This window comes from Chrysemys picta, chromosome 4 (genome assembly GCF_011386835.1).
Source record: "Chrysemys picta bellii isolate R12L10 chromosome 4, ASM1138683v2, whole genome shotgun sequence".
Taxonomy (NCBI): Eukaryota; Metazoa; Chordata; order Testudines; family Emydidae; genus Chrysemys; species Chrysemys picta.
In genome coordinates this window covers 47,100,531-48,122,032 of record NC_088794.1, presented here as the reverse complement: position 1 = coordinate 48,122,032, position 1,021,502 = coordinate 47,100,531, and the positions used below count along the sequence as shown (strand labels likewise).

Here is a 1,021,502-nt window from a genome sequence, read left to right as displayed (position 1 = left end):
TAAACCCACTTGCTTTACTCAAAGGGAATATTTGTGCTTAGGCTTGTGCATCCAGTGTGCCTTCTTGGTGGCTAGTAAGAGGTAATAAGATCACAATTATTCCTTTGAAGTCATGGATTAGTCCAGGAAAGGAGAGACGAATTAGGTGGCCCATGCTAGGAGATTCCCTATGCATCTACCAGAGGGGAGGAAGAGAAGAGATGGAGGGCAGGGAATAAGTCAGTTCAGCCTGCTTATGGAGCTACAGCAATAACTGCAGTTGTGTATCCAGTTGTGTATCCCCACTCTATCACTGAATTGTTTTCTTCCTAACCAGGAGTCAGATTCTATTCTATTCATGTTCTTAAAACAATGCCCATTCCCTGACTTATGTGAGCCCTGGGGCCTTGACAATTTGTCCCTTATATGGACTAACCTCATTCCTTGGATTTAAAGAAAGTTATGTTAAATGATCACATTAATTTACATTTTGATAAAACAGCCAAAGTTTTATGGGTGGGGTAAAACATAGGAGTACTGTTAACTTTCTATAGCACTTTATGCTCTAAAAGAAGTTGGTGCCTAACTTCCCTTTTTCACAGAGGCTTACAAACATGCTTTATTTGGTTATGTTGACTAAACTGTAAAACCCAGCTCAGCCCTTTGGCCCCCACACCAGTCAGCTGACTCCTGGGACAAGGGACCAGGCTGGATCAGAGGTGCTGGAACAATTTTTATAGTGGGGTGCTGAGAGTCAGTGAATCAATCTGTAAATATAGGATGGAAACCACTTCAAGCCAGAGGGTGCGCACTTCAGCACCATGGGCTGGAATGGTGGTGGTGGAGGGTCTGGCTGGAGTCAGGGGACAAAGAGACTTGGCTGGGGCGGCGCATGACTACCATGATGGGGTGAGAGGCTGAAGATCCTCACTGGAGTGAGAGAAGATAGGAGCCCAAATGATTGGACAACAGTATACGATTCACATAAAATAGAATAAAAAATAGAAAAAATAATACATTTATAAAAAGTGCAAAATAAATTTAAAATAGTAATAATGAATAAAATACAAAAATATTAACAGACTTAAAAAAAGTAAAATAATAAAAACTGAAAAATAAAAGAATTGTAAAATACATAAAAACCATAAAAGGGGAAATAAAATTAAAAGAAACTTAATATATATATAAACAACAATAAAATAAAAAAGGAAATACAAGTAAAATATATTAAAAAGGTAAAAATATAACTATTAAGAAAAAACACACACACAAAAAGAAAGAAAATAGAAGTACAATTGTAAAAACCGAGGGCAAGAGTCCATGGGGCTTGTGCTCCTATATCATAGGTGAGGAGCTCTGATGTGTGCCCCCGTGTCCCCCTCTCTGTCCCCCGTGTGGACAGGGCTAGACAGCAGTCTCACTCCGGCCATGCGGCCACCCCAGCCTGGGAGTGAGGGGCGGCGCCCTCCCAGGCTTCCAGACCCACAGACAAAGCCCGGAGGGAACCAATCCCATTTATACTTGCTGGACACAAGGCTCTTGCTTGTGTTGTACAGGAGGCTAAGCGACCCCCCTGTTATACACTGAGCAATGAGGGCTCCCCTCCGTGTGGGGCAGAGGCGAGACCCTGCGCTCCAGGGACGAGGTATCTGGTGGACAGACCCTGCCGGAGCAGGGAATGTCGGCAGGCGCCACTCTGCCTTGGACGGAGTCATCTCCACTTGAGCAAGCGAGACTCCCCTCAACCGCCAGGCACCTCTTCCGTCAGTGGACGGTGACCCTGACTCCGAGAGAGACCCCCGGGAGAGCGAGAGAGAGACGGGGTGTCCCTCGGCTGGGCCCCCTGGGGCGAGATTCAGCCCAGCCGCAGCGGGGTACACAAGGTACTAGGTGGAGAGGGGAAGGAGAGAGAGAGCCAGGCTGGAGGCCTCCGGTCTCTGCTCCCTTCTCTGCACCAGCCTGAGTCCCCCCACTCAGGGCTTTTCCCAGCGTGTACCCAGCTCACCCAACCTTGTGTCATGGGTCCGGGCCAAGCCTTCGGAATGAGGGGAGAGAAAAGGGCAATGCTGCCTCTGCCCGGGCTGTGCAGGGAATCACCCCGCCCTTCTGGAACTACCTCTGGGGACCCAGCTGGGATTGTAGCTCATTGAGACTTCCAGAGCCTGGCCCCATTGCGGTCACTCCATGAGGTAGAACAAAAACACCTGCCTTTAAAATTCAACTGTATCTAGGGTGACCCCACCTGTATTTCAAGTTCCGTAATAGAGGACACTGCTGCGGGGGGAGGGGGTGAGCTCGAGAGGGTATTTTGGGGTGCTGGAGGGGTGTGTGTGTACTGGGAGATGGTATTTGGGAGGTGCTGGACAGAGTATTTGGGGTGTGTAAAAGCAGGGGTGCCTCTCGGGACCGGGGGACCTCCCGCAGGCATGCTGCCGAAGGCAGCCTGACTGCCACCCTCAGGGCAACCGGCAGGCTGCACCCTGCGGCTTGCCACCCCAGGCAGGCGCTTGCTGCGCTGGTGCCTGGAGCCGCCCTGGTTGTCCATTCTTCTCCCCCCCACACACCCCACGGAGCACTCCCCTTTTCTCCCCCCCAAGGAGCACCCTTCTCTCTCTCTCTCCTCCCCTCCGGCAGGGCTGGGTTGAGTTGGGTTAGGGTTACCATTCGTCCAGATTCCCCCGGACATGTCTGGCTTTTTAAGCTAAAAATAGCGTCCGGGAGGAATTTGTAATTGTCCGGACTTCCCCCCCATGCAGAGCGCGCGCGGCTAACAGTGCTGCCGGCCGGACGGTGTCACTTACATGGGGCTCCGACACTCAGCCAGAGAGGGCTCCTCCTCCTCCTCCCCGCAGCAGAAATCACTCCCTCCCTCCCTCCCTCCCTGCATCGCAGATCGGCTCCGGCAGTCTGGAGCTCCACCCACGCTGCTGCCCAGCGGCTCAGGCAGTTCCTGAGCAAGTTCACCGAGACATTAGGTGAAGAAAGGCCAACAACAAGGGGGCCAGGGGGCCGGAGAAGGGGCAGGGAGGTTTTGGAGGGGGCAGTCAAGAGACGGGGGGGCTTTCTGGGGGTGTGGATAAGGTTTTGGGCAGTCAGGGTACAGGTAGGGGGTAGGGTCCGGGGGGGTCTTAGGAGGGGGCAGTTAGGGGACAAGGAACAGGGAGGCTTAGGTAGGGGGTGGGGTTCTGGAGGGCAGTTAGGAGCAGGGGTCCCAGGAGGGGGCAGTCAGGGGACAAGAGGGGTGTTGGGAGTTCTGGGGGGGGCTGTCAGGGGTCAGGAGTGGGGAGAGGGATCGGAGCAGTCAGGGGATAGGGAGCAGAGGGGTTTAGATGGGTCGGGAGTTTGGGGGGGGCTGTCAGGGGGTGGGGAGTGGTTGGATGGGGCATGGGAGTCCCAGGGGTCTGTCTGGGAGTGGGGGTGTGGATAAGGGTTGGGGCAGTCAGGGTACAGGTACGGGGTACAGTCCTAGGGGGCCAGTTAGGATGGGGGGAGGGTCTCAGGAGGGGGCAGTCAGGGGACAAGAGGCAGGGAGGCTTAATGGCTCTCTTAATGGCTCTCTTAATGGCTCTCCATGCGTCTCTGGACCCTCTCAGCTGTCGGGCTTGGACGGAAACATTGCCTGAGGGTAGTGAGAGAATGGGTTATCGGTGAGGTGGGGGTGGGCGTGAGCCCGGTCAATAGGGGCAACCCCTACCAAGTTCTGAACCTTTTCTCACACACCCATTAGAGCTCGACATTATGCTGTTTCGGACCCCTCTTTGAGGAAAGCCTCTGGATTGCAAGTCCAACCGCTACCTCCTCGTGGTGAGAGTCTGTAACTGGCTTGGATAGCCAGGCGGATTGCGGAGGACGAACCCACATCCCACATTCAGTGGGGTGTGGGACGGGGTTGGGCAGCCCCATATGGTGCCACATGGATGCCCCCCTGGTAAGGGTAGCCTCCCCCAGGTACGGGTTGACTCCCCCTGGTAAGGGTTAGCTTCCTCCTGGTAAGGGTAGCCTCCCCCAGGCACGGGTTAGTTTCCCCCTGGAAAGGGTAAGTTTCCCCCAGGTACGGGTTAGTTTCCCCCTGAAAAGGGTTAGTTTCCCCCTGAGAAGGATAAATCTTTTAGCTATGGAAAAAAGTAATTTATATTTTTATACCGGATTGGCGCTGGACCGGGTTAATAACGCCCCCGCTGTTGGCTTTGATGCCCCGGCCGACAGTGTTAAATATATTAGGGGTGTGATCAGGGTCGCTGGACCAATGGATAAAATGGTGTGGACTATAATGAAGTCTCATGAGAATGAGAGTGAGAATCAAGTCCTCCCAGTGGAGCATGGAGAGGAGGTAGAGGAGAATGTTTGTGATGATCGTGGTGAGGAGATTTTATCTATCTTACCGATGGTTTTTACAAGGGACACTTTTAATGATTTAACTATGGACAGTTTTAATCCAGATTTTAAGTATTTAAGTACATTTGATGATCCATATGTTAGGGAATCGGGATATCTTAATGCTCATTTAGTTAATGGGTCTAGTTTATTAAATAGTTTTAGACCAAGTACTGATTTTAATAGGGATCGTAATAAGGATCTTAACAGTACTGGTAGTAATATAAATATATTAGAAAGTAGTTCGTGGAAGGATGGGGTTTTTTATTTAGAGTATCCCGTTGATAGTTTTAATTGCCCAATATGTCCCCAGATATTACCAACATTTGGTAAATGGGCCAAACACATTAATGTGGTTCATAAAAGTAAAGCCATATGAGTTGTATGTAGTAAATGTGGAAAATCTTCTCAATATCGTAATATAGCTTGCCACTACCCCAAGTGCATACCCAAGAAGGCGGATACCCCAATGAAGAGCCATACGTGCTCGGTCTGTGGGCTTGGTTTTCATACTAGATCTGGATTGAGCCAACACTGTAGACATAGACACCCTGCTGTGAGGAATGAGCAAAGAAAAGAAGATATGGCTGCTAAAAGTAAGATCAAAGAGGGATCGATTAGATCTCGTATATGGACCAAAGATGAGGTTGCGCAGCTTATACAGTTGGAAAGGAAATATATTGGGAAAAGGAATATAAATAAATGTATTGAGAGCGAGATGAGGACCAAAACGAATAAACAAATATCAGATAAAAGATGAGAATTAGCAAAGAAGAAGTTAGTGGTAACAGGAGATAGGGAGGAAGTGACTGAGGTAGAGGACATTAGAGTAAATATATTAGAAATTCTGCCCCCAAGAGAGAGGATTTTCCCACTAAAAGGACATCCAGAAGTGGATTTAGTGGAGAAAATATGTAAACGGGGAAAACAAAGTAGGGAGGGAAGAGAAATAATAAATAGTTTAGGGGAAATTGAAGGATTATTAAAGGAGGATTTAACAAAAGCTCTCGGATAGGCAATGTTGGAAAAATTATGTTATTCATTAGTAGAGGGAAAGGACCCTAGAAATGAAAGTCAAATAGAGTTGAGGAATAAAGGAAAAGGGAAGATGAGAAAGGAGGGGAGAAGGAAGCAATTTAATGCAAGTAGGAGATATGCTACAAAGAAAGCTAAGTATAAATTCTATCAACAATTATTTGATAAGGATAGAAGAAGATTGACTCGCATTATAATGGGAGAGCCAGATAAGGCTAAGTGTGCTATCCCTATGAAAGAAATTGAGGAATACTATGTAAATATTTTGGGAACAATTGGACATGGTAATATGATAGGGTGGCCATCATCCACAGAGAATGCGGATAATGATATATTAATGAGTCCGATTTCTGTGGATGAGATTAGAATAGCTTTAAGAGAAATAAGAAAAGATAGTGCTCCTGGCCCAGATAAAGTAAAAGTGAGCAATTTGTGGGATATTTTTAATTTAGACTCCTTAATACTTACAAAATTTTTTAATATATGGTTTCTAAATAGACAGGTACCAGATGAATTTAAGAAAAATAGAACGATTTTAATACCAAAGACACAAGATGAGGAGGAAATGAAGAAGTTAACATCTTGGAGACCATTGACAATTGGGTCAGTTTGGATTAGAATCTATACCAAAATATTAGCAAAAAGACTGGTGGAAACAGTTAAGATATGTAGTAGACAAAAAGGGTTTATATCCGCCCCTGGGTGTGAGGAAAATATTGCTATATTAGATAATTTGATTAAAGGGGCTAAACGAAATGGGAATGAAATTGCAATAGTGTTTGTAGATCTGGCCAAAGCATTTGATTCTGTGGGACACGGACATATAATAGCCGGGTTGAGAAGATTTGGTATAGATGAACATTTTATAGATATTATTAGGGACCTTTATGATAATTGCACAACTAGGGTATGGGTGGGTGATGAAGCTACTGAGTCTATTTTAATTAGGAGGGGGGTCAAGCAGGGTGACCCGTTGTCCCCAATTTTGTTTAATATTGCTATGGATCCCCTTTTAACTAGATTAGAAGTAGAAGGAAGTGGTTTTTATGTTAAGGGTAATACTGTCACGTCATTGGCTTTTGCCGATGATGTGGCAATTTTAAGTAGCTCATATAAAGGAATGATCAAAAATTTGGGTATCTTAGAGGAGTTTTGTAAAAATACTAATCTCTCTGTTAAAGTGAAGAAAACAAAAGGCTTTCATATTTTAACTAAACATAAAACCTATGTAGTTAATCCTAAGGATAATTGGCAGATAGGGTCAGAGGAGATTGAATATGTTCAACCAGGGGATTTTGAAAAATATTTAGGAGCTAGAATAGATCCCTGGATAGGTGTAGGGGGACCGGTACTTAAAGAAAAATTGAAAGATTGGAGTGAGAATTTAATTAAGGCCCCATTAAAACCGGCCCCAAAAATATTAATTTTACAGACATACATCTTACCGAAGCTATTTTATAATCTTCTTTTAATAGAACCCCCTTTTAATCTTTTAGATGATCTTGATGTGTTAGTTAGAAAAATAGTTAAAGAGATTTTACATTTACCTCAGTGTACCACAGATGGGATATTTTATTCTAGAGGTAGGGATGGTGGTTTAGCTCTCACTAAGTTTAGTGTGCAAATCCCAAATATGTTAATTCGTAAATGGAGGAGACATATTGTCTCGAGAGATGATTGGATGGACCTATCTGATCTATATGCAGGAGAAAATCTGGTGGATAAAATATTGTTATTTAGTGCAGTAACATCTCATCCCAAGAAATGGAGGGAAGAGGAATTTTTAAGATGGTCGGAACTGAGATGTCAGGGAATAGGGATAAAATATTTTAAAAATGATTTAATTAGTAATTCGATTTTTAGAAACTCTAGTAAAGTTAAATCGTCAGCGTATATCGCAGCATTGCAGCTTAGGGCAAATATTTATCCTACTAGGGAGACATTAGCAAGAGGAAGAGGAGGTGTGAATGCTCTTTGTAGATGGTGCGGTAAAGTGCGGGAGACTGTTTCCCATATCTCAGGACAATGTTATAAGACTAAGAATGCTAGGATAAAAAGGCATAATAGAGTAGTGTCTGCAGTTGTAGATAAGGTTGGTAAATTAGGGTGGAAGGCAATAATAGAGCCCCATTTGAGAAATAGTAAGGGTGAGTTAAAAAAGCCGGATATTATATTTATAAAAGGAGATACAGCAGTGGTGGTTGATGTTACAGTGCGATGGGAGGATAATGCCGGAAGTTTGGAACAAGCCCACAGTGAGAAGGTGGCTTATTATCTTGAGTTAGAGGAAGAAATTAAAAACTTAACGGGAGGTAAAAATATCCACTTCTTTGGTTTTGTGCTTGGGGCGCGTGGCAAGTGGAGTGAAGGGAATAATGATTTGTTACAATTATTGGGAATGGACAGAAGTAAAAATTTTAAGGAGAGTATATGTAGACTTGTTTTATATTCCACTATTGGTATGATGGCTATATTCAGTGACAGGTAAAGATCCCGGAGTTTCCATTCCGTGTATCTTGCCAAAACTAAATTTTAGCTATTTTGGTTTCCATGCTCTAAATTTTCAAATTTTTAATATTGTTTTGAACATTAACATATTTAGTGTTATTTAATATCTGTCCTTCAATAGAATGGTTTTAACTATATAATAAATACTTATTAATGGATGAAATTCCAATTTAAATTATTAGTTTTTTTTTTTTTTTAACTACTGGATGTGGATGCGGACTGGCCGCGTATAGTAACCAGGAAAAGGCAGGTAGTCACGCCTGTACATAAATAGGGGGTGGAGTCCTGGGGGGCAGTTAGGGGCAGGCGTCCCAGGAGGGGGCAGTCAGGGGACAAGGAGCGGGGGGAGGGTTGAGGGTTCTGAGGGGGGAAGTGGGAGGGGCAGGGGCGGGGCTCCTCCCATCCTCTTTTTTGCTTGCTGGATTATGGTAACCCTAGGTTGGGTGAGGTGTTGCGGGGGGAGGGGGAAGCTAGCTGGCTGCCGGCTGAGGAATGAAAGTGAAAGTAACTCACTTCCTCGGCAGCCAGTCAGGATTGGAATGGTCACAGGTGGCTGGGCTGGGGATAGCCAGATAGCATGTGTGAAAAATCAGGACGGGGGGTTGGGATAGGGTGAGCAGATGTCCCACTTTTATAGGGACAGTCCCAATTTTGGGGTCTTTTTCTTATATAGGCTCCTATTACACCCCCCACCCCCTGTCCTGATTTTTCACACTTGCTGTCTGGTCACCCTAGGTGTGGGTAATTGGTGCCTATATAAGACAAAGCCCCAAATATCGGGACTGGCCCTATAAAATCAGGACCTCTGGATCTGGTCACCCTAGCTGGGGAGCGCGTCTCTCCCCCAGGCTGGCAACGATCCATCTCATCCGGGGGGAGCTGCGCAGGGCAGGATGAGCTGCTGTGGCTCCATGGGTGCCCCGTCTCTGAAATCAGATGCTGGGCTAACTTCACCATGGTCCGTTGGGCTGGCGGTGGTGCCCATTGGCGTGTGATCGGACCTGAGGGTTTGCTGCTGCTGTTGCCACTCTGCACCCCAAAAGGTGGATTTTGGGGTCCTGTAGTTTTCCACCTATCTCCTCCTCTACTGCAGCTGTTGGACCAGCAGGCTGGGGGGTGAGCCAAGCATGAAAGCAGGACTGTGTTGCCATTTAGATTGTCATTTAACAACTTTATTTGCCAAAAATGCTTGCTAACAATCCCTGAATCCAATTTCAATATATTTTTTTAAATCAATATCTTAGCCAAAAACAGAAAATTAAGTTGTTGACAATTATTTGTGACAAGTTTGGTTTGGGGCAGGGAGTGGGCCAGTTTTCATCAGAGAAACAAAAAATGTTGACTGACTTTCCTATAGCCCTGTTACTGCTAAATAGAGCCCTCCAACAACTGTAATATGCTCATCCCCTTACTAGTGTATAGAGCAGGGGTCGGCAACCTACAGCACACGTGCCAAAGGTGGCACACAAGCTGATTTTTGATGGCACGCCGCGGCAGGCTGAGCGGCTCAGCCCACCGCCGCTCTGGGGTTCCGGTTGCTGCCCCATTGCCAGCCGGGGTCCCAGCCGCTGGCCCCACTCAGCGCCTGCTGCTGGCCTGGGGACCCCCAAGGAACCCCAGGCTGGCAACGGGCTGAGCAGGCCGGCGGCTGAGACCCCATCTGAGACACTCAACCCGCTGCCGGCCTGGGGTTCCATTCACTCAGCCGGCAGCGGACTGAGCGGGGCCGGTGGGGGGCTGAGTTGGGCCGGCGGCAGGCTGAGCGGGGCCGGCGGCTGGGACCCCGACTGGCAAGGGGCCGGCAGCCGGAACCCCAGAGCAGCAGCAGGCTGAGTGCCCCCCCACCGGTCCCGCTTAGCCTGCTGCCGGCTGAGTGAATGGAATCCCAGACCGGCAGTGGGTTGAGTAGGGCCAGTAGCTGGACCCCAGACCGGCAGTGGGCTGAGCGGGGCTGGTGGCTGGAACCCCAGACAAGGATCCCAGGCAAGGATCACACTAAATTGTTAAGATCTGCATTTTAATTTGATTTTAAATTAAGCTTCTTAAATATTTTAAAAACCTTATTTACTTTAAATACAACAATAGTTTATTTATATAACATAGACATAGAGAGAGACCTTCTACAAATGTTAAAATGTATTACTGGCATGGGAAACCTTAAATTACAGTGAACTTGGCACACCACTTCTGAAAGGTTGCCGACCCCTGGTATAGAGTGACCATATGTTGTACTAAGATTCTCTTGCTTTTTTTCCCAGTGAGTCAATATAGCTTTTGCCAGCCCAGAGGTTGGGCAGCCAATGTCTTACATTTTCACAATGTTTTGTCCAACTTTCATAAAGTAAATACATGGTTAATACGAGTTAAAAAGGCCAGGGACACTTCCTTGTGAAGAATCTGTGTAGCAGATCATGCTAGAGCTGTGAAAATGTCTGTTTTTGATGGAACTTTAGAGGCAGTGATTTATCATGTATTTCTGGCAGTGCCCAAAATGTGCTGCTATTGCTAATGTCTTTCCAAACAAAAATGAGGCACAATAGGACTTCTGTAACATTTCTGTGCTACCTTAATCTAGATGAGATGATTCTGTGCTGACTTCATTTTGGTCACTTTGTGCTTTACCTAGGAGTAAAACTGGGGGTTATATTTCCCCACTGCTTGGAAACCCAGCTTATTAAACTGGATAATGCCATTGATCTATTTACAGTAGAAGGTTGATATAGAGTTGTAACTAACATTAAGACTGATGCCCACTATACATTTAAAACTAAAAAGTGGCTTTGTAAAAATGACATGGGTTTCCAACTCTATTGTGTCTCAGTCAGGGCGGAGCGCCTTGTGAGGTGTCTTCACACTAGCTCAAGGTCACAGCGCAAGAACCTAGAGAGCCTCCTGAAGCACAGTGATAGTTTTGATTTAAATGGACTTGAACTGTACGAAGAATTGAGGACACTGTCACCAATGTTGCCACATGCAAAATCGGTGATGGACATTGTACAGTTTATTCATATCAGCAAACTTGTTGACATATATCCTAATGTGTACATTGCCACTCGTATTCTACTGACAATTCCTGTAACAGTAGCATCAGGAGAACGGAGTTTCTCAAAACTAAAGCTCATTAAAAACTATATCCGTTCTACAATGAGTCAGGAATGCTTGACTAGTCTTGCTATTCCTGCAATCGAACAAGACATCACTTTGTCTTTGTCATACAATGATATTATTACTGCTTTTGCAGCCAAAAAAAGCCAGAAAGATTGCTTTTAATTAAAAACAAATCCTTGTTTCAATACCTCTTCATATAAATTTCCAATAAAATGTTGACAAATTAAAAAAATTATATTATTTGCATCATTCTGTCAAATCAGAATTTTTTCTATAGCGCTACTTCTTTAGTGCTAGTCCATCAGCATTACAGTGTGCTTAATTAAGTTAAACTGGGTTTAATAACATGCATGTGGCAAGTTTTCCAATACTGTAAGCTTATGTTTGTGTTGTTAAGAGCAAGTCAGGCACAGGGGCACCAGTTTAATAATCCCGCCTAGGGCACCATAAATCCTAAGGACGGCCCTGTGCATGCTTTCAGCTTTTGACGTCCCCTACTTCAATCCCCAGTGGGTTGGCCAAGATGGGAACTGTCGAATAAAAGACATGAGAAAAAATCTCTTTGAAAGCCAGGGGATATGACTTGCTTAGTTCGGTAAGGGAGTGGTAATGCCTAAAAACACTGCTGCCATTCAGGATATCCTCTTCATTTCTGAAGGATTTAATTGTGTTCGTCACATAGGGCCTTATCCTGTGAGGTGCTGAGCGAACACAACTGCCATTGGGGAGTCAAAGTCACTTAGGAAGTTCAGGCCCATGTCATGTGAGACTCTGGGCAGGCTCACCATCTTCCCGAGCTCACTCACTTTGTAGCTAAATGTGCTTATATAACTGTCTAGATGCTTATCTAAGCTTTTAAAGCAATACTATCATTATTCACTCATAGGTGAAATCTACCCACGTATGGTTGCCAGCATAAGGGCTATGCACCACTTAAACCTGAATGGCTTAAGTGGAATTTAAGTGGCACATAGGTTTAATGCTGGCTCTCAGCCCAAGCATAAATTTCACCCACATGTAATTACATTTATTCCTAATTCCAATCTGGGTGGTGACTTATTCCATGGTTTTAATGGGGACAAGTGCTCCGTAGCTCTGTCAGGCTCTCCCCCATGAAACAGAACCAAATTCTGTGGCAGGTACTCTTTATTTTGCAGCAGGGAACACTCAAGTCTGAGTGTGCTAATTAGGTTCATTTGTTAATTTTTTCAGAATACATTCCTGAGTCCCAGTATCACACCCTCAACTTCTGGGGTCACGTGAGTATGTCAGACTCTCCACTTTCATTTTAAGAACATTATGTTTCTAGCCCTCATGGTTGTGAAGAAAATTGACAGTGTGACCCATGTGTAACTAATAGAGCAATATTGGCCTGCATCTGCAGAGTTTGAAGCAATAGATCTGAGAGAGGTGGCATGCCCCATTCATCTCCAGGAGGTGTTAACTCCAAACCCTACTGATCTGGGAAGTTCATCAACATCACCTCAGCAGAGGACAATGTATGTGGCAGGAACAAAAGAGTGCAACCAACCTGACTCACCCAAGCAGATACAGCTTGGCTCCTGGATTAAGTACTGGGGGGAACTCCATGCCACTGTCTCTGCCTCTTTGTAAGGGAAGGCAGGGCCTTAACACCAGCACATTGTATGGGGAGTGAGGATATGATGCAGGGCCAGGGCTGTAAGCAGGGCCGGTTCCAGGTTTTCTGCCACCCCAAGCAGCAAAAAAAAGAAAGCCGCGGCAGCGCAATCACACCGCTCCACTCTTTGGTGGCAATTCGGCAGCAGGTCCTTCGCTCCGAGAGGGACTGAGGGACCTGCCGCCAAATTGCCGCCGAAGACCCGAACGTGCTGCCCCAATAGTGGCCGGAGTGCTGCCCCTTGGTATTGGCCGCCCCAAGCACCTGCTTCTTTAGCTGGTGCCTGGAGCCGGCCCTGGCTGTAAGGGGGGAAGCCACAGAAGGCTCTGTGTCATCTTGTACCTAGAGCCCTAGATTGCCTTAACCCTAGGGTTGCCACAGGTTCAGGTTTTCCCAGGATTGGTCCCTTTTTTGGGGTAGCGGTCCCAGAAAATCTGAGTGCTCAGTACACACTGCCTGCCTGCTGTCTAATTTGATGGGCTATCCTGTTTCTTTTCTACCTGAGGTGGCAACCTTACTTAATCCAGACCTGTACACTTCACAGCCTGGGCAGGATGGAGCCCAAGCCAGAGATTGCAGCTCATTGGCTTGGTGCCTCCAGCTGCCACGACCCTCTATCTGCAGCCCCATTTGGAACACCACATCACGCACTTTGCATCCCAGGCAGGATAAAATTCTACCTGGTACCTGTGATGCTCATAGACTCATCCCTGGCTGCCACATTTCCCCCTTTTGGTATATACCTTAAAGACAGGTCAGGATGCTCCTGACAGCCAGAAGCTCTCATGTCCTACTTTGTAGCCCGGGCCCCCCTTTTTATGGAGAGCAGGGCAGGCGAATGTGCTAGTTATGTAATACACTCCCCATTGTGATTAAAGCAGCACAGAAAATGGCAGCTGTAGCTTGGCACTGGGGGAATAGAGGCAGGGGCAGAGACAACAAAATGTCAAACACGGAGCTGCAGCAGTTTGGCAAAAAGCTGAATTCTGCAAATGTGTTATTACAGAGTACCTGGTACCTGCCTGTAGTATATTTTAGCCATCAGGCCTACAGGCTAGGAATATATAATTAAGAACAAAGAGCAACATTAAAATAAAGCATTTTGCAGCCAAAGGTGTCCTATGTTCTCCATCTCTGCAAAAGCACCAACCTCTACTGACGGGGTGGGACAGGCTGTGTCACCTTTCTGGTGGAGCTGGGGACTGGGACAAGGCCCATCCTCCTCAGCTCAGTCCAGCCTTCTCTATGAACAGATTCTGGAGAGCCCCCACAGGATCCAGGTAAGGGAGAATGGTACACTGAGTTGGGGGCAGAGTCCTCTGCACACATGGATATTGGGGTGACGATCAGGACTCAAATAACAAAAGATCTTCTTTGTTCATCATATGAAATATATCTAAGAAATGTGAGGCCTGATTTCTCAGATGCAGCCAAAACACACAGAGCATGAATCAAAGGGACAGGTGCAAAGATGGTTTAAAAAATACCACTTGGCATTCCTCTAATCCTAGTTTTCCTCTGTGCATGGCAGTTCCCCCCTGGGGTTTATTAGAACAGCTAAAGAGCTGATTTTAATGAAGCTGCAGTGACCACAAATGGTTTTACAGATTATGCCAGCACTGTGAAACAAAGAGGCCACATAGAACAGAAGCATCTGGCTCACTGCTCTCCATGCAGTGAGAGACTAGCTCTGCAATGACAACACTGATAGAAACATTAATCAGCAAGTGCCATAACAGACTAGTCTGATAGTGATGTAAAATATAGTAGAACGTGCAAATGTTCTTGGACATTGTTTAAATGAATTCAAATAGTTTTTTCCACTACAAAGCAAACAGGAAAATGAGCATTAAGATCAGGATGTGAGCTAATCTCAACAACCAAACCCTCAACAAATGATTTCACCGGAAAAAAAAATCTATATAAACTATATATTGCTGTCTCCACTTTTTAAACATTTTTTTATTCTTTTACATTCTTACTCTTTCTATTTGTGAGAAATTATTACTGAAACAAGTGTGAGGAAAAATCCAAGAGTTCTTATAACAATATAACTTCATATCGCAAATAGCAGTTACCCCCAAGTCATTACCACAAGCTGAACTCAAAACTAAATACATTTACTGAGCTGTATGTAATTTTTTCTTTAAAATATTTGCTTAACAAAAACATTACAGCAGTTGTAATATTTGTATAATTATTGCACAGCCCTCCAAGGACCAGAATGTGACAGCCTTACATTAAGTGTTACCTTACTCCATTTGCTTCAACAAGACTACTCAGTGTAAGGTGATATTCAACAGCAGTGAAGATATCACAATCTAGCCCGTGTGGGAGAGGGAGGGAACAGTTTATAAATAATATTATATATCAAATATATTATGTAATTATATATGCTATATTAGTTATAATTGCCCATCTAGTAAGAAAAAGCCCACCTGTTTTTGGAGGCATTGGCCTGATCCTGAAAGCTTTTATTAATGTGAATAACAATTACTCAGGAGAACAGAACTAATAACTTCAGTGGGATTATCAGGTCCTAGGATTGCAGTCTGAAAGTTAACAAAAATCTACTGTCTAATGACTGGCTGTGTTACCACCAATGATGTCATAATTCCATCACCCAATCATGAGCTGTTATATAACTGTTGTGAAATCAAAGTTGTAAGTGTTAAAAGCATGCAGTAGAACCTCAGAGTTATGAACAGCAGTTATGAACTGACCAGTCAACCACACACCTCATTTGGAACCGGAAGTACACAATCAGGCAGCAACAGAGACAGAGAAAAAACAAAATACAGTACAGTATTGTGTTAAATGTAAACTACTAAAAGAATAAAGAGAAAGAGGCATTGTTCATTGTAAACTTTTGAAAGAACAACCACGTTTTGTTTAGAGTTACAAATATTTCAGTTACAAACAAGCTCCATTCCCGAGGTGTTCGTAACTTTGAGGTTCTACTGTATCTTTAAAAGTCTCTATTATCTGACAAGAATTACCAAAAATGCAAGATACACAATGTTTTACATGCAATTTTAATAAAATGATGTTCATCTTATAAAATGATCTATCAATATCTTATAAATGTGATATCTCAAATATAAATATTCATAAAGCAACGCAGGAGATGTATGAATAAGGCTACACCACCCACATACGATCACAAACTTCAAAATGTATCCTTCCAATAACAATGCATGAATTATGTATATATTCATACTACATGGGTATCCATGTTAGGACACCTGCCAGCCAATGCAGTTTTAAAAGCTATTTATTCTGGTAGGACTGGAAATGAGAATTATGAAAAAAGAGTGAAATCTTTACTATGCTCACAGTGCTTTTCCCTTTAACCATTGTTGAATACTTTTGCTAGTGCTGGAATTCTAAGAACAACTACAGGATAGAATCCTCGGGCCAAATCCTAAACTCCTGACTCAGGACAAGATTCTGCCTGGTTGATATGCAAAAGTGCTGTGGTACGGTAGGCACAAAGAAACTTTCACCATCCTTCTGCATCCCATATAAAGGCCAAGCAGAATTGCAGTCCTTGAACTCCTTGGACAGAAATGACTTGCTCCCTTCCTATTCCCACTAGAGTGCTCCCTGAGCAGTGGAAAGCAGTTAGAAGGGGAATGAGGATCTGGTCCACAGTTTCTGCTGAAAGGAACAGATGGTTTTACATCCATTGTAGGTTGCTTAAGGAACTTCTCGTTAGGTCTTAACCCAGTGCAGGGCTTTTTGAACACAATCACTGGGTCAAAACTTTATTATCTGTTGAAGATAGTCAGGCTCAGTCACTGCATAGTGCCCCTTGTTAATCACCTCCAGGAAGTCTCAGAAATGACAGTCAGCTTGAGCTTCCTATCAGAATGATTAGTTCCATCTAACATTTAATAATTTGTATTATTCACTCGAAAGTAACGAGTTGGATTCCCACACTTAGGCTCCAGATGTTTGCTGACCTTATAAAAGAGGGTGGGAGGTGTATGTACCGTCTGCAGGAAATACGTAAAATGTCACAAGTCCAAGCCAAATCTTATTTGGAATACAGGGATTTCTTTTTAACGGAACATATTGTAGTGGGGCAGCAACTCCTTGTTTCTCTTCTTTAAATAAAAAACACTAGATGTGAAAGCTTTCCAGGCTATGATGGTGGAAGATCTAGGATATTCTATAATTTCTATGTAAATTTGCTGTTTCTCTCATAGTAAAAATTAATCCCTAGTGTCTTTTGGTATTTTCCACATATGTCCAACATTCAAACCCAGATCTTCTGCTATGGCAGTGAGTGCCAATGTGGCTTTTAATCTTCCCCAAGGCTGGACTGATTCTCTACACTGGCTGATAACAGTTCCAAGGAATGAATACAGCAACATGGGAAGTCCCAGTCATGCTTCTTGCTTCAGCCACAATCCCTGTCAGCACCAGGGATATTTTAAAAGCAGGCCTGCCTGTTCTCTCTACCAGACAATCTCCCTTCACTCTGTTTAGCCTCACACTGCCTGTTAAAATAGATTTATGACCAAAATTCATCAGTGATGTGGCACTAAATAGCCACAACATAGTAGAGGTTCTGGGCCTCAGAAACTGGTACACTGAAAGGTTTCAAAGTAGCAGCCGTGTTAGTCTGTATCCGCAAAAAGAACAGGAGTACTTGTGGCACCTTAGAGACTAACACATTTATTTGAGCATAAGCTTTCGTGGGCTACAGCCCACTTCTTCGGATGCATAGAAAGGTATGTTTTGGAAGAAATTTCCCATTTATTTTACTCTTTCAAACGGCTATAGGGCTGGAATGCACACTATTAGTACTAAAAGGAAATAGTATGTTACATCATGAAATCCTAACCCCCATAATTATTTGGGCAGAGAGGAACAAATTACAGCCCATGAGCCATACCAACCAGTCACTTTCCTAATCCCTTCCCTGCTGCCAGCCATGGCACTCAGTGTGGAGCAGCTGTGCCAGCATGGCTTGAAGTGGCTGTGTCCCACTGTACATCAGCATGACCAAGGCCAGGTATGCCCCAGGGACAGTGAGGTAGGTGACAAGGCAGCATGGCAGTAGTTCAATGGGAGCCAAATGCTGGAGGGAGCACAAGCAACTTTCCCATCGCTTCTGTCCAGCCAGCGCCTCCCAACAACAAGACACCTCCGCCGGCCCATGTAGGGCCACAGAAATCAGACACGGAGAATCCCTGCCAGGCCTCCCCCTCGCCTCTCCCTTGGATGCGCCCACCCACTCTAGCCAAAGGACGCGTTACCGTCTCCGGGGGGGCTCTCCGGCCCACCAGAAACTTTCCACCCTCCATTCCCCTTCTCCCAGCATCTCCCTGCTGCGCAATCCCCACAGGCCCCTGCTCCGAGCAGCAGGCCTGGCTGGCGGGCGCTATGGCTGGGCACCGGGCAGCCAACCGGCATCCACGCCCCGGGTCCGGAGCCTGAACCTCCAGGTGAGGGGGCGGGGCGGGTTCCTCGGTCTCCTAGCTGCGGCGGCTGAGGCGCGCGCGCACAACCGAGCACGTCAGCGAGGCGCCGCGCGTGACGGCGGCCCCTATTTCTCGCGCTGGCGGTTGGGTTTTGGGGGAGCGCGGGGAGGCCTCCCCGTCCCGATCCCGTTACCAGCCCGTGGCGGGCCCGGCCGGCCGGCGGGGACAGGATGCCGGGGGTGTGGGGTGAGGCTGCCGCTGGGGCCGGGCGCGGCGCTGGGCAGTGACAGGGGCGGCGGGCAAGGCAGGGCTGGGCCCAGGTGAAAGGCTGCGGGGAGACCGGAGCCCCGCTCCCGCCCGTCAGCACGCGCCGCCTCGGTTCCTTGGGCACGCGGCGTTTGTCCTGGGCCGCTTGTGCCCGCCCCGGGCTAGGAGCTGGGTGGGGGCCGGCCACGTGCCCGCTGGTTGTGGCGTCGGGGTAGCGGGGGTGAGCAGTGGGGGCCCGGCAGCCCCCGGGGAGCCGCCTTCCGCGGACCTCTTTAAGCTTGGATTAAACCCGCCAGCAAACGGGCACCTTGCCTGAGCGTCGCTGATACACCGGCCCGTCACCCCCGTGCGAGCGCCGGGGCTGTTTGTACCTAGGCGCTCTGGCTTTGATGCTGTGATAGCGGTCCCGGGTTATGTAACGGCAAGAGGTGTTGTAAGGGAGGGGAGTGCATTGTGCCCGAGGTTTACTGGCTAGGCCTCAGCAACGCTACTCGAAGAGTGGCAAACATCAATGGCAACACAGTAAAATGATGGTACTTGTGCACAGTATGTGCATGACAACAGTACTCTGGCTTTGCACCACAAACCCTCACCAGAAACAGTGGCAGCGCTTACTTACCATCTGCAGGTCTGGCTGTGCCAAGGGTGAAGCACCGGAGTAGTTCATTATTAAATCTCCATTCAGTGATATCATGGAATAGATATGCCTGCTTGTTTGTCAACGCACACAAGTCTTTAGTTTATAATGTAGTATATTAAGGGTTACGTAACATAGTGACTTACTGAAGCAGAGAACCTACTAGTTCATCTCTGGAGTACTGAATTCAAATATAAATACTTAAATTAAGGGTGTTTAGAAGAAGAATGGAGAATCCGTGATACAGGCTTAGTGCACACTTGATTATAGTGTTACTGTTTGTCACAGCTATATAATTTCAGAGTAACTGAAGAGGGAAAACACCTATTAGGTAACCTACTCTCTCCCCATAATTTGGTCTTTCAGCTGTTACATTATAAACCCTTGTTTTCTGGATGGCTTAACATGGCTGTAAAATTGACTAGATTGAAAGTTACTCATGGTTTTAGCGTGGCCTTTAAATGATCATACAACAATCCAAGAGTTCTGTAGCTTTGAAAGCAGTTTATTGTTTAAGTCAGTTGTTAACTTCTTCAGCTAAAATTTTTCTAATCAAATGTGGATTATGTTGATCTTTATGGAGAAAATATTAAGGCAAACAGTTGTTTGAGAAGGCAACTTTTTGCATGTGTGCCAACTCCTTCATTTGCAAACTCTGTTGTGGTGTTAGGTACTAATAGATTGGCATGTTTTTGGCATGTAGCCCCATTAAGATGCATTGGCCCCAATAAATTAATAGTTTAAACTGGGCACAGGTTTACAAGGAAATACAATAAACAGAGGATGCAGAGGAAGGTTGTATGTGAGGGATGGAGGTAATGCTAATGAAAGATCTTGGGGTGCTTATTGTGGTTATAGATGCATCTCAATTTCTCTTCCCTTTGTTTTATTTTAAAAACTAAATTTGAGGGCAAGAGTCAGGAAAGAGTGGTGTTGGAGAGTGATTGAAGTGAGAATTCAGAGAACCTGAGAACAGAATTTGGCCTGAATTTTACAATTAAGTTTTAAGTTTTTGTTATCTTGATGTATAACATATAGTTGGATATTTCACAGTTGACCCCTTAGAGGAGAATGTACTTTTCACAACTGTAACACACATTTTGTCTGTTTTTTCTTGTCCAAAATTTTATGTAGTTGCAATCAGCTATTTACAGCAGTAAGCCTTGATCCTGCAAATGTTTATGCAGAAATGTTTGCTCGATCAAGGTCTTGTACAGTGACACTATAAATCTGTTTATAATGTGGCTAGTACCAAACTCAGAGTGCAACTGCAAATACAAAGTAAGACCCAGATCCTTCAATTGAATCTGGTAACTCAGACTTGTAGAGCCCCATTAAAGTCAATGGAGTTCCACAGGGGTCTGTACTAGTGGCACTGACTGCAGGATCTGAGCCTATGTCCCTACAGATTTAATTTGTCTCCCTCTTAGATGTTACTCTTAAATAAATAAAAATAGTAAGGAGAAGCAAGTGTTTGACTAACTTGAAATGAAGTTTAGATAAGGTGAGGGTATGAAGATTCTTCTGGATATTGGGATCAGAATCTGTGGAGAATGATCTTGCACCACCAGTGGGGTGAAAGTGTGGAGGAATGTAGAGGAAGCCTGTGCTGGATAAATTGAGGAAATGGGAGGAGAAACTGGAACAAGTCTATACAAGGCTGTTTAAATGAGGGAAACTTTTACTTGAATCAAACAAATCGGTAGCCGGAGAGGTATCTGAGGATCATGTGGCTCTGCCTAGTTTTTAATCCTTAATGTAATCATGAATCTTAATGTTTTACTGTTCTGTAACATCATCTCTGGCGTGTATCTTTTTTGGCTTGTGTTTAATATTCAAAAGCCTTGGTGCAATTTCTGTATGCATACAATTTAATTAAATGGTTTCTAAATTGACTTAGTTGTATCAGTGCAACCCCCTACAATGGATGTTTTGAAATCAATTTAAGAGTGTCCACCCCATGGGAATGCACTGATAAAACTAAGTCAACTTAGAAACCAGTTTAGTTATATCCAACTTCTTTGTGGAGACAAGCATAGGGAAACACATTTTGTTCTGTACATATCAGTTTAATTATACAGTTAAATATACGATTAATTCTTAGAGCTTCTGACTTGCAGAGAAAAATCCTTTCTTAAACTGACACATATTAGCCTCACATCATGTTGCATTCCTGTGTTTGAAAACATTGCAATGTGGAGTTTTTCAAACAGTACATTCTGTATATAATGGGAATAAATTTATGAACAAAAGAATGCCTTTTCACAAGTTGCTACTTTAAAACGTAACGCTCCAACAAGTGTTATTGCATTGTTCCTGGGTTACGTTATGGATGTATCCCTTATCCAAGGCTGTGTCTTTAATAATCAGTGGGTGATTTTCCAAACTCCTTAGTGAGTAGATAGATTGCTATGCTTAAAAGGAAAGAGAGAAAAGGGAGCAGAGACTCTTAAATTTATATTAATACAATTTTTTAAAATGTATTTAGCAGAAGCTCCACAAATGACTGAAACCTCCTTTCTGCCTGGACATTGAGCTGAAGAATTTCGTCATGGGTCAACAGATTTCAAACCAGACACACACTGCTATTAACAAGTTGCCAGTAATAAAACATGCATCTTTGGCTCTAGAAAGTGGCTTTCTGACTTATGAAGAGTTTCTGGGGCGAGTAGCTGAACTTAATGATGTGTAAGGCTGCATGTTCTTTATTCCTTTCCCATTGTCGTGTTGTACAAAGACTATGTACGGAATAGTATTTTAGGCTTATTCATAATCTACTATCAGGTTTTCAAATATATGACCTTAAATTCTCAAAATCCATGTTGAGATTGAAATTATTTATATAGGATCAATCAAATCTATTAATATTACACTGATATTTTTGTGAATGTTTTTATTATAGCGTGTTGGCCCTCATTTATCCTTTTAAAGTGTTTGTGTATAAGAAAAATATTTAGAATGTGACTATTGGGTCTGAAATTGAAAGGTTATGTATTGATGTTTCATTTATTTACAGGGTGGATTTGATTTAAATCCAAATTGATTTACTCACTAGTCAGAAAGACTCGATTTAATCATGGATTTCTACATAAAAGTGCATTCTTGTTGGTTGTGATAACCTTAATACATATTCTTCACAACTCAGAGATGTAGGTTTCATTTTTAGAAGGTACACACTATACATTTTTTAAGTGATTTATTTTGAAAACTTTTCAGATTAGTTTTACAGCTATATCAGAAAATGAATGATTGTTTAGTTATTTCATTTACCAAAGGTAATTGAGGCAGATAGTTCACCTCCCAATGACTTTATAAATATCTCCAATTCAACAGGTAATCATTAATATTTGGAGGATTTTCTTGCCATGCTATATTAGGAGGAGAACATCGCCAGACAGACATTTAAATTGTTTTATTTAACTAAATATTATGTATTCTGGATTTTTTTCTTCAACAGCAAACATACAGTATTTTAACAAAACAAGCATATGAATTTTTTGAATTTGTTAAACATTCAAGTTTTTTAAAATCAGGTTTGTTTTTGTTAACACTGTTTTTAACTAAAATAGTTAAATGAAATATTTTTTTAAACACAAACAAAAATTAAATCGACTGTCAGCCAGGTCAATATGAGAAACTTAAAATATTGTCTTCTGCAGCTAACTCAGTCGTCTTCACCTTCATTTTCTGGTTTGTTCATAATCTGGAAAAGGAAAAACAAGCTATCCTGCTTTTTCAGGTCCCAAACGTTTTATCAATTTGGAATTAATTAGTCCAAAGGAAGAAAATATTCTTTCTACATCAGCAGAAGAAGCTACTGCTGTTAAAAGTGAGATTATTACTTCAACAGTCTCTGAATCCAAGTGCTTAAGTGACTTCCACCAGTTCACTGGTGTGACTTTCTTTAAAACATCATCAGCAAACATGTATTTCTTGAATGTTCTTACTCCCAAACTGGGTCTCTTTTACAGCCTGCTGCCATTATAGGTTTTCCCTTCTAGTAGGAGAATTGTATGGTAGATCTTAAATCAATGAAGGTTATGCTCAGAAAGACCTCAAGACTTCTGGAATATACTGCTCAAACAGTTTCACTTTTATTTCTACTGCCTGTCCCTCCCTTCTTACATTTATCTCCAGACTTGTTCTCCTTTTCCAGATCTATTCTGCCCCCAACAGTCTTCTATTCATTGAACTTTTTGAAACTTTGTACTTTTAGAGAGAGGTAAGGGATTGATTCTGTGTACACAAATTTGCAGAGGGACAATGGGGTTGAGGTCTATTATTTCTCACCTCTCTATATTATTTATTTATTTTAAAACATTTTTGATGTTAACAAGCATATTATCTCTGGATACACAAATCCACAGTTTGAGAACTGTAAAACTAAGCATCTCTGATGGTATCTTCTAGACTGAGCACCGAGTCCCATTGGGTAGATAGAAAGATCAATGTAAATAATTTATACAGAAGCCCCTGAAACTCCATAAGGTTGGGTCCCCAATCCATGAACTACTGGAACTCATTTACAAAACTTTTCTTAAACATTACATGAATATATTGTCTCATGCTATAGAATTAGAATTTATAATCCCTATTCCATGATGAGATATCTTTGAGCTATAGAGATATCTTTGAGCTATAATGTATCTTAATTAAAATTATCGTTAGGTTTTTTCCTCAAAGTGTTTTATCAAAAAAATCTGATTAAATAAAAATCCGATTAAAAAAATCGTTTTTATCCACCCTGTTTGTTTATATTTAAGAGTGTATCTATAATACTTAGCAATTACATAGCTCATTATGGTCCTGAGTCTGCAAATATGCATGTGAGTAATTTTAGGCACATAAGAACCCTGTTGATTTCTATGGCATTGATATAACTGCTGTTCAGGTTTAAATGTGGATGGGTAAATGATGCCAGTGTCTAAGTTTCTTTCAAAGGTGACTTCACCAAGCATTGCCTGTCTAATATATAATGTCGGATTAATGCATCTGTGTTTCAGCACTGCAAAGTTGGCTTCTGGCCAGGACAAACATCTGTTGTTTGAAGTGCAGCCAGGTTCTGATTCCTCTGCTCTTTGGAAGGTGGTGGTTCGGATAGTCTGTACTAAGGTAAGATTATCAGAACCTTTAACTCAGGTTTTTAATTGCAGGTAACTGAAAAAAATTGTTGTTCAGTACAATATGTTTCAAAAATATTTGGAGGTATTCCTATACTGTTAAGTACAGTTAGGCCTAAAATCTAGGTCTTCCTAAAAAGTCAATATCAACAGTAACATTTCCATGACCGCTTTTGAACGATTTGCAATCCAGTCATTGGAACATCTTTCTAATATATAAGAAACAGAAAGTGAAACAAATTGGAGACTAAATTAGTTTAGTTTTATAGTCCCAAGCTTGACAGAGGTTGCATATTAATAAAGGACATTCAGAATGAACTTCACTGGGAGATAAAATTCCTACACTCTTAAAAATGAAGTGAATCTTATTTTAATTTGAAACTTTGACCTTTAATGGTTAGTTTAGGCCTGATCGTGCAAGCTGAACCATGTAGGCAAATCATTTTTATTGGGGCTTCACAGCAGTTCGACGATCTTGCAGGATCAGGACTTTATTGTGACACTTCAGTTAATTGTAGGAGCAAGATAGGTTTCCATGACACTTAAAAGTACATAATTGATAGCTGCATTAACATGCAGCAATAAATGTGTATGACTTCAATTTAATGTTGTTTTTTTACTGTAAGACTTCATCTTGACTCTCTGCCCTACTGAAACTCATAATGAACACACTTGTTCAATGATGCTTCATCCTAAGAAAGCAAATAGTGCTACTTTGGAATATTGAATTGTTAGTTTTGCTGTTGATATTCATCCCACAAAACCAGAAGTTGACACTGAAATTCAAAAGGTAACAGTATACAAAATCAGTGTGGCAACTATTAAATGATATAAAAACTGGCTAACTGTTCTCAATGCTAATGAGTCACTGAATCAGGGTGGCTTCTAGTGACGTTCCTACAGAGATCTGTTCTTGGCCTAATATTGTTAAATGATATGGCAAGAAATATAAAATCATTACTCTTAAAGTTTGCATATGAAAGAAAAATTGGTGGAGTGATAAATGACAGGTCAGTTATTCAGCGTGATCTTTGATCCCTTGGTAAACTGTGCACAATCAAACATGCAATTTTAATATAGTCAAATGCAAAGTTTTACTTCTAGGAACAAAAAAATCTAGGTAACACTTACAGTCCCCTATCCTTTATCCTGGATAGAGATGACTCAGAAAAAGATTAAAAGGTGAATAATCAACTTGTTGGTGTGAGTCTAAAAGAGTTAATCTACTGCAGCGGAATATCAAGTAGGATTAAGGAGTGGTATTACCATTGTATATGGCATTGGTGAGACTGTTACTGGTATATTATGTCCATTTCGGGTGTCCATGCTTCAAGAAGGATGTTGGAAAAAAATTGATCAGGGTTTAGAAACGAGCTACAAGAATAATTTGAGTTCTTAAAAATCTGCTTTACAGTGAGACTTAAGAATCTAATCCATGTATCTCATAGAGACCATTAAGTGGTGACTTTATTATGGCTTGTAAGTACCTACTTGGGAAGAGATTTCTGGTATTGGAAGGCCGTTTAATCTAGCAAACAAGCATAACAAATTCAAATGACTAGAAATTGAAGCTAGGCAAATTCAAGTAAGGCACAAGGTTTTTAATTACTTTTCATCACTCAAAGGTTTTGAAATCAAAATTTCATGTCTTTCTAAAATAGATGCGCTAGTTCAGTGATGCTCAGATCTCAGGAGTTCAGGAACCAAGTTAGCGATCAGCATTACCCAAAAGAGCCACAGTAGTATGAATTCATTGTTTCAATTACTATTCTCTCTCTATATGTATAAAAAATAAAATTCTCACAGCAAAATGACTGACCAAGTATTATTTTATCAACTACAATTGGTTAATAACATAGTAATAGCATCCTGGTTGGTTAATAACTTAGCTTAGTTAATATTTAAATCACACAGTGTTTTAATATCCTGTGCTGCAAAGAGCTTCAGGAGACACATTAAAGAGCAACTTGTGGCTCCTGAGCCTCAGTCTGAGTAACACTGTTCTAATTCGTCCAGAAGCTATTTGCCTTGAAATGGGAATTGTTGGTTGAAATTCTGTGGCTTGTGTAGTGCAGGAAGTCAGACTAGATGAGTATGATCTCTTCTGGCCATAACCTCTATTATTTTAGTATCTTTTAAAGACAGCACTTACTGCATTTTTAAATAGATCACTCGATAGTGTTTTTTGTAATACTTCATCATTCTTAGTTTTATTAATTTTTTTACACGTTACTTTAGCTTGTCAAGTGATATCCAGAATCTTAATAAAGCTCTTGAATTACTTCAGTTAGAGTTCAAATCCAGCATAGCTCAAGACTATTCTCTGGGACTAACAATTTTTAATATAGCTTTACTTTTTACTTTTAGCCTACATATAAAAAATTGGGCAGGGGCAGGTACTTTGAAGAACAAGATTTTCATGATGATTTCTATCAAGACAGTCATCATTGTAATCATGATAGTGGGTACTGTATAATTTAGATACTGGCTAGGCTAAATTAAGCCCTAAAAATGAAACAATAGATTTCTGTCCAAGGTTTTGTTTATGCTTAAAGTTCCTAGACATAAATGCTTCTACTTAATTATAGCTTAATATAGTTGAATACCATAAGTCTAGTGAGATGCAAATATCACAGGTAAGCTCATATTTTCCAATGCATTTGATCATATTTACCTACCTACCTATGTTCAAAATGATGGCAGATAAATTTAATATTTGTTACATAATACAAATCTATTTATAAACTTTTGTATCTTTAGATAAACAAAACAAGTGGCATTGTAGAAGCTTCAAGAATTATGAACTTGTATCAGTTTATTCAGCTTTATAAAGACATCACAAGTCAAGCAGCAGGAGTTCTTGCACAGAGCAGTGCCTCTGAAGGGACTGCTGCAAGTCTGTCATCTGTGTCATCTTGCCAGGCCAGCTTATGGATGGGAAGGTAGTTCAATATATTACAGGTTGTGTATGTGTATATTATATGTTTGTTTGTAATAACTATAAACCCTCCAAAATCATATTAAATCTGAACTGTTACCATCCAACACAATAAATGTGGGTAGAACAGATTTTGTCTGCCAAACAGTGAGCATGTTACCAAAAAGGATGTGGTGTAAATACTTGTAATCATGTAGTTGACTCTGAATTACCATTGGTGCCCGTACACAATAGGTTTGGAATAGTCTTTTAGTCATTATAGTCTAATATAAACCTAGTATATGTTGTCTCTTCTGAGTGAGGAAACAGAAGGAAATGAAATCAGCTGTGGCTACAAAACTGTTTTCAGTTATATTTGTTTACACAGACTTAATGTTATTGTTCCACTTAAACTTTCTTTTCCTCACATTTTGGCATTTGGAAATTCCCATCTGTTGTCATTTGAAAGTCATCAATGCTAACCATAATTTAACCTGTAAGACTGGAAAAAAAACATGTACTGGTTCATAGGTGTTGACATCCTGCTTTGTTAGCTAGGAGGAAAAGCAACAGACTGAGATCAGCACATGCAGTACCTTTTAGTTCAAAATTTATAAAATGGTTAACGTGAATGTAGTGGCAAGAAGCTTTGCACCCTATCTCCATGTTGAAAAGTTGCTATTGCTAACTGTTTAAATGTAAAGTTTGTATTACCTTGAAAGTTAAATGTGAAAGTTGAAGTAAGGTAGGGAGATGTTTTAAACAATGATAACTAAGGGTACGTCCAGACTACCCGCCGGATCGGCGGGTAGCGATCTATCTATCGGGGATCAATATATCAAGTCTCATCTAGACGCGATATATCGATTCCCCAAACGCGCTCCCGTCGACTCCGGAACTCCACCAGGGCGAGCGGCGGAAGTGGAGTTGACGGGGGAGCCGCGGCCATCGATCCTGCGCCATGAGGATGGGAGGTAAGTCGACCTAAGATATGTCGACTTTAGCTATGCTATTCCCGTAGCTGAAGTTGCATATCTTACATCGACCGCCCCTCCTTTCCCCTCTTCTCCCCCCCCCACCCCCGCCCGTGTAGACTAGGCCTAAATGGAATCATACGCTGTAAAACAATGCTATTTCTGAGTAATGGGCGAGGAAATAACTATAGCAAAGCTGGCAAGCTCCAGACTTCAAGCTCCAATTGTTTGAGGGAGTGAGAGAAAGGGAGATTATTCAGAATAAAGATAGTACAGTGTTTTTAAACTGACATACAAGAGTTGGCTTAGCAATTTTAAGAGGACCTGTGCACAGAACTTGTGGTGGGGGAAAAAAATCTGTTGCACTTTCGAAACAAGTCATTGTTCTGCCCTTTTTAAGAAGGAAGAACACCTATTGCCTAGAAACCACTTAACAGAGATGCTGGAATTTTGGCTGTGAACCGGAAAAATTCCCAAAGCAGACACTGATGAAACTCCTAATGTAGATGGGAAAGCACCTCTGTTTGTGTTAGTGAAGTTGAACCTGATTTCGGGAAGAATTAGACTCCTATAGGACAAATAGTGGCTTTGCTTGTCTACATTAGGGCTTGCACTAGTACAGTTATATCAATGCCTCACCTTATCCTCTTGTTGACTCCTTAGCAGGGGGATATTTTGGCCCTGTCTCTTTGAGCTGTTAGAGTTATGTGGTTCCTTTGGTGTAGTTTGTATTCTTTAAGAAAGAATATACTAAATTTAAACATGTGGCTTGCTCTTCGGGATTCTGTGATAGTTAGTCGTTCTGTCTACCAGATCTGAAGCTTCTGAAGTCTTATACTGTTGGTCTGCTGTTCACGTCAATGTCTTAAGCAGTTTGTTTTGTAAGGTGAAACTTCCAGTGGTTTTTGATGTGGCTGTACAAAGCATCAGTAGGAAAAATGACTTTTTTCAATTGATCTGTAATATAAAATCATGACTGCAAGGTTCATTATACATGACAGCATGTTTAAAAAAAAAAAAAAAAAAGCATTTAGCAACACCGAAGCTCAGATAAGTGTGCAGCATCCAAACACTGAGCCATGCAACATGAGAGTTGCATGGCTATAACTGGGGGCAGTATCTGTTTCTCTGTTTTAAGATGTATGAAAATAAAATACTTGTCAGACTTAGACTTTAAGGTCAGACGGGACTAGGGTGACCAGATGTCCCGATTTCATAGGGACAGTCCTGATCTTTGGGGCTTTTTCTTATATAGGTGCCAATTACCCCCCACCCCCGTCCCGATTTTTCACACTTGCTATCTGGTCACCCTAGACGGGACCATCATGATCATCTAATCCAGTGGTCTCTAACCTTTTTACGCACAAGATCACTTTTTGAATTTGATCTACCCTTCCCCAAGGCCCCACCCCACTCACTCCATTCCCCCCTCCCTCCGTCGCTCACTGTCCCCCACCGTCACTAACTTTCACCGGGCTGGGGCTGAGGGGTTTGAAGTGTGGGAGGGGGCTGAGCCTGGGGCTGGGGGTTGGGGTGCAGGAGTAAGGGGTGCAAGCTCTAGCAGGGACTTTGGGTGCAGGGGTCATGTGGTCACACTGCACCCAATCTCATAGAATCCACTGGACATTTCATGAGTTTTACTTTTTATTAGTGTCATTTGTGGTTTATAGATTCAAAATCCTTCAGGGATTGTCACAAATCAGTGTAACGTTCTCAACTGTGGGGTGTGCATTGGTTGAGCCTGGGGCAGGGGGGTGGTGTGCAGTAGTGAGGGGTGCAAGCTCTGGGAGGGAGTTTGGGTGCAGGAGGGGGCTCTAGGCTGGGGCAGTGTGTTGAGGTGTGGGAGGGAGTTTGGGTGTAGGAGGGGGCTCCATGCTGGCGCAAGGGGTTGGAGTGCAGGGGAGGGGGGTGAGGTGTAGGCTCCGGCCAGGAGGCGCTTACCACAGGTGGCTCCCGGTCAGCGTCGCAAGGGGCTCAGGCAGGCTGCCTGCCTGCCGTGTCCTCATGCCGCTCCCGGAAGCGGCTGGCACATCTCTGCGGCCCCTGGGAGGAGGGGGGGCGAAAGCGGGTCTCTGTGCGCTTCCTGCACCCGCAAGCACAATCCCCACAGCTCTCATTGGCCAGTCCCTCCCTCCCATTCCCCGCAGGGGCTGCAGAGACGTACTAGCAGTCAACTGCTTCTGGGAGCGGTGTGGGGCCATGGCAGGCAGGCAGGCAGCCTGTCTGAGCCTCATTGCGCTGCCGGACTTTTAGTGGCCCGGAAATCACGATCAACTGGCAGAAGAGGCTCCAGGATTAACCAGTCGATTTGTGATTGACGAGTTGGTGACCACTGTTCTAATCTGACTTCCTGCACGTTGCAGGCACAGAACCTCACCCACCCAATCCTGTAATAGACCCCTAACCTCTGACTGAGTTACTGAAGTTCTCAAATCATGATTTAAAGACTTCAAGTTACAAAGATCCACCATTGCACTAGTTTAAACCTGCAAGTGACTCGTGCCCCATACTGCAGAGGAAGGCGAAAACCCCCCCAGGGTCTTCGCCAATCTGACATTGGGGAAAATTCCTTCCTGACCCCAAATACGTCCCCTGTTTAAGTTATGTTTACAGCAGCACTCTTTCTTCAGTTTTGAGGGACATTATCTAGTTCGACAGCATTTCCCATCTTAAATGTAAGGAATACTTTTGCAGTGGTGAATTTTTCCACTTTGAAAGATTCTAAATATGACTCCCGTATAATAAATCTTTGTTTTGCCAACTTGTTTAATCTCTGGTGATAGCGAAAGCTTTGGGGATAAGCTATCACTTTGATAGTCTTCATTGAGCTTTCTTAAATGCATTCTCACAGCAATACTGAAAAGAAATATTGAGCCAAAATTGCAAGAGCACCTAAGTAACTTATCACAAATCCTATGAAAATTCATTGGGATTTGTGCTCCCGCTTCAGTCAAGAACTCGAGGAAATCTCACCAGTTATGTTGTTCTATAATAGTGGTTCTCAATCTGTGGCCCAGTCAGCGCACAGCTGCAGCCCATGTGAAACCCCAAGTGCCGTACGGGTAGTATTGGATGTGGCCCACGTAACACATTCTGGCCCACAATGGTAAATAGGTTGAGAGCCACTGTTCTATAAGCTGGAACACAAAAAGGATAAAAAATAGCAGGAGTGGGGGGAGAATTGCATGTGAAATTCCTGCTAATACTACTTACCCTATGTGGGGAAAGAGACTGCAGCCTCATCTTACAAAGAATGATAAACTAAACTGGGATGGGACCATTTTGCAAGACACACTCTTCTTCTCTGATTTAATTTCCTGTTTGTCTTGCATAGGAACATTCAGTCTTACGTTTTTTGGCTGATTTAGTGACTGATTTATTACTGATTTATTGACGCACTAACACTACCATTAACAAATATATTGTACGCATATTTGGGAAAGAGGTATTTTCCTGCCTTTTAGTCACACTCTCAGACAGATGGACACTGTGTTTTCATTTGCATAATTGCTGTAAGAGGCTTTTTTGGAAGCTTGATACACTATACTAGTCTTCAATTATGAGGTGAGGCAATAAGGATGGGATATATTGAGAATAAGAAGCTATTCTTTTTAAGTGTGAGTATGTTTTTTGTTTGTTTGTTTTTTGGAAGGGAGAGGTCAAGAGCAATGTCCTCTCCATTTAAATGAGCTGATGGATGTAAATCAAATCACTCGTGGCAACCGGTGGTACCTGCCAAATGGAAGCAAAGATTTTGAAATGCTATTTGTAATGAGCTTGAGTCAACTTAGCTAGCATCTTCTAATTTTTCATGTCCCTCTATATCTAAAGACACTAAAAAACAGTGAAGCCCTTTCAAGTGTTCTTCTACCCAGTTAATCTGTTTGTTTTTTGTGTGAAATACTCAGTTGGCTAAACTCTGCTTCCTTTCAGATTTTTATTAGCTCTGCAAGAGCTAGCGGTCACTGAGCAAAAATAGTGAATATTATCTACTTACTTTTTCCTTTCATCTTAACCCCTTCCAGTTAAACAGCGTCCCACTCTTGTGTTGCATCTACTTTCCCATCCAGAGTATACTAAAATATCTTTGTTTCTACTAACTTTATCTAATACTAGTGAAAAATAAGCAAATGCTTATGTCATCCTTAAAACTTAAGGCTTTCCATTTGTGGTCTGTCCAAACTTGTAAACCTTCCAGAATGTCATCTGTATCCAATACTCTACTCTCTGGATTACTTATAAATTGGCTGCAAGTATTTTCAAGGGCTTGGTCCTATGACTAAATACCAGCCCCTTGAAACTTGCTGAAAATGGTGCATCAAGCAGGTACACTAGTATGCGTGTACCAGTAAATGTCTCATACTTGGAAATAGGGTCATAGAAAAGTACAGCTATTAACAGAGAATGGAGTCCCATAGTTTATGTAGCAGTACATATGTTTTTTTAACCTTTTTTGCCCCATCTTGATAGGGATGGGGAAACTTTTCAATGTTCCTTGCGTAGCAAACTAAAAAGGCAATCCTAGGCCCATCACTGGTTTTTTTGAACGGAGAGGAGGTTGTTTAGAAGACCTACGGTCAATAACCACCTCTTCTTTTTTTTTTTTTAATGAATTTCTTTGGTTATCCATATATTTGGCAGCAGGCCTTGCTATATCCTAACCACTACCTATATTTGTAAAGAATGTCTTCTCATTGACAACAGCCTGAAATAAACTACAGATTACTGATTCTCTTATTTTTGGAAAGGAAATCCCAGGCGTAAACTTGGCCCTGAAAGAAGTGCTGAGGACCAGAACAAAAACACTTGAACTACTAGACATTACATTAGCTGGCATCCATTCTGTATTAAATAGTTCACAAAACATCTAATCAAATGACCACCCAAATTAGTCTCTCACCTTTGTTAAACAGTCACAAACCAGGGCAGTCGTTCTAGAAATATAATGCCACTAAATGAAACCCTTTCTGCAATGCTACCCCCACTGTTCAGTACTCAGTGCAGTATTTTGAAGAGAGACTTCAACCTGCCCCCTAAGAGATCTTTAAACAGCTAGTCTCGTGACATCAGCATCAACTGCAATATTCTGGAAAAGGCATTCTGTCAGGGATCCTGTTTTAAAAAAAAATCAGCTGTTGACTGTTCCAGCCAGTAAACAAAAATTTGGCCTAAAGTCAAAGTTTAATTTATTAAAAGCTATATCTGATTTAGGGTAGCATTTTGGCCATTGAAGGCAGAGTCTGTCCCTGCCCTTATTGTAAAATTTAATGTCAGCTGCTTGGTCAAAGGATGCAATATGCAATGGTTCAGAATAAGAACTTTGCAGACTTCACTTGTCAATATGAAAAGTGATGAATCTCTAGCCCTTTGTGAGACCAAAAGAGGAATCATGCGATACAAAAATAGTATTGCATAATCCCAGTGAAGCCCGAGTTTCCTTTGCAATTTTTTGTTGATGACTTTGGGCCACAATTGTTGCCACGGACAGGTTGCATAATGGATGATATGTTCTTAAGCGCTCTTCTGCTTATTTATCACTAATCTGAATGTTTATATCTACAAAAAATAAATAACTAGTCTGCATATGTACAAGAAGAATAGTGTTGAATTTATGTTTTGACTGAATAATACGGTTTTGTCCATTGCAGGGTTAAACAGCTGACTGAGGAGGAGGAATGTTGCATCTGCATGGATGGACGTGCTGATTTGATCCTACCATGTGCTCACAGCTTTTGTCAGAAATGCATTGATAAATGGTAAAGTGCTTAACAAGGAAGCTCATTTCTAACATGTTTGGTTTTAGTATGAAGGACTCCTCTGTACCAATATGCTCTAATGTTTAAAGATATCTTTTGAGTAATGTACATGTGATGGATAGGACCCTTGAGCAAATACCAGGATTGCAGCAGAGCAATGAAGGGTCACTTCAGAATTTGCAAGCATTTGATTAACAACTTGATCCAGAAAAAGCTCTAATTCTTAATGATGACTAGCAGAGAATTCACTTGTAATAGTGAAAGTAGCTGATAAAGCATAATTAGATGTAAAGTTAATTAAAAATTACAGGGAAACTGATTAACTTTGAGTCAATGAAGAAGATTCAGAAGTATGTTAAACTTCTTTTGTAGTTTGTTGCCTATAGTATTCTTAATTCCTGTAAAACATTGTAGACATGCATGAAGTTTTCAAGAAGAGGAAAAGGGGAAACGCATTGAATCTGGCCTCTTGGTCTGTTCAGGTCAGAAGTTCCACAAAATTTTTCTCTTTAAAAACTAGTCTAGTCCTCTTTAAATGTTACAAGCATAAGGCAAAATGGAATGCCCAATTATTATTTTTGTGAATAAACATATTGCAAAGGAAATATTTTTAGGTATTAAATTGAGAAGTCTTTTCACCAGTCAAATACTCTAAATTTTCCCTTACATTTGATAAAACCCCAGTACAATAATTTTTGTGGGGGAAAGTTTGTTTTTAATTAATACTAAATAGTATTTTGAAATGTATGCATAACTTTTATTTTACAATATAGTATCAAGTTAAACACAATACCAGCAACCGATTGCCTTTTAGCCTCTCCTTTTGCTCTAAAGTTAGAGCTGAGGACATGCTATTGATTAACATGCCAGTCTTTAGAATCATGGGGAAAAGTCAGAGAGCCAAATTCAGCTCTGGTTTACTTGGGCAGCAGGCCCAATCCATATTAATTTAAATGAGTTGGCCATTTACCCATGGCTACATTTGATTCTTTGTGGTTGTTTCAAACTCTTGACGAGGAGACAGTCTTTAACACAATACTCACACAGCTTTAATCAAAGAAATTGGATCCCTGTGTATAATCAAACTTACTACTTACCTTGGACAAGTAGGACTTTGTCCCTGTTAGCCCTGCAGAACCCACTATCTCTGCTGTGTGAATGAGTTGGTTTCCATTATGATGGTTGGTTGACAGAATTGTTAACTAGATTCCGTTGCATAGTCTTTATTATTGTTTGATGTATGAGTCAAAACAAAGTTTGACGTCTGGATCCCAAGTTAGGCTAATATGGTTAGAACTGGAAAAACCTTTTTATTTAACCTGAGAAAATATGATCCTGAGCCACTAAGACAATCTTTATACCATTTTTATCACCTGTAAGAATATTGCTGCACTCAGAATTGTTGACTAATGTTGATTGCAAAGACAATACAAAGGCACTATTCAAGTGATTGGGTTTTCAGTTATGCTTGTAGTCACCTAATCCAGTTATATTTCTCAGTCTCTTAATATACAGAGCATGCAAAGGCTGACAGTAAAAGCAGATGCTGTACAGTACTTGCATCTCAGATAGAAGTGTGCATGTGTTTTTGTTTTTGTTTTTTTAACCAACTATTTCTCTGATTTCCTAAACAGGAGTGATCGCCACAGGAACTGTCCTATCTGCCGTCTACAAGTGACTGGGGCAAATGATTCTTGGGTGGTGTCAGATGCACCTACAGAAGATGACATTGCTAGCTATATACTCAACATGGTAGATGAGGCAGGCCAGCCTCACAGACCATGATGTTGATGACTACTGATAGAAGTACTTGAAAGTTCATTGTCATGAACATCTGCTTTTTCTTCTCATTCCCATTCATCCATACTTCATTTCATTTAGGTGTCTCTTTGGTTGCTGTAAGCTAAAGCTACACTATTCTTTTAAAACACAGGGTATATGAGCTAATATGTCTGGGTGCATTCTTAACTTTTAATATGTAGCTTCATTAAATGCTCTAAACTGTTAAATCACTAACGCTTGTAAAGTTTACTTTAACAATGTCTTTTCTGACAAGATTAAGAGCCATTGGAATAATTTTATTAGTATTAATTATAACATAATAGCATTGTGCACCAGCTTTTTGAACACCACAAATGGAACTTTATTATAGAAGAGGCAGCATCTTCTTATTAAAGGGCCTGCCCTGCAGCCTTTTTCTCATAAGTAATCCATTCTCACACAGCTCGTCCCACTGACTTCAGTGGGTTGACTCACAGGAATAAAGATTGTTAACACGAGTTAGGATTACACAATTATAACTAAACTGTGAAGTTTTATTGCTGAAATTTGAGAAGCATCTTTTGCCCCTTCCCTCACCCATGGCCATTTGTTTCTGTTTAGTATTTATATGTTTTGAGTTAAACTAGTAGTAATTTTTAGTATAGAAAAGTGTTTTAAATCTATTCTCAGAGATTACAGAAACCAGCCGTGTCAACATGTGTGCTTTCCCTTTTTCCTAGCAGAGTAAACCTTTTAGAAGGCTATTTTATCTGATTTCTAAAGTTTCATAGCTAACGAAACTATGCTAAACAGCTTCACACACAGTTCCTAAGGTTAAAACAATATATTTCCATAGCTTTTTGATGAGCGACAGCCAAAAATTGTCTTGTGCACTAAGCATATCTGAAAAGAACTCACTTTACTGAAAGGCATTGTACAGTAGCTGTCATGGCTTTGTTTAGTCCTGATGCTTTTGGCTTTCTCCATTTTTCCTAAGTTTTCCAAGTCACAACATTATTCATACTTTAAAAAAAAAAAAAGCTAAACTGGTGCTGTACTTTATTTCTACAAGTGCAATATGCCTTTCTGTAGCCGAGAAACTTCTGCTTTGATAACAATAGCTTCATTTTGCTTCCAATAAAATTTACAGCTCTGAAAATCTGGTGAAAAGGAAGTAATGATAGGAGTTCACCAAGATACTTCTGTAGTGTGTTTGCAGTGAAATATTTGTTTATATTTTTTTAAAAGAAGTTTTGTCAGTGCCAGTGCACAGGGAACAGACTTTGAATTCTCTCATACATAAATGACACATTGAGCTAATATAATTGTTCTTCTTTTTTGCAATTAACAAATTGAACTGTTTTGACTTAACACTTGGAGTCATACAGATACACTTACATGCAGTTGTTCCATTGAATACAAATGACGACAAATTCTTGTATAAATTGCAGTTTCATTTGCCATACCTGTTAAAACATAGTGTTGTTTCAGGCTAAAACTCTGTCCTGGCTAGGTTCTGCACTTACAGATATGCAGTTTTTTGTGAAATTTCGTACCGAAGAGTGACTAGTAACAATACCCAGGGACCAAACCCTGGGAGTCTTACCTATGTACCTGTCAAACTTTTGTACTTGGAAACTTGTACAGAATACGACAAACATTGGAGTTTGGCTTATGGCAGAGGAGTCAGACTCAAAGATAGTGAGCCAAGTAAGACTGACCTCCTGTGCAACTCACCCTCACAACCGTTAGGGCTTATTGTGTAAATCTGTATTTAGGCATCTTATAAAAATCTGTCTGAGTCTATAGATTTAAAACAATTAACTGGTTCCTTCTCTTAATCCTATTATGTCAATGAGTCCTTCCGGATTCTTGAGGAAAAACTGTGGATTACTTGTTTGCACTAAATATTGTGGTGTAGTTAGCTGCACTAAATACTATGAAAACCTGTGCTGAAAATGCATAATGTTTTTGGTTTTTTTCCACTAAAATAGTAACATTTCTAAACACAAACCATTTTATTATTCCTTTCTACCCAGCATTAGTCTGCATTCAGGAGGTTAAAATAACCTTTAAATTTTTAAGCTATTTTTATATTAAACCACAAGCAAGCATCTGAAATCACTAAATCCTCCAATTGATTTTATTTTTTCAAACATTAAAAGAAATGAACTCCTTGAGTGAGATTTTTGGTATGCTGATTCTCTGGTGAGGGCTTGTATGTACTCACTAAAATGTGACTTTGTAGTGAATGCAGATAGGTTGTTAACCATAACATAGTGACACGCAGCACTAACTAAAGCAAAAACTGTAAATTTGTTTAAAAAGTGAAAATGTAAACTTTATATTCTGTACAGCTTTTTAAATTAAGCTTCTCTAATGCACACTGTGATGTAGTTACTGTAATGTGTGCCTTGTAAAGTATGTACTGTATGTTATAAAAGGAAAGTATGTTAGCACTGAAGAATATAGTTCAGCAGTGGCAATATTTCATAGTCTGAAATCCTACATTTAGATGAATACTAGAAAAGGAAAAAGCTCAAGTTAACTTGAACATGGTAGTGGGTTTCAAAAGTCTGATGTGTGAATGTGAATCAGTGTAAATAGCTATTGGTGGAGGCCATATGAAATTGCTGTTTTATGCTCTGTATTTTAGCATTAAAGTGAAGATTTCTTAAAGGATTGATATGGGGATACAACTTATACACTACTGATTGTATTGATAGCTAAAGGCATTCCCAATGTATTGTAACTTGTGTATGAATTGTGCAATAAATACACTCTGAAAGAAAATGTTAAAGGAATTCCAAATTCAAGGGATTTCCTAGTTTCTCTAATATGATACTGGAAAAATAAAGCTTTAATTTCAGTTAAATTCCATCATACAGATGGTATGCTTAACAAGAACATAAGCTATTTGTGAGTAGGATGTGGTTTAAACTTTAAAAGTGTAATGAGAATAAGCAAGTTACCCCCATATCTGGGGAAGCTGTTGCTTATCTCCCACCCCCAATCCATAAAAGAAACATTGCAGTTGGAGTTTCTTGCACCAAAGTGTTTTGAAAAGCTCCTTGTTAAAGGGATATAGTCAATTTAAAAGCATGCTTTTCAGAAAGCTTAGCCACTCATATTACACAATAACACCTGAAACTACTATACTGGAAAGATTAGAATATTTTTTTCCTTCTTGTCCAGTTAGGTCTGGTGTGTTTTTAAACAGGATTTGCATGTATCATTAGTGTCACTGTTTCCTGCTCTAGTCACTTAGTTTGTGTTGATGGGGGGGGGAAGGGAGGGGTAGTGAGGGAGGCACGTGGAGGGAGAAGAGAGAAATGGGAAGAGGAAAATGAGTGCACTGCCATAAAAGGGCAGGGATGCTAAGAGGCAAGTGCAATATGTAAAACTACTTGTAATAACTTGCTAAATTTGAAAATGAATGTTCCTCTGTAGGTGCCAGCCAAGCTACTACTGACTGCTTTCTGTTATAGGGGTGTTCATATATAATGCATCTACCTGTTTGAGAGATTCCTCCCCAGCTGCCAACACAAAACAACCAATAAAATCCTTGAGTGGTGTAGAATTAGCCATAGAAATACTATGCTTCCCTCGGGCAGGGGCCATTCTTAGGGAAATGGAGACATAGCTGTGGCCTCTCAGTGCTGTCTGCTGGAACAGCTCCTTGGGGCCAGGGACAGATGTGCATAAGCTGAAGTGTTAAGCAGACATAACAATCAGGAGCCAACATGTTAACATTCCCTTGTACACTAATCTACATTGCACGTTAGATAATTGTATTAAACTCTTCAATATACACAGTCTGTGCAATGATGGCAAGTTGATATATTTGGACCCTTTTCATATTTCAGTATATACTCACTGCAGTAGTGGTTTTTCACTTTAACAATTTGATGGGGTTTTTCAAGTTTCTAACCTCAAATAAAATTCATCACAAGCTTTTAGCTTAAACTGCTGGTTTGCAAGTGGATCATCCATGGGAAGAGGATCATTTTCACACCTCTTTCCTTACAAATTGGTAGAGATAATTTTAGAATTGCAATTCAACTTTCCTTCCAGCTATTGGAATTTAACTTCTGACATCTAGAATTTAGCATGATGAGATATGTTTTGTAGATAGAATACTCTCTTTCCTATTGCTACCTATACCAGAGATTAATCTTACCGGTATTGTATCATCTTTCATCAATTCAAATACTATGGACCACTTCTTCAACTGCTGTCAATCAGCATAACTCCACTGACGTCCCTTGGAGCTGAGTCTACTTCCATCCATCAAGGATCTGGTCTTCGTTAATGTACCCTATAATATGACTGCAGAGACCTCTACGTGCATTTTTTTATATATATATATATATATATATATATATATATACACACACACACACCCTGGCAGCAAGTCTCAGAGCCTGGATGAGTTGACTGGGGTTCATGCTACGGGGCTAAAAATAGCAATGGAGATGTTCAGGCTAGGGCTGCAGATCAGGCTCTGAGACCCTCTCCCTTCACCAGGTGTCAGAGACTGCTCCAGCCCAAACATCTACTCTGCTATTTTTAGTGCTGTAGCAGGAGCCCTGCAAGTCAATTGATCCAGGCTCTGAGCCTTTCTGAAGTGCACTTCTTTAGCATGTTGTATGCACTTACGGGCTTACCAGTAAGTTCTAAAGGTTAAAATATTGAACTGCCAGTTCTGGGAGCATGGAAGCATATAACTTGCCAGGTCAGGCCCTTACATGGAGCTTTATCCCTCATTCTTCTGTGAGAGAGTGCTGGCAATATAGGAGAACTGACTTACAAATAAGTACATATTTGCCTCACGTACCCATTATGAAATGTGAAATAAGACTCTTAGTTGAAGGTTTATTTAATCTCTTAAGGCTAGATAGGTCATCTCATGCAGTTCTGTTGCATGCAGGGACTTTGGGCCCAAAACCTGTTTAAGGCTTTGACATATGTTCTTGTCAACATGGCTCAAGCCCGCACTGATGGGACTTGCACTTCCAACATACACCCTTAGACTTTTTTGAGAGAGACAAGGAAATCCATCTGTAAGAGAGTCCTCCACCTTCAGAGGACTTGGGACCATGGAAAGGAGTGTTATATTGTGCTATTATCCCCCTATGTACACTATTATATGGTGAGTAATTTGGGGGGCACAGTTTTTGTGGAAATTAGATGCATTATTTTAGCATAGTTAGGGTTGATGAGTCCAGGCCAGATCCATACCTCTTGTTTGCTTGTTGTGTACAGAAGCAAAGGAATGTTATGGAAGCTTTTGTTTACATCTTAGATAACTTTTTTTTTGTTGCTCTAATGTATTTGATAGACTCTTGCCCTGTTCCTACTGAAGTAAACAAAATCCTTTTAAGTTAAGGAATGTTCTTTACTTCAGATAGAATGAGATGTAGAAAGTAATTAGTTTGCTATTTTGTCAACTACCTTAACTCATTTAAACATTTTGTATGAATATACAAACTTTGGGTCTTGTACAATCCTTTGAAAGATATGTTTTAAATCAAGCTTTTTCCTTGTGAGCCCCCCCCCCCCCCCCCAACATGCTATAAGTGGGATCTCAAGGAGGGCAATTGCTCAGGGCCTCGCACCATAGGTGGCAACATGAAACTAAATTACTCAGGCTTCAGCCCCAGTGCCTCAGGCTACAGTCCCACCTGGGGGGGACTTCAACTTTCTACCCTGGGCTCTAGCAAATCTAATGGCAGCCATACTTAATGGACCCCCTGAAACCTGCTCACAGCCCTCCAGAGGGCCCCAGATCCCTGGTTGAGAACTACACTTTTAAATGATAAGGCTAGATTCTCAGGCAGGGTAAATGAGCATATTTGACGTCAGTGGCACTAAACTAAGAGGAGGTAACCCTGGGCCAGGACAACCTCTTCATCTATTTTCTGTTGGCAGAGTGAGTACCTTAATCTGTCAAGCAAAGCTAGTACACAATGGGAAAGCTTTCCTAGAGACAGGTCAGAGATGTATGCTGTGGACCTTAAGTACTCCTATCGCACTTATGTAGCTTGTATGAGAACCTTCTTACAAATGATTTGAGTGGGATGTAGGAAGAGCACCAGTGGCATCTCTTGCTGGCCATCCTGGGGGGGATTAACTCCACCAGCTTGTGCTCTCCCTCCAGTGGTATCTTCTGTCTTGCTCTGCTGCCCTGCTTGCTCCCAGGTTTGTAGCTTCCTCTCTATGGCTTGGCCCTCTGGCCAGGTCATTAAGAGTCCTCCCCTTGTGGGGAATGCAGTTTTTCCAGACCTGTTGTCCAGCTGGCACCTCCAGTCCCCTTGCCATTCCTCAGTGGCTGGTAGAGGAACCCAAGCCCACCCTATACACTGGGATGCCGCTCAGGGACTCTAACAAGCAGCCAGAGTCCCACCTATTGCTGCTATTTCCCTGGGTTCTTTCCTACATATCTGACTTCCCCCCCTCTCTCGGTTTCCCAGAGCCTCTAATTCCCTTTGCTCAGAGTGACTGCAGCCTACTTCCCTGCAACCTTTCCCCACAACAGCCCCTTCTTCCTGCATAGATGAGCCACTCCTTACTTAACTGCTTCCAGCCTAAACCGCCCCTGCTTGCAGCCTGATTAGCTGATTAGGCCCACCTGGCTTAATTCAGCTCTTGCAGGGCTAATGTGGGGAATCCACCCCATCACAAGTACTTAAAGAACTAGCTGAAGCAATTGCAGAACTTGTAGCTATTATTTTTGAGAACTGGTAGACAGGTGAGGTCCCAGAAGATTTGAGAAGGGTAAACATAGTACCTATCTTTAAAAAGGGGAACAATAAGGCCCTAGAGAATTATACACCAGTCAGCTTCACTTCAATACCTGGAAAGATACTGGAACAAATTATTAAACAATACATTTGTAAGTTCTTGGAGGTTAATAAGGTTATAAGTACTAGCCAGCATGGATTCATCAAACATGAGTCATGCCAAACCAACCTAATTTCCTTTCTTGACAGGGTTACTGGCCTAGCAGATTGTTGGGGGAGGACTGTAGATGTGCAACATCTTGATTTCAGTAAGACTTCTGATACGGTCCTACATGATGATCTCAGAAGCAACTTAGGGAAATGTATCTAACTGAAATTACTAAACTGATTGGAAGATCATAATCTAAGAGTAGTTATCAAGGATTTGCTGTTAAACAGGAAGGACGTATCTAGGGCAGAGGTGGGCAAACTACAGCCTGCAGGCCACATCCAGCCTGCAGGACCCTCCTGCCCAGCCCCTGAGCACCTGGCCTGGGAGGCTAGCCCCCGGCCCCTGCCCTGCTGTTCCCCCTTTCCCGCAGCCTCAGCTCACTCTGCCGCCGGCGCAACGCTCTGGGCACCAGGGTTGCGAGCTTCTGGGGCAGCACAGCTGCAGAGCCTGGCCTGACCCGGTGCTCTGTGCTGCATGGTGGCGTGGCTGGCTCCAGCCAGGCGGCACAGCTGTAGTGCTGCCAGCCACCGGTGCTCCAGGCAACACGGTAAGGAGACAGGGAGTGGGGGGGTTGGATAGAGGGCAGTGGAGTTCAGAGGGGGTGGTCAGAGGGTGGGGAACAGGGGGGGGTTGAATGGGGCAAGGATCCCAGTGGGGGCAGGAGGGGGGGTTGGATGGGGCGATGGGGAGTAGTCGGGGCAGGGGCTCTGTGGGCTGTCAGGAGACAGGGAGAAGGGGTGGTTGGATGGGGCAGGGGTCTCGGGGGGGCAGTCAGGAATGAGAAGGGTTGGATGGGGCAGCAGGGGGCAGTCAGGGGTGGGGATTCCAGGGGCGGTTGGGGGACAGGGAGCAGGGGGGTGGATGGGGTGCAGGTCCCGGGGGGGCTGTCAGGGAATAGGGGGGGATGGATGGGTCAGGTGTCCCGGGAGGGGTCAGGGGGTAAGAAGTCGGGGGGGGGGGGCGGATAGGGGGCAGGGGCCAGGTCACGCCTGGCTTTTGGGAAGGCACAGCCTCCCCTAACCAGCCCTCCGTACAATTTCCGAAACCCAATGCGGCCCTCAGGCCAAAAAGTTTGCCCACCCCTGATCTAGGGGGAGGTCCTACAGGGTCAGTCCTGGATCCAGTGCTGTTCAATATTTTCATTAATGGCTTGGACAATGGTGTGGAAGGTGTGCTTATAAAATTGGCAGATGACACCAACGTTAGAGAGGGTGCAAGTACTTGGGAGGACAGGATTCAAAACAACCTTGACAAGTTGGAGAATTGGTCTGAAATCAATATGATATTGAATAAAGACAAGTACAAGGAAGGGAAAAAATCAAATGCACAACTACAAAATAGGAATAACTGGGAAGGTGGCAGTACCGCTGAAAAGGATCTGGGGGTTACAGTCGGTCACAAATAGAATATGAGTCAACAATGCAATCAGCTGCAAAAAAAGCTAACATGGGATGTATTGATAGAAGTGTCATATTTAAGAGAAGGAGGTAATTGTCCCACTCTATGTGGCTCTGGTGAGGTCTCAAAAGTAGTAGTGTGTCCAATTCTGGGAGATGCTCTTTAGGAAAGATGTGGACAAATTGAGAAGAGGGTCCAGAAGAGAGCAATAAAAGTCATAAAACGTTTAGAAACCCTTACCTATTAGCAAAGGTTAAAAAATTGGGCATGTTTAATCCTGAGATAAGACTGAAAGGGGACCTGATAACAGTCTTTAAATATGCTGAGGGCTGTGACAAAGAGGATAGGGTGATCCATTGTTCTCTGTGTCCACTGAAGGTAGGACAAGAAGTAATGGGCTTAATCAGCAGCAAGGGAGCTTTAGGTTCGATATTAACTACCCTTCTAATTACAAAGGTTTTCCTAAATTCTGGAATAAGCCTACACAAGGTAGGTTATGAAATCCCTATCACTGGAGATTTTTCAGAATAGGCTGGACAAATACCACCGGTCAAGGGATTGTCTAGGTTTACTTGGTTCTTCCTCAGTGTAGGGGGCTAGCCTTTATGGCCTGTTGATGTCCTTTCCAGCCCTACATGTCTACAATTCTATGACCTCTTTTGAGATTTATCAATCAGTTGGTAAAAAAAATTACTTCATTTAATGATTTTATTATAAATAGCATTTGTAAGATGATAAAAGGATTTGGTGCATTGACAAGGGGGGAATTTCAGATGAAAATAATAAATATGATTTATTCGTAGCACCAATAAAAATAATGGAACAACAGTATTCTTGAAAACAATCAAGGGATACCCAGAAAAGTGTTCTGAATTGATATTTTACGCCCTCTCCCTGCATCTTGGGAAATTGTTCCAAGGGTTACTTACTCTCACTGTTTAAAAAGTATGCCTTATTTCCCATTTGAATTTGTCTAGCTTCAACTTCCAGCCATTGGGCTGCGTTATACCTTTCTCTGCTAGTCTAAAGAGCCCGTTGTTATACTGTTATACTGGAGCTGATGCAACCAGGCAAGAACTGCCCCACTAACATTTGAGTGAAATGGAAAGGAAAGATAAATGACATAGTAATGCAGATGAGTGCTTGTATCAACTTCTGCTGTCTCATACCAGGTATATACTTAAAGGGTCCTTTGAAGCAAGGGAGATTCAGGTTAGATATTAGGAAGAACTTTCTGCCTACAAGGTAAGCACTGGAACAGGCTACCTAAGGTGACTGTGGAATCCTCATCATCTGATCTTATTAAGAACAGGTTAGACAAACATCTCTCCAGGATGGGCAAGGTATGTTTAGTCCTGTCTTGGGTTGGGGGGCATGGACTAGATTACCTTGTGAGGTCCCTTCCACCCCTACAGTTCTATAATTCTAAAATGGGAAGGAGGTTCTTGTGAGGAACTATAGTTTCATTTATGATCAAATACAAGTCAGTCCCTGCAGAAAAAGCGCCATTTCAGAACAGAACCAGAGAATGAACGGCCTCCCGCCACTTAAATAAGAGAGACAAAGAACATTAGTGGAAGCTAGAAAGGATGTGGGTGTGAGTTGTGACATAACACTTTGTATTAACTCAATTTGTCAGTAATTTACAGTAGAGCCTATGCAGGCGCTGGAAGCAAAATTGGTTGTCCCTTGCAATAGCAGCTAGTCAATGTGTTATTACTGTCCAATAATAAGAGGCAAACCAAATGACCCATTGAAATCAATTTTTATTAAGGGTCCCACCTTGGTGCTGCAGATTGGAACCTCACTGAGAGATGCAACAGGAGAGGAGCTGACAAGGTATTGGCCACTAACAGCTTTGACTAATTATAAAAGGTTAGATGTTATTCAAATGGCTTACACAGAAGACAGCAATAAGAGCAACCTTTAAGAGCGAGCAGCAGTTAAAATGATGTAAAATTGTGCCAATAGTGCAAAAATATACAGTTCTAACCCTTTGTTCTAGACATTGTTCAGACTAAAAACATTGCACGCAAAGGCTTGGATGCTCCAAACTCCTAACAAAGTGAATGAGGGTGCTGGGAATGTTGGAGCACAGCCTTTGTGCAATTTTCTTACCATACGTTCAAACATAGTATCAGATCTATATGTTAGCTTAATAATATTGCCTTCAATGGGAATTTCAGGTGTGCAAGATCTCGCCCTAGATGGGGAACTGCAAATTTTCAAATAAAAAAATTTCTTTTGTATGAAACCACATAGTTTTCACAGTGGATGAGGTGCTACTGGTATGTTTAATCATCTCAGTTTGACTATCAGTGCTATACCATAAAGAAGACCAAGCAGAAAAGAGGAGGAATCACAAATATTACAGTAACTACATTTTTCTAATCCACCTCTTTCATAAATAAAGTTGTTAGCATATAATAAAAAATTGTGTATCTCAAGTGGGATAATTTCTATATAAATGTACACAGATGGCGTTATTACCGCCCACTGTAACTGACTAAAATAATATGAACAAAAATGTGTAAGGTGGCCAGAGATGAGACTTGAACTTCTACCAATAATGGATAGGCACATTTTCTTTGTTCAAGTCAGTTGTTTCTGCTTTACATTTGACCAGAGTTGTTCGTATGAATTTCCAAATAATTTAGTCTGAGCATGTCCACCTCTCTCTGGTTACAATGTAATCAAAATCTGTTCTCCATTTTCAAGGCCGTGCTTTCATATTGAAGCTAAAACTTTTGAAAAGTCATTTTATTGTATGTTTAACATGTACAATAATCATTTTCACACAATTTTCTGTTTTCATTAGCAAAAAGATGTTAGCTTCTATTTTTCACACTCACTCCAAATACTGGGTGATAAGAATGACATGATGGAACTGTTTTAATCAATTCATAATGATGAAAAAGATATGCAATAATTATCTGGTAACAATCTTGTTTCTAAGATCATTGCTGAATACTTTATGTACAAGTTGGAAAGTGTCTCCAGATATTTTCCATAATGAAAATGAGTTCTACTAAATTGTTCATCATACAATCTGCTAATTAATCAAGGGCTAAATTTAAAAATGCTGTTTGGTCTGACTGCCACTGACAACTGTCATGACAAAAAACAGGTGCATGTGTACTACCATGCATCTTGTGTTTGCAGTAGAATACTATAGATCACAGATGCAAGCATTATTAATATTATGATTGGTTTTAAAACTACAATGCAAAGCACAGTTAAAACGCAGTATACAGCATAAATGATGCAATTCTGAGCTGACGTGTTTACGGTAGTCTTACATAGCCTAATGTATGTACAAACTGATATTACATTAAAGAGTGTAATGCAACAGAAAATAATTTTGCACACTGTTTAACTCCCATAGATACTTTTCTCCGTATTATTCAAACAGTTGTATCTAGGCAGCTGTCAATCACAGAAGATTCATTATTCAAAAGCAGATGGTAAATGCATGTGGTCAGGCGGAAGATTGGCTTGTTTCTTCGTGCTGTGACTCTTTAGATAGAGCTGTAATCTCTTCTGATTTCATTGCGTCAGACAGGAAGCTGAGCTCATTACATAGTGTCTCATACCTGAAAGCCATTCGGATCTGTGCCACATTTGTCTTTCGAATATCATTTCCTTCAGGCCCTTCTTTATAATAATTTACCCCTAAGAATTTTTGTTTTTCCTGTGAACAAAATAAAGTTTTTAAAGCATTATGAAAAAGTCAGTTTTAAATTACTTTGATTTTTTACTGCAAGTAAAAGCATCTTTCTAAGCGAATGGCACTGAGGATAAGTGAAAAGAAACCACAATGAGCTGGACATGTAATTTATGATGTTTAGCCATTCGCCTTCTTTTTACGTAGGTAGCTTGCTTGTATTCCGTTGCTTTGCCAATGCAGTTCAATGCTGGTTGGTTCAACCAAGATATGCTTTTTTCCTATCTGTTTTTTCCATTTCTCCTGAATTATCTTTTACTTAAAGTTAGAAACCTTTAAAAAGTTAATGCTAAAAAGTTAATGTTAGCCTCAGCAGAGTTCTTCAGTCTTATGAGCTGGTTTTCACAATAGCATTCTATCGGAGCAGAACACATGACATGCTCATGTGTGCATTTGTTTCTTCTATTAGTTGTGATAGTAAAGCTGCTCTGTTACAGCCGGACCCAAAACCCACTGAAGTTAATGGGAAGACCCATTGGTTTTGTTGGGCTTTGCATCAGGAACTTACCACCTCAGGAGTTTGAGTTTAAGGAGAGAGATTTAGATACCCGTGGCAAGTTGCCATTTCTTTATTTCTTGGGGGGAAATGGATGACAGTGGTCACATCAGACCACCAGAGGATGCAAGCAAGAATGGCAGTAGAATATGAACTACAGAGACATTCCTGTGCCAGCTTCTCAAAGGGATGGTCCAAAGAGATAGAGATACCTACTTAGAAAAGATGAAGTAGCTTCTCTAAAATAGCTTTTATGGAGAGAAATTCATAGATTTTAAGGCTTGAAGGGACCATTAGATCATCTAGTCTGACTTCCTGTATAAAACAAAGGACATAGAATTTCATGCACTTACCCCTGTAATTAACCCCAATAACTTTTGTTGATTAAAGTAAGTCTTCCAGAGAGGAATCCAGTCTTGATTTACAGAGACAATCCCCACCTGAATCAACTACTTCGTTCACATTAGGATAGGCAACAGTAAAAAGAAAGGTTTAAGGAAGAAAAGTGAATGACTGAATATATGTATGGACACAGTGTCTTTGTTTGCGTTGAGAATCTCAAAACAAGGCTGGTAAGCAAAAGATGACAGTTTAATACTTTTGTGGGGTAATGACTGCATAGCAAAGAGCAAGTAAATAGTATCTGAACCTATGCCTGGAGGTGGGGAGAAATTAAAGCTATGTCCTTTTCCCTTCAGATAACACAAATACTATTGTCTGCATCTGGCTGGAGATAATTAATCACCAGTTCTGCAAGTGACTTGCTATTTATTGCTTTTGTCAATGGAATAGAAAATAGTTATTAGGCTCAACATTCCACCAAGCTCAATGTCCAGTCTAATAAGATTGCTCCATGGTCATCATATATCCGGTTACCTATGGTGATGGGTATTCATGTTTGAAATGGCTGGGTTTGTCTCTTCCAAACAGTTTACACTGGAATCATGATAAAACCCTGGTATCTTTTTGCTACATACTATCTATTTCAAGAAAAAACTGAAGAATTTGCCATGTCCACAGAATTAAGTCCATGGTCCACCTGCTACTGTTTACTCTATTTAAATTTAGACAGCATACTGACTTTTTATAAGATATTTTATATCCCTGGTAATTTTTGTTAAAGAACTAAACAGGAACTGTGTAGGATTGTTTTAGACTTAGTGCCAGATTTTCAAGAACCCAGCGCACATAACTGGGGCCAGGTTTACGAAAGAGCTCAGTTCCCATATAGTGACCAAATTACCGACAAGGTTGCAAATTTTAGAAGTGATTTCTGCAGTGTGATGTTCACCTGTCTTATGAAGAACTGGATTGAGACCATAAATCTATTTCACATATACTACTAGACAACTCAGACTGTAATGAACTCAGCACAGATCAGTAGGAACCAAAAGTCAAATCAGTGACAATCTATTACATTAAAGTCTTTGTATCCCAGCATCAATCCCCTGAGAAATCCAAGCATGTATACATGTTAAATGTAACTGCCTGCTCCCAGGAGATGATATGAAAATGAGATATCCTATCTCTTGAGGTTAATCTGGGAAGCAAAGTTATTTGCATACATACATACATACTATATGCTCAGCAAAGTAACTCCAGGAGATGCAGCATCTCTTTCTTGATGCTCCTTGAAGCCAGAGGTATTTCACACACACCAGTCATTACATAGTCCAAAAAAATTTCATTAAATCGTTGCATACCTTTATATTCATAAAAAGTCCAAACAATGACAATGCGTCTTGCAACAAACCAAATTTACCTTATGTGATAATCCACTTTGTAGTACGCTGTTTCTTGCTAGTTCACATGAGTCACACGTGCTCAGTTTCCACACTTGAGCTGCTATGGCATATTCCTCCATAAGTGCTTCCTGTACCATCAAAAATACGATTTGTTAGGCTATATCCTATTTAGTAATTGTGTTTGATATGTAATCATTTCCTATTATTAAACAATTTTGATAGATGGACACAATTTTCAAGTTTTTAGGCTTTAAACTCAATTACTGGAGACTGAACGTTTTGTCTATTTCAAGATGCCTGAGACAGATTGATTAATTCAAATTCATAGGAATTGGCATCCAAATCCCTTAGGTTGCTTTGCAAATTTCAGTCTAAATGCTTAATAAATACACCAAGAAAGTTTCTCTCTTCTGATCTGACACTTTTGAATGCAACAAGGAGGCAGATACTGGACACCTGAGAATTCCTCCAAAAGGGGGTAGCTCTCAACTGGTGTAAAGTTTGTGTAGCAAGCTCCTGCGCAAACTGCTCTCTATTGTAGGCACATTACAGATGGGGAGGAGCAGGGCAGAGTGAAGCAGACTAGAGCACTGCTGATCCTCAGATGGCAAAAGTTAGAGCTGCCAATAGGCGGCTCCAATTCACACTGGGGTTGAGGTCAGCGTAGACCAGCCCACAGAATCAGGGAGTTGTAACCAGTTTCCAGGCACTCTCTCCTCTCCTGCACTGAGTGGAACTCGGCGCAGGAGAGCATCAAGCCCAGTACATGGAATGAACAGTTTGTAGTTTATCTTCAGAGATCTCAAATGACATTTTTTTCAGTAAGCTGCAACCACATTCATTAGAATGGAAACAGGTCTTCCCTGGCACCCCACCTCTAAAACATTGCTTATCAAGACACTAATATGGGAGCGCTCCATCCTCTTGAGCTTCCTCTGTACTTGAGGAGCCAGTGGCTGGAAGAGGCAGGATTACAAACAAAATGTAATTTGGCAATTAGTCATTTCCCCATGAAATCTAACAGTTTTCAGAGGAATGGGAATGGGGGGAACATTGACTGAGAGGTGTGTAAGGACATAAGGTGTCACATACTATGCCATGAGAAATAAAGTGTTTCAGGCCACTTTGGCACTGTTAACAAATTCACCTTAAAGACAAAAGTTTTCAGTTGTGCTTACCTTTGTGTAATGGAATTGCATAGGATCATCTGTAGAGAGAGAAATGTGAAGTCCCTTATGTAGAAATTCCCGTAGTGGATTTTTTGAATACTCAAGGAATAGGCTATTGTTGCTAAGTGGAGACATGGCAATGGGAATTTGTGCAAGATAATAAAGATACTGAAGAACTGGACTCTGTACAAAAACAATACAGATATTCATTATTTAATGGCCCTTTGAGATAACAGGAAAGGAGGTTTTCAATCACAGGAAATGGAAACAGCCTCATTGAATATGATTGTGGAAGGATTATGACCAGAAAAACTGAAGTCTGCACTGAAGTGACCTTTTGCACAGATTTTTTTCAATATTTTCTAAATGCAACTTTAAATGCGATTTTTTTTTAAAGCAACAAATATTCTACATGTTGGATGCACTGAGACAGTATTCCCAATAAAACACAATTATTAATTATTTACAGAGCCTAGTGATCGAACATGATTCTGTCGGAGAGCTCTGTTCCATACTAACAGAGTCCCTACCAAAAAGAACTTAAATTCAGATGCACCACAGGTACATTAGCGAACACTAGTTATATCCAAAACACACCACAGAATAGATCAGTTTGGTGCTGGTAGTGGGGGGGTGGGGTTGTTAAAGAACCAAAGGAAGGAGCTTTCATTTATCTGAGGGTATACATATGGGTGCACATGTAATGTATTCAGAATCTAGGGGATTCATTCTCATCTGTATTCATGACTATTTTTGGCTTGTAATCTAACTAGTATACATGACACAAGCCTGCACCACACTTATCAGCTCTGCCAGGTTTATTCCATTCTTAGTCATACAAGAATAGAGCTAACAGGCTAAAGAGAAGAACAGCATAATGTAGTGAGTATGTACAAACTATAGCACACTGCCTGGGTCTAATTTTAGGACTATCAGTCTTAATAGAGACTTAACAGTGATATGACTTCAGGTCAAAATTTTCAGTTTAGGTACCTAACATTAGACACCCAAATCTATACCCATATTTAGGCATCTAAGTTAGTGGGTTGATTTTCACAGGACCTAAGTACTAGCAGTTCCCACTGATTTCAATTATGTTCTGAATTTTTTAAATAACTTGTTTCAGATGCCAAATTACAGGAGGACTAGACTGGGGGAGGGGCAGAATGCCAAAATGTCAATATTTCAGCAAAAATTCTAGAACTGAAACTTTTTGGCCAAAACCAAAAATTTTGATTCAAATATTGTACCATGGTGCCTCATTCCTTCATTCTTCAATATTGGCCAGGTTTCCTGGCTAGACTATATCTCCCAGGATGCACCATGGCTCCCATCTTGCTGAACCATTGCAGGACATCACCGAAATCTCCGGCTGCCATCATGGGAGATGTGGCTTGGCTTGGGAACTTATCTCAAAAGAGACTGCAGGGCCTGAGGCACCCAAACCACAACTTCCATGAAGCATTACAGTGGCTTTGTTTTTTCAACAAAAAATTGAAATATCCATGGAAAGCTTACGCTTTGCATAAAAAAATTTGTTTTGTCAAAAACCCAATTTTCCATCAAAAATCCATTTCAATCAAAAATTTTCAACCAGCCTTAGGGAACCATTTTGTGGGGAGATGAAAGCAATTCTTCCTAATCTTAGAATAGTCATAAGAGATTAACTTTTAATTCAAAGAATTTACACACTAACTATGGAGGGATTCTTATTTCAGTCTTCCTAAGTAAATCACCATTTAAAAGAAGATGTATTTTTACCAGAATGACTACTGACTTGATACAAATATGCCACCCGGTGGCCAATTATTTTCACAAAGATTTTCTTAATGGATGAAAGCCTGGCCCCCACTGACGTCAGTGGGAATTTTGCCATTTACTTCAATGTGGCCAGAATTTCATCTTCTATATTTGCCTAGATTCTTCAAGAGGGTGAGGGGTCGTGTAGAGGTGTTTTTATTAATTGATAAGTCTGATGAGTTTGAGTTTTTTCAATAAACTAAGACTATGATAAATGAACAACAAGAGCAATACCTTCTTCAGGAGTAATCCATGAGAAATGTTGTCAGATGTCAGAAAGGCTGACACCAGATGAGTGATGGACCCAGCTTCTCCACAATGAGGGCGAAACAAGAAGGTACTCATGCCTCTTTCCCTGCAGAAATTAAAAATAAGTCCTACCCCAAGAATAACTGGTGTCTTTTCACCCATTTTGAATGTAAATGCTATTAATATCAATTGAAAAATATCCATAAAAATAACTAAACACATGAATGGGAAAACGGATCTAAGAGTAATTATTTACTTCACTAGACTCAGATGTGCTTAAATTACAATTTTTTGTGTCTTAATCTGGTACCATTTCTTCCATAAACCATAACAAACCCTGCACAGACTGAAATTACCTGCTAATCTTTGTAGATGCTCAAAACACAGAAAGGACTAAAAACATACATTTTTGGATTGGCTGAGTATAAAGAGGTTCTGGGATGTAATCTTAATTACAAATCATACTCATAGAATCATTTGAGGGTGTATTTCATCTTTGTTGACTTTGCATATGCTATCAGGTTACTCAAAAATATGAAATGGTTTTGCAATGTTTGCTTCAAAGGCATTGAGCCTGCTGAGACTGGATTAACAGAGTACTGCTGACTCATTGAAGCAGATGCGTCATTACCCCTGCCAAGATACCAGGAAGGTTAGCGTGGCTCTCTGGAGGGAGAGGCTGTAGAATGGCAACTGAGCAGTCTTGAGGTAGGAACGTTCAGTTACAGGCAAGCTTGAGTTGAACTTTATTGTATTTTTGTTAATTACTGTGGTAATAAAAGGAAACCCCAAGTCAGAGGGTTATTTTGGAATCTACATCATATCTGAATTTTGAAGGTTGGGAAATATACCTCGTCACAATCTTCTGAACCATAATAAACCCCAAAGCTTGGGGGGGCTGTACACAGAGAGAGAGAGAGAGAGAGAGAGAGAGAGAGCGCTATTTATAATTTCTGAAGAGAAATAGTCCAGACAAGAAACAAGATGGTGAATGTGGGAAAAACAGATGAAGCATTTTAAATTCATAGTGGAAGGAAAGATTGTGTGTAGCAGACAGTCAGTCAACAAGTAGGCAGCCAGATGTTTGATATAAGTTCAAGGAGATTTTTAAAAGTTTTTATTGTTGTTGTTTTTGTTGATTATATGGTGTAGTGAAAGTAAGAAATGTTTGGGGTTGGGAAGGGGGAATACTGTTTTGAATGTTACTCAGGAAATGCTTGAAGAAGATAAATTAAAATAATGCTAATGCTTTGTTAGTTTATAGCATCTGCCATGGGAGGATCCCAAAACACTTTACAAATGATAGTGAAACAAATCTCACAAACACTTCTGTTAGTTAGGGAAATATTATTACACCAGTGCAGTAGATAAACAGGCACAGAGAGGTTAAGTGACTTCTTTAAGGTCCATAGACATCAAAATATGGTGTTGGCAATTTCTCTCTCTTCCCTTTTAATTATCTTCCGGAAATCACCTTTATGCACATTCCAAACTTTAGCCTCTTCTTAGCCCTAAGGACAATGATAGTCAATTGGCCTATCCCAACAGATGAGACACCTTGCCTGGAGAGCATTAATTAAGTTAAAGTTAAAATACAGAGTTCCCAGGAAAGGAAAGCTCTTATGCTTGATAAAGATTTTTCCAACTACTGTTAATTTCGCAAACCAAAGACTCCCGTAATTTTACCTATGGATGAGATTTCCATCTCTCTTGGTCTAGCTAAGGAGAACCACGGCCAAGCAACAGACAAGTGTAACTGCACCTTTCTGTGCAGAGTACCTAATTGTCTCATATGCTAAATAGGAACTGTGATGCTGGCTTGCCAGGTGCCAACTCATGCCAAGGCTCAGGGCCTCTCTGAACACCGACAAATACATAGCTGGCTTACCTGTGGGTTAGTATAGTTAAAATAGATATTAGAGTTGTAAGAATGTGTTTAATGTTTAGACTTTATGGAATATTTGTAGGATGCTGCACATAATAATCCTACTTATAATATCTGTATCCCATGGTGTAAAGTTATATTGAGTGTTTGCATTGTAAACCTCTGTAATTATGTAACTCACTAAACAAGAAAAGACACATTAATTTAGTGTAAAGTGCTGGCCCTGCAGACAAGAGGGCCTTTGAAACCAAATGAGCCAAATGTTGATTGCCCTCCCACTTTTATCAGACACCCACATTTGTTCCATCAGTTTGGACTCTGGGGGGAAGAGGATAAAAATCCTTGAGAAGGAGAAACTAGGTCTCTTTATGCTGTCTGGACTTTGAGGGGCAAAGATTCCTAAACATAAGCAAGAGATCCCCATGCTGCTTGGCACGGTCAGCCCTAAAGGATATACAGAGCTGCTTAATATAGAAGCTTATCTTACCTTTTTAAATCAAAGACTAACTCATGTAAGTGTGTTTCCTGTTTTAACCTTGTAAATAACTCTCATTTCTTTTCTTAGTTAATAAATCATTAGTTTGTTTGTTACAGGAGTAGCTACAGGTGTTGTCTTCGGTTTGAGATATGAGTACAATCGACCTGGGGTAAGTGCTTGGTCCTTTGGGACTGGGAATAACATGACTATTGTTGTGATTTTTGGTGTAAAGTAACCACCTATCACATAGTCCAGCTTGCCTGGGTGGCAAGATAAACTGGCATGCCCAAGGGGACTATCTGTGACTCCATGGTAAAACTGTTACAGTGCTTTAGGAGTTCACAGTTGTTACTGGGTTGATAAAATCTAATTATAGAACATATCACCAGTTTGGGGTTTCTGTTCTGCTTTTTGACAGTCTGTCCTGAGGTTGGCACTGACGGTTGTGAGCCACTCCAGACAGTGTCACATGAACCAAAGAAGTGGAAAAACAAAATGTAGGTTTAAACCAGTTGACCCAAAACCCTGAAAGTTCCAGAGGTCCAAAGGTTATATATTCCAGCCCAATTTAAAAACTGTTGATAGTGTTTGCCTGATAAATCAGAAACACATCTCTCTGAATAATCTGTCTGTTTCTCTAATGTCTCAAATACTGTAATAAGCCTGGAAAGATGTTAAGTGAAGCGTATTAGATATAATTAGGGCTGTCACTTAATTGCAGTTAATCCAAGCAATTAACAAAAACAAATTAACTAGATTTAAAAAATAGTTGCACTTAATTGTAGTTTTAATCATACTATTAAACAATACTAGAATATCAATTTAAATTTATTATAAATATTTTGGATGTTTTTCTACATTTTCAAATATGCTGATTTCAGTTACAACACAATAAGTGTACAGGGCTCACTTTGTATTACAACAGTGCCATGTGAATGCTTGTTCCCACTTTCAGGTGACATTGCAAATACGAAGCGAGCAGCATTATCTCCTGCAAATGTAAACAAAAATGTTTGTCTTAGCAATTGGCTGAACAAAAAGTAGGACTTGTGGCTCCAAAGTTTTACTTTTTGAGTGCACTTATGTAAAAAAAAAATTCTACATTTTTAAGTTGTACTTTCATGATAAAGAGACTGCACTACAGTACTGGTATGAGGTGAATTGAAAAATACTATTTCTTTTGGTTGGTTGTTTTTTTTACAGCGCAAATATTTGTAATACAAAATAAATATAAAGTAAGCACTGTAAACTTTGTATTCTGTGTTGCAATTGAAATTAATATATTTGAAAATGTAGAAAAAAATCCAAAAATATTTATAATAAATTTAAATGTGTATTCTATTATTGTTTAACTGTGCGATTAAAACTGCGAATAATCGCAACCATTTTTTAATCTCGCTATTAATTGAGGGTTTTTTAATCATTTGACAGCCCTAGATATAATAAAAGACTATATGGCTCATGTTCTATAGATTTAAAGATTGTAAGGGATTTTGTTTCATTTCTTTGAAAATGGTGGTTGCACCCTAGAAGTCTTAAGAATTGTATGGTACTAGAAGGAAAAAAGAATGTTGAAAGATATCTAGCTAAGGTATAATTTTAGAATATTAAGAGAATTGCTTAAAGAGGGGGATCCCAATGAATAGTCAGGACAAATAATGAAATACAATCTATTAAATGAATTAAACCATCTGACTGAAGGAAAGAAATTTGTTATACACTGATGCCATCTACTGCACATCAATGGAAGCATCAGAGAAACAGAGACAGCAGAGAGTCAGTGGGCAACTGACCAACAGAAATCAGAGGGTGGCCCCTTCCGAAGAGCCCTGAAATCAGGGTATACAAAACTGACGTAACTGTATGGAACCCCAGAGTTTTTCCAGTAGAGTGTTAAGCAGATCTCACTGAACTCCTCTCTCCTTCTTATTCAGGGTCACAAGACCAAAAGTTGACTGAACTCGCCAAGAAGCTGCAGAATCCTCAGTGTGATCAACATCTGGACCAGCTATGTAGAAAGGATTCTCCCTTATTTTAGGGTTAATAGGATAAGAAGTGGTTGACCTATTACCACACTTGTGGTTCATTAAGAATATTTAATCAATTGGCTACATATTAATCAACAATTAGGATTTCCTGTATCTTTGATAAAGGGCTGTGGTTGAGTCAAGATTTCCATGTTTTTATTATTAATACAATACAGCAGGGCTCGGCAAAGTTTGGCACGCGGCTCGCCAGGGTAATCACCCTAGCAGCCCGGGCCAGTTTATTTACCTGCTGACGTGGCAGGTTCGGCCGATCGCGGCCCCCCCTGGCCGTGGTTCACCGTCCCGGGCCAATGGGGGCGGCGAGAAGCGGTGCGGGCAAGGGATGTGCTGGCTGCGGCTTCCCGCCGACCCCATTGGTCCGGGACGGTGAACTGCGGCCAGTGGGGGCCGCGATCAGCCGAACTTGCCGCGTCAGCAGGTAAAAAAACTGGCCCGGCCCGCCAGGGTGCTTACCCTGGCGAGCCGCGTGCCAAACTTTGCCGAGCCCTGCAATACAGTATCTCTGAAATACTTGGTGGTAATAATTTACAATACGGGTAGAGTGGAAAAGACTTAGAGAACCATACTACAGAACAAGAAAGAACTGACAAACTTGTGGTACTGCTCCACAGAGAAGCTATCTGGGGCACCCTAAACTCAGAAATACACCCTGAATAAAGGCCAGGTAAGCCAGAGAGAACCAACTGTGTTTTAAAGGCACATTTTCGGTTGAAACAAATCCAGGTAAGCCAGAGAGAGCCAACTGTGTTTTAAAGACACATTTTCGGTTGAAACAAATACTTACATTTTTTGTTGGTGAAGGTAAGTAAGTGTGAGTGCCATAATTTAAGTTATAGTATTTATCTGTCACCTAACAATCCCAGACACAATCCTAAATATTTTATTTGACTTCAAAACTGGACCTAAAAATGTTCTAAGTTTTAAAATAACAAAATCAAAACTGGGCATAAATTTAGACTGGATCCAAGATGATTATTTTAATCCTCTCTACCCCATTTTCCCACCAAAGATAAACACAGAATGGTATGGAGGAAAATTACTACTTACTTTCTAAGGTTGTTAAGCACCATGATGTTGGCATACATGTAATACAAATAATAACTATATGGAGGATTCTTTTCACTGGTCCAGATCTCAGGGTTAGGACTTCTGTTAGAGAACATGTGGTCGGTATGTTTGGACTCATCATCAACACTGTCAAAGCCAGTCACCTATGAAAAGGAATTCATAGGAACCTTTTTTTTTTTTGAATAAGCAAGTTTCAGAACTATCAATTCTAGTTTTATTATAATATTAAAATATCCACCTCCACCTGTAAGTACTTGCCCTCCTTCAGTCAGCAATCCTGCCACTCTGCTATTCTAGAGCATCGTTCCAAGATGCACAGGATGCAGAAGGCAGTTCTTCTGTGATGTGTGTCATAACAACTGAAGCAGCAGTTCTACTCCATGGCTAGAACATTTGCTGGAAATTTTGGAACTGATCAGCTGCAGCTTTCAAAATTAAACTAATGTAATTATGTAGCTTTACATAATCCAAATTGGTATTAACATTTTGTGCATACTTTATTAAAGCTGAATCATCGATTTAGTAGTCCTTTCTCAACATGAAGGCAATTGACTGGACAAATTAAGAGCGTGAGGTGATATGGACATATATTAAGAAGCATAAGTGTTTTTCTTTGATTGCTGAAGGACCGCTATGAAGGTCTTTATTGTTTAAGGAACTGAGTTTTTTCAAATAACTTTTTATTCTGCAGGGAGCCAGCAAAAGGGGCTTTTGTGGTGCTTACCAGAGCTTCTTGCTCTTGCTCTCTGCACTAGCATGAATGTAGATTCACTACTCTCTTCTACAGACAGGACTATTGGAAGGAGTCCTGTGCTGCTTCCAGGTTAAATAAATGGTGGTTGCTTGTCACCACATTCTTACCTATATTTTTACTGAGGCATATGAGTGTTTAAAAAATATGAACAGCTATCTTCACAGAAGGGTTTTTATTAATAATGTCAGTGGCTTTCACCATCTCCCCTATACAGAAACTAAAAATCTAATTGTGAAGAGAGGATCCATTTGGAGTAAGGCACAGAAGAGCCATACATACTTACATATTTGAGGAAGAGGTGCAGCTCCCTGTGATCTTTGGGATTGATGGTTGCCTCAAACAGAGGTAAGAAGATGTTCTCTAACATTTTCCCAAAATTAGCCAGAAGATTTTTTGACCTAAATATGTCACTGAAAGAAGCAGATATACAACTGTAACTATTTTTCATTAATCAGCCAACTTTTTTACTCCCTGACATCCTCAGAAAACATTTTAGGGTCATATTCTGTCTGGATTCAGAAATCCAAAGCATTTATCACATGGTTGGTGCTACACAAATATATATTTTGGGAGCAGGGCTGTCCTTTATTTTCTTTCTTTGTTCTGTGTCTGTACAGCACCTAACACAATGAGGTCCTAGATGCTACTGCAGTGTCAATAATAATAATAAATATCAGAGGGATAGCTGTGTTCATCTGTATCCACAAAAATAACGAGGAATCTGGTGGCACCTTAGAGACTAACAGATTTATTTGGGCATAAGCTTTCGTGGGTAAAAACTCACTTCTTCAGATGCATGGCGTGAAAATTACAGATGCAGGCATAAATATACGTATATTTATAATGTATCAATCATGAGAATAAGTAATCCATTTCCTTAAAGGAATCCAGGCACTGAAAGTGGAAAGGAGAGGTAATTGTGTGATTCAGTTTTCCAAATGAAGCTATTGCAAAGGAAAGTAAAATGTTCTGTCACTTTGTAATACTGAAGTTTCTCTTTTGATAGTCCCAGTTTGCATGACTATTGCAATGGTCATCCCCTGATTTATAATGTTGTGCGGGAAAGTTAAAGGAGAAGAACTCTCTCCCCAGGCAAAAAAGGCTCCCGCTGCCCCCCGCCCCCCGGCGGGGAGCGTGGCAGGGGAGGGCGGAGAGCCCGGCCGCAGGATCCCTCTCCCCGACCGGCCGGAGCGCCAGGAGGAGGGCGGAGAGCCCGGCCGGGGCCCCGCTCTCCCCAACCGGCCGGAGCGCCGGGAGGAGGGCGGCGAGCCCGGCTGGGGCCCTGCTCTCCCCGAACGGCCAGAGCGCCGGGAGGAGGGCGGCGAGCCCGGCCGGGGCCCCGCTCTCCCCAACTGGCCGGAGTGCCGGGAGGAGGGCAGTGAGCCCTGCCGCGGCCCGTCTCTCCCCGGCCGGCCGGAGTGCCGCGGGGAGGGCGGCGAGCCCAGTCGCGGCCCCGTTCTTGGGCCGGAGCGCCGCCGGGCACCCCAACAGCCCCAGTATGTTTAAAAAAAAAAAAAAAAAGCCCCAACCCTGAGCGCCGCCCCCCTCCAGGTGCCGCCCCAAGTACATGCTTGGTAGGCTGGTGCCTGGAGCCGGCCCTGCTCCCCAATGAGCAATATGCTCAGGGGTAGCTATGCTATGCTGACAACTCCTCATACTAATTTTCCAGCTGCCTAAATTCAAAACATGCAATTCAGCCACCATCTACTATGACAAATATCTATGGCAAAACTCATTAGTTACAGCATACATTGCTTAGTATAGTAGTCCCTAAGGATGCTAAAAGATTGGGTGAAAACTTATATTGATTTAATTTTGTAATTTATAATTTGTTTTGGTTGAAGTAACATGTTAATTGAATCAATTAGTCATGATCTTGCAGAAAACTCTCTGACACAAAGTTTGGAAAGCATTTCCCCCTCCTTATGCAGCATTTCTGGAATCAGATTCTGACTGTTTCAGTAATCAAAACTGTAAGTGATATTTTGACCTGCTTTTGATAAAAAAATCTTTTCAACATTAAAAAAAAGTCATTTGAGTTAGATGCTTGTAAATATTTTTGGAGGAAGTCACTAGTTTTGAAAAGCTTGAAGAAGAATAAACTTTAGTCCCACAAAGGAAGCCTGCAGTATTGAAGCAGCCATGCAATTAGCCACAAGGAAAATTCCCAGATATTTTTATTTAAAAAAAAAGAAAAGAAAAGAAAGAAGTACAGGACAGCTGGTAAAGCTAAGGGGATAGTAGAAGAGAAAATGTGTCTTTTTGCAAGATTTTAATCTGTTCTCATTACCAATAATTCCTGCTTACTTACTAAATTCTGGGAACCTGAATTATCCAGCGTATGTTGGGTGAATAAACTTTGTGTTCAATGAACCATATTGCCAAATTCTGCCATTCATCTGGAGACCGCCCATAAATGGATAACCGAGGTTCCATATACTGGTATTTATTTTCTTCTAGCTCACGAGCTACTTCCTATTGGAGAACAACTCATTAATGTTTGCTTATGTAAGGACACAACATACCATGCACAGTTAGTGTTGTTTTTGTCTACCACACTTTTTTTCTCAGACCTGCTCTACAATGGAATGCAACTGATCTGAGTCTGGCAACTGTTAAACATAAAAGGAATCTCTTGTCATTCCTGCTAAACTATCCCAGTTAGCATGCAGGAAGGAATGTCATTTAGTGGCTAACTTTGAAATCTTTAAAACAGTGTGGATTTAAATGCAACCTCTGGCTTCAGAGGGCCTTCCCTGTGCCTTGTGGAGTCACTTACACCACTATATCCTGCATGTAATCCGAATGATAGCATTTTGCACCCCCTTTACACTGTTGTAAATGACTACACGGTGTGCAGGACAATGGAGAATCAGGCCCAGAATATGTATGTCAATTGCCTCCTGAAAAAGTTATGCTATTAGTTTTAGTCAAACACCTGTGTAGGTGTGGAAAGAAACTGAGTAATGCATATGCAGGTGGCCTCTCCTCCACACTATTTTGTTGCAAGAGGACTTTTGCAGCAATTGTGTATATATACCATTCCTAGCTTCTCAGTCTTTAATTTCTAGTGCTGAAGGCTCCCTATCATGTCCTGAACCACAATGTTCTACCACTGGTTGCTTCCCATTAATTTGTAACTGCACAAGATTGGGGAGGCTTGGAAAAGCCCAAGCTCCCTTGCAAGTTAGAGCATGTACAATTATACAGGAAACAGCAGGCAGTGATTGGCTCAGCAGAGGTCTCAGTCTGGTAACTTGGTACAGTGGCCTGAAGCCTTTGGAAATCTCCGAACCACTGTACATACTGTAAATTACTTCTACAAAATACTGTGCCATTACAGCTGGAGAGATACAAATAAGGGGCATCACTTATGGGGCAAGGTAGGCAATCCCCATCCCCCCCAACTTTTCATAGGTATATATGCTCCATTATGTCTTTCTCCCTCTCACACACACCACACACACACAGACCTTGCAGGATATGTAATCGCCTTTTAGGTTTCTATATGCTTACAAAACTTCCTCTCTCTCCTCCAGAATTTTTCTGAAATTATATCCCTGGTACAAATCTTATTTACCTTGACCATACGAGCAAAGTATTCACCACCAAGGTAGTTTTCAGTTTTCAGGTACAAGTCCCTTAGCTCACTGGCACCAACTGGATTGTACTTGGAGTTAAATTTATCGAACCGATGAAATGTTTGGCGACCCTGGAGGAAAAAAAATCTCAGTATAGGTATCCAAATACTAGTGGTTAGGAAATACCTAACCATGTTATAAATCAAATTAATATATTTGTTTTCTACTAAGATTGTTTTCTAGTCACAAAACTGTTAGGAAAGAAACAGCCTAAGTTAAATCCTTGTTTACAATATAGTGACAAATAATTTAAGCACTGGGTGTATTTTTTTTTTAAATATCATTCAATGGATGCAGCAAAAAACTCTTTCCCTTCCCTTCCCTTCTCCCCAAGCAGTTTGCACTCATAGAGAGCTGATTTTTCTCTATTTTATTTGTTGAGGGAATAGACTTACAGCATGGACATCTAAAGAGTCTACAGTGAGGTCATAAGGATCCATGTGAAGGCTCTCAAACACTTGCTTTAAACTCATCTTCTTGCCTTCTTTCTCTGCAACAATCCGATTTAACTCTGTTTTGTAAGTGCGCTTAATAAACTTCAGCAAATGTTTCTGATTCATGCAGGCAGCAGCATGGATATGAGTATCAACCTGAAATAAAAAAACAGATTACTCTTGTTTAGCAGATAGCACATGCCCTTTATCTATCCAAGTACCTGTGTGTCATACAGAATTATAAAAATGTCACACAATATTTCTCTTTAGGAATCAGATGGCATGGAATATTACATCCCTCAAAATGTTTCAGCTCCTGGGTCCCAAGGGGTGAGGGAGAGGGGGAAGGGTTACATTAAATTAACATAGTGCTCAGTGAATATTTTTTTAAGGGTATCCTATTTTTCCACAATTTTAAACTAGAACATAAAAACCACTGATAGATTAAACCAAAGAGAGATGATAAAAAACCTGGAACTCTTAGGACAACATCCTGCCCCCCATCCCCAATGGAAGAGAAGTTGAGTAACAGGGTTGTACATGGATGATCTCTTTCCAGGGCTAAATAGAATCCTTCCCCTCACGCTGCAAAGTGGGAGCACTGCTGCTTCACAGGCATTCTGTGCAGTCTCAGGCCAGGTCTACACTAACCCCCTAATTCGAACTAAGGTACGGAACTTCAGCTACGTGAATAACGTAGCTGAAGTTCGAAGTACCTTAGTTCGAACTTACTTTGGTCCACACTCGGCAGGCAGGCTCCCCCGTCGACTCCGCAGTACTCCTCTCGCCGAGCTGGAGTACCGCAGTCGACGGCGAGCACTTCCGGGTTCGACTTATCGCGTCCGGACTAGACGCGATAAGTCGAACCCAGAAGTTCGATCGCTCGCCGCCGAACTACCGGGTAAGTGTAGCCAAGGCCTCAGGCATACTGCTGCCAGTACAATGCTGTAATCCTTCACTGTGTTGTAGAATAGCTGCTGGATCTGTGTAGTTGCGCGTGTCCTCTTTCCTCATCTGTTCCTCTCCCGCACCATTCCAAACTCTGTTGTGTGCTTCACTTGGGCGATCCCTTCCCTCCATACAGTGGAACGACAGTTCTACTGTTGTCAGGGATCTTCACAGTCACAGCAGAGCTTGGTATGAGATAGGATTTGACCGGTAACTGATATTAAGAAAATGGCTTTACCTTTTGAGGACCCATTTTGTAATTTATATACCACCATATTATTGGATTCATTTATGAATCACTGATGTCTTTGAGCAGACTACTAGGGTGGTTGTGGATTTCTTCTGACTTGAAGAGACTTATGGTCCTTAGCTGTTTGCTATTATGTGGCAAACAAACAGTAGCTCTGATATGCCTCTTCGACACACAAATAGCTGAGGCCATTGGAGAGAAAACACACAAGCCAAGCACTTTATTCAGAAGTACTCAGTAGTTTTCCAAGTTTCACTATAATGCAGTGATGCTGGCCTAACTGCAGGGCTAGACTGTAGAGCTTCTTTAACCTCCTCTTGCAATGAGAGAAAATACAGAGGGCCACAGAGCTTGCTTCAGGGAATGCCCCTTGCATTTTGAGACCCTAATTCTGCCTAGAAGTTTCAGAATGTCTTCGTTTTGGTTACAGAAACAAATACACTCAAAGGGTTTGCTTTCCAGAGATGCTAAGCAGCCACATCTCACTTCCATTGGAGCATCGGGTGCTCAGCATTTCTGACAATCAGACCCAAGAGCTTTACCGATAGACATAAAATAATCCATTTGGGGGTTTTCTGTTCAGAAGGAAAATAAACCAGCAATAAAATTAGCTCAGAAGTAAACTTGCAGGAAGGCCATCTATTTTACTCTTCATCAGGAATATTAGGCAAAATGACAGTCCATTCAAAAACTGTGCAAATAAGTATGCAACTAGTAGTAGCAATTGCTATAACAGACACGCAGTTAATGTCCCTGCCATTTATACCTTTCACACAATACAAATTATTCAGTAGGAGGTGAAGCATACTGGGATCCGAAAACATTTTGATTTCCTGAGCTTTCTGACACTCCTCTCCTGCAGCACCCCAGGAATCATAGGGAGCTTTACATTCTTCTGTCCAGGAGATCATACTGCTACTGTGCCTGCTATGAAGACTACTTTGCAACATGTAACGTAACATATTCAAAGTAACAACTGGGGACTTTATTTTTCAGCTTTCTTCTTCAACTCCATGTGCAATACATGGGGGTGCATCCAACTTGTACACACAATGACCCACTCCCCTTGCACTTAGGGCTCACTTGTGCATAACTGTACAAGGGAGCACAGAAGAGGGAAGGGAATCAGGAGTGTTCCCCAAATTGCCCCCTCCCCTTGTTTCCCTGGGCAGGAATTGGCCACAGTCTCCTTTGAAAGAGAAGTGCTGCTGTAAGTACTTGAAAGGGGTGGAGTAGTAATGGGGTCAGAGCTCTATTGAACCTGCCAGCAGAGCTGCACCCCATTAATGAAGTGGCATAGTTGCTGTTCCAGAGTAGCACTTGGTGTGAACCTGCATGAGAAATTCTGGTTGATTCAATTCAAATTTCCCCTGGGGGCTTGTGAGGAAGTGTTCTTCCACACCACCTTCACCCCAGCTGCGAGGGAGTCAGGCTTGACTGATAAGCACTAATTGAAGATGAAGCCCAGCTGGTCAGGAGCAGGCTGGGCTTCTATAAAGCCATGAGATTGACTGTAGAAGGCAGTTGCAAAGAGAGGATCCAGTTGTCCTCTGGGCACAGGGAGGTGAATAGGAAGAAATCCATGAGGCAGCAAAAGCCATAGGATCTGGTCTGTGGCAGAAGAGGTTTACCCAGAGGAGTTGTGGGAATGAACCCATGGAAGGTAAACATACCTAGCTATCACCTCTTCAGTCAGCATAGGTAATGTCTGGGCTGGAGAACTGTAGTGGCTCAGCAGTAGCTGTGCCACTATAGCATTTTAAGTGTAGATATGCCCTAAGTTAAGTGGAGAGCTGTTGAGTGTCTATGTTTATACTCTGACAAGCATAATGATGTAAGCAACAAAGCTATTTTTACTGCTTTAAATACAGGGGTATTTACTGTGCATTTAGCTGTATATTCTAGACCTCTCTGAATAAGAACTAACTTTCTGCTGTATGCTACATCCCCTCAATTACCCCTATAAAGTAACCACCTTGTTCAATATTGATCAGTACATGGCACATTTAGGGCCAATTGCCATCCGGCTTCTTTAGTTGCCCTATTATTTCCTGGCACATCCATTTGTACATGAAAACTCTCCACATCTTCATGTACAAGCTGAGTGTGTGTTTATGCAAATACAATATCTGCATTTGCAGACTGCCTGTGGGCAGGCCAGAGAGTGTGTGTGTGCGTGCGCACCATGGCTCATGCTGGAAGGATGGCAGAAGAGATGTATTGTAATCAGAGCCTTGTTGGGGTTCACTCACCCCTAGGACACCCCCTTGTGGCTAGGTCTGGAGATCAGCTCTCATGCTGTATAGTACCCCCTTCTGTTGCTCAGTGGGCCGGCAGGCCCTCTCACTCTCCAGGACTCCGGATACTCTCTATGATTCAGCCCTCTGGCTAGGCCACTATATAGTCGCCCCCTCCACCCTGCTTCTGGGGTATCACAGTCTCTGTGGACCAGCTATCAGCCTCATATCTCTAACAATCCTATGCCACTTCCCATCCGCTACTCCAGGTTCTAGCCCAGGGACCCTACAATCAGCAGGTAAGGTCTTTACCAGGGGTAGGCAACGTATGGCATGCATGCCAAAGGCGGCACACGAGCTGATTCTCAGTGGCACTCATACTGCCTGGGTCCTGGCCACCAGTCCGGGTGGCTCTGCAATTTGATTTAATTTTAAATGAAGCTTCTTAAACATTTTAAAAACCTTATTTACTTTACACACAATAGTTTAGTTATATATTATAGACTTACAGAAAGAGACCTTCTAAAAATGTTAAAATGTATTACTGGCAGGAGAAACCTTAAATCAGAGTGAATAAATGAAGACTCGGCACACCACTTCTGAAAGGTTGCTGACCCCTGGTCTACACAGTCTCAACCTTTGCTGCGCTTTCTGTGGGAAGCACTGTCTACGTCAGCTCAGCATAACTATTTCTCTCAGGGACATAAATTCATAGTGTAGACCAGCCCTTACAGATGCTCAGGGTGTTGAAAGATTTTGATTCTGGACATAGGCACCATGTTCACTGTCAATATTCTCTTGACCAATGAAATATTAGAAACTAGTTGGTTTGGCTGATTCACTGAGTGCCTCAGGTACAGTTAATAGATACAGTATGTGACCTAACTTCCAGGGAAAACTGTTAATAAATATAAAATCCAACCTTTAGCAAACCTGAGTAGAGTGTAGAATGCAACTCCCAGATGCTGTAGAACAAGAGGGGACTCAACCTCTTGTAATTCATAAACCTTGTAGATAACCATTCCCTCCTTTTCAACCCAAAAATGAACACACCTTTATTGAAGGAAAAGATTGGAAGCTTTTTTACTTGCTGTCAAAGATCGTGACCGATTAGCAATTGAAGCGTCTTTAAAGTCACTCTACTCAGAAACAATTGTTTTCTCTCAACAATACATGGGTGATTCAAGAGGATCATGTAACGCCTCTAAGGTGTTCTCACTACTCTGCCACAGATGCCACCATATCTGAGCTAAGATCAGGAAGCTTATTCCCAGGGAAACATGACTCCACTCATTTTTTAAATCTATTCATTACCCAGTAGTGTGATCACTTTCCTGGCACCTCTGTCACTATTTCTGCCAGACAACTCCAGATTCTCTGGCTACCTCCCTGAAATATACCCAATAAATTTTGACCTCCATGAGTGTGGCAAACTAACACAACAACATTTATTTGAGTATAATGCAGTCCTGAGCTTCTGGAATGTACTTGGAAAAGTGATCCATATACTGTACTGCATAATTTATTAGCACACATTTATGCACACTGACAATTCAAAGTCTGAAGATGAAAATCAACTTGGATAAACCAGCTAAAAACAGAAACCTGAGTAAATATGTCCTCATATATGATTTTGACTGGAATTGTGCAAGAGTTTGTCTTTGAATGCAGCATAAATTGTTTTGTAGAGCTGTATGATCAACCCATCCTCCCTGCTCCACAAACTTGGCTTTATTTGAAATTTCATCACAATAGCTATTTTTACCATAAGCATATGAAAATGTAACTGTGTACTTTACTTTTCCATTATGAAAGAAATCATTGCTCAAAAACAGAAGCCCATTTTCACTCAGATAGTGGTCTGTGTGTGTGTACAAAAATTGCAAAACTAGGCTCCTTTTTGAGGAGTTCTTGATACAGTGCCCAAAGTGTGCTAAGGGTTCTATAGACCGATCTAACAAGTCCCTGCCCCAAAGACCTTATACATTCTACCTTAATTACATCACATACAGACAATAGAGACAGGGAGGGATTCAATACAAGACTGAGGCTTTTTCTTCCTATATGTTTTCCAGCCTTTCCCATTTGACCCTTATTGGATCTGTTTCTTGTCATTTGCGCTCTGTCTTCAGACCTTGTCTCATGTCTCCTTTGATATCTCCTAAACCTTTTCCTTTTGGTGAAGAGAGTCAGAAAACTCATTGCAGAGTTTCCTTCTGTGAGAAGGAGCATGTAGCCCATGGTCTTCTTAATCTCACTACTTTATTCAAATAAACCAATAACCCTAATGACTTATGGAAGCTTCTGTTTGAACGTGGACTACACCTCATGTGAACTAAATGTCTGACCCAACAAACCCACTACCACCCCAAATGTTTCCTTTAAACTTTCAATTCTAGTGTGCCACTGATCAAAGAATTGCAGCACTCCCATTTGCCCTGCAGCCCTTCCTGTCAGAGAGCCAACTCTACTGAATTCGCATTGAAGGTTTTCCCCACAGGCCACCTCTCCTCCTCTTGACATAGGACTGCCTCTGAACCCTTTTGACCACCCTCTGCCATCCGAGCAGGGAGAATGAAATAATAGTTCCTCCCACCAACCAGATAGGACAGCTGCAGTTGTATATCATCATCATCCTGCCTGGGTCTCCATGCATACCACATCCTCCTGCTCCCCTCACACCTAACCTCCTATGTCCACTTGCCTCATTCCACCTCCCCTTGCTTCTCTTCCCTCCCACCTTTACCCCTGCCTCAGCAAAGCATGTTCCTCAGCTGACACACTACGCACCCAATCCCCCTCACTAGCCAGCCATCTTCCACTGATTTCCATACTACTGTCCCCACTCCTGAATTTTCAAAAAGGTACAAATGAAGGGATTAACTCTTTCTCTTCATAATAAGCTTTTTCCTACACTGTTTGGCTTGAATCTGTCTCAACACCTTCTAAGTCATTAATAAAAGCAGTGTGTGGGATGGGGCAGTCTGCCCCCTTAAAGGTAATAGGGCCTAATGGTCAGCTCACCCCATCATTTGGCATTGCTCTTTAAGATTTTGAAAGGTATGATATATGTACACATAAGGATGTAGGGGATAAGGACGGAGAGGAAGCAACTCTGGGAATAAGCAGTGCTTGGGTGGAAATCCCATCACAGTGCCTTTAAGGGCCCGGGGCCTTGCTGAGATGGTGAGGCAGTCTACCCTCTCACCAAACCAACTGGGAATGAGCTGGGCAAAGGGGACCAGCATAAATGTTGCCTCCTCCCTCATAGCAGGTAGACACCAGTAGGAGAGGTCTGTGTCAGTCAGTCAAACAAACCTTCTGAGCCTGAGGACTAACAGAAGGGAAGAGACACCTAAGAATAAGCTGGCTAAGGCCCTACTGGTGACTAAATTACAATCCTGCTTCAAGGAGGAGAGGGGTGGACTTCTGGGTTAAGGAGAGAGTTAATGACTGCCTGAATTACCCAGCTCTCTGAGGAGGGCTGGGGTTGCTGCCTTGAGGAGAGACAGTGACTGTTTAACTGAAGTATACCCTGTTCCAGGAAGAGAGCTGGGAATTCCTGTTTTGTAAGAGAGAGAGCTGACCGCAACTCTTACATGGACCCAGAGTGGGGCAACTAACACAGTGAGTTACACTTGGTAGAAAGACTTTAAAAAAAAAAAAAAAAAAAATCCCTGACCCCACACGGTGGGTACATGTCTTAAACCAATTTAGTCTGGGTAACTGAGTGAAAGAACATGAGGGGGCCAGGCGTGCAATGATACTACAGGGCTATGCTGGCGGCCTGCACCCCATGGCAAAGTTTATACAGATTCTTATGTGCATATATTGTATATAAAACAACACTGTCACCGAGTTAAGTTGATGCTGTACATTTAGAACAGTTAATGATAAATATAGTCAGGTGTCTTGATTAGCTTATTGATGGTAATATGTCTTTCCAATACTTAAGCCAGTGAAACCCTCAGCTGTAAACTACTTGGCTTTCTGGGTACATACACTTTCTCTTGTAAACACTACTACCCTTCCTAGTAAGAGCTTCCTCCTACTTCCTGTGAAGCCAATGGAACATCCAACATTAACTTCACCTAAAGCAGACCTTAGGATAGGATCCCACAAGGTGGTAGCATCTGCAACTCCCATTGAGACCAATGAGAGATGAGGATGGTCAGCACTTTCTAGGATTGGGTCCTTATTCACCAACTGATTGTCAACGGGAAATGTGTAGTGTGAATAGACAAACAGAAGAATGCCACACTAAGCTCAAAAAACATAGTATATGGAGTATATGGGAATTGCAATCCACAGGGGGTTATAGAATTAAATAAAACCTGGTTTATATGGCTTAGTCAATTAACCTGTTAACTGTGCTACAGCCTTATAACTACTAAATAAGAAACTGGCAGCTATGGAGACTTAAGGACTCAAGCAGAAGCAGCAGTGCAAGCTCCCCCTCTCCCCAAACCCACTGCTGTGCACCAACCCTAATTAGTAAAGACATTCTTCTATGGGCTGCTTCAGCTTCTGTGTCAACTCTGTCCTTGGATTTTCTGCTGAGATGGCCAAAAGAGGAATCCCAGACGAGCAATACATAGTATTGGTGTTGGCTGTCTTAGCTTTAGTGAGGTGTACACTGATAAGCTGGGAGCTACAAAAACCCCACCAATTTCTGGTCGCTGCTAACCTTTGACACAATCAAACTAGCAATCTAGATATGACTGTCTCCATGTCCCTTTACTAGTTCCCATAATCATTTGCTTTGTCTTCCCTACATCCCTATGCCTTCCTTCAGAGGGCTGCAGCAGGTTGCAGAATTACCTCTAGAGTCTTGAATTCAAATGGTGTTTTCATATCATCCACATAATGGAAAAATCTCAGCTTAAATGAGGCCAGTGCTAGAATATTAGGTTTCTGGGACATAAGGTCTGAGGTGCATTAGCAAAGCACATAATAGGATTTGTATAACATTTGTAAAGCTATACTTTCTTCCCTAGCCACTAGTATTAGTGTCTCCCTCCAGAAGTATCGAGTTGATATGCTAACTTTAGAATGAAAAAGATGTTTTTAAGATTGGTAACTAATAGCAATATTGTTCATGATTAACAACTTGGTTGGACTTGCTTACATTATTTAACCCCAGAACCGGAAGACTTAAGAGGGATGAAGTGCTCCCTCTGTTACTGAGAAGGGGAAAAGCCAGCTGTTACAATGTTGTTTACCCTTAATTCCACCTACTGAGTTTTGCTGCTTTGGTTGGGATTTATTTACTCATGTGAACAAATCCCAACCAAAGCAACAAAACTCAGTAGGTAGAATTAAGGGTAAACATGAGACTTATCATTACTAGTCTATTGGATAGGAAGGAAGCTGTAGTTGTGATAGCTTGATTTTAGTAAGGCTTTTAACATAGTCCCACATGACATTCTTGTAGACAAATTAGGGAAATGTGGTCTAGATTAAACTTCTATAAAGGGGGGGGTGCATAATTGGTTGAAAAACCATATTAAGAGATCAGAGGGGTAGCCGTGTTAGTCTGGATCTGTAAAAAAGCAACAGAGGGTCCTGTAGCACCTTTAAGACTAACAGATGTATTGGAGCATAAGCTTTCGTGGGTGAATGCCCACTTCGTCAGACGCATGTGGGTATTCACCCACGAAAGCTTATGCTCCAATACATCTGTTAGTCTTAAAGGTGCCACAGGACCCTCTGTTTCATATTAAAAGAGTAGTTATCAATGGTTCACTGTCAAACTGGAAGGATGTATCTGGTGGGATCTTGCAGAGGTATGTCCTGTATCTGGTACTCGTCAATATTTTCAGTGATGTCTTGGCTAATGCAGTGGAGAGTCCACTTATAAAATTTGAGGCTGACTACTGAGCATATGTACTGAACTTGAAAAATGATACTCTATTGCTTAGCACAGACCTATAACACTTTCTTACTGTTCAGCAGTAAACAGGCGATTCCGTAAGTACATCCAGGCTGTCTAAAAATACAACTGGCAATCTTTTTGAATTTAAAGGAGTGGATTTCCTTGCCTCTGGCAAAGATCATCCCCATTTCTGTTTACTGCTGATCCCTTGTTCAAACATACTTGTGAACAGCACATTTGTCTTTGATGCACCTGATTACACGAAGTGGAAGATATGCTTTGCTATAGGCACAGTTCCTCAATCATTCATTTAAGAGAATTCAACTGTAAGTCCCAAACCACATCTCTGCATTTCAATATGCCTTCCTTCCTCGTATGCCTTGACTACGCTAGCCACACTTGGACTTCAGTAGCACAGTCTGAAATAAATATATTATGAAACTGAGCAACGTTACTGGTATCAGTTTTTTTTCCCCCAGGCTGGCTCATTTTCTTTTGCCGTTATCAGTCCTACACAGGAATGGGGTGTGTGCAATCTGTCAGTGGAGAAGATAAGAACTAGGTCTGGACTTGCAAAGGGAGGGATTGGTGAAATGGTCTGTTCCAACCAGATAATAAACTCAGTTTATTTCAAGCCTTAAATTTGTTCCTAATCTATAATAAATCCATCCATGTCTTATGGCAGAACCAAAGTAGGACCTGGGGGAAAATGCTAAACTAAACTGTTATGAACCTAGTGACCTAACATGGAGTTAGACCAGAGGACAGATGTCACAGCATTTAGAAAACCACAACGAGAAGATAACAAGTATTGTTAGCTGGTATGACAATGAAACCTGTTTTTACTACCTTTCAGTTTAAGTGTATATTCAATGGCTGCATTGAAGTAACCTCTTGCAGTATTTTTATGGCCAAATCCTGTACATGGATGTGCCCATATAGCTTCTGTTTAATTCATTAGATAAAACCCTCCAGGTCATATTATGACAAGACTCCCATTAAAATCCATGAGGTCAACATGCACATCTGAGGACACAGGACACAATCCTTGGCCCCAGTTCTGGCTGCTTTACACTACTGAGGCTGTGTCAAGCAGCTGGGAAGCTGTCCTAAAGGAGCAGCCAAGGATTCCCTCTGACACAAAGGAATTCTTTGGAGGGCAAAGCCAGCATAGTTGGTTCAATGTCCCAGCCTATCCTTTCCACACAGGGCTATGTTAGGGGCAGAGTACTGCAGAGCAAATGTGCCATGAGCAGGAGGGACTGGGACAAAGTGCACATGACTCCATCAGATTATTAGCTGCTCTAAGTTGCACCAAGAGCTGTTTCAGCTCCTGGTTAGCTCAGGATCAGGACAGTGGAAAGGTGGCACAGAACTCACTGCACCAAGAGGAATCTCAGTGAAGTTGAGGATTGAGCCCAGAGTTTGGCCTTCAGAGTTTTGAGTGTGTCACTTCCCTAAGGCAAGAAGGTTTCTGAGCTGAGGCTGCAATGGGCCATCAATGAAGGGTTACGTTTATAAATAAAATGTGTTTAGCTTTGTTTAAAAAAAATACTATATTGGAATATTAGCCTGTAATCTAAATGTTTAGTGTGTGTGTGGTATTTACAGAGCATCTTGTTCATTCCATCTATATTTCACACAGAGGTTGTAGTGAATGACATAGACTAAAGGGGGACAACTGAAAATTCCAGCACAAAGACTGTAGCATGCTAATAAACCCTTTCACACTTACCTTTCTCACGTTATAAAAGTCTCGGTGGGGATTACTCTTCAGTTCTTTAAATTCAGACATTTCATTTAGCATCTCATGTAAACTGAATTTCGATTCTAAAAAGTTAAGTCGTTTGTGGCAATATGTTTTTCTGCAAAAGAGAGATGATGTTTTAATTATGATCAAACTACTCAGATTTTAAGTTTTAAGAGTGTAAATTACTTTGAGTGAAACAGCCATTAGATTTATCCATATTTTAATAAGTCCCAGACATGCGATTTATCAGAGATCTATGGATGAAAATGGCTAGATATCATTATATCAGTGCCACAAGTACCTGTTCTTTTTGCTGATACAGACTAACAAGGCTACCACTCTGAAACTTGATTTTTGTGGTTACCAATTAAGCCCTAAATTTGATTTGATACCAAATATGAAGCCAGTTAATAAAACACTAACAGAATGTGCTGGGAAGTTTTTTTTGTTTTGTTTTTGTAATCGCCAAGAACTACAAGGACATTGAAGGAATGTATCTGGCCATGATTTACCCCCTTTTTGCATGCTATTTTTAACTTGTAATATTTTATTTCATCACTGTACCTCTGTGGAATTTCTAGTTCTTTCAGTTTGGTACATGATTGTTGGGGGGGCGGGGTAGTACAAAAAAGTAAAATGTATTACCTAACAAATGCTACCACTCAGATGCTAAATATCACCATCGCACAAGCAAACCACCTTCTTACACAATGGAAGCAAGCTGTAAACAAAACTATTACAACATGGAAACACAGGTTATTTTCAACCAGAATAGTTATACCTCAGGATATGATCTACTGTGAATGTGATTTAAGTTTTGGGTGCCTTTATAGATGGTATATGTATTTACCAGTATTTTATCACTGTCTTTTGCTTCTTTTTGAGTCTTATCTTCTGTTTTTTCACTCTCTCAAATTGCTTCAATTTCACCCTCTCTACTCCACTTTTTTTCTTGTTCTGTTTACCCCGATGTTTTTTCTCTGCACCATTTGTCAAGCCTAATTTATGGTATTTCTAAAGTGTGTCTGTTTAATAACTAGCCCTTCTGTAACGCCATTGCCAGGACAGTCCCCCTTATGGCCTTCAGGGCACAACTCCCTCCCACCGCAGGTATCTGTCTCTGAAGTCAGGGTAGTGGGGCTTTGACCCTGCAGCTAAAGAGCACTTTAGTCCTATCCCTTTCAGGGCACTGAAACTTTGTGGGACCCTGCTTCCAGTCTGGGCTTCCACAGATCCATTCCCAGGATCTGTACATCCCTTCCTGGAGAGCTGATCCAGCAGGCAAGCAAACACCATCTCAGGACTGCACCCAGGCTTCTCTCCCACCAAAAGAACTAGAGCTCTGTTCTTTTCCCTTGGCAGGTCTGAAGTGGGCTAGGTCCTCTTCTCTTATCTGCCCTCTCCACAGCTCATGTTTGTTGCAAGTGTAGTGGAGCAGGGCCAACTAGGTCCACAAGCTTTTCTTAAAACCTTCCTACCAGGGAGGAGCCTGTCAGCCTTCTTAACCCCCTCACTGTCAGGGGGGTCCTCTCTGCTCCATGACACCTTCTCTTTTGCTACTCTTATAAGTCTTTCCTCAATGGAACACAAATCGAATAGTGTTGTAGTCAGTGAATCCATGATGTCTGAGTGAATTTGACATTAAGCAGAACACGTTTGCTCACTGTCAGGCCTGGGATAGTCGGGAACGTAGGTGAGGAGATTTAAGGTGGCAAGGGTTAATGGCCAGCACTCAGCCAACTGCAGTTTGTCATCCTGCCAGCAGTCCAACCTGGAATGGAGATAAGGGCCAGCAAGGCAGGTGCCTGCAATGCAGAGATGGTTTAGTGTAGTTAGGCTAAGGGAAAGTTTATGCTGGTTACTGGGAAGACTTTCTTGTGGTTGGTTTGTGTTCAGGCTGGGGTGGGCGTCAGTGTGGAAAAGCCTAGTCTGAAGAAGTGAAAAGGCTCTGGGGAGCTTGTTCCTGTTTTCAGTCTGGTAAATGTGGGTTTCAACAGAAACTCTAAAATTTAGCCTGAAGAAAGGGTTTGGACTGTTTCTCTCTTTGGCTTGCTTAAAGTGACAACATGTACCCTGCCAGAAGGAAGGGTTTAGAACTGCTCTTATTTTAATTTTTTACTCCATGAAAATCTCACTCACTCTCAAGCTAGGCTAGCTTGTCACTTGTGAAGGATTTGGCCTCCCTTAAAGGGAGAGGATCTAGGGCATGTGGTGGTTGTGAGGCAGGCAAATGGCTTGGTAGGATAACCCAGACTACTACTCTGTTTCAGAGTCCACATCTGAGACTCTAGGGAGCAGTATCCACTGGAGTGCCCCTCTTTTCCCAATATTGGGGCACCGTGAGGCTAATGTGAGCTCAAGTGCTCCTGACTGAAGACTTAACTACTGCATTTAATTTTTTTAACATCAAATGCACAAATCTTCATTATTCAACAAGAAAGCTGATAATCCAATTATATAGTAATGGTGACATGCAAAGTTCTGGTTCCCACATTTCTAAAGGTTCAAGTCAGATTTGGCCTGAAATGTGTTTTATGTAAACTCGTTCACCCTTCACTATGCCTAGCATCCAGAGGCTAAAGACACACCTTTAGAGGGATACTGCTTTCACTTCTTCGTTTTTTCTGTTCATTGTAAGGCATTTTTCACTGTATATCCCACCCATGGATGGTAAGACACTCAACAGATGTAAAGCAAATGCTTTGAACGTGAGCAGTCTCACAAGAAATTGCCGCTGATCTGTATTACCAGCTCTTTGGAAAAGCATGGTAGTAAACATACATACATTGGACCATCTGCAGTCAGAGCAAGAACATGGCTGAGGTCAAGTGTGTAGGTCTCCAGATCAGGATATGGTAGACTCCGGGGCTCATTGAGTTTCATCATTTCTTTGTTCTCATAAACAAAGAGAATGCCTCCTTGCATTTTGACAATATAATCCAAATTGCCTGGAGCATCGTCAAGGTTGTAAGGATTCTCTAGTTTTCCTGGGGGTGGATGGAAATCTGTGAAATAAGCTTGATGTCAGAATTATGTCAGAAGTAACCCATTTTGAAAGGCAAAATAGTTACAGAAATAAATTAATATTGTTTCTGCTCTAAAGAGAGAGATTGATGAAAGATGGATTTGAAATCAGTTAAATGCATGTGGTAGTTACTCTAAAGGACCTATAGTCATAGCACAGTTGGCTTTTTCTGACCAGCTTCATTAAAATTAAATGCAGTTCTGATTTTATTTTATTTTAATAAGTAGGGCCTTACCAAATTCATGGTCCATTTTGGTAAATTTCACAGTTTTAGGATTTTTTAAATCTGAAATTTCACAGATTCAGATACTTAAGTATGAAATTTCATGGGGTTGGGCTGGGGGGGTCCGCAAGACTATTGTGGAGTGGGGTATTGCCTCCATTACTTCTGCCCTGCTGGTGGCTGCAGCACTGCCTTCAGAGCTGGGCAGCCATAGAGTGGCAGGTGCTGGCCAGGCACCAGCTCTGAAGGCAGCACCACTGCCAGCAGCAGCACAGAAGTAAGGGTGGCAATACCATACCATGCCACCTTGACTTCTGCCTCCAGCAACAGCACAGTGCTGCCTTTACAGCTGCACTCCCAGCCTGCAGCTGCAGGGCTTCATGCAGCCAGGAGAGGTTGCTGGAGGTGGGTCTGACCCAGCACCTGGAGCAACTTGTGCTGGGGACGAGGAAGTCACATCGCTCCCTTGCCCAGCCAGGACTTGCAGCTGGAGCCTGGCACATGGTAGGAGCCCCCAGCTGGGATGCCCCCAGCCCTGCCCCGCCCTGGCTCTGGGCCCAGCACTCGGGGTTAAAGAGGCCTTGGGTTGGCTGTCTGACCCTACCACGGCATTCTCCCCTCCTTCCCCCGCCACCAACCATGACACCTTGGGCGGCTGGTCACCCATGCATAAGGCCAGCCAGATCCCCCCAAAATGACAGCCCCCCCCCCTAACATGCCACCTTCACTTCTGCCCTGCTGCTGGCAACGGCACTGCCTTCACAGCTGGGTGCCTATCCAGCTCTGAAGGCAGTGCAGAAGTAAAGGTGGCAATACATGAACCCCTTACAATAGCCAGATTTCATAGAGGAGACCAGATTTCACATTTCGTTTTTCATGGCCGTGAATCTGGTAGGACCCTATTTACAAGCTATTAGCATTACCACCACCATATTATAATTCAAGGTATACCTATGCTCAATACAATTTCAGAAGACGTTTAAAAAAAAAAAATTGGGGATGAAAGTACAGTTGAGATCTTTGAGTACTGACTACCTCTCCATGACTACTAGTCCCATTCCACCTTTTTGTTACAGTGGTTTTGGACATGTTTCACCACAAGTGAATCAGCAGTTCCAATACTGATACATCAGTCAGAAAGGAATAGGATACACTCTCCTCCTGCACAGGGCCGGTGCAAGGAAGTTTCGCACCCTAGGCGAAACTTCCATCTTGCGCCCCTCACCCCCAGCCGTGCGTCAGCTCCCCACCCCAGCTCACCTCTGCTCCGCCTCCTCCCTGAGCACGCCACCCCCGCTCTAATTCTCCTTCCCTCCCAGGCTTGCGGCGCCAAACAGCTGATTGGCACTGCAAGCCTGGGAGGCGGGAGAAGTGGAGCGGCCCTGGAACGCTGTAAAAAAAAAAATTGGGGGCACCGCTTTTTGGTATCCCCAAATCTTGGCGCCCTAGGCAACCGCCTAGTTTGCCTTAATGGTAGCACCGGCCCTGCTCCTGCATCACGTCGTGCAGTGAGATAAGTGAGCATAAGAATATAAGAATGGCTGCACTGGGTCAGACCAAAGGTCCATCTAGCCCAGTATCCTGTCTACTGACAGTGGCCAATGCCAGGTGCCCCAGAGGGAGTGAACCCAACAGGCAATGATCAAGTGATCTCTCTCCTGCCATCCATCTCCACCCTCCGACAAACAAAGGCTAGGGACCCCAATCCTTACCCATCCTGGCTAATATCCATTAACTGACTTAACCTCCATGAATTTATCCAGTTCTCTTTTAAATGTGTTATAGTCCTAGCCTTCACAACCTCCTCAGGCAAGGAGTTCCACAAGTTGACTGTGCGCTGTGTGAAGAAGAACTTCCTTTTGTTTGTTTTAAACCTGCTGCCTATTAATTTCATTTGGTGATCCCTAGTTCTTGTATTATGGGAACAAGTAAATAACTTTTCCTTATTTACTTTCTCTACATCACTCATGATTTTATATACCTCTATCATATCCCCCCTTAGTCTCCTCTTTTCCAAGCTGAAAAGTCCTAGCCTCTTTAATCTCTCCTCATATGGGATCCGTTCCAAACCCCTAATCATTTTAGTTGCCCTTCTCTGAACCTTTTCTAATGCCAGTATAACTTTGAGATGAGGAGACCACATCTGTACGCAGTATTCAAGATGTGGGCATACCATTAATTTATACAAGGGCAATAAGATACTCTCCGTCTTATTTTCTATCCCCTTTTTAATGATTCCTAACATCCTGTTTGCTTTTTTGACCGTCGCTACACACTGTGTGGACGTCTTCAGAGAACTATCCACGATGACTTCAAGATCTTTTTCCTGATTCGTTGTAGCTAAATTAGCCCCCATCATATTGTATGTATAGTTGGGGTTATTTCTTCCAATGTGCATTACTTTACATTTATCCACATTAAATTTCATTTGCCATTTTGTTGCCCAATCACTTAGTTTTGTGAGATCTTTTTGAAGTTCTTCAGTCTGCTTTGGTCTTAACTATCTTGAGCAGTTTAGTATCATCTGCAAACTTTGCCACCTCACTTTTTTTACCCCTTTCTCCAGATCATTTATGAATAAGTTAAATAGGATTGGTCCTAAGACTGACCCTTGGGGGACACCACTTGTTACTCCTCTCCATTCTGAGAATTTATTATTTATTCCTACCCTTTGTTCCTTGTCTTTTAACCAGTTCTCAATCCATGAAAGGACCTTCCCTCTTATCCCATGACAACTTAATACATGCAAGAGCCTTTGGTGAAGAACCTTGTCAAAGACTTTCCGGAAATCTAAGTACACTATGTCCACTGGATTCCCCTTGTCAACATGTTTGTTTGACCTCTTCAAAGAACTCTAAGAGATTAGTAAGACATGATTTCCCTTTACAGAAACCATGTTGACTTTTGCCCAACAATTTATGTTCTTCTATGTGTCTGACAATTTAATTCTTTACTATTGTTTCAATTAATTTGCCCGGTACTGACGTTAGACTTACCGGTCTGTAATTTCCATGATCACCTCTAGAGCCCTTTTTAAATATTGGTGTTAAATTAACTATCTTCCAGACATTGGATACAGAAGCCGATTTAAAGGACAGGTTACAAACCATAGTTAATAGTTCCGCAACTTCACATTTGAGTTCTTTCAGGGACAGTAGGTGCAGTAAACTTTCACCCTGTGATGAATATGCTCCATACGTGGCAGATCCCCACTCTATCAGGGATATTTTTAGTAAAAGTTAGGGACAGGTCACAGCTTCCATGAATTTTTCTGTTTTGCCCATGACCTGTTCATGATTTTACTAAAAATATCCATGACAAAATCTTAGCCTTACCCATCACTAATTAGTGATTAGATCATACCCTCTCTTAGTGTGTAACTAGCATACAGTGTATTGCAACCTCAGCTATAGCTGACCTAAACCAATTAAACCATGTCTGGACTTAATACTAAGTAGTCTGAATGATAACAAGATCATGCATTCAGTCTTGGCTTAACAGACTAGGTAAGAAAGGGAAGTTACCACATCCTTGCCATTCTTTGCTGAAATTACAGCACCTGACGATATGTGCTGTGAATTGATACCAGAAGTGTCTCAACAGTAAATAGATATTCAAATTCACAACCACCTGGATACAACTTACTCAAATACTTGATTTTAAGCTTGTGATTTAAGTTGTCAATGTCTCTCTAAAATAATCTTTTTACTTAATTACTAATACCTTAGAAATAACAATGTGAAACTTGTTTTCAAATAAGATTTCTCTTGCATCTAGACAGCCATGATGTCTCATCAACTAGCCTAGAAATTCTCACAAATGTCATCTATCTTCTCTTGAATATTAAGCATATTTCTACTCTTCCCAGAAAAGTTTCCTTTTAATATAAAACCTTGTACTTGAGGACATATAAACTTCCTCCTCCCTGCCACTACAGGAGAGGACAACCATTTAAATATCTCTTTTCCAGCCAAGCTCATGGCTGAGGATGTGGCTAGGTACAACAAAGACTAAGCCTCTCATACGTTTATGGCTATTTAACAATATACTCTCATATTTCCAGGGATGTAAAATAAATATGTGGTCCATAAAATCAGGTCCAAAGGACTGGCCTCCTTCACAACCCTAATGTTGGAATTCTAGTGTGTTGTTAGGGGCGTGCGTTTGTTTAAATTAGAGGTTATTCCAGACCAAAATCCCACATCCAAACCTGCCTGAACTTCAGGAAAATTTAAATTCAGAATGAACTTTGCAGCTTGAGTCCCTATCTAGTGTTTGCTTATTCAGACTGGAAAACAGAATGTAGCCTTTTTATTCTAAATAGAAATAATCACAGAAATCAAATGTTTTCTACAGTATGATGGTCTTTTTTTTGTTGTTGAAGGGAACCTATTGTACCTGGACATACTTCATCTTCCATCTTCCATTTTTCATCTTGCATAGTGCATAAATACTGTGATGTTGTTCTTGGAAAGCGATGGTAAGCAAGGCGACAATACTTCTCTCGAATTAGCAGAGCTTTCACCAGGCCCTTCGCAGCCTGTTCGTAATCATCAACTGTGACCTGAAAAGAGAAGCTGTATAAATACTGATGGAAGAGAAACAGGAGCATCTATTAAAAGTCAGTTTGTCATTCATTTGAACCCACTTGGGCAATAACAAGATTTTTATTTCCAGAAGTGGAAGCCTTAATAGGATTTGGGTCTAAGGCCTGGATCCACAAATTGACTTAGACATTGCAATGCTCAGCAGTGTGGCGCCTACTTCTAGGTGTCTAGAAAATCACAGGAGCAGCACTGTGATGCATAAAGCCAAGTTAGGGGGCTAGGCTCCCCATACAATCATAGAATATCAGGGTTGGAAGGGACCTCAGCAGGTCATCTAGTCCAACCCCCTGCTCAAAGCAGGACCAATCCCCAACTAAATCATCCCAGCCAGGGCTTTGTCAAGCCTGACTTTAAAAACCTCAATGAATGGGGAGAGATAGGAGCCTCAGAATGTGATTCACAAAAGACAGCACATCATGTGGGAAACTGTCTAAGCTAGCCAATGGAGATGCCTATGACAGAAGTGTGTCTTAAACCCTGGCACTCTGACAGAGATAGGAGTCTAAGTCCAGGCTGGAGAGAGGCACCTAGCTCTGCTAGCAATCCATGAATGGGAACCCACCACCTGGAGTCAAGTGGCTAAGTCATTTCCTGTGGCAATGAGTTAGGCACCTGCCCTCACTCTACACAAAATGGGGGGAGGAAGTTGTGCTGCTGCCCACCTACTAATTTTTAGTCTAGTGGTTAGAGCACTCATGTGGGAGACTCAGGTTCAATTCCCCCCTCTCTGGCAGAAATAGAGAGGATTTGAAAGTGGTGTCTCACCTCTCAGGAGAGTGCTCTCTGGGCCTATGGAATATTCTGATATGGGGCTTCCTAAATCTCTCCTCCTGAAACTCTTCCACTGTGTATAAATAAGGAGTGAGTGGAGCAGTGGGACTGGACTCTGGGTCTCCCACCTCTGCAGTTGATGCCTTAACCACTGGACTAGTCATTTTCTCTCTCGCCCAATGACACTAAGTATTTATGCACCATTTACCAAGGGACCCTAAAACTGGGATTTAGGCACCTATGTCTGAAACTTAAGACCCAGGTCTTAAGTGCCTTGCCCAAGGTCACAGAAGAAGTTGGTGAAAAAGCCAGAAGTTAAAACCAAGAGTTGAGTCCAAATCTAGTGCTTTAAGCACAAGAGCATTCTTCCTCCCATCTCTGTATGCTAAAGCACATATTTAATGCCTTGTTATATTTTACATTTTTTTTTTCTTACCAATTAATGTACACAGTCATAAATAACCTGGGCAAATTCTGCCTCATCACACCTGTACAACCCCATTGACTTCAGTGTGAGATGTCAAAGTATAACAGGAGGACCATAATAGGTAATCATTCCACACTGCCTAAGTCCTCTCTCTCTTTATTCTCACTGCTGCCCCCTTTCCCACCCAGAATACTAAAAGAAAAAATTGACAGATTTCTTACCCCAGCACAGTAATCCCCACCGATTGTAACTCTCTGAAACTCTGGAACTGTAAATGGCACTTGGACTGGCTGACCTGGAAGAACTGGAGTTGCAGGAGAGGGAAGTGAACTGACTGATGGTGCCTTCCACTCTTGGGTTGGCATTTGTAATGACAAGGACTGGGACCGAATCATCTTGAAACTTTTCTTCCTAGGAATTCATGGTATCAAAAGTTATAGATCAGAAACCTGTCTATATAGCAAAGAAGTATTTCATTCTAGAAGGCTTTCTGTAGTATGATAGACTTCAAATTATTCAAAAATTTTGGTTTATAAAAATGAGCTTTGAAATGTTTAGTCCAGTGATATTTCTGACTCTTGTAGCATGCTACATGCAATTTATGTACAACACACACAATAAGCCCTGATTATTTAGAAAATAGATAACTGGAAGTTGGTGTGCAGTTTTTTTTTTTTTTTTTTTTTTGTGCTGTTGCAGCAGCATCACTTACAAGTGAGAGAGTGAGGTCACTGTAATGAGTGGAAAATATGTTCACTACACCTGTGCTTAATATAGCAGAAGTTGAGAAATTTCTGACTCTTAAAACATTATTGCACCAGAACTTAATAAAATGGCAGCTAGGAATGTGAGTGGGTGTGTATTGGGTAAGATAAGTGGTTATATACCATCAAAAGCTATTACATCGGCTTCTGATTCTTGGTGACAGCTGCAGGGTTTAGAAACATATCAAGTTGACAGGTATGGTTTCATTTAAAAATACAGGTGTGTTTCTGGTGTTTTGTAAGTAGCAAAGGCATGTTCTGTCCATATGAGGAAAATCGTTCAGTTGATTGACTTCAACAGGATCATGCCCTTTATATTCAATGGGAATTTGGCCTTTTACTTCAGAGAGCAGGAATAGACTTGTATAACAAAATCAACTCCCTGTTTTAAATTGCCACTTTAGAATACCACATGAGGTTTCCAATACAAAGGTAAAGCCCACCTCATCAGGCAAACTGTTTGCTGATCCCTTGCTTAAGACAAGTTTGACTGACTGGCTATGCATAATGTTCTGATTAGCAATCAGTCTTGTAAAAGATATATTTGTATACCACTAAATTAAATCTCCCTTATAAAGCTTACTTGCAATTTATTTTTCTAAACATTTAAAATATACTTGAAATAATGAATTACCTGTGACTTGCGTGCTGTAAACTTCTCCCGCTTCATAATTTTACAGAAAATGTGCCAAAACTTTAAAATGACCTTACAGGAAAACTTGAATAGTAATGCAAATACAGAGCCACCATTGCCTAGTAACAGTGACCAATGGTAAAACTTGGCACCTACTTCAAGAACCTCTAAAGATTCCTTCTCCAATCCAGTGTCAATAAGAGCCCTTAAACAGAAGAAACACTGATGTCTGGGGATTTGTATTAATTCTGTAACACTTCCTCAAATTTGTGGTATAAATAATACAAGAGCCAAATTCTACCTTCACTTACTTAGGTGTAACCCCCACGCCCCGAAGTCAATACTGAAGCTCCTCTTAAAATGTCACTCAATACGAATTGAAGTCAGTGGGAGTTATACTAGTAGGCAGAACTGGGCCATAAGTGTTCTTCAATCATTGAGGGCAAGGGTGATTACTAGTCCCATCCCCACAAGTGAACAGTATAAATATAGTATCCCACTTACCAGGATAAGGCCTGTACTAATACTTAGACACAAACACAGCTTGATTGAAGCTATTTTTATAAGGCATTTTCCCGCATTAAATATGTTTTGTTTAAATATCCTGTTACTTTTTTTTTTTCTTGTGGAAAAACTTCTATCAAATGGTTGTTTGAAGGCATGGAAAGACAAGGTAGAGGGTTTTTTTTTTTAATTTATTTTTATGACCATGTCAACTGCTGAAGCCCACTAACTGAACTTTCATGCTTCACCTCCAAAATATCTCAGCAAATATCATCATGTTGATAGCAGAATTAAATCACTTTTCTACCTTGCTTCCCTGTTACTTAAATACGGACTTTGTTTTTTATTATAATGTATTTGTAGTAATCTTTTTTTCTCAAAGGAAAATAAAATGAATGTGTATTTTTAGAACTTCATGTTTGTTTAATAGATGGCAATCTATTATTAGATCTCATATGGCCTTTATCTCCGAGTTAAGGGGACCCTAATAATAACCCATTTGAGCCCATGACACTTCAGTTTCTCCTTCAGTGATTAAAAATCAAGCATTTGCTGTCATCTATTTTTATAGAGCTAAAACAAAAACATTGAACCTGACTGCTGTAAATGTTTAGATGTGTTAAAACTCAACATTGAGACGGAAAATCATGTTTTCAAAAAAAAAAAACACACCCAGCTTCCTTAAGTGTGTTGCTGATTTTATTTACACTGAAAGAATCTCAGTTTGTATTTGCCTCTCGCCAGCTGTGCTGTTTTGTTGAACTTGTGTATTCCTATGGTATTACTGGGAATACATGTCAGGGGATGACCTCACCAACTCAGGATCCTTCCATAATTCTGTTAGGACACTCCCCAGATCATCTGCAACAGGAGCCACAAAGGGGCTTTACAAAGGGTGTGAAAGCCACCTGTTCATGTGTGTATGTTCCCTGACCTTGAAATGGTCTCTCTGAACAACCTGGGGGCAGATTATTCCCATCCTTAATGGATCAGAACAAGCAGGTGCTAAGAACCTGTAATTTCCCACTAATTTATTTTAAAGAGTACTGCAGGTGAAGAGCACCTCTCAGGATCTGGTCCAATAGCAATATGTTTGTGAGGTGGTGATGTGCATTGTGTTCGTCGCATTCTGAATGCAAGTAAACTCTAAAACTTGCAACATACGTTTACCTTTTCAAGACACTGTGTTTGTTGCAAAGCAGCTGCCAGAGTTTGACCCTTTGTATATATCAAAGCATTCAGTATTACAACTTCCAGGAATATGTGCAATAAAGCAGCACATTCTAAATCATACAGCACAGGTTGTGCTGGCTTCTGCGTTCAAGTATTATGGATGAGTATCATGCCATTTGGGATGTATTCCTATATGTAATTCTAAAACCCACTTTAAACATTTTTTTTCCAGGAAAACAATGGCTACTGAACAAACCTCTTAACTGTCTCCACAGAATGCTGTTCTGCCAACTCCTTCTCCAGTTCCCTCTCTTTAGCCTCTTTCTGCCCAATAGGACAATCTTCAGGCACAGTGAATAGTGACAAGGCATCTTTGCTGTCTTCTTCTTGGAGAACTTTAGCAAATACCTTCTCTGCTAGAAGCCGTACCTGCTCATCAACCTCAGAAATGTTCAGCTTTGGAAATTGCCTAGGCATCTCTGCTAATAAGAAAAAACAAGCCAGTTCACAGAATTGTAACTAAAAGTTGAATAAAACAATTATATTTCAGGGCATTTCTACTGAAACTAAAATAAGAGTTTAGAATGAGAGAAAAAGTGTGCATGCATACAATTTACAGCACACTAGCTATGAAGCACACTACAGGACACTAGCTTAACAGTAGTCAATAGTACATAAGGCAACAACCAATCTGTCATAAGAATCAAGGGAATCCTTTGAGTATGTGTGTTGTGGAGCTCAGTTTAATTTGTGAATTAGGACTTTTATTTAAACTCAGAGGATAAATTTTGTTACTTCCATCAGAAAGTAACACTTAAGGTACAAATTGATTTAGGCACAAAAATGCCACTGCCTTAAGGCTGATTGAAGAGAATGAGACTGAATGAAAGGCCATTCTCTGTGCCAGATGATCATATGGTACAGGGTAAGATGAGATTTCCATTGCTGAGTAATGCTGCTTGGGCTGAAGGATACTCTTGTATTTATCTTCTGTGTGAAGATATAGAGAAGGCAAGTATGATTAATAAGGAATTTCACTTGCACGAATCTTTGTGATTCACAACCTTGTGTCACAGGTCAGGGCAACTGCATCTGTATTTCCCCACAGTGGTCTGGCAAGGGCACTCACTCTCAAGCTTCCAGAGCCCTAGCCATTGCTTTTCTTGGGCTGATACCCTGGTCAGAAGGGAGTGAGAGACAGGTATTTCCAGGCTGCACAGTTCCCTGACTCTACTGAGACAGGCTGCCAAGCACACCTGCTTGCTTTCACTTCAGAGACTGATAACAGAAAGTTTGTCAACAGGGATAAGTGACCACACCATTCTTTTTATGCAAATCTATTTTATTTTTAAGGTAAAAACACTACAAAGAAAACTTATTAAACAGTAAAATAACCTACATGCATGCTAATAAGCTTCCCAGACAGCAACCCAATTCTGATAGGGGCTCTGTCAGGAGCAGTCCTACCTCACACTATGGGTTTTCTTGTCACAACAAATTCATCACAGCTTCAGCTCAGAACAAGCACAGCCTTATGGGCCTCAGTAGGCCTTCCACCCCTTCTTTAAGAATTAGGGCCCTCCATCTGTAACCCACACATCTCCCGGGTGTGGTGTTCTGTTCCATCTAGTCGCACCGAGACCACTTAGAGAGAGAAAATGAGTCTGCTCTACAGCCTTAGCTAACAGCCAGTTGGCTCTTAGCTCATGCGGTAGAGCAGGGGTCGGCAACCTTTCAGAAGTGGTGCGCTGAGTCTTCATTTATTCACTCTAATTTAAGGTTTTGCGTGCCAGTCATACATTTTAACGTTTTTAGAAGGTTTCTTTCTATGTCTACATACAACAATAGTTTAGTTATATATTATAAAGTAAATAAGGTTTTAAAAATGTTTAAGAAGCTTCATTTAAAATTAAATTAAAATGCAGAGCCCCCTGGACCAGTGGCCAGGACCCGGGCAGCGTGAGTGCCACTGAAAATCAACTTGCCTACCCCTGCGGTAGAGGCTCATGCACTAAGCTCCAGAGGTCCCTGGTTCAAACCTGCCAACAACTGGGGTCTCTTGGCATTACACATGCACCAGGGGTACTGTCTCCTTTTTGGTCAGGAAAAAGGTACTGAGTCTGTTTAAAACCCAGGCTATTTATCCAAAAAACCCAGGAGAGTGGCTTCAGAACCTTGATAACAGAGGAAGTACATTAGCATCCCCTGCCCTGCTAGAGAAGGTATATACAATGCCACGATAACATGTACACAATGGCATATATTTATACAATGTACTCCAAAGGTGTTAACCCTAATTCAATAAAGTTTAACCTTATTGATTTTGTTTCTGAATTCCATAAAGTTTGTTCAGTATATTAGACTGTCAGTCTGTCAATGTTACCAAAATTCTCTCATTATTGGGCATTCCCAAGACACATGTACATGTGAACCTATTGAGACTTGGTGCTAGAAATTATAGAAATTCCCTGCATTTCCACAAGCAGTGAGTTTTTGTAGTGTAATATATATTCAATGGAGAAAGTTACAAGTATTCATTCTGAACAAAAGAAATACAGGAGGAGGGATAGCTCAGCAGTTTGAGCATTGACCTGCTAAACCCAGAGTTGTGAGCTCAATCCTTGTGGGGGCCATTTAGGGATCTGGGGCGCGCACACACCAAAAAAAAAAAAAAAAGTTGGGGATTGGTCCTGCTTTGAGCAGGGGGTTGGACTAGATGATCTCCCAAGGTCCCTTCCAACCCTGATATTCTATGATTAATAAAGTGGGAAGCCATACTAGCATGGGAAGTCACACTAGCAGAATTCCTTCCTGCCTCCTAGTCTACTCCAGTGTCTTTAAATCAATTCCATACTCATATGCAAGTTGAAAATTGATTTTAAATTAAGTCATATTTGCATATCTTTACCTTTTGTTTGTCATGGAGCGCTTGTGAAGTGGAGGTAACTTTCAAATACAGAAGTTGAAATGCTGTATTTAGCTCAGCAAATGTTTTTAATTAGTTTTCTAACAGCTCATAACATGCTTTGATCTGCATGTGAGAGGGAGGCAGGGTATGGACTGTAGTTTCTATTGAGTTTTTAATTTTTTTTAAAGCTGTTTTTATATTTAGTGTTTCTATTTTAATATCTTTCCATCATAAAAAGACTGGAGTTTTTTTTATAGCTGCGCCACTATAGATGATCTTTTAGAGTTTCTTCTGCAACTCTACAGTTTTGTTTGTTGAACTCCTTCACACACACTATCCCCAGCCTGGAACTTGATACATATGGTAGCAATTCAGGGAAAACTGTGGGCAAGTTATTGCCCAGCAGTATTAGTTTGTAAAGCATTTTTTTAATACTTTTGGGTATGATAGGTGCTATTTTGAGCCAGATTCCATTCTATTTATTTGGGTTTAAAAATAGATGTGAACATGAATCAAAAAATTGGATCCAAATACCTTTGGAAAGTCTGGATCTGACCTTTGCATTTCAGGTCCCTCTTATTTTTTTTTAATACATATTCAGTTACTATGGTGTTTATTTTAAAAGTTTGTCTTATGCTAAAAACCAGTCTGGGTCATGACAACTTGGCATGATTTTGTCAATGCCCATATTACAATATTTCTGCAAACACGCTGCAGGCTTCAAATATTGATCCTCTTGATATGTCAGCCTGTTTTCTCAATCTAAAAGATTCTTCTAATTAACATCCACTTGTTTCCACAGTTGATTTAAGATTTGCTTTTAGTCTAAAAAGCTGATGTAGGTTGAGAAAATAGTGAATTTATAAATAAAAACATAAGAATGGCCATACTGGGTCAGACCAATGGTTCATCTAGCCCAGTATCCTGTCTTCCAACAGTGGTCAGTGCCAGATGCTTCAGAGGAAATGAACAGAACAGGGCAATTTATCTAGTGATCCATTTCCTATCGTCCCGTCCCAGCTTCTAGCAGTCAGAGGTTTAGGAATACCCAGAGCATGGGGTTCTGTCCCTGACTATCTTGGCTATTAGCCACTGATGGACCTATTCTCCATGAACTTATCTAATCTTTTTGGAATCAAGTTATAGTTTTGGCCTTCACAACATCCCCTGGCAATGAGTTCCACAGGCTGATTGTCCATCAGTGGCGTAGCTAGGAGTGAAAATTTGGGTGGGCCCAACTTTTGGGTGGATGAGCAATGACAGGCTGTGCTCGCTCAGCTTGTCCCCTGATGCCATGCCCTCTTTCTAGCCTTGGTGCCCCCAGACACAGGGCTTCACCTGCCAAGCTGGGCATGCACATGGGGTGGCTCAGAAAAAGCTGAACAATCCCAATCTCTTCATATGGAAGCTGTTCCATACTCCAATAGTTTTTTTGTTGCCCTTCTCTGTATTTTTTCCAATTCTAATGTATCTTTTTTAGAGATGTGGTGACCAGAATTGCACACAATATTCAAGGTGGATTTATATAGTGGCGTTGTGATATTGTCTGTCTGTCCATCCCTTTCCTAATGGTGGCTAACATTGTTAGCTTTTTTTGACTGCCACTGCACATTGAACAGATGCTTTCAGAGAACTATCCATGATAACCTCAAGATCTTTGAGTGGTAACAGACAATTTTGACCTCACCATACTGTATGTATAGTTGGGATTATGTTTTCCAGAGTGTATTACTTTGCATTTCATCTGCTATTTTGTTGCCCAGTCACCCAGTTTAGTTAGATCCCCTTGTAACTCTTATTGGAGTTAGCTTTGAACTTAACTCTTGAGTAATTTTGTATTGTCTACAAACTTTGCCATCTCACTGTTTACCCTTTTCCCCAGATCATGAATACAGTGAACAGCACTGGTCACAATACGGATCCTTGGGGATCCTGCTATATACTTCTCTCTGCTGCGAGAACTGACCATTTATTCCTACCTTTTTGTTTCTTATCTTTTAACTAGTTACTGATCCATGAGAGGACCGTCCCTCTTATCTCAGGACTGCTTTGTTTGCTAAAGAGCCTTTGGAGAGGGACCTTGTCAAAGGCTTTCTGAAAATCTAAGTACTGTACACTATAGCCACTGGATCACCCTTGTTCACATGCTTGCTGACACCCTCAGAGAATTCTAACAGGCTGGTGAGGCATGATTTCCCTTTACAAAACCCATGTTGACTCTTCCCCAACATATTGTATTCATTTATGTGTCCAATAATTCTGTTTCAACCAATTTGCCTGGTACTGAAGTTAAGCTTACTGGCCTGTAATTGCCAGGACTGCCCCGGAGCCTTTTTTTTAAAAATGTCATTATTTTAGCTATCCACAGTCATCAGGTACAGAGGCTGATTTAAGTGACAGATCACCTACCACAGTTGTAGTTCTGCAATTTCATATTTAAGTTCCTTCAGAACTCTTGGGTGAATACAATCTGGTTCTGGTGACTAACTACTGTTTTAATTGATCAGTTTGTTCCGGAACCTCCTCTACTGACACTTCAGTCTGGGACAGTTCCTCAGATTTGTCACCTAAAAAGAATGGCTCAGGTTTGGGAATCTCTCTCTCATCCTCTGCAGTGTAGCCTAATGCAAAGAATTCATTTAATTTCTCCACAATGGCCTTATCTTCCTTGACTGCTCCTTTAGCACATGGATTGTTCAGTGGCCCCACTGATTGTTTGACAGGCTTCCTACTTTTGATGTACTTTAAAAAATATTGCTGTTAGTTTGTGTCTTGGCCTGCCTTCTGAAACTTTTACAATTGATTTGACAGAATTTGTGCTCCTTTTGATTTTCCTCAGTTGGATTTGACTTCCAGTTTTTAAAGGATGACTTTTTGTCTCTAACTGCTTTTTACTCCATTTAACCATGGTGGCATTCTTTTGGTGGTCCTATTGATTTTTTTTTTTCTTTTGGGGGGGGTTGGGGGGCATTTGGGGTATACATATAGTTTACGCCTCTTAAAAAATACCATAATAAAAGGTTGTCAAGGCTGAATCCCAACTCTGTCACTCTGAGTGCAGAAGTGGGGCCCTCAAGGATTTTAAAAATTAATACTTGCCACTCCAGGCTTGTATTAAACTCCCAAGGTCACAGCTTTTCTCTGACCTTGGCTTGGTAAATTTGCCACCACCCAAATGCAACAAAACCCCCTTTGAACGCAGGAAGGAGCACTTGGGAATTCCTCCTTATGGGGTGCCCTCAAGCCCTTTCACCCTCCCTCCAGGAAAGAGCTGAGAAAGGAAAAAAGGAGATTAGCTGGAAGCCACAGCTAATCAAACAACATGCACAAACCTCTTCAGACACCAAAAATCCAATCCTGTTTTTAAAAAAGGTAAACTTTATTAAAAACCAAAAGAAAGAAAATGCATCTGGAACTTAGGCTTTTGCTAGATTTTAAAAGAGAAATTTCAAAATGCAAGCACCCAAAATAGCTTTCTTGGGGGTTCAGCTTAAAGGTTACAAGCAAACAAATGTATCAGGGGGTTAGCACAGAGGAGATCCACAAACCAATAAGAAATAACCCTAATCATGTCTAGCTAAACATTCTGATCTACTTACACATTTGGAGTTCAGATAAGTAGTTCTAGGCATGAGCTGATGACTTATAATCATACTTGGCTTAGCTGCTTATAGCATGGCTGCTCTGTTCCTCCAGCCCAAAGAACAACAGACAAAGGGAAAGTTTCTTTCCCAATTTTTAAAAGTTCTACCTTCCCATTGGCTCTTTTGGTCAGGTGCCCACTTTTTGTTTTCTTTACCTGGGGGACTTTTTAACCCTTTACAGGTAAAGCAAGTAAAGAACAGCTACCAAGAGGGATTTTACAGCTAACTGGCTGGGTGTCCATCAAAAGAAGCTACCCCCCCCCCCCCCACACACACACACACACACCTTAATTTATTATACAGGTATATCAATTTCAGTTTAACTAGCCTCCTCACTTTTGTGTAGTTCCTCATTTTGAAGTTAAATGCTACTGTGGTGGATTTCTTGGGTATTCCCCCTTCCCACACACACCCCCCCCCCAGGATGTTAAATTTAAATACATTATGGTCATTATTACAGAGTGGTTCAGCTATATTCACCTCTTGGACCAGATCTTGTGCACCATTTAGTACTAAATCAAGAATTGCCCCTCTCCTTGTGGGTTCTAGGACTAGCTGTTCCAAAAAGCAGTTAGTAATGGTGATTTACTGGATATTTTTATTTTTATTCTTATCTTGCATCTGAGACAAAGCCCAGGGAAGTCAATGGAAAGACTCCCATTAAGATATACCCTTAAGCTTTTCTGTTCAGCAGCAATATGATAACACCAAATATTAAACTTTCACAAAATCAAGTATAGTCCTAGAACAACTTCTATACACATGGTTGATCTAGTAATGCAGTGACAATGCAATATGTATCCAAATTGAGCTTCTAATGTCAGTTTCTCACTCTCGTCTCATTAAGGTCATAGGAATCTTTCTACTGACCTCTGTAGCCATTGTTGTCAGCAACAGTTGCATGGAGTATTGTTGCAGCTGTGACAATCCCAGGATAGTAGAAAGACAAGGTGGGTGAGGTAATATCTTTTATTAGACCAACTTCTGTTTGTGAGAGACAAACTTTCAAGCCACACAGAGCTTGTCTCTAAAACCAACAGAAGTTGGTCCAATAAAATGTATTATCTCACCCACCTTGTGTCTCTAATAATAGTTAGACCCAGATATAGCTGCTGACAATAGTTGTCAGTAATAAGGACTTCCTAGGCTGCCTCAGGTGGTGTTGGAAACAGTTCACAGCTAGTGAATGTAGGACCAAATCAGCTCAATTAAAGATCATATGACTAGTCCTCAGTGTTTCAGAGTAGCAGCCATGTTAGTCTGTATCCGCAAAAAGAACAGGAGTAGAATCATAGAATATCAAGGTTGGAAGGGACCTCAGGAGGTCATCTAGTCCAACCCCCTGCTCAAAGCAGGACCAATCCCCAGACAGATTTTTTTTCCCCCATCCCTAAATGGCCTCCCTCAAGGATTGAACTCACAACCCTGGGTTTAGCAGGCCAATGCTCAAACCACGGAGCTATCCCTCCCCCACTGTGGCACCTTAGAGACTAACAAATTTATTTGAGCATAAGCTTTTGTGGGCTACAGCCCACTTCATCGGATGCATGTAGTGGAAAATACAGTGTACACACACACACACACACACACACACACACACACCCCTCTCTCTCTCTGAAACAATGGGTGTTACCATACACACTAAGGAGAGAGATCAGTTAAGGTGAGCTATTATCAGCAGGAGAGGAAAAGAACTGTTTGTAATGGTAATGAAAATGGCACATTTCCAGCAATTCACAAGGAGATGTGAGGAACTGGGGGGGGGAGGAGGGGGGAAGCATGGGGAAATAGTTTTACTTTGTGTAATGGCCCATCCACTCCAGTCTTTATTCAAGCCTAATTTAATGGTGTCCAATTTGCAAATTAATTCCAATTCAGCAGTCTCTCGTTGGAGTCTGTTTTTGAAGTTTTGTTGTTGTAATATTGCGACTTTTAGGTCCTCAGTGGTGGATTTAGAGTCAGTGGGGCCCTGTGCTCAGCTTCATTTTTGGGGCCCCTCCTTGGGACCCAGCCAAGAAAAAGAACATTCTCTCTTATCTCCCCCTGCCCCCGTTTTTCATTCTTTTTTTCTTCATCCTCCTCCTATAATGAAAATAAAGTGAGGTACCTTGATTGTTTTTTGTAGTCTAACTTATTTTTCCATAGACCACTTGAAAAATCGCTGAGGGTCTCGGCAGACCACTTAATGATCTTTCCAGATATTGTTTGTACCGTTAGGTAACTATTGTAAAGTGCTTTGGATAAGAGGCTTTATTTAAAAAAAAAAAACATTGGGGTGCAGGGTCAAGCCAGAACTTAGGGTGCAGGAGGGGGCTCAGAGCTGGGGTAGGGGGTTGGGGTGTGGAGCGCTTACCTGGGGCAGCTCCCATTTGGTGCGAGGGGTGCAGGTGGGAATGTGGGGGAGTGCAGGAGCTCCATTTGGTGCTCAGGGTGGGGGGTACAGGAGTCAGGGCACGGAGCAGGGGTGTGGTCTGGGGTCATGGGGTGCTCTCAGGCCCCTGCCCTCCCCAACCCCCCCGGCTCAAGGCAGGGGGTGGGGGGGGTACATGTGGAGGAGTGCGGGGACCCCACCTTTGCTCTGCCCCACCCCAATTCCACCCCCTTCCCCAAGGCCCCGCCACTGCCTCTTCTCCATCTCCTCCCCTGAGCGTGCTGTGGCCCCCGCTCCTCCCCCTCCCTCCCGGAGTGACCTGAGTGTTGGCAGCAGGGGAAGCACTGGGAGGGAAGGGGAGGGGTGGGAAAGCGGCACACTCAGGGGAGGAGATGGGGGAGGGGGACCTTGGCTGCCCGTGGGTGCAGAGACTGCAGCAGGAGCCCCAGGAGCCAGCAGGACCAAGCTTCTGCCCCTTCAGCTCCCTGTCATGGGGGGGGGGGGGGCATGCTAGGGCACTCTGTGTTTGGCTGTAAAACCGCCTCTGCTAGTCCTAGTGGAACATGGAGCTGAAAAATGGTTTTGTCCCATCTATAGTAGCAGTTTCATCATTGGCTGAGTAGGCCTAGAGAGGGATCCACTGCTGAACAATCATTGTCAGTGACTGATCGCTTTCCTAGTGTAAAAATGGCCTTAGTTACACAACTGTTAAACTGAAGTACTGTAGGAAACCTCTTGCCTCCTAGACTTCAGTACTTAGCCCATTCTGATTAACAAAGTGAATTTTAAGTCATTACACCAAATGTCAAGTTTTCACTTCATTTTATCTATGTATACATAAACCCCTATTCTCCACTAACACCAAACTATTTTTCTTCAGGACAGTGCTTGTTCCTGCACTCCTTTTTCAGGCAAATGACAGGTGCAGGCATCTCTTGTCTTCCAGATAGGCCGTGTTTTGTTTACATTAATAGGTCAGTTCACATCATTGAAGAAAACTTAACATAAAAATTGCAAAATGACTCTTCACTCACTATGCAATTTCTAATCCCCTTGGGCTGGGTTGGTAAGTTGATACATTTCAATATTTACTGTACTCCTTTAAAATAAAATATGCTAGGTGGGGGAATCAATTTCCCAAAGTAAAAATGGATCACTGCTGTTGTGATTTGGGGACGAGGAAATGATGAAACATTTACCCACTCTGGGAGGAGAGGCTGAATATTATGCAGTATTCAGAAAACCCTCTGTCCTTTCCTGATCCTTTTTTTTTTTTCCTGCTATCCCAAGGTTGCTGTAGTTGTCTTTAACTTGTGTGGGAGTTATTTCTCTTAAACTTGTAAAGTAAGAGAGGACTGTGCTAGACACTGACAGGATGATTACTTAAAAGATAATGATTGATCAGGAAGTTTAAAGCAGTGGTTCTCAACCAGGAGTTACATCAACTCATCTAAATATTTGCCTAGTTTTACAACAGGCTACATAAAAAGCACTAGTAGTCGGTACAAAGTAAAATTTCACACAGATGACTTGTTTATACTGCTCTATTTACTATACACTGAAATGCAAGTACAATATTTATTTCTAATCGATTTATTTTTAGTTACCTGGTAAAAAAGGAGAAAGTAAGCAATTTTTCAGGAATACTGTGTTGTGACACTTTTTATAAGCTAGTAGTTTAAGTGAGGTGAAACTTGGGGGTAGGGAAGACAAATCAGACTCCTGAAAGGGGTGCAGTGGTCTGAAAAGCTTCAGAACCACTGACTCAGAGGATGTGAATATTATAAAATCAGAGCTGCACCAGCCCCCATGAGGAATCCTATTCTATTCCTCCACGCAGGGACCGCCAGGAGCATAGGGGTGAGGGGCTGAGAGGGGGGGAAATCTGGCCCTGGCCAATGGCCAGCTCTCTGAGGGAGGAGGCTTGAACCAGGACCATGCCGCCGCTTTCTGGCGGACGACGACAGCCAGGAGCGGGCGGGGGAGGCTCCGGCCGGCCGGCTCAAGTGTTGCAATTTGCTCTGCTGGCTGCAGCGGCCCCAAGGTGAGCGGATCCCGGTCCCGGTGCCAGCCCCGCGTCCCCCTGGGGAAGAAGGACTCACCTAATGCCCCAGGGAAAGCCATGCTGGAGGCAGCGCCAGGACGCAGGCGGCGCTGGCCTGGGGAGAAGCCTTCAGCACCGAGGAGGAGGAGGCAGCGCTGGGGCTCGCTCAGCCCCCTGCCCGACCGGGGACTCTCCCAAGGGCGCCGGCCGCAGGCTCCGCAGCAGCATCCCGCTGCGGACCGGGGTGTTATATTCAGCAGCCCCGGCATGTCCCGTCCCGCCCCGCCCTGCTCTGCCCTACCCTACCCGCGGGCAGCCCGCCAGCGGCTTCTTGCAGCGGGTCAGGTGGGCTCCGCGCGTGACGCCGGCCGGCTGCGGGAGCCGCTGTGCGGGGGCCTGGCCCTGATCTTGGCCCCGCGCCGCAGAGCTGAAGCAGCGCCCGGTGTACGGAGAGCCCGGCTGCAAAGGCCGAGGCGGGGTGCGCGGGGTTCCCGCCTCCTCCAGAGCCGCCAGAGGCCCGCGTGAAGGGACCGGCTGCGGGTGGAGTCCCCCAGCTCCCCCGCTGCGGCGGCAGGGCGAGCCCCGATCCCTACCTGAGGCGGGTGGGGGAGCCGGTCTCTCCTCCCGGCACTAGGCTTGTCCTGTAGCCGCAGCAGCTGCAGGCAGGGCAGCCGAGTGACTGTGCACAGCAGGGAACTTCTTACAAGGCGAAGGCTCGGGGAGGCGGGTTCCACCTCAAGTGCCCCTGGTGGAAACACACCGCACTGCCGCGGAGCGCTGGGGGAGTCGCCCACAGGCAGTGGCAGCGGCTGTGGCAGGGGAGTCAGGGCTTGCATGGACCCGTTCAGGGCAGCCAGTGCGCGCTGGTTCCTTAGCGAGGCTTCAGGACAAGGGTCTCTTGTCAAATGCCGCCTCCACCTCCCAAGCTCGGGGGGGCAGTGCCATCTCCTGGTGCTTCACCCCTCAGCCGCCTGGCTGAAAGCGGGGTGGAGGAGCTCCCAAGGGGATGTTCCCAGCCCAATGCGCCATCTCAAATCACCTGTGTCAAACACATTTCAAGACCTTGGAAAATGTAGGACCTGATCCAAAGCCTGCCGAGGTCAATGGAAAGATTCCCTTGGACATCAGTGGCCTCTGGATCAGCCCCAAAGTCTTTAGACTTTTCAAACTGCAGGTCCTGACCCAGTCCTGGGTTGCGACATGTCAGGCACTGGCTCACAGTGGCTTTGGTCAGACTGACTGGGCTGTTAAAAGTCCCCTCAGCGCCACGGTGCTGCCTTATCCCTACCTGTTCTGACACTGCGCTGCGCCCCGGAAGCAGCCAGCAGCAGGTCTGGCTCCTAAGCCGGGGGTCATGGAGCTGCCCCCACCCCAAGCACCAGCTCCACCCTCAATGGGAGCTGGTGCGGGGCAGTGCCTGTGGGCGAGAACCGCGGGGAGCCGCCTGCACACCACTATCTAGGAGCCGGACTTGCTGCTGGCCACTTCCTGGGCGCAGCGCGGTCTGCGGTGCCAGGACAGGCAGTAATACTGCATTTGCACTCCCACTGCGCCACTGACCAGGAGCTGTCGCAGGTAAGCCCCTGCCCCAATCCCCGACCCCAGTCCTGAGCCTCCCCAACCCAAAGCCTCCTCCTGCACCCCAAACCCTTCATCCCTGGCCCCACCCCAGAGCCTGCACCTCCAGCCCAGAGCCCTCATCCCCTCCTGTACCCCAACCCCCTACCCCAACCCTGAGACCCCCCCAAACCCAGAGCCCCCTCCTGCACCCCAAACCCCTCATCCCTGGCCCCACTCCAGAGCCTGTAAAGTGTCAGGGGTATCAAACTTTGTATGCAGACCCTAGTTAGATGACTGATATCAGGCCATAAAGTTCAGCCTTTTAGCAGCACACCTGTGTGTTACACATTTATTACACTGCCCATAGGGGAAGTTTTTTGCCAATTCTGTCAGTTAGTGGTTGGTTTATGCCCTAACACATGAGAGTTTATCCTTTCTTTTAAAAAAGTTTTAATCTATCTAATGTAACTGTAGGTATTCTCATTATTAAATAAATATAAATGTTTTAATCCTTTTTTAAACCTATTAAGTTCTTGGCCTTAATGATATCTTTTGATAACTACTCCCACAAATTAACTTTGCATTGTGTAAAAATGCATTTCCTGTTGATTTTTCAATTTAATTGAATATCCTCTTGTTCACATACTATACAGTAGCACCCAAATTACCTCTTCATATCATCCATAACTTTGTATATATCTATTGTGACTGAAGTAGGAATATTTGTGTGAATAATAACTTGCAGGATCAAGCCCTTAATTTGGAATTTAACCTCTTCGTGACAGTAAACATGACTAGTATAGCTACAATCCAGCACAGAAGTTCCATGATATATGAACTCTGAGTTAGCTCAGCATTTTAATATGTGAAAAACAGAAATTTAGTAAGTTCTGTAGTTTTGTTTGCATGCCAACATCCACTGAAGAATGCAAATTACATAGCACAAAATTTAGTGTCAGGAGATTGTGTAATACCAATCCTTTGAGACAATAGCTTTCACCTAGGAGATGATTAAGCTGGAACATACATTAACCAAAATCAGGAAATAGTTTCTCATTTTTACTGGAGATTTTTTCAATTATGAACATATGCTTTAGCTCCTAAAGTGCCTTGAAGTTAATGGATTTATATTTTTAAAGTACATTCATACTAATATTGATTTGTACTTTACTGTAGGGCAAAACAAACTAATGGATCAGATAGCAAAATTTCTCCATATTTGTAATGGACCATTAATGGTATCCAAAGACGTGATGTTATATACTTTTCTTACCTTTGTCTTTTTGTCAGTGTTGTAATTGGTATAGGTATCTTTATATTTAACTGTTGAAGTTAGTCATACTGAAACATTAGAAATAGAAGTGATAGATAAGAATAGTTTTGAAAAGCTGGGAGGGGAGATTGGTACTAAATGTAAAATGTTATTGAATTATATTTATAAATGTTAAATTATTCATTATATTCTCTCTACTAGAAGAGACATGCAATTCGGTAGATTTTTTTTTAAGGACATATTAATATAGATGAGAGTTGTAGTGAATTACAAAGCAAGGAAATTATTCCACAGAGGGTTTGAGATGATGTAAAACACAAGAGTGAAATCTGGTCTTGGGTGTCTCTGCAGTTGCAGTGTGTACATGCATTAAAAGGGGAGGCTTATGTTTTGCCTCTTTCAAGAATGGAGTCAAAAGACAGAGTAACTGATTGACATGCATGTAAGTAAGTAAACTAGCTAGGAAGCTGGGATTTTAGCTGCTCCTGACTTGTTTTGTTTGGGAGGGGGGTTGTTCTTGTCATCAAGAGAGAGCATGAAAAACAACCATTTTTGTTTTGTTTTGTTTTGTTTTAAGATGGGTTAAATTTGGAACTTGACAGTGGTGGCAGTATACCTTTCAAATCTATTCCAGCTCTTATGGAAAGGCATTGCAATAACTCAATAGGGCAGGGTTAGAGTACTCACCTAGGATGTAAGAGGCCCAGGTTCAAATCACCCCCTCTCTGATTTAGAGCAGAGAGTTGAAACCAGATATCCCCCCTCAGTACTCTAAATAGTGGGCTATAAGGTATTCTGAGATGGATCTCTCTCAATCTCTCCTGTTGAAGCTGCTCTACTTTGTATGAGATACTGTCATAGGGCCCACTCACCACAGTGGCACCTCCTGCTGGCCATCCTGGGGATAAGCTCTGTCAATTGCTGTGCCCTCTTCAGGTGATGCCTCACCTACAGGGCCAGCTCCAGGCACCAGACGAGAAAGCACGTGCCTGTCGCAGCACATTGTAAGTGGCGGCATTCCGGCCAATCTTAGGGCGGCACATTCCGACCGCCCTGCCATGGTTCTTTTTTTTTTTTTTTGGCAACCCGGTCCACAGCTCCGGAGCCCCCGCTGGCTCCCTGCGCTCTGCCACTCCTAGCCCAGAAGGAGCACGGACCCCAGCCAGGGGGGCAGGAACTATCGATCCCCGCTGCTCACCGTGCCGCCGGGCTCCCCGGGACACGCCACTCCCTGCCGCCTGCACCAACCTCCGCCTCCCGTGCCACTCTGAGCCCTGCCCAGCCGAGCCGCCTTTAAAGGAGCGGCTGAGCCAGCACCTCCCGCAGCCCCCGGGGGCTCCGCCTGCCCGTCCGGGAGAGGCACCCCAAGGCCAGAGGGGGGAGCCCCTCTCACCCAGCTGCGAGGCACCACCCTTCACCCCCCTGCAAGCTGCCTTGACAGCCCTCCACACGAGCCCTGCGGCTGCGTTTTTTTTTTTTTTTTTTGCTTTGCGGCGGCAAAAAAGCTAGAGCCGGCCCTGCTCACCTATCATCCTCTCACCCTGCAAACCCTCTTCATGACTTGGCCCTCCAACTGAGTCACCATCCGTCTTTCGCCCTTCTGGGGTTACCCAAAGTCTTTCTATGCAAACAGTCCCAGACAGTCTTCTCCTGAGCTGCCATGATGGTTCCACTTCCCCAGTGGCTAGTAGGGGAACCCGGGCCCACCCTCTTCTCTGGGTTCCAGTCCAGGGTCCCTCGGCTCATCAGTTCTGGGCTCTACCCTTTCAGCCCAGACTGCTTCCTAATCTTCCTGGTCTCTCCCCCTCCCCCCATCCCTGGGAGTACCAACTCCCTCCTCCCAGTGCATGACTGCTCTTTCCCCAACAGCCCTGTCTGTTGTCAGCTCCTGGGCTTTATAGGTCCCATCTATTCCTGCCCAGCTGAGCAGGGGTTGCAAGCATGGGCAGCGTGTGAGCCTCCCCTTTGGGGAGGCTAGCCATGCAGCCCTGCCCCTTCCACTGAGGCCAGAGGCACCCTGGGAACTATCCTGGGCCACCGCCTGCTCTCAGCACCAGCCGCAGGCCACCAACCACTGCCAGCCCTAGCCCCAGGCTGCCGGCCAGTCCCAGTGCCAGGTCACCTGCCACCCCCCAGCGCCGGCCATCCCCAGGGCCGGGTCACCTGCCAGCCCCAGGTCATCTGCCAACCCCCGCATCAGCCCCAGTGCCAGGTTGCTGACTTCCGGCTGAAACTGAGCTCCTGCTGGCTTGGGGGAGAGGGTGGAGCATGGGTGGGGCCAAGGCTTCCTTTAGGGGAGGCTTAGCCTCCCCTGGCCTATTATACCCACTGCCCATGGTTGCAAGCATTGTGGAGGACAGGATTAGAATTCAAAATGAATTTGACAAATTGGAGACTTCATCTAAAAATCAACAAGATGAAATTCAATAAAGACAAGAGAAAAGGACTATACTCTAGAAAGGAAAAATCAAAGGCACAACTACAAAATGTGGAATAACTGGCTAGGTAGTTGTACTGCTCAAAAGCATCTGTCAGGTTATAGTGGATCTCAAATTGAGTATGAGCCAACAATGTTATGCAGTTGGTTAAAAGACTAATATCACTCTGCAGTATATTAACAGGAAGTTCATATGTAAGACATGGGAGGTAATTGTTCCATTCTACTCAGTACTGGGGAGGCCTCAGCTTTAGTAATGTGTACAATTTTGGGGCTCCATGTTTTAGGAAAGATGTAGACAAATTGGAAAGAGTCCAGAGGAGAGCAACAGAAATGATAAAGGGTTTAGAAAACCTGACCTATGAGGAAAGGTTTAAAAAAAAAAAAACAACAACACACTGGACATGTTTAATCTTGAGAAAAGAAGACTGAATGGAGGGCACCTGATAAGTTTTCAAATATGTTAAGGGCTGTTGTTATAAAGAGGATGGTGATAAATTGTTCTCAGTGTCCACTGAAGGTAGGACAAGAAGTAATGGGTTTAATGTACTGCAAGGTAGACTTAGGTTAGATATTAAGAAAAAATGTCTAACTATAACTGTAGTTAAGTTCTGAAATAGGCTTCCAAGGGTGGTTGTGAAATCCCATCAACCAGAGTAAGGAGGTTGGCCGATGGAGTTTCCTGTGACTGTGGGGCGTATTTCAGGTCCTCCGTTCTTTCACGTATCCGGGCAGAGTTCCTCTGGGCGGCGTCCACTGGCTCCCTTGACGCCTTCAAGGAGCAGTGGGTGCTGTCCGGGGTTCTCTGCTCGGTGTCCCTGTCTGGTTCGCTTCGTTTGACCCTTTGACCTCACTCCTGTCCCTGTTCTTTTACTAGTTGTCCCCCGTAATTTTTTGGTCTCCAGGTCCTGTGGACCCCCCTTAGGCTGGGGGGATCCTTTAGCACTTACAGGATCCCAATAGGTCTAGTCACTCAGGGAACAGAAAATTACTCATCCAGTGACCAGTATATTTGCCCTCTACCAGACTCCTGTACCCCACTGGTCTGGGTCTGTCACAACCTATAGATCCCATTTCAGCACTCAGGGCTTGTCTACATTACCTGCTGGATTGACAGGCAGCGATCAATCCAGCGGGGGTCGATTTATCACATCTTGTCTAGATGCAATAAATCGACCACCGAGCACTCTCCCATGGACTCCGGTACTCCACCAGAGCGAGAGGTGCAGATGGAGTTGACCGGAGAGCATCAGCAGTCGACTCACTGCAGCGAAGACACCGCGGTGAGTAGATCTAAGTACGTTGACTTCGGCTATGTTATTCAAGTAGCTGAAGTTGCGTAACTTAGACTGATTTTCCCCCCCTCACTCCCAGTGTAGACCAGACCTTTAATATTCTATGTAATTCTCAGTGACTCCATTGACAGTGGCACCGATTTAAGTGAAAATGAAATTTAGCCGATAGTCATATGTTGGGAACACATTCATGTGGTTCAGACCTAATATTTGAATTCATACTCTTTTTAGTCTTAGTGCTTTTGCCACGGGTGAAAGTAATTTACAGGACTTACCAGTATTGCCGGAATCCTGAGGGGGGCGTGGCAGCCGCAGGAGCTCCGAGCCCTTTAAATCCCAGCCCCAGCCTGATCGCTGGAGCTGCGGGCGGGATTTAAAGGGCTCTAGGCTCCCCGCAGCAGCAGGAGCTCTGAGCCCTTTAAATCCCAGCCGCTGAGCTGCGGGCGGGATTTAAAGGTCTCTGGGCTCCCTGCCACAGCGGGGAACCCAGAGCCGTTTAAATCCCCGCTGCGGAAGCCAGTGCAGTCCGGCACGGTATACTGGCTCTTGCCGGTACGCTGTACCGGCTTACTTTCACCTCTGGTCTTTGCTGAGACTGCCACCCGCAAAACTGACATGAGAATTTGACACACAATCCGTGGGTCAGAGTCTTCTTTGCATTAACATTAGAACTGGATTCTTATTTATATTGACCCTTTAGGTCTAGCCTTTCCAGAAGCATCTCAGGATATTTTTCCTGCAGTATGTTACTACAAACTAAAATAAGTACACTGTATAAATCAAAATTTGAAAGGTATTGTATGTGGAAAATTGAAATGGAAGTGAGAACCACAGAAACCACACCAAGGGTCTGAGTGTTGAGTCACTACTCAAAAAAATAAAACTAAAAAAGAATGTATTCATAATAATCTCAAACTCAAATACCATAGTAATAATTTACCTTCAGTTTATAAATGGAAAAAACTGTAACACTTTAGTGCACCAGGAAACTTTTAAAACCAAATGAAAGGATTTGGAGCTTTTAGTCTTGAAAGCTATTTGGAAAGTGTTCTCTTCTAACCACCTGTCAACTTTCCAGATGGAATCTACCTGTAGGCCTTGTTAGTGAAATTGCATTTGTTACAGCAGCTCTTGTGAAATATCATTTCAAAATCAGTTGATTTTAAATCTGTTCAGTTTGGGCTTTGCAAGCATTTACTCTTAATGGAAGTTTCTCTTTGAAGTTATAAATTATATATCTGAAATTCTGAATCTTTCCTAAGCAGGAAAGATCTGGCCACATTATTGTACAAACCAATGGATCGCTCATGTTTAGAGCTTGAATCATCTTTTAATCTGATCAAACAAAGCAGGATTTCCAGAAAGTTAAGTTTCACATCTGTTGTCATCGTAAAATCTCAAATCCATTTATAATCTTTTTAATCCAAATTTCCTCCCAAATTTCGATGTACTGCCACCCAGTCATCAGCCTCATTTTATCAGATATTCTATTCACCCAGTATACCCACAAAGGAAAATATTTGGCAAGCAACTATCTGATAAGTATACACTGCCTGTGCATGCTAAATAATGTAACAGTGTAGTCATATGCCAAACCCATACTGAGAAGCGAATAGTTTCTTTAGTATGATAACTCTAAAAATGGAGAATACTGAGAATTTTGATTTCTGCATAAACAGGACTGGAGACTTAATATAAATCTGGCAGACGTGTTTGTCTACTACAGATAGTCTCAGCAGGTGATGTGCAGTTCTGGATTTGTATTATATTTAAACTAGGGTTCAGATTTAGTGATGAACCAGATCTGCGGCTTGGGTTTGGATTTCATGGCACTGAAGTCTCACAAACTGCTCTTGTGAGATTTGCTCCAAAATGGCAGATATCTTTTGAGATCAGATATCCTCATGAGATTTTCACAGAAAGTTGTTCTCAAGATATTTTGGCTGTATCTAAATGAGAACCACAAAATAAATCTGGCATTGGGTACAGCTGTGGTGGAGGTATACAAAACCCGCACCAGTAAGGAAAGGGTTAAGCAGTCACTGTGGGCCCAGCTATCCCCACCTCACCACAGCTGCAAACCACGCTTGGCTTGGAGGAGGCACTCAAAAAGGAGAACAGCCCAGCTCAGTAGGAGGGCAGACAGTGGAAGCAAACTGACCTACACTCCAGGAAAGATGCATTGCAGGAAGTCCTCCTGCCCAAGACTCTGGGTGTAGTGGCTTTTGCCAAAACCTGCAGAGAAGAGACTTGTGACACAGAGAAGGTCTGAGGCTTTACCTCTGATTTCAGTTATCTAATATTTTTACTTTATCTGCTGGAAAAGAGGGGACTGGTAGGAAGTGATCCATGGAGGCAGCAGTATAGCATGTTTGGGTGCAGGACTTAATGCTTACCACATGGCCCTGGACCAGAAGCCAGTGGAGAGGGTGGGCCTTGGCTCCCCTACTAGCCCTTTGGCAGTGCAGAATGCAGAAAGCCTACTCCTGATAAGGGGAATCTGGGGGAGAGAAGGCCTTGAAGCCAAAAGTCTTGAGACCCTGAGTTCTTGTCCCAGGACAGATCAGAAGCCCTTGCTTAACCAATAGGGCTGGAGTCTTTATATACCCCAAAAGGTCTTACTTCCATTAGATGCATGAGCTGGTCAGAACACTGAGCCACGAGAGGGACAGACTGCCACAAGGCAGGAGTGGCTGTCAACGGGGCCAAGACAGAAGACAGCCTGCTGTGCCCAGGCCTGCCCACAAGGCAGCACCTGCAATGAGTGATCTCTGTCACACCAACCAGAACTAAGACAGTAAAGTTGGTTTGAGTTCAGCTATAGAGGCATTTGGCCTATCCATTTATTATAGATATCAGCCCTGATTCTCTGATGGGGCCAAAAAGGGTTCAAGGAAGTCTGGATTGGAGGCAAGGATGTGCCTGATGTGATGTGTTGTACTTGCACTCCTTTTTGCACTTTCAGCTGGTAAGGTATGTTCCTGTGTGGGTGTCTAGTATCACGAAGGAAGCAATATAGTGTTTCTTGATGAAATGGCAAATGCCCTCAGTTGAATGTGATGGGATGGTATTATCTAGCTGCCTAAAGTGTGTGTCTCCTCCCATGGGCATCACTTCAGCTTTCCTGGGTTTAGTGTCAACCATCTGTTTCTCATCCAAGGGTCAGAGCTCTGGTTGCGGAGGTGAAGTTGCCCAACAAGACCTTCTATCCATAGTTTGTGCAGAAAGAGCAGAACCATCTAGTGCTGCCCCTTCTAGTTCTCCTGGGAGAACCAGCAGCATCTCGATCAACAGTGTCAAACACCATGTTGTGATCCACAAGGAGGAGGACAGATGTTTTACCATCGTCCCTGGCCAGGAGGTCATCCAGCAATGCAACCAGTGGAGTTCCCATATTTAAAGCCTCATTGAGAAGAATCTAGGATATTGGAAGACTTCAGGTGATTTTGGAAACAGCTTATAGTCATCTTCTTAATTACCTTCTTCATGAAAGGAAGGCTGAACGCTGGCAAGTAGTTTGCAAGGTTAGTGGCACCTTGAGTACGGATTGGAAAATTTCATGTTTGAAAGTAGGTAGTTAGAGGATCTAGATATTCACTGCAGTCTTTTACCAGCCAGTAGTGGCTACTAACTTTCTGGACATGCTGCTCCTTCTCCATTACATCTGGACCCCTGGAAAAAAAAACAATATGAACAAATGTGAAGATGCAGGTGATGTACATCTACTCATTCCAAGAATATTTAAAGCCAAGAAAATGCAAAAATCTGTCCTTTCCCCACCCACCCCCGCATCAACTAAACTCAAAGGGACGGATTCTCAATTGCACCTGAGCAAAACTCTGGCCCAGAGAGGATTGGTACCATCACTACTCATGGCTCACTGATCCTTCACCACCCAGCCCCAGAGTAAACTGGAAATACAAAATTAAGAAGCAACTATCATTTGACATTGGCATAAGGTCTCTCCATAACTTATGGCAATTTGAAGATTCTGCATAGCAGAGCTCTATTCTTCCTTGTCCCCAGAATGCCCCGGGTGTGGGGAGTGGCAGGTGCAGGAACTGGCTCTGTCATCTCCAATAGCAGAGAGTTCCACTACACAAGGGGAATTCTCTACTGGCCACCTACAGACAGAATATGTCCACTAAGCATGCCCCCAAGCAATGCTAAGCAGCCACAACGGATCAGAGAATCCACTCCAAATGTGTTTGTTTTAAATTAATGGGTCTGAGTTCTCACCTGAAAATTTAGTTTTATTTTGTCTCTAGCTTGATTAGGAGGAAGAATGCTATGCCTATACTTGCATGCAGAATAAGGACGCGAGGTTCTGTCTTACTTCTTCAAAGCTTCCCTAAAATATTTGGAATGGGATCTGTATCCTGTCAATTCTCTCCATATTATTTCCCATTATGTAAATAATGGAAACAAAGGAAAAGCTGTTTTATACACTGTTAACAGTCTTTGCCAGGAGGGAAAACTTAGTCCAATATTATAAAATATGCATGTGCCACCCACCTACAAGACAGGGACTGCTTCCGTTTTGCCAGACATTCATTTATTTTGTCAACAGGCTCCTTATGTCATGACTGAAAGTGCTGTTGCACCACTTACTGTCCCTACTGCACATATTTGTTTTAGTATCTCCTTGTCTGTTGCACCCTTGTTGGTATTATGTAAACAGCAGTTATGCAAGGAATGAAAGCTGCTCAGTGTCTCACAGATTTTAGATTACATAATACAGTTTATTGCTATTGGAGCTTTCTATATTCCTACCAATACTCCACATGAAGTAAAGGGGAGAGGGAAGCACTCTTCACTTTATTAGAGGTATGTATCCCAGCTTCAAGATTGTCTGTCAGAGCTTTTTGCCATCACAGTATTATTTTACTTCTGAAATTTCATGTAGCCCTATTCTCCCCCACAGGATGGATGAAATTCATTCCTGTGCAGAGGGCCAGCATAATGCCTACACACCTCTTAAGCTCTCTTTTGAAGGAGTAAGTGAGACTTAACTGGCACATAATTGTTGTACTGGCTTTCTGCACAGGGATGAATTTAATCCAATAAAGTAAATTCTGTTGAAGTCAATGGGACTCCAGAATTGGGACTCTGTGGAGGAGAACAGGGACCTTGAAGTTTAAATACCTTGTATCTCAAGAGGGACTGACTGGCTCAGAGGATTGATAATAGCCTAGGACACAGCCTTTCATCATAGAGACTAACAAGTACTCCTCGTTGTTTTTGCTGATACAGACTAACACAGCTACCACTCTGAAACCTGTCAGCCTTTTACCTCTAGCTTGCCAGCTCAAATCCATCACAGGTCAGTTTAGGCATCAAAAGTTTCTGCTGGTTGTTGGAGCTCCTATGTGAAATGAATTCTTGGCCTCAGTCCAGTATCTAGTGGACAAGTGCCCATTCTCATTAACAGCCTTTTTACTGATCTCAGAAGACAGGCCAATGTTGGATGGAGATAGAGAATGACTTATTCTCGGAGCCACAGAAGTGGTCTCTCCAAATCAAGGTTGAGGCACTCTATTGGGGAAGCTGTTCCTTATGCTATAGTCATTCTGTAGGCAAAGAGAAGGCCTGATTAAAACCCAACATCTTTCATGAACATTAGAATTCAAGTATATCTATAAATCTTATGTACATTTGAGTGTGAATAGGTAGGCTTCACATGGAACAATTCTGATGACATCTATCTATTGTTGTCTGAGAGTTATAATGCAAAGATCTTTTTATTTCAAACATGCCCATGCTTGTTCTCTCTCCCAACCCCATGTTTTTCATAACAACCATTGATGTTATCTGTAATGATTGCACATATCTAGAAGAAGAGATTGTTATTTATGTTCCCTCTGTTGGCAGGTTCTGCAGCAGCAGGCGAAAGTATTAAATTGTTGTTCATGCCTTTTTTTTTATTCCCCTACACACACACTTCCTGACAGCAGCAGAGGTGTGTTGGGAGGCAAGGGGCTGATATGGGCAGACTTGATGTGGGTCTGGGGCAGAGATGGGAGCTGGGGAGGTACAAAATTAATTGATGTAGGGCTGGAGGGTGTGGTTAATTAACTGATGCAAGACTGGGGTATGAGCAGTGTGTGACTGACAAATCCAAAAGAAGGTGGGATACCACATTAAGATTTATTGTACCACTAGGGAAACATAAATGGAGGATTGTGGGAGGAGGGAAAGAATTTTGTAAATAATGTAGTTCCCTTACTGTAGGGGGGGGGGGAGGGGGCGGCTTGAGAGGAGCAGTTTCCGCCGACAGCCAGAAGCATAGAGGCAGTGCCTGGGAAGAGAAAACTGAAATGGCCTGCCCGCCAGGGGAGAGTGAGGCAGAGGAGTTACTGGGATAGAGGTCTCGCTGATCTGGCTGCACAAGCAGAATAACCTGCCCATGGCTGGCACCACCCAAACATGCATCCTGCTCAAACGGGTGTGAGGGAGACCTCTTCTAGCAGCAGGAGTTGCTCTCTGCAGGATAGGAAAGAGCTCCATTTTGTTTCTTGGCCAGAGGAGTCCAGGCTCTCAGCTTCACTGTGGGTCCCCCCTCTGCCAGGGCCGGCTCCAGCATTTCTGCCGCCCCAAGCAAAAAAAAAAAAAGCCACAATCAGCGGCGGCAGTTCAGGGGCAGGTCCTTCGCTCCTAGAGGGAGTGAGGGACCTGCCGCCCCTGAATTGCCGCAGGTGCCGCCCCTCTCCCTGGGCCGCCCCAAGCACCTGCTTGTTAAGCTGGTGCCTGGAGCCGGCCCTGCCCTCTGCTAACTGTCCCTAAAACACCTTGCCTGTTAACGGCATTGGGCAGGTGGAGTAGCCAGCCCTTTCACCCAAACAATCAGCATCGTCTAACCAGAACCAGCAGGGGAAGAGGACAGGCAGCCTGGCCCAGACAAAGAGGGGAGGAGAGAAGGAGCCATCAATTGCCACCTGCCGCCCTCCCCACCTGTTAGGCCTTCCTTGCACCAGAAGTCAAGGGAAAGCCAGGGCTTGAGCAGCCTAGAGACTGATCTCTGTTACCTGGCTTAGGGATACCTTAACAGTGCATGGATGCTACACTTAGGTAGCTAGGAACGGGCTCTTAGAGTAAAGTCTGTGTGTGCTTTCATGGGGTTGTAAAGGTCTGTCCGCACCACACCCCATACAAGTAATGGCCAGGCATGATATAAGACTTTAACATTAAAACAAACTAAACTTTCTAAAAGCTGCAGTGCAAGGTATAATGGGTATGTACTTACCATTTAGGACGTGTGGGTATGCTCTGGAGCTGAAGCCACTTGCTTTTATATTCAGTTGGTGCAAGGCTGGCTGAACAGTATTTAGTCATTTTTGGGGGTAGAATGTTTAATTATTGTTGTGGGATTGATTAATCATTCATCAATTTTTACCTGTAATTCTCCTGACTTTCTCTCTTATCCCTGATTCCTACTCTTATCCATTCTTTTAATGTAAACCTATCCTTTACCCTACTAAAGCATTAGTTTCTTCTGACAAGCAGTTGGTCCTTGAGACTCTTGGAACATATATCAATGTCAGAGCTCAGAGGGGCTGTGTTCATTTATTCCTCTCGCCACTAAGTGTTAGCACTGTACATTCAGAAGACCAATAAGCTAAGAAAAGGGTGGGCAAACTACAGCCTGCGAGCCGTTTTAAGCGGGCCCGCGAGCCACACCACGCAGCTCGGCCCCGCTCCGGCACTCCAGCCAGGGCATTGGGTCGGGGCCAGACGACGCGGCTTGGCCTTGCTCCGGCCGGGGCGCTGGGCCAGGAGTTGAAACATGCGGCTCGGCCCCCCCTCTGGCGCTCTGGCTGGGGCACTAAGTTGGGGCTAGACCACGCGGCTCGGCCCCTCTCTGGCACGCTGGCCAGGGCGCTGGGTCAGGGCCCCTCTGGCGCTCCAGCCGGGGCACTGGGTCGGGGATGCACCACGCAGCTCCCAGAAGCCACGGCATGGCCCCACTCTGGTTCCTACACGCTCCAAAGGGAGCTGAAGGGGCAGTGCCTGTAGATGGGGCAGCGTGTAGAGCCGCCTGGCCGCGCCTCTGCATGGGAGCTGGACAAGGGACATGCTGCTGCTTCCAGGAGCCGCTTGAGGTAAGCGCCGCGTGGAGCCTGCACCCCTGAACCTCTCCCCACGCCCCAACCCCCTGCCTTAGCCCCAACCCTGATTCCCCCTCCCACCCTCCAAACACCTCGGTCCCAGCCCAGAGCACCATCCTACACCCCAAACTCCTCATCCCCAGCCCCACCCCAGATCTCACACCCCCTCCTGCACCCCAACCCTAATTTTGTGAGCATTCATGGCCTGCAAAAAGCTTGCCCACTCCTGAGCTAAGACCTGCTATTGCTCTAGGAGGGGATGACATTGAAATAATGCTTTGGCTATCCATGTACATATGATACCTCTTATTTCCCCCACTATGCCATGTAAATCACAGATCCAAAGAGATGGAATTAAATCCTAGGGCATCATTCTGTGGATTTGTGACTCGTCCTGAGGACTGGAGGTCTATAATATAACAGATGAACTATATGGAGCTGTAACCATCATATTTTTAATCTGTGGTGGTGGTCCTTTTTCCGGGCTGTCTTCATGTCAGCACTGGGACTATTTTAAGCAATGTCTTCGAATTCTAGCTATTCTAATAATTAGTTCTTATGAACATTTTGTTTGCAAATCAGACTGAGGAATTTTGAATTTATGGAGGTGTCAGTGGCAAATAAATTATGAGGCGGTTACTATATAGATCAGGGTCTCAAAGTCATGGCCCGTGGGCCATCTGCGGCCCAAGAACCTCCCCACTGTGGCCCACGGAGGAGAGACGCATGCAGCCACACTGCTGGCAATGTCTGTGGCAGGCACCGCCCCCCACAGCTCCCATTGGCTGCGGAAGTGGGACAGAGATACCATCACTAGGCGCCAGGCAGAGTCAGCCATGGAAGCAACGTCACTTTTTTCCCCCACAATGAATATAAACAAGTCAAAATACTGAACACCACTATCTGATGCACACCTTGCTGCAATCCTGAAGGTTTCAACTGCTCAGTCACTGAGGCCAAACATCAACAAACTGACAGAACTGAAGTGTTGCCAGGTGTCTGGCAAACACTAAAAACTCTCTGGCAGGCGAAGAATTGTATAAAGTTCTATGACAGTTTTATTATTTCTAAGAAATTCGAAATAAAAAATACAATAAAAACCATTTTCTTTTCTGAACACCATCTTCAGTGACATTATTGGCCTGCTGGGAGGATTTGAGGACTGGCACTGGCCCTAAGGTAAATTGCGTTTGAGACCCCTTGTATAGATGATATTTCTTTAACATTAACATTTCATATCAATTTTGTCTCCCCCCAGAACCAATATTTTGTTGCACATTAATGAATCTTCATTTTGAAATATTAAACAGTTATACAGTATCCTATAAAAAAGTAGGGAAAGAGTATTTGCATGTGTGCAAACACTCATTTACCAGTCCTGAACTGTAAGTTCACCTTTGGGCATATCTTTTTATCAAAGCAACAGTAAAATCTAGCAAATGTTCCATCTCTTTGCCACATCCAGATATGCTTTAATAATTTATAGGGTACTGAAAATGCTCATACAAAATACAACAGCTACTGGAACAATAATCTGCAAGGAATATTGAAGTGATGCTTTCTCTAGCTAAGAATGTGTCCCACAAAAGCCTGTTATATAGAAAAGTTTAAAGATCTAATATGTCAGCCCACAGTGCCAGTGCATGGCTGTGGACAGAGCTACATTCGATCATCTTCCACCATGTGGAGGATTGCTGCAATATTAAATCTTCTAGGGTTATTATGGGAGAAGTAGATGAAGGGTCAGGGGAGAGAGGATCCCACATGCCTGATGACATCAGAAAAAATCTGAACTATTATCCTAAACAGTTATAGGGTAGTTAATTTTGCTGCTAGATAACATGGGTCAGATTCTCTCCTGCCTTAGGGCTGTGTTGCACCCATAAACCAGCACAAAGCTATCTTAAAGCCAGTTTACCTAGCCCTTGGAGAATTACCCTTGTGATAAGAAATCCTGTGGAGCCACCTACTGTTTAAATTAAAAATGTCCCACTTCATTAAGTGCACTATGTTTTATTTTTAAAAATGCATGGACAAGTTCATGATGGAATCATGCAAGTTGGAGAAGAAAAAGATTTATTCAATCCTCTGATGCAAATCCCTGGCAACAAGATAGCTCCAGATTGTGCATTTATAAGTGATTTTGCTAACTTTCAATTTTAAATGTTTCATCTGATAGGGCTTCCACCATTTCTCAAGACACTGTTCCAGAACCTGTCAAGAAGTTTTCTCCAATATTAATCTTTTTATTACACTTAGTTATACCCTCTGTTCAAACCAAATTATCCTCTCCTCTCCATGCTTTGTATTTAAACCCTTCAGATAGCTGACTAGTGTTAGGCTATGTCTACACTACAGCCGGGATCGACGCTCTGAGATCGATCCACCGGTGGTCGATTTAGCGGGTTTAGTGAAGACCCGCCAAATTGACAGCTGATCGCTCTCCAGTCGGCCCCTGTACTCTACCCCCAACAAAAAGAGTAAGATAAGTCGATGGGAGAGTTTCTCCTGTCGACCCCCCCCCCCTCACCCCGCGGTAACTCGACCTAAGGTATGTCGACTCCAGCTACGTTATTCACGTAGCTGGAGTTGCGTAGCATAGGTCGACTTACCGCAGTAGTGTAGACATAGCCTCAGTTTCCTTCCTTATTCGATGTTTAACCAAGCTATACATATTTAGTTCTTCCCTCAAAAGTAAGTTCCAACAACCCACAAACAATTTTTGCAGTGATTCAGTGAACCTCCTCCAGTTTGTCACTATCTTTCTGGCAGTCCGGTACACAAAACTGAATGCAGTATTCTAGATCTGGTCACACCAGAGCCGTAGAGTGAATGACTAGTGTACTTGGTCAGAATATTCAAACTTCAGAAACTTCAAAACTCAACATTTCTCCACCACTTCAATAGCTATTATCTCCCTGCTCTGAGATATGGTGCCCGCACATGTGCAACCCAAAATTATATAGGCCTTTTTTTTTCCCTATCACATTCCAAAATAACTTCTTGGCTCCTGTCACCAATGATCTCTTTCAGCATTACTGCTTTTGAGTATCTGCTTAGGATTATTTTTGTAGAATTTTTTTCCAAGCTAAATATTTTCTTCCCATACTGATAGCCTTCCAAGGGAAGAAAAGATGATCTTGTAGTTAAAGCACAGGTTAAGCAGCCAAGTTGTTTGTGCTCTACTCCTATCTCTGCCATAGCTCTTTGGTCTAAGATCACATAGGAGTCACTTAACTTCTCTGTCAGTTTCCTTTTCAGTAAAATTGAATTGATGGTATTTATCTACTCTATAGGAATATTGTGAAGCTAAACTAATGTTTACAAAGCGCATGGAAATCTTCTGAGGGAAGGCACTAGAGAGGTGCAAAAGATGAGGATTATTTCTCTCTCACTTAACAACTCTGCATTTAGCATCCTCTGTAAATGTCATTAACATTGTTTACTACTCTCTTTTACAGTTCACTAACAAAGAAGTTAAATAAAGCCTTGAGGAAAAAACCAACACACTTGACTTTTAACAGGAGTATTTCCATTGAAGTCAGGGGGGCTATTTATGTGCTTAAAGCCAAGCATGTGTGCAAATGTTTGCAGAATCAGAGCTGTAAGATAGTATTTGATACCAATCCTTGCAGCAACACCTACCAAGGCTCAATATGTTACTGTTTATAATCGTCCAACTAGATTAAGGGAACTATATAGTCCTAAATTTAGATGGACAGTCATTAAAAATGGAATTTGTCTGTCTCTGCAGAGTGACTTTGCACATCTCTAGAGAGTCATATGGTCCATATCTCTGCCAGGGCAGTATTCTCCCCAGTACATACAAATATTTGATCAGTCAAAATTGTAACTCACTGTTTTAGTTACTCAAAGTAGGTGAAAGTCAAATACTAGGACACTTCAGTCTGGCTTTTGAAAGGGCTGTTTCTGCTTTGGCTGAGGCATGAGGCCAGGTATTGCTTGTTTCAGTCACAAATGGCAGATAACTGTACATTTTTAATGTCCCTCAGGATTATGTACTACTGGCAACGACAGACTGAAGAAAAAGTATTTTGTTTCCACCTTTGCATACATTGCATGGTGTAAAGAAGCTTAAATGAATGAGCACAAATATCAACTAAAACTAGCCAATAAGCACAAAAGATGGGAACAGAGCCTACAGCGTACCTGTCCCTAACCCAAAATGGTGTCTGGGATGCTCTGACTCCAATCCTGTAATCTGTACCCATTCCAGACCCTTCTGAAGTCATGGGTGGTGTTTGCACATGCTTGCATGATCAGGAAAGTGGGGGTTGGCTCTCTGTGTGGATTCATTGGGCTGGAGACAAGCTGCTGCTCAGAATGCTCTGGGTAATGAAGAAAAAGCTCATGGAGTAGAACCAGGGCCGGCTCCAGGTACCAGCCCTCCAAGCATGTGCTTGGGGCGGCACCTGGAGTGGGGCGCGCTCACCTGGGGAGAACGGGGCCGCGGCCGGGTTCGCCGCCCTCCCCCGGTGCTCTGGCCGGCCGGGGAGAGCGGGGTCGTGGTGGGCTCGGCGCCCTTCCCTGCCACGCTCCCCGCTGGGGAGCAGGAGGCGACGGGAGGCTTTTTTGCCTGGGGCGGCAAAAAAGCCAGAGCCAGCCCTGAGTAGAACGAAGCATAGTTCGTAAGAGATTTGTTAAACATTCGTGTGTTGAGAAAAGCAGCAGCTCAGATTATAAAGGCTTCATTGATTAAGGTGTCTGACCATTGATCTTCCTGGCAAAGCTCCAGGAAAAACTCTTTTGTTCTAAACTGTGGCCTTTGTAATAAAACTACTGAAAGCTGTTTAGAAGGTGAATGTACAAATGGAATAGACAGACTCCAGGAAATAATTCTCTGAAGCAGATTAGTCAATTTCTACTACATGATATAAAGCCTGGGTAGTGACAAAGTTCTTCCTCTATCTTGGTGGGTCCTGCACTTATTGGCAGATTTTCTTGCCTCAGAGATTCACCATGTGGGTTGGGGAACAGCCCAGAGACCTTCCCCTCTGGAAGAACCCACAATCCAGGTCAATTGGGAGGTTTGGGGGGAACCCAGGCCCGCCCTCTACTCCGGGTTCCAGCCCAGGGCCCTGTGTACTGCAGCTGTCTATAGTGCCTCCTGTAACAGCTGCATGACAGCTACAATTCCCTGGGCTATTTCCCCATGGCCTCCTCCAAACACCGTCCTTATTCTCACCACAGGACCTTCCTCCTGGTGTCTGATAACACTTGTGCTCCTCAGTCCTCCAGCAGCACACTCTCTCTCTCAGCTCCTTGTACCTCTTGCTCCCAACTCCTCACACTTGTACCACAAACTGAAGTGAGCTCCTTTTAAAACCCAGGTGCCCTGATTAGCCTGCCTGCCTGAACTGGTTCTAGCAGGTTCCTGATTACTCTAGTGCAGCCCCTGCTCTGGTCACTCAGGGAACAGAAAACTACTCATCCAGTGACCAGTATATTTGCCCTCTACCAGACTCCTGTACCCCACTGGTCTGGGTCTGTCACAATCAATACAGTCCTCTGAATGATAAGTTGGTGATTCCATTTTTAATCTGTTTTGAGGTGGATCATGAGTAGATTTTAGGCATATGTGATAATTTAGGGTAGTTAACCCTGGTAGTTTCATCACCATTATATTACAGAAGTGCCTAGGGGCCCCAACATGCTAGGTACTGTTCATAAACATGGTAACAAAGAGTCCTGACCTTGGAGAGTTTATAGTTTAAATAGAGAAGACAGACAAAAGGTAGGGGAAAAGGTGGGGAACTAAGCCACAGAGAGATTAAGTGACTTCTTTATGGTCTCGCAGACAGTCCCAATGTGGCACAGCCAGGAATTGAACACAGATCTCTTTATCCAGTCCCTTATCACATGCCCATCTTTCCTCTCTAAGGCAAATCATCATAAATCATCATTTGTTTGCTCTAGTACTCCACATACTAGTAAATGACCATATCCCGACTGCCCCTGTAGAAGATGGAAAGACATTAGAATTGATTTTCAAAACAGTCTAGGGGATAGGATTTTATCACACATATTCATTTAATTTTAATGGCAGGTAAGTGTCTCAGTTAATGGCTAATCTTCTTGACTGGAGACTAGCTGGAGCAGACAGGAAGGGAATTAAATTAGTAATGCAAGAGGTAGAGGAGGGTGATAAGATGGCAAATTCAAACTCAGCATGTCATGAAAAAATTGAACCGATGTGATTAAAGAATGTGAAGAGAAGACATTTTTCAGTTGCTTATATTCCAAGTCTAGGAGCCTCGGTAACAAGCAAGAATTGGAAATTCTCATTGATGAGAAGAAATTTGATACAACTGGCATTAATGAAACTTGGTGGAACTATTTGCATTACTAAAATGTTAAAATCACTGGTTATAATCTCTTCAGGAAGGATAGAGTGGGTACAAGGGACAGGAGCGGCACGCTATAGTAAAGATGCCATTTCCTGTTTCTGAGTTAATAATAATTCAGAACCACAGGATCTTGAGTTCACAGGTATCCATGTGCGCTAGAACCACCAAGGAGTTGGATACTGGTAGAGGTTTGTTATAGACCACCTAATCAAACCAGAAGACAACATAAGTTGCTTCTTAAACACTTGTATGTAATATGTGGAAAGAAAAACTGTTATGGGGGACTTCCATTTGGGGGACATATGCTGGAGACCTTATGCAGTAGTAAAACCATCACAAGACTTTCTAAAAATTATAGATGATTTTCTAACACAAAAGGTGTTCACCTAGCACGAGGTAACTATTTTGGCCCTCATTATGATGGATAAAGATGAATTAATTGCTACTTTGGAAATTGGTAGTTGCCTAGGGACCAGTAATCATGATCTGATTACATTCAATATGGACAAACAGAAGACAGTCCCAAGTAGTAAAATATCTATCTATATAGATAGATATAGATATATAGTTGGTGTTTCAAAAGGGATAATTTTCTAAAGCTGTGAAAAAATTATGAGCAAAATTGATTGGGAGGAAAAATTTAGACAGAAAAATGTGAATGAAAATTGGGATTTCTGTAAGAAGAGTTTATTAGATGGCCAAAAATTCCACAATCAAGAAAGAGGACAACTTGGGGGGAAAGCCCATGCTGGTTCAGTGGCAAAGTTAAGGCAGCAATTAGAAATAAATAAAATAAAAAACCAATATATAATAAATGGAAAAAAGGAAAACAGATAGCAATTAGGGCTATCAAGCAATTAAAAAAATTAATCACAATTAATTGCATGATTTAAAAGATTAATCGTGATTAATCGTGCAATTAATTGCACTGTTAAACAATAATAGAATACCATTTATTTAAATATTTTTGGATGTTTTTTACATTTTCAAATATATTGATTTCAATTATAACAGAATACAAAGTGTACAGTGCTCACTTTATATTTACATTTGATTACAAATATTTTCACTGTAAAAAACAAAAGAAATAGTATTTTTCAATTCACCTAATTAATACAAGTACTTAGAGCAATCTCTTTATCATGAACGTTGAACTTACAAATGTAGAATTATGTACAAAAAATAATTGCATTCAAAAACAAAACAATGCAAAACTTTAGAGTCTATAAGTCCACTCAGTCCTATTTCTTGTTCAGCCAATCACTAAGACAAACAAGTTTGTTTACATTTTCAAGAGATAATGCTGCCCACTTCTTGTTCACAATGTCACCTGAAAGTGAGAACAGGCATTCGATGGCACTGTTGTAGCCAGAGTCGCAAGATATTTACATGCCAGATGCGCTAAAGATTCATATGTCCCTTGATGCTTCAACCACCATTCCAGAGGACGTGCATCCATGCTGATGATGGGTTCTGTTCAATAACGATCCAAAGCAGTGCGGACTAACGGATGTTCATTTTCATCATCTGAGTCAGATGCCACCAACAGAAGGTTGATTCTCTTTTTTGGTGGTTCGGATTCTGCAGTTTCCGCATCAGAGTGTTGCTCTTTTAAGACTTCTGAAAACTTGCTGCACACCTCATCCCGCTTAGATTTTGGAAGGCACTTCAGATTCTTAAACCTGGGGTCGAGTGCTGTAGCTATCTTTAGAAATCTCACATTGGTACCTTTGCATTTTGTCAAATCTGCAGTGAAAGTGTTCTTAAAATGAACATGTGCTGAGTCATCATTCGAGACTGCTATAACATGAAATATATGGCAGACTGCTGGTAAAATAGAGCTGGAGACAAATTCTCTCCCAAGGAGTTCAGTCACAAATTTAAGTAACACGTTATTTGTTTAACATCATCAGCATGGAAGCATGTCCTCTGGAATGGTGGCTGTAGCATGAAGGGACATATGAATGTTTAGCATATCTGGCATGTAAATACCTTGCAATGCCGGCTACAAAAGTCCCATGTGAATGCCTGTTCTCACTTTCAGGTGACATTGTGAACAAGAAGTGGGCAGCATTATCTCCTGTAAATATAAACAAACTTGTTTGTCTTAGCGATTGGCTGAATGAGAAATAGGACTGAGTGGACTTGTAGACTCTAAAGTTGTGCAGTTATGTAACAAAAAATCTACCTTTGTAAGTTGCACTTTCATGACAAAGAGATGGCACTACATGAGGTGTTGTATGAGGTGAATTGAAAAATACTGTTTCTTTTGTTTATCATTTTTACAGAGCAAATAGTTGTAATAAAAAATAATATAAAGTGAGCACTGTACACTTTGTTTTCTGTGTTGTAATTTAAATCAATATATTTGAAAATGCAGAAAAACATCCAAAAATATTTAATAAATTTCAATTGGTATTCTACTGTTTAACAATGCAATTAAAACTGCAATTGCGATTAATTTTTTGAGTTAATCACATGAATTAACTGTGATTAATCGACAGCCCTAATAGCAATTGATATAAATTAGTTATGAAATGTAGAAAATGTATAAGAGAAGCTAAAGACATCAGGGGAAAATCCATGGCTGACAAGGCTATGGACAAGAAGGAGTTTCGTTCTATTAGGAACAAAAGAAAATCTAGCAATGCTAAAGGCCCTTTACTTGAGGTAGATGGTAAAATTGCTAATAATGATGGAAAGGCACTGTTAATATATATTTCTGTTCTGTATTTGGAAAGAATTAGGATGATGTACTAGTAGCACATGAAGATGATGAAGTACTTTTAAATCAGCAGGCCCAGATAACTTGTATCCAAAAGGGATCTGAGGAGATCTCCCGCCCACTGATGTTAATTCAATGAAGGAATTCATGGAGGATAGGTACATCAATGGCTATTAGCCAGGATGGGCAGGAATGGTGTCTCTAGCCTCTGTTTGCCAGAAGCTGGGATTGGGTAACAGGGCATGGATCACTTGATGATAACCTGTCTGTTAATTCCCTTTGGGACACCTGCCATTGGCCACTGTCAGAGGACAGGATACTGGACTTGATGGACCTTTGGTCTGACCCAGTATGGCTGTTCTTATGTTCTTCTTATGTTCTCAATCTTTAATAAATCTTGGAATACCAGGGAACTTCCAGAAGACTGGAAGAGTGCTAATGTTATGCTAATATACTTTTTTTTTTTAATATCTGGGTAACTATAGGCTGGGTAGTCTGACAACAGTCCTAAGTAAAATAATGGAAAAGTTGATATGGGATTCAGTTTATAAAGGAAGGATAGGAATATAACTAATGCCAAACACAACATGGTTTTATGGAAATTAGGTGTTGCCAAACAGACCTGATTTCATTCTTTGAGGCTGTTTGGTTGATAAAAGTAACTTACCTCAGACAAGTGAGACTTCATAATACATGACATTCTGTGAATAGGGGTGTTTCTATGGGGATCTGCAAGGATGGGGATTTCACTGCTGTAATTGAGCTCTTTAAGTCTCTTAATCTGTTTAGTTTATCACCAACAAAAGACTGAGACATGACTTGATTACCTACCAGGGCAGAAAATGCTGGGTATTAAAGGGTTCTTCAGTCTAGCAGTGAAGGGCATAACAAGAAGCAATGACTCGAAGCTGAAGCTAGACAAATTAAAAATAAAGCACACATTTTTAACAGTGAGAGTGAATAACTACTGGCACAAATTCCCAGGGGAAATGGTGGATTCTTCATTTCTTGATGCCTTTATAGCAGGCCTAGATGCCTTTTTGGAAGATATTCTTTAGTCCAGGACCAGCTCCAGCATTTCTGCTGCCCCAAGCAAAAAAAAAAAAAAAAATAGCCACGATCGTGATTGGCAGCAGCAATTGGAAAAAAAAAAAAAAAAAGCCGTGATCGGCGGCGGCAGTTCGGCGGCAGTTCAGCGGCAGGTCCTTTGCTCCTTGAGGGAGTGAGGGACCTGCCGCCCCCGAATTGCCGCAGGTGCCGCCCCTCTCCTTTGGCCGCCTCAAGCACCTTCTTGTTAAGCTGGTGCCTGGAGCCGGTCCTGCTTTAATCAAACACAAGTTGTTGGGCTGAATAGAGTGGAAACTGGGTGAAATGTAGTGGCCTGTGATAGGATGATCTAATAGTCCCTTCTGTCTTAAATTCTATGAATTCCCTTAGGCTGCTTTGAAATTCTCAACCTGGATTCCAAACTTCTTTTTATTTCTGCATTTGTTTTTTCTTCTGTTTTTAATTGCATGCTCAGAGTGAAGGATTTTTTTTAAAGCATTAACTACAGTCTGAAAACATTTCTGTTTGTCAAAATGTGGGAGGGGGAAAAAAGTAGGACAACTATGTTTTCAAAAGCGAGGAAGGAATACTGTGTACCCAACAAAACAGGGACAAGAACACAAGAATGTAAATATGTTACAGATTGCTATTAGAGTTTTGGATATAAAAATAAAGTCTAAAAAATGATGATTGAAGGGCTGGAAATGAGTAAACGCTTGTTTAAACACAAATACCTTCCATAGATCATTAATGGGGTGAAAAATTATGAAAAAAAAATACATTTGGTTTAAATCTGGAAGCTTCCCTTAGCATGAAAGTCTCTTTTTCTAGTAAAGAAGAAGAATGTGCCATTGGGAATTCCTAGAAAAATTAACTTTATTAAGTGTTCATGGCCATCTGAACTATCCACCCACCCACTGTAAATGTGTTCTGGCAAAATAAGTGTTTGTGTTACCATGGCCTGTTCCATGATGTTATTTTTTTAAGCAAAGGCATTTTTCTAACTGAAATTTGGACAAGGACATAGGCAGAGTGCAATGATTTAGTCCTTGACGGGGAAAATAATTATTTGGAAGGAATGATAAGAGGGAGATCCTCCCAGAGAAGGTAGGAAAACAGAGTTTGTCATGTGGGCTCAATTCTTCTGACCAATAGAAGTGGGCAGAGGATCCCCTCCACTTGGATGTTCCCTTTCCTCAGGAGGGGAGTCAGCCAGTTCTGTGGCACCACTCCCAGCTTGGACTCTCTGGATCCCTCTCTCTTGAGGCTAGTGATCTGGACAATGAGGGAGGGCCAGGGATGGAGCTCCGTGGGAGATGTGCAGGCTCTCCAATTCCTGCAGCAAAGCTAGCACAGATTTAGTGCACTTGGGGACCTTCCTGCAGCCTCCTCTGTGCTGGGGAAATCCCTGTTAAAGCCATAGGTGCAGGCATCCCTGGCAACATAGCACAGAGTCCAGAGCCCGGGAGAGGCACAGGCCTCACATGCAGAGGACACAGATCTCTGTATCCCCCAAGTTCCTCATGGTTCCCTGGGTATCTGCAGGTGAGGAGGGTGGAATTGCTGCCTTTATTGCCCTCCAATTAATTAGTTGGGGGGAACTTGTATCAGAGGATTTTGTATGATTTTCCACCCCCAGATGGTTATCTTTGGAGGAAGGGATGATCTAGGTCTCAGTGCTGAAATTGATATTGATTCACTGATTTATACTGTTCCTTCCAGAAGTATTATATCAAAATGTTTTATAATAAAAATAGGAAGTCCAATGACATGTATAAACCACAATCAGCACTACTAGACAGAAGGTGCATTTACAGCAATTAAAACAAATGTAAAACACATGGAAAATTGTTAAAAATCAACGTAAAACCACAAAGGATTAAAATTAGATTTAACAAAATCTGAGAGAGAGCTGTATAGGGTTGTCAAGGAGGAAGCAATCCAACCACATCAGAACAAAGGCAAAACAGTTCTGTGAAATAGCAGAAGACAGAATGGGAGGGTTAAAGGCTGGGACCTAACTCCCTCTGAATTTCAACAGGATTTGGGCATCTTACTCCCTTAGGCTCCTTCAAAAATCCCAGTCTAAAGTCCTGTGGCCTGATTCTCCTCTCCCTAAAACTGGTTTTACACCAGTCTTATCCCATTGACTACCATGGAACAGCTCTCCTGATTTATGCCAGTATAAGTGAGAAGAAAATTAGGCCTATTGATGTTAAATATGGGTTCAAGTCTAGTGCAATAGCTATTTGTGGGGGAAGATGTGGCTACAATAACTGAATCATAGAAATTAAAAATAGAATAGGCCTTTTTGGTCACATAACCCAGGAATCCTCAAGCTTTTTTATAATGTGAACCATATCTTAATGGAGTGACTCAGAAACTACTTCATCGCGCAGTCTACGTCTCCTCTGATTTGTCATCATATAACGCAACTACAACAATTACTTTCATTCAACAGTAAATTAGTTAAACCTGTGTTAACAAAATTAAGCATTTTTTAAATGAAATTAGAACCAAAGGAGGAATGCCAACAGCATGTGACTGGCCATCAGCAAATATTCCTGGCACCATGGGTTGGGAACACTTTGGTCCCTGGTGACCTGGGCTGCTCCCTACACTAAGTTATCAAGTGCTCTGTCCAGTCTACTTTTAAGTGTCTGCGGCAATGAAGCTTCCACCCATTCCCCTGGGAAATGATTCCACAGCCTAACCAATTACACAGTAGGAAGTTTTTCCTGACATACAGTCTAAAATTTCCCCTCTATAATTTCATTGCATTGCTCTTTACACCTTTGACATACCTTTATAATTTATAAGATTCACAAATTTTTTAAATGATCATAGAGACTCAAACACAGAAAGGAACTTTTGGGCTAAATCGAACATGCTTTACTTTACACAACTAGTCCCAGTGAAACCAAGAGGAAGGAAGGCTAACAGAATTTGTACCTCTTATTGCAGAATCTTATTCCAATCTCGTACTTTGCACTTCAAAAATGTAAAACATTAGATTATAAAAAGGCTGGTGAACTAAAATGGAATCAGCTAAGCCACTTCACTCCTGCATTTCCATAAAGACACGTCAGATACCATGAGAGAACACTGGAGCTGCATTATATTCTGGAACTTTAGACCCTGATCCTGAAAAGACTTAGGCGTAGAGCTACAGAGGGGTTTAAGAGTGCAGTGCCTAACTCCTAGGCACCCTGCAGCCTAGTGGAATCCTCAGCCCTGATTTAGGCACCCAGGCTCCTCATACAATACAAGGGAGAGTTAAGCACTAAGAATGGGATACTCAGACGCCAGCAAGCTAAGCAGTGAGTTACCTACAGCCAAATGCACAGGAAAGGGATTGGGGTTAGAGCCTAGATTCATAACGGTACTTAGGCACCACCTCTCATTGATTTGGGCCTGAGGCATCTGACTGACAGGATGGAGGGAGGCACCTCTTTCTGCTCTGGATTCTTAGCCATAAACCCTCCCCTGAAGTTAAGCACCTAAGCTAGGTCATCCTTTTCTCAGAAAGCACAAGAGACCCCCATTATAGCCCGCGGTTAAGGCTCTGACCTGCGATGTAGAAGACCCAGATTCAAGTCCCTACTTTGCCTGATTTGGAGCAGGGACTTGAAACCAGATCTTCTACCTCCTAGGAGACTGTCTTAACCACCAGGCTTTTGGGTATTCTGGCCCAAGGCTCTCAATTTCTCCTGCTGGAACTAATCCACATCAATAGGGTTAGGCTGTAGCTGAGTGATGGTTTTGGGGACGTCATTGGCACCTAAATGTTGGACTTGGGAACCCATTGGCACCTAAATGTTGGACTTGGGAACCTAAAGAGTCCCCCTAAGTACCTTTCTGTTAGTCTTAAAGGTGCCACAGGACCCTCTGTTGCTTTTTACAGATTCAGACTAACACAGCTACCCCTCTGATACCTAAGTACCTTTGTGGACCTAGCCCTTATTCACATGGGCTAGATCAGTAGGACTACTCATATGCTTAATTTTAAGCATATGCATAAGTCTCTGCACAATGGGGACCTTAAAGAACACTGAGACAGTTAAGCTACAGTTGACCATAGGAATACTAATTCTGTAAGTTTCTAATCAGTCATTAATAATCAGTTAAGGAAAATGGGATGTTAACCCCACCCTGAGGCAAAGCTGCAGCCTTCTCTCTTTTCTCTTCAGGGGCCTGGGTCCTGGGTTCACCTATAAGGGTGCCTGGTGCCTCCACCCAAGGAAACCCCTCCCAGTGCAGTGTACACAGAGGGCCTGTCCTTTGGGAAAACATTCAACACCCAAATTCAATATCTCATACAGAGTAATGTCAGTCAGAGCATACAGAAATAAAATAGCTATCGCACTTCCCAGAGTAATAAAACAATAGCTGGTGCTTTATTGGGTATGGGGAACTCAGGAAAAGGGGCAATGGAAAAATGGAACAGGATAAAAAAAGACAAAACAACAATACATAAATTCTACCCCTCCTGACATTCACAGCAAATACATACCACTCTGTGCTCCGTCCCAACACCTGCCTAGGCAAATAATGAGTTTAGGCTCAGTCTTTAATGAGTGGTACAGCACTGAAATCAGTGGCTGGCTTAAAACACAATATCAAAATTAATAAACAGGAGTATTCTTAAAAAGTATTCATACCCAGGATGGTGAGATCATCCAATGGCTCTCTGGTCTGCATCCAAATGTGCAGTTAAGCTGGATCTTGGTAGTTTGACCATGACTCTCTCCTTAACCTCTTGGGTTTGTGGTCTCTGATGAGATGATACTGTTCAGTGTCCCAGAAACCCCAAAGGGGCTCAAAATCTCCCATTGGGTAGGAATGTGAGGGTAGAAAGAGCCTCAGTGGCTGTGATGCTTCTCTCTCTGCACCACTCCAAACACAGCCAAAACTGAACATTAAACCAAACCTTTTGTCTTTGAGTTCTGGCTTATGATTGGTTCTGGAGTGTTGCTAGCTAGTTCTCTTTCTGCCCTGGATCCTAGGCAGTCTGGGAAATGGAATCCTGAGCCTCTGTAGCCATTGCTGCTCTAGTCCAGGGTGAGTCTCCTAGAGGCTCAGTATGGTATTTAAGGAGTACCCCCTCTCAAGGAGTCATGGGGGCAATTTTAATTAATTCATAGATAATATGACTAGCCAATATATATTTTAAATTGTTGGTTGTGTTCTCAACAATTGTCCCAGTTTCTTTGATGACATATTATTTCTTACATGAAATGATTAAAAAATTATTCTTGCATGATGAATGGGGTTTTGCTCTTTTTGTTATCGGAATGCTAAATGAATATACAGCCTTTACTAGAATTAAAACTGAAGAAAATTATTAACTTATTTTTATAGTTTTGCATATTTTTATCTACTATTTAATTTTGTATTTGCTAGTTCTTAATATTTGTGTGAACGGTCGGGTCCAGTTCTCTACAGCCTGGCATCTTATATTGACTTTGCAAAACTCTGAGATTCTACCACTCTGATTCAATGAAGCCTCAGATCCTTACATTTTAACTAACTGATGAATAGGTAGACTAATTTTCTGCTTAAACTCCAGGAATAGGCATTGGGAGACCCGGATCATGCTATTCCAAGCTCTGCAACAGACTTCCTGTGTGATCTTTGTAAAGTCACCTTAGGACTCAATGTCTCAATGACATTTCCATTGATGATGTGGCCATCCTTTAAGGACTAGACCATCACAAGTCCCACATAGCCATAGCAGTAAGGGAGCATAAGATGTCCCCTACTTCCTTGAGCAGATTACCCCTACCACAGTGTGTTGCATGAGAGGGGAAGTGGGCTCTGCAGAGCAACTACTTCCCCCTCCCTCAGACAGGTGACCAGGATGAGGTCTTGGCTCCGCCCCCCACAATGTGTCAACCTGCAGAGCTGTCAAATATTGGACTAGTACAGTTTGCTTCCTCCCTGAGTGTGGGAGACCAAGAAATAACTATATATTGTCCCTTGTTCAGAGTAGATCAGAGTTGTGATCTAGCACGAAATCAGCACCTTACAGTCATTGTCTGTAATATCCATTTAGACTTTATCTACTACAAAAGTTGCACTGGCTTAACTAGAATTGTTTTTATGTTTTTGTTTTGTTTATTTAAACTGGTGCAAAACTTGCATGGTCACACTTAAATTGGTTTAAAATTGGTTTATATTTAATTTGTTCAGATATTAAATTAAACAAAGTAATTCACAACGGCATGGGGTCCTAATCCCGGGTGGGGCCTTTGGGTACTGCCAGAATTTAAATAACCATTGAGATTAGGATCTCATGCTGCTAGATTAACATAGTAAACAGAGTCCCTGCCCTGGCGCAGTTAGAAGGAAAACCTTCCTAGGAAACTTCTTTGGCCCAGTTTTGTGAGAGGGCTCACTGCTCTTTCAGTGATGTGTAAGACAAAGGAGGGAGCAGGTGCTTATTCCTGTTGAAGAGACTGATCTGCCATCATTTTGTGGTTTTTAAAATATGTCCATATTGGGCAATTACCGGCCCCAAGCCTCTTCTTTACATGGCAAGGGTCAGGAATAGACAACACTGTAAGAATGTCAACTTGCAATTGAACCCAAAGCAAAGCAAACTGTTTGTAAAACAACCAACCTGCATCAGTCAGTCAGGGGAGGAAGGAATTTCCACAGACTCAAGGAAACTGTGGCAGGTTACAGTTGTCCAGTCTACAGTCAATCACAGATAGATATACAGAGTAATGTGGGGCTCTGTTCCTATTAGAGATCATTTGTTTCCAGGTTTACCAGTGTAACCAGATGATGTTGTAGGTTGGATAAGAAAGAAAGACCCCTTTAGTGGTATTCGGTGTGGTTTGGCATTTGCAGAGTTATTATGGGCACTTCTGACTGCTTCATTTTTATCTTACTAATGTTTCAAAATCCTTTCATGTTAGACTCAGATGAAAATAATTAGGGCTTGGAAGAGCTTTTAGCCCAGGAATGGGTGGCAGCATATTGTGGCAGAAGTATAAATTCTGTAGAAAGAAATTACTACATTCCTAGGCAGGAAAAGTTATAACTAAATCTGTTGACCATTTTAACCATTATTGGAATTGGAGAAAAATTGTGTATAGGACAGACCATAATCTTTACAGTGGCCTTTTTAATTCACTAATCACAAAGGACGGTTGGCCAGGTAGTTGCAGAAATTACAAGGAAGTGATTAGAAGTTCACACCAACCTGGACACAGCTTGGAAAAGCAGATGCCTTGTCAATGCATCCAGTTTAGGAAGGCAGTTCCCCATAGTGGCCAAATCTTCAGGACAAGGAATTGATTGTAAAATGAGCATGCTAATGAAGGAAGACCCGGGCTAATGAACACCCAAAGTTTGCACAGCAGAAGTGCTAATGTTCTCCTACTGATTGCTGTAACTACAGTAGAGCCAGTGCTGCAAAGGCAGACCCCTTGAGAGAATGAACACTGCACAGGTTGAAGGATCCTGATAGTATATGACTGAAGACTTAACTGCATCTACCTCAGAATAATATTCTCAGGTTGTACTCACTCAGAGTATCAGTTCCTAGACTTTTGAACTTGGTGGGAAGTCTGGGATATAAAGATACAATATCGTATAAGAAATGGGAAAACCCAGTCCGTGATGGGTACTGCTGTCAACAGTTATCAGCTGGCTGTATCAGATAAATTGGAAAAGGAGGTATTGAGGCTATAACCTTAAAACTGGGCTGAGTCTTTTAAGGCTATGACAACTTTAGTCAGAGTGGACCGTTTCCTATAAAACATCTTTAATATTGCTGTTGGTTGAAATCTGGTACGCTATGCAGGTTCCATACAAAAGAAAAGAAAAGATTACTTATGCAGTCCATGAAAACAAGATTTATAGTATATAGACTTCAGATCCAGATCAAAGCTTTCCAAAGTTTTGGTTTGTTTAGCTCTATGGTTTTGATTTGGTTCCATCTCTAGTTTATGAGAACACAGGATGTGGTGTACTGGAACAACTAATGAACTACCCAGCCCAATATTCTATCTCTGGTAGTGTCTTAGTACCTGAGGTTTGAGAGAGAGAAAAAAATGTTGGCCAGTTGTCTGTATTTATTTATGATGAGGGCAATGAATTCTTTCCCCACTCCTGCTGCCATCTACTATGTGATCTGAAGCATGATGTTCACTTTCCTCTATCATCAATTTATAACATGTAACAAAACAAATTCTTGTCTGTTGCAATACATTTGGGGCTGCTGTAACTAGCATGCTGACATTAATTGATATTTGTTTTTGATAACTTTAAATTAACATTAATTAGAAATGACTTTCTCACAGTACATTGGCGAGAAAAGTTTCTGGTGCAAATGAGGCAAGATCATTGTCAAAAATCAATCAAAAATTTGAATGGAGTCAGAGTCAAACACACACCAGCAACCCAGCGACTGAAGGAGGAGACTCTCATTCCACTAGATCAGTGGTCTCCAAAGTGGGGTGTGCGCACCCCAGAGGGTGCGCAAGAGGATCCTTGGGAGTGCGCGGCAGGAGGAGTGCTTTTTTTTTTTTTGCTTCATCAGGTGGGAGTCTGAGCTCAAAAATTTTTTACTGATAGGGGTGCACGATCAAAAAAGTTTGGAGACCACTGCACTAGATAACAGTAATATACATCACAACCAACAATGTTGGCACCCAAAGCCATTTACCATCTCTGTATAGACAGAGATCACTTCCTCCACCACTAAAATGCAGCAACTACTGCACAGCAACACCAAGGGAAGTGAGAGAGAGGAAGTGAGGAATGCCATCCAATTGAAATAATAGTAGGAATTAAGGTAGGTAGAATGTGTTATCCAAGTTGGAGTTGACAGGAACAGTTCTTGTGCAAAAAGTCCTATGGGCTCTTTCATGACTAAGGCTGTAAGAAAGTTGTGGGGGTTTGGGTCTAAAAGTTGCGGCCACAGCTTGTTAAAGTAGCGGAAAGTTGCAGGCACAGTTTGATTAAATTGCGGTCAATTCAGGTACCATAAAAAAACCCAGGAGGAATAAAGACCCCCTCTGCCCCACAAGGAGCACCAGCCTTGGGTGCACACCTACACATAAGCTCCAGCCAAATTTGAGTGAGTGGCATTGTGATCGGTCGCACAAGGTTACAGCACCACTCAAATTTGGCCCGGTCTCCCTTCCGTCATGATGGGCAGGTGCAGATGCAGGGTGTGCATAGAGGTGCCCTCAAAGCAGAGGTGTGGTGGGGTTGCAGAGTAAGGGGAGGACATAGTTGGCAGCAGTGTTCTTTAGCCTCCAACAGGAGCTGGATTACTCACAATTCCTCCAGTCCCCAGGAGAGACCTGTCACAAAGGGTTTAATTCACAGTTAGATCTTTAGAGACATTCAGCTGTCCTCTGGTACAAGTCAATGTTTGCTGAATTCAGTAGCTAACTTTCAGCCACTGCAATTAAAGGAATACAAAATAATTTGTGGGGTGCCATGCAGTGTTCTGTTACTTGCTCCCTGCTTGCTTCTGTCATGAGAAAAGATCTGCTTTTCTGTGAACAACTCAGTTTTTTCCATCTCCCATCCCACCCCTCCATTCTCCAGGCCCCAGGGCTGAACAAGGGGTGAATCTCTGCGCCCTAGAGCCAGCCCCAGCTCAGAGACCCTTGGAGGCTACTCGCACCACCTGGGATCCCCTGTCCCAACCCTGCACCCTGCGGGAGGCACAATCCCCAGCCCCAGAAGGTGAAGTCCTTGAGGTTATCCTACTTGTCTGCCTCTACCATCACCTCCACCATGTGTGCCAGATCACAACAACACTCACTCAAATTTGGCTCGGCCACCCGTCTGTCATGATTGGGGGTGTGTAGCAGGGCAGTAACCCCGCTCCTGTGAAAGTGTTAAAAGCCAGCCCTTAGAGAGAGGGCTGGGGCTGAAAGCCAAGAAGAAAAGGCTGATTGGGAAGGCAGCCACAGTGGGGCCATGCCCCAATCAGGTTACAGCTGGCCCTATAAAAGGGCTGTGACCAGGGGCTGGGTCAGGCTCTCTCTAGCTGTAGAGAGAGAAGGATCTGGCTGCCTGGGACAAAAGGGTATCTGAACTGGAACAGTGCTGGGGAATAGGGCAAGGGAGCAGGAGAGCGCCAGCCTGGCAAACCCCCAGGCTGCAGGCCTTATGCAAGGCCTAAAGAAAGGTATTGGGCTAGGCAGAGGCAGCTGGTCCAAAACCCCCTTGCCAGGGATGAGTAGTTTATAGACTACAGTCTGCCCCAGTTAGCGGGAGGCTAGAAGATGACTGGCAGTGGCTGCTGAGGCAAAGTGGGGATAGAGGGTTGGGGGTTCCCCCCTGGGAGGGGAGACCCAGACTGCAGGGGTACTGCAGAGGGCAGCACCTCGAGGTAAAGGGCACCAGGGTCTGGGAGGGACACGGCAGGTGAGACACCAGCCAGTAGGGGTGCTCCAAAGCTGGTGAAGAGCTAATTCCCAGGACAGCCAGCAGGGGGTGCCGCCCCGGTGAGTCTCACCTCGCTACAGGGTGGCTGCACCAAATTTGAGTGAATAGCATTGCAAAAACGCTAGAGTGTGTATTTGAAAGTTGTGGTGGGTATTAAAAGTTGCAGTTTCTGCAACAAAATTTTGGCCCACAATTGTCTTACAGCCTTACTAATGCCAAGTGGGAAAGACAGAACCTCCAACAGCACATTACCACCACCACCATATTGGTTTGTATGGAATCTGAGGTAACTGTACCAACTATTGAAGCATTAGCACCACTTCATACAACACTTGTTTGTACCCAACCCCTTCTGGCTCTGATTACCTTTCCTAGACCTGAAGAACTCTGTGTAGCTTGAAAGCTTGTCTCTGTCTCTTCCACGAACAGAAGCTGGTCCCATAAAAGATATTATCTCACCTACTTTGTCTCTTTGAATCCCTTCTGACATTTGACAAGGCAATAGCTTTGGGTTATATAATTATGGGTTCCAAAACCATGTCACACCCTTGTATTCTAATCTATGTTTGTCAGCACAAAGAAAATGTTCATAAAGATTTTATTACCTTCAAGTAAACTATAACAAAATAGCTTTTTAAGAGGACATCTTGCAGTTGTAAGACATTCTGGTTTCACTTACATAAAACTGAATTTGTAGACATAAGTTTTTGCCAGCAAAACTAAGAGGAAAAACTTCAAAATCTCATTAAACTGATGCCAAGGAATATTCCAGGACTCTGTCGTGCTGTGCTTCTCTGGCATTTTGATGTAAATACTTTTACAATAAGGAGGGTGACAAAGATAGAAGAATAATGTTATTATATTTGTGGCTTCTTGAGGTTTCAATTATGTCAGGTTATAACACTTAAATTAATAAAATTAACTAAGTCTGATAAAATAAGATTTCTATATACCACACCGCATCCTTCTGAGAAAGAGAAACACTAATCTTGGACACATATCAAGTTCCTACAGAAGAAAATAACTATAGATCAGTTGCCTGAGGTGTATTATTTAGCAGCATTATAGGAATGTGCTACCTTTTAACATCTCTACCATCTAGCTTTAATGGTATTATTTTTCCTTTTTCTGGCAAACATGGCATTTGTCGACTCTGATGTAAGTGAGAACCATAAAATCATGGGTTTTAAATAACTACAAGATGTCTTGGTTAACAGCTTACATTTCCACCCTAACCCATCGGCATGGATTTAAGGATTTTTTTTGTCAGTGTGCTGCAATAAAGTAGTGCAAATAGAGAATATGCTCATTAAGTCAGTGTGTGAAGTTCTGGCACGTTGCCAGGGTCAGTGTATTTCTACTTTCCTCTATGCTGCATGGCACTGTTGCCTACAGTACCATTTTAGCTTTTACGTAATTGTTCTCACTCTTTGGCATCCAAACAATAAGGTCAACTGGAACCATCTCAAATAACTGGAGCAATTTCTATCTTAAATGGCTTCATATGTGGAAAGTCATATAATCATCAGATATTACCTTTTGCCTGGATTTTCTGAAACCTACCAGAAGTGTGTTAGAATGTACAAAAAGCAACAGAGCTCAGTAGCTGGACAGACCACTTGGCTGTTATCAGCCACAGGTGAGCAGCTTGATCCAAATATTTGAGTCTGGCACAGATAAAGTTAGGATTGAGAAGTTACTTAGCTTTCAGTGACCCATTGTACAGCCTCTTTAAACTCAACTTTACAAGACAAAAGCATATTTGTTCCAGAAGAAAAATATTATAAGAATGAAAGTCTCTAATTTTATACTGCTTTTGAAAATTGGCTTTAATACCATTGTATTCAGCAATGCTACATTGTGAAGCTTTTTAGTTATCAAACATAACATCTGGGATACAGCATCCATCTGATTATCCAAACTGAGCATAGATACCAGCGTTATTCTGCATTTATTAACTAGAACATATAGTAAAAGTCCACCAATTTTCTTTTCTTCCTTCATCTTCTGGGAAATTGGGGAGAAGGAAGGAAAGTCATTAAAACCACTATAAAAATCCTTAAATCAATAAGAATCCTGTAACTATATAAAATAAAGAACAAGCTTCTCATCAATGTTTCTCCCTTGCAATGAAGGTGAGCAAAAGAAAGAAAACAATATCATCATATCCAGGGACAAATTAAAGCAAACTGGGACCTGGGCCCACCAAAATTTTGGGCCCCTCTCAAAGACATTATTTCCAGGCTGATCTCACATACCCCCTCCAAGAGACTCTTCCTCCTGTTCCGACCTCCTTTTCCTCGACAGTCCTGAACCACCTTCCTCTTCCTTCTTACTCTCCCTTGTCTTCTCAGCCCCTTTCCTCAGCTCCTTTGGCCTCAGCCCCAAGCACTCCCTCCCAGCCCCATCTTTGTTAGGCCCTCTCTCCTCAGCTCTCTTCTCCTTCTCTGCCTCCTCAAGACACCTAGCACTCCCTGGTTTCTTCCTCTCACTCACAAGGCTATCCAACCATAATTCTCAATTGCTTTTCATTTGGAGGGATGGCTTTCTATTTGACAGAAAGCTTTCCTGTCTCACACTGATCTTATGGCATCTCAATTTTTGTATTGTAAATTCTACACAAACAATGTTATTTATGCTAACATATGTAAATGTCATAAGATTAACTTTCTTGCACTATAATTTTTGGTTCCTCATTTGAGTCTGTCTTTCACTGTCTCCTACATTTGAGCATTAGCAGGTTGAGAGTGTAGGGTGACCAGACCGTCCCAATATTTAGGTGTTTGTCCCGTGACCCAACCGATCTTTGGTCGGGACGCAATTTGTCTCAATATTTCTCTCCGCCGGCAGCACTCGGTTTTTGTTGTTTTTTTTGCTCTGCCGGCGGACCCCCGCCTCTCCCCCCATGTGTCCCGATATTTTCTTCCTCTCGTCTGGTCACCCTATGAGAGTGTATTGTACCTTCTTCCCTCCCCACTCAACCAAGAGGCCCCATTCATGAACCTAAAGGTCTCCTGCTCAGCATTTCTCATAAGCCCTAAAGCACCCCTTCTCTTAAATCACAAAGCATTCTTGTTTTTTCTCCATCCCAGCTCTGAGGCTTCTATTTTCCCAATCATACTAGATTATAATATCTTGAGAGATGCCAGAGGTAAAATTAAGCTACTCTCCAGTGGAATATAGCAAGTATTTTTAGGCTTGATGGTTCACAAGTTATTGGACTTCAAGCATTTCACAGATGCAGGACTGAATAGTGTATGTAGGCACCTGGGACCTATGTAATATTTTGGAGAAAGAAGGAAACCTTTTTGAGGTGTTTATAAATTAGGAAAAATAGAACTAATTGCCAAAAACTAAACTACCATACTTTTCCAGCACTCTTTACACCTCCTCACTTGAGGTGAGTCATGTTTTATATTATTGAAGTACTCCCTTTTCCAAGTAGGTGAAGCTAAAAACAGCTTCTCCTCTCTTACTGGTACATCTGGTTCCATTTTGCAAAGTAGAACTCTGGGATCAGAGATCCAGGACATCAAATCTGCACTGCAATAACTAAAAGCCTTTATTTGATGATAAATAAGGTTGAGAGTCCATGTACAAGTACAACAGCAATAGACACACTCGTTAGCTATTATGAATAATGATAATGTAGCTCTCTGTAGTAAAGATGTAAACTAAGAATCAGAGCCAACCTAAGATCCCTTACTGTCCATTCCCTCCCACTCAGCCCCCCGCCCTCCAAAAAGGACTGTCTTGATAGAACTTTAGAGAGAGAGTTGGCTTGCAAATGCTTTGGCCCTACATCGTATGCATGTGCCTCTAAGACCAGCATCTGCAAACAGCCTGCCATACAGAAAGGCTGAATAAGTTAAACATTACTTTAATAATATTTAATGTGGAATATGCTCAGGCTATCTGGACAAAAGGAGAGATTACTCAAGAGTAAAGAAAAGATATTCTATGAATGTACTTAAGTAGTTTCTAAAAAGGAAAAATAGGTTCCTGAGCCTCAATCATCTTTGTCAGTTGTCCTATTTTATACTCTCCTGAGACTCTGTTTAGAACTTGCAGGTCAAAGAAACTGAAGGGTTAGAGTTCGTGGATTTAGCTGATGAAAAACTGGTGTCACCCCTTTGAAGTCACTGAAGCTGTGTTGATTTGCAACATGAGGATTTAACTATATTTTTTATAAAGAACAATCATCTACACTAGTACAAAAATAAAGCCTCAGAACTATGCTTTTAGGAATGTTTAATTACATTATTGCTTGACCTACAGTAAGTATTGCATCTCGTCCTACATATGCACAGACACCCTTTAAATATGAAGGGTCTGTTAAAGGGTGTAGGCCCTGATTACACTATCAGATGGTACGGCACTGCACTCACACTGCCTCAACTCCTCACTCTTGGTTCTCGAGTCTATTCAGAAAATAAACACTTCCTTTGTTACTCCTAGCCTCAAACTCTTCTTTCCTCTGAGCAAGGGAGCTCTACTAGTTCCACTCTGCATCGTAGGCCTCTCAAGAGATATCCACACATATTCCTCACAAATCTCTTCCTTGCCCTGGTCCCTAGATTCAAATTCCTTCTTCCTTTGGGGCAGGGTCTCCTCAGCCTTCCTTGTGGCTGTGCTTAAGTCTAGGCAGTGTTGGCAGCAGCAACATACCACTTTATAGATTAACTTACATTGATCCTATCTGGCTGAGCGAAGTGCTCTCCTTTATGAGCTCCAGCAAGTAGTCACCTGATTTAAACACCTGGCCTCCATTCCCAACATAGCCCTGGTATCCTTCCCCAGAACAACCTGTTCTTAAAGGGTTCTTAAATATCTTGGAACGGGGTTGGCTGGCCCCAAGTGCCTCTACCCTAAAGGGCCAGACCATCCTATTACAGAGTCCTATCCAGCATTCATTGTCCACCAAGAAGTCCCACTTACATCAATGCAAGTTTTAAATATACTATTTATGTGACACATTGGAAATGTATAAAGAATTAGAAGGGTAATGACAAGTACCTGGGAAAGTAGGTATAAGATACACCAGAGATATCTGTGGTTTAGAGATATAGTACCTAAAAATGAAAAAAGGAATCATACAAAAAGTGGAAACATGGATACATTACTATGGGTGAATACAAAAGAACAGCACAAGCTGCAGGGACAAAATCAGAAAGGATAAGGCACAAAATTAGTTACAACTAGCAAGGGACATAAAAGGAAATAAGAAAACATTCTATAAATACACTAGGAGCAAGAGAAAAATGAAGGAAAATGTAGGTCCTCTACTTGGCGGGGAAGGCGAGCTAGTAACAGACAACATAAAGAAGGCTGAGGTGGATAATACCTATTTTGCTAAAAGGTTAAATGTGACCAGATTTTAACACAATTAATACTAACAATAAGGGGGAAGGAACCCAAACCAAAATTGGGGAAAACCAGATTAAAGAATATTTAGCTAAATTAGATGTATTCAGGTAGGCAGGTCCTGATGAAATTCACTCTAGGATACTTAAGGAACTAGCTGAAATAATCTCAGAACCGTTAGTGATTATCTTGAAGATTCATTGAGGACAGGTGAGGTCCCAGAGGATTGGAGACAGTCAATCATAGTGCCTGTCTTTAAAAGGGAAACAAGAGAACCCAGGGAATTATAGACCTGTCAGCCTAACTTTGATGCCTGGAAAGATAATGGAACAAATTATTTAAAAATCAATTTGTAAGCACCTAGAGGATAGTATGGTTATAAGGAATAGCCAGCATGGATTTGGCAAGAACAAATCATGCCAAACCTACCTAATTTCCTTCTTTGACAGGGTTACTGACCTAATGAATAGGAGGGAAGCAATAGATGTGATATATCTTGATTTTAGTGAGGCTTTTGACACAGTCCCACATAGCATTCTCATAGGTAAACTAGAGAAATGTAGTCTAGATTAAAGTACTTTAAATGGGTTGGATGCAAAACTGGTTGCAAGCCTGTACTCAAACTGAGTTATCAGTGGTTAACCTTCAAACTGGGAGAGCATCTCTCCTGGGTCCAATACTAGCCAATATTTTCATGAATGACTTGGATAATGGAGTGGAGAGTATGCTTATAAAATGTGCAGTTGACACCAAGATGGAAGGGGTTGCAAGCAATTTGATGGACTGGATTAGAATTCAAAATTATCTTGACAAAGTGAAGAATTGGTCTGAATTCAACAAGATAAAATTCTGTAAAGATAAGTGCAAAGTACTACACTTAGGAAGGAAAAATCAAATGGAAGACTACGAAATGAGGAATAACTGGCAAGGCAGTAGTATTGCAGAAAATGATCTGGGTTTTATAGTGGATCACAAATTGAATACATGTCACCATTAAGGTGCAGTTGTGAAAAAGGCTAATATCATTCTGGGGTGTATCAACAGGATTGTCATATGCAAGACATGAGAGGTAATAGTTCCACTCTACTTGGAATAGGTAAGGCCTCAGCTGTAGTCTGTGTCCAGTTCTGGGCTCCCTATTTTAAGAAAGATGTGGACAAACTGTAGAGAGTCCAGAGGAAAGCAATAAAAATTATAAAGGGTTTAGAAAACCTAACCTATGAGGAAAGGTTAAAAAATTAGGCCTGTTTAGTCTTGAAAAAAGAAGACTGAGGGGCAACCTGAAAATAGACTTCAAATATGTTAAGGGCTTCTATAAAGAGGATAGGGTGATCAATTGTTCTCCATGTCCATTAAAGGTAGACAAGAAGTAATCAGCTTATTTTCTGCAGCAAGGGAGATTTAGGTTACATATTAGGAAAAACTTTCAACTATAAGAATAGTTAAACATTGAAATAGGCTTCCAAGGGAGGTTGTGGAATCCCCAGCATTGGAGATTTTTAAGAACGGGTTAGACAAACACCTGTCAGGAATAGTCTAGGTTCACTTGGTCCTGCCTCAGTGCAGGAGACTGGAATAGACAACCTGTCAAGATCCCTTCCAGCCCTATAGATCTATGATTCTATTGCATTTAGTTATAGCTGGGTTGTGTATAAGAGTAAGAATAAATTTGAATAAGTATGTTAAAAAGAATAACCTTTAATGACCATTTCAACCCAATAAAAAATTTATTTATAGAACATACTCCCTTCACCCTTTCCAGATAGTGGAAAATATCACCCTGATATTACAGAGGCTACTAACCGGCACCTATATACTACTGAGATAGCATCTACATACTACTGCATTGGTAATGCCTTAGATAGATAATTCTACCCCATTATATTGTTCTGATTCCTGCTTTTGTGTAACTTATCATCCATGTGAAAAGGCATGCAAACTTTCCTTGTGGCTGCCATTAATGTTATTCCATTCATAGATGCAAGATAAGAAAATACATGGACTTGCAGTCATCAATACTCTAGCCCCTTCCCTCATAAACCAAATATATCACTCTCAGAACATGCATAGGAGACAGATTCTTCATGCCAACGGTGGCCCTTTTTATGACATATAGCTAGTGAAACTTAGGCTTGGGAATATCCCTGGCAAAAAGAGGCACCCTGGGTGTCTCAGAGTTCCATGCTGCCTTTCTTGTAGCCCCATGTATAGGATGTGGGCCAGAAGAATGAGGCAAGTATGACCAGAGAGCCCATGGGGACTGTTGCAGCCAAGTGTAAGCTGTGAAGTTGCTCTAATCTTCACTAGGGCCAGAGTAGTTCTCCCCCATCTCACCCCACCCAGCCCCAGAATATGGAAAGATGTTGTAAAGCTCCTTCTGCTCTTATACTGAGTGGAGTTCAGAAGGAATGGAGAATTGGATCCCCTGCCTTAAACAGTCTTAAATAACCAGTCTAGTCCAGATTCAGAATTCTCTTCTAAATTGGTGTCCCTGGGGGCAGTAGCAGCACTGTGCCATATCCAGGAATCATTTTAAATTGGGAGTTAGTTTTTCCTTCAGTAGACAGCAGGTGGCAGCAAGGTTTTAAAGATGCACCACATTGTTAAAAGAAGAAAAATCCTTTCATCTGTGAGTTCTAACAACATTTATTGAAAAAACTGTATAATTTGTTTCTAACAGTCTTGCAGTGTGGGGAACATAATAAATCATTCTTTGTTGCCCTTGTGTACTTGTAATATAAGTTATTTCCTGCGTTGCTAGGAAATAGTGCAATCAGACTGGGGCAAGATGATATGACTTGTCACTCCCAAATACCATTGTTTCTGTAGGATTCAGACTATTGTGTAAATATATTGTAGGCACTTTGATAAACACTTGTTTTTTATTATTAATCAGATCATTACCTTTATACAAATATTACCTTGTGTACTAGCATGGCATTGTGCACGTGCTCAGATCGATCCCAAGAGTTCTGACTCCCAGGCGCTGCTTTAACCACTAGAAAAGCCTCTTTCCTCCTTATTTGAGTTGTTTGCCTGGATACAGCCTTGGGTCTAGGGCCTCAAAGTGGGTGCTTAGATTAAAAAAAGAGAAGGGGCAGTATGCCTAAAAGAAATGCCATAGAAAAAGAAGTCAAAAACTCACTTCATGAAATACGTAGTGATGGGCTGGTTCTAGACAGCACCACTGGAAGCTGCAGAGACTTGGTGCCTTCTGTTCAAAAGCCACTGAACGCTTAACATTTCACTTCACGTACGGGTGTTTCTTACAGGCCTAGGATTGCCAGCAGTAGTGCCTCCATTTAACCCTCTATAATTATAGTGCAGGAGCAACAGTGATCATACATTAAGGACCCCATCATGGATTCAATCCCAGGCTTTGGATCAAAGTCACTTCCTTTTGAGAGAGTAATTGTCCATCATTTCCAGTTATTAGCAACTCCTTTAGTTTTCAGAAACAATGCTTCACATGGGAAACACGTGAAGCAGCAGGACTTACACTGCTGGGGAAGATTGTGGTAGAGAGTAAAACTGATTATGTACTCTTCCACTGTAAAGATAGCCTTATAAATAATCTTCAAGAGTCCAGGGACCCCATATTTTCTCCATTGAAGTCAATGGAAGTTTTGTCATTAACTTAAGTAGGGACAGGTTCAGGCCCCAGATTTGATAGGGAGATTCATATTCAGTTCATCATATTACCATCCCCATCTCCTGTAAATTCTGCTGCCCATACATAGTTAATCAGGGGGACACAATGATCATATTTTGTTACATGTGTTTTATTTTATCTGTTATCAAAGGGACAGACTATGAATGTACATCTCATCCTATATAAAGAGTAGTGCATAGTTGCACTGCCCCAGGAGCAGCCCAGGACAAGGAATGATGACTCAGAAAGCCACGGATACTTCACTGGCTCCTGGGAGAATAATTGGCTTTACAGGGTGCAGATGTCTTCCTCCTCCAGCATGCTGTTCACCTAGGCTCCACCCAGTCTCTGGCCCTCTGCAGTCACATGTGCGGGTGGGGAGAGAGAGGGGGATAGTGACCCCTCAGAGCCTACTGTCTGCTTTCCCCCAGTACAAAGAAGCAACGCAACTAGGCTATTTAAGAGGATGGGGAGAGCTCTGACAACTCCTTGTCCACCTGCACAGTAGTGTTAGGGCCAGTTTCAAACTAGTTTTAAGTTCCAAGTTAGTTTTAAAATTTCTAGGCACCATGGTGAGTTCAGTTACAATAAACCTATTATTAGAAAGATAATAATAATTGTTTTATTAACCTAGCCAGAGCATAAACTAACAGATAAAATCCCTCTTGTTTTTTCTCTTCTTCCCAGTTATACTACCGGTCATCAAAGAGTAAGACCCAGCCACGTGTTTTTCTACCATCTTAGGAAAATGTTAAGAAAAACAACAACACTTTTTAAATACAATTGCTGAAAAAGTTATATGCATTTTGCAAACTGGCAGCTTTGGGAAGCAATACTGAATTTGCTAACTGCAGTGAAAATGGAGGGGGGGAAGTATTCACATTTCAAAGCTATTTGGTGACATTTCTAGAGTTTTAGTGTGAAATATGTGGGGGGAGGGGAAGCCAAGCAATTTTGTCAGTATCTAATCATAAGGATAATCTTTTTTACACTAGTAGTATCTCTTTATAAACTGTTCAAAACGCTTGACGCTCATAGTGTTACCGAATGATGTAGAGTGTATTAAAAGGTCCTTTACGTAACAAAGGTCTTCACCTCATGAACAAACTATGTTCTTTTTCCTCACCGCAGGATATATGACTCTGTTCCAAGGAGCTATGTGTTTAAAAGTTCAAAACTTCAAAGCTAAGACAAATTATTTGGTGAAATAAATAGTTCTTTTAAAATATTTTGGTAATAAAAGCAACCTGTAAACCATTTGAACATAATAAACAAAGTCCATTAGACTTAATTGTTATTTTGTTATTAGCTGCATTCATCCCTGTTGGAATTTATTTTTCTCTTGATGCATGTGTACTCTGCACTACTTAATTATGATGTTAGATCATATAAAATGCTGTATTGACCGCACAAGGGAAATATTTGGACAGTTGTCTGGAGTTGCCATTATTGGCTTTAATTATGATCTTCTGTCTTTTGAGTACTGAATGATCCAGAAAATTCTACATATGTGCCAAAATATTCATTAGTATTCCCTTCTCTGTCATTGTTCTTGAAAAAAAAGTTATTTCTGGCATCATGTTGCAGTTCTTATTAGTGGAGACTTAGATGCTTCACAGATTTTTGTGATCATCAGTTTGAGAATATACTTCTGGGTATAACTTATATGTACAGGTGCTTTAATAATCATCTGGCAAAAGTAAAAACACTCTTTGATCTCCTTCTGTTATATGTGAATTATGAATACCTTTTAGCCCTCCAAGTGACATAGCTGCTAGAACTATGTTTATATGCTACCTTGCTGGAGAGACAAATACAACTGAAAGCCTTTCTCCCAGGATAGAAGTGATGCTCTGAGTTTTTATGGGTAATGCACTGGGATATCACCATTTTGCAGGCCCCTAAAGCAGTAATAATGCAACCTCAAAAATTTTCTTTTTTGAAACAAATGTAGTTAGGTAATAAAAACAAGCTAGAACAATTTGGTGTTCTTTGTCTTTGCCATATTACCCTCTCTGGAGTAGCCAGATAGCACAATGAATGTAACAACTCTGAAAGGAGATCCCATGAGTGAAAGCAGCAATTTCCTAACACAACACCACTCAGATTCTGTTTAGAAAGGTGATCACTTTTTTGGCATACCTTCTTGGAATGGCTGGTGGGCAAGGATGACCTCATATTCCAATACATAGTTCCAATCACAAAAATAATTTTGAACTTAGGCCCTTGTCTATATGGAACGTTTAACAGTGTTTTAAGCTGCCTCTGCAGTGCTGGCCTGCCAGGCTCCATACTGTCCCCTGAAATTGTTACTTGAGGCTACATGTAAACAGATGCAGCTGATTTTGGAGACGTGATAGCATCTTTCACTTGTCACCTATCACACTGGACCACATGCCCTTGATCTTTGCACACAACTCTTATTGAGTTTCTGGCACTTTATGTACCATCTCACCTTCTTGGGGCAGATGGTTTGGGAGCAAGTCAGAGCTTGTGACTTGTACAGGAAGATCTGGCTTGTGTGTTTGCATCTGCAGCCTAAGGGTTTATAATACTCTCATTATTGATCTTTAGGAGGATCACAGAACTGATCTCCTAGACAGAGCTTTAAAGCCTTTGTATTGCTCTGAGCTTTTGGACTAGCCTTTGAATCGGTGTAAGTTGGTATCTGATTGGTTTTACTGTTATTTGTACCTGATATTTTAATGTATGGCCTGTATTTGTGCCTAGAATGTCCATGGTGGAGAAGAGCCTTAAACATCCAGTCACGCCCTGTATGTCAACAGGCAGAGCGGACCCTAGCTGGCTTGATCTTGCCAAGGGAGGGGTGCAAAAAAGTAGAGGAGGACAGAGTGCTACCTTCACAGCTTTAGCCCCTGCAAAACCACTCGGTGAGCTATTGGTATCCAATTCTGTGATATTTTGGGAGATGGACCCTGGGACAGAAGGGAAAGAAGTTGCTAGTGCCCTTGGCTTTTTCAACTACCCTTATCCCACAGCGGTAGCAGACAGCAGCACCATCATCTTGAGTTCTTTCCATGCAAAATTGTCTCACCACTTCCCCACACCCTCAGAGAAGGGGTTATGGTATGTTGAGGATCTAATTAGGAAGGCAGCTCCCCTTCCTTGCAAATCTCTAAAATCAGTGGACTTAGGAAGCTGCACCCGGCCCCTTCCACACATGCACCCCACATCCTTCCCACCTGAGAGGAGAATCAATTGGGAACTCCAAACAGTGATTGTTATGGATGTCAGGCCCCTCCATTTTCTCTCATCAAATGAAATATTCCAATCCATTATTATTATATATGGCAAGCATCAGCTACCCTTAACACGACCTGTTTCCTTCCCTCTACTGCCTAAAATTAGTTCCATGGCCCCACGGAGCTTTACAGAAGAGCTCTATTTGCTTCAGAAGTCCAAACTACCCTGGCTGGAAGTGGGGAGCCAAGCTTAATATTCAATTTTAATATTTATATGACAGTAGTACCTACATGCCTCAATCAGTTCATGGACCCCGATGCTAGGCACTGAACAAAGTCATATAGTAAATGTCTTTGCCCCAAAGAGTTTACTGGGGGTACATCCCTTTTCCCTCTCACCCAAAGAACAACACCTGTTCTCTTGCAAAGGGCATTCCAACATCTTCTGGCATGTAGGGTTCAGCAATATTTCTCTTTACACATAATAGACCCCCTTCTTTTCAAAAAGTAATAGAGAAGAAAAACAGATTTTTACTTTTCTTTAAATGTTTAATCCTTACTGTGGATCCTATTACATTTATAGGCCTTTGCTGCTCCCTCCAGCTGCAGCAGGTGGCACTCTTGATCCTTTTAAGTTGAAGCCTATTTATTAAACTCCTAGGAGATCAAAACAGTGCCATGCCACCTAGCACCAGTTTGCTGGCTTCAGTCATGCCAAGTAGCCCATGGATCTTGCAGGTCTCAACTTTGGTATTTCCCTGCAGAGAAATATAGAAAGTATCCCCTTTTAAACAAGGGACTGTTTTTTGGCAATAGATGTGGGGAAAAAAACACAATAAAACAGGTAGCTGGAATGTGCATACTCTAGATTATTATCCACTAAAGCAAACACAGAACTTGTCACCTGTTATAGCCTCACATTACCACTTTGGGGTCACATAGGGTGCACAGTTATGTAACTGCAGACAGTGCCTTCCATAAATCATTGCTCCCCACAGAAGGAGAATATGAGCAATATCCTAGCCCTTCTGAAGTCAGTCTGAGTTGTTCAGTTGACTTCAGTGGCACTAGGATTTCATCCTTTATTTTCTTTCTTTATAACACCCTACTTTTTTGTTTGTTTTTTGACTACAGAAGCCAGCCTTATTTCAAGATCTTGATATAAGTAATTGTTTTTTACAGTTGCTACTTGCTGGCTTTGTAGTTGGCAGCTACCAGCTGAGATTTGCATGTAAGACAACTCATTTCTGTGGGAAATGAAAGCCTGATCAGCATATAAGGGATAATGTTTTAGGTATGTGCTTGAAAAATGTTATTTTCACCCATCCTCTCTCTGCTTTTCCACAAAATCTGGATCAGAAAGGCCAGCAGCAGGAATGGGAAAACTCTCTTGTAAATTTTACTTGCCACCTGTTTGGTACATATACATAAGTGCCAGTTTGTAAAAATCAAAACCTAAACCAAAAAACTAGCTTTATAAATCCCCACAGCTCTAGACTATAGGAGTCTTAGTTGAGAATTTTTTAGGGAAGTGGTTAACACTAAAGGCCTCTCTAAAATGTGCCTATAAAAACTTGTGGATACACAAATCAACACAAGAAGATGATGCACACAACTGCAAGTTTTGTTCAAACAGCTGGGGGCATCTCCACCTTTTGCAGATTCCTTGTAGAGGTAACTCTGATAAAGGAGACACTAATTGTCGTCTCCCCTTAAAAGGATACCCCCTGTAAAGTCTATAAAAGCAATGGTATGCTTCAAGCGGGTGGGGTTCCACCTTCTTGGGTGGTTGAATGCACTTACTCTATGCCTGAGGAGTTGAACTTCAGAGCATTGGTAATGGGCACCATTAGATGGTGCTGTAGCTCCATTAACAAACTCCATAGGATCTCGAATTTGTTTTCTGGTCCGTGGTTTTGGGAATTTTTAAGTAACGCTAAGATGTCCTGCCCACATTGATCCGGTCGGCGTCTAAACTTTAACCTGAACTGTGGCCCAGGAAATCCTTCACCATAAGTAACCTTGTAAACTGCCATGACCATTTTTTGGAACAGGCTCCCTCAATAAATCTATTACTCTGTTGTGCAATGTTGGAACTTTGCGGTTGTTTCTCTGATTAATGATGGCAAAAAATAAACTTGCACGATCAATCCTGCCTGTGAGACATTTCAGCCCGGGTTGAATCATGTGCTTAGGAAAGGCCTTGGAGCCTTCTGAATAGCCCTCCTCCAGATTTTAAAGGGCAGGTTATGCTTTTATTATGTTTACTTGCTAGAGGCTTTTCGTCGCTGCTTTGGCTGCTAACAAACTGCCTGTGATTAATGGCTTGATAGCCCTGTTATTGCACTGGCGTAGTGCCGTGTCAAGTATTAGTTACGATCGGAGAGAACAGGGTCAGAAATGACTAATTTTGATCTTGTCTACCCTCTCCAGAGACACCATAACAGTACTGTTTTATGTAATAGTGTTTATTTTATTTCACACGTTACCCATGGAGAATAGCGGATACATTCTCTACATCTGTCACCAGTCCAGAATGCAAGATAAAAGACTCAGAGAAAGTTAAACACCAAGATTTTACATTCACGCTATGAAAAATAGAGGGAATACAATGCTTTTTAAAATGCCCTTATGCAAAAATAGATACCGTATAAAAATAACTCTTTTCAAAGATGCAAAAAGGACGGGAAACAGTAACATCTTAAATATTGATATTTATCTTATTATACACACACAGCACTTTTAATTAAACCACGTACAATTGCACTTTTCCTCTCTCTATTACATTCAAGTATAAGGCAGTCCCCGCAGGGACTAGTGAGTGTCCGAATCCCTGCCGGGTGCAGACAATTGCAGAGGGTGCTTCCCCCAGCCCAGTGGCCAGGGCAGGCAGGGAGAATAAGTCCCCGTATGTCCGAGATCCAGGGTTCACACGACTTCACTTGGCAGCCCCGTGTGATGTGGCACCAGAGAGAAGAGAGCCAGCTGTGAGCTCACCCCTCGCGCGCTCCAGACCCTTCCTAGGGGCGCTGCGCCGCTGGCGGGCCCGGCCCGGCTGGTGCCGAGCGCCTCCGGGACCCGGCAGCTGCTGTAGCCCCAAGTCTGTGTGTTCAGTCCCAGGCCATGCGGGTGCGCGCCCTGCTCCGTCTCCGAGGCTGCCTGGCCCCACGGGCTCCCTGAGGCTGAAGCGCCGGGGAAAGCCACCATCCGAGGTGGCGCCAGCTCGGTGCTTGGCTGCTCAGCTGCAGCTCTTAAGTCCTGAGAGAGGGAGCGCGGAGCTGCGCCTGCAGCCGGCCGGGCTGGCCTGGGGCTGCGGCGCTCGTGCTGTCCCGGCGGCTGGAGAGCAGGGCGAGCCACGGAGACTGCGTCCGGCTAGGGGCTGGCACCGAGCGCCGTCTGCGGCCGTATCCCAGGGGGCTGATCTTGCTCACGGGGGCAGCGCCGTCCTTGTCCTTGTCCGTCAGCTGGTAGATCTGGTGGGCCAGCTGCTGGATCGTGCAGGTCCCGAACCTGCAGCCCAGCCGCATGGCCTGGAAGTGGGGGAAGCCGTTCATGCTCTGGCGGTAGCGCTTCACGCGGATGCGGGCATCCTCCGGGCTGCTGCAAGACACAGGGGAGAGGAAGAGGAGGTGAGAGAGCAGCAATGGGGCTGCGGAGCAAGGGGACCCTCCTGGAGGAGGAAGGGGACTCCAGGGCTGGGGGAAGCCAGGGGTTATCAGTGCGTATAGGGAAAGGGGCGGCTGGCCAGTGCTTGCAGTGGCTACAGAGGAAAGGCCATAGCCCAAAGCTTGCTGGCTGTAGGAGAAGGTGACCTAGCAGTCTGGTGGCTGATACTATTTCTGTGTATCCGGGACTCAAGTTCCCATTTATATTTGGCTTTCCACAGCAGACGTACTAGTCTCCCGCCAGCTACAATGGGGGACGCCGGAGCCAGGTCCCAAGAGGTTTTACGGTCCATAGGGGTCCTCCCCCCGGCTGGGAGCAACCAGCCCGAACAAGGGAGACTGAAAGCTTTCCACCGGCTGGCGCAAGAGCCCGCCTGCAATACGTGTGTGGCCGCGAAGTTACCTGGGATGCGAGACTCGGGGATCCTCCTTCACGTCCTGTGACCTTATGAAAGGCTGCACGTCCGCAGCTGCCACTTGCCCGCTGAACGTGCCGGGAGGTATCGCGTCGCGCTTGACGCGGCTCAGTGCCCATTTGGTCCATCTGAAAGGAGCAGCAAAGGGGGGGACGGGCTGTTAGCGCGAGCCCACAGTGGAGGAGCCAAACCAAGCACAGGCAAAGGGCTAAAGGTTCTGCCAGCGCAGGTTCCCTAAAGGGGTGTTGTAGGGCTTAGGCACCGTGCTATTCCCAGAGGAGTTTACACCTTCTGACCTAGGACGGAGCGCGCCCAGACGGCTCGGACTATTAGCCATGTCTCAGAGCCATTCCTCACCCTGGGCAGAGAAGCACATTTAGATACTTACTTTCTTTTGAAGTCTGAAGCGACGTCTAGCCGTGCAGCATGCACCCCAAGGAAGGTCACGGACCCGAGATAGAGGAGGGCTACGTGAACCAGTTTCATTCTGGCTGAAATCCTGGTGGAGGAAGACGAGAAGAAATGTCATCAGGGGTATATTTAACATAGATGTTGTATTCGGTTACAGTGAACTCTACGTCTCGGGATGGTCCCCAGCCATTGGGGACTTGGTGTGTGTGCTAAACTAAGCGCCAATATTGGTTTAGCAAGTTATCGCAGAGTAAATAAGAGCCCCTCCAAAGTTTGCTTTTGTCAAACATTTTACTTGCTTACATGACTGAAAGCTAAAATTGTCAAAAAAAATACCCCAATGGCAATGGGTGAAATTAGGATTTCATTCACTCACGCGATTAGAAAAAGCTTGCTACTCCGTTTTTAAAAGCATGCAACGAATTCCCTTACTAGCCTATATGTAATTGCATTTGGTTTTAACCCTTGACAGCTCAGCTTTTTTAACTCGCATAGAAAGCTATGGTGTACATTGCAAGTTTCAACTGATACCAAGAGCCAGTGCAAACCCAGCAGCATAACTTCATGTATTTAAAATAACAAACCAGATTTGGTAACTACTCGCCCCCACCCCCAGCTAATTCCTCTTTTTAAAAGATCCGTACCTGATGATGATGATAATCCACTGAGAAAAAGCTTCGTATATTACCGATTCCAAGTAGCAGTTTCCCTCGGAGTCGCTCTGCCAGAGAAACCCTTCTCCCTGTCACTGAGGTAAGCACTGGCTATCCTGCGCGCCACTTCACACTTTTATAGAGCAGCGCCGCTGGGGAGGGGGAGGAGCTTCGTATCACTGGTCTGACACTTTCTGCCCCCGACCCCCCGCCTGCCCCATGCACGTCTAGTATTAATCATACTGCTGCGATAAGCGTGGATTGGGGGCAACCAATACTAGGGCAAAAGTAAGAAGATTAGCAAAAAATATCCCGTACAAGCTTGTTGGCGTTGTGCTATTTATCAAAGGAATTTTTAGGTGTTGGTTCTTAGTCATTGCATGCTGCAACGTTCATTACAACTTACAATATCTGCTGTATTGATGAGTCTGTTTTATACTCGGAACACTCAATACCTATTGGTCTATGGAGTATAGATACAGTATATCATATATAGTTCCCTCATAGAATATAAACACTATAGATAGGCATTTATAGATGTATTGTAGCTAGACCTGATCATACAAGTGCAGCAAGTAAAAACTTTTTAAAAATGTTATATTTGGAAAATGTGAAGTGCAATGGATAATTTTAATGAACAACAGGCTCTGTTACATAAGTAAGGAGATGAATACATCATCCAGCATTGGTATTTATTATATACCCTAGAGCATTTCTGTCTGTTGTTGATCGTTTTAATGTAAGCTGACATTTAGATATTGTTAAAACATTAAGTTTAGAACAAACATTTAAAGATTCAAAGGAAATTGTATTGATATGGAACTAGAGACACGGTCATCTAAATACTAAAATCTATAGACTTTTTTAAAAAATGCAAGGGAAAAAGTTTTCATGGGCCATTTTAGCCCTGATCCTGCAAACACTTAAACATATGCTTAACTTTAGTCAGGATAGTAAAGTTAAGCACGTGCGTGTTTGCCGGATCGGGGCCTTTGTCAGTATTCACCATAGCCAATAAAATATAGCTTTGTTCTACAATGGTGTGACATCTCTACTATGAACATTTCAGACGTTTGGGTTTCTTTCTCTCTCTCTTCCCCTCGGATTCTTTTTACTAGAGAACATTTTTACTCTGTACCAGAATGAACCAGATTTAGCCACTGTTGCAATGCAGATTATTTAGCCTCGCATTGACATTTTTCTAGAAGATCCCCTGGTGTTTCTTGCTGCCTTTGCCGTTGAGAAATATTGAAGGATAAAAACTGGATTCAGACTCCCGAGACATTTAATTCACAATCCTGCCAAGAGAAACATTATTTAGGAAATCAGGTGTGTATACCTGTGTGATGCTGTCTTTTTTGGTAAATTTGGCGTGTGTGTCACCCTTGGAAAGGTATGTGTATGAAGATGATAGAGACTTTCCTCTGACTCCACAGATGACTCAATCTAAGGTGATCCCTCCCTTGCCAGCAGCGTCCAGAAGCATTCACGTCTCACAGCAATCCCAGTGTACACACCTACTTTGGGATAGATTGCTAGGCTGGTGGCAATAAGGTAGGTGGTTGGGGTGTGGTGGGGAGTTGCAGGTGAATTACAGAGATGCATTCTCCGGGTTAACTATTCTCCCTGAAATTGCGGCTGCTACCGTGGAGGCAGACAGGGCGGTCACTTCCAAACACACGTTGTCCTTCTCCAGAAAAAGTGGGACGTTTCCACGTTGCGATTTTAATACAACTTCAGGGCTTAATCCTGCAAACATTTAGGAATCTGTGTAGCTTTACTGAGTAGTTCCATTTCCTTTCATATATACTGTGTCCCAAAACAGAGTTAAATAATGCAATAGTGACAGTTAAAGGATCAGCAGAGGGAGGGAACAGTTAAGAAGTAGATGAGGGAGAAAAGGAATTAAATGAACATATCACTAATATATAATTTTTAAAAAATAATCTTTCACGGGATTTATTTTATAGACAAAATAAACAGTTGACAAATTAACATACACTCAAATGATCATTTACGCAACTAAAACTCAAGTGACTTCTAACCATCAGTTTAAAACCTTCCTTAATCAGCAAAAATACATGATGAAGCTGACCCTACTTTTTCTGAGAAGGCAGGATTTAATGTAATGGGCATTGCTTTGGTTTCATATTATTATAATCCTCTGCAGTTCCAGTAAGAATACATTTCCTCAAATGTGAAACATTCCTAATTAAAATAGCTAATTAAAAATTATTGGCTAAAAGAGAAATTCCATTCTTTATACTTTTAGAAAATATAATACAGGAAGAGTCCTATATGGATTTAAGATTTGTCATAAACCAGTCACGGCTTTGTGTCACTTAACAGTGACATGCTTAAAAGTCTGTTCATTACAAACACCATTTCAGTGAGATATAAATCAGTTTAACCTAACATGAGAATGAAACTTGTCACTCAATTTATCAACCTGCTGGGGTAGTTTCTGAAAAGGGCTTGGACTGGTAAAGCTGATTTTAGGTCTAACATGAAAACCTTGCTTTCTGGATTCAGATGCTTGTTGTCCTAAACACATAAACACACAGAGAGTTTAAAAATGAGCTATAAACACTGAGTTTGTACATGGGGTAATATTGCCTCTTTTATTTTGAAAATTATTTCTCAAACAGTCAAGTTATTTACACTTCAAAAAAGAGACACAGGATGTTCCTTGTATTATTCATCATATATTTTTGAGGCAACATAATTAAGTACAATGGAAAATATTTCTCCTATGAGATGTCCATTCTCCCATAGCTACTAATTCCCATTATTTGGGAAACTCACTGGTCTGGAGGAAGGAGTGCTAGGCTAGATGTTACGAAGTATGCATTTTTAATCTGTTACTGACTTGCTGTTGACCTTGGGCAAGTCACTTCAACCTCTCTGTATCTCAGTTTTCCCATATATAAAATTGGATTAACAGTATGTACCTTCTTTGTAGGGAGATAGTGAGGATTAGTTAGTGTTTGTACAGCACTTTGAATAGGCAAAGTGCTAAGTATTATTGCTGCCATGAGAGTTTCTCTAAAATCTCTGTGCATCAGTGGGAAAATAGATCCATATGACTTATGCAAGAAAATATTTCCTTAAAATCAGTGAGAGATTTTCTTGTGCAAGGAGTATGGAATTTGGCCCTTAAGTATGGACTGATATTAATTTAATGACATTTATATGCAATTTACTTTGTCACACTACATATTATAGTGAATCTGAAGTTGGACTAAATATATGAATGTAAGCATTCTACAATATGTAGTGTGTAAAATCTCAGCCAAAGTCAAACTGCCGAACTCTTGCTTTTAGTTTTATTGCTTTTCAGTTAATCTGGGCCAACATATTCTAAAGTGATTAGTGATATTAGGTGCCTTGATTTTTGGATGCCCAACAAGAGATGCCTTAATGGCATCTGATTTTCAGAAAGTGGTGAGAATCCAAAAATTGAGGCACCCAAAAATCCCTGGACACTTTTGAAAATCTAGGCTCTGGGACTTGTCCATAGTCATCACTTTGAATGTTCCATCTACAAGATAAGTTCACTCAATGTTCTGAGAGCTCTTTTTAATTTCCAGGCAGAACAGGACGAGTTCCTCTCCCTCTCTGGGAGGAAATATGATCTCATTGTTGAGGCATTGGACAGGGATTCAGTAAATTTAGTTTCAATTCTCCACTGTAACACAGACTTCCTCTGTGACCTCAAGCAAGAGTCTCTCTCTCTCTCTCTCTCTGCCCCTGTCCTCATTTGTAAGATGGGGATACAGGGATGTACAGAGGATAACTCCATAAATATTTAGGAGATGGTCAGATACTATGATGATGGTGACCAGATGGTACTCAAATAGGTAGTTTAGTTAAGAAGTGAATTAAAGTTAAGAAGTGCTTTTTCTTTTGCTTGACTGTTTTTAAGGTGTGCCACCCTGTGCTGTGATCCCATTAGATTTTACAAGCTAATCAAGATTTAGCTATGTCTGTTTGGATGGAAGAGGCAGGAAAGGTGAGGTACTGTTGGTAGCAGTGCTGGTGAGACACTAGTATATTTTTTTCTCCTAATTGCATACTGAATTAATATCCCAGCAAAATCCTATGTAACATTGTCCTGCTAGAGATGCTCTCTCAAATGAAGTGCAAAAGTAGAGGGTCTGAGATTTGTTTTGATAAAATAATTCCATGGTACTTTTTGTAAAAGTAGAGATGTTAATCCTAAACTCCTGGTCAAATTCCAAATTAGGTAATTACATTCTGCCTATATGAACTCCTCCTGCAGTTTCAATTGTACAGAATATTATTCAGTCCCTGTTGTAAACTGCTCTGTACTCTTGCTGGGCACGGTCAAACAGTTGCTGTGTTTCACCCTAGTGTTGACTCTATTGATCTCACCTCACAGAGGTGCGGTGTGGCTTAATTAACAAATGCATAGCTTTTTGTTATTTCAGCAATGCTTTTCATCCAAAGATCTCAAAGTAGTAAAATTATACTATTTTAAAGACTTTTTACCCCTACATTTTCAAAGCAGCTCTTTAGATTTCAGTAATTAAAATCTATGAGAACCATGTTGCCAAAAACCTGCATGCTGCTTTAAAAATGTATCCTTTAAACTTATTCTAGCTACTCTACTGCTCAGGGGGAACCAAACTAATCTAATCAGAACCCCTACAGCTCTTCTTTTTCTCTAAGCGAATATGCAATATTTTAGATTAATCTTATGCTCTTGTCTTTTTTACTGAAGCTTACACTGCATTTTATTAAGCCTAAATCTTGCTACCTGATAATACTGTATGGGAACGTTGATTACATTAAGGGATTTGGGGAGCGGCTGCCCTCTACTGGAAAGTAACAAGCAAAAGGATTTTAATGATCCATATAATTTGTGGTCCACCCCATCTATACTAGGAAAGTGTTGCTTCTAATTACACCTCTTCTGAATTTAGAGTGTAGTTATTCAGTATCTGAGATATGGACAATAATATTCCTATACAAAACATGTTTATTACTGTATTCCATATCCTAACTTATGATGAGAAATAAATCCATCTGTAACCTAGCATTAGAACTAAACACTGATTCATAACACTTACTGCTGCAGTTCTTACTATTGTGCTGTACAATATGTCTGGGATATAAATGGTGGTTTTTTATCTTATTATACTATTTTTGGCATACACTCAACCAGTTAATAGAGCAATGTCTTGTCAGACACAGTACATATCACTGATCAGCATAATCTTTGCAGTGGCTGTTAGGCCAATTAGGCTTTGGCATAAGAGCAAAAGGTGTCAGTCCTATTTACACACTATAAATAGCAACCTGCAATCTTCCACTTAACTGTAAATGCGCTCTGCAGGATCTTGAAGAATAGCATTTTGCTAGGATATCACACAAATGGGTAAGTAGAAGACCAACAATATTAAATAAAAGAGATACTGCAAGTCTGCACTTGAGTCACAACAATCGTCTTCCAGATGAGGATTTTAAAGTGACACCAGACTGTGATTTTCCCCCTCCTTGGCTGCCAGTGCCAAAGATGTAGTCCACATGGAGCCTAAATGTGGGAAGCAAAGTTGGAAAACCTGTTAATAAATATGTATGGAAAAAGATATCCAGGCACATCCAGATTTCAACTAATATGGTTACCATATCTCATCACAGTATTTTAATAGCAATTTGGGCCAGAGGCAGCCTGCCTCTCTCTCTCTCTCTCTCTCTCTCTCTTTCTCACACCTTCTGCCCCAGATTTTCCTGCTGACATTATTGTCAGAGACAACTCAGTGCAAGCATAATAAGAGTGATAGAGTTACTACAAATAATTAAGGGACTTGGTGAATGCTGTGCCATGATAACTGCACTCCGTTTAGGAAAGCCTGCTTCCCTCTGCACCGTAGCATGTTCCTAACAGCCAAAAGAAAAAGTAAACAGGAAACTTCCTGGAAATTCCTGGCCACTGAAATTCCATTCTTAAGAACGAACTGAGGGAGGTTATTTTAGATACCCTGATCGTTCATATTAAGGCATTTATTTTGCATGCACTGAACTATAAATGCATCAGCAAAATATTATACAAAACAAGAGGATGATGTGCTTTACTGCAAATTTTGCAACAGAAAAGGTCCCATGTTTAGGCGCTTAATGAAGTCAGGAAAGATATTTTAGAAAGACCTTAGTTACCGGCTGTTTTTTGTTTTTGGGTGGTTTTCATGCGTTAAACTCAAAGTGCGTTAATAAACTATAAATAAAAGGAATGACCGATGTACATCTTGCTGCAACCTTTACAAGAGAAAATGATCTTTGGGTGGGTATTTTAGAGAAATACATTTTTTGTTGTTGCATGCACTAAAATGCATGGGTAAACTACCTTGCTGCAACCTTTGTAATAGGGAGGACTCAAATTCAAGCGCAGAATGAGAACAGGCATGTTTATTTTGGGAGAGATCTTTACATATTTCTTTGTTTGCCCATGCGGTGTGCATTCGCGAAATGCAAATAAAGCAGGAGGACGCTATACCCCTCCGCTGCCTCTACACCTAAAAGGGAGCCCGTCCCGAATTCAATCGCGTGCTGGGCAAGGCTAGCCTGCGCGAGGCGGACAATAGCCCAACAGCATCCCCTCGCGCCGCCGCTCCGCGTGCTATTTGTAAACCCCGCAGCCCACGCCCAGCCCCGGCGGGGTCACAGCACAGCCGCCGAGGGGGCGCGCAGGCGCAGAGTGCGCTTGGGTGTCCAACATGGCTGAGGTGCTGCTGTTGCTGCTTCTCTTGCTGGAGCAGAGGGCAGGATGCTGAGTTCCCCAGCAGCCAGCAGCAGCCTCAGTAGTGGCAGGGGCGGTGGGGGCTGAGGCAGGCTCTTCTCAGCCATGGCTAGGTTGGCTGACTATTTCATTGTGGTGGGCTATGACCATGAGAAGACAGGTAGGTGTGGCTGTTTGTAATGCTGCTGTGTGGTGTCTGGCCGCCCTCCCCCAGCCCCGTGGTGTCACGCAGGCCCCCACAAGGAGGAGGTGGAGGCTGTGTGGCCGTTGTGTGCCAGAGGCTGCTGCGGGGAGCGGGGAGCCCTTCTCCTCAGGACTGGAGGGGTTGGCAGGGGGGATGGGGTAACTGCCTCTCCCCAGGTTGAGCAGGTTGGTGGGGGAGTCAGGGGGTTGCTTTCACGAAGGGGACTAGTTTAGCAGGGGGTTAATTTCCTCCCCAGGACGGTGGATAGGTTGGAAGGGGATTCCCTTCCTGCGATGAAGGCGGGCAGGTTTGCTTCAGGACCTTCCCAGAGCACGGGCATGTGTGGAGTGGCTTTCAAAATCTGCCAATGAAAATAGAAACACGCTAGTAAAGCCCCCCTTGTCCCTCCCAGCACTAAAGCTCCTGTCACATCCTGAGCGAGTTATGAATGATGCAGGGGGCGGGGGTTGGGGTGGTCATTTTCAGCAGAAGAGGTGACATTCTGATCCTGCCACTTATTGGTAATTTCACTTGGATGCAGGCTGTTGTGCTTTCCAGGAGCCATTTTGATCATTTGAAGGAGTGCAATTGTGAAAAAAGAATGAGAGATTTTAAATGCCTCATAATTTACATCATAAAAATTATTCATTGTAAGAGCCTTTAAAGGTTAGCTTAACAAGAATCCCCAGGTGGGGACTCTTGTTTGTTATTTTGTGAGGTGTTTTCTCTATAAGGAATAATATTTTTTGTTATTCCTTTCTCCTACCTCTTTGTGTATGTAGTTTTTCAAAATATTTTGTTTAGCAGAATAGTAAATTTAATGCTAAAAGAAAGATTAAGTAGGCTCTTCCTGGAAACCAGTTGGGGTTATTGTCCTTTTGTTTGGAGACAATTGTTAATCACCGCCTCACTGAGATGCCATTGATGATTTAATATAGGTAGCAATATGGCATTTTGTAGGTTCTGTAAGGTTGCCTGTGTTATGGAATTGATACAGCAAAAATGTTTTTGCTCCTCTGCTCAGATGAGAGGGGGAGACATTATTTATGTTCGGTGTGCAACCTTAGAGACAAAGAAAAATTGAAATATTTGTTTTTCTTTAATATTTGTTAATGATGACATGACATCACTTGATTATGGATATTGCTGAAGAAACTTTCAACCCTCATACTGCTGTATTTTAATTTTCAGTTGAGTTGTTGACTGGTACAAATACACACAGACTTGCTTTTCATTGGATATTTTAGGGTGAGCGTTTAATCAGCTATTGTCATTAAGCAGGATTTTAAATAATTAAATGCTTTTTATAAATGCCTGAGGCTACATGTAACAAACCATATTTAAATCTTGTACTTGAATCTATATTCATGGACTCTCTGAAGGTAATGGTTACTCCATAGCTTCCTTTATGTATTGTCAAAATATACATAATAAAGGGATAGTTTGCCATCTTTCTTTTTCTTTAACAGAAAAATAAAATCTATTAAATCTAAGTATTGTATTTAGAAGGTTTGCATGGCTTGGATAAAAATCTGTCCATAAAAGATTTGGTGTCCCTTCTAGAATTCACACATCATTTTGTCTTATGTATTGCAACATGTACAGGTCTGTCACATCTTACGCGCAATTAACATGCACAATTTCAACTTTACGTGGTCGGCAAAAACAAAAAAAACAAAAAAAAAAGAGGAAAAATAACAATTTTAATACTATACCTTCAGTGTGGACGATTTCGCCCGCCATTGAACTCAGTGTAATTTTGGCTATACGTGGTTTTCGCTTTACGCTCTAACCGCGGAACGGAACCCCCGCATAAGATGAGACAGACCTGCATTGTCTTTTCTAATTCCAATGGTGAAATTATAGGACTTGTGAAGCACTGTGAAGTGGAAGTAGAGTGTAAGAAGCCAAGGGCCATTAAGGGGAAGATACAAATATGTAGATTGCTTTTTTAAGAGCGTGCAGTCAGCTTTGACATCTTCACTATATGAAGTAAATTGACAGATCAGAATTGGACAAATGTCTGTATTTGAAAGACCCTGATCCTGCAAACACTTAAGCACATGCATAACTTCATGCACATCTCATTGACTACTCCCTTGTGTAAAGTTATACACATGCATAAAAGCTTCCAGGACAGGGACCCTAATTTGAAGAGTCCGTGTCCTGAAATAGTTAGTTTAGACCTGACAGAGAAATCAGAAGTTATTATTGAATGGGTTTTTCTGCTGTTTTAACACCTACTGTTCAAAATCTTTGAGAGAAAACAACATTCTCTGGAAGACTAGGCACGCACTGTATTCCAAATTCCTTCACCCCCACGTGCAATTCCATAATATGCAGAGTACTGACCTTTTTTTCTTTTGTGACATTCCAAAGTTCTTTTGGTGTATTTATTCCATTTCCTTCTATATTAAATAGATGGGCCCAAAAATATTTCTGTAAGATAAACTTATAATTATTCTTGATGGTTTTAAATAAATCTTTGTGTATAGACATTTTCTCTTCACTTTCTCTTTTTAAAAGGCACTTGTTTTGGTATATTAGAATGTTTTAACTTTTAACTGAAGTGAAAAATGTTTGTATTTAAGTTTAAATGCAAAAAACCTGTTACACCAACTTTTCTAAAAGATTTCAAATAGACTCAGTATAAAATTTTAAAATCTAGAAATATATATCATATAGTTTAAGAAACTATTTCTAGAGTTCCTATTGGTAGAAAATACTCTCAACATCAGTCTTACAACTCCTGATCCAACAGGTGTTTTTTAATTGCATCTGAAAAAGAGAGAAAGATACCGTTTATTATAGTCTTATTTTTTACGTGGCCCTCATCAGTTTAGTGTCCGAGTGCCTCATAGACACTAACAAATTTATCCTCACTGCACTCTGATGAGGTGGGGAAGGATTATCCCTAATCTACAGATGAAGAACTCAGGCAAGGAGAGATGAATGGATTTACTCACAGTTGAGAATTCAACCCAGATTTCCTCAGTCACAGTGCGGTGTCCTAATGACAAGACCATCTTTCTTATTACAAAGGCAAATCTATTTCACCTGGCACTTTATCCATAGCAAACATGTGCTGACAATTTTCCCACATAGTTGATTATTTATACTTGGATGTTTCAAAATTGTAACATTTAGCAATTTACTGGTGCATTGGTTCGAACTTCCTAATTGAGTTTCATTGTAATCCCAAAATAAGAAGGAATGTAGAGTTTAAAATTAGTGCAGCCTCTATAATGTTTTCTTCACTTTTTAAAAATATTTAAACTTATTATGAAGTAATTTTTATGATGGTGAAAAGGTGCTGTATTGACAATCCTGTTGATTTAATCCTATGTTTATTCATGAAATAGGTGTACAGCTGTGGCATTATAAGCTTCCCTATGCCACTCTGTTAGTGTGCAGCTTTGTCTTGGAGCTACCATCAGTGTGTCAGTCACACACAATTGGTGGATTAAGCAAACTCCTTTGATTAGATTTTTCAGTCTTTGTTAGTTTGAAGTATGGCAGACATTCACTGACACAAATTGGCAGGTTGTATCTAATCCTGCATCAGTTTTACAAATACATTGCAAGTATTGAAGTATTTGGGTCCTGATCCTGCATTTGACTGTCTGTAGGTGCACTGTTACACAGATTTCTGCTGAAGTCAATGGGACAGTGTACCTGTGCATGATCATATGGAATTGGGGTGGTGGCTTTTATTGGGAGAGGGTGTCTGTACAACTGCGTATTACCCTGTTGTTTATGGTTTGTGATATTGAGCTATAAAATCTAGTAACCTTAAAAACTAACAGAATTATTTGTTGTAGGCATTGCAATCTCATGCAACTTTTCTGATAATAAGTATGTGACTTCTTTTGTGCGCACATTTACTAACTGTTGAATGTTTCAAGAAGGAAAATTATTCTTGTGGACTTGCCCCATGATGCATATAACAGTCAATATACATACATGTGAGCGATGCATGCACAGTTGAATCACAGTTCTGCAATTGTATTCACACACATAGACCCTTGCACCATGATCAAGCCCTACTTATCTTGGATGTACTCTGTGTGGATATAAGAGCCCACATATGCAGATTGGAGTCTTAATTGCAATGGAATTGAGCTTGTGCTCTCAACACTTCTTTTGAAGTCACTAATAATTTTGGGTGTGAAGGGATGCAGCAGCCCTTGTTGGAAGTGAAATAAGCAAGCATTTAATTTGACAAAAATGAAGGAGTCGGATTTAATACATGTAGCTCTATAATTGTTAGTTACTGCTTTCACTTTTATTCTGAACTAACAATTATAGAGCTACACATGTTAACTCTGAGTCCTTCACTTTTGTCACATTAAATGCTTGCTTACTTCAGTTTCCACTGCTATATCCCTTACACACCCAGAATTATCAGTGACTTCAAAAGAAGTTTTAGGTGCACAAGGAATGCAAGCTCAGGTCCATTGTAACTAGGACTTCCATCTATGTATATGGGCTCTTCCTGGGATGGAGAAAATTTTTGTTATCCAGCCCGTTAGTATAATGGAGAGTTGCTGCAGAAATGGCCCAAAGGGCACATATTGAGATTTCTTTGCAAAGAATGTAGCAGTTTGAAAATGTAGGCTCCATGAATCAAAAAACACCACTTCATGTGCATTCTGACTTTTTTTTTTTCCATGGGTTTTGAAGTGTGTTTGATGTGCTTTACAACAAGAATTCCCATATAATGTGTTTGCATAATGGAATGTTGATGGGATTTAGGGAAGTGCACAGATGTTTGCAAAGATCACACAAGGGCATGAGAAAACATGCTACTTTTTGTTTTTTTGTTTTTTTGCTGGTATAAGCCCTAATCACGAATTCATCGTTGGAATTTACATATGGCCTTATTCAAAAAGGTATGTGAGAGAGACAATATTGTATTGCTTTCCCAAAACAGAAACAAAATGGTAGTGGCAAAGAAAGAAACTAAATATTGGGCATGTTTAATCTGCCCATACACTCACCATGGCTTTTCTTTAATTAAAACACTGGAAAAAGAACTTGCGTGTAATTGAGATGCAATAATGTATACAACAAAGTAAACTCTAAAAACTGCCAAAACAGAGAGAATCTGTTATTTTTTGTAAATATTTTTTTCTAAAACTAAACAACAATTAGTCTGCATTACTCTTGCTCCTGGTATTCAGTGGTTCTATGTATAACAAAGGGAATAAGGCTTGAGTACTTAATTTTTATTGACTATTACAATGATTAATAAATTCTAATGTGACAAGTGATCATACTATAACTGCTTGTACCTTCACTTACAAAATTATCTAATCTTGTTTATTTTAAAGAAATCACTTTCTCTTACCTAGCTTTACATCTTGTTATCTAGCTTCACAATCTAAGAGAGCGTGCAGTGAAGTGGGCAGAAGAAATTCATAAGATGTGGTATTTTTGTTTTGATTCAGTTAACTTTTCTGTGATCAGAGTTTGCTTATAAACAGAAGGATGATATTGTGTCCTATTCAGTTAAAACAAAACAAACTCCAGATAGAATCAGAATGATATTTTAAAGAAAAGAAGAGATACTGAAGTAGGAGTGTAGGAAATCAGGTTGTTACTTGACTCCCCTATTTGTGCCACAGCTGCATGAGGGATAGTTGCAGTCTAGTCCTAAAAGTACAATATACCTAAAACCAAGAAACCAACAAAACAGAATTAAAAAAAAAAAAAGCCCTATCCTTTTTGTGGCAAAGGAGCATTAGTGCTTCATCAAAGCACAAAATCTGCTCTGAGCTAAATCAGAATGCAGCTACTCAATATTGTGCATTGGATAAGACCACCGGCGGCTCCAGGCACCACCGCTCCAAGCGGGTGGCGGCCTACCGGTCCTTGTGAGTGCGGCCGTCGGGCTCCCTTCGGCGGCATGCCTGCGGGAGGTCCACGGATTCGGCGGCAATTCGGCAGCGGGTACGCCAAAGCCACAGGACCAGCGGACCTCCCGCAGGCATGCCGCCAAATCCGCGGGATCAGGGACCTCCCGCAGGAATGCCGCCGAAGGCAGTCTGCCTGCCGTGCTTGGGGTGGCAAAAAAGCTAGAGACGCCCCTGGATAAGACATTAGTAATCACACATGATTGACATCAGTCACTTGGTGTATAGGAAAAATGAAGTTGTAACAGAAGGTTGTCACATGAGTAGTGTAATCTTCATTAAAATATAATCCACTGTTACGTAGAGCATTAAGGCAAAGCAGAAATATGTTTGTAATGTTCTTTTCCATTGACATTCTCTAGTCTCTGAAAACTAAGATTCAAAGATTTGCTACCAATATAAGCATATTTATTTATTTAAGCTGCTCATTGTAATTGAAAGTGGTTACTCTGAATCACTGATTCATAATTTAAGAAAATACTGCAACTCTGAAGGTGAAGTTATACCTTCTTGTTCTGATACTTTCTTCAAAACTTGGATTTTGAACTTTGTCCACTGGATCGCCCTTTCATAGTGATAATAGGAAGAAAAGAGTATTCTTTTAATAGAGAAACATTTCATACAGCTATTTCAGTTTAAATTTTAATGTCCAGAAGGCACACATGCTTATTGTGCACGCATGTCCAGAAACTAGTTTAACTTGTCCTGGCATTGTTTAGTAAGGAAAGATAATCAACATTTTATATCTTCAGGGATGTTGTAAGACTAAATTGCAACAGAGAAATAATTGCTCTCTTTTATTCCGTGGCAGTCTTGAATTAACATACTGCAGTTTTATATCTAACTGAAGGATGTTTCTGCTTGACATGGTATATTCTTCTCTTCTTGGCCAGCACGTTACATTGTGCAAGTTTGAACCCCGCTAAAGCCCTGGGCTTCTATAACTGCAAACATATTGTGCAGTAGGAAACAATGGTGACTTGCATTTTTAACTCCTGCAATATAACAAACATAGTAGCCTTATCATATAACACTAGGGAAGATAATTATACTGCTCTGGTACTTCATTGACATGAATTTAAAATACCAGTATGATAGCAACTCACTCCCAATAGCTGCAGCTCATAAAGTGGGGAACTCAAATTGTGGCATAATTTTCGAACAGGAAACAGTAGGTGCAGTGTTCAGCTTTGAAAAATATTGCTAAAATCTGTACCATATAAACTGATAGATTGTGGGAAAAACTTGCTGATGATCTCCTTCTACTCCATCTTTGCAGAGTAATGCAAGGTTTGCAAGTTGTTGGTGCTAATCTAACAATGACCACTGTGATGAATGACTAGATTAATGTGATTGTACTGAAGGTGTTTGAATTCTGTTGTTTTGGGATAATTTGTCAATTTGTGTACTACTTGCTTTTTATTTTTTTTTAAAGAATAAATTGCACCTATAGTATTAACATCCTATTCTGAAGTCACGAACAATCTCTTTAGTGTTAATTGAGATTTAACTGCTAAATCCCTGCATACTGGGCAGAGAATATGACTGTTATTTATCTGTGTCAGTAACTTGGGGATACAATGATTTTATTTGGCTTTTTAAATTGCTTCTAAGTTAATTTTACTAATTTTGTTCCTGCAATTTCAGTATGGTCAAACAATGGAACCAACTCATACAATAACCTATAATATTGTTTAGAATATAATTTTCTTGGGAACATAGCAAATAAAGCATGAAAATACAAAATGTCTATTAAAATAGACAAAGGTACCAAATGCTTAATGCCGTAGACAAAACCAAGAATTGGCCAGGATCAGTGAACCTTAAGTGCCCTTTTTGCATATTTGGGTGTTGATGGAAATGCTAACATGTAAAAATTAAAGATCATCATAATCACAGGTATTAAGAAGATTCTACAAAACTATTTGGGACACTTGATAACCTTTATGAATAATTATATACACAACAATTACGTTAAGAATATTATTATGGTTGGAAAGTAAAGCACTCACGTTAGGAAATGCTAGAACTAAAGTTGCCTGTGCAACCTTAATGAGGCCCCCCCTGTGCAGATGCATTAAGATAGTCCTGTAATTAATGACTATGTACTCTTTTTTTTTTTTTTTTTTTTAATACAGGACTCCTGTCTCATTCAGTACTCCCAGTGGACAATGCTTAATTAATGAGCCGCTATCAATATTTTGTTTTATTCTCATTGTGCAATGTGTGGCCCCATGCTTATTTTCTGCACACTGTTCTTACCCTGCTCTGAAAACGGAATGATTAATTTCCTAGTTGGGTTTTCTATGGCATTCATCACTATAATATCTGAGTGCTTTGTAAACATTAGTAATTTCCCCCCCAAGACCTCTGTGAGGAGGAGGGATATTATAATCCCCATTTTACAGATGGGGAGCTGAGGCACAAAGAGATTAAGATCAAAAGTGTCTACTAATTTTGTGTGCCCAATTTGAGATAGGTGGGATCTGATTTTATTTTGTGAGAGCATTTAGAAATATATAGAACTCTGTAGATTCAGACACATCTCCCATTGACTTCAGTTGCAGTTGAGAGTTCTTGGCACTTCTGCAGATCATTCCTCAGGGTCTCAAGATGGGCTCCAGAAAACAAGGAACACGAAGTTAGTGACCACTTGTGAAAATTTTGGTTTCATTGTCTTCATTAGCATCACATAGGAACTCTGAGGGAGAGGAGGGATAGAATTCATTTCCTCCAGGGCAGCATTCAACTGCTTTAACCATGAGACTATCCTTTATCTTCCTGTAGGCCCCTACCTCCTTCATCATGATAAATCCCAGAGCAGATCCATTCTGTGCACTGAATGAATCAAGGACCCAGTGGAAAATATAGTGAATAATCATATAATTAAACATTATATCATAATGCATATACCAAAGAGGCCGAATTACGGTTCCACTGACAATCTTAGTTCTGGCATTTCCCAACTTCAGTGCTTGACTTTGCAATCTTCATAATCTTTTAATTATTTCCTACCTTTTTAAAAAAGCAAATTGAAATAAATTCCATCATGTGGGATCATACTGACATCCACATAGGTCATCAGCAGGGTTGGAACCTTTAGATCCACTCTTCAGACCTCGCCACTTGAGCTAATGAAGTAACTGATGGCAGTTGTAGCTTGTCATCTTCTACGGGGGCCGGCAGAGGGGGATGAGACATGCATTTTGCCAGTGGGTTTCACAGATATTTGCTGACAGCAGAGGAATGGTGAGACTCGGGACCCTTGGGGTCCATTGCATCCCTTATTTCTGGAGGAACGTGTTCTCTAGTGGGCAGGATCCTCTTCACATTTTCCCCTAAGCCTGATGCCTTCTGTTCCATCCTCTCCAACCTATCCCGTCTTTTCTCTGCTCCTGGCTCCTTGTCCCAGTCCCATTCTCCTTGTCTACCCAGTCCTAATTTCCACTTCTCAGGCTTCTTACCCAAGTCCTAGTCTCTCCATCTATCCAAGTCTCCAGTCTACTACTTTCCCTCACCCCAAGTCTGGCTTTTGTCCCCTTTGCTTTCAAATCAGAGCACATCCTCCAAGCCATCTGGGTGCCAGTGGGGTATGTGTGTGTCCTTGAGACAGGCTCTCAGTTCCAGTGCCTGGTCCCATCTCAGCCCGGGCAGCAGTTATGGGGAAAATCTTCTGAGGTCTTGTTCATTTACTTGGTGAGGATAGAGCATGCACAGTCCCCTCATATAAGAGCTGTGAGGGGATGGAGCATGTTCTGTGGGAATGGTATGTGTAGGGATTAGATGGTGTGAAACCCCAATGTGGTCAGTGAGGATGGAACCTTTGGAGATTTTAGCTATTAAAATTGAAGAAGTTTCTATTGAGCGTATGCGAACTGCAAATTTTCCCTCCAAAGGCTTATAACTTAGCCAAATTTGGGTGGATTTTCAAATTTGGGTGGATTTTGGATGGCAAATGGTACATCACTGGCACAAAGGTTACCTCCCCCTACGCCCCATCTACATTTCAATCTCTTCCCCAAAGTATGGGGATGCTAGAGCACTTAAAACAAAAGATCACTAGAATATTTTTAATATGTAGAAGACCATGTCTTTTTCCCTGGCCTCGTTCTCGGAAATGGCTGACCCATTATGGCTGAAATTAATAATAAATAAATAAAAAAAGCCCCTGGCAGGTACCCAGCATAGAAAACTTCAGTCAAAATGGTTAAAGTTTGGCAAAGTTATAAGCAACTGAAAACAGTGTTTATAAGAGGCAGTGTTCAAAAAAAGCATTGATTCCTTCTTAGTTTATTATAATATGATCTTTGTTTAGATAAAGTCTAAATTAACTAATATGTAATATATTTTATCTTTGCACTTTTTAATGTTGTGATGAAATTGACCTATACAGTTATCTTTGGTTTATGGTGTTCAGTTTTGTACAGTACAAGGAAATTTAAATACTTAATTCTTCCAGATTACCAGTTTTTATTAGGGGAAAAAATAGTGGGGAGTAAGTTTCAGTTCTTGGCAGCTTTTGAAAGAGTTTGAGTGCTCTCAGGGCCAGATTCTCAGCTAATGTAAACAGGCATAATTCTCTCAACTATAAAGTATTAACTATTAACTGACAGGACACAAAACAAGGCTGTCAGTGATCTCTGTTAAAAAGCACACATTTGTAAATGCCACCATTTTTTAAAACTTAAACTATTCATTTAATCTGAATTCCTACTTATTGTGTAATTCTGTGACACTATTGCATGAACTAGCTCTACTGTGTTTTTTTGTTTTAAATTTAAAAATCAGTCCCTGTGTGCTAGCGTTTCTTGAGAAAACAGCATAGACAAAATAATAATAATAAAAAAATCCTTCAAAGCCAGCAGCATCCTACTTGACTTACCCCCACACGTCAAAAATGCAAATAAACCTTCTTAAGAAATTCTCATGTTGTTACCCTGCAGAGCAGTTCCTAGTTCATAATCCCATCATGCGACTGTCCCAGTACAAGTGTACATGTGAGCTTCAGTATAAAGATAGAGACTCTACATTATTACTAGACTACTAACAGCCAACAGTTAGTTTAAACAGTTAGTTTAACACAATGAATTACTGACTTTTTTTTTACTAGAGGTGGAGAAAGAATTTCAAACTCATAGCCTGCCTAACTAGTGAAAGCAAGTCGGGAGGGCCCTGGGTCCAACATTTGTGAAGACTGACAACCCAACATCCTACCCTTCTTATAGACACTGACAATCTGACTAGTTACCAGCCTCTCTTCAGTCTTCCTTTTTTGAAAGTTGATTTAAAAGGTTGTTGCATAGCAACTCTCACAACCTCTAGTCCAAGGGTAGGCAACCTATGGCACACGTGCTGAAGGCGGCACGCAAGCTGATTGTCAGTGGCACTCACAGTGCCCGGGTCCTGGCCACTGGTCCAGGGGACTCTGCATTTTAATTTAATTTTAAATGAAGCTTCTTAAAAATTTTAAAAACCTTATTTACTTTAACTAAACTATTGTTGTATGTATATATTATAGACAGAGACCTTCTAAAAATGTTAAAATGTATTACTGGCATGTGAACCTTAAATTAGAGTGAATAAATGAAGACTTGGCACACCACTTCTGAAAGGTTGCCAACCTCTGCTCTAGTCCTTCAGATCTCTTTGGCACAGAAACCACACTTGATGCATTGATCTCCTCCAGGAGTAGACAGTGAGCTGATATTTATTAGCTCTGTTAGCAACTTCTGATACAGTTGATCACAAGATGGTGTTGAATCTGCCTATGGCTAGTAAGAGTGGATGGTACTAGGAAAGAATGGAGCATTTCAAGAGTAGTCAGGAGGACCCCAACATCCTACTGGGGAAATTGCTTACTGACCCCGAAGATGGTTTTGTGTGGTGCCGAAGATGGGTACCCACTTGGTGGGTAATGAGATTTTTTTTTTTGGGGTGGAGGGTGGGGTGGGGTGGAGGGGTTGTGTGTGACACCTATCATCCATAATATGCATGGTTGCTGGAGAGCTTCTGCATAGAATTTAACCTATAAAGCCTGGGATCTGCCTGTTGGGATTTGCCTGTCTGACTGACTGCCATTCTTCCTATGCAGCACTGCTGCAGCTGCAGTCAACTGAGGCATTTGAGCTGGAGTTTCCTCAGTAGAAGAGAGAAGCTGCTGGCAGAGCATTCTCTGTGAAGGTCCTTTGAATGTGAGATTCATTCCCCCGGGTCTAGAATAGCCTGAACTTGCTGATCTTTAGGGTATTCTGCAAGACTTCTGGGGAACATTAGGTTTCAGACAGAATGGGAGTATTTTGTCTTTTTAAGGTGCAGCTCGATCCCTCTTATTCTCTTTGTGGCACATAATCTAGTCTCTTGTGTGTCTCATTTACTTCGGTCTCATTTCAGTTGTTAGGTTTAGTGTGTGGGTTCTGGGTGGTGTTGATGGCCTGTGGTATACAGGCGGTCAGACTAGATGATCTAGTGGTCCTTCCTGGCCTTAAACTCTATAAGGTATACCTACCTTTGATCTGGAAGGTGTGATTCCTGGCTTGTGTAGATGTACCCGCATTAGCTGCCTAAAAATAGCAGTGTGTTTGCGGCAGCATGGGTGGTCACTTGGATTAGCTGACGTGAGTACAACCCATCTGACCTCTGGGCCTGTACTCAGGCAGCTAGCCCAAGTTGCCATCCATGTTGATGCAGATGCGCTGCTATTTTTAAATGCTAGCTCAAGCAGAGAGAGTGCAGATACATCTACACAACCAGGAATCACACCTCTCCAATCAACTGTAGATGTACCTCAGAGAGTTTAAGGCCAGAAGGGACAGACTAGTTTTTATAAAGGGGGAAGCTGATTAGGTTGTGTGTGTCTCTCATAAGATCCGTCATAGTAGGGGTCCCAGAGCCTGGAATGGATGCATTTTAATGCATTTATAGATTGAAATAAAATATTTGTGTGTGTAGAGAGAGAAAAAACTATGCCTTTGAGGTAGTAGGGCAACAGAGTTTGTAGTTCCAATATGTTCAAAACTTCCCATTGGGTCTAAAACATGACAGAAGCCCTACAGAACCATTATTTTTCAGTCATTAGGTATACTAGAACTATATTGATATGTTTTCTTATTGTAGACACTATTATTGCAGAGGTAAGCCTCAGTGTTATGTAGCTATAATGTGTTTTATTACAGTTCAGAGTGTCAGCCAAAAGAAGAGTCATGTGTTTTCCAATACTGTAGAATTGAAAAAGAAAACAAAATCACGTGGAACCATGTATTAGCTATTCTGAATTCAGCACTCTTTACAAAATGGTGTTTCCTGTTTGACTGTAATCTAGGTAAATAATGATACTGTTGCTGAGTAAACAATGTTGATTAAAGTTATGATACTTTAAAAAAAAACCTGATATTTTGTTGCGATGTTGATAAATACACTGTGTTTTTGTGAGGCTAGAACACATTAATTATACAACATTAATTTTTCTATAGGTAATTTTTAATATATATTCATCTTCTCCTTTGTTTTTGGAGCTTGTACCCCATAGTAGCTATCTATGATAGGCAATATGGTCACTGCAGAGTTTTCATTGAATTAGTAGTATTGTGTATGAATGTGTATTTTTCACCAAAGAACAGAATTACACCTTTTCAGATTTTAATGTTTTTTTGAGATAATGATGTGGCCAAATCAAAAACTTGCTAATTGCTACAGGAGCAATATTTTTCTAACAGTAGAGGAGTAAAATCCTTTACTGAGAAGGAATCCAGAAATGAACAATAATAGTTGAATAAGAAATAGAATTATGACAGACAGAAAGCAGGGCTGGGAGAAAACTTTTATAAACTAAATTTCCATTTACATTCATGTTCAGTTGAAGCAAAAACAAAACAGGATTTTTAAATGTAATTTACTACCATGTCTTTTTTTTGTCTGTTAGGATTTTAAAACTATATTTCTTGTTGTTTCTCTTCAGCATCTGTCATCCTCTTTTTTAATATTGACATCTCTGGTTATTTATGATTGTTAGTTACAAAAATGGAGAGGAATGATTATTGATTTGTATTACAGTAATGCCTAAAAGTCCTGGAGAAGATTGGACTTGGGGAGTGCGGGGAGAGGCGATTTTGCTAGGCCCTGTACAAATCTATAATTAGACTCTCTCTACCCGAAGAACTTATAATGGCTTGTGGCTAAAGGAGAGGGCTGGAAATCAGGACATCTGTATTCTAGTTCCATCTCTGCTGCAGATTTTGTGTTCCTTTGGTCAAGTCATCTAATATTGCCGTGACTTTGCCATCCTGATTTTATATATGAAGAAGCTATATATATATATACGTGTGTGTGTGTGTGTGTGTGTGTGTGTGTGTATATATATATATATATATATACATACACAGGATGATTGTGAGGAGGAGTCAGAGGGTGGACTATTTCCCAGGGAATGCCTTACTGCTAAATGATGAACTAGAAATTGGCTGAGCCCACAAGGGTTAACTCTCACACTCTACAAGGCAGCAGGAATGGAGGGAGGGGAGACAACATCGTGGACAGGGACAGAGACACACACCGTGTGTGTGAGAGAGAGATGCACATTTCCCCTTTAAGTACACTGCCTTGTTAATTAGATCAGCTTGCTGAGACCGCAGCTGTCCCGAGCCCTGCTGTGTGTGTGTGTCCCCTACTCTATGGAGGATGGGGTAAGCGGTGTGCAGGAGCGGGGGGGGACGGACGACACCCTGACAGCCCCCCTCTTCCTTCCCCTTCCCCCCGCACAGCAAGCAGGAGTCTCGGGGAACAGGTCCAAGGCAGAGGGCAGGAGCAGCACATGGCAGTGGGGGAGGGATGGCTGCAATTGCTAACCTGCTGAGCAGCTGGTCCACCCTGGTTCCAAACCCCCACCAGCTAGTTGCAACAGGCTGCTCTTCCTGCAAGCAGTGGACAAAGCAGGCGGCTGCCAAACGACGTTAGAAGGGAGCATTGCACAACTTTAAACGAGCATGTTCCCTAATTGATCAGCAATGTAACAATGAAACGATGTTAACCAGGATGACTTTAAGTGAGGAGTTACTGTACTTGAACAAAAAGTCAGAAACAGACTTCAAAGAGAAACAGCAGAACTAAAATTCATTTGCAAATTTAACACCATTAATTTGGGCTTGAATAGGGACTGGGAGTGGCTGGCTCATTACAAAAGCAGCTTTGCCTCTCCTGGAATTGACACCTCCTCATCTATTATTGGGAATGGACTACATCCACCCTGATCGAATTGGCCTTGTCAACACTGGTTCTCCACTTGTGAGGTAACTCCCTTCTCTTCATGTGTCATTATATAATGCCTACATCGGTAATTTTCACTCCATGCATCTGAAGAAATGAGGTTTTTTACCCATGAAAGCTATGCCCAAATAAATATGTTAGTCTTTGCCACCGGACACATTAAGGATCTTCAGAGAAAAATCCTCATACTTATTTATATATGATTTTTTACCATCCATCAGAACCATTATATACTTTTCCTATGAAACTACATAAACACCATTCTTAGATTTCTTTTTAAGCCAACCCCTCTGCCCCCGGCCTCCAAAAAACCAACTAACCACATAAAAACACTTAATTGGAAAGAGCTAAGGTTGAAAGTGTGTGTCATTGTCACCCTCCTCCCTCAAAGTATACTTTTTTTAAATTTATTTTTTGTTTAACTTCAAAAATCTCCAACTGTTAAGTCTAGCAGTGAACAGTTAAGGGGCACAGCATATTCCTGCTCTTGCATAATCCCTAATTACTTATTGTCACCATGCGCAAGATGCACTACCTGCTCAAAATTAACTTTGCTCCCTAAAATTTGCAAAAGAGATATGCAAAAATCAAAATAAAAATTATAGGCTATTACTGGAAATAAAATTTTATAACTTCCCTAATTACTTTGGACTTACTGTATATTTTTTGCAAATATTAGAGCTATTGGACTGTAGTGACCTTGATGGCTTATAATCTTAGACCCTCATCTTGCAAAGACTTACACAGATGCAGCTATATCATTATGTTGAAATCAAAGGGACCATTCACAGGTGCAGAGTTAAGTCTTAGTGTAAGCCTGCAGAAATGGGCCTTCAGACTCAATATCCACTGTCCTCTCTTGAGGGCTAGGAAAGCTACAGCTCAAGTTTCAGCATATTGTGGTGGTACTGTCTCATCCCAAATCTTGGACCATCCAATGCAAATGATGAATTTTCATGCATGATATTCCTAATGTTTTCTTTTTTATTTTATTTTTTTAAAGTGGGAGAAAATATGTGAAGGCTGTCTTCTTGTATCATAAAAGAGATATGAAGGGCATAAACCCAATACATTTTTGCTCTGCACTGCACCTTTCACCATGTCTTTTGAAGCCTTACTTTTTAATCTATAGACCTTGTTCTTGATGGGATTTTCTGTATGAGATCTGAGGAGGGAATTTTATAAATAATTCAGAAACTTGCATTTGGGATATGTGGCTAATGACCCCACCTAGAGATGAATTTTATTTCTCTGTCAGTCTGCATCTATGCCTCATTAACAGTTTTCCAAGACAGGAGTTTGAAAGAGGCAGTTAAAGCAACTATTCACCCCTAAGTTCTTTGTTACCATATTCAAAGCTCTTCACAAGTGTGACTTGTGGGACTGAAGGGCTTAAAAAAGGTTGAGAAACTATTTATATTATTTCACTCAATCTTTTGGTTAAGGGAAATGCAACTACATTTTTGTAGTAAGATTGTTGAGGTGGAGCAAATTTATTTACACTAAATACCTCTCTTTTAGTGCCAGATCAGTTTGCCTTTGGTCTGTCCCCCTTAGTACCCCTTGTCCCCCTTAGTACCGCTCAAAATAACAAAAGCCTAGAAGCATTTGGTACAAGGAGTTGACTGTTGGACAAAACATAAATGCAAAAAAATAAAAATAAAAAAAATCACTGTATGAAAAGTTTAAAAATTTTCTTTGATTAAAGTAATCTTCAGTGAAAAATTAGTGAGGATAACAAGTTTAAGATCAAAGTAGAGAGAAACAACTTGTGCATGAAATTGTCCCACTTTCTGTTGGACCTCCTGAAAGCTATGTTGGCTCTATTTCTTTTGAATATACTATACCAAGTTTCATATAGCATTTTCCGTTAAAATTGTTTCTCAAATTGATCTAGAGTTAAATTGGCACCGGCTGGCACTGCAGCAATCTTTGTAGTTCCATTAATTTAAGTGGATCTGTTGTAACTTTAAAGCAACTGAGGGTCAGTTTCACAGTGTTAACAAAAGGAGCGAGAAATTAAAATATAAGGCAAGGGAGAAAATAAGTTTTTTTGGATGCGATTTGGAAAGAGATGAAAATCTGGATTCATTGTCATGTTGCTCCTGTTTTTTACACCAGAGTAACTTTATTGAACCCCATTGAAGAGCAGAGTGCAGAGTTAAATTTTGTGAAACTCCCAAAAGAATGGATCTCAGCCCAAATTAGGAACCACCAGAGAGAGGGGGGGGGGGGGGAGATTTGATGCAAAGTGATTGAAAAGGATGTGCTTAATATATTAAAGTTACAATAAGGAGCTCATCTTCTAGCTACAGTACATGAGGCATATATGCTTGTGGGATGATACTTCAAAGCTACTATGCATATCAGGGGTAGGTGTGTGTGTGTGTGTGTGTGTGTGTGTGTATATATATAGGTACTCTAATGTATATTTCTGCGGATGTGTATTAGTCTTTGAAGTGTGTCCTCCTACTCTGTAATAGAAGTGACCAGCTAGATTTTTATGTATTAATATGACTTGTTCAGCAAAAGGGTAAACAGTTTTTATTGAATACATATGGGCTGTAAGAAATATTCAGACTTAGTGGAAAATTCTTTGTTATACTATTGTGTTGTTTTGCTGTTCTTTGAATCTGTGTAGTCAGTCCAGACAAAATATTTGTCCTAGCAAGACGTGAATCATTCTTTGTAAAATTTATTTATCATCTCTCTATATCCTGAAAATATTTTGTATGTGTATAAGAAATAGTGAGTACCCAACATAGGTTTACTGTTAATGTACGTTTTTACAGCTGTTCTGTAAAAATCAGATTTCTGTAAGATCAAAATATTATTGAAATGTTTTATCTTACTGGTACTACAGGAAGTACACAGGGTGGGAAACTCCCAGGTGGCCCTCAGCTCTTCATTAGACGTGGGCTACCAATGGCATGTTTATAACCATTCTATCCAGCTGTTTAATTCTGGGAAAACAGAGGAAAATTTTGTTCTTTCATTGTGCACACTCTGTTGATTCTGGAATTGTAAAGAAAAAATATTTAGTGTTATCCTTCATTATATCAGCATCTGTCATCAGACAGGAAAAAGCTGACCCAGTCATAATACTTGTAAAGTGAGGTTAAAGATTAAGTGAATCAAGTACTGGATAGTACTTACTAGGTCTCAGTCTTGGATTTAAAGGTATGGGTTTTTTATTGAGGGGGAGGGGGCCTGGCACCAAGTGTGCACCATCCGATAAGTGAATGAAGCGGCTGCTACTAAGGAGAGAGGGAAATTGATGACCTCATACTGACCTACTTTATGAAGAGTGTAGTGACTGCTTCTTAGCATTCCTGTATGGTAAATATCTAAAAGGATTAAGATTGCAAGTATTTAACTTGAGTATTTCATCAAAAAGCTTGATAGCATGTTTCCACAGTGAGAGGATATAGCTTTTATGTTTGTGTGACTCTGTGTATCTCACCATGAGCTTGAACAAAGCCATATTTCAATTCCTGTCACTAGAAGTTCTGATTCAAGAAATGTTTACAGTCCTTAATACATCATAGAGGTGGCATTTTAAAATGGATGGGGAGGGAGCAAGAGGAAGAGTAGGCAGAGAGTAGTTAGCTGTTGCTGCAACAAGAAAGGATGCTCCTTCCCGGAGGTGCGGGGAGAGGAGGGCTGAGGGACTCCGAGAGAACATAGGCAATACCTAGGAAGAAAATTAAAGTGTAGTGAGATGAAATCCTTCATGGATGGGGGGTGTTGCCACAGAGGGCTGGAAGATGGAGAAAGGGTTTTGCAGAGGCTATGAAAGAAGATGTGGTGGCACTAAGATTTTTCAGAATGTATGATGCGAATTGACATGGATGAATAAATAAGTGATTTAGCAGAGCAAAGGTAGAAGTAGTGGGAGAAAGAGGTTGTGCTGCAAAGATTTCATGCAGATTTTCAGACTGGAATAATGTAGGGGTACCAAAAGAGGGCTCTGTAGATGGGGATGACTTCATGTTTACCGACCTGGTTCTGTAAAGATTGGAATTGAGAGAGGAGATGGATGAGCAAGAGATGTGGCTGAGGAGTTTCCTATTGTCAAGTGGGAAGATGATTGTTCTGGTGATGTGGAATTAAAGGAAGTAATGAATGGAGCCAGATGATGTTTGACTATTTCTGGTGCCTGCAGTTCACAAGAAGTCTATTGAAAGCTTTAAATGAGCTGGTGTGATTTTTGTATTGCAAACTGCTTTTATGTCCTATAGAAACATTAACTTTTAACACAGTTGTCAGACATTGTTCAGAAGTAACTATGATTCTTGGGAGGTTATAGAGTGAGTGGGGCCAGTATAAAGTAACATTAAGATATGTTGATGCTTAGCTGAACTGGAAAATTGGACCTCTCAAGCAAATTTTGATTTTAGTATGCACTTTATTTGACTTCAGGAAATAATACTGCAAAATAATTTTTTTACAAAAGAATTATGTAAATTTTGGTACCTGCCTTTGTCATTGTCTCAGTCTATCACCTAAACAGGATATGTTTTTTAAGTCTTACAATAGTCAGGTAGGTATGATATATATTTTGCTTGAATATAAAACAGTATAGAAACAACCAAGTTAACATATGCTACGAAGTACTTTCACTGGTATCAAAACATTAGGTATTTGTCCTTTAAACTAGTCTAAGGTGCTGTTAACTGGTATGATGAAGCAACTGAGAATGAGGTCCAAATCAGACTTTGGGTCTGAGAAGGATCCTTCCGCATATTTAGCTAATCTATCCAAGATAATTTCTGGAACATGGACTTTGTGCAGTGTTAGCACTAACAATGAGGAGTCCTTGTGGCACCTTAGAGACTAACAAATTTATTTGGGCATAAGCTTTCGTGGGCTAGAACCCACTTCATCAGATGCATGGAGTGGAAAAAACAGTAGCAGATATATATACACAGTACATGAAAAGATGGGAGTTGCCTTACCAAGGGGTGTGTTGGGAGGGTCAGTGCTAATGAGACAACTCAATTAACAGTAGGATACCAAGGGAGGAAAAATCACTTTTGTAGTGGTAATGAGAGTGGCCCACTTCAAACAGTTGACAAGAAGGTGTGAGTAACACTAGGGGGAAATGAGTATGGGGAAATTAGTTTTTGTAATGCCCATCCACTCCCAGTCTTTATTCAGGGTAATTTGATGGTGTCCAGTTTGCACTGTGTGTGAGAAGAAATGAAGAACTTTTAATAACTGACAAAATGCTGGCCGGGCTCCATACTGTACATCACTAGATGTTAACTGCTTCTGAGCTGATATTGCAAAGTGTAAATGTACCATGAAATCATCAGGAACTACTGAAGAAGCACCAAGAGATGTTCCAGAGTCTCTCAAGACTATTCTATTCTTTTGTTCTGTTACTTTTATTAGAAAAAGGGGAAGCTTTTGGCAAGGTAGGCTAGAAACTCTGGCCTTTTAGCCAGTAATTGAAACTGAAGCAGAAAATTTCAGTCTTGCTGTATTGTAAAGGGGCTTGGTGACTAGGTCCCCAGTCTTGCAACATATACTGTGTGGATGGATCCTGCACCTGCATGGAGCCCAATGGAAGTCAGTGGGCTGAGGGGTCTGCCTGCGTAGGACTAGTTGCAGGATTGAGGCCCAAGTAATTAAATATCTTTTGCAGAACCATTCAAGTTACATTTTGTGATATAAGTAAAGCAGGAAGATTAGTGTGGATCAGTCTGTGTGGTACTGCCAAATAGAGACAACCATTGTAGCATAATTGTATATATTAGCAAGGTGCTGTTGTACATAATTATTCTTCAGTCAAGGTATCATACAGTAAGAGGTCTGTGAATCAGTTATTAAGCATCATATTATTCTGTGGGAAAAGTGAGGAAACAATAAGCTGATCATCACGTTTAGTGACTGAGAGAGCTTAAGTTTTTTATTTTTTTTTCTCCTAAACAAAAATTAAGTGATGCTTGATATTGGTTTCCCTAATAAGCTCAGTGGATTGTTCCAAGTGCTTTAAATATATAGTTAGCAATCTAAATCACTTATGAAGCAGATTTATTAAATACAATTTGATAGGCTATCATTCTTTAATGTCTTCAGAACATATGTAGCATAGTTATAACAACATCAGAAGGATATGAAGATAAAGTGCATAATCATGGTAGGGTGACTGAGTGTATGCATAATTCAGGATATCAAATAGGGTCTTCATTTATAACACAGAATTGTCTCAATTCAAATGCTCTGATTTAGAAATAATTTCCTATTTTAGCCATTTTCTCCTTTTCAGATCCTGGCAATTTGCAGGTTACTAGAGTAGGAAGCATAAGAGTTCAGGGGAAGGTTCTAAAGCCAGCTCATTTTTTCATAAACTTGATTCATTAATGAATCAAGTTTGACATCCATGTCAAAGCTTTAAAGATCTGTACTTCAGCTGCCTTTGACAACTTTGCTCCTTAGGAGTGGTGACCCTTTTCTCTCAAGGGTGGAGCTTGTATGTGCAGGAGGCAGGAGTTCCTCAGCAGATGGCTCAAGACTATGGAACTTATTCCCTGCAGAAACTAAGATCTTTTCCATCGAATCATCTCCATTATATGGTAGCCCACATTAAAAAGAGTGGGATCCTGGATGCAGATGCAGCCAGAGGAGGCCCTGGTACAATGACTTCAATAGCCTCATAGACTTTAGATGACCCTCTGGCCTTAATCTGACCTCCTGCACATCTGGGTGTATCCTGAGACTGACTTAATCATAAGGGTGTCATGTCATTTTAATGGGCGGGTTTTATTCTGGTGACATCTGTCTGTTCTCCTCCAGGACCCACATTTTACGGATAGGGAACTAAGGCACAGAGAGGCTAAGTGACATTTCCAAGGCCACCCAGGAAATCTGTGGCAGAGCAGGGAATTTAACCTCTCTCCCCCAAGTTCCAGGTCCCAACCACTGGGCCATCTTTCCTCCCAGTCCAAGGGATCAGCCTGGGAGCAAAGATGGCCTTTGTCTCATTCAGATCCATGGTGATTTGCAGAATTGATGTAATTGTAGCTCAGGCAAACCCTGCTCCTTCCATGGGATGATTTAGAGGGAAACAACTGGAGAAAATCATCATGTGGGGAGAATCTCAGGGGGAGGGGACAGGTGGTGGTGGTAGTGGTAATGGAAAAACAAGAGTATTCCCAGAAGAGAGAACAATCCATATAGGGTATCATTTTCTCCACCTTAATGCATTTTCAAAAAATCTTATGGAAATGGTATCTGTTAAATTATGGATGTGTAATAATTCCTTTAATGTTTTGTGGACAACCATGTTGGCTGGAGTATTCCTTTTAGAAATAGCTATGCTTCCTCTGTTAGATATATCTGACTACAATCTATATTACCCAGATGTTGCAGCTGCAGATTAGTCATACTACACCATTAAAAGTTAACCAAACCTGTTTTTGTTGTGGTGTGATTTCCCCCCCCCCCCCTCTTATTTTAAAAAACAATCTTTCACTGCTTGATTTGGCTCAGAGCCAGGTCAAACACAGGGAAGCAGAATCTTGTCAAGAATTATTCAGTTTCATCAGTTCTACATTCTGTTTTATTTAGGTTCTTATAGTGTGCTCATGACTTTGAAATAAGCTTCAAAACCAAAGTTAGAAACGTGACCTACACCATTCAAGTAAAGTTTACACCATATGTTTCTATGTGGGAAATCAAGGTCAAAGACTTGAATTTGGATGGAGAAGTGGCTAAGTTTACAGTCATACTATCTTTACTTGGTAATCCTTGCAGAGGAGATAATGCTAGCCCACTTCCTGCCCCATTCCTTCCCAGCTCTGCCTCCCTGCACAAATCTCAGTTACCCTACATGGGATCCAGGAAGGAAAGCAGAGCTGGTGAAATAACTAGGATACTCCTCTTTCACTGGGCAAGGCAGATCTACCTGCTTTTCTCATTGGAATGATTTGTTGCCAGATACAGAAATCCGCTTGAGATGAGCTGATAGAACTCAGCACATATTTAAGACTAATTTTTTTTATGAACATACACACAGTCTGCATGGTCTAAAGGCACGACCAGGTCGTGGGGTTTGACTGCCAGCTATTCCCTACCAGGGCCGGCTCTAGGATTTTTGCCGCCCAAAGCAAAAACAATTTTGGCTGCCCCCCCCCCCCCGGAGGGAGGGAGGGGGAGAAGTTGCGCCCATGCCGCGGCCACTCGGAGTCTCCCCCCGGCCCAGGTTTGAGAGCCTGGGAGGGAGGGAGAGACCCCGAGCCACCGCGGCACGCGAAGCAGCTGATTCGCACGCCGCTGCTCCCTCTCCCTCCCAGGCTTGAGAGCCTGGGAGGGAGGGCGAGTAGCGGCGCGCGAATCAGCTGTTTCGCGCGCCGTGGCAGCAGCAGTGGATGTGAGCTAGGGCGGCCAGGGCACATTTTTAGGGGCGGCATTCTGGCGCCGGCCATGCCGCCCCTAAAAATGTGCCGCCCCAAGCACCAGCTTGTTTTGCTGGTGCCTAGAGCCGGCCCTGTTCCCTACAGGGATATTTACCTATTTGTGTGAAGATCTTTGAGGTGTTTTGAGTGAATATGTAAATGCCAAATATTATGCAGTAGTTGTTTAAGAAGCATGAGTCTCCATAGATAACCATAGCTTCGATTTAAAGCGGTGTGTATGAGAACAAGTAAAGACTAAACAAACCAGAGGAAATGTTAGTGAACCAAAACCCACTTCCTGTGGCTAACCAGCTATGCTGTTGTGAACAGATATGAATGTGGTCATTAAATCTCAGTGAATATTCATAAGAGCCACACTTGAGTCCATTTCAGTGAACTTGTTCAATTCATCTTCAATTTCCAAACTGCGAGCCAGTGACCTCCCAGTGAGTATATAGACAACCGTTGTGGGCATGCCTGCTGGGTTAGACTGACTGATTTCACAGCATTTGAGATAGCTTACACTGAGGGCTTTTGTTCACTACTGGGGAGATCGACGCTTGCATGGGTGTCGATTTAGTGGGTCTAGTGAAGACCCGCTGGCTAAATCGACAGCAGAGCGCTCTCTGTTTGACTCTGGTACTCCAGCTTACTGAGAAGAGTAAAGTAAGTCGACAGAGTGTCTCCCATCAACATAGTGCAGTGAAGACACTGTGGTAAGTCGACCTAAACTACGTCGACTCCAGTTACATAAGTTATGCTACTACAGGTACATGAATAAAGTCAACTTACCCTGATGGTGTAGACAAGGTGTCAAGGCTGCTTCCCCACTCTGAACTTTAGGGTACAAATGTGGGGGCCTGCATGAAAACTTCTAAGCTTAACTACCAGCTTAGATCTGGTCCGCTGCCACCGTTCCCAAAAGCTAATTCCCTTCCCTGGGAAGCCTTGAGAAACCTTTCACCAATTCCCTGGTGAATACATATCCAAACCCCTTGGATCTTAAAACAAGGAGAAATTAACCATCCCCCCTTTTTCCTCCCACCAACTCCTGGTGAATCAAGATCCAATTCCCTTGGATCTAAAAACAAGGAAAAATCAATCAGGTTCTTAAAAAGAAGGCTTTTAATTAAAGAAAAAGGCAAAAATCATCTCTGTAAAATCAGTATGGAAAATAACTTTACAGGGTAATCAAACTTAAAGAGCTCAGAGGATCTCCCTCTAGCCTCAGGTTCAAAGTACAGCAAACAAAGATAAACTCTCTAGTAAAAGGTACATTTACAAGTTGAGAAAACAAAGGAAAACTAACACGCCTTGCCTGGCTATTTACTTACAAGTTTGAAATAGGAGAGACTTGTTTAGAAAGATATGGAGAACCTGGATTGATGTCTGGTCCCTCTCAGTCTCAAGAGCGAATGACTCCCAAACAAAGAGCACAAACAAAAGCCTTCCCCCCACCAAGATTTGAAAGTATCTTGTCCCCTTATTGGTCCTTTGGGTCAGATGCCAGCCAGGTTACCTGAGCTTCTTAACCCTTTACAGGGAAAAGGATTTTGGAGTCTCTGGCCAGGAGGGATTTTATAGTACTGTACACAGGACAGCTGTTACCCTTCCCTTTATAGTTATGACACAAGGCCTGAGTTGTCTTGTTGTTCAGGTTTCAGAGTAACAGCCGTGTTAGAAAGCTTATGCTCTAATAAATTTGTTAGTCTCTAAGGTGCCACAAGTACTCCTGTTCTTCTTCTTGTTGTTCAGAGCTCCCTTGCAGATTTGCTGCAGCACTGTGGTCTGACACCAGTCTGTAGACTCTGACTCTGTCTGAAAGAGCATCTTCAGACTCACTGCTCTCTACAACAGAGAGTTTGCAAATGTGAAAAGTTCCCAGCAGTTTGAAAAGAGAACTCCATATAAATGGGATTTTTAGTCTTGGAATGTATTGACTTCTAGGGCAACCTGGGGATCCCGAGTGCTGAATCAGCATTTCTTCCAATTCGCTTCCAAGTATGCACATGTAAGAGCTTAGCCTGCCATTTTGCCATACTTATCACTAGTTTCATTTAGTATTGCAATAGAAATGTCTTTCTCAAACTGTAGTGTCAGCAGATCATCCAGATAGCTGGAATTATAAAAGAAAAAAAATAACTGAAAACCCTATGCTCTATCTTTTCTTTCCAAGTACGCAGTAGAGTGGGTTAGGCTGGCCTCCATTTTAGGGTTTGCAAACTGTTCTTTATGCCAGTGGTTCTCAACCAAAGGTCCAGGGCCCGCGGGGGGGGGGCCGTGAGCAGGTATCAGGGGGGCCACTAAGGCGGGCCAGCATTAGACACACTGGGGCTCAGGGCAGAAAGCCAAAGCCTGGGGCTGTAGCCCGGGACCTGAGCCCTGCCACTTGGGGCTGAAGCCGAAGCCTAAGCAACTTAGCTTCGCGGGGGCTCCTGTGGCATGGGGCCCCAGACAATAGCCCTGCTTGCTACCCCCTAATGCCGGTCCTGACTTTTATATGCAGAAAACCAGTTGTTGTGGCACAGGTGGGCCGTGGAGTTCTTATAGCATGTTGGAGGGGGTTCAGAAAGAAAAAGGTTGAAAACCCCTGCTTTATGCAGCAATGTAACAGTGTGTTCTAGCAGGTCATAATCAGGGATCCTAGTTTACCATGATGATAAAACCAAAATTCTCAGATTAAAAAAAACATAAAAATCTGCATTTTTCTGCGATTAAAATGAAATGCTGAACTTTAGTTTCCTTAGACCCTATATAGGTATCAGTTAAGCACAGTGTTTTTATTGAGATACAGTAGAACCCCATTTATCTGAGCCTCCATTATCTGGCTCTCCATTTTAACCAAACCACCAGCCCTCCGGGACTGACCGCCCGAGCCCTGCTGCTGTAAGCCCTGTGTGGTTGGTGGTTCAGTTAACGCAGAGAGCTTGGTAATGGAGGCTCAAATTAACAGGGTTCTACTATGTCAATTTAAAGTGCATTCAAAAATGAACCACAAGATGGGGAGGTTGCTTGCATTGCATAAGTGATACTGTTATTTTCAGTAAAATTTAATTGTTTTTATTTTTTTCACAAAATGTAAAAACTAAAAATTTTCTGTAATAATAATGCACATTCTGCGTTTTTCTTTGGCAAATGGATTTCTAGGATGCCTGATCATAACACTAGCCTGCCAGTATCAGTGGACCACCCAAATGGTTGTAATCTTCAGTGAAAGGTAAGCACTAAGGGAGAAAAGTGCTAAAAATAGTGTTGTAGCTCTAAAGCTACTTCAGAAGGGCCTGTCTGTGCCCAGTGAATTTTAAAGTATGAGAAGGTTCCCAAACACCAGTACTCCTACCCATGTCTAGTAATCTCCCGCAATTTTAATCTCTGCTTTAGCAAAGAACACCCCTCCCTGTTTCTTGAAGATGGTCATTGACTAGGTCGTTAGTCAACAGTTATAGAGGCAAATGAGTTCAAAACACTCTAGCTTTCTGAGACCTGAGATGGTAGTACCTTGGTATGACAGGTTGGACCCCCCCCACCATCCGGGGTGCCAACTGATGTGCTGGGCTTCCACTGATTCCTCCTGTTTCACCAGCCTGGGTTTCTTCACCCTGTCCTAGCTGTGCTAGGCCCTCAAACCTTCTCTAACACAGGTAAGGCCACACTGAGCTGCAGACTCAGATTGAAATCAATTCTGTGTGGAAAGATTTAGCTTGGGGGTTTACTCAGCACTCATGTGTACACCTCCTTTGGCGTGTAAACCCAAAATAATAATGTCTTGTGCTGTATAGAGAGAGCTACACAGCGCAAACTCATAAAAATTGACCCCTCCTTCACTGTGGAGAGAGAGAGATGCACAGCTTTTTGCGCCCCCCCCCCCCGATATGAATTGTACAAACTAGGATTTGTAATAAACCAAAAAATAAGATATTTTTAACTACAAAAGGTAAATTTTAAGTGGTTAAAGGGATAGCAAACAGAACAAAGCAGATTACTGAGCAAATAAAACAAAACACGTAAACTAAGCTTAATACACTCAAGAAACAGGTTACAAAATGTAATTTCTAACCCTAAATGTTGTCTTAGGTAGGTTGCAGTAGCTTGCAGTTCCAGTTATTTCTCTTTACAGACTGGACCCCTGTCTCAGCCTGGACTCAGCCCCTGCCTTTTCCTTCATTGTTTTTAGCAATCTTCCTTCTTGGATGAGGAGGCAATGGAGAAGAGTCCTGATTGCCTTACTCCCCAGCATTAAATAGAATTTACATAAGGCCAGGAACCCTTTGTGTCCAGTGGAAAAATACCAGCAGTGTCCAAGGTGGTACTCCATACCAGGTGACATCATCAGATGACCCTGCAGTGTCAAAGCAACATCCCAGGGAGCTCCTCAGAATGGTGGGAGATTAGTATCTTCAAACTTCTATTGTCCTTCTTAAATGGCTCATTCAGGCTGATTGCTTACTGTCTGGTGGGCGTTCCGCCAAGTGTACACACTATTGTAATTGTTACATAGTCAATATTCCTAACTTCAGATACAGAAATGATACATGTATACAAATTGGATAATCACATTCAGCAAATCATAACCTTTCCAATGATGCCTTACGTGACCCATCTTGCATAAAAATCTCTTAGGAATATGGCATAACTATCACAACAATATTTCTATGAAAAATATGGGGTGTAATGTCACCCTCGGTACCAGATAGACTAACTTCTTGCCTTTTCATGTCATGCCTATTTTAGAAGGAGAAAGGTGTGAAGAGAACGAGAAAAAGGTAGAAGTCCTGGTTTGAGGTACTATGTCCAGATACTATGATGAGCTCAGTATAACTAGCTTGACAGATTCTGCATTTGAACCCTTTTCCATAGGATTAAATGAATTGGAGAATCACTTAGATAAATTTAACCACCTTCCTCAGTCCAACTCTTTAGTAGGGAACAAAAGACTTTTCTACAGGAACTACAGAAATTCAGAACTTGTTGTGCCAGATCTAGCAGGCATTCCTTATGACCATCTACTTTATGTGGAGGTGGGATGAAGTTTCCAACTTCTCAGACCGTAAATCACAGATCCTCCTTCAGTGTAAAAACAGGTAATGTAAATATGCTGGCTCACGCACTCTTAATTAAGAGAAAAAATTTGTACTGGTTCCTTTTCAGACAGATGGGATTTATGAAAGAGATCTCAGTCTTCTCTTCTTCTATTATTCAAGTCAGTGAATTAATTTTTTAAAAAGGGGGACAAAGAGGCTTAGTCCATGCTGGGTGGTAGTTATTCTCTTGGGTTCTGTCTGCTACCACCTTGGTTCGTCTGGGTACTGACTATTGGAACTCAGGCGAGTATTTAACAAATTCTTCATGAAAGATGTGAGGCCACAGACATGGGAGCTCTGCTTGAGGCAGAGTCACGATGGGGTAAACTGACTAGCGATGGCTCCAAAGAACTGGTTGTAACATAGTGTGTTTGTGTGTATATAAACAAAGTAATCAATCAGTAGAGAGCCAGGCCAACTATCATTTATGTAAACAAAGTAACCAATCAACACATAGCCTGAGCTGTTAGGCTAATTGATTAACCGATCGAGAACTGTTGTTGGGTAAATAGGTACCTTTCATGTGAATCACAACCATAAGCAATCTTCTCAGGCCCGGAGTCCCTTCTGCATATAAGCAGACCCACAAAGGTCACACAGTGGACACTCTGATTAACAGCCCTAGGCTGCACTTACTCTGGTGCATATCCTGGTGGCACAGTCCACATCCTCAACATGGCAACAAGTAGCTACTTTCCTCAGATTTGTTGCAGTCTCTACAAGTATAGGAGGACTCTGTCCCAATTCAGCCTAACCTTAATGGAAGCAAGAAGTTCTGTGATTCTCTACCTCATCCCCCATCTCCCAGGTAAAATGCTCATTTCTTCGCAAGAGAGGCATATTTAACCCATCACAGATCAGTGGATGCTTCCAGTTTTGGAAATAAACATTACATATAGGAAACATAACTTTTTATGGCTTTGAAAAGAGAAATCCTCTTATCACATAGTAAGAGGCATGAAAATGTTTCTAATATGTAGTTTGTGCTTGATGAGTTGGAGTGCCTGATTACATACATATGGAATAATTCAAGTGGGAAAGGCAAAGATTTGTTTTTTAGACAAATTCGTATGATTAATATAAAGTGAGATTTTTGTACTGCACTTTTTGGAAGCTCAGCACAAAACTTGAAGTCCGGGGGAATGGAGGGCTAAGGTGGCTTTAAGTACCTTGACATTCTTCCAGTTCTGGGCTGCAGTATGGGCTAAAAGGCCTCCACTGTGATGTAGGCAACCTTGTTTTGGTCAGCCTGTGGGTGGCACTGCTGCCCAGAATCATTGTAGCAGAGTCCAGTATGACCATGACCCCTGTGATAAGGCTTGCAAAGGTGGACTTACTCAGTTTCTGTTCCAGGGAAATTTTCTCCTGAGTGGATTCAGGGCTTTTTAGCCCCTTTAACTAGTCTGTTAGTGTAAAAAGGCTGTAGCAAGAACAAGAATTCCTCCTGTATATTTTACAAAAATAAAAAAATAGTTCCTAATTTCAAGACACTATCTTTTTAAAAATATGATGCATTGGAATCTTATTTACTCCTTAAAGTGTTCATTGCAGTTATTTAAGCTTTTTAGTTTAGTTTATATGAATTGTTTTATTCTTCTTTTATGATATGTTGAATACTAAATGATGCTGGTTTTTCCTGGAAATTTCAAGAATCCAATTATTTAATAAATCCAGAGGATCTACAACCTGTTTTCCCTCTGCAGGACAAAGAATCCTTGAAGATTGTTTTCTGAAATAAGTTATGTACCATCTTACCTTCTGACTTGATCCTGGTAATTAAGTCAACATATATGCTACAGTAGCATCCATACTGTGATATCTGCCACATTGACTCGCTTTTTAATTCTGACTTCCACCTGATGAAACTTTGTATTGATCTGTTCCTCCTTATCACAGAATTAGAAAAGGGGGATATGCTCTTGAACAAGAGTTTTTTTTCAGTCAATGATTTTGTCTTAGTTTCTCACCCTTTTTTCTGTTTAGGACTCATAGATGGCAGAAACAACTAGTCTATACAACAATATTTGATGTTGTGGTAATAACATAGTAATGAATGAAATACAACATTTTATTTATGTTGTAGGTTACAGGCAATCAATGGTAGAGCTCGTAGTAAAATCCAGGAGTCCTGATTCTAGGGTGCTTACTCTAGCCACAGTGCCTCTTTTTACAGTAGAACCTCAGAATTACAAACACTGCGGGAATGGGGGTTGTTTGCAACTCTGAACAAAATATTATGGTTGTTTTTTCAAAAGTTTACAACTGAACATTAACTTAATACAGCTTTGAAACTTTACTAAAGAAAAATGCTGCTTTTAACCATCTTGATTTAAATGAAACAGCACATAAAGTTTCCTTACCTTGTCAAATCTTTTTTTAAACTTTCCTATCTTGATTATCACTTCAAAAGTTTTTTTTCCTCTTACTTAATTGGCCTCTCAGAGTTGGTAAGACAACTCCCACCTTTTCATGGTCTCTGTATGTGTATGTATATCTCCTCAATGTATGTTCCATTCTATGCATCTGAAGAAGTGGGCTGTAGCGTACGAAAGCTTATGCTCAGATAAATTTGTTAGTCTCTAAGGTGCCACAAGTACTCCTGTTCTTTTTGCGGATACAGACTAACATGGCTGCTACTCTGAAACCTTTTTTTTTTGTAGTTTGTTTAACACAGTACTTGCTTTTTTGTGTGTCTCTGCTGCTGTGTGATAGCGTACTTCCAGTTCCAAATGAGGTGTGTGGTTGACTGGTCCGCTCATAACTCTGAGGTTCTACTGTAATATAAAAATGTTAAATGAACTAGTTGACTTTTGTCACATTGCATTCTGACGTGGCCACTGAAGAATAGTCAGCTGGTTGAGCATTCTTATAAGCTAAGGCAGATTGATCTTGAATCCTTTACGTTCTGTGTTCTGTTCAATCTAACTTATGTTACCCTCATCAACATAATATGTGAGCATCTCACAATCACTAATGGGTTTTATCCTCCTATCACCCTGTGAGGTAGGGAACTTCATTTTACAGTTAGCAAGAACTATAGTATTTGTTTCCTGTCTTGTGTATTCTATGACCTATTGATCATCCTAAAATAATTTTTTTTTCCTCTGTCATACTACTCTAATAGCACAGTTCTAGTTTCCTTTTAGGTTACAAAAAATTAGGTTGCTGGATACTGGGAGAGCCCATATTTTAAGAATTTGTAATGCCATAAGCAGATTTTTAAGGATTAGATTACAAAAACAGCAAACATTATCTTACATAACTCAAAGCATAAGAATTCTTTTTGTAAACTAAGATGTTATATAAACTTATAAAAGACAGCTGTCAAGTTTGATACAGACATTTTTTTATAAATTTATGTGGATTTTCTTTAAATGGTGTCTGAATTGTATAAATGTGTTTGCTAATCTACTTGTAACAATTATTTTGAAAAGAGTTCCTTTCTCAGAAGTGAGAAAAATGTCAATTCAGTGTAATTCCTGCAAACTGTACTTGCAAAAAATTTTAGCAAGTACTCTATAAAACAGGGGAAAATTGGATAGCTGATCTCCATGGGCAGTGGGATGTGGAGTCCTTAGCTCTTGTGTTCAAATCTGATCCAGAGCGTTAGTAAGTGGAAGTGCCTACTGTGATGGGTGCTGTGTAGTGGCCTCTAGAAAATGATTTGGTGGTTTCATTTTACTTCAGTAGAGTTGCATGAGCCTGCCTGGAGACTTTGGTGAATAAGTAGAGACAATGGGCTAGCTTATTAACAGCAGAGTTAGATTTTAACAAACCATGAAAAACAATATAATATTAATTATTAGAACTTAATCTTGTATGTCTTATGTACTCAGAACTCCCATTTTGAAGTCATATTTGAATGTTTAATGTTTGTGTTGGTTGTAGGGGATTATTTTCTTATAGTATTTAAAAATACTTAAGCTATTTTGTATTTAGAACACTTAATTATCTTTTTTCATTTTCAAGACAAACACAACAATCTAACATGATATATGAAAAGAATTATAAATACTGAAAATGTCAAAGTATTGATGTGGTTTATGGAGGAATTTTGTGTGGATTTTTTTTTTTTTTTTGGTTTGTTCCTGATAAGTCACCAGGTATCATTCTGAATGAGATAGATAGCTCCCTAGTATTATTAAAAGAAGGTAGGTTATTTTATTTTTTCTTCCTTCCAAGAGGAGGCTGTGCTAACAGATATGCTTCTGCTTCTCTGTGTCTGCTTGCTCTAAGTGAAATAGGGGTAGTACTTTACAAACAATAATTCTTTAAGTATCTCTGTGAAGTAGGTAAAATGTTTTGAAAATGTAAAGCACTAAGTAAGTGCTTGGCATTACTATTTTATTAGTGAATTCATTTATCCTTGTTTCCAGTTGGAGCACCAGTAAGTCAATTACCAATTTCTGCTCTTCAGACTTTTCATTTTGACTGTATATACCAGGGGTGGCTAAACCATGGCTCATGAGCTGCATGTGGCTCTTGACAGTTAAAGTGCAGCTGTGGAGCTCCTCATCCTTCCCTCCCCCCATTCTCTGCTTACCAGACTAGGGGTGGGGGTGGGAAGAGCTCAGGGCTTCTGCCCAGCGGCGGGGTGGTGGGACTAGAGGCTTCAGCCCCGTGGGAAACACCTGTTGGGATTTCAGCCCAGCAGGTCACACCTGCTGATCCTGGGGAGTTCAGCAGGAGCGGGGTTGAAGCCCCCAAACCTGGCAGGTGCCTCCTGAGGGGCTGAAGCCTTGACACCCCGTCCCTGCAGGGCAGAAGACTCTAGTTCCACCACACAACTGCAGGGTAGAAGCCCTGAGCCCTGGCAGGCATGCTCGGCTCTCGAACTTCTGAAGATTATCGTATGTGGCTCCGAGAGTCAGTAAGTTTGGCCACCCTCAGTATATACATCTGCTCAAAATCATTGGATGACACTGCATTTTCACCAAAATAGATGGGAATGTGTCCTCTTGCAAGTTCCATTCTTGTCATTCCAGTTTTATGAATTTATTTTTGTTTTACTGGTCTCCAATTTCATTGGTACAGCCCTTTATAAAGCTGTTCTTCTCCCACGGTAGTCTAATGGCAGAGTGAAGTACTTTAACAAGTTGAGTTATTTAATCTTGTAAAAACTATCATAAATTTTAAACTTTGAAGGGAATTAGTTGACAGTTATATTGAGACTGACTTGTAAAAAAATATATATAGATTGTTTTTCTGGGACTTTGCAATAGGCCAGTCAAGATATTCTTAAACAGTATATGTACAGATAATTTCTCTTCTTGTGAGAGATTTTCTTTCTCTTAACCTTCTTGAACTTAATTTTTTTTATTATGGACCATGTAAGAAGAATTCAACTGTTAGCATTTAAAAAAGTATATAATGTCCAGTTATTACACACTGGGTACAGTATTACTGGAGTACAAGAGCTGGCTCACACTTGACTTTTAGGCACATTTTTAAAAAAATGCCAGATTTTGTGACCCAGTGGCACTGTTGTCAGCATAGGACCTAGGGAACAGAGTGGGAAGCAAAGTTGGCTTCATGCCACCCTTATATCTCCCCAATTTTTGGGCCAGCTGCGCCCTATCTTGGCCCTTAACATCAGATACAGCAAGCTAGGGGGTGTTCTAATCTACCCCCAGCTGTCATAGCTCCAACAGGCCTTTTTGGTAGCTAGGAACAGTTGGTGTGCAGAGATGCTCTGGCTATGACCCATCTGTTGTGGGATACAAGTGTGGTATAGATTTGCTGTGCCAGCTCTGCATTGTCCCGTTGCGCAGGGGGATATGAAATTAGCTTCCAGGGCTCCAAATATGGCTTATTCATGTGTATTAGAATGAACAAATTCCCTAGGGTCTGGCCAGCTCTATTTGTAAACTATGATGTTATGCAGGGATTAAATACATTGCTTTTCTTTTTGGTGTGAAAGGTCTGAATTAATTCAGTCCTTCAGCTTACCTTTAATCGCCACCATTGTAATATTTTTGCATATACACCTCTACCTCGATATAACGCTGTCCTCGGGAGCCAAAAAAATCTTACCACATTATAGGTGGAACCGCGTTATATTGAACTTGCTTTGATCCACTGGAGTGCGCAGCCCCACCCCACCGGAGCACTGCTTTACCGCGTTCTATCCGAATTCGTGTTATATCGAGGTAGCGGTGTATATGGCTTTGGCATTTTATTCACAAATTTCTGAAACTAAAAGGGAATTCTTTGTCTTCTCTGAAAATAATCTTGACATGCCTTGCTCAGTTAGTGATACAATTTATATTTTATATTAAGAATTAAAAAGTCCTCTTGTAACTCCTTGGGGTGAGCCAGGAAGGCCTAGAAGAGTTTAAGGTTGGGGGGGAAGGGGAGAAGAAGGGAGAGAAAACCACCTGACTATGAATGGGGTATAGAATGGACATACAATCTTTGAGTCAACTGTTGTACAAGAGGCTCCATATAAAATAGCTAGCTGATGATATATTACCCCGATCTCCATTGTAGATGTGTTGCTGGACCTGTGCTATTGTATTTACAATGCAAAGAGAGGAGTGCTAACTGGGTGCACAGTTGTTGGAACAGTTCACAGATTAATGCCTTTTGGGTCTTATGCTGTCAGAAAATGTATTACTATTTGGACACAGACTAGTACTCCTCCTTTCTCTCTGAAGAGTTGTATTACTAAGTCTCATGGAACTGAACTGATGCTCTGCTCCTAGAAGGGAAAGGTGTGATTTTTTTTTTTTTTGAGGTGTGGAGATCATAGCTGAACTCTTTCTGTAGTTGTTATATGTGGGTTAATGGGGCCAGACGTGCAGGAGTTTCCTATAATTTACTTTGAAATACAGTGATGGGAGTTAGTAGGGTTAATGTGGAGAAGCAGATTGTTCTTTATAGATATGCAGAGAAATGGATATATATGGGGTGGGATTTTTGTTTAGGGTGGGGAGCTCGCAAAAAAAGTTAGGATTCAGACACTTCATCTCATTATGATGATGTTGGGATACAAGCTCTTACATTTTGTTTGATGTTAACAGGATCCTTTAATCTTTCGCATATTTGGTATAACTCTTGCTGTGGTTGTGCATCAGTAAAGTTACTACAAAAATTGGAATACATGATGAAGCCAGCAAAAGCTTTTCTCTAGGCACCTGGGCAGCTACTTTCCAGGCTATGTTTGTTCTATAAATTCCATTCTTAAAGTGACCTCTAGACTTTATAGGTGTTCAACATCTGCATTTCTAGCTCCTAAAACATGGTATCTTTCCTTTCCATTCCTTCAAATTAAGGTAGCCATTGGACTTCAGAAATCTATTATATTGAGTTTGTAGCTAGCCTATCAGCCACTTCACTTCAATTTCTAATAATTTTACATATCCAAAAGTCAAATTATTTGCCTTATTACAGTACTTTTGAATCAAATTCTTAGATAAATATTTGTTTAATCTGCTTGAAAAGTCATCCGCTGCTGCCATTGTTGTGAAGTCTTAGACCTTTTAATTCTTAAGTACAATATAAGTACATCAGTTTTGAAGACTGAGTACTGTACCTCATAAGTTCTTCACCCACATCTATCCCCTCAGAAGTCAACTTAGTGGGCTAAATTATTCCACTCAAAACAATAGGTTTAAAAACCATGATAGGTCCAGGAATGTGATAAGGATTGTGACAACTGACAATGTCCTATAATGTCCTGAAGAAACCTTATGAAATTAAGATTAAACTTTTTATTGAATTAAGTTAAACCTTATTCAATTAGATTTAATACCTTTCAGGTACATTGTATCAAAATGCAATTGTCTATGTGGCATTGTGTGTACCCTCTCTAGTTGGGAACAAAGATGCTAATGTACTTCCTCTGTCTGAAGCCACCCCCCTGGAGAGGTGTGCATAAGTAGTTCAAACGGGATTCTCCAGGGGTCAACAGACAAAGAAAGGGTTTTTGGATAATTATCATGATTTTAAACTGGTTCATGATCTCCTTCCTGGTCCAGCAAATGGACAGGACCCCGGCTCACAAAGGGCCCCAATCTTTAGGGTATGGTTGGAAGGACTGGGTCTACTGAGGTCTCACAAAACTGTGTGCTGCTTCTGAGCTGAAGCTATGGTGATCTTGCAACCACAAGAAATCCCCTTGGGTGGGGTGCTGAAGGACTGCTTCTGCCAAAATTTATGTTGGGATGATGTCTAGTAATCTTATTACCAGGTGTTCAGGTTTTTAATTTTTTTTAATACGTCTTCTCTGTAGTGCTTTTTGCCTTAAGAATAAAGTTGACTTGCATAGGTAGTGCTTTGTGGTCCGTATAACTGTAGCACTGACACCTATTAACTGTCTCTGAAGAGAAAGCAAACAGGTGTCATTGGGCAACCTGTCTGTGCTGGGCATAATACAGTGAAGGCTGGAAATTGGACAACCTGGAAATAACCTGGTCATAAAGGAAAGAGACCTGGGTCTCCACCCAGAAGGGCAGTGTCTGGTGAACTGGAAACCTTAGAATGGGTGCCCATGCTGGACCACTGAGGGATATACAAGTGCAGTTGCCCTGAATTGTGACAAGGATAATGTGATGTTAACTAGCTAAACAAATGGTACCCACGGATTTGTGTAAGCAGCTCCTTTGGCTGTCAGTGGGAGCACCTCACATGCACGAAAGGACATAATTTAGTGCTAAGAAATCAGAAGAGCCAGAAAAAACAAATGGTAAGTGAGGAGAAACAGGTAGCATTTGAAAATTGTAATTAATTCCATAGTGTTCTGCAAATTCCTGGAAATGGTTATTCTGCTTCCACTGTGCCAAGATACAACTCTATTGAGATTAATCCCTGAGTCCTGTGAGTCTTCTTCCAGCAGTTGCTTTTTGAAAGTAGCCTTTGCCCAAAGGCTTGGAATTGTCACTGGGTCAAGGTCTCTGTTGTTGTTTCTTAGCTAGCTTGTTAAGATAAGGGCACACCATGAAGTTGCAAACATTAGGCAGTAGGAAATCTGTATCCTCCTCCTCCGTCTCTGAAGCTGCCCCCATTAAATTGTGTTAGGCTTCTATTTTTCTTGGAAAGTATCAGGTCACTTGCAGAACACCCTGTCCCAGCTGCCACAATCAGTGTATTTTTGTTATTTCCTATTTTTTTTCTTTTAAAAAAGCGGACAGCGAAAAACAGAAATTCCTTTATGTGCAACCGTAAGGAGCCGATCCCACATAGTTTGTTAAAAAGTTGTTGAACACAGAACTTTCACATCCATACCACAGACTTACTCTAATCATCCATATGGCATAATTGGTAGAAGTAGTAGTCTGTTCTATACGTGGAACACACTTTGTCAGTGGGTTACACAACTATTGCTAGACAGTAGTAGACAGTTGGGAAATCACGATTCCCATGTTCTGTTTATAGGCTGGAGAGGGAGTTTTGTTTACTGGTGTGAGCAGTGAAGATAAAGTGGATATTCAATTAAATGCGGATTCATTATGAAAGGCATTATGCTGGAATGGATAACACTTATTTCTGCCATATCAGAGACTTGGCAGAAATTCCTAGCTTTATTAGAAGCGAGCTTGTGCAACCTATGCATTAAATCATATGTAAAATAGGAAGTTTTATGCTTGCCTCAGTGGCCTGCCTTCTAGTCTAGTCTACTCCGTGGAAGAGATGTGACTTGAACTCATGGCCTCTTGGCTCCCAACCTCAGTGCACCTTTTCCTGGAGTAAGGTGCATGGACACGTGTGCTTGCTATGTCTGTTCCCCCTGCTCCTGCAGAGCATTCCATGAGTTGTGCAGCAGGAAAAGATGATTACAGCTTAGAACGTACCATCGTACTCAGTACTTTTGAGAGCTCTAGTCAGATAGTGGTAGAAGCTTACCAAACCTTCTCTAGCCTCAAGGAGACTAGCCCTGAGCTCAAGCAGCTTCTTCCCTTCTCTAATTTCCATCTGCACTGATGAATCCTCTAACAAGTGCTTCTTCACAAAAAGATTTGTCTCTACAGTAATCATTGGAAGAGCCTTCTGTTTAGTCGTTCTTATGCATCAGTAATGAATTTAATCCTGTTGCTGAGCTTCCTTTTCATTATATTTCTTTTCTTGATAAAGATTTTCAGTAGTTAAGATACTCAAAATCACAACTAAGGCCTGGCCTACACAACAGTGTTAGGTCAACGTAAGGCAGTTTACGTTGACCTAATTCTCTATAAGCATCTGCACTTAAATGTAGCTCCCACCTGTGTAACTTGCCCACTACACCGACTTAATAACTCCACCTCCGTGAGAGGCATAGCACTTAGGTCGATGTAGTTAGGTCAATGCAGTGTCAGTGTAGACACTGCGTTGTTTACATCGACTGTTGCTGCCTTTCAGAAGCCATCCCACAATATCCCATACTGACAGTTAAATTGGTGCAAGCGCTCTTGGTGAGGATGTGCACTGCCAACACAAGGAGCGTAGTGTGGATATGGAAAAAACTATTTAATTACTGCAGTGGCTGCAGGTAGATGTAACTTAGGTTGACTTAATTTTGGAGTGTAGACTTGCCTTAGAAGGCTTCTGCAAGATAGATAATGTAGCATAGCCTGCTTCATACAATAAGCCAGCTTGCATGATCAGTGTAAAGAACTTCCCTGAATACTATCCGCAGTAAGACGAGCTACTGGTTTACTTGGACTGTACCAGGAGGACTCAAAATTGTTCAAGCATTTGGTTTGATAGAGACTTGTTAGAGGCACACAATAATAGAGACCAGAAGTGAATGGTAGATTGATATCATAAGTGTAATTGCATCTTACCACTTCTTCCATATGTGGACAATTCACATGTCAGACTTGTCAAGGAGATGCTTGCACCAGACAAGGTTGTGATCTTGGTGTCTGAACTGCTCACACTACCATCCTGAGGAAGAGCTTTGGAACCAACATCCATTAGAACGCACTAACCTAATTCCCTCACTTCTCTCTTTGACTGAGAGACTACTCTGACATGCTATATTCCTGATGTCGCTCCGCTTTGGTAGCTTACTCTTGTGTACTCGTTGTTGCTGTTGTCTGACTTTAAATACAGTTCTTCTACTGTTCTGTACCATTTTCTAAAGATTGTCTCGTTGGGAGAGTCTAAGCAAAACCCCAAGTTTGGATGCTTGAGGAGCACAGACAACACCTGCCAGCGCCTTAAGATGTATATTTGGTATGTGGGTGGTAGCATGTCACTCCTTTAAGGTTAGCCAATTGAAGGAATTGTTCTAGAACACTTCATACTTATGAGATGGTCATTAGAATTTTGCTAATCCATTCATTTGGTTTGTAATAGCCAAAGGTACTTGGGCGAGGCCTTAACTTTTTCGCTACGTTAACTGGTGGTGGTATTTATAAAAAGGTGTGATGGTTTCTTACCTTTTCCTTACAGCTATAAGAAGTGAGGCATGGGAAGCCATACTGGTTGGCGTCAAGATTAAGGAAATGTTGAATTATTCAGGTGGTAAAGCTACGTCCCCCTCTCCTCCACTTATGGATAAGCCTGCCTGTCCAGGGCTCTGCCTCTCCTAATTCTCTTCCGACTGTCCTTTAATTTGCTGCCTGGAGGGACTTGATACATATTCCCTGAATATCCTCAGTACAGATTAATAAACTTGTTTTCACTTAACCCAGTTACCTGGCTAGTGACACTTGGTTTTCAAAAGGAATTGCAAAGGAATTAAGAGTGTTTGGTGTGCACGCTGTATTAGTTATATAGAAAGGGACTTGGAAAGGGTTCTGATAGAGCTAGGTACCAAGCTCCCATTGAATTGAAACTGGGTCTGAGTACCCTAACACACTTCTGCTCTTTTTGAAAATTCCAGCCTTAATCTTATACCCACTAGGGGTATTATGGAGCTCATGAATTGAGTAAAATAACTGTGACCAGTCCAATGTAGTCAGCAACGTAACATTTGCCAAATATTATATCTGATGATGCCAGGGCTGTCAGATGCCTGTAATGTTTAGGGCCAGGTTGTGAACCTCCATTAGGACCACTTTTTGGTGAGCAGTTCTTCAGACATGTTAGAAAGGGGATCAGAATCTGGGCAGTAGAAAGTTCACAAGTTGCTTCATGGCGCATGTATGGGAACCTCATGGTACTTTAGTTGTTCAATAACTCCAAAAATTGTAACTGTCATTCATAAAAGTGATTGCACAACTTCTCACTCAGCTCTGACTAATTTTTGCTTTATAAAACAAATAATTTATAGACGGATATTGAGCCACTATCATAAATTCAAAAACTCAGAAACAGCCCATCATATTTACATCAAACTTTCCTAGAATAATTTTCTTCCAGATTAATCACTGAAGTGTCAAGCCAAAATGATTGTCTTTATTCTTTTTGAGAAAATTAGTGTGGATCCACATCTAACTTATAATGGAAATGCTTTACATATGCATAATAATAAAATTTCAAATTATCTGCCTTGTTCAGTTCTGCATAGAGAATTAAAGTTCAAGAACTTAAAGCATTTCTAGGCCTGGAAGCAAAATTATTCAATAGGAGACGTTGTCCTGATTGTGCCTCTTGGGATGGTTTTAAATGTCGAGGTGTGTTTTCTGTTTTGTTTTATACTGATTTTACCTTTCTTAGCTTGATTATCCTGTCTCTATTCATTTAAGATAAAATATATTATGATTATGTTGCTCTTCTTACCAAACACAATATTAAATCAATTATAATATGTGGACAGCTAGTTCAGTTCGAGGGCAGATGGCTAGTCTCTTAAAATACAATATTAGATTCTTGTGTGTCACACTAACTGTTCTAGTATGATCTATTTGTTCTGTAGAGAGCAGATTCAGTAATGACTACTACTCATGTTTTCCTAATTTAAAAACAAGCTTGCATAATAAGTCACTAACGGGTCTTTCCCTCTGTTTTCTTTCCTTCTATCTTTGTCTCAATGTATTTTACTTTTTGAATAATTAATAGGTATACAGGTGGATTTAGAAACAATTCATTCCAACCAATTTAATGTTACACTTGTCTTTCAGTGGTACATTCATGAGAGTAAAAGAAATGGAACTGAAAAAATAGAACTGAAATTCCATTTTGTATTTGTTGGTTGCAGTGGAATAATACATTTGGATCCTGTTTAGTGAACACCAGAAAGAGGAAATGAGGGCTTCTACATCAAATCACCTGTTCAACCTCAGTTTTTAAGTGTTAGGAGGGGAGTAGAGAAGGAGGGTGAAGTAGAATAGATCCAACTGGGAGATCAGTAGGATCTGTTGCCTGAATTCTACTGTATATTTGTACCTTGGGAAGCTTCCATGATTTGTAGGAAAATTCTGATTTACCTATGCAGTATATAAAAAATCTTTCCCTTTGTCAGTTTTCAGGCTTTTTTTTTTTCTTTTTCCATGCCAGAGGAAAGATCTAGATTTATGTTGTATTTCCATAGAAATTTTTCAGTGTTATATATATAATATTGTGTTCAGTTTTCTAATCTAGTCTTGAGTGTTTAGTCTAAACTAGTGCTGAGTGTGTGATGGTTAGATTGTGCTGCTGTATGTAAGCAAAGAAATATTAGAAATAAGAGAAGGCCATTTGGCTCATGGACATTAATTTCCTGTCATGCTCTTCTTTCAGTGTCACAGGTTTTCTAACTTACAATCAGTGCCAGCTAGCTTAGTGACCTGGCTCACTGCTCATTCCTTTAGAAAGCAGCACTTCTACATAGTGCAGAAGTTATTTCTATTTTATGGCTCTTTAACAGAAACACATCAGTTAAGTAGTTTACAAAGTCATTGCACTTGTTCTAGTAGTAAAATGCTGGTAAAGTAAAATCTTTGTTTCTTTGCTGCAAGTTTGTTCAGCCAAGTACTGTATAAAGATTTTCAATTTAAAGAAAAACTAAAGTTTAGTTTAGTGATTTATCCTAGGATACTGTGATCTAAATGTTGAAAGTAGAAAAATATTTGTCCTTTATAGAAGGATCTGTAGGATTTTTTTTAAAAGAGTTTAAGGAAATTTTCCAGTTAAGGAAACTGGGGGGAGGGAAATCCTTAAAAACATAGTGAATTTTGCTGTACTGGAGCACACCAGTGATTCATAGTCTGGTACCTTGTTTCTGATGGTTGCCCTTGCCAGATGCTCCAAAGGAAGACACATACTGCCTATAACTCATTTGTCTTATGGACGGTGATTTCCTCCCCCCGCCCAACTGATGACCCACTTATATTTGGAAGGCAGTTGTGGTGTGTTTAGCATCTAAAGTGTATCAGCAGAAATCTGTGACAGGTTTTCCTCTTCGTTTAGCTTGAAAAATTAGTTCCTTAATGGGAAAACTAGATTTATAATGGTATCTCACAGGGCTACTGGAGTTAAGCGTCGGCATTTTTGGTGTGTGTGTGTGTGTGTGTGTGTGTGTGTGTGTGTGTGTGTGTGTGTGTGAGAGAGAGATGGTAGTGTGGGGAGGAGGAGTTTGACTCTCTTTATTTTACATCAGACTAAAACATGGCATAGAAAACATCATTTTCAGTAACTTCTGTTACTTTTTTTAATGGAGGACTGCAACTTTCCCACCACCCCCAAAGAAATCTCTCTAACTTTAAAAGGAAAGTTTTCAGGCTGTTTGTTAACAATAATACAAGTTGTAACTTTTTGGTGCATGTTAGTACTGTAATGGGATACAATACTTATTTTAGTTTGGCAGTGTGTAATACGCGTAGGGCTAGATCATGGCCCTTGCTCCAGTAGTTTTGTGCTGCTCTGGTGGTACAATAAGAACGGCCGTACTGGGTCAGACCAAAGGTCCATCTAGCCCAGTATCCTGTCGGCCCACAGTGGCCAATGCCAGGTGCCCCAGAGGGAGTGAACCTAACAGGTAATGATCAAGTGATCTCTCTCCTGCCATCCATCTCCACCCTCCGACAAACAAAGGCTAGGGACACCATTCCTTACCCATCCTGGCTAATAGCCATTAATGGACTTAACCTCCATGAATTTATCCAGTTCTCTTTTAAACGCTGTTATAGTCCTAACCTTCACAACCTCCTCAGGCAAGGAGTTCCACAAGTTGACTGTGTGCTGTGTGAAGAAGAACTTCCTTTTATTTGTTTTAAACCTGCTGCCTGTTAATTTCATTTGGTGGCCCCTAGTTCTTGTATTATGGGAATAAGTAAATAACTTTTCCTTATTTACTTTCTCCACATCACTCATGAAGTCATAAAGACTAAATGCAGTCATAAAGCTGGTGGATCCCTGCCCTCTGTAGATTTCCCCTTTGTAAGGGGAATCTTTGCACGCTTTAGAGCTGTCATGGTGGAGTGGCCAGGGTATTACCGTACCTTGCTGATCCTCAGCTGCTAGAACTTTTGAGAATCACATTAGCTCTTTTGGCCACGGTGTTGTATTGGGAGCTCACATTCAGCTGATTATCCACCCTGATGCCCCAAGTCTGTTTCTCAGGATAGAGTCCCCTATCCTGTAAGTATGGGGTACATTCTTTATTCTTAGGTATATAACCTTAAATTTAGTTGTATTAAAATGCATATTGTTTGCTTGTGCCTAGCTTACCAAGCAATCCAGGTCATTCTTTATCAGTGACTTGTTCTCTACATTATTTACCACAATTTTTGTGTCCTCTTAAAATTTTTTCCTGGTGACTTTTTCTTCCAGGTCATTGATTAAAAGGTTAAATAGCGCAGTACCAAGAACCAGTCCCTGCAATACTCCACTTGAAACACACCTGCTTGAAAATGATTCCACATTTGCAGTTACATTTTGAGATCTCTGTTAAGGAGTGAAATTGTGCATGTTAATTTTGTATCTTTCTAGTTTTTTTAATCAAAATGTCATGTGGTACTGAGTCAAATGCCTTACAGAAGTCTGTTACATCAGCGACACCATTGCATTTTTGTAATCTTACTTTGAGTATCAGTGTGTATCATTTGGACTCAAATTGTGTTTTTAATAGGCATGCTGCCTTTAGTGTGTTGGGCAATAGCACCAGCTCTTCTCCAGAATATAATGAAATATGTAAAAGTTATTACTTCAAAGTAAGAGAAAGTGTGTACTTTACCTTTTCATCCATAAAATAAATCACTAATATAGATCTAGCCAAATAGACTTTTTTAAATGTCAGTTCTTCTTTTCTTCCTAAAAGATTCTCTCTATATTGTACAGGTTAGTACAAAAGACTAAAATGAAGCCTTTATCATAGGACAAGTAGTCCTATGTAGAGGCATTCAGCAAGCTACTATGCATTGTGTGTCAGTTCTTCTCTTCAAACCAGTTTACATTTAAAGCCTCTTTTCCACTGCAAATAGTACTAAATCTTACTATGTAGAATTGTTTTGAGATCTACATATTTTAGATTTGTTTTGGCTTGCTTGGGAGGTGGAATCTTCCAGAGGGCAAACAAAGGTAAAAAACTCAATAAATAAAGAATTCTGACACTTATTCTTGGGCAGATGAAGTCATTGGAGTGATCTGATGGTGGGTACAGCACTTGCGGAATAAGATCACTTCTTGACGCAGCAGGTGAGATCAAATCCATCAATGTCAGTTGTAGTACATCACTGTAGTGATGTCTGTCATAATTTGGGCAGGCATGGGAGAAATTCTTGAAAAGGAGATGAATAGCGCCTAGCATGAACACTTTGATGTGGTGCCTCATAACCTTCAGAATCCACCAACCAGGAAGAGGGTGGAGAGCCAGGTGCAGAACCACCTTAGTGAGCAGTATTTTTGCGCTGATGGTGCCAAGCCCTTGGCACTAACTTGGCCACCCAGTTGAAGCCAGAGACCTAATGCCATGTATGCTTGGCATAGTTAAACTAAGTAACTTTTCACAATAGTGCTGGATGTTTGACCCCAGACTTGGTAGAAATGAGTCTGTGATTCTCAGTGTCTCTTATGCCAGTCATAGAACCATGTTTGTAAGCACTTATTTGCAGATGATTGAATCGATTCCTCAACCACACACTCAGTTGACCTGGACTAGTCGTTGATATCCGTGATACTTATGTCTGGTACAAAGGCATTTCAGCAAGCAGTTCTTTCGTTTCTAGTTGGTTGTGGCAGATCCTCAACACTGGACATGATCAGTCAAATGAGGCCAGGGGCGTGAACATTGTTAAGATGGGTGTAGAGTCACCTGGGTGTATGGAGCTCCAAAGCGGATGCAGAACATGTGGTACCAGCCTTGGATGAAAGGACCTGACTTGCGTCATTCTTCAGTATGCTGCTTCTAAGCCCGCTGCCTTTTTCGGGTCTAGACAATTTATGTAGTGTACAACACCCCTTTCTTCTTGCCTTTTGCTTAAAGAAAAGGCTAGCTGGCTGTATAAACAAAACTAGCCCACAAATGGCGGGAAAAAAGGTAAAAACAAAGGGAAAAATCAAGGTAACAGAGCGTGCTCCAAGCTTGCTGTCCATCAGTTATCTAGGTACTCTCCAATTTAAATTCTTGGATCTCTGTGAGCAGGAAGAGTGAGTGGCTTCAAAGGACACAGATTGTATATGCTTATCTTCAAAGATGGGAATGTGCAAAAGCTGCTTCAAGAAGAATATTTTTTCCTCCCTCCCCAAACCATCATTCACCATCATTCTGTCCTTGTCAGCCCAAAAAATAGATTAGAGAAGAGCTATTTTTTGTCCCTAGAAATGACCTCTCGTAGACCTGCTAAATAGCTTTCATGGTGTGCAGGAGAATTGGCTTTTGTACCATTTTGAAGCTTCTTTTTAACCATGTGTTGCTGATTGTTACTTGTTGGTCCTCAAAGCCACCACTTGACAAGTTCACATCCGGTGGGAATGGCATTAGCACAATCCATAAACTAAACATATGAGTACCTGGCAAGGTCTGCCTTGTTCTCAATCAAAGAGTTAATCGCGTGAGTTAACTGCAATTAATCGACAGCCCTACTTATCAGTTATGATCTTGTGAGTTGGTCTGCCTTTATTTCAGCACTTTTGGAATGTGTTACAGCATCTGGTTTGTAGCAGATCTCACTTCACTCCCCTTTTCTGGGACCATAACAACTTCCCCAAGTATTATTTTCTGTGTTTATTGTTTTGGGGCCTAAACACTCAGTTCATTTACATAAGATGTTATTTAATTTCTAAGATTCTTTGTCAGATTGAGCACATCTGTCTTCATAATTTTCTTTTCTTCTCTTTTATGCTTTTACTTGCAAAATGTTTTGTGTGGCAGATCATAACACATCCACTTAGTAACTATTTTCAGGTATTTAACTGTTTTCCCTTTTCTGTTTTTAATTGTTTTTATAGTGTTACCTTCATGTTTGTAATGCACAGGTTGCTGAAACTTTTTCACTTCCAGTCCTCTTGTTGCCTAAAATGGTATGGGGATCGAACCTTTTTCTTAGAAATTGTACCACAATATTCTGAGGGTGCTGATGTCTTGATATGTCATTTTGGAGGTGGAAGCGGACTCTGCATGTCATTTGAGGGATACTCTTCAAGAACAACTTTAAGCAGGTCATATTTGTAATATAAGTTTGGCTTAGGATAAGGGAGCTTTGTCAAGGTATAAATGTCTGTGTTTCTCTTCCTCTCTAGTGCAGAGTTGTGGAATAAAATATTCAAAAGTGAAAAAGAATCTAATCAGCTGGTCTGAGAAAATAAGTTATTTTGTATTTTTTAAAATTTCAGTTGTATACGTCTCCAGACTTATTCAAGGAGTGTGAAAATTTGCCATGCTGGATTGGGAAGTTCTTCCAGCATGTTCTCCCCCATTCTCTCCCATGCTTAAAGTGCTTGGAGGAGAGAGAAGCCCCACTGATGACCATTTAAGTTAGTGTTTGTAACCAGCTTACTAGTTTGAATCTTGAAGCATGGGGAACTTGTTCCCTAAGGGAGGGCCTAAGGCTGATGTACTCATTCATGTAGGTGAGTATAGCTGCTCATTAGAAATTTTAGGAAAATCTGTTCATTTTTTTAATTATTATTTTTGTGAGACTTAGAGGAACATGATTTGAGTGACTTGTACCATATACAAAATTCTGTAGTATGAAGGTACTCGTTCTCACATATTTACATGCTTAACTAATCGGTTTATGTGTGGAGATGTTTATAAAGGGGGGTGTGTGTGTGCGCGCGAGGGGTTTGGCTGTCATGTGTAACTAGGATGGATGGCCCTTCAGAAATGCGGAGAAGCATTGTTGTAGTAGTAATAGGAGATTTTGCACTTCTATAGTCGTTTACATTATCTACTCCTGGGGCAATTCTGTGCCAAAAACCCTAAAAAATCTGCACACAGAATTGCTGGGTGTGGGTGGGAGAAGAATGGAACAGGTTTTTTTGGGGAGGGGATTGGTAGGAAGTTGGGGAGCCTCCCCCATGCAGACCCCGGCTGACCCCTAGCCTCTCCCATTCAGTCAGGCATATCTGCCCCCATCCTTGTATGTATCTGCACCCCCTCGCCTCTGTCTCCGTGTAGCCCTGCAGCTCCCTTCCCATTTGGCCCCGGCTCAATGCTGTCACCGCACTAGTTCCTGAGCCTGTGCTTTAGTCTGTCCCCTCCACTAGCCCTTCTGAGCCCCAGTCTGTGACTCCCCAGCAGCTCCATGTGCGCTGTTCTGTCCGTCCCTTGCCTACTCACCAGGCCCCGCTGTGAGGAACGTAATCTTTTCTTTCTCCCTCCCTCCCTCTCTCCGCTGGCTGGCTGCCCTCTCTTCTGGCACCACAGCAGCTCTTGGTTGGTGAAAGGTGTACTTGTGTGCCTCTCCAGCAGAATCTATATTCTGTGAAGGAAAAAAAATCTGCAGGGCACATGAGTTCTGCTTGTGTGCAGTAGTGCAGAGTTCCCCCCAGGAATAATTTATCTAAGCACTGTATGAAAGAGAAAGAATGGCCTTGTTGATAAAACATGGGAATCGGAGTCAAGGAAACGGAGTTCTATTCCTGGCTTTGCCACCAACTTCCTATGTGACCTTGGTCAAGTCATTTAAGTTTCTGTGCACAAACAAAAAATGTGTTGTTTTTTGCACTTTAAATATTGTTTTTTCTTCTGCAAAATGGGTATAGTCCCGCAACAAGGTTGTTTGTTAAACACTTGGAGATCCTCTGATGGTGGGTTTTGTAGAAGTACAAAGTATTATATTAATATATATTAACCCTCTGAAAAATAAGTAAATTTTTATTATTATTTTATAGTCAAGGGGCAGGAACAGACATATTCAGAGGTCAGGTGACTCTCCCCAGGCTGCAGTCAGTTAGTGTCAAAGCTTGTTTGCCTGGATCTCAGGAGTTCCTATCTTCCAGATCTGTGCTCTGACCAGTAGTCATAACTGCCTGTGCATTCTGTGGAAATCTACTGGAGGTTTAAAAGGCTGACCAGGAGCAACGCCTAAGCTTGATCCAGGTGGAAAAGACTCAGGAAAAAACCCTGAGGCAGGAGCAGGGTCATGGGAAACAAGAAAATCAGGAGAATATGAGCTAGCAAACCCCTCTCAAACTTTGCTTACAGTCAAAACAGATCCATTTTCCTTTACCTCTGATGTACTGGTTCAGGGAAGGAGTTTTTGTTGTAAAAAAGCTCTGTATCAACATATGCTTAAAATATATTTTGTGTGTGTATGCACACATGTTCTCTGGGATTCTATGTCCAGTTAAGCTCTGTGACTGACCATTTCCCCTCCAGCCTCCTTTTTCGACAAAATCTTGCAGGCAGTCAAAAGACTAGTGTTTTCCCTTCCCCTTAACAGTGGTGCTCAAAGTCAAACGAAAAACAGTCATGCACCCATATTAAAAATATCTTCTTATAATGAGGACCTTTTAGAAAAAAGAAAGTTATGTTGGTATTATTTAGTTTAGCAACTTAACACATTACATTTATGCTAATTAGGTTGCATTATTGGCACTTCTGAAATGCACTCTAAGGGTGTAAGAGGATATTTTAAAATCTTAATTTTAATCTGGGTTTATTTAGTAACAAAAATTACCAACTGTGTTACAGTGTTAGTGGCCATTATGAGACTTTTTTTTTCTGCTTTGGTTAAATGATCTGAAAAATGTCCTGACTTTTTTTTTTTTTTTTTTTTTTTTTTTTTTGTAGGACATGAAGACCTTTATAAAAATAAGTTTTACTGCTAACCCTGTGGCAGCATTCCTCTAGGTTGTTAATTAACAGATTTACAAGTATGTAGAATCGTCTGCTCTGGTGTTGGAGTCACATGATTCATCTATTTAATCACGCAATTTGGAATTACCGTATATACTCGTTCATAAGCCGAATATTTTTGGTAAAATAGTGACACATCAAAGAGCGGGGGTCGGCTTATAAACGGGTCTATACCAAAATTTGATTATTTAAACTCTATGGAATAATTGAATATCTAATACATTATCATTTTGGCACTTCCCACAGCTCCCATTGGCTGGGAATGGCGAACCGTGGCTACAGGGAGCTGAGGGTCTCCATGCCTGCAGACGCTCCAAGTAAACAAAACATCCTGACCCGCCAGTGGCTTACCCTGATGGGCTGGGAGCCAAAGTTTTCCAACCCCTGGAATATAGGGTCGGCTTATGAAAGGATCATACAGTTTTTGCTATTTTTACCTATCCATTTTGGGGGGTCGGCTTATAAATGAACGGGCTAATGAACGAGTATGTACAGTAGTTGCTAATTTTAGAAGAGGCACATTGAGGTCCCTCTCATGTGGGATCCCTTTTTTGTCTCCCCAAAAGGACAATTGGTGATAATTAGTGCCTACGTGTATGTTGTATTTCTTTTTCTCTTTCTTAAATGCTACTACTGCCAAATCTAATTTTGTGGTTGAGAACCTAATCTAGTAGCGCAGTGCACTGTTGACTAGCCTAAAAAAAAAAAAAAATCACGGATGCTACTTGGTACAAATAAGATTGGATGTCAAAATATTTTAATGATATTAAGATAATCTGATTAGGCTTTCAGGTCTCCATCCAAAGCAAGATTTTCACATGGGATATTGTATTGTAAACTTAACTGAAATTGCACACATTTGCTTATGGATTCCTTTAAAACAAAAGTATATTGTTCAGTGTCTGGAATGATGTACAGTATTGGAATGAAACTGTCATTTAATTTTGTTTTGAGTTTCACAGGTAGCTTCTCAGTTCACATTTCTTTATACAATCGGATCAGTTCACATGTACCAGGTGTTAATATTAAATGCAATGCACATCTGGTATGTGCTGAGATATCCATAGTATTTTTCTGCTCTTGCTGATTCAGTCTCTTTGGTTGTGGTGTAGTGTGTTTTCTTCACGATGGTAACAGTAATGGTGAAATTGTCAACATCATTTACTCTATGATGCTTCCAACAAAATGTAGATAACTTATCAGAAATTTTAAGTATTCAGGTACATCTTTTAAAAATACAGTCCCAATTAAGAACATTTCTAATTACTTAAGATCTCTGACCATTTCTGGTTTAATCTGATTCTTGGCAGCAAAAACTCAATAAAATCTTCTGTTTATAATGGAACAAGTTCAGTGAGTTTAGACTGCAGTTGTCCTACTTCAGTTTTGTAAGACTGGTGATTTTCTAGCTAATTGACTAGAGTACAATCTTTAAATAATACTGGGGACTTAGTGCCATAGCACTTTAGATCTTCTGAGAACTGCAAAACGTTAAGTGGCTTATTAGTATTCCCTTGTGTGTGCATTAGTTTTTATTTCAGAAGAGAAAAAAACATAGGCAAGTTAAATAAAATAAGAGAAACCTTTGGTCTTGTGGAATATCCTTTAGTGGATAAAGAAGCAAAAATATTTGCCGTATGTCTGGAGATACCCATTCAGTTTAATGTACATTTTAACACAATTGCAAATTTTGTCATGAAAATGTATTATTCTGGCGCATCATATATTTATACACCTTGCTCTGATGATGAAATAAAATCCAAACTCATCATCCTCATCATGTCCTACTCACCTGTCAGAAAAATATACTTTTGATGAATGCACAAGAAGAGTTTTGCAATGCTGTGTTAATAAGAATAGTAGAAAATTTCTAGTAAATCTTGCTCTTATAAAATCAATCAGATTTGTACAATATAATATGAAGAGAATTAATACATTTAAAATTCATAGTAAAAATTGAGAGCAGAGCAGAAATTTTTCCAGTGTCTATCTGTCTGTGTGTCTATGATCGGGAGGGGGAGGTGTCTGTTCTGTTCATACTTGCATCTGTTCAAAAGCTACATCATAGCAACCTGTATTCACTTTATTACGTATGTTTCTTTTTAAGCAGTTTAGTAAGGGGATTTTGTTTCTGAAGTGTTGTGAAAGAAAACAGAGTGCTAAATATGTATAGTGATAAGGGTCTCTCTTGATTTTTTTTCAAGCAGGTTAGATAGAATCTAGGTACTGAGATTTAGAAATGTTAAGAACGGATGTCCATGGGGTTATTGTTGCTACTGCATGCCATGTCTTTAGGCAGCCTCTGCTGCCCTCTCCTGCTGCTTGCCCTTACTTCTGTTAATGGAAAAGTAAGCAACTCCCAGCATAGGGCTAGAACTCTTTGCCTAGTAAAGAGTGACTGATCCTTAGAGCCTTAAAAAAAACAACAAAAAAACAAACCAAAACCAAGCTTGGTGTTTTCTGCACCATTGCACTCCGTCCTATGACAAATGAGGTGATTCTAGCTATTCTTTAATATAGATGAGCATATCTGATGTTATGCATAAAAAAAAAAACAGGAAAAATACTACTCAGATAATTAAAGAGGATATGGGTTTTCTCATTTTAAGTGTGATAGCATCATAAAGTGATTATCTTATACCGTCCCCTAGATTTAATCAAGCTGAAGATTTATCTTGCACCTTCAAGAAGTTCTAGAGGCCAGATTCATATTAGCTGATCACATTCAGCAGAAGTAACATTTTCCTGCTACTTATTCCGGCGACAACAATAGTAGATACTGATACATGGAAAGTAATACTTGGTGTGTAACTTGGAAAAGTGTAGAATATAGGCATTGTTTAAAAAAGATTAAACAAAAACAAGTGCAAGCTAGATTTCGGTTCGTAACTTTTTGGAAGTGTTTGGACAATATCTAAAGTTATCCTAAACTCCACAGGTGGCTGTGATTTATAATCAAAGTAGGAAACACTAAATTAGAGTATTGAGACTTTAAAATTCTGTGTAAAAATCTGACATCAAAAACTATATTCAGATTCTTTTTTGTAATTCAACTGTAAGGAAGAATTAAGAGATTAATGACTATGAAAGTAGTGGGTGTAAAATACACAGGAAGAGATTAGACATGAATACCGTGGAAATACACAGAAAGCTATGATTGCATCTTTTAAATGGTATATCACGATCATCCACAGCTCCTGTTTTGGAGAACAAATAGAAAAAACAATTTAGAACAAATGTTTGGAAATGCATTTTACTCAGACTAGTACAAATATGTGATAGAGAACAACTAGGAATTAGATTACGTTGTACGGAACATGGAGTACTTAAAGCACAGACCTCATTGGGAAAAATATTTAATATTTACTCGTCTCCAGAAAATCTAATTCATCACTCTGACCCCCCCCCCCTCCCAAAAAAAAAGCATTGCTGGCCTGCAGTTCTGTGAAAATCTCTGCATGGAAAAAACTTTTTTTTATAATATATTAAATGTGAGTGTGTAATTAATCTGAGATGCTAAAGGTTTATTCTTTAGTCAGTAAAGGTACTATGTACTGCAAAATATATTTTATCTATTCAGCACATGTAGCCCTATTAAATTACACCTCTACCTCGATATAACGCGACCCGATATAACATGAATTCTGATATAATACGGTAAAGCAGTGTTCCGGGGGCGGATCAAAGCAAGTTCGATTATAATGCGGTTTCACCTATAACATGGTAAGATTTTTCGGCTCCTGAGGACAGCGTTATATCGGTGTAGAGGTGTGTTTCCTATGTCTTAGCTCCTCATTCTACAGAAGCCCATAATACTTAACTCCTTTGCTCAGACAATACATGGCTACTAAGTTATGACAAAACTGAAAATGTAAAAATAACTGTACTTTTACAAAAAACTGAAGTTTCTGTAAATCTGGGAGATCCATTCATAAGGAATATTGTAATAGAATATATAATTAGCTTTTTATTCAGCTTCATATATACTGCTGGTAATAGTTACTCTACAGGACGCGGTTACCACATAATTTTGTAATCAATACATCTTACCTCAGAAAGGTTGAGATAGTGTTTACAAGTTAAAAATCCATTGTCATTCCCATGTATCATTCCGTGTTAGCTGTTGGGACAAATTAGCTGTTTGTGCAATGTTAGATTGTAATAAGATTAAACTGTTTAGTAGATTTCTGCTATGAGCAAGTCTTCATTAGGCATTCAGTTTTGGCAGTAAATACTAAGACTGGCCTCATTGGTATTCAGGGCAGTAATCCCTTGTGATCAGCTGACCAACATACTGCTGCTGTTTTGATTATACAAGAGTCAGGGAACATGGTTTAAAAATCAAATGTATTATGTAGAAAAATATCTCTGTGAGGGCTTTTGTACAAAAGTGAGGGCTTTTGTACAAAAGTGAGGGCTTTTGTAACTTTTAGTGATTCTATATTAAGACAAAGTGGTGCATTTAAAAAATAGTATTGTATGTCAGCACATTAGCAAAGTCTAGACAAGGTAAGAATAAACAATTTTTTAGAGCTAGTCTATCAGTAATATAAAATTGGGGGAAGATGACCAGACAGATATTGATCAAATAATGTTAACAATTGTCAAATATTTTAAACCACAAAGTTATTAGAACAGTACCAACAACAACAACAAAAAAGACTTTGTGGTTTCCAGTAGACTTAGTCTTAGATACTTATGCCTAATTACAAAAAACAAGTTACTTAACTAAGTTATTTTATCGCAGAAAAATGCCAAACACAATAAATGAAGACCTAAGAAAAAATGATTAGTATTATCTTTCTTAGCAATATTAGGCATTCCATTCATTTAAATGGAATGTATGGGCTGTACATCTTTCTCCTTTATTTTCTGAGAGGAGATTAAGGACTGTGAACTCTCTTCTGCCTCTCCCACTGACTTCTGTCTGCTTTGTCCAGTTCAGTTTAGATTGTAAGCTCTTCGGGGCAGGGATTGTGTCTTTTAACTTGTTTAATGTGCTTTGTAACTTGCCATGTACGTTGATGGTCTGATATACAGAGTATTCCGGCCAGTCAAGATGCTCAACTTTTGATTAGTTCATCTTTCCCCTAACAGATGGCATTAGCATGTAGTAAAGTGAGTGACCAAGACACATTAGTAGGCTTGCTAACAGATGGCACCATGGTAGGCCGATGCCTACATCAGAACATTCTTGCTGGAATATTTGACAATATTTAACTGTGGTCTAATAATAGGAGGTCAGTTGACCAGCTTACTAAACCTAGGCCACAGTTGGTAGGGATTAATATATTGATGAGTGTAATGTATGCTGCTCTCTTTGCTGTTAAATAGCATCAGATTTGGTCAAATATTTGACTAGCACACACTCTAATGGTTATCTTACAGAAGCTTGATAAGTCCTTCTGCTTACCACAAGTATAATAAGATAGGGTCCTGTATTTTTCAGAGTAGAGATTCCCGAGTTCCCTTCATTTGTTTTTGAACAAGGGCAGGGAAACCAGCATCCTCAGGCTTAGGTTTCTTTTGCTTATTTTCTTTTTTAGAAACCTCTTCCAGCCCAGTTTTCACTTTAAATACTGTATCTGTTTCCATTAGATACAATGGAAACATTACCTGTACTGAGCAAATGTGTGGAAAAAAATGTCAGTTCTCACTTCAGTACATCACTTGTGTACAACAAAAATGTCTAAAACATGTATAAACACAGTAATAAAAACCTTGGAATTTAACTTGGTACTAGTATTTAGAAGTATCAACAGAGGAACCCTTCTATTTTGTCTGACATATTAAACCTTTTTTAGTGCCTCACTGTATAGTTCCACTGTGTAAAATCCCATCAGAGTGTAGTACTGTGTATTGTATGCAGTGGATGCTTAGTTTGGAAAAGGAACCTTGGTTTTGACAGCTTTATGTAGGACCACGTCCGTATTTTCATAGGCAAGTCACATTTGCACAGTCGAGTCTGTAACCTTGTATGGTCTTATAGAGATAAGAGGTCATTAGTTGCTCTCTGAACTAGCAAGAGTTGGGAGTGTTGTATATGTGACAGTCCAATGAGGTTTGGGTGTTACAAGGTAAACCTCTGTTGCCAAAAAAGAAGTGATCAGCTAGGAAACCAATAGTGCAAAACTCTTTCAGGACTTAAGATGCTGTTTTGGCCAACTGAATTGTATTGTCTAGTGTTATGTTTTATTTTAGATATGTCCACCAAACTACTAGAGCGAAGTTTCAATTGATACTGTTTAAAATTTTTCCCAGGGGAGTGGTGGTTAAGTTTGTTTCGCTAATAGCTTGCCTAATTTTTTAAGACGTATTATTTTTTTACATGTTTGAGCAGAGAGCCCTCTCGGTACGTTTTGTCATATTTTCAATGTTTGAATTAAATCCTGTAAGATTAGCTTACTTAGAACAATTTTTTGGCACTATAGTTCTTGAAGGTTAATATAGTAATTAGCTCTTAGAAGCACATACAAGGTTTTAGAAAGAGGCACAAATGCAGCTCTTCTGGTTCAGTGAGACTCCACATGGGTAAAGAGCTTTCTGTAAGTAGTTCTTCCCCAAAGTCATGCTCCTTTTTCCAGTAGCAACCAAATAGTGACATTTAAAGTATCTTTGATAAGACTAAGAATTGATGTCTCGTGAGATGATTTGCCACTGTTAGCAGCAATAGCAACAACTGATGCTTTGTTTGATTACCTGTGTTTGAGATGATGTTGGGTGGGATTTTAGGTGTTAAGACACCTAAACAATTTAGGGCTACAAATTGCATCAGCAATTAAGGTAAAAGTTAGGGTTCCATGTCCATATATAGCCACCTAAATAAGTAACTTGATTTTCCAAAAGAGCAAGTAGCTTCTACAGAAGTCAGTGGGAGGTGCTGGGTTCTCAGCTCCCTTTGACAATCAAGCTACTTATTTGGGTGCTTAATTTGAGACAACTATTCTTGAAAATCTAGGCATAAAGCTTTAATTAATCATAAAAGTGAGATGTAAATTGTTGATTATTCTCCAAAATGTATAAACAGTTTGATTAAAGGCAACTACAAATGTGGATACTTTTGAGGCTTAATAATTTTACTGTTGGAAAAACAATCCAGGAAAGTACATGAGATCATTCAGTTCTAGTGTAGTACTTGAAACTGGAATAGTGTTATATTAATTACTTTTTTAGAACAAGAAAATTCATAGGTCTGAAAGTTATTTAGTGCTTTTTTGCTGTTGTAGAGAGCATGGGTTTAACAAAAAAAAAATTGACTGCAGGCTTGATATTTGGTATCTTTCTTCAGGCTTCTTGTGTAACTCTTTTGAAATATGCATGTTGATAACTTGTACACAAAAGCCTAGCAAATTCTTAGTTTTTGTAGTCATTAAGCATTGTATATAAATTCTGTAACTTTATCTAAGCATCTTATATGTGCTTAAGATAAGGCCGTAGAATTTGATTTAAAAAAAATAATAAAAAAAGGATCCTAGCCCAAACAAACAGGTGGTACAGGTGGTATTCATTCCCTGAAGTATTTCAAAATGCAAGTCTTTAATGGCTGATTTCTGTTTGACCTTATATTATAGTCTGTAAATTCTGAGATGGCAAACGGTTCTGATTCCTTGTCTTTTGGGACATCAGAGTGGAGAGTTGGCTGGGTTTCTTTCTTAGACTATTTAAAAGCTATTAAAAACTGTTCTGTCTGTTTCGTGATTACAGCATGTCACTGGCAGATGGGCAGCTCTTGACTAAAATGCTTTGGTCTCTGCATTTAGTTGTGCATAGCAGATTTTGCCAGAATGTGTCTGTCAGAAGAAGAAAAGAGATAAATAACACTAATATATGAGCAGGTATTGCCTTCACTTAGTCTGATACTATCTGATTCTAGTCCGTTATTAAGATTCTTGGAGGCATCCAGAATAAGAACATGATCAGGCAGGCAAAGGAGGACTCCAGCACAGTACAAAAAAGAGTGCTCCTTGGAGCAAAAGGCAGGCAAGCACAACCATAGGTGTGAGAATCCTTCTGGGATCCACTAGCAAGAAAGAATTTGTATGGAGCCTCAGTACTACGGGAAATGGTACACTGCCACGTGTCCATGGACAGGAGAAATTCTGCCTGATCCCCTCTGATACATTCCAGTGAGTGGAGGGTCATGCTGCGCTCTCCAGTATCTCACTTACTGTTTTATTATAACAGATGTTTAATGCTCTCAGTATCTTTCTGTGCCACTTTTGGTTAAGATACTGCAAAATTCCTGGAGTTGATTATGTTCCATTTTAATAAAATCCTGTAGTTGTTTTCCTTTTATTATTGTAGGTGGAATATCTGTATAATAGCTATACTGCATGTCAGAGAGAATAGCCCCTCTTCTTGCTCTCAAGTTATTGAATTGCAGGGCTTTTTGTGAATTAGAACATGTTAGTTCATCCAGCTAAGCTCCTGATGGTCTTGATAAGAACAAAGAATGTGTGTCTTTGGTACAATTAATGTTTTCTCCAAAGCTATTGTACAGCCACAAATCACCCTTGGAGAATCATTTTTTGTGTCTTTCATTAAACTGTTGATCCACTCTTCCACTGGTAATTGTGAAAGAAACTCTTCAACATGTGAATTGGGTAAGAATATGCAGAAGAAAAGGGAACAGTTAGTGAAGATGAGGACAAGGATGTCTCGTCTCTTTGCAGTGGCCTGGTAGCATAATATATGCTAAGAACTGTTTTTTTTTTTAATGGGACAGTAGTGTTTAATAAAACTACAATTGTCTATATAAGGGGTTTTCTACATGAAGGCACTCAGGAAGGTTAAGACCGTTAACTAACGGTGTGAAATTAAGTGCATTAAAACCCTTTGTGGATGATCTTATTTAAGCTAAAGTGAAATATTTCTGAATGAGAATGTTCACACAGGGAATTAATACACTGTAACTTCACACCTATAGTTAATTTGAATTTTCAGCAAACTTAGAACAACCATGAACCTGAGTTGCACAAAGAAATAACTTCAGAAGTCCTTGAAGGTAGAAGAAAACAGTGAATTGTCCTCATGCAATCATATCTTCTGGAATGAGCCTTTGTAACCAAAGAGCAAAAATGCTTGTCAATAATTGACCCCTTTAACTATAATAAGTAACTAGAATTGAAGCTGTTTAAGAGTTGTTCTGGGATTTGAAATATTTAGCAGTACCTTTGCTGCTTCTGAGAAATCTGAAGCTTTATTTATTACTTACCAACTGAGTGGTGGAATCCAGATTTTGTTTTGATGTTTAGAGATGACTGGAATTTAACAATAATTCAATCAATTGTAGTAAAAATGTCAAATTCACAAGTCAATGTACTCACCTAACATAGACTAGGAGCAGTGTGGTGCAATGGATGGTGCACTGGATGCCCAGAATATTGGGTTTTATTTTTGGCTTTGTTGCTGACTTGCTGTGGATTTGAGCAAGTTATTTAATCTCCGGACTTCAGTTTCCCCATCTCTAAAATGGAGATTATCTATCTTTTTAATAAGGTCATCCATCATCATGATATCTGAGCATCATATTCCCCCATTGTAGAAGGTTTTAAGGTCTTGTGATGAAAAGCATCTTAAGTGCTTATTTTTATTATGGCAGGTGTCATAAAATAGCCTTTGTAGTCTAACTATTCTGTTTTTGTACAGAACAAGAGGGCTCAAGTCTTTGATATGAACCTTTGAAAGCTAAAAACAAACAAATCAACCCTCTGTTAATGTTATGGCCCAGAATGCTTACTTTCCACCGTAACAGGAAAATGACGCAACGAAAATATTAATCCCTACAGACCTATCTTCAAGTCACATTGATTAATGTTTGCACAGTTACCATGGTGACGGAATCCATAGGAGTATCTATATAGACATTCTTCCTTTATATTGTAACTGTACACAGTTATTAGCTCATGGGAGAATAAGGGCATGTATGGGCCTTTTCTTTTGACTTTGACTGCCTATTAAGTTCTATGAGCTCAGGTAGTTCAGGAAAACTGCCTCTTTTATGGCACCTGCATCAGCCAGGAGGATGGAGGAACTTGGAGCTTTAATTATAGTTCCTCCTAATTTGAGAATGTCTTAGGATACATTTTATACTATGTCTATCCTTTTTATTTTTAGAGAGACAAGGTGGGTGAGGTATTATCTTTCACTGGACCAACTTCTGTTGGTGAGAGAGACAAGGTTTTGAGCTTTCACAGAGCTCTTCTTCAGGTCTGGAAACATACACTCTGAGCTATAACACTGCATACCTTTTATTTTTACTTAATACTCTTTCTGTTCCCTGACAACTTTAAAATAAGACTCTCTGCTGCTCTCTGTCCTGCAAGATTTGGAGTGCTGCACAGGCATCATGATTTCTATCCCCTTTGTGGGCAGGAGGGGGAGTGTAATTTGTCTTTCAACTATGACTCCTCGGCAGAAACTGAATGGTGTTGGACTCGAAGCGAAATTCTGTCCAGTCTTCCATGTCCCAAGAGAATAACAGTGACAGTTGCCACAAGGATGATAGTTGAAGGATGTCATGTGGGAGTATCCTCCGTTATATGACAAGGGTACAAAAGAATTTGGTCAAGTTACTTCAGGTTACTTCTACTGCAGTAACCCCACTTGACTTGCTCAACTGTATTTCAGATTAACCTCATGCAAACAGAGATATTAGAAACTTCAGCTTGTCAAGGTCAGTTTTATCAGCAGGATTATTTGCAGATAAGGCTTATCTTCAAGTAATTTCTTAGCTCCATTTAGGAAGTGGAGGAAATGAAGGGCACTTCTGTTCCTTATTTGCCTGGAATACCTGTATACTGCATAGTGCTCAGTTAGCATACATTAAAATAAAGAGCTATACAAGACAAAGGTCTTGGTTTAGTGCACATAACTGTTAAGTATTTAGAAGAACAGTTTATTATGGTACACAGTTTATCTCTACATGAATTGGGTTTTTTTTTGGGGGGTCAGAGACACTATAACATTAATAGTTACAATTTTGTGTCGCTCTATCTTGTCACAGCCAAGTTTTTTATGCATGTCAGAATTTTCCGAAAAGGCGATGTGCAGAATTTTTGCTTGGAAGAGATTGAAAATATATAATGTCAGAGTGCTAGAGAAGATAAGTCTTACTAAAAATAGACTCCAAAGCATGCACTTCAGCTGAGTATTCTTAAGTTTGGTGTAGATGAGCCCTGTTCCACCAATGTATTTTTTTTCTCTTGGTAGCATGACAAACTTGTGCAGAATCCTCTAAGATTCATGCTATATCTAGTACAAAATATGTACTTTTGCTCACTTATCATGTATCTGTTAAATGTTGTTGATGAGTCCTGTGTTGAACTTATCAACGAGCTCTGGGAAGATTTTTTGCTTACTCTTGTGCAATATTGCATTCCCTGCTAATTAGATACATCCGACTCACTGGTGCCTTTGAAACCCCCCACAGCCTGAAAAAACACATTTGGTTTTACACAGATTTTACAAACTCAGTTTTCACCATCATTAGAATTCTCAGGTGATAACTAGGTTTGTCAGTGTGACTTGCCTTACTTGGGGATAGAATAAGGTGCCCAGAAGCCCCATACTCCCGGCATGTTTATTGGTTGTACTCCTCATCTTACAGTAGGTCTTAAACCATATTATATAGAGCTTTGTACTTTCATTAGCAAAAATGATTGTGTAATAAATGAGAGAGAACAATGTTTTAATCTGTATTTTTGTCATGGAAGCAGCTATATTTATAAGATTTTAATACAAAAGTTATGTTTATTAAGGACCATCACAATATTCTTTGAGTAATTATCTACACTGATTCCACTCTAGGTGCAGATGCGTCACATGTGCGCGAGATCGCATTCTTTTTGGATAGCTTCATCCATTGTGGCTGCATCTATGCCCCTCATGCCCCCAGCCACTGTAGCTGAGGGCATAAAGGGTGGGGCTACTGCAGTTTCCTGCAAAGGGATTAGAGTACTTTTTCCACCACCTAGCCCCATCTTTCTAGCAGTCCAAGTGTCTGAGGGGAAAAAACAAACAGCAGGGAGCCCCTAGAAGCACCACTGTTGAAAATGATCTGAAAAGAATGGATCTGTTTGGCTATAAGGTCTGTTCCTCTGCTAGCTTTCAAATGAAGGTGGCAAATTATCAAGCTTTGTTTTCAAAGTGCTTTGGGTGAAGTTTTGGGAAGGTCCAACATTATGGAAAAATTGACATATTAGGAGCTGAAGATCCTGATGGCAGAGGATCAGCTGACTTCTAGGATCTCCTTTGCTATCCACCACTGATGTCTTTGACACAGCAGTAAGGACCATGGAATCCGCTATTACCATGAGATATGCTTCCTGGCTACAGGCATGTGAGATCCTGTGTGAGGTACAGACTACCATAGAGGGCCTCTTGCTTGAGGGGACTTGCATATTCAGTAGTACGTGTTTATGAAACACTCACTACGGTCTCAAGAATGCTAAGCCAGCTTTTCGATCTTTTCGTCCATAGTCACCACATTGCAGAGAAAGTAGCAGCCCTACTAGAAGTGCAGATCTTAGCTGCAGTACTTCTGATGGCAATGCTCATCTACCCTTCTGCGAACAGCCTTCCTTTCTTTGTGGCAAATTGGATAAGGATAACCTCATACTGGTGAATTCTCAAGGTAGCAAGCAAGGGTTATCCAGTTCAATTTCAGTTAGTGCCCCCCTTCCACCTTCCCTATCTCTTTTCAGGAACTACTCTTGTGAGAATCTCTTAGGGCTGGTCTACACTTGGGGAGGGGGGGGAGGTATCAATCCAAGATACGCAACTTCAGCTACGCGAATAGCGTAGCTGAAGTTGAAGTATCTTGGATCGAATTACCTGGGGTCCACACGGCGCGGGATCGACGGCTGCGGCTCCCCCGTCGACTGCGCTACCGCCACTCGCTCTGGTGGAGTTCTGGAGTCGATGGTGAGCGCGTTCGGGGATTGATATATCGCGTCTTAAGACGCGATATATCGATCCCGGATAAATCGATTGCTACCCACCGATACGGCGGGTAGTGAAGACGTACCCTTAGAGCAGGAAGTAGTTTGGAGTGCAGAAGAAGTACCCTCAGTATTCAGAGTAAGAGGCTTCTATTCCCTCTACTTTCTGATTCCAAAGAAGAGAGGGTCTCAGCATTTTCTTCTGAGGTTTAATATTTGGTATGGTCATTCCAGCCTCCATAATACCCTTCCTGGATCTTGTGGACAAGTTCCAAGCTATAGTCCTTCAAAATGTGTTTTCTTTTTATCTCCACTCACATGACTCACTGAAAATATCCCAGATATCTGGTAGGGACTGCTCTCTACCGGTATGGTTACTTCCTACCTTTTTGGTCTCTCACTTCCTCCCGGTTAGTCACCAATGTCCTAGTAGCTGTCCACATGCACGGAATGGGAATACAAATGTACCCCCACGCCCCAACTTGGACAGCTGGCAGGTTCAGTGATGATCCCCACAGCAAGTTACTGACCTTTGTCTCCATTTTCTTGGGCCTCAAGATGAACAGGGACAAGTCTACTCTGATCCCAACTCAGCCCATAGCGTTTATTGTAGCCCTATTAGTCTTCAAATCAGTAAGAGTGTACTTGTCTCAGAGCTTTCAGACTACGGTAGACCTCCTCAGTCAGCTCTGCAAGTGCTCCAGAACACCAGTGAAGGTGTGTCTCAAACTCATGGGGTACATGGTAGCATACATATGTGTGCCACAGCATGACAGACTTCAACTCCAGCTATTACAAGGTTGGTTGAAATCAGTGTATCCACCCAACAGACACAACATGGCCTGGTGGAGGCTGTTCCTGTGAAAGTCTTGGCTTCTTTAAGCCAGTGGACAGATCTGCTCCAAGTGTTCAGCAGAGTCCCATTCTCTGTATCTCTTCCCGTTAAGATTCTGGTAAGGGATGGCATTGCTCTAAGATAGGAAGCTCATTTTGACAACTTTCGGATTCAAGGTCACTTTGGAAGGCCTTTTTGCACATACTGGAGCTCAGGGTGATTAACATGAAAGGCTATCCTACCTCTCTTTCGAGGCCTCCTTGTCCATGATCACTTGAACACCACCACTGCGATGCATATGTCAACTGATAGGGAAAGGCAAGCTCATCCCTGTTCTGCCAAGAGGTGGTGCATCTTGGGGGAATATTGCATACCTTATCATGTTAGGTCAGTGACTCTCCATGTGGCTGGCCCTCTGAACACCCTGGCAAATCACCTCAGCAGGACTTTGCTACAGAACCATGAATGGTCCCTCAAGGATTCCATTCTCTGCAGCATCTTTCTGAGCTGGGACACCCATTCATGGGCCTGTTCATGACACATGAGAACAAGCGGGCATTCAGCTCCTGAGGTTGTGTGGGTCTGGGCAGGGCTGCCCAGAGGATTCAGGGGGCCTGGGGCAAAGCGGGAGAGCGGACATAAAAAAAAAGGCACCACCTGCTGTGGTGCTTGTACTCACCAGGTGGTGCTCAGAGTCTGTGGCGGCGGCGGGTCCTGCACTCGCTCCGCGTCTTCGGCAGCACTGAAGGACCCGTCGCTGAAATGCTGCCAAAGACCCCAATCGCCGCCGGGTGAGTTAAAATTAAAAAGGCGCCTCTAGACAGGGAAGGCATTCTTGGCCAGGGCTTGTGGGGCCCCTGTGGGGCCTGGGCCAAATTGCCCCACTTGCCTCCCCCTCCCCCCCCCCCCCCGGGCGGCCCTGGGTCTGGGCCAGATACACAGGATCCAATATCAGGTTATTCTGGTGGTAAGCCTTTTGGTTTCCGAAGCATTTCCTGGATGTAAAGTGCACTGCTGAAGTCTACCCAGCAGGGAGGACCTGTATTTTTTGTAGAAGATTCATTGTGTTCCATAATAAAAACAAAAATGTGCATTCTGTGCATTGGCTCCTTGAGTTTTATAGTCCGTCCCCCCCCCCCTCCCCCATGTTCTCATTCCATAATCTTTCCCAACTTCAGGTTCATCCATTCCTGATATGTTTGTCACCGACTTTTTTTTTTAAACAGAATGAATTTTTTCTTACCCCCGCTAGTTTAATTTGTTGTTAATCACTTGCTGATGAGATTAGAATGATACAAAGCCTAATATATTTCCTAATTTTATTTCTCTATTTTGGGACAACTGACCTCCACTTCATATGGAACCTTAACATCTACCTAACACAAGATAAATCATAGGAGCAGACAGGAGTTGTGGGTTTTGTTTGTTTTTGTTTATTGGTAAGTCGTGGTAATGGTGCTAAGTCTCATTGATGCTCAGACTTGCAGGAAGTAAAGAATGAGTAATTTGTTGTGCCATTGTGGTATTACTATTGGAAAGGAAATTCTTTTTGATTGTATTGTTTAGTGCTTTGCCATATATATTTATTTTGTCTTTCTGAAAAATATCAGGATATGGTCTCTGACCAAAGGAATACATTCTCATTGGGAAGGATGGAATATTTCCTTTTCATGCTTTCCTAACTTTGACTTTAAAAGTTCACACACGCTTGAATAGTATTGAGGCTAAATATAAAATTAGACTATATATGTGAAATTTAACATGTGTGCATACTAAATATTATTTTGTTCAATGTTTGGGTTAAAAGTTTTGTTTTCAGTGTTTACGCACACTAGACCATATGGTGTAACTAAGCTCAAGTTCATTAGTTTCAGTGGTATTTGTATCCACTTTTGGCCAGACCTGAATTTTGTTCAGGGTTACCATCTGCATGGTGGTAAACTTTCAGCTTTTCCTTGCATTGATCAGTCTTGGACCAAGTGTGTATAGGTACTTTTTCCCATCTAACTGCTCCTTCCATAGAATTATAGGACTGGAAGGGACCTCGAGAGGTCATCTAGTCCAGTCCCCTGCACTCATGGCAGGACTGAGTATGATCTAGACCATTCCTGAAAGGTGTCTGTCTAACCTGCTCTTAAAAATCTCCAATGATAGAAATTCCACAACCTCCTAGGCAATTTACTCCAGTGCTTAACTACCCTGACAGTTAGGAAGTTTTTCCGAATGTCTAACCTAAATCTCCCTTGCTGCAATTTAAGCCTATTGTTTCTAGTCCTATCTTCAGAGGTTAAGAAGAACAATTTTTCTCCCTCCTCCTTGTAACAACCATTTATGTACTTGAAAACTGTTATCATGTCCTCTCTGTCTTCTCTTTTCCAGACTAAACAAACCCATTTTTTTTTCAATCCTCCCTCATACATCATGTTTTCTAGACCTTTAATAATTTTTGTTGCTCTTCTCTGGACTTTCTCCAACTTGTCCACATCTTTCCTGAAATGTGGCACCCAGAACTGGACACAGTACTCCAGTTGAGGCCTAATCAGCGCAGAGTAGAGTGGAAGAATTACTTCTCGTGCCTTGCTTACAACACTCCTGCTAATGCATCCCAGAATGATGTTTGGTGTTTTTTTTTTTTTTTTTTTTTTTTTTTTTGCAAGTGTTACACTATTGACTCATATTTAGCTTATGGTTCACTGTGACTCCCAGTTCCCTTTCCGCAGTATTCCTTCCTAGCAGTCATTTCCCATTTTGTATGTGTGAAACTGATTGTTCCTTCCTAAATGGAATACTTTGCATTTGTCCTTATTGAATTTCATCCTATTTACTTCAGACCATTTCTTCAGTTTGTCCAGATCATTTTGAATTTTAATCCTATACTCCAAAGCACTTGCAACCCCTCCCAGCTTAGTATCATCCACAAACTTTATAAATGTACTCTCTATGCCATTATCTAAATTATTGATGAAGATATTGAACAGAACTGGACCCAGAACTAATCCTTGCAGGCCCCACTCGATATGCCCTTCCAGCATGACTGTGAACCACTGATAACTACTCATTGGGAACAGTTTTCCAACCAGTTATGCACCCATCTTATAGTAGCTCCATCTAGATTGCATTTCCCTATTTTGTTTATGAGAAGGTCATGCGAGACAGTATCAGAAGCTTTACTAAAGTCAAGCTATATCCATCCCCCAAAAGAGAGAATTTTAAAGTACTGCTATGTTTGACTTTCAGAATCTTAAATTTTCAGTTTTAAAACTGCAGACTTTGTGTTCAAACTGCAAAAAAGTGATTTCAATTTTCAAACTCGGAAACAAAATATCATTGCTCCAAAATGCACACTTGCATAAGGATTATTATGGAAACATGGAATTTTCCTCAAATATAATACTTCTACAAAGACTTTCAGACAAAACCTATTTTCAGTTAAATGAACAGACTTCTTTCTGTAATTGTTGAAAGCCTTTTGTAAAATTGTTTCCTACATTACTTTTTAGAGTATGAATAGCCTTTCTTCTGGCTCTGCAAAATTAGACTATATAATTACAACTGCTAACTGTATTGGACTCCAAGTAGCTGAATACTGATTGTAACCCCATAAAACATGTTGATTTTATAAAAACAAAGTATAAACAAGGAGTTACAAACTTATATTTATGGAACAGTTTATTTATTGCGGTGTTTGTAGTGTACATTTTATCCTTGTGAATGCTGAAGTGGTTTTTCATGCTGATGGATTTGAAATAGATTGTTTTAGTATAAAAATATATGAACATAAACTTATAATTTCCTATTATATTATGTCAAAGAGAATTTGTAAACAGTTCTAAATTGTAATTATTGGATTAGGGCATTTAGAATTGGAGTACCTTTTTTAATTCTGGCTTTTCTCCTGGTCAGGAAAAAAAATCACTCCTCAAAAAACCTGAAGGCTAGGGTGAGTTAAAGGCAAAACTTGGTTCTAAACCAAAAGTCCATACAGTGTGTGTGGGACGGATACTCTGAGTAGCTGAGCTGGCTGATTCTTAGGCCAAGAAATCTGAGGCAGCACGAACCACTTAAGTTTTCAGAGGACAGTTCTGATATCTTGATTAGAGTTGTTTCCTTTGCAAGAATAAAAAGAGCCACAAAACAGTCAGAGAAGCAGTGTTCAGTATAAATAGATGTCAATTTTAAATGACTCCCCCCTGCTGGTTGGCAAAGGGTGGGTAGCATCTGATCCATTATTGCCTCTTAAGAGCTCTGCCAACCAACTTACGGTCCACCCAGAACAAGTGGAAAAAGATAACTTTTTTTTTTTGGGGGGGGGGGGGGTAGGGGAGTCCCAAACTTCTATTTGGAGGGAGTAAGGCTTTATTGGTCCAACCTTGTATCTTAACTACATTCACTACACCAGTAGTTGACCAAGATACAACCTTTTAGAATTTGGAATTTTGACTATTGAAAGGTGAAGGATGAAATTGAAGGGTTCCTTTCCAGCAATGGTTGATGCTATCCTAGCCTCAAGGAAAGAATTCTTTCAAAGAACATTCAGGAATATGGAACAATTTCTGATACTTGCTCTTGACCACTGTCTCAAAATGCAAGAACAAGGGGCCATTAATGAAATTAATTAAAGGTGGCAAATTCAAAACCAATAAAAGGAATTCCTTTTTCATACAGGATTTAATTAAAATGTGGACCTGATTGCCACAGGGTGTCACTGATGCCAAAAGCTTAGCAAGAAAAGAAATGGGTTAGACATTTCTCCTATTAGTGACTATCCTGTTATATTTATTACTGACTGTAACGGGGTGGGACTCACCACTGAGGTGCCTCCTGCTGGTCGTTCTGGGAATTTAACTCAGACTTTTCACAGGGCGCTCCTCTCTGGTGGTGTCTTGCCACCGTCACTCCTGCTCCGGACCTGTGTCGCCTCAAGGATCACGGTGTCCTCTTCTGGACACAGCCCTCTAGCCGTGCCCCATTCTGTTCTCTCCCCTCCTTTTGGGGGACAGCAGTCCTCTGTCCAGCAACTCACCAACTCCGTGGCTAGCTGCAGCCCAAGGTTCTAGCCACTTGCCTCTGTGGCAAATTGCAGCCCTTCACTGGCCGCTCCCCTCAGTGGCAATTGGGGGGGGGGGGGAGACCCAGGCCCACCCACTACTCTGGGTCCCAACCCAGGGACCCTCTAGGCGGCAGCCATGTGCTTTGTCTCCTTCAACCCCCACTGTCCATTTTCCTGGGCCACTTCCCCGTAGCTTTAGCACCTTCTCTTCTCCCGTATCAGGGCCAGTAGCATAGCTATGGAGGGAGCGGGGCAGCGGCCGCTCTCCCACTGAGCACCAGTGGCGCCTTTTCAATTTCTTGGTGCCTTTTTAATTTTTACTCACCCGGAGGCGCTTTTACTGACGAGACGGCGCTCCGGGTCTTCGGCGGCACATCCTTCACTCACTCCGGGTGTGTTTGGTGGCACTGAAGGACCCGCTGCTGAAAATGCCGCCGAAGACCCGTGGAACCAAGTGAAGGACCTGCTGCCGAAGACCCGGAGTGCTGCCCCCTCAGTAAAAGCGCTGCCGGATGAGTAAAAGCGCCACAGTGGGTGGCACCTTTTTTTGTGATCACTCCCCCAGTTCATTCCACCTGGCTACGCCACTGTTTAGGGCTTCAGTCTTTCAGCCAGTCAGGCAGAAGTTCCCTTTCACTCCCCTGATCCAGCCCAGCACTGCTCTGTCCAGGGTGCTGGCAGTTCCCTCAGCCCTTCAGGGACCCAGTCCTTTCTCCCTGGGCTCCCAAGAGGGAACTTCCCCCTCTGCCCTGCAGTTCTCTTTATATATGGGCCTGCTCTGCCCTGATTGGCTGATCATTGCAGCCCCTCTCTGACTGTCTGCTGCGCAGACTCCCCAGGGCTGCTTTTAACCCTTTCTCCACCAGTGTGGGGCAGCTGGGGGAGGAGTGCTGGGCCGCTAGGGCTCTGGACTTTAACCCTGTGGGGGGCGCCAGGGCTCAAAGCTCCAGGCTTTGGCCCCACGTACCCCCTGAAACCGCCCACGTACCCCTGGTTGAGAAACACTGCTCTAGAGGGTGCTGATATGGGTCTGGATGCGGATACATATAAAAGGTGGAGTATGAATCCAAATTTTTATATCCACACAGGGCTTTATAGGTTACCTTCTGATACTATTCTTTAAAATGTGCTAAGGATGATCATGAAAATTATAGAGCAGTGTTCCTTTCTTCATTACCAGGATAACTAGATGAAAGGTAATTAAAAGTAGAAGAATAGAAGCCCATAGATTAATGTAATATGAAACGGAATGCAACCTCTGTAAAGGAAAATTCTTCCTTAGAGTAGAAATCTTTGAGTGCATCAACAGAATATTGGATAAAGGTTAACCAATTAACAATTTATTGGGATTTTGAAAAAGCCTATGACAAAGTCCCTTACAGGAGGTTGTTAAGCAAACTCAGTTCTTGTCGATGCTAGGAGGATTTTGTCTGTATTGTTATACTGGTATAGCTATACAAGCAAAGCCCTCTAACGTAAAAACTGTTATATGGGTATAAAAGTGCTTATATTGGTATAATTTATACCAGTTCCCCCATCCAGCGTAAGCACGGCTATACTGGTATAATTCTCTCTACGCTAGGGCTTTTCCTGGCATAACTATGGCCCGGTCTATGCTACAAAGTTCGGTCAACATAAGTTACCTTGCATTGGCCTATTTATGTGTGTGTCTAGACTCCAATTTGTCTCCAGCTGATGTAAGCGCCCCATTATGTCAGAGCAGTAAAACCACCTGTCCGAATGGTGTGGAGCCATGGTTGACCTACTGAGGTTGATACAATTTGAGTATAGACACTGCATGACCTGTGTTGACCCTAGTAGTCTTCCAGCAGCTGTCCCACAATACATCCTTCCCTCTGACAGTGACTGCTCTGCTCACAATTATAAACTGTGTTGCTTCTCCAACCTCCTGTCCTATTTTTGAAATGCCTTTTTCTGTTTGCTCATTTTGGCGAACACACCTAGAAGCTCTCCCTTGTTGTGTGCAACTGCCCAACCGACCATGCTAGTTCCATGTACCAAGAATGCTCCTGTCTGGAGTAGACAGGAGATATTTGGATCTCCTTGGCCTGTGGGGAGCACAGTTACGGACTAGTCATAAAAATGTGAACATCTATGGAAAGATTGCATGGGGGTGTAGGTAGAGGGGTAGGCAGGGATAAGCAGCAGTGTTGTGTGAAAGCAAAGGAACTGCACCAGGCATACCAGATGGCCAGGGGGGCTAGGGCGAACAGTTGATCTGGTCTGAGCCGCAGACCTGCCGCTTTTACAATGAGCTGCATGGCATATGTGGTGGAAATCCCACCACCACCATGCAAACTGCCATGGAGACCTTCGAGGAGCCTGTGACGGACCTCTATCATGAAGTGCTAGGAAGATAAGGGGTGGAGTTGCAGTGGAGGGCTATAGTCAAGCCACAAGCTACGACCTATTTGAAACGTGATGACAGTCTAGGCAGTTCCACCAGCCAAGCACAGATGAGTTGGAACTTGGTTAGGTAAGCGTGTGCACACATTTTTCCTTTAAGTGTTTAAATTTAGAGATGGTGACTGGCCCATCTCAAGTTAACAAGACACTGTCTTTCTTCTTCATTGTTTTACTCGAATGAGAAGAGGTACAACCAAAAAAGGTAGAGTTGGCATATGCTTTTCATTCACCTGTTGGGTTAGGCGGCAGCGGATGGGGCCAAGGAGCACGTGAAGCACTTTGTTAATGTAAGTAAGGGCGTCCCTTTTATCCTTCTTAAAGATCTTCACTAAACTCATGGATATATTGTGCAATCTTCTCCCGAAGGTTCTTAGGATTGCTGCCTTATTTTTTCCTCCTCTGTAGGACATTTTCCTGTGCCACTCTGCAATGAGTTTGGCTGGGACCATTGCAGTAAACGGGCTAGCGGCATATGGCTTTGGGATGCTAGTAGCAAAATATCCTGGACTCCTCGCCATTTGCAGTCCTTGAAAAACTCCATGGTAACAGCTTTCTCTATGCCTTCCAATATAGCACATAGTATAACAAGCCACATCCTTACCTTTACCACTCCATGACGAAGAAAAGAAAACCACAGATTTGCATACACCAGCTTTGGTTTTCATGGGTATGTGTAGCTGCAGGAGATATTTGTTTATTGAAATGGACAGAAATGTTTGCTGTTCCAATTTAGAAGTTCCATTCTGTTAATTTATGTTCAAAGTTTGTATTGCATTGCTTTTTGTTTTTTGGACATCATTTTTCTGCACTGATTTTGCCACTCAGTAAATTTCTACTCTGGAGAATAACATTTTCTTTTAGTTCACAGCGCACATTGCAAGAACGCACAGTGTTAGTCAAGGCACATGATACTTGTGAATTACAGCAAGTACCACAAAACTAATAGATTCAGGAAAAACACCCAGTCATATTTATAAATGCTCAGCAAGGACTATATAGTTCCTAGCAGCAACAAATGCTCCAGGTCCAGAGAACAGTCTAGCACAGAACACTTTTGTAGCGGACTCTTAAATTGCTCTTTCAAAGCTCCCTCAACCACGAGATCTCATGGTGGGGGTTTGCAATGGCTCTTGTGTTCAGAGTCAGCAGACAGCCACTTCACCTCCGCCCTTCACTCCAGCTACAGTTTTTTTCCCACTTTGCCTCACAGATCTTATGCAGGACACAACAGGTAGCTATAACCATTGGGATATTCCAGTTTAGTGAGCAAATGTTGCCAGCATTCCATCAATCTACCAAACACTCATCCAGCAGTCAGTCTGCACTTGCTGAGTCGGCAGTTGAATCTTTCCTTAGTGCAGTTCAGGTGGCCAGTGTATGGCTTCATGAGCCAGGGGAGTAAGGCATAGGCTGGGTCCCCCAGAATCACTATTGGTACTTCTATATTACCAGTTGTAATCTGCTGGTTGGGATAGAATGTCCCTGCTTGCAGCTTTCTGAACAGTCCTTTGTTCTTAAAGATGTAAGCATCATGCACCTTCCCTAAGTAGACAATACTTATATTGGTGAAGTGTCCCTATTGAACCACCAATACTTGAATAACCATAAAAAAGTAGTCCTTCCTGTTGATTTACTCTGGGGCAAGGTGGGCTGTTGTCAAAATAGGGATGTGCATGTTGTCTGTCGCCCAATTGAAGTTCAGGAATTCCATTGCTGCAGATCCATCCACTATGTCCAGCACATTGCCGAGAGTCACAGTCCTGGATAGGAAGAGATGATGAATTGACCTATATTGTGTATTTTCCAACTCCAAAGTGATTTCTAACTCACTGGTAGCAATCCAGCATTGTAAACTTCCAGAGTGTAATTGCAACATGCTTCTATACTGTCAGTACAACTCTCATTCTTGTGTCTGTGTGCTGGAAGGCTTGGGTGAGCTCAGCACACAAATGCAGGAATGTGGCCTTTCACGTCTGAAAGTTCTGCAGTCATAACTCATTGTCCCAAATATGCAATCCACCATTCAGTGCTTGTTTCTTGGGCCCAGAAACAGCTCTCCGCTGTCTGCTGCTGCTCTGTGACTGCTGTCAACACCCTTGAATTGTGTTTTGTGATGTTCCTTACCAAACTGTCCTAGAAGAAATAGTCATGTCCCCCATTGTTGAATGGCCATGAGGATAGTGCAGAGCTCTGCTAACTCCATGCTTTTGTCAAAGATGGCAGACAGTGAAAAGTGCTGTCTGGGTTTGTGGGATTTTTTTAAAAAGGCGCAATAATTGAGATACGGATGATGATATGGGATGGAGAAAGTTGCATGCTGGGAGCTTGACACTATCTCCTAGAGGTCTTGGGCAAGTAATTTCTATCCCAGAACACATTAGGAAAAATTCCCCAAAGGCATTGCAACAAATAGTGGTGCTTGGCACACTAGTATACCCACCTGTGGTGCACTGCACTTTGCATTGACATAAGCTCTCCTGGTGAGTACATGCAGCATAGATGCAAGCAGCCAAGTATGACATATCTAAATGATATACAGACTTCAATGTCTGTATGCCACCATAACTTGCATCAACCAAAGTTTGTATTATAGACATGGTCTGTGTTGTTGTTGTTGTTAACAATAATAATAATTTAATAATCACATTTGTAACCAATTTAGTTATGCTGGTAAAACTTCTAAGTGTGGATCAGGTCTAAGTATTTTTGAAAGAGGCAAAGTACTGTCATGGTTAAGCCTTGACTACACACACAAGTTTAACCATCTTTAAATATACTGATATAACTGCATCCACACTAGGGGTTGTACTGGTATAATTATTTCAATTAAGGGGATGATTTTTCACCAAAGTAGTTATACTGGTAAAAATCTCTATGTAGACCAGGACTTAGAGATGACCTTTATTTTCTTTTTGTCAGTTGCTATGTCTACACAACAAACTTTTGCTGGCATAACTAGGTTAGTCTGGGATGTGAAAAGGTGTGATCTCTGACCAGCATACACGTGTGAGCAAAAGCCCCTAGTGTAGATGCAGTTATACTGGTAAAACTTCACTTTGCTTTTATAGTTTATTTTGCTTGGGGGGAGGAAGGCTGGTATAAACTATGCTGGCAAAAGCACAGTTTTGCCAGTATAAACTGCACCGATACTAGAAGCACTTTCTTAGTATAGTACTGACCAAAAAGTAAGACTGGTTAATTACATTTACTTACTATATCGGAATCTCTCTATTTTTTGCTATAACTTTTACAAGGTAAAGTGACCATAACTTAACACAGTATTACATGAGGGTGGACCATTGCTATACAAAGCAACAGAGAGTCCCTGTGGCACCTTTAAGACTAACAGATGTATTGGAGCATAAGCTTTCGTGGGTGAGTGCCCACGTCGTCGGATGCACTCACCCACGAAAGCTTATGCTCCAATACATCTGTTAGTCTTAAAGGTGCCACAGGACTCTCTGTTGCTTTTAACAGATCCAGACTAACATGGCTACCCCTCTGATACATTGCTATACAGACGCTCCCCAATTTATGCAAGCATTCCGTTCCGGAACCCAACAATTACGCAAGCAAAAAAAAAAAAGCTTACGGAACTTTTTACGTAAGTGCGGGTTTGTGTAAGTCGGGTTTATGTAACCTGGGGAGCGTCTGTATATAATGGCATTATTGTATTTCCAACATTTTCTTTATATACCGTAACACTGTGTTGGCTTTTCTGATTGTTGCTGCATGTTGAACAGAAGTTTCCATTAAGTTTCATTAAGTCTTTTTCTTCAGTGATTATATTTTAAATTAGAACCTAGCAATGTGCATAGATAGTTCAAAATTATTCCTTCCAATGTGCCCTACTTTGTATTTGCATATGGACTCATCTGCCATTGTGCTGCCCATTCAAGTAACTTATGTCCCTCTGAAGTTTCTCATAGACCTCTTCAGTCTTAATTAACCTGTATAATCTATAGATTCTGACATCTAACTGCTACTTGGTTTTCCAGATCATTAATATGTCTTAAGACAGAACCTAGGGCATCTCACTTGTTACTCTTTGTTGTGTCGAAAATTAGAAGCATTCAGAGACTTTTATATGAGGAGAGATTTGTAAGATTGGGGCCATTAAGAGAACAGGTTATTTAGAACAGAGGTTCTCAACCTTTTCCTTTCTGAGGCCCCCCCACATGCTATAAAAACTCCATGGCCCAGCTGTGCCACAACAACTGGTTTTCTGTCTTTAAAAGGGCCAATATTAGGGGATGGCAAATGCCTGGGGCCCCATGCCATAGGGCCACTGGAAAGCTAAGTTGCTCAGGCTTTGGCTTCAGCCTCAGGTGGCAGGGCTCAGGGCCCCAGACTTCAGCCCCATGCACTGGGGCTTCGGCTTCTTAACTGGCCCCAGCAAGTCTAACAATGGCCCTGCTTGGAGGACCCCCAGAAACCTGCTGGCGACCCCCCAGGAGGCCCCAGACCCCTGGTTGAGAACCACTGATTTAGAGGGAACATGAGAGAGAGAGAGAGAGAGAGATAAGTTAAGGCTTTGGGGAAAGAACCTTTTAAATCAATATACATGAAATGAAGCTTGATTTTAATTGAGCCTGTGCTTTGACTAGTTGTAACATTATAATATTGTTACCTAATTTAGTAGTTATATTGATATAAAGTCTTCCAATCCTGTGGGCTGCTACACAACACTAATGCATGCATGTGTTCTGAAAACTTGAGTTCCAGTGGGCACTCAAGTACAAACAGGTATGGAAATGGTTTATATGGATAAGTGGCTTTTTTATTTTTGTTTTAAAAAGGGGCAGGTGTTAAAAAGTTTGAATCAGTCCTTCATAATATTAAGTACTTGGTATCATTTTATTTTTTATTCAAATACGTATATAGGTATGCCCAAAGATGATAAAACTTGAGGTTCTTCCTTGTTTTTTTTCCCTCACAAGATCAAAGTTCTTCTTCTTTAACACAATTCTATTTTCTAAAACTGTTGTAATGTCTTGAGCCAAAAAGAGATTCTCTGTTGAAGCAGCTTTAAGTGGAATTTGTGACATTGCTACAGCAGTTCCTTGCTATTCAGTGATTTGCACTATGAATTCTTTAAATGCACACCATTTACACAATCTTTCTTTTATTGCATTGTTTTAAAAATAGCCAAGCAACTTGTACCCGACACAGAGTTAACAATACATTTAAAATGTGCTTATTGTTAGTGGTTTTCAAGTAAAAGACAAGAGTTTATCACATTTCTCATTAATTTGGAATGTAAATTGTATTAACAGCTCGCTTCTGGAATTTAAAGGGCAAACAAGAGATGGCATGTGACCTTTAATGGGGAAAGATTTATACAAGAAGGGAGTTGAGGGGACTAGGGTTCAGAAACTAGCAAATTCTGCCAGTTTTTTAATGTAGTGTGTGTTCTTATTGTCTGAAGAAAAAGGAGGGCTTGTGGGATTGTTTGGGGTGGGTGGGGTAAATTCTTCATTTTAAATTGCTTAAAATATAAATTGTTGATTCCAAAATTCTTTTAATATACTATCATTGTTAACTCTGAAGCAGCAACAAATATGCATATGATATTGTAGAGGCACAAAAGTCCATTGGCGTTTCTCTACAAAATCAACAATAATTATGGAGGAACAATCTATCTTTATATATGCATTATACCTTATCTGCATTTTGAAGACTTGAGTAGAAAGTGATCCAGAAGGCAAATATAATATTTGAGTATTTTAGAACCTCTTGTTGTCTTAACTGAATCAAATAGTAATTCACTAATGTAGGTGTGAAGTGATTGTTTTCTGAATGACTGTAGGATTTTTATAAGCAGGGTAAGAATATAGTTTTATTATAACAGTAAAACTATTACATTCATCAGTGTAGGTATTTTCAGAAATATTAGAGTAGACTTTTTAGACTTTAAACACATAGTATAGGAACAATCTTGCATTGGTGGATAATCAATCTAACTTTCTAGACAGAGAAACAAATACGCAACTGTTAACACTAGAGACAATTAGTTTTGGCAGTAATTGATCATTTGAATTCCCACTATGTCCCAGCATGTTGGTGGATATGTTAGGAATAATAAATCTAATGGTGGTTTTAAGAAGAACACATTCTTACCACTTAATAATTTACAGATTCCCCATTTTATTAAAAAAAAGGTAACTTATAGAAAGAGTGCTATATACAGTGTAACTATTTATGAGGTCTATCAGTTTGAAAGCTTCTATTGGTTCTAAAGGAATACTCTATTTTAATTATAAGGATTTGGTAGAATCTTTCATACCCACAGAACTTTTGATCTCTGTACCTAGTGCTATTACTCGAAGACAGGGGTGGGCAAACTTTTTGGCCCGAGGGCCACATTGGGGTTGCAAAACTGTATGGAGGGCCGGGTAGGGAAGGCTGTGCCTCCCCAAACAGCCTGGCCCCCGCCCTCATCCGACCTCTCCCACTTGCCACCCCCTACTGCCCCCCTCAGAACCTCCAACCCATCCAACCCCCTCTTCTTCTTTGAGTGCTTGCTCATGTGTATTCCACAGTAGGTGTGCGTGCTCGCCACGTGCACCGATGCGGAAGTTTTTCCCTCAGCAGTACCCACAGGGGGAAGTGCCACTGCGACCCCTGGAGTGGCGCCACTATAGTGCGCTATAAGGGGAGCCGCACGCTCCCCCCCACCATCGGTTCCTTCTTGCCGCCAGTGCAGATGCATCGAAACTACTTGCTCCAGCTTAGCTGCAGCTCTTCCCAACCATGTTCGTTGTTCAGTAGTACCTATATCAGTTCGTTAAAAGTTCTAGTTTAGTTAGAGTTTGGGCCGGGGCATGCCCGGGGCCCCAGGGTTTAAATCATGCGAGTCTTGTAGGCACTCGATACTCAGGAGTGACCCGCACTCTGACTGCCTCTGCTGCCTGGGCAAAACCCACACTAGCGACCACTGTAAAATCTGCAGGTCCTTCAAACCCAGAACTAAGAAAGAAAGAGACATCCGACTTTGAGCCCTTCTCATAGAGTTGGCACTGGCTCCGACCCTGGTGCGGAGTCTGCACCGGGCACCTTATCTTCGGTGCATAGCGACCCCCCGGCTCCCACCAGTGGCCGGCACCACTCCCTGACGAGAAAGCAGAGAAAGGCGTCATCATTGCAGAAGCGTAGAGACAAGGCACGGGGTGAGGCTAGGCCCGCATCGGGCAGCCCTGGTTCCTCCACGGGCTCTAGAGTTCTGACTCAAGTTGAGCGGAGCAGCCTGGTTGCGTCGAGTCAGACCTCTCCGGCTGAAGTCCACATGCCTTCGACACAGGAGGCCCTGTAGGCGGCCAAAGACATTATGTCCCTGCAGGTGCCTGGGGCACTGCCGGCACCTGGACCCCAGTCTAGAGGCAAGCTGCCGCTGGGCCCCCACCAGCTGACTCCGATCCCAGTCAGGGGACTGCTCTCAGGCTTGTTCGTTGCCCAGTGTCCAGTCAGGACACAGCCCTCAGCCTCCGCTCTCGTCGCCCTCCAGGCTGTCTGGTAAAGTGCCGTCGGAATGGAGTTCCAGCCACCGCTCCATGCCGAGTACAAGGTATCAGCGGGACAGGCACCAATGCTGCAGACACTCCCACTCTAGACAGAGCTACAGAAGCTGCTCCCGGCACGGATGCCAGCACCGGTCACGCTCCGACTTTCGCGCGTCGAGGCACCGAGCTCGCAATTCACGGCGGGGTTCGCCAGTTCCTCGCCATCATGGGCCAGGCGCCGAAGCAGAAGCTCGAGAGGCACCGTTTCTCAACGCTGGAGTCTAGGTAGCACAGCAGAAGCCGTGCTAGGTACCACTGCTCGCATGGCGCCGACAGGTCGTTGGCAACCCCGACCTCGTCCCGCATGCAGCGCCCTAGGCTTCAATCGGGTCAACCCGAACAGCTGGTGCCGCCGGTGCCGCACCAGGGACAATGGCAGGGGCCCCCATGGCAGAGCCAGTGGTGCCAGTGGACCCCCTGACCGCCCGCGCACGCCCAGCAAGGCCCTCGGTCGGTGGCAGGGGCATCAGAAGCACCCTCGGTCGCACTGTCCAGGCCCCCGAGGGATGCCTTGGCGGGTCAAAGCTCCCCGGCACTGCAGGAGGAGTCCGATCTAGGGGTGGATCCCGTAGCATCGGCTGATGTGCAGAGCCCAGTACCGTCCCCGTCCCCCGCACCGGAGGACAAGTTCGCAGCTCCGCCCCCCTCCGTACCACAGGAGGACTTCAGGGCCCATCAGGAGCTGCTAAAGCGATTGGCATCCAGTCTCCACCTCCAAGCTGAGGAGATGGAGGGACCCTCGGACTCGCTGTTTAATGTACTCTCGTCCTCGGCACCAGGCAGAGTGGCCCTCCCGCTCCACAAGGGGGTGGCCAACATCTCCAATGCCCTCTGGCAGACACCGGCCTCGCTTGCCCCAATATCGAAAAGGGCAGAGCCCCCACGAAGGGGCATGAATACCTCTATACCCACTCGTTGTCCAACTCCCTAGTGGTAGAGTTTGTAAACCACAGGGAAATACAAGGCCAACCAGGACCCGCTCCCAAGAATAAAGACTGCAAAAGACTGGACTCATTTGGCAAGAAGCTTTATTCATCTGCCAGCTTCCAGCTCAGAGTAGCCAACCACCAGGCCCTCCTCAGTCGTTATGAGTTTAACTTGTGGGGGTCACTGCCAAAATTTGAACTCTCCCTTCCGGAACGGGACAGGAAGGATTTTAAGGCGCTGGTGGATGAGGGCGCTGCTGCCACAAATGATGCTCTGCAGGCGGCGTTGGATGTGGCCGACACGGCAGCTCGGTCCATGGCCTCGGCCGTGTCCATGTGCAGGGCTTCATGGCTTCTGCTCTCCGGGCTCTCCGCGGAAGCGCAGTCCGCTATGCAGGATCTTCCCTTTGACAGCAAGGACCTGTTCGTGGAACAAACGGACGTGAGACTACATGATATGAAGGACTCGCGTTCCACCGTACAAACCTTCGGGCTCTACGTTCCGCCCAAAGAAAAGCCAGAGGCACAAGCACCAAAAGTCCCTGCACCTCAGCCGAGGTATGAACCTGCCTACAAGAGGTCCAAGACTCAGAAAAGGTGACCTCAGAGGCAGTCTCGCTTGGCCCCTCAACATGGCCCCTCCAAGGGCAAGCATCAGGGCAAGAGATGGTTTTGACTGGTTGCGGGAGGGTACCCAGGTGACCCCCGAGCGCACCCTACCACCAATAAAGTTTGGTTTCAGCAACCGCCTGTCTGTGTTCTTCTGGAATGGTCCCGAATAACATCAGACCAATGGGTCCTCTACACCATTTCTCAGGGCTATACGCTACAGTTTGTCTCACCCCTGCCCTCCCACCCCCTTCCCACGGTCAGCAGGGGGTCCCATTGTACCTATCCCTGCTGCAGCAGGAGGTGGGTCGGCTCCTCAGCCTGGGAGTTGTGGAGGAGGTTCCGTGGGAATTCTGAGGGAAAGGGTTCTACTCCCACTACTTCCTGATCCCCAAGGCCAAAGGGGGGCTCAGACCCATTCTGGATCTGCGGGACCTCAACCGGTTCATGGCAAAATGCTGATTCCGCATGGTCTCTCTGGCATGTATCATACCCTCCCTGGACCCTGGCGATTGGTATGCGGTCCTGGATCTCCAGGACACGTATTTCCATATCCACATATTCGAGGGGCACAGACGCTTCCTCCGTTTTCTAGTGGGACAGGACCACTACCAATTTACGGTCCTGCCCTTTGGCCTGTCCATCGCCCCCAGGGTGTTCACAAAGTGGCGGCCTACCTCAGATGCCGAGGGGTGCAAATATTCCCCTACCTCGACAACTGGTTGCTCAAGGGCACATCCCGGTCCCAGGTTCAGAGCCACGTGGGCCTGCTTTTGGCCACATGCACCAAACTGAGTCTCCTAGTGAACGAGGCCAAGTCGACGTTGATCCTGGTACAGCGCATAGAATTAATAGGCGCTCTACTGGATTCCTCCAAGACAACAGCCTCCTTTCCTATGGACAGGTTCCAAACCCTGAAGGGGCTTATAGCCTCGGTCACGGAGTTCCCTGTTACCACGGCCAGGGCATGCCTACGGCTCCTGGGCCACATAGTGGCGTGCACGTACGTGGTCCGCCATGCCAGGCTTTGAATGACACCAATACAACTCTGGTTGGCCTCGGAGTTCTCCCAAGCCTGCGACAAACTGGACAAGGTCCTCTCAGTCCCGGCACGGGTGATCACCATGCTACAGTGGTGGTCCTGCCCGGTCAATATGCTCCAGGGAATTCCCTTCAGGGACCCCACCCTGTTGCTAGATCAAGTATCCGAGGCATCGAACCTGGGCTGGGGAGCCAGCTTAGGGAACTCACAGGCTCAAGGGATGTGGTCTCCCGAGGAGCTGTCCCTTCACATAAACATCAGGGAACTCAGGGCAATACGCTTAGCCTGCGGGGCATTCAGCTTGCAGCTGTGCGGCAAGTTGGTCAGAGTACTCACGGACAACACTGCCGCGATGTTTTACCATCAACAGGCAAGGCGGGACACGGTCCTTGTCCCTCTGCCTGGAAGCCCTCAGCCTTTGGGAGTTCTGTATAGCCCACGACATCTCCCTGAAGGCTTTCCACCTACCAGGAGTCCACAACACACAAGCCGACTGCTTGAGCATGGTTTTCTCCTCCCAACACAAGTGGTTGCTCCACTTGGAGGTCACTCACCGGCTCTTCCGAGCGTGGGGTTCTCCCCAAGTAGACCTGTTTGCGACCTGACAGAACCGCTGTTGCCACAGGTTCTGCTCCAGGGGTGGGGTAGGGAAGGACGCAATCTCCGATGTCTTCCTTCTGTCATGGTCTGGTCAACTCCTTTATGCTTTTTCCCCGTTTCCCCTCATTGCCAAGGTCCTGGAGAAAGTGAAAACGGACAAGGCACATGTCCTTCTGATCGCCCCAGATTGGTCCAGACAACACTGGTATGGAACCCTCCTAAGCCTACTCGTGGCTCCTCCCTGGCCATTGCCGCTCCGCCATGACCTTCTCTCCCAGGACCAGAGCCGCCTCCTCCACTCCAATCTGGACACTCTCCATCTAACAGTGTGACTGATCAGTGGCTAAACGCGGAGGAGAGAGGGTATTTGGAGGGCATCAGGCGTATCCTCCTTGAAAGTAGGAAGCCATCCACACGCCGGGCCTACCTGGCAAAGTGGTCCAGGTTCTCCAGGTGGGCGGGTGAGCTGGGCGTTTCCCCAAAATCCGCCCCGCTTCAGCTTATCCTTGAGTACCTTCTCTCCCTTAGAACTCAAGGCCTGGCCCCTTCCTCTGTCAGGGTGCACCTGGTGGCCATTTCAGTGTTCCACCTGCCGATTCAGGGCTGCTCAGTTTTCTCCCATGCCATGACCGGGTGCTTCCTCAAAGGGGTAGACTGGTCCTTCTCTTATGTTAGAACGCCTGTTCCCCATTGGGATCTAAACTTGGTACTGTCCCGCCTCACTGGGCCCCCGTTCGAACCCTTGGCCACATGCCCATGGTCTCACCTCTCCTGGAAAGTGGCCTTCCTAGTGGCCATCACGTCAGCCAGGCGGGTCTCGGAGCTTAGGGCCCTGACCTGTGTCCCCCCTTACACAGTCTTTCACAAAGACAAGGTTCAGCTCCGCCCGCGCCCCGCATTCCTTCCCAAGGTGGTCTCTGCTTTTCACATGAGCCAGGACATCTTCCTACCTGTCCTCTGCCCTAAGCCGCATGCCTCTAATGAGGAGCGCCGTCTCCATACGCTCGATGTGCGCGGGGCACTCGTCTTTTATCTGGATCGGACTAAACCGTTCCGTAGGTGTCAAGGCTGCTTCCCCACTTTGAACTTTAGGGTACAAATATGGGGGCCTGCATGAAAACTTCTAAGCTTAACTACCAGCTTAGGTCTGGTCCGCTGCCACCATCCCAAAGCTAATTCCTTTCCCTGGGTAGTCTTGAGAGACCTTCACCAATTCCCTGGTGAATACAGATCCAAACCCCTTGGATCTTAAAACAAGGAGAAATCAATCAGGTTCTTAAAAAGAAGGCTTTTAATTAAAGAAAAAGGCAAAAATCATCTCTGTAAAATCAATATGGAAAATAACTTTACAGGGTAATCAAACTTAGAGCTCAGAGGACCTCCCTCTAGCCTCAGGTTCAAAGTATAGCAAACAAAGATAAACACTCTAGTAAAAGGTACATTTACAAGTTGAGAAAACAAAGTAAAACTAACACGCCTTGCCTGGCTATTTACTTATAAGTTTGAAATAGGAGAGACTTGTTTAGAAAGATGTGGAGAACCTGGATTGATGTCTGGTCCCTCTCAGTCCCAAGAGCGAACGAACTCCCAAACAAAGAGCACAAACAAAAGCCTCCCCCCCCCCCCAAGATTTGAAAGTATCTTGTCCCCTTATTGGTCCTTTGGGTCAGATGCCAGCCAGGTTACCTGAGCTTCTTAACCCTTTACAGGGAAAAGGATTTTGGAGTCTTTGGCCAGGAGGGATTTTATAGTACTGTACACAGGACAGCTATTACACCCTTCCCTTTATAGTTATGACAGTAGGTCTTCGCAATTCTTTGTTGCCTCAGCCAAGCGCATGAGGGGCCAACTGATCACCCAGAGACTGTCCCAGTGGATCACGTCGTGCATACGGGCATGCTACGACTTAGCAGGGGTTCCCGCACTACCTATAGTACGGGCTCACTCAACCAGGGCTCAAGCCTCATCGGCTGCCTTCGTAGCCCATGTCCCTATCCAGGACATCTGCAGGGCCACTACCTGGTCCTCAGTGCACACTTTCACGTTGCACTAGGCGTCTCCCATGCCAGGGATGACGCTGTTTTCGGTAGGGCTGTGCTCCAGCCGAGGGATCTTTAAACTCCTACCCACCTCCATCACACACAGCTTGTATTCACCTACTGTGGAATACACATGAGCAAGCACTCAAAGAAGAAAGGACAGTTACCTGTTCCGTAACTGGCGTTCTTCGAGATGTGTTGCTCATGTTATTCCACATCCCACCCTCCTTCCCCTCTGTCGGAGTTGGTCTGGCAAGAAAGAACTGAGGGTGGGGGGAGCGCGCGACAAACCTTATAGCGTGCTATAGTGGCACCACTCCAGGGGTCACAGCGGCGCTCCCCTCTACGGGTACTGCTGAGGGAAAAACTTCCGGCACCGGTGCACATGGCGAGCACGCACACCTATTGTGGAATAGACATGAGCAACACATCTCGAAGAACGCCAGTTACAGGACAGTTACCTGTTCCGTAACTGGCATTCTCCTTGTCCTCTAACTGCGCCCTCCCGGGACCCCCTCTACCCCCACCCAACCCCCCTGCTCCCAGTTCCCTGACTGCTCTGACCCCCACCCCTTGACAGACTTCCCCGGACCCCACGGCTACCCAAATCCCCCTGTTCCCCATCCCCTGACCCCTGTCCACATCCCTGCCCCGTGACAGGCCCCCCTGGGACTCCCACCCTTATCCAGCCCCTCCGCCCCCTGACTGCCCCCCCAGAACCTCCACCCCATCCAACCGCCCCTGTCCCCTGACTGCCCCCCAGGACCCCCTGCCCCTTATCCAACCCCCTGACCCCCTTACCATGCCACTCAGAGCAGCATGTCTGGCAGCCACACCGCCCCGACGGAGCCAGACACGCTGCCGTGCCACTCGGCAGGAGCGCGCAACCCTCCTGCCCAGAGCTCTTCCTGCGTGGCGGCGTGGCTGCAGGGGAGGGTGTCAGCGGGGGAGGGGCCGGGGGCTAGCCTCCCCAGCCAGAGCTCACGGGCCGGGCAGGACGGTCTCGCGGGCCGTAGTTTGTCCGCTTCTGCTCTGATATTACAGTGATGGTTGCTTAGATATCGGCATAAGTTGCAATAGATGGATTTGATTTATTTGTTCAATGGTCTACAATGATGAACCATACAGACTAATATTTGCAAGATTTTCTGTGTAGAAAGCATGTGTATATGAGATGGGTGTCTGTTTTTGTGTCAGATTATTGTTCTCCCGCTCATGTTAATTTTATTTATTTAGATTTACTGAAAATATGCCTATCCACCATGTTCTTGATGTGTGTAGTCTTTTTTTTTAAAAAAAGATACATGTATGTAACAGAAATAGTATCTAAAAATTAAAACTGTACATCCAAAGCTAAAAATATTCTGCCACCTATCCTTCCTCCTGTGTGTCACCCTATTTCTTAGGAAGAAGCCAGGGAAAGTAGGCCTTGCAGTATGATTGAAGGGTTAATAAATTATTGCATCGGTGAACCAACTGAGGAAGCAAATTACACTGGAAGTGCACTGCTTCCATCCCCTTCACAATTAAATCCAGGGACTGCAAGATTCAGTGCCTTAAGTAATTTCAGAAACTTCAGCTTCATAAGAGAAGAGAGTTTTGGGGTACTAAGGATGCAACCCTGCAACTCCTGATTGTAGTGCATGTCCTTTGGAAATGGGGTGAGTGGGCCAATGCATAGTCTGCTCTTAACTGCAATTCCAATCCTATTTTTTGAGTTGATGGGTAGGGAAAGCTCTTCAGATGACTTGTAATTGGTGTTCAAATATTTTATGTATATTTCTGCTCCACATCTAGGGTTCCCCACCATTACAAGCAATCTCATCATACAATCTGACTCATAAATTTGCCCAGTTCTCTCTCAAATCTAATTAAGCTGTTTCCCCCCACGTGTATTGGGAGGCTGCTCTAGAACTTCACTCCTCTGATGATTAGAAACCTTTTTCTAGTCTTCACCTGAATTTGTTCATGCCCAGTTTATACCCATTTGTTCTTGTACCAGTATGGGTCTGTAAGCTTAAAATAGTTCTTCACCCTCCCTAGTGTTTATACCCACAATATATACAGTAATCATGGCCTTTCAGCCTTCTTTTTGCTAGGCAAAACAAGCCACGCTCGTCCAGTCTCCTCATAAAAAAGGTCCTCCATTCCCCTGATCATCCTAATAGTTCTTTTCTGCCCCTGTTCCAGTTAATTCAGTATTTCTTGAACATCATTGAACAGAGCTGTACACAGTATTGTAGATGAGGTCTTACCAGTGCCTTGCACAATGGCATTAATACTTCTCTATCTTGGCTGGAAATTCCTTGCCGGATACATCTAGGATTGCATTTGCCTTTTTCACAGTCATATCACATCATTGTTGTTCTGTGATCAACCAACCCACCATGGTCTCTCTCCTCCTCTGTGACTTCCAACTGCTGAGCCCCCAGACTGAAGCAGAAATTCTTATTGTTAGGCCCTAAGTGTATGTGTACTATTGAGTTTCATGACATTTCTGTTACTCCAGCCTTGAAGGTCATCCATCTCTTCCTGTATAACATTCCAATCCTCCTCTGTATTGACAATGCCTCTCAACTTTGTAGCATCAGCAAATTTCATTATCACACTCTTACTTTTTGTGCCAAGGCATTAATAAAAATATTGAATAGGATTGTTCCCAAGCCTGATCCTTGAGGAACTCCCCTAGTAATGTCTCTCCAGGCCTATAGTTCACCTTTCAGCACAACCTGTTGCCTTCTCCCCTTTAGCCAGTTCCTTATCCACGTTACAATTCTTATACTAATCCCCATTTTCATTAATAAATTTCCCATATGGTACCCTGTCAAACACTTTACTGAAACCCAAGTATATTAGATCTACTTAATTTTCCCTTTCTACAAAATCAGTTATGTTCTCAAGGAAGGAAATGAGGTTAGTCGGGCACAATATAACTTGGATAAATCCATGTTGCATTACATCCCCTTTTCTCTTTACTTCCATGAATGTAATTATTCTTTCCTTTGCTCTTTGTTCCAAAACCTTGCATTCTACTGAGGTTAGTCTAATAAGTCTGTAATTTTCTTGATCACTTTTCCCCCATTTCTTATATAAAGTATAATATTAGCTATTCTCCAGTTATATAATGCTACCCCCCCCCCCCCCCGGATAGATAGATTTTTAAAAAAATCCTTGCTACCAGATTATTAATCTCATGTGCCAGTTTTCAGTATTCTGGGATGGAAATTATCTGGTCCCCCTGATTTGAGTGCATTAAACTCTGTTTTTTTCCCTTTCTCCTCAGAGGTGGTAGTTTCCATCTCTATACACTTATTTCCAACAGCCATCCTGTCTTCATGCCCATATTCCATATTCTCCTCATTGTTGAAAACAAAGGCAAAGGATTTACTTAGTTTTTGGGCCATACCTAGATTAACTTTAATTTCCTCCCCATCAACACAGACCATACATCAGACCAACCTCATCCTTCCTTATTTTGGTTTTGTTTATATATCTAAAAACCTCTTATTTATTTTAATTTCCTTGGCAAGAGCTAATTCAGCTTTACTTTTAGCAATTCTCACTTTATTTTTACATGTTCTAACCTCCAAGATGTAGCTTTCTTTGATTATCAGTCCCCTTTTCCATTCCCTATAGGCTCTGTGCTTACTCCTAATAACCTTTGTGAGGTTGTTCATCCAGCTGGGTCTGGAGCCTATTGCTACAAGTCTTTTCCCCTTGCTTGGGATGCAAAGTGCAGACAGTTTTTGTATAGTTGATTTATAGAAATTCCAAGCCTCCTCCGTATTAAGTCCTTGAACTCTTTAGTCCAGTTGACTTCTTTAAGTCTCTGCTTTTTAAGTGAATTCTTACTAAAGTAAACAATTTATATTGATCTGTTTGAACTAGGATGAAAGTTTTTAAATGAAGGGCAAAACATATAGGGCTGCTGAGGTCCCCAGGAAACTTTGAATTATCTAGATCTTTGTATATTATGTAAGCCTGTTTTTATGAAAGTAGTAGGTTTTATTATAATTTAGCTTATCTTTTACAATTTTAATACATTGTAGTCCAATATAAAATTAGAATATAGTACAAAAATGTTCTATTCAAGACAAAACAAAGTAGCAAATTTATTTTGCAAGCATTTATAAAGTTATACTTCTAACTTTGTGGTAGTTAAAGCTTAAAAACTTTATTTTAAAACATAATTTTGTTGTTTGGTGTTCATATTCTTAACATATTCAATCTTTACAGAAACATTGCTATTCAGCTTCCTCATTTTAGGAGAGAGGATAGAAACTTTATAAGAAGTATTTTATTTTTCATTTATGGTAAAGCCAAAATTTTCAGGGTTCTTTTTATTCTCTTTTTTTTTGTCACAAAAGACTGATTTTGAGCAGAATTTTATAACTAAATGTTAGAATCTTAAATTGATTTTGATAAACTTGTTTTATTAATAAAATGTTTTATAACTAAAAATATCCAAGTTTTTAAAACCACATTAAAATATGCCATTTAATCTAGGGACAAATAATTCTGTCAGTGCAAACTGATTCGACAATGAATTACTGTTTGGAATGTGGCCTCTTGATAGTTTAGGAATGTTGTCATAAGTTGCCATCGGCATCTATTGTAACCAGTTTTGCTTATCTTAAAAAAAAAAAAAAAAAAAAGTCATATGCTTTTAATAAAAGTTTTCTGCTAACATCTTTAGGGCTGCCGAGTTTAGGAATGTGAAATCACATAGGTGTTTACAAAGTTTCTACCACATTGTAAAGATGAATAATCTGATATTTCTAAATATAAGAGATCTGCTGACAATTGAAGGACTTCATGAAAGTCACTTGAAGCTAGTTAGAGTCAATGACCCAATAAACTATGAGAACTAGGGGACTTTATTACAGTTTTAATGGGCCAGATGGATCTGAAAAATTAGAGTAATCAAGGGTCATCAGAAATTATACCAAAGAATTTGGCAAGCACACTGCATTCAAGGTTTTTTTTTGTTTTTTTCATTTAACGTGTTTCTGTTTTTTGATGGAAACACAGATGTTGGATCTGAGTCTCCTCTCTCTTAACCGGGTTTTACTCCTGTCTTGCTGCATGGAGTTAGTGGAGTTATTCCGTATTTACACCCATGTAAATGAATCAAGTCCGTTAGTTTGTGTTTGGAGAGTTAAAAAGAATTGTTTTCTTTCTGTTAAAAGACTGTGATTTCATTTGTAAAAGTCTAGATGACTGCCACTCTGTAGATAGCAGGATACTTTTTTTTTTAAATTGTTTATGGGCTACGCATAGTTTCCTATAGAGCAGCTTGTGCTTGAGATCCAAGCCACGATAGATGCATGTTTGTAGATTAGTGTGACAGTGAATGTTTCCTTGCTGTCTAGTACTATAGCATTCCTGTGGTCTGACAGTTTTGCCAGATTTCTCACTTGTGAGGTGGTCAAAAAATGGGATGAACTTTTTGTCAAAATTTGCATAAAAAATTCTGTGTTCTTAAAAGAAATGTTTTTGGTTTTGTTGGCCCGCTCTGATGACTTATACATAAACTGTGAAACTGGAAATTAGACAAAATTGACTCTCTTAGACTGGATACTTTAAAAAAAATATTTAGTACAAAACACATTTTAAAAAGTGAAATTTCAAATTAAAAATGTATCCACTTAGAATGTTCATGGTGGTAATTTTGTGATGTAGAAATTCTTATTGCTTTTCATTTTAAATTCCCCTTGATGCAACTCCAAATATTATTACATTAAACTGTTAATTTCTCATTTTATTGTTTTGCTTTGCATACAGCATTGTGATAATTCTGCATGAATTAGGCAATTCAGTTATGCTGACATAAAATGACCTAAGTAATATGTTTTTGCTTCTTTATACGAGCTCTATACTAGAGCTTGTTGGGAATTTTTTTTTTAAGTTTTTTTTTAATGCCAATTCATCAAACATGAAATGATTTGGGGGTAAAGTTCAATTTTGACTAATTTCCCATTCCAAAAAAATTTGAATTATTTTTTTGAAATTGTCAATATGTCTCATTTTCACATTTTTGAATCTGTTTTTCTGGTTAAAACAACAACTTTCTGTTTAGAATTTTAAATTTTAATTTCTAAGTTCAAGTTAAAAAAAGGTTGAAATGTTTCAAAATTATTGAAATAAAACAATGTTTGATCCAATCTGAAGTAATTTTTTTTTTCATGAAATATTTTGAAATTTTGACTTTTCATCCTGATTTGGAATGGGAAAGATGTTTAAAATCTCAAATTCTCTTGGGCTGGGAAAACTGTTTCCTGACCAGCTGTAGTCTGCATTCTGTGAATAGATACGTACGTTTTGTATAGTTTAAGTAGGCTTGTAAAACTTTTTCATGACACCTTTCTGTGGAAGAATTAACCAGTTTATGTTGCATCTTCATCTGGTGGGAAAATATTTTCTTATGCTTGCCTCTTGCAGATGTCCTATGGGTCTATTTTCTCTTCTTTCATTATAATTTAACAGTATGTTTCTGCAAGAAAGTCACACTGCTGTGAGGTATTGCCTCTGACTTTGATCTTAATATAAAGAAAGATTAATATTCAAAAACATTGAGTGTCAGTCATTGTGGGCCTTATGTTCCTGACTTTTATATCTGGAACATTCTTGAGACTTTGCTGTCTAGTTTGATATTTTCTGGAAAGAGTTTTTATGGATATGTTGGAATCTCAGATCCTATATCAGTTGCGCTTGAAATGAAGGCAGATTGAAGAGCACTTCTTTTTCAAGAATACATTTCAAAGAAGGATCTCTCTAAAAAGAGAAAACGCTTGAACACGGAATGAGACATGAAAGAACAAATGGTAAATAAAGGAACCTTTGCTTTTGATCATGTGCTGTGCCGAACCTAATAATAATGACTTAAAATTAAAAGGTAAATCCCTGGGGAGGATTTGGTAGCCTATAAAATCTAAAGGACCAGCAGTAATATCTACTAGAAAAAACAAGTTTCATTACATTATATTAGAAAAATGTGAACTTCTGTTACCTAAATTCCCTGAGTACTTAGGAAAATCTGACGCAGAAAGATAGTTAATATTACACTGATACTTCCTAATCTAATAGCTCTGATTTACCAGAGAGCTGATTGGATCTATTTGTTTTTCAGTTGTTCTGTGAAACTTCCTTGACTGTCTTGTGTAAGGTTCCCAATAGCTAAAATTTGGTGTCCTGTTTCCTCTCTCTCAATTCTATTGAGTGATTATGCATTTGCTAAAGATCAATTTCTACTACTAAAGAAGATAATTGAACAATCTTGAAATAAGAGAAACATATTACCTCAAAAATGTAGGGGTTTTTGGTAATGGCAGGTTTTATATTAACTCTCTTATTTCTGTTCTATTTAATTTACTCCAGACTTCTTCTACAGTGATCTACAGGAGTGTGTGTGGTGTTAGTCCTTGGCAAAGCATCCAGTTGGTCACTAGTTTGAAGATTTATCCCACTTCCCTTTAGTGCTCACTACAAATTGGAGTCTGGGTATTTGGCTACTGCATAGCTATATCACTTAGGTTGTGTTTTATTCACACCTCTGACCAACGGAGCTATATTGACTTAACTTTTAAGTGTACACTTGGCTGGGGATAAGGTCATGAATCTGTCACAAATGCTGTTAGGCTTCATCCACTCTGTAGTTGTCACTGTAATGTAACAGGGTTAGACGACAACAGTGTTGTGATCTTGGCAATGAATAACCAAATTGGTTATTCAATTTTGACTGACTGTGTAAGGGTTCATTATTAGTATCTTGTTGATATGAATGGAGGTAGTTTTCTGCTCTAAAGTGAGAAATTATTCCCTTTCCTCCAAGGCTGTGTTGTGCAGGCGTTGGAGAGCCTAGTTTAGGGGATCTATACACTGTATACTATGGAGCCCAACTCAGCAGTGCTTTCCTTTGTACAGCTGCATAGCAGAGTTTGGTATGTGGACCTGGGGAAATGGCAGATCCACAGGCCATCTTTCCCCTAGTGGAGTGAGCACAGTGGTCATTGAGTGTAATTTGGTAAATAAATTCCTACTCCAGCACACAGCCCAGGTACTGTGTGGCACATCTTTCTCACTTTGAGTTGTCCATCTGAAGATCCAGGAAGATAACACAGCCGTGGTTTTACTAAGGTCATGTTCAGAAGGGCTTCTATGCAAGCATAAGGGCCAGAACTAGCTTTTCCTCCCAACCTAATACTTAAGTTCTTCTTGTGTCAATGTGGATCACACTCTGTAGGTATGTATGCGTACAAACTCAAATCTTTTGAATAGCAGTGTCCTTCGGGGCCACACCTGTGCCTTTTTGTGCTCCAGTGTGAGGGTATAAAGGGCAGAGCAGCTGTGCCTCACCCTCAGTTCCCTCTTACTGCCCATGGCAATGAGATGGAACCTGGACTGTGTCTGACCTGCCTCTGAGTTTTGAGTTTCAGAATTCAAACTTTATGAAGAAACAACTCTTCCACTTCTTACTGTAATTTTTGTCATTGAAAATTTTAATGGGATGTTCCAAAAAAGAGAGAGAAAACGAAGCTTCTAGAGGAGATCTCTTTGTACATCCTCCTGTACAGAGGGGTGAGGCATTTCATGCCAACTTTTGGCAATGGTGAGGACACTAAACCTACAGGGTTTAAACCTTATCCTTCCTGTGACAGTGTGATGCCCTTAATTTATGGGCAAAGCAGATGTTGCATTTGCCTCAGGGAAGGTTGCATCCCTGACAAATGCTCCTTCTCCTGCACCCAAAAATCAAGAGCGGTGATCCTCAAGCTATGACTTTGGGAGCAATCCATAAAGATTGCATCTGGTCCCAGGGAATAATGTCTTCAACTCTGGCTTGGAAGATGCCTGTCTTCAGCAGGTGATCTGGCAACCAGGCACCAAACAACATCTCTGTGTTGCAGTGGGGAAAAGAAATCTAAAAGGGTGCCAAGCTCTCCAGTGCACTGTACTTTTTTTTTTTTTTTTTAAGTTGTCTGGGATTCTGAAAAGTCCAGGCAACAAGAGAGAGGATCTTTCCCTTTGAAGCATGCGCCTATTCAGCACCTGAACAGATAAGGCACTTTGTTTCCTGAAGGATTCCAAGGAGATGCTGAAGTCCTTGGATATTTATGCTCCTATGCTGTACCATAACTGCTTTTAGGACTAGCCTAGTCAAAAACAGAGCATCATCCTCTTCCCCCATTGGTCAGTTGGAATATGAGCCCAGAAAGCAACCCTGCAACCCTGTCATCCTCCTCCTCCATCACACAGCTGCTCTCTCCCAGAGGTATCAGGTTTGATAAGATAGTTGAGAGCTATGCCAAAACTATCCTACAGACAACCTTTGGAAACTGCCTCTCCCCCTTCTGTTGGGGTGATGAAATCTTACAGCCAACAAATGGGTGCTGGTCATTGTCACCCATAGCTACCTCATCCAATTCCCTTCCCTGACCTCCTTCAGGGACCCTTCTCACAAGAGCTTAAGAAATAGCCTTGTTGCTTTGTCTAGCTAGGAGCCATAGAAAAGGTTCTGCAGGAGGACAGGGGAGGAAGCTTCTTCCTCATTTGAAGAAAAGTGTGCGTATGTGGGGGAGGGAGAGTTTGGTCCTATCATAGATCTGAAGAGACTGAATAAATATATACTTAGGATGCTAATGCTTGCATCCATTATTCCATCACTTCAGACACTAGACTGGCTTGTGACTCTTGACTTGCAGGGTACTTACATTGCCCTCTACTGGCCAACAGGAAGTACCTGAAATTTATGGGGGGGGCCAAACCATTACCAACATATGTTATTTCACTTCAGGTTCTCCAGAGCACTGAGTAGCTTTGTGAAATGCCTTGTCATGATAGCAGCATACCCAAGGAAAAGGGCATCCATTTATATCCATATCTAGATAACTGGCTGATTAGAGGCAGATCATCTTTAGAAACACTAAAAAGTCTCAACTGTGCCCACCATCTATTCTCCTGGCCGGGCTCCTGATGAACCTGTGAGAAATTGTCACTCATCCCATCATATATGATAGAGTTCATAAGGGCCAGGATAGATTCTTCAAGACAGTGAGTGCATACTTACCATAGGACAGATTCCTCTCCCCTCAGTTGTAACTGAATATGGTGCTGTCACACTCAGCTCTGACGGTATGGACTTTGCTCACATCATTATGCATCATGTCTGTGTGTAGGTATGTGTACTTCTTCTTTGAGTGCTTGTTCACGTCCATGCCACATTAGATGTGCGTGCGCCGAGTGCACAAGCATCGGAAACTTTTTCCCTTAGCAGCTCCCTGCGGGGCCCCTACCAGAGTGGCGCCACTGCACCATGCACGTATACCCCTGCTGGCCCGACCCCCTCCAATTCCTTCTTACCGTCCGTGGCGGCGTTGGAATAACCTTTTTGCTCTCGTAAGAGAAGCAATCCCTTAGCCTTAGAGTTACATAGCTGTTATCAGTTAGTTAGCATTTCATTGTTGTTGGACACTTAATAGATTAGATGCTTGGAGGATTCCAGCACCCGCCCCGGGCTGCGGGGCATGCCGCAGGCCAAGGATTTAAGGCTTGCACCACGTGCCGCAAGCCTATGCTTAGTGACCCCCACAACTCCTGTCTATGTTGTCTGGGGGAAGCTCACCAAACAGAGAAGTGTAAGATTTGCAAGGCCTTTAAGCCAAGAACAAAGAAAAAGAGAGACTTTCGCTTAAAACAGTTGTTGATGGAGGCTGCGCTGCAGCCATCAGGTCCGGAATGCCCACTGCCGGCCCCAGTCTCCTCGGTGCGGAGCGCCCCGGAGTCGTCAAGAAACCTGGAACTGGCCAAGCACTACAAGCCGTCGGCCTCGGGAAGCCAAAGTAGGCCCTGGCACCGCTCATCCTCCCTGGTGCGGCCCAAGGCAAAACCAAAGGAGGGGCGCGGATGCTCCCCGCAAAGGAGACTGGTGCCATATCAGGCCCTGGGTACCGGGAAGAGTGGGATGGACACTGCACCGACTTCGGCACCGGCGCCACAAGTCCCACCGAGTCCAACCATAAGTGAACTCAGTGCGGACTAAGGGCTCGAGGGAGAAATAGATCAGCCCTCCACGCCTGACACCTTTGAGGCTGCAAAAGACCTCATCAGATTGTCGGTGGCGAGCCCCCTCCCGGCCAGGGAGAAGCCTCCGGCACCCGGACCCAGGGTGCCATCGAAGGGAAAGCCGGCAATGGTGCACCCTTCGAGGACACCGTCCCGGCAGCGCTCTCGGCGTTGGTCCCAGTTGAGCTCTGAGTCTGTGGACTCCCAGTTACCCATGACTCAGAGGGAAGTCTCGGTACCGGAGGCGAGTCAACGCACAGGGTTAGTGCAGGACACACGGCACTCCCCGGCGCCCCCCTGAGACCGGCACCAGGAGGAGACGAGCCGGGAGTCGCCGAGTCCCAGTCCTGGTCCAGAGAGTAGTGGTACCGGTCCCACTCCCGATCAGCAAGAAGCCGATCGTCAACCTCCCACCGGCACAGATCGACGGCACCGCCGTGGCCCTCGCGCTCGGCATCGCCGGAGTCTGGCACCGACTTGGGCCGATACAGCTACCCGCAATGGGCTCTGGGCAGCAGGGATCAACAAACTAGTTGGCAACCACAATGGAGACCGCTAGGACACTGGCCCTTCTGGACCCCTTGGGCTTACCACCAGCGTCAAGGTGCTCCCTTCAGGGCTAGCTACTTGGTACAGTGGTCCCGGTCCCCGCACCGACGCTCTTCCGTAAGGGAAGCTACGGTGTCCAAGCCACCAGCAGCCTCGCCAAGCGAGAGACCGGAGAGACCGGCACCGTACCCGGTGCCGCCCCAAGGCCACCGGCCCCAGCTTGAGCTGGAAGCCCCTCCCCTGGGGGGAGGGGGACCAGGGAGACCGGCCGGAGGAAGCTGAGCAACTACTAACTTCCTCATCATCCCTGGATGAAGTAGTAGCAGGCACGGAAGTAACAGGATCTCCTCCAATAGACCACAAAGTCCACCAAGAGCTGCTACGTAAGGTGGCCCATAACTTGGGGTTGCAAGCCTAGGAGAGGGTTGAGCAGGAGGATCCCATGGTGGACATTCTGAGCCCAGAAGGTCCATCCAGGATAGTGCTCCTGCTCATTAAGACCATTCAGTCTAATTACATGACTATATGGCAGACCCCGGCATCCAGCGCACCAACAGCCAAAGGTGTGGAGTGTAAGTACTTCGCCCTGTCAAAAGGATATGACTTTTTGTTCTGCCACCTGAGCCCATGTTCCCTGGTAGTCTCGGTGGTAAACAAGAAAGAGCGCCATGGGCAACAGGCCCTGGCCCCTAAGGCCAAGGAAGCAAAACGCCTAGACCTGTTTGGCAGGAAGGTGTATTCGTCAGAGGGCCTCCAGTTGAGGATTGCTAACCAGCAGGCCATCCTCAACAGGCATAACTTCAACTCCTGGGCGGCAGTGGGGAAGTTTAAGGACAACCTCCCGCAGGGCTCCCAACAGGAGTTCTTCGAGTGATTGTTCATGTCCATTCCAAGGAGGTGTGTGCGCGCAGCGTGCATGCCAGCCAGAAGATTTTACTATAGCAGCATCCGTAGGGTTGGCTTCGGTGCCCCCTGGAGTGACGCCTTCATGGCACTGTATATAGGGGCCAGCCGACCCTCCACTCCCTCAGTTCCTTCTTGCCGCCGGTGATGGCTAGCTGGAACTTCGTTTGCTCTTCAGCAGTCATGGCAGTGTTCCGTCTTAGTTGTAAATAGTCAGTTTGTTAGTTTAGATAGATAGTTGTTAGGGGTTTTTTCCCCAATGTTTTCGTCGCCCCACTGGGGCATGCCCCGGTCCCCAGGGTTCAAACTCTGCAGGGACTATGAGAAATTAATGCCGAAGAGTGACCCGCACTCTTCGTGCTTAAGGTGCCTCGGGGAGAGCCACCAAAGAGACAGGTGCAGTATCTGCAGGGCATTTCGCCCCAGGACTCTCAAAGACAGAGAGCAGAGACTTAAAGTCCTCCTAATGGAAGCGGCCCTGCGGCCACAATCGGACCCTGGGCCTGCCGATCCGGCACCCAGCACTTCATCCTCGGTGCGCAGTGCCCCGGCACCGGTGATGAGTCGTGAGGCCAAAACCTTCAAACCCCAGCAACAGAGAGAGTCAGCACACAAGAAATTGGCCTCGGTGAGACATCGTTCACCATCGCCAGTGCCGGTTAAAAAGAAGAGGCCGGTGAGGGAACATTTCCCCCACCAGGACCCTAAGGGGCTGGCGCCGTCCACAAGTGCTGCGGGACAGACAGCGCCACAGACCCATTCTGCTATCCCGAGCCCGGAGAGGGTACAGTTGAGTCCGCACAGGCCTAGATCCCCGGACATTATAGAGGAAGTGCGCCTCCCATCGACACCAGAGGCGTTCGAGGCTGCCTCAGACCTCTTGAGCCTCCTGGTGCCGGCGTTGCTGCACCGGTGGAGAGAACCTCCGGATTCCGCTCAACCCAGTTACAATCTCGGGGCAAACCGGCAATGCTATCGCCATGCTCCCCACACCGCGCCACCCCAGCGGCACTGGCACAGAGGGAACTTTCTCCGGTCCGGCGGCACTGGTCCCCTGCAACAGTGGGTACAGCCCCTCCTATGTCCTCGTATTCGGAGACCTCGGAGGCGGAGGCGGACTCGTAGTGCTCCAAGAGATCGAGGAGCAGACGATCGTCCTTGCGTGCGAGTGCCCAGCCTTACCCGCCGCAGTGGCAGCAACAGTGGCAACCCCCCACCCCCGGTGGGTCAGGCGTAGGGACCCCGCTCACGGGCCGCATCGGTCTCCTCAACGTCGGTGGCCCCGCCACTGATGCCCCCACCACCGGCACTGCTGTCTGACAGGAGTGTGCCACAACGGGACACGGCACCGCCTAGTCAGGCACCGGCACCGACGGAGACCATGCTCCAAATGCCGCTGGCACCACCCAGCACGCCTCATCGCTCGGTGTCGACCCCGGTACTGGCCGCGGTGCCGCATCCTGAACCCACACCGGCCGCGCAGCCTGAGTACCGTGTGCCGCAGGCCCTGGTAGAGGTAGAGGGTATAGAAGAAGGCCCTCTTCAGGGGATCTCCTCCTCTTCCTTGCTGGATGAGGCAGTGGCGGGAATGTCAGCGGCACCAGCTCTAGAGGACAATAGGATCCTCCAACAGCTGCTTACGCGAGCAGCCCAGAGCCTCTCGATCCAAACGGAGGAGATCGAGGCGGATATTGATCCGGTGGTGGACATCCTGACCCTGTCGGGCACATCCAGGGTAGCCCTGCCTCTCATAAAGACCATTGCGGACACAACCCGCATCTTGTGGCAGACGCCAGCCTCATTGGCCCCCCACGGCTAAAAGGACTGAGAGGCGATATTTTGTTCCATCCAAGGGCTATGAACATCTTTATACACACCCTCTCCCGGACTCCCTAGTAGTAGATGTGGCCAACCAGAGGGAATGCCAGGGGTTCCAGGGAGCTACGCCAAAAAATAGAGAGGCCAAGAAGTTGGACCTGTTTGGGAGAGAGGTGTATTCGACAGGGGGTCTGCAGTTGCGCATAGCTAATCAGCAGGACATAGTGAGCCAGTATGGACACAACACATGTTCGGTTTTGTCTAGGTTTGCGGAACTCCTTCCCCAGGAATCGCGAACCGAGTTTTCAGCCCTGGTCGAGGAGGGAAAATTGATTACCCGAGCTTCCCTCCAGACAGCCATGGACGCGGCTGATTCAGCCTCACGCACGCTGGCGACTGGTCTGGTCATGAGGCGGGGAGCCTGGCTTCAAGCTTCAGGCCTCCCACATGGGGTCCAACAAACAATCCAAGACCTCCACTTCGAAGGGCCCATGCTCTTCTCGGAGAAGACTGATAAGAGGCTATATAGCCTAAGGGATTCACGGGCTACCCTTCGCTCAGTAGGCCTACACACCCCGGTCACTCAGCGTAGGCAGTTCAGGCCGCCACAGGCCCCACGGCCGTACCAGCCTCAAAATCGCGCGGACGCATTGCGTAGAAGGGCAAGGACAGGCAGAAGGAGGCAACAACAGCAGTCCTCCGGCCAATCGTCTGCCCAACCAAGGCCTCCACAGGGGCCTAGACCACCATTTTGATGGCCCGGTCAAGGACGACCTACCGGTCAGAACTCTGGATCCCATCAAACTTACCTTTTCGTCACGTCTGTCCCCCTTCTATCGTGCATGGGCCCGGATCACATCGGACAGTTGGGTGCTTCGCACGGTAGAGAGGGGATATTCTATCCAGTTCTCCTTCCTCCCACCCCACCAGCTTCCCTCTCCGTCCCTCTTCAGGGACCCCTCCCACGAGCAACTTCTAATTCAGGAAGTGCAGTCTCTCCTCGCAGCGGGGCAGTAGAGGAGGTTCCTGAGGAGCTCAGGGGTAGGGGCTTCTATTCCTGCTATTTCCTAATACCGAAAGCAAAAGGGGGCCTCAGACCTATTTTGGACTTGCAGCATCTCAACAAGTTTGTAAAGAAGCTCAAGTTCCGCATGGTCTCCCTGTACTCCATCATACCTTCCATGGATCCAGGAGACTGGTATGCTGCCCTCGACTTAAAGGATGCATACTTTCACATTGCAATAATCCCTCAGCACAGGCGTTACCTCAGATTTGTTGTGGGCAATGCCCATCTACAGTTTACAGTTCTTCCTTTTGGACTGTCAGCAGCCCCAAGGGTCTTCACAAAGCGCATGGCCATGGTGGCAGCCTTCCTGCACAAGCAGGGTATTCAGGTGTTTCCCTACCTGGACGATTGGCTCATCAAGGGCCGTGCCAAGGCACAGGTGGAGGCTCAGGTGGTCTTCATCAGGCAGACCTTCCTCGAGCTTGGCCTCTTACTGAATGAGGCCAAGTCCACACTTTCTCCAACCTAAAGAATCTAATTTATAGGGGCGGTTCTGGACTCGACACACGCCAGAGCATACCTCCCAGAGGCCAGGTTCCAGACATTATTCTCGGCCTCCAACGTTACCCGACCACCACAGCAAGAAATTGCCTCAAGTTGCTAGGGCACATGGCGGCATGTACCTATGTGGTGAGCCACGCCAGACTCCGACTGCGTCCGCTTCAGTCCTGGTTGGCAGGGGTGTATCGGCTGGTCAGGGACTCCCTATCCTTGGTAATGGACTCATCGGATGTGGGATGGGGTGCACATCTGGGCGACCTCAGGACCCAAGTCCTTTGGTCACGGGAAGACCTTTCGTTACACATCAATGTCAGGGAATTACAAGTGGTGCGCCTCGCATGCATAGCCTTGAAATCCCAGCTGGCGGGCAGGTTGTCCTCACGGACAACACCCAACGATGTTCTATATCAACAAACAGGGTGGTGCTCGCTTCTCTCTCCTGTGCCGGGAAGCCCTCGCATTATGGGACTTTTGCGTACAGAACATAATTCACCAGACCGCATCCTACCTCCCGGGGACGCAGAATGGTCTTGCGGATGCCCTCTGCCGCTCGTTCCAAGGTCACGAGTGGTTTATCCGCTAGGATATAGTACTCTCAATTTTCCAGCTCTGGGGTCATCCCCAGGTGGACCTGTTTGCCTCCAGAGAGAACAGGAAGTGTCGCCAATTCTGCTCCCTCATGGGACGCAGTCCGCGGTCTCTAACAGATGTCTTACTCCTTTCTTGGGCAGACGGGCTATTTTATGCCTTTCCCCCGATTCCTATGGTTCACAGAGTAATCCTCAAGGCCCGCAGAGATCACGCTCGTGTCATCCTGATAGCGCCGGCATGGCCGCGCCAGCACAGGTACACGTCGCTCCTGCATATGTCTACACGAGTACCCCTCATGTTGCCCCTACTCCCGGACTTGATCACACAGGATCGGGGTCGCCTGCGTCACCCGAACCTGGAGTCGCTCCACCTCACAGCCTGGATGCTCCCATGGCTAAACCCCGTGGAGATGCAATGCTCGCACCAGGTCAGGCAGGTCCTTCTCGGTAGCAGGAAGCCCTCAACAAGGACCACGTACTTGGCCAAGTGGAAGCGCTTCTCTCTCTGGGCCACACAACGGGGTCAGGCTCCCTTGCTCGCCCCGGTCCCTCTCATATTGGACTATTTGCTACATCTGAGACACCTGGGACTCTCCCTCTCTTCGGTTTGAGTACACCTTGCTGCAATCTTGGTGTTCCACCCTGGAGCGGGGGGTACCTCAGTGTTTGCGGACCCACTCGTTGGTCGCTTCCTCAAGGGCCTTGAGAGGTTGTTCCCGCACATTCGTCAACCTGTCCCTGCTTGGGACCTCAATTTGGTCCTGTCCATCCTCACAGGGCCCCCCTTCGAGCTGCTGGCTTCATGCTCACTGTTATATCTTTCGTATAAGGTCGCGTTTTTGGTGGCTATCACATCAGCCCGGAGGGGGTCGGAATCAGAGCACTGACATCTGAACCTCCATACACCATCTTCCACAAAGACAAGGTCCGACTCAGGCCGCACCCTGCGTTCCTTGCTATGGTGGTTTCCCCATTTCACATGTGTCAAGACATTTTTCTCCCTGTGTTCTATCCGAAACCGCACTCCTTGGCTAAGGAGCGTAGGCTGCATTCCCTGGACGTTTGCAGGGCCCTCGCGTTCTACATTGAAAGGACAAGACCCTTCAGGAAATCAACCCAACTTTTTGTTGCCATGGCCGACAGGAGCTCCCGGTCTCTTCACAGCGGATCTCCTCTTGGATCAAAACCTGCATCCGGGAATGCAGTCGGGCTAACATTCCAGCCCTGCCTATCACGGCCCACTCCACAAGAGCACATGCCTCTTCCGCTGTGTTCCTGGCCCAGGTCCCAATGCAGGAAATTTGTAGAGCGGCCACGTGGTCCTCAATCCACACTTTTACGGCACACTATGCCATCACGCACCAGGCCAGAGATGATGCAGCCTTTGGCGGCACAGTACTCCAGTCTGCAGTCACCTCCGACCCCACTGCCTAGGTTCAGGCTTGTGAGTCACCTGCTTGGAATGGACATGAACAATCACTTGAAGAAGAAAAAACGGTTACTCACCTTTTTGTAACTGTTGTTCTTCGAGATGTGTTGTTTATGTCCATTCCAATACCCACCCTCCTGCTCCTCTGTCGGAGTGTCGGTAAGAAGGAACTGAGGGGGTGGAGGGTCGGCTGGCCCCTATATACAGCGCCATGAAGGCGCCACTCCAGGGGGCGCCGAAGCCGACCCTACGGACGCTGCTATAGTAAAATCTTCCGGCTGGCGTGCACGCGGCGCGCACACACCTGTTTGGAATGGACATGAACAACACATCTCGAAGAACAACAGTTACAAAAAGGTGAGTAACCATTTTTTCACAGCTCTGGTGGAGGAAGGCAAGGCCATAGCGAAAACCTCCCTCCAAGCGTCCTTAGACTCAGCGGACGCGGCAGCCAGGACAATCGCGTCTGGCGTGGTCATGCAGCACTCAGCGTGGCTTCAGGAGTCAGGTCTACTACCTGAGGTCCAGAATTTGCTCCAGGACCTTCCCTTCAAAGGGTCCAGACTCTTCTCAGACCAGACGGACGCAAAGCTGCATAGTCTCAAGGACTCTAGAGCTATATTCAAGACGCTGGGTATGCATACCCCGGTGACTCAGAGGAAGCCCTTTAAGCCACAACCTCCTCCCCAGCGCAAGTACCAGCCTCGTCCTCAACAGGAGCCTTACCGCAGGTGAGGCGGCGGTGGCGCAATAATAACTACTCCAATAGGCCGGGCCAGAGCCAAGGCCAACATAAATATCAGCCGGGCCCTAAGCCAGGCTTTTGAAGGTGCACTCGAGGACAGCATACCAGATCAACTACCGGATCCATCCCCTTGTTTCCTCAACCGCCTGTCCCGCTTCTCCCGTGCGGGATCCAGCATTACGTCCGACTGTTGGGTGTTACGCACGGTGCGAAGCGGGTACATGCTACAGTTTTCCTTCCTGCCTACGCCCCACCCCCGTTCCTCTTCAGGGACCCTTCTCACGAGCATCTCCTAGAAAAGGAGGTTCACTCGCTCCTAGAGGTGGGGGCGGTAAAGACAGTACCCTTAGACCTAAGGAGGACAGGGTTCTACTCCCGCTATTTCCTCGTCCCCAAGGCCAAGGGGGGCCTTTGTCCCATTCTAGATCTGCGTGAGCTCAACAAGTTCCTGGTCAAGGCCCGGTTCCGTATGGTCTGTCTGGGCACCATCATCCCTTCCCTGGATCCGGGAGACTGGTACGCTGCCCTCGACCTGAAGGACGTGTACTATCATATCGCCATCCACCCAGCGTATCGCCAATTTCTGCGCTTCACCGTGAACTAGGAACATTGCCAGTTCGTGGTTTTACCATTTGGCCTAGCTGCAGCCCCACGGGTATTCACAAAATGCATGGCAGTGGTGGCGGCATCCTTGCAGAGGCAGAGGATTCGATGACTGGTTCCTGGTGGGTCAGTCCGAAGAAGAGGTTCGGTCCCACGTGCAGACGGCTCCTGGTCAACGTTCCCAAGTCCACTCTCATTCCAACACAGAGAGTGGAATTCATAGGGGCGGTCCTAGACGCGGTACAGGCAAGGGCGAGCCTTCCAGAATCACGATTCCTGGCCATCCAGCAAGCAATGAACTCCCTGTGCCAGTTCTCCACTACAACAGCCAGATGTTGCCTGCGGCTGCTAGGCCACATGGCAGCTTGCACACATGTGGTCAAGCATACCAGACTGAGACTCAAGACTCTGCAGGCTTAGCTCGCCCATGTATACGGTCCAGGCAGGAAACCCCTAGACTTGATAGTGACAGCCCCGGGGGACGTGCTGTACTCACTGATGTGGTGGCAGTCCCAGACCGTGGTTTGCGAAGGCATTCCCTTTGCTGCACAACAGCCGGACTTGATGCTGGTAACAGACACGTCAGACCTCGGATGGGGGGCTCACCTGGGGGACCTCAGGACTCAGGGCATGTGGTTGGGGGCGGAGCAATTGCTCCATATCAACATGAAGGAGCTCAGGGCGGTTCGTTTAGCATGCCAGACCTTTCACGCCACTCTGAGTGGTTACAGCGTGACAGTTCTGACAGACAACACAATTGCCATGTTTTATATAAACAACCAGGGCGGAGCCGGTGGACCTGTTCGCTACCGAGGGCAACGCTCAGTGCCCACAATTCTGCTCATTCCAGGGTCGCAGCCCGGGCCCAATAGCCGACGCATTCGTGATCCTGTGGGGGAAGGGAATTGAAATACGCCTTTCCCCCAATCTCCTTGGTGCACAAGGTACTGCTCAAGGTGCGCAGGGACAGGGCGTCGATCATTCTCATCGCCCTGGGCTTCCAAGTGGAAGAGGTTCTCGTGCTGGTGTGGGCCACAACAGGTGCAGCCGCACCAGGCCCCAGTGCCGGCCATTCTAGAATACCTACTGCATCTCAAGCAGCAAGGGCTGGCCCCATCCTCGATTAAGGTGCACCTGGCGGCTATCTCCGCCTTCCACCCAGGGTTTTCAGGTAGCTTGGCTTTCTCCCACCCAATGGTGGGGCGATTCCTCAAAAGTCTGGAAAGGGTGTTCCCTTACTCACGCCCCCCAGTCCCTCCATGGAATCTCAACTTAGTCCTTTCTAAGCTCATGGGACCCCGTTCAAGCCCCTGGCTACCTGCTCCCTTCTCCACCTCTCCTGGAAGGTGGCATTCCTGGTGGCCATCACCTTGGCCAGAAGGGTATCTGAGCTGAGGGCTCTCACCTCGGAGCCACCATACACTGTGTTTAAAAAAGACAAAGTGCAGCTCCGCCCACACCCTAAGTTCCTCCCAAAGGTGGTCTCACAATTCCATCTCTGCCAGGACATTTGTCTGCCGGTGTTTTTTCCCAATCCCCATGCAGACCCGAGTCACCGCAGCCTGAACACTCTAGATGTCCGCCGAGCGTTGGCATTCTACTTGGAGTGCACCAAGCCGTTTTGTAAATCAACGCGGCTCTTTGTGCCCGTAGCTGAGAGGATGCGAGGCCTTCCGGTGTCAGTGCAGCGAATCTCGTCGTGGATTACGGACTGCATTCGGGCGTGTTAGGACCTTGCTGGTGTCCCAGCTCCGGCAATCACGGCCCACTCGACCAGAGCACAGGCAGCTTCCGCAGCCTTCCTGGCACAGGTCCCGATCCAGGAGATCTGCAGGGCGGCCACCTGGTCATCAGTGTACACCTTTACGACCCACTACACGGTCAACCAGCAGGCACGGGAGGACGCAGCAGTTGGCAGGGCGGTCCTCTGATCGATTGTTTCGTGACTCCTACCCTCCTCCAAAGGTAAGCTTGTGATTCACCTAAAGTGGAATGGACTTTAACAAGCGCTCGAAGAAGAAAGAACAGTTACTTACCTTTTGATAACTGTTGTTCTTTGAGATGTGTTGTTCACGTCCATTCCACCACCCACCCTCCTTACCCCTCTGTCGGAGTCGCCAGCAAGAAGGAACTGGAGGGGGTTGGGCCAGCAGGGGTATATATGCACTGCGCAGTGGCGCCATTCTGGCGGGGGCCCCACTGGGAGCCGCCTAGGGAAAAAGTTTCCGATGCTCGTGCATGCGGCGCGCGCACACCTAATGTGGAATGGACGTGAAGAACAACAATTACGAAAAGGTAAGTAACCGTTCTTTGCCAGACTTCACGGGAGGCTCCTACAACTGCCTCAGATCAGGCTACTCCCTGCAGAGCATCAGATGAACAAAACAGATTTAATTCCATCTCGTGTTCTTGCAGTGCTGACCTTTTAGCTGCATCCTGGAAGCCTTAAAAAGGGATACTATAGTGTCTCTATCTAGTGTATTAGTCCCCGATGCATCGGGGACAGTCTGGGAGCCCAGCTGGACAACCTGTAGGTACAAGGGACATGAACATCTTGGAGCACAAAGCCATCAGATTGGCATGCATGGCATTCCTCCTGATCCTATAACACTCTGTAGTACAGATATTGACAGACAGTCAGGACGACAGTGGTGTACTATGGAAACAAGCAAGGGAATGCTTGCTTTTCCCCTCAGTTCTGCAGGGAGGCAATCAAACTATGGAACTGGTGCCATGTGCATTGCATAACTCTGATAACCGACACCTCCAGGAGCCAGCAACAACTTGATGGATTTCCTAAGCAGACAGTCTGTCAGCAACCACAAGTGTCACTGCTGAAATCCATCGCTGAATCAATATTCCATCAACAGGGGAATCTGGGAGTAGGGAACCATGCCAAGTGTCCAAACTTCTGGAGGAGGCATGAACTCAGGATCCTTGCCAGATACTTTTTTCTGCAATGAAATCAGGGCATCCTTTATGCCTCTCCTCTGATCTCACTGATCCCCAGGGTGTGTGCCAAGGTCAGAGGCGATTAGGCTAAGCTCATCCTCATCACTCCCTACTGGCAAAGGCAGTTTTGGCTTGCTGGCCTGCTCCAAGTGTCCACATAGCTCCCAAATAGGCTCCTAGACCATCCAGACCTGTTGTTGCAAGAACACAGACAGATATTCCATCCAGATCCGAAGTTGCTGCAACCAATAGTCCAGATGCTTGTTGGCTGAGCACCATGGAAAGGGACTGCTCCTCACAAGTTTAGGAGTCACATCCTGGCACAAAGCAGGGAGCTATCCTCAAGAAATGGAAATATTCTTAATTGTGGTCAGCCCAACATGGCCTAGACCCAGTCCAAGCACTCATAATAAAGATTTTGGAATCGTTGTTGCAGCTAAAGCATTCTGGACTCTGAGCTCAATAAATGTTCACCTGGTAGCAATATCCAGGGAGGTAGTCGCTCTTTGGTCTTCTCTCATACAATGATAGCCAAATTCCTTAAGGACCTGATTCATGCTTACCTACTTTTTCGAGAACCTACTCCAGCATGGGACCTCAACATTGTCCTTCTGAAGCTTATGAAGTTCCGACTTTGAGGCCCTCTGTGAGTGATTCATCCACTATCTTACTTTAAGAATGGTCTTTCTGGTGGCCATCACCTTGGCTGGAAGAGTGAGCAAGATTCAGGCAATAATAGCCAGAATCCCAATATGCTTAGTACCACTTTTATCCTTATGGAACAAAGACCTCAAGCAAAATTCATCCCCAAGGGGGTTTCTGAGTTCCACCTAAACCAATTAGTGAGTTTTCCCAAAATTACATTCCACACAAGGGAAGAAGAAGCTGCATAGTCTGGACATATTTAGAGCTCTTATATCTAAACAGGACCAAATCTTTCAGATGGCTCCCACATCTGTTTGTGGCTGTAGTCGACTGTTCCAAAGGCCAGGCTTATTTAACTGCAAATACTATCAAACTTGGTAATACATTGCATCTCACTATGCTACCAGCTGGCTGATGTACCTCTCCCACCAGCTTTTAAGGCTCACTCCACCAGAGCCCAAGCAGCATCCTTGGCTTGTTACTGAAATGTGCCGATATCCAAAATCTACAAGGCTGTTATGTGGAGCAATCTGCTAATGTTTCTAAAGCATTATGCGTGTGACTTAGCTGCTAGATCAGATGCCAGATCTGGGAGAGCAATATTCCAGTCTCTGTTCGAGTGATGCAGCTGATACTCCGTACTCCCACCGTCCTGAAGAGCATGCTGCTTGCCATTCACCTCCAGTGGGATACACACTGACACATACGCTAAGTAATTACAATTACCCTGTAGTAACTGTGGTTCTTCAAGATATTGTTATCAGTGTGGATTCCACTGCCCATGCTCCCTCACGTCTATCAAAGTCCTTAGGTAACACAAGGTTTGAATCACAAGAGAACTAAGGGAGGGTCATGGTGGCTCTGCCCTTTATGCTCTTGTATAGGAGTGTGAGGAGGCGCAGGGCGCATGTGTGGTGCTGAAGGGATTAGTTATTCAGAAGATTCTGATATTGCACACATGAGGCATATACACACCTACAGTGGAACCCACACTGACTACAACATCTTGAAGAACCACATTTACTGTGTGGTAAGTAATGATTCTTTTCCTTGGAAACTGATGTCTAAGCCCCCATTCACATGGGAAAGTTTCTTATCTGCCACTGATGAATTGATAGATCAATTTATCAGTCTCTGGCTTCAGGTTTTCCTAAGTGTCTGTTATCTAGAAAATCACTATAGTGGTGGGATTTTAAGTATTGTACAGTTACCTTATGTGTGTTCAGAATTAAGTCTTGGTCATAGTTTCTTGAAACATTACGATTGAACTTTTTATGTTTGTCTTCAATTTCAAAGTACTGAAGAATGCTGTTGTATTTTCCCACTCTCCCAACTTTTTTTATTTGTTTTTTGGTCCCTGTGTTTCCTATTGCTAGATTCACTTAGGCATGTCTTTCACTAGGATGGAGAAAAACATTTATGTGGCAATTCGTTATAGATTTCCAGATTTTCTAGTGATTTGGATAGTTTTTCCTGTACGTGATTCTATTTTCTTTTGGGAGCAAGTTATGAAAGTATAACCTACCTTTTCTAGAGAACGTTACAGATTGAATTAGAAGGTGTATACAACTTTAGCCTCTTACCACTTATATCTGTTTGTTAAATAGGAGGAGAAACAGTAGTTCAGATTTTAGTCTGGAGTATTATTTCTTGTCCTAAATGTAATCCTTTTGTCTGGCAAAGATATTATGATATTTCTGTGGGAATGGGCATCCGAAGCAATGTTTATAAAATGTACTAAATTGTTAGATCCAATGGTGAACAAGGAATAAGTAGCCAGGAATCTTATCTGGTTCCCCTTTTGTTCCTTTTGTGGTCAGGGGCTTCAAAAATGTTCTGGAAACACTGCATGGCTATTGCAACAAAAATGCTGGAAACTCTGAAGGCAAGTCAGTCTGCCAGATTTAATTCCTCTCTCCCAATTTTTTGAGATCTGTGCGATATTAATTTTTATCTAGTGAGATGGACTCCCCTTTTCAATCTGAGCTTTCCTTAGTTATGAAAAAGTAGCTTTTATTTGAGTAAGCTATTCCAAACTCATCTGTCAATAGGAAATTAAATTTAGTTCTCTGGGAAGCTTTTGACTTGCTCTGCTTCATTTGAGATACCAAGCAACTAGTAGTTGCTTCATTTGAGATACCAAGCAAGTAAAAAAACGACAATTTTTTCTTCTAAATACTAATATTTAAAAGAAAAAAGTGACCACAGGGTGAAATCAGATCTCCTGATTTTCATTAATTCATTTAGCTATTAGCTGCTTCTTTATTAGTGCCTTTGAACCTAGTATTGGATCAGAACATAAGATAGAGCATGGTTATCTACAGATTCAATTAATTTCTCAGCAAATTTGAAGGGTTACCTGAAGGCCTTTTCCAGGCGACTTCTTGCTTGGGTTCCTAATGATTCTGTATCTTAAAGAGTTGCATGAATAAGCTGTGTCAGTGCTCTTTGACTATGGCTAGAGGTCTTCACAGGAAGAGGATATAAAAGGAGCAGTAATTTTTCAACACAGATAATGTTGTACTCACCCCTTTTCATCTAAGAAGGATGAGACAACAGGAGAAGAAAGAAGAGGTACAGATGGAATTCTTCTTGTCAGTCAGGATAAGTCTGCATTGTAATCGGGAGGTGTGATTTGCAGCACATGTAGACATACCTGAGCTAGCTTTGGTGTATCTAGGTCCAAGTGAACTCAAATAACACCAGCAGTGAAGCTGTAGCGGTGCAGGTGGTAGCACAGGCTTGCCTTGTACTCAGGATCCCAGGCAGTTGGAGCTGTTGTAACTCAAGCTAGCTTTCATCTAGCTAGATCAAACCTGGGGTATGTCTGCATGTGTTGCAATCGCACCTCCTGATTGCAGTGTAGACATTACCTCAGACAGAAATTTCTGCCTTAAGAAGAGCTGATTCAGGCAACATTTGACTTCAGAAAGGGAAATTAAATAAAATATAAAGGGGGATCCCCTCTTAACTCTGGTTGACTTTAATTAGTGGGTCTGGAGCTCTGTTCCTTACACAGTTATAGTTGCACTACTGTCTCTACCTGCTTCTTAGTTTCTGCCACTTATCACCCACTGGCTGGTATACAGTTCCTTTCCTATACAGACAGAATCAGAGAAGATTAGGGATGGAAGAGACCTCAGGAGGGCATCTAGTCCAACCCCCTGCTCCAACCAGGACCAACACCAACTAAATCATCCCAGCCAGGGCTTTGTCGAGCCGGGCCTTAAAAACCTCTAAGGATGGAGATTCCACCACCTCCCTTGGTAACCCATTCTAGTGCTTCACCACTCTCCTAGTGAGATAGTTTTCCTAATATCCAACCTAGACCTCTCCCACTGCAATTTGAGACCATTGCTCCTTGTTCTGTCATCTGCTACCACTGAGAAACAGCCTAGCTCCATCTCTTTGGAACCCCCCTTCAGTTAGTTGAAGGCTGCTATCAAATCCCCCCCCTCACTCTTCTCTTCTGCAAACTAAATAAGCCCAGTTCCCTGAGCCTCCCCTTATAAGTCATATGCCCCAGCCCCCTAATCATTTTTGTTGCCCTCCGCTGGACTCTCTCCAATTTGTCCACATCCTCTCTGTAGTGGGGGGCCCAAAACTGGATGCAGTACTCCAGATGTGGCCTCACTAGTATCGAATAGAGGGGAATCATCCCTCGATCTGCTGGCAATGCTCCTACTAATGCAGTGCAATATGCCGTTAGCCTTCCTGGCAACAAGGGCACACTGTTGACTCCTATCCAGCTGCTCATCCACTGTTATGCCTAGGTCCTTTTCTGTAGAACTGCCCCTTAGCCAGTCGGTCCCCAGCCTGTAGCAATGCATGGGATTCTTCTGTCCTAAGTGCAGGACTCTGCACTTGTCCTTCTTGAATCTCATCAGATTTCTTTTAGCTCAATCCTCCAATTTGTCTATGTCATTCTGGACTCTATCCCTACCCTCCAGCATATCTACCTCTCCCCCCAGCTTAGGGTATATCTACACTATGGGATTAATCCGAATTTACAGATTTCGAATTTTGGAAACAGATTGTATAAAGTTGAATGTATGCGACCACACTAAGCACATTAATTCGGCAGTGTGCGTCCATGTACCGGGGCTAGTGTTGATTTCCGGAGGGTTGCACTGTGGGTAGTTATCCCATAGCTATCCCATAGTTCCCGCAGTCTCCCCCGCCCATTGGAATTCTGGGTTGAGATCCCAGTGCTTGATGGGCCAAAAAAACGTTGTCGCAGGTGGTTCTGGGTACAGCCTAACCCCTCCCTCCATGAAAGCAATGGCAGACAATCGTTTCGCGCCTTTTTTCCTCGGTGAACACTGCAGACGCCATACCACGGCAAGCATGGAGCCCGCTCAGCTCAAGACAGCAGTCATGAACATTGTAAACACCTTGCAAATTATTGTGCAGTTTATGCTGAACCAGGACCAGAAAAACAAGGTGAGGAGGCGGCGGCGGCGACAGCAGCGTGGCGACGAGAGTGATGAGGACATGGACATGGACACAGAATTCTCTCAAACCGCGGGTCCCGTCACTTTGGAGATCATGTTGTTGATGGGGCAGGTTCTATCCGTGGAACGCCGATTCTGGGCCCGGGAAACAAGCACAGACTGGTGGGACCGCATAGTGTTGCAGGTGTGGAATGATTCCCAGTGGCTGTGAAACTTTTGCATGCGTAAGGGCACTTTCATGGAACTTTGTGACTTGCTTTCCCCTGCCCTGAAGCACCAGAATACCAGGGTGAGAGCAGCCCTCACAGTTGAGAAGCGAGTGGCGATAGCCCTGTGGAAGCTTGCAACGCCAAACAGCTACCGGTCAGTCAGGAATCAATTTGGAGTGGACAAATCTACTGTGGGGGCTGCTGTCGTTGCAAGTAGCCAAAGCAATCATTGAGCTGCTGTTATGAAAGGTAGTGACTCTGGGAAATGTGGAGGCCATAGTGGATGTCTTTGCTGCAATGGGATTCCCTAACTGTGGTGGGGCGATAAATGGAACCCATATTCCTATCTTGGCACCGGAGCACCAGGGTACCTAGTACATAAACCGTAAGGGTTACTTTTCGATGGTGCTGCAAGCACTGGTGGATCACAGGGGACGTTTCACCAACATCAATCTGGGCTAGCCAGGAAGGGTTCATGACGCTCGCGTCTTCAGGAACACTACTCTGTTTAAACGGCTGCAGCAAGGGACTTAATTTCCGGACCAGAAAATAACCGTTGGGGATGTTGAAATGCCAATAGTTATCATTGGGGACCCAGCATACCCCTTAATGCCATGGCTCATGAAGCCATACACAGGCAGCCTGGACAGGAGTCAGGAGCTGTTCAACTACAGGCTGAGCAAGTGCAGAATGGTGGTAGAATGTGCATTTGGACATTTAAAAGGTTGCTGGCGCATGTTACTGACTCGTTCAGACCTCAGCCAAACTAATATCCCCACTGTTATTGCTGCTTGCTGTGTGCTCCACAATCTCAGAGAGTAAGGGGGAGACCTTTATGGTGGAGTGGGAGGCTGAGGAAATCGCCTCGCTGCTGATTACGCGCAGCACCAGGGCATGCAGCAGCCAGACACCAGGGCGATTAGAAGAGTACACCAGGAAGCATGGCGCATCAGAGAATCTTTGAAAACCAGTTTCATGACTGGCCAGGCTACCGTGTGAAAGCTTTGATTGTTTCTCCTTGATGAAAACCCACCCCCTTTATTGACTCATTCTCTGGAGGCAACCCACACTCCCCCTTCGATCACAGCTTGCTTTCAAAGGAAATAAAGTCACTTTCGTTTAAAAATCATGTATTCTTTATTAATGGATTATAAAAAGAGGGAGAGAACTGACAAGGTAGTCCGGGTGGGGTTTGGGAGGAGGATCGGAGGGAAGGAAAAGGCCACTAAAAAAAGGTTAAAATAATGACAGCCTTTTACTTGGGCTGTCCACTGGTGTGGAATGGAAGGGTGCACAGAGCCTCTCCTCCCCCCCCCCCCGTGTTCTTACACATCTGGGTGAAGAGGCTATGGAACATGGTGTGGGGGTTATACAGGGGCTGTAACGCCAGTCTGTGATCTTGCTGCCATTCCTGATGCTCCACCAGATGCTGGAGCATGTCTGTTTGCTCACGCAGCAGCCCCAGCGTTGCATTCTGCCTCCTCTGATCTTCTTGCTGCCACCTCTCATCTCGAGCATCTCTCCTGTCCTCACATTGGTCCCTCCTGTCCTCACGTTCACTGGCATCTTTCCTATACTTTGAAACCGTGTCCTTCCACTCATTCAGATGAGCTCTTGTGGGTGGATTCCATGATTTCCGCGAACATCTCATCTCGCGTCCTCTTTTTCCGATGCCTTATCTGAGATAGCCTTTGGGACGGAGGAGGGAGGCTTGAAAAATTTGCAGCTGCTGGAGAGAGGGAAAAAAGGAGAGAACTTTTTAGAAAGATATATTTTACAGAACAATGCTTATACTCTTTCACGATGAACAACACTATTCATATTACATAGCACATGTGATTTCTGTGCAAGGTCGCATTTTGCCTCTTAATATTGAGTGCCTGTGGCTTTGCTGCTAGAGATCACAGACGCAGGTCCGGGCAACAGAATTCGGCTTGCATGCGGCCATGGTAAGCCATTGTCTTTCAGCTTCTTTGCCCTCCTTTCCCACATACCAAGCAAAGCCTATTGAGTGCTGCGGTTTTCCTGTTAACCTTCAGCAGCAGAAAACAAACTACCCTCCCCCCCATCCAATTCTCTGGGATGATCGCTTTATCCCTCCCCCCACCGCGTGGCTGGTATCAGGGAAGATCCCTGCTAGCCACACGTGAAAAGCTCAGCGCCAATTCCCCCCGCCACCCCCCGCGCTTGGCTTACTACAGGGAAGGATTTCTTTTCAGCCACAGGCAAACAGCCCAGTAGGAAGGGCCATCTCTGTCCCCTTAATTAAATTCCCATATTTCAACCAGGTTACCATGAGCGATATCACTCTCCTGAGGATTACACAGCGAGATAAAGAACCGATGTTGCTTGAATGCCAGCAAACACCGGGACCATATGCTGCCAGGCTTTGTCATGCAATGATACCAGATTACTTGCTACTAGCATGGTGTGGTCAAGAGTCCTACCATGGAGGACGGAATAAGGCTGCACTGCCCAGAAACCTTCTGCAAAGCCTTTGGAGTACCTCCAGGAGAGCTTCATGGAGATGTCCCTGGAGGATTTCCGCTCCATCCCCAGACACGTTAACAGACTTTTCCAGTAGCTGTACTGGCCGCGAATGCATCCCAAGTCCTCAGGGCAAATTAATCATTAAAAAACGCTTGCTTTTAAACCATGTTTTATATTTTAAAAGGTAAACTCACCTGAGGTCCCTTCCATGGGGTCATGGTCTTGGGTACTGGCTTGGGAGGGTACTTCAGTCAGGCTGAGAAAAAGATACTGGCTGTTGGGGAGAACGGAGTGCTGTGCGCTCTCCGCAAGCTCGTCGTCGTCCTCCTCCTCCTCTTCCCCGTCCGCAGAATCCTCAGGTGTGGCTGATGAGATTACCCCCACCTTGGAATCCACGGTCAGAGGTGAGGTAGTGGTGGCGGCTCCCCCTAGAATTGCATGCAGCTCAGTGTAGAAGCGGCCTGTCTGTGGCTCTGACCCGGAGCGACCGTTTGCCTCCTTTGTTTTCTGATAGGTTTGTCTGAACTCCTTGGTTTTCACGCGCCACTGCTCTGAGTCCCTATTGTGGCCTCTCTCCATTATGCCCTTGGAGATTTTTTCAAAAGTTTTGGCATTTCGTCTTCTCCAATGAAGTTCTGCTAGCACTGAATCCTCTCCCCATATAGCGATCAGTTCCAATACCTCCCATACGGTCCATGCTGGTGCTCTTTTTTGATTATTGGCCTGCATGGTTACCTGTGCTGATGAGCTCTCTGTGGTCACCTGTGCTCTCCTGTGTTTGGCAAACAGGAAATAAAATTCAGATGTTTGCAGGGCTTTTCCTGTCTACCTGGCCAGTGCATCTGAGTTCAGATCGCTGTCCAGAGCGGTCACAATGGTGCACTGTGGGATAGCTCCCAGAGGTTAATACCATCGAATTGCGGCCACGCTAACCCTAATTCGAAATGACAATATCGATTTCTGCGCTATTCCGCTCATTGGGAAGGAGTACAGAAATCGATTTTAAGAGGCCTTTATTTCGAAATAAATGGCTTTGTTGTGTGGACAGGTGCAGGGTTAATTCGATTTAACGCTGCTAAATTCGAATTAAACTCATAGTGTAGACCAGGCCCCATGTCATCCGCAAACTTCCTGAGGGTGCAGTCCATCCCATTATCTAGATCGTTAATGAAGATGTTGAACAAAACCGGCCCCAGGACAGACCCCTGGGGCACTCCACTTGATACCATCTGCCAATTAGACATCGAGCCATTGGTCACTACCTGTTGAGCCAGACGATATAGCGAACTTTCTATCCACCTTATAGTCCATTCATCCAATCCATCCTTTTTTAACTTGCTGGCAAGAATACTGTGGGAGACCGTATCAAAAGCTTTGCTAAAGTCAAGGTATATCATGTCCACCGTTTGCTCCATAGCCACAGAGCCAGTTATTTCATCATAGAATCAATCAGGTTGGTCAGGCATGACTTGCCCTTGGTGAATCTATGTTGAGTGTTCCTGATCATTTTCCTCTCCTCCAAGAGCTTCAAAATGGATTCCTTTAGGACCTGCTCCGTGATTTTTCCGGGGACTGAGGTGAGGCTGACCTGTCTGTAGTTCCCCGGATTCTCCTTCACTTTTTTTAAGATGGGCACTATTTTTTGTCTCTTTCCAATCATTAGGGACCTTCCCTGATCGCCATGAGTTTTCAAAGATAATGGCTCTGCAGCCAACTCCCTCAGCACCCTCGGATGCACTAGATCTGGCCCCATGGACTTGTGCATGTCCAGCTTTTCTAAATAGTCCTTAACCAGTTCTTTTACCACTGAGGGCTGCTCACCTCCTCCCCATACTATGCTGTCCAGTGGAGCAGTCTGGGAGTTGACCTTGTCTGTGAAGACCGAGGCAAAAAAAAGCATTGAGTACTTCAGCTTTTTCCATATGATCTGTCACTAGTTTGCCTCCCCTATTCAGTAAGGGTCCCACACTTTCCCTGACCACCTTCTTGTTGCTAACATACCTGTGGAAACCCTTCTTGTTACCCTTCAGACCCCTTGCTAGCTGCAACTCCAGTTGTGCTTTGGCCTTCCTGATTATACCCCTGCATGCTCAAGTAATATTTTTATATTCCTTCCTAGTCATCTGTCCAAGTTTCCACTTGTAAGCTTCCTTTTTGTGTTTAATATCACCGAAGATTTCTCTGTTAAGCCAAGCTGGTCACCTGCCATATTTGCTATTCTTTCTGCACATTGGGCTGGTTTGTTCCTGCGCCCTCAGTAAGGCTTCTTTAAAATACAGCCAGCTCTCCTGGACTCCTTTCCCCCTTATATTAGCCTCCCAGGGAATCCTGCCCATCAGTTCCCCAGAGGAGCCAAAGTCTGGTTTTCTGAAGTCCAGGGTCCATATTCTGCTGTTATCCTTTCTTCCTTTTGTCAGGATTCTGAACTTGACCAGCTCAGGGTCACTGTTGCCCAGGTTGCCATCCACTTCTACTTCCCCTCCCAATTCTTGACCTGCTGCTCACAAACAGGGAAGAGGAACATGGCCCCTCGTTGGTTCCTCCAGCACTTGCACCAAGAAGTTGTCCCCAGCGCTCTCCAAAAAACTTCCTGGATTGTCTGTGCATTGCTGTATTTCTCTCCCAGCAGATGTCGGGGTGATTGAAATCCCTCATAAGAACCAGGGTCTGTGATCTGGAAACTTCTCTTAGTTGTCCGAGGAAAGCCTCGTCTACCTCATCTTCCTGGTCTGGTGGTCTATAGCAGATGCCCACCACAACATCACTTTTGTTGCTCTTGTCTCTAAACATAACCCAAAGACTCTCAACAGGCTTTTCTCCAGTTTCATGCTGGTGTATTTACAGAGGCACTTATAGCTTCTAAACTGTGTTTCCTCCAGCCTGTGACTCGCCATCATGGCTGCCACATCTCTTACCCCATTCTTCCTTCCTGGTTCTGCCCTACTCTGATTGCAGTTCTCCAATGTGCTGTCCTGTGTACGTGAATACTAGTTAAAGTTGTAGGCTAGGAATAGTAATCACTGTGCCCCATTTAGGGGTGAAGCTGTTCTCTATAGGGAAGAGTCACTGCTGTATTATAATATATTCTGTTACGATGCTATTTTCAAGAATTATTACAGATTACAGAAGGCCAGTGGTAGAACTAGTTTTGTGAGTAAATATTTTAAAATAGACTAAATAGAGCAAAGTAAATTGCCATCCTGATTGCCTCAAAACAACTTTTAGCTGCTTTTATTATGGATTTCAAAGAACTAAAGCAAATTCAAACTGTAAATTCGTCAGTGGTGGTGTAAAGGGCACATCTGTTTAGATTGCACAATAAAAGGTGAAACAATATTATTGTGAATTGACTTATTAGACATCTGCTGTATCAAATTAAATATTATTTTTTGTAGCAGTACAAACAATATAATAATTTATTCTCTGTTGCTGTTTGAGTATCTGCAGTGAATCAGACACAAAGAACATCACTCTTAACTCTTTCCAATATTAACACCTTTCTTCTTATTTCTTAATGTTTAAATGGATTCTCTGAAAATTCTACAAGGATATACTTTACTTTAATCTTTTCACACTAGCATGATTTTAACATTGCAAGTAGGTGTTAAGTGTCCAGCGTATAGTGTGGAAGTATAACACATCTATTTATTGAATTTTAGATCAATGTATATTTAAAATATTTTTCAGTATTGGACCCTGTTAAATAAAGGATTCAAATGGTTCTGCGATTTACATCTCCTGTTGTAAAGCAAATATGTTAAGAATATTGGAAAAGTCTTTGTGCATATGAAATACTTTGCACTCTTACAGCATCTTGCTTCTGAAAATAAAATGCACTTTATAGAAATTTAAAAATTAAGCCCCTTAATATCCTTGTAAGATAGGAAAATATTATCCCCATTTTACAACTAGGGAAATAGAAGCAGAGATGAGTTAAGGTTGGGATTTTTAAAGTGACCTAAAAGAGGTCAGTGCTCAATATCCATGGAAATTGAATTTTATTTCTTTTAGGTCCCTTTGAAAATTGCTGCCTTAATCTAATTGACTTGTCCAAAGAAGTAAGACAGTAGCAGATCCAGGAAAGTCTTTTTCATCTGAGTCCTGTGCATAAACTGCAGATGATCCTTTTTCCAACTGCAAGATGATGGCACTGCTGTCGTCTTAGAGGAGGGTGTTAACTGGAGGCACTGACTATGCTCTTAACAATGTAGTGGCTAACTCCAGAATGGTCCTTGCTGTTGTCAAGTAAGCCGCCTAAACAGAAGAGTTTTTATGTATGAATCATTTAAATCATTGGCGAAGAAAGAAAGTAATGGACTCTCCAATTGAGACTTTTTCAGTTGTACAGAATGCTTGGGGAATGGAATTTCTCTGCTGGTTAAGATGCTTGTAGAATGTAGTAATATGACCAGGCAAAAATAATTTTTAGGATTGAGAGTAAGCCATGGACATAGCTATATTATTAAACTACTCCTATTTCATTTTCATTATTCCTACATCTAAGAAATACATATTCTGCTTCCTATGGAGTCTCTGATCTCACTATGCATTAGTAATTTATGCCCTGGATACAACAAAAATGCTATTTTCACTCAAATCCAGTAAACATTTGAGCTACAAAATTTTTAAAAAGAATTTTATGATCCATAACATTTTAATGTCATTGACAAATTTTGAAATTGGCTCTTGATTATATGGGGGTCTCTATTGTATTTTATTTTAATAAAAATAGAAATCCACTCGCAAGTTTCATTCAGACCATTGTAGGATTTGTCTGTCCTGATGTGTAAATGTAATAGTTTACACTGTGATATTTATCACCGCATAAGCTACAGTTTTGTTACTTGTAAATTTGTTGAATGGGGGAAAGTTTCATGCTGTGATTTTTGTCTTTCTACAGGCTCAGCAGAAGGTTTGGGGAAAATAATTCAGAGGTTTCCTCAGAAGGATTGGGATGACACTCCCTTTCCACAGGGAATAGAGTTGGTAAGTTCATATTAACTTGTATTTTATAAACTTCTTAGAGAAGGAGCCGGAAAATGTAGTTCCCTGGGTGCATTCATCTAGCCTGACAAGGTATTGAACAAGATCATGTTAGTGGGATGTAGATAATGTCTTTGAGATTCGTTTTCGGTTAGCAGAAGATACAGGAAAAAATATTCTTTCCGTTCACAGATGTAACTGAAATGTAAGAAGTAGAAAAATGATTTCTAAATATGGTTGCTTGAAAGTTTAAAACAATTTAAAAAAAAAAGTTGGAAAATGTAATAAGAATGTGTGTTTAATATGCAGAAGAAAATATGAATAATTTTAGATTTAATTTTTGTCTTTAACCATTGCAGAACATTGTTATTTTTATGTATGAAAAAGAATTATGAAAAGAGGTTCATTCAGTAATAAAAATACAAATTTAGGAAGTAGAATGTAACTGTGCAGGGAGATCTTATTAGCAAATTATTACTAAAATGTAACAAAAACTTATTAGTAAGATGACTGCATTTCTATGGTGGCTGAACAAACATGGCATGCAGTTATCCGGTTCAACTGCATGACTTGTCTTCTGATAGTGCTTACCAGTACAAACTTTTTTTACCCTTTAATATCTACTGCTGATAGAAGTTATTTGTTAATTTAAAATTCAGTACATACATGCAATTGAAATCCAGACTTAAACATACTGCGTTGCTTTAAGAGCTACAGATAGACAATTACACAAGTATTTGTGTGGGTTTTTTGGGGCAGAAAGAAAGGGGAGATGGGGAGTTAGATTATTTGATAAATGTATTATGATTTTGTTGGAGCTAGAGCATACGCTGAAAGCAAGTTATCCATGGAATTTTGTTGTGGAACAGAAAAGAGAATTTTTTGCGGTCATGATGGTATGAAACATTGGTATCCATTCAATAACATTTAAGACTGGTGCATTATAAAGTGCTTAAGGAAGTTTAATAGATGAACTATAGCTTGAGATAAAATAATGGATATATTTGTCCAAGCAATCTCTCTCCTTCCTCCCCTCCCTAGCCCTTCACCAGAATAAAAATTATATTATATCATGAGAAATTTTAGGAGAGTAAGAAATGCATATTCTGGAATATCATAGGCTGAAATATGAGCTTTCTAACCAAATTTGAAATAGATATGAAAATTCTCAGTCATAGAGAAGCAAGGCTGTAATATCTTTCCATGTGTGCAAAAGTCTAAAATTAATGGTTTTATGTTGTTTTCATTGTGTTGAAAATTTCCCTGTAAAGCAATCCAAATGATATTCTGTAAATTGGTTGTTAGAGTAGTAGTATAATTTCTGTCTCTTCTCTGATTCTTGGACTACAGTCTCTTTTCTATTATTAGCATCACATGTCCCCCAAATCACTTTGTCTTAGTCTCTATGCATATCTCCTGGAATACCAATAGCAGGCACTTGCAGCAAAGTTGTCTCCTCTCTTTTCTTTCAGCTCAGCATTAGTTATAAAATATCAATGAAATAGTAATACATCTGCTCGGAATTTGAACTGCTAACTTCATTAACATTGTACTAACTCTGTTCTAGCCATTCACATGTTAAAAAAGTTAAGATTCCCCCTCCCCCCTGATTAGTTTGTTTAACACCTCACGCATTATACTGCAGTATGTGCAGAACCTGGCTAAGAGACGGCAGCACAAGGACAATTGTGAGGAGGACATGGGCACAGACATTCCTGAAAGCATGGGATGTGGCAATTGGGACATCAGGGCGGCAGTGGGGCTGGTTGATACAGTGGAATACCGATTCTGGGCCTGGCAAACAAGCACAGACTGGTGGGACCGCATAGTGTTGCAGGTATGGGATGATTCCCAGTGGCTGTGAAACTTTTGCATGCGTAAGGTCACTTTCCTGGAACTCTGTGAGTTGCTTTCCCCCGGTCTGAAGCGCAGGAATACCAAGAGGAGAGCTGCCCTGACAGTTGAGAAGCAAGTGGCGATAGCCCTGTGGAAGCTTGCAACGCCTGACTGCTACCGGTCAGTCAAGAATCAATTTGGAGTGGGCAGATCTACTGTGGGGACTGCTGTGATTCAAGTAGCCAATGCAATCACTGACGTTCTGCTATCAAGGATAGTGACTCTGGGAAATGTGCAGGTCATAGTGGATGGCTTTGCTGCAATGGGTTTCCCTAACTGTGGTGGGGCGATAGATGGAACGCATATCCCTATCTTGGCACTGGACCACCTTGCCAACCAGTACATAAACCGCAAGGGGTACTTCTCAGTGGTGCTGCAAGCACTGGTGGATCACAAGGGACGTTTCACTGACATCAACGTGGGATGGCCGGGAAAGGTGCATGACGCTCGCATTTTTAGGAACTCCGGGCTTTTTGAGTAGCTGCAAGAAGGGACTTACTTCCCAGACCAGAAAATTACTGTTGGGGATGTTGAAATGCCAATAGTTATCCATGGAGACCCAGCCTACCCCTTGCTCCCATGGCTCATGAAGCTATACACAGACAGCCTGGACAGTAGTAAGAAACAGTTCATCTATAGGCTGAGCAAGTGTAGAATGGTGGTAGAATGTGCCTTTGGCCATTTAAAAGCTCGCTGGTGCTGTTTGCTGACTAGGTTAGACCTCAGCACAACCAATATTCCCATTGTTATTACTGCTTGCTGTGTGCTTCATAATATCTATGAGAGTAAGGGGGAGATGTTTATGGCGTGGAGATTGAGGCAAATCGCCTGGCGATTAGAAGAGCACAGATAAGCGCGCTGCGCATCAGAGAGGCTTTGAAAACCAGTTCCGTGACTGGCCAGGCTACGGTGTGACAGTTGCGTGTGTTTCTCCTTGATGCAAACCCGCCCCCTTTGTTGATTCCCCGTAAGCCAACCACCCTCCCCTTTCGATCACAGCTGGCAAAAGAAATAAAGTCACTATTGTTTTGAAACCATGCATTCTTTCTTTATTAATTAAAAAAAAAAAAGGGAGATAACTGATAAGGTAGCCCAGGTGGGGTGGGGTGGGGTGGGAGAGCAGGGGACGAGGGAAGGACAAGGCCACATTGCTTATTGTAGCCACACTACAAATCAAAACTGTTTGAATGACAGCCTTCCGTTGCTTGGGCCATCCTCTGGAGTGGAGTGGCTGGGTGCCTGGAGCCTGCCCCCCTGTGTTCTTGGGTGTCTGGATGAGGAGGATATGGAACTTGGGGAGGAGGGCAGGTGGTTGTACAGTTGATGCAGCGGCGGTCTGTGCTCTTGTTGGCTTTCCTGCAGCTCCACCAGATGCCTGAGCATGTCCGTTTGCTCCCCCATTAGCCTCAGCATTGCATCCTGCCTCTTCTCATCGCGGTCACTTAATGCTTTCCTGGACTCTGCCACTGAATTCCTCCATGCATTCAGCTGTGCCCTATCCGTGCGGGAGGACTGCATGAGCTCGGAAAACATGTCATCGCGAGTGCGGTTTTTTTTTTTTTTGCCTTCTAATCTGCGATAACCTCAGGGACAGAGATCATAGGGGGAGCATAGAATCATTTGCACCTGTGGGGGGATAAAAACAGAGTAAAATTTAAGGTGATACATTCTGAGAACAAAAGGGAGACTCTTTCATAGTGAATCAAGCAATTCACAGCAGACAGCACATGTGCTTTAGGTAAAAGGTCACATTTTGCCTTTTATATTGAGCGCCTGCTGGTATGGTGACACATCACACACGGCTGGGCAACAGAATTCGGTTTCCAGGCAGCCATGGTAAGCCAAAGGGTATGCGAGTTTGGCTTCTAATGCCTTCATAACATGTGGGAATGTTTTCAAACTGCAGCATCCTTCTTTCCCATAGCAAGCAATGCTGGTTGGGTTTGCCATTTAAAAGGAGGGGGCTGTAGTTTTTGGGTGGATGTGCAGCACACACCTCCCGCCACCCCTCCGTGTAGCTATTTGGGATGATCCCTTTACACCTCCCCCCCGCCGCGTGGCTATTCTCAGGGATGAACCCTTTTCACCAAGCGCAAACAGCCCAGCATGAATGGGGTCCTTTTACTGTTCCCTTACAAAAATTCCCTTATTTCAACCAGGTGACCATGAATGAGGCTAACAGAAAGATATAGACTGAATGTTGTTTGAATGCAGGACCATTCGCTGCCATGCTTTGTGCTGCAATGATTTCAGACTACTTGCTACTGGTTTGGTGTGGTAAAGTATCCTACCGTGGAGGACGAAATAAGGCAGCCCTCCCCAGAAACCTTCTGCAAAGGCTTTCAGAATCCCTCCAGGAGAGCTTCATGGAGATGTCCCTGGAGGATTCCCGCTCCATCCCCAGACACGTTAACAGATTTTTCCAGTAGCTGTACTGGCCGTGAATGCATCCCAAGTCTTCAGGGCAAATTAAACATTGTTGCTTTTAAACCCTGTATTGTAGTTACAAATGTGCACTCACCAGAGGTGCCTTCTCCGGCTTCAGGTCGGAGATCCCACCTTGGGAGGGTATTGGCTCCAGGGTGATGAAAAGGTCCTGGCTGCCGGGGAGAACAGATTCACCACTTGCCTGCTGCGCATTCTCCTCCTCTTCCTCATCCACAAAATCATCCTCCGTGTTGCGTGAGACTCCCCCCTTGCAGGTGTTCATGGACAGTGGTGGGATAGTGGTGAAGTCCCCCCCTAGAATGCCATGCAGCTGATCATAGAAGCAGAATGAATGGGACTCTGACCCAGAGTGATTGTTTGCCTTCTTTGTCTTCTGTTAGGCTTGCCTGAGCTCCTTGACTTTCACGCGGCACTGCTGAGTATTTTCTTGTTGTAGCGTCTGTCCATCATGCTCTGTGCGATTTTGGCATATATATTAGCATTTCTTCTTTTTGATCGGAGTTCTGCGTGCACAGGTTCTTCTCCCCATACAGCAATCAGATCCAGCATCTCCCGTTCGCTCCATGCTGTAGCTTGTTTGCTATTCTGGGGTCACCTGTGCTGCTGAGCTTGCCACGCTGACCAAACAGGAAATGAAATTCAAAAGTTCCCGGGGTTTTTCTTGTGTACCTGGCTAGTGCATTGGAGTTGAAAGTATTGTCCAGAGCGGTCACATTGGAGCACTCTGGGATAGCTCCTGGAGGCCAATAACGTCACTTTGTGTCCGCATTACCCCAAATTCGACCCAGCAAGGTTGATTTTAGCGCTGCTCCCCTTACCGCGGAGTACAGAAGTCGATTTTAAGAGCCCTTTAGGTCCACGGAACGGGGTTGCTTGTGTAGACGCATTCATTATAAAATTGACCTAACGCGGCTAAATTCGACCTAACCCTGTAGTGTAGACCAGGGCTAAGAACCACCATTGACTATTCCTTATTTTACCAATATAGCTACAGCCGGCACCATTGTAACATGCTGGTTTTGATATCAAGTTAATACAACTAAGAAAATGTTTTTCTTGGTTCATTGGTGATAGTCAAGAGCACTTAGTCTCAATGGTCTGTTTCTGCATTGTGTCAAATTTAAGTATCTTTCGGTGGTGTAACTATAACTCACTGATTTTGAATATAGTAGATGATATTCTCTGAGAACATATTTTCTGTGTCTTGTAAAAGTCACACTGTCAGAAAAACATTTTCATAGATGTGATCCAAGAATCTAGTCTAATGATTACTTGGTTTAAGCATAAATTGTATTGAATTCATGAGAATACAATACAGTAAAAACCGTCCAGTCTGCAAACACAGTACATGTGGAAAAAAAGACTTCTCATGTAAATCAGATTTTTATAGTTCTCAACATTTGAAAATTTTCTAGGAACAGTTCTGCAGTCTGTCTTGGCCATTATTTAAATAGGTAGTCAGCTGCTGGAGGGTCATGAGTGCTGCTGGTGATTTTGGGTTATTTTAATATGGATAATTTATTTATTCAGGACCTCAAAAGATATTTGGAGTTTAGATAAATGTCCAGAAGTCTGAAAACTTCTCCAAATTTTTAGAAGCCCTTTATGAGGCTCAGCATTCTTCCATCCTTCACAAAATGCTTTATTTCAACTTTCTCTCTCTACTTGTAGTTGTCTTCTTGGGGTGAGGACTTCATTGGTGTGTTAGGGTGATAACGTGAGGTTCCCCTTTTGAAGAGTGTAGGGTTCTTTCTCTTTCATCTGACATAATGAAGGGGGGAATGATGTAGGGCTTTTCTCCTCCTCTTCCCACTTTTTTCTTCCTTTTGTAGACATTCCCACTGTTTTCTGCTTTCTGAAATTCTCCCATTTCTCTCTTCTCCCCCCTCTCATCTTTGCTTTCCATTTGTCTGTTTTTTCTGTTTTGATGCTGTTCTGTCATTGCCCTGCTTAGAGAATGTTGATGCCCCTGATGTGGCTATGTTGATTCTGGCTAACTCTGCTCTTCTCCCTCCCCTGCCTTAGCTGCTCCACTAATGTCTGGGTATGGAGAGTGGCTGAGGCAGGGAGGAGTATGCATTCAATCATAGACTTTCTACTTACTCTGCATAGTGACTACATAGCGATCAACCTTTTTTCCGCCTCTTACCTTTTTCTTTTTAAATAAATCCTTAGACAATCCAAGATTCTTGTTGGGAATGAAACATCTAGGACTGAAAATATAATTTCAGAGAAGTCTTGGCCAAAAGAGGTTAAATAGCAACTGTGGAATAGTGACAAGTAAATACATTTTCCTTTGCATTTATTGCAGAAGTTGTTACTGACATAACTGACAGATGAGAGAAGCGTGGAAACTTCAGAAGTCTGTTATATTGAGAGGTGCAGATGCTATAGGCAAAGGGATTATTCATAAGCATGTGTATCTTTTAAATGTTATATGTATCCTTGTGATTCTAGCTCCATGGGGGGGGAGGTTACCGAGTTTTCCCCCAACAGCTAAAATCATTGGTGAATCCCTGCAAATTCCTGGACAGGTTAACAATTCAAAAGCAGTACCACCCTCTAGGAGAATTGCATATACGGGTTCAGATAGGGTTCAAAAGGCTAAGAGACAAAGAAAGGGTGTTTGGTATAATGTGTCATCACAAACTGACTCAGAGTCCCATGATCCAGAAACTGACATGAGATTGTAACCCAAGAGGCCAAAAACCCTGCTGGAAGGGTTTGAAACACCTGGAAGCTGCCAGTGTCTCTCTATGGAAGATGGGCGACACTTGGTAAGCTTAGCAACCAGGTAGAATGTTTGTTTTATTATATGTTTTCTTTGTAATGCTTTTGTACTAAATAAATGTACTGTGCTTTGTGAAATCTGGTAACCACTGTCATAGCCTTGGGAGAGAACAGAATAGCAGGTTCTAGATATTGAGGTCATACCTTTTGGGATAGTCACAGTGAATTGCAGGGGAACTACAAGCCTAAATCCCTGCTCTGGAAGAAGGGGGATGCAAATTCCTGCTCACAGAGAGGTGATGGCTTGAGGCCAGAGACCTCTAAACATAAACTATGCAAGGGGTCAGAGGTGCATTTAGCCCTGGAACTGTGACAGTAACTGAAAAAGTATAGGCTGGATGAATTAGGTAAGTAGTAATGGGTTTAGGAATATTCTGTTTAGGATAGAATGAAAAGTGTTTTGCCTGTAGATACTAGACATTGTAGCTTGATCTTGTAATTTGGGAATTACAAGGTAGCCTGATTTTTGTAGCAGTAAAACTCTTGAAAATATCTCATTTGGGTTTGTCACTTGTATAAATTTGTCTGATAGGGAAAGCTTGTGTCTCACAATGTGATGTTGCAGTGTGACAATGTGGGTTCTGAAAGTTTTAAGGATTTGTTGATGTAACTAGGGTGGATGACAATTCTAATCTTTTCAAAGTGTTTATGCATGGAAATAATTTTTTTTGTATGTTTTGGAAAAAAACCTAAAAGAAAAGCTGATATACAATTCTTTTTATTGTGACATAATATAGTCCCCTCTTCACTAGCCTGTTAAATGAAAGAAATAGTGAATAGAACATTGAGCATTTATATAGAGGCTTGAGCAGAAAGGCTACAAATCAGGGGAACTGAGTTATTTTCCTAACTGTCCCATTAATTTGCTGTGTGATCTTTGGTGAGATGCTTAACTTTTTTGTGCATAAGTTTCTCCCATCTGGAAAACAGAAAATTGCTTGCTCAGTTTTGTAAAGAACTTAAACATCTGTGTGTGAAAAGTGCTGTATAAGTACAAAAGTGTATATAAAGAAAACAATGACATATGAGAAGAGCTAAGCTTGAAAAAGATTACCTGTTCTGAAGGCTAAGATAAATGAGAAGTGATTGGCTTTTTACTGGAACACCTTTTGCACAACCATACTTGGGAGTCCATTGAAAGAGAAAGGCAAGTTAACTCATATCTTAGTTATTATAGCCATCTTCAGGCTTCTGATCTTTAAGTTGGCATTTAAGTGATGGAAATATTTCTGCTTTTTACTATCTAATGTTGCTGTAGCACCCAGAGGCCACAGTCAGGATTGGTCCATCCAGGATTGGTCCACCACATTATGGTCCATCCAAAAAGTTTATATAATATGAAGTATAATGATATTTATATTTTACTGAGGAAAATTAGTGAGACTTCTGTCAGGCTTTCAGGAGAAAAAGACAAGGATTGCTAAAACACTTTAAAACACAGACACATGCACAGTCATAGACACAGGCACATGGGGGGGAGGGATAGCTCAGTGGTTTGAGCATTGGCCTGCTAAACCCAGGGTTGTGAGTTCAATCCTTGTGGGGGCCACTTAGGGATCTGGGGCAAAATCAATAGTTGGTCCTGCTAGTGAAGGCAGGGGCTGGACTCGATGACCTTTCAAGGTCCCTTCCGGTTCTAGGAGATAGGATATCTCCATTAATTAATTTATTTATTTAATTTATCCAAAGCCCTACATACAGGGGAGAGAGAAGGCCGGGTTTGTTGCACCTCCTCATATTTTAATACAGATGCTCCCCGACTTATGCAAACGTTCCGTAACTCGGATTTTGCATAAGTCGGAAACGTATCTCCAACCATTACACCAAAAAAAACCCCCAAAGAAAACAAAGCCCTCCTATTTCTAGTTTACGGAACTTTTTCCGTAAGCTCGGATTTGCGTACGTCAGGTTTATGTAACACAGGGAGCGTCTGTAGTGGCCATGACCTAGCTGTATGGATGCTCCTGTTTCTATTTGTGTATTGGAGGAAGGGAAGGTTCCTTCCCCCTTTCCCCCCGTAGTCCTCTCTGAATTGTCTCCATAGGCAATGCCTTTTCTTTTTAAATTTGATCATGAAACCAAGATTTGGCCTTAAGTCAACAAACACTATATTCTGGCTAGTCTTTTGATGTATACCTAATAATAATAATAATAAAGTAAAAATGGAGTATATGTATTGTACTTTAACACATCAGTTTTGGTAAACTAAGTGGTGATAATTGTTTGATGAAAGGTTAGTTAATATTTAAAGAGTTCTACTAGAAGAAATTTTATTTACTATGAAGCATTTCTATGTAATTTTCTGCTTAATTCATGAAGAATAATGAAACATAGTACTGGGTTCTGTTCTTTTTACTCAAGTAAAAAAGGTATGTTTCTGTTTTTAAATATCACCGTTGTTCAACAAAGGAAAATTCAGTTAATAGTATTTAGAAATAAATAAAATGGAAAAATAAACTAGGCTTGGCACAATCACTCTTCTTTGAACTCAGTTATTTTTGTCAGTTTTTTTTTTTAAACATAATAGGCCAATGAGATACCCACAGACAGACACACAAATTAATCAGAGTTAATTTTAGTGACAGATACATAAAGTACAAGAATAATATTGCAAAGTCGTTCTGTGGCCTTCTTTAATGTTACATGATAATAAACCTGGAGATGCATAAATGCAATACATTATAACTTTTGCTTTTGTTTACTCCATTGCTTTGATTTAGATTTTATACTATATTATTTCCCATTGTCACCTACTCATTGAAAGAGAAAATATATTGTTTTTCGAAAAATACATTTTGTTTGTGAGAAGTAACCAAGTAACAGTTGTTTTTAAATGATGTGGATGTAGGTATGTTTTGGAGAGACGTATCGTTTTGAAAAATACATTGGTTTTAGTTTTTTTTATTATTTTGGAGCACTGCCTTTCTCCCATGGCTATTCTTTAAGTGGTTCCTTTGAGTAACTTCTAATAATCCCAAATCACTGAAATGCAGTCCACCTTCCTAATCCGTATTGTATGATCCACTGAAATACAAGCCTAGACATTTGAGTTAAAAACATTTCTCATAGTGTAATATTATGTTAGGGTACTGAAGAAAATGGGGAATACTTGTATTAGTGTTTTAAATACTATAAATATTAGGTTGAGTAGTACTAGAGTATTTTTTCCTCCAAAAACCATTAATTGCTTGGAAATTCTAAAGGATTTGGGTTTTTGTTTTTCAACTGTTTCTAAAGAAACAATGTCATCTCTACCTGGACACTAGTGACCATCTGTAAGATAAGTACTTGAACTTTTCTTCTTAAATCAGCCAATTTTCTTTTTAAAAATATGCCTTTGTATATATGCTTATCAGTGTCTCTCCTGACCTTTTATCTTGAACACTGAACACATTGATGGATGATGGCTTTGATCAAAAAACACAGCACAGATTTTGCACAAGGGATTCTACAGAGGCACTAAATTCACAAAAGCAATTGGAGGAGGAGTTTTCAAGGAATTGACAGATTACAGGCTGATAATTCTACTAATGCAGCATCAGAAGAAATTTGACTTCATTTAATTAACAATGAAAAATGGGAACCACAAAGCCATCCTCCTGGTCAATACAAATTTGGGATAATTATGGTAGTTGATTGAAAATGTAGAGATACAACCTTCCTGAGTCCTCAGTCAAGTGTCTTTTCAGGTTGATGATTATGGAAGAATCTTGAATTTCTACAATGCTCTTTAGTAGGGTTGCCGATTTCGGTTGGATGTATTCCTGGAGATTTCATCACATGACCTTTAATTTAAGATGAATCTTTAATTCCTGAAGACTCCAGGTCAATCCTGGAGGGATGGTAACCCTACTCTTTAGATGTGCGATTGCTGCTTCTTCCTTAACAAAGTTTACCTAGTACGCTGAACATCCATCCATCAGTTTGGGATGATTACACTGGAGGAGGTCTCATCTTTTTAATTTTTTTTGTTGTCTGAACAAATGGCAAGAACTTCTTTGTCATACTTTCCTCTGCACGGGATATACCTTAATTATTCCTAAACCTTGTCTTAAGTCACTCTCTTGCCTCAGTACAAAGAGAGGGAATAGAATAATTTGAACTGGAAAGGTTGTCTGTTACTGAGCCAAACGGTAGGACTATAGCTAATTTTGTCTCAAGAAATGGAGATTGTAACACTATTGTACTATTTATCACACCAAAAGTTTCCTTATTTTTAGGTAAATAAATATTATAGACAAAATAATGGCGCTGTCTGATTTCTAATTATATTTGGAATTTTAGTTAAACTATTACAGTCAACAGATTTAAAGGCACACTAGAATTCTCTACTAAATACACAGATTTCAATTAAAATATACAATAATAATTGAGGCATTTTCACATATTCATGCTACAAATGTTATTTTTCTGGAGGAAAGCCTATTTAGTGCTTGAACAAAATGTTCTTTTTTTCCAAACGATCCATTAAGCTAAACCATTTCAAGTTTGAACTTCCAAAATAAACTATAAAAACCAGCTATTCAGAGGTTGAATTAAGGACAACAGTTTAAACCGCTTTAAAGATCAGCTGAATTCTGATTGCCATCCAAACTTGGTAAATTAAAAATGTGAAACTTATTAGGATTGAAGAGTTAGAGCTATCATGAAGATGACGTCTTTGGTACATCATCCAGGAAACTCAGGTTTGGGAACAATATTGTTTTTGCAGTTCTTGGGCTAGTGTAACATGTCAGCAGTGAAGAAGCAGCACTGGCAGTTCTTTGAAGGGAAAGGATAAGATTATGGTGTTTTAACATGTTCTGGTAACTATCTTGAGGGCAGCATTGATCTTGGAAAAACTGTCAGTAACTACACAACAGAAAATTGTACTACAATGTGTGAAGGAGATAAAAGATAAAAAAGGATAGGACTATAGACAGGAAAACTGATGAGAAGTAAGGGATGAATGATAACCTAGTTTTATGTATATACTTAATATAACTCAATTTTATATTATATCTTTAGCAAATAAGATGAATTAGACTGTTGGTCAGAGGGAAAGGAATTATACCCTCACTTCCCTTCCCGTCCATAATATTTTCCTTATCTTTGTACTTTATTTTGTACAGAACCTAAAATTAACTTTTTCTTGGCTATATTACAGCATTTTAGTACACATGGACAATGTAAATGGGGACCCTGCCCAAATTGGTTATATATGTTGTCTTTCATATACTGATAATTGAAACTGATTAAACTGTGCCCAAAAGTAATACCTGCAGAACTTTACTAGGTTTAATTCTTTCTATGCAAAAAGAAATGTGAAGATCCGAGTTAAGCTTGGCATTCAGTGTTTTATAGATAATCTAAATGACTTGGCCAGAAAATATATACTGCAGTGAATAATTGTGCTTTGTGCGAGGGATGAATTAGCTGACTTAACAGGTCTTTTTCATTCCTCTTTTTGGTATTTTATGAAACAAAGTAACAGAAATTTAAAGATGGGAAAGACCTATGGCTGTTTCATAAGAGGGTCCTAATACTTTGAGTTTGAAAATGTCTGTTAGGTCATCTTGTGTTATCAATAATATTTTTCCTTTTGCCTTGCCCCGTCTATTTTAAATGATGGACCAATATGTAAAGAATTGTGTAATAAGTTTACACTTTACTGAGCAAAAGGAACTATTCCAAGATCATTTGGAGAGCCACTCACTTAGGAAAGTTGGTGACACTAATTCAACCTTCATTTTCAGCTATTGTTGCCGTCATAGTTTTACTAATTGGCACAAATTTGTTTGTTTAACCTTGTATCTTAATTTGCAACAGTTTATCATCCATCTCCTAGTTCATCAATATTGAAGCTTTGTTACCACCTTGAGTATGTTCCTTGTTTAAAAGATTTTACCAGTCTCTGCTAGAAAAAGATTTGGACATTATACAGTGTCATTCTGGCGTTGAGCTATGTATAAATATGATTGGAAAGTTTATTTAAATTGTTTCTACTTTTATGTATACTGTTTTTTTAAATGTACATTTAATACATTTATATAGCAGATATATTGGACCAAATTCAACCAGGACTTGTACTCTGTGAAAACCGGTTGAAGTCAAAAGGGTTTGAGTTAAGAGCAGAATTTCTCTATCTGTGCAATGTTTTCTGGACCTGAAGAATGCATGAAAAAGGCCATGAAATCTCTGAGGAATGAATGATACATACCTCTGCTAAAATGTCCTATCAAGTGGATATTTTATATAGTAGATGTATTGGACCAAATTCTAACCTAATTATGCATCTGAAATCTCTCATGTTACTTATAAGGGAAATGGGGGAAATTTCCCCTTCTTATTTACTCCCCCACACATCCACCTTAAGTGGAGCATGGAATTTAACCACACATGCTGTTTGTAGTTGAATGTAGAAACTATAAAATGTGAACCCTCTGCAAATGATTGGGAAAACTCTTGAAAACCTCCCTCTCTCCCTTCCTGAATAATATATTCTGTGTACTTATTACTCACTACTACTAGCATGATAGTTTCTCCATTTGGCAAGCTATTTGTTTTGACATAACTGAAAACAAGGTATAGAATAAAAATCACCAATATTCTACATCTGAGTTGACTTTTTTCATTATTTCAAAGAGCAGTAAAAATTTTGCAGTGTTCTTTTATGGTTTTCCAGACCCTCATTTGGACTGCTCATAAGGTAAAGTTGGAAATGCTTTTTATTTCAACACCTCAACATCAGCAGATCATCAACACAGTGCCTAGCAAAATTCCAGAGTGCTTTGCCTTTGGCTCGGACTATGACAAATGCATATTTTGTTTTTCTGTGTTATGAAACTTTAAAGCTTTCAAAATAAAACATAATACAGAGAGACTGTGCTAATCTTAAAAATAGGAAATTTACATTGGTCCAGTAAGAACTCAGTTCTGCAGATCACTGAAGCATGTGCTTAAGCTTCATGGACATGCAACTGCTTTGTTGAATAGGGATGGATTTAAGCACATACTTAAGTGCTTTGCTGAATCAGGGCCTCCAGTTTTGAAAAGAAGGATGCAGTCTGCACCCACATAAACCAAAGTCAAAGAGAGCTTCATGCCATTGCAAAGGAATATATTGCATTTTGCACACTTTAAAATGTCTTCAAAATGCAATTACATTTTAATATTTCTATCATCATCATCATCATCATCTGGCGTTTAGGGCAGTGATGAAGCTCCTCCACTCCTGTCTGCTTCTGGCAAGTCTTTCAATGGTTCCCCAGCTGTGCCCCAGGTTTTTTCAGCTCGGCTTCCACAGCTCTTCGCCATGTTGTTTTCAGTTGTTGGCAGAAAAAGAATAATCTAAGTAGATAATAACATCAGAAAATCTCATTCAACTCTCTTTGCTGATTTTTTTTTTTTTTTTTTAATTCTGGATGATGACTGGTATGTCCATGTGTGTCTGTGTAATTTATATTCAATTTATTTCCTTTAAAAAAATGATGTGACCACATGGCTATCTTGTAGTGTAAAAAACAGAAATCTTATTTACATTTGTATTGTGTACCTTTGATCAAATGCTGCTGTTACACTTGTGTAAATATGTTATTAGCTTCAGTGGAGTTACTCCCACAGGAGTGACTTGTGTTAAAATTTGACCCTCTAAATCTGTGGGACTGGCATCTGTTATATAAATAAATAAAATAAATGATCACTGAAGCAATATAAAGCAGTTTAATATTAGGAAAGTTGCAAGACAACCAGCTGCCTGTTCTTGCTTGTAGAAAGAACTTTTAAAAGGAGAGTGTGTAGATAGGACGAGTTAGCTTTACTCATCTCTGCATATTTTTATCATTTATAAGCAGGTTTTAACTCTGCTTCTTACCCTCCCAGACGTTGTCATTTGTTAGAGATCAAAGAAGGAAGCTTTGATGCCTAATGCTATACTGGGTACTCATTTTTGTCCTTGAGCTAACTCAGTTGAATTGCATGGCATCTGCATGACTAATTTTAGAAATGAATGAGAATTCACATAATGAGACAGTCACACATTGAAATAGATGCTTATGCTAAATTTAATCTAGGTGCAGGTATACATGTGCACTGTAGGGAAAAATAAGTGGGTGTAACTATACTACAGTCATGGACTTGTAATTTGCAGTTAGATCAAGTGTGTGCAAGTACAAAAATGCACGTGTTTCTAGACGAGTTCAATAATTTAGGTGATATCATTGTTTAATAAATGCCTTAAAAGGCAAAGCATTAATATATTACAACACTAGGAAGAATGCTGATGTGATATTGTAGACAGAAGAAAGTTAATTGCTACTAAATCTTCTTTCTAATTGGATTTATTTGAGCTAGGCCTTCTTTATGAACAAATTATTTTTACTGTAGTATATAAAACAAACATACGTGTGGAGAACGTAATATATGTTTGGAAAAATAGTCTATTTTCTGGTGCTGTTGTTCTGTTCTATAGCTATATTAGTATTTTTATTTATTACTTAGTTGCTTGTAAGGTGTCCATCTTTAGCCCTAGATACTGTTCTACAGCCCCATCAACATTACATTTTGTTTGTGTGTAAAACAACATGCAAAGTCCCTGCCAGAAGGAGTTCATAATCTGGTTTAAGAACCTCACTAATTCACACTGACTGGGAGACCATTGTAAACCACTGAATTTTGCAAATTAGTGAGGGCATATCTTAAGAGGCTCTGAACACCTTCCATTTACATTGATGTCAATAGGAGTTGCGTGTGCTTAGCACTTCTCAAGACTTGATTAAGTGGCTTAAACCATAAATTAAGAAGTAATGCTACACAAAAATGTACTTTGTTCGCTTATTGTGTCAATTGTGGTTTAGTTTAAATCAGGGATTCTCAAACTGTGGGTCAGGACCCAAAAGTGGGCTGTGACCCACTTTTAATGTGGTCACCAGAGCTGGCATTAGACTTGCTGGGGCCCAGGGCTGAAGTTGGAGCCCAAGCCCACCACATAGGGCTGAAGCCTGAGCCTTACTGCCTGAGGATGAAGCCGAAGCCCAAGAGCTTCAGGGCTCAGGTTACATATCACAGAATCATAGAATATCAGGGTTGGAAGGGACCTCAGGAGGTCATCTAGTCCAACCCCCTGCTCAAAGCAGGGCCAATCCCCAGACAGATTTTTGCTCCAGATCCCTAAGTGGCCCCCTCAAGGATTGAATTCACAACTCTAGGTTTAGCAGGCCAATGCTCAAACCACTGAGCTATCCCTCCCCCTGGGGCAGTGGGGCTTGGGCTTTGGGCCCCCAACCCCGGGCAGCAAGCTCAGGCTTCGGTCCCCACGCATGGGGTCATGTAGTAATTTTTGTTGTCAGAAGGGGGTCACGGTGCAATGAAGTTTGAGAACCGCTGGTTTAAATTATTTAGGATACTTCATAATATACTATTAAATGTAGTGTATTAAGTAAATATACGGAAGCATTTATGATCACTACAACATCTTTTAGAAGAGCGGTTCTCAACCAGAAGTCTGGGGCCTCCTGGGGGGCCGCGAGCAGGTTTCAGAGTATCTTCTAAAATAAGCCGGAGAGGTAGACTTGCTGGGGCCCAGGGCAGAAAGCCAAACCTGAGCAACTAAGCTTTGCGGGCCCACTGTGGCATGGGGCTCTGGACAATTGTCCTGCTTGCTACCCCCTAATGCCGGCCCTGGCTTTTAATCTACTGGATATGCAGAAAAACAATTGTGGCACAGGTGGGCTGTGGAATTTTTATAGCATGTTGAGGGGGCCTCAGTAAGAAAAAGATTGAGAACCCCTGTTTTAGACCTTTCCTGAAAGATGAGGAAAAGCAACAATGTTTTTGTACAGATTATAAAGTGTGCACTTAAGCAAAGTACAGATTAATGAGATTTTAATGTGTAATTGTGGTATATCTTATTTCCTATTGCATTCCTTTTTTCTTTTGTTTAACTTTGAAATATGAATAGACAGTACAAACTAGAAAAAGTCCCTTCACTTCTTTATGGGTTGCCTACTACTTATGGCATGTGTTCACTAGAAACAAGGTTCCAAAAGCAGCCAGGATATTTGTTTTAGAAATGATATAAAGGATTATAGTACTGTAAGGAACCAACATGATATTCTGAATGATGCAATAGCTCTACAGTTGTTTTCTAATGCTGATATTCAATCTTTTGCTTTAATGGCAGGGATCCTGTGCTTCAAATCAGGCAATGAAATAAACAAGCCCATAAACCATGTTGAACTGTAAAGACTATATTTTCACTACAGATTGGAAGAGAGTGTTAATCACATTCTTATGCACCATTATGGCAGTTTATATCTCAGACTTTGAGAGTGCAAATTTAAATTGCAGTAAGGATTGCAATACAACTGTTGCTACAGATAACATCTAGCATTAAAAGAACTGAAAGAAAATGATTTTAAACTCTGAATTTACCATATGGACTGAATTCTTACTCTTGAGTCTGTTCCCCAGCACAGAACAGTCTGGAACTTCCCTAGTTATCAAAGATTTTTGGCCATTTGAGGTGCAGGCAGGCTAACCTCCTTAGGACCAACTTCAGGAGATACAAACTGAAGTGGTATCTCCTGGAGCCTCCACATGAGACTCCTTTCAGTTTGGCCTACATATTGGGTAGGAGTTGCCTTAAAGTAGATGCTTGATTTAGTATCTAAAGTAGGGTTACCATTCGTCCGGATTTACCCGGACATGTCCTCCTTTTTGTGCTAAAAATAGCGTCCGGGGGGAATCTGTAAAGCACTCAAAATGTCCGGGATTTTCCCTCTCCCCCGGCAGAGCAGAGCGAGCAGCTGGGAGGGCTGCAGGAAAGTCCCGGGCTGGACTCCGGAGCAGCTGTAGAGGAGCCGGATCCGCCCTGCATTCTGAGCCAGGGGCAGCTCTCCCCTGCAGCCCGGTCCGGCAGCACTGTGCAGGGCCAGGGACCGGGTTTTGTTATGCCGGGGAGTGCAGCCACGTGTCCGGCTCGGCTCGCACAGAGCCCAACACCCTGTTCTGAGCAGCAGGGTAAGGGGGTCAGGGGGCAGGAGAAGGGGCAGGGAGGTTCTGGAGGGGGCAGTCAAGAAACGGGGGGGGCTTTTTGGGGGGAGTGGAGAAAGTTTTGGGCAGTCAGGGTACAGGTAGGGGGTAGGGTCCTGGGGGGCAGTTGGGGGGGGTCTTAGGAGGGGGCAGTTAGGGGACAAGGAACAGTAGGTAGGGGGTGGGGTTCTGGAGGGCAGTTAGGAGCAGGGGTCCCAGGAGGGGGCAGTCAGGGGACAAGGAGCGGGGGGTGGGGGGCTGGGAGTTCTGGGGGGGAGCTGTCAGGGGGCAGGAGTGGGGAGAGGGATCGGAGCAGTCAGGGGACAGGGAGCAGAGGGGTTTAGATGGGTTGGGAGTTCTGGGGGGGGGGTTGTCAGGGGGTGGGGAGTGGTTGGATGGGGCGTGGGAGTCCCAGGGGTCTGTCTGGGGGTGGGGGTGTGGATAAGGGTTGGGGCAGTCAGGGGACAAGAGGCAGGGAGGCTTAGATAGGGAGTGGAGTCCTGGGGGGCAGTTAGGGGCAGGGGTCCCAGGAGGGGGCAGTCAGGGGACAAGGAACGGGGGGAGGATTGGGGATTCTGGGGGGGCGGGAAGTGGGAAATGGGAGGGGCAGGGGCGGGGCTAGGGCGGGGCTCCTCCCGTCCTCTTTTTTGCTTGCTGAAATATGGTAACCCTAATCTAAAGTTCAGCTTTGCGTCTCTGCTTTTAAAGTCTTAATGGCTTTAAACATTCATTGTTGCTCATTGAAGAAGGAACTTAAAAGTCTTAATGGCATTTTTTGAAAGATATATTTTTCTAGGTATATCACGTTGCTTGTTCTGCACCGTTTTGTGTCTAACAACTGCAGTGACTCACTGCATCTCTGTTTTTGTCTGCAGCAGAAGGGAATAGTTGAATAAAGTAGAACATATATCCTTTGTGTGCTAAGTAGTAAGCTGATGCATGAAATCAGATTGGAATCAACAATCAACACTCATCCACTGATGTCTTCCTGCATATCCAGGAGGAATGATCTTGTACCTCCTTCCTTCTGGACACATTTCCCTTTGGCTCTTAACCGTTGCTCCAATGTTTCCCACAACTTCACATCTTCCTGTTGTGGGTAGGCACTTCCCTGTTGTATAAAATTGCCTTATGCAGTCGGTGTGCTTGTTTTGTTTTGTTTATTTTATTACGAAAAGAATGGAAAATATGTGGGTTTGTGGAGACTCCTTGTGCTTTTTAGTTTCACAGGGTAAAAGTCCAGTAAATATGATACGCTGAGAGAAGGGATAATTTACCTATAGTTCTGCTTCTGATATCTTTCATAGACTCATAAATTTTAAAGCCAGTAGTTAATTTTTTTCAGCTAATCTTGTCCTCGCTCAGAATGAGAGTTACATTTAGAATCGGAGGAGCTCTGGAATGCTCTTGGAAAGGTCATTGAAGCATAAGCAGTGGGTCTCAGATTGGGGCTGCCTCCAAGGGCTAGAGATCTTTAAGAACTTGGGAAGCTGCAGCCTGTCTCGTGTTAGGGAGCTGAGACCCAAGAGCAGGAATCCTGGTGATATGGGATCTTCAGAGAAGGAGTGTTACAAGTGAGCGATTATCCCTTCTCTATTTTTACAGTTCATTTGCCTTTGATTCTACATACTCTGATGGATTTGCAGCTAATACTGGTTATTGAGGTGTTTTTTGTATGACTCTATTGGTTTAACTCAATAGGGGTTTCTCTGGAATGCAGGCAGGAAGGAGGAGATGGCTGCAGATAGCTAACCATCAACTGACTCACTTCAGAGTTGTAAGAGACAGTGTCAGAACCATTGTCTCTTAGGATTCTGGGTCAGTCTCCTGCTCTGAGCCTATAAGATTGGTTTGAAGAATAATGATGAAGAACCTGCCAAGAACAAAAGAAAACAAGAAACAAACTGAATCCTGCCAGAGCTTTTTTTTGTTTAAGGTACACTCTCTACAGAGAGTGAGGTTACCAACTTTGGTTGGATGAATTCCGGGAGGTTTAATCACATGATATTATCTTTAATTAAAGAGTAATCTTTAATTATTGGAGACTCCAGGACAATCCTGAAGGGTTGGCAACCTTACCAGAGAGTGGCAGTAGTTCTCTGGGTGAAATGCAGATTCCTGCTGGGAGTGTCTGTAGAAGTTAGGCCTGCCTCTATGATATCATTAAATTAGTAGGTAGATTGTTGTTTTTAAAATTGTAATTTTTCTCTACAAGCTTTGTTCCTACTCCTAAATAATACTTTTGTTTTAAGAAGGCTGTTTTGTCTCTATATCAGGGGTAGGCAACCTATGGCACGCGTGCCGCCTTTGGCACGCGAGCTGATTTTCAGTGGCACTCACACTTCCCGGGTCCTGGCCACTAGTCTGGGGGGCTCTGCATTTTAATTTAATTTTAAATGAAGCTTCTTAAATGTTTTAAAAACCTTATTTACTTTACATAAAACAATAGTTTAGTTATATATTATAGACTTAGAGAAAGAGACCTTCTAAAAATGTTAAAATGTATTATTGGCATGCGGAACCTTAAATTAGAGTGACTAAATGAAGACTCAGCGCACCACTTCTGAAAGGTTGCCAACCCCTGCTCTATATACTGGTCACAAACACCTGAACATATGAACAACAGGTGTCTGAACCCAGTCGAAGCTGCAAGATAAGAACAGTTGATGTTCAGGGCAGTGTAGCCCAGGTCCTGGTCCATCAGTGGGAGAAATGCAAAACTCCATCCTGGGATAAGCAAAGGCAGGAGGCATGACAAACTCAGAGAACTTAGAAAGAGATAGAGGTATAGGAGGACACACAGTGCTGTCAAAAACACAGTTACATGGTTTTGCCTATATAGTCATTTCCCCTCGTTGTTTGTGTGAGTCTCTCACACAGCCACAGAGGAGGAGATAAAGAAACAAAATAGGAAAATTTTAACCACAATAGTGTGGTCTTAGGGAGGTATATATGTATATATACTATATAGTACCTTGAAATTACTTTTTAACTCTCTCTCTCTCTCTTTTTTTTTTTTAATGAACTAGATTTCAAGTTGATGGTGTTCCTTTAAACTTTGATGTGGGATTTTATATATACAGAGAGTAGGTAATGCATTGTCAGCTAAGGATTAAACACTAAACTATTCTAGGCTGTTAGTGATATACTGCAGTGTAAACAATTTATTTAAATGTTTCAGGAGCTGGTTTGTTATTTCTTCTTGGTTAGAAATTAGAAGCTGTAATCTTTAAGGCTGTGTAAATGGGAGGAGGAGGAGAAATGAATAACTTGTTTCTTATCTAGTAGTCTATTGTCCAAAACATAAGATTATGAAAATTGAACCAGGGCAATATATGCAGTATGGGAATCTTGAAATGATTTACATGGCAAGCTAATTCCTATGATTATGAATTAGTTTGAAATGTTTTCTAATAATAGGGAAAAGCAAATTAAGTGCAACTAAATTATGCTTTTATAAACTTGAACAATTTTATAAGTTATAAACAGTCTGTGTATGTGTATGTTTTCTTATGGATTTTTCAGCAGTCCCGTTATAAATCTTGAATGTCTTCTTTTAGAGGACTGGAAAGACTTCCTCTTTGCAACGGCACCGAGGGAAGTCTGGGACAGAGATTAGACCCATGTCGGGTAATCCTCGGTCCCCATCGGGCCCTAGGCCTCCGACTCACGCAGAGTGGAGTAGCCTGGCCCCTTTGGAGCAGGCCTGTCCGGATGCCATCTCTGCCCGAAGCCCTCCAGGAAGCTAAGGGCGTCATGTCCATGCCGGTGCTGGGAGCGCCGCCGATGTCGGCCCCACGCTCCAGAGGCAAGCCGCTGCTGGGATCGTCGCAGTCACTGCCGGCTCGGTACCGGTCTTGCTCGAGGGAACGTTCCCGACACTGCTCACCGCCCAGTGACCATTCAGGGCTCAATCCATGTGGATCGCCCTCGACGCCGGCCAGACTGTCTGGATGGGTGCCATCTGATTGGGACTCCTGGCACTGCTCGCCTTCACGCAGCGAGCTCAGATGGGACCGTGGCGGACATTGCCAATGGTCCTCACCTCGAAGGCGGTACCGCAGTCAGTCGCGGCATGACTATCGACACCATTCCTGCTCGGAATCCTGCTCAAAGTCTCCGCCAAGGCACCGTAGCTCCTGGCATCGATTGCCGGCTCCTCGCCGTCGAGGGGCCCGCCCATTGAGATCGCTAGCGGAGCAGCTACTACCGTCAGTGCCGTTCTCCCTTTTCAAGATCGCGGTCCTGTGGTCAACGTAGATCCTAGCACCGTCGCCACTCCTGGTCCGGAGGCAGCAGCATGTCGTACACCAGCCCGACCTCCGCTCACAGTCCTCCGTCTACAGGCCAGGCTAGCCAGCCTGATCGGCCAACCTGCCGGTGCCTCAGCAAGTGCAATGGCACCGTGCTTCGTGGCCGGCCCAGTGGTACCACTGGGCACTGTGGCCTCCGGCACGGCCTCTGGCGCAGCCCCCGGTGGGGGCTCGCTTGGTGGCGGGGGCATCAGAAGCACCATCAGCCTCCATCCTTAGACCGCCAAGAAAAGAGTCGATGGGCCCCTCTTCCTTGGTGCCGTGCCCAGAGTCCGACCAGGTGGTGGATCCTCTGGTGCCGGCTGACACGCAAAGCACCACTCCGGTCTCCTCACCCCGTCTGGAGGAGCTGATTGCGGCCCCGCCTCCTCCATCCCACAGGAGGACTACCGGGCCCATCAAGACTTACTAAAAAGGGTGGCAGCGAGCCTCCATCTCCAGGCTGAGGAAATGGAAGAGCCCTCAGACTCCCTGTTCAATGTGCTGTCCCCGTCGGCACCGGGCAGGGTGGCCTTGCTGCTCCATGAAGGGGTGGCGAAAATTTCAAATGCCTTGTGGCAAACACCAGCCTTGTTGGCTCCCATCTCTAAGAAGGCGGAGTGCAAGTACTTTGTATCCACTAAGGGGCACGAATATCTGTATACCCATCCGGCGCCCAACTCATTGGTGGTCGAGTCGGTCAACCACAGGGAGCGACAGGGGTAGCCAGCCCCGACCCTAGAGAACAAAGACTCTCGGAGGCTGGATGCTTTTGGGAGAAAAATTTATTCGTCGTCAATCTTCCAGCTGAGGGTAGCAAACCATCAGGCTCTCCTGGGTCGCTACGAGTTTAATCTCTGGGGATTCCTCCCCAAGTTCGAGGACTCCCTCTGGGAGCGCGATTGAAAGGAGTTTAAGGCGCTAGTGGAGGAAGGGGTAGCCGCCTCAAGGGCGTCTCTGCAGGCTGCTTCAAATGCAGCAGACACGGCCGCACGGTCCATGGCCTCGGCGGTGTCCATGAGACAGGTGTCCTGGCTTCTGCTCTCTGGGCTATCCAGCAAAGCGCAGTCATCGATGCAGGATCTCCCTTTTGACGGGAAGGGGCCGTTTGTGGAGGAAACGGACACAAGGCTACACGGCTTGAAAGACTCCCGTATGACACTCCAGCCTCTGGGCCTCTATGTCCCTGCTCCAGCAAAACCCAAGTTCAAGCCACAGCAGGCTCCCGCCCAAGCCACTCTGCCTAAATACGAGGCCACCCCTAAGAAGGGACTATAAGAAACGCCCGCAAAGTCAATACCAGCCTGCCCCACAGCCTGTGTCCTCTAAAGGTAAGCAACTGGGTAAAAGGTGGTTTTGACGGGATGCTCGGGGGTACCCCGTCAGTTTTCGGCAGGGATCCACCCCCAATAAAGCTCCCTTTTTCCAATCAATTGTGTGCGTTCCTCCTGGACCTCCTCCAGCTCACCTCGGACCGTTGTGTCCTCAACACCATCTCCCGAGATTACACCCTCCTGTTTACCTCCTACCCATCCAACCACCTCCCGCCCCCACTCGAGCAGGAGGTCAGGAGGCTCCTGGAACTAGGGGCGATAGAGGCGGTGCCCAAGGAGTTCCTGGGCAAGGGGTATTACTTCCAGTATTTCCTTCTCCCAAAGGCTAAAGGGGGGCTCAGACCCATACTGGACCTGCAAGGTCTGAACCAGTACTTGGTAAAACTCAAGTTTTGCATGGTTTCCCTGGCCTCCATCATCCCCTCCCTGGATCCCAGGGACTGGTACACAGCCTTCGATCTACAGGACGCGTACTTCCATATCCACATATTCGAGGGGCACAGGCGCTTCCTCCGTTTTGTGGTGGGACAGAATCACTACCAATTCACGGTCCTCCTGTTTGCTCTGTCCACTGCCCCCAGGGTCTTTACAAAGTGCATGTCGGTAGTAGCGGCCTACCTCAGGCGCCGGGGGGATCCAGATATTCCCCTATCTGGACGACTGGCTGGTCAAGGGCACCTCCCAGTCGCAGGTGAGGGATCATGTGGAGCTCCTCCTGTGCACATGCACCACCCTGGGCCTGTTGGTAAACAACACCAAGTCCACGTTCGTCCCAGTCCACTGCATAGAGTTTATCGGGGTGCTCCTGGACGCAATGTCGGCCAGGGCCTCTCCCCCCCCAGACAGGTTCGAGACCCTGAAAGGGCTCATCGACTCAATCGTAAGGTTCCCGGTGACGATGGCCAGGTCCTGCCTACAGCTGCTAGGTCACATGTCGGCGTGCACATATGTGGTCCACCACTCTAGGCTCAGGATGAGGCCCCTACAACTCTGGCTGGCCTCGCAGTTCTCCCAAGCCATGGACAGGTTGGACAACGTCCTCACCATGCCGTACTCGGTGACCGCCTCCCTACGCTGGTGGTCCACACCGAGCAACATGATCCGAGGGGTCCCGTTCAGGGATGGGGCCCTGTCCGTGGAGCTGGTGTCCGATGCATCGGACCTGGGATGGGGAGCTCATGTGGGGAGTTTTCAGACCCAAGGCCTGTGGTCTCTGCAAGACCTGACCTTCCATATAAACGTCAAGGAACTCAGGGCGGTGCGGCTGGCGTGTATGGCCTTCTGCTCGCACCTGAAGGGCAAGGTAGTCAGGGTTCTCATGGACAACACGGCTTCGATGTTCTATATCAACAAGCAAGGCGGGGCCCGATCCTCCGCCCTCTGCCGTGAAGCCCTCAGCCTGTGGGACTTCTGTATAGCCCACGACATCCACCTAAAAGCCTTTCACCTACCGGGCACCCGGAACGTGAGGGCAGATCGCTTGAGCAGGGACTTTTCCTCTCAGCACGAGTGGTCCCTACACCCGGATGTGGCCTTCCAGCTTTTCCGGAGGTGGGGAACTCCCTAGGTGGCCTATTCGCGATGCGACAGAACTGACGATGCCCCCGGTTCTGCTCCGGGGGGCCTGGGGAGGGGCGCTATCTCCGATGCTTTTATCCTGCCTTGGTCAGGCCAACTCCTATACGCCTTCCCCCCCGTTCCCACTAATCGGCAGGATCATAGGGAAAATAAAGACAGACAAGGCCAGGGTCCTCCTCATTGCCCCGGCGTTGCCAAGGCAGCACTGGTACAGGACCCTCTTGGGCCTGGCGGTGGCTCCACCATGGCCGTTGCCGCTCCGCCTGGACCTGCTCTCTCAGGTTTGAGCTGCATTGTGTTCTAGCCCCTTCTCATCTCTGGCATGTCCCTTGCACCAAGGACTGTGGGGAGGAGCTAACTTTGCTAGCAATGCCAGCAGGCAACTTGAGGAAAGGATTTTACCTCCCTGTGTGCCATGTGAATGGTTCAAAGAAGCACATTGGGTAGAAAATCTGTTTCATTTATTGGTTTCTTTTTGAATCAAAAGTAGATTTGTAATCCTTGTACTACTTATAAATAGCATCGCTTGTGAATTTTTTAATAAGGGCTTTTTTACCAAATATGAACAACTGTGAAGCAGCTACTGTTGATTGCAATAGCTATTGCAAAGCAACAAAACCCTTCTTAGACCTGGTGAGTTTGTATTAAGCAGCCTTTGCCAAATCTTTTTCCTGGTCAGCTATCTTCTTCTAAGAAATTCTTACAGCATATTGTTTTTCATTTATACAGAAGCCTCTACTTACAGAACTCTATGCTTCTTCCTCCTATGTCCCTTATGTCACTTTGTATTTTAATATTTGAGATATGTACTGCTGGTAGCTGAGGAGCTAATATTATCACCTGCAGTTCACCTGAAACTGCCCCAGTATGTAGGAACGAAAGATCTTTGTCTTCTTCCATGTCTCCATCACTTTGTGAATTTGAAACAAAATAACGCAGACAAGAAAGCTTCTGAAAAGACAGGTTCTCAAAATAGAAATAACTTTAAGAAAAAGATATAACTATTTATGGTTAATACCCAATATGTGTGTAGAATCAGCCTTAATTAAGGAAAGTTTCAGAAAAATATATCTCGGAGAAGCTTGCTTTCATATGTCACTAGCTGTTTTAACTCAAAAATTCATTTCTGTGTTAGAGGCAAATGGTGTGGGGATAACAGGATTTATGCTTATCTTGATGACCTGCTAGTTAGAACATTGCCAAAGAAAAATACAGAATTCTATACATATGTTGAGTCCTCCAAGTGACACAACTTTATTCTTTAATGTCATAAAGGATTTTTTCCGGATCAGTTAAGAGTCTTTAGATGAAAACTTCTTGACTGCCTTGGAAGTAGGCTTTCAGAGGATCTTTTTAAGAGAGACTAAGGCTATGGCTACATTACAGAGCTTACAGTGGTGCATCTGCATTGATGCCGTGCTGCTAGTCCAGACGTTCTGAGCTGAGGGGAGAGAGCTGTCCGTTGGCTTAATTACTGCAGCCCCTGGGAGCGGCGATAGCTGTGTCAGCAGGAGAAACTCTCCTGTTGACATAGCACTGTCCACACCGGCACCTAGGTCGGTATAACTTACATCGCTCGGGGGAGTGGCTTATTCACAGCCCTGAGCGACATAATTTATACCAACGTAAGCTATAGTGTATACATAGCCTTACATGTTATGCATGCCAGGATAAACCTGCAAGAGTGTAGTTTTTGTTTGAGGACACCATGGTAGATGACACTGAAGATTTGTCCGCGTGTGTGGTTTTTTTTGTTTTTGTTTTAAACTAGATCAAATCACGTTAATCTGGTTTGAAAATGCTTGTGTACAAATTATGCGATCCATCACTGTGCGCTATCTCCTCATTTATCATGAACTTTGGAGTCTTCTTGCAAAGTGGACAAAGTTTGCTTTGAATTTAATTAGTTTGTTCTATTGTTCATGAGGATGCAATTGCTGAGCACGGCTTTTTACATGCTCCAAATGGCTATGCTACAGTGCTTTGAAGCTTGACCATTACTGACCTGTCTGTTGACTTGTGTGCTCTCCAGGCTGTGATATCAAGTTTCCAGGATGATGCCTCTCTCTCTTCCCCCCACCCCCCTTTAAAAGCTGGCCTAGAGTAGATTTTTCCCATTTGCTCCTGGATCCCACTGTATTAGCATTCTTAACAACCGTGATAACACTCCAGAAGCCCCACAACATACCTCATGCAGCTGCTTGGGGCTGTGCTGTGAGCTTACATTTTGTTTCCATCTGGGGAGAATTGTCAGTTCAGGAAGCTCTTGTGGCCAGCCACTGGAATAAAGATCTTTTTTGAACATTGCAAAGCAGATGCCCATGAAGGGTTACACCTGGGATGGTGAACGGCACCAGATAAAAAGCAAGCTGCTTAGGAGAAAGTACATAGATACAAGAGAGAAAAGGAGACAATCTGGCAATGGATATGTGACCTGGACGTTTTACGATGAACTGATAGGATATGGCACAATTATAACACAACCCATCCTAGACACCATTTGGAGCCTGCTGCTCGCACTCTCCACCTCACTGGGGATGACTGGCAAGATCTATCGGAGAATGGTGGAGAGGAGAAATCCCCTGGGAACCAAGAGAAGTCAGGACTCTAGCTCCAGACAGCTGGAAAACCAGCCCCAGTCTTGCCCTGCTGCAACAGACTCCCAATTCCTGTCCTGCATCAGATGAGCCAGAAACCCAATGCTAGGACTGAAGAGTCAGATCTCTTGGAGGGAACTTAAGCATGTATGTACCTATCTTTACAATTAATTAACATCATGCTATACTGACATTCTGGCTTCCTGTGGCTACAGCTGTTGTAGGTGGATGTGAGCTAGGAGCCCTTCCCAGTATTCAGCCCTCACCTCTCTTCTTTCCTCGCTTGGCCCATGCTATCCGTTGGGCCCTTTTGTACTTGTTTAACAAATGACAGCTGCTCTTCCTGGACAGTTGGCCTCTGTGGCATGCTAAAGCCACAACTACTGACAGTTTTTAGAACTGCAGCATGGAGGGCATTTGCCCATCTGCCTATTTTTCTTTCCCCTTCTCATATTGTCCTGACCAGCAAAACCCCTCTTTTCCCCCCCTTTTTGCCATCTCAAAATAGCAGCCTCCAGCATAGTGCAGCTGCGGTCTCTACCTTGCATCTCCTCCTGATGTAGATTTTTATAACAATAGCATTTATTTGTGTGGAATTCAGCAGTTTGAGACATGATTACAGGAAAAGAAGTTTGGTTATATGGGTATAAATGGTACAAACAATACTGCAAAACCAAAACGGAAACATAATTCCACCCCACCCTACCCTGCAACCTTCTGAACAGCATGTACAGCAGACAGAAATCCCAATGCACTTAGCACTGTTCTCACATTCGGACCACTTAGCAGCTCTCAGGTTCCCCCCCAAGACTGTGAAGAGTCACAAGGAGGTAAAGTACCGTATCATTTTTTAAAATATGCATATATTTGCCTGTTTGGAATATGAACAATAAGTCACTTTTTCCCCTATACTCCCACAGTCACAGCATCTGCATCAGTCAAACCATCAAGGATGGGGTCTCTGTGTACTGTTGAGAGGCAGGCCAGCCGTAGGGGGTAAAAAAGAAGACCCGGATGAGATGTTTGCAGAACTTGTGGTGGAGTCTCAGAGAAAAATCAGACTGGCTAGGAAGTGGAGGGAGTATATAAGGACCCAGAGGGAGTAAGAAATGCAGTTCTCACAGGAGATTGTGGCAGTGGCGAAGCACTCTGTCCTAATGGCCAGGGACAGTGTGGCAGTAGCCAATGACTGTATCACCATTGCCAAGGAGACCATGGAAAGAGAAGGAGATGCAGAGGCAACTTATGGATGCTATCCTGAGCCAGAATGCTCTGCTCCAAAACATACTCCTGCTAGGCCAGCAGACCCTGCAGTCCTGTAATTTGTGACCTAGCCATGTCCTTCAGCCCTTGGACAATACTGGCTACTGGGATCAGCAGGAACTCTTCCGACAGTGCTACGAGCAACTATTCCCTTTTAAGAACTAACTTCTGGGCATCAAGAGCCCAGCACTTTTGAGCCCTGCAGCAATTTTGAGCTGCAGGACTTAACCCCAGAGCCCACTCAGACTAAAAGAGACAAGTATATAATTGGGAAGATATATAGTTGCCTGGGACTTTAAACCCACCCTCACACACCCCATCTTGTTCTGTTTACACATTTTGTATTCTACTGTTGCTTTAATTAAAGTTTGTTTATAGTTGATTAGGTAGTAAATTCTTCAGTTAAATGTTTCTATATTTGAATACAATTATTTTTCCATTGGTTCAATTAAAAGTTTTTTTTGTTTTTTTTGTTCTTTCATAATAAAAACTGTTTATAATCGTGAAACATTATTGCAGTTAATTCAAAAAATCCTTTAAGTAAAGCTGTAATAATTCATATGGTTTTACAGAAGGACCTAGGGAACTCTCCACTTCCACCAACCATACACAGTACCTCAGTACTTGCAATGTATCTATCCCAACAGACTCCTCCATGGGCTAATAGCTGCACATATTCAGGCATGAGACTCAAAATATGAACAACAGGCAACCTTGACAATATTTCTGCAGGTGTTAGCATTTTCTGTGGGTGCCTTGTTGGCTGCTCAAATTGTCAAGCACGTCTCTGAACCTCAGCTTCCCACCCATTGTTAAGGCTTTCTTCCTGGTTCTCACAAATAGTGTGCAGAACACCAAATGCAGCTATAATGGCCAAAACTTTTTTTCTGATGCTTCCAACCTATTCCATAAGCAGCACAATCTCAAATGGCCAAATGCACACTTGTCATCCGTTCTGCAGCTACTCAGATGATAATTAAAATGTTCCTTCCTTCTGTCCAAGCAGCCTGTGTATAGCTTCATTAATGAGGGCATCAGAAGATAAGTGGGATCTCTCAGAATAACTGGACCACCTCCACACTATTAATGTCTGCAGTGGTCCTGCGGACAAAGTCCTTTCTCCATTCATTTAAATAGAACTGAATTCTGAAAGATCCTTGCATCATGGACCTTTCCAGACCACCCTGAAATTATATCTGTAAACCTGCCACTCAGTCAACCATTTCATGGAGAAATACCTCTTTCTAATTATAAATTCTGCACCCTGGCAGATGAAGAGGAAGTATGGTGTGGAGTCAGCAGAAACATGGGATTTAAAAAAAAATTGAACCCACTTAGCTTCCCACAATTCACAGCTAAAACAATCCCATAATGCATATTGCTCAGCCATGAAAAGGACCATGGGATACTCCTGGAGAATGCTATGCCCTCAGTTTGCAGTAAGATGTTGTGTGTTCACATCATGCAAATTTAAAACAGCAAGTATTCCATGTGCATGCTGTTGATGTGAACTCACATAATGCTAGTTACCTGACAGACATCAAAAAGCTTTGGATGAACTCACTGGGTAGACATGTATCCTAAACTAGTTAGAGGGAATCTGTTTCTTGGCTTTCTTTATTTTTCAGATTTGTAATAAAAATCAGTTCAGTTTTAAGTTCCTCATGGTCTCAATATTTCTGTATTGATGTTCCATTGTAGATCTCTAGTTCCTCCTCTGTCAGAATTGCAATGGATCCCAGTTATGGAAAGAAACTAAATAAACAAATCGAAAGAAGGTTGATCCACAGCCAAGACTCATTTAATACTATTTTACTGGAACTCCAGGCTCTCAGTCACTTCCCGTAACAGGATATGGCAAGCTTTTTTCATTTGATGTAAATTGAACAAGAAGGATATTGATAAGATAGAACCTTGAGATTCATTTCATTTTTCTTTGCAGATTAAAATGCCCTGAACCTCAAACTTTGTTTTATTACCACGTCTCTCACCCATGTGACCCCTTGTTTGTCTCATCCACTGTTATGTCTTGTCTTTTAGATGGTAAACTCTTTGGGGTGGGGACTGTCACTTTCTGTATGTTTGTACAGTACCTTGCACAATAGGGTCCAACCTGGATGAGACCTCTAGTTGCTACCACAGTATAAATGCTAAATTACTTATTTCAACAAAACTGGGGTGATCTGAGTATTTGGTCTGCTCATCTTCCTCAACGTTAAGAAACTCTATCTGATTTGCTGAATAAAACCCATAAATCCATTGCTTCCAGAATGAGACATAGCTGCTCATTTCGGTTGTTGGAGAGAGGTATATACCTAAGGATAATAATCTGCAAAAACTCCAATGGCAGCACTGATATTAACTCGGAGAACTCACAAGTTAGATCCTCTTTATAATCTGGTAATCTATAGACCAGAATCATCATTTTGGTACTTGATCCATAAGCACAAAAATAACCTCCAGTTCTTCTTTGAGTGCTTGCTCATGTCCATTCCATATTAGGTGTGTGTGCTCGCCACATGCACTGGTGCTGGAAGTTTTTTCCCCAGTGGTATCCATAGGGGACCAGCTCTGCCACCTTCTGGAGTGGCACCCATATGGTGCGGTATAAAGGGCGCCACCGGCTCCCCCCACCTTCAGTTCCTTCTTGCTGCCAGTGACGGTGCTGGAACGTCTGCTGCTTCAGCTAGCATTGTTTTTTTCTCCGTTCTTGTGAACTTTGTAGAACTAATTTACGGTCCTCCCGTTTGGCCTGGTGACAGCACTGAAAGGTGGTGGCAGCTTACCTCCCGCGCCAGGGTATCCAGATCTACCTGTACCTTGATGACTGGCTGGTCAAAGGCCACTCCAGATCCAAAAGGATGTCATGGTACTGCAAGCCACATGCCACTCCCTGGGCCTACTGGTGAATGACAATGCAAAGAATAGAATTAATCGGTGAACTCCTACCCGCCGCAGATGGTACTGCTTGGGAGTCACCTAATACGGAGTGGACCTGAGCAAGCACTCAAAGAAGGAAAGACAGTTACCTTTTCAGTAACTGGTGCTCTTCGAGATGTGTTGCTCACGTCCATTCCATGACCTGCCCTCCTTCCTCACTGCCAGAGTTTCTGGCAAGAAGGAACTGAGGGTGTGGGGTGCCGGTGGCACCCCTTATACTGCGCCATATGGGTGCCACTCCATTGGGCACCAGAGTCGGTCCCCTACAGATTTTGCTGAGAGAAAAACTTCCGGCACTGATGCATGTGGCGAGCACACACCTAATATGGAATGGACATGAACAACACATCTCAAAGAACACCAGTTACGGAAAAGGTAACTGTCTTTTATTTTAAAAAAGGTCTCTGCACAGTTCATGTATTGCAAGCAGCATAAAAATGTTCTTTCCCTACTTTGTTTGCATGAGGTTAAGCTATCATTAGAAACTGTGGAAAAAACTAATATTAAAACAGGGCCTGTATCATCATTCAGCGAAGTCTCAGTGATGTATGTCAAAACCAGATGATTTTCTGCAGTAGTCATGAAGAGTGTAACCTTTATTTATCACACATCTGGAGTCACCCAACCAAAAACTTGAGCAGAATGATTATGAGATACTTATTTCACCTTTTTGGATTTGCCAAATGAACCTAAGAGAAATATGCCATCTGCCATCTCTGAAGCTAGTTTCCCCTGCAGAATTCTTCTTATGGGTGTCTTGAAACCCTTTTGCCCATCTCACTCCAACATGCAGTTCACCTGTCCCATAATCTTCTCAGGGAACGCCATCTCCCATTCATACCAGCAAAAAGAAAATATGAAAAAGAGAACAAGCCACACAAAATTCTTAAGCGAGAACTCTCATTCACCTACCCCAGTGGTTCTCAACCTATTTACCATTGTGGGCCGTATGCAGTTCTCTGTGTTATGTGGGCCACATCCACACAATATATGTACTACCTTTATGGCCCTGAGGATATCACATGGGCCACAGCTATGTGCTGATTGGGCCGCGGGTTGAAAACTGCTAACCTATCCTCGCATCAAAAAAGTGTATTGTATAACATATGTGCCAATTCTGAGAGAGAATGTTTTAGGATTAGAATGGGTTCCAGAGCCATACATTTTTGCTCATGTGGCCATAGTTTGCTTGTAGAGCAGAAATATGTACCTTAATGTGAAGTGTGCTCTGCCACAAATCCATGTTAAAAGTGTGTGTAGAGTGAAATTTGTGTTTCTGAGAGGCAGAACATGTATTTGTATAGACTACTCCAAAGGATATAAGATGGCTACCTTTAAAAAAACAAAAAACCCAAATCAACAACCCTTTCCTTTGACTTTTTTTACAATGTTGCCTTCTTTAACACCTACATCATAATACATAGAAAAGGGAAATAGGCACTCACTAAGATGATGGAATGGAAGCTTAGAATTGGGCAATGAATTAAAGAGCATATTTTCACTATCATAATAATGGGTCAAGAAGTGGGTACTAAAGTTACAAACTGTTTGTGGCCTCTGTTTGTGTTAACATTCCTCAAATGCCAGATTTGTCTAGTTCTCAGCATTACCTCATGAGTGTTTGCTATAGCTACATACTAGAAAAGCTTAGTTCACAATGGTTTTTTCTTTTTTTTTCATTCTGGCAGTAATAATGTACTTTGCAGGGACTTGCTGGCTTTTATATGTTTCTAAGATCTGTGGTTGGGCCCTGTTCATATCTGTTTCATGACCCTTGTATTAAATTTGAGCTCCTCATCCCAAATAATAGTAGAATTGGCAAGACAGCTCAGGAGGTGGAGTGGGTAGCACATATTTTTTTCCATATTTAGGCATCTTCCTTATGGGGACAGTGTTCTAACAGCAACAATTTCTATGGAAGAAGCTGTTAAATATCTCAAGTATGTTGTCACATTTGTAGTGAGTAACAAGACCTGTTTGTTTGAAAATCATTTGTTTGGCTGCAGTTTAAACCATTAAAATTAGTGTTTCTGAAGATAATTCTTGGAAAATCAAGATATTTTTCTCTGTTTTTCTTGTAAGCATTTCACTTTCAGCAGTGGAACAATTTAAAATGACTGGTTTTCATAATTTCATGGTTATCTGGTTTGGGGTGCAGCTAAAAGGGGTCAGCTGCAGTATAGTATAAACAGGAAACTTTTCTGGAACATATTGTAATAAAAATAGTTAATAAAATCTAGAATTTTCTATTTTCCTGGGCAATGGAATTGTGAAAACTAACATGAACTGGGAAACCACTTCCAGCTCAAATAACAACCACCTCCAGCAAACACCCCTTTCCCCAATCTAAATGGCTGGAATGTTCATATAACCTTTGAAACACTGGAAGGATTAAGAAGAAAATCTAAGATGACAATTGTTTTGCCAAAAACTAGTCTGATCAAGCTGGTTGTCATGAGAGCAGCAAAGTTAGTTGTCTGTGATAATCAGACCACTACAATCTGAATCATGAGGAGAGGAACAGTAAAATACTATCGTTTCACTTATGCCGGCAAAAGTGACTAATAATATAAATGTTTCTTGATCACAAAAATAAAACAAACAAATTCTATGCTGTATAAGCCTGCACATTGTATTGGATTTGACTATAGAAAATGAAGGTATTTTTGTGTTTAATTTTTTGATCTTGGCTACTACTAGAATACTTTCACTTTAGTTCCATGTGGTGAAAGATAAATGATGGGTTTGCATGCCAATTCTCAGCACTGAAGTCAATTATTCTCTGTACTTTTCCAATTGTTTCAATTATTCCCAAGATGAACCACAATAAAGCAAATATAACATTGTGTGTCTTGTTTTTGTCAAAAGCCCTTTAGATATGGTACTGATTTTGGCCGTAGACTGAGAGAAATGTAGTGCTCATATCCAAGAGTTTAACTAAAATCACTTAACTCTCAACTCCTTGGATAAATGGATTAAAAGGTTGATGCAGTGGTGGAGGATGGTTGGTTGTACGAATCCACATTTTTGTTGTCCTATTAAGTAATAAAATGGGCAGGAGAGAACAATCAAGCTGATAAGCTAATTGGTCATTTTGACTGGTCATTATTGGAGTATAATTACATTTGGGTGTTTTTTAGTTGTATCATATTTGCCAAAAGTCCCCTATAAACTCACAAAAGTGCTTCTAAATAATAATTAAAAAGGTAGATGATTTCCCACCATTTTTTTTAAGTTAAACATGTGGATAAGTGTTTGAGACTGTTTTCTCTAGACAAAATCTTTTGCTTAATTAGGGAAGTTTATTTCTTCATTTTAGAAATATTGTTTTCTTTATAAATTATATATTTTTTCTAATCCCAGGAAGAACACTCTAAGGTATAGAGGGTCCTGTGGCACCTTTGAGACTAACAGAAGTATTGGGAGCATAAGCTTTCGTGGATAAGAACCTCACTTCTTCAGATGCAAGAAGTGAGGTTCTTACTCATGAAAGCTTATGCTCCCAATACTTCTGTTAGTCTCAAAGGTGCCACAGGACCTTCTGTTGCTTTTTACAGATTCAGACTAACACGGCTACCCCTCTGATACTCTAAGGTATGTGTTCCAGATTGATAAAAATATGTCTTGTGGATTAATAATAGCTGAGGTGTATCTTTGAACATATACATGTGTTAGAAGTATTTTTCTCATGTTTATTGCCTTTTGAATTAATATTTTATATCTTGATAAGAAACTCCAGTGTGTTTATTATAATGACATGCCTGTGGATTATTAACCAGCAAGGCGTGTTGTCATTATATCATATACACACCTTATTGTGCCTTATTGCTTAAATACGGTGTATTGTTTAAAATAATGCTTTAAAAGGAAAGATTACATAGTGTCTTGGGTAACATAGTAGTCATAGTGGATGCATGATTTATAATTTGTATTACCTGTTGTGGACAATATTTTCCTTGACTGGTTGTTACGAAAGTAACATGCTGTTGCAGCCTTAATTAGATTTTAGGGATGACAAGGTACAGTTGTGGGTTCTCAAATCTATATACAAAAAAATCTGTCTTTCCAGCAGCAAGTAACATCATCTCAAATTTAGTTACCTAAAATGTTGATTTGATGCACCGAAAGGAGTGTGTATTAACTAACTGTGCTGAATTGAGTTGTAATAATCCAATATTTTGATTTCTTAAAGATAATAAACCTGATTTTTTTTCCTTTCATTTGGACCAGTTCTCCTGTGCAACCAGGGTAACACCATTGACTTTAGGGGAATTATTCTTGATTTACTCCAGTTTGAGTAAGCGGATGATGAAACCCAGTGTTTTCCTTAAAGCCAGCCAGTGTTCAACCCACTAGAACAGAGGATATTTCGTATTAAAACAATATATCTTCCCATTCTTAAGCCTCTGATTTTATTTCAGATTTCAGCAAAATGCAGGCGTTCTGGCTTTAGGGCTGTGTAAATACAATTTGAAAGTAGCTCCAACTATTTTTTAGACATTTTAGGCCTCTGTGTGAGATGGAGAGCAGAGTAGGTCCATTTCACTGTTCTAAAAAAAAGGAATATGATTTACTGTTTTAAATTAGGCTTTTTAATGGGCAAAAAATCTTAGTATACAGTTTGTGCAAACCAGAATTGTATTCTAATTTGAAATCATATTTAACCTTCTGTTGGTTCAACTTAATTACTTTACTCTTTCAAATACTTCATAAATTTGGGGGAGAGGGGGTCACAGTTTCTATTGCACTGAACACAAACTGTAAATTCTGCTTATATCTTTTTAAAAAATATAAAGGATTATGATAGAAATTCAATGCAAACTTGAATTTCATAAGAATATTATCCATGAGGCTGTTATGTAAGAAGAAAAGGCTAAAGTTTATCAGCACCTTACTCTGAAAATGAGCACAAATTGTTTCTGAGATATCACTTTTGTGTAAACATCCAGAATAACATCTGAGGAAACATAAAATAAGACTGTATCACTACTTTTTCTGTAGGTCAGGATATAAAATTGATTTTTTTCTTACTGTTTTTTAAAAAGGAAAACTATATTAAGACTACACATTTAAAGCCTTAGCCTTTTCACTATTAAAATATTGCGGGTTCAAAAGCGAGAAGAAATATGTCAGATTTTGTCTCCATGTTCTGGAGAGCAGAAATTAAACTCCTAAACAGTGGATTTTTTTTTTTGGTCAAACTAGAATTGCAGTTAGCAGTTTACATTTTCCAAGTGCTGCACAGCCGTTAACCTTATAATATGTCTGGGAGATAGTTAGGTCTGAGTATTATCCTCCTATTACATTCTAGATAAGTAACATATTGAGATAGACACTGATTTCTCAAATGAGACAGAGCTCCAAGTCTAGAGGCAACTTCTTTACAAAGTAAAAATCTAATAGCTTCTATGTAGCTGAAAAATTTGAATGTGTGGCTAAAATATTAACATTGTTGTTGACACAATGTCTAGTTTGGCTAGGAGGGCATGGGAAGCATGTAAAATATTGACGTTTCAGGGGACTGGTCATTCGGGCCAAAGCTTGCCAGATACCTGATTCTGTATGGTTTCACAAACCTTGTCTCACCTAGCAGTACTATCATGTGCACTGAAATGGAGACACAGTAAAGCTTAAAGTATATTTTGAAGTGTTTATTGCTCAAAGTGTCATTGGGGGAATTGAAAGTTGGCCAGTATATTTAAATCAACACACGTCTTGTAGGGTTTTTTTTGTTCATTTATAGATTTATTTATTTAAATTCTGGTGGTCCCCACGTCAACACACGTCTGCATTCCTCACAATATAAGTGAATCTATCCTTACTATATCTTTGTGAAATAAGGAAGTATTATAAACATTTTACATATAGGGAACTAAGGCATGGTGGAACTGAGAGGTATTCAAGGCTTCAATGTCCCAAATTTCCTGAGTCTCATTCCAGTGCCTGAACTGCAGGCCATAAGATATTTAATAAATGCAGGTAGCCTGGATGTAATTGTAAATGTAATTAGAGACAAATGCAGCCCTCAGATGTTTGTACAACTCCCATGGACATGAATGGGAGTTTTGTAACTATGTTTAAGGGCAAATTTTGCCCATAATAGTATTAATAGTAAGACATAATATTTCTAGTAAGGATGGGAGTTAAAAATTTAAGATGATACATCAGTTTCAGATTATGAAATTACTTGGCATTACCCACTTCAACATTCAGTACTGATGAGTGGAAAATTTTGATTCTTGATTGGCAGGCTGCAACATGAATAATTTTTGGCATCAAGTAGCAATAGCCCAGTCATTCTCTTGAAAATTGGGCTTTCCACTCTGCTTCTGACGGTTAAGGTATCAGAGCACGTAAAACCACATTTTTGAATTTGTGTGGCTGAAATGTGTAGATCACTCAGAATGTTGGAAGTGGTCTCACAGCACTCTGTCATAGCCCACTAAGCCGGGGGGCGGGAGGGGGAGAGAAAGGGGGGAAAGACATCCCAACCCCTTGACTCAGTCACCAAGGGAGGTACATTGCTATTACTGCAGAAGAGGATGCTGATTCTGATATTTCCTAGCATTTTACACTAGTATACTTTCCGTAGTCTAGTGTACATTCCCATAAACAAAGAGATTCTGGCTAGTTCCCTGGCTCTTATAATATTATAATAATAAATTTGTGAGCTTCTCTTGATACTTGAAAAGAGCTGCCAGACAAGGTACTTCTTCAAGTGCTTGCTCATGTCTGTTCCATATTAGAGGTGTGTGCTCGCCACATGCACCAGTGCATGTGACGGAAGTTTTTCCCTCTGTTGGGAACCGGCTCTGGTGCCCTGTGGAGAGGCACACATATGCTGCGGTATAATGGGTGCTGCAATCGCGCCCCCTGTCCCCCCAGTTACTCCTTACCGCCAGTGATGGTGCTGGAATGTTCCTTTGCTTCGGCAAACCTTTCCTTCTCCAGAACTGTTTGTTGCGAACTTTCTGTTGTAAATAGTTATATCAGTTAGTATTAGTTCCCTTAGTATGTTGTTAGTTAGTGTCCCAGAGAGGACTTCGCCTCGGGATAGCACATGCCCTGCTCCCCAAGGTTTAAGAACTGTAACCAGTGTAAAAAGCCGATGCCCCACACCAGTTGTTAAAGGTTCTTAGGGGAGTTGCGTATTAGTGACAGGTGTCGCACCTGCAAGAGCTTTAAGCCTCGCACTAAGAAAGAGCGGGGTATCCGACTTAAAGCGTTCCTTATGGAGTCGGCGTTGACACCAGCACCAGAGCAGCCGCGGTCAGACTCCGGGCACAGCACCACGGCTTCAGAGCAGAGTGCCCCACTGGTACCGTCGTTGGACAGGTGAAAATCCACCTTCCTGGCACCGGCCAGTGAGAAGAGGAAGACCGGGAGAGGTCAGTCTCCTGCTTGCAAGGGCAAGGACAGGGCAGGAGGCGAGCCTACACCTATGAAGGACGGCTCATCACCTCCAAGTGGGAGTCAGGCCCCAGCTTTCGTTGAGCATCCCCACCATCCTGGGATGTGCCCACCACCCCGGACAGCAGCACGGGAGTCCGGCACCTGGAGTTGCCGTCAACCCCAAAGGCCCTGCAGGCGGTGCAGGATATCTTGTCCCTCCTGCTGCTTCCCACACCAGAAATGGCAGTTCCCAAATCAATGGGTAAGCCTGCCCTTGGACCACCCCCTCTGTCCCTATCAGTGCGGCTCCACTCACCACCTCAGAGAATGTCCCACCGGTGCTTGCCTGCTCAGAGCCACCACGCCTTGGACATAGGGCTGCCTAATAGTCAGGGTCCTCGGCACTGGTCTCCGGATTTCAGCCATCGCTCTGTGGGCTCGACGCATCGGTAGTATGGCATAGACCTACTGAGGCACACGTGACCTCAGTATCAGGAGCATCATAGCCGCTCCCCTTCAGTACGACACTGATCCTGCGAAAGCCTCTGCCAGGACTCTCGGTACCAGTCACCGGCCTACAGACATAGGTCGCTGCACCAGTGTCGGTTGCACTCTCGCTCCCACTCTACTATTTGGCACCGGTCAGGAAGCATTCAGCGTAGATTGCCGGGGTACTGTCGCGGATCTGCCAAATGCCAGTCACTGGGATCTCAACGCGGTGGATCATTGCCCATGTACAGATCCCCTTTGGAGCATGGTGGTGGACACAGCCGGGACCAGATCACGTGGTCGGTCTCGATACGACCCTGGTCTCTGGAACATGGCCTTCCAGCTCAGGACTCAGTCAGACCAAGAACCCCTGCAGGCAGGTCAAGGTCCTCCGTTGACCGGACTGGTCCTCCCTGAGGCACCGCCAGGATTATCGTGGCCCCAGGGCCAATGACCTGTGCCGTGGCACCCTTGGAAACCTTGGGGGTTCCTGCAGTCATCCCAAGGGCATACATTGGTGTTGAGAAGCTCCGACAAGCCTTTGGTCACAGTCTCCTGCCTGCCTGAGATGGAGGCCACCATGCCTGGAACCCCCCCCCAGATGTAACAGATGGGGGAAGAAGGCCCTGCCGAGCTGGTCACAGAGGTGGTGACCGATGCAGGGGCAGCAGGTGTCAGCCTCATCAAGGGATGAGGAGATCATCGGGCCCCTGCCTATACTCCCCCGGGATGGTGCCAAAGCTCATCAGGAGTTTTTGAGGAGGGTAGCCTCAAAACTGAGGAGCTAGAGGAGCCCTCAGACATTCTCTTCAATGTCCTCAGCTTGGCAGTCCCAGCTAGAGTTGCGCTGCCAGTGCGTGAAGGGGTGGCAAAGATTACTAAGGCCCTCTGGCAGACCCTCTCATCGTTACCCCCAATTTCCAAGCATGTGAAGTGCAAGTATTATGTGCCCACAAGAGGGTATGAATATCTCTATACCCACCCTGCCCTGAATTCGTTAATGGTGTTTGCAGTAAACGAGTGGGAAAGACCGGGACAACCAGGGGTTTCTGCCAAAAATAAATGGGCGAAGAAACTGGACCTTCTTGGGAGAAAGGTTTGTTCATCATCAAGCCTACAGCTGAGGGTGGCAAATCATCAGGCCCTATTGGGCCGCTATGATTTTAATATTTGGCAATCCATGGCCAAATTTGTTGATTCCTTCCTGGGAGACCCCAAAAAGAGTTCCAGGCCATCCTGGAAGAGGGGCAGGGAGTGGTGAGGGTGGCACTGCAGGCAGCCTCGGATGCGGCTGATTCTGTGATGCGGATCATGGCTTCAGCCATAACAATGAGGAGGGCAGCGTGGCTGAAGTCCTTGGGCTTTTTGTGGAAATCCAACAGTCCATCCAGGACCTCCCCTTCGATGGCCAAGCTCTGTTTGTGGAGAAAACAGACGCTAAGTTACACAGGCTGAAGGACTCGCTGCAGCCTCCCCACCAGCAGCGCAGCCAGCCTACACAAGAGCCCTTCCAGAAGAAGGTCAAGGGCTACAAATGCCATCAGGGCCAGCAGCCCTCTACCTCGGCACAGGCTGGCTGTTCCCGCTCCCAGCACGGGTCGAAGCAGGCATTCTGAGGGTGCGCCTGAGGGCATCATTCCAGCCACTGTCCTGGATCCTGCCTCCCTCCTCCCCCCTGGTTCTCCAACCACCTTTCTTTATTCTCCCAACCTGGGTGTTTATAACGGTTGGGTCCTCAAATCTGTGGCGCAAGGCTATGCCCTCCAATTTGTTTCTACCCCCATCCCACCCTCCCTCCCTGTCCTTCTTCAGGGATCCCTATCATGAGAGTCTACTGCATCAGGGGGTGCAAAGCCTGGTACAGATGGGGGCAAGGGGTTCTCTTGCCTAGACATCAGGGGCAAGGGGTTCTACTCGCGTTACTTTCTGATCCCGACAGCCAAAAGGGGCTTAAGGCCCATCGCAAGACCTCAAGAAGTATCTCAAGAAGTTGAGGTTCTGCATGATCTCCCTGGCCTCCATCATTCATCTCCCTGGATCTGGGAGACTAGTATGCTGCCCTCAACATGAAGGACGCGTACTTTCGTATAGCGATCTTTCAAGGACACAGATGCTTCCTCCACTTCACGGTGGGATCCATGCACTACCAGTTCACGGTGCTCCCCTTTGGCCTGGCAATGGCACAGAGGGTGCTTACAAAATGCATGTCGGTGGTGGCGGCTTACCTCAGTTGTCAGAGTATCCTGATCTACCTGTACCTCGACGACTGGCTGGTCAAGGGTCATCCCAGGTCTAGGACGCTGTCGCAATGCTGCTGACCATGTGCAGGAGACTGGGCCTATTGATAAATGAGAAAAAAAATCAACATTAGTTCCTGTAAAAAGAATAGAGTTTATTGAGGCAGTCCTCGACTCCACTAGGGCAAAGGCGTTTCTACCGCATGACAGTTTCCAGACGATGAGGGAACTCATCGCCGGAGTCTCTGCGTTTCCTCTCATGATGGCCAGGATCTGCCTGTAGTTGCTGGGCCACATGGTGGCGTGCATGTACATCGTCCGCCATGCAAGGCTCCGGATGTGACCCCTCCAGCAGTGGCTGGCTATGGTTTATGCCCCGTCCAGGGATCACCTGGATAAGGTCATCACCATCCCACCAGAGGTACTCACCACGTTGCAGTGGTGGACCGAGTCCAGAACAGTCTTCGATGAAGTCCCGTTCGACAGCCTGCGTCCTTCGGTGTCGCTGATATTGGATGCTTCAGACCTTGGCTGAGGAGCGCACCTCGGTGCGATGCAGACAAAAGGTATGTGGTCCACAGAGGAGATGATGTTGCATATAAATGTCAAAGAACTCAGGGCGGTTATCTGGCTGAGTGGTTCGAGTGCTGATGGAGAACATGGCCTTAGTGTTTTACATCAATAGGCCAGGGGGAGCATGCTCATCGGCCCTCTGTCAAGAGGCACTCCGCCTATGGGATTTCTGCATCCAGCATGCGAGCCACCTGGAGGCCTATCACCTTCCAGGCATCAGGAACACTCTGGCAGATCAGCTCAGCAGGTCCTGCTTTTTTCACCATGAGTGGTCACTCCACTCAGAAGTGGTCCAGATGCCTCTCTTCCCTTCCCCGAAATAAGCAAACAGAAGATAACAAACCAGTAACTACTTTGTCTGTTCTTCAGCCATCACACCCAAAACTCACTTAAAATCACTACCAGTATCTCAAAGCAATCAGCTGTGCACAGATCCTGCTCGACTATGCCACTGTGATGGGTTGGATCACAGAAATCCCCTTGGGGCTGCCAGCTGATGCGCCAAGAGTACTTCTGCCCCTGCTTTCCCTGCCAGCTTGGGACTCCAGAGCCCTGCCTGGCTGTGCCAGACACGCTTGCCGGCCACAAACACAGACCCAGGTCTGAACCACGTCCCATGAACTGCAAGCTTAATTGAAAGCAGCTTAAGAAGTGTTCCTGTCTGTAACACTCAGATGCCCAACTCCCAATAGGGTCCAAACCCCAAATAAATCTGTTTTACCCTATATAAAGCTTATACAAGGTAAACTCATAAATTGTTTGCCCTCTATAACACTGATAGAGAGAGATGCACAGCTTTTGCCCCCCCCCCCCCCGGTATTAATACATACTCTGACTTAAGTGAAAAGTGATTTTATTAAATACAGAAAGTAGGATTTAAGTGGTTCCAAGTAATAGCAGACAGAACGAAGTGGATTACCAAGCAAAATAAAATAAAACACGCAAGCCTGTGCCTAATGTAGTGAGAAAACTGAATACAGATAAAACCTCACCCTCAGAGGTGTTCCAGTAAGCTTCCTTTTACAGACTAGTCTCCTTCTAGTCTGGGTCCAGCAATCACTCACACTGTCCTTTGTTCCAGCTTCTTTCAGATATCCTCGCGGGGTGGAGAGGCTATATCTTGAGCCAGCTGAAGACAAAATGAAGGGGTCTCCCACGGGCTTAAATAGACTTTCTCTTGTGGGTAGAGACCCCCTCCTCTCTCCTATGCAAAGTCCAGCTCCATGATAGTGTTTTGGAGTCACATGGGCAAGTCACATGTTCATGCATGACTCAGTTTTTACAGGCAGCAGTGATTGCCCACATGCTATCTTGAATGTCTCCAGGAAGATTTCTTATGTGAATTGGAGCCTTCCAAGATCCATTGTTTAAGTGTCTCTTGTTTGGGCACTTAATTTGTACATTCCTGTCTCAAGAAGCTGACCAAATGCTTTACTAAGGCTACTTAAAAAATCAAGCAAGTACACAGCCAATATTCATAACTTTGCATACAAAAATGATACATGTATGCAAATAGGATGAATAGATTCAGTAGATCATAACCTTTACAGAGATATGTTATATGGCATATGTAACATAAAACATTCCAGTTATGTCATATATACATTCATAAGCATATTTTCATAAGCCTTATGGGGTGCACCGTCACAACCTGCTTCTCCTGAAGAATCAGGACCTGGCCCTCTCTTCTATCAAGGTTCATCTAGCTGCCATCTCGGCTTTTCATCCGCCGATCCAGGGTAGATCAGTATTCTCGCACGAGGTGTGCATCAGGTTCGTGAAAGGCTCTTCTCTCCTGTTAGGGATCCTGTCCCACAATTGGACCTCAATCTGGTTCTCTCTAGATTTTGAACCCTTGGGCTCTTGTTCCCTTTCCCACCTATCTTGGAAAGTTGCCTTCCTTGTGGCAGTGACGTTGGCTAGACGAGTGTCGGAGATTAAAGCCCTGACCTCGGAACCACCTTAGGAGGCCTTCTACAAAGGCAAGGTACAGTTGCGACTCCATCCGGCCTTCCTGCCGAAGGTGGTGTCTTCCGTATCAACCAGGACATCTTCCTCCCAGTGTTCTGTCCTAAGCCACACAAGATCAATGAGGAGAGGCAGCTGGATGTCTGCCGTGCCTTGGCATTTTACCTTGAGCGTACTAAGCCCTTTCGCAGGTTGACACAGCTCTTCATCGCAACAGTGGACAGGATGAAGGGCCTTCCGTTGTCCTCTTAAAAGATCTCCAACTGGATTTCCTCCTGCATCCGGACCTGTTACGAGCTGGCGCAGGTCCAATTGCCGCCTCTGGTGAGGGACCACTCAATGACAGCACAAGTGTCCTCGGAGGCCTTCCTGGTGCATGTCCCCATCCAGGACTTTTACAGCACCACAACATGGTCTTTGGTTCACAGCACACTACACCATCACCCAGCAGGCCAGAGATGACGCTGGGTTTGGCAGAGCTGTGTTACAAGCTACATGTCCATGAACTCCTACCCACCTCTGTTGGTACTGCTTGGAAATCACCTAACAGAATGGACATGAGCAAGCACTCGAAGAAGAAAAGACAGTTACCTTTTCCATAACTGGTGTTCTTCGAGATGTGTTGCTCATGTCCATTCCATGATAACTATCTTTTCCTCCTCTCCTCTCTTCCCTACTCAGCAGTTTCTGTTAGGCATCCTATAGTGAATTTATCTTGCCTGCCTGCATGTCTAATCTGTAAAAGTTCCTGTAATAATAATAATACAAATTTAGGAGGTCCGTCCCCAAAGTGGACTCAGTAGTTGCAAATTGTTTCAGTGAAACTTGGAGTCCTTTGAAGGAAATGTAGCCTTTTTTTTAATTAAAAGATTGAGAGTCTGTAAGGGTATGTCTTCACTGCTGAATTAGCCCGTAGTTGTCTAACCTGTAGCCCAAGTGTTGTCCTAATCTCCCTTCTATGCACACAGAAAAACCTCTAGTCCTGAGGGTATAGGCTTGAACTCGGGTTTCATTTCAGTCCAGGTTGGCAACCAGCCTACTTTGCAGTGAGAAGGTAGGCTAATTGAGCATGGGTGTTGTCATCATTATGGCTTATTGCTCCAAAACTGTAGACAAGATCTGGTTTTATCACTTGCCTCTAATAGTTTCTTGGGAGTATAGGGTATAGTATTGACTGAGGGTACTGCATCAGTGTTCAAGTGTTTGCTTAAGCTCCCCACATTCACATCTGGGTTATTCCTCAGCTTCCACTTGATCATATTGTCACCAGCCTTTGCCACCCAAATATTCGATTTAGAGTAGACTGGTGTTTTCATTCAAAGTCAATGCTGGAAGAGCATTGTTATGAAAGAATCCGGTTCTCCAATATCTTTGGCATTTCCTGCCATTTTGTTACTCTGTAGCCTTTGCCAATGGTATTTTGGGAATAGGTATTTTGAGAGGCGAAGGTCTTTCTGGACTTCCATTTCTTGGGTGGTGGAATGTATCCATGCGGTGTGTGTCTTCGAACATGCACCTGTTTTTGTCTCGCCTTTTTTTCTGAAGGCATCCTGCCTCGCTGCTGATGGTGCAGTCCCTGTGAGATGGTAGAGCAACAGCATGAGAATCGGTTTCAAGATCCATCTGATGATCCTGCATGACTGATTAAGTTCAGTATCGATTTTGTGTGCACAGCTTGAGCTTCACCATATTGGGGCAGCTGAGTAACACAGGATGAGACAGGTTTCTGAGTGTTTTGGGATCAGCTCCCCTTTTTGTGTTGGCCAGTTTCTTGAGTACACAATTCCTGGTGTTCACTTTCTTTTCCAGCTTCTTGATGTGCTCTTTGATTGTCAGTGTTTGATCTTATGTGACCCCAGGGTACACTGGATGTTCATAGTGGTTAAGGATTTTACCATCTCCTGATATCTGGAGTTTGTGCTTGGCCTTGTGGTCTTTCACGGGGAAGGAACACACTTGTGTCTTACTTGGTCCGAAAAGTCGATGGAGTACTCAACAAAATGGATTGTCTCAAGGTTCCATGCAGTCACCCTTGTTTAATATTTACACAAATGGCCAACCAGAATTCCCCAGTGTGCGAAGATTCATTTAACCAAATGATCTTTGCATAGCCATGCAATCGGAAAGATTTGAGGACATTGCACAAATTCTGATAGGCTCCTTGATTATACTTGGAGAATATAACCAGACATGGCTCCCAAATGCCAATTCTAGTTTTAAAAAAAGAAGTGTGTGCCTTCCATGGCTGTTAGTCTTCCAGTCCTATCCCATAATTCCATATGGGCAGTTCTTTCTTGTCCAACTCTTGTCCCTTCTTCTGCACTGCATTTTAACCCCATGTTTGCCTGCTCTATTTCTGCTATGTTTCCACAGCATTTGAACAGAGATGCCGTCCAAGAAATCCTCCTCCTATGCTGCCAGTTTGTCAGGAGTTGACACCAGCCTTCTGGTAAATTGGTGGTGTAATAACACTAAGACCCATGATTTGAGGATATGTACCCAAAATTACATTTTTATCTTAGTGAATGGGAAAGCAGTGGAGAAGCAGAAAAGTCAGGTGTGCTATAAATCATTTTGTGGTTTTCAGACTGAATTCTTTAATGACATTCTCATTAAAAGTTCTTGCTGCCAAATGCTTTTGCCGTCAGAACTATCTGCATTAATAACATAAACTCCCCTTGGAAGTTATTTACATAATGTATTGTTCTCATGTCACTGCTACAGATAGGAGCTCAATTGTAGATGAGAGAGAGCACTGTATTAACTAATTCATGTATCAGCCCAGTTTAATATACTGCTAAAAATCATGGGCTATCCCAGCACATGGCTTAGTACAGCACCACTGTGGAACAGTTAAATGTATCTGGCATAGGGAATATCAGTTTGCCCCACTTTGCGTTTGGGAATACTCCAGCAGTGTTATGCTAGCCAGGTCTAACTCTACAGTGAAGATGTTTTCTAAAAGATTTAGAAAGGCTTGCAGGAGATTAGGTTTCTGATGCTACCCATTCTCTCTATACCACCAATGCCTTGATTTAGTGGCCAACATTGGGAGTCATTTCATAGGAAAGGATTGTTCACTTTTGCAGACTGTCATACACGAGTCCATCTTTACTGGGAAAATGTGTAAGCATTTCTTTGAACCAATGCACCTCTACCAGTGCTACCAAAGGTGGAAGCCCTAAGGTAAACCGGGCACAGGTGTTTTGCACCACTGCAGCTTTTAACCTTGCACAGAAAAGGTGTTTTAAGGCTGTGTAGTCAGGATGAATGAACACAGGATTGGAACTCAGGATATCCTGAATTCTAATCATATCTTTGCCATTGTATGGCATCGGGCAAGTCCCTTCACCTTTTTGGCTCATCTGTAACTAATCAGTAGAGGGTTCTGTTATTCCTTTGACTTGCATGTGTATGACTCAGACTAACATTTGATTTCCCACGTAGATATGTATCAAAGAGAACAGAGTGAGTTCCAGTGTGTTGTGTAGTTTGTCTGGGTGCCTTATTGAAACTGCCTCAGTAGACACTTATGTACTGTGTTGGCTTGTTGCCTGGGAAACAGTCTTTCTACAATAATATTTAAAAAATAGAGTAGTTTGTGAAAAGTTGTTGATTGAACATTGAAAGAGGTGGCTGAATAAACTGTGTAAGTCCTATTATAGTTGACATAGTAAGAGATGATGAGATTCTAAATTATTATAAGCTGTAACAATATTGCATCAAATGTTGGTTCATAATGAGCACTAACTCCCTTTTGAAAGTACACAAACTCATATTTTACTTCACTCCTTGACACTCTAGATTCTGTGCAATATTATAATTTACAGGGTAAGTTTTTGGTTTCAGTAGGCAATACTACTAATATTTAGTCAGTTCTGGAAAAAATACTAATACTTTAGGGCATGAATCTGGTCCCAGGGAGGCCTTTGGAAGTCAGTTGGAATATGATAAATAAGTGCCCTTATTTACTGAGTCAAATTTAACTGATAACATATATGTATTCAATTGAAACCTATTATATGGTCCTTGACTTGCCCTGAACCTTGTAGAACTTTTGGATAGTGAAAGTGTGCGACTGATTTTTGGACAGCCCAATTGCTTCATCACAGTTATCACCATTTAAAGCATATATAAACTAGTGCTTGGATATTTTACTGTCTAGTAAATGCAGGTTAGAGATGCACAGTGAGATACTTGCTGTCTCTAGAGACTACTTCTTGTGCCAAAGGATCATGAGTTTCATTGAAGAGAAATAGTGTAGTTGACTTTTCATACAAGTTTATGTAGTTTATTTTGAACATATTGTCAATTAGTGTCTTATATGCAGACATGCACACCATGATCGTGTGAAACAATACATTATTTGATATTTAGTTTGGGGGCAACAGATGAAAGTAAAATGAAACTTGTAATTAAAAAAAAAAATCTAACATCCAAGGCGTCCAAGGATTCTATTCATTTTTGGTTTTGAAGAAGTTTCTATTGTTTGTATGTTATCTGAATCAATGATAGCCTATGGGAAAATTACACTGTCAGCAGCGCTTTCTACATAGCTTCATGGGTGTTTTCGCCAATACTAAGAAAATATTTTTGTTCATAAGACTTCATTCATTACTTGAGATTATAGTCACTTATTCATTTTTTGCTTTTATTTTGCCAGTGCTAATTTCTAAGGTCATTTTGTCAGTTTTTCCTTTTTCATAGTTGTCATAACTATAAAGGGAAGGGTAATAGCTGTCCTGTGTACAGTACTATAAAATCCCTCCTGGCCAGAGACTCCAAAATCCTTTTCCCTGTAAAGGGTTAAGAAGCTCAGGTAACCTGGCTGGCATCTGACCTAAAGGACCAATAAGGGGACAAGATACTTTCAAATCTTGGGGGGGGGGGAAGGCTTTTGTGTGTGTTCTTTGTTTTGGGACGGTGTTCGTTCTCCGGGAATGAGAGGGACCAGACATCAATCCAGGTTCTCCACATCTTTCTAAACAAGCCTCTCCTATTTCAAACTTGTAAGTAAATAGCCAGGCAAGGCGTGTTAGTTTTCCTTTGTTTTTCTCAACTTGTAAATGTACCTTTTACTAGAGTGTTTATCTTTGTTTGCTGTACTTTGAACCTGAGACTAGAGGGGAGTCCTCTGAACTCTTTAAGTTTGATTACCCTGTAAGGTTAATTTCCATACTGATTTTACAGAGATGATTTTTACCTTTTTCTTTAATTAAAAACCTTCTTTTTAAGAACCTGATTGATTTTTCCTTGTTTTAGATCCAAAGGGGTTTTGGATCTTGATTCACCAGGAGTTGGTGGGAGGAAGGAGGGGGGATGGTTAATTTCTCCCTGTTGTAGATCCCAGGGGTTTTGGATTTGTTTTCACCAGGGATTTGGTGAGGGTTTTTCAAGGCTTCCCAGGGAGGGAATCCATTGATGGTGGCAGCCGAACCAGAGCTAAGCTGGTAGTTAAGCTTAGAAGTTTTTCACGCAGGCCCCTACATTTGTACCCTAAAGTTCAAAGTGGGGATCTCAGTCCTGACAATAGTGAAAGTATTTTGTCTCTGGAATTGATTATTTTAAGGTTAAATGATGCAAAACGAGTCATCAGAACCATGTAGAAATTATGAAACTTAAAAAAAAAAAAAAAAAAGTAACCCTCACTCTTGATAAACATATAACTTATTTTTTTGATGTACTATACACAATTATTTCAGCAAAATGTTAAACAGAACACTCTTGAGACTGGTAGGCCAAGGTGAGAGTCAGTCACAGTCTTTAGTTGTATTCTTGTACAGAATGTAGTGAAAGCGCATATGCACGTAATGTAGGGCTGGAAGGGACTTCAACAAGACATCAAGTCCAGCCCCGAGGATCAAGGCACGACTGAGTAAACCTAGACCATCCCTGGCAGGTGTTTGTCCAGCCTGTTTTTCAAAACCTTCTATGATGGCAATTTCACAACCTCCTTTGAGAGCTTAACTATCTTTATAGTTAGGAAGTTTCCCCTTTATGTAACCTAAATATCTCTTCCTGCAGCTTAAGCCCGTTACTTATGTTACTTCCAGTGGACCTGGAGAACAATTGATCACAGTCCTTAACATATCCGAAGACTGTTATCCGGTCCCCCCTCAGTCTTCTATTCTGAAGACAAAACATGCCCGATTTTTTTACCTTTCCTCATAGGTCAGGTTTTCTAAACCTTTTATCATTTCTGTTGCTCTCCTATGGACTCTTTCCAATTTGTCCACATCTTTCTCAAATTGTGATGCTCAGAATTGGTTCCCTTTCCAAGTACGCCTTCCTAGGCAGTCATTTCCCATTTTGTATGTGTGCAACTAATTTGTTCCTTCCTTTGCATTTGTCCTTATTGAATTTCATCCCATTTACTTCACTTTGTGATTCACCGTAACCCCCATGTCCTTTTCAGCAGTACCACCACCTTGCCAGTTATTCCTCATTTTGTAGCTGTTCATTTGATTTTTCCTAAGTGAAATACTTTGCACTTGTCTTTACTGAATTTCATCTTGTTGATTTCAGATCAATTCTCCAATTGGTCAAGATTGTTTTGAAATCTAATCCTGTCCTCCAAGTGCTTGCAACTGCTCCTAGCTTGGTGTCATCTGCAAATTTTACAAGCATAGTCCTTACTCCATTATCCAAGTCATTAATTAAAATATTGAATATTTCCAGATCCAGGATTGATCCCTACAGGACTCCACTAGATATGTCCTCCCAGTTTGAAAACAAACCAATGATAGGTTTCAGAGTAGCAGCCGTGTTAGTCTGTATCCGCAAAAAGAAGAACAGGAGTACTTGTGGCACCTTAGAGACTAACAAATTTATTAGAGCATAAGCTTTCGTGGACTACAGCCCACTTCTTCGGATGCATCCGAAGAAGTGGGCTGTAGTCCACGAAAGCTTATGCTCTAATAAATTTGTTAGTCTCTAAGGTGCCACAAGTACTCCTGTTCTTCTTTAAACCAATGATAACTACTCTTGGACCATGTTCTTTTAACCAGTTGTGCACTCACCTTATAGAAATTTCATCTTGACCACATTTCCCTACTTTGCTTATGAGAATGTCATGTGGGATTCTGTCAAAAGTCTTACTAAAATAAAGATATCTACTGCTTTCTCCCTGTCCACTAGGTCAGTGACCCTGTCAAAGAAGGAAATTATGTTGGTTTGGCATAATTTGTTCTTGACAAATCCATGCTGGCTGTTCCTTATAACCATGTTATGCTCTGGATGCTTACAAATTTATTAATATTTTTTTCCAGGAATTGGCATTTTTCTCTGCTATACTTGCCTGCTCTTTTTGTGAATGCCAGCAGAAAATGGACATTTTCAAAGAATCCTGCTTTCTGAGCGGCATTGTGTGCTAATAATATTCCTTGAAGTGAATTGACAGAAAAGAAGATCTCTGTACTATTGGATAGCTAAGCAGTTAACGTTGTCGTAACATCATTTAAGTTAAGTTTTCAGTTTCGTTCCAATATTCTTAGGTATGTGTCTGTCTGGCTAAGCCTGAAAATTGCATAAGGAGTTTGATGCTGTAAAAATTCGCAAGAGAACTTTTTTCATAGCGTCTCACTAAGAGCCTTCAAATCTTTGGACAATCATCTATTTAACTACAGAAAAATATATATGGTTTATAAATGCAGGGAAGATACTATTGTTTTGAAGTGGGATGGTAATATTGACTTTGTCATAACCATCTTTATTATATGTAAGAGAGCACATTCCTGTAAAATTAATCCTATTTTAGAAAACAATCCCATCTATTTAACCCCCAGACCACACATTGTTATTCCTACAAAAATTGCAGCTCAACAGTGGGGGAGTTAGGCTTTTTCTTAGATTTGATTTTGAATTATATTGGTAATTAAGGTGCTATTGTATGTAGGTAAATTTTCTTACGAGCATCCATAGAAAGAAAATCTCTTCATTCTCACATATTAACTGTGCTTTGTTTCAAAGTCATGTTCTGATTGCAAATATTCTTGCATGCAGGTTCAATGTATTCTGCTTAAAACTCACTAAAAATAACGGAATCATTCTATTTCACACGACTGTGTACAAAATCACTCTATTTCACATGACTGTCCTCTATGCACATTTTGATGACAACCCATTTATAAGCTTCTTATCAGATATGTTGACTTAGTTTTTTGTTTTTTTTTTAAAGAAAAACTGGTTTAGGTTTTGTTTTTACAACTGAACTTTGCTGATATGGTTAATGTTAAGATGTTTGTAATGAGTTCTATTCCCTCTGGGTCTTACAGAGAACATAGCATCTGTCTATGTGACTTAAAAGTCAGGATTTATGACAAAATTGCAAAAACACGTTTGATTAGATACCGATCTAGAACATTGTTTCAAAACCACAAAAATACCAGTGTGGTGGTATTGTAGATAGCTTATTTTATCAGGTGGATTACCCTTGAAAAACTAACTTTAAAAAACAGCACTGAGAAATCAGAAGCATTCTGAGTGGCAGATGCATTATTTTTAGCAAATTATATGTAGTATTATGTTTTGGGCAACTATATAATATCTAATGTTTATAAAATCATTTAAACGCACTATCATTTTAAAAGAAATAATTTTTCAAAAATATACATGCTGTTTTGGAAGAGCATATTTTCAGAGTAATCAGTTTAAATCAGTAAGCTCCAAATGACTAGTTCTTTCTCTTTTTCCTTTTCTTTTCTGAAATAAATTTGTGGACTGTATAAATTAAAAATCCTTCACAGATTCTGAACCATGCAAGCCCAGTAGTGTTAGAACAATTTTTATGGGGGCGGGAGGGGTTGCTGAAAGCCATTGAACAAAACTGCAAACACTATGTATGATGGAAACTACTTCAAGACAGCATCCCCACTCCTAGTTCCAGCACCCCTGTGCAAGTCCATTGATCCCAGCAAAGTAGGCAAATCTGTTCAGAACAGTTGGCCTGCTGTAATGCGTACTCCCATGTCCTATCGCCTTCACCAGCTAGCCCTCCTCATACCTTCACCTCAACAACAAAAAAAGAAAAAGAGAGAAATCACCTCCATTGCTACAAATGATAGCCACTGGAAAGTGAGGAAGGCATATATATACTATTCAATATTCTTACTTTTTAGTGCTTTTCACCTCTAAATATCTCAAGTGCTCAACAAACTGCAATATATACATAAAGCACAACTGAAAATGCATCTGTCCCTCAACAGAGAAGCCAAGGGTAGACTAGACATGCAAAATGAGCTACCCTCTCACCATTAGATTCAAAGTGAAGGTACATTAATGGAAAGAGAAGCTTGTCTATATTCATATTTGTTTTACTTTCAGCTCCTCCTTCTGGAGTGGTGCAGTAATGTCACCTGGTGCCCAGTTTACTGTCTGTTATCAATGAAAGAGCATCTGTTTCCCCTCTCTCTATGAGATGAGCTTTCTAAATATCTTTTCTCTCTCTCTCCTCCACTTTGTCTCTCTCCTCCCCTCCCCACCCCCATGTGAAATTAGAACCCTTCCTAAAATTTGGCCTGGGATCTTCTTTAGCCCCAGTTCACTCATTGCAGAATTTATTTCATCCATTGATATATTTGGGTCTCTTTATGGGCACAAGCATCTGCCCATGTGGATCCCACTGCAGAACTAGAAATCTCCTGCTTCAGTGTAATTTCCTTCCAGCAGATTAAGGAGTATAGCTTGTACCCTTTATGTTCTATTGGTCCAAGGACCCCTTTATCCCCCCAAAATCCAGTATACAAAGAATTACATTTTGGTTACAGAAAACGCTAACCGTTTAAAGTTAATTTTACAATGTGTTATAATGCAGTTTTTTTCACCAGATGCATCCAATTGGAAAGTGCTCAACAGACAGAAAATTTATTCTGTAATTTATATTCTATGTTTAGCTTTAAGGACAAAATTGCTGTGGTTTTTTTTTAGGCAAGTTACTTAAGTTTTCTGTGTTTCAGATACTAGTCTGTAAAATGGGGGATAATCTCTGCCACATAGGTCAAGATAAATTATGTAAATACACCTTTACCCCGATATAACGCGACCCAATATAACATGAATTCGGATATAACATGGTAAAGCAGCGCTCCAGGAAGGCGGAGCTGCGTGCTCCGGTGGATCAAAGCAAGTTGGATATAATGCGGTTTCACCTATAACGCAGTAAATTTTTTTGGCTCCAGAGGACAGTGTTATAGAATCATAGAATCATAGAATATCAGAGTTGGAAGGGACCTCAAGAGGTCATCTAGTCCAACCCCCTGCTCAAAGCAGGACCAATTCCCAGCTAAATCATCCCAGCCAGGGCTTTGTCAAGCCGGGCTTTAAAAACCTCCAAGGAAGGAGACTCCACCACCTCCCTAGGTAACGCATTCCAGTGTTTCACCACCCTCCTAGTGAAATAGTTTTTCCTGATATCCAACCTGGACCTCCCCCACTGCAACTTGAGACCATTGCTCCTTGTTCTGTCATCTGCCACCACTGAGAACAGCCGAGCTCCATCCTCTTTGGAACCCCCCTTCAGGTAGTTGAAGGCTGCTATCAAATCCCCCCTCATTCTTCTCTTCTGGAGACTAAACAATCCCATTGATCTCTACCCGTTGAGCCCGACGATCTAGCCAGCTTTCTATCCACCTTACAGTCCATTCATCCAGCCCATACTTCTTTAACTTGGTGGCAAGAATACTGTGGGAGACAGTATCAAAAGCTTTGCTAAAGTCAAGAAATAACACATCCACTGCTTTCCCCTCATCCACAGAGCCAGTTATCTCATCATAGAAGGCAATTAGGTTAGTCAGGCACGACTTCCCCTTCGTGAATCCATGCTGACTGTTCCTGATCACTTTCCTTTCCTCTAAATGTTTCATAATTGATTCCTTGAGGACCTGCTCCATAATTTTTCCAGGGACTGAGGTGAGGCTGACTGGCCTGTAGTTCCCCGGATCCTCCTTCTTCCCTTTTTTAAAGATGGGCACTACATTAGCCTTTTTCCAGTCATCTGGGACCTCCCCCGATCGCCATGAGTTTTCAAAAATAATGGCTAATGGCTCTGCAATCTCACCCGCCAACTCCTTTAGCACCCTCGGATGCAGCGCATCCGGCCCCATGGACTTGTGCACGTCCAGTTTTTCTAAATAGTCCCGAACCACTTCTTTCTCCACAGAGGGCTGGTCACCTTCTCCCCATGCTGTACTGCCCAGTGCAGCAATCTGGGAGCTGACCTTGTGCGTGAAGACAGAGGCAAAAAATCATTGAGTACATTAGCTTTTTCCACATCCTCGGTCACTAGGTTGCCTCCCTCATTCAGTAAGGGGCCCACACTTTCCTTGATTTTCTTCTTGTTGCTAACATACCTGAAGAAACCCTTCTTGTTACTCTTAACATCTCTTGCTAACTGCAACTCCAAGTATGATTTGGCCTTCCTGATTTCACTCCTGCACGCCTGAGCAATATTTTTATACTCCTCCCTGGTCATTTGTCCAATCTTCCACTTCTTATAAGCCTCTTTTTTGCGTTTAAGATCAGCAAGGATTTCACTGTTTAGCCAAGCTGGTCGCCTGCCATATTTACTATTCTTTCTACACATCGGGATGGTTTGTTCCTGCAACCTCAATAAGGATTCTTTAAAATCCTTTAAAATTCTTTAAAATTATATCTGGGTAGAGGTGTATTCAAGATCTTGCAGAAAGTAAAAAAAAAAAAAAATTACAGCCATCCCCTTCTGAATGTTAGCCAATCTCGCAAAATGTAATCTTGCTTTGGATTTCTTAATGCCTAAAAAAAAAAAAAAAAATGTTTGATCAGAATATAAGATATCTTGTCCTTGTTGAACCTTATCAGGTTTCTTTTGGCCCAATCCTCTAATTTGTCTAGGTCCCTCTGTATCCTATCCCTACCCTCCAGCTCACACTTCTAAACTTAATCCAGAGACTCTCAGGTTTTTCTGCAGTTTCATACTGGAGCTCTGAGCAGTCATACTCCTCTCTTACATACAATGCAACTCCCCCACCTTTTCTGTTCTGCCTGTCCTTCCTGAACAGTTTATATCCATCCATGACAGTACTCCAGTCATGTGAGTTATCCCACCAAGTCTCTGTTATGCCCCTTTGGGGTCTGTTATTGAGTGACCAGAGAGATTGAAGTGTTCTACTGGTTTTTGAATGTTATGATTCCTGATGGCATATATCACATTGGTAAATGTGCAGATGAACGAGCCCCGGATGGTGTGCTGATGTGGTTAGGTCCTATGATGGGGTGCCTTGAATAGATATGTGGATCGAGTTGGCACTGGGGTTTGTAGCAGGGTTTAGTTCCTGGGTTGGTGTTTTTGTTGTGTGGTGTGTAGTTGCTGGTGAGTATTTGTTTCAGGCTGGGGGGCCGTCTGTAGGCGAGGACTGGCCTGTCTCCCAAAGTCTGTGAGAGTGAGGGATCGTCCTTCAGGATAGGTTGTAGATCCTTGATGATGCGCTGGAGAGGTTTTAGTTGGTGGCTGTAGGTGATGGCTAGTGGTGTTCTGTTACTTTCTTTGTTGGGCCTGTCTTGTAGTAGGTGACTTCTTGGTACCCTTCTGGCTCTGTCAATCTGTTTCTTCACTTCACCAGATAGGTATTGCAGTTTTAGCGGTTGTATCTTAGAGCTTGGCTGTAGACAATGGATCGTGTGATGTGGTCTGGATGAAAGCTGGAGGCATGTAGGTAAGTATAGCGGTCAGTAGGTTTCCGGAATAGGATAGTGTTTATGTGATCATCCCTTATTAGCACTGTAGTGTCTAGGAAGTGGACCTCTTGTGTGGACTGATTTAGGCTGAGGTTGATGGTAGGGTGGAAATGGTTGAAATCGTGGTGGAATTCCTCAAGGGCCTCCTTCCCATGGGTCCAGATGATGAAGATGTCATCAATGTAGCGCAAGTAGAGTAGGGGCGTAAGGGGACGAGAGCTGAGGAAGCGTTGTTCTAAGTCAGCCATAAAAATGTTGGCATACTGAGGGGCCATGCGGGTACCCATAGCAGTCCCGCTGACTTGAAGGTTAAATTATCCCCAAATCTGAAATAGTTGTGGGTGAGGGCAAAATCACGAAGTTCAGCCACCAGGTTTGCTGTGATGGTATTGGGACTGCTATTCCTGATGACTTGTAGTCCATCTTTGTGTGGAATGTTGGTGTAGAAGGCTTCTACATCCGTAGTGGCTAGGATGGTGTTTTATGGAAGATCACCGAAGGATTGTAGTTTCCTCAGGAAGTCAGTGGTGTCTCGAAGATAGCTGGGAGTGCTAGTAGCGTAGGGCCTGAGGAGAGAGTCTACATAGCCAGATTGAATTAAAAGTAGGTTGGGTTCCTTCAGCAGTGAATTTATTTGCATTCCAGTGTCTGGGTTTTCTTTAAATTAGCTTTAATTATGAATTTCACTGGCCTTCTACTAGTCATTTGGGTAACCAAAATGTTTCTGTAACTTCAGTGTGCCATCTTAAATTTTTTTTTTTTTTTTTTTTTGTCTGGAAGATCAACATCTTCACTTTAGGAAACACAGCAGTTGCTACATTGGTGTTATAGAACATCTTGTGTCAGTAACCCATAAATTCTTCTTTGAGTGATTGTACACATGCATTCCACTTCTAATACATATGTCCCTCATGCATGTAAGACCGGAATTATTTTGAGTAGCAGTGCACATTGGGGCTATGCCTGCACACTGCATGCTCTCTGATGCTCTGTTGCCGAGGTAATTTTTACAGTTTCTTCTTCACTGTGTGTGGCGGTGATGGTACCGAGGTAATATTGATAGCTCCAGCATAGCCCAGGCAGTTCTGAACCTGTCAATGTGACCTCCAATCATGTTTGTGACCTTCCCAGACATGATCACACAATCACGAGGACAAGTCCTGCAGCTGGATCCTGCTGCTCTGTATCTCACTGCATGGATGTCGGCTTGCTAACAACTATTGATGGATCTTGTTCCTTAGTAGTTCAAAACATTCTAGTTTCCAGTAGGAAAGAACTCCACTAGACTCACCTATGCTACTAAATGGAAGAGATTCTCTGTTTGGCTGTAGAGAGCCAGTTATTCCCTTTGACACTCCAGTTGCTGCCATCTCCAGTAGGATTTCCAGTTTTGATTGGATATATTCCTGGAGGTTTCATCACATGACATCTTAATTAAAGGTTAATATTAAATTCCTGGAGACTCCAGGATAGTCCTTTAGGGTTGTCAATCTCTTCAGTTACCTACTAACCATCAAATATTCCGGTCTTTCCCTTGGCTTCAGTAGAGTATGCTTTGTGGCTATCTCTGCCACCAGCCTCCAGTGGAAAGTCACACAATCTTCTCCTACCCCACCATAACTAGATTTCTCAAGGCACTCGTTCATGCCGTTCCATCAGTTACAAGCCCCACTTCCTGGGGAACTCGGTGTTGTTTTAGTAGGTCTGATGGGTACTCCCTTCAAGACACTGTTATCCTGTTCTTTGTACCGCCTGTATATAGTGACCACCTTTTTTAGCTGCCATTGCCTTGGCCAGAACAATAAGGGAAATTCAAGCTGTGATGGCAGGACCTCCCTACACAGCATTTCATAAGGACAAAGTGACTCTGAGGCCTAACCTGAACTTCTTACCTTAAAGGGGTTTCTAATTTTCATCTTAATCAGAGGATTCAACGACCTGTCTTGTTCCCCAAGCCTAATACTAATTGGGGGAAGCCAAATTTCATACCTTGGACCTTGGTGCTTCCCTTAGTATTTAAACTGAACGAAGCCATTCAGTAAATCTCCTAAACTGGATTAGTGAAGAAACTGGAGACTAATTATGGGCAGTCTGTCCTTTACGCCTTCGGCTACAGAGTGCCGGAGGGTGTGTAGGATGCAGGGCATGGCCCCGATTGATGATGCTACTCAAAAAGATTCTGGTCTTGCGCGTGTAGGGCACCAGAAATGGAATATATATGGACCACACATCTTGAAGATTGTTTACTTGGGCCCAGCTTACCAAGTGATCCAGATCATTCTGTATCAGTGACCTGTCCTCTTCCTTATTTATCCCTTCTCCCCCATTTTTTGTGTCATCTGTAGGGCCATACCAAATTCACCGCCATGAAAAATGTGTCACAGACCATGAAATCTGGTCTCTCCCCCGTGAAATCTGTTTTTTTGTGTGTGCTTTTATCCTATAGTATACAGATTTCACAGAGGAGACCAGTGTTTTTCAAGTTGGGGGTCCTGATCCTAAAGGGAGTTGCAGGGGGGTCGCAAGGATATTTTAGGGGGGGGAGGGTTCGCGGTATTGCCACCCTTACATCTGCGCTGCCTTCAGAGTTGGGCGGCCAGAGAGCGGCGGCTGTTGGCCAGGCACCCAGCTCTGAAGGCAGCGTCTTGGCAGCAGTAGTGCAAAAATAGTGGTGGCAATACCATACCATGCAACCCTTACTTCTGCGCTGCTGCCTTCAGAGCTGGGCAGCCGGAGAGTGGCAGCTGCTGACTGAGGGCTCAGTTCTGCAGGCAACCATGTAGAAGTAAAGGTGGTAATACCATACCATGCCATCCTTACTTCTATGCTGCTGTTGGCGGTGGCTCTGCCTTCAGAGCTGGGATTCTGGCCAACAGCCACAGCTCTCCAGCTGCCCAGCTCTAAAGGCAGAGCTGCTGCCACCAGCAGCGCAGAAGTAAGGGTAGCAGTACCACAATCCCCTCCCCTTCAATAACCTTGCAAACTTCCCCCCCCCACACACACAATTCCTTTTTGGGTCAGGACCCCTACAATTACAACACTGTGGAATTTCAAATTTAAATAGCTGAAATCATGAAAAAATGACCGTGAAATTGACCAAAATGGACCATGAATTTGGTAGGGCCTTAGTCATCTGCAAACTTTATCAGTGATAATGTTATGTTGTCTTCCAGCTCATTGATAAAAATGTTAAATAGAATAAGGCAAAGTGCCGATCCTTGCAGACCCTACTAGAAACACACCTGCTTAATGATTATTCTTCATTTACAATTATATTTTGAGACCTATCAGTTAGCTAACTTTTAATCCATTTAGCGAGTGCCATTTTGATTTTAGTCTTTCTAGTTTTTTAAGCAAAATGTTGTCTTGTACCAATTTGAATACCTTACTGAAGTTTAAGTGTTTTACATCAACACTATTAGCTTTATCAGCTAAATTTATAATCTCATCAAAAAAAGCCATGACGTCAGTCTGACAGAATCTATTTTTCATAAACCCATATTGAATGTCATTAATTTTATTACCCTCCTTTAGTTCTTTATTAATAGAGTCCCATATCAGTCATTCTATTATGTCAATGTCAGACAGGCCTATAATTACCCAGGTAATTACCACTGTCTTTTCTGCATTATTATCAATAATTGTAACATTTCCATCTAGTAATGGACTAGTACCATTGTTAGGATTCTTTTTGTTTCTAATATCTTAAAAAAGCCCTCCTTATTGTCCTTACCTCTGCTGGCCATAGATTTCTCCTTATGTCCCTTTGCTTCCCTTATCAATTTTCCACAATTTCTAGCCTGTGATTTATATTCACTGCTGTCAACTTCTCCATTCTTCCATTTTTTACATATTATTGTTTTATTTTTTTATAGCTTCCTTCACTTCCCCTGTGAATCAGGTCCGTTTTTTGGCCAGTGCATCCTTCTTCCTCAACTGTTAGTAATGTGGTTTTTGAGGTATTCAGTAAAGTATTCTTCAACAACTGCCAATTATCATTCTCAAGGACATAAGAATGGCCATATTGGCTTAGACCAATGGACCATCTAGCCCAGTATCCAGTCTTCCTACAGTGTCCAGACCAAGATGCTTCAGAGGGAATAAACAGAATAGGGCAGTTATCAAGTGATCCATCTCCTCCCATCCAGTCCCAGCTTCTGGCAGTCAGGGATTTAGGGATACCGAGAGCATGATATCCCTGACCATCTTGGCCGATAGCTATTGATGGACCTATCCTCCATGATCTTATCTAATTCTTTTTTGAACCCAGTAATACTTTTGGCCTTCATAATGCCCCGTGGCAATGAGTTCCACAGGTTGACTGTGTATTGCATGAAGAAGTATTTACTGATGTTTGTTGTAAACCTCCTGCCTGTTAATTTCATTGGGTGACCCCTATTTCTTGTGCTATGTGAAGGGGTAAATAACACTTTCACTTTCTCCACACCATTCATGACTTTATAGTCCTCTATCATATCCCCCCTTAGTCATCTCCTTTCTAAGATGAACATTCCCAGTCTTTTTAATCCTTCCTCATGAAAGCTGTTCCAAATCCCTACTCATTTTTGTTTGTTTTTGTATCTTTTTCAAATTCTAATATATCTTTTTAGAGATGGGGCAACCAGAACTACAAACAATATTCAAGGTGTTGGGTGCGCCATGGATTTATGTAGTGCCATTATGATATTTTCCTGTCTTATTATCTATCCCTTTCTTAATGGTTCCTAACATTCAGTTAGCTTTTTTGACTGCTGTGAATATTGAGCAGATGTTTTCAGAGAACTAACCAGAATCTTCTGATTAAATTCTTCCTCCCAGCTGATTTCTCATAATTGTTTTCAGCTTAGTGAAATTAGTCGTTTTAAAGCATCCAGTATATTTATCACTGGTCTGGCTTTTATTCTTTTTGCACATTGTAAACGTGAACAATTCATGATTACTTGTACCTACGTTACCATTAGTTTTTAGTGCCTCTGTGATGATTGCCTCTTTATCTGTCAAGATGACTAATATAGAATTCCCCCATGTTGGATGCAACACTTTTTGAGTTAGGAAGTTGTCATCTATAATGTTTAGGAATTCTAAGAATGTTTTAGTACTAGCAGCATGAGACCTCCAGCATACGTCACTCAAATTGAAATTCCCCATGATCACACAGCTTTTATTTCCTATATATTATGGATAAGTGCATAAGAAACTGGTCATCCTGTTCCCTAGTATGATTCAGTGGTCTGTAGCAGACACCAACGAATAATACCCCATCTTGTGGTTTTTGCTTTTTGGACATTGTTCCAGAAGTATTCAAGATAATTTTCTTCTGAGTTATCAGTGGCTCAGAAATAGGTAATGCCATATTTAACATAGAGTGCCACTCCCGCTCCCCTTTTGCCCACTTGATATTTCCTAAAGCAATTATAACCATTGATTGTAACATTCCAGTCATGGAAATCATCCCACCAGGTTTCAGTAATCTAGATCAAAATTTATGCTCATAAATGTGCAATTCCAGTTCCTCTTGTTGGTTACCCAGATTCCTAGCACTGATGTATAGGCAATTAAAGAATTTTGTCTCTTCATGTGCTTTGGCTCCTTGATTAATTTTGTTCTCAACATTCCTATTTCAGAGAAATCCTTGAATTTCTTGTCAAGTATCAGTTGCAAATCTTTTGAATTAAAGAATACTAACTTGCATATAGTTAGATTGTGAAGCTTAAAGATACTATCATTTTGCAGAGTTCTTCCTTGGGTGGTCCTGAACCTAGACTTAGCGCCAGGATCTGGTCTACCTTCAGTTGCTGGGGTGAAAGGAATTTCTCCACCACTAGACATTCTTTTTCATAGAGGATGCTGGAAAGAAAATTAACAGGCAGACCTCTTTCATGAGAAGATATTTAGTGCATATGTAACTTATGCTAGGAGTACATCAGTATGCAAGTAGCAGAAGTCCTAATCTTGCAAAGGGATCTTAGTGGGTGGACTTTTACTCCATTACCAGCATGGAAGTCAGAGGGATTCAGTATGGGCTTAAGTGTCCAACTGCTTATTGCACTGTCAGGGATCATTTTAGTTGTGTTGTTGATATAGAAGAGATTCTAATATTAGCATAATTTATATTATATATATATATTCTAATATTAGCATAATTATATTATATATATTGTTCCATGCAAACAACCAATTATTTTGAAAAGATTTAAAAGTTAGAAATGAATGAGGGTCTACATTTATACTTTGAGTTCTGGGTTTTCAGAGAAATAGTCAATATTGTTATGAATGGAATAAGGTCACTAGTTCGCGAGAATGTACTTTTTGGCACAGATGAAAGTTAAACACATTTAATTTTCTCAAACTTCCCTTCCCTTCCATCTCCTAAAAATTATCATTTCTGGAGAGAACATTGCTTTCCTGTTAAGGGCCCTATTTAACTTGTGTAACTCGTAAGTGAGCTAACAAGCAGCTATAACAGAGCATCTGAACTGGATCAGCTGGCTCCCTAAAGCATTTTGCAAAAAGAAGAACAGGAGTACTTGTGGCACCTTAGAGACTAACAAATTTATTAGAGCATAAGCTTTCGTGGACTACAGCCCACTTCTTCGGATGCATATAGAATGGAACATAAACAGAGAGCATAACCATTTTGCGGATACAGACTAACATGGCTGCTACTCTGAAACCTAAAGCATTTTGGTTAGAAGTCCAAAATATCAACCTTGATTTTATGCAGTTTAGCAATAGTCTGGATGGATTTACATTGTATAATCGTGCTGACATGCTATCTTTTACTCTTTTCCCTGTAAGTCTGCCTCTTCTAGCCCCCTGATAATTTTTTATGCTTTTCTCTGAAGTCCCTACAGTATGTGTTCCTATTTGATAATGAGATACCCAGAATTACGTGAAGGATTACAGGTCTCTATATAAATATAGAGAGATTATTATCTGGATACTTTGTGATGTACTTCTGAGTAGGACCAACTTCTGTTGGTGAGAGAGACAAGCTTTCTAGCTCTCACCAACAAAAGTTGGTTGAATAAAAGATATTCCCTCACCCACCTTGTCTCTCTAATATCCTGGGACTGACAAGGGTATAACAACGCTGCACAGTTCTGAGTATGCAGCACCCACAAATTGTACTTTTTATGGCAACTCCTATTTAATTTGCTGCCTGTAAACAAAACCTTTCTCAAAACCTTTATTTTCCAGATTTCTCCTCTCTACTGCATTATTTTCCCGATGTTGGGCTTAATTTTTAAAGATACTGAGAACCCAAAACTTCAATTGTGGAAAAATAGAGCTGTTAGGTGATCAGTACTTCTGAAAATAAGCCCCACTAATTTTCATTTCTTCTTTGAGTGATTGTCTCTGTGTGTAGTGCATTTCAAATTGTGCATACGACTAGGACTGGAGATTTTTTCCTAGCAACGTCTATCTGGTTTGCTCATTGCCCTTACTTGCCTCATGCTGCGCATTGAGGGAATAAAGGAGGCTGCTGGATCACCTCCATCTTAGTTCGTTCTTACTGCTCATTGTTCTAGGACTGGAGCTTTTGTGTTTGTGCTGACTACTTCAGCTTCTCTCTGAAAATAGTTTTTAAAAGCTTTCATAATTTGCTAGTTTTATAGTATAGTTAGTTAGGAGGAGTTAACTTTAGGGGTTTGGTTTCTTATTTTTGGAACCGTCCCTGGAGCAGGGAGCCGTTCCTGTACATGCCTTCCTTTCCCTATACACACACTCACACGCAACCACTGGAAGGCCAATATGCTTAGGATCCCTGGCTTAAAAACTACATTAGTTGCTATAAACACTTCCCAGTTACGGACTTCCCCAATGACTGTTTATAGTTCCTGGGGGAAACCTACATCCCTTCCAGGTTCAGTATCTGCAGATGTTTTCTGAGCAGAACTAAGCAGTTCAGCAAGTTTTAGTTTTGAAAGTTCCTCATGGAGGAAACTATGATGGTTGGAACAACCTCTAACTGGGAATATCCCTGGTATGTCACCCTGAAGAAAGTAGAAGTGGCAATTATTTTGGTCCCAGGTGGTTCCATGACCCGCCTGCAGCTCTGAGACACTCAGGAGAGCAGAGATAGAGCAGAGAAGGACAAAAAGGGAGGTTCCTTGTCTCAGTCCTCTAAGAAGAGGCAGAAGTCCACATCCCATTTCAAGTCATTGGGAGCTTTGTGCTCCCAAGTAGGACCATCTAGTACCAGGAAGGACCAGACCAGGACTTCCTCGAAGGACAGCATCTGGTATGGGACTGATACTTTGGCACCGAAATCTACCACATTAATACTACTGGATGTGGTGCTCTCTAGCTCAGTGGGTCAGGTTACATAAACACCTCTGTTGGCTCCAGTTTGTTTCTCACCTCTGGATTACCTGTTGGTGCTCCCAGTACTGGAGTCACCACTGCTTTCCAGACCCCCTCACCTAGTGCTGATCTCCCTGTGGTATCCTTCTCGGTGCCTGTCCTCCAGCAGGAGTCAACCAGTAGAGATAGGTTATTCCTGTCTCTTCTGGTATGGAAAGCTCCCCCTTTAGATCTGGCCTCTGAATCCTTAGTCAGAGGAGGACTATGGCCGGCACCCATCCTGGACCATGGATTGAGCCAAAACAGAACATTGGGAGTCTCCAGGGTATCTCACTATTTCCATGTGAGAAAGTACCTTCGCTACTCCCATCTGCTACTCCCACTACTCCCAGCACCGTACATCCCTGCACTGAGGGATTATGATTGGGGCCTGGAAGACCTCTGAGACTACTGCCCTCTGTACTCACCTTGTGAGAGAAGAGATTAAGGAGATCCAGGGCCCCCAGAGAAGAGGAAGAGCCTCCTCAAGATATGCAACTACAGTAGCATGAGGAGGAGGAGGAACAGGAAGATACTATCCTGTTGATCTTGTTGTCCTCTTCCCCAGATGAGGCTTTCCCTCTGTCACCACAATTTCAAGTGGGGGGTGGAGCCTTTGGGACCCTGTGTTATGGTGTGCTTAGGTGGTCCTTCACATTTTTCATATCCCTTTGCTAACCCCACCTTTTGAATCTTCTCCCAACAAGTCCATATTCCCTAGATTGTCAGATATTTCTCATTCATGAGAAACTCCCAGCTTATCAAAGCACCCAAGGACTCCCCACCCTCAGATAGCAAACCCCCAACTCGTGGCCTAATTCTCCATCCTTTTTTCCATTCCAAACCCTCCCTAAACAGGCTCCCCAAATCCCTATCCCAACCTTCCTGACCCCTTGTACTATACCACCAGACCCTTCCATGACCTGAAAACTCCCCCCTCTAATTCATAGACAACCATCATACACTCTCAGCTGTGTGTGTGTCTGTGTATGTAATATATTTTTATTGAGCATGTGGAGCTGGTGACAATGCTTAAAGCTAAGGTTGTCTGATGTTTTTCATTATAAGCACCTAGTTTCAGTTGTTATAGAACTTTGCCAAGCTCTAACCATTTGGTTTGAAATTTTCCATGCTAGGTCTCTGCCTCTGGTTGAAATTTTTGCAAGTTTTTAGCAAAAGTGGTTTAGCCGCTTCCGAGAACAAGGTTAAGGAAAAATATATTGTTTTGCCAATGTTAAACAGTTCTTCAGACCACTTCTTTGAAAAGTTCTGTTGCCTTTATGCTTTGAAGCAGGAACTGGAAATCTGGGGACAAGGAAATGAATTTTGCTGTCTCTGTGAAAATCTGTCCACATTTGTTAATGTCTGTACAGTGCTTTATTAAGCTCTGTATAAATGCATAGTGATTAACCTCATAATAGCAACATTTAAGACTAAAATTTGAGTTGATGTGTGAAGTGCAAACACTTACTGAGTGTAGTTAGGGGAAAACTCACTAGCTGTAAATGCTATACTTGGTAGTAAGTATTGAATATAGGTTTTTAAACTTGAATTTGAAAATAGTGGATTTTCTGATTTTGTTTAATGCAGATGTCTTTGAACAAAACCATGCTATGTACATATCTGTTTGTTTTACGCCTTGGGTAATGAAGTAATTTAACTAGGAGAAAACGTTATAAGCTTTCTCAGGAACTTGTAATTAATGCTGTCTTTTATGTGTGGAAATTTTTGAAATTGAACGATATATTTTCAACTCTTGCAGTTTCAACATAGTCGATAATAGTGGGATTCCCAAGATCAAATAAGTGTGAAAATGGATTTTTTTTATTTTAACTTTTGCTTGACTCTCAGACTTTCCTACAGAACTACTAAAATATATTTCCTTTCTTATTAAATCCTAGAAGTTAATCAGTGAGGAACATGACATTTTGACACACAATCATGTCAAGGTTGTAGACTGACTGTGACAGTATTGTATGTTCCTGTTGTAACCACAGGAGGGGACTTGGTGGATGATGTCTATAAATTTCTTAATGAAATGAATTAATTAATCATGCTAATAATCTCTATTAAATACATTAAGATCTGTCAAATTCTAAATTTAATTTTACTCACTGTGTTGTGTGCATCAAATTGTTTGTTTTTGTTTTGTCAAGAGCAATGAAAAAGACAACTGGCAGGATGGTAACTTGGAACTATAGGCTGTTCTTTTGTTAATAGCTTTTTTCTGCAAATGTTGCTGTTAGAGAAAGGAAGAGGCTATTTTTCGCTTCCTTTTGTCACAACAAGTAACTTGGAGCTGAAAGGAAAATGCATCATTTTAGCAAATGGTTGTTAATTATTCTTTTTGGCAGTGTGGCAGTTCTCTAGTCTTCATCCAGGTTTGTAGTGTTTTTTATCAGCCCGTTAGAACCCAGTTTTTTTCAGTGTGGTAGAGCATGGAGAAAGATACTGACACCTCCCTCTCCTGCAGAAATGAAGATCTTATGAAGTGAAACACACAGCATATGTTGCATGATTAACTTTGTAAACTTATTTATCCCTCACACTAAGAAAAGCAGACATTTTCCAAAATAATAAGCTTGATTTTCTGTAATATGAACGCAATACAACATAAATGGAGTCCTCAGTTTATTAACGAGTGTTACCTGAGACTCTTTTGTGTCTGCCACTAGTTAATAATACACTTTCCCAAATTTTACAGTGTTTGCTTTTCAACACCTTGCCTGTCACTCAGTTTCAACAAGACCAATTTAGATATGCTGAAAATACACTTGGTTGATGCAGGAATTTGTTGGAACAGAGTGCACATCTTTTAAACATTGAAAGAATTCTGAATTCAACTGTTCTGTCTTTGATAATTTCATTTCTACATTTTTCCAGCACTTGGATGCAACAAACTATAACATCGTTCTTCGCAGGCATATATTTTGGGTAGAAATCTGATCATTTAATTGTAAATGATAGAAGACAAAGAAGGAGCTCAGGATTTCATTCCACTAGACACATTTCAGCCATTTCCTCCTATTCTGAATTCATCCCATAACCTCTGTATTTGGGGTCAGTCATGTTTGCTAAATAATGGAAAGGTTCCTTAAGCACTCTAAATCATTGTTTAGTTTTGTCCATGTGTGGTTCTAGTTCTTTGCTTATTAGATCAAACAGCCTAAACTGAGCAGCAGTAATCTGCCAAGTTCCTTCCAAGCCTTCTATAATTGCTTTTGTAACTTTAATGTCATCTAGATTTAGTGTCCTGTTTTGATCAGCTCTTCTCATGCTCAGTGCAATTCAACATACTAATGATAAGTTGGATGCCAGTGTAGAGCTTCAGCCTTACTGAAACTTCTGTGCAAGTGTCATTGAGGTTGTTGCAGAAGAATTTTTCAAGATCAGCAATGTTCTTCCGGTGTATGTTGGTGTACTACTGTCTCAAGAAGGTTTTAAATAGTGTATTGTGAACTCCCAGAGATACATTTAGAATGATTGCATCTCAGATGTTCTCTCATTGTTTTTTTTTAATTTAATTTAATTTTATTTTCATTGTCTGAGCATATAGAAAAACCTCTTTGACATACTTTCCTCTAGGACAGGGGTCGGCAACGTTCGGCACGCGGCTCGCCAGGGTAAGCACCCTGGCGGGCCGGGCCAGTTTTATTTACCTGCTGATGCGGCAGGTTCGGCCGATCGCGGCCCCCGTTGTAACTCTGTATTTTTAAAAAATAAGCATAAGTCCTTTCTATCCTTCTATTAATAACTCTTAATAGTGTCTTTACATTGTATTTTACAAGATCTGATTTCATTACACCACTCCATTCAGTCCTACCACTTTCAAATTGGGACAAGTGGCATAAAATACCCACTTGTAGTACTGATTAACAGCTATATTTTATATTAATTTTAAGCATGTCTGTCCACCTGACTGTGGTGTCATAGTGCATGGTTAATGAGTTTGTATATCTTGGAAGCATAATTGATGCTGATGGCTAACTCCATAAGGGGATGGAAGCAAGAACTGGGAAGGCAAGTAGGAAGCCAAAGATACACAATGCCATTCTGACACCCACTTTGGTATATGCTTCTGAAACTTGGCAACTGCTGGAAACCCACAACAGGAAATTTAATCTATTCCATCAGAGATGCTGTGAAGAATACTTGGTGTCCACTGTTGGAATAAAAGTAACCAATGCTGATGTGTTGCAAACGACTGGCCAACAGACTGTAGAAACAATGATTCGAGAGAGAAGGCTGAATTGGTTTGGACATATTGTATGGGTGTGAAAAAACTGTATTTCCAGACACGCCCTTGATTTGGATACTACCTTGTGAAAATGGAAAAGAGGAGTACAACAGATGACACAAAAGAAAACCATTGAGAAAATTGTTGGTGTCATGGAAACAGACCATAATGGAGGAAGAAACCTGACATTAGACATGTGGAGGTGGAAAGACTGTGTTGCCTCAAACCATAGTGTTTGAGTACTTCCTTGGTGTTTAAAATTAGAAAAAATAACAATACTTCTCTCTTCCTTCTGTGATTGTTGAAGAAATAGTCTGATTAGTCTTTAAGTTACAAGTATGTTTGTTTTCTTTGTATGTGTGAGTGCATGAATGTGTCTGTGTGAAGAAACTGAGTGAAAGTAAAGTTAAATAGATGAATTTTGTTCTGAAAGTGATTTGTTCTGTTAGCATTTTTATCTCCTGTGAGGGTGAATGTCAGTCTTCTCCAGCTCCTGTGAAAGTTCTATCATCTGCACTCATATTGGTCATATTTACTACAATTAGAATTTAAACAACAGTTATGTAGTGAACTCAACACTATTAAGTCTAGAAAAATGAGATAAGCTAGTCATCTCTATCATATTATAAGATGTCCTCAGTATCTCAGAAAAACATCTAGATTTTAGGAAATCAACCCCCTACCAGTTTAGAAATCTACCCCACTGTCAATGTCCATTGGCATCTGAATTCCACTGATTAGCTGCACTCCTCTCTCCAATCACAAATATTTGGACTGTTCTATAATCCAGGCTTGTAGATAGCTCTGTAATTGTTTTACATTGTTTCTAATAGGCCTAGTAAGCACAACAAAATGTTCTCATTTTTTCCTTTTAAACTAGTTAGTTTTTCAATCACAGGTTGAATTTAGAGCTGAATGTTTCTAGTATCAAAAGCAAGTCCAGAATAAATTAATTTAAATATTTTAGAAAAACAAATTACAATGGGGAGGAACACTAGTTTTGTTTTCCCCTTCAAAAAAGATCTCATATCTAGTTGTTTAAAATGCCAGATTGGAGCTAGAAAACTACTTGAAATGAGTATAGGTAGTTGGGGTAAAAATGAAGGAAGATGCTCTTAAAAGAACTGGAATATATGCAAGACTTTTTAATAAACAAATGATTCCTAAGCATTGATTTTAAAAAATATATTCTTGGTGGGGGTATATACTTTTTTCTTTTGACAACAAATATCTTACAGATTTAGTAATATCAATTTTCAGTTATCCACTAACTCTCAGATAAATTTTGTTTTAGTGACAGAACTCATTTTCATACAACCAAACAAGAACATTCAAGACTTAAGTGCATTAATTACTCAAGTGTCAGAATTTTCACTCCCTTAACCCATTAGGGAAAAATGGACTTTGTGGGTACAACTTCTACTTAATTGTGTGCATTTTATTCTCTTCTCTTGGCCATTGATAGTCTGTCTTTTTTGTACGTTTACAAATTGGTTACAGAAGGTTCATGTGAATTACTTTAATGAAGATTAAAAAAATAAAGATGATAGAACAAATTCAGAGGCTTCTTAAGGATGTGGCTTTTCAGCACTTTGTTTTTTCACATTTTGGGTAATTTTAATATTTCTCCCCTATTTGGAAAAGAAATACAAAACATAATCTATACAGAAAAAAATTATTGTAAGAAGCAATAAACAAAATCTAGAAACTTCAGACTATATTCTGTATGTCAGTATTGACTTTTGCGCTTTCAAAAAAGGAAAAGAGAATAACTGAAGAAAACAGTTGTTTTGAAGTGGATATTTGAAAGGAATTGTTTTGGAGAACAGGTATAATTTCAGAAGCGAAGGCTTAAAAGTTGTAAATGTGATGTAGACAAAAGTTAAGGTATAATAGGTTAATTTGGAATCTATATAAAATATTATTGAAAATCTATCAGATTGTGGTTTTCTTGTTTTGTGTGGGGATTGCAGGGCAAATGTGACCAGGGCTTAGTTATAGATAGTTATGCATGGAGCTCTTGGCCTGTCAGACTGCTTAACTTTTTAAACTTTTCTCTGTTATATTGCAGTCCCAGTTGTAATGTGGAATGCAGTATGACCTTCCGGGAAGTGCTTAGATGTTAATTTAAAAAAAATGCCCAAATAGGAATAGTCATCACTCAGTGACTAAGGATAAATGAATTCAGTTTAGCAATTCTTTAATTCGCTTGTTTTCCTGTCTTGTGATGAGACAAGCTCTTGGCAATCGGTGGGGATAGAGGAAAGGAAAGGTGAATGCTAATAATGAATCAAAGCAGGAACTTCAGGTGGCTGTATTTGTTTCTTTTTGTTGTTTTGTAATGAAATCTATTGTTTCAGTGAGTAAGCAAGCAGCAGTGACATGTAGAATTGCACGTTGCTAGTGAAGTGCTGACTGCCAAGATTCCTTTAATTTACAACATATTCCAGAAAGAACTTTTGACTAGAAGCAACATATTACTACTTAATAAACTGTTCTTAGAGAACAAGAGATTCCATCATTTTTGAAGCTACAATTTGCCTCAGTTTGACTGTACTCAGAAAAGTGATTCTGGAAAGGTAGTGTTGTAATATTCAGAATATTACAGGTTCTTTAAATTATTTCCATAGTTGCTCAGGTTATAACACAGGGTTTTTTTTCCCCCCCCCTAACTGTCAATCCTGCAAACTCCTGGAATTTGAAAGTATTTTCTACTTCTTACATTGTCATCAGTTTTAATGATCCTGCATCCAGAACTTTGCACAGTTTTATTGATGAATGAGTTATTATCCAGTCCATTTGAATCTTTCAGAGCTGTACCAACTCTTTAGTGCTAATGGCAGTAAAAACTTTTTTTCATTAATGTAAGGTAAGGGGCTATGACTTGAAGACACACAAGGAGCAAATATTTTGTTATGCATACTGGAAACTGTCATTGTGGCAATTGAGAACACAGCTTTGTGGGGCATCTGTCATTATAGACTAGTAATCTAGTAGGAACCCATTTTATACATGGTTACCAGTGGAAAAACTCCAAGGGCTTTGAGTCAGGCTGTAAGTGCACAAGTAATTCAGCATTCCTATATGGAAAGTTGAGATGGGCACGTTTTGCTAGAAATTCTAGCACACTCCTCTGTTGGCAGTATCAAAAGTACTCCTTCAAGTGATTGACCATATGCATGTTCCATTTTGGTCCTCATGAACCGCATGTGCCTGAGTTCTGAGTTTTTTGGTCAGCAGTGTCTGTTGTCTCCGTGTGCACCCTGAGTGTCCTTCTGCCCCGTACTGAGGGCAGAAAAGGGTGGATTGGGCCAACTGCCATTCAGTTTGTCTTATTGCCTCCTGGCTTCAAGACAGAGCTGCTTGCTGTATGTTGTTTAATGAACTGCTTGCACTTTTCAAATTCGTAAATAGTTTGCCTGTTGGCACTTAAAAAATTAAGTGTAAATTTCATTTTTTACTAGGAAATTCAGTATTTTCTCCCTGGTACTGGGGAAGGGCTCCCTTGGGTTTAAGTATTGCCCGTTATGAGAGGATGCTATGCCCAGATCTTCATCCAGATCTGAAGTCACTTCATCTCACACCCTGCCTGTTGGGTGGATGTTGAACTTAGAGAAGTCATGCTTCTTTCCTGTGCTAAATATCTTGTTAAACAGTATAAAATATTCTACAAGACAAACTTATCTAGCAAAATGGACAAGTTTTCCTTCAATTCAGTGGGTTCATTAATAAACTTGTCTATGAAAACATCCATTTTAGTCACAATCACCTTGGCAAGAAGGATTGGAGAAATTCAAACTTTGGTGGTGGACACACTCACCTTATTGTGTGTTCTGTCTGGGCAAGGTGTCTCTTAGATCTTATCCTAAGTTTTTACCAAAGGCTGTCACAGGCTTCCATTTAGACTAGAAGATTTATCTGCTTATATTTTTCCCTAAGGTACATGTTTTTAAAGCAGAAGCTATGCTTCATATGTTGGATGTCTGAAACTCTTTAGCATTTTATTTACAGAGAACAGAATCTTTTAGATCGTCACCTAGACTTTTTGTCTCTGTGGCGGACAGAGTGAATGGGAAACCCATCTCTTCCTTGGGATTGTCTCCATGAACATTTAGTTCACGGGAACCTGGGGTGTGAATCTAGCCTGCACTACCCTACCTTGTGCTAAGTGTCCATGTGGACCCTGGTGAAGTGCACTAATAGTTCCTTAGTGCACTTTGATCTACTCCCATTTCAAAGTGGGGAAGATCAAAGTGCAATGGGGAAAAGTTAGCGTGCATTAGCAGGGTCCACATGGACACTTCGTGCATGGCGGGAGCAGATAGCAATGTAGCAGACTTCACTGGCACCAGTCAGCGTGAGTCCCAGACTCAGGGAGAGATTCAGGCTGAACTAGGTCCATTCAAGATAGATGTCTTCAAGTCACCAGGGCCTGATGAAATACATCCTAGAATACTCAAGGAACTGACTGAGGAGATATCTGAGCCATTAGCGATTATCTTTAAAAAGTCATGGAAGCCGGGAGATTCCAGAGGACTGGAAAAGGCCAAATATAGTGCCCATCTATAAAAAGGGAAATAAGGACAACCTGGGGAATTACAGACCAGTCAACTTAACTTCAGTACCTGGAAAGATAATGGAGCAAATAATTAAGCAATCAATTTGCAAACACCTAGAAGATAATAAAGTGATAAGTAACAATGTGATAAGTAAGAGCATGGATTTGTCAAGAACAAATTGTGTCAAACCAACGTAATAGCTTTCTTTGACAGTGTAACAAACTTTTTGGATGGGGGGAATGTGGTAGATGTGGTATATCTTGACTTCAGGAAGTCTTTTGATACTGTCTCACATGACTTTCTCATAAACAAACTAGGAAAATACAACCTCGATGGAGCTACTATAAGGTGGGTGCAGAACTGGTTGGAAAACCATTCTCAGAGAGTAGTTATCAGTGGTTTACAGTCAAGCTGGAAGGGGCATATCATGAGGGGTCCTGCAGGGATCACTTGTGGGTCTGGTTCTGTTCAGTATCTTCATCAATGATTTAGATAATGGCATAGAAAGTACACTTATAAAGTTTTCAGATGATACCAAGCTGGGAAGGGTTGCAAGTGCTTTGGAGGATAAGATTAAAATTTAAAATGACATGGACAAAGTGAAGAAATGGTCTAAAGTAAATAGGATGAAGTTCAATAAGGACAAATGCAAAGTACTCCAAATAGGAAAGAATAATCAGTTGCACAAAATGGGAAATGGCTGCCTAGGAAGGAGTACAGTAGAAAGGGATTTCTGGGGGTCATAGTGGATCACAAGCTAAATATGAGTCATCAGTGTAACACTGTTGCAAAGAGAGCATACATCATTCTGGGATGTGTTAGCAGGAGTGTTGTAAGCAGGACACAAGAAGTAATTCTTCCACTTTACTCTATGCTGATATGGCCTCATCTGGAGTAGTGTGTCCAGTTCTGGGAGCCACATTTCAGGAAAGATGTGGACAAATTGGAGAAAGTCCAGAGAAAAGCAACAAAAATGATTAAAGGTATAGAAAACATGACTTATGAGGGAAGATTGAAAAAAATGGGTTTGTTTAGTCTGGAGAAGAGAAGACTGAGAGGGACATAAGTTTTCAAGTAAATAAAAGGTTGTTACAAGGAGGAGGGAGAGAAATTGTTTTCCTTAACTTCTGAGGATAGGACAAGAAGCAATGGGCTTAAATTGCAACAAGGGTGGTATAGGTTGGACATTAGGAAAACTTCCTAACTGTCAGGGTAGTTAAGCACTGGAATAAATTGCTGAGGAAGGTTGTGGAATTTCTGTCACTGGAAATGTTTAAGAGCATGTTAGATAAACTCTTGTCAGGAATGGCCCAGCTAATACTTAGTCCTGCCATGAGTGCAGGGGACTGGACTATGACTTCTCGAGATCCCTTGCAGTCCTAGGATTCTATGATTCCTAGAACTAACATTATGCGCTGTCTCCAGTACCAAAAGCACCTTACCTGTCTGCACTGCCCTTAGAGAAGATTTATTTTTCCTCACCATCTCCAGGGGTCACTTTTTCTCCATCTTCTAGCAGGGGCAGGGGCAGGGAGCTATTCCTTCTGAGGTCTGCAAGTGGTGCTGCTGAGAGACCTGCAGACTTCTACTAACCCCAGCCACCACAAACTCTCCAAGACTAGCAGTGGTCCACTCAACAGCCTTGAGTCATCCATATGCACTTAGGATGCCCACATGGCCCCATTGGGGATACTGGGGCCTATTTTAACAGGAATGAAAAGCTGTTCTCCACCATCAATTAAGATGAAGAGGTCTCCCTCTCCAGCAGCTTCGCTTGCTAGACCACGAATGGTAGTATACAAAGAGGAGCAGGGTCTAGGGCCACAACAACATCAGTGCCCTGCTTCTCTTTTCTTCTAGATCTTTCCTCATTATTGCTGGATGAAGCAGTATCCTTGGCAGTGTTCCAATCCTCAGGAAACCCAAGGGAGGTACAAATTACAGTTAAGGATCTTCCATTTGAAGGATGCTAACTCTTTAATGTAAATACCAATGAGGCTATCCTCTCTCTAAAAGGACTCTTGAGTGACACTGGGGATCCTAGGAGTCTATATTCCTGCACCAGAGAGAAGTCTTTAAGCCCCAGCCATATCAAAGGCAGTCATACTATACCTATTATAGACAGCTTGACCCACCCAGGAAGAGCCAGAGATTCCAGAGGAGAAAACTACCATGCACTATCATGTCTTATCCCCAGTCCTCATCATCATCAAGGCAGCAGGTTTGACTCCTTGGTCAGGAGCAGGGTATAATTTGCTGGACCTCCCTTTGATATCCCCTTCTATTTGGGAACAACTTATTTTATTCTCATGGAGTCTGGAAAACCATCACCACAGATTGTTCAAATTGTAAAGGTGGGTTACTGCATCCAATTTCAGATCCTCCCCAACCCTCACCCACTTTCCCTGTCCCTTTTCAGGGATCCCTCTTACAAGACCCTCTTATCAATGACTTGAAATAAAATTATTACTGATCAAGTTTGCAGATGACACAAAAAATTGCGCATTAGTAAATAACAAAGAGGACAGGTCACAAATATAGCATGATCTGGATCGCCTGGTAAACTGGGTAAAAGCAAACAATGTGTTTTAATCTGGCTAAAGGTAATAGTATACATCTAGGGCAAAATAATGTAGGCAATACTTACAAAACGGTGGCCTCAATCCTGGGAAACAGCGACTCTGAAAATAACATGGAGGTCATGATGGATAGTCAGCTGAACATGAGCTCTCTGTGTGGCCAAGCGGGCTAAGATGATGCTTGGATGCATAAACAAGGGAATCTCAACAGAGGAAAGAGGTTATATTTCCTCTGTATTTGGCACTGATGCAACTTCTGATGGAATACCACATTCAGTTCTGGTGTCCATAGTCCAGGAAGAATGTTGATAGGAGAAAAGCCGTGGGACTGATTGAAGGGTTGCAAAACATGCCTTCTAGTGAAAGCATCAAAGAGCTCCATCTGTTTAGCTTATTAAGCCAAGGTTAAGAGGTAATTTGATCAGTCTGTCTATAAATAGCTACATGGGGAATAGAAATTTGATAATTAGAGGGCTCTGCAGTCTAGCAGACAAGATATAACAAGATGCAATGGCTGAAAGTTGAAGGTAGACAAATTCAGAAACAAGGCATGAATTTTTAACATTAAAGGCAACTAATCAGTGGAACAATTTACCAAGTGGATTCTTCACCAGTAGCAATTTTTAAATCAAGACAGGATGTTTTTTCTAAAAGATAAGCTGAATAATTTCTGGGAAGTTCTGTGGCCTGTTATGCAGTAGGTCAGATGATCACAGCGGTCCCTTCTGGCCTTGGATCTATGACATCATGCTACATCAGGAGGTGCAGTTACTTTCAAATCTCAGAACAGTAGAAGAAGTGCCTCAAGAATACAAGGGAAAGCGGTTTTATTTCCATTACTTTCTTATACTCAAGTTAAGGGAGGCTGGAACCCTATTTTGGACTTGAGACAGTCGAACACCTTCAATCAGAAACTCAAGTTCTGTAACTTGGCAACTCTGGCTTTGATATTCCAATCGTAGATCCAAGCAACTGAAACACGGGTTCCAACGTGCAGGCCACTTATTTTCATATAACAACTTACATAATATTTTCTATTCCTGTTTTCTGGTTAAATGTGCAGCTTAATAGATTTACTTTTTAAATCAGCTGAGCTATTTGTGTTCGATGTTGTCATCAGTTTGAAGAGTTACATGGGTGAGGTAGCAATATAAAATTAGTAATCTAGCATTAGAAATAGATTCTTTTTAGTTTTCTTAAAATTCCTTCCAAATTTTTGAGTGTATTGTACAATGGGTTCAGGAATAGCTAGTGTATTGATTTGTATCTGTCCGTCAATTTGCTTGTTTGTAATCATAAATATAACCAGAATGAAGAAGAGGATTTATTTCTGTAGTCGGTTTTAGTGTGTTTACAAGTGAAAAAAAGTTATATTTTTTTCCTAAAACACAAAATAAATCTGCTAGAATGAATCACATCTGGCTGGCAGATTTCCTTCATGGAGAAACGCCAAATGCAATATCAAGACTTGTGTAAGCATTATGGGTTTTCAGGATTTTGACTGGAATTCAAAGTATTGTGTTTTGGAATGGTGGACAAATCAGTTATCTCAAAAGTATTTGTTCATGTCCTAATTTTGGAAGTTTTTTGTCTGTATTCTAATTTTAAAATATGTGTTATACTTCACTTTGTACCTTGGGATTTCAAAACGCACTTGCTTAAATAGTGGAAGTACACAAAAAACATCCTTTGGAGTGCCTCATAACAGAAGGTTCTCATCTGAAAGAGGTTGCCAAGTTAGTTGAGATCATCTCATCTGTCAAAATGTTACTTATTAAGAATGGAATTTCAAAATTTGAGAAGTATATTTCCAGTACTTAGTACATATCAACTATTGATTTGTTTTAAGTTTGTACATATCTGGTAAACTATTTCTTTTATAGTAATGGTTAACAAAAGCATTTATATCTGAAAGAGATCTCTTGGGCAAGGTAAAGAAAAAAATTGCATGCCCAATAAAAGGCCATTTGCAAGCTCAAAATTGCTTGTCTATCAAACTTTTATGACTCCCTTGTTTTGCACTTACACTAAATGCTAAATCACAAACTGCAAATAACTTGACTTAAACATGGCTTGCTGATGTAAACTGATGTGGGTTTATGAAAATCCAACATTGCAGAACATTTAAATCCCTACAGGGTTAGCATTACATTCTTGGCTCATTTTTTAGAGTCTTTTGTTCCTTTCCCTCTCCTCATGCAAATCAGTTTTAAATACCTACTTCTTTCAGGAAGCCTCAAACCTCTAGACCCCATCAAACTTAATTTTCATCCCTTTAATTTTAAATATGAAATATTTTCCCACTTGTTAAATTGATCCAAACTATGCCTATGCTGGGTTTTCCAATGCTTCTTGTTTTGTATGTCTGTCTTAAACGGTAATACCTTGCGACAGTCCTTGCTTCATTATTTAAGTCTTTTACAGTGATGGGCACAAATATTTAATTATAAATTTTGGCCATCATGTAGTGATATCACAATAAGATTGACACAGAAAAACATCTTGGCTGAATTTATTTGTAGTTAGATTACAATAATTTAAACCTTATGGGTTTATAATCACAGCACAGACTTCCTTTGGAGGACTTCCTGTTGAGATTTCTTTCAGTATAAATAAAAAGGAACACACTTTTACCATATATGTTAAGAAATAACTGATAACTATTGAATACAGATCTTAATTCTTCAGTTGGCCATCAGTTTTGTTATACCGTAATGTGGGCCTGTAGAGTGAGATTCTAGAGATGAATCAGGCATTTCAAAGAGATGTTGTTTGTGGATCAAGTAAAGGCCAACTACAGTTTTAACTTAGTGTTTTTGAATTGTCCTAGTTAAATAGTAACCATGCAGTGTAGTTGTAGCCATGTTGGACCCAGGATATTTGAGAGACCAGGCGAATGAGGTAATACCTTTTATTGGACCAACTTCTGTTTGTGAGAGACACAAGCTTTCAAGTTTATGTAGAGCTTGTCTTCAGGTCTGGGAAATGTACTCAGTGTCACCGCTAAATACAAGGTAGAAGTAGTTCAGATATATTTCAAGGGATGATTCAAGGTGAAGTGGCCCATTGACATCTTTTCAGTCATAGTGGAGGGTTATGGATTATAGATGGTTGTAATAAGCTATAAATCCAGTGTCTGTGTTCAGTTCATGCTTTTTAGTGGCTAGCAAAGCTATGAATTTAAGCTCCTGTTACCCAGGGTTTTCAGAACCCACAGCATTGGTAACTTAACTGTTTCACTCCAGGCGGTGTCAGGAATAAATCAATGGGAATACACCACTCCAGCTGATGAAAGATTAATAGACGTAAGCGTGCTTTTATCTAAAACTACAATTTATTAGATTTAAGCACGAACAGACACAAGCAATAGGGTTAGAACACCCCAAATATTTACCTAAAATCTGGGATGGTATTGAATAGATTTTGACAGTTCAGCAATGGCCAGTTGCTGCCCTGATGGGGAGTGAGATGTCAGGAAAAACGTCTCTCAGGATAGCTTCAGAGAACTGCTCCCAAATACTCTATATTAACTAGTCCTTTTTATAACTAACTTTTACAAAACACACAAAGCATAGTGACCCCTACTTGGTCATCACTTTTCTCCTCACTTCAATAAACTACTTATCAACAAACATTATTAACAATCTTAGTCATAATAAGCTTTTATATCAAAGGCATCCAAAACTCAAGGTTTCTGTCCACTTATTTTCTTTCAGTCTTAAATAGTTGATTCTTTTTTCCCCTTCCTCTCATTCTGCTTAGCAGAGACTGCAAGCCTGCAAGTGTATTTGTCCTTGCCTTCAGAAACTCTGCTTATTCCAATTGACCCTTAACTAAGTGGTGTTCTATTTTATTAATATATGGTGTCTGAATGCACATAACATGGTTGCTTGACCAAAATCTGGGGTACGTACATTCCCTCAAATCCAGGGTAACGCTCCCAGGCTCATGTTTTGAAGGTGTTGTGCAGGTTTCCTTTGAGGATGAGGTCTGAACCGTCAGATATAAATCGACTGCTTTGTGAAAAGTGTTCCCCCACAGGTGATATGGTGTTTTTGTTTTTTATCATTTTTCTGTGTAAGTTCATTTGAGAGCGTAGTGATTGTCTGGTTTCACCTAATACCTGTGGATAAACACTTTTCACAAAGTGGTCACTCTATATGTGACCTCTCAGTCCTCATCCACAAAGGAAACCTGCACAGCATCTTCAAAACATGAGCCTGGAAGCTTAAATTCCTAACTTAGCTACACAGTAAAAATCATGGACTGAATATAGACACTGGATTTATGACTTATTGCAACAATCTATAACCCACAAACCACCCTCCTCCGCAGTCTCCCCCCCAACCCAATGACTGGAGGGGTGTTAACGGGCCACTTCACCTTGAATAGCCCCTTGAAATATGTCTTAACTACTTATGCTAAACAATCTGTTCCACCTTGTATTTAGCTGTGACAGTCTATTACCCAGAACTGAAGAAGAGCTCTGTGCACACTCGAAAGCTTGTCTTTCTCACCAACAGGAATTGGTCCAATAAAAGATATTACCTCACCCACCTTGTTTCTCTTAAATAGTAATTGGCATTTGTTCCAGATCTCAGCATCTTTGGTTGCAGCAGGAACTCACTGAGTTGTCATCAGCTTGTTGTAAACCATTTGTTGGCCAGGAATTTAAATGCCAAGTTCAAGTGGAACTTCTACTACCAGTTCCAAGTGTTTAAAAATCAGATTTAAAGAGGTTTAAGTGTTATGGTGCAAGTGTTGTTAAAGAATTGATGGCCATTCTCCTGAGTACTCCTTCCATGTTATGCTCTGTCACTAGGCAGGGCGCTTGATAAAGTCTCAATCTGGATAGCCAAATCCGTTTGACTCTGGATTCAATTATTTGTTTACTCAGTAGGTTTGCTGAGGGGAGAAGTGATAGTGCTTCACCCTTTCTCCACTTGCTCCCCTGAGTTGCTCCTGAGTGAACATCATGGGGCTTGGGAGAGAAAGGTGAAAAAGGGGATATTGTAAGTAGAAAAGGGGAGGTGCAGAAGCATGAAAGTAATGGAAGAGTAGACTGTGGCTGTAGGTGATGAGGAGACTGCCAGGAGTAGACAGGTTCCAATAAGGAGGGTGGTACTCACGAGCATCTAAGGGATACAGAAGCTAAAATTGGGAGGGAGGGAGGGAGGGAGGGAAGCACTACCTTCCCTGCCTTCCCTACTGCACAAATGTGTGTTTTGTCACACAGAAAAGCCCCACTTGTGCAAGCGGAGAAGAACTTTCAGCAAGGCTTAGGGGGCTTGTTTGGTCTCCCATACAATCTCATGAGCCTTAGGCAACTTGGTGGCCCATCACAGAAGCATTCTGATGGAAAAAATTTCTTCATTGACACACCTTCTTTATGCTTGAATGATAACTCAAGGTTTGTCTCTGCAAGGAAAACCACTAAACCAATTAAAAAATGAGAGCTTAAGTCTCCAGCAGCCATTAATATACTGGAGCATGCTAGGAGCACACACACCGTAGTAATATTACTAAACAAAAAGTCAAATGGCAAATAATATTAATTGATCAAATTTTGATATTGGGCAATAGATTTAAGACAGAGGAATCCAGTAAAATAAGTGGGGTTTTTTTGTTTTAAATCTGATTGCCACTTTTTTGGGGCGAGGAGGGGAGAGAGGGTGTGTGGAGTTTGCTACATAGTAACAAAAAGAAAATTAATATACTTTTGTAATTGTGCTTAACAGCTGTATTTCTGGAGTTTCATATTTCTGCAATTCATTGTTCAGGTCACATCACCAGTTTTGTGACTGATGGAACTGGTAATGAATATAAACCAGAAGTTAGGAATTATAGAAAATTGATAACAGAAGCAAGGGATACAAGGCAAAATCTATGACCAGCAATGTTAAGGACATTAAGAAGGAGCTTTTAAAATATACTAAAGCTAGGTCTACACTACGGGGGGTGGGGTGGGGGAGGGGATGACCTAAGATACGCAACAAAGTTGTGTATTTTAGGTCGATTTACCTGGCTGTGAGGACAGCGGCGAGTCGACCGCTGCCGCTCCCCCGTCGACTCTGCTTCCACCTCTCGCTGCGGTGGAGTTCCAGAGTCGACAGCAGAGCAAGCAGGGATCGATTTTATCGCGTCTACACTAGACGCGATAAATCGATCGATAGCTACCCGCCGATGCAACGGGTAGTGAAGACGTGCCCTAAGAGCAAAAATAATCCTAACAATGATATTGGTCCATTACTGGATTGAAATGGTAGAATTATCAATAATAATGCAGAAAAAGCAGAAGTGTTGAATAAATATTTCTGTTTTGTATTTGAGAAAAAGATGATGATGTTGTCATACAATATAACACTCTTCCCATTCCACTAGGATCTCATGAGGGTGTTAAACAGCAGGTACTAAAATTAGACATTTTTTAAAATCAGCAGGTCCAGATAACTTGCATTTAAAAGAACTGGCGTTGCTGTAACTTTAATGTTGATTTTCACTAAGTCTTGGAACACTGGGGAAGTTTCCGAAGAATGGAAAACAGCTAATGTTACACCAATATTTAAAAAGAGCAAACAGTATGACCCGGGTAATTATAGGCCTGTCAATCTGACATCAATCCCAGGCAAAATAATGGAGAAGCTGATACAGGACTTAATTAATAAAGATTTAAAGGAAAGTAGTATAATTAATGTTAATCAACATGGGTATATGAAAAATAGATTTCATCAGACTAATTTGGTATTTTTTTGAGATTACATATTTGGTGGATAAAGGTAATAGTGTTGATGTAATATACATAGACTTCTGTACAGTGTTTGACTTGGTACTGCACAACATTTTGATTAAAAAAACTAGAATGTTATAAAAGTAACATGGCATCCGTTAAATGCATTAAAAATGGGTTTAGTGATAGGTCTCAAAATGTAGTTGTAAATGGGGAATTATCATTGAGTGGGTCTGTTTCTGGTGGGGTCCGGCAGAGATCAGTTTTTGACCTAACCTTTTCAACATTTTTATCAATGACCTGGAAAAAAAGATAAAATCATCACTGCTAAAGTTTGTAAATGACACACCAATTGAGGGAGTGCTAAGTAATGAAGAGGACAGGTAACTGATACAGAGAGATCTAGGACGCTTGGTAAACTGAGCTCAAGTACACAAAATATGCATTTTAATAACATCTAAATGTAAATGTATACATGTAGGAACAAATAATGTAAGCCATATTTACAGGATGGGAGAATCTCCAGAGAAGCACTGTCTCTGAAAAGAGTTTGGGGGTCATGGTGGATAATCAGTTGAACATGAGCTCCCAGTATGAAGCTGTGGTCAAAAGGGATATGCATAAACCCTTTAACCTTGTCTTGAATACAGACAATGAGAACCTATTTGAAGAACAAATATTTAAAAATGGTCTCTTCAATCTAGCAGCAAGAGGTATAATATGATCCAAAAGCTGGAAGTTGAAGATTGACAAATTTAGTCTGGAAATAAGGTGTAAATATTTAACTGTGAAGATAACCATTGGAAGAATTTACCAAGGCTTGTGGTGAATTCTCCATCACAGACCATTTTAAAATCAAGATTGGATGTATTTTTAAAAGATATGATCTAAGAATTATTTTGGGAAAGTTCTATGGCCTCTGTTATAAAGGAGGTCAGACTAATGAGCACAGGGGTCCCTTCTGGCCTTGGAATCTATGAATTACTCCTTTTGATTATGTATGGATTTTAGAGGAGAGGAAAAAATTAGTCTTATAATGGAAAATCAGTTGTGATCTCAACTGTAGAGCAAACAGGAACAAATTAAGGTCATTTAGAGCACTAGACACAACCTATGTGGGACCCCAATGACTCAGTCCCTCTTTGGAGCCATCTTCTCATCTTCTAGGGGGCTCACCACCACATCTCATTGGGCTTGCTGGACCTCCATGCTCCCCAGGGCACTACTCACTGTCTTTGACTCTGAGGGGAATGGTACCAGTATCATATTAACAGGTGTAGTCCCTCAGAACAGTTGGGTTCAAAATTAATGATTAATTGAGATGAAGGGATGGTTCACATCTCTTAGAGCTCTTGTTTCAGGTTATCTGCAGACTCAGGCAGGCATCACTGCATCTGTTACACTTGGCTCATATTTTCAGTTTTCTTCATGATCCTGAGGGTTAGAAACAGTTTAAATGAAAGTAATATTCTGTTGTTGTTATCATTACTGGAGCAGCTGGGGATCTAGGCACATGTCTGTGCCTTAGTCTGGTCCTGGAAATAATTCTGTCTTAAGGATGTTTTTCTGAAAAGGTGTGTCAGTGAAATTCTGATTCTCTATTGATTACAAATTAATTTTGTCCTTAGACTGTGCTAGAGCATAAATAAAGGAGCTAGAGGCCCAGTGTTGATGCTAAGGGCTACAGGATACAGTTAAAAGCAGTAGACTATTGAACAAAGCTGCTGCTGCTTTTCCTTTATTACTTCCACTTCATCTTTGTTATAGGCAGGGCTGATTGAATTTCCTATTAATTAAGGTTGCCAAACACTGGCCATTTTAATACCCTGTTTTCAGTTGTTTATGGCTTTGCCAAACTGTAACTGTTAGGGCTGAGATTTCCCATGCTGGGTGTTTTCCACGGGCTAAATTTATTTGTAAACTTTCAGCCAAAATGGGGGAGCCATTTCCAAGGATGATTCCAGGGTAAAATGCATATTTTCTCTGTGTTAAAAAAAATTTCTGGTGACCTTTGACGTTCTAATGCTCCCATATTTTGGAAAAGGAACTTGAAATATGACATGGGTGTAACCTTTGTGTCAGGGATGTGCTGTGTGCTTTCACTATGAAAATTTGCCCAAATCTGGCCAAGTTATAAGTCTTTAAAAATTGACAATTTGCACTTGTTCAGTAGAGACGTCCTAGAGCTTTGGAGTTTAATTCACCAAAGATACTGTCTGCACTGAGTATGTTCTAGCTTATGGATGAGTAGGCCTTTCACTGCAATTGTAGTTCCCATTTGTTCCAGCCCATCCCAGGTTTGGGGATTGGAATTGAGAGCAGTAAGCCTGTTTTTTCTATATTCTCAGTGCTCCCTCTGGTGTGCCGAGGCAGTGAAGATGAGAAAGCCACCTGAATTGAATTCAGATGGAACAAGAGCTGGACTGGGATGAGGGGAGTAGATTGCAACAAGGAGCTGGGGGACTATGTGTGGGGAAATGCGACCGTTAGTTGGAGTAATGGGGGAAGACTGGACAAGGAGACTGGGAGCCAGATAGAGAAAACTGGGATGGGGGACTGGGAGCGAGCGAGTGGGTCGGGGAGAGACAGATTGTGTGAGGAGGCTGGGGTGGGGACTAGAAGCCAGTAGAAACAGATACATATCAGACAAGAGGTGGGAATTGAGACTGGTTGGCATGGAGACTGAGGACAAGGAGTTGTGAGTGGGGGGAAACTGAGACTGTCTGGGCAAGGAGACAGTGACTGGGAGCTGGGGAAAACTGGGGGAGGTTGAGACTTGCAACATGGAGTCTGGAGAGGGGAGACTAGGACTGTCTGGGCAAGAGGACTGGGATTGGGATGTCTGAAAAGTGGAGAATGGTACTGGGATGAGGAGCCGGGATGGGGAAAAGAGATGATAGAGACAAATTGGAGGAAGAGATCATAAATGCCGTAGAGCAGAGATTGTTACAGGGTGTCTTTGGGTTGTTGAAGTTTGTGTGTGTGTGTTTTGCATTACCAAACAGACTTGTATTCAATAAATAATAACATGGCCATTAATCTGTTCATTATCATGATAACCTTAGCTGCATAGTCTGGATCTATATTCTTAATGTTGCTCAGATCCTCCAGTGGGCTGTAGTGCTGCTTTGCGCTATTCTACCAGAGCAAAGCTGCCCGAAAGTCAGATCAACTGGCCACAGGAGGATCCCTCAAGCATAGGAAGGCATTTGGGTATTCTAGCAGATTCTATGCCACTGATTTTAACATATAACAAGAGACAGTGATTGTAAATTGAAGCAAGACAAATTCATATTGCAGATAAGGTGTACATTTTTTTACAGTGAGAGTAGTTAACAATTTACCAAGGATTGTTGTGGATTGTCCATCACTGGCAATTTTTATATCAAGATTGGATGTTTTTCTAAAAGATATGCTATAGTTCAAATTATATTGTGCAGGTTCTATGACCTATGTTGCACAAAAGGTCAGTGGTTCTCAAACTATTTACCATTGTGGGCTGTATATGCACTCTATCTGTTATGTGGGCCTCATCCACACAAAATATATATACTACCTGTATGCCCTGTAGGATGTCACATGGGCCTCAGCTGCGTTCAATCTGTGTGATCGAGCTGTGGGTTGAGACTCACTGGACTAAAGGATCGCAGTGGTCCCCTCTGACCTCAAAATCTGTGGATTTCACTAGCTTGTCCCTGCTGCTCAAAAGTCCCTGGCTACCATACAGTTCCTTGGTTTAATAGGCATATAGTACAAATTACACTGCTCTACAGCCAAAATGCTTCTGAAATAAATGTAGTCAAACTTTAATAATTTTTGGTCACTGAGAACGAAAATGATGCTTAAAATTGTTGATTGGCTCTAGTTTTCAAGATATGCTATTGGGTCAGTATATACGACCTTTGACTTGGGAATGGCGGAGGATAAGTGAGTTATAAAGGGAAGGGATCTCAATTTAAACCAGAAATGACTAAAATACATCTTTGACTGGATCTATGAATAAATCTATGACTGAGTTTGGACAGTACTTGCTTTTTAGGTAAAACAATGAATGATGCAATCTGAAGCTGGTATTGCGTCATACATGATATGAATTGCATCATGTTATTCCTAGAAGTCATGGATGATGCAATCATAACGAAGCTTACATCACTCTGCTGAACAAATTGCCCTATATCAGCTCTAGAAATCATACAGTGTCGTGCTCTCTTATTTGTCAGTGTTTGATTTTGCAAAGGGGCACATTTCTGTTTAGCCAAAGTGAGCAGAGATGCCTCGTACTTGTGTGAACAGTGTAGATAACTTCTGCTATGTTTGTGGTGAAGTGACTTTTGCATCACAAAAGCGCAGTATAACCACTATGGTTAAGAAAGCCTATCACCTTTATTTTGACTACAAAATTGGAGATCAGGACAAGAGGTGGGCCCCACACATATGCTGCAACACTTGTGCAACAAATCTTCGCCAGTGGTTGAATAGGAAAAGGAAATCTATGCCTTTTGCAGTGCCAATGATTTGGAGAGAGCCAACAGATCATACCAGCAATTGTTACTTCTGCATGGTGCCTCCAGTTGGGAAAGGTGTGTCAAAGAAGAAAAAGTGGACTGTGCATTATCCAAACATGCCATCAGCTATACGCCCAGTACCCCACGGAGAAGGACTGCCGGTTCCTGATGCACCAGAATCATTCTCACTTGAGTCAGACGAGGAAGAGGATGAAACTTCTGGTCCTGAACCATCAATGTCACAGGACCCACATTTTCTCCCATCCGCCTCCTCTGAACCACATCTCATAACACAAGGTGAACTGAATGACCTTGTCAGGGATTTGGAACTACCCAAGAGTAAGGCAGACCTGTTGGGCTCCAGACTACAGCAGTGGAATCTCCTGGCAGGTGATGTTAGGATTTCCATGTTCCGTGACCGTCAAAAGGATCTTGTCCCATTCTTCTTCATGGAAGGTGATCTTGTAGCCTGCAACAACATCGATGGTGTGATGGCAGCCCTCAACATCGTTCACTATCCAGATGAGTGGAGACTGTTCATTGATTCATCGAAGACGAGTCTTAAAGCTGTTTTACTGCATAATGGCAATGTTTTGCCATCAATTCCAGTTTGTCATGCAGTCCATATGAAGGAAACCTAAGACAACATGAAACAACTTTTGAGGTGCATAAACTATGACCAACATCAGTGGCAGCTTTGTGGCGATTTGAAGGTTGTTGCACTCTTGCTTGGTCTGCAGACTGGATACACAAAAGTACTGCTGTTTTCTCTGCGAATGGGATAGTCGTGCAAGAGATTCCCACTACATCAAGAAAGATTGGCCACTCCGACAGTCATTGGAGCCTGTGAGGAAAAGTGTTCAGTATCCACCACTTGTTGAATCAAGGAAGATTTTGTTACACCCTTACACATCAAGCTGGGTCTGATGAAGAACTTTGTCAAGGCCATTGACAAAACACAAGCAGCTTTCAAGTACCTCCGTGGAAAATTTCCAAGGTTAAGTGAAGCTAAGATAAAGGAAGGTGTCTTTGTTGGTCCTCAGATTCGTGAACTTCTTCGAGATGATGCATTTGACCATGCACTGCGTGGCAAGGAAAAGACGGCATGGAAAGCCTTCCAGTTAGTGACAATAAATTTTCTCGGAAACAACAAGGCAGACAACTACAGGTTGTTGGTGGAAAACCTCCTCAAGGCATACAAAAGCCTTGGTTGCAACATGTCACTAAAGATACATTTTTTGCACTCTCATCTAGATTTTTTTCCACCGAACTGCGGAGCAGTGAGCAACGAGCATGGCGAGTGATTTCATCAGGACATTGCAACAATGGAGAAATGCTATCAGGGCAAATGGAGCCCATCAATGCTTGCAGACTATTACTGGACAGTGACAAGAGATGCTCCATTTAATGAATACAAGAGACAAGCCAAGAAGCGCTGAGTAGATACTGAATAGGACTAAACTATGTACATAATAGATTTTGCCTTTTGTTTCATAATAAATTTTATTTATATAACCCTTTTGCTGATTTTTAAAGGGTTACATAAACAGGACAGGTGAAATATTATCATGTAAAGCAACCATAAACACATGAAAAGACCTAGGTTTACAATTTGATTAAAACTCTACTATCTGCACAATATACATAGACATAAAATGTAAAAACATAAATATCTTAGAAACAGTAGCCAATCAGTTGTTTTAATTGTCATATTTGAATTCAGCACATCAAAATACATAATAAATAGCACAGTTTATTTCTGAAGCAGACTTCTTCTCAAAAATTGTAGACCAGTGTTAGCAGAGCTTCATTTGGTACCAAGGGACTGGGCTTAAAACCACTTTTGCACCCCTTCTTGAGTTGTGCTGAACACTCCTCTGCTGGGCCCCGTGTGGTTTATGTAGAAAAGTCCTGCGCAGAGTGTAGTCAAATCAGTAGTTTAATGAGCCCTCTTCAGTATCTGCTTCCCTTGTGAGTTATGGAAAGTGGTCCCAATTTACACTGCTGTCTATAACTGGGTTTTCTTTTTTAGAATCTGTTTCCAAATTAATTTGGAAATATGGTTAGCTTTGTGATAATTCTTTGGAGGATCTTTTGAGGTGTTGCAAAGGTTCATCTTGTCCACTCCAAGCAGACTTTGAATGCTAGCAAAACTCAATAGTAATAAAAGCATATTTTGGTGTGTTGCAGTTTAAAAAAGAAAGATGTTGGAGACAGTAAGCGACATTTTATGTTTTTGTAACTATTTGAAATCCCTAATTTAAAAAACCAGGACGTTAGTTAAAAACAACTTTAACCCCTGCACTCCCTCCAAACCCTCTGTCTTAATGGAATAGTATAATAGGTCCATGATGTTTTATATACAAAGTTGATTGGTTAAACAATTATATTAAAGTGAAAATATTATGGCATACTTTTTTCCTTTCTACTCTTAACTCTCTATTTGGGAGTATCTTCACGTTATTTAAATTGTAGCCATTATCTTTGTGATGACAAGATATTTTTCAGGGATAATGGCTGATTTGTTTATGAATTCTCTGCAAAGAACAATTCTAGAATTGCATTTGAAGACTTTTTTATACTGAGAACATTGGCACTGAATCACAGACAGTACATTATTAGATCTGCATTTCATTAATGTTCTCTATGTAGCAAGCCCTGTAATTATAGATGTCTGTAAATGTTAACAGGTCATGCACTTAATAGAATCATATGGATGCGATCCAGAATTTATGCCTGTGGACTTTATTTCACATCTAGCAAGATGTATTACAAAATGGAACATGAGTTGCAAACTATAAATTAATGTTGGTCACTTAATTATTCTGGGCATATCAAATTCTCGGTATCAAATTGGGTTCACTTTTCTAAACAATTATCCTTTCTCCCAGCACAGGACGTTTTTCCTTACCAGGGGACAATATACTGAACTACCTTTTTAAGTTCCCAAATATAATTCTACATATGGGCTGCTGTAGTCTGCTGTGTTATCAACTTCCATCCTTGGAAAATCAAAGGAGTCACTTCTGTGATGTGCTATTTTTCACTTAACCAGAGAGCAAGAGTCTTCAGATAATTCCTGTTTCTTGCTTTTCACTGTAATTCCAGCTCTGCTTAATCAAAGCTGTATTTTGTTGCATGGACTGTGTCTGCTGCACTTTTGACTGTAATGAAGTGATTGAAGAGGGAGAAAAACGGTTTTGAAATTAGTGATGGAAAAGCTTCAAGTTTTGGAATCTGATAAGATTATAGATGTTAAGATATAACATATATATATTTATCCAAACCTTCAGTCTCTACACCAATGATCATATCTTGATACAAAGAAATGTACATTGTAATACAGAGAAATAAATTAGCCTGGTGTATGGGAAAGGAGAACATAAATCCTCCTCCATGTTTGGAAGTCTGATTCACTGATGACATACTAACCATAAATTCACATAAGAGAAAAGTATGTGTTTCACATTGTGTTGTCAGTCAGTGCTGGTGGTGTGTGCTTTTTTGTTGCTTACTGCATCCCCTGCGGTATGAAAAAGGCTTTCAGAACAGATGCTAATGAATAAGCCACCAAAATATTGATTTATCTTGGCTCCAAATATTGGCCAAATACTCTTCTTGAAAAACTAAAATGGCAAGCTGTTAAACTAATGTAACTCCTTACTAAGGGCTTATCTACAGTACCGCTTAAGTAGTTGTAACTTACTTCACTCAGCCACCCCCGAGTTACATGGACTTAAAGTGGTGTCCACACTGCTATTTGACTTCGGCCTCTTGTTGAGGTGGAGTAATTATGCTGACAGAAGAGTGCTCTCCTGTCTGCATAGTGTGTCTTCATCAGAAGCGCTACAGCGGTGCAGCTACATTAGTGCAGCTGCGCCAATGTAGTGCAGTTGTGTAGACTAGCCCTAAGTAAATGTCCATAGTGATAGTTGAAAGAGTAGTAGTAAACACTCACCTGTTTACATCGCTGAGTCAAATGATCCCAGAAATTATAATCACTCTATTATAATCATTCTCAGAATGTCTGATGGGTTATTTATGGAATGTGGTCAATGCTTTAAACGACATACTGATAGGTGGGATGTTACTATGTTGGCTTTGTGCAGATATAGGTGCAGAAGGGGAGAAAGTTTGTTCATGGAAAGTAATACAGTATACCCCTGTTTATCTGAAACCCTTTTATCTGCATTACCCAAATCCCTCCTTGTCCTCCAGCATGAGATACATGCATCTCATGCTGAGGGACAAGGAAGGGATTTAGATATAGTGCAGAGGTTCAGATAATATAGGAAAGAGTCCTGGCCAGGACTGTGAGGAGGAGGATGAGAATGAGCCCCTGACCGCGGGGGAGACCACCCAGCTTTTGAATGACTCCTATCCTCTTGATTGCCCGAACTCCCAATTATCCAAATAAAATCCATGTCTTCCATGCTATTCAGATAGTTGGGAGTATACTGTAATTCAACTTCATCAGCTTAAAATTTACTATACTCATTTTTGGAGTCTATACTGTCCAGAGGCATGTATTCATGCAGGGTATAAAAATATCATTAATATACAGTTCATTTTTTTCTTCATAACTCTACCATGTTTCCATCATTGGCCTAAAGGTTATGGGGAATTTTATTGTAAAACAAAGCCTGGTGTTGCTTTCTGTGATCCACCGGTTTCCAACAAATACAACTTCAGCCTAGGAATTTGTCATATCGCACAAGTTATGCAGGGTCAGATCCTCATCAATATGTGGAAAGAAAACATCCAAGAAAAACTCAGGATGTTACAGGGGAAGTGTTGGTGACTCTATAGATGAATGAGTCAGAAGTGAACCATTGCCTCAGTGTGGTTTTAGGGGTGCACTGTGTTTTAGGTATCTTTCGATGAGACATAAAACCATGTCCTGACCACTGGTGATTATTAAAGCAACTGCAGCACAAGAGTAGGAGTGTTACCCACCAGTGTTTTGGCAAATTCTAATTTTGAGTAATTATATTCTGCCTACATAACCCCCTACAGCTTTGCTTAAATAAGGTGCCTTAACCTAGTTTAAAAAGGACTTTTGAAACTTTCTGGATGAAAAACACTTCACATTTAAAAAAATACAGGAATATTATTCTTTACTAGTGGGAGAACCTAACTTATGTGTGCTCTTCAGCACTGATTTATTTGGTGACAATTATAATAGGTGTCTACCAGAAAAAGTTTTGACAAATATGCGTAGTCATTTTTTAGGAATAATGCCATCTAATTTGTGTGTACTCAATGAGCTTGTTGCACTTGGAGATTCTTTACTGTGCTGGATTTGGGCAAGAGTGTCATGAACTTTTATTCTGTATTGCACTTAATGTGAATTCAAGCCTGGTGTATCATACTTAACACAGTTGATACCTTCCATTAACTGTCAAGGAAATGCCAAACATATGATCAAGTTAAGATGATGGGTGAAGCAATGAATGATAGAACATTTTTGTTTCTTGTCTACCTATTAATAGTAAAATATTACTTTTTCTACTACTTGTGTTGGTATGTCTTGATTTGATCAAGAAGATTATATAAATGTTTAACAAAGTAATGGTGATGAAATTTCTGCCTAATAGGGATTAATAGGTCTCACTGATTGTTACCTTTAGAGGCCTTAGTGTTAAATATCCTTTACAATAGAGTGTAGCCTCAGAACCATAACTAGGGTGGGATGAGAGGAGCAGCCACTCAGGGCACTGAGTCGGTGGGGGTTCAGGATCGGTCCAGCAGCGTAAGTCCCTTTCTCCCACCCAAGAATTGGTCAGTGTCAGCCTCCCCCCACCCAAGATTGACCAATGCTGCTAGGCTCAGAGGCCATGGGTGTAGTTTGGGGTGAGGGGCATACCTCCCCCCAAACGGAGGTCTGTGCCAGGAGCAGAGGGAGTATGGAGCAATAGCGGTACTGTAGATAAGCCCTTAGTAAGGAGTTACATCAGTTTAACAGCTTGCCATTGTGTTGTCAGTCAGTGCTGGTCGTGTGTGCTTTTTTGTTGCTTACTGCATCCCCTGCGGTATGAAAAAGGTTTTCAGAACAGATGCTAATGAATAAGCCACCAAAATATTGATTTATCTTGGCTCCAAATATTGGCCAAATACTCTTCTTGTCCACATGCTTGTAGACCCCCTCAAAGAATTCTAGTAGATTGGTGAGGCATGATTTCCCTTTACAAAAACCATGTTGACTTTTCCCCCAACAAATTATGTTCATCTATGTGTCTGACAACTTCACCAGTGGCTAGGAGGCAGGCTAGCCAACAGAAACCTGCCGCTAACCATTCGACATCATCTCAGACTTTGGGTAATTATATCTGGGGTGCTCTAGACTATTGTTGTTTTAGACTCTAAAAAGGATTTTTGTTACGTGTGAAAGCTCTCTTGTGTCTACCAATCATTTATCAGACTGAGGAGCTGTGTCCCCATTGATTTTTGTCCTGAAACAGCCTTGAAAACAAGACTAATTACCATAGATTCGGCTTCAGAAAACCCTGTATAACACCTGATGGTTCTTTGTCAAGAAACTAGAAGCTCTAGCAAAGAGGACACTACTTTTGCTGACACCTGGTGCGCTCCACAGTGCTGGAATTGTTGAACACTATTACAGTTCTTGTCTATGCCTTCCTGAAGTAAGTCCTAGATAACTGGAATACCAGGTTCCTTGGGATATTTGTTGTGTTCTAAACAACATTAGCTGAACCTAGTCCAGATGGAAGAATAGGCCTTTAGTGTTTGAAGCTCGGCTGAAGGAGACTACAGTTCCAATCACTTAGGAGTCTAGTCCTAATGTGGCTAATGCTTCTCTGTCAATAGCCAGGCTGTCAGCTGTAGATGGTCTGAGTCTCTATGGAGAAGTGGTCTTGATAAAGGATGTCTGGTCTCACTGGTAGCAGCATTGGTGATTCTAATTTCAGTTCTATCAGATCAGTGAACCATGGTCTCCTTAGCCAATGCAGATCTAGCAGTGTCACCTGTGCTGTTTCTTGCCCTGTCTTCTGCATCACCTTTCCTAGAAGTGTAAAGGGTGGGAATGCATATAGCAGGCCTTGTGGTCCTCTTTGCAAAAGAACATGTCCCCCCCCCAGGATTTGGGATCTGATTTTTCTGATGAAATACTTCAGCCATTCTTGTTCTTGTGACTGGTGATCCGGTTGACCACCAGAAGGCCAAACTTCTGCAAAATCAAAGTGAAATCTTTCTGATTTAGGTTGAGCTGTAGACTGTGCACCTGCTGAGCTAGTCACCTTTTTGATTCAGCTCTCCTTTTGTGTGTATTGCTCTTATGGATGGGAGAGTCTTCTTTCCCATTCCAGTATCTTCTTGCTTCTGAGTGTACAGCTACACTCTTATTCCTCCTTGGTTGTTAATGTACGCCATATTGGTTGTGTTGTCCTACTGGACAAGAACATGTTTGCCTTTCAGGTAGTTCTGGAACCTTCGTAGGATTAACTTGTCTGCTCTGAGCTCCAGTAGGTTGTTGCTCTTGTCCCTTTCCCTGGGGTTCCAGGAATATTGCACTGTCCTGTGCCCCAGATGTAGTCCCCATCCCATTAGGCTCGTATCAGTTGCGAGTGCCTGTGGGTCTGTAAGGCATGTGCAAAGTCCCTAGCTGGCATTCTGTGAGATTGTCCACTGTCTGAGAGAGGTCAGTACAGAACCAGTAACTGATCTTGCATGCATTCAAATCAATGGTTCCATACTTTCAAGAGAAAGGCCTGGTGAAGGTACCCGATATGGGACTTCTTCATTGGATGATTCCTACACATGAAAACAGGGGTCCCAGTAACTATAGACACTGAGCTATGGTCAGCCTTGCACACTTTACCAACATGGATATCAGGTTCTGGATCTTGTGGAATCTGTCCAGTGATGGATAGATCTTTGCCACAGAAGTGTCTCTTTCCACTTCCTATCTTTAAGGAGTGAGTCAAGGAGCTTTTCTTGATGATTTATCACAAATCTGTGTGTTTTAAGCAGATCTACCATCATAGGATAGTTTGACTTCTATATTTGGGGGCGGAGCGGGAGAGCTCCAGTCAGAGCAACGGGGCCACATGGGGGTGGGAAAGTTCCACACCTCCCCAAGGCTTGCAGTTTGGAGGGGCAACGTTGGTTGTACGGGAATGTGGAAATATGTATCTGCTGGATCCACAGAAGTGAGGAAGTTCCCTTCATGTAGGTATGCTACTGTTTAAGCTAGTGTCTCCATCTGCAGTCATGTTTTTGTTATCCATCTATTGAACCTCCTGAGATGGCTGTGAACATGGGTGACAGAAACGCTAGTCAGCTGTGGTAGACAAGGATCCTCTCCTGGGTTGTGGTGGAAAGATGATAAACTGCATCTTAGACATGGACTTTGTGAATAATGATTCAATTTCTGGTCTGCAAGTCACTGTACACATATTTATGTATCACCCTCTGGGGTATCTTCAAATATTTATTTTTTTGGCTTAGCTCATATGTACTGAATTAAGTTGAAGTTGGGGCAAAAAGTATAGTTAATGCATGCTGCATAAAAATGCATGGTTTATACAGTGAACTGGTGACAATGGTACATCACATTTTCTGTTACTGACAGACATGCACATCACCTGTGTGAAACAGTGGTGGTGTCTGTTTAATTACTTTCATTGTTCATTTGGCTTTTTGGTCTCCCAAAAATAAAGCATTTGAGGGTGGTTGCTGTGACATGGATATATTGTTTACCCTGTAGCTTACTCCTTTTGAGTGTATTTTGAGGATCTGCTTCAGTCCCTCTGCTCTCACACTGGCTTGTTAAAAGAGAAGGCATACGGGAGAGAATGGTATTACCACAAAGTGGATTCACTGAAAAAAATGGGATGTGTTTACTATGTGTTGGTTACCACATGGTAACTAACACAAATTAAAATCCTAGTGTGGATATGCGGTTTATAGTTTTCACACGTTAACAGGTTAAAGTAAAGAGTAGTGGGGAGCCGATAAAGCTGTCTTGTTTTCACTAGGATTTTACCTTATGTTAGTTACAAAGTATTAGCCAATATGTAGTCAGAGCAGACCTTTTTTCCTAATGAAGACAAGGCCACTATGTCTAAGGGTATGTCTACACTACGGGATTAATCCGAATTTATATAATTCGAATTTGGGAAACAGATTGTATAAAGTCGAAATGTATGCGGCCACACCAAGCACATTAATTCGGCGGTGTGCGACCAAGTACCGGGGCTAGCGTCGATTTCTGCAGCGTTGCACTCTGGGTAGCTATCCCATAGCTATCCCATAGTTCCCGCAGTCTCCCGCGTCCATTGGAATTCTGGGTTGAGATCCCAGTGCCTGATGGGACAAAAAACATCGTCGCAGGTGGTTCTGGGTACAGCCTCACCTCCTCCCTCCCTCCCTCCCTGCATGAAAGCAACGGACGGCAGACAACCATTTCGCGCCTTTTTTCCTGGGTGAACACTGCAGACTCCATACCACGGCAAGCATGGAGCCCGCTGAGCTCAAGACAGCAGTCATGAACATTGTAAACACCTTGCGCGTTCTCGTGGAGTTTATGCTGAGCCAGGACCAGAAAAACGAGGCGAGGAGGCAGTGGCGGCGGCAGCGCAGCGACAAGCATGAGGACATGGACATGGACACAGAATTCCGTGAAACCACGGGCCCCGGTGCTTTGGAGATCATGTTGTTAATGGGGCAGGTTCTATCCATGGAACGCCGATTCTGGCCAAGGGAAACAAGCACAGACTGGTGGGACCGCATAGTGTTGCAGGTCTGGGACGATTCCCAGTGGCTACGGAACTTTCGCATGCGTAAGGGCACTTTCATGGAACTTTGTGACTTGCTGTCCCCTGCCCTGAAACGCCAGAATACCAAGATGAGAGCAGCCCTCACAGTTGAGAAGCGCGTGGCGATAGCCCTGTGGAAGCTTGCAACGCCAGACAGCTACCGGTCAGTCGGGAATCAATTTGGAGTGGGCAAATCTACGGTGGGGGCTGCTGTGATGCAAGTAGCCAAAGCAATCACTCAGGTGCTGCTACGAAAGTTAGTGACTCTGGGAAATGTGCAGGCCATAGTGGATGGCTTTGCTGCAATGGGATTCCCTAACTGTGGTGGGGCGATAGATGGAACCCATATCCCTATCTTGGCACCGGAGCACCAAGCCACCGAGTACATAAACCGCAAGGGGTACTTTTCAATGGTGCTGCAAGCACTTGTGGATCACAAGGGACGTTTCACCAACATCAACGCGGGCTGGGCGGGAAGGGTTCATGACGCTCGCGTCTTCAGGAACACTACTCTGTTTAAAGGGCTGCAGCAAGTGACTTACTTTCCGGACCAGAAAATAACCGTTGGGGATGTTGAAATGCCAATAGTTATTCTTGGGGACCGAGCCTACCCCTTAATGCCATGGCTCATGAAGCCATACACAGGCAGCCTGGACAGGAGTCAGGAGCTGTTCAACTACAGGCTGAGCAAGTGCAGAATGGTGGTAGAATGTGCATTTGGCCGTTTAAAAGGTCGCTGGCGTTCATTATTGACTCGCTCTGACCTCAGCCAAAGAAATCTCCCCATTGTTATTTCTGCTTGCTGCGTGCTCCACAATCTCTGTGAAAGTAAGGGGGAGACCTTTATGGCGGGGTGGGAGGCTGAGGCAAATCGCCTGGCTGCTGATTACGCGCAGCCAGACACCAGGGTGATTAGAAGAGCACACCAGGAAGCGCTGTGCATCAGAGAAGCTTTGAAAACCAGTTTCATGACTGGCCAGGCTACAGTGTGAAATATCTGTTTGTTTCTCCTTCATGAAAACCTGCCCCATTTATTGACACATTTTCTGTAAGGAACCCACCCTCCCCCTTCCCCCAGCTTGCTTTCAAACCAAATAAAGTCACTATCATTTAAAAATCATTTATTCTTTATTAATAGATTAGAAAAAGAGGGAGGGAACCCGGGTGGGATTTGGGAGGAGGATCGGTGGGAAGGAAAAGGCCACTAAAAAAGGTTAAAAAAATGACAGCCTTTTGCTTGGGCTGTCCACTGGGGTGGAATGGGAAGGTGTACGGAGCCTCCCCCCCCCCCCCCGCGTTCTTACACGTCTGGGTGAGGAGGATATAGAACATGGGGAGGGGGGAGGGGGGTACAGGGGCTGTAGCGGCAGTCTGTTTTCCTGCAGCCGTTCCTGAAGCTCCACCAGACGCCGGAGCATGTCTGTTTGCTCACGCAGCAGCCCCAGCGTTGCATCCTGCCTCCTCTGATCTTCCTGCCGCCACCTCTCATCTCGAGCGTCTCTCCTCTCCTCACGTTGGTCCCTCATGTCCTCACGTTGGTCCCTCCTGTCCTCACGTTCACTGGCTTCTTTCCTATACTTTGAAACCGTTTCCTTCCACTCATTCAGATGAGCTCTGTCACTGCGGCTGGATTCCATAATTTCTGCAAACATAGAATCATAGAATCATAGAATATCAGAGTTGGAAGGGACCTCAAGAGGTCATCTAGTCCAACCCCCTGCTCAAAGCAGGACCAATTCCCAGCTAAATCATCCCAGCCAGGGCTTTGTCAAGCTGGGCCTTAAAAACCTCCAAGGAAGGAGACTCCACCACCTCCCTAGGTAACGCATTCCAGTGTTTCACCACTCTCCTAGTGAAATAGTTTTTCCTGATATCCAACCTGGACCTCCCCCACCGCAACTTGAGACCATTGCTCCTTGTTCTGTCATCTGCCACCACTGAGAACAGCCGAGCTCCATCCTCTTTGGAACCCCCCTTCAGGTAGTTGAAGGCTGCTATCAAATCCCCCTTCATTCTTCTCTTCTGGAGACTAAACAATCCCAGTTCTCTCAGCCTCTCCTCATAAGTCATGTGCTCCAGACCCCTAATCATTTTTGTTGCCCTCCGCTGGACTCTTTCCACTTTTTCCACAGACATCTCATCTCGCATCTTCTTCTTACGACGCTTTATCTGTGATAGCCTTCTGGATGGAGGAGTTAGGTTTGAGGAATTTGCAGCTGCTGTAGGGAGGGGAAAAAAGAGAGAATTGTTTAAAAAGATACATTTTGCAGAACAATGCTTATACTCTTTCACGGTGACCAATACTATCACATGTGCTATGTAATGTGAATTTCTGTGCAAGGTCGCATTTTGCCTCTTAATACTGAGTGCCTGTGGCTTTGCTGCTAGAGATCACAGGTCCGGGCAACAGAATTCGGCTTGCATGCGGCCATGGTAAGCCATTGTCTTACGGCTTCTGCGCCCTCCTTTCCCACATACCAAGCAAAGCCCGTAGAGTGCTGCGGTTTTTCTGTTAACATTCAGTAGCAGCAGAAAACAAACTAACCCCCCCCCCCCCCGCCATGAATTCTCTGGGATGATCGCTGTACCCCTCCCCCCACCGTGTGGCTGGTATCAGGGAAGATCCCTGCAGGAACCAAACTAACCACCCCCCCCGCCGCCCTCCTCCCGCCATAAATTCTCTGGGATGATCACGGTACCCCTCCCCCCACCGCATGGCTGGTAACAGGGAAGATCCCTGCTAGCCAAACGCGAAAAGCTCAGGGCCAATTTCCCATCTGCGCTTGGCTAACTGCAGGGAAGGATTTATTTTCAGCCACAGGCAAACAGCCCAGTAGGAACGGCCACCTCTGTCCCCTTAATTAAGTTCCCGTATTTCAACCAGGTTACCAGGAGTGATATCACTCTCCTGAGGATTACACAACAAGATAAAGAACGGATGTTGCTTGAATGCCAGCAAACACCGGGACCATACGCTGCCAGGCTTTGTCAGGCAATGATACCAGATTACTTGCTGCAAGCATGGCATGGTCAAGTGTCCTACCATGGAGGACGGAATAAGGATGCACTGCCCAGAAACCTTGTGGCAAGGCTTTTGGAGTACCTCCAGGAGAGCTTCATGGAGATGTCCCTGGAGGATTTCCGTTCCATCCCCAGACACGTTAACAGACTTTTCCAGTAGCTGAACTGACCGCGAATGCATCCCAAGTCCTCAGGGAAAAGTAATCATTAAAAACCGTTTTGCTTTTAAAACAAGTTTTATATTTTAAAAGGTAAACTCACCTGAGGTCCCTTCCATGGGGTCAGGGTCTTGGATACTGGGTTGGGAGGGTACTTCAGTCAGGCTGAGAAAAAGATCCTGGCTGTTGGGGAGAACAGAGTGCTGTGTGCTCTCTGCAAGCTCATCCTCCTCCTCCTCTCCCCCATCGGCAGACTCCTCAGGTGTAGCTGATGAGACTATCCCCGACCCGGAATCCACGATCACAGGTGGGGTAGTGGTGGCGGCCCCCCCTAGAATTGCATGCAGCTCGGCGTAGAAGCGGCATGTCCGCGGCTCTGACCCAGAGCGACCGTTTGCCTCCTTTGTTTTTTGATAGGCTTGTCTGAGCTCCTTGACTTTCACGCGGCACTGATCTGAGTCCCTATTGTGGCCTCTCTCCATCATGCCCTTGGAGATTTTTTCAAAAGTTTTGGCATTTCGTCTTTTAGAACGAAGTTCTGCTAGCACTGAATCCTCTCCCCATATAGCGATCAGATCCAATACCTCCCTCACGGTCCATGCTGGTGCTCTTTTTCGATTATCGGCCTGCATGGTTACCTGTGCTGATGAGCTATCTGTGGTCACCTGTGCTCTCCACGCTTGGCAAACAGGAAATGAAATTCAAATGTTCGCGGGGCTTTTCCTGTCTACCTGGCCAGTGCATCCGAGTTTAGATTGCTGTCCAGAGCGGTCACAATGATGCACTGTGGGATAGCTCCTGGAGGCCAATACCATCGAATTGCGGCCACACTATCCCTAATTCGAAATGTTAAAATCGATTTTGGCGCTACTCCGCTCGTCGGGGTGGAGTACAGAAATCAATTTAAAGGGCCCTTTATTTTGAAATAAATGGCGTCGTTGTGTGGACGGTTGCAGGGTAAATTCGAATTAACGCTGATAAAACCGAATTAAAGTCGTAGTGTAGACCAGGCCTAAGTATAGCCTGTTCTGGGTCTGTTGTTGTTTTCTCTGAACTCGTCTCTGCTCCACTCTCTATGTCATCAGAGCAGGGTCTGATGAAAAACAAAACAAACTTGTGAAATAAAGTACTAGTTGTCAAGTTAAAAGTTTAATAATACACTACTTAACATTCATGTAGTGCTTTACATTTCTAAAGCACTTAATATGCAAAGCACCATATTATCATAAAATATTTGCTTATTACATACATTTTAAGATATGGTGGCTGGTTAATGACACTTAATTTCAAAATATATTGGAAGCATATTATCCCTTATTGTATCTGTAATTCACAAATAGTCCAGTCCCTCTCTTGGAAAAACTTGCTGTTCCAGTGAACAAATGTAGGAACCCCTCTTCCCCTTCCTCCCCCCCATTAAAAACGTGGAGGTCTCCTGATGTGTCTTAGAATTTGTGTAACTGTTTACAGGCAGAGGAAATTCTGTTAAGTTAATCCAGTTTTGCTTTACAATGATTGAATACCTCGAGAAAGACCAGTGGCAACCAATAATAAAGTTAACTTTAATTTAAGAGTTCTACTCTTTCTATAGAAGCAGTTTTTTTCAGGACATTTTGTTTAAATATATAATACTGCTTTCTAAGTTTAGTAGCAAATAATAATAATTGTAAAAAATCATTGTGGTCTTTTCTTTGTTCTGTGTGACAAGATATATGTTGGCTTCTGCCCCTGTGCTCCTTTCCTTTAAATCTTATAATTGCCAAGTAAGCGTGTGTGTGTGTGTGTGTGTGTGTGTGTGTGTGCACGCGCGCGCCATGTGTTGGTTACCACATAGTAACTAACACAATCCTAGTGTGGACATGCGGGTTATAGTTTTCACATGTTAACAGGTTAAAGTAAACAGTAGTCGGGAGCCGATAAAGCTGTCTTATCTTCACTAGGATTTTACCTTATGTTAGTTACATACATATATATATATATATATATGTGTGTGTGTATATTAGGGCTGTCGATTAATTGCAGTTAACTCTCACGATTAACTCAAAAAAATTAACTGCAATTAAAAAAATTCATTGTGATTAATTGCACTGTTAAACAATAGAATACCAATTGAAATGTATTAAATATTTTGGTTGTTTTTCTACATTTTCAAATATACTGATTTCTGTTACAACACAGAATACAAAGTATACAGTGCTTACTTTATTATTTTTATTACAAATATTTGCACTGTAAAAATGACGCGAGTATTTTTCAATTCACCTCATACAAGTATCATAGTGCAGTCTCTATTGTGAAAGTGTAACTTACAAATGTAGATTTTTTTTTGTTACATAACTGCACTCAAAAACGAAACAATGTAAAGCTTTAGAGCCTACAAGTCCACTCAGTCCTACTTTTTGTTCAGCCAATTGCTAAGACAAACAAGTTTGTTTACATTTACGGGAGATATTGCTGCCTGCTTCTTATTTACAATGTCATCTGAAAGTGAGAACAGGTGTTCACATGGCACTTTTGTAGCTGGCGTTGCAAGGTATTTACGTGCCAGATATGCTAAATATTCGTATGTCCCTTCATGCTTCAGCCACCATTCCGGAGGACATGCATTCATGCTGATGATTTTCGTTAAAAAAATAGTGTGTTAATTACTTTGTGACTGAACTCCTTGGGGGGAGACTTGTATGTCCCCTGCTCTGTATTATGCCATATATTTCATGTTATATCATGACCCAGCACGTATTGTTAGATTTACAAATACTGTCACTGCAGATTTGACAAAATGCAAAGGTACCAATGTGAGATTTCTAAAAATAGCTACAGCACTCCAACCAAGGTTTAAGAATCTAAAGTGCCGTCCAAAATCTGAGAGGGAAAAGGTGTGGAACATGCTTTCAGAAGTCTTAAAAGAGCAACACTTAGATGTGGAAACTACAGAACCTGAACAAACAAAAAAGAAAATCAACCTTCTTCTGGTGGCAACTGACTCAGATGATGCAAATAAGCATGATTGGTCTGCACTGCTTTGGATCGTTATCGAACAGAACCCGGCATCAGCATGGACGCATGTTTCCTGGAATGGTGATTGTAGCATCAAGGGACATATGAATCTTCAGTGCATCTGGCATGTAAATATCTTGCAACACGGGCTACAACAGTTCCATGCAAATGCCTGTTTTCACTTTCAAGTGACAGTGTAAACAAGTAGTGGGCACCATTTTCTCCTGCAAATGTAACCAAACTTTTTGTCTGAGCGATTGGCAGAAGTAGAACTGAGTGGACTTGTAGGCTCTAAAATTTTACATTGTTTTATTTTTGAATACAGTTATTTTTTTGTACATAATTCGACATTTGTATGTTTAACTTTCCTGATAAAGAAATTGCAGAACAGTACTTAGGAGAATTGAAAATACTATTTCTTTTGTTTTTTACAGTGCAAATATTTGTAATAAAAAATAAATATAAAGTGAGCACTGTACACTTTGTATTCTGTGGTGTAACTGAAATCAATATATTTGAAAATGTAGAAAACAGGAGCTGAATACAACACCGTGTAAATTGATCGAAACAATAACCTGGAGCACAATTTTCTGAATAGTATGCTGCTGAAGTTACTGTGATTAGTAGTGGTAATGGCTGTGACAAAATTGCTGATACCAGTCCCAGAAGCTGTCCTAGAAATAAAATACTCATCCCTTCTCCGTGGCTAAGAAAAATGCTGTTTAGAGAATGATAGAATGCATGTCTAGAATCGACTCTTGTCATATTCCTACTGGTGGGTGGCCCTTCATTCTCTTGTATGCAGCCACCCAGGCGCGCACCTTAGAGGGAACTATCCACGTAGTCTTCAGTCTTGCAGTGCATTAATGCCAATCTTTAGTTTCCTTTCCCTGTTTAATTTACATCATTTGAGGTAAAATAAGAAACAGCCAATATCTTGTCTGATTTATTTATTTGTTGGCTTTAGGATAGTTCCTACAAACACTCAAGTGAATAGGACGTTAGACATTAATTTTAATGAGTTCAGGTTCAGGCCCTTGATTTGTATGAAGTGCTGGAAATGAGTAATATGTGCAATCTCAGGCTAAATTAAATAAAAAGACTGCTTCACTTGGAGAAGGTTCAGAAAGAGATGTGGTTTCATGAAGTATAATACAGTAGTTCAGGGTTCTCAAACTTCATAGCACTGGGACCCCCTTCTGACAACAAAAATTACTACTTGACCGGGGAGGATTGAAACCTGAGCTCGCCTGAGCCCTGCCGTCTCAGGTCGGGGGCCCAAAGCGCGAGTCCCCCAGGCCCAAGGGTTTCAGCCGCAGGCAGGGAGTCTATAACCTGAGCCCCACCACCCAGGGCTGAAGCCCTTGGGCTTCAGTTTTGGCCCCGGCAAGTCTAAGCCAGCCCTGGCAACTCCATTAAAATGGGGTCATGATCCATTTTGGGGTCCCAACCCATAGTTTGAGAACCGCTGCAGTAATTTACTGACAAATAGTCACATAAGGTTGTGTGCTAAAATTAGAAGCGAGTTTATTCAGGCACTTAGAGTAGAAACCCACTTATGTCTACAGAAGCAGTGCAGGACCTATTGCTATTATTGGCCCAGATTCAAGAAAGCATCTTTATTCAGACAGCCCTCAGTATATGCCAAAGTACTGTTGAAATCAGTAGTATTGAAGAACATGCTTAAGTGCTTTCCTGAACTGGGGCTATTCTTTTTTATTTATATAGCACCATAAGTTCACTTTATAAAATACATAGTTAGAGAAGGAGTTGACCAATTAAATTGGACGGACACAACAGAAACAATTAAAGGTGAGTTGGAGGGAGGAAGTTAAGAAATACAAGTAGGGACTGGCCAGTTGGAAAACAGAGATGGACATGAAGGCAGCTGAGAACATCTGAAAGATCTCAAAGAGATTGGTGAGAGAGAGAGAGAGAGAGAGAGTGGAAAAAGAACATGAAGAGCAAAAAGGAAGAAAAAACAGCCTGGAGCACATGCGGGGATAGGAGGAGGAAATGCAGTGCAATCTGGAAAGGTAAGAGAGATTTCAGAAATACTGATGGACGGACCAGAGGGACGATCAGAAACTCAGAGGATGGAGAAAAGTGGCAAGGAGTAGCAAAGAGAGCTATCTGAAGTGATTGAGGTAGCTGTGCAAATCAGAGTGGAATGAGTAGCTGAGAGAGGATTTTCCTGGCTAGATTACAGCCTGTAATAGGTATCGGAGGAGTAGAAAGTGGAGATCTAAATACTTCTGAGTTGAGAAAACATTGGATGGATAGCTTGGATAGCTGAGAGAGAATAGTCTGGTACAATATGGTAGTTGACTGTGATGCCAAGACTAGGGGGAAATAGCCATTACCATGTAAGTGTGTAAGTGTTGATATGATTCACACGAACAGTTTCTTCAATCAATTACTGTATGTTGTGTAAATAAAATCTATATAATGTATACAATTTTACAATGTTTTTGGAGCTTATATAGGAAAACCTGCATGCATGCTAAGAGCTGTAAGCATTTTGTACAGCACAAAACTTCAGAAAAAGAAGCTAATAATAAAATTGCATGTTGTCAATGGAAATGTTCTATTTTCTGCATATTTACTAATGTGTTTACCATTTTTTCCAAATGCACTGAAAAAGCTGCCGCTCTTCCTTTGTGCTGTTGCGGATAGAGTTTGTAACAGTATTGTTAGTTTTTCAAATGTCATGGGTCAACATATGTTTCTGGTATGTGACTTGAATGTTTCCTAAATGTAACCCTCACACATGGTTTGTCGAAGCACTTGTATTATTCGTTTCATGTTTTTCCAGTGTTACATAATTCTTTTCAAATTTTCATTTAATTTGTTCTGGGTTTGTAGAAGATATTTTTCATTTGATTTTTGTCCTGCTTGATCTGTTTTGTATTTTATATTTAATTCCTAAAAAGAGATATTTAGGCTGTTACCTTCTGAAATATTTAAGAAAATCTAGGAAACGTTGCATCACTAATTGGTGTATGCAGGAGAGCGTTTCTATTCATCTTGTACCATTACTCCTGAGACAGAATACCAAGGTGCTGGAATATTTTTGTAAGCAGCTTTGCAATGCTTGATACCTTGATTTGCTCAGACAAAACTATTATGTCTGAGTTTCAAAGTAAAGCATGACAAGTTATGCACATTATGTAGTTAGTATTTTATGTACACACATTTGATGAATTCAGGCAATACTTTTAAAGTTAGCTCTTGTAGCAAAGTTGATCCCAGGTTTACAACCAGTTTATGTGTAGACTGTATGTTGTCATCTGCCTGAGAAAACATTGCCTGACAAAGCTTTTACTGTCGAGAGATTGCTTATGACATGGTATCCGTAAAAATTATGTAACGTCTTTGTTTAGTTAAGTAAACTATCCAGCTTTAGTTACTTTAGATATGAGCATTTTAAAACTTTGTTATTAAAAAACAGGGTTTCCAGGTGATTTTCTGTTGCTTTATATCAAAGGGATAAAGTATTTATTTTAATAAGAACATATTTATTTTTAATTTGTCCCATTGGAAAGCTGTATTGCACATGCAACATAAAGGTTTACTTGTCTCTTGACTTCTCATTTTTCCTGCAGATGGCTTCCTCTTGGGTATAATTTGGAAGATTTTTCAGAACTTAGCACTGTGTCTGCTTTATCGTATTCAAAGTATGTAAGATGTTACAAGTGTCCTGAAGTATTTCTATTTCCTCTGTAACTTAGGGGTCAAAAGAAGAAAGCTTCCCCCGCCCCCTCCCATGGTGACTAATGTTGCTACTTTTTACAAATAGACCCTTCACTAACTTCTGAGGCAATTTTAAAGGACATATCTTAATTATCTTTGACTTTTTTAAACCAGAAAAAATGTGGAGTTATTATTTTTAAATGTACATGAATTAGTTGATCATTAGTTGCTTCCATTCATTAGTAGTTAGTTTGGGAATATTCTTATTATTTATCAGTTATCTATCACAATCAACATATATTGTGCTTTATAAGACATAGAATTTGATATAGTTCCTGTTTACAATCCAACTATCCTGTAAAATAAACAAGGTGAGTGAGATAATATTTTCTATTGGACCACCTTCTGTTGGTGAGAGAGACAAGTTTTCAAGTTTACACAGAGCACTTCTTCAAGTCTGAGAAATTTACTTAGGGTACATCTACACTACAGGGGGGAGTCGATTTAAGATACGCAAATTCAGCTACGTGAATAGCGTAGCTGAATTCGACGTATCGCAGCCGACTTACCCCGTTGTGAGGACGGCGGCAAAATCGACTTCTGCGGCTTTCTGTCGGCGGCGCTTACTACCACCTCTGCTGGTGGAGTAAGAGCGCTGATTTGGGGATCGATTGTCGCGTCCCGATGGGACGCGATAAATCGATCCCCGAGAGGTCGATTTCTACCCGCCGATTCAGGCGGGTAGTATAGACCTAGCCTTAGTGTCACAGCTAAATACAAGGTGTTTGGCTTAAGTAGTTAAGACATATTTCAAGGGACCATTCAAGGTGAAGTAGCCTGAGTTCACCTCTCCAGTCATAGAAAGGAAAGGAGGGCTGGCGGAAAGCTGGGGGGGTGGTTACGTGGATTATAGATTGTGGTAATAAGCCATAAATCCAGTGTCTGTATTCAGTCCATGATTTTTAGTGTCTAGCAAAGTTAGGAATTTAAACTTCCAGGCTCATGATTTGGAGGTGTTGTGACCGTTTCCTTTGAGGATGAGGACTGAGAGGTCAGATACAGAGTGATTGTTTTGTGAAGTGTTCACCAACAGGTGATTTGGTGTTTTTGTTTTATATCATTTTTCTGTGAGAGTTCATTTGAGAGCGTAGTGATTCTGATTTCACCCACATAGTTGTTGGGGCATTTAGTGGTCTGGATGAAGCACACCACATGTTGTGACAGGCATGTATAGGACCCATGGATCTTGAAAGGTGAGTTGTGGAGGATATTGATGTAGCAGTGGAGGTATATCTACAGCAGAGGTCCCCAAACTGTGGGGCGCACCCCCTAGGAATGTTCAGGGGTACCCGGTTGGGGCCCAGGCCAGCCCTCACGAGGGTTGGGGAGGGAGTGCCATCCAGATCTGCTCCTGGCACCCCACACAAACGGCCCTGCCGCCGGCCCCTGGTCTCAGCTCTGCTCCTGACCCCATCCCTAGCTGTGGCCCCAGCCTTGACTCCCTTACCTCGTCCGCATCCTCCCCTCCTGGAGCCACAGCCCCCCTCCAGGCCCTGGCTCTGGGTGGGAGGCGCAGATAGAGATGTGGGGGGCACGAGGTAAAAAGTTTGGGGACCTCTTCTTCCACTTCTCTGGTAGAGTGTCCTTGTTTGGTGACAACATTTTTAAGTGTTAAGGTGTATCCCAGTCTTTCTCCTCAGAACATACTCTGTGGTAACTAAGTACCTGGCTATAGATAACAAATTTCTAGGTGTGTTTGGGGTTGTTACTGGATCTGTGAAAGTAGATGCGGTGATCCATGGATTTCTTGTATACATTTGTCTGTAAGATTCCATGGTTGAAGCTGATCGTGGTATCCAGGAAATTGATGCTCATATGGAGAGTTCTAGAGAGAGTTCAACAGATGGGTGGTGGTTGTAGTTGTGGTGGAAATCTGTGAGGGAGTTTAGGTCATCCATCCTGAGGATGAAAATATCATAGATGTATCCCAGGTATTTAATTGGTTTTCTGGTGAATTTGTCCAGAAGTTCTTCCTTCAGATAGCCCATGAAGAGGTTGGCATATTAAGAAGCCTACACATGCCTATCACAACCAGCGCATTAAATGGCCCAGTCAGAACTGTGTGGACAAAATGAGACAATCACTATACTCTCAAATGAACTCTCTCAGAAAAATTTAGACACTAACACCATGTCACCTGTAGGTAAAGACTTCTTTCACAAAGCGATCCCTCTGTATCTGACCTATCAGTCCGCATCCTCAAAGGAAACCTGTACAACATCTTCAAAAGATGAGGCTGGGAGCTTAAATTCCTAACTTTGTTAGACACTAAAAATCATGGACTGAATAGAGACAGTAGATTTATGGCTTATTACAACAATCTATAACCCATTAGCCCCTCCACCCCGCAGCATTCCTCCCCCCTATGACTGGAGAGGTGTTAACTATCCACTTCACCTTGAATGGTCCCTTGAAATGTGTCAACTGCTTATGCTAAACAATCTGTTCGACCTTGTATTTAACTGTGACACACTGAGTACATTTCCCGGACCAAAAGAAGAGCTGTGTAAGCTCAAAAACTTCTCTCTCTCACCAAGTTGGTCCAATAAAAGATATTACCTCATTCACCTTGTCTCTCTAATATCCTGGGACCAACATGGTTACAACACTGCATATCCTATAAGATGCTGTCTGTACTATTCAGTACTGTTATCTACAGTATTTGAAATAGATTATAAGAACAGCCTATGATACTTCGTTCAGAAAATATATTACAATTTAACATATCAGTGAAGGAATAACAGAAATCCCTATCTTTGAAGTAGAACTCTTCTCTGCGAGGGACTGCTTGTTTCTTGAATATAGTTTCCCATGTTGGTTATTTCTTTCCAGGAGAAAAGAAAGACATACTGGGTTTTTCTTTGCATTAATTAAAACGAAAAGAAAAAGAAAGCACCTTTTCACATTGTTTCAGTCATAAAGATCTAAGTATGCATTTTCACCCCTGCTCTTCTCCTTCAGTGTATGTACATAGCATATATTATTTCAAGCTTGTTAAGCACCCTGAAGATGAAAAGTACTTTAAGTGCTATGTATTATCAATTTTGTGTTTTATTAAAATATTAGGCACTATGATTCTGTGATTCTATGATGTATCTGCACCTAGTAACCCAGGTGAAAAAATACTTGTTCTGCCATGCCTCCTCCTCCTGGCCCCCCTTCAGCAACTATGCTTTTGCATTAAAACACTTGTGATACTGTGTCTATTAGTAACACTGTCACTCAACTATCTTTTTAATATACTTAAAAAAAAATCTTACTGTTAGTGTCTTGCTTTTGTTAAAAGAAGAACAGGAGTACTTGTGGCACCTTAGAGACTAACAAATTTATTAGAGCGTAAGCTTTCGTGGACTACAGCCCACTTCTTCGGATGCATATCGATATGCATCTGAAGAAGTGGGCTGTAGTCCACGAAAGCTTACGCTCTAATAAATTTGTTAGTCTCTAAGGTGCCACAAGTACTCCTGTTCTTCTTTTTGCGGATACAGACTAACACGGCTGCTACTCTGAAACCTTGCTTTTGTTAAGCCTTCCTGGCCTTTCCGTCTTCTCTCACTTCTCAGCATTCCCCGACAATCTCTTTTCCCCATGATTTCCTTTAGTGTCTTCTTTGCCCTTCTCCTTTCTCATTCAAGCACCTACATCCTCTTACATCGCCTTGTCGACAGGGTTTGAAACTTTCCTCAGACCTTTAACAGTTTGACTGATATGCAGCATGGGTGACCCCTTCCAGAGCTATTACCCAGAAGTTAAGCCAAAGCATTTCTGCTGCTGGAAAGGGGAGAATGCACCCTGGTGCCATCCAGGGGACCCTATTTGGGGATGCTAAGAGGCAGATAAATTTGAAGGCAACACCTAGTTCACTCTGGTTTCTGGATAAGTGCAGCATTCTCATTTGTCTTTTGTTTCCATGCTCCTAAGTGTGAGCCTCTTGGCTGCTGCAATGGGCATTATACTGTTCCCCCTCCTCTGTCTTTGGCTTTTCCTCCTGTGGTGAACAGCTCCAATGCCTGTCTCTGTGGCTTCTCCATGCCTTATCCAAATAGCAGTAAGAGTCTAAATTGACCTAATTTCTGTCAGGTTCATAGCTGCCCTCAGGGTTCTGAATAATAGTAGTGAAAAACAACTAGACTTCATTTAGTTTTCACTATGCTTCAGCATTTCATTAATTTCTCTTGGGACTTACCTACATGGGAAGTTGGTATGCAGAAAGCTAGGGTATGAATTTACGACATTCTAGCTCCTCTGCACTCACTCCCTGTATGCACTCTCTTGCTGAGCACTAAAAGTGTACACTTTAAAGTGTACTAAACTAAACCACCTGAGGGCACTTTTATTGGTCAGTAGGAGTGTTTGCATAGGGAATTTAATGTGCTGAAAATTCACATCTAGTTTGCTATGGCCTAACTTTCCCATGTAGACAAGCCCTCTGTTCACATCACTAGGTTTTCTTCATAGTAGTAACTATAAAGGCTTCTTCTTCTTCTTCTTCGTCTTCTTTTTTAAATGAAACTTATGATTCTGCAGAATTTGGTGCTACTCACATACAGGGTGCTTGTTGACTATGAATTAGTAATTTAAAAATATTTTCTTTTAGCCTATTTCCACATAATACAGTGGAGAATGGAATCTGTACAAGTTGCAATTCCCTGGAGATTGTGAAGAGGTCCATTTTTAGAAGCACTCCAAGCCGCCTCCTTTCCCTCCCCACCATCACACACACACACACAACAGAAGATCGGTGCACCAGGATGCATGGGAACTCAAAGGTTCAAACTCTCTCATTGTCAACTCTGTCTGTAGTCTTAATCTTAATGGAGGCATCAGAAACTCAAAGGCCTTATCTACACTTTCTGCAAAGCCTTATAATGGAGATGCAGCTTATACCAACAAAAGAGTTCTTTTCCTGGTACAGTTTATACTAGTTCCCCATATGAAATAAGTTATACCAGCAAAAGGACTTTTTTGACAGTAGAACTGTGTCTGGATTGTGGCTTTTGCTGGCATAGCTATGTCAGTTAGTGGAGTGGTTTTTTCACACTCCCAATAAATATAGCTATGCTGGAAAAACACTGACCCTAGTTTGCGATAAAGAATGCATAAAGTTTTGCAACAATAGAGGATAAGAGTGCCGTACATTGTTTCCTGTAGAGCTTGGTGGAAAGCACCGTACTTCTCAGCTGTCTTTACAACATATGTTTTTTGTCCTTTGACACATAATTTACATGTATTTTAAAAATATAATTTCCTGGATAATCCTCCAGCTAATATTACTAGTTAAAATCGGGGAATTCCAGCAGGTGTATTTAATGCTGCTTTCTTTATAAACCGCCAGTAATTGGTGTTGTAATGAAACATACAGGCTGCTATATCGCATATTTAAGTGTTCCTCTTCATTGGAACTTACTATTTTCTGCATTTCTTTGTCACTTTTCCCCAGAAAATATGATACAATAAATGGCTTAAACAAACAGCAACCTTTGTTAATAGCTTTTTGCAATAATATTTAGCAGCCGGGGATTGTTCTGCAAGGAAGGATGTGTTAAATAAACAAATAGTAAATACTCTGACTAATAAATGGTAGAATTAAAAGACAACTGTCTGTCCAGATCATGCTAAAACTAGTTTTTATACGTTATGGTAATCTATTCATCTTGATTAGATAGGTCTTATCAAAAACATTAGCATTTCATACCAAATATTTTTTTCATCAGACTCAGGAAATCTAAACCTAAGAAATCTAAAATAAAATTGCCCATAATCATGTTTGAGTAGTTCATGATAGTTGTAATGTTTTGATGACTTTTGAGAAGTGAAGTAATGTACTCTCTTTTACGAGGGAAGATGGTCAATATTTCAGGCTTCCAAATCAATATTTTTAAATGAAAAAGTTTTAGTTCAATTTTATGGATTATTCAGTGTTTCCCTTGACAAAAAATATGAAGGCAATTTCTAACTGTCAACAATAGTTGATGCCTCTAGCAAACAGAGATAATGCTGCTTTTTGACAAGGTCCAGTGTGGTCAAAAGTCTGAGCTGATTAATCAGTTTTGGCACAGATCATTCAGCACCATTTATTTCTCCTTTGGGTTTCAACTGGACTCCTTTTGACAAAATGGGGAACAAAGTTTTAAAATGTATCCACTTCCTTATTGCACTATGCATTCCACTAATGCTTACTGGCAATGCTGCTGAACCAGCCTGTTACACCTCATGGCACTAATATGAAATATGTACTATAGGAAACTGCTGTACTTGGAAAGTACTATTCTTCAAAAGGAAGTCTCACAGACTCCAAGGTACATTTCCATTTTAATTGGAAACAGTTAGCAGTTTGTGAGAGAGAAGCCCAGACTTTGAGCAGTGAAAGCATTTAAATACTGAAAAAGTTTTTCCGCTTTGGATCATAAATCCTTCAAATGTTTGTCCATCTATTTACATACCATGACCTACCATCACCCTGCTAGCAAGTGTATCACAACAGCCCTGGGAGGTTGGGTAGTATACTCAATGTACATATTGAGAGCTGAGGCACAAAGAGATTAAGAACTAAATTTGGTGCCTTAGTTTTTCAGGTACCCAACTTGATATGTCTTTAAAGAGTCCTGATATTTGCAAAATATTTAGCACTGAAAATTGGGCCCCTTTAAAATGTCTCAAGTTGAGGATCCAAAAGTTGAGACATTGAAAATTGTTAGTAATTTAAAAAAAAATCGATCTAAATGACTTGTGCGTGTTCACAGGAGTTTTGTGGCAGGACTGAAGTTTGAACCACCATTACTTGATTTTCAGTCTGATGCCCTCACCCGGAGCCACTCTTCCAAAAAAAAAAAAAAAAAAAAAAAAACATATGAGAGGGTCATCATGAAGGCTATGGTGTTGTGCCGAGTCTTCATTTATTCACTCTAATATAAGGTTTCGCGTGCCAGTAATACATTTTAACGTTTTTAGAAGGTCTCTTTCTATAAGTCTATAATATATAACTAAACTATTATTGTGTGAAAAGTAAATAAGGTTTATAAAATGTTTAAGAAGCTTCATTTAAAATTAAATTAAAACACAGAGCCCCCCGGACCGGTGGCCAGGACCCGGGAAGTGTGAGTGCCACTGAAAATCAGCTTGCGTGCCGCCTTCGGCACACGTGTTCTATACGATACCAGTCTCCAAAGAGCAGCAATGTTGAATTCACCTTATGCAGAAGGTGTGCTCTCTGAAGTTACACTCCTAAAGCCATCTTTTTATACCCTACTTGTTTACCAGTAAAAGGTACTATATACATCACCTGAAACTGGATCTAATTTAATTTTTACCTTGTTTGTTTCTGGTACCATGGTTACCCCTTTATCTTTGTCTGGAACCCATGCATTCCAGGTCATGACGCACCCTTATCTTTGTGCTGAGCACATGCATTCCAGGTACTAAGGGGCATGAAGACACCTCCTAGGCCTGTATCAGGATAAATAGGTTTGCGAGGGTAACTCCCTTTCTGTTGCTATGAGGAAACAATTGTATGTCCTGATACAGACAGTTTTTTATCTACTTCTGCCAAAGTTTACCTCTGCTAATGGAAGGTGTTATGGGATACTTAGCATACGTGAACAGGTTTATAACAAAAGTTTGGGCTATATAACAGCTATATTCATATTTAGTAATATGTGTACTTACATGCTTAGAATATATATTTTGCAGATAGTATTATTGGCATAATATAAATCTGTGCTAGCAGTATATATTAGTCAAAAATAGCATGCATGAAATCGTTATCTTGTCGTTTCAAACCACTGGGTGCCATAGTATTATAACTGTCTGAGAAGATATCTGAGCCATTAACGGTTATCTTTGAAAAGTCATGGAAAAGGGGAGAGATTCCAGAGGACTGGAAAAGGGCAAATCTATAAAATCTATAAAAAGGGAAATAAAGACAGCTGGGGGAATTACAGACCAGTCAGCATAACATAATTACCAAGAAAGATAATGGAGCAAATAATTAAGCAGTCAGTTTGCAGACACCTACAAGATAAGGTGATAAGTAATAGCATGGATTTGTCCAGAACAATTGTGTCAAATCAGCTTATGAATAGGGGGAAGTGGTAGATATACTACATTTTGAGTTTAGTAAGGCTTTTGATACTGTCTCGCATGACTTTCTCATAAACAAACTAGTGAAATACAACCTAGATGGAGCTACTATAAGGTGATTGCATAACTGGTTGGAAAACCATTTCCAGTGAGTAGTTATCCATGGTTTACAGTCAAGCTGGAAGGGCATATCATGTGGGGTCCTGCAGGAATCACTTGTGGGTCTGGTTCTGTTCAGTATCTTCATCAATGATTTAGATAATGACATAGAAAGTACCCTTATAAAGTTTTCAGATGATACCAAGCTGGGAAGGGTTGCAAGTGCTTTGGAGGATAAGATTAAAATTTAAAATGACGTGGACAAATTGAAGAAATGGTCTAAAGTAAATAGGATGAAATTCAATAAGTATTCCATTTAGGAAGGAACAGTCAGTTATACACATACAAAATGGGAAATGACTGCCTAGAAGGAGTATTGCAGAAAGGGATCTGGGAGTTATAGTGGATCACAAGCTAAATATGAGTTGTCACTGTAACACCGTTGCCAAAAAAGGAAATATTATTCTGGGATGTGTTAGCAGGAGTGTTTGAAGCAAGACACGAGAAGTAATTCTAATACTCTACTCCGCACTGATTAGGCCTCAGCTGGAGTATTGTGTCCAGTTGTGGGTGCCATATTTCAGGAAAGATGTGGACAAATTGGAGAAAGTCTAGAGAAGAGCAACAAAAATGATTAAACGTCTAGAAAGCATAACCTATTGAGGGAAGATTGAAAAAATTGGAATTGTTTAGTCTGGAGAAGAGAAGACTGAGAGGGGACATTAACCATTTTCAAGTACATAAGAGGTTGTTACAAGGAGGAGGGAGAACAATTATTCTCCTTAACCTCCGAGGATAGGATGAGAAGCAATGGGCTTAAATTGCAGCAAGGGTGGTTTAGGTTGGACATTAGGAAAAACTTCCCAACTGTCAGGGTGGTTAAGCACTGGAACAAATTGGCTGAGGAGGTTGTGGAATCTCAGTCATTGGAGATTTTTAAGAACAGGTTAGACAAACACCTGTCAGGGATGGTCTAGATAATACTTAGTCGTGCCATGAGTGCAGGGGATTGGACTAGATGACCTGTTGAGGTCCCTTCCATGAATTCTATGTTTATTGATTTGTTCTGTAGTAACATTGCAATTATTGTATCATTTTCATCCTCGTGGACCGAGATTAGATTAAAATGATTTTTAAAGGCACATATAAGGTCTCCCCACAATGTTTTTTCACCTTATGGTGTCAGTAGAGGGCAGAGTTAAGGTTCTTTGAGTACCTTAACTGTGCATTTCCATATCTAAACAAGTTTGGATTTCTTTCAAATATAACCTTAACTTTGAATGTCCTTGGTTTGTAATTCTTGGTTTGGGGATAATTACAACATGTCTGTAATATTTTTTTACCTTTAAGTTACTGGTATGTACTCTCAACCTTAACTCCACTTCAAGGTATTTTTTTTTTCATCTTGGAATGTAAAGAACATTTGACCAAGAGGATTTAGTTTTGATGAGGAAATTGGCAATGTTCTTTCAATGGAACAACATAACCTGAACTCTGTACTGATACTTGTTCATGTGAACATAACATATAGATTTATCTCTACATATTCCACTTCATATATCTGTAGGCAGTATATCTTAATCTATCTGAGCTCAGAACTGAGGTTGTGCATTTGATTGTGAAGAATTAGATGGCTGTGGTTGGATATATGTTGTACTGAAAAAAAGTTTTGAGAAATCTGTGAGTGTATTTGATATTACAATATTTGGGTGACAACACACAAAAATGTAGGTTGATGTGGATGTTAAGGCTGCCTTAAGTGGTGATTTACTTGATTCTTAGGGCAGGTCTTCACTACGGGGGGCGGGGGGTCGATTTAAGATACGCAAATTCAGCTACGCGAATAGCGTAGCTGAATTCGACGTATTGGAGCCGACTTACCCCGCTGTGAGGACGGCGGCAAAATCGACCTCCGCGGCTCCCCGTCGATGGCGCTTACTCCCACCTACGCTGGTGGAGTAAGAGCGTCGATTCGGGGATGGATTGTCGCGTCCCGACGAGACGCGATAATTCGATCCCCGAGAGATCGATTTCTACCCGCCGATTAAGGTAGGTAGTGTAGACCTAGCCTTAGTGTTTGAGTTGAAATGAAATGCATTTGCTTTTTTCCTAAGTTAACAGTAGGGTTCAGTGTGTAGAAAATTCTGTTGTTTTAAAGGGATACCATTAACTTACAATCTAATGAATTTTAAAAAAAAATTAAAAGTAAATTCTGGTTTTATCACACTCTTACTTCGGCTGCAAGGGTTTTTTGTTTGTTTTTAAAAATTTTTTCCTATGTTTAAATATTTTCTCCTCTTTTTCTTTGCAGAAAATCATTCAAACAAAAAGGGAAACTGACTCTAAACAGTTGCACCAAAAGTACTCAAAGTATTGTCAGATGCACAAAACAAACAAACATACGAAAAGAATAGAGAAAAATGTGACTTTTTTCCATATTTTTTTTTTTAGTTATAACAATCCTATATGTTACTTGTAACAATCTATATAATAAAACTCCAGGATTGTCACTGCCTGTGTGTCACTCTGAAGACTAGAATGTCTGCTGAGTCATAGTGAAGAGATGAAAACAGCCGAGAGCTCTTTTGTTCAGAATCTCACCAGATTCAGTCATTACTGGTATTTGCCAGTGATCATCCAACTTTTAAGTTCTCAGCCATTTTGACTTCACAAATTACATGTATGTGACAGAAAGGAATGTATATGTGCCTTGCCAAGAGTTTTAGAACATTGTGATATAAGAGGTAACTCAGCCAATCACCACCCTTACTCAATAGCTATTTTGCATGAAATAGTTTCACTAGTTATATGAGGACTACACATATACTGGATTTCTTGGCTCAAATGTTACAGTTCTTCAAAACCACCCACACAACAGCAACCAGCACACACAGTAACCCCAAACACACGGGCCTTCACAGCAGCACACACCTCTCATTTGCCACCCACACATGTCTCAGTACAGCTCTCCCCAGTCACAGATCAATAAAACCACCCACCCAACAACACAACCAGAACAACACAATAACCCCAAACATCCCTGAAGCTAGAATGTCTGTTGTGTCAATGTGAAGCAGTGTAAACTGCTATAAGCCTGGGTGAGAGCTCTTTTTGCTTAGAATATCACCAGATTCTATCATCATTGAGATTCAGGGTCGGTTACCATCCAGTTTTTAAGTTCCCTGCCATTTTCAGCTTTTTTACATGTGTAACTTCACAGATGACACGTGTGCAACAGCACGGGCTTTCAGGTACTAAGTGTAGGTAAAAATGTTCGGACAGAAGTGTGTTTGTTACAATATTCCTTTAAGGGAGTAAGGTTTCTGGCACAGGACACTTTAATAATTATCTCTCTCATGCAAGGTAAACTGCTTTGGAACCAAAAAGGAAGATAACCTTTTTTTCAGCTTAGACTGTGAAAGCACAAAACCCATATTGTCTTTTGGTGGACTGAGCATATGAAGTATGTACTCTTAGTTAAACTATTTATACTTTGCACTTCGTTACCAACATATGCTGTAATTTAATTATATAGTATATTTCCACTATTTCTTTGCATTTTGGGGCCAAATTCTATGCATTTTTCTGCACTTGCAGATTTCTTGACTTCCTGTTCTGCATTTTGTCTGGCTGGTGGTGGCATCTCTTTAATATCTCTAGGTTTACTTTGCTTCAACATTCACATCTCTGGGGCTTCTGTTGATTCAAATGAACATTTTTTTAGTATACAATTTATTAACAAGTTTATATATAATAGGGAGTCACTGAGCTCTCCTATAGGAGATAAATCATAGGGAGTTTCAAGATTATGAACATACAGCTGTACTGCAGATCTGTTGGATATATTTTTTTATTGTCTCTTTACTGACTAATTTTATATCTAGACATGTACCCAACATAACTTGCCTGGACAGGATATTGAAAGTGTGGCTTAGTGTCTGGATGTGGAGGTATATGTTTTAAAAATCCCATAAATAAAGTTTATGAATTACAATAGTATTTTATAAGAGATTGACCAGCTGCTCTGGAGGGATTTGTAGTCATTAAAATGTCAAATAAAAATTTACTACTAAATATAGAGTTTACGGTGTGCTAAATGTAAAAGTTGTGTGATCTAGTTTAATTATCCCTACTGTATTTACTTATTTCTGCATTTATTTATCTAATTTGATAAAAATACTTGTGCACACTATAGATGTTTTTGAAAGATAACTTATAGCCTTTTGTGCAAAATAAATTGGAAGAAAACATCAGACTGCATAAGCTAAATAAATGTATGGCTGCTTTCATAACATGAGGCTAATGTAGTTAAAAAAGAAAAAAAAGAGAGAGAGGGAGAACCAGTGCAATATCCCTGCTGAATCTGATTGTTACTCAGATTGAAAATTTGAAATTGTATACAGCTCCCATGTACTTTTCAAAAATATAACTAGATTGCTCAGATCAGACTGCCCAGACCGCGTTCAAAAAATGGTGAGATTGTCTATAATAATTTAAATTTTAAATTAATAGCTGTTTTAAGAAGAGGCATTACAGTGTTGTAGAAACCATTTTTGACTAGTTTGGGGAAATTGATAATAGAGGCATCTCAGCATGCCGTTAGATGAGTGTCTGCCAGTCTATTACAAACCACAATGCTATTCACAAGTAAAAAAATGCTTTAAAAAAATGTAGTTCTAGAAAATTTCGTAACATTTTATATCAAATTAAAACAACCAAAATGTTAATGCAGAGTTGCAATATTTAGCACTGAACTTCTTTTCATTTTTACTCAAAAGAGCTTGTTTGAGAAATGATCTACACAATGAAATGCAGTATGTGAAAATGCTTTAGATTTTTCTGCCACCAAATTAGTGCAATTAATTGGCAAAGGCATGTATTACTGTACAAAATCAAGTACAATCTACTAGGAGTTGGAGTTGACTTTAAATTCATGTTGTTATATTCCAAATTGCATTTTGTTAGTGTTTGCTGAGTCTGCAGTATATATTACTTCCCATTTTTTTCTGTTTAGGACTAGTCTCCATCTGTAAGCTTTGGTGAATAGCAGAAAAGAGCTCTTGGTAAGACACATTTTGAAGGCAGGCTATGTTTTGATTTTTAGTTGCGTGTCTTAGAAGTATTAAAACATCTTTTTGACTGTCTATGTTAAAGAAAATGACCCCTACTTGAAAATCTTATTCATAATGCCACAGACATCTCATTTAACATATTTGAATTTGATCTGACATCTTGATGTTATTGTCTCTGGTTATTGTCCATAGTTGTGTCATTCCCTTTGCCTGAAGCTATACAGATTTATTTTTAAGATTCCTGGTCTCAGATTCTTAACATTGCCATAAGAGTATTTTTATATATAAAGGGGGCGGAGAAGAGAAGAAGAGGGCAAAGTGGAGAAGAAAACTCATTACCCTCACAAGTATATCTAGTTCATTTTTTTCCCCATTTAAATGTCTTAATTGACCCTTCTCTTTCTGCAGAACAAAAATGTCTCTAAACCATACAACATCTGGTTGTCTCTAAACCACAGCAGTGGATCTCAAACTTTTGTACTGGTGACCTCTTTCACATAGCAAGTCTCTGAGTGTGACCCCCCCACACACTTATAAATTAAAACCACTTTTTAATATATTTAACACCTTGTAAATGCGGGAGGCAAAGCTGGGTTTGGGGTGGAGGCTGACAGCTTGTGACCTCCCCATGTAATAACCTCGTGACCCCCCCGAGGGGTCCTGACCCCCAGTTTGAGAACCCCTGTTCTAGACTGCTAGAATTTATCATCTACTGAATGGTGCTGTTAACGCACTACAACTAAATATAAATGTACTTTTGTCAGTCAGGCCCGCTGACAATCTCTTAACTGTAACTTTAATGATTACTTTCATTTTAATATTTTTCAATGAAGCTGCTATGTTACTGGCATGGATATTAAATGTTTTGAAGGTACATAGGATGGAATATTACTGATATTCGAAAAAGATACAGGTTTTTATGATGCATAAAATTTTAATTACATCTGGAATTGCTACTTAAGGGTTTCCTCAGAAAGGCAAATGACTCTTGCCTTAGTCTCCAGAAGAAGTATTCAGCAAAGTTGTTGCTCTACTTTTAAAGATCCAGAAACATATAACACTTGAATGTGTGACTAGCCTTCAAACTTGGTAACAAATGTCTGTAAGGCCTTGTCTACACTACGAAAGTAGTTCGATTTTACTTGCATCTAATTTTTGGAATCGATATTGCAAAGTCGAACGTGTGTGTCCACACTAAGGACAGTAATTCAACTTTGTGCGTCCACACTAACGGTGAAAGCGTCGACATTCGAAGCGGTGCGCTGTGGTCAGCTATCCCACAGTTCCCGCAGTCCCCTCTGCCCATTGGAATTCTGGGTGTAGCCGGCAATGCCTTCTGGGTAACAAAATGTGTCGAGGGTGCTTTTGGGTAACTGTCATCATCTGTCCATCACTCCCGCCCTCCCTCCCTGAAAGCGCCGGCGGGAAATCAGTTCGCGCACTTTTCCAGTCATTGACAGCGCGGACGCCACAGCACTGCGAGCATGGAGCACGCTGCGACCATCGCTGCAGTTGTGGCCGCTCTCAACGCCTCGCAGCTTATCATACAGGTTTCCCTGAGGCAGATGCAGAAAAGTCAGGCGAGGAGGCTACGGCACCGCGGTGATGTCCTGAAGTCTGAGAGTAGCACAGACCTCTCAGAAAGCAGGGGACCCAGCGCCAAGGACATCACGGTGGCAATGGGTCATGTTGATGCCGTGGAACGGCGATTCTGGGCACGGGAAACAAGCACTGAGTGGTGGGACCGCATAGTGCTGCAGGTCTGGGATGAATCCCAGTGGCTGCGAAACTTTCGCATGCGGAAGGGAACTTTCCTGGAACTTTGTGAGTTGCTGTCCCCTGCCCTGAAGCGCAGTGACACCCGGTTGCGAGCTGCACTGAGTGTACAGAAGCGAGTGGCCATAGCCCTCTGGAAGCTTGCAACGCCAGACAGCTACCGGTCAGTCGCGAACCAGTTTGGCGTGGGCAAATCTACCGTGGGGGTTGTTGTGATGCAAGTAGCGAAGGCAATCGTTGATGTACTGCTGCCAAAGGTAGTGACCCTGGGAAACGTGGAGGCGATCATAGATGGCTTCGCAGCGATGGGATTCCCAAACTGCGGTGGGGCCATAGATGGAACTCACATCCCTATCCTGGCACCGGACCACCAGGCCACCCAGTACATTAACCGAAAGGGCTACTTTTCCATGGTGCTGCAAGCACTGGTGGACCACAGGGGACGTTTTACCAACATCTACGTGGGATGGCCGGGCAAGGTTCATGACGCTCGTGTTTTCAGGAACTCTGGTCTGTTTAGACGGCTGCAACAAGGTATTTACTTCCCGGACCACAAAATAACTGTTGGGGATGTGGAGATGCCTATAGTCATCCTCGGGGACCCAGCCTACCCGCTAATGCCCTGGCTCATGAAGCCCTATACTGGCGCCCTGGACACTGAAAAAGAACTCTTCAACTACCGGCTGAGCAAGTGCAGAATGGTGGTGGAGTGTGCTTTTGGCCGTCTCAAGGGGAGATGGAGAAGCTTACTGACTCGCTGTGATCTCAGCGAAACCAATATCTCCATTGTTATAGCAGCTTGCTGTGTGCTCCACAATCTCTGTGAGAGCAATGGGGAGACCTTTATGGCGGGGTGGGAGGTTGAGGAAAATAGCCTGGCTGCTGATTACTCACAGCCAGACAGCCGGGCGATTAGAAGAGACCAGCGGGAAGCGCTGTGCATCCGGGAGGCTTTGAAAGCAAAGTTCCTGAGTGAGCAGGGTAACCTGTGACTTTAAAGTTTGTGTACTGAGAAGCTAAACCTGCCCCCGTTTCTTTACCCAGTTAATGTTGACTATCCTATCCAGTTACATACCCCCTTCACCCTCCTTCCAACACACGTTTCGACATAAAAATAGTTCAACTTTGTTAAAGCACACCATTTTCTTTAATACTGTTTTCGCGGGAATTTTTTAAAACTGGGACACAGACTGTGGTGCGGAGCGGGTGTAGTGTAGTGACGCGAATGCAGCTTCTAAACTCAAGGATTGACAGGCTCCGCTGCGGTGGGATGGTTGTTTCAACGGAGCCTGTCACCCCTCCTGATCGGGACTGTGTGTATGGGGGGTCTATGTTACTTTGTGGCAGGGGGAGGACGGTTACAGATCCCCTGCTGTGTGGCTCTGTGATGCTGCCTAAGGACCGCCGCTTAAGATCTGTAACTGCCCTCCCCCGCCACAAAGTCACAGAGCAACCTACCCCCCACCACATAACATGAAACCAACCTCCCAGACTAACCAGGGTAACTAGTCACTGCATCACTGCACTGTGTATGTGCCCTGCTGCTGTGCCTGCCCCCGACTATGTACCCTGCCAAAGGTGACTGTCCTGTCCAATAACCAACCCCCTTTCCCCTCCTCCTCCAAAAGAACATGATTGAAACAGTAGTTAACAGAAACGTGTTTTTTATTATGAACTACACATGGCACTGGGAGGTGAAACTTGGACGGGGGCTTGTGTCAGGCGGGAAGGAAAGAACTTTTCAAATTTCGGGAAATGAGAGCCTTCTGCTACTAGAGCTCTCTGCAGGGGTGGAGTGAGAGTTAGCAGGGACTCTGCCGCCTCTCCTTCTTTGCACTTTGGGTGAGGTGGGTATGGGACTTGGTGGCGGGGGAGGGCGGTTAGAGATGGACTGCAGCGGGGCTCTGTCCTCCTGCCTCCGTTCCTGCAGAACATCCACAAGGTGCCGGAGCGTGTCCGTTTGCTGCCTCAGTAGTCCAAGCAGCATTTGAGTCGCCTGCTGGTCTTCCTGCTGCCACCTCTCCTCCCGATCCATGTTTGCTTGGTGCATTCGGGTCAAGTTCTCCCGCCACTGGGTCTGCTGTGCTGCCTGGGCTTGGGAACAGGCCATAAGCTCAGAGAACATGTCCTCCCGTGTCCTCTTCTTCCTACGCCTAATCCGCGCTACCCTCTGGGAGTCTGATGCCAGGCTAGGTTGTGAGACAGTCGCAGATGGGGCTGTGGAAACGGGAAAAAGGGAGTGAATTCCTCAGAAAGATAAATGTAGTTGTGAACAAAGAACATAGTCTTTCTCTGTGAACAAGACCATGCACAGCACTTATCACATGCGCACTCAGCACAAGGTCGAATTCTCGGCCTTCGCATTCAGTGCCTGGGGTCTTGCACAGCACATTTGAGAAGCGGGGCAGCACAACGGAATTTCTGTTGCAGGCAGACGTGGTAAGCCGTACACTTGTGGCAGTTGAAAACTTTTATATTACCACTGGCCTCATTTCCCATTTAAAGCAATGTCAGTTCCTGCTGCCAGCAATCCGGCAAGCGGGAACTCTGCCCCTGTCCCACCCCCTCGCGGCTGTCCCCGGGAACGATCCCTTTCGGCTGCCCCTCTCCCGCCTCCACCGCGTGGCTACAAACCAGCAGTTACAGTTCTGTAAAGGAACGGGCAAGCAGTCCCAACACTAACATTCCCCTACCTAATTCAAAGCAGGTCACCATGGGCGACATCACCCTGATGAGGATCTCTGAAAGCGAGAGAGAGAGAGAATGCTCCGGGAAAGCCTCCAAAGACCAGGGCCGTATGCCGCCCTGCTGTGCAGAGCAATGATTCCCGAGTACTTGATAGTCTCGTGGCGCGGCAACGTGTCGTACTTCGGAGGACCCAATAAGGCCGCTCTCCCCAGGAACCTCATGCAACGGCTTTCCAATTATCTCCAGGAGAGCTTCATCGAGATGTCCCAGGAGGATTACTGCTCTATCCCCGGACATATAGACCGCATTTTACTGTAGCTGCAGTAGCAGGGAATAAACAGTAGAGCGGCTTGTGCAGGACAATCACTGAAAACCGGACATTGCTAGATTTTTTTTCAAAACTTAAACTTGCACTGCCCATGACTAAACCGTTAAGCGCCTAGGGCACACTAATCATGAACAACCCATTCTTTTAATTGTTAATATTCCTGTTTTGTTAAAAATAAAGGTTTAGATGTTTACAACACTTACTGGCTGATCCTTCCCCAGATTCTGTGTCCGGGGTAACGGCTGGGGACGCTTCGTAGGGGATCTCTGTAAGGGTGATGAAGAGATCCTGGCTGTCAGGGAAATCAGCGTTGTGAGCGCTGCCGACTGCCTCGCCCTCCTCATCTCCTTCCTCATCTTCCCCGTCCCCTAACATGTCCGAGGAACCGGCCGTGGAGACTATCCCATCCTCAGAGTCCACGGTCACTGGTGGGGTAGTGGTGGCGGCCGCACCGAGGATGGAATGCAGTGCCTCGAAGAAACGGGATGTCTGGGGATGGGATCCGGAGCGTCCGTTTGCCTCTTTGGTCTTCTGGTAGCCTTGTCTCAGCTCCTTGATTTTCACGCGGCACTGCGTTGCATCCCGGCTGTATCCTCTCTCTGACATGTCTTTAGAGATCTTCTCGTAGATCTTTGCATTCCTTCTTTTGGATCGCAGCTCGGAAAGCACGGACTCATCGCCCCACACAGCGATGAGATCCAAGACTTCCCGATCAGTCCATGCTGGGGCCCTCTTTCTATTCACAGACTGCACGGCCATCACTGCTGGAGAGCTCTGCATCGTTGCCAGTGCTGCTGTGCTCGCCACGATGTCCAGACAGGAAATGAGATTCAAAGTGGCCAGACAGGAAAAGGAATTCAAATTCAAATTTTCCCGGGGCTTTTCCTGTGTGGCTGGTCAGAGCATCCGAGCTCGCACTGCTGTCCAGAGCCTCAACAGAGTGGTGCACTGTGGGATAGCTCCCGGAGCTATTAGCGTCGATTTCCATCCACACCTAGCCTAATTCGACATGGCCATGTCGAATTTAGCGCTACTCCCCTCGTCGGGGAGGAGTACAGAAGTCGAATTAAAGAGACCTCTATGTCGAACTAAATAGCATCGCAGTGTGGACGGGTGCAGGGTTAATTCGATGTAACGGCGCTAACTTCGACATAAACGCCTAGTGTAGACCAGGCCTAAGAAATAATGTGAGAATAATATTACTTACACACACACAGTTTTCTGTAACCTCATTTTTGCAGATTGATGATTTCTTATTATAATGAATTTCAGTAATATACAGTCGGATTAAACAGGCCTGTGTGTATATGTGATGGAAGTAAATTTTGTCTAGTTGAGAATTATCCCTGGAAATCTTCAGCTTGTCGAGATACAGAAAGCTATACTTCCTGAGTTCTAGTCACAGCAGAGATTCCAGGGTTGTTTTGCTGCTCTATGGAAAATGTAGGCTATTCATGCATGTATACAACCACGTTCGCCATTCAACTGCCATTAAACAGTGTTGCCTTAGTAGTCATGCTACTGTTTTGAAGCTTTGCTTGACTCTTGATGAAGAGTGAGTGGCAAAGAGAATATGTTCAGAAATACATCTTGCTGACATTAACTGACTTGCTGTGGAGATGGAACTAGCTTGTTTGGGTTAACCTGTTGTGAGACACAGGTCATATTGGAGGCCATGACTAGTTGGTTCAAATGTTGCCAAAGTCTCCTCAACATACAGCATATGTACATGGCATCTCTCCTCCCTTCCCTCCTGTATATGTAGTAGCACCTTTTCTTCTCACATGCTTGTATATAGGATTATGACCCTTTATTATTGTTTTGTTATTTATACATACTGTGTAATATACTCTTTGAAACTTGGTAGTGGATTTTGGGGCATCAGTGGAAAATTTTGGATGTACATGAACCAGATAGGTGATAACTTTGCAAGGAATATCTGCCTTAGCTCTGTATTTCTGTACTGAATTGTAGTTAAGTTCTGCAGCATTAATATAGTTGCAGATAGTTGTTTTGCTCGTTACAGTGATCAGGACACACAGGAAATTATACAGACACAACAAATGGATTCAGAGCAGCAGGCTACAACTTTCTTAAACAGAATGGCCCCATACCTTGAATTACCAGGCAGTTATTTGAATCCGGTATGGGGAAGATCAATTAACTGAATAAGTGTGAAAGGACAGTTGACCCTCAACCTAATCCCCCTATAGTCCTCTAACAGATTTAGCACTTGCGCGGTTCCCTGTCCTGGGACTGCTGCTGCTACACAGACCCTTCGTAACATAAACTAAGATCAGCACAGAATGTCTTCCCTGAAGCTCAGTGTTTGCTTGCAGCAAAGGCTACGTCTGCACTATGAGCTGGGGTGTGATTCACCTGCACATGTACACATACTTATGCTAGCTCTCATCAAGCTAGTGCGAGCATATATAGTAGGGTAGCCGCGATAGCACAGCTAGCAGCAGCAGAGGCATGCCTGAGCTGTGCCAAGTACATATCCACAAGTTTCAGGCAGCTTTGTACTTCGCGCAGTTCAAGCATGCGTTCATTGCCACTAGCCATGCTATTGTAGGTAGCGCAAGTATGCGTACAAAAGCAGGGGAATCACATCTCTAGCTCATAGTGTAGACATAGCCTGCCATACAATAATAAATTGGTTATGTATTCCATAGTCTGACTCTACAAGGATCAAAGCCAACATAACTTCATGTTCATGAAATAGCCAATAGTGAAATAATGAAAAAATAGAGCCCTGCAAATCCATGGGTATCCACTTTAGTATCTGTGGACCATTTCTGAGGATAGCAGCGTGGGTGCAGATACAAATTTTGTATACGTGCAGGGCTCTGACGGTAAGAGTCGGGCAGGCAGCTGTGATGATCCGTGGCACGGATCCTCCACCTGCCCTGGGCGGGAGACTTGTGGGACAGGGACACTGGGCGGGGGGCTGCTTGGGCACCCCTGTATTCACACACTACATGCTATTGTAATAATCTTTGTACAAAATATGCCTTGTACGTTAACTCAAAGTTTGTCTCTTTCACCAACATAAGTTGGTCCAATAAAAGATACTACCTCATCCACCTTGTCTGTTTCAAGATTTCATACTGTCATTTGAACATAGGAATTTTATATTTTTATCTATTTATATTAGAAATTGGTCTGAGCCACTCTAAAGGTTGGGGTTGATGTTTGATCCACATTTGGATTCTGACATGTACATATCACATTCAAAAGTTGAGAAGTGTTTGGGATTTTGTAACCTTTGAAAAAGGTTTTAGGAGAAGTAATCCCTAGTAGCATATTTTATTGCTTGTGATTTTAAAACGTACCTGTCTTGAATATGATGAAAACCATGTCTCGTGATAAAAATTGCAAGGAAAGATGGATGCTTTCCCTTTTTCACATGCTCTAAATTTAAAGATTATTTCTGTGTCTTTTAATTAAGTGTTCTTTTAATGAAGACCTCTAAAATATATTTTATACTTATCTTCATGTGCGTATAGATAGTATTGCAGTGTAAAATTATCATAGCATTTAACAAAAAAACTCGATGGATTTAGGAGAGTCTACATTTTTGGAGGAAGATAGTTTTAAACTGCTGCAGTTCTGTAATAATATAGCACAAATCTTTCATTTCTAGTTTCCTGTTCAATATAGCCTCTGTAGGAAAAGTTTGCATAGCATACAAAAGAAAGGCAGCATCAAAGCGTAAGCAGAGGCTGTTTGTGGTGTGTGTGTGTACAGCACCTAATAATACAACAGAGTCTTGGTCCATGACTGGGGCTTCTAGGTGCAACCACAATACAAATAATTAATAATACTTCAGTCTCATATCTTGTAATATAGCTTACATGAGATGTCATTTGTGCAGGTCTGTGTTCATCAGACTGGTTGTTTTGCACATTACTTGCTTAAACCAAGAATTTGGTTCAGTAAAAATGTTTATGTAGCACAGAACACAATTTTATCCGAGGTTCATTACTGCAGACAGAGCCATATGGAGTTTCCCTCTGTTCCCCGACAGGGTTGCATGCATTATTACTCTACACTCTGCTCTACACTCAAACACTGAGCATACTCCGCTGACAAGATACCACACTTGTAAAATTTAATCATTTCATACCCTTTTACAACCCTTTCACACTTACACAGAGAATACTACATACCTAAGTCTATACATTCCTCTACCCATCATTAAATCCACCGACTGCTTTGTATCCCATCTCACTTCTGAAAATGACCGTGGCAAGAAGACCCCAGTGCCCTGCTACTGACACAACCTACATAATTCTGTATTGAAATCATGCAAACTGGAACCTACAGGTACACGATCACACATGTGAGGGAACTTGGACCCAGATAATAATAATATATGGAGATATACCAATCTTATAGAACTGGAAGGAACCCTGAAAGGTCATTGAGTCCAGCCCCCTGCCTTCACTAGCAGGACCAAGTACTGATTTTGCCCCAGATCCCTAAGTGCCCCCCTCAAGGATTGAAATCACAACTCTGGGTTTAGCAGGACAATGCTCAAACCACTGAGCTATCCCTCCCCCTCTTCATATTGAAGTCACAGCTCTGTGACACGTCTCAAACTCATCCCTGGATGTCTTCATATCACAAATACACCTTTACCAACCTGTCTCCACCATTCAGTACAGCTACACCTAACACTGAAAGTAACTGGAGTGCATGTAGATCACTGATTCTCAACCAGGGGTATGTGTACTCCTGGGGGTACGCAGTTGTCTTCCAGGGAGTAAATCAACTCATCTAGAGATTTGCCTAGTTTTACAACAGGCTACATAAAAAGCACTAGCGAAGTCCATACAAACTAAAATTTCATACAGACAGTGACTTGTTTATACTGCTCTATATATTATACCCTGAATTATAAGTACAATATTTATATTCCAGTTGACTTATTTGATAATTATAGGGTAAAAGTAAGAAAGTAAGCAATGTTTCAGTAACACTGTGCTGTGACACTTGTATTTTTATGTCTGATTTTGTAAGCAAGTAGTTTTGAAGTGAGGTGAAATTGGAGGTATGCAAGACAAATCAGACTCCTGAAAGGGGTACAGTAATCTGGAAAGGTTGAAAGCCACTGATGTTGATAATTCCCAGTGGCTCTTACCACCTTCGGGGGAGGGAGGGCAGAATTTAAGGTTGTGTGGGTGTATACTTTAACTTTGTATTTCCTGGTTTTCAGAAGTTTGAGTTTTGCTTAACTTGACATTCTGGAAGGGCATGAGCTATCACTGGACAACCTTAACTCTGCATTAACAAAGTTTTTGCCATTTCATTACTGTAGTGGTTTAACTGTACTAGTATTATTATGCCAGTAAAATTCTTCATATAGATACACCCTAAATCTCTACTGCCCCATTCTCCTTCCCTTAGCACAGCATCTCCTACTGAGGATGACAGAAGAAGATTTTTCCCTAACTTTGCTGACAGTGTTCAGAAATCACATGTACTCACTGCCTTCCTACTGTTTACTAATCTGTACCAATTGTGAACGTTTTGAGAATATGAACTACAGTCACGTTAAGAAAAGTAGTTACAGCATTCACACACAATTGAATATACTGAAGATTCTGTAAATTTAAACTTGGTATGAAAATTTGGAGCCATCATCACAGAATTTGTCTTCAAAAAAATAGGTGGGACAACACTCTCACCAGCTGAAAGATACTTCCTGAGCTCATAGAGAGAGATTCTATTGAAATTTGCTTTTCTGCACTGGGATGTATCTAGGCAGGTATCTCCAGAAACTAAAATTTTTAAGAACAAAATTATCAGACTTTAGCATTGGTAAAAATTGATCTGTCTTGGTAAGAAAAAAGTGTATATATAGTCTTTTGTTGTTTTCACTGTAAGGCATTTTTCTCTATCCCTGGAATCATCATTGTGGCTCTCTCTGCACCCTCTCCGTTTTTTTAACAATCTTTTTAAAATGCAGACACCAGAACAGGACATGTTATTCCAGTATTTCTTGCCAATGCTGTATACGGAGGATAATCACCTCCCTACTCTTGCTTTCTACTCATGTTTATACATCCAAGGATTGCACTGGGAGCTCTTGTTTAATTACTTGTCCAGGTTGACCCCTAAATCACTGCTTCTTAGGATACAGTCCCTCATTTTGTAGGTATGTTTCTAGATGTGTAACTTTGCATTTGACTGTATTGAAACATTTTGTTTGGATGTGTTCAGTTTACCAAGTGAACTAGATAGCTCTGTGCTACCATCCTATCCACATAATTATTTATCACTCCACCAATCTTTGTTTCATCCACAAATTTTATCAGCAGTGATTTTATATTTACCTACATATCATTGACAGAAATGTTGAATAGTGTCCAGCCTAGAACTGATTCCTGTGAAACCCTCCTTGATAATGATTTCCCATTAGCAAATATTTTTTTGAGATCTGTCAGTTAGCCAGCTCTTAATCCATTTAATTTTTGCTTCACTGATATTTAGTGTTATTTTTTTATCAGAATTTGTCATATGGTACTTAGTCAAATGCCTTACAAAAGTCTCTGTATTGCACCTGGATTACCTTTATCAGCCAAACTTGTAATCCCAAAGAATGAAATAAGGTTTGTTTGTAGATCTAATTTCCATAAAACCATGCTGTGATTGGCATTAATTGTATTTCTATCCTTTAATTCTTTTTCAGTTGAATAATGTATCAGCTTTTCCATTATTTTGCCCAGGATTGCTATCAGGCTCACCAGACTGTAGTTACCTTGGTTATCTTGCTTTCCCTTTTTGAATTTTGGCACAACATTAGCGCTCCTTTCATCTTCTGGAATTTCCCTGGTATTCCAAGATTTATTAAAAGTTAACATCGGTGTGCCAAAGATCTCCTCAGTCTTTTTTGAGAGCCTTCAGTGCAAGTTATCTGGGACAGCTAATTTTAAAACAGTTTATACTTAGTAGATGTTGTTTAACATCCTCCTCATTATTAGTGGACTGGAAGGAGGAGGCAGTCTGCTGCTATTCATGGGGCACTGGAAGTGGAGGAGGAAGTAGAGGCATTGAGGTCCTATTAATAGAGCACTGGACTGGAACTTGGGAGACATGGATTCTGTTCACAGGTCTACTCCTGACCTGCTGTGTGACTTTGTGAAAATCACTTCAACTCTCTGTGCCTCTGTTTCCCATTTTACCTTCCCGTGTCTTTTCTGTTTGGATTGTGAGCAATTTGTGGCAGGGATTGTCCCTAAATAGGACAACTTGGTCTTGATCTTGTTTGGGGCTTCTAGGTGTTGCTGTAGTACAAATAATAATAATGGTGGTCTGACCTGAAGAACTAGTAAAATGATGACCTGATGAGTTTAGAGGCAGAAAATGGGCAATTGAGAGAAGGGATATTATGCAGCCTGTTTAAAATTAGTGTTTGTTTGGTAATACCTACTTTACAGCAATGTGTAATGTGTTTCTAAAAAGTATGGCTTTGTGAAAGTTTCAACTTCCATTTAATATGTGAGAAGTTACAAACAGTACATATACTCTGAGATCCCCAAGACATTCCCTAGCAAAACCAGAGAGGATCAGATTTAGGTTTCCTAATATTTTCCTATAAAACCCAAATTAGTCCATGGGACTTATGTGATTGGTCAGAAAAATCTTTTTGGCCTTCAAAACCTTCTTTAAGACTCTGCTTTGCCATTGTGAAGCCTACAAAAACAGGTAGGCTGCTGGTGTGCTAAGACCACAGCCTACCATGCTGACCATATTTCTGTTTCCTTCTACTCTCCCATCTGTCTGTATACATCTATTGATTCTCTTGTCTTATATTTAGATTGTAAACTCTTTGGAATAGGGACTACCTTTGTGTTCCGTGTTGGTACAGCACCTAGCACTTGGGGGTCCTGGTCCATTACTGGAGCTCCTAGGCACCATGATAATACAAATAAATAATAAAGTAGATACAAACTCAGTTTTTTAAGTATTCTTTCCAAGTCAACTTTAAACATATAAATTTCCCCTGCAATATTTGCAGTCTATTTATTTCAGCATTGTGAATTTAAAGGGATATTGGAAAAGGTTTAGGTGTTTAAAAATATTGTACTAGAATTATCTCAAGTGGTGTAACACCTGGAAAGAAAATATATGACAAAGCTTAATGTTCCTTCAAGATTTGGAGTTATGCTGAACTATGCAAGTAATATGCTTTCATAAAAAGATACAGGGACAGAGTTGGGAAAATGGCTGTCTTTAAAAACATGTCAGGCAACAAGTTATAACTAGCAGTTTATAAACATTAGTTTAGATGAGGTTTAACGCCTTTAAAAACATGTTAGCTGGTCATGCTCAACCCTAAAGGGGAATCTAGGATTGACCGTGAACAGGTGACACATTTTTAAAGGTATTAAACCCCATCTACACTAGAATGTAGTAGCTAATAAATTTTTAGTTACAACCTATTTTTCTAGTTTAGACCTGGACTAAGAAAGCAGTTGAGAGTAATTAATGGAAACTTATTTGCTTCCTTGGTTAAATTTATGGAATGTAATCCCATAGCTTTAGAAATATATTAGCAGCTTTATTTATCTGTTCTTTTAGCTCAACTGCGGAGTCTGCATGTTGGATTGTTAGGAATAAAGTTCTTCTCTATTTCATAAATTGTAGGGTATATGAAGCAGTCACCTACCATTAGACTCAGAAAGTTATAAATACACAACCATCTTGTCTGGCTTGGTATTTGATAGAAACTATGTTCTAGTTCCAAGAATTCTGCAAATAAGTGAAACAATATGAAAATGTTTATTTTTAAAACTTCTGCTTCTCATTGTTTACTGTACAGAAGAACCCACATGACCTTTCGATTACATTCTTATTAATAGTGATTTTTGTCTGGTCTGGAATTTTAATAAGAAAACATATTTCTACTGTTCTGACTTAATAACTAGACTGACGTTAATCAGCCTCTCATTACTGTCTAGTAAGTTATATTTGTATTGACTTTTAAGGTTTCTTTTGGTGTTGTTTTCACTGATAAATGTTACGCTAAAGTCTCTGAGTGTTTTTATGGAAACTGCATGTCATTCATTATTTTAATTCCTTTGAAGCATGCATTTTCCTCAATTTTTATTTTTTTACTTCCTTTCCGGTTTATTTGAAAACATGGCATTTCCCTGTCAGCCAGCAGGGCTCAGACATTTTAGCCAGGGTTATGACATTTTCTTTACTAAATGACGTATTTTTGTTGCTAGTGAAAGATCTAGAAAGAATAAATTCTATTCCTGATCTTCTTAACCTGGGCAAAGTTCCTATTGACATCAGTGGGAATTAAATAAACATAAGGACTGTGAAATCAGCATTGATAGCTCCCTGCTCTCAGTTCACTACACACCTTTGATTGTATTCTGAACCTAGCAGACTCTATTTCCTTTGCAATTGCCTGTGCAGCACTCTTTTCCTCTTTACATTATAATCTAGGTGTAATTTTCATTCATCAGTCATTTATAGTAGCCCCTCTAGTAATGGTTTATTCAAGTTAGACTAATACAATTAGCATGTAAAGAACTCTTGTTTTAATATACATTCAAAAACTACATTAAAAGAACATTAAGGTTGTAAACTCAAGCACTCAGAAGTTGAGAAATGCCACAATTAAGGTTGCCAATGCAAACTTAATTCAACCCCCTGGTGTGTTGTGATACAGTCTTTAATTATATGATCATATACTATGTTTTCCACAGGATCCCTGTCTCATCAGTGCACAGGCCGGACCTTGATCCCAGAATAGGTATTTCTTCTTTGGGTTATGGACTAAGTTCCCTGTAAGCTGCGGGGCTACGCAGCAGCCTATTTAGCGCCGCGCAGGCACTCAAGGAAGCTGCTCGGGGATCTGCTGTGACCAGGGGAGGGGCGCCTATCCTGCAGCCCCAACCCCAGAGCTGTCATGGCAGGGAGAGGCGCCTCGCCCCAACCTCAGAGCGGCCGCAATGTGGGGAAAGAGCTGGGGGGAGTCCTCTCTCCCCGCCGTAGCCGCTGAGCACCTTCCTGCACGCCAAACCCCTCATCTCCAGCCCCACCCCAGAGCCCTCACTCCCTGCACCCCAATCCTCTGCCCCAGCCCTGAGCCCCCTCATCCCCAGCCCCGCCCCAGAACCCTCACTACCTGCACTCCAATCCTCTGCCCCAGCCCTGAGCCCCTCATCCCTGGCTCCACCCCAGAGCCATCACCCCCAGCCAAAACCGTCACACCCCTGCACCCCAATCCTCTGCCGCAGCCCTGAGCTGCCTCCCACACTCCAAACTCCTTGGCCCCCCCACCTCATGAATTTCATTATGTGCACCACTGTGAAGGTGATGTATCACACATCACCTCCATAGTGGTGCACATAACAAAGTTCATTCTGCACATGTGTGGGAAAAATTAGGGGGAACACTGGTTATGGTCCCCATGTGTATTCCACTCTGGGATGTGCATGTGCTCCATGCACCTGAGACCGGAAGACTTTGCTAGCAGTGTCCATTGGTCCGCACCTGCGTCCCTCAGCTCCATGTGCTCCGACCTGAGGGCATAAGGGGCAAAGGAGATGGACTGTTTCTCCAGTTGCTCTCTACCACTCATGATCTGAGACAGAACTTCAGTATCCACAGTAGCTAAGATTCCTCTTGTTCAAACTTTGTGATTATCTGTAAATAGCTTTAAAGATCTGTTAGTTTTTATAGTTAGTGTAGTTTTAGTAACAGTTAATAGTTATGATTTGGGGATCCTTCCCCCCCCCCCCCCAATACAGGGTGCCTAATATGCTGAGGATCTCCGATTCAAGAATTGTGTATCTTGCCCCAGGGCCTTTCTGGTCACTGATGACCACAACAAGTGCCTCTGTTGCCTCGGGGAAGCTCACTTTTCCTCCCAGTACAGCATCTGCCAATCCTTCCCAAGCTGAACCTGTCACGCCCAGAAGTGCAGGTTCTGAAGATTCCTCATAGACCATGCGATGAGGCCCCAGTCTGAACCTGACCAGTCAGACCCCCCTGTACATTGGGCTGAGGCCCCCAAGAGTGTCCCTACGAGCACAGTGGTCTCCAGCTCCATAGTCAAATGGAGTACAGTGAAGGACTTCTTCAAACAAAGGCAGGAGGAAGGTAAGATCAAATAGTCTTACAAGAAACATGAGAAATCCCCCTCCCAAATCATCACCCTAAAAGAGGATCCCTTCTCTGACATCCTGCAAGTAGGCTGAGACTCCATCCCCCAATATGGGGGTATCAGAAACTCACAAGGAGCACAGTACTGGTTTCCCAGCACCAAAGACCTGAAGTTGGCCCACAATGAAGGAGCACAGCTGTTTTTGGTACCAGACAGGGATGGAAGGTGGTGGATGCCTCCTACGGCATCAGTACTGATGCAGCCTGAGAAGGCGCTATCCGTGCCGGAGACTGCGGCAAGACCAACACCACTGACACGATTGAAGGAAAGAAACCCTGCCCGCTCCCTCACATCAGGAACATTAACATCTATTGTGTTCTGTACCATGTACAGAATCTCCGATACTGTTGGATCTGACCCTAACCAGGGAGGTCCTCACACCTAACCAGGGAGGTCCCCAAAGCCATTCACTAGTACCATTGACCAGCGGGGCATAATAAGACTCCTGGTATCATTGGCACTGCCTATTCATGTTGAAGCCACCTCAGACGAGTCTGGTGTCAGCGGGAAAGCTTCACCACTCCTCTCTACACAAGGGATCACCTCAGATAGAGGGTCCTGGATATCATGGGTGCCATCCCACTCAGTACAAGTCATATCCTCCCTTATGGAGACTACCCTAATTTCCCTGTGACCCCTCGCACTGGCCTTATTGGGGTTCTAGGGAAATTAGGGGTCCATACATAAGTCACCCTGAATACACCAGATCCCATTTGGAATCAAGGCAACCTTTTACATGCAGGGAAGAACCTCAATTCCTCCAAGGACAAATGGAAGAGGAGGAGAAACCAGATCAGACAGAAGTGCCGGCACCAATAGGGTTCTCATCTTTGTCCGCAGACAAGGCAGTCACACCAGCCTTGCCATCTCCACCCTATAACTACAGGCAGTTCCAGGACCTCCTGACGAGGATTGCAGATACACCCCAGATCCCCATGGAACAAGTACAGGACAGGACCCATCCGCACAAGCTACTGAACATTCTTCAGAGTGCTGGTCCCACTAAGGTGGCACTATCAAGGACTGGCCAAGGCAGTCTGGCATACTACAGCTACCTGCACTCCCACTCCAAAGACAATGGAGGAGAAATACTTCATACCATGTAAGGGAGCAGAATAATTACTCATACACCCCACTTCTAACTTGCTATTGGTGCAGGCTGTAGCTAGAAGAAACAGACAACACCAACCTAAATCTACCCCCTCTGAGAAAGAGGTGAAATGTTTAGATCTTTGGAAGAAAACTTTACTTTGGCATGATTACAATGCTGCATAGCAAACTGCCAAGTCTTAATGTTAAAATATGATTTTATTAATTATAAGAAGATCTTGGAGTTTACCAACAAACTCTTGCAAGAGGATAGGTTGCAGTCCCTGGCAATTATTGATGAAGGTAAATTGTTGGCTAGATCAGACCCCAAACCTCAGTAGATGTAGCAAATACAGTCTCCTACTAAATGATGACTTTTGTAATCATGCATCAGGCATTGTGGCACCAGTTGTCCAGATTTCCCAAGTAGGTTCAATCCACCATAGAGCTTCTGAGATAAATAATCTGTTCAACAAAAAGAGAGAGGAGTCACTACTTTCCCTGAAAGACTCAAGAGCAACCCTTTGTTCACTGGGTATCTATATCTCCTCACAATGGAGGAAAAACCCCAAGTCGCAACCCTACAAACAGTGGCCAGCTGTCCAGCCATTCTACCACTAGAGGTCGTATGAGCCACCAATGAAGTGACAGAGAATGCAGCAGTTTGTGCATAATCTTTCATCTTCATTCTTCTTCCAGCCCCAGACACCTAGGAAGAAATCCTTTTGATGGGACTTTCAAGAGCTGCAAACCAGTTCCTCTGCCACATCTACCTGTTCAGGACTCCTGTACCTTATTTGGTGACCACCTACCTTGTTTTTCCCAGGTTTGTCACTTGTTAACATCAGGATCAGTTCTGGAGCTAATCACCAGTGGTGTTCCTCTCTCTCCTCCCTCAAAACACCATCTATCTTCAGAAACTCTTCTCACGAGAGCATTCTCAGTTAAGATGTAGACTCCCAGCTCCACCTGGGAGCCATAGAACTAGTACCCCTTTCAGCACAGGGAAAAGGATTTTACTCAAGATATTTCCTCATCCCCAAGAAGAAAGGAGGCTGGAAGCCATACTAGGTCTCAGACGTCTGAATGTGTTTATCTGCTGCCCGAGGCTCAGAATGATCGCCTTGGTCTCTATATTCCTTCACTCAGCAAAGAAAACAGGTTCACAGCTTTTGATTTAAAGGATGCTTATTTTCACATAAACATCCGTCCTGAACACAGGAGATTTCTGAGGTTTTTTTCCACTGTTGCAGAAAGCTAATGTGCAAAAATACTTTGCAAATTATAATCTATGTCTTTAAATTAAAAATGAGTTGCATGTTAGAGTTTTAACAATTAATTTTGCATAAGTAAGGCTCAGCTTGAATTTGAATTACTTGTAGCAAAAAAAAAATGTGTATTCTGTTTAAATGAATTAATTTATTCAGATTTCTCAATTTGTAATGTTACATTGTAGTTCAGAAGATCAATTTGTGTGACTACTTCATTCATATTTAATTACAGGACTGATAAGGAATTGTATAGAAAATAAACTGTGGGTGTTTTAAAAGAGAACATTTTGGTCAAAGTAGCAATTAGAGTACCTGTTTTAGCAATTTACATGTTATAAATGCACTGTACCAACTTGGGACCTGTTGGGGGCAGCCAAAATAGTCCTTGTTATGCAAGTGTGTCATATTTTTTGGTTAGTCTGCTTGGATTTCTTTTGATGAATAATCTTCAGACTTGAAGATACTTTCACGCTCCATAATAGGCAACAGGAAGGGAAACTGCTGTAGACACCTATCCAGTTATATTAATAAGCACCAACCTGCAAAACGTTAAAAGTATTTTACCAGACTTTCAAGACCTGTTTCATCTTTCATATGATTGTAGTCTCAATTTATTTTGTTAAGAGATGTTGCAAGAGAATATAGAAATAATTTTAGGGTGCAAAATCTCTTGTAAGGTCCACATCAGAATTTGGACTGAGATATTTTTCTCTTCCTACATGTGCACAAGTCCTGTTGCCATCAGTGTTTGATCAATGCACTTGGAAATACCTGAATACTGAATTAAAGGCCCCGGGGGGTGGGGAGGGGGAGGACAGATTATCAGCTGGTGTAAATTGTCATAACTCCATTGAAATCTAAGAAGCTATGGCAGTCTACACCAGCTGATGATTGTCCCTAAGATCTGTATGTAGCTCTGTCCTTGTTTTGCAGAGTATCACTACATACCGTTGGGCACAGATACTTTTATTTCTTGTATTTATTTTTTACATTTCATGTTTCAAGAAAACTTCTGCTATATTGTTAGAAACTATTTGTGAGGCTTTTCTAAAATAGTATTGTTGCTGTTTAACTATATTTTGGCATTTTCTTGTTTTCTTTAATTAGTTTTGTCAGCCTGGAGGATGGCAGTTATCCAGAGAGAGAAAGCAGCCTACATTCTTTGTGGTGGTTTTGACCGATATAGACTCAGAACGGCACTACTGTTCATGCTTAACTTTCTATGAAGCAGAGATCAACCTGCAGGTAAATCTCTTGGAACCAAAAATAGCAAGAAAAGAGGCATTTGGAAAACAATAAATACTCATAACAGCGTGTTACTAAATAATTTTAGAACAGAAAATGTTTCTATATTCTTGATATTCAGATGAGGGGATTTTTGTAGGTTAAAAGTCTGCATTTGGTTTGGTTTTTTTTTTTGTTTGTTTAATTGAAAGGATACCTCAAAGTACTTGTTTGGGATCCTTTTGTTTGTTTTTACCCTCCACTATTTGAAAAAATCGCTTAGAAGAATTAGAATAAAAGTGTTACTCCATACTGTTTTTTGTTTCCTTTTCTGTCTAGCAATTATTTTTTGCATGTATTTTTTATGCAGGGCAAGCCAGATGGTGGTGTTTTTTTCATTTACTTCCTTGTTTGTGTATTAGCATAGTGATTGTCATCTCTGCTCCATGAATAGAGTTTAACTTTTGCTCCCTCTGCTGGTTGTCTCTCTCAGCATAACAAAATATTGTAGATCTATGTGTTGTTTTAAATGTTAAATTTTATGTATCTCTGTACTTTTTATGGTTATTCTCATTTGTTTAATTACATTTATTAGCAAAACTAATGGATTAATAAAACAATAGATTTTTAGAAGTGAAAGGATAGTCCTCCAATTATGCAATTTTTTTTAGGTAAATCAGTTTTTGGATATTAACTATTTGGCAGTGACCCTTTTGAAATTTCTTATTAATTTTTGGACAATTTTAATCAATTCAAAAAAGGCACTTTATTTCCCATTTGGCGTAAATTACTTCAAATAGTCTATACTGTGACATATTATTTGGAATCCTTAGTAGGAAGAACCCAAGGACAAACTTAATACAATTCATAATTATGAAATTTAGTTATGTCTGAAAATTTCCTGTTTATATATAATATCACTGTATATTATCACAAATAAATAAAATCTTGGTATTGTTTGTCACTAATGTGTTTCTAAAATTACGCATCTACTAGATGTAATCTAAAATTGTTTGTTCCTTAAGAGCAGATAGATTTAATTGAAAAAACACTGCTATTATTTCACAGTTAACTTTTAAAAAAAGTATTCTATTAGTATGATTCCTGAAGTTGAAATATTACTGTATACTGCTATTGAAAACCTCACCGAATAATTAAAAAAAAAAAGAAGTTTGCTGAATGGCAGCAATTTTATATTGTGCCTTTTAGACACAATTGGAATTTTAAGAATAGCAGGCGTAATCTTGGGTGTACTCCATTTCTTAAACTCTACAGTTTTTTTTTTAAGAAGTTTCTGGCAAATAAACTAATGGAGTTGAATTGTAGAAATGTAACCAAAAAACTAGATAGACTTTACTTCAGTACAGTTCATTGAAGATCTACTGATATTTTCATAGATTAAACTAAGAAAAAAGGCCTTATGTCTGTCAACTCTTGGTTTGTTTTAAAGTATGGAAGGAAATAATCCATAGCAATTCTTCCATGGATGATTAAAGCTTGCAAACGTGTACTCTTCATCATCATTGTGGATTTCATAATCTTTATACTAATCCTGGCTAGGTCATTATTGATGCTGCAGTTTCCAACAGCTGCTTTTAATTAACTTCTTGCAAGAAATACTCATTAAACAACTGGTCCCATATTAACTAAAAACTTTATTTCTGATATTGCTTAATAATTAGACACACGTAAAAAAGTAACATGTTCTTGGTCCATAGAATACTGGTCCTACCCATCTTCTGAAGGATGCATATTTTTCAGATGAACTTGCTTTGGTGAAGCTTGTTCCATGACTGCATTGTTTATAGCCAAACTTCCTGTTTCTTTATGAAGCCCAAAGATAACAAGTGGACGTGCCATGTTACATTAGACAAGAATTCAACACACATACAACTCTAATGAAAGATAATCTTGTTGACGCATTTAACTATGTAACTAAGTAATATAGGTTTGACCATCAGCTTTATGCCTCATTAAATAAATGAGTCTCTGAACCTCTGTGGCTTAGTCTTGAGAACAATGCAGATTTGTATTTACTGTTCTAACTCACAAAAAGACTTTAAAAGGGTTGAATTTCTAAAATAGTTACTTCAAAAAGCAAATAATGTTTTCAAGTCTACATGGACGTAATGTTGATTCAATAAGAAGATTATTTAAAAACTAAAAGAAGCAATCTGTATTGTATTGTATTGTTTCATGGTACATTGTTTCCCTGTGAGATAGAGAACAGTAACAAGTGTTTTTTCTAAATACCTTGAAACTCAACAGTGGAAATAGAACACTATACCTAAAAGCCTAGCAGCTGTAACACAGTAGGAACCTAGTATTAAAAAAATTCACACTTCACTTGTAAGCCTTTCAATGGCTCTAAAATAGACAATCTTGCATCTATATACTGAGGTAAATTAACTGAGATTCTTGAATTTAATCTTGTGAAGTAATTTCCAACTGTCCACTTTCAGCCTTGTTTCTCAGTGTAACATTGTGCATGACCAAATATATTCAATATAAAGCATATACAATATAGATTGCATTTTAAATTACATGGCCACTTATAGGTAGCATATATCCACCAGATTATTTAGTTAGTTGAATATCTATATTCCTCAAATGACTTCACATGTCTATTCCACGTAGATGTTTGAGCACCCAGGGCATTCAAATGGAGAGTTTTCTCAACTCGTACCTTTTGGGATGGAGCATGTATCCTTGTGCCCAGCAGGAGGTATAAAGGGTGAAGCCGCCCTGTACCTCCCTCAGTTTCTTCTCACCATCCATTTCTAGAAGTCAGAGCTCCTTGTGTACCGTTGCTGGAATAGGTGCTGGAATAAGGGTTTCCATAGCATCTACAAAAGCAATCTGAGCACCAGATTAAAAAAAAAAAAAGTATTAAAATGCCTCAGATTCCCCCTCAAACGCAACTTCTTAAAAACCCTTTCTGAATTCCATTAGTTTCTCACCCTTGCAAGAAACTTGTTTCCCTTTGACCATCCAACATACAAGGTCAATTTCTCCCTTTATTGTTGAGCGTTCCACATTCAGCCAAACAGAGGTAAGACAGGACAATAGATAGGGAAGGCTCTGAGTTACTACAGAGAATTCTTTCCCAGGTATTTGCCTGGCGGGTCTTGCCCACATGCTCAGGGTCTAACTGATTGCCATATTGGGAGTTGGGAAGGTATTTTCCCCAGGTCAGACTGGTGGAGACCCTGGGGTGTTTTCTCTTTCCTCTGCAACATGGGGCACAGATTACTTGGAGGCTTAAAGTAATGTAAATGGTGAATTCTCTGTAACTTGAAGTCTTTAAACTATGATTTGAGGAGTTCAGTAACTAAGCCAGAGGTTAAGGGTCTATTTCAGGAATGGGTGAGTTTCTATGGCCTGCAATGTGCAAGGGGTCAGACTAGATAATCATAATGGTCCCTTCTGACCTTAAAGTCTATGAGAAAAAAAAATTCAACTCATTCTTTCCTCTGACACTGACACTGGAATATGTTGATAAGCCCTGAGAGCAGTATTCAGAAGATTCATAGAAATGTAGGGCTGGAAAGGACCTCGACAAGTCATCAAGTCCAGACCCCTGCACTGTAGCAGGACCAAGTAAACCTAGACGATCCCCAACAAATGTTGTTCAGCTTGTTTTTAAAAGCTTTCAATGACAGGGACTCAACAACCTCACTTGGAAGCCTATTTGAGAGCTTACCTCCCCTTATCATTAAAAAGTTTTAATATCTAGCCTAAATCTCCTTTGCTGCAGATTAAGCCCATTACTACTTATCTTACCTGCAGTGTACATGGAGAACAATTGATCCCCATCCTCTAACAGCCCTTAACATATTGGAAGACTGTTATCAGGTCCCCCTTCAGTCTTCTTTTCTTAAGGCTAAATATGCCCAGTTTTTTAAATCTTTCCTCATAGGTCAGGTTTTCTAAACCTTTTATCGTTGTTGTTGCTCTCCTCTGAACTCTTTCCAATTTGTCCACTTCTTTCCTAAATTGTGGTGCCCAGAATTGGACACAGCACTCCAGCTCGGGGTCACCAGTGCCAAGTAGAGTAGGACAACTACCTCCTATGTCTTACATGTGACACTCTTGTTAATACACCCCAGAGTCATATTAGCGATTTTAGCAGCAGCAGCAGCAGCACATTGACAACCCATTATAGCTCCTGATCCTTTTCAGTAGTACTACCACTTAGACACTTATTCCCCATATTGTAGTCGTGCATTTGCTTTTTTTCTTCCTACATGAAGTACTTTGCACTTGTCTTTATTGAATTTCATCTTGTTGAATTCAGACTAATTCTCCAGTTTGTCAAGGTAATTTTGAATTTTAAACCTGTCCTGCAAAGTGCTTGCAACCCCTCCCAGCTTAGTGTCATCTACAGATTTTTTTAAGCATTTTCTTTTCTCCATTATGCAAGTCATAAATGAAAATATTGAATAGTACTGGACCCATGGCTGACCCCCATGGCTGACCCCCGTGGGACCCACTTAATATGCCCTCCCAGTTTGACAGAAAACCATAGAGAGCTACTCTGAGTACCATCTTTCAACCAGCTGTGCGCCCACCGCATAGTAAATTCATCTAGACCACATTTCCCTAGTTTGCTTATGAGAGTATCATGTGGAACTGGCTCAAAAACCTTACTGAAATCAAGGTATATCACATCTACTGCTCCCCCTATCCACTAGGTCAGTAATCTTACCAAAGAAGGAAAATACGTTGGTTTGGCATGATGCGTTATTGACAAATCCATGCTGACTATTATAACCCTATTATCTTCCAGGTACTTATAAATTGATTGTTTAATAATTTGCTCAAGTATGTTTCTGGGTATTGACGTTAGGCTGACTGGTCTATTATTCCTCCTTGTTCCCCTTTTAAAGATAAATACTATGTTTGCCCTTCTTCAGTCTTCTGGGACCTCTCCTATCCTCCAGGAAGTCTCCAAGATAATTGCTAATGGCTCAGAGGTTGCTTCAGCTAGTTCGTTAAGTACCCTAGAATGAATTTCATCAGGCCCTGCTAACTTGAATACATCTAACTTATCTAAATATTATTTAACCTTTTCTTTCCTTATTTTAGTTTGCATTCCTTCCTCTGCTTGTTAATATTAGTTGTGTTGAGCATCTGGTCATCATTAACGTTTTTAGTGAAGATTGAAGCAAAATAGGCATTAAGCACCTCAACTTACTTATCAGTTATTAGGTCTCCTTCCCCGCTAAGTAGAGGATCTACATTTTCCTTCATCTTTCTATTGCTCCCAATGTATTTAAAGAGTGTCTTCTTACTGCCTTTTATATCCCTTGCCGAGTGTAACACATTTTGTGCCTTAGCCTTTTTGATTTTGTCCCTACATACTTGTGCTGCTCTTTTGTACTCCTCATCAATTAGACTATATTTCCACATTTTGTAGCAATCTTTTTTTATTTTCATGTCATTAAAGAGCTCCAGATGGAGTCATATTGGCTTCTCACTATTCTTCCGATCTTTCCTTTGCATCGGAATAGTTTGCTGTTGTGCCTTATTGTCTTCTTGAGGAACTGCCAGCTCTCCTGAACTTCTTTTCCCCTTAGATTTTCTTCCCATGCATTCATCATTTTCTTTGCATTCTTCATCATTTAATTCTACAAAATTCACTCTCAAAACTCCATTTGTTGTCTTCTGTAACTTTAGTACAATAGCCAAGGAAGAGGGGTGGTTTAATAATAATACATTTTTGTTATATGTATATACAGTGACTAGCACAATGAGACCTTTATCCCTGAATGGGGCTTCTAGATGCCACTATAATACAAATAATAAGAATACATGGAAATTTGATCAGCATTCTTTACTTAGGCAAAACTTCAGCTGACTTCAACAGTGCTCTATACAGAAAATTCTATTCAGTTAGAATTTTCACTGACAATTGCTGAAGAGGGCCTGGAGATGGCATCCGTTTTGTTAAGTTCCCAAATGGGACAAATGTCAAAGATAAATGTTAAAATTTTACAATGTTCTTATACTTTAAAAGAAGAACCACCCCTACCCTCGAGACAAGTAAAACAAAGCAACGAAACCAATAGAGTTCAATTTTTGATTTTTTTTTCTTTGCACAAATTCTACTTAATGAGGTAAAGTACAATCTCACGAACTGTATTCAATGACAACTGAAACATCCATTTTAAAAAATGCATGTGCACTTGGTTGTACATAAAGGTGTGCGTATGCATAAATGCTTGATGTGGGCCCAGGCATCGTACACTGAACAATACACTTAAAAATATTGGAGGCCCAATGTTTGTAAATATGTTAAAGATCCAACTCTGGAAGATAGGTCTGACTAAAAACATCACAAGCAAAAACTTCACAAAATGACTATGAATGAAAAACATTCACTGATATTTCTTGAGTCAAAGTAACACTACCAACTAAACTTCATTGAGCTTCAGAAAGTTGATCTTCTTTGGTTGGCTAATAATGTTTATAATCTTACTGAGCGAAAATGTATATCATGAAAAAAATGAATGAGTGTCTGTGGTATTGTTTTAGCAGACAATGAGGGCAATCAGTGGTATCTTTTTGGAAACGTGACATCTGAACATCTTTTGGGCAGTATGTTAATGTGTATTTTGTTTTTAAGACATTCAAGTATGCTGTGAATGTCCCAAAGGTTAAACTTGGCATGAAAGTGACATTCATTTCTGTCTTTGTTGGTTTACAAGTACTGTCCCAAAATGTTTCTTTTGGAAGAATGTTCTTTTTCATAATGTTTACTGTGTTCTATCATCAGATTCTAAATATTCTGAAAAATAGATAGCATAATGTCTTACAATGATTGAATAATTCCCTGGTTCCTTTCAGTTCCTTATATTAATGGAAGATTTTATAGTTAATGTTCTAAACACCTGAAATTGAAAAAAAAAAAGTTGTATTTCTTTTAATTATAAATCTGAAGGTCTGGGGTTATAGACCAAAGGTTAAAGGTTAAGTTTAGAATAACTAGACAGACTACAAATTTCTGTCTTCCTAATAGTGGTGTTCCAGTTGTGTTTTTCCCATAATTTATGCCACTTGATGGCAAACAAGTTAGAGAACAAAAATAGAAAACTTTTTTTAAACTGATACAGAATTTTAAAAATGAGGGAATTAGTGAAACTTCCTATATTTAGTGGTAAAACTCTCACTTGCATTCTTTATTTAAGTAATGTGATCATACTGGCTTGGATAATATGTGATTTTGAAATGTCCACGCAAGAACATACTTTAAAATGTTCCCCCTTCTGAGGAAATCGGGGGGAATTCAGCATCTTTATTGGAATTTTGAACGTGCACCTATTTTTTCTTAGCTTCCCACCTCTTCCCTGCCTTTCGTGGTTGAAGCCAAGATCCTTCTAGCTAAAGGGATTGGGCAGGATACTCTTCAGGTCCCAACAATTCCACTTTCTAACTGGAGGTGCTGTTTCCCTTTTTCCTGTCACTCCAGTGCTGTGTGCTTCCTACACAATGTGAAGTCTTTAAATCATGATTTGAGGACTTCAGTACCCCTGCCAAAGGTTATGGGTCTATTGTAGGAGTGGGTGGGTATGATTCTGTGACCTGCAGTGTGCAGGAGGTCAGACTAGATGATCATGATGGTCCCTTCTGGCCTTAAAGACTATGAGTCTAATGTCCCCAAGCCTTCTTCGCCCAGAGGATGCAAGAGATTACAAATTTAAGAAGACACTTTAATTCTGGCAGTAGACCCCACATAGCTGACTTTCCAACCATAAATTTTTCCAAAATTGCATTTTATTGCAAAGCTTTTTAAATGTTTTCCTAACATACATTTCAAAGGAATTTAATACCTGTTTTCTAAAAGAGCTGATTATATGTTATGAAAAAATGTTTGCAAGACACTATCTAAACATATTTATTAATATACATTACTGTACTGTATATACTGTTTTTGTTCCTTCCTAACAACTTGTGTGTGAAATAAAATCTTTACTTCTTAAGTTCATCTGTTCCTGCAACTTGTTTTGGGTCCAACCATTTCTTTAAAGATCTCTAGCATCTCCGTGCTTTGGAGCAAGAAGTTGAAACTTGGAACGATAATAGTCCTGGGCCAAGGAGATCCTTTTTCCTGCCTACCTGAAAATGCAAGAGGATTTGGCAAGCAAAATTCTGACAACTCTCATTTGCAGATGCTTATTACAGCTTTAAGTAGAAGCTTGCTGTTAAAATTTCTGAACAATCCCTCTGCATTGATAATTCTCTAGCTCCCCAGAGCTCCCTATATACCAACTGCTCTGAGTATTCTTCCAGCCCCAGGAAGTTTCTGCATGTCAGTTGTGCAGAATACCCTACATGTACACAGGCAAAGTGGCAGCTGGAAAATATCCATTGGCCTAGGGTGAAATGTTCTGGATTGGGAGCAAAGAGGAGATCATGAGGGTAAAATTTTCAAAAGTTCCTAGAGACCAGATTTTTAAAGCTATTTACGTGCCAAAAAATACAGCTAGGTGCCTACTGGGATTTTCAAAAACACATAGATGCCCAACTCCCATTAAAATTAATTAAACTTAGGTACCTATCTCTCTCTTAGGTACCTTAAAAACAGTAGAACCTCAGAGTTACAAACACCAGAGTTACGAACTGACTGGTCAACCACACACCTCATTTGGAATGGGAAGTATGCGGACAAAGTACAATACAGTACCGTGTTAAACAAAAACTACATGCATTTGGAATTGTTTACGTGCATTTTTATATACTGAAACATAAACGGGGGGGAGGGATAGCTCAGTGGTTTGAGCATTGGCCTGCTAAACCCAGGGTTGTGAGTTCAATCCTTGAGGGGGCCACTTGGGGAACTGGGGCAAAATCAGTACTTGGTCCTGCTAGTGAAGGCAGGGGGCTGGACTCGATGACCTTTCAGAGTCCCTTCCAGTTCTAGGAGATGGGATATCTCCATAAATAAAATGAATTACTGCTGCCTGTTTTCTTGACTTTTGACTGATAAGCCAGTTCAGTGTGAACTGGGCTGTATTCAGCTCCAGTAGAGATTAGCATGGAAAGAAAGAGTTGGCCTGAATGAGTTTACTGAGGCAAAACTTAGATCATTTATTTTAAAATAAGAAGTCAGGTATGGATTCTAAATCTGTCTCTGCTGGCAATTAGCAGATTACCAAAGGTCTTGCTAACCTTGGCAAGGTTTCAAGATAAATCTTACATATGGTCAAACAGTTCTTGTACAGTTTCTTTACAGTATTCAGTGGAATTCAAAGATTTTGTGTATGAGAGATGTTCTCTCTCTTTTCTTGGACACTTAACATTTATTGTAAACAATGCAATTAAAGTTTTGCTTCCTACCTATGCTTGGACTCCCTTGATGCACATTCAGTTTCCCATTACAGTGATTCATTATGGGATCTTGTTCCAAATATGTGAGTGTTTGGTTCCACCATCAGTTCTGCAGAGCAATATGGTATCTCACTGTTTTTAATGATTTTTTTTTTTTACTCAGTTTAAATCGGTGTCAGTCAGAAGTAGCTCCACTTTGACTTTCATAGAATTACATCAGTGTAAAAAGATGTAATGAGAGGCGAATCAGGCTCAAGTGTATCCTTGTTGTCCTCATGCCCAAATGCAAGCAGTGGCAATAATAGAGGAAATCTTTAACTGTGTCTGGACAGCTGTGTCCCCTCAATTCTCCAATCTGGGGTGCAATTCTCCAATCTGAAGTGCTTCACTGTGAGCAACCATTCCTGGTCTGCTCATGCACAGCCTCCAGCATTTAAATCACTCCCAGTTATGCTATATGAGTGCTATAGCCAGCCACTCATACTTTGCACTGCAGAGCAACACCAGCAAATACCAGTCCCAAATTTCCCCCCAGAAATGTGCATCTTGTACTGCCCAGCACCCACATGGACAACACAAGCTCATATAAAGTCCGTCATTTTATTAACAGAAAATAATATGCACAAATCCTGTTATCCAAATGGAGTTTCACAAGCACAATCCAAACATGCTGGTTTAGATAAAACAATAAAACCAGTTTATTAATTCTGGAAAGATAGGTTTTAAGTAATCACAAGTACTGAGGCATAAAAATTAAAATTGGTTACAAAGAAATGAAAAGTAAAACTGAACTAATACCTAACTTAATAAGCTAAGGGAATTCAAAGCTGCTTCCTTTCTTCTTCAAGTGTTGTTGATGTCATTGATAGAAAGGGAGAGATAATTTGAGGTGTTTTTCTTTCCTCTTACAACCCTTTATCTTGTGCCAGAATAATCTCCAGCTGATGTTCGAGAGGCAGAAAGTCTGTGTGGATGGAAACCGCAAGCTGTTTCTTTGTTCAAGATGTAGATTTTTGCCCCCCCGCCCTCTCTTCTGCCAAAGAGTGGCCACTTGATCAAGTGATGGTCCATTAGATTTTGTTGACACCTAGCTGAGGCGTTGGCTAACCTTTTGTCTTTGGGGTACTGGTTTGTGGCTGCCCTCCACAATGTGTTGGAACATGTCCCAGTAATATCAGACAGTAGGATCTTATAACTTTATATGCAGTATTGCCACACATATTTTACCAGGACAATAATGATCAGCAAATCATCAGTTTTCAAATGGCATCTCACAAGGCATACTTTGTATAAGGTTTACCATAATCCTGTAAACAGGACGAATATAAGGGTACAGACTGTCAGAGTCTAAAGAGCTAGCATTGGAATGCAAAAATGTGGAGTAGACCAGTGGTTGAAAACCAGAGCTAGACCACCGGGGAGCCTTGGGCCATCTGGGGCTCAAACGCTAAATGAGACAGGACCAATGAAGAGTTCCAGGTTATCTATCTCTTCCCCAGGGCTCTTTCTCTTCCTCTTCTCATTCAAGTAGATTCTACTAAGACTTTTATGTCCTGGCCACTTTCATGGTATTTGAGCACTTTCCAGGGTGAATAAAACAGGGATACTAGTGCTGTCATGTGAGGTTTCCCTTCCTTTCCTCCCTGCGAGAGAGACTAGTTGCGTATGTATTTTTCCTTTTTTAAATGTGTACGTGTGTATGTGTATGTGTATGTATATGTATATAACATTGTGTGGGTGTGTGCACATATGTGCATGCATGCTAGCTTACTGGCTTGCTTGCTCTTCTTAGTGGAAAAGTAAGACTGAAGAGGTAAGTTTTATTTTTTTATTTTTTTTTTTTTTTAATTTGGACCAGAAAGTAGTGAGTTATATTGTTCTAAATTCCTGCAGGAATGAACTCCTTTGCCTCTTCCCTCTTTTCTCATCTTCCTTCTTTTCTGACCCCTCTCTTTGTCCTCTCTCTCCCTTCCACTCTCAACTTCCTCAGCAAGAGAACTCTTTCAACCTCTAATACAGAGCTTTTTAAATGCTTTCACTCTTTTCTGTGCCCATAAGCTGTAGGTATGATCTTAATGTGAGTGACTGGTTTTATTCCTTTAAATTGCAGGAAGGCTGTGGCAATGCAGGTGTACTTCATTATGATAAACTGGATTACTTCTTGAATTCTTAGGTGTCAGATAAACTTTTCAAGTCCTCAATTTGAGCAAAAAAGCATGGTCCCATGAAATCCAACTGCATTCAGACTGAACAGGTGTTCCACCATATCTTACTGTGATGTGGAGCTGTTTAATTGCCTTGACTCCGCCTGCTTTGACTATCACTGATTTACATTAGACTATATTTAAAAATTACTTTGTCTGATCATTTACTTTAGTTCCTAAGGTTGAAGATTTTGCCTATGTTGATATCATTTTGAAATGAATGGCAGAATATTTAACAGAAAGTCTGACTGCTAAAGATAGTTTGATGGTAGCATGCTTCCAAATGAACATGCCAGTTAAAGAAGAAAGCTTAATGTCCCAGGGCTAACTTGGGACAATGAATCAGTGTTGGATGATGAGGAGAAAGAGTTTAAATGTTGTGTCTGTTGCATTTTTTCTGGCAGTCTGACCTGTTGTCTACAACCAGTTACAATAATTTACCAGATGAGCACCTAATCTATCATTCTTTCTATTAAGATTGGTTTTGGCAGTGGAAGATTTTAGACAATTTTACGAGAGACCATCATGAATAAAGCCCAAGCTTTAAATAAAATTAAGTTGATTGATTTTTATTTATGTAGATTTATAAAAATAACAAAAAGGTGCCTGTAATATCCTGGGTGCCCTTAACAGTTATTCAAAAACTGTAGCAAACAGATATAAAAACAAAAAACCAACAAACTCACAAAATGTGTCTGTAACTAATCATCTGCTTGAAAAATCTTTGTATTTTTGAATGTAATAAACTATTCCATTTATTCTCATCTTTATTACTATTTAAAATTTTATGGACAAAGCATCCAGTAGAAAAATAAACTGATCATGAAATTGAGATATAACCTGTTAGCAAATCCAAAATATTATGGTGGGAGATAGGGAAAAATTAGGAATGCATGACAGTGTTGCCCAATCTATAAATATAGTGAAGCCATCTCACTAGTAAGATATGTTCAATAAAATGTTTTTGTTAGCATAGTCAATTTGCCATTATCTTTCTCTTGTGCCCTAGGTGTAGTGGAAGAAAAACTGTTAATAAAATTAATTTAATTGGCTACAAAGTACCTGCCTAACCTCGTTTCAGTTTTCTGTTTTTCTATCTGAGATTATCAAGTTCAGCAGCAGCCTGCAGTGATATTTTTTATAAAGGGTAGTTGAAAGCTGAGCAGTAAGAAAGTTATCTGGTCATTAGAACCTCTCAGCTATTTGGCTCCATTTTTGTCTCTGAGTACAGCGGAGATCAGATATTTACCATTACTTTGGCAAACAGAAAATAACAAAAATAACCCTTCTGGGAAACTAGAGATATTAACAGTAATTTGTACTTTTCTTGCCACTTGTAAATTGGCATTTGAAACTGATGCTAATTTTCAACTGTGGATCAAGATGTGTGCTCTAAACTAAACAAATTGTATTAGAGGAAAAAGATCATTGCAGAGTAATTTGGTATTTACCCTTCTGTCTGTACCAGAAGGTTATTCCTTGGCTTATGTGGTATGTTGAATACACAGTGGAATATTAGAGGGTTGCAACATAGTTTAGAAGTGCTGCACATCACGAGTTGTCTAACGGGGGCTCTATGTACTGAATGTATTTATAGATTTCCAGTGGTTGCTAACAATCCCTTTAATGTCACCATAGATAACTTGGCACAACCACTAAAGTGTATGTGCTGTATGAATGATTCTTCTCTGTCCATTTGTTGAATTAGCCTAATTACATAATTTTCCAGGGGAGGCACATCATTGCCATATGTGTTGTATATGAAACATATATTATACTGTAAATGCCAGTCTCAAGAAAGTTGTGGTCTCTTGACCTATAAACATGCTTATTTGGTTAACCCTTGATATACTTACTTTTAAAAACAATTCTTTTGTTGTTTGTTCTTCTGAAATCCTCTTTAGTCTAACCCCAAATTCAGTACTAGTATCTCATTAAAATATTTGTTGCTTGATAAAGTGCAGTAAACTTTGCACAGTGGGCTTTGCATGTCATCATAGATGTATAGATTTTAAGGCCAAAAGGGGCTCTTATGATCATCTAATCTGAACTCATGCAGAACACAGTCTATAGAACTTCACCCAATAATTTTTGCATCAAGCTCATAACTTCTGTTCTGGTTATAGCTATATAATATTTAGAGAAAGATATCCAGTCTTGACTTCTGCTGCAAGTTATAGAGAATCCAGCCCTTTCTTGGGTAAGCAATTCCAGTTGTTAATTATCTTCTCTGTTAAAAACCTTTCAAATTTTTCAAGATTCTTTTTGAAGTGCAGACACAAGAGTTGGACACAGTTTTCCAGTTGTGGTCTCACTAATGCTGTATACCGGCGTAAATACCACCTTCCACTCCTACCGGGTATTCCTGTGCTTATACCTCCAAGGATTGCATTCGCTGTCTTTTAGTTAGCTACAGCATCACACCAGGAGCTCATATTCAATTGGTTATCTACAGTTACCCCGAGTCCTTTTCAGAGTCGCTGCTTTCTAGGATGCAGTCCCTCATCTGATAAATGTGACCTACATTCTTGTTTCTAAAGGTCTGATGTTACATTTGGCTGTATTCAAATGCATGTTGTTCAAGAGATCCTACCTCACCAAGCAGGCCAGGTCAGTCAATATAACTGACCTATTTCCATCATCACCATTCCACGGTTTTTGTGTCATCTACAAATATAACCAGCAATAATTTTATATTTTCTCAGTATTGGGCCGAGAAAGATCACTGCAGAATCCCATTGGAAACTCCCCATTGGATGATGATTTCTCATTACAATTACTTCTTTCAATCTATCAGTTAACCAATTTTTAATCCATTTTATATAGGCTTTATTGATTTTTGTATAGTGTTCATTTTTATCATGTGTCAAATACTTTACAGAAGTCTAAGTATATTATGTCAATACAGTTATCTTTATCAAGCAAATTTGTAATTTCAACAATAAACTTTGTTACTTCTTTTGTATGTGTGCTGGGGGGAGGGATAGCTCAGTGGTTTGAGTACTGGCCTGCTAAACCCAGGGTTGTGAGTTCAATCCTTGAGGGGGGGCATTTTAGGGATCTGGGGCAAAAATCTGTCTGGGGATTGGTCCTGCTTTGAGCAGGGGGTTGGACTAGATGACCTCCTGAGATCCCTTCCAACCCTGATATTCTATGATACATATTTAGGGATTCTGGTTTTTGTTATGACAAAAGTATAACAAATAATGAAAAGTATTGAGAAAGATGTGTCTATTTACTTGTTCTCATACAAGAGCAAAAGTAATCAGTTGAAAACTATAACCACATTAAAAAGCCACTTAGCTATGAACAACCAATAAGGGAACTAGGCACTGTGATGATACAAATAATCAGTAATAATATGAGGATAATGAGCAAGAAATGATGCAGGCTGTGTGGTAACTGACAGCAGACAGTCTGAACAAGATGTGAATTCCATCAAAAGTCCTTCTAAAGGAACTTTGCCATTTTCTGATGGTTTTTTTCTCCCCACTTTTTTTTTTTTTAAATATCTGATTATTGTAAAATCACTCAGTGTTACTGGGGTTTCAGTTTAATATGAAATATCCGCAACCCATATGCTGGTGGCCATTACTGATAACTAAAAATTAGATAACTAATTTGAAATCTTGAGAATATAATTCTAAATCTGCTTTTAAAACTGGTGTTTTATTAAATTTCTTTCCTTATATCCTCTGATGTAAGTATTAGCATTCCTACAGTCAAATAACAACCTGTACACTTCTGAGAGCTCAGAGTACAATAATGGATTACAATTAACTTCCTGTAACAGAGCTATGAATTCAACTAAGTATATAGATCATGCAGTTGAAAAAAGAAAGCCTTAATATATGTAGATTAATTACGTAGAATGTTGTAGTTACTGGGAAAATATTTTTTAAATATTATTCTTCACTGAAGTAAGGTTACATTAAAGCCATTACCCTAGCCTTAGTGCCTTGGGACTGATCATCAGTAGTTAGTACTGTGTGGTTACTGCAGTAAGCACAGCTTTTTCATTCATATTTCTGCCATCCTGTTTGATTTGCTGATTCTATGTTACTTCCTTCGTAAAATAAGGAGACTGATTATTTCAATGTGGTATCCTGCTTGTGGATTGAAACAATTTAGGTGCAAATGTTTACACTAACGATATAAAAACGATAGCAAAGAAAGGTATTTATCAAGTACTTACAACAAATTACAGCAAATCAGCAAATTAAATATGTATAGTGCAAATGCCATCATATACTTTGGGGTAGCATATTTGTCTTCAAAGTGTTCCATTCAGTGGCATATTTGAGACCCAACCTTTGGATATATTCTGAAGGTGGTTGGTTTTGTTCAATAATGAGTGTCTGATATAGTTTATTTTCCAGCACAATTTGAATTCTTTTTTGTGTGTTGGTGCCCTTTGGGTGTCAAGACATTGCAGCATTACAGTGCTTTAGAACTGTGGGTTTTTTCATTGTCTGTAGTGTTCAAGCACATTGAAGAACGGAAGAGTTGAACTTTCAGTCTTAACTTTGAATTTTCTGCTCGGTGTACACTAGAGCTGGTACCTGGAAACTGATCTAAGTTAATACTACTTTGCTAAGCCAGACATGTTGAGTGACAGACATTAAATGATAGCGTAAAGAGCGCTGCAACAATTTAGACAAAGGCAAAGTAGTCACCTGAGACATGTAAGTGAGATGAAAATGTAATGTGCATGCTGGTGGAACCCATTACTAGTTCGTAATTCAAGTCTAATAACCTTAGTCAGGATTAGGGTGAAGGAATGGAAAAGTGCAAGTCCAGAAAAGGCTTCTTGTTTATAGTATTATTTATTTATTGCATCAGCACCCAAAGTGTGCTAGCTGTATACACATATAGAAAGATTAATTCTCTGCTGCAAAGAGCTTGCTGTCTAAAATACATATAAAGGGAGATTGAAATTTAGCATGGTTCTTGTTAGTGCCATAGCTTTTTAAATACTGTATAAGCTATCCCTAATTGCTTCTCTATCTAGCCTTTATTAGAGGGTGACTTTCCCGTAGGCAGAACAGTAGAAGTAGTAACTCTTAAGCAAAAGATCATAACTCCTGCCTAAGGCAAATAGAGCTTTATCGAAACTTCTTGGCAGTTGTGCTCATGCAATTTAAGTGTATAGTCTAAAGTATTCTTTTCCACATCATACTTTGTCCATTGCTTTCAAGACGGTGCATAGTGTCTGCACCAGGTCAGATATAAAGATTTGCAGCAAGCAGCATTAAACTTGTTTCTCAACAGCTATTACAGAGACATGATGCAAAATGAGGGGCTGGGGCATTAATGTGAAAGTGGATAGACAAAATTATTACTGATCCCACCATATGACTCCACTGGACTCCACTAGTTGTTCACAGCTGGCAACCAGCAGCACAGTCATGTTCTCTGGCTTTATAAATGCCTCTTTAGGGTGAAAATGTGACACTTGTTCTTGTATAGCTCTTAACAATTGCAGGCACATGTGGAAGAATGATCACTAGACATTCCTTAGCTATGTGAACACATTTTAGAAATCAGGCCACACGTACCCTTAGCACTGCACCTAATTTATTTTACACCAGCAATACCACTCACACTATGCACCCTTACAGGTATCATATTTATATATGGAGATGCACTTAAGTCACAGCTTGTAAGCCAGGAAATGAAGTGAGCTTAGGGTCTTGAACAGACTGAGGAATAGTCTAACAATTTCCCAGCACTACTGCGTAATTACTTACAGTGGGAAGATAAGAACACAAAAGTTAAAGATGGTATTTTGAACAACAACAACAACAAAAGCTTTCTCATTTATCACCTGTTAAGACGATGGAGACAAAATGGCTAAGGCTGGAAGCGTTGTCAGGAGACCCTCCAGTTCTATGGGCAGAAAAGAGGAGTTGCAGGCCATGTTTATGGAAGTTCCTGCAGAGAGATTATTTTTTCCTTAGCTGGAGGGACATTGGATAGAGGGTCAGTGATGAGTATAACTATTATGTTTATTACCATAATACTTATGCACCAACTGAGAATGGGACCTCGTGCTAGAAAAAATGTTCCTAGTAGATAGTAAGTTTACTACCTTGTCAGGATGGATTCTTGCCTGGTAGGGAAGTATTTACATACAGAGAAAATGTTCCGCTTCCATAAAAATCCAAGATTAAGCACAGTATCCCTTGCTGCCCTGCTAGGTATTGAGTTTCTATGTCCTGACTGGGCTCCTGGGTCCTAGAAGATCCAGGTTTAGAAAGAAAACCAAACGACGCTGGCCACATAGTAACTGTGAGTACAGAGAATAGGGAGGGGGTAGGGTTCCATCAAAAATAAGAAATTACTAGTTTATATAGGGTTTTCATATGGTGAAATAAAAATATTTTATCAAAATTTCACCTTGATAGGTGAAGGGAATGGAAACTTTATCATGTGGAATAACTGGAAGTTTTAGATAGTTGTTCAACTACAGATGCTCACATGAATTACATTTGAGTCTTAAACCAAAACTTAAACCCTGATTCAGCAAAACACTTAAGGTTGTGCTGAAATATATTTCTATGCAGCAAGTACCTAAGTGTGTGCTTTCCCTTTGTATTTCTGGTTCTGAAAACTTACACATTTCCCAAACTGGTTTCTATATTTTAGGTTATAATAATAGTTTAGGAACACTTCACTTTTTTAAATAGTTGAAATTCTAATTTACTTTGGAATGGCATTTTTTCTCCTATCTTTACAGTTACCAAAGTTTGTATGTGAGGAAATTTAGGCATAAGAATCTTTGTGCTTTTCCCCCAATATTGAACTGAAATTAAGTTCAATTTGCTCTCTTCTCTTATATGGTATAAAGGGAAGCTGAAGGGCAATAATGTAGCTGAAGAGGGTCAGGAAAGACAGTGAGGAGAGTGCTCAAAACCACCATCATATCACCTCTAGTTGGCCCAAACACAAATACATTGCAGTCTGTGCAATGTATCTTTTTGCTATGGAGTACATTCTGTGTGAAAACTAGGAACCTGAATTTATTTTTCAGAATGGAACTTTGTAAATCCTTGGGATGCATCTTCTGAAACACTGTCATTCCTAATGTACTTGTAAACTAAAGAAAAATACTGGTAAATTAAAATGACTGTTCAAGAAACAGAAGTATCCTTTTTTGTTTGATTTCCCTCAGTAGGGAATATTTTAAATGTCCTTTTCTTTTGTCAGCTTCGAGAGAAAGTGTGTGTGCGTGAGAGAGTGGGGATGGAAGACTGTAATTGAAAGAAGGGATGAAGAATATGGCCTTGCAGCTTGTATTTGGTATTGTTACAGAATGCATGTGCTGTTAATACTTTTCATGTAAAGTAAGCTAAAAGTATTGTGTTGAAATGATTATTCACTTATCGTGCTGACTTTAAGAATATTACCTGTGTGTTTGTCAAAATCTTTAGTCATATGACTGGCTTTATTTCGTCTAAGAATTTCCATGGTTACTTTATTAAGTTGAAGTTACAGTATGCTTACAAAGTGTATGATTACATATGTGTATTGCAAATATACTCATTGCTGTATTGCTAGCCAGGTTCAGTTTAAATAAGCTGTAGATGTGAATTCTTTTCAATGGAAGGCTTGTATAGAAAATTAATGCAATTACATTGCCCAATTAAAAAAAAAATTTAAGGCCTCAATTTTTTTTGTTAGAAACCACGTTAATCCATACAAGCTTGCATGTCCCTTTTGCCATTAAGGGCACTGTAAACATACATTTTAAGTGATCTTTTTTCTAATTGTGTGACCAAACAAAACTTGTCGGGTATTTCGAATTAGGTGCTCTTAAACCTAAAACTAGTGATTGCTGGTTAGATTAGCTGATAGAATAAATTTTGTTTGAAAGAAACTAATTCTTAACTGTCAAACTATATTTAAACAAGTCCTCAAGCTCTTGAATTTTCTCACCCATTGTTGAGGTAAAAATTACAAAGAGTGAGAATACATTTCTTTATGCTATATGTGACTGATAATGAAAGAGAAGATCATAACATTGTGTCTTTTTGTCAAGTTGTGGGTCATTACCTTTTTCACCCTGATATAAGATGTACAAATGGATTGATAGAATAGATATGTCTGCACTGCCTACATATTTGTTCTTATTATAGTAAAAATCAATGTGCAGCAGTCCAGCAGATGGCAGTAGGTTTTTTCTCTGTGGCAGGTGTTTGTGCTGTAGTATTAAAATATTTAATATAATTCCCTTTTATAGTAAATTAAATCAGGTTAGCTATCCAGTAACAATAACACAAAACCAATCAGTTTTTATATTCTTCAATTTTTATCTGTGGGCTGATTTTTGAATAATTTAAATTATATGAGTTACACTAACACTGAATTCTGGATAGATATCAAATGGTGTTTCCTAACATTTTCACCATGAGTGTTCATGTTGGCAGTTTTCCAGGAACTGCAGGGCCAAACCTATTTGGCATATAAAAAACATAATATTTTTCAGTATTTGAATCTTCTCTGACAGCGAAATAGAAATTGCTTGTTCTTCTGTTGAAAAACCCAGAATTGATCAGCTTTTTCAACTTCAGTTCTGAAAAAGAATTGCTATGGCCTTCATTTTACATCTCTGTAGCTACACATTAATTCTTGGTGCCTATTCCTTGTTTCAATGAGGACAATGGCAAAAATTCCATTGATTTCAGTAGTAGCAGGATCACTGAAGTACAGAGAATTCCTTCTTTCCATTTATGGACATCCTGTACCAGAGATCACCACTAGTTTTCCATCTTGTCATTTCATATCAAGAATAAGACACTTCTGCAAGGTAAACAACAAAAGATGATCCTGGTCTTGTTTAAAAATGGGACAGATAGCAATTTTGTAGAAAGACTTTTTTTTGTAAGTCCAAACGTGGCAATTATTAACCAGACAAACCATCTTGGAACACTGAGATAAAATAAATATTTTAAATAATCTGCAAGGTTATTCAAAGTATAACCAATTCTCAAAATACATCTTCATAAAATGAATGATCTGAAATTAGAGATGTGCAATGAGACTCTCCTCTTCCTCCCAAAATCTTTTGGCTGCTCCACAAAATGACTGCACCGCACCTTAAAGGAGGGTGGGGACATTGTCTGGCTTGCTGGGGAAAGGAGAATATTTCTTTAAGGGTGGGGGTGTGAGAGAGAGGCATAGATGCTGCTGCAAAAGCAGAGTGGGTCAGTGTGGTCCCCAGGGACCAGAAGGGATGGGAAGTTGATAAAGGGCAAGCCTGGCGGGAGAAGCCCCTTTTTCCTGGACCAAGTGGAGCAGCACCCACCTTCCCACCCATGGCAAAATACCAAGTTTTGGTTGGGACCCTCTGTGGGTGTTGTGCTAGCCACTCCTTTCTTAGGGGAGTGGGGGGGGGGGGAGAAGGAATTTTTCCCTTGCCACCAGATTGGCCAAGGTGGAGTGGAGTTTTCTTAGTCTTCACCACAACAGGTTTGAGGGGGAGACTTTGTTATGGTGACTAGGGAAGGGAGTTAGGCTAAGATGTCGCAACTCATTAGGCAAGTGTGGGGTGGATGTCTCGTACAGGTACTCTGTAGGGAAGGATGCAGTGTTCTGATAAATAGGTATGGGACTTAAAGGAGGTGTTTGTTAAAGGAGCAGAATGGGGGAGGGTGGTTTGGGGTGCCTATGACTGGCGTGGTAGGGAGCCAACTCCCCTCTTCCTTTATAGCCCACCTCAACCCTCACTTGGGCAGGGAGGAATGGTAAGGTCCCAGCAATAGGTTGACTGGGGACCAGAATGTAAAAAGTGGGGGCTGGTGGAAACTCTCAGGTAGATATTGAAATGATCATGGAGTTACCTGCACTGTACACTTTTATCTGCTGGGTAGTCCCAGACATCTAATAATAAAGTTGTAGCCTGATTAAACTATATCCAGTGTCTCCTGTCCTTCTTCCAGTATAGCTGGACAATAGTCTGTAGTATTTATTCAGAAGGGGCAGTACCAGTATGCAGAGACTAAATAGCAACAAAGTTTTATATTTATATTGAAAATTAAAGTAGCTCTAGAAGAGTGGTTCTACTTGCTGGGTAGAGATTCCTAAAGAGAGCGAAACTGGCCCTGTAGTTTGCTATGAGAGTCCAAACTATTTTTAACTTTGGGTGAGAAGATCTGTAGGATTGCTAAAAGATGTTCCCAGGTGTTTTTACTGTGATAAATTATGTAAATATTTTCAGCCTTAGGTTCAGTCCTTATATATTGAATCAAAGTAAATTCTACCAGTTGTGAAACTTTCCTTAGAATTAGAAAAAAAAATTGTTTTCCAGTTAAATGCATTTATAAAATTAACCCTTGAGGTTTAGTGGCATTGTTATTTACTGCTTGTTTAGAGAAGCCATACATTCTGAATTAAAGTAGCAAAATGGAAGTGATTCCTGCCAACTAAGAGAATGCAAAATGCATTCCTGCCAACTAAGAGAATTTGTACCTAGACTCCTTCCTTGTAGGACAGTGATGATGAATATATTACCAGGGGGGTGATATCTATATTTTTGAGGAACATGCCAGCAGTAACATGCTGTTGTTTCATGCTGTTAGAGCTAAAGGAAGTAGCCTCCCCCCATTCATAATTAAGGAGATCTTGTGATATCTGCATAGAAGAATGTTGGGTCAGAGGCACAAAGAAAGCAATTAGACATGTTTGGAGGGGGGGTACTCAAAAACTGGAAAGACAGCGCATTTTCTACAGTTTATAGTATGTCAGATAATGAATTTGTCAAAGAATGTGAAGAATGCCACCAATGAAAGACTGCTTAGTGTTTTGTTATAATAGGCATGATCAAAACTAATCTTTGTGAATTAACAATACTTATTCTTTATTACTGTATAGAGTCTTTTTTTAGTATGGCTACTTGTGAAATGTGCTGAGTAATTGGTTATGAGTTTATCTGAGTGATCTATTTCTTCACTAGAAATTCAGCATTCCATAGGTTAATAAGGCTTTTTTTGCAAATCCCAGCTGGTTTCCTTGTGAAGAAATTCCTGTAGTTCCTGGATTCTCTAGGGAAAGTGGTGAACAACCCTGTGGTTTTCAACTACAAAATGGATTGAAACTTTGTCTGCGATTATATGATCATTTTTGTTTGAATATGAAAAAGACTGCTAAAATTGCTTTAGTTACAATACATAGTAGTATTGCTGTATATAGATGTGTAGTAGTAAATCCACGCAAAAAACCCAAACTATTTTAACTAATGAAGAATTTTATCAGATTGTAAAAGCTCCATTTGGTATAGTCTGTCTTACTGTCTGTATCTACAGATATACACAGGGAACATTAATATGAAATACTGTCTTATTAAAATGTATGACAATGACAGCATGATTTGTTATAGCACAGTACATTCCAATGTTGTGCATATTTTTAATTATTTGTTTAAATACTTTGGCAAAGGGATGGCTTGGACTGCATACCTTTATATCACAGTCAAATGTACCTACAATAGTGGAAACTTATTTAAATAGAATTCCATATAAAATAAAAAAAAATGTTTTCTTTTATTTATTTTTCTGGTTTACAAAAATGTATCCACTTCTCATGTGTCTGGGTGTATGTATAGTTTAAAAATGCCACCAAATTAGTTAACCAGTGCTAATCGAACATGCATTATATTTCATCCCTCAACCCTAGAGTATATGTAATCCCAATTAAATTCCTGCTTTAACCTATTCAGGTAAAAATCTGAGAAAACAGATGGGACTTACATTGTGCTCTGAAGGTCAACGAACTTTAGTCATGTAGGGGATGTGACTTCCAGTGTCTCCAGATAATTAAATCTAGGGTCTGTTGAACAACAGCTGGCTCTGTTACATTGGAAAGTGAGGAAGATCTGGTCTCTCAGATAACTAAGGGTATATCTACACCCAGCCGCTAATTCGGCGGCTGGCAATCGAAGTTCTGGGTTCGACTTATCGCGTCTTGTCTGGACGCGATAAGTCGAACCAGGAAGTGCTCGCCGTCGACTGCGGTACTCCAGCTAGATGAGAGGAGTACCGCGGAGTCGACGGGGGAGCCTGCCTGCCGCGTGTGGACCGAGGTAAGTTTGAACTAAGGTACTTTGAACTTCAGCTACGTTATTCACATAGCTGAAGTTGCGTACCTTAGTTCGATTTGGGGGTTTAGTGTAGACCAAGCCTAAGATCCAAATGACATGCTGCCAAACTTTCAGAATCAAAACCAGCACATTGAATTACACCTGAGGACATGTAGGGGGAGTCAGTGCAGTCTTTGGATACTGGTGTAATATGCTCCCTTTGGCTAGCCTCATTACGTGGGTGAGTTGCTATGCTCAGCAGCAGGTGTAGCCTCTACGTGGGCATCAGGTGTAATGCCATGTAGAATGTATTACAGGACTTTCATCTAGACATAACAAAACCAAGGGTGACAATAGCAAGATACACATTCAAGAGAACAATTGAGCTAAATAAGGATGAAAAAGATACATCTATGAGTGGCTAGATAGTAAGTGAGACCCTCAGAGCAGATACAGTCACCCATCACCAGTTACTGGGATCTCACTGAAAAGTATTAATTGAACCACATGTGATCCTATCCATTTCTGCCAGGTCCACAGTTAGTTCAAGAAAACTTTGTGATCAGTGACATCAGACTTCTGATAGACTAGGAGTAATCAAACATACCTACAATATGTGCATAATAGTACAGTAATGAAGTATTCACCAGTTTTCAGTCTCTTTAAAGTGCTGTAGCATAATTTTTGTGAAAGACTAAAGCAGAGGATAAATGGCTAATTTGGCATCCTATTTATGCATATTGAATAGACTTAGGCCCTGCTCATGCAGGTGACTTCAGAGGATCTCTGTATGTGTTCAGGGGGTGTACCCATTTACAGTTTTAGGTTCAGGTCCTTACTTTTTTCTTTTAAACAGAAACCAGTTATTTATTAATTTTCATACAGTTTGACAGAACTACATTTTTGATATGAAAATGAGGAAACAGTTATTCTCCTTCATGGCAATGTGAGGGGATTTAAGTCAGTATTTTGGTTCTTATGGGGAGGGATAGCTCAGTGGTTTGAGCATTGGCCTGCTAAACCCAGGGTTGCAAGTTCAATCCTTGAGGGGGCCATTTAGGGAACTGGGGCAAAATCTGTACTTGGTCCTGCTAGTGAAGGCAAGGGATTGGATTCAATGACCTTTCAAGGTCCCTGCCAGTTCTATGAGATAGGTATATCTCCATATATATTTATTTACTTTTTAATAATTACATCAGCAGAGTGTCTGTGCATATAGTGTTTTCTATAAAGCTGTTGGGATTTTCCCATAGGTAACTAAAAATAATGTGTTCGATTCTTTCAAAGATTCCATGCAATATATAATTTTTTTCTTTCTAAGCAATCTTGGTCCTTTAACATTCTAAAAATATTTCTTTGTAGGAATACTAGCCTTATTTATAAGAGATGCTTCTTTCTATTAATTAACTGAAGTGTATCTGTTTTCAAGGGAACAAAAGAGACTGAAGGTGAAGAAGAGGAGTCTGGTTTAATTCAGCCTGCTGAAGTATTTGCTCCCAAAAGCCTGGTGTTGGTGTCCAGACTAGATTATCCAGAAATTTTCAGGGTAAAGAACTCCCAGATGCCATTTGTAATATGTGTCCGTGTACAAATCTGTTTTTAATGAGCAGCAGTGACAAGTAGTTTTGATTTAAAACATCTCCGCATTGGTTTGGGAATTTACCAGCACAAGTAGAATTAGACTGTACTAAATAAAAATCAATGTCTAGGAGACTGAATGCCCCTCTGGGTTAATGCAGTGCCCTTTTACTCAGAGGCCTAGTTTTAAATCTACATAGACCACAAAATAGTCTTACTGATCTCAGCTAAAAGCCTAATGAAAAAAATCTTCATGACAAAACCCTCCTTATAGGTAAAATTAATCTCAACTGATACAATTTGTTTAAGAATATTAAGAATTAAATTTTAAGTATCAAGGATTATAGTATATGAATTATCTTCCTACCTATAATGTGAGTGAATTAGTGACGCTTCCAGATCAATTTAAGATATATAAAGATTCTAAGGAATCTAAGATTTTTTTCAGTTGGGATTGTGACTGACCTGAAGTAAACAGAAAACTTAAATTTTTATCAGGCCTCTAGCACTTTCAGGTGTTTAAAAAAATTATTATATTAACTGAAGCAAAAATAGTTCAGCGTAGTAATGCAGGAATAATTCATCTAATAGTAAGTTGCTGCCATAGTGTTGAAACTATTTGTAATTGGATAACTCCTATCAAATTGATCCATTTTTCAGAATTTTCAATATTTTCGCCAGCTAAAAATAGAAGGCAGCCAAAGTGCTATTACCGAGCAGTGTAATTTACTCTCTCCCTTCCTTCTCTAAGACTTACTGGGAACCAATATTGTATCATCTATTGCTAAACAAATAGCTTTATCAGTTTTGTCAAACTTAATCAAAATTGAAGAGATGCAAAATAAAGATACTAATGCTAAAATGTCAATGCTGTTTATTTTAAAATATTCTGTTTACTGAAATAACAAAAGCACAAACTGTAAATAGAGAAGACATACAAATGTGGATCACTGATCCTCAGAAGAATAATGGGATTATAGAGGTAAAATTGTAGGCATCAATCCGGAATCAGATTCTATGAGCATGGATTCCTGCACTGACATGAATTCCCAATGATTTAGTGGTACTTTACATAAACATGGAGATTTATGGAAGGAGATCTCAGTGCCTGAGCAAGGGAACTCAGATTAAGCATTATATTTCTTTTTAAAATGTGGATACACAAACTCTGTAGAGTTTTGGGAAATCCAACAAGAATTCAGGGGGGTTGGTGTGACATTTCTTCAAGTGAATGAATTCTTTTGCAGAAAATTACTTTTTCTCCTTTTGGAATGTACTTTACCATATTAAGATTGTCCTAGGACATGTTTATTTTAAAGTTACTGTATATTTGTCAGCAATTATCACCACATAACAATTTTATATATTTATTATTCAACTTTTTAGGCTTGCCTTGGCTTGATCTACACTGTGCATGTGGACAGCCTGAATGTGTCCTTGGAGAGTCTCATTGCAAATCTCTGTTCATGCCTGGTCCCTGCGGCCGGAGGCTCTCAGGTAAGTGGAAAAAAGTATTTTTCCAGTTAATTTAATTTATGAAGAAAACAAAAAATAAATTCTTTAAATATTTTCATTGAAAAAAAGGATCATAGTTCAGCTGAGTGTTGTCCCTGTAGCCTGCCTTCTAAAGACAGCAAAAATTCCATTCCAGGTTAAGGTCAAAGGGTTAATTTTGTTACTGGATTTGCCTTTTACAAGGCAGAGTAACAAATCAAGCAGTTTGTTATGAGTTCAACTTTTTTTTAATACTATGTGTTCAGAAATAATTTTGTTTTATGCATTTTTTCTTGGGGGCTCTGTTATGTGCCCTCCTTTTTCATTCACTTTGTGTATGTGTGATGGTATAGTTCAAGATTCCATTGCCCCTTTAAGACAATTGCTACTTCAGTGCTAATTGTTTCTCACTCTCATTTTTATGACGCACAAACATGAATATGAAGTAACAATATATTTATTCAGATTTCTGAAATGCAACTGAAGGTGTCCAAAATACTCCAAAAACTAAAAATTACAGAATAAGCAAAGGGGTGTCCATAAGTATATCTATCTCATCCTCAGCAGTCTTAACGAAGAGAGAAAAAAGTTATTTTCAATACAGATGTTGTCCAAACTGCAGGAATGTAATATGTGGTGATGCTCTAAGACAAAAGTATAAAATAACAGTTATTTAATGAAAAAATAAATTATTTATTCTTACATGTAGTTAAAATAGGAATAGCATATTATGCCAAGATAATGAGTGCCACCAATCTCTCTCTGTGAATGCACAACGCTACAGAATTATCAAAGTTAACTGGAAGAATAAATAAATCTTCTTGTGAATTGAACTACAAGTAACTCCTATGCTGATTAATGTAATTGGTGAGTAATATATTAGAGCTGGAAGTCAGGTTGCCATGAAGATTATAGATTCTTTATAACTGAAATTCTCAGGCCTGGTTATCTACAGTATCTACTAACTGAAAAATCTCTCATCATGTTTATAGAAATGTGATCTGTACACTATAAGCTAAACAGAGTAGTGGATAGTCCATTTTTCTAGTTCTAGTTTCATTAAGGATAATTGGGAAGATTTCTTTCAGGGTTTTTGGACTTTTCTAAATGAGGAAAAATTGCACTCTAAAATTTTAACTATTTTAGAGCTTCTTCAGGACCTAAAATTCTCTTGATGTTATACTAATTTCCTATAGATCTAACATAACCTCATTCAGTAATATTTATTATATTCACTATAGTATCTGAAACTATTGACAAAATTACAAAAAGCTAACAAGCACTGAAAGGTCTGATTCAAATAAAGTAACTCTTTGATCTATTTTTGTTTTTTTTTAGCAACACATCTTTAAGATTTTTTTCTTCCCTTCTTTCATATTTCTTGTTGGAAAGCTGAAATGGTTCTTAAATTTTGTCCTGAAAATGGTGAGACTTATGGTCATTCTAATTATCTCTAATCTTCAGCATATGCTACTTATCAAGAGTGGAAACAGAGACCTTGGGGATGGGAACTAGATGGCATAAACCATAAACTTTTCATCTCTGCAGATGGACACTTTCCACCACACAACTTGGATTGATGGGCAGTCTGCCAAAGAGTCACAGGTTTGCAGTAGGAAGTCAAAATTCATATGCATCACTAGTACAGTGTGGAGGAGTTTACAGCTGATCCTGGCTGTACTGTTCCTGTTTCAGCTAGTGCTTTTAGTCCTTAACCTTTCATCAGCACCAAAATCACTCTCTCAAAATAAAATCTAGAAAGAAAAAAAAATCTTCAAATATTGATGTTACATTTCTCTAATATGCAGAAATAGGGAGTATTTTTGAATATTGGAGAAGCTATAATCTACATATGTGTTCCTTGGGTGAGAATCCAGGTCTTTGTTCAGTAGATTAAATAGTGAGACATCCCTGAAAATTAGATTATAAAACTAAAACTGTAATATCAAATTGCTAAATTGAATTTAGAATGCACGATCTGTACACTTTGTCTCTCTGCTCTCTTATGGGCCCTCAGTTTCCTTGAAGAAACCCTGCAGACTCCCAGCTCTTTCCCGTTTTGATTCCATGCTCCACTTTGTAGGCATCATCTATTAAATAGGATTTTCATCAGTCTGCCAGTGCCACTTCTTAATCAGATGAAAGGGTCACTGTTGATGTAAGATCCTCCCTTCTCCTTTAATTCAAACCAGTAGAGATCTGTGCTTGCACAGCATTCTGCCCTTTCTTGGTAGGGACAAGTGACTATGCTAAGGAATTCTCATGGAGCCTAAGTTCTAACATGACAGTGCAGACAACTACCGCTTCCTAGGTTGCTGGGGCTAACCCATAAGTTGCCTATTTATTTTATTTTACTGTGGGTTTTTTTATTATTGCAGTGGGAGAAAAAGGTTTGGGAGACTATTAGATACTTGCCTTAGTTTAAAGGGGAAAGGACATAAATTCAGTTTCTTTTCCTCATACCTGTTCATAGCCCTTTTAACATTGGCTCAAACAGAAAACTACAAACAATATCTGTGAGGATTTCCCCACCACCAGCAATGCCATACAGATTAATTTCGCTTAGTTTTCTTTCCTCATGCCTAGAAACCCTTGTGCCTTCCTTTCAGATATACTAATCTAACGTGTTCTTTGACTGGTTCACACCTGTATTCTACTTAGGTGTGTTCATGTCCAGCACAAGCAGAGCTGGAAAGTTTTCCATGTACACAGTGGGGTAGTACACATGCTGCATGCCTCCTTATGGCCCGTGCTGAGGCTATTTAAGGGTGGCAGCGCCCCAACTCTCCTCACTTTATTCTCACCACCTGGGCCTGAGTCAGAGGTCTCTGTGTGGTGTACCTCATGGTTACTATGCAGTTAGCAATTTTTCCCATATGTGCTTTTGTTTTTAGTTTTCTGAAGTTAGTTGTAGTTTAACAGTAGTAGCTAGCAGTTAGCAATAGTTTAGATAGTTTTAGTAGATTAGGATAGAGTCTGGAGACATGCCACCACCAGGCTTCAAACATTGTTCCTAGTGTGGGTTAGATTTCCCAAATAGTTATCCCCACACATGCTACCTCTTATGCCTCCGTGAGGGGCACATCAAAGAGAAATGTGGTATTTGTCATTTGTCATTCTTTTAAAAAGAGAATACAAATATCTAGAGACTTATCCCTCAAACAGCACCTTATGGAATAGATGTTTTTCCCAATCCTCCAGCCCCAGAACTGGGCTCTGAGGTAACCACAGTCTCAGACAGGTTTCTGAACTCACTGTTCTCAACAGATGAGAAGAGGTCGATCCTCCTCTAGAGAGCCACTATGAATAAGAACCCATAAAACAAACAGGAGACATTCCAAGTCCAAAAAGGACTCCAGACTTCTCTGGGACTTGTCTGGAGCACAGTGTAGAGTCGGGCCTTCATCCTATCTCTCCCTGGTACGAAGATGAGATTGTATTGCTATTGTGCTATCGACTTCAGCACCACGGCAGGGTGTACATTGAGTCCAGTGCCAACAGCACGGGTCCTTTCGGACCCATCAATGCTGCAGGCTTTTAAAGCAGTGTCTGACCTCCTTAGCATTTCTGTCCCAATGGCACAAGACACTCTAACTGAAGATATACCCTCAGCCATTCTGGATGGAATGGAATACAATGACTGTACCAGTACTGGTTTTGATTCAGAGAGGCAGTAAAGATGCTCCCCTGACACTAACTTCAGTATTGCTCTCTACGAGATTGGTATAATCTTTGACTTTGAAATCTGTGTCAATGGTTTATCATGCACTTCAAGTTTTGGCACCAAATTATTCATTTGTTATGACACTGGCACCACCTGAAAGGCCCCTTCCTGGCACCAAAATTTGAGAGGGGCCCTTTAACATATCGGGGTGCATCTTGGATTCTGACCACTGTACCAACCTTGGTACCGAAGTTGCTGACTTCCCTCTGGGCTGTTGACTCATTAGGATACCTGATAGCCCCTCCAGGCATGGCTTCTCCACTACCTCCTTTTTTTCCCTCCAATTCTGACTCAGAATCATGCTCCTCTTCGCCTTCCTCTCCTAGGTGAAAATTGAAAAGAGCCTCTGACATGTTTGTGGAAGGGGAGCATCAGTACTGAGAGCAGAACCACTTTAGTACTGGGAACAGGCTGCTTTGGCTGAGTCCATAGTGGCCTCCAGTTCCATACCCACTGCATCTGTGGACCTATTGGCACTCCTGGGGAGTTCCTTGATTGTAGACCTGTTCCAGAGGAAAGTCCCCACCACTAAGCCACCCTGAAGCGCTGCTGGTTTCACAGAAGAACTCATAGGCATCTTCTACTGAGCCACCACAACATCACCCTGAACCTGTGGACCAGGTTTCAGTTGTGTCGCAGAAAGAGCCCATTCCTCCTGTACCATTGTTGTCGTCTTTGTCTGAGGACTCTTTGGAACCGGATGATTTTAAGTTGTACCAGGATCTTTTAAGGAAGATGGCAGCAGCATTTGGCATTCAGGCTGAATGTGTCCAGGAGAGCATGCATAACCTTCTGGACATCTTGCAATCATTAGCCCCTGGGAGGGTTGCTCTTCCAGTGAACAAAACACTTTTGGCACCCACTAAAACTCTGTGGAATACGCTGGCTTCCACAACTCCCACTGCTAAGCATACAGAAAAACACTATCTTGTTTCCATGCATAGCTGTGAGTGTTTCTATTCCCACCCAGCTTCCAACTCCCTTGTGGTCACTGCTGCCAATGCAAGATCTCATTAGGGTACGTACAGATCTACACCCAAGAGAAAAGAGTTTAAAAATCTTGATGTGTTTGGGAGAAAGATTTATTTGATTTTTGTCATTACAGATGTACATAGCTATTCAGCAAGTGCTCCTGTTGAAATATGACTTTCTTAATTGGGATTTGTCAAAATTAATTGATGAGCTCCTTGAGGACACATGAGCTGAGTTGAAATGTCACTGCAGTCAGCAGTCATCAATGTCATAGATGCTTCCTCCAGAGGTATAGCATCTGCAATAACAATGAGAAGAGTCTCATTGCAAAACTCTGGTATAGTCCCAGATATTCAGTGGGCTATACAGGACTTGTCTTTTAATGGTCACTGTCTCTTTTCCAGCAGTGCAAGTAGGGCGATACGGTCCAATACACCGTACCAGGAAAATATTTATAGCTGGTATGGCATACTGGAAAGAGGAGCAGCAGAATGTGGGGCTGCTGGGTGGCTCCTCCGGCACAGCTGTATTGCCCCCAGCCCTTCCACGTAGGGTCTCCTCCATCTGTACAGCAGCCCCGCCGGAGGACAGAGCTGGGGGTGGTACAGCCGCAGTGGAGGAGCTGTGAGCGTGGGGCCACCTGGTGGCCCCATGTTCTGCTCTTTTCCCTGCTGCCCCTTCCAGCGGGGAAGGGAGCAGAACCCCCAGCCCCACCCCCTGCTCTTCCTCGTAGCTGTGTCTCCTCTGGCTCCCAGCAGCAGCACTGCTGGAGGATGGGACTGGTGGGGGTGGGGCTGGAGGCGCTACAGCCACTGGAGGAGCTGCCGGTATTCTGCTCCTTTCCCCGCTGCGGTTCCCGGGAGAGCCCTGAACTGCAGGGCTCTCCTGGGAACTGCAGCGGGGAAAGGAGCATAATGTGGGGCCACTGGGCAGCCCCACGCTGGCAGCTTCTCCGGCATGGCTGCTGTACTGTCCCCAGCCCTGTCCTCTGGCGGAGCTGTCTGCTGTACAGATGGAGAAGACCCTGCGTAGAAGGCCTGGGGTGGTAGAGCGGCCCCAAATTCTGCTCCTTTTACCACTGTGGTCCGAAGGCGCAGTGAGAGGAGGACAGAGCCCCCCCCCCCCCCAGGTAAGGGGAGTGGATCATGGGGAGGGGATGGGGAGAGCGTGGGGGCCCCAGGCTGGGGGTGGGTAGGGAGGGGTCACGTGAGGAGGTCACATCCCCCCAGTGCCCCGCCCAATACCGGTAAGAAATGGATTCTACTTGCACCACTGGTCTTTTCCCATAAGACTGACACCCCGCCGTTATTAAAAGACTGCCAGTGCTGTGTTAGGAATCTATGCTCCAGTCACTGAAACATGACGGTAAATACCACAGCAACAACAGCAGTACAGACAGCTATTCTACAGGCAACCCACTTACCCTTCTAGACAATATGACTTCTCGGAGGAGGAGGCTTTCTGGTTTGAGATCCAACTAACCTTCTCATTGTCATTTGTTGCTAGGGAAACAGCCTATTTGACATCTCCCTCGAGGACAGCAATCCAGTTTTGAATGATCTACCAGTCATGTCCCCTTCATGTGGGGACAGATTGTCCTGCTTTCTTAGTGCTTGGAACACTATAACCACCGACAAAGGGGTGCTAAACATGGTGACTCTGGGATATTCTGTCCAATTGATATCTATCCCCCATATTTTTTCAGGGACCAATCTCACAACTCTCTGCTCCTCTAAGAAGTTGAGACTCTTCTTGCATCAGGGCCCATAGAGGTAGTTCCCCTACAACATAGTGGCAAGAGGTTTTACCCCAATGGAAAAGGGGGTTGGAGACCCATTCTGGACCTTTGTAATCTCAACAAGTTTATTTGGTATGTGAAGTTCTGCATGGTTTCCCTGGGATAACTCCTTCCCTCACGAGATCGCAACGACTAGTATGCTGACCTCAATCTTCATGACACCTACTTTCATGTGGCAGTGCTACCAAGCCACAGGAAGATCCTGATATTTGTTGATGGTGGTCATTATTATCAGTAAAGGGTGCTTCCCTGTGGACTGTTGTCAGCCCCTTGCATATTTTCCAAGTTCATGGCAGTAGTAACCACCCATTTGAGGAGAAAAGGGATTCATATCTTCCCTTTACCTGGAAGAATAGTTAGTTCAGGGCAGATCTGAAAGCCAAGTTCTCCATCGTGTCCATGTCACTTGTCTTTTTGATTGTCTCAGCCTCAGGATGAACAGAGAAAAATCCATGGTACTTCCAACACATGAATAATGTTCACTGGGACCCTACTCAATTCTACAAAATTGATGGCCTTTCTCCCTGCAGAGATTTCAAGTAATTTGCCAAATCTGCTTGTCCCTCAAAGCCCACCCCACAACTATGATTCAGATATGTTTGAGACTCTTGGGCCACTTATGTACTCCTGTATGCAAAGCTATGCCTTCACACTCTTCAAGGTAGGGTAAAGTCTATCCAGCGACCAAATTTCCACCCATTGAATAGATGGGCCAGAGTTCTCCCAAGGATACTGAGGTCCCTGGATTGGTGGATGGGTCAGAACAATGTATGCAGAGGTGTTCCCCTTTGCTCATCTACCTCCAATAATGACCATAGTTACAGATGCTTTGAAATCAGGTTTGGGGGACACATTTAGGGTCTTTGTGAGCCCAGGAGGTATGGACTGAGCAAGAGGTGTCGCTGCATATCAACATGCACAAGCTCGAAGAAAGGTTAGATAAATGTCTAAATGTCTATCAGGGATGGTCTAGACAGTATTTGGTCCTGCCATGCGGGCAGGGGACTGGACTCGATGACCTCTCGAGGTCCCTTCCAGTCCTAGAATCTATGAATCTATGAAATTTTCAATGTCATTGGTTATTCTTTTCCCACATCAGAGGCCTTTCAGTTCAGATTCTCACAGACAATATGTTTGTGATATATTATGTGAACAGGCAAGGGAGAACGTGGCTCAACCAACTCTGTCGAGAGGTGATGAACCTGTGATACTTTTGCATCACACCAGTGGCTACTCACTTACAGTCAGTATTCTTTAATCCAATGTTGGGCAGATTTTTAAAATGTGTTATTCCTCTCTATCCCCCTACAAAGAATGCCATTACTATGTGGGGCTTAAATACAGTGCTAGCAGCTCTTATGGGCCCCCCATCTGAGCCGCTAGCTAATTGCTCTCTAGCTCAACTTCCTCAGAAAATAGCTTTTTTCATTGCAACAATGTGAGCCAGAAAAGTGGGAGAATTTCATTACTGGATGGCGGGCCCTCCATTTACAGAGTTCTTTAACGATAAGGTGACCTTAAGACCACATCCAAAGTTTTTGACCAAAGTTGTATTATGACTTTCATCTAGAACAAATGATATACTTATCTGTATCTTTTTAGAAGCCGCACTCCAGCAAGGATGAACAGTGTCTTCATACATTAGATGTGCGAAGAGCACTGACATTCTATTTAGATAGAATGAAGCCATTTCAAGCATCTCTCCTTGCCTTTTTGTTTCTTATTATGATAGAATGAAAGGTCAGGCAGTTTCAGCGCAGACTATCTCTAGATGGATTACAGCATGCATTACAACAGCCTACAGGGCAGCAAACCTTTCCCACACTAGAAAGACTCCTTGCTCATACCACAAGAGCACAAGCTATCTCTGTGGCCATCTTACAAGACATATCTATTCTGGACATAAATGCTGTTGCGTGGGCCTTTACTCAGCATCATGCTATCACAACTGCTTCCAGATCTGATGCAAACTTTGGAAAAACAATCTTGCAGTTGCTATTCAAATAGACTTCATGCCTCACCTCCTACCTGAACTGCTTGGGAGTCACCTGAGTGGAATACAGATGTGAAGAAGAAAAACCTATTCTGTAACTGTTCTTCAAGATGTAGTTTATACGTGTATTCCTTGACTCCCTTTCTGTCCCCACTGCACTGGAGTCTTGAGCCATATATTCTGGTACAAAAGAACTCTGGAAGGCTGAAGTGGTGCAGCCCTTAAATAGCCTTATAAGGGGCTACGAGGAAGTGTGCAGCGCATGTGACGCCCTGACAGGTACTGCTATGGAAACCCTCTGGCTCCAGGTCACAGGAGCGTGCACACACACCTGAATGGAATACACATGTGAACCATACTTAGAAGAACAGTTACAGAATAGGTAAGTAACCATTTTTTTCTCTTCTTCAGATAGGTAAAAGGACAATCTCTTTGAAGTAAAAATATCAAATTAGAAACCAGCGGAAATATAATTAGGTTCACATTGTGAAGTCTCAGGAAATTATCCATCACAGGAATTCTCCTCTTGATTTTATGTACAATAATATGGTTCAGCCAGACTTTTGGATTTACTGTAGAGTTCTCTAATATTTTTAAACACAAGTACAAAACAAGGAGAATTCAGGTGTATATGGTTGACTCTCCACCAGTTTGCTTTGAAGAAAATCAAATATCTTTCCCACTTTCTACAGAGTCTCACTAAACTTTATTGTAGGGCTATTGAAGTCTCTAGAAAAGTGGACTTAGCTGTACAACAGATTTTAACTCTTGTATTATTAGATTTAACAAAGTAGCATTGCACCTCAGCTGTAAATTAAAAAGCCAACTAGGTTAACATAATAATTTTGTATGAGAGCTGGTGATATGTTATGAATGCAGTCTGTCTTTAGTTAGGAAAATGAAAGCTACCAGTAAGTGAAAGCTGTGCTAAGCTTTTGAGGACAGAATTATGTCTTTACTCCACTTTGCCATATTTATTTTTCTAGGCTTTAAATATTGTAGACCGAAAAATAGGCAGAATTCCAGCAATAAATTACTTTGCATACCAACAGAATAATTGTTACAAATATTAACAGAACAGCAGATAATGTATTTCAGATGTATTTTATCTGGGGTCTGATATAAACAGCTTGATATTGTAAGGTCTTTTATTATGACTTCTGACTAAAGCTAACATTTCAGAAGTTCAGGTGTAAGCATTGCTGTAGCAGTTGAACTTTGAATGACACTCATGACTGATTTTTTTCTGTAGGAAGGATGTTGGGCATAAGCTATGCCATATTGTGGCACCAATTTTTGTTGTACAGTGGTTGTATCAAAATTGCAGAGAAGATGAATAGTATGAATGATATGAAAGAAGAATTACTCACTGTGATTAATAGTCATTAAGATTAGCAAGGTCATCTTTTTCTATTTTTTTTTCTTATTTAAGCTACTGAAGAAAATTAATCACAGTTTTAAAACACACTCATAAATAAAATATTTGGTAGCAGACCTTAAACAGTTTCTGTAACAGATGATGATAAAGTAGTCTGCTATTATAGCCTTCCTTATTTTATAACTTCCACAAACTTCATGACCTGGTAATCCCAGTCTCAAAGTTATTTCACTTCTTTGTTATTAACCAAACATCTTATTCTGTTGTCAGTGCTTTTTTTAACCATTTTTACTCTGTTCTTTGTAGTTTTCTAATGTTTTTCATGGTGTTGCATATCTTCATGGAAACCAATTGATAACTATTCGAACAGTTCAATTCAGGTGTTTCTTAAGGGAGGAAGTTGTCACATTCAAACTGTCATTCCATTGTCCTTATTTTACTTTTCCATCTTTTCCAGACATCTTTTTGTTAAATGATGTACCAAAACTATTTTTAATAAAATGAAGTGTATTAACATGAAAAATGTAAGGATTTTTTTTAGTTTAAATAATGCTGAAAGAATTACATCCGGGGATACAGTTAGTTATATTTGCTAATAATCATCATCATTCTTAAATGAAGAGATTAATGCTGGTCAGATCCTAGTATTGTTGAGTAGTATTTCTTCTGGAGATGTTTCTGATGTAACTGCTGTCCCATTAAAGTCACTGCTAACCTGTGCAGAGGACACTGATTTCCAACATAGTTTTAAACTTCAGTATGTAATAGAAATAATAATGTCTTCGAGATTGAAATATGTAAATAACAATATAACATTTTACACTGTGTGCTTGGTGTGAATAATAGATTAAATATGTATAGTAAATATGTAAAATATGTACAAAAGAGATTAAAGTATATATTGAAATATCTCTATCTACAGAAATTGTTTTCATTGGGAGCAGGAGACAGACAGCTGATACAAACCCCTTTACATGATAGCCTTCCTGTTACCAGTACCAGTGTGGCTCTTCTTTTTCAACAATTGGGTAAGTCTGTTCTTAGTTTCTTATGGAATTTTACAAAATGTTATAGAATGAGATATTCTCATTGAATTTAGTCATGTTAGGTCAGGGATCAAAAAGGGCTGCATTAATGCTATGATAGTGATTATTTGTTTTGAATGAAATAGCTATAATGCTTTTGTTACGTTTATATCTGACTTGGGTGACCAGATAGCAAGTGTGAAAAATCGGGGGCAGAGGTAATAGGCGCCTATATAAGACAAAGCCCCAAATATCAGGACTGTCCCTAAAAATCGAGGCATCTGGTCACCCTAATCTGACTATATAAACTTCCTTTCTCCACATCCCATTCTTGGAATTTTTCTCTGGCATTATGCAATACTTGCAAGCCTGTTGTAGATGGAGTTAAACCTGGCTGTGTTTCATTACACCTGCATGATATAAAGAATTTCCTCCCTGGCCACCATAGCAGCCCTCTACATATCCAAGGAGGATAATTTTGAAACTAGCATAACTTAAAATGACACATCGCACTCCCATCAAAAAGTTTAGTGGACTCCATAGTACTTGCTGCTCTCTAACTTATTACAGTAGTAATCGCAAAGAACCGCTGGCCTATTCTCTTTATTTTGGTTCCAAATAGAATGACAAAGACCACTGCATCTTTAACTATAATCCCACTTCACCCAGTAGGCCACTCCTGACTCTGACCATTTTGCTTCCTCTGCCTTCGTTACTGAAATACGAACTGCAAAACTCCTACCTAAATTTGGTGTGGGTTTGGGAGCTGGAAGGAATCAGTAAATCTGCTCTCTAAATTTCTGAGCCTCTGAGCAAGTATTCAACAATAAAAGGGTCTAGGGATACATGTGGGGAGAGAGGCAACAACATAAACGTAGAATGAAAATAGAAAGATTTTTACTGTGAACTTGGGCAAATCAGCCTGAGACACTTTCCCACTTTGGGATATACCACTGAAAAGAAAAAATGTGTGTAGGGATAGTCAAAGCGAGAGCTTTAAGGGAAATCTACCTGTACAAAAAGCATTAACTACTAACCCTGGAAAAAAAAAACCACTACAGGATTCTGTATCTATCCAGTACTCAACTCCATTAAAATGTGTTGATTAATACTAACAAATTGAAGATACAGGGTTCTATTCTATTATTTGTGAAGGAAGAATGTTCCGTTTCAGAGTCTGATTAGCATTCTGCCTCATATGTAGGTGCAGATTAAGAATTGGGACAACTGCAGAATTATGCATGAGATTTTGTTGCTGAACTTTCAACTCTAGGAGATTGTTCTCACCTTATAAATCAATATGTGAAAAAATGTTTTCCATTCCCATTAATTGTCCTGAGATGTTTGAGGATAAAGTTCAGTATGCTTTGGTTGGGGTAGGGCTAGTAAGAATAATAGTAAGAATAATAAGGGTAGTGATAATAGACAAATTAGTGTACACTAAAGAATTGTAAGCAGATTCTTTGTAATTGGAACCAAATTTACAGAAAATATTGAATTTACTCTGTCATAGCCGATTCGCCGTTCTGCTTCTGTTACAGATTGTTTTCAAATGTTAAAATAAACCTTACTTATTCAGGAATGAAAGACTGGAATAATATGACACAAGTTCTCAGCCAGCATGAATGCTTCCCAAGCCACAGAAAATGCATGTAAGTGGTTGGAGTTGGAAAACTGGCTATGCTCAGATCACAGTATTGTCAAAGAGAACCAAAAATGACTGTTATATGAAGCCATATTCTAAAGTGATTGGCAAGACTCTTTGCAATGGTTCAGTTTTGCCGAATGAAACCTCTTTTTTTTTTATGCTTCCCTGGTTAAATTATTGCAGCAAAACAAGCTTGGCAACTTTCTTCACCTAGTTCATCGAACTTCACACATGACCTTGTAATTTAAGAGCACCAGAAATGCACTAGTTATTATGAGATTTCAGACAATTATGCTGGGTAAAACATTCAGAAGGAATGTATAGAGCTTATGTCACAGAAAGTGAAATACAAAATATTGGCATTGATACATATATTTCTATCTGCTGTTGAATAATATTAAATTTTATCCCTTTCCTTCAGAAGGAGTAATTGTTAACTACAATTTGTTGACACTGGAGCGCTGGTCTAAATTCCAAACCATATTCTGGATGACCTGTATATCAAGGACATCACTCATTACTGATGTTATTGGGCAGTTCTGTCAGCTTTGAATCCCTTTAAGATGACTATGGACAGTGTTCAGGCAATGGTTCAAACGTACTACAGCAAAATAATGGACTGCTATATGCCACTCTTAAGTTTCCAATAAGGGGTATAACAAGGTGTGGTGTATGTAAAGAAACAATAGCATTCACATATAAGCATGACAGTTTATCACCTCAGCATTCAAAGACAAGGTATTGTATAGAATGTTACAGTGACTCAGTTCTGAACAAGCGCAGGGTAGTATGCACTGATCAGATGGGCCATTTGAAGTTTCACTGTAATATCTGTGGACTTAGAAGTGGTGGAAAGGAAGACTTGTTACAGAAATGCAGAGATCTTGGACCTGTAGTGTCTCAGGATGATTCCCCTGACATTGACTGAGACTGTTGAAAAACTGACTGGATTTGCTTTAATCTCATTGAAAATTGCATAGCTGATGAATTTGACTATAGCAAGATCATAAGGAACTTCAGGCCAAATTCTTACTCTGTTTGTGTGAATAGGTGGGAGCAAAAAGTTGTGGATACGGGCATATGGCTATGAAAACCCCTAGGAACAGTAGACGGTGCAGGGATGAGCCTGAAGAGCATGTCCACCCTCTGAATTATAGTCCCCTACTCACCCTCAGCATATTCCTTTCTTCAGATCCATAGAGAGTCTCAGTTTAAATTACTGTTACTCAAGTTACTGTTGAGTGATCCCCAGGTGTGAGGGTTGAGAGCACTGCAGATGTGTGGCACTCCTGCCAGGGGACCCTATTGCCACAGGGGCACCCTTTTGCCATAGAGGGTGCAGAGAGCATGATGGGACACACAATGCCACCAGCAGCTTCCCAAAATTTCTCTAGTTTGCCAGTTCCACGTGGAGAACCTTACCCATTAGATAGCAATCAGTTGGAAATACAAGCTGTAAATGTGAAGAACTTGGAGTCCCTTGCACAAGAAGAGCCCCTATAAAGAAAAAATTGGCCTTTTGCCAGCAGGAAAAGTAAAAAGAATTTCTTATAACTTCTCAAAAGTTACAGTATTTCAGTTCTTCTTGGAAGAACAAGTTGAAGCTTTTGTCACAGCTAGGGACATCTTTTTTTATACTGAAATACTATCACACCTAGATAGAGCCAGAAGGTTTAGAAGTGTGAAACAGTAACAAATAGTACTAAAAAGAAAAATCTTTTTTTTTTAAATATTAAAAAACCCTCATTTCTGATATGGTTTATTTTGGCAAAGGTTTGGGTAGTAGGTTCTTATTTTATCTCTAGTTTAAAATCTCAAGTTATGTGTAGAGTATAAAGTTATGTGCTTGTAGTACAATGGTCCAAATTTAAAATTCATCATTTTCCAACAAGTTACCACACAATGGCATCTGTGATTACTGCCATTTTCCATGATAATTGATCTACAGTAACTGTTGTAAATTTACTGTCCACTTATAAAGCATAGTATAGCAAGGCTGTTTACTTGTATGTGAGAAATTGATATTATATAGCCACAATAAATAATGGATTCAGAGATATTAATGATGGAAAAAAACTGCAAGATTATTTCCTACAGAATTTCTAATACTTTGTCCAGTCTAATTTTAAAAGTCCCATTCAATACGTAGTTTCCATCTCTTGCTCTTCCTTTCCATTCTTAGGCCTGGTGTACACTGGGGAGGGGGATCGATCTAAGTTACGCAACTTCAGCTAAGTGAATAGCGTAGCTGAAGTTGACATACTTAGATCTACTTACTGCAGTGAAGTCGATGGCTGATGCTTTCCCGTCGACTCTGCCCTCGTGGAGTACTGGAGTCAACAGGAGAGCGCTCAGCAGTCGATTTATCGCATCTAGACTAGATGCGATAAATCAACCCCCATTGAATCGATCACTGCCCGTCGATCCAGTGGGTAATGTAGACAAGCCCTTAGGTGTTACCAAGGACAGAGCGCTGTCTTTTTAAGAGAGCTGCTCCTACTGTTACCTGCTTTAGGGCGAGAGGAGAAGTAGACAATGAGGCAGAAGGTTGAAGAAGCTGCAGATAGATTCCCTAGCGTGGCTGCAGTCTGTGGAAGAAAAAAGTTCACTTTTTCCTCTCCTCCTGTCTTAGCCCAACACCCTTTTCCCAAAGTGCAATGATATCCACCCTGTCTCTGTATAAACAACAAGGAGTCTGGTGGCACCTTAAAGACTAACAGATTTATTTGGGCATAAGCTTTTGTAGGTAAAAAACCTCACCCATGAAAGCTTATGCCCAAATAAATGTTAGTCTTTAAGGTGTCACCGGACTCCTTGTTGTTTTTGTGGATACAGACTAACACGGCTACCCCCTGATACCTGTCTCTGTATGTTACTCTGGCTCTCAGCTGAGGCCTCTCCCAATTTGCTGGTCTCAGAAGGGTTGTGGTGGGAGATAGTCATGCTTTACATCATGTGAAGATGCACATTTTTTCTATATTTTTGAGATCATGTGGCATATTACTTTTTCTAAAATGAGGGAAACTTGTCCATTCAAATGTGGGTTGTGTCTCTCATCGTAAGAACTGTTATCTTGTTTTTATGGCCAAGGGAAAGATCCATATTTCTGATGCCATTTTTACAGTAATAATCTGTTTATACTAACATTAACTTTCAATTCTTGATTATTTTAATAAAACCCAGATGTTAATATGATAGCTATGTTTGTTTATTCACAATTAATGTGAATGATAAAAGAGCACTGGAAAAAATTAAATATTTCCATAAATTCTCTCCTTCATGCTCCATTCTTATGCAGTCTGATGAAGAGTTAAGGCAGAGAAAGGGTTATTCAGGAAAAGGGAACGTTTTTACTTAGCTCATCCTTCAGTGCCACTATTTTTCTAAGCTGAAATCTAATCCTCTCCTTGAGTACATAGTTGAGCTTGGCTGAAGACTTTTGTGCAGCTGGTAACAGTGCTCATAGAAAGAACAGGAGTACTTGTGGCACCTTAGAGACTAACAAATTTATTAGAGCATAAGCTTTCGTGGGCTACAGCCCACTTCTTCGGATGCATATAGAGTGGAACATATATTGAGGAGATATATACACACACATACAGAGAGCATGAACAGGTGGGAGTTGTCTTACCAACTCTAAGAGACCAATTAAGTAAGAGAGAAAAAAAAAAACTTTTGAAGTGATAATCAAGATAGCCCAGTACAGACAGTTTGATAAGAAGTGTGAGAATACTTACAAGGGGAGATAGATTCAATGTTTGTAATGGCTCAGCCATTCCCAGTCCTTATTCAATCCTGAGTCGATTGTATCTAGTTTGCATATCAATTCCAGCTCAGCAGTCTCTCGTTGGAGTCTGTTTTTGAAGTTTTTCTGTTGTAAGATAGCCACCCGCAGGTCTGTCATTGAATGGCCAGACAGGTTAAAGTGTTCTCCCACTGGTTTTTGAGTATTATGATTCCTGATGTCAGATTTGTGTCCATTAATTCTTTTGCATGGAGACTGTCCGGTTTGGCCAATGTACATGGCAGAGGAGCATTGTTGGCACATGATGGCATATATCACATTGGTAGATGTGCAGATGAACGAGCCCCTAATGGTATGGCTGATGTGATTAGGTCCTATGATGATGTCACTTGAATAGATATGTGGACAGAGTTGGCATCGGGCTTTGTTACAAGGATAGGTTCCTGGGTCAGTGTTTTTGTTCAGTGATGTGTGGTTGCTGGTGAGTATTTGCCTTAGGTTGGGGGGTTGTCTGTAAGCGAGGACAGGTCTGTCTCCCAAGATCTGTGAGAGTAAAGGATCAACTTTCAGGATAGGTTGTAGATCTCTGATGATGCGCTGGAGAAGTTTTAGTTGGGGGCTGAAGGTGACAGCTAGTGGTATTCTGTTATTTTCTTTGTTGGGCCTCTCTTGTAGGAGGTGACTTCTGGGTACTCGTCCGGCTCTGTCATTCTGTTTTTTCACTTCAGCAGGTGGATATTGTAGTTTTAAGAATGCTTGATAGAAATCTTGTAGGTGCTTGTCTCTATCTGAGGGATTGGAGCAAATGCGGTTATATCTTAGAGCTTGGCTGTAGACAATGGATCGTGTGGTGTGTCCTGGATGGAAGCTGGAGGCATGTAGGTAAGTGTAGCGGTCACTATGCCCCTATGCAAAAGCATACAGTATCTCTTCTTCTCCCACCCTGAGGACAAGTAATACTGTTCAAGTAGTCCAGTCTCCAGTGTGGTGTTTGGTTATTTCTTGGGCTGTCAAGTGATTAAAAAAATTAATCGCAATTAATCGCGCGATTAAAAAATCGCAATTAATCGTGCTGTTAAACAATAAGAGAATACCTTTTATTTAAATATTTTTGGATGTTTTCTACGTCAAATATATTGATTTCAATTACAAAACAGAATAAAAAGTGTACTGTGCTCACTTTATATTTATTTTTGATTACAAGTATTTGCACTGTAAGAAAAAAAAGAAATCGTATTTTTTAATTCACCTAATACAAGTACTGTAGTCCAATCTCTTTATCATGAAAGTTGAACTTACAAATGTAGAATTATGTACAAAAAAAACTGCATTCAAAAATAAAACAATGTAAAACTTTAGAGCCTACAAGTCCACTCAGTCCTAATTCTTGTTCCGCCAATTGCTCAGACAAACAAGTCTGTTTACATTTGCAGGAGATAATGCTGCCCACTTCTTGTTTACAATGTCACCTGAAAGTGAGAACAGGTATTCTCATGGCGCTGTTGTAGCTGGCATCGCAAAATATTTATGTGCCAGATGCACTAAAGATTCATATGTCCCTTCATGCTTCAACCACTGTTCCAGGGGACATGCGTCCATGTGATGACGGGTTCTGCTCAATAACAATCCAAATCAGTGCAGACCAACACATGTTCATTTTCATCCTCTGAGTCAGATGCCACCAGCAGAAGATTGATTTTCTTTTTTGGTGGTTCGGGTTCTGTAGTTTCCGCATCAGAGTGTTGCTCTTTTAAGACTTCTGAAGGCTTGCTCCACACCTCATCCGTCTCAGATTTTGGAAGGCACATCAGATTCTTAAACCTTTGGTCGAATGCTGTAGCTATCTTTAGAAATCTCACATTGGTACCTTCTTTGTGTTTTGTCAAATCTTCAGTGAAAGTCTTCTTAAAGTGAACAACATGTGCTGGGTCATTATCCGAGACTGTTATAACGTGAAATATATGACAGAATGTGGGTAAAATAGAGCAAGGGACATACAATTTCTCCCCAGGGAGTTCAGTCACAAATTTAATTAACGTATTCTTTTTTTAACAAGCATCATCAGCATGAAAGCATGTCCTCTGCAATGGTGGCTGAAGCGTGAATAGACTTATGAATGTTTACCGTACCTGGCATGTAAATACATTGCAATGCCAGCTACAAAAGTCCCATGCAAATGCCTGTTCTCACTTTCTGGTGACATTGTTGTTAAGAAGAGGGCAGCATTATCTGCTGTAAATGTAAACAACCATGTTTGTCTTAGCAATTGGCTGAACAAGAAGTAGGACTGTGTGGACATTGTTTTCTTTTTGAGTCAGATATGTAACAAAAAAAAATCTACATTTGTAAGTTGCACTTTCACGACAGAGAGTGCACTACAGTACTTGCATGAGGTGAATTGAAAACTACGATTTCTTTTGTTTATCATTTTTATAGTGCAAATATTTGTAATGAAATTAATATACACTTTGATTTCAATTACAACACAGAATACAATATATATGAAAATGTAGAAAAACATCCAAAATATTAAATAAATTTCAATTGGTAGTGTATTGTTTAGCAGTGCAATTAAAACTGCGATTAATTGCGATTAATTTTTTTGAGTTAATCATGTGAGTTAACTGTGATTAATCGACAGCCTTGGTTATTTCTCTTTTAATGATTTGTGATTGCATCCAATATCAGTGTATAGTAAATAAGAAATGAGACACAAAATACTGACTAGCCTGGTCTTGTCAAATAACAGCATTTTTAGGTTTTTCACTTCCACAAGTCATTATTTCATCATAGTATCGTGCAGTATCTTCATGTGCATACACCTATTAATTTCTAAAGAAAAACAGAATATTAGAGAAATATTTATAGATGAAGAAATCACCTTTTAAAAATAGCTCTTTATTTATGGAGTATATGCAACTTTACAAATCATTACAGTATATGTACCAAAAATACAATATTAACTGTTGTGAAAATAAATGTCATGTTTAGAAAACATTGTGCAATTCTATACTCATGACATTTTCAGTTTGGCCAAGTTAAAGGATGATCCTCCCTACACCATCTAGGACACATTGTTTCTGAGTATAGAAATAACTTTTTTAAATTGGGCATTAAGATACATTGGGGAAAATAGTCCAAAATTGTTTGTTTAATAAACTATTAAACATTAAATTGAAACTTTTAAAATTATAGACTAATTCTTTTTATTTTAAATATATATTCATATATCAACTGATGATACATTGACAAGAGGCAGATTTATATTTAAGAGTAGGTTAGATAAATGTCTATCAGGGATGGTCTAGACAGTATTTGGTCCTGCCATGCGGGCAGGGGACTGGACTCGATGACCTCTCGAGGTCCCTTCCAGTCCTAGAATCTATGAATCTATGAATAGCTGTTCTGTCCCCTTCTCTACCCTCCCCCCACCAGGGGGGGAGGGGGAGGGAGTGATGGCAGCAGTAAGGTTTGGGCTGGAACAGTAGCAGCCAAATAATGTATTTCTTAAGTTGAACTCAGCCAACATGAGGATTTCTGACACTCTCTTGTATCCAAGAGCTGTTACTGCTAAATTCCATCCAGAGGTTTAAGGGAGATTTTGATTAGGTCTCTTCCTTTTCCTCTATTACCTAAACAACCACTGGAAACAGTGAATTCCTGCTTTGCTTCTCATTTAGTTTTGTCTTCTCCCTCTTTCATTCCCTCATCCTCCAATCCTGCCTACCTTCCCCTCTTCTGCTGGAAGTGTGGCTGCTCAGCACTGGCACATTTGTCTCTTTCATTCTCTCTGATCATCAGCTTTCCCCTCACTGGAAGACAGGATTAGAGTTGGGATGTGAGCATCATCAGAGGAAAACTAGTATTTGTAAAGCAGAACAAGGCACTTCTTCTCTGATCAGTGCTTTTTCTCTGCACTTTTGGCATGTTTCAGGCAGAGCTGGTGACAAAAGTGACTAAGGAAGAGAAGCAGACTGATGGCATGCAGCATTCACCCTGCTGGCAGAGTTGGGGGAGGGGGGAGTACTGGACAGCAGTGCTCTGATATCGTCTCCTATTTTTCTGAAAAATCAGTATTTCCCCCAGTATTAAAAAAAATGCAAAGGAATTTCCCCTTCCCAGTCCCTCTTGGATAGTCACATTTCTGCATTCTCATTCCACTTGCCCCATTTAACTCTTCCCCAGTTCCACTTCTCTCTTGCCTGTATTACTCCTTTCAGTGCTGCTTCACCAGAACCCTTTGTTTTGCGAATGCATTCAACAGACTTAAAAATGACTTTCAGTATTGCTTTGCTACACACCTGGGAAAGGAGCTGGGTACAAAGCAAAATGAAACATACCAGTATAGTTCACTTCAAATCCCTTGGGTCCAGACACAGAACAAAAGACACTGCTGAACCTGACAACCAGAGCTGGGAAAGTTAGAGAATTTAAATAGGGAGCAGGAGTCGGTAGGGGTGTAGGAGAATGTTAGCTAATGTGGGGCAATGCTCACTGAAGGCAGGAGGGTAGGCTGGCCTGTGTTTCATTTTTCCAATCTATGACATAATTTATATATATAAAAAAAAATCTTCTTTACTCCTTTCTAATCCCTGGACCTGCCCCCATGTCTTGAAGCTGTTTGACTCTAGAAAGTGTGAAGATCCCAAAGGTGGAGGCAAGGAACTTTAAAACAATTGGTTAAAATAATAATTTTAAAGACTACTGTATTATTTGAGCCCAAATAATTTCAGTTGTCCAAAATGACAGATTTATTGAAGTACTAAATATTTCTCATATCTGCCCTGTTGCCGAAGTTGCCTGCAGCCATTTATGACAGAGGAAGAGGTGATGATCAGAGAAGTGCCTCACTAAGAGTGGAGGTTCTTGGAGTGGCTCTGTATATTCCCACTTATGGGTAATGTGCCACCTGATGGTGCCTTCTCCAAGCACATGCGCCCCCATCCTGCACCTCCACTCATCGTCCTTGAATGTTCTGAGGGCAAGGCTACATAATGGGGCACTGCACCTTCTACCACCTCAGTTGCTTCCAACCGCTGCACCAGATAGAAGTGAACTGTTGCAGTCCATTCAGAGCTGGGATTTCCTAACTACTAGGATTCAGTCCATATCTGAATTCTCTCATCCCTCTCACTGGAAAATTAAATAAGGGAATTTCAATGGGATACCTCAGTCCTATGAAGACATAGGTCTCCTCTTCTCCATACAGGCTACTAAGTTCATCAGCCATATCCCTGGTCTCTTATTCATATTTCTTCTGGAAGTTGGTCTTTTCAGTCTTTTATCTGCACTTGACACTGGACAAAACCGGTGACTAACTGGATATTTTCATATTACTTCCTAATATTAAAGTTCTGTTGTTGTTTTCTTTTATCCTAAAAACTGGGCCTCCAGGATCCTGCAAGGAAGACAAACACATATCCTGACAGACATCTACCGGTTTGGCCCATAGGAAAATAATCTTTTCTGATCCTTAAACAGGCAGTTTGGTCAGATCCATTGCATTCTGGAAATACAGCTGGTAATACCATAGGTATACAAAGGGACGGCAGGGCAGCAAAATGTCTGCTGAATTCCCAGGAGGGGTTTAAATACGGAGGAAGGAGCTCATGAGAACCAACTGACTCCCTAAACCGCCTACTTCCCCAGCTGAACAAAGGGAGGCAGAAGGATGCAGAGAAGCTTGCCCTCTCTCCTCAGGCACATTCCACATGTGTCCTGCTAGGCATGAGGAAGAAGGTGCAGGGTGGAGAAAGGCTCTTAAATGGACTCAGGATTCCTCATCTGCCAGTCCAGCCTAATTCTTCCCTGCTGAGACAGGTTGGGGGTGGGGCGATGAGGGGCCCGGCAACAGTGGCATTTGTTCTAACAAGCTGTGTTAATGCCGGTTCTCTTGAGCCTTTTAAAATATGCAAGAGTTAGAAGACTCAGTCGAAACAATCCATTGATTGTACAAGAATTGTGGGAAGGTGATACTTTAATGATGTTCCAGTGAAAGAGAGAGCAATTGAACTCTTGAATATTTTGCTACAAGTTTAGATGGTGACTTGTTTTTGAAAATTTACCTTATGGAAGAACACAAACTTTGTCTGGTGGAAATAGAAAGTAATCCTTATTTTTCTTCAATTTAATCTAAATTTTGTTTTTAATAAGATGGATTTCTAAAACGTAACAGGTCAGATTCATCTCTAGTGCAATTCCATTGTTGTTAATGAAAGTGCTCCAGTGATGATTTGGGACAGCATTTTCAGCTGTAATTTATAGTAGGATTTTAAATACTAACTCTCTTTTAGCTCAAGCTCTACTCCTGTATAGAATGTCAATATTCTTCTTCGAGTGCTTGCTCATGTCCATTCCATATTAGGCGTGCACTTGCCACATGCACCGGTGCCGGAAGTTTTTCCCTCAGTACTATCCGTAGGGGACCAGCTCTGGCGCCCTCTGGAGTGGCACGCACATGCCACGGTATAAGGGACGCTGCTGGCTACTCCCACCCTCTGTTCCTTCTTGCCGCCAGTGATGGTACTGGAACGTCTGCTGCTTTGGCTATCGTGCTTCATTCAGTGTTTCTTATGAACGTTTTCCTGTAAAATAGTTGTACGTAGTTAATAGTTTCCTTAGTGTTAGTTCTAATTTAGTCGGTCCCAGACGGGACTCAGCCTAGGGACGTGGCATGCCCCAGTCTTTAAGCCCTGTGATCGTTGAAAGCAGCCCATCAGTGACCCGCACAGTAGTTGTTTAATGTTTCTGGGTGAAGGACATATAAGCAACATGTGTCACATCTGTTAAATCTTTTAAACCACAGGCAAAAAAGGAGAGAGATCCATTTCAGGGCCCTCCTGATGGAGTTGGCGCTAACTCCGACACCGGAGCAGAGATCTGACTCAGCCCCGAGTACCGCAGCATCAGTGCGGAGCGCCCCGCCCAGATCCAGCCAAGAGGACCACAAGAGGAAGATCTCCCACTTCCCGTAAGGGAAAGGAGAGGGCTGGAGGAGAGCCAAGACCCGTGCTGGGTGGCACAGCACATCAGTTGGGGAGTTGGGCCCCAGCTCAAGTCGAGCGGTCTAGCCCATCCCTGACATGCTTGCCACGCCAGACAGTGATGAGGACCTCCGTCAACTAGAGGTCCCGTCGACACCCGAGGCCCTGCAGCTACAGGTGCCGCCCACACCAGCTCCGGTGGTACCTCGGTCCAGGGGTAAACCTGCCTTGGGACCTCCCTATGTGTGCCCGCCTCAATGGCACTGCTCCCCATCATGGGGGGACATCTCACAAGGGCTTGCCCTCACAGAGCCATAACGCCTCGGAAGTAGGGAGGCGGGCTCAGTGAAACCCTCTTCGGTATCCAGACCCTGGGCACCAACAGCGGAATTTGAGGCGCAGCTCGCTGGTAACCAGCAGGGGATGTGGCAGATCCCACGGCACTGGCTTCTTCCTTGTCATCGGTGAACGAAGCTATTACAGGTCCCCCTCACCCAGTTCCACAAGATGATGCTAAGGCTCATCAAGAACTATTGAAGAGGGTTGCCTCCAACCTGGGGCTTCACGCAAAGGAGCCATCAGACTCCCTGTTTGACGTCCTTTGCTCCATGGCACCTTCTAGGGTGACTTTGCCCCTACATGAAGGGTTAGCGAAAATTACTAATGCCCTATGGCAAACCCCCTCTTTCTTGCCCCCCATTTCAAAAAGGGCTGAATGCAAATACTTTGTGCCAGCTAAAGGTCACGAGTACCTGTACACTAACCCGGCCCCAAACTCCCTTGTAATTGAGGCTGCTAATCAGAGGGAGAGGCAGGGTCAGCCCAGGGTTATGCCCAAGAACAAAGACTCGAAGAGACTGGATCTGTTTGGGCAAAAAAAGTATTCGTTTTCCAGCCTTCAATTGAGAGTGGCCAATCACCAAGCCCTCCTTGGTTGCTATGATTATAATGTGAGGCTGGTCATGGCCAAGTTGGAGGTTTCGCTTCCCGAAGGGTCCAGGAAGAAATTCTGGGCGATCCTCAAGGAGGACATGGCTGTGGCCAGCGCAGCCCTGCAGCCAGCCTCAGATGCGGCAGACTCTGTGGTTCACACTATGGCCTCGGCCATCTCCATGCGGCGGGCATCCTGGCTGATCTTTTCTGGTCTGTCGACTGAAGCTCAGCAGCCAATGCAGGACCTCCCCTTTGACGGCCAGACCCTGTTTGCAGAGCAGATGGACAGTATACTGCATGGCCTTAAGGACTCCTGCACTACCCTGAAAACTTTAGGGCTGTACGTCCACAGTCCGGGCTGTACATCCACAGTCCAACCCGTAGCCGGTTCAAACCACAGCAATCTCAGGGCCAAGGGAGCCAACCCCGGAAGGAGCCACCCCACAAAAAGAGTAGGGGCTACAAGCACCGCCCAAGCCATGGGACTACTGGATCCTCAATACTGTGGCGCAGGGTTATACCCTCCAGTTTCTTCTACCCCTCCTTCCAACTCCCCTTCCCCATCCCTCTTTAGGGACCCCTCTCACGAGAGTCTCCTTGCACAGGAGGTAGAAGGGTTGCTGCAGTTGGGTGCGGTGGAAGAGGTTCCTCATGAGTACAGGAACAAGGGGTTCTGTTCCCAGTACTTTTTAATCCCAAAGGCCAAGGACAGTCTACTGGCCCATCCTGGACCTGCAAGACCTCAACAAATACCTCAAAAATTGAAGTTCTGCATGGTCTCCCTGGCCTCCATCATCCCCTCCCTGGATCCAGGAGACTGGTATGCCGCTCTCAACTTGAAGGACATGTATGTCCACATAGTGATCATTCAAGGTCACAGACACTTCCTACGATTTACAGTGGGACCCAACCACTGCCAGTTTGCGGTCCTCCCGTTCGGCCTAGCAGTAGCACTGAGGGTATTTACAAAGTGCATGTCGGTGGTAGCCGCTTACCTCAGGCATCGGGGTATCCAGATCTACCCATACCTTGACGACTGGCTCGTCAAAGGCCGCTCCAGGTCCCAAGTCCAAAGGGATGTCCACGTGCCAATCCCTGGGCCTGCTGGTAAACGACAAAACGTCGACATTAGTTCCAGTATGGAGGATAGAGTTCATCGGAGCGGTGCTCAACTCCACCTGCGCCAGAGCGTTTCTGCCGCCAGAGAGGTTCCAAGCATTGGTGGATCTCATTGTGGGAGTCTCTGCATTCCCCCTGACCATGGCCAGGGTTTACCTGCGCCTGCTGGGTCACATGGCAGCATGTACGTATGTCGTCCGCCATGCCAGGCTCCGGATGCGGCCCTTACAGCAGTGGCTGGCAGTGGTCTATTCCCAGTCCAGAGATCACCTAGAAAGGTTGTTACCATCCCACCAACGATAACTACCTCGCTGCAATGGTGGACTGACCCCAGGAGTTCCATACGACAGCCCTTGTCACTGGATTGAGTTGATTTCTGACGCCTCGGACCCAGGGCATGTGGTCCTTGGAGGAGATGATGTTGCACATAAACGTCAAAGAGCTCAGAGCGGTCCGCTGCGCATGCAGAGTCTTCTTACTGCACCTGACGGGCAAAGTGGTGAGAGTGTTGACAGACAACACAGACTTGATGCTCTATATCAACAGGCAAGGGAGAGCGTGCTCTTCGGCCTCTGCCAAGAGGCACTCCATCTGTGGGATTTCTGCATCAGCCACGAGATCCACTTGGAAGCTTGTAATCTCCCCAGCGTTAGAAACACGCTGGCAGATCACCTCAGCAGGTCCTTCTCCTCTCACCATGAGTGTCACTCCACCTGAGGTAGCCTGCATGATCTTCCAGAGGAGTGGGGGTTCCCCAAGTGAACCTGTTTGCCACCAGACAAAACAGAAAATGCCATCGGTTTTGTTCTCGGCAGGGTCTGGGCAAGGACTCTCTCTCCGATGCCTTCCTCCTGTTGTGGTCAGGGAGCCTGATGTATGTGTTCCTGCCGATTCTGCCGATTCTGCTCATCGGCAAGGTCCTGGTAAAGATCAAGAGAGCCAAGGCACAAGTTATTGTGATCGCCCTGGCATGGCCGCGCCAGCACTGATTTGACATGTTGATGAACCTGGCAATGGGCCCTCCAACATCCCTGCCCAACCAACTGGACCTGCTGTCTCAGGACCATGGACGTCTCCTACATCCCAATCTCGCCCCCCTCCACCTCTTGGTGTGGATGCTGCCTGGCTGAACCAGGAGGAGTGGGCCTGCTCTGATGAGGTCCAACAGGTCCTTCTGGGAAGTAGAAGGCACGTGGAGCGAGCAGGGAGGAAGCCGCTCAGCTCCGCTGCACTGCTGGTGGTGAGTGGGGGGCCCTCGGGCTGTTTTAAATGGCCCGGGGGATGTGGGGAGGGGGGCGGAGGGTGAAAGGCGGAGCCAAGGGAGAGACCCAGCCCCAAACATTGCTGGAGCCGGGCCCCGGGCCAGGAATATTCGTGGTGCCCAGGCAGCAAGGGCCTATAGGGCTCACCGCCCATGTAAAGAACCAGGATCTGGCACACTCTTCAATCGGGGTGCATCTCGCTGCCACTCCATCTTCCACCCGCCGATCCAAGGTCAGACAGTGTTCTCTCATGACATATCAGTCAGATTCTTGAGAGGCCTCGAGAGGCTCTTCCTGCCGGTCCGGGCTCCTGTCCCACAGTGGGACCTTAACTTGGATCTTTCTAGGCTCATGGGCCCACCCTTTGAGCCCTTGGGCTCCTGCTCCCTTCCCACCTGCCATGGAGGGTCTCCTTCCTTGTAGCAGTAATGTCAGTGAGACGAGTCTCAGAGATTAAAGCCTTGACATCAGAGCCACCAAATACAGTGTTCTACAAGGACAAGGTTCAGTTGCGACCACATCCAGCCTTTCTGTTGAAAGTGGTGTCTTCCTTCCATGTTAACCAGGACATCTTCCTCCCGGTGCTTTGTCCCAAACCGCACACCACTAGTGAGGAAAGGAGGCGGCACGCCCTGGATGTCAGACGTGCCCTGGAGTTTTACCCGGAGTGTACCACGCCTTTCCGCAGGTCGATCCAGTTCTTCATAGCGAAAACGGACAGGATGAGGGGCCTTCCAGTGTCCTCGCAGAGAATTTCCAACTGGATCACCACCTGCATCAGGACCTGTTACAAGCTGACACAGGTCCCACCACCGCTGATTGTGAGAGCCCATTTGACCAGAGCTCAGGTGTCCTTGGCGGCCTTCGTGGTGCACATTCCCATCCAGGATATTTGCAGAGCTGCGATGTGGTCTTCGGTTCACAAGTTCAGAGTGCATTTCGCCATTACTCAGCAGGCCAGAGACGACACTGGGTTCGGCAGAGTTGTGTTACAAGCTACACATCCATGAACTCCTACCCACCTCCAAGGGTACTGCTTGGGAGTCACCTAATATGGAATGGACATGAGCAAGCACTCGAAGAAGAAAAGACAGTTACCTTTTCCATAACTGGTGTTCTTCGAGATGATTGCTCATATCCATTCCATGACCCACCCTCCTTTCTCTCTGTCGGAGTCTCCGGCAAGAAGGAACCGAGGGTGGGGGGAGCTGGCAGTGCCCCTTATACTGCGGCATGTGTATGCCATTCCAGAGGGCTCCAGAGCTGGTCCCATATGGATACTACTGAGGGGAAAACTTCTGACACCGGTGCATGTGGCGAGCACACACACCTAATATGGAATGGACATGAGCAACACATTTCAAAGAATACCAGTTACAGAAAAGGTAACTGTCTTTTTTTGTGAATCAACACAAACTCTGGACCCTTCCCATTTAGCATGGTAGCAGTGCAACTGGGTTTTCTTCATGTAGTTTCAGCTTAAGAATACACTAATGTTTAACGTGATTTCCAAAGACTGAACACACTTCATAGACTGGGGGTCAAGAGACATAGGCTATGCTATTAACTTGCTGCATGAACCTGAGGAAGTTGCTTAATCTCAGTTTGCCTCTTTGTGACTTATTTTTCTCATTTCTAAAATGTAGATAGTTACACAACCTAGTTAAGCACTTGGATAACTATACACCAAAAGCACTGTATAAATCCAAAGTAATAACCAACCTAAAACACTGGTGCCAAACATGGTCAGTTTTCTTATCATTCTAAGGAAATAGAAATTCTAAGGAAAATAGAAAGGAACATCATCTCTGGCATGTCAAATGTAAAAATATGATTAAGCAGGTCAAAAAAGAATTTGAAGAACAACTAGAAAAACACACACACTTTTTTTTAAGTACATCAGAAGTAGGAAGTCTGCTAAAAAATCACTGGGGCCAGGGGACAATCAAAGTGCTAAAAAAGCACTCAAGGAAGACCAGGCCATTACAGAGAAGCTAAATGAATTATTTGCATTTGTCTTCACTGCAGAGGATGTGAGGGAGATTTTCACACCAGGGACATTCTTTTTAGGTGACAAATCTCAGGAACTGTTCCAGAGTGAGGTGTCAATAGAGGAGATTTTGGAACAAATTGATAAATTTAATTGTATTAAGTTACCAGGACCAGATTGTATTCACCCGAGATCTGAATGAACTTAAATATGAAATTGCAGACCTACTAACTGTGGTATGTGACTTGTCTCTTAAGTCAGCCTCTATACCAGATAACTAGAGGATAGCTAAAGTAAAGCTGTTTTTTTTTGTTTTTGTTTTTTGTTTTTTGTTTTTTTTTAAAGGCTCCAGAGGCGATCCTGGCAATTACAGGCCGGTAAGCCTAACTTCAGTACCAGGCAAATTGGTTGAAACTACAGTAAAGATCAGAGTTATCAGACACATAGTATGCCAAACAAAAGTTACTTCTTGTGGAGGACCATGTGTTTCATTTTTTCCCCACTCCCTTCTTTATTGAGTGAATGAGTATTTTCTGATGGCCATGGTAAAGAAACCTGGGCAGCAGTGACCTGATTAGTATTTTCTTAATATTCTTTTTAAGCATATCTCATTTTAAAATATGCCTTCTATAAAGAGAGGGCAAGCAGAAGATTAAAAGAAAACATCTATTTAGAAGTTATGGCTAAGAAAAACAAAGAAAAAGCTTTTTAAAAAAAAATGCAAAAGAAGTAACTTGTGATGGTTAATTTATAAAGTGCTGCTCTCTGATATAGTATTTGTGATGCCATACAATCTTACCCTGAATTAAACAAAAAGTAGCCAGAGTGCCTAGAAAAAAAAAAACAGAATACTTCAGAAAACATGCCTTCTCAAAAACAACAACAACTTTTTTTTAAAAAAAGAAGGCATAAATGGTCAGTGTTGTAGTTGGTGGTGATAGCCTTTTGTTTGTCATACTATTTTCTTGAATGACTGGTCTTGGATTTTCAGACTAAATAGCCTGTATTTAAGCCTTTTGTTTTTCTTTGTATATGTAATAGATCATGACATGCCAGTGTTTGTTGAATTTATAAGTACTTATCTAGAGGAGGCAATATGTTGACCATTCTTTCTGAACCACGACAATATATTAGTCTAAGTGAAAGAATGTCTTGCTGTTAACACACAGTGGACCTGCGACAAATTCAAAACTAATGACGTTGTTTGAAATTTCTCCCAGTGTAGCAATTTAGTAGACTAGAGGGCGCTGTATAAGGCGCCCCCCCCCCCCCTCTATTAAGCCTGAGTTTAAGTGGTTTGCAGAGTTTCATTTAAACCCCTTATTTACTTGGGCGATTTTCACTTGTAAAGTGAAATAGACAAAATTGAGGTCTTCTATTAAAATCAATAAGAAATATTTGTCAGTCCATAGAAAGAAATTCATTCTAATAAAAAGAGAAGGTTGAAGAAAGAATTATTATTAATGCAGGGTGACTTGTAGGCATTGAAGAATGAAATCCCAACAAAAATTACCATAAGGCTTTTATATGTAGGTGTTGGTTGCATCGTATGTCAGTTTTACTTTTTTTAAACCAACCTTTATTAGGCAACTTCTCCATTAACAGATTGCCCCAAAGTTATCTTCAGACATGCATCTCCCCAGAGATTCTGGTTCAGTAACAGCTTTTCATCTCGCTGCTAGCAGATTCAAGTTCTAGAGCAGCGTATCTGAACCACAGGGGGATCCTCCAGCAGTGCAGAGATCCACAGAGCCTCCTATACAGCCACACTGTGATTTTGGTCCCTTAGCAAAGGCATAGGTCAGAGCGGTCATCAGTAGTCAGCCTAACAGAATCATCCCTATGCACAGCAACTCTTGTTTTGGGGAGAGTACCAAGGTAAGCTTTTTTATGTCTGCACTAAAGGCAGTTCAAATGAACCCCAGGATCTGGTCCTCGAGTGAAACTCTCCACCTCCTTTGTTAGAATATCAATAAAGGCAAGCTTGCTTGTGTTTGGTTCCTGAAATAGTCACTTATATATTTCACTGACTTCAGAGCACTTTGATGGATTCTTATATTTCCATGTTCACCATCAAGTAAACACAAATAGGTGCTCTAGTTATTGAACCTTTCACAGTCTTGGAAGCACTGAGAATGACTGCTCCTCATGTACTTTTCTATATCTAAACAAGTCTAAAGCACATTGTTACAGACCTTTGTCAAATAAATGGTTTGTATTTTAATTTTTTATTTACATATTTTACTTATTTACATCCTGTCTCCAGTGAATTGCTATCCTGTTTGTTTGTGTAATCTTTTGCAACAGCTTATTTACAAGCATTTTTAGAGAGGATGAAATCCTACAACTGTTGCCAAAGAGATTCACGTTATCTTGAAGAAATTAGTACATTACACTTAGTTTTTCCTTAGAAGACTCTGTTCTCTCTCATCATACCAGAGCACCAGGGCCGGCTCCAGGCACCAGCTTAACAAGCAGGTGCTTGGGGCGGCCAAGGGAGAGGGGCGGCACCTGCGGCAATTCGGGGGTGGCAGGTCCCTCACTCCCTCTAGGAGTGAAGGACCTGCTGCTGAACTGCCGCCGCCGATCGCGTTTTTTTTTTTTTTTTTTTTTGCTTGGGGCAGCAGAAATGCTGGAGCCGGCCCTGCAGAGCACTGATTGTTTGGTCTGTATTACTGAGGGGTTATCACCGATACCACGAGTGTGTATGTTAAGTCAAACCTTGCCTGTCCCTCAAACTGAACAATAGTGTTTTAAAAGTTCCAGGAAAATCAGGAAGCTTTTCCCTATAGGAGATGGCTCTGCACTCCTCCAGGAAAGAGTTTCTTACCTGCTTTCCATCTGGATTGCATCCTGTTCCGGTGACAGCCGCCTTCTACCCTGCAAGGGAGAGTCCATTCCAGAGGATGTCAGGGCGGCCATCTTATACCCTTTGAAGCAACAGGAAGCTGTCCCTTTCCTTAGCTCCTACTGGTCTGCCTTTTAAAAACTTAAAAGTACTCTAGGGCAGAATTGGCAACCCAAAGTACCTCATGAGACTGTATATTCCCTCTCAGGGCTAGGTCCACAGATTCTCAGTGTGGATCAGCACCTGTCTGTATCTCTAGGGGGTCAGAATTAAAGCTGAGTGGACGACTGATGAGGGACTAGTTACCACCTTTAGAAGCCCTCCCATAGTTTTGTTCTGCCTCCTATAGCTAGTGGCAGGGTGATGGAATGCAGCACCTACTGCGAGAGAACACTTTTGAAGAGGTGGTTTGTCTCCTGCTTGGAGTTACCTCAGTGGGAGGTCCCAACACACACACACATACCTCAGGTAACAGGCTGGGAGGATGGCAGAGAAGGGTCCAAAGAAGAGGAGGCCAAGGTTGTTTGCTGCTGTATATCCCAGTCACAGAGTGCAGAGGAAGCGGTTTGTGCCTTGTCCACTCCAGTATCCTCATCTGACTGGGTTGGAAAGGATTTGCTTTGGCCCCCTTCTCCAATCCAAGAGCCAGCTCCACAGAGTTCCCCACCAGCGAGGGAGAGTTTGACATCCAGGCTGTTGGTGCCTGGAAGGACAGCAGGAAAAATGAAAAGAGCTGTTTGGCTGCTGGACGAGGTTTCATCAAAGGAGAGTTACTTGATGCAGGGAAACTATAAGCAAGATCAGATAAAACCACTACAGATGGAGCAAGGAGCAGCTGGTAAGACTTTTTTCAGGCATGCACACCTACAGCCCTTCTGCATTGCTGGTCTCATCATTGCCCCTCCCTTTCCTTGTTGTGCAGTTCAGTCTTGATCCCTTAGCCCCAGGGGAAGTCAGGAATTGTGCACAGATGTGAAAGGAAGGAAATCTCCCCGTAAGGAAGAAATCCTCTCTTGGGCTAGGGAGCTCCTGAATTTGGTGCAAAAAGCATCTTCCCCTCAGAAGCTGCCATCTTGTGAACCTCAGGCAGTAGCTGCAGTGTCCACCTACAGGTATTCTATCCACTCTCACAAGGGCAAGGGAAGAAAGATACCTGTTAGCTGATGAGTTCACAGGACTCCTCATCTGACTGAGGCTCCCAATCCCCAACTCCCCTCCAGCAACTGCTGGAGGATGTTACCAGACCTCCTGCTCAGAGCAACAAGAATACAAAACAACCAAAAGGATTCTAAGAATTACTGGGCTGTTACTTAGCCTTGTGGGGGGCTCTGCAGCAGGACCGCTGTAAACTTCTGATACTGAAGTTACTGGCTGCAACAGCTTCCAGCATGACATGTCTGAGCAGGTCTCTCTAGTGGAACACCTCATAGGTGATCAGAGGAATAGAGGAGTTGACAGAAAGGCAGGCCAAAATACCTCAGCTAACCAGACCCCATTTATAGTGCAGTCGGCCATGTCACAACTGTTGAGCTAACTGAACCCTGCTCATGCTGTCCAGTTTCTGGTTTCTGGTTATTCTACCCTACTCTTTGTACCATAAACATATTTTGAACTTTTGATAACTTACTAAAGAAGAAACAAAGATGATTTATCTGATTTTTTTTTTTTCATGAGTTGGGCTCTTACTAACAAGCCGTAACTTAGCACTCCTCAATTGTTCACATGCATTCTTCAGTATTTGATACCTGGCAAACTTTGAAAACATTTTTCTTTGCATTCAGAATGCTCTCTATATTATATTTCCATTTCCATTCACTCTGTTTTCAACTGTTTCCCGTAAAACATCAGAAGAATCCTAGGAAATCAATATCTGAGAACTGTGAAATACAGATTTTATAAAAGACCTTTCTAAAGGCACATCTTTGACCAGGAGAAGCTCCTTCCCTAGGGCCTGTATTTTATGATCCTGTTACTGTTGCCTCTGCATTTGAGTTAGGGTGACCAGATGGGATGAAGAAAATATTGGGGCACATGGTGGGGGTGGGGGGAATCCCACTGGCAGAGCAAAAAAAAAAACAGGGGTGGGAAATATCGGGACAAATTGCGTCCCGACCAAACATTGGTCGGGACACGGGACAAACGCCTAAATATCGTGACTGTCCCGATTTTATCGGGACAGCTGGTCACCCTAATTTGAGTATTCTCAAGTTTATTGACAGGAGGAAGGGCAATTGTGGATGGATCAGTTTGATGGTGGGTCTGTCTTTGTAGTGGAATATGGGTCTAAAACAGAAGTGAAAAAAATTTGGACGTTTATAAAAACTGCCTGGGAAACGATATAAAACCTATATAAAATATTGGAACTCAAGGGAACTATGCTGATTTAGACCAGCCAAGTATCTGGGCCTTTGTTCTAGCACATCTGAGTTAAACATATTTAACATGTGAAATGTTGTTTTTCAGGATTCTGAGGATAGTGGACCTTACTTTTTCTATTCTTCAAAAATATTTACTTACTTTTTTGCATGGTAACATTGGTCCATGAAAGTGAATAAAGGCACTAGAATTTATTCATGTTTATATTTCAGGGGGGAAACAAATGCAATATATAATTTTCCTATACCAAAATAAATAAAAAGAAATTATATTATAAGATAGACCACAAGCCAATATCTATATCTCAACCAGCTATTCAATTTGCACACACAAATGCTCATTAGAGCTGTGCCAAACGTGATAGCTTCACTTCATGAAACCTATGCAAAGTGAATTGTGACAGGTTCGTTGGTAAACCGCAAAATCCCTTTAGCTTTTCTTGCATTTTTGATTTCTGTAGAAGTTCAGGGGCCTCTTTTCCCCCCAGCAATTGTTTAAAACCTTTGGGGGAAGTATACATATCTCCAAAAGTTGAAGAACTAGTGCCAGCTTTGAGATCAGGAGTGTTTATATACTTGTACTGCACTACATACTTGCCAAGAAACCTTCTGCTTTGTTGAACTAGTTAGATATGTAGGAAAATATGTTTCACATAAGTTACTCCAAAAGTTGTATGTTATAATCAGTTGCATAACTAAACAGCTGAGTGTACTTGTAAGTACTCCTGTAAGTAGACTCATTGAGCTCTAGGTGCAGAATCAGGCTCTTACCACTGAATTAGCGAGGATATTTTTAAATAAATAATTTTTTGCTCCTGATTATGTTTGTTAACATTTTGGGGAATATCTTTAATAATATAATATTTCTCTTTTTCTTTCTTTTAATTCAGCTATGGAAGAGGAAATTATAATGTTCAAACTCCCAGATAACATATCCTATGCACCTAAAAGTCTATGTTAAATTACAGTATTAAAGGGAAAAGACATTCAACTTAAATCCTGATGTATATATGCATACTTGTATTACTGGGAAACATTATTTAAGGTTCACTGCACAGCCAGTATGTTAGCTAGCTTCAGCTTGCTGACTAAAATATTCTAATGTCTTCAACACAGATCAGAAGAATTATTTGTCCTTAATACTCTATTTCGTTTAGAAATAATTTATAGGAAATTAAACTGTGTATTTTAATTTGCAAACCATGTTATATGAAATGGCCAGCCACACTGCTTTGAATGCAATAATGTGCATAGTTGCAGGATGCATTAAACACACCCCTGGTGCGTGGCTTTGTCTCATCTGGAATTGCTCAACCTCAAGTTTGTCATGAAGCTGCAGTGATACAAACCCTTTGGCAATTTTCACTTTCCATTCGGTTTACTAGGATATTTTCAACTGTTTGTTAAATTGTTTGAAAACTTTTCACCACAAGTCACTCCTTTTCCCCTCACCTCAATAAACCTATTGTACTTTGGGCAAAATTTGTAATTGAAATTTGTTGAAGTTTAACACTATGCCCAGTGAAGTGAGATCAGGAGTGACAGTAATATCAATATGCAAGCTCAAGTCAACCCTTATCAGTCTTTGATCCTGCTGAACTGTATCCTTTCCAGTTACGGAAACTGATGCTACGTGTTGCATGAGTAAAGCTGCAGGCGTATGTTGTAGTTTTAGGTTAAATCTCAGTGGCTAGTGTGCTGTGATGAGCTTTAATAACTAAGGAGAGAAAGAATCTGCTATTTAAGCTTTCCAAGTAGATTTGTGTAGACGGTAAAAAGAACTACTAGAGATTTGATTTGGCATTTACTGCTAACTGGAGTTTGCTGCTGGACCAGCAGAACAAAAAAGGGTTTTTATGCTCTTTGAAGTAAAGGAAAAAGTAAAGGGGTATTGCAGCAACAAGTGTCTTAGCAGTTCAACAAGCTTCTTTGATACTATTCTTTTGTTACAAAATAACAGCACTTTGTGGACAGACTCTCAATTGTTGCTGCCTGTGTTCAGTTTAGATTTAGAAGATCATTGGCAAAGTTGTTATCTGGCGCACACTTCTCTGGCATGTATGGCTACACTGAGAGATCGGATTTCAGTACATATAATACCGGTTGTGTCGTGTCATCTGCTAACATGTTAGATTCTCAAATGTGTCAGGATGTTATCAAGATTTCCAGTATTGTCACCCTTTATATTATAACAGCGTCAGGAAACGTGTAACAGGATGCTGACTTACCTATGACCTAATGTGAACCTGCATTACCAACTGATGAGTTTGTTCTAGTAGACTAGCAGACACAATGATTCTGGAAGTGAAATACAAAGCATGCAAGGAAATGGTATCCGGAACAAACAAATACTGACATTAAAGAAAATAAACTGCAAGCTACGTACGTGATAAAGTACTATACCTGTAGCTAAGTTATTTTTCTATTAAAAGGAAGGTGACCTTTCAAATATGATGGGAAAAGCATAAACATCTAATCTGAGATTCACTTCCTGACAGTTAGGTGAAAAGTTTAGATAATTTCTTCTAAGCTAATTAACGACTGGAGGAGTCTGAAGTTAGTACATACTTTCTTAGCTAATGCTTGCCATCTGTTTCAGGTGAATTCCAAATTGGAATGTTAAGGCTTTCCATTTTATAAATGAACTATAGTAATATACATGTCAGAATTACAATGAAGTTCTCCAGCTGTGTAACAGTTTAAGTTCCACAACAAGAAAATAGCTTGTAAAACATTTGAAAAGATGAAGTAGTCTTGCCTTTGGTGATAAAGCAGACTAAAAATACAATTTAATTTGAATAGATAGCCTTCCCTTGTATTTTTATTGGGGTGAATCCAGGAATAAGTTTGTGGGGGTTTTCTCCCTATTATACCCATGCAAACTTTACTAGTATATGTCCTTGCAAATCTTTAGCAGTCATAACTTCAGTGTTAATTTTTGTGCCAAAGACTAGAAAAAAACTGTCTTTTAATGGATATCCATACAATTAAAATCTTTAGAATTTAGGTTCAATGTCAGTATTCTAAGCCAGCACTGAGAGAGGCTGTTCCAAACATGGAAGCAGAAGTTCAAGGAGCTCAGTTTCCTCTTATAAGGACAGACACTGTAAAACCTCCAGAGAGAAGTTCACCAAGCTCCTCATAGTTTTGAGGGCTACAGAAAAGAAACAGCCTTCAGTGTAGCAGACTTGGCTGGCACTGATCCCAGCTCTGATGATTCCCCTTGGCATCAATACTGACCTGATAGGACAGATTCAGGTCCACTGTTGATGACAAGACATTTGCCAGTACAGACTCCGATATTGAGAGTGCTTTACACATAAACACCACCCCTAGAAAAGGCTTACTCCTCACTATTACTAGAGCATACATTCTTCCCATAATTGAATAAAGAACCCTTTCCCCTGTGATCGACCCGACTGAGAGACCTATGGGCTTCTCCTACAAGTCTCAGCACCACTCAATGGCCTGTTAAGACTGTTACTGGACTGGCCAACGCCCAGTGAATCTATCAGTGCCACCATGGTCTGTTGGTTATACTGGGCCCCATCATGGCAGTCATTGAGAAGTCAGTCTTCACCACTGAGGAAAAGGAAAAGATCTCTTTCCCCAGAGGCATCCCTTCCTTCCCAGGCCACCAGCTCCAAAATACCAGAAAGAGCTAGGTCCAGGGGCTGAGCTGCAACAGCATCCTGCCTCATCACCAGAAGGTCCCTCCTTTTCATCACTGGATGACTTTCATCACTGATACCAGAACTGGATGAGTTTGGGCTTGTTTACACTGCCCCATGGTTCGGATTAGGGGGATGTGAATATCCGTGCGCGCTGAAGTGCTGCGCTGTATCTCCCCCATGTGGATGCTGCAGGCACAAATTTAAATGTTTAATGCAAACTCAAGACCTTTAAGTTTGCACCTGCAGCATCACATGGAGGAGTTACAGCACAGCACTTCAGTGTGAGCTACTGTTCACACCCTCTTAGTCTGAACTGCAGGGCACTGTGAACATGCCCTTTAAGCATTCCGGGAACAACTTGTCAGGATTGCCGGGACTCTGATATGACCAACATCTCAATCTCCAGAGAAATCTCACAAGCTGTTTGACATTCTGTCAGATTCTGATTCAGCCAGGATCACTTTCCCCATTAATGAGGGACTGCTTGACCCAACCAATGTTCTGTGGCAGAGACCAGCCACAGTACCACCAAGGCAAAGCAAGTCTAAAAGAGGAACCAAATACCCCCACGAGGTATGAGTTCTTCTACACTCACCTCAACCCAGGATCCTTAGTCATGCTGTGAAGTGAAGTTGAGGTTGAGCAAAAGCACACCTAAGGGCAAGAAATCCAAATGACTTGACGTGTTTGGGAGGAATATATCATTTCCCAGGGGACTCCTTGTGAACTATGAGAAATCAGCTCTCACACTTCACAGATGATAGATTTCATGGGAGCTTTAATTGACTGCCGATTGGCAAGAGCCTATCTGCCAGAGAACAGGTTCCAATCTCTTCAGTAGGTGGTACACGATCTATAGTCAGACCTAATGACAACAGTGTATACATGCCTGGTACTTTTAGCCCATGCGCCGTGCATGTACGTAACAGCATTTGCAGACTTCACCTGTAGCTGTTACAACTGTGGCTGAGGTCCATATACTTCCCATATGGTCATCGCATGAACAGGAGGATCACAGTCCTGCCTCAAGTCCTATGAGAGCTCACTTGGTGGCTAGACACAATCAACGTGATTAAAAGGGGTGCCATTCTCAATCTCTTCCCTGATGATGCTTCAGGAATGGTCTGGCGTATCCACCTGAGCCACATATAGATGTAAAGCAGACAGTCTGGGAATGAACTGACACTATCCATGAACATCCTGACACTGAATGCCGTCAGACTGGCCTGCATAGCATTCCTGCCTGTTCTGCAGAACCACATGCTGCAAATCCTGATGGACAACACATCTGCTGTATACTACATAAACGTGCAGGGTGAGGGCTCGGTCATCTCCTTTTAGTCAGGAAGTTATCAAGCTTTGGGTATGGTGTTAACAATATGGGGAAACTCCACTGGCTCTATGCCTTCCAGGGGTCTGCAGTAACCTAGCAGACTTCCTAAGCAGATACAGAGTGTCTAACCACACCTTCAGTGGTGTTAAGGACTTCTATATGCTTTCCTGCTGATTCCTCTGATCCCCCAAATAATATCCCTCAGACAAGACAAGACTTTGATAATCATTTACTGGCTGAGAGACTTTTGGCTGTTGGACTTGTTACAGATAACACTGCTCTACAGCCAAAATGCTTCTGAAATAAATGTAGTCAAACTTTACTAATTCTGGGTCACTGAGAACGAAAATGATGCTTAAAATTGTTGATTGGCTCTAGTTTTTAAGATATGCTATTGGGTCAGTATATACGACCCTTGACTTGGGAATGGCGGAGGATACGTGAGTTATAAAGGGAAGGGATCTCAATTTAAACCAGAAATGACTAAAGTACATCTTTGACTGGATCTATGAATAAATCTATGACTGGGTTTGGACAGTACTTGCTTTTTAGGCAAAACAATGAATGATGCAATCTGAAGCTGGTATTGCATCATACATGATATGAATTGCATCATGTTATTCCTAGAAGTCATGGATGATGCAATCATAACGAAGCTTACATCACTCTGCTGAACAAATTGCCCTATATCAGCTCTAGAAATCATACAGTGTCATGCTCTCTTATTTGTCAGTGTTTGATTTTGCAAAGGGACACATTTCTGTTTAGCCAAAGTGAGCAGAGATGCCTCGTACTTGTGTGAACAGTGCAGATAACTTCTGCTATGTTTGTGCTGAAGTGACTTTTGCATCACAAATGCGCAGTATAACCACTATGGTTAAGAAAGCCTATCACCTTTATTTTGGCTACAAAATTGGAGATCAGGACAAGAGGTGGGCCCCACACATATGCTGCAACGCTTGTGCAACAAATCTTCGCCAGTGGTTGAACAGGAAAAGGAAATCGATGCCTTTTGCAGTGCCAATGATTTGGAGAGAGCCAACAGATCATACCAGCAATTGTTACTTCTGCATGATGCCTCCAGTTGGGAAAGGTGTGACAAAGAAGAAAAAGTGGACTGTGCATTATCCAAACATTCCATCAGCTATATGCCCAGTACCCCACGGAGAAGGACTGCCGGTTCCTGAGGCACCAGAATCATTCTCACTTGAGTGAGACGAGGAAGAGGATGAAACTTCTGGTCCTGAACCATCACTGTCACAGGACCCACATTTTCTCCCATCCTCCTCCTCTGAACCACACCTCATAACACAAGGTGAACTGAATGACCTTGTCAGGGATTTGGAACTACCCAAGAGTAAGGCAGAGTTGTTGGGCTCCACACTACAGCAGTGGAATCTCCTGGCAGGTGATGTTAGGGTTTCCATGTTCCGTGACCGTCAAAAGAATCTTGTCCCATTCTTCTTCATGGAAGGTGATCTTGTAGCCTGCAACAACATCGATGGTGTGATGGCAGCCCTCAACATCGTTCACGATCCAGATGAGTGGAGACTGTTCATTGATTCATCGAAGACGAGTCTTAAAGCTGTTTTACTGCATAATGGCAATGTTTTGCCATCAATTCCAGTTTGTCATGCAGTCCATATGAAGGAAACCTATGACAACATGAAACAACTCTTGAGGTGCATAAACTATGACCAACATCAGTGGCAGCTTTGTGGCAATTTGAAGGTTGTTGCTCTCTTGCTTGGTCTGCAGACTGGATACACAAAGTACTGCTGTTTTCTCTGCAAATGGGATAGTCGTGCAAGAGATTCCCACTACATCAAGAAAGATTGGCCACTCCGACAGTCATTGGAGCCTGTGAGGAAAAGTGTTCAGTATCCACCACTTGTTGAATCAAGGAAGATTTTGTTACCACCCTTACACATCAAGCTGGGTCTGATGAAGAACTTTGTCAAGGCCATTGACAAAACACAAGCAGCTTTCAAGTACCTCCGTGGAAAATTTCCAAGGTTAAGTGAAGCTAAGATAAAGGAAGGTGTCTTTGTTGGTCCTCAGATTCGTGAACTTCTTCGAGATGATGCATTTGACCATGCACTGCGTGGCAAGGAAAAGACGGCAATGAAAGCATTTCAGTTAGTGGCAATAAATTTTCTCAGAAACAACAAGGCAGACAACTACAGGTTGTTGGTGGAAAACCTCCTCAAGGCATACAAAAGCCTTGGTTGCAACATGTCACTAAAGATACATTTTTTGCACTCTCATCTAGATTTTTTTCCACTGAACTGCAGAGCAGTGAGCAACGAGCACGGCGAGCGATTTCACCAGGACATTGCAACAATGGAGAAATGCTGTCAGGGCAAATGGAGTCCATCAATGCTTGCAGACTATTGCTGGACAGTGACAAGAGATGCTCCATTTAATGAATACAAGAGACAAGCCAAGAAGCGCCGAGTAGACACTGAATAGGACTAAACTATGTACATAATAGTTTTTTGCCTTTTGTTTCATAATAAATTTTATTTATATAACCCTTTTGCTGATTTTTAAAGTGTTACATAAACAGGACAGCAACCATAAACGCATGAAAAGACCTAGGTTTACAATTTATGATTAAAACTCTATCTACACAATATACATAGACATAAAATGTAAAAACTTAAATATCTTAAAAACAGTAGCCAATCTGTTGTTTTAATTGTCATATTTGAATTCAGCACATCAAAATACATAATAAATAGCACATTTTATCTCTGAAGCAGACGACGTCTCAAAAATTGTAGACCAGTGTAACCAGACAGCCTCCCCAGCTTGTCCAGATATAATATCTCAGAATCAAGGTCAGATACTCCACCCAGACCTACAGTTGTGGCGCCTGACAGCTTGGATGTGGGCTGGCTGAGCACTACTAACAGATATTGCTCCCTGCAAGTTCAATAGATTTTTATTCAGAACAGGAAGACTTACCCACTCCTCAAAATGGAAATTATTCTCTATATTTGGGCAACTCAGCATAATATTGACCTTGTCAAGGCTCCGATATAGAAGACCCTGGACTATATGCTGCTCCTGAAGTGCAGTGTCAGCATTAAACTCCCTTGCCACAATATTGGTGTGTCATGCTCTGACAAACCCTATGGTTTGATTTCCTCAAGGACCTCCTTCATATTTGATCCCCAGTCAGTGACTCAACTCCTTTGTGGGACCTCAACATCATCCTTCTAAGGCTTATGGAGCTCCCCTTTGAACCAGTGTCAGTTTTCAATATACTTTACTGTCAATATGGTCTTTCTCATGGCCATTACTTCAGCATGGAGAGTCAGTGAACTCCAAGACCTTACAGCCAGATCGCTTTACACATCCTTCTGCAGGGACAGAATAGTAGTGAAACCACACCTCATGTCAAACCCAAAGGTGGTCTGAGAATTCCACCTAAACCAATCAGTGTTTTTACTAGTCTACTTCCCGAAGCCACACTCTATGCTGGGAGAAAAGAAGTTGCATATTTTGACATCTCCAGAGCTTTTCTCTGTTACTAACAGGACCAGGCCTTTCAGTCTGTCTTCCCAGCTCTTTGTGGCCATATCTGGCTCATCCAAATGCTAAGCTATTTCATTGTAGAGAATCTTGAAGTGGCTCACACAGTGTATTTTCCCCTGTCATCAAATGGCTGGTGAGCCTCTCCCTCTGATCATCAAGGCACACTCCACCAGTGCATAGGCAGCATCTTCTGACTGCTTCAGTAACATTCCCGTCTCTGAGATCTGCAAGGCCTCAGAGCAACACACTAACTTCCATTAAACATTATGCACTGAACATGGAAGCCAGATCAATGCCAAATTTGGGAAAACAGCATTCAGTCACTGTTTGATACCGCAGAAAAGCCTCAGTCCCACCATCCAGGGAGGACACTGCTTGCCAGTCATCTCCAGCGGGATCCCCAGTGAAATGTACTCGAAGAAAGAACTATTACTTATCCTATAGCAACTGTGGTTCTTTGAGATGATGTATCGGTGTGGATTCCTTGATGTACCCTGCATCCCTACTTTTCAGATTCTTCTGTAGCATGGGCTTTTATTGCACAGTAACTGAGGAAGGGTTGTGGCCACCTCATGCTTTATATCTTCATATGGGGATATGAGGAGGCATAGGGCACCTGTGTGTTCCTGACAGATACTACTCTTCAAAAGAACCCCCAATCATGCATGCACACCTACAGTGGGAATCCACACTCACTACAATATTTTGAAGAACAACAGTTACTGTAAGGTAAATATCCATTCTTTTTAAGGTAAGGTCTTATTTAAGCGTCCTGCAGGATGGAGTGTCAGTAATGCAAAATCCCAGACGAGCCCCCATCTGAAGGAACAGTAATCCACACCGTGTAGAGTCAAGCACAGGAGTTTATTATGCACAGCGCTGGTGGGGTGTCACTTTGCTTATTAGGCTCAGAGACACTGCAGAACAATTAATTACAATAGATTATATAGGGCACTCATTGGGCAGAGAGAAGCAACAGGGATGGGATTCCCAAGCCCCTGGATAGATTCTAAGAGCAAGACAAGATAAGCACAATAAGCCAATGGTCTAAAAGATTACATAACGGCTCCGCCCAAAGCTCAAATTAACATATTGCTGACACACAGGTAATTACCCCAAACTATGTCTATTAAAGTGTATAGGTTAAATCCTAATTTGGGGGTCCAGGGGAATGAGGTAGCAGCTCTCCCGGTTGACCAACAGGTACATTCCTGTAGATTTAAAGCCAAAAAGCAGTAATTAGTACTTAACAATAACAATTGTTTATAAGTTTACCCTTACATTTCTGTGGGCTAGGATTGGCATACATATATGAGGGGAGGGTGTCATAACTCATGTCAATTATATTAGGCCTCTCCCTGAACTATGTCTGGGATCTGATGCGTATTGTACCACCATCTCCTCCCTGCATTAGGGAGTAACCGTGAGGCCATTCTCAGCGTTTCATGTGTCTATAACTCGTGATAAGGGCACCCAATTACATTCGGAGTTATGCTGACTCCGCTCATTGACTTGAACACACAAGGTTATCTGTTTACCCCAGCTTTCTCTTTTCCATGTATTGTTCTCTGTTAGCCAGCCCCCGTGGCCCAGGCCAAGCTGTGGACTTCGGGTCTATATGAAAAGTTCTTAGCAGAAACTGCAGTTAAGCTCTTACATCCACAGCAAATGGATTTTGGTCCTTCACAAAAGAAAACAAAATAAACATAAAAAATAAGCAAACTCTACATAAAACGAGAACAAATATAGATATAAAAATGTGGATCAAACGTTATCAAGAGACAGAACAAATAGTTAACTCCTATAGCTTCTATTGCATCCTTGTTTTCCTTGACTTCTCAGCAGCTTATAAAAATGTCAAGCACTCCATGCCTGGTAAAATCCATTGACTTTCACAACTCCATCCTCTCATTATTTGTACGTCTTTGATCATTTTGTCAATGTCTTGATTGGTGGATCCAACTCCTCACCTCTTCTCCTTTCATTGTGCGTCCTACAAGGTTTACTCATTGGTCACTTCTCCCTCTCCTATCTTTAGATGATTATATCTGCTTTCACAGCTTTGAATATCATGTTTATACTGATTACTCTACATCTCAACTGCTGAAATATTTTCCTACATCTAATCCTGTATCTCAGACTGTCTTTCTGACATCAACTTGTGGATATACTGTCTGTAGTTTAAAATTAATGTGGGTATAACTGAGCTCCTTGTCTGCCTCTCAAGTCCTTTCCACTGCTTCCATTTTTGTTACCATTGATAACGTTGATACCTCCCAGTTGCTCAGGTCTATCATCAGTAGTCATTTTTGATTCTATCCTCTCCATGAAACCATACATTCAGGCTGTGTAATATTTACCTCTTTTCCTTCATAACATCTCAAACATTTTTGCTCTGTCCAGATAGCTAAAACTCTCACCCAGGTCTCTATCAGCTCATGTTTTGACTACTGTAATCAGCTCCTCTCTGGCATTGGCTGTTGTCATCTTGTATCCCTCAAGCTCATTCAAAAAGCTGCTGCCAAAATTATCTTCCTTTCTCATTGCTTTAATTATGTCAGCTCCCCTCTTTGAGTCCCTCCACTATTCTATCAAATGTAAGCTTCAAGATCTCACCTCTAAAGCAGTTCATGACTTAGCCCTGCCCTTTCTGTCAGATTTATTACTACTTTGCATTGTCAACCGCTGTCTTCGCTTTACTGGTGTTCCTAGCCTTTGCCACCCATTGGGTAATTTTTCCCTCAAATACCTCATTGTTTTCTCCCATGCTTTCATTTGTGCATGGTACAAACTACCTGGAAACCTTTCAAAAGCCAGCATCTTATCCCCTTACAAATCCAACCTCACTTCTGCCATAATTCCGGGAGAGCAATACTGGTTTACAATGGCTGGGCAGTCTTGCCTTTTAGATGGCAAGATAGACTTCACACTGTAGCTTAAATAAACACAGATAGTACTAACATTTAAAAATTCCTTTTAAACATTACATTTTAAAATTAGCCTTTCAAAATTACTTAGATAATTTATGGTTCACTTAAGGTATCCCCAAACACGGCATTCTGTGATGTCACAAATATTATAGATTGTATAGGTTGGATTTAGATTTCTTTAAATTTTATTGCTCATTTTGGGATATCATCAGTGAGCCATAAAGTACCAAGAGGATTTCATAATGAGGGGGAAAGAATATTTTAAGAGATTGATAAAATGCATTTCTGAACATAATACCCCACAGAGTCTTATTTGAGGAAATATACAACACATTTAACTAGGCTTTTACTCGGTTTTCATTTTTATTTTAGCAGTTTACCTTTACCTCTTTCTTGACAGAACCAACTGTTTTTTCATGCTTGACAAACATCAACTAAAAATAGATTATATTTTGTCCATCTGCTCAGTGATAATTTCATTATATAGTCCTGATTCAAAAAACATAAAATGGCGTTTAACTTTAACCATGTTCTTATGTCAATCCCTGTTCAGCAAAATACTTGGGCATGTACTTAAGATTAATTACGTTTGTGTACTTTGCTGAATTGGGACCCATATGAAGATAGCCTATCCAGGAGCATGGTGATAACTGTCTCTGTTCTTGTGTTTTTTGCTTTTGTTTGATTCCATTATTACACTCTGTCATTAGTTAAGTACCCTAGGGAAAACTTTGTAGTCTGTAGACAGGAAGCAGACAAGTTTGCAGTTTTTTTTGTAACCATATACTTTCTTGTATGCAATACAAGAGTAATGCTATTCTCATTCTTAGATATTTTCTTCATAAAGGTCATGGTTATGTTGTTAGTTTTCTACTTCTGAGTTCTCTCAGAACTTAATTTTGTTAATTCTGAAATTTTCTTCTCCAGGAATATTTTTTCATCTTAATCTTCCTTGTCACTTGTTCGTTTTCTTAATTTTGCCTTTTTCTACTTCTTGGTGATTGTGAAATATTTGTGCCTCTTTAAAAAATTGTATGTAGTAGAAATAGTTTATGATCTTAACAATTTCTTCATTGAATTTGTTTCTGTTTCTATTATTTTGGGGAGAGAACATAAATTGTATCCCAGTCATAGGTTGTCTTGTCACCTCATTGAAGCTTTTTTATTTTTGCCTTTGGGTATCCCAATCAAATTACCAAATTATTTCTGACATTCTCTATTATTCTTTTCCTGGGAGGATATGTACAATACAAGATATGCAGGAATCTCTTTCAGACATTGATCTACTATGTGTTCATATTGGCATTACCCTACAAGTTGTGAGATATTTTCCTTAGCTTTTTGCCAAATATCCTTTGATCCCCAATTCTTAGCTATGAGAAAAGTACTCACGCATAACATTTGATCCACACACACATTGAGCCATAGCCTCAGCTGGAGTAACTGGTATAGTTTTGTTGAAGTCTTTGGAGCTATGCCGATTTACAGAGGGCTGATTTACTTCCAAAGTAACTATTACCAAAGTAATTAGTAATTAATTTTTTTTCTATGACTTTTGGGGCCAGACTTATAAACGTATTTGGGCACCTAAAGATGCAAATAGCCACCTACTCGTATTTTAATAGAGTCATAGATTATAAGGCCAGCAGGGATCATGGTCATCATCTAGTTTGACCTCCTGTATAAACACTGACTATACAACTTCCTTGAATTAATTTGTTTGAACTAAAGCATATCTTTTAGAAAAACATCCAGTCTTGATTTAAAAATTGCCAGTGATACAAAATCCAACACAACCCTTGGTAAGTTGTTCAAAAGGTTAATTACTTTTAATTACTAAAAAAAATTACTTATTTCTAATGTAAATTTTGATAGCATCAACTTCCAGCCACTATAGCTTCATTATATCTTTGTCTATTAAGTTGAAGAGCCCTCAATTATATAAAATTTCTGTTTCCTCTGTAGGTACTTACAGACTGGCATCAAGTCATCCCTTAACCTTCTCTTTGTTAAATTAAACAGATTGAGCTCCTTAAGCCTTTCTCTATTAGACATTTTTTGAAATCCTTTAACCATTCTTGTGGCTTTCCTCTGAAACCTCTGTAACTTATCAACATCCTTCTTGAATTGTGGACACCAGTATTCTAGTAATGGCTGCAACAGTGCCAAGTACAAAGGTAATATAACCTCCCTATTCCTATTCAGTATTCCCTCTTTATACATCCAAGGATAGTATTTGCTCTCTTGGACGACATGTTTCACTGAGAACACATGTTGAGTTGATTATCCACCATGATGCACAAGTCTTTTTCAATATCAGTGCTTCCCAGAAGTACTGGCCAGGCATAGTGCTGTCTAACTTCCAACATATCAGGTGAGATTGGGTGCATTCAGACTGGTTTGGCTATAAGCAACTAACTCCAGTCTACATCTTTAGGTACCTAAAACCTTTAAAAATCTGGCCTCTTGAGACTTGTAGTTTTTATTTCTTCATGTATTAAGTTCAACACAAGTAGATGCTGTACCAGCTTCCTCCCACTGTCCTGTCAACGTGCCTCAGTCCTGATCTGGAAGAGGCTACCAATAGGTGTGAAAAGATTATGCAGTCTCTATGCCCATTCATTTCTTTGCCCAAAATGCCAAGAAGAATGTTAGCTGTGGTAATGGTTTTTGTGATGTGAACACATACCTACTAGCAACAAGCCTGAGTCCACAAAATTAATTTCCAGAAGGTCACAAACCAGTTAATTCATATCACTACTGACCCAGTCTTGATATGACCTAGGCAGGTTAATGTTCTATGTGCTCTTGTCAATCCCTGAGTCACTGAGCGCTATATTAAAATAGTAATGATTATTTTTGTAAAAAAAAATGGAGTGGTTGTAAGGTTCTTAAAAGGACACTTCTAAAGTTATAAACATCAGTTGTTGTTTGGCGAATAGAAATCCATTATTGTCTGATTCAGACATACCAAACAGTCTGAAAGTATTTTGACGTGCTGGCACACTACAGCGTCTATTTTTGAGTTGCATGAACAGGTCAGCAGACACTTAAGATTCCTCCTTCACATCAAATTAATATTTTAGATTTGCTATGAGAATGAATAAAGAAATGTTTTGGCTGGTTAAACTTGTCATAAATCATTTTTATAGCATTTGCCCATTTTTTTCAGCAGTTTTGACACTGTAGGACAAAATATTGCCAAAACCAGTAATTTTGCACTGCTCAAAATGGCATTTTGTGACAGAAGAAACTCAAAGCTTTCAGTATTTCCAAAAATGTAGAAATATTTTAATAAAGACTCTCTTCCTCCCTCCCTCCCTCCACATATTACGGGGAAGTGGTCAGTCTTTGGTTAACCCACATTGAAAGGAATTATCAACACACAAGGCAACTATCACTCAAAAACTAAGTGTTCTTGTTCAGGCACCAGGCATGGGAGGACCTTAGGGAAGTTCTGTGGACCACCACTAGGTGGGTCACAGCGTTGCACCTGATACGTACCTTGGGACTCTTCAGATCTGGAACCATGACAGCTAGGGAAGAAACATCCAAACCACACACTTTCTATTTTATATATTTGTGATGCTTTGGGGTTCAACCTGACCAGTAAGGGGTTGTAGTGACTGCCTGCCCTACAACCCTGGGTGTGTCTGTACTGTGCAGCCTTGGTTCAGAGCTCTGACACCAGTAGCGTGCTCACAGCACAATAACCCCACTGTGGCTTCCACAGTTACTCCTTAAAAGGTGACCCCAACATACACTGCAGCAAGAGGAGGGGTTCTCCCATCGCTGTAGTTAATCCACCTCCCTGAGAGGTGGTAGCTAGGTTAATGGAAGAATTCTTCCATCGACCTAGCACTGTCTACACCAGGGGTTACGCCAGCTTACTTATGTTGCTCAGGAGTGTGGATTGTTCAAAATGTCTTTGATCACTCAAGATGGATGCTTCAAAGTCTTTCAGCAGTTCCATATATCCCTAAAGTTTATCTTTGATTTCAAAGTCAGGAAGTCCTCCTGGGAGCTTAGTTTGGCCCTGCGAAGCCGACACCAGGTTGATTTTGAAATCTCCTGTGACTTTACAATGCAAATGATTTTCCTGTAATCTCTGATGCAAATGAATAGTCCATTGTCCATATCTCTGGTCACACCTGGCTCGGTTTGCCTGCCCTGTTATCTGGAAAAAAACCTCTTTTGCATCTTTTATCTGTTTAGTCTCCAAAGCATAATATCAGAGAATATCCATAATTTCATGTACAGTGTTGTTACAAACATTTCTTAATGATCTTAATGACAAATGTTGTACCTGTTTTCAAATGGTATATTACATGACACCTTTTAAATCAATATCTTGACAACAGAGTGTGAGGGTTTTGAGCTGGTCAGGCCAGCTGAGTTTTATTGTTACATACAAACGAGCCCTTTGCCATCTGGCACGGTGGTGTTCTGAGGTCACAATATTTTATTATCTTAACTAAACTACAGGGAACTAATCAAAATCATAAAATACATAGAAACAAATCATATTACAATATAGTATGTTAATATCAAACCTCAAATTAGTTTAATTACCAGCTGATTAAACCATATCAAAAAGACCAACCATTCTTTATAAGCTCTGTGTAATGATTTGGGAAGACAGTAGTCTTGGTTAGCTATCAACTTCAGAAATAACAGGGTATTATCAAACACAGTGCCAATAGATCTATTTATGTTCTAGCCAAATAGCTAATACAGGGAGGGTCAAATCACTTCCAGGTTGAAGCTAATGTTGAAACTACAGCTCTAATGTTAGTTAAGACAGCATGCCCAAATTATCAGTAGTTAGGTAGTACTTGCCAGTCTCTTACTCCCAATATAAGGTTACTGTAAACGTTCTAATACAATTCAAGATGACACACCTTGTTACATTTAATATTCAAATGACAATTGAGGTGAAAATGCATGACTACTCAGGGTTAAAGATATAACTACTAGCCCAAGAAATATATGCATGTGTGATTTCTTAACCAGCTGATTGTTTAACCTAGGGTTGTTTTAGGTATTTTAGGAGCTATTCCATAAGCACCGTTTTCGGAGTCTGCGAGTTCTATGCATGCACACACACACACGCTCTGCCAGCCATCTTCAGGACTTTTTTTAAAAAAGTTGAAGAATGTTAAATACAAGTGTGTCCTTCTACTGATAAAAATTAGAAAATAAAACAAAAATACTGACACAATGCAGGAAGGTTCTCATGACTCTTGTGATTTTATTCAGCTTCAGGAAATTGACATGGGGTTGAAACGATTAGCTGGTGGTCTTATTGGTTCAGATGTTTTAATATTGATGAAATTGTTGGCTGACTAAAGGTTATGTACTTGTAGATGTCAGATCTTAGATTTAGCATGTTGCTGGACTCTTATCCTTCACTGGCCCGATGGGAGGAAGTACAGACCTCTTGGTCAGGCATGGTAGTGTTGCATGGCCAGAAGCCAGTGGCCGCAGCATCAGGCAATGTAGACCAAAAAGCCAGAATGCCAACAACTGAAGTTATCTTCCTTTCCTTTAGTTTTTTAACTTTCCTTTTGAAGGTGGAGGGGCCTGGTTGGTTCCTCCCCCTTGGAGAACTCCTCCTCAGAAGTCCCTTGGCAAATCAAAATAGAGCACTCTCCTTCTGAGGTCACTGACATCACACAGCGGGGCCCATGTATGCTAATACAGAATCTCCCCATTCCAATTATTAAGACTCAGGAAGTCCATGGATCCAAAAATATATCCAGTCTGTCAGCAGGTCCAGAGGTCATGGGTCAATAGACATTATCTCAACAATCCTGTAAAACTCCTGACTCAAAAATCATTTTAAAAATGTAAAGCTAGCAAAATGTTGGAACTGAAATCTTAAGAAAATAGCAATTACACATTCATTCAGCCATGCAGATAGAGGGACAAACTGACATACTTATTACTTCCCATTTTACATTTTGGTTGAGCTCTACAGCTCGGAGAAAGGTAGTCACAATAGAAGTCTTTGCCTCCTAAAATCACAATCTTGAGGTTCAGTTTTTACATGCAGCCCTAACTGCCTCACATTCCTCTGGCATTTATTCTTTACTGTAGTCTAATTTCTTTTGATTTGATATTTATCTTTTCAAAGGAAACAAAGGAGAGTTTATAATCCTGAGATTAAAAGTAAAATCTACACAAAGAATAAAGTCTTGGAAAATGTTACTACAATAAGAGTAACTGAATAATTGTTCTTTTTAAGCAGTATCTATAAAACATGTATTTTTACAATTTATATAATTGAGACTAAAATGGTACAGTACCTCTTAAGACATCATCTTGGGCAGAACATACAGTTGTTACAGTATAAGACTTTAATTGCCAGTGTAAGTTAAATACACATACCTCAAGGTGATATATTATGGAATGTATATTTGACACTTTTTCCACATGACTACTCAGTGTAGTTTAGGTATCTTGGACTATTATTTCTCTGTAATGCCCCCCATTGTCTGTTACCTCATATTATCATGAAAATATTTGAAAAGCATTTCCAGCTGAGAACCAGGAGACACTGTCTGTGTGGAAGGATGTTCCCTGCTTGTTTTTTTAATCTGTGTGAGCTTCCTTTGTTTTCCCTTCCTCCCTGTTTCTGTTTGAAGACTTTGTTTACTGCTTAAATGCAAATTAAGACAAGCAAACACTCCTTTATTCAAAACAGATCTGTGTAATGACTTCTGCCTGGGGAATTTCATAACTTTTCACATAATGCTGCTACATAAATTTCACCATGACGATACTGACCAGCAAGTTATGAGTTTTCAAATGATATCTCACAAGGCAAACTTATACAAAGATTATTACAATAGTGTGTAGGGTGTGAACACGGGTGCATTTCATCACACCCTCTGATTTACACCTTCATCCCAGGTTTAAGTTTGAATATGGCATGGAGATTGTACTGGTCTCATTGATCAATGGTCTCTATCTGGCAGTGGATGAAGACCCATTTATCTAATTATTTTATTATTGGTTGTCTTTAGCTTTACCTGATGTAGCCTGGACAGAGTTTTGTGTTGATGTGCCCTGGGGACTTTGGCAGAGGTGCACTTGAGTGTCTTCTCTGTCGGAGACTACAAGTAGTTTAGTATAGCTGGGCAATTGCTGATGTGCTTGCAAAGGTGCTTTTGTGTAGCAGAACTGATGAGTTCAGTTTTTTCACTCCTCCTTTTCAACTGGTTTATGGAATCACTGGGTGGCAGTGGCATCAGCATGAAGATTACAGTCAGCTCTTTCTCTCTCTCTAATTGTGCCATACATTGTGGCTGATCCGGTTTCCTAGTGACTAGACAATACTGAAGTTGGGTGAGAACTACCTGCCTGAAGCTCAACCTGGATAAAATATATGTAGGTAATGCTAATAGGTTATGAAGAAACAACTGTAGGAAATAGAGGAAAAATTGGAAAGAGTCCAGCAGAGGGCAACAAAAATGATTAGGGGGCTGGAGCACATGACTTATGAGGAGAGGCTGAGGGAACTGGGATTGTTTAGTCTGCAGAAGAGAAGAATGAGGGGGGATTTGATAGCTGCTTTCAACTACCTGAAAGGGGGTTCCAAAGAGGATGGATCTAGACTGTTCTCAGTGGTACCTGATGACAGAACAAGGAGTAATGGTCTCAAGTTGCAGTTGGGGAGGTTTAGGTTGGATATTAGGAAAAACTTTTTCACTAGGAGGGTGGTGAAGCACTGGAATGGGTTACTTAGGGAGTTGGTGGAATCTCCTTCCTTAGAGGTTTTTAAGGTCAGGCTTGACAAAGCCCTGGCTGGGATGATTTAGTTGGGAATTGGTCCTGCTTTGATCGGGGGTTGGACTAGATGACCTCCTGAGGTCCCTTCTAAACCTGATATTCTATGATTCTATTTGTCCCTTCAAATAAAGATGTTTTGCCTCCGTCGGTGACTCGGGTTCACAACCTGATGTCCTGTGGGACACTCAACTGCTGATGCATGCTTTTTGTCACCTCTATATTGGAATCCTAGTAGTCCACACAGTTGAGCTGTCACTTAAAGGCCTCTCTCAGAAACTTCAATTAGTTCAAAAGGCAATGTCTCATTTACTGTATGGTGCTCCTTGTAGGAAATGCATTACACCTATGCTCCAAAGACTAAACTGGCTTCATGTTCATTTCTAGGTCCAATTCAAAGTTTTGATTTTGATCTATAAAGCCCCTTTTGGTTTGGGTTCTATGTAACTTGAATATCAGTTCTCTGTGCTTTATCCCAGCAGTTGAAATCATCAGGGACATTTGATTCCTGAGATATGTTTGACTGGTCAGGATGATCTGTTGAAGGCTCTGGAATTTAGAGTTTGCTCCTCTACTCTTTAGTCTGGCAAAGCCCAAATAAATTGACCTTTAGGGATGCTCAGTTCACCCATTTTCTGTCTGAAGGGGCTGAGTAATTTTGCATGTATGAACCGATATTGGATTGGGTGACAGAGTTTTATTAGTTTGTATTATAAATGTTCCTAGAGGTTGATGATAGCCATATCTTATGATGATAGATGGGGAAAATAAATTAGATTTGGCAGGGGTTACTTGTTTGAGAGTTGGTTTGAGTAAAGTTGTTGCCTTTTATTTATTAGTCAAGAATATCTGTCTTCTCATTAGCAGTACTTCAGCAAAGTGCCTCTGTAGTTACTGTCTGTAACATCTAAAAATAAAAATGAAAGGTTTTCTGTGTTTTTCTCAACTGTTTTTGTTTCCTAATCGCCTTGAGATTTTGCACTGTACAAATCGTAAAACCTTTGTAACAGGCAGCGTCAACCTCCAGTGTTCTTTAGAGAAGCTTTTCGGTCATTGCTGACCCATTTCCTGGATTAGTCAGGCCAAATTGGGTAACTTTTTCGGGTAAGCTTTTCCTTATTGCCCACTATTCTAAGAGCCAGAAACCTGTTGCAGCATATTGGTTTGAGTCTATAGTGCTAGGTAAATTTCCCAAATCTTAGGTTTAAAACTTTAACTATAAAAAAGTTTTTAAAAAGTTAGCAATAGTAATTTAATCTCATGAAAGATTGCACTGTGAAATACAGTTAACAATTTGACAAACTTTGTGTCTGCACATACGCAGTGCTTAAATTGGTATTGCAGAACAACAGGAAGCAGACAGATTAATACATTTGTTAGGGTAGGATGTCAGATATTTTAGTACATATTACAAATCCTTTAAATCCTTGAAAACAGCAAAGGTCAGGAAGCCTTGTTTAAAATTTTCCAGCATATGTGTAAGGTTCAACAGGATGTATGTCTGCTTGTGGATTGTTAGATGAGTAATCTGAAAAAATCAACTTGTTTGTTGTTTTTCATGTTGTCTGTTTGTGTCCTGACAGTTTAACATCAGATGTACCTTGAAGTCTGAAGTCACTAAGCAGTTCAAGGTTGCTTTGTAGCATGAAAAATCCTCAAAAGTTGTTATTCTGTATTGCTTGCAATAATATCTCTCAGGGCTTGAAATAACATTTTGGTTGTTTGTCTGATTAGTCAAATGATTTAAGAAAGGAAGAAAAATAAGTAAACAAATTTTAGAGTTAGTGCTGTGATATCAGATATGGATTGATTTCAGAAACCTAATACTGAACTTATGATATCTTTGAAAAAATATATTGTAAAGATATGCTGCAATATATGTGTATAAACACATAATTTTGTACTAAGCTGCTGTTCATCTCTTCTTCGGGTGTCTGTACATGGATGTAGGAATCTAACTTGAGACGCCCAATTTTAAAATCTTGCTTTGTGTGTTATATAGGGTGTTTAACAAATAAATAAAATAATACAATATGAATATCTCACAGCAGAGTCACACAAGTTTCAAAATCAGTCTGTATATGAGAGACAAGTTTTAGTCCAAGAAGTTTACTGATGTAAGTTTAGTAAACCTACAACACTCCTTTGAGGAAGTCGGGTTTAGACTGGGGACCAGCTTCTCACGGGGACATGGGATAGCTTCAGGACCCGATCACTAACCAAAAAACTGGAAGGTCCAAGAGATGTATGGAGACCAACTCCCCAGCTTGGATACTGTTTGAAGAACCTGCCCCTAGGCATAGACTTCATATTTCCCAAACTCTAAATGTCTCATTCTGGAGTGCAAAGCCAAAGAGCTAGGGAACTGTGTCTGTAAACTGGCTTTTGAAAGGTATGCACAGATTATGTCCGCACCGCATCTTAAGCAAGGGGAGTGTCGGGGGTGGAGGACCGTTGTCTGGCTTTCTAGGGGAAGGGGCATACCACTTTAAGGGCAGAAAGGCACAGATGTTGCTGCAGATGCAGAGGAGGTCAGCATGGGGATGCTGACTCATTCCCCCCAAAGTGACTGGAAAGAGAGGAGGTCACAGCTGGGTGGGAGAAGCCCTCTTTCTCCTAGACCAAGAGGAGCAGCACCCATCTTCCCACCCTTGAAAGTGGCAAAATACAAGGTTTGGTCAGATTCTGCTGTGAGCACTGTGCTAGCCACCCCTTTACTGGGGGGCTGGGAAGGAATTTTTCCCTTGCTGCCAGATTGGCCAAGGCAGACTGGGGGAGGCGGGTTGCCTTCCCCACAGGATTCAGGGATGGGGGCTTAGTTGAGGTGAACATATGATGTCACAACTCATTATGTAAGTGTGTAGCAGATGTTTAGTTCTGGCACTCCATAGGGAAGTGATACAGTGATCAGATAAATGGTTTGGTAAAGGATTTTAAGGAGATGTTTATTAAAGGAGCAGAAACCGGAGGAGCAGAAAACTGAGGCTCCTATGACTGGCACAGCAGAGCCACCCCCCTCTCCTTTATAACCCGCCTTAACCCTCATTTGAGAGTGGAGGGGGATTGTAAGGTCCCAGCAGTGGGTTGGTTGGGAACCAGGATAGAAAAGGGGTGGGGAAGCCCCCCTCAGTAAATATTGAAATGATCATGGAGTTACCTGCACTGTATACTTTTGTCTGTTAGGTAGCCCCAGACAGTTAATAATAAAGTTGTGGCCTAATTAAACTACATCCAGTGTCTCATGTCCTTCTTCCAGTATAGCATAAAGTGCATACCTTACAATTTAAGGCCTTTTTGAAAATCCTTTTTTTCCAATTTTAATAAAGCACAAAAGACTCCTCGCTGAGCTCTGTTTATAAGCCAAGTTTCAAACTGCATTCATCTGTTACTGCTGTAATCTGATCAAAAAAATGTGGCCAGGTTTTCTTTTCCAAAGAGAAATGGTGGTGATGGTTTGATGTCCATGTGCTCAGAACTCAAAAAAAAGTCTGAATGATTTTAAAAATATAAACAATTTAATTGGCAGAGACCAAGCATGGAAAATTCCAGGTCAAAGTTGAATTTATGAATGAGTGTAAAGAGTCAATTGTCAGATATTACATAGTGCAATATACACCCCCCCCCCACACACACGCACACATATCACAGATATATATGTACTACATATATAAATGTGTGCTTTCTGTATGTATGGTATATATTTACACACTGACCACAACATTCAGATTCCATTGTGTGTTTAAAAGTGATACGGCTTAATGCTCTTGAAAGATTTTGCCCATTCTTTTAATTTAAAGAATTGCAAATAAATAATTTAATTTGTTCATACTTTCTTTACATCTTATCCTATTATATTTGGCCTTTTAAAAAGTTATTTTGTTATCTATGATAACACCTAGTGATGAAGACAGAACTGATGAACTCCAGACTCCGTGTAGTTGAATTCAAATGCCTAATCACTTATTCTACCATTTGTTTCAGAAGATTTTTTGCAAATGAAAAACTTATGGGACATTTTTGCTTGCATCCAAGATCAAATTTCAACAGGTAGAAAAGTGCTCACTCATCTAAACTTCAGCATAGAGTTATAGTCCATCTAGCTTCCAACATGCTTGTACGTGAAGTGATATTCTTAAGAGCTGAGAGTGTCTAACAGAAAAACAATCAAGGAATGAAAAATACACTGACCCGAAGTCCAAAACTTCCTGTAGTCAGTCCCGGACCAATATTTAAAAAAAAGGGGAATTTTTAATCTGGTATCATAAACTATCAGAAGTGAGTTGAATGCTATATGCTGTTGGCAAGCAGTGATTCTCAACTGTAAAATAGTATACTAGTTTGGTGTTTGCCCTGGCATGCTGTGTAATATTGTATTGTGCAACTACTTTGTTCTCACTGCTATTCTGTTTTCTTCCCCCCCCCCCCCCCACTTGAGTTCTAGCATATTAATGACTGCTTTCTAGGCAGTTACTAGAACTAGAGGCTCAAGCTGCTTCTTTATCTGTCAGCTTGTTTGGAATACAGCATTCAAATGACATAAAATATTAGGTAGGGCCAGTTCTTAAAAAAGCTGGAGTTTAGTGCTCACTTGTGCACCTATTTTTGTATTCAGACTTCTACAAATAGTGTATGTGGCACAAGTGGTGCTAAAACACCCACTTTTATGCAGTTTGTGTATACATACAAAATGTGTGGGGGAGTAGGTGGGTATATGTGTAAAAATATGTATCTGTGGGTGCATATATGTATAAGGAATACATTTTAAATTGGGACCTTGATCTTTTTCATAGAGTTGTGATATACTGGTTGTTTGTAACAGGATTCAAGGTAGGAGAGGAAAAGGTGAAGCAAATTTGTACTAAGAATGACCTGCCAGGGTTAGAAAGAGTTTGACAGACAAATACAAATGTTTCAGAGGAAATAAACTTTCCTAAGGTTTAGTTCTGGACAAGTAATCCATTAAAATATTTACCTGGTTGTGAAGATGGCCTGAGCATTGGGTCTTTTAATCACTCAAGCAACTTCCTAAAGCGACTGTAGAACTAACCTCATACTGGAAATCTTCCAAAATAATCCTGTTAGTAAGAAGTTTATTATATCTTAAAATAAGCTGCATGGATACATTGTATAAATATTGAAAGACATATACCATTTATATTGAGACAATGGCAGTCCTTTATTAGTTAAATTGAACATACCTGTAATTTATTATAACAGCAAATTTTGTTCCTTATTAATGTTTTTGTCAACAGTAGCTTAATTATGCTGGTAGTTTTTAGAACTCTGTATTGTTTTGATATGTGATTGTGAACATGTACTTAGAATGATTTCCCCCCCCAAAAAAAGGTTGATCCCAGATAATAGTTTACTGAGTATCCAAGGTATTTGAATTAAGATACTTTTTAAAGTTTTACATTCATCATAATCCACTGCAACCCCTTATGTCACATAGCTGGGAAAAAAATAGGACTTTTTGTCTCCACAGCTTGATTTCACCAGAGTATTTTGTTTAAACCCCCCCCCCCCCTGCTATTTATAATACACAGCTGTAATCATTTTTATCAGGAAAATCTTTGATCTATTGTGGTCTCTCATGTTAGAAGGCAAATATTGTGACTTGGGGATGGGAGGGGAAAAATTACCTTTTTAATGAATCTTTCTTTACAGATGTTGATCAGACGAGCATTGAGAAAATTTTGGTACACCAAAACTTTCTAATAAGTGAATATGGATGTTCCTGTCCTTCCTCTGGGTTTTATAGGAGTTGCCTTCCTTCCAGAATGCTTTGAGCACAGTAGCTTTTTCTTTTATTATAACATAGTTAGTAGAACTATACAAGCTCTTCTAGGATGGTTTGTGAGTCAGATATACCTATAGTCAGCTGCTATGTCAGATTCTTACAAGAATATGATGAAGCAATCTAATAATATATATTTGTAACCTTTGTTGTAATAAGCTTGATTTTGAAGTTTCAGGTCAACCTGTTATCATCCACTTCAGGTTTATTCCTAAAAAGTGATTTTTGCTCGAAGTTGTTTTAGCTAGATGAAAAAAACTTGATTTTCTATAGAACCTTTCATGTTTAATGTACCATTAACCCATGGCCTAGATCAGGGGTCGGCAACCTTTCAGAAGTGGTGTGCTGAGTCTTCATTTATTCACTCTAATTTAAGGTTTTGCGTGCCAGTAATACATTTAAACATTTCTAGAAGGTCTCTTTCTATAAGTCTATAATATATAACTAAAATATTGTTGTATATAAATTAAACAAGGTTTTTAAAATGTTTAAGAAGCTTCATTTAAAATTAAATTAAAATGCAGAGCCCCCCCGAACCAGAGGCCAGGACCCGTGCAGTGTGAGTGCCAAGGAAAATCAGCTCATGTGCCGCCTTTGGCACATGTGCCATAGGTTGCCTACCCCTGGCCTAGATACTGCTAGCGATTGTGCTGGAGTCTGGAGTCTATAAACAGTTTTAGAAGTGTGTGAATATTGGTCTTTACTTGCTCTCTCTAAGGAATGCTGTCTGAACTTTCACTTACAGATGTAGAACCACCTGAGAAGAGACATGGGTTCAGTAGCTCATTCAGAACTTTTTTTAGTATACCATACAAATAAGACTTATAGATTCATAACTTACTGTTTCTTCAACTAGGACAATATGAACTTCCAGCCAACCCAGTCATTTTTCTAATCTTTTTTTCCATCTCTCAGTGGGTGGGAGGGTAGATTAACTTCCAAGAAGTAGATGAAAGAAAAGTAGTAGATCTAACTCTTCAGAATATAATCGTGACATTGCCGGTGCACTCATTAGATACAAACAATTGGACGGTATCACCCATGTTTTAAAGTAAACTGTTCTGCATTCATATTTGCAACAAGGCTTACCATCCTTCAGGTTGCTTGTCTCTCTCCATGTTTACATTGGTTTATGCCAGCCCCTTTTTGGTACTATGTGGATGGAGTTTGTAACCACAAACCAATATGTTACTCTTGACTCAGCCTTCTCAGAAGTCAGAATGAAGTGCTTACCCCCAATGTAATAGGCTCCAAATCTCAGTTTTTTTAAAGAGAAACTAATTTTTCTGGCAATACAGAAAATATAAACTGATTTTAAGAAGCATTAAATAAAATTTAGTTAGGCAAAACTATGCTGTTTTAGAAGATCACTACAGAAAATTGCCTGTAAACAAGCCCCCCCCCCCCCATCTTTATTAGGAAGGTAACGAGAAACCCTACATATGTGATGCAAGCCCTCTTAGTGACAACACAGTCTACGTCCTCAGGAAATTTTATGAATTCCAGCATTTCTCAAGAAATTTAATTATTTCTAGCAACAGAGGGTCCTGTGCCACCTTTAAGACTAACAGAAGTATTGGGAGCATAAGCTTTCGTGGGTAAGATCCTCACTTCTTCAGATGCAAGACTTGCATCTAAAGAAGTGAGGTTCTTACCCATGAAAGCTTATGCTCCCAATACTTCTGTTAGTCTTAAAGGTGCCACAGGACCCTCTGTTGCTTTTTACAGATTCAGACTAACACGGCTACCCCTCTGATATTATTTCTAGCATATCTCAAAGACACATCTATTTAAAAGGATGGGACTCTTTTTGTATAAAGGAAATGCATTTTTTTGGTCTTCCCCAGGAGTACATTACTTTGTAACCTATGCAACAGGTTATCCTTTATACCATCTTACCAAAACCAGTTTAATCGGCTTCATGTGTCTTGTCCTCAATCTTGCAGGGCTTGTTTAGCCAGTCAGCTCCTCTTTAACTCCTTCCAATCACAAATATAGTGTCTAGGCCTTACAGGCCTTTGTTTAACCTAATGAGTCACAGAAAACACTTTTACAGATAAAAGTATTAATGTGTTTCCTAGACAAACCTCATGAGCTCTTTGTCCATGATCAGCAATACTCACAGAGATAGTACATAAAGGTTCAGAAGTTGAGCTTGGATCAGCCACCAACAATGGGCTCTAGAGTCATGTTTACCTTTGCATACTACCATTGCGGTCATTGTTAAGCACTGTTAGGATTGTTTTCAGAAGAGAAAATCCTTGGAAATGGGATAGAAAAGGAGGTGTAATAGAAAATATTTGAACTACTGGAAATTATTCACTGGGTGTTATACCAACTTGAAAAATAGAAAACAAAACTGACAGTCAAAGAAAAGGCAGAAAAATCACAGGATAAGGCCTTTGCATACTTATTACAAATTTTCCTCCAGTGACTCCAAGAATTCTTAACAATTTTTCATTTTCATTCTTTGTTCTGTTTTGGTTATGGGTTTATCATTTGTAAAGCACACTTTTTTTTTTTAAAGGAATCCAAAATGTGCTGAGCTTGTTCTGTGCGGTCCTTACAGAAAACAAGGTTCTCTTTCACTCTGCAAGTTTTCAGAGGCTCAGTGATGCCTGTAGAGCACTGGAGTCTTTAATGTTTCCTCTCAAATATAGGTGAGTTTTGTTAGACAACTTTGACACTTTGGACTTGATGTTGAAAACCTGTATTTATACAAGTTATCTTTACTCATGCAAGGTGTGCCATTGAACTTAATGAACTGTTTTCATGAATAAGGATTACCCACATAAGGAAAGGCTTTCAGGATCAGACATTTGGTCTTACGGTTTGTGTACTTCATCGATCAGACTCTCATTTAATCCATTTCAATGTAAATTGTATGTAATTTAACAAAAATACGGTGTAGACACCTTGACAGCAATACTACCTGATTATAAATCTCTTTTTCTAATGCAGTCATGGTCCACGAACAGAGGCTGACACTTGTGCCAGTTTGTGCGATAGTTTTGTAAGGTGTACAGATGTCCACTATGGACTACACTGCAATCAATAAATTAATTCCTTGTGAAAAAAGCCACATTTGAACCCAGTTTTTTAGGTCAAAAGGTAGTGTATCAGCATCTGAGGGCAACAGTCAGAGGTGCCATCACAGCTGGGGTAAGCATATCCGTGCTAGCTGTAATCTACCTAGCATGGCTAAAAGTAGCAGTGAAGATGCAGCAGTGCAGGCTGAACAAGCCCACTGGGAACCCTCAATAATGTATTTACATTGCTAGCCCGTCCTGGGGTCTGTGCCACCATGTCTTCACTGTTATTTTTAGGTAGGTTAGGTAGTTCAATGGTAGTGCGAGTATGCCTACCTGAGCTGCAGACCCACCTCCAGTTGCAGTGTAGATATATTCTTAGTTGCACAAATGAAAGAGGTGTAATTGTAACGCAAGTGTCTGCAAAAGATACTTCTAACATTGAGTATGCAGAGTTCTTGTATTTGTTCAAAATAGTTCAAAGACAGGTTTGTATCTTAAACAACAATAGAAAAACTTCGTAACAGATTGAAAGTGAATTTTGAAATATTGTTCCTTAATGTTAAAATATCTGTGAAATTTCCCATGTAAAAATCAACCTTGGAGAGCCATGTGTCAGTGATGTTACAATTTTTTTAAATTTAGATCATGTTTAAATATGACTCAGATCACAAGTAACATGAGTACAGTGTTCTCAGTTTAGTCCTAAATAAACATTGTCTGCATCACTAAACTCTACATTTGGGAATTTCATTATTATGTGACACTGTACAAAAGCAGTAATTAGCATTATATATTGTACTGCATGCTTTACTTCAAAAGTACTATGTTTTTAAAACTTAGTATGCACTCCATAACAGATCTAATGTCTCTAGTGCAATAATAATCTCTTTGTACACATTTATCACATTAATGGGCACCATATAAGAGCCTAGATAGATTACTATGAATATTCTTTTTTGTCTTTTCTTCTTAGTTTACGTGCATATTCAAAAACAGTTTATCTATTTGTGATAGATTTTTATAAAGAAATTACAAGCCCCTTGTGATAATGGACTTCTTTATATTTTCATGCCAGAATGTCCTTATAACTTTGAGTATGGTACTTCATAGTTGATGTACTGAATGCCCCAGAATTTTAATTGACAAATTATGAAGTAGTTATAATAGGTGGCAGGAAGGTAAAGAAAGACATCATGTAATGGGGCAGACAAAAAGCATAACTTTTTATTAATTCTCTTCACAGTTATCCCTATATTCCAATTCTCCCTGCACAGCTGCTAGAAGTTCTCAGTTCACCAACGCCTTTCATTATTGGTGTACATTCCATCTTTTGTGCTGACATTCATGAGCTTGTAAGTATGCCTAAAAAGAATATGTACAGTCATGGTGTCAAATATGATATTTGTGTAGAGAATTTTTTGTGCTTCAAGCATTATAGTTTAAGCTATTCATAGCCATACAAAGTATACTCCTGGGGGGAATTCTGCGCCAAAAAATTAAAAATTTTGCACACAATATGTTAAAATTCTGCATATTTATTTGTTAAAAAATAAATATAATCGCTCTGGTTTCAATTATTTTTAACTACGATACAATGGATAAAGAAAGGGAGTGGGGAGCACTGGAGGAAATCCCCCAAACCCCCTCTGTAATGGTAATGTAACTAGTATTGACCCTTTACTGCTAGTTATTAGTCAACAAATATATGCAGCCATATACTCCGTGTTACATCATAGGCAACTGAAAAGTAAGCGAGGGCTGGGGACTCAAACTCACAATTTATATTGGCTACTGACCATCTCCAGAAAGGTCAGTAACAAACAGTTCATGAAGCACATTTTGATAGGAAATTTTTTCAGTCCAAAAATTTAGACCAATTCTAATCACTAAAGCACCATAAGCATTTATAAGGACACACTGTCCTGTACAATAAGACTCCGTTACACCACTTTGACAATGCAAGGAGCCTTAAAATTTTTAGACCTGTTTTATACTCCTGGGGGAATTCACTAATAACAATGGGAACAATTCACTAAACAGGCAAGCTGCTATATTCTGCTCTGCCTGAGGAGACACTCCTACCTCCCCAGAAACACCCCAAAGCCCTGCCCTTTCACCCTGAGCATGCCGCAATAGCGATTGAGAGGGGACAGAGTATCTCTCTGTCTCAAACACATGATTGCCCAGCCCTCCCGTCCCGGCGGTGATTTATGTCTCTACTGGCTGCACCAGGTGCCCAAACAGTGCAGGCAGGGGTGCATGACTGCTTTTGCAGCTTCCCTTTGCGTCCCCTTCAGAAGCCATTCTGAAGAACTTCTGTGGGGAAGCAAAGAAATCTGCGGGGGCCATGGATTCCGCACACACACAGTGACACAGAATTCCCCCAGGAATAAAAGTACCAGTAGATAAAGCAGGACAATCAGTAATGGGCAAAAACAACAAAAAAACCTCACACACCAATTAATTGAACCTGTTGTAAATTCTTCTACAAATACCAATATAACCTGTCAGAAGGAAATAGGGTGAGGGAAGGAAAAACTCAGAAGAATGATTTTGCGATTAAGATGCAGGGTGTAAAGTCAAGACAGCGATATATTTCCAACTCTGCTTCAGACTTCTGTTGTGACCTTGAGCAATTCAATTAGACCAACATTTGCCAAGGTATCCTTTAATTTTTTGGAGTTGTGATAGCTTATGACTGAATTTCAGAAGTGCTGAGCAATCTCAAGTTGGAGACCCTAAAACTGAGGCACCCAGAACTCAAGGCCACTCTTGAAAGTTTGGCCTCTCTCTGTTTGAGTCACATAGGTGTTTTGAGGTTACATTCATTAATATTATTTGTGCTCAAGCTCCTTCATTAAGGGCACTATAGAATTGTGAAGTAATATTATCTTCACACATTTTAGGTTAAATCATATGTAAAATCTGAAATGTCCATTTGGTGTTTTAACTGTGTGCATCAGAGAACATACTATATATAAAATATTTGTTTTTCTTTTTCAGTTGGATGTAATTATAGCAGACCTGGATGGAGGCACAATTAAAATTCCTGAATGTATTCATCTATCTCAGCTCCCAGAGCCACTGCTACATCAAACTCAAACAGCTCTTTCTTTAGTACGTCTCATTTCCTGATCAGCTTGTCCAGATCTTTTTAAAAATGTAAAAAGAAGAAATAAAATCTCTGAATATTATGAAACATTTTGAAAATGACTTATGAAGATTTAAAAGCAAGATGAATTAACTCCTAAATGCATTGTATGTGAATACCATAAATACTTAGAATTTAAAAGATGGAGATTACACTGGGCCCTAAAGGCCCATCAGTCTACTCTTTGGCAAGCAATTTTTGTTATATGCAGGTATACCCAGATATGATATTGGAGGTTTATATATTTTTTCTCTTAAACATCATCTCAGATTTAGAATCATAGGACTGGAAGGGGCCTTCAGAGGTGATTTAGGCCAGTCCCCTGCACTCATGGCAGGACAATTATTATCTAGACCATCCCTGACAGGTGTTTGTCTAACCTGCTCTTAAAAATCTCCAATGATGGACATTCCACAACCTCCCTGGGCAATTTATTCCAGTGCTTAACCACCCTGACAATTAGGAAGTTTTTCCAATGTCCAACTAAACCTCCCTTGCTGCAATTTAAGCCCATTGCTTCTCGTCCTATCCTCAGAAGTTAAGGAAAACAATTTTTCTCCCTCCTCCTTGTAACAACCATTTATGTACTTGAAAACTGTAGTCATGTCCCCCTCAGTCTTCTCTTTTCCAGACTAAACAAACCCAATTTTTTCAATCTTCCCTCAGAGGTCATGTTTTCTAGACCTTTAAATAATTTTTGCTGCTCTTCTCTGGACTGTCTTCAAGTTGTCCACATCTTTCCTGAAATGTGGCGCCCAGAACTGGATACAATACTCCAGTTGAAGCCTAATCAGTGCGGAGTAGAGTGTCTTGCTTACAATTCTTGTGTCTGGCTTACAACACGCCTACTAATACATCCCAGAATGATGTTCGCTTTTTTTTGCACTGTTGACTCATATTTAGTTTGTGGTCCACTATGACTCCTGATCCCTTTCTGCAATACTCCTTCCTAGGCAGTCATTTCCAATTTTGTATGTGTGCAACTGATTGTTCCTTCCTAAATGGAGTACTTTGCATTTCTCCTTATTGAATTTCATCCTGTTTACTTCCGACCATTCTCCAGTTTGTCCAAATCATTTAGAATTACAATCCTATCCTCCAAAGCACTTGCAACCCCTCCCAGCTTGGTATCATCCACAAACTTTGTAAGTGTATGCTCTATGCCAGTGGGGGGCAACCTGCGGGCCCACTGGCTGCATGCAGCCTCTCAGGGTAATCCGCTGGCGGGCTGCCAGACAGGTTGTTTACATTTGCACGGCCGTCCACAACTCCCAGTGGCCGCAGTTCACCATTCCCGGCCAATGGGAGCTGTGGGAAGCTACGGCCAGCACGTCCCTCCGTCCTGCGCTGCTTCCCACAGCTCCCATTGGCCGGGAACGATGAACCGCGGCCACTGGGAGCTGCGGGCTGCCGTGCAAATGTAAACAAACTGTCTGGCAGCCTGCCAGCGGATTACCCTGACGAGCCACAGGTTGCCCTCCACTGCTCTATGCCATTATCTAAATCATTGATGAAGATATTGAACAGAACCGGACCCAGAACTGATCCCTGCGGGACTCCACTTGTTATGCTCTTCCAGCATGACTGTGAACCACTGATAACTACTCTCTGGGAATGGTTTTTCAACCAGTTATGATCCCACTTATAGTAGCTCCATTTAGATTGATTTTCCCTAATTTATTTACATACAAACCTACCTTGGTGTAATTGGGCTCAACTCTGTTGAAGCCATTGAAGCTTATGCCAGGGTTAAGTTGAACCCAGCATGTTCACTTCATTAAGCCTTTCCTCATAAGGAACTCTTTGCTTCCCTCTGCTCTTTTTAGAAAAATGCCTTTCACCTTTCTATGCCTAGAATTGCACACACTACTCTGTTAACAACTCTTTTTAAAAGAACTATTATCTTTCTTGATTTATAACTAATTCCACTTATCACATATCCTAAGACTTCATTCATTTATGGCATGTTGTGTCTTCTTAACATCTGAGAAGGGGAAAGTGACCTTTTTCTCCCTAATAGTACATTTGGAAATACATCTGTTTTAATATTTTGCTTTAACAATTATTACTGAATATTCAGCTGCTTTATTATGATTTACCTTGGTGGCTTTTCAGTTGAATGCACAATTCCAAGAATCCATTTTAATTTTAAATTACCGTGATGCCTGGCAAAAGAATTGTAAAAGAAGAGCTGAGTTTTGCAGTAAATATTTTTTTATGCTTGATTATCATTCCACATTGAGGAATCACCACAAGCTTCCTGTCATCAAAGGAACTGTCTTTATCCAGCATTATCAAAAACTGAAAAATGCTGTTTCCAACATTTTTGGTCTGACCAATAGGGCCAACCTCATGGTGACTGATTTCCCGACACAGCTTTTATAATGGTTGGGTTATTTCACTTTTCTTTCCTTATTCCGTCCATCTTTCCTTCCTCTTCTCTTTTATAGGGTTGACCACACTGGAGCTCGTCCATGGTCATTTCATGTGCATGCTTTGCTGTGTGGTTCAGGCAAAAGTTTTAACCCTAAGAAGAAAGGAAAACAAATGAAAGAAAATTGGATGGAGTTACAGATTGTGTGTGTGTGTGTGTGTGACAATAGATTTTATTTTAATGTAGTGGCTTAGCACCAGAATTAAAACTGAGGAGTTACCAGGGCTAAGTTACAGCTTCATTATCAGTACTTTTAAACAGAGTAAGTAAATAGGCCAAGATTTTCAAATAACCAAAGCATCCAATATCATTAGTTATGGGCTCTTAACTCAAAACACCTTGGAAGAGCCTGATTTCCAGAGAGCAGGTGCTCAGCTTTGTATGAAAATCACGCCCCTTTAATGTGTGTCAGTTTGAGCACCCAAAATCACTAGTCACATTTGAAAATCTAGACTATACTCTGCAATAGAGAGTCAATTTATGTTTTGCATATACCATAAGATATAGTTACAGAAGAATTGAGTTATTTTCTTGACTGCCACTGACGCCCTGTATGACTTTAGGCAGATATCTTAACCTTCTCTGCATCAGCTAACACAAATGTAAAATCAGTATAATAATTCGTACCTACTTCACAAGGGCTTTGGAATCTTGCTTAATATTTACTAAATGCTTTGAGATGGTTGGACAAAAGATGTTATAGGAGTGCACGTAATTGTTGTTGTTACTAATAAAAATAATTTCTTTATTGACTAATGACCTGACAAATCTCACTGAAAATGTAATCCATTTTCTGGATACAGAAGTGCAAAAGTAATTTAAATGAGTGTACCTTCAGTTCTGTTCTGGCCCTACCAGCAAGTGTTTATATAAAATTACTATTGAATTCTACGAAAGAAAATGCTATGCACAAAGGAACGGAAAAATCAAAAAGGCAAAATAAGCAAAAAACCTAAAACATTTTTCTTGCTACATTATACTCCAAAAAATTCCTTTCCGGATTTAGAATTTTTGCAAAAATTTCATCCCAGAGATATTTATGTTTTGCAGTTATAAGCCTCTGCAATACAGGAGTTGCAAATCAAAACCAATTAGAAATAATAGTGATGGCACAAACTTTAACAATGCTGCTTATGACATTTAAGATGACAACCCTGGCTTTCAACACCAACTAAAATCTATTGCAAATACTCCCCGTATTCCATCAATTGAACAAGGATGTTTTAATTCCTAATTTTTGTGTAGTATTTAGGGTTTAATTGTGTGTGCATCATTTTTAAAGTATTTACAGTGCAATGAGTATTAACAACAATTAAATAGGACCAGGAAAAAAGTTAACAATTCAATTTGTATTCACGTTTTAACAATTATTTTCATTAATTAAAAAATGTCATAGGTTTTACACCCCGATTTGGAAACGGCAGATTATGCATTCCCTCCACCACGAACAGGTTTATCACACTCAAAAATGCTGGTAAGACATATTATTTCTGACTTTGTAATAAATAGAAAAATATTAAGTTTTTAGAATAAGCTTCTTTTAAGAAGCTAGATTTCTGTAGTTACTTTTCTGTATTCTTCTACAATATATATGAGGAGGAAAAAGTTCTTTAGCTAGGAAATACTATAAATATTCACTTCTTTCTCTTGAACAGAAATGATATGAAGAAGAAGTTAAAAAGAAATCTACAGATTTATTATTTTCCATTATTTTGGTATGTTAAAAGAGAAATGATCTAAATCAATATTGCCCAGGTAGAGGGTACTATAGAAGTGCAAAGTATTATTATTACTATTATTGAACTAGACTAGGTCTCTTTAAACATAGGTTTGGGAGGTAGAGTATTTTTCCCCCTACTTGAAATTTGTTAAACCTGCAAAGACTGGCTAGTTGTCAGTTACGTAGTTACTTTGTAGACTAGAAATTTTTTTAATGAAAACTTAAATTCCACAGAATATAAGGTGGTGGGGGGAAAGGTGTTCATGAGAGAGCACTGTACAGACCCATAAACTACTCACCACAGGTTTGGAAGCTTGAGCTGGAGACTGTGTTAAACCAGTGAGAGAGAGAGCCAAGCCAGAAATTACTATGCATCACTAAGATTTCCTAAGACCAGTAGTTCACAAATAAAAAAAAACAAAGAAAGAAGAGGAAGAATCAGTGCTGTTGGAAGTGAATGAGAACTAAATATAGAGGAGGAGAAGAGAGAAGTAAGAGATTGAGAGTGCTCCAGAATGCAAGCTTCTAGTGACGGACTCAAAAAGGTGGAATAAACCTGGAAATCAACATACTTGCATTCACTTATGAAATTTGATACCACCATCTCTGGAACCCATTACTGCAAGATAAAAACCTGATTAGAAGAGAGAATAAAAGAGAATTTTGTTTGGAAAACATTGTCAGCTCAACTCTTTAAGAAAGCCATTCTGTGTCTTAAAAAAAAAAAAAGATGCTGTAGGTTATCTAGCAGCTACAGCAATGGTCTGACTGTATGAGAAATAGAGATGGGACTCATTAATTTTATAATAAAAAGGGAAACTAGGAGTATATTTTATGTTTTTGCATACACATGGTATATTTATACACTACAAAGAGAATTCTAGCTTTTTAGTGTTGCATTGGGCTCTGGTGAACATAAACTTGGGGCGAGGAGTATGTAATGCTATCTAAGACATAAAATGGAAATCTTTAGTAAAGATAAGAATAGCATAACTTCACTCAGTATTTTTCCTGGTTTTCTATATTTCTTGCTTCACCTTAAAAGATTCATTTTTCAGTCCTGAAGTCGAGATGAAATCCTGGCTCCATTGAACATTGAAGCCAGGATTTCACCCTCTATGGGTAGTCTTAAATTGGTGTAGTGCATATTACAATATTGATGCTTTCAATCCTGTATAATTTTTGTCTAACATAAGAGAAACAGACTGATAAATGTTTTGTGGTGGACACCTGTGTATATGACTTCTATAATTTATACAAGTTACTATAAACTATTTGGTGCTAACTGTGGTGAGCAGTCTGGCCCTGAAATAAATAGTGTATCTGCCAATAAGAGTAGCTTTTATTGAATTCTAAATTAATTTGTAAGAGGAGAGAACAACACTGAGCACATTCTTAATGAAATTCAGGGCCGTCATCTAACAAATAGTTGTTCTTTATAGAATCTTTAGTGAAACATAAAAGTCTGCTTCCAAAACAATCTATTGAAAGATTAAATCTTGATGTCATATCTTAATTTGATTCACTGTGGCCTGGAATTCATTTGTGCTTGTATTTTTCAAATCAAAGGTCATATTTTAAAGTGCATTTGAGACTTATTGTAAAATTGAAGTCCCAGAGCAGCCTGCAGGTTGGCTGCAAGAAGAGTGATTGTACTGAGAGTCTGGTTTTAGCTGAGGTAAAATGTAGTAATCTGAAGTGACAAAAGGGATTGGTAATGATGAGCATAATACTCAAATTAAATTGCTCTCGCTGCTACACTGCTGTTCTGTTTTGGATATTGTCTGAGAAAACTGATTATTCTGTTTTACAAATGTTTGTGACATAGTTTTATACTTGCGAGCGGGTAGGGAGGGAGGAGGAAGTTATAGAAGCAAAGTTGTTTACACCATATTTGATCATCATTTACAGGATAAAGAAGTACGAGCAATTTTCCTGAGATTGTTTGCACAACTTTTCCAAGGATACAGGTCATGCCTTCAGCTGATCAGAATTCATGCTGAACCAGTTATACATTTTCACAAGGTAAAAGAGGAAAAAAAGGTTGTTTGTATTTAGTGAATATTTAGGGTAACCAGACAGCAAATGTGAAAGATCGGGACAGAGGTGGGGAGTAATAGGAGCCTATATAAGAAAAAGACCCAAAAATCAGGACTGACCCTATTAAATCGAGACTGACCCTATGAAATCGGGACATCTGGTCACCCTATGAATATTTCACATATGATTTGAATTCATATCAGTCTCATATAGTTGCTTTCTGAACAAACTTCAACTATACAATCTTGGAATTTAATTTTGTGTCTGACACAAAAGTTTCTTTATATATGATATAGTAAAATCATATCATTCTGATATTACTGAGGTGGTACTGTACAGTACAGCTTAACAGGCCCATTTACTGTTGCATTTCCAAACAGATTTGTCTAAGATGAAATCTGTAGCAAAGACCACATGTTAATATTTAAAGTTAAAACTAATACAATTTTGGAAGTAATTCATGGATTTCAAGAAATGTTTACCTATAGTTAAAAGAATCAACTTAATAGTACTAGAATTATTTTGTATTTTGCCTCCCAGAAGTTTTATTGCTCAAAGAAAACAGATTTTTGAATGATTTTTAAAAGTGTGTCTGAGCGAGAAGGGGGAATGTTCCAGTTCCAATACCTTTTATTTTATTAAAAAAAGATCGTTTATAGCTATTGTCTCTTAAAACACTTTGCACTTATTATAAGCAGAAGAAGGTTTAAGCTATTAATATACCTGGAGTTGATTAAATGTTCTGTTTGTTTCCATAACTTTTCAATTATACAGTGACCAATCCCTCTTTACATTCACTGCAGGCGGCCTTTTTGGGCCAGCGAGGCTTGATTGAGAATGACTTTCTCACCAAAATTCTCAATGGAATGTCATTTGCTGGTTTTGTATCTGAGAGAGGTCCTCCCTACAGATCCTGTGATCTCTTTGATGAGGTAAAAATTCTGTTTTGTATGATATGTTATATTCAAAAGACAGTTAAAATATAGATGAGATGCTTCTGTATGTAGAAAAATGGTAATTGATAAACTTCTGAATCTTAATATATTCAAATAAATATAATTACTACAAACATATTTTATAAATTATCAAGCAACATATGATCTTTTAAGCTCTGATGCTTTAATGAGGATACACATTCATAACTTTACACACACGAAGTTATTGGGACAATCACCTACTTAAAGTTAACCATGTGTGTAAGTCATTGTAGGATTGTGGCCTAATCTTTTTATGGTCCCATTTGGAACTCAGTATACTGATAGTACCTGCTAGGACAGAATTATTTTGAATAATTTAATTATATTTTTAGAAATATCTTGCAGAAGTAAATTTTTTGACAAATGTTAATAAATTAAATACACACTTGGCAAAGGAAACTGAGGCAAACATCTTCTCTTGTACAAAGTACAATGGAATCATCAATATTGCCACTGCTAGAGCTGCAGTTTTTAAATTCTTGTCTAAAAAGACCAGACACAGTAAATTTTTCATCCAAACTTGCAGTGCTGTTTAAACTTGAATGTTTTATACAATACTGATATAGCTCTGTATTACTTTTATGTGGAAGGTTCAGAAACACAGCATGCTGCATTACAGATGTTAAATGAATATTACAGGAACACAGGTTTACTGCACCGGAGTGATCTTAAGCTCCATCAAGTCTGGTATCTTGCCTCTGGAGCTGTGATTTGCCCTATGCCTAACGCTTCAGAGGAAAGTGAATATTCCTGGTAATTCACCTAGGAAATGGTACACTGCTTCCCAGAAGCATAAGAGATTTTTCAGTGTCCAATTTTCTGTGCACATTTCAGTTTAAGATGAATATTATGTATTTTCTATATTAGCAAAGTTATTTTAAGTTGATTTTTAAACATTTTGATACTTTTTTTTAAGTTGGTAGCTTTTGAAGTGGAAAGAATTAAAGCTGAGGAAGGTAATCCACCAAAAATGATGAAGCACGTCAGAGAGCTTGCAGAACAGCTGTTCAAAAATGTAAGTTTATTGTAGCCATGTATGTACTGTACTATAGAATGCTTCAATAATTCTTCACTAAACTAACATGATTTATAGCCTGAACAGCTGAAACAAATGACTCCTTGTGGCGGTCATCTTTGTATTTTGGCTAAAGCCTTTGAAACGTTAAATTGTATTATACTCCAGCAATTTACAACACATGTTGAAGTAGCTCAATATTATTGTTAATTTTCCCTTCAGCCGATGCACTATAGCACACTTCTTAGTTAACGTATATCACTTAATGCTTTTAAGGTTTCTTTGTTGCCTCTAGTATAGCCTCTCCACATCTCCCACCAACTCACTGCCTCCCAACAACTCTATGCTCCTCAAACCCTGTTCCCCCCCATTTCAGCACAATCTCTATCTTCCCAGAGTATGCTTCCCCAGGAGAAACTTGCTTCCCAATTTGCATCCATCTACCAAGTCTTGTCTACTCCATTTCTCACTCCCACCCCAAGCTGTCCCATGCACTTTGTATGTTTTTCAGGACACCATCCTCCATTGCCTCTTGCCTCCTTTATACTGACTAATCCTTACTCCACCTCCATGCTGTTGCCCTAACAACCCATGCTTTTGGCTGGTCCGGTATATCCTATGTCCTCCCACCCAAGACTACCCGTATCCTCTTCTCCATTAGCCACCAGTGTCTCTGCTTACCCTGTGATCCTCCAAGCCACCCACCACATAACAGCTTTGCTGTCTTCCCTGCCTCCATCATGTTTTTTTCAACCAGCAGCTCTACTGTACCCATCTCCTTTACATTCCCCTTCCCAGAATTACTTTCCACTTTTACACTTTTTCTAAAACATGGAAATTCACACAAAGTAATGTAAAGTTAAAGGCTTTTTTTCAAGTGAATTTCCTTTAAACCTGTAATCTCTAAGTATCAAGGAAATTGCCAGTTAAAGTGAGATTAACATCCATAGGTTATCCCAAAACTCTGTAAAGTGTGACCTCGGTAGGCTTTGGTTTGGTAACTCACAGCACACAAGTCACATCAATAGTGTGCGCACAGGATGCCTGTTCCATTTTCAATTCGCATTGTGTGAACATAGAGCAGTGGTTTACTGTGAGCTGAGGGAGTAGAGTTCTTGGCAGGTATCCTTAGATCCTTTATTTCATGGTTGAGCAGCATGCATCATTAGACTGTTCTTGCTGTAAATCCTGGGATTCAAAGCAGAAGCCAGGGAGATTAGATTTTTTTTTTAAAGCCCATATTTCTGCTGCCTGCACCCCAGGCTTCCTTCTTGGGTGGGCTAGCACAATTTTCAAATTGCTGTCTGCTAGCATGGACCCAGAAATCCACAGCTCCATTATCATGGCAAGTGTGAATACAAAGAGGCTGCTTGGACTGTATTACAGCATTCAAACCCAGACACATTCAGCATTAGATTTTTCCCTGCCATGCCACCGAGCAGATGCTGTGGGTCCAAGAGAATATTCAATGGCAGCATCACTGGCTCCTCCAGCAACAGGACAACACTGCAAAACTGTTGCATCAAAATGAGGATGCTGAGCTGTTGGAACCAGAGGATCGGTTCAAGTGTCAGCTGCACCATTTCTGGGCCCTACCAACCTATGTAGAATGGTGGGAGACATTCATTCTGCATTAATGGCATGGAGGTTGGGACAGTTATTCAGGGACACCCCTCCTTTCCTCCGATTCCCTGGTTAATGAAGCCATCCACAGGCCAATTGGAAAGAAGGAACAAACAGTTTAACTATTGCCTGAGTAGGTACAGAATGGAGGTTGAGAGTGCATTTGGTCGTTTGAAAGGCGGATGGCACTGCTTATGGAATCATATGGAAGTATCAGGGAAAAAAATGCCCCAATCATTATAGCTTCATGTTGTGTTGTGCACAATATCTGTGAGACCAAGGAGGATAGCCTTAACAATGGGTGGTAGGCGGAGGTGCAGAGACTTACTTGGTGGTTCAAGCAAGCAGCCAGGCATCCCATAGAGAACACTAACACCCAGTAGAATATTGTCAGGGATGCCTTTTGTTCATGTTTTGAATCGCAAGGTTGAACACGTGTGGACATTCAGCTGCTAATCTATGGAGGCAGGTTGGGATAGCTGTGAGTAGTGCGGTATTGTTTATGGTGATGGAAGGGGGACATTGCCTATATACTTTTGTAAAACCAAATGAATTATTTTAGCTTTACTTAAAGGATTTTGTGTGTTACATGCCATGATGAGTCATAGTGGACCAAAATGGATTTTTAGCAATTTTTATTAGAAACAACAGTAACAAAGCCAAAAATAAAGTTTTAATTGAACTGATGGATAAATAATACCTTTTTATTTGAAAATACATTTACCAAAACAGTCAACCGACTAACCGTCAAAAAGAAAACCTTTATATAAAACAACAGTGCAAACCAAACAATTCAATCTGCAAAAATAACAAGGTTGAAAGAAAGGTTTAAAATTGCAGGCTCATATTCCCTCTGCCTCTTCTTGTATGCAAGGATACTGGGGTTGAGTGCTATTGCTCAAAATTTTCATGTATGTTGCAGGGCTCAAAAATGCTGGCTCCCAAGAGCCAGTGTTCTTGATGAGCAGATGATGGACCTGAGAGGAGAATGGTGTTTGGGACGTGTGTTGTGCTTCTTTTATGGGGAAGAGTTGCTGCTGGTCCCAGTAGCCAGTATTGTCCAGAAGGCTGAAGGAGATGCTGGGTCCCAGTTTATGGGACTGCATGGCTTGCTGGTCTAGCAGGAGCGTGTCCTTCAGCCTCTGGACAATACTGGCTACTGGATAATGTCTCTGAGTCGCCTCTATATCTGCTTGTCTTTTTCCATGATCTCCTTGGCCATGGCTATTGTTTTCCTTGGCTACTGCCACAATCTCCTAGGAGAGCTACATTTCTTTCTCTTTCTGCTTCATCATGTACTGCCTCCACCTCTCAGTCAATGCGTTTTTTCTCTGGGACTTTGCTATGAGTTGACCAAACATCTCTTCCTGAGTCTCTTTTTTGCCCCTCAGGTGGGCCAGCCTCTCAACAGTAGATAGATGCCCTGTCCTTGATGGTCTGGCTATTGCAGGTGCTGTGGTAGTGTGTGTGGGGGGAAACAGTCACTTATTGTTCATATTCCAGACAGTCCATGATAAGACCTTTTTTTTTTAGTATGTGTATGTGACTTTACTGTCTGCTGCATATGCAATTTGCTACTGTGCCTTAGTGGCATGGGGGTTGGGGGTAGGGGAGTGGAATTGTGCTCCAGTTTTGTTTGTGCATTTGAGTTGCATCTCTGGGTTTGGAGGGGTTATGGAGGGCATCGGGGTGCCAAGCCAAATAGTAATCTCCTCTGCATCCGCTTTAGGTTGCCCTGACTCTTGATGCTATTACACAGAGGCGGGAGACTAGAAAGCAGAGAATAGTCTTATTCAAAAAACCAAAGGGCAAACCAGAAAGATATACATTGAAGTTGCTCATCAGGATGGTCATCCCAGAAGTGCTGCAAGAGTGGAAGGGGCTTGTGAACTATATTGGGGAAATGAGCATGCAGTGAATTCCCTATAATGTGTGAACCAAAATTGAGCAGTTTCTCAGTCTTAAGTTCTGCTTTATCTCCGATGCAGACATAAAGTGCAAAGAAAAATAGATAGAGTCCTGCAATGATTGTCAACTAGAATGTACATTACAGGACATTTAAATCTCATAAGGGAAGAGTTCTGTTTGCACCTTTACCAGGCATGTGATGTCCATGTAAACTATGAACACAATCAAACTTCTTTCCCTCTAAATATTGTCTTAATAAACTGTTGCACTTCGCACAAATTATTTTTTCATTATTTGAATGTGCTGCAGGAGGGAGGGTCGGGCAGAGGCTGGAGCTGCGCTATGCTGCCTGCTGCCATTTCAGGCAGGCGAATAGGGAGGGATAGCTCAGTGGTTTGAACATTGGCCTGCTAAACCAAGGGTTGTGAGTTCAATCCTTGAGGGGACCACTTCGGGCTCTGGGGCAAAATCAGTACTTGGTCCTGCTAGTGAAGGCAGGGGGTGGACTCGATGACCTGTCGGGGTCCCTTCCAGTTCTCTGAGATAGGTATATCTCGTATGTTATTATAGGGCAGGAAGGGCATTTGCTGGGCAGGAAAAATAAGGGAATGGGAAAGCACCTTCTATGCCACAGTCTTGAAAACTGTCACTAGTCTCATGGCTTTAGCATGAGACAGAGGCCAGTCACTCATGTGGAACAGCCACCATTTTGGAAACATTGGTGGGGGTGTGCCAAAGAGTGTGGGCCGATGGAGGCAAAGAGGGCACAAGGGCTGGATATTTGGAAGGACTCCTAGCTCACGTTCATCTGAAATGGCTACCTCCATGGGGCACCCAGAATAGAATGTAGAAAGACAATATAACACAATAATAATAAAAAAATTGGAAGGATAGGTACTTCCCTTCCAAAGTTCCCTCCAGAGAATCTGCGTCTTCAGTTCTGGACTGGGTTTCTGTCTGGGACCTAACCTCAGCCAATGCAAGGCGAGAATTGGGGTACTTTGCAGCAGGGTATTATTGCGGCTGGATTTCCAACTGACCAGTGTCAGGGTCCTCATTGTCTATCAGGGCACAGCTCCTCTCTGGCATCCTTTCCCACTCATCCTACAGTAGGCCTTGCTGGTTGTCCGTAGTGGGCAGGAAAGTGTGGCCAGCAGGCTCCACATGGTGTCTTGGACAGGTTGTGCTATAATTGTGTAGGATCCTGCAAGCTCATCATAAAATGGACAGGTCTCATGCCCCTTGCCAAATTGTATCCTTTTGTCCCCCCTTTCAATGTACTTACTCCCAAGTTGCTTGATCGTTATCTGGCATTGGTTGGCATCTCAGTCATGGCCCCTCTCAGAAATTTGCTTGGCAATGTCCATAAAAAGGTTTTTATTCAGGTGGCTGATCACAAGAGCTTTCTGCACCAACACTTCTCCCCAGATAGCAATGAGATCCAAGGTCCCAGCACAGCTTTAAACAACTGGGCAAAGCATGTTGTGGGACTTCTGGAGTGCAATTGTGGTTGCATCACAAGAATGCTGATACGCTCAGATCCAGGAACAAATGGGTGAATTCTGGCTCTGTGCCAGCCTTTATGGAGAGGAGGAGATGTCCTGAGAACTTGACATCAGAGTCAGGGGAAGGCACACTGGTGGACAGGCAGGTCAGTAATGGTTGACTTACAAGGCACTGTTGGAAACATGGGGAAAAAATGGTATGCAGCAGTTTTGTCCACATGAACATTAGACCACACTAATTCAATTTGCAGCAAAACCTAGTCCGCTTGGCAAGAAGACTCCAGAGTTCATGGCAAATGTGGAGTAAGTGCACAGTGATGGATTATGTTGTGTGTATGCAAACCATTTTCAAACTGCATTCGATCCTCTTTTAAACCCCTGTGTAGACAAGCCCAAAGCCAGGGGTTCTCACAAGAAAATTTTTGATGGCCTTAGAGGTGGTCACTCTGACAATTTTCCCTAAAATACTTAATTAACTTTAGGAAAAACAAATAAATATGCACATATCCATGTCCAAATCATTGTAATTTATTTATGTAGGGTTTTTTTCAGACTCAGTAATAAAAATAATGTACAGTTGTTGCTATTCTTTACTGGACAAACAGAATAGAAACAAAATAAGGTGCTTTGCGAGTTCTTTTCTTTTTTGTTGTTACTTTTGGGTTTTTTGGTTGATGGTTTGTTTGTTTTTTAGACTTCCTAGTCTGCTCCTTTGAAAACTGATATTTGTACGTTTGTTAATATTGCTTTTCACAGCAGACTTACTCAGCCCTGGTAAGCTGGGGGACAAATCAAGCTCTGAATGGAGAGGTGGGTAGGGAGGCAGCGGGGGCCAAGGCAATGGAGGGCTGGGGAAGGCAATGGAGGCCATGGTCGATGGGGGAGGGTGGTGAGGCCGGAGCCCAAAGCCCTGCAGCCGGAACCAGAAGCCCCGTGGCCGGAGCCAGAAGCCCGAGCCCCACTGCCCCTGTGAAAGAGGGGAACTCACACAGGCTGCCTGCTCCTCTGGCGTTTGTGGATCCAGAGGGGGGCAGGGCCCAACCCCTACTGGTGACCGCAGGGAAGGGTGAATGCTTTGCCGACCTCCCAATCACTACCCAGGAGGCTGTGGCCGCAAGAAAAACCCCTGGCGGCCACATATGGCGATGGTGGCCACATTTGGGAAACGCTAAGTGCATGTGACTGTTTAGACAATACTTTTAACATTTCTTAAAATGGAGAGTCAATATTCATTCATTTTAGTCTAATTTATTAGCATAAATATTTTAAATCACTGACCTTATAGAATTACTTGAAAACAAAGGTACCACCAGTGACAAAATGTAGTTAACAATTAAGTGATATTCCTCAGACTGTCATGCATCAAGCCACATATATTAAAATCTGAATCTATTTAAATAGAGAGCATCATGGTGCACAACATACATTCCAAAAGTTATGCAAAGGGTTCCCTGGTGTAATCATTCTTAAACTCCCAACGCCTTGAAGGGATTAATTTGACAACTGTTCCCTACTATTTTTATGTAGTGAGGTTGATCAGTTTAGACTTACATTCCTAATGATTTCACACCTGGAATGGCATAATACAGGCACTTATTCTGAGGAATTTTTGTAGTATAAGGCTTGATTTTCCCCATAATTTAAGTGGGGGGTCATAATGTGAATCTTGATAATTTGATTTTAAGTAGACAGAAAGATGGAAACATTTTTCTACAGAATAAGTGCTACACATCATCTACATTTATCAGCATGCAGAGCCTATTCAGGACTTATTTTTTAGAAGCAGAGAATTCGTATTAGTGGGATTAATCACTGGCATTGATTTTCCACATTTCATAATATCAAAACGTATGGCTTGAAAAGCCTTCTCAGATGTAATTTTTCAAGGTGCATGCTAAAGAATTAAAGTGCTAGCTAAGAAGACCTTCAATCATTTAGTCTGATGCTGGATTGACTAGAATTTTGCCAGAGAACAGAAGAGCCTTCTTGTATCTTTCGTAAAATTAAATACATAAACAGCCATCAGCTTGTGTTGACATTTGGTTACTACTTATCTGGGATGGATTTAAAACTAGTGACTAAGAGGTGAAAAACTGAACTGGATATCACACTTCCCAAATTCATAGCCATCCAGTTCCGCTTCTTTGTTTTTTTTAAAACTTTTTGCTGCAGCTTTTAACAGGACCTCCTCTGTCATGGTAATTGTAGAAGACTATGGGAATGAAAGACTAATGATACTACACTGGAACAATACTCTCAATGCAGCCAAGTTTGATAAACTTGGCTGGAAATGTGAAAACTTACAATTTTTAAAGGCTGACCTCATGATGTTGTTCTCTTAACATTTCTTTACCAGAGTTATAACATGACACACATGTTGTTCTAATATGATATGAAATACACTGGCATCTTCTGAAAAAATGATATGGGATATAATTTGTCTGTTGACTTTCCTGCTGACATAGTAAGTATTAATAACCTCCCTTGGAAGTATCTAAGAGATTAGGATTTGGCTAGAATATCCCCACATATACACTCCATGTTATCGCTTATTACCTTCTAGACATCTCAGGCTTGCCTAGTATTCCCTAGTTTGATTTCATTGAGAATTTGTCTCAATAAAGCTAAAGGCTGAATTTTACTGTTTTCCCTGCAAAGAGTCAGATTCTTTCCTCATGCCCCATTCAACAACATTGGACTCAATGAGATCGTATATCATAAATGAGGGTAGAATTTGGCTCTAACAATTTAAGGAATATAGTTGAGGTTAGATTTTCCAATGTCCATTATTTTGTATTTACCAATGTTGAATTTGATCTGCCATTTTGTTGCCACGTCACCCAGTTTTATGAGATCCCTTTGTAACTCTTTGCAGTCAGCTTTGGACTTCACTATCTTGAGTAATTTAGTATCATCTGTAAACTTTACCACCTCACTGTTTACCCCGTTTTCCAGATCATTTATGAATCTGTTGAACAGCATTGGTCCCAGTATAGATCTTTGGGGAACCTCTCTCCACTGTGAAAACTGACCTTTTATTCTTATCTTTTTGTCCTATCTTTTAACGATCCATGAGAGGACCTTCCCTCTTATCCCCTGAGACTACACAGACCCAAGTGGCTTGAAAGCACAGGCGATCGTAGATAATGCGTAGATAAAGATCTTGTAGGTGGTCCAGGCTGAGGTTGATGGTGGGGTGGAAATTGTTGAAGTCTAGATACCCGCATGGCCCCAAAGTATGCCAACATTTTTATGGCTGACTTAGAACAACGCTTCCTCAGCTCTCGTCCCCTAGTGCCCCTCCTCTACTTCCGCTACATTGATGACATCTTCATCAAATGGACCCACGGAAAGGAGGGCCTTGAAGAATTCCACCTGGACTTCAACAGTTTCCACCCCACCATCAACCTCAGCCTGGACCAGTCCACACAAGAGATCCACTTCCTGGACACTACAGTGCAAATAAGTGATGGTCACATAAACACCACCCTATACCAGAAACCTACTGACCTCTATACATACCTACATGCCTCCAGCTTCCATCCAAGACACATCACATGATCCATTGTCTACAGCCAAGCCCTAAAATACAACCGAATTTGCTCCAACCCCTCAGACAGAGACAAACACCTACAAGATCTTTATCAAGCATTCGTAAAACTACAATACCCACCTGGGGAAGTGAGGAAACAGATTGACAGAGCAAGACGGGTACCCAGAAATCACCTACTACAGGACAGGCCCAACAAGGACAATAACAGAACATCACTGGCCATCACATACAGCCCCCAGCTAAAACCTCTCCAGCGCATTATCTACGATCTACAACCTATCCTGGAAAATGATCCCTCACTCTCACAGACCTTGGGAGGCAGTCCAGTCCTCGCTTACAGACAACCCCCCAACCTGAAGCAAATACTCACCAGCAACTACACACCACACCACAGAAACACTAACCCAGGAACCAATCCCTGTAGCAAACCTCGTTGCCTACTCTGTCCCCATATCTACTCTGGTGACACCATCAGAGGACCCAACCACATCAGCCACACCATCAAGGGCTCATTCACCTGCACATCCACTAATGTTATATATGCCATCATGTGCCAGCAATGCCCCTCTGCCATGTACATTGGCCAAACCGGACAGTCCCTCCGCAAAAGAATAAATGGACACAAATCGGACATCAGGAATGGTAACATACATAAGCCAGTAAGTGAACACTTCAATCTCCCTGGTCATTCTATTACAGATTTAAAAGTCACTATCATTGAACAAAAAAATTTCAGAAACAGACTTCAAAGAGAAACAGCAGAACTAAAATTCATTTGCAAATTTAACACCATTAATCTGGGCTTGAATAGGGACTAGGAGTGGCTGGCTCATTACAGAAGCAGCTTTTCCTCTCCTGGAATTGACACCACCTCATCTATTATTGGGAGTGGACTACATCCATCCTGATTGAGTTGGCCCTGTCAACACTGGTTCTCCACTTGCGAAGTAACTCCCTGCTCTCCATGTGTCAGTATATAATGCCTGCATCTGTAACTTTCACTCTATGCATCTGAAGAAGTGAGGTTTTTACCCACAAAAGCTTATGCCCAAATAAATCTGTTAGTCTTTAAGGTGCCACCAGACTCCTTGTTGTTTTGTAGATACAGACTAACACGGCTACCCCCTGATACTTAGTACCATTTGTATCCATTTAAAAACAGCTGTAAACTTCATTTTCGTGGTTCATCACTTCAACCATTCCACACCTCTCTTGCAACCCTACAGTGGCTCACCCTTCTCCACCGCATGAAACGCAAAGTAGTCATTTTCATTTTTAAGTCCTTCATGGCTTATTCCCCGTACCATGAGTTATTTTGTATACACAATCGAGATATCAGTCTCCACCTCTGCTCTGCTAATGATGCTAACCTTCATTGCCAATTTCTTAAATTTTAAAACAATCATTTTACACTCTCTCTTCTGCTCCCCCATGCATGGAAGGAGCTCCTCTTAAACGCTCATAAAGTTACCTCATTGCCCTCCTTAATATCCCATCTTAAAATTCTCCTCTGCTATGATGCCTACAAAGAACTTGTTAGTAATTAGTTAACTGGTATGTTTTGACTGCTCTTCCCTTGCTCAGCAATATAGTCTTGTTACTACCTTGTGCTCCTATGTTTGTTTGGTGTATCCATCAGTTCTCTCTTGTCTTATATGTAGACTTTGAGTTCTTTGTGTTTGCACAGCACCTGGTACAATGAAGCTCTGATCTGTGACTGGGCTCTTAGGCAGAACCTCACTACAAATAATGTAAGAACGTTACTGGCATGATTAACAATGAATCCCAAGTAGCTGGTTGAAGAGTAAATCTTTTATCAATCTGATTGACATTCTCACCACCCAGTAGCAGTGAGATACAATGCTATTAATACTAACTATGGGAGAGGTCTTCCTGAAAAAAGTAGGCTTCTGCTACATTTACTAAGAGGCAGAACACACACATCTGCATGTAAGAGAAGCACTACATTGAGAGCAGTAGAGAGAGATCCCAAGACAGCCTACAGAGCCACAGCAAACCAACCAGATATCCTGAGTAGACGCGACAGTTATAGAAGCCTATTATGTGATTCCGTTGCAGCACAGCACATAAGTGTTGAGACTGAGGCCAGCCTCATACTGATTACGTAGCAGCTAATGTAGAGATCATTCTAATAGAACAGATGAATCAATGTCCTGCCCTGCTCTGAACATAAGGTTGCACAGTTTTTTTCTTTTTTACTTAGAAAGGATCTCTTACTTGCAATTTGCGGTGGAGGGCAAATGGGTTTTTTGGACTAAAAAGTAAGTCATAAAGAACACAGAATTGTGAATGAAATATGAAATGAATGTGAATTGTCATGTCTTTAACTACCTTTTCTGAGTCCAGCATTCCTGAATAATTTAAAATTCTTTTCAGGGATTGAGTATATTCAGCAATCTTTGCAGCTATGCATAATGCTCCAGATCAGTCTAAATGCGTCTATATTGGCACAAGGCTTTTTACCCAGACAAAAACTATTAATACAAAAATATTAACATTTGCATTGAGCCAGGGTTGCAAATCTCAGTTTCACCAAATTTTTCTTAATATCATATTACCATCCCTGCAAGTATTGCTTATCAAACTGAGGGACGATTTAGATACCTTTTGTATAAAAATAAAATCACTTGAGCCCCAATGTTTCTTCAGCTGAGCTGTTTTAAGGACCTTGCATAGTATCCAAATTAATGTTTGGAAGATTAGGCCAATTTCTGTTTTCTTCAGATGGAGAGTATGAATTTGTTATACTTTAAACTAGTTTTGCTTGACAAATAATTCTTAGATCAAAGCATTTCAGATCAAGGGTGGGAAAAACTTAAAAGGTTTTTAGGATTAAGAACTGTAGACTTTTTTTAAAGTTGCAATGTTCCATAAAAAGCTGTAATACAATTTTGAAATAATATTGTTTTGAAGCATGTTTTTCTAATTAAATTGATTACTTTATAGCTTATGCTTTAAAATAATTTTAATTTCATCACAGTCCATTGGTTGAAGGGCTGTAATACTGCTCTACAGCCAAAATGCTTCTGAAATAAATGTAGTCAAACTTTACTAGTTCTGGGTCACTGAGAACGAAAATGATGCTTAAAATTGTTGATTCGCTCTAGTTTTCAAGATATGCTATTGGGTCAGTATATACGACCCATGACTTGGGAATGGCGGAGGATAAGTGAGTTATAAAGGGAAGGGATCTCAATTTAAACCAGAAATGATTAAAACACATCGTTGACTGGATCTATGAATAAATCTATGACTGGGTTTGGACAGTACTTGCTTTTTAGGCAAAACAATGAATGATGCAATCTGAAGCTGGTATTGTGTCATACATTATATGAATTGCATCATGTTATTCCTAGAAGTCATGGATGATGCAATCATAACGAAGCTTACATCACTCTGCTGAACAAATTGCCCTATATCAGCTCTAGAAATCACACAGTGTCATGCTCTCTTATTTGTCAGTGTTTGATTTTGCAAAGGGACACATTTCTGTTTAGCCAAAGTGAGCAGAGATGCCTCGTACTTGTGTGAACAGTGCAGATAACTTCTGCTAGGTTTGTGGTGAAGTGACTTTTGCATCACAAAAGCGCAGTATAAACACTATGGTTAAGAAAGCCTATCACCTTTATTTTGGCTGCAAAATTGGAGATCAGGACAAGAGGTGGGCCCCACATATATGCTGCAACACTTGTGCAACAAATCTTCGCCAGTGGTTGAACAGGAAAAGGAAATCTATGCCTTTTGCAGTACCAATGATTTGGAGAGAGCCAACAGATCATACCAGCAATTGTTACTTCTGCATGGTGCCTCCAGTTGGGAAAGGTGTGTCAAAGAAGAAAAAGTGGACTGTGCATTATCCAAACATTCCATCAGCTATACACCTAGTACGCCACGGAGAAGGACTGCCGGTTCCTGATGCACCAGAATCATTCTCACTTGAGTCAGATGAGGAAGAGGATGAAACTTCTGGTCCTGAACCATCAATGTCACAGGATCCACATTTTCTCCCATCCTCCTCCTCTGAACCACACCTCATAACACAAGGTAAACTGAATGACCTTGTCAGGGATTTGGAACTACCCAAGAGTAAGGCAGAGGAGTTAGGCTCCAGACTACAGCAGTGGAATCTCCTGGCAGGTGATGTTAGGGTTTCCACGTTCCATGACCGTCAAAAGGATCTTGTCCCATTCTTCTTCATGGAAGGTGATCTTGTAGCCTGCAACAACATCGATGGTGTGATGGCAGCCCTCAACATCGTTCACGATCCAGATGAGTGGAGACTGTTCATTGATTCATCAAAGACGAGTCTTAAAGCTGTTTTACTACATAATGGCAATATTTTGCCATCAATTCCAGTTGGTCATGCAGTCCATATGAAGGAAACCTATGACAACATGAAACAACTTTTGAGGTGCATAAACTATGACCAACATCAGTGGCAGCTTTGTGGCGATTTGAAGGTTGTTGCTCTCTTGCTTGGTCTGCAGACTGAATACACAAAATACTGCTGTTTTCTCTGCGAATGGGATAGTCGTGCAAGAGATTCCCACTACATCAAGAAAGATTGGCCACTCCGACAGTCATTGGAGCCTGGGAGGAAAAGTGTTCAGCATCCACCACTTGTTGAATCAAGGAAGATTTTGTTAACCCATACACATCAAGCTGGGTCTGATGAAGAACTTTGTCAAGGCCATTGACAAAACACAAGCAGCTTTCAAGTACCTCTATGGAAAATTTCCAAGGTTAAGTGAAGCTAAGATAAAGGAAGGTGTCTTTGTTGGTCCTCAGATTCGTGAACTTCTTCGAGATGATGCATTTGACCATGCACTGCGTGGCAAGGAAAAGACGGCAATGAAAGCATTTCAGTTAGTGGCAATAAATTTTCTCAGAAACAACAAGGCAGACAACTACAGGTTGTTGGTGGAAAACCTCCTCAAGGCATACAAAAGCCTTGGTTGCAACATGTCACTAAAGATACATTTTTTGCACTCTCATCTAGATTTTTTTCCACCGAACTGCGGAGCAGTGAGCGACGAGCATGGCGAGCAATTTCACCAGGACATTGCAACAATGGAGAAATGCTATCAGGGCAAATGGAGCCCATCAATGCTTGCCGACTATTGCTGGACAGTGACAAGAGATGCTCCATTTAATGAATACAAGAGACAAGCCAAGAAGCGCCGAGTAGACACTGAATAGGACTAAACTATGTACATAATAGTTTTTTGCCTTTTGTTTCATAATAAATTTTATTTATATAACCCTTTTGCTGATTTTTAAAGTGTTACATAAACAGGACAGGTGAAATATTATCATGTAAAGCAACCATAAACACATGAAAAGACCTAGGTTTACAATTTATGATTAAAACTCTACTATCTACACAATATACATAGACATAAAATGTAAAAACTTAAATATCTTAGAAACAGTAGCCAATCAGTTGTTTTAATTGTGATATTTGAATTTAGCACATCAAAATACATAATAAATAGCACATTTTATCTCTGAAGCAGACGACTTCTCAAAAATTGTAGACCAGTGTAATTGGTCTTGGTACTCTTTATCCTCTCTGTTTTAAAAGGAGTTGACACATGATGTCTTTTCTAGGACCTTGACTTGGTGACCACTAAGGCATGAGGCATATACAATCCTAGAAATGTAGGACTGGAAGCAACCTTGAGAGGTCATTTAGTCCATCCCTATATGCTTATGTAGGAGCAAGTATACCTAGTCCATCCCTGACAATTGTTTGTCCAACCTCTTCTTAAAAACCTGTAGCGATGGGGATTCCATAACCTCCCTTGGTGTAACCCTATTCCAGAACTTAACTATTCTTATAGTTAGAAAGCTTTTCCTAATATCTAACCTAAATCTGCATATTGTCCTACCTTCAGTGGTCTTGAAGAGTAATTGATCACTGTCCTCTTTATGACAGTCCTTAACACATTTGAAGGCTGTCCCCCTATAGTCTTCTTTTCTCACACCTAGTTTTTTTAAGCTTTCCTTATAGATTGTGGTAGACATTTACTGGTATTTGTAAATACCAAGGCTCAGAGAGTAATTGGTTAGTGAGGTGCGGAGGAGGTGGTCAAGATCACTGTGTTGTACTACAGAGCTTTTGTTTCACTTAGTTTCATGGACCTACCCCAGCTTACTGTCTTAAATGATTTCAGCATCCATGCAGACAATAGCTGTACTAGGCTGTCTCAAGATCATACATCTGATATTAGCCTTTCCCACCTGGATTGGGGCTCTATCCATATAGGTGGAATATTCTTTAGTTACTGGTTTTGAACTGAGTTTTTAGAAGGTTGAAAACTGTCCTGATATGGTCCAGTCACCTCCTTCTGTTTGACATTAAAACTTACTTTTGCCCCCATCATGGCAGAAGACTTATTTTACTGGTCTACTCAGGAAGACTGAATGACCTGATGGTACTATCTAGTTTTCTAAGGGTAAATACGCTACTGCTGATGTCCATGCCTATCAGTATCCTCAGCGTTCGCTCCCTATATGTCATCCTCAAAGATTATTTTGATATTCAAATTATCTGCAAAAGATGAACTATGAACTATCTGGGATGAAGGTGAGACTCCAGTGGTGAAAATCACGCACCAAGTCTGATTTCAGCCTAGAGGGATTTTAAGGTTCTTTGCCATATCTATATTGGAGGCATAAGGAAGATAGTCTCTCTCCCCAGGGCATTCTTAGTATGGAGAATTTGGTTTTTCCCGCATCAGATCCAGGATCTGTACATTTTTAAGACATGGTGTAAAGCCTCTCTCTCTCTCTCTCTCTCTTCTTCCATGCTTTTGCTTAATTAAGGTTGATTTTAGTGATCAGAAACCCATAGTTTTGCAGCAGTACAGATGTCTTCTTAACACTTTGTACAATGCTCAGAAACTTTAGGCACTTTTATAAACAAAAATGGATAAATAAGTAACTATAAGAGTAATGTAAAAATATGAGGAAAGGAAAATTTAGGGTGAATATCACAAAATATTTGTTAATGGTAATATCTGTTACACTGTGAAATAGCCTTCCAAAAGGAATAATGGAAGTCCTAATCTCTTAAGTTATTTAAAACTGAAAAAAGCAAAAACCTTGGAGAATATTCTTTAGGGAACCATACTACATTAATTTCCATTGAATAGACAAGATGACCTGTATAGAGACATGGTGGGTAAGATAATCTCTTTTATTGGACCAACTTCTGTTGGTGAGAGAGACAAGATTAGGGCCACCCAGAGGATTCAGAGGGCCTGGGGCAAAGCGGGGTAGCAGCGGCTCTTGTACTCACCCGGTGGCGGTCCGGGATTTCAGCAGCGGGGGGCACTTCAGTCGCTCCGCGTCTTCAGCAGGACTGAAGGACCCCCCGCCGCCGAAATGCCGCCGAAGACCCGGACTGCCGCCAGGCCAGGGCTCGCGGGGCCCCTGCAGGGTCCGGGGCCTGGAGCAAATTGCCCCACTTGCCCCCCCCGGGCGGCCCTGGACAAGATTGTCCAAATTGGTCCAATAAAAGATATTACCTCACCCACCTTGTGTCTCTAATATCTTGCGACCCATATGGCTACAACTACACTGCATACAAGATGACCTCTGAACTTTTCCATTTCTCTGATTCAAAGACCCTATGTCCCAACTCCCTGTTACATATCTGTTTTGCTGTTGTGGTTTTGGCCCTTCTTTTCTTCTTCTAGTTGATTTTTGTCCATATCCTCCAAGTTGTGTCTAGTGCATACAGTGAGCTATAGAGCCATATTGAGCTTCTCTTCAGGCAGGAGTTTAGTAGCTACAGAGACATGCCCACTGATGGAAACCTGGTAAAGTGTGGTACACAAAACTGCATTTTCACTTTGTAAATCTTATATTTATATATTGTGCTCTTGAAATACTCCTTCTCCTGACTGTGTAGAGAAACTATGCTAGACCTGGGCATGAAAGAAGCAAGGAAAATCCAGTCTCTGCAACATAATGGACAGAAACCAGATAGTTTTGTACTATAAACCAAAAGAACTCTCTCATCAAAGTCCTCATATTGATGTTCCCAAAGCACTCCCCTTTCTAACGCTCTAATTTATATATTGTCTGCCGCAGACACTATTCTAGAAATTTCAGTGAACGTGCAAGGAACACACTAGTTCTTACCTTGCTCAGAGGAGAGAAATATGTTATAAACAACATATATGTAACCAGTCATGCAGAAGATCACTTAACACTTTCATTTGCCCTTGCTATAATGATGTAGACTTGATTGGACAAACAGAAAATCCCTTGGATTTCCAGAAAGATTCAATATGCTATCACTTCTCTGTTGTGCTGCAAGAGGGCAGAGGAAACCTGAAACTTATACCGAGGGTGAAATTCTAATTGAATTCCTTCCAAAAATTATGTATCTTGTAATTAATACAGATAGAACAAGGTTTTGTGCATTCTTACTCTATGACTAAGAAATTACTCTATTAAATTCTTATTTTGTGTTCATTATTATGGTGTCTGTGTGGCTGGAGACATTTATGTATTTCAGCTACTCAACATAGTGAAATGACTGTGTATCACACCACTCCTCTAACCTTTCCAATAGTGAAAGGGTTGGCTGTTTTGGTTACCTACCAGCTAAGTGTCAGTTGTGCACTAAGTTAAGTTTATCTGGCTTAATTTAAGCAATCATTTCCATTTTCTCCCTTTCTCCTCTGAGTTGCTTTGAATGCCAACAAAACTCATTTGGTAAATTGTGTGGCTGAGGAGCATACTGTGACATTTCTCTGTCATTTCAACATCATGTGAGCTTACCCAGGAATTAAACGGTTCATAAAATCCTTTAAAATCATAAAAGTGAAGTTGATAAAGTTACAGTTAAGGGGATTGGATTGATGAGAATTTGGAACATAACATTTTGAGTACGTAGAGTTTTTATTCTTTAAGCATAAGGGGCACACAAATTGTCCATGAAATTGGGCTTTACGCTTTTTCAACAAGCCAAATATTCAATGCCTGCAAAATGTAGAAGAATTTTTTGTGCTTGTGCAAAGATTATTGTAATGCTAAAATGTTCTGGTGCTGTTACAAAGACTGAGGCCTTTTTCAGTAGCGGGGAGCACCTGCCAACTTCACCTATTGTGTGACAACTCAGTGATTACTCTTTATTTGTCTGTGTTCCAAGATATTGTGCTGCTTCTATATGAAGTGTTAATATAAAATAACTATTTTAGTGTAAGATGTTATGTTTTTTGGTTGCAGGAGAATCCAAATCCTCACATGGCATTCCAGAAAGTTCCACGGCCCACGGAGGGATCCCATTTACGAGTTCATATCCTTCCTTTCCCCAAAATTAATGACAGCCGGGTTAAGGAGCTAATTCAAGAATGCCTGGCTAAGAACCAAAGTGCACCACCAGCTACTCGGGTAGAAAAAAAGTGTGTGGTTCCTGCTGGTCCGCCTGTTGGTATGTTGCATTGTTATCTGCCGTATATTTATAAATCCATATTAGCATGAGTGAAAACATCTACTTTAATTAAAATGTGTTTTAATGGGGTGTTTTACTGAGAGATGAGGGAAGGCAAGAAGGGAATTTCTATCGTAATGAATTGAACATATCATTAATATATCAAATTTGTTGTTCCCAATTCAGCACTTATGTAGTGGGTTGGTTTCAGAATTAATGTAAGATCAATGTGCCATTTTAATACCTTTTTTAATAAGATCTAGGTATTATAAACTTTCTCAGAACAAATCCAGGTAGAAAGTTTCCCAAAGAAATGAGGAACTTGCCTTTATCTGATTGAACTGTAGATTTTCCAGTGTACACCTTTTTAATATTAATTCCCTTTCCTCATGTTGGCTATGTCAGCACACATAGGAGCTCTTATGTGTGTGTGGGGGGGAAAGGCATATTCTGCTCTCATATCCATGGCGTTCTCTCTATTTTTGATGGGGGGAAGGTGGAGGGGGAGAGGGAGAGCGAGAGCAAGAGAATGCTAGATCTATCAAATAATCTCTAGAATTCAGCAAATTCTAGATAGGAGAACTGGGTTGTAAACTTGCTTTTCAAGTCAGAAGATCATTTAAATGCTTGATTCTTCTGAGGATTTTTATTATGGAGGATCCAGTTTTGTAAATTCTTTGAAACAGCTCTAGGTTCCTCTATTTTAAGGAACCATGTATTATTTAATCAGGTTATCAAAAAGCATGGTTCTTAGCACAATACACACAATGTTCATTGGACTGTCAACAGAAAAATCTGGCTACCTGAAATTTGTCATGGTTCATTGATTTGCACATTTTTGAGTGTAAGAATCCTCATGTGAAAATGAATTACCCCCTTTGTTTTAGTAGAAGAATGAGATACATCAGGTTGCATGCAAGACTTGAGTGTCTGCTTTACACTTGTTTCGGTGTACATGATAACAGAAGTAATGGATAGTGAACTATCAATTTATTTAATAAATGCTTTGTGTTTTGTTTCTTTAAAAACTAGCCAAATATGGAACTATGCAGTTGTTTAACCTACAGCTGGCTAAAAAATAAGACCTATTTTAATTAGCCACTGCAGTTTGTTGGATTTAAAACTTAGGAGAGATAACTGATATGGTTGTACACTTTTGCAGCAAGGCAAAATAAAGATGCAAAGCATGCATAACAGAGGTTGTCAGAGAGAGAGTATAACTTCAGGAAAGTGAAATTACAAACAGAAATTTGAAGTGTTTCTGTAATATTGAGTTTGGTGAGTGTAAAAAAAAAGTATGGTTAGCATTGTGAGATGGAGCCGAAGAAAGGTTCTACACTAATTCATTATCAACTGGCCTGGTAGCGACTCCAACATTAATCTGTGTGTGTGAACAAACCAAAGAAGAGAGATTAAGACGAGGAGCCAGGAAGGGCAGAAATTAAAAAAATAAAAATAAATACTGTTGTGCTCATGTAACTGTGATTTCCATCCCTGTACAGTAAGATGAAAATAAATGACAGGGTCATAGAATTCACTTTTTTCATGCCATATTGATTAAGATAGTGATCTTGAAATCCAGACTCAATTAGTATGTTAATACCATTAATTTAGTTTTACAGGTTGGAGTCTGGTTGTCTATATGAAACAGACAACCAAAACAAGCAAATAAATACTCCACTTAAAATTCAGAGCACGACCACCAGCAAGCCAGCGGCAGGCTGTCCTGCATAAGGGTAACTGAAAAAAAGCAAGACTGAGCAAGAACTTTTTTTTAAAGGCTACTTAACAGTTTGTAAATTCCTTCTCAGATAAGCCTAATAATGACAAACAACTTAGCAAAATAAAATTTAGATTTGAAGCCATGTTAGGATTTTTCTAAAAGTACTGTCTAATTACTATTTGTGGCTTTTACAGAGAAACTGTTTTACATTTGTGTGTACTTCTCTTTCTTTGTTAGTTTCCATAATGGAAAAGGCCAGTACAGTTTTCAACAGTGCACAGAGGCTGGAAGTTGTTAGAAACTGCATCTCATTCATATTTGAAAATAAAAATTTGGAGACTGAAAAGGTAATAATAATAATAAAGTTAACTCTCCTAAATAAGCATTTACTGCCTCCAAGTTAAACTAGCACATGGTAAGTGACTGAGTGACCTCCTCTCAAACCCTGTCACATTTCTTGTTGTGTTTTTTAATGTTCATTATCTGTTCAGTCATTTAAATGTGTGATAATGGTAAGCAGCATAACCACCAAATGGTCTAAATACAGTACCATATGGTAGTGCGCAATTGCTCCCTCTGAAGACCTGTTTTTAATGTTCAGTATGATCATTCAATTTTTGGCTAACCATCCAGAGATTATTCATCACATATTATTTTCCATATGGGTTTACAAAAAAGATAATTGAGAGTTTCAGCCTAATTGTTCCAGTTGTGAGGAATGTAAACAAAATATAGGCATAGTCATTTAATCTCATTGTTTGCCAACAGGTGCTCTATTGAACTTTTCAACTAAGTTAATTCTTGTCTGTTTTAAAAGTGATAACAGAATTTTGTGCAATGTATAGAACACAGGACAGTGCTTAACTATTTGACTCATTTTTAGTAAAATCCACTAGTAACTTGCCACAATTGTTGTCCTTGATAGTTTTATTACTTCTGCCTTTCAGATATGGCCAGCTTTTGTGGATTCCGTCCATGGAATTTTACAACTATTAAATTCAACAGCATATCATTTATTTATTTATTTTTTACAACAAAAAGCTCAGGACAGAAAACCAAGTGGATTGTCAGCTTGATTCAGAAAACAAATTAGAGCTTTAATTCTACTATTTTTTTTCAGTTTTGTACATATATCACATATATAGTGGTGAAATCCATGTGATAAAATGAATTCTTAAGTGTCTTTGTCTCACCTGCATTGTGCCCACAAATCCACCTCTTTTGAGACTATTTCCAACACTCAAAACCTCTGAGCAACTTCTAGTGTCTGCATTTAAAGGGAGGGGGAAAAGTTGATCCAGAAATGTTATTTCTCCCCCACTCATTAGATTTGGAGGAAGTTGCCTTTCAAATTTCACAGATCTGTGGTTCATGCCGGACAGTATTCAATCCTGAAATAGGAATGTAGTTTAATTATGTCAGAACTCATCAAGGCTGTAAAATGACATATATTAGAAGTGAATTCTAGATATTATGTCTGGAAAAGTTATTTTAGGAAATTTGTAGAGATTTCTAAAATTTAGCTATAAATTTGCTCTCCCTGGAGACCTGTATAGATGAGTTCATGTACTAAGTCACTTGGCTTTAGTAGTGGAGGGGTATGAAAGAATCCCAATAAAATTCGTAATAATTTTTCCAAGTATTTTAAAAATAGTTTTTCCATAAAATATGTAGTTTATTTAGAATAAATCATGGCATGGTATAAAGATTTTATTGGCACTTGTTTGGGATGATCCGCATAACATACTAGTGGCTCCACTGCTTGTGAATAATGTGTCCATCCCAATCTCATGCTGAAAAACTTTATAATTCACTATATATCAGGACAGATTCTCAGGACCTAGCCCATCATATGTTCTGTCTCTACCAGAGTGACAGAGAGCCCTCACTCTCATGCACAATAATCTTCTGACTGATTTCATATTTGTTTTGTTACTTATCTGTATTCATTTTTCCCCACTTCGAGATTTAGCAGAAAATTTCTGCAGTTGATTAATGGTGTATATAAAAAGAGCAATCAGAGCTTGAATGTCAATGCCTCGTTTAGCAAAAAAATCAGTTATCATGAGAATTTGATGTTCTGGCTCTGGATTCATTTGGACTTTTAATTTACTGTTCTTATTTGAAGTGTCTTGACAAAGAATTAAAGACAGCCAGTATTTCAGTGACATTTCAGATCATTTTAATGAGGTTAGGATTTCTTCTCTGCAGACTCTGCCCGCTGCGTTGAGGGCACTAAAAGGAAAGGCAGCTCGACAGTGCCTCACACAGGAGCTAAGCCTGCATGTTCAGCAAAATCGGGCAATACTGGACCACCAGCAGTTTGATTACATAGTGCGGATGATGAACTGTACTTTACAGGTATTTTATGCTTCTTTTGGCCTCCTTTCCCATTCCTCCTTGGTTATTTTAAAATAGCATTGATTGTGATGGTGGGGAAACAAAGCAGAGTTTGATCGGGGACAATGCAGTGTAGTAGATTTAACAAGTGTTACCTGTCCATAGAGTTCTGAGACCTTTAGAGTTGAAAAGATAACAAGCCAAGATCCATGTTGCTCTGGCCAAGTACATCTATTCAGTACCATAGTGTTAAATCTCCTTTCCATTCATACTGTAATATGATCAATTTTTTGTTTTCTTTTGAAAAATATTAATTATTCCATTAAGCATATTGCCATCCTTAAAGAAATTGCCTTTTAAAATTGTTTCAATTGATTTGAAGCCCAGGATCTGTCTATTTTATGCTATTTCTGTTGAGAACCTTAGCTTGAGTGTTATTTACTGACATTTTGCACGGTGAAATCCAGTGGTTCTGAGAAGTGCCACCAATATGGACAAAAGCATAGACCATCCATTATCCAGTGAGTGGTACCAATTGATTGGTACAATATCAGTTAGAGTCCCCTTTCACTATAGACCATCAGTACAGAAATGGATTCACTTGTCTCATGTGCCAAAGACAATTTTAACAGTAATAGTTTATTTTATCTAATTAATGATATTGTATGTTACATAGCAAAAAGTTATTTATTGGCTAGAGAGAAAATTCTGACTCCCTTGTAAAGATGACAGCTTTAATTTGGTTTCAGTTAACCAGTAAAAGTGGTTGGGGGACTGTATTCATGCTTGTCAGTGATGAAATTTTAGTGTCAGAGGTACTCCCTACAGCTGTTTATAGCTTGCTTTTGCGATGATCCTAATGATTTTTTTTAAGTATTCCATAGCCAAAGTCTGACCAGCCTATTCCAACCAAACTAAACTAAAATAAACCGTGTAGATCATTTTGGCCTTCATTTGAACTATTTGGTCTGCCTATGTCCTGGCATGTACTTGTCAGAAATTGTAGGTCTGATCTAAAAGTCTGCAAGGTTTCAGCCTAACATCTGAATATGTTTAAAATATTTTACATTTTTAGAGTGTGATAATGTTTGCTGTGGGTAATTTAGATCTCTAACCTTTTTTCCTTTAAACCATTAAAGTTCTAAGAATTACATTGCAAAATGTAAAAGAAAGATCTTTGAATATCAGCTCTTTACAGGTTTCTGTTCTTAAAACAAAGGGGCAAGCAAATTTGCTCATTTTAATTCATCTGGCTAGTTGTTTTAAAGATGTTTCTCCGTGTTTTAATATTAACTTTTTATGGTATGTATTGTACATTATGGTGTAATGAGAAGAAATTCAGAAAGATTATAGCATCTGTATTGTCATGTAGATTAAAAGAAAACAAAGAATACAGCCCCATAATTTAGGGCATGGTACCATTCTGTAATGTATATAATTTGTTACACTAAAAATAGTATGGCTTTTACTTTCAATTTATAATAAATTTAAATAGCTATAGATGTGTACATTGATTATTTGAATATGAACTGTGTATGACTATATGATGCACTGTATCTTTCATAGTAAAAACTCACTACATCTTAGGCCTTGTCTACACTACGAGAGTAGTTCGATTTTACTTGCATCGAATTTTTGTAATCGATATTGCAAAGTCGAACGTGTGTGTCCACACTAAGGACAGTAATTCGACTTTGTGCGTCCACACTAACGGTGATAGCGTCGACATTCGAAGCGGTGCACTGTGGTCAGCTATCCCACAGTTCCCGCAGTCCCCTCTGCCCATTGGAATTCTGGGTGTAGCCGGCAATGCCTTCTGGGTAACAAAATGAGTCGAGGGTGCTTTTGGGAAACTGTCGTCATCCGTCCATCACTCCCGCCCTCCCTCCCTGAAAGCGCCGGCGGGAAAACAGTTCGCGCGCTTTTCCAGTCATTGACAGCGCGGACGCCACTGTACTCCGAGCATGGAGCCCGCTGCGACCATCGCTGCAGTTGTGGCCGCTCTCAACGTCTCGCAGCTTATCATAAAGGTTTCCCTGAGGCAGATGCAGAAAAGTCAGGCGAGGAGGCTACGGCACCGCGGTGATGTCCTGAAGTCTGAGAGTAGCACAGACCTGTCAGAAAGCAGGCGACCCAGCGCCGAGGACATCACAGTGGCAATGGGTCATGTTGATGCCGTGGAACGGCGATTCTGGGCACGGGAAACAAGCACTGAGTGGTGGGACCGCATAGTGCTGCAGGTCTGGGATGAATCCCAGTGGCTGCGAAACTTTCGCATGCGGAAGGGAACTTTCCTGGAACTTTGTGAGTTGCTGTCCCCTGCCCTGAAGCGCAGTGACACCCGGTTGCGAGCTGCACTGAGTGTACAGAAGCGAGTGGCCATAGCCCTCTGGAAGCTTGCAACGCCAGACAGCTACCGGTCAGTCGCGAACCAGTTTGGGGTGGGCAAATCTACCGTGGGGGTTGTTGTGATGCAAGTAGCGAAGGCAATCGTTGATGTACTGCTGCCAAAGGTAGTGACCCTGGGAAACGTGGAGGCGATCATAGATGGCTTCGCAGCGATGGGATTCCCAAACTGCGGTGGGGCCATAGATGGAACTCACATCCCTATCCTGGCACCGGACCACCAGGCCACCCAGTACATTAACCGAAAGGGATACTTTTCCATGGTGCTGCAAGCACTGGTGGACCACAGGGGACGTTTTACCAACATCTACGTGGGATGGCCGGGCAAGGTTCATGACGCTCGTGTTTTCAGGAACTCTGGTCTGTTTAGACGGCTGCAACAAGGTATTTACTTCCCGGACCACAAAATAACTGTTGGGGATGTGGAGATGCCTATAGTCATCCTCGGGGACCCAGCCTACCCGCTAATGCCCTGGCTCATGAAGCCCTATACTGGCGCCCTGGACACTGAAAAAGAACTCTTCAACTACCGGCTGAGCAAGTGCAGAATGGTGGTGGAGTGTGCTTTTGGCCGTCTCAAGGGGAGATGGAGAAGCTTACTGACTCGCTGTGATCTCAGCGAAACCAATATCCCCATTGTTATAGCAGCTTGCTGTGTGCTCCACAATCTCTGTGAGAGCAAGGGGGAGACCTTTATGGCGGGGTGGGAGGTTGAGGAAAATAGCCTGGCTGGTGATTACTCACAGCCAGACAGCCGGGCGATTAGAAGAGACCAGCGGGAAGCGCTGTGCATCCGGGAGGCTTTGAAAGCAAAGTTCCTGAGTGAGCAGGGAAGCTAAACCTGCCCCCGTTTCTTTACCCAGGTAATGTTGACTATCCTATCCAGTTACATACCCCCTTCACCCCCCCCCTCCAACACACGTGTCGAAATAAAAATAGTTCTACTTTGTTAAAGCACACCACCGTTTTCTTTAATACTGTTTTCGCGGGAATTTTTTAAAACTGGGACTGCCAGACTGTGGTGCGGGGCGGGTGTAGTGTTGTGACGCGAATGCAGCTTCTAAACTCAAGGATTGACAGGCTCCGCTGCAGGTGGGATGCTTGTTTCAACGGAGCCTGTCAACCCTCCTGATCGGGACTGTGTGTATGGGGGGTCTATTTGACTTTGTGGCAGGGGGAGAGGACGGTTACAGATCCCATGCTGTGTGGCTCTGTGATCCTGCCTAAGGACCGGCGCTTAAGATCTGTAACTGCCCTCCCCCCGCCACAAAGTCACCAGAGCAACCCACCGCCCCCCCCCAACATTACATCAAAACAACCTCCCAGACTAACCGGGGGCAACTAGTCACTGCATCACTGCACTGTGTATGTGCCCCTGCTGCTGTGCCTGCCCCCCGACTATGTACCCTGCCAAAGGAGACTGTCCTGTCCAATTACCAACCCCCTTTCCCCTCCTCCTCCAAAAGAACATGATTGAAACAGTAGTTAACAGAAACGAATTTTTTATTATCAACTACACATGGCATTGGGAGGTGAAACTTGGACGGCGGGCTTGTGTCAGGCGGGAAGGAAAGAACTTTTCAAATTTTGGGAAATGAGAGCCCTTCTGCTACTAGAGCTCTCTGCAGGGGTGGAGTGAGACTTAGCAGGGACTCTGCCGCCTCTCCTTTCTTTGCACTTTGGGTGAGGGTGGGTATGGGACTTGGTGGCAGGGGATGGGGGCGGTTAGAGATGGACTGCAGCGGGGGCTCTGTCCTCCTGCCTCCGTTCCTGCAGAACATCCACAAGGCGCCGGAGCGTGTCCGTTTGCTCCCTCAGTAGTCCAAGCAGCGTTTGAGTCGCCTGCTGGTCTTCCTGCCGCCACCTCTCCTCCCGATCCATGTTGGCTTGGTGCATTCGGGTCAAGTTCTCCCCGCCACTGGTCTGGGTCTGCTGTGCTGCCTGGGCTTGGGAACAGGCCATAAGCTCAGAGAACATGTCCTCCCGTGTCCTCTTCTTCCTACGCCTAATCCGCGCTAGCCTCTGGGAGTGTGATTCCAGGCTAGGTTGTGAGACAGTCGCAGACGGGGCTGTGGAAATGGGAAAAAGGGAGTGAATTCCTCAGAAAGATAAATGTAGTTGTGAACAAAGAACATAGTCTTTCTCTGTGAACAAGACCATGCACAGCACCTTTCACATGCGCACTCAGCACAAGGTCGAATTCTCGGCCTTCGCATTCAGTGCCTGGGGTCTTGAACAGCACATTTGAGAAGCGAGGCAGCACAACGGAATTTCTGTTGCAGGCAGACATGGTAAGCCGTACACTTGTGGCAGTTTAAAACTTTTATATTACCACTGGCCTCATTTCACATTTAAATCAATGTCAGTCCCTGCTGCCAGCAATCCGGCAAGCGGGAACTCTGCCCCTGTCCCACCCCCTCGCGGCTGTCCCCGGGAACGATCCCTTTCGGCTGCCCCTCTCCCGCCTCCACCGCGTGGCTGCAAACCAGCGGTTACAGTTCTGTAAAGGAACGGGAAAGCAGTCCCAACACTAACATTCCCCTACCTAATTAAAAGCAGGTCACCATGGCCGACATCACCCTGATGAGGATCTCCGAGAGCGACAAAGAGAGAATGCTCCGGGAAAGCCTCCAAAGACCAGGGCCGTATGCCACCCTGCTGTGCAAAGCAATGATCCCCGAGTACTTGATAATCTCGTGGCGCGGCAACGTGTCGTACTTCAGAGGACCCAATAAGGCCGCTCTCCCCAAGAACCTCATGCAACGGCTTTCAAGTTACCTCCAGGAGAGCTTCATCGAGATGTCCCAGGAGGATTACTGCTCTATCCCCGGACACATAGACCGCATTTTACTGTAGCTGCAGTAGCAGGGAATAAACAGTAGAGCGGCTTGTGCAGGACAATCACTGAAAACCGGACATTGCTAGATTTCTTTTCAAAACTTGCACTGCCCCTTACTAAACCGTTAAGCGCCTAGGGCACACTAATCATGAACAACCCATTCTTTTAATTGTTAATATTCCTGTTTTGTTAAAAATAAATGTTTAGATGTTTACAACACTTACTGGCTGATCCTTCACCAGATTCTGTGTCCGGGGTAACGGCTGGGGACGCTTCGTAGGGGATCTCTGTAAGGGTGATGAAGAGATCCTGGCTGTCGGGGAAATCAGCGTTGTGAGAGCTGCCCACTGCCTCGCCCTCCTCATCTCCTTCCTCATCTTCCCCGTCCCCTAACATGTCCGAGGAACCGGCCGTGGACAGTATCCCATCCTCAGAGTCCACGGTCACTGGTGGGGTAGTGGTGGCGGCAGCACCGAGGATGGAATGCAGTGCCTCGTAGAAACGGGATGTCTGGGGATGGGATCCGGAGCGTCCGTTTGCCTCTTTGGTCTTCTGGTAGCCTTGTCTCAGCTCCTTGATTTTCACGCGGCACTGCGTTGCATCCCGGCTGTATCCTCTCTCTGCCATGTCTTTAGAGATCTTCTCGTAGATCTTTGCATTCCTTCTTTTGGATCGCAGCTCGGAAAGCACGGACTCATCGCCCCACACAGCGATGAGATCCAAGACTTCACGATCAGTCCATGCTGGGGCTCTCTTTCTATTCCCAGACTGCACGGCCATCACTGCTGGAGAGCTCTGCATCGTTGCCAGTGCTGCTGTGCTCGCCACGATGTCCAGACAGGAAATGAGATTCAAACTGGCCAGACAGGAAAAGGAATTCAAATTCAAATTTTCCCGGGGCTTTTCCTGTGTGGCTGGTCAGAGCATCCGAGCTCGCACTGCTGTCCAGAGCGTCAACAGAGTGGTGCACTGTGGGATAGCTCCCGGAGCTATTAGCGTCGATTTCCATCCACACCTAGCCTAATTCGACATGGCCATGTCGAATTTAGCGCTACTCCCCTCGTCGGGGAGGAGTACAGAAGTCGAATTAAAGAGACCTCTATGTCGAACTAAATAGCATCGCAGTGTGGACGGGTGCAGGGTTAATTCGATTTAACGGCGCTAACTTCGACATAAACGCCTAGTGTAGACCAGGCCTTAGACTCATGCTGATATTGAATGTTCCTAATAGGCCCCAAGGTGAAAGCCTAGCTTTGAATTTGTTATTTATGGTCAACATGGGATTTATTAATATTTATATTTCTTCTTAGAACTGTGTGCTTTTCAGGGTCTAAGTTAACAGTCTGAACATTTTTAAAGCAGTGAAAGTTCCATGGCCGCGTGTCCAAATATCAGTAATGTTATTTTAGAAAAGCAGAGTTGGTCAAAATGAACCAAATCTAGATAACAGTGATTTTATCAATAATTAATTAAATAATTTATTATTGCTTTCCCTAACCTTGAGATGTTCTGTTTCCTATACATAAGATGGCAAGTTTTTATTCCAGTATGCATACGATAGAGTATAATTACCACAATGAGGTTGTTTATTTCCTTTATCAAGCAGTTTTTATGCCAACGCAATGAAAAGTGGTTGGCAAAACACATAGCCCTCCTCCTGTGCATTTGTCTGTCACTCAAAAGCAAGATCAGCTCATAAACCTGTCTAAATAGTTCCATTCGCTTGGAATATGGAAGTAATTACATGAAAATAGCTGTGTTTGAGTAATATGACTTTTACCAAGTTTGAAGAGATTGAGGTTGTTTAAGCAGTTATGAGGTGATGTCTGTTCAAATGACAGGTATGTGTGTAGGACTGTGCTTATTCATGTTTTACATAAGATTTTGTATGTGTAATTACTTTGTTGAATTGTTTTTCTGTAATGCTGACTTTATTAAAACTACCAGAAGAGCGGTAAGAACACCCATTGTTTATATAAATAAGGGTTTTTTAGACATCCTAGCCCAGGGGTGGGCAAACTTTTTGGCCCGAGGGCACATCTGTGTATGGAAATTGTATGGTGGGCTATGAATGCTCACAAAATTGGGGGTTGGGGTGTGGGAGGAGGTGAGGGCTCCAGCTGGGGGTGTGGGCTCTAGAGTGGTGCTGTGAATGAGGGATTCGGGGTGCAGGGGTGGGTGCTCCAGGCTGGGACCGAGGGATTCGGAGGGCAGGAGGGGGATCAGGGCTGAGGCAGTGGGTTGGGGTCCGGGAGGGGTTCAAGTGTGCAGGCTCTGGGTGGCGCTTACCTCAAGCAGCTCCCAGAAGCAGCGGCATGTCCCCCCTCCGGCTCTTACACAGGGGCGTGGCCAGGCAGCTCTGTGTGCTGCTCCGTCCACAGGTGCTGTCCGCAGGTGCCTCCCAGGCCAATGGGAGCTGTGGGGGCAGCACTTGGGGCAAGGGCAGCATGCAGAGCCCCCTGGCTGCCCCTACCCGTACAAACCGGAGGGGGGACATGCCACTGCTTCCAGGAGCCACGTGGAGCGGCGCAAGCCCCCAACCCTGCTTCCCGGCAGGAGCTTGAGGGCCGCATTAAAAAATCTGGAGGGCCGGATGCAGCCCCTGGGCTGTAGTTTGCCCACCTCTGTCTTAGTCTCATGCAAATATGTTCTCAGAGGCAAATCCACCACAGTTCTGCTTCATGAGGGGGACAGGATGTAGAATATTGCCTAGGAGAATCTGTACCTCAAGTTCCTGGCTGAGGAGAGGGAAAAGATGTAGCCAGTGGACTGACAAACCATGCAAATGATCTGGGCCAGTGGTCTCTGTAGGAGGAACATAGTGGGCTGTGACTCAGAGGCTTCAGCAGCAGCCACAGACTGGCTACAAAACTGATTCATGCCCTATCTCTGGGTTATGAAGGATTCCTTTTCTTCCCACATCTTCCTGTATATCCCCCTCGTAACATTCATTTACCCAGCTTTTGTGCTGGGGACATGAGTTTGGCCCTTCAGAAATATTCCTGGCCCAGTTATTTATGGGCTGTTAGAGAAATAAAAACAAAACTAGTAAAACTGTCCAGAACTGACCAAAACAAATTGTTAGTACTCCAAGCGGCACCCACTAAATTAGCTTTTTTTTTTTTTTTTTTTTTTTTTTTTGAAGGCATACTATGTAAATAGTGAAATTATTTTACGCACACACTGTTTTCTGCTAGGACTTTTTTTATTTGTCTGGCCTTCTGAAGCAATAGCATTTGAAGCTATCTTGCACATTTTAATAGCATTCTTAAACCTTTTCTGATTGGAGTCACCCAATATCATTTTTTTTTAAAGTATTGTTACTTTTGCGCTCATCCTATGTAGTCTGTAGATGTTAAATACTAGGCATTCAGGTGCAGCCTTTGAATGTAAATTTTTTGCTGAAGTCTTCTGAAGTAATTGCTAAAATACTGTAAAGGTTTCATGAATGTTTCTTATCTAAGACTAACATGGTGACAAAAGTTTGACAGTATTTGCAGGCCGTCTTAGTTTGGAGCTATGATATTCTATCAGCAAGGGGAGGATTAAGACGCATGGCCTTTTTGAGTCCTTGGAGCAGGGCTTAATAGTCAGAAGAGACTTGAGGAACAGTGTTGTTGTAAATGCCCTCTCCTCAAATTCTCAAAACAAGAGGTAGACTAGGATCCACCATTTGAAGAACCACACTTACTATATTGTAAGTAACCACTCTTTATCACTGAAGTGAGCACATCTAATATGCAGAGGGAACAGACATATTGAGTAAGAAGGTCTCTTTTCTGAGTATCTCCATACTTTTTTAAACATGAAGTGGAGCCATCCATTTCTTAGTAGCAAACTTGGCCAATTTGCGAGATTTTCTGATTCTTTTTCAGACATTTATACAGTTAGGTAGAGATGTAATCGATAACATTTGTTGCTCCACATGTGGAAAACATCACTATTTTTTTTTTCAAACTGAAGACATCTTGGCGCAGGGACAATCTTTTTGCTCTGTGTTTGTACAACGTTTAGCAAAATGGCGTCCGGTCCATGACTAGGACTCGTAAGTGCTATGCTAACACAAATAATAAATAATAGTGATTCATAATTTAAGTGTGTCCCTCTTTGTCCACCCACCTTGGGTTTTGGAACATTTTTTTTCTTCTTAATATATATATAGTGACGTTTAGCTGATTTCCTTTATCAGCTAATGGGTGGAAAGGATAACTTTTTAAGAAGACATGTTACGCTCCTTTATACAAAGGAGCTATAAAATCAAGATGTATAAAGTGATTTCTCACCAAAGCATTTATAGATGCATCTATGATGGGATTCCCGTGGTACAACATTGAACTGTGGGATCTCTGTGCCCCTTAACACTCCTCTATGATGCTTTGCTAGTGACAAGAAGCAAACCTTTCAAGGTTCTGTGGTCACTCAGTCAACATCATTCAGGGACATACCCAGCTTAGTTACATGAATGCTCTCTAAGCCACTCATGAATCATACACAGGGAAACACCAGTGCTCAGGATATACTTATTCATTAGCCCGTTCGTTTATAAGCCGACCCCCCCTCCCCCAAAATGGATAGGTAAAAATAGCAAAAACTGTATGACCCTTTCATAAGCTGACCTTATATTTCAGGGGTTGGAAAACTTTGGCTCCCAGCCCATCAGGGTAAGCTGCTGACAGGTTGGGACGTTTTGTTTACTTGGAGTATCTGCAGGCATGGAGCCCCTCAGCTCCCTATGGCTGCAGTTCACCGGTCCCAGCCAATGGAAGTTGCGGGACGTGGTGCCAAGGCCATGATCTGCTGAAACTTATCCATGCCTGCAGACGCCCCAGGTAAACAAAACAACAATGTATTAGATATTCAATTCAATGATTCCACAGAGTTTAAAATCATCAAATTTTGGTGTAGACCCGTTTATAAGCCGACCCCCGTCTTGATGTGTCACTTTTTTACCAAAAATATTCGGCTTATGAACGAGTATATACGGTAGTTCGTCACTTCGTCAAAGGATAGTGGACATGATTACTAGCCTTTGTAATCTGAGCAGATTCCCCAAGCATTTTAGACAAACTCACTGGAAAGGATAAAACATTAAAACAAGTTTATTAACTACAGAAAGATAGATTTTAAGTGTTTATTAGTGGTAGGCATAAAGATCAGAGATAGTTACCTAAGAAAATAAAAAGTAAACATGCATTTTAAATCCTAAACTTTCAGACTAAGCAAGATTTGAATCAAACAGCTTTTCTCATGCCGCTGGATATTGCAGGCAGGTTACAGTTCTTAATACACAGGCTGAATTTTCTTTTCAGCCTGGGACCAGTCTTCAGTTCAAAATCTGTCTTTCCAGTGTTCTTGTTGCCTTCAGCGTAGGTGGAGGAGGAAAGAGGTGGACTCATGATGCCACTGTCCCTTATTTTATACTCTCAAGTCATGTCCCAGGAAAGATAATGGCCCAGGTATATCCTGCTGAGCCATGCTGAGTCGCAGCATTGAGCAATCCCCATTGTGTAGTGCTCAACTGTCTCTTACAGAATTTTAAATCTCTTGTTTACAATTCCCCTGATGGTCAATGGCTCATGATGGTCACTTAACACACCCACACCACCTTTATTGTCACTGGAGAGCTACCAGTGAGTGTTTCCCAAGCTCTCAACATTTCAATAACAACCATATAGCAAAATCTCATAACTCCATACGCAATAACGATATACATATTTTGACAGAACAATAAGTTTCAGCAGATCATGGCCTTTCATATGATATCTTACAGAGCATGTCTGAAATATCTCAACCACATATGAATGATGAATATGGGGATTACAGGGTGCTACATTGAGGTACAGTGCATCACAGCATCATTGGAGTGATCCTGAGAATTCCTCCTTAGTGGTTATATTTTTTTCTAACAGAGGTGTCCAGTGATCTTTTTTGACTAAGAAATTTCATTAATGAGGTTAAATGAGAAGATCTTCAACTGTGAAAATGCCACATATATATGAAATCAGAAGGATTCTTCATTAGTTTCCAACAAGTGATATTCGATCTCACCAGCACTTCCCAAATTCTTTCCCACTAGATAATTTAAATGCATCAGAAAAACATACTTTTACTAAAGAACACCTTCCCTTTTATTTCTAACTGCATAAGAATTTAGGTCACATACTGCATATCTTGCACTCCCAAAACTTCTATATAGGTCATTAAAGAGTTGCTGTAGCTAACAGATGTATAATATCCTGATAATAATCGCATATGTTTTATAACCAGTATCACTTGGCATATTTTTAAAGTGCCCATCACAATAATATTTGCAGAGTACATCAGTTCCCTCAAGGAAGAGGAACAAAGTCCCTCTGCCCTTCTCCATAGATCAGTGGTTCCCAACTGGGGCTTGGGGCTGAAGCCGAACCCCGAAGGATTGGGCTCAGGGTACAGGCCCCCTGGCTGGGGCTGAAGCCCTTGGGCTTCGGCTTCGACCCCTACCCTGTCCAGGGCAGTGGGGCTCAGGCTTTGACTTTGACTCCCCACCCGGGGTGGTGGGAATCAGACTGACTCAGGCTTCGGTCCCCCCTCCTGGGTCATGTAGTAATTTTTGTTGTCAGAAGGGGGTCACTGTGCAATGAAGTTTGAGAACCCCTGCCATAGATTAAAGCCAGTTATGTTTTTAAAGAATCAAAGCTAGAGGTTTGTTTACTAAAGTATCCAGTTTGAAGCCATTTTGCAACTCAGTTTTGCTAAAAAGAGAAATCTGGCAACATTTGCTCAAAGTGGCAAGACTTGTGCTTATCTGGATCTTTGGGCTCTATCTGTCTCAGCCTCTCAATCAAAACGTTGTCAGTGGCGGAGTGTGAAGCAAAAAACTCTTTCTGAAGGATTTGCCTTAGCCTATTTAGAGCTTGAAGTAAAGGAATCAAGGATTTTGAAATGGCCCCTTATTGGATAGGCAGACAATGTATGCAATAGAGGACTGGTGTCTCTCATGCTTGTCTGCCTTACTTAACAGGCAGGCAATTGCATGATAAACCCAGCTGTAGTTTTTAGGTGACCTTCAGGGTCAGGTCATGATAGAGCAATGTGCAGTAGGTCAGTCTTGAAGTGCCAAAAGTATGTGCCACTGTGTCTATATCTGCATCTGAGAAGTAATGGCATAATCTGCTAAAAGAGAAATGAAAGATATGATCACCACTCATAGCGGGCAATCCAGAAGGGCATGGACATTGTGGGACACATTGACAGGAGGACAGATATCTTTTAATGAGGGGCATATCACAGCTAAATCCTCAAAACACTTGTCTCTATCTACCAGCATCATCATGTGGTCTTTTGGGAATGGACTTTAAGAATACTTTTCCTCCACAGTCCTTAAGAACATTCTTTCCATTCCCTGAGTAAGGGTGTTTCTCCTAAGGGATTTTAAAGTTATGCCAAGTATATAAGTAGCAAAAGTATTACAATAGTAGTTAATACTTCGATGCTTTGCTATCATAGGTATTATGTTCTGTTTTACTAAGGTTAATTAGATAACTTTGTTTATAGTATTCTACACTGTTTATTACATTTTGTATATTAGTTTAAATATCATCTCCATATGGGCAGTGTTGTAATCTACAACATGTACAAGTGTCATCTAGAAACTGTTTCAATTATGTTTATTTTCTGCTGCTATGGTTGCTTGGCTAGCATTTACAGTCATTCAAGTTAAGTAAAATTCCATAGCTGGCATTCTTTATTTTCTCTTCTGTTTTTTCTTTAACTACCCCTTTAGTTTTCCATAAGAAATATTTTTCTCTGCCTTGAAAGTAAATATTGGCAATAGTTGTAAAGATACTTGGATCTGAAAAGCGAGTGTACTCCAAGTTATATACCTTGTGACAAAGTTCCTCCTCTACCATGGTGGGTCCTGCGCTTATTGGCGGATTTGCTCGCTTCACAGATTCACCCTGTTGGTCAGGAAACTGTCCAGAGACCTTCCCCTCTGGTAGAAGCTATAGTCCAGGTCAATTCCTCCTGTGTTTGATCAGGAGTTGGGAGGTATGGGGGGAACCCGGGCCCGCCCTCTACTCCAGGTTCCAGCCCAGGGCCCTGTGGACTGCAGCTGTTTAGAGTGCCTCCTGGTACAGTTGCACAGCACCTACAACTCCCTGGGCTACTTCCCCATGGCCTCCTCCCAACACCTTCTTTGTCCTCACCACTGGACCTTCCTTCTGATGTCTGATAACGCTTATACTTCTCAGTCCTCCAGCAGTACGCCTACTCACTCTCAGCTTCTTGCACTCCTCTTGCTCCCAGTTCCTCACACACACTTCCTCTCCTCTGGCTCCGCCTGGCTTGACTGGAGTGAGCCCTTTTATAGGATCAGAGGGGCCTTAATTAGAGTCAAGTGCTTAACTGCCTCACCTGACTCTTAGCAGGTTAATTGGAGTCAGGTGGTCTGTTAGCCTGGAGCAGCCCCTGCTCTGGTCACTCAGGGAACAGAAAACTACTTATCCAGTGGCCCGTATATCTCCCTTCTGCTACTCTGCTGTTCCCAAATGGTCTGGGTCTCTGACAACCTGTACAATACCTTGATTAATCATAACTTAGAATAATTAGCAGTTTTGAGTGTGGGAAATATATTTCAAACAAACCTAAGTGCATAAAATATTGACTTAAAATAAATATGCAATCCTAAAATGATGCTTTATCCTGTTTTGCAGGAGATGCTTTTTTTTCTGCTTCAGATATATAGTGTAGGCACTATATCTAGCTCTCTTTGAAGTTGGAGGAGCTGAAAACTATATAATTAAAACTTTGAGTAGTCCTGTTGAGTTATTTGGGTCTACTCACAGTGGGAAGCACTATGCCTGGTACTAAGTATTTGAAGAATTAAGTCCTTAGTTTTCATTTTTAGGATTTATTAATAGTTTTTACAAGGAAAAGGCAGGTACTTTAAATGGGAACCAATATGAAGTTCCATAGCCTTCGGGGGCAGGAAAATTATATGTGGAAAACACATGTAAGGAAAGATTGTTCTGTATTAGGATGCTGTTTGTCAGGGATTAGATTATTTTAGCATCCTTGCAATGGCTTTTTATTAAATATTCAACCAAATGAGTTAGATAGAAATGGGTTGATTGTATAATAATTAATACCATTTATTTTTGTCCAGATTAGGCACATAAGAATTAAATCAATTTTCTTCATGCAAATATTTTTCTTTGGTGACATCAAATTTGTCTTCTGCAACCATAAAGCTTAAAAATTGTCAAACAACTCTTACAATCTAAGCATCCAGGGAATACTGTCCAATAACTAGAAAGATTTTATTATTTCCAAGAGAGTGAGAACTACTATGCCCATATGATTCAGAATACTGGGCACAGTAAGCATAAGTGAAACTGCATTCTTCATATTTTAGGTTGGAAACAGTGTATGCCAGATGTCTTTATTTTGGAAAGTTGTTATATGTCTTTGAAATGCTTGTCCTTCCAACCTTTTTCATTGGCTCACCTCTCTGTTGCTCAGCTTGATTAGCAGTTCTGTAAGCAGAGACTCTTAGAAGTACTGCTGGACAGCTGCAATTCTAGGAAATATTTAAAGATATTTTTAAGAGGTAGAAGAGATATTGAAGAAAGATTGTGAAGGTTTACTGGGCCCACTAACTATTCCAGTACTACCACTTGAGAAAATAAGTGAAAGAAGAAATGAGAAAAAAAAATAATGGCAAAATATTAGTTTCAGTATCATGGACTTTGAATGTGGAAAATAATTGATTGTAGAGAGTATGAAAATCTCTCATTCAAGCAGAGTAATGTGGTTGTGTTCAGTAGCTTAAACTATTTCTCCTAGCATTTCTTATGCTATTAGATATGATCATGATGTGATATGAGTCAGAGGACAGATGATCCAGTGATTAGGACATTAGCATGGGATGTGGGAGACGCAGGTTTAATTTTCTGCTCTTCCACAGATTCTAGTCAAGTCATTCAGTTTCTTTGGCCTAGATTTTTAAAGGTACTTAGGCGTTGCTCTGCTCACAATTGCAATGCCCAATTGACTTCAGAGCGTAAGACCCATTAACTTTTCACTTTTGAAAATGAGATCCTGTGTGGCCCCACAGTTCAGACTACAGGGGTGAGAATTGCCATGTGCACTAGTACGCTGTGCCGTAACTCCGCCATGCCGATGGTGCAGGCACAAAAAGGTACATGGTTCACATTAACTTAGTGCAGAGGAGTATGTTAATGTAAACCACTTACCTTTTAGTTCACGCCCGCAACATCCACATGGGAGTTACAGTGCAGCTCTCTAGTACATGCTGCAAGACACACTCCTGTAGTCCAAACTGCAGGGCCGTGCCGTACCCTTAGGCTTCTAAATCAGCTAGGCTCTGTAATATTGAGCAGAACAACACCTACATACCTTGATAACTTGTGCTTCAGTTCTCCATCTGTAAAATGGGGATAATAGTATTTCACTACCACACAGGGGTGTTGTGAGGATAAATACATTAAAAATTGTGAGGTGCTCAGATATTATGGTAGAAGAGAGATATAAGTATGTTAGATAGGTAAATCACAGAAGTTTGGGGTTTTTTGATCTCTCTATATATACCTACAACAAGAGACTGTCTAAAAATATAAAAAACATGAAGTGTCATCAAAAGACTGCAACTCCAACTTCATGAATAAGGCACTCTTTACAAAGCAGTATGGTCTAATGGACTAAGCAGAGGTTTGAGAGGCAGGAACGTCTCAATTTTAAACCTAGCTTTTTAGTTTACTCAGTCTGAATCCCTGAGGAACGGTCACTTATCTCTCTGAGTGTTTTCATCAACTGTAATATGGGGAAACTATACTTACCTAGTACTGGGTGAGTTGTGAGGTTTACTTTGTTAATGTTTGTGAAGCGCTGTAAAGTTGTAAAAGGCTCACGGTCAATTCACATATTTTTACTGAAGTCAGTGGAAGTTTTGCATTCAAAAGATGGCAGGGGTGGGCCTTTTGTTATATATTACAGCACAAATTGATTTAATTCCCATTACTAGTTCTTGGCTGTCTTATGGAGTTTATTTCAGAGCAAGGCACTTCACATCTTCTGTTTGTTAAATTTTAGGTTTTGAAAGTTATGGTTAGTTTATACATTTTTCTTTGTTATTTATTTTACTCTCTAGCCAATTAAACTTTTTTGAATTCTTTCATAATTTCTTTGCAATTTGTTTTCTTTACAAATTGGACTGGTAAGTTCACATCTGCGTATGTTGTAACATAAGTGGGTCTCCTCATTCCATGTCTTTTTATTTCTTGCTTAGCTATTTCTGATTAGGTGTTCATCTGTTCTGATAGTAAATTGGTAGTATGTTGCGTTTGCTTTACAGTATTGTTACTAAGGGCATGTCTACACTGGCAGAGTTACTGCGCCGCTCAGAGAGTGATGAAGGGAAACAGTGTTGTGTGTTCACACTGTCGGCTGCTGTGTTCACAATAGTGTGTTCACAATAGCATGTTCACACTTGCGGCGGTATTCGGAGCAGTGCACTCTGGGCAGCTATTCCACGGAGCATCTCTTCCTCTTCTGCCACTAATTGTTGTGGGAAGGCGAAGGGGGTCATGGGACCTCCTGAATCCTGTACCAATACCCCGTGATGCATTGCTTTGCATCCCAGTAATCTCTGTGCTTCCATCTGCATTTGACACCATCTTTCAACGGTTTGTGTACTGCACGCCCTGCCTCTTCAAGCTGCAGGAATGGATCCTGAGTATGCTGCTCGCTCTGACCAACACGTCATGAGTGGCAGTGGAGTTATTCCTTAAACTACAAAGGCAAGAGTAGCTAAAACACGAGATTGCTTGTGGCTTTCACGGAGGTGCTGACCACAGTGGAACTCCGCTTTTGGGCTCGGGAAACAAGCCGACTCGGTAGGATCACATCATGATGCACGTCTTGGATGACGAGCAGTGGCCGCAGAACTTTCGGATGAGGAAAGCCACATTCATGGGACTGTGTGATCAGCTCACCCCAGCCCTGCAGTGCAAGGCTGAGAAAATGAGAGCTGACCTGCCATTGGAGAGGCATGTGGCGATTGCACTGTGGAAGCTGGCTACTCCAGAATGCTACCGATAGGTCGCTAACCAGTTTGGAGTGGGAAAGTCTACCATTGGACTCGTGTTGACGGAAGTGTGCAGGGCCATAAATCTCATCCTGCTGTGAAAGACCATGACTCTGGGCATCATGCGTGACATTGTAGATGGCTTTGCAAAAGTGGGCTTTCCTAACTGTGGAGAGGTGATAGATGGCACGCATATTCCAATTCTGGCACCAGACCACCTAGCTACCGAGTACATTAATCGCAAGGGGCATATCTCAATGGTTCTCCAGGCGCTTGTGGATCACCATGGGCGTTTCACAGACATTAACACAGGCTGATCCGGAAAGGTGCATGACACATGCATCTTTCGGAACACTGGCCTGTTCGGGAAACTACATGCAGGGACTTTCTTCCCAGACCAGAAGATCACCGTAGGGGAAGTTGAAATGCCCATTGTGATCCTGGGAGACCCCCAGGTACCCCTTAATGCCATGGCTTATGAAGACATACACGGGGCAACTTGATAGCAGCAAGGAGTGGTTCAACAGGCTGAGCAAGTGCAGAATGACTGTTGAGTGTGCTTTTGGCTGTTTAAAAGCCCGCTGGCGCTACCTCTGTGGGAAGCAGGACGTGGCTGATGACAATATTCCTATGCTTATAGCCGCATGCTGTACGCTCCATAATATCTGTGAAGGGAAGGGTGAAAGCTTCACCCAGGGCTGGACCACAGAGGCCCAGTGCCTGGAGGCTGAGTTTGAACAGCCGGGGACCAGGCCTATTAGAGGGGCGCAGCACATTGCCATAAGGATCAGGGATGCTTTGAGACAGCAATTTGAAGCTGAAAGCCACTAATATTTGTTGGTATGTTCGGGAGTGCGGTGCTTGTAATGCTAGGAGGTGATTGGTGCAGACGATGCAATATGTGGGTTTAACATAATTGTATGTTGCTTTGCAGGGCTATTTTTGCTTTCAATTAATAGAATAAAGATTGCTTTCAAACCAACACAATTCTTTTATTAAAAAACAACAACTGGAGAATAGAGTCAAACAAAAAAAAACATCAGCAGTGAGGGGGATGAGGGAAGGGAAGGTCTCGGGAGGAGAAGGTGTCCCGGGATGGCTAAAGACTTGTGTATGTCCAGGGATCATATCCAATCTTCGTATCCTTTGGAGTACAATGCAGCGGGTACTGTACTTCAGCAGGGCCAAACTGCAGAGGGATGGGTGTTGAGTGCAGTGGGTAGTGGAAGTCCGCAGTGCTGGACTGTAAGGGGGGAGGAGTGGAAGTCTGCAGTGCTGGACTGTAAGGGGGGAGGAGTGGAATGCCGCAGGAATAGACTGGAGCCAGGAGGTTGATAAGAGTGGGTTGCGGTGTCTGGGGGGAGCATGGGAAAGAGTTTTGCGACAGCGGCTGCAGGGGAGGGCGGGCATGGAGCTGCTCGGTTTGAAGAGCTAATATCACCTGGAGCGTGTCTGCTTGGCGCTCCATAAGCTTTAAGAGCCGTTCCTTGGCTTCATTCTCGTGTGCCACGTTCTCCTTTCGATCCCTCTTCTCTCTGTCCCGCCGCTCCTTCAAGTCCGGTTTCTCGGTGGTGGAGTACATCATAAGTGAAGTGAGGGAGTTAATCAACAGCCTATTCTGCCGCTCAGACTAGGCATGTGGTGGGAGACAAGCCTGCTTTCTGCAATCCTCCTGCCCCCAACAACTCGCTTCAGCGATTCCCAAAATCAAATCCACTTACCAGGGGCCTCCTCTCCTGTTTGCGCTGCACCAGCATCCGACAGCTGTGACTGGCTAGCCTCCTCCAGGGTAGAGAAGAGCTCCTGGCTGCATGCATCTCTGATCTCCAAGTCATCCTCTGCCTCTGGGTCCCTCTCCCCCTCCACATCCTCGTCCAAGATTTCCTCCTCCTGGCTCGGTCCACTCTCGACTGGCACACGAGCCACCGAAGTATCCACAGTGGTCTTTGCAGTGGAGGTGAGGTCGCCGCCGCATATCGTGTCCAGCTCTTTGTAGAACCGCCAGTTCGGGGGCGCAGCACCAGAGTGGCGGTTTGCCTCCCGCACCTTGTGGTAGGCATTCTGCTGCTCCTTCACTTTGACTCTGCACTGCAGTGTGTCCTGGTCATGGCCCCTTTCTGTCATGAGTCGTGAAATCTGTCCATAGGTATCATAATTCCTGCGGCTGGAGCGTAGCTGGGACTGGACAGCCTCGTCTCCCCAAATGCTGATGAGGTCCAGCAGCTCGGCATTGCTGCAAGTGGGGAATCGCCTGGTGCATGGAGCAGGCATGGCCACCTGGAAAGATGTGCTGAGACCATTGCAAGCATCACTGAGCAAACAGGAAGGGGACTTTCAAAATTCCAAAGGAATGTACGGGGTGGGGATGACGGTTGGTCACCTGACGTCAGGGCAGTTCAAACCGATGACCAGAGAGGCGAGAACAGGCATTGTGGGACACCTCCTGGAGGCCAATTGCAGCTCTATAATCGACCACAATATCTACACTGGCACCGCAGCGCTGTAGCCCTGGCGCAGAAAGCTGTATGCCTCTCGTTGGGGTGATCCTTTTTAAGGTGCTACAACTGCACAGTTTCTGCGCACTAAGTGGCTTGGCAGTGTGTACACCTCAGGAGTTACAGCACAGAAAGCCGCTTTACTGCGCAGAAACTTGCCAGTGTAGACAGGGCCTAAGACTAGGACCGTCAATAAATGGATCCTTGAATCCAGTCAAGCTATGCGTAGGGCAAGACCTGACGGAGTAAAAACTAGGTGTAAACTTCCTTTCTTCTTCCTCAATCCTAAGCCTAGCGGGCTTCTGCTTTGGCCCCAATGTAACTAAAAGCAGACTAAACAGCTGCTGTAATGACACCAGCAGAAATATTTCACTAGGGAGCATTCTGCTACCTCCTACCTGAAGGGGGCCAGAAGCAAGTGACCTAGAGCTTGCCATGCGAGCTTTGCCCCACCGAAAGATTTTCCTTTACTAAAGAAAACTCCAGCTGCCCCAAAAGTAATAAAAACATATATTTGTCATTACTGTGAGTAGATCTGTTGAATAAGAAAATACCCGCACCTCAGTAATGAGTTCTAGCCAGCATTTGGTGGGTATTCTCTACATTTTTCAAAACAGTCCTGCTTTCAAACATATTTAATGTGTCACTAGTTAAATCAGGATTAATGCAGCTAATTGTGAGCTTGTGTTTTAAAAATCAAAAACTGAAAACCTTTCAAGGGAAGATTCCAATATGACAACTTTATATTATGTCTGTCATTGTAACGATTGAAAGATTGTTAGAGCCCCCACTCTCAGCCCTGGGTCCCTGCTCTCAGTCCCTTCCCCCCGCCCTGAGCCATAGGCTGCCAACAGCGGGATCCTCCGCTCTCAGCCCTGGGTGGCTGACAGTGGAAAATCGGGGAAAAATAATAATGACCTTTACTATTGCAAATAATAATGTTCATTATTACTTTTCCACAAATTTTGACGGCTTGTCCGCAACTCAGCTGCAATTTTTGTACAGTCATCCTGCAATTCAAGTAGGGCCTTAATGATTGTTAATTATCTGATTTTCAATCAGAAGGCACATGCATGCTGTAAGGCTTGAAGGGTTTACACAACAGGATATTATATCCATGTATTTTAGTGATGCTAGCTAATTTGTTAAAATATTTCAAGTAGGGCTGTCGATTAATCGCAGTTAACTCATGTGATTAACTCAAAAAAAGTAATTGCGATTAATCGCACTGTTAAAGAAAAGAATACCAACTGAATGTATTAAATATTTTTGGATGTTTTTCTACATTTTCAAATGTATTGATTTCTATTACAACATAGAATACAAAGTGTACAGTGCTCACTTTATATTATTATTTATTACAAATATTTGTACTGCAAAAATGATAAAAGAAATAGTATTTTTCAATTCACCTCATACAAGTACTGTAGTGCAATCTCTTATCGTGAAAGTGTATCTTACAAATATAGATTTGTTTTGTTACATAACTGCACTCAAAAACAAAACAATATAAAACTTTAGAGCCTACAAGTTCACTCAGTCCTTCTCCTTATTCAGCCAATGGCTAAGAGAAACAAGTTTGTTTACATTTACGGGAGATAATGCTGCCTGCTGAAAGTGAGAACAGGCGTTCGTATGGCACTGTTGTAGCTGGCATTGCAAGAAATTTATGTGCCAGATATGTTAAACATTCATTTGCCCCTTCATGCTTCTGCTACCATTCCAGAGGACATGCTGATGATGCTCATTAAAAAAATGTGTTAATTAAATGTGTGACTGAACTCCTTGGGGGAGAATTGTATATCTCCTGTTCTGTTTTACCTGCATTCTGCCATATATTTCATGTTATAGCAGTCTTGGATGATGACCCAGCACATGTTTTAAGAACATTTTAAGAGCAGATTTGACAAAACGCAAAGAAGGTACCAGCCTGAGATTTCTAAAAATAGCTACAGCACTCGACCCAAAGTTTAAGAATCTGATGTGCCTTCCAAAATCTGAGAGGGATAAGGTGTGGTGCATGCTTTCAGAAGTCTTAAAAGAGCAACACTCAGATGCAGAAACCACAGAACCCGAACCACCGAAAAAGAAAATCAACCTTCTGCTGGTGGCATCTGACTCAGATAAGGAAAATGAATATGCATCAGCCCGCTCTGCTTTGGATAGTTATCAAGCTGAGCCCATCATCAGCATTGACACATGCCCTCAGGAATAGTGGTTGAAGCATGAAACAATATATGACTCTTTAGTACATCTGGCACGTAAATATCTTGTGACGCCAGCTACAATAGTGCCATGCAAACGCCTGTTCTCACTTTCAGGTGATATCGTAAGCAAGAAGCAGGCAGCAGCATCTCCTGCAAATTGTAACCAAACTTGTTTGTCTGAGTGATTGGCTGAAGTAGGACTGAGTGGACTTGTAGGCTCTAAAGTTTTATGTTTTATTTTTAATGCAGGTTTTTTTTTTTTTGGTACATAATTCGACATTTGTAAGTTCAACTTTCATGATAAAGAGGGTGCACTACGGTACTTGAATTAGGCGAATTTTTTTTGTTTTTTACAGTGCATTTGTTAGAAAAAATATAAAATGAGCACTGTACACTTTGTATTCTGTGTTATAATTAAAATAAATATATTCAAAAATGTAGAGAACATCCAAAAATATTTAAATAAATGGTATTATATTATTTAACAGTGTGATTAATCGCAGTTAATTTTTTTATTTGCTTGACAGCCCTAATTTCAAGATCTGAAACTCCAGATTCAAAATTTCAAAGATTCTGAGCCAGGTGTTTAATCTATAGTATATTGAATAAACATGTTAAATCATGAAGCCTCCTTGAAATCAATGTAATTGCAGGATTGAGCCCTGAATCTTCTACTAAAGTATATTGCTTTCTCATTGACCCAGCTATAGTATCTGCTGTAAAAGAAACAGTTGAGACATTTGAATGACCACATATTCTTTCTCTGAATTCACGTTGAACCTGATTTCTGCTTGCTTGATGTCTTCCTGAGAAAAATACCTTAGCAAAGTCCCTCTTAAAAGATGCTACTGTTGCTACTTTTTTGCTTTCCCTATCTCTGCTGCTCAAAGAGATGCTGTTGCATCCATATCTTTAGCTGCTCATGAGTCCACACAACCAGGGAAAAATAAAAACAAAACAAAAAAAGCCACCCAGTTTCCTTTATATCAAAAAGTGAAAACTAAGTGTTAAATTACAGGATACTGAGGATGTATGAGTACAAAAATGGGCCATAGATCAAAAGAACTCATAATGAATATGTGCAAAGGGCTGGTGAGATATCTGCTATGAGATGTGTGACATACCCAGGGTGATGAATTGATGTGTCTCCTTGCCTGCTAACATGGAGTACCCTTTGCAATACTTTGCTGCTGTAACCTTCAGTCTGGACTGCTCACAAACAGCCTCAAGCATGCAAGTCACTCCCGGCCTTGGCTCCTACCAGCCTTAGTTATATTGCAAGGTGACCCCCCAGAAATGTATGTCCTGTACTGTCCAGCCCTTTATATAATTTGTATTGTCCAGGAAAGTGTGTTGTTACTTTAATAGACATAATATGCACTTAGCTTGCCACCCCAATAGAATTTCCCAGGCACTTCAATTCAAACACACTGGATTAGATAAAACAGTAAAACAAGTTTATTAACTATAAAGAGAGAGATTTTAAGTGAGTACACATAATGAGTCATAAAAGTCAGAAATGGTTACAAGAAAAACAAAGATAAAATGCAACTGGTGCCTAGCTTAACAAACGGCATTAAATTTAAAGCAAAGTTTTCTCACCGCATGCTTTCAGAGTCTCATTGACCAAACTTCTTAATTCAGGATCCAGTCCCCAGTTCAATGGCTGCTTCCTTTGTCCCTTCTGGTGTGATGAATTTATGGGCAGAGAGACAGGAGGGTTCCTTAGGATGTCTGCCCCCCCCCACCTTTTTTTGTAGTCCTGTCCCCCGTTTGAGAAGCATTTCCTGCTAGGAGCAAGGCGACAAGCAGTCTGTGTGGAAGGGAACTCCATGCTGTTTCTTTGCTAAGATGTAGATTTTTTGCCCCTGCTCCCGTTCCTGCCAAAGAATGGCCACTTAGCAGGTAATGGTCCATCAGCCTTGTTTACACTGGGCTGGGCATCAGTTTGTTCTTCGTCTCTGAGGAACCGGTTTGGCCAGTCCCCCAGACTTCTCTGGAAAACGTTTTTAGACACGATCTCAACTTATGTTTATAATTTCACATATAATGCTGCTATGTGCATTTTTTCATGATATTATTGATCAGCAAATTGAGTGTTTAAATGACAACTCACAAAGGTGTACTTTGTACAAAGATTATTATAATAGTGTATAAGGTGTGGACACAGGTATGTTCTGTCACAGGATGCAAATAGTGAAAAGGTATTGGGGGGGATGGATGGAATATATGTAAAGATTACAACAGGGTGAGCTATAGGGATAATAGTTGTTGTGGAACTCCAAAAGAGGCAATTTGTAATAATCAGAGGTCATGGTGGAACATTGCTTATCTTGAATAGTTGGTGGCACCTATATTCTTTATATAATAATCTGAATTATTTCAGTAATCGGGCATAAATGAACAGAAACTAAGAGGGAAAGCATAGGAGAATTTAACAAAAATGTCTTCATACAGTGGGAGTACTTAAAGCTGTATTAGTAGCTTAGACTGAATATATCCACAAATAAAGTATACAAGTACTTTCAAAACAAAATACATTACAGGGTACAAATATGCAGAATTGTAGGTGATGGATGGTCATACTTTGAGTTCAGTGGGTTGGTATGTCTCTTAACAGGACTAAACGAATAAGATTATTTCTAAAAACTATGTCTAATTCATGTGGTATATTAAATTGCCTGGTAGCAGGAAATAATGTGATTAGCACAAACATACTAGACTCACTAAAACTTTAACATCTGTGCACAAGAACAATCTTCACTTTGAATTTCCTTCCCTTTTTTTGGCCTCAGTCCACCCCTTAATATTGCTGTTAGCATAGTGTTTTGCGTGTGTACGTTCAAACATCTCTTATTGAAATTATAGGGCTTCTTGGATCATTGTCAGAGTAGACTGTAACTGCTCTGTGTAAGTGTTTTTATCATTCATTGTGTCATTGTGGTGGTTGCCAAACATTCCTTTTAACTCTGTACTATAGGTTTTTGGCCATTTTGATGAAAAGCAGACGTGCATTAGAATAGTCATGACTGTAAATAAAATAACTTGGGTTCAGAAGCCATGTCATGTTGCTCTGCAGTTACTCTCTAGCTTATCCATTAAAGAACTGAGATGGCTGATAGAAAGGAAAAGAAAGGAAAAGCAAAATATAAGATCTTTTTGCTTTAGGGGACCAAAAAACTATTTTAAGAATAGTGCAAAGGTATGTGAAACTAATAATGTCTATTTTTACGAAACTCTTGCTATCATATATCTATAGAATATAAAAAATAAGGCAAACCAGTTGATACTGTGTATGTGATTCTACTGAATTCACTGTATATTATAGTATGCTACAGTATTGGTACACTGTAATGTATCTAGTGAATGAACCATTGTAACTGCTTATGCAGCTTTTGCCCCAGCTTCCCACCTTTCAGGGTCTGGCTACCAGCAGCTGGGAAGTGTAATTCCCAGCTTGGGTAGCCATACACATGCAGCTCAGCTCAACCTAGTGCCTGAAAATAGCAGTGTGACTGCAGCAGCTTGTACTAGCTGTCCAGTAGGTAACCAGGGGCTTAGGCAGGATTGTGGTCAGGTGGCTAGCCCATGCCATTGCCCGTGTAGCCACGGATAGATTGCTAATTTTAGGGCATTGGTTTGAACTTTGCAACTTCCCATCTGTTATGTAGACACATCCTGAAAGGGAAGACAAGAGCATCTTCACCTACCTTTGTTTCATCTCAGCCCCCCCCCCCCCTTGCATGTTTCCAAGCTCTGAACCCTTTGCATACTTGCCTGCAAATCCTGTCCTCTTTTTCTTGTGCAGCAGAACCACACTAGGTCAGCTGCTTGGGGATACTTTTCTGCTATGAAGGTAAAGGCAGGGTTTGGTCCTATGATAATCGACTGACTGGCCAATATGCCAAAGGAATCGTGCCTTATAGCAGCATGGATTGTTGTTTCTTTGGATAGGAAATATGTTGACTCTGTGTTTTGAATGTTTTATTTCATTCGGGGAGTTTGCATGAAAGATGTGTGACAGTGTACCCTATAAGGCTTTATGGGGAGGGGGTACTTATAAATGTATGGATGACATAGCTGGAATATGTTTTGTGCTGCCTGTGCCATGTAACATATCTCCGTAAAGGTTCTGGTCTACTATATCTATTCATCCAATTTGTACATATATATCATTTTCTACTCGAGGTTAAGAATATGGGCTGTATGCTTGCTTGATTTCTAAGTAAGCTTTGTGAGGCATTTGGTCAGCTTCTTTAGGAAGGAATTCGCCAGGTTAAGTACCTGATCAGGAGACACTTAGGGAACAATGCATCTTGGAATGCTCCAATCCACATGAGAAGTCTTCCTGGAGACATGCAAGATGCCATGTGGACAATGGCATCGGCCTGCAAAGACTGAGTCATGCAGGGGCATGTGACTTGCCCAGGTGACTCCAAAACTCCATCCTGGAGCTGGACTTTGCATAGGAGGGAGGAGGGGGGTCTCCACCCACAAGAGAGAGTCTATTTAAACCTGTGGGAGACCCCTCCATTTTGTCTTCAGCTGGCTAAAGAAGGAGCCTCTCCACCCCCCCCCCCCCAGGATACTTGAAGGAGACTGAAACAAAGGACAGTAACTACAGGGGGTGTGAGTGATTGCTGGACCCAGGCTAAAAGGAGCTTAGCCTGTAAAAGGGAGCACTCTGGAACTGGTGAGGAAATTATCTGTATTCAGTTTGATTAGGCATAGATCTGCGCATTTTATTTTATTTTGCTTGGTGACTTACTTTGTTCTGTCTGTTACTACTTTGAACCACTTAAATCTTACTGTCTGTATTTAATAAAATCACTTTTTATTTAGTAATTTACTCGGAGTATGTATTAATACCTGAGGGAACAAACAACTGTGCATATCTCTCTATCAGTGTTATAGAGGGCGAACAATTTATGAGTTTGCCCTGCATAAGCTTTATGCAGGGTAAAACGGATTTATCTGGGTTTAGACCCCACTGGGAGTTGGGCATCTGAGTGCTAAAGACAAGCACTCTACTGTGAGCTGTTTTCAGGTAAACTTGCAGCTTTGGGGACAAGTGATTCAGACCCTGGATCTGTGTCTGGAGCCAAACAGGAGTGTCTGGCTCAGCAAGACAGGGTGCTGGAGTCCTGAGCTGGCAGGGAAAACAGAAGCAGGGGTAGTCTTTGCACATCGGGTGGCAGCTCCCAAGGGGGTTTCTGTGATCCAACCCGTCACAAGATGTAGTAGGATGGCCACAAGAATATAAAGTATTTTATTAATCTTTCACATGCTGTCATCTCTAAAACAGCAACCAAGAGCCCAGAAACAGAATCATAGTTGCTTAGTCATTTCGTTGCTATAACATTTGGTTAACCTTTGGTTCAAACCACTGAAATCTTGGCAACAGTCTTTGAAGATAATAAAGTGTGGTGTTGAGATAAATACCATAAAAAATTCAGCCAAGTTCTGGGTTTTGTCAACTTTTTGTGTGAACCTGTACAAAGACATAAAGGTAGACAAATTTTAAGGTGATGAGCCAAGAATAACTTTGATTAGAATGGCAGACCTATATTTAGCCCTTTCAAGGAAAGAATGCAGTGCAAGAGGCGTATGACTTTTTATAACAAATTGTGGAAAATAAGGGTGTAAACAACCCCCTACTTGAAAATCTGCGTATGTTGTGAAAATTTCATAGAACTCTTGGCATCAGTTTTTGCTTTTACAGCCCAGATTTAGAGTTCTATGAATTGGTTGCTAGGATGCACGGGGAAAACATTTTGTACACCATATTGATGATTGATTTGGTATTATTGTCAGTCTTATCCACAATCTTTATCACAGTGGTAGGTTCTTAAATATAGCGAATACAACAAAATATTAGCGAGAAACTCGATTTACTACTTCTGTATCCCTTCTTGGTAGCTGTAACACACAATAGCTCAAGAACCTAATTCCTGATTTTTCTGTACTCATCTGTTAGGTATTGATTTTTATCTGAACAGCAATGTCCTAGGTGCAGTAACTCTAGCACAGAATGGTGTTTCTGACTGTACATTTAACAAGACTGCAAACTGAAATAGCTTCCTCTCTGGCTTCTTTAACCTTTAGAAAAGGAACAACCCATGCTGAAGGAGCTAATGTTAGCGCCCCCCTCCCCTCATTGGGCTTATTCCTGTGAGGTGCTGAGCAGCCTCCATACCCTTTGTTTTCAGTGGTAGATGAGACACTCAGTGAACTGGGCCCACTCTGGCCTACCAAAATAAGTTGCATACAACTAACTTTCAATCACAATATCCAGATATACGGATGAAGGGAAGTTGGTATTATAGAAAGTTAATTAGAATATGGTTAGGTAAATGGTTTTCGAAAGCCACATTCTTAATGGCTGGATGGCCTTTTTAGTGATGTCACAACCATTGTCCAACAGAGCCTGTAACATTATCACTCGGAATGGGGGAGAGGAAAATCCTAAATTCATCCATTAAAAAGGTTATGAAAAGTTGAAAGGGGATAGTTAGTATCTTTCCCTGACTTTTTCCAGAGACAACAAAAATATAAAAAAGTCACCAAAACAATGACAATACTTTTCCGCATACAAAAGCCTTCAAGAAAAAGAAGAGAACCCCTTCTTATTCAACCTACCTTCTCCAAAAAGATGTGTGTAAATAAATAAGTCATGCAGGATGCCCTGTAGGTCAGTAAATTCTGTTTCTTTTGGTCCAACTGAGGAATCCAGTTCCAGAGATGATGGCCTGGCACAGCAGATGCTGTGTCCCCTCTCCCCCTCTTACAAATTCTGAGGACAGTTATCTTGAATAGTCTGATTTCAGCTGTCAAGACGAAGTACAGAGAGAAAGCGAGACTATGAAATCATTTAATAATCCCCACCACCTTCTGTCTATTACCTCAACTTCTTGTAGCCTTTTCCATCTGCCTTCTCTGTGGCTCTTTTAAGTGTGGCCTCTTAAATTAAGACCCTAATTTGGGATGTCTAAATTAAATCCCCATGTACCATATTATGATAAAGTTGCACTTAAATTCAGCCTACTCACTTCCATGCCCTGTTGAGTGCCATGACCAGGCTTCAGGGGGAAACAGTAGGGTTTTTTTTTAAATCCCACTGTCAGGGGCACTTTGGTTCTTTGGGAATATAATCGTATGAATACATTTTGACTGCTGATTACTGTTTATTTACAAACAGCACTGGAAATCCCGGCATTTACAGTCCTCAGCTTTGCACACGGTGAGCTGTCCAAGTCTAGCCACAATAGTCATCAGGAGAAAATTGTTCGTGTCTCTCTTTTAGTGACCTGGAGGAGATGCTTAATGAAGTATTGGAATAAACAATTTTTCCCTCTGACAAGATTAGATTAAAAGTCACTCTAGGTACTTGCCTGCAAAAATTAATGTACACAATGTAAAAGTCCCCCAGGAGCTTTGATTAAAATATTGGATGATTATCTAGACATGAGTTAAATTAATTTATAAACCCTGCCAGCTTGACACTAGTGTGTAGCCTTTTGATCTCAGGAAAGGCTAAGGTCACTGTATGAAGCATACCCGTGGTTTAATTTATAACCTGTTAGGTTTGTCTGTAGTGTAGATATGACTTAATTTGTGAATTTAAATTTTAATTAAGATATTTTTGAAAGTACAAGTTTACTTAAATGTATTGTGGGCTGCCAAGTAATCTGTTCTGCTAATAGTAAATGAGCATTTCGATAATTAATCAAAAACATTTTTTAGCTGTTAGAACTTAGGCAGAACAATTACCGGTAATTGCTTTTTAATTATAAGGGGGGAAATATATGTTAGGCTTAAAGTCAAAATTGTGAGGCCACAACTGATAAATCAGGCAATTTACAGTGCTCAGGCCAAATTGAAGCCAAATTGTAGCTCTATTGACTTCATTGGAATGAGGCCCATTGTATTTATATAATTTATTCAAAGGTAAGTTGTTTCCATAAAATACATAAATAAAAAAAGAAGGATATTGTTATTAATGGGTAATTGTGTAGTGTTACTGCCATTTGGGAATACAAGCAGCTGAAATTCTAACCACAAGGGGTTCAGTTTAAAAGCAACAGGCTGAAACTTTAGTAACATAATCACAAATTGTTACCCAGGCTCTTCATTCTTAATGTAGCAGACTTTGACTCTGTGCCTAATCATGACAGATGACCCTGCATCCCCACTTTTTATCCATTTAGCCTCAACGCCATTCTGAGTCAGTGATCCTCTAAAGAAAATGAGGTACGCTCATGGGAATGCCTTATGTCTGTGACCAATTATAAGATCCGCAATCTCATTTTGGGAAAGGGGGCTTAGATGACCGCTCTCACTGCAAGGAACTGCTCCAGGAAAATTTCAATAATAAAAGGACTGTATAACTAACCACTGTGTAACCAAGATGTGAATTCCATCTACTGTCTTGTCAAACATCTAAAATTAAAGTCAGTTTGGGACAAACATGAAATCAATATGCCATCAGAACTAAGTCACTTAAAATCAACCCTGCCAAACATATTGGGTGATTCTTGAAGGATGATCCAGAGTGAAAGAATGCCATTGAAGCTTATTCAGCATCCTGTAGATGAAGAATTCCTTCCTGACTCCAAATATGGTGAGTGGATGATACTATGCATGTGAGGAAGGATTAGCCATACTAAACCATATGAGATATTTTGATTATCACTTGTATCCAAAGTCAGACTTGTTAACAACTCACTTGGCTTTTGTCGAATATGAGGCCACATGGAAGTGATGCAACAAGGTGGAGAGCATTGGGGAGATCTTTGTACTTTTGGTGGATATGCTTTTCCACAAAGACGCCTGAAAGAAGGCCATTCCTGTGAACTGGCAGAGTTTGAATCTGCTATTGCCACCCACCACCATTATGCAAAAACCCACAAGTCACTCAGGAAATTTGGTGCTATCTGATGGGATCATGTTAATTATGATCTTCAGATACACCAATGAATAGTGCCAGTTTCAGAATGTGATAATAGCAGTTGACTTATTTTCTGTTTTCACAACTCACCTGGGCTATATTGTTAAACCTGATTCAATTCAGGTTAAATCAACTCTGTTTTTGTCTATAGATTTAGTTTCCTTGACATATTGGAGACTTTCAGGTTCAGTTACTGATTTTCTATTTTAATTAAATTCAAAGCTTCTGTGTTTATTTTCAAAGCTCAAGACAAGAGTAGATAATTGAGATGAGAAAAAGGAAAGTATATACCTCATCTCATAGTTTTTCAATCAGTAAAAGATTCTGTCCTTAGCAACGATAGCATAGTTTGAAATTCTGGCAGGGCCTTTGACCCATGTGTCATTGATAGAAAATCCTTGTCTATTCAAGCAACGTGATCTGAAAGAGAACATGAACAAATTAAGCCTGATAAGGGTCAAAACTGCATGATTGGAGAGTTTTCAAATAATTTAAGTCCAGTGGGAAAAGGTTTGGCCAAAATGAAACTAGGGTTTGGGAAACTTACAGAAAACATGACTGGAACATTTGAGATGAGTATGCAACCCATAGAAATCCTCACCTTACTGGCCAAGTTGTAGCTTTGATGGTGCCAGGAGCAGCAGAGACATCTTCTGGGCCATAGGTGGGGTTTGAGATCTTAACTGGGAACAACTGTGCTCCTCTCCCTTTTTTTCCCTTTTGTCCCCCCTGTTGCTTCTCTCTTCACACTCCCTTCCTCCTGCTTAGAGTATGGGAAGGGAAACAGGGGTCTGGGGAGGGCACATGCTCCAAACTGGTGATCAGACTGGCCCCCAGCACCCCCAGCAGATATCCACCATCTTCGTTAAGGGTGAGGCTGAAACAGGGAGCCCACAATGTCTATACCCCTCCCGGAATTCTTTTTTTTTTTTTTTTTTCTGGGCCATGACTAAGTTGTGATTTTTCAAATAGTTTTATCCTGACAGACAACCAGCTTAACTGATCATCATTGCAAAATTCAGTTGAGTCTCTGTCCATGTTAGGGAAATTAGCATTTGTTGTATAAGTCATATGTAGAAACTGTCATTTCTGAAATTTCTTATTATTACTGAGAATTGGAACACAGAGTACTTGCTTAATTAAGGATAAATATTTCTTCGTTTACCTCTTTAGTGAGTTTCTCCAAATGCTACAGGATTTTTATATACTATTCAAAGAGAGTTTTGATATTGTAAAGTACAACTCATTACTATTGTCATCCAGTGTGTTATTGTACAGTTTGCTTTTCCTCTTGCTTCAGTGGTCTTTGGTACACTAGTAAGTTGCCAAGCATTAGGTTTACTGAACAAACTTAGTTTCCTTTTACACTATTTTCAAATGTGCCTGGTTGAAGTGAGCACATAGTGGTTTAGTTATGTGATAACACTAGTACACTTATGGAAGAAAATAGAGAAATAGAAGTTCTGTTGTAGTAGTTTAAGTAAACAAATCCCTATCCTATTAGTGCATCCAATAAAATGAAACCATTATCAACAGTAATAAAACTAAGAACAGACAAATAGTTTATCTTTCTGATCAGCTCATTGAAGATCATTGAGAGTGCATATACTACATTCACAAATAAGCCAGTTTCCAGGGATTTGTCAGAGAAATCCAGTGTGGTGTTAAAGCCATGCTAGGTTTTGGCTGACACCTAGCAAAGATGTATATGATCTGATTCACCATGTCATTAATTGTCTCTTTTAAAGTCAATTAGTGACTTTTTAGGAATGCTTCTTGAAAATTGTTTTCTGGGTGCCAAATGACTTTAGAAAAAAAAGTTAAGACCTGCATGTTAAAGTAATATACAGTAATTTGTCAAGTTCAGTGCAAACATTTTTGAGTTAGCAAGTACCTATGTATAATTGGAAGGATGAATTTCTGTAATATAGTCCATCTCTCAATGCATATGGTCTCCCAATAAGAGCTTTGGCCCTTTATCAGCCTGATGGGATAGAAAAAGGAATATTCAAAATAAGTTCACTATTTCAAGATTGAAAATACATGCCCTTGACTATATTAATGGAAAAAGATAATGTGAACAGGTGACAACGTTGAAAATATTTGCACAATGGAATAAATACAGTTACTCTGTTGATCTGAACTTGAGAGATGTGCATGAAAAAAATACAAATGATTGGATGAAAATTGATGATTGTCTAATAAGGTAATATAGATTTGTGATAAGATGTTCTGGGAGCAACTTATTGAGCGGGGCTAGAATTTTCAAAGAGAGTTACAGGATCTAGGTGCCTAGCTCCCATTGAGTCTCAGTAGGCTTCTTAGAAAATCCCAGATCAATATAGTTTTTTGTACTGATAGGGATCTCCGCCTATAGGGCTCAAGGATTCTAATTCTAGGTCTTCCTATTTCACGCAGATGCACCATTCTGATAAACATATCAAAAACTTTGAATTTACAGCTAGTCTAAATATATGTATTTTTACAACTCATGTTACTAGTTGAACACAGTCTTTTGTCCATCTCCCAATAAATGTAGAATTTAAAATAATTGGTACTGTTTTTAAAAATTATAATCTGAAGATTCTGAAGAAGGAAATAGACTGTCTAAAAACTGTTCCCTGTTAGGTTTTTAAATACTAGCTAGACTTCTATTTTACTGAATGTTTAAGTGTTCAGCTTCAGATTCTATATGACTGGCTTGTAGAAAAGAATGTTTTATGACCTCTAAAAAGTGTTGATGATGAAGCTGACTTCTGAAACAAAGGTCTGGATTGCTCAAAATTAATACTGATTTAATTTCTGCAATGGCACAAATCTGTGGAGAGCATATCTGAATGAACTTCTATCATCAAGATTAATTTGATATTTCAAGGAGTAACTATAAGGATCTGAATTATGAAAACTGGGAATTTGACTGAGTTACAAGAACATTGTTGAGGCATTACTATGAGTACACTTGGTACCATACCAAGAGATTTCTAGCAAGGGAATTTTGTTAGGTTCTTGCATTTTACCAGTAATCACTGATAAGTATTGTGACAGGGTCGGGCCAGATGGCTACAGGAGAGTGATAGAAGGCAGATATATTAGCCTCAGATTAAGCAGGTCCCTTTTCCCTGGGTAAGATAACAGGGGCGGTTCCAGAACAATCAGGAACTTGCTGGAACCAGTTAAGGCAGGCAGGCTAATTAGGACACCAATTAAGAAGCTGCTAGAATCCATTAAGACAGGCAGGCTAATCAGGGCACCTGGTTTAAAAAAGACCTCAATTCAGTCAGTGAGGGGTGTGCAAGGAGCTGAGAGTGAGAGGGCGTGCTGCTGGAGGATTGAGGAGTACAAACGCTATCTGGCATCAGGTCCTGTGGTGAGGATAAAGAAGGTGTTTGGAGGAGGCCATGGGAAGTAGCCCAGGAATTTGTAGCTGTCACCCAGGTGTTACACGAAACACTGTAGACAGCTGTGATCCACAGGGCCCTGGGCTGGAACCCAGAGTAGAGGGTGGGCCCGGGTTCTCCCCATCCCCCCAACTCCCTGTTGAATACAGGAGGAATTGACCTGGACTGTGGGTCCCACCAGAGGGGAAGGTCCCTGGCCTGTCCCCTGACCCACTAGGTGGATCAGAAGAGACTGTGGGTATTGTTCTCCTTCCTTTTCCCCATGCTAGCCAGTGATGAGGTTAGCTGAGTGAATGGCAGGTTTGAGCCACTAGCAAAAGTGGCCAAACTGAGGGCTGCCGTGAATCTCTGAGACGAGCAAATCCGTCAATAAGCATAGGACCCACCAAGGCAGAGGAGGAACTTTGTCACAGTATGCTTACTATCAGGTTGCCCAAGAGACTAATTCTTTTGTGTCACGTAGCTGAGATTTCTGAATGACGTTGAGGAATAGTATCATGGTTATAATTTTGTGAGCCCATTTTTTATTTATTCTCTGACTCATTTCTTTGTATTGAGTTGATGATTGTAAAAGTAATGAATTAAATAGAAAAATGTTTGTATGTTCTAATTTGCTTCTCTTTCTCTCTGGGATATATTGGTTTTCCATGCCTTCTGTTTGTTTAGTTAAGTAGGCTTTGGGGAGAGGGGTAGTTCTTTTGTTCAGGGAATCAAACTCAATTAAAGACATGTGACATGGCCGAAGTCATTCAGAGCAGTGATTATGCAAACTATTATTTAGGGGGTTGGACGTCTCGTTCTTGAAGTTTCTCTAAGCTTTGTTTTATATTTTTCTTTTTACATTTTAATTTAAATTTAAAAAAACTTCCCCTGCAGTATTATTTCTATCATGTTCATCTTCACCCATCCTCATTTAATATTGTCTTTGGATCTAAGAGAGCATGTGAGTCTTGCAGAATGCCCTAAATATTTGCAATTCTGGACTTTGGTGAACCAAGACAAGAAGCAAGTTTCTGAGTAAAATAGTTCTCACTGAGAACATCCTGCTGTCAGCCCTCTCGGTCCCCCCCTAGTTACACCAGTTCTGATAATTATAGGCAGGGCCAACGAGAGCGGGGGGAAGCCGGTACAAATTACCAGGGCCCAGCGGTCCGGAAGGGGGCCCGGCTTCGCCGCCCCCCTCCTCCCTCGTTGACCCTGTTTAGCCGGACTGCCCTTGCTGGGGGGCCCAAAAATTTTTTTTCACTGGGGCCCGAACCTGCTCTCGGCGGCCCTGATCATAGGTGCTGTTGTGCTGCATGGAGAGAGTGACTGTCTCCCAGTAGACTGGATCCAAATTATTTAGGTTATTACTGTAGAAGTCAAACCCAATACCCTGTCACCTGAAAATCAACAGCTAACCAGTTGAGATCACTGCACACAAATGTTAATATGCCCCATCTGTGAAAGATCAGTAAGCAGGCTACCTCATTCATTCTGCATTAGCTGCAGTGGATGCAACTTTCTTGCTAAGTGCGTATAAGAAGCATCTTGACAACTGCTGCATCCTCATATTCAGAAACTCTTGGGAATACAATACCATCATAATGTGAGCTTTAAAGACAAAGAGCATACAAATCCATTTATCAGGAGTGCACATATAGGAGTAGATTCTCACCTGCAGGTAAGCCCGGCACCTAACAGGAAATTAGTTGTGACTCCCTGATCTGTGCTGCCCAGTCTCAGCATAAATCTAATCAAGACTGGATGTTTTTTAAAAGATATGTTCTACTTGAAACAGGAATTATTTCAGGGAAATTCTTTGGCCTGAGTTATGTGGGAGTTCAGACTAGATGGATCACAGTGGTCCCTTTTGGCCTTAGAATACTGTATATGTAATCAGAGCAGCTGCTCTAACTTACACCATTAGCACAAGATCCTTAAGGGACCATGCACCAATGGATGGTAGGGGTAGCAGAGTTTCACTTTCCATAGTCTGCCTCCGGTATGCATCCCTAATGGCTCCTGCACTAGAGGTGGAAGGACTACTGGCACAGGAGCTAGCTACGTAGCCTCTGCCAGCTATACATCAGAGAAAAGTGGTTATAGCAGAGCTGAGAACATGGGTCATTATCTCCACCATTTCTTTTGGTTGTCTCTTCTGTTCTAGAAACATTCTCTGTTTTATTTTAATTGAATTTTGGCCAGTTAGTCCTCTCCTCAGCTCCATTTTTCCCAGTGTAAATTGTTCCTCTGCACTAGGTATAGCTAACAAAATGGATTAAGGGCTACAATACAGCCCTTAGGAGGATGGAAGATATGGAAAGGGGAGAGAACTTAGGTGTTGAGAATGAGAGAGAAAATGAATGCAACATTTACAAAAAATAATTTTAAAAATTGAACTATCAGATTTTCCCATCCTTACTCTGCTTCAGTGGTGAAAAACCATTCTATCTCTTGTCTTTAAAAACATTAACTTCAAACATTTTGCCTAATCATGTATGTAGAACTGTCAGAAAATGTGATTTTTTTAATAGAAAATTTAGAGTTTTCAGTGAAAAATCAAAAACCTTCAACTGAAAACCAAATATTTTGGTTTGGAAATGCTGCCCACAAAGCCTCATGGGGTTGTAGATAGTAGGGTTGCCAACTTGGTAATATTTAAAAACCAGACTCTCCAGCAGGAGTGCTGGAACCTCCCCTGCACTGCCTCTTCCCCCTGAGGCCCCACCCCTGCCCCACCAATTCCCCCAAGGCCCGCACCCCATCCACTCCTCTGCCACCCTGCCCCCATCGCTCGCTGCTTTTCTCCTCCTACCCCCCTGCCTGGGTCAGGAGGCACTCATCTGCAGAACTTGGGCTGGGAGCTGCAGCCGCCCAACACAGGTAGGAGGTGGCCCCTGCTGAGGAGGGGCTGGCACAGATGATGACCTGGCACCTCCCTGCCTTCCCCGCAGTAACCAGACATTGGGTGTCTGGTCAGTAGATCTGTCCGGAAACTATTGGGTCCCCTTTTCACCTGGGCTTTCTGGTTGAAAACCGGACACCTGGCCACCCTAGTAGATAGTTGCACCATGCCCCAGTCTTCTCTGTGGCCAAGCTCTGTAGTCTGACTATATCTTTCATGATACACCACAGTCTCCTGCTCTTGCTGAGTGGTTGTGGTTCATCATGGGAGATGTAGTCTGGGTGGTAACACTGGCCCATAGAGGAACCAGTGGGCATGTGAGGCACAATGGTAGCATTTTCAAATCAACATTTTTAATTTTTTTTGGCCAAAAACCGGGGGGTGGTGGGGGGAGGAATTCTTTCAGATATTCAGTTTTTCAACAAAAAGTTGACTTTTTTTGTGGAAAGTAGACACTTTTCAAAAGGCAGTTAGGGCTTAAGTAGGGATTGCAGGATCAGCCCGGAATCTTTTGATGAGTTTTATTTCATATAAATGCCAGATACTGATATTTAAATATAAAATTGCTCCATCCTACATTTAAAAAAAAATCTTTTGAAAAAGTGAAGAATGAACTTTATATAAGCTGATAGTGATATTTGAAATGTAATGTAAATTAAGACCCTGACACAGGTTTTCTTAAAAACAAAAAAACACAGGAAATTCTAGTGACAACTATGATGTGCTATACAAATACAGAAAAATGAAGTGTGTGAAATATTGGTAGGAAATTAAGGTCCATTTCACTGAGAGAAAAACAATGAAATATAAATTCTTCAAGGAATTTCAGTGTGTTATACTTTTTATGCTTTTGAAAGTTAGTAAATTCTTCGGGATGTTGGGAACTGAGATGCTGCTGCACAGCAACGGGATATTAGAATACATGTTGTGTATTTATGAACTGATTCCCTAATAGATAACAACTGGAGTGGACTGGAATGTTGCAGCTATTTTAATAGCCCTTCCATTATTCTAGGGATTGTTTCCATTGTTTTTTAACTCAATTAACTAGAATGGCTGTAAAGTGGTTTACAAAGTATTTTGTATTTATGTTTTGCAATCATTGCACCAATGTTTTACTGCACCACAGATTTTATACAAGCTCTGCTGTATATAAACATCTTGTAAATTAATAACCCTTCTTGTCTGAATGTTTAATGACTATTGATCACTAGTTTGTCATGAATTGTAATGTATCCCATAGTTTAATTTAAAAAAATATTTGTCAAATACTTTTAGAAATTATTGTGCGGGACTTCGTATCACAGCTGGTGTAGTTTAAGGTTTGGACAGAGTCACTGCGAATGAAGCCCTGCTGTGAAATAAAAGTCAAAAGGCATCTTGGCATCCCAACCATTTCCTTGGGAGAAGATTACAGCCTGAGTATGTTGAACTTTATTGCCATGGGCCTCATGACAGTATTCAGAAACATGCATGGCATTTTTGTTAAAGAAACTCAGATGTGTTCAAACACAAGGGATGGCATTCTTGTATTCATCTGTGTCTTAAACAGAAAAATTAAAAACAAATTTTACACTCATTACAAAAGAACTATAATGGGGTACAGTAAAAATGCTGAAGAATTTATAATTTCTGCATGTAGGAGTTGTTTCCTTGTTCCCTAAATATTTTTGTTATTAAAAAAGGGTAGAACAACAAATCATAACCTTAGATTGTGAAAAATGCATGCATTGTGAGATAGGCACCCAAGAGCTCTCTTTCTACTAAAGTGTTGTTGCTAGTGTTGGTTTGCTGCTAGACCAGAAGGGTTGTGGGACCACAACCGGAAAAGTTCTGCATTGTTAATTCATCATCCAGAGTATAGCTGGGTTAAACTTTTTAAAATTTAATAAAAATTAGGTGCTTGAATGCATCCATCCAAAATTGCATTCATGACATTCTCTCCCCTGCACTCTCCCTCAACAAGTCCACACAAACTTATGAGAGGCCAGAACCTAGTACAGCCAAGTATAAGAAAGTTTATAAAGTTAAAACAATCTTGGCAGAATTTCCTATGGTCTGGGATGGCATTCTGCAGCCTTTCAAACCAAAGATCTGTTTTGCTGTTTTGTAGGCTCCCAGCTCTCTCGTCGGCTAGTGAAATGATCTGAAGGGCCTGTTCTTGGTTCCAGCCATGGCTCCTTTACACCCTTGTGGGTATTGCACCTAGTGTATCTCAGGGTAGAGGTGAGGTTGGTCTAATTTGCATCTTGCCTTGAATAATCCATAAGATCAGGCGTGTCACAGGCAGCCCCTTGACTTGCCCCTTGACTTGTATTGTACTGAGCACACACAGCTGAAGGTCGAGCCCATAGCATCTTTCCAGCCAGTAGTCAACCTCACAAGAGGTGATAATAGAATGTAACCTCTTCACTTGTTGTTACATTCGTTGGAGGTCCATCCTGCCCAGAACACTAGCTAGAGGTGTGTATCACCTGAGTAGGCGTACCTACAAAATGTTCAAGGGGACTTGTGGGGACATGACTTGGTGAATTGTGCCCTCCCTTCAGTAAAATTTCTCTTCATAAAATATAAGACAGGCAGAAGAAGTAGTTTCCATAGTGGGGGAAAAACTGCCTTGCAATATTACCAAAAATCTGGGGTCTAGTGTCAGAAATGTCATACATGAAGTACAAATGACAAACAATGCCAAATATGCATATTTCACTTAAGCCCTGATATGCAAATATTGAAGCACATTAGTAAAGATAGGTAGATGCATTTTTGCATGATCAGGTTTGTGGTGTTTATTGTGCAAAATCAAGCAACTTTATTTTGTGTATCTTTGCCTTTCCCCTTTGTGTGATGCATTCTATCCCTGCATCATGTCTTCCTTCTGTCCCATCTACAACAAAACCATTCTATTTCCCAGGTAAATTGCAATACACACATAGAGTGCTGCATACAGATATTATAAAGTAATTATACATTTGTTATATGAAAAACAACCGTGAATTATTTTAAACTTTTTTAGAATAAAATGTACCTGTGTAAAAGGGTGTATGTTATATCCACATTCAAAGGTTTTAAGAACAACTCAGGGCAATTTTCCCCACAACAGTGAGAAAAGTCAGCTCCTTGGAGGCTTCACAACGACTGATAGCCCTGTAGTTGAAGAGGTGAGAGCACAGGTCCTCTATGTGGATCCTTCAGTCATTGTCTTCCTCTATGCCTCACAGAGGTAATATGTCCAGGCAGCCTCAGTGGAATTACAGCCTAGAGGAAGAATTCCTTCTTCCTCACCCCATTGTGGAGAAGAGGAACACAGAGTCTGGTTCTGACTTCATAAGTGAAACCTATCTGTATTTGATGGTTATAAATTAAGTAACCATGAAGTTAGCTTTCCCTGAAAGATGTAATGGCTGAAAACCAAGTCCTCATTGAAATCGGTTGGAGTATTGCTGGTGATTTCAATGGGGCTTAGGATTTCACTCTGATTTAAGAAAAATTAGATTCCATGCTGTATTTTGAAGTATATTCTATGGTTTTGGTTATAGGAATTACAAGTGTTTAATACCTCTTTTGACAATCATTATAGTAGGATAGCAGATTAGGTTATCTATAGGGTTAAAAACATGTATTTAAATGTTTTAAAAGGTTCTTATAATAAAATTCCATATAGGAACACATACTTTTTCATTTCATTAGAGACAGCACCTGACTGAATCATATAACAGATATTATATGACTGTTAATATCTCACAAAATTGTTTTTATGTGAAATATATTTTTAACTTGGGGAACGTAGGAATCATAGCCTTGAATGTGTATTCAAGTCTTTCTCTTTTAGATTATACAATCCATTAGATGTATTTCTTCATATAAAATAGGTAACATGACTGTCTATATTTAAAATAATTAAATCTTCTAATATTTTGTATTTTAGGAGGATAAGAGATATTTTTGTAGGGTGACTAGAAGAGTTTCTAATCTATATAATTAAGAAAAGGGTAAATCTGCAGTACTTTTTTCTTAGGTAACAATGTTGGCTGTACATTCATTGCTTGATTTAATTAAATTACATCTTACACTTATTTGCTTGTTGTATAAAAGATGTTTCCTCTTGTTTACAAACCAAGAATACTGACTTATAGCCACATGACATTAACACTTTCTGTGCCAATGAACATAGAAACTATATTCAACCAATCTCATAATAGTGGGTGCAAATATATTTCTTCTTCGAGTGATTGTTCACGTCCATTACACATTAGGTGTACGCGCGCCGCGTGCACGGACGTGGGAAACTTTTTCCCTTAGCGGCTCCCGTCGGGCCGGCAGGGCCCCCTCCTTCCCGCCAGAGCGGCGCCCCGCTCCAGGGTATATATATCCCTGCCGACCCGACCCCTCCAGTTCCTTCTTACCGTCCATGGCGGCGTTGGAACAACTCTGTCTCTCGTCTGAGAGTGTCCCTTAGCAATAGTCATTAGTGTTATCTAGCAGTTATCAGTTAGTTTATAGTAGTGTTGAGCCAGTAGTTAACAGCTCATTAGCGTACTTAAAGTTCCTGCCGTGGTTGTTTGTTCAACCCCGGCACCGGCCCTGGGCGGCGGGGTATGCCACACGCCCAAGGCTTCAAGGCTTGTGCCACGTGCCGCAGGCCTATGCCATTGAGCGACCCCCACGCCTCGTGTCTCCGTTGCCTGGGGGAAGCTCACCAGAAAGAGCGCTGCAAGATCTGTAAGGCCTTTAAGTCCAGAACTAAAAAGGAGAGGGACTTTCGCCTTAAGCAGCTGCTCATGGAGACGGCATTACAGCCCTCCACTTCGACGGCACCGTCTGCCTCCGTGCGGAGCGCCCCGGCATCGGTGCGGGAACCGGCACCGGCGGGTCACCCGAAGCCCGCGGCACCGACCCAGCGGGGAAATGCACGACGCCGATCGTCTTCACCGGCGAAAGCGAAGGGCCAGTCTAAGGCCCGAGGACGCTCCCCACACAAGAGGCCAGCACCGGTAAAGACCTCGAGTGCCCCTAAGGCCGATACGGCCCCAACACGGACCCCGGTAGTGGCTCCGGCGCCGAAAGGCCCGTCGAGCCCCGGGATGGGCGCGTCGAGTGAGGATGAAGGGCTAGAGGAGCTCGTGGAGCAGCCCTCCACTCCGGACACGTTTGAGGCAGCTAAGGACCTCATCGCTGAGGGCGCTCCGCCGATGCTGCCGCGTAGAGGCAAGCCGGCGATGTTGCGCCCATCACGGTCGCCGTCTCAGCACCGCTCCAGGAACCGGTCCCGGTCGAGCTCCGCCTCGGTGGACTCCCAGTTGCCCTCGGCGCAGGAAGCACCGCAGCAGTCGGGCTTCAACAAGCGGTCGGCACCGACTCAGCAACCGAGCACGAGTCGGCACCGCGAAGCGTCGGCGGTTCGTTACCCAAGGCCGACCAGTCGTAGCCGTTCCCGGTCCCGCGATCACCGGTACCGTTCCAGGTCCAGGTCGGCGAGGCGCTATTCCAGGTCCTGGTCGCGGAGGCGCTACTTCCCAGAACCGGACCGGCACCATCCTATGGCTCCACCGTGGCCTTCCAGGTCGCCGTCCGTGGTCTCGGGGGCTGACTCAGACCGGTACGGCGGGTATGCCCATAGGTCACGGGCCAGCAGAGACTACGGTCAGTCCCAATGGGGCCAACCGAGCCAATGGCCATTCTGGACACCCTGGGCCTACCACCAGCAAGGACCCCCATCGAGGGCCTCGAGATCCGGGCCATCCCGGTACCGATCCCGCTCCCCGCGGCACCGCCCGCCATCGTATAGGGAGGCAACGGTCTCTAGACCACCGGAGCGGGAAGGAGTGGACTCGGCACCGAGTACGGTGCCGTCCCAATCCCACGCTGCGGGTCAGGCCGCAGAGGAACAACTGGCTGATGCCGGGTTGCTGGACAATGAGGATGGGCAGAAGGCCCCGACCTCTTCCTCCTCGCCAGATGAGGCGGTAGCAGGCACATTGGTGTCCGGCCCTCCCCCGATCGACCATCGGGCACACCAAGACCTGCTTCGCCGGGTAGCCCTCAATCTGGGCTTGCAAGCGGAGGAGACTGTAGAGCAGGACGACCCCATGGTCGATATCCTGAGCCCAGAGGGCCCCTCCAGAGTCGCTCTCCCGATTATACGGACAGTACAGTCCAACTATAAGACGGTGTGGCAAACACCGGCCTCTAGTGCGCCAACTGCAAAAGGCGTAGAGAGGAAATACTTCGCCCCATCTAGAGGGTTTGACTTCCTCTTTCTTCACCCGTCCCCCTGTTCGCTGGTGGTCTCGGCGGTCAACGAAAAAGAGCGGCATGGCCAGCAAGCTCCTGCCCCCAAAGGCAAGGAAGCTAAGAGATTGGACTTATTCGGGAGGAAAGTCTATTCATCTGGGGGCCTTCAACTGAGGATCGCCAATCAGCAGGCGATTCTAAACAGGCACAATTTTAACTCATGGGCATCAGTTGCCAAGTTTAAGGCCTCCCTCCCACCTGACGCGCATCAGGAGTTCACGGCCCTGGTGGATGAGGGAATGGCAGTGGCCAAGACCTCATTGCAGGCCGCACTAGACTCAGCCGACGCGGCGGCTAGAACAATTGCGTCAGGAGTCGTGATGAGGCGTTCGGCGTGGTTGCAGGCTTCAGGTCTCCCGCCAGAGGTACAGACCACGCTGCAAGACCTCCCGTTTGAAGGTTCGGGCTTGTTTTCCGACCAGACGGACGCCAGGCTACATAGCCTTAAGGACTCACGAGCGACCCTTAAGTCGTTGGGTATGCACACTCCGGTAACGCAGCGTAAGCCCTTTAAACCCCAGCCACCGCAAAGGCAATACCACCCTCGCCCCCGACACGAGCCGTACCGCCGTCGAGGCAGGGATAATAGGCGGAGACGTAACAATACGCCTAACCAGGGCCAGAGTCACGGCCAGGGCAAGCCGCAGCCAGGGAATAAACCAGGCTTTTGAAGCTACGCCCGAGGACAGCGTACCATATCCAAAAAACATACCGGATCCTCCTCTGTTTTTCAAAGACCGCCTGTCCCATTTCTACCGGGCATGGTCGCGCATAACATCGGACCGATGGGTCCTGCGCACAGTGAAGGCGGGCTATACCCTCCATTTTTCCTCGCCCCCTCCCTGCCATCCCCCTTCCCCGTCCCTCTTCAGGGACCCTTCTCACGAGCAACTTCTCACGCAGGAGGTTCAGACCCTTCTCGCTGCTGGAGCAGTAGAAGAGGTCCCAACAGACCTGAGGGGAAAAGGATTCTACTCCAGATACTTCCTGATCCCCAAGGCAAAAGGAGGCCTCCATCCTATTTTGGACCTGCGCGAGCTAAACAAGTTTCTGATCAAAGCTCGCTTCCGTATGGTCTCCCTGGGAACTATTATCCCATCCCTGGATCCGGGGGATTGGTATGCTGCCCTCGATATGAAAGATGCCTATTTTCACATTGCAATCAATCCAGCCCACAGGCGATTCCTGCGCTTCATGGTCGACCAGCGCCACTTCCAATTTACGGTCCTGCCCTTCGGCCTGGCGTCAGCACCACGAGTGTTCACGAAATGCATGTCCGTGGTGGCAGCCTTCCTTCGAAAGAGAAGGATGCGTGTGTTCCCATACCTGGACGATTGGCTACTCGCAGGCAGATCGGAGGCCGAGGTCCAATCTCGCGTGAAGCTGGCCTTGCAGACGTTCGACAAGCTCGGCCTCCGGGTCAATGTGCCCAAGTCCACGTTAGTCCCCACACAGAGGCTGGACTTCATAGGTGCAACCCTGGACTCGGTAACCGCGCAAGCGAGCCTACCAGAGGCACGGTTCATGTCTATTCACAGAGCCGTAAGCTCGGTCCAAAAGTTCCCCACGACAACGGCAAGGTGTTGCATGCAGCTTCTGGGACATATGGCAGCTTGCACACACGTGGTCAGACATGCCCGCCTGAGGCTCCGACCTTTACAGTTGTGGTTCGCCCACACGCATCGCCCCAACAGAGACCCATTGGACCAAGTAGTCACGATCCCAAACCAGGTGCTCAGCTCACTACGCTGGTGGCTCGATCGCCAACAGGTATGCGAAGGGATCCCCTTCGCTGCCCCACAGCCCACTCTGACGTTGGTAACAGATGCATCGGACCTGGGCTGGGGGGCGCACCTGGGGGAACTGCGGACCCAAGGGTTGTGGTCCAGAGAAGACAAGCTGCTTCACATCAATCTGAAGGAGCTAAGAGCGGTTCGCCTCGCCTGTCAGACCTTCCGCGCCACCATAAAGGGTCACAGCGTGGCAGTCCTGACGGACAACACTACTGCCATGTTCTATATAAACAAGCAGGGCGGGTCCCGGTCTTCTCCCCTCTGTCACGAAGCACTCCAATTATGGAACTTCTGTATAGCCCATGCGATACACCTCATCGCGACGTATCTTCCGGGAATTCAAAACGGCTTAGCAGACCGCCTCAGCCGCTCCTACCGAATGCACGAATGGACGTTGAAGCGAGACGTCCTGCATTCGATCTTCCGGAGGTGGGGCTTTCCCCGGGTGGATCTATTCGCCACCAAGGACAACAGCCAATGCCCTCAGTTCTGCTCGTTCCAGAACCTCAGCCGGGGATCATTAGCAGATGCCTTCATGATCCCATGGGGAGGGAGCCTGAGATACGCCTTCCCTCCATTCCCACTCATACACAAGGTTCTCCTCAAGACCCGCAGGGACAGGGCGACGATCATACTCATCGCCCCGGCCTGGCCACGCCAGCATTGGTTCACGTCCCTGCTGGAACTGTCCATAGCCGATCCAATCACCCTCCCCCTCCACCGCGACCTAGTCACGCAAGACGAAGGTCGCCTACTCCACCCGAACCTGTCTTCGCTACATCTCACGGCATGGTATCTCTCTGGCTGAATGATGCAGAACACAGGTGCTCTCACCAAGTTCAGCAAATCCTCCTTAATAGTAGGAAGCCCTCTACAAGAGCGACCTACCTGGCAAAATGGAAAAGGTTCTCCCACTGGTGTGAGCCTCAACGCATACAGCCTCAGTTCCGTCTATCTTGGACTACCTACTGCACCTCAAGAATCAAGGGCTTGCGCCCGCCTCAATTAGAGTTCACTTAGCCGCTATTTCGGCTTTCCATCCGGGAGAGTTGGGAGTGTCAGTGTTCTCCAACCCCACAGTGGCCCGATTCCTCAAGGGGCTGGAAAGGGTATTCCCCTACTCGCGCCCGCCTGTCCCGGCGTGGAGTCTGAACCTAGTCCTAACAAGACTCATGAGTCCTCCCTTTGAGCCCCTAGCCACTTGCTCCCTCACGCACCTCTCGTGGAAGGTGGCGTTTCTCGTGGCCATCACATCGGCCAGAAGGGTATCGGAATTGAGGGCCCTCTCTTCGGAACCACCCTATACAGTGTTCCATAAAGATAAGGTGCAACAGAGGCCGCACCCCAAATTCCTCCCAAAGGTGGTATCACAGTTTCACATGGGGCAGGACATTTGCCTACCGGTGTTTTTCCCTAAACCCCATACGGATCCTCACCAACGCAGCCTACATACCCTGGATGTCCGCAGGGCGTTGGCATTTTACCTGGAACGGACCAGGTCGTTCCGCAGAACACCCCAGCCGTTCATTGCGATTGCGGAACATATGAAAGGCTTGCCTATCTCGACACAGCGCTTGTCGGCATGGATTGTGCATTGTATACGCACCTGTTATGAGCTCGCCAATGTTCCGGCCCCGGAGATCCGGGCCCACTCGACTAGAGCCCAAGCGTCCTCTACGGCCTTCTTGGCACAGGTCCCTATCCAGGAGATCTGCAAGGCAGCCACCTGGTCGTCCATACATACGTTCACAGCCCACTACGCGATCCATCATCAGGCCAGAGAGGACGCAATGGTCGGTCGGGCTGTGCTACAGTCAGTTGTACCTTGACTCCTACCCACCTCCAAGGGTAAGCTTGGGAATCACCTAATGTGTAATGGACGTGAACAATCACTCGAAGAAGAAAGAACGGTTACTTACCTTCTGTAACTGTTGTTCTTCGAGATGTGTTGTTCACGTCCATTACACTTCCCACCCTCCTTCCCCTCTGTCGGAGTCTCCGGCAAGAAGGAACCGGAGGGGTCGGGTCGGCAGGGATATATATACCCTGGAGCGGGGCGCCGCTCTGGCGGGAAGGAGGGGGCCCTGCCGGCCCGACGGGAGCCGCTAAGGGAAAAAGTTTCCGACGTCCGTGCACGCGGCGCGCGTACACCTAATGTGTAATGGATGTGAACAACACATCTCGAAGAACAACAGTTACAGAAGGTAAGTAACCATTCTTTCTAAAATTTGGAATATTAAAATGGGTCAATCTGTTTTGAAATATTTTACTAAAAATACTTATCAATAAAATTGTAGTCCCATTGTTTTCTAATAACATAGAACCAGTTCATAAAATAAAGCAGTCTTTCTAATCCACCCTGATGAGCTCTGTCATTGCTTTAGATGAAGAAAAGACAGAAAATACTGTAGTAATTTGGGTTGGACAATATAAAGCAGTGGTCCCCAATGCGGTGCCTGCGGGTGCCATGGCACCCGCCGGGGCATTTATGTGTGCCTGCCTATTGCCCAGCAGGGGAGAGAAGCTGCAGCCCCACACCTGTCAGGGACAGAGAACTCTGAGGCTGTGGGCGCTGGTGTTCTTGGTCCCAGACAGGCACAGAGCTGGGGCTTAAGCCGGAGAGAAGCCACGGCCCCGCACCTGCCAGGACAGAGAATTCCGGGGCTGCGGGCACCGGTGTTCTCAGTCCCTGGCAGGCACGGGGCCACGGCTTAAGCCGGAGAGAAGCCGTGGCCCTGCGCCTGCCGGGGACAGAGAACTCCGGGGCTGCAGGCACCAGTGTTCTCTATCCTCGTGCCTTCTCTCTGGCTTTTCTCTGAATTCATATATTATGTAATATTAAATATGTTTTTCGTATTATTTAATGTACAAATACAAAATAAGCCTTGAAGAATTGTTGGCGCCCACCACACTCTTCTGAAAACATGAATGTGCTACTGGCCACAAAAAGGTTGGGGACCACTGATATAAAATAATCCCATAATGTAAACTGTACTGACAATATAAATGCTGTAAACCAATAAGAAGCTAAACAATATAAAGTGTACAGACTAATATAGGGTGAAATCCTGGCTTCATTGAAGTCATTGAGGGGAGCTTAGGGGGAGCTTATTTACTTGATTAAGACCACGATTTCAGCCTTAATATATAGCCAACATTGCAGAAATGTATGTCATCATCTTGTGGTTTCACTACTCATGGTGAGTTATCAGTTCTTTCCTCACTCCTTTGATAAACATAGCTCACTTTAATCTTAAATGCATTTTTCTTTCTTTATGCATTAAGGCCTAGTCCTGCAAGGTGCTGAACACTCTTGGCATTCATTAAAATCAATAGACATTCAAGGCACTCAGTACATCACAGAAGGTGATCAGCACCTGGCAGGATCTGTACCAGTATTTTGTATAGGTGTACACACTGTACCATTAAGCACACACATTTTACCATATATCAGCAACTGGCATGTAGCTCATTATTGTGTGACTTTATATGGTATATGTTATGTTTATTATATAACAATGTACAATAGACTGCAGCTAATTGCATTTATTTAAACTGTTTCAGAACTTTGAGCAAAATTGTGCTCAGCTCTGTACAGAATGTAGAGAAAACCGTTCCTGTTCAAAGAGCATACAGTCTATACAGTAGATACAGTTTATAGTTACACGAGATAAAAATTGCCTTCAGTGATAGAAAATCTCAATGTGGTGTAGATTTTCCTATTTTATTAAAAACACCACACTTTTTAAGATGGCTGGATAATGAGGATCTTTATAGAGTTAGTGAATTTAAAAAAGACAGGAATAGTGCTTATCAGTGGAAGATATCCCTCCCAAGTTTTATAGGTCATGTGACTGAGAGGGAACTGGCATCTCTAGGAGTTTACTGTTGCTTACGATGGCTCCAATTTTGGAAAACACTTAAGAATATGAGTTATCCTGTTGAAGTCAATAGGATTATTCACAGGCTTAAAGGATTCGCTGAATCAGAGTGTGTATTTCCCCTGAACTCAAGCAGGAACTCCTTCCTTCATGTGGTTGTTCATTAACTGTTCTCCACTCAGAATAGGAGGAGGATAGCAGGTTGTTATCAATGGTTGATGAAGTAAGGAAGTAGCAGTTGAAGTCTCCCAAAAATGCAGGTCAACTCTGACCCTGACTATAAGGGTGAGGGGAAAAAGAGATGCCTCCCCGTCCCAGCGCCAAAAGCCTAAAATTCCCACTAGGTTCCAAAAGCCAAAACTGTCTCCTGTCTTCTTCCAGATTCAGAAGCTCCAGCTGCCTACAGAAAGTTGCCAAAACCTCCAACTTCCCCTCTGAATTCTACAAAACAGATAGTGTCATTAAAAAAATTTACTGCACATTGAAAATCTGAGAGTAGCATAAAATACATTAAATGTAATGTCAAAATTAGTAAATGGAAGAATACAGTAACGATTTTATTAAGTATTTTCATATTTATTTAATTAAAGACTTCCATTTTAATATACTTGAAGCTGCCATTGAATTTCCAGTTTGCTTCATAGAATCATTGGGTTAGAAGGGACCACAAGGGTCATCTAGTCTAACCTCCTGCCAAGATGCAGCTTCAGAAATTTCTGGTCCACAAAGTGAACTTTTAAAAAGGTCCTCACTGAACAGGGCATGGAATCAAACCAGTTTTCTACAAGAGTTGGTATTTCATTATCAATTGTCATTATTTTATAGGAAGGCTATTTGTGTGCTAGGAATAATTCTTGATTCCCCATGTCACTCATCTTCATTCTATAGAAATTAAAAAAGAAAATTTTATTGCTTCGCAACATCTCATCAGGAATTTTTGTCAGACCCTTATATAGTGATGGTAAGGGCTATCTTCTATGATCAGTAACATTTCATATATTTTGTCATTGATAAACCACATGGAGATTTTTTGCTGATGGTCTGGCCTTCACAAATCTGAATTCATTTCATACAGTACCAATAGTTGTGTGACATTTATAGTACCTGCATGTAGGTAATTAAGAATGTCTAAGACTTCCACATATAATGTCCATTAATTGTGGCATTTTAGTGTGCTCAGACAAAGCAAGTGAATGGTTAATGGATTTTACTGTACTTGGAGCAGCAGTGTTAGGAAGGTATCTTGGGAAGAAATTTGTCCTGGAATGGGATCATTTTACTTGTATTGTCTAATGCTTTCATCACATGCTGGACAAGGAAATATATATTGATTATACCACTACATGAGAAGTGTAGAGGGTACTGCTGACATACCAAATGTGGGGAATTGCATATTTGTAAGTAAAAATGCAAAAATAAAGCACCATATGTTGTCTGTGCTGTGGTGATATATATCTTTTAGACATATGTTAGCTCTTGGAGTACTGAATGCTCTCTAGGTGAGGATTCTAAGATTGCTCAGTTTTAGAAAGATATTTTTGTGTATGTTTTGGGTAAAAGCCAAAACTCCAACAAAATAATTTGAGCCAAAAAATTAAATGGACAACTTGAAACAATCAGCATAGATCATTTTGCATCTAGACACACAGTAATGAAAGACATCATCAGAGTATCTGTCATGCTTTTCAGCATTTTTTTTAATATTTTTTTTTAAGTCTATAATGATCACCTTCTCAACTGGTATGAGATGCATGTGCAGAATTCACAAATTTATACACCCATATTTCCATGCACAGTTGTCACATTCACATTCAGACAGGGCACAGATCTAGACAACTAAAAGTTCATTTACAAATACAACTGGGGTAATTGTGTGCATAAATGTAGGCTTACAAGTGTGCATTCATTTATACACTACCTTTAAAATCTCTCTCTTAAATCTTTTGTCAATTTTTGTTTTTTTTCTTGACTGCGTGTGCATTGATCTGTTACTCAGGATGACTGGGCTACTTGAATTGAGAACAGAGCACTGAAGTATTTGTTATGAAAAAAGTATTAAAAATCACATGGACTTTTTAAACAATTAGAAAACAATTACCTGAAGATTAGTTTTTTGGTCTATCGACTTTGGACCCAGTCCTGTGGTTCTTAACACTAGTAGGCCCATTGATTAAATTATGACTTCTTATGTGAGAAAGAACTGCAAGATAAGGCCCTTTAACAGTGTACAGTGGTCCTCTGTTGATATGTGTGTGTGTCAGGTATAACAATTAATTGCATAACAATTCCCATGAGTGGTCACAATGAAGTTAATAGGATTACTGGGATGAGGAGAATGCTTTCCTAGTTGGGATACAGATGAAGAGTTGAAATTCTACATTTAGTAGTACAGATTAAATTGCAAAAAGTTTGATTTGAGAGAAAACTGTAAGGTAGGAAATGCGTCAGGATGAAGGTATAAATAAAAATCTTGGCAGAGGAACAGTTCAGATAATTTTGGATTCGGGTAATTAATCAGAGATTAATAATAGATAAGCAGATATCCAATCTTTGGGTTGAATTGAAGGTACTCACCAGTAATGGTCAGCATGAAACAAGATAGTGCTAATGGAAGTTATGTTTATGCCACTCATTATCCAGTATATAACTGTGTATTTGTCTTAAAGAAATAGTTGCATTATCATGTTTCTCCGACCTTGGCAACAAGGACCAATGAAAAATATCCAGTCCATTTAAAATTAAAAAAAGAGAGAGAGGCCTTTCAGAAATAGATTGCATTGGGGAGGGTGTCATGGACTGCTTTCACATTATGTTTTCACTGAATGTTGTTTGTTAATGATTTAAAAAAATAGTCTTAAAAAGTCTAGTTGTTTGGTTTTTAAATCTTAAGCTACCTATCAATTCTAGTTTTCCTTAAATTGATTTCCATTACAAGATCATTATTTTCTTCAGTCCACTAACTGGTTGATTTACTTTAACGTAACATCTTTTGCTTTATCCTTATTTTGAAAGATCTGAGTGACACATTTCACTGTTAAATTAAGCATTCTCAGACTATATACAGTTAGTGTGTTTTTTCCTCTTTTAAAATAGGCCATTTCAAAGCTTTTGGAAAAATCCTGGAGGTAATCGTTTTATAAAGGTAGTAGCGTTCATGGATCATTCTTCAGTGGTTAGAGTGGGCTCGTGTGATTCAGAGTTTAAACTATTCTTCACATAGCCTCTGTATATCACCAATACCACTCAAGGCATCAGGACATGTGAACATACAGAAGCTCATCTTGAAAAATTACAGTGACTATTTTTCTTTTGTATAGTTTGTTTTTGGTAAATGTACTTCAGTATTTATCATTTGACTCACCAAGTTGATAGTTAACTGAATGTCATAGATTTAAATGTGATAGGGCTTATTCTTATCTCTCATGCTGATGTATATCAGGTGTAACGCCACTGAAGCTAGTGTAATTATATTGGCATAAATTAGGTGTGAGATCAGAATCAGTCCCAGCATGTTAAATGAATGCTGGCTTAAATAGTAGTTTCTTGAAATAACATTTCATCAACTGTGTGAAAAATACTTAAATTACAATGGACTAGTAATAACCCCCTCTAAAATGACTCATACTTTCATTCCATAAAAGTGATTATGAACAATGTACTTGTTTATTTCCTTGTGTAAGTTTTGAATTAAAGTACGTTACATGCACCTATTTACTGTATTTCTACAATGTAAAATTTCAAAATGATTGTATAAAATTAAGTTGAAACCGAAAGTTCATAGAAATGCTTTTCTGTTTGTTTACAGTTATTATTACCAGACTTTTGTTGTGGTTGAAACCTAATGCTACTATGCTGTACACTCAGCATTGGCAACAACCTAGTAACTTTGCTTCAGGTCAGTTAATGGCCTTGTTATTACTCTGGGGTGTGCAACAAGAATGATACTCAACCCCTAAGAAAAGGATGTGTGGACTACCCATCTCTAAGAGCACATTCTTGTTGCTGATATATGGAGTAGAATTGGCTTACCCTTATGACTGGAGGTAAAGGTACCACTGTTGGAACAATAAGAGCAGAAAGGGATATATAAGAAAAAAGCCAAAAAGAAGTAAAAATAATTATTTACCTCTCACTAGATTGATCAAAAGTTATATAATTGGAAAAGAATAGTCTGAGAACCCGCCCATCCCTAGCAAAAAGGAGGTCAATCTACCTATTATGTATAAATGCGGTTCACGCTGTCAGCTAGTTATCATGACTTTGCTTATTTTCTGTATGTTTTTCTTGAAGGATTGTTCAACTTCAGAAGAATACAGCATTGCTGCAGCATTACTGCCCCTGACTACTGCGTTCTACAGAGTAAGTTTTTACTGGTTTTAATTTAAGTTGATTACTGTTTTCTTATATAGGGTTACCATATTTTGAGCCTCCAAAAGGAGGACACTCCACGGGGCCCAGCCCCGCCCATGCCCCACGCCCCAACTCCGCCCCTTCCCCAAAGTCCCCGCCCCAACTCCGCCTCCTCCCCTGCTTCCCGCGAACATTTGATTCGCGGGAAGCCTGAAGCAGGTAAGGAGGGAGTGGGGGGAGGAGGCGCGGCCCAGTCTGGCCCCCCTGGCCTCTCCAGCTTGGGTCGGCTCGGGCCCTGGGGTGCCGGCCCCGGGCCCGAGCACCCCCGGCCCGCTTGGCAGCCCCCGGCCGAGCACCCCCGGCCCGCTCGGCGCCCCCCGGCACCGCCGGCGCTCGGCGCCCGCTGGCCCCCGGCGCCCCAGGCCCCGGCGCGCCCGGCCCCCAGCGCGCCCGGCCCCGCCGGCCCCCAACGCTCGGCGCCCCCGGCACCGCCAGTGCTCGGCCCCGCTGGCCCCCGGTGCTCAGCACCACCAGCGCCCGGCCCCGCCGGCACTAGACACCCCCGGCACCACCAGCGCTCGGCACCGCCGGCTCCCGGCCCAGCCCCGCCGGCCCCCGGCCCAGCCCCGCCGGTCCCGATTTTCCCGGACATGTCCGGCTTTTTGGGATTTCCCCCCGGACGGGGATTTGGAGCCCAAAAAGCCGGACATGTCCAGGAAAATCCGGACGTATGGTAACCCTATTCTTATATATGTTTTCATTTATTTAGATCAGCAGTTCTGGGTCGGGACCCCAAAGTGGGTTGGGACCCTGTTTTAATGGGATTGCGAGGGCTGGCGTTAGACTTACTGGAGCCCGGGGCCAAAGCCCGAGAAGTTCAGCTCTGGACGGCAGAGCTCAGGCTTCAGCTCTAGCACAGAGTGGCGGGGCTCAGGTTACAGGCCCCTCACCTGGGGCTGAAGCCTTTGGCCTTCCCCCGCCTCGAGTGGAGAGGCTAGGGCAGGCTCAGGCTTTGGTCCCCCGTCCTGGGGTCATGTCATAATTTTTGTTGTCAGAAGGGGGTTGTGGTGCAATGAAGTTTGAGAACCACAGATTTAGATCACTAAAAGGATGGAAGTGATGACAGGAGAAAACCTAAAAGGGAGGAAGCCTTCTGCCAAAGCCCATTGAAGTCAATGAAAAAAGAAGAACAGGAGTACTTGTGGCACCTTAGAGACTAACAAATTTATTAGAGCATAAGCTTTCGTGGACTACAGCCCACTTCTTCGGATGCATATATGCATCCGAAGAAGTGGGCTGTAGTCCACGAAAGCTTATGCTCTAATAAATTTGTTAGTCTCTAAGGTGCCACAAGTACTCCTGTTCTTCTTTTTGCGGATACAGACTAACACGGCTGTTACTCTGAAACTTGAAGTCAATGAGTGTCTTTCAGTGAACTTCAGTGGGCTGTGCATCAGGCCCAGAATGAGGGGGGATGATTGGCAATGGGGGTTCTGACTAGAGCAGAACAAATTGATTTTTCAGTTTGGCCAGCAGACTGAAAAATCAGAAAAAATATTCAGTTCATTTCCAAAAATATGTGGAATTTGTCAGCAAATCGGAAAAATCTATTTTGGGTTGTACAAAAAGTTTTATTCTGGTCAGTGTCATATTTATTGCCCAGGTCTACAGTTATCCAGTGGAAACACTGTGAGACTATGGAATTTGAAAGGATGATGATTTTCCATGTTTCAGACCTGAACAGAAAAACTAAGAAATCTGACTGTCACTTGCACAAACCAGATGTTGCTGCATAATAGAAAAAGAATTTTGTTATTCCCAGATCTAACCTTCAGGTTAAGTGACTGTCCCCATTTTATGCCTCGTAAGACCCACATTCCTTGGCAAAAATGCAGAAGCAGTTTTTATTTTGGTTATATTTTTTATACAAAATTAAGATTTAATCTGTTTTTAAAAAATGTTGTTTAGTATGCCAGATCAGTAGGGGAGCTTTTGGAGGGTCTAAATACAGGGATTACATTTGGAGTTGGAAGATTAATAGAACTTTTAGAACATATTTCAACTTCTTTAGAGTCTTTCAGAATTTATACTGGACTGGAACTAATAGGTCTCAACCTCTCGTGGGCTGTGTATGGGCATTCTTCCTAGGAAATTGGTACCTATATATTTTTTAGACCCTTCTCATCCCCATTACTTGTTTGGTACTATTTCTGGAGAGGTGCACTGAGTCAGGCACCTGGTGGTGGTTCTCCATTTCTGACTTTGAGGAGAGGACACCATCAAATACTGTCAGGCACTGCTTCTCTTCCTAGCCATTCCTAATGTTTGGAGCGGAGGTCAAAGCTGTATGTAGGGTTGGGACTCGGCCAAGGGTGGCATTGGAATCGAGATCTGGGGACAGGTCAGGGTCAGAACCGAGATCAGAATCAGTATTGTATCTGTAAATCTGATGCAAGCCAGGGGTCAAAGCCAGATGATCAGAATCCAGGGACAAGCCAAGTCAGTACTGTAGCCGGGGTCCATGTACAGGCCAAAGGTCAATGCCGGATAGTCAGCGTCCAAGGAGGATCAGAAAGCAGAAGCAAGGCTGCAAGCAGGTCAGTAACAGGGCTGGAGCAAGGTCAGAGTAGGGCAAGGACAAGACTGGAATGAGCTCAGGCAAGGCTGGGGAATAAAGAGGAACATGATCAAGAGCAGGCTTGGAGTCTCAAGCGTCTGATGCACTGTGAGGCTGCAGGAGAGTTCCTGGTGGTATAGTGTTGTTGTACAAAGTGATTTGCAGCTCTGGTGGTGTCATAAATATAGAGAGAAGGGTAGCAACTTTTATGTATGCAGTAGCATAGAATCCCTCCTTGGCAGCTGTACTGAATTGCCTTACCTATAAGGGGTTAAACAGTTCAAATAACCTAGTTGGCAATTGACCAGAAGGACCAATGAGGAAAGAAGATACTTTCAAATCTGGGCAGGGGGGGAAGGATTTGTTTGTTTCTTCTCTTTTGTTGTTTCCTTTCCCGACGGAGGGAGAAGCCAAGCAGATACAACATCTAAAAATATACCTGGAATAATCCATCTAAAACCACAAAAATTGTAAGTAGGGCAAGAAAATGTGTTTTGGCTTGTGTACATTTTTCCTATGCTACAGAGGTAGTTTTACTCCAGTTTTTGTGACTGTAAATCTGAGCTCAGAGGGGAATCCTCTGTGTTTTAAATCTTTTATTACCCTGTAAAGTTACCTTCCATCCTGATTTTGCAGGTGTGATTCTTTTACTTTTTTTCTTTTAAATAAAGTTCTTTTCTTTTTTTAAAGAACCTGATTGATTTCAGTGTCCTGAAGACAAAGGGTCTGGTCTGTGCTCACATTGCTATGGCAATTGGTTGGTATATTATTCTCAAGCCTCCCCATTAAAGGGGGCAAAGTGGCTTGGAGGTATAATTTGGAGGGGATAGGAATTCCAAGTGACCCTTCCCTGAAAATTTTGTGTAAATCACTTGGTGGTGGCAGCAATACCAGTCCAAGGACAAGGAAAGGAATTTGTTCCTTGGGGAAGTTTTAACCTAAGCTGGTAGAATATAAGCTTAGGGGGTCTTTCATGAGGGTCCCCACATCTGTACCCCAGAGTTCAGAGTGGGGGGGAAGCCCTGACAGGCAGAGTTTGGGAAATACCTAGGAGTGGCGGTCATCTGACTCACGCTGTGCGACAGGATAGGCTGCTTCTGCATGCCTAACGGCTGTCATTACAGGCTCTGTAGGAAGAGTAAATTAGTGCAGCTGAGGTATTGCTGCATGCTTGAATGGTGACTCCCCACAGCTCTGTTGGAGGGGCAGGTGAGCAAGCAGCCCTGGTGTGGCTGCAGGTTTGCCTCACAAATACTGCTGCTCATCCTATTTCCTCACCTGAGTTTTCCTGTCAAGGACCTCATAGCTTATTGGATGGTAGGCTGAAAAATTCTCTCCTCTCTTCATCTGGGCTTCCCTTTATAGTGGCCCTAGCTAGAAGAATAAAAGCTTTCCAGATTCTCACTAGACATGTTGCTATCTGTGATCAGCCCAAAGGGACATACAAATTTCAAACTAAGCTAGGGAAAATTGTTTAGGGGATTTTTTTTTTTATTAAAATGTATCCTGGCACACACACACTCGATTTGTTACTAGAACCAAATATATGTCATGGCTTTTCTTGCTATATTGCTTATCAGTGTTATTAACGATTCTTATAGGATAGATTTTTTTTTCTCGTTATCTTATTTCTCTTCAGGAAAAACCAGTATAGAGGCCATTGGCATTCTAATTCTGTTGCACACATTTTGCTGAAAATCCATACCCTGAACTGAACGTTCACTGTTTACTGTTAAGAACTATGACTATTTTACATTTTCCATAAATGAAGTTATAGTAGTGCTTGTAATTATTTGCTGCTTTTAATAATGTTTTGTTATTACATTTTATACTGAGGAGTAATAAGTATTTTAAATACTCTTTGAAATTGTCCATCCAAGCAGCACAATCTTAATGATAGTTGAAGAATCTGAGGCCAGGAGTAAACAGGAATCTTAGATTTATTAAGGGTATCTGTTGTACTTTATGCCATGTTCCAGAGGTACCCTTTTGTGTCTCATGTGCAATTTTTACTAGTTCACAAAGAGGCTGGATCCCAAAAGAATTACCAGTGAGACAATCCCTACAATAAATCTAGAGATGCTGTAAAATTTAATTCAAAAACATGAAATTTACAAAACTGCTAAATATCTTCTCAGTCTTATAACTAAAACTCAAATGTAGCAGTTTAATATCTGATTTATCCCTGGATCTGGAGACCATAATACCAGTATATCCTGAAATTGCAGTGGTATGGAATTTTCTATCTTTAACTATATAATCTTATCATTAACATCATTTCCTGTTCCTTCAGATCATATAGTAAAAAGGAGTAATCCAACATCTCAGTTCCACATCTTAAGTACTGTGCATAGGAAATATTAAGATTCATAATATGTATCCATTTGAATTACCTGATGAGCTAAACTTATTACAGGAGAGGCATTTAGTTGGAAGTGTGCCAGAAGTTTACTTTGCTATCTCTTTGTTTAGTTCATAAAGCAGAAGTGATGACAACTCCTCAGTGGAACTGTTCTGTTTACTTTCCAGGCATCTTTACTGTATATGTATGAATGCTGTACAGCTACAAATATTTAAAGTATATAAATATTGCAGCAGAAGAAGCATTATTTAGGATAGTCCAAATAGGCATAAAGAGGGGTTGGAATCATAAATGCAGTCAAGAAGAGGAAAAATTAAGCTGAACAACACGCAAAACTTACTTAATGGTGTGGTTTGTTAGACTATAGGATGGTTTTCCAATGAAGTGGTAAAAGTTCCATTCTTTGAGACATTTAACTGAAAAAAGAATTAAAAATGTATTGTAAGGAACAAATTTGTCCAGGCATCAGGTGAACAGGGTGATCTAATAGGTCTTTTCAATCTCCTAATGTCTCTTACTATGAGAAGTTTACTCTAGGGGGTTACTACATGTATTTAATTAAAATAACAAGACAGATAATTTCAACTTGCAACATGCTGTGGCTTTGGCTTTTGGGATGTCCAGTAAAATTCCAAAATTTCACTAGTTAATGCCCAGAGACTAAGCTATTGTGAAACGTGACAGCATTCAATTCATAGACAAGAAGTCAGTACATATTTGCGAGCTGGAAAAATGCTTTAACATTTTTCTACAAAAAATCACAATGCTTTTTTAAAAGCATTTAACTAGACCGTAAGTTATTAACAGAATGTGACTTATCTGTGACAGCAGTCCTCTTCACTGTGTACTGTAATGTCATGTAAGCAAACAAATCTTTTGCCTCTGGGTCAGAAAAGGTTTTAGCTTACCATTAGTAATACTTACGGAATTTTGTTTAAATTTTAAACAATATAAATAAATAAATAAAACTTATTTATGCCTGAAGATAAAAATATATTTATCCAAGGTTTGCAGATGTCCTCTGTTATTTGTTCTTTTTGTTTTCTAATATAGAGTTGTATAAAACAAAAAGTGTAGTGTTCTCCTGGTAGATCTTTGTTGATAGACAAAGAAGTATTTCACTTAACTGACTTCCATGAAGAATGCTACAGTATATGGGACATTTTCCTTTACCTTTTTTCATAATAATCCTTAACATTCTGTGGTACCTTATATCTTCAAAGTTCTTTACAAACATAAAAGATCTCAAAGCAACTACCATAGAAGTCAAGAGGAATAAGGTCCCAATTTATTAATAATGTAATTAACTCATTTCTGTTATACTTTTCCTTTTTGTATGTTCCTATGAGTTAGGAACATAAGTACTGTAAGAAGTTCCATGACAAATACTATGTTGTCTTTGGCTATTTTTCTCAGCACCTTAGGATTTGTTTGTCACCTGGCAGTCTGATCAAACAGTCCTCCTACTCCTTCAACCCCTTACCCCTGCCGAGATGGGGATGGGGGGCATTTTGATGCTACATTCTGTCAATGAAGATTCAGTAAAAATTTTCTAGTTTCCAAGAAATAGATGTATTGAATTTTTGAATAGAAGCTTAAATTTCACGTAGGTTTGATTTCTGAGTTCAAATAATTTAATCTTGAATTATATGTAGTAGCCTGTATAGCTCCATCTGTGTATGGAAAATTACATTACATGACAGATTATTGACCTAATTTTCAAGTTTACCATTCAACATTCATAATAGTGAATATTAATTCACCCGTAAATGATTAAAGAAAATAACATAATGAAAAACATTCCCCTTTAGAAAGCCAAATTTATCTGTTTTGTATAGAAAATTTAGGGCTTTAAGTTTTCCATTGTAATGAGTATTCTTGTAAATTTTGATGACTAGGATGATCTTGCTATTCAGTATCCCAAGAGTATCATCTAGAATTCTGAATCAGTTAACGTTTTTAATGGCTTGATTTAAAGCACTTGTCAGTGATTATCTTGTTTTGGCAAACAAGATATGTAGTAAGCTATCTCATGGCTTGGCTATGTTACATAAAAATCAACATATACCATTTAAGGTAACACATTTAGATACTTCAGTGACTAATTACTTCATAGATTGCAATACATGACTAAATTATGCAATTGACCTCATTTGTGGTTCAAGATTTTGTGTCACTCCTGAACAATTGTTCGCTTGGCCAAGAGAGCTACAAGTTTACTTGTAATAGATTCATCCAAATGTATCACTAAGTTTTGTTGGTTTTTTTCCCACTTCTGAGCCAGTCTCCAATAAAGTTTAAATTGGATACTGATGACAATTTTGAATCTAAATCTCATAGTGAAACATTGGAAAAATATTTTGCAAAAATCGACACTGGGATTAGCAGGTTAATTCTTAGTTGGAACCATTGTTTGTACATCCACATCCACCCACCCTTATTTTTATATTGAGTCCCTAGGCAAGGCATTTTGTTATAATGTTGCTTACTTTAGTTGAAAGAAAACATTTTGGTAATGGAATTGGGTAAAACAGAGTTCCTGTTTCACTGATACAATCTTGTTAAAATGTACAAAAAAAGTATTCAGTTGGCACGTGTGGTACCTTTTATAGAACATGGGCCCTTTTTTCCAGAGCATTTGAGGAAGGGATTTACTGGTGGTTCATTATTGGATCAAGAGGGATAGTCTATTAAAGTTCAATGAAAACATTTTAAAGAAACATCTCTCTATCAAAATCAATCATGATGTGAGAAGTAAAACAAGAGATGGAAGGAAGAAAAGGGTAGTGATAAATTATTAAATATGGGACAAACAGTATGCATACTGAGACACTAGATAAATAATTATGATGGTTGTTCTTCGAGTCATTGCACCTGTCTATTCCACTTCACGTAAACGAGAGTCAGAGATTTTTCCCTCAGCAGTACCCATTGGGGCAGTATTTGCACCCTCTGCTGCCTTGTGCTGCTGCATGATGGTATGAAGGGCAGAGCCACCTCACCCACCCCGCAGTTTCCTTTTACTGCCCATGATTGGTAGTCGGAGCATGTTAGTGTGCTTCTGCAAATTTTTTCCCCTTACGGGGAATTTATCCTATTGTTCTGTGAAGAGTTGGTTCTTGTTAGATGTTAACTGTTTAGATTAGTATATGTTTTATTTGTTATTGTTCTTCGTTATTTTGTTGGAGCATTGGTTCCTTCTTCTTGTGGGGTGTTGACACTCAGAACCTGGATATGCCTAGGTCTTGAGGATTTAAGCCTTGTGATGGCTGCAAAAGACCTATGCCAGTAAGTCATCCTCATTCCACCTGCCTAAGCTGCTTCAATGGGGGTCACATTATAGATACTTTAAGCCCAAACAAAGAAAAAGAGACAAGAGTGTGCTACATCCTTATGGAGGTTTCCATGCATCTGCCTTCTGAGCCTTCCTGTTCAAGGAGCACACGAGTGCTTCAGCATCACTGAGAAGTGCCCCTCCAGTCACTGCCTGGGAACATCAGCACTGATCCCTGAGGCCAACGAAGAAACACAAGAGACTGGAACAGTCCAAGGAGCTGAGACTTAGCACCACAAGATGATTGAGTTTCCTGGTACCATATACACTTGTATACCCTCAGGAGATCAGAGAAGGGGGTCTGCTGGCAAGATAGAGTATTCAGTACCAGTCTCATCACACAATGCATCATCAACTCTAGCACCAGTACCCAGACCAAGTGTTTGTGTCATTTGCAGACAGGATGAAAGGCCTTCCAGTCTTGATGCACAGAACTTTGTTCTGGATTTTATCCTGCATATGTCTGTGCTATGACATTGTCAGTGTCCCCGCTCCAAGCAGTGTGTAGCATATGCTACAAGTTCTCAATCAGATTCCACAGCTCTTATGATTCACGTACCTATAATAGACATTTGTAGAGCTGCAACTTGGTCATTGGTACATACCTTTACAACTCACTATGCTATAGTTCAACATTCCAAAGATAATGGAAGTTCGGATGAGCAGTACTTCATTCATTTTTCAGGTAGACTCCAAAATCTACCTCCGGATTGAACTGCTTGTGAGTCACCTGCAGTGAAATGGTTGTGCAATCACTCGAAGAAAAAAAAATTTTAACCTGTTCTGTAACTCTTGTTCTAGATGTGTTGCACATGTTTATTCCACAAACCACCCACCTATCCCTTTATATTGGAGTATGTTTGGTAAAAAGTAACTGAGGAAGGCCTGGGGAGGCTCCACCCTTTTTACCATAGTGCAGCAGCATGAGCCAGCAAAGGGCACATGCGCTGCCCCAACGGGTACTGCTAAGGGAAAAACTATGGTGCACTGGGCATGTCAACACCAGAAGTGGAGTGGACATGTTCAACACATCTCACAGAACAATAGTTACATAACAGATTAGTAATACTGTTTTGGTTTTGGTTTTTCAAAGTGGAGAGACCATATTCTTTACAGCATAGGATCTGTTAGACCAAACGAGAACAGAAATATACATTTCCTTTGGCATGAAGTCCTTACAACTTGAAAGAATTTACAAAGGTTATCTCCTTTATGGACCTTAATAAATAACCAGTTCAATTCAGAAGCCTTTTAGCTGTGTGGGAGGAGCTTTTTGTTATAACAATATAGGACCTCTAAGAAGATCAAAAATTGTAACGTTCAGGACAGCCAGGGCGCTCTATCACATTCTAAACATACATCTATATTGTCATCTTAGACACTTTCTCAAAGAGGTACCCAGTTCCAAGTCACTCAAGGAACCAGAATGTAATCATTTGGTATGTTATCTCTTTCTTACAGAATCTATTAAATAAAAGATGAATTATTCATCTGTATCAATTGCTATTTGAAAAGCATGAAGGCCTGTTGTGGAAAGTAAAGGCTAAATTTCTAATGGATGTGAATGTTAGAATACTCTGGTGATGGGTAGAGGGTTAACTGAGAAACTAGAGACATCCTGTAGTCTTACTCAAGACTTATTCAGGCAAAAGTCAAAGTGACTTCAGTTAACGTCAGCTGGAGTTGGTGAGAGTTTTCAGTCTTGAGAAAAGACCGAAGGATTTGGAACTAACACATTGTCCATTAATATGAAATGCAGAATAGTTTGTAGTCATCTTTATTTGTAGAATTTTTATGACTCCAGCAAGTTATATAGAATTAATTACCAGTACAGTAAGTTTGGAAAATCAAAACTAGTATATTATTTCACAATTTAATTTCAGCATTCACTCTATAAGAACAGGAACTTAAGGCAACAGGAATAAGTGCACTAGCCGCCCGCAAGACGCTTGAGTAGGCATTCGCTGTGCATCTATCATGTTCAGCCTCTCTTTTCAGCCCTCCCTATCAACATCAGCATATCAGCATCTATATTTGTCTTTCTTTATTTGAATGTAACCAAGATGTCCATTATTCTATGTAAGCAATCTGATATGTGATTGTGTCTCTCCATCTAATCATCCGCTTTCTCATCTAATATCCTTTTGCTTGGAGTCATCTTCAATTTTCTGTTGAGTTTTATACCTCATTATACTGTACTCTGCAAGTCCACCTACAATCTCCTCTCCATTATAGTTCACATTTGCCACAGATTTGACACTTAGGTAATTTATTTATTCTTGCATTTGCCAGTGTAGGCTTTGATTATTGCAACTCCCTCTTCTGTGACCACCAAAATCACTTACATCCAAACTCTATTATTCTCAAAGTATTGCAGCATACCTACTCACTTTCATAATCACATCATCCCTATCATGAAAGTTGTCTATTAAAAATTGTTTTGTCATCTTTGCAGCATCTTTGTTTACTCCAAGATTTTATATCTTCATCCTGCCAGTTCTGAACCCATCTTGTTCCACAGAGGTATTTGTATGAATTACATGGTATTATAATATTGCATTTTATGGCATTTGTACCAGTGTTTTCCCATTCTCAATTTCTGCAATGCTGGACACTTTTAGTGTCAACAAAATGAAAAACAGCAACAAGAGGTGCTCAAATCACATAATGGGTGGGATATACAAAATCTGAACCGAAGATAGGAGAATTTATGTAGGCCTGAAAAGTTGACAAATTTTTAATGCTTCCTATTTGTTATATAAATTCTTGGCTTTATACTTTATTAAAATACAGTAATTCCTCACTTAAAGTTGTCCTGGTTAACGTTGTTTCATTGTTACATTGCTGATCAATTAGGGAACATGCTCATTTAAAGTTGCGCAATGCTCCCTTCTAACGTCGTTTGGCAGCCGCCTGCTTTGTCCACTGCTTGCAGGAAGAGCAGCCCATTGCAGCTAGCTGGTGGGGGCTTGGAACCAGTGTGGACCAGCAGCTCCCCTATCAGCTCCCCACTCCCGTAAGTTCCCTGTGCAGCAGCTGCCCAGCAGGCTAGCAATTGTAGCTGTCCCTCCCCCCACTGCCATGTGCTGCTCCTGCCCTCTGCCTTGGAGCTGCTCCCCGAGACTCCTACTTGCTGTGCGGGGGGGGGGGGAGAGGAGGAAGAGGGGAGCTAATGTCAGGATGTCTCCCTCCCCCCTGCTCCTGCACCCCATTTACCCCATCTTCCATAGAGCAGGGGGGACATACGACAGGGCTCAGGACAGAGGGACCTTGCTGGCAGCAACAGCTGCGGTCTCAGCAAGCTGATCTAATTAACAAGGCAGTGTACTTAAAGGGGCAATGCGCAACTCTCTCTCTCTCTCTCACTCACACACACACACACACACACACACACACACACACACACAGTGTGTGTCTCTCTCTGCGATGCTCTCTCCTCTCCCTCCATTCCTCCTGCCTTGTAGACTGTGAGAGTTAACCCTTGAGGGCTCAGTCGAGTGCTAGTTCATCATTTAGCAGTAAGGCATTCCCTGGAAAATATCCCACCCTCTGACTCCTCCAACTCAACCAAGCTTCACAATCATTATCACTGTGTATCAGTGTGTGTGTGTGTGTGTGTGTGTGTGTGTGTGTGTGTGTGTGTGGTGGAAAAAATATTCCCTGGACCTAACCCCCTCATTTACATTAATTCTTATGGGGAAATTGGATTCACTTAACATCGTTTCGCTTAAAGTCGCATTTTTCAGGAACATAACTACAACATGTTGTAGTTGGGGCTGGATGCGCTGCATCCGAGGGTGCTAAAGGAGTTGGCGGATGAGATTGCAGAGCCATTAGCCATTATTTTTGAAAACTCATGGCGATCGGGGGAAGTCCCAGATGACTGGAAAAAGGCTAATGTAGTGCCCATCTTTAAAAAAGGGAAGAAGGAGGATCCGGGGAACTACAGGCCAGTCAGCCTCACCTCAGTCCCTGGAAAAATCATGGAGCAGGTCCTCAAGGAATCAATTATGAAACACTTAGAGGAGAGGAAAGTGATCAGGAACAGTCAGCATGGATTCACGAAGGGGAAGTCGTGCCTGACTAACCTAATTGCCTTCTATGATGAGATAACTGGCTCTGTGGATGAGGGGAAAGCAGTGGATGTGTTATTCCTTGACTTTAGCAAAGCTTTTGATACAGTCTCCCCCAGTATTCTTGGCGCCAAGTTAAAGAAGTATGGGCTGGATGAATGGACTGTAAGGTGAATAGAAAGCTGGCTAGATCATCGGGCTCAACGGGTAGTGATCAATGGCTCCATGTCTAGTTGGCAGCCGGTTTCAAGCGGAGTGCCCCAAGGGTCGGTCCTGGGGCCAGTTTTGTTTAATATCTTTATTAATGATCTGGAGGATGGCGTGAACTGCACTCTCAGCAAGTTTGCAGATGACACTAAAATAGGAGGCATGGTAGATACACTAGAGGGTAGGGATTGGATACAGAGGGACCTAGACAAATTAGAGGATTGGGCCAAAAAAACCTGATGAGGTTCAACAAGGACAAGTGCAGAGTCCTGCACTTAGGACAGAAGAATCCCATGCACTGCTACAGACTAGGGACCGAATGGCTAGGTAGCAGTTCTGCAGAAAAGGACCTAGGGGTCACAGTGGACAAGAAGCTGGATATGAGTCAACAGTGTGCTCTTGTTGCCAAGAAGGCTAACGGCATTTTGGGCTGTATAAGTAGGGGCATTGCCAGCAGATCGAGGAACGTGATCATTCCCCTTTATTCGACATTGGTGAGGCCTCATCTGGAATACTGTGTCCAGTTTTGGGCCCCACACTACAAGAAGGATGTGGAAAAATTGGAAAGAGTCCAGTGGAGGGCAACAAAAATGATTAGGGGTCTGGAGCACATGACTTATGAGGAGAGGCTGAGGGAACTGGGATTGTTTAGTCTCCAGAAGAGAAGAATGAGGGGGGATTTGATAGCAGCCTTCAACTACCTGAAGGGGGGTTCCAAAGAGGATGGAGCTCGGCTGTTCTCAGTGGTGGCAGATGACAGAACAAGGAGCAATGGTCTCAAGTTGCAGTGGGGGAGATCCAGGTTGGATATTAGGAAACACTATTTCACTAGGAGGGTGGTGAAGCACTGGAATGCGTTACCTAGGAAGGTGGTGGAGTGTCCTTCCTTGGAGGTTTTTAAGGCCCGGCTTGACAAAGCCCTGGCTGGGATGATTTAGTTGGGAATTGGTCCTGCTTTGAACAGTGGGTTGGACTAGATGACCTCTTGAGGTCCCTTCCAACCCTGGTATTCTATGATTCCATGATTCTAACATTAAGTGAGGAGTTACTGTATACAGTAATATTATTTACGGCTTAAGTGTTTCCATTAAATAAGCACTGTGTTAGCAAAATACTACAAAGGTTTCTACTTGTATTTCCATTATTGGATTTTGCTGTTCCTTCCCTGTCTAGTTTATCAAAACCTGATGCTGCTTCATGTTAGAAAAAACTGATTTTATGTTTCAGCTGCATCTTAATATAGACTATCAATCTGGTTTGGAAGGAGAGAGATCTTTTGTAGTTTTGGGCAGAGGCGATAAGATGACATAATATATCTGCTGAATGTTGCTCTTAATTTGTTATCCTTTCAGAGGATATTTGGTCTTTACAGGAAAAAAAATCTCTTGGGTATTTGTTTATCCTTAAGACTGAGGTCAGTCCTAAGAGTACTAACCACAAGCTCAACAATATGAGAAATGTTTATCCACATCATAATCCCAATATTTTGGAAAATCACAGTGTTTTTTTTTAAATGCCCTAATTAAAAATGTTTTGTGTATGTATATAGGGTCTCAGGTAATAGCTTTCCATTTAGAGATTTTACCCATTTTAAACATGTTGAAATTGGCACAGAAAAATTGATTAAGTAATTTACCTATATTCTCAAATATACATATTGTTATTGTATTTGTATTACTACAATGCTTAGGAGCCCTACTCATGCAGTAGGACCCCACTGTGCTAGGCACTGTACAAACACAGAACAAATAGACTGTCCGTGCCCCAAAAAACTTACTGTCTAGGTATCATAAAAGAGACAACAGATGGGTACAGACAGAAAAGTACCAGGCAACAAGGAGACAGCATTGGTCAGCATGCTGGGTTGTGGTCTCAGCACACTGAGGGCCTAACCAATGTCAAGTTCTTTATAAGCATCATGGGAAAAAATAATGACAACAGATGCATACAGACAGATGCGAGAGTACAAGGAAACAATGAGACAATCTTGGTCAGCATAAGTAGTGGTCTTAGCACAGCTGAAGCCTTACCGCTGTCAAGTTTTTTTTAGACATCTCAAAAAAAAAAAAAAAAAAAGAGAGTTTTAAGGAGGGTTTTGAAGGAAGATATTGTGAGGTAGCTTTGAAGATGTTCACGGAGAACTCTCCCAAGAGTGAGGGGCAGCATGGGAGAAAATAAAATGTGATAGTTGAAGTTTTGTCAGTGTTAACACTTTCTCTCCCCCCCCCCCTTATTTATAGATTCATAGACTTCAAGGTCAGAAGGGACCATTATGATCATCTGGTCTGACCCCCTGCATGCTGCAGGCCATAAAACCGTCCCCGCCCCTTCCCTGGACTCTGCTGCTGAAGTCCCCAATCCTGTTATTAGTGACCTCAATCGGCAGAGACCTTCCTGCTAGAGATCCCTGCCCCATTTCAAGGCTTATACCGTGGCCATAAAAATTGACTTGGAAAAGGACTCAACCTGCAAATTATTTGTACAGAAAGATGATGTGGTTCTAAGGTTAGAGCATGAAACTAGGAATCCAATCTCAGATGCTCAATAGTAGTAGTAGGTTTTTTGTGGTAGTACCTGCAAGACCCACTCAGACCCCAGTGTGCGGGACAACAGATAGCAAAAAGACAGTCTGCCCCTTAATATTATTTACCAGCAGCATTTTGTGTTTGAATGTAGTATGCAGGACATGTCGGTTTAGTTTCCATTTAATTTGCAGGTGCTGTGCAGCTCACTTCTGCTTTTAAAATAATTCTTGGGTGATTAGTGTTGTTATATTAGATCACAGTAACAATATGGGTTTAAAAGAGGGGTTTGGTAATTCACTGGTAACATCATTACAGGAGAGCATCAGTTTTGCATTTTTGATTGCTATGTGTTATAAAGTGAAAGGAGTCAAGACCCAGTAAAGATGTAACCTACGTATTTTCATACCTCAGAAGGAGAGACAAAAGAGAGGATTGTATTAACTTCTGCCCATAAAGGGACCTTTGGAGAAGGATTACGGTAATAACTTTTCTCAGAAGTAGCATAATTTCCCAGAATGATAGAGTCATGAGAGACACTGAGAAAAGCCTGCATTCTTCAGCTCCAGCCCTCTGAGGCTTGTGGAGGAGGTGCTTGGTTGAAAAATAAATAATAGAATAGGAAGCAATGATAAGATTTTCAGTAATGGTTGGTTCTGTAATTAAGGACCCAGTCCACTGTTTGTTTAGGTAAATAGAAAGACTCACATTTACTCCCACGGCATTGGATTACAGGAAAATAATCTCTCTTTACGTTGTTTTTATTCCAGGACAAAGCAGGGTTGTTAAATTACATGAATATTCCTTCCCCTCGCCCCAGAATTTTTTCCAAACATGCAGTTTTCTGCAAACATGTATATCCATACTTTAAGGCATACTTTATTATGTCCAGTAAATTGGGTATGGTATTCTTCATTTCCTGATCTAAACTGTTGTGTAGTGTTGTGGCATGCTGTTAAAACCCCAGAGGCAGCTGCATTTCAGTGGTGGCTGAAGTAATTAGGAGAATAACGGCTGAGGGGTCCCAAAATGCATATTAAGGAAAGCCTGAGTCTTTTATACACATTTAACTTTAAACGTATAAAGTTTGATATATAATTTTAAGCACCTGACGTTTTCAATGCGGATAAGAGCCTCTCCCCTTCCACTACACTGTACTGTCCACTACCTCCTTATTTGACTTAGGTATAACTCCTTCCTATTTCCACACCTCTCCTTTGGATCATAGATACTGGAACTAGGGCTGCGGGGGGTGCTGCAGCACCTCCTGGATTGAAGTTGTTTCCATTATATACAAGTTTTACAGTCCGATTCAATGGCTCTCAGCACCCCCACTATAAAAATTGTTCTAGAACCCTTCCTTTTGACTCACTAAAGACTGCAAAAGGAGAGCACCACTATGGTGGACCTCATAAAGTTTGTTGGCACAGATTATCATGATTTAACATAGCACAGATTATAATGATTTAGCACTTCTTTTAAATTATGATCTCTTTGAGACAGGGACCATTATTATTATTAATCATGTTTATTACTGTAGTGCCTGAGGGCCAACTAGGAGTGAATCCCCATTGTGCTTGGCACTGTTCTAACATCTAGAGTAGTAGATGGTCCATGCCCTGAAGAGTTAACAATCTAAATAAACAAGATAGACAAGATAGACAGAGGCTGGTGGAAAGGGTATAACACACAAGCAGAGTCTGACACAGAGGCTCCTAGGCAAAAGGTCTCCTGTACACCAAACACATGACTTACAGGAAATTTATTCATAAAGAGTAACATGTAAGGTGTTTACAGAAAGCCAGCCAGCTCTGCAACAGACTGAACTTTGAGGTGGGGGGGGGAGTGAAAAGAGAGGGGACCTACTTTGTTTTCAGGAAAGGTAGCTGTTAATAAGTGTAGACCTAGGTTTGCATTTTACAATTTTGTTTTGTATTGTAACCATTTGTTTCCATCGCTCTTTCTTGTTTCTAGTAGAATCTCTATTCTTACATAAGTAAATCTACTTTTGTTTTATTAATTATTATAAATGCTCCCAAGTGCTGTGTGATTTTTACAGGAGCAGTGATTTAAGGTCAAACTAATAGACTGGGGCATACCACTCCTTTGGGGGCAGAGGATCTGGGATTTCTGTGAGTAGCCAGTGTCAGGCTGGATATGACAGGGGAGAGATTCAAAGGGACTTGGGGACTGGGGTGCACCTATTGTTCACCTGCAAGATGAAGACAGGGCTTCCATAGCTCAGAGGAGAGTGCTTGAATGACTGAAAAACTGGTGGTGTTAGGGAGCTGACACCCAGCCACTCACAGGCAAGACTCCCCCACACTGGAGGCAGCATGACTCAGTCCTGGGTATATCAAGAACTATGGCAGCAAACATCATGTTAGTTCCATGATTTTTTAGGGAGATGGTCTACTTAGGAGGGGATAAGCTAAATGGAAAGAAAAGGGGGTTGAAGGGAACAGGGCAGGGGAGAAGAGGTGTGTAGTGAAGCAGAGGTGAAGAGACTGTGAGGGAGCAGATGGGAGAAGGTTGGAGCAAACAGCCAATCAGCACAGGGCAGAGAAAGTCCAGTCAAAACTAGAAAGTTCCCTGAATGTCCAGAAGGTCCCTGCCATGGCTACTTCTGCCCGTACCAGCTGGTGTCTATGACTGACTCCTCTCTTCAGTTTCTCCCCCCAAGGCCACATTCTGGGTTCAGCAGGGTGCTGAGGGCAGGGTTGGCCCTGGCTGGGGCCCAATTTTACCCCCTCCCCTCAGTGCAGCAGTCCCTGCTTTGGTTGCTTCTGCTTCTATCGGCTGGAGTCTCTGGCTGGCTCCATGCCTTCTCATGTTCAGAAAGCTTTTAGTGCTTCCTAGGAACTACCAGAAACAGGGCCGGCTCCAGGCACCAGCCCACCAAGCATGTGCTTGGGACGGCACCTGGAGGGGGGCGGCAGGGCGCGGCGCTCCGGCCCGAGAGCGGGGCCGCGACTGCGCTCGCCGCCCTCCCGCTGGCGCTCCGGCCGGTCGGGGAGAGCGGAGCCCCGGCCGGGCTTGCCGCCCTCCTCCCGGCGCTTCGGCCGCCGGGGAGAGCGGAGCCGCAGCGGGCTCGCCACCCTCCCCCAGCGCTCTGGCTGGTCGGGGAGAGCAGGCCCGCGGCCGGGCTCGGCGCCCTCCCCTGCCGCGCTCCCCGCCGGGGGTGGGGGGCGGCAGGAGGCTTTTTTGCCTGGGGCGGCAAAAAAGCCAGAGCCGGCCCTGACCAGAAATAATAATAATAATTAATACAAAAGAACACCCTTAATGGGCTATCTCCTGTCTTAGGAGGCAATCCCAAAGAATATGCAAATAAACTCATTACAATTCTGCTCTTCTTTTATTTGAAGACTACCTATGTGAAGCCACCAGTTTTTCTTCATTTCAGTAGTCTCTCCTAACAAGTTGAGTACAAAGAGAACTTCACCACCAAAGATGGAGGATGTTAGCAAAAGAGAACAAAAAAACAAGTTATTCATATAAAGTCCTACTGTCACATTACCTAATATTTATTTTCATTCACTTATTTCCACACTTTCTTCTGGATTATTACCTAATTTTTGCACTTCTCACTTTGGATGCCAAATGCAATATTAACCAGGCTTTACATTTCTTTTCTCAGCTCTAGGGACAAGCCTGAACCAATAACTGGACACAAAACACTCTGAAGTTTGCAGAGTTTGCGTGTTTCTAAATGGAGATTTGGATCTGAATTTCATTGCTGGCCTATTAAACAATCACTACTCAAAATCTAGGTTTAATATTCAGACCATAAATAGTTTAACATTTGCAGTATAACATCTCATTTCCCTTATTTCAATGTGCTTTCAAAAATAGGGGGAATTTTAGAGATAATTATACTAAAATATTTTGTGGTTTCACCCTATTATCAGTATTAAGATCAGAATTCACATTACTTAAGGAAAAGTGAAAGTATTTTTAATTCTATGTGCAAGCAGTTGGGATTTTCCGAAAACTAATAGTGCATGCAGTCACCCAAATGCTGTGGGTATCGGTGTTGGCTTTGTAAATCTTGACATTTGATACCAAATGGCTAAGATAAAAAAACTCTTTGAAATTAACAGTGTCAAAATCTCAGGAACTCACCAAGAGGAGGGGTCAAATGAGCCAAAACTTAAGGTCATTGAAATATGTGTTTGACTGGAGGACTTAGATCTTCTTTTCAGTTGGATACATGACCAGTTGTGCTATGTATTTAGATTTTTTTTTAATTTTGCTTCATCTTTACCTTTTGTAATGTAACCAAGCATATGAATTTGCTGTAGGTAAAGGAGAGGCACCACTGTGTTTCTTACCCACTTCTTCGAACCATCCTTCTTACCTTATATTCGTCATCGGTAATCTCTATTCTCTCCCTTGCCTGAACTCTTGTCCTGTGTCTTGGTTTGTGTTTATCTTGTCTAACTTCATGTCAGCTCATTTCAGGTACTGAGCACCCTCATCGCTCATTGACTTCAGTGCATTTCAGGTGTTCAGCACATTGCAGGATCAGACTCTTTGTGGAAGGAATGGATCATATGGTTCATTATTATGCATTATTTAATATGCTGTGTAGTTTCGTACTGCTAGATACCTCAAAAAATAAATATTAAGACAATCTCCCTGCTCAGAGTAGTATCTTGCTCTCTGATTTTTAATATTATAATCCAAATTGGCCATAATGTTTCAGTCATTGTGCTTGCCTTATCAGATTTCATGCCAGAAGGTAATTGTTGTTGTTAATATATGACAGCATATGTAAAAGCTGAATTGTAATAATTTCATTTCTCTTTCTGTGGGGTGGAGGGAGGGAAATGACATTTGGCATCAGCAGTTTTCTGACTGATGTAAATACCATTTGTGGAGCCACAGTGCAGACTTATATTTGGCAACACATTTGGGGAATGCCTTCCTTTCAGCAGGTGATTCTCTCAGTATCCAGGAGAAGGCAGCATTCTTTATTAGGCTTTATCAATCTCTCCCCCAACAGGGAATGATGAACGGTGTTTAAAGCTAAATCAAGATTACCTGTCATGCCAGCTGTAATATGTTAATGGATTGCAGCTGTTACTAAGAGGGGCAAAGTTTTAAGGGAAAAGAGGAAACCAAAAATGAAATTTTAGGATCTGGTGATTAAGGTCTTTAGTCACTGCCTACCACTCCTATGGTAAGTTCCTCAGGGCAGGGACTGTGTGTTTTCCTATGTGCGTGTACAGCTCTAAGTAGAACAGCCCCCAATCCTGAGAGGGGGAGTGTTACTGGGAATTACTGCAATACAAAAATAATGTATAATAGAGTGTACATTTTTTTCAAGAATATGGGACAAAAGAAAATACATACTTAGATGCTTAGTTTCTTCTGCCAGAAAATGTATACGATAAATAAATCTCTGCCTAGGAGGATTACATACCATTTCTGCAGAATTCTATTGCCCTCTACTGGTTCACTGTACACAGTTGTGATTTGGTAATGCTAACTAATATCTGATGACCTTTTATGGCTTTCATGGTGAAATAACAGTAGACAAACAACATGAGGGCTCAGTGTACCATTCACATTTAAAAGGGAATAAGAATCTAAATAATCTTGAGTGTTTTAATTGTATTTATTTTGTATTATGTTTTTTATTTTGTATCCAAGAGTAAATGCAAAAATAAATAGTTTTCCTAACAGCAGTGAGCCAACACAGCTAGTTCTCTTTTGTGCACTATATCCCTTTACATTTGTGTGTATAAATGTTTATGGCCCTAACCTTACAGTGAACTGGGAGGACCCCCATTGACTTCCACAAGAGCACAGGGGTTTGCCTATATAGAGCCCACCATAGGATTGAAGACTATACCTATAAACTCAAGTAAATATATATATGTTTGAGATATATACACACACAATATAATATGCATGTGTACCCATACACTAAGGCTCCTGCAATCTGATCTATATGACAGGACCTTTATGCCTGTATGTAGTCCCACTGAACTTAATGGAACTCTGTGTGGGCACTGTGCAGATCTTAGTGCAGAATCAGAGCCATACAGTGTGTGTGTGTGTGTGTGTGTCTGCGCGCGCACGTGGAAAGTATTGGATGTGGAAAGAGAGAATACATTTTTTTCTGTAGTATCAGTATTTTTAAAGACTATTTTAAAATGTAAAGTTGCTTGTACTCATTTTGAGTAAGAGGATCTGTGAGAAGTAAATTCTAGGTATGTAAGGATATACCTGAGAATGAATGAATTTACAGGTAAGAGATCCATAGTGATTTCAAAATCTACCTTTGTATTGATTCTTACGTAAAATATAGACTTTTTAGTAATATTAGTTTGCTGAGAGAGCACAGCATACCTTGCAGGAGAAGTTAGCTCATGTTATAAGTGTTCCTACTGCTCAAATGACATCAGACAAACAGCTTTACATTGAAGACTTATTAGTTCAGAAGCTTTGGTGAAATTCTTGAGAACTGAATGAGAATTTCATATCTCATGTTTGTTTGAGTTAATCATTAGCATATACTTCAATAAGGTAAATTATGGCAAAACATTACAAGTCATTTTCTGAAGTGTTCCATTTCAAAATATCTGTTCTGTGATTGTGCATAAATACGTGGAAAATGATCAGAAGTTTTAGTTCATCATTACTTGTTCTTGGAAGAAAACACAATGTAGAAACAATTGTTCAGAGGACTTCAAAACTACTCTTTCAAAAATTTTAATAGTTTACTACTCTTTGGTATGGAAGGGCCTTTCTGTCTGATATTGAAACACTACACTGGCTGTTCTGCATGTTTTTATAGTAAAAAATATCAAATTGAGTATGAATGAAAGTAGTTTGCAACATATATTAGTTTATGTAAAATATATCTTTCAGGTGCAGATTATCTTTTATGTGATGTTTAAGAATGGTTAGTGTGGTACGGTACTAAACTAGATGTAAATTAGCATATCCTTCATCATCCAGACTCACTGCTGCTGTAGCTATAACAACTTCTTTGAGTGCTGGTTCCTATATATATTCCCCTGTGGGTATGCACTCACTCCATGCACCTGACACCGGAGAATTGTAGTAAGTATTGTGCTTTGGTCCATGCCTGTACCCCTGCTCTCCTCGTGCGCCATGCCAAGGCTATAAGGGGCGGTGCAGACTGACACCTCTCCAGTTCTTTCTCATGGCCTGAGTCGAAATCTCCAATGTCTAGAACTGATACTCTTCAGCGTTTTTTCCAGTAACTATTTTTCAGAGTTTTATAAAGTTAGTTGCTATTGTTAATAGTTTATTAGTTTAGATAGTAGTTAGTTCAAAACCTCACCTGGGGAATCCTCTGATCCCCTCAGCGCAGGACTTAATTATGCCCAGGCTTCCAGACATTAAGAATTGTATCTCATGCCCTCACTCCTGATGTATCAGGGACAACTGCCAGTGCTACCTCTACTGCCTCAGAGAAGCTCATATTTCTGCTAAGTGCAGTATCTGCTACTCCTTTCCCAACCAAATGTGGCAGGCATGAGAATTCCAGCTTCAGAAATGGAACGCTCCATGAGGCCCCAATCAAATCCAAGCCAGGGAGAGCCCCCTGCATATCAGCTGAAACATCGATGAGTACACCTTCTAGTTCAGTGTCTGACTCAGGAGTGGGAAGGACTACAGTGTAGGACCCTTTGTCTGGGCATTCTCACTAGCATTCTTACTAGTATAAGGGGCACTCTCATAAGCATAAAAATAGATCGCCTCCTAGATCTTTTCAGAGAAAGGATTGCTCCCCACTCCATACATGTTGGGTAACGCCTTGCACCCAGGACACATAGATTTAGGTCCTCCTAAGTTTAATGGAAGTGATCAGAAGGTGCATAGGAGCAAGGCTCCTTCAGTACTGTTCCATGCATCACCATTGACACTGAATATGGTACCAACTAAAACTAAACACCAGGAGCTGAAGGACCAACCGTGATCACATAGTCAGACACTCCTTCGCAGGCAGTACCTTCACAGCCCCAAAAGGAACAACCAATTACTAAGAGTCCCTTTACACCAACTCTGGCGGCACAAAGCAACAAGCTGCAGCCTTCCAAGGCTCCAGTATCCTACACCACTCCAGGGGATATCTTCATCCTCTTGGAGCCGCAATCTCCCCTGTTGTTAGGACCAACTTTCAACAGGGAGATTCTAACACAAGGGAAAAGCCTATCTCCTAATCCATCCATTAGCTGCAGCTTCCTGACATCGGTACTGACAGCACCAGCGATTGAACCAGATCTGACCACCTCATCATCGGGAGAGTCAGACATACTGATGGAACCATCTTTCTCTCCACCATAGAATCATAGAATATCAGGGTTGGAAGGGACCTCAGGAGGTCATCTAGTCCAACCCCCTGCTCAAAGCAGGACCAATTCCCAACTAAATCATCCCAGCCAGGGCTTTGTCAAGTCTGACCTTAAAAACCTCTAAGGAAGGAGATTCCACCACCTCCATAGGTAACCCATTTCAGTTCTTCACCACCCTCCTAGTGAAAAAGTTTTTCCTAATATCCAACCTAAACCTCCCCCACTGCAACTTGAGACCATTACTCCTTGTTCTGTCATCAAGTATCACCGAGAACAGTCTAGATCCATCCACTTTGGAACCCCCTTTCAGGTAGTTGAAAGCAGCTATCAAATCTCCCCTCATTCTTCTCTTCTGGAGACTAAACAATCCCAGTTCCCTCAGCCTCTCCTCATAAGTCATGTGCTCCAGACCCCTAATCATTTTTGTTGCCCTCCGCTGGACTTTTTCCAATTTTTCCACATCCTTCTTGTAGTGTGAGGCCCAAAACTGGACACAGTATTCCAGATGAGGCCTCACCAATGTCGAATAGAGGGGAATGATCACGTCCCTCGATCTGCTGGCAGTGCCCCTACTTATACAGCCCAAAATGCTGTTAGCCTTCTTGTCAACAAGGACACATTGAGAACATTAGCTTTTTCCACATCCTCTGTCACTAGGTTGCCTCCCTCATTCAGTAAGGGGCCCACATTTTCCTTGACTTTCTTCTTGTTGCTAACATACTTGAAGAAACCCTTCTTGTTACTCTTAATATCTCTTGCCAGCTGCAACTCCAAGTGTGATTTGGCCTTCCTGATTTCACTCCTGCATGCCTGAGAAATATTTTTATACTCCTCCCTGGTCATTTGTCCAATCTTGCACTTCTTGTAAGCTTCTTTTTTGCGTTTAAGATCAGCAAGGATTTCATTGTTAAGCCACGCTGGTCACCTGGCATATTTACTATTCTTTCTACACATCGGGATGTTTTTTTCCTGCAACCTCAATAAGGACTCTTTAAAATTAGGGGGGAGGGATAGTTCAGTAGGGGGGAGGGATAGCTCAGTGGTTTGAGCATTGGCCTGCTAAACCCAGGGTTGTGAGCTCAATCCTTGAGGGGGCCACTTAGGGATCTGGGGCAAAATCAGTACTTGGTCCTGCTAGTGAAGGCAGGGGGCTGGACTCGATGACCTTTCAAGGTCCCTTCCAGTTCTAGGAGATGGGATATCTCCATTAATTAAATTAATTAAAATACAGCCAACTCTCCTGGACTCCTTTCCCCCTCATGTTATTCTCCCAGGGGATCCTGCCCATCAGTTCCCCGAGGGAGTCAAAGTCTGCTTTTCTGAAGTCCAGGGTCCGTATTCTGCTGCTCTCCTTTCTTCCTTTTGTCGGGATCCTGAACTCGACCATCTCATGGTCACTGCTGCCCAGGTTCCCATCCACTTTTGCTTCCCCTACTTATTCTTCTCGGTTTGTGAGCAGCAGGTCAAGAAGAGCTCTGCCCCTAGTTGGTTCCTCCAGCACTTGCACCAGAAAATTGTCCCCTACACTTTCCAAAAACTTCCTGGATTGTCTGTGCACCGCTGTATTGCTCTCCCAGCAGATATTAGGGTGATTGAAGTCTCCCATGAGAACCAGGGCCTGCAATCTAGTAACTTCTGCTAGTTGCCGGAAGAAAGCCTTGTCCACCTCATCCCCCTGGTCTGGTGGTCTATAGCAGACTCCCACCATGACATCACCCTTGTTACTCACACTTCTAATCTTAATCCAGAGACTCTCAGGTTTTTCTGCAGTTTCATACCGGAGCTCTGAGCAGTCATACTACTCTCTTACATACAATGCAACTCCCCCATCTTTTCTGCCCTGCCTGTCCTTCCTGAACAGTTTATATCCATCCATGACAGTACTCCAGTCATGTGAGTTATCCCACCAAGTCTCTGTTATTCCAATCACATCATAGTTCCTTGACTGTGCCAGGACTTCCAGTTCTCCCTGCTTGTTTCCCAGGCTTCTTGCATTTATGTATAGGCACTTAAGATGACTCGCTGATTGTCCTGCTTTCTCAGTATGAGACAGGAGTCCTCCCCTCTTGCCCTCTCCTGCTCGTGCTTCCTCCTGGTATCTCATTTCCCCACTTACCTCAGGGCTTTGGTCTCCTTCCCCTGGTGAACCTAGCTTAAAGCCCTCGTCACTAGGTTAGCCAGCCTGCCTGCGAAGATGCTCTTCCCTCTCTTCGTTAGGTGGAGCCCATCTCTACCTAGCACTGCTCCTTCTTGGAACACCATCCCATGGTCGAAGAATCCAAAGCCTTCTCTCCAACACCACCTGCGTAGCCATTCGTTGACTTCCACAATTCAACGGTCTCTACCCAGGCCTTTTCCTTGCACAGGGAGGATGGACAAGAACACAACTTGCGCCTCGAACTCCTTTATCCTTCTTCCCAGAGCCACGTAGTCTGCAGTGATCCGCTCAAGGTCATTCTTGGCAGTATCATTGGTGCCCATGTGGAGAAGCAGGGAGTTCAGCCCAGAAGGGGGATTGAGAATCTTCTTCTACCAGTCTCATCCATCCAAGTGGCAACCTCATCCTCAGAAACAATGTCTTGGGAATCGCAACTTACATTTGAGCCCCTCAAATTGGCCTTACTGGGACTATGGGACCTGTATGAATGGCATTCAGAATAGGTAGTCTTTCCACCTCCAAGAGGCCAATCAGAACTTCCTGAGCTTACAGAAGGGGAAAAAGATGAACTGGATCCTTGGTACCACAAATACCAGCAAATATTTCTCCTTTCTCCCCCAATGGGGCATTTGTTCCTGCCTCGCCATCTCCTTCAGATGACCACAGACTGTTTCAAGAGCTGCTTCAGAGAGTAGCAGAAGAGCTCCAAATCCCTTTAGATGAGGTCCAGGGCTCTCAACACAAGCTTGTGTACATTCTACCACCTACGGGATCTAGCCAAACATCACTCCCAGTCAATGCGGCCATACTGGAACCTGCAAGAACTGTGTGGAATACACTAGCAACCTTTGCTTCTACCCCTAAGAAGGCAGAAAAGCGGTATTTTGTCCCAGCTAAGGGAGCAGAGTTCTTGTTCTCCAATCCTGTACCAAACTCCCTAGTCATCCAACCAGCCACGGAAAAGTCGAGACAACAATATGCAAGAGCTGCCTTTGCGGATAAGGAAGCCAAGAGTTTAGACCTTATGGTGAAAATTATATTTACTTCCACCAGTCTCCAATTTAGAATTTCCAACTAACAGGCCCTCGTGGCAAACGGACAAGTTACCTATAAATGGGCACTCACCTCTTGAGTGGCTGGGTGCTGTATCACAGTTCTTTTCTTGGCCCTGGTCCCACCCTGGGGGCTGCCAGCTAAATCACAAAGTCCAAATGAACCCCTTCTGGGGTATTAGTTTGTTTGCCTTGTGACAGTCTTAAACCCCAGTTCTAGGCCTTTTAAATTCAGCCTTTTGTTCGGGCTCCCATATAAGCCCTCTCCCCTTCTTGGCATTTATGACACTTTACCCATGGCTGATAGGAGAATCAAGGCCCACCCACTACTCCAGGTTCCAAGCCAGGGATCCTATACACAGCAGTCCACGTTCTGCTTACTTGAATCCTTCGCTGATATTTCCCTGGGCTTCTTCATACCGGGCCCTTTTAACTCTAGCCCTCTCTCAGGGCCAGTATCTTCTGGTTCTTCTCTCTCTACAATCCCAGCTATGTAAGTTCAGCCAGCTATAAATCTGTCTAATAGTTGGCTCCTTTGGCCCGAGAGGAGAACCCTCCTTCACTCCTCTGGTCCCAGACAGAAACTGAACTGCTAAGGCCAGGCAGCTCCTTTTTTTATGGTCCAGCAGGACCCTGATTAAGTATTTCTAGCTCTTCTGGCCCTTTGAGGACCAGGTCTCTTGTGGTTTTCAAAATGGCTGCTCTGAAGAGTCCTCTCTAAGCAAATCTGGAGGACCCATCTTCATTGCTCTTTTCCTCTCAACCGGTTGCTTCTTTGGGCACAGTGAGGTAGTACCACAGGGCCCCCAGGATGGAGCCGTAAAGGCCAAATTCACTCCATCACATTACTCCAGGAGAATAGGGTTCAATTTCAAACCCATGATTTTTATTTGGAAATTTGATATTTTGCTAATATATTGGTTATTTGAAATTACATGATTGCATTTCTTACTCTGAAATACATAAAGTACAGAATAAACTTTACATGGATGAATATCCTAACACTTCGTTGATGATCCATTATTCATACTGTATGGCTTTAGAATATCAGTAATAAAAAGTGAAAGATTATATACTGTTTGGCAACTAAGCTATATTTTGTATTAAAAAATTATTCTTTAAAGATACCATCATCACAGGATTTTCACTCATGAGTCTTGCCTCCAGTGCAACCCAAGCAGGTCCTGTCTTGTACTGGCAGATCGAGACCCTAGAGTGAGAATCATCCTTTGAGATGATATCTTCAAAGAAGCAGAATTACATGTAAGTATTTTTTCTTTTTCCCGTGTTACTATAGATCTGAAGAGATACGTTGCAATGGATCTTATCAGACTACAACTTTTAAAGTAAACAAAACTCTAAGATAGATAAAGTGTACTGAACCTGCATATTCCACTGTTGTAAAAATATATCAATATACACGTTGATGGTATTTTAGCTGATCTTCTTATTTCTGTGCTTTCAGAAACTGGCACCTGGAGTTAGTCAGTTTGCTTACACCTGTGTACAAGACCACTCTATATGGACTAACCAACAGTTTTGGGAAACCACATTTTATAGTGATGTGCAAAATCAAGTTCGTTCCCTCTATCTCACAGCTAGGGAAGACAATCATACAATACGTTTGAAGCAAAAGGTAAGAGAACATATAAAATAAATGAAGTGCAAAAAAACTGTTACTCCAGTATAGTGGCTGACATTTTACGTGCAACAAAAGTCATGAAGATGTAAGTTTATTGCTCTCACCACTTCTACAAATTTAGTGTTTTCTTGTTGCTATTTCCACATTAAATAGATATATGTTATTAACTTTGTTCCATAATCTATATCTGAAATTTATCTAAGTTATGGGGGGAAAGTTGTGAAATATAACTTGTGGACATACTTTACAATATATTGCCCTTGATTTATGTGCAGATTAATGACAAATAATAAAACTTTAATTTTTTTTTTACTCCCTGATACCCAAAGGTCTCCATCACAGGGAGTTATGTCCGGGTATGAAGGAAAGTTCTGAATTTCATTGCTGTTTCAACTTTAACATTCCACTAACATATATTTTCCTTTAATTTCCTAAGCAAAAAAAGGTCCTTTTTAGTGAATTTATAGTATGCAACCTTTATATTGCATTCCAGAGACATTTTGCTAAGCAGGAAAACAGGTTTTAGCCTTCTCGATTGATCAGCACTCAGCTCCCTTAGCTTCAGATCATTTATAGCTCCCAAACAACATAATTCACTGTCCCAGCTGGGGGAAAGTGTTTCTGTAATGGAAGAATGGGTGGATGATGTGTGCATTCAGAAAATACTAAAATAAGAATGTTCCACCAAGCTGTGTATCTGCATGCCAGGTATGATCTACTGGGCCATCCCTATCCTCTTCTGTTATGTGAACTCCCCAGAACCACCATCCCTAATCATGTGATTTGAGAGAGAAGTACTACCAGGGACGTATGAGGAGAAGAGAGAGAGCTGCAGAGTATAGCTCCACATAACCATATGGGCTTGGGAAGAATGAGATGCAGAGAAGGCACCCCCAGTCATGTGATTTGTCAGGGGGATGGGAAAAGTTGCTGAATGAAGAAGTCCCTTGTCCACTTGCAGTGTGTGGGAAGTTGCAGAGCGAAGGAAGGTGCTGTAGGGGGGGAGGCACATGCAGACACCCATATTTACATTCCCAAATAATGCATAATTGTACTGAAAATTACTTGGAAAAAATTTTCCACATAGAATACATCTCTGCTATTTTAATTCTTTATCCTCAGCTAAATGAGGATACGTGATATCAGCTACCAGATGTCTTTATTTGAATTTCCTCAGGCTATCATATAATTAGCCTACGTGCCATCTACTGAGTTTACAGAGAGCAAATGCTTGAATTGGAATCCAGCGTGTGAAAACATGAACATTTAAGCTGTTCTATAAATTCTTCTTCGAGTGCTTGTTCACGTCCTTTCCAACCAAGTGTGTGTGCGCCGCGTGCACGCCAGCCGGAAGATTTTTCCCTTAGCAGCGTCCGTAAGGTTGGCCCGGGCACCCCTGGAGTCGCGCCTTCATGGCGCCCAATATAGTGCCCTGCTGACGCCTAACCCTTCAGTTCCTTCTTACCGCCAGTGATGACTAGCTGGAACATCGCTTGCTCTTGTGACAAGTGCTTTGGCAGTGTCTTCTGTAGTTTTCGTGTACATATGGTGTAAATAGTTCTTTAGTTGGTTAGTAGTTAGATACAGTTTTAATAGTTTAGCTTTGTTTGGGGGGCTTTCCCACTGACAACATTTTCCCCACCTCTGGGGTATGTCCAAATCTCCAGGGTTTAAGCTCTGTGAGAAGTGGCAAATTTATGCCCAGGAGTGACCCCCACTCTTCCTGTCTGCGGTGCCTCAGAGAGAGCCACCAGAGAGAAAGGTGCAGGATCTGTAAGAGTTTCCAACCCAGAACCCTTAAAGGCCGGGAGCAGAAACTTAAAATCCTGTTAATGGAGGCGGCGCTACGACCACACTCCGACCCCGGATCCACCAACCTGCGCCGAGTACCTCTTCGTCAGTACGCAGTGCTCCGGCGCCGATGGTGCGGAACTGGTGCCAACTAAGGACTCCAAGGCCCCTCAGCACTGTCTTGGCTCGGACCATAAGAAGCCATGCTCGGTGTGGCACCGCTCTCAATCCCCAGGGCCGCTAAAAAAGTAGAGGCTGGGGTCCAGTCGAGTCCGAACCCCCCACCGTCCCTGGATCACCAAGGCAACTACTTCTACTTCCCATCGACACTGGAGGTGTTTGAGGTGGCCAAGTGCCAATAAAACCAGGAGGGACAAGTCGCCGGTGACTGCGTGGCCCCACTTCCAATCTAGGAGCAAACCAGTACTGATGGTGCGCTGATCTGCACCTCCGGCACACCTCTCCCTGGCATGGCCCGTACACAGAGGCAGACTCCTATCGCTTCAGCAGGTCCAGAAGCAGGAGATCCAGATCCCACCAGAGCCACCAGCCCTACCTGGCACCGTGGCTGCAGCAGTGGCAGCCATCATCTCAATGGGCATACCATCAGGGTCAGGTCCAAGGTCCCGGTCGGTGTCTTCGGTGTCCTTTGTTCCACCTACAGTGGCACCACCGACCGAAGTGCTGGCCCCGCTGTTACAAACCGATGGCTTCAGCTCCGACTCCACCAGCGTCGACGAGGTCGTCATCACCGGATCTAGCAGCTCCCGCACCAACCACGGCACCAAGACTCCCACCTCCAGTGGCCCCGGCACCGCATCCCATCGAATACTGCGTGCCAAGAGACCCAAAGGGTGCTGAAGGCAGTGAGCAAGGTCCACTCCAGTTATCTCCTCATCATCCTTGCCAGATAAAGCGGTCGCGGGGGCATCAGCGGCACCAGCTTTGGAGGATAATCTGGTTCTCCAGAAGCTCCTGCGCTGGGCTGCCCAAAGCCTGGGCATACAGGCGGTGGAGGAGTCGGACCCAGTCGTGGATATCCTCGCACCCTCGGGTCCATCACGGGTAGCCCTGCCACTGATAAAGACAGTAGTTGATACCACTAAATCCCTGTGGCAGACCCCTGCTTCTCTGGCCCCTATGGCCAAGAGAAACAAAAGATGCTATTTCATACCATCTATGGGGTATGAACACTTATATACCCACCCACGCCCTGACTCGGTGGTGATTGATGCAGCCAATCAGCAGGAACGTCAGGGCTTCCAAGGTCCCATCCCAAAAAATAAGGAGGCGACGAAACTCGACCTGTTTGGCAGGAAGGTCTATTCAACAGGGGCCTACAGCTCCGCATCGCAAACCAGCAGACCATCATAAGCATATATGCGCACAATACCTGCACTGCGATGGCCAAGTTTGTGGAGCTCCTGCCACAAGACTCTTGCGCGGAGTTCTCCACACTAGAGGAGGAGGGAAAGCTGATCTTCTGGGCTTCCCTACAGGCGGCTTTTGGACGCGGCAGATGCAGCCTTACGCACACTGGCCACGGGGGTGGTAATGAGGCAGGTCTCCTGGTTCCAGGTCTCTGGACTACCACATGAGGTCCAACAAACGATCCAGGACCTCCACTTCGAGTGCTCAACCCTGTTTTCTGATCAAATGGACAAGAGACTTCATAATCTGAAGGACTCAAGGGCCACCGTCTGATCTCTGGGGCTTCACACACCAGCTACTCAGCGTAGGCATTTCAGACTTCAGCCTACCCCTAGGTTCTATCAGATTCAGAACCACCAGGACGCTCCTCATAGGAGGAATAGGAGCAGTAGGGAGGAGGCAGCACCCCTCCTCGGGGCAGAGCCTCTGGTCAGCCCAAGCCTTCGGCCGGCCCCAGACCCCCCCCCCTTTCCCCACCTTTTGAAGGTGCGGTCGAGGACAGCCCACCAGTTCAGAATCTGGATCTATCCCCTCTTACCTTCTCATCCCATCTATCCCCTTTCTACCGTGCTTGGTCCCATATCACCTCAGACTGTTGGGTGCTCTGCACAGTAGAGAGGGGATATTCCATCCAATTCTGTGCCCTCCCACCCCTCTACCCCCCTTCCCTGTCCCTCTTCAGGGACCCCTCTCACAAGCAACTTCTAATTCAGGAAGTGCACTCCCTCCTCTCGGTAAGGACAGTGGAAGAGGTTCCTCGGAGGCAAGGGTTTCTACTCTCAGTATTTCCTAATACCGAAAGCCAAGGGTGGCCTCAGACTCATCCTGGACCTGCAGCAGTTCAACATGTTCGTAAAGAAACTCAAATGCCTCATGGTCTCGCTGAGTTCCATTATCTCCTCATTGGATCCAGGAGACTGGTACGCTGCCCTCTATTTAAAGACACTTATTTACACATAGCAATAATTCCTCCTCACAGACGTTACCTCAGATTTGTGGTGAACAACAGCCACTATCAGTTTACCGTCCTCCCTTTTGGCCTGTCAGCAGCACCTTGCGTTTTCACCAAATGCATGGCAGTCGTCGCAGTGTTCCTGCGCAAGCGCCGGATTCAGGTTTTCCCTTAGCTCAACAACTGGCTGATCAAAGGCCAGTCCAGATCCCAAGTGGAGGACCAGGTCAGCTTCATAAGAAGGACCTTCCTTGAACTAGGTCTCCTTTTCAACGAGGCCAAATCCACTCTGTCCCCGGTGCAGAGGATAGAGTTTATAGGCACGGTGCTGAACTCAACCTAAGCCAGGACGAACCTCCCGGAAACCAGGTTTCAGTCTCTAGGGGACATCATACGAGGCCTCAGACAGTTCCCTACGACTACAGCAAGGAACTGCCTGAACCTGCTGCGGCACATGGCTGCGTGCACCTACGTAATACAGCATTCCAGACTCAGACTTCGCCCACATCGATTTATCGACCGGCCCGGGACTCTCTGGACAGCCCTACCCTGCCCTGTACTGGACTCCCTCCTTTGGTGGCTCAACCCACAGGTGGTTTGTGTGGGAGTACCTTTCACCAGCTCCCAGCCATCCCTTTTATTAGTGACAGATGCCTCGCATCTGGGCTGGGGGGACATTTGGGAGACCTCAGGGCCTCTAATCTCAGGCAGACCTCGCTCAGCATATCAACGTCAGAGAGCTGAGAGCAGTGCGTCTGGCATGCCAGGTTTTCAGAATATCAGTCCTCATGGACAACATTACGGCGATGTTTTATATCAACAGATAGGGGGTGCATGCTCCTCTCCCCTGTGCCTGGAAGCCCTCATGCTGTAGGACTTGTGTAGAGCACTCGATACACCCGCAGGCTTCATACCTTCCTGGGGTGCAGAACGAGCTGGCGGACAGCCTCAGCCAAACTTTTCACAGCCACGAGTGGTCCCTCCAGCCGGACGTAGTGAGCTCAATTTTTCATCTCTGGGGCTTTCCCCAGATAGACCTGTTCGCCACATGCAGCAACAGGAAGTGTCAACTATTTTTCTCCTTTGTAAATCACAGTCCGGGTTCCATCGTGGATTCCTTCCTTCTTCTGTGGGGGGACCATCTCCTCTACACCTTCCCATCAATACCGCTGGTCCACAAGGTGCTCCTCAAGGTCCACAGAGACTGGGACTGGGTCATATTGATAGCTCCAGCATGGCCATGCCAGCACTGGTTCACATCACTCCCAGAAATGTCTGTGGTGACCCCACTCACCTTGCCGTTGGTCCCGGACCTGATCACGCAGGATCACAGCCGCCTCCGGCACCCAAAGCTAGAGTCACTCCACCTCACAGCTTGGATGTTCCATGGATAATGCTATGGAACTGTCCTGTTCTGATCCAGTTAGACAAGTTCTCCTTGGCAGTAGGAAGCCCTCTACAATGGCAACGTACCTTGCCAAGTGGAAGAGGTTCTCTCTCTGGTCGGAGCAGCAGCAGCATCAGTCGCCGACGCTCGCCCCAGTCCCTTTCATACTGGACTACCTCTTCCATCTTAAACAACAGGCTCTGTCATTGTCGTCAATAAGGGTCCACTTGGCCACCATCTCCATCTTCCATCTGGGCGCAGACGGCTTCATGGTCTTCGTGAACCCCATGGTTACCAGTTTCCTCAAAGGCTCGACAGGCTCTACCTGCAAACTCATCAGCCTGCCCCAGCCTAGGACCTTAACCTGGTCCTCGCCAGACTTACGGGCCCCCCATTTGAGCCAATGGTGATGTGCTCCCTGCTTTATCTCTGTGACAGGTTGGATCACAGAAACCCCCTTGGGAGCTGCCACCCGATGTGCAAAGACTACCCCTGCTCCTGTTTTCCCTGCCAGCTCAGGACTCCAGCACCCTGTCTTGCTGAGCCAGACACTCCCGTTTGGCTCCAGACACAGATCCAGGGTCCGAATCACTTGTCCCAAAGCTGCAAGTTTACCTGAAAACAGCTCACAGTAGTGTGCTTGTCTTTAGCACTCAGATGCCCAACTCCCAATGGGGTCTAAACCCAAATAAATCCGTTTTACCCTGCATAAAGCTTATGCAGGGCAAACTCATAAATTGTTCGCCCTCTATAACACTGATAGAGAGATATGCACAGTTGTTTGCTCCCCCAGGTATTAATACATACTCTGAGTGAATTACTAAATAGAAAGTGATTTTATTAAATACAGACAGTAGGATTTAAGTGGTTCCAAGTAGTAACAGACAGAACAAAGTAAGTCACCAAGCAAAATAAAATAAAATGCGCGAATCTATGCCTAATCAAACTGAATACAGATAATTTCCTCACCAGTTCCAGAGTGCTCCTTTTTACAGGCTAATCTCCTTTTAGCCTGGGTCCAGCAATCACTCACACCCCCTGCAGTTATTGTCCTTTGTTTCAGTCTCCTTCAAGTATCTTGGGGGGGGGGGGTGGAGAGGCTCCTTCTTTAGCCAGCTGAAGACCCCAAATGGAGGGGTCTCCCACAGGTTTAAGTAGACTCTCTCTTGTGGGTGGAGACCCCCCTCCTCCCTCCTATGCAAAGCCCAGCTCCAAGATGGAGTTTTGGAGTCACCTGGGCAAGTCACATGCCCCTGCATGACTTAGTCTTTGCAGGCCGACGCCATTGTCCACATGGCATCTTGCATGTCTCCAGGAAGACTTCTGATGTGGATTGGAGCATTCCAAGGTGCATTGTTCCCTAAGTGTCTCCTGATCAGGTACTTAACCTGGCAAATTCCTTCCTAAAGAAGCTGACCAAATGCCTCACAAAGCTTACTTAGAAATCAGGCAAGCATACAGCCCATATTCTTAACCTCGAGTAGAAAATGATATATATGTACAAATAGGATGAATAGATATAGTAGACCATAACCTTTACGGAGATATGTTACATGGCACAGGCAGCACAAAACATATTCCAGTTATGTCATACATACATTTATAAGCACCCCCTCCCCATAAAGCCTTATGGGGTACACTGTCACAATCTCTCTTACAAGGTGGCGTTCCTGGTGACAATAACCTCAACTAGGAGAGTGTTGGAGCACAGGGCACTTACATCCGAGCCCCCTTACACAGTATTTCATAAGGACAGCTCAGACCACACCCAGCTTTTCTCCCTAAAGTTGTCTCCCAGTTTCACATGAACCAGGACATCTTCCTCCCAGTGTTTTATCCTAAGCCACATTCCTGTGACAGGGAGCGAAGGCTTCACTCACTGGATGTCCGCAGAGCGCTGGCCTTCTATATAGAGATAACCAAACCGTTCCAAAAGTCTGTCCAGTTATTCGTAGCGGTGGCGGAGAGGATGAAGGGCCTCCCCGTTTCATCCCAGCGCATCTCGTCATGCATCACGTCTTGCATTCAGGAGTGTTATTGCCTGGCGAAGGTGCTGGCTCCGCTGATCACCGCTCACTCCACCAGGGCTCAGGCCTCCTCAGCTGCATTCCTGGCGCAGGTCCCCACCCAGAAGATCTGCAGAGCGGCGACGTGGTCCTCGATACACGTTTATGACGCACTATGCGATCACACAGAAGGCCAGAGACGATGCGGCCTTTGGACGAGCTGTGCTCCAATCAGTGGATGACTCCGACCCCACCTCCTGAACTTTGGCTTGTGAGTCACCTGGTTGGAATGGACATGAACAAGCACTCGAAGAAGAAAAAACGGTTACTCACCTTCTCGTAACTGTTGTTCGAGATAAGTTGTGTTGTTCATGTCCATTCCAATACCCACCCTCCTACCCCTCTGTCGGAGTAACCGACAAGAAGGAACTGAGGGGGTGAGGAGTCGGCAGGGCCCTATATTGGGCGCCATGAAGGCGCAACTCCAGGGGGCGCCCAGGATGACCCTACAGACGCTGCTAAGGGGAAAATCTTCTGGCTGGCGTGCATGCAGCGCACACACACCTGGTTGGAATGGACATGAACAACACATCTCGAAGAACAACAGTTACAAGAAGGTGAGTAACCATTTTTTATTTATATCTACACAAGCCTCACCTGAATGCCAGAGGACTTTGGACAAAATCATCTGTCAGGCAATTAGCTGCATCTTATTTCTCCATCCAATTCAAGCTTGATCTCTGCCTGAGTTAAGACTCTGCAAGCTGAAAGGAACAGCTATATAATAGACTGTTAAACCCAACTCAGCAAAAAATGAATACACAAAGATGGTATGGGCTAGAAAACACTAGAACTGAATCAAATTATTAAATTGAACTTGGCTATACTATGCTATTTGCATTATTTCAGTACAATACCTTAATTCACTTAAGGATGCAATCCTTAAGTCCTATTACAAGTAGATATAAGTGTTAGATTATTCTTATTTTTTTTACATTTTATATAATGAAATGAAGATTCAACACTTTGGAATTAATGTTAATATTTCTTTTCTTAATGTTAGTAATATAACTCTATCATCTATTGTTTTTATGTGGCAATGTTTATTCTAGGAGAAAAATTCTGTAGGTCTGGACCAGGAAAAAACAGCCATGGACCTGGCTGCTGAGCAGTTGCGTTTATGGCCAACACTCAGTAAAGAAACTCAGCAGGAGCTAATACAGAATGAGGAAAGTACAGTTTTCAGTCAGGCAATTCATTTTGCTAACCTCATGGTCTACCTGCTAGTGCCACTGGACACAAGTAAGAACAAACTATTGAGAACATCAGCTACAGGAGACTGGGAGAGTGGAAGCAACAGCATTGTCACAAATAGGTGCGTAAATGAAAAGACATGGTTTGGTAGTAAGCAATTGTGGGCTGTAACTCAGTCCTTTTAATAAAAATACTGTATTAATTATAAAAATTAAATGCAGGAGCACTTTACAATAATGGAAGTTCATGTCCTATGTTAACAACCTTTGTAACAATGTAAAAGTAAGGACCTTTGGAATTGTAATTCCTGCTGATATTCTTTCTAACCTACTGTTCAGTTTGCAGTGCTTTGTATTCATAATACCAGTAATATCAACATAATGTTTTAATATCATCCAAAAAGTGCCATTTTCTCCTTTGACACAATGCACAGAAATCCTTACTTCTCTAAGCAGTTTCAAAGTATTGAGCTACTAAAAACTTTATGCCAGCAAAGCAATATTTCCTTTGGTAGCAATAAGGCTGTAAGGCAATTCAGTAGTGGATGATGTGATCATTCTGTGCATTTTGTACATTAGCCTAAGGTCCTAATCCTGCAAACTGCTCTAAATACACAAAGTCCTGGTGAAGTAAGTGAAGTTCTATGCAAGCACAGGGGTCCAGCTGTGCAGAGCACCTTGCTGGTCGAAATTTGTAAAGCATTTTATGACCTTTCCAATAACAGGTGTTGGGTAAAATATTATAATAAAGGTTCACAGAGCATATAAAACTGTGCAAGAAATAAAGGGAATGTGATATAACAAGGCTCAGCCCCATCTCAAGTACCTAAAACATTGTTTTCAAATAATCTCAAAGGCATCAGAGAAATTCTACTGTGTGCACCTTTTCTTTCTGGGATAACTGATTCAGAAGCAATATATTAAGGAGGCCAGAAGCTTAGCATGGTCATTCTCATGTAACATGATCCTTATTCCTCAATAAAAATGAAAAAGTAAGAAAACTCTTTCCCTGTGCACTTTAGTACCAACATAAACAAAATCATATCCTCTAGAAGTAGCAATTAGCTCCTTAGTTATAATAGATTTTGGAGTCAGGAGTAGCCATTAGTGACAGGGAGTCTGAAATATACACTGAAAATACATTAAATGCTTATCTAGGTATTTATTTAGGTAAAGTGCTCTCACCCTTACTCCCTTTCCTCCTTTCTTTGAATTGATCAAAATTTGACCAAAAGAGTGTAATAATTATTAAATTGCCTTTTTGCTAGCAAATATTGAAAATGATTCCATGTACATTTAAATGGACTTTAAGAAGTAGGTCATTGGCAAAATTCATATTGTCTTCAACAGGACTAGGAGAAAACCAGTAACATTTTCTATACTAGTGAAATAGAAGTGTAGATTGATATTTTGCTGGCTATGGAAATCATGTAACTTGCTGTCATTTAAGAAATTCACAATCAGTTTTACATTCATCATCCAGTCTGGAAATATTTGTTGGTGTCTCTGTTGTTTATTCTGTAAAATGCCCAAACCAACCAAACCAAGTTATCTTCTCAAGTATCATCATAAATATGACAACACTTTCAAATGTTTTTGTTTAATGACTAGATAGTGAGATGATAGGAGTGTCACAGATTGGAGCTCTTGAATGATCCAAAGGCTGAAACATAAGTAGTAGTTGCACAATATCTTTCCAGTGTCATCCTCTCATACTTCAGTGAGAATAGTTAAATCTGTATGCAGTACTTGTCCTTTGGGCATTGTTTAAATGATTGCTCATTGTGTGGTAAGTATGTGGTGGTTTGATACTAAAGGAGATAAAGCTGAATGGCAACTCCATGTTGCTGCTGAAGAGAATGTACAATTTTACTTTAAAATTTGCATAGTTAGTTAAGGTCTACATAGAAATTTTAAGTTTAATTTTCATTCTTATTTTTTCACCTACCCTACCTTCCTTTTCTTCTTAACTCCTTAGAACAGCTACGAAATACAAATTATTTGAATTATTATTTTGTATGCCATTTCTTGGGGAAAGGCAACCATCTCACATACAAGGGATTGTTTGCTGCCACTTAAAATGACATGCATTTCATAGGGGCAGTCAGACTTGTTGATAAATTAGGACACTTAGTATTATTATTCTAGACAAAGGAGTTCTTTATATGTTGAAAACCTGCTTCCATTACAGTATCTTCACTTGTAGTTTTGAGTACTCAGCCCTTCTGCAAATTAAGCCGCTACTATGTCAAGTTGTGAGGAACACAGTTAGTGACCACCAGTGAAACATTTGTTGTAAGTGACTTGCCTAGCATCTCACAGGAACTGTATAGCAGTGTCAGAGGTGAAATCCAATTCTCCAGCGTAGTAGTCAACTGCCTGTACCAGGAGACCATTCTTTCTCTTCCTGCAATCCCTTGCCTTAGTCAGTACACACCTTCCAACTTTCACAACAACTGAGTCTGGGGTCCTACAAACAGCCTCACTCACTACACAACCCTGATTAATTACCTGAGCACCATCCATTCTATGCACTGAATGAGGCAGGAGTCCAGTGGAAAAAACAATATATGATTAAAGAATGTAATTCATATGCACAAGAGAAGTGAATTAAGTTTCCACCTTCATTCTGGCACTTAATAATTTCTGAATATTTGCCTTTGCAATCTAATTGTTCTTTGAATGTAGGTTTTTTTAATGTAATTTATTATTGTTCTTCGAGTAGTGTCTGAATGGGCGCTCCACTCTAGGTGCGCATGCACCTCAGATTGGAGATTTTAGGTAGCAGTGCCATTCAGTCGCATGCTGTACAGGCGAGCCACCCTCAGTTCCTTCTTAGCCACCTCGGCCTGCGATGGCACCTCAGCAGTGTCCAAGTTGAGCTTACCTTTCTCTTATCTACTAGTTAGTTAATGTGAGTCCTTAGTGTTAGCTTCGTATTAGTTAGTTGTAATTATATAATTTTTTTTAAAAAATAAAAAATTATATATAGAGATGGGGGTGGAGGGGGGGGAGAGAGAAAGTTAATTATAAGTGTAAGGATCGTTGTCCTTTTAGCTTTTTTTGCCTCTCAGGGGAACTTAAACACTGGGAGCGCATGCCCAGTTCTCCCGATTGGAAATGCTGTCTTTCATGCTGGAAGGTGATCCTGGTGAGTGACAGACATTCCCGGCATGTCCGTTGCCGGGGGAGTCACACATTCCCCAAAAGTGTAATTCCTGCTTGGCATTATAATTAAGAGCAAGAAAGAACAGGAACCTAAGTTATGTCTCCTCATGATGGAGAGTTCTCTCTGGCCAGCTTCTGACCCCAACCAATGGACCCCACCCTGTACAATGAACTTCAAGCAAGTCAGCTGCCTCAGCCTCCTCGGTGCATCCCCTTTAGCATCAAATAAGTCGTCTCTGGAATCCTCTCAAAAGGACTATAGGAAGCAGTCTTCAAGCCCTCTAGGTAGAGAATTTACCTCAAAGAGATTGTCTCCGGTTCAGACAACCATTTCGACACCTACCGGTCTCCAGCTTGGTACCCACGTGGCTGCAGGTTTTTCAGGTACCATGAGCACCAGCAAGGCCAAGGACTCTAAGGGTTCTAGCTCCGGAAGATCAGTACTGTCTGTGATTGGAACAGTAGGGAGGAAAAGATCAGCTCTTCTGGTACTGACAGTCTACCAGACCCTGAGTACCTAGCATTTCGGCACTGCAGAAGACCAGACAACACCTACTGGTCAATCATCATAGTGCATAAGACCTTCAGTACCATCAATTCCTTCTGCCACAGTTACCTCTGCCTAGGCTGCCTTTTTGGCACCAACCAATGTTTCAGTACTGCAAGAGTTTTGATTCCTGGGGGACCTGGCAGTAACACAAACATTTGAATCTCCTTTGTTTGGCACCAACCCATTCTCGATATTGAGGACCTCTTGCTCTCTGGACATTTACCTGGTACCGATGGAGTCTACACCTATCTCTAAGGGTGTCCATCCCTGACAAAGTGACAATGAGGAAGATGATGGGGACTTTTCATCAGTCTCCCAGATTTCTGTCCATGGCTCTCCTTTCCATTATCAGGGGACTTTCTTTCCTGAGACCTCCAGGGAATCAGAACAACTTCTTGAAAGACATCCTCATACTCCATCCCACTGGTATGGACACCCTTGGGCACCTCCGACCCATGCCATATGCACCATCTCATTGGCTGTACTGGGACCCTTGAGCAGCTTAATTACAATTCTACAGGGCCTCTAGTGTTTCTTGCTGGGAGAAGGGCAAATAATCCCCACCAGCCTCTGTCTCTAGGGTGCCCAATCCACAGGAAGAGACCTTTGAGGAGCAGGAAGTGAATGGACAAGGAGGTCATTCCAACAACTCTCTCTTCCTCATCCCCAGATGATGTCATTATGCTTCCTCCAGCAGATGATTTCAAACAGTTTAAGGACCTCATTAAAAGTATAGCAGACTCCTTGCAAATTCTACTTGAGGAGGTTAAGGAGTTACAGTATAAACTGCTTGACATCCTGCCTACAACATTATCTGCCCACATTGTGCTGCCTATTAATGAGGCTCTGCTAGACCCTTCAGAAATAATTTGGCATATCTCAGCCACAATACAGCCTACCTGGGAATGAGCGACAGAGGATGGATCACTTCATGATTACCTGTTCTGTTCATTCCCTCTGGGACACCTGGCATTGGCCACTGTCAGAAGACACGATACTAGGCTAGATGGATCTTTGGTCTGACCCAGTAGGGCCATTCTTATGTTCTTATGTTACCTGTAAGAGGGTGGACAAAAAATATGTTCTCTCTAAGAACTCTTAATTTTTATTTTCGCATCCCTCCCACAACGCCCTTGTGGTTAACACTGTAAACAAATGTGGAAGACAGCACCACGCTAAATCAACACCATATGACAAAGACCAAAATCATCTTGACTTATTTGGCCTTGAATCATGTTTGTGGGGTACTCTACAATTTAAGATCACCACCTATCCAGCCCTCGTGGTGAAATACTAACTATTTGAAGTTTAATTCTTTTATTGAGAATCTTCCATCAGAGCAGAGGGAACAATTTCAGGCAATCATTGCAGAGGGTCAGCTGCTGGCCAGGACATCCCTGCAGGCCTCTCTGGATGCCACTGATACAGCAGCTTGTTCTATCTCCACAGTGGTAGTAATGAGGAGGGCCTCCTGGCTGAAGCTCTCGGGGCTTCCAGGGAAATTCCAAAATACAATTGAGGATCTTTCTTTCGATGGATTGATGCTGTTTGTGAAAAAGACAGACAAGTCCCTGCATACTTTGAAAGACTCAGGCTCAACTTGCGTTCTCTGGGAATTTACACCCTTTCACAAAAAATAAAGTTTAGTAAGTCCCAGACAGCACAGAGATCTTGTCCCACTCTGTTTCTTGCCTCTAGGGTGACCAAACAGCAAATGTGAAAAATCGGGACAGGAGTGGGGAGGCGGGGGGGGGGGAGGGTTAATAGGAGCCTATATAAGAAAAAGACCCAAAAATCAGGACTGTACCTATAAAATCGGGACATTGGGTCACCCTACTTGCCTCCCAAGTACCTTACATACTCCAGCATAAGAGACAACAGTTCCAAAAGAAGAGACCACTTATTTCTCAGGCATTAACCTGACAACCCACAATTTTGACACACAAATTTTGACAGGGTGGTCGAGGTGTTCAGTTACCAGTCCCACTCATACCTACTTCAACAATCTGCATGTCTCCCTCGCTTTGGTGACCATCTCTCTCACTTCCACTGAGCTTGGGAACATATCCCTGTGGACCCGGGGGCTTTGGAGATCATTTCAACAGAATACTCCATCCACTTTACTTCCCTCCGGCCATCCCACCCCACTTCCCTATCCCTCTTCAGGGACCCCTCTCACAAGTACCTCCGATGACAGGAAATAGACTTCCTCCTGAATTTGGGTGCTATAGAACCAGTTCCTATGAAACACAGAGGGACGCGGTTTTATTCCAGGTAGTTCCTGGTTCCAAAAAAGAATTGTGGCTGGAAATCCTTTGTGGATCTAAGATTACTTAACAGATTTGCAAAGATTCAGAATTCAAGATGGTAATTCTTGCAGCAATAATTCCATCACTGGACAAAGGGGTTTGGTTCTCGGCTCTTGACCTACTTACTTTCATATAGCAATTCACCCCTTCCACAGAAGCTTCCTACGCTTTGCTCTCCGTCAAGAGTATTTTTAATACAAGGCTTTCCCATTCAGTCTCTCCTCTGCACCCAAAGTGTTCTAAAAATTTCTCTCAGTGATGGCTCCTCGTGTTCACAGACGAGGAATTCTGATTTTCCCATACCTTGATGATTGGCTGCTCAAGGGACTCTCCTACAGTGAAGTCTCACTGGCCACTCAGAGGGCCATAGACCTATTTCTCAGACTGGGACTACAATTAAACATCCAAAAGTCCACCTTAACCCCAGTGCAAAGTTTGGAGTTCATAGAAGCTTACATCAATGTGGCATCAAGGGGGGAGTGAGATCATCTTCCCTCTGCTCTGGAGCAGTGAGGCTTTGGAATTGGTGCATTCTAAATCAGATCAGCATCTCAGCAGCTTACTTTTCTGGCATGCAAAACATCACAGCAGATACCCTCAGTAGGCACTTCTCACAGGATCACAAATGGGAGATAGAGCCCATTACACTCCACTGCTTATTTTGATGTTGGGTCATCACGCAGAAGACCTGTTCACCACAGCCAAGAAAGAGCAAGAAACACTCGAGAAGCAGACTGTCCCTATGGGTGCTCCACTACTTGCCCTTATCTCCTCTGCTTCCGAGTTCTTTGTGATGGAATTCAGCTGGAAAAAAAGGAACTGAGGGCAGTTCACCTGCACAGCTCTGTATGGCTATGGTGCAGAGCATGAGACTGTATGGGCTGCATGTGTGGGCTGAACAGGCACTGCTACCTAAAATCCCCTATCTGAGGCTCATGAGACGCATGCACACCTAGAGTGGCGCACACGCGGAGATGCACGTCTTGAAGAACCACAGTTACTGCATAGGGTCAGTATCCTGCATAGGGTCAGTATCCTTCTCTTTGTTGAGCATGGATTACAGACTGTGAATGATGCTAAGTATAATGAAGAGGAGACATGGGACCAGACTTAAAAGGATTTTCCTTTTTAAGGAACTGTACCTGTCTATACCAGACTTGTTTTCTACCTTATTTATTCACCAGTGCAGCTCCAGCAGTGGGAGTGCTATTGTAGAGATGGCACCAGCATACACTGGTGTTTATATTGTTAGTATCTGAAACTGTGCCTGAAGTGTAGAGGCAAAGTGGACAATATATTTAGCTACACTGAATACAGCAGACTCATTAGACAAAAAATATATGGTAGTTATTCTCTGTGCATTATGGTTAGCTAACTGGATTTTTTTACACTAGCAGTTTTTTTTCCTTTTCTTCTGTAGTATTGCCGGCAGTGTTGCAGAGAGCTATGACACCGAAAGTGGGTTTGAAGACTCTGAGAACAATGATATTGCCAATGCAGTTGTACGCTTCATCACCAGGTTTATAGACAAAGTATGTACAGAGAGTGGAGTTACACAGGATCACATCAAGAGCCTTCATTGCATGATACCAGGTAAGAACTGGTTTAAAAAAATGTAAATTTGCAAAATTGTCACTTCTTTCTCTGGGAACTGATATTTTCCAGTAGAAGTGTATTTTTGGTTTGTTGTTTTCAGTATAGTTTATGGGTTTGTTTCCTAGACTGTAATCATTGATGAATTCCAAATAGCCATTGATGACATCTACGCTGTTTTTCCTTGACAGTTTAACTCTAGGATTTCAAACCGTGGAGTTATATTTAGTTTGTTTTACTCTTTCTTATATTGTGTGAGGTTTAATTTATGGTGTCACTGATTCCCAGGGATTGTAGCAATGCACATTGAGACTCTGGAGGCCGTCCATCGAGAGAGTAGAAGACTACCACCAATACAGAAGGTAAGTATTATAAAAGGTGTTTGTATTGGTTACACGTATTGGAATCGTACACAGTTTGACGTGGCTTCAGCCTTCCTTTTTCTAATATTATGAAGAGATATCTGATCACTGAACAGTATAATCAAGAAATTTTCCACCAGTGATTGATAAATTGTTTGGCTTTGGTCTCATGAAATATGAACTTGTGAAAGTAGCAGAGCCAAATCTCTGAACATAAAGAAGTGGTGGCATGACAACTACTTAAGACCAATTTTATTGAGTTGAGTCCAAACTCAGCCTCTCGCAGAGTCAGTCTCAACAGTTTTGAAATTAAATTTTTTCATGTCAAATACCAATTTGGTAGATTGCAGTGTTATACTGTACATTATACTTACATTTAAAATTCTTATATTTGGTCTTAGCCTAAGATTCTGCGACCAGCTTTGCTGCCAGGAGAAGAGTTTGTGTGTGATGGTCTCCGTGTGCTGCTGGATCCTGATGGGAGAGAGGAAGCAACAGGAGGATTGCTCGGAGGTCCCCATATTCTCCCAGCAGAAGGAGCTTTGTTCCTTACCACATACAGAATTATATTTAAAGGCACTCCTCATGATCAATTAGGTATGGTCTTTCTTACTAAGATCAGAATAATATATGGTCTGACAGGTATATGAGACCTTGAACTGGCCCTGCAGTTTATTTAAGCAAGACCATCAAAACAAATCTACCCAACAAAAAACTGCTAAGAATTCAATTAAGTATTAATTTAATTCATGTTGATCATCTGTACAGAAATAGACCATGTGCCTAGATTCTTGACTTTATCACTAAATATAATGATATTTATTTTTGATGTTACATTTTAATTTATCTGCAATCCAAATATCCACCTGGGTTTTTAGGTACTGAATTTTAGCATTGTTCCCATGTTACAGTAGGCCTTTGGGGTCCTATTTACTTAAAATACAATAAAAATATACTTTGAGCTTTCTGTTCATACTTAACATAACAGCCATACTGGGTCAGACCAAAGGTCCCTCTAGCCAAGTATCCGGTCTTCCGATAGTAGCCATTGCCAGATGCCCCAGAGGGAATGAACAGAAAAGGTAATCATCTAGTGATCCATCCGCTGTCGCGTGTTCCCAGAGGAACAGAGGCTAGGGACACCATCCCTGCCCATCCTGGCTAATAGCCATTGATGGCCATATCCTCCATGAATTTATCTAGTTCTTTTTGGAATCCTGTTATAGTCTTGGCCTTCACAAAATCCTCTGGTAAGGCGTTCCACAGGTTGACTGTGCGCTGTGTGGAAAAAATACTTCCTTTTGTTTGTTTTAAATCTGCTGCCTGTTAATTTCATATGGTGGCCCCTAGTTCTTGTGTTATGAGAAGGAGTAAATAACACTTCCTTATTTACTTTCTCCACACCAGTCATGATTTTATAGACTTCTATCATATCCCCCCTTAGTCATCTCTTTTCCAAGCTGAAAGTCCCAATCCTATTAATCTCTCCTCATACGGCAGCCATTCCATACCCCTAATCATTTTTGTTGCCCTTTTCTGAATCTTTTCCAATATCAATATATCTTTTATGAGATGGGGCGACCACATTTGCATGCAGTATTCAAGATGTGGGCGTACCATGGATTTATATGGAGGCAATATGATATCTTCTGTCTTATTATCTATCTCTTTCCTAATGATGCCCAACATTCTGTTCGCTTTTTTGACTGCCACTGCACATTGAGTGGATGTTTTCAGAGAACCATCCACAGTGACTCCAAGATCTCTTTCTTGAGTGGTAACAGCTAATTTAGACCCCATCATTTTATATGTATCATTGGGTTTATGTTTTCCAATGTGCATTACTTTGCATTTATCAACATTGAATTTTATCTGCCATTTTGTTGCCCAGTCACCCAGTTTTGAGAGCTCCTTTTGTAGCTCTACGCAGTCTGCCTGGGACTTAACTATCTTGAGTAGTTTTGTATCATCTGCAAATTTTGCCACCTCACTGTTTACCCCTTTTTTCAGATCATTTATGAATCTGTTAAATACTACTGGGCCCTTTATAGACCCCTGGGGGACACCACTATTTACATCTCTCCATTCTGAACACTGACCATTTATTCCTACCCTTTGTTTCCTATCTTTTAACCAGTTATCAATCCATGAGAGAACCTTCCCTCTTATCCCATGGCTGCTTACTTTGCTTAAGAGCCTTTGGTGAGAGACCTTGTCAAAAGCTTTCTGAAAATCTAAATACACTATATCCACTGGATCCCCCTTGTCCACATGCTTGTTGACCCCCCTCAAAGAATTTTAGTAGATTGGTGAGGCGTGATTTCCCTTTACAAAAAGCATGTTGACTATTCCTCAACAAATTATGTTCATCTATGTGTCTGACAATTTTGTTCTTACTATAGTTTCAACCAGTTTGCCCAGTACTGAAGTCAGGTTTACCGGCCTGTAATTGCCATGGTCACCTCTGGAGCCTTTTTAAAAATTGGAATCACATTAGCTATCCTCCAGTCATTTGGTACAGAATCTGATTTAAAAGATAGGTTACAGACTACAGGTAGTAGTCCTGCAGTTTCACACCATCTGGTCCTGGTACTTATTACTGTTTACTTTATCAATTTGTTTCAAAGCCTCCTCTAAGGACTCCTCAATCTGGGACAGTTCCTCAGATTTGTCATCTAAAAAGAATGGCTCAGGTTTGGGAATTTTCCTCACATCCTCAGCCATGAAGACTGATGCAAAGAATTTATTTAGTTTCTCCACAATGGCCTTATCGTCCTTGAGTGCTCCTTTAGCATCTCAATCGTCCAGTGGCCCCACTGGTGGTTTAGCAGGCTTCCTGCTTCTGATGTACTTTTAAAAAAAAAATTTTTTTGCTATTACTTTTTGAGTCTTTGGCTAGCTGTACTTCAAATTTTTTTTTGGCCTTCCTAATTTTATTTGTACACTTCATTTGCTGGAGTTATGCTCCTTTCTGTTTTCCTCACTAGGATTTAACTTCCACTTTTTAAAGGATGCCTTTTTGCCTCTCACTGCTTCTTTTACTTTGTTGTTTAGCCACGGTGGCTCTCTTTTGGTTCTCTTATGTGTTTTTTAATTTGGGGTGTACATTTAAGTTGAGCCTTTATTATGGTGTCTTTAAAAAGTTTCCATGCAGCTTGCAGGGATATTATCTTTGGTGCTGTACCTTTTAATTTCTGTTTAACTAACCTCCTCATTTTTGTGTAGTTCCCGTTTCTGAAATTAAATGCTACCGTGTTGGGCTGCTATGGTGTTTTCTCCGTCACAGGGATGTTAAATTTAATTATATTATGATCACTATTACCAAGCGGTCCAGCTATATTCACCTCTTGGACCTGATCCTGTGCTCCACTTCAGACTAAATCAAGAATTGCCTCTGCTCTTGTGAGTAGCATGACTAGCTGCTTCAAGAAGCAGACAGAAGCAGTCATTTAAGGTGTCACTTGCACAAGGTGAAACAGTTCAGTAGTGTTATCACAAGAGTGAGGGAATGTTGTATAGTGGTTAAAGCTGAAGACTGGCAGTCAGGACTCTTGGGTATATTCCTGGCACTCCCACAGACTTACTGTTTGATTTGGACAAGTCATTTAGTTTCTCTGTGCCTCACGCTCCTCATCTGTAAAATGCTACTTTATGGAGGATTTGTGAAACCTACAGCAGTGCACTCTGTACTAGAGAAGTACAAAAATATCATTAATGGCTAAAGATTAAAATCTCATTTAGTGGATTCATATGTCAAGTGATGAGCCATGTCAGGATGGGGGCTTGTAGTTGAGGACTTTAACAGTGAGGGGGAGATAAATTCCTGAACTCAAAGGTCTGCATATGTTCAAACTTTTTTTTAAATAGCACAGACTAATAAAAGTGCAGTAATTAAAAACTAAGGAGTCTGAATGGTAGAAATTGAAAAAGCAGTTATCTTGGACATATTGAAAACCCTGTGTAATGGAGTTTACTTTTTTCCCTCAACAATCATTACTGGATTAAATATTGTGTTTAATTATGTCATGGGAAGTGTAGTAGTTCTAAAGATCAGATTTTCTTGTTTGGAAATCTCTGTTTTAGTTACTTTATTAAACAAATTAATTTATCAAGCAAAAATGTAAATACATAATGTTCATAGTTTTATATAAGGAAACTAATGCATATCAGTTATATATAAACTTCAGAATGTAATATGACAGATTACTAATAGTTAGAGACAGATTTTTGGACTACAACCAAATAGTTTTTTCTGCCATTTCCACCATTTAGAAAGAGAGAGAATGAAAAAATATTTTTCCAATCATCCTAATTAAGGTCAAATGGGAAAAACGAATGTTAGTTAACTGAATGTTGGGTTGTATGTCATATTTTGGGAATTTATCACCTGCTTTAAAGCCTTTTGCCTAAAGTGAATTCTGGATTGTTATTGGCCTTCTAGCCAAGATCATGTGCCTTATATTCCATTTCTTTGCACCCATTCATTAACACCTGTTCAAAGTAAAATAGAACTAAATCAGATATGATTCCATGACCTAACGTGTCTGTAAATGATTCTATGATACTTAGCTGGAGAACAGACAGTGATCCGGAGCTTTCCCATAGCATCTATTATGAAGGAGAAGAAGATTACTATACAGAACCAGCTGCAACAGAATATGCAGGAAGGACTGCAGATCACCTCAGCATCATTTCAGGTAGAATGGAGTGCTTTATTCTTTATGCTTTGTAAAACACCTGAAATTATGATCTCATCAAAATAACCTGCTGCAACTAACACCCTGGCCCCTGGCAGCGGCTGAGTATCCTCTGTTCCTTGTGAAGTCAGTGGTATTGGAGGGGTCTCAGCATCTCACAGGAACCCGGAAGTGCTTTCCTACACATACACTCAATATCTACTAGAGCATAAATGGTTTTCATTGCCTGTTTCTCTCACTCCTCCTCTGACCCCTCCATTGGACCCTCTGGAGGACAATCTTTGGGTCCAAAGTCTCTGCTGAAGAGCAGATTGAGTCTGGGTAGGTCAAAAGGCATGTACATCAAATCTCCTCCATCCTGGTGGAGTGTATCTGGAAAAAATAAGAACACCCAGTGTTTCTGGGTGGCTCCATGGCAGGAGGAAGTCCATGGTAGCACAGTTAAAATGGAGCCTGGGGTATCACCAAGGTCGAGAGCTAATCCAGAAGCACAGGGCCTCTCCATAGGCAGCTCTGACCTTTGGTGGAGCCCCATGATCTGTACAGATTCCTGAGGATTTACCAGTTTAGGGACAGGTCTCACAGGCTATTCTTCAAAGGCATGTAGAACAGGACAGTTTGTAGAGTTGGGAATCCTCTGGAGTTTTTTTTTTTTCCCAGAGCCGGGAGCCCCCTACAGTGAATTTAGTCTGAAGTACTCTAGCCTATGATGAGGCCCTAAATGAAGGGAAGAGGAATGTAAGGTAGAAATCTTCAAGAATTGTAATCAATAGAATTAAAATTATGTAAGTGTGGCTTCAGAACATGAAATGTTTAGCTAGATCTGGTTACTGCTACAAAAGTTCATTACTTTGTTCAAGACAAAAAAAATCACAATTTGATAAAATGGAGAGTCTTTCATTTAGGAGTATGTCATCAATTTCTTCTTACTGGTGTTTTGAATAGTCACTGTGTAACATAATATTTCTCTCATAAACATTAACCTATATAAATGAATGGATTTAATTAACAATTTAAGGAGTCACTCTTATATGCCTTTCAAGTAAAACAGTAACTGGCCTTTTGTTTTCCAAAGCTCTTTTTGGAGACTAACAGTAACAATAAAATTTCTAACATCCTTCAATAGTATGCTAAATGCAGACACAACTCAAAGTTTCTGGTTCTGGACCCTGGTCAAATATAATCTCTGCTTTTGTTTAATGTAGTTTCGTTTTAGGTTATCAAAACAAAACCAACCAGCAAATGATTTACTTTCTGTTCCTTTTCTAACAGCCAAAGTTCAATATTATATGAAATAGACCCCTCTCTGCTTTGTGTATTAATTATGACTATCAAGGGAGAATGGCTACAGCTATATTATTTTAATGTGTTTAAAATGTCATATTAGGGTGACCGCTAAATATTCAAGACCTCATTTCAAGGAGGTCCTAGAACAACAGAATTATTAGCCATTTGGAGAGAAAAAACTAAAGTAAGTGAAATGAAAACGAAGGATCAGATATGCCTTGTGTACGGCAAACAAAAGAGTATCCATCAATTAAAGTGTCAATCTTTTACCAGTGTCATCCTGTCTAGCCTCAAGGACCTGGCCCACCAGAGCTCTTCCAGCCCTTGCCATCCCATGTAGCAAGAAAATATGGGTAGTGTTTTAACTAGTGTAGAAATGTTAGTGCAAAAACTGCTACTTAGATTTGCTCAGATGTTTTGTCTTAATTTTATGGAAATTCCAGACACTACAGAGTGGAAGTATTTTGGCATTAGAATATAAAATTAAAAAATAAAGTAAAAATGAATAAAATGAATTGCCATAATCAGTAACATATACATATTTCTGTTTGTTTATTAATATATTATTTTACTTCCTTTGTGGGATTGTTTTCATTTTCTTTGATCTCAAAAGTTGCATATTAAATTATTTCCAGTCTCTAACATGTTATGTCTTTTTATTTGCAGTTAATTAAAGTAGCATTTGATGAGGAAGTGAGTCCTGAAGTGGTAGAAATATTTAGGAAACAGCTAATGAAGTTCCGTTATCCTCAGTCCATCTTTAGCACCTTTGCTTTTGCAGCTGGGCAAACTGCACCGCAGATAATCTTGCCAAAGCAAAAAGAAAAGAACACTTCCTTTCGGTAAAGTATAATCTATTTTTCTTTAATATGAATTTATTATTGATATTCTTGTTTACTGTTAGTCCAGTGCATTGAATTCTGTGTCATTTTTGATGGCTTTCCAAAATTGCAAGTTCATTTCAGTAGTCCTCAATAAAGCTGAATTGTCTAGCTTCTGTCAAGCATGTTACATAGGTATGCCAAACAAAAGCTACCTAGTGTAAAAATATGTATGAATTTAGTCATAAAAGTGTATAATTAACCTGTTGAAATACGTGCCTTAGGAAATTATGGAAGTAATTACTGTAATAAGATTCAAAGCATACAGTTGAGCATTTATATGAATAACATCTGCAGTTATACTAATTCTATGGCAACATATAAAGAGGTTCCTCATACTTCAGAGTATGGATTGGTCACTAATATAGGTAAAAAGAAATTTACACTCATGGGATGTGCACTTGTTCTAGTGACCTATAATGTAGAGTTTGGGTTTTTTAGTCTTCCTTCGAAGCAGGTCCATTCGAAGCATTCAAGAGTTCTGAGAGAGCTGGCTGAGGAGCAAATTGGATGATTAATTTTGATTTTCAGTAAGTCTTGGAATACTGATGTATTTCCAGAAGACTGGAAGAAAGCTAATGTTGTTCCAATATTTTTAAAAGATCGAAAGGATGACCTGGGTAATTGTAGGCCCAGGTAATGGAGCAGCTGATACAGGACTCAATTAATAAAGAATTAAAGAAGGGTAATATAATTAATGCCTTGGGTTTATGGAAAATAGATCTTGTCAAACTAATTTGAGATTACAAGTTTGGCTGATAAAGGTAATAGTGTTAATACTTAGACTTCTGTAAGGCATTTGACTTAGTACCACACAACATTTTGGTTGAAAAACTAGAATGATATAAAATTGACATGGCACACACTAAATGGATTAAAAACTGGCTAACTGATAGGTCTCAAAATGTAACTGCAAATGGGAAATTGTCATTGATTATGTGTTTCAAGTGGCATCCCACATATATCAGTTTTTGGCTCTTCTCTATTTAAAATTTTAATCAGTGACCTGGAAAAAAACTTAAATTATCACTGGTGAAAATTACAGGCAACACAAAAATAGAGCAATCTGGATCACTTGGCAAGCTGGATGCAAGCAAATAATATGTATTTACTACAGCTATATATAAACATATACATGTAGTAACAAAGAATGAAGGCCATATTTACAGGATGGGGGACTCTATCCTGGAAGCAATGACTCTGGGGGGAAAAAAAAATCAGAACTGCTGGAATACTGCATCCAGTTTTGGTGTCCACAGTTCAAGAAGGGTGTGAGGGTTCAAAGAAAATGATTGAATGATTAAAGCATTAGAAAACATGCTTTATAGTGATAGATTTAAGGAGTTGAATTTATTTAGCTTAACAATGAGAAGATTAAGGGCTGACTTGATCAGAGTTTATAAGTGGCTACATGGGGAACAGATATTTAATAATGGGCTCTTCAATATAGCAGAGAAAGATAAAACATGATCCAATGGCAGGAAACTGAAGCTCAACAAATGAGACTGGAAATAAGGCATAAGGTTTTAACAGTGTGGGTAATTAATCACTGGAACAATTTACCAAGGATCCTGGTGGATTCTTTATCACTGACCATTTTTAATTTAAATTGGGTTTTTTCTAAAAGATATGATTTAGGAATTATTTTGAGGAAGTTCTCTGGCCTGTGTTAAACAGGAGTCAGATTAGATTATCACAATGGTCCCTTCTGGACTTGGAATCTATGAATATGTTATACTCCATTATTAGGCACCTTACTAGACTAGGTGGATTATTAGTCTGTTACAGAGTGGCAATTCATGTGTTCCTCTACTGATTAGTGCCTTTTTGGCTCAATGGACTAGAATCCCAACATAATTCTGGAATACAGAGATTTTTAGATTTCTTTTTTCATGTCTTCAGTCTGTTAACCAGGAAGATTTATTTGTTATATTTCCAACAAAATTAAAACCTGCAAACAGAAGATGGTTGTTTTTTCTTTACTATTGGACACAGTTGGCATAGTGTTGCCACAGCACATTCTCCTAAATCCCAGGACTAGGAATTTAAAATTTTAGGAGCCCATTTTCTGAGGTCCTGACCTCACTTTTCTTTCTTGAAATTAAATGAAAATTTGTTAAGCATGCTTTGTGTGGGTGAGAAGATACATCCTACAAGTGTATTTTGGTATACCGATACAGCTACTGAATATTAGTGAGAGTTAAATATAACTGTTGTATTTTATCTACATTTTGAGATCAGGCATTGTTATTTATTTCTGAATTCTAGCACCTTCTCAAAAACAATTGTGAAAGGAGCCAAACGTGCAGGGAAGATGACAATTGGTCGTCAATACTTATTAAAGAAGAAGACAGGCACAATAGTGGAAGAAAGAGGGAATCGTCCAGGCTGGAATGAAGATGATGATATCTCTGGTAAAATATATTCATGTTATCAGATGAGCTTATGCATCCATTCAAATACACTGACCTCTCAAGAGATTCTCAAACAGTAATTAATTGGTAAAAGGGTCTATTTCAGACATTAGACTGAAAGGTTTCAAATGTTATCACTTGGTGAAGACTTTGAACTTTTATTACTTTCCCACGTTTGTAGGAAATAAGGGGGAGCACAAGCTTTTAACTTAGTTTATTTGCAGCGGAAATTTTCAAATTTCAGATCCTTTTTTTAATCACCGAACTGTGCTCAGTACAACTTTGCTTACCACCCTGTATAGCACCCTGGAGTAGACAAGGATAACGTTGGCTAACAGCATTAAGGCAAACTTAGCAGCGTTCATGTACAATATTGTTAAACAGTTTGTCATGAGCCATTAATCTAGATTGGTTGAGTCTCATTCTAGAAAGGCAAGTGTAAAGAAGAAGCAAATAGCATAGGTTCTATCAACAGATATGAAAGTATAAAATGAGGGGATTTCTTCAATTAACAAAAAGTATTACATGTGAAAATATCACACTTCCAGACATCAGTGGAAAGTATTGGTGCTGAAGGCAGAAAGTGTTCATTTTGTTTTGTTTTTTTCTAAATACCTCAGTTTCTAAAATGTGCTGCTGTCATTACAGAGAGAGGGCGGGTGAGGTAATGTCTTTTGTTGGACCAACTTCTGTTGGTGAGGAGACAAGTTCAAAAATGTGTCTCTCTCACCAATGGAAATTGGACCCATAAAAGATATTATCTGACCCACCTTATATTTCTAATATCCTGAGATTAACATGGCTACAACAACACTGCATACAACTGCTGTCACAACATCCATTTTTTCCTAATCTGGATCAATGCTACAATAAAACATACCACTAGAGGGAACCAGATTCTCCTATACCTAAATAGGTATTGTTTTGTCACATCATTCTTCACTTTTTTTATTTACTATTTCAGATAATGAAGTGTATCAAAAATTAATTATTTCTTCAAAACATTACACAAGCCAAATGTTTCCTATTTATCACAGCACTGGTGTTGGTGTTTATATATATATATATAGGAAAGATTACAAGTAGGAAAAGGAGTCTAATCTTTTTCCCCCTTTCTTTTGTTTTATTATTGAAATACCTTTTTTCATTAATAAAATGATTGGACTGGTTGGTAAGTGTGAGTGGGACAAAATATGTGGATGTATATAAAGCTCATTCCTACTGAACTCTTAAGCTTGGCTCATTGTGTGCTCTCAAAAAGAATGAACAAAGCCTTCAAGGAAAAGGCTAAAAATACCTAATGCTCGTCCCTCATCTGATGGAGAAGGGAAAGAAATCAGAGGGAAAATGTCCTCACATTAGTCAGAAATAACTCTCATCGTGTGGAAATCCAGATTCTTCTTTGGTCCTTGTCCATATAGATTCCATTTGTGGTGCGTGTCCACTCCCTGCGCTCAAGCTTGGATTCTTTGGCTAGCAGTGTCCACTGGAGTTGCGCTTGTACCCTGTATGTCCTGCTGCCCGGAATGCATAAAAGGCAGGAAGTGTTAGTAAGTTTAGTGTTAATGGGTTAATTGTTGTCTCCCCCCTCCCACCCACCACACACACACCTTTAAAAAAAAATTGTAAAAAAATTCCTTAGTTTGTGAGGCTTCCTCAGTACTGGGTTCCGACCCTTATGGCTGAACTGTAGTCTCCTGGTTTTAAGAACTGCCCTTCTTGAGATGTGGTGATGCCACTTAATGATGGGCATTTTCAGGTTGTTCAAAAAAGCAAAAGGTGAGCAAGGCTTACACTCTTCGCTGCAGTTTAAGGCAAGTTGTTAGTCTCTGAAGGTCAGCACATCCTTCTCACCATACTGTACTAGACTGGAGGCTGAGGCTGTATCTCAGACACAACAGTTAAGTCCATGGCCACATCTATTGCTATGAGGAAGTCCTTGTGGTTGACGTTTTCTGGCATACCTAGAAAGGTACAAACAACCTTGGAATCAGATTGAAACCAAATTTCAAAATGTCAAAATTTCCCATGAACCAGAAATTCTGAGTTTCAGCCAACTCACAAGCACCTTTAAGATCTTTGGGAAGTAACCACATCTGCACCAGACCTACTCCAAACAGAGCTCCTATATTCAGCAGAGGTGCCAAAAAAGAGGTGCCCTTTGTCTCCTCTTTGTCAGCCACTCACTGCAACAGCTTCAAGGCAGCTGATTTGATGCCTTGGTTAGGAGCCATTTATAACACCTAGAGGATCTTTTTTTACTCCTCTTCTCCTTTTGGAAACCATTTACTTTATTTTTTCAGCACCACAGACCATTGGGTCTTAGAGATCATCATGGTGGCATATTCCATACAATTTCAGACCCTTCCTACCCCCATCTCCCTTCCCCATCCCTTTTCATGGGTCCCTCCCACGAGAGACTGTTACAGCTACAGGTGGAATCACTTCTAAGTCTTGAAGCAGTGGAAGAAGTGCCTGTGGAATACAGAGGGAATGGGGTTTACTCCCATTATTTTCTAATTCCAAAGAAAAAGGGAGGCTGGTGCCCAATTCTGGATTTGGAGCAAGGTATTTAGCCGTCCCAAGTTCAGAATGGTAACACTAGCCTCTATAATCCCCTGCTTAGATCCCCAGGAGTGGTTTGCAGCTCTCAGCTTCCAAGTTCACTACTTTCACATAACAATCCATCGAGCTCATTAGAATTACCTGAAATTCCAAGTGGGAAATTCCTATTATCAATATAGAGTTCTTCCATTCGGATTACCAGCAGCAACAACAGCATTCACAAAATGCTTCGCACTGGTGGTGGCTCACCTGAGAAAGCAAAAAGCAACAGAGGGTCCTGTGGCACCTTTGAGACTAACAGAAGTACTGGGACTTGCATCTGAAGAAGTGAGGTTCTTACCCACGAAAGCTTATGCTCCCAGTACTTCTGTTAGTCTCAAAGGTGCCACAGGACCCTCTGTTGCTTTTTACAGATTCAGACTAACACGGCTACCCCTCTGATACCTGAGAAAGCAAGGAATCCAGGTGTACCATACCTCAGCGGTTGGTTTATTCCTGAGAAATCACACAGCACGTGACTAGCTCCAATCATCAAATACTTCAGCTTTTCACTGCCCACCACAAAGTCAACATATAAAAGTCAGTATTAGTACCAACCCAGAGGATACAATTCATAGTCTACAGCAGCAAAGGTTTGTCTGCCTCAGGACAGATTCAACACCATCATGGATCTCAACAACAATTTACAGGCTCATCCTCAAACTTCAGGACAAGCATACCTCAGACTTCTAGATGACATGGCCTCCTGCACTTACATAATATAGTATGCCAGACTTCACCTAAGTCACATGGTTGAAATCTTTGTATCTTCCCAAAAGATATTATTGTCATAAAGGTGCAGGTCCCCCAGAAGTCCTATTGTTATTAAACTGGTAGAAGGACTATCCTTTTCCCCACCATTGCCATCTAAGACACTAGTGACAAATGATTCCACACTCGAGTTGAGACTTCACCTGGACCATCTCCAGGCCCTAGACCTTTGGACTCTTGAGCACAGGTCCCAAGGAAGCCTGCAGTAGTTATGATCATGCTGGTACTTGCTTGGCCAAGACAGTTCTGGTTATCAGACCGGATTAATCTATCCGGTACCCTTCCCTCTTCCAGACATAATCTCCCAGAACGACGGGTAGATCCTCCATCCAGACCCTGATTCATTACACTTGACAGCCTAGATGAAGACTAGAAAACCATCATTGAGAGGAGTTGCTCTGCAGAGGTCCAAAGTATGTTAATCCACAGTAGAAAAGACCTACTAGACTTACATATTTGGCAAAGTGGAAAAATTTGCTATTTGGACCCAGCAACATCAGTTAGCTCCCTTAGACACTCAGATATCTGCTATTTTGAGTTACCTTTTATTGCTGGAAAATGCAGGACTGTTTATAAGCTCTTTAAGAGTACACTGGGTAGCCAACCATCCCTCCCATTCTGGGTCACACAGCATTCTCCCAACTGACAGTAGCTAGATTCCTTAAGGGCCATATGTACCTGTTTCACCCAGTTAAGGAGCCTTCTCCTGCTTGAGATCTCTAAGATAGTCCTAGTGGGATTGATTGCCCACCCTTTTGAGTCTCTAGCTATGTGCTCACTTTATCATTTATCCATGAAGATAGCCTTCCTTGTGGCAGTAACATCTGCCCAAAGGGAAGGAGAAATATAGGCACGTATTACTATTACTATGACTGGTGCACAATATACTATATTACACAATATACATATATTACATAAGGATAAGGTGGCCTTTAGGCCTCACTCTAAAATCTTGCTGAAAGGAGTCTCAGACTTCTAAGTAATACCTGATTGTCTAATACCAGTATAGCTTTGTCTTTTTTCTTATGCCCCACTCCAGCCAAGGGGAAGCCGTACTGCGTACCCTGGATGTGCTTCGGGCACTATCATTCACTTTCAGGAATTCCCTGAGATTATTTGTAGTTTTCATAGGTAGGATGAAGGGCCTGGCAGTATCTGTCCCTAAAATATCTAACTGTTGCATCAGAATATACTGAGCTAGCTAGTTTAGATCAGTGCCCACTCCACCAGGACCCAGGCAGATCCTGTGTCTTCTTTAAGAAGTGTACCAATCTCTGAGATATGTAGGGCAACTATGTGAGATTGGGTTCATACATTTCCACAACATTACTCCCTTGTTAGAGGCATCAAGAACTGAAAACCACTTTAGCAGAGCATTTCTTCAAGTCATTATTCAAATAGACTCCAAGCACCCTTCTCTTATATGCCAGGTCACTGCCTATGAATTAGTGTTCTGCAATCTGACCCAAACCTGATGGGGCCCAACTACAAGTGTTGGGTCTGGGTTGGTTTGGGTGTGAAAACAACCAACCCCACTCAGGCTCAAGTCAGATTGGATCACCTCTTCTTGCCCCCACGGGATCGGCACAGGTGGGTGCCCTGCTGGCTGCTGCCACCTCGCCGAGCTGTATGTGCTCAGCAGTGAGTGTACTGAGAAGTTGCAGCGCCTCTCAGTCTGCAGTGCATGCGGCTCCTGTGGCATTGGCCCCACTGGCAGGAAAAGGAGAGCGGACTTCTCCTGTTCTGTGCAACAACATTATTCTTCTGGGCAAGGCTTAAATTGTTTTGGTGATGTGGGTAGAGAAGGGTTGGGTTGGTCTCCCGACCTCGTGATGGACTGTGGAGCTTATTGCCAAAGGAAGTTGAGGCCAAGAACGTATAAAGAGTCAAAAATGGATTGGACATTTATATGGATAACAAGATATCTAGAATGATCATAATTAATGATAAATTTTGTGGAAGAGATATTAAACTTCATGTCTCATGTTAACTGTTAGAGATCAGTTAATTATTTAATGTGAGGCGCAGATTATCCAGTATCTCCCTACTGTGGGGTTCTTATACTTTCCTCTGCAGCATCTGGTGCTGGCTGCTTTTGGAGACAGGATACTAAACTAGATACTGATCTAGTGAGGTAATTTCTATGTTTCTGTGGTGGGTGGCATGTGGAATGTTCATAATTCCCACTTCTTTGGACCCTGTAGGTTAGATCCACAGGAGTAACCGAAGATCCCAAATCAACTTTCCCAGTGCAGAAGATTATGCTGAACTACTTGCTTTGGAATTATATGGGCTCATCTTTGCCTTAGGTTTAAATAGAACTGTTTAGGTCATTGATAATATTTGCATGCCACTGGGATGCTGGTGACAGTTTTAGGGTGTTGCTGCTTCACATATGCTCCCTTCCATCAGTTCCAGGATATTGTAGCCTTTATCTTAAATTACTTTAATAAAATTTGTAGCCTGTTGGCTATAATTTGTATAAATTGGTATCAGTTGTCATTAGTCCCTGCCATCAGCAATTGTTGGATTTGGTAAATGTGATGTTTTGCTCAGAATGAAGCATCTCAGTCTACTTATATAACTAGTGCATTTCTAAATACTAAGCTAGAAAAGTATTTTAACTTCAGTTTCAGATGACAGTGAATTGCACACAAGTGGTACTTTGAAAGCCTCAGAAAAGTCAACAATGGAGCAGTTAGTAGAGAGAGCCTGTTTTAGAGACTATCAGCGTTTGGGACTGGGGACCATCAGTAGTAGCTCTTCTCGCTCCAAAACAGAATACTTCCGAATAACTGCATTGAACAGGATGTATTCACTTTGTAGAAGGTGAGTTAATCAGTTCACTCTTATGTTTAGAAATGTGTATCTGCCATATTACACATCATCCACAACATCCATTACATATAACACATCCATTTAGAGAGCAAAGTATTCTGAGAAAATGGTACTTGTCATAAACCCCAAACCAATAACATTGAACTTATAGCAAACATAGCAGTGCTGATTTTCTTTCTTTTTGTTGTAACATATTTGTTAGCAGCTCTGTATGTTCAGCTACTAAGACTTGTATTTTAGTTGGATCTATAATGTCCTTTTTGTACATTATAAAATCCTAATTTGAAATCTCCTAAAGGTCTATTCTCCTGTCAGTGCATGGGAGCTACATACAATCAATTCATTTTAAAGTTACTGGATGTTACACACCTAAAACTTCAGTTTGAGACTAGGAAAACAAGCCCCAGACGTGCATGTTTATTAATACAGTTCAAACCAGAAACTGCAAATAAGAACTCATGAACCAGTTGTTGGAGCACTTCCTTTAAAATGTTTGTCATATACTATATGTGAACTCCTGAACGTCAGTCAGAAGTTAATGCTTAAGCCCTTTTTATTGTGAAAGTTAACTGAGATTTATTATCAGTGCCTACAAAAATGCTGTTTAACACAACAGCAAATCTGCAGAAGTTTCATCACTGAAGTACTCACATCCTACAAAGACACTGCAGGCTAAAAGTTGTTTTCGTTATGGAAAAATGAAATTGCCATCGTTTTCATGGAAAGAGCACAAAAGAATATTAAATCCAGGCTGTTTGTCTCTTATCCAAAGCACCAATGTGACAGCAATACTTTTATTCAATCACTAGCGAATATTAGTTAAATTGAACCAAAGAAATCACTGCATTATATTAACTGTGCTTTTAAGTTGCTTGTAATCACTATATTTTTAAAATAATTTTCATACCTTTTCCTTACCCAAAAAATACCTGTTTGAATTTTTGTCACTATTTTGAGAAAAGTAGTCAATATCCAGTTGGTTTACAAATTTTGGGATATGAGAGGTTATTTAATGTCATGTGATTTTGGTTCAGGTACTGTATTTTAGGAAATAGACCATAAAATGGATTAGGCATTCATTCCCTGATGATAAAGTTCAGTAAATGTCAAATAAGTTCACTTACATTGTGTCACACACAATCCTATGTTGTGCATTATAGAAGAAGAGGGGTTCTTTAGGAAAATGTAAAATCTCCCGAGTGCTCTCTTTAATTAGTTTTCTCTCAAAATAAAACTGACACTTTAATTGAATCTTCTTTGTAGGAGGTAGAAGAAATCTTTCAAACGCCTTGAATCCTTCTTCCACTTACATAACCAGAGACAACACTCTTGCTTGATTTTTTGTTTTCAAAACTATTATATCGTGGAAGTTCCCAAACTGTCTTTGTTTTGTTTTTTTAAACATTATATAACCAGCAATTTGTAATGTGCTGTTCCAAAATTGTTTCTTACTAAAATATTTAAATGCATTTTGACATGAGCCAGTTATGGTCAATGCCAAAGTACTGTGTTTTAACTCAAAGCATCTAAACATTCTTGCCTTTAAAATGTCAGCGCCTGTACACAATCACTGGTGTCAAATATAAAAATAATGTTTGTTTCCTTTGAAGAGCCCCAGTGATCTGTTTTTTATGTCTTTCTCATAAACCTGACTCTGTTCAAATGACAGATTGAGGAGAGAATTTCAGGAATAAATGGGGAACAAGGAGATTTATCAACAAATAAGACTGTAAATGAAAGAAAAAAAGGAAGTAGTCGTTTACATTTTCTCCAATGAAATTTGCTTTTTAAAAATTCTAATACTCTTCATCCTATCAAAATAATAATCAGAAATACACTGTATTCCAAAAATTAGCTATTCTTTAAAAGCCCTGGCTGGGATGATTTAGTTGGTGTTGGTCCTGCTTTGAGCAGGGGATTGGACTAGATGACCTCCTGAGGTCTCTTCCAACCCTAATATTCTATGATTCTATGATAAATAAAAGTGCATATATCAGTGAAAACTGCAGATTAAGAAATATACGTATCCTATTTTAAAAAGGAAAAGGAAGAATCTTTTTGAAAATAATTCTGATTATCTTTTAAATTTTCTCTCTATTGATTAATATAGCTATCCTGGACTTTTGGTAGTACCTCAGTCTGTGCAGGACAGCAGTTTGCAGAGGGTAGCTCGTTGTTATCGTCACAATCGCCTGCCAGTTGTCTGCTGGAAAAACTCAAAAATAAGTACTCTGCTGCTAAGAGCTGGGGGCTTCCATGGAAAGGGAGTTGTCGGCCTCTTCAAATCTCAAAACACACATACTGCAGGTGAGCTTATGTTTCTGGACTTTCTGCATGTGTTGTTTCAGTGAAAGAGGTTCTTTTCCTTTAGAGATGTATGGTGTTCTCATGAATAAATTGTTTAATTTACAGCAACCCCACCTGCTTTCTTTAAACAATATTCTTTTAATTTGGTTTTGTTGTTGCACCTTATTTTCTTGCATCACACACGAGTTCATGTTGTCATTATTTATGGGATATAGCAATAGTTAGAGCAAATTCTACCCATTTGACTCTCTGATGGCTTTGAGCATAATTTTAGTTTTACTTTGAGAGAGCTTTTTATAAAACCAAGGCCTGAGAGATTTCCAGAGTTCTGCTTGGGTTCTTTGGGTGAGATAAAGGTTCATCTTTCCCATGATCACCACTGGAACAGTGCAAGATCTGTCATAATGGAGTATCTTTGAAGAGAATATTGGAGGAAAGTGAATTGCATGTTAAGAGGGAAATGAATTGTGAAGGACACATTACTCTCGACTTTCACCTCCCACATGAGCTGCATGGTGTGTCTTTAATTCTTATTCTTTCTCATAGTTACTGTCTTGGTTTTATGTTTTTGAGAGGGCCTGAGTGAGCTGTATATGATGTTCTGTTCTGAAGATAAGATAATGACACTGAATAAAGTTAATACCGCAAAGATGTTAGCCAATAAGGAAAGTCTAAGTACTGGGAGAGGGATAGCTCAGTGGTTTGAGCATTGGCCTGCTAAACCCAGGGTTGTGAGTTCAGTCCTTGAGGGGGCCACTTAAGGATCTGGGTCAAAATCAGTACTTAGTCCTGCTAGTGAAGGCAAGGGGCTGGACTTGATGACCCTTCAGTCTCCTTTCCAGTTCTATGAGATAGGTATATCTCTCTATATATATTTTGGGGGGGGGGGGGAATACTTGTGAATGTATGAAGAAAACAGGACTGGTGCATCTCTTAGGCATACAGTGTTAGAAGTAGAATTCAAGACAAAAGTGAACTTGGTTATCTAAATAAGGAAGAATTTGGTTTGCGATTAACTATCCAAACCCTAGCCTGACCCAGAGAAATTAGAGCAGAATGAAGGGTCCTTTTACCTCTTTGAAATAAATGGTATCATGGGAGTTGGGAATTAACTAGCCAGTGGAATTTATTTCTAAGAAAAAATATCAGAATGTTGCTCAGAAAGCATGAGAGGAAAGTGGCAAAGCAGATATGCAATCAGTATAGAAATTTCTGGATCAATAAGTTCCTCCACTTCTGCAATTAAAGACTAAAAATCTGTTTTAAAGTACTTGACATTACTGAATAGTTTGCCCTGTGGAATTTTTCACTGTTAATAACATAATGTATTATGGTAAGCAAGTTACATAAAAGCAATGAGTGACTCAAGGTTCTCATGATGAGGATAGATTGCATGATTTAAGTATTTTCTGCATAATCCATTGAATAAAGTACTGCTTCATAAGGTATCTCTGTGAAATAACCATGGGAAATTGAACCTTATTAATTATATTTATAAATATTTTCAACTATTTATAAAGAACAGTTCACATCCGGCATAATATTTAACTATAAGAGCTTTGCATGTTTCACAGGCACTTGCAAAAAAGTGCTAAAACTTCAGAAATATTTTAATTAGAAATTCAATAACGACAGTAATATTTGGATTGGCTATTACGTTAGTGGTTAGTGGACTCTGCACTGGGTTATAAATTTACAGTGCTCACCAGGCCACACACTGTCTGTGTGGACCCTGCTGCCGCTCACTAGAGGTTCCCTAGTAGTACACTTTGACCTACTGCTCAAGAGCAGTTTTTCTTTTTTAATATCATTGGCTCTTCTGGCGACTGTGCACCTTAAGTGCCCTCTAGCTAAGGGCATAAAGGACAGAGCGTCCCAGCCACCTGTCACTTCCTTCTTCTCACTCATTGCTGCAAGACAGAACCTTTGGAGTGTCCACATCCCTTGCTCTAGTATTAGTGTTAATTTGTTGTGGTTAGGGTAGTTATTATTTCTTCTATAGGTTTCTTTTGCCTGTTGGCTATAATAAAATAAAGCAACTTAATGGTTTATTCATAGGTTTTCTTTACCCCACTGTACAAGGGGTTTACCCCATTGTATATTACTTTAAAATGGCTGACATCAAGTCACAGGAGTTTAAAATTTGCCCTCCTGTAAATCAGTTAACAATCGGCATTTACCTAGGAGAGGGACATGTCGTGAAGTGTTGCTCCAAATGTTCATCATTCTTGTACTCAGAAGATGGAGGCGGCAAGACTCAAACTCTTCCTCCTGGAAAAATTGATGCAAGACTCATCAGATCCATGCACAGCCACAGAGAAGCGTCTTCAATCAAGGCAGTTGCAGTTGTCTCTAGTTTCCCAGTGAGCCAAACCCCTACTCTTAGGCCTTGGGTCATTTCTCACAAGACCCATTTGTCTGCCACATCAGCATTGACTTCTGAAAGGGGACCATCATTGACGCTGCTCCCAGGACCAGGACAGGTACTGATCTTCTTCCCCAAATAGGACACAGAAATCATTCTCTACATTTTCTTCCACTAAGAGCCTGAAAGCAGAGTCTCATTCTAGTATCTCCATACCAAAGTTGAAGCTGGCGCTGACCGTTCCCTACCAGAGTAAGGACTGCACTGCCTTCAGTACTGATCCTACAGCACAAACCTCAGTACCAGCTACAGCACAGAGAGCTTTATTCACAGCACCATTGGCCTCTTTTTGATAGCCTCTGACACCACAACACCGGATGCCCAGGTGCTTGCCATATGAGCACCAGTACAATTCTCAGCATCAAGTGACCTCACTTTAGGGATCTGGGGCACACACACACACAAAAAAAAAAACCTGTCAGGGACAGTACTTGGTCCTGCTAGTGAAAGCAGGGGGCTGGACTCAATGACCTTTCAAGGTCTCTTCCAGTTCTATGAGATATGTATAGCACATATATATTTTTTTTATTAGTCATTCCTTGAGATAATAAGCAAAAAGTATCCCATCTGGTTTCAAGCTGTTCCAACCCCCTTCTTGACCCTCTTCGGGGACGCTTCTCACAAGAGACTTTGAAGCAAGAGATAAATTCCCTCATACAACCAGGAGCAGCGGAGGGAATGCCCCTAGAGTTCAATGGCAAGGACTTTTACTGCTTAATACTATAGAAGAAGGAACTTGGAAACTGATCCTTGATCTTTGACATCTCAATGCCTTTATCCATTGTTTCAAATTCTGTATTGCTACCTTTCTATAATCCCCAATTTGGATCCTATGGGCTGGTTCATGACTCTCAACTTACAGGATGACTATTTTCACATTTTGATACATCCAGGTCACAGGAGGAATGAACATCATACTATCAGTATGGAGTCCTGTGCTTTGGCCTTTCACCAAAGTTCTGGCAATGGTGCCAAGCCCATATGAGAAAACAAGGACTCCAGGTACAATGCTATCTAGAAATCCATTTAGACAAGGAAATCCCCACAACAAGTGACCAACTCATTTAAATGATTCTAAATCTCTTTGCATCACTGGGATGCCAAGTCAAAAAAAATATCCACACAGATCCCAAATCAGAGCATAGAACTTATCAGAGCCATGTTAGAATCTAGGTCAGCAAGAGCATACCTCTTTCAGAGATTTCAGACAATGACAGACTTCATCAGACAGTTCCAGGAATACCCAAAAACACCATTGAGGACCCACCGCAAACTCATAGGGCACATGGCAGCAGGCACTTACACCACATTCATTCAGCTCCACCAATTACAGATTATGGGGAGATGGTCTCCTCAGGAGATGGTCCTATATATAAACATTCTAGAAGTCAGGGCTATTCAACTGGCTTTTCTACCTCTTATTTAAGGCTTAACTATCCACGTGTTCATAGAAAACACCACAGCAATACAACATATCAACAAGCGGGGTGGGGGAGCCAGATCCTCTTCACTGCCAGGAAGTCATGCATTTCTGGGATTGGTGTATCTGTAATCATACCACACCTGGCCTCCAGACTACTTTGTCGGATCAATTCAGCAGAGACTTGTTTGAAAGAAACATGATCCCTCAAGAGCTCAGTCCTTCGTGTCATTTTTTGCATATGGGGGTTTCTAAAATTGGAACTGTTTGCAGCAAGTGCCATATGTTCTGCTCCAAAAGAGGCATCCACATGGATGTCTATCTCACCCTGTGGGCTCCAAATTTAATGTATGCCTTTCAACCAACACCTGTGATACCCAAAGTTTGGAGGAAGGTCAAGCAAGATGATTGTATGATCATGATAGTCCCAGAATGGACCAGGCAGGTATTCAGATCTAATGAATATAGCAATACAGAAACCTGCTTGATTTCTCAGAACGATGACCCCAAATCATTACACCTTGAAGCCTGGATGCTGGCTTTATGACATCTACTGAGCAATGCTGCTCTGCTGCAGCCCAAAACATCTTTCTTCAACGCAGAAAACCTTCAACCAGGTTGAACCTTCAATCATACGAGGCCAAATGGAAGAAGCTTTCTATCTAAGCAGTTCAGCATCAGTTCTCAGTGTTGACCGTTCTAGTTTCAGCAATATTGGAGTATTTACTTTCTCTGAAGCAGTCAGGACTCTCTCTCGGCTCAGTAAGAGTGCAACTGGCAGGGATCTCTGGAAATCAACCTCCTATTCAGGGTTTTCACACCCCATAGGGATGAAGTCCATGCTTGAATAATAAGAGTATAACCATAGGAATTTGCCACCGACCACCTGACCAGGCTGGTGACAGTGATTGTGAAACGCTCAGGGAGATTAGAGGCTAAAAAATCAGAAAACCCAACAATAATGGGAGATTTCAGCTATCCCCATATTGACTGGGTACATGTCACCTCAGGAAGGGATGCAGAGATAGAATTTCTGGGCACATTAAATGACTGCTTCTTGGAGCAGCTGTCCTGGAATCCACAAGGGGAGAGGTAGTTCTTGATTTAGTTCTAAGTGGAGCACAGGATCTGGTTGAAGACGTGAAGATAGTTCTACAGCTTGATAATAGCAACCATGATGTAATTAAACATCCCAGGGGTTGGGGGGAATACCAAAGAAACCCAACACAGTAGCATTTAACTTCAAAGAGGGGAATGACACAAAAGTGAGGAAACTAGTTAAATGGAAATTAAAAGGAACAGTCACAACTTGTTCATCTGCACATCTACCAATGTGCTATATGCCATCATGTGCCAGCAATGGCCCTCTGCCATGTACATTGGCCAAACCTGACAGTCTCTACGCAAAAGAATAAATGGACACACATCTGACATCAGGAATCATAACATTCAAAAACCAGTAGGAGAACACTTCAGTCTCTCTGGTCACTCAATAACAGACCTCAAAGTGGCAATTCTTCACCAAATAACTTCAAAAATAGACTCCAACATGAAGCTGCAGAACTGGAATTAATTTGCAAACTAGATACCATCAGACTAGGCCTGAATAAAGACTGGGAGTGGTTGGGTTATTACAAAACCTAAACTTAATTTCCCCAATACTAATTTCTCCCTACTGTTACTCACACCTTCTTGTCTGTAATGGGCCACTCTCCTTCAAAAGTTATTTTTCCTCCCCTGGTATCCGTCTGTTAATTGATTTATCTCGTTAGACTGACCTAACACTTGGTAAAGCAACCCCCATCCTTTCATTTATTTATACCTGCTCCTGTATTTTTTACTTCATACATCTGATGAAGTGGGTTCTAGCCCACAAAAACTTATGCCCAAATAAATTTGTTAGTCTCTAAGGTGCCCAAGGACTCCTCCATTTTTTTTTTTTATTTTTTATTTTTATTTTTTATTTTTTTGCTGATACAGACTAACACGGCTACCACTGAAACCAGTCACAAGAGTGAAGTGCCTATAAGCTGCATGGAGACTATTTAAAAACACCATAACAGAGGCTCAAACTAAATGTATACCCCAACTAAAAACAAATAGCAAGAGGATGAAAAAATATCATCCTGGCTAAACAGCAGAGCAAAAGAGGCGCTTATAGTCAAAAAGGCATCCTAAAAATTAGAAGTCAAATCCTACTGAGGAAAATAGAAAGGAGCATAAACTCTAGCAAGTCAAATGTAAAATATAATTAGGAAGGTTAAAAAAGAATTTGAAGAACAGCTAGCGAAAGACACAAAAACTAACAGCATTTTTTTTTTTAAGTACACCAGAAGCAGAAAGCCTGCCAAACAATCAGTGGGGCTTCTGGACAATAAAGGTACTAAAGGAGCACTCAAAGAAAACAAGGTTGTTGAGATTACCACAGCTGAGCCATTCTTTTTAGGTGAGAGTTCTGAGGAACTATCCCAGATTGAGGTGTCAATACAGGAGGTTTTGGAACAAACAAATAAATTAAGCAGTAATGAGTCACGAGATGGTATTCACCCAAGAGTTCTGAAGAAACTAAATTATGAAACATTAGAACTACTAAATGTTGCATTTAACCTATTGCTTAAATTAGCCTCTGTACCAAATGATTGGAGGATAGCTAATGTAATACTGATTTTTTAAAAAGACTCCAGAGGCAATCCTGGCAATTACAAGTGGGTAAACCTAATTTCAGCTAAATTGGTTGAAACTATAGTAAAGAACAGAATTATCAGACATATAGATGAACATGTTATATTGGGGAAGAGTCAATACAGCTTTTGTAAAGGGAAATCATGTCTCACCAATCTATTAGAATTCTTTGAGGGAGCTAGATCGACGGAGAATTTCCCATCGTCCTAGCATCATCTACACTGGGGATTAGGTCAGTTTAACTGCATCACTCAGGGGTGTGGATTTTTCACACTCCTGAGCGACATAGTTATACAGACCTAATTTCCTAGAGTAAACTAGACCTCAGAGATGGTTGAGGCCACTGCAGGGGTACAGCTCATGAGGTCAGTCAGAACGCATGCATGGGGTGCATTCACACCAAGAGTGGAATCTGTGTGGATAACACATCTCAAAAAACCACAATTGCTTTAAAGTAAGTAATCAATCTTTTGGAATTTTTTTAAAATTTAATATGTTAAAGAAATTATTCTGTACATTCAGTAGTCACTAAAACAGGTCATCAGAAAAAAAGTTGAAATTTGCCAACAGGTACTACAAAGTTACTGTGCTATTTCCCATTCTGAGTGTAGGGGAAAACCGCTGTTAATCTGCTATCACTGGTGACCACTGGCAGATGGAGATTTTTAAAATAATAACTGATGTACACTGTGCTGCTTTTTTAAGCTACTGATTTTTTTCTGCAGTGCAATTCAGGCATATCAAATGGGTTTATAGAAAATAGATCTTTGTAAAACTGATTTGATATCATTTGACGAGATTACCTGTTTGTTTGATAAAAGTAATAGTGTTGATGCAACACATCTAAACTTCTGTAAGATATTTGACTTGCTACTGCACGATATTTTGTGTAAAAAAATCTTGGACAATACAAAATTAACATGGCATGCATTAAATTTGTTTAAAAACTGGTTAAGTGACAGGTTTCAAAGTGTAATTGTAAATGGGGAATCAGCACTGAGCCGGTGTGTTTCCAGAGGATCCCCTTGGGGTCAGTTCTTGGTTCTTTGCTACATAACACTTTTATCAGTGACCTGGAAGAAAATATACAATCATTAGTGATAAAATTTGTGAATGACACAAAGATGGGGAGAGTGGTAAATAATAAAGAGGGCAGATCACTGATACAGAACTATCTGGATTGCTTGGTAATCTGAGCACAAGAAAACAATATGCATTTTAATACAAACAAATGTAAAGTTATACATCTAGGAACAAAGAAGGTAGGTCATTTTTACAGGATAGGGAACTCTGTCCTAGAAAGCAGTGATGCCGAAAAAGATAAATCAACTGAATATGAGCGCCCAGTGCAATGCTGTGACCAAAAAGGCTAATACGAACTTTGAATGTGTAAACACAGGAATCTTGAGTAGTAGGGAGATTAATGTATTATCTCTGTATTTGGCACTTGTGCCATCGCTAGTGGAATACTGTGTCCAGTTCTGATGTCCACAATTCAAGAAGGATGTAGATAAATTGGAAAGTGTACAAGAATGAGTAAAGGAATAGAAAACATGCCTTATAGTCACAGACTCAAGAAGCTCAATCTGTTCAGTTTAACAAAGAGAAGGTGAAGCGGGTGATTTGATCACAGTCTGTAAGTACCTAGCTGGGGAACAGAAATTTGATAATAGAGGACTCTTTAGTCTTGCAGACAAAGGCATAACAAGATCCAGTGTCTGGAAGTTGAAGCTAAATAAATTCAGACTGGAAATAAGGCATGAATGTTTAACAATTAGGGTAATTAACCATTGCAAAAATTTACCAAGGGTTGTGATGGATTCTCTATCGCTGGCAGTTTTTAAATCTAGATAGGGTGTTTTTCTAAAAGATAGGCTTTACTAAACAAGAATAAATTTACAGAAGTTCCGTGTTATACAGGAGGTTAGACTTGATGATCACAGTGATCCCTTCTGGCTTGATGATCTATGAATCTAAGAAATGTTGATGTGCATTAAAGGCAGAATGCAAAGTGTTCTCTCTGCTCTCATTCTCAGTCACATTTTTTACATTTGATTGTTATCTATGTTGTTTTGGTTTTACACATATATGTAAATATAGCAATAATTTAATCTATTTTGTACTTTTCTGTGTTTATATAGTTCCTCCTAATTTAGAATCTTCAAGCAGCATAGAACAGGAGAAATATCTGCAAGCCCTACTGAATGCAATTTCCATCCACTGTAAAATTAATGGCAGTAATACTCTTACTGTAAGGCCAACAATTGCTTTGTCTCCAGGTAAAAATACGCTGCACTGTTCTTTTCTGTAACTAAGATGAAAAGTAAAACCACTGTGATTGTCTGTGTCTTAGACTCCCCAGTCTGATTTCTGTTACTCCTTCAGTGTGACTTCTTAATATTACAGCTTCTGGGTAGCTAATTTACTCCAATTTTTTGCAAATGAGTTTTCCATAGTGTCAAGAATGTTGAAAACTAAATTATTCTCCAGAACAATTTCAGACAGGCCAAATTTGTAGCTAAATTTGGACCATCATAATTTTTATTATTTGACACACTATTTCAGTGTTTTTCAACCAGGAGTTGCAGCAGAGGGATCACAGAAGGAAATCAGGAGAGTTGCAAGGCATTCAAAATGTTATTACACTTCTAAAACAAAGCAAATAAAATTTCCAAAATAATTTCAGGGTGGCCAACACCTTCGAAGTTTGTGAGGTCCAATGTACTAATAGTAGTTGTATTATATAGGCTTATCACAGTTATCATTAATATATTTTTTGCTCTTTTTATATTAAATGTAAGGAAGTTGCAAAATATTTTTGCTTCAAATAAGGGGTCGCCAATCTGAAAAGGTTGAGAAACACTGCTTTATTTTATATTATGTGAAAATTTGTAAAGGTGGTTGGAAGTTGATGCTACATGAACATATACGGTATTTATCTATAAAAGTAGTGGAAGGTGCATAAGCAATGGTTATTTCCATGTTTTATACAGTCAGAATGAATTTTCATTTCTTTTCCAGGTATAATTTCAGTTAAATAAATGGAAAATTCTTGCAGTACACTCGACTTTAGCTAGATCTGAGTGAAATCACTAAGAAATTTGTCAGTATACTATTTCAGTTATCATGTGATGAAACCTGATAGGTTTCATGTAAAGTTAACTCAAATAATGTTTTAGAAACAGGAGCATGCGATTTGAAAAGTTTGTCTACTTGGCTTAATCAGTTGGTGGAACTGACTTACTGTATCCAAATAATGTCTTTTTTTTTTTTTGGCAAAATAACACCATTCCAAATTTGTGCCTGCTTTGCTTCATTTATCATTAAATACTTTGATTGCATTAGCCATACCTAACCCTCCATAATGTTGCAAATATACACATTCTCTCTAAAAACAAGTTTAAGGAACTTTGAAAGTACAAAATTGGCAGCAATTAATTACATTCAGCATGAAAAGAACATTTTTGTCATTTGAGTAATGTTAGTCTGAATGACATTGTAGTTTTTAATCTTTTATTCTTTTTGACTGACTTTAGGCACTGAAAGGAGGGCTTCAAGAATGTCCACTGTGGTTAAGCAGGTAGTGCCAGGACATTTGGATGTAAATCTATCCAATAGCTTTGCTCGAGGAGGTTAGTAAGACTAGCTCAAAGACTAAGCATTGATGTAATCTGAAATAAAATGTATAATAAAATGTTAGTAGTAAAATCAAAACAATTAGTTCATACATGAATTAATTGCATTATAAAATAATAAAACACATATTAGAATTCTTTAATTCATCAGCCACACGTGGAGTTAAAACATGTATCTTGTATTGCTTAATTAAGTAAATGGTCATTAATTGTTAACAGAATATTGTTAGCATCCAAGCAAGTTCAGACTTGCATTAGAGTTGTGAATGAGTAATTCTTTAGAATCCTAACATTACAGATCAACACAATAGTTGGGTGAAAATTATTTGATGCCTCATGAATATACAAATAGATGCATCTGAATGTTTCTTCAGGGAAATTAAGGACAGAGCAGGACAGCCAGTAATGGATAGGGTTGTACAAATGGGCCACTTAGAGTTGAAGGAGCACTTACTGAGTCTGAAGTTACTTCCAGCTGCCATTTTTACTTTGTGGGATGTATGTATGAAAGAGAGATGTATGTATGCAGAGAGCTTTGTTTAAATAAAATACTAATACAATAAAAAGCCTTACTAATTTGGTGCTTTCAGAGTCTGCATGTCTGGAAGTTGGCCTTGGGCTGCTGCTAAGAGGCAGAGACAGACTTTTTTCATTTGTCAGGAGTGAAATCAGACCTTTTGACTTTTCTACTTTGAGCCATTGGTTGTGATTTTATTCTGAACAGTCGTTGCATAAATCAGTGCACTGAAATTCATTTTATGTTTTTAGGCTAGAGTAAGGTGCAAGGATATTTCCTAATGGTCCCAATTCCATCCCAAGTATCTGGTATTGGGAAAATATTTGTGTTGCAGTTACCACCTGTGGCCACTAAAGACTGCTGCTAGGCAACCAGAGACTGCTTTTCTTGTATTATTCTTCCTTGTGTCTTCTACCAATTTCCATAGCCACCCAGTCACCCACCTGTGAAACAGCCACTCAATAGCTCCTTCATCTCATCCTTGCAGGAGTGAGGAGAGAGGAAGCACCAGATTGTGGTAGAGGAAAGAACTTCAAAGGTGTAGTATAGGGAAATAACGATGTTATGTGGGGAAAGAAAATAATTCAGTAGAGAGAGATACTCAAAAGTGGTAGAGGAAGAGATTAGAAGAAGGAGTCTCACAGTGCTGTGGTAAATGGAAAAGGGAAACCTATATGGGGAAAAGAAACATGGAGCTGTATACAGGGAAGTGAAGTGAGGGACACAGCAAAGAAAAGCAGAGGGAGAAAAAGAAACCTCACAGGAATGGGACGAAAATGAGGGAGAGGACACTTTGTGCAGCTCCATACATGACAATTTATAGTAAAATATGTATGCAGCTAATTTGCATATCTGCTAATGATTTTCATATAACCATAAACTTCTGCTTCTGGTGAATACACCCTGCCCCAAGCAGTGGTAGGACATGGAGCTGCATAGAACCTGGCAGCTGAGATTGGGGTAGATAGGAGAGTATCTAGAGGTACCGCAATGGATGGGTGTGGGATGGTGTCTGTTTGAGGATGCTGGGTAAATGGGTGTGCATTAGGGTGTCTAAGTAGATAAGGTTCTGGAGGGTGGGATGCTGGGTTAGCTGCGGACGCTTTTTGATGGTTGCATGAGGCTCCTAAGGGGTGGAAACTGAGGTGTCTGGGATGGCTGAGGGGGAGTTTGCTGGTTGTCTGCAGTTACTGGGATGCATGGAAAGTGTTGGGGGGGGGTGAGAAAGTTGCTGATATAACCAGGAGGGTAGGATGGTTGATGGTTGATGAATATGGAAGTGGGGATGTATGCCTGGGGTTACTATCTAGAAGATATGTGAGCCAGTGGGGCCAGTATTGGGCCACACCTTGTGCTGTTCCCTCTGCTAGGTTCCAGGAGAGGGAACAGCCAGAGAGGAGACAGAGGGGCCATCTGACTGTCTGCCCAGCAAGCACAACGGCTGCTCTATGTAGTCTGAAAGTGTAACTGCAGGCCAGTGTCTGCAGTCTGCTCACAACTCAGCAAGATACATGGGAATCCAGTTGAAATGCAGGAATGTGTAACAAGTTTGTCAAATGATGGCTGTCCCAGTTAAGGCAGGAAGCTCTGGAGAGAGAAAGGGAATATCTCCTAATAAGGAACTAAAAACCAGTCATACCAGATAGCAGGCTACTGTGCTCCCACAAGATAATACAAACATCCAAATTATCCCATTAGTGATTTTATATGTAATTTTGCTATTGCTAGATTTATGTGCTCTTTCATGGTTTGTTATGATTGCACCATTGTGAAGCAATGTCCCAATGTAATATGGGTATGGGGCAGAGACTGGTAAGATTCAATGGACTTCTGGCTGACTAAAAGAGCAGGCTGCCTTAGGAAGGCAGCAGAAAATGGTGGTATTTTTGAGATGCTAATAATTAAGACATTTAATTAAAAATACATAAAACTAAGTATCAGAGGGGTAGCCGTGTTAGTCTGAATCTGTAAAAAGCAACAGAGGGTCCTGTGGCACCTTTGAGACTAACAGAAGTACTGGGAGCATAAGCTTTCGTGGGTCAGAACCTCACTTCTTCAGATGCAAGTATATATCAGTGTGGAGATAACGAGGTTAGTTCAATCAGGGAGGGTGAGGTGCTCTGCTAGCAGTTGAGGTGTGAACACCAAGGGAGGAGAAACTGTTTCTGTAGTTGGATAGCCATTCACAGTCTTTGTTTAATCCTGATCTGATGGTGTCAAATTTGCAGATGAACTGAAGCTCAGCAGTTTCTCTTTGGAGTCTGGTCCTGAAGTTTTTTTGCTGTAAGATGGCTACCTTAACATCTGCTATTGTGTGGCCAGGGAGGTTGAAGTGTTCTCCTACAGGTTTTTGTATATTGCCATTCCTGATATCTGACTTGTGTCCATTTATCCTCTTGCGTAGTGACTGTCCAGTTTGGCCAATGTACATAGCAGAGGGGCATTGCTGGCATATGATGGCATATATAACATTGGTGGACGTGCAGGTGAATGAGCCGGTGATGTTGTAGCTGATCTGGTTAGGTCCAGTGATGGTGTTGCTGGTGTAGATATGTGGGCAGAGTTGGCATCGAGGTTTGTTGCATGGGTTGGTTCCTGAGTTAGAGTTGTTATGGTGCGATGCGTGGTTGCTGGTGAGAATATGCTTAAGGTTGGCAGGTTGTCTGTGGGCGAGGACTGGCCTGCCTCCCAAGGTCTGTGAAAGTGAGGGATCATTGTCCAGGATGGGTTGTAGATCACTGATGATGCGTTGGAGAGGTTTAAGCTGAGGACTGTAGGTGATGGCCAGTGGAGTTCTGTTGGTTTCTTTTCTGGGCCTGTCTTGTAGCAGGAGTCTTCTGGGTACACGTCTGGCTCTGTTGATTTGTTTCTTTATTTCCTTGTGTGGGTATTGTAGTTTTGAGAATGCTTGGTGAAGATCTTGTAGGTGTTGGTCTCTGTCTGAGGGGTTGGAGCAGATGCGATTGTACCTCAGTGCTTGGCTGTAGACGATGGATCATGTGGTGTGACCGGGGTGGAAGCTGGAGGCATGAAGGTAGGCGTAGCGGTCGGTGGGTTTTCGGTATAGGGTGGTGTTAATGAGGCCATCGCTTATTTGTACGGTGGTGTCCAGGAAGTGGACCTCCCGTGTAGATTGGTCCAGGCTGAGGTTGATGGTGGGGTGGAAGCTGTTGAAAGCATGGTGGAATTCTTCCAGGGCCTCCTTCCCATGGGTCCAGATGATGAAGATGTCATCAATATAGCGTAGGTAGAGAAGGGGCATGAGTGGACGAGAGCTGAGGAAGCGTTGTTCCAGGTCAGCCATAAAAATGTTGGCATATTGTGGGGCCATGCGGGTGCCCATAGCGGTGCCACTGGTCTGGAGGTATATATTGTCACCAAATTTGAAATAATTGTGCGTGAGGATAAAGTCACAGAGCTCAGCAATAAGTTGTGCTGTGTCATCATCAGGGATACTGTTCCTGACAGCTTGTATTCCATCTATATGTGGGATGTTTGTGTAGAGAGCCTCTACATCCATGGTGGCTAGGATGGTGTTTTCTGGGAGGTCACCAATGCATTGTAGTTTTCTCAGGAAATCTGTGGTGTCACGGAGATAGCTGGGAGTGCTGGTGGCGTAGGGTCTGAGTAGGGAGTCCACATATCCAGACAGTCCTTCAGTGAGAGTGCCAATGCCCGAGATGATGGGGCGTCCAGGATTTCCAGGTTTGTGGATCTTAGGTAGTAGATAGAATAACCCCGGTCGGGGCTCTAAGGGTATGTTGATTTGTTCCTGTGTTAGTGTAGGGAGTGTCCTGAGTAGATGGTGCAGTTTCTTAGTGTATTCCTCAGTGGGATCTGAGTAAAGCGGCCTGTAGAATTTGGTATTGGAGAGTTGACACCATCAGATCAGGATTAAACAAAGACTGTGAATGGCTATCCAACTACAGAAACAGTTTCTCCTCCCTTGGTGTTCACACCTCAACTGCTAGCAGAGCACCTCACCCTCCCTGATTGAACTAACCTCCTTATCTCCACACTGATATATACCTGCCTCTGGAGATTTCCATTACTTGCATCTGAAGAAGTGAGGTTCTGACCCACGAAAGCTTATGCTCCCAGTACTTCCGTTAGTCTCAAAGGTGCCACAGGACCCTCTGTTGCTTTTTACATAAAACTAAGATTCACCATAATATGCACACAACTCTCCAGAGTTTTTGGGGCAAATGTTAGCAAATATTTTTGTCCCTTTTCCTCTCTTTTATGTTCCACTGGGTAACCCAATAATAAATATCATATACTACTAGTTGTCAATGTCTCAGCCAACAGCCCAAGCACTGCAGCATCCATTTAATAATAGGATTATGCAGTACACTGTCCAGAATTGTAGGTTAATACACTTCTGTTATTAGCAGCATTGCTGAGTTTCTGAGCTTGGTCCCCTCTTCCATTTCCTTATTTTTCCTGGACATCATACATATGGGGCCCAAAAGCCAAGTTTTACTATGATGTGACCCAGCAGGAAATGACGTTTCCTGTATTTTGTGTGTATGTGCACACAATATTAATTACATGTCAGAGTGTATAGGCATCTTTTTGTTATTTAAATCAAAAGAATAAATATACCAGGGTAAATGTTCTGCACGCTCTTTGAAATCAGAACAGTTCTGAATATGAATATTAGGCTCTCCTGAATGTATGCAAGTCAGACCTATGCTCATCCACTGTCTGTACAATATCAGGTTCTCTAGAAGTATCAGAACAAAGTGTTTACATAAAATCCAGTCAGAGTGGTTCTGTTGTAGAGTAAATGGCCAATCAGTTACATTTTGCTGTAATTTTTCAGTACTAGGGCTTTCTTGGCTTTTTTTATATATCTTTCAGAACAAACATAATATTACTCAAAGTACAGACCTTTGTGTCTCAGACTGTCTCCAACTTTGGCTCAAATATGGTGTGGTGCGTAATTAGTAATATGAAATAGTGTTTGTCATCTGTTTTTATCCCCAAGCATTTAAACAGTTAAGAGGTAATGTTAGTGGAATAGAATGTTGTCACAGGATAATAGTCTCTTGCTACTAGATAGATACTGACGTATTTATGGAAAATAAATGTGGAATCAAAGCCAAGACATTTATTGAAAAAGCAGGAGACATTGTTACTGTAATTTATGTTCTGTTATAACATTTTTGTTATACCAAATGGTTTGTGTAGATTAAAACACTTGGGGCCAAATCCTGCTCTTTGATGCATATGTATGACTCCCCCTGGAAATCAGGAGTGTGCACTTGAAGGAAGAATTTGCCCCTTGATATGATGAATGTTAGTGGTTTAGAGTGATAATTTTCCTAAACAGCATATGCCTTATACTGTACTTTAGAAGTATAGATAGAAAGGTGGGTAGGTAGGACTGCTGTCCTGCATCTGATAGACCTGGAGAACAGAATAATTATGTGCTTAAGCCAGTCAGAGAGGAACATATACAGCTTTACACAAATATCTTGTGGCTTTATGGTGAAGATTGCTTCTGACAGGGTAATGTTAATAGTAATGTTCTTCAATAAGGTATCCAGCAATCTGATTGAATGGCTCAATTTCCATTTTATATAATTATCATATAATGGCATATCTTCTTGGCTGTGCTGCACGTTTGGAATTATTGCAATGCCTTGAAAATTATTTATTTTGATTAGTAGGTACTGCTTTTCTATTTTGTATTAGTTTTCTGTTGTTTTGTAATGGCTAAGAAATGCACTACCTGTTATCTTGTACTTTTGAAAATTATTTGAATATAATCCTACATCAGTGGAAACTGACAAGTAACCTTTTTCTTCTCTCCTATTCAACTTGCTATGACTGTCTCGCTGCATTGTGCATTCCATTCCTCCTCCTTCTGTCTGTACTGTTATCTACCAGTGCTTGGGTACAGAGATAAATGTTTCACTCAGTCAAATTCCAAATCAGCAGCTAAGGGAAGAGTCCATCAAGGTACTGTATTCTCTATCCTGGCAGTATATTTTATTCTACCATCTCCATAGCTAGTGCTATGTTTTCATATATGTTCAAGTGTCAATGTTAGGCAACCTTAACTGCGTTAACAAAGTTTTGTGACTGTGGTTAGCCACACAATTTAGCAAATTTTACATTAACATTTTTACTGTCTAGTACAGAAAGGCCTCCAGATTTTAAATATCCCTTTTAAAATCTATTAGTCCTTGCCAAAAAATTAAATAACAGAAAATCATTCCCCAAAATAGCATTTGCTACTTTTACTACTCAGTAGCAGGGTAACTTAAGAAATATTTTTATCCAGTCTGTGAACTTTCCTGCCAACATTATCAATAATGTTGGTAACCAGAGAGGTAATGGCTTCTGCTGAACTAGAAATACATAAAAGCATAATGTATACCAAATAAGGAAAGTCATATCTTCTAAGATACAAATCTTCTACAAACAATAAGGTACAAAAATTAGATACCAAATAGAAGAGAAAGTCATTAACTTTGTCTTTTTAATCACTGTTACCCATCACTGGTAAATGTACTAGTCTGCATGTATTTGTAATTGGCTCTGTGGCTTTTGGTGTGCTACAAGCTATAATCACAGCCTGCTTTGACATTTGCAAAATAGGATTGATATCCTAAGAGATTTTTCTAGTATATAGTCTCTGTGTCCATCTTCTTTGTGGGAATTTACAACCTTTTACACAAAAAATGAACAACAGTTTATTTCTATTATTAAATAACTGCTGTGATTCTTTCTTGAGTAATGAAAACTCCATTATTATTGCTTCAGTGATATATTAGATATGGAACAAAAGCTAACATTAAAGGTAATCTTTGTATAAGTGAGATACTTCATACAACTAGCTTTTTATGAAGGAGGAGCTGTTTAAAGGGTGACTGTTATCAACGTTAAGTTCCTAACAAACCCTTCTCATTTGTTCCTACCTGTTTGTTCACATCTAAAGCTGTGAGCCAGACAAGCAGACAGGCTATGCTGTACAAACAGGCAAGTCCCTGTCTGAGATTTCTCTACAGTATTATTGTTTGAGTAGAAGTACTGTGCTATTTTTTAAAAAAAACTCTGACCTGTTTCAGATATCTCAATGGGATCTCACCACTATCTACAGTTTTTATCATTTTATTTATACAAGCCTCAGTATTGGGTTTTAGTGAGGACTTTTTTCCTTCTTTTTTATTCTTTGTATCTCAGGGCCAAAATTTTCAAAGATGACTAGATATTTTCAGTTCCTCAGCTTTTAGGTGTTCTGCTTCATAAATTTATAAGCAAGAAGGGACCGTTATGATCATCTAATCTGACCTACTGCATAACATAGGCCATAGAATTCACTTGGTAACTTGAACACCAAACTTGAGGCACTTAAAGGGGATTGAATATTCAGAAAGTGCTGAGTTACCCACCTTCTGAAAATTAGATGCCTTTAAGTCACCTCAGGTTGGGCATGCAAAAATTGAGGCATTCAGAATTACTAGTCATTTTTTAAAAATCTTGTCCCAGATTTCTAGCTTGGTTCACTGAGGCACAAAATCACATAAATTAGCGAGAGAAAATAGGTTATCTAGTCCCTCTCTCTACCAACGCAAGGTTGATCACTACTGTATATTTACTGCTGCTTTCTTATATGGAGGTGATATGTCTCGTTGAAGGCCACACGGTGAACTAGAGAGAGAATTGAAATATGATCCCAGGATCTTCTAGGCACCACCATCATGTTTGCTCTAACCACTAGACCAGTGGTTCTCAACCACGGGTTCGGAGCTCCCTAGGGGGCCTCAAGCAGGTTTCAGGGGAGTCTCCAAGCAAGGCCAGCATTAGACTCACTGGGGCCTAGGGCAGAAAGCCAAAGCCCCACTGCATGGGACTGCAGCCCGGGGCCCTGAGCCCACCCACCTGGGGCTGAAGCTGAAGCCTGAGCAATGTAGCTTCATGGGGGCCCCTGTGGCATAGGGCCCCGGGCAGTTGCCCTGCTTGCTACCCCTACCGCCAGCCTTGGCTTTTAGATTCAGAAAAAAACAGTTATTGTGGCACAGGTGGGCCATGGAGTTTTTATAGCATGTTGGGGGGCCTCAGGAGAAAAAGGTTGAGACCCTCTGCACTAGACCATTCAAACGTCTGTCAAAATGTAATTGTGGGGCATATGCCCAAAACAAGGGACGTGCTTAAAATCAGTGTAGACATGAATATTTAAATATTAAACTTCATAAAATAATCCATGATTGTGACTTTGAATAATAGTAATTACAGTATTTAAGCTCAAATATGGAATAACATCATGAAGTTTAATATTTGGATTGCTTATGCTGATATAAATTTTAATTACAGTAAGAAGTAATGGGGCACTATGTTATTTCATATGAGGAACTTTCAGTTGTTGAGGAAAAACCTAATGTGATAGCAGGCTATTCCTAGTAGATAAGATCCCAAAACAACAGGCCTGAAGCAAGGAAAGCTATAGAAATTTGTCCATAGTACTGAAAAGATCACTTAGCACTTTCATTAAATGCATATTAATTATTTGCAAATTGTAATGCATCTCAGAACCGTGTATAGATTTTTATAGCAAACACTATTAATACAGCACAATGTTTATCAGTCTGTAGAGTATTAAATGTTCGACTAGTTTTGATTAGGATCGCACATTGTATTTCTGTACTGTAGTTTAATTTGGAGCATTTTAAATGTGGAATTATTCCAATTTGGGATTATTTCTTTCCAATGCATGATATTTGTTCCATTCTATAAATAATCCAAATGATATGTGCAAACACCTTACTTTAAAAAGTATACTTATGTATGCATGCTTCAGTGTGTGTATTCTACAAAACTTCATTTGTATGAGAGAGAGATTGTTTTGTAACATTTTTAATCTTTGTGAAGGTGTATGGGCAAGTCTTCGTTCTAGCAATCGATTTATCAGCACTCAGGCGCCATTCATTGATGTCGGTGCAAGACTAGCAGGGAAAGATAACACAGCGTCATACAGTAACAGTTCATTTTTGCAAAACCAGCTTCTGAAACGCCAAGCTGCCCTCTACATATTCGGAGAAAAATCTCAGTTAAGGGTAATGTCTATCTTCCTTATGAATTAAAAGAATTTTTGTTTGGTTGGGTTTAATTTTTTTTATAGATAAATAACAAAAGAATGTTCTAGATCAGTGGTTCCCAGCTGCTGGAAGCGAAGGCCAGTACGTCCCTCGGCCCGCGCTGCTTCCAGCAGCTCCCATTGGCCTGGAGCAGCGAACCGCGGCCACTGGGATCCGCGATCGGCCAAACCTGCGGACGCAGCAGGTACACTAACCAGCCCGGCCCGCCAGGGGCTTTCCCTGCACAAGCGGCGGAACAAATTTGGGAACCCCTGTTCTAGATACAACAGATGGGTAACTTTTTTTAACGTGTAAACTCTCATACAGTATTGGCTATGCAGACACATATCCGCATTTTTATTGTCTTGTTATGTACTAGGTTGCTGTGTACAATATATTAATATTTAATACAGTATAACCCAGCACAAGATAAGGTAATCCAATGTGTATTGTCAATGATGCAGTGGATCACAGAGTAACATATTTCCTTTTTTGTTCATTTATATTTTAGAATCATTAAGGGTCAGACTCAGACAAGTTGGGAGATTTTGAAATAAAAAGTAAAGCTGATATAGAGGAAAGGGGGGAGGGATAGCTCAGTGGTTTGAGCATTGGCCTGCTAAACCCAGGGTTGAGAGTTCAATCCTTGAGGGGGCCACTTAGGGATCTGGGGCAAAATCAGAACTTGGTCCTGCTAGTGAAGGCAGGGGACTGGCCACAATAACCTTTCAAGGTCCCTTCCAGTTCTAGGAGATGGGATATCTCCATTAATTTATTTATTTTATTTTATTTTTTATAAGTTGATAGATTTCAAAATAGCCTACTTTGGGAGTATGCACAATGTTGGAGGAATGGAAAAAAGTTTTGCTGTTCACATAGAATAGAATAGAAGTATCTAACATCCATTTTTATTGCAGGTGGTGGATGGAGGGAGTATATTTTGGTATCTTTTGCAAGGGTTTTGTAAGAATCATTTTGTACTAGGCAGTTTCTTATGGAAAAAATGAAATGTAAATTGTGTTTGGAAATTCTTATCATTAAAGCAATATCTTTGAAAGCATCTTTTCTCACATAGATACTTTGCATGAAGAATATGCTTGTCCGATGAATAATGTGTCATTGTCTTATTCGTCCACAGGGCTTCAAACTTGATTTTGCTTTGAATTGTGAATTTGTTGCTGTTGAGTTCAGTGACATCCGACAGGTGAAAACTAGTTTTAAAAAGATGATGAGGGTTTGTGTTCCCAGTACTATTCCTACAGATTCTGAAGTAACATTCCTTAAGGCACTCGGTGAATCAGAGTGGTTCCCACAGGTAATTCATATGGCAGATGCTTCTAAAATTTATATGTAGTACTGTTTACCCAGAATAAATTCTGATCTCTGCTGACAGAGAAATATGTGTTCTTCTAACCAACAAACCTTTCTCTTTGTTCCTTGTAATTACATTGCATGAAATCAGTTATATCATTATATAGACATTAACTATTATTTTAATACAACATTAGGAGTTACTGATGTGAGATATATTTGACAACTAGACAGTGTAATTCATTGTCCCTTATAATGTGGAACAAAATGCCGGAATACAAATTAGCTTTTTTACTGTCTATATTAATTTTTATGGCCTTGATTGCATAAACTTTAATTCTTCTGTTTCCTATTAAAGTTAGATAAAAATACAAATCTAGAACAGTGAAATAACTATGCAAGGTGAATAATAAATTGGCTATTTTATTTTAACTCGTACACCCATTCTTCATATCTCATCACATCTCATCGCTGTGTGCTAATTCTGCATTTATGTATATACCTTCATTTAATAGATAAACTAGTCTGTCTGTGAGCTATTAATAGTCAAACATGGAGAAGCTCTCATATAAAAGTCCTTCAGTGCGATTGGTATTTTGAGAAATTCTCTACTAATCTCTCCCTTTCCTGCCCCTTCCCACACACATTCACACAGAGATTAACCAAATAAAAATATGATTAGGGATGTCTTTTGCAGGATTCAAGTGAGTGGGGTTGTGGTAAATTAAGCTCTTTGTGAATCATAATAAGTATGAACATTTTTGGACAACTAGATGTTATGTTAAGAAGCTATTGTTGAACAAATACTCTTAAAAATATAATAAAACAGGATAGATCCTTTTTATTGTGATAGCCTCTCAAGGAGAACACTTGCACTAAACAGACAAAGAGTGAATAATGCAGTAGCTCTGGAAATTAAACACCAAGGCCCATATTTTTGCCTGTCCTGTATAGCAGTGCACGGGGGGATTCCTTACACCTCCTTACTCCCTTGTGTTTTTGCACTATGCCAGCACTTCCAATGTATGGGAGATAGTTGGCTTCATAGAGCTGCTGTGTCCACCCCCTTGCTCAGATGGGTGAAAATGTGGGAGAGGATGGAGCCTTGACTCCTCCACCCTGCCAACATGCTCAGTAGCATAGTTACACCAGCATGTTGGGGTGCATATGCAGTACACTGGATATAGATTTGTCAGAGCATGTTCCCTCCTTGAAGAAGCAGGGAGATAGGGAGATTGTGGGAGTCACAGTGTCCCTTCAGCAGTGCTCCAGGTGCACAACAATGATGTGCTTCTCTTGCTTTGGACTAGATCATAATGTCACACATTAGCCCTAATTCAGTATTAAGACATTTTCATGGTGCTAAACTAAAATAATATATAGTGTGGTTATAAATACAAACTGGAAAGCTAATGTGAGTTTATATTTAATTTGCCATTTTTTAGACCATGCCTATGAGAAAACTCAAATCTTCATCCTGTAGATTTGTTTTTAGTATACAGGATTTTCCTCGGCTGGAGAAGAGAGAAATAAATTACACAGTTTGTGTATTAATCCTGTTTAAAAAGGTTGAATGATTCTTTAAATGGAAGTACATAAATAAGAAAAAATGAAATGTACTACAGTATTTTATTAAGTTAGCATAATGCACATTAGATTCAAATTAAGAAATTTAAAGTAATAATGTTGTGCTTTCATTTAAATATATTCAGCTTGCCGTGTGGCTCCTTTTATTTGAAAGATAACGTAGGCTTCCAGACAGCTACCCTAATACTTATTGTTTGATGGGCTGTTCAGTTGTATCTATTACACTTTTCAGTTGCAATTACAGTTATAATTACAATTATTTTCTAAATCCTTGATGACTATGTGAGCATTGAAAGAAGTTGGGCATTTATAATGAGGATGAATATACTTTTTAATCCTCTTCGAGTGATTCCATACATCTATTCCACTGTAGGTATGTGCACTGGTGTGGAGAGTTTTTCCTTGCGTACCTATGGGGCAGTCATGCATGCATCCTGCCTTTCCTTGTGCCCAGAGCCAAGGTGTAAAGGGTGGAGCCACCCCCTCAGTTCCTTCTTAATGTCAGTGGTTGGACATTGTTGTTATGCATTTAGTATGCCCTCTTATTATAGAAAACAAAAACCCTGTATTTACTTTGTTATAGTTCGTAGTGTTTAGTGGTAGGCATTCATCCATTTGGACTTTTCTTTATTTTATTTTATTTTGTTTCAATATTCTAATTGTACTAGTTTGCCCAAGCAAACTTTGTCTCAGTAGTAGGAGAGCTTATGCCAAGATCTCCTAGCTTCAAACCTTGGTCCAGGTGTCACAGGTGATGCCCATTAATACCCCTCACTCTCACTGTTTGAGATGCTTGGCTGAGGACCACATAAGGAACCAGTGTCCAGTCTGCCACAGATTTAAATCAAGGACGAAGAAGCAGAGAGAAGTGCACCTTCAACACTATTGCATGGAATCCACTCTTTGCCTGACATCAGATCCCATTTGGTCTCTGCAGGGGAGCTCATCCAGCACTCCTTCAACGAGTGCTCCCCTCAGCCTTGCCATGTGACAGAAATCTTCACCAGAGTGTCTCTAAGGCAGCACAAGTGCCCTCTGGCTAGCCTCAGCCTGGGACCATCTCATAGTGGCTGTCATAGACTGGAGTTGTTGGCTCCAGTGCCTACTATGGGACCATGGAGATAGGCTGCTGTCTTCAGGGACTGTGAAGGATCCAGCATCTCTTCTGAGTGTCATACAACCTCCTCTCTTAGGGCAGGTCTACGCTACCGCTTGAGTCGATGTAACTTATGTCGCTCATGGGTAACCGGATGTCCCGATTTTATAGGGACAGTCCTGATTTTGGGGTCTTTTTCTTATATAGGTTCCTATTACCCCCCCCCCCACCCCGTCCCGATTTTTCACATTTACTGTCTGGTCACCCTAATACCTAGTGAAATATCAGGTTCCTTCCCAAGGTTTTGAACAGTTTTAGTCGCATCCTGTACCAGGTTCACTGGTGGTAGCTGGAGTAAATGAAAAGCATTGCCAAAGTCAGGCTAAGGCTACCCCAAAAGAAAAGGATGCAAAAAAGCTAGACTTTTTTAGATGGAAATTTTATTCAGCTGCTGATTACAACTTAGAATTGTCAGCCACCATGCCCTGTTGACTTGGGAGGCAATGTCTAAATTTATAAATAAGTTGCCAGAAGACTCGAGGGATGAATTCCAATCCATCTTAGCAGAAGGTCATCTGGTCTCTTGATTGGCCCTGAAGGCTTCCTTGGACGCAGCAGATTCTGCTGTGAGGGTCATGATGATGGCAGTAACTATGCACCATTCATCATGGTTACAGTCTAGATGCAACCACAGAGCACAGAGGAGTAGGCCTCCGCCTTCTGCTTCTTCAGTTGCTTTTTCCAGGCAATCTCAGGCCTTGGAGCAACGTTTTACTCCTCTGTCAAGAACAGCATATCTACCAGCTTGGATCTCCGTGTTCCTTTCCCTTCCTTTGGGAGCAAGTTATTCCATGTCCTACAGGCATAGCAAACCATCACTTCAGACAAGTGGGTACTAAGCACGATGGACTCAGCATATATATCCTGCAGTTTCTTTCTATTTCCTCCCCCACCATCTGTCCCTTTTCAGGGACCCATGTCATGAGTCTGTTCTAAAACAAGTTCAGACTCTACATTCCTTTGGAGCTACAGAGGAAGTGCCTTGTCTGCATCAAGGCATGGGGTTTTATTCCCGGTATTTCCCTAATACCCAAAGCAAGAGGGGTTCTCGGTCCTATTCTAGACCTTCAAAACCTGAATAGATACATCAAAAAGTTGAAATTCCACATGGTTTCCATTGTGTCAATTATACTTCTCTATATCCAGGTGATTGGTATGCTGCCCTTATCTTACAGATGCCTTTTTCTGTGTGGCAATCCACCCTGGCCACAGAAGGTTTCTGAGGTTCATGGTAAGAGGAGGAGATAACCAGTTCACCATATTTCCCTTTGGCCTATTGTCAGCACTGAAGGTTTTTACCAAGTGCATGGTGAGAGCAGCAGTTTATCTCTGCCATTGAGTTGTCCAGATGTATCCATACTTGGACAATTGGTTGGTACAGGGCTGCTCCAGCAGCATATATCAGATCCTCCATTTGTTCAGCTGCTTAGGCCTGATAATAAACAGAAAAATCAGTTTAATCTCCATTTCAAATAAGAGCTCATTAGTGCAGCCCTAGACTCAACTTCACTCAGTGCTTATCTTCCCCAGCCAAGGTTTCTGGCTACACAGGACCTCTGTGCAGCATTCAAAGAAGAACCACAAACCACAATACAGAACTGCCTCAAGCTTGTATGGTGCATGTCTTCCTGTACATATGTGACCCAACATACTGGGATCCATCTCTGGGGTATGCAGACATGGCTAAAGTCAGGCTACTGCCCTCACATACACCATCTGTACAAATTGGTATGCATCACAGCCAGAATGTCATCATCCCTGGATTGGTGGATGGACCAGAACAATGTGTGCAGGGGAGGTCCTATTCTGACCAACTGTCTCCTCTGTGATTTTGGTAATGGATACTACTTCTTTAGGCTGGAGAGCTCAGTTCTGGGGTCTGCAAGCTCAGGGCATGTGGTCCATTCATAAGGTCAAACTACACATAAATGTTCTTGAATTGCATGCAATATTTCAAAAGTAACAGCAGTTCCTGCCATACAATCAGGGCAAGACTACACAGGTGCTCACTGACAACACCACAGCTATGTTTTACATAAACAAGCAAGGGATTATCAGGTCAAACAACTTTTGTCAGGGGGCTGTAAAGCTGTGAAATTTTTGTATATAGAATTCTATAACTCTCAAGGCCTCACACCTGCAGGGAGTTCAGAATTGCCTGGCAGACCAGCTAAGCAGATCATTCAGCCTTGATCACGAGTGGTGTCTCAACCCAAGAGTAGTAAGATCAGTACTTTGGGTGCAGGGAATTCCTACAGTGGATCTGGTTTCAGCTCAGCAAAACAGGACATGTTATAAATAAGATACAAGAAGTGGGTGCAGCTTAGGCCTCATCCTAAATTCCTATCCAAGGTACTATCTGACTGTCTCCTAAATCAGCCAATATACTTACTGGTCTTTTTTTACCGTAAGTCACGTGCTCATGAAGATGAACAAAAGCTGTATATTCTAGATGTATGCCAAGTTTACCTAAATAGCACTAAGCCCTTTCTTCCCAACTCTTAGTTTCCTATGTGGAAAGAATGAGAGATCCTCTTGTACTGGCACAACAACTCTTTTTAAATGGATTGCCAGCTGCATTGCTATGGTCTATACTGCTGAAGTTTGATGCCTCCTGTGAAATTGTCAGCACATTCAATTAGGGCACATTTGGCTTCTGCTGTCATGGGAATCATAGGGTTAGGAGTGACTGTAAGGGTCATCTAGTATAACCCTCTGCCAAGATGCAGGATTTGTTGTGTCTAAACCATCCAAGACAGATGGCTATCCAGCCTCTTCTTGAAAACCTCCAGTGAAGGAGCTTCCACAACCTCCCTAGGCAGCCTCTTCCATTGTCCTATTGTAAGAACAGTAGGAAGTTTTTCCTGAGATTTAATCTAAATTTGCTATGCTGTAATTTGAACCTATTGCCTCTTGTCCTGCCTTCTCTGGCAAGAGAGAGCAACTTTTCTCCATCTTTTTTATGGCAGCCTTTCAAGTATTTGAGAACCACTATCATGTCCCCCCTTAATTTCCTCTTTTCCAAACAAAACATACTCAGTTCCTTCAGTATTTGCTTATATGGCTTGCATTCCATCCCTTTGATCATCTTTGTTGCTTGCCTCTGGATCCTTTCCAGATTCTCTACATCCTTTATATACATTGGTGATCAAAATTGGACATAGTGTTCCAGCTGAGGCCTGCCCAGTTCTATCATCTCCCGTGACTTGCATGCTAGGCCTCTGTTAATGTAACCTAAAAGTGCATTTGCTTTTTTGTAACATCATCGCATTGCTGACTCATGTTGAGGTTGTGACTCACCACAACTCGCAGATCCTTCTCAGCAGTGCTGCTGTTAAGCCAATTATCCCCCATTCTGTATTTGTACATTTGGTTTTTCTTCCCTAAGTGTAGCACCTTACAATTATCTTAGTTGAATTTCATTTTGTCGTCTATAGCCCAATTCTCCAATTTATCAAGATCCCTCTGAATTTTAACTCTATACTCCAAAGTGTTGGCAATCCCCCCTAGTTTTGTGTCATCTGCAAATTTGATCAGTTTTCTCTCTATTCCTACATCCAGGTCCTTAATAAAGATATTAAACACCACCAGACACGGAACAGATTCCGGTGGGATCCCATTTGAGACCCCCCTCCAATCTGACATCTTTCCACTAATAGTTACTCTTTGTTTGCAGTTGTTTAGCCAATTATGTATCCACTTAATGGTAGTTCTGCTGAGCCTGCATTTCTCCAGCTTACTTATCAGCATGTCATGCGGGACTGTGTCAAAAGCCTTGCTGAAGTCCAGGTATAGTATGTCTACCACATTCTCCCTATTGACCAAACCAGTTACCCTGTCAAAGAAGGAAATCAAGTTGGTTTGGCATGATTTGTTCTTCGTAAATCCATGCTGGCTGCTAGTGATTAGCCCTTCATCCTCCAGGTATTCACAACTTAAATGTTTTATACATTGATACCTGGGAAGCTACTAGAGCAGAGTCAGGCTGACTGGTCTATAGTTCCCTGGCTCCTCCTTTTTCCCCTTCTTTAAATGTTCCTATTGTTAACATTTGTAGAGTGGTGATGTGGTCCTCTGTACATACCTTTGCTAGCCATTATGCAATTACTGCAGCATCACAGGATGATGTGAATGTGGGGAAAGCAGTCCTACAGCCCCAACTCATCAGATTCTATCATCTAAGATTCTGGTATGAAAAAACTAAAGGAGGGGTAGGGCTGTCCCACCAGTTATATCCCTGGGCTCTGATCAGAGGGAAGCTAAGATGCGTGTGTAGCTGCCCCTACAGGAACTGCTAGGAAAAACTCTCCAGCACCCGTGCATGAGATGAATACACTCTTACAGTGGAATAGACATACAATGCATCTCAAACAACAATTACAAGGAAGTAAGTAACAGTTTTGTATTTATGTATCATAAGTAGTTTAAATACTTCTGTAGTATAAGTATTTTTCCCTTTTACATCTTGTGGTAACAAAATAAATGTTATTTAATAAAGGTTCAGAAGACGAAAGATGAATTTTCTAAAGTTATGTCTTGTTTGGGAGTCTCTAAGGCAGACTCTGTCCTTTTACTTTCTTTCTCCACCTTCCCTCCGTTCTCCCTGAGTCCTCTCTCTTGTACTCTCCTTTCGCAGCTGATTCTATTTTTTTTTACATCCATGAACCTAGATTTGTCTTATATTGTGTCTTTGCACCTACATTGCTTTCTTTCCTGTAACACAGTCAACATCTTTATCATTCTTCACTTTCAAGCTTTGAGACTTTTCACTATTAATCTTAACCTTGATTGGATTGTGTCCAATACAACACGCAATGGGTTTCCTCCTACTGTTGAAAACTGAAATAGCCATGTTCAGCCTACATTAAAGCTGCTTACACAAGTGTGTTCTACTGTGACATTTGATCTTGGATTACCATACACCATACAAATGGTAGAAACTAAAAACAGAGACTTTCTCATTTTTAGGAATAAAATTGTTATTCATTACATAAATCAGGAAAATGTTCACAAAATTTGAGCTTGATAACAAGAAAGAGACTCCAATCCCACAAACACTTTTCAGCACACATGTAAATATAATCCAATAAGAAGTCACACTGAAATCGATAGGACTGTTCATGGGGGTAAAGTTACAACTGTGCTTAAGTTTGTAGGACTAGTACCATAATGAATACTTGAGCATATACTTGCCCACATCCCAGCCAGCCTGGCCAAAAACAAAATATAAGAGAAAAAAGATTTGATCTATTTCCATAATACAGAAACTTGCTTTCTAAATGAATAAATTTAAAATTCTAAGAGTTTGAACAATCAACGTTCTCTGTAGGTATTGTTAAAGAAAAATTAACTCATCAGTTACATACCCAGTAAAATAGACAGATAACAAATATATACTTAACTATTTGGTTACCATTTATTCAATACACAAAGTACGCTCACCTGCAGAAAAAACAGCACACGTGTCTAACTTTTTTGAATATTAACATTTGACAGACAGTGGATTAGTTAAATATGCATGATCAGAGATTTCACACAATTTAATAAAATCACTGGAAATATGCTATGGGTCTATAAAGATGCTTACTCAATAATATGGTAACATCCTGTTATATAGAATGATACGGTGATTATCTTACTGTGTTTCACTGATATAATGATTATTGTTTTGTCTCTGATCTTTACCTGGCAAGGATTTGTAAACCTGTTAAAACTTCCTAAATAAATAAATGGTTTAATATTTATTTATATATATAGAGAGAGAGATGAAAAAAATGTATTTAATATATTTTATATTTATAGTTTAAATCATGAATGGTATGGTATGATATGAATCTATAAGCATTCGGCAATATTAACAGATTAATTCTGCATTCTTAGTATGTTACATATTTTTTTATATTATGTAGCTTCACAGGATAATGCAGTTGGGTGTGGTGATATCAGAGCTCCTTGAGAATGGTTCTTCAGTTATGGTTTGTTTGGAAGATGGTTGGGATATTACTGCACAGGTAAGCTGCTATTACAAATTTGTGAATGGTGGGGGCTAGTAAACACCAAGCATTAGATTTTTGGCCAAGTAGCTGTAATTTTCTTAAAATTTAAACAACAAATTACTAAATGCAACCTATCCTGGCAGCAGGGAAAAGGCAAGGGCTACCTGGATCTGTCACCACTCTTCATCCATTTTGATTTTCTAATCCCAAACAAGTCAAAACAGTATGCTTTCACCCAAGGTCTTGATGGCCCTGCACAATTCAAGGGCCTAACCAAGGTCTGCAGCCCTGTGCAGACTACTGCATGAGGAAAGGCTAAAATTCACCACAAGAACTTGCTTAACTTTGTGGCTGAAACACATTTTGGCACACAAGGTGAGTTGATGGGCATTACACCCTTATCTCTACCACTATGTGTTCGAGAGACTCTTTCCCATGCACACTCACAGATCTGACCCTGTAGCATCTGCTGCCAGGACAAATTACCAAAGTATAGATCTTGTGAAACAAACCATGCATTAATTGAAAAGCGACAGCTGAACTCATTCAGTGAGTAGATTGTGCCTGTGTAAATGCATCATAATCCAAAAGGTACATACAGCAAATCGGTAATTCCGTCAAATCGTTTGAGAATCTGACACATAACTCATAGCTCCGTACAAACAAAAGCACAAATGAAATTTAACACTATCCACTCAGCCATTTTTAAATTATAAGGGAGGAGTGGAGGGATATATGTATAGACAGAGCAGAAAGAGGCCCAGTGCTGCCTTTTAGCCACTACCAGCTAACTGATAAAGGAAGGACTGCAGGTAACATGGCATCACTCCAGAGGGTATAGTCCACCACCTTCCAGGTCCTTTTCTGCAATCCTCTGCCAGCTGAGATGGCCAGCACCCATTTTCTAAATGTTTGTCATTCTTGTCTATTGATAAAATGTTTTTAATTTAAATTTAAATTAAATCTGGCAAATATTGTAGTGATTTCTGAATTCTGTAATCACTCGAATTTGCTTTTTTCCCCCGAATTCAGTAAAACCTCACTTTAGTTGAAGCTCTTTTATATGAAACTTGCTCTTATTCAAATTTGGATTATTTCTGCTATTGTAAATCACTTACTTAGTAACTTCCCCAGTTATTCATAACTTAATATATTTTAATGCTTTTGACGTCTTGCAGTATATAAAAACAAGTTTAGAACATTTCAGTTTGTTGAACAAAACTCTAGTTTTAAATATGATATATCTAATATTAATGCCAGTGCACTCTGTTTTGTGATCTAGGTGGTGTCTCTGGTGCAATTACTCAGTGATCCATTCTACAGGACACTTGAAGGCTTCCAAATGTTAGTGGAAAAAGAATGGCTCTCTTTTGGTCATAAGTTCAATCAGCGTAGTAATGTGACCCTCAGTTGTCAGGGTAGTGGATTTGCTCCCATTTTCTTACAGTTCCTGGACTGTGTGCATCAGGTAAGCATAACAAATCTATGTCTATTCAGTGTTTGGAAAATTGATGCATTGAGCCATCATTGCAGACCTATTAATAGATAATGCATTGAAAAAGAAATAGGGACTTCCCTTTCACTCTTATGAGAGAAGATTTCCCTTTTTGCAGGAAAGAAAGGGAAAATAGTGAAGCTATTGGTAGAATGATAGAACGTACACTGTCCCTCATAAGTAGTAGTAGCTGGTATTGTGTATCATGTAAGGTGATTTACAGAGGGATTTCAAATAGAAGCTCTGTGAGTTAGAGGCAAGCTTCACGTAGTACACAAAGGAGCTTAAATCACAAGAAGGCTATTTACTGAGCTGGTGCAGACAGTACATTCATTTTCTACAAAGAGAATGTCAGCTGTCCTGTATGTGGCAGCCAGCTCTTCTCTTTGCAGGTAGACTTTTCACTCCATCGGTTTTGGAAGCAGAAGAAGCTTATACAATAATTATAGAGTTGGTGGTGTTTCAGAACTCTTCAATAAAACTTCAGCTTGTTACTTCATTTCTGCTTCATGCTAAGGTCCACAGATCTGTTACAATTGTACTTCAGCCAGCTTGCATCTTTGGGACAGAACTAGACCTGTCAGTCATTGACAGCAGAGGGATGCCCCAGCACCTGAAGTTCCCTACCTTTTTTCTGCCTCAGGTGGCCAGCAGCTCAGCCAGCCCATCTTGCTACAGAGCTTTTCTGAGGGAAATTCCAGTTTTTATTTAAAATGTTTAGTCTAAATTTCAGCTCAGTAATGTGCCTGTCTCATTCCCAGCTGTGTCCCAGGGCAGTTTTTGATTTTAGGGAGATTGTCTTCTTAGCTCTGCTTCCCATTCTGAGATGTTTGCAGCAGCTGGGGCTGCTACAGGCTTCAGGGAGCAAGCTAGGTTGAGAAAAGCCAGAGACAAAAGGAAGGGTCTGTGTCTCCTGCTGCCCCTTAGCAAGTGTCTTACTGGGGAGCTCAACCAGTTCTGTGGGCAGGACCCATTTTCTCTCTCTCAGCCCCATCTGGGAGGGGTCATCTACCCCCTTCTCCAAGCAGGAGAGAATGCAAGAAAGATTAAAGAAGCTGTTCTGCTAGACAAGAGGCAGCTCAAGTCAAACAAGGTTACCTCAGCCCCCTTCTCCATTCAGCAGCAAAGGAGACAAGAAGGGAGGCAGGATTGGAAAAGAACTTGGCTCCGAGGCAGGCATCCCTTCCTCCCTCATTACAGCCCTGATGCAGCCAATGCCAGAAAGTTCTGTAAAGCAGGGATTCTCAACCTTTTTCTTCCTGAATTCCCCTCCCTCTCCGTCCCCCCCCCCCCCCCCACATGCTATAAAACCTCCACGGCCCACCTGTGTCACCACAACTGATTTTCTCCATATAAAAGCCAGGTCGGCATTAGAGGGTAGCAAACAGGGCAATTGCATGTGGCCCCATGCCACAGGGAGCCCCATGAAGCTAAGCTGCTCAGGCTTCGGCTTCAGCCCCAGGTTGTGGGGCTCAGGGCCTTAGGTTTCAGCCCCATGCAGTGGGGCTTCGGCTTTCTGCCCGGGGCGCCAATGAGTCTGATGCTGGCTCTGCTTGACGGACACCCGAAACCTGCTCACGGCCCCCCTGGTTGAGAACCACTGCTGTAAAGCATTTTGGGGCTACATGTTTCATTTGAAAGACATTACAGAAAACAAGGCCCTGAGCCTGCAACCACTTTTGCCCCGGGATAACGTCACTCCCCGCACAGTGCCCCTGCGCTCAGCCCCGGCTGGGAGCGTTGCCAGGATCAGGGCCTCACATTTCACTGTCATAATTACCAACAGGCCCAAGCTGCCCACCTGGGCTCCATGCATGGGGCCTGAGCCTGCCATGCGGCCCTGCAGGGCAGCTCAGGCTCCCTGGAGGGCAGGGTTAGAAGGGCCAAGGGGGATTTCGCCTTTCGGGGGCCGGTTCCAGCCCGCTGCCGGGGGAGGGGTGCTGGGAGCAGGGGCTGGCCCAACTCAGGGCTACTTTACGCGAGGGGTCAGTGAGAGGTGGAGAGGGGCCCGCATGATCCTCAGCCCGCGGCTGCCCAGGGTTCAATCACTTCCTACTGCCTCGGAGGGCGCAGCCCTGCCCCGCGCCTAGTTGGCTGCCGGCGGCGGAGAGGGGTGGGGTGATGCGAGTTGCAGCAGGGGACAGGGCGGCTGGAGCGCAGCGCTGCTGGAGCTAGCGGAGCATGCGGCTGGGGTGCAGCGGCCCGGGGGCAGGCTGGCCATGGGGGGGCTGAAAGAGGAACTGCTCAAGACCATCTGGCATGCCTTCACCACCCTGGACCTGGACCAGAGCGGCAAGGTCTCCAAGTCCCAGCTCAAGGCAAGTGCGGGAGGGAGCCTGGGGGCATCAGCTGGGCTGGGGGGAAAACGTCCTCCGCCCCACCCTGGGGCTGTCCCTCTCCCTGCCTTTTCAGGCAGGGCTGCTGCTGGCAAGGGATCCCGGGGATGGAACAATAGCAGAGGCTTTGCAGGCTCTTGCCCTGGGGCCTCCTGGCTGTGATTCCTTCCTTTCCTCCCCCCCACCTCCACCCCCCCGCCAAGAGAGAGCAAGAGGAAGGAAGCAGCTTGTGACCATCCCAGGGTTGCTGCTGCTGGGGAAGCAAAATCAGCAGCCTGTTTTTTGTTCCTGCTCTTCACAGGGGTGGGGGTGGAGAGCAGGCGCCTGTGAGCCTCTCGCAAAGCCCTGGGACAGTTGTCTCTGGGAGGCTTGGTGCTTTGGCTCCATTGTGGCACTGCTGGATATCCCGGTCAGGACAGCATCAGACACATTGACACTCTCTTGAGATGGCCCCAAAATGGTGGGGCTGACTTTGAATACAGGGAGGGTCTGGAAACCTGTCCGGACACACACTTGGACTGTCCTGGACATAGTACCCTGGTGTCCATCTTTGCCACCATATAACTCTGTAAAGTCACTTGGCGCCTCCCCGGACCCCTGGTTGAGAACTACTTCTGTAAGAGGCTTTTGGGCCCAGCCTTCTGGTCGTGCTGCCCCTCTGTAACAGACCTTCCCTTTCAGGATGCCTACTCATATATTGAGGCAATACATCCAGTGGGGAAACAGAACTATCTGGCCCATGTGAATCCCATGCAGTAGGCTGGGGTAGAATTTCTGGGGAGCCCACCATTGGGCCCCAGGCTAGATTCTTCCTTGAGAAGGGGTGGCATGGACCTATGGCTTTTCCAGTTCCTTTCCACCACCCCTAGTCCGGGACAGAACTCTTCTCTGTGCATAGCCTTTCCAATGTTACTGCTCAAACTTTGGCTCTGAAAATAGTTTTGTAAATCGTTTTTCTTAGATAGTTAGCTTAGTTAAGTCTAGTTAGATAGACTAGGGGGTTCCTTGTTCTCCCACCATTTGGTATGCCCAAGGTTTCAAGCTTCAAGCCCTGTCTGTCCTGTCCCTGGTTCTTTCTGACTAGTGACCATTGCTAGAGCTGCCTGTTTTGCCTTGGGAAATCGCAGGTTCCTTCAAAAAGTGATATCTGTTGCTCATTTCCCCTTGTACTAGGCAGTCTCAAGAGTGCAGATATTTAATGGAGATGTCCTTGAAGCCCCAATCTGATCCTGCCCCCTCCTGATCCCCATCTCACCGACATGAGCCTCTTGGCAGTGTCCTGCCAGCACCAGCGCTCTCTAGCTAGGAATCCTCCAGCAGAGCCAAGGACTCCACTAAATGGAGGCATGAGGAGGGTAAAGATAAACACCCTCATTAAAAGAAGGACAAACCACTCCATACGTCCTCTAAGAAAAAGCCTGCTTCTCCTCTTCTCTTACCACCAAGTAAGACTCTGTGCCACAAGGCGGGTTCAACCCGGAGCTCACAGGCAGCATGGGATCAGCATCAACAGAACTGGGAGCTACCACCATTCCGAAGCCATCTCTGACAGGGCAGGACTGACCCCTGCATCACACAAGGGAACTTTCACTGTCTGCATTGATGGTACTGCACAGTACAAATACTGCTGCATCCAAACTCACACTGATGGATCCATCCATACCCAAGACTCCTGCCAGCTCTCCTCCCATTAGACCTTGATATACCCTTTTCAAGGATCTGGCGATTTACACACATCTTAGATCACCAATTTTTCTGACCCAATTCTATCCTTGCACCATCAGCACATCATTTGCCAATCCTGAGCATCAGTCATGCCATAAGTGCTCCAACACCATCGGTAACCTATTCGCCCATTCCTGCCTCTGTCTGTACGGTCTTAAGACACATTGTACCATCAGTTCCACCAATAGAGTCAAACAACCCCTACTCCAATGGTTCAGAAACAGGACTTGATCCCAGAGAGGACTTCCAGAGCCTCCCGGATGCCTCCAAGTCCTCATGACCCACATTGTTGGGCTAGAGACCAATGGTACCCCCCTCCTTGCCGCCTCATTGTTATGATCCCGCCCATTGGCCATACTGGGGCTCCTGTGATCTGTACTTTTGGGCCCCAGACTATGAGGACCCCAGCACTGCTTTCAACAAAGATCACCTCCCGAGCAGGAGCAACTGATACAGGATTCAACTGATAAAGAATTAAAGAAGGGTAATATAATTAATGCCAATCAGAAAATGAATCCTGTCAAACTAACACATCTCTTTTGATGAGCTTACAAGTTGGTTGATAAAGGTAATAGCATTGATGTAATATATTTAGTCTTCCGTAAGACATTTGACTTGGTACTGCATGACATTTTGATTAAAAACCTAGAAAAAGATAAAATTAACATGGTGCACATTAAATGGAATAAAAATTGGCTAACCGATAGATCTTGAAGTGTAATTGTAAATGGGGAATCATCATTGAATTGGGTGTGTTTTTAGTGGGGGCCTGAAGGGATGAGTTGTTTTGTCCCTGTGCTATGTAACATTTTTATCAATGACCTGTAAGAAAACAGAAAAATCACTGATAAAATATTCACGTGACACAAAAATTGGGGGAATGATAAAAAAATAAAGAGAATAGGTCACTGATACAGAGCGATCTGGGTTGCTTGGTAAGTTGGGCACAAGCAAACAACATGTTTTAATATGTAAATGTATACATGTAGGAACAAGAATTTAAGCCATATTTACAGGATGGGCAACTCTATCCTAGATAATCAGCTGAATATGAGCTCCCAGTGCAATGCTGTAGCCAAAAGGGCTAGTACAATCATTGGATGCATAAATGGGAATTTTGACTAGGAGTAGAGAGGTTATTTTACCTCTGTATTTGGCACTGGTGCCACTGCTGCTGGAATACTGTGTCCAGTTCTAGTGTCCACAATTGAAGAAGGATGTTGATAAATTGGAGAGGGTTCAGAGAAGAGCCATGAGAATGATTAAAGGATTAGAAAGCATGCCTTATAGTGATAGACTCGAGCTCGATCTATTTAGCTTAACAAAGAATAGGCTAAGGGATGACTTGATTACAGTCTTCAAGTATCTACTTGGAGAATAAATATTTGATAATGGATCTTCAGTCTAGCACAGAAAGATATGACACAATCCAATGGCTGCAAGTTAAAGCTAGCCAAAGTCAGCCTGGAAATAATAATTAACCATTTGAACAATTTACCAAAGATCATAGTAGATTCTCCATCACTGGCAATTTTTAAATCAAGACTGGATGTTTTTCTAAAAGATCTGATCTAGGAATTATTTTGGGGAAGTTCTAAGGCCTGGGTTATACAGGAGGTCAGACTAGATCAGTGGCTTTCAACCTCTGCAGACTAGTGTACTCATTTCAGGAGTCTGATTTGTCTTACATACCCCCAAGTTACACCTCACTTAAAAACTACTTGCTTACAAAATCAGACATAAAAAAGTGTCACAACACACTGTTACTGAAAAATTGCTTACTTTCTAATTTTTCCCATATAATTATAAAAATCAATTGTCATATAAATATTGTACTTACATTTCAGTGTATAGTATAGAAAGCAGAATAAACAAGTCGTATGAAATTTTAGTTTGTACTGACTTCGCTAGTGCTTTTTATGTAGCGTGTTGCAAAACTAGGCCAATATCTAGATGAGCTGATGTACCTCCTGGAAGACCTCTGCATACCCCCCAGGAATACGTATATCCTGGGTTGAGACCTACTGGACTAGATTATCACAATGTTCCTTTTGGCCTTGGAATTGTGAATCTACATAAACACGGGGAAGCAAAGTCCAGCCCATTCTGCAGGGAAGCAATCAAGTTCTGAAACTGATGCATTTAGCATCAAATTATCCTCTCAACAGTGCACCTTTTAGAAGTAATATACTCTCTGGTGGACAACCTCAGGAGGCATTTTCACAAGGATCACAAGTGGAAGCTCCGCTCTTTGGTGATGCAGTATATTTTACGACAAGGAAACAAGAAGTGCCCAGCCTACTGCTCTCGAGTTGTCCAGGGGCACAATTCAAGAGGGGATGTTTTCCTGGTACAGTGATTGGACGCATTGATTTCTGCCTTCCCTCCCATCACCCTACTACTTTGTGTCCTCAGGAAGATCAAGCAGGACAAGGGAACTGTAATTATGATAGTATCATGGTGGCCAGTTGTGGTTCACCACTGACCTATGGGATGGCCTGTTGCCTATACAAATACCTACAAATGTTTTTAGACCTACTGTCTCAGAATAGAGGCAGGAGCATCCATCCCAACTGGAGATCCCTCCATCTCCTGCTTTTTGGATGGACAATGAATTTAGAGAGATCCTGCTCACAAGAGGTCCAATCTTGTGACCTCAACCTGGTGCTAACTGCACTCGTGAACCTGCCATTTGAACCCTTGACCTCTTGCTCCCTCCTACACCTGTCTATGAGAGGGGCCTTGCTAATGGCAATCACCTTTGCTGAAGGAGAGGGGGAGCTCAGGGCCTTTATGGCAGACCCTCCTTATACAGTGTTTCACAAGGATAAAATATCCCGAGATTTCATCCCAAGTTTCTCACAAAGATACCTTCTGAATTTCACCTGAACCGAACTGTTCACTTGTCTTTCTATCCCAAGTCTCATGATAACAGGGAAGACAGGAACTTCCACTTCCTAGATGTACAAAGAGCTCTAGACTTCTACTTACACAGGACAAAACCCTTTCGGAAGTCTCCAAGATTGTTCATCTCCATAATCAAGAGGATAAAGGGGTAAGCAGTCTCTTCTCAAACATTCTCTACATGGATTTCCAGCTACATCCTCCTATGCTATGTGTTTATAGAGGCGCCTCCTCCTCAGAGGGTCAGGGTTCATTCAACTAGATCCCAAGCTGCCTCGGTAGCATCCCTACAAGTTATTCTCCTCTTGGAGATCTGCAGAGCAGCAACTAGGGCACCATTCTCACTTTTACTAAACATTATGCCCTGCTTCAGGTTTCTGCCAAGGATGCTTCCTTTGGTTCAGTGATCCTACAATCAGTGGTGCAGAACACTTCCTACTCCCCTCCTCCTCAACATGCACTGCTGGGGAGTCATCAACAGTGAATACCTAAAGGGACCAGATCTTGAAGAAGGAAAGTTACTTACCTTATAGTAACTGGAGTTCCTTGAGATGTGTGGCCCCTGCGGGTATTGCATGACCCACCCTCCTTCCCCTCTGCTCGGTTTCTCACTTGATTCACAGTAGAAAGGAACTGGAGCAGCGGTTGGTTCACACCATCCCTCATACTCTCAGTTCAGAGTACAAGGAGGTGTAAGCATGGACCAACGAACACTGCTATTGAAATATTTTCCATTCTCAGATGCATGGTGCACATCCCCATCCACAATTAAATTAATACCCATAGGGACCATGCATCTCAAAGAACTCCAGGTACTATACGGTAAGTAGCCTTCCTTCCCACCTGGGCTGGCTCTACCATTTTTGCTGCCCCAAGCAAAAAAAAAAAGCCGCTCAGACTGCCAAAGCAAAAAAAAAAAAAAATCCGCTCGGACTGTGCCGCCCCAAGAATGGACGGAATGCCGCCCCTTAGCATGTGTCGCCCCAGGCACGTGCTTCCTCCGCTGGTGCCGGAAGCCAGCCCTCTTCCCACCAGGAATGCTTTATTGTGGATGTATTTGAGTGTCGAAGTAAAAAAGTCAAGTCTCTGTAGTACAACGTTCTCAGCATATTCAAGAAAATGAAGTTTTGTAAACATCTCAAATGCTTCATTAGGGCATCAACCTTACTCCAACCCTGCAAGTCATTGAATACCTTGGAATCTCATTTTGCCCCTTGCTGCATTACCCAGTTTGAACCTCCACAGGAGGCATTGTTGTGTGTCCTATCCATTAGAGTAGGCTTCCAGTGGCTACGATCTACAATCAGATGAGGTTTTTAAATTTGAAGTTGGGAGCCTTCTCAAATGACCCACTATTGTACTTTTAATTCAGACACATACTCCTCCCAACTGTGATAGCATTAATTCCCTAAGGAAATCCAAGAAATATTCCTCTTTTGGTTAAGCAGTATTTAGGAGCACTAATAATCTCAGGTAACAGCAGTCAGGACTCCAGTACTAAGATCTGCCAGATGGTAATTTGCTCACCAATTTCTGCATATTGGTCATCCAATCTTAGCCAATGCCATTTCCTTTCTTTTGGCAGATGTATTCTCCACACCTTAATGCCCAGAGGAAGATGTATATTACAGGCAGAGCCAGAAACACTGGCTATTATTAAGAGTGTGTGTGTGTTTGAGTAGCAGCCGTGTTAGCCTGTATCCGCAATTTTGTTAGTCTCTAAGGTGCCACAAGTACTCCTTGTTGTCAGTAGCTACCGGTGTGGTGCTCTGCTCTTGTTCGATGATAAGTCGGCTGCATGCGTGTTCCCTCTGTGTGCTGCCCCAGCTCTGCACAGATAGCTGACACAGCAGACCCCGAGAGACCCCCCCAAAGACTACAGACTCTAGTAAGGTACGAAGGAACCCAAGCCAGGTTTATTGTCAAACGAAGCCCAGCAATAGTTTCCCATAGACTCTACAAGACATACTACGAATTTGTGCCCCCTGGCAATGGACCGGCTCAGTAAGTGGCGGGACTTTCCTCTGCCCCCTAGGCCGGACAAAGATGTGCACTCCGGGACATACCTTTATACAGTTACAGGACAGATTACTCATCTCTACTGATGTATTGAGGTACAGACCCTTGGCTCATTAGGGTGCTGTCTCCCCTTTTGATCATATTGTTTCAAACAAACAGATTTATCCATCATGCTGTCCTTTTGACCCTGTCTTTAAGATGCACCTGCCTGTTCCTTATTATCTCTGTGGAGTGTTCTGATGTCATCTTGGCACAAGTTCCTCTTATTAGCACTTATATGTGGATGCACCTGCTTCTAGCAGCCCTCTTCTCGCCAACTGCTGTGAGTGGGGCCTGCCTCTGGCTCACAGCCCAGCTTTTGCTTAGCAATGCCTGGAAGTACTTTGCTTCAGGCTTCAGGCCTCAGACCGGGCCTCTGACACAAGAGTTTGTTTCAGGGCCTCATTTTACTACACTCCTGTTCCTTTTATATTTATTTATGTAATTATAATGTGCCTTGTTTTGAATTTCCATATTTAATTATCCTGTTTCCCACCTTGGAAAGAGACTGCTATGAAAATCCCAGTGTAAGGGATCTGTGGACTTTAGCACAAAGAATAGGAAAATTTATCCATGCTTACCTGAAAATTTCCTTTCTTCTGGTAATAAGGTCCACAGATCCGTCTCACCCTGCAGAAAACGAGATCATCCAGAATAGAGATGGAAATTGATATCCAAGGATTTAAGTTTGTAATCATTAAGTAGACTGCTCTACAGTAGGAGAAATAGATGTTTTTCCTCCAAGTATATGTAACACCATCTGTAATTTAAGAAATTAGATTTGAATTATCCTGGCCAGGGAAGTTGTCTCAACAGGAGGGAACTTCATGTTCTTCTGTTGCCAGTGATTGAGAGGTCTGGTTCTGCCCCAAGCTGCAAGCAGGATGAAGTATACATCTGTGGACCTTATTACTCAAAAAAAAGGAAATTTTCAGGTAAGCATTGATAAAGTTTCCTATTCTGCCCATCTTTTTCTAATGCAAAGTTGATGTAGCCGTGTTGACCCAGCATATTAGAGACAAGGTGGGTGAGGTAATATCTTCAACTTCTGTTGGTGAGAGACAAGCTTTCAAGCTTGCACCGAGCTCTTCTTCAGCTCTAAAGCTTATTTCTCTCACCAACAGAAGTTGTTCCACTAAAAGCTATTACCTCACCCACCTTTTCTCTCATCTTTTTTGGCCAATTTAAGTGTTTCTATTACACTCCAAGCTACATTTCTCTCTGTAAAATCAACTATTTATTTTTTCTAGGATCAGCCATTCATTTACCAGAATTAATATTTGTATAGTTTTCAGAGTAGCAGCCGTGTTAGTCTGTATCCGCAAAAAGAACAGGAGTACTTGTGGCACCTTCGAGATTAACAAATTTATTAGAGCATAAGCTTTCGTGGACTACAGTTGAAGAAGTGGGCTGTAGCCCACGAAAGCTTATGCTCTAATAAATTTGTTAGTCTCTAAGGTGCCACGAGTACTCCTGTTCTTTTTATTTGTATAATGTCCTTTAAAAATAAGAGTAAATTATCTATTTGTTTTTGCTTTGGCTAGTGAGTATCATTTAGATAGTCTTTAGGTGCCACCGAACTCCTCGTTGTTTTTATATAGAAAAAACTATCTTTATAATTAATGTGAGGGTATTTTTAAAATACAGTAGCAGCTTCCCGTATGTGGTATGGTGTATTTCTTTCTTACCTATTTTTTTTTTTAGTAAGTGATACAAATTATTAATATTTTGAACAGACACACTTTACACAATAAGCTGTATTTCTTGCCTTTTACCTTAGTGTTTAGTCTGTGCAATGTATATTATACACCTCTTAGCCTCTGCTTAGCAAAAGGTTGTAGGCTAAGTATATGATATAGGATCATAACTATGAATAAATTATCGAGGAGTAGTTCATAAAACTTTCTGAAGATAGTCTTTTAGCCCATTATGATATGTTGTTGACTTAACAAATTCTAACAATATTGCTACAGATTTCAAGGGTATGATTTTTGAAAGTCATCCAAATGAATATGTATGCTTACATAGAAATTTGTCTTGAAGAATCTGATCCTAAATATTTGTACTATGGTGTTTCTATGAGTAGTGCCCTATGTTAGTTTGTGTGCAGCTAGATATATTATTATTATATATTGTAATCAGACAAGAATTTGATCCTAAAATTTAATATATTACAATCTGATATTCAAATATCCCATAAATAAACACTGAGGAGAAACATTTGGTCTCTCTTTAAATCTCTTTTTTAACCATTCGTTTCAGTTTTAACATCTTGAGTGCAATAAAACTTTAGAGCCAATGTGCATAAATTTGTCAGTTGTTGAACTAAAGTTACAAAGAAAACATATGAAACAGTGATTCCTAAATTAGAACTGCATCATCTTTTAAAAAGTCATTGTTTATGCCAGTATCTCCAGGTGTCAGCTAAATTATTAATGCTAAATCATGTTTCACAATAGAAACATCTGGCAGATAGTCTCATTGCTTCTAAGAAGATGGGGTGAGTTAAAATGATGTCATTACAGGAAGCTCCCCTTATTTTATACTTCAGCTATATCTATTTGGTATTTTGATAAATATAGCTCAACTGTATACTGAACAAATGATGCTCCAGAATTTAAATAAAATTCTCTATCAATTTTAGGGTCCAATCCTGCAAAGAGTTACATATGTGAAATACTTTGTTTACATTAGTAGTTACAATGAACTAAGTATGACTACTCCCATGAAGTTACTCAGCTGTTCATGTGTTTGCAACAACAGCTTCTTAGCAATTACTAGATATTCTGTAGGATATTTAAGAATTTTTTTGATTATTTATTTAAATCAAATTAATATTTATTTGCATTGAGATTACAAAACTAAAAGTTATTATAAAACTGGAAATCTACAAAAGAGTATTCTGAAGAGAGCTGAGTAAATTCTGGAACTTCAAGAGTCTTTATTCTAGTCTTTATTTTAGTTACATCAGAAACATCTGTATGTTTACTTAGCCTATTTAGGTATTCATTATATATGTATTATCATTTAGGGTAGGAATTTCAAAGGAATCTAATGGTGCTAAACACTCACTCCTTGATTTACATTTCTGGGTTGCTTATGTGAAAATTGCATCATTGTTAACCAATATTACAATCTTTTATACAAGTTTAGGGTCTGATCCCTTTCAAATCCATTGACTGCAATGGGGACAAAAGCTGATAAATGATAACTCAATATACTTAGCCTTTTAATGGGGTTAACTAACCTGCAATGACTAGTGACATCTTTTTTGTGTTTATTTGTAATCCAGTTAAATAATCCCAATTACCTTCTATTACAGTAGATTTCCAGGGCACACAATTCTCTCATTTCTGATTGTCTGAGCTACATTTTATCAGGGACTTTTGACCCCAGTAGCTCACCACTAATTTGAATTTTACAGATTGAACTGTAGTTGGAGAAATAAATGCTAACAGTGATCACCTAAGCCAGTTCTGACACCTGTCCCATATCCAAGTATGCAGAAATCAACTGTTAAAACACAAAATAATAGCAACTATGTCATTCACCTTTGTTCTCTCATACTGCAAATACACCTCTACCTCGATATAACGCTGTCCTCGGGAGCCAAAAAATCTTACCGCGTTATAGGTGAAACTGCGTTATATCGAACTTGCTTTGATCCGCCGGAGTGCACAGCCCCCCCCCCCCCCCCAAGCACTTTACCACGTTATATCAGAATTTGTGTTATATCGGGTCGCGTTAGATCAGGGTAGAGGTGTATTTTAGATTAATAATTGTTTTCCTGCAGAAGTAAATTGCATTATAGTAATATCTACAGTTACTTTAGCTCCAGGTAAGAAATTATTTCATTCTCTACACCTACATCCCAGCCAGGATTTGAACAACAGTTTATTTTTATTGCCCTTTAAATTTGGTAAACTACTTATTGGCACTTAGGCAGAAATTAGGATGCTGTAAAATTCATGACGAACAGCAAATCTGTTGATCTATAAAAATATCCATCCTTTGCGCAATTTACTGAAAAATTCTTAACATGGAAAAAATGTATGAAACGACATATAGAGTCCATATTTGTGAATATAGCTTTTGTGATCTGTCAGTTTATTATTTCATATGGCATTGCTATCCAGAATTAATGTATTCGACCACTTTTAAATCTGTGCAGGCCAATAAAAGCATTGTAATCCCACTATAATTTTGTCTGTTTCTTCTCCTTTTTATAAAGAAATCTGAAAAGCTTCTTCCTTTATAAACTTGGTCTTCCACAATTTTATTATGGAGAAAATTACATTTTTGAAAATTATGTCTTACGCATCTGTATTGTTACAAAAGCTATGAGAGTTTAGCAGTCTGCATTATGGAAATAGAGGGACAGAATAAGCAAGTATGCACAGAACTGGAAGTTCCTAAGGTGGCTTAATATTTTAGATATCTGCCTAGTAGCTAACATTCAAATGAGAATTCATTGTCTGAAATACTATATATGCGCCTATCTATTTCTATAGGGATTTTTCCTATATTACTCCAATCCATCACTGCTATACATTGGTACCTAATTTCTTTTTGATGGATTCAGATTCAGAAATTTGTTAAACTAACACATCTGACACTATGCTCCCAAATCAACTCTCGCAGAAAAACAATCAAAGACAAACAGCATGTCACTTGTGGGCGAACATTTTTCAAACAATGTATCTGACCTCTCAGTCTTTGTCCTCAAATGAAACCTGCACACCTTCAAAAGACAAGCCTGGGAGCTTAAATTCATAACTTTGCTAGACACTAAAAATAATGGTTTTAATAAAGACACTGGATGTATGGCACATTGCAACAATCTGTAACCCATTAACATCCCTTTTTGACCTATGAATGACTGCAGAGGGGTTAACTGGCCACTTCACTTTGAATGGTCCCTTAAAACATATGTTAATTATTTATGCTAAACAATCTGTTCCACCTTGTATCTAGCTATGACACTCTCAATACCTTTCCCAGACCTGAAGAAGAGCTCTCTGTAGCTCAATAGCGTGTCTCTTTCACCCACAGAAGTTGGTCCAGCAAAAGATACTTGATCCACCTTGTCACTGAAGATTTTTTAGCATTTCTGAACATCTAAACCTGAACCACATAAAAGCAGATTTGAGTATTTAATGCCAATTGAGCATACTCCCATGATCTTCAGGGGTTTCCAGTTAGTTTGATATATTGTAACTGTAGTGATTAATGATAAACATTTCTTCCCTGAGGTGGGTAAAAGAAGGGAGATGGCTGAAAAAAGAGCAGAAAGAAAAGTTGAGAGGGAAAATGAAAAAGAAAGGAAGAAAATGAGAAATAAAAGCAAGAATATTGGGAATATTGCAAGAATAAAATGAGTATGGAGGCATTAGTGTTATGATAGACAAAGCCCCATAAGATTTATATTTCAAGTGATCCATTTAATTGGTAGCTCTGCTTGTGTTCTTAAAATAGTGTATTTATCTTCATTTCATCTGAAGATTTACATACGGTTTTCTTAATTTTGAAAATGAAATTAAAAGGTGAGAAAAGGAAATTGCCACATGACGTTGTTCAGGTCAAGAACTTAGCAAGCGCTAAAAGGAGTTAGACATTGAAATGAATAACAAGTATATCCAGAGTTGTTATAATTAATGCTAACAAATTTTGGAAGGGGTATTAAAGCTCATGCTTAAGGGCTTAAGCTAGTCTCTAAATATTAATGATCAGAATGAGACTTTTTGTGGCGGGGGCAGATTATCCCACGTCCGTCTACTGAAGAATTTTTGCACCTTCCTCTTAAGCATCTGGCACTGTTAGACAGGATACTGAACTAGATGGACCTTTAGACTGATCCACGATGGCAAATCTTCTGTTCCTAATTGAGGTTCTGTATTATGTTCATTCATTTAAATATATAGAATTACATGTATGTCATATCAAGACAACTTTCTAACATGTTTCTTTCTTAATGTAATTGTAACATTGTTTTTCTCACTTTGAGTCATCAAACAGGTAGATTGGCACTGCTATGATTGATACAGTGGTGTTGATTTAGCAGGTCTGGTGAAGACCCGCTAAGTCGATGGCAGAGCGCTCTCCTGTCAACTCTCTACGTTATTCTTGTAACTGAAGTAGCATAACTTAGGTTGACTTACCATGGTAGTGTAGACAAGGCCTAAGGCAAAGTACCTGCCATTGCGCTCTCTGTATATTTCTACTAGGATAATACTCAAAATTGGTGGGGTCTGAATAAAGGTAAGCAGGAAACTTCGTTTTTATGCTTCCTTTCCAAAAAAGGTCCATCCTCGAATATTGTGTGTGACAAAGATATCCCACATCCAGTGTGAAATAATGACTAATAGAGACAGTTTAGCCCAGAGAGAGCAGCATAATCATGAATCAGATTTGTCCAGTGTTTTTATATATATATATATATTATTAGGGCTGTCAGCGATTAAAAAAATTAATCGTGATTAAAAAGATTAATTGTGTGATTAATTGCGCTGTTAATAATAGAATACCATTTATTTAAATATTGTGGATGTTTTCTAAATTTTCAAATATATTTATTTCACTTACAATACAGAACACAGTGTAGAGTGCTCACTTTATATTTATTTTTGATTACAAATATTTGTGCTATAAAAAACAAAAGGAAATAATATTTTTCAATTCACCTCATACAAGTACTGTAGTGCAATCTCTTTATCATAAAAGTTGAACTTACAAATGTAGAATTATGTACAAAAAAAGGCATTCAAAAATAAAACAATGTAAAACTTTAGAGCCTACAAGTCCTCTCAGTCCTACTTCTTGTTCAGTCAATCGTTCAGACAAACAAGTTTGTTGACATTTGCAGGAGATAATGCTGCCCGCTTCTTGTTTACAATGTCACCTGAAAATGAGAACAGGTGTTCACATGGCACTGTTGTAGCTGGCGTTGCAAAATATTTACGTGCCAGATAGGCTAAAGATTCATATGCGCCTTTGTGCTTCAACCATAATTCCAGAGGATGTGTCCATTCCGATGATTGTGTGATGGGTTGGACCTCCCCATCTGGGATGCCACCTGATGTACTGGGGTTTCACGAAGCCTCCGCTGCTCCACCAGCCTGGATTCCCTCTCCCTGTTTTGCTGAATTAGGCTCCCCGGCTTCTTGCAGCACATACACACAGGTAGGGCCACACCCAGCTACAGACACAGACTGAAGTCAGCTCTGTGTGAGAGGACTCACCCAGCACTCACGTGCACACCCCCTTTGGGGGATAAACACTAAATAATACTGTCTTGTGCTGTAAAGAAAGATCTGCACAGCGCAAGCTCATAAAAATTCTCCCTCTCCCTCAATGTGGAGAGAGAGATGCATAGCTTCTCCCCTCCCCTCCCCCCCGATATGAATTGCACAAGCTGGGTTATGTTATAAACAAGAAATAAGTTTATTAACTACAAAAGGTAAATTTTAAGTGATTATAAGGGATAGCAAAAGATCAAAGCAGATTGCTGATAAATAGAAAATGCAAACTGAGCTTAACACACTAGCTATGTAAGATATAAATTAGCAAATTCTCAACCTGAGTGATAAACGGGATTGCAGATTCTTAAGGCACAAGTTGCCTTGGCTTTCCCAGGTTTTCATACACAGGCTAAAAATCCTTCTAGCCTGGGACCATCACTTCCCACAGTTCAGTCTTTGTTTCCTCCTCAGGTGTTTCCAGGTGTGTTACTGTAGAGAGAGTGAGGTCCCCTCATAATGTCGTTTCTCCTCTTTTATATCTTCTCCCTGCCTTCTGGAAAGCTCTTTTGCTGTGACCTGGATCAAACAGTTCCCATTGTGCTATATCTCAGGTGTTTCTATTGTACACAGTTCCTGGGGTAATCCTTGTGCTTGTGTGCATTTCCTCAATAAGACCATGAAATTATCCAGGCCTTTTTACTGTCATACCTGAAAGGCTGCTTGTGGGTGTTTACAACCTCCGGACATGTTTCAGCAGCACATGTATAGCCAAACTTCATAACTTCACACACAACGATAGCACATACAATTCAACGAGATATTACTGTCTAGCAGATCAAGACTTTTAGAATGGCACCTCACAAGGCATACTTTGTATAAGACATGTCCTAATTATATGACAGTGGTGAATATTGAGGTGTCAAGGTGTAACAGGTGGGTTGTGCTTGATAACTATCCAAAGCAGTGCAGAGCGACGCATATTCATTTTCATCATCTGAGTCAGATGCCACCAGCAGAAGATTGATTTTCTTTTCTGGTGGTTCGGGTTCTGTAGTTTCCACATCAGAGTGTTGCTCTTTTAAGACCTCTGAAAGCATGCTCCATACCTCATCCCTCTCAGATTTTGGAAGACACTTCAGATTCTTAAACCTGGGGTTGAGTGCTGTAACTATCTTTAGAAATCTCACATTGGTATCTTCTTTGCGTTTTGTCAAACCTACAGTGAAAGGTGTTCTTAAAACGAACAACATGTGCTAGGTCATAATCCGAGACTGCTATAACATGAAATATATGGCAGAAAGCAGGTAAAACAGAGCAGGAGACATACTGTTCTCCCCCAAGGAGTTCAGTCACAAATTTAATTAACCCAATATTTTTCTAACAAGCATCATCAATATGGAAGCATGTCGTCTGGAATGGTGGCCAAAGCATAAAGGGGCATATGAATGTTTAGCATATCTGGCACATAAATACCTTGCAATGCTGGCTACAAAAGTGCCATGCAAACGCCTGTTCTCACTTTCAGGTGACATTGTAAATAAGAAGCCAGGAGTATTATCTCCCGTAAATGTAAACAAACTTGTTTCTCTTAGTGATTCGCTGAACAAGAACTAGGACACTTGTAGCCTCTAAAGTTTTACATTGTTTTATTTTTGAATGCACTTACGTAACAAAAAAAATCTACATTTGTAGGTTGCACTTTCACAATAAAGAGATTGCATAACAGTATTGTATGAATTGAACTGAAAAATACTATTTCTTTTGTTTATCATTTTTACAGTGCAAATATTTGTAATAAAAATAATATAAAGTGAAAATTGTATACTTTGTATTCTGTGTTGTAATTGAAATCAATATGTTTGAAAATGTAGAAAAAATCCAAAAAATATATAATACATTTCAATTGGTATTCTATTGTTGAACAGTGCGATTAAAACTGCGATTAATCAAAAAAAAAGAGTTAATCGCGTGTTAACTGCAATTAATTGACAGCCTTTATATATATGTTTACCAATAGATTTATAACCAGTTAGACTACTTTGGGGGGTCCTGTTAGCTCTACAAAGCAGAATATTCCCTGTAGATTAGTACTAGATGAATAATCTTGTTTTCAGATGGTTATGCATTCTAAACTCCAAGTCTCCAGGACAATATTAGGAAATGATCTGGTTCCAGAATACAAAGTTTTAAAACAGTTAATATTTTAGTAGAAACTTTTGATAGTCAAAATTCCTTTTCTACACTGTAGTTCCCCAACAACAAGAGCACCTGAACTCGAGAGGTGCTGAGCACAGAAATTCCCATTGCGTAGCTTGCGCTATTTACTGCCAGATTATAAGGAAACATGAAGAGGCAAATGTGATTTTTTTTTTCATTTGAAAATATTGCTGGTGCAGCAAGTCTAGCTGGTAGTCTTCTCCACTATCATTCAAGAAGCTGGAGTTTGATTCCTGATACTATCTTTCACTCCTATCTGCAGGGCATTAGGGTTGTATAGGACATGCGTTCAACTTCTGAATGTGAGCATCTGATGTCACTGAGCAGTGATTCTTTTAGATTATTTAAAGAGTGATATTTCAGAGGGAGTATCATCCAGTTATCAGCCAGAAGGATAACTGGCTTGGAAATGGGGAAGATAAAAGTAAAGGAAAATCTGGAGACATTCAGGACTTTGGCACGTGCAAGTTAAAGATTCTTTCCAGACTGATGGACCCCAAATTTGGAGCTTCAATTTTTTTTCTATTTTGTCTATTTGAAAAGCTCATATAATTCTTTGTAAATTGTTAGTGTATTAGCACTCATAGGCAAGTCTAAATAACAAACTACATGTGATATAGAGGAAAATATTATTAAAGAAAATCTCCAGCTCACAATTCACAGTGATCATAAACAGTATAGGATGAAAAAAAGATTATTTTCAAAATTATGAAACATACTTTGACAATGTCCTTGTAATTTTCAATATTTTGAAGACTTATTTATTTAACTCATCCAACGTGTCTCTTAAGTTAATATTTCCTATTGGACTTACTTCTGTTGGTGAAAGAGACAAGCTTTCAAGCTACACAGGCTCTTCTTCAGGTCTGCTTGAACCATCGTTACTTACTTAGCTATCATTCCAATATAAAGCAATGTTACATTTACGCAAGTTAACTTTGGCTTAGCATGAGTATAGCTAGATGTGGGATACTAGATGCTCATTGCAGATGAACCAAATTTGATGTTAGGGGGAAATATATCAAACTTTGCTAATACTTTGGAAAATGGAGACTAAGCCTAATATGAAATAGCTTTTAAATTGGAAATTAGGATCACACTATCTATACTCTAGCATTTTGATGGAGCAGACATTCTATGGTTTAACTCAGCTGCAAAATGTCTTAAATAAAAATACCAGGAAAAGAACCTGCATATGGATCCATATGGAGGGTAGGTAAGACAGTGGGCTTTAAGTACATATTTGTTATCAGCATTCACAGGGTTACTACTTTGTCATTATATTTTACCTTACTGTCCTTTAAACATTCTTGTTTTACTGTAATCAATGTCTTTTTTCCCTTCTGTATATATTTTGTAGATTCACAACCAGTATCCAACAGAGTTTGAATTCAATCAGTATTTCTTGAAGTTCTTAGCTTTCCACTACGTTTCAAATAGATTTAAAACATTTCTTCTGGATTCAGACTATGAAAGACTAGAACATGGTATGTGTAGAAGAATGTGGTTGATGCTCATTCATTTTTTTTTTCATTTCTTTATTATTTTACACTTTTGCCGTTAATTAATATTTAGTTCACAGGAGTCTTTCCATTGTGAGATGGTGCTAATGATTACATTGCAACCAACTAGAAACATAGAAAAATTTACTATGTGCTATATAAGTGTCTGAGGTGTACTGGAATTAATTCTGCGTACAGAGTCATTGGCAGTTATACTTGGTGAATGAATAGTTCCTGAGCCATGCTAAAAGGGAAAGAATAAAAGGGTAAGAGAAATGGAAGGAATAGTTATAATTGCCAGAACCTTGCTTCACTTTCCAGTCCACTCACTTAATACAATTTCCCCTTCCATCTGCCTGCTCTCTAAAGAACTTTGGTTTTTTATTGGTTTTTTTTTTTTTTTAATTACAGAAAAGAGGTCCTGGGATTCATGAGATTGTATGGCATTTCCATAAAGGAGAGCCTTTTTCCCCTTCCTCCTGAACGCCTGTGTTTTTCTTTTACTTTCTTCCTCTATCTCTTGCAGGCTAACGTGCTTCATCTAAGGCCCCACCTCCCTTCTGCATTCTCAGCCCTACCTCTGTCAGACTGATCACTCAGTCACATCCACCTTTCTCAGGCTTGTCTCTGAGCATATGCAAGAAGCAAAGGGGTGTAGTGCAAACTCTGAAATGAACAGTTTTCACAGAGAAATCAGGTTTTTCATGGCAAGCAGTCAATTTAATGCGTTCTGTAAAAGCCCAAACGACCATGAAATTAATCCAGGCACTGAGCAACCATTCTATTTCTGCACAAAATACTGATTTGTATGTTTTTTAAACTAGTGTAATTTTATCATAGTTATGAGACTCCCAACAGGGTGGTGATGCTTTCAAATATCACCACGCCAAGAAGGAAATAGTGGCTTCAGTGAAATCAATGACAAAACTACCGTTGACTTCAGTGGAGCCTGGATTTCACCCCAAGTCTCTGCTCTCAGACTTGTACTTCCAAGTCCACATTTCAGGTGGTGATATTGCACAATAGAACAACAATGTATCACAAGTTATTGAATAATTATAACATTTTTAATGTGTATATATAGTACACGAAGTGGCAGCTAAAGTGCAAAAACAAAAAGTAAATTTAGAACAAACCTCATTAACAACACCTCAAGTACTGCAGTAGGCTTCAGAATAAGAATGCAAATGTCGCATTATAGAATGTTTATTTTCATATCAAGTTGGTGTTCAGGCAGCAAGAATGGCAATTATACTGCACCACATAAAATTCTTTAATGTTATTTTCATCAATTCAGACCTCTTAAGTATTGGGCATTTTTGCAATGTTTTCATTCCTTGATAAATGTCATAAAACAAAATCCTTCTGATTATGCTTTACCATTTGTCACATGTCACTATAAAGCCTTCTTTTACCTTTTTTCCCTATAGGGACATTGTTTGAAGATAAAGGAGACAGACATGCCAAAAAGGGAATCTGTATTTGGGAATGTATTGAAAAAATGCACAAAAGGAGCCCCATTTTCTTCAATTACCTATATGCACCTGTTGAAACAGAGGTATGATATAGAAACTTTTATGTTGTTTCAGAGTAGCAGCCGTGTTAGTCTGTATCCTCAAAAAGAACAGGAGTACTTGTGGCACCTTAGAGACTAACAAATTTATTAGAGCATAAGCTTTTGTGGGCTACAACCCACTTCTTCGGATGCATATATTTATATGCATAAATATATATATATATATATTTATATAAATATATATATTTATGTTGTTTGTTATTCTGAATGATTCTCTAAGTAGTTTGCCACTTGTTGAATTGGTCTAGACCAGTTTCAGACATTTATTATGCTAAGTAACCCTGCTGAAGAAATGTTAAGAAATATTAATAGATCATTGCAATTTCTCACTAGTTTATATCACTAGTCATGCAAATTATTTAAGACTCATATTGGTAAATTGTAAAGGGGAAAGTCCTAGAACATTTACTCATCCACGTGTGTCCCACTGACATAAAGAAGACTACTTAGGTGCATGACATAAGATTAATTATGTGAGTAATGATTGCAGGAGCAGTCTTAACATTTGCACATGACCATAAAAAGTAAATCTAAATAAAAATTATGAGGAAACAAGTTAAAAGTAAATATAAGTCACATTGGTAGTGAGACACGTTTCATAAGATCCTGATACATTGCATTGCATGTCATATCATTGCCGGATAGGATCATATATTGATCACATTTAGCTGTATCTTGAATAATTTTATAGTGTCAATATTTATCATGTACCATGACCCATATCTCTTCTAGTTAGAATTATTTTCTAAGTATAAAGTACTGTGTCATGAACAATACCTGTTCATTTTAAATTAAAACATTGAGTAAAATATTAAAGGTATGCATGGCAGCACACAGATTAATAATATTGATGCATTCTTTCCACATTTAATGCTATTTATAAACTAGTCTAATCTTTGATCAACAAAACATGTATAAATATTTCAATTGGGGATCCATATCTGTTTCATTGTCACTACATGTGTTCTATCTTTATAAAATTAGCACCTCTGATCAGTTAGTGTTGACAAAGGGAGATTTTCCCCTGTTCAGCTAAATGAATCGTAGTCATGATGCAGAACCTGGACTGCGGGTTGCTTTTAAAATAGGGGGAATGGGAGAGGGTATCAGGGTTCCAACTGAGACATAAAGGAATTGTATGTATGTAAGTATGTACCTATGTACACACAGTGTGCCTCCGTTTTATTATCTTGTTAGCTGAAAAGATGGACAGATAAGAATGGCTCATTCTTCTCCATTTATATTCCACTGTTGATGTGCATGTGTCCCATGCACTCAATTTCAGATTCTTTTGGCCAGCAGCATCCATTGGAGCTGCACCTTTGCCCTGAGTATCCTTGTGTCTCCCACCTGAGGACATAAAGGGCAAGGTGACCCTAACTGTCCCTCAAATCCTTCACCATGCAGGTGTTAAAAAATGCAGGTGTTAAAAGATTCAACAGTAGTGGGAAGGGCAGATCATGGAATACATATGGACAACACATCTCAAAGAACTGTAGTTATTGTAAGGTAAGTAATCATTTCTTCTGTGAGTGCTTGTTCCTTCTCACCACCTGTGGCTACAAGTTGGAATGTGCAGTATCGGTGCATCTCACACACTGTGCAATCTACCCATTGTATTGTAAACAGATAGCTATTTCACAATTTGTTAGCTGGCAAAACCTATGAGGATAAGGGGAGGAAAGAGCACCAAGCCCACAAAGGAAAATGATCTAGGTCTCCTTTATCAGATCCTTCCATGAGAAACCAGAAATCCCCTCAAATTTTCTTGGAAAAAGGCCCAGTGAGGGTTCCTTGGCACCCATCACTGTGCGTCAAAACCAGGTTCCTCAGTACTTCAAAAATTACCCGTTACCAACCCTTTGTCCCTGAGGGCCCCAGTGCCAATAGCCCCAGTACCAACACTGTCCATACACTTACCCCTGGCTCCAGCATACTCAGTTCCAAGGGACCTTATGGTTTCCTCATTATTGGACTCACCATTATTATTAGTACAGAAGGTACTTCCTCCACAACTAGCTGCCATCCCCATTCTGGTACTGAGCACATCAGCAGAACGAATCAGAGTGCAGTCTGGTGATGCTCCCAGCATTTCATCTGGCACTGTTGCAACCCTGCAAAAGAAGCACTTCTCTTTCCCAGGCTCTGAGAATAGCAGGGGGCATTACCAGTTCAGTACCTGGAGTCTAGCTATTCAGATCCATACGCTTCAGAGAGGGAGTCTAGGACTCACTATTAATGTCCCAGACATAGAACTCTAAGAGGGATGCAACCTAGTCCAGGGCTAGATCACCTTCTCCCCCACCTCACAAAAGGGCACTACAGCCAACCATGACTACAGTGCTGCTGACTGGACAGACTGGTCAGAGCTCTGATGGGGATTTGCTGGCAGAGGACCCACCCCATACAAGCATCTATCTCGTTGTTGTATCTGGCAGAGGCTATGGTAGCCACATCTACCTCACTCCCAGACAACTTCAAAGCATTCCATGACTTGCTCTTTAGGCTGGTTGATACACTGGAGATTCCAGTGGTAGTTGTCTGGAAGACATCATGCAAACTCCAAGGGCATCCCACACACCTCTGTGGTCTGGATGTCTTGTAATGCCCATGAATGAGAGGCTCTTAGAACAGGCAGTTACTCTGACAGATGCCTGCTTCTTTGTCACCAAAATCAAAAACAGTAAATCATTGCTGCTAAGTGCCTTCCTAAGGCTTTGAGCAATTTTACATATGTCCTACAACAGGATCTCTGGTTGTCGCAATGGCTAATGAAAAACACAGAGACAGCAAAAATTTACACCTCGAGACAGATACAAGAAATTCAGTTTATTTGGCTGAAAATATTATTTATCATCAAGGCTACAAATGAGAGGTGTAAGTTACAATTGAGGTTCTTCCATTTGAAGGATGCAAACTTTTTAATATAAAGATTAATGAGGCTTGTATGCTCTGTGAAAGGACTCTCAAGTGATGCTGCAGTTCCTAAGAGTCTATACTCATGCACCAAAGAGAGAGTTCTTTAAGCCTCAACCGCATCAAAGGCAGCCAATACTGTACTCATTATCGACAGTCTGAACCATCCAGGAAGCAACGGAAATGTAAGAAGAGGAAATCATGTGCCTTTACTACCACATCTTCTCACCAGCCCTGGTCATCATCAAAGCAGCAGATTTGGCTCCTTGGTCGGGAGCAGTGTACAGTTCTCTTGGATTTCCCGCTTATATCCCCTCCGTTTATTTTATTTTTGTGGGGTCTGGAACATCATTACAGGCTGTTGCATCATGGAAATCATAGAGGTGGACTACTCGATCCAATTCCAGACACTCCCCAAACACCACCTATTTTCCCCATTACTTTTCAGGGACCCATCTCATGACAGCATGCTAAATCTGGAGGTGCAGTCATTTCTGAGGATATGTCAACCCTGGTGCTGGAGATATAATTTCGAGCTCAGGTATATATACCTGTGCTAGTTCTGATCAAGGTAGCGTTCTAAAAATAGTAGTGTAGCCATGGTTGCACAGGCAGCAGGACAAGCCAACCGATCCAAGTACCTACTTAGAGTTTCAGATAGAATTGTACTTGGGGTAGCTAGCCCATCACACTGCTCATGCAGCCATAGCCAAATACCCGTTGCTATTTTAGAGTGCTAGCTTGGCACAGTTACCATAGATATATCTTCCTTAGCTGGCCATTATGCCTTCAGCTCCAGTGTAAACACACCCCAAATCTCATAACAGTGGAAATAGTGCTTCCAGAATACAGAGGGTAACAGGGTTTATTCACATTACTTTCTAATTCTTGAGAAGAAGAGTGGATGGCACCTTATTGGACTTGAGACAATTGAACACCTTCATTCACAAGCTCAAGTTCAGGATGGTAACCCTGGCCTCGATAATTTCCACCCTAGATCCACCTGACTGGTATTCAGCTCTGAACTTCCAGGATGATTATTTTCATACAGTAATTCATCCTACCTACAGAAAATATCTAAGTTTTCAGATAAGCAATTCCTACTACCAATACAGGGTCCTATCATTCACTCTATGGAGAGTGGCAGCGGCATAGGCGCTGATTCCGTGGGTGCTCCAGGCCTGCACCCACCGGTAGCCCACTCCCACCTCCTCCTCCTCAGCACTTCCCACCTGCCGGCGGCCCCGCCGATCAACTTCTCCCCCTCCCTCCCAGCGCCTCCCGCCCACCACGCTCAGCTGTTCCACACCAGGCAAAAGGTGCTTGGGGGGAGGAGCGGGGACAGGGTGCATTCGGGGAGGGAGCAGAATTGGGAAGGAAGAGGCGAGGCAGGGGCAGGAAGAGGCAGAGTGGGGGTGGGGGGCTGGGTGAAGGGGTAGAGTGGGGGCAGGGCCTGGAGTGGAGCAGGGGTTGAGCACCGCCGGGGCAAGGAGGAAGCCAGCACCTGTGGCCAGCCATATTCACGAAAGCTCAGATTTTAAAAAGTATTTAGGCATTGGTCTGCTCAGTGTTCCAATACATAAGTGACTTAGGAGCCTAAATGTCATTGAACATCAATGAGACTTAGGGGCCTAAGTGCCTAAGTGAAACTTTTTTTGAAAATGAAACTTAGGTTTCTAAGTCAGACAGATATTGCAATGCCTAAATACCTTTAGAAATCTGGGCAAACATTCCTAGTAGTAGTGACAGCTTATCTCAGGAAACAGAGTCTGGGTTCATCCATACTTAGAGGACTTGCTCATTTGCAGGAAGTCTCAAGAACAGATGACTGACTCCATACAGCAAACTCTGCACCTTTTTGCCTCTTTAGGACAAAAAGAAAGCAAAGAGATGTCCATATTAGTTCCTATTCAAATGATAGCATTAATAGGGGCAGTTGTGGACTCCACAACAGCAATGACCTATCTGCCACTCGAAGGATTCCAAGCCATAGGAGATCTGGCCAACCACCTGCTAGCTCAACACAAGATATCTGTAAGAATTTGTCTGACTCCTAGGGCATATGGCCTCCTGCACATATGTAACTCAGCATGCCAGACTACACCTACGTTGCAGGTAAGGATGGTTAAAGTTGGTACATCAGCCCAACAAACATCACTTGGATATGACAATGCAGGTCCTGCCAGGACTCCTATAATAGGTCCCTCTCCATCATTGCCATCAAATACTCTGGTGACAGATATCTCCACTGATGGGAAGGGAAGCCCATTTAGACAACTTTCAATCTATCAACTCCTCAAAAAACCCAGCTTCACATAAACATTTGAGGACTAAGGTTTGTTTAGCAAGCACAGTTTTCCTCTCTGTTCTGAAGTGTCTAACAATTCAGATCATGACAGATGAAGCCATACCAGTGTATTACATAAACAAACAAGAAGCGCACGATCCACCCCTCTATGGGCAAGTCTACATTACAGTGCAACATTCGCGCAGCTGTACCAATGCAGCTGCGCCGCTGTACCGCATCTGGTGAAGACGCGCTATGCTGATGGGAGAGAGCTCTTCTGTCGAGATAATTACTCCACCTCGGCAAGAAGGGGAAGCTATGTTGGCGGGAGAGTCTCCTGCTGATACAGCACCAGCATGGACAACACGAAACTTGCATCACTTCGGGGGAGAAGGGGTATCTTTTTCACACCTCTGAGCAATGTAAGTTAGATCAACTTAAGCGATAATGTAGACTTGCTCTATGTCAAGAAACAGCAAATCCATGGAATTACAAGATTACTCCAATAGCTTTACATCTACCAGGGTTGCAAAATATGCTGATGGATCACCTCAGCAGACAGTTGCCAGTGACCATGAGTGGTCAGTAAAGGATACTGTTATCCAAGACATATTGGTCAAGTAGGGTCATCCAACCATAGGCCTCTTTGCCACCAATGAAAGAAAAAGTGCCACAAGTTCTTGTCCAGAGGAGGGCAAAGTCAAGGATATCTGTCCAACTCATTCCTGATCCACTGGTTCTCAGGCCTCATATATGTTTATCCTCCAATTCCATTGATCCTAAGAGCTCTCAGGAACTTCAGGCAAGACTTAGCCAGGATGATCATCATAATAACACGAGCATGGCAAAGGCAGTCCCAGTTCTCAGACCTAATGAATCTCTTCATTCAACTTCCAAGTCAGTTGCCTCTGCTCCCAGATGTGGTATGCCAGGCTGAGGACAGAGTCTCCATCCAGATCCCTCTTTCTTGCATTGCATGGCATGAATACTGGCTGGTTAACATAAGTAGGGCAAACCTATTCAACTGAGATACAAAACAATCTTATCCGCAGTAGAAATGACTCTGTGAGGCTTACCTGCTCAGTCAAGGAAAGAGATTCACTGTCTGGGCTCAACAATACCAGTTGTCTCCACTGAAGACCCAGATACCTGACATACTAAATTACCTTCTGCCCTTAAAGAGCTCTGAACTATCTCTGATCTCCCTGAGGATCCATTTAGCAGCCATCTCAGCAGTCCACCCTCCAACACAGAGATATTTGACATTTTCACACCCTACAGCAGCTAGATTCCTGAATGGCCTTATGCGGGTATATCCCTTTTTAAGTTGCAATAATATTTGCTAAAAGGATAGGGGAGCTATCAGCTCTCATGTCCAGACCTTCATACAGTTTTTCATAAAAATGGAGTCACCTGGAGACCTAAACAAAAATTCTTGCTGAATTGTCCTTCTACATGACTAGGACTAAGCCATTTAGGGTATCCCCCAGATTATTTGTAGTTTATGATGACAGGTCAGGCAGTCTCAATGCAGAGACATTTCTAAATATATTGTACTATGAAATAGCCAACTTAGGACCCACTCCACAAGAGCTCAAGTAATGCAGCATTACCCACAGTAGAAGCATCGATATCTGATGTCCATTTCAGCTACCTGACAACAATGATTGTCAGCCCTCTAGATGTCCATTTCAGTAGGGTTGTCTGACAATCATTGTTTAGGTAAGACTCCTAGCATCCACCTCCTGTGATCTAGGTCGCTGCTTGCTAGTCACCAACAGTAAAATATATATGTGGACAAGCACTCAGAGAAGAAGAAATGGTTATTTATCTTACAGTAACTGTGGTTCTCCAGTCCTCCTTTTCTGCCACTACATTGTCCTATAATATCTAAATTGTGTTTTGGCAAAGGAACTGAGGGACATTTGGGTTGCCACACCCTTTATGCCCTCAGGTGGGATACACTAAAACACTTGGAGTGCAGGCCTGGTCACAATGGACACTGCTGGCCAAAAGAATCCGAACTCAAGAGTATGGGGCATATGAACACCACCAGTGGCTTATATATGGACAACATATTTTGAAGAAGTACAGTTACTGTGAGGTAACTATTTATTTTCCTTGATCTGACATCTTTTATGGAGTTGTATCCCACAGTCATGCACTGAAAATTGTAATTCCAGATCAGCACACACCAGTTGCAGTGCTACATTAAATTTCAGGAGGATAGTCTGCAAAATGTAAAATATTGGATTTGTGTTGAAACTGAAAATTTCCATCTGACACTAGTTTATTGGGCTTTGTTTCAAACAGGCATTAAAACCAAGTGTAAATATGTCCAGCCTGAAAACATGGGATTACTATATGGAAGAGACCTTGGCCACAGGTCCTTCCTATGATTGGACAGTGGTTACTGCAAAATGCAACACTTCAGAGGAAGCTGACCAAATGGATGGTTCATTTCCCCAAAGTAGGAGGAAAATAGTGTGGCCATGCTATGATGATGTTAGCAAAGTGCAACCTGATGCAATCACGAGCCTCTTAAATGTAAGTATAGATGCTAACAAAGACAGAACACTGCAGTTTATTACACTTATCAAATTCATAGCCATTTAAGTCATTGCCTTATAGATGTGCTGTAAAAGTAAATATTAGGTAAAAATAATTGGTTTAATCTCCAAAGAGATCTGGGGTCAGAAAGTCAGTCAAACATCTTACAAAAGGTTATGCTGTTCTGGCTGAATTCAATTCTGTAAATAGGTTTTAATACTTACCTTTTTTACATTGTGAACTGCAGCCAATAATGAGGCAATTTAGGTATATCTTACTTTTTATTCCTTAAAAGCAAGGCCTTAATACATTTTTTCACTTTCCTTTTTAAATAAAAAAGTAACTTGTATAATAGATTTTCTAACTATCTTTTCCCAGAGTTTTCAAAATTGTAACCTCATATTTTGCAAGGAATGTTATCTCATTTGGGGCAAACTCTGGATTCTGTCTGGATTGCAGCAGTACTTTACCCCCCCTGTTCTTGTCCCTGTTCACCATATAGTTTAAAGCAAGTGAAGTATAAGGTGTCCAAATCTCTGTCCCTAGCTCATAGCATGTCCATTAGTCCCAGCTTCTGAGTGTGTCTCCTCTTTACAGAATCTGGAGGCAGCTAAGAAATGGTGTTTAGCAAGTATGTGTAGTAGGCCTCATCCCTTCCTTTTGGCTCCCAGAAGGTTGCCTCCAACAACATAGAAGACCCCTCAGAATTGGGCTCTAAACAAAAAGTTTTAAATTATAACCAACAGATTGCCAAGCCCCTTGGGCAAATGGCCCAAACTGTTCTCTGTCTTTCCCCAGCCCAGCACTGATAAGGAAGACAATACAAAAAGTAGAACAAGCAGAAGTAATAATAGGGTTGCCAACTTTATAATCACACAAAACCGAACACCCCTGCCCCACCCCTTGCCCTGTCCCAAGGCCCTGCCTCCCAATAGCTCCATCTCCCTCCCTTTGTCGCTCGCTCTCCCCCACCCTCACTCACTTTCAACAGGCTGGAGCAGGGGGTTGGGGTGTAGGAGGGGGGTGAGGGCTTTGGCTGGGGGTGCAGGCTCTGAGGTGGGGCTAGGAATGAGGGGTGCAGGAGGGGGCTCCTAACTGGAAGCTACCAAGAAAGGTTATATTCCCAAATTTCACAACAAGAACATGTTATTACAGTTTGGAATCTAAATCAAATAAGTCTTTGTTTCGGTTCCCCCTTTTAATACACTTGGATATCACTTCTTATAAACCATGTTATGTAAATGTTGGCAATGTTTAATGCTAATGTCACGGCATTGGATTTGCTCTTTTTAAATAGTTTTATAAAATATATCCAATCCTTATCATTATCATATTTCTTATATGGCAAGTGGAAATGGAATTTGTGTGCTCAAGATGCAACCAGCCTGAAATGTATATCCTCGGGAAAACACTTTTTTATTGATTTCAGGAAATCGAAAGACTGGAGAATAAATTAAATCAGAGCCCAGAAAGGTGGCAGCTCTTGTGGGAAAGGGTCTCCATGAATCTTAAAGATGACACAAAACAAGACAATGTAAGTGGTGGAAGGGTCCAATTGACCACCTGACATGCTCAGGGTCCAATTGACCCCATTTGACATCGGGAAGGAATTTTCCCCCAGGTCAGATTGGCAGAAACCTTGGAGGTTTTTCATCTTCCTCTGCAGAATGGGGCTGGGTCACTTGCAGGTTTAAATTAGAGTAAATGGTGGATTCTCTGTAACTTGAAGTCTTCTAATCATGCTTTAAGGACTTCAGTAACTCAACGAGAAGTTCTGGGTCTAATCTATTACAGGAGTGGGTGGGCAATGTTCTGTGGCCTGCAATGTGTAGTCAGACTAGATGTTCATGATGGTCTGTTTTGGTATGATGGTCTGTTAAAGTGTAGGAGTCTAATTATAATTCAATCTCAGCTATATAGGCTATCTGGGAGAGTGACAAAATCACTGTATTTGTTGGAATAAAGTATTGCTTTCTAAAAAACAGAATGTATTCTAAACCATGCTACTGGCTTTGCATTGCTGCATGTGGAAAAATATGTATTCCTATGACATTTACTTCTTTTGTATCTTGAAGTAGATTGATAAATATAGCGCAAGATAAGCATTTTAATAATACACAATGGTGTAAAATTAGATATTTATAAAGCTTTCTGGGGCCTGATCCTGCAAACATTTACACATGTGAGTAGCTTTGCTTATGGGAGTAGTTCCTTGGACGTCAATGGGATCATTCAGATGTGAAAATTCTATTTTGGATCCACACTTTATAAGCAGGCCTTCAATACTCTGGGCCTAATCTTTTACAACAACTGTTTGTTTACACGAGGTGAGGAAGTGATCCTCTGTGTATTATACATTCCTGAGCATATTTTTAGGGTTTAGCAAATAATAAAAGCCAGGTCAAGCAGTGGCAAATATATTTTAGATGGAAATGTTGAATATTTGCGTGGGAATATTGAATATAAATATAAATTGTAGATAGTTAAGCATTTTATCCACCATACAAAATTTCATTTACTATAGACCTACTGTTACTTTCAATCACGGCTTATATTTCATGTTGCGTATCTGCTATTCAAGAGCATAACAGAATCCGAAAATCAGGTTCTTTCTTTAGATAATGTTTAGCATATCACGTTAGCATAACACTACAAAATCTTTCTCTGTAAAGATACCATCCACCAGATTCTCAGTTTTGATTCTTAGATCTTTGTGCAAGACTGGTGGATCTCCCACTGCTCCCAAAGTATTTTTGCCTGAGGGCAGCTGGAACAGAACAGAGCACATGCCAGGCCCTCTATTTGACATCACACACACATACCCAGACTGGAATATTTATATCCTTCAGGGGACAGAACAAAACATCCAGTAGGGGGCCTAGCTAGCACTCTACTCTGCTAATATTACTGCCCTCAGGGGAGTCTGTTCTTTAAGAGTTTCTGGCATTCTGCCAGTCTTGCTCAAAGAAGCTAAAACACAAACTAGAGAATCCTGTCAGATCAGAGAAGCAAAATTATGTGTAAGTAATTTTCTTATCTCTTAAAATATTTACTTGGAGATTCAGCAAAAACACTTAGTTCTTTTAGAAAGCCAAATCTCTGAGAGCAAGTTCTTTATTTTAAATTATATTCAGAGTCATCTCTAATGTATGGTTTATGTGAGGTCAAAAAATTCAGTAACAAAAAAGCTCCATACCTATTGTGGTCATTTTTATCCTTACCAGGAATCCCAGGAATAAAAACAAATGTTTGAGCAAATCTTCATTTTTCAAGTACTCAGCTATCTAGCTGCTGCTAGTGCTGCCATCTAAGAATTAGTCAAAACACACCAAATAAAACTGAAGGATCTATTATATCAGGGTACAATGACCTTTAAATGTAGATTTATGTAAAACTAAGTTATAGTTCTAAAATGATGCAATAATCAACACAATTTGCTGTGTTAAAACTTGCAGTCCAACTAATACTATGCAATTAAAATTTAAACATCAGCCTCTGAACTGTTCTGACCACTTTTGAGTTACCACTGTGGACAATGATGGAAGGAATAAACAATAGATTCTCACTCATTTGAATTAATGACTGGGAAGCTCATGACCAACTTTTCCTAATTAGCACAATTTTTTTAAAAGGTGATGGAATTGGAAAATGTAATTTGCTAATTTATTTTATATGGATAGTTTTGTTTTTTTAATATTTCACAATATGGATATATAAATAAATGTTCTCTATTGTATTTAGTAAAAATGCAGAAGTCTTTCTGATGAGATGAACTACAGTTCTCTGCTATTAAAACTTTACATTATGGATTATGTGGAGGGAGGTGTGAGTTTTGTGGCTGGGGCTTTTTGTTTGTTTTGCTGTAATACTATTTATAATGTATTAATTTTGGCAGTTCTGCTACTTAATTCAGCAGGTAGTCACATTTTAGAAAATTTCTTAATTCTAAACTTAGCTAAGCCTCTCACTCAAACTTTGTCATTTATCTTCCTTTTTAGCCACGAAGACATCCTTCTGGCTCATCAGGGATAATGTCTACTAATCCACATTCCTATCAGAAGAGGTCTTTGTTGCATTTACCTGACAGTGGTCTGGGTGAAGAACAAAGTGCCAACATCTCTCCCTCTAATGGAGTGGACAGACGAGCAACCACACTATACAATCAGTTCACATCAAAGAATGATGAGAATAGGTAAACTGATTAATTGCTGGGTATTACTGAAACCTCATTTTCAGGAGGGAAGTGATTTACAAGAATGCATCACTGCTGTGTGTCATACTCCAGGGAGTCAAACAGGTGATAGAATAATGATGTATGTAGTGGAATGGTGCATATATCTGCCCTAGAAGTAAAAAAGTAGAATCTTCCTAGACATGGAACTCTCTGCTGCCTTTTTACTGTTTCTTCCAAAGTTTTTAATTCTACTTAGTTGCTTTTTTTGTTCTTCTATCTTAAAAAATATTTTGGGTGAATTAGGTGTTCGTACAAATGAGGAGTTAATAGTGCTGCTGAGAATCAGGGATGAAGGGAGAAGATATCACACAAACTTCCCCCTTACGTCTGCTATCTCAGTCCTGACCTGGGCCTTCCTTGAGTGCGGACATTTCTCCTCATATCAAATTGGGTGACAATTTAGTCACATGGGTAAATGGGAGATAGGACAATATCATCAAATTCATTTTTATTTGTGCCTTAATCCAGGATTTAAAACCAGTTGTCCAGAGGTGGTATGGTAGTGCATTAGACCACTGAACTATCTAGACAGTTATTGAATAATTTAGCATTTGGCCATTAAGAAACTTTAGCCTGTAATGCGCTCAGTCAGAATAATCTTACTATTAATACACAAAAACAAAACAAAGCATTTGAAACGAGGCAGCCATAGTATCTTTAAGTCTGCTTCAGTGCCTGGACACAGTGGGAAATTATGGTGCTGATCAATGGGCCCACAGCCCCAAGTGATGGATCTTCTAAGTGTTTAAAGTTGATTTTTAATTCTGTAGTGAAAGTGGTTCCTAAATAGTTAAAGACCAATGTATGCCTTATGTGCCATGGTATTGAGGCTATTAAATCAACATGTACGTACTAAACCTTTTTGGTGATAAACATATGCTCCTTCTGTTCAAGGTCTTTTGAAGGTACACTTTACAAAAGAGGAGCTTTGTTAAAAGGTTGGAAACCTCGCTGGTTTGTACTGGATGTGACAAAACACCAGGTAAAACATTTTTAGCAAACTGGATTTTTATGTGAATAACTTATTACAGTTTTACTCAATAAGCATATAGAAATAGTTTGATTAGTACAATAGTACAAAAAAATCATAAAATAATAGAAATGTAGGGCTGGAAGGAACCCTGAGAGGTCATCAAGGCCAACCTCCCACTCTGAGGCAAGAAAGTATACCTAGACCCTCCCGAACAGGCATTTGTCTAACTTGTTCTTAAAACCCTTCAGTGACAAGGATTCCATAACCTATTCCAGTCCTTAAGTGACCTTATAGTTACAAATGATTAGTAATGATTATTTGCAAATGCAGCTGTACATAGTATTTCAATACAGATATCAATCTGTGTGGCTGGTATACCTTATAGTCAATGTGAAGGTAATCATTTTGTTTTTTAAAACAGAGATAACGATCTAGTATATAATTTTAAAGAAACTCCATGAACTGGTGGTAGTCTAGTATTTTTTGAGTGAAAACACTGTTTGTTGCTTTATACTTTATACAGAAAGACAGTCCCTGCGTCAAGGAGTTTTCAGTTGAAAATGGCAGTATATTGGCCCACCCAGAAGCAATTGTATTAAAACTTGCTATCTTCAGAAGGGCATTAGCCTGTTGGTCAGTGTTGGGCATTAACCTAGTCTTTCTGTGTGGGCCCTGTGAACTCTTCAGCAGTCAAAGCAGTTTAAGAAACCGAACACTCTCTGAAATGAACAGTCCAAAAAGCCAGAAAGTATTGTCCATTATGCAAGTAGAGATCTGAGAGATAATTTTGGAGTTTGGAGTAGGGTTGCCAACTTTCTAATCGCACAAAACCGAACACCCTAGCCCCACCCATTCCCTGATGTCCCACCCCTTCCCTGAGGCACCGTCCACTACATTCCCCCTCCCTCAATGGCTTGCTCACACTCTCACTCACTTTCACTAGGCTGGGTCAGGGGGTTGGGGTGCGGGCTCTGGGGTGGGACCAGAAATGAGGGGTTCAGGGTGCGGGAGGGGGCTTCGGGCTGAGGCAGGGAGTTGGGGTGTGGGAGGGGGTGAGGGCTCCAGCTCAGGGTGCTGGCTCTGGGGTGGGGCCATGGATGAGGTGTTCGGGGTGCAGGAGGAGGGGGCTTCTGGCTGGGGGGTGGGTCCGAGGGATTTGGAATGTGGGAGGGAGCTGCAGGGGGTTGAGGGGTGTGAGGGGGTATGGGCTCTGGGCTGGGGATGAGCGGTTTGGGGTGCAGAAGGGGGCTCCAGACTGGGGGGTGGGACTGAGGGATTTGGAATGTGGGAGGGAGCTGCGGGTTGAGGCAGGAGGTTGGGGTGTGGGAGAAGTGAGGGCTCTGGACTGGAGGTGCTGGCTCTGGGAAGGGGCCGGGGATGAGGGGTTTGGGATGCAGGAGGGATCTCCAGGTTTGGGAGGGCTGGGGCATGGGGGTGGGGCTTGGGGTTGGCTTACCTCGGGCGGCTCCCAGTCAGCAGTGCAATGGGACTAAGGCAGGCTGCCTGCCTGTCCTGGCTGTGTGATGTGCCCCAGAAGCGGTCAGCAAGTCTGGCTCCTAGGCGGGGCAGGGCATGAGGCTCAGCAGCACGCGCTGCTCTCACTTGCAGGCACTGCCCCCCCAGCTCTGCCAATGGGAGTTCGGAGCCCCGTATTCCTCCCCCCCGCCCGGCCTAGGAGCCGGACCTGCTCGCCACTTCCAGGGTACCAGCGGTGCCCTAGGACAGGTAGGGACTAGCCTGTCTTAGCTCCGCAGCACTGCCGACCGGACTTTTAACGGAGCCGCCGGGGTCCCTTTTTGATTGGGTGTTCCAGTCGAAAACTGGAGACCTGTCACCTGGTCACCCTAGTTGGGAACAAAATTAATTCAATCATCCCTGTCCAAACTGTAGTAGTTATTATACATTCCAAGCATGCATTTTTTTGACTCGTTCATTCATTCTTGGAGCACTTCCCTTTCATATTTATTTTCATGAAGCCTATCCTATGCAGATAAATTGAAGTCCAGTATACATTGTAGATTTATCAATCTGGATTGCCATAATACAAAGGTCCATTAACCTATTATCAATGTTTATAATGCAATGACCCACATATGATACAACTTCACTGGAATTTTTTTGCCTAAATATCTTCAAATCATGAGAACCAAAAGTGAAATCCTGGCCCCACTGAAGTTAATAGGAGTTTTGTCATTGATTTCAGTGAAGCCAAGATTTCACCCACAAAGTTTATTTCTAAAGTCCCCTGAAATTCCAGTTCTTGGTATAACAGCCATTTCAGACAGATGTGTATGGAAAATCTTTGGTCTGTCTTAGTGAAATCTGTCTTTACTGGTTTCAGTACATTGAGTAGCATGACCATTCATGTATATACTAACAAATTAGTGCACAGGAGGTAAGCACAGAAAATCTGTTTACTGCTTTAGACATTGAACCCTGCTTGCAATGCACACCCAATTCAGTGATGGCACTTACGGCCTAATGAACTTTAAAGAATGTTGGTCATTATCACACAAGCCTTTACTCATGCAAATAGACCTTATTTACATAAATTGCCTCAGGGGCGCATAACTAAGGACTAGCTTTTAAATAGCCAGTAGGGCCTTGTCCATAGAAGAAAATTGTGATAGAAAATGTTAGTTAACAGGTTTTATTTAACACAATGTTAAACATTATTTTCTCCTGAGTGTGGACAAGGGTAGTCATCTTTAAAAATGTTAACTAATTGTGATTAAAACTGGTGTCCCTCCTTGCACAAGAAGACATACTTCTCCCAGTATGTACAAGGTGTTCCTCTTTAATATTTTAATTGTTTCTATAGCCAAATCTCCTAGGGAACATTGTTCATGAAAGGGAGACATATAAGGGTACGTCTTCATTACCCGCCGGATAGTAATCGATCCCCGAACGCACTCCCCATCGACTCCGGAACTCCTCCAGAGCGAGAGGCGGAAGCGGAGTCGATGGGGGAGCCGCGGCTGTCGATCCCGCACCGTGAGGACCCGACGTAAATCGATCTAAGATACGTCGACTTCAGCTACACTATTCTCGTAGCTGAAGTTGCATATCTTAGATCGATTCCCCCCCACCCCCGCCCCAGTGTAGACCAGCCCTAAGCAATATCGGGCGGGCAACCGAAGGAAGTAAATCTGATTTGGAAGGACTCCATTTTCCCTTTCCTTTAAGAAAGGGTTTGTCTTTACTTCTTGCATCCAGTGTGCAAGGGTGGGTTGTTGTTTTTAATATGCAAATACCAGATTTTCTTTTGTGGAATTGTGTGAATACTGAAAGTAATTTAGTGGAGTGGTTATCATTGAAACCACAGTCTCTTTGTAGAAAAGCTGCATTAAACCACTAAGTATAGTATAGGAAAATGTCAGTTTTATATGTAATCTGTAATTACCTAAATTATACCTGAGTTTTTGCTGATCACTTTCCATTTAAAATACAGGAAATAAAAACTTTTGTTAACTCTTTGGTGCAAAACATGTTCGTTAGTTTCTAAGCAATGGACAGGGGAGTATTGTGTCAGGATAGCCTGAATCCTCACATCAGAGTCGTTCCCTGGGTCAGCTGCACACTTGTCTCACAGTGCAAAGCTGCCATAAAGGCAGCAAGTCTGGCCACATGAGGATTCCCCCAGTTTGGACAATCACAAGATGGGATATTGCTACTGTAGGAACTCCTTTGCTAATTCCAAAATTCCCAATACAAGCTGTCGCTTGGACATGCCCTACTGCCTGGTGATGCCAGCTTGTTACACTGTCCATTTGTAGTCATAAGTAGTTTGTTCAGTTTATAGCAGATCTCAGGCTTTTGCAAGTGGCTCCTCAAAACCAGCCCAACATCCAGTGCCCCACAATGAGGGCACACAAAGGAGGCTTAAAAGAACTTTTTGTTCACTCTCAAAACCCCAGAAGCTGTGCCAGGTACAGAAAGGACGAGCACAAGGATCTGACCCCAAATAGTGTATTTGTCTGTGTATTGGTTTATATATTGCATTTGGTTGGTTTGTTTTCCATTTTGTGTTCTAGCTGAGGTATTATGATTCTGGTGAAGACACAAGCTGCAAGGGACACATTGATCTTGCAGAAGTCGAAACAGTGATTCCTGCATCTCCAACAATTGGCGCACCAAAGCATGCTAGTGAGAAAGCATTTTTTGATGTAAGTATACTTTTTCTTTGCTGGCCTTCATTAGAGATTTTTCTTCCTTTGTTACGTTCTTCCTATCACAGCCATTCCTGCTGGCTGGGCACTTAAGATATTTCAAGTTAACTCACTATCAAGGGAAGTTGCACAACTAACCAGTGATCCACATTCTCAACCCAAAGTGAAAATTCTGAACATTAGTATATTCAAGCAAAATGAAACGCTTCAGATATCAGAGCTTAAAAGAAAGTTTGCAAGTTCCTGAGCTGTATCTTCTAAGTCTATTTTTCGATCTTATACACTTTTATTTTCATTTTGCAGCTGAAGACAAGTAAACGGGTGTATAATTTCTGTGCCCAAGATGCACAGAGCGCCCAGCAATGGATGGACAGGATCCAGAGCTGTATTTCAGACGCGTAGCAGAGACTACCCTTCCACTGCCAACTGCAGAAGAGAAATGCTGTCAGCACTTCATGTTGCAAGAAGATACATTTTGAAATGCTATTACAGAACAAGCAACCTTCCTTTCAATTCAGTCATAAATACTCAGTATATGCTGAAGCATCTTCTCTGTTTAAGTATTATAACCACTATAACTTCTCTTGCTAGGAGAACTTTTCAAATTAGTAATCTGTTTAGCCTGAAATATAACTCTTTTCCATATGATTCCTAGCTAAATGAGCCTGCTCTACACACTGAAATATGCTACCATCTAATACTGTTTTTCTAATCAGAGTTGCATCAGAAAAACTGTCTAGCTAGAATTGTGGACATTTTTCCTCAAATAGTGTTCTGTTTTCACAGAGTTTTAATATTTAAACAAAATGGTCCAAATTTTCAAGCTAGTTGTGTATCTGGAAGAACATTTCTACAGTTTCTAAGAAAAGTTTAGGTTTGTGAATTCAGTGACATGCATAGCAGACTGGCAAATGTCACTTAATATTTTTAAAGACCAAAAATCAAAACCTTACTTTTCAAAAAAAGGTTTCTTCTCAAATCTGCTAGCTGCTCTCTAACCTCTTGCTCTAAATCATGTTTCTGCAATTTTATTGTTAATATATGGCATTTCAAGTTCCCACTGTTTAGCTAAAGAATATGCTTTTTGGGTATTCTATTTGCCCATTATAATAGGATAATGGAAAGAAAACTGGCTGATAATAACAAGAAGAAACTGGTCACAAATTAAAACATTTATAGGAGAAAAATCTGAGTATGAAAAGTTGTATATGTTTATTTATGTTCTGTTCTGCTCACTGTAAAGTAAAAAATAACAAACACAATGATAAATGCACTAAACAATAAAGCAAACACTTGCACTGAAATAGTTGAAATGCAGACAGTTTGCAGGACAGAGGTAAGTTATTTATAGCAGAACAATGCTAGCTAGATAACCTTTACAAATACTAAATATGTACATAATTTGGTTTGATGTGATTTGATACTTTAAAACCATTTTTGCACATAAATTGGAAGACTGTTTTAGATTTTTACATTTAGTAACATTGTGTTTGTTCATCTTAAAATCTTTGAGGAATGTTGTTGGGTTATTTTTATATATAGCCCAAAATTACTAGAGGTTTTATTTGCTACAGTTTGTGATGACATGGAGTGGAGTCTTTAGATAAAAACCATTGTGAGGTTTTTTTTTAATGTTAATATGTTAAATATCCAACTAATATTTCATAGAGTTTGTATATATGATTTGGTATTTTCTGATTTTTTTTCCAGACATTCTGCTTATAATTGTTAATATCAGACTAACCTAACTGACTTCATTTCATTTATAGGATTTCAATTATTAAATAGTTTGTCACCTTTTTTTAACCACTTTTCATTTTTTGACTGAATAATATTCAATTTCACACTGCACACAGAATAGGAAATGCAGCAGTTTTAATACATATGTAATTTTTTTAAAGGAATGAAGGATTTTTTTAGCATTTTCAACTGATAAATCTCCACCTGTGAAAATGGTGTTTGCACATTTGTATTTTTCTGTGTATATGAAGTACTTTTATATGTACTTTGTAAAATACTGATCCCACTGTTTTTAAGGTTATTTGAAAATGTACACAACACATCTTATTTTGTAACTAGGTTATTTTAACTATTTTATGTATGTTACATGACTTATGTATGCTAACCATCTTGTAATAAATACACTTCTTTTTTTAAAAAAATCCTTCCTTTACTGTGAAAGATTATATCGGTATAGTGCAATACTCACAGAATAAAGCTCTTATTATATCTTGTACCATAACACAAAATCCCAAACTTCCTGGTATTAAAATGAGTGGGGTTTTGTGTATACTTGTATATATTCCTATACAAAAAATGCACATTGAGAAACCTTAGCTAAAAGTTAAACATCTATCAGCAAAAATGCTATAAACCGAGGAAATTTGAATTTAAAGCAACAGTATCATCCATAATTCAGTCTCAATTTACATACCTTTCCCAAAGACCAAACACATAATTATTGCACTTAGTCATTAAATAATAACATTAGGTATAAAGAAACCAGAACCTTCACTGCACAGTTTCTCAACACAACTCTGCCATATGTCAAAGCCATATATCTTACTTATTTATACAATTTTATATTTAAATTAACTAGTTTATAAGAAATTAAAAGGTTAGAGTTGAAAATGTGCATCTGAATTTGGTCCTTATTTACTGGATGCATATGCATTTGTGCAGGAGTTGGAATGGAAAAGGAGTGTTATAGAGGTGAGCAGTCAGTGACTCTAGTTGGATATTGTGAAGCTTGGGTGGTAAGGTTTGTAAATTGAGTTTGGTGTGGCTATTAAGGTTTCTTAAAGTGTTGATCTCAGTTTTTAGCATCTGCGTCAATGGAAAATGCACTTAACTCTAAAAATTCTAAATAAAACACAATAAGTTTTAAGTATAAATGTCAGTTTAATGTTGGATGTGGTTAAAGGGGAGGGCATGAAGGGTGGTAGTCCTGGGAGCATAGAAGAGGCAGGGTCAACGGATGTTGGTTGATGGGACAGCGGCAATGAGGTTGTTGGCCTCAGCAAGAGTCAAGAAAGAGAGGAGTTGGGGGCGGGGGCAGGGTAGATATGGTGGTGTTGATGTAGCATAAGATTTGGGAGCCACGGAGCTGGTGGAGGATAGCAACAGAGATGAGTAGGCAAAAGGGAGTGTTGAGACACAGTGACAAAGGCTATGGAAGCCTCTCCCCACAGTGGGCAGAACTTCCCTTTGCTGAGGGAATCCCCGACTGTTCTGTGGGGATTCCCAGCACAGAGAAACCCACCCAGGCAGGAGGAGACTTCACAGCACTTTCCTATGGAAGAGCACCTCCTCTGTCATGCACCATCAGTACTCCCCTGCTACGAACCATTAGAACCCTGCCCATTGGAGAAGGGAGACATATTATCAAGGGTCATATATAAAGTGCTGGGGGTAGCTTGCCCTCACTTCTTCTCACTGACACCATCTCTCATAACAAATGATAGGGTGACTTACTTTTTGAAAAAAAGATGTTTAGAATATGTGAACATTGATACTTGAATGTCATATTACCAATGTCATGGTAATGTTTGGTTCAATAAAAGATATTACCACATCCACCTTGTCTTTCTCATATTACTAACCTCTCCTTCACATCCAAAACACAATGGGGGTTGGGAGATAGGGTTATAGAAACCCTTTGTGATGGGTTGGATCACAGAAACCCCCTTGGGAGCTGCCAACCGATGTGCAAAGACTACCCCTGCTTCTGTTTTCCCTGCCAGCTCAGGACTCCAGCACCCTGTCTTGCTGAGCCAGACACTCCCGTCTGGCTCCAGACATAGATCCAGGGTCTGAATCTCCTGCCCCAAAGCTGCAAGTTTACCTGAAAACAGCTCATAGAAGTGCGCTTGTCTTTAGCACTCAGATGCCCAACTCCCAATGGGGTCTAAACCCAGATAAATCCGTTTTACCCTGCATAAAGCTTATGCAGGGCAAACTCATAAATTGTTCGCCCTCTATAACACTGATAGAGAGATATGTACAGCTGTTTGCTCCCTCAGGTATTAATACATACTCTGAGTAAATTACTAAATAAAAAGTGATTTTATTAAATACAGACAGTAGGATTTAAGTGGTTCCAAGTAGTAACAGACAGAACAAAGTAAGTCACAAGCAAAATAAAATAAAATGCGCAAATCTATGCCTAATCAAACTGAATACAGATAATCTCACCCTCAGAGATGCTTCAGTAAGTTTTTCTCAGACTGGACACCTTCCAGGCCTGGGCACAATTCTTTCCCCTGGTACAGCTCTTGTTGCAGCTCAGATGATAGCTAGGGGATTCTTCATGATGGCTCCTCTCCCTCTCTCTTCTGTTCCACCCCTCTATATATCTTTTGCATAAGGCGGGAACCCTTTGTCCCTCTGGGTTTCCACCCCCCCTCACTGGAAAAGCACCAGGTTAAAGATGGATTCCAGGTCAGGTGACATGATCACATGTCACTGCAAGACTTCATTACTCACTTGCCAGCACACACATATACAGGGAGACTCACAGGTAAACAGCCATCTGCAGACAATGGGAGTCATCAAGATTCCAAACCATCATTAATGGCCCACACTTTACATAATTACAATAGGCCCTCAGAATTACATTTTATATTTCTAGTTTTAGATACAAGAGTGGTACATTTATACAAATCAGACGATCATACTCAGTAGATTATAAGCTTTGTAATCATACCTTACAAGAGACCTTTTGCATGAAGCATATCTCAGTTACGTTACATTCACTTATTACCATATTTTCTCTAAAACTATCCCAGTTACATTATATTGGCTTATTATCAAGTTTTTATAAAACCATATAGACTGCACAACGTCACACCCTTAATAATAAAAATAAGCAGTCCCATGTTATGGAACTTCAGATTTATGATCAATAATTGGAATCCCAAACTTCTGGGTCAGTACTTATGTAATAAAAATATAAACAACTATCAGATGCAGGGCCAGATGTTCAAAATCTGGCATCACATTCTGCACTCCTAATTGTTTGTATCTGATACTTTAACAACACCACACAAATCTTGTGATTCTGTCCAAATATGGTTCTCTTGCCTTTTCCTCTTGCAATGTCCCTGGACTCTGTGTAAGGACTCTGAGCCATATCTCTCATTTTTCACATCCATGATCATCCAAATATTTGGCTGTTTATGATCACCCTGAGGTTGCTTTCAAGAATCAGACTGCTCACATGGATGCATCAGTTTCCCAGTTAATGCTAAAGTTCATGTTGAGTATCACTATTGCACCTGCTTTCTGGTTGTTGCCGATGTGGTGTTGGTTATTTCCAGAATTTTGGCCACTGTGTGAGCCAGAGTCTAACTTGGTGTCCATGTTCTCATGCAGCACATTCTCGTTTTGTTTGTGTGCTGAATTCCTTTCTTAATTCAACAGCCAAATGAAGACACTCCGAAGTAACAATTTCTTCTTCCTAATTCCTTTCTATGTTTGACTTTCCAAGATGGTAGAATATTGGTATACATGTGGCTCAAACATTAGTATGTCTTCATGTTTGATTTCAGACAGTACAGAAACCAATCCTTCTCCTTTACTTTGGATGCTAGTCCTGGGCATGATGTTAAACTGCATCCACCGCTGCCTTGAGGATATTTCTTGTTTGTGTGTCCTCCAGGAGACATTTTCAGTTCCTTTCCTTTTGTCAGTTTAATAAGAAGTGACATGATAAAAACTGGTGGTGATCAAAAGGCTACAGTATATCAGTTTGGCAAGAGATGGGATTTTATGGTATATAGTTGTACTTGGCTATTCATCATGTGATGCTTTCAGTAGAATTCCCCCTCTCCACCCCACCAAAGAGCAGAAAGAACAGTCTCAAATAAAGTAAGATTTATGTAAGACAATACAATTATTCCAGATTGTATAATGGTACAGTAGAATCTCAGAGTTACTAACACTTTGGGAATGGAGGTTGTTCATAACTCTGACATGTTCGTAACTCTAAACAAAAGGTTATGTTTTTTCTTTCAAAAGTTTACAACTGAATATTGACTTAATACAGCTTTGAAACTTTACGATGCAGAAGAAAAATGCTGCTTTTAACCATCCTAATTTAAATGAAACAAGCACAGAAACAGTTTTCTTACCTTGCTAAATCTTTTTTTAATTTTTCCCTTTATTTTTTTAGTAGTTTACATTTAACACAGTACGGTATTTGCCTTTGGGGGGGGGGTCCTCTGTTGCTGCCTGCTTGCATACTTCCAGTTCCAAGTAAGGTGTGTGGTTGACCGGTCAGGTCATAACTCTGAGGTTCTACTGTAGTCTGCTTTGTTATTTAACAGATCTCTTTCTTGTTCAACTCAATATTATCACAGCAAAACCTTTATTTAAAGCCCTCTTCTGTTAAGCCACTACCTTCCTTAAATGACTACCCCAACAGTATTCCCCAGGATTTTTAATGTTCCAGAACCTGTATTGAGACCCCCCTCTCCACCACAATTAACCCCTGCCCCCCGAGTTGATCCTGGATGCAGCATCATGCTTTTATAGGAAGACTGAGCAGCTTTGGATTTCAACACCCATAAGGAACATACAGTTTATACACATTGATTCTGCAAACGTTCACACCAGACATGCCAAACCCATGAAAAAAATGCAGAAATTGGGCTTGTTTTTGGCTTAATTGGCTTGTGAGTTGGCTAGTTTTTGGCTTGTAGCTTTTTGCTTGTTGTAGCTTGTTGCTTTTTTTTTTTTTTTTTTTTTTTTTTTTTTTTTTGGATCGGCTCCCGGCAAGCAGGGGCAAGGGGGAGAGAGAGTCAGGGCATGTTTCAGTACCACGAAAGCAGCTGACTTCTCTTCCTTATCTAAAATGTTTGATAAAATTTGTCAAAATTAACTTGACTTTAATCTTCCACTTCAGACTCCTGACTCAAATTAAAGCCTCCAGTCTCTCTCCTTTTGTGGTATGGGTATGCAGCAATGCCTGAAAACCTGGAAAATATCCCATCAAGAGATAATGCACCAGCGCCAAGAACAAACTGAAGAGTTAGTTATGGTATGTAAAAGTCATGTCATTGACCACTGTGTGTGTAATGTACATTAACAGTGTCAACATGGCCTAAAGGTCATGTAACAATCTCAAAATGTAACGTGCAGTTGCTACAGTAGTCAAACATTTGGTTTAACCCTGAAATAGCTTTTCCTTCCACTCATTCCCTTACTGATGGAAATATTTATTTGAAACTTTTGTTCATGTACTCAGGCTGTGATTGCCATGGAAAAATTAATTTTAGAAAGGTATTTGAGAACATCAATGGCTATTTCAACTGTTATTAGCTACCACATGGCTAATCAAATATTGGCATATCGGACACATTTCTGTTGGCATAAGTTTAAAAAAAAAAAAAAAAAAAAAAGCTGCAGCTATTTCCCAGGATATTTAATGTGTTTTAATCCACAGAATACATGTACTCAGATTTTGGTCATGTCAGTGGATTTTTCCATTTTTGCTACCAAAGTAAAGATAATGAACATTAGTACTTGTGGCACCTTAGAGACTAACAAATTATTTGAGCATAAGCTTTCGTGGGCTACAGCCCACTTCTTCGGATGCATAGAATGGAACATATATTGAGGAGATATATATACACACATACAGAGAGCATGAACAGGTGGGAGTTGTCTTACCAATTCTGAGAGGCCACTTAAGTAAGAGAATAAAACGTTTGAAGTGATAACCAAGATAGCCCAGTACAGACAGTTTGATAAGAAGTGTGAGAATATTTACATGGGGAGATAGATTCAATGTTTGTAATGGCTCAGCCATTCCCAGTCTCTATTCAAGCCTAAATTGATTGTATCTAGTTTGCATATCAATTCCAGCTCAGCAGTTTCTCCTTGGAGTCTGTTTTTGAAGCTTTTTTGTTGCAAAATTGCCACCCACAGGTCTGTCATTGAGTGACAAGACAGGTTAAAGTGTCTCTTTTTTCTCAATTGGCCTCTCAGAGTTGGTAAGACAACTCCCACCTGTTCATGCTCTCTGTATGTGTATATATATCTCCTCAATATATGTTCCATTCTATGTATCCAAAGAAATGGGCTGTAGTCCACGAAACTTATGCTCAAATAAATTTGTTAGTCTCTAAGGTGCCACAAGTACTCCTGTTCTTTTTGCGGATACAGACTAACATGGCTGCTACTCTGAAACCTGTCATAATGAACATTGTCACTCTCGATAAGGTAAACGATACCCTAGCAATTCGCCTATAGGCTACAAACAACAAAACTTTATTAACTGTTGTCACAAAGGAGTCAGTTTGAAAATGTGCACTTCCTCTACCCTAGGGCATCAATCCTATGCTCCCTCTGTGCTGTTCAAACACTTCCTGAAAACACAATTCTTCTGCTAAGCTGTTCCACTTTCCCCCCTTTCCGCTCCTCCTCCCTCACACACACACCCCTCCTCCCCAAGACGTGTACTTCATGGTGAAATGTCTTCCGGTGTTCTGCATGCCTGAATTGTTTTGTCTGTCTGAATTAGACTTATAAGATCCTCGAGGTAGGAACAATGTCTCCTTATCTGATTGTACAATGCCAGGAACACTGGATGACTTTTAAAAATAGTGACACATATATATTTAATACATATAATCTGTCTCAGACACAGTTTCTCTTCCAGCTACTGAAACTTTCTACAGGGAAAACAATGATCATTCCATTTATCAGATGTCAACAGCCCTCCTGATTTTTTACTAATTTCAGTCTGAGTCACATGGGGATTTGGGGGGGAGGCTTTAATTTGTTGTGTTCTCACATATGTGGTGGTCCCAGTTATTCCATATTAGAAACAGAGTTTAAACTCACTTTTTGTGTCTGTTTTTCTTCTTACCAACACTGGTGAGTGAAAGTGGACAATAGAGATCAAAGGCAGATAGATTCATGTAGCTACTGACAGATTAAGCCTCGATCCTGATAATCAGCACCCAAACAGAACAATGAGTCAGTGCTGGCATGAAGCAGGTGTCAGAACAGCAAACCAGTGATTTTGAGCTGGCCCATCTCTTGTGAAGATGATCAAAGACTCAAGAGAGAGAAAGATAGCTTTTTCCCATCCACCCTGACACGTATCTTGGAGTGGATTGGGAGGAAGAGTCTAACTGGGTTTTGAGGAATCTAGGTCCCGTTTCGCCTTAATCTACTCTGATTGTAGGTGATGATGATTTCATGTGTACATGCTTCACTCTGATTAACTATATTATGTTGTTACTGTAACCCTATTATCTTGTTACTGTAACCCTTTCCCTTCCTTTCCTTGTCTGCACCTTGTTTTGTTTATGACCTTTACTTGTTTTGTAATGTCTGAATTTAGATTCTAAATTCTTTGGACTGCCTTGGCTTGTTTCTGCAAGGTGCCTAAAACATTTTCAGATGCTCAGACATAATAAAAGCTGAAAGGTAATATTCTTCATTAATTTTTTTTTAAAGTTTTGTGAAATGAGTGGCCAGCTCAAACTGCAAATCGTAAGTGAGACAAAGATCAGGGATGTTTGGATTAAGGGCTTTGGTTTGGTCTATTACAAGGATAAGGAGCTATTTTGTGAAATTGGGATCTGAGTCTGGATTTCAAACACTCTCAGAGTTTGACATATTATTATCTCTATTAGAAACTAGATTAACAGTATAGAGGAAAGAGGTTAACATGAAACCAACAGAAAGTAGGCTGAACTCTGACCACTTAAAATATTGCTAATATTTCTGAGTATATTTCAAGTTGAATATCAAAGTTCTCTTTATCAGACACAGCCAAGTTGTTTTCAGCTTCCAGAGGTGGGTACACTGTCAAGTTTATACTTTAATTTCCAAATTTGGAGTTGCTATTTCCAAGATGCTACATACTTGTCTGTTATAGGAATCTCCCTTCCACTTTTTCAAAATGTGGGTCAGCTAGTAATATGTAATTGAACCCATATTCCAGGATAGTGGATGCCTTAAGAATAAGTCTAACGGTAATAATATTGCCCTTCTCAATAGCAGTTTCACAATGGGGTTTCTTGCACTTTCTTCCATGTTAGCTATATGGGTGTGACCGTTCTCACGGTACCTAGGACTGCGAGTCACCTTGTTACCTCTTGCTTCTCTAGCGAGAAGTAGCCTTGCTCATGGTGGCTGAGTGTTAGCTCCTTAACACCACCAGACTGTTAGCCACTCAGACACTCTTCTCTGGCCTATCTCAGTCCCTGAGTCTCTTTAAAGCATTCTTCAGCGATATCCAGCCCCTAATACTGGCTGCTCACAGAAATCCCAGATCCCTTGCCCCAAAGGAGCAGTGTACCTCAGTTTAGTAGTTTTACCTTAAATCTCTGCTCCTGTAAAATCACCCAGCAATTGTGAACATTACAATAAAAGGTTTATTTAAGAAAGATTCCACAAGAAAAAAGAGAGTGGTGGGAACAAATGGTTACAATACAAAACAAAATCCTAAAATGTGTACTAGAGCCTGTATTTTATTAATAGTTACCTTTCCTATCTAATAGAGTAGTTTTTTCCCAAAGGTCTGTCTGCCTTCACAGGAACCAGCATCCAAACTTTCATGAAAAATACCTCCACTCCACAAGATGTTTCCTCAGTGAATAGATGCAGAATGCCTCTTCCCACTCAGTGTTATACGGAAACCATCTATTATTTCTATTAATAGACAGGACAATCCCCTGTCCCTCGTTGTTGTTGCTTTTTACCTCCTAATGGCTTTGATTGGTTGCAGTTGCAGTGGTTTTCCACTGATAGTCTTAGGATGGAGCAACACTGAACAATTGAGCCTTGCAGAGTGACAACTCCCTTCTGTTTGAATGGGCCATCACCAAGACATATTGGGTATGTCTACACAGCAACTAGACATCCACAGCTGAACCAGGCTTGCAGGGCTTGGGCTGCAGGGCTGTTTCATGGCTGTGTAGACTTCCAGGCTCGGGCTGAAGCCCAGGCTCTAGGACAGGGGTTCTCACAACAAAATGTTTGGTGGCCTCAGAGTGCGGACACCAACTCTTGCTGGTGGCTGCTCTTACAAATTTTCCTAAAATACTTAATTAAATTTAGGAAAAGCAAATAAATATGCACAAATGCATGTCCAAATCATTGTAATTTTTGTTTTTTGCAGACTCAATAATAAAAATAGTGTAAGGTTGTATTTTGGTGCCTTGGCCCCTGCTGCCTCGCCTGGCCTCCCACAGATCCCCCTGACCCCCCGCTGCCTCCCCCGCCCCCTGGGCCCCACTGCTTCCCCCCCCCCCCATTGCCCTAAGCTCCCTGCTGCGGCCTCGCACCCCAGCTCACCCCACTCCTTGCCTCTTGACAACAGCGCCCGGTAAGGAGAGCTCTGATGAATCCCCGAGCCAGAGACCCACGGCTCTGGGGGGCAGGCTGAAGCCCGAAGCCCTGCCACCCCAGGGGGCTGAAGCCCAGAGCCCCACAGCTGAAGCTAGGGGAGGAGGGCTGGAGCACGAGCCCACCAACAGAGCCCCAAGGCTGAAATGGGGGGCTGAAGCCCATCCCCGGAGCCTCTGGCTGAGCCAGGGGAGGAAGACTGAGGCCCACCCCCTGAACTCTGTGGCTGAAGATGGGCGGGGGTGGGGCTGAAGCCCACCCTTGGAGCTTCTGGGCGCTGCAGGGAGGGGCCTCTGCTTTGGCCCCTCCTCCATCTCTGCCAGGAGACTGTCATAGCTGCAGGGAAAAAAACCTTGTGGCTGCATTTGAGAAATGCTGTTCTAGGACTATGCAGGGTGGAAGAGTCCCAGAGCTCAGGCTCCAGCCTGAGCCCCGAAGTGTATACAGCAACAAATAGCACCGCAGCCTGAACCTGAGTCAGCTGGCATGGCCCAGCCATGGGTTTTTCTTTGCTGTGTAGACATACCCAGAATCCCCCGGTGACTAACTTTTACTCCAAGATCAAAAATATACTTTCAGTATAGTTATATTCTTCCTTAAATATTACCCATACGTACACCTCATAGTGATTGAGTCGTGATAGTTCTGAGCTTTCTGTGGATTCCTTTCATATTACTTCCTATAGATAAATAGCCTGCAAGACATATTTGGTGTAGTGAGATTGTTAGGTCTGAGACATTTGTAATGAGTTTGTGCAGAACAAGGGACCCTTTGACCAAGAGCCCTCTGTGTCACAATAGGCCACTGATCTGATCTAGAATGGCAATGCCTTGTTACAGCCTTGTGAACAATATTTATTCCCAATCCTATCTGTAGCTACGAAGGAAATTCCAGTGTTGGGTCTGAAATGCACGTTCAAGTTTTCCTAGAACCAAACCCCTCCTATTGTGTATTTTGGATGTTTTTCAAACCACGAACCATGCAGCCAATAGATCTGTTCTAGTACACACCCAGGGAAGCAACAAAAATGAAAAGAGAAGCACCCATAACTTTAAAAAACCAATCTGGGCCCAAATCTCTCTGTCTCTCTTCTGCTTTAATAAAACACTCCACAAGAGTAATATTACACAAGGATTTCACCTTTCTATCTCTTGGAAGGAGTTCTATACATAAATTAACTACTGTATGCATTTTTACAGATAGTATTAACATGGTCAAAAACACTTATGGTCCTTGCTCCAATGAACACTGAAACGTCTCTTAAAGGCTCAATTGGCTGGATTTATAATGCTGGGAAGGAATATTAATATTTTACTCTACTAATATGGTTTTCTTTTTAAATGCTCTGATTTTCAGTGTTTGAGTTATATTGCTGACCATGCAGGAAGTTTAAGTAAGTATCAACACTGTATTTCAAAACAGCTATCCTATTTTATGGTGCATTTATGGTGCGTATTTGTTTTGTTTTTACTTTAAAAATATTTAGCCACTGGCATAAATGGGGGTAATTCTATTGAAGCCAACTTGTGCCTGCTTATGCCAATGGTAAACTTGGCCCATTTTTTTATATTTATTTACTTTTTTAACTGGCTAGATTGTTTTTAACAATAGTGGATTGATGTATCATGGGGATATTTAGCAAAGCTATGGCCACATTCTCCTTTACAATGTCGCCATTATACCCCTGATGTTAATGTAATTTACACCCACTTTAATTCCCCTTTACACAGCCAGAATAGTGTGAAGGGGTTTTAGTGGAAATGAGAATCAAGCCCTATGTTTTGCATACTTATATTATCCTTCACATATGCCTTCAGGGAATAAAGAAACACAATTCATAGTTGAAAAACATAGCTGTGAAGAAGTTTGACAACAGGTATTGAATTAAAGGGTCAGAGGAAGTATGATCTTTTGGCTAACTCACAGGTTTAGGAATCAGGAATGAAACTCTACCTCTGCTGAAGTCAGTAGCAAAACACCCATTGACTTCAGTAGAGTCAGGATTTCACCCCCTGGTGATTTACTTTTGAAGCAGTCAGGAATAGAATTTAGCCTCTGGTTTGAGACTTTTAGATACCTCTGACCTAATTCTCAGAGTTTCCATGAGCACCCTCAGCTCTGTGTAGCCAATGGGAACCTTTCAATGGCAATTAGATCAGGCCCTCAGAGCCGGGGATGCTCCAGAGTTTCACATAACAGGGCTTTTTGGAAATTCAGAGTTTAGCTTTACGCTGACAGATATCAAGCTTTGCTGAACCATTTGTTCTTTCTCCCCTTCTCTGTTCAAACAAAGTCAGCAACCACATGAGTTCTGTTCAGATTTTGCACTCGTTGCACTCCCACATGAGCATTTGCAGTATGTTTCAGCCAGACAGAGACACTGTATTGGCTCTTTGAAGTTATACATTCTAGAAAATAAACTAGTGTCAGAATTTAGTATGAAACCCTGCTGGGTAATCTTTCATTTTGAAGGACTAATTATGTTGCTTTCAATTTACAATTATTTAGCTCACATATTGTTATACACATACAGGTTAATCATAGAGTGTGGGGGAGGGAACTGCAGTCATTTAATGAATCCTATCTACTTTACAGCAGTACTCCCATTTTAGAATCCAAGATCATATCTCCTAAGGTCCTAGTACATCAAACCTACCTGTGATTGTTCTGAATCTGATGAAGCAGAGTATTCGTGCATTGCAGAAAGGAGTCAGCCAGAGACTCCAGCCAGTAGGAACAGATGCATCCAAAGCAGGGACTGCTGCATTGTGTGTGTGTGTGTGTGTGTGTGTGTGTGTGTGTGTGTGTGTGTGTGTGTGTGTGTGTGTGTGTGTGTGTGTGTGTGTGTGTGTGTAACAAGGCTCAGCTGGGGCTATCCCTCCCTCCAACTCCTCCTGGATCCAGAGCTGTACAGGGGAGACTTTACCCACAAACTTTGGGGGCACTAAAACCCAGGTGCTGCCTTCCTTTGTCCCCTCACCTTGTGGCCTGGGAGGAAAACTGCACAGAGGAACCAGTTAGAGACTCCAGCCCTATGAACAGAAGCAGCCAAAGCAGGGACTGCTGCAGCTAGAGGGAAGAAGCTAAAATGAGGCCCAGCCAGTGGCAGAGTAAGGTTTTGCAACCAGGGAAACAATGGGTCATTGATGGTGCCTCGCTATTCAATAGGTGCTGTAGTGGTTCCCAACCAGGGGTCTCGGGCCCCCTACGGGGCTGCAATCAGGTTTCAGGGGTCTGCCAAGCAGGGCCAGGATCAGACTCACTGATAGGGTGACCAGATGTCCCGTTTTTAAAGGGACAGTCCCATTTTTGGGGACTTTTTCTTATATTGGTGCCTATTACCCCCTACTCCAGTCCCATTTTTTCACAGTTGCTATCTGGTCACCCTACTCACTGGGGCCCAGGGCAGAAAGCCGAAGCCCCACCACATGAGGCTGGAGCCCAGATCCCTGAGCCCTGCCACTCGGGGCTGAAGCCTGAGCAACTTAGCTTCACTGGGGGCCCTGTGGTGTGAGGCCCCAGGCAATTGCCCTGCTTGATATCCCCTAATGCTAGCCCTGGGTTTTATATGCAGAAAATGTAAATAACACAGGTGGTCCGTGGAGTTTTTATAGCACGTTGTGGGGGCCTCAGAGAGAAAAAGGTTGAGAACCCCTGCTGTAGATTACACTGCCACCTCCTTGCCCTGCTGAGGGGATACTGACTACCTGCAGCAGCACCCTCCATTCTGGCACCGCAACCCTAATCCCAGCCTGGTGCAGAGGAGAGCATGGGGTGGGGGGGACTGGAGGGCATGTTTACCCAGCACTTCCCTGGAAACTGCAGCTCCTGTCCTGCAGGACTGGGCCAGACACCCAACTCCAGGTGTTGCGACCTGGCACATGGGATCACAGCACCATTCATATTTGGCCCAGCCACCCCTCTTTTATGAGAGAGGGGCAGCCAGGCCACATTTCAGGGAATGGCATTGGGACCTGGCACATGGGGTCACAGCACCTAGCCCCACCTGTGACTGATTAGCAGCATTCCATTTGAGCGGTAGGGCCTGATGAAGAGTCCCTGGCTGTTATAAAGGCCAGCAAGAGCTCAGTTAAATTGAATGTTGTCTCCAAATAGGGCCAGGGAGGGAAAAATGGAAAGGCTCTGACAGACATTCCCTGTGTTAGCTTTGGGGGGGAAGCTGGACTGAGACTGAGTCCAGAAAGAGCAGCCCTGTGAGTCAGCACGCTCTAAAGAAGTGGGAGACACTGAGCACGGCCCAGGAGAGGGGTGGAAGACTCTTTTGAAGAAGAAGACAGCCTCTCAGGTGAGGGCAGAAAACTCTTGTGGGTTTGGAGTCCATTTGAACTTTGATACCCTAGAAGGGGTGGGCTTTTCTCTTCTGACAACCAGAGGGCTAAGTCACGGCAGCAACCAAACTGTGCACGAAGGCTGGAATATCTAACCAATGTGAGGGGAAACTGCGGCAGCAGCGGGTCTGAAGGCAATCTGGGTAAGTGGTGCTGCTACACTAATTATCTATGATTACATTGGTGCTATGAAATATATTTTGTAAAAGTGATGAAACTTTAGTGATGTGAGAACTTGTTGGAGTCTCTTTCCTGCGAAGTGGGTAGAGACTGCCATTTCATGTGTGTGAATTTTTGTTATGTTGTCCATTCTCTGACTGACTTTTGGGCATGTCCATTACCAAATAGCATATGGAAGGGGAACCCCAGCAGAGGGCAGTACTTGAAGGTCTGACGCTGTGACATAATTCCAGAATTACAGTCACCTGGAGACTCTTATTAGAAAATGTCGTTCTGTGCCCGTCGTTCAACACACTAACAGCCTGCAACAACGGTGGTACAAAAAATGGTGCATTGCTGTAACATTCTTTTGTAAGGTATAGTTGCTTTCTACTCTGGCTCTGATGCCAGCCAATTGTGTATTTGGAAACAGTCACTGAAGGATTTGCTATTTCTGTTTTCAACTTGCCTTTCTTTTCTGTAACTATGGTAAATGAGCAATTGAGTTCAATGGGAGTTGAGTGTACTGAGCACGAATCAGGGGACACTAAAATGCTTGCAAGATTGAGCTCTACTGTCTGGAAGCTAAGGGCTCTCTTGATGGCTTTCTTTTTTTAATTTGCTGTTTATTCTGCTCAACAAGGTGAAGGAAAGGGATGGACAGTGTATTGTGTAAAATAAGTCAGAGTCTTCACTCAAAATAGAAGTTCTGGAGCAGGCTCTTCTTGGGAAAGCAATTGGGGAGATCAGGAGTTATGTTGTCTTCGGTCTCCTTTATGCAGTCCAGTAAATAATGCATGAAATTAAGATAGCATTTTATCTATACTATGTTGTGTTTCCCTTTTTTCCATAGACAAGCTAACAACTGTTTCAGGAAGATCTCATGATCTCTTATTAAAGGGGCTGGTCAGATATCAGCCGTGCAGCTGAATATCTCAAGTAACACTGAAAGAAGCAATCATAGTGCATTTATGAATGTTTGTTAGAGAGCTAGGTTGGTGTTGAGTAGGGTTACCATATTTCTGCAAGCAAAAAAGAGGATGGGAGGAGCCCCGCCCCCGTCCTGCCCTAGTCCCGCCCCTGCCCCTCCCACTTCCCGCCCCCCTCAGAACTCCCAAAAAAACCCCCCTCGCTCCTTGTCCCCTGACTGCCCCCTCCTGGGACCCCTGCTCCTAACTGCCCTCCAGAACCCCACCGCCTAACTAAGCCTCCCTGTTCCTTGTCCCCTAACTGGCCCCTCCTGAGACCCCCCCCACCCTAACTGCCCCCCCGGACCCTACCCCCTACCTGTACCCTGACTGCCCAGAACATTATCCACACCCCCCTCAGAAAGCCCCCCCAAACTCCCGACCCCCCCCCGCTCCCTGTCTCTTGATTGCCCCCTCCAGAACCTCCCTGCCCCTTCTCCGATCCCCTGGCCCCCTTACCCTGCCGCTCAGACCAGTGTGCCAGGGAGGAGGAGCAGGGGGAGGAGCTCCAGACTGCCGGTGCGAACGGCCGGCTGGTGATCTGCAAATGCAGGGAGGGAGGGAGGGAGGGAGTGCTCTCAGCTGCAGGGGAGAGGAGGGGGAAGTGGAGGAGGGGCTCTCTCTGGCTGTCGGAGCCCCATGTAAATGGCACCATCCGGCCGGCTGCCCTGTTAGCTGCGCGCGCTCTGCATGGGGGGGGAAAGTCCGGACATTTACAAATCCCCCCCGGACGCTATTTTTAACTCTAAAAGCCAGACATGTCTGGGGGAATCCGGACGAATGGTAACCCTAGTGTTGAGAGTACTCAGGAGCTGGCCCTAAATATTCAGCTTTGAAACAAAAGTGAAGGGCTCTTGCATTTCTTCTTCATAGTGATGACCAAGTCTCAGCAAAACTCAGTACAAAATCTATGTATGCTGTAGAAATAAAAGTAACCCAAAAGCTCCTGCAGCTGTTGTGTACCACACTATTGCCCATTTTTGTTCTGTGAGTGTCTCTGGACAAGAAATGCTTCGAAACAAGCAGAGAGCAGAAATTATGTAAACAAGGGAAAGGAAGTACAGCTAAACCTATTTCTGCATCAAATTCCTGCATTACAACAGTGCTTCTTTTTTATTTCCAATCCCGATTTCCCAGACCGTTTCATATAGACTCTAAGTACACTTAACTATTTTCTGTGTAAAAGTTCCACTGCCCTGAGAAGTAAAACAGCCAAACAGCAGCATGTGCCAAGCAAGTTGAAATTGTTAAAGCAGAAGCAATCTCAGATATTGGCATGGGAATTGAGGGCACAAATAGAAACCATAGTGAATAGAGAGAGAGCCTCTTTATTCACATCTGAATCCTAATTGCTGTGTGAAACGCTAAGGGGAAAGGGCTGCTCACAGGTACTATAGGTTTTTTTCTCTATGCCTCCCTCCCCCCATTCCTATTCTGTTCCATTAAAATCATAGAATCATAGAAGATTAGGGTTGGAAGAGACCTCAGGAGGTCATCTAATCCAACCTCTGCTCAAAGCAGGACCAACCCCAACAAATTCATCCCAATCAGGGCTTTGTCAAGCTGGACCTTAAAAACCTCTAAGGATGGAGATTCCACCACCTCCGTAGGGAACCCATTCCAGTGCTTCACCACCCTCCTAGTGAAATAGTGTTTTCTAATATCCAACCTGGACCCCCCCCCCCACTGCAAATCCTCCCTCACTCTTCTCTTCTGCAGACTAAATAAGCCCAGTTCCCTCAGCCTCTCCTCATAAGTAACCCCCCCAAAAAGAAGTCAGCTTTTCAAATGGCTAGTAAACCAAAGAATTGACTGCCTCTTGTCTTTTTGCAGAATAGATTTTTTATTTAAGAGTGTTTACTTGGAAAAATCTCATTCTGCATGAATGATTAAAGGGCCCTGGCTCTCACATGGGCTAAGGTCTCTATGTTCTAGTAGGTTTTGTTCATCTCTAACTTCTACCATCTGAGAGTGGGTAACATATTAAATACATTCATAAGGTGATGTCTTCATATTTGAAGGATTTATATATTTGGACCTTACTGTCCACTCAAATTACTCATGCAATAAAACCATAATATGATTTGGTGCATTTTTATCTGTATTATTTCCCAAAGTCTGTCTGTCTCTTGTATGTGTTGCAGAAGAAAGGTACTATCAGTTCTGCACTTCTTTTCATGGCCATAGATTTATTGCAAAACTGGTAACCAGTAGATGCACAATAAGGTCTTGCTGTCTTGTTTTTTGTTTTTTTAATAATTAAGTAAATTGGTGTTTTGTGACCTCGAAAAAAGGTCCTACTTCATGTCAATAAATAGAACTGTGGTATGCAAATTAAGAGGTGGGCCCAACCACAAAGTGGAGCCAGAGGTACAAACTTCCCCAGAATTCATCAGGGGAAAGTACTCACATGTAGAGACTTTGGGGTATACTCATTTCTAATGTAGTTGAATTGGAAAGGCTGGTTGATTTGCCACTCAAGCCACAATGCCACCATTCGCTAGCTGCAGTAGAACCTTAGAGTTACAAACACTTCGGGAATGGAGGCTGTTCATAACTCTGAACAAAACGTTATGGTTGCTCTTTCAAAAGTTTACAAGTGAACATTAACTTAATACAGCTTTGAAACTTTACTATGCAGAATAAAAATGCTGCTTTCCCTTTATTTTTTAGTAGTTTACATTTAACACAACTGTGCTGTATTTACTGTCTTTTTTGTCTCTGCTGCTGCCTGATTGTTTACTTCTGGTTCCAAACGAGGTGTGCAGTTGACTGGTCAGTTCGTAACTCTGGTGTTTGTAAGTCCCAAGTACAGTTTGTAGCTGTTTCTTTATATGGCAGCAGCAGAACAAGAAGACGGGGCTGTGTCCTGCATAGAGGTAGAACACAGAGCTCGGTCCACTACTCCTTAATGCAGCAGGAGCATGCAACACTGTGGAAATCTCAGGGTGGAGGGGGAGAGTCTGCACTATTGTAAATATATCTTAGTAGATGTAGCAAGAGTTTCAAATGTGGCTGAGCCCCAAATAACAGCTGCATATAAAAGTATTGCCATGAAGTGAGAAAGCAGATCTTTAACTCCCAAATAATATAGGTCCCTCTTATGCAGCCATTTAGACTGTGTCTTGGTGAATATGTGCAGATGACCAACATACTTCATATATTAGGCTGCTTTAGAGTTGGTTTATCACTAATTTCTGCATGATGGTGTCGATGCTGAAAATGTTAGGAGTTGCTCACCACTTTCTTGGCATGTCATTCCTTGAAGCTTTCTGTTGTTGGTAGCAAACCCAGGAAAGAGATGCAGGAAGCTGAGTAATAACTTGCCAAATTACCAATGGGACAAGGAAATATGCTATTCTCGCGGGAACAATGGTTTCCTCTATTAATTACTCTCCTTAATGAACTTTAATTGTTGCATACCTGGGGTAAAATCCTGACATTGCTGAAGTCCATGGTAAAATTCCCCTTAACTTTAGCGGGGTGGGGATTTCACCCCAAGTCTTTCTGAAGATTGCTAAAATATTATACCTCTATCCCGATATAACGCGACCCGATGTAACACGAATTTTGATATAATGCGGTAAAGCAGTGCTCCGGGGGGGCGGGGCTGCGCACTCTGGCAGATCAAAGCAAGTTCGATATAACGCAGTTTCACCTATAACGTGGTAAGATTTTTTGGCTCCCGAGGACAACGTTGTATCGGGGTAGAGGTGTACTTGTTAAGTCGAGTTATAAGAACTGGTCATTCAAAACTAATGCCCAGTGGCGTATTGTAGTTGCTTTCCTTTTAGCAATATACCTTGGAACTATTCCTCCAGCCTCTTTAGTTTTACTATCCTTGGCAGCAGGACACTTAGTTTTGGAAGACCAGCCCCAACAGATAAGCTGTTTTAAGAGGAACATAGAGAAAGAAAACTAGAAAATTTTGGAAGCTCATAACTTACCCTGTCTCTTGAGGGAAGGAAGAGGGGAACATAGTTTTTAGCTGACTTTTTTTTCTGCTTATTGATGATCCATATTTGAGCTGAAAGCCATCTGAAAAGGGACTTGATTGGTAGGTCAATAAGAAATATTCTACTGTGGGTGTATGTGATAAGCAGAATACATAGCTTTTACAGGAATGTGATTGACAGATTTTTCAAAGGCATCTGGGCACCTAACCCCCATTTGTGCCTTTGGAAATCATCCCCCATTAAGGCTTTTGCTACCTGCATATGCATAACTATCAATTAGAAATCAAGTAATATTAATCTGACACCTAGGAGGAAAGCTAGCTCCAAATCAATTTCTTCCAGAGAAGAGAAATATTTGCATTTTCTCTCATTAGAAACAATACATATTAACAGCAGTACCATGATGGGGAAAATTACATCTGGAGATGTAAGGGACATCATAAACCATTCTTAATTTTGCAGGATTGTGATTTCACCAAAAAAAAAATTTTTTTTGTATCTCACCGCTGCCCATCTGTTATACCCTATGAATTTTTACTGTGACTTCATACAAATAGGAGCAAATTATGAATGTAGTATATAGGAATTACTTGCAAGATTATCCACTTAATATTTTACTTTCCTAATGCAACAACATAATAGAAAACTGTTGTACTCCCCTACCACATATTATGGTAGTCGAATGTAATAATAGTCATGCATATAATGCTTTGCCTCCCAAAGGATTCTGAAGTCTCTTTACAAACTTCACAAAGATGTCATTGTGAAGCCTTTACTCAATTAAGCAAACATAATTCACATGAGTAAAGCTTTGCAGGACCGAGCCTTACTCAGAGACTCCTAGGGTATGTCTCCACTGCAATTAAAAACCCATGGCTGGCCTGTGCCAGCTGACTCAGGCAGGAGGCTAAGGGCTGTTTTATTGCAATGTAGACATTGGGGCTCGAGCAGGAGCCCGAGCTCTAGGACCCTGCAAAGTGGGTGGGTCCCAGAGCTTGCGCTGCAACCTGAGCCAGAATGTCTACGCTGCAATTAAACAGCCCCTTAGCCTAAGGCTGACTCAGCTGGCACAGGCCAGCCACAGGTATCTAATTGCAATTTAGACATTAGATTATCTAGTGATTCTAGTCTGACCACCTGTATGTTGCAGGCCTTCGAGTGTCACCCAGTTAGCTCTGTATTAAGCCCAGTAGTGTATGTTTGACTAATGCACGTCTTTCAGAAAGTCCTGGAGTCCTGCTTTGAAAAAATCAAGATGGAAACTCCATCACTTGCCTTGGTGGTTTGTTCCAATGGTTAATATCTCTCTCAGTTAAAAAACTGTGTTATTTCTATTTTGAATTTGACTGGCTTCAGCTTCCTTCTATTAATTCTTGTTATGCCTTTGTCCACTAGATTAGAGTCCCTTGGTACCTGGTATTTTTCTCCCAGTTATGATAAATTATACACTGTAATCACCTCTGAATTTTTTTTATAAGCTAAACAGATTGAGCTCTCTCACTGAAAGGCAATTTTCCAGCCCCCATGTCAATTTGGTGGCTGTTGTCTGCATCCTCTCCAATTTTTCAATACCATTTTTAAGTGTGGATACCAGAACTGAGTGCACTATTCCAGTATTGGTATCACAATGGCAGTATGTTTTCTAATAAGATGGATGAACATCTGTGTATTAGTTAAAACCAGAGATTGGCCCAAGGCACAGAATATGGGTCCGGGTCTGAATTCTTCACATGTTTGGTATGGGGAAAGGGTTCAGCTCTGTGCTTTTGGTTCAACCTGTTCTAGAGATAAGGGCCAATTGTGCAGTCTGGATCCCATGCAGGGGAGTTCAGCTCTGGGGTTCTGGTTCAATCCTAATTCTAGTCAAAGCTTCTGTGCCATAAAACACAAATTTACATCAGAAAATAAGTATTCAAAATATTGTAGTAAGCTAGCTAGTGCTTACATAAGTTTTGATATAGTCTGTACAATATGATATGTCCTGATTCAGACTTTGACAATGTGGTTTGCCAATGGCATGTCTAGTATGGGAATAAAACAGCAAATAACACTTCCCAAGTCAAATTTGCCAATATCTAACTTAAACTCAGCCCAAAAGGACAGAGAGATTCTTGTAGTCTGGCTTCCAGCTCTGGTTTGGAACTGTTTTGCATTTATTTTGGTCAGTCCTACAGTCCCACTAAAATCTAGTCTGTCCTCATAAATGTGTCATCAAAATAAAGTTGTGGTGATAAGGACAACGCAAAAATGTTCCTCTCCGCTTGGCGTCAATATTCTGTGTGTCTGATGTATGTATTTAACTTACAGTTTTTCCTTTTGAACATCCATAGTTTGTTCAGTGGAGATGATAAAACCGTCTCCTTGAGTGACTGATTACACCTCGTGCTTTTAACTCAGACTTGATTGAGGTTGACATACACTGTGCCCAGTGGATTTGCGGTTTTACCCATCGGAAAGATTTTTGCATGTGAAGTCACATTTCTGCATAAAATTACAAATTCTCTTACATAAAAGAAACACATGTTTTATAAACATTGGAAGAACTTTCAAACCTCTTAGACATACAGCAGCCTTTAGATTACCTAAAATGCTGCTATGTTCTATAGGCTGTCAGCATTCCCAGATGGGGAGCCTGACATAGTCAGGGTCAGCAGAGTGTAGAGAGTCTCAAACATGACCCATTACCCTGGCCGTACTTCTTCTGCTGGCAACAGGGAGGGAGGATGGCATAAAACCTCTATACCACTGAAATATCACTGTAGCATGGGTGATGCTGTGGGGTTGGTTAGACTGGTCTTAAAGGGTGCTTTGTGCTTGAGGGCCAGTGCAAAGCAGCTGTGGCACAACTAGGGTTATGGGAAATTGTCTGTCATGTGAATTGGTATTCTGACCTCTTTTAAATCTTTGAGCCTGCAGACAATGCTGCTTCCAGATTTTCACAAAAAAATTCTATAGATATGCACTAAAGACCAATGATCACTCACAGCTTATCTAGATCTGCCCACAGGCCAGAGTTCCTTGTCCTCTTCACCTAGCATCTATGACAGCTCCATCTGCTTCCCAAAGAGAGAATAAATCCATATACTTTTCTGAGTCCTGGAAACAAGATTTGGGGGAGGGGGGCGGGAATTCAGTGCACAATTATAATAATTAGATCTTCTAGAAGAAATAAACCAGCTGTTTTGCACTTCACTCCAAAGACTTAAACCCAAAAGCACCATGAGTCAACTTTATAGAGTTAAAAAAAAAAACAGAAACATAAAAACCCCAGACTTATAGGGACACAGGAAAACAACACATCATCAGGCTTCTATAAAGAATTTGCTCTAACCCTGAGGATGCCCCTGCCAAGATTCAGCTTGGAAAATATTTTAAAATATGTGCTTATTTAACCCCTGAAAAGGAAGTACATTTGAAACTGCTGACTCACCCTTAACTAGAGTTTTGCAAACAGTGCATACTCCATAATGCAATTTAAAGAAAAGACCTTATAAATCAAGAGGCATAAACAGCAGAGCATCCAAAACAGTCAAGTATCCTTCACCTTTTATCATAAGTCGATTTTTTCTCTCGGTACGTTTACACAGTTACCGTTACCAACAACATCTGTATCCCAAGTTAAGATTCCAAGAATTTGAAACCACAATAGTACTGTAGTTGTCCATTGTCACACGCAGTTCTCAGTAGGAATGCCTGTATGATGACGGATGCCTTCTTAAGATGTACGTGCAAAGTCTACACCTTTTCTTAAATACAAATGAAGATAACTGAAACCTCAGATAACAAACTATATTGCATAGTTCTCACAGCTTGGGCAAGGTCCCTACTTCTCTGACTGATGATCTTTGGAGTCTGAAATCCTGTTATCCCAGGAGCTGCCAGTTCCCTGGCTTGATTGGAAGATGGTGTTGTCCGTGGATCTCCATGCTATTGACATGACTCATTCTTGCAGGTAGAAAGGTCCCTCTGGGAGAAAAATCCTTCATCACTACCTCATTATTTGGGCTCGTGTGTCCCTTCGGTGTTTGTGTTCCAATTTTGAGGTACAATCACGTAATCCAGTTGCTCATCATTTCTCAGTAAGGTCCTCCATTTAACTGATGTGCAAACACATACTGTATCCCTTTTATTTTTCTGATTCACACAATATATGGATGATTCCATAACTTTCAGACTTGACGTTACACCAAAATATTTCAGGGAGGGCTTGGGTGTGGACCTTCTAATCTCCCATACAATAAACCCAAAATATGGGAGAGCATTGTGCCCAACTGCATCCGAATGAAGATGGTGTCCTTCTTGTATATTTCAACTTTAAATGCTGAAAATGCAGCTGCCATAGACACAGTGACTTGCTCTTTGCTCTGTCTCTCAAAGAGACTTTATATTTGTCCTTTCTTTGTATTTTTCTTAATATGAACTTTTTGCCTAGCCTGAAAATATGTTTAGCTCCTTGTGTATGTGAAAACATACCAGATCGGCCATTTAAAAACATTTTTGAGTGGGAGCTGGTTATTTCAGCTGAGATTTTTCAATACGAGAGAGTCAACATATAGTAATTGTATCCACTGGAATGGAGAATAACAAAATAGTCCCAAAGGATCTAGTACACTCAAATACTTTTCCATTCTTTTATTTTTTTAAACTCTTAATTTCTTAAACTTTAGGAAGACACTTAGCTTAGACTTTTTTTTAATGCACTACCTTGCCTTTGTTACTGACAACCCCAAGCTCAGGCAATTAACATTGAAATAATTTTTAAAATCTAGTGGTCTTTTTGGTTTGGTTTTGGGAAAACAGACTGGCCAACTTTGCCTCTTTGATCAGTTTCACTTCCTAGTTTTCATGAATTCAGAATTCTGCTTTGTTTGGCTTGGTTGTTAATCATCTTAAAGAAACTGTTTCTATTGTTTTGGGGTCTTTTTAAGTGAAATGTTTTCACTTTGTTAGACTTCTGTAGAATCTTGTTACTGCTGCTCAAACTTTGTTGGTATTGTGTCTCACAAATGTTCGGGGAGGGCTTGTTTGTTTTTAACTTAAAGGGAGTGGTTGGATTTGGGGTTTCTCTAAATATTATGGAAACTAGAAGATATTTGCCAACCATTGTAATATTTTTAAGTAGATCAAATTTGGGGAACAATCTATTTGGCCATGTCATTTATGCACTTTTTTTGTGACATATCCAACAATAATGCTACTTATGCTAGAGAGTAAAATCAATAAATGCGGAACACTGTTTATTGGACACAGGTACTGAAAGATTTCCAGATTTGTCACTTTAGAATTTCCAAAATCCCATGTTTGAGAAATAGATGCTGTTTGGCCTCCTCAAGTTAAATAACTGAATTTCCCAGAATTTCTGTTCTTCGTTATCATAACTATTTCTTCTCATGTTGGATTTTTCAATGAATAGAACACTGGCTAAATGTTGGGGTCATTTTAGTTTCTATTCTCAATTTTGATTTATGCTCTAATCTACATGAATCTCATTTGTTTCAAATGCCTTACTTATATGTATAGAGTCGCTGACTTGGCTCAATTCCTGTTTTTCTGATTTGGAAAATTAATCTAGCTCTCATCTGGACCAAGAAATGCTGGTCCAACCCTCTTTAACCACATGTAAAGGCCCTTGTTTCTGGGTTTTGGGGTTTTTTCATATTTCATTAAAACATCCAAAGATGCAATGGACTGTTCTATAAATGTCCAAACTCCATATTTTCTTATGTAACAGTGCCTTGTGAGAGTTTTCCCAACATAGTTTATTTGGAAGCAAACAATCTGTGTGTAATTCCATTTCTTGTTTTCAATTTGTAGTGGAATTATTTCTTCACACATTGAAAAGTGAAGATAGTTCCGCATTTTCACAAGGTTCTAACCCCATGCTTTTCCTTTTCACCTCCTTTCAGTACACTTCGTTCGGTTAACTTTGTAGCTCTCTAGAATGTTTACAATCGGTGAGTTTCCTTTTTCTCTGAATGACTGTCCAGACAGATTCCACTCTTGGCACACATGTGCCACGTGTGAGAGACTGGATTCGTTTGGCTAGCAATGTCTGGGGCTGTGTTTTAGCTCTGGATGCCCTCCTCCTCCCCCGCCACTGAGGGCATATAGGGTGAGGTGGGACCGAACCATTCCTCAGTTCCTTCTTACAGTCTGTGTCGCAAGATAGACCCCCTACAATGTCTGCTTGCTCTGCATGCTGTCTCATTTACATGTATATAATAGTGTAGTGTATTTTGGTTTTTTTGGGCTGGTTGTTTTTTGTTTTTTTGTTTTTACACCTATTGGCAAAGACCTGGTTTAAGACCTGTCCCACATAAGACACTTGGATGCCCATTAACAACAAGTAGTCCTGGTGCTCGCTTTTTCTGAGACAAGGACATATCTGAGTGATGTTTACAGTTGCCAATTTTGGTTGGACGTATTCCTGGAGGTTTCATCATGACATAATCTTGAATTAAAGATTAATCTTTAATTCCTGGAGACTCCAGGACAATCCTGTCATTCTTACTCCAATGAGTACCCAGAGAGTGAGGGGGGAGGCAAGGCTGAAGCTTTCTCTGTTAGAGAGGTCAATGCAAGCCTCTGCAGACTCTGAGAAGGGAGCTATGCCAATGCCTCAGACATCTGGCAGTTGCTCTGTCAGTGCCCTGGTGAGCCATGGTTCCACTCAGTGGATATGGCCCAGCAGCTAAAAGAGGCCCTGATCATCAGCCACTACACTGGCATCAATGTCTGATGAGCAGAAAGGAGTACTGCTCCAATGAGCCCAGTCTGCCAAAGTTGCCATCTTTGACACTGGGCAAAAGATAGATAGATCATCAGCTAAATGACTCATGTCAGTTCCTACACGTAAGGGCCACAAGCCTGAGAAGGCCCATTCCAGTGCCTCTGTACTGACTTCCAAGGTGCACGGGCAAAACCCTCTAAGCCACTGGTCCCCAAATTTTTCATGGTCATGCCCCACCCCAGGAGCTGGAGTGGGGCCATGGCTTGGAGGGAGGAGGGGGACTAGGGTAAGGGGGAGGTCAGGGCTGGTGTCAGGAATGGGGCCAAGGCTGGGGGTGGAAGCCTCGGCAGGGCCGCTGTCAGGGCCAAGGCTGGGGCTGGAGCAGAGCAGGGCTGGGTGACACTCCTTCCCTGCCCCCAATGGGGACTGGCCCTGGCCCTGCCGTGCCCCCTTGAACGTTCCTCCATGACCCCTTGGGGGGTGCACTCCACAGTTTGGGAACCTCTGCTCTAAGAAGGCTCCTCTTCTCTGGGGGTCCCTGTTGCTATCATACATCTTCATTAGCTTTGTCATCTCCTTGACTGCTCAAATTTATTGCCCCTTCCAACTTTCAGGGAACTCTTTGATGCAAACTTTTCTTCCTTGTCTTTTGTTTAAAGGCAAATCACCCAAACCAGTCTGCTTGCTTCTTGCATCAGAACCTGTGTGCACCCACTCTGAGTGCTGAATTGATATGCTTAAATGGAAACTCATCCCTTTTGACTTTAAGAATTTGGAAAGCTGTGGGGTAGGCACAATGGTAGAGAACAGGGAGCCAGGAACTCCTGAATTCTAATCCTTGACTGCCACCACTCCCTGTATGACTTTGAACAAATAACTTAGGCCAACATTTTAAAATGTGTGCCCACTAGTTCTGGGTCCCTCCCTATTAGGTTACCCAATGTGAGACAGATAAGGCCTAACTTTTTAGAGGTGGGGAGCCCCACAACTTCGATTTCAAGTCATTGGTGTCTGCAGATGCTTAGCCCCTCTGTAAATTAGAACTTCGGTCTCAAGTTGCACATCCAAAAGCTTTGTGATGCCCATCATTTGAAAATCTGCATCTGCAAAGTGGGAATAATGATATTTACCATATCCTACATCATGGGTGTGCTGTGAGGATAATCCAGCTACTGTGTGCACAATAATTCTTCAAAGTATCTCACTAAAAATTGTTAGTGCTAAAGGGTGCTGTCTCCCACGTCTATAATAATTCTAAGGAAAGCTCAAATAAGCATTTTCAATAGTTTCAAGACTACTTCAATCAATGTGTAGTTTTCTGGTGGTGTGTTTTTTGGTTTTTGGTTTTGTTTTAAATAAAATAAAGGGAGACGGTAGTGGCTTTCTGCAATTAATATTCAATATTAATGCACTTTGATTTCAAAATAAGTTATATCTGCTGGAAGGATTCAGTTTCATCCCCTGTGGTTCTAGTCCCCGCCACCCTTTTGCGAGCCTCCCTCCCCCACTCACTGCATTCCCCCTCCCTCAGTGGCTCACTCTCCCCCACCCTCACTCACTTTCACTGGGATGGGGCAGGGAGGTGGGGTGCGGGAGGGGCTGAGGGCTCTAATTGTGGGTGCGGGCTCTGGGGTGGGGCCAGAACTGAGGGGTTCAGGGTGTGGGGAGGAGTCTCCAGGCTGGGACAGGGAGAATGGGTGAAGGCTCTGGCTATGGGTGCGAGCTCTGGGGTGGGGCTGGGGATGAGGGGTTTTGGGTGCAGGAGGGGGCTCCAGGCTGGGGGATTCGGAGTGGGGGGCTGCGAGTTGAGGCAGGGGGTTGGAGTACGGGCTCTGGGTTGGGGCTGGGGATGAGGAGTTCAGGATGTGGGAGGGGGACTCTGGGCTGGGGTAGGGGGTTGGAGGGCGGGGGGGTGAGGGCTCCAACTGGGGGTGCAGGCTCTGGGGTGGAGCTGGGAATGACGGGCTTGGGGTGAAGGAGGGGGCTCCGGGTTTGGGGGGTTCGGGGTTGGGGCATGGGCTTACCTCAGGCAGCTCCTGGTCAGCGGCGCAGCAGGGCTAAGGCAGCCAATAGGAGTGCAGAGCCAGTGCTCGGGGCGGGGGCAGTCTGCTGAGTCCCATTGCCCCCCTGCCTAGGAGTGGGTCCGCTGGCCGCTTCCAGGGCACAGCATGGAGACAGGACAGGTAGAGACTAGTTTGCCTTAGCCCTGCAGCACCGCCGACCGGAATTTTAACAGCTTGGTCGGAGGTGCTGACCGGAGCTGCCAGGGTCCCTTTTCAACTGGGCGTTCCAGTCGAAAACTAGACACCTAGACACCCTAACCCAAGTATGAGCAGCTGAACCTCAGATAAGTGAAAGCAGAGCTCATTTTTGTTAGAGGTTTTATGCCTCTCTTACTTTGCTATGTATAGCACCTAGAGAATACATACTTGGTGTGCTAAAAGTACCTTAGAGAGAGAAGGATTTATAACCATCCTGTATGCATTAATTACAATAATGCTGAGAGGAGTAAATCGTAAAGGGAGATATCTGCTTATAAAGATCTTCTTTTCAACAGGAATAGCAATTACATTTGTAGCTTTCTCTTTAAGCCACTGACAATGAATGTTCAAAATACACCCAAGCTGCAAACTTTGGATCCAGATTTAGACCCAAATTATTTCAAAGTTCAGGAGCATTCAGATGTAGGGCTTCAAGTTTGGTCCATTGTCAAAAGGAGGCAGCTGCAAAGTTTGGATCCAGATCCAAACTTTTGAAAAGGTCAGGCCCATCTCATAGGAGCTATAATAAATACCATGAATGCAGGATTGTTTCCTGATCGTCTTTTTTTGGACTTCAATATTAATGACTATGTAAGAAAAGCAAATGTGTTCACCTTGTTCCCTTTATTCTATTTGTTGTGTGTACAATTAGAAGTCACATCTCTCCTCCTAAATAAGGCATTCTGTTTACTTTCAAAACAGGAAACTGGAAACCCCACTCCTGTTTCATATATGTTGTTTAACATCTTTTTTACTCCAACAGGTCCAGCAGCCTTCCCTCACAAGATCAGGGTGACAGTCCCCCCAGGGCATAGTGATTTCAAAGTACAGTTTGGCTCTGTCCTTTCACTAGGAAGGTGATTCTCTCATTAAGTTATTGCTTGTCTAGATGGGCCCAAGGTTCAAACACAAGGGGTGGTATTTTTCCTATTTGTTCGTAGTTTAGCCTGGTATTTTTGGGTTGGCTGTGGGTTAGTCTCTGCTCAGCCAGCAGCTGTAATGGCAAGTTCAAAGAGTCCCTAAACCAAAAGAAAACATTAGTTTGTTAATTCATTCTTGTGTTACCAGGAATTTCCATTAATTTGACTTGGAAAATATGCCTAATTCCACTGAAACGTTCTCCAGTCAGTTTCTGATATAAAGGATCAGATGGTGGCCATCGTGGACTGTGACTTTGGGTCACAAGCCAATGACTAGAAGTTTGGGGTGGGGGTAACTGAAATATCAGATGAGGTGATTAGAGGAAATAGACTTCATGCTTGGCAGGATCTTCATCTTTAAGGTTTTGTTGACGATAGAATTTGTTCAGTTTATACACCTGCTGGAGTAGTGCTTTATTGGAATTTGGATCAGTCGCTGAGGATAATTTAAACAGCTGGGTAATAGAGAGAATAATAAAAAGAAAGAAAAGCAAAATCACAAGCATGTGTCTGTAATGATTTATGCACCTTTTCATCCCCATTGAAAGAGAATGTTTTGATTAATTTGCTGCAAGTTTTCTCCTCTCGTTTACTTTAACATTTTCCTTTATCAGTAGACTTACGTTTTAATATTAACAATCTGCTACGTATCTAGCTCTACTGTTGTAATATGCTTATGAAAATAAAACCAGTTAGAAACAATTATAGATGAAATAGAAGATAGTTACTGAAAAAATACATTAGCCATTATTGAATTTGCCTTCGTATCCCTAGTGCTCTTTAGCTTTGAAAGGCAGCAACACCACATTTCATCATCCCGTTTTGTTATTCTAGACCTCACATCATCCCGTTTTGTTATTCTAGACCTCACAACCATTTTGCAGCCCTCTGTCTGTGTTGCTGACAGGAGAGCTGACAAAAAGGCAAAGAGTGAAATCCTTAAAAGATTCCCTTAAGGTTTCTTAAATTGGAGAAGAAAGGGAGCTCCTGGCTTCATGGTTCACCTGTCTGTAAAGATGATCCAGCAATGCACAGTCTGGTTCCAAGTCCAAACGTTCGGGGGGGGAAAGGGATTTCAGATGAGAGGCTTGGATCTGTCTCTACTTTTGTGAACTTGGGCCCTGTGGGTGAACTAGGGCAAGAAAAACAAGTTTCTATAATAAAACTTAAACCAACTTTTTGGGATGGTTCTGAATTACTCAGATCAGGTTTTGGCTGGAAATTGGAAAAACCTAAAGGGGAATTTCCTGCTATCTCATCAGAGTCAGGTCTTGCAGGATTTCCATCCCAATTTAACTCTTACATGACTCACATCAACTTCGGATAAGCATGTAAAACGTTGGGTACTTTTCTGAACCTTCTCCATCACTTCTTATGAGGGTCTTGGCAGTGGCAGATCATGGGGGTAGAGAGAGGAGGCTTGTCCGTCCTAGACTGATTTGAGGCAGAAGAAGGTCTTTCTCTGTTGCCGTAAATGACTCTATCGGTGTGCCGTTGTGTATTGGTTTTACCTATCCCCTTCAGATGTCACCAGCCTCCACTTGATCTTGGAGCACACAGACATAGGAAGAGATCAGAGGCATCCACTCAATAAACTGCAATCAGGTTTACCTCCACTCTTAAGGACAAAATGAATCTTTCACTGACAGTTTAATCTACTGAAAGTCTGTGTAATTTATTTAAATAATCTAGTATCTGACTCTTCTCTTCACTGTCTGAAAAGCTGCAACCTATTTTCCTCCTCCCTTCCACCCCCGCTCTCTGCTTCTTCCCCCCAAAGGAGGAGAGCACTGCCATAAGCACAACAATCTTAGGAACTGGAAGTGGCCAGTTTAGGACAACTGAAATGGAATTCAAGACATTACTGGAATTCTAATCTCAGACTGTTCTAGAAAATAATTTAACAGCTTTTTGCTTGTCCTCTTGGGTCTGATGCTTGACAGGAAATGAGTTTGAAGGGTTCAGAGGCAGGTCACAGAATTCATATCACTGCCAGCTGCTCTATGGACCTTAAGACAGTGTTTTCAGAAATCTGATACACTTGCTTATTATTAAAGCCCTTTCTCCTTTCGGAGAAGTCATTCCTAAAGCCAGGTTCCATCAGACATACTGCTAGCATTTTACATCTCTTCCTTTCTGCATTCTTCTCAAGTGACATTTCTTATGACCTAGGACTCTAACCATGTGAAAAATGCTGTTTTGTAATTCAAGGCAGAGTGAACAATCACAGTCTCTTTGTGTGTAATTTGTTTTTAAGCATTTATTTTGCTTGTCCCTCAAGCACCCACATGTGACACCAAAAGGAAATCTGGACATTCCTAAAGCCTGAAATCTTAATTATGCAAGATGTATTTAACAGGAAATGCACATCAGATCTGGTTGATAAAAATTATTTTGGTGGCTGGACCGACCACTTCCATGCAGGACTTGAAATTTATTCCCAGGGCAATTTAAAAATATAGCTTCCATACGTCCCTGCAATTCTATCAGCAAGTGAGTGGGATTTAGGCAAGCAAAAAGTTCAAATAGGCCATGGAGACTGGTTGCCTGATTCCAGCTGCATAGTGTTTCTGAGATGGAAATTGCATGCTGGCTAAATCCAAAAATATCAGATGGATCAGCTATTACATATGGGAGCCTAGTAAGGGAACAGCAATGGTGGGCATGTTGCAACTAATACATAACACACAATCTATGGCAAAAGTACCCTTTGTCACCCACTCTGTCAACTGTGCTCTTGGGAAGATGTAAATTGAGTGGCTTTCAAACATCATATAGTGGAATGCCTGTTGAGAGAGAGAGCATCTCGGACATTTTACTCCCAACTCTGAGGGTTCAGGTTCCCTTCCTTGAAGTCACTAAGTGCCCATGGAAAAGTAAGGGCACTATTAAAGAAAGCAGATGAAAATAAATTTGCTTTAATGCAGTGTGTCAGGCTGTTTGGTTACATTAGTGCATTTTGTATCTGTTTCCTCTCTGCACCGGACTGCACATTTTAGTAGTATGGAATTTCCATTCATTGTCTGCTGCCCTACTGCCCTAAACTACTGTGCTAAACTTTAGAGGTCACTTTGCAGTTTGGTTCAGTCCTTTCATATGTTTGCTACTTCTCTGGCATTAGTGTCATCTGCTAACATGCTCGTGGTCGAATTTACATCAGAGAAACAACTGACAAGGAAGCAGACACACAAGTCACAAAAGGAATGTGGTTGGTTTGGGGTTGGTTTTTTTTCAGTTTAGTTTAACTGGTTTATTTAAAAAAAAATAACTCTCTGGAATTCCTAAGTGTCCTGGACTGGGTGACATGTGGCAGACACTGTCATCACTACTTTAAAGAATGACAGATGCTTTGCCATACACTATAGTTTGAGAACCACCGCGTAGATCAGTACACTGGCAAATGCAATATAGGACAGTATCCTCCACTGAACCTGACAGGCATCCTTGTGAATTTACAAAATGTAGGATTCGTTAGTGTTGAACAAGATGAGGGGGGAAGAGTTCTGTTACATCAATATTGCCCGAGGTATAGAACTTTCAGAGAATGGTGAACCAGGTGCAGAACAAGTAACCAATAACACCTCAGACAACATGGACAGGACTGGATCAGAGTCCACAGGTAGGATTTTTCACAAGTTTATCGCTGACTTTTCAATGTGACTTGTGTTCCTAAATCACTTTTCAAAAATCCCAACACATGGGCTTACCAGAGCCCCTGGAGGGGAGGTGTCCATCCATTATTAGCAGCTCACAGCCAAAAGCAGGAGGAAGGGAGTGGATATAATAACTTACTTCCTGGAAAAGCATTGCAGTGATGTCCATACTGGTGGAAAACTGGGGTGAGTCTTCAGTCAGGGAAGTGATAGGACTTTTGGGCCCAGCTCCTCCACAGTTCCTCTGTGTGCAGGCAGACTTCTCCCTCTCAGAACTTCTAGAGCTGGAAAAAAATTGTTGTTAGCCAGTGCTACCCTGACTGTCTAGTCCAGGGGTAGGCAACCTATAGCACGCGTGCCAAAGGCGGCATGCGAGCTGATTTTCAGTGGCACTCACACTGCCCGGGTCCTGGCCACTGGTCCGGGGGGGCTCTGCATTCTAATTTAGTTTTAAATGAAGCTTCTTAAACATTTTAAAAACCTTATTTACTTTACATACAACAATAGTTTCGTTATATATTATAGACTTATAGAAAGAGACCTTCTAAAAACGTTAAATGTATTACTGGCATGCAAAACCTTAAATCAGAGTGGATAAATGAAGACTTCTGAAAGGTTGCCGACCCCTGGTCTAGTCCCTTTGCCTGACCCTGTGCCTCTACTGAGTGTCCTGCTCATACTAGTGAGGTTGCATCACAAACAATTAGCAATGTACAAGAAGTCTTGTTTTTCTGTGATGTGGCTGTATGGGTCTAACTACAGGGACTATACCCACAGTGGGAAGGAATAGCTAGGGAGACTATAAGGTGAAGTGACCAGATTTGGGAGGGTGAGCAGACTGTGAGAGCAAGAGGGGAGATTCGTTGGAGCCCATTGGGGTGAGTAGACTTCCTCTCAAGGGCAGCAACCTTGAGGCTGCTATGTAAGAACTCCTCTGAGAACTCATCAAAGGCCACATATAGATTCAGTTGTTAACATCTCCAGAAGCTGTAGTCAGACATTGGCCCAGCAGAGCTCATCCATAGATGCCTTTCTATGCTGTGCCCAGGACATGGCTACTGTTCTCAGTGGTAAAAAGAGCTCTGAGTTTCTCTGGCGGGGAAGTTTGTGAGGGAGTAGGATTGCGGGATGCAGGCATGAATCCAGCAGGAAATTACCTCTCTGGATTCCTTTTCCAACTTGAACAGTGCAAACAGGGACCTGGAGTTGCTAAAGGGTTTGGTCCAGGAAATGTAAGCTTTAAGTGCCTAGCACACAGCCTTGGAATGCCACCAGATCCAGTCTAGCCTTGTCTAGCAAAATTTCTCTTGGTTAAGGTAGACAGGTGAGACTTCCTTGGGAAGAAAAATGGGGCATGTTCAGATAATTAATCTCCCTGTGAGAAATAAGGCACAGGGGATTTCAAGCCAAGGCTGCAAGTTATCTCATCCATTGTGACAGCAATTAGAAAGGCCACTATATCAAGCAATTGTCTGTATGTGTTCCACTCCTGGGATGTGTGTGCTCAAGATCAGAATCTTTTGGCCAGAGATCTCTGTTGGGGCCGTGCTTGTGCCCTAAGTGTCCTTGTGGACTGTACCAAGGCCAGAGTGGTCCCAACCACCCTTAGTTACTTCTTACCACCTCTGGCTATGAGATGGAACACCCGCAATGTTTTAATTTCAACACAGCAAATATTTTTGTAACTATTTATACATTTGGAGAGCAGCAGGCTTAGTATTGTTAGACTAGTTTTCCTTTGTGCCCATTGGCAGGATAAAACTATTGTTTTTTTTGTGGAAAATTTTCCCCTGGTTCTGGAACTAGATCATGATGAAACCTAAGTCTCCTGAGTTCAAGGACTGCCCCTCCTATGAAGTGGATATGCTGTTCAGCAATGGACACAGTAGATGCTTTTATCTGAGGGAGGGGCACATCCCCAGTAGATGTAACATACATAAGTCCTTCTCAGAAAAGATAAATCCACAGAAGGTTGCCTCAAGTTGCTTCTTTTGGATAAGGCTATGTGGCCTGCCTCAGATTCAGGAAAGAAAGACCTTGCTGGTCTGGGGGTTCTGAGTCCAGAAGTGCCCTGACATGAGCTCCATCTCAGAAGCATCTCCATCTCCCAACTCTCTCTATGGCTAAGGGTCATCTGTCTGATTCTTGTAGAACAGAGTAAAACTCCTCTAAGTTTGTGTGGAGTGAGGTAGAAAGAGCAGCACTCTGGGAAACACAGGGACAGATCAACTTTTGCCGAATGGTGCAAGAAAGGACTAAAATCACCTCATAAATCTTGCGTCCTGTTAGAGCCACAGCCTAAATTGAGTACCGCTGAAGCCCTCAGGACAAGGTAGTGCTGAAAGTCTGGTATCTCAGACAGTGGTAACACAACCCCCAGTACTGAGTCTATGGTACCGGAACCAAGCTCCTCAGCACAGCTCACTTGGCACTGGCAACTCTGGCAGAATCTAACCCACATTGCATTTCTTGGTGCTGCGGTAATACATGGTACCAGGAGTCCTTTGTAGTACAACAGAGATTAAATCTGTTACTATCCACGGTGCTGAAAACTTCAGTAGTGGCACCAACTACATCAGTTTCATCAGTACTGAGATCATCTGTATCACTAATAAAGGCTCATACAACAGTGATCAAGCAACTTCTCATCAGACTGGTTAATCTTCAGATGAAGAATATCCTTCCAGGGAGGAACACTCCATACCAGCTGCTGTCTCCCCATCAGCACCTGATGAGCCAGTGATCCCATCCCTGCTGTGACGTTACACTCCATATTCTTTATGGAAATATGCTTATGATATGGATATGACATAACTAAGATATGTTTTATGTAAGATGGGTCATGTAAGATATCATTGAAAAGGTTATGATTTACTGAATGTGATTATCCAATTTGTATGTATGTATCATTTCTGTATCTAAAGTCAGGATTATGGACTATGTAACAATTACAACCGGGTGTGTATTGGGCAGACACCCACCAGACAACAGGCCATCAGATTTGATGTGCCATTAGGAAAGAGCAAGAAGACTATGGAGCTACTAATCTCTCTCCTTCCTGGGAGGCGTCCTGGGACGTAACTGAGACACTACTAGGTCAGGTGGTCTTGTCACCCAATACTAAACATTATCTTGGACTTCTTGTAACTTTCCACTAAAAGGAGGGGAGGGTCAAGTTTGGGAAACAAAGGATTCCTGCCTTATGTAAATCTTATTTAAGGGTAGGGAGGAAGGCAAACGGGACTCTCCTGCATTGCTTACCCAAGAAAAGGACTGCTGAAAGAACCTGAAGGGACAAAGGAACTAACCTGAAGGGAAAGGCAGGGGTGAGTCCAGACTGAGACAGGAGTCCAGTCTGTAAGAAGAAATAACTGGAACTCTGAGCTACAGAAACTATGCATCCTGCCAAATTCAACATTTAGGGTGAGAAATTACATTTTGTAACTTGTTTCTTTACTGAATCAAGCTTAGTTTGTGTGTTTTGTTTTATTTGCTCAGTAATCTGCTTTGTTCTGTTTGCTATCTGTTATAATCACTTAAGATCTGCCTTTTATAATTAATCAATTTGTTTTGTTTATAATATTATCTAGTTTGTGCAATTCATATCTGGGGGGGCAAGAAATTATGCATCTCTCTCTTCACATCGAGGAAGAGGGCAAATTTTTATGAGCTTGTGCTGTGCAGATTTTTCCATGCAGCACAAGACAGTATACCTTTGGGTCTGCACTCCAAGGGAGGTGGGCACCTGAGTACTGGGGCAAGTCTCTGAAGCTAAGTCTTCCCAGAGCTGATCTCAGTGTCTGTATCTTTCTGCAGCGGGGTGTGGTCCTGCTTGTGTTTGTGCTAGAGGAGGCTTAAGAACCTGGCTCAGCAAGACAGGTAAAAGGGGGCCCCATACTGGCAGAACTGGTGGGCTCGGTGGTACCTCTTGTTGATGGACTTCCAGGCTATTCTGTGTTCACTAGGATTATACACCCCGACTCCCAGAAGGAAACAGGGAAAACACATCCTATTCTAGACAAAAAACCTCACCTACTGTTTTATACTACAAAAGGCCCATGAAGCCTTCATGGAAGAGACTGTGTTTGAAAGAGAAGACTTTCAAACTCTACCCTGGCCACCTTTCATACTGTGACCACATTAAACCAATCCTCTTGACCAACCCGTCAAGGCCATGTTACAGTATTTCGAGTCTATAGGATCTTTACCCCTTCTCCTCTCTGCTTGGGCACCTCTTCTGTTTCTTTTGGGAAGCATGAAACCTCATAAAATCAAACCATTTGCTTCTAGAGAGAGTCTGCATGGAATCTTATTTTCAGTTCCATACCTTCCCTGTTCGGGGATCTCTGTCATGACACTGTTGCTTTAAGAAGTGGAGACCTTTCTCTCTCTAGGGGTAATAGAGGAAGTTTGGCTTCAATACAGTGGAAATGCTTTTTATTCCAACTATTTGCTAATTCCAAATGGGGAGGCGAAGGTAGTGCTCCATCCTGGATTTGAAGAGACTCATAGCTTTCATTCACATCTTCAAATTCAGAATGGTAAACCCTTTTTGTACCCATACGTCTATTATTAGATCTTCAGGGCTGGTTTGTGGCTCTTGACCTGCAAGATGCATGCGTCTATGTTTCTGTCACATGAAGTACCTGAGGTTTCAGGTAGGACATACTGAGTTCTGTCTTTTGAACTGTTGACAGCATCAAGAGTTTTCATCAAATGACTTGTGATGGTGGCAGCTTATCTCAGAAAACAGGAAATAGTGTACCCATACCTTGAATGGCTGATCTGTGGAAAGTCGCCTCGGGAGGTGAAGAAGTCTATTAATCAAATTCTCCATCTTTTTTCTTGAACTGGGCCTAAGAAATTAACAAAGAAAAAACGTTGACTCCAACACAGAGAATAGAGCCAGAGTTTCTGCCCTGGGGCAGGTTAGAATCCTGAACCACCCTTATCAACCACACATTTTGGTGAGAACTTGCCTGAGTCTCCTAGGACATATAGTTTCCTGCATGTTCATCATGCAACATGCCAGACTTCACCTTTGATGCACGCAGGGCTTGCTGAACCTGTACTTTACTCACCATACCTATCAAACAGGCATCCTTTAGACCAGTGTGCCAGAGCACAGGCCATCAGACATGAACAGGTGTGCCATGGAATTTTGGAAAAATTGCTTTTGATGAGGAAAAAAAATTCTCTATTTTAATTAGTGTCTTAACTAATTTGCATTTTGTGCTGTTACTCTTCGGGTGTACATGTGTAAGACAGATGTCACACAACTACACTCCAATGATGTTGCCATTCACGTGGTAGCTATGTTTTCTTATCATCCATTAAGTTACAGTGATTAATTTTGAATTGAAGACTCGAAAAATGGACACATTTTTGAAGAAAAGAGATTCTGGCACCTCCATATCTACTTTCAGTGATGAAGCTGAACATGAAGTCCAACTGGTAAGTTAATGCTACTGTGAGAGTTATTTGCAATTTGGATTTTTGTTTACAGGTGAATCATCTTGCTCTCTTCAACAATGTTTTTGTGTGGGGAGAATCTCTCAAACCATGTAGTGGTGCCAAGTAAGTTAATATGACACCTTACAAGCAAACATCCATCCCTTGCCAACAAGGGCAAATATTTTTTTGAGCATTTGAAGGTTCAAAATGAAAAACAAGTGCAAATGATAAAAGACTGTGTAACAGTTTCTGATAAATCATTGAAAGTAAGCTACTTGGTCGCTGAACTTGTAGCGAAGGCCAAAAAACCACATACAGTTGCAGAAATATTAGTTTTATCAGCATGCAAAGAAATGGTGCGAGTAATGTTAGGTGCAAATGCAGTCAATGAAGTCACAAAAGTTCCCCTTTCAGATAATATAAGTAGCATTGATAACGTCAGCAGACATTGAGACTGTGCTCTGAGGGGAAAAAAAATCAAAAAATTTGCACTGCAGCTTGATGAATCAACAGATACCCGTAGCCATGCTCGACTCTTGGCTAACGTCAGGCACGTTGATGGAGATAAATTTTAAAAAAAATTATATTAGCAGACAACTGCCAAGTCACATGACTGGAGAGGAAATCTTCAGGGTGAAAACAGCCTCCCTTGAGGAGGGAGAATTGCACTGGAAGAATTGTCTTAGTGTTTGCACAGATGGGACTGGCTCCATGACTGGCAAAGTGAAGGGTTTGTAAGCAAGGTCAAAGAACAAAACCCTGGTGACCACTGTTTCCTGCACCGTGAAGATCTCATGGCGAAAACACTGCTGGAAGAACTTTCCTTACTGTTAGATGGAGCAATAAAGATACTGAACTTAATAAAATCACGGTCCTTAAAATGTTGCCTTTTCTCGCTGTTGTGTGAGGAAACAGGAGCAGAACACCAGAATTTACTTTTGACATAGAAATACGCTGGCTTTTCCATGGAACAACATGTACAAAACTTGCCTCGCTGGCTGATATATTCTACCACCTCAATAAACTGAACAGGAAAATGCAAGGTGGAAATGAGAATCTTCTCTCCTTCATGGATAAACTGCATGAGTTTAGATCTAAGTTAGCCCTCTGACGTGCAAAAAGTACCAAAAGGCACAATAGAAATGTTCCCCCTGGAAAACATGGCAGATTCTACTGGCAGTATTTTTGGTCAGTGTCATTTCTGAGCATTTGTAAAGTCTGGAAGAAAAATTCAGCTCATATTTTCCTTCATGCTACATAGAAGATTTTGACTGGGTCTGGGATCCTTGGATTTCCTCTGCAACGGAAAGTGCTAAGAATCTTACAATAATGACTCGAGCAACTTGCCAAATTAAAGATGGGCCATTCTTTTAAAATTAAGTTTGGCGACATGTCTCTGGACTCATTCTAGTTGACAATGGCAGATGAATACACAGTAATCTTGGACTGTGCTATCTCCATTTTGTTGTCATTTTCAACAACATACCTGTGCAAGTTAAGTATTTTTCGAGCCTGACTTACATCAAAAACAAAGAGAACATCTGAGATGGGTGGAGCAAGAGTTCTGAGTTGCACTGTCAACATTTCCTGCCAGGATTAAATGACTCCTCATATCAAGGCAAGCTCAAATTACTCATTAAAAGTAAGGGGGAGGGGGTTGGTCATAATTTAGCATGGGGCAAGGGTGCACTGCACAAATCTTTCACTGAAGTGTGCCCTTCGACTGGAAAAGATTGGGAAACTCTGCTTCAGACATGTAAGTAGATGTCCCTCCCTGAATTGATGGAAAGATCCATGTCAAGTATGCAAGAGACTACTATTCTCCCCATAAGATACTGGTGACCGATGCAACCCTCTTAGAGTGAGGAGCCCATCTTGACCATTACCCAGTTCAGGGGCTATGGACTTGCATGGAAATGCAAGTCCAAGTTAATGTGCCTGAGCTCAGAGCAATCAGTTGAGCCTGTGCTGCTTGCCTTCCAATGATCCAAGGAATGGTAACACAAATTGTTTATGACAGACACGACTGTTTTATGTAAATAGACAAGGAGGTGTTCCCTTCCAACCCCAGTCTCAGGAGGAAGTTTGGTTCTGGAACTGGTGCATCTGTCATTTGACAGATCTTTTGAAGTTCCCAGGTCTTCAAAATGCCCTGTCAGACTGCCTAAGCAGATGTTTCTCCATGGTCCACAAGTTGACTATCAAGGAATTCATTACAAGAGACATCTTCCAACAATGGGAACAACAGTCAAACCTCTTTGCAACAGACAGGAACAAGAAATGTCTTGTCTTCTGCTCCAGGTGAAGCATATCCCCAGGATCCGTAACAGAGGCACTCCTCATACCATGGTCTCCAGGGATGACTTACACTTTCCCTCCCACCCCACAAATCCTGAGAGCATTAAGGAAGGTCAGACAAGACTCTGCCACAGTCACCATATAGCACCTGCTTGGCCAAGTCAGTTTTGGAATACAGACCTCACAAAATTGTCCACTTGTCCTCCAGAACGCTTGCCTCTTTCATCAGACTTTATCTCCCAGGATGATGGCAACTTCCTTCATCCACACCTCACAGTCTGAATGTTGGCCGGATGACTGACTCCTGGACATTTTAAAACATTTGAATCCGAAGTAGAAAAGACTCCAATAGGCTAACTTAGATTGCCAAATGGAGGAGGTTCTCAGTATGGGCTAAGCATTGTCAGTTACCTCCTATAGTTACCAAATTCCCAGCTGTCCTAGATTTCTTGCTAATACTCAAGAATTCTGGAGTAACTCTTAGTTCTGCTCAGGTGCACTTAGCACCTATATTGGCATTCCATTCCCCCAATCCAGGGATACACAATCTTCTCCCACCCAACTAATTAGGGCTAGTCTACACTAACAGGCTACATTGGCACAGCTGCACGGATGCAGCTGCGTTACTGTAGTGCATCTGGTGAAACTGTGCTATGCCAGCAGGAACATACTTTCCCATCAGCATAATTCTTTCACCTCAACAAGAGGTGGAAGCTATGCCAGCGGGAGAGCACTTACTGCTTTAAGTCGATGTAAATTGTGTCGCTCAGGGTGGTGGCTTTTTCACACCCCGAGCAACATAAGTTACATCGACTTAAGTGGAAGTGTAGACTGTGACAGGTTCAGTCACAGAGACCACCTTGGGACTGTCACCTGATGTGCTGGAATTACCTCTGAGGCCATCTTCCCTGCCAACTTGGGACTCCAGAACCCTGCCTTGTTGAGCCAGACACGCTAGTCTGATGCAACACAGACCCAGGTCTGGTCCACGCCCCCAAAGCGGCAGACTTTAACCAAAAACTGCTCAGCAGGTCACCTCTCTCCAGCACCCAGACACCCAGCTCCCAATGGGAACCAAACCCCAAATAAGTCTGTTTTACTTTGTATAAAGCTTATAGAGGGTAAACTCATAAATTGTCTGTCCTCTGTAACACTGATAGAGAGCTATGCATAGCTGTTTGCTCCCCCAGGTATTAATCACTTACTCTGGGTTCAATAATAAACAAAAGTGATTTTATTAAGAATAAAAAGTAGGATTTAAGTGGTTTCAAGTAATAACAGACAGAACAAAGTAGGTCACCAAGCAAAATAAAGCAAAAACACGTAAGTGTAAGCCTAATACATTAAGAAACTGTTTACAGGTAAAATCTCACCCTGAGAGATGTTCCAATAAGCTTCTTTCACAGACTAGACTCCTTCCTAGTCTGGGCCCAATTCTTTCCCCTGGAACAGTCCTTGTTAGTTCCAGCTCAGGTGGTAACTACGGGATTTCTCATGACTAGCAGCCCCCTTTGTTCTGTTCCTGCCCTTTTATAGCTTTGGCCCAAGGCGGGAATCTTTTGTCTCTCTGGGTCCCCCACCTCTCCTCCTAAATGGAAAAGTACCAGATTTAAGATGGATTTCAGCATCATGTGACATGGTCACATGTCCTGTGAGACCCCCCAACCTCCATTCTTCCTGGGCTGGCTTACAGGAACACAGGAAGGCTTGCAAGTAAACAAAACCATTTACAACCAATTGTCCTAGTCAATGGGAGCCATCAAGATTCTAAACCACCATCAATGGCCCACACTTTGTATAATTACTATAGGACCCCAGAGTTATACTTTCTTGTATCTGAAGCTAAAAATATAATGATACATACATACAAATAGGAGGAATATATTCAATAGGTTATAATCTTTGTTATGATACCTTACAAGAGACCTTTTGCATAAAGCATATTCCAGTTACATCATATTTACACTCATAAGCATATTTCCATAAAACATATGGAGTGCAAATTCACATAGACAAGCCCTTAGATTCCTAAATGGTCTTTCACATGGCTATCCCCATTTAGGGAGCTGTCTCCCTAGGACCATAATGTGGCCCTAGAGAGGTTAAAGGAATTCCCATTTGAGCACATCAAGTTGCTCTTTGCTACATTTATACAGGAAACAGCATTTTAGTAGCAATTATATCAACCAGAAAAACCGAGTAAATTCAGGCTCTCGTCTGAGTCCCTCTATGATTTTTTCCATGAGACTAAGGTAACTCTTAGGCCCCATCCCAAACTTTTGCTGAAGATAGTCACTGATTTCTATTTGAAATACACCGGTTTTTCCCAAACCACATACATACCGATGAGGAGAGGCTAGATTACATATATTGGTTGCCCTCAGAATATTATTCTATTTACATACAACGAGATCATTTAGAGTCTGAGACTCTTTATAGTGTATGCAGACAGATTGAAAGGATAAGGTATTTCAACCCAGAGATGTTCAACGTGGGTATCTAGCTGTATTGTACTCTGTTAAGAGTTATCTAATTTAATGGGCTACATCTGTGCAATCTAGGAAGTGTTGGAGGCTGGGCAGAGCAGTGAAAGACCAGCTGGGAAACCGAGCCTGAGTGGCTCTTATACTGCACAATGCCACAAGGGAGTTCTCTGGTAAGGATGTGCTATAACATGGTTACCTTACAGTAACTGTGGTTCTGTGACATGTATTGTCAATGTATATTCCATGATCCGCCTTCTTCCCCACTACTATGGACTCTAATAACACCTGGAACCTACATTAGTGAAGGAACTGAAGGATAGTCTGGCCTGCTCTGCCGTTTATGCCCTTGGTATTGGGCATTAGGACATGGACATACATGCAGCCCCAGCACACACTGATGGCCAATCTCGAGCGTATGAGGTATGCTTACTGTGAGGTAAGTAACTGTTTCTTTGTGGGGCGGACCAAATGGAACAGGGACGATGAGACTGAGCAGTGGGCATTAGCACTAGGTTTAGGATTCAAAAGGGAATAAAAGATTTAGTGATAAGGTCTCTGGTTTTCCTTGCTGAAGCATAATTTGTCTAGCGGCGAGGCAGGGGATTGACTAAATGAACAGACAGTTCCTTCTCTCCATAAATGTCAGTGTTTCTGAGAACAGGTTGTGAGTATACATGTGGTCTGACCTTTACAACTCAAGCCATTCATAACAACATAAAGGATGAAGAAGGTAATTTAACAGTCCTAGAAATATTGCAAAAATGACCGAATAAATCACCTATATATGGGGGAAAGAAAAGCGGGGCAAGGGGTGGGGGTGGGGTCAGAGGAAGGACAGAATGCCCCAGCCCCAAAAGGAATAAAAACAATTTGGGAGAAGTTTCTCTTCCTCAAAATAACAAAGCAAAAATGTCAGTTATTTTAATTGACTGTGTCTGGCTCCCCAGGGGATGTTGTAGTCTATTCATTGGCTGTGTTTGGCTCTCGGGGGGGGGAGGGGATGTTGTATTGTTCAGCATTTGGGCAACAGAAGTGGAAAAGTTGTGTGCTTATTTGTAGGTATACTCAGAATTCAGACAACAATGAGATCAAAGCTTGATTTAGGAAGCTCTAGGATCCAAATGGAATAGACGGAGGGTGTGCAGCTTAATGGTAGAGCTACTGCTCTCCGTTTCACGTTTGTAACATCATTTAACTCGGCAACATTACTCTGGATTTCCATTAGTGTAACTGAGATCAAAGGACCTGGTCCAGCCCTTGCCAACACCATTGTGAATCAGAAGTAACTCCACTGAAGTTGGTGGACTTACACTTACAGTGTAAGAAAGGGGAGACTCTGGCCCGTTATGCATACCATTTGTTTTGTTTAATTACGCTACATCCCATGAAGAAAGGGACAGAGGCAGTGGGTTATAGGGGCCTGTGGTGCCCAGGGTTCCAGCAAATTCAGGGCATTGGGGCCCAGTTTCACCAATGTTCAGGGCCGGGTCTCTCCCCTGGCCCTGCCTGTTGCCCCCGCACATCTCCCCTGGAATGTCTCCCAGCCCCACCTGCCACCCCTGTGCGCCTCCCCCGAGTGTCCCTGCCTGCCCTGGACAGTGGGGAGCTGCCCCCTGCAGCTTCACGCTACGCTCCCTCGATGGTTGTTGCCGCGGTCGGCTATAAGGGAGCAGCGCCGGGGGCAGGATGAGGCGGCTGCTGCACCTATGGAGGGAAGAGGGGAGGAGGCGCGTGCCCCCCCCCCCACCTCCGGCAGGCGACTCCGAGTCGACTCTGGGGGGAGTTATCCTGGCTGGACCTCCTGAGCAGCAGCCTGGGGGGGCTTGGGTGAGTGTCATGCTGGGGGGGAGGGTAGGGAGGAGTCGTCCTCTCTGGCACCTTGCCCCACCCCGGGGCAGCCTGCCTGCTGCACCCCAAACTCTTCATCCCCAACCAACCCAGCACTCCCTCCTGCACCCCAACCCTCTGTCCCAGCCCAGAGCCCACACCCAGCACCCAAACCCCCTCCCAGAGCCTGCACCCAAACCCCCTCCCGCACCCAGCACCCAAACCCCCTCCCAACCCCCAACCCTCTGTTCCAGCCCAGAGCCCACACCCAGCACCCAAACCCCCTCCCAACCCTCAACCCTCTGTTCCAGCCCAGAGCCCACACCCAGCACCCAAACCCCCTCCCAGAGCCTGCACCCAAACCCCCTCCCGCACCCAGCACCCCAAGCCCCCTCCTGAGCCCCAACCCTCTGTCCCAGCACAGAGCCAGCACTCAAACTGCCTCCCATAGCCTGCACCCCTCCCGCACCCAAACTCCCTTCCAGAGCCTGCACCCCCTTCTACACTCCAACCCTCTGCCCCAGCCCATAGCCTGCACCCAGCACCCAAACTCCATCTCAGAGCCCACATCCCTCCCACACCCAAATCCCCTCCCAGAGTTTTAGGCAGGTAGAGGGGCGGGAGTTGGACCCGTTCTGGGCACCACCAATCATTATATAAACTTGCCGCCCCTGGAAAGGGAAGAGAGAAGCTTTTGGTGTCCTCTCACTTATTCCTTTCCACTTGTTTTTACTCTGTTTTGTTTTGTTTTCTAAAAAAGGGACAGTGAAGTGTATTAAAGAGCTAGACCAGAGGTAGGCAACCTATGGCACGCGTGCCGAAGGCGGCACGCGAGCTGATTTTCAGTGGCACTCACACTGCCCGGGTCCTGGCCACCGGTCCGGGGGGCTCTGCATTTTAATTTAATTTTAAATTATTTTAAATTTAAAAACCTTATTTACTTTACATACAACAATAGTTTAGTTCTATATTATAGACTTATAGAAAGAGACCTTCTAAAAACGTTAAAATGTATTACCGGCATGTAAAACCTTAAAATTAGAGTGAATAAATGAAGACTCGGCACACCACTTCTGAAAGCTTGCCGACCACTGAGCTAAACCAATAAGGAACTCTCATGAAAAGGGTTATATAGAAGGGCCTTTGCAGAAGAACCTCATAGTGTGTATGAGTAATGACCCAGTAAATTCATTTCGGTGGAGTAGTCGAACTCTTCCCCGCTTCTTGCGTTAGAAAACAGAACGCTTCCAAGTGCAAGATTTTGATTGCAATGGGAGTTAGAGGTGTTCAGCATACCTCACTGGATTGGGCCCTTCGAAGAAAAAAATTGTTCATGGTTTGTCTAACACAAAAGGTTAATGTTTCCAACTGTCATTCAGAGCTGTATTCTGGGTACAGTCCTGCAAACATTTGCTCATATGTGTAGAATCCTACAAGCAAAACTCAAGCTTAAAGGGTCATCATCAACTGGAAAACTCATTTTCTGTAATGGACTAGTTAAGAATGGTTCCAGGTATCACACCTGCTTCTGATGCCCCCTGCCAGCTTTTGTCATTTTCCATATTTCTCTTTAAAATATTTTTTCTCCTGCTGGCGTGTGAAAAACCCACCCAAATAGGGGAAAGACTAAACACTAGAACTAACTGTACACACTGTGCTGTCAAACATGCAAAATAAACAACCTGGAAAAAAAGAAAATATATTTCTCTTTTCTAGTCATCTGAGGTGTGACAGGTAACAGTAGGTGGGAAAACATTAATAGAAATTTGATGTTTTTATTTATATATAGTAGATGGTGTTCTTTTAATTCACCCTGGAGTGCTGGTGGTTGGATGCACCAAATTATTAATGTTGTCTTGGGCCCTGTGGGGGACATTTTCCTTCCAGATAAACACATTTTTTTCCTTGAATATTTTTGGTTTTCCTTGTGCAGCAGCTTTGTAATCATCTCTTGGGGCCTGATCGAAAGCCCATTGAAGCCACAAGGGGCATCTTTCCATAAACTTCAATGAGCTTTGGACGAGACCCTTGGGGAATCGAGCATGACTTTTCCCTTCTCTCTCCAATTTTCCTCCTCCCCCCTTCAAAGTGGTTGCAAAACTGGCGACATGTATGGAACATTTTCTTTGTAGTTTTTGTGCTCTTCATCCATCCCAGAGTTTATTGTAGGCTATAAATCACACTGATCATGGATGCATGGTTATTGTTTTTGTTTTTTGTCTCAAGTTGTTTAGCCGCAGAATGCCAAGGTGCATATTTTCTGCTGCTGTTGTAATAAGTTTTTGTTTACATAGTGTCTGTCCATTGTAGCTTTCAAAGCATTTCATAATCAGAGAAGATCAAAACTCTAATGAAGTTTTTAAAAAATAAGAGTTACAAGTGAATTGCAGTGTTTTTGAGAACTTTACCCAACTTTCCCCTTTTGCAGGGCCCCTCTCAGGGCCAGGGCAATAATGGCATTTTTCTTTGGCCATGCTGTTTTGCTGTGCTGAATGTAGATTTGCTGCACTGCTATAAATTGGGGCTTGCAGTACTGTGGCTGACCTCAAGGTGATTTCACTGAGACTACTTGCATAGTAAAAGACTACACAGGTGGGTCAGAATCCAGGCCCAAAGTAAGCAAGGATTATTCATAAGTAATTGTTGTGGACCTGAGTTCTAGATATACCTAACTTTAGCTTTAGGGTTTGATCCTGTAAAGTGTAAACCCTAATTCACACAAGTAGTCCATGGTCAGTGAATTGTCACTTAAGCCATACTAAGTATGTGCTTCTATAAACTGCACCATTGCAAACTGCATTTTTGTTAACAGTTGACTGACCCCTACTGCTTTATTGGAATTTCCTGTCATGCAAATATTTGAATTGTGGTGGGCTGACTGATACAAATTGAAACTTTAAACCAAATTGGGAGATACATCAAATGTGGAAGTGGGGAAACACTTTTATAAGAAATAACAGCACTAAATTAATTCTGGTAAGTAAATATGACTGAGTATTAAGCAATAGGGTTATTCCCGGATATATTTTAGTGGGGATGGGCAGTCTGTAGATAAGCATAAGGATGATCATACTGAGAGAAACAAACCTGCAAATAACTGTGAGGAACTGGAGACCTGTTTTCAAATGATACATTAAAAATTACAAAATGAATTAATCATATTCCCTCTGTTGGAAATGCAAGACAATCTGAGAAAATACTTTTTCCACTAATGTTAATAAATGTGATCTCCATTAAATAAAAATAATCAACTGAAAGAAACCAAAATTCTGTAAGACTTGGCGAATTAAGCATGGGCAGTTTTGCTTGAAAATTGGCATGGAAATTAAAAACTGGTAGAAATATATACATTGTGCATATATTTAAAATGCTGCTGGGAAAAGCCAAGACACTTTATATTTTAATCAGCTGTACAAAAAATATTTAAACTCTCTAAAAATGGTAAAATGCCATAAGGAATTGATTGGGGTGTTTTTTCTTCTATTGCTCAGTACACATACTGTTCAATAACAATTTCAGAAAATGTATGCAAACAGAATTGTACAAATATGTAAGTTGGCAAATTTTGCCTTTGATACATTTGGGGGTTAATGGCCAACTTCTCTGACATATTTTGCAACAAGCAAAACCAAACCTGTTTTTTTGTCCCTGCATATAGTCACACTTTCTGCATCAGAGTGGAGAGGGAGAAGCTCTTGAGCTCAAAGGTCAGAGTTTGCTACATTATATGATTTTATATTATAAAATCAGAGTTTTATCTGAAACCTGTATACATGTTCACCACATACAAAAAATGTAGAAAGGAGAAACCCACTAGGGCATCAGTAGGAAACTATTGTTTTTAAAATTCATCAGGAATTGGTGAGAGCTCTGATTTATACCCAGTGCTAGGTACTCTGTTGGCTCTATATAAAAATGTTATTTGTTGTTAGCTTATTTGGTTTTCTTTAATATAGATATGTTAATTTTTAATGATATAAAGGAGATCTCCAAAATCACCATGTATTCCATAGAGTGATTGCAAAAAGAGGGTTAAGAATGCAAAAGACCCTGCCCCAAATCCCACAGGGTGGCAGTGTTGCTTTTCTGTCCATGGGTGAGGGGAGGACTCGGTGCCATCTGTGTGGGCTAAATTTCACGAATACTATCAGACTAGGAGGGACACAGAGGCGTGAGTCTATTCATATGTGATAAGCTCTCCGCATGAGCAGCTTTATCTAATTATTCCAAATGGGTGCAATTCTACTCTGAACTATGTAAAAATAGGACTTTCCAACTTAGTTCCACGTGTGTATTTAGTGACAAATATAAGTGTTTGCTTTTTTATTTCTCAGAGGGGTAGCCGTGTTAGTCTGAATCTGTAAAAAGCAACAGAGGGTCCTGTGGCACCTTAGAGACTAACAGAAGTATTGGGAGCATAAGCTTTCAGGTAAGAACCTCACTTCTTCAGATGCAAGTCTGAGAGTAAGCTGCATTCTTCTCCTCCCTGTGAATCAACAGACTTGATTATTGAATTCCAGGCATTGATGCCTGTGCAAACCTTTTGAAGGCACAGACATGTCACTGAGGTCATAATTTTGCCTACAGAATCCAATGATGTTCATAGAATATCAGGGTTGGAAGGGACCTCAGGAGGTCATCTAGTCCAACCCCCCCTGCTCAAAGCAGGACCAATCCTCAGACAGATTTTTACCCCAGTTCCCTAAATGGCCCCCTCAAGGATTGAACTCACAACCTTGGGTTTAGCCGGCTAATGCTCAAACCACTGAGCTATCCCTCCCCCGAAAAGGAAAGAACTCAGCTTGACTCTCAGATCCTAGGCTGATTTTGCAGGGCTGGCATTTAGAAAAAAAAATGCTACTTGCAAACTGAAATGGAAATTGCTGAAACGCAATAAGCTTGGAACCACACAATGCAATTGTAATAGTATCTTTCCATAGTAGAACCATGATTTAAAGCCAATATTATGAACTTAACTGGAGTGTAAGTGGTGTGAAGATCTTGTGCAGGCCCTATGTCATGGGGAAAATTTCACTCTATGCTGTAGCTATGGGTCATGAATTTCAGTAATATTACACCTGCTCCATGCTTAAAACTACCCTTGAAGCACAATTACAATTGAGAAGCTTACAAGAGTCAGGAGATACAGAAGTAAGGCTGAAAGTCCTTAACTCTGCTTCCCGTGTGCCTTTTTAAGACTGGTCTCTCTTCATATGTTTATAAATAGAACTGGTTGAGAATTTTCTGTCAGTGTCTCGGTTTGGGAATGTTGAAACAAAACATTTCCAAATTATTTTGATTTAAAACTTTCCACTTGGCAAAAAAAGATTAGTATTTCACTCTTTTGTCTCAATTTAGGATGAAAGCTAACTTTAAAATAATGGAATTTCCCACAGGACAGAAATTCTGGGTAGGTTTTTTTACCAGCTCTATTTATAAACTATTTGTTTGTAGAAATGAGACCAAACCCAAATCTAGATCTATCCATTTTAAACCCCCTAGATCATCTTCTTGAAACTGAGACATTTGATTTGATTTTTATCCTTGCAGCTGTCCTCCTTATCTCTATAACCGAACGATTTTAAAACCGCTGATTTGAACACCCACAGACTTTGAAACAGTTCCAGTCTAAATCTGAATTTTGCAGTTCAGACCCATTTCTAGTTGTTGTTTGCATCTGCCCTGCTATAGATACAAATAACGGAACCCCTGCAGCAGTCACTGAGGAGAGGCAACTCACGTAAGGGAAACAAAAGCCACTTGTGCCATGATTATAGAAGTCATTTTGATACAGTAAACAAATATTTTTGGGAGGAAAAAACCCAAAACATTAAATGCCACCCCCACAAAAAAATCCAAACAGAACCCCCATGATTAAATGATGACACTTTTTCTGATTTGGGCTCGTGAACTAACTGGACAATGTTTGTCGTTTTAACAAACTGTCAGGAATATATAGGTATCTGTAATCTGCAGTGCTTTAATATCTGCTGTGACATGAGGTGTTTTCAAGATAAAAGTGGAATCAATAGCACAAAAATGATAGCAGAGTGTCACATTCTTCTTCCTGTGCAACTGCAGCATGTGCATGCCAACCCATTCGTAACCAAGCTCAAGGCCCTGAATACTTCTCTTTCCACCTCTGTGTCAGCAGCTATCATGAGCATTGCCACTACTGGAGAATGGGCAAGTAAAGAAGCGAAGAGGCACCCCAGTGTTAGCACAGCTGTGATGGAAGGTGTCCGTAGTGGTAATATTCCTGACGTACCTTATTTATTCAATAGATGAAATTAACAACAGGAAGGAGGATTCAGATATCATCATCATCTGTCAGGATATTTATTGCCTTGGGCAAAATACATACTTGAGCTAATTTTAGTTTGTGGTTAGCTTTGGTACAGTTTATTTCTGTGTTTCACTCACTTATTGTTGCTGAAAATAAAAACAAAACCAGCCCTGCCCTTTCCTCTAATACCCATGTGGATAGGTTAGGCCCAGGTCTCTATTCCCATATTTATTTAATTGCTTTGTTTTTATTTCCCAATACCATTGGCATCAACTGCAGCAGCTCTCACTTCTGCAGTCAGGGTCATGTTTATTCCCTTCTATAGCTTCTCTGACAGATTCTGTGGAAAGAAGCTGTGGGGTGATGTAAGATCTCATTCTGTATTTAATTATAGTCCCCAACCTTCTCAAAGCAGTGCAAGGCAGGGGGACTTTTGTCACAAAATGGGTATTTGTGTTGCTGGACAGCCAAATCCTTAGGAACTTCTCTGACTTTGAGACTGTGGGATCATAAGACCAAGAAGTTGGAATACTTATGCTCCACCCTTCTCAGGTGCTATTCACTCCAAACAGTTCTTGACCTCAGTAATTCCAGAACTACTTGGTTTTGAGTAACTTTGATTTACTGCCGCATATCCTAGTGAATGATGAATTCTCTCCTTTCATTTACTTCTGTCTCTTAGAGTTATGATGAAGTAGATCAGTGGGTGAACCCTTGATTTCTGATCTCCCAGGTGTGTGCTCTCTCTCTAGCCTTAAGTTACTGATAAGTCCATTTCTTCCCCTGGATTCTCAGATGTCTGCTGGAGGTAGCCTCAAGCCACAAAATCTGGTTTTTGAAGACTCCCAGAGTTCCTGGGTGTTTTGGATCCAGAACTTTAGTTTGGCCCATTATAAAAATGCGGGGGCCATTTGTAGAAGTTGGATAGGGTTTATATTTTCATCACACCTGGGGTGAAATTTGAGCCCCAGTGAAATCAGTGGGAGTTTTGCCATTGTTTAAAGTAGAAGTAAGGTTTCATCTCAAAAGTGTATGGGAGTTGTGGGGGGTCTTTGGATCCAGGGTTTCTTTTGGGGCCAGTTTCTAATACAGAGAGGTTACTCACTGATAACTCTAGCTCTTTGAGAGTGTTGCTGCTGCATATTCTCACTGCAGGGAAACTCCAGTGCTGAGTTTTGGAACCATGAGGCGCATGGAGCCAGGAGTATCTCCTTAGTGGAATACCCAACAGCAGGGCTCCACAGAGGCATCGCAAGACAATGTGTCCGAAGACTACTTGAATGTTATCAATGTCCTTAGCTGTCATTGCAGTGACCCAGACCTCAGCTAGGCTATGTATGGTTGCCACCCGTTGGAATTTTTCCCAGACCGTCCAGTTTTTGGCTTCCATGTCCGGGTGCCATTTAGGGTTGCCAGGTGCATGGTTTTTGATTGGAAAGTCCAGTCAAAAAGGGAACCTGGCAACCTTAAATAGCACCTGAACCAAAAATCTGGTTACCACGGGGTTGGGGGAGGTGCTGGGTCATTAACCCACACCAGCCCCAGCTCAGCCAGGGCCACCTCCTAGCTTCAGGCAAGTTCCTTGAGATGATCCAGTGAGCAATGGGGGCATGGGGGAGAGGAGCAAGTGACGGGGCGGGACCTTGGGGGAAGAGGTGGAGCCAGGGAGGGACTTTGGGGGGGAGAGGCGGGGCAGCAGCGGGGCCTCAGGGTCCAGTTACCAGCAATTAGAAAGGTAACAGCAATGCCTGCTGTAAGGAGAGGGACAGGCAAACAAATACAATGGGGATAACCTTACATTTTTACACTTTATAAAGGAAAACCCAAGAATTTTGTAAGAACATAAATAATACCAGGTAACATAAAATACTCATTTAGGAAAATTGTAAATTACCATCAAAATGAAAAGAATTTTGTCTTCAACATGCTGTTCCATCCCCAAGAAGAAATCCATTCCTCCTCTACCTAGCTGCAAAGTCTTGTTTCACCCCTGTACTCCCGCCTTTGTCTCTCTCTGGTTTGTGATGCTCCTACAATTCGACGCTCCAGTGACCACACCTTTTTCCAAAAGGGTCACCTGCCAATGACGGTGCCTCACTGGGAGAGCTACACCCATCGACCCGAGCACCCAAACTGTATTCCCTTTGTCAGCATCAGAATGGTCCAATCTCACTGTTCATACACTCCATGCCCCTTCCACCCGGACTCCTTCCACACTGCTCTCCCTCTAGCGTCGCTTCCTCAGCAAATCCTCTTTTCCCCCAGCGCCACCTCTTTTTGCCTCCATCCTCTTTAACCACTTTCCAGCCGCCTCCTCTCTAGCAGCTCCAAGCCCCCTCCCTAGCTCGAGCTGCCCTCTCCTGGCCTGTCTCTCTCATAGCTGCAGACTCTAACACTACCTCTCTTGACTGAAACTACAGCAGGTTCTAGTGCTAGGGAAAAGTTCACTACACGATCTTCAGCCTCTGTGGGAGAGGATGTAACAAAGGGAGGATCTGCTCCCACATGCTGCTGCTGCTGATATTTAGCCAGGGGTGTTGACAGTCTGACACTGATATTGCTAAGGTGCTAAAAGTGATCTCTCTTTCCCCAGAATAGTCATTCTCCATGACTCTGTCTCTCAATGAGAAGCCTGAGATCCCTTCACCTTCCCCAAAGCCACCAAGACTATCAAGGATTTTGGTGTCAGAGCCTTGCTGCGGCACCTGATACAACCTATCCATTTTAGTTATGGCAGGTGTGGAAATTGTGTTCAAACTCCAGAGTCCTTTGTTTATTGCAAGCAAGATCCGTCCCTTTTCTCTCAACCTCAGGATGTCCCATAACTAGATTGATAGTATTTAATGGTGGTAGCAGTTACAAAAGAAAAAAGTCATTCATATAAACTGATAATGGAGATGGACAGTTGAGTTTGGGGGTTTGTAGATCACCCCTACACTGTGCTTCTGGCTACCTATTGTTTCTATAACGTTCCTCCCTGCTACACTTCACAGCAAACCCCAAAAGCTGCTTTCTCATCTCCCAGTTCTCCTCACCCCTACCCACACTTCCCCAAAACCTGAAAAGAGCATGGTGGTGCTATTGTTGAATGTCAGGAGTAAGCAAATGCTATTCTCTGCCCTACCTGTTAAGGGGCAACTTACATCTGACAATCCATGTGACTAGATATCCCCAGCTACTAATCTATGGTTCTTTAGGTTCTACTTAGCTCTTCCTGTTCTGGACAGTCTTTGTGTGAGCTTGGGATGGAAGTCTCTCATTCTACAGCCATATGCTAATAATGAGCCCTCTATAAGCAGTGCCTGTCTCTGCTTTTACCCCTGGATCTAGACTGTTAATGTTTCATGACACCCAAATAGTCAACGGCAGAGACACTGTCCTACCATATAAATAAGTAAGGCGGGGCTGGGATTTGCTGGGTACAAATTCTCCTGCACCCAAGCAATTATTTTACATGTTTAAGGCTTGCCCGGGTCTCTCATGGTTTTTTAAACAGGCAGAAAGACCTTGTGATAGATCAAAGAGTCACTAAGTGACTTGCCAAGGTCACATACTGTCTGTGACAGAACTAGGAATATACACATCCTTGACTAGGCAGTTTTTGTACTGAGCTAGTAAAATTATACTGGTTTGTTTACTTCTCCTGGGATCACAGACCTTGAGGTTAGCTTGGAGTTCTAGCTTTGTATTAAGCTGAAAATCCAATTGACTAGACAGCATGAAGTTCTCTTCTTTTAGATCTACCACTGACTCTGACACCTTGGGCAAATCCCTCAATGTCTGTGTCTGTTTACCACTCTGTAAAACGGAGATCACACTGGTGCTTCCCTCCCTCATAAGGTTAATGTGAGGCTTGTTTCTAAAGCATTTTGAGATTGGGTGAAAGTTGCCATGTAAGTGCAAACTGATACTGATGATCCAGCCCTTTTACTGGAGAATGCACACTCTGAATAGTCAGACATGCTGAAGTCTTGTCTTCTCTGAACACAAGGAAGAAATGGTTTGTTTTTTGTTTTCAGATCCTGATCTTTATGTTTGTGCTTGCAGTGGTTAGAGGGGGACAGAGAAGGAGGGTTGGCAAGTGCAGTGCTGACAGAGATTAACCAGACTGAGACTGATTGACTGGAACAGCTGGGGGGGATCCCAGATCTTTCCAGTCTGCACACATAATACGTAACACCTAGTCTAAGGACAAAAGCTGTGTCATGTCAGATCTGTCTCCAGTTGGCAATAAATTATTGTAACGTTAAGTTCCAGAGCTAAATAGAGTCCTTACTGTTCCCTTTCTCTTAGACTTAACTGTATTTTTCTTCACCTTCCTATGTCAGCTTTCTTCTCTCTGCATGAGGATTTCTTCAATGCCTTCCTAACAAAGAACTGCTTTGGTAATGAACTGGCAGTGCACTTCACTCATGTAACAACACGCACCTGTTTTTGGCTTACCAAGGTGCAGAAGTGGCTTGACGCAGCCTGGGGTTTTTGATTTCATTTGTTCTGTCCTCTAATTTCAGCAGTTTGGAAATGTATCATGCACAAAGTATTTTGTTGCAACATCCACACTAGTTTCAAGTTGGCTTAAATTCATACTTGCACAGGAAGATCCACAATAGGTGATGGAGAGTGCAAGTCATTACAAACACCAGTCCAAACCCAGAAGTCCTTACTCAAGCAAAACCTCTATTGATGTCAATAGGGATATTGCCTGAGAAGCACTGTAAAATTTGGCCCAGACCTCCTCTTAATGGTCTATGAAATAATTCAGAAAAAGACAAGAAGAGAGAAAATGTACTAGCAGCAGCCCTTTTCCCCAAGGCTTGCAAGAATATGAGAAATATTAATGCTACAATTTGAATTTTAGGAAACAACAACTGAAAAATACATATAGTCTGGTGGATCCCAGTCAAGAATTGTAGCCAAAAAATTGACATTGTTCCAGATCTAAGTAAGCCAACAAAAAGCACAGCTTGAATTTTAGCAGGATTTTGAAAGATTTTGGCCTCTTCCGTACAGTATGGAAACAGTACACCAGTCATGTCCACTGTCTTTGGCCTGTCCTAGGTAAAATGGGTTTTCAGAGCTACTCTACTAGTTCATTAAGAAACAAGTGAGCGTCCGCTATACAATGCCAGCTGAGCTATTGTCTGCAGAGCTGGCTGTATTCATTGTAAACTTTCACTATGGCCCTAATTCAGGAAATCATCCATAATCAAGAAGGTCATTTCAGCATGCACTTAACATGTAAGGATGTGCTTAAGTGCTTTCTTAAATGAGGTGTTATATCCACAAATCTGGAAAAAATCAGTAAAATTTTACTTTGATTATTTATGGCACTAAAAAAGTGGCAACTCTCATCTGTGAAGACCAAGATGGAGCATGAAAATATTTCATGTCAACACATGGCCAGCCTCTTTCTTGCTAACATGAACATCTTTACAGTCTTTGGAGTACTGATGTGAGGAGAGAAATATTTGTTTGCAGATCATTAAGGACTCGGGGATAACCAAGTAAAATGTTCATTTCTCTTTCAGGCTAATGGGCAATGTGGATATTGTTTGCTGTGTTGGTCCCAGGATATTAGAGAGGCAAGGTGGATGAGGTAATATCTTATACTGGACCAATTTCTGTTGGTGAAAGAGGCAAGCTTTCAAGCCACATAGATATTGTCATTCTGCATCCAACACTCTGTAGGTTGGCACTGGTGTTGTCTCCAAGCATCTTCCAGGAAGTAAGAGTAAGATCATTAGTATGGGCTAGCTTCCAGTGATGTGCTGGAGCGGGATACTTAGGACGCCCGTGTTAAAGTCTTGGCAGAACATCACAAGCATCTTCTATACTTTTGGCCTGAGGAAAGGTATTACTGTACCTCATGATCCACATTAGGTAGGAGAAAGGGGAAGGTTTCAAAACAAAGCCCAAAGTTCAACCTCAGGAGGAAATCTTTTGCCTTCTAAATTTCTCTGATTCTGGGGCATGCAAGTCACAGGCATGTGTAGGAAGACGGAGATAAACCATGAGAAAGGTGTGGGTTGGTGGGAGGGGAGTTTTCTGCAGAAGTCTAACAAGTACCAACTCCTCCATTAAAGTTTTATTCTTTGCCAAATAGTGCATGCATCCCTAGTAGAGAGCAAAACTATCAACTGCTGCTTCACTGAACTTACCTGACTTTGAAAATAGAATGAACTCATACTGAGAACCCCCTTCCTGTGTGCATGGAATTTACTTTTCAGGATTGCGAACAATAATGAAAATGTTTCGTCAAAAGTGAGAAACAATTCTAGTTGAAAGTAAGCTATGCCCACCGTGGGCTTTTGGAGCTATACCATCCTGGCAGGATGAGCAAGGGAAACCAGGAGGTGGACATGAAATTTTACCCCAAGTGGTGGGTGGGTGAATCTGGATCTCTGGAATGTGACCAGGGGGAGAGGGGCATGAGCAGCAGCACTGTTTGCCATCTTTATGCTTAGGTGACAGAAGTACTAAAATAAGTTCAATATTAAATGACTTATTAGGTGTAGCAGTGAACAAAAATTGTTGCACAGAGTTCAGGCTGTCCTAGCTAATCTTCTGCCTCACTTACTACTACTTCCATATTTATCCACAGTCTCCTGTCTTCCACCTTCCCCCATATTTAATCTAATTTTCCTCACAATCTTGTACCCCTCCCATTTTCCCACTGATCCCCTCAGATTCCCTCCTGTAGCCCACTATATTCAGATGTATCCGTTTATGCAGACTCCTGCCCTCCACAAGGTTCCTGTTTCTCCCTCTCCAAATCCACCCCATTTCCTCCCTTCACTATGTTTTCCCCCTTCTCTTTATATTAACCTGCTTTGCCACACTGTCCCTTCCTGTCTGCCCATATTCACCTGCTCCTTACAGTGACCTTCCCAGCCAGCCACATAGATCTGCCATCTTTCCTGAGAGCAGCTTAGCTTCACTACCGTTAGGAACAATGCCAGGTGGTGGCCACCTTTACTAAGGATGGCCCAAACTTCTATCTGTACAGGCTGTAGTACAATGGCAATCATCTTAATTGAGGGCAGTTTGTGGCCTTATTCCCAGTGAAAACAATGGGAGCTGATGGCTATTTTGTGTTACACTGGTCTACAATTTTTGAGAAGTCGTCTGCTTCAGAGATAAAATGTGCTATTTATTATGTATTTTGATTTACGGAATTCAGATATGACAATTAAAACAACTGGCTACTGTTTCTAAGATATTTAAGTTTTTACATTTTATGTCTATGTATATTGTGCAGATAGAGTTTTAATCATAAATTGTAAACCTAGGTCTTTTCATGTGTTTATGATTGCTTTACATGATAATATTTCACCTGTCCTGTTTATGTAACCCTTTAAAAATCAGCAAAAGGATTATATAAATAAAATTTATTATGAAACAAAAGGCAAAAAACTATTATGTACATAGTTTAGTTCTATTCAGTGTCTACTCGGTGCTTCTTGGCTTGTCTCTTGTATTCATTAAATGGAGCATCTCTTGTCACTGTCCAACAATAGTTTGCAAGCATTAATGGGCTCCATTTGCCCTGATAGCGTTTCTCCATTGTTGCAATGTCCTGGTGAAATCGCTCGCCGTGCTCGTTGCTCACTGCTCTGCAGTTCGGTGGGAAAAAATCTAGATGAGAGTGCAAAAAATGTATCTTTAGTGACATGTTGCAACCAAGGCTTTTGTATGCCTTGAGGAGGTTTTCCACCAACAACCTGTAGTTGTCTGCCTTGTTGTTTCCGAGAAAATTTATTGCCACTAACTGGAAGGCTTTCCATGCCGTCTTTTCCTTGCCACGCAGTGCATGGTCAAATGCATCATCTCGAAGAAGTTCACAAATCTGAGGACCAACAAAGACACCTTCCTTTATCTTAGCTTCACTTAACCTTGGAAATTTTCCACAGAGGTACTTGAAAGCTGCTTGTGTTTTGTCAATGGCCTTGACAAAGTTTTTCATCAGACCCAGCTTGATGTGTAAGGGTGGTAACAAAATCTTCCTTGATTCAACAAGTGGTGGATGCTGAACACTTTTCCTCCCAGGCTCTAATGACTGTTGGAGTGGCCAATCTTTCTTGATGTAGTGGGAATCTCTTGCACGACTATCCCATTCGCAGAGAAAACAGCAGTACTTTGTGTATCCAGTCTGCAGACCAAGCAAGAGAGTAATAACCTTCAAATTGCCACAGAGCTACCACTGATGTTGGTCATAGTTTATGCACCTTAAAAGTTGTCATGTTGTCATAGGTTTCCTTCATATGGACTGCATGACCAACTGGAATTGATGGCAAAACATTGCCATTATGCACTAAAACAGCTTTAAGACTCTTCTTTGATGAATCAATGAACAGTCTCCACTCATCTGGATCGTGAATGATGTTGAGGGCTGCCATCACACCATCGATGTTGTTTCAGGCTACAAGATCACCTTCCATGAAGAAGAATGGGACAAGATCCTTTTGACGGTCACAGAACATGGAAACCCTAACATCACCTGCCAGGAGATTCCACTGCTGTAGTCTGGAGCCCAACAGCTCTGCCTTACTCTTGGGTAGTTCCAAATCCCTGACAAGGTCATTCAGTTCACCTTCTGTTATGAGGTGTGGTTCGGAGGAGGAGGAGGATGGGAGAAAATGTGGGTCCTGTGACATTGATGGTTCAGGACCAGAAGTTTCATCCTCTTCCTCTTCCTCGTCTGACTCAAGTGAGAATGATTCTGGTGCATCAGGAACCGGCAGTCCTTCTCCGTGGGGTACTGGGCGTATAGCTGATGGAATGTTTGGATCATGCACAGTCCACTTTTTCTTCTTTGACACACCTTTCCCAACTGGAGGCACCATCCAGAAGTAACAATTGCTGGTATGCTCTGTTGGCTCTCCAAATCATTGGCACTGCAAAAGATTTCCTTCTCCTGTTCAACCACTGGCGAAGATTTGTTGCACAAGTGTTGCAGCATATGTGTGGGGCCCACCTCTTGTCCTGATCTCCAATTTTGCAGCCAAAATAAAGGTGATAGGCTTTCTTAACCATAGTGGTTATACTGCGCTTTTGTGATGCAAAAGTCACTTCAGCACAAACATAGCAGAAGTTATCTGCACTGTTCACACAAGTACGAGGCATCTCTGCTCACTTTGGCTAAACAGAAATGTGTCCCTTTGCAAAATCAAACACTGACAAATAAGAGAGCACGACACTGTATGATTTCTAGAGCTGATATAGGGCAATTTGTTCAGCAGAGTGATGTAAGCTTCGTTATGATTGCATCATCCATGACTTCTAGGAATAACATGATGCAATTCATATCATGTATGACGTAATACCAGCTTCAGATTGCATCATTCATTGTTTTGCCTTGTCAAGGCTGCTTCCCCACTTTGAACTTTAGGGTACAAATGTGGGGGCCTGCATGAAGACTTCTAAGCTTAACTACCAGCTTAGATCTGGTCCGCTGCCACCATTCCCAAATGGATTCCCTTCCCTGGGAAACCTTGAGAAACTCTTCACCAATTCCCCCCAGCGCCGTGCCACCCGAAGCCCCGCCCCCTCCAAGCGCTGCGCCACCCTAAGCCCCCACTCCGAGCGTCGCACCGTGCCAGCCCCCGTGCCCCCTCCGAGCACCACACTGCCCGAAGCCCCGCCCCCACAGCACCGCGCCACCCGAACCCCGCCCCCCTCCAAGCGCCGCGCTGCCCTAAGCCCCCGCCCCCGTCCGAGCGCCACACCACGCCAGCCCCCGCCCCCCCAAGACCACGCCCCCCAAGCACCACGCCGCCCGAAGCCCCGCCCCCCCTCCGTGCACCGCGCCGCCAAATCCAAAAAAAAAATAAAAAATCGAGCGCCGCCCTGCCCCAAGGTGCCGCCCCAAGCACGTGCTTGGTCAGCTGGTGCCTGGAGCCGGCCCTGGTGACATAGTAAGAAGAGGCTAAAAGGTCAGGAACTCTTGAAATGCCATGAGAAGAAGCCATCATCTGGGAACTGAAGAGCACTTCGATAGGTGGAAGTAGAACCAAGACAGAACTTGGAATACCTGCCGAGCAATGAAAGTGGTTCAGGAGGACTGAGTAGTCCAGAGAGTTGAAGGTGGCCAGAGGTCTAGTAGAACAAAAAGGGAGAAGAAGCTTTCAGTAGCAGAAAGGAGCTCATGAAGGAGAACAGTTTCCATGTTTTGGCCAGAATGAAATCAAGGCTGAAAATGATTAAGGACACAAGCACTGACTTGTTTTTGCCGGTGGGTGCTCCTCTCTGTACACTCCCCCCGTGCGAAAAGCAGGCAGGGCCGCGGGGCCCACAACCGATTAATCCGGCCCTGCAGGTTCTGAGCACCCCCTCTTTTTTTTGGTGGGTGCTTGAGCTCAAGAGCACCCACGGAGTCGGCACCTATGATGAAGGATAATAGTGCATATGAGAGTAAAGTGGAGAGATGCACATATCCTTTTGGAGAAAGGGAAGGTTTGAGTTAGGGCAATAATCATATAGACTGTCCAGGAAGGACGGAATGTAGCATATCTTACATGATTAGGGAAAGTACCAGAGGCAAAGGAGTTGTTGTCAATGGCAGTAAACTTGGGGGAGAGGGATGGGGGCAATTTTACATGCACAGCATAGGAGAGGGCATGCCTCTCGTTGTTACACATCCCAACACACCGTTCAGATATTCTATGCACAATATGTAATTAAAGGGATGCCACTAACTGAAGAAATCAATCTGCAGCTGTAGATTGTGCACCTTCTACTGTCAAAGAGCAAAACTTAAAATGATTAGAACAGAAAGAAATCGGGTGGGGCCATAGGCACTGACTTTCTAATGTGCTGGCGGGGGGCTCTGCCCAAGGCCCCACCCTGCCTCTTCCTGCTCCCGCCTGTTCCTGCTCCCTCCCCCAATGCACTCCTCCCTCCCTCCTAGCAGTTCCTGCACACCGAGGAACAGCTGATGGGGAGGCGCTGATCAGTGGGGCTGCTGGCGGGTGGAGGTGCTGAGAGGGAGTGGGAGGCGCTGATAAGGGGCTGCCGGAGGGTGCTCAGTCAGCACCTATGGGGGAGGGTAATTTTCCTCCATTATTTCAGTATGTTACATGACTGCGTTTGAGAGCACTTCGTGTAGTCAGTTGGTTTTCCCTGCACACTGCAATTCAAGAGGGGAGAGGGCGAGAGTGGAAATAAGCATGAAAACCTGCTCACAACTTTTTACAGGGACTCAGGGCAGTTCAGCATCACCAAAATGACGTCAGTGTGTTTAGAATCCTGACGGTTATCCCGGCTGTCACCTACCTGAAGGTCCCAGTGGCGACCAGAGAGATAGTGTCTGTTTCTCTCAGCTACCCCTGTTGCCTCCCACAAACAGCAGCCACCACCAAGAACCCTTCCAGCTCCAGACTCTTGCTTACATTGCTTCCTGTACCCCCAATCCTCCAGCTACCACTGAGTCTTCCCCTCCCCAGCTACTGCCTGCAGCCCCAATTCAGTGGGTGGGAAGGTAGGGTTCCACTAGCAGATCCATACTGCTGGATAGCTACGAGTGCGGTGTTGCCTCTGCCCATCTGAGAGAGGTGGCAGAGTAGTGACTGCATCCCCAGCAGCCAGTGGGAGCAACTGCACAGGCCACAATGCAACCCACTATCCTACCACCAGGGAAGCCAGTAAACCTGGCGAGCCTACGAAAGCCCAGGGAACACCTGCACCACAGCAAGCATGAAGAGAAGCCCAGGGGATCTCTACAGAGAAGGAACCAAACCAAGCAGAGCTCAGACAGGCATCTAAGCCAAACCTAGGTGAAGCTGAGCCCAGAGGATCCAAGCATCAGTGAGGAGGATCTGAATCCAGCAAAGTGCAGTGGGGACCCAAACTGCAGTGAGAACACTAAGCTGGGGGGAGAGGTAGATACGCTGGAGAGTAGAGACAAATTGGAGGAAGAAGGCCAACGGCATATTGGGCTGTATTAGTAGAAGCATTGCCAGCAGATCAAGGGAAGTGATTATTCCCCTCTATTTGGCACTGGTGAGGCCACACCTGGAGTATTGCATCCAGTTTTGGTCCTCCCGCTACAGAAGGGATGTGGACAAATTGGAGAGAGTCCAGCAGAGGGCAATGAAAATGATTAGGGGGCTGGGGCACATGACTTACGAGGAGAGGCTGAGGGGACTGGGGTTATTTAGTCTGCAGAAGAGAAGAGTGAGGGGGAATTTGATAGCAGCCTTCAACTACCTGAAGGGGGGGTTCCAAAGAGGATGGAGCTCGGCTGTTCTCAATGGTGGCAGATGACAGAACAAGGAGCAGTGGTCTCAAGTTGCAGTGGGGGAGGTCTAGGTTGGATATTGGGGAACACTATTTCACTAGGAGGGTGGTGAAGCACTGGAATGGGTTACCTAGGGAGGTGGTGGAATCTCCATCCTTAGAGGTTTTTAAGGCCTGGCTTGACAAAGCCCTGGCTGGGATGATTTAGTTGGGGTTGGTCCTGCTTTGAGCGGGGGTTGGACTAGATGCCCTCCTGAGGTCTCTTCCAACCCTAATCTTCTATGATTTGATGACCTATGAGTCTCGCTCGGAATGATCCAATCCAGGACCAGATCTAGGCACCAGCAAAGCAAGCACGTGCTTGGGGCAGCATTCCGGGCAGCTGCGCTCTCGGAGGGTTTTTTGTTGTTGTTGTTGTTTGTTTTTTTTGCTTGGACAGTTCTGCTCTTGGAGCTTGGGGTGGCAAAAAACCTAGAGCCGGCCCTGATCCAGTCCCATCAGATCCCAGGAGGAGAGTATCTGAGCCAAGGCCGTCACCCAGGTACTCGGGGATGACAGCACCTCACTGAGGAACTGCTGAGTCCAACAGTGCCTATGCTGGCATGGGGCATCTGAGCCTTGCTGTGTTAGAACATGTAACCTACTTACCACAAGGAATTTACCCCGTTGCTTCATATTGTTTCCTTTGGAATCGGGATGGTCCTCTGGGTTCTCTTCTTTTTCCCTTCCCTTTTAAAAAGCCCTGTGTTGGGACATCCCGTCCTTCTAGCCAAGCTGATCTGGATTCTGCTCCTGGCCTGCTCAGAAGTGGTTGCTCAAGAGCAATGAGAACCATTCCCTCCTGTCAGGCGTGGTGTGCACAGCTCCAGAGTGCTCCTGGGGTCAGGGAACGAGGTATTCAGTTCAAAGAGAGATCCTCTGCATGGCAGCGCAGTGCGTCACTACAGAGACATCCAGTCCAATTGTGCAGTCCAATATATAACAGCAGCCAGGTGTGTACAGCAATAAGGGGATTTTAATGACCTTCCCATTAGGCTTGCTGTGTGTAGCATAAATAATTCCATAGCGGCAGCCCATGACATCTATTTTATGAAGCCAAATCACACATGTCTATATTTTACTGTTAGCACTTCTACAGTTAAGGGTCTGTCAACATTTCCAGTTTTGGAGGAGTGATTTGGCTCTTTTACATCTATGTCAAGGCTGAAATTTGTCATTAAAATTTAAATGCAAGATATTTGTTTTTACCATATATGATTTATATCAGTTTTGACCATGTAATTCTTGGGTTTGAGGAGGAGTTTTAGGCTGCTTTAGAGCAGCAGGAAAATAAATCTTTAACACACAACTTTGCAAGTGGCTTGTGAATCAAAAGGAAACTAATCCCTTTGCCAGCTCCAAAGTTGTTTTTTTAACACCCCAGGTTTTAAAGTTTAAAAGTAGCCACTGTGCGTGCAGAGCAAGTCCCATCCGCTTTCTTCCATACCTGCATTCTATGAGTAAAAAAGAGAACAGTCAAACCTTTCACTGAGTACCAAGACTTGAATTCAAACAAACAGTGTTAAATGAAACACGTTTAGAAGAATCACACAAATGTACTATATTCTTTCTATGCCAAAACTCCTCAAAACTTTGACAATTAAAGTTAGTTACTGCTTCTTTGGCCAGTACTATGGACTGATATGCTGTCAATACTGTCACATTCTCAAGTTTCACATATGGGAGACCACAATGGAGTAGCAACACAAGGGATGAATTTGTTCCATATTGACTGAATTACATACTAGTATTTGATCTCAGACCCTAGGAAATATTCTTCCTATTACAAAGATTTGGAAAACATGGTCATCCTTGTGGTGTGGGCCATGTTTGTCCTATCCACATATACTCATGCCCATGAGCTCCCCCTGGTCCCCGGCCATATTCACCATGGTTGGGACTGCTGCTATGATCTATGAATCCCAAGTAGAAGTCAGAATGTCGTGCTTGTAGCTTGTGTGGATCAAGGGGAGTGAGTTCAGTATACTAAGTTTTCATTTAGCTTGTGAATATACTCACAATACTATCTCTGTGCATTGTATCTTTTGCTGCTGGAAATGTGATCTTGAGGGTCTCTCCATCCACACTAGTGGAGCGACTCAGCCCGATGAGGAGGAGAAGGAAGCGGATGCGGGGTGATATGTTCCATGAGGTCTTGCAAGCCTCTGGTGCTTTGGATACTGAGCACAGCACTTGAAGGATCACCTTCGCGGACAGAATGGACGGGGTAGAGCGGGGAGGAGAAAAGCACAGGAAAAGGAGAGAGAGGTGCAGCAGGAGATGCAAGTGCTTCTCAAGCAGCGAACAGACATGCTGGAGACTCTTCTTGAGCTTCAGGTTCAACAGAACTGTGGGGTGAGGAATAGCTCAGTGGTTTGAGCATTGGCTTGCTAAAGCCAGGGTTGTGAGTTCAATTCTTGAGGGGGCTATTTAGAGAACTGGGGTAAAAATCTGTCTGGGGATTGGTCCTTCTTTGAGCAGGGGGTTGGACTAGATGACCTCCTGAAGTCCCTTCCAACCCTGATATTCTATGATTCACCTCCCTTTGCAGCCCTAAGGGAACTGCATTCCAGGACTTCCCTACACACACATTCCACATAGCATCCGGGGCTGCTGTACTACTCCATCCCAAGGGAGAGTGTTTGGAGGGTCTTTTATAATTTTTCTGTGAGAGTTCATTTGAGAGCGTAGTGATTGTCTAAAATCCATCCACATAGAGGTTGGGACATTTGATGCCCTGGATAGTACACCACATGTGGTGAAAGGCACCTGTAGATCTTGGAAGGTGTGTTGTGGGGGTTATTGAGCATTGTAGCAATGGAGATATGGCTGCAGGTTTTGCATCAGTTGTTCTGGCAGGGTCTGGTGCCTTTTTGAGTTGGTGTGTGGGGAGCTTGCTTCTGATGATTAGCTTGGCTGTGACACTTGGAGTACCTTTCCTAGACCTGAAGAAGAGCTCTGTGAAGTTCAAAAGCTTGTCTCCTTCATCAACAGAACTTGGTGCAATAAACCCCCCTTGTGTCTCTTGTGATAATTCTTTTTTTCTTGATTGACTGACCTAGGATGAATTTGACTATTATCTTTCCTGGGAGGAGGACAGTGGGGAGGGGATTTGGATTGTGTATCCTGCCTTGAAGACAATATTTGAACAATTATTCTACTTTCTGGCAATTCCCTTACTGTTCTTGAAGGCTAATTCAATCAAGATGAATTTCATTCTAAATCTATGATCTCTTTTTTCCGATTACTAATGAAGCTATGATGACAGCAGAACAGAGAATTTTCTGGGAGAGTTGGACTTTTAACTGTAGTCATTAAGGGTGGCAGAATTAATTCCTTACTCAATGGGGGGTAGTACCTTATTCTGGGAGTCAGCCCATTGAAATAGCATAGCTGGCATCCAGAAACTGCACAGCTTCTTGACTATACCACCAGGGATATCCCCAGCATAAAAGGCATTCACCAGTGATGTAGGGCTAGAGGCCTATGTTGCAGAGCAATATCCTGCAGCATTGGGTGTGCTAGGGTATTTTCTAGAATGGTGGGTATGTTAGGGAAGCAAAGTGGTGTGGTGAGAGTCTCTTCTCCAGTTAATCTGGACTGCTGCAAGGGCCTGTAGCGGAGTCCTGAGGCCGCTCTATTGTACAGTGGAGACTACGGCTGTCCCTAACCAGCCACTGAATCCAGGAGGTTCAAAAGTGACATAAAGTTACTTTTGTCCCCTTCCCTGCCCCTGCCATTCCTGCACTGAGCTCTGCTCTGCTGGAATAGAAACTCAGATTCAATGTGAGTAAGGGTGTCAGAATTTGGCACTAATTCCTTCTGAAGGAATTTCCCCAGTGCAATCAGGGCCGGCACAACCCATTAGGCGACCTAGGCGGTCGCCTAGGGCGCTACAATTTGAGGGGCGGCGACCGTGGTGGTATTTCGGCGGCGGGACCTTCCGCCACCTCTGTGGGGGGCGGCATTTTGGGGCGGGACCTTCCGTCGCCTAGGGTGGCAGAAAAGCTGGCGGCGCTTCTGAGTGCAATGCTGCCTAATGGCCCAATCCTGCATTCCTTCGGCATCTAATATTCCCACTAACTTCAGTGGGAGCATTGGGTTGGGAAGGAATGCAGTATCAGGCTATAAATTAGTTTCTTAGCAGCTAGCTAAAGATATCAAGCTTGTAAGTAGGGTGCTCCCTAATGCCTAGTAATGCTAAAAGGCAACCTTTCTAGGACTGAGACCTTGTACAGGAGGCCAGTGTTCAGTATGGATCATGTTTTTATAGCTGATCTTCTAAATGATAAATACCAGAAAAATTAGGTTAATTGTCAGAGCCTGAATTAAAGCAGTGTGCACACAATTACTAACCTGTGTTGAATTGTATCAAGAGTAGCCAAAATTATGACTTTGAACTCCATAGGAGATAATGCCCTGGCAACAGATTGTTCCCAGTCCCAGTACTGCCATTCATTAGTTTTGTCTCTGTAAACCTGGATTTTCTCCTCTCATGGCTTTGTTTTTTGTTTTTTTCTTTCTTTCAGTTTTCTGTTATACTTCCTTCTGAGCATTGACCTTTTGTCTCCTTTCCTAAAGCTCTCTGCCTGGTTACAGAGGTCAGGCGTTCCTTTCTCTAACCCTTCTGCTCCTGGATTTAACTACTGAGGGTATGAACCTGTAGCCCTCACGTGAGGATGGATCTTGCAAGACATTTAGTGATTTCCACTCTCATTGAGGGTGATTAATGTTTTGCTTAACTGAGCCCACCAGCAAAACTTCAATTAATTACAACTGGGAGTTTTGTCTGCGAAAAGCCTGTAGAACATAAAGGAAATAAAGGGCTAGATTTAAAAAACATGGGGGCAATGGTGGTGCCACCCTCCATAACTTTTGGTCTAGTGGTTCGGGCACTCACCTGGTATGTGGGAGTTCAAATGATGCTTGATGTGAAGAAGGAATTTGAACTTAGCAGGGAGAGCTCTAACTACTGGGCTATTGGAGGGGGTGGAGAGGGGATTATTTCTCAATATCTTCCATTGAAACTGTTCCACTCAGTGATTAATTTGTAATGAAAGAGGTGCTGTGGCTCAAGCAATTTTTTTTTCTTTCATAACTGACACAGCAAGCCCAGGGGTGCTGGGGCGATGAACTGCCGAGCCCAGCAGTACCAGGGCTTAGCCATGGCACAAATTAAGCACTGATTCCACTGTGTATAAATAATACTCAGAGCAGCAACATGAACTTGAGCCTCCCATCTCCCAAGAGAGAACCCGATCACCAGGCTAGAGAATCATTCTCTCTGTATGGCCCAATGACTATTCATGTATTTTATAGGAAGTGGAAGCGCTGCCACAGGAGAGATACCGACATCATAATATCCAATAGCCCAGTGATGAGGGCAGGCAGAGGAGAAGAATTGGACCCTGGCCTCCCACGTGAGTGCCCTAACCACTGGGCTAAATGTTATAAGACAGAGAGCAGCACCGTCTCCATGGTGCCTAAGTCTCAGGGGGAAAAATTAGCCAAAAGTATTCGGTTCAAATATAGGTTCATGTTGACCAAAATTGCAGTTTTCAGCGAACACCTCACCCAGCTCTAGTTAAGCCCCCCTTCTGCTGCTAGAACTGCACAGAGAGGGCCTTAGCCTGTCATCTGGGATCTGATCTGAACTCTCCTCTTTGGCTCAAGACTCAGCTTTGCCTTTCTTTCACTGAACATCTTTTAGCTGCCTGGTTAAAAGCTTTATGTAACTTTCTGCAATAACAATGAACATACACACAATAACAAACCAGATAAACAAAAAGAGGAACCTGGTTGAATATAACAAGTTTGACTACCACAGGATACTGAAAGGTTGTGAATTAACTCTATTACATACAGAGACCACCTAATATGAAGGTTGTTTTATTCAGCCTGACTTTTTGCTGCTGTCTTTTTTTTTCTCTCTCTCTTATCCTTCATCTTCCATCTAATAATCCTGCGATCACTTAGGACCTGAGTGATCCTTTAACGCAGTGAAAATGTCATTGTGTTTAGTGAGCACATGAGTTGACCCTTTAGGATATTGAACTGAAAATGCCATCATGTTCTAAAATCACACCACTTCTTGGTCAGAATGCAGTTTATCTCATTGACTGAGCTTCAAACAGAGAAATGGATTATACTGTAAAATGCCCAGTGTAACTAAAGAGCTTTCATAAGTGACTCTCAGTCTTCTTTCATTCTAGACACGTACCCTGAAATGACATTTTCCTCTGTCTACCTCCTTATTTTACAATGTAAGCATCCCATGGAGGAGATGAAAGGGATCCTTCTGTGTTTAAAATTTCATCTGTGTCATCACATGTACCATTTTCTCATCTGGATATTACCAACTAATTGTATTTTAGGGATATCTCTTTAAAAAACAACAATAAAGACCAAGAAGTAGAGGACATTTCCTGGCAGTGTATCATTGTTTTGCCTTGGGGCCCATAATTCCATTTACCTCTCTCTACACTAAGCTCAAAACCATGCTACCCGCAAATGGATTTAAAGATAATCATTCCAAGCATGATGCTATCCATTTCCTTAACCTGCTTGGAGAGCGATTTTGTATCTTACAGCCTTCTTATTAGAACCATGTTTTCCAGACAATAGCAAGATTTTGGAACACAGTGCAACAGAGATGTGAGCGGATAGTCTGTTTCTGTTTCCTGTCATTTTTAAAATTTAGATTTTGTTTTTCATAAGAGCTGAGATGAGCCATTTAACTGCACTGAAGTGATAAATGGGTCTTTTATTTTTTGGAAGCTGAAGCTCATGAAAAGCAATTAACACAGTACGTCACAAAGGGGTGAACACATCACCCTCATCATAAAGACCTTTTTCATTCTTAAGTGATACTCTTCCATCTGTGTCAGTCTGACAAAGGTGTGTATTCCAAGGTGAGGTCCCTTTAACCATTCAGAAAAGCCTGACAGTCATCTGACTTGGATGGAGCTGCCTTGAGTACAGGGGGCATTGTATATTAATAGCAGGGAAGCTTGCCCTGACTTTCTCCAGGTGCCATGATCTTTAGAGCCAAGACGTCTCAAAGACAATGGTTTGAATTCTTTGCCTGTGGAAAATTCTCTAAGATCCCAGGGAAATTAGGTGCCCAGCTCCTGTTATTTCCTGTAATCTGTTTTGTGCCAGCATTACCATTGTATTCATTGAAGTAGTTTTGGAGTCATGTAATTATCAGAAAGAAACAACTTGCTCTCCTGGCTAAAGCATGAGCCTGGTCATTGAGGGTTTCAAGTTCTCTTCCCTGCTCTACCATTGAATGAGTGGTGTTGGGCAAGTCATTTAATATGTCTGCCTCAGTCTCCTAAACAGTGATGATAATACTTCCCCATCTCATAAGAAACTTGTGGGACTTAATTAACTAAGGTGGATGAAGAACTTGGAAATGCCTTAAGAAAAGGTGCCATAGCAGAGCAAAGATGTTTGTCGTCGTTTTACATTAATGCCATAATTCATTTCTGCTGCACTGTTTCAAGAGAGTTTACTATTCACACCGTCCTTGTAGGCATGTTACTAACACATGCACACTATGGGCAGATCCTTATTCACAGAGCCAAACAGGATAATGTCTGTTTGAATTGGATCCCCAATTCTTAAGAGGTCACCTTCTTTTCAGATTAAGACAAGCAAGAGGGTTTGCACCTCTGTGGTATAAAGCTGGGTATCAATTACATATTTCAGACTGCATCAGATAGTGTCTTCCTGTGCCACTGGGATGGGCATAGTCTAAAATCCTTGTGAGACAGATCAGGAGGGCAAACACAATGTGTGGGGCTCAGGCATCTGGGTGAAAATTCTGGCAGAGTATTAAGATAATACATCCATGTCAAGCCAAACTGGGAAGCCACATCACAATTCTGCTGGCACAATTCTTATCCTAAGAAGTAGACAGGCTCTTACTGGCAGTAAATGCCTTCCACATTCAGTCAACATTAATTAGTGAATATGATTTTTCAGGAAGTTTACTCATAGAACTAAGGGACTAGGAACTTGGTTTCTTGAGATATTAGAAGGGAGGGAGGAGACATGAGCTCACGGGGGCTTGATCCAAAACCCTTTGAAGTCAAATCAAGATTTCCAATCACTTCAGTGGATTTTGGATCAGACTGTAGGATTGTTGTCTGCTTCACCTGGCTGTCTTCATTAGGTATATTTGGAGTAGTTTTGGCATGGGAGTGAGTCAGGCTGGGGGCTTGTGTACCTTCTATCTACAGGTATCTGAATGAGCGAGAGAGGGATCCTCCCTAAATGCCATCCTCGTATCTTGCACTTATGGTAAAGATTACTTAGAAAGAAACACGTTGCGTGTGAAACTTTTCAACATCACAAGCAAATTCTTCAATGTAGAATGTTTGGGGTAAATCATGCTGCGACTGCCTGGTGCTGAAATGCATGGAATGAGATTAGATAAACCTTTTCTTAATTAAAAAATGAAACTGGATTCTGAACTTTATCTAAGGGTCACTTTGGGATGATTTCTAGACAGAAAAAATCTTGGCTTTCTGGCAGGACAGCTGTGAAGGGAGTGTTCTGTTCATTAGAATACAATTTGTCCAAGAATGTACGTTCCAAATCCTAATCAATTTAGATGAAAACTTACTGGACAAGGTTCAAGCAGGCCGGTTATGGAGTTTATAAAGCCAAACCCACATGTCTCAATGGGCAAGAGGGAAGATAATCTTAGCTTACATTGGAATGTTAAAATTTATACAGTTAAGACATTGTGACATAGGCATATTTTTTAAAAACAGAAACGTGAAGAATTAGAAGGTTAAAGAAATGGAGGGAATGTCCCTTTAAGAATCACTATTATTTCCTCAGGATGAGTGGACTACAGCTAGTTAAGAACTTGGAGTGAAGACTATATTAAGATTCGTATAAAATCATAATTTTCAGCAAGAGTATTTAAAGATGTGTGTGTGTGTGTGTGATTTAAAATATGAGATCCTTGGTCTTATAATCTGGTGCTAATAGATGTTTGTTGGTAAATTACTTTATAGTTCCTCATTGTATGATGAGCTGTTACACACTGAGTTACTAGCAGAGTTCAATCATTTGGAGAAACTTTGCACAATAAGCCCCTGTCAGGGTGACGGCACATAGTGCACTGTACAGCCATATAAATGTGCACATTATACCATGACTCAGCAGCAGTGGGCACAGAAAACCACAAGATTCCACCACCCCCACATCCTTTAAATAGTAGGTTTCATGGTGTTAATGGCAACTAATCCAGGTTTGGGGATTTCCATCTCCCAAACCTGTTACTTGCAAGCTCCCTCTCATCTAGTGATTGAAAGGCACTGAGTCAGAACTCTTCGTTTTTATTCCTGAGCTCTGTAGCTTTGGGGCAGGTCACTTTACTTCTCGCTGTTTCGGTTTCCTTCTCTATAAAATGGACATAATATGTGAAACACAAGGTGGGTGAGGTAATATCTTTTCTTGGGCCAACTTCTGTTGGTGCAAGAGACAAGCTTCAGGTTACAACAACACTGCATATAGCAGCAGTAGGCAGATCGCAGGCCAAATCCGGATTGCCAGATGTTTTTGAATAGATCCCAAAATCTTTTTATTTACTTATTATTGTTATTGTTGGTTTTTTTATTATTTTCTTCTCTGGAGTCTGGACCTTGACTAGACCTTGACCAAAAAATCTGGACCTTGACAAAGAAATAGACTACCTTTGGCATATAATAATATGTATCTATCTCACAGAGATGATGTGAGGCTTAACTAATTATTAGACCTGATTCTGCCCTCAGTTAGATACCTGAGCAGCTCTTTTGTTTAAATGGTGTGGAAGGAGGCAGAATTTGGGTTTGCAAACACTTTGAGATGCTAGGCTTTGGCAAATTCACAACTATTATAAATACCAGCAGGAGCCCAGGAATATTTTTTTCTTTTAACCCTCTAAGGCTTTTCTTGCTTTGCTCATAATTTCCCTGGCTCTTTTTTTACTTCTTTACTTCAAACCTTCACCCTCCCTCTCCACCCCCCATCCCTCTTTCACTTGAAACTACTTTGAGGGTCATCTAAGAACATCCACCCTTCCCAGCACCTAATCAGAATTTCCAACCCATTAAGCTAACTGACTGCATTTTTTGCATATCTTAAAAAATGACTGTAAACATTTTGTTAAATATCCCCAACAGCTTTTAAATAAATCCTTGTCTGATAGAAAGTCTTTAAAATAGAGCCTTTAAAGATTAAACTATATAAAGATAAGGAAAGGATATTCCACAGACAGTAAGACAGTGCAATGTACGCTGCCATGTCACCCAGCAAAAGCAGCGGACATTTCACTGCAACTGCCTGCAAAAATTCACTTCCTGAAAGCACTCAAGACTAAAAACACCTGTGAAAACTCGAGCGCCCCCCAGCCTATTTAGTGAGACCCTAGTACAAAGTGTCCTATCAAAAGGCAGATTTTTCACTAACCGAATGAATCAGCTTTTATGTGGCAGGCAGCTCCTTGAGATGAACTCATTAAAACTTTGTACAACAAACTGCAGCGAAGAGACACAATATTTCATTATTTTAAAGCCAGAGAATAGACAGGCCTCCTATGGAAAAGTGAGTCATATTCTGTGTAGTACATTCTGTTCATTCTGTTATAATAAACACAAGTGTTTGTTTGCTGATCCCATTAGGATCTAGTTGTGTAAACTCCTTTAACAGAAAAAGTCCCATAGCCCGCTGTTAAGACTTGTGCTTTTTGAGCATGTTGTTTTTAATAGTACCAGTCCTTTCAGGATGCCATTCTTTTCAAATCTATTCCAAATTTCTATTATACACTTCCAAGCTATGACCGTAATGCTTTCCATGCTTGTCAAATGTTCCATCCTTAAAGAAACTGCAGGGGAAGTTGTCATCAATATTCCTTAATTTCAGGGTTTAAGTAGGTCAGGGGTGGGGGAGTGAACGAGGAACTAAAGTTAAAAGTCCCATCTTCTCATAAAATTGTTCCTGTTATTTTATATAATAATGTTAATCTCTGTGCTACTAGTTTGAGTTGGTTTTACAAGACTAGGATGGCAGAAGGAGAACAGATCCTTTATTTCTCTAACTTCAAAATGATCCTTTTAGTTTACCTAGTCTGCTCATGGTTCTGAATTCCATAGTAGGTCCAATAACCAAGCAAACAAACTTTATTCCCCATTGTTGTTGGAAGGTGATGGCCTGAGTAGCAGCTTTTAATAGGACTGGGTTATTTATTATTTGTATTATTGTAGCATCTAGGAGCCCTAGTCATGGTCCACAATCCATTGTGCTAGGCACTGTACAAACGCAGAACAAAAAGACAGTCCCTGCCCCAAAGAGTTTCCAATGTAAGTGTAAGAAAAGAGACAACAGATGGTACAGACATGCAGTAAGTCAGCATCGGTCAGCATGATAGGTAGTGGTCTCAGTACAACAGTGGCATAACCATTGTCAATGTTTTTTATAGGCATAGTGGGAAAGGTGTTTTAAGGAGGGTTTGGAAGAAGGCTAATGAGGTAGCTTTGCAGATGTTCACAGGAGCTCCTCGGACTTACTGTCTTGGGTCTGACAGGCAGGAGTTTTTGTGCTTCTTGGCCACAATGTCACTATATAATTTCATGCCTGTCACTTTATTGTAACTTCTTCCCCTTTTGACTCATGTTGATGCGTCTGACAGACACACACACACTGACTGTACAGAGGGTGGATGCTTGCACATTGAATGCAAATGGGATGACAGTAGGAAGATAGTTTCTGGGGTGTCTGCTTGTCTTTTCAGAGTAAACCAAATTTTGGGTGCACAAAATAATAAACCTGTTTTCTGTTAGATGACTTTGCTGCCACCGTAACTTCAAGTTCCACAATTTACAATGTGTCGCCTATCTGGAGGTAGTTACATGGATACGAAGCACTCAGCTCTGAACGTTTGCAATCAGTCACTCTGAAAAGTATCCATATACTAAATAACCTCCTCCTGATAAGCCCTGTGTTTTAGGGATCTGCAGTAATCAAGAAAGGTCTGGATTGGACAGGGTTGCCGGGTTCCGTGGGCCCATGGTGCCCGGGCTCCAGCAATATTCAGGGCCGGGGGCCCAGCTCCACCAATGTTTGGAGCCAGGTCTCTCCCCCGGCCCTTTCTGGTGCGTCCCCCCGCGAAACTTCTACCTTGCGCCATTCTTCCCCCTCCCCTCCCCCCAGAGCATCGCTTATTATAAACTTTCAAAAATGAATACTGCATAATGTGGCATTGTTCATTAGAATTAATACAAGGGGATCAGAGGAGATGATCACAACTGTCCCTTCTGGCCTGGAGGAACCTATAAGCAAGGAGGAGGCTGAGAATGCCCCCAGCTCACAGGGTCTCTAAACATTCCCAGGCTCTGAGTACTTCGCCCTCCAGGGGGGCAGGGGCAAGGAGGGCAGAGCCTGGCTCTCCCAGGGAGCAGGTGAGGATCTCCCTGGGGAGCAGGGCTGGCTCCCCACATTGGCACAGTGCCACTGGGGACAGGGGGGGCGGTGTTTGGAAACGGCACCTGCACCAGCCCTTTCCCTGGGGGAGGGATAGCTCAGTGGTTTGAGCATTGGCCTGCTAAACCCAGGGTTGTGAGTTTAATCCTTGAGGGGGCCATTTAGAGATCTGGAGCAAAATCAGTACTTGGTCCTGCTAGTGAATGCAGGGGGCTGGACTCAATGACCTTTCAAGGTTCCTTCCAGTTCTATGAGATAGGTACATCTCCATATATTATTATTACTTGGAGACCCTCAGTTGAAAGGTGCAAAGTATAATGTTTCAAAGACCATGTCCTTAAGCATGCAAACAGTTATGTAGTTTAAGAATGGGGAGCAGTTTCCATCTTTTTTTCTTTTGTTTTAAGCACACTGCTATATCTTTCTAACTGCACTTCTTATGGCAAAATGAGTGTGCCTAATCCTTGGGATACATAACAGCATTGGTTAGGCCCAAGGACTCCCCTTCCATTCACAGTCTCGGTCTTTGCATTCCCGAGTGAGTTTAACCCATTGTCATCACCAGACTCCCTCTTGCCCTTTGCTGTTGGAGCTGGGAGGGAGTGTGTAGTGTATCCTGTGAGAGAATTATCGAGAGACAAGGACACCAGACCCATGATCCACCACCAAGCCCCAGAAGGCATTACGCCTGCTCCAGGCACAATGCCACTGGGAGTGGCTGCATTGCTCAGTGTCTCTTTGCCAATCCCTCCCCAACATAGGCACTGGTTTGAATTACAATCGTTCCTGAAGCTTGTGACCGTAGCGTGTGTAAAAGCATGTCTGCCATGGGAGTTATGGGAATACACAGTGAGTAGGAGGAAGGAATCAGACAATCTGTGCACACTTAATCTGCACACCCCCTGCATGTTGGTAACTTGCCCTAGTGCTTCACTGTCTACTCCGGAGAGACTGATGCAGACGTTCAAGTTTATACTGGCTGCCCCAAACCAGGAAGGTCAAGCAAATTGAAACAGTTTTCAAATTAATTGCAGTGTTGATCAGTGTCCATTTGAGATCCTTAGTCTCTTTGCAGCAAAAGTATGAGCCACATCCCAGTCACCCTCTTGAGCCAGCGGAAGAGTGATGCCATTTTGATAAGTGCGCTACTTTGGGCTTTTTTATATATTTATTTATTTATTTATTTTAAAAGCTTGTTCAGTGGAGTGTGATTTTAACTAGAATGAGCTCAGAGCTTCACTGAGCCTGTCCTTTACAAATGTTAATCCTTAACCATTACTCTTACAAGTTCCAACAGACTAGTAAAATGCACTGAAAAGGGATATGTTTAATTTAAGCAATGAGATTACCATGCTGCGAATAAAGCCACTTTTATTAATAATTACCTCTCTGCCATGACTTAAATTTAAACAGATGGGAATTTTACAGCCTCTGCTCTTCATTAATTTTCTTGGATCCTTCGGCGTAAAGCCCTCAATTCCTGTGATGTAATGGTATAAACAGTTGGCTCCCTGCTTAGCTTCCACCCACAAGTTCTAAATTTGGAGCATGGCAAATTTTTGCAGATTCCAGAGAAAGGCTATGCTCAAGACGTGCCGCTTCCTTGAGTCCCATTCGATTGCACCAAACAACAAAATTGTGTGCTTTTTTTATAACTGGGATAATAAATATGACTCAGATGCACATGTTGTCTATGTAAGCACTTGGGGTTGGCTATCACTTTATGGCACTGGGAAGAAGCCAAGCCAAATAAAAATTGTTTTGAGTAAATATTACATTTCTAGAGCATGAATAAGTTTTCTCTACAGCCAGCGTGTCGCTAATGGGAATAAGAAAGAAGTTGGGTGGAGGAAAGCAGTAACTAAATCATCGCGCTACATGTAGACAGTCTGCACTGAGATCTGTTGTTTCGACTCGTCTGGGGTGTAATATCACAGCTAATTCTTAACAGGTCTCAGCAAGGCCACAAATGCTGGAAATAAAAATAGCAAGTATAGGTCAAGTAGCTTGTCCTCCCTGATACTTCGCTTCCTTGAATGGAAACTCAACAAGTGACAGGTAAAGTAGACCAATTAAGACACACACCCCCACCACCACCAAACATACAAAGACTGTGCAAGTGCTTAAGATGAAGCCCCATTAAGATCAATGGTATTACCCACATGCTTAATGATAAGCATGTTTTTTCAGGATCTGGCTTAAAGGAATTCGCATTAAGGGTGGGATTTTCAATAATGCCAATGTGATGTATGAGCACAAGTGCCACTGAAAGTCAGTGTAGACCAAATAAGGGACTAGCAAGCAGGACACCTGGGTTTCATTACAGCTTTCCCATTGGCTTGCTGTGTGACCATGAGGAAATAATCTGCACCTTTAAGGGTATAACAACTATTTTCGCTGTCTGACAGAGGTATGGGTAAGGTGTTACTTACCTTTTCACCATTTGAGAACCTTGATTAGAAGGTGTTATATTCACATCCCACCACCACTACCATTTTGTGCTTGTATAGCAGAAGAAAGCATACCTATGGTATCTGGAAAACTAGATCAAATAGATCAGTGAATACTGCCTGATAATGAAATAAGCTTTTTTTTTTTTAAATGGTACCCCAAAAGGTAAAATCCATTTACAAATGTGATAAAAAAAAATTAGATTATTAAACCAAAATACATTTTCTGTGTCCCTAACCACAATGTAGTCCTGAAAACAGCAGAGGAATCTCATGTTGCGAGCTATAGACCTGTTCAAATTGCATGAACGCTTTTCTGGGCACACGAATGTTCTTTTCGTAGGCTTCTTCCGTGCAATGTAGGGAAAAATCTGAGCTGGGTTTTAAAAGAAGCCTTCAGCCAGGAAGTGCAGCTCACCAGGGAGAGCTCAGAGTCACTGGGAGCAAGACAGATTCCACGAAGTGTATATTTAAGAGATTCTATGAAACAATAATTTACGGGGTTAGACCATGTTAGTAAGGTGGGGCCAGAAGAATTCCGTGTTCTGAGTGATTCAAGCATCTTTATCAGATCAATTTAAGGAATAACTTACCAGTGAGGATTGGAATTTAATTTACAGATAAAATTGCTCCAGTTTTGTGAGCTCTATTGCTGTCAGTAAACGTCTATTGCTGAGATAAGGGGCCTATTTACCAGGCTGCTAACCATGCAGGCTCTGTTTGCAGAAGCTGGGCAATAAGTATTGTCCATGTATTGGAAGCTGCCAATGATCATTTTCTGCCAGCGCAGCAAACCAAGAAACTTCTTATGAAGGGATGACTCTCCCCTTTTGTAATACTGTATATTTGACAACTTAGGGAACTTCTGTAACACAAGAAAGTGTTTAAATATTAGCGCTTCTAAAGTGTTTGAACAGCTGGTAAATCCTAAATGACCTTGCTACTAAAGGAAAGAGCAGTGAAAAGTAACACTGCAAGGAACAAAAGAACTAACAAATGCAGGACGTTAAACCAGTTTTCAAAACTGGGCACAATTGAAGGCTCACATTTGCACTGATGTGCCTAAAATGGAATCTTGGGCATCTAACTACTGATTTGAATGCCACGCTGCAGAACTGGTTGCCTTGACTTAGTAGCCAAGTTGGAAAACTGAGTCCAGAGAACTCTGCTCTATATTCTGCAATACTTTCTCCACTCTCTCACTTACTGGTCCTGATTCTCTGATCTGGCCAAGGCGGGCTCAGCACCAGCTCAAGAGGGCGAGGTGTGCATAGGTGACTTTAAGCTACCTTTTGCAATCCCCTGCTCCTTGGACTGTTTAATTAGAGGAAACTGGAGGCTGCTGTAATTTAAGCTGGTTGCCAAGCAGCTCCCAGAGGCTTTCTGGCAGCCAGGGATCTGCTGGGCGTAAAAGAGCCCTGGCCGCAATCCCGATGATGGTAGGAGAACTTACCAAGGTGACAGAGCAATTCAGTATCTGTACTGCTAATATATGGCCAGAACCCTCTGGAATTATACAACTGTTCAACAAATAAGAAGCCAGTTTCCTAAATCAAAAGTAGCTCGGTGGTAGGATTTCATGACTGGAACAGTTCAAACCCACTGATCTATGGACAGCGGATCAAACCCAAACAAGAAAGAGAAGAAAGTGGCAAATGTGAAAGCCCGTGATGTTGGGTCTCTTTTAAACTATATGAGTAGCTTCATATTTCTGCAGAGGAGTAAATTCCCTGCAGACATCATAGTGGCTTTGACTTATTTTTGTAGGTCTGAGAACTCTATTTCTTTGGATGCTGGATTAAAATGAGCATGGAGCTTGGTGTGCCAACAAAGGGGTGCTGGGGAGGGATCTCCAGGCTACTGGGATATTAAGGTACCAGCTTTAACACAATGGAAAGTGAATTTTCTCTAGATTTTCAGTGTGACCTTGGATTTTACCTATGGCCTTAATATCCTGACACATTGGTCATTCTCACCTGTTCCTTGCTATATGCCTTATTCCATACCCTAATGAAAACCTTGATGAAGTATAGAACATATTTCCTTGCTGCTTAATAAATGATTTTTGTAAAGTGAAAACATGCTGTACATATTGCAAACGAAAATCTGCTCAAATGCAGCCTTAAAAAATAAAGTAAGAATTATTGAAAGTGTTCATTGCTCTCCTTTTCAAAATCTGAATTACAGCTCTGCTGAGGAAAAGTCCACAAAACCCCCAGCATTGCTGGGCTGGGGCTTGTCCCATGGTGCAAGTCTGCCATCTAGTGTATGTTAATCACAAAGCATTTTTTAAATCCCTGCTAAGGAATGTTTCCCTTAAACTGCTCTGTTTTACTGTGGCACTTCTCTGGCACCAGGTAGGGGTTCAGGACTGATGGGGAGGGAGAAGATAATGGGCAGGAAGAAAGCAGAAAACTAGGAGAGTAGTAGTCATGTAGCATCTTAAATGGCATGACTCATCAAAAATGAGTGTATGTACTCCCCTATAGGTGGGGTGAGTGTGTGCCTTATAAAAAGAAGAACAGGAGTACTTGTGGCACCTTAGAGACTAACAAATTTATTAGAGCATAAGCTTTCGTGGACTACAGCCCACTTCTTCAGATGCATATAGAATGGAACATATATTGAGGAGATATATATACACACATACAGAGAGCATAAACAGGTGGGAGTTGTCTTACCAACTCTGAGAGGCCAATTAATTAAGAGAAAAAAAACTTTTGAAGTGATAATCAAGATAGCCCAGTACAGACAGTTTGATAAGAAGTGTGAGCATACTTACAAGGGGAGATAGATTCAATGTTTGTAATGGCTCAGCCATTCCCAGTCCTTATTCAAACCGGAGTTGATTGTGTCTAGTTTGCATATCAATTCCAGCTCAGCAGTCTCTCGTTGGAGTCTGTTTTTGAAGTTTTTCTGTTGTAATATAGCCACCCGCAGGTCTGTCACTGAATGACCAGACAGGTTAAAGTATTCTCCCACTGGTGTTTGAGTATTTTGATTCCTGATGTCAGATTTGTGTCCATTAATTCTTTTGCGTAGAGACTGTCCGGTTTGGCCAATGTACATGGCAGAGGTGCATATCAATTCCAGCTCAGCAGTCTCTCGTTGGAGTCTGTTTTTGAAGTTTTTCTGTTGTAATATAGCCACCCGCAGGTCTGTCACTGAATGACCAGACAGGTTAAAGTGTTCTCCCACTGGTTTTTGAGTATTTTGATTCCTGATGTCAGATTTGTGTCCATTAATTCTTTTGCGTAGAGACTGTCCGGTTTGGCCAATGTACATGGCAGAGGGGCATTGCTGGCACATGATGGCATATATCACATTGGTAGATGTGCAGGTGAATGTGTGCCTTATGAGACCCTTGGAAGAGGATGCCTCTGTGACTGGGATGTTAGTGCTTTAAAGCCAGATTTGTTGGTACCGTGATACCATTGCCCACATGCAGAGCATCATTTCTGTCTGGCTATCTGAATACTTACGTGGCCTCAATCATCATAGCATCCATTTGGATGTGTTTTTAATACATTCTTGTGCCAGTCTCATCTGGGTCAGGTCAATGAGTATCACGTAGTTACTACAGTGGCAAGTCATGAGGCAGGTGCACATCTCCTAACCAGCTGTCATCAAGAAATGAGAGACACTGGCCCCTACATATCATCACATTCCCTGTCACAGCACTACACATAGAACAGCACAAATAGTTCTCATTCGAAGGGAGACAACTTTTAACTATTCTGCTTTCCCAAGAGCTAATATTAAAATAGCTTCCTAGGTGAGCGTTATAGATTCTAAGGCCAGAAGGGACAAGTGTGAACCTCTAGTCTGACCTCCTGTATGATACAGCCCACAGAACTTCCCCAAAATAATTCCTAGAGCAGATCTTTTAAAAAAACATCCAATCTCAATTTTTAAAATTGCAAGTGATGGAGAATTCACCATGACCCTTGGTAAATTGTCCACTGGTTAATTACTCTCATCATTAAAAATGTACACCTTATTTCCAGTCTGAATTTGTCTAACTTCAACTTCCAGCCGTTAGATCGTGCTATACTAGATTGAAGAGCCCATTTTTAAATATTTGTTCCCCGTGTAGGTATTTAGAGACTGTAATCAAGTCATCCCTTGACCTTCTCTTTGTTAGCCTTAGAGATTAGTTTATTTAGTTTAACACTAGAAGACATACATGATTCTAGTCCTTTACTCATTCTTGTGGCTCTCTTCTGGACCCTATTAAATTTCTCAACATCTTTCTTGAATTGTGAGCGCCAGAACAGGACATAGTATTCCAGCAGTAGGCACACCAGTGCCAAATACAGTGGCTGGGTTTTTTAACTTCGTATTCGTTACAGACATGGCTTGATTAATTCACGGTTACACTTTCAATGGCTTTCAGACCATTACTCTCTAAAGAGGAGTCATGGCAGGCAAATCACCTCTTTGGTGGTGTATGCATACCTGCTTCTCTGTCTGTTCCATGCCCATGACATGAGACCTGCACTGGGAAGCACCTTCATCCGACATATTATTCTGGGGAACACTTCCTCCATTTTGCTCAACACAGGAAGCTTTCCCACTGTGAGCCACACAGACAGACATTCTGATGCTCACAGTGGCCACCTGGCTGGATAGTGACATCACACATGAAAGCAGAAGGGCAGGAGTGGGTGACTGTAAACCAGGGGCGGAAGGATGAGCTTGTGGCTAAAGTACAGGAATGATAGGAGATTCTGCAGTAAATGGGCAATATAAGATCTAGGCAGGGTTTATTTCCAACTGTGCCATGGACTCGCCATGAGACCAGGGCAGTGATTTCCCTACACCCCCCCCTGAATTTCCCCAACACCCCACCAAGTTTTGTGAGCTAGTTACATGCCAATTTAGTGACTGTTTGGAAATCTGAATTGAAATTGAAACATTAATACACACTTTAAAAGCATATACAGTGTATGATAAAATACGTGCATCTGAAAAAGTATAATAGATTTGAAAAGTATGAACATAGACTAGCTTCCTTATACAGCTGTTGTTTTTTATGATGTCAGTGGTTGCATTCATTTCGGTGATGTTGGCCAACCTAATAATTTCAAATGATGATTTGTAGGCAAAGTCTAAATGAGCTGTCCCTGACAACTAGTGATGAGCTGGGGATTGGGGGGAAAGGCTTCAGGGCCAGATTGTATTTACATTCACACCTAATCTACCTAGGTATCCAGCAAACAGAGCTGTGTTGTCTGGGGTTGGGTTACAAACCACTTGAATGTGGGGGATGAAATATTGTTCTTATTGTATGCGTAAAGGGCAGTAGAACTGTACTTAGCCTGTGCTGATTAAGGGCATCAAGAGAGAGGGTGGGGACCTGTCCCTCTCCACTGTTTAAAGACAGAGCTGATTAGGCTCCATAGATAGTCTTTTGTTCTGTTAAGTGACCACTGCAGCTGAAATCACTGATAATCAGGTCTAAGTGCTTAGTCCTGCTGTGGGGACAGTGTTTTTGTGTAAGAGACAGCCCAGTCTGCACTAGCAGCGAGGTTCCCCCACTGAGAGCTCAGCTGAAATCACTGAGAGCTGGTGGAACCTCAAGAGACCAACTCGCAGAGGTCACAGTGGCAGGTGGCAGCAGAAGGTGACTGTGCAGGGCCATTGGCAACAGAGTGATGGAGTGAACGGTGGCACAACGAACAGCAGTGGCCAGAGGGAACAGTGAGCAGCTGGAGGAACGAGCACCTGAATGGTGTACTCATGTGAAAGCACCTCTGAACTCTGAGTCTCCACTGACCAAGGACAACACCGGTGAGTGGAGTGCGGTGAAGGGAAAAGTGAGGGGCACGTTAAATAAACATTTGTTTGTTGGACTATATTTTAGTGAATTTTCTCCAGAATGCTAGATTTGTGACTGGGAATGGAAACTTATATAAATATGTTTCCTAGTAGGCCAAGATTTTTAAAATGCATTATTTGCCAAGGTTGTTATCTCACATCGTTGCTATCTTGAGAGGTCATTATGTTGAGGAGTTTCTGTACTGAACATTTTTATTATTATAATTAATTTTTACATAAGAATGGTCATACTGGGTCAGACCAGTGGTCCATATAGCCCGGTATCCTGTCTTCTGACAGTGGTCAAGGCCAGGTGCTTCAGAAGGAATGAACAGATCAGGGAATCATCAAGTGACCATCCCCTGTTGCCCATTCCCAGCTTCTGGCAAACAGGCTAGGGACACTCAGAGCATGGTGTTGCATTCCTCCCCATCCTGGCTAATAGCCACTGATGGACCTATTCTCCAGGAATTTATCTAGTTCTTTTTTTAATCCTGTTATAGTTTTGGTCTTCACAGCATCCCCTGGCAAAGAATTCCCTGGGTTGACTTTAAGTTGTGTGAAGAAGTACTTCTTTTTGTTTTTTTTAAACCTGCTGCCTATTAATTTCATTGGGTGACTGCTAGTTCTTGTGTTATGTCAAGGATTAAATAACATTTCCTTATTCACTTTCTTCACACCAGTCAAGATTTTATAGACCTCTCTCATATCCCCCCTTAGTCATCTCTTTTCTAAGATGAAAATTCCCAGTCATTTTAATCTCTCCTCCTGTTTCATACGCCTAATCATGTTAGTTGCCCATCTCTGTACCTTTTCCAATTCCATTATATATTTTTTGGGATGGGGTAACCAGATCTGCACACAGTATTCAAGGTGTGCACGTACCATGGATTTATATAGAGTCAATATGATATTTTCGGTCTTATTATCTATCCCTTTCTTAATGATTCCCAACATTCTGTTTGCTATTGTGACTGCTGCTGCACATTGAGTGGATGTTTTCAGAGAACTATCCACAATGACTCCAAGATCTCTTTCTTGAGTGTTAACAGCTAATTCAGATGCCATCATTTTGTATGTATAGTTGAGATTGTTTTCCAATGTGCATTGCTTTGCATTTATCAACATTGAATTTCATCGGCCATTTTGTTGCCCAGTCACCCAGTTTTGTGAGATACCTTTGTAACTCTTCGCAGTCTGCCTGGGACTTAACTATCTTGAATAGTTTTGTATCATCTGCAAATTTTGCCACCTCACTGTTTACCCATTTTTCCAGATCATTTATGAATACGTTGAACAGTAATGGTCCCAGTACTGACCCCTCAGGGATACCACTATTTATCTCTCTCCATTAGGAAAACTGATAATTTATTCCTACCCTTTGTTTCCCATCTTTTAACCAGTTACTGATCCATGAGAGGACTGCCTTCTTATCCCATGAGGGCTTACTTTTCAAAAGTCAATTTAAATTAAAAACATTTTTTTAATTATATTTTTTTAGAAATCTAGACCTGTTATGTGTTTTGGTGTAACTTGCATTATCCTTATGTTAAATTTGCATTATCCTAACAAAACATTTACTTTATTCATATCTCTTTTATATGTTGCAGGTCAAAGTGAAAATGAAAAGACAAAAAACAATACAACAATTTTTCCACTCAAAGGCCTCAAAAACTAACCAAGGTGAAGAACACATCAAGCACCAAGAATATATCAACATATCATCTGAAGGTTCAAGTGGTATATCTACATCCGACCAGCCTGAAGCACAAATACAGCTACCTGCTGAAGAAACAGTGTCTCCAAAACCTAAAGGAAGTTCCCAATGTTTGTCAGTCAAAGTGTTCCCATTTATTGAAGTTACAAAAGATGGCTAATGGTGCACCTCTTGCAAAAAAGCTTACAAAGAAGGAAAGCCTCCCAATGCTATAATTGGTAAAAGTGGAGCAGCTTGGTTTGTCAAACCGATCAGCAAAGCCAATGCTGACAAATTACATGAAAAGGCTGCAAAACACCAGGCCTCTGGAGTGTATCAACATGCAGAAAGCCTTATAAGCCCACTTTCAAAGCCAATTTTAGAAGTACTTAATGAGGCTGTTAAGAATGCTGGAGACACAACACAGTTCATGCGAACAAACATGGCTGTGGCATCCTACTTTCTATTTAAGCAAGAGATACCACACACTACAAACCGGAGGCCAATGTTAAGTGCATTGTCACTTGTTCATCCTGAAGTGGAACACTGGTTCCGAACAAGACCAGCAAATGCTCACTATCTTTCTGCAAGAAACTCAACTCACTGGCTAGAAGCATGCGGTGCAACAGTGAAAGACTCAACAGTTGAAAAAGTGAAGAACTCTCTCACCACATTCAAAAAATTTGCATACATGGCTGATGAATGCACTGATGCAAATGGGCATCAAGTATTAAGTCATTGTGTACATTATCTTGATGTTAGGGGTAGGCCAGTAGATGCATTTCTAGATGTTCAAGTTATAGAACACACATCGGCTGCATCTGTGACAATCCACATCTTAGAAGAATTAAATGCTTGTCAATTGGACCCCAAAGAGATGGCTGCTTGTGTATTTGATGGAGCTGCAAACTTCTCTGGAAGACATGGTGGAGTACAAGCTTTGCTCAGAGAAAAGTGTAAGCCTAATCTCTCCTATACACACTGCAGAGGCCATCTACTGCAACTAGCATTAGTACAAGCTGCAGAATCTTCAAAAGACATTTAAAAAGCTATAAATTTAATATCTTCATTATATTCTTTTTTCAGCAAGAGTCCAAAAAGACTGAATATCTTGGAAAATATAGAAGATACTCTGGGACTGAAGTTCAAATTAGTCCAACCTGGGAAAACCCGCTGGCTTACTCATGAGCGATCCTTGGCTGTTGTCTTAAAATTACTTTGGTCGTTATTACTGGCTTTGGAAAGTATCTACCAAGATGAGATGGATCTAAGTAGTGAGGCTGATGGATTACTTTTGCTACTACATTCAGAGAAGATTATTGCCATTCTCTCTCTTGTAAGTCTACTGTTGAAACCACTTGGGTCATTAAACAATGCCATCCAGGCATCTGCTACAACAGTAGTAGATCTTTGTCCAGCAATAGAAGCTACATTTGGATCAGAGAGCTATCCATTGAAAAAGTACTGGAAGAAGCAAAGACTTCAGTCCAGAAGTTGACTAATGAAGGCATTTATATTGAATCCTTAAGTGAAGAAGATAAGAAGTGTTTGTTAAGACAACTTAAAAAGTACACAGAATTGATTCTTAAAAATCCACAACAGCGACTTCTAGATTCTACTCAACCTCTACGTAGCTTTTACAGATGCCAGTCCTATAAAACACCAAAAGTTGAGTGGAGTGAGGCACTACCAGCAATGGGGCTGCCATGTGATCGGGACAGAATAGAGAATTTGAACACAGAGTGGAATATCATATGACGAATGAATGAAGATTTGACTTCAACTTCTTTTTTATCATCACTAGTGGCTCGACCCGATCTTTGCGTTCTGTTTTCTGGGATGAAAGAAGTAGGAATTCATCTCTTGCTACTCCTAGTCACAACAGCTACAGTTGAGCGTTCTTTTTCATCATTGAATAGAATTTTGTGTTCTGAAACAAGTTGCCTTCTGCCTGATCATGTGAATGAACTAATGAGCATATCAATTGAAGGAATGGAAGTACCAGACACACGAGAAGCCACCGAAGATGAACGCATTGCATTCAAGAAGTTCATTAACAGAGTTGTGCAAAATTATAACAAGAAACCAAGAAGGATGTAGACGTACTGCTTCATAGAAGGCTTGAGTAGCCAACTTTAATTTGGGTGATTTTAAAACATGAGTTAAATCTAATAAAATGGTCATGAAACATTTTTCAGTTTTTACTATGGTGCCATACAACCCACCTTCACCCTCACAGTCTCACCCCTCATTGGCTCCGACACCCCTCCCTGTAAATTCAAACACCCCCCCCTAATTTCAATTCCTAGGGAAACCACTGGACCAGGGGCAAGTGACTTATCCTTTGTGTCCTTCGGTTTTCCCATCTGCAAAGTGGGGCTTACGCCACTTATCTGCCTCTCAGGGATGTTGAGAAGCTGAGTTCATTAATATTTATAAAGTGCTTTGAGATCACCAAGTTGTTATAGATATGGTAAGTGGTGTTACTGACTTGTTTGACAGTATGACAGCCTTTGAAGGCCAGATTTTCTGTTCTTCCAGTTCTGCACTGACAACAGAGTGGCAAAGGAGAATCTCTTGCTCCCAGCTCCAAGGCTGCTCTATGCTGCATTGGGGAGACTCCCTTGTGTAGAAGAGCTGGAGCACACCGTACTCTGATGATGGTCCCTCCCACTCCTGACATGATCCCATGACAGGCCTAAAGGGAATTTCGCATAGAGCTACTTTCTTGGCTCTGTGCTGGAGGGGAATCCTTGAGTTAGGCAAACTCTCCAGTGGTCGCTTTCATTCCTTTTACTCCTCAGAAGCAACGTAAAAGGAGAGTGGCCTGGGCAGAATCCAGTGTTTATTCTGTGTGTATTTCATGGTTAGACATGAAGTTTTCCCCTTGACTATTCTTTTGGCTGCTCACAGATGCACCTGAGAAAGCTTTGTGGTTGCTTTTTGGTGAGTCTGTGAGTGTATCTACCTGAGTCATCCTAATGGCTTAGGGGAGAAGTAAGAACATGACTTGAAAACATGTTTTTATTAGACTCCTAAGGAACATGCCAAATGTGTTAGCTCAGCTGCCCTTTTACCCAGATCAGCTCTGCACCCTGCAGCCAGAGAGTGGGAGTCAATCTTGCCAGCTCCTGAATGTACTCCATAATTAACTGCCTCTGAGGATTACTGATCTGGGAGACTTTGCTGCTGTTTGTGTTTGACTGGAGAATGGCATTCTTTACATCATGCAGCTACTAATCACAGAAAGGTAAACACGGCCAAGCATGTACGATAAAGTGAAAGAGAGAGCTAAAGTAGTCAGTCATGCTAGAGCCATTTTTAAAGTAATACAGCAAACGGAGAGATGCTCTCTGTCTCAATCAAGGAGATTTACAGGCTCTCTCATCTGACCCATTTCAATAAAGGCGGATTTGGTAAGCGTGCCTCCCTTTAGTCTGGTACAAGCCCACTGGGAAACAAACAAGCTTTGATTTATAGGCGCCAGATCCCCACAGAACACAACTGCCTGGCGGACGTCTTTGGGAGACTGTTCAGATTTCAAGGTAAAAGAAACACATTCATCATCAGTCTATACGCAGGCACACTGACTCGTTGCCTAGCCTATTCCACTTGGGAGTGGAGATGCGCACAGCAAAGGCTGGAAATTCCTGAGCATGTAACATGCTCCCAAGAAAAGGGTTATGGGCCGTCCTCCATTTCAGGTGCCTGCTTCCATTGGCTTCTATATGGGAAAAGATAGTGCTGAAACTAGCCAGACAATTTCATTAATGAAAGACTCAGTTTGACAGGTTTTACTCCAAACACTTCTTAACCTGAATTTTCAGCTTGGCTTCTTTAAGGGTAGGGTTAGAATTTTCAAACCATGCCAAAGAGACTTATGAGAGTAAATCCCATTTTCAAACGTGACTTATGCTCTTGGGGGGAGGGATTCACAAAGGTTTATAGGCACCTAATTCTCATTGATCTCAATGAGAGTTAGGCATCTAAATATCTTTGTGAATCACACCCTTAGGAGCCTAAATTCCGATGACTTTCGATGCAACTTAGGCTCCCTAATGCCAGATTTTTAAAGATATTTAGGCCCCCTAGTGGGATTTTAAAAAGTACTTAGGTTCCTAATTCCTGGTGGGTAGGTGCTTTTGTAGATCCCCGTAGGAGCCTATCTGCATCTTTAGGTGCCTGAATATCTTTAAAAATCTGCCCCTTAGTGCCTAAACCACTTTGGGCAAAAGTAGCTGTCTGCACTTGAATTTTAATCATTTGAACAATGCTAAGTAGGGTGACCAGATGTCCCGATTTTTGGGTCTTTTTCTTATATAGGCTTCTATTACCCCCCATCCCGATTTTTCACATTTGCTGTCTGGTCACCCTAATGCTAAGTAATACATTAACTAACGTGATTTGTAAAGTCTAATGTCCTGTCTAAATAAGCATGTGTTGCTAGTCATATAAGCCATGGTTAAGCATAACTAGCAACAAACGTATCCTATCTACATTAGATCTGATCATAGTGTGTTCAAATATTTACTAAAAATTCAAGTATAGATCCACCCTAATGGAATCTATTTTATGAGCACATCTCCTTGGCATGCACATGAGAGGCAAATGTGAAAACTGTATGTGCAGACTGGCATTTGCACGCTTGGTTAGATCCCAATCCTGCAAAGATTTGCACATGTGCTTAACTTGGGAGTAGACTCATTGCGATCAGTAGAACTACGCAAAGTGCATAAAGTTAAGTATTTGTGAAAGTCTTTGTAAAATGGCGGCCTTATGTGGTTTGCAGAGGCAAAATATATGCACTTTCAGTAAATAGTGGGCATATTCAAAGAGGCAGGCTCAATTTTTGTCACACAACCTAAAACTTTGATTTAATGGCTAGTAGAAGGTGAGTAAGTGAGTTGAGCATATAAGTGATTTTTTTCAGTTTGTTGGCAACATGGAGGGTGCGGGGTACTATTTTGGGTTGAGCTAAAAATGAAACTTTTTTCAGCAAATCAAAAAAACTCAAAACAAAAAATCGTTTTGAATTGCAATATTTCATTTAAAAATCTTGAAACAAAATGTTTTGAGTTTTTGGAATTCAATGAAATTGACACAAATTCACACAAAGTTTATCTTTGTGTCTGCATTTTATAGCAAAAAAAAAAAAAAAAAAAAGGGGTTGGTCCAAAAAATGTTGCCCATGCATAACTGAGAGTAGTTTTGCCTCTGTTGTGTCAGTGAAAATCTTGATTATATTTAATGCTTTTCCTACAGTATCTGGAATTTGTGGGAATCATTTCTGCCTTTTTATTAACATGCTGTTATGGCTGTCATGGGACTTCCTTTTGACCAGCTGCTATTAACATAAATCCTTTTTCCTTATCCCTGAGGATCAGGCCAAGACCTTGTATCTGTTTTCAGAGACAATAGGGGTGGTGTGTGTGTGGGGTGTCTTGGTTTAAAGAGACCTCCTGGAAGAGCACATGGGTGTGAAGAGCTATCCCTTTAAATCCCACTCTTTCCTGTCTTTAGAAAATGGTGTTAGCAGCCTTTTGATTTTTGTATCAGACCATATTGTTTCAAGTTTAATTTTCTTTTGGAGATGGGAGGTATCTGATGGGATCCACCTCATTCTTCCTTTCCCTTCTTCCATCAAACTCACATCTATGTTTGTAGCAACACCCACCCTAATAATTTTAAATTAGTCTGATGTAAAATATGAGTTGCCCTACACCACTCAATAGTCCCTGCGGGGAGGGACATAGTCCGTACAACCTCAGCACTTGTGTTATCCAAGTAATTTCATCTCCTCATCTCACAAAATAGCTGAAGCTTGCAGCCAGCTGTAGCTAAAAGCCTCAGCTGTAAACTACGCCAATCCAAAAGGCTAATTTGTCCCGACACAGAGGGAACAGTGGTAAATAGGGGCTGAGTGTTGGAACCGAGACGTTTGGAAGATGTGGTTTATGGAGAGACCAAGTCACTTTTATAATTAGGTTCTGGATTTGTTCACATAGTTTTGGGCACTCCTAATTAAAATGGTCCATTTTAAGAAATTGTGCACAATCTCAAGAATTATTTAACCTGCAGTCAATAGTTTATTGCTATTGTCTTCAAACCAGTTCATGATTTGTACCTTATTTGTCTAGCATAGATGAACCATGTTGAGTGCCTTTGGGAAACCGTGTTTAATGCCTGCGCTGAGGTGCGTTGGCTACAACTGGGGTTGAACCATGGCAAGCTCTCCCCATTGCTGACACCACTCTAAATCTCCACTAGATGGCAGGGTAAGACCAAACATGTTCTGCACCAATGACAGTATGGAACTCACGCTCCACATTTACACTAGAACCTCAAAGTTACAAACACCTCAGGAATGGAGGTTGTTCATAACAAAATGTTACTGTTCTTTCAAAAGTTTACAACTGAACATTGACTTAATATAGCTTTGAAACTTTGCTGTGCAGAAGAAAAATGCTGGTTTCCCTTTATTTTTTTTAGTAGTTTATGTTCAACCCAGTATTGTACTGTACTTGCTTTTTCTCACTGCTGCCTGTACTTACAGTTCCAAATGAAGTGTTTAGTTGATGGTCAATTTGTAACTCTGGTATCTGTAACTCTGAGATTTGTAACATTGTCATCCTGCTGCCACACCACAGATCTTAAGGGAAGGAGACTTTGTATGATACAAAGCCTGAACTGACGGGAGAAAATTGGTTTCGCTGCTGTGGATTTTTGATTCAAGGCTGCAACTGTCTGTTGCAAATCATAGATAAACCATCACTATTTAGGAAAACAGAGACCCACCTGTGTATGTAACATTGGAAGGATCCTAAGTTAAAATCTATTCACAATTGGCAGGTAGAAACAATGTGTGTGTCCGTGTTACTGAAGGTAGATGTGGGCTTAAGGAAGAGAAATAAGAGTTAGGTCTGACATTTGCCTATTACAGATTGGAAGACCACTTGGAACTGCTACCAAGGAAGACAAAGTTGTGGCAGTGTGAGTATTGTTCCATGCCTCTCCATCTTTTCAGGGCTTCCTAAGTGCCAAACTAGCTCTGAGGAGGGATACTAGTGGGAAACACCCACAAGTCGTACATAGGATATTTGTTTATTACAGCTTTGGAGGAGGTGGGCAAGGTTCTAATGTGCCTAGCTCCCTGGCTAATCATGTGCTGGGGGGGGGGGGGGGGGAGGAGCAAGGCTGTGTTGAGGCCTAGATGGATCAAGGATACACTAGTGAATGAGCTCACTCCTGCATCTAACTGCTACTCCAAAAGGCACCCCGTCAGCTCGCCCTCAGGGTGCTCTGGAGTGCAGCATGTAAGGGCAGCAGGCCAGCTTCTACTGAAGGGCACAGGCATTTTGCCATTGACTTCAGTGGGAGCAGGGCTTTAGTTTCCTTAGCAGTGTTTGAACTGAGATCTCCACAACAGACTGTTGCCCAATGTTGCATTTCACCAAGAACTTCCTTATAAGCATTTTCTCTTATAATCTTCTGTAAGTCTGGGGCTTGCAGAAAACAGCAAGGTTGTTGGTTTGTGTGGTTTTCCAGGCTGCAATGTTTCATGAACCAATACATTGACTGGCTCAGACGTATCCTTAATGTGGAGACTGTATATTTATTATGTTGCAGCTTAAGTGGACTTGATTCAAAGTGCAACTATTCAGTATGCTTGAAATGCGAGGGTGGGGATGTTTTTAAAATATGCAGCATCTTTCACGAGATTTAACATTTGAAAGCAGACAAAACCAATGAAATAATGTAGTGACTATTCATCAACTGGGGCAGCAAAACAGAAATCTGCTAAGAAATAACCCAAAAATGATGAGAGGGTTTTTTTTTATTTAGGAAGATGCTACATTGTAATTTTATTTTAAACCCCCATTAAGAGGGTTGATACAGGTATTTGCTAGAATCAGAAAATGTTTGGTACAGCTTCCAGGACAGATGAAATTGTTGCAGTGTGAGTACTCGGCCATAATTTCCCATCTTTTGAAGGACTCTGAGGGCTTCCTGCTGTGCCAAACCAACTCCCAGGAAGGGTTTAGAGATGCTCCTGGGAGATGCACAAAAAGATGGTGTAGACAATGCAATCTGTAGGATGGGGAAGCTGACTTGGAAGGGAGGAGTCTATAAAAGATGGAAGCAGAAGAAAGGAGAGGAGGGGGCCACCATCTTCTGACTAAATTCACACCGGACAGATTAAATATGTGACCTAAACGCAAAGCAGAAGTCCCTGGGCGCTGTGTTTTATTTACAGCAACCAAGAAGCTGGCCCAAGTTCTCTTTTAGACCTACTCCTCATTCTGAATAAAACTACCATCCATGGTGATGCTGAGAACTGTGCTGTACAGTAATGCCTTTCCTACTAGACGTCTACACTAGGGTTTTTCCTCCCAAAAGGCGGAGGGACATTTCCCACTGTTGCTATCACTGGTTTAGCTCCTATGAGCGGTGCCAACAGTGCATGTGGCCGGTGGCATTTAAAACTGCTTAGAAAACATGGTGGTAAAAGTTGCTTGTGGCAGGAGGAGCCTCACCTATGCTAGAGCCCCCATTACTGCTATTCACAGTGGCGCCGCACTGGTGTTAGCAACAGTGTTTTAAAAAAAAAAAGTGTGCCAAATCCATCTGAAGTAGAGTCCTTGCAAGGAAAATGACTTAAGACAGCTGCCCCATTTTCTGAAACAGGTATTAATCTCCATGGGTCTGTACTAGCAGCCAAACTGTTTGCAACCCTAGTAAATGCTTTCCAGAGGAGGAGTGGAGTTCTTAAGAAAAAAGGCCCAGGTCAGGGAACCTGTGCTACATGCAGATAGCACCAACCCTATTATAAAACATTTTCTCCCTAACCAAGTTTCAATTGTAATGTAGAAAAGGCCTCTGGGGTATGTTGGTCCTCCCTGTGCTTAGACAAAGAAGCATTGTAATGGAGTGATGGGCAGGACTGGTGCAACCCATTAGGCGACCTAGGTGATCGCCTAGGGCGCTAACATTTGGGGGGCAGCATTTCGGGTCCTTCGGCGGCGACCGCAATGGCCAGATCTTTTGCTGCCCCGGTCGTCGTCGGCATTTAGGTGGAGGAAGCTGGGGCAGAGGGGCACGGGGAGGGCCGTCTGCAGCAAGTAAGGGGTGGGGGGGCGCCACACAGGGGAACTCGCCGCCCCAGCTCACCTCTGCTTCGCCTCCTCCCCGAGCACGCTGCCCCACTCTGCTTCTCTCCCTCCCAGGCTTGTGGCGCCAAATAGCTGATTGTCGCCGCAAGCCTGGGAAGCGGGAGAAGTGGAGTGGCGACGGCGTGCTCAGGGAGGAGGCGGAGCAGAGGTGATCTGGGGCAGGGAGCTGCCACACGGCTCCCCGGAACGGGAGGAGCTGCTGGGGGGGGTGCCTCAGGGCGGAGGGGGGGTGGGGAGCTGCCTCAGGGCGGAGGGGGGGTGGGGAGCTGCTGCGGGGGGGTGGGTGTGCCTTAGGGCGGGCTGGGGGCAGAGAGCTGCCACAGGGCTTGGAGGGGGGAGGTGGAAGTTTCGCCTAGGGCACGAAACATCCTTGCACCCACCCTGGTGATGGGCAGACTGCTTTGAGGTTAAAGTCCCTATACAATACCTTGCATCCCCCTGCAGCCCTCCCAGGAATCCTTTAAGTGCTGATTGCACTGAATATTTGCTACACTAGTCTTCAGCTCCACCAGAACTCAACTACTCGACAGCATATTTTTCCTCAGGGTGGCAGGGAAGCTACAAGTAATATAGCTGCACTGATCCACCTAGCCTGAACTCCTTGCCAAATTGCTGCACCTTGTGTTAGGCCTGGTCTACACTATGAGTTTAGGTCAAATTTAGCAGCGTTAAATCGAATTAACCCTTCACCCGTCCACACAACGAAGCCATTTACTTTGACATAAAGGGCTCTTAAAATTGATTTCTGTACACCTCCCCGATGAGGGGAGTAGCGCCGAAATCGACATTGCCATTTCGAATTAGGGTTAATGTGGCCGCAATTCGACGGTATTGGCCTCCGGGAGCTATCCCACAGTGCACCATTGTGACCGCTCTGGACAGCAATCTGAAGTCGGATGCATTGGCCAGGTAGACAGGAAAAGCCCCGCAAACTTTTGAATTTAATTTCCTGTTTGCCCAGCGGGGAGAGCACAGGTGACCACAGATAGCTCATCAGCACAGTTAACCATGCAGTCTGATAATCGAAAAAGAGCACCAGCATGGACCGTATGGGAGGTACTGGATCTGATCGCTATATGGGGGGAGGATTCCGTGCTAGCAGAACTACATTCCAAAAGACGGAATGCCAAAACATTTGAAAAAATCTCCAAGGGCATGATGGAGAGAGGCCACAATAGGGACTCACTGCAGTGCTGCGTGAAAGTTAAGGAGCTCAAACAAGCCTACCAGAAAACCAAAGAAGCAAACGGAAGGTCCGGGGCAGAGCCGCAGACATGCTGCTTCTACGCTGAGCTACATGCAATTCTGGGGGGGCGCCCCCACTACCCCATCTCTGACCGTGGATTCTGAGGCGGGGGTAATCTCAGCCATGCCTGAGGATTCTGTGGACGAGGAGGAGGAGGACAAGCTTGCGGAGAGCACACAGCACTCCGTTCTCCCCCACAGCCAGGATCTTTTTCTCAGCCTGACTGAAGTATCCTCCCAACCCTCCCAAGCCAGTATCCCAGACAATGAAGCCATGGAAGGGATCTCTGGTGAGCGTCCTTTATAATATAAAACATGGTTTAAAAGCAAGCATTATTTAATGATTAATTTGCCCTGAGGACTTGGGATGCATTCGCGGCCAGTACAGCTACTGGAAAAGTCTGTTAACATGTCTGGGGATGGAGCGGAAATCCTCCAGGGACATCTCCATGAAGCTCTCCTGGAGGTACTCCAAAAGTCTTTGCAGAAGGTTTCTGGGCAGTGCAGCCTTATTCCGTCCTCCATGGTAGGACACTTGACCATGCTATGCTAGTAGCAAGTAATCTGGTAACATTGCATTACAAAGCCTGGCAGCATATGGTCCCAGTGTTTGCTGGCATTCAAGCAACAACCATTCTTTATCTTGCTGTGTTATCCTCAGGAGAGTGATATCATTCATGGTAACCCTGGTTGAAATACGGGAATTTAATTAAGGGAACAGAGGTGGCTGTTCCTACTGGGCTGTTTGCCTGTGGCTGAAAAGAAATCCTTCCCTGCAGTTAGCCAAACGGGGGGGTGGGTGGGAGAAGGAACATTGGCGCTGAGCTTTTCGCGTTTGGCTAGCAGGGATCTTCCTTGATACCAGCCACGCGGTGAGGGGAGGGGTAAAGCGATCATCCCAGAGAATTGGAGGGGGTGGGGGTTTAATTTGGTTTCTGCTGCTGCACGTTAACAGGCAAACCGCTGCACTGAACGGGGTTTGCTTGGTACATGGGAAAGGAGGGCGCTGCTTTTAGGAAGGCTGCAGAAGCCGAAAGATAATGGCTTACCATGGCCGCATGCAAGCCAAATTCTGTTGCCTGGACCTGCGTCTGTGATCTCTAACACCAAAGCCGCAGGAACTCAATATTAAGATGCAAACTGCGACCTTGTACCAAAATCACATGTGCTATGTAATGTGAATAGTGTTGTTCACCGTGAAAGAGTATAAGTATTGTTCTGTAAAATGTATCTTTTAAAATACTTCTCTCCCTCCCTCCTACAGCTGCAAATTTTTCAAGCCTCCCTCCTCCATCCTGAAGGCTATCTCAGATAAGGCGGTGAAAAAAACGGACACGAGATTAAATGTTCTCTGAAATCATGGAATCAATCAGCAATGAAAGAGCTCATCTGAATGAGTGGAAGGACATGGTATCAAAGTATAGGAAAGATGCCAGTGAACATGAGGGATCAACATGAGGACATGAGGAACCAACGTGAGGACAGACGGGACCAACATGAGGAGAGGAGAGACGCTCGAGATGAGAGGTGGCGGGATGCAATGCTGGGGCTGCTGTGTGAGCAAACTCACATGCTCCAGTGTCTGGTGGAGCTTCAGGAATGGCAGCAGGATCACAGAGTGCTGCTGCAGCCCCTGTATAACCACCCTCCCCCCATCACCATGTTCCATAGCCTCCTCACCCAGATGTGTAAGAACGGGGGTGGGGGGGGGGCTCCATGCACCCTCCCACTCCACCCCAGTGGACAGCCCAAGCGAAAGGTTGTCATTATTTTGAACTTTTTTAGTGGCCTTTTCCTTCCCTCCTATCCTCCTCCCAAACCCCACCTGGGCTACCTTGTCAGTTCTCTCCCTCTTTTTATAATCAATTAATAAAGAATACATAATTTGTAAATGATAGTGACTGTATTTCCTTTGAAAGCAAGCTGGGATTGAAGGGGGAGGGTCGGTTGCTTACAGAGAATGAGTCAATCAAGGGGGCAGGTTTTCATCAAGGAGAAAAACAGAACTTTCACACCGTAGCCTGGCCAGTCATGAAACTGGTTTTCAAAGCTTCTCTGAAGCACAGTGCTTCCTGGTGTGCTCTTCTAATCGCCCTGGTGTCTGGCTGCGCGTAATCAGCGGCCAGGCGATTTGCCTCAGCCTCCCACCTCGCCATAAAGGTCTCCCCTTTACTCTCTCAGAGATTGTGGAGCACACAGCAAGAAGCAATAACAATGGGAATACTGGTTTGGCTGAGGTTTGAGCGAGTCAGTAAAGTGCGCCAGCGACCCTTTAAACACCCAAATGCACATTCTACCACCATTCTGCACTTGTTCAGCCTGTAGTTGAACAGCTCCTGACTACTGTCCAGGCTGCCTGTGTATGGCTTCATGAGCCATGGCATTAAGGGGTAGGCTGGGTCCCCAAGGATAACTATAGGCATTTCAACATCCCCAACGGTTATTTTCTGGTCTGGGAAGTAAATCCCTCGCTGCAGCCGTTTAAACAGAGTAGTGTTCCTGACGATGGGAGCGTCATGAACCCTTCCCGGCCATCCCACGTTGATGTTGGTGAAACATCCCTTGTGATCCACCAGTGCTTGCAGCACCATTGAAAAGTACCCCTTGTGGTTTATGTACTGGCTTCCCTTGTGCCAAGATAGGGATATGGGTTCCATCTATCGCCCCACCACAGTTAGGGAATCCCATTGCAGCAAAACCATCCACTATGACCTGCACATTTCCCAGAGTCACTACCTTTGGTAGCAGCAGCTCAGTGATTGCTTTGGCTACTTGCATCACAGCAGCCCCCACAGTAGATTTGCCCATGCCAAATTGATTCCCAACTGACTGGTAGCTGTCTGATGTTGCAAGCTTCCAGAGGGCTATCACCACTCGCTTCTCAACTGTGAGGGCTGCTCTCATCTTGGTATTCTGGCACTTTATGGCAGGGGAAAGCACGTCACAAAGTTCCATGAAAGTGCCCTCTATGCATGCGAAAGTTTCGCAGCCACTGGGAATTGTCCCACACCTGCAACACTATGCGGTCCCACCAGTCTGTGCTTGTTTCCCGGGCCCAGAATCAGTGTTCCACGGCTAGAACCTGCCCCATTAACATGATCGCCAAAGTGCCGGGGCCCGCAGTTTGAGACAATTCTTTGTCCATGTCCTCATCACTCTCGTCACCGCGCTGCTGTCGTCCCCTCCTTCTCACCTGGTTTTTCAGGTCCTGGTTCAGCATAAACTGCATGATAATGCGCGCGGTGTTTACAATGTTGATGACTGCTTGAGCTGAGCGGGCTGCATGCTTGCCATGGTACGGCATCTGCAGTGTTCACCTAGGAAAAAAGGCGCGAAACGGTTGTCTGCCGTTGCCTTCATTGAGGGAGGGGTGAGGCTGTACCCAGAACCACCAGCGACCATGTTTTTTGCCCCATCAGGCATTGGGATCTCAACCCAGAATTCCAACGGGCGGTGGAGACTGCAGGAACTATGGGATAAATATGGGCTAGCTACCCACAGTGCAATGCTCTGGAAGTTGACGCTAGCCTCGGTACGTGGATGCATACCGCCGAATTAATGTGCTTAGTGTGGCCGCATGCACTCGACTTTATACAATTGGTTGCCAAAAACTGAATTCTGTAAATTCAGAGTAATCCCATAGGGTAAACATACCCTTTGTAAATTAATCTAAAGGCCCTATTCCTAGCAACACTGCTAGGTAGAATGGGAGAGTTGTTCCTGGAAGCTGAGAATACATTGGTACAATCACTATTGTAAAGAGCACTTTGTGCAGAGTAGTGTTGACAAGTTAAACCACTGCAAGGACAAGGGCTGCAACAAATTTATATAATACAATGGCCCTAAAATTGTTTTGTTGCTTATAGTAAGATCTAAAGCCCAAAGTATCCTGATCTCTTAGTGTGGATAGTCTCTGAATGTAGTCACTAGCATGATGACGAAATTGGTTTTTCATTTGCTCAGCTCAATAAATCTGCTGTTGTGGTACAGACCATTTCCCATTCCACGAAGCCAAAGAAAAGTGTACAAGTTCCTCTAGAAGTGTAAATAACTTTTTTGCATTTTATTAAAAAGCCAATTCTAAAGAACAGTAAAAAAGTCTGCATCATTTGGTATTTCCTTAAAATATTTTGGACAAGTTTTAAAAAAAAAAGACAGCAGAAAATTAGTTGATCCAATACACCTTCCACTGTTCATGCCAAAAACAAACAAACAAAAAATGGGGGGAAGGGGGGTGAGGAGGTGGTTGTAAGTTATACTGTTCCAGCTCTTCCTTTACCAGTTTAACAATGTACAGCTATGATAGTATTTCTGCTATTAGCACATGGTTCTTATGTAAACAATTATAGTCCAAGTAGTAAACTAAAAGAAATATTAGTTTACTGTGCAGTAATTACAAATATGGAAGTCTAGGATTTGCTAGCACTCAAATGTGTGTCTCCATTTATTGAAACATTAGGAGTTCAATTAATTAGTATAAAAATATAACCACCCATAAAAATGTCTGATTTCAGCTCTCCCTGGTGTTCAATTCTCCAGCAAATAAAAACAGGGGAGTTCCAGTTCTGAAGGATGTTTTTGTTCAACATTGTACAGTTTCTACTTCTGTTATTTTACTGACTCACTTAGTAATACTGTTCTATACACAAATATATGGTTTGTTATAAATCTAAAACATTCATTTTCATATTTAACTACACAATAATTTAACATTTAGTTGCACTAAAAATTAGAAGTTGAGAATTGTACGTTTCATAGCGGTGCAAGGCAACAGTTGACTGGCAGGCTCTATGCATGAGTAGCTGCTGTTCAGTATGGGGCATAGTGTGCATTTGGGGAACTATTTCTCAGGAATTGACTGACATCTTTCCTTTATGTGGGAGAATGTCTACAAAGCAAAACCATGTAGTATATTACTTTTGGAAACAAATGGCTTTCCCTGGTGTGAGACCCATCGTGTGCTAGAGTTCTTTGGAATGTTTTTAGTATAACTGGATAGATTCATAGTGTTCGGTGACAAAGGTTTTTGTTATTTAAAGGTAATACTACTAGGTGAGGGTGGCCTCTGAATGCTGGGTTAATGAAGTTTTCATCCCAATTACAGGATTAAAGGAACAAAAATCAAATTAAGTTTTTCTGCTTTCTTAATTGGTGGAACCTGGGCCATAAACAGTTTCTAGCATCTCACCTATTTCATAATAGTTCTCATAGGACAAGGCTACACTTCAAGCTGGGGCTGTTGTTCCCAGCTCAGAGCAATACTCCCCCGTGTACTAAAAACAGAATGTGGCTGCAGCAGTGTAAGGGACTCGCTGCCCTGAGCACAGGCATGTCAGCGCTAATAGGTACACAGGTGGGAGTATGTCTCCTTCAGCTGGGGACTGTACCTTCCATACAGATTTTAAGGCTTAAAGGGACTACTATAACTTCTAGTATAATGCAGGCCAAAGAACCTCATCCAGTAATGTCTGAATCAAGCCATGGTTTGTTTGAAGTATAGCATGTCTTTTTAAAAGACCTCCAATTATGATTTAAAAGACTTTAACCAAAATCCATGAACTGAAGACATAAGCTTTAGGATAGCTGGGGCAGCAGCTGCTTTTCCACCTAGAGACTGCACTACAGCCATAAGCCTGGAGTGCTGCTTTTCCCAATGGTGTTAGACCGGTGCGTCTCAACATGTGATTTATGAAGCACACAGTGGTGGTCCACAGAGAGCTGTCAGGTCATACAGTGCTGGCTCAGATGCATCAGTGCAAAGAGAAGCTAGCCTTCAGCAGGGGCCAGTGCTGCAGAAGGAAATGGGCCTTTGTACAGGCACAGAGCCACGGAGAGGAAAATAAGAGAGGTACATCTCCACTGCAATGTAAGCTCAGGGTTAGAAGAAATGTAGTCACCAAGCCTTGGGTTTGTTAGTCTAGGGCTTGAGTGCATACTAGGAATTGTTGAAGTCTGGGTCCCACCCTGGATACTTCATGATCCAAGCCAGAGTCCAACTACCCATACCCCATACCACCTAACACGTGGTTGCTTTAGCCCTTTGTTCATGGTGCAGTGTAGGAACACTTGACTGACCCAAGGAATAGTTTTGGCAGATTCCTCAAGCACAGGTCCAGTGGGACTGCATCTACACTGCAAAGCAATAGGGTTTGAAGGCTGGGTCTCAGCTTGACTCAAGTTGGGACCCTGGGGTAGCATGATTTGTGGGTAGAGGGTTAGGCTTGAGTCTGAGCCTACTGCAGTGTAGACATGCCCTACGTGTCCAGTGGAGGAGATGAAATGAAGGGCAAAAGGCGATTATGATTGGCAGTGGGGGTTGATATGGGTCTCACCTCTTGTTTTAAATGACACTGCCTGCCTAAAGACATAGGCAAGCAGTTCCCTCACTTTAGAAACACTTGAAATAACAGTACTTAACCTATCAAATGCAGTCACATTGTTATGTCATACATTTTTTCACAGGTTCTTCTATGACCCAAGTTATTCTTTAAATAAAAATCTGCAGCTCAGAGATTGGATAATGTTTTCCATATAAATAAAGCGGTTTCTGGAAGCTAAGTGTTGGAGGGAAAATTGCAGACATGACAGCTCCTGTATACTGTTGTGATAAAAGATCCTTTTGTAGACAGCATTTTGCAGAATATGTTGCTTTGAACACAATCATTACAAGCAGTAAGCCATATTTGAAGTATAAAATGGCATGATCAAATATTTTATTGCTGTTGAGTGAGATTTCAGCTGCCTTCATTACTCAGAAGTGGCCTTTTTCCCCTTCCAGCTCTTTTCTCTTTGCTCAAGTTCAGCTTCAGTGAAGGCTGCAGGTCCCCAGTTAGTAATTAAGTGAGGATTCTTAGACCCTGGAAGACATTATAATATTTGATATAAAATAGACATTTTTCCATAGGTAAAATTACTGTTGGCTACATCAGGCTAGATGGAGCACAGCTAGAATCAGTGCAACTAGCGGTGAGGTAACAAACATATGTTGGCTAGAGGAAGGTAACCAGTTTTTAAAAATCCATGGTTACCTTCTATATGCACTTCTTGCAGAGATACCATATAAATAATCCCATTCCACTCACCAAATTCCTTTTTTCACAATACCTGGCATGACTTAAAGGCAATTTACGTGTCTATTACTACAAGAAGTGCATCTGCATACGTGTCCCAAACCCACAACCACTTACTTCTGTCAGCTTTTCCAAGATTTTCTCCCTTCCTTTAGGACACCAGCCATCTCTTTGTAATTGTCCATGCCTGTGGCACAACTGACCAATCACTTAGTGTAATCTCTTTTTGGGGGTAGGGACAATCTTACTGTTCTGTATCTGTACAGTGCCTGGCACAGAAGAGTTCTGGACCATGACTAGGGCTCCTACGTGGTTGGGTAACAGAAATAATACTATGAGTAACAGAGGCTTTTTCCCTAGACTCATGGCTGATTTACAGCACCCCTTCTCTGCGTCTGTAGAAACCTTGGGCTAAATCCTTAGCTCCACCAAGGATTCTCGGCAGCACTTAGGCACTGCAAAACCACCTTAACCTACCTCCTGTCGATGGGAAATCTCCATGTGGCACAGAGCAGATGTAGCTGCTCTACACCACTATCAGGAATGTCCGCAAGAGAAAGGGGACCTGGTTCCAGCAGTCCCCAGCTGATAGAGAAGTGCTAGGGTCACACAGCGAAAATTAGAGCAGCTTTAAAGCTGTACTAAATTGCTCCAGAGCCCAGCCGAGCCCAGGATTGAGAAGCCACTTTTTTCAAGCCCTTGTGCATGCACTGAATACACGCTCACTGGACTAGAGGACTTAAACTGTCTTGGCTGAGCTTGTTAATGTAAACAAGGACGTGTTTTATTCCATGTTTTTGTTATTTATTTCCTGTATTACCCACCCTAAATAACCAAACTAACTTGAGCTAGCCACAGAAGTAACTTTTTCACACACATATATTGTAAACAGATTTTTAGGATTTTAAGAATGTGAACAGGGTTGAAAAGGCTCAACCTAAAAAAGCCCCGTAAGCATTCCTTTTTTTTGTTTGTTTAATACATCTCTGAGGGTAGCAAAGTCTTAAGAATTACCACAGTATTGAATTTCTAGCCTCTTAGCAAAATTAACAAGCCCTGGACATTGTGCTTCCCCTCTCCTGGCTGACTGTTCAGGAAGTGGAAAAGCACTAAGACCCTTATTCTTTGAGTAGCTCAGGGCCCAATCCTGCTCCATCCAATGGCATTGCTTTTGCTAGAGAAGGAGTAGGACCTCAGAGAGCAGGAATCTTATCAACTGAAATTTTGGTTTCACAAGAAAGGAGCTGGCAGAGGGAGCAGATTGCTCTAAGGCCATCAATGCTGACAGTACCCTTCTAATATTTCATAATGACACTGTTTACTTGGCTCCGCAGCAAAGAAATGGAGGATAACGTGAAACTGTGATATAATCTTTGTTCTCAAAATCATTTAAAGATTTTTGCACAATCCCCTATATGTTGAGTCTGAAAAAACACAGCCCCCAGATTCTGCAGGGTCACTCTTTACTCAAATTGCTTATTTTAAAATATGGTATTTGCAGGCAGCAGTGATACCTGATGAGGTAAAGGGAAAGGCTGCCCTGGGTAAGTCAGGCAGGAGCGCCACGTTCTTTTTTGAACGCATCAAAAAGGGACAGTGAGCTCTGTTAATTTGTATTTTGTGTACTGAATACGCACCTGGTTCTATTAATCGAATTAATCCTTCATGATGAGCTACTTTATCTTTCCAGCTCTTGGTCTTGTTAGCTGCCAGTTCCAACTTCTTTTTGACCCCCTGAAACAAGATGCAGCACGTTTAAAAAAATTAAAAGGCTCTGGCCTATTCCAGATACCACACACAACATATACAGGAAGATGAAACTCTCTCTCAAACATCACCTTTCAAAGATTGATTACCTCCCACAAAAGCCAGTTAAAGCATCCTTGGTCGTCAGTTCAGCTAGGACCACTCACTTTTTGAGAACAATTCTTTACCAATCAACTTCATTAGTCTCAAGTCACAGTCTCAAATGAGGTCTCTTTTCCTAGCTAAAGCTCAAACAGTACTCCATCCTCATCCTCCTTGACCTGTCAGCTGCCTTTGACACAGTCAACCAGGCTCATCTTGAAATTTTTGTCCTCCTTTGGATTCCATGACTCTGTCTTGTTCTCCTCCCACCTTGCTAATGGCTCTACCAATTTGTCCTTTGCTTCTGGGGATCCTCCTCATCCTCTCCACAGGGCTCTGTCCTTGTCTCCTTCTCTTCTCCCCTTACACCTTATCTCTGAATAATCCTATCTGCAAACAAATTGAACTACATCTCTGTGCAGACAACTCACAGATCTATCTCTCTGCTCCAGACCGTCTCCTAATGCTGTCAGTTGGGAAACGGGGTTTAGAAAGATATTCTGCACTAGCAGAAGTAGGGCTGAAGTGACACTTGCAGGGTGAACAATTTCCACATAGCAAGAGGTTTCTGTTTGTGGGCTAAAACCATTACTGGATGGCCATGCCATTGAGAGTCCATCTACACTAATCGGTAACTTCATAAAGCGACACTCTGTGAGGAGAGTGTTCGTCTTGGGCACATGCAAGGCAGCTCAAGCATCCTGGACCATTTGTCAGGGCATTAGGGGAACATGAACAAATTGCGAGCACCAGAATGATTGGGTGAAATGGAAGCCTAAAAACCAGACCTTCCTTCCTCTAACTAATCTCAGCTGGCCTTTTGAATCAATGCCAGACAACTCCTGGAGGCCCCATTTGTAAAGGAAAGGTCAGACTATGCAATCAGAAATCTGAATATTTAAAAGAAAAACATTTGCACTAACTTTAAAAAAGATAACAAGTACACCTCTACCCCGATAGAACGCGACCTGATATAACATGAATTTGGATAGAACACGGTAAAGCAGCACTCCGGGGGGGGGGGGAAGAGGAGGGGAGGAGAAGGGGGCTGCACACTCCGGCGGATCAAGGCAAGTTTGATATGACGCTGTTTCATCTATAACGCGGTAAGATTTTTTGGCTCCTGAGGATAGCGTTAGATCGAGGTAGAGATGTATCTTAAAGTTTAGAGTTGTTTGTTAGATTTAAATCTGGTTTTGGCAGGCTGCTATTTGGAGTAGGAATGTGATTTTGTTTATGGATGTACATACACGTGCATGTGTAATCAAAGTGTTATCAGAAAATCAAGCAATTCCCATGCAACGTCATACTTAGCACCAATTATACAAGTTTAAGAGATCCTTGGGAATTGTCTGTTCAAGATATTGCACTTCTTAATTTCACTTTCCCCTCATGAGGGGGCGCACCCATCATTTCACTCAACTGCAACCCCCCAGAACAATTAGATGTTCTGTAACATTCCCAGAAACAACAGGGTATGGCTGAGGTACGATCACAATAAGGGGATCAGAACCACTGCATCTTTGCCTTTAAGCCATGCAAGCCAGGACATTCAATGTTAATGTGTTCCCTGCAGCACCATCAAGAAAGCAAGTTGGCCTGAGAATCAAGCCATTGTGCGTCACCCAACTATGCACAGAAAGGCCAGTTCTAGGGCTCAGAGGACAATCCAGTCCCCGTAATCATTACTTGTCATCTTCCGACTGCTGACGGGCTTTCAATTAGTGCTAGCTGTGCTGGTGGTTTGTGCGATATCTACACTTATCCTGGGGAACTGGACTGAAGCTCTCACATGAGAAGCAGGATGGTCCTTGTTAGCCTGGGACTCAGAAGACATGGGTTCAGTTCCTTGCTCTGTGTGACGTTGGGCCTCAGTTCCCTTCTTCACAGGGCTGAGAAGATAAATATATCAAAGATTGTGAAGTCTAAGTTGTGAAGTCACAGGGGCCATAACATGTACCACAGAGGCCACTGAAAAAGCTGGAGATAACTTCTTGTCTTGGGCTGGATTCAAATGCATACACATGAATTAAAAAGGCACAATATCCCCATTACCAACCTCTAAATTTGTTTTAATTTGACTCTCTTTGAACACCTGGCATAAGTATTAGGCATATTAGGAACACAGCTGGCATAGAGTAAGTTACCTCATACTGTTCAAGTGCCTGCTTCCTTTCTAGTTCAAGCTGTTCCAACTGTTGCATAGCAACTTGAAGAGCACGTTCCTTTATGATCCTCTGGGTCTCTAACTCTTGCTTCTCTGCTTCTGTCATCAGAATGGTCTGCTGCTGCTGCAAGTGCCATTTTTCCAGTTCAGCTCTCTTTGCTGACTCTTCCTCCAGTAACCTAAGGAGGAGATTGTGATGACTGCAGCACGGTATTTGAAAACTATGTCTAATCCATTATCTAGCACATATGTGCTAACAAACAAGGAGATCAAGCAAATTACTTTCTGATGATTAACTTGGAAAGTATGGGAAAAGGAGGAGTTTAAACAACATTGGAACCCATACCTGTCACTCAAGAGCACAAACAACGCAATCACAAAAAGTGCAGTTCAGGGAGTTATTTCAGCCTGTAGTGCAACTGCCCAACACTGAGAAACCAAATGAAAAATAGGCACATAAAGTTGTCACTAGCAGGGAGGATTGAAATCCACAGTAGAAAATGAAAGTGCAGCCCATTATCAGTATGAAATTAATTTGGGATAAAATACAAGCTGATATGAAAATTGGAATAATTATTGCTTTGTGAAAACATGTAATAGCCAAATAGTACACATGTAGGCCTCCATTTTCAGAAGTGACTTGACATTGTTGGTGCCAAATTTGACACACACTAAAAGGTGTCTGATTTTCTGAAAGTGTAGAGCACACACCTGAAAATCAGGCCTCTTTACGGTGTCATGTTGGGAACCCAAAAACAGACAGCCAAAAGCATTAGTCACTTTTGAACGTTTAGGCCTTAGAGACAAGTGTCCAATACTCAAACATCCAAATCTATTCTGTACCCCCAATGTGTCTACTACATTCAGCTTTGATATCTTATTAAAGATCACTATGATTATTAATCACTACTATGTATTTGTAAGTTCCTCAACCTTATAGTATCTGAGAGAACCCAGTGAATAGCAGCACCTCAGTCCCTCACTTCACCCCTAAATCTCCTCTCCGATATCCTAGAATCAGAGAAATGCAGGGTGGGAAGGGACCTCGGGAGGTCATCAAGTCCAGTCCCCTGCACTGAGGCAGGACAAAGTAAACCTAGACCATGCCTGTCAGGGATGGTTTTATCGATTTACTTCCATAAGATTAAAAACCACACCTGGCTTGAAGTTTCCTTACGGTCTCTTCATCTTGACGTGCTTGTTTCTCATCCTCCAAGGCTTCCTGTAGCTTTTTATACATTTCTTCGAGTTCACATACTCTCTGCAAATACTGTTTAAGTTCAGACGATTTCTGAGCAACCTGCTCTTCCATTTGCTGTCTTACCTGATAACATAAAGTGAAGACACACCTTAGCTCGGCATCCCCATGACAGTGGTGGGCTTTTCTTTGCCCAGGATGGAGCCCTCAAGGATATCCAATTTTCAGAGAGAGAACCTTTCCACTCTACTTGCCAAGTTTCCCACCTCAGACAGGATTCTCACATGCAGCTCACTTCCCCTGCTCCTCTGCTTGTACTCTTCCCAAGATGCTTAACTTCTCTACCCTCTGTGCTGTCCACACAGCAGGACGTTGTAGTTAAACTTAGGCCTGGTCTACACACAGAGTTGTAGCTTTATAACTAACTGTGTGGTTTCATATTTACTTAATTAAATTGGTACAACTTTGTGGGGATGCTCTTAGAGTGGTTTAAACCTGGCTCAGGTCAGGCAAGTTATAGGCACAAGCTAAACGGCTGGAACCAGTATTATACAGACAAAAGAGTCCACATACAAGTTTAAATTGGTTCAACAGCAGTGTGTAGACAACCCCTTAGTAAATTTCACACTGTGAAGTCCAGTATGGTAGCCAATGAATAGTGGCGGAGTAGCAGTTGTGGATATGGGGGCAGATGTGGGGCTGGAAAAGCAGAGAGAAAGCCACAGCAAAGGGTGTTGGCTTTGGAAAGAGAAAGCAAAGAAAGCAGAAGAACTATGGAAATCAAGGAGAGAGACAAAGAAAACAACTCTCCTGCCACTCTTCCAGCCATGCCAGATGAATGGGAATGCGCTACACCTCCTCTCCTTCAAATCTCTCAGTCCTTCTTTTAACACATGGCCAGAGCAGGGAACCAAGCAGAATTGACAGAACTGCTGTACAGCTGTTCCTCTGCTGGGCTCCCCATTCTCACCATGCGTCACGCAGAGCTGGAAGCAATGGCCATTGGACTGACTGGGAAGAAGAAAGTACCAGTTGTAGAAGGCTGTCTCACACCTTTGGCAAGGTGAAAGGCTGAGGGAAGAGAGCGATGAAGGTAAATCAGGAGACAAATATCTAAGTTTCCCTCCAGTCACTGTTTGAAACTTAGCTATTATATCTTACTCAACAAATCATGACCCTGAATCTCATTGTTGAAGACCAGGTAGGACATGCTTCAATGCTCATTATGGTCATTCCTTAAACAGCTAGGAGGGCTTACTTTTGAGTACCATAAAGCAGGGGTTCTCAAACTGGGGGTCGGGACCCCTCAGGGGGTCGTGAGGTTATTACATAGGGGGTCGCAAGTTGTCAGCCTCCACCCCAAACCCCGCTTGGCCTCCAGCATTAACAATGGTGTTAAATATATAAAAAAGTGTTTTTAATGTATAAGGGGGGGTCGCACTCAGAGGCTTGCTGTGTGAAAGGGGTCAGCAGTACAAAAGTCTGAGAACCCCTGCCATAAAGGCATTTCCTCTCCTGCAGCTATTAAGCATTCTGCTTCCACAACTATCTCAAGCCTCTGTTGCTCCAGCAAACAAGATCATTTTCCAAAACAGAACCCACCCCCTCCCACATGCACAGCCATCCCAACTGGATTAGCACAGTAACTTTATGTCCCAAGATTTTATGCAATGAAGTATCTGAGTGACAATCAACACGTATCCTTTATTTTCAGTAGATAACTTTAGTAATATACCATTTTATTCAAGACAAAGCCCAGATGAAAAATTATGATAAAATTCATCCTGGGATCTGATTTACTAATTGCAAGTCAGCATTACAAGGCTGCGATGTAAGACAAGATGCTTCTGAAGTTTAATAGGTAGATATGTGCTATATAATAATAAGGGCTTTAGGGATAGCAGATGTATTTTAAGGAAAGCAGCATGGGAACCAGGAAAGCTGGGTTCTGTACTAACTTTGCCAGTGATTCATTTTTGTGACCTTTAACAAGGAACCTCGGTCAGCCATGGGTTCCTCATCTTTAAGATTTTGAGATTTACAGCTAAAATTACAACATAAGTGGTAAGCACGATCATCTTTATAATCTATGCACACACAAAGCTCTTAAAATTCAATTTTAATAAAATTATTAGGAATTAAGAATAGAACTGACAATTTAAAGCAAAGAAACACACTTTGCACTCAACTACTACAATTCACGTTGCCCCAGAATTGTACAAACATCATCAATCTGTGTATGATTACTCAAAATGAATGCACCGCAAATAAGCATACAGTACATCTATTCTGGTATGCCACCATTCAAAACCTGTTTGGAATCCATTCAGCAAAAGCCTATGATTGTCATGGTGGAAACACAGTTCACTGAGGAAATTCAAAATGTTTTTGGCTATCCGAGCACTCACCATTTTCTCTCTCGCTAGCTCCACACTGAATCGGTCTTGCAGTTCCATTTGAGTCTGAAGACGTTTCTTCTCTTCTACTGCTGCTCGAGCAGCTGCTTCTTCCAGTTGCTGTGCAAAGAAAAACACCATGTAAAAGAGTGTGAGAGACAGTTATCTCACACCTGCATGGATTACATGCTAACCAAAGGCTGACCAGAAATGGTTCAATGACCTTCAGTTAGAGTGACCAGATAGCAAGTGTGAAAAATAGTGATGGGGGTGGGGGAGTAATAGGTCCCTATATAAGACAAAGCCCCAAATATTGGGACTGTCCCTATAAAATTGTGACATCTGGTCACCCTACCTTCAGTCAGTCTGTGTACCTGTTACCATCCATGAAACTTCCTCCCATCCAGTCTCATGTACTAGATGGAAACAACGTTCTCAGCTCCCATTCATACAAATGGACAGCTCACTGAAAAAATGGTGGGTGGCACTACAGTTGGTCGGGAATATTTTCAAATTAATTATTTTTGTAAATTCATCAGCACCAAGACTGTTGGCATGAAAAGGTGAGTTTTCAGAATTGTCCAAATGTCTTGTTTCAAAACAAAAAAGTTGTTTTTCACATCAAAATGGATTCTTGTTTTTAAATTGAATTTATAGTTTTAAAAAATTGAGATAAAAACAGAAATGAATTATTTCTATTAACCCAATCCAAAAATGTTGCCAATTTTTGATTCACAAAAATTGGCAATTTTTTTGTCCTAAAATGAAGTCTTGAAAATTCTCACCGGGTGGGAAACACATTTTCTCCCCAGCTCTGGGCAAAACGATGCAGATTCCTGCAATAGCGAGTGCACGTGTGGGGACTGAACAACAGCCAGCAGTGAGTGAGTGGACAACAGGAGCACAACACAATGCTTGTGATTTTACAGATATTAACAGGGATATCTGTTTTATAATCGGTTTTCCAATCATTAAAAACTGACTGAGAAGCAGAGTCTCATCTTTGGGCCTGTATGCATTCCCCAAAATACCATCTTGATCTAAAATTCTATATAACTGAATGAATTTGCCCTGCAATTTGACCTGTGGGAGGGATGAAAGGGACCAAAAGTCAGTGACAACAGAGCAAATGAGAAGGAAAAATCCAAAATCTAGATTTCAGAGTTGAGTGAATGATTATGTCAGGAGGCTGGGAGGACAGTTCCTCCGGGCTGCTGCTAATACCCATGCATAGAGGAAGAGGACAGGAGGTCACAGACTTTGTGCAGGGCAGGAGGAAGTGGATGCTTCGAGGGAGGAGCTCTAAGGGCCTGAGGATTTCCACACAGCACCTGACAAAGCCAAAGTTGTCTCAGAGGATAAGAAGAAAATGATTTTTTCTATGAGATTATTAAACATAATGGAGTAGAACAGCAAAAAAATGAAAATGATTGATGCAATTTGACTGTGTCCCATTAACATCCACATGATTATATCATACAGGGTTTATAAGAATGGAGCCAATAACCATCACTTGAAATTATAAAGGAAAAGGTAATAGTGAGACATGGTCAGAGCAAAGGACTGAGAGACAAAAGACATTAGAATCGAGTGCCAAGTCTGACCCTACCACCCTCTACGGCCTTTGGCAAGTCTCTTCACCTCTCTGCACCTCTGTTCCACAAAGGTGGATGATAATCTCTTCACAAGGTTTGTGCGTGAATTAGTGTTTGTAAAATGCTCCGACAGTGCTGGACAAGCAATAGTCAGGAATTTCGCACCATTTCTTTTAAAAGCAAAAATAATTCCAAAAATAATAATTCCTTCAAATGAGCTAATTCACACGTTACCCCTGTCTGGAAACCCATCTGTATCTTGAGACACCAGCATCTTATCAAAGTAAGAATATTTTAATGACATTTTAGGCTGGGATATTCAAATGTGCCGAAGGGAGTTAGGGCCTGTAGAGGGGTGATCACCCCGCTCCGGCCCTGGAAGTGTGGCTGGCTTAATCAGGGCCCAACTGGCCCTTATAAGAGGGCTGTGGGCCAGAAGCTAGAGAGTCTCTCTCTAGCTGTTGAGAAGGATGGGCCTGGCTGCTAGGGAGCTGAACAGAGTACCTAGAGTGGAGCAGGGCTGGGGGAAGGCCAGAGGAGCTAGGGAACTTCAGCCTGGAAAACCCCCAGGCTGTAGGCCAAAGATTTAGGCAAGGTGGGGCTAGCTGGTTGGGGGTTCCCCAGGGAGGTAAGGAGTACCGGGGTCAGGGAGGGACACCGGGGCCAGCGGCACCTGAGTGGAAAGAGCTAATTCCCTGGACGACCATCAGGAGGCGCCGCAGCGGTGAGTCGTCGCCCCATTACAGGGCCCCATCACCTTTCAATGGGAGATGGACACCTACCTCTTCTACTGCCTTTTGAAAATTCCAAATTTTAACTGCTATTCTACTTCCTCTCTCTCTCTCCCACAGTTTCACTAACCCAACACCTGCTTTGTTAAACACCTTCTCGTTTTAAATAGCTTTCATCTCTTTACAAGCCAGCAACAAACACAAGTAACTGACAAAAATAATCAGGCTGACCAGCAGTGAAGCAATAAGGGGGGGGGGCGCGGAGAATAACTTTAGTATTAAATAGCACAAGAGAAGTTTGGTGTTCGGTTTAGACCTCAAATGTAGGTGTTTTACAACAGGATCTTTGAAAGTGTTCTGGGGGAATGGGAGCAACATCTTAAAAACATCCAAATCCGATATGCTAATTTAAGGGCACTTTACCTGTTCACTTCCCCCCATTTTTTAAGCTAAATGAAAATAAAGCAGCACCAATATGAATGTAGGGGCCAAATACAAATCGGATTGATAAAAACTGGAATCTAAGGTCATAATTTTTCAAGTGTCTGCACCAGCTAAGCCCTGCATCCATGTGGATCCCTGTCAATATTTGGGGGCTCCAGATGGACAAGATCCACCCACGCCGAGTCACTTGAATGATCGGATCCTGTTCCCGCTGCTATAGATTGAGGATAGATACTTTTACATTGAGCTTTCTGTCCCTCATGTCCAAGAATATATGCATACATACCCAGGTCTGAGGAAGTTATAGAAGGGTGTTAGATATCAGAAAAGTTACTGAGGCAAACAAAGTATGGTGGGTGCTCTGTGTGAAACTTATGCCATGTGACCCAGACCACATGCTGGCCTTCTGCATCACTTAAGTCCCACTTATGACCCCAAAACACAGACTTAACAGGTTCTAGGCCTTGTGCTTGGCCTCACTATGGGGATAAATTTCATCCTTTAATTAGATTAAGGGGAATCTCAAAACTCACCCACACTTCTAAAATTTTCCTGGTGCCCAGGCCATTCCCAGAGTGTACTTGAGCTCTCCCTGAACTCACGCTGGCTCTCAGCCTGATGCAAACTGAGCTCCAAGCTTTCCGGCACAATTCAGTTTCCTGGAATGTTTACGTAGCTTTTTCCATTAAACGTATTTTCCTAACTGATCAAAAGCTGCTAATTCTTCTACCCCAAATACACAACACTTTCATGTAGTGGAAATGCAGGAGTTCATGTTTTAGCCTAAATTGTTCTCTTTTCACCCTCTAAGATTAAGGAATCATCCAGACCTATTTGAAAGGAGCTTTTTGCCTCAACATTCTTGCCAGTTGCCATCCCTGCTGCAAGATTCACAGAAATCTGCTACAATTCAGTAAACATACAGCTTCTGTGAGAACAATCCCATGTTTCTTCCTCTTGCGCACCTGCTCCTCAAGTTATAGCAAACAGAAGTCAACGCCTAGGACTTTTGCTGCCTGGTAAGTTACACAAATGATATTAGTAGGTAGTACTAGATATGAGCTAAGGCAGGCATTGCGTTTTGGCACATTACCATGTTTAAAATTATGGGGTAGGAATCAAATCAGAACAAGACCTTCTATTATCAGATTCAGAGCAAGGCAAGGAAACTAATACCCCATATCCCAGTATTACCAAACTGATGTGTTCAAAAATCAAGAATCAGGCTCACAAGAATTACAAGATTTTAAAAGTAATATATTTGGGTTCTTTTCATTTGCCTTCTAGCTTCTATGCCTATAACATGCACTCAGATCACATTTTTAGGCTTCTCTCCACAACCATGAGAGATGGAAATTCACTTTTTAAATAAAAGCTGAGATTCTAAAATATTCACATGATTCCAGGAGCGGGGACTTTAAAAACCTCCAAATATGAGACTTATAATAAAGTCACAAGAATTGACAACAATTATATTTTACTAACACAGACAAGCTTAACTTTAAACACATTACTTAATGGGACTGACTACTCACATGTTTAAATTTAAACTTCGCTATGTTTTTGCAGGATCAGGGCCTCAGATTGCATACAAGTAATGGATTCAAAGTCTGGGTGACTCTCTGCAGTCTACGTCTAGTCACTCTAGTTTACTTTATAATTGGATCTGATCTTGCTCTAAGATCTTAAGAATAGGTAATAAATCAGATATTTTCTATTTATTAAGGTGCATGAGCAATGAGGCAAGCGTGTTCTAACTGGAAACACAAAACCAACTGAAATTTAGGACAAGGTTACGAGCAGACCAGTTCTGCTTTTCATATTACTTGGCTAAAGAATGTCATTTTAATAGCTTGCAACCACAGTGGGTCAAGGACCAAGTCTCCTTCCACACATTGTATGGCATGGAACATACTGACAGTACACAAATTACTAACAAATAAATATATGTAGTTGGAGATGGTATGAGCAAGGGGAGCGGAGGAGTTAATAGGAGCATGAAGTGGAAAATGGAGGAACAATGTAGCGGGAGAGAGGGAGAAAAGGATAGAACAGAAGATGGAGAGCCAAGAAAGTTTTGAATGGCTTAACTACTCATGAGTTGCGAATCCACAAGTGAGTTCATTTGATATATACAGGTCTTCCCAAAGGAGTGCCAATACAACTGTTATACAACACCCCACATTCCTCTACGTGCTACGCATCTTCTAGAAAACTACTTTAGATATATTTTGATTTTTTTAATCTCTGCCTGTGAAAGCCAGCTCTCAGAGGGAGAGAAGGTTATGGCTAAGATGTTTCTGAAACCTCTGAAAATGACCTAAAGTGAAGTTTACGTATATGGTATCATCATGAATTTAAGGTCTTCTGTTGTCTCTGAATTGATCAGGCCTAGAGGAAAGTACTGTGTCCCATTAAGAAGACGGGAAGCTCCCCTTTCTATCAGTATAAGACCCTTTTTCAGCACTGATGAATCATGAGATAATCAGACTGTAGCCCTATCACTAGTCCTGAAATGGCCAGTGTAGTTTTGGGACAGAAGTTCCCTCAGAAAAGAAGGAACATATTTCTCTGGCCTATTTTATTTTTTTAAACGGAAAAGGCAGCTGTCTCAATTTTACAGCACAGGGGTCAGGATGTAAAGAAGCGATGCCGGCTGCTGACAGGAAGCACTCTAGGTAGCAGCTGAGATGTGGTATGGCAAGTGGTGGGGTTGAAATCCAAGAATAACCCATGATATTTAAGGGAAAGTTCACTAGGTTTGTAAGTTTTGTCCGAGAACACTTAAATTTCATTGTAGAAAATGTTTTGTAAACAGCTAGAGCTTTTGATACATAAATCTTAAATTAGGTAGAATGGATCTTTTAACTTTCACCAAGCCTCACCGGGGAGCAATCACACAGATATAGGCAACTCTAATATCTGCAGTGATCAGCAAGTTAATAGCAAATACATAATGCTCCTCAGTGCTGTTCATAGAACCTTCTGCCAAGCTTCCTTAATCCAAGTTTTAAACATCTTTAGAGCTTTTCAGATAAATTGATTTCTAAAGTTTTCCCCCAATATTCGCACTCGAGCGGTCTGAATCTATTGCTCTGCAAAGTCAATGCAAATTTTATGAGAAAACATGCGTTTGAGCAAAGTACACGGGTCAATACCTTTATCTGAGCTGTGAATCTGCCCAAAACTGCTCCCATCAGATTACAAACACACACAAGGATTCTGCAGCATATTTCAATGTGTCTCTGGAAATTGAACTTTACACATATTGTTGGAAGTGTGCTGGGGCAGGATTTTTTCCTCTCTCTCAGTCCCTGTGACCTATGTAACTTTAGTAATCCATTAAAACTAAGAAAACCCTAATGGAAACTCTGTTAAACGCCAGCCTGCTCCTTCAGTTAACTAATTAAAGGGGCTAGATCCCCAGGCCATGGTGCAGCCCCTCTGAGATGCATCCATGGCACAAAGTGCTGTAAAGCTACCCTATGTGGACAGCTGGTGATTTCCCTTGCTCTATGCCTCTCTCTCTCCCTGGCGTAGGGGGCACACCCAGAGCACTTTCCGTTCCTCCAGCAGAACGGCCTCTAGAGAGGTGTTGCAGACAGCACTAACTTAACTGGGGTCTAGCTCATTTGCCAGTAACTTCAGGTTGGAACAGCTGCATGCCTGCCTCTTTTCCCATCCCTTCTGCCCACCCAGGGTCCTGCGCTAAGCATAGCTCAGTGTGTCCTGACCCTGCACAAAAAGCACACGCATGTGTAAAACAGACTAATATTGCAAGAAACTCAATCTCAACCAAACAGACTTCTCTAGGCAAAATTCTGGTCTGATCAGTGCAATGTGAAAGCTTGAAAGCAAACAACCTGCCCGCACCTTTCTCACTGTCTCCAATTCCTCCTGCTTGTTCTCATTGGCTATTTGGAGTTCTTTCATCTGCCGCTCCAATTCCTCTTGCTCAGCTTGCAGTTTCTGGCGTAATTCTTTCCGTTTCTGGCGCGCTTCTTTGTGAGGTGGAGGGCTGCCAACCCTCAGCAGGTTTACAGTGGTCTGAATGGCTGTAAAGGAGTCCACGTGATGGAAAGGAAAAGCAACAATAAAAGAGAACTTCAGTTAGGAGAAATGCTAGACTCTCTGGATAGCCTGGGTGGGTGAGAAACAGCTATTCTGTTATCGCACACAGCTGTCTCTCTTCATCCCCACTCTCTCTTATTAAGTTAACTAATAACATGAAAAAAGTAAGTGTGCTGGCTTTCTACACATTGCAATATCATCTGTATCCCAAAGAGAGGAATGACCAGTAGTTCCAATACCCTGACCGATTATTCCATAGCCAACATCAATTTCTAGTGGTGCATTGGCAAGATTAAGATGGTGTGAATATAAATTATTGAAAGAGAGAAAGCCTTAGGAAATGACAACCAATTGCAAATTTCTCTCCACATCCCTAGACAATTTTCTCAGTGTTTCTAATCCACATAATAACTGCTCTGTTTCCCAGGGGCACGTTGACTGATAGAACTTCAAAAATAGTACCCTCACATTTCATTTCCTAGGACCAGCATTTTATCTGGGCTGCACATCTTACTAGTAAAAGAAAGGTAAATTCTTTCAGCAAGAAAGTGGTTTATATTTAGAGTGACTGAAGCACTCAGAAAGAAAAGCAGTCAAGTGCTAGTTTATTTCCTCTTTTGATAATTTTTCTATCTAGAAGAGTGAAATGTCTCATTTTAGCATTGTGTAACTGCTAACCACACGCCCCTTGTGCAGCCTAATTAAGTAGATACTGTAAATTAGGAGGGAAGTATGAACAACATACTTTGCGTTTTCAAAGTGCTGTACAGATGTTAATTGGCTTTTCTGCACTACACAGCATTGCAGTGGAAGAGCCAGATTTAGAGAACAAGAGGTCCTGGTCTCCAGCCCTATGCTGTGTCCACTAGACAATATTATCTCAAAAGTAAAAACCAGTTTTAAGATGTTAAGATGAACGAGCTTTCCCCACCCCCAACAAAAAACAAACAAAAAATCAAACCTACTGAACAATTTCTTTTCTTCCTAAAATATGTGGCTGTATCACAGAGCAAGTTTGTATGTGAACAGAAAGAAATAACAAAAAGTAAACAAATAAAAATCATCTTTCATTGTGTGTTAGCCATCCCACAACATGCAGCAAATCAGTTACTGAAAGTGAACTGCTGGTAGGCAGAGTTCCATATGAGCTCTTCCTACAGGATAAAATTTATGAAAGCGCATCAGCACAGATTTTCAAAAGTGACTAGTGATTTTGGGTGCCTCAATTTGACACCTTGAAGAGGCCCATTTTTCAGCATATTGGTGCTTAGCTCTTTCTGAAAATCAGGCCCCTTTGAGATGTCTCAATTTTGGAATTCGAAGGGGAACCACCCCAAAATCACTAGTCACTCGTGAAAATCTTGTTCTTAAGCACATGCTTAAGCGCTTTGCAAAAGCAGGACCTTCACTCGCACATCATCACGAAGATTTAAGACACTTTACCTTGAATCCACTCCTGCTTCTTCTTTTTATCAGAGGCACTAATCTCAAAGCTTTTATCTAAGCATTTGATAAGAAAAAGGCATTTCTTTCCATCTTTGTCAGGCAAAGACTGGAATGGAAAACAAAGTATTAGTTTCCAGTGAACCTAAATACCACACCCGAATCGCACACCATATCGCATCCCACCTATGCACCAATCAGTCACGTGTACAGGCTATGAAGATATACAACAGTATAATATTTCATTTGCATATTTTATAGTTTGAGATATAAATGCCATTTTACATAGAGATGCAAAACTGCTGTTCACGGAAAATTGAAACATTATAAAACAGTTACGTTTTTATTGTTACTGCTTTCCACTCATGAACTTATTTGTACAAATTCCAATAGTTTCATTAAATGATCTTTGTGAAAATAAAACCTAGAGACACAGCCCAACAGAGTGACCCACTGATGCAAAAAGGAAAAAAATAGAATATCCCACCATCACTGAATAGACACTGTTGGGAGTCCACCACAAAAGATGATTTTAAAATGTCTATATTTAGAGAGCTGAATTTATTTTTACCTCTACAAAACAGTTTTCATCCAAGATGATGTCTCCTTTTTTGTCTTTTAAGTCTTCACTCGCGTAATATGAAATAATATTTGGTTTTAGCACAAACCAACGTTCTGTCCAATTTTTCCTTCTGTGACCTTTTTTCAACATATAACCCTGTAAAAAGGAATGACCCATTGAATTGTGTCCCCTCAATTGTACTGCTCTGCCTTTTACTTGTGTACCCTAAGGTTATGATCCAAGACCGATGAATAGACCAGGCCCTAAATGCTGATTCTTACACACTGCCGTTCCTCGTAACTTGCAATTCCATCAGCTGTTGCTTAGTTCATGAAAGTAATTTGTGATTCCTTTTTCCCGATTTGCAAATGGTAAAACCATCTTTAAAGTAACAGAAATAATACTGCAATCTCTCTGGATTCTATTTGACAACATTTTACCACCACTCTTCCTTTTTTTAATTATTAATTATTATTATTATTATTAGTGCTACCATACTACTCTGCTGGACATGTCATCCATGATGTGTAATGACAGAGATTTTATTTAATTTAATCACATTGTGAAATGTCAACAACAAAATATCCCATACAACAAAATACCCCAGTGGTATATGTAGGGCCTGGAGCTAAATAGATATTCTAGCTAGATATTCCATCCCCTACTGTACACGTAACCCTGGGGATAAGAAAACTTCCACCTCCTGGAAGTGACTCTTCCTGTCTCCTAAAATACCTTCTGTTGCCTTGCTCATCCAGCTGCACCCAAAAAGAGTCCAAAGCCTTTTTTAAATAAATGATCCCAATGAGAGTGTGCTAGAAACTTCAATTAGTGGGACTGAGAAAGGGAGAATGAAAACTATACTTCTGACTAGTATACTATATTTGGGGAGCATAGGGCAAAATCCTGACCCCACTGAAGTCAATAGTTGTTTTCCCATTGATTTCAGTGGGGCCAGGATTTCACCCATAGTATTTTAGTTTTCCTTACATTTACTTAATCCGCTTTAAATAAAAGAAAAACATTGTGTCTCCAAGGGCTTGTTTCTACAAACAGCTCACAGCAAGCTGGGTGTAAATCTATCCTGCTCTAGCCTGCCATGCACTAACTGGCTGCAAGTTGCTACCACACACTAAAAAGTGCTATCCTGTGCTTTGATCTACGGTAGCATGTCACCACATAGATCAAAGCCCATTACAACACTTTTAGCACCTGGTAGCAGTTCCGCATGGCCAGTGAGTGGGCAGGCTAGATTTGCACAGCAGTTTGCTCTACACTAATAGCCATACAGACATACCCTAATACCCCACCTTAATTGTCATCATAAAGATTTCAAACTCCCCCTCCTTCCTTTTCCAATCCACGCTTTTTACAATCCGCACACAGCAGGTGGACTTCATAAAGAACAAAAATAACTAGTCTGATCAATTTGTCATCAGCTGAACTGGAAGTGGAACTATTAGTGGGATCTTAGACCTAATTCTTTATATTTACTGCAGACCTAACATCAAGTACTATTTGTGATATAATATCGGAATTTCTTACATATTTTCCCCCTTCTAGATAGCTAGTTAACTTTTTTGGAAATGTATTTATATCTTTTGTCTCTTGGTGAGGAGGAGGAGGAGGAGGAGCCAGGGGATGTGGAGATAGTTCTTTGCTTAAACTGTGTTCAGTTTATGTGGAAAATAAATAAAATTGATAGAATAAAAGAAATATCACATTTCTCTTTGCTTTGAAGCAGAATGAGATCAGGATCACTTCCCTTTTCTTTTCTGTGGGGGAAGGAGGTCTATAAGTACCCAGTCCAAAACAGAGTTTGTATTTCACACAGAGGAAATATTAAAATGTCAAAGATGTAAAACTACAATTGTTCTAGCTACATATCTTTGGTGGTGGAGTCCAACAGACTGGCCCCAAGATCCTAAGCATCTACATTTCACCTCCACACAGAAAGGATTAACCATAGTTGGCTTTCACCCAAGCCTTATTCTGGGCCATCATTTCCCTCTCTTATGTACCCAAGTATAGGGTGAGTGAAGAATATAGTGTAGTCTTCCCCTAAACTTCAGTAATGCATAATTAACACACCAGGTACACTTATGGTATCAAATACATTATTTTTTTATAATACTGCTGTTAGCAAATGGGAAAGACCAATTCAAGCTCCCTATTGCCCAAGAACACCATAAACATGAGGCAGCAGCAGCGGCCATGAGATAGTTACACAGCTCCATGGTGCATTCTTCACAGGTTATGGGGAGAATTCCATCCCTCTCAGTTTTCTATTAGTCCTCCATATAAACCCTATTTACTCCTGCACTAGGGAGGAGAATTTGGCTCCATGCAAAGTCGTGTGCCCCCATTCATCTCAATTAGCTGTTAACACTGAAATCTAATGATGAAAACATAATTAGATATATTAACTACTGCATTAAACAATAATTTTAACAGAAGCACCCACCTAGTGTGTTTTATCCAGTGTGGTTACAGCTAGTCAAAAGGATGTTCCACAGGAAAGAGAATGCATGTTGAAAGATGTAAATGATTGAATGTTCTATCAGACATTTGAATTTACTGGCTAGTCAATTTAAAAAAAAAAAAACAAAAAACAAAAAAAACCCTACTAGTTTAAAAAGTTATTTTGGATACTACAGCTTCCCCCGTTTCCCCTGCTAATTTCTGTAATCTCATTTTCCCCAACTCTTATGTGCTTTGTTTTTTGTTTTGGTCGTCCTGTTGCCATCCTGCCAAGTACGAGCCATTCAGCAGTGGGGTGGCTTCCCCCATGGCTGGGGGCTCTCACTCACTCACCAGCCAGGAGTGTGTGGGCAGTAATTGTTCAGCAGCAGGATGGCCTCCCGCTCAGTTGGGGATTTGTCTTCCTCCTTGCAGCCCTGGCTGGGGGTCTATGCTCCACTGGGCCAGGACCACCACCTTCCACCCAGGTCTCTTGGGCTGCTTGGAGCACCCTGCAGTCCTGCTGTCCTCGGTGCCCCAACCGTAACCTCAGCCCTACCTCACCCTTACTTTCCCACAACTGTAAAAATAAAAAGTTAATATTTGCACACAACAACATTAAAAATAAAAATCAATATTGTTAAATTTGCACACACACAAAAAATAATTCCATCAATACTAGTTATATCTGAATTAAAGTGTGATTTTCCAACAGACTGGTGATTGTCCAGAAGGGGAAGAGGTCAGGTCGTAACAAACTTTTTAAAAAGTCTTTTTAGAAGCAAGGAGACATCCCCGAACAAAGTCACAGTCACCAAAAGAAGAGACAGTCAAGACACTGCAGCAATCCTTTTATGAGAGGCAACACAGCATCACACAGAAAGCATTTGAAACATCTAAAGAAATCAAGACATTTCCTTTCAAACATCAAGTGGATGGACTGAGCTGACGCCAATTATGATGTTCAATGGTATTAACAGAATGGCTTAAATTTTGTCCTCAACTGTTCATCCCGCCAACGAGCAATAAGGAGTTAACAAAAACAGATGTTTTGCATTGTTCTTTGGCTATTTTGAAAGAACTTCCTGTGCCAAGATTTTCTGATAACTTCTTCTGAATGGATTTGGAAGGGCTGCCAAAAAAGCCTTTGCTTGCTTTCTTCATAAGGAGAAACAATCAAAGACCACTAACAGTTCCCCATAAAGTACATATGAGTGTGAATTAGAACCCTAGGTAAGTGCAGTTTGCCTGAATAAAAACACTTCACTGGGGTTTTAAGGATTTATTTTTCCTATTAAAAATATACAGTCCTTTAAAGCCATTCTGGGACTTTCTGAAATATCTAGAACAACTGAGGAGTCCCCTGACCAAATGGTAATCATTCCCTCTACGGCAACTCCAAACGAGAAGAAGGTTGACAGAAATATTCTATGAATTTTAAGATAAAACCATTGCTTTTTAGCTTTGACTTTAGCTTAGTAAATCACTAATGATCCATAGTCTGCTATGCAGAGTTAAATAGCATTTTCTACACAATTTTTATGCTGTTTTAACTGTATCAATTTAGAAACAGATACAGTTAAATCGGTGCATCGCCCTTGTGTGGGCACAGTTAGACTGATATATACCTATCAGAGCTTTTTTCTATAAATCAACTGCAAATGTTAATATATTAATACTTATATGATATAGATATAGATATATATTTAACATATTAAAGACTTACCACAAATTCAGGAATTAATAAATAAGATTTTGCAGCTATTCGATTAGCTAATGAATTACTGGTATAAAGAGAGGTCCTATTTTAAGTCAGAAACAGAAGGGCCACTTTTCCTTCAGTTCCTAAGTACAACTCACCAAGGACAAGTATCTCCTTTGCATTACTAGAAAGGTTAAATAGATCTTTTTACATAGCGCAGCTTCCCTTTTACAAAATATATTCTTTTAAAAATAAACCACATTCACAAACTCTTAACAGAAACCAACTCTCAGAGCGCTAAGGAGACCCCTCGAGCTTGTTCGCTGCCATCAGCTAAAGAAACTGTTATTCATGGCAGCAGAATTCATGGGCAAATGATCTCATCCAATAACTCATACATCCTACTATTTTCAAACATTCATTCCATGCAATTCTTACCTGTTTCAGTACATCTAATATGAGCTCATTAAAGACCTCATTAACTGCCATTGATATAGTCTGTCGGTCCATCCCTTTGCTAAACTGTCCACTTCCAATAAGCTCAATCAATTCCCATGCAGAAAGACCTTGATTGGCACCGAGGCTGTTCTTATTATGTTCAAACTGTTCTTGATGTGAGCCTGCCCCCATTGCTTCAGTGAGTTTTTTAAGCAAGTATTCAATCTGTACAGAAATAGAAGCAAAAATTACATCATTTTTAAGAATTTACTCAAATGCTTAAAAGCTCTAGGCCAAAATTTGCATGCCTAAAGTTAGGCTCTTAAATCCACATTTAGGCACCTAAAGATACATGGCTTCATTTTCAAAGATTCCAAGCTCCCACAGTTCTTATTTGCTACAACAGGGTTGTGTGTGCTCATCACCCCCAGAAAATCTGACTACTCATATTTAGAAGCCTAAATATGGATTTAGACTTCTAACTTCAGACACTCAGTTTTGGGATTTCGGCCCACGAATGATACACATGGAAGTTATTCTTTAATAGCATCAAGATTATGCAGAATTAAATGTGAGAAAGAGGAAAGCTTCAAAAGCATTACAATTTTATAAAAGTAAACCAATAAAATATAGCAGGAAGAGTAAAAACATTAGCAATAGTCACATGCTAGTCACATGTCTGAGCCCTGACGCCTCCCCCTCAAATCTGATATTATGTTATCAGGACGGACATAAAAGAAATGAAAGTGAGGATGAAAAAGTATTCATTCCTAAAACAAATTCTCCGTTTCCTAATACTTTTCATATCATGGGTCAGACAACAATAACTATAACTATAGCTTCTACTGAGGTTAGTCAAGACTTAAATCTTGCTATCTTACACCACTAATTGCACTTATTTAATACTAGATTTATTTAAAACTGAATCCATCCAGTAATAAAAAAAACCCTACAAATATTTAACCAATGCCAGTTTGTGAGTTCCTACTTCCACAATCACATCTATACAATAAAAATCACCATTGTCAGTTTCCTATGTCTGAAGATACACAACACTTTGATGTAATATAATTAGACTTCAAGGATGGTTTGGTCTAATCCTGAAGACAGGCCAGGTTTGCCCAAGACAGTAGAGAAAGGCATAAAGAGAACAATGGTTTACTGTGTTTTTCCACCAGCTTCATGGCAAGGCCACTATGTGCCATAGTTGACTGGGGCAATGAAGCCAGAAAAAGCAAGGCATTTCCCCGACAGCCAAGGTAAACCTGGGTAAAGGGAGCAAAGCCACAGTGGTACATCATGGCCTGCCAGCCCCAACAAGAAGTTCCTATGGAGACAAGGGGCAAATCAGCCTCTAAAATAGCTGGCCCAGCTTTCCGGTGACTATAAAAGCAGGCATATGAATTTTGCCTCTGGCCTCCATCCTACGGCAGATGTTGCGTCAGCTCTCTCACACCAAGGGCTCTTAGAAGCGGTTCCTCTTAACCACTGAATTTCTTTGTGTGCAGAGCTGATGTCGCTGAAAGGGCACGTGATGGTCACAAGTACAACAATGGCTTAGGGGTGGACTCCATCGGACTGAGTCTTACAAGGTACCTTTCAGATCCCCTTTTCAGTACATGCAGGATTAGCTATTTTTTAGGCCTACTCTCCCTGGTAAACAGTCCTGCTGGAGGGTTGGAACAATTGTGTAAAGTAGACCAATTGTTAGGTACAATTTTCAAAAAGCACTTAAGTGACTTAGAACATCTCATGTTCAAAAGTGCCAGGGTCCTCAGTGCCTCAAATGAAAGTCATTTATTTGAGCACTTGTGAAAATCTCCCCCTCCATGTCATTGATGCTGTGCAACCTCCCTTACCCTAGTGCTTCTGAGAAACCAAGAAGTAGGTCATTTCTTCCATGGATTACAGAAAAGTCAGTGTGGGCCAAATGAGGCTTCACCACAGGCCAGTCTAACCTTTCAGCATGAGTACTGGGCCACTTTTTGATTGGTGTATATAGGGGATTGAATTGGTAGGCTCCTGAGTGGCCCATCACTGTCTCTCATCAGAGGTTTGGGAGAAGGGGGATGAGGAAGTGTTCTTCCATACATTCATCCTACAAGGATGAACAGGCCTCAAGCATCTGATATTAGCCACAGTATGTATGTTAATACTCTGGCTAATATGGCTTCTCCTTGATGTGAACAAGCACCCAAGTCTGTGGCAAATAAATACGAAACACGTGCAAATCTGTGACAGAATATAACAAGTCTGACAAAGCAGTTAATTACTGAACCTGAGGTGAACCTTAGAGAAACAGGATTTTTACTGCTATTTCTGGAACACTGAGATTAGTTATTAAATAGTCTTCTTTTCAGTAATACTAAATGGGAATTAATGCTAAAGGAAAAATGAGGAAGTAAACTATAATCACTTTATTGTCTCAAAAAGAAACACACACACAAGAAAAAGTACCCAATTCATATGCTTCTGAGCTAATTCTACAGTCCTGTGATGTTTGCTTTTTTTAAGGACTTATTGTCCTCTTAAAGATTATTGTAAGCAAAGATGTATTTAGCCTTGCAGGACAGATGGGTCTAGGGGGGCAAAAAAAGAAAGTATTTTTTACCTCTGTTTCCCTACACGTAACTGGACATTGAATTTAGTTGGGATGTATTCATACATAAATGGCACTAACAGCCAACCAATTTTAGGGAAGAAAATGTTTAAGTAGCTGCCGTTTCAAACTGGGTATCATGATTATTCCCGAGAGTACTCCTAGTGATCTCAGTACAATGATTGTACTTCTGAATGCTAAGTTGAAGGCCCTAGTTTTGCCAGCATTTACTACCAGCCATAGTGCTTACTCCTGTGAGTAGTCCTGCTGATTTCAGTGCAGTGATTTCAATAGGACTACTCACAGTTGTAAGCAGTATGGCCAATGGTAGGCTTTTGAGGGAATGGACCCCTAGACTTTGCATTTTAGAAGTTCAGTGAATGGCTCTAAATTACTCACTTTAAGGTCATTCAGGTTAAAGCAATCTGATGGTAAGAAGTGTCTCAACTCTTAGCACTTCTTAAAGCTATAATCACTTGAATTTCATGTTGAATAAATAATTAAAATATTTTAATTCATATAAATAATTCACAAAAACTAAGTTTGTTATTTCCACTTTTCAAACTCTTATACACCTAACTTATGTGCAGCCAGGGCTTTTCAACAACAGATACCATAAATCCTCAGCATTCAGTAAGATTCAGGAAGCAGCTTACTTCCCACTTGCAGGAAAGTTTCACCACCAACAACAAAGAATGCTACTTCAGTGTACATGAACTGCAGTGTTAGGTGACCCCAATTTAGAAACAAATTTCCAGAAGGCCTCAACCTTAATGACCTGAAATAAACATTGGCTTTTAAAGACAGGCTATCCTTTCTTTAATAAAAGATAAGAGTAAGTCTCTCATTTCAGGTTTACAATGCATTATGCCCATCAATTAAATTCCTCTGAACAGAGCTCACTGTATTTCCCTTAGCAGGATGGGAGGTTAAAATAACCAGAGCACAATGCTACCCTTTTGCAATATTCTGCACTTAATGTAAGTCATACCATCCACTTCATTTTGTTTGTCATGTGTCATCTCAGCCTACCAAAGTACAAGATAGTAAAAGAATTAAGAATTCTTATTGGCATTTAACTTTGGGCTTTTTATTTGTTTAAAGAAAGGTGTGAAGCACCCTCAAATCCCTTTTGCTAATCATTTTACAAGATTGGGCTCACACAGAGAGGGACTAGAAATCATATTTGAACAGATTTTCACTGTTGCCCACAGCATGCGATCATGAATTGTAATCAAACTAATGGGTTGAGAAGGGAATACATCAAAACTGTTAATGATGTTTTATTAAAATAGACACTAAACCGGGGATTTACTTTCATTAGTTCTATATAAACCAAAGTATTACTGTGTGTGTGATTAAAATATATGAATATTTACTCTCAAGGAGACAAACCCACAAGTACACTAATCTCCATGAGTCACATTTATCACTCTCTAAAAGCCCATTCAAGTGTATGAATAGCAATATTTAGATATTTTCTTACAAAAAAAGTGGCCTATGTATTAGTTTAACTTTTAAACATTAGAATTTTACAGGATTTACTCTTCTTACTCTGGCAGGTATATACAAATGTTATCTACAATAGCTGCATTACAGCTGTAGAGATGGGGGAAATTAGCATAAAACAATGAGTGATAAACATAATACAGTAGTTCCATTTGGTCAAATATGGACGTAAACACTAGACATGCTATTCATTTGCATGCTCAAATGAGGAACTTTTGATACTTCTGAGAACAGAGTACTTCCCTCCCTACCCCTCCCCTCCACACATGTTAACACATCAAAATAACTGACTAATTAAATCATCTGGTTTAAACAGTCTATACCTGTGGTTAATAAGTTGAAAGAGTTAAGAAGTAAGTATGACGCAATGTTTGCTGCTACTCTGAGTGCAATTATTCTCTATGATAAAGTTGTAAAGTTTTCCTTTTAAAGGATTGTTTGTTTTGTTTTAAACAATGATCAATGCTCTACTGAGAAGGTGAAATTGTGACCCACTGAACTCAGTGGAATAACTCCCATTGACTTTGGTGGGGCCAGGATTTCACCAAGAGTTACTATTAAGAACTTATGGGTATTAAAGAGTTTTCTGTTTTAATACTAGACACAAAGTGCCTTTAGCATCTTCTTTCAGTGGAATACTTCCCTATTCCCTTTCTGATGCCGTTTTCTTTCATTTGCAGTTTTTCCTATATTGGTTTCAACCTTTTGGATATTATCATATTCCATATGAAAGTACTGATATCAGTTTTACATGACCTTTTGCCAAACACAACTGGATGAACCCATGTGTGTAAAGGATAAAAAAAAATTAACAAAAACATCAAGGTAGCCATAATGCCCACCAGATGGCTCCTCTTACATCTCAGACATTCAAGGCTATTCTGCCAAGTCCACACCATCAAAACAGTGGTTGCAGTGGGCCACCAGTAGATATGTGGAGGACTTGCAGTGCCATCATTTTATATAAAGTAGGTGCGATGTCTAGGCCAACTGGTACGGTACCCAAGAGCAACTATGACCCATGACAATGGTGCTATCATGTCATCATTTCCCCAATGCTCAAAGTGACTCAACCCTGCCACAGAGCGATCCCCAGGGTTTAGGTGGGTAGCTCACGCTTCTATTTCCATTCCTTGGCCTCTCTGCTGAGACGGATAAAAAAAGTTTCACTCGTAGTGGTGGTTTTTGGGGAATCTGATCATTGGACTCATTTCACAAATGCCACCAAAGAGCCCTGAAATGATAACTGCCAGTCTGCTACATACCTGGGCAGAGTTTGAACCGTCAGCCGACAGGTGAAAAGCTCTATATTCCACTACAAATCTCCTAAGCAATCCAGTCCCCTTATGGTCAAATATTTTTCCTTCCTACCCACAAAAAAATCCCCACACAAATATTTATGTTGCTTTAGCTCATACAGTTATTTGGGTAAACAGAGTACAAAGACTGTGCTCATCCTACAATGCAAACCATTATCTACTCTCTTTAGAATTAAACTAATTTAATTAATAATTTGATATAAATTGTGAAGATGCACCTCAAGATAGGACCTATACATATATGGAGAACCAAATGAGAAATCTGCTACTCTGAACCTTATCCTTGTTCTTTTCAAGAAGCAAGAAATCTGTGGTTTCTAAACGGAAGAATTAATGTAACCTACTAGTGAGCATGTGATACAAGTTGCCCTCTGTTCCCAACTCACAGGGCATGAGAGTCTGTTACAGCCCCTACTAAAGAGCCTTGTCTCTTTAGCTCAAGTTGTACCTGGTTCAACCCCGGCATGTCTGGCAAAACAGCAGCCATTACATTAACAGCTAGTGTAAGTTAGGTAGTCAAAAATGCTTTCTCCAAGCAATTTTTCAGAATCACTAACATGCAACTCCATTCACACTCCTAGTTCAGTCATGAAAATATATCATTTTTACAAGAAAAATGAGGCATGGACACACAAAGAAGAAGCCATTTCTGTTTTGCTGTTACCGAAATAGCTTGTCAAAGAAGAGTTGCCATAGAACAGACTTTCATTGAAACTTGTATTGATATGAGACAGAGCAGAGCATAGTGCTTCGTAGTACTACTCGCCATACTGCATGCATCACCACCACACTTTTGGTCTGAAGCAAAGCAGATTTAGAAATTTTTTTAGCTTAAAACAATATAATTACTTACACAATTTGGCCTCAAACAGGGTCTGGGAACATTTAAATAAATAAAAAGGCAATGTATATTTGCTTTATTTTTTAAATTTTCAAGTGTTTATTGAACATAACAATACATCATTATATAGTGATTCGCATTACACAGCTCTGCACATTTCATTATTAAGGCTGGCTCAAGAATATGGTTGTTTACTAACCACACACCATAGATTTAGATGATAAAGCATTTCCAAGGTAACAGTCACATGTGCTGAAACAGAAGAAGGGGGAAACGTTTGGAAATCTTTTTTAAAGATAAGACACATTTCAGTTAAAGAACGGTGAGACATACCACCAAGTCTAACAGATAAGAAGAGCAGTGAAAGCAATATTAAAAATTGGAGATGCAGCTGGAAATGTTTTGCTTATTATTACAATTCTCTCCACCGCCCTTCTATTTCAATTATCCCTCCCCCCATCTGACTAGGTACCTAATAAAAGCAAGGAAGACATCTGTGAGAGCTGGAGAGAACGCTGTTGGGTGCCTAACAGGAATGGTAGTGGAGGAGAGAATATGCCACACAACATGGCTAGACCATTTTCAAAGCATCCTGAAATACCTACCTACTTGTCAACGTTTTCCTGCCATAAGAGAAGACAAGGCTATTTCTGACTAATTATTTCACTAATTCAGAGAGCTGCACTCAATCTAGCTCGCTTTAAAACAGGCAGAGACAACAACAGCAAGACACAGTTTGGCACAACCACTCTGCTCAGATTTATCCTTTCCCTTTCAGGAAAAGCCTACATGTCAGTAACAGGATCATTTTGTTTTGTGTACTACAAAGATTCTTACTGTCAAGTGAAAACATGCCTACTTTCCCAGAATTAGTATCTGCCTCCAACCTCCCAGTCACCAAGAGAATACATTAAGGAAGTGGTTTTTCAATAGATTTATTCTGCTAATCCCTTTGTAAGAGATCCTTTCATGGGACCATGTCCTCTCCCATCCTCCAGTAGAAGTCCATTAAAGCCATATTAGCTTTCTATTATCATTAGATCAACACAGCAGCATAAGTACAAATGTACAAAACATTAACAAGCCAGGAAGTTAGTGGTCCTGATTCTTCATTCAGACTGTTGCAACTAAGGTGCAACTCCATTTAAATCAATGGAATTACATAGGTGCAAAATTATTGAGTGCATAAACAGGCTCAATCACCCTTGTGAGACAATTTCAGACTCAAGTCCTAGGCCTAGAACAGTCCATCACAAAAAGGAGGGGAAATGTACCCTGGAGTGCCAGTGGCTTTCAAGCTGCACAAAACCCAAACCCATTCTCCTCGCCAGGAGAAGGAGTTTGTGGAAGTGTGGAGGTGGCAGAGGAGTATGGGTTTGGGTTTAACTGCACTATGCTCAGTGGCAAAATATGCTCCACCCCTGTGAATTCTCGGCCATCCACAAGAGCACCCCCTCTTATGCATCTCCCCCCCAAGCAGACATGGTGCTGCTTTCTAGCTGTCCTATGGATGTATACTAACCCATCCACTCTCTCTAAGGGGGGTTTAAAAACTGCAGACGAGCCAAAGAATGTTTTTTTTTCCAGCACTACTACACAGAAATCTACTGGTTGTGGAGAGGAGTATGCCATACTGAACAGCTGCATCCCACCAATACCCAATATTCTCCTCCTGACCCAGGAAGGGGAAGCATATCAGACAGACCTGCAACTCATCCCTTGGACTACTTCTGGAGCACTTCAGTCCTTCTTTACTCTAATGTGCTACTCTCCACACTTTTGAAGAGTGGGCAACAGCAGAGAATAGATTAGCTGAGAGGGCATCCATCCAAACCAGAGAATGGGAACATCAACATTCAGTCAGCTAGCTCGCATGGAACCTAGGACTCCGCAAATATTTTCTACATGTTCATCCAGGCTTTGGACAAAAACTGGTCCACTGCAGTCATTAGAGATCCAAGAAGCTCCTTTCCATTCCTTTCTAACAGTCAGATCTTCTGATCGTCAACAATATAGAAAGATCTAAAATGTGTGATGAACAGCAGGAATTTTGAAGTGACCAGCATTCTTATCTATAGGCACTGGGCCAAATTTTCCCACCAATTTATGAAATTCCTGTGGGAGTTGGAGTGTGGAGAGAGAGGTGGAGGTCACACAAAGGACTCAGAGCTGGAGGCTGTGGCAGATAGTGTGTTGTACTATACTTAAATGATAACCCAAGCCATAGAAACAGAGAGGTGGGGAAAACAACATTCCCTGGCTGGGAAGTTATAGTGAATGATTACAGTGGTTAATCACCCTTCTTCCAAATAAATCACTGGTAGGCTGTAGTGAAATGCTGTGAAGGTTCACAACAGTCTATCCATTTTATTGCAAAACTGCACTGTATCTTACAAATAAGCACTTTCTGTATCACACTACACCTGATAAGCAAACCTCTTCTTATACTCAACAGCAGAAAATAGGGGAGAGACTGTACTGTGATGGATTAATCATTCTTCTCCATTATAAAATGGAACCTAAAGCAAAGTGAGGTGGTATATGTTTCAAAAAACAGACAAACAGCTTGACTAGCTGTCACATTAAATATTACTATGGAACTAAGAGAAGCTACTTAAAATAGCTACAGATTTCCAACTCCTCCCCCCCCTCCCCCAAGCCTCCCTTCCTAAAGGGACATCAACAAGTTTGTATTAAAGAATGCTTAGGAGAACTCATCAGGATTTTAGATGTGATATTAAAAAGTTAGACACTAAGTATTTAAAAGGTAAAAATATCAAAAGTCTATAAAGCTAAAAAAACCCTCTTAATATATGTTGAAAGTTGTTTAATTTTATTTCTTGGTTCAGAATACATTTGTTTTTAAAACAAGTCTTTCAGGAAGACAGAACTCCACACTGATAGATGCAAAGCAAACAAAAAATAGTGTCAAATAGGAGACATCACTTCTATCTTCTATTGCTCTGGTTGTGATAAATTACATTACTTGTATTGACCCAAAGTGAAGAGTTAAAGAAAGAATACATGCATTGTGCATGATAAGAACAGAATAGTCCAAATGACTTAATAAAGACAAGGTGGGCGAGGTAATGTCTTTTACTGGACCAACTTCTGTTGGTGAAAGGGAGAAATTTTCAAGCTTACCTAACCCACTTTGTCTCTCTAATATCCTGGGACCAATATAGCTGCAACAACATTGCAAATAACTTTATAAACTTTCTTTAGATCATATGAAACAAACACTTTGCAATAACAAAGAAGATGCAGATGTGTCTGCTCTAAAAGATGATAAATCAAATCAAGAGTGAAAATGAGAGATACTAACCAACATGCCGCACTTTTTCCTGAATGAAATGTACGTCTGTGGGGAGAGGAAATGAACAAAGACTGTCTATGAAAGAGACCAAAATCTGGAGTATGTAGCCTGCACATTAGCTTTGGAGCTAATGATGCAGCCTGTCTGGCAGTCTCAGGAATATTGTGGTTATGCACCCAGCAATAGATGTTTGTAGCAGCATGAGATTTCAGAGGAGAGAAAGGTCTACACCTCAGCACCGGGGCTCTGCTTCTAATGATAGTATTAGATAGCAAGATGCCAAATATTTACTCTCAGGCCAGCCAGGCTGTCTAGCAGCCAGCACAACCAAGCACTAGATAAGGGGTCTGAATCTGTGTCCCAAGTGCTACAGTTCATTAGGGGCTCAGAGCACCTTCTGGGGAGGGAGAGAGAGGAAGAGAATCATACGTTGCTCTTGAGTGACCCTAGCCAATACTGACTGACTCCTTGGCTTACAGAAGAGTCACTGCCAGATTCTCCATTTTTTCCCTCAAAGTTTGGAGTAAGAAACCCGTAAGTTCTGGCTAGGACACCACCAAGCCCCAGCATAGTTAAAACATTGTCAGAGGGTGAAAGTGTCCTGTGGCTAAATAAACTGCCCTGGCAAAACACAGAGGTTCATTTTATGTTGATGAGGAGATGTTTATTCAGGGACAATAGTCAAAGACTCTCTCCCGTACTACACCAAGTGACATTGCTGTATTCAGAGTGGTGTAAAGAAAAGGGGGCTTCTAATCTCACACCAGTGAGAATCAGGAATACCCTCCACTGGAATCACTGAAGTTTGCACCAGTGTAAAAAAAACAAAAAACAAAAAAGACCCAACACACTCCTCAGGATAAAGCTGAAGAGAATCAATCAGGCCCAGTATTTTTATGAATAAAATGGTCTGAGATTGATACATGTGTGAAGTAAATGTGTCAGTAAATAAGGAGCATTCATCGCACTGTTTGAACATGCAATCTACTTAGCATAATAAACAATTTACATTCATTTTTATTTGTGATGTTGTGGAATTTGAATCATCCTGTTTTGATCCTTGACGCTAAACATTTGTTGGCAAAGCCCCAAAAGTGCTGAAGAATCATACTGACTGCAGTCCATTCAACTGGATTTTATATAGTGTCATACAGGAGCTGCCACATTATGGCTTTCCTCTTCTCCATGGGATAAGCTCCTACTTTTTACCTTTTAAAAGTTCTGTTCTAGTTTAAGTGAGATGCCTGCCTATAGTTATTCAAGTTCTTAAATTACAGGCAGTTCATCTCTGGTGCTTCATTCACAGCACAACTCTTCGCTTCTACAGCAAGCGGCCACTGTTTCAAGCAGAATTTTTTTTTTTTTTTTTTTTTTTACTAAAACAAGGTGGTTAGTGAAAATCTTCAAACTTCTGCTCTCTGGCGTGGGAAAGAAAAGATCAGAATCTTCTAAAACATTACAACACTGGGATAGAAGTAAGAGGAGAAGTTTTCTTTAGAGTGAGACTGTGTGGGTGGTTCTGAGGAATTCAACTTAACCACATGTGAACAGGTGCAGCGGTTAAACACCACACACACAAAACAAACAAGGTCTGATCCTCAAGATTTAAATTTGTTGAGGGTTAGAGTGTGTATTTGCAAGAAGAAAATAAAAGTTAACAGAAGCAGAAAAAATAAACTTCACATCTAGGGGCTCAGTCCAGTACCATGAGCCCTGGGTGTGGAGCCCCCCTTTCCAAAAACAACCTTTCCTCTCTGTCCAGAGTCACAGAGTCATTCTTATAACCTGTCCCTCAGCACATGTGCAACGAGAAGAGAGCTGAGCTGAAGTTAAGCCCTTGTTTTCCCAGGAACTAGCCAGCACTCCTGCTACACCACAGTTCCTCACAACAGATGCTCTTTTAAAGACAGACTCTGCAGTTTGTTTCAGAAAAAACTTTAGTCATTAAAAAAGGAAACAATTGTATTCACTTCAAAAAGATATTTTTCTCTTCCAAAGGTTCTAGACACTTTCCTTAACCATTTCAAAACAGCACCAAATACAGCAGAACCTCAGAGTTATGAACAACAGAGTTACAAACCGACCAGTCAACCACACACCTCATTTAGAACTGGAAGTATGCAATCAGGCAGCAGCAGAGACAAAATAAATTAATAAATAAATAAAAAGAAAATACAGTCCAGTCCTGTGTTAAACATAAACTAAAAAAAATAAAAAAATAAATAAAGGGAAAGCAGCATTTTTCTTCTGCATAATAAGGTTTCAAAGCTATAGTAAGTCAATGTTCAGTTGTAAACTTTTGAAAGAACAACCAAACGTTTTATTCAGAGTTATGAACATTTCAAAAATATGAACAACCTCCGTTCCCAAGGTGTTTGTATCTCTGAGGTTCTACTGCACCAGCAACAGAGGTCAATTTGGACACTGAAGGAACGTGTGTTAAGCATTTTAAAATCACTGTTTCTTCTTACCTCCTCAGGTACAATGACCAATGGGTATTTGTCCTCAGATAAAAAATTGAAAATAACCCAAACTTTAAAGGCATCTTCATCGCTAATGAACAAAGGACTTTTAGTGAGGTTCTTTTTGAAGCAGAGAGTCCAGCACATCCTATTGAACTCAACTTTGTCAAAGTTCCCTTGAACCTAAAAAAGAAAGAAATGAAAAAAAAAAAATCTACATGAAACAGCACAGGATATCGTACAGATAAACATAAGTGAGAATGTATTGATCAAATGACACTAAAGCACCAAGAAAATTCTAATTAATAAATTCAGAAACTTTAAGGCCCAAAGGAACCAGTATGGTCATCTAATCTGACCTCCTGCATAACACTGGTCTTGGAATCTCATCCAGTAAAACCAGCTTCAAGCCCACAGTTTCTGATTGAACTAAAGCATATGTTTTAGAAAGACATCAAATCTTGATTTAAAAACTTCAGTGAAGGAGAATTCACCATATTTCATATTTACTCCAGTGGCCTAGTTTAAACACTTCCACATTTCTATAACTATCACCTTCTTAACTACAACTATCCTTATGTTACACTGAGTTACCTGGATGGAGTGAATCCAGACATCATCATATAAAAAAAACCCTAAAAGCTATAGACAAAAGAGTAACTGTGAGAGGTTTGTTGTAATATATTTTACTACTTTATTATGTTACATGTGCTGCTATTGTAATAAAGTCATAATCACAATCATTCAAAAATAAGTGATTGCATGTGATTATGAACACATAACCCTCACATACCCCTGTAATTTCCTCCTAAACTCACACATTTTCCTTATTTTGAAATAACTTTGAAAATTTCCAGTTTCTTCTTCATCATCCTGTACCATCTTTAGTATCTGTGTATATAATTTGTGAATGATTTCCAGATGTCAAAGATTCTTCCCATACTATAATAATTTTATGCATTCACTCATGTTAGATTTAAAACCTACTCCATCACTCATAACTCTACAGCTTTGTAATGCTGTTTCTTTGCCTACACAGAAGTTAAAGACACATTTTGCATTGTAATGGGATTTTGCTTGCTTTTTTGTAATATGTACAGAACATGGATGTGGGGAGCCCCATCTCCAGACAGACACCCCGCTGAGCCCCAACCACTTCCATCTGGATATGCCTGCAGAGTCCCATTAACCCCGCACCCAGAACCCCCCAAAAGAGCCTGTGTGAATCCAGATCTCCAGAGCCGCCCGCACCCAGATTACCCCACACAGAACCCTCTCACCCCCCATCTGTTTCTGGGGCAGGCCTGGCCCTTGCGCACTCCCTGTCCTAGGAGGGGTGGGGGCTGCAGGGTGATCTCCCACCTCCATGCAGCCAATGGCCTGTGCTCCACACTGCCATGTTGGAGCCTCCACATTTATGGACAAATAAAATTTGAAGAATTTTAAAATATTGTGCGCAGAATTTTTTTTTGGTACAGAGTTCCCTCAGGAGTAAATGACTATAAACAGTGGCAAGCTAAGGGCTAAAACAAGAAAGCGAGTGAGTTGACCAGGGTGGAGAATCAGGGTGTGACACATGGCCAGAAAGGGTTAAACATCCTGCAAAATAAATAACCCTCAAAAGACATCTGAGGAGATAATGTTTGTGTTTTTGTGTATTTACATATATATGAGTAGGGTCGACAATGTAATCAATAGTCCCTGTCTATGCTGTATTCTGAGAATTCAGAGATCAAAAGAAGATCCTGGCATTTAAATGAATTGTAAACACGGGATATCTCAGTATTCATCTTGCTTTGAAATGTACTGTGAATGGTGGAGGAACAAGCAAATGGCCTTATGTTAATTCTATAGCTAAGTACCTCCTTCAAAGTCATCCTAATTACCTTTTGAATGCCAGCTTGTCAAAAGATGTGAAATTGTATAAAAGATCCTTGGGTCCTGATTCTGTCATCTCAGTTCTGCTTAGGCTTCATCAGGGGAAGTTTGAGCCGCAAGACTGAGGTCCCAGTTATGCTGGTACGCCTTGAATATGAGATTTGGACATTGGACTATAACCTATGAACTATTTCTGAAAGAACTCTTTACAACTACAAGGCTCACCATCTCTGCTATGAATCTGAACCTCAATGAATTGAATTAATGTCTGTATGTATATTGATCTTTTAACCATACTCTCTCTCTTTTGCTTTTTAATAATGTTTAGTTAATAAGAATTGGCTGTAGCGTGTATTTGGGGAAGATCTGAAACATTCATTAACCTGGGAGGTAATGTGTCTGATCCTTTGGGATTGGTAGAACCTTTCCTTCTATCTGATGAAATAAGCTTTACAGAAATTTTCATCATATTTGATGTGGGTACCTGGATAGAGGCTTGAGGCTGGATCACTTTAAGGGAACTGGGTTGTTTGGAATTCTGAACTTTTGGGGGATTGTCTGCCCCATTCTTTGCAGTTCACCCTAATTGAGTGACCACAACTGGCTCCCCACTAGGACCCTGGTCACACAGGGATTAAGCAAAAACAAAAAAACCCAACAACATATTAAAAAGTAAATACTAGACTAATGGGGGGGGGAGGGGGATATCATTAAAGAAGGCCATAGCCTGTCAAGTCTGTTACACTACCTCTATCTTGCAAGTGGAGATGTGAGGATGGAGGGGGTCAAAAGACATGTTAAAGAACATTTAGAAAATAAATACCTAAAACAAAGTCTACACAAATCATGGCTCTAATAAGACATACGCTAAACATGACTGTAATCCCTTTGCTTGTACGTTTGCTACGGTCCTCCATTCCTCCTCTGTTTTTTGTCTTCCTTGACTAAACAGCGCTTTGTGGCAGGGACTTGCCTAAATATGTTGTGTAAAGTGCCAAGCACCCTTTAGGACATTATTTAAATAGATAATGTATAAGCGACACCATAGGGTGCAGGTAACTGCCATTATAATACAGGTACCTAGTTAATGATTCCCAAACAGCTGATTCAGCATAGATCGGTGGTATTTGCCATTACTTTGTCCTGGACAAGGCTTCCTTTTTCAGCCAGATCCTTCAAACAGTTGGGATGTTGAAGTTGTTGGATCAGGAAAGTACTTCCCATTTGCTTACCAATATACTACAGCACTTTTTAAAAAGCCTTACAGTACTTTCATAGCAGCTACAAAGAGTCCTGTGGCACCTTATAGACTAACAGAAGTATTGGAGCATAAGCTTTCGTGGGTGAATACCCACATGCATCTGACGAAGTGGGTATTCACCCACAAAAGGTTATGCTCCAATATTTCTGTTAGTCTATAAAGTGCCACAGGACTCTGTCGCTTTTTACAGATCCAGAGTAACATGGCTACCCCTCTGATACTTTCATAGCAGCTGTAGATCCAGGTGTTATTTTCCTTTTCCTGTTTTCAAACAGCAGGGTTTTGTTTATATTTTATAAAATCCAAATCAAATAAGTGTAGAAACCTCACATTTTTACTGGGGAAATGGCCACGTACAAATAGTTTAGAAAATAATTTCTCTGTCTGATCAATTTGCTAATTATTCTAAGCTCTATTTATTTGCAATTAAAAATAGTTACTAAGGCACTGATCCTGTAATGAGCTCCATGCAGAGTTTATTGCAGGACTCTGACTTGGCCCTAAAATAGGTCCTCTTTTGCTAACTCTATGTAGCTCCTAATATATATTTCTGAGGTGAGTGGACAGCCCCCGCCCCCCCAACCCTTTCCAAAGGCAAGTCATCTTGATTCACTTCAGGAATTTTTTTTTAACCATTAAGCCTATTGTTAAAAAGGGATGAAGAGCTTAAGAGGGTATGTAATGTCCACATATTGCACCAAACACAATGATGTTGAAATCCAAGGGAAAGAGAAACTAAATAGCTCACTTTTACCAAAAAGTAAATGCCCAATAGCCTTCTTGCAAGTTTTGTTTAGCTGATGCCATAATCCTTTCTTATATGTACATTCTTCAAATAAAACTGCAAAGGAAAAAATCCAAGTCCCCAAATCATCAGCTAATTTTTCTAGAGCTAAATCCACACCATGGAAATCTTGGCTGCTTTAATTTGGGATGCACAGTTAACAAAGCTTCACTCAAGGTGGTGAAGTAATAAACAAGCTATTACCATTATCATATTTTAGCCCTCTGAATAATGTTTACATTTCAAGACAGTTGAATGGGATCTCAAGTTACAATTATAGGTATTTACACAAGATGAGCTTAAAATGATTAAGAGGCATTTGTAAAATTTTCAAAACTACCTTTCTGGATAGGAATAACTGCTGGCAAATGGACAGAAAGTCAGTAATAAACACACACAAGCTTCTTGTTGTGACATAAACAAATAACCATTTATAAAATCAGATAGGAGCAAAAGCCATCCTGGATTTTTAATTTAAAAAAAGTTGCCAAATTAGCTTTAAAAATACTAATAGAGAAACTGACTTGATTGGACTCCAAAATATTGTAAGAATTTTTAAACCCAGACAGAGCCTGATCTTGAATTTTATTCATACATTTTATAGGAGTCTCATTCTGCTTGTGACCTATCTGAATAATGTAGAATCCTAACAAACATGTTCTTAAAGATTAACGTTAGTTTTAATAACAAAATGTACACCATACACCAGTATATGCTTTTTACTCTACTCTCTATGGAATGTGTGCAATCTACTTCAAAGTCACCATTTTGCTTGGAAACTTCTATAGTATTCTAAAACTATCAGATTATTAATTTGTGCTTTTGTGCAAAGGAAGATACAAGATGAACTAAAAGAGAAGTTGAAAAAGCACTCTTACTTAAAACAATGAAGTATAATAAAAAAGATACAGAACACCTCCATCTCCTCCAAAAGAAATTTTACACTGTAACTACAAAAGATTTAAGTCTGAATCCACTAGGATTGTTTGTTTGTTTTCTTGGTATACAAAACAAAAACACCGCAACCATAATATCCCACTAGCACCATTTGACCAAACAAAATGGCCTTAAGTGCAACTAAGTACAGAAATTCAACAGCCTGCCTGGAGCTTTACAATACACAAAGACAGACCTCAAGGAGCTGAAAGAATTTGGAGTTTATGGGTCTGATTCTTCACTGGCTTGCATCTTGTATAGTTCTTTAGACATACGAAAAGCAGGGTGTAAAATACCACCAGCGTAAGTGAAAGGAAATGTGATTTGGTACAATTTTATGTAACTCTTCTATTATAATTTTGGCTGATATCCATGTGAGATATTACTGACAACTCAATAATAAGTGCATAAAAAGCAGAGAAATAAAAAACACAGTATGCAAAAACCAGACTGGCAAGATATATAGAGAGAAAAATATGTATTTATTTTTCGGGCAACAGAAATAAGTATAACTAAAGAGAAAGAATGTTGAACTGAAGGCATCTGAAATGCAAAAGTATCAAGACAGCTGCCAGGAAACTATAAAGGTGATATAATGAAAATATAAGTGGAGGTATTAGTAATACTAATTCCATATACCAATAAAGAAAGTTTCTTGCTACTCGCTTCCTTCATCAAATTGCCAATTTGGGCATTTCTCCATGCTTCCCTGGTTCAACAATGGAGGCTTTGTTGCAGGGCAACTCATTCCCTAGTACTTTAGATAAATAATTCATTTATATTCAGGAGTACAAGAAGAAAGATTTTAAAAGCTTGAACAGTTTTCTCAATGAGATTTACTCTAGAAGTGAGCCAGGATAATATGAGTTGTTGGTCTGGCACCACAAAGTGATTTTTCTATACAGATTGGCATGTTTGCTCCTGATAAAATGATTTGGATAGTTTATGAACACTGAGAAACAATACACTGCACTACAAAACTAATGCAAAAGCTTCTTTCTAATTTCCAGTAAAAACAAGCTGATAATTAATTTTAGTCTAAAGGCCATCTAAAACATCAGAGTGTCTATGCCATATACTAACACCAATGTTTACTTTCTAAGAAATGTTGAATCTTATTAAAATCCAAATGCAAGGATTTATTATTTTAAATAAAAAGAGAGAGTTTGGGTAATTTTCAAAAAGCAAAATACCCTGTGAGCTTAAGAACTCCTTCAAAACAGGCTACTTCTGCTCTCATTGACGACAACAGGAGGACAGTTATACCATCACCTCACCGGAAGAATTCATAGGAAACTGCATGTCTGGAAATCAACAGTGTCCTTTGGAATAAGTGGGAGTTCCATAAGGAATAATAGAGTGCTAAGGACTTGATCATGCAGTGTTTAATATGTGAATATTTTTGTTTAGGAATACAGATTTTGGGGGGAAGTCCTGGAGAGGTATTTGTTCACTTGTTCTAAGATCATCCAGACTAAGGCACAAATTACTGAAATGGGGAAAAGCAAAAATTCATTTTTCCAAGGGAGAAATGGCATGCATCTGTGCCTTCACCCAGTGCATCTCTCTTCTCTTCTGACACTTGTTCATAGCTCCTAAACTGCCAAAGAAAACAGACTACAATGAAGATTTTTACTGTCCACAAAGACAGCTTTGTATGTGCAGCAATGCATAATTCAGATCTTAAAAAAGGAATAAAAAAAAGTTTCTTGAGCAGCACAAAAAAACCCTTTTTTAATTTGTATCCAAGATACAAGCATTTTCAAATATCTGACATTTAATTAGCATTACAAAGCAAGAGATTCTGGGCAATTGAACTTGGGTTTCTCAACTTTTTCCTTTTAAGATGAAAATGTTTTGCAAATTAAAGTGCTATTAAATGGTAATAGCGCAGTTACTCCTTCCCTCCTCCTGGCCTCCTCCCCCACTCACACACAAAGTGCCCACTCTTCTTATGCACACTTTTTTAAATGAAAGCATATTTCATTTAAGCATTTAGGAGGCTTTCCATTTCCCTTTTTCTATTCTCTCTTTGACACTGCATTGCAGATGACAACTGGCTTAATGACTTGATACTGCCTATGAAAGGCATTTGTAAAAAGTTGGGACTACAGTTCAGGCTCTCCACCTACAACTCTTCATTTTGGGAAAAACAAGGCCCTTTTTTTCTTTGGAAGATTTGGTAGGAAAAACTGATGGATTGTTTGTATTTCAGAATAAACAAACAGTCTCTTTAATTTAAACTAAAATGCTTTCACATTTACAAGTTAACACTGCAGAATGCTTCACCATAGAATGGCCAAGAGAGTAACAAGTACATCAGCATCATGATGTACCCTGATGTGCTTTAATGGCTAACACACCAAAAACCCACCCCTATCCCCCCACACACACAAAAGGAGGGAAGAGTGTGAAATCTGTGGGAGAACCAAAGTCCGGAGAGATAGAGGGGGCTGACTGGTTAAAACTAAAGGAAGGGATGAGGCTCAGTGGTACCAGAATGGGGGGGCTAGAGGGCCATGGCCCCATCACTTTTAAAAGTGGGAAGGCTATGCCCTCCCATTTTTTACCTGCCTTAAGGGGGAGCAGGCAACGAGGAGCAAGTGGCCTTGGGGGTGAAAGAGGTGGAGTGGGCATGGGGTCAGGGGAGGGACAGAGGGCGGGGCCACAGTTTGGACACCGGTGGCCCCCCTTCTTCTTGGGAGCTTCCAGTGTTCCTGATGAGGCTTAACTTCACTGCTGGTGATACCTCATCCAGACCTGCCAGGTGTAATGCACCTCAAAGCTATGTAATGCTCACCAGTATTAAATGCATATGCTATTTTTAAGTTTATCATTAAAGACAAATTGGTTCATTAAATAATTTGCACAAAGTGTGACACATGATGCTGCACAAAACTTTTCAGCTATTCCTTGGTACAGGACTCCATTAGGAGGAACTCATTAATGCTATAAAAGGGGAGCCACTATCTGCATAGCTATTGTCACCCCTCTGCAGAGAAGTAGCAGATTTTGGGGCCTTGCAGATCAGTTTCTCATTGGAGGAGAAATCAGTGATGGGGAAACTGGGAATAGTCTTATTGCTGTTTATTTTACACTTTCATACACCATGCCTTGAACAGAGGTGGTCACGAATGACACACAGACTACTCCCTCTTTAGGAATTTCAGACAACACACTAATGCCCAGTTCCCAGAAGGCAACTCTGCCTCAAGAATTGCCTCTGGTTAGGTAGATTAAGGTAGAGAGCAAACCCTGCTGCTTGCCACAGTTCCCCAAAAAAAGAAAATACATCACAAAACTAACAATGCATTTCTTCAAAGACTACACTATACTTGTGCACTAAAAGAAAGAACTTTTAAAACTAACAGTACCACCTACTGACTCCCACTATAATACTATTTTTGTGGATTTTCAAATTAAAATACCCTCTTTCGATACAAGGGATTTCTGCCCTTCCTGTTTGTAACTGAGTCTACATATCACTATAGTATAATATAGGTCAATATATAGTTCCAAACATTTTAAAATAATTTTAACCACGATCCACTATGTACATGAACACATCTTTGCACAAGTGTGGCCCAGGCAGTGGGGTAAAAAGGAAAAAAACAAAACAAAAAATAATACTGCATCTTGCAATTTTAAGGCATACAACTCTGCACAGAGCATTTCTCTATTATGTCCCAATGTACAGAATCAGGATCAGCATTTCTTCATTTCCCTTCCTCCCTGTCCCTTTCTCTCTCTCTCCCTCCTCCCCTTTCCCGCAGTGTAGGAATTTATCATTGCAGTAGAACATTTAAGTTTATTATCTAATCCTAAAACTGCTTACTTGAAGAGAGAACACAAGAAGAACTAAAAACTTACCTTTTCCAAGATGAATTTGTTTAAATAAGGCATGTAACCCTGATTGGAAACTGGTCCTTCATCATCATCCCGAAAATGCTCTTCCAAGGCCACTGGGTCATGTGGAACATTTAGCACTGTGCACAAATTGTGAGAAAGGACCTAAAAACGGAAAACAAATCAGTGAGATCAGAGGTCAGTTTCCTTAGTGACAGCGCTGTGATTCACTAAAGTCTGCACAGAATGTGACACATTCATGTCAGGGTGAGTTGTAAACTGGGGATTTTTGTTGAAGGAAAATACTGTTCTAGTAGTTGAATTACAGGGATTCAAACCCTTCAAATGGTAACACTATTACAGAGACAAAATGGTTACAATGTGGTGGTTACCAAACAAATACAAAAACAGCTACACAAAGAATTCAACTCATGTATTTGAAAGTAAGGGAAGGTCCGTGGAAATACAAAACTCATGTTTCTGTGAGGAAATTAGTTAATAGGAGGAAATGATAAGCAATAACCAGCTCCTGTTGTTATAAAAATTCAGCAATGTGACTAACATGACTCATGAAAAGTATTTCAAGATACATCTTGAGTTTATAGGAAATGCTAAACTTGTCAAATAAAGGTATAGATTTTGAATTTCTCTCATCTGCTTGTTCTTCCGTTACTTTTCTATATTTATCATAGGTTTCAACTGGTAAAAGGCAAGTAATGTTATAGGAGGGCCCTGGGGGAAGGGAGGGAAGGGAAGGGAAGAGTTCAGAAGCAATTCTTAACATTTTATTTTAAAACAACATATTTGCATGTGTTACTTCATCAGTTTCAGCCCCCGCATAACCTATCTAGAGAAATGACCTTCAATGAGAGGCTACATGCTTCATTAGTTTTAAGGAAGTACAGAGTTCATGAAAACTAAGTGGCACTAAATACATCTAAAACTCTCCACTGTATGCAGTATTTTACAAGCAAAACATATGCCTGGTTACCAACTATGGGGCAAAGAACCTAGATCATTTTTACTTTTATGCCATGAAACTAGTAGCACTAAGGCTACATCTACACTACAAATTAGGGGTGTGATTCTCAGCTTGTGTACACCTGCTAGCATGAGCATAAATAGTAGTGTAGCCATGGTAGCATGGGCAATGGCAACCGGCTTAGTCATGCCAAGTACATATGTAAACATATCCTAAGAGTCCTGGTGAAAGGTGCCGCATCTCCCAGCCACAAAGAGGGTGGTTTCTTTCTTCTCTTCTCTCTCACATACCTTCCCAAGGACCGACAGCCTGCTGCTCAGCCAATCTAAGGGCTTGTCTACACTGCCACTTCACAGCACTGCAACTTTCTCGCTCATGGGTGTAGAAAAAAACCCACCCCCCGGAGCGCAGCAAGTTTCAGCGCTGTAAAGTGCCAGTGTAGACAGTGCACCAGTGCTGGTAGCTATTCCCCTCATGGAGGTGGGGTTTTTTTATAGCACTGCGAGAGCTTTCTCCCAGCGCTGGTGCCACAACTACACAGTCATATTAAAGCGCTGATGCGTCAGCAACTTTAAAGTTGCTAGTGAAGACATACCTGAACATGGCTTATTAGGGCTTGATCCTGCATCCATTAAAGTGAAAGGGGGAAACTCCCATTGATTTATATAGTACAGTGTCAAGCCCTTAAGGATGATGTACCCCATACAGCTACAGAAACTGGGTTAAGCATTTAACCATACTTATCTATGAAGGGATTGGAACTGTAAATTCTTTTCCCAGTGTGCTGTCAGAGAAACAATATAATGAAGACAAGAGGAAAGAAGAGGAATTAAACAGAAAAAACAACAACTTGCATTTTTAAAAAAAATGTTGTAGGCATCCTGCCTACATAAAAGAAAGCTAACCACCCAGTTGTGAGAAAAGATAGCAACTGAAATTATTTGGTGTCTCACACACACACAATATATAGAGAGATGTATGTATGTAATGGTCCTCTTTGTTCATTGGGCAAGTACAACATCTAAAAAACAGAACAAAGCGAGACAGGGAGAAAGTCTGCAAATTTGTTTACAGCTATTTATAGACAGCTAAATATATCTGTGTTAGCACAGAGCAGTTGAAAATGGGGTAGCTGCAAAACAAGAATAAGTGGAAATAGGTTTGAAATCTTCAGAGTTGTCAGCTAAGAAGAATGTATCTAAGTTGCAGATTCAATAGAGAGTCATTCTGGTTTCTTTCCTATCCGATGACATTCAAATTTGCTCCATTGCTCTTATGATAAAAAACATAGCAAAGTATCAGCATTATCATGAAATCCTACCAAGACCACCTTTTAATTTACAAAAGCACACAAACACTTCCATGAAAACAAAATCTTCACACATGTACATTAAAATTAAACAAAATAATTTAATCTGACCTAGCCGGGTAACAAAGAAGTCTAAAGAGAACAGAAATAGGTACTGCTCTCTATTGCCTGCCATTTTAATTAACTGCCAAGTTTTCCAAAGCAGATAATAAAACTGTATATACAACGTTGTGTGTTCAGATTGTGATTTGCACCATTTTCCAGCTATTCATGCAAAAGTTGCAAATACACATGCAAAGCCAGCTCTCAGACTATGTACAAGAACTCGGATGAATAAATATTGGAGATAGAGTTTTAGATGCCAGGTTGAGATCCTATTGAAAATTTTATCCTAAGCATAATGCCTCACACTGGCTATATTGTACTGAAGTACAGTATGCTGGAGGATGATGCTATGGCCCTCTGGAGTCTCTTAAAATACCCACCCATTCCAGTGATGGGAAGTTTTAAAACAAGCATTCCCCATCACTCTACCCTTTTCACGACACCCTATGAATTGGGACGATGATGTAACAAAACAAAAACAAAAACTGAGACACACACAAACACACTGCCCTCCTCAGCAAGCTGTTCCCCTCCAATTAAAAAAATTACCTTCACCAAACAAATTATTCCAAACACTAAAGCCCCCCATCTCCTGCTAATGCAGTGAAAGAGACCAGTGCTCCTTCATCCCCTGATCAAGGCTTCCCTCCTGTTACCTATGTATTTATGAGAGTTAGGGGAAAGGAATAAATTGATCAGTTTTTCAACTACAAGGCACTTAACCAGAACATTCCAAAAAAATGTGCTCATTTACAAGGTTACCATTAAGAACAACTAAGGAATATTCAATAAAAGCAGCACTTTGTTGTCATCTGCCTAGCTCTCCTGCTCTCCCCCTTGAGGTCTTACTGATGCCCAAAGGCTGAAGGAAACCCTGGATAGTTTCAACAACTTGGAACCAGATACCAGGGAAGAATTCTACTTTCAATCATTTTTGAAAATCTGCCTTATCTGAGACTCTATATGCTCAGTTCCTTCTTTTCATAGTTCAAGAAATTCCTTGCTGCCTTCCAAAGTCTTCCATTCTTTGAAGTGGCAGAGAGCCAACTGCCTTTCTTGGTATCTAGAGTAAATTTAGAAAACTCAGCAATGAGTTCTTTTTTTTTTTTTTTAAATGCCTATCCACTAAAGCATCACTTTGATGATCAATAATAAAAAAAATAGCTGAGCACAAGCTTAAGGTACTAAAAAGTCCCTTGTACTGCAGAATCTCAGTTAAACCGTGAAGAAAATTTCCACCAGAAGGATCATTCTTCTAGTTCCCGTATGGTTGCTAAGCAACTTTTTCTTTCAGCATTTATTATGCTCTTGTTGCCACAATTAACAATCCACCTGCATGCCAGAACCAGTCTCTTGCTCTATGCCAGAAACTCATCTTTCTGCTATGCTGTGGAGCAAGCTGCAAACCCCTGCAGTAACTGACACCAACCAAAGGATGGATCACTAAGGTCCTGAAAGCTTCATGAGACTTTGCTAGACGCTTCTGAATCATGTTTTTATTTTTAAAGTTGCTTTACTTGGCATTTATGTCTCTAACACATGTCTGTCTGTGCTACTGCTCCAACTCCTGGAGCAGTACTTAGGCCCTGATCCCACAAACCCTTATACATGTGCTGAACTGCAAGCATAAGAGTGCCCCATAGGTGATCGGTCCCCCAGAAAGAGAAGGAACACTCCAACAACTTATTCAACAGATACTAACTGCCCCATATAAAAGAGTATTTCAGCCAAAATAATAATGGGACCATTAAGAGTAACAACCTTGCACTGCACAGGATATTGATAATTTCTTCAGTACTAGTTTCATCTTTTAGGAGAGGGCGGGGTTGGGTTTTTTCTTTAAGAGTTTAAAACAATTATGGAACTGTACAATTCTATGTACTAGCCGTGTACAAAGTCACTTCGAGATATTCTTGGACTGTCTCTCTGACATCTCCTAATGGACATCTTGCCATCAGCTCCAGCTCAACATGCTCCCACCCTCGGCTTCCTTTCTTAATTACTGACATTACCAGCATCCTGGACATCACTCAGGCCCATAACCTGGGCATCATCTTCAATTCAGATCTCCCTCTAGGTCCTCCCTTAAGATTCTTCTGCATAACATCTCTAAGATACAGCCTTTCCTATCTACAGAGCTAAAACTGTTGAGAGTTTGGACATCATCTTACGTCTCATCTTCCATGTTCTGGTTTTGTACAGCACACAATGGTGTCTTGGTCCAGGTCTAGGGCTCTTAGGCACTATGCTAATACAAATTATAAAAAAAGTATTTCAATATAGGGTATAATGCTGACAGCTGGAAGACTTGAGTTTAGAATGGTATTCTGTACTGGTAGAGGTATGGCTGCAGTGATGTTTCCAGTCTCAAGGGAGACCAATAATTTAATTCATTCCAGTGAATATAATAAAGTAACAATTTCTCATTATAATGACCAACTACATACTGCTCACTTTTTCTAGATGAGCCAACTTTATCTTCTCCGCTTGGACATTAAACTAAAGTTCTATAATTTAGATCTCCCTCTCTCGTTTCTGCCCTGTTATCCTAACCCTGTATCACCCTGCAGATCAGCACACTGGCCAAAATTTTCAAGAGTGACTAGAGACTTTGGTGGCCTCACTTTTTGGACACATACCTTGACACACCTGAAAAAAGCAAGATTTTCCAAGAGTGTCAGTCACCCCACCTTCTGAAAATCAGAGGAGTCAAGTCGAGGACCCAAAAATTGAGATGCCCAAACCACTTTTGAAAATGTAGGCCACAAGAAGCAAACAAGGAAGAACAGGAAAACTGTGAATAGTCAATAGTTAAGTAAGTCCACCACCAAACAGAGAAAATTAGGAAGAAATACAAAAAAAAACCTTTTCATATATTGTGTAAAAATGGGTTTGGCTTGCATGATCTCTAAGGTTCCAATCTCTCAAACATACTACCACATGTAATGCTTACTGCTGTAAGCAGTCTTATAGAAATCCAGTAGTAAGCATTTGCAAGATTTGTCCAAAGGCTACATTAAACTTTTGGAAAGTATCTTTACTATTCATACCACCAAGACCCACCATTTTAGTAAAAAAAATTTAGAAACTGAAGAGTACAAAAAAAGGAAACCAACAGGAAGATTTAAAAATAGTACAACATATGCCTGCATGTAGCTTATACTAAAACCACAATAGTAAAATAAAGCTGTAATTGCTTCCACAAAAATTATACTGTAATTTTGCTATAGTGGCATTTGAAAGGGTGTGGTGCAATATATAAACAAAACAAGAGCAATGTTTATATTTAACGTGTAATTTATGAACAGACAAGCATCATAAATGTTTACAATTTTTGTTGATGTTTAACAGAATGGGGTAATCAATATAACTGCAGAAATACTAGAAAATATTGGTCAAATAAATCAATGCACAATACTTTAAAATACAAAAGAAGGCTGATTTTGCTTAAATTAATCAGTAGCACCCATATAGTGTGGCTGTTCCCCATATCATCCCCACTCACTCCTAGGGTCTTTACCTGTTGGCTGTACAGTTATCATGTACAAAGGAATTAAGTAATTAAGAGAAAAGGGATAAGGGACATCTCACACACTGCCTCTGTCCTGATGGGTCCCAGTTTTTCCCAGGGGCTTGACTCCTCTTCAAATGATGCAGAGGAGGAAGAAAGGACCCACATACCTGTCTCTATCACTTTCTATTTCCATTAAATTAAGACCAGTGCAGAAAATAAATCCCTTCGAAATTGGGCCTCTGCTGCCAGGGCCAGCTCCAGGCACCAGCTTAACAAGCAGGTGCTTGGGGCCGCCAAAGGAGAGGGGCGGCACCTGCGGCAATTCGGGGGCAGCAGGTCCCTCACTCCCTCTAGGAGAGAAGGACCTGCCGCTGAACTGCGGCTTCCGATTGCAGGGTTTGTTTTTTTTTGCTTGGGGCGGCAGAAATGCTGGAGCCGGCCCTGTCTGCTGCATAAAACACATTCATTCTTATACTGGATTATTTTTATGTTTGTACTGCCTTGAAAAAGTAATAAAATGTCTCTTTTGTGGAGCAAACAGACCAGCTGGGAAAAGAAATTAGAACATGAGTTCTTCAGAAATGGTGGTGTAATCCACTTGCAATCAAAACAGCAGATCAATGCTATGCTCCTATCATCTAGAGCAGTGTTTCCCAAACTTGGCACGCCGCTTTTATAGGGAAAGCCGCTGGCGGGCCACGCCGGTTTGTTTACCTGCCCCATTCACAGGTCCAGCCGATCGCAGCTCCCAATGGCCAGTACGTCCCTCGGCCCACGCCACTTCCAGCAGCTCCTATTGGCCTGGAACAGTGAACCGCGGCCAGACCTGCGGATGGAGCAGGTAAACAAACTGGCGCGGCCCGCCAGGGGCTTTCCCTTCTCAAGCGGCGTCCCAAGTTTGGGAAACACTGATCTAGAGAATTACTAAAATTATTATTTAAAAAAAAATTATTCCAGAAGTATTACAAATACCAAAAAGGTTTAGGAAAATCTTGTGTGTGGTTGAGGGGTAACACAGCAGAGAATTAAAGTTAGCTTAAGCCACAGCAAACACGCGGACACTAAGGTAAAACTCTCAAGCGTCAACCTTTCCTCATACCCTCAAGGCATGGTAATTACAGTAATTGGGAACTATTACTGCAAAACCTAAATAAACAGAGACTGCACAGAACCTGCAAATCAAGAGAGAACATAGAGGGTGTGGTAGGGTGGCAGGAAAACAAACAAGATTTTTTTTAAAAAATGAGAGCCTTGATAAATTAGAATGTTTGTATCCCCAACCTACTCAAGCTGACTGTGGGTTTCCCACTGTACTAAGGACAGTCTGTCCTTCAGAAGAGAGACAGTCCTCATGTTTTCTCCAGTGACTACAGAGGTTACAGTTGACCTGGTGATCAATACAATGATCTACTGTCTGAAATGCTAACAGGTGTAGAGTCCTATTTGAAACGTGTATTTAGGCAGATTCTTCCCATTATTCCCAGCCAAAGACAGTCCTATGAAAAATGGCCAGAATGGAATCTGATTCCACAAGCTGTGCGAGTTCTATTAAGTACAAACACTTCAGAGCATAAACTGGAAAAGAATCACACAGTTGGAGCCTCTTGACTACTTCTCCTGTTTACACTCAAGTAAGAGAGTGCTGTAAAACCTCATTCTCCCTTTGGCAGACTCTAAATTCCACTTGAATGGGGTCAATTCCTTTGTTTGGGACCTTGCATTTAGTCTACAAGAGAGCCATGCAGAAAAGGGTACTCAAGGCAAATGACTGGAAGGATGGGTTTGTGTAAGCGCACCTACAGGCCAGAAATCAAATAAGCATCAGCACCCTCCATGACAAGAGAACTGCTTTAACTTCAGGACCCACTTGTATACATATGTAACAGTTCGAGACCCAGGGCACTGCACATCAAATAAGGGAACAGCACTGGAGAAAAAAAATGAATTTGTGGCCTATGCAGCACTTCAAACAATCTGGAAAGGGCTCTGCTCTACCCTTGTTTGCCCAGTGAACATGATGGGATCTGGATGGCTCACAGCGAAGATGGTGACATAGGGGGTGCATATTTTGCACCAATAGCTTTATTCCCAGGGCAGGGTCCCCAGTGACTTTACAGAGTTATATGGTGGCAAAGATGGACACCAAAGTACTATCTCCAGGACAGACCAAGTGTGTGTCCAGACAGAAGGTTTTCAGACCCTCCCAGTGTTCAAAAGTCAACCCTACAATTTTGGGGCCATCCCAAGAGAGTGTCAATGTGTCTGACGCTGTCCTGACCGGGGTATCCAGCAGTACCACAATGGAGTGGTATCACAAAGCACCAAGCCTCCCAGAGACAACTGTCCCAGGGCTTTGCGGAAGGTTCACAGGCTCCGGCTCTCCACCCCCACCCCTGTGAAGAGCAGGAACAAAAGACAGGCTGCTGATTTTGCTTCCCCAGCAGCAACAACCCTGGGATGGTCACAAGCTGCTTCCTTCCTCTTGCTCTCTCTTGGTGGGGGGGGGAGAGAGAAGGAAGGAATCACAGTCGGGAGGCCCCGAGGCAAGAGCCAGCAAAGCCCCTGTTTCTGCCCCGTGCCCGGGGCCTCTCGCCCAGCTCTGCGCCCACGGTGGGGCGGAGGACACTTGCCCCCCAGACCAGCTGGGGTCTCCAGGCTCCCTCCCGCACTTGCCTTGAGCTGGGACTTGGAGACCTTGCCGCTCCGGTCCAGGTCTAGGGCGGTGAAGGCATGCCAGATGGTCTTAAGCAGCTCCTCTTTCAGCCCCCCCATGGCCAGCAGCTGCGCCCCAGCCGCACGCTCCGCTAGCTCCAGCAGCGCTGCGCTCCAGCCGCCCTGTCCCCTGCTGCAGCTCGCATCACCCCACCCCTCTCCGCCGCCGGCAGCCAACCAGGCGCGGGGCAGGGCTGCGCCCTCCGAGGCAGTAGGAAGTGACTGAGCCCTGGGCAGCCGCGGGCTGAGGATCATGCGCGCCCCTCTCCACCTCTCACTGACCCCTCGCATAAAGTAGCCCCGAGTTAGGCCAGCCCCTGCTTCCAGCACCCCTCCCCCGGCAGCGGGCTGGAACCGGCCCCCGAAAGGCGAAATCCCCCTTGGCCCTCCTCACCCTGCCCTCCAGGGAGCCTGAGCTGCCCTGCAGGGCCGCACGGCAGGCTCAGGCCCCACGGTAATTATCACAGTGAACGTGAGACCCCAACCTGGCAACGCTCCGCGCAGGGGCAATGTGCGGGGAGTGACGCTGTCCCGGGGCAGAAGTGGTTGCAGGCTCAGGGCCTTGTTTTCTGTAATGTCTTTAAAACGAAACATGTAGCCCCAAAATGCTTTACAGGGTCAAACACTGACCCCTCCTAGGGCACAAGTACCTGCATTGCAGGTACTCTGCCTTGTCCCCTGGGACTGGTAGTGGGTACCTCAGTGAGGTGTTCTAGTGCCCTCCCTTCATGCCCTCTGCAGCACATACAAGCATGGATACTGTGTGCATGCATATAGCAGTATTTTAAAATGTTCTTTCTAGCTTATAGAAGACAGCACATTTTGAGGCTAAGAATTAAAAATTGTACAAGGCAACCCTGCCCCAGGCCGTTGCCTCAGACATCCTCACTTGGTCACCTAAGGTAAGGAGTCCCTTCTCCACAGAAGGGACTCATTACCCTTACTCACCTAGTCCACTTGCTCCAACAAAACACCTGATCCAATGTGTGTAACTGTTAGCAGCTGAGTAGGATTTTTCACAAGAGTAAATTTAAGCATATGTAGGAGTGTTTTTAGGAGTAAGGCCTTCAAGCTAATAAGGGGAAATCTAATAATTTTGTGGTCTGACTCTCAGGAATTTTTTTATGTTTTTAAATGAGTGTTACCAGTGGAATTTAAAAATAAATCATGGTAATGTTAGTACTGGGGTCCCTCTATCAAAACTGATGAGCACCTAATGCTCTGTCTCAAATTGGCCTTATACAGATTTCAGAGCATCTCCAACAGGCAACTCCTTCTCCTCAGTTACTATTTTAAAACTGATGATTCCACATGTCTTTGTCTGACCTTTACATACACACTAACTCTATAGGGCATGCAACTTTTGAGTGGTCTTTGAAAATGGGCTTGAGTGGCATTTGAAATGAGATTGCAAATCAATGAGAAATATGGTGGCAGTTTTTGGATTGATAACAGTGATATTGTCTGAGGAAGCCAGTGGTAAATGGAGTATAAGGCGGGGACAGTAGAAAGAGACAAAGTCAGCGAGGTAGGCTGAAATAAATCTATTGGTGGTTTTAAAATAAGGACATTTTTTACATGGCTCCTGAAATAAACAAGAAACCCATAGCATTGTGTGATGTTCACATTTTTTTTATGTCTGGGAAGGGAGAGGTATCAGCATTCTGCACTTGCTGGCATCTGGAGAGACTGGATTTGCAGAGGCTAAAGAGAAGAGCGTTGCAATAATCCTGGCAAGAGGAAATGAAGGTATGGATGAAGATGAAGCTCTGTGGCAACAATGCAGTGTTGTTTGAGGGGATGACAGGCAGAACTGCAAATAAAGAAGGATAAGACATGCTGAGAGTCTGGAATAATGCCAAGGTATAGACAGCTGAGACAAAGTGTGAGTCAAGGAAGAAGGCAGAAGTTCTATTTATTTTCTTCAAAGGGGTAGGGGAAAGCATTATTATATAATTTCTGTGAACTCATTTATTATGTTTATCCATTTGTTACATTGTGGCTATGCATGAGTGTCTTTAAGGAACCCTCTCTAATGGCACTTTGCCTCTGCCAAATATTTACACAATGAACCACTTTCTTTGCTGGAAATTGATGTACGCAGCTGAGAACATTCTCACAGAAATAAATAAATAACTTACATAGATATAGTGTATTTCATTCCAAAGGCTCTAAAACCACTTAATAAACTGAAATACAAACTGTAAATAGGGCTCATGCTATTGCTTTTCCCACAGCTAAAATGCAGCTACTTCTGGGGTAGAACTGACACTGAATCTTCTCCCATGAAGTCAGGGAAAAGATCTACAATGGGAGCAGTTTTGTTCTTGTAAAAAAGCTCATTGTGCCAAAGAAATTTACTCCATGTCTTATAAAACAAGGTATGTGTGGATCACAGGATGCTGGCAGGGGTGGCATTGCTGTATGTTGCAATCTGCCAGCACATCCAGAATAGACCCTGCTGACAAACAGTCACAGGGTATCAAATCTCAAGCGAGTAATCCCAACTCTACCAGTTCTAATTTACTTCTGACAGATACTTGAGAAAGCCTGTCTCTTTTTTCATGCCAATAAAGTATAATTGAATTTGAAGATATAGAAGTTGGAGATAGAAAAGATGTACATCTGTGTGCCTACCCCTTCCTGTGCAAGTGTGCCAAAGACATGAGACGTATCATATCAAACTGAAAATGTACTTGATTTTTGACAAAAAGATGAACTGTTGTGAAATATACATGCAATAAAAACAAAGCTGTAGAGGAATATGCTTCCTGTCCAATCTGATATGAAGATATTTATGTCGATAATCCTGTCATCACCAACATAAAAAAACAATTGGAGATAACAAAACTTGCAAGTTGTGCAGTGCCATTATTTTTCCAGTGTAATCTGAGGGATCAATTCTAATGTAATCGAAGTTAATGGCAAAACTCCCACTGACTTTCATGGAGCAGGCTTTTTCTTTCCTTAATGTTTTAAAATCAGTTTAAGAATATGTGAATAAAAAAGGTACTGACGCTGAGGTGTTATGTTGCCATCATTAGGCAAAACATGAAATTCATACTTGTTTTACTGATCATTTCACAAAGCTCATCAAAGTAATGTTCCCAGATTCAGTTTATGCAAAAAGAATTTTCCAATGAAAGAACAAAAGCTATGTGCATCGTCAGTACAGATGAAAGCAATGTCACTAATGATACCAAGATCTGCATAATTAATCTGTATACTTTTTAAAAGGCAAGAGTTATAAGGTCCCTTCTGACTTTAAAGTCTATGAATGCTATATTCAGCAAGGTAAAAGAAGTATCAGCCGTAGGGTGTATTTTTCTACTGTGCAGTTTAGTCTGTTATCAAAGCCAACAAATAATTTTTGGTTGGCTCATGACACAAAAAGTAGAACAAAATGAAAGGAGGAATGTCACATCAGAGCTGGATGAATATTGCACACAAATTGTCACAAATACTCACTTGAATTTAAAAGTGACCTTGGTTTATTTGTACGCATGCCACTACTGTGTTGAATTCCTGCACCTATTCCAGTAATTGAGGATTAGAGAGACAAGATGGGTGAGGTAATATTTTTTATAGGACCAACTTCTGTTAGTGAGAGAGACAAGCTTTCAAGCCACACAGAGCTTGTCTTCAGATGGAGGATCTCTCATAAAAATGCTCATTCAAACTAAAGGAAGCACAACCTGGAATATTCTCAACAGTGGCACATTTTTTATGGGACGTGACACTGCAGCTGGGAGGTATAATTCCCAGCTTGGTTAGACTTATATGTACTAGCTCTAATCACAATGGAGAGCAAACTGTCAGAGTCCAGATCAGGGGTGGGCAAATTGTATGCAGGGCCATGAATGTAGGGCTGGGGCAGGGGGTTGGGGTGCGGGAGGGAGTGCGAGAGGGTGTGGTGTGCAGGAAGGGGCTTGGGTGCAGGAGGGGTCTCAGGGAAGGGATTGGGGTATAGGAGGGGTCTCAGGGCAGGGGATTAGGGTGCGGGAGCAGGAGGGGTTTGGGTGCAGGCTCTGGCCTGGTGCCACTTACCTCGAGCAGCTCCAGGGTGGCAGCAGCACTCAGCAGGGCTAAGGCAGGCTCCCTGCCTGCCCTGGCCCCACGCCACTCCTGGAAGTGGCCAGAATGTCCAGCAGTGGCTCCTGAGGGTGAGGTGGGGCAGGTGGCTCTGCCACGCGCTGCCCTCGCTTGCGGGTACTACCCTCGAAGCTCCCATTGGCGGCGGTTCCCCGTTCCCGGCCAGTGGGAGCTGCAGGGGGCGGTGCCTGCAGGTGAGGGGAGCACACAGAGGCCTCTGGCCCCCTTCTCCCAGGGGCCGCAGGGACATGGTGCTGGCCACTTCCGGGAGCAGCACAGGACCAGGGCAGGCATGGAGCCTGCCTTAGCCCCGCTGAGCTACGGGGCTGGCAATCCTGCGGGCTGGATTGAAAGCCCTGATGGGCCGGATCCATAGTTTGCCCTCCCCTGGTCTAGATACACCATGTGGATTTGAGAAGATAATTTTGTCCTTCAATAGCTTTGCAGTTTAAAAGCAAGGTAGAGTTTAATGTTTTGCTGTTTTTTTAACTAAATAGAGATGCAATCGTCTCTCTTTTTGTTACATGGTAAATGATCCAGGGGTTAACATAGAATACCTTCAAAAAGCAATACAAAACATTTTTTATTTGTTTGTTTGCAATAACTTTTTTGCTTATTTTATCCAAGGTCTTGGAATCCACAAATTCTGGTGATTAGGCTCTGCCCCCAGGATGGATGGATCACTAGTGTGAACTTCTTTATGAATCTCAATAGGTGTTAACGCTAACGGTTAATTTAATTATGACAATTTAAATACCAACACTTAATTGCTGATGGTACCAGAAGCATCTAGTAACTAGATTCTAGTTAATGTATTTCTCCAGTGTACCTGAGCATAGCTGTTCTACTTATTTAAACAGGAATCAAGCTGCAAATTTTGTATATGCAAATAGTCTACTGAATAATCTTAACTGGATAGTTGATAATGCACACAGGTAAATATGAGGTTTACAGTGCCATCAGCTAAAATAGGTTAGACTCCCACAGTGTAGATTTTGTGAAGTTTTGTCAAAGATGACCCATGAGGAGCAGTCAAGCCAGATCAATGAATAATCTAACAAATATATCTACTGAATTACTCTACTTCAGTATTACTGTCACACCTGGTATTAAAATATAAAAATGGCTCTAAGTTATTGTGAGCATAGCTCTGCTCTTGTGTTTCCCAATTTCCTCACCAGGATTTTACGCCCATTGCAACCTTCCCCTTCATCTAATCTGTATTTATAGTATTGTGCTATATGTTTAATTTGAAATGTGGGTTGCCTTGTCTAAATTAGACTGGAATCTCCTCATGGCATGAACTTTATCTTTTTCCATGTTTTGCACAAAGGTGAGTTAATTTTTGGCATCGTATATATAAAACAAACAATATAATAAAAAATGAAATAATAATAAAATCCCCAGAGAAAGTCAGTTTAGAGAAAATCTTTGCAGGCTGTGCCAAAATATTATATTGGCTTCTTTGTCCCTGATTGTAACCTAAAGAGGCCCTGATCCAGCAAAGCATTTGAGCAAATCTTTAGCATTAAGAACATAAATAGCCCCATTGAATGGGACTTCTCATATGATTACTTTTAAGCACATGTTTGAGTGCTTTGCTGTATTGGGCCATAGCATACTTAAGGTTTTGTCTGCACAAACTTGCACCGGTTTAACTAAAGGTGTATTTTTAAATCCATTTATTAAACTGGTACAAGATTGTGTCTGGATGCACTACTTTCAGGTTGAGTGGTTTACTTCAATTTAACTTTATCACTTTTTTATAGGATTGAACTAAGACACTCTTAAAATTAAATTAGTATGTCTTGACCCAATCTTGCACCAGTTTAATAAAATACATTAGTTAAAACAGTGTAAGTTTGTAGTAGAGAAAGTCTTATTTAGACACGTTGTCAAAAGAGGCCTCTAAAATTGTAAGGGCCCTTTTTGCTTTTAAATCTTTGTCACACTAAAACCCCAATTTGTGAGTAAATAGATTACTTAGGTTTGGCTCATGCAAATTCAGTTTGAGCTCACTAATCTGAGTTGGTGCACCCAAAAATCTAGATGTCAAAATTGTAGAGGTAAGATTGAAGCCCATTTGACAGTGTCTGTAAAGTGCCACATGCAAACAATTAAAAATAATAATCATTTTGGTCCACAAACTAATCTGCTGTTATAATGTTATGTATGTGATAAGCTCTGTGACAGTGGTGACATTATACAGATGGTACCTTTCTGAATTCTGAGGACTTTTTTAAAAATTGTGTTTATTCTGAACAAGATTGCTCATGGTGTTTAAAAATGGGACGGGGTAGAGGGGCACAGGGAGGGAAAATTGGCTCATTGTCTCTTACAGTGACTCAGACTTTCAGGAGGAAGCTCTGACTAGACCCTGCTGAGCTCAGCCATAGGAGGTCACAATTACTTTGTTTTAGAAGCTTAATTACTCTTTGTTTAACCAAATAATAAATATTTGTCAGGCAGCCCCCAGCCGGAAGACACACTATACAGTTAAAATTGTCACTGTTTATTTATTGGCATTGGCTGCTTAGATTGCCATCAAAGAAAGAATTCAGACACTCCAACAACTCAGAGTCCCAGACCCATATGACCATACACAACCTTCTCAAACTCATAACTGCCTCAGCTCTGCTTCCTCCTCTCTCCACAACAGAAATAAAATGAAACATGCAAGACTTTGAGATTAGGTGTCATTGTAGCTTTCATTTGAATCAGGAAACAATTTGTGTGTTTAATTTAATATGCACAATATCAGAGGAATAGGACATTAAATTAATTAGAAGAGGTAAATTTTCCCCAGTAAATTTAGGGGAATAAGCTTCACTGGGTACAAGACACCTTTATACTAGGGCTGTCAATTAATCGCAGTCAAAAAAATTAATCGCGATTAATCACACTGTTAAATAATAGAATACCAATTGAAATTTATTAAGTATTTTTGGATGTTTTTCTACATTTTCAAATATATTGATTTCTATTACAACACAGAATACAAAAAGAACAGGAGTACTTGTGGCACCTTAGAGACTAACAACTTTATTAGAGCATAAGCTTTCGTGGACTACAGCCCACTTCTTCGGATGCATTCATCATATGCATCCGAAGAAGTGGGCTGTAGTCCACGAAAGCTTATGCTCTAATAAATTTGTTAGTCTCTAAGGTGCCACAAGTACTCCTGTTCTTTTTGCGGATACAGACTAACACGGCTGCTACTCTGAAACCTGACAGAATACAAAGTATACAGTGCTCACTTTATATTATTTTTATTACAAATATTTGCACTGTAAAAATGATAAGAGTATTTTTCAATTCACCTCATACAAGTACTGTCGTGCAGTCTCTATCGTGAAAGTGTAACTTACAAATGCAGATTTTTTTTTTGGTTACATAACTGCACTTAAAAACAAAACAATGTAAAACCACAAGTCCACTCAGTCTTCCTTGTTGAGCCAATCGCTAACACGAACAAGTTTGTTTACATTTACGGGAGAGAATGCTCCCTCCTTCTTATTTACAATGTCACCTGAAAATGGGAACAGGCATTCGCCTGGCACTTTTGTAACAGGCATTGCAAGGTGCCAGATATGCTAAACATTCATATGCCCTTTCATGCTTCGGCCACCATTCCAAAAGGGATGCTTCCATGCAGATGAAGCTCGTTAAAAAAATTATGCGTTAATTAAATTTGTGAATGAACTCCTTGGGGGAGAATTGTATGTCTCCTGTTCTGTTTTACCCGCATTCTGCCATATATTTCCTGTTATAGCAGTCTCGGATGACGACCCAGCACGTTCGTTTTAAGAACACTTTCATTGCAGATTTGACAAAACACAAAGGTTGTACCAACGTGAGATTTCTAAAAATAGCTGCAGTACTCAACCCAAAGTTTAAGGATCTGAAGTGCCGTCCAAAACCTGAGAGGGATAAGGTGTGGATCATGCTTTCAGAAGTCTTAAAACAGTATCACTCTGAGGCGGAAATTACAGAACCCGAACCACCAAAAAAGAAAATCAATCTTCTGCTGGTAGCATCTGACTCAAATGATGAAAATGTACATGCATCAATCCACTCTGTTTTGGATCGTTATCAAGCAAAACCCATCATCAGCATGGATGCAAGTCCTCTGGAATGGTGGTTGAAGCATGAAAAGACATATGACTCTTTAGCGCATCTGGCACGTAAATATCTTGCGATGCCGGCTACAACAGTGCCATGTGAACATCTATTCTCACTTTCAGGTGACATTGTAAACAAGAAGCAGGCAGCATTATCTCCTGCAAATTGTAACCAAACTTGTTTGTCTGAGGGCAGGTCTTCACTACCGGGGGAGGGGGGGGGGTGTCGATTTAATATACACAAATTCAGCTACGCGAATAGCGTAGCTGAATTTGACCTATTGGAGCCGACTTACCCCGCTGTGAGGACGGCGGCAAAATCGACAGCGCTTACTCCCACCTCTGCTGGTGGAGTAAGAGCGTCGATTCGGGGATCGATTGTCGCGTCCCCACGAGACACGATAATTCGATCCCCGAGAGATCGATTTCTACCCGCCGATTCAGGCAGGTAGTGTAGACCTAGCCTCAGCGATTGGCTAAAGTAGGACTGAGTGGACTTGTAAGCTCTAAAGTTTTATGTTGTTTTATTTTTGAATGCAGTTAATTTTTTTGTACATAATTCTACATTTGTAAGTTCAAGTTTCATGATAAAGAGATTGCACTACAGTATTTGTATTAGGTGAATTGAAAAATACTATTTTTTTTACAGTGCAAATATTTGTAATCAAAAATATATATAAAGTGAGCACTGTAAACTTTGTGTTCTATGTTGTAATTGAAATCAATATGTTTGAAAATGTAGAAAACATCCAAAAATATTTAAATAAATGGTATATTATTGTTTAACAGCACAATTAATTAAATTATTTTTTTACTCACTTGCCAGCCCTACTTTAAACAGATATAATTACATTCATACTAGGCGCTGTACTGATTTAATTATTTCAGTAAAAAAATTAGTCCCTTAACTAAAAAAGCCAAATCAGTACAAAACCAGTGTGTAGCATAGGTCCTACATACAAGTAGTCCCACTGACATCAATGAGGTTAATTTAGTAAAGTTAAGCATGTGTGTATATCCTTGTAAAATCAGGCTTGTACTCTAGGTGGGAAAAAAACGGCATTAAACAGACATTAAGTTATAGCTGGCTCCCTCCAAAATCTCATAAAGAATCAGTTAGATCAATATCGAACCATCTTCAAAAGTAGTACATCAATAGTTTGTTATTAATTTGAGGTTCCAGAAAACCCTTCCAATCATCATAATCAAAATATACATGTTGCTTTTGATCTTCCATCTCACTTTGAAAGGCAAACAGAATATAGGTGGAAAAATCAAGAGAAAAAACGGTTACCTACCTCTCATAACTGTTGTTCTTCAAGATGTGTTGCTCATGTCCATTCCAATAGGTGTGCGCATGCACTGCGTGCACAATCGTTGGAAGGTTTTTCCCTAGCGGTACCCATCAGGTCAGCTGTGGAGACCCCTGGAGTGGCGCCTTTATGGCAGTGTATATTGGTCCCTGCCGACCCGCTGCCTGCTCAGTTCCTTCTTGCCAGAATACTCTGACAGAGGGGAGACGGGTAGGATTTGGAATGGACATGGGCAACACATCTCGAAGAACAACAGTTATGAGAGGTAGGTAACCATTTTTTCTTCTTCGAGTGATTGCTCATGTGCATTCCAACAGGTAACTCCCAAGCAGTTTCCCCGGAGGAGGGGTCGGAGTTCACCTGGTTGCTGAATGCAGGACTGCCCTGCCAAAGGCTGCATCGTCCCTTGCCTGTTGGGTGATGGCGTAGTGCGATGTGAATGTGTGGATGGAAGACCCCGTTTGTTGATATAAAACATCGCCATGGTGTTGTCTGTCATAACCGATACACATCTCCCTGTTAAGTGGGCTCGGAAAGTCTGGCATGCCAAGCATACTGCTCTGAGCTCTCTGACATTGATGTGGAGGGCGAGTTCTGCCCGAGACCAGAGGCCTTGAGTCCTGAGGTCCCCCAGATGTGCTCCCCAGCCCAAGGCTGATGCATCTTTCACTAATGAGAGAGATAGCTGAGGGCTGGTGAAAGGGAGCCCCACACATACCACCTGTGGGCCAAGCCACCACAAGAGAGAATCAAGCACAGGACCAGGCAGGGTCATTATTCTGTCCAAGCTGTCCCAGACTGGCCGATACACCAACACTAGCCACAACTGAAGAGTTCAAAGTCTGAGTCTGGCATGCTGTACTACGTAGGTACAGGCAGCCATGTGTCTTAGAAGTTTCAGGCAATTCCTTGCTGTGGTGGTGGGGAACTGCCGGAGATCTCTAATGATGTCGCCGAGGATCTGAAACCTTGCTTCTGGGAGGTATGCCCGGTCTTGTGTCGAGTCCAGTATGCCCCTATAAAAAACTATCTTCTGAACCAGGGACAGCGTTGAGTCCCCTTGTTTAGAAGATGGCCCAGTTCATCGAACGTCGCTCTTACGAAGTCGACCTGTGCCTCCACTTGAGACCTGGAGCGGCCCTTGATGAGCCAGTCGTCGAGGTACAGGAACACCTGTACCTGTCGCCTGTGCAGGAATACAGCCTGACTGCCAAGCATTTGGTAAACACCTGAGGTGCCACTGACAGACCGAATGGAAGGACTATGAACTGGTGGTAGTTGTTGCGCACCACAAATCGGAGATATTTTCTGTGGGGTGGAGTTATTGCTATATGAAAGTACGCGTCCTTCAAATCGAGGGCAGCATACCAGTCCCCTGGATCCAAGGAAGGGATGATGGAGGCCAAAGAGACCATGCAGAACTTGAGTTTGTTCATGAACTTGTTGAGTTCACATAGGTCTAGGATAAGCCTAAGCCCGCCTTTGGCTTTTGGTACTAGGAAATACCGGGAATAGAAGCCCTTGCCCTTCAGCTCCTGAGGAACCTTTTCCCCTGCTCCCAGCAATAGGAGCGAGTGCACCTCCCTGTATGAGAAGTGGCTCGGGAGAGGGGTCCCTGAAGAGAGACAGGGAAGGGAGGTAGAAAGGCGGGAGGATCGAGAATTGGAAGGAGTATCCCCTTTCTACCGTGCGTACACCCAACAGTTCAAAGTAATATGGGCCCATGCAGGGTAGAAAGGGGATAGTCATGATGAGAAGGTAAGACGGGGTGGATCCAGTTCCTGAGCTGGTGCACCGTCCTCGTGCGCACCTTCAAAAGGCTTGTTTCTGGCCCGAGGAAGGCTTGTTCTGACCAGAGCCCTAGCCTGAGGACAGGTGCGGCCTCTTCCTGCCACTCCTAGTCCTCCTCCAGGAACCATTCTGTCGGTTTTGCTGGTAAAACCGCAGAGGAGGTTGCGGCCTGAAATGCCTGCGCTGTGTGGCGGGGGTGTGTATGCCCAAGGACTTGAGGGTGACTCTCGAATCTTTTAAACTGTGCAGTCTCCTGTCCGTCTTTTCAGAGAACAGAGCTGGACCTTCAAAGAGTTGGTCTTGAATGGTCTGTTGGACTTTGTGAAGTAGTCGAGAGACGTGGAGCCAAGAGCTCCTTCTCATGGCCACTCCCATAGCCATGATTTGGGCGGCCGTGCTATCAAAAGCCACCTGCAAGGAGGCCCGAGCAATGAGTTTGCCTTCCTCCACCAAGGCAGTAAATTCAGTGCGGGAGTCTGGTAGTAGCAGCTTGGCAAACTTGGCCATCGCTCCGCAGGTGTTAAAGGAGTATCTACGAATGATGGCCTGTTGGTTTGCAATGCGAAGCTGCAAACCATCGGTTGAGTAAACTTTTCTGCTGAACACATCTACCTTTCTCGCCTCCCAGCTTTTAGGGGAGGATCCCTGAAGCCCCTGGCTCTCCCTTTGGTTTGCCGCATCCATCACCGAGGAGTCAGGTGGAGGATGAGTATAGAGATCCTCGTACCCCTTTGAGGGGATGAAATAGCATCTCCCATACCTCTTCACTGTAGGGGGCAAAGAGTCCGGAGTCTGCCAAAGTTTTTGTGGTCTCATTTATAGTTTTAATGAGTGGCAGTGCAATATGCAAGGGCCCAGAGGGGGCGAGGATGTCCACCATGGGATCAGCAGCCTCTACCATTTCCTCTGCCCAGATCCCCAGGTTCTGGGCCACCCTGCACAAAAACTGTTGCAGGACCTTGCTATCCTCCAAAGCCAGGGCCATTGAAGTGCCTGCAACGGCCTCATCTGGGGAGGACCAGAGCATGGGCACCTGGCCTTGGTCACTGCCCTCAGCTTCGAGAGGATCACGTTGTTTGTGGGGCTGGTGTGCCGATGGTGCCAAGGTAGCCGCTGCTAAGATCGCCAGTGCCAAGATCAGAGCAGTAAGTGGAGGCACCTGCGTCATCACCGAAGATAGTCCTGGAGCCAGCTGCTGTGCAGGGGCGAAGGATTCCGAAACCTGGATCTCGACACCTGGCTTTGATCCTGGACCTGATGGTAAGTCCAGGGAGTCCAAAAGGGCCACTGAGCTGGTGGTTGCCATTGAGGTGGCCACGGCGTCAGAGGAGGCTGGCGGTGTCACCTAGATCTAGATATCCTGCTGCTGATAGGACTCCAAAAAAGACGACCACGGAGGAGCAGTACTTGATTGGTGCCGATGAGCAGTGCCAAGCCTCTGGGGACTGGTGCGGTTCCCCCACACGGGCGGCCGGAACTGGGGAGTGGCACGCCGGCGATGGGGAGCGGCGTGACATCATCGCTGGCTTGCCCCAGATGCATAGGCGGTCGGGTTATCACCAGTACTTCATGCCTCCTTGGAGAAGGCGTTGCCATCAGGCGAATAAGGTCTTGCGCCGCCTCAAAGGTCTCCAGAGTGGAGGGGAGTTGAATGTCCCGGCCATGATGGTTCGGAGAACTGTAGTGGCCCGGACTCAATTGGACCCTTGCTGGGCAGGAGTCGATGAACCCCTGGGAGCTGCCGGGCACAAAGTAGGCTGGGTGGGCTGAGGTCTCCCTGCCACTGACTCCTTAGGCTTGGGGGGGGGGGGGAGAGCGCCCTCTCTCCCACCTCTTTTCCTTCTGGGGGACCAGGGATAAAGATGGGTGCCTGCCAGAAGTCTTATGTTCGGCAATGTGTCGGTGCTGGGAGTCCTTGGCCTCCTTTCTTGGTGCCCAGAGTTGGACTGCAGGCAGAGGGCTGCCTCTACGAGGATAATTCTGAGTCTCTGCTCACGATCCTTAAGGGTTCTCAGCCGAAACCCTTTACAAATGAGGTACTTGTCTTTTTAGCCAGCACTTCAAGCAAGAAGTGTGTGGGTCACTCTTGGGCATAAGTTTGCCGCAGTCTTCACAAGATTTGAACCTGAGACTGGGGCATGCCCTGGTGTCGGGGGAGAAACGGGGCGGGGGGTACCCCAGTCACAGAAACTTATTAGAAAGGACTACTAACATTACTACTAAGAAACTAACTATATACAAATCATGATGGGACACTGTTAAAGGAGTTTGCTGAAGCAATAGTGAGGGAAGTTCCAGCTAGACATCACTGGTGGTAAGAAGGAACTGAGGGGGGATTGGGTCGGCTGGGCCCTCTATTGGACGCCATGTAGGCGCAACTCCAGGGAGCGCACAGGCTGACCCTACGGATACTGCTAGGAGAAAAATCTTCTGGCTGTCATGCACACAACGCGCACACACCTGATTGGAATTGACATGAACAAGCACTCGAAGAAGACCCACTGTTCTATGGTAATGACAACCTTTCACAGACCCCTTAGGTACAGTCTGCAGAACCCCAGGGGTCCGCAGACCACAGATTGAAAACCACTGCTCTGGACCCTAGACTGTTTCTAAGACCATGTCTACACTATGGGGACTATAATGGCATGCCAGCATAATCTCTATAGTGTAGACACAGACTACAGCAACAAAAGGGGTTTGTCCATTGCTGCAGTAACTCCACCTCCCTGAGTGATGGTAGCTAGGTTGATAGAAGCATTCTTCTGTTGACCTAGCTGCATCTACACAGTGGGTTAGGTCGTCATAGTTCTGTCACTCGGGGGGTGGATTTTTTACAACCCTGGGTGCTGTAGCTATGTCAACCTAAATTTTAAGTGTAGGCCAGACCAAAGTTACACCTGAGACTGAATTAGCCCCCAGATCAGGGAAGTAGAAAGGTATTTTAGGATTGTCTCTCCCCAGACCCCAGTTGGAGCCAAGAATGAGGGTTCGGTATTCTAACGTGGACTTCTCTCATGCCAGTCTTTCCAGTTGCCTTCGATTTAGTCCTGCCACTCAGACCTCACCCTCCTTTTGAGCGGTAGCTGTAGATCAAGGGTAGTTATAGGAATATTTCGGAGGGGGGGGGAGGGGGAATCCATAAAACATTTAGTTTGTATGCAAGTCCACATAAATGGTGTAATCTTATATTACCCATTACCCCCTATCCACCTTAGAAATTGACCCCCTTGTCATTGAGTCCCTAAACCTGGTACTGAAAAATGTTGAACTGCTGCTGTAAACAGGACAAAACCATTTCAACATGCTATAGAAAGTCTCCTGTCTCAAGCCCATAAATTCTGTTTCGTGTTTCCTTTAGAGAGAAAAAGAAAAACTTATTCTAGTTCAGCCCAAATCCTCTCGTCTTTTGTTAACCAAATGTACTGCTTTGACCAGCAGGTGTTGCTGCAGGCTACTAATCTGTCTGTGTGTGAGGTGACTGGTGTGTGTGTGTGTGTGTGTTGCCTTCCTGCTTATTGCTTTCTGGTTCCTGCTCCTGTCTGTATGGGTAGATAGCATTGGGTATGTGCCCTTACACAGGACTTGCTGCCACACATACCTGCCATTTGGACTGTTAGGTTTTGTTCAGACTGTTGCTGGTTTAATTGATTCATGGTTATTATATATTTTGATTGACCACCTATGTGCATGTCTTGCTTTATTTCTTTGTGTTTGGGATTGCTGGTCTGGGGTTCATCAGAGCATAATGTGAAAAGGTCACATTGGTCTCTAGTTCTTTTGTCCCACACACAATATTTTCAGTTTCAGTTTCATGGGAGGATTAAAGTGATAGTCAATTTAAAAAACATTCCTATCTGAAAAATGTTTACTTGCTGTTGTCTCAGGTAACACCTAAAATGAAGATTACAGAACGTTTTATTCTCTAGTTTTTCAGTTTGTTACTTTGGGCATCTGACAGCAATTTGTGCCTTGGCCACAGTAACAATTTTCAGAAATTCCAGATTGTTGATCTAGTACCAGTGGGAGTGTTAGTACTGACAACAGATTTGGCAGGGAGGTGTGGGGGAGGGGTGAGTTTTTTTACACGACTGATTCGTCCCATCCTAACCCTACAGGTTAGACAAATATGATTTTATGGTGACGATAGTGTCACTTAATCCTCTCATGGAAATGGACAGCAAATAGAGTTGAGACCTACACACACACACACACACACACATCCCTAATTAGTGAAACAGCCACACAAATAATCAGTAAACTCATGGGGGATTTCAATCTTGGGGACATATTCTAGAAGTTGTACACTATAATTAATAAAACATCCTATGAATTTCCAAAAAATTATAGATAATTTTCTAACACAAAAAGTATTACACCTCACTCAGGGTAATTCTAATATTAGATTATATACACGTGTGTGTATATATGTTGGATTAAAAGTAATAATTAATACATTAATTATTTTTGGGAAAATATGATCCAGTACAGACTGATTTGGCTTGTATTATTGGAAAGAAATATGTCTCTCAGCCTGCTGAGTTTGTGCTAAGTGAAGCAGGCCTGTTAGTTTGCAAGGTCTGTGCTAATTGTAGAAAAACATTCAGAGACAAAGGGTTTGTCCAAAAAGTGATAAGATAACATGTTACAAGTGTTTTTTTCTGAATTCAGGAACAAGATTTATTGTTCCTCCACTTTTACATTCCTATCTTGCTTATTTTCTTTTCATGTGTGACAAGTAGCATGGATAGATTCATTGGAGTCTGTCATGCCCCACTGATTTGAGAATAATTATGTTAAGTGAAATAGGGTGTGATTGTAAATGTATGTTTGAATGAGTAATAAAAGGTTGAAGTGCCAGCCTAATAAATAATAACTACCCAGGAACATTCGGCCGAAGAATGTGCAGGATGGAGATAACTGGATGACCGTGTAGGGCAAACCGGAATCCACCCCCAACTACCCCAAGGACAGAGGGGCCGAAGAACAAGATAACAACAAGCTGTCACTGCTGTGCCATCTGCATGATGGACTATCATTTTAAACGTGAGAACAGTGATTGATTATCACTTCAAATGTGAAAACAGCATGACGAAGCAAACCCTATGGATTTGAATGAGGATGAATTCCTATAAAGACAGATTCTAAAAACGGAGAACTTAGAGTCTGGTTCTGCAACCACCCTCCAGGAGCATTGGATGCGCATCTGACAAGACTCGGCTCCATCCTCGTGTCCAGACCACCTGGCCAGTGACTTAGCACGAGCAACTTTAAGGCCGGTAACTATAACAACAACCTTGCAGAATTTTGTGTGTGTGTGTGAATGAATATGTGAGTGAGTAGAATGTTATAGCTATAACTGATTCTTTCTGTATTCAGAATAAACACGGCGTATTGCCTTATCTCCTGAATAAGATCCTGCTGGTTTTCATTTTATTTATATTATATATATATATATATACACATATATATACACATATATACACACACACACACACACACACACATATTATATATATATACATACACACACACACACACACGTACATATATACACACACACAAACAAAGTACCAGTTTCACAAAAATGAAAATATTATTAGAATTAATGTTCTCAGAATCAGTTTTACAAGACAGTGTGAATGGTAATAGGGAATTGTTCCAGAACTCTTTACTAGATGTCCCCCAAAAAACTGCAATTCTGCCATCACAAAAGGTTTCTTCAGTTTAAAAAAGAAAGTGGGTTAAGAATGGAAATGAAATCTGAAATAACTAATTAATTTTTATGTATAACAAATAGAAAAATGGGGAAAGTTGGTAGCAATGACTTTGAATTGCAGAGAATCCATAAGGGAAATTAAAGGTAGTGAAAAAACGTATGGTCAGTAGAGTAAGGATTATATAGAAGAAATTTTTTTAATATATCAGGAACAAAATAAATCCAGACAATGACATAGATCCATTCAAAGATAGGGATGATAAAGTTGTCAATAATAATGCAGAAAAGGGGGACGTGTTCAATAAATATTTCTATCCTGCATTTGGGAAGAACCTGGATGATGTATTCACATTTTATAGTGATAATGAAATGCTTTATATTCCAATGGGAAGTAGTCACTGTTAAACATTGTGCCTATTACATTTAAACATTTTAAAATATGCAGGAACAGAACGGTTACACCATAAGTTTTTAAAAAAAACTGGCCGAGGAACAATCTGAAACATTGATGTTAATAGTTAACAAATCAGAGGATAGCAGGGAACTTCAAGAGGACTGGAAAAAAACAAATATATCAATAAATGGGATGACCCATATAATTATAGGCGGAGGAGTGTGATATTGATCCTCGGCAAAATGAGGATGGCAGAATAATTAATACCATGGAGCAGTGTCATGGCAAATAGGTCTCTAACAAATTTCGATTTTTTTAAATGAAATTACATGTTTGGCTGATAAAGGTAACTAAATATAAGGGACTTTGATTTCTGTAAGACATTTACATTTAGTACCTCACAATATTAAAAATTAATACTATGCAAAAATCAATGCAGCATATGCTAAATGGTATAAAAACTTGCTGATAGATCTCAAAACTTAACTGGTAAATGAGGAATCACCAAATGGGGTGTTTCTAGTGACATCCTGTAGGGATATGTTCTTGGCTCAAGGCTATTAAATATCTTCATCAACAAACTAAAAGAAAATAGATATGATTGCTGGTAAAGTTTGCAGATGACAAAAAAAATTGTAGAAGGGTGAATAATGATAAGGACAGTTTCTACAGAGTGACCTGCATCACTTGTTAAGCTAGGCTCATTTGAACAACATGAATTTTAATATAGTCAAATGCAGGGTCATGTATCTAGGAACCAAAAATGTAGGTCACACTTATAGGATAGGGTACACTATTTTGGAAGCAGTAATGCTTACAACGATTTAGGCATCATGGTTGATAACCAACCGAACATGAGCTTCTAGTGTAAAGTGAAGGCAAAGAGCAAATACAATCCTTGGATGTAAAAGCAGGAAAACACTGAATAGAGAGATGGTTTATTACCAATGGATAAGGCTAGCGAAACCATTACTGTATATTGTGTCCAACTGTGGTGTCCAGAGTTTTAAAAGGAAATAGATAAACTGGAATAGAACAAGAATGATTTGAGGTGTAGAAAACCTGCCTTACAGTGAAAGACTAAACAAAATCTATTTAGTTTGTCAAAGAAAAAGATTAAATAATGGCTACAAGTTACCTATATGGGGAGATATCCAATTGCGTGCTAGATCAGAGAGCGGTCAACTTAGACTAAACAAGATGCAATAACTGGAAACTGAAGCTAGACCAGTTCAGACTAGAAATTAGGTACTGTACACATTTTTAACAGTGATGGTAGTTAAGAATTTGAACAGTTTACCAAGGGATGTGGTGGATTCTCTGCCACTTAGTCTTTAAGATTTGAGATATTTCTAAAAAATCCTCTAGCTCACCCAGAAATTATGGGCATGATACAGGAATCAGTGACATTGATTCCTGTACATTGGTGTTACACCAGCCAGACTAGACTATACACTTCCTCTTCTGCCTTAAAATCTATGAGTAAGGGAAACTAACTGCATAGTGTCTGTTGTCTATACAGAGGATTTTCAGTAATCTTTCCACTGTTGGGCTAGCTGCATTAGCGCAGCTCTAGAGCTAGACCAACAGTAGGAGAATTTCTGGAAATCAGTGTAGACATGTGGAGAGAGAGAGAGCACTCGCGCTTGGAGCTCCAGACCTGGTGCAAGACCTGAGGCCTGAATCAGTCAGGCCATGTATTAAAGCAGATGCTTACAAGTTCACGGTCTGGAACATAAACTTGGCAAAGTTGCTGCTACACACTGTTAAGAAGTTCTAGGCACTAGATGTATTTACATAAATACATTTCAGAAAGCTAGTACAGAAACACCCCAATCTAATTCAAGATAAGATGATGACAGAACAGTGAATAGGGATATTTTGTCTGAGATATCAGGAATAAGGGGAGGTAACAAATAGATGTCATGAAACACACAAGGCAGAACATAAGTTGTTTATCTCAGTCTATAAATGTCAGGGTACCTCACCTTAATCCTTTGTGCGGCCGAGGGAACAGCAGAGAGTCCCACTGCTGACTAAGCTGCTCCTTGCCACGAGACACTCATGTTAATGTACTTGTGCAAGTCATTAGGACTGTGTCTTGAGGGCAAGTGCCTTTGTCACAGAACCGTGCCTGTAGTCTCTCTCTCTCTCCAAACAACATCAAGGTCTGCTGAATTAGCAGGCTGTACTCTCTGCTAGTGCTGATAACACTGGAGCTCCAAGGACAGAAGCACTGAGCAGCTGTAACAGCTTAGCAGCCTTGACAGCATGCCACAGTGACAAACAATCTTCAGCACCTAACTACAAACAAGGTTACTCACCTTGTGCAGTAATTGAGATTCTTTGAGATATGTATGCCTGTGGGTGCTCCACTTCAGGTGTCAGTGCGACCCAGTGCTGATCAGAGATTTTCTGTAGCAGTGTCTGGTCAGAGTGCACAATAACAGGCTTGGGGTGCCTCATCTAGCACGTGTAAACCCCGATGACCCCTTCAGTTCCTTCTCTACCATGGAGTGTTCAGCTCATACTCCCAAGTAGAGGGGAGGAGGGTGGGTAGTGGAGCACCCACAGGAACACACCTCTTCAAGAACCTGTTACTGCACAAGGTGAGTAACCTTCTCTTCGAGAGCTGTCCCTGCTGTTGCGCCACTTCAGGTGAATAGCAGTGCCCTCATAAAGATGGAAGGGACTTCGGAGTGGAGTTTGTTACTGAGGCTAGTACAGTGAGGCCTAGTCTAGTGTCTAAGCTTGAGCTGAGAGTAATTGCATAGTGGTTTGTGAATGTGTGTTCAGAGGCCCACGTGACCGCCCTGCAGATGTCTAGGATAGGCACATTGTGTAGGAATGCTATGGAGGTAGATAAAGCTCTTGTCGAGTGGGTTCTGATGCCTGGAGGGGCTTCAGTGTTGTGTAGTAAACAGCACATATGGATACGTCTGGATGTCCATTTAGACAATCTTTGTGTAGATGTGGCAGAGCCCTTCAATCATTCTGTTGTTGATACAAAAAGTCAAGGTGATTTTCAGAAGGGCTTCCTTCTGTCCAGATAAAATGCTAAGGCACAATATCCATCCAATCCGCCTCTAGCGTGTTAAGGTATGTCTACACTATGAAATTAGGTAGAATTTATAGAAGTCGTTTTTTATAAATCATTTTTATACAGTCGATTGTGTGTGTCCCCACACAAAATGCTCTAAGTGCATTAAGTCGGCGGACTGTGTCCACAGTACTGAGGCTAGCGTAGACTTCCGGAGCGTTGCACTGGGGGTAGCTATCCCACAGTTCCCGCAGTCTCCGCCGCCCATTGGAATTCTGGGTTGAGATCCCAATGCCTGATGGGACAAAAACAGTGTTGTGGGTGATTCTGGGTACATGTTGCCAGGCTCCCCCCTCTCTCCATGAAAGCAACAGCAGACAATCGTTTTGCGCCTTTTTTCCTGGGTTACCTGTGCAGACGCCATACCACGGCAAGCATGAAGCCCGCTCACCTCATCGGCACCATACATCTCCTGGGTGCTGGCAGATATGGGACTGCATTGCTACACAGCAGCAGCTCATTGCCTTTTGGCAGCATACGGTAAATTACTACTGGTAGCCATCGTCGTTGTATTCCTGGGTGCTCTTTTAGCCAATCTCGGTGAGGTCGGTCAGTGGTGCCTGGGCAGACATGGGAGTGACTCAACCAGGTCATTCCCATCTTCTGCCGAGCACCCAGGAGATGATGATGGCTAGCCTAAAGATGAAAAAGATAGATGGAGTGGATCAAAACAAGAAATAGACCCAATTTGTTTTGTATTCATTTGCTTGCTCCCTCATTCTCTCCCTCCCTCCCTCCGTGAAATCAACGGCCTGCTAAACCCAGGGTTTTGAGTTCAATCCTTGAGGAGGCCATTCAGTGTGACAGTTGTTTGTGTTTCTCCTTGATGCAAAGCCACCCCCTTTGTTGACTTTAATTCCCTGTAAGCCATGTCATCAGTCGCCCCCTCCCTCCGTCAGAGCAATGGCAGACAATCGTTTCGCGCCTTTTTTCAGCCCAGGCACCATAGCACTGGGATCATAGAGCCCACTGAGATCACCGCAGCAATTATGAGCACTATAAGCACCAAGTGCATTATCCTGGAGTATATGCAGAACCAAAGCCTGCCAAAGCAAAACCAGGCGAGAAGGCGACGGCAGCACGGTGACAAGAGTGAGGACAGACGTGAATATAGACGTCTCACAAAGTACAGGCCCCAGCAATGTGCAAATCATGGTGTTAATAGGGAAGGTTCATGCCATGGAAGGCCAATTCTGGGCACAGGAAACAAGCACAGACTGATGGGACCGCATAGTGTTGCAGATCTGGGACAATTCCCAGTGGCTGCGAAAATTTCACATGCGTGAGGGCACTTTCATGGAACTTTGTGACTTGCCTTCCCCTGCCCTGAAGCACCAGAATACCAAGATGAGAGCAGCCCTCACAGCTGAGAAGCGAGTGGCGATAGCCCTGTGGAAGCTTGCAACGCCAGACAGCTACCGGTCAGTCGGGCATCAATTTGGAGTGGGCAAATCTACTGTGGGGGGCTGCTGTGATCCAAGTAGCCAATGCAATCAAAGAAAAGACGGTTACTCACCGTTGTAACTGTTGTTCTTCGAGATGTGTTGCTCATATCCATTCCATTAGGTGTGTGCGCGCCGCGTGCACGATCGTCGGAAGATTTTCTACCCTAGCAACACCGGCGGGTCGGCTGTGGAGCCCCCTAGAGTGGCGCCTTCATGGCGCTGAATATATACCCCAGCCGACCCGGCGCCCCCTCAGTTCCTTCTTGCCGGCTACTCCGACAGTGGGGACGGGGGGCGGGTTTGGAATGGATATGAGCAACACATCTCGAAGAACAACAGTTACAACGGTGAGTAACCGTCTTTTCTTCTTCGAGTGCTTGCTCATATCCATTCCATTAGGTGACTCCCAAGCCCAACTTAGGTGGTGGGGTCGGAGTGAGACATTGCTGTGTGCAAAACCGCTGATCCGAATGCAGCATCGTCCCTGGACTGCTGCACTAGTGCATAGTGAGCTGTAAACGTGTGGACTGATGACCAAACCGCAGCTCTACAGATGTCCTGGATCGGAACTTGTGCCAGGAAAGCCGTCGAGGAAGCTTGGGCCCTCGCGGAGTGAGCGGTGAGGTGCGGTGCTGAGGCCCCTGCCAGGTCATAGCAAGTCCGGATGCAAGACGTAATCCAGGAGGATAGGCGTTGTGAGGAGACCGGTGAGCCTTTCATTCGGTCGGCCACTGCAACGAAGAGTTGCGTCGTCTTTCTAAAGTGCCTTGTGCGGTCAATATAGAAAGCCAGGGCCCTGCGCACGTCCAGAGAATGCAAACGTTGATCCTGGCAAGTAGCATGTGGTTTAGGATGAAAGACCGGGAGAAATATATCCTGGTTGATATGAAATGGAGAAACCACCTTAGGGAGAAAGGCAGGATGTGGGCGAAGCTGCACTTTATCCTTATGGAAAACTGTGTAAGGGGGCTCGGATGTAAGCGCCCTGAGTTCAGAAACGCGCCTTGCTGAGGTGATGGCTACTAGGAAGGCTGTCTTCCAGGATAGGTACAGAAGTGAACAGGTGGCCAGTGGCTCGAATGGAGGACCTGTGAGTTTGGAGAGAACCAGGTTGAGATCCCACGTCGGAACAGGTTGACGCTGTTGTGGGTACATCCGGTCCAAGCCCTTGAGTAACCTAACGACCATCGGGTTAGAGAATACCGAGGACGCGAGTTCCCCTGGGTGAAAAGCCGATATGGCGGCCAGGTGAACTCTAATTGAAGATATCGCCAACCCTTGCTGTTTTAGGGAGAGGAGATATTCCAATATGAGAGGAATAGGTGCCTGTAACGGGGGCGTGGCTCGTTGTTCGCACCAACAGGAGAACCGCTTCCACTTGGCCAGGTACGTGGACCGTGTTGAGGGCTTCCTACTGCTCAGCAGAATCTGTTGGACAGAGTGTGAGCATTGCTGCTCTACCTGGGTGAACCATGGAGCAGCCACGCCGTGAGGTGGAGCGATTGCAGGTCGGGGTGACGCAGCCGGCCGTGGTCCTGAGAGATGAGATCCGGACATAATGGAAGCGGGATCGGTGTCTGAACCGAGAGTTCCAACAGCGTGGTGTACCAATGTTGTCTCGGCCACGCTGGAGCGATCAGAATAACCTGTGCCTGATCTCTGCGCAATTTTAGCAGTACCCTGTGGACCAGAGGAAACTGAGGGAAGGCATAAAGCAGGTGGTCTTTCCAGGGAAGGAGAAACGCATCCGAGAGGGAGCCCGGAGCTCGACCTTGCAGGGAGCAGAACACGTGGCACTTCCTGTTGTCTCGAGATGCAAACAGGTCTATCTGGGGAAACCCCCACTTCTGGAAAACGGAATGTATGATGTCCGGACGGATAGACCACTCGTGTGTTTGAAAGGACCTGCTGAGTCGGTCCGCCAAAGTGTTCTGGACTCCAGGGAGGAACGATGCCGTGAGATGGATTGAGTGGGCGATGCAGAAGTCCCACAGGCGAATGGCCTCTTGGCATAGAATTGACGAACGTGCTCCTCCTTGCTTGTTGATGTAAAACATGGCCGTGGTGTTGTCGATGAGAACTAACACACAGCGGCCACGTAGGAGATTGAGAAATGCCTGGCACGCCAGGCGCACCGCCATCAGTTCCCGAACATTGATGTGCAGGGCTAGCTGGGGTGCAGTCCACAGGCCCTGGGTATGGTGCTCGTTGAGATGGGCGCCCCAACCCAGAGATGAAGCATCTGTGACCAGGTGCAGAGAGGGTTGTGGGGCGTGAAACGGCATCCCCTCGCAAACCACATTGTGATCTAGCCACCATGTGAGGGAGGTCAGGATCGAGTTCGGGACCGTGACCACCATGTTCAGGCTGTCCCGATGTGGGCGGTATATCGATGACACCCAGGTCTGGAGTGGGCGAAGCCGAAGTCTGGCATGCCTGGTTACGTACGTGCAGGAAGCCATGTGACCTAGTAGGGTAAGGCACGACCTCACCGTGGTAGTTGGGAAGGCCTTGAGTCCTTGAATGAGGCTCGTGATGGTGCAAAAGCGGTTGTCTGGCAGGATGGCTTGTGCACGTCTGGAGTCTAGAACCGCGCCGATGAATTCTATTCTCTGGGTAGGTTCTAGAGTGGATTTGTCCTTGTTGAGTAGGATGCCCAACTTGTTGAATGTGTGCACTATTATGTGGACGTGAGCTCGAACTTGCTCTTTGGTGCGACCGCGTACCAGCCAGTCGTCTAGGTACGGGAACACCTGTATCCCTTGCCGACGAAGGTACGCTGCCACGACAGCCATACATTTCGTGAACACTCTTGGGGCCGAGGATAGGCCGAAGGGAAGGACTGCAAATTGGTAGTGCACCCTGTTTACCACGAATCGCAGGCAGCGTCTGTGCGGCGGGTAAATTGCGATGTGAAAGTATGCATCTTTCATGTCGAGGGCGGCGAACCAGTCTCCAGGATCGAGGGAAGGGATAATGGCCCCCAGAGAGACCATGCGGAACTTCAACTTTACTACGAATTTGTTGAGTCCGCGCAAGTCCAAGATGGGGTCGCAGACCTCCTTTGGACTTGGGAATGAGGAAGTAACGGGAATAGAATCCCCTGCCCCTTAACTCCACTGGAACCTCCTCTATGGCCCCCATAGCAAGGAGCGTGGAAACTTCCTGTATAAGAAGTTGCTCGTGAGAAGGGTCCCTGAAGAGGGACGGGGAAGGGGGGGAGGAGGGGGGGATTGAAGAAAACCGGATAGCATATCCCCTGTCCACCGTGCGAAGGACCCAACGGTCCGAGGTTATAAGGGACCAGGCATGGTGGAAATGGGAAAGGCGATCCCAAAAGGAGGGGGCTGGATCCTGGGGGATGACTGGGGCGCCGTCCTCGACCGCACCTTCAAAAGTTCTGCCTGGGGCCTGAAGGTGGTCTAGGTGGCCCCTGGTTCTGACCGGGTTGAGGGCCGGTCCACCTTCTTCTACCACCTCGCCCTCGCCTCCGGGCCGAGTCCTGTCTCTGACGAGGCGGGGGGGGGGGGGTAGAAGCGCTGAGGCTGCGGTCTAAATGGCCTGCGCTGAGGGCCCACAACATGCATCCCCAGGGAACGCATGATCGTCCTGGAGTCCTTGAGGCTCTGCAGGCGAGAGTCCGTCTTTTCTGAAAACAACCCTTGTCCTTCGAAGGGTAGATCCTGCAGGGTTTGCTGCAGTTCCTGAGGCAGACCCGAAACCTGGAGCCAGGAGATCCTCCGCATAGCGATACCTGAGGCCAGGGTTCTCGCAGCAGAGTCCGCTATGTCTAATGAGGCCTGTAAGGAGGTCCGAGCCACCTTCTTACCCTCCTCTACCAGGGCTCCAAACTCCTCCCTGGACTCTTGGGGAACCAACTCCTTGAACTTCCCCATAGAGTTCCAGGAGTTGAAGCTATAGCGGCTCAAGAGCGCCTGTTGGTTAGCCGCTCTAAGTTGCAGCCCTCCGGCTGAGTAAACTTTACGGCCGAATAAATCGAGGCGCTTAGCCTCCTTTGATTTGGGCGCTGCGGCCTGCTGACCGTGGCGCTCCCTTGCGTTCACTGATGACACCACCAGTGAACACGGCTGGGGGTGGGTATACAAGTACCCGTAGTCTTTAGACGGGACGAAGTATTTCCTTTCCACCCCTCTCGCTGTGGGTGGGATAGAGGCAGGAGTCTGCCATATCGTAGATGCATTGGCTTGTATCGTGCGGATCAGGGGTAACGCCACCCTCGATGGGGCATCCGCTCCGAGGATATTCACGATCGGGTCGTGCACCTCCACTATCTCCTCCGCCTGCAGGTCCATATTACGGGCCATCCTACGCAGAAGATCCTGGTGAGCCCGAAGATCTATTGGAGGCGGACCTGTGCACGATGTGCCCGCCACTGCCTCATCCGGAGAGGAAGAGGAAGATGCCTCCGGTGGAACAGGATCCAAGGGATGGTCCTGGTCTCCCAGGTCCTGGGCCGGAGCATCACCTGCGCTTGGGTCCAGGGCGTCAGGTGGTGCAGACACGGAAGCCTCCATGCCCCCTGGCGGAGGCCGAGAGATGGTGGACTCCGGGGCCCTTCTAGCGGAGTGACCGGAGCGAGAGGTCGAAGCAATTGGAGCCCCTTGCGCCTGATGGTACGCCCACGGGGTCCAAAACGACCAGTGAGATGGGCCATGAGAATGGTCCTCTGTTATGTCCTGCCAATGGCCCAAGTCCTGTTCCTCGGCTTGCCCCTGAGGGGGGGTATGCCGATCTCGAGAGGTCCTCTGAGGAGCGAGACACCGATCTCGATGGCCACGGCGGTGCCGAGAGCGTCGAGACGATTCCCGTGGGCTGCGGTGCCGCACGGTGCCAGTCCGGAGATGATCTATCTCTACACGATCCGTGCCGGGACCGCGACCGGTGCCGATGACCTCGTCGGTGCCGGGAGTCGGATCTGGACCTCGACGAGGACCTGGAGTATGCCCGGTGCCGGGAGCGGCCTCTCGACGTCGAGCGTCGACCGTAGCGGTGCCGAGAACTACGTCTCGACGTTGATCGGTGCCGACGATCATAGCAGTGCCGAGACGTAGAGCGGTGCCGCGACGAAGATCTTGGCCGCGAGTACGACCGGTGCCGAGGTGATATTCGGCGCCGGGACTGCGAGCGGCGTGGGGACCTGCTTCGGGACCTGGACCGGTGCCATGGTTCCAGCCCTTGCGATGGAGGGCGCATCAAGGCAGGTTTCCCCCTCGACTGGACTGGGCGAGTCAACGGTGCCGTCGGTGCCGGTGGTTGGGGCGGTGCCGGCTCCGTGAGAGCTATTAAGTCTCTCGCCGCCGCGAAGGTCTCTGGAGTCGACGGGAGGCACTGTATCACCGCCGGCCTCGGTGGAGACGCTATCTGCACCGGACTCAACGGCCTCGGCGCCGGAGTCGACGGTGCTGGAGGCACCTGTTTCCGATGCTCCACCGGCGGACGCGGCTCTACCCCCGGCACTGGGGGAGCCGGCGTCTTCGGCACGGAGGTCCCCGTCTTATGGGCTTTTTTATGCCCTGGGGATAATGACCGGCGCCGAGGCACTTGCTGTGCTTGCGGTGCCGACGAGGTCCGGTGCCGGGGAGGCTTGTCCGACGGCACTCGCGTGGTCGGCATGGCCGGTGCCGCCGGGGCACTGCGCACCGAGGCGCTAGGTGCCAGGGCCTGGCTTGTAGATGGAGCGTCCGGACTGAGTGCCGCCTCCATCAGGAGTTGCCGGAGCCGAAAGTCCCGCTCCTTCTTGGTCCTTGGTCTGAAGGCCTTACAGATCTTGCACTTATCTGTTTGATGGGACTCTCCCAGGCACTTCAGACAGGAGTCGTGCGGGTCGCTCGTGGGCATAGGCTTAGCGCAGGAGGCGCACTGCTTGAAGCCGGGAGCGTTGGGCATGAGCCCGGCCCCGCGGCCGGGGGAGAAAGGGGGAGACGACCCCCTTAATCCCCTGAACTACTATAACAACTAGAACAAGTTTTAAAAACTATTTAACTATTTAACTATAAACACTAGAACTATAACTATAACTGCGAATATAAGCTAGGGAGAGTGGAGAACAGCTAAGCAGCGCTCCACAGTTCCAACGACCGTCAGGGGCGGTAAGAAGGAACTGAGGGGGCGCCGGGTCGGCTGGGGTATATATTCAGCGCCATGAAGGCGCCACTCTAGGGGGCTCCACAGCCGACCCGCCGGTGTTGCTAGGGTAGAAAATCTTCCGACGATCGTGCACGCGGCGCGCACACACCTAATGGAATGGATATGAGCAAGCACTCGAAGAAGAACTGCTGATATCAAGGGTAGTGACTTTGGGAAATGTGCAGGTCATAGTGGATGGCTTTGCTGAAATGGGATTCCCTAACTGTGGTGAGGCGATAGACAGAACCCATATCCCTATCTTGGCACTGGAGCACCAAGGCAGCCAGAACATAAACCGCAAGAGGTACTTTTCAATGCTGCTGCAAGCACTGGTGGATTACGAGGGATGTTTCACCAACATCAACGTGGGATGGCTGGGAAAGGTACATGCGCTCACGTCTTCGGGAACTCTGGTCTGTTTCAAAAGCTGCAGGAAGGGACTTTCTTCCCGGACCAGAAAATAACCATTGGGGATGTTGAAATGCCTATCGTTATCCTTGGGGACCCAGCCTACCCCTTAATGCCATGGCTCATGAAGCCATACACAGGCAGCCTAGACAGTAGTCAGGAGCTGTTCAGCTATAGGCTGAGCAAGTGCAGAATGGTGGTGGAATGTGCCTTTGGACGTTTAAAAGCGCGCTGGCGCAGTTTACTGACTCGGTTAGACCTCAGCGAAACCAATATTCCCATCGTTATTACTGCTTGCTGTGTGCTCCACAATATCTGTGAGAGTAAGGGGGAAACGTTTATGGCAGGGTGGGAGGTTGAGGCAAATCGCCTGGCCGCTGATTACTCTTCTAACCACGCTGGTGTCTGGCTGTGCGTACTGGAGGGCACGGTGCGCTTCAGAGAAGCTTTGAAAACCAGTTTCATGACTGGCCAGGCGACGGTGTGAAAGTTCTGTTTGTTTCTCCTTGATGATCCCCCCCTCCCGCCCTATTGGTTCACTCTACTTCCTTGTAAGTGGAGTGTAAGCTAACCACCCTCCCCTTCCCCTTCAATCACCGCTTGCAGAGGCAATAAAGTCATTGTTGCTTCACATTCATGCATTCTTTATTAATTCATCAAACAACTAGGGGGATAACTGCCAAGGTAGCCCGAGAGGGGTGGGGGTGGAGGGAAGGAAAAGGCCACACTGCACTTTAAAACTTATTGAAGGCCAGCCTTCTGTTGCTTGGGCAATCTTCTGGGGTGGAGTGGCTGGGTGGCCAGAGGCCCCCCACACCGCATTCTTGGGCATCTGGGTGAGGAGGCTATGGAACTTGGAGAGGAGAGCTGTTGGTTACACAGGGCTGTAGTGGCGGTCTGTGCTCCTGCTGCCTTTCCTGCAGCTCAACCATACGCTGGAGCATATGAGTTTGATCTTCCAGCAGCCTGAGCATCGACTCTTGCCTTCTGTCAGCAAGCTGACGCCACCTATCATCTTCAGCTCGCCACTTACTCTCTTCCGCCCACCACCTTTCCTCGCGTTCATATTGTGCTTTCCTGCACTCTGACATTATCTGCCTCCATGCATTCTGCTGTGCTCTGTCAGTGTGGGAGGACAGCGGGAGCTCAGAGAACATTTCATCCCGAGTACATTTTTTTCACCTTCTAATTTTCATTAGCTTCGGTGAAGGAGAAACATTTGCAGCTGGTGGAGGAAAAGGGAGAGTGCTAGTTAAAAAGACATTTTAGAGAACAATGGGTACAGCTTTCACGTTAAACCTTGCTGTTCACATTACATAGCACAACAGCTTTTGTTACAAGGTCGCATTTCGCCTCTTGTATTGAGAACCTGCCGGTTTGGTGTGAGAGATCACTCACGTAGTGCCAGGCAACAGAATTCGGCTTGCAGGCAGCCATGGTAAGCCACAGTCTTTTGGCTTTCTTTAACCTTCATAACATGTGGGAATGGTTTCAAACAGCAACGCCCTCATTTCCCATACCAAGTAGCCATTGGGTCGGCCATTTAAAATGGGTTGGCAATTTAAAAGGAGGAGCTGCGGTTTGCGGGTTAGCGTGCAGCACAAACCCAAATACACCCCCCCCCCCCCCCCCACACACACACACAATTCTCTGGTATGATCGCTACACCCCTCCCCCACCGCGTGGCTAACAGCAGGGAACATTTCTGTTCAGCCACAGCCAAATAGCCAAGCAGGAACGGGCACCTCTAAATGTCCCCTTAATAAAATCACCCCATTTCAACCAGGTGACCATGAATGATATCACTCTCCTCAGGATAACACAGAGAGATAAGGAACGGATGTTGTTTGATGCCAGCAAAAACTGGGACCATCGCTGCCATGCTTTGTTATGCAATGATTCTAGACTACGTGCTACTGGCCTGGTGCGGTAAAGTGTCCTACCATGGCGGATGGAATAAGGCCACCCTCCCCAGAAACCTTTTGCAAAGGCTTTGGGAGTACAATCCAGGAGAGCTTTCTGGAGATGTCCCTGGAGGATTTCCGCTCCATCCCCAGACACGTTAACAGACGTTTCCAGTAGCTGTACTGGCCCGTGACTGCCAGGGCAAATCAATCATTAACATGCTTGCTTTTAAACCCTGTGTAATCGTTACAAAAGGTACACTCACCAGAGGTCCTGACTCCGCCTTCAGGCTCTGGGTACAAGCCTCGGGTTGGTTTGAGGGTTACTGGCTCCAGGTCCAGGGTGAAAAACAGATCCTGGCTGTTGGGAAACCGGTTTCTCCGCTTCCTTGCTATAAGCTATCTTCCTCGTCCCCAAAACCCGCTTCCGTGCTTCTCCATTGACGGAGTCAAAGTACAGGGTTGGAGTAGTGGTGGCTGCAGCCCCTAGCATGGCATGCAGCTCATCATAGAAGCGGCATGTTCGGGGCTCTGACCCGGAGTGGCCGTTTGCCCCTCTGTTTTTTTGGTAGGCTTGCCTTAGCTCCTTAATTTTCACACGGCACTGCTTTGCATCCCTGTTATAGCCTCTGTCCTTCATGCCATTGGAGACTTTTTCAAATGTTTTGGCATTTCGTTTACTGGAACGGAGTTCAGCTAACATGGATTCCTCTCCCCATACAGTGATGAGATCCTGTACCTCCCGTTCGGTCCATGCTGGAGCTCTTTTGCAATCCTGGGACTCCATCATGGTCACCTCTGCTGATGAGATCTGCATTCATCTGCACCTTGCGACGCTGGCCAAACAGGAAATGAGATTCAAAAGTTCGCGGGCCTTTTCCTGTCTACCTGGCCAGTGCATCTGAATTGAGAGCGCTGTCCAGAGCAGTCACAATGGAGCACTCTGGGATAGCTCCTGGAGTGCAATACCGTCGAATTGCGTCCACACTACCCCAAATTTGACCCGGCAAGGCCGATTTCGTGCTAATCCCCTTGTCGGAGGTAGAATAAAGACATCGATTTAAAGAGCCCTTTAAGTCGAAAAAAAAGGGCTTCGTCGTGTGGACGGGTCCAGGATTAAATTGAAGTAACGCTGCTAAGTTCGACCTAAAATCATAGTGTAGACCAGGCTTTAGTGTGTTGTTTTGGTTGAAATGTAGGTAAATAATCGATTGGTTGAGGTGGAACGAAGATAATAATTTGGGCATAAATTTAGGATGTGTTCTAAGTGTCACTATCTTTGAAGAAGATTGTGTATGGGGTGGTGAGCCATGAGAGCCCCTATCTTGCTGACTCTTTGTGCTGATGTAATGGTGACCAGGAACATCACTTTCCTAGATAAGAGATGCGCATGTGGCTAAGGGTTCAAATAGGGTTTTGGTTAGACTCCTGAGCATGAGATTTAAGTCCCATGCTGGTATGGGTTCTCAGATGTCCAGGTACATATTCTGTATGCCAGTTAGAAATCACTTAGTAATCATGTGAGCGAATATTGAGGTCCCGTCTACCTGTTGAGGGAAGGCTGGGATGGCAGCGAGATGAACTCTCCATAAATATTCCAGGATTAGAGGAAACAGTGCCTGGCTTGCAGATATTTGTTTGTTTGTTCTGGCACCACAGGAAGAAGCTTTTCCATTTTTGGAGGTAAACAGTATGGGTATTTTGTTTCCTGCTGTTTAACAACACTTGTTTTACTTGCTCTGAGCAGGTTAGTTTGTCGTGGTGGAGCCATGAAGGAACCATGCCTTGAGGTGAAGTCTCTCCAGCTCCAGATGGAGGCCTTGACCGTCGTCCTAAGAGAGAAGATTCCGTAGGCGAGGGAGAATGAATAGTGTGCAGATCGCCATGCATGTCAAGTAAGGGAATCAAGTCTGTGTGGGCGATGTCTGTACTGTATGTATCATTTTGGCCCTGTCAGTTCGTATTTTGTGCATTACTCTGGAGATTAGAGATATCGGTGGGAATGCATATAGAAGAGGATGATGAGGAGAAAAGCGGCCCCTAGAGAGTGTGCTCTCAGTCCTGCTCGTGAGAAAAACTTTGGGCATTTTTTGTTTATTAAATGTCGCAAATAGGTCTATGTGTGGGGGTCCCCACATGTGAAATTTGTGTTTTATTATTTCGTCGTTCATTTACCATTTGTGCTCTTGGGAAAACTGTCTGCTTAATGTGTCCACCATTATGTTCAGTCGACCTGGGAGGTATGCTGCTGTAATAGTGATAGTGTTTTATGCACCAGTTCCATAGTTTTAAGGCCTCCATACATAAGGAGTGGGAACGTGTTCCACCCTGTCAGTTTATACAGAACATACATGCAATGATGTCCGTCAGGACCCTTATCATTTTGCCTCATATAATAGGGAGGAAAGTGTTGCAGACATGAATAATTCAAGCAGGTTGATGTGTAAATGTGTTTCCATGGGGGCATCCACTTGCCTTGGACTGTATGTTGGTTTAGGTGAGCGCCCCATCTGATCAGTGAGGCATCTGTTGTGATTTGTATGGATGGTGGATCCTGTTGAAATGGGATGCTTGAGCAAATGTTTATTGGGTTTTTGCACCATGGTAGTGAATGTAGAACCTCTGGGGTCAGTGTGAGTCTTTTGTTTAGGCTGTTCTTTGGTGGAATATATACCAATCTTAGCCATCCTTGAAGGCTGGCAGCGCACGTGTAATCTGGCATGTTTTACAACGAAAGTGGTGGCCACCATCTGTCCCTAGAGGTGTAGGCAGGTGCGTGCAGACACCAATGGGCTGTCTGAGACCAAAGAATATGAGGGAGGTCATTGCTGTGAATCAGGGCATTGGCAGTGATGCTTTGGCCTCCACTGAGTCCAGGTTCGCTCCTATGAAGTCCAATGGTTGTACTGGAGTTAGGGTAGATTTCTTTTCATTAATTTGTAGCCTTACGGACTGAAAGAGAGGTGGTTTATTGAGTAATGCGTCCTGTTTCTGGCAAGGTAGGGCCTTTGAGCAGGCAATAGTCTAAATATGGGAATGTCAACATCCCGTCTGCGCAAATGAGTGGCTACCACCGGTAGGGTTTTGGTAAAGATTTGTGGAGCAGTCTAGCGTACAAATGGCAATACTCCCTATTGGAAGTGATCTTGTTCCACTGTGAATCATAGGAATCCTCTGTGAGCAGAATGGATGGTAATGTGAAAATAAACATCTTGTAGGTTGAGCACTGAGAACCAGTCCCCCTTTTCCAGCACAGGGATAATAGAGTTCAGTGGGATCATTTTGAATCTGTGAGTATGGACAAATTTGTTGAGATTTCTGAGATCTAGTATGGGTCTCCAACCTCCGTTTTTCTTTTGAGTCAGGAAATAATGGGAACAAAATCCCTTCCCTCTGTGTTGTGGTGGAACTTGGTCCACGGCCCCTAACTGTAGAAGGTGATGTACTTCTGGTCTCAATAGCTGCTCATGAGAGAAGGTCACTGAAGAGGGACAGGGAACGGGGCTGGGTAGGAGGAATGGAGGTAAAGGGGATGGTATAAGCCGTTCGAATGATCCCTAAAACCCAGTGGTGATAAGAGGCCCACGTATGGTAAAATGGTTGAAACCGATGACCAAATATTTGGACTGTTTGTTCCACTGGCACTGATGATTGGCGGAGGTCAGTCAGAACCTCAACCACTGTTTCAAAATTATAATTTGCTTGGTGGTGCTTGGGACGTCACAACTTGAGATTGGTTAGGGCGACGTTTCTATGGTCTGGGCCTTTGTCTTTGATTGTCGTATGGTCTCTGCTGGCGTTGCAACATGCTGTCTGTTACTATTGTAGGGCTTGTATCTGCGTCTCCTGTTAGGAGCTGTAAAGATCCCTAGGGTCCTCAATGTGGCTCTAGAGTCCTTCATGGAATGGAGGAATTCATACATCTTAGTGGAGAAGACCTTGTCCCTGTCGAAGAGGAGGACCTCTACTTTGGTCAGGAGTTCGCTTGGGATACAGGTGAGTGTAACCAGGATACTCTACAGATGATGATGGCTGTCGCTGTCATGCATGTTGCTGTGTCTGCCACATTGAGTGATGCCTGGAGCCCTGTTCTAGCAATAAGGAGAACATGAGATTGGTCCCTTGTTTCCTCTGGAATTTCCTGGACAAAACCATTCATTTTTGCATAATTGTCATGGTTGTAGTTCGCGAGTAACGCTGTGTAATCAGCCATGCGGAAATGGTCACAGAAAAGTAAACTTTTCACCTTCATCTCCTCCAATTCTGGTTTTGTGGTGTGGATTTGAACTGAGGAGGTTTGCCCCGTCAGTTGACTGCATCGACCACTAAGGAGTTAGGTTGTGGGTGGAAAAATAAAAAAAAAAGAAGTCCATGCCTTTATATGGCACATAGTATTTCCTGTCTGTACGTTTATTGGTTGGAGGGATGGCAGTAGGTGTTTGCCACAGTTTCTGCAGGCTGTCATTTATGGGCAAAGCTATTTTTATCATGGACGAAGTGTGTAGGATAGTGAGGAGTTGGTGTTGTGTCTATGGTACCTCAAGAGGAATATTTTGGCTCTGTGCCACCCATCGGAATAACTCCTCAAAGTGTTTGAAGTAATCCATGGTGGTGGGAGGCGGGGGCATTACTGCCTCATCAGGGGAAGAGGTGGTGTGATCAGGGGATGTTTCATGTTCTGTGGTCTCATCCCTGTCTTCCTCCACCTCCTTGTTACCTCAGAGGGCTTGGGTACTGATGTCCTTGCAAAGCATATAGGTTTTCTGTGAGAAGTGGTAGGTTTGTGGAATTGAGACCTGTAGAGGCTGCCCATGGGTACCATTGTGGCCATGGAATATGAAATGTCATGAGTGGGCACATCCAGGGGTTGGCGAGCAATGGGGGCAGGTCCCTGATGCTCTGTTCCCTGAGTCTATAATGAGATTCCTTACCTGCTGGGGAGGAGTGTCCAGATGAGAAAATTGCCTTCTTGTCATCCTCATCACTCCAAAAGGGTGGAGCAGTAGGAGATTCTAGTTGGTCCAGTACCGTCGGTAACAGCGAGCAGTCGGTGCCAAGCAGTGGAGATCTGGGAGCAGAGGATGCTTCTATATCAGATAAGTGCATAAAGGAGGATCAGTGCCATCAACTTGAAACTATTTACATATTTGACATAAAGTCACCAAACAGTTTTGTCCAGCAAAAAAGTTTGAGCCAAGATTTACAAAGTAGCCAGTGGCGCCCCCCCCCCCCCCCGATAGCTGTTTTATTTAACGAGAGGCACACAATGGCACTATTAGATATTGTTTACATTTAGGTAGAAGTATTTAAGATGAATAATTTAGACAAGTCCTGGTAGCTAGTTGTAGTGCAGTGCTTTGGCAACTGTGCACATTAAAGTGACCTGTGTTCCTTCCTTAAGTGTCTCCGAATGAATCATTCTGAAGAGCGGCACTGTTTGTTGCCAGCAAAATATTCCAAACACATTCAAAACAAAAACAAACATTACCTTATGTCAAGCCATTACATATTCCAGGTTCCAGCATTCAGTTTTCTTGGTTTCTGCATGTCTGTTTTTAATAACTACCCTATTTTTGTCCTAATGTAAAAATTCTGTTTTAAAGTTAGTCACTTACAACAAGCCACTATTTAAAAAAATATTATCTTCATTCCAAGTACTTTTATAATCAGAACATTATAATGTGCATAAAGCAAAGGTGTATAATCTAACTATTCTGTTTTAAAATCCAATACCACAGTGCCTCTTTGTATAAAACTCTGTAAAGACAGCTTCATTTGTTAAAGACACACACACTAATGTAATCCAGGATATATATGCTGATATTTTTCTACTTTGCAGGTCCTACTCTTACATTCAAATAAAATGAATATATGTTTGTACCTTTTTATGACAAAAGTTGTCAAAGGCTTGTCATCTTATTGTTCTTTGCATTAGAAAGTCAAGATTTCTGTATGCTGGTTTTCCTACAAGGGTACAGACAATTAAATAAATACAAGCATTTGCTGCTCCGACTGTGTAATCTGATTCTATAAAGATAATTTGCTCTCAGATTTAAGAACTCTTCCTTGTTAATACCTATTTAACTCAAACACCTAATAGATGAGATTGTTAAAGATTGTCACCTGTAACTCCTTAAAATTAAGGCAGTTTCAGAGTTGTCCAGAAAGACTTAGCATGGGATGGTAAGCCTATTACCTTACCCTTAACCATACACATATAAAATGCCCTCTTCTCTCCCCTCCTTGCCACACACCCCTTGGGATGGAGACTCCTGTCTCACAAAGAATCCCATCCTACCTTTCATTCAACTATTCCCTTACCCTTCCCTCTCCCCACCCAATTAACCTGAATTATTCTCATTCATTCTTCCCCCCTAATTAATCAATTCTCATCCTTACCCCACTAGATCTACCACCTAAGAAGCAGCTCTTTAAAAATTGAAGTAATTACCTCAACATTTGTTGCTTGGACCAGCTTCACAGCTACAAAAGCCACCTCAGCCTCTCTCCATCCATCCTGGCTGCACTGCTTACAGATGCTATTTCTCAAATTATAGTGGGTAGCAGAGAGGTGGACAGCATTGCTCTACTCCTCCCCTGTGGTAAGCATCCATAGCCATAGGCCCTCCTTAAGTGAGTCAGAACCATTGGAGTAGGCAGGCCACATCAGGACTAGCCAGGATATATTACATTATAGATATTTTATTTCCACAACTTTAAAGCCAAACAAATATTAGACACTGTATTAAGCTCAACCTTTGACTTTTAATATTCCAATTAAATACTAATACAAATAAGTGAAACACAAATGGGGAACATTGTTTAAATCAAAGTTAATGAGTAGAGACATGCCAGTAATAAACAAATTCCATTTTCAGCAATATCTATCAGCTTTTAACTAGTATCAGAAAAAAGCGATTAGACAGCTAAATTGTATTCAGTTCAAAACTTATACTGGAATAGATTCAATTCAGTCTTCTGGCATCCCAGACTGCAGTTTAGTATAGTATACTATGAGCAAGATCAAACAGTTATGTACATGAACATTGAACAGTCAAAATACTTACACTAAACAGCACAATTATGTACAGGTACTCCAACAAAAATATGCAATAGCCATACAAACATGAAACCGAAGGGAGGGAGAAGAGGAAAACCCCAACATTCAGAGAACTTTATTAAAAAAATTACAAAAACATTAATAGCTGAGACATTTAACAATTGCACTACACTAATACAAAGTTCAAATATAAAATTGGTGCATTTAGTTCACAATGCACTAGCTTTAAAGAAAAATGCGGCTTTCACTAAAGGCAGCTTAGATATTTTTCACATAATTGTTTTAACAGAAAGCCTATTAACACAACAATGATTGTTTTAATGCTACAGTTTACAGCAAGGACAAAAAACTAAAATAGCAGCAGTTTCACATGGCATATACTTCCACAGGCTTATTTATCCATGGTTTAAGTAATGCCTACAAAGTGCTCCCAGTTGAACAGACAAGTAAAATTCACAATAAAAAGTTTCCTGACACCAGGTATATTGAATGGCCTTAAACCAGTCTCCTCAGCATTCCTTCCCTGTTCCAAGGACAATCTAATTTCAATAAAGCCCTTTTAAGATTATTAGGGAAAATATCTTTTGTTACAATGTAGTAACACTAAAAAGCAGCACACCACTATAGTGGTTAACCCTGGGATGGTGTAACATTTAACAGTGTAACTAAAAGGCTTATGGATTAACATCCAACATTTTCAATAGACCAGATATTAGAGTCCAATATCTCAATTGTTAATACAGCTAGTTAGCTGTATATTGCAATTAAAAATCCTAGAAGTTATTTCTGTAAAACTAGAGACACTGATTGAAGACTGGGCAAGAAACCAGAAATTGAATTCTTCCTTCAACTCCTCAAAAATTCAATCCACTAAGAAGATTTCATAGTCTCTCCTCTTTTTTTTTTGGAATGGATATTTCAGTATATAGTAAGACTAACTGAGCGGTTCATTTTCTTTCCGATGAGTCGAGATGTTCTATTCTGTGTCGTAGATCTAGTTGCCATTCGATCAGTGAACAGCGCCCTCTCTTCTGCTGCAGCTTTTGCCATTTGTGCCTTCTTCAGTTCTCTGAAAGAGAAGAATCAAGAAATGTCCATCCAATATAAGACTCTTGATCAGTCTCAGGCCACAAACCTATCTGGATTTGCATAGGCAGCATGAAAGCAATTTGCAGAACCACCTAGTTGATGTCTCCACTCATTTCAGGAGATAACAAGGAAAGTTCAGGATCCAGTTTCTGTATCATGTCTGAAGTTTCTTATTTGGAGGGAGAAACAGGAAGGAAGTTCCAGAACCACGTATATTGTTGATGCTCAAATAAAATACCCACAGATTTTTTTTTAAATTTATATGCAGCTGTAACTCAGTAGCTATTAAACAGTTTAACACACATTTTTATAGATGCCAACACTCCCAAATATAGCTATGACAGTAAATGCCACTACATACACAGAAGCTAAATAGAGTTAATTAACATAAGGGCCTTTTATTAATCTAATGACGTGTGTCATTTCAACTGCTAGTTTGTCACCAATGATAACTAAGAACAAATTACTTAATTTTACTATGGAAAAAGGTAACCAAAAGAAACCCATAATACTGATGGTTAATTGGATTGGTGGAATAAAGAATGTATCTAATTCTTCCTTGTACCCCATTTAAAATAATACAGAATAGTAGTTAATTGCCCGTACGAGCTGACCTTAAAATGTCCACAACTAGCCAACTTTTAGAGTGCTAAGTGTAGAGACTTCATCCTCAAGACTAGCCTCCCTTTTTAAGCTACCTTTGAAACCTCTGCAGGAAAATTCAGACCACAAAGTGTTTTCTTTTCAATAGACTGCCCCCCAAAAGAATGGTATCAGTGACTAACAGCCCAAGAATGCCACCAAAGTCCTTTTCCATCTATATGCCAATATAGGTACTATATCCTGAATCTCTAGGTTGCTTAACATGTCCAACTTGAGTTGGCTGCAAGACCGAGTTGAAGAGAGAGCAAAAACTGCCATGCTGGATAGGACTGGTAGTATCTCATCTCTGACACTGACTAGTACCAAGTGCTTTGGAAGAAGTTAAACAAAAAAAATATACACACACACCCCACAGTAGGTAGTTGTAGAATAACCTGACCATAGGGGGGGAAAATTCTATATTACCTTAGTTAGAGGTTGGCCTATGCCATGAAGGATGAAGATTTCCAACTTCCTAAAAAGGTAACAAATGTTTTTCACTATCCATATAAAATGTCCAACGCTTCAAATCTTGCTATGTTCTCAGCCTAAATGAGTTCCACAGGCTAATTGTGCATTGTGTGAAAGTACTTTTATCAGTGTTGCTGCATAGCCCCATATTATTGTATTGCAAGAAAAAAAAATTGCAGTGTTCCATCTACTTCTCCTATACTATTTATTATTTCCTTTTTTTAATCATTATCTTTCATATAAAATTTTCATGTCCCTAGTCATTACTTTCAACCATTGCTGAATCTCCTCTATTTCTGCTATACCCTCTTTGAGACAGGGTGGAAAGAACTTAGCTCAGCGATTCTCAAACAGTGGGTCAGGACTCCAAAATGAGTCACGACCCTGTTTTAATGGGGTCGCCAGGGCAGGTGTTAGATTTCCTGCGGCCCCAGGCCAAAGCCCGAAGGTTTCAGCCCTGGGTGGTGTGGCTCAGGCTTCAGCCCTTGGGCATAGACTTTGCCCCCCTGAGGGCGGCAGGGCTTGGGGCAGGCTCAGGCTTCGGTCACCCCTCCTGGGGCCATGTAGTAATTTTTGTTGTCAGAAGGGGGTGGCGGTGCAATGAAGTTTGAGAACTCCTGGAGCTCAAACACAAGATATATTCTTGATGCACAAAGTTCTATTGCTCAAATTATACAGGAGACCACACAAGATGATTGTAATGATCCTTTATGACTTTGAAGTCTAAATAACTGAACACATTATTCCAGGAGAGGGCATACCACAGATGATATATGACGACATAATTGCACCATTATTCTCCACCCATTTTTACACATCTTGATATTGTTTCCTTTTTTCATTACATTGTCCCTCAAGACTGAACTGTTTCTCCCAAGTTGTTCTAGTTAATGTAATCTGGTATTGTGTACAAGTAGTTCAGACTAGGACTCCCAACACGCATTACCTTGTTTGTCAAAATTACATTCCAAATACCATTGTGTTATCCATCCACTTCATTTTGTTAAGTTCTTTAAAGTTCCTCAGTGTTTTCTCTGGTATCAACTACCCTAAATATGTAATTTTTCGCACCTCAGTGTTTACCCTCTTTTCCAGACAATTTAATATACTTACTAGTTGCTGCTCATCAGTCTTAATATTGAAATTGTGAACCAACTGTTCAAATTTCACTATGATAAAAGTTATTTACTCCTACTCTTTGTTTTGTTTCTGCTCCATGACAGTATTTTACCTCTGACCCCATTAATACTTTTTAAAAAATAACTTCATGAAAGGTTCAAAGTTTTTTCCAAAAGTCCAAGTAAATTATGTCAATTGACTTTTATCCACTTAAAGACACAAAGAGCTATAAATAGATCACTGAATACATTCAGCAGCCAGATCCCTTTGACTGCTGTTTCAGACATATACACCTCTACCCCGATCTAACGCGACCTGATATAACACGAATTTGAATATAACGTGGTAAAGCAGTGCTCTGGGCTGCGCACTCCGGTGGATCAAAGCAAGTTCAATATAACGCGGTTTCACCTATAACGCGGTAAGATTTTTTGGCTCCCAAGAACATCGTGATATTGGGGTAGAGGTGTACCTTTGATCCAGGACATCCTAAAGGACAATGTAGCATTTAGCGGATAGATGAGTTCTTACATGCAGCAGAGGGAGCAGCCATGTACAGCATACACAGACTTCATGTCAATACTTGCAATAGCTATTAGTTATTTTGTCATGGCTATGTCAACATTGAGATAAACCTTTAAAGAATATCAAGGACACCATAGGACTTAAAAAGAAAAAAAAAAGAAAAAAAGTTGCATCCAGGAAGGGTGAGGGAAGGATGTGAAAGACAACTAATATTTCCCATTACTGATAATACTTAGAGAACTTTGGAACACCTCCTCTTTCATGCATACAGGCAAGTGGGGAGTCTCAGTGCTCAGAATGTCTTTCAATAAAAGCCTGCAGATTGCTAGATTTATTTCCTCCTTTCTGCAGTCAGAGTCATTCATCAGGAGACTGTATGAGTGTAACCAACCAAAAGATCAAGTCTGCCTCTAGCTGTACCAGCTATAGCAAAGGCTAGAGGAAAAACTGCAAGAGGGAATGGCGGAAGGCATGGAAAATGGAAGGCATGGGAAAAAATGACTAAGGGCATCTGTTAATCACAAATGATGTACAGAAACTCAACAATACCTCAAACCTTACGCTTTCCAGCCATTAGGCACAAAGACGCACAAAATTAAAGAAATAAGAGGTTCAAATGCTGACAATCACCATAATTCTTCCATCTCCTGCCTATAATTTAGAGAATGACCTAACAGCCAGCTCAAAGGGATTAAGGAGGTTAATACTCTTCCTAAAGGGAATCTCAGTTTCTAAGTCACACTTACACACACACCTACCTTATTAAAACCCTTTGATTATTACAATTGCCCAATGTGCTATTCACTATTCATGCCATTTACATCGGTGAAAAACAAAACAAATGAAGTGTCTTATGTTGATTCGCAATACTGCAATGATCAAAATATTGCAAAGGAAATTTTTCTTTAAAAAACAATTAGTTTGTTTAGATGTTATGCAAACATTGCTATTGTTCTCAGGTTTCTATGGTATATTTGGCCCCTTAGAGTTTCCTTAAAAGCTCTAAGAGTAGACTTAGGTTTAGTGCAAGTACAGTTACTGTGCTCTTATGACCTATCTTTAGTAATCTTAAAATTTGAAATGAGTATATATTTCATCACCCTAAAACACAAATTATTACAAATATAATTATATCTGATATTCAAGGAATCTTTGCACTCACTTTTGCAAGAGTGAATTTTTGAACTTCTCAGCATTCAGCTCTATACGAAGTTGCTCTGCACTCTTTTTGGCAGCAGACAGCAGCACTGAATGCTTGCCCAGAGCCACTGCTGTAGGTCTTCTCTCTGGATCTGGACTAATCATAACCTTGAAGAAAAAAGAGTCATGTTTAAAAGTACTAACTACTTACAGTATCAGAATAAGCAAGGAGCCATTTGCATACAACAATTCTTACTTTTAATAACTCCAATAATTCTTGAGAAAGAACTTGTGGTATTCTAGGCAGTTTTCCTCGTCGAATTTCATGCCATTGGTCTCCATTAGTCGGAAGTGGTTCAGCACCAGCAGCACACACAACAGTTAGAGCAAGAGCAAAAATATCAGCTTTCGGCAAGTGAGTATAGTTCTGCAAAGAAAAAAAAAAAACTCTGTGAATACCCACACCAGAATAGAAACTGGACAGTCGACTGATTTGGAAATGGAGACATCCGAAGTATCTATCTTCTCGCACACCAAAAGGTAAGCCATTTAGAACAACACATATTTTACAATTTTGAAATAGTTATTTCAACTTGGGGGTGGTTAAATAAAAAAAACTGCAAAGACATCATGCAGACTTAAACCTTATTTTAGCTTCAATTAGCAAAACAATGCTGTTACCTCTTGTAAAACTTCATTTGCAAGAAAACGGCTATCTCCTTCCTCTACTTGTGGACTAGATACTCTAGTTACATGACCAAGATCACCTACAAGGAATAGTTAAGGGGAAAAAGTTATTTTTCAGAAACCAAATCAATTATATCATCTGATCTTTAAGCATGCAGCATTTTCCGTACCTATTTTAAATACAACTTTGTCAGAAGACCAGTCATCATCATCACCTTCCTCAGATGTCATACTTGGAACGGATGTCCTAGATATGAAGATATTACCTGCAAAGAAGAAGAATTGTAAGGAACACAATTCTAGATCTAAGTTTTACCTCGTCTGATTTCTCAGACAACTGTATTTATAAAGAAACTGGTTTCATTATATACCATTCCCTAGAGTAAGACAAACTAGAAAGCAGAAACCACCTCATGGGACAGAAGCCAATTTTTTGGCAAGTCAACAAACTTGGTTCCACAGAAATGATGCAAGATAAACTTAAAGGAACTTTAATTATGCTAGCCAATTTTAAAATTGATCTCTCAGATGGTCTGAGTAGCAACAGAACAAAGAATTTACAGTTATTGAGGTGTGGCTGACTGCTTATTTTTCTGCGACAGACTAAACCATCTAAAGAAATTGTAAATATAACTTCAATAGAGTACAGTAGTTTATATACTTACTAGGCTTTATATCCATGTGTACCAATGACATTGAATGAATATACTTTAAGCCACGAGCCACCTGAAGTAACAGATCTTTCAGCTCGGGTTCAGTAAAATAGCGCATATTTCTGTAGTTTTCACTTATGGCATCAGCTAAACTGCCACCTAAAACAAAGCCAAAATATGTCAGCTACCTTCTTCCACAAGGGTTTTATGTAAAATGAATAAGGTTTCCCATATAGCAGAGATTCCCAAAACGTGGTTCGTGGACCACTGAATATTGCTGGTGGTCTAGAGAGAGCTGGATGGTCACATGGTATACCTCTTTCCCCTTATTCCCAGCTTCTACATTGAAATACATGTAAAGTAATGTAGGCAATCACTGTAGTTGCCTTGGGATCCCAAGTGTGAAGAATCTGTTCTAAACATCCATGAATTGGAGGCCATGTTACCCATATAATCTGTATTAGAATGTTTTCTACAGCATAAGAGCTTGGAAAGATATGGCCATGTTAATATTGTGGTGAAAGCCTCAATTTTTGGAACCTCCTGTTTTGGGACTAGAATGTACGCTACAGAGAGGGCAAGAGTTCTATGCAAAAGGAAAACCAAAAGGCACTGAATATCTAACCCTAAACCACAAAGGTATAGATTTAGTCTGTGCTGGTGAGACGACCCACAGAGGAACAGTAGAAAATTCAAATAAGGAGAACTGAGCATGTCCTCCTTAAGCATGACCTTTCTTGGACGCAGTCCACTTTTTCTTTACATGGAGTCATTTAATCTAATTTTTTGTTTTAAACCCATCTAAGGGACTTTGGTAAGACAGAATTTTCCTGATAAAGTTCTTTAAGTTGGCTTTTTCACATTTAGGTTAGCACATGGCACTGAGCCCAAAAAAAGCTCTCTCTACTGCTTTTGTAAGTGGAAGATTAATACACTTTGCACTAGCAGCACTTGTCGAAGAACTCTCTCTCCCACCCCCATCTATAAAATGGGAAACAGAAATTAAGTGATTTACTCATGGTCCCAAAATAATTTATTACAGGAATATTCCTCAAATCTTTATACACAAGTAATATTTCAGAGTCAACGTACTTTCTAATATTAACATGAAAAGCAATACAGAAAGTTAGTTTAAAATTAAAGTCACTTCTAGTGACTTTGACACAGCTGCTGATCCCGATGAAGGCTGAGTTATTAAATTAAAATGGTGGAAAAGGGAGGGGGGCGACCACAAAACACCTGTTTTTCACCTGCCCCTTAAATAAAGGGGGACAGGAATTCTGATAGGGGAAGAGGGATTTTCTTTTTAGTTTAGTAGCAGCATAATTGTTTTATTGTGCTTCAGCCTGTATGGGCCTAGTGGTATAAATGTCCAAAGTAAATTACAAAAAAAAAAGTTTTCCCCATAAGTAATGCATGAATTTGCTTGGAAAAAATGGTTTCTATGCACTGCAATATTTACTTTGTCAACCAGGGAGTAGTCAAACAGCCCCATGGCTCACCAAATTGTTATGTGCAAGGGGAGAACCTTTTGCTGTGTCCTCCCTTTTAGAGAGTTTTGTTTTATTGGCGTACTTTGTTTGATCAAATTTAGTGATTTGGTTTTTAGCGATATAAAATGCTCTCTCCTTCAAAAGGGACTGCACATACATGTAATTCATCTCTTCCACATTTAGAAAAGAGTATCTCTTACAACCAACCAGTGCCATCCACCCCAGGCTAATGCCCACGAGAGACCTGCCAGTTCAAACCCTACAGGCAACTTTAGAAGACCTACGGTTCATAGCAAAGTGACTGATAACAGGTTTTTCTTACCATTACAATACTCATTCTGTATAAGCATGTGATCATCTTCTGCCCAGGCAGAGTAGTATCTGACTACATGAGAATGCTGCCCCAAAACTGCATGTGCATAGACCTCTCTTAAAGCGTTCTGCCTATTATAAAAAACAAAACAAAAAACAAAACAAAAACCACCACAAATATTTAGTGATAGTCTAAGTTTATTTCAGAATATCTAACTTTAGGTCTGCTGGAAGTTCACACACACACACACACACACTTTATATAGTGGTCACATGTCTTTAAGGCAGTAGCCATGTTAACACTGAGCCTGAAAAACGGGTATTCATCTGTCAATACTGCTTTGTTATCAAGCAACTGATCTAACACCATTCACCAGTGAATGGAAGAAACAATTCATCTTGCTATTATAAACTTAAGGCTGATGTCTTTTACAGATTTAACTGGGAAGTATCTGAAGTTACATTTGCAGTGATGTCAGTGATTGTGTATTTAAGTTTTAAAATAATTTATATTATACTATAAAAAGATTAAACCACTGGTAAAATACAAGCTTTTGTTGTAGATCAGGTTGTATGGCTCCACTTCAAGAGCAACTGAGCCTTCGCCACCAGTAGAGACTAGAGAGTCTGGAAGAAGGGGCTGCAAATTAACTATGCTTTTAAAGCACCATTGACATCATTTCTAAAGGCCTACCATTGAACAGTTTCAGAAAAGGCTCCTGATGATACAATTGTGGATCCCTTCTTTTGGTTGAAAGTTTAAAAGGGAACTAAACATTTATGCATTAGATGAAAGAGTTAAGATTGAAACATAAATTATGGTAGCGTTTGTTCACAAAGACTTCAGTATTTTGGATTTAAGCATTCCCTTGGAGTGTTGTAAACTAAACAGCATTGTGCAAGTGCACAAGAAAAGAAACTGGCCTGCTTAACGACTTTATCCTTCACTCAAACTGGACATGGAGCAATACTTAACATTTTGCACTTATGTGAAGCCTTTCCCAGCAGGGATCACAAAGGGCTTTACAGACATCAGTGTAACATATGTACCATTAATGGAAGGAAGTATTATCCCTACTTTACAGATGACTAGAGCGATTCGCTCAAGATCATACAGGATGCCTGTGGCAGAGCTGGGAACAGAACCCAAATCTCTCTTCCCACTTCACATAAACCACGATACTACCCTTTAACTTCAGAAAGGCTGATGAAAAGTAAGTTTTAGATTTCTATTTTAAGGTACTAGCTGTAAAGCAGATAAACACTTGCAAACTTAAGTCTCATTTTAATGCGTACATTGGAACACCTCATGTGGGAGAAGCAAAAAAGTAAAAAGGCAACCAAGAATTAGTATCTAGCTTTTAGTAAAACAACACATACTTACTCATCAACTGAGCCAGCTAAGGGCTTCTTGGACCGTTTTATAGCATAGATACAGCCATCAAGCCTTTTTACACATTTAAACACGGAACCAAATTCTCCAGACCCAATCTTCTCCAATTCATGAAATTCTGTTTCATACCGTGACTTCATATTACTTTCTGTTATTGTGATCCGCTGCAGTGATTTAAAAGGGGAAAAGTAAGACTTAGGTTTGCAAATACACACTACTAATTAAACACAAAGCAATAAGTGTGGTACCTTGGCAGGTCTGATAGTTTCATCTTCAAGCTCTCCGTCACTTGCTTCCATGTCCTCCCCACAAGAGCTGAAAGTTACATTCATAATATGTTCATGTATTGAATAAATAAGTCTTGATGATCTTAAAGACAGACAATAAGAACTCCAATTCTTACATTCTACCAAAGCCAAGCTAATGGAAAACCAAACCAAAAAGTCTGGAATGTGAAATCACACAAGGTAATACCCACCTACAAAATTTAGCTCTCTTGCATATATTTTCCTGTTGTTTCTAGGAAATTAACAACTGCTGCAGCTGATGCCCACTGCTAAATGTCCACACTATCACCTCCCTTTCTGGTTTCTATCTAGCAGAATCAAGACAACCATTACTACTTGATTCTTTGTCCAGTTGCTGGTTTCCCATCCCAACTCAAATCCATGTCTGGACAATATGGTTTACCTATTAATTCTTCTCCTAATCCAAGGATTCACTAAACCGATTTTACCTTCCATCGGACAAAAATCCCACTGCAGATTATGGTCATGCACATCACACTGTACCCTACCGCAACCCAGAAAATATATTTCTGGGTGTCATTCACCTTGAAGATACATATTGCTATTAAAACCAGAATGTACATTTTGCATCTGTTGATTTTAGGGAAATAATTAACAAGAGATTTCCGAGGAAATATAGCAATACAATATTTTTTTAAACAACTAAAAATGGTTTAAAATAAGATTGATAAAGAAGTATGAGTTACTCACTCATTCCAATGTGTTCTCTTTCTTCTACGACACTGTCCAGATGAAGTCTGAAGGAACAGCGAGTCTGGAGTAAAGGGATTAATGTTCACATGAGGTGTCCGTCTCATAACAGCATCCCGCTTTTCTGACTTCCCAACATTCATGAAGAGGGATCCTACACGGAGTTTAACAGAACTGGAGCCCATTCCTTGAGCTTTGGAAAGCAAACTCTACAAAAAACAGAAAGGCTCATCAATACTTTAGATACTCATAACTAGGACCCTACCAAATTCACAGCCATGAAAAACATGTCACGGACTGTGAAATCTGGTCTCCCCACATGAAATCTGGTCTTTTATCCTATACAGATTTCACAGGGAAGACTAGCATTTCTCAAACTGGGGATCGCAAGGCTATGGGGAAGGAGGGTGTCGCAGTATTGCCACCTTTACTTCTGCGCTGTCTTCAGAGCTGGGCAGCTGGAGAGCGGCATATGCTGGCCTCCCATCCAGCTCTGAAGGCAGCATCACAGCCAGCAGCAGTGCAGAAGTAAAGGTGCCAATACCATATCATGTCTGAACTGCTGCTGGTGGCAGCACTGCCTTCAGAGCTGGGGTCCCAGTCAGCAGCCACAGAGCTTCCTGGAGCTAGGGGAAGTTCCTGGAGATGGGTCTGACCCAGCCCAGGAAGTAGCCCATGCGAGAGAAAAGGAAATCCCTTCCCTCACCAACCCAGCCAGGACCAGCAGCTGGAGCCTGGCATACAGTAGGAGCCCTCGGCCAGGGCACCACCAGCCCTGCCCATCCCTGGCTCCATGCTCATCACTCTGGCACTCAGGAATTAAAGGGGCTTTTGGCTGCTGTGTGTGGAGGTGGGTGTGTGACCACAGACACCTCTCCCACAATCACAGCACCTAGGGTGGTCGCCCACCCGTAAGGCCGGTCCTGCCCTCCCTCCACCCCAAGGTCCTCCCATACCATGCTAACTCTCTTCCACGCTACTGCTGGTGGCAATGCTGCCTTCAGAGCTGGGCGCCTGGCCAGCAGCCACTGTTCACCGGCCACCCAGCTCTGAAGACAGTGCCACCACCAGCAGAAGCACAGAAGGGTGGCAAAACTGTGACCACACCCCCTCCCCCCATGATCCCTTTTTGGGTGAGGCTCCCCCCCAGTTATTTCAGATTTAAGTATCTGAAGCCCTGAATATATATTTTTTATATATATAAATCTTAGGACTGTGAAATTGACCAAAATTGACTGTGAATTTGGTAGGGCCCTACTCATAACTGGCACGTTTGGCTATGTTTTCCAGAAAGTTATTATTAATGATGACTACTTTTTAATCAGCATAAAATTAGCATAACAGCTGCTTAATAGGAATGAATTTGTCCAATGTAAATTACTTGGGTATGAATTTTTAAGCTTTCGTACTGACATAGCAATTGCCAGAATAAAGATAAACACTAACATTTTAATCATTTTTTTAAAAAGTCTGGCAAGAAAAAGTGACCACTTTTTAGTCAGGAAAAGACCATACATAAGGATGGAACAATTAACACAATTCTCTTTCAACACAAAGACCATGAAGCATGACTACATATAAACACGCCGAACTCTGAGCCACTAAACACTAAATTACCACACATTATTGGCTCAGCTACGCAGCAGCACAATAAAGCCTTGTTATGACTTGCCTATAAAATTCTCATTCTTCTACATTCTATAAAAAAGTTAGTCCCTGTAAATAGAAGATTAGCAGTACTAGTGCTCAGTTCCACACTGATGGGGCACTAGAAATGCACAAAATATATGGGTATCCTCTCAATATTCAGAATTGAAAAGTTCATATTATACAGATACTGTAACAGAATTTACTTCAATCCAAGAGAGGTTTTCACAGTGAAGAAAGGTCACCTATTGAAAATGAAGTAAAACCACTCTCTCCATAACCCCAAACCTACTATTTCTGGAAGCCAAGGGCAATCTGCCAGTCAAATATATTCTTCAAGCCTCCTTTGGAGGGGAGAGGTGGGAAAATGAAAGACTGGACAACAGGTTATAGCCAAGCTGCCAGGGCTTCATCCAGCGCCTGTCATAACCTGCAATCCCTAATTGCCCTGGGCAGGCACATGCTTTCTTACTCTCTCTCATTCTGAGTTTTCAAATACGTCAGAGTTCAATGGCATATACCACCCACAAAGCATGTTTCCTGTTGTATTTGATACAAGCAAGCATTGACACTTAAGTCACACCTGCATGCTATGTAATCACATGAATTACATGATTGATCAATCTACTGTTACCATTAGAAACATTTTCAGATTAAAAGTATTTTTCCAAGTGTACTTTTATCAATAATTAATAAATCAAGTAAGACTATTTACTTTTAATTACTTACATACATTAGTTTTCAGCACAAGACTAGCACAAGACTAGCCAATTCCATACTTATATAGTATATTTCCAAATAAATACAGTTTTCGAATTTCCATGTATTCAAGCAGCAACAGCTGGTTTGGAAGTCTGGCATGGGAATAATTATTTTAAAAGTATGAAACAGTTTACATATTCTTTTGAAACTGATCATATTTCATTAGTCCCAAGTCCCTCTAGCCATTTGCAGTTTATAAGTTCTGTGTCTTCCCTCCTCACCCCCCCCCAAACAAAGTTTTGCTCAGGTGTCAAATACCCACAAAACAGAAACAATGGAAAAACTACATGGTGCTATCAAACAAACATGCAGACAAACTGATAGAATATTTAAACACATCAACAGATAAAATTCAGACAACCATGACTGAAAAGTTGAGTGTCACTTCAAAATATATGTCCACTGCAGTGTTTAGAAGAACTGTAAATATGCCTATTACTCCTAGAACTTGTTTTACAAAACCTATTTTTTAAAAATATCCACATTGGATTAAACTGGGTCCATTTAACAGCTCATACATATTTACAATGACAATGTAATCAAAGTAAGCTGACAAAATCCAATTACTGAACTACAATTTTAAGATCAAAAAGTGAGACTGGAAAACTCTTCTGATGTTTAATAAAATAGTGGCAAACCAACAGGCTGATCACCTACTTTAAAATATGAGTTTAAAAAAGTACCAAACAGACCAGATTAATCTGTTACATAATCTTAACGGACAATTCGTGGGCAGGACCTGCAAAAGATGCCAACTTTTTTTTGTTACAGGCAAACCAAGTATGTTATGTAATGATTGCTCTAGAATGGGCAGTGGCACTGGAAACACACATGTTAACTTTGTTTTTAATACCAGGCACAGAGGAATGAAATGGGGTATTATGTTTTGTTTGTTTGTGTTTAGGTTCCCTGTCAAGTTACATCAGCTATCCTCTGTTGGTGCAGTTCTATATTTAAGGAGCCAGATGCTGCTGGAAGAGTTTGTAAAGCACCGTTTTCTGTTCCAGTTCACTCGTTACACTTAAAAGAAAACAGACCTATCATTACCCTTACACCAACTATATTATACAGAGTGGTTGTAGCCATGTCTGTCCCAGGATATTAGAGAGAAAGGTAGGTGAGGTGACTTTTATTGAACTAACTTTTGTTGGTGAGAGACACCAAGCTTTCCAGCTACACAGAACTCCTCTTCAGGTCTGGGAAAGGGACTCTGAGCATCACAGCTGAATGCAAGGTGGTGGAAAGGATTGTTTAACTTTAAGTAGTTAACTCATATTCAAGGTAGAATAGTTCTTTAGAAGGTTTCAGAGTAGCAGAACAATCCTTTCCATTTTGCATTTAGCTCAGAGTACCTTTCCCAGACCTGAAGAGGAGCTCTGTGTGTCTAGAAAGCGTCTCTCTCTCTCACCAACAGAAGCTGGTCCAATAAAGGATATTACCTTGCCCACCTTATCTCTGTAGTGAGTATTGTTAGTCCTTATTGCAAATCTACCAAACAAATTTGAAATAAGTGGAAGTGTAATGCAAATCTATTAATACTTCTAACCCACCACCGTCCTGACATCCAACATTTTGTGCCTGCCAATAACATTGCTCTTCCAGTAAACAGAGTTCTAGTGCCCTAGTGTATTTTCTCTCCCGCAGGTGGGCTGGTTCTAGCCCACAGTAGGCAGGAATCCTTACTATAATACAAGACCCAAATTTCTTGGTCAAGGTATAGTCAAGATCCAGACTCTAGAGAAACATTTTTTCACACCACAACAATGATAAGTGAATAAAGAGGTTTCACAACTCAATCACTCCAAAGCATCTGGCAATCATGCCCACGGTCTGCCTACTGCAGGGGTGGGCAAATTTTCTGGCCCAAAGGCCACATCTGGGTATGGAAATTGTATGGTGGGCCATAAATGCTCATGAGATTGGGGTGCGGGAGGGGGCGAGGGCTCCAGGGTAGGGCCAAAAACAAGGAGCTCAGGTTATGGGAGAGGGTTCTGGGCTGGGGCAGAGGATTGGGGTGCATGGGTGGGGGGTGAAAGCTCTGGCTGGGGATGCAGGCTCTGGGGTGGGGGGGATGAGCAGTTTGGGGTGCAGGAGAGTGCTCCAGGCTGGGACTGAGGGGTTCAGAGGGAGGGAAGATCAGGGGTGCAGGCCCCGGGTGGCGCTTACCTCAAGCAGCTCCCGGAAGCAGCGGCATGTCCCCCCTCCATATTCTATGCCCATCTGCAGGCACCACCCCTGCAGCTCCCATTGGCCCTGGTTCCAGGATCGCCCCACGCCATGGGTCTAGGAAATGGGAACTGCAGGGGCAGTGCTTGGGGCAGCATGCAGAGGCCCTGGCTGCTCCTTCGCATAGGAGATGGAGGGGAGCCATGCTGCTGCTTCCAGGAGCCATGCAGAAGCATGGCACACGCAGAGCGGGGCAAGCCCCGACCCCACTCCCTGGCTGCAACAGGGCAAGCCCCGAATCCTACTCCCCGGCGGGACCTGGAGGGCCACCCCTGCTGTACAAAGAGCCACAAAGCCAGGCCCCTCATTAACCTACCCCCACATCGTACAGACACCACAAGCAAGGAGATGGATACTGCAGACCTTCCCCACAAGAAAGGGCGTGGGGAACCCTATGTGTACACTGATTTGACGGGCTGGGGGACCAGGAGAGTCCCAGAACTGCAGGCAGCCTCTCCGGGAATCTTATGCACAGGCCGCGCCACGCCCTGTGTTGGAGCACGGGGCACACACGTGCTACAAGTTACAACCAGCCGCCCTTCAAGGGACCAAGAACCAAAGGGGAGCTGTGCCACGAGCAGTCCCAACCCCGGCCGCTCCGCAGGGCACCATCCCCACCCCAAGCCCTCACCTTGGGCGTGTGCGGTGTGTCGAAGAGGCGCAACTTGCGGAAAGTCTTGTGGGGCGGGGTGCCGGGGCACTCGGGCAGGGGGGAGCGGGGCTCCTCGCTGCGGACCCGGTACCCGCCTGCAGTGAAATGCGTCGGCGACTCCCCGCAACACCGGCGGCCCTTGAGTGGCGGCGAGGGCGAGCCAGCCATGAAGTAGGCTCCGGGCGACTTGACCGGGGACGAGCCGAAGCCCTCCTCCTCCCATGAGTCCTCCTCATCCCCGGGCAGCGCGGACACCGCCGGCTCCATCTCCTCCTCTTCCAGCGGCGGCGGCTCGCCCCGCGCCGGGGTGCGGGCTGCCGAGAGTGGCGAGTCCGCCTCCTGGAAGGCTGAGTCCTCGCCGGTGCTGTTGCCGCTGCTACCCCCTTCCTCCTCGTCGTCGTCCTCGTCGCTGCCGGCTGGGAACAGCAGCTTCTGCCGGATCGGGGCGTCCACCGGCCGGACCGAGAGGCGCCGCGGCGCAGCCAGCCGGCTCACAGAGCTCATGGCGGGACCACGGCTCCGGGCCGCTCCCAGCTCCGTACGGGCCCCGCTCACGGGGAGACGCGCTCCCCGACACCCTGGCTCCCTACCGGCCGCTCCCACGCCGCAGGCCCCGCGCTGGCCGCTCCCCGGCTCTGCCACTATCGGCGCTGAGTAGGCGCCACTCCTGGCCCCGTAGCAATTCAGGCTCCGCGCGGACCCACTCGCTAGCGCTGCCCAGGGTAGCCCAGCTCTTGCCGTTCAGACTCCGCGGCTTTCCCGCGACCGTTAGTCTCGTGGCCCCTACGCCAGCCAATCACACACGCCCACTCAGTTTGAAAACAAGGAAGATGGAGGCCGGGCCACGCAGAAAATACGTCATACGTTCGTTTGGCGCGAATAGGGAGCTGGAAAGGGCGGGGCTGGAGAAGTCTCCTTCCGTTGGGAGTGTGGGGTGGAGACTAGGGAGGTTAGGGGGTGGCTGCGCGGGCACGGAGGCGCTCCAGGGGGCGGCTGGAGGCGGGGGTGCCGCAGCGGGCGGAGGTGGCTCTGGGGTAGAGCGAACAGCGGTCTGACCCGGTACCGCGTCACCAGAGCTGCTCCTCCGACCGCACCATCCCCGCTCAACCGCTGCGGGAGGAGAGAGGGGCGGGCCCCTCGCCGGGCGGCACCGTTCCCTCCAGGCGCCTGTAGGAAAGGGGCTTGTTGCCGGGCGTGGGAGCGCAGGGTGGCCGGGCAGGCTGCCGTGCTCCCCCTGCGCCAGTTCTCCCATCTCACAACCCCGCGCATCAAGCGGGAACTGTCCCTTTAACTGAACAACACGTAGCAGGCAGGGAGCGGAAAGCAGCTCTGCTCTCGCGCTGGAGGCGGGGCACAGCCCAGGCCGGCCGCCTTCACGCCACTAACCCCGCTGCACACAGTTCATTGCGGTGGTGCCACTGTAAGCAGAGGCGTTACGTGCTGCTGTGCTATGCCCTCCTCCCCTGGCGCCCCGTTTAAAGGAATCCGTTTGCACTGCAGTGGGTTGAGTCCGTCGCAGTTGCAAGGAGGAGACGAGATGCGCACACTCTGGTAGGAGTCGCCTCCAGCCGGCCAAACCTGCATGTCTCACGGGAGGGCAAACAAAAAAACTGATTGCTCACTCTCCTTTTCTAGAGATCGCTTCCAAGTGAGCTTTTCAGCTCTATGCACACGTGGCACGATCATAAGTCGAAGTACAACAGACTCCCCACCAGTGTAAAATGCCACTTTGCTGATTGCCGTTAGCGGCGGGGAGTTTCATCTCTGCCTCCTTAAGAACAAAGACAGTGTATGAGCCCCCTTAATTCTTCGTTTAAAGTCTATCACTACGAGATTGCTTGTAAAGAATGGCAGGGTTGAGAAGGCTAAAATCTAAGCAGATTTTTAAAAAAAATGCTTCTCTTATCTTGGGAGATCTGTTAATACTAGAAAAAGAAACGGAACATTGACGCTAGATCATCTTTTCTACTAACACTCGAAATCAACAAATCCAATATACTAGTTCCCGCCCAAGTAGGGTGACCAGACAGCAAATGTGAAAAATCGGAAGGGGGGTGGAGGGTAATAGGATAGGAGCCTATATAAGAAAAAGACCCCAAAATCGGGACTGTCCTTGTAAAATCAGGACATCTGGTCACCCTATGCCCAAGATATGTATATTTGGTTGACATATACATTGCTAATTTTTGTGATGGGGATTTCAGGTCCAGAAGTAAAGTGTTTGTTTTTTTTTTTTAGTTTCAGCACAGAGTAAGTATATTTATTGTTTTATAGCAAAATGCCCCACATTAAAAAAACCATAATTGCTAGATGTTCAGCTGTGCAAAATGGTAGAGTGCTTAAGTGCAAGTGGAATAGACATAATCTGTTAAATACTCAAACAGTTTTATGGTCCTATGAGACAAGATGTGAAACTAGAGAATGGTCTGAGAGCAAGTGAGATGTAACAATCTCATGTTAAAAAAAATAGTTTGCAGTAAAAAGAAGCACCCTTTTAAACGAATGATTTGTAAACTATTCTCATGATATTTGACACCTGATTCATGAATTTTGAACATTTGAGACTGGCAATACAGCAGAGCCGCTCAACCCATTTCCACTTGTGGCATAAGTAAACCTTTGAATGAAGGATGCCTATCGGAGGGAAAGTGCTAGGCTTGTGCCCTATTTTGCTCTTTAGAGATGCATAATGGAGGGCTGGTGGCTCTTAGCCCAATTAAAAAAAAATCCATTTTTTTTAAAGTATTTAAGCTTAACCATTTAAAGAAATGCAAATTACTTTGATTTATAAATATTGCAAACCTCTCAGAACACTGGAACATCAGGCACAGTATTCTGATTGGTTGCTTGGCAGCCCTCATTTACTAAGAACTTCTTACTCAAACTAGAAAATCACCTCACAATGAATGTGTTATACTCTGCATTCCATTTGACAGACACTGACCTCTCTATGACCGCTTTGACTTTGGCCCTCCACTTCATCGCTATCAGCCCTTACTGGACTGATAATGCAATCAAGTATCTGTCCTTTATCACTTAATCAAATTATATTAACTAAAACTAATCTTTTGAGCAAAGCTGTACTGACCAACTTTGTTTTCCCAGTCAGAGAGAGCTAGAATAATCCAGAGCTGGCTCCATCTAGGTCCCATGACCTATCATCAACTTCTCCTTATTTTCAAGACAATACACATTTCTTCCCCCCATCCTTTGGGTTGAAGAGTCATTCTGTGGCTGATGCTAATGGCTAGAGTTGCTGTCACAGTCCTAGTGCCCCTGCATCCTTCTGGTAAGGTGAAAAGCATACAGAATTTATCTAGCAGCAGATCTTCTGGCCTTTATCCAGTTCCACATGATAGCATGTAGACAGCCCCCATTAGAACTGATATCTGTCTGTGCTTTTTACGCCTTGAGTGGCATCCCCAAATCCTGCTTTCTTTATCCCTGGAGGAACAAAATCAAACCTATTCTGCTGCATGAGGGATCTGTGCACCCAGAGAAATAGGGGCAGGAGTTGCTTCTAAAAGTTTAGGAGATAATGAATTAAACACACCAAACCCAGCCTACAGAGAAAAGGGAAATTAAAATGTGTACTTATCCAGATGCTCCAGTTGTTTGCTGTTTGATATGATTCCTGGCAATGGTGGATCCTAGTAACAGAAACCTTAACTTAAAACCATAACCTTTAAACACTTTTCTACCTCTCATTTTCACTTTTTTATAAGACTAACTGAATACTGTCCTTACCCTCTTCCTCCCAAAGAGCCATTTCACTGGTACATTGGAGCCGGCTCCTTTAACAACTCTTCCTCATCCTGTTTCCCCTTCCCTCTGCCACACCAACTGGGGGTGCCATTGTTAGCTTTGCCATATAAGTGGGGACATAGAGAGAGCAATGGAAGGCTTTGCCCTGACTTCCCCATCTGGAAGCCACCACCATTTCTCCTGGCTTCCCTGTGAAAGGAAAGTAAATGGCTGTTTAATCTCCTAGGTAAGAGCCACGGCCACTGCAAGAACGGGATTATCTGCTGGCTCTACTGCCTCACAAGCTCTCGAAAGCCAGATAACACTTGCCATGATCTTTACTGTGTCCGTTCACAGAAATGGGACAGCCATTGTCACCTCTCCTGGGATTGTCACTCTTGGCACCCTCTTCTCACACACACAGGAATATTCTCCTAAATACATCTCTTACCACCACTCTTTTCAGCAATTAGGGAATTCAACTACATTACTTGTAAGTAGTTTTCTATTTTACCAATTATCATTTTGGCTTTCACTAGGTTAGGAGCTGGTGATATAGAGCGAGGTGGTTTGAGGAAGATATCTTAGGCCTTGTCTACACTGGCACTTTACAGTGCTGCAACTTTCTCGCTTCAGGGTGTGAAAAAACACACACACCCACACCCCGAGCGTTGCAAGTTTCAGCGCTGTAACGTGCACCAGTGCTGGGAGCTACTCCCCTCGCAGAGGTGGTGCCGCGACTACACAGCCACATTAAAGCGCTGCCGTGGCACTGCTTTAATGTTGGTAGTGAAGACATACCCTTAGGGTATGAGTTCCTCCAACTGTACATGAGCGTTTTTGGTTACTTTCAGCACAGCTCTCCCTAACAGCAAGAGATCTCCACCACAGACCTACCAGCTTCCCTCCCTCCTTCCCAATGCACTCTCTCTTTCATGTAGTCTAGTCCCACCCATTTCAGTTTAACCTCACCTCAGTAGGCCCCCTATCAGACCCCTGCTCTGCTTGGCTTCCCACTTTTGGGTTGACATACTCACATTGCCTGCCATATCCTGTCTCAGGCCCCTCTCCCACTGCAGCCCCTCCTGGTTTGGCCTGACCTGATCTTAATAAGCAGCCACTCTTGGGGATTAGCTCTAAGCTATGTGCAGCAAGTGTTGCTGCCTTCCCTGCAACTTCCCCCTCAGCAGAGGCAGCCAACAAGTGGGAGGTGGGAAGACTTACTATAGCACCAACTACTGGCTAGAGTGGTGCTGTGCAGGAAGCCGCTTCAGCGGTAGGGAGCAGGCCCAGAGAGGCACCATATACAAGTACAACCTTTGAATGCCCCAAGGATGCACCTACGCACAGTGAAAAATTTAAAAGCCTGAGATTTTCATCTTGCCTGCACCCTGCAGTTCTGTCCCCAAGGTTTCCCTTTACTATGTGACAAAAAATAGCATAAAGAAAATGTGTCTTTTTAAAACCAGGAACATAGTATATTCCCTGACTTTAAATGATCGGACAACAGCAGATCTCAAAGGCTCAAGAACTCTTTTTTTCTAAACAGGACCTATCCTTCTGTACTATGTATCTATCTATATCCAGGTTCTCATTGGGCGCCTATCAGCGTAGGGTCTGAGCCCCTATTCCTCTTCTATTCAGTATCACCTGTGATTTTGGAGGCCTGAGATCCCACAAAAGTTGGTGGTGAGGCCAGTATATCCTAGGACCAGCGCTAGTCAATGTACATCGCTTCTTTCTTCCTTCTCTTTTCTAAGAGTGTTCGTGCCTTTCTTCTGTTTCTTCTTTTCCTTCAGTTACTGTTTCTTCTCTCTAGCCATGTTCTAAATCTCTCCCCTTTGGGCCAAAACAACTGCCATTAACTGCCAACTCCAAGAACAGAGGCTTCCCATTGGAGCATCAGTTTGTCAATCAACCAACTCAGGGAGTGGGACTCTTTCTTTCCCATGAGAGCTGCACACGTCAAACGAAAGGTGTGCTTTTTTTCACCCGTTTAGGTAAACGGGTGAACTTTGTGCAGAGCACCATTATATCAGTTTTAGAGCATCTTAAAGCAATTCATCGTATGCCATTTTGTAACTGACATAAACTAAACCAATTTAAGACATTGAAACCAATTTAAGTGTGTCCATATTAGGGAGGGAGTCACTTCAATTTAATTAAATAGTTTTAGAAACTGATTTAGTTAAATGGCGCACAAAATGTGTGTAGACAAGGCCTCTTTTGCCAGCAGAGCAGATAAATCCACTAGGATAGGGTGACCAGACAGCAAGTGTGAAAAACTGGGACAGGGGGTGGGGGGTAATAGGAGCGTATATAAAAAAAAGACCAAAAATCAGGACTGTCCCGGAACATCTGGTCACCCTACACTAGGATATGAGAGAGTAATTATTCCTTTTGTAAGTCATAAACAGGAACACTTCCATAAAATATCAAACTTTTACATACTTCTCATGTTCTTTAGTGTGCTTAGAGTTGAAGTCTCCTTTTATTTACCAAAAGGCACAGTACAGGTAGTGTCAAACCACAGAGAGCCTCCAGAGAACAATCTTTAGAAGATGGAAACTTTGGGCTAATATGAAGGTAAACTATCAACAACAACAAAATAAAAATGGCCTGTTAATATATTTAAAGTACTATTAAAAGGGCAAATCCTGTACTAGGAAGTGAGGTAACATTGTCTCCATTCATTAGGCCATTAGTTTAATCTGTTCTTGATATGTGGGGGGTATTGGGTGCCCATATTTGTGTTTAAAACAGCCTACCTTCCTGCCTACAGCTCCTATGCCACATCCTCCTGTAGCTAGCATAAGGGGCCTGATGATCCCTGGCTTCTGGAGTGTCCTTTTGGGGCTGCTGGCACTGGTGCAAACTGGAGCATGCTAATGGTCCCAAGATGGGGGGGCGGGGTTCAAAGGTGGTTTACAGCCACCTGTGTACTGACCCCTAACTCCTAACTTGTATCAAGTGTTCCTTAGCCAGATCCCAGGATCCAACCCAACATATTTACTTATGACTGTAGATCAGTGAATGCATTTATTAACTTCTTTGGAAAGCATTCACATATTCATTTGTTTCTTTGCCAAGCAAAGAATCTCATCTTCTAATTTTCACTGACAATGTTTTTGTTTTTGTTTTGTGTAAATTGTGAGAAATGTAACCATTTTCCAAAGTTCTGTTTCACTAAGACAAGAATCATTTGATCAAATAAAAAAAAAAAAACACTGAAAATCAACACACCTCTTGCTTCAGTTTCCCATCCTGTTTCTGCCCATCCTGTTAGTATTACCTTCTCAAAGTAAAAGGAGGTTTTAAAAGATAATCTATATTAACTGTTAAGAAACCATTAGCAGTATTGGATTAAACAGCTTTTAAATCATCACAATACTGGATAAAACAAAGATTGATATAAACAATAACATCTTGGTAAATTCCATTCCGCATGCTTCCTAGATCATGGGTTTGCTGTCATTACTAAGAAGTTTGCTCATCCACTTTAACAGTTCAGGCCACAAGCATGATCTTATGTTCTAAGATTTTCCCCCATAGAGAATGCAGAAAAACCTGTAACTGCAAACAAAGAAGTGAAGAGTTCGTCAAATGGGTGTAAAACACAAGCTCTTTGGATTTTTGGATGTCAGAGTAAAAAAAACAACAATATGCTTAAATAGAACAGCATTGTTTCTCCATATGATACCTTTGTTAAATTGAAGAATCTCATTAAAAGTCTTGTATTTTTCTTTCCCATTCTTTATTCATGCTTCAGTCAACAAAGACTGTTCTTGCCACAAATAGCCAGTGCATTGTGTTAAAATGGTGCGAAATTACACTGTAATAACTTTGAACAAGATATTCAAATTCACTTTACAGAAAAGGTCTGACCATCATGACTCACAAGGGCCAACGGAAAGGGCAAGTCATGTAGGCTCTTTTTTGAGGGAGAAATAAAAAATAGGAGGCTCAGTGCAGATCTTTGTGCAGAGGCCAAACACCTAGCCCATATGCCAGCTCTTACCTGCATGACATTTTCGGATTCAGCAGAAGTTAAGTTTTTGATTAAAATAAGAAATAAGTTTATAGCCCTCACAATTGCAAAGTTCCTCTTCCAAATTTGGCCCAAGTGTAACCAATAGTGTTGCCTTCCTGAGTCTGCAGGCAGTCTGGAATAATAGCTTGTAGAGGTGTAAATGGTCTCATACCCCATTAATCCATTGAGGTATTTTTACTTTAAAGCCTAACTACAATACTTTAATGTAAGCATTAACTGTTTAATTGCTGAATAGCAGAGGGAATGTGGTGAATAATTGGCAATTGCTGCAGGAAAAATAGAGGGGAGACCCAAAAAAATATGGATGAGTGAGAGGGAAAAGAAAGAATGGTGAGAAAGGAAAAGAAATAAAAGGCAAAAATAGCAGTGGTCCTAAAAGAAAGCTTATTTTTCCACTGAGTGAGGCTGAATGAGACAATGATGTACTAACCAAATAATGATAATGGAAGGTTTGTTACTACATGTTAGTCATATATAGACACTCTGTACTTTGTGCAGACCTCCTCTCCCTGTGAGACTCAGGAGACAATGTAGTCCTACATTTATATACCTTGCCCCATTAATCATAATTGAAAATGGAATTTGACCATCTCCACAGAATAAGTTTTGACACTCTTGCCCTAGAGGATAGATTCCACATCAAAAAAGCTACTTCCACAGTTTGCACCCCTGTTGACAGCTTCAGCTAGGGTGACCAGACAGCAAGTGTGAAAAATCGGGACAGGTGGTGTGTGTGTGGGGGGGTAATAGAAACCTATATAAGAAAAAGACCCAAAAATCGGGACTGTCCCTATAAAATCGGGACATCTGGTCACCCTAGCTTCAGCAAAGGCACCATAGAATGAATGGCCTAAACCAATGGTTTTCAAACTTTTTTTCTGGCAACCCAGTTGAAGAAAATTGTTGATGCCCGTGACCCAACGGAGCTGGGGATGAGGGGTTTGGGGTACGGGAGGGACTCAGGTCTGGGGCATAAGGTTGGGGTGTAGGAGGGGGTCAGGGCTCTGGGCTGGGGATGCAGGCTCTGGGGTGGTACCAGGGATGAGGGGTTTGGGGTGCAGGAGGGGGCTCTGGGTTTGGGGGGGGCTCAGGGCTGGGGGCTGGGGTGCAACAGGGGGTCAGGGTTCTGGGCTGGGGGTGCAAGAAGGGGCTCTGGGTTAGGGGGAGCTCACGGCTGGGTCAGGGGATTGGGGCCCGGGCTTACCTCGGGTGGCTCCTGGTCAGCGGTGCAGCAGGGGTGCTAAGGCAGGCTTCCTGCCTGTCCTGGCACCATGGACTGTGCTGCACCCCAGAAGTGGCCAGCAGCAGATCTGGCTCCTAAGTAGAGGTGCACAAGCAGCTCTGTGCGGCTCTCACCCGCAGGCACAGCCTCCCCACCCTCCAGCTCCCATTGGCCAGCGGAGCCAGTGCTCAGGGTGGGGGCAGCACGCAGAGCCCCGTGGCCCCACCACCTAGGAACCAGACCTGCTGCTGGCTGCTTCTGGGCCTCAGCATGGTGTCAGAACAGTTAGGGACTAGCCTGCCTTAGCCAGGCAGCACCGCCAGTGGGACTTTTAATGGCCTGGTTGGCAGCGCTGACCAGAGCTGCTGCAACCCAGTGCCTTACATTCCAGGTTGCAACCCGCAGTTTGAAAACCACTGGCCTAAGCCATGGAGATTGTCTGAAGGTCATTGTGAGCTGGAGGCAGTGCTGGGGAAGCTTGCACTGTGTTGTGCTTAGTGGACCAAACTGATCCCAAATTCAGTGAACCCAATTAAATAAATTACTCCCAGATAAATTGAGCTCTTTGGCCTTGAGGATCTTGCAGTCTAAGGCCCCAGTCCTGCAAACAGATGCACTATTAGTGTTGACCTTTATGTTCATGCAGTGTCCAACTGAAGTTCACAGGATTCCAGTAGTGTAAGGGTCTGCACCAATGCATCTATTTGCAGGATCTGTTTTTGCATATAAGTTTAAATCAATTTTCAAAAATAAAACATAAATGTACAAAATATGGAGCATGGAAGCCTTAATAACCAGACATGCATCTCTGGGCCTCCACAGACTTGCTGACAAATGTGTGCTTTTAATTTTAGGTTTTGAAGCTCAAAGGGAAAACTTTGTTACTTCCTTCTGTGAGTAGAAGAGGAACCCTAATGATGCCAAAAGGGAAGGGAAATATGTGTAAAAATTATTTATGCTGTAGGGGGAAACTGACACAGAAGTAGATGTGGTGCCATCTTGTCAAGGTTTTCTGAATTTACAAGATCAGCCACTGTTCCTAAAACCACTTATGGCTAAACTAGAGGAGCTCAACCAAGGTTTGGATGGTGTCCAGTCCACAGCAGCCAACATGGACTTAAAACTGGTTAAACCAGTGAGAAAAATAAACAGCTTCCAAAAAAGAACAGCTGGAGAGCCAAATTGCACAAGTGAGAATCAGAAGCAAGTAGAGGAAAGCAGGACAACTCTCAACCCTGATGACTAATGTAATGAAAGAAAATAAAACAAAATGCTATGCTTTATAGTGGTTATGCTTGAAAAGCAAGTTAAGATGCATAATCTAAACAGCTGCCTGACATTTTACACATTGCTATAAGCGATGACCCTGTTTTCATTGAGCAATAGACTACTCTGTCATAACCACGCAGCCTTGACTAAGACTGTTACTGCTAGAATTACTGATGTTTCAGATAAAATCTGAATCCTACAAGCTGTGCAGAAAAGCACACACTGTGTAATAGCAGCAAAATTCTTATTTTTCCAGATTTCTTGATCATAGACTGCTCTAATTTATTCCAAGTATTGGCCCAACCCTGCAATCAAACAACTATTAAGATAGCTTAAAGAAATCCTCACCTCTCCCTCTGTCTTGCACCAAACACAGCTCACATAGACAAGAAGATCTGGCCTTCTGACTCACAAGTTCTTGGTGCTGAAACTTAAACAGCTTCAGACAGAATTCCACCCATTTGGAATGTGCTGAGTATAGAGAAGGCTTCTAATTTTCACAGAAATCCTTAATATTACTCAGTACTGTAGTACAAAATAATTATATGGTGGTTGAGATTTTCTAGTAATTTTATAAAGCCTTTATTTTTTTACCTTTATGCATCTTAAGATCTGATCCTGTTACTCATATGAGGAGTCAACATCTGAATCTCATTTTATGTTCTGGGTATGCTTCTAACATAAGTACCTTTGTATTATGTCCCCGTCCTGAATGGCATTTGCAATTCTTCCCATTTAATATCTGTGAATTTTGTTAGCACGCTGTTTACCATCTGTTCTAGATCTTGAATCCTGAGTCATGCTGTTCTGGGCATTAGTATTCAAAACAAGGAACAAAAATCAATGTCCTGTATAGTAAAGAAAGTACAAATTCTATTTTTAAATTCTAAATTGTAGCAGGATGAAATCCAAGATACATACAACAGAGAGTCATATCATATAATTTATTATTGAATATTTTATATTTATCTTATAGTAGTACCCAGAAACTGCAACAGAGTTCATGGTTCCATTGTACTAGGCATAGTAAAAACACATAGGAAAACATGGGGCCCAGATCCTCAGCTGGTATAAACTGCCATAGCTCCATTGACTTCAACTGAGCTATGACAATTTACACAAGTTGAGAATCTGAATCATGGTCCCTGCTCCAAAGAACTCAACATCTTAGGTTTAGTGTCTACACACAAAAGTTGTACTACTTTAACTATACCCAGTATAGTTAACACAGTACAACTCCCCTATTGTGGATGCAGTTATACCAGTATTAAAGTGCTTATACTGGTACAGCTTATTTCTGTATAGGAGGATGGTCCTTAGGCTACATCTACACTACAGGGGGGAGTCGATTTAAGATACGCAAATTCAGCTACGTGAATAGCGTAGCTGAATTCGACGTATCGCAGCCGACTTACCCCGCTGTGAGGACGGTGGCAAAATCGACCTCTGCGGCTTCCCGTCGACGGCGCTTACTCCCACCTCCGCTGGTGGAGTAAGAGAGTCGATTCGGGGATCGATTGTCGCGTCCCATCGGGACGCGATAAATCGATCCCCGAGAGGTCGATTTCTACCCGCCGATTCAGGCGGGTAGTGTAGACCCAGCCTTAGAAGGACTTACACACACTGAACCAACAGTTATACCAGTACAAAAACTGTGTGTAGACTAGGCCTTAGCTAGCCCTTCTAATCCTGCAAACACTTATGCATGTGAGTACCTTTACACATGTGAGTAGTCCCAATGAATTTAGTGGGACAATTCATAAGCGTAAAGATGCATATTACTCAAGTGTGTAGGAGTTTGCATGATTGGGCCCTAAGAAGGCAAGCAATATGTGAAGAATGGGGGGGAAGAGGGTTACAATCAAATATATATATTTTATATACATTTTGACATTTTAAAAACAATTATACATGAAGTAAATGCCAGTTAATCCCATCTGCCCCTCAATCCATATTTAACTGGCTGATTTCTCAGAGGCATCACAGCATATATTCAAATCATATGATACTGACCACTAGGCTAACTGTCTGTCTAAATTACCTCTATACCAAAGGGAGAAAAATCTAACAGAAATAATTTTATAATGTCGCTATTTCTTGTGCAGTTTCCAACAGCTTAATATTAGCATTCTGCCATGACAGGAGAACAGATAGGCCTCAGGCCATCAGGGGCTGGGACAGATGACCTTGCCTTGAATTACTCAGCTGTATATTGAGATCCCACTCAGCCAAGTATCACAGACCATTGGGACTTAGGGTATGTCTACACTGGCAGAGTTACAGCGCCGGCAGTTACAGTGCCACTCAGAGAACACTGAAGGGAAACCGCTGTTGTGTGTTCACACTGTCAGCTGTCTGTGCAATAGAGTGTTCGGAGTGGTGCACTCTGGGCAGCTATCCTACAGAACATCTCTTCTTCTTCTTCCGCTAAGAATTGTGGGAAGGCAGAGGGGGGTCGCAGGACATCTTGGGTCCTGTCCCAATGCCCTGTGATGAATTGCTTCACATCCCTGTGCTTCTGTCTGCATTTGGTGCCATCTTTAAACGGTTTGTATACTGTACACTCTGCCTCTTCAGGCTGCAGGAATGGATCCCACACTGTTGACCAATATGATGCTTGCTCTCACCAACACGTCACGAGTGGCAGTGGAATTATTCCTTAAATTACAAAGGCAAGAGGAGTGCGACATTGATCTTGCCACGCGTAGTAGCTACGACACGAGATTGCTTGTGGCATTCACCAAGGTGCTGACCACAGTGAACACTGCTTTTGGGCTCAGGAAACAAGCACTGAGTGGTGGGATCACATCATCATGCACTTCTAGGATGACGAGCAGTGGCTGCAGAACTTTCGGACGAGGAAAGCCACATTCATGGGACATGTGAGGAGCTCGCCCCAGCCCTGCGGTGCAAGGACACAAGAATGAGAGCTGCCCTGTTGTTAGAGAGGCACATGGCAATTGCACTGTAGAAGCTGGCTACTGCAAACTGTTACCGATTAGTCACTAACCAGTTCGGAGTGGGAAAGTCGACTGTTGGACTGGTGTTGATGGAAGTGTGCAGGATCATAAATTGCATCCTGCTCCAAAAGACTGTGACTCTGGGCAACGTGCGTGACATTGTGGATGGCTTTGCACAAATGAGCTTCCCTAATTGCGGAGGGGTGATAGATGGCATGCATATTCCAATTCTGGCATCAGACCACCTAGCCACCGAGTACATTAATTGGAAGGGGTGTTTCTCAATGGTTCTCCAGCCGTTCGTGGATCACCGTGGGTGTTTCACGGACATTAACACAGGCTGGTCCAGAAAGGTGCATGATGCATGCATCTTTGGGAACACTGGCCTGTTCAGGAAGCTGCAAGCAGGGACTTTCTTCCCAGACCAGAAGATCACCAATGGGGAAGTCGAAATGCCCATTGTGATCCTGGGAGACCCTGCCTATCCCTTAATGCCGTGGCTTATGAAGCCATACACGGGGCACCTTCACAGAAGTAAGGAGTGGTTCAACAACAGGCTGAGCAAGTGTAGAATGACTACTGAGTGTGCTTTTGGCCATTTAAAGGCCTGCTTGCGCTGCTTATATGGGAGGCTGGACCTGGCCGATGACAATATTCCTAGGCTTATAGCCGTGTGCTGTACGCTCCGTAATATTTGTGAAGTGAAGGGTGAAAGCTTCACTCAGGACTGGACCGCTGAGGCTCAGCGGCTGGAGGCTGTATTTGAATTTGAGCCAGAGACCAGAGCTATTAGAGGGGTGCAGTGCGGGGCCATAAGGGTCAGGGATGCCTTGAGGCAGCAATTTGAGGCTGAAAGCCACTAATATTTGTTGCTATGCTTGGGAGTGCAGTGCTTGTAATGCTAGGAGGTGATTGTGATTGATGCACTATGAAGGTGTAAGAAAATTGCCTGTTGCTTTGCAGGGCTCTGTTTGCTTTCAATTAATGGAATAAAGATTGCTTTCAAACCAAAACAATTATTTTATTAAAAAACAACAACCAGAGGAGAGAGAGAAACAAAAAAACACATCAGCACTGAGGGGGATGGGGGAAGGGAGGGTCCCAGGAGGAGGTGGGGTCCCAGGACAGTTAAAGATTTGTGTATGTCCAGGTATCATAACCAACCTTCTCTTTTGGAGTACAGTGCAGCGGGTACTGTACTTCAGCAGCACTAAACTGCAGAGGGACGGGTGTTGAGTACGGTGAGTAGTGGGAATCCGCAGGGCTGGACTGTGACGAGGCAGGAGTGGAATACGGCAGGTACAGACTGGAGCCAAGAGGTTGATAAGATTGTATTGGTGATGTCTGGGAGGCACATGGGAAAGAGTTTTGCAACAGCGGCTGCAGGGGAGGGCGGGCACAGAGCTGCTTGGTTTGCAGTGTTAGTATTGCCTGGAGCATGTCCGCTTGGCACTCCATAATGTTTAAGAGCCACTCCATGGCTTTGTTCCGGCATGCCGCATTTTCCTTTCGGTCCCTCTTCTCGCTGTCCTGTCATTCCTTCAATTCTTGTTTTTTTGGCCGCGGAGTGCATCTTGACATCATGCAGAAAGTCCTCCCTAGTTCTTTGTGGCCGCTTTCTTATTCTGTGCAGCCGTTCAGCCAGCGATGACAAAAAGGGAGGCTGGGTTCCCAAGGTCATCTCTGTGAAGCCAAAATGCAACATTTTACAGAAGCAGTATTTAAGTATACACAGACCACTGATTTAAAACAGCCACTATTCACACACTTGTCACTAACTGGCTAACCCCAGGCAAGCACACATGAGCCACAAGACCCCCAAAATGGTGAGCAACCACAGGAGCAGGGGAAATCAGTGTTCCAGGACCATATTGTACACTGGGCACATGGCTCTTGGGTAGAGCTAGCACTGAGGGAGGGGAGGGGAGGGCTTATAATAATTCCTATCCCCACATTTTCTACAGGCTGTGTTCATTATGGAAGATATCTCGCTGCTGAGGGTGAGCAGGGAATCAAGGAAGGGTCTTCTCCAAGACTGCGGCTTCCGTCCTGGCCCTTATGCAGCTCGCCTGTGTGCAGCAATGGCCCCCCCCGCCTCCCCAGTGATGGCAGAGTGGTGCGGGAAAGTTACCCTTAAAGGGGCAAGAAACAAAGCAGCTCTGCCAAAGAACCTGCGGCAGCGGATTGCCCAGTGACTCCATGAGAGTTTCCTGGAGATCTCCGAGGCAGATTCCTGTGAAGTAAGGAAGACAATCAACACCCTTTTCCACCACTCAGACTAGGCATGGTGGTACGCACATCATACAGACACAAGCCTGTTTTCTGTAACCCTCCTGCCCCCAACAACTCGCTTCAGCGATTCTCAAAATCAATTCCACTTACCAGGGGCCTCCTCTCCTGTTTGCGCTTCACCAAGATCCGACAGCAGTGACTGGCTAGCTTCCTCCGGGGTAGAGAAGAGCTCTTGTCTGCATGCATCTCTGACATCCGAGTCGTCCTCTGCCTCTGGGTCCCCCTCCCCCAGCACATCCTCGTCCAAGATTTCCTCCTCTTGGCTCGGTCCACTCTTGACTGACACGCGAGCCACCAAAGTATCCACAGTGGCCTTCACAGTGGCGGTGGGGTCGCCACTGAGTATTGCATCCAGCTCTTTGTAGAACCAGCAGTTCGGGGGCGCAGCACCGGAGCAGTGGTTTGCCTCCCGCACCTTGTGATAGGTGTTCTGCAGCTCCTTCACTTTGACCCTGCACTGCAGTGTGTCCTGGTCATGGCCCCTTTCTGTCACGCACTGTGAAGTCTGTCCACAGGTATCATAATTCCTACGGCTGGAGTGCAGCTGGGACTGTACAGCCTCCTCTCCCCAAATGCTGATGAGGTCCAGCAGCTCGGCATTGCTCCAAGCGGGGGATTGCCTGGTGTGTGGAGCGGGCATGGTCACACGGAAAGAAGTGCTGAGACCACTGAGCAAACAGGAAGGGGACTTTCAAAATTCCAAAAGAATGTGTGGGGTGGGGATGACGGTTGGTCACCTGAAGGCAGGGCAGTAGAGTTCAAACCGATGACCAGAGAGGCGAGAACAGGCATTGTGGGGCACCTCCCAGAGGCTAATCACAGTGTTGTAATCGACCAGGGTGTCGACACCAGCACCGCAGCTCTGTACCCAGGGCCGTCGCAACCCATTAGGCGACCTAGGCGGTCGCCTAGGGCGCTGCGATTTGGGGGGCGGTGACTGCGGTGGTATTTCCGCGGTGGGACCTTCCGCCGCCTCTGGGGGGGGGGGCGGCGTTTCAGAACGGGACCTTCCGCCACCCTAGGGCGGCAGAAAATCTGGCAGCACTCCTGGCTGTACCCCTGGTGCAGAAAGCTGTATACCTCTTGTCGGGGTGGTTTTTTTACAGCACTGCAACTGCGCAGTTTCTGCACACTAAGTGGCTTGGCAGCGTGTACCTCGGGAGTTACAGCGCAGAAAGCTGCTTTACTGCGCAGCAAGTTGCCAGTGTAGACAGGGCCTGAAATACTATGGTGATGTGAGGGCCATAAAATTACCTAGACAGACCAATAAGATTAGGTAGACACTAAGAGAAGTGGATGGACTCTTAAATCTCAATCATTCCTTCTCAGCCAGAAGGTCAGTGAGGAATTTAAAGGAAAGAATTAGTGAAATCCTCATAGCTTTGACAGAGATGAAAAAGACTCCTTTCCTCAGGGTAAAAAGCATTCAATTATGCCAGTGGAGCTATAAATATTTTATCATTCCTTTGAGCAAAATACTTAAATAATCTCAACAGAACAGAAGCAAATCAATACACAAAACTCTGTTTTCGCTTCAGAACCTGAAATGGGATTTAAGAGAGTCACATTTTCATTAGAGAGGAACATACACAGAGAATTTAGGACCAAATGCTTATGGAAATGTATGTTGCTGATATATCCTTGTACCCTTATTGGGTTAATAAAAGCATCCTCTGAATATATATTTCAGTTGAAGAAGTCTTATATCATACTCTTGAAGGTTTAAGTGTCAGGCAGTTATCATTTTTAAGGTCTAATTGCATTAATGTCAGATGCTCCCTTCCCTTTGAAAAAGCGAACTCTGCTGGCAGAATCAAGAACAAAGAGCAATGTCACAACTGGGGGCAAAACCTAAGATAAATTCTTAAATCAAGATGCGACAGGAGGAAATGTTTGTTTGTATTGCTTAAGTGCAGTATAATTTACTGTAATAAAGGTGTGACACATCAGAGTTCTGGCAAGAGACTGCTCTTTATTTTCTGGTTACTGATATATGCCATGGGCCAGAGTTACAAAAAGATTATATCCTTATCACACAGCAGGGGTTATTACCCATTGACTACCGTTACATTTACTACCATCTTTAAACATTATGTGGAACTGCAGGAAATGTAAAATTTGTCAACATTTTGTAAATCATTTTCTGGCAACCATATTTTAAACTTGAGGACAACTCTATTTTAAATGTTAAACCACTATATAAATCCACCTGGGAACAGCTTCCGCTAAACGAACATATGCACTATTGGGAGTTTCACCTTAATATCTAAAGGCAGATCCTCAGCTGGTGTAAACTGTCATATCTCCTTTGAAGTCAATGGAGCTATGCAATTTACACCATCTGCGGATCTGCCTCTAGAGATTATATCACCATGTTACAAAAAATGACCATACCTCATTATTATTTGTGCTAACTTGGGCCTCAGGTTTTACGCATTTGCAAACCCAATGCAAATAATTATCTAACTGCACTTAGTTTATACACTTATTTTATACATTTTTCCAAGACAGTGAAGGGGCAAACTGAGTACATTTTTTAAATGCTAACAATTGAAAAGTAGTATCTGAACCAGACATACTGGTCAGGTACAACCCACCACTCACCTTCTGTCTGGTAACGATTCCCATTCCCTAACCAGGTAAACAACAAGTCTCCTCTCCCCCAACTACCAATGAAATATTTCAGAGTTGCTTTTTTTTTTTAAATAGCTGTAGGGTTTTATAAAATATTTCAGTCCTGTCACTCATTTGGGGCAATGTCTAACAGTAGAACTGGAGTACAATTCTATCAAAGAACTCTCCTGCATCAGAGCTAGTACTATGTGGCTGAGCTATGATAGTCTATGTAACCCACAGGCCAAATCTCAGGGCCAACATGAGTGAGCTCCATGTCTGTTGAAGCTGCCAGATGCGGCGGAAAGAATCTCACCCTTTCCTTACCAGTGGTTACATAATGATCCAACCCACCTGTGTCCTTGAGGATGTGGTTGGGGAAGCACTGAGCATGCTCAGTGCCTCAACACTCATGGGCCAAAAGACATCTGTCTCTGGCACATGGGCACCATTAGTGGAATGTGCCTGTGGACAAGCACTCAAAGGAGAAGATATGGATTCTTCCATGTTGACAGACAAGCAGCCTCCAAAGAACTTTAAAGGGTGTTTCACATCCCTTACAGATCTCCAAATCAGTGTCAGCCAGTAAAGAACACAGGGCCATTAAGCCAAAGAAACGCTCCGTCCAATGAAGTTGGAGGATGAGGCATGGGGAGAACTACTTTCCAGGGTGAACCATAAGAACAGCCGTACTGGGTCAGACCAAAGGTCCATCTAGCCCAGTATCCTGTCTACTGACAGTGGCCAATGCCAGGTGCCCCAGAGGGAGTGAACCTAACAGGTAATGATCAAGTGATCTCTCTCCTGCCATCCATCTCCACCCTCTGACAAACAGAGGCTAGGGACACCATTCCTTACCAATCCTGGCTAATAGCCATTAATGGACTTAACCACCATGAATTTATCCAGTTCTCTTTTAAACGCTGTTATAGTCCTAGCCTTCACAACCTCCTCAGGCAAGGAGTTCCACAAGTTGACTGTGCGCTGTGTGAAGAACTTCCTTTTATTTGTTTTAAACCTGCTGCCCATTAATTTAATTTGGCGGCTCCTAGTTCTTGTATTATGGGAATAAGTAAATAACTTTTCCTTATCTACTTTCTCCGCATCACTTATGATTTTATATACCTCTATCATATCCCCCCTTATTCTCCTCTTTTCCAAGCTGAAAAGTCCTAGCCTCTTTAATCTCTCCTCATATGGGACCCATTCCAAACCCCTAATCATTTTCATTTTAACCTTTTGTAATATATAGACTATATCCCCAGCCCTTTCTTTCTCCACACCCTTACAAGAGAAGCAACGGACGGCTGCAGCAGCCACTGTGGCCTCAGTGGGATTCAGAGGATCCAGGAGCCACATAGAGTTGCTCAGCTCCCAAATGCCCAAACAGCTCTTCCCCTTGTCTCTGCCCCTTCTCCTTCACACTGTACCTGAATAGCTCTAGTATCAGTAGTGCCAAGAGTAACTATGCAGCAAGAAGGGACTATTGCTCCTTTTACAAGAGTGTAACCAGGCCTAAAGCTTGGCCTCATAAGAGCAAAAAGAAGGTCGCCAAGCCCCAGCCTATGCATGCATGCTTCTGAGTTCCTCTTCAAGGCAGGGAGACACGTCGTTATGTGTACAGTGCCAGCAGGACTGGAGCACCAACGGTAACCACCTTCCCCATCTTGGGGAAGCAGGGCTCTTAGAAATCCTAGAATATCAGGGTTGGAAGGGACCTCAGGAGGTCATCTAGTCCAACCCCCTGCTCAAAGCAGGACCAACACCCAGACAGATATTTGCCCCAGATCCCTAAATGGCCCCCTCAAGGATTGGGTTTAGCAGGCCAATGCTCAAACCACTGAGCTATCCCTCCCACCCTCTTAAGGGAGAGATGCTAGGCTGCTGTGAAAGGAAGCTTAGCCCATGTGATGAAAAGGATCTTGGGATCTCAGAGGAGAAAATGTGATTTGTGTGTTGGGAGGTGGGGAAATTGATTTTGAAGAACAGTGATATATTTTAGGGCAGGAGTTGGTTTTCTAGGGGCAGAACTGATTGTGTGGGATGGGGATTCAAATCTGAAAGTGAGAGGAAATAATGCATAGAGCATACTTGGATAATAGGGGTGATTGTTGGGGAGTGAATTGTATAGTAAGTTATTTTGTTTGTGAGGGAGCCTTTCATAAACGGTCTCCCTGTCCTCGGCTTGTACTAAAGAGTTCACTTCACTATGAGGAGGAAGGGACCTCCAAGGAAAGAGAATAAGACATAAGGGGCAGAGCAAGATATTCCTACTCCTAACTGCCCAATTTTAAAATGCTACTCCTACCTCCCATCTGATTCCCTCATTCCCTCATGCCCCATTCCTTCTCACTGCTCCAGCTGCAATTCCCAGACTCTCCTACTGAATTTCTTCTTGCCAATCCCTCCCTCCAGCAACCCAATTCTGTATCTGATCTGTCCCATACCAAAGAATCTTCCAATTTCAACAACATCTGATATCTTCTCCTAGTAAAGACAGTTCACCGAAAACATTCTTCTGGCTCTTAGAGTAAAAGCAGAGATTAAAAGAACATTCATCTCTTCACTATGAACTGAATATCATCCCATTACATATGCAGACTTGATTCCCATGCAGGCCCCATACATAAAATGTATGTAAACACCATTTCTCCTTCTCTCTCTAACTTGTATAGGTAGCCTACCTCTTTCCATCTCCACTTTATTCTGTACACTGAACTGAGATTTTTTTTTTTTAATAACTGGTAACAAACAATACTAAAGCACACCTAAGAACTTTCAAGTTTCATAAAAGCTATGAAGATACTTCCTATGACATATAAGAGAGATTTCTTAAGGGATAATACTTTAAACAGCCTTCTGAATAGTGATAGATTAAGAGGCTGTGCAACAGCCTGAATAGTAGAAATAGGAAAGCAGTAATCAAATTTGGTTTGTAGATAATGTACAGAAAATAGAGCTGAAGCTATTCCTGCCCCAGTCCTCTTACTTCTTCAAAAAGATGTTAACAATGAAGATTAAAAACAACAAAATCTCTGGGAGTTTATGCCAAATGCCATATTTTAATTTTTGTATAAAGGGACAAATTTTAAATGCTTGTGAGAAACTAGCCTAACTGGCAGGCAGTTTATCCCTCCATGCCAGATAATATTTACTTCTGTGTGATAATAGGAGTTACACAGCACACTAAGGGAAGACTGGGGATAACATTTTCAAAAGCAGCTCAGTGATTTAGGTGCCTAAATCCCATTAAAAGTCAATAGGCACTTTTGAGAATTTTGCCCTAATCTCAAGGATATGCTAGATCAATGAGAATATTCTTTAAAAAGCAACAGATTTACAGATTCAGACTAACACGGCTACCCCTCTGATACTTGAGAATATTCTTGTATTCCCAAACCTACTCCATATTACAGTACTTGTTCATTACAAGTGGTTTTGGTCATATGTATGAGCAACCTGAAAAGATACAACCAGTTTAGAATCAGTAACCCAGAACAACATTAATTAATCACTGATTTGACTATTTGCACCTGGGTTCTTTGAGGTCAAATGCCAGAGTGAATAATGAGGCACAAGATTGTTATGTTACTTTTTTGTCACAATACTTACTAGGGACTGACTATTCCTTTACAGCTTTATCCTGCAAGTGTTGACTGCCTTCTATGAGATGAGAGTTGAGGGCTCTTAGAACCTCATATGACCGGCTCTTTGAAGAGAATATTAATCTAAAACAAGCATAAATTCTTATCTTAAGACAAAGGTTCTTTTTTAGCAAGTCTACTAACCAGACTAAATTAAAGGCACTTTTTGGTATATAAAAAGTTTAAAGGTTCCTTTTAGTATCTCTTTCCACATGCAACTACAATGACTCCTCTTTACAGAATGATGTATGATGAATAGTGGTGTACTTACAATACCAGGAATTAAACCTATTTCTAGTGACTTCTGGCCTGATTTTCTGAAGTTCTGAGCATCCATAAATCCCATGTAAATCAAGAGGAGCTGCAGGTGCTCAGCACCTTTGAACAATCAGACTGTAAATGCTTGTCTCTATATTATAATGTTTTAAAATTAAAAAATGTTTTATTATGGTCAAAGTTTACCTTTTTGGTAGAATGTGTTAGCTAACCTGCCATCATAATCACTCTTGTAGTGTCTCAGAATTTTTTTAAATGAAAAATGTATACTAAATGTTTAATACACTATGGTAGCTGCTGGTCAAAATTAATATACCACAAAATAAAATTCATGATAAACTCACTTTGGAACAATTTATACAAAGCAGTAAATAAATAATTTGCACTTCAGTCTCATTAAAAAGTAAAACAGTACTTCACACCACAGTATCATCCTATCTAGATAATATAAACTTGTTATCCTTTATTGCATCATAATTTGAAGATAACATTTTAAGATTAAGTAAAATATGTAAAGAAACAGAATAATTAGATTTACTTCCTTTAATATTGAACAACCAAAGTTTCTCTTTTGTACATAATCCATTTTTAAGATAATATAATTAGCACTTCCAGCATTAACAGTCTGTATGTACAATGAATGAGCTGGGCAGGGAATCTAAATAAGAAGAATCTTCAAATCTGTATGAAATGCAAATCAAAATGCAAAGATTTACAGTAGGCTCAACTCCAAGATTCTTCTATTTATGGGAGACAATTAAAATGCTTTACTTTCTTTATTACCTGTAAGGGTTCCTGAAATGATTTTGGTATAATATTTTAAACATTTGAAATCTTCAATAATGCCTTCATTATTTTGCACATTATATTAAAAATTCATTCCAATACTTCTACATCAGCTTTTGCTTTTTTGTAGACTGGTTGAAATCTGACGAAAGGATAATGAGGAAATTTATTATGTAATCCTAATTTCATATTCCTGGATACACAATGGGTTGAGAAGATTGTGCTGGTCTATTCCACGGGTCAGGTACACAAAAGTTATGCGCGTTTTAAAATGTTCTTCGCTCTTGCATAAAATGTGTACAGAGTATGAATGAGCAGGAAAACATCAAAGTTTTTATGGATTGCAGCTGGCATGGACCTTTGTTGATTGAAAATAAAATATCATTTGCTCTATTGTTCTTGTAGCAGTATTAGAAGTTAATCATCAATCCCTGGTGTTTCACCCTGTTGTATTCTGGAGGCTATTCTGATGGCTTCTTCCAAAGACTGCTGCTCTCCAAGCTGAAACAATGGTATGTGAAAAACATAAATTGATCAAAAACATTGCATAAGATAGATCACTGTTTTCTTATGAGAGAAAGGGGGAAATGCAAAATTTATACCAGTCAATCCTCCTTTCTGCAGTAATTGTGATAGCCAGTATTGTCAAATTTTTCTGAATAATATGTACTAGCAGTTATCTAATCAGTTATCAAAATGAAAATACACCAGAGGAATTAAGCTCAGTTTGCTGAATGGCCTTCAGAGTCTTGGTGCACTGCAAACAAATTTCACCACATGCATTAGAGATAATCTTTCAACTTGGCAGATATTAAAAGAAACTGCTAAGATAAGGTTTTCAGCAAGCAAGGCAGGTGCTAAATAATGACCTATTAATACTCACAAGCCAAAATGTATGATACCACTTTTCTTTAAGTTTTCAGCATATAAACAAGACTTTGGGAACAATGGCATATTTTTTTTAATATATACAAGTGGCAAAATTCAAGCTGATGGAATCAAAAAGTTGGAAAATAGTGATGACAGTGCTCAACACTGCAGCAGTTTAAAAAAAGAAGACTCTTGTGGCAGCAGCTACAGGACCTTCGTATCACTGTTAGAAGCCATTCCATCAAACTCTGATTTTTTGTTGTTGGAAATGGTTCTCAAAGTATTCTATATCAGTGAACTCAGGGCTGAAAAAGTAATCTTTAAATTGTACTAACCTGACCATTAGCCATTACCAAGTTGCAGAGAGGGTGAAGACAAAGTGAAGAGACAAAACAGACTACATGACAGATGACTAGATCTCAGAGGATAGTTCCCTAGTCCAAGTAAATGTGGTTTTTATCGTCACCAGGTGAGAAATTCTGGCCATACTGCAGTCAATGAGAGCTTTGCCGTTGACTCCAACAGGACTAGGATTTCACCCTGAATGTGTATCATTCTACTGGCCTCATTAATATTTAGAAATCAATGGAACACATTTATTAGCATAGAGGGATGGTGGAGGAATTGTTCTTAAGTGGTAACTATAGAATTTTCTACCTTTGCTATTTTGATATATATTTGAAACTTTTATTAATATAGATTTTCCTCTGCATCTAAAGACTGTCAGAAATTATGTACTACTGATAAAGGCTATGAAATTAGTGAAAGTAAGATGTTCAGAAAGAACATGATACAACAAAAGAAATAAATGGATTTGCCTATAAAAAGGCCAGTAAATAAATATTATTAGAAGCCTGCAAACCTGACACTTTTGCCTCACAATGTGATCAATTTTCTTTTTCTCTGTCAGCACATGGTCAATTTGTTACCTGGCAGGAGCTGAAAAATGTACACACTCCTGAATCCTAATTAACTTTTGAATATTGCAAATTCAGAATATTTATTCCAGCCAGTAAACATGGCACTGAGAGTGATTTTCACTGTATCCCAAATACTGGTAGTTTAGAATATCTGCTAGACTATGTTGCTAAGAGACACTGGCTGGCTGCTTATGCACTTTCATGTTCTTGATAAGCAGTTAAGGAAATCTGTAAGACTGGGCATTGTTTCAAGTTTCTGTGTAGAAAGGAATAATACATTTTCAAGTATGGAAGTGTTCAGTTAATCCTGCTTTCCATATGCCCTGCCAGTTCTAGATATAGGAAAACTAACAAAATTTAGGAGATCATAGTATTATTATTCTCCATTAAGTATTTAAGAGTAATTTTTCAAAACTAATTTACAGCATATGAGACATATTTTATGGGGATACATTTTCAGCCCGGTTTGTGGGAATTTAGACATGCAAATCCTATTTTATATTCCTTTTTGGGGGGGTTGTTATACCTTAAATTTAAACTAGTTCGGTCTAACTAGTATTACTGGAAATGTAAGTCTAGTATTAATTAAACAGGCTTTCCTGGACTGATTTGCCAGTGTACTTCAATTCTGACCCAGAGTGATAACTTCTGTGAGTGAAAGGGCCATTTGTTTTCCTTGCCCATTCAATCACTGGATGCTCTGCTGAGGGTGCCAAGATGGGCTTATTACTCTATTGCTTTTTGTTATTTGTATAACTAATTTCAGAGAGACCATTCAATTCCCTCACATAGTACCCAATTTTAATCAATACCAATTTAGGCAAAATTAGAACCAATGTCTTAGAACTGAAAGGCTCTGTAATTCATTACCATTTCAAATTGTGTTCCTTTTCTCATGAACCAAAGTGACAATGATATACTCTTATATTCAGACCTCCAATGGGAATTAAAGGAAATAACCTGTAATAAGAGCTCTTTGAAAGATGTATGCATTTGAGAACACAGAATATAGTTTTCATGGGTGTGTCACCTTCTGAGTTTGGAAGCTTTTAATCTCTCTGTTAGTTTTATCAAATATGTATAGTTTTGAATGGTCAAAACACTTCTGAAGAGTTACTGATTGTGACCCAAGGAGCCTCTTAAATACCAATTGGCAGAGGGCACACCATACCATAGCTCTTATCAGGCCTGACACACTCATTGCCCCCAACTCACTGTTGTCATAATCTGTATCTAAAAGTTACCATGTAAGATGATGTCATATGCAAATTGGTCACATGCTGGTCCTCAATATTATTGTGTGATGTACATACTGGCAGTGTATAAAGAATTATAGACGTGTGATAGAAATTTGTTCCTAAAATGTGTTTGGTAGGTAGTGCCTGAGCCCAGCCCATCTTAGACAAAGGAACATTGTTTCGCCCAGCTTGACAATGTCTCCAATGTAAATTAACCAAGGTGAGATCAAAGACAATGAAAAAGGCATTTACGTGTAAGGTAAACAAAGTCATCAGGTGAGCAACTGGCAGAAGATGACCACTTAACAATCACGACAGGGGATTGTGGCTGCGCCACCAGGACGCCTTCCTGCCTCTTGAAACAAGATCAATGAACTTTGGGAAGATATAAGCAGAAGCAAAAAGCCATTTCGTGATCCATCATAGGACAGAGACAAAGGGCCAGTGCTCTTGTAATCTGAGAAAGTTGAATCCTTCAACCAAGGGGGATGAAGTGTCTGGGAACTGACTCTAGATGAGGAACCTGCTTAAACAGAGATTTAAAAGTTTTAGTCACTACAAAGCATGTTTTGTTTTGTTTTACTTGTAACCATCTCTGTGCCTTCTATTCTTACTTACTATCACTTAAATATCTGTTTTTTGTTAATAAACTTGTTCTTGTTTATTATGAAACCATCTCAGTGCTGTATATTAAACTGAAGGGTAAAATCCTCAGCCAAACTACCAGACTGGTGTGTGTGTTCAGTCTCTTTGGAGGCAATGACCATAATAACTTCTGTGAGGGACCAGTGATGCTCTGGACACTACAAGGAGGATGGTTTTGGAGAGACTTGGGACTGGAAAGGCTGTTGGAGTAACCAGGCTGGTGGAAGCCAGGCTGAGGCCATTGTGCTGTGAGCAGGCTGCTGATGTCAGGGCTCTGAGCCAAAGCTGAACAGCACAGAAGCACCCAGTATTAAAGGCAGGCAGTGACACAACCCATTATTTGTCTGGGTGATCCCCCAAAGCATCCCACTGGTACACTCAGGTAAATATCACAAAATATATTCTACATGAAACTGACAATGAAAATGGCATTTACGTGTAAGGTAAAGTCATCAGGTGAGCAATTGGCAGAAGATGACCACTTAACAATCAAGACAGGCTTATTCAGTATTTCCTTTCCATGCATTACTAATTACTAAAATATTTTTTACCAATATTAATCTTAATTTCCAGGTACATTCTCTTCCTTTTACCTCATCTATTTGTGATACTTATTGCTGTAATAACAAACACCCTTATTTCCTTCTGACTCTGCTGCTACCCAAACTATACTTGTTACGTGCATAAAACAGAAGATACGATTTCTGGAGATGTCAGTCCTGCACAAATCTAGATACTGATTTCAATTAGCAGTTTCACTATTGGTATTTCAAGCCATAAATAACATAGAATCAGTCTGCCAGGGGAATCATTTCAATCCCTTTATCTAGTCCTGGCAATGTAAATTAGGGAGTTTGGAATTTCTGACCATCCCAAAATATAATCTTGAAGGATGGATGGCAGGGCTTCTCACTGAAGGCCTGTGCCTCTGGAATACTCTATCAATATACATGAAAATGTATAAATATGGCACTTTTCCAGGTATGGCTCAATATGCTTCAGTATTTTTAATTAATTTTACAATTTGATGGGTGCTACTTTTATGTCTGAAAGAAGGAAATAAGGATGTTTGTTATTTCTGCATCCACGCTAGTATATATAAAATAAATTTTTTATTTATTTATTTAAGTATTGGGCCAGACTGCCCTTTATTTTTATTTTTTTGGGGGGGGAGGGTGGGGGTGGGGAGAGAAGTTTATTAGTTATTTCATTAGGTGCCCAGAGACCATTGGACAAAGGGCACACACTAAATAAAAATGATTATCTTACCTGCACTGCAATTTGCGTTCCATTGGATGTAGCCAACAATGTAACAGGCCTGGTTTCTGTAGTCACTAAGTGATGCCCATGTTGCTGATGTCCCATTTCTGATGGGGCACTATGGAATGCTAAATCTTGAGCCACTATAGCAACCTTTAAGGCAAAAGAAAAAATCAAAACTAACTGATATTTAAAATCTGTTTCAATAATCTCAGTTGAATGTTAACTTCAGGGCCTACGTAGGACAATTCACTATTCTAACTTGATTCAGCAAAGCAATCTAAGAGACAGACAAATATGATCAACTTTTTTATAAACCAACACCACCATCATCATGTTCATGCTCTTCTTCAATCTTATCTGTCGTGACCTCTGAAAAGATTAATATCCTCAAGGAGCAAAACTCAGAATTAAGGGAGATGCTATGAGCTAATCATCAGATGTTACCTCTTTCAGTCCTGAGAAATACAAGACTGAATTCACATTTAAATTTAAATCTCTCCTTTGGCAACCTAATAAGATACCACAGAAAAGCTCAAATGCTTTTATATTTTCAAAATTTAAATAGAGAAGACTGCATTATTTGCACATAGGTTTAGTATATTTGCTTAATTTGTGATTATTAGATCCCTAATTCTATAATAATTAATAAATATTCTCATTTGCAAGCACACCTTTAAAACAGATATAATAGGGGATCGTTTTACAACATTTGAATACATTCTGAAAAACAGGGATTAGGGAATTTCATAACTAAATTTCTATACATCTTTCTGAAAAAAAAAAATCTAATGTTTTGCAGATTAAAGGCAAAAAAGTACAGCAAAATTTGCCAAAAACCAAGTACTTTTTTACTCTGCTTAAGGAAATGTTGTCCCTTAATGGGATTTGCAGGAGACTAAGAGCCAGGACTAGTTCTGGATTCTATTCCCAGCTTTGTCATGGGTTTGCAGTATGACTTGGGCATGTCACAACCTTTCTGTGCCTTATTTTACCCATCTGTAAATTGGTTCTCTCATCACTATTCACAGGTTGTTTTGAGGTTCAACTAATTAATGTATATAACTCTGAGATCCTTTCATGTAAGGCAGTGGAGAACAATGCATTAACATGTTATTATGAGAGGAATGATATAGTCATGTATGGAAAGCTTTGCTCTAATCAGATATGTTTGTGTGAAGCAGATAATACTTCAAGTGTCTTTGTGTATATATTTAAAAATATCTTAGAAAAAAAGACACAGGTATGCAGAAAAATATTTTACCTGCTGTCCTTCAGTGCCCTCTGCAGTTACCATTGCAACAGAATGTGTTCCTGCAGAAGAAATGACTGCATCATGGGCAGGGACTGTGATGGTGGTGCCATCTTGTGTTACCATAGTAATAGTATTTCCAATGGCCTGCATGTCAGCCTGAGAGATGTTGACCTGAAACACAATGTAATTTTTGAATTAAAACAAGTTTATTTTAATTGCTGATTGAATCTTAAATGAGTTTTAACTTTGGGTCATATGGCAATGTGTTTTTCAGACAACAATCCAAGATTTGTAAATGTTTCCAAATAAGAGTTTAAATAAAGACAACACAAACTTAAAATACAACAGTTTTTAAAAATATGCTTCTGCCATTTGGTAGCACAATTTCGTTGTCAATGAACAACAAGCCAGAACTATCCTTGAGAAGACAGTCGATTCTCAGTAGCATTGAAGAATTTACTTTATCCAGTCATCACATTTAAGCTAAACTGGCTATAGACTCTAAAAGCCACCACCACTCTTCCTGCTTTGCTTGTTCCTGCATTTCCTCCAAACCACTTTTCTTCCACAAGCCGTCTTGGACAAAAAGAGTCACCATCCCAGCTCTTTTACTGGTTGGAATCCATTATCCCACAATCTTTCAGACGTTTCCTAATTCATAACGCACGTTTACAGAAATAAAACTAAACTGATAGGTAACAGCAGCATGTATCCTCTTTCAGTCAGAGAACTGCTTAGTAGTTCTGTTTTAATTAGATCATGTCCAAATTAACATCAGACATTTAGACTGTCCATAGAAGTGTCTTGCATGAGGAACAGTATAACTAAAAGTTTCACTAAAAGTGTTGGAGATGTGAACTCAACATGCCATTTTACATTTGTTTTGTCTTAACAGAAGTGTCAAACACACCTGCATTTTCATTTGGCTTAGAACATGCTGATAAAATATCATTGTAATTTTTCTTAAGAATTCAAAGACATAAGTATTTATTTTATGTTTTCAGTCTAATATGCATTACCAAACAGAAAAGAAATCCAAAAACGAAAGTCAAGTTGAGGTATAAGAACAAGTGCAAAGAATTTCTGTGTTAAGGCTGCCACACTCATTCACCTTTGGGCAGGACTGGCTCCAGGGTTTTTGCCGCCCAAGAGGCGGGGGAAAAAAAAAAAGCCGCGATCGCAATCGCGATTGGCAGTGCTCCAACAGCAGCTCCACCACGCCGCTTTCTTCTTTGGCGGGAATTCGGCTGCAGATGCTTCCCTCCAAGAAGGACCCGCCACCGAATTGCCGCCGACCAGCCCGATGTGCTGCCCCTTCCCCTTGGCTGCCCCAAGCACCTGCTTGCTGGGCTGGAGCTGGCCCTGCCTTTGGGCTCCAGAGACGATCCTGGCAATTACAGGCCAGTGAGCCTAATTTCAGTACCAGGCAACTTGGTTCAAACTATAGTAAAGAACAGAATTATCAGACATATAGATAAACACAACACGTTGGGGAAGAGTCAATACAGCTTTTGTAAAGCGAAACTGTGCCTCACAAGTCTATTAGAATTGTTTGAGGGAGTCAACAAGCATGTGGATAAGAGTGATCTGGTCAATATAGTATACTTGGACTTTCAGAAAGCCTTTGATAAGGTCTCTCACCAAAGGCTCTTAAACAAAGTAAGCAGTCCTGGTATAAGAGGAAAGATCCCCAGTAACTGGTTAAAAGACAGGAAACAAAGGATAGGAATAAATGGTCAGTTTTCACAATGGAGAGAGAGAGGTAAATAGTGGGATCCCCAAAGATCTGTACTGGGACCTGAGCTGTTCAACAGATTCATAAATGATCTGGAAAAAGGGATGAACAGTGAGATGGCAAAATTTCCAGATGATACAAAGTTATTCAAGGTAGTTAAGTCCAAAGCTGACTGAGAAGAATTGCAAAGAGATCTCACTGAACAGGGTGATTGGGCAACAAAATGGCAGATGAAATAGAATGTTGATAAATGCAAAGTATTGCACACTAGAAAACGTAATCCCAACTATACATACAAAATGATGGGTTCTAAATTAGCTGTTACCACGCAAGAAAGAGATCTTGGGGTCACTGTGGAGGGGAGGGATAGCTCAGTGGTTTGAGCATTGGCCTGCTAAACCCAGGATTGTGAGTTCAAGTCTTGAGGGGGCCACTTGGGGATCTGGGGCAAAATCAGTACTTGGTCCTGCTAGTGAAGGCAGGGGGCTGGACTCGATGACCTTTCAAGGTCTCTACCAGTTCTAGGAGATGGGATATCTCCATTAATTATTTTTTTTAAATTAATGGATAGTTCTCCGAAGACATCTGCTCAACATGCAGTGGCAGTCAAAAAAGAGAACAGAGTGTTAGGAACCATTAGGAAGGGGATAGATAAGAAGAGAGAAAATATCATAATGCTACTATATAAATCCATGAGACACCCAAACCTTGAATACTTTGTGCAGCTCTGGTTGCCCCATCTCGAAAAGGATATATTAGAATTGGAAAAGGAACAACAAAAATGATTGGGGTATGGAACAGCTTCCATATGAGGAGAGATTAAAAAGACTGGGACTATTCACCTTAGGAAAAGAGATGACTAAGAGTGGATATGATAGAGGTCTATAAAATCTTGAATGGTATGGAGAAAGTGAATAGGGAAATGATTTTTTTACCCCTTCACAGAACACAGAAACTAACGGTCACCTGGTGCAAATAATAGACAGCAGGTTTAAAACAGATGTAAGGAAGCACTTCTTCAAACAACGCACATTCAACCTGTGGAATTTGTTGCTATGGGATGTTGTGAAGGCCAAAAAGGCTTTGTATTCATACTCTGCTCAGAACAAACAAAGGCCTAACCTATGTATTCCAGAGGAAGCCCATTCTTAAACTTATTTTTATTCTGACCCAGATGTGAAACCTGGCCCTAATACATACAAACATCCATTATTCAGGGATTTTAACTCTAACGTAAGTAGGCATAATGGAATATCTGAAGATAAATAATAGCTTTAATTCTGAATATCTTCCTGTTAGCAAATTCTTTACCATGGTGAATACTTACATGCTGGGTCCCATCCTGGGAAATTAATGCAACTTGTTGACCAAGCCCTGACTGAGTAACTGTAGCAACTTGTGCGGAAACGACATCCTCCCCATCTACACCTGTGACATAGGTTATCTGGGAGCCTTTTAGGACATCTTCACCTTGACCTATTTCATAAAAGGAAGGCAGAAGGATATGTTACATACTGCAAATACTAATGGTAATAAGAGTAAAGCTAAAAAGAAAAAAGCAACTTTCTGGATAAAAAGTTTTAAATTTTGGGTTGTAAAGAGGGGAGGGGACGAGAGAGAGAGAGAGAGAGAGAGAAGGAAATGGAAACTGCTATTGAAATCAAATAAAAATGCCCCAAATGACTGTTTTACTAAGTCTGGGACATATTTTTTAAATGGAGAATAATGCATATAAATCCTGTGCATTGAAAAGAAAATAGACATTTTGGTATTCAAGGCATATTTACATAGTTTATAAGCAAAGATAATATTAAAAAGGGTGACAAACAATACTGTGATTCATTTAATTAAACATTAACTTTTACATACTAAGGTTTGATGTAATCACAATCAGCAGCTCATTAAAAGAATTATTCATTAACGAACACACTGAACCGCAGAGGAGTAGAGTGGCATCATTGTGTGAGGACTGATAGAACAGTATATTATCTTAATAAATGTTTAACCTTGGCAAATAGAAATCTTCCATTCTAATCTTTGCTTTGTAAGTAGCAATCAGAATGCGGCAATTTACTTAAGAGGGGTTTCACTGCAGTCTCCCATATACAAATAGTAAAATTGCTTTTCCAGTCAGGATAGATCACTTATTTACATCTACCCTATATCCAACCCCAACACCAGCTAAAATAAGAATGTAAAAAATGCTTGTTTTCTTGCAATAAGAAAATGCATTTTTTCATACTGCAATCAGTCTGACTTTTTACTCTGACTGGATTTAGTCTCTAAAGTACCATAAAGACCGTTTTCTACATAGTGCTCCTACATACAGAAAAACTGCTTGCCAACAGTAAATGGACATCTTGTATGGGCTGTGCTGGGGGCAGATCCATAGAGCATAGCACTGTGGGCATTCTCAACAGCCCCACTACCCCCAGGGCAGCCCAGAAAGGCTGTTGTAAAGGCCACTTTGGTTCCAGAAGTAGCTCAAAATCAGGAGGGTGCAAAGATAGTGTGAAGCCACTTTTTTCCCTCCCTTCTCCAGGACTGCGCCTTTAAGATCAGAGCACAGACTCTCACGCATGGTGTTTTATATACTTAGAAGAATCCTTTAGGATGTAATATAAACATTTTGTCTATTTTCGGGCCTGCTTCAATATGATATTCATAGACGGTGTGATCTAGTGGTTAGAGCACAGGAAGGCTGTTTCTCTGTTTTATTCTCAGCTTTGCCACTGACTTGTTTTATGACCAAGTCACTTACTCTCTCAGTGCCTGATTACTCATCTAGAAGATGGATATAGTAATATCTACCTATTGTGCCTCACACGGCTATTTTGAGGTTTACTTAGTGTTTGTAAAGCACTTTAGTACTCTCAGATAAAAGGTGCTAGTTAGTGCAAAGTATTACTGAAGAAAATATCACACCTGTCTTTTAATTCCCCTGACTCTGTGGAATACTGATAGTCATAAGTGTGTGCTGGATGCAATCTTTTATTTTGCTACTATGGGAGGAAGATCAGAGACTGGGAATACCAAACACAAACCTGGAGGCGGCTCAAAGAAAGCTTCCTGCTCTTCTTCAATTGGCTCTGTGTCGTTGTGCGCTGTCCGCTTGTGCATAGCAAGTGTGGAAATCTGCTTGTATGTTTTCCCACAGTGATTGCAGTTGTATGGTTTGGAATGAGTATGTACAACATGATGTTTGTATAAACTGGAATATTCTGTGAAACGTTTGTCACAGCCAGGAACTGTGCAGACATAGGGCTTCTCACCTACAGGGAAAGACAAAAGGGATGAAGAAAATTATAACCAGGATATGCAGGAAAACCCTGACAATAAATATCCTGCCACTTACACAGACATTTAATGACACAGTTTTACTACCACCCAGATCAGTCATGCGTTCTCCAACTTCCTTTCCTAACGCAGCAATGGCCACAATGCAATGCATGGCTGTCCTCTTTAATACCGATGTGCTGCTACAATAGGCTGGCCCTACCGTGCTGTCTGAGGAGACTATTCAGATCAAGAAGGACCATGCATGCTGGATCTCCTAATTTTCATGTGCCAGATATTCATACTAAAGATGAGAGAAGCTGCAATCTGCTCCACTATCTGAAAATAGCACGTGGCTCTCCAAGCTCCTGGCAAGATGCCAATATAGCCCTCACTTTGCCACAGTATTCACAATTCTGCCCTAACTCTTTACATTAGCTGCCCCTCTGACTTCATACAAAGTTCTGCACTTATCCTCCTTCAAAGATGAAATGTGTTATTTGGTCTGGTAAGTTAGAGTCCCAAACCTCAGTCTCTTTAGCTCTATAGGAATTTTATGGGATTTATATATATATAAAAATGATTAAAGCTAAATAGAAGTGACATTCTTCACTTAAAATCAATATAACACACACTCAAACCCAAAAATCAGTTCAAGAGGTATACAAAATCTTCAACTCCAGGAGATTTATTCATCCCTGCTAACAATGAAAAAGAGGAGGATACAAAAAATCATGGCTACAGGTCTGTAGGACCCTGCACATGGATGCAGTGTTACTTCTGCTAATTCAGCCTAGCAGTTAGACCAGGTGGATCCTGTTAGGTCCAGAAGAGGAGGTTATTCACCTGTGCAATAACTGACGTTCTTCGAGATGAGTGCTCCACTCCAGGTGTTGGTGCGCCCCTGCGCCTTTGCTGGGAGTTTTTTACAGCAGTACTCACACGGTCCCGCACATGCGCGGTGCCAGGGCCGGTGCTACCAATACGGCAAAGTAGGCGGTTGCCCAGGGCGCCAAGATTTGGGGGCACCAAAAAACGGTGCCTCCAATTTTTTTTTTTTTACAGCATTCCCAGGCTGGGCTGCTGGCGGCGCGCTGACATGTGCGGCTCAGACTCCCTCTCCCAGCGCAGTGGCCACTCCACTTCTCCCACCTCCCAGGCTTGCGGCACCAATCAGCTGTTTGGCGCTGCAAGCCTGCGAGGAGAGGAGAATTAGAGCAGGGGCGGCATGCTCGGGGAGGAGGCGGAGCAGAGGTGAGCTGGGGTGGGGAGCTGCTGCACAGCTCCCCGGGCTGGAGGGGTGGGGAGCTGCTGTGGGCGGGGGTGTGCTTCAGGACGGGGGGGGGGAGCTGCCGCAGGGCTCCCCACCCCAGTTCACCTCTGCTACGCCCCCTCCCCGAGCACGCCGTTGCTGCTCCACTTCTCGCGCCAATCAGCTCTTCGGTGCCACAAGCCTGGGAGGGAAGGAGAATTAGAGCAGGGGCAGCGTGCTCGGGGAGGAGGCGGAGCAGAGGTGAGCTGGGGTGGGGAGCTGCTGCACGGCTCCCCGGCGTTGGGGGAGCTGCCATGGTGGGGGCGTCTCAGGGTGGGGGGGAGGGAGCGGGGCGGGCGCAAGGTGGAAGTTTCGCCTAGGGTGCGAAACTTCCTTGCACTGGCCCTGGCGGTGCCTACCTCATGCGCCGACTGTCTCTCAATAGCATGCGCAGCCCGGGCTCCTCAGTTCCTTCTCTACAATGGAGACCGCTTCAAAGTAGAGAGGAGGAGGGTGGGTAGTGGAGCACCCAGGGACACTCATCTTGAACAACGTCAGTTACTGCACAGGTGAGTAACCTCCTCTTCTTCGAGAGATGTCTCTGTGGGTGCTCCACTCCAGGTGACTGAAAAGCAGCATCTCTTAAGGAAGTAGGGACTTCGGATCTGATATGAAAACTGTAGACAGCACACCTCAGCCCATTTGAATGTCGATCAGGGGACCCTGAGTAAGAGCATAATGTTAAGCAAAGGTATGCTCTGAAGCCCAGGTGGCGGCTTTGCAAATATCCGAGAGGGGAACGTTACGTAAGAATGCCAAGACGTTGACACAGATCTGGTGGAGTGTGCTCTAACAGAAGCTGGAGGTTTATCTTCTTTAGTTGGTAGCACAGGCGGATGCAGTCTGCTATCTAATTGGATATTCTCTGGGTAGAGATGGATTTGCCTCTGGATCGTTCTGCGATTGAAATGAAAAGTTTAGGGGAAGCCCTAAATGGCTTAGTCCTATCGAAATAAAAGGACAATGCTCTGCGCACGTCGAGTGCGTGCACTGCTGATTCAAAAGCGTTCGCATGCGGTTTAGGAAAGAAGACTGGTACAGTGATAGATTCATTGAGGTGGAAGGAGGAATGCACCTTTGGGAGAAATTTAGGATGTGTTCGGAGCGTCACTTTGTCCTTAAAAAATATAGTGTACAGTGGTTCAAACATAAGCGCTACAAGTTCTCCTATACATCTGGCAGATGTAATGGCAACTAAAAATGCAGTTTTCATGGATAGATGTAGGAGGCAGCATGTTGCAAGCGGCTCAAATGAATGGTGCATCACAGATATGAGGACCAAGTGCAGGTCCCAGGGTTGAGTGGGTGGTCTAATGTCCAGGTATAGCGTCTGGAGGCCCTTGAGGAACCGCGTTGTGATGGGGTGGGCAAAGTGAGTAGTGGCGCCGGTCTTATTGTGAACCGCCATAATTGCCATTAGATGTACCTTTATGGAGCTAAACGAGAGCCCAGATAGTCTAGCATTAGTGAAAGAGGGGCAGAAGCAGGAGCGGTTTACTTGGCGGAGCACCAGTGAATAAACCTAGTCCATTTATGGAGATAGCAGAACAAAATCCACATGTACCACCTATGTAATAGTACTCTTTGTACATGTTAAGAGCAGTCTAGTTCCTCATTAGAGAGCCATTGAGGAGCCATGCTTTGAGGCACAGCATTGTTACACTGGAGTGGTGTAGTTGACCCATGCATTGTGATAAAAGGTTCGGAAGGGGGGGAGGAAGTGGAATCGGCAGGCAAACTGACATCCTCTTTAAAAATAGGTACCATGCCTGTCTGGGCCACGTAGGGGTTATTAGTATGACCCTGGCCCTCTCCGCTCACCTTTTTTGCAATACCCTATGAAGAACTGGTATCAGGGGGAATGCGTATAGGAAACTGTCGTTCCATTTGATGATGAATGTGTCTCCCATTGAGTGCTTTCCTAGGCCCGCTCTGGAACAGAATTTCGGGCATTATTGTTGGTTACCGTTGCAAAAAAATCCAGTCGCGGGTAGCCCCATATTTTGAATATGTTGTATCGTTTATCTCCCATTCGTGATCTACGGGAAAAGATCTGCTGAGCTCATCATATCATTAATAAAATCCATGAGTTTCCCGTAATTTCTGTGATCATATTTGCCCAGTAGGGCCGCGTAGTTTGCGACTCTAAATTGTAGCGTATATGATGCATAAACTTTGCTGCCGCGTAGGTCCATTCTTTTGCTGTCCTTGTCAGAGAGAGTGGACAGGAAATGCTGCTGTTTGTTCAATTGGTTGGCTGTTTCTACTACCAGTGAATTTGGTGCTGAGTGCATGAAAAGGAATTCTGAGTCCCTGGAGGGGACATAGTATTTCCGGTCTGCTCTTTTGCAGGTAGGGGGTATGGTGGCTGGGGTTTGCCCGATATTCTTGACAGGTCCATAATGGCTCCATTAATGGGTAGGGCGATCTTAGAGGAGGTTGATCAGCTCATGCTGAGTCTCCAATACCTCCTCTAGAATGATCTTGAGCTCATTAGCCATTCTTTTGAAGAGGTCCTGAAAATGAGTAAAATCATCTGCTGTTGTGGGGGGCGGGGGAGGGGCATAATAGCCTTGTCCAGTGAGGTGAACGAATTAGTATTATTTGGAGAGGATTCAGGTGCTTCCTCGTCTGCGTGCACCATTGCCGGTTGCTCCTGTCCATCCGTCGCCGAAGCGTGCACAGGTACAGGAGGAGATCTAGTGTTGCCTTTGCGTGGGCTGTGCTGGCTACTGTGGTGCCTGCTGTAGGACACCCATGAGTTCCAGTAATGCCATTGTCCGGGGAAGGGCATGGGTGGTCCCATCCACAGGTGTCCATACCAGGGTGGTAAGTCCCTGGAATATGAGGGCCTCCGTCTCCTTGGTCCCATGCTAGCAGAAGTGTGAAGGAGAGAGGAATTGTGTGGTGAAAAAACTCCCTCCACTTCATCGTCCTTATCACTAGAAAAGTGAGAGGGTACAGGGGACAGCTGTCGGTGCCGCGCCGACTTTTCCAGTGAGAGATCGGTACCAAGCAGTGGGGAATCTGGAGTTGGCGAAATTAGCAAATTGCGGGAATGAATAAATTGTAGTGCAGAGGTAGAAGGAGCTGGAATATATTGCGCTGGGTGCACCAGCAGTGCCGCAGTGTCGGCCAGTGCTGATTGGTGCGGCGCCGTATGCGGAGTAATAGGTGGTTGAGGTGTCGGTGCTGGGACTGCAACCGTCCTTGTGCGTGGCACGAGCAGGCTCAGCTGAGTTGGCACCGAGTCCTTTGCACTATAGCGGTGTGGTGCCATATTAGAAGAGGCAGGCAACTTTAAGCCCATAGCCTCGGCACCGGAGTGGTGCAGCAGCTGGGGTACAGACGGTGCTGGAGGTCCCCAGAGCATCGTATGCGCTGAACCGTGGAGTGGTGAGCACTGACGAAACAGACCTGGCCGGAGACCGTTTGGATGCCCGCTGGTCTCTGTGAGGTGATGAAGCTGGCCATTTTTTTTGTTTTCTTGTCCTTAGTGGACTTAGGAGGGCTGTATCTCGAGTAGGACTCCTGATCTGGGTCAGAGGCAGGTCTGAGGGACTTCATTAGAATTAACTTGAGCTTCAGGGCTCTATCCTTTCATGCCCTAGTCTTCAGTTTACTTAAGTGGGCACATTTTTGGGGGATGTGGGTCTCCCCCAAACAGAGAACACACTGACAATGACCATCAGAGATAGGGATGGCCTCTCTGCATGTAGTGCATCTCTTAAAACATAGTGAGCCAGTTATAGTATAAACCAGGGGTGGGCAAACTTTTTGGGCCGAGGGCCACATCTGGGTGGGGAAATTGTATGTAGGGTCGGGGCAGGGGGTTGGGGTGCGATGTGCAGGAAGGGGCTCAGGGCAAGGGATTGGGGCAGAGGAGGGGTGCGGGGTGTATGAAGGGGCTCAGGGAAGTGGGCAGAGGTGCAGGAGGGGTGCGGACTGCAGGAGGGGGCTCAGGGCAGGGGGTTGGGGTGCAGGGTGCGGCAGGGGGCTCAGGGCAGGGGGTTGATGCACAGGGGTGCAGCAAGAAGCTCAGGGCAGGGGGTTGGGATGCAGGAGGGGTGCAAGGTGCAGGCAGGGGGCTTAGGGCAGGGAGTTGGGGGGCGGGGTGCAGGAGGGGTTCTGGCTCCAGCCCAGTGCAGCTTACCTAAAGCAGCGCCGGGATGGCAGTGGTGCGCACCGGGGCCAGGGCAGGCTCCCTGCATGCCTGCCCTGTCCCCGGCCCCGCGCCGCTCCAGGAAGCGCTGCGGCCCCTGGGAGAGAGGGGGCAGAGGGCTCCGCGTACGCTGCCTTTGCCGCATCTCCAGGAACCTCCCCCGAAGCTCCCATTGGCCGCTGTTCCCCGTTCCCGGCAGGGCCGGCTCCAGGCACCAGCGTAGCAAGCTGGTGCTTGGGGTGGCACATGGAAGGGGGCGGCACATCCGGCTCTTCGGCGGCGGGTGCCTCTCGGCTTGAAGGACCTGCTGCCGAATTGCCGCCGAAGAATGAAGCTGCGGCGGTAGAGTTGCAGCATAAGTGCCACAGATTGCAATTGCGGCTTTTGGGGGTGGGGGAACTGCTTGGAATGGCAAAAACCTTGGAGCCGGCCCTGGTTCCTGGCCAATGGGAGCTGTGGGGGGCAGTGCTTGGAGGCAAGGGGAACGCACGGAGCCCTCTGCCCCCCCACCCGGGGGCCGCAGGGAAGTGGTGCCGGCCGCTTCTGAGAGCGGTGCCGGATCCAAAGCCCTGAGGGGCCGGATCCAAAGCCCTGAGGGGCCGGATCCGGCCCGCGAGCCATAGTTTGCCCACCTCTGGTATAAACTGTCTAACTAACTGACTGCAAAAACTGGGAAGGAATTTTTTTTTTTTTTTTGGAGATGAAGGGAGAAATGAAACTTGTCTGACTAAAAAAACTAGGTAAACTGCATAAACAACTATCTTAAGTGAAAAATAATTGAGTGAGACTGCTGAGCTCAGTCTCAGGCCGCGGACGGTAGAGAAGGAACTGAGGAGCCTGGGCCGCATGCACAGTATTGAGGCACAGTTGGTGCGTGAGAAAGAGGTAAACAGTGAGGTGGCAAAGTTTGCAGATGATACTAAACTGCTCAAGATAGTTAAGACCAAAGCAGACTGTGAAGAACTTCAAAAAGATCTCACAAAACTAAGTGATTGGGCAACAAAATGGCAAATGAAATTTAATGTGGATAAATGTAAAGTAATGCACATTGGAAAAAATAACCCCAACTATACATATAATATGATGGGGGCTAATTTAGCTACAACAAGTCAGGAAAAAGATCTTGGAGTCATCGTGGATAGTTCTCTGAAAATGTCCACGCAGTGTGCAGAGGCAGTCAAAAAAGCAAACAGGATGATAGGCATCATTGAAAAGGGGATAGAGAATAAGACGGAGAATATATTATTGCCCTTATATAAATCGATGGTACGCCCTCATCTCGAATACTGCATACAGATGTGGTCTCCTCATCTCAAAAAAGATATGCTGGCAGTAGAAAAGGTTCAGAAAAGGGCAACTAAAATGATTAAGGGTTTGGAACGGGTCCCATATGAGGAGAGATTAAAGAGGCTAGGACTCTTCAGCTTGGAAAAGAGGAGACTAAGGGGGGATACGATAGAGGTATATAAAATCATGAGAGATGTGGAGAAAGTGAATAAGGAAAAGTTATTTACTTATTCCCATAATACAAGAACTAGGGATCATCAAATGAAATTAATAGGCAGCAGGTTTAAAACAAATAAAAGGAAGTTCTTCTTCACGCAGCGCACAGTCAACTTGTGGAACTCCTTGCCTGAGGAGGTTGTGAAGGCTAGGACTATAACAGAGTTTAAAACAGAACTGGATAAATTCATGGTGGTTAAGTCCATTAATGGCTATTAGCCAGGACGGGGAAGGAATGGTGTCCCTATCCTCTGTCTGTCAGAGGGTGGAGATGGATGGCAGGAGAGAGATCACTTGATCATTGCCTGTTAGGTTCACTCCCTCTGGGGCACCTGGCATTGGCCACTGTCAGTAGACAGGATACTGGGCTAGATGGACCTTTGGTCTGACCCGGTACGGCCTTTCTTATGTTTCTTATGTGAGGCAAGCACCTCGCGTGCATGGCCCATGCGAGTACTGCTGTAAAAACCTGAGTGAAGGCGCAGGGATGCACCAACAGGGATATCTCTCGAAGAGCAGCAGCAGATGTTGATTCTTTCCGCAAGGGAGGGGGAAATAAGAGCAGGGAGAGAGTGGTCCAAGAGAGAAAAACTCCAGGAACAGCCAACAACAGACTGAAGTTTGTGCTTTACATTACTTAGCAATAAAGGCGAACCTCAGGGACTAAGGGTTTGATCCAAAGCCCTTTGGAAGCCCTGGCTGGGATGATTTAGTTGGGGATTGGTCCTGCTTTGAGCAGGGGGTTGGACTAGATGGCTTCCTGAGGTCTCTTCCAACCTTGATATTCTATGATTCTATGGAAATCTTTCCACTGTCTTCAAATGGCTTTGGGTTAGGACCTAGATACAACTGTATTGAGAGCAGGATGAGAAAAATCACACCTCCTCTTGAGCAGAAGTTTGGTCATTTGGTGTGGTCTTCTGGGGCAAACCAGTCTATCACAGGGGTCCCCCATTGATGGAATAATGGCTCCATGATAGACCCTACAGTGACCATTTGTGGGTGGTCAAAGGGGAGAAAAGGGTTAAATAAAATAACAAAAACCATGACACATCACTATAAGAAACTTTCTATCCCAGTTCTGATGTGTAGCAATAATCGGTCCACCAAGGAGAAAATCACAGCAGCTAAAAAAGCAAATTGCTCTTCAAACAAAATGTCACTCACGTACCTGTATGTATTCTCACATGGTTCTTGTAATTGGTTGCACTGGCAAATGCTCTCCCACATCCTGGTTCTGTACAGTAATAGGGTCTTTCACCAGTATGTGTCCTGATGTGAACTTTTCTAATATTGGATGTTGTGAACGACCTTCCACAGCCTTCAAAGGGACATTTGAATGGTCTTTCACCTGGAACAAATATAGAAATGTATATAGGTAAAGTTATAAACCACTACAAAAATAAGTAACTGGATTTAGATTAAATTTAGGATTCTAAAGTGCCTGATTAATGATTTCTCATATGTCAGATTTTAGCCCAGTCTTACTGTGAAGGAAAACCTCACACAGAAAACATTTCAAGACAGATCATCTGGTGCAAGAAAAGAATGGTTACTTCCCCTCCAGTAACTGTGGTTTTTCAAGACACTAATCAGTGTGGATCCCGCTGTTGGTTCACATGTGCCTTATGCATGCAGAGCTGGAATTTCTTTGAATAACGGTGTCCTTTGGGACAATGCATATACCCTGTGCTGCTTCATGTTCCCATACAAGGGCATAAAGGGCAGGAGAGCCATCAGCCTCTATCAGTTCCCTCACAATTCAAAGCCCATGTTGCTGAGGACTCTGAAAACCAGGGATGTAAGATAAGTTATGGGATCCACATGGACAACAACATCTCAAAGAGCCACAATTACTGTAGGTATTCTTTTTAGAGACTGTCAGTGTCCTCTCTGGATGGTGGGAATGAGGCATTCCAGTTATATCAGTCAAACAATGACTGTAGCACTGCCTCCTGAACTTGGCATCTGCCCTGGCTGCTATGTCAATGCAATAATGTTTAACAAAACAACCCAGTGGGTTACTCCACATTGCAGCCATACAGATCTCAGAGACTGGAATGTTCCTGAAGCAGGTGGTAGATTCAGCCTATGCCCTAGTGCAGTAGTTCTCAACCAGGGGTCCGCGGCCCCCAAGGGGGCCTCAAGCAGGTTTCAGGGGGGCCTCCAAGCAGGGCCAGCATTAGACTTGCTGGGGCCCAGGGCAGAAAGCTGAAGTCCCACTGCATGGGGCTGAAGTCCCTGAGCCCCGCCACCCAGGGTTAAAGCTGAAGCCTGAGCAATGTAGCTTCATGGGGGGCCCCCAGGCAATTGCCCTGCTTGCTACCCCCTAATGCCGCCCTAGTTTTTATATGTAGAAAACCAGTTATATAGCATGTTGGGGGGGGCTCAGAAAGAAAAAGGTTGAGAACCCCTGCCCTAGTGGAGTGTGCGTCAATGAGGCTTGCCAGCCAGTTGACAGCAAGTGGAAATGCACTTTGAGATCCATTTGGAGATTCTCTGTGATCAGATGGTTTGGCCCTTAAATGGGCTGGAAATGGCCACAAAGAGGCGGGAAGATAGGAAGTGTTGGTCTTTTAAGGTAATACATCAAAGCCCTGGCAACATCCAGAGTGTGACTTCAGGAAGAAGACTGGCAAGGCAATTGATTGGTTTAGGTGAAGGATTCAGACTACCTTAAGGATAAACTTGGGATGTGGTCTCAACACCAACTTGTCCCTACAGAATGATGTGTAGGCCACACTACCCATGAGGGCTTGGAGGCTCTCTGACTCTCTGGGGTTGAAGTGATGGCCACCAGAAAGACCATGATTGCATGGTGTACTGAGTAATCCAACAGTGGTTAAAAGGGAGGTTCTGTGAGTTGCAGGAGGATGACAGAGATGCCACAAAGGAGTAGGGTCTCTAGCTGGAGGATAGACATGAAGCAGGCCCTTAAGGAATTTCAATACCATAGGATGCAAGAAGATAGACTATAACTGTACCAGGGTGTACATACTGATATTGCTGGTAGGTGGACCTTGAAAGAGTTAAAATGTCCAGCTTTTTTAGTAGCTGTGTATAGTCAAGGAACTTCGGTATCTGTACCTCTACTGGGTCCATATTATTTTGGAATACCCAGATGGAAAATCTTTTCCATTAGGAGGAAGTAAATCTTCCTGGTGGAAGATTTCCTGCTTTGGATGAGGATTTTCTTAACCTTCAGGGACCAGTATCTTGTCAGCAGTGCTCACCCAACCAGTATCCAAGCCATCATTGCAACAACTGCAGGTCTGGGTGCAAGTTCTGATCTTGATTCTAAGATATGATGTCCAGGCAGGCTCAGAGGAATGGGGAGACTGCATGGACATCTGTATCTTGTTTGACAGCCAATACTGCTTTAGCCAGTCAGGGGCTATTAGGATGACCGCAAATTTGTCTCACCTGATCTTGGATATTTATCCTGGGGATTACGGGAATCAGTGGAAAAGCATATAGCATCCCTCAAGACCACCAAAAGGAAGAAAAAACAGCTGTAATGAGCTAAGACTCTCACCTTCTCTTAAGCAGAAGTTTGATCATTTGGTGTTGTCTTTTGTGCCAAAACAGTCTATCACAGGGTCCCCCCATTGATGGAATAATGGCTCCATGATAGATCCTACAGTGACCATTTGTGGCTGGTCATTGCATGCCTGGTTAAGAAGTCTGCCAGATCATTGCTGACCCTTGGTAGGTATATAGCAAGCTGGGTAATCTTGTGTTGGGGGACACAACATTCAGAGTCAGATGGCTTCCTGGCAGAGATGGGATGATCAGGCACCTCATTGTTTGGTATGTATATAGTGCATAGTGGACATGTTGTCAGTCAGGATTTGCATTGTGGTGTTCTGCAGAACAGGCAGGAATGCTCTACAGGCTAGTCTGATAGCTCTCAGCTCCAGGACATTCATATACAAAATTTACATCATACCGAGACCATGTCCCTTGCACCTGCAAATGGCTCAGATGGGCACCCAGGCTGTTCCTGCAATGTGTGTGGCAAGTGTCAGTTGGGGAAGGAACAAAGAAGGGAACCCCTTCCCACATGTTCACTGGGTCTTAGCACCGAGGGATCTCTTGTAGGACCAGAGGCAGGACAGTGGCCCTCCTGTTCATGTGATGTCTGGACAGGGAGTACATGGACCTCAGCCACAGCTATAATGACTGGAGGTGAAGTCTGGCAAACAGTGTCATGTACATGCACACAAACCTATGGCCAAAGAGTTCATGTGTGCACCATTTTGGGGTTCAATTTTAGGGTGTTTGCCACCCACTGGAGAAACTGGAATTGGTCTTCTGGTAGGCAGGCTCTGGCTGATGTGGAACTGATCAAAACACCTATAAACTCTATCATCTCCCATGGTTCAAGGGAGGATTTCTTCACAAGGATTCTTAGTTGAGAGAACAGGGAAAGGATGTATCCCAAAGCTGTTGCAATCTCCTGTTGGGAACTGATTCTGATGAGCCAATCATCAAGGTACAGGTAGACATGGATTCCCTGCCTCCTTAAATGTGTTGCCACTACTGCAAAGTATTTTGTGAAGACTCTTACTGCAGAGAAGAATCTGAAGGGTAGGATCCTCTCTGATTAAATGGTTGGGCCTCACTGTGCATCTTAGATTCTTCTGGGGGGCAGATGAATAGCTATATGGAAGTATGCATACTGCAAGTACAGACCTATGAGCCAGTCTTGAGCTCAGAGAGATGGAGCGATGGAAGCAATTGCTACTATGTTGAGCCTGAGGCAACAAATGTATTCATAGAGTCCCCTTAATAGCATGAAGACCCCCTTTCTTCTTTGGAATGAGGAAATACTAGGAATAGAACCCTCTTCCCCTGAACTCTACTGGTATTTTGGTGGTGATACAGAGCGTTGATATTGCTCTGCCCCCAGATCCGATTCCTCATGATATTTTGGCATATGTGGTCTGGCAAGAGATGCTGATAAGTAGAGTGACCCCTTCCTCAAGTTTGGCAAAGACTGGCTGGTGGGCCCCAGTAACCCTATTTAGGCCTTGTCAGCATAACAAGTACAATTTGTTCACCAGGTGCTGGCTAGTCCAGTGCCCTTCCTTATGAATCAGTGGTGGTGCAGGCCTGCAGGGAAAGCTGATAGACCTTTCCATGGTGTTGACCAGTGACCTCCCTGGAGAAGATTTTCTATTTGAAGATAGGGAGAACTTTTGCTCTGCCGATGGTGAGGAATAGATTTCCTTCGGGATGCTGCCGAAGCGTGTGGTGCTCTCAGTTCCAGAGTCTGTACTGGCACTAGCAGGTGCTTTGGCACCAATGACTGTTCCAGTTCTCCCCAGGCTTATTCTGTGTTTCACATTAACACCAAGGGTTGCACCACTGGAGCCAAGATCAGTGCTGGCACGGTCTTTTGCACTTTAGGATACTCCTCCTCTCTAGCCCTTGAAACTAAGCGGGCCTGGTGGATTTCCCTCCAAAGGATTTGCAATGTCGGTCTTTACGTCCAAGCTCTACCTGGAGCAGTCCCTTTTGGTGTCCGATTCAGAGTGGTCCCTTGTGTCAGACGTCGACAATGGAGATGTTAGTGCCCAATTCAATGCAAGGGATATTGGGATCAGCTTTAGTGCTAGTGCCTGGCACATTCTCGGCTCCATTTTCTCTGCATTGGTATTCAGTGTAGCTTGTCTGGTAGACAGGGTGCTGGATAAACACTGGCTTGTCCATTAGCAGGATACCTTGGAGCTCATCTCCTCAAGGTTCAAGGAGACCTTCATGGATCGTTCCAGAAGACAGAGTTTCAGCCTCATGTCTTGTGACTTATGCATCCCAGCAGAGAATGACAGGCCTACTGAGCATATGTCATTATGTGTGACTCTCCTAGACAGATGAGGCACTTACTTTTAAGGAAATTAGTCAAATTAGTTAAGCAGGATGGACACGGCTTAAAGCCTGCAGTTTTTGAGACTGCCATGTTAAGAAGTATTGTACAGGGAGTGCTTGGGAGGTGAGGGAGGAATCTAGTTGTTAGTCAAGAGAGGCCTAAATTATCACAGCAGTTGAAAAATCAAGGTAATCAGGAGACTTCTGAAGATATTAGATATTATATTTAGAGAATCTTCAAGAAGGTTTAGCCAAAGCTAAAATTCGCAGGTCAGACACTGCCAGGTTCCATCTTTTTGCTATGGGTGGTAAGAAGGAACTGAGGGAGCCACGCTGCCCTTTATGCCCTCATATGGGGGCATGAGGAGGCACAGAGGGCATGAGTGGCCCCCGACAGACACTATTATTCAAAGAAACTCTGTTTTCTCACACACCAGGTGCATGAATACATACAGTGGGATTCACACTGATACATACTTGAAGAATATAATTTTTCTACTATTAAGGACTGTATAAATGCATGATGACACAATGAGGTGCAAATATTACGGAAGACACAGAGAAGACCAGCATTTTATAGAAATAAATTAATCAACAGTGCTCACTTTATTTCATAAAATTAATTTAAACTTTTAATATGTGAACTTTTACATGCAGCATAAGCTGATTTTGAAGAGCTGTAGCACAAAGCAATTCATTCCCTTAGTCAATCATAATTAAAGCATTTAAAAATTGTGTTCTTTTTTATAATGATTTGCTATTTAAGAACTAAAACTGTGTCCTAAATACTACAGGAAGGAAAGAAATAAATGTATACTGAAATATGTCAGAGGCTGGCAGTCTTTGCCTGAAACACTCCACTCTGTCAGCAGGTGTTAGTCCTGCTGGGAAAATAGTTAAATTGGTTCTGCTGAATTACTGAGGGAGATGATTTGTAACTTCACCTATATTAAAAAAAGAGAGGATTTAGAATGTGGGCTGACCCCTAGAAGAAGCCAAGTCTGGGAGAAGGTTTGAATAGAGTTTTATTTTGATTTTTACTGTCTTTGGTCCTGTTCTTGTAATCACATCTGCCTGGGTGGATCCAAATGATCACTAGGAGTCACATGGGCCCAAAATTTGTTAGTATTTTCTTAAAATTGCTCTGCCTATAATCCTTCTCCATTTTGCAACCAGCATCAAAGTGATAGATTTAGAATAATAAATATTTAGAATCGTTGGCCCTTACAACACATGGAGTCTCTTTCACAGCTCATGATCATATTGGGAAAAAGTATTTTATGGAAATACATTCTGTGGCTTGAACACAAATATCAGGAACATATTGAATTAACAAATCTTCTGCTGAGACTAGCTGAATCATTGTTACTAAATACTTAGCTGAAACTGAGAAAATCATATAGCCTTTCAGCAAAATTCTCAAACTGTGTAAATATTTAGATTAAAGGTATTACAAATGTGTATTATTTATTCAATAGTTTTTAAGGACGCCTACCCATTCAAAGCTCTTTAATATATAAATATGCATTTAAACTATTAAAAAAACACATTATCAAATATAAGCATATTATACAATTTGTACATTTATAAGCTGAAATTGACAAAGTGTCAAAAATGTTTTAGTGATTTAGCATATAATTGGATTTTTTTTAATTTAAAACTTTTTCATAGTCAAAACTCTTTAATAAAAACGATTACTCTGCATGGGCAGAAACAACTTTCTAAAGATAAATATCCCTGACATTTTAGTTTATTTCTTCAAAATACCAAAGCAAATTCATTACAGACATGGCTGCCTTTATTTTTATTTTTTTTTAAACAAATCTATTTTGTGTAATAGAACTTTAAACACGGCACCTTAGAATAGGTTTCAGAGGGGTAGCCATGTTAGTCTGTATAAGCAAAAAACAACAAGGAGTCCTTGTGGCACCTTAGAGACTAACAAATTTATCTGGGCATAAGCTTTCGTGGGCTAAAACCCACTTCATCCGATGCATGGAGTGAAAAATACAGTAGGCAGTATATATATTACAGCACATGAAAAGATGGGAGTTGCCTTACCAAGTGTGGGGGGGGGAGGGAGTCAGTGCTAATTCACCCCTTCTTGTCAACTATTGAAAATAGGCCACTTCCACCTTGACTGAATTGGCCACATTGATTTTTTTTTAAATCATGTAATAAATTATTTATATTGGTAGCCTCCCCACATGCTGAGGAAGGTTTTTTGGGGGGGGGCGGGGGGGAAGGGAGGGGCAGGGATCATTATTGTAAGACAGAAATAAAAAAAAGCCCTGACACAGACGTTAACTCCCAGGAAACTTCAGAGCAAGTAGCTCTTTGGCAGAGGAAACTGTAAGTAATTCTTTAAAGCAACAGTTCTAGAAAAGTTTGTCAGTTTCCTGTCAAAAGGATGTATGTGTGTGTTTTAAATGTGCATGTCGCAATGTAGTGTTGCCATGGTTTCTACAATTCTTCCTTGAACATTGCACATCAAATTACAGGTAGAAAAGAGCAGAGTTGGAGCCAGACCTGCCCAGCAACAGTGTTTTCTTAAAGTGAGTTTTTTTTAGTGCAAGTGTAAAGAATGCCTGCAGGAATGTCACATAACCTGTTTGTGAATCCAGCCCTTTGTGTTTCTAATTTAACTGTTAGAAAACAGACCCGTTTCCAGGTGGCTGGAAGATGGCTATTTCAAAGGCAGACTGCAGGGTTTGCTGGGTTAGCTAGTCTACCTTAGTCTAGTTTAAAGAGGGTTACAGTAACAGAAACTGTTAAAGCAGGTCAGAACTGTTTTCAAGAACAAGACCTGCTCTCCTCCCCACTACCAGAAACCATTATTAATTCCTGGAGATATGCCCTTCCAGCTGATCATCTCGCAACTACTAGTTTTCAACCAGACCAGGGAGGTCAGGGAAGACCCCTGTGTAAGTGGAGAAACCAGTCTGGCAGCAATCAGTGGGCCTGGGGGAGAACTGGCAATGAGGAAGAGGGAGAATCAGGTTGAGGTAGTTTGGGGAGCGAGTTGCAGTAAGACTTCAGTAACTCAGACAGAGGTTATGGGTATATTACAGCAGTTGGTGGGTGAGGTTCTGTGGTCTGTGATGTGCAGAGGTCAGAATAGATTATCACAATGGTCCCTCTTGACATTAAAGTCTATGAGTCTCATCAGGGAGAAGGAAAAGAAAAGGCTCAGTATTTATAGGGAGGGTTTCCTTTCTATATAGGTTTTTATACAGCACTCATCACCGTAGTATCAGAACACCTTTCAGTAGTGCATTAAGCCACATGGCTACACATCTGTCACATGTTGTTTGTTCTCTCATCCTCTCTCCAGAGGGAGAAGCACTTGCAGTGAAGTGCCCTGTTTAGATAATGTGTGTCTTCATTTATTTTTAATAAAAATATACCTGGTGCTACGTGTTTATATTAGAGAAGGCAAAGTCAAAGAAATGTGCCTTGGAATTGGAGTAGATTGGTGAGATTTGTGATCTTCCTTAGTTTCTGGGGGAGTTCATTCCAGTCTTGGATCACCCTGGGAGAAAATTCAATCTCACGCACAGACGAGCTTTACTCTTACTGTTGAGAGTTCCACTGGGCCAGAGGAGCAGAGTTGTCCATCATGGTCTTCATCCCAGAGCTTTAGGAGATCTTTTGGGTAATCTGGACCCAGACCATGGAATGCTTTGAAGACCTTGAACTTGATTCAAGATTTTATATGAAGCCAATATAGAGAGTCAATGACAGGTCTGAGATGTTCCAGGTAGCCTGTGATTTTGAGGAGATGCGCTATAGCATTCGGTACTAACTGGAGTTTTCTAAGTGCTGAAGGTTCAAGCCCAGATATATTGCATTGCTGAACTCCAGACGAGAGGGGAAAGCATGAATAACTGAGGCTAGGTCTTAGTTGGCCAGGATGGGATGAAGTTTCCTAGCCAGACGGAGATGGTAGAAAGCATTACTCTTGGATGCTGCTATGTCAGAATTCAGCACCAGTGAGGGATCAAAGAGTACTCCTACACTACAGACTAAACTGATCAATTGTGGATGTGCATCTTCAACCCATGAAGACTACACCATGGTTATTAGCTCTTCAAAATACTCCCCTCTGCCCACTGGCATCACCTCTGTCTTGCTCAGGTTCAGCTTCATGAACATCCTTCCAGGGAGGACTCAAGCCATTTTAGTGCCTTATCCTGGACTCATGTCACCCCTCTCAGGCGAGACAGCAGAATCTCATGGTCAACAGTGTCAAATACTGCAGAGAGGTCCAGCAGGATGAGAATGGATGCCTATCCATTGAAAGGATGAGATCATCCATCAGTGCCGATAAAGCAGTTTTGGTTCTGTGTCCTGCCCTGAATACAGACTGTGCTGGGTCAGAATGTTAGGGTCAGTTAGATGAGCATGGTCAGCCTTTTGCTAGCTCTTCTCTGAACTTGATTAAGAATGGGAGGTTTGATGCAGGATGGTAACTGACTAGGACTTAAGTATCCAGGGTGGATTTCTTCAGTTGTTAGTCAAACTATTGGGTGTTTGAAGGAGCAAGATTCCTTCTCTAAATGAGGCATTTGCTATTTCAGTCAGGAGTGGCACCAGTTGTTCACAACTCTCTTTCACAAGCAAAAAGGGTATGGGTCGGAGTCACAAGTCTTGTGTCGAGTCTCCTTTAGGGTATACAAAACTTCTTCAGTGAATGTACTGAACTCTGGAAATGCACATGGGATGTTGGTTGGTGAATGGAGATGGAGCAGATCCATGCTATTTGAGACGGCTTCTCAAAACGTCCATGATCTTTTCAGCGAAGTGGCACTCTTTGCAGTGTTTGGTGCTTGGCTCTGTTGCAGGTTGGCATTCAGGACTGATGAAGAGGTTTACCACAATGGATAGCTCTTTGGGGTGAGATTTAGCAGCTTCAACAGAGGTCTTGGCCTGTAACAGCCACAGTACAGGCTTTGAGGAATTTTTTTTTCATGCTATCTGAATCAGCCTTTGTTTTCCACTATCAGCACTCAAGTTTCCACCCCTTCTCCCTTCATCCAGAACAGAGAGTGTCAGAAAACCAAGATCTGTATGGGTGATGGGGAGAAGGGGATCAACTGAGGGTCAGCACAGCAGTGGCTGAGACCACTGTGGAATGGCAATGACTCACCAGGTCCTCAACACCTCATTCTGCAGGTGGGGTACTGTTGTCCTTTAGAAGGTTATGAAATTTGTTGGAGTCCATGAGTCTCCATGGTTGAATCAGGGTCACTAGTCTTTCTTGTTGTGTGGGCAATGGAAAGTCTGAAACCACTGCCCTAATGATACAACGATCAGTCCAAAATAGTGGCTAGGTTGTGATGTTCTCTATCCTGACATAAAGCCTGAAGGTCAGGTCCAGGATGTGACTGGATTTATGAATGGAACCAGAAATGACCTGTGAACACCTTCAGGAGGGAAGTGAGGAGATGAGTTTCTGGGCTTTGGTATCAGTGGCCTTGTTGAAATCTCCCAGGATGACAAGTCTGGAGCATCTCTCCATCATCTCTGGCAAAGTATCAGTGAACTCTCTTGTGAACCCTTTAGTCTGCGGTGGTCTGTAAGTGAGCATAAAATCTACGTTAGCTTTGGCTCTGGTTTCTACTGTGAGATGAATAAGTTCAAATGAAGTGGTCTTACCTGAGGCACATCTCTTGCATTTCAGGTTTGCAGAAAAGATGAATGCAGTACTACCTGCCTTCTTGTGCTATCTAGGTCTGTGATATATGGAGAAACCTGGGGGAATGAAGTGCACCAACCCAGGGCTTGTGGAGTCATCCTTCCCGGTTTTGGTGATGCAGACTATGTCAGGTGCCTCATCACTGATGAGGGCATGTGTTTTTTGTTGTTACCAGCAGATCTTGCATTGATCAATATCAGCTTTAGTTCGTAATGCCAATCAGGGTTGAGGGACTCTGGCATTGTCTACAGAAGAGAACTGCACTGTGCAACTTGCACTGGTTCAGTGCATCCACATTAGTCATCCTGTTTTGCCTGCATCACTCTGTTTATCCACAAACAGAACTCACTGCAACTACTGCTGAGCCTGTGTACTGTTGCATATATTCATAATTCCTGGCAAAGCATCCAATGTCTGTGGCAGAGGTTCCCAAACCATCCATGGACCATCGATGGACTGTGAAAGACTTGCTGGTGGTCTGTGAAGAACTGGTTGGTTACATGGTGCTGGCTCAACTCCTTAGTTGCAGATGCTAAATTGCATTAAAATACATAACATTCTTTACTAATATGACTTTTCTATGTAAGCAAATGCTGTAATTGTCAAATATATGTGATTGCAAAAATGAGAGGAGGGGCAGTCCACCGGACAATTTTTCTATTTAAGATGAGGTCCATCCTATGAAAAATTTAGAGAACACTAATCTATGATATCTAAATATGTATTTGTCTGCACTGTGTAATGACTGCATTAATATGATTCAGTTCTCAACAAAGATCTGCATATGAGCTGGGAGGAGAAGGTGATGAACACTGGTATGCCCTCACACAGATATCATTGTGAAGAATCACAAGTGTCCCCTGGCCCACTGGCAGATTGACTTTGGATCTGGAAGCTCAGGAAGATGGAATGATTTTATTCTTTCAATAGTTTTTAGAATTGTTGTTTGCCCGTGGTTTTGATTCTCTTTTCTGGATCTGAAGTACAACTAAGGGTTTCCTTCCCTCTCTCTTTTTTTAACCTCTAAAATCCAAAGATGTGGGAGGTCAAGGCCAGGGTCTGGAGGAAGAACGTCCTCCATGTGGTCCAACAAGCTCCCCGCTATTCCACCCCATCTAATAAATTGGGGGACCACTCCTCTCTCTCTCTTCAAGGGTATTTGGTTGGGGGAGGAAGAACAAGGAGGAGCTGGAGCACTATCCTGAGGTATTTAGTGGCATTAGAGATTGAGTAGGCGTTAGGTGGTAATCCTGGCTGTGTATTTTTAAATTTATGTCCCTTTTTCAGATCTCAGGAGTGAAGGTGACATTCCATAGATGTACAGACTGTCAATACAACAACTATTATAGTAAGTGGATGGTGTGTGCATACAGGGCTTCCATGCATATAGCTGCTGCTAATAAGGGATTTTTGTTCTTTTTATTTTTCAAGTGATCCACCTCTGTATGGGACACACCAAAAGATTTTATTTTTTACACAACTGAAAAGTTTTAATAAAACTGTTTTTTTGGTTTTTTGCATGATCTTTTTGTGTCCTTCCCTGCTGCTCTGAGGGTGTTGGGGAAACAGGAAGAGCCAAGACAAGCTGAGTACCACAGTTCTTGGTCCTGCACACAGCTGGTAGGCAAGATATTTGACAGCTAGCTCTGAAATGACAAAACTGTCACTGGAGGATGAGTAGCAGCACTTAGAGTTGGCACTGGGAGGAGTAATTGCTCTGCTGCAGCTGCAATTCTAGTACTTTTTATCCACAGTGGCACTGCAAAGGTGCAGACTGACTCAGTCAGTGTAAGATGCAATGGTGATACACCTGGTTCAAAGATAGTGCAACTGCAATAGCAGTGTGAAGGCCTATGCACTGTTCCAAAAAAAATTGTATGTTGAGATGAGGAGCATTATTATAGTGCTAAGGACTTGCAACAGTGTTTGCAATGCTAAAACACTGTTTTGTCAAGTAGGCTTCAAAGGGGACTTTTGAGAGCAGTTGTGCGCTAAGGCAGAGTATACTTATTCTGATTTCACAAGTACAAGTCACTCAACAAGCAAAGAGTTAAATTCCTTCTATAGTGTGTCTATCTAAATAGATTTTAATTTAAAACAAAGAACCAAGAAAGCAGAGAGAGAGAGAGAGCGAGCGCGAGAGAGAGCGAGAGAGAGCGCTACCGTTGTAAAGACTCCTTGTACCTGTGTGGGTTCTGATATGTTTCTGCAGGTCCCCAGAAGTCTTGAATGACTTGGTGCAGTTCTCCTCCGTACACCGATAGGGCTTCTCTCCAGTATGGGTTCGGACATGGCTTTTTAATCCATAACCTTGAAGACAATTTTCAAAGTCGAAAGGTGGGGGGAGAGGGGGGAGAGAAGGCAAACAAAATCTTAGTTGTTACAATACTGCAATAGAAATATATCTAATATTCAGAATGTATCTGGTCACAAAAGCTGTGCTAACCAGTCCAGTTATGAAATCCTCTGATCAATTAGTAACAAAAAATCAGTGCTTCTATTCATCTCACTCTCCAAACACATCATTGGTCACATAACCAGATCAACAAAGCACTGCTTGCATTTATTTAAGAAAAAGTGTACTTTTTTCAAAATTTTCTCCTTTTCCTCACAACGGGACAAATTCTGGTGATTATACCAAAGTGGTCAAACCTTTGCTCAAACTTCTGTAAAAAAGTCCAGAACAATCTGTGCTTTCTCTCTTAGCAGCTACTCCCATCATAATAGTTTCAGACAGAGTCCAATCCTGCTCCCACTGAATTCAGACACAACTGGCACGTGGCTCCCATTTATTTATTGGCTTCTTATTTTACAAACGACTATTCTGAGTTATAAAATTGCACCCATCAGTCAAGCCTCCGGATGCTATTTCATTTTTTAGAAACACATTATGCAATAACCACAGACAATCTCCCCTTCCAAGACAAATATCTAGAGCAATAATCCTGTGATAAATAACAATACTGAGACTTTTAAGGGCCTAATCCAGAGGCCACTGAACTCAGTGGGAAGACTCCCATTCTCTTCAATGGTTTTTGGATTAGGCCCTAAATAGACTGCCTTGCACTGTGCCCTGAAGGGACAACACAATGGGGATTTTGCTGAAGTGACAAGGTGGGGGCTAGTTTCTGAGCAGAGGACCTTCCACTGAGAGCATCCTATCTCTAGTCCCCTAGAAAAATGTGGAACCAAAGAACCCAGAAAGAGTTGCTGAAGACAGACTAACATGCATCTTCCCTGGCCCCATAGTGATATACACATTTCTACTAAGCAAAGGCCATGGATTCTCAGAATGTGGTTCCTGATTTAACTTTACAATGTGCTGCCATTATATCTCCATTACAGTTGAAGTTTTGATTAAAAAACACTATTTGAAAACATGAAGTGAGTCTACCAAGTTAGCCAATCCTCTAACTTGTGTTCTTTCTTACTTCTACAACACAAATACAGCCTCAGAATCCAACTCAGAAAAGCTACTACTATTTAATCCAGGTCATTTAATCCTCGAAGATGCATTTAAACATTTGCAGGGTTTGCCAGGCTCAACTGGTACAATAACTGACCTAAAATACACTTAGACATTAATAGGAAAAAAGGTAATATATTTGTCCTTCTGTCTGTTGCAATGGTATACAGCAGGGATGGCCAAGCTGCGGCTCGCAGGCCACATGCAGCTCTTGCATAGCTAAAGTGTGGCTCGCAGAGCTCCCCCCATTCTCCACCTACCAGACTGCCAGGGAGAGTTCAGGGCTTCTGCCCTGCAGTGGGGTGAGGGGCTTCTGCCAGAGATGACAGGTGGCTGCTGATAGTGGGGGGACAAAATGTAAAGGTTCAGCCTCTCCAAACGCTTGAGTCACAACCCCCAGATACATCCCCCCCTCTTACCCTCAGCGGCCCCTCCCTGCAGCTCCCAGGTGTTAGCTCTGCATGGAGAGGCAGCTGCAAACAGCTGGGATCTGCAGGGATAGGCAGCAGCAAAAGCAGTGGCACTCCCTGTAGTTCCTAGCTGTTTGCTGCTGCTTCTCCCCATGGTCACAGCTCTCAATTTGCCAGCTCCAGCAGCTGCCATGCAGGGAGGAGGCCCGGCGACACTATGAGACCGAGTAGGGTCAGCAAACCCTAGCAAAAATTTGGCAGGGAAATGGGGGGGAACGTGACCCCACATGCCCTCCCCATGCATCACCTCTGGCTTCTGCCCAGCGGGGAGGGGGATCTCAGGGCTTCAGCCCCACGGGGAACACCTGCCAGGGCTTCAGCAGGAGCAGGACTTCAGCCCCAAAGAATGGGAGGCACCTCCCATGGGGCTGAAGGCTTGAAACCCCCTTCCCCTCAAAGCTAACGCCCTGAGCCCCAACAGATTCTTCTCACGGGGCTGAAGCTCTGAGTTCTGGCAGGTGCGCCCCAGCTCTCAAACTTCTGAAGATTGTTATTTGTGGTTCAGAGGGTCAGTAAATTTGGCCACCCTTGTACTATAATTTTAAAATTGCTTTACAAACACAGTGCAACTAAATTTATGTGAAGTCACTGAAGTGCAGTTGTTTCTGTGTTGGCCTTTCAGCCGAGTATTGCTTATATTAGTATGCCTACAGGCTTTCTATATTACAATGGAAGGAGTTCTTCATGCAATCTTCTTAATCTTTCATGTTTCAGGGTATTTTTAACCCCATCTCTTTGTTTCTATGTATTAAAATCATGTTCAAAAACCAAGAAAAGATTGTTTTGAAACAGCAACTGCTTATAAGGAGACAGACAGGCCCTAGCAAACAGGAGAACACACTCCCACAAAACATTACCTGTTGCAAATGCTTTGCCGCAACCAGGATGTTCACATTGATATGGTCGATCTCCTGTGTGTGACCTTTCATGCACCTGTTAAAAGACATCCACCACATTGATATAATACAGTATTTTGTTTGCTTTCTTGAATATAAAAACTATTTCATTGTCAAAAATTACATGTTTAGTCTCTCTTCTTAGAAGTAACTGCTTAAGAAGTGTTCTTTTTTTAAACAGTAATAAAGGTTTTTTAAAAATAGGATAATGATGTGTTCTGGAAAAGTAGTAATGTCTCTGTTTTCAGGATCTGACTTGATGCCCTGATCACTTTTATTGAAACAGGTGATTTGTCCTATTTTTGTAAACATGCAGAATAGCCAACTGAAGGGGTAACTAAACAGCTGAACTGGCAATATTGACAGTAGTCTGGCTGTGTGCATGTGTGTCTCAAGGGATACACTCCACCCCAATAGGGTTGCTAGGCATCCGCTTTTCGACTGGAATGCCTGGTTGAAACGGGACCCTGGTGGCTCCGGTCAGCACCACTGACCAGGCCATTAAAAGTCCGTTCAGCGGCACAGTGGGACTAAGGCAGGCTCCCTGAATGCCCTGACTCTGCGTGTCTCCTGGAAGCAGCTGACATGTCTGGCTCCTAGGCGCAGGGTCAGCCACAGGGGCTCTGTGCGCTGCCCCCATCCCAAGCACCGGCTCTGCAGCTCCCATTGGCCACGCAACCTAGCTACAGCCTCACACCCGCCTGTACCCCAACCCCCTGCCCCAGGTCAGAACCTACTCCCGCACCCTAATTCCCTCCCAGAGCCCGCACCCCATACCCCCTCCTGCACCCCAACCTCCTGAGCCCCCTCTCACACCCGAACTCCCTCCCAGAGCCTGCACCCTAACCCCCTACCCCAGCCCTGAGCCCCGCCCTGAGCCCCCTCCTGCGCCCCAAACCCCTCATCCCCAGCCCCACCCCAGAGCCCACAGCCCCAGGTGGAGCCGCAGCCCCTCCTGCACCTGCTACCCCAGCCCTGAGCCCCCTCCTGCACCCTGAAACCCTCATATCTGGCCCCACCCCAGAGCCCACACCCCCTCCCATACCCCAATCTCAGGCCCCAGCCCGGTGAAAGTTAGTGAGGGTGCGGGAGAGCGAGCGATGGAGGGAGGGAGGGAGGATGGAGTGAGCGGGGGGTGGGGCCTAGGGGAAGGGGTAGAGTCAGAGCTTCAGGGCAGGGGTGGGGCAAGGGTGTTTGGTTTTATGCGATTGGAGTTTAGGGTTGCCAACTTTCTAATCTTCCCTCAATCCCTATGAGGCCTCCCAGTGATCCTCCCCCTGCTGCATGAGACTTCTAGCCAGTACTCCATCACAGGATTAGATTCACATGGAGCGAGAGACTGATTCTAGACTGCACTATCACTGGCAAGATTGCACCCTCCCCCATCTGCAAGTGACTAACCTAGTTGGCATCTGTACTTCTCTACATGTTCCGTGTACCAGAGCTAAGCACAGGATTGAGAAAGGGAACCAGGGAGTGAGTAGAGAAACAAGAGCTGTTCCAACTTTTCAACTTTGAATATTTGATCACTCTAAAGAATTAAACATCACAATACAGCAATATGGGAATTCACATGATAGAGCAGAGCTTTCCATCATATATAAACATGGAAATTAAATTCTAATTGTAGCATCTCTAGGCTACTGCTGATGGTGGCTATCTTGATGAAATAAGTGACATACTTTTTGATACTTGCAATATAGGAACCTTACACATCTGCATTCATCCTGCTTTGACAATCAGAAGATTGACAATCTTTACGTTCAACCTTTTTTCCTGCTGGTCTTTCCAGTTCTCAGCTGTGATGCATTTGTTTAATTCATGTTTTCTGGCAGCGTTTCCCAAAGTGTGGGGTGTATTTTGCTGGCCCACTGATAACAGTCCATTACCTGTGGCACCTTAGAGACTAACAAATTTATTTGGGCATAAGCTTTCGTGGACTTGGTATCCTACTGTTAATTGAATTGTCTCATTAGACTGACCTCACACTTGGTAAGGCAACTCCCATCTTTTCATGTATTTATACCTGCTCCTGTATTTTCCACTCCATGCAACTGATGAAGTGGGTTCTAGCCCACAAAAGCTTATGCCCAAATAAATTTGTTAGTCTCTAAGGTGCCACAAGGACTCCTCGTTGTTTTTGCTGATAAAGACTAACACGGCTACCACTCTGAAGTCCATTACCTGTTCAACTTTCTATAAAGGGCCTCATCTCAGAACACTAAGCATGACAGTTTGGAGGAACTGGGGCATCTAGAACATCCTACTGATGGAGATTTCGTAAGATAAAAGAATGCTCATGTCTGACTTCTTGTATGTTTCCATTACTTTTGTCCATGTAATTGTGTAACCAAAGAATGCCTGCAATCTACTGACCCTCATTCTGCAATTACCTTAAGATGGTGAGCTGTTGTGTACAATTTTCCACAGCCATCATATTCACAGCGAAAAGCCTTCTCTCCACTTGGCTGAGATTTAGCTGTCACTCTTGTTCCATGTCCTTGCAAGACAATCTAGGATAAAACAAATATGACAACATGTAAGTCATTTAAGACTTTTATAACCAATTAGACAAAAATCAGATTTAAAAAATAAGAAATAACAAGAGTTAATCCTAGTTGATGTCTTTTGACTCAGTCCACCCTGCCAGTTATTGTGTTTGCTGAGTCTCCTCCTGAAGCTTGCCTTCCTTCCAATCTACTCTCCCTAACGTCCAGTAAGATTCATTTCCTTCTCCCGTTCTTGTCTTCATGCCTTCTTCAATGCAGCTCCTGAAATTGGAATTTCCTCTCAGACTGGTCTACCAAACAACTTTATTTCTCTTTATTCAAATCATTCCTTAAAACACACTTCTTCTGTGAGGCTTTTAAATAATAACCCCTCAAATAATTAATATAGACTTAAAAAACAAACAATTTTTTAAAAAGCATTTCTGGCTTGAAGTTTAGACCTTACTCTATGCCTGCATATTTGGACTGTGCAATCTATGTTTTGGTTAGATTATCAATTCAGGGCAGGGCAGGAACTGTCTTTTTCTAGGTTTATATGGGGCTGAGAATACTACCAGGGCTCAATAAATAAGAAACAATTTAGTCCATGTGGCTAAAGGTTCAGGAGGAGGTCTGGTGAGAGATGAAAGACTGAGGTTGAGATCCTATTAAGGTCTTGGCTTCACCAGTCGTGGGAAGGATCTAAGAAGTCCCTTAAGGAATCTATTTGTCGTGGGATGAGTTGACAGGAAGATGAAAAGCACTGATTGCTGCTAAATGACCCCAAAAGGAGCTAACAGAGAGACCCGATGCCTTAAGGATAAGTGGATATTCTAGAATAGCAAGGATCCCAGTGCTAGGGAATTCTGCACAACTGGTAACTATGCCACAGAAAGGGTTACTTGATGTCTGATATATCAATTCCAGAGGTTGACTGTCTCTACACACAGAGGAAGGGATATTGTTCCTCCCTGCTTTTTTATATAGAAGACAGTTAACATACTCTCTGACATTATCTGGATATGTCATGATATGAATGAGTGGGAGGAAAGTGTTGCAGACCTGACAGACCACTGTTAATTCCAATAAACTGATATGCAACCTGGACTCCCGAGGGGTCCAGTTGCCTTGTGCAGTATGATTGTTCATATGATCTCCCCCATGTAAGAGGGAAGTATCTATAATGATACTCGCCTCAGGTGTAGGTGTGAGGAAAGGAGTCCCCACTTGAACTTTCTCCGGCTTTGTCCACTGGACAAGAGAGGCTAGAACCTTGGATGGAACTGTTAATTGGTACTGATGTTGATTTTTTTCTGGTGAGTAGATGGACTGAAGCAAGGTATGCAGATAATGGAGATGGAGCCTGGCAAATGGCATCAGGTGTGCACATGAGGCCATGTGGCTGAGGCAGAAAAGGCAAGTCTAACTGAAGTCCGAGGGTGACCTGTTTTATGAGATTGCCCATGGCATGGAATCTTTCAACAGGTAGCTAGACGTTTGCTGTCATTGAGTCTAAGATTGCTCCTAAGAAGTTTTAGGACCTTGTGGGTGGTCAAAGTGGACTTTTTGTGGTTGGTAAAAATTCCTAGGGAATGTAGTATACAGAGGAGGAATTAGGTTGGCAACTGGACCTCCTTGTATGATCTGCCTGTCAAAAGCCAGTGAGCCACAAAAGCCGCAACTGAGGGATCCATACTCTTTCTGGTCACTTTTTCCTGCTGAGGAGGTTTACTCTAGCAAAATCTAGAGGACCCATGTGTGAGGACTGTTCTGACCTTGAAGGAGTCAGAAAAGGATCTCTTTTCTTGGGGGCATCCTTGGAAGAAGAAGGTTTGTCTCTATGCTTGTAAGAGTTTCCTTTACTCTCATGAGAAGCCTTCTCCTTAGTCTTGGAAGTCTTAGCCTCGACTCATGAGCTTCTGGACTGCCTGTTGACTGAGGCTCATGTACAGGGGGTCTCCCCAACCCAGATCTAATTGGAGTCTCATGGCTTTCTCCATCAGATGTTTTCTAAGTCTTAGTTATTCACCATCATGAGTTCTGGGAGGGAAGGAGCAGCAAATCCTGTACTTCTCTGAGATGTGAGCCTCACCTAGGCAGCAACAGCAGAGTTGGTGTATGTTGCTCACTAAAAAGCAGCAGGGATAAAAAACTTAATTTTTGAACCCCAGGAGTCTGGACATAATCCTAATTCCGACAGTGAAAAACAACAAACCAACCACACTAGTACTTAAAACTGAAAGAGTTAAATATTAAAACTATTTAAAATATAATTACAGATTAACACAATTGAAGAAGAAACTAGACAAAGGTTCCAACTCAGGCCATCTGGCAGTAATGAGGAACTGGAGAGATGCCAGTTCCCTTATACCCTCAGTTCAGAGAGAGAAGAACAACTGCATGTGTGTGGACCAATGGATACTGCTTATTAAAAATATCTGAACTAAAGATGCATCAGGCAAGGTATTTCCAATAGAGACAGGGAAGTGTTTGTATCATTATGCAAGGCACTGGTGAGACCTCATCTGGAATACCATGTGCAATTCTGGTCCCCCATGTTTAAGAAAGATTAATTCAAACTGGAACAGGTGCAGAGAAGGGCTACTAGGATGATCCAAGGAATGGAAAACCTACCCATGAGAGGAGACTCAAAGAGTTTGGCTTGTTTAGCCTAACCAACAGAAGGCTAAGATATGATTGCTCTCTATAAATTCATTAGAGGGATAAATATCAGGGAGTTATTTAAGTTCAGTGTCAGTGCTGATGCAAGAATCAAGGGATATAAACTGACCATCAGTAAGTTTAGGCTTGAATTTAGATGAAGGTTTTTAACCATTAGAGGAGTGAAGTATCAGCCTTCCAAGGCGAGTAGAAGGGGTAAAAAAACCTAACTGGCTTCAAAACTGAGCTTGATAAATGTATGGAGGTTATAGTATGATGAGACTGCCTACAATAGCATGTAGCTGATCTGCAACTGCTAGCAGCAAATATCTCCAGCGGCTGGTGATGGGACACCAGATGGGAAGGGCTCTGAGTTACTATAGAGAATTCTTTCCCAGGTGTCTGGCTGGTGGGTCTTGCCCACATGCTCAGAGTCTAACTGATCAGCCCAAAGCTGGGATGTGACACAGACCTAGGTGGCCTGCCATGGGCAGAGTTGGAGGGGGCACTGTCTCCCCAAACTGTATACATTGGTGGAGTGGCAGCTGGTGATGGTGATTGAATGTAAATATTTTTTTAAATCCCATGAATTATTCTTCTATAAAGGGAGAAATGGAGCCTGTCATCTGCACAGGTTTGGAGTCAGAGAACTCCTGATAGGCAGCCCAAGGACCTGGCTCAGAGCTAAATATTTGGCACATGAGTGCTGGAACAATTTGTATAGTGGGGATGCTGAGAGCCATTGAACAAAACTGTAAACCCTGTATATAATGGAAACCACTTCAAGCCAGGGCGTGCTGCAGTACCCCCTGCACCCCTAGTTCCAGCACCTATGATTTGGCGTGCTTCCAGCTGTTATGAGGAAGGTGAACAGTTGCACTGTAAAGACTGTTGGGCATAGAAGAGACAGAGAAAATAAAATCCAGTGGATCCAATTATATTGTACAGTATTACATACCTGCATTTTTTTCTCTTGTTCATTTTCACCTATCATTCCTGAGCTACTAACACTTTCATTTCCATCAATAGACACCTGAAAATAATATGAAAGAAAAAAATTAAAATTATTTACCAGATGCTTTTCTTCAGTGAATAATGCAAAAGGGAAAGGACTCAGCTTCTGAGGGTGCACACTCATTCATAGCTCTGTGACTCCATCATCTTGAAACATGGCTACCATACGGTATATTAGCTCTTTAAAAAAGTAAAATCCCACTAAAGTCACCCATGTTATAACAAAAGCCTTGTATAACTACCAAAGTGCTGAACTTCTTAAGGTTGTATTAAAATAAGGAGGGAGAGCAAGGACCAAATTTGTCCTTGATTTAACTACAGTGACTTCAAGAGCTAGTTCTGTCACCAATGACTTCAATGAAGTTAAATTAGGGATGAATTTGGTTCTAAATCTTTCTTATAAGCAAACAATTTCCAGCATTGTTATGTGCATGGAGTTCCTGAAACTATTAGTAAAGAGGACATGATGGCATATTTAAAACTACAGAGCCAGATCATGCCCTTACAATGGCCCCTTTGAGCTATTCCGAAGGTACAAATGGACAGTAAAGCCAGCTTAACCAGACAGCAAAGGATTCCTCCAATGTGGGAGAATCCACCATAACCATTTCTACATTATCCCCAAAGCTCCTGGCACAGAAGCATGCCGGTACATGACCGGAATGCTACAACCCTTGGGGACCAGTGCAGATCTTTGCCCCTGCTTAGCTGTGCTAAACACAACTCTGTCTGGGATAGATTTCATTCTAAGAAAGAAACTCTAAGAACAGTTAAACTACCAGTATAATTTAATATTACACACCCACACACAAAAATATGTTAAAAGAACATTAAGGCTGTACTCAAAGTTAGGAAATGCCAGAATTAAGGTTGTCTTGCTCTACTGTCTCTTTGCAAGTGCAATACAAGTACCAAAGGTTATCATCCAGGAGCTGGGACACTGGAAGACTGAAAACATAAGAAAATTGCTGCTCCTACAATTAGTTTGTCCCTCATGTTTTAGTTTTCTGCATAATGTGAGGTTTTATCTAAGCAGAATCTCTGAACTGCTATGCTCCATTGCAGCTTCTGTGCATAAATGTCAGCTTTTCATTTTTAGGATTAAACAGCATCTCTTCAAAGGACCTCCTGCCAAACTCAGTAGCTGTCTAGTTACCTCTCTTTCTTTAGTGCCTCATATCATGTCACCATCATCAATCTATACACTGGATCTTTCCATTTTGCACTCAAAAAAGGATCACTAACACTACTCACCTCATCATCACTTCTTCTGAAGAGAGTCATTTTACTCCTCCCCACTTTCAAATTATTGTCCTGTCATGACCCTCCCCTTCTATCAGCAAATTTTGGGGGTGGGGTGGGGGGGGAGAGAGTAATCTTCTCTTACCTGTTCAATCACCTCTCAAGTCAGCCTGACTTTCAACCAGTTCATTCTACAGTGTGCACTACTTCATGGGGTCAGTGTCTACTTTCTGATACTGACAATGGATCCCTCATTCTTCTTATCCTGCTTGGTATCAGTACCATTTTTAATACCATTAATACTCTATCCTTCTTGAGTGCTTTGAGTAAAAAGGCGGTGTCTCCAATACTCCCCTTTTTGCCTGGAATCCTACTTTCTATCTATTCTTCCTTCATTTCTGGTGGAGGCTGTTTGCCTTGCCCTCATCCTTTCTACTACAAATAGTTAAATTGATGGTCCATTTCCCCATATAATGACATAGTCAGGGACATTTCACTGGAACCTTCAATGTTGGACAAAACTCTTATGATGACAACAGCCAGCTCTGTATCAACTTCAGCTCACTCTCCAGTTGTCCTATTTCCCATCAAACCGCCTGCCTGGACTCTGACCAAGACAGATTACATCTTGATTTCTTGTAACAAATACACTTCTTTGCTCTCTTCCACGTCTCTGTTATCACTCTGCTTAACTTAACCTCAATGACAGAAAAACTGAATTGTCCTGCATCTCATGCTGTCTCTTCCATTCCATAAATCACTTGTCTGTAAAGATGCCTTATCATCATCTCTGGAACTTTAGCAGACTTCATCCTTACCCTAACCCTTCCAACAGCAAGCTCATTACTTTATCTCTTGTTTCAACCACTGCAATTCCTTTTTCTATAGTCCTCCTACACCCAATGCTTTGTAAACTTCAGAGAGTTCCTACTCTCAATTACCTTCACTGGTTTCCAAACCACCTTTTAAATTATTCAAAATCACTCTTATGGTTTTCCATATATTTGCTTCTACTATACCCCTCTGATTTTCTATCCACTTACACATTTGCTATCTCACTCTACTCCTTCAGTATTTAACTTCATAATCCCTACCTGCAACTCGACACAGTTTGAAATTACATCTTTTATTTGTGAGGCCTTGTCTATTAGGAATTCATCTTTTCCATCTTCCAAGCTTCTGAATAATTCCTCTAATTAATTCTCATCATATATCTTAGTTTATAAGATCTCTGTGTAAAAATGTATTGTGATGCTATATATTAAAGAAATTACATACAGATAAAATGTACTATAATGTACCTTGGCTGCATACTGCTCCAAAGCACTGATGGTATCTGGATCAATTGTAGCATCTCCTGTATGAAGGCCTGCTACTGTGCCATCAGCTTGAATAGCTAAGATGGTATCTGACTGTGGCATTTGAACTGTATGGTGAATGTAAGCAGTGGTTCCATCTTCCAGCTGGACTGCCTGTAATGCACTCTGGTCATAACTGTCTAAGAAATAATATTAAAAACACTTAAGCCAGGGAATGAACATAAGAATCTGCATTTCTCCAATATAAAGGAATCACATATGTGAAATTATCAATACACATTAAAATGCTACTGATGAATACAATAGTTTAGAAAATTGCTATCAATACCACAGGTTGAATTTGTTGTAAATGATTACTTACCCCAAAACACTTCTATTTCTGTCCACTTATAAACAGCATTACAATTTGCCTAGCTCTTACTTACAAAGTATTACACCATACACTTTGAAATTTCTACTCTCTAGTGATCAATTAATTGTTGATACTGTCAGTTTTAGGATTTGTATACCTGCTTCCTGTACACTAAGAACCCAAGCATCCTTTCAACGGCTAAAGCAATGTTTTGCCATTACTTTAAAATTACATAAAGGTTTAAACACTTTGCATATGGCATTGTTTACAGAAATGAGTAATCTGTGGGAAACTAATAAGCAACCACAACACTAATTTCAATATTAAGCTCATATAAAGATGTAGGGCTTGAAACATTAACCCAACATCTACTAGCCTGAGAAGTAAGTCTTCCAACCAGGGTGAAAATACCTGTGCTGTCACTCCCCTCAAAGTCATTGTGACACACAGTCCCATTGGGGATTCACTACTCTGTGTCAGCAACTCTTGTTAGGCCTGACATACTCACTACACCTAAAATTGCTGTGATGATATATACCCAAACATCATGTAATACATCATTGGAAAACTAATAACTCACTGATTATTAATCTTCTTGTGTGATGTAAAGAGTTATAAATATGTGTTAGAATTATGTTCTTAAAAGGCGTTTGGCAACCAATGCATAAGCACTGTCTACCTTAGACAAAGGAACGTGTATTTGCTTGTCTGACCAGCCTGGTCGCCAGGCAGAGACAATGAAGGCACATTTATATAAAAAGTAAAAAAAGCCATTAAATTAACGAGTGTGGGAGAAAGCCTCTTAACCATAAAGACAGCGGGATCTGAACCTCAAATATAAGCAATTGAATCAGCTGATTGTATACAATATTACTGTATTATAAACATGTATTGAGTAAGAGGTTTTATGAAAGCCTGTGACACACTAGTGATTAATATCAATGTAAAATGTATGCATTAACACTATATAATGAATTATAGATATGTGATGTTGCACCCTATAATGCTTTATAGAAATATGCATATGAGTGTAAATATGACTTAACTGGAATATGTTTTATGCTAGATATGCCATGTAACATATCTCTGCAAAGGTTATGATCTACTTATATATTCATCCTATTTACATGCATGTATCATTTTTGCATTCAAAGTTAAGTACATAGCCAATATTCATGTTTGATTCTAAGTAGCCTCAGTAAGCAGTTGGTCAGCTTCTTGAGAAAAGACTATTCTCAGTAAGTGCCCAATCAAGAAACACTTAAGCTAACAATGAACTTTGAGAGACGCCAATCCACATCTGAGCTTTCCTGGGAACGTGACATCGGCCTGTAAAGTTCTGAGTCATGCATGGACGTGTGACTTGCCCATGTGACTCCAAAACTCCAGATTCTGCATAGGAGAGGAGAAGGGGTTTGCACCCACAAGAGAAAGTCTATTTAAACCCCTGGAAACCCCTCCATTTTGTCTTCAGCTGGCTCAACCCCAAAGGATACCTGAAAGAAACTGGAACAAAGGACAGTAACTACAGGGGTGTGCGTGTTTGCTGAACCCAGACTAGAAGGAGGCTAGTCTGTAAAAGAGGCTTATTGGAACATCTCTGAGGGTGAGATTTACTTGCATTTAGTTTTTTACTGTATTAGGCTTAGACTTGCTGTTTTATTTTATTTTGCTTGGTAATTCACTTTGTTTTGTCTGTTATTACTTGGAACCACTTAAATCCTACTTTTTGTTTTTAATAAAATCACTTTTTACTTATTAATTAACCCAGAGTAAGTATTAATACCGGGGGGGGGGGGCAAATAGCTGTGCATATCTCTCTATCAGTATTATAGAGAGCGAAGAATTTATGAGTTTACCCTGTATAAGCTTTATACAGCGTAAAACAGATTTATTTGGGGTTTGGACCCCATTAGGAGCTGGGTATCTGAGTGTTGGAGACAGGAGCAATTCTTAAGCTGTTTTCAGTTAAGCCTGCAGCTGTTGGGGGACGTGGTTCAAACCTGAATCTGTGTTTGCAGCAGGCAAGAGTGTCTGGCTCAAACAAGGTAAGGTACTGAAGTCCCAAGCTGCCAGAGAAAATGGGCTCAGAGGTAGTCCCAGCACATCATGTGGCAGTCCCAAGGGGGTTTCTGTGACCTAACCCGTCACAAGATACTCACTGTTCTTATGTTTTAAAAAAATCTGTGATCACACACAGGGAGAAACAGGTTTTCTCCCAGACAGGAGGGAAGGCAGCTACCTACTTGTCTCTAATGTAAATTAAGCAGTGTGGAATAAAAACAACGGAAGCCCAATTTCCCTACAAATCAGCAGGGGGGATGGAGACTGCACCCCTGGAAAGCCTTCCTGCTTTGTGAAGAAGGGCCAATGAAATTTGGGAAGATAGCATCGTGTCTAAATCCCAGCAGGACTTACTTTCCAAAGAATACATTTCAAAGGTTTACTGGACTATAAAAGGAAAGGGGGAAAGAACCCCACAGCGGTCCATCACTTGGCGGATTCAAGGGGCCTGAGCTCTTGAAATCACAGAATCTTGAGTCCTTCAACCAAGAGGGTTGAGGTCTCTGGGAACTCAATATTGGTGACAATCCTGCTTAGGCAAGAATTAAAAGTTAACTTTAGCAAGTACCAGTCTCTGAAGTGTATTTTTACTTTTGTTTGTTTGTAACCATTTCTGTCTTTATTCCTTATACTTGATATCACTTAAACCTATGACTTTTTGGTTAATAAGCTTGTTTGACTTTTACTTTAAATCAATTCTGTGCTGTGACTGAAATAAGAGAGTTTGTCAAACTGCGGTGAAATTAATGAACTGCTGTTTATTCTCTCTTGGCAGCAGCAACAAACTTAACTTCTGTGAGTGTTCCAGAAGAGAGCTGGACACTGCAGGGAGATGTCTCAGGGAAATTCACGAGTTGGGGTTCACTGTTACTCGTAAGGCAAAGTTTGGACCGGCAGAGTCCTGAGGAGTTTGCTGGCAAAGCAGACAAGCTGATGTGGCAGGGGAATTGTCACACAGCTTAGCAGTAGCAAAACTCTCACTTGCTGAGGCTCAGAAGGGTAACACAGTGACTCACAATTCTGGGAGCCTCAGCAAATTATCACACAGGGAGACGGTTTTCGAGTAAATTTGGGACTGGGAGGGTGTTTGGGTCACTGCAAAAATAACTGGGTGGTGGAAGCCAGGGTGTGACCTGGATGCTTGTAAGGCTGGCTATTGGTGTCAGGGCTGTGAGCCACAGGAGCATAGCACTGAAAGCACACAGAGTTGCAGGGCAGGTTGTGTTACAACCACTCATTGGTCTGGGTTAAAATGTCACACCCACAAAGCAATTTAAAGGTATAAAAGTACTGTATACTATGTACTATATGTAAATCACACAGATAACTAACTTCCATAGATTCAGAGTTTTTAGTAGCAAAGTGAAACTAGCAAGACTCTGGTAAATTTTAACTCTGGTGTATCTTGGGAAAGCCATAAGCAACAGCAGAGGCACAGCCATCTGCACACTAAAGAAGCCAGCAAATCATCCGTTTATACTCAATCCGTATTTTTTTCTTCACAACCATAAGGTCTAGAAATAGTCACTCTCCTGTGTCAGATTTGGAAAGTATACTAATACAGGAAGGTACGACGTCTAATGTGATAATGAAGGAGAGGGAAAATTGTACATTGTCCAAGTCCTTTGGTGAAGTACACCAGTACTACTTTATTTTTCCCTTCTTTTGAAGGCCAATCTAATGCTTATTTTAAAATAAAATAAATGTGCATACTTGACTGTCAATTATGGGTGCTCTTTGTGTGTTACACTGATAGGTCTTCCAAAAAGTACCAAATCTCACTCACAAATATTTAAAATATCCCTAGAGCTCAAGAATCTAATTCAAGTGATGTCTGCTTTTTTCTGTTTCCTTTTTTCATTTCCAGATCCAGTCTTTCCTGAAATTAATACAAGGGTTTAAATTCTCTAGAAGTAGCATGCCTGTTTCTTTGTTAAGATTCCAGGATAGCACACTGAAATGCCCAGCAATCTTCTGATCCAGCCATTCACTACTACATTCTGAATGGGAAATCAAACCACGCTCAACTCAGCTGTATCTAGATGTTCCTATTTTAATGCACCAAGTCATTTACAATAAGAATACTTGTAAATATGGTCATAATCTAAACATATTGTCAGAAGTGGTACTCTAGAAGATAAATGACAATTAAAATGTTTCATAATATAATGAATCACACTTCAAAATGCAGTTTACCTTTTGAAGCATGATGAATAAATGCAGTAGTTCCATCTTCCAGCTGAACTGCCTGTCCATCTTCCAGGCGCAGACTGTCCCCTGTTGGGGGGAGGGGAAGGGGAGAGAGAGAGAGAGAGAGAGAGAGAGAGAGAAGCATAACTTTAGGCACGACCAATCATGAATGTATTTGATCCACATCCAATAAAATAAAAGTATATGTATTAGACATCTGAAACTATTGTAACAATGTTTTATAGATTCTAACAATACCATATTATATCAATTCAGTCAATATTTTAAAACATATTCATGGATGTAATACACTTACTACTTTTTGGCATGGATACATGTTGAACATAGGCAGCAGAGCCATCTTCTAGTTGAATCACCTGGCCATCCATTAATTTACCATCTGGAATACATTATATTTATGTAAAGTATCCTATATGACACATCACATTTTAAACCATACCACTGAAACTCTCTGGAATAAAAGTATTTAATAGAACAAAAATACAGTTTAACAAGTATTAACCACAGTATTAGGACATGTAAAGTGCTTTGAGATCCTGGGATAAAAACACTAAATAAAGGGCAAAGTGTTGTTATTACAAACACACCAAGTTTAGAAAACTAAATTTTTCAGGCTTTTCAATATGTAGGATGTCAATATTTAGTATCGAACTTTAAAGACAGGCCATCTCTTTTTCAGTTGACTTCCCTGTTCTGTAATTAGTATTGGTTTTTGTACTGGTACTAGCATAAGTAAATATTTAATTTATAGTAGCACTCAAAGACCCTAGTTGGGATCAGATCCCCATTGCACTGGGTGCTATACAAACAAGCAAATGAATACACTGAATACTCTGAAGCACCTGGCATTAGTCACTGTCGGAAGACAGGATACTGGGCTAGATGGACCTTTGGTCTGACCCAGTACGGCCATTCTTATGTACAGTGAAGAATTACTGATTTTTAGTCAGGCACATACCTTTAGAATTGTGCTGTATGTAAGCAGTGGAGCCATCAGCAAGCGTAACTGCCTGCAAACTTACACCTTCCATGTTTTCTAAATTGTCACCATCTATTGGGGAAAGACGTTTATTTAAAGTATTGCCAACTTCATACGCTCTAAAATCGTGAGTCAAGCCCCAAAAAAATCATGAGATTGACTTAAAACCTTTTTATTAGCCTTTTGATTTTGAACCTTTAGCATACATTGAGGTCACATTGTTAAGTTTTTATCCATAAGCATGAGAACTAAAATGTTTTATTTTAAATAAAAGCTGAAATTCTCATAAAATAAAATGGCTTAAGAACTGGGGCTTTAAGAAGAACACCTAACATCAAAGACTCACAATAAAATCATGAGAAATGGCAGTATTACATGCACGTAATGTTAATCATTGTTCTGTGCACCATCAATCATTAAGACATACAAGACCATTTTGAATAAAATATAGTAATTAGGCAAAAAGTTGTATACTTTTATAAATATTAAGCATGACCCAAAAAGCATCAACATGTTAATTTCAGTCCTAAAACACCATTCTTTCTGTAAATCTGAGTCTATGTAATTCAATTTATATGTAAATGATGTACAAAATGATCTAAAATCGTAATGCTATATTTTAATTTGATTGGAACCAAATTTTATACTGCAAACGCAATCGTTATTTTAATTAAGCAATAATTTCATTTCAGAATTAAATCAAATTTCAGATTAATCAAATATACTATCTAAAAACAATTTGGTCTTTTTATTATTTTCTCCATTTGCAATACACAACATCACTCCAAAGTTTAGAAGTTCAACAGGGTACATAGTCTGCTTTTTCTGAATGCAAAACTGCAAACTGCATGATGATGTGGCGATACTTTAACCTGAATGCTCACCTTGCACAGCTACTGCTTCTGTCAAACAGAGAGTTACATGCTGAGCCTCCATCCCTCCTCCAGAAAACTCAGTCATTCCCTGAGAGTCTCGATTTATCTGGGCTAATAACATGGTTTATCTAGAAACAAATAGCAAGTTTACAAAACATAAGGACTCGGAACCATAAGAAGTAACATTAAGAAATTATGTGAAATTTTATTCCATTTTCTGGATGACGCACAAATCCTAGAGGTTAAAAACAATCCTACTTTAACCAGAATTTCACTTAGCATGTTACGGACATTTTGTCTTACCTACCTCATAGAGATGGTACAAATATTTATTAATTTCAGGAAAATGCTCAGAAGATGAAAAAAAGGGCTATATGAAATGGCCAACTATTATTTTCATGAATTTTATCACAGAGTAATTGCTAGATTTTAGGTGGGTCTGACTCTATTTATACTTCAATTAAACTTTAGGAATTATACCACTAATTAAGGCTTACTATGCTATAAAAAGTATTTGGGCCAGTTTACACTGTACTATAATTTCTTTTCAGACTTAAAAACAACAACTTTAACAAATCACACATGGTCATATGGAGAACTCCTTGTGAGTCCTATTAAAGTTAATGGGACTACCCATGCAAGTAACTGCTCAACGGTAAGATTAAGCCCTGGTCTATACTATGTGTTTAGGTCGAATTTAGCATCCTTAGATCGATTTAACCCTGCACCTGTCCACACAACGAAGCCATTTTGTCGACTTAAAGGGCGCTTAAAATCGATTTCTGTACTCCTCCCTGACGAGGGGATTAGCGCTGAAATCGACATCACTGGGTCGAATTTGGGGTAGTGTGGACGCAATTTGATGGTATTGGCCTCCGGGAGCTATCCCACAGTGCTCCATTGTGACCGCTCTGGACAGCACTTTCAACGCAGATGCACTGGCCAGGTACACAGGAAAAGCCCCAGGAACTTTTGAATTTCATTTCCTGTTTGGTCAGTGTGGCAAGCTGATCAGCACAGGTGACTGTGCAGATCTCATCAGCAGAGGTGTCCATGGAGTCCCAGAATTGCAAAAGAGCTCCTGCATGGACCGAGCAGGAGGTACTGGATCTGATTGCTGTATGGGGAGATGAATCTGTGCTATCCGAACTCCGTTCCAAAAGACGAAATGCCAGAATATTTGAAAAAAAATCTCCAAAGGCATGAAGGAAAGAGGCTATAACAGGGACCCGCAGCAGTGCTGCATGAAACTTAAGGAGTTGAGGCAATCCTACCAAAAAACCAAAGAGGCAAACGGCCGCTCTCGGTCAGACACCCAGATATACCGCTTCTATGATGAGCTGCATGCAATTCTAGGGGGTGCCCCCAACACTACCCCACCCCTGTTCCTGGACTCCTGCAAGGGGGGAGTCACACACAACAGGGATGAGGATTTTGGGGACAAGGATGATGCTGATGAGGAGGAGGTTGAAGATAGCGCACAGCAAGCAAGCGGAGAAACCGTTCTCCCCAACAGCCAGGAACTGTTTATCACCCTGGAGCCAATACCCTACCAACCCAGGCTCCTGGACCTTGAATGCGGAGAAGGGACCTCTGATGAGTGTACCTTTGTAAATATAATACATGGTTTGGCATGTTCTGGCTCTGCATATACTCCAGGACAATGCGCGTGGTGTTCATAGTGCTCATAATTGCTGCGGTGATCTGAGCGGGCTCCATGATCCCAGTGCTATGGCGTCTGGGCTGAAAAAAGGCGCGAAACTATTGTCTGACGGAGGGAGGGAGGGGCGAGTGACGACATGGCTTACAGGGAATTAAAATCAACAAAGGTGGCTGTGCATCAGGGAGAAACACAAACAACTGTCACACAGAATGGCCCCCCCCAAAGATTGAACTCAAAACCCTGGGTTTAGCAGGCCGTTGATTTCACGGAGGGAGGGGGAAGCAAATGAATACAGAACAAATCTGGTCCATCTATCTTTTACATCTTAGGCTGGCAGCAGACGGTGCAGCATGACTGCTAGCCATCGGCATCTTCTGGGTGGTTGGCAGAAGATGCTGTATTACGACTGCTAGCCCTCATTGTCAAGACGGTTCAATAAGACTGCCATCAGGACTGAGTCTCCAGGAGACAAAACATGTCTGCCCAGGTGCCTCTGACCGAACTCACTGAGGAATACGACGATGATGAATACCAGTCATAATACACCATCTACTGCCAAAAGGCAAGGAGCTGCTGCTGTGTAGCAATGCAGTACCACGTCTGCCGGCACTCAGATGACATATGGTGACGGTGAGCTGAGCTGAGTGGGCTCCATGCTTGCCATGGTATGTTGTCTGCACAGGTAACCCAGGTAAAAAGGCGCAAATCGATTGTCTGCCGTTGCTTTGATGGAGGGGGAGGGGCCTGACGACATGTACCCAGAACCCCCTGCGACACTGTTTTTGCATCATCAGGCATTGGGATCTCAACCCAGAATTCCAATGGGCGGTAGAGACTGCGGGAACTGTGGGATAGCTACCCACAGTGCAAAGCTCCGGAAGTCGATGCTAGCCTCGGTACTGTGGATGCAGTCCGCCGACTTAATGCACTTAGAGCATTTTATGTGGGGACACACACAATCGACTATATAAAAACCGATTTCTATAAAACCGGCTTCTATAAATTCAACCTAATTTTGTAGTGTAGACATACCCTGAGACACAAAAAAACCCTAATTGAAAAGAACACTATTAGGGTTGCGAAGTCAAGCACTCAAAAGTTAGAAAATGCCAGAGTTAGGGTCGTCTCTGCATCCTTAATTCAGGTTCCTTGTGCCTATGTATTATTATAATGTTCTAATTACATAATCACGTATTATTGTTTCCATAGGACCCCTGCCTCATGCATTGCCCGGGATGGGCAGTACTCAATTGAAGAGTAGCTATTCAATATTTTGGTTTATCCTCATTTTTTAATGTGTGGTCTTTAAGCCTTATTTGCTACATACTTTGCTCAGAAGACAGAATTAACTTCCTCATGGGCTTTTTTATGGCATTCTTCACTTAGTAACAGGGTACAACTACACAGAAAACAATAACTGACTCCATGCATCTGAAGAAGTGAGGCTTTTTATCCACGAAAGCTTATGCTCAAATAAATCTGTTAGTCTTTAAGGTGCCACCGGACTCCTTGTTCTTTTAATAAAACCCTGTGACAGCAGTGAGTCTCAGAGCCCAGGTCAGCTGACTCAAGCTCCCTGGGCTGGTGCTGCGAGGCTAAAAATAGCAATATAGATATTTGGGCTCAATTTGGAGTCTAGGCTCCAAGACACCCCTTCCCCACTGGGTTTCAGAGCCCAGTCTACAGCCTGGACCCAAAAAAACTACACTGCTTTTTTTAGCTCCAAGGTGTGAGCCGGAGTCAGTGGAACCAGCCTTCACTGTATAACTCAGATTCATCCCTAGATAGGGTGACCAGACAGCAAATGTGAAAAATCGGGACAGAGGGTAGGGGGTAATAGGAGCCTATATAAGAAAAACACCCAAAAATCAGGACTGTCCCTATAAAATCAGGACATCTGGTCACCCTATCCCTAGAGCATGATCTGTCCTCGGCATTGAATGAGTCAAAAAAATAGTACACTAGAACCTCAGCGTTACAAACACACCAGGAATGGAGATTGTTCGTAATTCTGAACAAAGCGTTATGATTGTTCTTTCAAAAGTTTACAACTGAACATTGATTTAATACAGCTTTGAAACTTTACTATGCAGAAGAAAAATGCGGCTTTTAACCATCTTAATTTAAATGAAACAAGCACAGAAAGTTTCCTTACCTTGTCAAATCTTTTTTTTTTTTTTTTTTTACTAGTTTATGTTTAACACAGTACTGTATTAGCTTTTTTTGGTCTCTGCTGCTGTCTGATTTGAACCAGAAGTATGCAATGAGGAGTGTGGTTGACCAGTCAGTTCATAAACTCTGGTGTTCTACTGTATGTGATCATATAATTAAAGACTGTATCATAATGCATATGCACAAGTAGGCCAAATTAAGGTAGCAAAGGCAACCTTAATTCTGGAATTTCATAACGTTTGTTTGCTGGACTTCGTAACCTTAATAATGTTCTTTTAACATAGCTCTGTGTGTGTAATTTGCTAGGTTTCTAAAAAGCAAGTTGGAAAAAAAACCAAAACCCCCAGAAATTTCATCATGTGGCATCATACTGACACCCACAATTCATGAGCAGAGCTGGAAACTTTAGATTCTCCACACAGACCTCTGCTACTCGAGCCAGCTGATAACAGTAGTAGATTATCATTCGCTGTGTGGACCAACACTACAGGCAGATGAAACGTACACTTTGCCAGTGGGTTTCACGGACATTTTCTGACAGCAGAGAAATGGGGAGACTGAGGAATCTTAGGTACCATTCCACACTCTGGAGGAAAGTGGGTTCTAGTGGACACAGGCTCTTTTCCCCCCAATCTTCAGACTTTCTGCCCAGTGCCCTCCAACCCACCCAGGTCCTGTTTTTTCCCTCACTCCTGGCTCCCTATCACGGTCTCAGACTCCCTGTCTACTCACTCCCACTCTTCAGGCTTCTCATCCCAGCCTCCTTGCCCAGCCAATCCTAGTCTCCCCCTGTGGGTTCTCTGTCTGAGTCCTCATCTTCCCTCACAACTCTCAGTCCCAATCACCAGCTACCCGCTTTTTGCCTGAACTGTCTCTTTCCCACCCCAATGGTTCCTAACTAGTCTCCCTCACTGGGTTCCTCATCCAACGTCATTCACCTCATCCCCTCCTTGTGTCAGTCTCTTTGACTGGCCAATCCCAGTTCTCCCCACCACGTACACCCCAGGTCCTTTTTAATCTGTCTCTCTTCTTCCCCTACCCCTGATCCCCCTCACTGGTTCCTCCTCCAGCCAGTCCCAGTCTCCTCCCCTCACCCCAGCTCCTCATCCAATCCCAGTGTTGTCCCCATCACCCCATCAGATGTCCATTTCCCCCCATCCATTTACTCTCACTGGCACCCAGTCCTAGTCTCCCCTGCTCCAGTGCCCTGCTAAACCCCAACCCAGAGCCTGTGAGAGAAGCCATTACAGAGAAAGCCTTTCCTTTCTGAGATTCTATAGCTTTGGGCTAAATCATGCTTAGTCGCTGTCGTTGCTACGAATGTGCAGTCCAGTCACACGTAGCCGTGAGGGAATGGAGCATGCTCAGATGCTCTGTGAGGGTGACACATAGGCAGTCTGGTCAGTTCTAGGAGCTAAGAGGCTTGAACATGCACAATGAGAAAATCTTCAGAGATTTTTGTTGTTAAGCTCTAGCAAGTTTCTACTGAATGTTTGAACTGAATTTTCCAAAGGCTTATAACTTAGCCAAATTTGAGCTTATTTTTACAGCAAAAGACATGTTACTCACACAAAGGCAACCCCTTCCAAATTTCAAGCCCCTGCTAAACTGCATGCTACTTGATCGTTTTAAAGAAAAGTCCTCACAAAATTTTTAATAGGGGCAAAACAATGTATTTTTCCCTTCTTTCATTCTTGGAAACAGCGGACCCATTTTGTCTGAACTTTTCCCAAAAAATTCAGCCTGAGACTTTACATGGAAAATGTTGGTTAAAGTTTGGCTAAGCAACTGAAAACACAATCTTATAATACAATGTGTCTGGAAACCTTAACAAGAGGCAGTAAAACCAGCCCTGCCTATAATGATTTGGAGGCAGAACTGGCCAGTAAATGAGCAAAGTCTGCTGTTGGCACTATGGGGGGTTCAGTGTAGAAAACTACAGAGAAATGTAAAATCCAAGTGGACTTAAACACTGGAAACTGATGGCAGACAAAATTTACCATCCATAAATGTAGAGCAATGAACATTTTATAAAAAAAACAAAATGAGCTTTGAACTTGCATTAAGTTGGAGGAAAGAATTATTGGATTTATCATGAATAATGCAGAGTGCAGCAGCAGTCAAATAAGATGCCTATGTAACATGCTTATGTACTCAAACAAGCAGCAGAATATTTTGGGTTCTTTTCCTTTAGTTGGAGAAGGGATGAAATGTTTAAATCAGATGGTTCTATGGGAACTGGAAGCAGCAGCTGGCATTGGGAGTGTCAGCTGAGCACTGGGCAGCAGAGATCAGGAGTAGCAGCTGGAATTTAGGCAGTTGGGAGCAACCGTGTTAGTTAGGAAATGGACATCTGGGAATGGGAGTGGCAACTGGGTTATGAGCACCTGGGAAATCAGCAGCTAGGAACGTGGCTGGAGGGAGGGAGGCAGTTGAGAACTGGATGAATGGGAATGACAGCTGACAAAGAGGCAGTTAGGAATGGGAAGGTCAGTTGAGAAATGGGAAGCTGGAATTTGGCATCTTATGTTGCCATAGAGAAGTTAGACAAAAAAAAATGAAAAAAAAGGGTAATGACAATAGCAGGATCCCCACACAGAGAGGGGAAACAAGGCTCATGTATGGTTTTATGATAAGTATGAGCGAGGGTGGTGAGTTTGCATGTTGTTGATTTGTTTAGGTAGCAAGTAATGTATGTATGCTGCAGTGACGGGCTGTGTGTGGTGGTTGCACTGCTTTGCGTCTGGGTACTAGTGCTGGGGGATACTGTGTTGATTTGTGTGGTGGAGAATGAGCGATATGTGCTGCAGTGAGGGGCTGGGTGTTTTGGGATTATTGTGTATGCTGTTTGTGTTGTGCTTCGAGGTTTGTGCAGGCGGCACGTGGAGTGGCAGTTCGACCAAGGAATCCACCACATGCGCAGTCTCCCTGATACAACCTGGTGCATGCAAATAAGCTGCAGAGTAAGGATAGTGATTGGCTGAATTACCTCTGCTATTACAATGGTCTAGGACTCTTGGCATGACATAGATAGCTGCAAACCACACAGGTGTAACTCGTAAAATTAAAATGGCTAAGAATTTAAAAATTGGATGGTGACAGACTGTCAGTCTGTAACCCTATGTTCACCCCTTTTTCAAGACTATGATAAATGTTGTACAAACTCTGCCTTGTAAGGTATCACTTGAAAACTCCGAATTTGCTGATCATTATTGTCATGGTAAAATGTGTGGCAACACTGTATGTAAAGTTACAAGATTCTACGGTATGATGTTACTAAGGGTTTGTCTACACTAACACTTTACACTGCTATAACTTTCTCGCTCAGGGGTGTGAAAAAACACCCACCTGAGCGCTGCAAGTTTCAGCGCTGTAACGTGGCAGTGTAGCCACTCCCCTCACACATTTTTTTTTTTTAATACAGTGCCATTACTACACAGCCACATTAAAGCGCTGCCGCCGTGGCTAGTGAAGAAGTGCCCTAAGACATATTTCAAATCTGTGGAAGCAGCCACAAACTAGTTCCTCAAAGACAACAAAATCCAACCATCACCTTGTTAAGTGGCCATTCTTTGGCAGGAAAAAGGGTGAATGAGAAATTTACATCTTGGCAAAGAAACAGCAGAAGGTTTCCATCCCCCCCAGACTTTGTCTCCTGAATCCCAGCTGGAGATGATTCTCAAAGAGAAGGAAAGTATAAGAACAGAGAACCGACACCTCAAGTTATTCCACCCTCTCTCTCTAACCATGGCAGTCACAACACCTGAGGAACAAAGTAACAGCTTTGGACTGAGGGAGGGATCCTGTCTGAAAGGAATTCAGCCAGTGAGGCTGCTGAAGCATGTGGTGAGAGAGACCTTTTGCTTTGAATTCACTTAAGCTTGTTAAATTAGGTATTAGGTTGTGTTTTATCTTTTATTTCTTTGTAACCAAATTCTGACTTTTAGGCCTCATTATTTGTAATTACTTAAAATCTATCTTTCTGTAGTTAATAAACTTGTTTTACTGTTTTATCTAAGCAGTGTGATTGGACTGAAGTGTTTGGGAAACTCTGTTTGAGATCACAGGATTTGTACACATCATTTTCTATTAATAAAATAACAGACTTTATATGAGCTTGTGTTGTCCAGGAGAGGGCTAGGCAGTACAAGATGCACATTTCTGGGGGAAGTTTGGGACTGGGAATTTGCTGGTGTTGCTCTGCAGTGTAATTCAAGAGTGGCTGGCCATAGCACTCATACAGTATAAGGAAGTAATTTACATGGTGGAGGCTGTGCTTGAGCAAACCAGGAGCAGTTGCTCTCACAGTGAAGCAATGTAAAAGGCACCCCAGGCTGGAGAATTGAGGGGATATAGCTGTTCAACAGTCCAGATTGTACCCTTGGTAATGTCACACAGACAGTAAAACCCAGTTATGTTTTAATTTGGTGATATTCTGAATAAAAGGAGCCCTCAAACATGCTTGTAGCAGTTTCCATTGCTTCACACTGATGCTACAGACATAAAATAAGCTTCAGAGTGACATACAAGAGTGCTAATCCTGAAATCGTACTATATAGATCATAAGACTCCAGACCTTTATGCAGAAGGTCAAGACTGACAATTGCTTGGAGAACTCAATGACGCCTAGGAGTCTGGAATAGAGGCTGCCTCAACACAAGTTATAAATTATACATAATATCTCAAAACAATATTATAGTTAGCCACTGAAAAATTAAGAAATGCTAGAATTAAGGTTGTCTGTGCAATTTTATTTCAGTTTCCTGGTGCATGTATATATTATGATAGCCTTGGCTAACATTGCATAGAAAGTCTGTGGCAGAGCAAGGAATAGAATCCAGCTCTCACAGATCCCAATCTAGTGCTCTGAACACAAGAAAATATTCCTTCTCTTTTTGCAACTCTTTGCCTCATTAGATGTCTAACCTATGCACTAAATGTGGCATGGGTCCTGTGAAACAGACAGAATATGATTATATAAAGACTATATAGCACATATGCACAATGAAGACAAAATAAGTTTGCACACACATCCTTAATTCTGGTAGTTCCTCATTTCTGAGTCCTTGACTTTGCAACCTTAACTTTCTTTCAACATAATTTGTATATGTAATTTCCTAGGGTTTTATAAAGCAAACTGAAAAGAAACAGAAGTTACCACATGGAACCAGACTGATCCCTTGCATGGATCATTAATAGGATTGTAATGCATAATTTTCAAATCCACAGCACAAACTTCCACCAGTTGAGCTAAAGGAGAAACTGGTAGCAGTACTTGGCTGTTAACCTCTATGTAGACCAGCAGTTAGAGGGAGGGGAGACATGCATTTTGAAAAGTGTCTTACACAACTATTTGCTAGACAGCAAAGGAATGTTGGGAATCAAGAATCGTGGGTATCTATTTCTGGCTCTGGAGGTTTCACTATGAAACTATGGTTTCAGACTATACTGCCATGCATATAGGTATGGTACATTCATTCTGAAACTCAGTGTAGCTAAGTGGATGAGAGTTGGCTCTGCCATGTCAGAGACTCTGGCCAAACTCTAGATCACATTTTTGGCCTTTGTATGGCACTTCAGCTTTTTTGCACAACAAGTTGAGGCTTGTTAGTTATAACAATGCTGCTAGTTTTGAGATTTCCTGCAAATAAGATACAAGTACAAGACCAAGGTTATCATTGCCATAGGCGGCTGCACCTTTAACTTCAGTGTAGTTACACCTGCTTATGAGGGCAGTGATAATGCCTCATAACCCTTTGTGCTTTCTTACCATTCTAGCAGTCATACTTTTAACCCCAAACACAAGTGGAGAAAAACATGGCCATTTTACATGTTCAGTTTAATGTTTAAATCATCTTTAATAATGAACATATGAGCATTGCCAATCCTTGCATTCTATACAAAAGAATCTTATTAACCAGTTTTGTTACACAACAATTGACATTTTAAGTTTTATTTTCCCTGATATTATTGTTATAGATTGTAAGCTGTATAGGCACGAACCATCTTTCTGTCCTGGGTTTGTACATTTAGCACTGTGGGGTTCTGATCCATGACTAGGGCTCCTGGGTGCTACAGTAATACAAATAATAATACATTCTGGTGAAATTTTGCACTCTGGTGGCACCCAGAGTGCCTTTTAGAGTGTGACACATTTAAAATAGACTGGGAAGGTTAGAAAATAATGCTGAGAATGTGCATAAGATTCAGGATGATCCAGGTTAAGTTGGCCTACTCAGCACTATCCCTGAATATGTACACTTAAAGCAAAGGATGGTTAAAGACCTAAGTGAAATTATTTTGGTGGTCTTGATACAGTTCAAAATGGGTAAGCTGTACATCACAAAAAACACCATCCTAACTGGAATCAACTGGCAACCTTGTTAGCAGAAAATTGTACTGTTGGTAACTGAATGAGTAGGACAGCACTGAAGAACCAAAAATGCAGCACATTCACAAGAGCAGTGCTGTTTAGTCAGTTAGCACAACAACCACACTTTTGCTGGTACTTCACCATTTCAGATGCACTGTTTCTGGATAACTATTCCACAGATCCCAAAATAGCTTCCTGAAGCAGTGGCTTCTGGAAGATTTTGAAAGGCTTTCTAAAAGTCAGATTTCAAAAACCTCCTGGGGAAACAACATGATGTTGAGGTCCCTGGAGGGTGCGGCTTCAAGCATCCTTGACCCCTGTGCTGTAGAGTTCAGAAGGTATAATAGGCACTTAAGTAGTGGACTGTGGGATAATTAATAGGAAGACCATTTTCACGGTTAAGATAATTATGCCAGAGATTCTATACAAACAGCATTACACTGGTGGATTTGGCATGAGAGACAACCACTTCTTGGTCAGTCCAACTCAAAGCTAGTCTAATTCAAAAGGTGGAGCAAGCACTGTGCACTACTGGGAATACATGTGCAAATACAAGACATACTACAGGCATATTAGGGGTGATTAGCACGACAAATTTCTCCAGGACAGACATGGCCAACAAGCACAGTGAATCATTCCTAGAGTTAAAAAGCAGAGAGAGATTGGTGGGACAGAGTGGGAAACTTACACTGCCATGGCATGGTGCACCTGTCCTGGGAAGAGGATTGTTTCCGGAACTGTCAGCTGGCCAATAAATTCAAAGATATTTTTTAAATGTACTCAATCAATAAGTCAGTAGAGAAAATATTGGGAGAAAGGAGGTTGTAAATCTTTTGTGAAGACTGGAAATAAGGGTGAACGGGCTGCAGCTCCTGTAGTAATTGGCTATAGCATTATCTGCTGAAGGGCATGAAAGTTATGAATTTGAGGGTTCTTGGTCAGCCCCTACCTACTCATATGGAAGCATGCCAGGATGAAACGGCTTTCCCTAGGTCTGGCCTGAATACGAAGAGGCTGAGCTGAAGGAGGAAATGAGACAGACTGAGTAAGAAGACTGGTACTGGCTTGGTAGAAAGACTGGAACTGGGAGCTAGGGAGAAAAGACTGAAAGTAGCTACAAAAAGAACAGGAGTACTTGTGGCACCTTAGAGACTAACAAATTTATTAGAGCATAAGCTTTCGTGGACTACAGCCCACTTCTTCGGATGCATACCGAAGAAGTGGGCTGTAGTCCACGAAAGCTTATGCTCTAATAAATTTGTTAGTCTCTAAGGTGCCACAAGTACTCCTGTTCTTTTTGTGGATACAGACTAACACGGCTGCTACTCTGAAACCTGAAAGTAGCTAGGCAGAGATATTAGACTGGAAGGGGAGAGACTGGGTGCCAGCAGGGAGGGGAAGAGACTAGGAGCAGCTGGAGAGAGAGGCTGGGACTGGCTGGACAAGAGAAACTGGGAGCCAATGATAACTAACATTGGGCAAGCCACCTAAACCAAACTTCTCACAAGTTGTCACTAATTATGTGTTCCTCTTTGTCTGGATATCCAGTCTGAATCCCTGAAGTCTGATGTGCAAAAGTGCTGAGCACCCACAACTACAAGGCAAGTCAATAAGGGCATGTCTACAGTGCAATTAAAAACGTGTGGTTGGCGCACGCCAGCTGACTCAGACTTACGGGGCTCACACTAAGGGTCTGCTTAAGTGCAATACAGATGTTTGGACTTGGGCTGGAGCATAGACATACCCAGACAGCTGTACTTTGGACAAATAACGAGCTATGTAATGCTGAGTACTCTGAAAAATCAGATCCGCGACATCTCAGTTTGGACACCCAAAATTAGTGAATGCTTTTGACCTTAATCTCTTTGAGCCTCAGTTCCCCAGCTATAAAACAGATATATTACCACTTCACCTCACCAGGGTATTATGAAAATAAATTAATGTTTATGAAGTATTCAGATTCTACAGATACACACATGCACACTAAATCAAACGTGAGTAGACCCAATGAAACCTACAAGATTACTCCTGTGATAAAGCATTAAGTGAACACTTAAGCATGTGTATTACTTTATAAACTAAACCAGAATAATAATTATTTAGATAGTCTGTTAAAAGTAAAATGTTATTCCACAACTATCAGAAAGGCAATTTAGATGGACTGCAATAAACTCTGGGGATGGTGCTCATCAGTAAAATAAACTAAGTAAAACATTAAAATTATCTATATGGTATCCTTTAATTAACATGAATTTATAGTATTTCACTGCATCATCTTAAGTAAATAGTTTTATTTTCTTTACTGATTAAGTTGAAAAACTCTGCTGTGAAAATAATACTCAACATTCTTATTGCTCTAGAAAATGTGAAAGTCTTGGAGGATTAAGCCCTCACAGAATTAAATGATTAAAATGAAATCTAAAAAGCTAAACCATTAAAGCACGCTTGTTTTATTGTACCTTAGAAATTCTAAAAGTAGATCTTGATAACCAAAGACTCATTTATGCAGATACACAAAATGCATATTCCTGTACTCCTGGGAGACAAACTATTTAAGATAAATAAATTTAACTGTCTATTATCTACCTGAAACAACATGACAAAAACTCCTCTAATTCAATGGGAGATTTAGAACATTGAAACCAACATTTTGAGAAATATCCTAGAAAAGTATTTTATTTACAATTTTTAAAAAGAAACCAAATTCCTATAAAAGGAATCTTTTGAGAAGTATGTCACACTTCACAAGTTATTAAAGATTTAAAATTTGCAATATTCTAAAATTTTAAGCCACAATAGATTTTGTATATAGAACACGGAAAACTGCTAGGTTTTCTAAAAAAGCCTTAATTTTCACAAGATGATCCCTCTTAACAAAATCATAAAGCAGCTTAATTGTGAAAATATATTGTAATCTATTGTAAAAATGTTTTTTTCTATAGTTGGATCTTCTAACTGTATATATGCTACTACACATTCTGGACAGAAGAAAGTACTAAGAAAAGAGAAGTAATGCTCTTTTAAAAACATAGCTGTATGTTATTTTTATGAGCAGAGAAAGTCTATTTTAGTTTATCTGACACAATGCAGGGACCTCATCTTGCGTTAGTGAAGCAGTATGTATGCTTATGACGCTATAAATACTACTGACAGAACAGCATCTTCTCCACGAAGGAGAGGCTTCCCAACGCTCTTCAATGCGGGAGACCCCTTCACGGGGTGATTCCCTTTAATGCTCTTTTGTAAATCTTTCCTTCTTAAGCATGGAGTACTGTTTGTGTCATTGACAGATTTAAGAATTCCCTCCTTCACTGCCACTGCAGCAACCCTCCTAAAAGTGACTTAACTTCCAAATTAGCTCCAGGTGCAAGTCATTTTTAAGAAAGGGCAACTGAAGCAAGCTGGATAAATCCCCTTTACATGTGGTAGCAATTAACACCCCCCCCCCCCCCCCAAAAAAAAAACCTGCAAAATTTTATTTGCTGAAGGTAACTTTTGCAAAGGCAATTAAAAGTCACGGGGACTAGGGAGACTCCATCCCTTAGACACGGCAACAGTAAAACAAAAACAAGCAAACAAGGTGTTTGCAACAAGTCCCTTGAGCATGACCACCACTACCGGGCCTGCATCGCAATACAAATAAAGTCCGAGGCATGTGCGATGGGCGCCTCCTCTGCCCCCGCATCTGCGGCTAGGGGCGGCGCCGGCGGGACACCTGCCCGCGAGGCAGAGCGGCGCGCAAGGGAAAGCAGCTGCTGCAGCGTGCGCTGGGGAGCCGACACCCCGCCCGGACCCAGCCCCGGACAGGGGAGCGACCCCACTCCCTGAGTGACGCAGCACGCCAGAGGCGCAGGCCAGGGCAAACCCCCGGGGAGCGGCGGCGCTCAGCCCCTGTCCCGCGGAGCACAGGCGGGAGCCGCTCCGGCCTAGCCACCTCCCCGCGCCCCAGCCGCGTGTTTGTCATAGAGCTCCGTAGCGGCGTCGGCCCCGAGCGGCATCCCGAGGCGGCGGCGCCAGCGGGGAGGAAGCTGGTGCAGCTGAGGCGGCGGCTGTGGAAAGCAGGATGGGGGAGGGGAGGAAAATGTACAAGGCGGGCGGGCGGCAGAACCGCGGCTTTATTAATGTCAGTCGGCGCTGCCCCGCTGCCCCCGCTCGGTGGCTGCCCCGCTCCGCTTCCCCGCGCGCGGCGCGCAGGGGCTGGGCCGGGCCCGGCGGGTCGGCGAGGCGGCCCCAGCCGGAGATGGCGGTGGGTAGAATAAGGCACACTGGGTAAAAACACATTTATATACTAACCTCGCCGAGAAATTTTCCAACAATTCCTCCGTCCGACCACCATGCACCAGGACAGGAAACGGCCGCCTCAGCGCCCGCCCGCTCCAGCGCCGCCCAGAGCCGTGCGGGCGGGCCCCGCAACCAGCATTTGCCGAGCCGCCATTGGACAGCCGGCACCAGAAACCGCCGCCCGCGCACTTCATTGGTCGCCGGAGGCCCAACGCCAACCCCGATTGGCTACGCGCCGCGGGCCCTGTTCCCCGCGCCACGGCCTCTCAGCTATGCTGGGTTCGGGGCCGCCACCGACGCCATTTTGTATCACGGCCAGTGAGGCGCCTGTGCGTCAGAGAGGGAGCCAGCGAGCTGGGCGCCATTTCCCCGCAGAGTCCGGGGAGGCAGACGGTAGTTAGCACCGCTTCAGGG

The 1,021,502-nt window shown here is 42.0% G+C and overlaps 7 protein-coding genes and 7 long non-coding RNA genes across 46 annotated transcripts; 7 read left to right on the top strand and 7 right to left on the bottom strand.

Moving 5' to 3' along the window:
* Positions 1-17,592: 17,592 nt before the first annotated feature.
* On the top strand, positions 17,593-38,300 carry RNF141 (ring finger protein 141). 6 transcript variants are annotated; one of them, XM_005291684.5, is made up of 6 exons: positions 17,593-18,099; positions 21,471-21,667; positions 23,983-24,091; positions 26,860-27,041; positions 33,639-33,746; positions 35,381-38,300. In XM_005291684.5, exons 2-6 carry the CDS (start codon positions 21,531-21,533, stop codon positions 35,529-35,531), a joined length of 687 nt encoding a protein of 228 aa, XP_005291741.1. In that variant the 5' UTR covers positions 17,593-18,099; positions 21,471-21,530; the 3' UTR covers positions 35,532-38,300. The 6 variants fall into 6 exon arrangements, with proteins under 6 accessions (XP_005291741.1, XP_023957397.1, XP_005291742.1 ...); XM_024101629.3 differs by having other exon boundaries at positions 17,603-18,099; positions 21,468-21,667; XM_005291685.4 differs by lacking the exon at positions 17,593-18,099 and adding an exon at positions 18,137-18,321.
* Positions 38,301-46,604: 8,304 nt separating this feature from the next.
* Positions 46,605-98,072, bottom strand: AMPD3 (adenosine monophosphate deaminase 3). 10 transcript variants are annotated; one of them, XR_006176552.2, is made up of 15 exons: positions 97,564-98,072; positions 86,795-87,020; positions 83,685-83,874; positions 82,057-82,222; positions 77,196-77,415; positions 74,396-74,525; positions 63,312-63,506; positions 62,856-62,987; positions 61,587-61,750; positions 59,559-59,685; positions 58,501-58,664; positions 53,028-53,148; positions 51,003-51,031; positions 49,842-49,952; positions 46,605-47,550 (listed from the first exon to the last, which is right to left on the bottom strand). XR_006176552.2 is itself a non-coding variant. In XM_005291686.4 (15 exons), exons 1-15 carry the CDS (start codon positions 97,772-97,774, stop codon positions 47,338-47,340), a joined length of 2,544 nt encoding a protein of 847 aa, XP_005291743.2. In that variant the 5' UTR covers positions 97,775-98,072; the 3' UTR covers positions 46,605-47,337. The 10 variants fall into 10 exon arrangements, 7 of the variants coding, with proteins under 7 accessions (XP_005291743.2, XP_005291744.2, XP_065450879.1 ...); XR_010600964.1 differs by having other exon boundaries at positions 86,795-87,017; XM_005291686.4 differs by having other exon boundaries at positions 51,003-51,176.
* On the top strand, positions 63,506-88,864 carry LOC122174546 (uncharacterized). Its single transcript, XR_010600966.1, has 2 exons — positions 63,506-70,412; positions 86,771-88,864. It is a non-coding gene; the product is annotated as an uncharacterized LOC122174546 (long non-coding RNA).
* On the top strand, positions 93,444-97,250 carry LOC135983375 (uncharacterized). Its single transcript, XR_010600967.1, has 2 exons — positions 93,444-94,040; positions 94,247-97,250. It is a non-coding gene; the product is annotated as an uncharacterized LOC135983375 (long non-coding RNA).
* A 49,333-nt stretch (positions 98,073-147,405) lies between the features above and the next one.
* Positions 147,406-150,228, bottom strand: ADM (adrenomedullin). Its single transcript, XM_005291690.5, has 4 exons — positions 150,090-150,228; positions 149,423-149,533; positions 149,022-149,162; positions 147,406-148,553 (listed from the first exon to the last, which is right to left on the bottom strand). Exons 2-4 carry the CDS (start codon positions 149,518-149,520, stop codon positions 148,205-148,207), a joined length of 588 nt encoding a protein of 195 aa, XP_005291747.1. The 5' UTR covers positions 149,521-149,533; positions 150,090-150,228; the 3' UTR covers positions 147,406-148,204.
* A 6,540-nt stretch (positions 150,229-156,768) lies between these two features.
* Positions 156,769-727,475, top strand: SBF2 (SET binding factor 2). Of its 11 annotated transcripts, XM_065592212.1 has the most exons (42): positions 156,773-157,018; positions 275,727-275,812; positions 416,686-416,823; positions 441,842-441,958; positions 443,377-443,487; positions 454,272-454,377; positions 504,873-505,005; positions 506,621-506,729; positions 508,381-508,494; positions 512,359-512,436; positions 514,594-514,707; positions 515,526-515,654; positions 516,616-516,714; positions 534,568-534,772; positions 536,733-536,842; positions 538,707-538,856; positions 592,358-592,426; positions 620,541-620,711; positions 629,397-629,659; positions 636,985-637,157; positions 637,446-637,519; positions 637,921-638,116; positions 642,089-642,216; positions 644,170-644,345; positions 646,653-646,798; positions 652,804-653,002; positions 655,122-655,318; positions 663,987-664,124; positions 665,382-665,477; positions 671,893-671,964; positions 674,878-675,062; positions 676,222-676,398; positions 685,047-685,148; positions 686,416-686,601; positions 706,467-706,593; positions 708,039-708,166; positions 715,701-715,934; positions 717,367-717,471; positions 719,936-720,129; positions 721,066-721,153; positions 725,179-725,310; positions 725,617-727,475. In XM_065592212.1, the coding sequence occupies exons 1-42, from the start codon at positions 156,964-156,966 to the stop codon at positions 725,713-725,715; spliced, it is 5,709 nt and encodes a 1,902-aa protein (XP_065448284.1). In that variant the 5' UTR covers positions 156,773-156,963; the 3' UTR covers positions 725,716-727,475. The 11 variants fall into 11 exon arrangements, 9 of the variants coding, with proteins under 9 accessions (XP_065448290.1, XP_065448288.1, XP_065448293.1 ...); XM_065592216.1 differs by lacking the exon at positions 416,686-416,823 and having other exon boundaries at positions 156,772-157,018; XM_065592214.1 differs by lacking the exon at positions 665,382-665,477.
* On the bottom strand, positions 562,296-739,726 carry LOC112058966 (uncharacterized). Of its 3 annotated transcripts, XR_006176548.2 has the most exons (6): positions 739,334-739,726; positions 696,233-696,411; positions 657,499-657,589; positions 570,109-570,237; positions 567,510-567,697; positions 562,296-566,361 (listed from the first exon to the last, which is right to left on the bottom strand). It is a non-coding gene; the product is annotated as an uncharacterized LOC112058966 (long non-coding RNA). The 3 variants fall into 3 exon arrangements; XR_006176549.2 differs by lacking the exon at positions 696,233-696,411 and having other exon boundaries at positions 739,334-739,724; XR_010600517.1 differs by lacking the exon at positions 739,334-739,726 and having other exon boundaries at positions 696,233-696,496.
* A 34,715-nt stretch (positions 739,727-774,441) lies between these two features.
* Positions 774,442-850,272, top strand: LOC122174545 (uncharacterized). The gene is made up of 7 exons (XR_006176547.2): positions 774,442-774,714; positions 775,397-775,445; positions 776,073-776,167; positions 777,893-777,988; positions 841,419-841,626; positions 842,177-842,302; positions 849,859-850,272. It is a non-coding gene; the product is annotated as an uncharacterized LOC122174545 (long non-coding RNA).
* Positions 800,559-812,764, top strand: LOC135983016 (uncharacterized). Its single transcript, XR_010600512.1, has 2 exons — positions 800,559-811,020; positions 812,658-812,764. It is a non-coding gene; the product is annotated as an uncharacterized LOC135983016 (long non-coding RNA).
* SWAP70 (switching B cell complex subunit SWAP70) lies at positions 827,195-881,146 on the bottom strand. Of its 3 annotated transcripts, XM_005291692.5 has the most exons (12): positions 880,618-881,146; positions 872,059-872,199; positions 863,339-863,512; positions 851,284-851,508; positions 846,693-846,839; positions 846,122-846,230; positions 844,481-844,662; positions 837,850-837,957; positions 835,401-835,567; positions 834,224-834,422; positions 831,866-831,962; positions 827,195-830,015 (listed from the first exon to the last, which is right to left on the bottom strand). In XM_005291692.5, exons 1-12 carry the CDS (start codon positions 880,945-880,947, stop codon positions 829,906-829,908), a joined length of 1,989 nt encoding a protein of 662 aa, XP_005291749.3. In that variant the 5' UTR covers positions 880,948-881,146; the 3' UTR covers positions 827,195-829,905. The 3 variants fall into 3 exon arrangements, with proteins under 3 accessions (XP_005291749.3, XP_065448282.1, XP_065448283.1); XM_065592210.1 differs by lacking the exon at positions 846,693-846,839 and having other exon boundaries at positions 880,618-880,988; XM_065592211.1 differs by lacking the exon at positions 863,339-863,512 and having other exon boundaries at positions 880,618-880,988.
* On the top strand, positions 880,973-883,419 carry LOC135983017 (uncharacterized). The gene is made up of 2 exons (XR_010600514.1): positions 880,973-881,110; positions 882,304-883,419. It is a non-coding gene; the product is annotated as an uncharacterized LOC135983017 (long non-coding RNA).
* Positions 883,420-909,813: 26,394 nt separating this feature from the next.
* On the bottom strand, positions 909,814-915,105 carry LOC135983374 (uncharacterized). Its single transcript, XR_010600963.1, has 2 exons — positions 911,357-915,105; positions 909,814-910,411 (listed from the first exon to the last, which is right to left on the bottom strand). It is a non-coding gene; the product is annotated as an uncharacterized LOC135983374 (long non-coding RNA).
* Positions 915,106-917,835: 2,730 nt separating this feature from the next.
* Positions 917,836-934,733, bottom strand: WEE1 (WEE1 G2 checkpoint kinase). Of its 2 annotated transcripts, none has more exons than XM_005291693.5 (11): positions 933,939-934,733; positions 928,673-928,881; positions 927,923-927,989; positions 927,666-927,838; positions 926,292-926,413; positions 924,489-924,635; positions 923,994-924,089; positions 923,818-923,903; positions 923,393-923,563; positions 923,159-923,304; positions 917,836-919,219 (listed from the first exon to the last, which is right to left on the bottom strand). In XM_005291693.5, exons 1-11 carry the CDS (start codon positions 934,461-934,463, stop codon positions 919,069-919,071), a joined length of 1,893 nt encoding a protein of 630 aa, XP_005291750.1. In that variant the 5' UTR covers positions 934,464-934,733; the 3' UTR covers positions 917,836-919,068. The 2 variants fall into 2 exon arrangements, with proteins under 2 accessions (XP_005291750.1, XP_065450876.1); XM_065594804.1 differs by lacking the exon at positions 933,939-934,733 and adding an exon at positions 933,624-933,774.
* A 21,825-nt stretch (positions 934,734-956,558) lies between these two features.
* Positions 956,559-1,021,301, bottom strand: ZNF143 (zinc finger protein 143). 4 transcript variants are annotated; one of them, XR_508191.4, is made up of 17 exons: positions 1,021,101-1,021,240; positions 1,006,609-1,006,727; positions 1,005,704-1,005,796; positions 1,005,041-1,005,124; positions 1,004,731-1,004,811; positions 1,000,101-1,000,297; positions 997,502-997,576; positions 993,787-993,906; positions 991,355-991,430; positions 988,746-988,871; positions 976,164-976,343; positions 967,784-968,011; positions 966,067-966,215; positions 963,014-963,175; positions 961,759-961,902; positions 960,097-960,367; positions 956,559-957,317 (listed from the first exon to the last, which is right to left on the bottom strand). XR_508191.4 is itself a non-coding variant. In XM_005291695.5 (16 exons), exons 2-16 carry the CDS (start codon positions 1,006,718-1,006,720, stop codon positions 957,234-957,236), a joined length of 1,911 nt encoding a protein of 636 aa, XP_005291752.1. In that variant the 5' UTR covers positions 1,006,721-1,006,727; positions 1,021,101-1,021,301; the 3' UTR covers positions 956,559-957,233. The 4 variants fall into 4 exon arrangements, 3 of the variants coding, with proteins under 3 accessions (XP_005291752.1, XP_042714796.1, XP_042714797.1); XM_005291695.5 differs by lacking the exon at positions 960,097-960,367 and having other exon boundaries at positions 1,021,101-1,021,301; XM_042858862.2 differs by lacking the exons at positions 960,097-960,367; positions 1,005,041-1,005,124.
* Between the last annotated feature and the right edge of the window lie 201 nt (positions 1,021,302-1,021,502).

Bases quoted from the DNA above. Each gene is read 5' to 3' on its own strand.
- RNF141 (XM_005291684.5), top strand. From the start codon at position 21,531: ATGGGTCAACAGATTTCAAACCAGACACACACTGCTATTAACAAGTTG. The intron at 27,042-33,638 runs GTAGTTCAATAT...TGTCCATTGCAG, and splicing joins GCCAGCTTATGGATGGGAAG to GGTTAAACAGCTGACTGAGG. The intron at 33,747-35,380 runs GTAAAGTGCTTA...TTTCCTAAACAG, and splicing joins CAGAAATGCATTGATAAATG to GAGTGATCGCCACAGGAACT.
- AMPD3 (XM_005291686.4), bottom strand. From the start codon at position 97,774: ATGCCGGGGCTGCTGAATATAACACCCCGGTCCGCAGCGGGATGCTGC. The intron at 82,223-83,684 runs GTAAGAAATCTG...TTCTCTTTTCAG, and splicing joins GTGGGGATTACTGTGCTGGG to GTCACAGTTGATGATTACGA. The intron at 49,953-51,002 runs GTAAGCACAACT...TTGATGGTACAG, and splicing joins TGCAATTCCATTACACAAAG to GAAGCACTTATGGAGGAATA.
- ADM (XM_005291690.5), bottom strand. From the start codon at position 149,520: ATGAAACTGGTTCACGTAGCCCTCCTCTATCTCGGGTCCGTGACCTTC. The intron at 149,163-149,422 runs GTAAGTATCTAA...TGCTCCTTTCAG, and splicing joins GCTTCAGACTTCAAAAGAAA to ATGGACCAAATGGGCACTGA. The intron at 148,554-149,021 runs GTAACTTCGCGG...TGTGTCTTGCAG, and splicing joins CCCCGAGTCTCGCATCCCAG to CAGCCCGGAGGATGCCCGCA.
- SBF2 (XM_065592212.1), top strand. From the start codon at position 156,964: ATGGCTAGGTTGGCTGACTATTTCATTGTGGTGGGCTATGACCATGAG. The intron at 629,660-636,984 runs GTGCGTAAATGA...TTTCTTCTGTAG, and splicing joins AACAGCATTGTCACAAATAG to TATTGCCGGCAGTGTTGCAG. The intron at 720,130-721,065 runs GTAAACTGATTA...CTTCTGTTCAAG, and splicing joins TCAAAGAATGATGAGAATAG to GTCTTTTGAAGGTACACTTT.
- SWAP70 (XM_005291692.5), bottom strand. From the start codon at position 880,947: ATGCGAGGGGTCAGTGAGAGGTGGAGAGGGGCGCGCATGATCCTCAGC. The intron at 872,200-880,617 runs GCAAGTGCGGGA...TTCCGTTTTTAG, and splicing joins TCTCCAAGTCCCAGCTCAAG to GTCCTTTCTCACAATTTGTG. The intron at 830,016-831,865 runs GTGCGTATTCAG...AATGTCTTCCAG, and splicing joins AATTCGATTAATAGAACCAG to GGTCTAAGAATCCTCACTTA.
- WEE1 (XM_005291693.5), bottom strand. From the start codon at position 934,463: ATGAGCTCTGTGAGCCGGCTGGCTGCGCCGCGGCGCCTCTCGGTCCGG. The intron at 927,990-928,672 runs GTGAGTAACTCA...TGTAACTTTCAG, and splicing joins AAGAGAACACATTGGAATGA to CTCTTGTGGGGAGGACATGG. The intron at 919,220-923,158 runs GTGAGTGCAAAG...CTTCTCTTTCAG, and splicing joins AAAAATTCACTCTTGCAAAA to AGAACTGAAGAAGGCACAAA.
- ZNF143 (XM_005291695.5), bottom strand. From the start codon at position 1,006,720: ATGTTATTAGCCCAGATAAATCGAGACTCTCAGGGAATGACTGAGTTT. The intron at 997,577-1,000,100 runs GTACATTATAGT...TATTATTTTCAG, and splicing joins TGGAGCAGTATGCAGCCAAG to GTGTCTATTGATGGAAATGA. The intron at 993,907-997,501 runs GTATGTAATACT...GTTTTATCCTAG, and splicing joins AACAAGAGAAAAAAATGCAG to ATTGTCTTGCAAGGACATGG.